This window comes from Ambystoma mexicanum, chromosome 9 (genome assembly GCF_040938575.1).
Source record: "Ambystoma mexicanum isolate Mex_15411 chromosome 9, UKY_AmexF1_1, whole genome shotgun sequence".
Taxonomy (NCBI): domain Eukaryota; kingdom Metazoa; phylum Chordata; class Amphibia; order Caudata; family Ambystomatidae; genus Ambystoma; species Ambystoma mexicanum.
The window spans coordinates 977,593,399-978,746,831 of record NC_090931.1 but is presented as its reverse complement, the minus strand read 5'-3'; the positions used below and the strand labels follow the sequence as shown (position 1 = coordinate 978,746,831).

General features: G+C 46.3%; 1 protein-coding gene across 1 annotated transcript; it reads left to right on the top strand.

Moving 5' to 3' along the window:
• Positions 1–190,821: 190,821 nt before the first annotated feature.
• SLC25A12 (solute carrier family 25 member 12) lies at positions 190,822–1,072,220 on the top strand. Its single transcript, XM_069616206.1, has 18 exons — positions 190,822–191,081; positions 194,186–194,239; positions 381,858–382,000; positions 462,557–462,672; positions 517,073–517,212; positions 597,169–597,315; positions 659,907–660,045; positions 660,374–660,467; positions 725,028–725,112; positions 921,253–921,337; positions 942,902–943,054; positions 994,260–994,312; positions 1,001,179–1,001,259; positions 1,026,877–1,027,017; positions 1,035,700–1,035,838; positions 1,049,509–1,049,667; positions 1,063,204–1,063,294; positions 1,071,525–1,072,220. The coding sequence occupies exons 1-18, from the start codon at positions 191,070–191,072 to the stop codon at positions 1,071,718–1,071,720; spliced, it is 2,028 nt and encodes a 675-aa protein (XP_069472307.1). The 5' UTR covers positions 190,822–191,069; the 3' UTR covers positions 1,071,721–1,072,220.
• The last annotated feature ends 81,213 nt before the right edge of the window (positions 1,072,221–1,153,433 follow it).

The window sequence follows — 1,153,433 nt, the reverse complement described above, 5'->3', positions numbered from 1 at the left end:
CATCGGCACCACCTATAGCCCGAGAAAATAACTACTCACCCGCTTGAATGACGCTGAGGCCTGCATACACCAACTAGTGGGGGATCTAGTTAGGGGCTACAAGTGTAGCGCAGAACTAATCTGGGAACAGAGGCTTAGGGTCAAGGCACAGCACAGACTCGGTAATCATGACTATGCTCAATGTCTCAAGTATATTCACGGGGGGCAAAGCAGGGAGGCTGATGGCCTGGTTACTAAGACGGGAGAATCTGCTGACATTAGTCACTCGGATTGTCATGGAGGAAGGGAAGGCAGCCACATCTCAGGCGGATATTAATGGGGCCTTTCAGGATATTTACATTAAGCTACATGCAAGTGGGGGGGGGACCGGACATCGAAGACATAAGGGATGTATTGGACCAAGCTCACCTGCCAAGGCTGAGGACCCAATTATGGAGGAGGAAATAAGGGGTGTGATTGGAGCACTGGGCACAGAGGCACCATGACACCACAGATACGTTTCAATATAAGGTGGGGCGAGCATTATCTAGGCTGGAAAATAACTTGAGGTTCTGGGGCAGGCTCCCTCTATCTCTCATGGGGAAAATAGTGGTATGCAAAATGTTTATTCTCCCAGGATTTCTATATTTCTTTGTCAACATCCCATTTGTGATCAGGCCTCCATTTTTCAAGAGATTGGGTGGCCTGCTGTCTGGAGTCTTATGGGCTGAGGGAAAACAGACCTACTCGGAGGGGGGACTCTCATTTGAATTGAATTTATTGTTTATTTGTATAGCGCCTATACACAATGTGTTTCATAGCACTTCAAGGAGGGAGGGAACATGGGAGAATACAGTTACATTCTTACAAGTCCTTGAAACAATTCAGAATGTGAATAATAACTATCTTAATCAGCCTGCCGACATTTCAGATAGTGCACGTGCAAGGAACAGTAAAGGAGGTGGGGCTGGGGAGATACAAAACAAAACAAGCGGTTACATTACTATGCCTGATGACAATTAATGTAGTGCCGGAAGATTAATAAGAGGAGGGGGAGGGGGATATGGAGAGAGGGAGAAGGAGAGGAACAACACAAGCGACCAACATACTAGGTCTGACGACGATTCAGAGTAGTGCTGTAGGGGGAAGTGGGAGGAGAAGACAAGGAGGGAAGGGGGAGAGACAAACAAGCTGCTATCACAAAGGTTAAGAGACAAATGATAGAGTGCAAATGAACAGTAAAAGGGAGAGGAGGAGGGGAGGCCAGGTGGATGAGTAAGACAGGCAGCTACAATTACTATGCCTGACAGCAATTGAGGTAGTGCCGGAAATTAACAAGGAGAGGGGTTGGGAGGAGGAGGGGGCAGGTGGATGAGAAAGACCTGCGGCTGCAATTACTATGCCTGACGGCAATTGAGGTAGTGCTGGAAATTAACAAGAGGAGGAGAAGGGTGGGAAGGAGGAGAGGGCAGGTGGATGAGAAAGACAGGCAGCTACAATTACTGTGCCTGATGGCAATTGAGGTAGTGCCGGAATTTAACAAGAGTAGTGGAGGGGAGGGGAGGAGGGATAAGGGGTGAGGGAGGAGGAGAAGGACAAAACAAGTGACCAACGTACTAGGTCAGGTGACCTTTCAGAGTAGTGCTGGATGGGAGGGGTAGGAGAAGAATAAAAGGAGGGGGGGCACAGATAGGCAGCTATCATACAGGTCAGGAGGCAAGTATGAATAGCAAAGTGCTAGAGAATGGAGAGGGGGAAAAAAGGGGTAACACCACTATCAAGGGAGACCTGAGGGGAGTGGGGGCAAACACAACCATCACAGGGGGGAAAGGGGAGAGCACACACAACCATCACAGGGGGCAAGGTGTGGGTGTGGGCGCACCAAACCATCACAGGGGGCAAGAGGTGGGCAAGGATGCACACAAACCACCACGAGGGCAATGGGGGGCAAGGGTGCACATAAACCATCACGGGGCAACAGGCGGGCAGAGGTACACACAACCATCATGGGGGAAAGGAGGTGCGGTGGGCACACAAACCATCATGGGGGATAGGGGGCAGGGGTGCACCCAAACCATCACAGGGGCAGATTGTGAACTTTATTATCTGGATGCGCAATTGCAACATGCAGACAGAGGTAATTCTTAGGTGCACGGGGCAGACAGGTGACTGATAGGCAAACCCCCACAATCACATGCGGGAATGGAAATCCTACAGAGGAAGCTGAGGGGGGTCTCAGGCACCAAGCATAGTGTCAGCGGTCCAGTAGGCTTGAAAACGCATGTCCGTAAAACTGAAATTGGGTAGAGGGTATAGCCCCAACGTCATGCTGAGAGCAGACCGCGAAATAGAGGGCAGCCTGGGGGATATGGGGTCGAGCAAGTGTGTTACCACAAATCTGCACATGTTGGGGCACTTGTTTGAAGGAGGACCCTACTACCCTTCCCGGCATGGGCACAAAAATTCCACATTCCAGAAGGTCAATTCTTAAACTTTTCTAGGTTGCCCAAAGCCCTAGGTAAGAACTGGCGGTGGATACAGGAAGAACCCCACAATCGCCCTGGTTCTCAACACGATCCTCTGACTGGGGGCGGGCAGATGGCAATTACTCAGCTGTACACAGAGCTGCAGGAAAGTAAGGAGTTAATCCCCCTGAAGGTTCAGGAAAAAAGGGAGAGGGCCTTGGGTGCACCCGTGGAGCGGAAGACATGGTCCAAAGTCTCCACACCATCCCAAAGGTTTTATGCAATGCACACTGTAAATTGATCCAATTCAATATAGTACACAGGGTCTATGTTACACCACAGAACTTACACATGATGAATGCAGCACTCCCACACATGTGTTCAAGGTGCTGCAGAGTGTCTGCTGATTTTTGCACATGGTCTGGGGATGCCCTCAGATAACTGAATACTGGCTGGCGGTGGTTAATCGAATTAACGCCCTTCTGAGGAGGGAGGTAGAGTGCACGCCCTGGGTGTGTCTGTTGAAGATACTCCCAGGAGGAAAGAGGGCGGAGCATAGATGCTCGAATAAGGTAGTGGCCTTCGTACTGGTTCTAGCAAAGCGTGGCATGGCTATATCATGGCTAATCATGGCTATATCATGGAATGGAAGAACCCCAAAAAAGCCTCCTGATACAGCAATGGCTACAGGAGATTTTGAAGTGGGCAACCGCAGAGAAAGACACAAAGTACGAAGCACAGAAAAGGACTCGTGGATGTGAGCCTCCAGTGGAGCGCACTCCTCAATGACTTACATTCATCATGGGATGACCTCGCCCCCCTGAAGGTGCAAGGAGACACTTACACGAATAGTGAACTGGATAGATCAGTGAAGGGCCCAGTGGTCTGTGACACTAGAGGGATGGGGACGGCTCCCACCCCATGCGAAACAGGGTTTGCAACTACCTCTGGGATTCTTTCAGCTGGAGAGGGGTGATGATGGGGGGAGGAGGAAGACAGTAAGGGAGGTTGGGGGTGGGGGGAAAGTGGGGAGAGGATTGGGAGTTGATTGCTAATATGTTATTGTACGTTCTGTTTCAAAACTTAATAAATACATTGAAAAAGAAAGTGTAACCTGCTAAGAAAAATGGCGACCATAAATCATATGGCAGTAGAAATTACATCCGTTTTGAATACTCTTCCAAGAGATTTCACCAGTTTGAAATGACATACCAACAAGGAGGTCTTGCTCCAGAACCTGAATACAGTTAAAAAGAGACTGTGGCAGCAGGATTGGGTGGAGACCACAGAACGAGGAAGCCAACATAGATGTATGAGGCCTAATGCAATAGAAGCCAGGGCTCTCAACAGCCTCCCCAAATACTTGAATACGTTTCCATTTAATCACCTTACAACAGTATTTTTGAAGTTCCGACTGAACCTTGTCCAAACCAAGGAGACACAAAATCAGAGGGTAAGAAGTTCCCGAATGGACATAAGGTGCAGATTCTGTGCAAATGGAGATGAAACGCTGAAACATCTGGTGTTATATTGTCAGAAACTTAAAGTATTAAGAACTAAAGATCTGGAATCTGAAATTGCTAAAAGACCGGCGCTAAGTGGGGAGGACTGGTGGTTAGTAATGTCCGAAGGAAGTGATGACAACTTGATATTTGCCTTAACACTATATCTAGTTCAACTAAATATGAGACTGATGGATTAAGAAAAACTGATAGATGGCAAGATGGCAAATTGACTTAATGAGTTAAATGAGATTATAAGGCCTGGGTGTTAAGGCACATATATCTGATTGCATTGTTTATTGTGGAAAAATTCATTTTAAAAAGTTAGTAATAAACTGTATTAAAAAAAGAAAAAAATAAATTACATTTTTGGAGATATAGTTCACATCACTGTTCTAAAAGCAATTTGAACATATCACACCAGCATTACATATTTTTCACAGTGTACCCATCAAAAAAAGAGTTAATTTTTTAAACCTTGTGGATCATCGTTCATACCACGGAGGTGGCCCTTCCTCCTTCAGAAGTACGTTTCAACACTACACTCCCACCAGAACACTTAGGTCCAGCAATGCTGCACTAGTAATAGTGCCCAACTTCCACAAGAAAGGCACGGATGGTCCTCTTTTTCAGATCTGGCCACAAAACTGTGCAACACCCTACCCAAACCTCTCTGTCTGGAAGTGAACCACCCAATTTTCATGAAACAGGTCAAGACTTAACTTTTCAACCAACCACTTTGAAAGAAATGAAAAATAATAGCGACCGACTAAAAACTATGCACCAGAAACCTGGGCTAATTTACAAAAAGCAATGTTCAAAACTCTTGGCACTACCATCTGTGGGAAACCAATTTGATTCATGGATCCTCTGTTGTGTGACACTGGTCTGGAGCTTAATCTCAATGAAATCTTCTATAACTAAGAGTCAGGAAGTGACCACCCCCTCACCCCTTCTCTCCACCACCCTCATCCCTGATCTAACTCCTCATTACTATAATCTTGCATCCTTACACCTCCTATACTCCTTCAGACGACCTCAGGCCGAGTGTACTTAAGATTCCCTATCCATCTTCTATCAACAACCATGCTGTCAATGTTTGCACTACACAATCTGGGGCCTGCCCATATGGCTAACCTGCCTGATCAGTACAAAGCACAAACAACATAGAACGTTTCTTATCAGCACACGGCGAACAGGTAATTCCGACCTGCATCCATCAATACCAAAGTTTTCTGCATCTGCTTTCCCGCTATCCGACTAACACACCCTGCCCTCCTTTCTTACTGAGTTATGCACAGCGAGGTCACATTGTTTGGACGAAGGGTGCTATATAAGACCACTTCACATTACATTATATCACAGTTCTAAATCTTTATGAAATTGACCACCTGTTGTCAGGATCTTTGTATACTGTAAACATTGTTTGAAAAGGTTGTGGGATGCTTTCTTTAGCACCCAACATGTAGCACACGTATCCACCATGCCTCTTCTACATTTGTTACTTTGAATGCGTTCCTTGGAATGCAGCGACAGGGGTTCCTTTCTCACATAAAATCTGTTGGGCGCTTTGGTATTCCTACTGTGTTTCCTAGAGTACAGGATCAGTAATCAGTAAATACAAAAAGTTTGTGTTTTATTTGTTCATCTCCCAGAATGCAGCACCATGATTTTCCTCCATTGACATTGGGCCTCATTACGAGTCCGGCGGTAACTGTGCCGGAAATTCCAGCAGGTTACCGCCAGACTCGTATTACCATTCTGCCTCCGTGATTGTCGGAATCACCGGGGCATTACAACCCCGGTGACCCGGTAATTCCGGAGGCGGAATTCTGTTAATCCCCATTCCCATGGTGTTTTTATTGGAAACACTGGCACCATGCTGTAATGGTGCCGGTGTTTCCATGTCTGCCTGCAGGACTCTTAATCAGCCGGTCCGGAAAGAACGGTGGTGGCGGATTTACCACCACTGTTCTTTCCGGACCGGCTGACTTGTAATGAGGCCCAATGTTTGTTTGACACTTTGGTACCTTTACTGTATTATCCATAATATTACAATAGACGTTTCTCTCTCATAAAGTCTCTTTCTCTCACACTATATGCAGCATAGGCTTTGGGGGTATGCCTCCTACTCTCATAATGCCCCGGGCCACACTGGAAACATCCTAGAGCTTTACTGCTTTTATTCCTTGTGTCTGTTATTGCTTAGCTTCCAGAGACTCTATATGCGTGTTGCTAGTCCTCACGTCTCTGCATAGCTTTTTTAAGCTTTGCGGGCTTCTGCATCTGGCTCTTAGGTGGCTTTGCTTAAGCTTTGCACTGCCCGGCTCGAGCTGCACTACTTTAGGCATTTTTCAGCAGTGTATTCTCCTCCTTTCCTCGGTACAGCTTCAACCCAGTCTCTTAGAGCAAGCGGCTCTTCTCCTTGCCTCCCCGGTCACTCACTGCAGGTGGCTCCTCTCCTTTCCTCAGTGCATCATTGCACTAATCTCTTAAAGCGGGTTGCTCCCTTTCTTGCCTTCGCACAATTTGGGTCTGCTCTCCCACAACAGATTTCACCTCTTCTTTCATAGGCACAGTTTAGGCTTTGCGTTCCCATGTTTGCTTTCGTGACTCAATAGCCATCACATCCTGAATGATGTATCTTGCCTTATGCACAATGGTATGGGGTGGCACTCCCATAGTCATGGAAATGTAACTTCTTTCAGGGTAGTCTGTTTTTGGCATGGGCTATTTCTTTCCCTAGCAATGCCTCACAGCTGCTTCTCCAATGAGATGGGCAGAGATTAGAGACCCATTCCCATGGTGGAGGAGCTGGCACTACAGTTTTTCCTGACTATCACTAGCTGGTGGGATCCTGCCTTTCTAACCAGAAATGCAGGCACCCTGCTTTCAGTGTGATTATTCAGTCCTGCTCTAGATCTGATATTTAATACTCAAATGCGAACTATATATCAGAGGCCTGGAGCTTTGGTGCACAGCACTGGTAGTTATTCCTTTTTTCTGACTCTTTTACAAAACATAAGGATTAGAGAGAGGGTGCTGGATTGAAACTGGTCCTTCCTGTGAGATGGCTTTCAACACATCTTTATACCTCCATATACATCAGCACACTGAACAATTGGTTGTGGAGGCACACAATGATCAGCACTGTCCCGTCCCCAATCCTGCAAATACAATTAGATGGATGACACGCAATTCATGCTTAAATTCAGCCCAGATCAACAAAACTCAATACCCAACTTTGTTAAATGACTGTTTCATTTTGAGGCCCGGATGAGAGATCAGTATCTCAAGCTCAATCCACAAAAGCAAAAATCCTTTGAGTAGGACCTCCACCAGAAAATGGCCAATCAGTTGATTGCGTAGACATATGGGCTCTAGCCCAACACCCACAACAAAGTGACAAATCTAGGAGTGCTGGTGGACACCAAAGTAACCATGATTATATAGATAGCTTTGCTACAGTAGCTGAAAAGTGTTTTAAAGTATATATTTGCCTAAGCAGTTCTTCCCCTTTTTTCAAATCCCATGTAGAACTCCAGCCATTATATGCCTTTAGATGTCACTTAGATCACCCCAACAGTGTATATTTGTGCTCACCAATACCTGTTGGACGGGCTGCAGAGAATCCAAAATGCAGCCAGCACCACACATGCTGCTTAGTTCCAGCGGGGTCGAGCATATTTCTCCAGGTTTATGATCCCTCAGTTCTCTTTCAGTGATAGCAAGGATTGAATTTAGTAATGTGTGCATTGCATATTAGGTTCTGCAAAATAAGGGGCAAAGCTACTTAGCAAATAGATTTAAGCACTATCTTCCTCACCGCACTCTACACTCTACACACTCTAATCCTCTGATCCTGCTAAAGTTTTAAAAACTCGGAGCAGGAAAACTTACTTTCCTGTTCCAAGTAGCAAAGCTATGAAACAATACACCAACAGAACTAAGAGCCATAGCAGGTCATTTCCGATGATCTCAGCCCCTAGTCTCGTTATGTTTGTTTGGGTCTCCAGTGTGTGATTTCCTGCATGAACCATGGACACCAGGCCTACAAATGAACGTAAGCCTATCCCCTATACGAGAATCCGCGGAATGTCCACCCTCCACGCTATCCGTTTCCTTCTCATTTCACTGCATTAAAATCTAGAATCCTTCCACGCCTGGCATTCACAATCTGCCAGGCAATCATGCGAATACAACACACCTCCCCTTCACGATATTTAAACATAAGGGGGAAAGAAGGAGGGATAAGAACTGAAGCAGGAAGGGACAATATAGGAATGCAGGTAAGGACACTAAGGAGACAAAGTTACTCTACACTATTAAATAACAACGTGTAATTCCCATGTAAGATGAAAGAATTAGTGTAAATCACAAACATGGTGTGTGTCAACAGAACAGATTGTACCGACAAATCAAACTAAAAGCTAATGTAATCCTGAAACCTAATTTCTGATCACCGGGGCCTGATTGGCTGTTGCGGGGAGTCACATTCCATATACCTCCTTGAGCTCGGAGGCACAGCTGCATTTGCACTTAGGCATGCATGAGTAGTACTTCACGTAGAACTAAAGCCTGATTCCCGTGGAAACTCATTACTAAAGGAGGCGGGGCTGTTTCTGCCATCACCCATCTGATCGCCTTTAGTAGAATATACAACATTGGATGTCATGCCTGAACCTTCTCCTCTATCCTCCCACGCTCCCCACCTTCTATTAAAACTTGCTGGCGGATTTCTCATCCATATTTAGTTGCACTGTACCAGTCTGTTGTTCCAAATGGTGCCATCATCTAACCTTATGGCATTTGGGAACACTTCGACCACCCTATTGGGGTTGTAGAACTTCGACTCTCCACTCACCACAAATGTTCCCTTTTTCACCCTGACACCTGGCACACAGTCATTTTAGTTTGCCACCTTATTCATTTTACTCTCGTGTACATCCTTGTAATTTCTCTGAGCGTGACATGTAGGCCCCTTAATCTCATAGTCATTAACATTGCTACCCCCTTGCACGTCATTCATCGAACTAGGGTTCAGACTTGTGTTAACCTCTGCCCATCGCATCAACCACCATGTTGAAACGCTATTAACTTTGTTGGGAGACAATGACATGCTCCAAACCATATTTATAAGAGCTATTTTCACATCTAAATTGTTCCTAAATGCTTAGGCTTTTGTGTCAGTTATCACCCTATTACATCACTCAACTAACCTATTTGACTCTGGATGGTAGTAAGATGTGAACTTCCATTTCATTCCTTACCTTTGAGCATATTCTGTGACTTCTAATATTCTAAACTGAGCGACACTGTTAATTATTACCTCCATACGATAAGCTTCTCTCACAAATGTTTACTCTAGCAACTGAATGATTTCATTGTTCATAGTTTGCTTTACCATCTTGATTTCCGGCCATTTGGAAACATAGGTTTGTGATACAGTCCTAAAATGTCTATCCCTATACATTTCCATTTACCTTCTGGTGGTATAATAGGTCACAGCTGCTGTTTCTGTGGTTTTAAACTCCTTTCCGAGTTCTGGCAATGCCATAATATCCATTCTGAGCCAATAATGCCTTATTTTTCTTTTTGTGCCTGTAATCCCTGGGTGTCCCTCGGGGACCATTTGGATCAACTCTGCGCTGAGGGTTTCCAGCACCACAAGTTGGCAACCTCGTAACAACCTCGTAACAACATCCCCTCAACTACCAACAATGAACCCTCAACTTCCCAGTATGGCAACCACTCAACATTCATTTACTTTTCTTCTGGCCTTCTTTTTTGCACCCATCGTTCACGAAAACTGGAATCTTTCTGTACTTCATTCAACCACAATTCCCTTGAGATAATGACTTCTGGGTTTTGGGTGAGTGAGGTGCACAAACCTGCTTGTAGGGGGTCTTAAAAGTTGTGGATGTCTAAGAAATTGGCAAGACAGTTGAACACAACTCTTTTGAGCACTTTACAGTGGTGCGGAAGGAGAGACACAGGATGAAAGTTAGCTGGTAGATTCGGGTCAGCCCCTTTGTTTCTTAGGAGAGGGATGACCGTGGCCATTTTGGAAATAGAGGGAAAGCAAACAGAGTCTAAAGACAGGTTATAGAGTTCAGTGAGGTGTGAGGCCATTAAAGGGGCAATAGGCTTGACAAGCTGAGGAGTAATAGGGTCTAATGGGGCACAAGAAGGGTTGGCCTTCATCAGTAAAGACAATACTTCTTCAGTATTAGTGTGACTAAAGTGGGAGATAGAGGCAGAGGATGATGTTAGAGTAGGTGGAGTGTAGAATGTAGGAGGAGGGAGTGTGAGGAAGGTCAGGAGAGAAGCTCTAATTTTGGACTTTTTTGCAGTGAAGTATTCAGCTAGGTCATTAATTGTGGAAGTGGAGTTGATAGTTATAGGTTTAGGGGGGATAGAGGAGTGAATTTAGAGTGCCCTGTAGCCGGCGAGGATGGTTAGAGTGAGAGTCAATGAGGGAGCAGTAGAAATCCACTTTTGCTCTATCAAGAGAGGACTTGAGAGAGTTCAGGGCAGAGAGGTAAAGTTCAGGTCCTCATGCTAGTGGGTTCATCTCCATTTGCGCAGCAAGTGACGCATGTTTGTGTGAAGAGAGCGCATCAATGGTGTGACCCATGGTTGAGGATGCAGAGACTTATCAGTGAAAAGTTGCAGTGGGAAGTGAGAGGAGAATGAATCATATAGTAGTGGTTGGAAGCTGGTGAAGGCAGTGCTAGTGGTAGAGGCATCAGGTGTGAAGGAGAGTGAGAACTGTCGGTCCGAGAGAAAGAGTGGAAAGTCAGAAGGTTTACATTTACATTTAGTAATAGGTGAGGCAAGTGATGAGGATAGGTCAGAGGGTGGCAAGGAGATGGTGGGTGAAACAATGGAGTGATCAGATAGGGATGGTGTGATAATAGTATTAGCGGCTGAGAGAGAGGTGGAGATGAATAAAAGATCCAAAGAGTTGGCCCTGGGGTGGATAGGTAGGTTATGGATAGAGTGGAGAGCACAGTCATTAAGAAAACACTGAAGTTCAGATTTATGAGAAGTGGTTGTAGAGGGAAGGTTAAGGTCATCTAAGAGAATCAGGTGATGTTTAGTGAGAAAAGAACCAAGGAGTTGCCCAAGTGTTAGGCAGAATTTCATGCAGTACACTCTGTGACCACTACACACAATTAGGACTATAGGTGTTAGCCAAACCAACCTTTGGTATAAGTCTGTACCACACAGTTTTTGGTAGCGAGCTGAGCACCCAGGCTTATCTCAAGAGTGAATGTGAGCAGTACAGGTAGTTACACAGAGGACCTTCAATCACAGTGGTTCAAGTAGACATATACTCAAGGTTTCCTGGTAAAACACTTATTCATTAATTACACAATCATTTATAAAAAAATGTCACTAGTAGAAGACAACTTAATATTATATACCAATGCACTTCAATTTAAAACTCTAAGATTTTGAGATTGTTTGAGCTCCCCTGAAATAGGAGTAAAATGGCAGTTCAGTTACTGAGAAATGAGCAAAAGGGACAAAAGTAGAATAGATCACATATACTTATTAAACAGTAAAAATAGTTTCAGTTCACCAGAGGAGTTCAATTCAAGTCAATAGGCCAGGCCAAAGTCAATGGGCTAGTGTTCTGGATAGGAAAGAGCAGTTCTGGTATCAAACGGTAAAGTCTTTGCAAAAGTTCTCAGAAGTAGTTTAGGCTAAAAATAATCATGTGTGGGGTCACAAGCTGATTAGGCCTGCAAGTTGGGAAAGTTACAAAACCTTTCACCGCAAGAGTGGCATTCTCTCAATCGGGTTGGCACAGTACCTAAGTATGAAGAAACAAATGTAGCTGAAGTTCTTGGTTCCTGGCAGTTCCTGCAGGTCTCACTGTTCCTGAGCCTCAGTCATGGGGACAAGAGGTAGGGCGTCGGGGGACTCCTGCACTGCACGGGATCATCAAAAAAAAGCAAACAAGATGGAGTCACTTCAGTTCCAGTAGCTGTAGATTCAAGAACACAAGCTGGTATCCCTCTCCCTGGTTAATCCTAACCAGCCTTGTGAATGGTGTTCAGGTGGCTTACGAGTTGATTGGTCCCACCAACTCAAAGGAAGAAGTCGTCCTTGAAGGGGCTTCTCTGTCGAGATGAACTTGGCAATTCGGACCTGCAGCAGGGCTTCACCGGGCAAACCAATGGTCCAGGAGTTGCCGCAGCCGTCCTCTTCCAGCTCTTCTTCGGTTCTTTCGTTCCAGTGGTCGACTCTGCTTTCTAGTCCAAGAGCCTCGCCTTTTAAACAGTTTTATCCCTTTCATTCCAGCCTAGCTGTCACTCACCAAGCAGGGTGGCTGTCCTTGCCGGACAGTCAGCCAGCCAATCACGCCAGAGTGCATTTGGATCTCTTAGGGGACTAAGCACAGGGAGTTTCGGGCACCTCGCTCACTTCCTGCCCAACCTAGACAGTCAGAACCTAGAGGCGGTCTTCAGTCCTGAAGCCCGCCAAAGGCACACGAACAAAGGGACCAAACCTTGTTTGGCGCGCAGAGACAAATGCTAGAAGGACCTTTCCAAAAAGAAATGGTGAAAAAAGAAGACCGGGACCTGTTTTAACAAAGGGGCTTAAGGCAGCATCTTGGAAAACATGGCTTCCGTGATTTTTAGCTACCGGTGTTCACTGTCGGGAAAAATCATGGTAGTTCATTGTAAAACCACTGCTACCAGCCTTTTCAATAGGAAAGGGTAGCATTTGACTGCTACATGAGTATTTGGACACAGGGCATACTATGTAACCCCTCCAGCACTCAATTGTAAGATGGTGTGTGCTGGGTCTAGGAATTTGGAAAGACTAGTAAATTTCACTTTACATTCTCTGGGAAACAGTAATTTATCCCAGAGAAGGTATCTAAACCTTTGGGAAGTCTAAAAGACATTCCTGTGTCACTGCACTGAGGGTGTTGTGTAACACATATGAAAAGATGATGCCTATGGAGTTATCTAAAACCCCATAATAAAAGAACACAAGTGCTACAGACACTTAAAAACAGGTCTTTCAATGTATGCAGTCAACTAAAATACTGGACGCAAGAGCATAGGATGGGGAGGGCTGCTCCCGAAGAAACAATGTCCGCATAATTGAGCTCCCGGAGCATGCAGAGGGGGAGTCCATGAAGCTCTTCCTGGAATCTTGGCTGCAGGACAAACTGAGATCAAAGGGTCTCTCCAAGTGGCTCTCTGTGGAGAGGGTACACAGGGTCCCCGCAAGCAGACCGCCACCCGGAGGACGACCTCGCCTGTGATTGCTAGGATCTTTAATTACAGAGATCAGGACACAATCCTCCAGATGGCCAGGCGGTGTGGATTGATATGGAGTGGCAAACGATCCGTCTTATTTTCCCAGACTATACAAAGCAGGTCCAATGCCAGCGGCAGAACCTCAAAGAGGTGAAATGGATTCAAAGGGACAACAGAGTGCACTACATGTTGCTCTAACCGGGGCAGCTGATAATTGTACAAGACGATAGGCAATGGTTCTGTAACCCCCCGGAGGAGGCCTGGCACTGGTGGGAGACAGCGGGGAGCTGGACCACGGTACTGCCAACACAACACCCTGAGCGAGCCGGCCCGATTCGACGAAGCTCGTCTATGAGATCAACCCAGTGCCAGCGAGTACGAGCACAATGGGCATCAACTGGGACAGGGTAACGGTGCCGCACAATGGATCTCTGCAAAGGGGAGAAGCGGTCGATGAGGGAGGAGCGGCTGGCACTGGTTCAGCGGATGATCCCGCCTACAGAATAGACCCTTCAGAACAGACAGAATACTCTACCGATCATAATACTTGATGGACAACAAAATAATATAGAGGTCGGTACCCGGAGCGGGGCATCAACCAACTACCAGAGGGCGGCGGCGGCGGCAGAAAGGAGTGGGGAACTGTGTCTAAAGGAGGTCGCAACTAGCTGTCCCAGTCTAGTAAGAAACCGACTGGCCTACCTCCCCTCCTTGGAGGTGCGGGGGAAGCCTAAAAGCCTACCCCAAGTGCAGGCTGACAGTTGTACCCCCTCGTCCTCCCAGATGTTGGGGGGGGGCGACCACCCGACCAGCACACAAAGTGCAGATACTCAGTGTACACACCCTCCAGTTGAGGGCAAGTTTCAAGTTGTTGTTGAGGTTTGGGTAATTGGGATATTGGGTGATGTAGGGAGGGGAGGAGACATGTTTAGCATTTATATTGAAAGGGAAAGAAAAGGGAGAGAGGAGGGAGATGGGGTATCAGAGGGCATGGGGAAATCTCCAGCACAAAATTTTGACAACACCAGAGGTGGAGTTGGGACCTCGGGGGGAGGGCGGAGGAGAGGGGTGAAGGAACGAGGCTCACTCGAGTAAAATGGGAATGGTCACGGTCTTAACATGTAATGTGCGATGGATGGGGCACGCTAAGAAGAGGAGAGAGATATTGGGTTCCCTGAAAAGAGGGGGGTACCAGTAGCACTGTTGCAGGAGACCCATTTGACGGCACCGGAATTTAACAGGGTGAAAACGAGCAGGGGCGGGGAGGTATATGGGTCGCACTTCTCTACCTGCTCTAGAGGGGTCTCAATGTGGGTCGCGAGGGGGACTCCCTTGCAGATGACCAAAGTCAAGTCGGACGAGGAAGCCAGAACTTTGATTCTACTGGGGATCCTGGATGGGAGGGAGATCTTCTTTATTAATTCCTATGCCCTGAACGTAGATACGGACTCTTACTTCCCGGGAGTGGTACGACTGCTAGGAGGCCAGGTGCATATGAAGACATTGTGGGGGGGGTGACTTCAACTGCCCGATGCATGAACAGCTGGACAGTTTGGCCACTGGCGCAGCACATAAACCATTGGCAATGAGGTCTCTTCAGGAGACACTGTCGGAGCTCGGGCTACTTGACCTGTGGCGCGAACAGAGGGGGGAAGAACAGGGCTACTCTTTTTATTTCCATCACAATCACTGCCGCATAGACTTTCTGTTTGTCCGTAGGGATCAATCCATGGGATGCAGTGGGACAACTTATTTGGGGAAAACGTTATCAGACCATACCCCTTGCGCACCACGAAGACGTGGGGGAAGAGAAGATGTGCAGTACCCACATGGTGGCTTAGGGCGTAGACGCTTTGGGGCACACTCTTCAGGGAAGACATATAGCAGGCTATCACTGATTATTTCTACCTAAATGAAGGGTTGGTGGGAGACTACGGGGTCCTGTGCGATGTGTTCAAAGTTACTATAGGGGGGAATGCATCGGCACCACCTATAGCCCGAGAAAATAACTACTCACCCGCTTGAATGACGCTGAGGCCTGCATACACCAACTAGTGGGGGATCTAGTTAGGGGCTACAAGTGTAGCGCAGAACTAATCTGGGAACAGAGGCTTAGGGTCAAGGCACAGCACAGACTCGGTAATCATGACTATGCTCAATGTCTCAAGTATAATCACGGGGGGCAAAGCAGGGAGGCTGATGGCCTGGTTACTAAGACGGGAGAATCTGCTGACGTTAGTCACTCGGATTGTCATGGAGGAAGGGAAGGCAGCCACATCTCAGGCGGATATTAATGGGGCCTTTCAGGATATTTACATTAAGCTACATGCAAGTGGGGGGGGACCGGACATCGAAGACATAAGGGATGTATTGGACCAAGCTCACCTGCCAAGGCTGAGGACCCAATTATGGAGGAGGAAATAAGGGGTGTGATTGGAGCACTGGGCACAGAGGCACCATGACACCACAGATACGTTTCAATATAAGGTGGGGCGAGCATTATCTAGGCTGGAAAATAACTTGAGGTTCTGGGGCAGGCTCCCTCTATCTCTCAAGGGGAAAATAGTGGTATGCAAAATGTTTATTCTCCCAGGATTTCTATATTTCTTTGTCAACATCCCATTTGTGATCAGGCCTCCATTTTTCAAGAGATTGGGTGGCCTGCTGTCTGGAGTCTTATGGGCTGAGGGAAAACAGACCTACTCGGAGGGGGGACTCTCATTTGAATTGAATTTATTGTTTATTTGTATAGCGCCTATACACAATGTGTTTCATAGCACTTCAAGGAGGGAGGGAACATGGGAGAATACAGTTACATTCTTACAAGTCCTTGAAACAATTCAGAATGTGAATAATAACTATCTTAATCAGCCTGCCGACATTTCAGATAGTGCAAGTGCAAGGAACAGTAAAGGAGGTGGGGCTGGGGAGGTACAAAACAAAACAAGCGGTTACATTACTATGCCTGATGACAATTAATGTAGTGCCGGAAGATTAATAAGAGGAGGGGGAGGGGGATATGGAGAGAGGGAGAAGGAGAGGAACAACACAAGCGACCAACATACTAGGTCTGACGACGATTCAGAGTAGTGCTGTAGGGGGAAGTGGGAGGAGAAGACAAGGAGGGAAGGGGGAGAGACAAACAAGCTGCTATCACAAAGGTTAAGAGACAAATGATAGAGTGCAAATGAACAGTAAAAGGGAGAGGAGGAGGGGAGGCCAGGTGGATGAGAAAGACAGGCAGCTACAATTACTATGCCTGACAGCAATTGAGGTAGTGCCGGAAATTAACAAGGAGAGGGGTTGGGAGGAGGAGGGTGACAGGTGGATGAGAAAGACCTGCGGCTGCAATTACTATGCCTGACGGCAATTGAGGTAGTGCTGGAAATTAACAAGAGGAGGAGAAGGGTGGGAAGGAGGAGAGGGCAGGTGGATGAGAAAGACAGGCAGCTACAATTACTGTGCCTGATGGCAATTGAGGTAGTGCCGGAATTTAACAAGAGTAGGGGAGGGGAGGGGAGGAGGGATAAGGGGTGAGGGAGGAGGAGAAGGACAAAACAAGTGACCAACGTACTAGGTCAGGTGACCTTTCAGAGTAGTGCTGGATGGGAGGGGTAGGAGAAGAATAAAAGGAGGGGGGGCACAGATAGGCAGCTATCATACAGGTCAGGAGGCAAGTATGAATAGCAAAGTGCTAGAGAATGGAGAGGGGGAGAAAAGGGGTAACACCACTATCAAGGGAGACCTGAGGGGAGTGGGGGCAAACACAACCATCACAGGGGGGAAAGGGGAGAGCACACACAACCATCACAGGGGGCAAGGTGTGGGTGTGGGCGCACCAAACCATCACAGGGGGCAAGAGGTGGGCAAGGATGCACACAAACCGCCACGAGGGCAATGGGGGGCAAGGGTGCACATAAACCATCACGGGGCAACAGGCGGGCAGAGGTACACACAACCATCATGGGGGAAAGGAGGTGCGGGGGGCACACAAACCATCATGGGGGATAGGGGGCAGGGGTGCACACAAACCATCACAGGGGCAGATTGTGAACTTTATTATCTGGATGCGCAATTGCAACATGCAGACAGAGGTAATTCTTAGGTGCACGGGGCAGACAGGTGACTGATAGGCAAACCCCCACAATCACATGCGGGAATGGAAATCCTACAGAGGAAGCTGAGGGGGGTCTCAGGCACCAAGCATAGTGTCAGCGGTCCAGTAGGCTTGAAAACGCATGTCCGTAAAACTGAAATTGGGTAGAGGGTATAGCCCCAACGTCATGCTGAGAGCAGACCGCGAAATAGAGGGCAGCCTGGGGGATATGGGGTCGAGCAAGTGTGTTACCACAAATCTGCACATGTTGGGGCACTTGTTTGAAGGAGGACCCTACTACCCTTCCCGGCATGGGCACAAAAATTCCACATGCCAGAAGGTCAATTCTTAAACTTTTCTAGGTTGCCCAAAGCCGTAGGTAAGAACTGGCGGTGGATACAGGAAGAACCCCACAATCGCCCTGGTTCTCAACACGATCCTCTGACTGGGGGCGGGCAGATGGCAATTACTCAGCTGTACACAGAGCTGCAGGAAAGTAAGGAGTTAATCCCCCTGAAGGTTCAGGAAAAAAGGGAGAGGGCCTTGGGTGCACCCGTGGAGCGGAAGACATGGTCCAAAGTCTCCACACCATCCCAAAGGTTTTATGCAATGCACACTGTAAATTGATCCATTTCAATATAGTACACAGGGTCTATGTTACACCACAGAACTTACACATGATGAATGCAGCACTCCCACACATGTGTTCAAGGTGCTGCAGAGTGTCTGCTGATTTTTGCACATGGTCTGGGGATGCCCTCAGATAACTGAATACTGGCTGGCGGTGGTTAATCGAATTAACGCCCTTCTGAGGAGGGAGGTAGAGTGCACGCCCTGGGTGTGTCTGTTGAAGATACTCCCAGGAGGAAAGGGGGCGGAGCATAGATGCTCGAATAAGGTAGTGGCCTTCCTACTGGTTCTAGCAAAGCGTGGCATGGCTATATCATGGCTAATCATGGCTATATCATGGAATGGAAGAACCACAAAAAAGCCTCCTGATACAGCAATGGCTACAGGAGATTTTGAAGTGGGCAACCGCAGAGAAAGACACAAAGTACGAAGCACAGAAAAGGACTCGTGGATGTGAGCCTCCAGTGGAGCGCACTCCTCAATGACTTACATTCATCATGGGATCACCTCGCCCCCCTGAGGGTGCAAGGAGACACTTACATGAATAGTGAACTGGATAGATCAGTGAAGGGCCCAGTGGTCTGTGACACTAGAGGGATGGGGACGGCTCCCACCCCATGCGAAACGGGGTTTGCAACTACCTCTGGGATTCTTTCAGCTGGAGAGGGGTGATGATGGGGGGAGGAGGAAGACAGTAAGGGAGGTTGGGGGTGGGGGGAAAGTGGGGAGAGGATTGGGAGTTGATTGCTAATATGTTATTGTACGTTCTGTTTCAAAACTTAATAAATACATTGAAAAAGAAAGTGTAACCTGCTAAGAAAAATGGCGACCATAAATCATATGGCAGTAGAAATTACATCCGTTTTGAATACTCTTCCAAGAGATTTCACCAGTTTGAAATGACATACCAACAAGGAGGTCTTGCTCCAGAACCTGAATACAGTTAAAAAGAGACTGTGGCAGCAGGATTGGGTGGAGACCACAGAACGCAGAAGCCAACATAGATGTATGAGGCCTAATGCAATAGAAGCCAGGGCTCTCAACAGCCTCCCCAAATACTTGAATACGTTTCCATTTAATCACCTTACAAGAGTATTTTTGAAGTTCCGACTGAACCTTGTCCAAACCAAGGAGACACAAAATCAGAGGGTAAGAAGTTCCCGAATGGACATAAGGTGCAGATTCTGTGCAAATGGAGATGAAACGCTGAAACATCTGGTGTTATATTGTCAGAAACTTAAAGTATTAAGAACTAAAGATCTGGAATCTGAAATTGCTAAAAGACCGGCGCTAAGTGGGGAGGACTGGTGGTTAGTAATGTCCGAAGGAAGTGATGACAACTTGATATTTGCCTTAACACTATATCTAGTTCAACTAAATATGAGACTGATGGATTAAGAAAAACTGATAGATGGCAAGATGGCAAATTGACTTAATGAGTTAAATGAGATTATAAGGCCTGGGTGTTAAGGCACATATATCTGATTGCATTGTTTATTGTTGAAAAATTCATTTTAAAAAGTTAGTAATAAACTGTATTAAAAAAAGAAAAAAATAAATTACATTTTTGGAGATATAGTTCACATCACTGTTCTAAAAGCAATTTGAACATATCACACCAGCATTACATATTTTTCACAGTGTACCCATCAAAAAAAGAGTTAATTTTTTAAACCTTGTGGATCATCGTTCATACCACGGAGGTGGCCCTTCCTCCTTCAGAAGTACGTTTCAACACTACACTCCCACCAGAACACTTAGGTCCAGCAATGCTGCACTAGTAATAGTGCCCAACTTCCACAAGAAAGGCACGGATGGTCCTCTTTTTCAGATCTGGCCACAAAACTGTGCAACACCCTACCCAAACCTCTCTGTCTGGAAGTGAACCACCCAATTTTCATGAAACAGGTCAAGACTTAACTTTTCAACCAACCACTTTGAAAGAAATGAAAAATAATAGCGACCGACTAAAAACTATGCACCAGAAACCTGGGCTAATTTACAACAAGCAATGTTCAAAACTCTTGGCACTACCATCTGTGGGAAACCAATTTGATTCATGGATCCTCTGTTGTGTGACACTGGTCTGGAGCTTAATCTCAATGAAATCTTCTATAACTAAGAGTCAGGAAGTGACCACCCCCTCACCCCTTCTCTCCACCACCCTCATCCCTGATCTAACTCCTCATTACTATAATCTTGCATCCTTACACCTCCTATACTCCTTCAGACGACCTCAGGCCGAGTGTACTTACGATTCCCTATCCATCTTCTATCAACAACCATGCTGTCAATGTTTGCACTACACAATCTGGGGCCTGCCCATATGGCTAACCTGCCTGATCAGTACAAAGCACAAACAACATAGAACGTTTCTTATCAGCACACGGCGAACAGGTAATTCCGACCTGCATCCATCAATACCAAAGTTTTCTGCATCTGCTTTCCCGCTATCCGACTAACACACCCTGCCCTCCTTTCTTACTGAGTTATGCAGAGCGAGGTCACATTGTTTGGACGAAGGGTGCTATATAAGACCACTTCACATTACATTATATCACAGTTCTAAATCTTTATGAAATTGACCACCTGTTGCCAGGATCTTTGTATACTGTAAACATTGTTTGAAAAGGTTGTGGGATGCTTTCTTTAGCACCCAACATGTAGCACACGTATCCACCATGCCTCTTCTACATTTGTTACTTTGAATGCGTTCCTTGGAATGCAGCGACAGGGGTTCCTTTCTCACATAAAATCTGTTGGGCGCTTTGGTATTCCTACTGTGTTTCCTAGAGTACAGGATCAGTAATCAGTAAATACAAAAAGCTTGTGTTTTATTTGTTCATCTCCCAGAATGCAGCACCATGATTTTCCTCCATTGACATTGGGCCTCATTACGAGTCCGGCGGTAACTGTGCCGGAAATTCCAGCAGGTTACCGCCGGACTCGTATTACCATTCCGCCTCCGTGATTGTCGGAATCACCGGGGCATTACAACCCCGGTGACCCGGTAATTCCGGAGGCGGAATTCTGTTAATCCCCATTCCCATGGTGTTTTTATTGGAAACACTGGCACCATGCTGTAATGGTGCCGGTGTTTCCATGTCTGCCTGCAGGACTCTTAATCAGCCGGTCCGGAAAGAACGGTGGTGGCGGATTTACCACCACTGTTCTTTCCGGACCGGCTGACTTGTAATGAGGCCCAATGTTTGTTTGACACTTTGGTACCTTTACTGTATTATCCATAATATTACAATAGACGTTTCTCTCTCATAAAGTCTCTTTCTCTCACACTATATGCAGCATAGGCTTTGGGGGTATGCCTCCTACTCTCATAATGTCCCGGGCCACACTGGAAATATCCTAGAGCTTTACTGCTTTTATTCCTTGTGTCTGTTATTGCTTAGCTTCCAGAGACTCTATATGCGTGTTGCTAGTCCTCACGTCTCTGCATAGCTTTTTTAAGCTTTGCGGGCTTCTGCATCTGGCTCTTAGGTGGCTTTGCTTAAGCTTTGCACTGCCCGGCTCGAGCTGCACTACTTTAGGCATTTTTCAGCAGTGTATTCTCCTCCTTTCCTCGGTACAGCTTCAACCCAGTCTCTTAGAGCAAGCGGCTCTTCTCCTTGCCTCCCCGGTCACTCACTGCAGGTGGCTCCTCTCCTTTCCTCAGTGCATCATTGCACTAATCTCTTAAAGCGGGTTGCTCCCTTTCTTGCCTTCGCACAATTTGGGTCTGCTCTCCCACAACAGATTTCACCTCTTCTTGCATAGGCACAGTTTAGGCTTTGCGTTCCCATGTTTGCTTTCGTGACTCAATAGCCATCACATCCTGAATGATGTATCTTGCCTTATGCACAATGGTATGGGGTGGCACTCCCATAGTCATGGAAATGTAACTTCTTTCAGGGTAGTCTGTTTTTGGCATGGGCTATTTCTTTCCCTAGCAATGCCTCACAGCTGCTTCTCCAATGAGATGGGCAGAGATTAGAGACCCATTCCCATGGTGGAGGAGCTGGCACTACAGTTTTTCCTGACTATCACTAGCTGGTGGGATCCTGCCTTTCTAACCAGAAATGCAGGCACCCTGCTTTCAGTGTGATTATTCAGTAATGCTCTAGATCTGATATTTAATACTCAAATGCGAACTATATATCAGAGGCCTGGAGCTTTGGTGCACAGCACTGGTAGTTATTCCTTTTTTCTGACTCTTTTACAAAACATAAGGATTAGAGAGAGGGTGCTGGATTGAAACTGGTCCTTCCTGTGAGATGGCTTTCAACACATCTTTATACCTCCATATACATCAGCACACTGAACAATTGGTTGTGGAGGCACACAATGATCAGCACTGTCCCGTCCCCAATCCTGCAAATACAATTAGATGGATGACACGCAATTCATGCTTAAATTCAGCCCAGATCAACAAAACTCAATACCCAACTTTGTTAAATGACTGTTTCATTTTGAGGCCCGGATGAGAGATCAGTATCTCAAGCTCAATCCACAAAAGCAAAAATCCTTTGAGTAGGACCTCCACCAGAAAATGGCCAATCAGTTGATTGCGTAGACATATGGGCTCTAGCCCAACACCCACAACAAAGTGACAAATCTAGGAGTGCTGGTGGACACCAAAGTAACCATGATTATATAGATAGCTTTGCTACAGTAGCTGAAAAGTGTTTTAAAGTATATATTTGCCTAAGCAGTTCTTCCCCTTTTTTCAAATCCCATGTAGAACTTCAGCCATTATATGCCTTTAGATGTCACTTAGATCACCCCAACAGTGTATACTTGTGCTCACCAATACCTGTTGGACGGGCTGCAGAGAATCCAAAATGCAGCCAGCACCACACATGCTGCTTAGTCCCAGCGGGGTCGAGCATATTTCTCCAGGTTTATGATCCCTCAGTTCTCTTTCAGTGATAGCAAGGATTGAATTTAGTAATGTGTGCATTGCATATTAGGTTCTGCAAAATAAGGGGCAAAGCTACTTAGCAAATAGATTTAAGCACTATCTTCCTCACCGCACTCTACACTCTACACACTCTAATCCTCTGATCCTGCTAAAGTTTTAAAAACTCGGAGCAGGAAAACTTACTTTCCTGTTCCAAGTAGCAAAGCTATGAAACAATACACCAACAGAACTAAGAGCCATAGCAGGTCATTTCCGATGATCTCAGCCCCTAGTCTCGTTATGTTTGTTTGGGTCTCCAGTGAGTGATTTCCTGCATGAACCATGGACACCAGGCCTACAAATGAACGTAAGCCTATCCCCTATACGAGAATCCGCGGAATGTCCACCCTCCACGCTATCCGTTTCCTTCTCATTTCACTGCATTAAAATCTAGAATCCTTCCACGCCTAGCATTCACAATCTGCCAGGCAATCATGCGAATACAACACACCTCCCCTTCACGATATTTAAACATAAGGGGGAAAGAAGGAGGGATAAGAACTGAAGCAGGAAGGGACAATATAGGAATGCAGGTAAGGACACTAAGGAGACAAAGTTACTCTACACTATTAAATAACAACGTGTAATTCCCATGTAAGATAAAAGAATTAGTGTAAATCACAAACATGGTGTGTGTCAACAGAACAGATTGTACCGACAAATCAAACTAAAAGCTAATGTAATCCTGAAACCTAATTTCTGATCACCGGGGCCTGATTGGCTGTTGCGGGGAGTCACATTCCATATACCTCCTTGAGCTCGGAGGCACAGCTGCATTTGCACTTAGGCATGCATGAGTAGTACTTCACGTAGAACTAAAGCCTGATTCCCGTGGAAACTCATTACTAAAGGATGCGGGGCTGTTTCTGCCATCACCCATCTGATCGCCTTTAGTAGAATATACAACATTGGATGTCATGCCTGAACCTTCTCCTCTATCCTCCCACGCTCCCCACCTTCTATTAAAACTTGCTGGCGGATTTCTCATCCATATTTAGTTGCACTGTACCAGTCTGTTGTTCCAAATGGTGCCATCATCTAACCTTATGGCATTTGGGAACACTTCGACCACCCTATTGGGGTTGTAGAACTTCGACTCTCCACTCACCACAAATGTTCCCTTTTTCACCCTGACACCTGGCACACAGTCAATTTAGTTTGCCACCTTATTCATTTTACTCTCGTGTACATCCTTGTAATTTCTCTGAGCGTGACATGTAGGCCCCTTCATCTCATAGTCATTAACATTGCTACCCCCTTGCACGTCATTCATCGAACTAGGGTTCAGACTTGTGTTAACCTCTGCCCATCGCATCAACCACCATGTTGAAACGCTATTAACTTTGTTGGGAGACAATGACATGCTCCAAACCATATTTATAAGAGCTATTTTCACATCTAAATTGTTCCTAAATGCTTAGGCTTTTGTGTCAGTTATCACCCTATTACATCACTCAACTAACCTATTTGACTCTGGATGGTAGTAAGATGTGAACTTCCATTTCATTCCTTACCTTTGAGCATATTCTGTGACTTCTACTATTCTAAACTGAGCGACACTGTTAATTATTACCTCCATACGATAAGATTCTCTCACAAATGTTTGCTCTAGCAACTGAATGATTTCATTGTTCATAGTTTGCTTTACCATCTTGATTTCCGGCCATTTGGAAACATAGGTTTGTGATACAGTCCTAAAATGTCTATCCCTATACATTTCCATTTACCTTCTGGTGGTATAATAGGTCACAGCTGCTGTTTCTGTGGTTTTAAACTCCTTTCCGAGTTCTGGCAATGCCATAATATCCATTCTGAGCCAATAATGCCTTATTTTTCTTTTTGTGCCTGTAATCCCTGGGTGTCCCTCGGGGACCATTTGGATCAACTCTGCGCTGAGGGTTTCCAGCACCACAAGTTGGCAACCTCGTAACAACATCCCCTCAACTACCAACAATGAACCCTCAACTTCCCAGTATGGCAACCACTCAACATTCATTTACTTTTCTTCTGGCCTTCTTTTTTGCACCCATCGTTCACGAAAACTGGAATCTTTCTGTACTTCATTCAACCACAATTCCCTTGAGATAATGACTTCTGGGTTTTGGGTGAGTGAGGTGCACAAACCTGCTTGTAGGGGGTCTTAAAAGTTGTGGATGTCTAAGAAATTGGCAAGACAGTTGAACACAACTCTTTTGAGCACTTTACAGTGGTGCGGAAGGAGAGACACAGGATGAAAGTTAGCTGGTAGATTCGGGTCAGCCCCTTTGTTTCTTAGGAGAGGGATGACCGTGGCCATTTTGGAAATAGAGGGAAAGCAAACAGAGTCTAAAGACAGGTTATAGAGTTCAGTGAGGTGTGAGGCCATTAAAGGGGCAATAGGCTTGACAAGCTGAGGAGTAATAGGGTCTAATGGGGCACAAGAAGGGTTGGCCTTCATCAGTAAAGACAATACTTCTTCAGTATTAGTGTGACTAAAGTGGGAGATAGAGGCAAAGGATGATGTTAGAGTAGGTGGAGTGTAGAATGTAGGAGGAGGGAGTGTGAGGAAGGTCAGGAGAGAAGCTCTAATTTTGGACTTTTTTGCAGTGAAGTATTCAGCTAGGTCATTAATTGTGGAAGTGGAGTTGATAGTTATAGGTTTAGGGGGGATAGAGGAGTGAATTTAGAGTGCCCTGTAGCCGGCGAGGATGGTTAGAGTGAGAGTCAATGAGGGAGCAGTAGAAATCCACTTTTGCTCTATCAAGAGAGGACTTGAGAGAGTTCAGGGCAGAGAGGTAAAGTTTCAGGTCCTCATGCTAGTGGGTACATCTCCATTTGCGCAGCAAGTGACGCATGTTTGTGTGAAGAGAGCGCATCAATGGTGTGACCCATGGTTGAGGATGCAGAGACTTATCAGTGAAAAGTTGCAATGGGAAGTGAGAGGAGAATGAGTCATATAGTAGTGGTTGGAAGCTGGTGAAGGCAGTGCTAGTGGTAGAGGCATCAGGTGTGAAGGAGAGTGAGAACTGTCGGTCCGAGAGAAAGAGTGGAAAGTCAGAAGGTTTACATTTACATTTAGTAATAGGTGAGGCAAGTGATGAGGATAGGTCAGAGGGTGGCAAGGAGATGGTGGGTGAAACAATGGAGTGATCAGATAGGGATGGTGTGATAATAGTATTAGTGGCTCAGAGAGAGGTGGAGATGAATAAAAGATCCAAAGAGTTGGCCCTGGGGTGGATAGGTAGGTTATGGATAGAGTGGAGAGCACAGTCATTAAGAAAACACTGAAGTTCAGATTTATGAGAAGTGGTTGTAGAGGGAAGGTTAAGGTCATCTAAGAGAATCAGGTGATGTTTAGTGAGAAAAGAACCAAGGAGTTGCCCAAGTGTTAGGCAGAATTTCATGCAGTACACTCTGTGACCACTACACACAATTAGGACTATAGGTGTTAGCCAAACCAACCTTTGGTATAAGTCTGTACCACACAGTTTTTGGTAGCGAGCTGAGCACCCAGGCTTATCTCAAGAGTGAATGTGAGCAGTACAGGTAGTTACACAGAGGACCTTCAATCACAGTGGTTCAAGTAGACATATACTCAAGGTTTCCTGGTAAAACACTTATTCATTAATTACACAATCATTTATAAAAAAAATGTCACTAGTAGAAGACAACTTAATATTACATACCAATGCACTTCAATTTAAAACTCTAAGTTTTTGAGATTGTTTGAGCTCCCCTGAAATAGGAGTAAAATGGCAGTTCAGTTACTGAGAAATGAGCAAAAGGGACAAAAGTAGAATAGATCACATATACTTATTAAACAGTGAAAATAGTTTCAGTTCACCAGAGGAGTTCAATTCAAGTCAATAGGCCAGGCCAAAGTCAATGGGCTAGTGTTCTGGATAGCAAAGAGCAGTTCTGGTATCAAACGGTAAAGTCTTTGCAAAAGTTCTCAGAAGTAGTTTAGGCTAAAAATAATCATGTGTGGGGTCACAAGCTGATTAGGCCTGCAAGTTGGGAAAGTTACAAAACCTTTCACCGCAAGAGTGGCATTCTCTCAACCGGGTTGGCACAGTACCTAAGTATGAAGAAACAAATGTAGCTGAAGTTCCTGGTTCCTGGCAGTTCCTGCAGGTCTCACTGTTCCTGAGCCTCAGTCATGGGGACAAGAGGTAGGGCGTCGGGGGACTCCTGCACTGCACGGGATCGTCAAAAAAAATCAAACAAGATGGAGTCACTTCAGTTCCAGTAGCTGTAGATTCAAGAACACAAGCTGGTATCCCTCTCCCTGGTTAATCCTAACCAGCCTTGTGAATGGTGTTCAGGTGGCTTACGAGTTGATTGGTCCCACCAACTCAAAGGAAGAAGTCGTCCTTGAAGGGGCTTCTCTGTCGAGATGAACTTGGCAATTCGGACCTGCAGCAGGGCTTCACCGGGCAAACCAATGGTCCAGGAGTTGCCGCAGCCGTCCTCTTCCAGCTCTTCTTCGGTTCTTTCGTTCCAGTGGTCGACTCTGCTTTCTAGTCCAAGAGCCTCGCCTTTTAAACAGTTTTATCCCTTTCATTCCAGCCTAGCTGTCACTCACCAAGCAGGGTGGCTGTCCTTGCCGGACAGTCAGCCAGCCAATCACGCCAGAGTGCATTTGGATCTCTTAGGGGACTAAGCACAGGGAGTTTCGGGCACCTCGCTCACTTCCTGCCCAACCTAGACAGTCAGAACCCAGAGGCGGTCTTCAGTCCTGAAGCCCGCCAAAGGCACACGAACAAAGGGACCAAACCTTGTTTGGCACGCAGAGACAAATGCTAGAAGGACCTTTCCAAAAAGAAATGGTGAAAAAAGAAGACCGGGACCTGTTTTAACAAAGGGGCTTAAGGCACCATCTTGAAAAACATGGCTTCCGTGATTTTTAGCTACCGGTGTTCACTGTCGGGAAAAATCATGGTAGTTCATTGTAAAACCACTGCTACCAGCCTTTTCAATAGAAAAGGGTAGCATTTGACTGCTATATGAGTATTTGGACACAGGGCATACTATGTAACCCCTCCAGCACTCAATTGTAAGATGGTGTGTGCTGGGTCTAGGAATTTGGAAAGACTAGTAAATTTCACTTTACATTCTCTGGGAAACAGTAATTTATCCCAGAGAAGGTATCTAAACCTTTGGGAAGTCTAAAAGACATTCCTGTGTCACTGCACTGAGGGTGTTGTGTAACACATATGAAAAGATGATGCCTATGGAGTTATCTAAAACCCCATAATAAAAGAACACAAGTGAAAAACACACATCAAAATACATGAAAGAGTGGCAAAAAAGGCTCACACTCTTTCCAGGTAAGAAATCAAGTCCTCAAAAATCCAGCAAAGTTGCTGGGGGTCTCTAAGGTGAAGGGAATTAACACATTTCTGATAATTCTCCCTAACACCAAGTACATCAAAGAATGGTCCAGCGGGACCAGGAGGGCGATAGATGGAGATGATGTGTACTGAGTGAGGCAGAGCAATAATACAGATGGTGAATTCAAAAGAGGTAGGAGAGGATGTGGCATTGAAGATTTGTGAGGCATTAAGGCATAAAGAGAGTTGGTGTCCACCGGCTCCTCCACCTCTGCCAGTCATACGAGGAGAGTGAATGAAGGATAGTTTGGAGTCATGTAGTGATGCCAGGGTGGCAGTGTCAGATGGAGAAATACAGGTTTTATTGATAACAATGAGGGCTAGGGGAAGGGAGCTGATGTAAAAGTAGTAAGTGATAACAGAAGTTTTATTGCATACAGTATTCCAGAGCGCAATGTTCACTTTATGTGGTAAGGAAGAGTATAGAAGTTGAGTATCAGAGGAAGAGTGGCAAGGTGGATAGGTGTTAGGGGAGGTATGGTTAGTTTGTCGGCTTTGTTTGTTGGAAACATGAGCTGCAAGAGAGATGAGCAGTGGAAGTTTCGAGATGTGAGTTTTATGATAGGGATAGGAAAGGAGGAAGCTGTAACATGATTGGAGAAAGCCTGGGGAGTGGCGAGTAGGAAGAGTAGCAAGAGAAAATGCATTGGAGGCAAGTGTTGCAGTGTGGAGAGACAGCACAGTAATTAGCAAGTTAGTAGTACTCAGAGTTGCAGCAGGGAGAAAGGCAAAAGCAAAGGTGATGGTCGCTGTGGTACAGATGGAGGAAGATGTCCCGTTAGCTGTAATGTTCTTCCCCGCAAGTCTGAGTACCAGTGTAGTCTTTTCAAAGATGGCACCCGGACACCGGCTTTTTCTTCATTCAGCAGGCCTTGCTCGCCATGTTGCAACCCTCTGGAGTTCCTCTTTCAGGTGAGATGCTAGTTATATCCATTCTTGCCTTCCTGCTGGATTATCTTGTACTCTGTGACCTTTTCTATCTTCCAGATTGCTTTCCTCCCAGTGGTCTTTTCCTCCTTGCCTTCTGCATTATTGTTAGTGCTGTGGTTGCCCAATACCTCCTCAGTGGAAACCTTCGAACTACTACTGCTTCAGTCTGCTAACATATCTTTTTACACTGGTGTGGCTGTTCCCCCCCCCCCATCTTGAGGGGCGCTGCCCTTCGGATTCCGCCTCTGTGTACTTCCTGCCTGAAATCAAGAGTACACCACGGTGGATGAGGAGGGTGGTCCTTTTCTCTACTCACAGTGCTCCATGGCAAACAAAAGGGGAAGACTGCTACTGCTTCTCAACATGAGGCTTCAGCTGAGCAATCAGGTGCGAAATGTGAGAGATTGCGACGCTGAAAGAAGATACCAGACATGGCGCAGATGCAGGAACTAGTGAATGCGGTCCAGGCATTATCGACAGAAGTCCAGAATTTAAAGGAAGAAAATGCCTCGTTGCGGCACTTGATGGCTGCAAAAGGTGCCTTGTCCACAGAAACCCCTTTGGGGGACTTGCATGCAGGAAATTTGATGGAACCCCCAAACAACTCAAAGAATTCCTGGATGCATGCACTGTACATTTCCTGTTCAGAGAAACTTTGTTTGCTTTTGATAAAGCAAAGATTGGATTCATGGTATCCAACATGACGGGAAGTGCTTTGGCCTGGGCAACACCCTTGGTAATCTCAGTTAGCCCTCTAGTTGCTTCTTATGGTGCCTTTGTCCATGGCTCAAGGAACATGTTTGAGAGGCAAGAGCTTACCTATAATGACTATGAATCACTTTTGGACATCAAGCAAGGGCTTCAGGATGTGTTGTTGTATATCTCAAGATTGACAGCCGAAGCTGGATGGCCCAAAAAGGCTTAGTTCACCATATTCAGACGAGGCCTCACAGAGGACATTAAGAACAAATTAGCCCACATCGCTTGTCCTGCTATGTTGTCCGAGTTAATCTCCTTGGTTCTACAAATTGAATACAGACAGCAGGAACGAAAGGATGAAAGGAGAAAGAACAAAGGGGCTTCCTATACCTCTAGGGCAGTAGCTGTTCCTTCACCCAAGGAGTCCTCACCCGTTGATGAACCAATGCAGGTCGGTGCTGCCCGTGGACCTTTGACCCCCGCTGAGATACAAAGAAGGAGAGACCTACGGCTATGCCTTTACTGTGGATCCCTAGGACCTTTCCTTTGGGATTGTCCAGAAGTCCCACCTAGGAAGTCGGGAAATGCCAAACCTGATCCTAGAAGGGATGTTGGACCGGGCAGTATAAAGAAATCCTGTTATTAGCGAGGAAGAAACAGATAATCATTTAACGGTATTACGGGTTCAGTTAGTAGAAGACACCAGACACACTGGCTTGGATGGTCTCAAACGCTGCAGGTTTTTCTGCCTCAGATAAAGGACCTCTGATACTACCAATCTGCATTGGTTCCACATCGCTACTCCTTCCTCCTCTACTCCTGTCCAATCTCACAAACAGGACTGCTTCTGGTTTCTTTTTGTCTCCCCTTCTCTCATTCATTCTATGATCTAACCTAAGGGCTAGGTCTATCATCGCCGTACAAGTACTGGGTTGCGGTTCTACCTGCACAATGGCATCTTTCATTTCCTCCCGTAGCCCTTGATAAAACAGTACCGTCTGTTTTGCTTCTGGCCATTAAGTTTCAATCACTAATCTATTGAACTGTGTCACATATGTAACCAAATCTTGTGATCCCTGTCTTAACCCTAACAACTCCTTGTCTTGGGCCAATGAAACCTCCCTTCTATCAAACAGTCTACCAAATTCTCCTAGAAAATTATCCCAGTTATATAACAAGGGGTCATCTTTCTGTACTAAGGGCATCGCCCAGGCTGCTGCATCCCCTGTCAAATAGGATATTACAAAAGCGGTTCTGGCTTGGATGGTCTCAAACGCTGCAGGTTTGCACAAAAAATGGAGTCTACATTGGGTAAGAAAGGTCATGTATTTTCTAGGATCCCCTGAAAAACGTTCTGGTGAGGCCAATGGTACACTACTCAGTGGTTGGACAATGACCGTAGGATTGCCCCTAGTGGAGGTGCCCTCAGTAGTGGAGGTACTGGGCCCCTCCAAAGGGGTACCTTGCGCTACCAACCCTTGTACCTGCGCTTTCAAGGTGGTAGCTTCCTGCCTAGCATGTGCTAATTCCAACTGAATATCCTGTAAAACCTTTAGCACATCCGCTAAAGGTGGAGGTGTCGGGTCCATTTGGCTTAGGTGGTTGTGAGTATCCCAATTTGGGGGTGGCTTATTATGTCACAATCACACTAACTGGAAGGAAGAGAGATCGACACTCTCCCCCGAACCACGGAAGCCGAATGAACTCGACCCTCCCACCGTGGTTGGCACAGACGCCTGATTTAGGAAACAGGTCGCCACGTGGCAGCCAATGGGAGAAGAGGGGTTAGGGAGAGGTTGTGGATAGGGAGGGGAAGTTAGGAAGACCGGAAAGAGGGTAAGGAAAGTCCTAATGTGGATGGGACTGGGGAAACACCAGGAAAAACCCTACTCTATCTCACATAGAATGAACAGAAATATCACCTGCACTATTAACATGTACCTGATTCCTGAATAGCACACCTTAGTACGTGTACTGTATCCTGCTCTGACATATCATTCTCTTACAACACATAAGCAAGCAATATGACCACTCATAAGGGAAAGCTTCCCAAAATGATTAGACAATACACATGGCCCTTCGGGCAGCGTTATCAACATACAACATAAATGCATTTCCTTTAGTTCCTGGCACTAGTGAAATGTCGTTGTCCATATGCAGTACTTCCTGCATTAACCCAACACAAGATTGGCAAATTTCTTGTAACATACGAGTAACAAACACACTTTGGTTTTTCACACCGATTGAATTCAAAGAGATTAGGGCGTTACTTATCTCAGGTCTGGGGAGCCCGCGGGACTTCCCAGACAAATATTGAAACAGCGGTAAATCATTCCAAGCAGTTCAGAAATATATTGCCCCCACGAGTACTTACCTTGAGTCTGGGGAGCCCCGTGGGACTTCTCATACGAAGAATAGCAAGTGTTGTCTCTGCCGGCTACTCAGCGCCCCTCCTGCTTCTACCGCACCGTGAACGCGTGCGATCAAGCGTTTCTCCTCTGCATCTCGTTTCGTCGCACGCGGACTCCTTGCTCCTGTTGCCGAACGCGGCCGCCTGCCTCCTGCTCCAAATCAACAATAAGCCACACCTGCCCACTGCCGTTGCCTGCCTTTAAGCTGCCTTGATTCTTGATGCAGTACATCTGGCAAGGCGCGCACGGGCCAAACTACAAAATAACACAAAGGATGCTGGGAACTGTAGTTTCCTTTGTCCTTCCAGCACCTAATGTCTCAATAGGCGTATTTTAGCACTCCACGCCTGTGCCAACCCTGATTCCTGACAACCACCGTCATATCCTTGAATTCCACTAACGTTTGAAACATTCCTAATATCTTGATACATGTCCCTTTGAATCCTCCGTAGTCTCTCATATCTGACTTCTGAAGTTTCTCAGTCAAATCTTTGCTTTGCATATCTTCCCACGTCTATTTTGAGGTGATTAAGTACAGAGAACACTTGCACACCATTACTTTGACTGGAATCCAATTGATTCATATAGTACAGCTTGGGCACCTCAAGCTTGAACAATCTTCTGTATGTTTTGTGATTACCCTTACCCACGCCTCATCATAACTGTATTCTCTGTGGATATACACTACTCTCTTCTTCACTCGACAAACGGCTGTGAAGTGCACTCTTAGTTCGCAATTGAAGCACTTTGATTGAGTACTGGACAAAGTGTCCGTGCCTCTGGCAGCAGAAACATTTGAATTCGTCTATATCATAGGGTGATGTGAATTTTTTATTTCTTTTTTCCCCTCTGGTTCTCTTTCTTTCCTTTCCACTACTTGCCTCCTTTTTTATGTGATATTCACTTGTGCTACTTCTGTGGAATTCATGATAGATTGCTCATTACCAGTAGACTTTTTTTCTCTGATGGGTTTTTGATATAATAGCATGTGTTCTACTTTTGGGCTTTGGCTATAGTCTCCTCCAATGCAGGGTTCCCACACATCCAGAGTCTTTCCCGGGTGAATGCATTGTTCGTGTGGATTATGATCTGGCGCCTTTTTAGTTCATCAGTAACCATTCCGGTCTCATATTTACAAGAAATTAATTGTGCAGTTGCATAAAGCAAAACATATTTCTCTACATTTTCATTCAGTGCTTGCTGCGCAGTGTAAACGTTATATCTGTTAATCGCAATGTTTGCATGTACATGTAATTATCTAATTACTTTACTACCACTTTGTGACTATTCATGTCACCCCTTCTTGTTCAGTCATCAGGGAAGGAATTTCCTGGAATTTTCGTTGCCCTTCCAGGCCAAAGGCATGTAATAGTGGTACTATTAGTAGCATTAGTAGTATTTTCACTGCTGTCAAGCCGCCTTCATAAACTGCATTTAAATCATTTGTCCAGTATTGTTTCCATTCCATCTATGTGATTGTTGGTTCGTCTGGTGTGGGCAAAAATAACTGGGGAGGGTGTACCGTAATTGGCATAGTTAATGTTTGTACTACTTATTTATTTATTTTTACATTTATAAAGCACACTAAGCCCTGAGGCATCAAGGCGCTAGTACATGGCAAGATATAGAACAAGACAGTATGCATTACTTATGGGTTACAATGTCAAAGGCAAGGAAGGGACTGCTGTGGTTCGCCATTAGGAAAACAACAATGTTTTTAGCGCCTTGCGGAAGGTCCGGTATGAGCATTCGGCCCAAGGGTAGGAGGGAGGAGGTCTCAGTATTTGGCAGCCATGGTTTGGCAGCTGAACGCACGGGCTTTAACCCTTTTGAATTTAGGCTGGGTGATGTGGTTGGCGTATGCTTTCCTGGTGGGTCTAGACGAGTTGGTTCTGGTGAATTTTTGGGATAGGTAAGGTGGTGCATCATTAGACAAGCACCTATGCGTAATGGAGAGTGTCTTGAAGGTAATCTGTTCCCGATTCTGGGGCCAGTGGGCGTTTTATCTCATTGTGGTGATGTGATCTTTTTTCAGGATGTTCAATGCAGCTCGAAGTGCAGGTTGCATTTCTCGAATGTTGTGATCAATTGTGCCCTCAAAGAGGGCATTGCAGTAGTCTAGAATGGACCCTATAGTAGCTCAGGCTATGGTGAGACAGCTGTCCGGGGAGAGAAACGGTCTGGGTGCATTGATTAGTTTAGTGGAATAAGCTGAGGACGGGGCTATGGCATTGACTTGTTGTGTGAGGGACAGGGAGTCATCCAGGTATTCACCTAATGTTTTCACAAAAGCTGAGACAGGTGTAGGGAGACCGTCAATATTAAAGGTGGAGTCTTTTATAAATGAGGGTGGACCCACTAAGAGTAACTCTGTTTTTTTGTCGTTCAGGCAGAGACGGTGTGTGGCCATTCAGCCTGGATGGTCATGTAGACATAGTTTAGGGTGGATGAGTTGTCAAGGTAATTGCCTGAGAGGGGGAGAAGAATTTGCGTGTCGTCAGCGTAATTTGTATAGGATATGCGGAGGGAGTCCAGGCGGCCAAATAATGGTATCATATTCCGGATAGGAATTTGGAGTGAGAGTATTTTACTCCCAATTTTTTAAATTAGAGAGTAAATCCAATTTCAAGAGAGTAAAAATGATTTTCCTCCTTCGCAAGATAGTAAAAAGTGTCTGACAATTATCCAATTTGTGCATAAAATGAAAACTTTGTTGGAAAACATAAGTGACAAAATAGCTGTATTTCAAAGTAGTTCTAAACAATTTATTGCACCTCTGGTAAACATTTTCCACACACAAGAACCTTGTAGATGCATACTAGCTTTATCTTCATGATACTTGGGCACAACTTCTGTTAAGAGTTACAACAGATGCCAGCTAGTTACATTGGGTGATTCATAAAAGAAGTCCCTCACTCTTATCAGCATCACTTCTCTGCCTCTCGGGTCTACTGTTGCTGCCTGGCACTACCTGCTTGACAGCCACGCCATGTTTTTGCTCCATCTATCCTCCCTTTGCTAATTTCTTACCCCTATCTCTCACTTTCTGACGCTCTGCCTCTCACCCTTAAGTGTTCAATGCCACATTTGCAGTCTGTTTCTCTGTCACTCTGCATCTCCCTTCTCTGCATTATATTGTTGCTTTTCTTCCTCCTATATCTCACTGTACCGGTTTATATAACTCCTCTTCCTCTCTCATGTCATTACTCTGGCTATATCTGTTTTTTTACATTTTCTTGGTTGTGGTTGCTACTCCTTTTGATCAGTGGTCAAAGTGTACGAAAAGAAGTAGTGGAACTATGTTCCCTGCTGGCCTGCAACCCCTCCCCACAAACCCCATCACCACTCCTCCTCCCTCGCACAATACAAACCCCCAAACACATGCACCTGTTGTTTAAGGGAACGGTCAGTGCATTGCACTGAAGTGCAAGTTTCAACTTCTTCCTACATTTATTTTAAAACAAAACCATTCCGGAACGGTTTCTTTTTAAAATAAAAGTATAGGAACAGTAAAACTTAATTTTAAAAAGTAGAGGAGTGCTGCTCCCAACCGCTCCCGCCCACTTCGACCACTGCTTTTGATCATCTTTCTTTCACTGTCGCTTATGTTATTGGCCTGCCCTTCTCTAGTCTTGCTTTTCTATTTCCAGCTCTCCCCAACTGCTGTTGATTTGTGTTTTATTTCACTGTCTCTAAATGTCTCTTTTGCTCTGTTTCTATCCCTCACTCCTATTGTGTGTTTGTCCTATTATTAAATCTGTTTCCCTTTCTCACTTTCTTTGTTGCCCTATCATGTAGCTCATTGCTCTCTCTTCCTTTTGCTCGAATTCCTGTTTTGGATTGTCTAGTATGTTCTCTGTCCCTTCGTCTCCCCTCCCTACCACACCTTAGTTCTTCTGTATTGCTTAGGTTCATATTTGCTCCTCCTCTCCTGTTTTTCTGTTTGTCTTTTAACATAGCACAAATAAATATCCAAAAAGCTGAAAATGCCTTTTCTAATTAAAAATCTAGAGCAGTTTTACCATTGGGTGCTCCTTTTTAGATGTGTGCAAACCTTCTTTTGGCCATTAGCCTGGGAATGATAGAGTTATAGGTTTGTCTGACCAGATGCAGCACTTGCTTGAATGCAGATGCTTTACCAACACAGTATGCCATTACAAGTATAGCAGCCCTGAAGAGTTGTGTGTTCTGAGCCATTACAGGTATACCAGCCTCGATGAGGTGTGTATTCTGAGCCATTACAAGTATAGCAGCCTGAAGAGTTGTGTGTTCTGAGCCATCACAGGTATAGCAGCCCTGGTGAGGTGTGTGTTCTGAGCCGTGACAAGTATAGCAGCCCAGATGAAATGTGTCTGTTCTGAGCCATTACAAGTACAGCAGTCCTCATGGGATGTGCTTTTTCTGAGCCGTTAGAAGTATAGCAGCCCAAATGAGATGTCTGTTCTGAGCCTTTACAAGTATAGTGGTCCTCATGGGATGTGTGTGTTCTACTTCTGAGCCATCACAGGTATAGCAGCCCGATGAAGTGTGTTCTGAGCCATTACACATATAGCCGTCCTCATGGGATGTGCTTCTTCTGAGCCATTACAAGTATAGCAGCCCAAATGAGATGTGTTTGTTCTGAGCCATCACAGGCATAGCAGCCCCAATGAGGTGTGTGTTCTGAGCCATTACAAGCACAGCAGCCCTGAAGAGATGTGTTCTGAGCAATCACAGGTATAGCAGCACTGATGATTTGTGTGTTCCGAGCCATTACAAGTATAGCAGGCCTGAAGAGATGTGTGTTCCGAGCCATCACAGGTATATCAGCCCTGATGAGGTGTGTGCCCTGAGCCATTACAAGCATAGCAGCCCTGAAGAGTTGTGTTCTGAGCAATCACAGGTAAAGCAGCCTTGAAGAGCTGTGTTCTGAGACATTGCAGGCATAGCCGCCCTGATGAGGTGTGTGTTCTAAGTAATCACAGGTATAGCAGCCCTGATGAGTTGTGTGTTATGAGCCATTACAAGTAGAGCATCCTGGATGAAGTGTGTGTGTTCTGAATCACTGAACATTTAGTAGTCCTTTTGATAAGTCGAAAGTTAAGTCAACTGTGTTACAAATGAATGTTACCTGCATCTTAAATGCATATCTCTGATGCAGACTCATTAACTCACCTATTAACAGGATTTGAACTAACAGGTTACACATTAATCTCTGCAGCAGGGTTATTGACCTACACAGCTACCTTTCCCAACAGGCTGATGACACTGAAAGGCACATAGGGTTAGGACACTGGCAGTTCCATGTGAGTATACTGTAAACATTTTTTTTGTTTGAAAAGGTTGTGGGATGCTTTCTTTAGCACCCAACATGTAGCACACGTATCCACCATGCCTCTTCTACATGTGTTACTTTGAATGATTCCTTGGAATGCAGCGACAGGGGTTCCTTTCTCACATAAAATCTGTTGGGCGCTTTGGTATTCCTACTTTGTTTCCTAGAGTACAGGATCAGTAATCAGTAAATACAAAAAGTTTGTGTTTTAGTTGTTCATCTCCCAGAATGCAGCACCATGATTTTCCTCCATTGACATTGGGCCTCATTACGAGTCCGGCGGTAACTGTGCCGGAAATTCCGGCAGGTTACCGCCGGACTCGTATTACCATTCCGCCTCCGTGATTGTCGGAATCACCAGGGCATTACAACCCCAGTGACCCGGTAATTCCGGAGGCGGAATTCTGTTAATCCCCATTCCCATGGAGTCCGATAGGACTCCATGGGAATGAGGAAGTGGAAACACTGGCACCATGCTGTAATGGTACCGGTGTTTCCATGTCTGCCTGCAGGACTCTTAATCAGCCGGTCCGGAAAGAACGGTGGTGGTGGATTTACCACCACTGTTCTTTCCGGACCGGCTGACTTGTAATGAGGCCCAATGTTTGTTTGACACTTTGGTACCTTTACTGTATTATCCATAATATTACAATAGACGTTTCTCTCTCATAAAGTCTCTTTCTCTCACACTATATGCAGCATAGGCTTTGGGGGTATGCCTCCTACTCTCATAATGCCCCGGGCCACACTGGAAACATCCTAGAGCTTTACTGCTTTTATTCCTTGTGTCTGTTATTGCTTAGCTTCCAGAGACTCTATATGCGTGTTGCTAGTCCTCATGTCTCTGCATAGCTTTTTTAAGCTTTGCGGGCTTCTGCATCTGGCTCTTAGGTGGCTTTGCTTAAGCTTTGCACTGCCCGGCTCGAGCTGCACTACTTTAGGCATTTTTCAGCAGTGTATTCTCCTCCTTTCCTCGGTGCAGCTTCAACCCAGTCTCTTAGAGCAAGCGGCTCTTCTCCTTGCCTCCCCGGTCACTCACTGCAGGTGGCTCCTCTCCTTTCCTCAGTGCATCATTGCACTAATCTCTTAAAGCGGGTTGCTCCCTTTCTTGCCTTAGCACAATTTGGGTCTGCTCTCCCACAACAGATTTCACCTCTCCTTGCATAGGCACAGTTTAGGCTTTGCGTTCCCATGTTTGCTTTCGTGACTCAATAGCCATCACATCCTGAATGATGTATCTTGCCTTATGTACAATGGTATGGGGTGGCACTCCCATAGTCATGGAAATGTAACTTCTTTCAGGGTAATCTGTTTTTGGCATGGGCTATTTCTTTCCCTAGCAATGCCTCACAGCTGCTTCTCCAATGAGATGGGCAGAGATTAGAGACCCATTCCCATGGTGGAGGAGCTGGCACTACAGTTTTTCCTGACTATCACTAGCTGGTGGGATCCTGCCTTTCTAACCAGAAATGCAGGCACCCTGCTTTCAGTGTGATTATTCAGTCCTGCTCTAGATCTGATATTTAATACTCAAATGCGAACTATATATCAGAGGCCTGGAGCTTTGGTGCACAGCACTGGTAGTTATTCCTTTTTTCTGACTCTTTTACAAAACATAAGGATTAGAGAGAGGGTGCTGGATTGAAACTGGTCCTTCCTGTGAGATGGCTTTCAACACATCTTTATACCTCCATATACATCAGCACACTGAACAATTGGTTGTGGAGGCACACAATGATCAGCACTGTCCCGTCCCCAATCCTGCAAATACAATTAGATGGATGACACGCAATTCATGCTTAAATTCAGCCCAGATCAACAAAACTCAATACCCAACTTTGTTAAATGACTGTTTCATTTTGAGGCCCGGATGAGAGATCAGTATCTCAAGCTCAATCCACAAAAGCAAAAATCCTTTGAGTAGGACCTCCACCAGAAAATGGCCAATCAGTTGATAGCGTAGACATATGGGTTCTAGCCCAACACCCACAACAAAGTGACAAATCTAGGAGTGCTGGTGGACACCAAAGTAACCATGATTATATAGATAGCTTTGCTACAGTAGCTGAAAAGTGTTTTAAAGTATATATTTGCCTAAGCAGTTCTTCCCCTTTTTTCAAATCCCATGTAGAACTCCAGCCATTATATGCCTTTGGATGTCACTTAGATCACCCCAACAGTGTATACTTGTGCTCACCAATACCTGTTGGACGGGCTGCAGAGAATCCAAAATGCAGCCAGCACCACACATGCTGCTTAGTCCCAGCGGGGTCGAGCATATTTCTCCAGGTTTATGATCCCTCAGTTCTCTTTCAGTGATAGCAAGGATTGAATTTAGTAATGTGTGCATTGCATATTAGGTTCTGCAAAATAAGGGGCAAAGCTACTTAGCAAATAGATTTAAGCACTATCTTCCTCACCGCACTCTACACTCTACACACTCTAATCCTCTGATCCTGCTAAAGTTTTAAAAACTCGGAGCAGGAAAACTTACTTTCCTGTTCCAAGTAGCAAAGCTATGAAACAATACACCAACAGAACTAAGAGCCATAGCAGGTCATTTCCGATGATCTCAGCCCCTAGTCTCCTTATGTTTGTTTGGGTCTCCAGTGTGTGATTTCCTGCATGAACCATGGACACCAGGCCTACAAATGAACGTAAGCCTATCCCCTATACGAGAATCCGCGGAATGTCCACCCTCCACGCTATCCGTTTCCTTCTCATTTCACTGCATTAAAATCTAGAATCCTTCCAGCCTAGCATTCACAATCTGCCAGGCAATCATGCGAATACAACACACCTCCCCTTCACGATATTTAAACATAAGGGGGAAAGAAGGAGGGATAAGAACTGAAGCAGGAAGGGACAATATAGGAATGCAGGTAAGGACACTAAGGAGACAAAGTTACTCTACACTATTAAATAACAACGTGTAATTCCCATGTAAGATAAAAGAATTAGTGTAAATCACAAACATGGTGTGTGTCAACAGAACAGATTGTACCGACAAATCAAACTAAAAGCTAATGTAATCCTGAAACCTAATTTCTGATCACCGGGGCCTGATTGGCTGTTGCGGGGAGTCACATTCCATATACCTCCTTGAGCTCGGAGGCACAGCTGCATTTGCACTTAGGCATGCATGAGTAGTACTTCACGTAGAACTAAAGCCTGATTCCCGTGGAAACTCATTACTAAAGGAGGCGGGGCTGTTTCTGCCATCACCCATCTGATCGCCTTTAGTAGAATATACAACATTGGATGTCATGCCTGAACCTTCTCCTCTATCCTCCCACGCTCCCCACCTTCTATTAAAACTTGCTGGCGGATTTCTCATCCATATTTAGTTGCACTGTACCAGTCTGTTGTTCCAAATGGTGCCATCATCTAACCTTATGGCATTTGGGAACACTTCGACCACCCTATTGGGGTTGTAGAACTTCGACTCTCCACTCACCACAAATGTTCCCTTTTTCACCCTGACACCTGGCACACAGTCAATTTAGTTTGCCACCTTATTCATTTTACTCTCGTGTACATCCTTGTAATTTCTCTGAGCGTGACATGTAGGCCCCTTAATCTCATAGTCATTAACATTGCTACCCCCTTGCACGTCATTCATCGAACTAGGGTTCAGACTTGTGTTAACCTCTGCCCATCGCATCAACCACCATGTTGAAACGCTATTAACTTTGTTGGGAGACAATGACATGCTCCAAACCATATTTATAAGAGCTATTTTCACATCTAAATTGTTCCTAAATGCTTAGGCTTTTGTGTCAGTTATCACCCTATCACATCACTCAACTAACCTATTTGACTCTGGATGGTGGTAAGATGTGAACTTCCATTTCATTCCTTACCTTTGAGCATATTCTGTGACTTCTACTATTCTAAACTGAGCGACACTGTTAATTATTACCTCCATACGATAAGCTTCTCTCACAAATGTTTGCTCTAGCAACTGAATGATTTCATTGTTCATAGTTTGCTTTACCATCTTGATTTCCGGCCATTTGGAAACATAGGTTTGTGATACAGTCCTAAAATGTCTATCCCTATACATTTCCATTTACCTTCTGGTGGTATAATAGGTCACAGCTGCTGTTTCTGTGGTTTTAAACTCCTTTCCGAGTTCTGGCAATGCCATAATATCCATTCTGAGCCAATAATGCCTTATTTTTCTTTTTGTGCCTGTAATCCCTGGGTGTCCCTCGGGGACCATTTGGATCAACTCTGCGCTGAGGGTTTCCAGCACCACAAGTTGGCAACCTCGTAACAACATCCCCTCAACTACCAACAATGAACCCTCAACTTCCCAGTATGGCAACCACTCAACATTCATTTACTTTTCTTCTGGCCTTCTTTTTTGCACCCATCGTTCACGAAAACTGGAATCTTTCTGTACTTCATTCAACCACAATTCCCTTGAGATAATGACTTCTGGGTTTTGGGTGAGTGAGGTGCACAAACCTGCTTGTAGGGGGTCTTAAAAGTTGTGGATGTCTAAGAAATTGGCAAGACAGTTGAACACAACTCTTTTGAGCACTTTACAGTGATGCGGAAGGAGAGACACAGGATGAAAGTTAGCTGGTAGATTCGGGTCAGCCCCTTTGTTTCTTAGGAGAGGGATGACTGTGGCCATTTTGGAAATAGAGGGAAAGCAAACAGAGTCTAAAGACAGGTTATAGAGTTCAGTGAGGTGTGAGGCCATTAAAGGGGCAATAGGCTTGACAAGCTAAGGAGTAATAGGGTCTAATGGGGCACAAGAAGGGTTGGCCTTCATCAGTAAAGACAATACTTCTTCAGTATTAGTGTGACTAAAGTGGGAGATAGAGGCAGAGGATGATGTTAGAGTAGGTGGAGTGTAGAATGTAGGAGGAGGGAGTGTGAGGAAGGTCAGGAGAGAAGCTCTAATTTTGGACTTTTTTGCAGTGAAGTATTCAGCTAGATCATTAATTGTGGAAGTGGAGTTGATAGTTATAGGTTTAGGGGGGATAGAGGAGTGAATTTAGAGTGCCCTGTAGCCGGCGAGGATGGTTAGAGTGAGAGTCAATGAGGGAGCAGTAGAAATCCACTTTTGCTCTATCAAGAGAGGACTTGAGAGAGTTCAGGGCAGAGAGGTAAAGTTTCAGGTCCTCATGCTAGTGGGTACATCTCCATTTGCGCAGCAAGTGACGCATGTTTGTGTGAAGAGAGCGCATCAATGGTGTGACCCATGGTTGAGGATGCAGAGACTTATCAGTGAAAAGTTGCAGTGGGAAGTGAGAGGAGAATGAGTCATATAGTAGTGGTTGGAAGCTGGTGAAGGCAGTGCTAGTGGTAGAGGCATCAGGTGTGAAGGAGAGTGAGAACTGTCGGTCCGAGAGAAAGAGTGGAAAGTCAGAAGGTTTACATTTACATTTAGTAATAGGTGAGGCAAGTGATGAGGATAGGTCAGAGGGTGGCAAGGAGATGGTGGGTGAAACAATGGAGTGATCAGATAGGGATGGTGTGATAATAGTATTAGTGGCTGAGAGAGAGGTGGAGATGAATAAAAGATCCAAAGAGTTGGCCCTGGGGTGGATAGGTAGGTTATGGATAGAGTGGAGAGCACAGTCATTAAGAAAACACTGAAGTTCAGATTTATGAGAAGTGGTTGTAGAGGGAAGGTTAAGGTCATCTAAGAGAATCAGGTGATGTTTAGTGAGAAAAGAACCAAGGAGTTGCCCAAGTGTTAGGCAGAATTTCATGCAGTACACTCTGTGACCACTACACACAATTAGGACTATAGGTGTTAGCCAAACCAACCTTTGGTATAAGTCTGTACCACACAGTTTTTGGTAGCGAGCTGAGCAGCCAGGCTTATCTCAAGAGTGAATGTGAGCAGTACAAGTAGTTACACAGAGGACCTTCAATCACAGTGGTTCAAGTAGACATATACTCAAGGTTTCCTGGTAAAACACGTATTCATTAATTACACAATCATTTATAAAAAAAATGTCACTAGTAGAAGACAACTTAATATTATATACCAATGCAGTTCAATTTAAAACTCTAAGATTTTGAGATTGTTTGAGCTCCCCTGAAATAGGAGTAAAATGGCAGTTCAGTTACTGACAAATGAGCAAAAGGGACAAAAGTAGAATAGATCACATATACTTATTAAACAGTGAAAATAGTTTCAGTTCACCAGAGGAGTTCAATTCAAGTCAATAGGCCAGGCCAAAGTCAATGGGCTAGTGTTCTGGATAGGAAAGAGCAGTTCTGGTATCAAACGGTAAAGTCTTTGCAAAAGTTCTCAGAAGTAGTTTAGGCTAAAAATAATCATGTGTGGGGTCACAAGCTGATTAGGCCTGCAAGTTGGGAAAGTTACAAAACCTTTCACCGCAAGAGTGGCATTCTCTCAATCGGGTTGGCACAGTACCTAAGTATGAAGAAACAAATGTAGCTGAAGTTCTTGGTTCCTGGCAGTTCCTGCAGGTCTCACTGTTCCTGAGCCTCAGTCATGGGGACAAGAGGTAGGGCGTCGGGGGACTCCTGCACTGCACGGGATCGTCAAAAAAAAGCAAACAAGATGGAGTCACTTCAGTTCCAGTAGCTGTAGATTCAAGAACACAAGCTGGTATCCCTCTCCCTGGTTAATCCTAACCAGCCTTGTGAATGGTGTTCAGGTGGCTTACGAGTTGATTGGTCCCACCAACTCAAAGGAAGAAGTCGTCCTTGAAGGGGCTTCTCTGTCGAGATGAACTTGGCAATTCGGACCTGCAGCAGGGCTTCACCGGGCAAACCAATGATCCAGGAGTTGCCGCAGCCGTCCTCTTCCAGCTCTTCTTCGGTTCTTTCGTTCCAGTGGTCGACTCTGCTTTCTAGTCCAAGAGCCTCGCCTTTTAAACAGTTTTATCCCTTTCATTCCAGCCTAGCTGTCACTCACCAAGCAGGGTGGCTGTCCTTGCCGGACAGTCAGCCAGCCAATCAAGCCAGAATGCATTTGGATCTCTTAGGGGACTAAGCACAGGGAGTTTCGGGCACCTCGCTCACTTCCTGCCCAACCTAGACAGTCAGAACCCAGAGGCGGTCTTCAGTCCTGAAGCCCGCCAAAGGCACACGAACAAAGGGACCAAACCTTGTTTGGCGCGCAGAGACAAATGCTAGAAGGACCTTTCCAAAAAGAAATGGTGAAAAAAGAAGACTGGGACCTGTTTTAACAAAGGGGCTTAAGGCACCATCTTGAAAAACATGGCTTCCGTGATTTTTAGCTACCGGTGTTCACTGTCGGGAAAAATCATGGTAGTTCATTGTAAAACCACTGCTATCAGCCTTTTCAATAGGAAAGGGTAGCATTTGACTGCTACATGAGTATTTGGACACAGGGCATACTATGTAACCCCTCCAGCACTCAATTGTAAGATGGTGTGTGCTGGGTCTAGGAATTTGGAAAGACTAGTAAATTTCACTTTACATTCTCTGGGAAACAGTAATTTATCCCAGAGAAGGTATCTAAACCTTTGGGAAGTCTAAAAGACATTCCTGTGTCACTGCACTGAGGGTGTTGTGTAACACATATGAAAAGATGATGCCTATGGAGTTATCTAAAACCCCATAATAAAAGAACACAAGTGAAAAACACACATCAAAATACATGAAAGAGTGGGAAAAAAAGGCTCACACTCTTTCCAGGTAAGAAATCAAGTCCTCAAAAATCCAGCAAAGTTGCTGGGGGTCTCTAAGGTGAAGGGAATTAACACATTTCTGATAATTCTCCCTAACACCAAGTACATCAAAGAATGGTCCAGCGGGACCAGGAGGGCGATAGATGGAGATGATGTGTACTGAGTGAGGCAGAGCAATAATAGAGATGGTGAATTCAAAAGAGGTAGGAGAGGATGTGGCATTGAAGATTTGTGAGGCATTAAGGCATAAAGAGAGTTGGTGTCCACCGGCTCCTCCACCTCTGCCAGTCAGACGAGGAGAGTGAATGAAGGATAGTTTGGAGTCATGTAGTGATGCCAGGGTGGCAGTGTCAGATGGAGAAATACAGGTTTTATTGATAACAATGAGGGCTAGGGGAGGGGAGCTGATGTAAAAGTAGTAAGTGATAACAGAAGTTTTATTGCATACAGTATTCCAGAGTGCAATGTTCACTTTATGTGGTAAGGAAGAGTATAGAAGTTGAGTATCAGAGGAAGAGTGGCAAGGTGGATAGGTGTTAGGGGAGGTATGGTTAGTTTGTCGGCTTTGTTTGTTGGAAACATGAGCTGCAAGAGAGATGAGCAGTGGAAGTTTCGAGATGTGAGTTTTATGATACGGATAGGAAAGGAGGAAGCTGTAACATGATTGGAGAAAGCCTGGGGAGTGGCGAGTAGGAAGAGTAGCAAGAGCAAATGCATTGGAGGCAAGTGTTGCAGTGTGGAGAGACAGCACAGTAATTAGCAAGTTAGTAGTACTCAGAGTTGCAGCAGGGAGAAAGGCAAAAGCAAAGGTGATGGTCGCTGTGGTACAGATGGAGGAAGATGTCCCGTTAGCTGTAATGTTCTTCCCCGCAAGTCTGAGTACCAGTGTAGTCTTTTCAAAGATGGCACCCGGACACCGGCTTTTTCTTCATTCAGCAGGCCTTGCTCGCCATGTTGCAACCCTCTGGAGTTCCTCTTTCAGGTGAGATGCTAGTTATATCCATTCTTGCCTTCCTGCTGGATTATCCTGTACTCTGTGACCTTTTCTATCTTCCAGATAGCTTTCCTCCCAGTGGTCTTTTCCTCCTTGCCTTCTGCATTATTGTTAGTGCTGTGGTTGCCCAATACCTCCTCAGTGGAAACCTTCGAACTACTACTGCTTCAGTCTGCTAACATATCTTTTTACACCGGTGTGGCTGTTCCCCCCCCCATCTTGAGGGGCGCTGCCCTTCGGATTCCGCCTCTGTGTACTTCCTGCCTGAAATCAAGAGTACACCACGGTGGATGAGGAGGGTCGTCCTTTTCTCTACTCACAGTGCTCCATGACAAACAAAAGGGGAAGACTGCTACTGCTTCTCAACGTGAGGCTTCAGCTGAGCAATCAGGTGCGAAATGTGAGAGATTGCGACGCTGAAAGAAGATACCAGACATGGCGCAGATGCAGGAACTAGTGAATGCGGTCCAGGCATTATCGACAGAAGTCCAGAATTTAAAGGAAGAAAATGCCTCGTTGCGGCACTTGATGGCTGCAAAAGGTGCCTTGTCCACAGAAACCCCTTTGGGGGACTTGCATGCAGGAAATTTGATGGAACCCCCAAACAACTCAAAGAATTCCTGGATGCATGCACTGTACATTTCCTGTTCAGAGAAACTTTGTTTGCTTTTGATAAAGCAAAGATTGGATTCATGGTATCCAACATGACGGGAAGTGCTTTTGCCTGGGCAACACCCTTGGTAATCTCAGTTAGCCCTCTAGTTGCTTCTTATGGTGCCTTTGTCCATGGCTCAAGGAACATGTTTGAGAGGCAAGAGCTTACCTATAATGACTATGAATCACTTTTGGACATCAAGCAAGGGCTTCAGGATGTGTTGTTGTATATCTCAAGATTGACAGCCGAAGCTGGATGGCCCAAAAAGGCTTAGTTCACCATATTCAGACGAGGCCTCACAGAGGACATTAAGAACAAATTAGCCCACATCGCTTGTCCTGCTATGTTATCTGAGTTAATCTCCTTGGTTCTACAAATTGAATACAGACAGCAGGAACAAAAGGATGAAAGGAGAAAGAACAAAGGGGCTTCCTATACCTCTAGGGCAGTAGCTGTTCCTTCACCCAAGGAGTCCTCACCCGTTGATGAACCAATGCAGGTCGGTGCTGCCCGTGGACCTTTGACCCCCGCTGAGATACAAAGAAGGAGAGACCTACGGCTATGCCTTTACTGTGGATCCCTAGGACCTTTCCTTTGGGATTGTCCAGAAGTCCCACCTAGGAAGTCGGGAAATGCCAAACCTGATCCTAGAAGGGATGTTGGACCGGGCAGTATAAAGAAATCCTGTTATTAGCGAGGAAGAAACAGATAATCATTTAACGGTATTACGGGTTCAGTTAGTAGAAGACACCAGACACACTGGCTTGGATGGTCTCAAACGCTGCAGGTTTTTCTGCCTCAGATAAAGGACCTCTGATACTACCAATCTGCATTGGTTCCACATCGCTACTCCTTCCTCCTCTACTCCTGTCCAATCTCACAAACGGGACTGCTTCTGGTTTCTTTTTGTCTCCCCTTCTCTCATTCAATCTATGATCTAACCTAAGGGCTAGGTCTATCATCGCCGTACAAGTACTGGGTTGCGGTTCTACCTGCGCAATGGCATCTTTCATTTCCTCCCGTAGCCCTTGATAAAACAGTACCGTCTGTTTTGCTTCTGGCCATTAAGTTTCAATCACTAATCTATTGAACTGTGTCACATATGTAACCAAATCTCGTGATCCCTGTCTTAACCCTAACAACTCCTTGTCTTGGGCCAATGAAACCTCCCGTCTATCAAACAGTCTACCAAATTCTCCTAGAAAATTATCCCAGTTATATAACAAGGGGTCATCTTTCTGTACTAAGGGCATCGCCCAGGCTGCTGCATCCCCTGTCAAATAGGATATTACAAAAGCGGTTCTGGCTTGGATGGTCTCAAATGCTGCAGGTTTGCACAAAAAATGGAGTCTACATTGGGTAAGAAAGGTCATGTATTTTCTAGGATCCCCTGAAAAACGTTCTGGTGAGGCCAATGGTACACTACTCAGTGGTTGAACAATGACCGTAGGATTGCCCCTAGTGGAGGTGCCCTCAGTAGTGGAGGTACTGGGCCCCTCCAAAGGTGTACCTTGCGCTACCAACCCTTGTACCTGCGCTTTCAAGGTGGTAGCTTCCTGCCTAGCATGTGCTAATTCCAACTGAATATCCTGTAAAACCTTTAGCACATCCGCTAAAGGTGGAGGTGTCGGGTCCATTTGGCTTAGGTGGTTGTGAGTATCCCAATTTGGGGGTGGCTTATTATGTCACAATCACACTAACTGGAAGGAAGAGAGATCGACACTCTCCCCCGAACCACGGAAGCCGAATGAACTCGACCCTCCCACCGTGGTTGGCACAGACACCTGATTTAGGAAACAGGTCGCCACGTGGCAGCCAATGGGAGAAGAGGGGTTAGGGAGAGGTTGTGGATAGGGAGGGGAAGTTAGGAACACCGGAAAGAGGGTAAGGAAACTCCTAATGTGGATGGGACTGGGGAAACACCAGGAAAAACCCTACTCTATCTCACATAGAATGAACAGAAATATCACCTGCACTATTAACATGTACCTGATTCCTGAATAGCACACCTTAGTACGTGTACTGTATCCTGCTCTGACATATCATTCTCTTACAACACATAAGCAAGCAATATGACCACTCATAAGGGAAAGCTTCCCAAAATGATTAGACAATACACATGGCCCTTCGGGCAGCGTTATCAACATACAACATAAATGCATTTCCTTTAGTTCCTGGCACTAGTGAAATGTCGTTGTCCATATGCAGTACTTCCTGCATTAACCCAACACAAGATTGGCAAATTTCTTGTAACATACGAGTAACAAACACACTTTGGTTTTTCACAACGATTGAATTCAAAGAGATTAGGGCGTTACTTATCTCAGGTCTGGGGAGCCCGCGGGACTTCCCAGACAAATATTGAAACAGCGGTAAATCATTCCAAGCAGTTCAGAAATATATTGCCCCCACGAGTACTTACCTTGAGTCTGGGGAGCCCCGTGGGACTTCTCATACGAAGAATAGCAAGTGTTGTCTCTGCCGGCTACTCAGCGCCCCTCCTGCTTCTACCGCACCGTGAACGCGTGCGATCAAGCGTTTCTCCTCTGCATCTCGTTTCGTCGCACGCGGACTCCTTGCTCCTGTTGCCGAACGCGACCGCCTGCCTCCTGCTCCAAATCAACAATAAGCCACACCTGCCCACTGCCGTTGCCTGCCTTTAAGCTGCCTTGATTCTTGATGCAGTACATCTGGCAAGGCACGCACGGGCCAAACTACAAAATAACACAAAGGATGCTGGGAACTGTAGTTTCCTTTGTCCTTCCAGCACCTAATGTCTCAATAGGCGTATTTTAGCACTCCACGCCTGTGCCAACCCTGATTCCTGACAACCACCGTCATATCCTTGAATTCCACTAACGTTTGAAACATTCCTAATATCTTGATACATGTCCCTTTGAATCCTCCGTAGTCTCTCATATCTGACTTCTGAAGTTTCTCAGTCAAATCTTTGCTTTGCATATCTTCCCACGTCTATTTTGAGGTGATTAAGTACAGAGAACACTTGCACACCATTACTTTGACTGGAATCCAATTGATTCATATAGTACAGCTTGGGCACCTCAAGCTTGAACAATCTTCTGTATGTTTTGTGATTAACCTTACCCACGCCTCATCATAACTGTATTCTCTGTGGATATACACTACTCTCTTCTTCACTCGACAAACGGCTGTGAAGTGCACTCTTAGTTCGCAATTGAAGCACTTTGATTGAGTACTGGACAAAGTGTCCATGCCTCTGGCAGCAGAAACATTTGAATTCGTCTGTATCATAGGGTGATGTGAATTTTTTATTTCTTTTTTCCCCTCTGGTTCTCTTTCTTTCCTTTCCACTACTTGCCTCCTTTTTTATGTAATATTCACGTGTGCTACTTCTGTGGAATTCATGATAGATTGCTCATTACCAGTAGACTTTTTTTCTCTGATGGGTTTTTGATATAATAGCATGTGCTCTACTTTTGGGCTTCGGCTATAGTCTCCTCCAATGCAGGGTTCCCACACATCCAGAGTCTTTCCCGGGTGAGTGCATTGTTCGTGTGGATTATGATCTGGCGCCTTTTTAGTTCATCAGTAACCATTCCGGTCTCATATTTACAAGAAATTAATTGTGCAGTTGCATAAAGCAAAACATATTTCTCTACATTTTCATTCAGTGCTTGCTGCGCAGTGTAAACGTTATATCTGTTAATCGCAATGTTTGCATGTACATGTAATTATCTAATTACTTTACTACCACTTTGTGACTATTCATGTCACCCCTTCTTGTTCAGTCATCAGGGAAGGAATTTCCTGGAATTTTCGTTGCCCTTCCAGGCCAAAGGCATGTAATAGTGGTACTATTAGTAGCATTAGTAGTATTTTCACTGCTGTCAAGCCGCCTTCATAAACTGCATTTAAATCATTTGTCCAGTATTGTTTCCATTCCATCTATGTGATTGTTGGTTCGTCTGGTGTGGGCAAAAATAACTGGGGAGGGTGTACCGTAATTGGCATAGTTAATGTTTGTACTACTTATTTATTTATTTTTACATTTATAAAGCACACTAAGCCCTGAGGCATCAAGGCGCTAGTACATGGCAAGATACAGAACAAGACAGTATGCATTACTTATGGGTTACAATGTCAAAGGCAAGGAAGGGACTGCTGTGGTTCGCCATTAGGAAAACAACAATGTTTTTAGCGCCTTGCGGAAGGTCCGGTATGAGCATTCGGCCCAAGGGTAGGAGGGAGGAGGTCTCAGTATTTGGCAGCCATGGTTTGGCAGCTGAACGCACGGGCTTTAACCCTTTTGAATTTAGGCTGGGTGATGTGGTTGGCGTATGCTTTCCTGGTGGGTCTAGACGAGTTGGTTCTGGTGAATTTTTGGGATAGGTAAGGTGGTGCATCATTAGACAAGCGCCTATGCGTAATGGAGAGTATCTTGAAGGTAATCTGTTCCCGATTCTGGGGCCAGTGGGCGTTTTATCTCGTTGTGGTGATGTGATCTTTTTTCAGGATGTTCAATGCAGCTCGAAGTGCATTGTTCTGGATAACCTGCATTTCTCGAATGTTGTGATCAATTGTGCCCTCAAAGAGGGCATTGCAGTAGTCTAGAATGGACCCTATAGTAGCTCAGGCTATGGTGAGACAGCTGTCCGGGGAGAGAAACGGTCTGGGTGCATTGATTAGTTTAGTGGAATAAGCTGAGGACGGGGCTATGGCATTGACTTGTTGTGTGAGGGACAGGGAGTCATCCAGGTATTCACCTAATGTTTTCACAAAAGCTGAGACAGGTGTAGGGAGACCGTCAATATTAAAGGTGGAGTCTTTTATAAATGAGGGTGGACCCACTAAGAGAAACTCTGTTTTTTTGTCGTTCAGGCAGAGACGGTGTGTGGCCATTCAGCCTGGATGGTCATGTAGACATAGTTTAGGGTGGATGAGTTGTCAAGGTAATTGCCTGAGAGGGGGAGAAGAATTTGCGTGTCGTCAGCGTAATTTGTATAGGATATGCGGAGGGAGTCCAGGCGGGCAAATAATGGTATCATAAATATGTTGTACAATGTAGGAGATACGCAGGAGCCTTAAGGCACCCCATATATGATAGGTGCAGGCATTATTCCGGATAGGATTTTGGAGTGAGAGTATTTTACTCCCAATTTTTTAAATTAGAGAGTAAATCCAATTTCAAGAGAGTAAAAATGATTTTCCTCCTTCGCAAGATAGTAAAAAGTGTCTGACAATCATCCAATTTGTGCATAAAATGAAAACTTTGTTGGAAAACATAAGTGACAAAATAGCTGTATTTCAAAGTAGTTCTAAACAATTTATTGCACCTCTGGTAAACATTTTCCACACACAAAAACCTTGTAGATGCATACTAGCTTTATCTTCATGATACTTGGGCACAACTTCTGTTAAGAGTTACTACAGATGCCAGCTAGTTACATTGGGTGATTCATAAAAGAAGTCCCTCACTCTTATCAGCATCACTTCTCTGCCTCTCGGGTCTACTGTTGCTGCCTGGCACTACCTGCTTGACAGCCACGCCATGTTTTTGCTCCATCTATCCTCCCTTTGCTAATTTCTTACCCCTATCTCTCACTTTCTGACGCTCTGCCTCTCACCCTTAAGTGTTCAATGCCACATTTGCAGTCTGTTTCTCTGTCACTCTGCATCTCCCTTCTCTGCATTATATTGTTGCTTTTCTTCCTCCTATATCTCACTGTACCGGTTTATACAACTCCTCTTCCTCTCTCATGTCATTACTCTGGCTATATCTGTTTTTTTACATTTTCTTGGTTGTGGTTGCTACTCCTTTTGATCAGTGGTCAAAGTGTACGAAAAGAAGTAGTGGAACTATGTTCCCTGCTGGCCTGCACCCCCTCCCCACAAACCCCATCACCACTCCTCCTCCCTCGCACAATACAAACCCCCAAACACATGCACCTGTTGTTTAAGGGAACGGTCAGTGCATTGCACTGAAGTGCAAGTTTCAACTTCTTCCTACATTTATTTTAAAACGAAACCATTCCGGAACGGTTTCTTTTTAAAATAAAAGTATAGGAACAGTAAAACTTAATTTTAAAAAGTAGAGGAGTGCTGCTCCCAACCGCTCCCGCCCACTTCGACCACTGCTTTTGATCATCTTTCTTTCACTGTCGCTTATGTTCTTGGCCTGCCCTTCTCTAGTCTTGCTTTTCTATTTCCAGCTCTCCCCAACTGCTGTTGATTTGTGTTTTATTTCACTGTCTCTAAATGTCTCTTTTGCTCTGTTTCTATCCCTCACTCCTATTGTGTGTTTGTCCTATTATTAAATCTGTTTCCCTTTCTCACTTTCTTTGTTGCCCTATCATGTAGCTCATTGCTCTCTCTTCCTTTTGCTCGAATTCCTGTTTTGGATTGTCTAGTATGTTCTCTGTCCCTTCGTCTCCCCTCCCCACCACACCTTAGTTCTTCTGTATTGCTTAGGTTCATATTTGCTCCTCCTCTCCTGTTTTTCTGTTTGTCTTTTAACATAGCACAAATAAATATCCAAAAAGCTGAAAATGCCTTTTCTAATTAAAAATCTAGAGCAGTTTTACCATTGGGTGCTCCTTTTTAGATGTGTGCAAACCTTCTTTTGGCCATTAGTCTGGGAATGATAGAGTTATAGGTTTGTCTGACCAGATGCAGCACTTGCTTGAATGCAGATGCTTTACCAACACAGTATGCCATTACAGGTATAGCAGCCCTGAAGAGTTGTGTGTTCCGAGCCATTACAGGTATAGCAGCCTCGATGAGGTGTGTATTCTGAGCCATTACAAGTATAGCAGCCTGAAGAGTTGTGTGTTCTGAGCCATCACAGGTATAGCAGCCCTGGTGAGGTGTGTGTTCTGAGCCGTGACAAGTATAGCAGCCCAGATGAAATGTGTCTGTTCTGAGCCATTACAAGTACAGCAGTCCTCATGGGATGTGCTTCTTCTGAGCCGTTACAAGTATATCAGCCCAAATGAGATGCATGTTCTGAGCCATTACAAGTATAGTGGTCCTCATGGGATGTGTGTGTTCTACTTCTGAGCCATCACAGGTATAGCAGCCCGATGAAGTGTGTTCTGAGCCATTACACATATAGCCGTCCTCATGGGATGTGCTTCTTCTGAGCCATTACAAGTATAGCAGCCCAAATGAGATGTGTTTGTTCTGCGCCATCACAGGCATAGCAGCCCCAATGAGGTGTGTGTTCTGAGCCATTACAAGCACAGCAGCCCTGAAGAGATGTGTTCTGAGCAATCACAGGTATAGCAGCACTGATGATTTGTGTGTTCCGAGCCATTACAAGTATAGCAGGCCTGAAGAGATGTGTGTTCCGAGCCATCACAGGTATATCAGCCCTGATGAGGTGTGTGCTCTGAGCCATTACAAGCATAGCAGCCCTGAAGAGTTGTGTTCTGAGCAATCACAGGTAAAGCAGCCTTGAAGAGCTGTGTTCTGAGACATCACAGGTATAGCCGCCCTGATGAGTTGTGTGTTATGAGCCATTACAAGTAGAGCATCCTGGATGAGGTGTGTGTGTTCTGAATCACTGAACATTTAGTAGTCCTTTTGATAAGTCGAAAGTTAAGTCAACTGTGTTACAAATGAATGTTACCTGCATCTTAAATGCATATCTCTGATGCAGACTCATTAACTCACCTATTAACAGGATTTGAACTAACAGGTTACACATTAATCTCTGCAGCAGGGTTATTGACCTACACAGCTACCTTTCCCAACAGGCTGTTGACACTGAAAGGCACATAGGGTTAGGACACTGGCAGTTCCATGTGAGGCTTGCCTGACATAAATGGCTTGTCAAAAGCTCTAATCATCTGGACTATCCTACATTAGTCAGGAGATTCATAATGAGGCTCTGAAATGTGCTAGATTTTTGGCAGTGGGATTCAGTAATCGGACATGGGAGAAGCAAATATTTTGAAAAGCGCAAGACCAAGTAGAAGGGATTGAATTATATGACAGCAATGCCATCTTCTCACACTGTCGGAGGTTGGTGGGAAGAGCTCCCACACTGTTCTTGCTCTGTACTTTAGTTCGCTGCAGAAAATGCCAACACATGTTTGTGCTTTCTTAACTTCAGCTCTGTTAAGAAATTCACGTACTGTCCCAAAACATAGCAGTCCTGCTAAGAAACGTGGGCATGATGCAATCAGCCTGCTGTGAATATTTGGCATTGTGTCATGACGACATGCGTATGGTATAGCAGCTCTGTTGATAAATTAGGCTACTTTGCCTGAATATATAGCAGCCCTGTTGAGAGGTACAGGTACAATCTGTGCCACTGAAAATATATACAGCACTGCTTCTACCTGTATCCATTATACCTGCTTGCGGTAGGCGGTCAGAAAGGGAGTTAAAGTTCAGACCACATGCCTAGCTATGAAATTGATGTGCTTCTGTGATGAAAAGAAAACAAAGTATGAAATGCCTATGCTGCTGCAACTGTGCTGCCTCTATTAAAGCCAATTAAGCAGACATGCAGCCCTTGTTTAAGCCACTTTTAATTTTACACAATACTACCTGTGTCCTAAAGCAAAGTGAAAAACATGTTCATGTTTCAAGATGCTTTAATAACACAGTAATCTTCAAAATGCAGGCAGTTGAACAAAGTTAACAAAACACAAATTCCCTTTTAAATTACTCAGAAAGTATTATCTTGAAAGAATCATTAAGAGGAGAGTGTTAAACAAATTAAACAGACCAGGACTCATCCCAGTTGCTTCTTTCAAGGAACTGTGTTGATTACTAAAGTAAAGAGTGGATTTGCAAGCTGCTGCTTGCCAGGCTGCCACCATTGAGCTCCATGATTTAGGGGGGTGCTGCCATAAATAGCCCATGTAAGTGGTGTGCAAAATTAAAAGGGCTGTATTGACAAGATTTGTGTGCATAAAAAGGCCTGATATGCAGCTTATCTGGAGGGCTGGGTGCAGAGGAGGCACTGGCATTCTATGCAAAAACTCTCATGGATCTATTTCCTAGAAAGGAGGCAATCCAGGTGATGGCTTCTGGGGAGAAGTAGGCTGAGCTAGAGAGGTGCTGACTTAGGCTTTTATGATTCACCAGGACAAATAGTGCTGATAGTTCGATGCGAAGAAGCAAAGCAGGCTTATCTTCATCCCTGATTTCATCAATCTGGATCTTTAAATCGAGTAAAGCTGATTCAGTTCCCTGGCCTGGGCGGAACCCTGATTGGCGCATGCCTAGGATATCATTGTCTTCTAAGTGATGTTGGATGTGCAGATAGACTGCTCTGTCCAGAATTTTTAACAGGAAAGGGACAGTAGTGATGGGCCGGTAGTTGGTAGGGATTGCAGGGTCTAATGATGTTTTTTTTATTAGAGGGAGCACCCAAGCTTGCTTGAGATTGGTCTGTAGAGAAGGAGGCATTGATGAAGGCTGTAATTAGTGGGAGTCTTTCTTTGACCAGCTTAGCCGGGCAGGAGTCTCCTTTTCAACGGGGAGGTTTAAGGCCTTTAAGGATTGTTTTAACTTCCTCTACAGTGACATTGGTAAAGTGGAACATGGGAGCATTATGAGATGAGAGGGGGTACAGTGGAGAAGTCGTTATCGCACTTGTGAGAGATCGATGAGGGATTGTTTGGTGTTGATTTTGCGATGCACTGTGTCAATTTTTCCAAGCATGGAATTTTGGTTATGGTGACTTACGGGGCGTTGAGTGTTTCCAGTTCCCTAAGGATAGTGAACATTTCTCGGGTGGTGGATTTGGCATTAATGCAGGAGTTGTAGGTGGAACATTTGGCCAGGAGGATCGCTTTTTTGTACTGTTTGTCTGCTAATGTAAACAGTAGCTTGTTCTCCTCGGAGGGTGATTTCTTCCAGTTAGTTTCTGTCAATCGTTTCTTGGATCGGAGTGCTTGGAGTTCTGGGGTAAACCACGAATATCTGTGTGCTGATGGTTTAGACTTACATGGCTTGAGAGGGGCTCTAGTGTTAATAGCATCAGAGAGAGTTTTGGCATACAGGTCTGCTAGTGAGTTGGGATCAGTAGGAAAAAGGGGATTTACGTAAGAGTGACATGAGTATGGGGGTGAGGCATTCCTTGGTGAGGGATTTGGAACAACATGCAAGAGTAGGAGGCAGCAGGATGGGGTTGGAATGGTGTGCACTGTTGGGGAGATAGCGAATTGCACAATGTTGTCATCAGACCAAGGGCACGGGTTGTTTGAGTGAATAGTCACCTGGAAATTATGGTGTACAATCCAGTCAAGGATACAACCTTTATTGTGAGTTGGTGTGTTGATGCATTGTGTAAAGCCAAGAGCGTTAAGGGAGTTAGTGAGTGAGGTTGCTGCAGTATCGTCAGGGTCGTTGTAACCAACATTGAAATCTCCTAGGAGGATAATTTTTTCCTAGGAGGATCTTTTTTGATGAGGGTTTGATGAAGATACCCAGGGTGTGGAGGAGGTTCTCCTTGAAGGCTGTGGCTGGGCCACGGGGTTGGTAGATAGTGTGGCTAGAGATAGTGTCTGAGTCAAATAAGTCCAGTTTGGTTGACAGCATATCACAGTTGTCAGGCAGGGAGGAGTTGATAGCTGTGATAGGCAGTGAGTCACTTGCAATGAGCGCTACTCCCCCACCCTTCGCATTCGATCTGTCAGCACGGTAGATGATATAACCGGCAAGCAGAGCAATGGAGATTGCAGGGCCAGATGCTGTGTGCAGCCATGTTTCTGTGGTTGCTCGAATGTCAAGATATAAGAAGAAGATCAGGTTGTTAATGTCTAATGCATGTGCATTGATAGATCTTCCATTACTGAGTGTACATTTTAATGGGAAAAAGGAAACGCGCCATGCCAGATGGCTTGAGTGCTGTTTTGGGGGGGTGGTTCTGCTTGGAAGCAAGCTTACGTGCTTTGAGGTTGCTGTCGACAGCTGTCAGATTAGGAGAGAGTTTGTGTATGGTAGCTGTATGTGTTACACTTAGCTTGTCTCTACGGGGGCACCAGTGATCGTGGTAGTAGTTTCCCAGGGTCACGCACCTGCGTTGGTACAAAGGGAAACATTGAGCAATGCTAGCTACGGTCTTGCGCCCCTTCCGTTGTTCCCGCCAGCATTGTACTCCCGATTGGTGTCTGTCCCCATTTGGCTCAACTTTTAGTAGAGACTGTGGGCACTCTGTCCTGCTACTTCTGGCAGGGGCACTTAATGGCCAAGGACCGAGTTCCTTCACTGGTCCCTTGTGGCCAGTAGTCCAGTCCGGTAGCCAGTTATAATATCGAAAAGAAAGTTGAATGCAAAAATGTCGGAAAAAAAATGTGGAAAAAATTAGAATGTGTTTTTTTTATTTGTATGTTTTTTTTGGGGTTTAGGTAGTAAAAAAAAACAGGGGGTTGGGGGTGAACCCCCATTAAAAAAATAAATTAAAAAAACACATTCAAATTTTTTTTTTTTGAAATTTTATTTTTTTGAAATTTTTTTTTGACATTTTTGCAGTCGACTTTTTCACTATAAACCGTCCAGTCCAGCTGCGACTACCCGGCTCTTTTGGTAAGTAGTGGTCTTATTTTTGTCTGTCTTCTTTTGCGTGTTGGTTTTCAGCCTTTCCTTGCTTGCCTTCTTCTGTTGCAGCGACCGGACTCGCGAGGAAGGATGCCGTGGAGAGATGACAGAGCGGAGCGTCGGTTTCCTGGATGAGTATTTCTCTGCTGGTCCATGCGATGGTAAGTGTCACATTGCTTTTGAATGCAAGTTAACGCGAAGCACTCATTCTGAAGATGGTGCGGCTTATATAGCTGAGCTCCTTGCCCACGCCCATTAGCTTGTTCTGTCCGACACGCCCAGCCACACCTAGTCAATGGCCTGGAAAATAAGTAAATGGAATACAGTAATCCCACTGTCAATTCCCCACATGAGTGTGGTGCCAAAGGCGCCAGAACAATGTCCAGCAGGGCCCCTTGTGTCTGTGTGTTCCGAAAGGACACAAATGAGTCATTCCCCGGCATGGTCCCATGGCACCCACCATACTGGGTATCTGTGTACATGACCCTGGGTGTGTGGTCGTGACAGCATGATCCCTTAGGCCCTAGGCAAATGTTTCTTATGCCTGTAGTTTGGGGTAGAGAAGTGGGTACAGAGGGTGGGTTGGCCTGCAGGGATGCATGGTTGTGGCATGGATGTCTGGAATCTGGGTGTAAATCCTTGAGGTGTGTATGTGCCATGTGGGTTGGAAATATGAGGTTTCAAGGGAGGGTGGTTATTTGCCGGTGTTGGGTCGTGGTAGCTACTGAAGGACTCAAAGTGAAGTAGGAATGAGGTAGGTAGGGGTAATGCGTGGCCTATGGGGGAGCCACTCGAGTGGATCATACATCCTCTATTTGGTGGGGAAAAAGTCTTCATGGAGTGAATGAACTCAGTCTGGACGTGGGCTAAGGTCATCAGGTTGAGATTAAGGGGGAGAGGAAACAAATGGGAGGTGGTAGAGTGTGTAGATGTGTAGCGCTCACTGGTGTACCAAATGGACGTGGCAAGGCGCTGCAGTGGGCAGATTGCAAACAGGCAGTGACAGCTTTAACTTCTTGCCGAGTTTGGCAGCAGGTCACGGCGGCACCATCGCAGGATTTCCTCAGATGATGGAATTTGGGGTAGCTGGCGGCACGGGCAGGAGTCTGCGACCCGATTCGGCCAGGACAGGCCAAGACAGGCATCGCGGCCCTTAAGAATGGCCCTTAAGCATGGCCCTTGGGAATGGCCTGGCTGTGCCTCCTGGCACAGGGATGCTTCCCACAAATAATCTGCAGGCAGTCAATCATGTAGCTCGGCACTGGAGGCCTGTTCCAGAGCTCTCTGGGTGCTTAGTGAGTCTGGCAAAGTAGAGGTGGCCATTTTGGAGTTGCTTCGTTGCTCGTTGGAAATAAAGGACATCAATGGAAGTGGAGGGAGCACTGGTGGGGCATCAGGGTGATGCAGCTCTCCAGAGCTGATCATCTCCACACCGGTTGGACAGGCCAAGACAGGAGCATGGCCCTTGGGAATGTCCCAGCTGCGCCTTCCAGCACAGGGATGCTTCCAGCATATGATCGGCGGGCAGCCAGTCACGTAGCATGGCATCGGAGGCATGTTCCAGGGCTCTCTGGGTGCTGAGTGAGTTAGGCAATGATAACATCAACGTCGGTATGGATATGCGCTTGCTTGTTTGTTATTTACTTAGCAATATGCCTGTGGCTGTAACACTGTTAGTACAGTAGTTTGCTCTTTATCACAAGCAACTTGTACACATTGAAGTGTATGAAAGTGACCTCTGTGCGCAACCATTGTACGGAGAGTCGAAGGTGTTTTCCTCTTTTGTTTTGTCACATATATAGTTGACATGAAGTTACTTACAACCGTATGGAGGATTCAACAGCACAAGAACAACTGGTTGTTATCGCATTCTTTCTGAGCATCTTTCCTCCAGAGTTTCATGTTCCATGTTCAACTTTCCCCTAAGGTGGATGAGAGGTGGCACATAGAACAAGGAACTCTGTAATGAAGAATGCTACACACCTCCCTCCTTTATACAAATTTACAAAACTTTCTGAAAACAAAATTTAAGATGGTATTCTCTGGTACATAGTAAACAATTGTGTGAAAACTCTACATATTTTAATTTACTGTTACGTTCTACTTAGTCCTAATTACATAATGGGAAATCCAGGGATTGCATTTCACAAAATCCTTCGGATGTGAATGCTTCTTACAACCCATTTGGTACATATTTTGGTTTACTATATTACTGCAAAGTCCTAACTGGAAGAAAACAATTGTGAGGAATTCAATTCACGTAATCTCTCAGATATGAAGGCTTCCTACAAACACGTTTGTGGCGTATCTCTCGTTTGTTGCAAGTATCTACCTTGCTTCCGAAGGCTTTATTTCCTCCAGATTCTGAATTTTTCACACATTCCTAACCACCTTTAACAACAATGTTGCTGCTGAAATTGTATTTGGAACATTTACACGCTCTGTTCACATTCCACACCCTTCCATCTGAGACTTTTACAGCTCTATTAAACCTATCTAATACTTGTGTGGGCGCTGACCATTTTGCATAACCTCCTGCAGTTGGTAGGGGAAGTTTTATTCTTACCCAATCACCCACTTTCACATCGCATTCCTTCACCGCCTTTCTTACATCAAAAAATGTCTTATTACTTAATTGTCAATGCGTTATTTTCTTCTCAATATCTTTAAAATCAATCTCTCTTTTGCATGCTCTACCCAACCACGAGGGACAAACTCTTGTTTTGGGTTTCCTTCCTCTAAGCATTTCAAAAGGAGATACACCAGTAGTGATATGTGGGGTAAATCTGTGTGCCACAACTGTGTCTTCAACAGCCTTTTTCCAATCACATTTATTCGCCAAAGCACCCCTAATGCTATTTCTTATTACTATATTGAATCTCTCTACAATACCATTTGTTTGGGGATGATGAATAGAACTGGTTTTGTTTTCCACCCCATTGCCCTTAAGAAATGTTTTAATTTCTTCTGATATTATCTGTGCACCATTGCTGGTAATAATGGTCATAGGATAACCTTCCCTTTTGAAAATGATATCCAGAAACAAAATAATATCCTTGGAACATATGTTCTGTACCCATTTGATTTCCACCCGTCTGGATAACATGTCAATAAGCACTATAAAGAACTTCAAAATTCCATTATTTTTCACTGGCCCCACAATGTCTAAACCTAATCGTTCCCACGGTATGGTGGGTGTGGACATGACCGTCATTGGTTCTTGTCTTGCAATGTATCCTTTATCAGAATCATCACAACTACAGCATTCTCTAATAATTCTTTCTACCTCTAAATCCATTCCAGGCCAACAATAATCTTGCCTGACAGGCTGTTTTGTTTTTGTCATGCCCTGGTGTCTTTCATGTGCTAAATTTAAGATCTTACATCTTATGCCAGTGGGTGGATATTCTTTGTCACTCCTCAACACCAAATTCTTATCCAAATGTAATTCATCAAACACATGTCTGACAGCCTCTGGTAGTTCACCTTTCCTGATTTCATTACCCTTTGCTGCATCCTAAAGATGCCTTTTAACTTTCATAAGTACTTCATCCAATGTCATGGCCTGTGCCCATTCATCTTCCTGTGCCCATTCATCTTCAGTTACCACCTCTTGATTAGAACACAATATCCCAAAGACCAGCTTCCTTCCTTTCTGTTATTAGTGATTTCTCAAATGCCCTTTGAGGTAGTCATGTCATACCCTTTCATCATAAATGAGGGCAAGTAACCATGGATTATCACAAAATATACTCATATTTTAATATTTATCAAAATTACAAAAATCAACAGTACATATATTTAAAAACACAATTGCATAGTCATAATTCATTTTTGCATGGACATAAACACTTATACATATAACACATATGTGACTCATATGGCAAAGAAGCACCTCTGATTAAGCCCCTTTTGGATCTTACCCGTGAGCTACTTAATGGCCCTACTGGAATCCTGCCTAGTGAAACCCCCTTTAATGAGAGGGCAAAAACAACGTGCCTACACTTCAAACAATGTGTTTCTAGCAACAATACTATTTTCTGAGAAAATGCACACTAGTTAATTTAAATTGCATTCCTTATTGGTACTGTCCTCAGGGCACCTATTCTGATTTTCATGGATTCACATTCATCGTGAGACATCACAAGATTTTGCCATCTTTCCGACATTTCTACAAAAACAAACATAAAACAAATCTTAATACCATGGTTGCTATGATTTTTGTTATGTCACACAAAAACTCTTTGGGCATCTTTCACGTCTTCACCTTTGAATAATTTTAAACAGAAGGAATCATTTATTTTTATCGTCAATGATACTTGTAGGGGACCATATACCTCAGTTTACTCAATTTCAAAAATGTTCATTATATAAGGAACACACTTAAATTTCTTCCATGTGCCCTTTTTGATGGTTGTGAATGTTCTAATTCCACCCCTTCTCTGGCAAATACTATCAGGGATCCTTACCCTTTTCAGTCCCACCATGTCCTGATGTTTTCCTTCTTTACGTGTATCAATTCAGAATGGCTTGATGTATTCTGTCACCTCGTTTGCAGATACTGGGGAAACAGGGCCGATAATTAAAAAATGCAATTACTACCCCAAAACTGAAAAACCACAGTTGGTTCACCAAAAAGTGCTCACCTAATGCGGTGGCTATCCTGGGGACTGTTTTTATGTGACGTGGTGTGTGGTACGCGTATCCACGTCTTGTCTCCAAAACGTCTATGTAGCGTTCGTCTTCTAGGAACCTAATCCTCTCGAGGCCTGAGAACACATCCGTGGAATGGTGTAAGAACGTGGTAATCTAGATATACAACAGCCAAAGGATACTGTTTGTTTGTATCTTACCTTAATGAATTATGACTATGTAATTGTGTTTTTAAGTATATGTGCTGTTGATTTTTGTAATTTTGATAAATATTAAAATATGAGTATATTTTGTGATAATCCATGGTTACTTGCCCTTATTTATGATGAAAGGGTATGACATGACTATCTCAAAGGGCATTTGAGAACTCACTAATAACAGAAAGGAAGGAAGCTGGTCTGTGGGATATTGCGTTCTTTACAGGTATTTGTCCTCACCCACACAGCCCCTAAAAAGAGGACTTCATAGCTCTAGTTAGCTGTTGACCACCTCTTGATTGACATTTAATATTTGCTCATCATTGTTATTATCCTCATCGCTATCAACAAAGTTTGTTAACCTTGACAAAAAATCTGCACATTTATTCTTTACACCAGGAACAAACTGACATCCCAGTCATACTCTTGCAGACCTGTTAACCACTTCTGCATTCTTGATGATAGCTTATCCAAACCTTTTGTGGTTAAATTTTCTTCGAGTGGTTTGTGATCTGATCTTACTATAAACTTTGTGCCCCACAGAAACAAACAACATCTTTCAATGGCCCATTTTACAGCCAACAGTTCTTTCTCAATGGTGGAATAATTACATTCTGCCTTCTTTAAAACTCTCGAAGCAAATGCAATGGGATATTCAATTCCACCTTTTACTTGGGATAATACGTCTCCCAATCCATGATTACTAGCATCAGTGATGACAATACTCTTTTTATTGGGATTAAAAAACTTTAAAGTGGGAGCACTGTTCAAATCTGCTTTTATCTTGCTAAATTCACATTCACACTGATCATCCCACACAAATCTCGCATTTATCTTGACCAACTTTCTCATATTAAAACTCTCACTTGCCAAGTCTGGAATGAACTTGGCATAATATTCTGCCATACCCAAAAACAAGATAACTTTCTCTTTACTGTCTGGGCTGGGAAACTTGAGAATGGTGTTTACCAACTCTTCCTTGGGTTTGATACCTTTATCAGAAATTTCATGTCCTAGATATTGTATACTGGATTTGTTGAACTTGCATTTCTCTTTGCTGAGTGTGGGACCAGCCTCCCGAAAAATATCTAGAACTTTACAAAGTCTACCATCATGTTCTGCTTGATCCCTTCCATAAACCAAAACATCATCTTGGAAACAAAGTACCCTTTGCATATTATGAAATAATTGATACATTATGTGCTGAAATACAGCTGCTGCAGATATTAGTCCAAAAAGGCATCCTCCTACACTGAAATAAACCCTCAGTGGTAATAAAAGCTGTCACATTTCTGGATAAAGGATGTAACATTACCTGATGATACACTGATATGAGAACCAAAGTACTCATTATTTTGGCATCTTTAATCATTCCTAGCATTTCTGCAATGTTAGGCAGGGGATGTCTGTTCGGAATAACACATGTATTCAAAGATATGAGGTCTATACACAGCCTACGTTTCCCATTGGGATGGTGGACTATTACTAAAGGTGAGACCCATTCAGATGTTTCTACTCTTTCTGTCATCCCCTGTTCTTCCATCTTCTCAAGTTCTTCTTTCACAGCATTCTCGACTGCTAATGGGATGAGTCTAACTTTTTGTACTATAGGAATGGCATCCCTTCTCACGCAAATCTTGTGCTTAAAGTTCTTTAAACTTCCAAGTTCATCTCGAAACACGGGATGTTGTTCAAACTGTTCAGATTGTGCTTCTTGATCTACTGCATATACCAACTCCTCAGCATTGGGATCCAGTTTTATTTTTAATCTTCTGTGATGAGACCAGCTCAATAATGGATGCATGCCTTTTTTTGAAACATATATTTTTCCCTTTGCTGTTCTGTCCTTGAACTTCATGGTTGACCAAAAATACCCTTATAATTCAATGCGTTTACCACCATATGCAACAGGCTTGAAATCAATCTCCTTCAAAGTGGTGTTCGTAATTTGAAGTGTTTCTTATATATTATCATGGGCAATAGAGTGTATTTTGCACCAGAGTCAATAACCATCCTGATATTTGAGTTGCCAATTTGTATATTTGCCATGGGTTTTTCAACATCTGCATCCTCATCTCCCACCACATTGATGTCGGAATCTTCAACTAAAAAGGTACATTCCTGTGCTTCCTCACACAGTTCACCAATGCACTGTATATTCTCAATTTCTGTTCTACAACAGTGTGTAAAATGCCCTTTATTATTACTTCTTTTGCATACTTCTTTAAAAGCAGGACACTTTTCGCTAGTTGCCAAATGATGCACACTATCACATCGATAACATCTTCTATGATTGCTTTCTCTTTTCTCTTCATAACTGTTTTTTTTTTTTACATGTACTGGATCCTTCTTGAGAAATTGTCTCCTTTTCTTCATGTTCTTTTCTTGTACTGCTAAAACATCTGGTATTTGAGATACCTCTTCTTTTTTGTCTTCAGTTTCAACTCTTCTTTCAAGTTCTTTCACACATTTATTAGTATGTTCCACTTCTTTGGCAACTCTGAGCACTTCATCAATGGACGGATTTCCTTTAGACCATAACGCTTCCCTCACTTTGCTGTCATTGCATTCCAGCATAAATTGGTCTCGTAATCGCTCATCCAGATTATTACCAAACTCACACACGGTAGCTAACCCCTGTAAAGCAGTAATACATTGTTCTATAGTTTCACCAGCTTCTTGCTTCCGTTTGCCAAAATGATATCTTTCAGGAATAATACTCACAGACTTCTCATAGTGTAGGTCCAGCATTTTAACACATTTTTCATATTCTGTGAGTCCCACTGACTCTTCTTGTGGCAAAGAACAATGGAAGATTCTAAAATTGCTCCTGCCCATAGTTCCCTAAACAGTGTATAAGCAAAAATGTTTCCCCTCACTGGCAAAATTCAATCCATGGGCTGCAAAAACATAACCTCAAAACGTTTCTTCCATCTTTTCCAAGGCACAAGTGGTTCACCCTTAGTGTCAAGAAAATAATTTGGAGGTGGTATCCCTTGCATTTTGTAATTATAGTTTATATTGTAATTGTTGTTCTCTTTGTTTCTGTGGTGGTAATGCATATCTTGCAAGGGTAGGTTTTATTGTTTAGTTGAATGGGTGGCTGGAAGCTTAATTAGTTCAGTGCTCTTTGTGCTGTAATCTTAATTATAATTTAAAATGTATACATATAACTATATGTGTTTCCAACTGGCACACATGTTTGTGATATTCCTCTCTTATGATGGCGCTTTGATTACTGAATCAATAATGGTTGCGTTTCCACTAACATGTGGTCACTTTATGCTGCATCAACTCTCAACAGCACTTAACATTTATAATGTTTGCGCGCAATAACAAAAATTGTGTTGTTAGAGTGTGTTGGATGGTAATCAGCAACACGTTTTGACCTTCCGTGGGTTAGGTTGCATAATACTCATCCTGCGTACTAGTTTACATTCAATGCATGGTGGTTGTCAAGGGAACCAAAATGGCAGTGGCACATATTGTTTATGCACGACGGAGCTTTCCTCTTATTTTCAGAAGATATACGTCACCACGCAACATTATTGCGATTGAGTCTTATTTTGTAAGATGCTCGTAGGTGAATATGGAGTTCTCGTGCTTGGTTTTGGGTACGCGCTTGACCGTAATACAGTCATTTGCAAGTTTGGTTGCTATGAGCATGCTATTTTGTATAATGTTCGTAGGCAAATATGGAGTTCTCGCACTTGGTTTTGGGAATGCGCTTGACTGTAATAAAGTAATTAGCAAGTTTGGTTGCTGTGCGCGTTCAGTTGCCTTCCCTCTTACAGAGTTTTAAAGTTGCAACTTTGTGCGAAGTCTTGCGCATTAATAAAAGAATATACTATGCGCAGCGCATTCAACCCACCTTGGGGTACAATTGATTCATCCAAGCTCTTTATGAAGAGTGCAGACTAGCCCAACAATATTGCTATTCTCTCGTTACCAAAAGTCACGGTTTCCGTTCCGCTACTTCCTGTACCTTCACCTTGTTCCAGTAGCTCCCCCTCTGGTCAGGTCCTTTGGAAGTTTTAGTGGATCTTGATAGGAGGTAGCTGGTCAATGCACTCAGTATGCTCCGCTTTCACTGTATTACTGACATGAACGGCTACTCGATGGGCTGCCGTTCTGGGATCAACATCCCATCCTCGTCGCCACTGAAATTAAGTTACTCACAACCGTATGGAGGATTTAGGGAGTTTATTTAAGTACAGGTAATTAGCCCACCGGCTCTATCAACAGCACAAGAACAACTGCTTGTTATGGCATTCTCTCTGAACTCCTTTCCTACAGAGTTCCATGTTTCATGTTCCACTCTCCCCTAAGGTGGATGAGAGGTGGTACTATAGAACAAGGAACTCTGTAATGAAGAATGCTACAATAAGTATTTTACTCTAAATAATGTGAACGATTTGTGTATGCGTCATTTAATTTGGTTGCTATGTGCAATTACTTTCATTTGGTTGCACTGAACTGCTTGCACTGCGAATTTCATTAGTCGTACCAGCCAATTTACTTGATAACAAAAATCGAGTGTGGATACCAGCCAGCAGCTCAGTCCTCGATTCTTGTTTTCAATTTCTAGTACTTGGCAGCATCGCCCTGTGGCAAGTTTGGGGTGTGTGGCAGGGTCTTGCATCTGGGGCTTGGGCACCTGGTTGCCAAATTATGCAGGGAAAACCCACATCAACCATGGACACTGAGCGTAAAAATGAAGGTGAGTTTATTGTCTGTACAAATCAAGACCCCGCAAAATGTCCACCCCCACCTATATTGGTTTCCTTCTCCTTTTTTACCATTACAATCTACAATCACTTCACTCCCAGTATTCTCAGAATGTCATGCAATCATGCGAATACAAAATAGTACCTTGGCCTTGGGACTAGTAACGTGGTGACAGTAAACTCTACAAATACGTTATAATGTCCCATAACACTAGTCAATCAAATTTAAGAAACCCACAGAAGCACAGTAACCAAAAGACCCTTTAAGTGTAGACCATGGGAGAAAATATGGCATACTAGAGATGGAAATAACTAAAGCTCAGTGCTATCAAAAGAGCAAAAGATGAAATATATTACCCCCTTTTTGTGTTGGGTGGTGACAGATGGAGACTGAACACAGACCAGCTGTGGAGCCACTTGTTATGAAGCCAGGTAGTCTTTATTATACATATTTACATGTTAAGGTTCCAGTTACTCTTAGCATATAATACAGGACAACGAGTATGCAGCACACCCACCAGCCATCCTCACACACCCCAACTCAGACCGCAACTTGGAACAGCCACCAGTAACACTCCCAAACATTCTCCTGAGCTGCCAATCACTTCAGTCACCAACATTCTACACAGCATAAATGGGTGGCCCGCAGGACAAGATTACAATAACACATCATAACATCCCCCTTCCTACACAAACTCACACACCAATAACAGCAACATCAACACCACCTGTCACAAAACAAAACACACCATAGATGCACCACCACATCCTGACCCAATCACTAAACCAAAACACCTTCCATGCAAGACTGCCACTCTCGGATCCAGGGCCTGCCACACTTTAGCACAAACATTCACATGGGGAAACCACCAGGAACAAACCAACACAACAGAAGGTGGGGAAAAATGACAAGGGGAGAGAAATGCAGGTTGTCCAACAACTGAACTAGGATGAAACCCTCTTTTTGAATACAGATCCCGGGCGGGTCAACCAAACCACCCACGTCCAGACCAAACATCTCACAAACCAGAAGGGTGGTGCCACACCACTCCAGGTGCAAAAACCCAAAATGGGATACGTAGTCTACCATCTTCCACCCTCACTCACAAAAGCTAAATCCAAGCAAACTTCCCACTCACCACCAATGCCACCATATATCCCATCCAGATGTATACAGTAGCAGAACCGCTGACATCTAAACTACACTTCACTTACGCCACTCCCAAAACCAAAATCCACTCTGTCCTCACCAAGCTCACAACAGGCAGAAAACAGAGCATAACAGATTTAACATTCAGGTACTCTTGACAGTACCAACATTACAAAAAAACATACTTTAACCATCGGCCGATGTCCAACACTGTAACTGTACAAATACAATTGGCCAAAAGTATTCACAGTCTTTGTAAAATCCTGGACATATCATACTTTATCTTCCTTGTTCCGGTTCCACAGGCTGCTCACAATTGGCTTACAAGTGAGACAGGTAATAACGTTCCTACTCTACTTTTTTTTTATCACTCTGTGTCTCCTTAAACCCAAGACATTATTTCCTGTTTGGTCACCTTTTGACACTTTACCTTTGTAAAATGATCACAACCATTGACTCATTGAACTTGGTTTGTTCTTCCCCTTTGGCCACTATAGCACACTTACAAAACAATGGAGTGCACTAAGGATGAAATAACCCACCATGTAACCAGGTGTAGGCCACAATATAGAACATGCAACAACACATTGGCACGAGACAATGGCCCAATGACATCACCCAAACATCACTTTTCCATGACATATAACCACTCCACTCACAGCCTTCATGGTCATGTGGAATTTTGAAAAGAGATCTATCTTGTCTAATCCCTTAAGATCTGCTATTAGACTTTATAAGCGGTACATTGATGATATTATCATTATATGGGACACATCTAAAGGTGACCACCAGAGGTTCCTTACATTGATCAATACTGTGAATATTAACCTCAAATTCACCATGACTAACAGTAATTCTTCTCTACCATTTCTGGACCTCCTCATTAAAGATGGGGGCGGGCACATCATAGTGGACTTGTACCGGAAGGAAACCGACCGCAACACCATTTCGAGGTTTGATAGCTTTCACCCTCAATCGTTGCGGGAAAGTATCCCCTACGGCCAGTTCCTCAGAGCTGGACGCAATTTCTCCAGAGTTGAAGACTATATGACCCAGGCAGTTATTATCCAAGACAGACTTCAGGGATCAGGATATCCCTCACACTTGCTTAGACAATCTCGCAAAAGGGCCAAGTTTCAACATCACGATATTCTCTTGACTAAGCCCAATCGCGAAAATATTACCAAAGAGCGTATAGTCTGTGCCATGACATTTAATACGCACCATCACAAAATCAAGAAGATTATTACAAAACATTGGCATCTACTACAAATTAATAATCTTGATCTTCCATGTCCTCTATATGCCTTTAAAAAAGGTAAAAACTTGAAAAATTGGCTCACTAGAGCTGATATAGCAGCGCTCGCCACTAAACAAAATACACTTCCGAGTCTATGGGGCGCTAAGGCCATCGTGGGCCACTTTCCATGTGGTTTTTGTAACCAATGAGCATATACCACCGCTTCCACCTTTGTTACGATCAATGGAAAAGTTTGGCATCTCAAACAGCATACCATGTGCAACACCAAAAATGTTATCTATGTGATATTTTTCCTGTGCGCCAAAACATATATTGGGAAAACATCTAGGCCATTAAATTGAGGATTGGAGAGCACAAATCGAAAATACAGACTAGAAGTATAACAGCCCCTCTGGTAACCCATTTTGTGGAAAACAATCACAAGTGTAACGATTTGAAATTGTTTGTCCTGGAGAAAGTCTCAGGAGTTGATTCTAACAACATATCATCTAGATTGGCCCAGCAGCAACAATGGTGGATGTATAACACCAATAGTTACGACTTAGGCCTTAATTGTCAAGAAGAGTGGCTCCATTGCGTTCCATGAGCCTCTTTTTGTTCCTATTATGGTTAGTTAGACTAGGTACCCTACTTCGCAGTTGCTACATTTTATTTATTCTCTTTTATTCAGTAATTCTTCTAATAGCTCTTTTTGTCCTTTATCCTGTGTCTTTATTTTTTGCTTTATGATTGCTATTATGCTTAAGGATTGTATTTATCCTTTTTCTACTTTTCATTCTACGACTATTTTGAATTAGCGTTTATGCGAGTAGTTCTTCTTCTTTCTTATTTCCTTAATTCATTATCCAATTCCCTGTATTTTTATTTTTTATTTCATTCTTTATTTTTTTGGGGCATTGTTTATTTAAATGCCTAGGCCCTTCTATTGGTATCCATTCATTTAGAGCAAGATTTGTGACGTCTTCAGAGTGGATAGTCCTTTTTTTAGTTTTATGGCACTTTTGATTAGGTGCCTAGTCCCATTTCCTTGTCTACTTTCTCGTGTCTACAAGACTGCTTTACTACTATTGCACCAGTCTCAGTGAGAATGCTATGTATGAATGAGTGCTAACTAAGGGTTCCTGTTTTTGGAGGATTGTGACCTGTGCCTTCACGTGGAACTCTAATCATCATTGCAGTATAGTGGCAATGCGGTAAGCATACGCTGCACTCCCCAAGCCTGTTACGCTATTACTTACTGAAATCTGCAACTTGTACCCCCGCGCAGAACTTTTGTAATCATTGCAGCATATTGGCAATGCGGTAAGCATACGCTGGACCCTCCAAGTCCGCTACGATATTATTAACAGAAATCTGCGATCTGTGCCCCCGCGCAGAACTTTTGTCATCATTGCAGCATATTGGCAAATGCGTCAAGCACACGCTGCATTCCCCAAGTCCGCTACGGTATTCTTAACTGAAATCACGTCAGCCATATATTTGTTTACTTGATGGTTTCATTAGGCGTGAATGCACAGTAATAATTTTTCTGTAATTTATTTCTAACTGCAGCAGCAGGATTTACTATGGAGGCGAGGCACGTCTCGGTCTATTCATTTAGCAGTATGTCACATTTATGTGTGACATGTATCTGGTTATTCTTCTCATTAAGTATAATATTGGGCATGAATATGTGCATTGTAATTTCATGCTCCTTTTTATTTGCATCAATATTAGTGCCTTTTGACATTAATCATTATAATATGTCAGTTTTGACTTATGGGAGTGTTCATATTACATTCTAGATACCTGACATTGGTCAGGCTTTTCATCTCTCGAACTGCCTATCATAGTGTCTCTATATTTCAATGAGGCCAATTAAGATATTTTTCTCTTTCTTTCTCCGTTTCTTTTAGGCCTTACCAACCGGCCTTGTCTCTTACTTTTTTTCATTGAGGTTTACTATTACTACGCGGATATGTTGCTTTGGATTCCATGCTTTTGAACGCTAGATGTGAACATGGTTCAGCGATCTACTTGTACATATGTCCGTTAATAGCACAAAATAGAGGTTAGTATGTTTATGGATATGCAGCTTTGTGCATGCCTTTGGGCCAGCCTTTTTGTGCAATATGGTCAGAAGTTGGGATAATTAGTTATATCCCACATATTTCTTTGTCTCCACAGATGCAATATGGTTACCATCTGTTTACTTAATGGGCTGCGTGAATGAAGCATTTGTTCTCTGCGCCCTACATGGATTAATCAAGGTGAACATGCTTTGTTTGGTATTGATAGTCCATCAAATTGAATTCCAATTAGGTGTGGAGTATGTTGAGGTTCAGTTCGTTTTTTATTTTAATGGCTATTTTCTGTTTCTTTTTCCCAAACAATATATATATATATATTTTTGGATTTTTTGTTTATTTGGGTTGATGCTCTTATAGAGATTGAGATCTGCAATCAAGTTTGAAATACCACAGTGATACAACTATGGGACCCAATGTTCTAATTAAAAATTGTATGCAAATTCCAATATCAGTGTGTCTCTAATGTTATATGTTTACTCAATAGTGCGCCCTGACGAAGGCGACCATCATTTCCAATGATTGAACTAGACAATATTTTGTCGCCAAAACTGTATTTTTGAAGATACTTTGTTATTCTGTATCTACAGTAGGCACTTAGCACTTTTGGCACTTAGCACTTTTTGTGATAGTACCTTTATAGTGATTTATATATGCTGTTTATGAAATATCGATGGAGATGTATTACATCAAGCAGCAATTGATAGGTTGCTTTTAGAGGACATTTTTTTGATAATTTTGAATAATTTTTCTGTGTTGATATATATTTAAATGTATTTTAAGGTTGTTATTGTGTGAATGTAATAAACATGTTTATGCTATTATGATGTTTTTGACTAAAATTAAAATATGATGTTAAAATTGGTTATCTGTCTGAGCCTCTTCCCTCTCCACATTTATTCGAATCAATTAGTACTTGAATATTTTCTGTATTCACCCATGTGACCTTTGTTCTTGTTCTCTCATCCATATATTGTTGGTCTGCTATTTCAGGTTCTCCAACTATCCTCAGATTGTTCTGGTGGGATCGTGATTCAAGATCCTCCTGTTTATCAGGCAGTTCTTTAAGAGCCTTCCAGACTTCGACACGATCTCGTGTTGCAGTGTAGGATTCATCCTCAACTATGGAAACTCGCCCCTCAACCTCATCGAGCCTCTCTGCATTTTTATCTAATCACACTTGCATGTGGTCGACTTTACATGTCATAGTGTCCATTTTCCCATCCAGCGATTGTATACTTTCTTGTAACTATCTAAATATGGCTTTTATGTCGCTGAACTCGCCATTGGGGTCCAGAGTGGAGGACAGGGAGGCCCCATCCGGGGACTCCTCCACCACTGCATGGTGCTTAGCATGGTTGGCAGCTTCAAACTGGTATTTCATTTCGATTGCTGCTTCCCAGTTTTCTGTGACTCAGACATGGCACAGCTCCTCTGTCTCCCACGTCCACATCACACTTCTGCTCCTCACTGGGTTTGCTGCCAAACCAAACTCTACAAGGCAAAACTCCTCTGCTACAACTCCCTCTTCTTGCTCAAGTGTACACCTACAGCCGATGTTTTCCCTTCCAAAGTGATTGGGAGTTGCCTTTGGGAGAAGTACCAGGCAGCCACAGTTACAGGTAGTGTTCTTGTCATGATCTCTGCTTCCAAAAGGTCAGGGTTTTCCCAACTCCCTTGGAAGCAGATCCATAACCCAGGTTCCGAGTGCCAACCAGTCCCAATTGGGACCTTTTGGACCCAGTCCTGGCGCCAGTGGCACCAGGCTCATAAATATGCCCAGTCCCAGCGCTGGAAGCGCCGGGCTCATAATGCTTGGGTGGACTTACCTGCAGCAGACCATGCTGCTTACTTGCCTGCCAGTTGAGCCTCTGATCCTCTTCTGTTTGGAACTACTTTTCCTGTTGGGTGGGGCTGGAGCCACTCCCTAGATTTAGAACACTGGAACTCTTCTGGAAGGCAGGAACTCTTTTCTTACCAGGAACTCTTTTCTTACTTAGGCGTGGCTGTGGAAGGAGACACCTAAGCACTACAGGAGGCTATTTAAACCACACCCGGTGGATGAATCTTGCTTTGCGTTATTCTGCACCCTCTGCAGCAGGACGCTCATCGTGTCTTCTGCATCCAGTCCTGGGCCTAAGGAAAAAGGCTTACCATCCTGAATCCAGTCTTCAGCAACACCTATAAAGACAATAAAGAACAGGTTAGCATTCCGGCATCTGAAAGGCAAAGGCTTACCATCCTGAATCCAGTCTTCAGCAACACCTATAAAGACAAGAAAGAACAGGTTAGCATTCCGGCATCGGAAAGGCAAAGGCTTACCTACTCTTCGTGCGCTCCGGAGGTCTTCATACTGCATTCCGGCATCTGAAAGACAAAAGGTTACCAACTCTTCGCACGCTCCGGAGGCCTTCGGCGCTGCATCCACATCTGAAAGACAAAACAAGGTGCGTTTAAAGACATTGGGGAACTTTAATACTCACGTGCCATTACTCCTTTCCACATCTAATCCAGTGGGTATTCCGGCACCCTGCAGCCGCTCCGAACTCGTACCTGCAAAATAAAAAGACAGTTAGAGCGCATCGTGAAGCAGGCAACAAGCGCTTACTCACGTGCTTCCAGGCGCTTCTATTCATCACACGGGCTCCATCTTCAACTCACTTCAGCCCGTCATCCGCCATCGCCGGAACCCTGCAAAACAAGAGACATCATTACTAAAGACTTTAAAAAGACATTTGAATGACTCGAAACTTACCGTTCGTGCAGTAAACGACGGACAGCAGTCCTCTGAAGTCAAGAGGCCTGCGCTACCTATCCAGTGAAGAAACTGGCTACAGCACCCTGCCCCGAGGCAGATGGAGAGCTCGGCATTCACTTACCTAAGGTGAGAGCGTTAACCTTTGGGGTCTACAGGAGAGGAGAAGAGGAAAGAGATAGGGACACCCCAATAACCCCAGTTCATTAACCCCATATTTTCTATCTGCAGACATCTTACTCTACATGTCAGGCATACAGTGCACAGAGGTCCAGCCCAAAGAGCCAACCGGGTGCTACACATCACCTTTGAAGATACGGTAGTCGCCCAGTCAAGACCGGCGCCTCTGCGAGAATCGGGTGAGCGTTACAGTTCTCAATGACTCGCAGGTGCCCACTGAGATGTAATGGACACCACTCCAGAGTGCTCGACAATGGAGTGAACTTTTGGTGTGTCCTTCCACTGCCTGTGCGTCCGCCCATCTCCAATCAGCCTAACCCATGTCTCTTTACACGTGCTATCCAACTAGGATGTCACTTCACAGTAATCATCACATCCCCTTCTACCTCACCGCCATAGACTTCCGCTTGAACCACCTGCGATTGGCGTTGCTCCCTTCTGAACAACAGGGGTGTCAGCGCTGAGTACACCACCCTGCCATTATTACGCCGGTCAAGGTTCACAGGCGACCCACAGGGGCCACCAAGGTCCCATCCAACTCCACTCATGCTCATTCAATGGGACAAGGAGCTTCCGTTTAGCTCCCCAACCACTGGATATTCCTTCACTCTCAAGTGGCCTGTCTCTTACCCCTCTCCGGGTGCAGGATGGCACAACAAGCAGCCCAATTAGTCAACCATATATGGAGCACTGAAGTGAATTAGTCCAAAGTCATACCACCCGACAAAATCAAGTCTGCGTCCCCTGAGCAGGAAGGACTACTCATGCCAAATATAGACATGCAACACAAATATGCACAGTTTAAGTCCAATGTTCTCCCCACTTGTAGTGGTCACAGCACCAACATCATGAGAAAAAGTCACTGCACTGGGTTGGACACCATCATTGACTGAAGCGGCACCCCAGAAGAGCCACAGTTAACCAAGTACTCCCAAAATGCAGGTCTGTGTAGGGCTCTCCCCTTTATCTCCCCACCACTGGTGTGTGCAGCTTCCTTGCACGCTCTCCCTTTATACCTTGTCTTGCCTTGTCAGCAAGGCAGCCGGCACCTGTCCGCCAAGTTTGTGAACATGAGTGGATGCAGGCACAGTGCAATCCAGACCCAGGGCACATCCTGGATCCTCCAGAGATCTTGAAAAGTAAAAACAGAAGACTGATCCGTAGGCCGACAAGTTACTGAAGTTCCTCTCGGTAAATCCGGCCAGCGCATGTCTCATTCAGGCGCCACAGTTGCAGTCAGACACGCCCAGTGACCAGTTAGATTATCCTCACCCACCACTCAGTCCTCATTCTGCCTCTTTCGAAGTGGAGTTGGAGAATCTGTCAGGAGAGCTGTAACACTACTCACCTTTTTCATTAATCTCTCTAGGGTAAGGAGCCGAGATCCCGGAAACCTCTGTAAGTCTCCTCGGTGACCCCCACTACGCATACCACTGTGCTGCCACTATCGTCAAGAGCGATGGATCGCTTCCTCAGTGCTTCACTGAGCTGTAGGAAAGGCATGGTATCAAACAGTGAAGACAGACACAAGGGTGTTTATTGAACTTTAATTGGGTTTGAAAAATGTCTATCTAATACTAAATCTAAATATGGGCGCAAGCTACGACCATCAAATAATAAGAACGCAGTCCTAGTAGACTCTGGTCAAAATAAAAGGCCCTATACCAATAAACCTATTGCCAATCCTTACTTCTAAATACAAAGGGTGTGGGAAACAATGGTATACAAAAGAAAAGTGTTCAAGAAATTATATGTCAGGATAGTTGAGCCGTTAGCTTCCGTTCCCCATGTTTTCAGCACGGGACAAGGCGGCACTCTCAATCTTAGCACATACTCTGGCTTTTCTAGCACAAGAATGCAGTTCAAAATCTCAGTATCAGGACCTTCTGTGCCAAACTCTCTTTGCCATTCAAAGTCTCTTATTTCAGAGGGCCTGATGCGACAAACAAACATTCAAAGTTCCTTTCTTTTACGATTTTACAATGCCATGGTAATTACTCCGTTCCCTTGGCCTTCCTTGGCTTTGTTCTAACACTCTCTGGGCTTTTACTTTCACAGTTAACAACACCAGGGGGAATTACTTCTTTCCCCTGACCTTTCTTAGCTTTAGTGTCACAGTTTACAACACCAGTGGGAATGGCTCCCTTCCCCTGGCCTTTCTCAGCCTTTTTTTATCACAGTTCACAGTGCCAGGGGGAATGTCTCCCTCCCCCTGCCCTTTGTCAGGCTTTTTACCATAATTCACAATGCCAGGGGGGAATTTCTCCATCCCCTGGCCTTTCTTTCTCGATGTGGGCCCCAGACCTATATCACAGTTCCTTTAGTGATTTATTCTGGCAGACCTGGTTTAATGTCAGGAAGAAGATAACTAGTGATGCGCTCCTTCTCAGGTTGTGAGTCCCAGACCCTACTCTCTTCTCTGTACTTTACTCCTGATAGACCTGGTTCACTCTCCTGCCAGGTACTATTGTTTAGAATATTTGTCTGTGTTATATATGGGTCCCAGACCCTTGGTCTGAGGTTTCTCTTGTCCCCTTTTTTGACCCTCACAGCCCATGTACCTTCTTGGTCTCTGTAGTTCCTCCTTCGGCAGTCTAGGGCACTTCCGATGGCCTTGTCAGCTTTTCTCGCTGCTTCTGCAGCACCTGCAGCAACTTTGCAGTGCTTCGTTCTGGGCAGGCTGCGCGTCTCGCCATGACCACACCGTCCGGCTGCTTCCTGCATCAGGACTCCTGTTTACCCAGTTCTCCAGTCAGCCTGTGCATAGCGGACCGGGAACGGACGCCTTGGTTCCCCTTCTCACGTCCCAGACAGCAACCTTTCATTCTTTCTGCATTGGACGTCCTCCCAGGTCGCAGTTCCTCCTCAGAGGGTCTGATGACAAGGTAAGTCCTTCCTTGGTCTTTGTTTAGAATGGGCAATGGCGTCTTGAGCGCTCATGCAGGTTCCAATAGGGATTTGTTATGGCTCTGCACCTCCTGCTCGTCTCAGTACCTCTTACTGAAGTCATAGTCAAGTCATCCCTACTCTTCCTCGTCTCAGTGACTGCTGCCTCATCAACCTCGCAGTCATACATGGTAGAGTGTAACATGGAGGTGTGTGGCATAGGACACCAGGGTGTGAATGAGTTGGGTGGAGGGTAGGGGGTGCTGTACCGCGTTCTCCTGAGATGTCCTCCTTTGATCCCCAGAGGGGGAGACTCTCCACATGGATCGTCCTGCTGAGTACCACCCTCAGGTTTGACTATCGGGTAGCAGCCTCACCTCCCTAGCCTAATGGGAAGGGGCCCCCAGCAGGGACAAGTGACGGCATCTTGGGATAAGTCACAGCATGCTCTTTACCCAGTCCTCACACTGATTAGTGCACCCCCAACCAATGATGAGGACCCTCTGCCTATCTATTATCCCCCGGCGACACGACAAAATCAGGCACTCTCCTCAGCCCCATTACCATATCAGTTTCCACCTACATCACTTACCCATGAATCAGGCGCATTGCTAGACACCACTACTCCTCAATTTCCCAGCACATCTGCAGAGGTACCATGTGTACTACAACAAAGAATACAGCATCATTTAGAGAGCCCAGATGGGCCTGTCTCTCCCTCTGCAATGTCTCCCTAAGACTTGAGGAATTTCAGAAGAAAACTAAGGAAAGTCACATTACATATATATATAATGGATTTGAAAAAGACACAAGGGAAGTCGTGTCATACTTGGGTAAAGACATGAATAGAGAACATGAGCAATTACTGCACAATGCTTTCAAATAATTAGAGAAAGATGAAAGGTTAGCTGCACCACAATTTATATCAGAAGACGTACCACCTCTCGAAAGGGCAGCTCTGAGAGCACATGCATACCCAGTAAACATAATACCAGCCCCCGAGGGGTTTCACACTGTACCATACCATGTAGCCTGGACACCAGATCAGATACGGTCCTTCAAGGATGCATTCCCCCCACTTTGCACAAATCCCAAGAAGTGTATTTGGAACAAGAAAGTATCATAGATTCCCATGACCCCACTACCACTGATTTGGCCAGCTTGTTTAAACAGATACTTACACTGGAGCAACTGCCAACAGGAAGAACCAAAGCACAATGGCCTCATGGGTTTAAGGATCCACTAAGAAGCAATAATGATAGCACAAATGTAAGATTAAACATGGAGGAAGTTGTGCAGAAAGGAGATGAGATGTTAAAAGCAATAAAAGAATTAGCAAAAGCTTCAACAGATTGGTCAAAGGTGGTATCCTTAAGGCTGGACAATGCGGAGCATCCAGAGAATTTCTTATCAAGGGTCATTCCCATTTTAGAAGATCATTCTAATATAGAAAATGTCACCCACACAGCTCCAAAGTTAGTAACAAAGTATTTTGTTGCTGGCCTTCTTCCGGCTATCAAAAGGGATGTTGAAAAAGCAGTTATTGATTGGAAATGTAAAGACACGTCATAAATAATGTCAACAGTAGTGCACATGTGTAGTTTACATTTGGATAAGAAAAATCACAAGCCAGAAAAGCTGTTGACACTATAATTAGCTCAGTTTGATCGACCGCAAAACAAACCCCTGTGGAACCAGGTACACAAGGGCAAGGAGGGGTGGAGCAGACCTCAGAGTTTCAAACCCCATACCAGCCCCCACAGGGTTCTCAATGCCTCTATTGCCAAGGGTTTGGACACTGGAAAGCAGAATGTCCTAACAGGTTTACCCAGATTCATGCCACAAGTCCCTCCCAATGCATATGGATGGTCTAGTCAGACGCAACAGACACCCTGGTACTCTAGGCCACTTACACAGCAGCCACAGCATCAATGACCCCCAGTAATAAGAATGTGCAATGGCAACCTCAATATCAGACAAGCCAATTAAACCCACAAGCAACTACCTTCCCAACGGATACTTAGATGTCTCATGGCCAATCCTTCACTCCCAGCTAAAATACAGGTGTGCCACACAAGCCTCCCAGTTGACATAGGAGCTTCAAAAAGTACCCTTACAGCACACAACCTTCCTCTACCACATTCAGGGAAAGCTGTTGTTACCATGGGAGCGGAAAGTGTCACTACACACCTACCTTTAACCAACACAACCACGTTAACCCTGAGGCCCCTCGCCTCCAAACAGGCATTCCTGCTCAGCCCAACAAATCCTAGAGATCTTTTGGGTATGGACTGCCTCAGTGCCATGAGCTCATACATTCATTTACTTCAAGATCCTGCATTGGCAGTAGATCTACCCACAGCAGTAGAAGCGTGTACTCTAGCCACACACCCTGAAGTACTTGCATCTTCACAGACACTTTTTCACGATTGGCTTCAGGATGTTCCAAAACAATTATGGGCCACCGGCTCAAATGATGCTGGGGTCATTACTTTGTGTGAACCAGTAATAATACTTTTAAAAAAGAATATCATCTTCCCTAAAGTGAAGCAATACCCATGTGATAGTCATTCACGATAGTCATCCACAACTTGCATTCAATGATAGACAATTGGCACAGCAAAGGTAGTATTACGGATGATGAGAAATCATTTTTGAAAATGTGTAACCCTGTGATCCCGGTCATGTATTTATTTACCCAAAATCCACAAAGCTTATAACACCCTGCCATAAGTAAGGCCCATAATGAGTGGGATTGGGTGGGACACTGAAGGACTTTCTAGTTACATTGATAACATACTTAAGGACTTTGTAATACAGATGGCAACCTAACTGAGAGACAGCACACATGTGCTACAGATACGATCAACCATTGAGTGGGAGGATGATTTCTTGCTAGCAGCTATGGATGTGACAGCACTGTACACGTCAATTAGTCACGAGCTAGCTATACGTACTATTGATTATGTGTTCAGAAACCACTCTGCCTCATTTCTGATACACGTGGAAATGTTAAAAGATTTTCTCAGATTTACTCTCAATAATAATGTTTTCTTGTTTGATGATACTACACCCAACTGAAAGGTGTGGCAATGGGGGCCAAATACACACCCGTCCTTGCCAACCTCTTCATGTCCAATTTCGAGGACCAACATATCTTCAATAACAACATTTACTTTGAGTACATAATATTATGGAGACGTTTTATTGACGATGTGCTGATAATCTGGAAAGGTTCTGCTGCCGATTTTGGCTCTTTTGAAAAACACCTAAATGACAACACATTTGGCATTAAATTGACTGGTGAATGTGACAGCACATCTATCAATTTTCTGGATTTAACCATCTACATTTCTCAGGGGAAAATCGAGACCATGACATATCGCAAACCCACTGAGGTCAACAGCACATTACATTCTGACAGCTGTCATTGTAAAACTACTGTTATGAACATCCCGGCTGGGGAATTCTATCGGGCACTCCGCAACTGCAGCACTGATCTATCATTCTCACAAGAGAGCGAACTTATCACTACAAGATTCAGAGAAAGAGGCTCATCTGACAATGTTATAGCCAAAGCACGCATCAAAACAGACAGCAAGCCAAGAGTAGATATGCTCAAGCTTGATAACACCAATAAAGTAGCACGAACACCAAGAAAATTCATAGATATCATTACACGATATTCCACCGATGCACACAAGCTATACAATATCATACGAAGACACTGGGATCTTTTGAAATTAGATAGTGATATCTTGCCTTTTCTCAGTGATAAACCATCCTTTGAAAAACAGACTTTGCCCTGTGGGATGTTTTAACTCACTTCTGCTCTGCTATGCTGCAGCACTGTGTTATGAGGGTGCCAGAAATAGCAAAATGGCCCCGAAACCATTGTGCGCAACAAAACCCCTGAAAATCGCGCTTTGCAATGCACAAAAAGATGGCTGCCGAATCTGCCACGCATGTTGTCAGAAGTGGAACAGAGATCTCACTCCTGAAATATGTCACTGGGCTCCACAACATGTGAAAATGGAATACAGAAGGAAAAAGCAGTGTTGCTAAATGAAAACCCCAAATCTTGCTTTAAATCGATTTTTCTTTGGTGCTGAAACTGCAGAATGCCGGTACAAAACACCCTCAAACCTCCAAAATTCTTGCTGGGTGCTACAATTCACTTACGTAAGAAATCATTGTGAACTTGCAAGGTCCTGAAAAGATGAACGCAAAAAAGGGATTTCCACAGCAAAAGTGGCCTGTCTGTGGATTTCAAAAATCTCTGTGCAGCAGCGAACTGCGGAGATGACAGCTGTCAAGAGCCTGCCTGATTAAACTTTAAACATGTATAAACTGAAATCAAATGTTTGCAATCTGAGAGGCCTGTTACTGAGAGTAACCATCTTGTAATTGTTTTGATCCCATGGTTTAAAATCTTGAATCAGAATTCTAGCTGCTATTTTGAAATCACAAGTTTGTTTTAAGCCAAGGGAAAATGCAACAGAATTAACAATTAAATCAAGCCTGGCTAAAAGCTACCAAACTGGAATATTAGGTTTCTCCACAGAAGGATGGCCTTTCCCCCCACCAGGAAATCACACCCAAGCAGTAATTATAGTGTTTGGAAAGAACTTGGTCTACAGAGACAAAAGGGAACAATGAACAGCTGCTACTAAGGAAATGCGGGGTGTGAGGACAGTCGTAAATGGCCTCTGCCAAGAGCAAACAGGGAGAAGACTGCCTCTGGACTGCAGGGAGATAGAAAGAGGCGGACCCGAACAACCATCTGTGGCTGAACCTTCACAAAGAACATTTGCTTCAAAGACTTATAATTTGCCATTGAAAATTGTACAACATATAAAAGTAACAGATTGGTGAATCTAAATTTTGGCTGCACGTTTCAAGAGGTGGCAAAATTGTGTGACATGTTCCGGAAAGAAATGGCAGAAAATGTGATTTTACACAAAATGTATTTTCGCTAGAAGTCTGAAACTTTATACACTCATGCCCATGTTAAATGCACACACTTGTAGAAATTTGCTAATAAATTGGACATTTTGTTCCTGATGAAAAGGGCAAAATTCTGTGAAAAGCCGAGACAAGATCCCACAGCTACGGGGTTTTGAGGGATAGCTGCTATATAAAATATGTAATCCGTATATGTGATTGTTATAGAGGTTGCACATGTGTTAATATGTATGGTGCCAAAAGTAGATTTTGTGTTCAAGGGGTTAGGGGTGGATTCTGCCTCATAAAATCACACCATAAAGGTGACACACTGTTTCTCTCCTCCTATCAAGGCAGAGAGGAGACTCTGACCCAATCACCTGTCAAAGGGGCGAGCTTAGGATAAACCAGCCCACACACCCCTTTTTCATAATATAAATAGAGACAGCTCACCACTCAGAAAAACAGTCAGATTCACTCACTATTCTGATACTGGCGGAGCACCCTGCTGCTGAACTCTACATCTTCCTTGCTCCAGACTCCAGAAACTTGGCAAAGCAGAAACCCATTGCATAGCTGAACCATTTTCAGCTAGGCCTCAAAATTCCAGAACCCCACAAACCTAAGGGGAAGCATCAAAATACAGCCGGGCTGCACTGTACTGCTTGCCTGCTAAAAGAATTATCATCAGAACCAAGAAGGGCAGATCCAATCCAGTCCTGTGCCGTGCTGTGACCAGAGCCCCTTGCTGATTGCAGATCCAATCCGATGTGCCCAGCTGTCTGTCCTAGAACCAGATCCGGTTCCCTGACCAGAATCTTGACGGACCAGAATCCTGACGGTTCCGTTTAAAAACATATCTAGTGACTATCTATAGAAAGAACTGTGTCACTAGCGTATGTACCTTGCTTAGTTAATCCTTATCTTAAACCCATGCTATCTTGTATTCAGAACCGTATTGTTAGGAGTATTTTTGAATTGTCTGAACTCGCTCTTCCAATCCATCCTATCTTCCTCCTGTGCTAGTATTGCTAAAACGATCTAAGCGCTGATCTTTTCCCGTCTGAAGAAGGCGAGTCCTTAGCAGGCAGTCATTCTGATCAAGTGGCTGTGTTCCTGTGGGGCATTCGTTTTTTTTCAGAGTCATCCCCTAGTCTAGTGTAAGAAATCCTTTTGTCATTTTAAAAGTGCATTCCTGTTTTCCGTCTATAACTTCCCCAGTTTTTGTGCTAGAAACAAACTTTCAACTTCTGATTGTAGCTAACATCCACAGCTATAAATTACATCTAAAACTGTATTCCAAATCCATACGGTTCTCCTGTTATCGCGATTATCGCACAGTGAAAAGTTTGCCACGAATTTCTATTTAGGGAAATTGTTACACGTGTAAAACAGCTTTTGATTGCTTCCGACTTGAATTTTAAGATTTCAAATTGTTTCTTGGTATTACATCATTGCTTGTGTTTGTGTGCAACTATCCAAAGTGGCTCCCATAAGAATTTATAGTAATTTCAGCAAGTTTGACGATATTTGGTGTTTTTGCCCAGTTCAATCTAAAAATAACTTTCAAAGCCATTCTGACAGCTTGATAGTCAATTCCGTTTTTCTCTTGTGTTTGCTCGGGGAAAGTGGGATTTATATTCTGTTTGAATTCTGCCATTCCTGAATACCTATTCTCTTCTCCTATCTCTTTACATTGCCTATTGGGGGGTTGAGGGATGTGCAGGGGGAATCTCTAATCACAATGCTATTTGATTTGAACACACACACAAAAGTATCATTTCTGTGCTGAATTGTTTTGTTCCTGGAGTATTAAAGAGATTATTCTGTGTTACATCACTCCATTGGTGATTAGTGTGTTCCCATTAAAACATGGTGTGATTAAATTGTAAATACATAAATAAATATTTTAACTTTGCAAACCAGCCTGATTCCTGGTTCAGTGTGACCGGGGGTAGAGGGGTACCAGGAGAGGGGCGTGATATGAGTGGTATATCGTTCAGAATAAAGAACATTTAGACAAAAATAAATAAGGATTTCAGTTGTGCATTACACGCTAGGCATTGGGCTTCATTCCGAGATTGGAGGTAGCCATGGCGTTAATAGCGCCATGGCTGCCTCCAATAACGGTACCGAGTCTGCCCTCATTCAATGGAGACTTACCGGTCTAGTCGGACCTTTGCAGGACCGGTAAGTCCCCATTGAAAATACCATTCCCCATTCCCATTTGAACCCCGATAGGGCTCAATGGGAATGGGGAAGGTGCAAATAATGGTACTGCAATTTGCGGTACCGTTATGTGCTCCTTGGACCCTTTGCGGGTCCCGCTAAGGCCGCCTGGTAAAACCTCGGAATAAGGCGCAAAGGGATTACCGGCACCGTTGTCCTTACCGGTGCCGGTAATCCCTTTGCGCCAGCCTCGGAATGAGGCCCATTGACTTGGGTGTGTGCCGGATTGAAAGCACTTACAGCCCTTCACATATTGTCAACTCCAAATTCAAAGGATCAGAATGGTTGAAAACAGTGAAGGGATTCCACAAATGTGGTACTTTCACTGTATGTAAACATGCATACTTGAATTCCAGAGAATTCACTACTCAGCTTGGTATCAAAACTATGATCACTGATTTCATCAACTGTAGGACCTAGTTTGTGGTCTATGCAATTGTGTGTGTCTGCCTGAAGGTATATGTAGGCAGCACGATTAGGCAGCTACAGATCCAAATTCGAGAACACCTCAGTAGACTCAAGAAACAGGATCACTTACTGCCATTAGCCACTCACTGGCACGAATGCCATCAGATGGACAATGTTGATGACATAAGATTCTTGGGCCTAAAGAAGGCATCTATTGGGAAAAGAGGAGGAGATTTGAAGCTCAAATTGAGACAACTGGAAGCCAAAACCATATGTAATCTACGATGTGTCCAGCATGGTTTGAACACGGATAATGAAATGTATGTTTTCCTATGATTTAGATATGTATTCCTTATCTGTAATGTGTGACCTAATAATCAATTATTTGCAATCCATGACCCAGTTAATGCTTTGTTGAGATCCATCCAAACATCACCTCAGATCTATAAGCAACACATGTGACACTTGCAGTGCTTGATCTTAATCTATTAGCTATCACGACCATATAATTATTCATCACACTAATATCGGTTACCCCACACTGCATACACTATATGAGCAATCTGGTTCGGGTTTGCTATTCTTGCTCCATCTCTTCTACACACAAGACCATCAAAAACCTATTACAAAGGTTTGCTATTCAATCCACATCTAGGGATCTTTAGAAATCCTACAATCTTCCTTGTTATAATATCCATTATATTTTTCTTTTCTCTTTTTTGCTCTAATATATTGTTTAACAACTAACTACATAATATACCTTTTAGTATGCCAACATATCCACACACTGAAGATCATTCTAATCATTTACCTTTTTACCTAATTAGGTTTTCGCATTTTCTATACCAACAAATATAACTTAAAGTTTTTCTTTTCTCGGCAGTAACACTCACGTTTTATGCATGCGCGTGACGTCATTGCCTGCCTGTGTGCATGCGCATGATGTCACACATTTACGTGTGACGTCAGACGCGCTGGCGAGATGTAAACAGTACTCGCCCGACCGAGCGCAGTCATCATTTTTTGCAGGCATCCTGCTGGGATATGTCCCTGAGACACAGATTACGAGGTATGGCTAATCCAACCTTTTTTTTTATTTCAAATTTTTTTATTGGGTTTATAAACAACATAACAATAGTGTTATTATAACTTGACTATCCCCCCACCCTTCTTTCCCTCCCTCCACCTTCCCAAGACCACGATTCTTCTTCTTTCGATTCTGCCTCTGCCAGATGTCCGTCATGGGGTGCCTGCTTCTTCGCTGGAAGCAGCTTCCTCTCTGGGGCTGAAAAGTGACTCCGTGAGCGCCACCCACTGATGTAAGTCATCGCTAATGTCCAATTTTTGTTCAGTAAGCGCTTTCGCCCATGCCCCAGTTTCTGCCGTTGCCCACTTTCAGAGGTCCTCCCACAATAATGTAGTGCTTGGGTTTTTGGAGCTTTTCCAACCCATAGCGATGCGTCTTTTGGCTAGGATGTACATCAGGTTCTTGAGTTTGTTCAGGGGCTTGTTCTTTTTGCTTTTAGTGTATATGCCCAGAATGCATGCCCTTGGCAATGTTACGTCTAAGTTAATGTCTGCCTCGGCCACCTTTGCGGCGATTTGTACCCAAAAGGTTTGTATTATCTAGTGGTCGAAGTGGGCGGGAGCGGTGCTCCCCTACTTCTTTTAATTACGTTTTACTGTTCCTATACTTTTATTTTTAAAAAGAAATCGTTCCGGAACGGTTTCGTTTTAAAATAAAAGTGTAGGAAGAGGTTGGAACGTGCACTTTCAGTTCACTGCACAGGACGTTTCCTTTAAGAGCAGGCACATGTGTTTTGGGTTGTTTATTGTGCTTGGGAGGGGGGCGAGGCGATGGGGTCTGTGAGAAGTGGTGCAGGCCAGTAGGGAACATAGTTCCACTACTTCTTTTCGTACACTTCGACCACTGGTATTATCGGGCATCCCCAAAACGTGTGTCATCCCACGCGGGGTTCGTTGTATTTTGGGCATTCTTTGGTGCTCGCCCCTTTGAACTTGGAGATGACCTCAGATGTGAGATATGCTCTATTGGTGATCTAGAACTGTATAAATTGCAATCTGGCGTTTCTGGACACCTTCTTATGGTAGTGGGTTATGGATCCCCATTCCTTGTCCTCGAATTGTAGGCCCAACTCGTGTTCCCATTCCTCTTTGCTCTTGAGTTCTTGCTTGGTTGTGCTGTCAATCAATGTTTCATAGAGCCTCGAGGTTTCGTGTCCCCCCTCGGCTACGTTCAGCATGTTCTCAATGGGCTTGTGCCCTGTTTCAAGGTTTTCGGTCTCGGGCCATCTGTCTGCGAGCCGCCGTACCACCGTGCTGTGAAGTAGAAATTGGCCCTTTGTAAGTCCTGAGGTCTCATGTAGCTCTGTAAATGTCAAGATCCCTTGTTCCCCCACTATGTCACCCAGGGTAGCGACTCCACAGGGCTCCCATGTGTTTCTGACCTCCTGCAGTCCCCCGGGTCTATGCGTCATGATGGCGGCAATTGGGATCTGAGGAGAGTATGGGTAGTTTTTCTTTAAAGTCTTGCATGCCCGATTCCATATTTGGATCCCCAGTTGCACCAGGTAGTGGTTATGTTGAACTGCGCCTGCTGGGGTCCAGAACAAGTCTCTGAGTAGCATGTGGGGGATGGCTGGTTGTAGGAGTCGGGTGTCGGTTGTGGTTTCGTCTGCCATCCATTGCACCACGTGTTTTAGTTGGCCTGCGAGGTAGTATAGCTCAAAGTTGGGAATTTTCAAGCCTCCTTTTTCGTAAGGTCTTTGCAGCACTTCAATGCCTCCCTCCCTGCCAGAGGAATCATCTGCAAAGCTTGTTTAGATCGATAAAAAACCGTGGTGGGATGTTGAATGGGACGTTAGTGAAGTGATGGCAGCGCCACCATCTTAAGGGGTCCAGCTCTACCTGCCACTGAGAGCGGAGGTTTGCTCCAGAATTCCATTGATTTTTCTAAGCTTTCTTTTGCTTTGAGTGTGTTCAACGTGTGTTCGTTCTTAGGGTCTCGGTGGATGACTATTCCCAGATATTTAAAAGTGGTGGTCTCCCATTTAAAGGCCATGGCCGGGAGGCGTTCTAATCTCACTTAGAGCGGCCAGGGGAAAGAGACATGAATTTTCGTGATTGATTTGTATCCCTGTATATCTATGGAACCCGTCTAGGGTCTCTAGGATGTAAGGCAATATGTGTTCTGGGTTAGTGAGGTATAGGAGGGTGTCTTCTGCATACATAGAGACCAGGTGGTTCACTCCATCTATCACAATGCCCCAGTGTCCATATTCGTGCCTTAGGTATGCTGCAACAGGTTCAATGGCTATGATATACAGCATGGGGGAAAGTGGGCATCCCTGCCGCGTACCCCTATGAAGGAACTTCTTGTCTGAGTATGTGCTATTTGTACGCACCCTGGCCGTGGGGTCGGTGTATATGAGTTTGGCCCATTTTAAAAAGGACAGTCCTATCCCCATTTTGGTCATGGTAGCGTGCAGCCAGGACCATCGGACTGAATCAAATGCCTTGGTGTCGTCCAAGGAGGCCACTGCGCATTTCTCCGGGCTGCATTGGGTGCTATAAATGACATGGGGGGTCATTATGAGGTTGGAGGTAAGTATCGGTCATTAACGGCATGGAGCAAATACCAGTCCATGGTGGTAATAGACCGCTAAAAGCGGCCTATTACGACTTGGCGGGCACAAGCTTTGCGCCATGCCAGTAACGACCTTACTGACATGCCGGTAAAGGGCGAAAAAATCACCCTTACCGGCATTGCGCGAAGCGTAGATAGCTCCACCGCCATCCAAGCCATCTGTATTAGCGGTGACCGCTAAAAGCGGTCACCGCTAATAAGCAGAACCGGAAGTAGCATCATCGCACAGGAACGGGAAAGAGCATGCCGGCCATCTTCAAAAACACAATCCATTGCCATCCTCTGTAACCAGGACCCCAATCCCGACCACACCTCTTCCTCACCTGTACTATAACCTGAAGCATATAAGAATGCCAAAATCTCTCAAAAAAAGCGCAGACCGCCTGCGCAAGGAGCGCTTCTCACAGGAGGAGCTAAACATGCTCGCCGAGACGCTGCAGGAACATGCAGAGGTGGTTTTCTCTACCAACATGTCCCGATCCGCATTGCTGCGCAAGAAGGCCATATGGGCAGAGGTGGCGCAGGAAGTGAGTGCCGTTGGCACCACCCCGCGCACACCAAAAGACGTCCGGAAGCGCTGGGACGACCTGCGCTTACGCGTGCACAACATCCGGTTGACCGCGAGGTCAACCGGAAACAGGGGATGGCTACAGGTGGTGGTGCGGACTCCCCCATCAAGTTGCAACCGTGGGAGTAGATCTGCGCAAGCTCAATAGGGTTGGAGGCCATAGAAGGAGTGGGGGACATGGAGCGAGGAGCCCCGTCTTTGGCAGATGAAGGTAGGTGTCACAAAAAACACTCAAAAGTACTAAACGATGATGTCCCCCTGAACTGACAGTGCAATGATGGAAGGCAGGGTCCACCAGACACATTTTTGCAAGACTGCCTACAGGCAGTGCACAGCACCAACTCGTCCACATGCATGATGCACCCCATATATGTCTCTTCCCAGACGCATCCCTTCATTACCCACACAAAAGCCAAGCAACCCGTATGTCACTACCCCAATGGCAATCTCCTGCCATTCCATAGAGAAACAGCAAACCCAATGCATGCCTGATGCACGTTGACCTATCACTAATGTCCTCCCTTTCTTGCTCCCCACAGACACACAATCAGACACTGATGAGCAGGACACCAGGGAGGATGCCGCAACTCCCCACAAGAAGGCCAGGGGCATGGAGGGACCAAACTGCCCCTCTACATCAAGGGGAAGAGGGCAAGCTGCAGCACCCACACCAGCCACCAACACCCAGGAGCCAGTGGCTGAAAGCACTGTTTCGGGTGCCAGCAGTATTGTTGGGGAGACAGCTGCCACAGCAGCCATGTCTGACGATGAGGCTGAAAGCCTCACACAAGACACAACTGCCACTACAGGACCACTGCATTCGCCAGCAGTGACAACATCAACAGGCAAGAGCTGTCTCCTGGGGAGTCATGGGCCGCCAGTTTCAGCCCCCCACAAAGCCTGCCTGAGGAACCAACGATGGCAGTGGCACATCACAGCTCCACCAGTGTCCCAATCAGCCAAGAGGGGATGAGGGCTATTCAACAGCGGCAGGATGAGCTGGCAGGGCTGTTAACCCAGCATATCACAGAATGTGGACATGCAAGGGATGAGATGAGGGAATGTGCCTCTTCCATCAGATCTGCTATTGAGACAAGCTCCAAGGAAATTTGTAGCGAATTGGCAGCAATGTGGCAGGTACTCTCACAAATGGTGGCAGCAATGCAGGCCATGGCTCCGGCACATGTGGCCAAACAACCTGCCACATCGTCGAATGCCAGCTCCACGAGGTCCAGCCCCCTGCATAGGTCTGGGTGGAACCTGCGCAGGTCGGCCAAGGGTCCACCTGATGCCGGAAGAGGAGAAGGGGTGTAGGCTCTGGCAGGCATCCTGAACTCATGTTGACTTACGGTGCATGCAATTGCACACCATGTGTGGGGAAATTGAGGGGGGAGAGGGTGTGTGGGGGAGTTGAGGGGGGAGGGGGGAGGGGGGAGAGGGTGTGTGGGGGAGTTGAGGGGGGATAGGGTGTGTGGGGGAGTTGAGGGGGGAGGGCGGAGAGGGTGTGTGGGGTGGAGGGCTTGTGCACTTCGTTATGTTTCTTTAATACACCTGTTAGAAAATCATAATCCACATGTGCGGACATTGCTTATTGTGTACGTGTGCTTTATTGGTGAACAGTCTACAGTTTCCGTGTCCCTGACACACCCAGTGCCCTGAGTGCCACCTCCATGTCACACCCCCATCCATGTGTGCTAGAAACATTGGTTAATCAGAGTCAGGCGCATGTCACGTCCCTCCTGTGCATCGCTGCCTCCCTGAAGTGCAGCCCCATCTCCACCCTGCTCATCCTCATCGTCAGGTGGTTGCAGTTCAGCGTCAGGGGGCAGAGGCACATTCCGTCTGATGGACATATTGTGTAGCATGACACATGCCATGACGATCTTGCCCACCTTCTCATGGCCGTACAGGAGTGCCCCACCAGACCTGCTGAGGCAGCGAAACCGTGCCTTCAAGAGGCCAAATGTCTGCTCAATCACCACACGGGTACGTGTATGCGCACGATTGTAGTCCTCCTCATGCCTGTTCTGCGGGTTCCGGACTGGGGTAAGGAGCCACCTCTTCAAGGGATTGCCTGCATCACCTGCATGTGGGCAACAATGTATATGTGTAAGTCATCACATCATATGGGACCTGTTTCAATGACACCATAGCATGCATTTATTTCCTGTTTGCTACCATATATCCATGCATGAATAGAGACACACGGTGTGACTGCTATGTGTGTATTCCTCCTATGGACAGGTGTGCGTACCATCGTCTATTGGGCGCAGGGGGGTCCTATTCCTTGTGAGTGATCATGCACTGTGTTAGTCCACGCTGGTGCTGGTTGTTCCCATGATCTGGCTGATGTGCAGTCATTTCTATGCTTTCATCCTGTCACCGTTGATGGCAGCCTCATGATGCTCTCACTATGCACGACAAATGGTGACATGCAGTTTTGGTGGACCTCTGTGTTAGTGTAGTGGTGTTTTCATGTATTTGGCCTTCATGTGACTCCTTTGTACGCAGTAATGGAGGACTGTCCTTTCTGTTGATGCTATTTGGTGCTGTGCATTGGCCATACTAATTGCTTGTAGCTGCATTGTGTTGCGGGGGATACAGTCTGATTATGTACAGTGCACATGCTGATGGCTATGGGATGGTTGTAACACTGCATCATTTTCATGGTAGGGCAGCTTAGGTCTTGCATTTTGGGGTCAGGTGTCAGGTCCAGTCTGGCCAGCTTTGGGGTATGAGCATAGTCCATTCTCTCAGGCACTCTCAGCCAGGTGAAGTATGCTTGTCTCCCCCCCAATCTCACCCAGGTGAAGTATGCTTCTCTCCCCCCATCTCAGCCAGGTGAAGTATGCTTCTCTTCCTCCCATCTCAGCCAGGTGAAGTATGCTTCTCTCCCCCCATCTCAGCCAGGTGAAGTATGCTTCTCTCCCCCACCCATCTCAGCCAGGTGAGGTATGCTTCTCTCCCCCCCCATCTCAGCCAGGTGAAGTATGCTTCTCTCCCCCTCCCATCTCAGCCAGGTGAAGTATGCTTCTCTCCCCTCCCATCTCAGCTAGGTGAAGTATGCTTTTCTCCCCCCCCATCTCAGCCAGGTGAAGTATGCATCTCTCCCCCTAATCACCTACCCACATCGCATTTCCATGAGCCCATCATGCAACTCACCGAGAAGCCAGGATCTCTGTCCTGCATGTCGCTCCATGTAGCATGGTATCGTGGAGTTCCGCATGACCATTGAATCATGGGTTGATCCGGGGAATCGGGCACAACAATGTGTGATGATCTTGTTTGAGTCACATACCATTTGCACGTTGATGGAGTGGTATAACTTACGGTTGCGGTACACTACCTCCATGGCATGTGGGACCACCAATTCCACATGGGTGCAGTCGATGGCGCCAATGCAACCAGGGATGCTGGCCAGTGAATGGAAACCAACTTTGGTGTTGGAGATCTCCTGGGCTGTCCGTGGTAGGTAAACGTGGTCGCCTGTGTGCTTCAGGAGGGCATCAAGCACTTGGTTCAGCGTACGTGACAATAATGGTTGTGATATGCCATGCATGTGCCCCACTGTGTGCTGGTAGGTGCCTGTGGCCAGGAAGTGGAGCACAGACACTACCTTCAGTAGGGGTGGGATGGCTGTGCGTATTTCAATCAGGCTGACAATGTCGTCATTTATCATGTCCACAATGGTGGTGATGGTGTCCCGGTCCAGACGGTACTGGGTGTGGATCTGCTCAGGGGTTAGGTTGAATGTACTGGCTCTGATGCGAGGGATTGGGGGCTGCCTGCGTGGTACCACAGGCTGCACTGGTGGGGCATGCTGGGCCTGCCTCACCCTCCTTCTCCTCCTGCGTCTCCTCTGTGCTGCCTGTTGTTGTTGTTGTTGTTGTTGTTGTTGCAGCAGTTCCACTGCAATCATGTCCTCCAGCCCAGCATTGCTAGTAGTATTGGAATCATTTTGGTGTGTGACTGGGTGTGGGAAGGGGTGGGGTGTGCTCCTTTTGTGCTGGCCCAGTCTATATTGCCTCCACCTGTGCTGATTGTGTGCACCTGTGGCAGTTGGGAACACTGCACATGGCCGATCACGGGTGGTCTGCGATGCCGGTATTTGCTCCATGCCGGTAAGGTACTTTTCGGCTTCAGTAGGCCGTTATTTGCATGTCCGCCGGACTTGTGATGTTCTCCTGTTTACGGCATGCCGGTATTGGCGGCATGAAGGGTCCTGTGCCCGTGCCTCTGCCGCTATTAGGGGCACCGTTAATTACGGTGCCGCTAATAGCGGGTTGGCGTGTCATAATCGTGAGGAGCGGTAAGCGATGCCGGTAATCCATTACCGGCATAGTTCTCCCCTTACCTCCAACCTCGTAATGACCCCCATGGTGTAATTTATGCAGGCTCTCAGTAATGGTCCGCCCCAGCATGTAGCCGGTCTGGTCGTGATGGATCAGCAGGGGAACCACTCTGCTCAACCTCCTCACCAGTAGCACTGTCAGGATCTTATTATCAGAGTTTAACATTGATAGGGGTCTGTATGAACTGCATTCCTCTCCGTTCTTGCCTGGCTTTAATAGGGGGATAATAACGGCCTCTCTCATGGTGTATGGGAGGGTGCCTAATTCATATGCTTCGTTGAACGCTTTGGCTACGAGGGCTGCTAGGGTCTCTTCATATGTTTTATAAAACTCCCCCGGGAGCCCGTCTGTTCCTGGGGATTTTCCAGACGGTAGGGATCTAATGGTGGCCCACAGCTCTTCTGGGGTGATGGGCTCATCCAACTCCTCGGCCATTTGTGTGTCTAGTTTGGGTAGCCTGATGATGTCCAGGACATCTATTTCAATGTCTGTAGGGGACGCAGAGTCGGTGTAAAGGTCTTGGTAGAACTCAGTAAATGCCATATTTATCTGGACCTGTGTGTGCACTACAGCACCGTCCGGTCTGCAGACTTGGCAGATGGGCTTTCTGGGGGCTTCTCGTTTGTAGAGCCAGGCTAGGAGCTTCCCCGGTTTGTCACCAACTGCATGGTTTCTTTCCATGTGTTTGGTATAGCTGAGCTTCCCCAGTTTTGCCCAGTGCACTAGACAATCTTGTCTGAGCTCAACCACTTTTTGTACGTGGTCTGGATCCGAGGAGACCTTAGCTTCTAACTCCAGCAACTCCTTCTCGGTGTGTGCTAATGAGGCTATGATGGATCTCTGGGCCCCTCCTATGGCTGCGATTATCTCTCCCTTCATGACCACCTTGTACGCCTCCCATACAGTGCTAATGTGCTGCACAATGTTTCCATTTGTTTGCCAAAAGTCTAGTGTGGACCTCCTGATCTGCTTGCGGAATCCCTCGTCCAACATGGCTAATCCAACCTTGATATTCATTAACCTACCATGGACATAACTTTGGGGCTAATAAACCTCCCATCATTTTTCTGTTTTAGGTATTGGGACCTCAATATTTCAATGGAGATTTCTTGAAACAGGCAGGCCAACGCACCATATTATAACACTTTTTAAGATGAGAGAAAGGGTAACTGCTTTGTTATTGTGCCTTACTGCTTAACCTACCAGCTCTCTCTATATTACTACTTATTTATGGTATTTCATTGCCTACTAGGCACTAAATACAGATATATTTATATATATATATATCTTTTCAGGCATTTAAGACCCAAACCAAGATGGTCTAGAATATTGGTTTATGAAAGAGGCACCACAATATAACAACCTAACCAACTCAATTCACCTAAGACGTTTTGCAAAAGACCAGCTAGGGTAAGACTCTTTCACCCTTGTACTAAGAGACAACCAGTCCAGGGCTATTAGTTCTGCACTACCTAATGAATCTCTGAGTCTTTTTGTATACTTAGAATGTATTCCTTCATTCCATGTCTCGAAATGTAGGAATCAGCCCCAGAACTATTCGGTGAGTTATCAGTATTCTCATATTGCATTACCTGTAACATGCACAAAAGCTACACTTATGCTTGGTAATGGGTCTCATCAATGCTCAAATACAATGGCTTTTCCCCACTAATCACCACCTGGATTAATCTGATTGGATTGAACTATAACAGTAACACTAACTATTGATATTGAACTATTCCAGCGAAGTGTGAATTTCACTAATGTAATGTTAATTGAATTATGATTTTGTGCTAAGGAATTTTACGTCTTATTTCCCCACTTCTGCTCTTGCCCTTTATGATTGTACATGCCTGATTATGGGTATATACACCCGTTTTGATGTTATTTACAATGTATACCTGCCCTGAATAATCTTGTTACTTGCACAATTGTACATTATTATTGTATCACTTATGCTTTTATGGTCATGATTCATCACACCCTAACAATTGTATATATTCTTTGTTGATGATTATTGAACTGTTGCAACTATATCATTAACAGCCTTGAGAACGACCGACTGGTCGAAACACGTGTCGGCTGTGCATAGAATAAATCACCTTTCACATATCGGACGGCTTCATCCATATTTATTGATTATGTTATGGGATTAGAAACTTATTTTAGAAGTATTGACTACTGTCATTCCAAGTCTGTTTGCGCAGCATAACTACACAACCCACTCGCTATTGTCTACCCTAGAAAGAACTCAAGTTGTCCCACTAATAGAGTAAGGCAGGGTCAGGCCTTTGGTAGTGACCATTCACACCTGACTCCACTTGACTATTGTTTTCACTATAAAAGGTGTGGTCGTGCACAGATGGGAGAGCGAAGAGGGGAGCGAGTAGAGAAGCGAGTAGGAGAGTGAGCTGGGAGGAGATCCGAGATTCCAGAGATGCCCAGGACCAGAATCCAGACCGGGATGCCGAGATGCTGAAAAGATGCTGTCTGAGAGAGCAGAAACATGGCAAGGGAACCGAGAAGGGTCCATGCATGAGAGCTGAGAGGAGTGCTGGCCCCCTGCAGAAACTATGAAGGCAAATGCTTGTTTCCCTGCGCCGGTGAGACAGCCCAGGAGTGTACGAGGGGCAGGCGCTAAGGTCCTGACCTCGTAACAAAGAGTCGTTGTTGAACTGAAGTGCAGAAATCAGCCCAGTGAGGCGGAGAGCATTGTAGAGCCGGGTTGTGAAGAGCACGATATAAAGTAACACTAGAAACAGGTAAGAAAGAGGGGCGCCTTTCTGTGAATGTTCTATTGAACCTGAAGGGAAAATTTAAACAATGGAAAGATACAAGTAACAGTGTGAGCGCATTGCCAGGGAGACTCTCGTGTTTGAAATAACAAATGAAATTAAGTTGGACAATAAAGTGATACCAGTGGAATTGGGCCAGAAGCCTGTGAAACTAGTTAAAGAGGTGATCTGTCAAAAAGGGTGTGAGCGAAACCAGAAAAAAGGAAACAAGTTCCGGGGTTCACACGAGAGTGAAAGAAACGTGCAAGAGGCACAACAGAGAGAAGGATTAAAGGATAGTGCAAGTGTGCACAACAAAAGGAAAGGAATAGATGAAAGTGGTGCAGGAAGCACCTGAAGATAAAAAGTGCAAAGCAAAACAAGAGTAAGGAACAAAGAGTGGGGCAAAGGATCAGACTGGTCATGCTGAGGAAAAGCAAAGAGTCTTGCTTTTTCGAAAGCCTCTGATCCTACCCCATGAGAGGATTGTGTATAAGAAAGACTGTATGTAAGGAAAAGGCATATCTTGACAAGCTAAACCTGTTTTTGGAACTAAAGGGGCCTACGCTTGGCGAAGGGTGCCCTGTGAAAGCAAAAAGCAACTGTGATATATTTTGTTTTGTGTTGAAAGCTGGAAGAGGCCTGAGCTTGGGGAAGGGAACCCTGAGAGGCCTATTGAGGAAAGCAAAGTGCATCATGATAGAACTGACTTTGTGTTTTGAAAGCTGGACGGGACCTCAAATTGGGGAAGGCAACCCTAAGAGGCCAAACCAAGTTGGGGACTTATTGGTTTTCTTTAAAGTGTTGAAAGGATTGAAGCGTGGGTAAGGGAACCCCAAGGGGCTTCAAGAGGAACTGTGTTACATTTCTTTTGTGGCGTTTGAAACTTGAATAAGTAGAAGCTTGGGGAAGGGAACCCCAAGGAACTTAAATACACTGAAGGTATTTGAATTCAGTGTAATGGCCTGTGGAGAAGGTTTTACGAACAGCCCTGTTGATTGAATTTGTTTTGTGACACTGACCAAATTGCACCTTGTGAGAAGACCACCTGAAACCAACTTTGGTTTCCCATTTTTGTTGAACCACTGTTTATCTTTTCAAAAGACTTCCTATCACATTGTTTGTAAAGGAATGAGGGCAAGCATAGGTTTAGACACAGACAGATTTATGTTTTGGACTATTAGACAACAACGTCCAGTAGCAACATCATTTAAGGGAACTGTCCCTTTAGAGTTAGGGCCAATCAGGCATTGCACCAACCCCATAACTTTAGTAAATAAAGGTTTTAAAACAAAACCTTTTGAGTCAGTGTGTCTCTCTTGATACCATGTCTGTCTCACACCCCTTACGCCTCAAGCAATACAAGGGGTTGCACCTATTATCTACAACTTATTGACACAAGGTATACGTGTATTACTCTATCTTCCTGCAATACCCTGCTTTTCCCTGTGCAGACTGGCAGGGAAACTACAGAGGTAAAGTGAAGGGTAGTTCAGGTCTTGAGAGCGATTAATGAGATGGTGGCCCCTATTGCTCCAGTGATCCCTAACCCACATACTGGACTCTCAGCAATTCCGTCAGGCCCCACTGTTTACAGTGTAGTTGACTTATGTTCATCATTTTTCTCAGTAGCAGTTGCGCCCCATTCTCAGTTCCTATTTGCCTTCTCCTTCCAGATACCAGAATTGTCAAATGACTTGGAATAGGCTCTCCAAGGGTTTCATGCACTCCTCAACCATCTTTTCAAAGACGTTGCATGCTCACACAGCATCTATTTGTTTCCTGGGAGTCTCCACCAATGTTCCCTCTAATAGTTTTTCTCTATGTGCGGAACCAGTTGGCTTTTATGCGCACATTATTTTCCATGTGCGCCACTGACTAATGACGTAAGCCACTTTGTGAGCTACCGTTGCAGAAGAGAGTTTGGAAAGGAATTTCCTCTTCCCTGCCACTGCATTTCTTTGAAAATCTTACAGCATTTTTTCCAAACACATGGGCTAAAATAAAATATGTCATATGTGATTATACAGAAAACTCATCAACCAGTCCAAGACTTCAAAATCTGCCACAGTACCTTACAAACGTACTTCTGCGTGGAAAAAATGTTGGCTTCATTACGATTTTGGCGGTAAGTGGTAAAGTTGGCGGTAACTCCATTACCACCAACTTTACCAGTACGCCAAATTACGATTTTGGGCCTGGGGTGGAGGATTTGCCTCCAGGAAAATCCTGGAGGTAAATCTTCCAACTCAACACCGAAATCATCAGAGTTTCCGCTGCAGTAATTCCGTCAAAAAAGCCACAATGAGTCCAGTGGACTCAATATGGCCTCAATATGAAGGGGGAATTACACCTCCACCAACAGTTGTAATGCAGCAGAAATTCCTCCGGACAAAGTGGCGCTAACAGTCATTCGTTTGGGCAGTATTCTGGCAGATTTATGCCAGGATACCGCCCCAAGTCGTAATGAGGCCCTGTATGTTTTATGCCACTGGAAAATCACTCATTCGTATTACAAAACACAAATATCTCTTGTCATAACTGATGTGGCTGTCAAGAAACTCAGACAGAATACATTTGCTGATGGATTGATGGCAATTAAAAGGAATGTTTCAAAAAACTGCTCAAAGAAGTTCAAGTGCGACTTTAATGAAGTAATTCAAGGGCAAGGAGAACATGCTTCTAATAATTTGCATAAGGATGATAATTGCATCAGAATAGTTGCACCTTAGAATGTGATAATTCAAAATTCCTGTGCCTCTGCTTACTATCTATATTACGTTCTCCTCTGGGTAGGGATAACACCAGCCTTAGAGCTAAGAGACATATGCACTATGCATTTTTACTCCCTAAAAAAGGAAAATGGGCCTAACAAAAACGAGAAACAATGAACATATTGCTTCAACCCACAAAGCTCCACTGACATTTGATCGAATGTGTGACCAGTAGAGCAGTGGCATAGGAATGAAGGAACTTTAATAATATCAATGTCCAATGTTCCCTCTTATAGGGAAAAACTCCCTGAAAAACCATTTGACTCCAAGATGGGAGCAAAATCTGATTAGCCTTTTAAGTTAATTGCATCAATTAATCAGAGATTCAACTGATGTGCCTTCTTCTATAAGTATGGATCCCTCTTCTGTAATTCTTTGTGATCAGTTAAATAAGATGAAGGGAGATGCTAGAGACTGCACACAAAGAACACATGGTTGTAATGAAAAGCCCTCAGCAGTTGAGCATAGAAAGAAAAGAAGGTGTTGTTGTCTAGATGGGTACTAGAATTTCCTATCCTTTAGCAAACCCGCAACACATTTCCTTCAATGTACTGCCTCCAAGCTCTGCCCATTGCGTTAATGTACATACAGGCCTCCATTAATCGAATTATTGGCCTTTCCCCTCATGAAATAGTTGCTTCACGTTCTATGCGCTTGCCTACGGAAGCAGGAGCGTTCTCATCTCTCCCATTGTCTGAGGATTCTATGTTGCAGTACTTTATTTCCTTGACCTCCGCTATCTAGTCTCTTCATTCACATGTCTCTGCCTCCTTCTGAGATCAGCTAAGGAAACCACTGCGTGACATACAGACGGGAGACATTGTCTATTCATTTTAAAATATTTTATTGGCATTTATGTTTTACAATTACTCATCACATCTTATTGCCACTTTTTGCTATTAATGCTTATAACAAATTCACAACAACAAATAACAAATAAGAATGTACTAACAACAAACCGTCTTCACATCTGTAATAGCTTTTTGCGGCCTGAGACGCTTTTCGTAGTGAAGGGGGCAGGCGTGACGTGCCCCCCAAAGAGCTTAGGCATGTTGGCAGGTAGTTTGTGAGTGTGCATTCCATAGTGTGTCTACAACTGTCTCAGGGGTATCCCATGTGTGTTCACCGTGGTTTATCATCTGACGGGTGCAACATATCCCAGACCAGTGTCTTCCAGGCCTCAAATGCAGGGCTTGGCTCCCTGCCCTGGACACCCCTTCTCCCCACACTCTGGTTTCTGCCTCTGCCCAGTGTTCTAGTTCCTTTTGCCATCTGGTGTATTGCATGCCTGCTGGTGTTTTCCATGCCATTGCAATGAACCTTTTGGCTAATATGCATACCATGTCCATAAATTCGACAACATGCCTGAATTTGCTTATTCATGGGTAGGCTCCGACAGGCGTTCCTTTGGTGTCCAGTTGTACCTTACTATCCCAATCTTTCTACAGGATCGTTCTATTCTGTCCCAGAAGTGCTGTATCTTCGGGCACCTCCAGAACATGTGTAGCATCCCAGCTTCATTTGAGCCACACCAATGGCATAATGGGTGTGCTTTGCTGCTAAATTTGGCTATCCTGGCTGGTGTCATGTATGTTCAGTACAGGGCATTTAGCTGTATCAGTCTAAATCTGGCATTTCGAGATACCTTTCGAGGGTACATTAGTATCCTCTCCCATTCCTTCTCAGTTATGTCTATTTCCAGGTCTGTTTCCCACCCTTTTTTCAGTATAGCGTTCTTGGGTTTAGGTCTATTTAGCAGCTGGCTATACAATCTAGACACCGGCTTCCAGCCCTCCCCCAGATTGTGCATCAGGGTCAACGGTGGATCTGCCGTCGGCTCTTCTGGCCAGCTCTCCCATTTCTCTCTTGCCACCCTCCTGCTTCTCTGGTACCATAAAAACTGTCCTCTGGGTACCCCCTGTTTTTCTCGCAGGGATTCGAATTCCCTAAAAGCACCCTCTTCATACACCTCCCCCAGGTGTAAATGCTATATATTTTTTACCATTGCTGTACACTGGTTATGTCCGACTTGACCCTACGGTATCGGCTGCAATCAGGGTTTCCGGCGAGTAAGGGTGTTTACGTGCCAGTAGTCTCTGGGCCCTGTTCCATATCCACCTGCCCAGCTCCACTATCATTGGAACATTACCTAAGCACCCCAGTGGGACCCACAGCGTTTCTTTTAAGTGTGCTGGTGCTACCTGTTGTTTTAGCAGCACCGTTTCGGACGTGGTCTCATCTGCAAGCCATTTGGTCACAAAACTGAGTTGTGCTGCTAGATAGTACCTTTCCAAATCTGGTAACTGTACCCCTCCCTCCTTGTATGGTAGAGTCAGCGTGACCAGGGACAGCTTGCATCTATTTGGCCTCCATATGAACTCTCTTAGCAATACCTCTAGTAGACGAAAGAATGAGGCTCTGATGTACTAGTGTATCTTGTGAAAGTAATATAAGAACCTTGGTAGGACTATCTTTTTAACAATGGCAACCCTTCCCAGCAATGATAACGGTAGTTTAGACCAAAACCTCATCGATTTCCTCAAGCCTTTCACCGTTATTTCAGTATTGTTTACATGCATTTGTTCCAGTGTATGCCAGACATTCTCTTCTAAGTATCTGAACGATTTCTGTTGCCAGCGGATCCCTACATTCGGGAGGTCCCCTTCCAGTGTTCTTACCAGTCCCGATAGCGGGTATATGCAAGATTTCTCTTTACTAAAGCTGATTCCAGATACTTTTGCAAAGTTGTCTAGTATGTCTAGGATCACTGGCACGTTAAGGTGTGGGTCCCTTATATACAGTAGTACGTCATCTGCATACAAGAATATCACATGATACACCCCTCCCACTCTGATTCCCATATAAAAAACTGCTTTCTAAGGTATATAGCGATCGGTTCGAGTCCCAGCCACTGCCAATATATCAAGTCAAACGTTTTTATAGCATCCAATGAGACTATCGTGTATTGTTCCTGCGAGTCTGCTTTGTGCGTCATGATGTGCTGCGGCCGTCTCAGGTTTACAGCCGTGTTTCGGCCTGGTATAAACCCATTTTGATCCCCATGTACTATGGTCCCTATGACCCTCGACAGCTGTTTAGCTAATACGGTTGCCAATATTTTGACGTTGTAGTTTAGCATTGGTCTATATGAGTCACACTCTTCTGTGGTTTTTCCGGGTTTGGGAATAGGTATAACTAGTGTCTCCCTCATACTTCTAGGTAGCAGTCCCTTTTTGTATGCCTCTTTAAACACCTCATACAGGATCGGGGTCAGATCCGAACCGTATGTCTTCTAGAACTCAGGGGTCAGCCCATCACTCCCAGGGGTCATGCTTGTTTGCCAGGGACTTAATCACCTTGTTTATATCTTCTACCGATATCTCCCCTTCTAGTGCTTTGCGGTGCATGTTGTCCAGAGTGGCCAAGCCTATCTCTTCTAACGTGTCTAGTATTTCATCTCGGGATATTAGTGTGTCGTGGCCATATAGTTGGGAGTAGAATTTTTGGAAAGTGTTGTTAATTGACTGCTATGAGATGTGTACATGGCCTGTTTCATCTTTGATCTCTGTGATCATGTGCCTCAGGTTCTCTTTCTTACACAACCATGATAGCAACCTACTAGGCTTATCACCTTCTGAGTGTGCTCTGGTGGTTTTCGCTATGTGGTCATATTTTGCAAGCCTGCGCCATGCATTTTGCAAACTTCTCCTGACTACTGCTAGTTCCAATTCAGTCTCCTTGTTCTTCAGAGCCTTAGCTTTCGGTTGCCCGATCTTCTCCTCCCATAGTTCCAGGTCGCTCCTTAGCATCTTTCTGATGTCCCCCATGCTGGCAATGACTTCCCCTCTCACCACTACCTTCAGTGCTTCCCACACTGTGTTCCAACACTTCACACCCCCCCACGTTATTTTCTATATATTCCACCAGTTTACTCCTGAGTGCCTCTTTAAAGGCATTATCTGTCAGTGCCTTCATTGGCATACGCTACTGTGGTATGGGGGGCCTAGGGCCCCTCATCTTTCATTCCATAACTAGTGGTGAGTGGTCAGAAATTGACCTACCCAGATATTGTGCCGATTCCACCTGCGGCAAGTGGACCCTGTCTATTAGCAGGTAATCAATTCTGGTGTACAATCCGTGGGGGGACGAAAAGTAGGAATATTCTTTGCTCTGTGGGTGCAGCTCCCTCCACACATCTACCAGATCTAGGTTCTCTATCACTTCGTTCAGTGTCACCGGAGCCGTTGTTGCCCTCCTGACCGGTGGAATGGATCTGTCCAGATCCAAGTCTCGGACACAATTAAAATCGCCCCCCCAAATAAAATAGCAGTCACGGTGAGGGGCTATTTTAGAACTCAGCATATTTAGATACCCTGGGATCCCATGATTGGGTAGGTAGGAGTTAACTATGCAGATATCCGAATGCTCAATGCTCCCTCTGAGTATTAGGTATCTGCCACTCGGGTCTGTCTCCACCATTGATAGGAGGAAGAGTACAGTGTCATTTATCCATGTGTACACTCCCCTTGCAAACCTAGAGTACGTTGCTCCAGATCCTTGCCCCCGCCCCCCAATGCACTTGTACCTTGTGTATATTGTCTGCCGTGAGATGAGTCTCCTGCAGTAGTGGAATTGAGATTTTTTTCTTCTTTAAGAAGGATTTAATGTTTCTGAGCATGTAAGTGCCCATCCCTCTGACATTCCAAGTTAACACCTTTATGTCTGCTGCCATTGTCCTATATTTCCTCCACCCACCCTATCCCGCTCCAGCTTACTTACTACCCAGGTCACAATCTCAGTCTGCCCCTATCTTTCACTTCTGCTTCCCCCCCTTTCGGTTGCGCGCTTCCCTGCTATATCTATTTCTGTGAAGAACGTGTAACTTTTGAAACAACAACAAAACAAGATTAACCAATTGCGCCCAGCAGTTGCTCCGTCCAGGCAATGCTTAGGTGCACCCGCGCCTTCTTGACCCATCCGGGTCTTCATGCGCAGGTTGTGTAGTGTTGGCAACAGGCCGACTTCAGTCCTTTCGCAGGGTGTGACTAGTAGCTCAGGCCAAGTGGTCCGGCAGTGCCCCCGTCCTTTTCAAGTTCTATATCTTGGCAGCGGTGTGCTACGACGACTTCAGGGACAGATTCCGCCAATTGTTCAGTCTTATTGTTGCAGTTGTTGGCCACACTGTTCCTGCTAGTGAGAGCATAGGCTATGTCACGGCTTCTTCTCCCCCATCCAAGTTGTTGTTCTCCAGCCACATGGTGGCTGCCGCCAGAGTCTCCAGAAAAACAGCTTGGCCCTTGTATAGTACCTTGAGCCTGGACGGGTACATCAGCATGTATTTGAGATTTAGGTGCCGCAGCCTGGTCTTGATCGGGACAAAAGAGTTTCTTGCTCTTTGTACTCCGGGCGTATAGTCTGGATAGATGTTGATTTTGGCATTATCTCTTTTTATCTCTCCTCCTTCCCTCGAGTAGCGCAGTATGATTTCCCTGTCTTGGAAATTCATGATCGTTGCTATCATCGGGCGGAGTTGCGACCCCCGCGGTGGTCTTTTTTGTAGTCTTCTATGGGCCCTCTCCACCGCAAATCCCTGTGAAAGTCGACCAGCGCCAATTTCTTTTTGCAGTACGAAACTTGCGGGGTTAGTGCCCTCCATTCCTACCGGAATCCATAGCAGGCGTATGTTGTTGTGTCTAGACCGCCGTTCAGCATCTCCCGCCCTCACCTCTAGGACATTGTTCCTCTTTTCCAGGTCCTGTACTCTGATTTGCAGGTCATTCAGTATTTCCGCTGTTTCCTTCTGCCCTGTCTCGTGGCCGTTACTTGCTCTGTCAGGTTGCGCATATCCTGTCTCATTAGCTGCATGTCTTCTTTGACCTTCCCTATTTTAGTGTCTATGAATGAGCGCAGTGCTACTATTACTTCTAGTATGTGATTGTTCTTGTTGTTCCCATTTGATGCATCTTGCACAATGTTTGCCACACTGCTGGTCTGCTCTTGTTCTCGCAATTTGGCTGCGGCAAAGGAGTCCATAATTGTGGACTTATTTTTCCCTTTTGTTTGGTACATGTCCTCTTGAATCCCCGGAAGCAGAGACGTCTCTATGCGTGGGCAAACAGGGCACGTGCCCCGGGACCCCATCCTTGAGGGGGGGGCCCAAGTGTGCTGAGACAGTGAGTGAGAGTGTGAGACACAACATGTGTTACACGTGCCTGCAGCAGGAGGCTACACGGCTCGCTGAGATCCACACACTCCTCCGCTCCGGTGACTTTAAAGTTAAAGGCTTAAAGCAATGTAATTGAGCAAGTCCGATTCTGCTGCTCTTGCTCTGCCAGTGCCCCCTACCCCCACCCCGGCATTTCAATTACAGATTTGTACACCGTGGACCACATGGTCACACTTGTGCCAGTGTGTCAGGCTTCAACAGAACACATTATTTTTGATGACAGGAAAAAAACAATTGTGATTGACGGGGCTCCTGTTGTCCTTTGCCAGGACAACAGGAGCCCCAGCAATCACAATTGTTTCTGCCTCTGCCCCACAACACATCAACCAATGAGGAATCAAAACTTTTGATTCCTCATTGGTTAAAGTCTGTTGCCATGCATGCAGCAACTTCTGTGAGCCAATGGTATTTGGTTGATTTGAATTTGTGGGTGTGTCTTCTTCAAGGCTCTTTCCTTCATGCAACAGTCAAACTCTGCATGAGCATGAGGCCTCATGCTCTGCTTTTCTCGAGGCTTGGCCTATCAAGGTTTTTTCACCTACCTGGGCCGGGCCCTCACCTAACCAGCCACGCAGAGGCTGACTGTGGACCCCCCACACAGTGTACCTCTGGCCCTGACTAGGGGAAGTTCTGAACCCAGAGGCTCACAGCTGTGTGCTGCCAGCGGCGCCCAGCACTGGTGGTAAGTAGCAATTTTTGCCTTATTTTATATGGACCTTTTAGGAGCAACAGGCAGTGATTGAATTGTGAATTGAATTGGGACTATTAATCCCGGTTTGATTGTCTCCGAATCTGCCTGGCTGAGATACCATCTACTTTCACTCGGAGTTGGACCCACATGAGAGTGTGGCCCTGGTTAAGTCGATAGAGACTGCCCATGCTGATGGGGAAGGCCTATGCATGAACAGGACAGAAGCAGAAAGAAAGCAGATGAGGCCAGCAGATGAGCACGCACAACGCCTTGGAGGGCATGTGCCGTGCAGGCTGGCTGTAGGCCTGCTGCACGCAGTGCACCAACAGCTATGAATTACAGGGATGTAGCTGTTGTAGCAGGAGCTGCTTTGACCACTACAGGTTGGGGGAAACACCACACACACAGTTTCAGGCAGGTAGCACTTCACGTGTGATAAAAGTTAGAAAACATGATCAAACATTGTTTGATTGCATTGCCCAAAAATTGGGCTACTGGTTCCAGAGAATAAAAAAAACCTGGGAACCCTCCGATCCCTCAGACAGAAAAGGTTGCTGCTTCTGGCCCTGTATGATCCTCCCCACCTCAAGAAACCCCAGCCCACATAATGGGCAAAATGAAGCCGAAATGTAAAAATATAAAACATGCCGACAATAAAAACTCCTCATCTCCGAGCCGTGTGAGGAACACTTCTCACCAGCCCGCAAAAAACAGCTCTGGCGACAAACATTGTTAATTAAAACCATTGCTTCACTTAACCTGATCAAGAGCAAAAAAATAAAACTAGACGTAAAAAAGCGGGATGGGGGAATGAGAAGGTATGGCCCAGCGCACGGGACCAACAAGGCGGCGGCTTAGGGGTACCAGATTTTCAAGAAGAAAACCTGCTATTGCGAACAACATAAATGAAGGACTACTCCCCTAACTGCCCCCACTACATTTCACCCCTCAAAACCCCCGCCCCCAATCCTGCTGCCTGCCGTGTCCTATCCCATAGTATTTCCAGCACTGATCATCAGAGGCGTAGCTAGGGGGGTGGTGGTTGAGGGGGCTAAAGTCCTAGGTCTTTTGGTTGGAGCCCCCGTTAGAAGCTCAGGGGCTACAACCAAAAGGCTAAGTAACCCTGAGTCCTGAGATTAGCATAGCCTCAGAACTTGTCCAGACCCAGCAGCACCCCTGCTGATCATGCTGTGCCGTTTCGAATCCAAATGTATGCATGTTAATAACAAAATGGAGCTATTTCTCTGATTGATATGACAAGCCTTTCTGGTTATTCAAATCTTAACTGGTCTCTGTGGTACAACAAGTTAATGCATGTGGGAGGTACCTACTAGTGCCGGTGCTGTTGACCTTCAAGTTGGGGCACTAGAGTTGGTAGTTTTGCAGGTGGGGGTGTAACAGGCAGTTCTGCTGTCACGTGTGCTCTGCTTAGGCAGTGTCACTACATGGCTGATGGTGTTACAGGTGGCATTACACATGGTGATGTGGCAGGTCCTGCTGCTATGGCAGGTGGTGGTGTTGCAGTAGTTGGTAGTGGTATAGGTGCAGTGTTCAGTGTTCTGCTGCAAGTGGTGCTGTGGGTGGGGTTGTTACCACAGGTGCTTCTGCACTGGTGCTGCTGCCAGTGGTGGTGCGACAGGTGCAGCACTCTGGTATAGTTGTCAGTGCTGCAGGTCGTATTTTGCAGAGGCAGTGCTCTGCAGCCGTAGCACACATGCAGTTCTCTAGTAGAGGTAGCAGTGCTGCAGGCATGTGCTATACTCTAGTGCACCTGGTAGTGCTGCAGGTGGTGTTTTACAGATGCAGTGCAGTGCTCCGTAGTAGTGGCATGGGTGCAGTGCTCTAGGTGGAAGAAGTGCAGTGATTTTCTGCAGGTGTAAGGCTATGGGCCGGTATGCTGTCATCATGGATGTGGGCAGCTATCGTGCAGCAGAGACTCATGAAACATTCTGTTCCTGAGCAGAGTCATCCCACGCTCTGATATAACTCCCTCCCTTACATGAGCCATGGACCCTGAATCACTGCATTAAGCACAGGGGTTTCCGTAATGTGTGTGCTTCACGGGGAGCAGTAACCGGGCTGGCTACCCATGGCCCCTTAAAGGGGAGATGCGCCGCGCTACACAAAAGTACACCAGTTGACTACATTGGTCACACTTCTGTTGCCACAATGAGGTATGTGATGGTGTGGCGCTTGCATGGGGTGTGGTATAGCATGGGGGTGCGGTGTGGGATACATAATGTTGCAATGGATGGGTACGAGGCGCATTATTTATTATAAAAGGAGGTGCAGGATTTGAGTAGAAGAGGATGCAGGATCGGGTACATAATATGACACAGTGCGGAATAAGGAATTGGTGCAGGATTTACTACAATGTGGTTAAGGATGTTAAGGATGTGACTGCAAGAGAGCCGGGTTAAGTTATAGAATGGAACTGTACTTAATATGGTGAAGAATATGGCTTACATATTATGAAAAATGTGCTACACATGACGTGATACACAATAGTGTATTAAAAGCGGCAGCAGGTGGTCAACAAACTGGTATTGGATGTGAAATAGCATGTGAAATAGGATGTGGCACTGAGTGGGTCATACAATGTGGGATGGAATGTGGTGTAAGATTTATAGAATGTGGTGCATTACGTCGTTAGGGCATGACCATATGATGGGGCTGGAACAGTATGTGGTACAGTATGGAGCACATGACTGGTATGAAGTGGTAAAGGATGTGACCTGGGATAAGCTGCAGAGTGGACCTGGACGTGGTCAATGTTGTGGTGCTTAAGGGGGGGTACAATCATTGTGGCGGAGGCTGAGGTGTGTGTGACAATCACAGAGCAGCTGCAGAGACGTAGATAAGCCTGAGCTCCCTGTCTGCATGTTACATGGGAATCTGTTATCTTTCACAACCCCTCCCTTTCCTTCTTACCTCGCGTGCATCACACAATCTTCCTGTAATTTCAACCTGGGAAACCTTGGGGCGGTGTGGGGGCACATCATAGGGGCTATATATAGCCCACTACTGTGCTAACATTTCCCCCCTAGGCCTACACCTCATACCTTGCATGTAGCTCATGAATTTGAGAACACCCAGTCTGCGGGCTACGCCATGGAAGAGCTATATAGTGCACCACTCAATGTGAGAACATACCCGTCCAGGCTCAAGGTACTATACAAGGGCCAAGCTGTTTTTCTGGAGACTCTGGTGGCGGCCACCATGTGGGTGGAGCACAACAACTTGGATGGGGGAGAAGAAGCCGTGACATAGCATATGCTCTCACTAGCAGGAACAGTGGGGCCAACAACTGCAACAATAAGACTGAACGATTGGCAGAATCTGTCCCTGAAGTCGTCGTACCACACGGCTGCCGAGATATAGAACTTAAAAAGGACGGGGGCACTGCCGGACCACTTGGCCTGAGCTACTAGTCACACCCTGTAAAAGGACTGAAGTCGGCCTGTTGCCGACACTACACAACCTGCGCATGAAGACCCGGATGGGTCAAGAAGGCGCGGGTGCGCCTGAGCATTGGCTGGACGGAGCAACTGCTGGGCGTAATTGGTTAATCTTGTTTTGTTGTTGTTTGGAAAGTTACACATTCTTCACAGAAATACAAAAAGCGTGGAAGCGCGCAACCGAATGGGGGGGAAGAAGAAGTGAAAGATGAGGGCAGACTGAGATTGTGACCTGGGTTGTAAATAAGCTGGAGTGGGATAGGGCGGGCAGGGGAAATATAGGACAATGGCAGCAGACATAAAGGTGTTAACTTGGAATGTCAGAGGGATGGGCACTTACATGCTCAGAAACATTAAATCCTTCTTAAAGAGGAAAAAATCTCAATTCCACTACTGCAGGAGACTCATCTCACGGCAGACAATATACACAAGGTATAAGAGCATTGTGGGGTGGGCAAGGATATGGAGCAACGTACTCTAGGTTTGCAAGGGGAGTGTACACCTGGATAAATGACACTGTACCCTTCCGCCTATCAATGATGGAGACAGACCTGAGTGGCAGATACCTAATACCCAGAGGGGGCATTGAGCATTCAGATATCTGCATAGTTAACTCCTACCTACCCAATCATGGGATCCCAGGGTATTTAAATATCCCCTCACCGTGACTGCTATTTTATTTGGTGGGGCGATTTTAATTGTGTCCAGTCAGCATCCAAGATGCCATAGACAGTGTCCCACAGACAGTGTTAGCACTCTCTTCATGTGACCTGCACCCTAGACGTACTATATGGTGCATCAGTGTGATAGCACCTTGTCCTGTAATAGCACTTGATTCATGCCATCTGCTCCTTTGATGCTCTATATAGTGCCCCGATGTGATGGTCTCACCCCACGTTGCACAAACCTAGATGCTAGATGCTAATGATAGCCCTCTTTCATTCGGTCTGCACCCTAAACACTATATAGAGAGCACCACAGTAACATTCAGTCCTCATGTGAGCTGTACTTCACAGCAGCACTGTGATGGCAATCTGACCATGCTGTCTGTCTTACATGCTAACTTCTCCATCACTGTGTCCTCATGCGATCTGTGCCACTGTGACAGCACTTCAAAATGTATATATTATTTGAAACAAAAACAAAGTGAAATATCCTTAATAGGGCATCCTCTTGGGGAAACAGATCACAGAGATGTGTAATGTTTATATTGTATTAACAACTAGATAATCCATTTAAACCTCAGAGGAGTATCTGTTGAGTTGGACTCAAGATATGTAATCCCTTCATTTTTCACATTGGGAGAGGTCATGGCTTTCGGGGGAGGCAATATGGCTTTTGAAGGGGTGGGAGTAGGACATGGGTTTTGGAGGGGGCCCCAAGGCTGTCTGTGCCCCCGGCCCCCAAAAATGTAAAGATGGCCCTGCCCAGAAGTGGCAACTGACTACAGCCCAGTCGTATTCCTGTCCAGGCACTGTTCTGTTGGGGTCCCGTGTGTGTCTCAGCCGTATCCAGGTCTTTCTCCTTACTAGTGGCGTGCAACAGTGCCTCCTGATAGGCCGTATTCATATACTTGGGCGAGTGCTGTTGCTTATTTGGTGAGGTTCTCTCGATTACTAATATCAGAGTCCCTGGTGTTTCTAGTGTTTCAGTCTGTGCCTGATGTTTCTCCCAGGCGTTATCGGCTGCCTTTGGGGCCTTTTTATGTCAGCAGCCTCCCTTGCTTTCAGTTTAGTTTTGGCTCCTTTGATTTATGAGGCTTTTACTGTTCCGCCTGTGCTACATAGATTCCACTGTCCTCAGACCAGGGGAGGCCACCTGAGGCAGCTAGTGTCCCCAATATGGACGATATGTGCCCCTCTCTTGGCCCTAGGGGAGGTAATGCCATGGTGGATATTGCAGCTACCTCCCCGTTGGGTGCCTAGCAATGATATCTTATATTCAGCTGTGAATCCCCACTTCTTGCTCCGTTTCAGTTGCAGTCCGCTTTCCCCACATTTAACATACCTATTCGTTGTGGCGAACGCTCTCCCCAGTATTAATAGTACTCACTGTCCACTGCCTGCAGTGCTAGGGGCCGCTGTGTGCTTGCTCCTGGGTCTCGTGGTGCCAGCCTCCATCTCAATGGACCTTGCCCTCCAATACCGTTCCTCTAGACTTCTTCTATCCGTGCCGCATTGCTGTGTTGCATCTCCTTTAACTTCAATTAGCCATTAGTTCACAGGTATCCTGTGGTTGATGCGCCTCTAATCCGTGTAGTGTGATTGTTTGTGGTTAGATCTCCTACAATCACCTTCCATCTGTCTTTACCTCTGGTGTATTTGTTCCGTTTGAAGTCTGTTGGTGGTGTATCTCCGTTTTAATGTGGTCTGCATTCCGCGTGGGTCATTATCCTCCATGGTAGCCCCGCAATACTGCTTGTTCCCCTGGTAGTTTGCGGGGCTAACGGCTTCCAGGCACCGCTTCTGGTGTCCAGCCTGGCGCTGATGTTGGTTTGCCGGTCTTGTCTCCTTGGCGCACACACATACCTTTCTCTGGTGCTGCTCTTCAGTCGCTGCTGGGTGGGGTATTTCTCCCGCCCAAGTGCCCCGCAGCGCTGCGTTCCTTCCCTGCGACGCTGTTGATACGTCGCTGCCATGTCAGACACCAGTGCCCAGCCACGCACCTCAGTTTCACCGACACCTAGATCCCACTGGACACCTCAGTTCGCCAAGCCGCCTCTTTCCTCATCTGTCAGGGAGCTGGAGACGGCTCCTCTCTTGTCCACACTGGCATCACTGGATGGTTCTTCCGCTTCCTAATGCCACAGTCTGCCGTCCAATTTTCAGGTGGGGTGTAATCCAGGAAAGGCGCCAGTTGTTCCGTGCGCGCCGAGCCCAGTGCACACCAGCGTCGGGCCCAGCCCCTCCTCCTCCTCCTCTCTACTTGGCCACAGCTACACCTGCCATCTTGTGTGCCACGGGGCTCACTTTCGCTAGCTCCGTTCTTCGGAAGACAAGTTCTGATTTTCATCATTACCCATTGGTTATCAACATAGGCATGTATTAGCCAAATGCTCAGTGCATGAATGTTATTGGGATTGCGAAAGGTGCCTCAGCCTGATTTTAGCAGGTCCCAAGAACCGGCCCCCTTTGGTAGACATTTTTGTCAGCTTGGAGTAGAGGGGCAGAAAGGAGAACAATAGGCACGCAACCTCTTTCAAAAGACACAGCACGTTCTGTAATACGCACAGGAAACCCCAATGTTACCACAGTAACTAAATACACTAGATGGGAATGCGCACTTCCAGATTGAAACTCTATCACAGTGGGATTACCCACCACTCCCATATTTGTGAGGTTCTCACCCAACACAACTGTACTGTACCAGGTTGTACAAACTTCCCCTCTAAGTGGGCTGCTCCGCATGGGAACAACAATGGGTTTGGCTCAAGATACCTTGTCCACAGTTTGTGGAATACGATCCCATCACATATTGGCCACCTGACCCACATTCCTATAGGAGAAGATATATATGGAATAAATATACCCAAGCAGAGGACAACAAGCCTTTGGGCCTCATCACGAGTCTGGCTGTATCCTGGCAGTAATACCGCTGGGATAACGCCGCAAATAGCGTTAAGGCTACTCGGTCCGGCGCTATTAGCGCTGGGTCACAAGTTACGGTACAGCGGTAAGTTCCCATTCTCCATTGGGTCCATGGGACCCAATCAGGTTGGGGGCACTATTACCACTGGCTGTGATTGCACCGGCAGTAATAGCACTGAAAATGGCTGGAAATGGGCGGTAAGCAGAATTTTTTACCTCCAGCCAAAAGCCTTGAGTTTAATCTCCCAATTACCACCCAACTCATGATTGGGCCAACCCTTACATGCACCGGTAATAGCGTTACCACTGCATTTAAGGCCCAACTCATGATGAGGCCCAAGATTGACATTACAGACATTGGCACAATTACCCCTTAGGGCTTCGCAGCCTATACCCTCCACCGGTAAATCCGAGTCAAGAACATGTAAGGGTCTGTGCAACCACTGGTCCGGTGAACCTGAAGGGGGAGGAGGAGCGATAGGAACAAAATAGGAAAAATGAGGGCCACTCAGGTTGCATTAACCACCTCACTGACAGGGATCATTAGAAGCTTCCTTGTTCATTGTGCACATGATATGTTATCATCTTCATCAGATGCAATTTGTACATGAAATTGGCATACATAACTGCTTTTGAATTAAATGTTAGTGATTGCTGGGTATGCAGCCACCTGCCACACCATTCCGAAGATACTTATCCCCTTGTTGCTGGTTCTGACCTAGCGCAATGGAATCACTCAGATTTAGTGCTGGGACCCACACATTTGATTAACTCCAAGGGGAAAAATAGATTATCAAGAACACTTAGAGTACACCCTGCATACCGCTTCTCTCTTTGTGTGGCAATAAAAGAATGAGAAGGGAGAATGCTGGCTAATACAACAGGGTGTAATTTTAAAGTAGAGCTAGTTGCAAATGGCACTGCCTTACTGACAAGTGTTGTGTGGTGGAGTAAGGAGTCGGACAAAGGGGTGGTATGTTTCAACAATGTTTTATCTAAAGGGCTATCCCTACCTAAACAAATATCAACTCGGGTGCTTGTCATTTGTCCAAATAAAAAAGTGTCTGTCCTCTGTCCAAAAACCTACTCTAACACTAATCTACAAAAAAAGGTTCAGCATCCAAATGAAAATAGTACCAGGAGAATGACTCCCAAGAGAGTATGGTCAGGCGAATGACTCCCTTCTCAAGATCCAGCTTGCACAGCCTTGAGGGCTGTTTTAGGATAGTATTTTGCAATATTTCTCAAACGTCTCTTCACTTCTTCCTATGGGCAGTTCCAGCAATTCTTCCCTGTTTTATAACATTATGAGGATTACTTCCAAACAGCTCCCATTGTCTAGTATCCTCTTTACTCTTACTTGGATTACCACTGTGACGAGGGAGATTCTTCCTGACGCACTCTTTACTCTTAGATATTTGGATCTCACTGCTGAGACGAGGGAGACTACTCACAAGGTTCTATTGACTCTTGGTCCTCTGGGTATTGCTGCTTTGATGAGGGAGATCACTCCCAAGGCTCTATTTACTGACTTTTGATTCACTGGGTATCACTACTGTGATGAGAGAGAGAATTCCTGAGGCTCTCTTGACTCTTGATTATCTGAGTGTCACTTCTATGATGAGGGAGATTACTCCCAAGGTTCTCTTGATTCTTAGTTCTCTGGGTATCACTACTGTGACAAGGGAGATTACTCCTGAGGCTCTCTTGATTCCTGGTTCTCTGGGTATCACCACTGTGACACGGGAAATTACTCCAGAGGTTCTCTTGATTCTTGGTTTTCTGGGTATAAACTACTGTGACAAATCAGATTACTCCTGAGGTTCTCTTGATTCTTGATACTCTTGTTGTCATTACTTTGATGAGGGAGATTACTTCTGAGGTTCTCTTAACTCTTGAGCTGTCCCAAGCCCCTACCGGATCTCCTGCTATGCCTATTACCTGTTATGTTTCGGGACAGCATCGCTGGTTCTTCCTGGGGTGCTGGAATTCCTTCACTCGGCTACCTGCTTCGTCCTTGCAGCTCTGCAGAGACTTGGGTCCCACGTCTCTGGTACAGTTGCAGGACCACACATCCACCTCCTGAGGTCATGTTACAGCTGGTTTCTTTCTGACTCTTCCAATGGTCAGGAGCTTGGCTTCCTCTGCAGCGCTCCGCCGACTGTTCTTGGATGTCCCTGCCACCAGGGATCAGCGTTCTAGCAGCTTTGTTCTCCCAGGCTGGGCTGGCTTCAGGCCGGCTGCTCTCTCTATTTTCCAGTCCTTTCTCACTCTTTATTCCCTGTGTCTGGATCTTCCCCTGCAGAAAGTCAAAGTCTTTCTTTACTGTTGTTGAGATCATCTTTATGCCTCCTTGGGGCCAACTCTTCTCAGTTCTATGGTAAGGAAACCAGTTATTACCGTACAGGTTTCTTTGGCTCTTCTTTGTCTCTATCATATTAATTAGTGAATCAAAGGTTAGGAAGTTCCTTCACTGAATGAGAGTCCTTATCCGCATGAGGGGAGCCTCTCCCTGAGAGATCCCGCTTTCCAATACCCCTAGGGGGACTATTGGGTAGTAGCCTCACCTCGCTATCCTCACAGAGAAGTTCACCACCGTGGGTAGAAGTGACGAGATCCCATGAATCGTCACACAGGAGACAATTGGAGAACAGACAATTGTGAAGACAAATGGACCAATACCACAGATCCTGTCTCACGATTACTAAAAAGGCAACGCTTGTTTAGGAATCTGCAGGCTTATAATGTCATGAAGCAGTATTCTTATTAAGAGACTAACAGTACTGTGTACAAAGTGAAGGCAATGTTCCCCTCACCAGGCTGGTGTGGTAATATCACTGCAGCACAAACTACACTGAGTAATACTCTAACCTGTGTGCCTTAAATACCCCTAGCCTTGGATTCAATGATGCACCCTCCTCACATATGTGTTTCCCGGGTTGCAGGTGTTTAAGGATCTCCCCTCAGGAAAAATTAGAAACACTAGCTCACTTCATAAGAGGAGCGAAGAGGATGCACAAGCCATTGTGGATACTTACAGCCTCCATTAACATATGGTGAGATAGCAGGGAGAAGAGTAGGGTGCTTTTTTGCAAGGCTCGGAGGTTGCACATATGCCATCACACAAATTGTCACGTGTCTCTTAAGACTCCAGGCAGAGCTTGAGCTAGTGGCCGATGAAACAGGCTACAAGCCAGATGCTCTGGCATGGGAACAGGGGGAAATTTGGACTATGGTCTTACAAAATAGATTAGCCCCTGACATGTCTCTGGCAGCACAACAAGGAGTGTGTTCTCTTATTAAAGCACAGTGCTGTGTTGTCATATACAATAATGAACAGCAGCTACATGACCATGCGGCACACTGAATGGACTGGTGGACAGCTTTAGCAAGCATGATTGGTGGCTAGGGGTAAAAAGTTGTAATGTTTCTCCTGGCAGGCATACTCATATAACTGATAGGCTGTTTCATCTTTAGGTTGTTTTCTGCTTGGTGCACGAGCAGCATGAATAATATTACCACAATAGCTTTGCACACACTCCCTGATGAAGGTGTAGGGAGAGTGGATCACAACATTAGTCAGGAAGGATATCTTAGACTGGCTAGGATTGCAGAACAATGATTTTAATGTAAAACTATAAAAGGGGAAACTGTCAGGTGCCATTTTGTTTTTAACATTGTAGTATCGGTTCAGCCATTTTAGCTTGCTTGCTTTTAAGTTGAGAAATACACTTACATTGAGGTAAAAGTGTTCACGATGGGAACAAACGTCACATAACGAGCCCTGGGAGAAGAAACCATGCAAGGTTGCTTGTGAACTATGGTCAGGCCTTGTTTGCCAGCATGGAGATAAGGCAGGGCGGCATCTCTGCATGAACAAGCAGGGTTTGTTATGTCCGGCAACAAAGGCTATCCAAACTTTCCACTAGATAACAAGTTGCATGCAACAATTGATTCATCTCAACTTTGAAGCTCTGTCCAGACATGTAAATGATAAAAAAAGAGAGCATTGTGATGAAAACATGTACGCATTCTTGCTTGCTCTTGCATATTTGTGTTTGGGTGTTTAAGCAATAAAAGCAGATGGGACAATAAACATTTGTACATAATGCAGATGGTGTGTTTGGTGGTTGTTTATTTCGCTGCACCATTTCTCCAAAACGCCCTTCCTGAACCAAGAGTCTGAGATGTGAAGAAGTGGTGATAACAGAACGATGCGATGTTCATCCCCAGGAAATAAGTGTGTTTCATCAGCCTTAAGTATTCAAAGGCGTGTAAGGTAAATGACCCAAAACACAAACGATATAACCAATCCCAAATATGCCAAATAATCGATGCACCATTTGCAAGGAAAACACTCCAGTTGAAGAATTGTTTGGCCACTTTCTGTGTTTTTGCAATCACTCTCTGCAGGTCCTCATAGGTGAACCTTAGGCTGCAGGGGAACCCCCAGCAATATTTTATCTCCTTGGATCGCAGCCACTGTGTTAAATTCTGCAATGCATTGCTCCAGGAGACTGTCCCTGCTGCCAGATCCTGGAAGGTCTGTAGTCTCGCCTGCTGCAGCCAGACCTGCCTGATTATCTGTTCTTTGGTTGATAATAGTGCACCCTGGTGAAGAGATGTGGGATCAAGTTCTGTTCGGTTTGGAAAAGGAGAACATGCAATGAGTCCAGTCCCAAAGTAGGTTGTAGTGGAAAGCATCTAGATGCTGGCATTAACCTACTGAGCTAACTGTGATTTCTTGGCCTAAGGCATGTTGCACATAAATTCAGCTTATTCGAAGCGTGTAGAAAAATGCTGGTCAAGCACATGATCAGGGTGAGCCCGTCTGTCCTTGTGAGGGGTTAACTGGAAAAAACACCTCAGCGCGTAAACATTATTTCTTGCAAGAGACTCTGCGCAGACAGTTGTAACCCGGCACTGCCTTGCACTGCTCTCGCTAGGTACTGATAAGAATGGAATGTAGAGCAGATACTCTTTTCACAGCATATGTCCTCATCCGTTGCCAATTTTAATATTTGGCTAAACAGATCCTTTAGGTACCGTTCTAGGTCCCCATCCTTAACCTGCTTCGAAATGCCTCTGATCCCGATATTGTTTCGGCGGGACAAGGTCTTGCGGCTTCGCTTGTATCATTTCACATATGGATTTAAGGGCTTCCATTTTGATGAATATTCCTGATAGCTTAAAACCTTGCTCGCACGCCCTATTTTCTAACATTCTCTTGCTGAATTCTTGCATCTGTTTGTCCAGGGATGAGAGTTTTTGTGTGATCTCTAGCATGTTGTTTTGTAGCTCTTTCTTAATCTCCGCCAGTGGGTCCCGCAAGTCGGCCTTTGTTGCAGCGGTCTCCCATTGGGGTTTTCCACTGGTGGCTTGTGTATCTGCATCAGCGTCTGTGGGGTGTAATGAAAGGCCCCAAACCAACGGAACTGAAGGGCCATGTACAAGTAACTTCAAACACAAAGAGACTAATAAAAACACTGGCTGCGAGAGACAAATGGCTTGGAGGAAGCAGAGCTCCTATTTTAATTAACCTAAAAATGTACTATTAATTTAAAAGGACTATTATAACTTCAGCATTTTTCTCAGCAACCATAAGTCAGACTTTCTTGATTGATGCATCAATTTTTAGGTAATTTCCAGGCAATTTCGGTGATATATAAAATGTAATGGCGAGCTCAAAGGTATTCCTGGCTGCTATGAACATCTCTGGGATTTAAGAGTTGGCTAACTGGTGGGGGTAAAATTAGGTATATGGGGAATAAATTGCATGCCCCTAACGATTATGCTTTTTGTAAAAACAAACGGCCATGCAACATGATGCGGACCCGGCTGTTGTTTTATTAAATTCCCCATGATTAGCTGAAGCAGAATATACATCCGACAAATTTCTTTCCTGGTAAGGTAAGTTAAGATTTTAAATGGATTCCAAATTAATTTCTAGGGATACGTTACCCGCCATCTCAGTCTTCTAATGTCAGCACCTTGCACTTTACATATTATGCTATGCCCTTTATGTATTGCACCTTTTCCATTCACGTTGAGTGGTTTTAATTCGATCTAGTCAATTTGCTATTTTGCACCTCACCAAGTGGACTTAACAACTTCGAAAGAAAGTTAGCATTCAGCTTGATAACATCCGGATCAGTATTTTACCAAACCCTGATCCTACCATCTCCCTTTCTTTCCCTGTCTCATCTCCCTCATATATTTTTACCTTCCAGTGCATCCTGTTGCCCACCGGTAGGTCTGATTTTCTACCCCCACATATCGCCTAACCATACCATCTGGAATATAAGTACTCATGAGATCAGAGCATCGCACTTTGTATAATAATATTACAATGAATTGTTTCAAGAGATCCTTTAGTGTGGCGGCATACCTCAGAAGCACCATGCAGCAGTCACTCTATATGCAATCAATTGACTGTTCCTCTACCCCATCAGGGAGGACTCTCATCCAACCAGGAGCTATATATACATGCAAGCACATACACATATATTGTTCTCTTAACCCACTAGGGAGAACCTCTCATTTTCAAGATATATACATACGCATTTGAGAATATATAGTGGCAGATTACTCCTTATGGCCTTGAACCAATTGCTGCAAAGACTTGCAGTTTTTCATATTGGAATGGTTCACTTTGCAATTAATCAACAAGCATTCCTTCATGATGATTTTCATATGCTCACTACTATAGGAGTCTAAATGGACTATTGTCCTTAATTTAAAACACTGTGTCACATTATAATATGCCTTTTGGAAATTATCAAATGCTTGTTTGGAAAACAAGCTGGTATATTCATGTAATATATTCTAATATGCTCCTTAGAAATTACAAAGTGTATGTTTGCAAAATGTATTGATGGATCCATGCACTATGATTCAAGATGGCGACTCTGTGGGAGGAAAAGCTAGTAGCCCTTTTTTTAATAATATCAAAGTAGGGCTACAATCTTACCATATAAATGCCTAATCCTCTCTCTATTATGTTAGACCCGACGAAGCCCGAAAAGGGTGAAATGCGTAGTCGTTTCCTCTGCACTGTCTGCTGCCCTCTTGTCCATGGATACTTGAAAAATAAAGGACTGTTTTGCAGCAGATTTTTCCATTTGGGATTTACCTTGTTTTTATTTTCTCAGTATTGCCTGAGTGCTGCTGCTATTTGTAGACTGCTAGCCAGCCCGCTGTACTTATCAATATATATATATATATATATATATGTATATATATATATATATATATACATATATATATATATATAGGCAGTCACTAGTAAAATTATGAAATTTTGCCACATAACTACTTTTTTGCTCCAGACTCCTAAGTCAATCCTTAGAGAGAGGCTGGATTTGGGAGGAGAGAGAAGGGTAACTGTCCAATCCTATTTGCGAGAACTCATGCAGGGTATTCCCCAAGATTGCAAACTTGATGGTGTCATCAATGCTATATAACGTGGATGCACTATGAGAGAAAGCGAGAGCTCCTAAAATTATCGTCAGTGAGAGCTGCTAAAAATTACCATCTGCCAGCTGCCCAGAAACACTAAAAGGAGATTTTGCAGAAATGTCTTCTGTGTGGAGCTCTCTATCGCTGCTATTTCTTGGTGGAGAGGCCTAAACGCTGATTGGACTCTATGGTGAAGAGCTGGGGACCTTAAGAGTGGTGTGACCAGACCACTGCCCTATCATCCAAGAGGGTCCTGAAATACAGCTGGTTTTCCTGAACTTTGAACAATGCTTTCTATGTAAGTAGAACTGAGCCCTGAGAGATCAAAAGGTGGGGCAATCTGCTTGCCTTAAATCTTTTCCTTTTATAGTGGGCGGGGTTGGGGGGTGCAAAATTTTATTGATCCTTGGCCTAATTAACTAAAAATATTAATTTAATTAATTCGCCTTGGCAGAACATCACCGGATGATTTTTGTTAAAATTCAAAATCAACAAAGCTCATTCCCGGTGTGCGCTGAAAACTAGTATATACTGTAATTTAATTGGGTAATCCTATTTGTCCTGTTGACCCCATCTTCTCCAACACAGGCCTTTAATTTTTTCCCCCACGCACCCTCACCAGGGCAGGGCACCCACCACAGCTGCTGGAGCAGCTCCACGGTCGAAGCAGCACCTGACCTGCAGGGGAAGTGTTACATGCACTCCTTTGCTACAAGCTACGAGCAACAACACCATCTGCCTGCCAGCATAGACGTCGGCACATCCTTGAGCACGAGGCAGTCTGCCCTCTTCACCTAGAGACCGTGTCCACTGCAGTAAGCCATTACCACGTGGAGTTCGTACTCTGTGGCGCTTCGTCCCTCATTATTCAAACCTAAAATGGCCGCAGCCTGATGATCGCCTTTTTGTTTACTTTGGTTGCCTAGCAACCAGTGTAGGTGAGCCGATTAAACCTACTGCAGGAGACCGGAGGTGGAAGCCAGCCCTGCACGACAAATGCCCTTAGACCAAGGCTTCACCTGTCCGTGCCTGTCTGGGACGGAACAGGCAGAACGAGCTACACCATGGACCACCAGCTGCAAAAGTCGAACAATGACTTTGTTTGTTTATGCGGGCATCGTCCAGGTCTTAACCCTTGTGTGGTAAACGCGACTACTGAAAAACTCGATATCCAACTTTTTAAATGCCTCTGCATACTGTGCTTATGTATAACACACATGTATTGCAATGTCTTAACCACGGTCAGCATTCAACTCGCGGCTAGAAATGTGCTGCACAATCACTACTATAGAAACCTATATGCTGTACTATCCATACTGTACCCTGACTGACAGAGACAACTCTCACCGTTTAGTTAGAGTTAGAATGACTTTGCAATATTGCTGCCAGTCCTATCTGCCATATGTTTTCCATTGACCTTGTAATAACGCTGTACCTAGCTGCTAACATTATGACATTATAAGTTATGGCGTTGTGAAGTTGCTGTGCAGTATCCTGATATTGTCTACGAGTGGTTATTGTTGCACCCTGCTATAGTTCTGCTAGTCCGCCTGCCTGTAATACTGACCTGGCTACCCCACGCAAAAGCCGTTACTCTACCTGTGCGCTGCCACCCTACTCGCCCATGGTACTGTTTCTCTCTTTCTGCCTTAATTAGCCTGACAAACTGTACCTGCAGCCTATTTCTAAGCATCTCACATCTCGTCCACGAACACCTCTAATCAAATTGTTGGCACACTTACTCTGTATTGTAAAGAAGTGTCCACTGCGTTTGTAATGCTAAATGCTGCTGTGATCAATCCATCCAGCATTACTGCTCCACCCTCTAGTATCCTCTTCTTCATCGTATACTAGCCATAGGTTATCTGATCCTAGACATGATCCAACACTGGTTAACCTTTATCAGCATACTACCCAACCAAGTCGCGCTTATGCCAAAGACTATGGTAAACCTTGCCTATAGCAACATTGTGCCAGGGATACCTAACCATCCGCTAGGACATATCCCGCACTCTCATACCAAGCGGAGTCACCCACTGCGCATGGCCTTAAATCTAACATACTCAGACTCGATTAGGCCTACAGCCTTCTTACCAGACTTTGACCACCAAATGAATGAAACTATATCAGAGACCTTACAGAGACTAACAGAAATTCAAGCATTAACGCCAGATCAATGGATAAAATAATACGCCCTCAAACCTATATCCAATTTACCTTGCCTGACAGCAATCAGAAACTTGAGACTTGGCCGCAGGGTCCTTAAAAGAAGCCTCCCAGAGTCTATCAGTCCAACACCTCTTTCTCCTGTACCAGTAACTGCTAGAGAAAATCCTAACACTGAGATCAATTTAGCCCCAAAACTGAACTCTCCTGAGAACAATTCCAAGAACACAAAACTGCCTTTGGAAAATAACATCGCTATCAAAGGAGGTCTTATCAATGCTAGGTCTCTGACAGCCCATGCACTTGATATCAATGATCTTATTCTGACAAATGACCTTGACTTCCTAGCTATCACGGAGACATGGCTCCAACCCACATCTGGCCCCCTACTATCACTAGCTATCCCTGACCAATACACTATCATCAGACAAGATAGAACATCAGCTAAAGGCAGTGGCGTTGCTTTCATCGCAAAAACATCATTAGGCCTCAGGCAAGCCTCCACTCAAACTCTCCCATCTGGGGAACTCCTCTCAATCAAATTACCTTTATCACCTACTCAAAACATAACATAACAGCTCACTTGGACTACAGACCTTCGGGTCCGCTCTCCTCATTTAAGGAAGATATATCGTTACTACTTACCAACAACTCCAAACCTGGCTCAAAAATACTACTCCTAGGCGATTATAACTTGGGACTATATGATTCTAAATATGCAATATTATATATGCAATAAGCAATTGTATAGCTGAACTAGGTCTCAAACAACGGTTCTCCCACCAGCCTACCCACAACAAAGGTAGACAGTCTGGATCACAGATGCCAGCTGTAACACTAACATCCTATCTAACCAGCCCTTCATCTGGACAGATCATTACACCATTATATTCTCCATATCAAAGAGGCACAACCTTGACAAACATATGGCCCCTCCTAGACTAGCCAGAAACATGAGGAACATAACAGATCATAAGCTACTCCCATTTCTTCAACCTATTACAATCCCTTCATCTGCTAACGAGGGTAATGACGACCCCACTTATCTGGTTGACTCTAGAATAAAACTATACTTGAAGATATCAACATGATCGCTCCTCGGAAATTGCGCAAAGCTAAACCAGGGCCCACATGAACACATGGTTCACCCCTCACTTAAGAACCCTGCGAAAAAATAAAAGATCCGCTGAAACCATATGGAGAAACTGTCCTCAACCTCCAAAAAGGTAAATTTCACTTCAGCTTCTGCCACTTGCAAGTCGGCAATCTTCCTAGCTAAATGCGACTCATACAATGACCGAATCCTAAAGGCTAAATCCAACATGAAAGAACTATTCAGTATTCTTAGAGAGTTGGAAACACCCACAGCCCCACCTACCTCATGCTCCAATGACGCGACCTGGTGTCTCAACATCCAAAAGGCACTTTCGGGGATAAGATTGAGCTCTTACAAAAGAAAATTGAAACTAAAAAAACTAGTCTGGTCACTAACTCCCTGCAGCAGCGCCCAACGCAAATGCCCCTTCCAGATCAAACTGACCTCTTCAAATTCTCCCCCCTCAACATCAAGGAAGTTGAGGAGATAATCCTTAGCCTAAAACCCTCCAGATGCATGTGTGATGTCTGCCAAGATTCAATCATAAATGAAACTGCACATGAGCTTGCACCTTTCATTGCTTCAATAATAAACACCTCATTCTCCTCAAACTCAATACCAACAAACCTCAAAGATGCTTCGGTCATGCCCCTCCTCAAGAAACCATCCCTTGACCCAAATACCCTGACAAACTACAGAACTATCACCACAGTGCCCTTTTTGCTGAAAATCATTCACAGAGCAGCCTACCTGCAAATCCAGCATCACCTGGAGAGCAAAAACCTACTGGGGCTTTGCCAATCAGGTTTCCATCCGAGGCATGGCACTGAACCAGCTCTGATAGATCTAGTAACCCAAATAGAAACCATAAAAGATGAAGGCAATCTAGCCCTCCTACTTTTACTAGATCTATCAGCTGCCTTTAACCTCATGGACCATAAAACTCTTTGTAGCCACCTCCTATCAGCAGCCCACTTCTCTAATGACGCCACTACATGCATCAAGTCATTCCTTAACAACAGAATTACTAGAGTCTTTGCCCCAACAGCTCCTGTGCACCTGTTGCTGTCACCTGTGGGTCCCACAAGGCTCTTGTGTCTCTCCAATGCTTTATAATATATTTACTAAACCTCTATTCGACCAGCTAGAAATTATGGGTATCATGTATACAAACTATGTCGACGACACCCAAATTCTTATCCCCATCTCAGGCAACCATACTACAGACTCAAAAAGACTTATTGACATCTACAGTATCATCCAAGCATGGATGGCACAACACAGACTTTGTTTAAATGGCAACAAGACTGAGTTACTCCTGGTAGGTACTCCAGCCAAATTGAACAAACTCGACAGTAACTTTAACACATTCATTATTGACAGTGACATCATCAAGGTTTCAAAGGACGTCAAAACCTTAGGTGTGTACATTGACTCGACACGTTCCCTAGATAGACAAATTAACGGCACTGCATCTTCCACCACCTACACCTGTAAGCTCATCAATGCCTGCAGATCCTTTCTGATGACTGACCCTAGGTAGGGCCCTCATACTAACCAAGCTGGATTACTGCAATGCCCTATATCTAGGGGCCAACAAACATAATCTAAGAAAACACAAATTTATCAGAATAATGCGCTCAGAGCAGCAACCAACTTCCAGAGAAAACTCCACATCACAGAGCTGAGACAAAGTGTGCGATGGCACTCAATCAACCGGAGAATTAAATTCAAGACTCTCTTACCTTCAAATATCTACATAACCAAGCACCCAGGTACCTATGCGAAAAGTTCAATCAGTGAACCCCAGTCTGTCTGACCAGATCCTAACAATCCAACTGCCTCATCGTACCGGGATTCAGGCTCCAAAAAGCAGGAGGTAGGAGCTTTCCGGTACTTGCAGCTAAAACCTGAAACGACTTACCTCCCAGCATTAGCCTAGAACCTTCTTACTACAAATTCCGGAAGTCCATCAAATCCTGGCTCTGCACCAATGAAGACTAACCTCCACGGGCCCTGTAGCGTGGCTCATACTTCTCACTATACCTCTCCTGTAAACTCACACCTGTGCAACCACTGCTATCATGTAAATGTATATATATGTAAATGTAAATATTATATTTTGTAAAGTGTCCAACTAGGTACATATGTTCCCCATTTAAGCTGTAATGTTTAATTATTTTGAAATGTATAACATGTAACTGTAATAAAAGTGCCCAGTTGCCTCAGGGCTAGGAGCGCTATATAAATAAATTACAATACAATACAATAAGTGGAGGGTGGGGTCTGAAATTCAAAATTCTAAAATCATCCCAATTGTTACAATCCAGCTTCCCCAAAACAGGCCTTTAAGTGGAGGGGGGGGTCTGAAATCCCAAATTCTTAAATCATCCCAATTTTTCTGTCGGACTTCCCCAAAACAGACCAAAGTGTCGCACTCACCTGTGTCTCTGCAGGAGCGATGGACGGGCCTCCCTTGAACCCGAGTCTTCACTTCCCCTGTTTCACACGGAGGAATACCTTGATCTTTAGTAGGGTGTATACTCCATCCTGCGTTTGCAGGGGCACGATTCACTCATGTGATTGGTGCCAATGTCTGTAGGCTGAGTTCTGATGCAAAACGCTGTTTTATGCCTTCACAGCGAGGCCAAGAGTTCAAGGTGCCAGTTTCTTCACTGGCTAGAAAGTCCTTCCCACAAGTGAACGTTGCGCGGAGAATGTTGAGTGTCCAAAATTGTCCATATTGTCTTTGTTTGCCGGTATTTTTGTGGGTGAGTAGCGCTGCGTGTAGAAGCTAGCTGCTGGTAGGTTTGCGCAGCGCCTTCAATTCGAGTGCGCCTGGTAATGTCTCTCCCTTTCCCTTGCAGGAGAAATTATGTGGTATTAGCGCCTCGAGTCCGGGTTCAGTGCTACTGGAGACTTGGTCGTTAAGTAAGTTTGCACGGAGGCTTTTGGTAAGTATGCACCGCGTAGAGAGAGAGAGAGCGCAGTTAAATAAGTGTCAGGTAAGCAGAAGCAGGATGATCCGGAGCAGGTAAGCAGAAGCAGGATAATCCGGAGGAGGTAAGCAGAAACAGGATGATCCGGAGCAGGTAAGCAGATGCTGGCTGATCCAGAGCACAACAAGTGTGTTGCTGATACAGCTCACAGTAAGCAACACGAAGCACTGGAAGAATCTTCGGTGTGGCTTATGTAGCCAGCCACACCCAAACACTAGAGAGCTCATGAGTTATCATGCACTTCCTGTTTAGCAACAGGAAGTGGTAACCAAGAAGTTACTACAAACACTAGGAAGAAATGAAAGGAGGGCCTCCACCCAGCTTGCCCCAACTACCTGCCCGATACCCATGACACAAAGTAGGGGATGGAGGGGGTCTGAAAACCCATTGCTAAATCACCCTGTTTTTATTTACTGCTAGCGTTTTAAGCACGTAGGAAAATCGAAATTGCAAAGCACTACATTTGTCATTGATTTTGTTCACTGACCATCGGTAATTATTTCTTGAATTGAAATTAAGATACAGTACTGTGATTTGTGCTGTTTCCAGTTAATTTGTGTTATTTATTTGTGTAACAAGAAGTTCATTGTGAGCAACAAAGAAGGTGGTGTGTGTAGTTTAATATGATCTTTATTACTTCTAATTTAAATAAATACAAATATATTTCCTGAACACGGCCTGGTTCGATATGAGACTGAGATAGGGCTGAATAAAAGAACTGCCATTAACCATTTATTGTGTGACACTTAGCTTGAGGAGGGAAGGAACTCCCTGTGTTGAGGGTGGCCTCTCAATAAACCGTTACACGTCACATTCTCCACTTTCTTTTGTTTGTCTTTATCTTGGCTGTGCATCATTGTGAGGACATCTCCCCCCTTGGAGTGCTTCGACTGTTTGGCTATCACAAGTCAATTGTGTACCTCCAGTGATCACCACCTGTCAGGCGTAATAGACATGTCCAGGATTCGGCAGGATGTCCTGCAACAACGCCGTCCAGATCAGCGCTAAACTGCTTTCAGTAGGTCTTCATACTCCCTGCTGGCTGTACCACGCTGTCCCACCTATGAATGGGGTATTTTGCCTTGCTGAATGTGGTCCGTCCCTCCTCCGCAGTGGGAACACTGCAGGCCATAGGCGTGGGGCGTTTCCCACCCACTGCGGGAGAGGCCCTGCCGGTCCGCCGGGTCCCTCCTCCCCCCAGCAGCACCAGGCCCTTCCTCTACCACTGGTGATGCTCCCCAGTGAGGCGTCCTCAGCCCGGGTCCAGTTGGGCCCTGTCCTATTTCGTGTAGGTGATTACCAAGAAGCTGCACCGATTCTCATTTCTGGGCACAATGCTGTGGAGGGCCCTTGTGGCGTTGCCCTTTAACGGTACGCACGCGACGGAGTGACGTGCACTCCGTCGCGTGCGGTGTTAAATAAACGGGGCGTTCCCGGTGACATCACAATCACCGGGGAGCCCACACTGGAAGCACTCCTGTCTCCGTGTCTCTCTGTCACGGGGGCTGGGGGGCTCACGGACGGCGGCAACCGGAGGCCGCCAACAGTGGCGACGAAGCCGGGATCGCTTCCTGGTACAGGCGGAGATGTTCGTTGGGAGCGGAGATGATCACATGTGACCGCCCCAGCGAATTCTGACCGCGGAGAAGGAAGCGACGCACGCGGCCGGCGGCCATTTTGATGAATAGGCCTCGGAGGCTCACGGCTTCATAACGAAGCGTCGGTGAGCCATCCGGAAATTCTAGCGGCGGACGATCGCTGGAGGCAATAAATGTCATTTGCAGAATGAATCATTGACATTTTCACTGTTTTCTCACCGAGGAGATGGGTGAGTCTCCATGGGAAACCTGCTGAACATATTGGGGGCCTTTTCCCCTGCTCAATTTTGGACACTTCATGGTCTGTTGGCTGGCTGGAGTGGAAATTCTGTGGGGAGCGCGCATGGTGAGAGGCAAACTTCGAACCTGACTGCTGGTGGTGAGTTGCGGCCCCATCCATTATAACTTCTGGGGTGCCTGTGCGCTGTCCACCATGAGTCAAGCTGCTGCTGCTGCTGCTGCTGCTGCTGCTCCTGCGCCTCCGCCTGCTCCCTCGCCGAAACCACCTGGGTCCCTACAGCCAATGCCTGAGTTTGATATCTCGGGTGCTCCTTCAAGTCTGGGACAGAGGTGGAAGATGTGGATGGATAGACTGGAGATGTACTTCAGGGCCACGATGGAGACAAGTGATGACGGCAAGCTGGCCACTCTCCTGTACTCTGCTGGTCCAGCAGTGCATGAGGTGTTTCTGTCCCTGCAGCCGGTGGATGGGTCGTTTGCGGCGGCTAAGGAGGCTCTCCATAATCATTTTCTGCCAATGGCCAATGCGGACTATGAACGTTTTCTCATGGGAACGGCTCGACAAAAGGATGACGAGACCCTGGATGTGTTCTATGGGCGGCTGCGGAGACTGGCAGCGTCATGTGCGTGGAACGACCCTGAGGTGATGATTCGCAACCAACTTATTCAGGGGTGTGTCTCTGGGAAACTGAGGCGCCAGATACTGCGTGAGCCTGGTATCACCCTTCCCCGCATCCTAGAGTTGGGAAGGTGCCACGAAGTAGCGGAACTGCGGGCGACCAGGATGGAAGCTAGTGCCCGCCCAGGCAGGGTGGAAGAGGTCTGCGCGGTCGGCAGAGGCCGCGGATCGAGGCGCCCCATGAACACCCAGAGCCCGCGCCCGCCAGGGACTACTTCCTCGTGCCTGAACTGTGGGTATGATCTCCCGCACCCAGCTGAATGCCCGGCGACTGGGGTTAAGTGCGGTAGATGCGGAGGCGCTGACCATTTCGCCAGAATGTGCAGGTCGCCAGCTCCCAAGATAGTGCCGAGGGGGCCAGTTCGAGCCGGCTTCTTCCGACCCCAAAGGACGTCCAACGTTGCTCAGGTAGACCAGGGTGGAGAAGGGACTCCTCAGGAAGGAGAGGAAGAGGAAGAGGACGAGGAAAACGTGTTTTTCGTGTCCAGCGTGAGCATGTTGAAATCCCGCTCCAAGAGACAGCCCAGGTGCAATGTACTTGTCAATGGAGACTCTGTCCCGATGCTAGTGGACACTGGTGCGTCCGTGAATGTGATGGCCAGGCAGCATTATGATACCATGCAGGCCCCACCCACGCTGACCGCGCCGAGAGCCCGTATTTTCGCATTCGGCGGGGATCAGCCCTTGCCTCTGGATGGAGTATTCGTGGCTGATGTTCAGTATGGTGACTCAGACATTCGGGCCAGATTCTATGTCACCCCAGTGAGCGACAACACCTTGCTTTGCTGTGCCGCGGCTGAGGCACTGGGAATTGTCACGTTCGCCTACTCAGTATACTTGGAAGACATTCAGGTACTCCTGGCCAAACATGGCGCACTGTTTGAAGGTATTGGTCAGCTGGTGGGTGAGCCGGTACGACTCCACATCGATGAATCGATCCAACCTGTGGCGCTGAAACACCGACGAGTGCTGTTTCACCTGAGGGATCTGGTGGATCGAGAATTGGACAGTCTGGTGGGGCTAGACATCATTGAAAAGGATGAGGGCCCTACCCCATGGGTGTCTCCCATTGTCATTGCGCGCAAGCCCAAACAGCCAGAGGCGGTGAGGATCTGTGTGGACATGCGGCTTCCCAATAAGGCCATAAAGAGGGAGCGACACCTAACCCCTACCATCGATGACATTATAGCGGAACTACAAGGGGCGAAGTTCTTTTCCAAACTTGACTTGAGAGCGGGCTATCATCAGGTGGTCCTGCACCCCGAGTCCCGCTATATAACAACATTTACTACTCATCGGGGGCTTTACCGCTACAAGAGGTTGAGTTTCGGGGTGTCCTCCGCGGCGGAGGTCTTCCAAAACATCATAAGAGGGGCATTAGCAGATCTGGATGGAGTCCTTAACATCAGTGACGACATTTTGGTGTATGCGAAATCGGAGACCGAGCATCTGGCACGCTTGGCCAAGACCTTTGAACGACTACGCTCGCTGGGCCTCACCCTGCACAAGGACAAGTGCGAGTTTCTGAAAACTTCGATCGAATTCTTTGGGTTCGTTTTCAAGGTGGATGGGGTTTCGCCGGATCCACGCAAAGTGAAGGACATAAAAGAGGCGCATCCTCCAGAGAATGTCGCAGAGGTGAGGAGTTTTCTGGGCATGGTTACTTACTGTGGCCGTTTCATCAGGAACCTGGCATCCCGCTCAGAGCCATTGAGATCGCTCACGGAGAAGGACGTCACCTGGCACTGGGGCCCCCTTGAGCAGGCGGCATTCGACGACATAAAAGGGGCGTTGGCGGCGGAAGACACCATGGCGTTCTTCGACCCGAGCCTGCAGACGGAGATCGTGGTGGACGCCAGCCCGTACGGACTGGGGGCGGTTCTCACACAAGTGGGGAATGATCAGGAAGTTCGACCCATAGCGTATGCCAGTAAAGCGCTTTCCGACACCGAGCAAAGATACTCTCAGATTGAGAGGGAAGCCTTGGCGGTGCTATGGGGTTGCCGACATTTCCGCCTCTACATTCTGGGGCGCCCAGTGACTGTGGTCACGGACCACAAGCCGTTGTTGCCGATCATGGCGGGCTCATCATCTCGTCCACCAGTGAGAATTGAACGCTGGATGCTCGCTTTGCTCGAGTATGGAGTGTCATTGATATATCGCCCCGGGGCTAACAACGCGGCGGACTACCTCTCTCGACACCCCAGAGGGGACTCGCAGGACTCTGCATCCGCGGAGGAAGCCGACGAGCACGTATGCCTAGTTGTGGAGACGGCCACCCCAAACTCCATGCAGGTGGAGGAGCTCGAGGTCGCATCAAAAGGCGACGAATGTTTCGCGATCCTGAAGGAAGCCATGCAGAGGGGCACCTGGAAGACGGTGCTGGAGGCGGTGGAGCGCAGGACATGTGAAGCCAGAGTGGCCCTCGAGCAGTTGTGGAGAGTGAGAGAAGAACTGGCATTCTCGGAGTCGGGGCTGCTACTGAGGGGTGAGAGAATCGTGATACCCCAGGCCAAAGTTGCACAGGTCATCGCACTGGCGCACCAGGGCCACCAAGGCGCGCCCAAAACCAAAGCTCGCCTCCGTCAGAAAGTGTGGTTCCCGGAACTCGAACGGAAGGTGGAAGCGTTTGTGGCGTCGTGCGTATGGTGTCAGGCTGCAGCACCGGCCCAACGTGAACCATCCATCGAAGCGATGCCCAGGGGGACTCGGCCATGGGAAGTGGTGCACGCAGACTCCGGGTCCACGTCGAGGGGAACTCACTTCCTGGTTGTGGTGGACGAGTGGTCTCGATACCCAGAAGTCGAGTTCATAGAGTCTGTCGCGTTTGAGAACGTGGTGGTGGCGCTGGAGAAGATCTTTGCCACCCATGGCCTACCCTCTGTGCTGTGCTCTGACAACGGGGCACCATTCCAGGGCGAGAGCTTTGCCGAGCTCATGAGGGAATATGGCATTCAACATCGGCGGGTCACACCACTGTGGCCTCGGGCCAACGGGGAGGCCGAGCACATGATGCGCACCCTCAACAAGGTATTCAGGATTGCCCATGGCAAGGGCGAGTGTCTGCAGAGGGCCCTATACGTTTTCCTGCGGGGATACCGGACCACACCTCACACGTCCACTGGTGTGGCCCCGGCGGAGGCGCTGTTCCAGAGGTGCCCGAGAGACGTCATACCGGAGGTGGGGGACAGGGACCCTGCCGTCATTGACAATGAACAGGTCGAAGAGGAAAGACGAATCAGGACACAGATGGAAAACATCAGGAGGGGCCTTAGACCCCCACACATCGCACTGGGAGATGAGGTGCTAGTGAGGAATCGCCACCCCCATGGAAAGCTGTCCCTCACGTATGAACCCGCTCCCTTAGATGTCGTGGCGGTCAAGGGTTCTATGGTAACTGCCTCTGACGGGACATCGTCTGTCACCAGGAATGCCTCGTTCTTCAGGAGAATTGGCGACCCCAGAGTGGACAACCCGGACGACCGAGAGGGCGAAGGTGCCTTGGATGAAGGTGGGGGAGAAGGACCCGCGGTGGACTCTCCCGCTCGAAGCAGACCCGGTCAAGAGACACCGGCCAGGGACGCTGGCAGGAGGTACCCCCTGAGATCAGGGCGTGGGAAACCTGCCCGTCTCACAGACTATATTACGGACTGAGCTGGCATGGCTGACCAGGGTTAAGCGGTCAGGTCAAGACAGGTACCCGAGGGGGATCCAGGGTGGCTGTTAATAAATGGGGGTTCGTTTGGGGAACTGATAGAGTGGTGTGTTCATAAATGTGTGATAGTTTAGTCCCTCCTGTTTCCAATTTGTTGTTATGGAAAAGGAGGAGTGTGGCGTTGCCCTTTAAGGGTACGCACGCGACGGAGTGACGTGCACTCCGTCGCGTGCGCTGTTAAATAAACGGGGCGTTCCCGGTGACATCACAATCACCGGGGAGCCCACACTGGAAGCACTCCTGTCTCCGTGTCTCTCTGTCACCCGGGGTGGGGGGCTCACGGACGGCGGCAACCGGAGGCCGCCAACAGCCCTCACTCTCCAGTTGGCCCTACTTACTTTGCGGCAGAGCCATACCGACTAGAAAAGTTCCACCTCCCGGACACACTGCGACTCGAGGCCTGTCCGTCCCCGTGGGAGAGTTCACTCTGTACTGCAGCCACTGCATCCCAGCTGACCCCCAGGTGGATTTTAGGGGGGAATCGGGCTGGGAATGTCCTCATTCTGAGTCAGCTGGTCTGGTAAAAAAGTGCTGGTATTCGTGCATACCGGCACTTTACTGCACCAGCCGACTTTGAGTTTGTTGGTGGGGTAACATGGCTGTTTCCAGCTAAGAACTGAAGGTAAGCCAGGCAACCTACCTTCAAAAAAGGCCCTCATCACCGGCACAGGCAAAGCACTAGCACCTATCGAACTCCATAAATGGGAGTTTATAACGTCAATCCGGCTCCCGTAATCGGGCAGACAAATTAACGCCACTGTATCTTCCATCTTCTATCTTGGCAGCGCTACCACCAGGATACAGGCGAACTCAGAATGAGGCCTGTGCCGCCATTTCCTTTTGCGACCCTGACACCAGCAGCATCACCAGCCTCTCCGGTCCTACCAGGTGTACAGCGGGTCCGGCAACGGGACACCCCGCTGTCCAGCTCCATTCCAACTCACTGCTTGTAAAACTTTACTGGTACCTGTTGATATCAGATTATTCTTTGTAAATGTTGTGTTGTTGTAATCTTTTCACTCTGAATTTAATACAAATATGGCAAACCGATCTTGTGCTTGACTCGTGCACATCAATGCTACACAAGTAATGTTTACACTAAGGTAATACAGCTATGCATGGAATGCGCTTGACTTCCAGCACCCAGTCCTTCAGTTGTGCAGCATCTCCTTTTGCAGCTCTCTTTCTCTAAACTTAAAGTGGATTGTGAATGTTGATTAAATGCACATGGATTATACTTACCTTGCAAACCACTGGCTGTCACTGTTGTACATAGCTGAATTGTACTGTCTCAGTCCATGTATTCTGTTTGCTTCTAAGCACAATTCACAAAATCATTTTAAATTAATACAATTATTTGGGCATTCGGCTTGCTTTTCTCCCTTCAGCGACTTGGGAACACAGGGAATTCATGTCAGGCCTATTGCGGTTTCATACTTGGTTGCCGTGTTCCCCCTTTAACTATTCGCAGGGATTGCAGCACTAAGAACATTGACCTTTGCAAGAGAATGAATGGAACGTGAAGTTGTGAATTCATGCGGATGTCAATTGGGGGTGTTATGTACGCATCACGTCACCGCGCATGGCAGGACGTGACATTCAATAAAGAACCCTAAAAGCCAGAAACCCGGCAGTTCGGAGCTTAGTGTGAAACTGGCGTGACGTGTCTCATAAGCACTGCACGACCAAGCCCACGCCCTGCAGCTAGGGCACAGCCCAATCCCACACACTGCAGGCAGCCCCTGCACTAGAATACAACACTGGTGACGAGGCGCAACGTGAACCACCACGCAAGCACAATTTTCTCTGTGTGAGAAAGACATTAGGCACATTTTTGGAAACATTCTGTGTCATGCAGTGTTCCAATGGCAGGAACACATGCAGGCAAGTGCATCAACCTGTTTTGAACATTGAATACCACCACAGTGAAGCTGGAACACATCATCCAAGACTGGAACTCACACCTTGCACACAGCACGACAACAGCTACCTACCAGGTGAGAGGGAGTGGCCCCATCTAGCGCAGAGGAACACCGTACCAGGGGATAATCACATAAGGAAACATGGCCACAGGTTTGTCAATGCCCAGACCGGGCCCCCTATTGAGGATAGCATCGTCACTGGCCTTGCCTGCCCCGACACCACGTAATCATGGCGGTGCCACAGCAGTACTGGGACCGAGATGGATGACCCGGATACAGAAATTTGAAATAGCAATGGAATGTAAGGACATAGCGACACCGAGGAAGATGAGGTCTCATGATGTGTTGCACATTTTCATCTCCCTGGCCATGAGGGATGGCACAGATGGTCTGCTAAAGACGTGTTCACAGCGCATGTTATGCCAGAACTAAGCTCCGACTACGAGACATTCATCTTCTGCACTACGGTCCAGACAGAGGAGGAAACCCTCAATGCCTACTACACCAGGCTCCGGCGATTGGCGTTATCCTGTGAATTCAACGATGTAGAGAAGGAAATCAGGCTCCCACACAACCCCTCCATGGCAACCAGGGATACCTGTACCTACTGAATGTGGGTGGTGTGGAGGTGTGCACCATGGAAAGAGAAACTGGCCCACCCAGGGCACCACATGCGGCGCATGCAGATGCCGCAATCACTATGCATATGTATGTCGACCATCAGGACCACTGCAACATGCGCAATCTCAAACAGCTGAACCTCAACCACTGAAATCATACCCCAAGCAGAAGGAACAAGCAGACACACGGCTAATGGTGGCTGAAGACAACTCCACGATGGATGAATCCAGGCATGAACATGACGATATAGCGGCAGCAGTGGAGACAGGACGCACAAAGAAGAAAGGCAAGATTCACCTTATTTCGGCCTCAGAACACAGCGGTAATACATCCAAGAAAAAGAGGAGACCAAAGTGCCTCATACAAATACAAGGTCAGGAAACTGTGATGACGATCGATACTGGGGCATCCGTAAATGTGATGCCGGTTGAAACATTTAAGTGGATGCAACTGCAGCCTGAACTCAAACGCACAGACACTTTGTCGTTTGTATATGGGTGCAAAACACTGTTACCTGTTGTGGAACAATTCTGAACAACGCTGAGAAGAGGGGCCAAAGTAATCAGATCTAAAGTATATGTTGTAAATGCGGTTGTTGAGTGCCTACTCAGCTGGGAGTCAGCAAAATAATTATGACTAATCAAATGCATCACCGACTCCACAAACATCAGCGACTTACTCATAAAACACCCCGGGCTTCTACAGGGAATAGGGTGTCTGAAAAGTAAATTATCAAGTTACACATTGACCCCACAGTCCAGCCAAGAGGGGGGCGGCACAGAAGACACTGTTCCACATGCAAGATATAGTCGCCAAGGAGCTACGCGAACTGGAGAAGGCAGACATCATAGAACCAGTATCGGGCTCAACACCATGGATGTCCCCCATGGTTGTCACTAAAAAGCCAAAGCAACCTGGGAAAGTGCGAATCTGCATTGACATGCGCCTACCTAATGCAGCCATCAGAAGAAAATGGTGCATCACCCCCACTTTGGGCAAAATTGTGACAGAACTGACGGGGTGCTGGTTCTTCTCGAAGCTAGACCTCAATACTGGATATCAACCTTTTTAACACATCTAGGCCTGAGACGGTATAAAAGATTGAACTTCGTAATATCCTCTGCAGCGGAAGTATTCCAGCAAGCAATCCAAGAAATCATCCAAGGCATACCCGGAGTACGAAACATCAGCGATGACATCCTCGTACATGCCAGCAACAAAGAGGAACACCTACGCAGACTGGAATGGTACTCAACAGATTGGAAATGGCTGGACTCACCATCTACAGTGAAAAGTGTGAATTACTGAAGGAAGAAATTACATTTTTTGGATACTTATTCAACAGCAATGGCGTGTCTGCTGACCCTCTCAAGGTGGCAGATATCAAAGGAGCCTCTCCTCCCACCACACTGACGGAGGTGCGCTGCTTTCTAGGCATGGCAACGTGATGTGGCAGGTTTATCTCGGATCTGGTAACAATTTCGGAACCATTGAGGGAACTGACTAAGGCTAACACCAAGTGGGACTGGAACACCTGCAGTCAAGACGCCTTTGAACAAGTCAAGACCTAACTGTCGGCGGACACTACCATGGCGTACTATGATGCCACGCTACAAACAAAACTATATGTGGATGCCAGCCCTGTTGGACTGGGAGCCATCCTGGTCCAGCCGTCGCACAATGGAGAGATCAGGCCAATCGCGTATGCATCACAAGCTCTGACACCAACGGAACAGCAGTACTCACACTTAGAGAAGGAGGCCATAGCAGTCCTATAGGGTTGCAGACATTTCCACCTGTACCTATATGGGTGAAAGTTCAAGGCGTACACTGATCACAAGCCTTTACTGCCAATATTTACGGGGTCTTCCCTGCACCCGCTTGCCAGAATCCGGAAATGGTTGCTGCACCTCCAACAATATGGCTTTGATTTGGTGTATCAAGTGGGAGTAGACAACCGAGTGGACTTCCTGTCCAGACACCCAAGAACAGCAACACCACGCGAGGTAAAGGAACATAGGGAGACAGAGAAACACATTTGCCAAATTATCAGCACAATGAAACCCAAGGCCATCAGCATTGACGACATCCTGAATGCAACCCAAGATGACCCCTGCTGTGACATTGTACAGAATGCAATACTGGCAGGAGAGTGGAAGGCATTTCTCCGGAACGTCCACACACCTGCAGCCAGGGATTTCCTCACAGGGATATTCTCAGTGCGTCAATAACTGTCAGTCACAAGCAAGGGGACTCATCCCCACCAGCCTACAGGACTGTATCGTCATGCTAACATATAAAGGTCGCCAGAGGATAGTCAGAACACAGGTCAGAATATGACACAGCGTGTGGGTCCCCCAAATTGACAAGAAAGTAGAAAGTACCATTGCCTCCGGCCACCCATGCCAAGTGATCGGGACACCCTGAGACCGTACCCAATACGGTCTGCAAAAAGAGGCACAGCACAGTGGGAAGCAATCAGCATCGATTTCTGCACGGTACAGAAAGGAACTTACTTGTTGGTGGCCATGGATGATTACTCACAATACCCTGAGGTGGAAATAATATCGTCCACAGCAGCAGACACAGTAATCCAAGCTCTGGAAAAGATGTTCACCACACATGATCTACCAAAATACATCAAGAGCAACAACGGGCTGCCTTTCCAAGGGAAGGAACTGACTAAATACATGGATGACCTGCAAATCAATCTGAGGTGGCCACAAGCCAGTGGAGATGTAGAACGTTTCATGAGGACCATAAACAAGGTGTTACGGATAACAAAAGCGCAGAACAGCCTGTGGAAGGTTGACTTATATTGGTTCCTGCAGAACTACCGAGTGACCCCCACACAGTTCAACGGATGTACCCCCAGCATGGCTGTTGTATGGGACAATACTAAATTCATCAATACCGCACCACCACAGTAGGGCGCCGACGAAACTGGACATGGAACGCACTCATGCTAAGCGAGTGGCAGCCAACGAACACATGAGCACAAAGCGACAGGCAAAAGAATCAAATCTCAAGGTGGGAGACCATGGGCCTCATTCCGAGATTGGTGGTAGTCATGGTGCTATTTGCGCCATGACTGCCACCAATAACGGGTCCGGCACCGGTGTAGTTCAATGGGGACTTACCGGTGTAGTCCGACCCTGGCGGGACCGGTAAATCCCCATTAAACATGCCATTCCCCATTCCCATTTGAGCCCCCATAGCTCAATGGGAATGGGAAGGGTGCTAATAACGGGCTTGTGACTTGCAAGCCCGTTATTAGCGCCCTGGTCCCTTAGCGGGTCCCGTAAGGGACGTGTGGTCAGACCACAAGTTCCTTACGGTCCCCGCCAAGGGACCTTGGAATCGGGCGGTAAGGGATTACTGGCACCGGTCTCCTTACAGGTGCCCGGTATCCCTTACCGCCCACCTTGTAATGACCCCCCATGTGTTGGTTTTGAGAAATGCAACAAAGTCAAAGCTGTCGACCTGCTACGAACGTACACACTGCAGAGTGGTCCGGAGAGAAGGAACTATGGTAACAGCTAGCCGGGGACAGCAGACCATCACAAGGAATGCGCTGTAGTTCTGACCTGTGGTCAGAGGATCAGAACCAGTCACAAAGGGGGAGCAAAGGTGCACCACAAGGGCTGTCAGAAGATGTGGCGAGGCCCGGGGCAAAACATTTGGTGAGGCCCCCTTACAATTTTGTGCACTCGTCCAGCGGCGGCACATCCGCAAACAGGAGACTCGAGAAATCTAACCTTGAGTTTGTGTGCAGGATCCCAAATATGGTTTATTACTACAACTCCAAATCAACTACAGCAAAGTTAGATTTCTCTACCGAAGAAAGGTTCATGTCAGACTAATTTTTTTATCATATGAATAAATGTATATAAAATGGCATGAGCTCTCCACTGCGCCACCTCCAATTCTCTGAGGGTCAGTCACTTTTCCAAGCAAAGAGTTGAGGGAAGATCTCTTTCTTCGGCTGGGGCCTCCCTCTGGAAACAGCCTCCCTGCCTTGCTGAAACTTGAGGAGAACCATCTCTGGTTCCAGAAGCACCTCAAGACCTGTCTCTTTGCTTCTGCCTTCTCTCTTCCTCTCCCTTGCTGATCACCTGCCTGATCCATGCACTGGTCACCTGGTCAAGCTCTGAATTTGGGCCCAGGTCCCTGCCTGTCCTATTGCAATCCCGCACTGCCTCTTGGCTCGCCTGCACTTGGGGTCTGTATCTGTAACCCTACAGTCCCTGCTCTTGCTCTTATTTTCCACCCGTTGGCTGCACTTAAGAGTACCCACACTTGCCACCCGTTGGCTGCACTCTTGTTTCTCCTTTGTTACTGCACTTCTGCATCCTATCCCACCCTCGCCACTTCTCCCCTCCCCCCTTACCTGCTCTTGCGCGATCTGAATGACACAAGGCCTAGTAAGATCTGTGTTTTGTCCTACTCTTTTGTTTCTCCCTCCTTGCCTTGTTGCGCCTAGAAACACTTGTGTACAGGCATGTTATAAATGCCATATCATATCATTAAGGAGCACATGGCCCCCGTGTGCGCATTAAAACACACATCATACACAGTGACAAATGATGTACAGTGGAGGCTGGTACATTTCTGAACTTAAGAGGCTTAAATGTTTGTGCCCATTAGGCAGGATCAACAGAGCACAGTGAGGGAGCCCAAACCAAACAAGGGTTGCTTGAGGGGGGTTCTCACTCCCAAGAAAATGTTTGAAACATTGGGTTAAAAGTATGCATTTTACAGCACTTTCTTTGATAAATTGGGTAGAAATCCATACAGTTTGCAATTGGTTTTGTATGGAAGCACATGGAAATTCCCAATAGTTGCAAATCACAAATTGTGCATAGGACCTTTCCACGTGAGGTATGCTAGTATAAAAATGTATTCATGCTGGTTGTTCTAATAATGTTGATGCAGGCTGATAATATATGCCATTATTACCATGTACGGACTCCCAGCCAGTAAAAATGCCATGCCACAGAAAGTATATCCAGGCTGACTGTGTACCATAAGTGTTATTACTGACTAGATTGGCCTGCATTCAATGAGGGCCAATTTAGCCAAGTAGTATGCTTGCTTTAACCTTGATTCATACTCCTGTGCATCAAGGGTAAAGCAAAAAGAGCACTGGCAATGCTAACAGTTTGGGAATTCGTGTAGGCATGGGAAAGGAACTTCTGCATTGGTATTAGCTGTACCTGAGCAGCTAATAGCAGTGCCTGGTAAATGCCTAATAGTTATACACAAGCCAAAACTGTTGGCTTTGCCAATGCTTATTTTTAAAAGAACTTCAGTGAAAGACACGCAGGGTGTTTTCAAATTTAGACATTTTTATTACACCAGTTACGTGTTTACAACTCCAATGAAGTCATGAATTCTCAGAAGACTCCTTTGAGGAAACACTTGCAGGCACGTTGAGGGCAACATTTGATGGCAAGGCATGTTTAAAGCTAGCTCAAAGAGTTCCAGTGAGGAGGTGTTTTGGGTGGGGAGGACAGGAACTGGGTGAGAATTGCCATGTGGATTAGCATGGCCATGAGAAGTAATTTCACTGTTAGCACCTGCATTCATATCTATACATTTTCAGGTAATTGAAATTGTGATGTGGGGTTAGCACTTGCATGCTAGGGGAGTGATTAGAAGGGAAGTGGTGACATGAGATATCTCATTCTCACTGCAGTGTGACGTTTCAGAAATGAAGGCAAGAGGTAGCTGCTTGTAACATTGAAGCTTCACCAGAATAGTCTCATTCAAAATGTGGAAAGATGTAAGGCGCCCCCACACAAGGAAGTTTGCCCCTTCCTCTCAGCCTCTGACGTTAGCACCTCCCCCAACATTTGAAATGTTAGTCCCCTTTACCCCCTGACATTTTAGCCTAGGTGCACCTCAGATGCTATGAACCTACCCCTTAATGAAGTGGCCCCCAGGGCGGCTACATTTAGGGGTGGTGCTGAACACACACTCACAAAAAACACTTTCACCCATGCCTTCATCCACCAGTTACACAACTCCATACATGCATGTATAGATAAAACCAAACACAGCATTGACACAAACACCAACATGTATGCATGCATTCATACATACACATATACATACTAATTTCATTTAAATACACATATACACTTTTAATTTAAAATAAAAAACACTTACCTTACCTCCATGCACCCTTAAAAAGCATCCGCGCAGCTGACACGTAGACATGCTGCCTGACAAGAGAGAACTGCTTTCCCATCAGTCAGCATGATCACGCTGACAACATGAACACACTGGCTGACAGGAGAGGAGTCCTCTCCTATCAGTCAGCGTGGTCATGCTGAGCAACGTGAACACACTGACTGACAAGAGAGAACTCCTCTTCAATCAGTCAGCGTGATCACGCTGACAACATGAACACACTGACTGACAGGAGAGGATTCCTCTCCTGTCAGTCAGCGTGGTGATGCTGAGCAACGTGAACACACTGACTGACAAGAGAGAACTCGTCTCCCATCAGTCACTGACTGACAAGAGAGAACTCCTCTCCCATCAGTCAGTGTGGTCACGCTGAGCAACGTGAACACACTGACTGTCAAGAGAGAACTCCTCTCCCATCATTCGGTGTGAGCACACTGACAACGTGAACACACTGACTGACAACAGAGAACTCCTCTCCTCTCAGTCAGCGTGGTCATGCTGAGCAACGTGAACACACTGACTGACAAGAGAGAACTCCTCTCCCATCAGTCAGCGTGGTCACGCTGAGCAACGTGAACACACTGACAAGAGAGAACTCATCAGTTAGCGTGATCACACTGACAACATGAACACACTGACTGACAAGAGAGAACTCCTCTCCTGTCAGTCAGCGTGGTCATGCTGAGCAACATGAACACACTGACTGACAAGAGAGAACTCCTCTCCCACCAGTCAGCATGGTCACACTGAGCAACGTGAACTCACTGGCTGACAAGAGAGAACTCCTCTCCCATCAGTCAGCATGATCACGCTGACAACATGAACACACTGACTGACAGGCGAGGAGTCCTCTCCTGTCAGTCAGCGTGGTCATGCTGAGCAATGTGAATACACTGGCTGACAAGAGAGAACTCCTCTCCCATCAGTCAGCGTGGTCACGCTGAGCAACGTGAACACATGACTGACAAGAGAGAACTCCTCGAATATCAGTCAGCGTGATCGCGCTGACAACATGAACACACTGACTGACAAGAGAGAACTCCTCTCCTGTCAGTCAGTGTGGTCACGCTGAGCAACGTGAACACATTGACTGACAGGAGAGGAGTCCTCTCTTGTCATTCAGCATGTCCACGTTGTCAGCTGAATGACGGGAGGCAGCAGAGCCCACTTCTGAGCCCTGCTCTCTCCCATTATTTTGCTGTTTGTTGCGGAGCCAAACGGCTTCACAAGAAACAGCAAAATCATTGCAGGGGCAGCACAGTCCCCCTGTGAATAAAGGACACGGGAGACTGTGCTGCCTTCCACTTAGGAGAGGGGGCCATGAGGCCCGAGGAAGTTTGCCCCCCCTGCACCCGCCTCATGACGGCCCTGTGCACCACCGACCTTAAAGAAACATCACAAGAGCGAAGGTGAGTGAGGCCATGGCCTCATGGGCCAGTCAGACAATGAGCAGACGCCCCCAGCCCAGGGTGAGCGGGAAGAGGAGGAGACTGCAGAGCCCTGTCTCTCCAGTGAACAGTGGGTATGACCTGAGGGTGGCCCTGCAGGCCCCGGGTAAGCTCAGAGACTATGTTTGCTAATGTGGACTCTGCTTTATTGAGGCTAGAATATAGAAGAATAACACAGGTAGTTTATAGTTATCAAAGGTTTAGTTATTTGGAAAAAAAGGAGGAATGTTATGTAAGCATCACGTCACAGCGCACGGCGGGACGTGATGTGTCAATAAAGAACCCTGAAAGCCAGAAACGCGGCAGTTCAGGGCTGAGTGCGAAACTGGCATTACGTGTCTTTTTAGCGCTGCACGACCAAGCCCACGGCCTTCAGCTATGGCGCAGCCCAGTACACACACTGCAGCAGGCCCCTGCAGTAGAATACAACAGGGGGTTGTCAAGGAAAGTAACTAGTACGCCTGGATCTCTCCTTGGCACTCATGGCCCTAAGCTTGAGTTCCCTAGGCCAGAGGTTGCAAGCACTGCGTCAGGAAAAGAAAGCAAAAACTGTTCTGGAAGATTTACTGAAGCTGTACTGTTTTCATTTGACCAGTCCCCCTTTAAATGTAAGAAAATAGCTGCTGTCTAAACCAAATACACAATGCAGGGTGCACATGACCAGGGCTGTGCGACTTTTAAGCAAACAATTCCTAATTACTGCTTAAGGCCTTTGCATCAGGTAAAAAGCTTTGATGCTTTAAAGTTTGCATTGCAAAGTGTGAAGTTCAGGGAATGCATGAACCGCCACTGTTTATCCAGCTGTACACATGTTTGTACCCTTGGAATTTAAAGGTAGCATTTGAATTACTATATATATTGTTGCTGACAAGAATTGCCCTTTACAGTGTAATGTCATAGCCTCTAAAGCCAGCAGGTTTGAAGGCCACATGAATGCAGGTATTTTGGAGCTATGGCATCACTGTTCATCCAATTAGGTTAATCATGACAGTACTGTTGCAGAACACAGTCCATATGTAACACCTCCAGAAACCTGCATGTGTGTGCTATCATACCATGCATTTCAAAAGGTTATTACTAATTATGAAGAAACCTGTGCTTGCATTACTGTAGATGATAACAACCTTTCCTTGGTATGATTTTATGTATAAGTAGTTATTATTTAAAAAGAAATTCTTGATAGAATGTATTTTATTACCGCCTGAATTTAGTATTGTAGCAATTTAATAATAATTTTTTTTTCTTACTTTTATTCTTATTTTACCTTATTTTTCTTTTCCTCCTTTCTTCTTCTGTAAAACAGATGTTTAATTGTTGTGAAATCATGTAAGAAACTCTTTTTTTGTATTTGGTAAAGGTTAACTTGTTTAACAAATAAACAAAAAAAATTAAAACATTACTGAATGCTGTGTTTATGGAAATCCACCTAATTAGGAGAAATCCATAGGCTGGCAGTAGCGGATTTCCAGAAAAATGGTGTTGAAAATATCTGCAAATATATATGCATTCTATTTTTTCATCCATGTCAACCATATTTTGAGGAAGGAAATTGATTGTATATAGCAGATGTTCATACTGCTACTGTACAGCTGTTTTGAATGTCCAGATTGGTCATTTTCTGACACTTTTGTGCATTACATACTGCAGGCGCTTCCCTCAATACAGTAAAATACAGTAAAAAAAAATGTGTACAACATGCCATGTTGAGTGGGTGGAAAGGTGGGCATCGCGTACCTATGTAATGCATAAAATGCTCAGTACTTACACCTGTCGGCATTACAAAATGTACAGAAGTTGATGTACCACTACCGTCCATTATCATTTCCTCCATTAAAATGGTTGTGGAAAGAGATAGAAAACAATATGAAAAAATATACTAGACTTAGCGACGGGGAGTAGTATTGTAGGAAGCCCACCTCCAACCAAAACAAAAGAGGTGATGGCTGGAAGGTATAGAATTTATCTTAACCTCTGGAATTGCTCTGGGCAACCCTCCAGGCCATTCTTTCTTCGCCTGCTAAGTGTGAGGAACCTGAGGCGTTTCTCCCAGGCTATTCCCGGGGATCCTTTGTTCAGGTGGCCAGGGGGGGCGCCATTGCTCTTGGATACCAACCCTGGCAGCGGACGAGTGAGGGCGGATCACCTGGGCAGGGGGTCCTTGGGGACTATGGGAGGCATGTCCTCGGGCGAGACATGGTATTTCTCCCATTCCGATACAGCCCTAACCCACATCTCCTCAGTTGTCATGAGATATTGTCAACAGAGTTCCATCATATCCCAGTACCTTTCCGTAAGGAAAAGGCAAAACCATCAGGGAAAACAAAGACCATCCCTAAATTCCAACATGAGTTTTACCCCTTTTCCTCAAAACCCACTTTTCAAAAACCCTACATTCAAACCCCTTTCCTGACAAAAATCTATAACATCTCTATCCGTTTTTCGTAGAACACCACAATTCCCATAATCCCATTCCCCTATTGAAATACCCAAGGATTGAGATGAATAAGAAAGGGACTAAGAGTATAAGGATTACCAAGGAAAACCCCTCTAGGAAACAGAAAACAGACTATCACACCTTGACATTAGGCTGTCCTACTAATGGAGTCAGGCAAGGTCAGGCAAAGCCAACCCTGACCCAACACCTGCAGGCTGTTAACATCTTCTAGGTGTATAAAGGAAGGCTGCTTAGCAAGAAGGGTCAGTTGCTCTTGGGACACCAGGTGGGAGGCTGCAATGCTGAGTCCTTAAGAGGATCCCTACCTGAAGCCCAAGCACTGGGAGAAAGCAGTGGACCAGACCCAGCACTAGCAAAGGGGAGCCACAGAGCAGAGAGCAGAACTCCAGATCCTTTTGAGCCCAGGACTGACTGGTGGATGGACGGATGTGGAGCAGACCAGGAGTTCCCAACATGGTCTGCTAGGTACAAGAGGTGGAGGCAGAGAGTGAAGGCTTCCAAACCCTTCCCCCCTACATTGAACTGTGTGTGTTCTCCTGCCACGGGTGCCTGGAGGCTGCCAGGTTCCCTCTCGGGTGAACAACTGAGTTGGGGAGGAGCAAGGCTGGCACCGGAGGCCCCGAACTAAGGCAAAGACAGATCTTAATAGCAGGACGTCAAGACAACCAGTGAGTTCTCATGTACAATGGGAGAGAGCCTGGTTTGTGACATTTAAAGCAATTATCATAACAAGTGACTGTTACATTGTGTAACGTGTAGTGCTAGGAAGCAGTGACAGAGAAAGAATCCAGTGCGTAAAATGTTGTGAAGCAACAGAGTGGTCCGGTGAAGATAAAGTAGCCTTATCGAAAGTCTCTGACAAATGTGAAGGGAGACACCCAGCAAAATCAGAGTTATGATCGAAGGTGTCTAAAGTGAACTCTTAAAACCAAGACAGGCTTGTGCCCTACTGAGGGAAGCCTGAGCAAAACTACCCTGCTAATGAATGCTTGAACTTTTGAACAAAATGATACTTTTGACAGAGTGGTCCAGCACCAGTTGTGTTCTCATTTTATGGTCTCTGTAGGGTATCCAACTAAGAGTTGAGAAAGGTGAAAGAATGGCAAAGAACTGTGCATCAAAGTGGCCCTGTGACGGGTCAAGCAAAATCCTGTGCACTATTGAAAGTCTTCGATGTTGATACTGCCAAGCAAGTTGATGACAAAATAAAGTTGGTCTGAGTCTGAATGAGGGAAACCAATTGAAAGCTTTTGGCATAAAGCAAGTTTGTGTTAGAGTGAATTAAATTGGTCCGAGCCTGCAGAGGGAGACTGATTGAACATTTTTGTGTCAAAGTGGATCTGAGCCAGCGGAGGGGGATCTGGGGTGAACAGTGAAACACCTGAGAAATAGGATCAATGAAAATCCTGAGAACATTGTGTTAAAGTGGATCTGAGCCGAGCAGAGGGGAATCAGAGGTGATGGAGGGGGATCCGGGGTGAACCGTGAATCACGTGAGAAATTGGATACATGAAAATCCTGAGAACATTGTGTTAAAGTGGATCTAAGCCCAGCAGAGGGGGATTAGAGGTGAACAGTAAAATTCCTAAGAAAATTGTTTACATGCGAAAAACTGAGAGGAAAAGAACATTATTATTTGTTTGTTGCATCAGACACTCTGAAAGAAGAGACTTTGAATGGCAAAGAGACTTTGTCAAAGAAGGCCATGATGTAAAAGTTTTGAACTGCACCCTTGTGCTAGAGAAGCATGAGACTGTGCTAAGCTTGAGTGTGCCGCCTTGTCCCGTGCTGAAAATGTGGGGAAGGGAAGCGAACGGCTTGAATATCCTGACATAAAATGTCTTGAACACTTTTCTTTTGCTTAACATTGTTTCCCACACTATTTTTATTTAGAGCTAAGGATTGGCAATAGGTGTATTAGTATAAGCCCTTTAGTTTTGACAAGACACTACTAGGACTGCGTTATTATTATTTTATGGTCGTAGCTTGCTCCTATCTTTAGAATTCGAATTAGGCATGTTTTAAATCTTTTCCAAATGAAGTTCAATAAACACCCTTGAACTGTGATCACTTGTGTCTATCGTCTTACTTTTGATACCATGGTTTCCTTACATGTGGTGTCAGAAGTGGGATTCATACCCACTGAAACGAGTTGGGGACCCAATCAGAGTAAGGACCAACATCCCTTAAGACCCTATACTCTACCAGAAGTGTCAGAACAACAGTCAAGCGACCATGGTTCTCTCCAGGGTAATTCCACCTCCTTTTCCCTTGACGAGAAACCCGATACTCCAAACACTCTTTCCACCAATTGGGTAAAATCTATGGAAAACTCCCGGAGAAGCCACCCTTGAAACTCCAACTATGGGAGTTACCTTTCACCCTCTAAGCCCCCAGACAATCCTTCCTGAAAGAAGAGTGGTGGAAGGCAACATATATCACCTTTTATGTTCCCGAAACTATCTAATACCAGGGAGGGATAAGATCCTGATCTCTCTGGATTTACAGATAGATTTTCCCGACAGCTCTATTATTTACATAATGCCCCTCAAAAAGAAAAACCGGAAGGTATTAACCCTTCTCTCATGTGAAGAGGAGCTGGGATTGGTCTTACTAAATTTTCTTTCTCTCCCATAAGTGTAACGAGAGGTGAGATAATGGGAAACCTTGTGCACGAAAATGTCTGGGAGCCCCTGTCAAAAAAAAACTCTGAAACCCAAATCGTCCCTAACTATATGTAAGGAAAAAGGATCTGCAAAGTGGCTCAGGGCAGTGTTCCCGTGCAAAAATGGGCAAAAGACTACATTTCCCATGAGACTTGGGTTTTCAGTTGGGCCAGTGTGTGCACCGGCTCACTCGCGCTATTTAAGTCACTCCCCGGCCCGTGCTGCCTGTTGGTGATTGTTGGTGTGGCAGGCATGGGCCGGAGGAGAGCAGGTGTGCAGACATTTTGGAAGACATGTGCAGGACCCGGGCCAGGCGGTGAGGTGTCATGCTCCTAGAAGGCTCTGTCGCTCTCAAGGGCATGGAGCAAATCACGGCGGTTAGTCCGTCCAACGCTGGATAACACTTTGCCTGGGGTGGTGCCGGCGAGCCCCACTGAGGCTTCAGTTAAGTGCTACGAGGAGTGTGTGTGGGATATTTGGGTGCATATACCCATTACTTGAGTGCAACTCACACAGTGTGTAACTCTCTGAGCATTATTTCTCTGCACGCTGATAAGACAGTAACACGTGTCACGGAGAACCGTACGTGTGTTTCCCCATTTCAGAAGTGAGTCTCATGAACTCATGCTGGACAAACCGCGGGAAGCGGAATCCTAGTGCTCAGAACATTAGAACGTTGAGGGCATTCTCGCATAAGAAGCGGGAGACGCTTATGTATTTGTTTGTGGCTTGCTCTTGTCCCTTTCATGTTTGTGGCAAGCCGCTCATGTCCAATGCATTTCTAGGAGTAAAACCTTCACCTGGTGAGACAGCAGGAGGGCTTGGAGTTATTCCAATGGGAATACCACGCTTCTACAAGATACATATGCGTTGCATTTCATGTTGTACGCTGCTGCAGTTATCTATGGGCCATCAATAACTCATTATGTGCTTATGTTTGTTGCTGTCAGAGGGTGAACAAGTGAGGAATACATGAATTGTGAAGCTATATCCTAATCAGAAATGGAGTTAGCTAGGGTCAGAAGGTGATAGGAGATGTTACACAGGTTTAAGACAAGTGTATGTTAACAGGTTGCTTCTTTCCCTATGTTCCCTATACCTATCCATTTCAAGTACCCTAAACCTCTTTCCGGTGACCCTAACACCCCCTACCTAGCCACAACCACTCCCCAACCCTCTTGCCCCCTTTTGGCTGCCTCGTGGTACCTGTATATGCATAAATCAGCAGCCTGTGCCAACCCAGGTGGGAAGGATCAACTGCATTTGGCTTCTGTAGCTAGGAAGGAGTTGTGTGATACTCCAGGGGTGTGAAATAATCTCCAACCCCCAAATTGGGATAATTAAGCCACCCAAGCCAGATGGAGTCCCCTCCACCCTTAATGGAGGTGCTAAAAGCACTACAAGATAGTCATGCAGAGTTAATTCAGTCCCAGCAGGAGACTGCTACGTTGAAGATGCAGGTTAGTGGGTTAATAGCTTAAAGAACGCCGCTTCAGGGTGAGGTGGCGGCAGCCTCCTCTGCAGGACCATCTAGTCGATCAAATACAGTCGTGGTGCAACAACAGCTTGGTCTTCCATTGGCAGCCCCCGAGAGATTTGCGGGGGACCCCAGGAAGTTTTCTACCTTTTTGATGCAACGTAAGCAAATTTTTTATGCAAACCTACAGCATTTGAGTCCCCTCAGGCATGGATAGCTTTTGTTATTTCTTATTTAACTGGGGATGCTGCCGCTTGGGCGATTCCCTTAGTAGAGAAGGATGAGCCTATTTAATATGTTTGGGGCAGGTTTTCAGTTGAATTTGCATGACTGTTTGATCGTCGCAATGTATCATTGGCCCAGGACAAAGAGTTATTAGCACTGAGGCAGGGTACTAAAGATTTGGTGACTTATGTCATGCAGATTAATCGCTTGGTGGTAGAGACGGCGTGACTGGAATCCAAGAAAGCGGTTTTCTTTTATCAAGGATTGAGAGAAGAGTTAAAGGATGCGATAGCTCATGTGGAACCACAGCCAGAGTCATGTAGTGCACTCATTGACTTGGCCCTGCGGTTGGACCATAGATTGGGGGAGCGCATGGGTGAGAAAAGGAGGACAGGAGGGTACCTTTTGTGCATCTAGACAGAGGTAGGCATGTAGGAGGATGGGCTGGTGGGGAGCAGTGGGAGCCCATACAGATTGGTAGCATCCGGGGACCTTTGTCAGCAGAAGTAAAGGAAAAAAGGAAGTCTAACAACTTGAATCTGTATTGTGGGAAATCGGGGCATTACATCCGTAACTGTCTCAATACACCCGCTCAACTTGGGGAAAAGAGCAAGGTGGAGGCAGGAAAAGAAGGGGCTTGGTAGGTGGGGGATCGACTCTACTGAGCCAGCTTGAGGCAGAGTTCCTTTCGGTAGTGGCTAATACTATGCAGGTTAAGGCTCCTCAAATCTATTATTGGTGACTTTGATTTTTGCAAATAGTAAGAAGATGATATCGGCAATGGTGGATTCTGGGGCCACAGGACATTTCATAGATATTCCACTGGAAACCAAATTAGGACTCCCCACAAGAATTAAGGAAGAGAGCGAGTTGGTGCAGGCAGTGGATGGTTCATGTTTAACATCAGGTCCTATTACCACTCAGACCCAAGAGGTGAGGATGTGGTGTGGTGAAGGTCATGAGGAGATGATCATGTTCGATTTGATTGCTGCTCCCCAATTCGGGGCAATTTTGGGAATGCCCTGGTTAGCGACACATAATCCAAGCATAGACTGGCGAGGAAGGACATTGACTTTTGGAAATGAGCAGTGTGGATCTCAATTAACGGGCATTGGGGGTACCACAGCCTTTTTGGTGGAAGGAGTGAATCGGCAACCCCAGATTGGGGCAGTTGTACCGCCCTGCTGGTAGAATACCAAAAGTTTGCTGGTGTTTTTGACAAGGGCGGTGCGTCCCAGTTGCCGACCCATAGGCCATTTGACTGCGTGATCGAGTTGGAGCTGCAGGCTAGGTTACCTTGCAGTCAGGTGTATGCCTTAACTGAAAAGGAGATACAACATTTACGGAAATATTTAGATGAGATGTTGTCCTGTGGGTTTATAAGACCTTCTAAATCCCCAGTTTCATCTCCATTGTTTTTCGTGCCCAAGAAGGAGGGCACCTTAAGGACTTGCATTGACTACAGAGCATGAAATAGGGTGACCATCAAGAACCGGTTTACTTTGGCCTTAATTTCAGTATTGCTAGACCAGGTAAAGATGGCCAAGATTTATACCAAGTTGGACTTAAGGGGAGCATACCATCTCATCAGGGTGAAGGAGGGTGACGAGTGGAATACGGCTTTCCGTACAAAGTTTGGTTTATTTGAGTATTCGTTGATGCCTTTTGGTTTATGGAACGCTCCTGCTGCTTTTCAACATTTTATGCAGGAGGTGCTGCGAGAATATTTGGATTTGTTTGTGATTGTATACATTGATGACATTTTTATTTTTTCTGAGTCTGTTGAACAACATGTGCAGCATGTCAAGGCAGTTCTAGCCAGATTACAGGAGTATCATTTGTTTGACAAGTTAGAAAAATGTGAGTTTCATGCCACCATAGTAGAATATTTGGGTTTCATTTTGACACCATCAGGAGTAGTTATGGGTGCCAAAAAAGTACAGGCAGTCACCAAATGGCCGTCTCCTCATTGTGTGAAGTACGTTTAATAATTTCTAGGATTTGCCAATTTCTATTGAAGATTTATCAACAATTTCTCTACCATCATTACACCCATTACCCGATTGTTAAAGAAGGCTACCAAGTTCCATTGGGATCAGGAGGCTGAGGAAGCATTTGAGAGGTTAAAGGCAGCATTCACGGAGGCCCCAATTCTCAGGGTAATTCATAGAATCCAGCGCACAAGTAGCGCACGCGGCTGGCGCACAGCGTGCGCCTGCGATAGTCTGCGCCAGGCACGTGCGCTAAAACTGATTTCCGCGCACAGCGTATTCATGGATTTCATGCTCCCAAACCAGCCGTGGCGCAGAGAATCGCAGCGAGCCTGCAGCAGCGCCAGTAACGCCCCCAAGAACGCCCTCGCGCAAGGAAAAGCCATCAAAACCGCCAAATCATCGCTAAGGGCTGCGCTAACCCTGGACCACTTCACAGGGCAGGCAAACAAGGAAAGCAAAGCGGGCAATCTTCAAATCAGGAGTACGCGGGAAGTTCTACACGCGACTAGGCAGGGAACGTGAATTACAGGGGTACGCGGGAATTATCACACGCGAACAGCCAGGGAACGCGTATTACAGGGGTACGCGTGAAGTAGAACACGCGATAGGCCAGGGAACGTGTATTACAGGGGTACGCGTGAAGTAGAACACGCGATAGGGCAGGGAACGTGTATTACAGGGGTACGCGGGAATTATCACACGCGAACAGCCAGGGTGCGTGTATTACAGGGGTACGCGTGAAGTAGAACACGCGATAGGCCAGGGAACGTGTATTACAGGGGTACGCGGGAATTATCACACGCGAACAGCCAGGGTGCGTGTATTACAGGGGTACGCGTGAAGTAGAACACGCGATAGGCCAGGGAACGTGTATTACAGGGGTACGCGTGAAGTAGAACACGCGATAGGGCAGGGAACGTGTATTACAGGGGTACGCGGGAATTATCACACGCGAACAGCCAGGGTGCATGTATTACAGGGGTAGCGGGAAGTTCAACACGCGATTGGCCAGGGTACGTGTATTACAGGGGTACGCGTGAAGTAGAACACGCGATAGGCCAGGGAACGTGTATTACAGGGGTACGCGTGAAGTAGAACACGCGATAGGGCAGGGAACGTGTATTACATGGGTACGCGGGAATTATCACACGCGAACAGCCAGGGTGCGTGTATTACAGGGGTAGCGGGAAGTTCAACACGCGATTGGCCAGGGTACGTGTATTACAGGGGTACGCGTGAAGTAGAACACGCGATAGGCCAGGGAACGTGTATTACAGGGGTACGCGTGAAGTAGAACACGCGATAGGCCAGGGAACGTGTATCACAGGGGTACGCGGGAATTATCACACGCGAACAGCCAGGGTGCGTGTATTACAGGGGTAGCGGGAAGTTCAACACGCGATTGGCCAGGGTACGTGTATTACAGGGGTGCGTGGGAATTATCACACGCGATTAGGCTGGGTGGGCCCTCACAGGTGTACCCTGTACACCCTCCACGGCCCCTGCAGGCAGCCCACAAAACAGGGGACTACCCTGCACACCTGATCATGTCCCCCTGCACCCCCATCCACCAGGGGCACCCTCCACCAGGCCCCCACCCATGTCTCCCACCACCCCCACCCCCCAGCAGTGCAGGGGCACCTGCCATCAGGCCCCCACCCATGTCTCCCACCACCCCCACCCCCCATCCACCAGGGGCACCCTCCACCAGGCCCCCACCCATGTCTCCCACCACCCCCACCCACCAGCACTGTGGGGCACGTGGCCAGCAGGCAGCAGGCAGCAGCAGATTGCAGGTGGGAGCGTGCTCAGGGCTCTGGGGGACTGTAATTTGGCCTCCTGGCCAGGAGCGTGGTCTTTCGTGTTTGAACGCGTGGACAGCCTGATAGGGAGTGATTTTGCACGTGAAAACCCCACACTCAGCGAATCGCGGGAAAACCCGTCACCAGCATATGTGCGTCTATAGTTACCTGCACGTGCAGTGTCAAAGCGTGTGATTGGTGAAAATGGATCTACACGCAGGAGTGACAAAGCGTGTGATTGGTGAAAATGGATCTACACGCAGGAGTGACAAAGCGTGTGATTGGTGAAAAGTGAGCTACACGCAGGAGTGTCAAAGCGTGTGATTGGTGAAAAAGGATCCACACGCAGAAGTGACAAAGCGTGTGATTGGTGAACATGGGCCAAGCACGTACACGCCGTAAGTGACGCTGTACGTGTGGGCCTGTATATAAGGTAGTGTAGAACACCATTTCCTTGTACGTGCTTTTCGTGGAGAGCGAGTGGGTGAATTCTGTACTTCTTGTCGTTTCACACGCGATTTACTTCACGGCGTTTCCAGTTCGTACTCCCTGTTACCTCTGACAGCTTTTTCTCTTTTTCCTCTTGTACTGGTTTACCTGGGCCTGTTCCCTCAAACAGTGTCCCCTCCTCCTGTTGTCCTGTCTCCTCAGACAGCGTACACATCTTCTTTTGGCGGGGGAGTTGCCAACCAAACGCGCTCATTTTTCACGCTCTTTTACCTGGCAGACGGTGAGTCACGCACGTATCTAACTTCTGTGCTTGCCCCGTGTGTAGCCTACCCCTTCAGAGGTCATTCTAGGCTGCGTGTGACACGCATGCGTTCATTGTGTTACTGGATGCCACAGCGTAGTGCAGGGTTTTCCATCAGCACACGTGGTCTAGGAGGGGTATTGTGCACGTTCCTTAACTTTACTGGGGTGCCTGTGCGTTGCGTGACCCGTCATCTTTCCCCAGGGGTGTCATATAGCCTTGCCACTGCACTAGGGTACGAATACCATCTGGTACCCAACCCCTTTGACACCCAATTGCCCAGGACAATTGTGCACACCGACTCCCATACGCACAATAACATCAGTGCCATGGTTGGGAGGCGTGCAAGCCGTAAGGGTGGCAAAGGTGGCCGAGCCACACGTGGTGGCCGTGGAGGATCCACTAGGGGACGTGGTTGTGACTTGCAGGGTGCCCCTGTCCCCCCCAGTCTGGAGGACCAGTCAGGGACACCCATGCCCCCCCCCCCAGTTGAGGGTCATGTGGCTGATACCAACCCTGATCAGCCCTTGTCGGACCAGCCCATTGTGGCAGCAGACCTGTCCGAGGGTGATCCCATCGCTGACATCCAGGTCAGCAGGTCCACTGCACGTGCACCGATGCACATTGGTGTCATCAGGGCACGCGCATCTATGCCAGATAGGTCATCTGCTGGCCCCCGTAGCCAGGGTGTGGCTCCATCCACCCCACCTCTCATACACCCTGCCAAGACTGTGTCGGTCCTAGTTCATGCACCTCAGATCAGGCCTGACCCCATCCCACTACCCCCAATGCCTGCACCTACTCCCATGCTGAGTGTGCAATCCCACACACCCAGTACTGAGTCCACCACGGCTCCTGCCCCTAGTGTCCACAGCGGCGTAGGACACTCTGGATCCCCACCCCCTTCCAAGCGCAAGAGGAAGAGTGCACGTCCGGCACAGGCTGATTCCCCAGGCACGGCTGCACAGTCCGGCCCATCAAGGAAGCCAAGCTTCACAGACGCCGAACTGAATGCACTTGTTCAGTATGTGTCAGATCATGATAGGGAAATGGTCATCGTTGCAGGGTCCAAGACCACACATGCCAGACGCCAGGCACACTGGCAGACCATTGCTGACAGAATAAGTGCCCTTGGAGTAGTGAGGCGCACAGCTAGTGATTGCCAGAAGCGCTGGAATGACCTTAAGCGCAGGGCAAAGGATAAACTGGCCTCAAGTCATGCCGCAACCTTGGTGACTGGAGGTGGGTCCCCAGCACAGGAAATAGAACTCACACCACACGAGTCCGTAGCTGGATCCTACGTCACCGAGAGACAACTCCAAGGTGTGGGAGATCTCCCTGATTACGAGGCATCATCCGGTGAGTGCACATGCATGTGTGTATTATCCATGTGCATGGTGTGTGTGTGAAGCATTCATGTTGGGTGCCTGTCAAGGGGGTGTGTGGCAGAGTTGATAGTGGCACCCATGTGCCTCATCCAGTATGTTCAGTGCAACACCATCTGCCCACAGCACTATCCCAACTGGCAACAGTGCACATATGGCCCTACACCATGGAAGTTGCCCTTGAATTGTCATTTTGTCACTACATTGTTGCTCATACTCCCCTGTCTATTCATCTGATGTCTTACATACCATTCCTATACTTTCCCCCAGCCAATCAAGTTTCATCTTCACATGCCTGACATGCAATGATACCACATGCTAATGCGTCCTCTGTATATAAATGCCAACCAACATGCTGTCATACTGTGGATGTTGCCTTGACATCCACCTCCTACCTGTGTGCTTTGGTACCGTCTGGTTTCGAGCCCCATTCCCTCACACTCCATGCTGCTCTTCATGGTCTATCTTCCCTGACTTCTACAGTTCAGACCATCGTGCCCTACTCACGACACCTGCTTGCTAACAGTCAAATGAGGGCACCCTGCCCTCCAATGCGACCCACCCAATTGCTGACAAGTGCATCTGAGCCTACTCAAAGCCAACTCTCACTGACATCTGCTCATACATGCCTTTGCCTGTCCCATAGACCCTTCACATGGTCCCTGTCCTCTCTCCTTGCTCCTCTTCCACCATCAATGGTGGGACCCGTTGGGGTGTACTCCTGGCCTCCTTCCAATCCTCAGAGGCCACAATTGATGTGCATGGTAATGGGAGCATCTCAGTCCAAGGCCCTTAGGCCAACCTCATTCTCCTTGAGAAATGCTACCCACATCTCATCAACTTCCTTTCCTCTCCTGCTGTCCCCCCTCCTCTCTCCTCATCAATCCTGCACTGCCTCCCTGCACCCTCCCATGATCCTTCTCCGCCTCCCACTCCAACTCCTACACATGCTGCACCTCTGATCTCTAGCACTCCCCGTAAGTCCTCCAAGGCTGTCAACCTCCTCCACAATTACACTCCTTTCACTGCGGCTGCATCAGGCATTCCTCCGATATCTGTCACTTACATGAGGTTATGCACCTTGACATCCTTGGTCTCATGGAAACATGTCTGACGGCCAGCTCTGTCTGCATCCTTCACACACTCCTACCTGATGTTCAGGAGACCCTCTCCTTGGCCCGCCACTACTGTGCAGGGGGGGTGTGCCCTTGGCTTCCCTGAGGGTATTCCTGCCACTGTCACTCCTACTTAGACCTACTCCACTCTGGAATGGCTTGTGTGACGTCTCTCTCTACCACACCTTGACATTCACAAACTGTGCGTACTGTGTCTGGGAAAACTGGTCAAATGTACTACTTCCTTTCTGAGTGTCCTCACCTCTCCTCCTCACTCATGTCCCCAGACACAGAAATCCTCTTCCTTGTTGCTGTACGCATCCACCTGCATGCTTGTTGACCCCCCCACGTGACCTTTCTGTGACCTCAGCAACTCCCTCTCACCCTCTAGACTCCCGTCTGTCCCTACTCATTCTGCAGGGCACACTCTTGATGCTCTGATCTCATCTGACTTTCCCCTCTCCGTCCATCTCTGCACTCCTCTCTCCTGGAGTGATCACATTCTCCTCTCCTCCCAGCTCACCCTCACCACCCCACAGGCAAAGCCACCCTCACCACTGTCACACACCTTCTTGGTATTCCAACCCATGAAGTGTGTGTCAGTCGAGGCTCATGCTGCCAAAATCTCCCCCCCATCCAGCTCCCCCTTAGGCTCACTCCCATCCTGACAGGGCCCACTCCATGCTCCACTCTATGTCAGGTACACTGGATGTCTTTGCCACGGTCATGACCACCTGTCTGAAGCCCCATGCCAATGCAGAGTCCTGGCATGACTCGGATCTTGTGAACCCAGACCACAGGTGCCGGGTGGCAGAGAGGGAATGTCCTGCATCATGCTCATCCTCTGGCAAACTGGCCTGCCACATGCTCCAAAGGCAATAGCGCCTCACCCTTTTCACCAAGATGAGATCCCCAATCCAAGGGCACATATCTGCGGCATGTGACAACTCTGCAGGACACATAGAAATCTGCAAGGACCTTGCCGAGCCAGATGCAGTGTGTACCTCCCCTGTCCCCTCCGAGCCCACAGCACTGCATGATTGTCTCTGTACCCCTATAGGCCACCCCCCCCCAGCACTTGTCTGCGCCTAACACCATCTGCCCTTGACGTTAAGTCCTACTTACCTTGTACAGCACTTCCAGCCGCCACTTCCCCTTGCACTTCATTGTGCCACCCACCCCTGCACTTGCGTGACATGAATGACACCAGCACCAGTAGGATTGTTGACTGGCATCCCCTACTGCCCCACCACCCCTCAGTGCTCCGCTGTACCTTCATACATTTCTGGACCGGTGCTTCACGAATGCTATATGATTCCTTTAAAGGTGATGGGGAGGTGGAATCTCATTGTTTACTGCATTTTGTTGATGTAGACAAGGCACTGTGCATCGTGGCCAATTTGGACTAGCAGATCCATGTACAACATGTTAACTTATTGATGTGATGATGCAATGTCAGGACCAGAGTGGTAGAAATCCAAAAAAGTTGCCCTCCTCTCCCTCTTCACTTGGTGGCTATGTCACATGCCATGTGTGTGATGGCATGTGCCTTTGACATGGCAATCACCGGCCAATGTGTGATGGCAGTGCTAGGCAGCATGGTGAGCAGGCGTTGCTCTCCAATCTGTACATTGTATGCCCTGAGCCTCCCCTACAGACCCAGTGATGGTGAATGCATAGGAGGTCTCCCAGTCATGTGGGACATGTGTCGTAGAACTACTGCCTCTGTTGTTCATCAGCCCTTGTTGCATGCCATGGTGCTAATGCCTGTTTCCATTTTTCTCTTTCATGTCTTTGCAGGGGACGAAGCACTTGTTGATGCTGGGGATGTGGTGGTTGAGCCGTCCCAGGAGGGCAACCCGGGCCGACCTTCCACAAGTGAGGGACGTGGTGTGTTTGTGGGTGAAAACCCACAAGTGCTGCAGGTCGTGCTGTCGAGGGGTGTCTCTGGGGGTTCCTCCCCCGAGCAGTATTCAGGTGTAGACTCGGAGGATGACACCTATGTGCAGTCGCAGGTGAGTGTTCTTGGGAGAGAATCTCCTCTGTCCGACCCACCTGCAGCCGGGCCATTGCCCTCAATGGGGATGTCAGTGTCGGCAGCTCAGCCTCCGGTGGTTACGGATGCAGGGCCACACCACACAATCTCTGATCCTGTTCCTGGGGCTGCAGATCAGAGAGGGAATGCAATCCTGCAGCCTGAGGCCTTGCCGGCACAGCAAGGCGCAGTCCGCCTTGCCCCAGGCAGGTGTGGTGCCCGTCAACGTGGTGGCCGTATGCCACCTGGCAATACCGCTTGGGAGCAATCCATCTACGGTATGGCCAACCAACAGGCAGCATCATCCGAGATGATTGCACAGGCCATGGATAGGGTGGCCACTTCCATTGTCCCCCCAGAAAGGCTGATGGAGCGACTGGAGCAGGCTACAGAGTCCATCTGCCAGGCACACAGGGAGGATATGTTGGTGTCCAACAAGGACAGGCGGGCGGCACTGGCGACTCTGCGGGAATCACTTTCCATGGAGTCCCAGCGCCACAGGGAAGGCCTGAGGGAAGAATTCCATCACCTCAGGTCGACCCTGTTAGAGCTTGAGGCTTCATCCCATAGAAGGACAGAGGAGCAGCTGGAGCGTCTGACACGGACGCTCTCGGCCGAGATGCAGGCAACTCGTGCGGAGGTCAGGTCATCCCGGAAGTTACTGCATGGGGACCTCCGCATGATTATAACCCAGAACCAGAACTACCAGACCCGCCTGCTTGCAGCCATGGAGGAGCAAACTCGTGCTTTGCGTGGGCTGCCTCCCATTGTCACACCATCTTCTGAGGCAGCTCCCCCACCTCCTGAGTCAGCTGCAGGGTCTGGCCAGAGCGATAGCGACTCATCTCCCACAACAGAGTAGCCGTGTGGGCCACGAGCCTATGGGGTGTTTTAGTTTCCCATGATCCACACAGGTGGATTGTGGCGTGCATCCTGTCCTCGGACCTCATAGGTGGCCCCCCCCCCCCGCCGGCCCTTTCATGGCCATTTTTTCTCAATTTTCTTTTTTCTTTTCCAAGAGTGTTGCCTTGTGTGGGTACCTGGGCATACACTGTATTGTGGCTGGGCACATGCAGGCTTGTCCTGAGTTTGGTTTCGATGCTTGGGTAGCAGACATCCACACCCCTCCTGCTTCCGTTTCCATGGGCTTGCAAAGGGTGTGCCCAAGTGACAGCAAATTACACGGTGACATTGGACTCCCATGAGCTGTTGGCCAGTCCATAGTCAATACTGTGTAGACATTCATAGTGTACATTGTTGTTGCACCTAACTATGCATGATGGTTTGATATGTGCCTCTACTTACATATGTTGCTCATGTTTTGCAGGTATTTCACACAGTTCTTCACACGGGCATACTCTCTGGAGTCAGACTACATGTCGGTAGATGTGCACTGACACTTTTGCGTGGCGCCATCACTGTACATCTGGACGGTGAGGACATACCAGCAGAATCAGGTAATGAGACTACCATTGATTACATGCATTGTGTCTTGTTTGGGTGGGCTTCAGGGTGGGTTGGTGTGTAATTTGATTGAAATTACTCTTACACAGGTGTGTAGTAGTGGCTCCAGCGCGGTTAGCTGTTCAAGTGCGGCTATGTTCCATTTGGGGCACTGCTATTTGTGACACCGGTGTCATGTTGTGATGGCCAGTTTGTTTGCTCTCACATACCATGACATGGTGTCCTCAGTGGCGGGACTGTGAAGGGAATGGGTGACATGGCAATGTTGTCATGTAGTGAATCGCCTGTGGCAATGCATATTTGATTGATGGAGTTGTGTCTTTTCGTTGTGATGCATTGCTGGTGTATGTGTAGGTAGGGGTGCACACATAGTGACACTTCCATGTTAACAATCTCAGGCTGATGTGTATCTGACAGTTTATTGTCAAGTAATGTTGTGACATTGTCAGGTAGTGTCATCATTGATTGTCAGATGGTATGTGCCAGAGCAGTGTGCACTAGCCAGCACTGTGATTCCTAGGTGAAGAAGTTGGCCACCAGTTGCGTACGGGCTGCCACCCCCCGTGCCCTTTCCCCTCCCATGCGCAGCGGGCGTGCATGTGGTTGTGGATGTGGGGGCACCACCATGTCCACGGGCAGGCCCCGGCGTGTTGCAACGTTGTGCAGGACACATGCTGCCACTATGATCCTGCACACTATTCGGGGAGCATATAACAGCTGCCCGCCAGAACGGTCAAGGGAGCGAAAGCGTGACTTCAGCACTCCGAATGTGCGCTCCACTATGCCCCGTGTTGCAATGTGGGCTGTGTTGTACCTTACCTCGGGTGGCGTGGTGGGGTTCCGGATTGGGGTCATCATGTGGGGGCTGATAGGGTAGGCACTGTCCCCTGCGGAGGTGGTGATGGGTATCATTAGTGGTGTTGTGTCATGACCCAGTATCTGACATGCATGCATGTGCAGTGGCATTCATGCTCACCAAGCAGCCATGTATCTCCATGCTGGCCAGCCTCTAGGTCCCGGCATAGTGTAGACATTCTGTAGATGAAGCTGTCGTGGGTGGACCCGGGATAGTTGGCATATACTGATGTGATGATTCCCTTGGCATTGCATACAACTTGCACGTTGATGGAATGCCAGTGCTTGCGGTTTCTATAGATGTGCTCTGTTGCCCTGGGTGGACGTAGAGCCACATGTGTGCAGTCAATTGCACCAAGCACTTTGGGGAATTGAGCCACACCATAGAATTCCTGGATGCACGTCCGCCTTTCTGCATGAGTCCTGGGGAGATATATGTGCCTGCGGACTGATGGCCGTGCAGTGATGATGTTCAAGACCTGGTGTAGGCAGCGTGACTGCGTGGCCTGTGACACACCACCCACTATGGCACTTGTCCGCTGAAAGGATCCAGTGGCCAAGAAGTGCAGTACATTCAGGACCTTCTGCAGGGGGCTGAGTGCTTGGGAGCAGAGGGTGGGTGATGTGAGGTCATCCTCCCACTCACTGACCAGGTCCAGTATGATGTGTGCTGGAAACCTGTACCTCCCATACACCTGGTCATCAGGCATCCCGAATAGGCTGGTTCTGGGTGTGAATATTCTGGCCCTGACTCTCCTCCTCCTCCTCCTTTGGTAGCCCACTGCCACTGCTGCTAGGAACGGTATGTTCATCCTGGCATCTGGCTTGTTTATTGATAAGTGCGCAAATTAATGCCTTGCGCGTGTTCTAGGCGAGCGTGTGACCCTCGCACCCCTGGAATCTAGTTCCCACTCCAATAGCGTGTGGAAATTCCCACGCAGCAGGCATACAGGTGCGCTGACGTACTTGCGTGTGTAAGTGCCCGCGCACCCCTGAAATACATGTACATAGGCCAATGGCGTGTACGCGCACTTTTGGCCAATTACACGCGATGTAATACACGTACATTGGCCAATGGCGTGTACGCGCACTTTTGGCCAATTACACGCGATGAAATACACGTACATTGGCCAATCGCGTGTACGCGCACTTTTGGCCAATTACACGCGATGACACTCTGACGTGCAGTATTTCCACGTGTGCTCCGTCATCACGTGCTGAGTGGGGAACGCCCGTGCGGATCACGTCAGACGCGCTTAGGCGGTGAGGGACTCTGGTCCAATAGAATCGCGTATGCGTGCTGACGCACTTACGCGCTAAGGCCCTTTCCTCGGATTTCACGCTGACGTGCAGGAATTTCACGTGCCAAATCACTCCGTATCAAGCTGGCCACCCGAAAACACACGGAACACCACGCTCCTGCCCAGAAGGCCGAGTTACTGCCCCCCCAGTGCCCTGAGCAGCCTCCCACGTGCTATCTGCTGCTGCCTGCCTGCCTGCCTGCCTGCCTGCTGCCACCGTGCCCTGCCATTTGGTGCCTGCACATCAGCCATCTGCAGGGGTCCAGTTGCTGTGTCCACCCCTGCTGGAACTGAAGACTCCCAACTGGGATTACATCGCTCCACAGCCCAGCCCCAGGACCTCTGGGGTTGCCATGTCGGGCACTTCGACATCTGGCACCAGTGGCAACCCCAGGCCAGAGGGGCAGAGGGGCACCAGCTTCACTGCCACCGAAGTTGGTGTCCTGGTGGAGCATGTCCTGGGGCAGTATGATGCCCTCTTTGGATCGTCCCGCGCCAGCAAGGAAGGACGGGAGAGGATCTGGGCCGACTGTGTGGTTGCCATCAACGCGGAGGGGGTGGCAACCCGCAACGTCCAGAAGATCAAGAAGCGCTGGGAGGACTTGAGGTCCAGGACCCTTGTGAAGGCCCGGCGCCTCGTGGAGGGGGGCCGGGGCCGCATGAGTTCCATCCAGAAGAGGGTCCTGGAACGCGTACGCCCAGCGCTCCACGCCCAGGTCCTTGAGAGGGAGGCCCGTCTGGAGTTGAGCGGTAAGTGTGCAAGCATTACTGTGTGAGACAGGGCATGTTGCGGTGTGCTGGTTCTATGATACTTGCCTGTATGTGTGCCATGGGCCATGTATGCATGTATGTGTGCAGGGACATCATGGTAATGCATGTGCGACCAGTGATGTGTGACCCACATGGTTGTTGCATGTGTTGAAATGTGGCATGGGGAGCCCTATGCAGATTTAGGACATGAGAGCATGCCAGTCTCTGTACCTGGACATGGATGGGGGTGAAGGATGGGTGCTGATGCCAGGTACATATATGGTAGCCATGTCTGTGTGCCTGACCTGCGTGTCTGTGACTTGTGCATGCCATGGATGCATGACACATGTGTGTGACAATGCACAGATTCTGTGACGCACCCAACTAACCCTTGTTTCGCCTGTGTTCGTTGTGTTTGGGGCCAGATGGATGTGACTGAGGTGAAGTGTGTGCATGTGATATGCATGAGCCATGATGCATGTGAGTTACATATCATTGAATGTTTCAAGAGTCAATTGGACATGCATGGAAATGTGCATGGCATGCACCATGCCTGTTACTGTGTGTGTTTTGCCTGGACTGACCCATGTGTTGTGGAGGGACATGATGGAAGTGTACTTTGACAGGGGTGCTCATCTGCTATTGCTTCCTGTCTAGGGGACCATTTTACAGTAGCCTGATGCTTGTGTCCTTTGTCTCCCTCTACGCAGCGGCTAGTGAAGAAGAGGGCGGAGACGGCGCTGTGGAGCAAGGCGGCGGGGATGCCCCCACGGCTGCAGCGGAAGGGGTGGGTGAGCCCCCACAGGGGCCTGCTACGGCGGGAGACGGTGAGGAGCCATCCAGGTTGGTGGTTTGCACAGAGGAGGAGGAGGCTGACACTGGTGCACACATGGGGCCTGGTGGGAGCATCCCTGCTGGTGCAAGTGGTGCAGTCCAGGGCCAGGGGCAGGAGGCAGCACAGGTCACCGTGGAGGTGCCTGTGCATGTCGCTGTCCCTGACCCTGTGAGTGCACCACCATGCACCAGCAGGGATGCCCCGTCCCAGGCCCGTCCGCAGGTAGTGGGGATGTCCATGTCAACTGACTCCCCTCCACCTGCGGCCGTGGGAACCCCTGGCCGCGTGGAGCAGGTCCTGATTGGGGTCGCGATGCGCACGGCTGTGATTCGTGATGACGTGCGTGCTTCCCGGGAGGAGCACGCACGTCATCACGAAGTGCACCGTGCCGACGTGGCCCAATTGGGATCGGCCATGTTCGGGGGGTTCCTGCATGTGTTGGCCAATCTGACGGCCCTCTCCTCCTCTGTGCAGGCTATCCACCGGTCGTTCTCCTTGCCGTCTTCCGGCCCAGATGCCACCATGGCCCCCTGTGGACCTGCCCCGACCAATGCAGCCAGCTCGGTGGGGATCCCATCCCTGCCACAGTTGGGAGTCGGAGGTCCAGCAGGGGTGGACGACACAGCAAGTGGACCCCAGCAGATGGAAGATGTGCCGGCATCATCGGGCAGGGCACGTGCACGACGGCGTCGGTGGTTACCATCAGCCTGGATGCCGTCGTGCTGGCAGAGGCAGTGGCGTCGGAGGCAGCAGCGGGCTCGACGTGGGAGGCATCATGGCTCAGGGCCATCAAGATCAGAGGGGCAGGCATCGGCCGGAGGGCAGGGCAACCCTGGCATGGCGGTGTGTTCCGTGTGGGAGGAGTTTGGCCAGCGGATAGGTGCGGAGCGGCAGCGGGCGGAAGAGGAGCGGCTCGCCATGGCCAGGGCGGAGATCTCCATGCGTCGGGCATTGAGGCGGGCTGAGTGCCTCGAGGAGGCTCGCAGGGATTTTGGTGAGCACATGGGGTTGTCCCTGCGAGACCTCGGGGCCAGGACAGAGTCCCGCCTCCAGGACATTGACATGGAGTTCGAGGATGCCCTGGCCAGCATCACCAAGTGAGCCGCAGGACTAGCCCGCTGCCTTTGTATATAGTTTTTTAGTTAGTTAGTGCTAGGTTTCCTTTATTTATTTTTATTATTTTGGACCGCTCGGACAATGGCCACTTTTTTGTACATATTTATTTTATTAGTTAGTATTAGGTTTCATTTGTGCTGTTGGGCTCATGGACCCTGGAACATTCCTGTATATATTGTTATATTTTGGGAGATACATTTTTTAATTTTTTTATTGTTTACACCATGACGTAATGGTTTTTCTTTGATTTCCTACTACATGGTTTTGCTTTGGACAAATTATATTGATTTTTTAATCCTTTGTTTTTTGGTTTATCATTTTTGTTCTCGGACATGGACCTTTTATTTACTTTGCCACATAGTTGTATGTTTTATTGGTTTACTTGATTTGTGTTTTTAATACATTTTTATATTATCTTACACTTGTGTTATTTTCTCTTTGGTTTCTTACATGTCATGATATGGGTTTTGACATTCACTTGCACCCATTGTGTATGTGTGTGTGACGGACATGTGTTCTTTTGCATACTTGCCTTTGGGGTTGTGTCATGTGATTGCATTCACTATGTGGGTGCATGCAATCCTTGCCTGGGTGTTTGTGCTGGGTATGCTGGCCATTACTGCCATGATTGTGTATCGTCAGGACCTGGGGCCAGGGGGACATGGGTGGGGGCCTGCTGGCAGGTTCCCCACAGTGCTGGGGGTGGGGGTGGTGGGAGACATGGGTTGGACATGGGTGGGGGCCTGCTGGCAGGTTCCCCACAGTGCTGGGGGTGGGGGTGGTGGGAGACATGGGTTGGACATGGGTGGGGGCCTGCTGGCAGGTTCCCCACAGTGCTGGGGGTGGGGGTGGTGGGAGACATGGGTGGGGGCCTGGTGGAGGGTGCCCCTGGGGGGTGGGGGGTGGGGGTGGTGGGAGACATGGGTGGGGGCCTGGTGGAGGGTGTCCCTGGTGGATGGGGGGTGGGGGTGGTGGGAGACATGGGTTGGACATGGGTGGGGGCCTGCTGGCAGGTTCCCCACAGTGCTGGGGGTGGTGGGAGACATGGGTGGGGGCCTGGTGGAGGGTGTCCCTGGTGGATGGGGGGTGGGGGTGGTGGGAGACATGGGTGGGGGCCTGGTGGAGGGTGTCCCTGGTGGATGGGGGGTGGGGGTGGTGGGAGACATGGGTTGGGCATGGGTGGGGGCCTGCTGGCAGGTTCCCCACAGTGCTGGGGGTGGTGGGAGACATGGGTGGGGGCCTGGTGGAGGGTGTCCCTGGTGGATGGGGGGTGGGGGTGGTGGGAGACATGAGCAGGTGTGCAGGGTAGTTCCCTGTGGTGTGTGCTGCCTGCAGGGGCCGTGGAGGGTGTACAGGTAATGCCTGGGAGCACACAGCCAATTCGCGTGTGGAACTTTCCGCGCACCCCTGAAATCCACGTACCCGGCCATATCGCGTGTGGAACTTCCCGCGCACCCCTGCAATCCACGTACCCGGCCATATCGCGTGTGGAACTTCCCGCGCACCCCTGAAATCCACGTACCCGGCCATATCGCGTGTGGAACTTCCCGCGCACCCCTGAAATCCACGTACCCGGCCATATCGCGTGTGGAACTTCCCGCGCACCCCTGAAATCCACGTACCCTGCCATATCGCGTGTGGAACTTCCCGCGCACCCCTGCAATCCACGTACCCGGCCATATCGCGTGTGGAACTTCCCGCGCACCCCTGAAATCCACGTACCCGGCCATATCGCGTGTGGAACTTCCCGCGCACCCCTGAAATCCACGTACCCGGCCATATCGCGTGTGGAACTTCCCGCGCACCCCTGAAATCCACGTACCCGGCCATATCGCGTGTGGAACTTCCCGCGCACCCCTGAAATCCACGTACCCTGCCATATCGCGTGTGGAACTTCCCGCGCACCCCTGCAATCCACGTACCCGGCCATATCGCGTGTGGAACTTCCCGCGCACCCCTGAAATCCACGTACCCGGCCATATCGCGTGTGGAACTTCCCGCGCACCCCTGAAATCCACGTACCCGGCCATATCGCGTGTGGAACTTCCCGCGCACCCCTGAAATCCACGTACCCGGCCATATCGCGTGTGGGACTTCCCGCGCACCCCTGCAATCCACGTACCCTGCCATATCGCGTGTGGTACTTCCCGCGCACCCCTGAAATCCACGTACCCGGCCATATCGCGTGTGGAACTTCCCGCGCACCCCTGAAATCCACGTACCCGGCCATATCGCGTGTGGGACTTCCCGCGCACCCCTGCAATCCACGTACCCTGCCATATCGCGTGTGGTACTTCCCGCGCACCCCTGAAATCCACGTACCCGGCCATATCGCGTGTGGAACTTCCCGCGCACCCCTGAAATCCACGTACCCGGCCATATCGCGTGTGGAACTTCCCGCGCACCCCTGAAATCCACGTACCCGGCCATATCGCGTGTGGGACTTCCCGCGCACCCCTGCAATCCACGTACCCGGCCATATCGCGTGTGCAACTTCCCGCGCACCCCTGCAATCCACGTACCCTGACTAATCGCGTGTGGAACTTCCCGCGCACCCCTGAAATCCACGTACCCGGCCATATCGCGTGTGGAACTTCCCGCGCACCCCTGAAATCCACGTACCCGGCCATATCGCGTGTGGAACTTCCCGCGCACCCCTGAAATCCACGTACCCGGCCATATCGCGTGTGGAACTTCCCGCGCACCCCTGAAATCCACGTACCCGGCCATATCGCGTGTTGGACTTCCCGCGCACCCCTGCAATCCACGTACCCTGCCATATCGCGTGTGGAACTTCCCGCGCACCCCTGAAATCCACGTACCCGGCCATATCGCGTGTGGAACTTCCCGCGCACCCCTGAAATCCACGTACCCGGCCATATCGCGTGTGGAACTTCCCGCGCACCCCTGCAATCCATGTACCCTGACTAATCGCGTGTGGAACTTCCCGCGCACCCCTGCAATCCACGTACCCGGCCATATCGCGTGTGTAACTTCCCGCGCACCCCTGCAATCCACGTACCCTGACTAATCGCGTGTGGAACTTCCCGCGCACCCCTGAAATCCACGTACCCGGCCATATCGCGTGTTGGACTTCCCGCGCACCCCTGCAATCCACGTACCCTGCCATATCGCGTGTGGAACTTCCCGCGCACCCCTGCAATCCACGTACCCGGCCATATCGCGTGTGGAACTTCCCGCGCACCCCTGAAATCCACGTACCCGGCCATATCGCGTGTGGAACTTCCCGCGCACCCCTGCAATCCACGTACCCTGACTAATCGCGTGTGGAACTTCCCGCGCACCCCTGCAATCCACGTACCCGGCCATATCGCGTGTGCAACTTCCCGCGCACCCCTGCAATCCACGTACCCTGACTAATCGCGTGTGGAACTTCCCGCGCACCCCTGAAATCCACGTACCCGGCCATATCGCGTCTGCAACTTCCCGCGCACCCCTGCAATCCACGTACCCTGACTAATCGCGTGTGGAACTTCCCGCGCACCCCTGTAATCCACGTACCCGGCCATATCGCGTGTGCAACTTCCCGCGCACCCCGGTATGCACGCACACGTTTATTTTTTCTCTCAGCGCGTGTCTGTGTTTGTGGGTACCCCTTTGTACGTCATTTGTCCTGGAGGGCCACAGTATTGGACATTGATCATGTCTGTATATAGGTGCTATTTGTTGGCGCACCTTTTAGCGCACATTTCTTGCAGGCGCAGAGACGCTACCGCCTGCTTTCTTGTGGCGGTCGTGTTTGTGCCTGTTTGTGCCTGTGCGCTGCTTTGAGCGTGCGTTTTTTTGCCCTATTCTATTCCATGAATACGTGTTGTATGCGAGCGTGTGGGCGTTCCGCGCACTTGCCTCCTATACTTTCCCCGTGCCGCCCACATTCTTCCCCATTCCGAGTGTTGTGCCCCATTTTATTCCCCATTCCGAGTGTCCCGCCCTGTGTTCCGCCTACTTTAGAGCTGTGCGCTGCGCTCGGAGTGATAGCGCAGTGGCCGTGGCGCACGACGTTGGTTGACCTGTGCGCCGGCCTGCGCCGCGCGCTTTTTCAGCGCACGTCCTCTGCTTTTCTTGCGCACGGACTTCCATGAATCGACGTGCGCTGGTTTCCCTGCGCTTTTCGCTGATTTTCGGCGCAGCGCACGTATTGGCCCCTCTGCGCCGGGATTTTCGGCGCACATTTATTCCATGAATCGGCCTGTCTATGTCACCCTAATCTTGAGAAACAGTTTCAGGTGAAGTCTGATGCCTCTAATCTGGCCATAGGGGCAATCTTGTCACAGGCAGATGGGGAGGGCATTTTATATCCAGTAGCCTATTTTTCTCGCAAACTGACAGCGTGTGAACAGAATTATGCCATGATGGATACGGAACTACTGGCAATCCGGGAAGCTTTTCTGGAATGGTGTCATTGCTTAATGGGAGCCCGACATCCAGTTTTGGTTATCACTAATCACAAGAATTTATAGTATTTAAGATCGGCCAGTACCTTGAGTTCTGGGCAATTTAGATGGGCCCAATTCTTTGAAGAATTTGATTTTGTGGTCACATACAGGCCGGGTAGGAGCAACGGAAAGGCAAAGGCATTGTCGACGCAGGAAAATCTGGGCGGGTAGTGTCAAGTGGAACGAAGTATCATTCCAGTGGAGAAGATTGTGGGTGCAGTGACTCAGGTGGTGCTTGGGGAGATACATCAGAATTTTCCAAAAGAAGGGTGGACAGAGTGGGTGAAGAAGGGCAAGGCCAGAGTCATATGTGGGGATCTGCCTTTTCAAGAGGGGAAGCTATTTATCCCCACTGAGTCATTGAGGAAAAAGGCCTTGTTTTGGTGCCATCATTCCCCCATGGCAGGGCATGTGGGCTTCAGTAAAACCCAAGACATGGTTCAACAGTGTTTTTGGTGGGAGGCGTGAGCCTCCCAGGTACAGGAATATGTGGCAGGTTGTGAGACTTGTGTTCGATCTAAGGCAGATCATTTGAAGAAGGCTGGGTTGTTGCACCCATTGGCTATTCCCACAGAACCTTGGGCGTGTGTATCTATGGACTTTGTTACTGAGCTGCCCCGAGATGGAGATTGTGATACAATCTTGTGGTAGTGGACTATCTGACAAAACAAGCTCATTTCATACCATGTGATGGAATTCCGAGTGCCGGTACTCTGGCGGAATTATTTTTGCAGCACATAGTGAGATTGCATGGATTGCCATGAACAACAGTATCCGACCGGGGGTGGCAATTCACCTTTTGGTTTTGGCGTGCTTTCTGTAATTTACTCGGAATCTCCTGCGCACTATCCACTAGTTACCATCCCCAGACGGATGGTCAAACTGAAAGAGTAATCAGACCATGGAGCAATATCTGAGGTGTTTTTTGCCCAAGGGCAAATCCTTGTGGGTTCAGTCTCTTTGATTGGTGGAGTTCAGTGATAATAATGCCAAACATGATTCATTGGGAATGTCTCCTCATTTCTGTTTGTATGGCCAAGATTGTCAAATGTTACCAGAGGAGGTTCCAAGGTTTAACAAGATCCCGGCAGTGACTGAACGCACGCAGGAGCGGGGAGCTTCTTGAGATACGAGAGAAGGCACGCCAATATTCTTGACAAGGCCAAGGAGACCTTTTAGAGGCAAGCGGATTGAAAAAGACGATCCAGTCCAAAGTATGTGGTGGGAGATTGAGTGTGGTTGTCCACCCAGCACATTAAGTTGTTTGGGTCTCGTACATTTTTGCCCCGCTTCCTCGGACCTTAAACCATTGTACAATGTGTGTCTGATACAGCAGTACAATTGCGATTGCCTTCTCATATGAGGATTCATCCAGTGTTTTACGTTTCTTTGGTTAAACCCGCAGCTCCTGGTGTGGTGACAAGAAAGGCTCTGGGGGTGATGAGGGATGCTCAAGAGGAATTTGAAGTACGGCACATTCTTTTTATTTTTATTTTTTAATTTGATTTAATTGAATCAATCAGTGTTTACAAAAAGAAAACATCACATTAAGTTTAGAGTTTCTTTATATCCATTCCGTTTTGATAGTGTGAAATCAAACATTGAAGTTTAAGAGCCGTAGAGGAGCTCAGCCGTTCTAAACGGTCCATTTTCTAGTTTCTGTATAATTCAAAGTTCCCGCTCCAAATTTGGAGTAATGAAGTTCATCATGGAAACTACTGCAATCACAATGTTTGTCTTTTCTCCACAAATGAGGGTATTCCAGAAAGACTCTCTGTCCATGGTTGGTAGCAGGTATTTTGTTCTTTCAGTGCTCCATTTAGGACAGGTCAACAGAAGATGTTGAATCGACTTGGTTTCTCCAGTCTGATTGCAAAATCGACAAACTCCTGAGGTTGATTTTCCTCGGATAAATTTCACTTCATTTCTTTTTTAATCAATTTATCCTTATTCGAAGGAAGGTGTCTCGAAAAGATCTATCAGGGAATCTTTTCAAGTATCCTCTACGATGGTTGAGTTTTATGTCAATTGAGGTAGGTCTTTTGCTAGGCTACTTTGGGAAGCCTCTTCAGATATACGGACCCAATCCAATTCTAGTTGTTTTTTTTTTTACCCTCAGTGAGTTCGCTACTAGTTCTTCCTCCAAGATGCCGATTTCTATCAGAGTTGCCTTTCTGTTAGTCACCAAGGTGTTCAGTACATCGATGGTGTTATTTTGCATTTCGTCGTAAAGGATCTTGAAAATTGGTGTACTGAAGGGTGGAATTGTTTTCCGGTAGAGGCTCAGGGCATTCCATTCCACAATTGAGGTAAGGGACACTAAGCCAAGCTCGTTTCTGATCCGTGTGGTACTTGCAGCATTTGGAAGATTTAGTACTTTTCTCCAAAATGAACCTTCTAGGGTAGGCCATAGTTTAGTAGGCATGTGGATTGTGCCTTCTACGCCATATTTTAATATGGGGATGACCTTGTTGCTATAGAAGTTCACTAGGGCAACCATAGAGAATCGACCATCAAGCGTCCTTGAGCTGCTAGGATCTTGACTTTTGATTTCAGTAAGTCTTGGGCTTGGGCTTCTACTGAGCTGTTATTGAACTGGACACCCAGGTATTTAATCGAATCCACTTCTTCAATTTTTTTCTCGTTCACAAACCAATTTGGTCGACTCAACTTCTTTTTAGCTCTCTGTAGACAGATGATCTTAGTTTTGTCTTTGTTAAAGGATAGTTCCGGGACTTTTTTTTTATTGTCCCTACGGGTCGGCCATGTGTTTGTAAGCATAAATCGGTAGATCGTAGGAAACTTTCCTATGGACCTTACCCGACTTTTCGCCCATTATCGCACTCGAAATCAGCCTCCATTTTGTGATAATCCTATCATTCCGCCGCATCGACCTGGCTCACCTGCCTTTGCGGCACTAAATCAAATCCCCCGCCCCTGAAACAGACTTTATCAAAACATTCATATTCCCCGCCTCTGTCCGTGACGTGACTGAGCTGCGTAGGCAAACGCGCCCAGGCGTCTTCTACGCGACTCCACACAGACCCCGGAAATCAACACAGATCAGCTCACAATACAGCGCACCACAATTCGGAATATGAAACTGTACTTTGAAATCAAACCGCAAGATTGTAAATGTGGTAAAGTACATTTATTTGACGTCAAATGTTTAGAGAATATTCAGCGATTTGCATTTTTATTTGCTCATGTTCCAAAAAGTTCGTATTGAGGAACGCGATGGTCCTTTGCTGTACACAGGGTCTTAGAGCATCTCACAATACAGCACCACAATTCGGAATGTGAAACCGTGGTTTAAAAGCAAACGGCAAGATTGTACATTTGGCAAAGTACGTTTATTGGACATCAAATGTTTAGAGAATATTCAGCGATTTGCATTTTTCTTTGCTCTCGATCCAAATTAGTTCGTCTTGAGGGAAGCGATGTTCGTGTGCAGTACACAGGGTGTTGGTTTACGATAAAAATAAGCTCTTCGGTCGCACTGATAATCGCATGGCTGTTCCAACAACGAGGCACTAGGCCACCACAACGGTAGGTATGTTGCATCTAACCGTTAGTACCGCGTAAGGGCATACTTGTACTTGGCGATCGTCCCATAAAATGGTCAGGGTGGTAACGTTGTTCACGCGGAGAAGCAACTGGCGGCTGTAGAAGCCGTCCGCCGGTGTCTGGTACTCGTGACACAGACAGTAGTGAATGATGTACCTAAAAACATAAAAAATGAAATTAGTCTCACCATCAGATCCTTATTAAAATTATTCATTTCATAGCGAGGACAGCGCTACTGGGTGTACACAAGTGTTTAAAGGCGTGGCGAGGCATGGAGGGGGGGGGAGTGGAGTACAAGGTAAGTAGCATAAAATAATAAATAAATAGGGCCAGCTGGTGGCAAGTGCAAGGTAAGTGCAGAACAAGTGCTGGGAAGGGGGGGCTGTAGGATACTGAGACAGTCCCCCAGTGCAGGGGTTGACAGGGAGGCAGTGCAGGTGGAGAGTGGAAGGGCCCAGGACCGAGGTCACAGACAGTGGACCAGTTGTAGCAGGGGAGAGGGAGAGAGAAAGCAGAAGCAAAGAGGAAGGTTTTGAGGTGCTTCAGTAAAAGCAGATGTTTCTCCTCAAGATAGTGCGCGGTAGAAAACAATATGCCACATAGAACGAACAAGTACAACTGAACCCATCTTTAAAGCCACTGTATAGTAATGAAATTGCGGTATAAACTCATCAAAAGTTACTTACATTATATTTGCATTTTCCATTGTGTCTCTGTGTAGGGCAGACCCGAAACACCACTCCTTCTTTGCCGACGTTACTTCTTCTAATGAACGTGGCTCATCGTTTCGTTTCTGAAATTTTATTCATTATCTTTTCTTAGTCTTTCAGGATGGTCCCGGCCTGTCAAGGTCAAATCACAATAGAACCTTATATTGGGTCGTGGGCCGTTCGCCACCCGAGCAAAACATCAAAGCAGCTGACCTTCACTTTGAGCGAGCACACATTTCTAGTTAGCTGCAGTTAGTGTAAGGGCATCTTGTCTGCGTGCCTTTTTTTTTATTGTCCCTATGGGTCGGCCATGTGTTTGTAATACGGAAACATTCTATAATTTTTGTAAAAATGATTTATATTACTGTTTGGTTTAATTGCAATGGGCCTGCAACATGAGGAGACTCGAGAGAACAGACAATCAAATTACAATCATTTAAACCGTGATGTGTATTTCTCAATGAGCTCTGCTTTAGGTGGACATGGAACAGAGGCAATGTTGGGTGGCAATGCAGTTGTCCCCTGCATAGGTTCGTTCACCACTCCATGTATGTGCCTATCGAGGACATCTACGATAAGTCTCTCAATAAACTCATATTGCATATCCTCAAACACTGGTTTGATCACCCATTGTTTACTTCTTTTAGTGAAGGCCTTATTGTAGCGAAGCGTCCCTAAAGTTCCGGTCGTCCTACTTTGTTGACGGCCAACATTATGGTTATGTGCCAAGACCGCTAGAAGAGTCCGATTTATCATGCCTTCCATGCCAAAATGCAATCTTTTGGGCCTGTACTTTAGGCACATATTGTGGAACACCTCCAAATCTCCTGTGTGGCAGAATTCCGTGAGTCCCCTCAAATCTCTTGTTATAGTTTTATCAAATACAATCTTTTCAATGGCCTTGTGAGTGGGTGATGAAGGAATCAACCACTTCTTCTTCCGTGCCTCCTCTGTGGACAAATGGCCATGTTCACATTTGTGGAAATGCTCATTTGTCGACCATCGATGTACGTTGCTACAGTGCAACATTACTGACCGCCATTTTTCCAGTAGAATTTCCAACGACCCTTCACATGTTTTTGAGCTCCACCAAAGATGGTTGCTGATTGACTTGGACCACTGTGAAATACCTTGCATATCTTAGTATACTTACTCGTTACTCGGATTACGCGGACGAACAGTGCCACGAAGTTCGTGCATAAGCACCATCATCATCCTCAACACTGTCCGTGAGAGGCAGGCTTCCCTGAACTCTGGCAGCTCGGTGATGCATTGCGGACTTTGCTCGCCTTCCTGCTGACTTTGCTCGCTTTCCGAAATGTAGGCCAAGCACCCGGAATTTTCACGGCAGCAGCAGTTCTCCTCCTCAGTTGGCATTAGCTCGCACCGATTGCACGTGCACCAGGTGGAGACGCCGTCCATGCGACATGGTCCAGGCTCTTCATCCGTTGACTGGTCCTCCCAACTGCCGTCCGAATCCCCATCGTTTTCGCGTGCTTGCCTTTCCAGTAGTTCCTCCTCGGTGTACTCGGGCTCGTACATATACGGCATTATTGTGGCCATTGTGCGGTAAAGATAGTAAAATAATTTACAGAGATGGTACAGGTGTTCACACGGGCTACAAGCGGCGAAGGTAGCTGACCAGAGCACTGAAACGAGTCACAGAATACTCAAAGTAACACAGAGAGAGGAATGGAATCGAAAATCTGCTGCTGTATGTTGTGAAACGGTCTGTTTATACTTATTGGGGAAAGAGGCGTCCTGCCATTTCCATGGCAACACGTCAATAGCTGAGGCGCAGCGATTATTGACACGAGACGTGCTTGAAATGGGCAGTACGCGTCTGCTGATGTCAGGCTCAGGGGCGGGGGATTTGATTTAGTGCCGCAAAGGCAGGTGAGCCAGGTCGATGCGGCGGAATGATAGGATTATCACAAAATGGAGGCTGATTTCGAGTGCGATAATGGGCGAAAAGTCGGGTAAGGTCCATAGGAAAGTTTCCTACGATCTACCGATTTATGCTTACAAACACATGGCCGACCCGTAGGGACAATAAAAAAAAAGTCCCGGAACTATCCTTTAAGTTCCAGAGCATTTTGATGCAGGTAACGTTGTAAGCTGTCCAGTTGCCTTTGGAGGCGATTTGGAGTCTGGTCGATCATGATCAGATCACCTGCGTAAAGTAGTCTGTTGATCTTAGAATTCCCTATTGTTGGTGGGAATATTCACAGTAAGGGGATGTGGTCCTTGATGTCAGCAATTAAGAAGTTATAGATGGCAAGGGTCGGGGGACAGCCCTGTTTAAACTCCCTCGAAGTGGGGATTGGATGACTCCGTAGTCCCACTCTGTTTAGGCGTACAGTTATTGAGGTGTTGGAATGTAATTGGATCAGTGGTTCCAGTATTCCAGCTGGACAATCTTGATCTCTCAACTTTTCCCACAATCGATTACGGTCTACTCTGTCAAATGCCTGGACAAGGTTGATGTCATGGTGCATGCCCCAAGACATCGGGAGCAGACCAGTCTATCCCAGTTACTAGCACCCATGGGGTCCTTTAAGGCCCCAACAGGTTGCCCCAAGACTTCCTGGAGTCAGTCCTGGTGCCGTTGGCACCAGGCTCATAATATTCCATCATTTAAGACAGGTGGCAGGTGGAATGGAGACACATTCAGTCCAGCCTGAAGGAACCGAGCCAGTCTAATTCCAGGCATGGCTGGAGGGACTACTTTACCTGGGACTACTTGTGCAGGGTGTGGTTGGAGGAACTACTTAACTTGGGACTACTTGTGCAAGGCTATATAAATCACACCCTAAAGACAGAACACGCTTTGCATTATTCTGCACTCCTGCAGTGTAACGCTCACCGTGTCTGCTAGCTCCAGTCAACCCGGTCTTCAGCCACGCCTACCTTGGGAACCACGAACCATCACCCGTGGAAAGAAAGGAAAGAGAGAGAGAGAGAACAAGAACACGAACAGCCGGTTAAGTCCTGACCAGAATCTCCATCTGAAAGGCTTCATCTTCAGTCGCTCCAGAGCCACTGCACCTGCCGAACAGTAAAGAAAAACATCAGGTTAGCCGCGCAGGGGAACAGAGTCATATTAAAGACATTTTAACATCGCGTTAGCGCTGATACTCACCCGGAGGCTGCACTCCCCTGCAATCCATCGAGGCGTCTCCACGCTATCGCCGCTCCGGAGCCACCGCACCTGCAGAACAGTAAAGAAAAACCAGGTTAGTCACGCAGGGGAAATGAACCTTATTTAAGACATTTCAACATTGCGTTAGCACTAATACTCACCTCCAGGAATTCCGCTCAGCATCGCGGAGAGGAGACACTCTTTCACCTGGCACACCGAAACCGCACCTTCAAAGAAACAAAACAATCACAGTAGTGAGGACTTTGGCAACAAGAACTTTTGAGCAAACTATACCAAGAATCTATTGGCATAGAGACTTACCTACAGAGTCACAGTTGTCCAAGACTCTGCTGTAGCCCGTAGGATCAGTGACGCAACTAGACCCAGAGGAGAGGCTGAAGCAGCATCGCGCCCCTGCATTCAGTCGCAGGACAGAGAGTCTGCCATTAATAAACCTAAGGTGAGACATAGTAGAGGGGAGTACCAGGAGGTCACGAAGGTGGGGGTTGATCCCGCCCCTCACGGCTGGTAAACATCTCATTTCAACATTCTAGGCAAAACCCCACTCGTGACGGAAAAGTAAAAACAGAGAAGACACGCGCAGCCATCCACCATTCAGCTTTGTGTGACGCTGGTGCAGACCCTGTGGAGACCAGGTGAGCGTAACAGTTGACAAAGGCAATGTAGATCCTCGTCCCCGACTGGTGACTTTGAGACTTAAGTATGTTCAGCATTGCGATATTTGCAGATGTACCGATGTTCTTGATGAACCCTGTCTGGAATGGATCGTACCAGCCATGTAGGGTTGTCCATTTATTGAATTTTGACAGAAGAAAGGTTCCAAAGATTTTTCCTACGACATTTAATAATTTGATGGGTCGATAGTTTTTAGGGTTGTCCCTTTGACCCCATTTATAAATTGGCACGCTAGTTGCTGTCTTCCATGATCGTGGGAGTTGTTGGGCCTTACAGATCATGTCCAGAACTTCTTTGATGAAATAAACCCATTCTTTTAGCATTGCGTTAGTTAACCCATCAGGGCAGGGGACCCTTGAGGGGTTCAGTTTTTTTATTTTAAGCTCAATGTCTTCTAGGGAATGTTCTAGGTCCCAGATCTCTTCGGATGCCATTGAAGGTTTTTGCGTGGTGTTATCCAGGCAGCCAAACAGAGTCAAAAAATGTTGTTTCCACGCTTCTTCCGGAACAGGATTTTGTTGTGTTTCATTTGGAAAATCCGCACTCTGTTTAATAAGTTGCCAGAAATCTCTTGAGTTCTTGTTGGATAGGGCCTTTAATATCTCTTCTCCATCGTTTTGGAGCAAGAGTCTTCTATGGCCCGCTATCCAGTTTTTGTAAGTTTGTTTGGCAGCTCTCGCTTGTTCAAACGTGAGGAGTTTGTTTTTGAGGCGATTCTTGTGATCTGTCGGAGAGCCTTTCTTTTCTCCACAAGAACTGCATCGTAACTGTGTTTAGGTTGTTTTTGACAGGAGCCCCCACCACTGCACCCCGGAGTCTCTACCCCACCAGGAGCAAAGCGATACATACTGCCGAACCGCTGCTGTTACCGTGCCATCTGCTGCTGAGAAAGCAAGCCCCCTGCATGCCCATCAAAGCCTGATGGTTGTAGCCCTTTGTCCAGTGAGCTGTGCCTGCGTTCATCATTTCGCCCCATATGCCTGACTCCAAAATGTGAGGTGCGACGCAGTGCCAAAACGAGGCTGTTGGTAGCTCATTGCCTGGTTACTGAATCGTACTTTAACCAGTTAAATCCGTCGGCAGGCAGAAGAGCCGGCTAACGAAGAAGGCCAGAAAAAGGCCCTGTTTGCCCCTGTTTGCCACATGCAGCAAGGGCTAGTCCAGGTGAGAGTTCACCTTCCCGTGAAATTGTACTCCTCATCCACTATCAAATATATGACACACCTACCTAACTTCCTTTAACTCCTTCCCGGAGCCTCTCTGACTGCATCCTATAATACCAGAGGCCATTGCCTATAGCGTATACATAAGCGTACAACACGCCTCTGTGTTACGCCGGGACTGCTGCACAGTCGCCTTGCCCATTGCTCCTACTTCTGATCTCTTTTGTGGATCGCCTGAACCTCCGCAGGACCCAGCAACATCACCCGGTGCCATTCTCAACTAAGCGAGCTGGCCCTCTTACTGCAAATTCCCAATATATGGCTCTCTGCCGGGCAGCCACTAAACCTCCTTTACAGGATGAACACTTCTAACTCATTAGCTTGATATGGATCTTATATATAATTCATTGCATTCTCTGAATTGTATGCACGTCCTGCTGCTGTCTTATACAATGGTTTAGTGCCTCTATACACACGACTATGCTCAAACTACTGTGCCGTTACCTGAGCTTTACTTTTACATTTGTTGATTTGGAATGCACTGATTTTTCTTAATACAACATTTCTAAAATCGCTGTCTCTAACCTGTTCTGAATGTAGTGTGATTTATGCTGATTTATGTATGGTTGTTACGCCTAGCCCATTGTGATCATCACGCGATAATCTGCTACTGCCTCTTACCGTACTTTCAGTCCTGCCAACTAGTTCTGTACTTAGTGTATAATGCGTTGCTATATCTAGCCCATTGTGATTTGTTCTCCTGACACCATTAATATTACCAGTTCACTACCGGATGTAAGGTGTGAATCCCTTCTGTAGTTGACTTGATTTGATACTATCTACTATTACTCTTACCCTATCTCTGCCTCCATTGTTGAGATCGCAACACTACTGTCCATCCCGCGTGTCACTATCATATTAATTCCACCTACCACTTGGCATTGCAACCTAGTACTGTTGTTGGTTACCTGTTTAACTACCGTGCTGTAGTCAACCAATGTGGCACACTACTAGCATTATGTACGTTTCTAATTTTCTGCTGTTAAAACTACTGTATGCCTCATTGGCTGTAGGCTTACAAGTGAATGTACCAGCCCCATACCACCTCGACTGCCACAGTACCTCCATGGCTAACAAGGACCTCAAAACTCTTACAGTAACTAAACCTCCCACATTCCACCCTCAGCTTCAATCTCCCATTAACCATCAACACCCTAGTTCTTTACCATCTTCGAATTCCATTACCCAGCCTACTCTTCCAGGACACTCCAGTGGCATGGGTTGCCACTCACGAACCTAAAGACTTACTACCCTATTAGCAAAACTAATTTACCATGCTCTCCTATAGCCAGAAATTCTAGACTTTGGGCTAGACTTATCAGACTCCATGAACCACCGACCAATACCTTCACTAAAATAAATCCCTCTATTATGGGGAACAACATTAAAACTAAAACCTATTACAGAAATAAATAATCCACTGTAACTACCACTCCAGGTTCACACCCCAAAACATGCCAGGGTAAACCTCATGTTGCCACCAATGACACTAACCACCCTAATATCAAGGGTGCTTTAATCAACTCCAGATCCTTGGTGGAGCACACTACAGAAATAGCGGATCTGATCACAGCTGACAATCTCGACTTCCTTGCTATAACGGAATCGTGGCTTCACGCTGCTGCATGCCCTGCCCTCCTACTAGCAGTACCTGATAACTATGATATTATGAGAGCAGACAGAGTTGACTCTAGCGGCGGAGGCATTGCTCTCGTTGCCAAATCTGACCTAGCTATGAGAATAGCCCCTTCTCCTGTTGTTAACTCCTGTGAAATACTCCAGTTAAGTTACCAATCTCTAATTCTGGTACCTTAACATTATACTTAATATATAGACCACTAGGACTGATTGGTTCATTCGAAGAAGACCTCTCTGTAATACTTTCTGATAATACTAAACTGACCTCTCAAATTCTCCTGCTAGGAGATTTCAACTTAGGTCTTAATGATCTTAACGACCACTACGCTCAGGCAATCTCCAATGTACTAACAGAATTGGGGTTCACCCAAAGAGTGTTGTCCCAGGCCACCCATGACAAAGGGAGAACCCTTGACTGGGTGGCGGACTTCAATTGCATAGCGTCTAACACATCTACTACTCACCTAACTTGGACAGATCACTTCTTGTTGTCTTTCACCTTTTCAGCCAATATCTCTAACTCCAAGGTCAATCCAATAGCACCTCCCCTCCCTACGAGGAATAAAAGGAAAATTACTGCAGATAAGCTTAACCACTTATCACGCCCACTCTCAATTCACTGACTAGCTCAACCAGTACAGATAGCCTAGTAGATGCCTATAACCTACCACGACCAAAGCATTAGATGCTGTTGCTCCACTCAAAATGCAGAAAAGCAAACCTAAAGCTCATCTGAACTGATGGTTCACCCCCTACTTAAAATCCTTGAGAAATGAAAAAAGAAAACTTGAAACCCTGTGGAGACTCCTTCCCACTGTGGAAAACAAAACTAACTTGATCAACCTAGCTGCCCTCTACAAAAAGGAAATAATACACACCAAACAGGAAACCTATAATTAGAGGATTAATAAAGCTAGTTCAAGCACCAAGGAACTGTTTACCATTCTAAGGGAAATGGAAGCACCCATACCTCAGACAGACGAGTGTCCGAAGGACAAACTCTGGTGCACGAATATCGAGAGGGAACTATGGCACTATGGGAAAGTGCTTATGATAAGGAAACCAGAGTATTGGTTCCTTTTCTTCTGAACCGTTGAGCCCCAAATGAGATAAGGGCCGAGATGGGTAAATGAAACTATGCTTATATGGTATGTTGTAGTTTCTTTCTAATTTGCTGCATTAGGCTAATTACTAACGCTTAGACCTTAATTATGTTTATAAGGTCCTGACAAAGGGTAGTTTCCTTTGGGCATAGAGACAGATTTGTTGTGTCCTCCAGCGTATGTTTTATGCTATTGGCGGGCTAAACTGATTGAAGGGCGACAGCAGTTTATATTTTAAATAATATCTTAATTGTATGTTTGTTTGTTTTTAGAACTTTGTTAATGTTCATCCAATCCTGATGAAGACACACATAATTTGTCAAGTCGAAACTATTCACCAACTGGGAAGCCCATTTCAAAAAGAAGATCCATACTCATGGGCACCAATAGTCGATATTTTGTCTGGAGTGAACCTTCATTAATAATGATATTTTCTTTGGAACCATTAATAATATAATGGAAATGAATTGGAATTCTCTTAATATCTTAAAATATTCTCATGTTTTAGGGATTCAGTTAGCTGAATGAGTGTATGAATGCATGATTAGTAGGATGTGTTTTTTAAAGAATTGATTAAAATGTTTAATTATTTTTTATGCAAATCAAAATAAAATGAAAATAATGATTTGATTCTTATATTCTTCTGCCCTCCTTCATCAGTTGCTCTTGCGACCTTGGTACCATTCTCGTTTTACTACACGAATATCCAGAACACCCTAGTGAATAAAGTTTCTCTCCTCCAGAGTAAAATTGCAAATAAAAAAGCTGCCCTACCTAACATAGGTAAGCATGGCACAGCCATAGCTTCTTCCAGCAAACCTCTACATTGCTTCAGCTTCTCACAAGTCTCCACCTATGAGGTAGAAAAAATAATTTCCTCCCTCAAACCATCAAGGTGCCAAGGAGACAACTTCCCTGCACAGATAATTAAAGACGCCGCTATAGACCTGGCCCCATTTATTACTAAATTAATTAACGCCTCATTCACATTTGGCATTGTCCCCAGTACCTTAAAGGAGTCTTGGGTCTTACCCCTCCTGGAAAAACAATCACTACATCCCCCAATCCCTACCAACTATAGGCCGGTCACTACTGTACTATTCTTACTCCAGATCCTTGACAAAGTGGCTTACATCCAAATACAGGAGTATCTAGAGACCAACCACCTCATTGGAGTCCGCCAATCTGGCTTTCGACCACGTCACGCTACCGAGACAGCACTAATAGATCTAAAAACACAGATCGATGAACTTAAAGATAAAGGAAAAACAGCCTTTCTACTACTCCTTGATCTTTCTGCCGCCTTCGGTCTGGTGGATCACCAAGAACTTTGTAAACACCTTATCTCCGCGGCGTACTTTTCACAAGACACTATCACCTGGATTAAATGCTTTTTGAACAACAGGACTATGAGAGTCTTCTCTCCACTAGCCGCTGCTGATCCGATCCCGATAACCTGTGGTGTGCCACAAGGTTCTTGTATCTCTCCAACAATGTATAATATATTTACAAAGCCATTGTTCAATGACCTAGACCATCTGGGTGTCAGCTACACTAATTATGCAAATGACACCCAGATCCTCATACCTCTTACAGGAGAGTATGACAAGGATTTGGCCTTAGTGAATAAAATATACCTTATCATCCAGGCCTGGATGGCCGTACACGGTCTATGTCTGAATGTTGATAAGACCGAGCACCTAATACTCGGAGTCACAGCTAACCTTAACAAATTGAGCTCGAATTATATCTCCTTCAACATCGATGGAAATACAATTAAAGTGGTAAAAGAAGTAAAAGCCTTAGGTTTTTACCTCGACTCTGCCTTTACACTCAATAAACAAGTCAACGTCATGGCATCCTCTACAGCTTATACTTGTAAGATGATTAGGGCCTGCAAACCATTCTGTTCTACCTACAACACTTATCCTCTCTAAGCTGGATTATTGTAATGCTTTGTACTTGGGGGCGAGCAAATACACCACTAATAAAATTCAAATTCTGCAAAACAACGCTCTCGGAGCAGCTCATGGCATTTCAAGGAGAGAACACATCTCACACTTCAGGAGACAGAACAAATGGCTCTCCATTAAGGACAAAATTATGCTTAAAACTCTCTCACTAATGCATACATTCCTTAATCAAGCCGTCCCTATCTACCTTTCTGAGAGAATCATTAGAATCATTAAAAAAAATTCACATCACGACCCACAGGACAGTCAATTCATCCTGTCTGGTAGTGCCTAGATTTAAACAAAAAAAAGCAGGGGGAAGTAGCTTCCCTGTTATGGCAGACAAGCATGGAACGCCTTACCTCCCTCATTGAGAGCCAACCAACCTTTCTTCATGTTCAGGCATAACATTATGAAGTGGCTTGTTACTAAGGACACAACTGGATAGTTCTAGTCCTGTGCATACGAGGATATCTGACTTCTTGACTCTGCTAAGTAACCTGTTCCTTGACTACCAATGTATTCTCTTCTGTACCCGCACTTTATGTATATATTTCCTTGCCTTCTCTTGTATAATCCACTGCATCTTTTGTATTTTTTGTATGTACTGTAACCGAGCTGAAAGTATACATGTAATCTTTTTTTTGAAAGGTTCCCAGATACCTCCGGGTTGGGTGCGCCATACAAATAAATAAACAAACAAACAAACAAACATGTGTCACAGAGAACCGCATGTGTGTTTTCCCCTTTCAGAAGGGAGTCTCATGAACTCATGCTGGGCAAACCGCGGGAAGCGGAACCCTAGCGCTCTGAACATTAGAACGTTGGAGGGCATTCTCGCATAAGAAGCGGGAGACGCTTATGTTTTGTTTGTGGCTGCTTGCTCTTGTCCCTTTCATGTTTGTGTCAAGCCGCTCATGTCCAATGCATGTCTAGAAGTAAAACCCTTGCCTGGTGGCACAGCAGGAGGGGTTGGAGCTATTTCAATGGGAATACCACGCTGCTATTAGATACATCTTTGTTGCCTTGTGCTTTCGTTCATTTCATGTTGTACGCTGCTACAGTTATCTATGGGTCATCAATAACTCATTATGTGCTTATGTTTGTTGCTGACAGGGGGTGAACAAGTGAGGAATACATGAATTGTGAAGCCATATCCTAATCAAAAAGTGTGTTAGCTAGTGTCTGGAGGTGATAGGAGGTGTTACACAGGTTTGACAAGTGTGTGTCAACAGGTTGTTTATCTCCATTTTCTCCCTATACCTATCCATTTCAAGTACCCTAAACCTCTTTCTGGTGACCCTAACACCCCCTACCCAGAGGCGTAGCCGGGTTTTTCTAACAAGTGGGGCTTGAAGCTAATGTAGTTGTGTCCACTGCAGTGACATTTACATCTTTAAATGCCCATATAGCGCTGCTAGGTGGGCATTTACAATGTTTTGGTGGGCCTTGCCCGCTGAGGCCCTTCTCTGTCTACGCCTCTGCCCCTACCTATCCACAACCTCTCCCTAACACTCTTGCCTCCTTTTGGCTGCTTCGAGGTACCTGTATATGCAAAATACAGGAGCCTGTGTTAACCAAGGTGGGAGGGGTCAACTGCATTTGGCTTCCGTGGCTAGGAAGGAGTTGTGTGATACTCCACGAGTGTGACACTATATCCCTCAGGAGTATCATAATGGGTTGAACAATATCAGAGACAAAGCTAAGCCTCTGAATCAGTCTACATGCCAGAGGAAAAACTACCATCTATACTTCCTCCCAAATCTCCTGAGGCCCTTGAATTCCCATGGCAGGAACTGACGGTTTTTATGAACACCTATTACCCAGGGTGTGAACGCTCTACAACTCTGTCCCTAGAAAATCCTCCCAAGAACTTAAGCCCATCCGAGGTGACTACTGGGGTAAATATGGAGGAAGTGAGGCCAGAATCTGAGAACCATAACCCTGCGGAAATTGTTTTACCCACCTGACAAAGGCGAATTCCACCACCTCTTTAGTTTCATCGGGAGCCTCTGAGATGGGGAGATGCTATCACTGTGGATATTGGAACCACACCCTATAGGCATGCCCCATAAATAGAGAAGAGGAATGGGCAGTCAAGGAAAGAGAAAAGGGAATGTTAACATCTCGGAAGTCGCTGTATGACTCTCCGGTCTCTAAAAACCCATTGTTAGGGTCCTTTTCTACCACAAGCCTCCCCTTTCTTCTAATCCCACAAATTCTGTACCCGATGTCACCATGAGGTACCTCTGTGTGGAGAAGGAAGCAACGCTGCAAGAAACACCAAGGAGCCAGACACAGGATCCTGGAAACCAACGATTTTACTCTTGCAGAGAGTTGGGTCACCTGACAAGAAATTGTCCTCTCAATGCAATAGGAGAACCAACAACCAGAGTCCCTTGTGCAGAAGACCAGTATTATAGGGGAAGGGTATGTGAGAATCCTGAGGCGTTTCTCCCAAGCTATTCCTGGGGATACTTTGTTCAGGTGGGCAGTGGAGGGCCATTGCTCTTGGATCCCAACCCTGGGGGCAGACGCACGAGGGAGGATCACCTGGGCAGGGGGTCCTTGGGGACTATGGATGACATGCCCTCAGGTGAGACATGGTACTCCCCCTGTTCCAATACACCCCTACTCGACGTCCCCTCAGTTGTCATGGGCTATTGTCAACAGAGTTCCATCATACCCCAGTACCTTTCTGTAAAGAAAAGGCGAAATCATGACGGAAAACAAAGAACATCCCTAAATTTCAACATGAATTTTACCCCTCCTTCCTCGAAACCCACTTTTGACAACCCTACATTCAAACCCCTTTTCCTGACAAAAATCCACAACATCTTTATCCCTTTGTTGTAGAACTCCACAATTCCCATAATCCCATTCTCCTATTGAAATACCCAAGGACTGAGACGAAGAAGAGAGGGACTAAGAGTATAAGGATTACCAAGGCAAAAACCCTTAGGAAACTGAAAATAGACTATCACGCTTTGACAGTAGGGTATCCCACTAATGGAGTCAGGCAGGTCAGGCAGACACAACCCTGACCCAACACCTGCAGCCTGTTAATATCTTGCAGGTGTATAAAGGAAGGCTGCTGAGCAAGAAGGGTCCATTCCTCTTGGGATACCAGGAGGGATGCTGCGAGGCTGAGTCCGGCAGAGGATCCCTACCTGAAGCCCAAGCACTGGGAGAAAGCAGTGGACCAGACCCAGCACTTTTAAACGGCAGCCACAGAGCAGAGAGCAGAACCCCAGATGCTTTTCAGCCCAGGACTGACTGGTGGAGGGACAGATATGGAGCAGAGTAGCAGCTCCCCGCAAGGTCTGCTAGGCAGAAGAGGTGGAGGCGGAGAGTGAAGGCTTCCAAACACATTCCCCTACATTGAACTGTGTGTGCTCTCCGGCCACAGGTGCCTGGAGGCTACAAGGTTCCCTCCTGAGACGGAATTGGGGTGGAGAATGGCCAGCACCGGAGGCCCCGACCTAAGGCAAAGACAAAGCTTAATAGAAGGAAGGTCAAGACAACTGGTGAGTTCTCGTGTACAATGGGAGACAGCCTGGTTTGTGACGTTTAAAGCAATTATTGTAACAAGTGACTGTTGCATTGTGGCACATCTACTTCTAGAAAGCAGCGAGAGAGAAAGAATACAGTGTGTAAAATGTTATGAAGCAGCAGAGTGTTCCGGCGAAGATAAAGTACCCTTATTGAAAGTCTCTGACAAATGTGAAGGGAGACTTCCAGAATAAAGCATTCATTAGCAGGGTAGTTGTACTTAAGCTTCCCTCAGTAGGGCACAAGTCTGTCTTGGTTTCAACAGTTCACTTTAGACACCTTCGATCACTTCTATTATTTCACAGAGTGGTCCGGCATCGCCTTTGGGCTCATTTGAAGGTCTCTGTAACGGATCCAACTAAGAGTTGGGAAAGGTGAAAGATTGGCAAAGAACTGTGCATCGAAGTGGTCCGGCGACGGGTCAAGCAAAATCCCATGCACAATCGAAAGTCTTCTATGTTGACACTGCCAAGCAAGTGGATGACAAAATAGATAAAGTTGGCACAAACCTGAACGAGGAAAAACAATTAAAAGATTTTGGGATAAAGCAAGTTTGTGTTAGAGTGAATTTAATTGGTCCGAGCCCCGCGGAGGGAGACTGAATAAACATTTTTGTGTCCAAGTGGATCTGAGCCTGACGCAGGGGGATCCGGGGTTAACAGTGAAACACCTGAGAAATTGGATAAGTGAAAATCCTGAGAACATTGTGTTAAAGTGGATCTGCGCCCAGCAGAGGGGGATACGAGGTGACAGAGAGGGATCCGGTGTGAACCGTGAATCACCTGAGAAATTGGATACATGAAAATCCTGAGAATATTGTGTTAAAGTGGATCTGAGCCCGGCAGAGGGGGATCCGAGGTGATTATTGAAAATCCTAAGAAAATGGTGTACATGCAAAATACTGAAAGGAAAGGAACTTTATTATGTGTTTGTTGCATCAGACCCTCTGAAAGAAGAGACTTTGAATGGCAAAGAGACTTTGGCACAGAAGGCCATGATTTTGAAATTTTGAACTGCACTATCGTGCAAGAGAAGCCAGAGAGTGTGCTAAGCTTGAGTGTGCCACCTTGTCCCGTGCTGAAAACGTGGGGAAGGGAAGCCAACGGCTTGAATATCCTGAAATATCATTTCTTGGACACTTTTCTTTTGCATAACATTGTTTCCCACACTATTTTTATTTAGAGGTAAGGATTGGCAATAGATGTATTAATACAGGCCCCTTTACAAGACACCACTAGGACTGTGTTATTATTTGATGGTCATAGCTTGCTCCCATCTTTAGATTTAGGATTAGATAGGTGTTTTTCAAACCTTTTTCAATTGAAGTTCAATAAACACACTTGTACTGTGATCACTTGTGTCTGTCGTCTTACTGTTGATACCATGGTTTCCTTACACAAGCCATTGTGCATATAAGCAAACCAAAAGGGGTATTGGCCGAAAGGTTTATAATTAATCCTCTGGCATTGCTCTCGGCAACTTTCCAGACCATCTTCACCTGCCAGACCATTACAAAAGGAGAAAGACCATGTGCAAATCAGGCTTGGTCCCACCCCCAACGGGGCAGTCCAGCTGGAACTGCTTGGTCACATCCCTTCTGCATGAGACCACAAGCATCCCCAGCCATGTTTTGGCCTCATCAGTGAGGAGTATTTTGGGTCTCTAGGCCCAGCAGGCAACGGACCTCTCTGGGCATACCTATCCCGCTCAGGGTGACTAAACAAAACAAAAGAGGTGATGGCTGGAAGGTTTAGAATTAAACTTAACCTCTGCCATTGCTCTGGGCAACCCTCCAGACCAACATTGTTCGCCTGCCAACCCATTACAAAGGGGAAAGACCATATGCAAATCTGGCTTGGTCCCACCCCCAAAGATGCGTGCCAGTAGTAAATTCTGAAGAGGCAGAATTTTCCTCTGGCAGTATTTCTTCCGGGCAATCCACCCACTGGTAATGACCAACTTAGTGCACTGAGCATTTAGCATTTTTGACCAATTGTATTGCCCTAGTGTGCTTTAAATATTTTGCTACAAAGGCTGCCAAAAATGTGTCTTTACTACTTATTCTGTTGAAAAACTCACAAATTGCAATTCGCAAATGTTGGCAAGGCGACTGTTGTTTTGGTGCCAAGCCCATATTTTTGTCCCAGTCCAGCCCTGTTAGGTATAGATGAGCTACCGGGAATACTTTTGGAACTGCATTTTTTACTGGAGTTATACGGGACTGCAAACGACTCGTCTTTAATTTAGGGAGAGGCCTGGAACATCAGTCAGAGGGTAGGAATGCAGATACGGACAGTGCGCGGCCTGGAGAAACGAAAGCTTCCTGGCGGCGGCGGCAGAGGGAAGGTGCTGGCAGATCACGCTTTAGAGCTTTTCCCTCTGGAGCCTGTCAGAACAGCGCACTGCTCCAGTGGACCGGGTGTATTTATAGACTCCTCCTGCCTGTCTTGACCTGCCGTAGGAGAGCAGGGGCTGGGTGGACGCCAGCGTCTGACTCCAAAGCCCCAGTTTCCCGGTTTGGGCGTGGCTTCGCGGCAGCAGCAGCCAATCTGTCGACTGTGGGCAGTCACTAATTTGCATCGTGCACGCGACTGCCCGGCGCGCGCACACCCTCGCAGCAGCTGTGACATCAGCCCTCGGCATGGCGCTCAAGGTGACTCCAAACCCTCCGCTGCCCCTGCATGAAAGACCCATGCATGTGCTTGTGACTGCTGGATACATGTTTACTGTTTGATCGGAGTGTGTGGCCAGGGGTGGGAAGGGGGAAGTCTGAGGCGGCACTGCCCTGTGTGTTGGGCCTGGCTCTCTCTTCTTCTGCTCAGGGATGCGGTGGATATGGGATGGCAGTGTCCTCACTGGCACCCTGGCTGCACTCTGGTGGCTTTGCTGCTACAGCAGAACGCTGACTGACCTGGTGCCGAGGCTCTCCCTTCCCTTCTCTTCCATTCCTACCGCATCATGCATGTACCGTGAACGTGTTGCTTGTGGGTTCTAAGCATGCATAACCCCAGTGCTGCTGTGGCAGGGTCGGTGTCCTCGCTGGGTTGGGCACTTTACCGCTGGCTGAGAGCTTGGCTGACCCTGGAACTGTCTGAGGGCTGCTGTAGTTGGAGTTTTGGTGTGTTTGAGGGATGTCTCCGTCAATAAAGTTATCTTTATGAAACAGCGTGTCTGGTTAGTGACAGCGGGGTCATTTAGCGTTTGTGGTCTTGTACCAGCATCAGAAGCCTTCGCCCGCCCCACCATCTATCACCAGATAATGTATAGTGTTAGAAAGGTGCGACTGTAAAGAAAACGTCAAGAATGTGTCAGTGTAAAAAAACAAGAGCTTCCTTTGCGATAGAATACATTTAAACAGTATAAAAGTAGTGGCCCTTTCACATGTGCCTCTGGAGATAACTCTGATAATGACAGAATAGCTTCTCTGGCCCATGACAATTACAAATTGGCGTTTTGTGATGTGGCATGTTATTGGGGCAGTGACAGACTAGACAGCAGCTCCCAATGAAAATAGTGACAGAATAGAGAGTTGTGTTCTATGATAAGGCGTCATTGAAGATAAGCCAGCGTGCCCTATGGTGATAAGGGGTCCTATGAAGATAGTGGCAGATTTGACAGCCTGCCATTAAGATATGTCCTATGAAGATAGCGGTAGGGTAGATCACAGTGTGCTGTAAAGAGATATCAAGATATATTAGAAAGGGTTATCCACGCGGCGCCCCAGAGACCAGAAAGTAGTACCCCATGAAGGTAGTGACAGATTCCATATGGCTTTCTCTGAAGAGTGAACATCGGATTTGGTGTCTTGTGTGGTTAGCGGTTGATTAGTCACTGCGTCCTATGAATGATTGTGATCCATTCGATAATGTGCCTTATAGAGATTGATGTAGATCAGACGTGTTATCCCAGTGGTTTGTAACTTTAGGATTTCCAGATGTTTTGGACTACAACAATCAGTCCCAGCCAGCATAGTCAATGTTGAGTGAATATTGTAGCCCCAGTATAAAGCACATGGAGAGACACATCCTATTGTGCTTTGGTGCCCTCTGAAGTAGTGACATATCCACAAGAAGTGTCCTGTAAAGACAGTGGATGGTTAGATATGGTTTTCTATAACAAGTAAACGGATTTGCTGTCCTATGCATATAGAGCTTGAATGGACACAGTGTCCTATGAAATATTGTGATCAATTAGACGCCTTTGCTATAGGGATTGTGATAGATCAGATATCATGTCTTGTACGGATTTGGTGGTGTACTCTGAAGATAGCGAGTGATTGAACAGCATGGTTGTATAAAGAAAGATTAGCAAATGTATATGGTGTCCAGTGAAAATGGTGACATCTCAGAGGAGTGTCCTATACAGATTAGATATGGTTTTCTATTAAGAGTCGTCATCAGATGTTCTGTCCCATGTGCATGGTTCTAGATTAGACACCATGTCCTGTAAAATATAGTGAATGGCCTATAATATCATCAGTTAGATACAATGTCCTACAGAAATTGCGATAGATCATATGGACACCATGTCATATAAAATATTGTGATCAAGTGGTTGCTGTGTCCTATAGCAATTGCGATAGATCCGATGGACGCCATGTCCTATAAAATATTGTGATCAAGTGGTTGCTGTTTCCTATAGCAATTGCGATAGTAATTGCGATAAGTCGTATGTGGTGTCTTGTGAGGATATTGTGTCCCATGAAGACAGGGTCAGACTAGGTAGCTGTGTCCCCTGAAAGTAGCAATTGATTGGGTGCTCTTTTTCATGAAGATAATTGGTGTGTTGTAAAGGTAGTAATTGAATAGCCCCGTTACTATTCTATGAAGCTAGTAAGTTCAAGTGGTGCGCCATAAAGATGGGGATTGATTAGACCTGGTGTTCTACATAGATAGCATTCGATTAGCGGTGGTGTAATTGAAATGTGCGTTTGGCCTAGACATGTCCTATAAAAATAGTATTTGGTTAATCCTGACACTTATCGATAACACTTGATTAGAGTATTTTCCTAAGGGTTATAATATGATTAAACTGTTTATCTAACTAAAGTAGGATATTAGTCACGGTATGGTTTAAAGTTACTGGACTTTCTGTCCTATGAAGATAGTGATCATTTGCTGTGGTGTCGAATAGAGGTAGATATCAGATGGCAAAATAGTGATAATTTATCCACCATGTTTTCTGGAGGCAACGATTGATTAAACATGTTAAATGCAGTGTTCTGTAGAAATAGCAAGAGGTCCGGCCAGGTTTCATAATGTGAAAGAAAGTGATACAAGGTAACCCGTATTTTGTGACCATAGCAGTAGATTAGATGCATTGTCCTAAAAAAGTGAGTTTATACACAATTTAAATATATATCGTTTCTGTATAGACTGAGCTCTCTAGATGCGTTGCCTATAAAGTTTATACAGCATGGTCAGACGTGTGTGTTCATCCGATAGATGGGACAGTATTCCTGCTAGTTACACTGTAGGATCTGGGCACAGACAGTAAACTGAGAATTCCCATAGGTGGGTGCTTTACAGTGTAAGGTATATAAGTCTTATGGCTGGAGGACGCCGGTATTCTGAATTCGGACGACACTGACCAACATATGTTCCATGTGGTGTCATGTAGCCTAAAGGTGGCGCCTATGGGGGAAGGGAGGCTCGCCGCTGTGCCTTTAACAGAAAGTAATGAACCGCGGGCTTTGTCCTGTATGCTGGTGCGTAGCAAATAACACTCCACGTTTCTTTTTATTTGTTTTGTTCACAGTTGCAGTCCACAAAGAGGGCCGACCCGAATGAACTCAAAGACATCTTCCTGCGGGTATGTTGTTGGTGTGCGAGTGCTGTGTGCAGTGCACGTCCTTCCAATGCAGGCCTGTGACCTTGAGTTGGCCCGGCACTGCTGCTATCCAGTGACACTTTGCTGGGTGACATTGGGCCGCACTGCACGCCCTTCCCCGGGGTCATTGACTGAATGCACACTCTCTTCGCATGACTCGTCCAGGCATTGTCTGCTATAGAAAGCCGGCTTCCAGTACTTTGTGCGCCTTTCTTTCTGTTGCTAGTCGTAACGCGAGCGAAAAGCAGCTCAACGCGCTCTCTGTGCTGCGTGTATCTGTTCTAGATGTTGTTAAGTAGCGGCAGGTGTCTTCCGGAACTTCCATAAACCTGCAGTACAAATCGGTGGGGGGGGGGGGGGGGTCCTAGAAATCATGATGTCCTGATGTTGTGCGTCAAGTTGAGGTGCTGATGGCTTCCGCTTGGCAGAGTTCTTCAGAACCACATTTCCTCTAGCTTTGTTTTCCCTTACAAAAATCAGTGCATGCCAAATATCGCACGTATGCTTTGTAATACTTCCACAGTTTTACTTCGGTCTGTGAATGTGGTTACTTGGCATGTCACCCGATTTTCAGATTAAGAGAAATGTAATTTGTCTCATCCAAAATCAAGAGCAGCTCCAGTTTCCTTAAGCATTTTAAATGTCTGCAAAGCACTGGCTTTACTGGTTGGACCTATGATTAAAGTAGATGTGGCGTCTACAGTTCCTGGGACCCATACTTACATAACGTGTTTGGTGACTCGGCCAGCGGGGATTGGGAAACCGGTTTTACTTCTGAGGAATTCGATGTGGTATTATCACTGTAATACCGAGCAAGGCTTAGGGCCGATATGGGCAAGCTGCTGGGCCTCTGCCTTCTTGCCAAAGGCGGCCTCAGTAACCGAGTTCAAGGACATGAATGTAGCCTACATTCTTAGTGGGTGTGAAGTCCACACCTTTCCCCCCAGGGAAACAGGCGGGCAGGAGTATTGGGGACGTGAACAATAAAACAGGAGAGGTTGCTGCTTGTGCTTAACCCCATGAGACTTTCTTCCCTAGCAAACACCACGGGTCGTAGCCCAGTCGCACTATATAGGCCTGCCTGATATACACGCCTTTTCAAGTGTGTGCGTTCGGGAGATGTGTGTGTATGGGGAGGTTTGTAGGGCTGGATGGGAAGTCATTAGCACTGTTTTACAGAGGAATGATCATGACTGGACGTCTGGCTAATGACACAAGGTGCAGATCTGCATATATATATATATATATATATATATATATATATATATATATATATATATATATATATATATATCTTTAGTTAAGAGAGAGTTACAGTGATCTGATTTAACGTGAAAAAGCATAGCAACAAAACCTTTGAAATTCTGTGAAAGTGAAAAACCTTGGTTAAGAAAGAGTTAAGGTGACCAGATTTGACACAACAAAACCGTTGAAATTCAGCACTTGCATTTCAAGCAAGTCCACCTTAACTTTGCACCCCCTGCTACGCAGCATATGACCACAATAATGACATTTTGCCACTCTATTTGTACACTGTACCTTCGGCTATGGTCACTGTACTTGTTTGTATTTGTATTTATTTTATTTCTATAGCGCACCAGGCCCAGGGGCAACCGGCGCATCTCTTAGGTACAACATGATGTAAGCAGACAGGGCAGTACTTACGAGGTTTACAGGTATATTTCAAAGTTTACAGGCAATATAATAATAAGCAAACAGGGCAGAACTTACAAAGGTTTACAGGTATATTACACAGTTAACAATCAGTATAATAACAATAAGAAGGCAGGCAGAGTGTATATACAAGGGTGCATCAAAGTACTAGTTAAGCAGTGAGCCCAGTGTTAAATGTCTTGGGAGGACAGCCAAGCTTTGGTAAGGTGTTTGAATCTCAGGAAGGAGGGTTCTGCTCTCAGCTCATTAGGGAGTGAGTTCCATAATTTGGCTGCCATGATGGGGAAGCTGGTTCCACCTGATCTTTGGAGATTGAATCGTGGGATGACAAGGCAGTTGGCTTGGGCCATTCTGCGAGATCTAGTGGAACTGTGGAGGGCAAATCTGTTAGCCAGGTAACAGGGAGCTTGGTTGTGAAGGCATTTATGGGTAAGAGCCAGGGATTTCAAGGAAATTCGGTGTGGGATGGAGAGCCAGTGAAGGTTACATCCAGTGTCAGCTATGTGTTGGCGCCTGGGAATGTTAAGGGCCGCTCTGATCGCATTGTTTTGGACAATTTGTAACTTATTTAAGTTACAGCGATTAGTGCCTAGGTAAAGGGCGTTGCAGTAATCAACCTTTGATAGTACAAGGGTCCTAGCCAGGGTCACACAATTGGCTGTAGAGAGGAGAGGGCGACAGGCTGTAATAAGCTTACAAGTATAAGCCGCTGCGGAAGAGATTGAATTAGTTTGTCTAGTCAAGGATAGGGACGAGTCAATGTAGATCCCTAGGGTTTTTGTGTCCTTGGCAGTTGGATGTTGCACCAATAGATGTCTTTGGGCTCCATGCACCAATATGTTTCTTTGGGGCTCACTAGCCATGAGACATGGCCACTGTACATGTTACATCAATACATTTCTTTGGGGCTCACTAGCCATGCCCCTCGGCTGTGGCCACTGTAAATGTTGCACCAATATGTTTCTTTGGGACCCATAACCATTGGCCTGTGTTTTTTTTTTCATCTCAGCCCCGATTCCCACAGGATTGCCCAATATTCCCCTGATAGTGCCAACAAACTGCACATACAGCAGCAATGACCTAACCATGCTTGCAGGATTTCCTTGGTATTCCCTCAATAACGCTAGAAAATCAGAAACTCTTCCCAGTCCTCACGGGCACTCACCAAGTTCCCCCCTCCTATTAGCATGCACCCTCCCCAATCCTGTCAGCTGCTTTTCCCCTCCCTGACCCTCTCCCCTTACCCTCTTTCAATCTTTGGTTTGTGCGATGCAATTTCTTTTTCGCGCGCAATTTGCATTATTGCGAGATATATATATATATATATCTCAAACTATATATGCAGCGCTAGCCGCCCTTTAGTTAAGGTGAAAGGTATCATCCATTAGAAATGCGAACATTCTATGGCTGAAAACCTTTGAGCCCTAGGACCGATCATTACAACATTTGACATTCCTAATCTGGGGCCTGGCCTCCCCACCCCCAGAACTGGAGAATTTCATGTAAATCCGTGTTACGGTTCAAAAGATATAAAGGGTAGAATAAGAGTGTTTTTTTTTAATTTTTATTTTATTTGGTTAGTTGTTAGAAACAACTTTTCAAATGTTTACAACCAGCAATAAAAAGAAAAACAATACAACATTTATCTACAAGACATCACACCAATTGTGCAATTTTTCTCTTTAACAAAAGGAATAAAAGTAAAATCACAACAGCCACAATTTTAACATAAGTATTTACACAACTTAAACATCTTAACCAAACATGAACCTACATGTCACAAAATTAAATAAAAGCAAAGGACAAAACATAACCAAAATGATCATTTTAAAAGCAAACAAATTGTGTGAATACCATCTAATGGCTGAACTCACGTCCCTAATTACTATGATCTCCTTCACACTTAGTGATGCTTTTGCTATTTTGGCTCAAAGTCTGGGACTGTGGCTTCAAGGAAGTGCACAATCGCGACCTTTACAGCCAATCTGGGACTTGTAAACACTAATTTCCAAAATTCCGAAATAATTTCGCTTGGAGCAAATTTTGGCCAGGACATGCTACGATCAAGTGTTACACAGTTTCTGTTTGCTGTTTATCTGCACAATATCGACAGTAATTTTGGTTTGGTGTAATTTGATTTCTCCTCTGCAATATCTCTCGTGTGTGCCATAGATTAAATCTGAATCTCATAAATTGCCATCGTATGTGGGCAGATGGACATTTAATTAGATATTCAGCCATCACACTGTTTTTTGATCCAAAAACTAAGATGTCAAAGTCCTTATACATCTGACAAGCTGCTAGATTCCTTATCCAGTCATATTCATAGATTTCTTTTTTTGCTAGATCTGGATTTGTCACCAATGTCTCAATTGTTACAGTTATGCCTTTAAACAAAACTTCACTGTATCACAATCAGAGAGACCCCGTGCGAGGATTACATAGAAACAAAAAGGTCTCACCTGGGGAATGGAGCAAGGATTGATGAGGATTAGAAGACAACGAATATCCAGGTGGAGATGGATGTCTCCTTCGATATTCAGATGACAATTAGATTCCCCCCGAGAAACTCCCAGTGAACCGGCACAAAGGCCAGGGCAGAGGAAGGTTCCCAGGGAAACCCTCTTGGGGAATAAAACCCTGTTGAGCTGCTAGGGAACGTAGACTCCTTGAGAAGTCCCGTGGAAGTAGATTACGCTATCCCGGGAGTTTTGGAGATGACTGGTTGTGTCTTTAGAGGAACGGGGCCACAGCAGTAATGCCCGGCTGGCTGATGAAAGATAGAGAGACAGAGTGATTAGTCTTGAAGTTGCCTAAAAATAAGATGAGCAACCCCTGAAGCAAGAATCTTACCAAAGGATCAGTTGGTAAAACGGTCTTGAGATGAGAGTAGTAGAAGACCAGGGAAGAACTAAGGGACTGGGCATACTAGACAAAGAGGAACAAGGCACAATAATGGTAAACAATCTAATGAAGTGGAAACTAGGAACGACATATAATCAAGGAGAGGAACTGAAGGCTATCTTACCGAGAATGACCAGAAACCCTCTCCATACTTCGAGATAACGGATGTCGAGAAGGATAGAAGGCAAAGAGTGATGGATCAATAGGGAACCAAACCGGTCGGAGACGATTGCAGGAAACAAATTCTTCAAAGGTGAGTTGCTTAGAAAGGCTCGGAGAACCCACGGGACGGAAAAGCACCGAGACGTCGTAGCGTTCGCCAGCTTATGGAGAGTAGCAACGCGTCCTTGTCTGGGATGTGCAGGTTGATAAGCCGTCGGCGTTCCATCCCGGAAACATCGCAAAGCATGATGGGGCGCAACGACTAGACCGCTACACACACTGTAGCGGACCGCGGGGCCCGCCATGTTAGAGTCAGGCATGTCAGCGCAAACCGCCATGTTGAAGTCAGACATCGCACTGTGGGCAAAACGAATAGCCGTAATTTCGCTTGGAGCAAATTTTGGCCAGGACATGCTACGATCAAGTGTTACACAGTTTCTGTTTGCTGTTTATCTGCACAATATCGACAGTAATTTTGGTTTGGTGTAATTTGATTTCTCCTCTGCAATATCTCTCGTGTGTGCCATAGATTAAATCTGAATCTCATAAATTGCCATCGTATGTGGGCAGATGGACATTTAATTAGATATTCAGCCATCACACTGTTTTTTGATCCAAAAACTAAGATGTCAAAGTCCTTATACATCTGACAAGCTGCTAGATTCCTTATCCAGTCATATTCATAGATTTCTTTTTTTGCTAGATCTGGATTTGTCACCAATGTCTCAATACTCACTGTAGCATCAGCCATTATGTTAAATAATAATGTACACCAATCTCTGGCAAATCCAGTTACATTGGAGAGCAGATACTGTGCTACAATACCTAATACATTCATGGTGTTAAGTCCTAACAGGCACTTCCTAAGAAAAGCACACATTTTCCACAAAACCTGCGCATAGAGTGACAATGAGCCCAACTCAAAGCGTATCATAGGAAGAGGAGTGCAATTTGGCAGCTATAGCACTTGCCTCCAATATTTGGCCTCTATTTTATCCCAGTGTGGCTGCATGTGTACTTTTCCCGCTTCTCCTCCATATAATAATATAGGGACTACCTTCATTTGATAGAAGGAAAATGCATGTTTGAGCGAGAATTTTCCAAATCTGGCCACAAGGATCTTAGTTTGCGAAGTCAAAGTCTGTAATTTAGATTGTAGTACCCAGTTCTCAATCTTCATTTTAGCTGACTGGGTAAGAATGATGCCCAAATAGTTGTAATGTTCTACCACCTCAAGTGCCTTCTCTTGAATTGTCCATGTATACCTCTTTATTTTGGCTTGAAAGAGTTATGACATACTAACATTTGAGATTTTGTTGGATTTATTTGTAAATTATTTTCCAATGTGTATTGATTCAATTTATTTAACATTTGTTGTAAACCCGATGGCGTTTGAGACAGTAATACCAAGTCATCTGCGTAAAGAAGATAACTGACTTTACTGTTACCCAATTTTGGGGGGTCGCAACAGATGTTTGCGAAAATATCTCCCATATCGGATATAAAAAAATTAAACAGACTCGAGGCCAAGGGGCACCCCTGTTTCAATCCTCTCATGGTCGGAATAGGTGCAGAGAGTATGCCTTCGTAGGTTAGTCGTACTTGCATTGTTGTCCTACATGCAATAACATCCAAGGAATTAGTAAGGACTTTGGGCAATTGCGCTTTTCTAACTTTTTATAGAGCAGAGCTCGATCTACAGAATCGAACGCTGCCTTAAAATCAATAAACACTAGATAAAGAGGCTGTCCTCGCTCAGCATAGTGATTCTTAATCAAATTTAAGCACATTATATTTGGCATTGTTCCCAAACCAGCTACAAATCCCGATTGGTTACTGTCTCTTATTTGCATTTCAATGGTCCAAGCATTAAATTTCATCAACAACAGTCTGCCAACATTTTTTCTTGAAACGTCAAGAAGGGAGATCGGGCGACAGCTGCTAGGTGCTTGGCGATCACCCTTCTTGAATATGGGCACAGTGATAGAATGCGTCCATGTTTTTGGCAAAACTTGGGCTGCATTAACAGCCAAAAAGATGGTATGCAATATCGATGTCCACCTCTCAGGCTGAAGCTTTAAGGCATAGTTTGAGAGACCGTCTGGTCCCGCTGCTTTAGAATTAGATGCTGTTTTTATTAATAGAAATATATCTTCTTGATCAAACTCAATCATAAACTGGCCATCCAAAACATTTGCATCAAAACATTTCGCACCCTGAGGAACTGAATATAGCTCACGGAAATGCTGTTCCCAGGACTGTTCAGTCACAGCATTTGCCTGGGCCGCAATTTGTGAAACCCCTGTGGCAGAATTGATTATAGACCACATTTTTGCAGTATTCATTGTTGCTAGAATAGATAACATAACAGCACCATCATTTTGATACATCTTTGCACGATGACATTTTGCCCAATTGGTATATCTCATCTTGATTTTCTTTACAAGTAGACTTCTGATGCCTGGGGGATACCTATAATCTTGTCTCAATTCAGCCTGTTTTCCAGCCTTCTTTAGTTTTGTAACCAAGTCAAAGCTATGTCGATGGTTACTTTTTGACTGAGAATTCACTCGCAGGTTCTGAAATAGTTGCATTCTGTTACTGTATTGCAAGGCCATATTATCTACATCAGTAGGATTTTTCCATATCGAATTGACCAGGTATTGATTAAATCGATATAAGGTATCCTCCGACCATCAGAGTCTATTGAGACCATGATTCACCAGTAAAACACCATTTTGTTGACCAATATGAACACCTTTTCTCAGATCTTTCTGCCTCCATTTCATTATTAGAATTCCGTGATCACTCTGTTCAACATCATTAACCATAAAAATCTCGACATTTGGGAGCAGAGTATCACTCACGAAAATGTAATCAATAATTGATTCCAATTGGTCATTGTGCCAGGGTGCCCTCGGGGGTGAATCTTCTTTAGACATACCATTTAGCATGTATAAATGACGGGATTTACTGAACATATGCCATCTACATGCTCTGCCCTCACTTGATAGAATTTTCTTGGTGTGGAGATTGATATTTAAGTCGCCAGCCACTATCAAGTGGGAGACTGCATTGTCCATGGCAACCAGATCAAGTAATGCTATTATGTCATCAAAAAAAACATTATCATCTATAGCAGCCGCATTCCAATAGATATTAAGGACCGCATAGCCAGTTCCCTCAACTTTAACCTTCACCAAGAGCATATGCTTATTTGGGCTAGCCCATAGTTCTGATGAAACTCCCTTACAAATTTGTATGGCTGTAAGTAGGCCGGAAGAAGGTCTGCCCGAAGAAGTTCTATAGGCAGCATTGACATGTATATCAAAACCATTCCACACTGGAAGATCTATGAGCCAGGTCTCTTGTAGAAGAATTAAGTCATGCATTCCAAGCTGGTTAGGGTCATTATTAAGGAGATGAGTGAACCCTCTGGTGTTCCAACTCAACAGAGAAAGCTGATCCTGCCAACATACAGGATTTAGTTAAAGAGGTTCATGGGTACATTTACAATGGCACGTGCTAACCTTTGGCATTTCAGCATGCGTGCCCCGCCCTCCTGACCCCCCTGTATGTTTCACTAATTATAATTGGGCACTGTCAGAGGATGAGTTTGTAGTGTTGTTTTCTATTATAACCTAAAATCCCAAGTTGAACAAATGTACTTTAGTTGACCAAATAAGATTTTGCACCACCCGGGAGTTAACCACAATCTCACGGTGTTGAGATTCTCATCTCTCACAAATTCCACATATTCAATATCAGCTGATTGGATGTCCTCCAGCTGCGGTATTTCTGAGAATATGGCCATGACAGATTTCCTATTGAGATCATATTGCTTATGAGGTTCTGATCTACAGGCCAAGATCAGGGAGTACATAGCCGGTCTTTTTTTCCCCTGTGGCTTTGGTAGATGGATTATTGGAGTCTGATTATTACCGTTGTTGTATCTTGGCAAATCATTTTTTGTTTTTGCCTGTATTTGTTTTAGGACTGTCTCTACCATCTCCATCATTTCCGATGCCTTGTCAATGTCTTGTGGAGCGGAGTCTCTAGATGTTACTTTTGTGTGCAGGCTTTGTCTGAGATTTAAGTCATTTCCTGCTACTGAAGAATTTACAGGACATTGACTTAAGGGGAAGTGCACTGAGTATTGCTCCCTCCAATTTGCACATGGTCCATATGTTTAGGGGCCTTTTGCTGTACCTCGGGCCTACCCTCGTGCTCATTCAGTCTACTTGGTACCAATGAGCCTCTTATGATCCCATTATTTGACCCTGCGGGCATTGGTGCATATTGTCCAGACATATATGCGTCAACTGCCGTTCTAATTTCCAATCTGTATGCCCAAATGGCTTCTTCATTTCTCATGTCCGCCAAATTAGTTTTGGGCACATTGGAAGACTCCAGTGCTGTCTCTCCACTTTTCTTTTGTGGATTTCCAGCATCATGACGGTTGACTTCCTTCATCAACGCCTCAAGAGGTGCATAGTCTATGGGCTGAGATAACGCATGATCCTGGATAGTTTTAACTTGCATCTGCTGTTTGTATTTTTTTTTTATTTCTTGCGTTGCCACAGTTATACTTTTCTTTGGCAATGTTATGGCCTTAAAAAATTGTTTCGAGCGAAAATTTGCTACGATTTTAGTAGCACTCTGATTTTTGGTAGCTTACCATTGGCCACATTTTTATTTGTTTTACCCTTATCAGAGGTAAAAATTGTATAGACTTTTTTTTAGCGTGGTAATTATAGGATTGGCCACATTAGTTTCAGTCCTACTTGCAGTTTCAATGTCAGGCGAGTCTCCCGCATTTACTGGAGTTTCCACAATAATACCTTCAATGTGTGGAAGAACAGACTCCAATATTTGCGTTATTGTAGACGTTTGTGCCGCTACTGTTGACTTCCCTGTCTTTTTTTTTGTACAGAGGCCTGATAATCAGTTGGTGGCAATTCCCATCCCAATGTTCTTTTGCCAGACATGCATGCGTTCCATCAAAACAGCCTGTTTCTCTAATTTAATGTAAATTGCTTCGTACAATTTACCCAAAGTTTGTATAGCAAAATTCATAGCCTGCAAAGTAGCTTCCACCAATCTCTCATTTTTTAAGCAAGGTTGCTGTATATCTGTTTGCCCTGTCGGCGATATAGGTCTCCTTGGGGTAGGGTATACAAAGGACACTGATACAGGAGAGCTTGTATATTAGGCTCTGGTGTTTCAAAAAGGACTGGTGAAGCTGACAAATTATCAGGCAAGTATGCCCTGAAAACCCCCAACCCCTCATCCTCGAGGTCAATTACAGGAACATCCTGTATACTGTTCTCTTGAGATTTTTCTGTATTATTCAAATTGGCAGTGGGGGGAGCGCTTTTAGCATGACACTGTCGCTTAGAGATGGATGATTAGTTGACATTTGTTCATCATTACATACATTAGATACACTTGACTCATTCGATTCATTAACAGCAGAAACAGAAGAAGAGGGCAACTTGAACTTCTCCCCCCAATGCATGCGGTCACATTTTGGGTCCATGACCACCTTTTTGTCCACTGTTGTTGCAGTCGTGACCTTGGATGATTTTCTCTGCAATTTATCAGATCGCGTTGAGCACGCTGGTTTAACAAGCGCTCGCGACCTTCCAGTAATGTCTTTATAAAAGGGACGGATGTCAGCGTCTTTTAATATTTTGTCTGTTGTTTTCGGCATTTTTGTAGCTCTACGGGGAACCGGCGTAGAGGAAATGGGAATGGCCACACACGGGCGCCCATTAGGCACAGACATGCCTCCCACTTGAAGAAAATGAATCGCCCCGAGCGGCTGTAACAGAGTGTGCTTTTGTGATCGCAATTGCATTCCCTAATCACAACACGAGGCGCGAGCACCCGAAGGACCTCCGTGCCGCTCCCCCGCGACACAGCAGCGAAGAGGCAAAGAGGTACTTCAGGTACTTCGCCTGGTGCGCGCGCGCTGATGCGCGCAGCCTCCCAAATTTAACTGCTTCCTGCCCAAGGGGGCGGGGCTTCAGAACGTAAAGCCGTATAACGGCTATTTTTCGCACTAAAGTGAAAGGAGAGAGTTCATACAAAGTTCTTCAGCCGTATAGATGCAGTAATAAATATACCGTTGTGAAAAGCGTGCAGCACAAATCCACAAAACGTCCAGAGCAACGAGGCAAAGAGGTACTTCAGGTACTTCGCCTGGTGCACGCAGCCTCCCAAATTTAACTGCTTCCTGCCCAAGGGGGCGGGGCTTCAGAAGGTAAAGCCATATAACGGCTATTTTTCGCACGTTGTGAAATGCGTGCAGCACAAATCCACAAAACGTCCCGAGCAACGAGGCAAAGAGGTACTTCAGGTACTTATTCTTAGAATAAGAGTTGTTTTTCACTCTTCCATTCATTTTCCCCCATAGGGAAAATATCAAATTTGTGCTAATTCGCACAGCCCAAACCGCTAGATGGATTTGCACCAAATGAGAAAAAAGTCGGGCACAAAGTACTCAAAGGAAATCCTTTGTTGGTTTGGCTTAAATCTGTTCAATACGTTTTTAAAAAATTCGACATAGAGCGGAGTGACTGTACTCAAAAAGCTAGTCATATCCCCCATGATGCAACGCTTTTTCATTTCTGAAAACTGCATTACCTAATTTGAGAATCAGGTTCTGGATTCGATTTTGTAAAGTGCCCTAATACGATAAAAAGGGTGTATGTAGGGCATTTTTGAGGCCAGGAAGCATATGGGCAGGGAAGAAAGGATGATTTGTGAAAGGTTTGGTGCTTGGGGATAGTGTAGGTTTTAGTTTTTTTCCCAAGCCTTTTTCAGAGTCCGAGAATTAGCACTAACAGCAATAAAAAGACCAATTACTTCAAAACTATTATATAGTGGGATGTGGGAATCACTGTGATTGCTAGGTAGGGGAAGATGAGTGTTTTAAGTTAATTTAGGAAGCAATTGTTTTTTTTGTAATATGAAAGAAATTACAGTGATTGCTTCCTAAATGAACTTAAAATGTGTGGGTGGGGTGTATTAGGGGGTTATTCGTTTTTTTGGGGTTGTTAAATGTGTTAAAAATGCTTATAATTGCTTAATTAGTTCAATAAAAAGTGTGTAATGAAAGACCGGAGGAAGGCGATGCTGGTTTACTATATCCTTTGATTTGATTGGACTAGCTTTGCACGTGACTCAACAGTGAAGATCTCGATTTGCACCTGACATCAGCAGGGAAGCTAACTCCCTCATCTTCATCACAGTACCTAGTTAGTAATCCTACCTGCACCCCTACACTACTACACCCCCTTCCTCGTTCTCGTACTGAATAGTAATATTACCTATATACCCCACATTCCTATTCATTGTCACAGACCCTACTAACTCCCCCTCACGCTTCTTCGTTACAGTACTCCACTACCACTACATCTCTCTTGCTCATCACAGTACAGCAATACCACCACCTCACTCTTTCTCATCAGTCTCACACTATCATCACATCACACTTCCTCATTACAGTACCCCACTACCACCAACTCACTCTTCCTATTCACAGCCCCAACAACCATGTCAGTCTTTCTTGTCACAGTACCCCACTACCACCAACTCACTCCTCCTCGTCACCATCTCTCACTATGACCATCTCACTATTCCTTGACACAGTACCCCACTACCACAAACTCACTCTTCCTCGTCACAGTCCCCCATTATCATCATCTCACTCTTCCTCGCAACAGTACCCCACTACCACCTCATCATAGTGTCCCGCTAACACCAACTCACACTTCCTTGTCACAGTCCCTCACTACCACCAACTCCCTCTTCCTCTTCACAACCCTCTACTGCCTCCACATCACTCTTCCTCATGAGAGTACCCCACTAGCACCAAATCAATCTTACTCGTCACAGTCTCCAACTATCGCACCTCTCTCCTCTTCATCACAGTTCCCAACTACCCCACCTCGCTCTTCTTCGTCACAGTCCCCAACTACACTTTCAGTCTTCCGCGTCACAGTCCTCCACTAAACCCACCTTACTCTTCCTCATCACAGTACACCATTACTAATCCCTTCTTAATTAGTGGACAAAAAAAATGAAGTACTCAGTAAACTGGATGTTGCGTAGCTCAAGAGCAGATATTGATAATAAATGATATGATTGTTATCAGAAAAAAAACAGAATTACAGCTCGTAGGACCTATAACATAACAAAACCCTTGAAATTCAGTGAAAAAAACATTTGTTGAAGTGACGTTAAGGTGCTGATTTAATGCAACAAAACCCCTGAAATTCAGCAGTTGCTAGAAGCTACGCCCTCTTAGCTATGAGGCCAGCCTTGTACACCCATTAAGCATACTGATGACATCACACAACATCACTGATCTCACAAATGACATCACTTATTGCATGATGAGTGACATTACCGGTACAGTAGATTGCGTGTGCAAGATAGATGCAACATTTAATAAGCGTGTTTCTGCATACAAGAGAGGATTCAGGTGCATTTAAAAACAATCCCTCTGATATGACAAGGTATCTGGGCAAAGCTGCCCTTGCATTTGCATTCCCAAATATGTTGCATGTGTTCATTCACATTGCACTGTGTCTGTCACCATGGGACTTTCACTTACAGGCCACATTTCCATGCACACTCACCCTGACGTCTACATGTGCAGTGACTCCAACCAAACACTAAATGTAGGCCCAGGTGTGTCCACACTTGACAATGCTTGTAAGATTCACAGACCTTCCACTTAACCGTACTCCATAGCACCTTAGGACATGTCAGATGTAATTACTGATGACATCATATGAGAAATTAGCTAGGACACCACCTGCAACCTCCTCAAGGGACCAGCCATGGGGAAACATTTGTGACCGTATTCAAACATATGTTAATGTTAAAGGTATTTATACCATGCACCGTCACCAACAGAATTGGTCCCCAGGTGCTCAGGCAGGTCTGCAAACAAGAAGGCGGAGTGAGTTAGTCGGGTGAAGAGGGAGTAGGAAAGTGAGAGAAGTGGTGTGCTGTTGGCGGCTTCAGTTCAGTGTTCACCGTGCACTGAGCTTTGGTGTGAATATCGGACCGATGTGAGACCTTGTGTGCTGTTGGTATGGTATATGTATTGTTTGTTGTTGCAGTGTGGTAAAGTACGTGCAGTTTGCTGAGCGAGAAGATGGTTGTGTGGATTTTCGGGTGAGTTAGGTATGCAGAGATTTGAGCATGGGGTTAGTAGGTTATATATCCTAGTCGTTACAGATCTTGTTCTATGTATCACGTCCTGTTGGTAGGCATAATTTCCACTTTGCTTTCTTGTCCATCTAATTGTTATGAGTGATGGCGTGGCACGTTCCCAGCTGTGTTGTTTTTGAGCTTAGTGTAATGGGATGGGGTCTGTCTAGACCCCCCTCCTTTTGCTGTAAATTAGCAGTCACCAACTGCTTTGCAATATATTTCTGTCAGTGGTCTATTGTTGCTTGTGTGTAGTTTGTAGGCCAAGGTGCTATTGATATATCGTCCTTTTCCTTCCATCCCGATCTAGATGTGTTTTGTCCATAGTATCGTCCTATCATATCTATCTCTCAGTTGGTAAGTTGGTATGCCGTAGACTGTCTTCCTTAAATTCTGTTTATGGGTGATAGTTTAGGGGGATCTGAGGATCAGTTTCTTCGCTCCTCATCGTTTCAGCTATGTATATGCCCCCATAGGAGTTCTTCTAGTTATGCGTTGAAGAGCAAGGTTTTCAGGAGTTTTCTGAATAGTAGGTGATTTCTTGTGTTACGTATGTTCTTTGGTAAGTCATTCCAGGTTTTTGGTGCAAGGCGAGAGAAAGAAGATCCTTTGAATTTTCTTTTGTTGTAGGTTTTTGGTTCCAAACGGATGTCGCTGCTCGATCTGGGCATCCTTGTTGGGTGATGCAATATACCCTGTCTTCTATCAAGGTCTGAAAACATTTGTTAAGCATTGTAAATAATGACTGGGGAACTACAGAAAGTTGCTCTTGCATGTAGCAATTGACAGTTAATATAGGCAAAGTCTGTTAGCTTTGGATCTCCAGAGGTTTTACATTACAACTTCCACTAGCCCTACCCAGCATAGACAATGGTGAGAATAACTGGCAGTCAGAATTTACAATGTTCAGTGGGATGCTGGCTTCAGGCACTAAAACGATTACAACTTTTGTCCATCCAGTACATTGGCTACTCTAGTCCTTATTACTATTTGTCCTCACAACATGAATGTTTTTTTTTACATCGTTGACCGTTGCAGGCCCCCTTCCCTAGCATTTACTATTTTACATGGTCAAGGCCTACCATTGGACTTGTTACAATGACATTAAGTTGTCTGCCATATGTAGATACATTGACAGAAACGGCCCCTTATTATGTATGTTATATTCTTTGGTGGACAGGTGTAAAGTCATAATTGTAGTACTCATAGGGGGCTGTTTTTAGAGCAGAGTGATAAAGGTAGTAGAGTATCTAATCATGGCGAATGGTCAATCAATACAGAGTAACTCTGATGTGTAAGGATACTATGGTTATAAATAGACAGTATTTTCAAATGCAAACTCCAACCAAGCTTTGCACCTGAACCCACCCTTTTATGCAGAAACCGCCTTTTTAAATGTTGCATCTCTCTTTCTGGTATGCGTGATCTGCTGTACAAGTGATGTCACTCATGATACCATTAGTAATGTCATATTATCAGCAATGTCATTTGTGATGCCATCAGGGTGCTTAGGTGCTGCGCAATGCGGGCCTCATAGTTATGGTGGGGTAGCTTCCAACACCTGCAGAATTTCAGGGATTTTGTTGCATTAAATCAGCACCTTAACGTCACTGCAACTAAAGTTTTTCACTGAATTTCAAGGATTGTGTTGCATTGAACATATTCACCATAACTGTCCCTTAACTACTTTGGGAGGACTGTCATTTTGGACAGTCATTTTATGTTTTTTTGTGTGCTGTGATGTTTCCCCGAATTTTGATGCAATAAAGGAAGATATGGTCACACGAAGCAATGCAAATCTGGATTGGGGATTTTATCCTGTGGAGAGTGCTGCTCATCCTTTTGTTGAACAAAGGAGTCAACAACAAACTTTCTACACATATATATATATATATATATATAAATATTGAGTCAAAGAAAGAAGCCAAACATTGTTAGCAAACGGCGGCACTCCGCCAAAGGTGTCAAGAGTTCACATCGACATCCAAAGTCGCTGGACGGATTTTCACCATATATGCGGCAGGAACGCAGCTTGGAAGCGTGATTTTGTTAATTTGGTGTAAATCTGTCCAGTAGTTTTAAAAACGGCCAGAAAGTAGGAAAAAAAAGTGAATATCTGGGTTCGGTCTGCAGACTCACTTCCCTATTCGGTCTGCGGACACCCCCCTGGACCAATCGGGGTAGCGTGATGTCCATGGGCATCGAACGCGCCCGCTGATCGGATGGTGAAAAATGTGAGCTGTGTCAGATATTTTGAAACAGCGCCATATTGGATTCCCAGACAGCCGTCGATGTCCACAGACATCGCAGTAAAAACATATTAAAAAACACAACATTGCACTTGTCAAACTAATGAAACAATCTCTGGGGGAGGTGTGGGGTGATGAAGATGGGATGGGATATGGCCATAAGAAGCCCAAAAACATGTGGCTTTGCACCTTTGAAGTTCGCAAATAGTTCGGGGGCATCCAGTTTTTGCATGGCTTATAAATTTGGCGTCACTGAATGAAAATGCATGACATTTTGTGATATTCTAGATTCTAACTTTGAATGGTTGTACAACGTTTGGTGCTGTTTTTCCAAGAGGGAACATTATTAGACACAAAATTAGAGTGGGGGGGGGGGGTCTCAAAATATTTTAAAGGTTTATAAATGTGATGCCATTTCACAAATCTGCACAAAAGTTTCCAAAAAGATTTAAGACCCAGATTTGAATGTTTCTGCAAAGATTGGTGGGATTTTGTAAAGGGGGGGTTGAACATTTTTAGATGGGTTGGAACTGTTGCTTTTTGAGAAATGTGTACAAAATATTATAGAAAGATTATAGACCCAACCTTGAACGTCTGTGCAAAGTCTGAGTTTGTGCAAAGTCTGAATGGATTTTGTCAAGTGGGAACTAAGTTACGTGACTGTTTTATGTACGTACATTTTGACACTTTTGAAAAAATTCAAACATGGATGGATTTGCAGCAAAGTCATGCAAGGAGCATTGGCAAAGACCTGAAAGCATGGTTTTACAAATGTGTCCGTGTTTTTTTTAAAGTGTCATAGTTTCGGTACACAATATAGTGATATACTTTTGGTGACTGAGGTATAGCTGGTGGCCATGGGCAGTGGCAGACAATCTGACTACTGGCCATGACAATGGGGGTCTGGCAGTGGGGTTAAAGTGGTTATGGCCACCAGGGAATGGCTATGTGGTAAAGTTTTAAAAAATCGGGATAGGTTTGAATGGGAATATTTTTTTTGCCTGCGGCTAAAATTACGCCCGTGGCTACAGCTCGAAGTGCTGCACAGGATTGCATCATAAGATCACTGTAACTACCACTGCATACACTCCGGGACAATGCTAGTCAGCAGATAATTACTGATGATGCCGAACCAGGGGGCCCACGTGGTCACCATGCCAACTCTTCAAATTATTAACCACCTTATTTGCAACCATACTGTGACAAGATATTAGGATTGCATGCCAGACTCATTTCCACAACCTTGCAGCAATGATTGGCCAACAAACCACACGCATTGAGAAAGACCCTAGAGAGTCGAAACACATGTTGGCTGACTTCCAACAATAAATATAGCACCAACAATGGTTTTGAAGACTGCTTTATTACGACAATAGTTACTTTTTGAATAACCCAGTGCTAAGGTGAACAGGGCTCACTCTTCTATTCAAAACCTAACACTTGAAGAAGGAAGGGCACCTTCACAAAAGAACCCCCGTTACCAGCAGCAGGGTAATCCGTTTAAAGTACTAGATGAAGCACAGTGATCTACCCATTTCACCGCCCTGCAATTACTTGATATTCGTGTACTCTGATTATTAGGGCATGCAACATATCTAAAGCCCTAGGTTTGAACGGGAAAAATATTTTGCTTGCAGCTCCAGCCTGAATTGCTGTACTCTGATTATTAGGGCATGCAACATATCTAAAGCCCTAGGTTTGAACGGGAAAAATATTTTGCTTGCAGCTCCAGCCTGAATTGCTGTACTGAATTACAACAAACCTGCGCGAGCAGCATCAGTAAAGACCTGAAAGCATGCTTTTGCAAATCTGTTTTGTGTTTCCAAAGTGTCCACACAAAATAGTGATATAAGTTTGGTGCATGGACAATGGGCCTATCCTTCGGCAAGGATGAATGCCTACTCTGATTTACTTATTGGGGCATGCAGCATTTTCAGCCAATCAAGGGTGTTTCAAGCCTCCAACCTTGGGATCCATTGGCACTTTCCTGCTGGGCTCCCATGCACACTTATCTATCTGTACTGCTCCTTTTATTTATGGAGTTCTTCTCTCACTGCACAATGCATATGTGCATTTAATGGAGCACTATGTGTAATGTTTTGGTATAAGTATAGGAAATGCATATGCAAAGGATTTGTAGAACATTGTTAAGTGGCAGTTGGAAGTTTAATATGTTGATAGACTATATGTAGAGTTTTCTTTAAGTGATTGGCGTATATATGTGTGAATGGTTTAAAGGAGACAGTGAGGGCGTGTTAAAGAGTTGAAGGACTGTCTTGTGTGATGGTTTGCATGTGCAATCCGAGGTTTCTAATAAGAACTGGGCTAGACAGGTGAATGCAGAGACTGGGGATAGTCATAAAGGGCAATGGATTATGGTGTGTATTGTCTACTAAAGAGAAGAATTTTGGACAGAACATTGTTTGTGCTTTTTTCTTTTTCTCTAGTATACAATTGTCCACTATTTCCATTAGCAAAGTAGAAAATTCTAATGGGAATGTTGGAGAATATTATTGAATCTAAATACTTCACTGAATAATTTAAAGTAGATGAGTCTATAAGCTTATTCTTTTAGTTGTATTTTTAACTGTGAAAGGTAGTTCCCAAAGGAACCTTTTTTAAATGCTTTTTTATTTATTTGATTTGCAGGAGAGGGCAGAAAGTAAGTGGGGAGGGAAATGAGGGAAGGGGCCCCAACCACAAATATGGAGGGGCAGGTGGACAGGGGAAGATGTTGCGTGTGTCTTACATCTAAGGTAGGGGGCAGTGTTTCACATACTCCTTGATTACAGCTTCAAAAGCACTACAAAATTGCTCCCCCCTGCAGAGTGGTTTGTTGCAGTGTATGCAGAGCACTGTTGTTTTTTGAAAGATATGGATCAACTGTCTCTTTTATCGCTTGCAAGGTAGCTCGTGGGATTTTGTGTCCCACAGAAGTAGGCTATGTGGTTACAGTACTTGTTGAGGAAGATGAGGTAGAGGAAAACAGTCTACTACTTCCCAAGAAAGGAACAGCCTTTCTGAGAGCATTTCGGTGGATGGATTTGGTGTGGCGGCGCATGGAGGTGGTCGCACAGGAGTACTGGCGACGTTGTCCACGACTGAGTACAAAGTGCATTTCACTTTGGTAGCTTTAGCCTCTGGTACATTCCCAACAGTGGCAAAGAACTGGCACACCCATGATTCTCCCTGGGTGCAAGAGGTAGGCATTTCCTGTACCTCATCTTCCTGGTCCTCTTCATTGTCTTTTGAAGTATTGCTCTTCTTTCATTGTGTAGGTCCTCCAGCTGGTGGTGGTGGTGGCTCTTGGGGAGGAGGGATGGCAATAGCTGATGCCATTTTCAAGATAAATAGCAGTTTTGCTAATATTCTTCCAAGTATGTGCTCTGTGCTAGATTGTTAATGGATAATGAGTAAGAATAGGTGTAGGAGCTGTGTAAGCGTACATTTTGAGTTTCAAAGTTCCTAGATGAGTTAAAAAAAACAGTTCCAAACTGTTCGCGAACACATCATGCCATGCATGCGTGCATGGTCAAGTGACACTGTCTGGAAAGTCTGCGATTATGCCAGATGTTCACAAACATTGACGAACACAAAAACAGTGGAAAAAGTTGCAAAGTGCATGGTCAAGTGACACTGTCTGGAAAGTCTGCGATTATGCCAGATGTTCACAAACATTGACGAACACAAAAACAGTGGAAAAAGTTGCAAAGTGTATAGAAGTGTTAAAAATTATGCTAGAAGTTTGGGAATGGCAGAGTTTTAAGGTGAAACTTTCTAAATTGGACAAAAATGTTTGCTATATTGGGGTAAGTATGATATTAGTAAGTTGTAGGAAATTAGGATGCACTTGTAAAAACCTATGAAATTCAGTGAACAAACTTTGTTAAACGAAAGGGCAATCTACAGCCAAGGTGGAAATGCAAAAAAGTTTTTGGACATATGGGGCAATTTTCTGGATGTTTATGGTTAATATGTACTTTAATGGGAGACAGGTACTGCATTGTGTGATCTAGATTCTGTGCTGATCGACTCTCCAATCTGTATTGGCCTTTCATATTCTAGGTAATGTTATAGTTGTGACTTAGTGATCATTCGTACATTGTACACTTGTTGTGCAATACGGCAGTTCTGTGAGATATCTTGAGGTTTTATATATTTCCTCTTCATTTCCCCTTTCTCTTTTTATGCTCTTCTTTTAATTTTACTCCATTGTAGTGTATAGGGTTTTAAACGTGCATAGTATGTTACCATTCTGTTTGTACATCTGTTGCCCTATGGTATTTATTTAAATCTGTAATGTGTCATTTGTGCATATATCTAAAAAAATATTTATACCTGGTTAAGTTGCACTAATAAAAACCTATGAAATTCAGTGAAAAAATGTTGTTAAAGGGACGTTATGGTTACAAGTAAAACCGAAACCCCCCAGAAATGTGCCAATTATGGTAAGCTAAGCGACCTTAACGCGCGCCACCACCAAACACTGCTAAGACTAACACGCAGGACATGAAAGATTACATCACTAATGACATCACATATGAAATTAATTTTGATGAAAAGACCCCACAAGGGGTTGTGTTTATAATGTTGGTAACACAGTGTTTAGGCGTGATTGGGAGAACTATCATGAACTACTTACTGTATTAAAGAATGTACTCATGTAAACAAAACATTATATTCAAGTGTTGTTGTTTAATAGAGGAACCTAATCATACATACATATAGGCAATGGTTTCAGCATGCACCATAGAAGTACAATATTTTTAATCTGGTAATTTCCGATAGTAAAATAATAAATGCTACATTTTGAGAGTTTTGAGTAATGTTAAACATGGAATAAATAGGTAACAATTGAAAATTTACCACACACTTGTTTGTGTTAGTAGAAAAAATACATTTAAAACCCACAATGCATACAAATTAGAGGCACATACGGGGAAGCTAAAGTAAGGAAGAAAGAAACAACAGCACCAAAAAATGACAATAACATTAGCCTTTTCATTGGATTTCATAGGTTTTTATTAGTGCAAATATATATATGTAATTTCTACTTTGTCCACCCTAGCTAGCTAGAAAAAGAGACTTTATAAAAGGTGGGGGTATATTCATATAGAGTGGTGTGTAAAGAATGTAACAGCACGCAACAAGTTGTTAACTTTCTGAAGTGTAGGCGCGAGCAGGCCAGTTTGATGGATGGTGATAGTTTATTTCAGATTCCTTTCCAAGGAAACGGACCATCCTCTGCTGATGAAGAGCGTATAAAAATATGAGGCATAGGTGATTAATAATCCAGAGCATTTTGAGCGCAGGATGAAGAAAATTCAGCAGAAGTAAGGACGTTAACATTGTATCAGAGATTATGATGAGGATTGTTTACTTATCATATATCATATGGTGTTATGGGGAATTCTGTGCTAAAAGGTAGAATGGGATCATTTCAGAGCGGGGGTTACGCCAGCTGATAGCGAGAGAGATCAACATGCCACAAAGTAGAAGGATGGCAGTAGAGAGCCTGAGATTAGCATTGCATGGAGCGATGGAGGGGCACAACAGAGAGGAGGGAGAATGAGAGAGCGATCAATGGGCAGATGAGGCAAAGCTAGAGAGGAAAGGTAGAGAACCTGGGGACAGGTGGTGCAGGGAGCATGGGAGACAGCTACAAGAGCATGTGTGGACCAAAGAGGGAGTCTAGGGGACCACAGAGTATCAGTAAATGAAGAAAGCACAGAAAACGTATGAGAATTAGTTGGCAGATGAGACCATGAGAGGGAAGGAGTTGGTGGAAGGTTATGAGAGTGAAAAGAGTGGCTAAGTGAGTAAGGAGTTAAGAGGGCATGAGGGGTCAGAATGGAGCACAAAGCTATAGGTGAAACAATTCATGGGGCAGTAAAGGGAGAGTGAGAAACTGCCATGTCAATGTGAGCAGAGTCTAGGCGGGAAATTGAGGAAGCAAGAGAGTGAGCGAAAGGGACAGGGGGCTCACCTATTGATGCCTCTTCCATTAGCCATGTCTCTCCAGCACAAACATTCACACCTCACCATCCTCAGTCCTAGATCACCTCAGAGATCCAGCACCTCATAACAAACATGCGCCTTGAACTGCAATGCTGACATCCTGGACCTCAGCTCTACTCTTAGCCTACAAAAATCCCATCACAGCTCCATGCACTGGACTGTCAAATCCTCCTTCTTCACAAACCTAATATGGTCCCTTCACAATCACCCCCGAAAACCTTTATCTATCCCTCAGGCTTTGCTCACATCTCCCAAACCAATATCTGTTGCCCCCACCCTTCTCTGCTAATGACTTTGGTCACTACTTTTCCTCTAAAATCTGTACAATTCATGACACTGACAGCCCTTCTCTATTGTCTCCCATCCTCTGTATGTCCACTACCTGTCCCTCACCCCTTTTATTCATAAATATTTCTCTCCTGCTGAATTAACTCCAATCCTTCACAGAACAAGATTATCTTGTGCTCAGATCCACCGGTTTGCTCCCCAGTCCAAGACTTAGTTCCAATCACCTGCCCACACCTCTAAGATGTTTAACCTCTCTATCTGCTGAAATCTTCCTTGCCTTATTCAAATCTCTAACTGTCCTACCCCTTTTGAAGAAACCCTCTGGTGACCCAAATGGCCTGCAATCATCCTGCGTCCATCCTACTTTATTATTCATATGTTCTTGGGAGGATGATCTTCAGCTGAATCACTAAGTGACTTGAGGATAATGTTATTAGTAATCCACCTCCATCCGGCTTCCCGTAGTAAGTACTCCATCAAGACTGCACTCATGCATGTCCCCAATTCTCTCTCTGATGTTCACCACTCCTAACTCTCTTCTACACTCATGTTTTGGAACTCTCTGCTGTGTTCGACCCTGTTGACCACTATGCTCTCCTCCTCATTTGCCAGGTTTAGTAAATCTGCTCTACCTTGGATGGTCTCCCATCTGGAAGGTGCTTCTTTAAAATCTCCTGGAACTGGAACACCTCTGGCCCCACCCCTCTCAGTATCAGCACCCCCCCCCCCCAAGGATCAGTCCTTGGACTTCTGCTCTGCAACCTCTATATCTCTGTCCTGAGTAGATTCATTTCATTCTTGGACTTCCATTACCACCTCTTTGATAACAGCATGGAAATCTTTTTCTCCTTTTCCTCCTTCACACCAAGCACCTCGGAACAGATTAGCAGCTGTATTGCTGCAATCCGTTACTGGATGTCTCCCTGCTGCCTCAAGCTAATGTCTTAAAAAAAACAGAAGTCTTCTTAGTCCAACGCCATCCCTCTTCTATCTCCTTCTCGCTGACCTTCTTGCTTCCTCGCCAAAACTTTGGGTGCCTCTTTGATAGCTACCTCCGACTTAAACAATTCATCACTACCACTGTCTCTGCTGCTTGTATTACTATCTGAGCATTCAGAAAATTCATCCATTTCTTACTCGCCACTCAAAACTCTAATTTTCACCCTTGTGCTATGCAAACTTTAGTACTGCTCTTGCTTTCTCCTTGGCCTTGCTCACTTCGCATTCATCCATTTGAACAACATCCTCAACTTCACTACATGTACTTTCTACAACCTGCACATATTCTCCTCCCCCACTTATAACTATCAACACCATGCTGCATAGCTCGCCATGCACAACGGCTCCCATTTCAAGTTCTTTCTCCTAGTCTACAAAGCTATCAGTGGTCGTACCTGGCTGACTGTATCACTTGTTTACTCATCATTGGGCCTCATTACGACCCCGGCGCTAAACCATGGTGCTATTAGCACCATGGTCCATGCCGGAGTCTGCCATGGTGAATGGCGGAATTACCGCCCCATTCCAAGGTTGGCGGGGCCGTAATTCCCCATTCACCATGGGCCCTTCTTCATTCCAATTTTTGCCCCATAGGGCTCAATGGGAATGGGGAAGGCGCTAAGTACCGGCACCGTACTTAGCACCAAGGTCCCTTTGCGGCACCCTACTTTAACGCCTGCTAAAAGCAGGCGTTAAGGTCGGGTCCTGCAAAGGGAACTCATAATCAGGCGTTAAGGGTTTAATGGCGCCGACACCTTTTACGGCGCCGTTAAACCCTTAACGCCAACGTCGTAATGAGGCCCATTGTGTTCCCTCTGCTCTTCCACTGCACTCAACCTCACTATCCCACCCGCAAGCCCCTTTCTTCTCCCTATGCGCCTACTCTATTGGAACCCTTTGCACATCACAATCAAAGTCAGTGCAACTGTGGATCATTTCATAGCTAAGCTTAAATGTCAACTACTGACCAAAGAGGAAATAGCACATCCCCTCCCTCATCCTCCATACATGACCTCACCACTCCAGTACTGCATAATAATGTAATTTTATTTAGTAGTCTTTAGTTTGCAGCACTCGCACCCTAGGTTAATGTTACCTCTGTAAGTCATCTGTTTTTTGTATTGTCTGTTGTCTATGTCCCAATTTGTTCAGACTCTCATAAAGTGGCAAACCACTTGTTGTCATCTTCATGATATTGTACAGGCATCCTTGATGCAAATGCCTCCTCTATCTGTTAATGGAAGAATATTTGCCAGCATATGATATTCGTTGGGGATTGTTGCTATTATCTGGCTTGGAGTCGATCTAGCATTAACTACTAATACCTGATGGGGGTAGAGAAAGAGCAAGGAAGTCTTTGCATTCATTTTCATTTGACATGAGATGCCTCTCTAGCAATCCATGTGTTTCAGAAGCAGCTTTGAACCAAGTGATCTTTGGGGGTCGCATCGAGAGCCCTAATAGATTGGAGAAGTTGATGATGCAACTTATTTTCATGGGACTTTACAACTGTTGCTTTTTCCAACTGAATTGTAAAGTCATGAATCCAGACCAGCAGATTCACAAAGGTTTTCCTGGTAAAGTAGTGTGTTGAAGCCTCATCCCTCGCTTGGGTTCTGAAACTTAATTTACAATCCTGGCAGCTTAATTCGTGGAAACAAATGGTTTTGTGGCCATATTGCCATCTGACAGGCACCCTTGTGTGGCATAAACGCCACTCCATGCCCCAGAACATTGTATATTACTGCTTCATATGATTACCTTTAAATAGCACATTCAATTTAAGAAATTACAACCTGCTGCAAGATGGCCAACCTGTTTGTTTTCCCCAAAGCACAATTCAAGACCATTCATGAATGTTGCACAGATCTATGCTTGCTTCCTGTCACATGGTCCTTCCTGTTCTGTAAGACCACTAACCTCACTACATTAACATTCTCATACTCTACGATCCAACACACTATTATCGATACCAACTAAACCACTCACGCAGCAATTGAATAATATTGATTTGTTTATAGTAGCTTTAGATGAGGTATGGTTACTCTCTCAACAAACATCAAACACAAGGTCACACCTCTACACTCAATTTACACATAACAGTCTTGGGCAATGCATCCTAGCACCATTGGCACACCAGGCTCCCCTTTGGACAAAAATTCCTCTGTATTCTCGTCACACGACACTTAGAAAGAAACCTGCATTAACAGCTCAGTGTAATTCTGGTCTGCATGGATCAACACAAGTGCAAAGTTATCGTGCATTTTTTCTGCTCTTCCCACTAACCTAACACACTCCCTTCTCTTTCAAATTCTCCAGCGTACCATGGCTGCAGCGGGCAAGATAACCCCAATAACAAACGTAATGTAAAAGAGACCTGGAGTTATGACTAGTGTTGGGGTACCCAGCACCAACCTCAGTTAATTTTGTTTTGTTTTAATTACTGCTCTCCTGGCAGCAACTGACGAGGCGGAAGCTGTAACACATTAAACAGCATCAGTAAACACTGTAAGGAAAACCCCCTCGATCTTAGAGCACACTGTTGGAGTTCTTGTAAGAAAAAACCTCTTAAACCATATTATTTTTATATATTATTTTAATGAGTTGTGCCTGACAAAAAGTGCCTTACAGCTTTGTTGCTTGTGCACTTCTGCCTATATATCATCCTGCCTACGATGAATGTGCAGCTCATTTAGACTCTAAATAACAAAATGAAAACATATGATCAATCATTCCTGTATTGTTACTTAAATGGAACACTCGGTTAGGCCAGGGATGCACATGGAAATTTGGACCTGGTGGTTTGGTGGTGCGATTTAAGTGGAGCTGTGTGGGTTACTTCATAGACCTCGAAACAGCACCAAAATGTTTGAAAAATAAGCAGAATGATTAGGGGATTTCAATGATGGAGAGTCCTCAATGACTACTAATATATTGGGACATCAGCTTTCCTTTGAATGTTTCTTTCTATGTTGAAGTGGGTCCATAGTGTGAAGGACAGGGCGTAGGATGTTAAAGTGTGTATTTGCATTTTGCAGTTGTATAATATTGTTTAGCGTCTCTTTGGTAGCCCCACCCCTACACTCGGTTCACCTCCCTCTCTCTATCACTCTTTTCCCCTTCATTTTTCTTCCCTTCCATCACCTTCCATACTCTCCACCATTTCCTGTCATTCCCTTTCCTCTTTATCACTTTCGCTTTTTTCCCTATCACCAAGATCATATTTAGAGAACATTTAATTGGTCTTATAGCAAGCCAATTATAATAGTAAATGAGCACATGTTTTTGAATGATGAAGCTAAATGTTCTTTCAGTTTACCTAGTGTAATTAATAAAGATATGTTAATCAGAGAAACGCTCTTTCTCCCACCCAATGTTTATTTTCCATTCACAGTAATTTTTTGTGGATGTTACTTCCTGTGTTATTGCTTGCACTTGGATAGTATTTGAAATATAGTTGGTCATATCAGTGATATAGTGATCTAAATTGAAGTTTATATATGCTGCATAGGTGTTTGTTTCTGATTGTTTCTCTTAATTCCCTTGACATTCATGTTGTTGATTCCCCTTAAAGGAGATTGAAATGAAATCTGCTTGCAATGTAATGGATCTCTTTACATTTGTTATGTCTATTGCTTTCCTTTAACATGATATGTTTCACACCAGTAGAATATATTTGTATTCAGGAATTTCTCATACATCAGGAAATTGATATTAAATATAATTTCTATTGGTTATTAGTATTTTACTTATGGTATGTTTTGTCTTGTGTGGTGTTCCTGGTGTTTGTCCCATGTTGGGTATGTGGGTCAAGAAATGTGTACTTCAAAATAGCTTTAGATCACAGATTTGTGTTAAGCAAACCTACTCGTCCATTCACTGCCAGATAGGACCTGCATCCCTCATCCAGGAGGCCTGAATTGATCAAATGTGAAACAAACAAAACAAAAAAAACATGAAGAAGCGTTTTCTACCTTGGATAAAGCAGGGGTTACTTCCTCCTCTTCATTCCTAAGTAAATAATGTAAGTTTAAATACAATGTTATTTTTCCAAATAGCATTGCACTGAAAGAAAGGATTGTGCCCTATGTGGACTCCTAATTCCATGTAAAATTGATTTGCTGATTCCATTTCTATTTCAATTTTATGATTTCATGGATGTGTGACTCTGTAATACATATTGTGCTCTCCAACATAAATGTTTCTATTTTAAACCCATGCCTGTAGACAAAGTTGCCAAATTAACCCTACCAAAAATTTTTGTATCTATGTTCAACCTAGAAACCAATAATGTCCAGCCTTTAGGGTTTAATTAACACTAGAATAAGAAAGTCGTATATGAACCCAACGTTTTTCTCTGATGCCAACAATCAATGGCGTCATAGAAATTTAAGCAAATGGTATTCTTGTAAATCGACTCTTAGATTTGTCTTTTTGAAATATGATGCCAACAAAAAGTGATAATGTGAATGTTCATATTGCAAAAGATTGTCTAATAGTTACTCATATTTGCTTTTGTTCAAATGGATGTTTGTGCTCATTGTGAATGTAAACGTTAGCGAGATGATAGCAGGCAGGTTGTGTTTCTTTTCTGTAGATAAGCTACCTGTATTTATGTGGAATATTGCGGGTGACTTCCCCAGCACTGAAAGTTAGTGGACCACATGTAACGTTCTGAATTTATTATTTTAAATAAATCAGAATATTCGTATTACAACAGCCTGTTTCTCCCCCCGATTTTGGGGTGGGATTTTCATGGTGGGGTGTTAGATCAAGGACTTTTCTCTTTGATAGACAGCTGCAAAAGTCACCACAGTTGAGACCTCTATGGCCATAATGGGGGGAAGCTCAGCTTGAATTGATGGCCTTTCAGCAATGTGCAGCATTACATGTCATACAAATGCAGGGGGAGATTGAGTGATTAGATAATGTTGCAAAGGCCTCAAATCTGAGGGTGCTGGGGTTCCCGACTATATTAGATGGTAGTGATCTGTGCAAGTGTACAGGAGGGCGGAGCATCCTCTGATGGGCCCATAGGTCAGAACTCACCCTCTCGTACCTGTAAGACAAGATAGCTGCACCTTGAGGAGGTTAGGGTGCAGGATTCAATTACTTCGACACACTTCAATAAGGACAACTCAATAGTTTGGCAAAGGGAAGTCTGTTTAATGACAAGTACAAAAAATGGGGAAACAAATGGTAATCATCAATGATGCAATTGCCTGTCTCGCTTCAACTCCCCACTCCTTCATGCTGATAGTAACTTTTATAGCAAACTCGCGTCATCATTGACGTGTAAAACTTATAAGTTTGACATGCAATTCTATTGGTTGGAAAAGGTAACTTAAGTGTAGGTGCTATATCTATATATGGTAACAGTGTGTGCGGATTGGATAACTCTTATCGGGCGGACGTCTAGGCCCATCCCACTAAATCACTCGTGATAGACGTCACTAAAACTATGACGTCTTATTGGTTCTACAAACTATAGGATCCTAGATTATTTGGTCCATTGTGATTGGGTGGGTTACATCCCTAGGCATAAATCTTCACTTTAATTAGCAGCATGTAGAATGGACACCCAGATGCGGAGTGCCCCAAGATTCACCCTGCCTCACTTCCATCAATCAGTACCTCTAGGGCTATGTGTCAATTAGTTGGCTGAGGATGACCTTGGAACTGTAGCTTCTTATGAGGAAAAGTTATGGCATCCTCTGGTTCTGGGTGACATCAGACGTTGGTACCTCTTTGCCCTTGGCTAGTCACGTGTCTGTTCACCGTGAATCTGCTTCATTTTCGTATATTTGATTCTTTGTTCAGCCTAGCCACCTGCCTGGGGCCTCTTTATCTCGACTTTCACTGGCTGGCAGTCATGCTCTGAAGTTTCGATTCTTCATGGTTGCCGCTCTCCTCCCTTCCTGGAGTTGACCTCGAATTCCCAAGCATGAGCTACTTCTTGCTGAGTTTCGATTCCGCTTTTCCCTTCTGGCTTTAGCTGGAATATGAATCTCGGCCTTGATGGCCCCTTGCAGCCTGGGCTTAGTTCTGCTTCACAAAATGGAGTCACACTTGTATAGCATGCTTCATTGAGGTAGATATATAATTGGCGCATGCCGCTCTAAGCTTCTACTAAGCATTGCAAGCAGTACCTTTTACTGAGCTTCTTGCGTTCCGAGCCTATTTACATGCATTCAGTCAGTTGCACAATTCGATCCTGGATACGTTCTTTGTGCTGCAACGTGGTATCTTCTTATACGTCTGTCACATCATTATTCTTTACAGTTCGTCCTTGCGTACCTTCTTTTGCTCATCATTTTATGGTTATCTGTACGTCACGTCTGGGCTCTTATGTCGTCACCAATTGCCTTCCATTAAGGCTCTGTGGGTCTCTTCGGGGACAGTCTGTAAGTAATCTTCGTTTCGTGTCAGCTGTTGGTATGGTTGTCTCAGTGGATACCTTGCAGCCCACGGTTGTCTGGTTATTGGCGCTTCAATAGGTATACATGTCCTTCTGATGGGTACTGGACAGGGCCCCACCGTGGCTCTCTGTTGGTTCATTTGCTCCTTATAAGTCACATATCTTGGCGAGTATGCTTCTGGCATCGCGACATGGGTGGCTGGAGTGCAGGTCATATTTGGGACCTCCTCTACACAAGGTTACTGAACAGTTTCTGAGGACTGAATTGCTGCATGACAATTGAGGAGTAGCAGCAACATTGATAAGAGCCTATAGACTTCATACCATGGGTGGCAGTTAGATTGGATGGGGCTGGGTGCACTGTGTTGGCAGTCCTGGTGGATTGTGGTGCTAGAGGAGATAGTCTAAGGTGTGCTGCCAAGATGAAACGTCTGGAAGTTGTGGGTAGCCAAATACTACTGATTCCTGAAGTCAGCAAGTTTGCAATATAAATCCATTAAACTTAAACTTAAACACGTTCGATACACCTGATGCTTTCCAGGAGGTTTGTAAGGAGATGATGGCTTTGGGGCTAGAAGCTTTGGCTCTGCAGCCTGTAAAATCTCGGGTCTCTCCTCAGGGGTTGACACATGTCTTCTGGAAAGCTGCTAAGATCCAAAGTTTTTGAAGGGTTCTGAAGATGGGCACGCAAATGGCACAGTATAGACAAGTAAAGCATTTGACCTGCTTGATTTCTCTACTTGTTACAGCTGTTGTGTGGTGGAAGGTGCTAATGTGTTGAGGGTTTTTTCAAAGTTGTCATTTCCAGTCTCTCTCTCTTGGGCCCCCTCATGTAGTGCCCCTCTTGCTGAGTTAGTGTGGAAGGAGTATTTAACATTTCTGCACTGATTGTGTTTGAGAGCTGTGAAGAGTCAGGAATTAAACTTGGATACAAGTTAGCCATGTTTTTGGTTGAAGACTTTTATTGAAAATAAAAGGGTTGGGGAAAGGCCTCTCTGACCCTGCTCTAAGAGGAATTTGCCCACCTAAACCAAAACTAAGGCTCGGTCTGTGTCAGGTTGTTAAAATTAAATTAAACTCTCCTTGTGTCCAAACGTTCTATTCTGACCCTCACACTAAAACTAAATTATAAAGGTGAAAAGGGAAATGTCTTTAACCTTTTGAAGTTCTTGCAAAAGTGTTCATAAAAGAAGAATATATGGCTCCAACACAAAAGTTCTTTGTATCGGGAGAGCTCTTGTTGCACAATGGGGTTACCTTCCCCTGGGTTTCTCTTCCTTGAATACAACACAGAAAGTTCTTTACATCGGAAGAGCTCTTGTTCCACAATAAGGGGTTCCCCCCTTCCCCTGGGTTTCTATTCCTTGTGTCTTATTGGATCTACAATTTCACTGTCTCAGACAAAGCTTCCTAGCTTTGTAATTCTTTTGTCAGGACTAGGCTTTTCTTTATATAAATAACACAGTTCTGATATTTCTGTACTTAAAAGTACTTAAAAGTTCTTATTGCACTTCTGCTGTTACACACCTGTAACTTATATGGTATACTCTCCTGCCAGGACTTCTCACACACTTTTGTTATTGCCTGGTATACTCTTCTGCCAGGGCTTATTGTTCTTGAACACTTGCAATTGCCTGGTATACCTTCCTGCCAGGCCTTCTCGTATTTACAAACTTGTAATTGCCAGTTTTCCTCCCTCTAGGTAGGGCTTCTTGCAATCACATAAAGTTTCTAACCATTTCCCCAACTGTATATTCACTTGACATACATTTCGTTTTGGTGCTCCCATGTATTTACATTCCATACATTCACACACTGATAAGGGTTTTAGTTCTCTTCCCCTTCTAACAGTTAGTTTATTTGTTTTCTCTCTTTCTCTGCTTCTTGTTACTGTTATTAGTCTTTGGTGGGTTGCCGATACGCCTCAGGGTCACCACTGCCTTTGGACTGACTCAATGGATGTCGCTGGCGTTCCCTGGCTTTTTCACAGCCTTTGGGTGAAGATACGCTGCTTGTTTCCCTTTGATGCTGGTTCCAGCTCGGCCTCTCGTGGCGTCTGGGTCATGCACGTGCTTCCCTCTGACTCCAGTAAGCAAGGGTTGCCTTGCGGCAGTCGGCAAATGCCCAGGAGTCTTCCTCTGGCTCATGGCATCCCAATAGCATGATGCGCTCTGTCAGCATCTCCCCTCTTTTCGGCTGGTGAGCCGCCCGGCTATGCCACGCTTGCTTCTGCTTTCCCGTTCTCTGATTCTCACGGACAGGTGAAATGTCTTCTTGCCAACAGTAGTCTCTTGCATCTTGTTTCCATCCTTTACATTTTCCCGGCCCAGGCATTTGTGGGGAAAGACTAGAACGCTTGCTGATCTTCTGGTTTCTCTCGTTCTGCGTTACCCTTTCCATTTTCTTCGTCCCAGTACTTAAGGAATTATGGGACAAGAAGCCCATTGTTGGTAATTCATTTCTATAGCTTGAATAATCATTTGCAATAGTTTTAAATGATAATGTATTGTTGGATGAATGAAAACTGGACCTGGAGATGGTGGTTCTGTAATTTCTACAAGATTGATCATGGTTGGAGGTTTGGCTCATTTGATGTGGGGAAAGGAGTTACCTATGCTTCAAAGGAGGATGTGTAGATGAATGACAATAAGCCATAAGGGTCTTGGGTATGGGAAGATTATCCTCAAAGGAAAATGGGGGCTACCATGTCTCACCCATTGCAGTCATGACATCTCCCTGGAGGCTGTATCCCCCCATGTGATCCTGCCTCATTTTACCGCCCCCAGGTCAGGATCAGGTATCGGCTGCGGTCTCCTGGCCACATGAGAGGAGGTTACCGCTGGGAGATTATATGATTTCTCTTCTCTCCTTTTTATCTCAAAAATTCTGTTGATCAATGCTGATAATAAGTTAAGCATATAGCCAGGGTGTGGTGCAATCACAAATTGTGTGTGTTGATATATATATATATATATATATATATATATATATATATATATATATATATATATACATATCTATCTATATATATATACTTCATTGGAGATTACATTTTACATGTATTGATGCACGATGGGTGTGGTTTTATTCTCTAGTCCAATTAATCTTGTTTCCACGGACTACTATCCACATTTGTGCACTAACAGTGATACAATGCTTCCAGAACCTACAGTCGAATATCTCAGTAGTATCCCTTTAAAATGATTACGTCAATCTGCAATAGAGTCTTTAAAGAAACCAGTCAAAGTTTCAGAGATTGTTAAGGTTATTGAAGCCTTACCTAACACTGAAGTCCCCCGGTTAGATGGCCATAGCACAGCATTGTTTAGAGAAGTTGACCTTATTTTAACCCCATATCTTCTGAGGGGGTTAGGACGAGGAAGTGGACTCTCAGATGCTTTCTGTTGCCATGCCCGAAGCCCTAATTACTCTCTTACTTAAGCACCCCAAGGATTTCCTAGCATGTTAGTCACGTAGAGCCCTTTCATTAATTAACACAAAAAAAAAATCTTTGGCTGAAGCTGATGGATTCTTGACAATTATGCTGAGTTTGGTCTAAATGGACATATTCCTGAAAGATCCACTACGTTAAATCTTCTGCACCTCTTTTGCAGTAGTTCACAGCAGAATCTTCAGATTTGTTCAGTCACTGCTTCCTTAGAGACACAGAAGGATGTTCATTCTGTTTATTGGTCCTTTTTATTTTCTGTGTTTTGCATAAAATAGTATTTGTGGTTTCTTTTTTTTTAATCTTTATCATTTTCATTCTATGTACCATATGCAAAATGAGATTTATAAAACAGCAACTGTAAAGAATGCAACACAAAATGGACATGATGATGATGTGTAGTTATTTGGGTCGTAGACATTGTACTAAGACATTCTGCGCTTTGGTGATAATATTCATTATCTTAGAGGTGTAGTGCTAGATTCTACCTGTGGCACAGCGCAGAGGATTGAGGTTTTCCGACTGGTAAGTTCCCCACTTTCCTATGGCGCGGAGTGTTGTGTTTTTAAGAGGCTAGGCTACCAATCCTCCTTGTAAAAGGACACCCATTTGTGGAACTGGAAACCCACTAGGGTCTGGGAGGTTGATACCTGGGAGTTAAAAGACATGCTGTTTGGTCAGTTAAACACCCTTGTGGCCGTCTTTTGCCCAAACGAGAGACAGGAAACATTCTTGCATGAGCCGGGACAGAGTAAGCTCCCTTTGTAGAGGGCCAAGTAATAATAGGAGGGGCTTCAACGGAGTGCTGGACCCACTGGTAGACAGAACCCACCTGCCAGTCCCAGGGACTAAAAAATTGCACTTGTGCTGCTGCATATGTTTAAGACCCTGGGGGTGGTGGATACTTAGAGGCTGTGGCACAGGGAGGTACAGGACTATTCATTTTTCTCTCATGTCCACCGCACCTCCTGCATAGACTTACTCCTGGCGAGCCCCCAGGTGATGCCATTCGTGGACGAGGTTAAGATTTGGACAGAACCCTATTGGACTATGCTCCAGTTAGGCTAACGATCTGGATCCACGACCTGCCACTTCATCCACAGGCCCCCGTGGTGCTTATGCAACCTTATCCTTAGCGACATGGCCTCTGGGATGGGATTGCTCGAGCCATTAGGAACTACTTCCGAGAGAATGCAGAGGGGCCCACCATGATCGCGATAGTATCAGACCCCATGAAGGCAGTCATCAGGGGGAGCTTAAAGCCCATGGAGCGGCCGACCACAAACGTTGCACAGATATAAAATCTTGGCTAGAGGGGGAAGTTGCGGAGGCTGAAACTAGGCACAAGAAGGGATGGTCCCCTAAGACGCACAGTGCGTTAAAGGCGGGCCGCAATAAGTTAAAGGCACACCTTGCAGTGGACACGGCCCATGCCCTCATTAAGACGGAGCAGGGTTACTATGCCAAGGGCAACAAGGCCAAAACATTCCGGATCAGAAAGCTAGCCAAAATAAAGCAACGGAATAGGGTGGGTTGAAGGCACAGTACAATACTCGGAGGAGGCTGAATTGCAGTTAGCAGAGGCACACCTGACAGACTCAATGTCAGCTGCCCCCCAATTTTTGGCAGAGCAGTCGCAATATATTGCAGGGGCAGCCCTTTCCTACCGTAGTGGGATGGATCCGGAGGACCTAGAGAAGCCTATCACTGCATAGGAGGTAGATACAGTGACCAAACCCCTTAAGGCTAGAGTCCCGGGCCCAGATGGCTTTACGCCTCTGTTTTATAAAATCTTCCCGGTGCAACTCCTGACCCCTTAACAAAGCTTGTCAGCTCTTTTAGACAGTCTGAGGTGATTACGACATCCATGCAGGAATCGTCCACCATCCTCTTGCTGAAGCCCTGGAAAGACCCCAGAGATTGCGCCTCTTATGGGCAGATTTAGTTGTTAAATACTGATGCCAACATAAACTCGAAGGTCTTGACTCTTGGCCAATCGGCTGGCTGAGATCCTGCCCAGAATAATCGATGCAGACCAAACGGGGTTCATTTGGCCCGGAACAGCGGGGGACAATATTCAGCGGATGTGGAATTTGGGAGAGGTCGTTGCCTCGCAGCATAGCAAAATGGCGCTCCTGGCTTTAGACGCCACTAAGGCCTTTGACAAGGTCGACTGAGCCTTCATGAGGCTGACTCTTGATGCATTCCACTTTGGCCCCTGTTCCAGATGATGGTCTTGGCCAATTATCACTCTCCCAGAACGTTTCTAAGGATTAATCAGAGGCAGACTAGTCCAATCCCATTGACATGTGGTACCAGACAGCGGCGTCACCTATACCCACTTTTCTTTGCCCTTGTCATGGAGCCCTTTGCTCAGTGAGTTTGCTATAACCCTGCCATTGAGGGGGTGATGGTGGGGGACCGGGGGAGCATTACAAGGTGTCCCTATATGCTGACAATGTGATGCTTACCCTCACAAACCCCCAGTCCTCCCTATGACACTCCGTGAAAGAATTGGATTCCTTTAGGCGCACTGCCAGGTTCACAGTCAACTTCTCCAAATCGGGGGCATTGGGATTGGGTTTGACATCAGGAGAAATTGAGGCCTTACGTCCCTAATTCAAAGCGTTGAGATATTTAGGGGTTCAAATACAATCAAATCCATATGAGGTCTATGGCGCTAAGTTCCCACCACTTTTCAAGGCCCTAGAGACAGATTTAGAGCAGTGAAAAAAACAGGAAATTTCCCTGATGGGCTGCATTACGGCCTGCAAGTTGAACTTACTCCCATAGACATAGACAGTCCAGACTCTTGTTGCCCCTCTCCTTACTGCATATCTCTCTGATAGTGTAGAAGTATTGGCCCGGGGTTCTCTCGGCATCAAGAACCACGGCAAGGACATGGGACTGGGTGATGAAGCGAGTGGGTATCCCAAGGGGGCCAGGTCCGCACACCCCATTCTTCCAGAATCCAGACTTTACCCCAGGCCTTAGGCCCACACAGTTCAGCAGATGGAGACTGGGTGACCTATACCGCCTCTGCCAGCTCTTTAATAATGGGGTCCCATTAACCTATGCTGACTGTTATGTTATGTTAAGGAAAGGTTTGCCCTAACGGAAGCTAATAGGTACTTGTATGCCCAAATCAGGCATTGGATAGTTCATCCTCAGGTACGACATGGGGCAACCCGAGAGCTGGGGACCATGGAGTGATTTCTATTGGCGGGTGCACAGGCAGGCGACATCTCAAAACTGCACCAACACAGGCAGATATGTGGTCCCTTCGGCTACGATACATCGATCAAGGAGAGGCGGATTTGGGTCACCCTATCGAAGACCATTCATGGGTGGACATCTGATTGCAGATCTACTCCTCATCCGAATGCGTGACCAACAAAGTGTGCACCTTCAAGCTGACATACTGCAGGTATTACCCCCAATGAGGCTGTACCACATCGAGAACTCCCTGGACCCAGGGTGCTGGCGTCAATGTGGTGCGCAAGGAACATTTGTTCACATGTGGTGGGGATGCCTGCAGGTTCAGACTTTTTGGGGCAAGGTGACATCCATAATTGAGGCCATAACTGACAAAGCTTCTTTTAAAACCCAAAGTGTTGCTCTTGGGGACGCCAGTGCCGGGGATCTATCCCAGATCGGGGACGACAGCCAGGCTGCTGACACACCTCCTGGTGATGGCACGAATTACCATCGGCCGGGTCTGGAGGACCCCAGAGGGCCTGCTTATTCCCCAGTGGTGGAGGACCAAGATCTGTGACATTGGCCCTCATTACGACCCTGGCGCTAAGGGGTCTGCGCCAGCGTTAGCTGCGCCGACCCCTTACCGCCAACTACGAGTTCCCGGAGCGCCATGGTCATTTTTCCGCCCGCTTTTTGCGGGCGGAAAAATCCATGGCGCTCTGGGACCTTGGTGTTAATTACGCCACCGTATTTTACGGTGGCGTAATTAACTCCTTCCCCACTCCCATTATACCCTATGGGGCCGAAATGGGAATGGGGAAGGGTAAATGGGTCAATGGGGACTTACCGCCCCGCCGACCTCGGAATGGGGCGGTAAGTCCACCATCCGCCATGGCGTAAACGGACTTTACGCCATGGCCGGAAAGTCCGTCGATGGCGGAAAAAATCCGCCAGGGTCGTAATGAGGGCCATTGTGTTGGCGGAGAAGGTCGCAGCTTCCAAGGACGGGGTGCTCCACCGTTCACAGAGACTTAGTCACCCATTCTGGGGTATGACCTAGACTTCCTGGCACAAGCATATAAGCCGCGACAAGTGGCGCTGTTTCTGCAAAGAGATGGCTGACTAAGCTGGGGAGCCAAATTCCCGTGGAAGAAGAGGAAGAGGGTGCACGCTGAGGGTGGGGGAGTTATTTTTGGGCTTTGAATGTCGGTGTTGTTTTTCATCTGGTGCTCAATGAAAAAGATTTTCTTGTCAATCTTGTACATGCAACTGTACTTAAAATAAAGGTGTTAAAAAAAAGAGGCGAGGCTACCGCAGGTAGTTTTGTTGACGACCGTCTCGTCTTTTTCTTTTTGCTCAATACAGCCTGTATGTCCCTTGGCCGAGTTCACAGAGGTTGAACCTCATGATAGGTTCCTTCTTGAGTATTGCACCAAATAAGGTCTTTATACCAGCGCTGCAAGCTGGGTGGGTTTGGAGACATCCAATTTAGAGATACTTGGGGTATCCAGTCATTGCATCGACAACCAAAGCATCGACAGCCATACCATCTTAAAAAAATTGCATCGAAAAAAATCATCTAATGCATTTTTTTTAATGGTAAAGGGTTTAGTAAAAATGGCTTTTAAAGGTTAAAAAAGGGTGTTTGGGGGGGACCCCCACCATTAAATAAAATGAAAAAAATGCATTAGATGCTTTTTTTCAATGCTCTTTTTTAGATGGTATGGCATTAGATGCTTTTGCTGTCGATGGAATGACTATAAACCGCTACTTGGTGCTTGGCTACTACCAGGGTGACACCCATGAATCGTCAAATCGCACTGTTGAAGTCAAGAACCTTACCTTGCGCAAATCGTATTCATAGCTACTCCCTACTCAGTTATCGCGATTAGCTTCTGAACTACTCTGTCCCAGATTTCAAAGACCTGCGGGAGGCCCATGCTAAATGCAGAAAGTCGTCATTCAAGCTGTAACATCTCCGACAATTGTCTTTGGGGTCAATTTTTTCATTTTGCCGAGGTATAATATAGCTTGTGTAGGAATTTGAAACATATGAGCATATGCTTATGTTTCATGGCTACTTTGCATGTTTGCTGGCAGGTTTTCAACACATTATGTCCTCTATGGGTTTGAGCAGGCATGCCTCGCACATCTCTATAGCTACAACATTGACCGGTTTGCACAATGTTACTAGTTTATACATAATTGAAATAGCATGTTTATTTGAGTTGGCTGTTATGATATATGTTATAATTTGTTGTTCAGCTGGAATTGCATGTAGATTAGAGACATATTGGGTTTGTTCTCCCTGTATCCTATAATGTAGGAGTTGTTGGTTCATTGAAGTTCCCCCGGCTCCATATAATCATGATTGTGATGAGGCCAGTGGCCCAGAATAGATCTGCTAACCTTGCTCTCCTCGTTTTGCTAATTCCCCTTTGATGCCTTCATCAAATTTCAAATTGAGTTTCCAAATCCCGTTTAGGAATATGTTAATGTTCGTGGTGGTTCCATGCCCCATTTTGGTCAGTAGACTCGGGAGCAAGGTCAGAGCTGTGTTACCTGTGTGCAAAGCGGAGTAGTACAACTCCAGCAACCCAAAACTGCACTAGCTATGTTTATCAGCGCCACCAGAGCTCTCGCAACTGCTACATGTTGGCGTATAAGGCCCAGACATACCACGGCATCACCATTTGTTGATAGGTAGCATGATTGTTTCCCAAGATAACCTTGCATACACCTCTGCCCATATGAGTTTCAGTAAAGTAGGTGCGTGGAACCAGGATAGGTACATTAACAAAAATATATAGCAGTTTGGGAAGGATAATCATCTTAATGAGTGCTATTCTAGCAATCATTGATATAGCAGTTTAACCCACTTAGAGCTCTTTTCTAGGCACTATGTAACATCACTTCAAATTCTCTAGCTATCCTAATTCCCAGGTTATACATTGCAACTGGGCACCCTTTAAACCTCCACTGGGCACCTACCGTATAGGTGCAGTTTGTCAGTGGCAGCAGTTTGGACTTGGCCCACTTGATTTTAAGGCCCGAAACTTCCCTGAAAGCGTTTACCGTGTCCTTAATAGGTGATATATTTCTACCCAGGTCAGTGATATAGAGCAGCATGTCATCAGGGTGAGACAATTATTTTTTGGGTGAAAGGCTGTATATCTCTCAAAAAGCATGGCAACGACTCGATGGCGATAGAGAATTATAAAGGTGAAAGAGGGCAGCCTTGTGCCCCACTCTTAACTCCAATATTTTCGAGGGGAGCCCATTTACCTGCACTCTAGCTAGGGGTGATATGTATAGGAGCTTGATCACGTTTATTAAGTATTCTCCTAACCACGACAAACAAAGGGCAATTCAGTCTAGTGAAATGCTTATCCATTGTCATGAAATGCTGCGATCGCCTTCATACTGGAAATGATCAATGTCAGAATTGTGAACAGTCTGTGAAGATTGTTGCATGTTGATCTGCCAGTTTTAAAACCAGACTGATCCGGAAGAACAATCTTATCCATCAGCTGCTCAAGTCTGCATGCAATAACTTTGGCTAGGATTTTGTTGTCTCACATTCAATAAAGAAAGCAGACGCTAGGGGGAGCATTTTGTCCTGTCCTTTCCTGGCTTGGGCAGAACTATTATCTCAGCCTCCCTGAGAGTTTGTGGCAGTATACCTGCTTGAAGTGACTCTTCATGCATTTCAAGAAGAATAAAGGCTAGCAGGTCACTGAATTCCTTGTAGTATTTTGTGGTCAGACCGCCAGGCCCTGTAGCTTTACCACTGAGAATTTGCGATATGGCCTCCTTTTTCTCTTCTACTGTAATGGGGAAGTCAATGGAGCCCTAAGTTGGTCTATTATCCACGCCTGGGCAACATCATTGAGATAAGCTAGTATTTGCTCGTATGTTGCACCTATCTGGGTGGCGTACAGTTCAGAGTAATGTTTTTAAATTCCCTCAGTATCTCTAATGGCTCACTAAGTGTTGACTCATTTTCGGTTACTGCCTCTATCCAACTAACGTGCGTCTCATTTTTTGAATCACCTGGGATAGCATTCTTCCCGGGTGATCCCCTTCCCCATATTTCCATGCCACTACCTTACCCCCCAGAAACTTTGCCTCCCGATCTGCCAGTGGCCCAAAGTACTTTTCACATTTTCTAGATTTTGTTGATGTGCATACCTTTGTGTACTTTCCACACTGTCCCCAGGCTGTGGACTGTCCCATAATTGGTATCAAAGTACTCTTGTATGAATTTGCGTAGACCCATGTTAAAGACCACGCGCAGGAGGGCATCTGGTTTGAATCTCCATTTAAATTCTTTCCTTAGCTTTTCCCCCAACTCAACTCTAACACCACTGGAGAGTGGTCTGAGATTGTTCTCGGCAGGATGGTACATTGTGTGGTCAAGCCTATCAAGTGTTTGAACATCAACCAGCCATCAATTCTGGAAAAGGAATCATGGACAGAGGAAGAAAAGGAATATTCCATGCCCGCCTTATGCAGGTGTCTCAATACATCTATTAACTTGCATGTTTCGCTGAGCGTTATCAAGCTCATGGGCTGCTGGGTCTAGGCATATGCATGGATTGATCTAATCATTAGTTTCAGTTCATACTTATAGTATCCCCCTATAAGGATTGATCGAGCCATATATGAGCTCACTTTGCCCATTTGAGCCTTAAAGAAATCTACAGTGTCCACATTAATGCTGTACACATTAACCAGGACCACTTCCTTATGCAGCAAAGGCCTCACACTACGAGTTCCTCCCCTCTGGCTCTAGGATAGCCTGGTCACATTTAAAATTATATGTACAGGACCTGTCACATCTTGATTGGGCTACTCAGACATCTTATATTTTATTTCATCGCTTTTATTTTAATCACTTGAGCATTTATCTTGTCACTACTCATGGGGTTGATTCATTTGCTACGTGCATTATTAGATGAGATCTATACAGTGTCGTCCTGTGGTGTTGCCTGCTAATAATACCTTTCTAACAACCTTTAACAGGTCCACATTGCCCACCCCCTCCCACAGAGGTAATGCCCCCAATTCCCAGTGGTTTCTTACCCACCCACAACATGTCTACTTAAACCAAGAAGTGTAAAACCTAAATGAATTCAAGAACTACAACTGATACCCTAATATGCGGATTCACTTATAAGGGAAGAAACTCACTGAAACAGCATCCTGTATTACACAGACACATTGTGAAACACCATTGTTAGTAGGGAGATGCATGTAACCGAATTCCTGGCCTAGCGCTTATGAACCATGTAAGGCTACAGCCAACTACGGTAGGTGAATCATCCAGCCTGCATGCCCCTATATTGACTAAGTGGACTAACATGTCGATGCCTCAAGCCAGAGGTTGCGGTCCAGATAGGAAGAGGCATTTATTTATTTATTTACATTTATAAAGTGCACAGTAGCCCTTGGGCATCGGGGCGCTGTTACAGTAGGCTTACTTAGTTGCGAGGAGAGAACAGAATAAGACAATGCAGACAAATACATACAGAGGAAGTTGCAAGTTACATGGTGGGGTTAGACGGGCGTTCCTTGGTTACAGTGGAACTAGATCTTAGTGGCTTATTAAGTGGAGAAAGATTTCAGTGAAGGAAGGAAAAGCGGTGAGCAAAACATATGAATTACATTGACAGCAGAATTGTGAAGGGCTTGGTGGGTCCTTGGTTACAGGGGGACCTGATTAGCCACACAGAAAATATTTAGAGCTAAACTAACTACGGTTCCTGAGGATTGCCGAACGTCTAACGCACAATAAGTAGCTGAAGAGTCTGGTCTTAAGAGCTTTAAAGAAGACGGTGTATGATGCTTCCTTTCTGAGTGGGCAGGGCATTCCAGTTTTTGGGTGCTAGATGTTGGAAGCTGGATCCTCCCGATTTGGCTTTTTTGAAAGTGGAGATGTATATCTTGTTGTAGTGGTGCGCTCCAATGGGTCTGGTGGAGGTGACCAGAGTAATTGTTTCAGATAGGTAGGGGGGGCAGTGCGGGAGAGGCACTTGTGTGTGATGGCCAAGGTTTTAAATAGATGGCGCTCTTTGACTGGCAGCCAGTGCATGTCTCTTCTCGTCCTCTGAGAGATGTTCCTTTTTAGGGATGCTCAGTGCAGCTCTGAGGGCATTGTTTTGTGTGACTTGTAACCTGTTGATGTTCTTACCAGAAGTTCCCAGTAAAAGGGCATTACAGTAATCAAGTTTGGCCCCAATGGTAGCCCTGGCTATTGCGAGGCAATTTTTGGTTTATAAGAAGGGTTTGATCACATTGATGATTTTGGTGGTGAGAGCTGCAGAAGAAGCAATGGGGCTGACCTGGCGTGTCATGGACAATGAGGAGCCGATGAAGACTCCTAGTGTTTTGGATGCCGATGACACAGTGATAGGCATATTTTCAATGTTGAACGTCCTGTATTGAGGGTCAAGTTTGTTGAGCGTGTCATTGGTGCCTACCAGGTGTATCTCAGTTTTATCTCGGTTGAGACATAGGCCATTTGCTGCCATCCGTGTCTGTATGGCTGCGTATATGTTGGCTAGAGCCGCTGCGTCCTGTTCATAAGAGCCTGTGAGAGGGAGTAAGATTTGAGTGTCGTCGGCATAGTTTGTGTACGCTATGCCGCGATTATCTAAGTCATTGAAGAGAGGTAGGGTAAATATATTGTATAGAGTCGGTGCGGTACAGGATCCTTGTGGGACACCACAGTGTATGGTGGTGGGTGCTGTGGATGCATGGTCAGAGAGACTCTCATGAGTCTCCCTTTAAGGAAAGAGGAGATCCAAGAGGTGGCTTCGCGAGAGAAGTGGGCAGCATTTTTGAGTTGTTTACATAAGATATCGTGGTCAATGAGGTTGAATGCAGCTGACAAATCTAGTAGAAGGAGAAGTGCCGGCTTACTTTTGTTCATTATGTTTCTGAGTTGGATCTTGAGATCAAGTAGGGCAGACTCCCTTGGCGTGGGTGGAAACGTGGGTGCCTTTTGCTCAGGATTATATTATCTTCCAAAGACAACTTTGTCAAGAATTTGCAAAAGGAATGGGACCGTGGTGATATGTCTGTAGTTGTTGGGTAACTCCGGCTCCAGGGAGTTTTTTTTAGTAGAGGGCAAACCCATACCTCTTTAAGGCATGCCGGGACGGTGTTGGAATTGAAGGAGGCATTAATGAAGGTTGTCAAGAACGGGGTTAGGGTGTCCGCGCACTCTTTGACAAGATTGGCTGGGCATGCATCGCCTTTGCATCTGGATGGTTTGATTTTGTGGATAATGGCTAGTACCTCTGTCTCAGTTAATTCCCCGAATGAGAAAGGGGGTTTCTCTATGGTATCTGGTCTGGTCGTATAGGCCTTGTGCACATGGTCTTTGGCTTTGTGGTGGACATTTATCTTCTTCTGTAAGAGATCGATTTTGTTGATCAAGGCTGTTTGGACACTAGTGTACCAGGATTTGTCTTTTACGACCTCCTTTGTGTTCGTGACCGGCATAGCCAATTCTTTATAGATGGCAAACAGCTCCTTTGATTCCGATGTAGCATTGGCGATCCTATCGCTAAAAGACGCCGATTTAGCTATAACAATGGCTTTTTTGTATTTTGCGCCAGTGTTTCATAGGCAATTCGTGTGGAATCATTTGGGGTACTTTGCCATTTTTCCAGCGCTATGCGCTTGAGGGCCTGTAGCTCGCAGAGCTCAGAGGAGAACCAGGAGTTAGCATGTTTCTTGCTTTTGGCGTATTCTCTAGCGGGGCAATGACGTCGACTGCAGTTTTGAGCGTGGTGTTGTAAAGCTCCGCCAGCACAGAGGGTCAGAGGCGAATGGGGGCTTGAGAGCTGGAATCTCTAAGTAAGGTCTTATCCTGTCTTTGATTAGATTCCAAGAGCGTCTACCTGAAGCAGGTGGGACAGTCATGAATGAATTGGGCTTTACCTCTGGTAGGGATGGAGAAATGGATAAGGTTGCGGTCGGTCCATGTGGATAGAGTGTTAGAACTGATGTCCACATTGCAGTTGTGGTCCAATACCCAGTCTACGGTGCAACCTTTGCAGTGGGTGAGTTTGATGACTTTTTGTTGGAAGCCGAGGACTTGGAGAACATTTGCTAGGGCCTTGGTTTGTTTATCTTTCTGATCATTGAAGCCTAGATTGAAGTCCCCCAGGAAAATGGATTTGGTGATGGTTTTCAGATTTTCTCCAAGGAGGCGGATCAGATTGTCGTGGAAGTCAGATAGCAGGCCTGGCGGGCGGAATGCTATGTGGATAGCGAAGGTGGTGTTGGGCGAAATAGTGATCTTGACTGCGAGGGAGTCAACATTTTCTCTGAGAAAAGATGTGGTTTGTCTTACTACTAGAGTATCTTTGACAATGAGGGCCACTCCCCCACCTTTAGAAGCTGGCCTGTCTTGCCTGAATATGGTGTAACCTGATGGGAGGGCTAGTGAGATGGAAGGTCCCGATGCTTCATGAAGCCAAGTTTCTTTAATAGCTATAGCATCCAATTCCAGGTTGGTGATCAGGTCATGAATTTCTGTAGCATGTGCCGGGAGAGATCTAGCATTTATCAGCACACATTGTAATGGGCAGAGCTCTGGCATTGTCTTTATATTGCGTTGGGCTGGATGGGTGGTAATTAAAACTTTAGTAGGACTGGATGTGGCATGGGTAGACGGCACCAGGAGGTGTGTGCGGTGTAATCTTGGTTTGGGAGCCTTTGCTTCTGAGGCATGGTGGAAGCGCTGACCCAAGAGATTGTTTCTGGTGCCTGTAGATCTGGGGTGCTTTATGAAGTGGAGAGGTTTGGTGCGGCTGCTGTGCCTATTGAGCCTGACAGGTAGGGGGTTATTATAGAGTGTGGTGGAGCCCAGAGCTGGGGTGTTGGTGTCATGCATGAAGAGGGGCAATAAAAAACATGGTTTTGTCATCTTGCATGATTTCTAAGTTTTCAGCAAAGAGCATCTGGTATTTGATGCCATGTTCGCTGATCCTTTTCTTGACATCTTGAAAAGTCTTTCTTGAAGCTTGAACAGATGGGCCAAAATCCAGGAATATAGCTATTTTGGAGTTCTCAAATTGCAAGCCTCCCTTCTCATGCACAGCCTTTAAGATTAAAACCCGGTCTCCATAATTGAAGATGCAAGCAATAATTGGCTGCGGGGGGAATGCCGGGTCCCGGGAGTGGGCCAGATAGTCTATTATCTCTTTTTATGCTCAACTGGCTGGAGAGGATCGGGTTGCCGATAATGACGAGTAGAATCTTTTCCAGGTATATTTTCATGGGGCCCTTATCTGCTTGTTCTAATAGGCCCAAACTTCTAATGTTGTTCCTCCTGGATCTTGACTCCAAGTCCACACATTTGAACTTCATTAGCATCATCTCTTTTCTCATGCCTATCATTGAATTTTCAGTTAATGTGTGAGGTCTTCCGTGCCTACAATTTGCTTTTCACCTTCTGACTGTCATGATCTCTGCTTCCAAAAGGTCAGGGTTTTCCCAACTCCCTTGGAAGCAGATCCATAACCCAGGTTCCGAGTGCCAACCAGTCCCAATTGGGACCTTTTGGACCCAGTCCTGGCGCCAGTGGCACCAGGCTCATAAATATGCCCAGTCCCAGCGCTGGAAGCGCCGGGCTCATAATGCTTGGGTGGACTTACCTGCAGCAGACCATGCTGCTTACTTGCCTGCCAGTTGAGCCTCTGATCCTCTTCTGTTTGGAACTACTTTTCCTGTTGGGTGGGGCAGGAGCCACTCCCTAGATTCAGAACACTGGAACTCTTCTGGAAAGCAGGAACTCTTTTCTTACCTAGGCGTGGCTGTGGAAGGAGACACCTAAGCACTACAGGAGGCTATTTAAACCACACCCGATGGATGAATCTTGCTTTGCGTTATTCTGCATCCTCTGCAGCAGAACGCTCATCGTGTCTTCTGCATCTGATCCTGGGCCTAAGGAAAAAGGCTTACCATCCTGAATCTAGTCTTCAGCAACACCTATAAAGACAAGAAAGTACAGGTTAGCATTACGGTCTTCAGTGACAGCTCTTCACTTACCTGGTCCATCGGCTGTCACCAACGCCTCGCGCTGCATTCCGGCATCTGAAAGACAAAGGCTTACCTACTCTTCGTGCGCTCCGGAGGTCTTCACACTGCATTCCTGCATCTGAAAGACAAAAGCTTACCAACTCTTCGCACGCTCCGGAGGCCTTCGGCGCTGCATCCCGCATCTGAAAGACAAAACAAGGTGCGTTTAAAGACATTGGGGAACTTTAATACTCACGTGCCATTACTCCTTTCCACATCTAACCCAGTGGGTATTCCGGCACCCTGCAGCCCCTCCGAACTTGTACCTGCAAAATAAAAAGACAGTTAGAGCGCATCGTGAAGCAGGCAACAAGCGCTTACTTACGTGCTTCCAGGCGCTTCTATTCATCACACGGGCTCCATCTTCAACTCACTTCAGCCCGTCATCCGCCATCGCCGGAACCCTGCAAAACAAGAGACATCATTAATAAAGACTTTAAAGACATTAGAATTACTCGAAACTTACCGTTCGTGCAGTAAACGACGGACAGCAGTCCTCTGAAGTCAAGAGGCCTGCTCCCCTTATCCAGTGAAGAAACTGGTTACAGCACCCTGCCCCGAGGCAGATGGAGAGCACGGCGTTCACTTACCTAAGGTGAGAGCGTTAACCTTTGGGGTTCTACAGGAGAAGAGAAAGGGAAGAAGAGAGAGACATTCAATAACCCAGTTCCTTAATCCCATATTTTCTATCTGCAGACATCTTACCCTTCGAGTCAGACATACAGTGCACAGAGGATCAGCCCAAAGAGCCAGCCGTGTGTTACACATCACCTTTGAAGATACGGTATACGCCCAGTCAAGACCGGCGCCTCTACGGGAATCAGGTGAGCGTTACAGAACGCAAAGCCTACCACAAAACTCCCGTCCAGGCGCTATGGAAACCTCGGATACCGACCAGCTAGCCCAGTTACTTGGGGAACTAAGGGCAGAAGTGCATGCAGCCCGTCAGGAAACAAACGCTCTAAGAAGGGAACTGATTATTTCCAAGGAGCGAACAGATGATCTCGCTAGACAATTGCTACAGTCACAAGCCGGACAGACCCCGTTACCCGCATCTGGGGGAAATCTTCCTTCTACATCCTCTATGAATCCAGTGCAGATCAACCTACCTGGGAATGTACCTCTGGCTCCGCCCGAACGATTTTCTGGTGACCCAAAGAGGTTTGCAGTATTTATCAATCAGTGCCGGTTGCATTTCTTATGCCGGCCAGCAGCCTTTCCAATTGATCAAGCTAAAGTAGCTTTCGTGCTTTCGTACCTTAGTGGCAATGCGGCAGACTGGTCGATCCCTCTAGTAAATCAAGATGATCTGGTCCTCCATGATTTTCAAGCTTTTCAGCTCAGTATGGAAAAACTGTTCGCAAGACATTCACAGGGGCAGGCCTTGGACAATGAGCTTCTTTCGTTGCGACAAGGTAATCAAGACCTTTTGGCTTATATTGCGTCTTTCAACAGACTGATAGTGGAAACTCAATGGCCTGAGGACAAAAGGATTACGCTGTTTTATAGAGGTCTACGTGGAGAGCTCAAAGATGTGTTAGCCCAAGTAGTGAATCCCCCACAAGATTTTTCGGACTATTTAGACTTAGTCGTTCAAATAGATCCCAGACTGCAGAACAGGAAGGCCGATCGTTCCAAGTTTGATGCTCGAGTATTTTCCAAACCGCCAACTCCTTCCAAAGGAGTAGACTCCGGGGAACCCATGCAAATAGGGGGTCTGAAAGGTCCTCTAACACAAAAGGAGCAGGAAAGGAGAAAACAGTTGCAATTATGCCTCTATTGCGGAAACTCAGGGCACTTTCTTCGAGACTGTCCGGTGAAACCTGCCAAGAAGGCAGTAGTAGCTGCAGTTACCAAAGTTACAAACTCTGAGCAGGGAAACGACCTCGCCCGACAAGAATAGAGGTCCTCTTGCCGAGCGTGAAAACCAGTTCCGTGACCTCGCATTTCGTGATACCTATGGTCCTCATTAGCCCTGATAATCCGGATCGATTACATGCAATTGAAGCTTACGTCGACAGCGGTGCCATCGGCAATTATGTGGATCATGAAATGGTTTTGAGGATGAATCTAACTCTTTGTCCCAAGGCTGTAAAGGACGTCATTACTACGGTGGATGGTACGGAGATAGCCTCCGGGCCAGTAACGCATACCACTCAAGAGGTGACGCTAGTAAGTCAAGATGGACACCATGAGAAGATCGTGTTCGATGTGATCAAGGCCCCTCAGTTTCAGATTATTCTAGGAATACCTTGGTTAGAGAAACACAATCCTCTGATCGATTGGCGAGCAAGAACGGTCCAGTTTCCAGAATGTGTCTCTACTTGTCACCCTCCACCTGGTGTTGCACTGGCAGCAATTTCTTCAGAGACTCCCCAGTTACCTCCTGAATACCTAGAATACCAAGATGTTTTCCGGAAGGATCAGGCTAACTCTCTACCTCCTCATAGGTCTTATGACTGCCAGATAGACCTGATACCTGGATCTACTCCTCCTTGTAGTAGAATTTATGCCCTCACCGAGCCTGAGAACCTTCACCTTCGACAATACCTGGATCAATACCTGGCAAATGGGTTTATTCGTCCTTCCAAGTCCCCTGCTTCTTCAGCTTTGTTCTTCGTTCCAAAAAAGGAAGGAGACCTTAGAACTTGTATAGATTATCGCTCCCTGAAGCAGATCATCGTTAAGAATAGATATCCGTTACCTTTGATCCCTGAACTCCTGGACCAAGTCAGAAAAGCATGCATATATACAAAGCTGGATCTTAGAGGAGCTTACCACTTGGTACGAGTAAAAGAGGGCGATGAATGGAAGACGGCCTTCCGCACCAAGTATGGGCTATTTGAATATCAGGTCATGCCCTTCGGACTTTGCAATGCCCCGGCCGCCTTTCAATATTTTATGAACGATGTCCTCAGAGAGCTCATAGATGTGTGTGTTGTTGTTTACATTGACGACATCCTCGTTTATTCTTCATCGGAATCTGAACATCGGAAACAGGTGAAAATGGTCCTCGAAAGATTGCGTCAACACAAACTTTTCGCTAAATTGGAAAAATGTGTTTTCAACGTGACTGAAGTTGAATTCTTGGGATTCATATTATCACCTGGCGGAGTGCGTATGGATTCAAAGAAGGTCGATGCAGTTCTCAAATGGCCATCACCATCCTCCGTAAAAGGTGTGCAAAGCATGTTAGGCTTCGCTAACTTTTACCGCAGGTTTATCCCCGAATTCTCTCGAATAGTCCAGCCCATCACTGCCTTGTTAAAGACAAACAAACGTTTTGAATGGTCTACCGAGGCGGAACAAGCTTTCCAGGATTTGAAGACTAAATTTATCTCTGCACCAATCTTAAAACACCCTCGCCCCGAACTCCCCTACATCGTGGAAACTGATGCTTCAAGCCTTGCCATGGGGGCAGTTCTATCACAAAAGGACCCGGTCACCAATCAGTTGCATCCCGTGGCATTTTGGTCCCGCAAATTCTCGCCTCCTGAAATCAATTACACGATTACTGACAAGGAACTTCTGGCTATCAAGTCTGCCTTTAAGGCTTGGCAGCATTATCTGCTGGGGGCCCGACACACCGTTACTGTGATTACGGATCACCGAAACCTGCAATATTTGAAAACCGCAAAAGCCCAATCCTCTAGACAACTCCGTTGGGCATTATTCTTTGCTGAGTTTGACTTCATAATTACCTATCGACCTGGTACAAAGAACGGTAAAGCTGATGCCCTTTCACGGATGGGAGTGGAAGAACACTTGATCAACCCTAAACCTGTACCAATCATTCCCGAACAAAGAATTCTGGGTGTAATCGCCACAGAATCCATAGAGGAAGTTAAGGATAAAGCCAGGCAACTTGTAACTCCAGCAGACATACAGAATTGGCATCTGCAGGGAAAGGACTTTGCAGTAAAGGACAACTTATTGTATTTCCAAGAACGATTATACCTACCCAGCACAGATTTACAGAAAAAAGTAATCTCTTGTTATCACGATTCTTTAATGGAAGGACATCCCGGTATGGCCAAGACCTCAGAAAAGATCAAGCGCTACTTCTGGTGGCCGTCTTGGAAAAAAGATATCAGAGACTTTATAATGTCCTGTGGAGTATGCGCCCAAAACAAGAGTCAAAAGGAAAGACCAGCAGGCCTCTTACGCCCTATTGACATCCCACCTCGCCCTTGGCATACGCTTTCTATGGACTTCATCACCGATCTACCTCCATGCTCCGGATACAATACGATTCTAGTAATCGTGGACTTATTCTCCAAGATGGCGCATTTCATTCCGCTCTAAGGCTTTGCAACAGCAGCAACTCTGGATCGAGAATTTCTCGAAAACATCGTCCGACTGCACGGTTTTCCTTCGGTTCTAATTTCGGATCGAGGTAGTCAATTTATTTCTCATTTTTGGCGAAGTTGCTGTCGGTCGGCTCAAATTGATGTGAGACTATCGACCAGTCACCACCCTCAGACCGACGGACAAACCGGGAGGACCAATCAAACTCTGGAACAGTATTTACGCTGCATGCTGCAACAAACTGAAAAAACTTGGAAAGACATCCTTTGGATAGCCAAATATGCCTACAATAACTCTGTCCATTCGGGAACTGGGAAAACCCCGTTTTTTCTTTTGTATGGCAGTCACCCTCGAACCTCGGAGTTGGATCCCCTCCAAGATCTTGAAACACCAGCAGTAGACTACCTGCATTCTACAATCACCCAAGCCTTTAAAGAAGCTGTTTCTCACCTTCAAAGGGCTAAAGAACAATACAAGAAAGGAGCAGATCAACATCGGAAGGAAGCCCCTCAATATCAAGTAGGGGATCAAGTCTGGTTATCCACCAAATATCTACCTCTAAAAGGGCCACGCACATTCAACCCAAGATACCTTGGTCCCTATTCCATCACTACCATAGTAAACCCAGTAGCGGTCAAGTTGGACTTGCCCCCGCACATAAAGATACATCCGGTCTTCCACGTCTCTCTATTAAAACCTGTGCAACCTCAAACCCGACTAACTAAATCTCCAAAACCTATCCTAGTTGATGGAGAACTCGAGTTTGAAGTCAAAAGCATTCTGGACTCCAAGATCTCCAAATCTAAACTATTTTACCTAATTGACTGGAAAGGCTACGGCCCCCAAGAGAGATCCTGGGAACCTGCTGAATATGTCCACGCTCCTCGCCTAATCAAAAGATTTCACCGAACATTTCCTGACAAGCCAAAACCCCCGGAGAAGCCCGGTTTGGGAGGGGCCTTGAGGGGGGGTACTGTCATGATCTCTGCTTCCAAAAGGTCAGGGTTTTCCCAACTCCCTTGGAAGCAGATCCATAACCCAGGTTCCGAGTGCCAACCAGTCCCAATTGGGACCTTTTGGACCCAGTCCTGGCGCCAGTGGCACCAGGCTCATAAATATGCCCAGTCCCAGCGCTGGAAGCGCCGGGCTCATAATGCTTGGGTGGACTTACCTGCAGCAGACCATGCTGCTTACTTGCCTGCCAGTTGAGCCTCTGATCCTCTTCTGTTTGGAACTACTTTTCCTGTTGGGTGGGGCAGGAGCCACTCCCTAGATTCAGAACACTGGAACTCTTCTGGAAAGCAGGAACTCTTTTCTTACCTAGGCGTGGCTGTGGAAGGGGACACCTAAGCACTACAGGCGGCTATTTAAACCACACCCGATGGATGAATCTTGCTTTGCGTTATTCTGCATCCTCTGCAGCAGAATGCTCATCGTGTCTTCTGCATCTGATCCTGGGCCTAAGGAAAAAGGCTTACCATCCTGAATCCAGTCTTCAGCAACACCTATAAAGACAAGAAAGTACAGGTTAGCATTACGGTCTTCAGTGACAGCTCTTCACTTACCTGGTCCATCGGCTGTCACCAACGCCTCGCGCTGCATTCCGGTATCTGAAAGACAAAGGCTTACCTACTCTTCGTGCGCTCCGGAGGTCTTCACACTGCATTCCTGCATCTGAAAGACAAAAGCTTACCAACTCTTCGCACGCTCCGGAGGCCTTCGACGCTGCATCCCGCATCTGAAAGACAAAACAAGGTGCGTTTAAAGACATTGGGGAACTTTAATACTCACGTGCCATTACTCCTTTCCACATCTAACCCAGTGGGTATTCCGGCACCCTGCAGCCGCTCCGAACTTGTACCTGCAAAATAAAAAGACAGTTAGAGCGCATCGTGAAGCAGGCAACAAGCGCTTACTTACGTGCTTCCAGGCGCTTCTATTCATCACACGGGCTCCATGTTCAACTCACTTCAGCCCGTCATCCGCCATCGCCGGAACCCTGCAAAACAAGAGACATCATTACTAAAGACTTTAAAGACATTAGAATTACTCGAAACTTACCGTTCGTGCAGTAAACGACGGACAGCAGTCCTCTGAAGTCAAGAGGCCTGCTCCCCTTATCCAGTGAAGAAACTGGTTACTGCACCCTGCCCCGAGGCAGATGGAGAGCACAGCGTTCACTTACCTAAGGTGAGAGCGTTAACCTTTGGGGTTCTACAGGAGAAGAGAAAGGGAAGAAGAGAGAGACATTCAATAACCCAGTTCCTTAATCCCATATTTTCTATCTGCAGACATTTTACCCTTCGAGTCAGACATACAGTGCACAGAGGTCCAGCCCAAAGAGCCAGCCGTGTATTACACATCACCTTTGAAGATACGGTATACGCCCAGTCAAGACCGGCGCCTCTACGGGAATCAGGTGAGCGTTACACTGACACAGGGCTACACAATTGGGCTTTTTTGTGCTAAAATGCTTTTACTTTCGTTGTGAGGGAATCCATCATGGAGTTGAGCCAGTGTAGAGTGCCCTTCATTTCAATAATGAATGCCCCCACATCTAGGTCTTGAAGATCGACTTGCGTGGCCATGTTGGAGGACGTTGTAGATGCAGTTTGCACCAAGCCTGCAGCTTTAGATGGTATCAACACTGCAAATGTATCAAACATGCTGTGTTTGCTGTGTCTCCTTTGGTTTTTGCAGCATGCTAGTTACTTGATTCAATGCCACACCCTCGTCCTTTATGATACAGCCATGAAAGCCTGGGAACCAACAATGAGGAAGCTGACAATCCGGCTAAGTTTGGGACTTCAATCGATATGGGGAGCTTTATTGATTGCACTATGAAGTGTACATTTACATAAGGGCAAAACTTTTCCCTTGACTGATCCAAAATGTCTTGCAGCCGTTATGCCTTGCAATTGGTTTTCCCTTTTGCTGTCATAAGAAGACACTTGCTTGCAGTGATTGACTTGCTCCCGTTCAGCATGCGGCAACACACTTACTATAAAATGTCCCATCTTCTTAGCTTTTTCTCCTTGTATTCCGACATGCAATTGTCAAGCCTTCACACTCATCTGCCACTGCGTATGACGTTTTTGGTGGCTCCTTCATGTCACGGCTCTGCGTCTCTTCAGCCCATTCCAGGCTGGGGGGACTCACAGCCGCTGCTCTGACCACGCTATAATCAATGCACCACTGGCTCCTGCTGTTCTGGGTGCCAAGACACCACCCAGATCTTCGTGTGTGCGCCAGCCAGCTAATACCCATGCTGCCCGCCAAGCTAGCAGTTCTGGAGGCTCCCTGCCAACACACCTCTATGACTTAATTGTTTGAGCTGCATACTGGGCGCTCACCGAGGCCCCAGCCGAAGATGGCAGCAACACCCCTCATCATCACTGTCTCTGCTTTGCGAAGGTAAGGCAGCTTCGGCACTCCGACTTGGAAAGCATGGCTCCTGGAGCACCAGGATTGTCTCTGTGCTCAGCTGCACCGCTGTCGTTACTGAGTTCATGCTCCTGGCTGCGCCTCTGCCGTTTATGTGTAGGGTGTCCCTTCCATTGGTTTTTACTGCAATATGGGCTGTGCATTTCCCCTGGCTCTTAACCCTTGTCTTGTGCTCCGAGGAACGTCAGGATTATGATGTTATCTTGTCTTTCAGCTGCTATCTTATCTGTCAGCGGCTCTCTAGCGCCCCCATCGTTTCTTTTATTATGCTTAACAGCTGCTATATTCTAATCCTGTGTCTTGACTTAGTGTTTCAGTTTTATTATCTTGCAACATGCCACTTGGCCATGGTACTAGGCAGGGGTATCCTTTTTCACCCCTCCTATTTGCACTGGTGATTGAGCCACTTACGATACTAATTAGCACTCGCATTGCAGTTTATCCCTGGGAAGTCACAGGGCTATAATCCTATCATCACAGATGCCATTCTTCTTAATGTCAAGAACCTTGAGAGCAATTTGCCTCCCATCACCTGGGCTATAGAACCATTCGGCATTTTCACAGACCTCTGTATGAACTAGTTTGATTGCATCCCTTTTCCCTTACCTGAAGTCCTATATGTCCTTTTGGTGTAGGCAAGTACTGTTGGTCTCTATCAACCAATAAACTCATAAGCCTTAAGATCACAAATATACTACTGTAGTTAGTATTCCAATTTGTTATTCAAATTATCCCAAAATATTCTATATCAAAGATCTTATTCTAATCACAATTATACATTTGTGTAGTTCCATTGTCATACAGATATATTGCATGTTTTCTAACTTAGCTAAAACCAGGTGCAAACACCCTATTCTACAGATAATTCAGAAATTCTGACATTAGTTCATTGATATGCTCTGTTTCATTCCTTCATACATACTCATTCATACTTCTAGTGCAAACGTGCTCATTATTCATTATTCAACATCAATTGCATGTGTAAAACCGTCTTCCTATGACATTACAAAAAACATAATTACAACAAAACACCCCATACAAAAAACACCCCGCCCAACATGTTTCGTTCCGTTTTGGCTTATGTCGGGACAGTCGGTCCTCTGCGCACCTTCTGTTAGTGATGGTAGTTATTTAGCCTGCCGCCTGGCACAAGGTTTGTCCTGGGAGCCACTCCTAGGTTCCCAATTGGTTTGGTAATTGCAGGGGTGGACAGACCTTAGTTAGTAGTTGGCGCTGGCTGGATTTGGTAATCCAAATTGTTAGAAGATCTGATAGTAATAGTCCAGTCCTTAAGTCATGTGGGTTGTGTTTTTTTTGGTGTTAAAACAACATAGATATTTATCTTTTTCCGTGCCAATTTGGTGAAAAAAGAAAGAAAGAGAAACGGCTGACGTGCGTTTCAACCTAAGTCTTTATCAAGGCTGTGATTATGGTGATTTGGATGATATAGTGTGAGTGAAGGGATCCGGTATGGTGACATCATATGCGTTTCATATATGGTTATTGTGTTGGTTAATCACATGTTGTACAGATTCACATATTGCAAGGCAGTTTTTGTTTGAGAAAACACATGCGTAATATACATAGACAAGTTGAGCCAAAAGTTATCAGAGCAGTGAAGTGATGTGAGTTGTGGTGATTTGGTGATGGGATTTCAGAGTTAATAAGTCATAATGATATATTAGGGTTATCAGACATATTTGTGCGATCAAGCATGGAGTATTATTTTGATAAAATATTTTTTTATTTTATAGTTACAAACAAGACAAAACAGAAACACATTAACTCAATCAATACTTTCAAACACACAGGTATACACTACTTCATAGCTTGGCTCTTCTTCACACATGCTGCGAAAAACTGTTAAGCCTAATAAGTCTTTGGGCTCATCTCGTTCGCCTGGGGTAATTATTTTTCAACAGTTCAGCTGGCTTTCGGCTCCTTTCTCCACGCCTTCAGTTGTCCTCCCATCTTTGTCATATTTTGGTTGCTTTCTCTGGGCACCCCCTTGTGGTATACACTCTTGTTTCCATTGGCACACACATGTCTACATCCGTTACCCACTTCTCGTATTGAGGGGGTGAGGCCGAGCCCCACAGTTGAGCTAGATTGCTTTTCGCAAGGCCTGTGGATGTTGCGAACATGAGTATTTCAAATCGGGATAACTCTATATCTGCATCTATCCCCAGTATTAGAAGTTTGGGGTCCATTGGTATCTCCCGGCCAATCACTGTTGATAGTCTTTCACAGCATTTCTGCCAGAAGTCCTGTATTTGTGGACATTCCCATAGGATATGGAAGAAGGTCCCTCTCGTTTGGTGGCAACGTAGGCAGTTGGGATCCGTCGCTACACCCCATCGGTGCAAGGCCTCTCTGGGATAGTATATCCTATGCAGGATTTTTAGTTGGATCAATCTTATTCTAGCTGAGATTGTGGTCTCCCTGGGGTACATGAGGGCTGTAGTCCAGTCCTCTGGTTGGATTGGGCCCACGTCCCTTTCCCATTTCTCTTTAAGCTCTGAGTTCCGTTGTGGCAAACGAGTTGATTGCATTGTACATTGTAGAGGTTATTTTGTGGTCCATTCGGTCCACCACTATGTTCCTCTCGATCGGGGTGCACTCTGGTACATTAGGGAAGTCTATCTCACTCGTGGCGAGTGCATGTCTCATTTGCCTGTAGTGAAAGTGTTCTATGGCGGGAAGATTATATTCGTCCCTTAGGGCTTGGAAAGTCTTTATTTCTCTGTTCCTTATCATGCCTTCCAGTCTTTATATCCCAGCCTCTTCCCAGGCCGCTCATTTGGGGAGTTCTCTCAGTTCTGGAAGGTGCTTGTTGCGCCACAGGGGTTGCTTCGGTGTAACCTTCCCCTCCCATCCTAGGTATCTGTGTGCATCTATGCAGATCTGTGTTCTCTGGGCAGCTATTGTGGACGGGACTGGGCGTGTTTTCTTTTGATAGAGACTTTCTATTGGAGTGATCCCCTGCTCTGCCTGAGTGCCTGCTCTGTTGTGCGGTAGTGCTGGGTCGTTGTGTAGGATATTATTTACTACTGAAATTTGGGCTGCCCAGTAGTATGTTTGTAAGTGTGGAAGACCAATTCCTCCCTCATATACTGAGCGCTTTAGGGTTTTCAGTGCAATTCGAGGATGCCCTCCTCCCCACAACAGCTTCCTCAGTGTCTCATATAGTTTGCGGAATTCTATTTTTGGTATATATATTGGTGCATTCTGCAGGATGTATAGAAACCGGGGCAAGGCCAACATCTTGAACAGTGCAGCCCTCCCTAGCAGGGTGAGCGGAAGGGTCATCCAGTGCTTTACATCGTTCACAAATCTATCTCTTATTGGATGCAGGTTTTTCTCCGTATATTGTGTTAGATCTGTCGTGATCTGTATCCCAAGATACCGGAACTGCTCTTTCTCGATTTTATATGGGCAATCGTCTAGAGCCACTTCGTCAAGCCCTCTGATCTGATCGGGAGTAACAAGGATTTATTATAGTTAACCCTCAGCCCGCTAAAGATCCCATAGGTGTGTAATATATTCGTGACGTATATTCGTGACGATGGGACATGAGACTGCTGGGTCGCTTAGGTAGATCAGGAGGTCGTCCGCATATAGGGACACTTTGTCCGCCCAATTCTGTGTCCAGTGAAACCCCCTCCAAGCCCGCGACTCTCTCAGCATTATCGCTAGTGGTTCAATTGCCAGTGCGAATAGCATCGCAGAGAAGGGGCAACCCTGTCTGGTTCCTTTCCCAAGCTTTATGCTGCGTGAGGACCAGCTGTTTACTCTGATTTCGGCCATTGGGGCATTGTATAGGAGTTTGACCCAATTTGTGAAGTGAACTCCGAATCCCATTTTACCGATTATGAGCCATAGGGCTTCCCAGTGGACAGAATCAACGGCTTTCTCAAAGTCATTGGTGAGGAGTGCCAGCAAATCCTGTAGGGTTGGTGCTCTCTCAATGGCAGCTTGAAGTCTATGAATATTAATTCGCGTGGATCTCTGTGGCATGAAGCCGCATTGGTCCGGATGTACCAGAGAGGGTATAACTGTCTGTAACCTGTTGGTCAGTATTTTTGCCAGTATTTTGGCCTCTGTGTTTATGAGAGAAATTGGTCGGTAGGAGCTACATGCATCTGGTGGTTTGCCTTCCTTGTGTATCACCACTATACTGGCCTTCCTTAGGTCCGGCGGGAGGATTCCTTTTTCCTTTGTGTGCAGGAACTTTTTAGCATATGGGGAGCCACCTCTTCAGTGCCAATTTTCTTCCATACTTCTACTGGGAAACCATTGGGCCCCGGGGTTTTCCCATTTTGGAGCTGAGAAATGGCTGTCGTCAGTTCTTCCTCTGTTATTTCGGCTTCGAGTGTTGTTCTTTGTGTTTTGTTTAGTGCTGGGATGGTTAGCGTATCCAATATGCTAGGATCCGTCGGGGTCGTCGGCGGGGCATATAGCGTTTCATAGTAAATTGCGAAGGCCTTGTTAGGGAGAATTCTCTCTTTAGGCTGAATTTCCTAACCTAGTGAGTCCCCCAGCAGCTTTGCTGGATTTCTGGAGTTTGTTTTGTCCTCCTGCCAAGAGTGAGACTCTTTTTCTCCCACTCTTGGAAATGATTTATGGTGTTCCTTTGACTACTTATGTGTTTTATGGGCTATGGGGTCCTTTACTCCATAGGGTCTCATGTGTTTTTACTATGTGTGTTACACAGCACCCTCTGTACAGTAACACAGGGGTGTCATAGTGACCCCCCACCATAGACTCCATACCCTGGGACTGACTACTGTCTCCCAGGGCATGTAAAGGCACCTTGGACTGAGTTACCTTGGTAACTCAAGTCGCACTCTTGTGTGATTGGCCCAAGTGGTGAGCCGGCCGGCTCACCAATTAGCATGTTTGAGTGACAGCTAGGCTGAGTGAATGGGGGTTTTCTTCATAAAAGCAGGGCTTTGTGGACTGGAACTTCAGAAGTCGCCACAGGACCTGAGAATCCGACGAGGGAGAAGCTGAGCCGACCTACCACGACGACACCACCGGTGGAGCCCTGCAGAACCGACTCACCACTTCCCAACAACAGAGAAGATCTCCTGGCTGGAGAGGCTTCTTCCCCTGACTGGTGGGCACAACCAGTTTTCCTTTCTTTCTTCGCACCCCAGCCCGGTTTGTGGTCGAACTGCCCGTGCCAAGCACCCCGGCGGCCGGATAGCCACTCACCACTGAACCGCGAATCATCGGACCGTGCCTTATACCTGAGAAACTCCGTGGCTGGTTTCTTCCCTGGCAGTGCAACGGACTCCTGTCTTCCTCCACAACGAGATCCTCTCCTCCCCCGGACGAAGCACGGACTTGCACCCGCTGCCAGGAACAACAGCCCCCGCTGGAGCGCTTTCACCACTTTAAGGTACCGTGTCCGCCAGGCCTCCCTTTCTAAAGATTGCTACAAGGTAATAATAACTCCTTAACCTTCTGGACTGGGCTGTCCGCCTTGACCCTCTAACTGGTCCCTTTCTGTGGTCCAACTCCTTTTTGAACCTTTACAAGACCTTTGTGCACTGCAACCGTGTGACCTTGGACACATTTCGTTTGGATCCTCCGAAGGTGGATCCGGCTTCTTGAACTCTAACTACACGGTTTTACTTGCCTTCCTCTCTTGTTTTGTTCTTGTGAAAGTGTTGGGATCTGTTTCAAATTATACTCTGCTTTTCTCTCCCTTTTAAAACGAATTATTAGAGTGCCATCTGGTTAACCGCTCACCGCTGTCTGAAAATAAGTGGGGCTTTACTTAAGACTTGTCTAATATTCTTCTAAGGGAGTGTATATCTTTTATTGACCGTGTTTATGAATTGCTTATTATTAGTGCCTGTGTGTTTTTCTAGATGTGGTTTTAAATAAATAATTATATCTCCTTTACACCAAGCCCTGGTCAGTGTTTACTTGTTCTATTGAGTGCTCTTGACCTATTGTGAATCCTCTGTATACTGCCTAACTCTTCTTGAGGGAAGTCTGACTGCTCAGCCGCAGCTACCAAGTGAATCTGTGTGGTACAGACTGCTACCAAGTGGGTATACTGCCAAACACCTGTAGTCCTAAATCTTTTGCAGTGGTCCCAGAGGGAACTGCACAGGTTTCTGCCTAACAGGCCTCTGCAATGTCTGAGTCAGTAGAGGCCCATTCTGTGTTTGTGGTGCTTATGCGGCCCACTTGAAGGTGCCCCTCCTCTCTCCTTTCCAACCATGCCAGCATCTTACTGGCCTTGTCTCCTGTCTCGTATAGTCTGGCGCGCATGCTTCTGTGCGCTTGCTTCGCACAGATCATTGTGACATTATGTAGTTTCATTTGTGCCACTTGTAAGGAAGTGTTGTCTTCCTCTGCTCCCGTGCTTACATATTTCGCCTCAGCGCGTTTCACCTCTGCTTCTGCATCGTCAACTTATTGCTTATGTGCTTTTTTGTGTGCAGTTGTCCAGCTCAGTATTTCACCTCTCAGAGTTGCCTCGTATGCCTCCCATACTATCCCTGTGTCATCCACTGAGTCTTGATTTAATTCGAAGTATGTTGCTGTCGCTTTCTGGATCTTCTCTGTTAGTTCCGGAAATCCTAGATAGTATGCATTCAATCGCCACCTCAGCGGAGGCTGGGGTCTCTCTGTCTCAAGCAGCATTGTGAGTGGGGAGTGATCTGATATCCCTCGGGGATGTAGAGTCGCATCCATTACTTTGTGTATGTTTTCGGCGGGGAGGAAAAATTTGTCTAATCTGGACATTGACACGTGTGCACCTGAGTGAAACGAGAATTATCTCTCCGCTGGATGAAGGTCTCTCCATGCATCCTTTAGGCCCAGTGCTGACGTAAAAGTAGCTAGCTTGGTTGGTAGTGCCGGGTTTCTCCCCCTTATATGTGTGCAATCCTCAGTAATGTTCATCACCTCATTGAAGTCTCCGCCCATTACCAGTGTATCTGACGGGTTGTTAACAATTATCGGTGTAATGTCTTCAATTAAGGCCGTCATGAGTGCTGGGGGCGAGTAGACCGCCAATATGGCTATGGTTTGGTTCCATAGTGTGCCTTTCATGAAAACAAATCTGCCTCCAGGGTCTTGGATTACATTAGCTATGTCGATCGGGGTTCTTTTGTTTATCAATATTAGCACTCCCCTCGAGCCCATGGAGAAGCCTGCGTGGATTGCCGTCCTATACTTGGTTCTCTTAAAAAATTGGAAGTTTGTGCCTGCCAGGTGCGTTTCGGTGAGCAGCACTATATCTGGATCATGCCGATTTATATATTGTATGACTAGCCTTCGCTTTATGCTGTTTCCCAGGCCATTGAAATTCCATGTCATGAAGGCGAGTTTCTTCGCATTATTTCCTGTTGTGGCCATTAATCTTTGGGTTTAGTTCTACGTGCGGGTGGCCATCTCTTGCAACCTTCATGTGTACTGTGCTTGATGTAGCCTTGCATAGCCAAGTGTCAATTGAATACCTGTGTAACACCCAACTCCCCCTCCCATACTCCATCCCCAACTGAAGCATCTGTCGCCCATTGAACAAAACATTTAACCAATCAAACTATTGTTAAGTGCTTAAGTCTCTTTGGTATAGGAATACCTCAGTATGCACTTGGTACTGTGGGGGGTTGTGCCGTGCTGGGCTGTGGGCCACCAGCATTCATTTCCCGGTTGCTATATGTGTCAGGCAGTTTTTGTTTGATCTTGTGCCGTGTAAACTTTCATCATTCGTCCGCTTTTGCATTTATTCGTCTTCTCTTTGTGGCATTGCTTCTATTTCTTGGCGGGGTGGACCTTCTGGTGGTTCATTTTGCCGCGGTCTGTTTCTTCTCGCTTCTTGTCGTTTGCGTGGATTCCAGGTCTCCTTTCAGATTTCTCTCCGCCCAGGTCCATGCTTCTTTAGGTTCAGTGAAGTGTATTGTCGTTCCATTATGGTATATTTTTAGCTGTGCTGGGAACAGGAGACCATATTTCACATTCAGTGTCTGTAGGTGCTTTTTAAGGGGGTCAAAGGATTGCCTCATTTTCTGCACTTCTCTAGTGAAGTCCGGGAAGAAGCCTATCCTGGAGCTGTTACATGTTATCTCACCCTTTGTCCCGGCCATTTACAACACCGCATCTCGATCTGTATAGTTGAGGATCTTTGATACCACAGTTCTCGGCTGTCCTCCAGGTAACGGCTTGCCAGTTGGGACTCGTGTGCTCTTTCTATTGAAAAGAGTTTCGACAGGGTCTTTGGAGCAAATAGGTCTGCAAGCCATTGCTCTAGGAAAAGTTCCATGCTCTCCCCTTCAGCCTTTTCAGGCAGGCCAAGAATGCGGATGTCATTCCTCCTTGACCTGCCCTCTCCCTCTTCCACCCTGCTCTCCAGTACCTTAATGCGTTCTAGTGCACTATTAATTTGCTGGCCCATACTTCTCATTTTGTCCTCTGCTACAGATATACGGTTCTCAGCCTCTCCCGTGCGGGACGAGAGCTTCTTTAGATCATGGCACAGCAGGGAGACTTCTGTGGATATGCCATCCATTTTAACTTCCATGGAGGTTCACGAGTTGGAGATGGCATTCATCACATCCCTTAGGGATAGGTTTTCTTCAGGATTTTGTGTATCTTCAGGTCTGCTTGGTTCCATTGGTGGAGGCAGGGTGGTGGTATATTGTTCCATTGTGCTCAGATTGGCCACTTTTTTCCCTCCTTTTTCTTTGCCCATTACAGCAATTGTCTGTTGGTTTAGTGTTGCTGTGTAGAGTGAGGAGTTTAATGTTGTGGCTCGCCATGTGAGGGTGGTTCGCCTTCCTCACTTTCTTGGTTGTGGGGGGTGTTACACTCTATACTCTGGTCATAAGCGTTTCTCAGGGGTGTCTTGTCCAGCTGTTAGGATTGGGTGGGGGTTCCCCCTCCCCCTAGCTTTCTAACTCTAGGGTATGTATGGCCTCCTTTGCCCCAATCTGCACTTCCTGGGTCTCATTCGCCCTGTCCACCTCCTGTTTTGATGGCAGTTCAAGATGGAGTATTCGTTCAAGTTATCTACTACTTATAGTCTTTATTTTAAAAGGGGGTTCCACCTTGGTTCCCCTTCCTCACTGCGGCAGCTCGTGTTAGATTATCAGCGAGGAGGGCCGTGATGGGGAGGGGAGGAGGGCGGAGGGGTTCTTTCTCCCCTTCGTGCTACATGTTGTCCTTGGTTCAGTGTCCGCCGCTTGCACTCCACCTTTCCCCTCTCCTTACTGGCTTATTGGAGCAGGATCTTAGCGAGCGCTCGACGTTATACGGAGCACCCGCGTGTGCCTGTACTGGATCGGGAGGCTGGGGTGTCGTTGTTCGGTCCACCTACGGTCACGGCCCCAGTCCCATGAAGTCGCTCCAGACTCTGCAGCTTTCTCACAGGCTCAGCGCGGGAAATCGGAGCTCGCCCGCTCGCTCACACCTCGGGGCCGCTGGGTCCTCAGTCGGGCACTGGCGCCTGTCCCTCTCTTCGTTCGCCCCAGCTGCTGCTGTTTGCGAGGAATCTCCCGCCTCCGGCGCTCGGCGTCCGCTTCAGCAGAGACGAAGTGAAGCGCTGCCGTAAGGAAAGTGCGCCCCGTCGCCGCTGGGCTTCTCAGTATCTCCGCACCTCAGCTCCGTCCGCCTCCAAGGGTGCTAGTTAGTTGCAACCGCCTCTCTTTCTTGGCGCCCGGTGGCCATCTTGAGTTCTCATCAGCGCCTGTCTCCGTACTTTCTTCAGTTGATTTCTCATGATCCAGTTCTTGGAATACTTCCCGACTTCAGTAGTTTGCGGCGGTAGATTTCTACTTTTAAATGATGTTATTGTTTGCTTTCGTCTTTGTGTTTTACTGCAGGATTTTGAAGGATTCTGCTGGCGGCCCGGGAGCTCAACAAAATCACGTCTCCATGTTAAGCCCGCTGGCCACCAGATGGAGTATTATTGAAGAGACAAAGTACCAAAGAATGAGAGGGGGGAGAGAAAGAAAAGTAAATTAGTACCAGTTGGTAGGTAGGGTAGGTGACAGCTAGAAGTTTCTAGAACAATCCGGTTAGTGGGGGCTTACCAAAGACAAGTAGCAGCAGACCCGCGTTGGAGCTGGTGGATGGGGGCCCTTGTTGGGGTTCCAGTTATGGCTGGTTAGCCTGTTCTGAAAGAGAACAACCTGTAGAGCTGGGTTAGGATTGGAACAGAGGTTCCAAGGGATGGATGTCTGGAGTAAGGTTGTTCTGACGGTGGTGGCGTGAGGTGACCTTGATTTAGTTGGTGCAACAGGGAATTAGTGGGGCCGGAATGGCAGTTAGTTATTGGTAAAGGTGATATGGGTGGGGGGGGGTGTGGCGTGAGTTAGTGGTACCGCAAGGTCGGTCCATTGTGGCGTTTACGATACATAAATGGGAGTCCACAAGTGGCCGAGGGGCCGGGGTACTATGGTGGGGTGCCCCCATGGTTGGTAGGTGCTGGTGGTTGATAACGGCCAGGGTGTATCACTAATGCACGGCGGAGCAGCCAATGCGGTTGACGAATTTTGCGTGATGGTAAGGTGTGCTCCCGATCCGTATGGCGTGTTTAGTGAGAGAGAGGGACCGCGTTGAAGTGTTCGCGGTAGGTTGAGAGGGCCGTTGCTCTGTGGCAGTGGTGTGAATACCCGTGGTGAGGCGAGCCAGGGGTGTCCAAGTTGGGCGGTCGGACGCGGTCAGGAGGTCTAAGGCAGGGGTCGGATTCGCTCACCTTGGGCCGGGATCGGCGTTGCATTCGGGATGGGTCCGACGGCAGGACTGTGTGACTCAGTGAGACTACACTTCCTGCGTTAATGGCGGGGTCTGCACCGGATTGGCTGATGCGTTGAGAGGGGAATGCTGATTGGGTGCCCAATATGGTGTCATCGATGGGCGTGATGAGCATCGCTGGGGGGCATGGTAGCACTGGCTCCGAGGACAGAGCCTGTATGGTGTCATAGATGGGCGTGACGAGCGTCATTGGAGGGCGTGGTAACACCAGTTCCGAGGACAGAGCCTGTAAGGATTGTAGGCTGGCGGTGCGTCTATTGTTATGCCGAACTGGCATCTCTGGGGGGGCGAGTGGGGCATCATGGGAGGCCCACATGTTCATGTTCCACGACAGGCCATGTGCATATTATTTGGACCCGGAGATTACGGGGGTGCCTGTTTGTATGTTAAAGGGGAGGGATAGAGAAGGGTGTGGGGGTGTCCAAGGCACATTGAATGTATGATTTTTTTTGAGGGCCTGGGGGTGGCCAGGCCTGTGCAAGTGCCTTGTGAAGCATGTGGCGTGAGGCATCAAGGGGAGGCCCACATGTTCATGTTCCACGTAAGCAATGTTCATGCGGTTGGGACCTGGAGAATTCGAGGGTGCCCGTTTAATGTTACTGGAGAAGGATAGGGAGGAGGGTGGGGGTGCCCAATAGCAATTTGAATGTATAATTGTTGGTAGGGGCCTGAGGGTAGCCCAGCCTGTGCAGTGCCTAGTAAAGCACATAGATCCTGGGATGGGTAAAAGGGCAGTCCCTGTGATCCTGGGATGGGTAAAAGGGCTGTCCCTGTGACCCCTAGAGACGGGGGGTGGGGTGTGTTTGGGGGGTAAGCCAGACTTGAAAGAAGGGCTTTTTTATCCCCCCGGAATGAGCCCCTCATAAGGGGAGGAATAGTTGGACTTTAAGGTTTGACCTATGAAGGTAGAAGATGAGAGACAGAGATAGTTAAGGCAGTACGACAGGTCATAAGAAAATATGAAAATCATGGTCGCTGTTAAGGCCGGTAGCCACTCCTCTGTATTTGCATATTAGTTGAGCTTCTTTTTGGCGTAGGTGGAGTTCCTTGTCGCCACCTCTCGCATCTGTTGGTATTGATTCCAAACCTACGAAGGTGATGTCATCTTTGTTGCATTCCTGATGATTTTCTTGCCAGTGGACGGCCAGTGGATATTTGGAGTCTTGGGAATGAGGTGAGCTTAGATGTTCCCTTATTCTGATTCTGAGCTCTCTCTTGGTACTTCCAATGTATTTCTGTTTACATACACATATGATGGTATAGATAACATATTTAGTTTTGCAATTAATATATTGGGCCTCATTAGGACCCAGGCGGTAAGGGGTTTACAGCGGCGTAAACAGCGCCGACCCTTACCGCCTGATTCCGAGGTCCCTTAGCGCCATGGAGGATTTAACACCTGCTTTTAGCAGGTGTTAAAATCCATGGCGCTAAGGGACCATGTTGTTAATTACGCCACCGTAATTTACGGTGGCGTAATTAACGCCTTCCCCACTCCCATTATGCCCTATGGGGCAAAAATGGGAATGGGGAAGGGTAAATGGGTTAATGGGGACTTACCGCCCCGCCAACCTCGGAATGGGGCGGTAAGTCCACCAACCACCATGGCGTAAACGTAGTTTACCCCATGGCAGTAAAGGTACGGCCCAGGCGGTAACTTACCGCCTGGGTCGTAATGAGGCCCATTGTCTAATGGTATGTGTGTCATTGTCATTGAACTTGATGGTCTTAGAATTCCTAGCAAATTTGCACATTGAGCAAGTTCCACATTTGTAAAAGCCAGTAGGTTTGCTGCTTGTGAGCCAGTTTTCGTTGGTTCTGGGAATAGTTGCCATGTCTGAAGGGCTTTTGATGTTCCTGAGAGTTCTTGCTTTCGTGTAGGTTAGGCATGGTTTGTCCGGTAGCCATTTGTTGATATCTTAATCGATTTTTAAGATATGCCAGCGTTTCCTTAGTATTTTCTGTATTTGTTGACTGTCACTGCAATATTGGGTAATGTATCGAATCTTGTAGTCATTGTTAGCCAGTTCCTTTGGCTGTTCTCTTGGTGTCAGTAAGGTTCCACGTTCTCTTTTGGTTGCCAGTATTTTTGCTGTTTCCACAGCTTGTTCAGGGTAGCCTCTTGCAAAGAAACGTCCGGTAAGTGTCGCACATTCTTTCCCATAGTCCAATGGCTTGGTGCAGTTTCTTTTGGCTCGTAAGAATTCCCCTTTGGCAATATGTTGATCACTGATTTCTTGTGACAGCTGGATGCGTGTAGTATGGAGTTAACCTCAGTAGGTTTCCTGAAGGTAGAGGTTATCAGCTCTTTGCCAGTTGGTGTGATCGTAATGTCCAGGAAGTCAATGGACGTTGTGCTTGAGGTTCCAAAGAGTTCAATGCCAAAGTTGTTATTGTTGAGGCATTCTTTCAAAGCCTCTAGTTAGTCTGCTGTGCCCGACCATTTCATCAAGACATCGGCTATATAGCGTAGCCATTTGAAAATGAAACTGTTGAAATCTTTGTTAGCAAAAGCGTGGACCTGCTCGTAATGATGCATGAACAGATTTGCCATGGAAGGGGCATAGGTCGCCCCCATGGCTATGCCTTTGGTTTGCCTGTAGTACTGTTGATCGAATAGGAAGATGGTGTTGGTTAGAGAAAACTCAAGGAATTATTTTGTGAGTTCCAGGTGCGAGCAGAAGGAGGCATACGTTCTGGCAAAGGCAAAATCAACTGCTTTCATGGCCAGTTTATGGTCTATGGCTGTGTATAGGGCTTTTACATCGAGCATCACCAAGGTCTATTCATGTGTCCATGTGATGTCTTGTAGTACTAGTAGGGTATGCATGGTGTCACGAATGAAGGACGGTATTTTTGGTACTTCTGGTGCTAGGATATTGTTGATGTATTGGTTCAAGGTTTCCGTTATCCAGCCGATTCGACTCAGGATTGGTCGCCCCTCCGGGATCTATGTGCATTTTTTGTGTACCTTAGGTAGGAAATATATGGTAGGCATCCTTGGGTGGCAGGGTTGGAGATATTTTAGTTCATCATCAGTCAGCAATCCGCGGTTGTGCCATTTGACCAGTAGCATATTGGCTGCTAGTGTGATCTCAATTTTGGGTCAACTTCTCATAACAGCCCGGGGTTGACAAGTGTGTTAGGGCCATCTGCATGTAGTCTGGTCTATCCTTGATGACCACGTTGCCCCCTTTGTCGGCTTCTTTGATTATTATTTGGTGGTTATGTTGAAAGGTCTTCAGAGCATGTTTTTCTTCGTTGGTGATGTTGTCAAGTGCTCTGGTGTGTTTGTTCTTCATTTGGTCTTATAGGTGCTGTAGATCTCTTGTCACTGCCTGGCTGAAGATTTCAATGGCATTGTCCCCTTGTAAATTCGAGTGAATTTGGATTTTAGTTTCATTTCAGGTATTTTCAGGTTCGTTTCTTCAATGTCAAGTTCTTGTAGTGTCTGTTGGATGGTTTGTCCTTGGGTACTGGGGGAGTCTTCCAATGTCGCTAGGAGGTGGATGGTCTCCAGGTGTTCCATGTCGATTTCACTAATCGGGACACGTGCTGTCTTTGTTGGCTTCCAGTTCACCCGAATGGCGAAGAATTTTTTTTGAGTATGAGTTTTCTTGTATATTTGAATAAGTCTATCTGGGCATCTACATAGTTGGTGTGGTTTGCCGGTGCAAAGGAAAGGCCTTTGTTCAGGATGTTGATGTCACTAGTGGTTAGGGTATGTTTGGAGAGGTTAGTTACTAGGTTCGTGGCCTCTGTACTCTCGGTTGCAACTGCGTTTTTGATCTTGTCAGCCTGATAGCACTTTCTTGTTCTTCCTGCATGTTTTTTAGACCCCGCTCGTTTACCTCTCTTGGGTCTAGTCTGGGGGATATGTTGCACCGGGTGGGGTCTAAAAAACAGACCAGTTCCTTGGAGGGGGCGGGGGCCCGTGTGCCTTTCTTGTAGCGTTGTATTTCATCAAGGAAGTTGTATCCAATGCTTCTACTGGGTTCGTGTAGTCTTGACAGCCTTGGTGCTGTTTCTTCAGCATCTTCAGCATCAGTGTTTGTTTCTTCTTCATCTTGGTTCAGATTGCTTGCAGCATCAGGTTCTGATTCACTGTCCACATCCGACGTGACAGATTTCAGTTGGTCAATTTCTATGACAAGTCTTTTGTGGGCCCTGTTTGCATGTTCTATTAGCAATTCCATCATAATTTTAGAGCCCATGACAAGGTTCTCTTCCCGTTTGGCCGCCAGGTCAGTGTCTTCAGGGTTGGTAAAATCTGGAAAAATTATGATCCATAATCCTCTTGGTATTTTTTCTTGTTCTAGGTAGGTTTGAAGAGTGAATCTCTCCCAGAATGTATTTATTTCCTTGGTATAGATTTGTTCAAGTTTGGTGAATTGTTGCCTTAGGTTATCAGGCCATCTTGGTGTCGGGGGAGAAGGCGTGTACTGTTGAGCCTTTTGCTGAGAAGAGGTTTTTGGTGTCGCTTGTCCTTGATTCCAGGTATTCCGCCATATTGATGTGGGTGCTGCTGAGGTCTTTACTGTGGGTTTCTAAACAAGGGGTACAATTCCGCTTTGCTACTTGTTACGGATACTGTTAGTTCAACAGTTCGTGCATGTCCTCTTCGGCATTCTTGCCTATCCCTCCTGTTGCGTTGCTTGGGATATTTCAATTAGTACATGAGTAATCAAACAACACACATATGTTGGGTTACTTGATAGTTTATCCAAATGACATAAGATTTTCCATAAATCTGACATAGAATATTTCTTACATTGGTCTCACAATGCTGGTTCAATTTTAGCATGCTTCAAATTGGCTAATGGCTTCCTTTGTTAATAAGGGCAATCACCAGAGTGTTTCATTCCCGCCACGTGTGTATCCTAATCATAGACTGACTATTTGTCTTTAATTGGTCTCGTGATTATCCTTATCCGTTTAACAGTAAGTTGAGCATGTGTTAGTGTTATCTCTCCATTTGTTCTATTTGGTGGGGGAACTAACGTTAGCATGCATATTGAATGGACGCTGTCTTACATGCAGGTTCTTAACCTATGCTCAGAGTCCATCTCCAATGATATTTTGATCTACAGGTATCCGCCGAACATTGAGCTGCAAAGAAATGCACAGCGGTGACATTTCAGTATTTAGGGTGGCACCATTTTGTATTATTATTGTGAAGCTCGAAAAATGCTAACATTCTTACCTAGTTAATGTCGTTGTGAAAGTCTTCTCTATTCGATTTGTCTTTTTTGACTTGTACGACGTTCTTATGAGCTACTCCTAGGGAAACATGCCTGCTATGTTTATAGCACATCCAGACTAGCTACTGTCTTATTAGCGTTAGTTGATTTGTGCAGCATAGCGTTCTTGCCTGTTCGTGATGTATGAGTGTCTTCTTTTGTGGCTCTTCAGTTTAGGCTAACTCGCTGGCCATTTCCAGTTCCTAAAGTAGACTACCCACGGTACCGTTCTTTGCATCGGTTGTTTTCCCATTGCTTCATCACTTGCATTGCGTCCTGGGAAATGTATTCTTTTGCATCCTTGTTGTTATTGAGCGTATTTGTGGGTTTTTTCATTTTTATTTTTTCTGCAATTACCAGGCCGTTAGTTTTGTCTTTAGGATATTTGTCATTCATTTAGTTGGTGAGTTTTTTAAAAATAAATTATTATATGGGATGTGAACTAGCTAGTTTATGTGGCCGGTTAAGAGATCACTTGTGCTTCAAGTATGTTGGTTTTAGGAGATCACTCATGCTTCAAGTATGTTGGAGGCCCCGGTTAGTTATTAGAGCCTGCACTCTACCCTGACAACCCTGCCCCATAGCAGATTCTCAGGCATGCAGCGTGAAAGTATTTAAAATTCTATTGTGAAGGCATTGTAATACCTAAGCCTTTTCCCCCCTTAGAGGACCCTCAGACTTAGGTGTGTTTCTCCAGTATCTAATCATCACTGTGATAGTAGTGCCATTCTGTGTCAACTTCTTAGCTAAGCACTCATCTAGCAACTGTCTACTATTGTCTGAGTGCCTGTCGTCTTGTCCAATTGTCAACTAGTCTCATCTCTCTCTGTCTCACCTGCTTGCACCCCGCCCTGTGTCCTTCCCTAGTTTTCTCCCCTACCCCTCCCTTCCTCTTCTCTCCCTACCTACTAAATGGAGCTCTCTGTCTCTCCTATCTTTTCTAACTGCTTCTCTATTGACTATCCTGCTCTCCTCACTAAATCTGGTAGGAAGAAGTTTAAAAAGGATATCCTGGTCTCCAACCCCGGCCTGCCTATCACTGACACCTATAAAAGTGCCACCTCTAGGCAAACCTTCACTGACATCCTCTTTGTCGTTCCCATGCCAGACCTATGGACTTTTCATATGGTCTCTGTGCTTTCCCCTTTCTCTTCTTCTCCCAGCAATGGTGGCAACTGGTGGGAGGCCCTCCTAGCCTCCTTCCACTCCTCTAAGGTCATCATTAATGTTTACTTGAATGATACCATCTTGGTCAAGGTCCTCAGGCCAATCTTCTTTGTTTGATAGACGCTTCCCATGCCTCTTCAATTTCCTTCCTTCTCCTGCTGTCCCCTCTCTTCCCTCCATGGCTTCCCTGGCTACATTTTCCTCTCCTCCTTCCTCTTCTACACCTCCGCAGGGTGTACCTCTGATTTGTACCCCTCCCCGAAAGTCTTTCAAGGATGGCAACCTTCTCCATCTTGCCACTTTTAACTCTCGCTCAGCTGTCAAACACTCCTCTGATATCTGCCGCCTCCTGGAGGAACTTGACCTCAGTGTCCTCAGTCTCACCGAGACATGGTTCACGGCCAGCTCTGTCACAAGCTTTGACACCCTCCTCCCTGACAGCTACAAGATCCTCTCTGCGTCCAGGTCCAACCGCTCCAGAGGGGGTGTAGCCCTGATCTTCCCAGAGTGGATTCCTGACTCTGTCATTCCTACGCAGGCCTACTCCTCTTTCGAATGCCTCATCTGCAGGATCTCTCTCTCTCTCCTAGCCATTCCCTTACTATGGCTACTATCTATCGGCCACTTAGTCAGATCTTCTCCTTCCTCTCTGAATCGGCGGACCTTTCCTCCTCCCTCCTGGACTTGACCACTCAACTCCTCCTTCTTGGAGACTTTAACATCCACCTGGATGTTTCCTGTCCTTCCTCTGGACCCTTTTGTGACCTCTGCATCTCCCTCTCACTCTCTATTCTCCCCTCTGTCCCGACTCACTCTCCAGGGCACACTCTGGCTGTTCTGATCTCCTCAGACCTTCCCCTTTCTATCCCTCTCACTACTAATGTCCCCTGGAGTGATCACTCTCTCCTTTCCTCCCAGCTCGCCCTCTCTTCCCCCCAGACTAAGCCAATTCCAGCACTGCCACCCACCTTCTCGGTTATCCAAACCATGTGTCAGTGGAGGCTTTCACCGCCACTTTCTCACCCCCCTCTTCCCCCTTTGGCTGAATCACACCCTGAAACAGCTCTTTCCGTGCTCCACTATGCTATATCTGATACTCTCGATGTTCTTGCCCCTGTCATGACGATCCGCTTGAAGCCCAAAGCCAAGTGAAATTCCTGGTACGACTCAGACCTCGTCACCCTCAAACGCAAGTGCAGGGTGGCTGAGCAGAAATGGCGTGCTTCTGGTACATTCTCTGGCAAACTGTCTTGCCACCTGCTCCAAAGTCAATACTGCCTCTCTCTCCGCATCAAGAAGAGAGCTCACATCCAAGCATGCGTCACTGTGGCATCTAACAACTGAGCCAAACTCTTTAAAATCTGCAAGGAACTGGCCAATCCTGCTTCAGTCTCTACCTCTCCTGCCCCTTCCCAGGTCCTCTGCACGGCTCTGGCTTCTCATTTCATCTCTAAAACTCAGGACATCCTGTCCGCTCTCTCTTCCTCTCCCCCCTCTACTCCCTGCTCTTCCTCTGGCCCTTCTTCAGCCACCTCTCCTCCCTCCTTCCCTGCCTTTCCCTGTTCTCCCCAGACGAGGTTTCTAGACAAGTCTGATCTATGAAAGTCTCATCAAAACAGGTTCATCCCTGTTCCTCCAAAACCATCAAGGACCACATTGACTCCCTGGCTTCTGCTCTGGCCGACTTCTGCAACTACTCCTTCGCCACTGGAAACTTCCCAACCGCCCTGAAGCACTCCCTTGTGCACCCTCTTCTTAAGAAACCCTCTTCTGACCCGTCCTGCGCGGCTAACTATGGCCCAATCTCTATCACTCCCTTCCTGGGCAAACTCCTGAAAAAGCTGGCCATCTCCCAGCTTAATCTTCACACTGAACATGTTGGTTGTCTTCATGACCACCAGTCTGGCTTCAGAGCTGCCAGAAGCATGGAAACTGCTCTCCTGAACATCTGTGAAGACCTGCTTTCAAACCTTGATTCCAACACCCCCTGTGTCCTCATCTTACTTGATCTATCTTCAGCCTTTGACACGGTCAACCATCCCATCCTGCTCAACTGTCTCTTTGATAACTTGGGTATCAACGGTCAGGCCCTGGCGTGGCTGACCTCTTTCCTCTCTGATCGACCCTCCCAGGTCCAACTTGTGTCCTTCCTCTCCTCTGTCTCTATCTCTACCTGTGGTGTCCCCAGGGGCCTAACATCTCTCCCTGGTTGTTCAACCAATACCTGGCACTTCTTGCCCACCGGATTGCCACCCTCTGCCCAAAATTTCAGTGCTATGCGGCTGACACCCGTTTAATTTTCGGGCTACCTTCGGCCACCTTTTCTCCGTTTCTCATCTCTGACTGTCTGTCTGCTATCCAGGAGTAGAAAAAATGTAAGGGACGCCTGATTTTTTGTCTGTGGCCCTTCAGGCAATTTATAATGTAAATAGAAGAGATTAGACCAACCAGACCAGAGATAACATCTGATTATTGTTTAAATCATAATCATTAACTGTTTATTTTACAAAAAACACACCAAATTGTACAGTGACAATTCTATCCATGTAAAATATGGTTCCATAAACCAGAAAACACATCCCTCCATACAAACTTCATTCACAACATCTTCATGCACTCATCATATTCACAAAAGATAGAAAAAATGATATTGTGTTCGTATCACAATGGCAATTCAAGAAGTTGTTAATTATACACTTTATTAATTTACAATGTGCCCCTCTCTATGTTCAGGGGGTTGGAAAACTGTTTGTCGACATGTTTCGGTTGAGTTCTCAGTGAGGGCAGCTGGTTCCCTCATGTAATGATTTTATGTTCAACCTTCTTCAGGACAGGAGAGCAATCGCCAATTCCGCGTTGCCTCTTCAAAGGAAAGTGGGGCTGTGAGGCAAGGAAGCCTTGGGTCTCCTATGAATCTTTCAGTGGCTGGCGGACTAGTAAAGCGGAGCAAATCCCGTCGTGAAAGTTCTCAATTGTTAAGCTTCACGTCGTATTGAAGTGTCTCTTGTTTTAAATTATCTTTGAGCCCGGTGGAGTACCAAAATGGGCTGTAGATTCAAGCAAGAGCGTAATTTGAACGCTTATTGCATTCACTTATTTTTGTTCGCTTTTGGCAATATACCAATGGTCGTCTTTGGCCGTGGGAAGCGGTGCCGCGGGGCTTGTACTTGCGTGAACCGTCTTGAATGCGAGCAAGTCTTCACTGACTGCCAGTGAATATACCATTGGTATATTGGTATATTGCCGAAAGCGGACAAAAATAAGTGAATGCAATAAGCGTCCAAATTACGCTCTTGGTACTGGTACTGGTTACCTGGCCACCCTCTGATCTCGGGTCCAAGTCCCCTGCCCCGCCAGTTACAGATCTGCACTGCCTCCCTGGCTACCCCCGCATTTGGGGACTGTTTTCTGTATCCCTACAGTCCCCAACCTGCACTTGACACCTGATGTCTGCACTTACCCTTGCACTTGCCACCAGCTGGCCCTACTTCTCTTATTGTTTTATTTATTCTATCATCCCATGTACTGCACTGTGCCCACCCCACCCCCCACTCTGCAATTTCCTCTTCCCCCTTCGCCTGCACTTGCGCGATCTGATTGACACTTGGCCTAGTAGGATTGTTGTCTCTGTCTTCCCTCTGTTCCCCCTCCCTTGCTGCGTCGCGCCTTGAAACACTTGTGTGTAGGCGCGTTATGAATGCCACATCATATCATGTTATATCAATATCATTACGCTGCCCATTTTAGCGGCCTTTAGGTACTGCCAATGCCTGTACTGTGGTCTCTCTATTGTAGAGTTCTTGCTCTTTTCTCAAGAGTTTTTCCTTATCTCTTGTGGCGTCTTTTCCGTCCAGTAGTTTGTAAATGACTGTCCATAATAACTCTTCTGCTGAATGGTTTTTGTCATTGAAATGCTTAACCAGTGGGGCATTTTCAACTTTGTTTTTTATGCAGCTCTTATGTTCAGTAATCCTTCTACGAAACATTCTTTCTGTTTTGCCGATGTAAAGTAACTTGCATGGGCACCAGATTGCATAGACCACCATTTTGGTATTACAGTGTTGGTTAGAGATTTTAATTTCCATGGTGTTGACAGACCTAAGTCGCATTCAAAGCTTCTTTTAGTGGATATGCAGCATCTGCAGTTACTGCATAGTGTGTGGTCTATCACTTTGTTCAGTCCTCATATTTCAGCGAGATTCTTTTCATTCTGAATTGGTAACCTTATATCATTTTTTGTGAGCGTATCCTTCAAATTGATGATGCGTTTGAACACAAGCAGGGGGGGGGGACTGGGGATTGACTCTTGCTTCTTGAAAGTCCTCCAGTTCTTCGTTATTGATTTCTTGATTTTATCCGAGAGGTGGCTGAATGTGCTAACAAACACTAGCCTTTCAGTTTATTTTTCTTTGGGTTGGTATGGCTTCTCTGTTGTTGTTGCTTGCTCTTTTATAGGCTGATTTTACTATTTTCCTGGGATAGCCTTGTTTACACAGTTTTTCTTTCAGGTGCAAAGATGTTGGTTTTGGAAAGTTGTTTTCTCTCTATTCCTGTCTGGCTCTGGTGTAATATCAAAATGTGTCAATCCTCCATTGCTCGTATTAGCTGGGACACCTTGGTGCGTCCTTACTTGCAAGGAGGGGTGGCAGCTCTGACATGGAGGCAGACTTCCTTGTTACACAAGCTTAATTTGAAGATTACTGGTGTGGCAAGTCAGCACGCTTTCCTTACGTACCTATGGAACAGGCGTCAGTTCAACCTTAATCTTTCTTCTCGTCTTTTCTGTCACGTTAAGTACCTGAGAAATGTAAATGTGACCCAGTTTCCAGCACTACTCTGGCAAGGGACCAATTATTTAAATGACTGCATATTGAAAAACCCTATGCTCCCATTTTGGCTGACATGTGAATCGAGACCCTTCCTCCATCGTGTGACCTGGGCTTTAAGCAGACCTGGAGCTCATCAGGTATCCATAAGTTTAGTGGTTTGTATCCTAACGGGATCTATGTGTCAGGGGACTGTTTCCTTGAGAGGATGGGAAATAACCACACTAAACTGTTGCAGTATTACCATATGCTTAGTACAAGTTGGGCTCCCTGAACAGAATATTCACATGTTCTTCTGCATTCTCCTATATTGCAATGCATGTATTGTATGATTCAGGTCGTTCCCTGGACACATCCACCACCCCGTATGAAATGGGAGAGAGACTTGGATATAGCGTTTACGGATGGACACTGGTCTATTTGTTCCTACTTCAAGTGGATTCAGGTTAAATTGCTGCATATGGCTGCATATGGCATACCTAACCCCTGCCAGACTAACCTTTTCGATCCCCCGGTCCGCGTTTAGAAACCTCTGGGCGCGTTATAAATAACATATATCCTATCAATCCCACTTACTCTGTTGTACCACCTACTGTACCACCTACTGGGTGGTCGGTTAAAGTGTTGCACCTAGCATTACTGATAGCTAAGCACTGTGTGTTACTAGCATGGAAGGGTGCTGGTTCACTCTTCCTTTCTTCCTGGCTCAGGGAGCTGACATAGTGCAATGAATGTTAAGATAATCTCAGAATCCCTTTACCATCATCGCAGCTCCCTACCAATGTCTAGACAGCTTTTCCTGCATACCTCGATACTATCCCTTAACTTTCAGATTAATCAACTGTTGAGTAAACTGGGCCCACTTCTCCCTCTTTTTGGGTAACTTCTGGTGTTACATGCATTTTGTTTAATTATTTACATACGGTTTTGTTTTGCACCGTACACAGTTTGTTTCTTTATCTACTGTCATGATTGTCATCATGCCTTGCAATGCATAACCTACGCTCCACTCCAATGGTAGCCTAAATGCCCATCTGGGGCTGTGGCAGGTTCTGCTGCAGAGAATAGTGTTACAGCCAACGCAAGGTTATGGAGAGAGTTGGATCTCTGTGCTTAGTGGGCATGACGTCCTTTCATCGCCTGCTTGTTCATCCCCATGCATTTTAACGTGCACATTCCATCGAATGTGCTCCATCAAATTTTTTAGGGTGGGGGTGGGTAAGGGCAGATGAGGGTTTGTGCGGGTAGGCAATAGCAAAAATAAGTGTGGGATGGGGGATTAGGGGGGAACAAAACAAACGATGAGCATTTTCGATGGAATGTGCACATTAAAATGACAGGGGATGAAATTACAGGCGATGAAATGTCATGGAACAGCTTAGTGCAGGAGAAACAACTACCACTGATAATATTGTCGTGGTACTACCTCTAGAGTATCTAGGAACCATTTCCTATTATCCTGGTGTGCATGATCATCATTAGATGTTATCATATAGCTTCCCTGCACAGTTGTATCACTAAACCAACAAGATTCCCACTGCAATTTAGTGTCTTTTATACCCATTTATAGAAAAACATTAAGAATGCTCTTCCAGTTTAGCATTTATGTGTACTTATTCTCTTGTAGGCATAATATGAAGATTAATATTAGTATAGTTAAACAATACACAGTTTCCAATACCAGCAATAAAATAGTTGAATAGAGTCCTAGCATCCTACTCTTCTGTTCACTTCGAAAATGTCAAAACAACCTATAACAGTCAGCAATGTGTGTATAGCCATTGTGGCACAGTAGAACCTAAAATCACACTCACAGTCGTGGTGCTGTCAGGATCGAGGAGCCAGGGGTTAGGTTAGGTTATATACCCCAACCCTTGAATAACCCATTACATGCAAAGGATGTATGGCTTAACAGTTACAGGTAAAATATGTTAAATCCACCTGCAAAGGATTCCTTTCTTCCATCCACTGTGCTTTGATGGATTCACTTATCCTGGCTAAAGAAATGTGAGGGGCACCACAGGCTGAGATTATGGACTGTGCCGGAACTCTGTATCATGATACTGTGATTCACCAGCACAACACAATGGTGTTCCTCCCTCCTCCTTCAAATATGAATCTCCTGCATTTTGCGTAATGCTCCTGCCAACCATGAGCAGTTTTGAATCGCTTCCATTTGTGGATTCCGTTCCTGTGCCACCTTGAATGATCGTTTCCCTTGCTTCATATAGTCTGTAGTTATTTGCAGCACACAACGGTCCTTCACTTGGTTAGTTTGAGATGTGATCCCGAGTTCCGATGTCGAATGGATCGGTGATGGACACTTAGATCTTTTTTTATCTCCTAGCGACCCATTGACTGCTTTTAATTTTCAGTTGCCCCTTTTGATGACAGTCGATGGGTTCAGGATTCCACAACTCAGCATAAGGTTTTTCGGTCATTTCAAATCCTAGAGGAAGTAGGTCATCACCTGATTCAAGCAGGATACTTCGCACCAAACGCAAGTGTAGATGTAAAATTATCCAATCCATCCATGCCTCATTTACGAACTGCACTGTTTTAAGGTCTTTGGATTGAATATTCCTTAATTTAGGGACATAGAAGTCTCAAAACATTTTCTCGGTTCAAGATTAAGTCGTCCTCTGCTGTAATCAGTCATTCGATTGCTACCACCAGATTAGGGTTACCAGCCTTAGCCCATATGCCAGAGATATTTTCTGCATGGGTTCCCTCAATGGGTTTCTCATTATTTTTGGGGCTGGTGGTTAGCCTTCTTCTTTCTTCCAACGTATGGAAAGTCTGGAAGGACAAGGCCTGATCTTTATTTATTTCTACAGAAATATTTGACTGATTAGCGGAAAGAGATGTCGCTCCTTGGATAGACGTAGTCGACTGGATTGAATGTTCATCGACTTGAGGTTGTTCTTCAAAGTATGTAGAGAGATTCAAGGAGCGAAGCATCTCTTTATCCATGGCTATGTCCATTTGAATTAGTATGTGTACCTTTACCTACTATTTTTTTCCGGCTGTCATATCAATATTTGAGACTGGAGTTATTGATGCTACTGATTTCGATGCCGGTGGTACTGCCAGTGTATGCAAGAATGTTCTAGATCCATTGGATTTCGGCTTATTAATATTGGCCTGGGTTTTGGTCTTTTTCAGTTGAACTTCGTCGATATTTTTTATACACTTTTTACTTTTTGGTTTCTCGATGATTGCATAGGGTTGTACACCAGAAGGTGCATCTGAAGACCCACTGTCGAATTTAGCCTCCACAGGCCTTTGCGTTCCCTCAGATCTTGTTAAATCTATCATTTGTTGAAGGTGGGTCTCAGAAAAGTCTTTGTTATATGCAGTACTTGCCTGCGTAGATTTTGCTGTTGATTCTACCTGGTTAGACTGAGGCGCTGTTGAGCAGCGAGCTGATGAAGGTCTGAACCGGCATCGCTCCGCTCAGGCCAGCGCAGTTATCATAAAAATTGCCATTTAAAAGAATCTCCTCACTTCCATGTTTACTGTTGCTGTAACTGGATAGCTGGGGCTTTTCTAATCCAGCTCTCCCGACTTAAATCGGAGCCGGGAAACCTTAGTTGGTGACTGTGTGAGGCAGCGGCTGGGTGGCAATGCCATTGTTGAAGAGAGGGAGCACATATTTGCGAGAAAAAAACACGCTGAGGTGGAGATGAACTGTGCACCAAGCAGCCTCGACTCCATTTCGGAAGGAAAATAAGCTGCAGGCTGGGGCGTAGTGGATTCGTAAATCCATATACTTTGGTCCTGGCTGTGCCAGCTGGGGCTTCTATGACTGGGGTGAGCAAAATACGCGGAGGACTCCACGTGTAAGGCTTACTCAGGAAATCGAATGCTGAGATCTCTGTGGGACGCGATTCCGGCGCCCGAGTGCCTGGGGGCTACAGTGGACTTGGCATACATCTCTAGCGAGTACGCTCCTGGGAGGACCTGTTGGATGGCAGTAGAGCGGGCGGCAGGAGGCAGAACTGGACCGTGTGTCAGCCCGACCCCTCTGGAGACTTGTTGAACTGGGGCCGCCCGCGAAGCAGTGGGGACCGCTGGGTACTGTGGGGGTAGGGTGGACCCGTATTCACCCGGATCATTGCCCCAGCCAGCACAGACATTGTCATAAAACTGTCCAAGGCAGCAGAGGAGTGCCTGTGCTGGGGACCCAGAGCCGTTGTTGGAAGGAGCACGTGGGTCTTCCCTCGTAGGCATTCTGCTAGAGGCCTGCACTGTGCTGGGAGCCCCGCAGACCCTTGAGTGCCCTAGTGAACATTACTGGGCTGCTGTTGCGGCCAGTGGGGGTGCGCCGGACCTGGGCCTCATTTACTGTTCATAGCATTTGTTCTGTGGCCCAGTGAACCTGCTGCCCACAAAGTGCTGGACTGTGGACCTGCGTATGGGAGGTACGGTGAGCGGAAGCACTGGTATATGCAGCTATTAGCCGCCTGGCGACTGGAGTACTGTGCAGCTCTTAAAGCTGGTGGGGACCCCCCCTCTGCCGGGTTGTGGTGCAACACCAACTGCATCTCACGTGCCCTTCCTACTGGGAGGCGACTACAGCCCAACATACTCATCTGTCTTTCCTGGCCGCTGTGACAATATTGCTACTCCTACGTCTGGTTGGTAGCTGCTGGTGTGGAGACCTTTTGGCTGTGCACACTGCACAGCGCTGTACCATCTTTTAACTCCCGAGGCTATAGACACTTTGTACCTTGCGGCTGGGAACTGATCACGTCGCCCAGGTAAAACTTAAAAATACTGACCTACCCTGCACTAACTCTGAACCCCGGCACGCCCCGGTACCCCGCCTATTGGACCATGGGTTGGTCATAGTCTCACCAATGCTGGTCCCTGACCTATGACTGTGATCTGTGTCGCTGCGGTCATGGTGCATTAGGGAAGACCGTGGCACACTGCAGGCCAGTCACTAAGTTACAAGAAGAAGTAGGAGCCCTCTAAATCCCAGTGAGGAGGTGATATCCTGCTGTAGAACATCTGTGAGTGGGGGCGGGTGGCAGGGGAGGCTCGCAGAACTGGACCTGCCAACCCACTTCTCACCAAGATACTGGATATAAACCCGGAAATATACTGTAGCACGACTTAGACAGTAGATCTATCTGCATCGCCCATAGCAGAAGTGTGGGTGTTGGAACAGCGGTCTCTGCTGACGACGCCATGCCTAAAAGCACGGGCAATGGAAAGAAAACTGGAGCTATGGATAGATACGCAACAGCCTGTGGCAGAGCGACCTCGGAGGCCACATCTGCCGCAGGCGCAGACTTCTCGTAGGATATATCATCACCACCCTTGATCTCATGCACATTATGGAAGCCATGGCAAAAGGGTTTGCTGCTGTTCACAAGAAACTCAATGATATCACGGCCAATGTCGCTTCCATGAGAACTCAACTAGCCAGAGAATCTGGACGGATAACAGAGGCTGAGACACGGATCGGGGCAACGGAAGATACTGTACAGAGTCTCCAGGGTACAGTTCAGACTCTAGTAAAAGACATGAAAATGGTAAAGTCTAAATGCAACGATTTAGAGTGTCATTCCAGAAGGAACAACATTCGGATAGTGGGGGTGCCGGAGGATGCCCTCACAGGGAGCATGGAGCAAGCAGTAGAAGATCTGCTTAAGGATCTCCTGGGATCGCCATCCCTGTCCCCCTTCTTTGCAATTGAATGTGCGCATCGAGCGCTGGGCCCACGGCCAAAACCTGGTGATTTTCCACACCACACATTGCTAAAATTCTCAGCTATCGAGATAGGGATCATCTACTTCGCTTGCCAGAGAAAAGAAAGAGCTCTATCTGGGATCCCAAGTAATTAGACTCTGCCTGGACTTCTTTTATAGCTGTACAGAAAGAGCGATACCAGTTCATTGGGGTGAAAAAACTTCTCTGCAGCCGTAACATCCAGTATGCTATGTTGTTCCCGGCCAGACTTAAATTTCAGTTTTGTGCAAAGCTTTACTTCTTCACAGTTCCAGAGGAAGCAGTTAAGTTTATAGAGGCACAGATCCTGATACGACCGACCATGATCATGCCGGCGTAGAACCATTGCCGAACTGACAATGTTACGACTAGTCAAATCATGTTCCATCCTGCTGCACCTTTGAGGATATAGGTAAGACAGTATCCCTTGCTGTAGGAGGAACTCTTGAAATTGTATGGTATTCAGTTATAGTTACACAGCGGGTCTTAGCACTGACAGCTTACCCCATAGTAGTGTTATGTTATTTTCTGGAATGGAGGGGAGGCCAAGTTGGGGTAGGCCGACCGAGGAGGGGGTGGCTGGGAGGGGTGCATAACTGCTTGGTTGGGGAGGGAAGTGAGGCAGGGGGGCAAGAGTAAAACTGGTAAAAGCTTGGCAGCAGTGTACATGTTTAGAGCTGAACACATGGGTGTAACAGACATGATATCCGGCGAACAAGTGCAGAGAATCTGGGACATCCCCTGAAGCGTGGAATGGTGACCAAACTAATGACTGGAATGTCAGAGGCGTGGGTAAATTTACCAAAGCGCGCAGAATTATTGCTTATGCGCAGAGATACGGGGAGAAGATACTCCTTTTACAAGAGACACATGCCACAAGAAGTGTAGCAACTGGCATAGCACCAACCTGGGGGCCAAATAGATTTTTTACTACCTACTCATCTCATGCGAGGGGGTTCTGATGATGGTCCACAAGTCGGTTAAGTTCAATCTAAAAAAGAACTATATAGACCCCAAGAGCAGATGTGTGATCTTGCATTGTATAATCGCTGGTGTAGAGTAGCTGTTAGTAAATACATACTGCCCTAACGCTGACACCCCTGAATTTGTTCATGATGTGGTCTCCATCTTGATGGAAAAAAACAAAAATGGCGCCTGGCTAGGCCCTGATATGCCCAGGTGGGTACATCGTAGTATTATGCAAATAATCAGGGTGAGAGATCACATGTAAAGTTCTTAGTTGTGTAACTACACACTTCTATATTAAATGACTGATCAATGGAACTGTGGTGGTTACCAGAAATGTTTTGGACCATTGGTTGTTTTATTTCGCAAAACAATTTCTTAGTGTTTATACATTTTTTACAAGACAAAACCCAAATGGGCAACTCTTTCACTTGGACATTGTGGTAGTACCACTGTGTACCATCCTCTTCACTGCAGAGGAATTTAACTCAAAACTGTGCACATTTTCTATCATACACAATACAGTTTTTACAAACGAGCATGTGCTATCCAGGGCAAGATGCAACTATGGAATACCAAAAGAAACGCAATGTGACATACAAAACAAGACGTTGTGATAGAAAGGTCAACACTAGTATTTCGGCCAAATATAGCTATTTCTTGAAGCTATTGAGTGAGAGTGGCCTTCTTCAGGACAGGGGAGAAGTGTTCTCAGAGTCCGTATGGTATCATCAAAAACAAATGCTGCAGAAGGATTCGTAAAACAGTTCCCTCTGAACTTGGTGGGGGCTGCTTGTTAAACAGTGCTCCATGCCCACTGCATGGGTGTTGAAAAATCCAGTGACTCTCTCATGTGTACGTAACTGAACACATATATTTGATGTCCAGCCCGGAGTTCAACTCGTGTGTTAATAATGATCTTGATGCATGGATTTGTGATGAAGTCAAGTAGGACCCACGCGCCTGCCTCGTGTGTGTGGATTCTGCTGGCAGAAGTGGCTGCCAGAATCCACACACTTAATTTATTCATTATTATTATTATTCACACTTAATATAATCATTTAATATATAAGTGTGTAGTTATCCATCTTGACGGGACATATCAGGATGCCGATCGTATGGTGGGAGACATGAACCTGATTCGGGATGCTTGGAGAATCCTACATGCATAGGAAAGACAATATTCATATTACTCTTCAGGAAATTACAGCTCGTCACGGATCGACATGTTCCTATTATCTGGTAGTTTGATGGGCAAGGTTGAGAATACCGAAATTCACTCATGTACACTGTCAGATCACTCTCCAGTGATGCTGTCTTTGGTGATGGGATTGGCACCAGTCACTCACACCACCTGGCACTTCTAATCTGAGGCTCTGTCAGATATTGGGCCTCATCACGAGTCTGGCGGTAACCCTTAAATGCTGTGTTAGCGCTATTACCACTGCATTTAAGCGTCTGCCAGATCATGGCCTTGGCGGATTTCCCCCCAGCTCTGAGCAGGGAGGAAATCTGCAGCAAATTTCCTGATTTTCAGCGCTATTACCGCTGGCGGGAAATCCACCGGCGGTAATAGCGCACATTTTCCCCATTGGGCCCAATTGGGAATGAGGAATTCCCGAATGGGCCCAATGGGGAATGGGCACTAACCATTCCGCCAAACCTGTGATCCGGCGCTAATAGCGCCGGGGGGTTTGGCAGTAGGGCTAATAGCACCGGCGGTAATAGCGCTGGCGTTGCTGCCCAACTCGTGATGAGGCCGATTGTGTTCAAGGCGGGGATCCGATCTGACATCGAAACATTTTTCAATTGCAATGCTCAACATGATACCACCGCGGGAGTGAGATGGGAATCCTTTAAGGTGTACATACGAGGCATGTCTATATCCAGAGAAGCAGACATATTAAAAGTGATTAGGAATGATCTTCGATGCTCGGAAGCCAAACTCAAGAGCCTAGAGCAGGAAAGAGCAACAATGGTGAGCTCTGATAAATTAGCACAGATACAAGCCGAGCTAGAGATCTTTGAGTCACACGCCCTCAGGGAAATACGCTACTTTTTACGCCCACAGGCGGCAAAAAGATACGGGGAGGAAGAGAGACCGGGCAGGACAATGGCTAGGCTAACTAGAATGGGGGGAGGTGTACCCAGGTGGAGTGTATTACCGATGAACAAGGTGCCCTACAGTGGACAGACCACGAAATCCTTAACGTTTTTTCAAAATTCTATAATGCGCTGTATGAATCAAGCCAACCACACGATGTACATGATATTCACTCCCATCTAGACAAAATCCCCATGATCTCCATTAGTCCCCAAACCAGAGACGACCTGGAAAGCCTGATCACCCTTGAAGAAATAGTGAAAGCTATTACTGAACTGCCGAAAGGCAAAGCCCCGGGTCCGGACGGCCTCACTCCTGAGTTCTACCAAGAACACGTAGCATTACTTGCCTGCGGTTACTTGAGGTTTGGATCGAATCACTCTGTGAGTCCACTCTGCCCCCCTCAATGCGAGATGCAAACATTACTATTCTCTTGAACCCGGGTAAACCGAGAACAGAGCGTGGCTCGTACAGGCCTTTATCACTTATGAACATAGATACTAACATTTTTGCAAAAACCTTGGCAAACAGGTTTTTACCACTCAGGCCCTACCTGATACACGACGATCAAGGAGGAGTTGTTCCCAGCAGATTAACGTCTTTGAATATTAGAAGGCTTTTTAATGTAATGTCCAGAATCGACCCAAACGCGGATGCAGTGGCAGTAACACTGGACGCTCAGAAGGCCTTCGACATGGTCTCATGGCAATACATGGGGAGGTCCTAGAAAGGATGGGCATAGGTTCAGAAATGATTAGGTACATCAATTTATTATACACGTGTCCCACTGCGTGTGTACTAGTAAACTCCCAGAGATCTTCTCCTTTCACATTGAACAGGGGTACCCGTCACGGCTGTCCGTTCTCCCCCATCCTCTTTGCTGTGATCATAGAACCTATGGCTGACTACATCAGAGCCCGGCATTCCCGGAGAGGAATCCGGCTGAAGGACCAAGCAGAGGGAATATTGTTATATGCAGATGATGTGTTATTGTACATTAGAGACCCGTCCACGAACCTTGATCCGATACTGAGGGATGTGATCCGAATAGGTAGCTTCTCTGGTTTTACAATCAAATATAGTAAATCAGCGATTTTCCCACTCACTATGAAGACCAATCATCCTGCGAGTGAGTTCCCACTTCGCTGGTCACCTTATGGAATTAGATATCTGGGGTCCAGATGTCCAGGACCAAGCCAACATTGTTGGCTGACAATAATGTGAATGCGGAACAATATGTAGAGTACAAAATAACGAGATGGCATCACTGGTGAAGATGATTCTGGTTCCGAAACTCCAATACCTCTTTGCAAATGTTCCTGTCTGGCCCAGGAAGCAAACTTTGACAGGCTGCATGGCATCTGCACACAGTTCCTTAGGCACGCTGGGGCGGTGTGGAAAAATGGACTGATATGACTCTGCCCTACGAGAGAGGTGACTTCACTGCACCCAACCTTGAGCTGCATTGGATAGCAGCAAATATGCCTCATACTGGTGTCGATTCTGGTTGTCCACCTCATGTTAAACTGGAACAGTTGGCAGTTGGCGATGGAGATCTTAAAACATTTATTCTGCATCAGCACCTATAAAGACGACTCTGCACTGGATCCCACAGCTTCCACAATACTGGCCTGGTGCCGGGTGCTACCATTGGTGAGCGAGTCACAGCCCTATTATAAATGGCTTCCTATTTGGAGATTCCCTGGGCTTGAACCCACACATGATACAGCGCTTGCACAACACTGGCATAGGTTGGGATACAGGGCCTTGACGGACCTATTCCCTGATGGAAGTTTATCATGCCCCAGACATGACGTGTCGAACACTTGTGTTCAGGGCTAGAGATGCTACAATGCTATAGGCTCTGCCCTCAATCCGTTCTATGTGGCCATGCTTCCCTGATGAGCCCTGTGACTCTCATGAATTAGATTATATTGCCACCTCTGGTGGAGCTCGCGGGATAGTCTCCTCCCTGTATAAAATGCTGCAAGTGAAAACCCCAGATATGATATGATAATTTATTTATATAGCGCCTATACACAATGGGCCTCATTCTGGGTTTGGAGCTAACCATGGAGTAATTAGCTCCATGGTTGCCTCCGAAACCGTCCCAAATCCGGCATTGGTGAATGGCGTAATTACCGGTCCATTCCAGGGTTGGAGGGACCGGTAATTCCCCATTCACCTTTTGCCCTTCCCCATTCCCATTTCTGCCCCATAGGGCTCAATGGGAACGGGGAAGGAGGTAATTACGGCACCGTAAATTACGGTACCGTAATTACCTCCGAAGTACCTTTGCGGGTCCCGTACTTTACTCCTGCTAAAAGCAGGAGGTAAGGAAGGACCCGCAAAGGGACCTCGGAATACGGAGGTAAGGGATTACCGGCATCGGCACCCTTACCAGTGCCGGTAATTCCTTACCTCCAACCTCGGAATGACCCCCAATGTGTTTCAAAGCGCTTCAAGGCAAGGGAGGGAACAAGGGCGAATACAATGACATTCCTACAGGCCATGAACAGTAAGGATGTGAAATTAACTATCATACTCGGCTTGAAAACATTTCAGATAGTGCAAGAGCTAAGACATAGATAAGGAAAGGAGGGGGAGAGTGGGACGGAAATGGAAACAGACAGGCGGCTACCGTACTAGGCCTGACGACCTTTCTGGTAGAGCTGGAGAAAACAAAATTTGAGGAAGAGGGGTGCAGAAAGGGAGGGGAGGAACAAAACAATCGACTATCGTATTAGGCCTGGCGACATTTCAGATAGTGCTGGAGTGAGGGGGGGGACAAGTAGGGGGAGGCGAGAGGAGACAGACGAGGTTGCTATCATACTAGGTCCAAGGACAATTCTATTGATATTGATATTTTATTTCTATTGTGCTCGTACACAAGTTTTTCAGAGCGCGACAAGGCAAGGGGGGAGAGCAGGGGAGAACAAAACAGCGCTCTTACTAGGCCCAGTGACATTGAGAACGCGCAAGTGCAAGGGAGAGGGGGTGAAGTGCAAAGTGCGAAGCAGAGGAGAAACGATAAATAAAAAATAAATAAATAATAAAGGCAACAAACAGTGGTAGTGCAGCCAGCAATCTGCAAGTGCTAGGTTTAAGGCAGCCAAAACATGATAGAGTAAGTGCATAGAAGAAAGTAAGTGGAGGAGGAGAGGAGATAGGAAAAGTGAGAAAGGGAGAGGAGGAGAAAACAGAGAGTAAGCAGCCAAAAAGAATGGAGAAGCAAGAGGGGAGAGAGAATACAATTGCAGAAGACAGTAGTAACATATAATGTTGCAAGCCTGGGTATAAGATGAAGATGGGAACATCATGATTCAGGGCCACCATGAGAAAGGGTGACGCACTGTGAATCAATGAAGTCCATAAAAGTCAAATCCAGAATTGGCCTCAAGACAGTGATGGTGAAACCTGAATGTATCCGGACAGGTTCCTGCAGAAGTAGGCTGGAAGGGATTAGGGGGAGAAGGGTAGAAGAATCAAGCAAAACAGGCAACACTAGTGTGTGAGAAGGGGGGTCACCAGGGAACATCACAGGGGGACCAGAGTGGTAGAGATGGCCTGTGGGGACAGAGGGAGTAAACACATGTTGGTGCATGCTTACCTGCTGTCTGAGCAGGGGTCCGGACCGTGTATCCTCCTGGTCCTCCTGGTCCAAACAGGAAATGCCCTTTTCTTTGTCTGCCCTTCACTTCGGACACCCGGGCGAGAGACGCTCTTGATCTAACAGTTAAGAGCAGGAAGGAAGAGGCAGGGCTAAGAAGGTGGGTGGTGCTTAGGACAGGTGACCTAGATCCACTTGCACCTGCTCCCCATGACACCTGGGGTGCGTGATGCTTGGGCGAGTGAGCTTGATATGGATATCTCGGACACCCTATGGAAAATTATGTGCACTCATACATGCAGAGTTTCCCTCAATTTTAGGTTTCGCTGCATACAGTACAAACTTTTGAATAGGTTGTATTATGCCCCTCACAGGCTTAACCAATTTGCTCGGCACTCACTCCATACTTGCCCAAGATGCCATGCTAAAGAGGCCAACCACATACATATGTTTTGGACATGTACCAAGCCTCATAACATTTGGAAGGAGGTCCTACAAGCACATACTGAAATTGTGGGCTCTACCATTGAATCCAATCCACTTAGGGTCATGTTTGGGTTATGGGCAGGTATTGAAAATAGGAAAGCTTTATCCTTTCTAAATGTAAGCTGTGTTGTAGCCAAGAGATACATTTGTCAGCACTGGAAGCAACCCTCCCCCCTTACATTCACAATATGGCTGACTGCACTTACCTGTAGTCAAACCTTTGAGGAGGAATATGTGAACTCGCTGGCCTCACACTCTCGCCTCAAGAATATTTGGGCTGCGTTCCATACCTACCTCTCCAATCAATCTGACAATGGACCTTAATCTACTGGGCTGCACAGCATTTGTCAATACAATACTTGAAATGTACATGTAAAGATATCTTACCCTGATATGTGACATTCTATCACTGTATTTTCGAATTTGTGTAAAATGCATGTAAAGCAATATAGAAAGAAACTTTTATTTCATTAGAGTCGCCTCTTGCTAATTCAAATAGTCTCTCTTGCCATTCCCGAGAGGTTTCCGCCTCTCTATCCAGCCTGCCTCTTACTGTTTCCAGAAAGGATTCCAGAAGCAGCATTTCTGCATTACCTGCTATCAGTAGGGATGCTTGCTCTTTGATGGTATCATTTAAACATTCATAGAGCTTAGTGAATGGATTGAGAGAGTCTGTTAGTGTAGACATTATAATTGAGTGAATATGTTCCATTGACGGATTGACCTGGACTTGATTTCTGAAAGATGAACTATGGCTAGTGTAGGAGCCATCTAGTTGACTAGAGTCAGAGGGGGAGGTTATATCAGATGCCAAGCAATTTGGCAACCTCTCTTCGACAATGTCATTCGTAGAAGGAATATCCCTCTGCCTGTCCTCCAAATGGTACTCACTCGCTGATACTCTCTCCGGGGTAATAGAAGGTTCCACCTGTGTTGAAGGGGATTTATCCTGGTATCACACTTTTATGCCCATACTTCCAGGCAAAGTTCCCTCTTTTAACCTACTCTTGGCTGGACCCGGAGTAGAGAGCAGGGAAGAGTGGTTGCAAGTGCCACTTTTGTTTTGCTGCACTTCCATGGCCTTTTTTATAACCTCCCTGTCTCTCGTCAATTTTTCAGCTATGGCCGAGTACTGTGACTCAAGGCCTTCCATGGAAGTATTCGAAAGATCAAGCCATCCGGAAAATTAGTTCAATTTTGTATCTTTAAGGTTAGGTAATCAGCTGCATAATCACAGTATTCCGGCCATGTAAAAACATCTTCCAGGAACCCCGGGTCCATTTCATAGTCACAGGTGTCATGCCATGATTGTGGCTTAAGACCCACAATCCCTCCATCAGACTCTATTCCACGAGTCTCTAGAGCCAAATCCTCTCCTCTCCGGACTGTGCTTAGGATCAAGGGGATTGGGGTAGATGGCTGATCCTTAGAAGCGCTTCTTGAAGTCAGGGCGCAAGGGCGAAGCTCGAGTCTGCTTCAAAATTCTTATCAGGACTCGTAGAACAAAGATCTTCTTTTGGATGTTTTCCCCCATGTTTTATTTTTCAATGCTATGAGCTTTCGAGGGCAATGAAAGTGGGAGTTTATCAACACCTTCAGCTGCCACTTCAATGCTCTTAGTTGCCGTCATGTGTACCTCAGAGTCAATAGCCAAAGCCTTCACAGCCTCTGGCTGATTAGTAGGTTTAAACCCAGTGTCGTTGCCGGAGACGGGGGCTTCAGGAGAGGAGGAGATTTCCTCATAGTTTCTCCCATGCCTTCTAGTGCAGGGCCGGTTGGACGACATTTGAACGATACCGGTTCTCTTCTTTTCGGCTGTGTAGACAATTCCACGGTAAGAGACACAATAAGAATAAGAAAAATAGATGTGGGGATTATAGACTCAATTTAGAGTTGTGGGGTGGCCCTAGCCAGACACTTTCAGCACTTGGGCAAGGCCGATGCCAGGCGGCTGGTTAGCTGATGTTACCAGCAATCCCTGCGAATATAGATGAAGCAAGCGGCTAAGAAAGAGGGTGGAACGCCAAGCAGGGCTGACTCACCAGGGAAGTTATGGATATCCGGATGAATAAATGGTCAGTTAACAAGCTTCAAACTTTTGACAACACTATCCTTAGGCCACGCAGACTGCAAGACTACACGACTCGCTCCGCGAGCCGAATAAGACTTTCAATAGATCTGCTTTCAAAATGAATGAAGAGAGTAGACAGACGGCTTTTGATTTGGTCAACCACCAAACTCTCTGCCACCACTTGAAAATAGCTTCTCACCTTCTGTGTCTGCTGAACCTTCGCCAGTACTTTGGGGTTCCCACAAGGGTCATGTGTCTCCCCTACGCTTTACAATGTCTTCACGAAGCCTCTCTTTGACATTCTCGATCATCTGAGTGTCAAGTATACCAATTACTTCTGGGCATGCCCAGTGATCGAGGGGTTCTGGAGGGAGGTGGCGCGCAAGCTAGGAGAGAAAGGGGTCACGCTTGCCATAGACACCGCCTGGGCATGCCTGCTGGGTGGGTTTTCCAGACCTAGGAAGCAGAAACATGTGTGTAAACTGAAAGACTTGGCGTATGTGCTGGCCAAACGGAGAATAGCCATGGGCTGGAAAAAATGTAGCAAGCCACGGGTTGAGGTGTGGTGGAATGACCTACAGAAATGGGCGGAGGCCGAGACAGCAGTGTGGCAGGAGGCGAGTTGTATGTCTTGGGAGGAGGAACTGGCCTCTTTGATGGCATGGAGGACTTTGATATCTTGCATATTTGGGACAGGGATGGCTTCGGGAGGGTCGGATGACAACGAGGCCCGCTCATGTGCGGCAGATACGGAATGTGACATGGAAACTGGCTCGCGAGGGGGGAGGGATCAGGGAGGTAGTGCGCACTAATGATTAAATGCTTTATTGTAATATTGTTAATTGCACTACGGTTTGGTTTGTATTGTTGTTTGTGTTGAAAAATCAATAAACTTTTTTAAAAAAAAAAAAAAAAAAGTATACCAATTACTCTGCCGACACCCAGATACTCATTCCCATCACAGGAGACCACGCAACAGATACGAAAGCCCTCCACGAAATCTATTCAGTCATCCAAGCCTGGATGGCGCATCACAGACTCTGTCTAAACAATGAGAAAACTGAGTTACTAATCCTCGGTTCTCACGCTAGACTTAATAAGACATTGGGCCTCATTACAACTCAGGCGGTAAGGGGTTTACGGCGCCGTAAACAGCGCCGACCCTTACCGCCTGAGTACGAGGTCCCTTAGCGCCATGGCGGATTTAACACCTGCTTTTAGCAGGTGTTAAAATCCATGGCGCTAAGGGACCATGGAGTTAATTACGCCACCGTAATTTACGGTGGCGTAATTAACGCCTTCCCCACTCCCATTATGCCCTATGGGGCAAAAATGGGAATGGGGAAGGGTAAAAAGGGATTGGGGACTTAACCCCCCGCCAAACTCGGAATGGGGCGGTAAGTCCGTCAACCACCATGGCGTAAACATAGTTTACGCCATGGTGGTAAAGTCACGGCCCAGGCGGTAACTTACTGCCTGGGTCGTAATGAGGCCCATTGCCTTCAAATCCTTCACCATTGATGGCAACACTATCATGGTCTCTAATCATACTAAAACTCTTGGTATTTACCTTAATGCCACACTTTCCTTCACCAGACAAACTAACGCTGTAGTAGCAGCGTCAGCATACACTTGCAAACTAAACACTGCGTGTAGGCCCTTCCTCACAACTTCCAAAAGTATTACTTTTGCTAGAACCCTAGTTATGGCCAAAATTGATTATTGTAATGCCCTCTACTTAGGGATCAGTCACAGAAATATCAATAAATTCCAAGTAACACAAAACGATGCCATCAGGGCCACCCTCAACATTCTGAAGAAGCTCCACATATCGGACACAAGACGCAACCTTCATTGGCTGTCTGTTGAGCACAGAATCTCCCTTAAAGCGCTTGATCTAACACACAAAGCAAGGGCGAATCTTGCCACAGCATACCTCACCAACAGACTCTCTCCGCACACCTCCTCAAGGCCACTAAGAGCTGCTCAAATTCACACCACGTCCATCCCTAGATTTAAGCTCCAAAAATCCAGAGGTTCCAGCTTCCCGGTTCTGGCGGCCAAGCTCTGGAACACGCTTCCCTCCTCCTCAGATGTGAACCTTCTTTCCAACTATTTAAGAGCAATGCTAAACGTTGGCTCCAGGAACTCGATCTTGTTGGGCAGTACTCATAAGCCTAGCTATTCTTGGCGGGAAGTACTAGAGGATCACCTTACCACACCTTCCCCTACTAGTTCCCCAATATAATGTAATCTTACTATGTTCCCTTCGTGGTACTGTTACTTGCTGTGATGCTTTTTATTGTACCTGCCTGTATTCAATACTGTGTATTGTCCTGACTTCATGCTGTAATCTATGTAAAAAACTGCATATTTGTGTTAACACTATGGGCCTCAATACAAGGGTGATGCTCCCGTAATGAAGGGTGCCGGTACGGGACCGGCACCCTTCATTATGGGAGCGCTGATTACGAGGTTCCCTTTGCGGGACCCGGACCAGATGTCTGGTAAAACCAGACGTCTTTTCCGGGTCCCGCGAGGGGAAGAGGGAGGTAATAACTTGTAATGTGCCCGTTGTTACCTCCCTCCCCATTCCCATTGAGCCCTATGGGGGCTCAAATGGGAATGGGGAATGGTTCCTGCAAGGAGGAATTACTGGGTCCTCCTATGTCAGAATGACCTGGTAAGTCCCCATTGCAGGAACCCGGTAATGGAGCCCGGTTTGGAGGCAGCCATGGTGATAATAGCACCATGGCTGCCTCCAAACTCGTAATGAGGCCCTATGTTCCAAAAGCACAAGCCCATATGCCCCAGGCCAGGAGCGCTTTACAAATAAAATAAATACAAATACAAATACCCTCCCAAGGAAACACCAAGACTGCCATACTCTGCTCCACTCTGAAATTAGGAAAAATTGGCAAAGTGTCAACTCTAGGCCAATAGACAGAAGTACTGTCATGACCCATGCAGTGAATTAGCTGTTGCTTCTTCTTACTCAGGCAATCCAACTTTTGAATTAGCTAAGTCCTCCAAACTCTGCCTCATCTAACTTGTTCAGGAATACAGTCTGTGGCTTCTTCTGTATTCGGCGCCACACTGCTCTTCTGAGTAGCTGAGTAGGAAGTTATATAGAGTATGTGCCCCTCACCCCCCCTGGCCTATCTGAACCACCTTTGGCTCCTTGGCATCCAATCCTTAGTAGTGGGTGTCATTCATTTAATCACTAGTTTCAATCAGCTGGACTTCATTGTGACCTATTGAAATAACATGAACATTGGAAAATGTTTACATTTCAGATGCCTTCCATCTTGTAAACGCCCAAGAATAGTGTCGTCCCACTGCTATCAACTGTCCTTGCTTTGTTAGCCTCACAATGAGCTCTGCAGCCCTATCGGATAACATGGGATTCAGCTGAATGTTTTCTTCAGAACTTCAGGTTAGAATGTGAACAATCAGTTATAAGTGTTAGCCAATTAGCATATGATACATGTCAGGTGCTACATGAAGAATGATATTTCCTCACTCACCAGGGACTGCCAGAAAAAGCATAATTATTTATGTCTCTGCTTACTCTCCGGTGTGAGAGTTCTGAGCCTGGCTGAGTAAGTTGATGTGCTTGGTGGGAGCCATTACCTTAGGCAAATTATTTTTTCTATTGACCTTGGGCAGTCGTTGTTCCTTGTCTGCATTACAGGTAAACATGGGGGAAAAGAAGGAAGTGGGGATGTCCTTGTAACTGACCTCTTAAGGGACCTGCCCATCTATAGGGTTGAGGATTGGGGCTATTTCCCTGTGGCTATCCCCTACCCTAGTGCAGAGATTCAGTAAGGGTGGTCTAGGGATCCCCCATAGACCTCAGCCAGGACTAGCAGGCACTTGCTCAGTATGACACCTGACCCTGTTGACCACCGCCTCGTGGTTCTCCAAGATCACAACGCATAAAGGAGAGAGAATAATATGTATTCATCAAACTTTCTGGACTCTCGAATGAGCATTGCCACAATGATTGTTCATAGTGATGAGGTACAATTGATACGCCATTTCTATAAGAGCTACTCATTAAGCAACAGGAAATGATAACCATATTGGTGCATAGCATAGTTTGTAAGCCCTATTGTAAGGGGATTTTTTCCTGGAAGCAATTATGCTCATGGCTTTGTAACCGAGATGGTATCTCAACGACATACAGTAGCGACTTGTCCTGTGCTGCGCTTCAGCTTGCAGGTGTACAGCAAGCATGTACCGCCTTCATGTTCAAGCATTAGGTTGTGCAGAGGTCTGAGTGCTAGACTTGGCAAACGGAGCAGCTTTTGATTCTTTGTGGCTTTTTCACCCTCTTTTCCCTCATTCGCCTTGCTAGTTTAATACTGACCACAGCACCCCACCGGTTTGGAATTGTGTGTTAACCTCCTGCTGAGTTCCAGTACAGACTCAGACCTGTTGCAAAGTGTTAGCACCTTTTTACAAAGACATATGTTATGCACTTGGGATGCAGGGGCTAACAGGCTGTGACTTTTGACTGTAGTCAACAAGGCTCCACATGATACAGTTAAACTCCAGTCTTTTGCACACTTTTTCTACTCTTCCTCTTCCTCTCCTTTAAAAGACCTGGGGCCTCATTACGAATTTGGTGATAATTCTGCCAAATTAATGCCAAATTCGATTACTGTTAAAGCCACTTGATTCCGTGGAGTTACTACGGGATTACAAGCGGTGGTAACTCCCCATTTGTGTAGTCCATTGGACTCCATGGGGCTTTGTGGCGGATTTACCACCAGAAGAATTACAGTATCGTAAATCCACCGATTTATTTTAGGTAAAGTGGAGGATTTACCTCCAGCACTCTACCATTGAGGGGGTAACCTGGCCCATGCCCCAAACCGAATTTTACAGGGTGGCCAGCCGAAGGTGCTAGTATTTGTCTGAGAGTCTTATAAAAGACATTGGGGCATCCATCTGGTCTGGGGGTCTGATTAAATAGTGTTTCAATGTCTTACATTGGATTTGAGGTGTGTAACGGACTGGCAGTTGTATTTAATATTGCATGGTTGATGATGCCACTGCTACCATTATGAATATAAATGTATGTAGATGTGTCTACCAAAAGAGTACAAATAAGTGCTGTTCGCTGCTCTGCTGCCGTGCTGTGGACCCCCCACTTTTTGGAAGTGAAAAAAATGGAAAACGGTTGACCCCGCCCCGACCCTCGGAAGTTCTTAAGGTGCTGGCTGCGCGCATTTGCGCACGTGTATTTGCCAAGTGTCTTGTTAAGTGCTGTTCGCTGCTGTGCTGCGGAACCCCCCCCTTTTGGAATTGAAAAAAATCGAAAACGGTACGCACCACTGGAGGGCATCAGTTGCACCTTTGAATACTTTGACTGAACATTACAACTGAATATGGACTAATGGACCAAGTACGCTGTACGCTGTACTTAGTCTCTTTTTATATTTTACCCTTGCTAGGTTGACCGTGCCCCCGAACCCAGAAGTGCTTAAAGTGCTGCCCGCGTGCATGCATTTGCCAAGTGCCTTGATAAGTGCTGGTGTCCTGGGTCAGTGGGTTTGAGGTCTGAGGCGTGGGGAGTAGGATTTCAGCACTAACTTGTGAATGATGTGCTGGAGAATGTGTTATTGAGAATTACACGACTGTAAGATTTCGCCATTATTGCTGCGTTTGTGTTTATGTGAAACCAAGATCCATAGAGAGTTTATTGTACCCCTGTGCACTATCATTGATATATCATCCTTTTGTCTCCTAGAGGTAGTTCTGGTTGTTAGGTGACTGGTGTAAAGTGTGTTGGCGAGTGTTGGGGAGTTGCGTCCGGCTAGTGGAGGTGGGTGAGTAGCACCCATAAATGAATCCACCACCCAGCGAGGGGGCCTGCTTAGCTCCTAATGCTGAGTTTACAGATGTGACTGTGGCCGCTCCACATTCTCCGAAAGTGATTCAGCCTCCCCCCCACGATACAAATCCTCCCACAGAACCTATACGCTTAGACTTAGCTATGCAGCCTCAGGAACCTAGAATATACTGACGCTGCCATAGAACATGCGTTCAAAAAATCATCACCAAACCACCCACTGTGGTGAAAACTAATAAAATGACAACCTCTTTTCCCAAAATGAGTGGTTTAAGCACTTTAAGCGCAATACAAGAAGAATGCTGTGAAAGAGATTGTAGACGATCTAAATAGGTCTCTGAGCTTTTTGGGCACGAAGCTAATCAGCCGTGTTATTAGTCCTTTGCAGGCTCTTAACTCTGAAGAAAATATATCGGACCAGACCTGCTTGGTGGTTCACCAAGAACATACTCAATTAATATATTCAATGGGTGAGTTGTTATAACTGAAGAAACACACATGGAGGTCAATGAGAGTAATGTGAATGTTATGAATCAGAATTCAGAGCTGAAACAACATGTTGCTCATGCACAGATCCATGTAGATTCTGATAGGCTGGATGAGAGCTCAATGTATATCGATGAGAACTCTGACGAGAACACTGCTGAGACTATTATAACACAAGGTCGCGCAAATGTAAATAATCAGATTAACTCCTCAATGTGCGAAAATAATACCGTCAACCCCAGTTATGGTGATGAGAATTTGAATAAAGTGGACAGAAAGTGAATACTATACCAAGTGAAGTGATATTGGTGGAACATGGTCACACAGTAGAGTATATTTCTACATCTACACCACATCATAATAGCCCAGATAGTGAGAATGTGGACGAGGTAATGCCAGGTACACTGGGAAGACCTGTATGTCCAGTGATGGCACCTTCCATGTTTAACAAAGTAAGCTATGCACAGAAAAGTGAGCTATGCGCAGAGATCAAATAATGTAATACACTCTAAAGCACAAGATACTGAAGACTTCTGTGGGGGTGACATGAGTAATTTAAGCAATATGAGCAGGAGCTCAATTGATATTTTTAATGCGTTTGAAAACCTACTTATCTCCTCTCTTAGAGAATAAATTAGACATACAATCCCTTCTATTGCATAAATGTATAAATTGAGGGAGTAAAATGGTAAGGGAATAGAGCTCTAACACAATAACACAAAGACAAGGGTTAGACTGTGATGTATAACATAGGTAGCAACCCATGGAACTAAATCCCCCCACAGTGAGATAAAAGGTACTTAGGAAAGAAACAAGAAAATGTAGAAAAAAGGCTGTAGCTCAAGCTGCCATGTATACTAGCAGAACAACATTTTCGTAAAAACAAATGCATCGTCAGTGAGGATAACCCGCACGTAAATATTGTGACGTCTGATCGTACTGTTGTGGAGGGTTTGGTGAGCAGTGCCAAATCTATTCCATTGGTAATTGTCACTAGTACTGCCACTGAGATGAGACAGGTCGATAGTAATACACCTTCAGTAGCTGGGTGTCCAGTCATTTGGTCTACTGAAAACTGGTCGAATGACATTTGGTCGACGCAATTTGGTCGAAAACCAAATGGTCGAATTTATTTATTTATTTATATATTTATTTTTCGGGTTTTCGTTTTTTAAAAAAAGGGGTTTTTAGAGAAAAAAAGGGGGTTGGGGGGACCCCCAAAAAAATAAAAAAAGGGGTGAAAATAAAAAAAAAAACATTCGACCATTTGGTTTTCGACCAAATTGGTTCGACCATTTGTCTGGTCGACCAATTTTTTTCGACCATTTGTCTGGTAACCCAGTAGCTGCATGTTCTACAAGAAAGCCCTCGCAAGAGTGCGAGATAGAGAATTTTAAGGTTGAAAGTGAAGGGAGTAAGACGGCTGGCGATGGCAAGGCAAAACCACACATGACAAGTTTAATGCAAAGTGTAATGTGCCAAAATAAAAAAACTAAGAAACCCAAGAAAGCGCATGCTGAGAATACTGATAGTGCCTTGGGAGACATGCAGTGTTTGTCTGCTGATGAAGCAGACCAATTCCAAGCAAGTAGAACCATAAGGCATAAGGTTAAGGGTAATATGGACAGTCAAGTGATGACTCTGGCACCCATAATAGATCAGCACTCTCAGACTAATGAGATTCTAGAGGGAAATCGGAAAACAAATAGAGAGAAAAAGGTAAATAGCAATGTAATACCAATAACGGAGGAATTCAATGTATTACAAATACAACCAGTATCGCCCATAGAATATCTTCTGCCCTTAAATAGGTCTTCAATCCTATGTATTCTACATAGCATCGTGGCTTTAAGAACGATCAACTCTGAAGATATTAGAATTGTTGATCAGGTTGAAGATACAGCTATGTCTATCTCTAAGTTCTGGTTTACTTCTGATTCTACGTTAGAATACATCCTATGTGGTGAAGATGAATTGTATAAACTGGGTTATAGCTGCAGTGTGGTAAAAATGTCTCTGCATAAAATATGGCTTGTGCAGTCATTAGACAAACTGGCTGATGTAACTATTGGGAACACTGCTATGAATATGCAGCGTTATGTGGAGGCCAAAGTAGTCAGCAAGCAGAGAACAAGCGGAGCTATAAGTGGTGTGGGTGCCAATAGAGGGAGAGATGGCAGTAAGATTACAGTAAATAACCAGCAAAAGGCTGGTCATATGAGTCTACAGGAGACTTCAGAGCAGAAGGTGTCACTGGCGATGGTTACTGGCAGTGGTTGCCCACGGTCTTTAAGGCCCACTTCTCAGCAATTAGTCGAAGATGAAAGTTTGATATGTTTGTGGAACACTACAAGGTTTGGCCATTTGTCAGCTGATGATGGTCTATTGACATATATTGACCTGTATAGCCTTATTGTGTTGCAGGAAACATGGATGACCGAAAAACATGAATTTGATGGTAGAAGTACAAAACAAATACTGGCCACCAAAGGTCCTATTGGCCGACCTAAGGGCGGATTTATGATCTCTGTCCACCATCCATGGAGTCTCTGTCCTATGACTGGGTCGACTACCATGGTTCAAGTGGTGAAAACTGTATTTAAGAAGAAAGAAATTATAGTGCTTAACATTCACAACCTTCCAGATAACTTTGCCACTAAATCCAATATTGCTACGGTAAGAAAAATACTAGCTGCCATAGATCCTCACTTCCCCATGTGGTCAATGGGAGACTTCAACGCAAAGATATGTTTAGAAAGTGTAGACCAGATGAATCTTGAAGTATCCACACTCGTTAATCCATTGGCACTTAACAAAAAAGGAAAGGCATGGGCTCTACTCTTGAACTCCTATGAAATGATAAAGTTAAATGGACACTGTCCTGGTGATGCACATAATGCCTTTACGCAAGTGTGTGGAAACAGTGCCTCCACCATTGATTATGTGTTTGTGAATAGAGGGGCGTTAGCCATGGTGAAAGACATGGCAGTGTTAGCTTGTGAGGAGAGTGATCATGTGCTTTTGTGTGTTCTACTTAAATCTGCTTTTAACAGTGACACTCCTGAAATCTATGACAAAAACTGTGACATCTTTGGAAACAACAGTTCGAGGGGATTGGGTCCTCCGATGTATTCCATATCTATGACAGTAATCACCACAGCTGTGCTGCTTCTGAAAATCTTTCTGCGTCCTGCGTCGATGACATTGATACGCCGCCCTCGAGGACCTCCTCCGACGGTCCACATCACTGGATGTTATAAGTAGGACGCACGATGCCCGTAGCCTCAGTTCTGTTTTTTCAACAAACGTGTTCGCTTCGGAGATCTCGGCATGCCTCGGACTCTTTGGAGTTTCTGTTCTTTCGGTTCTTCGAACCTGTTCATTGTGAGACGTTTTCGAGATGTCTTCCTCTTCTTCCACCCTGCGTCCGGGCTTCAATAAGTGTGGGGACTGCGGGTCCAAGATGTCGGTGACTGACTTGCACGACGCCTGCTTCTGGTGCCTCGGGGAGGCCCATGACACGGATAATTGCGTCGACTGCCAGTCGCTTATGTCCAAAGCCTTGCTGGAGCGCAAGAAGAAACTGTCGGTCGGTAAGGTGTCCAAGCCCCGGAAGGCGAGGTCCACGGAACTTTCAATGGACGATTCGAGGGGCGACTCCCCGTATCGGCGTCGGAAGTCCAGTGAGTCTCGATCCCAGAGTGAGTCACTCCTGGAAGCGCTGTCATTGGTCGCCTTCCTCGTCCTCGTCCGAGGACGCCGCCTGTCGGCCGGTCGCTTATCCCACCAAGCATGCAACTCCGGAGGAATGGGCTTCCTTCGGTAAGAAAATGCTAGCGATTCTGGAATCGCAGGGCACTGGTCTGTCTGCGCCTCCGAGTGGGGTCGGGCGTGGTCGGACTAGAGACACCAATCGTACACCTTTAGGCTCGGGTGGTCAGCAAGATTCGTGGGAACAATCGTGCCAATCGGACAAGGGGAATCGTTCTAGTCATGCCGGTTCCAGGTCCCGGTCCTCGACGTGCTCGAGACCGTGTGTACCTGTGATGTCTTCGAAGAAGACGTCGACGCCGGTGGCGCCGAGGTCGTCGAAGGACTGTGTCGAGGCTACGCCTCCGAGGAAGTCGTCGATGCCATCGGCGCCCAGGCTGTCGAAGGACATGCTAGGGGCTCCGCCCTCGAGGTCTGTGTCGGCGCTGTCGATGGTGTCGGTGCCTAGTTCGGCATCGACGCCGATTCACTCTACGCCCTCGACACCTTTCGAGGCTGTTTCGACGGGGGTACCCTGGGGTACGGTGGCACCCCTTAGAAAGGCTCTGGCCAAGGCCAAGCATGGCTTTGTTCCCCATTCTGTGCCCACTTTCCACCATCTTGAGTACATTTCGGAGGTGGATGAGGGCTCTGATGATGGCATGATTCCTGATACGGTGCTAGATGAGATTCTCTTGGGACATAGTCAGATTGAGGACCTGCGTCAGTCCCTGCACGACGCCAGTGGTCTGGACACATCTTGGGAGGTGGAGTTTTGTAGACCTGAGCCTGGCACCCATGCCGACTCGTCGTACCGGCGCCTTATGTCTAGGGTCACCGAGTACTTGGGGTGGTCTGCTCCCCCAGGGCATTTTCTTCAGGATGACCTCAGGATGATCCTCGACCAAGGTCCACCAAGTGACTCGGTACTGCCGTTCCATATGGCTCTACAGAGGAGAGTGGCGGCGACTTGGACTGCTCCGGAGAGTCTCCCGGCAGTGGGCAAGTCTTTGCCGCGAAAATACCTCCCAGCCAGTAGCGACCCCTGCTACTTGACCAAGCACCCCACTCCGGAGAGTTTGGTGGTGCAGGCGGCTACGGCCCCAGCAAAGCAGGCGTCATATCCTACCATCCCTCCTGATAGGGACGACAAGCGTTTTGATGGTTGGGCGAAGAAAGTGTTATCTTCAGGGGGTATGGCTCTTCAGGCTGCCAAATCCGTATGTGCCTTGTCACGTTTCACGCACACTCTGTGGAACTGTGTTTCCTTAGCGGCTGAACACATTCCCGAAGGGGACGAACGGGATGGTTTTCTTGCTAAGGTCCAGGTTGGCAAGGATGTCATGTGTGAGGCCGTTCAGTCGGGTTTGGACATGGCAGATTGCGTCAGCCAGTCCATGGCAGCAAGCACCGTAATACGCAGGTTTGCGTGGTTGCGGAAGTCGGGGTTTGCTCCTGATGTGCAGGCCCGGCTCCTCAACATGCCCTTTGATGGTGTCCATCTTTTTGGCAGCAAGGCTGACGAGAGCCTTGAGAGGTTGCAGACCTCCAAAGCTGCAGCAAATTCGTTGGGTGCTGCAGTTCGCCAACCTCTGCCTTTTCGTCCTAGGGGACAGCAATGGCGGGGAGGTTCCTTTCGTTATTACTCATCCTTTGGTAAAGCGAGAGGAGCTGCCAGTCAAAGGGGTCACCATAGGAGTGCCAGAGGTGGAAAGCAAGGTAATTGAGGTGCCAAGGCCGCTCTGGCAGTTGCCTCTTTGCCCTCAAGCAACGCTGCAGCCACTTCAGCTCAGTCATGGGGCCATGTCCCATGGTTCGCCGGTTGGGGGAGGGCTGGCGCAGCATCTTGTCAAATGGCGTGCCATTACTTCAGATGTGTGGGTTCTGGAGATCATAGCCCACGGCTACTGTCTTCCCTTTCGGCAGAGGCCTCACGACAATCCACCGGGGAATCTCTCGTTGAAGCATCCGGATCCGCTCCTTGTGCAGGAGGTTCAAGCCCTGCTAGAGAAAGCCGCCATAGAACTGGTGCCTGTAGCGGAGAGGAACAAGGGATGGTATTCCCCTTATTTTTTGATTTCCAAGAAAGACGGGGGATTGAGACCCATCATGGACTTGCGCGGTTTGAACAAACTCCTCAGGAAGGACAAGTTCAAGATGGTTGCTCTTTCTCAAGTCCTCCAGGCCCTTCAACTTCAGGACTGGTTGGTGTCTCTCGACCTCGAGGACGCTTATTTTCATGTGCCGATCCATCCAAAGCACAAGAAGTACCTGAGGTTCGCGGTTGGCGACTCGCACTTTCAGTTTCGGGTCCTTCCGTTCGGATTGACCTCCGCCCGAGTGTCTTCACCAAGCTCATGTTAGTGGTGGCAGCGCAAGCAAGTCCTGGATCATCTTTCCATCACCTGCCACTCCCTCCACAAGCTGGGCTTCTCCCTCAACTTAAAGAAGTCCCACTTGACGCTAACTCAGAAGCTCCAGTACATCGGAGCAGTGCTCGACACGTCCCTGGGGCAGTGTTTTCCTCCCCAGGTGAGGGCTCATCACATTCAGCAGATGGTGCTAAAGTTTCAACATGCCCAGAATCTGCCAGCGTTCGAGTTCTTGATATTGCTCGGCATCCTGCATTCTTCTGGTGCCAGAGGCCAGGTTGCAGATGAGATCTTTGCAATGGGCACTCAAGCTCCAGTGGTCTCAGTCCTCTGGCAGGATTTCGGACCCCATTCAGGTACCGCCCTCGGTCGTCCAGGACCTTCTGTGGTGGGCCATCAAAGGCAATCTGATGAAGGGGGCTCCATTTTGGCTACCCTGGCCGGAGGTGACGATCGTGATGGACGCATCCCTCACGGGATGGGGTGCTCATGCCAACGAGTTGACAGTCAGCGGCCGTTGGTCTCCGTTGGAGTCCAGACTCCATATCAATCTGTTGGAGCTGAGGGCTGTCAGGCTTGCCCTGAAGGCTTTTCGGCCGACTCTGCGAGGAAAGAATCCTGATCCTGACGTACAAAACACAGTGGCCATGCACCACCTCAACAAAAAGGGGGGGCAGGGTCACGATGCAGCTCTGGTTCTGGGCCATCCAGCAGGAAGTTTCGATCTCGGCAGTTCATCTGGCTTGAGACGAAAACGAGAGGGTGGACCCTCTGAGCAGGCAGAGCGTGATCTCTCATGAGTGGGAGTTGGCTCAGGAGATTCTCCTGGAGATCTTCGCCCTTTGGGGGACCCATCAAGTGGATCTCTTCGCCTCCAGTGTCAACCGGAAGTGTGAAAGGTTCTGCTTGCGGGAATTTCCTCCAAGAGGACCCTTAGGAGACGCGTTTGTGGTGGAGTGGTCATTCCCACTGCTGTACGCGTTTCCTCCAGTCCCCGTCATCCCGCAAGTGCTGCGGAGGTTACGGAGGTTCGGTTCCCGGATGATCCTCATTGCTCCGGCATGGGCCCGGAGGACGTGGTACCTGGACCTTCTCGACTTGTCCATCTGCCCTCCACGTCGTCTTCCCATCCGAGACGATCTGGTCTCACGGGAGGGGGGTCAGGTTCTCCATCCAGAGGTCAGATCCCTCAAGCTTCACGCTTGGTTTCTGAAAGGTTGAGGTATAAGGATTGGGACCTCCCTGAAGATGTGATGGAGGTGTTGCTTTCGGCCAGAAGGCCCGCAACCAAGTCCCTGTACCGTTGCCGTTGGAGAAAGTTCTGTGACTGGTGCAGGGTTAAGAATGTGGATCCGTTTTCACGTGACATTCCTGTGGTTCTGTCTTTTTTGCTTTCTTTAGCCCACAGGGGCTTGCAAGTGGATACCGTTAAAGGTTACCTGGCGGCGCTGTCCATATTTAAGCGCTTGTCTGAAGAGTGTTCTTATTTTAAAATCCCTTTAATTTCTCACTTTCTGAAAGGGCTCACTAATGTGTTCCGTCCGTCAACTTTCCACGTGCCCTGTTGGGATTTGAACCTTGTCCTCAAGTTTCTGATGGCTGCTCCGTTTGAGCCTTTGAATTCTTGCCCTTTAAGACTGTTAACTCTTAAAACTGTATTTTTGGTTGCGGTCACTTCCGCTCGCAGAGTGAGTGAGTTACAGGCACTTTCAGTTAAGCCACCCTTCACTGTATTTCATAAGGACAGGGTTGTCCTTAGAGTTCGTCCTTCCTTTCTTCCGAAGGTGGTGTCGGAATTTCATTTAGGCCAGAAGGTTATTCTTCCGCCATTTTATCGTCCTCCATCTTGTTTGTTGGCGGTCGCGAAGCCCAAGGGTGTGCGCCACCCTAGGGCTTCGCGACCGCCGACAGACGACTTGCTGCAGCGTCCACTTTTCCTACTAATGAGCCATTCACCTCTGTGGATTTGTACAGCGTAACTAGACGCCAGCCTGACCCAAGATGTCTTCCCTGGCTACAGGCCACCCATAGGAATGGGCACATCAAGGACCTCGAAATCCTTCCAGTTTACTTAGACACTGCGACTCCTCGAGCCATTGCGCTCCCAAGAACCGACTTCAAAAGATACTTCTATCTATGGAGTATCCCGTCCTGATGAAGGCCACACCACCAGAGCTCACTTTAGCTCACCTTCTGGCCGAACAACATTGTTGTGTTGCCTTATTGTATTGTGTGTGTTGTTGCTGTTCAACCCTACATTGTTTTGACGCATTGCCCACTGCTAAATATGCTGTTACCTCACTAAGTCTGCTAGTTTCCCTCCCAAGGACTCCTTAGTGGACGCAGAAGCAATAGATTGATACTACAAATATTCCACATTTGTTCCCTACAAACTGGGTACTACACCTTGAAAATGTATATTTGCTGACGTATCTTTTGCACCAAATTAAGTGTATTGAAACACTCACTGCAAATTAATTAAAATTCAATTGTAGTTCACAGAATTGTCATGTCGCATATTTGTCAGGAACTATTCATATTAGTTGATATCCACCATGTAAAGGTGGTTTCTATTAAGGAGTGTGTTCATCCGGCTCTCAGCAGTCAGGCTCTCATGACCTTACTCAATCCTGTTCTACTCACGATGTTACCCACCTGGGCATAGTAAGGCATCAACCAGGTGCCCTTTGTTTGATAATTGAATGGGCAATTCGACTGGAATATGTACCGTAACTAGAGGCACAAACAAAAGAGGTCTCCCCATTAACAGTGTCCCAGAAAGTGAGTGGCAGAAACATATCCAGCTAACACTGGGTGCCATGCCATCCATAGATCTTGAAATAGTGATGCTGTTTGAAAAACGGACATGTAAATCCACAATTGCCGATATCACTAAGGTCATAGAGAAACTTAATAACTCTTGTGCAGCTGGTCCAGATGGAACTTCTAACAACATGATTAAACAATCTCCCGGGATGTAGGCCATGCATATATTCTATTTAATCACATTGAGGAATGTGGAATACTCCCAAGTCTTGGAGCGAGAGCCATATTCTTCCAGTCCATAAGAAAGGCTGTTGGGCCTTGCCGTCTAATTACAGGTTGCTTGCAATGCTAGACAATAGCTGGCAAAATATTTGAAAATATCTTGCTGTGTGAGATGACGAAGTGGATTCAGGATAACAGAATACTTCCACTGAATCAGATTAGGCTTTGTGTCAATTCCAATACCACACATAATCTTCTGATCCTTGTATCTGCTGTTGAATATGCTCAGGTTAGATGCCAAACATCTGTCTAACTAAACTATCTGGATCTATCCCCACGTTTAGGGGCGTCAAACAGGGAATCATGGTGGCAGACACACTATTTAATCTGTACCTTGGTGTCCTGGTAGCGGTATTTGATAGCCTGAATCATTATCTAGTGAAAGTGGGTCCACTTAAAACCATTTGGCTGGGTTATGCTGATGACCTGCCCTTGTTGGACCACATACCCAAGGGACTTCAAAGCATGCTTGATGCTCTCTTGACCTGTGCGAAATTGAATGGCCTTAAAGTAAACATTGGCAAAACAAAGATCATGGACTTTACTGGTAATGGGAAGAAAAATCAATCCAGTTTTGTGTGTAAGTATGATGAATTACCAGTTGAAAAGAGTTATAAATATCTAGGGGTCATCACCAAACGAGAAATTAAATTGGAAAGAACATTTGAAGGAAACCAGAAGCAAGTGCATGAAAATGGTGCAGCGCATTCCTTGGAAGAAATTGTGGTTGTTTGGTGAAAACTGTCTTGCTATTATATACAGCCAAGATTGTACCTGTAATGATGTATGGCATGGAAGCATGGGGACACAGTTTCAAACGTGAATTGTTCAAATTTGAATCAAACATTATCTGCATTCTCTTCTGCATGCCAAAAATGCTATCTATAGAATTTATTAGATTAGAGGTTGATCTTAAAAGCATCTGGGTAGAATGTATAGACAAGGCAGTTATGTGGTATGAAAGAATAAAAGAATACTACACCTTGATAACAACACTATCATGGTTAACTATGCTAAAGCCTTTGCCAGTCTACATCTTTCAGCAGAAATAGGCACACTGTGAAAGATTATGACCCTCCATTCACAATGGCTGGTAGCATTTGTGAGGAGACCACATGGTATGCGGTTGAGGGCATGTGAAGGTTGGCTCAAACGAAACAGATCTAGTAAACTTGGAAACAGAAAGTAAGAGCAGTCAATTTATCCAATATACAAAATATATTCTGGTTTACCCAAATAGCTGTGCGATAACACAATACCTAGGGCCTCATTACACGGTACGCGGCATTTACCGGCATGGCGCTATTAACGTGTCCGCCTTGGCAAGAGGCCGCTAATTGCGTACCATTACGAGTACGCGGACATGAGCATAGCGCCATGCCGGTAATGACCCTACCGCCATGCCATTAAGGACCCCAAAAAAAACCTTAGTGGCACCGACGAAAGCGCTGATAGCACTTCCGACCTCCTGCACCACGCAAATAGCGGTCACCGCTATTAGCGGTCACCGTTAAATAGTGGAACCGGAAATAGCTTCATTGAACAGGAACAGGAAAGAGCACGGCGGCCATCTTTAAAAACACAATCCATTGCCATCCTCTGCCCCCTGGACCTGTTTCGAGAACTGTTTCATCCCAAAACCACAAGGATCCCCTCACCATGCCAAAGGCCATAAAAAAAATACTGACCGCCAGCGTAAAGAGAAGTTTACGAACGAGGAACTCATAATGCTGACAGAGACCCTAGCAGCAAACTCTGATGTGGTATTTGCCAACGACATGCGGCGGGAGAGCCTGATCCAGAAAAAGGCCATCTGGGCAGAGGTCGCCCTGAAAGTGAGTGCGGTGGGCAACACCACCCGCACCGTCAGGGATTGCATGAGGCGATGGGACGATCTCCGCCTCCGGGTCCGCAGCATACTGTCTGCGAACTGCCAGCTGGCCATGGCCAGAGGAGGTGGCGCTGATTCACCAATTAAATTGAAGGAGTGGGAGGAGCCCTGCGCCAGCACGATTGGCGTCGAATCAATCGAGGGAGTCGGGAGCATGGAGCATGGTGTGGCCACTACATCCGATGGAGGTGAGTGTACACATGAAACAATGCACTGTGAATATTGAGGCACCCCCAAATGTGAGCCCAGATTCACCTCATGGATGCGGCCACAATCATACATGCACACAACCCTGCCCACGTGAGTGTCACTCCCCAACACACACACATGCACGCATCACCACATACAAGTGCCACACAGACCCAATGCACAGAACAGCATGATGAACTGAATCTGCATGAAGCACGTTGAACCATCACCAATGCCATCCCCCTCTTTGTTCCCCACAGGCTCACATACAGACAGCGAAGAACCTGCCACTGCGACTCAGGCTCCCCCTGCCAAGAAAAAACCCAGGGCACAGGAGACAGGGGACACCCCCACTTCATCAAGGGGCACAGGGAGGAGTGAGCCCCTGCAGAGGGTCAAACATCGCAAGAGTGACACTGCACCAATACCGCAGTCTACGCCAGCAACAATTGCCACACCCACTGATGTGAACCCCCCACCACAGGTTATACCCACGGAGGGCCCACCCTCCGCTGCCACAAGTTCCACTGGTGAGGCAGCAGCCACAGCGCCGCTGTCAGATGTGGAGGATCCTATAGAGTTCACCATGCAAATGCACCTCCCCCGTCCCCCCAGGAAGCCCAGAAGCAACTCCACGGCCAACACCAGGATCCAGTGTCCATGGCCAGTCTGGCGAGGAGAACACGGGAGGGTGCTGGAGCCCACCGGTGGCCTCACCTGATGTCCGGGACATAGAGGAAGGCGCAGCAGCCACACCACGAGCTGGACACAGTGGCCATGACCTGGCCACCATCAGGCAGCGCCAGGAGAACATTACAGTGCTGGTTGGGCAGCATGTGGAAGAGGCTGCCCGTCTCAGGGGGGAGATCACGGAGACCAGGGGAGTTGCTAGGTCTGGAAAAGAACCGGGGCTAAGCTGATGTCGTAACTGTTGGGACTGTTACAACCAAAAGATCAGGGGCTGACGGAGACTGCTAGGCACTCGAGCGAGGCGATGGAAGCCTGTACCAACAGGCTGTGCGTGGAGATTGGCCAACTGAGGCAGGTCCTCACGTGCATAGCGGACGCGATGGACCGCCAGTTCCCACCACCACCACAGGGATAGACAGCCACCTCATCATCTGCGAGTTCAAGGCAGACAAGCCCCCTCCGCCGCTCCATGCGCACCACGAGGCGCACATCATCCCAACCTCCTAATGGTGGTGGTGGCAATGGGAAATAGGGACAGCAGTGTCTAGCTGGCACGTGTGCAGCAGGACACCAACATTGTGCAAGCCACACATGGGGTTGTTGTGGGGGGAGGGGGAAAGGGTGTTTCGGGAGTGTTGTGGGGGGAGGGAGGAAAGGGTGTTTCGGGAGTGTTGTGGGAGGAGGGGGGAAAGGGTGTTTTGGGAGTGTTGTGGGGGGAGCGGGGAAAGGGTGTTTCGGGAGTGTTGGGGGTGGGGTGGGGGAAAGGGTGGTGGGATAGTTGGGGACATGCACTTTTTCATCTCATTATACCTTAATACACTGGCGACTAGTTGAAACACAGGCTTGGACTTCGTCATTGTGTATTTGTACTTTATTGGTGACAGGGTCAATTGTGCGCTTCACCACAGACACCAGTGCACTAATACCCATATGCATCCTACAGAGTTAAACCATGTGTCTCAGAATATTCGCCTCTTGCATGACCAGCATCCCCGTCACCTCCGTCCTCATCACCATCATCATCCTCATCAGGTGGTTGCATTTCAACGTCAGGGGGCAGTGGCACATTCCGTCTGATACACATATTGTGCAGCATGACATATGCCATGGTGATCTTGGCCACCTTCTCATGGCCGTACAGGAGAGCCCCACCCGACCTGCTTATGCACCTGAACCGTGTCTTCAAAAGGCCAAATGTCTGCGCAAACACGAAACGGGTACGGGTATGTACATGATTGTAGTCCTCTTCGTGCCTGTTCTGCGGGTTCCTTACAGGGGTAAGGAGGCACCTCTTCAGGGGATAGCCGGCATCACCTGTATGGGGTGAAGAATGGGGACCTGTTACTGTTCACCTCAAGAGCGGCCTGTACATATCACGCAAATCGATTTTGCATTGTGATTGAAATCCACGATTACCAGCATGCATGCAGACGATCTGTGTGACTGCAATGTGCAAAGGTGAGCTCGACCCTGCAAGTGGACATGCCCAATTCATGCCTCCGACAGTAATTGACATGCCCTGGGTGAGGCCAGGTTTTAGGTGTCCCTGGGCCCAGGCAAATTTGGTACCACACTGCTAGTGTACTGCCATTCCGACATCGATGTTGCCATGCTGTGAAGCATCACTTCAGTGGTGCTATAGGTGTGTGGTTCCATGCTATGGCTAGGGGTGATCCCTTTGCATGCATTCAAGGGCACATTGCTGTATTGATGTTGTGCAGCGCTAATTCTGTATAACTATCTTGACGCCATGTTGCTGATTTGTGTATTATGTGGTGTGGCATGATGTGCAATGTGGATGGATGTGTAATATTTGGAAACCTGGATTGTTCTCAATGTTGTGCAGCTTCAAATTGCATGTGGGTTCTTCTCAAGTACATTGTGGCCTTCCCTGATGGACATTGGCGTACATCTGTATGTCCATTTGTCCTACGGATGACAGTCAACACCCAGTTGGAGTATGTATCTCCCCCCCACCAATCACACCCAGTTGGAGTATGTATCTCTCCCCCCCCAATCACACCCAGTTGGAGTATGTATCTCCCCCCCAATCACACTGCCATGTGTTTGCCCTGCTACTCACCAAGTATCCATGAACGTTGTCTGGCTTGTCGCTCCATGTAGCGTGGTATGGTTGAGTTCCGCAGGACCATAGAATCATGGGTTGATCCAGGAAATCAGGCACAACAATGTGTGATTATCTTGTTTGCGTCACATACCATTTGGACATTGATGGAGTGGAATTGCTTTCTGTTTCGGTAGACTACTTCATTGTGATGTGGGGCCGCCAATTCCACATGGGTACAGTCGATGGCCCCGATGCAACTTGGGATGCCTGCCAGTGAATAGAAGCCAACTTTGGTGTTTGCGATCTCCTGGGCAGTCCGTGGCAGGAATATGTGTTCACGTGCATGCTTCAGGAGGGCATCTCGTACCTGGTTCAGCGTGCATGAGAATACTGGTTGTGAGATGCCATGCATCTGCCCCACTGTATGCTGGTAGGTGCCTGTGGCCAGGAAGTGGAGCACAGTCACCACCTTCAGTAGAGGGGGGACGGCAGTTCTGATGTCTATGAGGCTCACAATGTCGTCATGTATCATGTTCACGATGCTGGTGATGGTATCCCGGTCCAGACGGTACAGGGTGTGTATCTGCTCAGGGGTTTGGTTAAATGGACTGGCTCGGATCCTGGGGATTGGTGGCTGCCTCTGTGGTATTACTAGGTGCCCTGGTGGCGCTTGCTGCACCTGTCTTGCCCTCCTCCTTCTCCTCCTCCTGCATCTTCTCTGTGCTGCCTGTTGTTGTTGCTGCTGCACTGCAATCATGTCCTCCAGCCCATGTAATGCTGCTAGTATTGGAACCATCTTGGTGTGGGAAGGGGTGTGTGAAGGGGTGTGGTGTGCTCCTTTTGTGCTGCCACAGTCTCCATTGCCTCCACCTGTGCTGATTGTGTCCACCTGTGGCAGGTGGGAACACTGCTCAGTTCTCTTAACGGGTGGTTCGCGATGCCGGTATTAGCGCCATGCCGGTAAGGGGTTTTTGGGGCTTTACCAAGCCACTATTAGCATGTCCGCATGGCTTGTGATGGTGTGCTATTAGCACCATGGCACTATTTATGGGATGAAGAGTCGCGAGCCCGCGAACTAGCCGCTATTAGTGGCACCGTGCTTAGTGGTGCCGCTACCAGCAGTAATCCGGGTCGTAATTGGCATGGGTGTTTAATGATACCGGTTTTCCCTTACCGGTTACGTTAATCCCTTACCGCACAACGTGTAATGAGGCCCCTAGTGTTAAAATTCAATGTGAGCCAAGTGCTGGAAACCAAGGTGCCCTTATTGGGATTGCTAGCCCCGATCGCCTATGTCGATTATGCAGCAACAATGTTATAGAGTCACTAGAACACATTCTGGTACTGTGTGAGAGAGTGGAACAGCTTAGGCACTCACACCTGAAATCATATAATAATGCAATGAACTGTCTTGATAAGAAAGCACTGTGGCATATGTTTCTTGAAGGATATCAATTAAATTTGATATTTTACATGGTTCAATTTTATTGGAAATGGAATAAAATTGTAAGTGAGCTATCCCTAGGGATATTTTAAGATAATGAACAGATTGTAATCTTAACTGTATTTTAAATTGTAATTTATGGCTTTTATGAAATAACGTGGAAATGTGTATTAAATGTGGGTAATTTGGGAGGAGGGATAAACTTGTCGTTTAATGTGGATGACATTTGTGTTTTATTGTGTGTGTTGTATATACAAAGCCAAAATGACTATGCGAATATTAAATAAATAAATAAATAAAATAGCATACAAAAACAATTTTTGTGGGGAATGATATCAGTGAGATGTGCTTTAATAGTTGGGTTGACAAATACTTATGTTTCAAATGAACCAAACATTTTTTGGGGGTGATTTTTTCATAACATGTATTGAAATTCACAAGAAATAGGGAGAATGTTCGCCTTATGTAGAATATGACATTTCAGAACATAGAAGTACCATAAACCAGTGTGTTTGCAATTTGGAATGGGGAGATGTGTGTACGATGTGGCATGGAAATATCAATGAATAAGGAGATTGCTCGCCTTATATGAGAATTGTGAGACATGCATGGTCTCAAGAGATGACACAGACACCAGTTGTAAAATTCAATATCAAAATCTTTATTAAGAATCAGGATGGTGTAACGCCTAACTTGCCCTATAACTGTGTTGGGAATGTCCCTTCCTAAAGAAAACTAAGGGAAGTCTGTTTCTCTAAATCCAACTCAAAAGTCTGTTTGTGTCAAAACCTATGCTTGCCCTCACATCTTGAAATAAACATGGTGTAGGGTTCTTCTTAGCCAACAGAATAGTGTTCAAAAGTAAAGTCTCAGCTTTTCTGTTCAAGTTCTTTCACATGTTCAATACAGTTCCAATAGCTGCTTTTCTAACCAATGTTCTGCCAAGTCTTGAGGTTCCCTTTCCCAAGTTAAATCTAGCACAGTTCACACATAAAGGGGGTCTTGAGGTTCACTTCCCCAAGACAGCGTTTCTCAGTTCTTGAAGTTCTCAGGATTCCCTTCCTGAAGATTGCACTGTAGTACTCATATGGCTTGCATTTGCTTAATATTCTTTGTAAGAAAATAATAGGTCCACTTGACCTGCCTTCTAACTTGCTTTAGCATTCAATTCCCACTTCTCTGTGGTTCCTTCACAAAGTCTCTTGCTTGTCACCATTTATGGCTCCCTGGTGTAGGTGCAGTTGTCAGACCACGTGGTCTACCCATCACAGGTCATGCAACATGTAGCCCTGTGCTTCTCCTTGACCTGATTTGCAATGTCTGTGAACTTCACAATGGGGAACTCGCAGGTCTTGGCGCAGTTGTCAGAACACACGGCCCACCCATCACAGGTCACGCAACCACACGTTTCCCATTGGCCTTGTTTAACTCCTTCACATCCTCTTCTGCTTCAGGCTTCTGACTGTCCACACTTATATTTTGTTTAATTACTGCAACACTATTGTACATCAGTCTTTTGCTTCTCCCATAAACTTACAAGTCTTCTCTATATTGGTTTATCATCCTATTTGCTTTTATTCTGTTCACAGTGCTGCTTTCACCCAGGCTGACATTCCTTGTGAGTTTATTTTGCAATGTTTGTTCGTGACTTCATATGCTTTGGTTTTAATTCCAACAGTACTTTCCATTCCGTTCGTTATTCAATATTGCATAACTTCACTCACATTATTTTCTGTTCGTAACTTCATATGCCTTGATTTAATTCAAACTCTACTTTTCATCCAGCTCTGACTTCAATATTTTGGTTTCAGGTTTTTACTTTAGCTAATACATGTTTCACTTCTGTTGGCATTAGCTAATGCTTGCTTTCAATTCTCTTGCATTTCTTCCTTTAATCTCAATTCCAATCGGTATTCAAAACAAACAATAATAAAGCTTCAATTTTCTCTTAGGCTTACATGTTTCTTCGCCGTGTCCCGGGGCCCTGTTTCTCCCAGTCACACTCACCGGTTTCTTAGACGAAGTTGGTTGTTCAGGATTGAAGGCGGGCTCCTAGCCGCCCTGCTCCTTCTCTTATGGGCGGTAACCCGTTCCTTCTCAGCGGCTCACAGTGGCTTTGCTGTCGCATCCACAGTCCCTCTTGCGGACCGTGTCTTGCTATGTAGCGTCATGGGGCTGGTGCTGCTTCCTCTCTGCAGCTCCCATCAGGCCTTCACCTGTCACCTTCGCTCTGCATCCTCTGCACTCACCGTGGGCTTCCCAGCATATTTCTCACCACTCCATCTTCCCTCAGTCGACTCTGCTCTGCAGTTACCTTCCTCTCTGCAGTGGCTTCTCCTGCAGTCGCCCCCCTCTTCCTCATTTTCTCAGTCTTTAAATTTCCCGCCCGCCTGATTGGTCAGACAGAGACTAGACTGCTCAGTTGTGTTTCAGAAGTCTGTATTCTTCTTAGTTCTCTCCTTCTCATCCCAGTACCTAAGTGATGTTTGTAGGTATATGTATCAGAAAGGAGAGACTGGGTGTTTCTAAGTTATCGCTTCCTTGTCCCAGTATATAACTGATGGGTATTAGGGAGTGATGTACTGTAAAAGGAGGGAATGGATTGACAATAACATATAAAGGTTTGGGGAATCTGGGGCTCATTGGAACAGGAAAATGGGAAATATTATGTCTCACTCCAGGTCGCTTTCTTTCCACTCCCCAAGTCTCCTCTACCCGGGTGCGCTTTCTCTGCACATCCACCGCCAATGTCCGGATCCGCCAAACGACGGCCTTTCCCTGGCTACCCGGGAGGAGGGTAGGAAGGGGAAAGAAGTGAGGACGTCCTCAGAGTTCTCACAGAATTCAGAACACTAATGCATCAAGAGGCAGCACGTTTGCATCTTGGATAGTTTTCAAAGTCACCAGCATGAGGAATCTTGTCAGTGCATTGTTATTGTTTACAATATACGTCATTTAAGGAAATGACGTTAGATGTCTGGTGACGTCAGTATCTAAGTGTACATATAAAGGGTTTTAAAAAGGGCTTCTGTGAACACGCAGAATGCCGTTTTTCTATCCCATTGTGGATACAGGTGGTTACCTGCAGAATTGGTAAGTGTTTGAGTGCATGCATCCTCATGGGATAATTATGAGAATCTTTCAACAGATAAGGAACTGTTTGAAGTTGAGCAAATGTTTGGAATTAGTTTATCATTTGGGTAGGTGTAATTGAGATACTATTTGGCCCTCAAAGGAGTCAGCTCATTCGAAGAGATGGTAAGATATAGTAAGTACATGACACTGCAGGTTTGGCAATTTGCCGTACATCGATGGCGGGGGGGGTCATGATTTGAAGAGGTATTACACCATTTTAAGTATATGACACTGCTGATTTATTAATTTGTGACACAGTAAGGGGGTCACAATGATTTTCAGAGATATGAAGTCATTTTACTATTGCAACACAGAGCTAGGTTTCTTCAGATCATAGTATGGTGGAGGGTGCAAAACCTTGGCAAGCTTTCTTAGGACATAAATAAATCTTGGAGTGGGCCCTTATGGTGCAGGTTCCGCAGGAAGTTGCACTATATTTTTAAGTATAGCATCATGTAATTATGTGATCTGATACAAGAGTAAAACCGTATTTATGTATATTTAATTCTTGTTGTGTTTGTGTCCTTGTATATTGTGGTATTGTGGGTACTATTCCTACTATGTGCTGTTTATATAGATATATATATATATATTGGTGGAAATGTCTTCTATTATTGATTTCCTGGCCATATCTATCTTGTATACATATGTGTTGCAACATCTTTTAATTTTGCAATGGATGCTATTTCTGTTAATCACACACATGTATTTAATTGTTTGTAGCAAACATGGGGGTATTTGGAGGGTGGATATTTCATAGCAGCCCTGATGATGACCTGAGTGGTAGAAACACATTTAGGCTGTCTTGGCATTTTTTGAGTTACCAATAAATGCAGCTGTAGCTTGAATAGATCACAACTATGATTTTACTTTTTTCATGGAACATGTGAATTATGGAATTGTGAGCGCAAGGATAACAGAATAAAACTCTTCCTTTTTGTCAATTCTTAGTATAGGCTTCTGCCCAAAGTCCAAGTTTCAAACAAAATGCGGTGCTTCTTGTGCTGGAAGGTTATCCCAGGATTCCAGTCTCTCACTGTCTTTTCCCTCTCCGAAGTGCTTTCAGTGCTTCTCCTCATTCCCCACTTTGGAATTTCCCTCTCCACCATATCCCGCTCTGGGGTTTTGTTTCTTCTTACTCCCCACTCTGGGGCTTCTATTTCACTTTCTCCCCACTCTGGGGTTTGGTTTATCCTCTCCCACCACTCTGGTGTTTTGTTTCTCCTCTTTTCCCACTCCAGGATTTGGTTCATCCTCTCTCCCCACTCCAGGGTTTAGTTTCTCCTCTTTTCCCACTCCGGGGTTCGGGGTTCTCCAATCTCCCCACTCTGGGGTTTCACTTCTCCTCTCTCGCTACTCTTACTCTACTTTCCTGCTGGGCACCGCACTAATGTTTTGTAATGTCTATCTTGCTTTGTGGTGGCACATCGGGGCTAGTTTCACAAGACGTCTGCAGAGTGCAAGGTAGCAACCGCTAGACGAGCATCAGGGCCTGTTTGATTCATCTGTCATGCTTGGAGGGAGAGTCGGCACATCCAGCATCAGAAGCCAAGTCAGCAATGCCAAAAGAGGTTATATGGTTATCACAACAGCCAGCCCCTACATATCCCATAAAGGTATTGACAAGAAGGGGGAAGGGAGGATGACTTGTGTTCCTATTGGGGTCTCTGACCCTAATGGGGAGTCACTTCCAGAGGGATCCCACTTACTCTGTCCCTAGGGAGTGTTAAGCGTAGCAGGTTCACCCCCGCCCCCCTAGTCATAAAGGGTGTGGCTCCCACTTGGAGAGAGGTGACAATCTCCCTGGTTTTCTTATAATTTACAATAAACAGCCAAATCAGAATTATTTGCATATACAGACAATACAAAAAGGCAACAGAAACAAATGGGTAGATCTGTGCATTAAATGTTGAGGTATTTGTATAGCCAAACTCAGCTATATGGATACATTTTTGGTGAACACATTTGTGGTCTCAAGAGCAAGCTGTTGAAATGGGGGAGGATGCAGATGTTACTTCTAGGCAAAGTATAATTCTTAAGGTGGTAGTATTACCGAAATTGCTGTTTGCTTTACAAAATATTCCCATTTATCCTGGTCCTGTTTTCTTCATTGAACTCTTAAAGCTTTGCTCATAAGTTTTATGGAGCCTTGGCGCAGTCGGGCTCATATGGAAAGATATGGCCAAATCATACGGAAGGGGAGGGATAAATGCTCCCAATTTTGAATTGTATTACTTTGTTGCACATGGTCTATTGTTTCTGGTCTGAAGATGAACCTCCCCCCAACATGTCAAAATTGAGCAATGTGCAATTGGAAACCCTGATATCTGATCTGTGATGCCAGGCTCTCGGTTCAGAGATGGTTGTCTTTTTGCGCCTAAAATAGGCTTGCTGAGAGAGTGGAAATGATTGAATGGTATGAGAAAGATTTCCCGCTATGATGATTCTCTGACATAGCTGCCACCATGGATTAGGGGGTTCAGCTGAATTGATAAACAGCAGTAGGCTAGCTGATATGTTTCCAGAAGGCAGGTTTTGGTCACAAGAAGACACAATTAAAAAAGCTGAAGGTTTTGTTTTTTAACCGTTTCTTAGTATCATTGTATTTGATCAGCTTTTATGACAAAGTGGACCTCTTTTACTGCAGAACCCAATTCACTCCCTTGTATAATGTATATAGTACCTTCAGAGGGCTGCAGGAGGTTGGTTTCCACTGTATAGTCATTTGTACAACAGCTGACACCAGAGCCTGCTTCTAAAATCTACCTTTTCGACAAACTTGATAGAATGGGTATCACGTATACAAATTATGCGGATGATACTCAAATTCTCATACCAATCACCGGATGTTATGATACAGACTCCAAAAATCTAAATAAAATATACCTGGCAATCCAAGCTTGGATGGCACTCAATGAATTATGTCGAAACTACGATAAAACAGAGCTTATCCTCATCAGAAACAAAGCGAAACTCAGCAACCTCCCTCCATGCTACAACTCCTTTATCATTGATGGCAACACCATTCCAGTGGCTAACAAAATAAAATCCTTAGGGGTTTATATTGACTCTTCAATTACACTAAATAGGCAGGTCAATGCTGTTGTCTCTTCAGCCACCTATACGGCTAAACTGATAAGAGCCAGCAGCCCTTTTCTCTCCCCGGAAAACACTGTCACCTTGGTGAGGGCATCGATACTTTCTAGGATTGATTACTGTAACTCTCTCTTTGCTGGAACCAGCACCAGAAACATCAAAAAATTACAAACAGTACAAAACAACGCCAAAAGAGCAGTAATAAATATCCCTAGCCATAATCACAGCTCATTCACAAGAAGGAACATTCACTGGCTCCCTGGCCTAGACAGAATCAAATTCAAAATCTTGACGATGACGCATAAGTGTATTGCTAACAAGACTCCTAAATACCTTAGCAACTACATTTGCAAAGTCAAAACTAGCAGACCAACCTTCTCTGCTTAAGCTAACATGCTATCCACCCCCAGTTATACAAGACAAAGCTGGTGGGTCAAGCTTCCCGGTTATAGCTCAAAAAATGTGCAACGCCCTCCCACACCAACTGAGAAATGATACCTCATTCTGGTCAATTCAGGAAAAAACTCAAAACCTTGCTTTTCAGATCCGACCTTTTGCAATAGTCTCCTAGCCCATCAATTTAATTCTAAGTAAGACAAAAACTTGCTTCAATTTACAAATATGTAAAAACTGTAATTTCTGTTCCCGAACCCAAATGTAAATTTACTGTTCAATGTTTAATATGCGATGTATTGTGTAACCTGTAACGTTTTGCCTTACCTCTAAGAATTCAAATTTGTAACCATATTCTTAAGTAGTAATCAGCGCCTAGTTGCCTCTGGGCTTTGTGCGCTTTACAGATGAATAAATAAATAAAATAAATAAATGAATAAAATTGGGAACTAATGGAGCTATGACATGCATAGTACTTTTGACGATGTGTGATGGGAACATATGTGCAAACTAACCAAAGAGGTATCATTGCATTCAAAGGTTAGGGTATCTGGCCTTGTCAAGAGAGCCCTTCAGTCAAACTCAAAGGAGAAGCTAGGGACTTCGCCAGGGCCCTTTTCCAGGGAAGGCAGAGAATTCAGCTTACCCATCCTTCCCTGTGCCGCTATGCTGCTGTGCAGAACACTTGTTGCTCAGATCATTCCTCGGGCAGATGCTCGCCAGTGTTTCTTTTCTTTTTCAGGACCCTCCAGACAGATGCAGAATACTATCACCCCAAGCCACGCAAAGGCAGCCATGCTTTCCATGCACATGGATACCGAGAAACCACAACAAGAAGCAACATTCTCTCGAGAAACGTAACCACCCCCATGCAGCAACAGAGGAGAGAGCGCGAGAAAGAGACCCACAGCACCAGCGCGTGATCCCAGTTCAGTGGTCTGATGCCACGCAGCTACCCACAGGAGGGAGACCGCTGCTGCAATGGAGCACAGCCCTCATACAGAGACCAACAAAACTAAATCGGCAATGAATGCTAACTATGATTACCCTATTATATAGTAATAACACTGCATGTGTGCGCTGGCTGACTGACCATGTAGGAGAATGGTTTTTCTTACGTTCAAGCTAAACATCCTTTCGATTGCATCAAATACTGCAAAATGGTTCTCAACTCCCTCGAATAAATGTCCTTATTGAAAAATTAAGGAGGAAACTGATATGCATTTTCGCTGACCCTACTACTGAAAGCCCGGAAAAGGTTAATCTCATGCTATGTAACACAGAAAGGAATACTAAATTCTCTCGATACTTTGGTATTTTAAAAATTGGGGGTTGTCTCTTACGTAACTAAGCTGGCAGTTTCAAATTACTTGGACTCGGCATAGTGCAGTAGAGCACAGTGTGTAAATCTGTCTGATTGATGAGGTATGACAAACCTTTTACCCATTATGGAGTATTTTTGCCTCTGTCATTTGCATGTTTTTATTTTGATATATACTATATGGCTTTTTTGATACATTGTTGTATATTATTTCCTAATTTTATGTACTTTCATGCCCAACTCTGTTTATATGTGTGAAATATGCTTTATGGAAACGTGTTATTTCTGAATAAAGCTGATGGTGAGTGTTGCCTCCGTAACTACAACCCCACTAACCCACCAGACTCAAAGGAGTGACCAAACTTACTGGAACACCAGCCTATTGAAACGGAAAGATTGCTCCCTTAACTCCACGATGCTCGAGCACAGGGAGCCCACGTGGGGAATGTGGGCAGGGTGTGGCACACTTTTGAAGACTTCCCCTTCCCCACATGCACATCCCAGGAGGGGAAGCTAAAACAGGGTTGGCCAATCAGGACAGTGGGAGGGAGACTAAAGCAGTGGAGAGGAAACAGGACTGATGGGTTATCTGGGTGAGGCTAGTAATGGAAGCAGAGATGGACCAAGAGACCAGCAGGAGGAAGGAGCGAGTGGTGGCTGTGGAGGAGATTTGTGCAGTAGGTTAGGGGTTGGTTTAGGAGTGAAAGGGGTTCTGCAGTTTGAGTGTGCGTTTTTGGGTGGCGACTAGGTAGAAGAGCCAGTTACTGTAAGGAGTGAATGTGAAGTGGTTGGTATAGAGTGGAAGAAGGGTGTTTGAGCAGGGTGCCTAGTGATAGTTTCAACAGTGAAGTTTCGAATGCCAAAAGTTCAGACACAAAAGTGCCAGAAAAAAAAGATTTGATTTTTTTTTTCTTTTTTTATGGCCCCCCCCAAACTCCTGTTTTATTTTTTTAAAACACTTATTTTATAATACGAAATTAAAATAAACCATTTAATATAAAGAAAAATACATTCAAAACCTTTTTTCCGGCACTTTTGTGTCAGAACTTTTTACATTCAAAACTGTTGTTACGAAATTTTGACTGGACACCTTTGAGCAGTTGGGGGAGGGGAGAAGTAGGGGGAAGATGAGAGTAGTAGTGGGAGGAGGCGAGTAGTAGTGGGAGTAGGAGACTAGAGAAATGGAGTGGAAGGAGTGGTGACATCAAAGGGTGGAAGCAAGAGTTAGGAGGAGTGGTGAGTACAGTAAGGTGGAGATTGAGATGGAGTAGAAGGAAGAATTAAACTTGGGGGTGAATGGAGAAGTCCGAATCAAACAGAGTAACTTCCCAAGCATACCAAGGCACTTCCCTATTCCCAGTAAAACACCAACATCTGGATAGGGTAGGGACAGCTACGAAGTTCCTGAGGGAGTTGAGAGAACCACCGTCTTAAGGAGTCATCCGTAGCCTAAAGCAGCAACATGACTAGAGGAATTACCGGTTAGCAATAGTAACCTGGGGCTTTGGAAGCCTGAGCTAGGGAGGAGATCCCAAGGTAGATGAGAGAGAGGGCCGTCCCTAGGGACAACAAACTAAAATATAAACCCTTAAACCGTTTGTTAGTCTCAGAGTAATTTGTATTCCATCTGTGACATTATACAATTTAAAATGAGCAATCTATACTATATACCTGCTAAAATTAAGGCTTTTCATTCAGATTGTAAGGACAAGTGCCCAAGATGTAGATAACCAAAATGTTGGAATACTTCACATGCTATGGGCTTTCCCGCACCATGCTTCATTTTGGACTTCTGTATGTCAGGAATTGTCTTCTATCACAGATGTGAGACTGCAGGTCGATCTCTCTGGATGCCTGTCCGGAGAGGTGGGCACATTGCCAGTTGTGAAGTATAGATTTTTGAATTTGGGTTCACAGCTTTTAAAACAATTGGCCTCATTACGAATGTGGCGGTATTGCCGTGGTGGAATTAGCATTACCGCTCTATGGATTAGCGGAATTTCCGCCGAGTTACATCCTGGCCGGCGCGCACACACACCAATGGCGGTAATGGTAATTCCGTCCAGTGGAGTTACTGCGAACGACGAACGACGAAATTGCACCAAAAATCTGCAGAATTACTGTTACTACCATGGCGGTCAGTGGAATTTCCGCTAGCGGAAATTCCACTACCGGAAATTCATCATTGCTATAAAGGGAAGCACTGCGGCAGCCATTTTGGAAATCACAATCCATTGAATATCTCGAGATAGGAGTGTCATCCAGATACCCAGCAAAGGCCAAACATGTCCTCAGAAAAGGGAAAAAACAGGGTGCCTGAGATGATGCAGCGGAAGCCCAAATTCACAGAGCAGGAACTCACAGTGTTGGCAGAGCAAGTGGTCGCCCACTCTGAGGAGCTGTATGGGGCATCGCACAGGAAGACCAGTCAACAGCACAAAAACAACTTATGGGCTGAAATCAGGGACAAGATGGTGGCCGTAGGGCATGTGCATTGTGAGGTGGAGGACATGAAAAGAGGTGGAAAGACCTCAAGGCCAGGGTCAGGAGCCTCATCTTCATCCACCGCTGGGAGACAGCTTCCACTGGATGTGGGTCAGTGGAACTCTTGCAACTGACAGAGTGGGAGGACATGGTCATTGGCATCCTGCATATGGTCAGGATTGAGGGCGTGGGCACGGCCGAGCTAGGAGCCAGCAGCTAAACCAAATCTGGTACCACAGTAACATGTGCTCCCTTAAATGGACAATCTTCCAGGCATCCACGAACACCTACGCTGCCATGCAAGCATGCAACGTGAACTCCAGCAAGCAATCACCACCCATGTGAGGCATCAGGACACAATGACATTAATCAGTGGCTACAGGGCCCCCCTGACATTACATCCATGCACCATCAACATAGCCACCGCCCAGCCGTACAACTTGTCCATGCCCATGGCTGCACTACAGTGGATAGTTGTGTCACAGCCACTAGCCCCTCGACTACAATGCCCCATGTACGTACACATTGAGGATTACATATCTGACAACATGAACCACACACAACCAAATGCTCTGCAACCACCTGACACCTATCACCCACAATCCTGATGCACCACTGGACAGGACAGCATGTAGCCTAACACATACCATGGATGCACCACCAAATTAAGCTGGCCAACCCACACCTGGCCATCCAGATGCAATGTATGCCATGTACATAGTGGCCGATACATGATGGAAGCCCCCCCAGGAGGCCCAAAACACAAGGACGACATAGTAAATGTGACATTGAATGTTGATTTGCCAAGCACCTCATCAGCAATGTGGTAATGCACGTGTCAATTTGCCACAACAGGAACACAAGACACCCAGGAAAGGAGCGAGGAGGCTGGCCCCTCCATTACACCTGCACCAAGGCATTTAGGGGAGTGGAAGTGTGCCACCCACAAAGAGGCACCAGGCCATCTGGCCACTGACTGACACTTCGGCCATCCAGACGGACACACCCACGAGGCCAAAACAGCCCCCAATTGTGCAATCTGTGCCACCAGAAACAAGCCAGAAGACGACCACAGCGGGTCAGACTGTGGACACACAGGTGGGGTACAGTGTGGACGTCAGCATGCAATTAGAGCAGGCCACTGCAGGCACAGAATTTTCCCAACTTTTTCAGGCCAAACGTCCGCTCGATACATGAACTTGTTCTCCTCTGCACCTCATTATAGCCTATCTCCTGTGCTGTAGCAGGGTTTCTCACAAGTGTCCTCATCCCATGAGGCCATGGCCAAAGCCATACTTCTGAGCATGGACCATCTACTGGGGAGCGTACAGGAGCGCTCACAGTCTGCTACCTATACTGAGACGTCATTGGCGAGCACCCCACCCAGGCACTCACAACAGTGTGCCTCAAATGCTGCGAAGTCTGCAGACAAGGGGGACTTAGGTCTGAGTGCTACTTACCCATGAGGCAGGTGTGCTGTCCTCTGTGCCTTTCCCTGTACGCAGGTAGGGTGCTGTTGCAGAGAATCATTGAGTCATGTGTGGCCCCAGGATATCGGGCACAGCAGTGACTGATGGTGAGATCACCATCGCAAGTCAACTGCATGTTCATCGAATTATATTGTTTCCAGTTGCTGTATGCCTGTTCTGTTGCCTGGGGGGGTACCAACGCCACATGGGTGCAATCCAATGCTGCAGTGGTATTGCAGAAATGGGCAATTTTGTAGAACCTTGCCTTGGCGGCATGCACCCGTGCCTGGGTGATGAGCATGGAGATATGCAGATGTGTGTGCATCATTGGAGCATCCAGGACCTGGTCCAGCACCTTGGACAATGTGGGCTGGGACATACCATGCAGTGTCCCTATTGTGTGTTGCAAGGCACCTGTGCCACAGAAATATAGGACTGCCACAAGCCAGCAGGTGGGCGGGGGTGGCTGTTCAGATGGAAATGGCACTCTGCAGTTTTGCCTGTGTCAGGGTGAACAGTTTGGCCAAGGTTGGACGGTCAATCTGTATAAGGTGACTAATTGGCTGTCCGTGAGAGTCCATGGGGATGGTCGGACACATAGTATGGGTGCCCTCTGCAGCATGCGTCTCCTGCGCCTTTGTTGCGCTTGTGTCCTTCCCTGCTGTGGTCCAGCAAGATGCTATTGCTTGATGTGGAGTAGCATGTTGTGCAACCTCTAATCTAATGCTTGTGGTTGTATGTTGCTTGAATGTGTGTTGGGGTGGGTGTGGGTCTTTTATACTCCACCCGAATGGATTAGGTGCACCTGGCCTTCATTTGTGACAAAAACAAGGGGGGGTCCTGGGAGTCCCTCTGCCGGACATTCGTCCTGGTTACGAGGGCCTTTCCCAGATTCTTTAGCTCACTATCTTTCACAGAGGAGAAATATCCAAAGCATATCAGTCTTTGTCCTGCCCTGGGGCAGTCCAGCACCAAAATGCTAGGCAATTCTCCTCTGAACAAGGGTACCAACAGAAACTCCAGACACTTGTTTTGGTGTGGTTGGACTTCATCAGTAGGGTGGAGGTGTGCCTCTCTATGAATAGTGAGCAAGGGTTCCACGTCTGGATTCCCCTACTAAGTGACTTAAAGTATGCAAAAAACAAGGGGGCTCCTGGGAGTCCCTCTGCTGGACATTAGTCCCGGTTACGAGGGCCTTACCCAGATTCTTTAGCTCACTAACTTTCACATAGGGGAAATATCCAAAGCATATCAGTCTTTGTCCTGCCCTGGGGCAGTCCGGCACCAAAATGCTAGGCAATTCTCCTCTGAACAAGAGTATCAACAGCAACCCCAGACATGTGTTTCGGTCTGATTGGACCTCATCAGTAGGGTGGAGCTGTGCCTCTCTAAGAATAGTGAGCAAGGGGTCCACGTCTGGATTCCCCATGTAACTTAATTTGTGATACCTCTATGCATTTACCTCCACCTTTTTTGTGGAGGTAATTGTGCTGTGTTTTTGGCAGAATTTCCTCCTATTTTTGGAGGTAATTCTGCTGTTTTTGTGCTTGCAATCTGGCGGTAATGGGTTTTTGTTTTTTAGCGGTGATTCCCTCAGAGGAATTAGCCTCGGCCCTGTTTAAGCTGATTCTTGGTGGATTTATCACTGGAAGTAATTCCCCCACAGGTATTTCTGACAGAGAAATTACCACCAATTTTTTTGGTTGCTCTTAGTATACTGCCAAACTAGTAATGAGGCCCAATGTACTCTCCAGAGATGGAAAGAGAAAGCTCTTCCAACTATTGATATGTGGCATAGTAGATTGGTCTGGTCCAACAATCTATAACAAAACTGTTTGCTTCTTCCAGCCTCAGCTAGGCCAAAAGATATTTGAGTTCACTACTGGTTTTATCTAGCGTTGCTGGGTTTGTAGAATAGAAGTTGATTGCATGACTGTCATATTCCAACTATATCGGGGTGTTGATAATTCTGGGCATGTAGTGTATACTTCCCTATATGGGTGGGCAGGTGATATCATTTACTCCACTGTTATCTGCGCCTGTATGTCCTTGTGTTTCTTTCCTTTTCATTCTTGTCATATAATTTAATATAAGGTTTTTTAAAAAAGCAAGTGGAGGAGGTCTATATCCTGAAACTGTGTATTAGATTAATGAGTCTTGAAAGACGGACTGCTTGTCCCTGGCACCATTTCGTCAAAATCTCTCCATGCACCTTTTAGCATAGTGATCTTTCTTGTATTTTAGCTGGAATACCCTTAGGACCTATAGGCGTTTATACCACGCACCCACTTACTTGTGAAAGTGTTTAACAATACATTTCAGACTCCTGTGTTTTGTTGATCCTTTGTCATAGGCACCCTACTATCCGTATATGTATTTATAGATATGAACTGGTGTACTGGACAGAGGTGGAATCTGCTTGAACTGCTAGATACGATATTTGGAAAATGGGGGCCAAAATAAGTTGACATTCACAGCCAGTTAGAACTCTTCAGTACTTAAACACCTACACATTTTCATAGCCCATCTTTGTTCTGGCACTGCTAACAGAGTTGAAAAATGAGATAAGAAACTACAAAAATGAAGGAAAAGAGGAAATCTAATGGGAAACACAATGGTGTGGGGCGAAAGGAGAGTATTTAAATGATAAGATGTAGTCCCCAATATTTACAATGGGGAGGTGATGAAATTAAGTGTTTAGTCTTAAATACAAATAGTGGTCTTGCACTGGAGATATTCTTTGTAAAGCATCTGCTTTAGAGGAGTGTGAGATATGTAATGTGGTTCCAAAAAGTGGTACATACATAAACTGTATGAGAACGGAACAATTAATTGTAGATCACAGTTCAGGTACCACAGTTAATAACTGATTGTGACAGACAGAAATAAAACAGGATATTGGTACGGTGAAGGGTCTTTTATGTTGAAACCATTACCTCAGGAATTTGCTCTGTATTAATCATAGAGTGTGTTCTGAAACGTGTAAGTCTATGTAAATTGATAATTGATGCTATGGTAGTGATAAGCTTTCCATATATTGAGATATGATATTTATTATGGAAAACCAAATTTGTTTCTTCTTTAAAAAAGGGAATAATTATACACTGGTATGTTAATATGGTTTCAATCACATTTTAGGTACCAAGATTTATTTTCTCATCCATTTTGTACTAACTCAATAATTCAAAGGTGAGGTATACCTTTGGATCCCTCAAGCCTACCACTGAGATTTCTTACCTTTGGGGAATATCTTGGGTTTCTTGCGTCCCTGTTTATGAAGCTGTCATGCACAGCATGTGTAACTAAAGCACCCTAGGAAGGAGTATTAAAGGAACTAAACATACTGTAACTGTGCGTACTATTAATGGAACTGCATGTGGCAGAGGAGTAAATATAGCAATCACCACACAATTCAGGCAGTCACATGGTCGATATTGGCATTTGATTTGCACTGGAAGGACATAGGATGGAGCTTCATCAGGACCTCATCTTGGGCCGAAGCGTGCTCTGGCTACTTTGATGTCTCATACATGCTCATGGACTAAACTTGTCTCTTGGGGAATGATTTTGTCACATTCACTCGTCTTTGACTTCTCAATAATTAGACAGTCCTTTGGACAGAAATTTCCAAAACCTCTGGAATGCACATCATGGTTTGTTAAACGAGTCTTCACGAGATCGCTGGTTACCTTTTCTTCCTGTAGACCGTGAAGTTGAGGTTGCCAGTATGTCGGTGTATCTATTGCCGATGAATGGGTAGCACGAGAAATTAGCCCAATCCACTCCTGGCGATATATGACAGGATGGCACTGGACCAACTCCCAACGCCACGGGTGGCACTTCTCAGTATTTGCGTGACGTCGGGACAGTGTTTCCACTGGCTGAGAAGGCTTGATGAAGACACCGATGATAGCGGGAGCTGAACTCAGGAACATCCAAGAAGGCAGCAAGGCACAGGTACCGGCAGGGCACAAGACAGGCAAAGGAGAAAGGACTGCAAGGACAAGCAGGACAGACAGGGAATCCCACTTCCCTAGTAGAAGAGAGAAAATCTAGGAACCCAGACAGGACCTCCCCTACCCTAAACCAGGAGGCAGGCAAAGACCCAGCAGAACAGGGAAGCAAGGGTTAGGAGGACCAAGGAGCAAGAAGAGGACAAGGAGAAGATGCAGGGCTAGGCAGGATAAGGCAAGGCAGGGAACTGGAGGGCTGAGGCACGAGCGCCAGGACTCCAGCAGCGCATACACAGTAACAACCGCGTTGAGACGCGTTGTCCCTGTGTATGCGGTGCTCTTTTAAGGCCCGGGATCAAAGCGAGGCTCGGAACGCATGTTCCGACACTGTGCATGCGTGGGACGTCGAATACTGACGATCCGCGCATGCGCAGATCCTCGCAAGATGGCGGCGTCCACGGAGCCTATCCGGACCGCGGGTCGGCGTGAGGAAAGACGCCACCGCGGGTACAGCCTCCATGAAGGAGGAGACCGCTGCGGCCGTGGACCCGGGACCCCAGGACAGGTATGTGGCGCCCGCGAGCGAGCGCGCGGCGTGACATGGTTTTGAAATCTCTGCCAAAGGTTTTAGGCAGATTAACACTCTAAACGCTTGGCAGGGCAGAGGAGCAGCGCACCCTCTGGAAGCACCCAGTGTATATCAGGCCTGCTCCATATTGCCAGCATGTCATGGCTAACATACTAGGTTCTTCAAAATTGGCAAAAAGAGGGGACGTCACCACTTAGAACTTCATCTGGCATTTCTTTTATTGTGTTATGGTTTGCATTAAACCTTTCACAAAATGTATAGAACATAGATACCCAAAAAGATTGTAATGAAACAAAAACATTCTAATTTCTGAAATATCAGTTTTAACTCATTATTGCACATCAATATTGATATTAAAATTATTATACACATTTAGATAAGATAACATTAATAACTTTAACCACAGCCAAGGTCAGACATGTTATGTTCCCAGCTTGCATTCTATACTAGAACAGGTTTGACATCAGGTATTCCTCCAAATACACAAAATTACCCCCAAGGGTAGCCGCAGACACTGGAGTGTTCCCTTGCACTCTCCTAGCAAATGTTTCCTGGATTCTACAGACCCTAGCTTATAACACTTATTACAAAACCTACATGCAGAAAAGGGCTAATAAATAAATACATAAAAACCTACATACAGGTAGAGTACTCTTTCATTTAGGTCTAATATATGATAGAACACCAATTGGGAGGATGTTTAATGGAATCTGAAAAATATATCCCCAGGGTAAACACTTGGAAACTTTGTTAGGTAGCCTGGCAGCACTCAAAGTTTCATCAATTCCAAACGTAGGTGATTATATAGTTTGTATATACTGAGACCTTCTAATGTATTTATACAGTCATTTTGCAGAAGTGTATGCTAACTGAGTTATGATTTACCTTAAAATCCGAAGGACTGGTATTAAGACCCTGTAAAAGAAGATTACATTTGTTAGATTACTCATTTCGCCATACACTGGAACCTTGTTATAAGCAAATATGTAAGTCTGAAAACAGTGTCTTTGAAGTTTGACTTAAAATCTTTTAAAAAAGGGCAAGGGCACTCCATTAAACTCAAGCTTTTAAAAAGTTTAAACCAAATTCAAATATTTTACTGAGTACGGTACACTATTCAGCAAACCTAAGGTGTTTTTCCACAGCAGGACTTGCAGCAATAACAAACAGTTCCAGTCTGACAAATTCCAAAATGCAAGCAAATAAATGATGAATTGAAATTACTTTGCCTTTGTAACATTTTATCGGAAGCAAAAGTGAGAATTGACACTGGGCCTAATGCCGAGTTTGTCAGTATGGAAATAAGGGTGCCGGCTTTACCGGCACCCTTGTTTCCGGACTGCAAACTATGGGTTTGCCTGCCGGAGCTACTGTGTCCGACAGGTCTGACCCTGCTGGGCACAGCAGTCATGGTAGGCAAAGTCACCACGGAAGCACCGGCACCGTTAAAAATGGTGCCAGTGCTTCCGTGTCCCAAATCCCATAGATTCCTACGGTACTCTATTGGAATGGGGATCAACAAAATTACCGGCGCCTGACTTCTCGGCTGCCAGACTTGTAATAGCCCGGTGGTACCGGGAAGCCAGGCGCAGTAATTTTTTACGGGTCTGGAGGCAACCCGCCGGTAGCACCGGCAGGGTTACCACCAGAACCGTAATGAGGCCCAATATCTTTATTTAATACTTCTCATTTTGGCTGAAAGTTGTAATATTCTTTTGTCAAATGTAAATAAAGTGCTGAGAGATTATTTCTGGTATGTATTTGAAACCCTACATTACTCAGAGGCAACACATTTGTCTTGGAAGCAAGAACGCAGAGCAACAAAGGTTCAAATCCTGGTGCCACGCTTATGATATGATATGATATTTTATTTGTATCGCGCTCGTACACAAGTGTTTCAGAGACCAGCTTAGAGACTGGTCTCTGATGTTAAGCACATAATACAAGATTAGTTCATTAATTCTATTGCCGGTGATATACAAGTTAAATCTTTTCAGTTTAGTCAATCTCATAAAGTGGATTATGTTTGTTTTATTTGTGTTTAGTTCCAGTTCATTCTCAATAAGATACGACTGAAAAGTGTAGTCAAATAAAAGTATATCGCCAGCATAAGCAAGCCATTGGACTCGCATATTGATGATCTTAGGTGGAAAAGAGGTGATGATAGAGGACACAAAAGTCAAATCTGATGGATACAAATTGAATATGCTTGGAGCGAGTACACTAAACTGCCTTAGTTCTCTGAAAGTAAATATTTGGTTTGTCAAGGCTCCAAGAAGATTTATTATGATTTTTATAGAAGTATTTGTGCGTAACTGTATGATAATATCTAAGAAAATCAAAGGCGGCAGTTAGATTGATACTGGCGGCAAATGGATCTGGAGTATGCTTTGACCAAGCCAATTTCTGTAAACATGAAAGTATGCATCCATTAAGTTGTGTACCCTCTCGTTTTCTAAGATGTCTGAAATTTAACAAGTCTAGCTGTATCTTCTGCTTGTTTTTCAAGTTCTGTTTGAATGAGTTTATGAAAGATTTTGCTACTAGAATCTTGTAACGCAATCAGTCAGTAATTCATACTTTCCGCATACAGCCTTCAGCCCGATGGAACTGCTAAAACTGCACTTGACTTGTGCATTTCATGTGTCACACTTATGTGCAAAACTGCAGATTATATAGGCTCCTCCTTGTCTCCAATCACAAGGCCGACATGGATCCTCAGGAACCGGTACATGAGCAGCCCACAAACTGAAACTGCACTTGCAGTTGACTTGGTCACTTCATGCTTTAATTGGTTTAGTAATTTCTTGATGATGCCAGTGCTACATGAAGTGCATCCTAGAGGGTTGCCATGTGTGCAGCCAAGAATTAATAATCAAAAGTATGACACAGTTGAAGCTGATGTAGTCTGCTAGAACTGGTAATTAATTCTGGTGAAAGAGTGATAGAATCATGACTTGGGGCTCTTCTCTCTGCTCTGGCCATTGGCTGCTAGCTACCTAATTCAAGCTTAATGAAAAGTAAACCGAGTTTTTGGTGTCCGGGGACAGAGAAGCATGTTGGTCTTCCAACACTTGCCCTTTGTGTTTGGGAAACTCCACAAGCTTCTTGTGGCATCAAGTGTAAAGCTGAACTTGCTATATTCTGCACATGGCCATGCATTCAGCTAGCTCCCTGTCATGAAGAGGGAGGAATTGACCACTCAGAAACGAATATGAAAGCTTTTAATCAAGGTTGAACAAAGGATGAGGTTAGTAGGGAAAAGGATGCAGGACAAACCGAGGATTGCCAGCTAAGCGGGGTGATGGGCCTGAACCAAAACCAAGGGACCTCAATAAATAAAGGGTGGCTTATCAGGCAGGACATTACACCCTTCTACTTACAGGTTTGGCACCCCTATTGCTGGGTTGATTTTCCTCCAAACTCCCAATTCTCACAGTAGGATTTTTCTAGTCTCGCTGATTTGTTTTCACCAAATTGATTCTGGTTCCCCTTTACCCAAGTCCTAAGGTCAGGGTAGGATGAGAGAAGCTCCAGTGAGAACTGGGGGAACATCTCACCAACATAAAAGGAAGATTCTCAGACATGTGTCGCCATAGGAGTATACATCAAATCCAGTGAAAGACCCCAAGCTAAGAGTACTGAATGTCCTTACTCCAATATTGATCCCTATTCCAATCCACACAGTTCTGGGATGTCCGCACCTAGGAGAGCACCATTCAGTGCACACACAGACCCAGAGTTTCTTTAAGTGCTCCAGCAGACTTCTTTACTTGGCTTTGTCTGGTGATCCAGCAGAGTCATCCTCTGGGTCTCTGTCGCTGTGCAACATACTCCTACCAGAGCAAGACTTTTCAGAGCACCCCTCTTGCCATAGGGTAAAACCATGCAGGTCCCCCTTCTTGCCCAAAGGGACTCTTTATGCTCGTACAGCGGCACCATTGTGAAACTCAACCTGCTTACGTCAGGGGTCGCCTTGTTTATGCTTTCCTCCTTTTCACGCTTGGATCCATTTCAGGCTCCAGTAATTATAGCTTCCCAGCCAAAGGTCTCCCCCCTGCACTGATCCCACCATAGGTACTTCTTGGGTACTCAAGGTTGCAAACCTCTCTTCAGCTCTGGTGGCTTTGCAGCTACCATTAAGGTCTGGGCTAATGCTTTGAGCAGCCTATTCCCATTCTAGTCTTCTTTGGTTATCTCTGGCTTCATCCAGCTTCTTGGTCAAGGCTTACAGCAGACTTCATACTCTATTGTCTCCTGTAAGTCTTAACTCCTTCACTGTATGGCAGGGAAGTCATTTTGGGGTCACCAGGGGTCGCAATTGCGACCCCTGAGGTCTCCCTTGCTACCCTTGTGTTCTCCCTTGCTACCCCTAAATGTAAGCTCCAGGGCTGTGGCCAGTGCCATGTGGCTCTTTATTTTTGGAGTGGCTGACTTTCTTGTTTGGGCCTCTTAAAAAAACGGGGTTCCACAAGTGTAACACTTTGAGCAGTGACCCTAAATAAGAAAGAATAGGAATATCAAATAATTTGTCTTTCTGGAATTGTATACAATAATTGCTAGACTCATAAAGGTTTATTTCCAGGCACACTTCAGGGGGTGGTGAGTCACTGATTTAGTCAGTTCTTAAACACCTCAACTCAGCCATTAACCCTTCTGAGGTCGATAAATGAGTATCAAAACAGGTTGGGTGATATTGTATGTATATTTGTTCTATATAAAGCGCTTAAGCTTAAGTGCTATATAATAACATATCATTATCATTTGGCCCTGTACGTCTGCTTGCATTCACAGTAATTTGGTCATGTGGGCCTATACACATGATATTAACGATACATATGGTGATCCATTCTTGTATGAAATGTACATAACAGTATAGTGATATCGCAACCATATCTTTTGTAGTGTACCTAGGAACAATATGTGATGTCACTTCCAGTTTTGTCAAGGGGTGAAAGGTCATGTTTCATCGCTTCCCGTGATGTCACTTCCAGGTGTTGGTGGTCGGGGGCGTGAAATTACATCACTTCCTGTGATGTCTTCAGAGGTCAAAGGTAGTGTGATGTCACTTCTGCTACCCCAGGCATTTTGGTGATATGACGTCCATGCTGTATGGCCTATTTGATGTAGCCCCCTCCTGTTCCCCAACTCTCTTACAGTGTGGCCTATTTGTCTTGGCCACCTTATGCTCCCTCTCTCTCTCTCTCTCTCTCTCTCTCTCTCTCTCTCTCTGTCTCTCTCTGTCTCGCTACCTCTACAGCACCCACACTTTTGAACACATAATCTAACTAGTGGATTCTGTTTCTTTTAATACTGAGGCTGGCACATTAATTGTTCCATCAGGAGTTCTGAATGGCGGGTTCCCATTTACCTGGGGTCTTGTGATTGATGTATGCCGCCACCCCATGTGTGTGTACCATCTCTTTTCATGTAATGACGTATTTTATTTCATTTCATTTAAGAATTCATTTCTGCCAAGGCCCCATATCCTACTGCCTGAGTACTTGAATAGGGTAGCTACCTTTACCTTACTTTACTTTATACATTTATACCGCGCACCCAGAGGCTTATGGGTGCTTAACATCTTGGGTTTAGGCACACTCTTCTTGGCACCCCGGCACCCCTGCTTTCTTGCTGCTTTTGCTGATGTCTTCAATATTTGCACTCTCTCGATGAAGTCATTTTTGTGCTCTGTGTGTACAGCTTGCATGTTTTCCTTTGCTTGGTTTCACTAATTTTGCTTGGAGCTCTGTTATCTATTCTGGGACTTGCACACCTGAGGTTCACGCAGCAAAGAGTCCCACACCACTAGTGGACTTGTGGTGTAAAAAATACATTTCTGACTACAGCCAATCCCCACATATCTCACCTACTCCCGCAACCTCTGTAAGAAACTTGCCTTGAATTGGTTATATTTGGAATATATATATATATATATATATATATATATATATATATATATATATATATATGTTGCTCCTCAGTTCGTGTTCCACGTATGACTCTTGACGGAATCGTGGAGCGCAAGTGGGCAGAGCACAGTAGAGCGAGACATGAGAGCATGCCAATATACAAAGGAAGTGATTAGAGCGAGGAGCATGTATGCTCCGTTCACCGATCCAATTGCTGTGCAGCATGCTGTCTCCTCCACAAGGGGGATAAATAATGATTGCCGTTTGTTCACATTAATTGTGAATAAAGGAGAATTAAGAAAACCACTAATCCCGTGTACGATCATCCTTTCAATGCGGGTGAAGTTCCAAGCTAATTCTAGGGTGAAGATGGAGCACCACATTGGTGACGAGGGCGTGATACGTTTTAACCCTCTGAAGTCCCACACAAGAAATAAAGAACATGAATGGAGTACAACCACCCCCAGTCTTCTTACAAACCCAGGCAATCTCTCTATACTATGGAACAGATGGCTTAAGCTATTAATCTAGACGCTCTAGTTGAAGCAGAATATGCAGATACTAGAAATAATGCAATGCTATTGAACAATCTGGACGTGGAGGGTGAAAGGATATTTGAAAACCTACCCGTTTTTACAGCACCAAATGCAGATGGTGCACTGGATGTCGATGGAAGCCAAGATCAGCATGATCAAAAGGTTTGCAGAAGCTCCTAATATACTGTTGCACCAAACCTAATTTTACTCCAGGAAGCAAGGGCCGACAGATTCTGTAAAAGACTTTGTAGTTGTGATGAGGGAATTGGCAACTCCTTGCAACTTGGGCAGCAAAGAGAAAGAAAGTGTCGGGTTCAGGCTGGTAACTGTAGACATTTGAAACTACAAGAGAAAATGATAAATGCGAAGAACCCAATGATCGCAATAGCACATAAAGTGGAGGAAACAGCAGTCCGAAGAAAAACTGTAGAAAAACAAGAGCAGGCAGAAGTTAAATGAATATCGAAATCGAACAAGCATAAGAAGAATACAGAGTAAAGAAGTAATAAACAACCATACAAAGCACAAATGCAGCATGAACCTTTGAGGTGCATCATGTGCAGTGTCGTCAGACACTTAGCCAATGATGAAAATTGGCCTGCAAGACAGGAAACATGTTTAATTTGCAAAAAAAGTAGTAATCTCATGAAGTGTTGCACGTTCAAGAAAAGGCAGTGAGTCAATGTGATTGCTGCATCATCAACCAACTCTGAAGGAGATGCGCCAGAAGTCCCAACCATATTGGCCATGAGCGATAAAAAGAGGAAGCTCAAATCTAAACCATATTATGATGTGATGATAAAGGGTGTAAAAGTCTTCATTCTAGTGGAGTGAGGATCAGACCTTACAATACTTCCATTGGAACTTTTGAAACAATGCGTGAATACAATTACGATACATCTCAAACGAAACCAGGCGGCTATGGGGGGAATATGATTTCATTAATAGGATATACCAGGTACAGACTAACATTCCAAGGAAGATATACAAACAAAAGAGTATATGCGCCCCAATCCTAGGAATGCATGAACAGAGAAGCCTCAAAATAAAATTGGATCTATGCACGAGAGAACAAATGTATTTGATATCAAGGCAAACGGTGGATGAGATAGTACGAGCACATTAGGATATTTTTAAATAAGGCACTAGCCACCTGAAGAAATTCACCCATGAGATTGTGCTGAAAAAGGACGCTTGTCCAGTGAAACACAAGGTGAAGCCTGTTCTGGTCATGGCGAGAAGAGAATTACAGATCTTGCTGAACAACATGAAGGCCAAGGCTCAAGGCAGAATTGAGGCAGTTGAGGCAACCAACTGGCTCAGCTTGGTAGTCCTCACAAAAAAGAAAGAGACTGGAAGACTGCATCTGTGCGTTGATCTCAAGAGTCTAAATAAGAATATTGTGATGGACATCTATGCATTACTGAACATTTCAGAACCTTTGTATGTCAAGGGAGAACCGTGTATCACTAGGTTCCCCTTCCCGACAAGTTGAAAGAACTGATGGCGTTCATCACTCCTCTAGGAGTGTACCAGTTTACTCGTATGCCGTTTGGGCTGTCTTCAGTGGTGTCAGTCTTTCAACGCCTTATGGATAAGATATTGAAAGATGTTAATAAGGTGGAGTACTTTCAGGACAATGTGCTGGTGTTTGGCGATACTCTTAATGACCACAATCAAACACTGCAGGATGTATTCTCTAAACTAAGCAAGGCGGGAGAGCAACTACATGAAGAAAAAGGCTGTTTCGGCATCCACATGGTAGAATTCGTAGGATACACCATTTCAAATGAGGTCACCACCCCGAAGAAGGACCTGGCACGAGCTAATAGAGAAGCTTGGCACCTGAAGATAAGGACCAGCTGAAAACGTTCATGGGCCTATCCGAATATTACAAGTTTGTCAGAAATGTTTCCAGTAAAACTGAGCCCATGAGAAGTCTTTTGGAGAAAGAAGTACCTTTCCTATGGACAAACAAATGCCAGTGTTTGTTTGATTAAATCAAAGATGATATAGTGTAAATAGCATGCATAAACCCTTTCAATGACCTTGTGGAGAGGAGTATCACAGTGGGTGCCAGTTTAATGGCCTTGGGCCTGCTCTCATACAACAAAAAGGTCAAGAGGAAAGAATTGTTGCCTACTCATCAAAAGCTCGAACTACGGCGGAATCAAATTACTCAGTGATAGGGAGGGAAATGCTTGCTTGTGCATACGGTGTGCAGCATTTCTGAAACTATCTTTGGGACAGAAACTTTCACTTCATCAATGATTGTAAACCACTGGTAAACGATTTGCAGCCTGGGTGCCACAAGCCCGATTGGAGCAAATTGCAGGACTATTCTTATTAAGTATATTGCATTCCAGGTCTGAAGCTTGGCGGTTTACATGCCTCCTTGCGCTTTCCGGGAGTAGAGCAGCTGATTCCATGACTGATGAATGCATCCTCGCATCGATCCATGACCTAAGGGAGGGTTTGGACTCCACCATTGTTAAAAGGACTTGAATGTTCCTTGACAAGGAAGGCTGAGATATGGAACAACTGAGAACATTTCCAACCTCTAGATGGCCAGAGGAGAGATGTTTGCGACACTTGCTGCAACCTTACTGAAAAGTTGCGGCTCAAACATATGTTCAAGGCAAATACGTCATGAGAGCAGATAAATTCATCTCACTCAGAGGTATGCATACTAGGGTCATTGGTAAGGCCCATGAAGGACAATTGGGGGTGACTCTCAGAAAAAAGAAGATATTTGTAAACTATTGGTGGGCCGCCATTGATAGTGACATTGATCAAGCATTGCTTCAGTGACATGCTTGTGCAAACAGTTATAAGAGGCTGCGCACCAGACAGGGCCCCTGAGAAATAATGAATTCCCTGACCAAGCATGGTAGAAGTTAGGTATGGACTTCATAGGTCCATTAGAGCGAATGGATGAAGAAAGCAAGTATGGTATTGAAGCAGTTGACTACATGTCTAAGTGGATTGAACTGAAATGTGTGCACAACATATCCACGAAGCCGACCATTAATTTCCTGTCTGAGCTCTTCAGGAGAGAGGGATGTCCCTCTGAACTTGTCACAGGCACCGACGTTCAACTTGTTTCTCATGAAATTAAGAATTCCTCAGTCTTAACAATATATGACAGTATGTAATCATCCAAAGGATAACTGGCAAGTTGAAAGGGCCGGCAGATTTATTAAACAAAAGTCAGCAACTTGCATCTGCTTCAGGCATTGATGGTAAGGTAACTGTCCTAGAGGCAGAAGCAGCTCACAGAGCCACTCCCAACCGTATCACTGGCGTTTCCTCTTTTGAGATCATGAGAGGGAGAAAAATGAATAGCAGACTAAAGCCGAAGTGGCTATCTAACATCAGAGATCGTCCACATGGTCTCTACCGGGAAATCCGGTATAGAGCACCAAGGAAACGGAGATGAGAACAGAGGTGTGATGCCCGTAACTCATCAGGAGATCCTGAGATAATGCCTGATGAAATAGTAAAGATTAAGTTAAACCATAAGAACAAAGATACACTTTCAAAATGCAGCCAGCCGGTAAGAGTGGAAAAAACTGCCATGGATTATGTATTAATTGAAGAATGCAAGAGGTGGAACATAGAAAGAGTGGTGCTATCCCAACGAAAATCTGACATGAGACAAAGAAACAGGAATACGGTACCATTGGAGGAGCAAGTCAAGCACGGCACAGCATGTCAGGAGAGGAGAGTGCACATTTCCCCAGGGAACAAGAGCAACATAGCCAAAATGAAGACTTGATAGAAAAAGTGAAGGAAGTGACAGAGAAGAAATGATGGTGAAAGAACAAGGATAGAAGAAGACAGATGAAGATCAGAAAAATGAACATTGTTGATCACAAAGAAGCAGAAGAGTTCCAGCAAAATGAAGTGATTATGAACTTTGCTGATATCAGAGATAGGTATGTGGCACGTAGCTCTTCATCATGAATGGGCGGAGAATAGTAGGGCGAGGTTCGAGAGTACGCCATAGTGCAAAGGAGATGATTGGAGCAAGGTGCACGGATGCACTGCTCGCCGCTCCCACGGCTATGGAGCATGGGGTCTCCTCCATAAGGAGGATAAACAATGATTTCAGTTTGTTCACATGACTTGTGAATAGGTGAAAAATTAACAAAACCTGTGTACAATCATCCTTTCACTCTGAAGATAGAACAGCACAGTCAAGTAAAGGACACTCACTGGATATCACTATTTGTATATTAAATCTGCAAAGGCTTTTATACAGCTACATTATGAAGTCATCACTGTACCCCAGCCTAAGATCTCCTTCCATGTGGCCAGGGGAAGGCAGACGCTACCTGATCCTAACCCTGGCAGTGGTAACATGAGGGAGGATCACATGGAAGGAGATAGCTGTCAGGGGGAAGTGGTAACTCCTTTGGGAGAGGTGCAGTATTCATCTTCTTGTGAGGATGGCGTGTTCTGTAATTCCGAAATATCTTATGGCTTGCTGTCATTGCCCAAGTCCCTCTCATGAGGAAACCCAAGGAACCTTCTGTGAAAAGTTACCTAGACAGAATAAGTTGTATACCTGGGGAGTTCCCGAATTATATGTTGCATCCTCTAATGGCCATAATTCTGTCTTGTGTAGAAGTCCTAGCCCTGATGTTAAGTCTTCTAACTCTGATAACATCCAGTTCAACAATTAAATAGAAATGAATAGACATAAAAGACCCTTTTATGGACGTCAGGATCCATAATTCCAGTGATACTGGGAGGGACGAGGAAGAAGGACCAATAGTCAGTGAGAATCAAAGATGCCACTGAAGGGAATATGAAGTGTAGTTGTTTGAAGGCAAGGCACCTGAGCGGGACATTTAAACCTGAAAATGGACCACAGCTGTGAAGCGGTTGGAGTTGCAGCAGCAGTGCGAACAGAAGCCGAGCCGGAAGAGAAGGCGTGCGGCTTCGCAGAGTATATGCAGCAGGAAGTGTAGTCGTGGTCAGCAGCAGGGAGAGAAGCCCAGCTGTGTGGGAGACGTGCTCCCGATCCGACGCAAGTTCCCTGGAGGACGCAGAGACCTAGCAGGGCTGGCGAGGATCAAGAGAGGGGCCGTGCAGGTGGTGGCAGGTACGGAAGAGCTGTCAATCGGAGTATCGATCCGCCAAGGGTTCACCGCAGCAGCAGGGGGCAACACAGAGATGCCAAAGGAAACCGGTGAGTAAGCCTGCAAGAGGAGGTAACCCCAGGGCACTCCGAGTGGAACACTTGCTAAAATCAGACTATTTTGAATATCGACCAAGTAGAATAAGAAGGCAAAAAGGGCGCAATTCTTCATTCATGACAAGTCAACTTGGTGAAACCTGTAACCCACATTAAATAGTCAAGAGGCTATCCAGAAGAGAGACAGGCTGCTGTGACTACACCTTGTTACTGCGCCAGAAAAAAAAAATATATAATAGAAACTGAGTCCAAATACTGTTGTGTGGTGGGGGAGTTTATTTGATCTGCCCTATGGATTACACGTGTTTCGGCAAGGTGCCTTTCTCAAATCAGGGCTTATGCAATTTTAATTCTGATCATTATTGTAGGTGTAATAACGGGGATCAATCCCAGCTGCAAATATCATTCCGCATCCCGCGTCTGAGCGAAGTGTTGTTGGGACGCAGAATGATATTAAGAAAGATATTATGACTAAAGCACAGACTGCGGTATCGTATCCATTAAGAAGGCTATGTAGATTGTTCACTCTGCAGGTTGAGACAATGGACTCGGCTGTCCTATTTGATTTTCATATGGTATCCTTTTTTAATTGGTTTCATTAATAAAACCTCGAACCAGGGCAAAGTGCCACAAATGTTAAGAAACACTATTCTGACCCCATTGTTAATACAAAAAAAAACTTGGACCCCACCAATCTTCAAAACTACCGACTGATTTCAGGACTTCCATTGCCTGGGAACGTTTTGGAAAAGGTGGTTACCTTACATCTACAAGATCACATGGAAAAAGAGTCACTGCTGGACCACTTTTAATCCTTGATGGATATCCTGAGGTGTCACGGGATGAAGTACCACTCCTATGCCAATGACAACCATATTTTCATCAGAATTGGAAATGTTGAGGACACCTACACCAGGGGCAAAACATGTTTGGAAAAGTGAATAGATGCATATGAATCAGCTTCAGCTGAATGCGTCTACAACTGAGTTTATATGGTTTGGACCCAGACACTTACTTGCAACTGCAAAAATAAACGGTGAGTTCCCATACTCCTAGGTACCAAGCTGGATAAAAAACTTAGGCTGCATTTGGCCGGACAATCTTGGTAGTGAGTGTCCGGCAGGAGCAAAGTTCAGGCAGTCTTTTTTTCACTGCGTTTACTACGGCAGGCGCTGCCGTTTATAGCAGAGGAAGATCATGCGATAGTGGTGGGAGCTCTAACTAATGCCCACCTGTACTACTGCAATAGTCTGTTGACAGACATCCCAGCCAAACAACGATATAGGCTCCAAAAAGCCCAGAATGCTGCCATCAGATTGGTTTGCCATCTGGGCAAATCAGCTGTCCCTCCATCAGTATGTGTTTCAAGGGGAGACTGAAGATTCGCAGTTTTTCGGCCAACACTGTGGAATGGAATCCCCAAAGAGATTGGGATTCTTGACACTCTCTACCAATTTCGTAGAGCACTTAAGACATTTTAATTTTCTTAAATAAGGGGCCTATAGCGAGTATGATAGGAGACCCCCTGGTTATGAAAAGTTCTTTTTGATGTGTACACTGCTTGTTGATCTCATCATTCTTAATGTCAGCTGCGCCGCTATACGGTTGAGTCAGTCATGTGCGTGTTTATATATACTCAAATATTCAAATCAATCAAAATCAAAGTATTCCTTTGGAAGAATAATTGTGATATGTTCATATTTACTTAGCATCCTGAAAAAGAAATTGGGCCTCATTAGGTGTCCGGCGGTTACCCTGCCGGTGCTACTGACGGGTTGCCGCCAGACTCGTTAAATTTTACTTGCGCCAGACTTCCCGGTGCCACCGGGAGATTCCAAGTCCGGTGGCCTGGGAAGTCAGGCGACTGTAAAATGTAATTCCCCATTCCAATAGGACTCTATGGGAAGGGGGACACCGAAGGACCATCACCGTTGCTAATAGAGTCACAAAGTATACTACCTCTGGCCTACTCACCACTTTATTGATAGCTGCAAATTCAACTGTTGAAATAGATATTAATAAGTTGCTAGTAAATCTAACTCGCCTTACTATTGAGATGATTGGTATACTTGCACCACTCTCTCAGCCCAGACCTCTGTGTACAGAAACACAATAAAAAATAGTTTGCTCCAGACCTTAAAATCATGCACTGCAAAGTCAGGAACTTAGAGAGGAAGTGGCGTCACTCACAAAAAACTGCAGATCTCACATCTCTTAAACAGCAATTATTGTACAAAAAAAGAAATCGTAAAGGCCAAAAATGCCTTTTGTGGGCATAAAATCACCTGTGCCTCAATACAACCATGTAGAGAGCTTTGCACCTCGCCCGTTGCTCCTTCTCAAACACTGACCAACCAACTGGCTACCTTTTTCACAGAAAAGATCGAGAAAATTAGAACCAAACTAAATCTCATGTTATCGAGTGAGACACAATCACAATCTGGTTACAGATAAGGTAGCACCGCAACTCATACAGTCCTCGATTATTTTAGTAAACAAGGCAGCCAAAATATTTATTTTCTGAAATCGGCTAAAGCCCCCCTGCCCTCTGAATCTATTTCCACTTAAGATCGCTCTTGACTCAAGTCCAGTACTCTCTAACAAGATTATATCCCTTTTTAATGCATCCTAATCCACTGGTATCGTTCCAGACATTTGGAAATGTTTAGTGAACAAACCACTCTTAAAAAGCCCACTCTGGACCGCACAAACCTGAGTAACTATCTCCCAATTACCTTTTCTATTTAATCAATTAGAGTGGGTTGTTGTTACTCAGCTCCAAAATGTTGTGGAAACCTCAAACATACTAGATAGGACTCAGTTAGGCTTCAGACCTCTACACAGCACTGAAGTTATCACAACCTCAGTTCTGTACCATTTAAGGGGGAAAGTGAATAGGGATGAAATGGCTACCTTGATATTGCTTGATCTTCCGGCGACATTTTACACTGTCACCCATCAAACTGTACTCGAGAAGCTTTGCAATTATTGACTCCAGGGCTCTGTGTGGAACTGGATGAAATCCTTCCTATAAAAACCCAATCAGAACAACACACTTAGGGCCTTTCCTTTCGCAACCTCAGCCCTTGAATTGTGGTGTTCCTTAGGACTCAGCCTTGTCACCTGTCCACTTTAACTTGAAAGAGAGGGAGATAACAGTTTATCAAGTAAGATAAATGACTGCCTATCGGCTGTCAAGGCTTGGATGGATCTCAATTTTCAAAAAATAAATTCAGACAAATCAGACATTTTACTAGGAAATGAAAAACCTAACACCTGGACAGCTCTGGTCTGGCCAAATATTTTTGGTCAATGTCCCAATCCTAGCTCAGAGGTTAGTACTGTAGGTATTATTCTGGACAGTAAGCTTACCTTGAATAACCAAGTGGCAGTGGTCACTAAATCCTGCTTTTTCATGATGAAGAAAATAGGAAACCTTCTCTCATACCTCTAATTTCCTCACCAGGTCCTTGTAATTAAGTCATTATTGTCCTCACGCCTGGATTTCAATAATAGTATTTACTTGACCTCCCAAAATACATTGTTGCAAGATTCCAGCGAGTGCAAAATACTGCAGCAAAGGTTCTAACAAGATACAGAAAACATTATCATATCACTCCAGCTCTGCACTCTTTACACTGGCTCCCTGTGAAGAACACAATTATCTTTAAAAGCTTGTGCCTAGGTGGCCAACTGCCCATGAAGATGGTCGCTTAGTCTTGGACCTCCAGCTCCCCCTCATGACCCTTATACTATGTGAGTGGCTGGGGCGAGAGTTTATACCCCAGGAGCAGAAAAAAGAGAAGTGGGTAATTTACGCCATGGAATCAACCTAATCCCAGCATAATCAGTGAGCTGCAAAGGACCCAACGGTGATCGTACCGCCATGAACAGAGGAAGTGTGGCAGGAAAATGGCGACTCACCAATGCGTCCTTGCAAGGCTCGTAGCAGATGCTGGGCAGCATCTGGCATTCGGAGCACACAGGCAAAGGAGCGGTGCATTGAGGTAGCCGGTATTGGTGACAGAGGCTTACCAGAGACTGGAGAGAAGGCATTGCCCAGCAGTGGTAGGAGGTGAGGCCTGCTTGGGCATACCAAGGTCACTGGGGCTTAGAGAAATCAAAGCTACACATAAGGAGAGCGCATACACATACCCACGAGCATGGGGACGATAGGAGAGACACGAAGATGGGAGGAAGCACATCAGGAAAAAGGAGGAAGGAACTGACAGCAGAAAAAGGGTAATAAAGGATGAGCTCTCAAGCCCGGGACTACACCAAATACACTGATCAAGTGAGCAAAGGAGGAGGAGGTGAGGAGGAAGAGCTTTGAAAGTACTGCAACGGAGCAAGATACAGGAATTAACCTAAGTAAAGACACCTCTGAGAATAAAGAAGCAGGGATAGAGGTGCAAGATGGCCAGCCAAGAGCAAGAGGGAAGTAATCTATCACAAGACACACTGATGCTAGGCCAGATCCTACAGCAATTTGTAAAGCTCAATGAAGCAGTGGCTAACATGGATGTAAGTACAAGAGAAACACATGGAAAGTTTCTCAGTGTCAAGGCCGAAATGGGCAAGTTCACGGAGAGGTTGGCTGAAGTAGACGAAAGAGCAGGAACAGTGGAAGATGTAACAGATGGTGTCTTTGCTCTGCAGGCACGAGTAGAAGAGCTACAAATGGCAAATAATGACTTAGAAGACAGGAACAGGAGATGTAATTTGCATTTCTCTGGGTTTCCAGGAGCGGTGGAGGGCGGTGACTCAATTGCCTATCTGGAGAAATGGATCCCAGCCAACATGAAAATAGAGTTTCGGCAAGAGCTGGAAATACAGAGAGCACATATGGTAAGAAGAAGGGATGGAGGTAGTGTCTAGGCATCAAGGCCCATTATCGCCTGTTTCCTTAGATACTCACATGTACAGCAGATTCTGTCAGCAGCAAAGTGGAAACGTCCGATAACATGGGAGGGTCGGGTCATAAAATATACATTGTATCAGACTTCTCCAAGGAGACGCTAGAAAGAAGAAAGAAGCTCCTGAATTTGAGACTGATGTTGAGGAAATGAGACTTGCAGTACAGACTTTTGGAACAAGCAAGGATTCCGGTAACAAAGGATCAGAAGACAATGGTATTCATGGAACCTGCAGCGATTATCTGCAAGAAATGGAGGTGCAAGCAATGAACACCAAAAACCGAGAGGTACAGATAAACAAAAAGGAGAAGGACGCCTGCATCAGGGGGTACATGGGAGAAGAAAAGAGGGGATAGCGGAAAGAGAACTGGGAGTGCGTCAGAAGTTGATTCAAGATAAACAACACACCAGAGATGGCTCTCTAACAGAAAGGTTACGGGAGAAGTCAAGATCCCCATTAAAAAGGGTAAATGACGTGGTTTGGTGAATGAAATGGAGTGATCGTAGACAGCAACAAATGACGAACACTCACCCTTGAGGAGAAGAAACTCAATTAAGAGGCAAATAAAACCTTCCCCGAAGACAAGTGAGGACATGCAAAATGACAACAGAGGGAGAGGAGGGGGTGGGGAGCTGGGGCCACAAGGCCAGAAGGGTGTGGCTGGGGGGCACACCAGGGAAATCAGTACTATGTACAGACCGGCATAAATCCAGCAGGATATTTCGCTCCTTAATTAGGAGAGTCAATGATGAAGGCAACTACCAGTTTTTGTTGCTTTATGGTTTGAGTTTAGAAGTTACTCAGTTGAATGGTATCAGGTTTTTACAGAAAGCCAATGTAGATGGTCACAGTGGGGAGGAGCAGGGGGAGAAGGTCCACAACAGAACAAGAGTCATGTTATGGAAGATGAAAAGGGACTATTTGCAAAGGGGATGAGGGATTAAAAGTGCTCTCACTAAATGTTAATGGTTTAAAGCTCTTCATTAAGCAGGAAAAGATTTTGCAGTATCTGGTGACTAAAAAAGTATATTTAGCGCTACTGCAAGAGACGAATTTGGACAAGAGGGAAGCAGAAAAGCTATGCAGAGACTGGGTGGGCAGGGTGAACCATAGCAGCCTAGAAAAAGGAAAGACATCTTGCCCTGTTTTGCATTATCAGCCATCCAGCTTGGTGACAGTACGAGAAAGTAGGTGTGAAGTGAGTGAGTTCAAAGAGAGTCCTGGTAGCAAAGTTAATGATCTTGTCGAGAGGACAGAACGCATAGTTGGGGAGAACAAAGAGGATGCTGGCACAGTAGTCCAGTTTAGAGGATGCCAGAGTGGTTAAGAGATGCTTGGTGGTGTTGAAAGGAAGGAGGTGCCTGACTTCCTTATAGTTAGGAGGTTGAGGTGAGCTGCTGTACCAGTTTTGGAGAAGAAAGCACAGAAGGTGTGAGAAGGGTCATAGATGATGACAGGGTTTCTATCTGAAGAACAGTAGGGGAGCTTGTCAGGTGGGAACTGGATAGGCAAAGGAAGAGATGAGAGAGAGCTTTTGGCAGGGAAGCAAAGTACCTCTGTTTTGGTAGAGTTTAACATCAGAGAGTGTGAAGCCACCCCATATTTAAGGCAGAGAGACAGTTGGATATTTTGATAGAGAGATCAGAGGATAGTTCAGGAATAGAGAAGAAGATTTGGGTGTCGTCCATGAAGAGTTGGCACTAGAACCAAAAGGAGGAGATTAGTGCCCCAAGCACAGAAGTGCAGAGTGTAAAGAGGAGCGGATCCAAGACAGGAGGAAAATGCATAAGGTGGAGAGACTGGGAGAGTAAGGGAGTCAGACACATAAAAGAAATAGGGGAAGGAGAAGCAGTGCTGAGCTTTGAGGTCTTAGTAGACAGATCGAACCTCAGTCCTTCAGACCAGTGGTGTTACATGCAACTAGCGCAGAGTGTATCAAAGGTACGTAAAGATCTACAGACAGCACCAAAAAGCTCAACCGTAGCGAAGGTTCTCTTCAACTGGAAAGGGCGGAAGTCCCTGATAGAGATTATATACTCCATGTTAAGGGACACATTGTACGGGGAAGGTACAACAAAGGGGATAGTGGAGAAGTGGGAGAAGGCACTAAAGGTCCAGCTAGGAGAGGGCAGTTACAACAGCATCATGTAGAATTATGCCAAAGGGTGGTGTGAAGTGTGGCTCAAGCTGACGCTATTTAAAATCCTACTGGGGTGGTATTCGCAAAGCAAAGACTCCATGCAGCAGGACTTATACAATGGAAGGAATGCTGGCGGTGTGAGGCATCAGAGGCAGACATTTTGCATATAATATGGTTGTGTGCTTCAATGAGAATGTACTGGGGAAAAATACATGCAAGCCATATTATGCAAAAGGCTGACATTGGATCTGATGCTTATTATTCTAGGAGATACGTCCTGACAACATAGCCTAACAATGCAAGCGGTGCAATGGCTTAACACAGCCTTATCACTGGACAAATAAGGTATAGATAGATTATGGGATAGCAAAGCGATACTCCGGGTGAGTACAAGATCGGGAGAAAGAGTTCCAAGACAAATGGGGGCGATATCTAAAATTAGATATGGAAATGAACATATGGATCACTAGATGAAGGAGGGAGGGAGAGATTGTAGTGGGAAAAGAGGAGTTCAACTCAGATGCGCCTAACTACTATCACCTTTGCCCTGTGTCTCCCTGTTCCAGCCCCCTCCTTCCCACATTGTCATTATCAATACACCGTTAAACAATAGGATGACGTACTTAACCAGGAGAAGATTAAGGAATAGTGGACACCCGACACAAAGGTAAGTACAGGCTTTCTCTAAATAATTCACAGGAGTAAAGTTTAGAGTAACGTTGGTTTATTTACACTAACATTGTTTTGTTTGTTGGTTTGTGTATTGGTTAGTTTGGTTAGAGTATTAGAATACAAGTTTTATTAGTTAGATCAAGGTGAGGCCTGCCATTACATTGCTAGGCATGTGCAGCGCTAGAGTAAAATCTACGTAGAAAGTTCATGATAACAGATAGAAGGGGAAATTGGTAAGACTTCACTGTATCTAGAGGGTAGGTGATGCAGGAATGTAGGAAATAGAATACAATATCCTTTTTCCAATCCCCTTGTCTGGAATCTGAGCTCTCATGCTTCAGCATACTCCTCAAGATCACAACTGGACAGAAAGCTGGCAACTCCTACATATTGAAGGGAAGGATCTGGTGTTCGCTCTTTCCTAGTTCAAGCGATTAGAATTTGGAATACCTTAACTGTCACCCTTCGTGGAAAGCACAACCTTCTAATATTTCTAAAAAACTGAAAACTTATCTCTTCAACTTGATTTAGCTCACAGTATCATTAGATTATCTGTTTACTATCTCTACAGCGCCGAGATACCTCTGGTGATTGTAGCGCTTTATAAAGCCCCAGTTGACATAACATAACATAAAATACTTTGTTTTACAAAAACAAGTGTGTGCCCCGGTCTCCAACTCCACAGAGATGCATCTGTAATCTTGCTACTCTGCATGGTGTCCAATTCCTCTCATCTAATCGTTTATTATCAATCTCCATCATGGAAGACAGCAACTGGAATTTTACATTTAATCGCCTGGGTGGAAAGAGGGAAGGAGCACAGCAACTGTTTAGCCTATTTAGAAATTCGAGACCACATTTAGCGTTTTTATGGCATGTGTCATTATGTTTTGGAATCTAGTGAAATGTCCATTGTATGGTCCTGTATCAGTTTTAGATCTAAAACATGGTGACGGACCAACAGCAGGACTGGGTAAGAGAGGGAGAAGCACCTGCTCACTGTGGTGCAGTTTGCCCGATAGAACGCTGGTTCACCTGCTGCTTTGTCTTTCCTCCTGGCTTACCGGGGTAATCTGCGGAAGAAGCCAAGATGTCTGTGATGGAGGAGGCCCTGGCTGCCACAATGAAGGTGTCAGAAGCAAAGTAGCCGCTTGCTTGATTGAGAGGTTCAACATTGTTTCATGACACCATGCTGTGAGAGACTGCTGATCTCTGCACTCCCACTGAAAAGGTGTTTATTGGACTTTGTGGTGCTTAATGATCTTTGTCGGTGAGATGAACTTGTGGCATTCGGGTGGCAACGTAGCAAGTAGTTCACTCATAAGCAGATAGCGTCAGTCGTGACCAATGAGCACTTTTAAGCACGTGTTCACAAAAGTGGCCCCTAATACCTGTTGATATATTTCTGTTTCTAGTAGGAGTATCTAAGACGCTGACCCATATCTAACAGCAGTGGGCAAGGTCCGGAGGTAGTGTAAGGCTTGGATGAGAAACAAGTCTAGCAAAGCCTGCACCACTGATAGGGGAGAGAAGCCTTTTAATCCCAGGGCTCAACCCCATCTGAAGAGTCTGAAACACCAGCCGCAACAAGATGACCAAAGGCACCAGACATTGTGGTGCCAAGTATTCCAGATATCCATGTGGACCAATGCATCATCCTGCAAAGACCAGCCTAGCCAGAAAAGGTTCTACAAGTTGTCGAGAAAGAAATGCAGGGCACTCAAAACTCCAGAGACTGTGAGTGACTGTTGTACTTCCAGAGAGTCGGCCTTGTTCAGCAGAGGGGTCCAGGGCCCTTAACAAAAAGCTTCACCTTTTGCATGAAGTCTAGGATCCCATGTGGGTTCACTCGACTCCAATCCCTGATTTTTCTCTTGCATCCAGTAAAGAAACTGAACTCAGAACTTGTCTTTGAGTTGTTTATTGATCCCCCGGCTGTGAGAGGTCTCATCAATTTGCATGCTGTGATAAGCATGCATGCTGTTTCATGACAAAACTTGTGCAAACCACAATCAGTGAAACTATTTATGGAGCATATTCACCTACTGTACACATCCATCTGCTCCACCTTCAATCATACCATAATAAGAAGCTTTTGTGAATTCATTAACCAACAACTTCTTACCCACCAAACATCTCATAGAGTGCACACATATATTCCCCAATCATTATGCACCTCATGAAACAATCATTAAAGAAGAAACAATTCCATCCTGTCTCAGGCAAACTGTTTTCACATACGCATCAACCTGGCACACCTTTTATATACTGGGTAAACACTGGCTTTTTTTGTTAATCGCTTATTGCGGCGCCTATCCATATCCCCGTGTCACTGCACCGTATTTTGTCATGACACCACTCATGCTACTCTGTGCACCTCTTTTAACAATCAAACTATATAAATTAAATGCAGTTCTATGGTATGACGTTTTATGCATTTTGCACTTCGTTATCTCACAGATCTCTTTTTTAATTAAAGAAAACAACCTTCCATCATCTTCTATTTTCTTATAGGTTCAGGCATTCTCTTCTGACATTTGGGAGTCATCGCTCAGAGTCCCTGTTGATCCGTGACCAAATGACCACATTGATACATGCCAGAAACCTAAAAGTACTGCATATGTAAGGCTCCTTCCAGGATTGTCAAGACCATCTGTTCCTGTCCAGCTAACCTGGCAAACCTGATGTACACTAGTTAAATACCCAATTCTTTTTTTTAAGGGCTTATTGGGATGGCAAGCCATATCATTGTGTAACTCCTCCTTATTATATAATCTGTCACTGACTTGCTGCCAACTTGCCCATCATCTCCCTCGCCTGTTGTTAGCTCCCTGCCCCTTTGTTTATATGCTTCCCTTACTGGGTTCTTCCCTTTATGATTGCAAAGTGCTGCATTCCTTCCTAAAGCTAGGTCTACCCTCAATAAATACCCTAACAATTATAATAATGAGTGGTCTTTGTTGACAAACGTTTGTACCGACACTTGTTTCGATCCTACTTGGATCTTTTCCAAGGCCATATGTTTGATAATTAAAGATAAAAATGAAGAAACAAGAGCGTATTTGTGTACAAAATTTGTATATGAAATGAAAACGTTTTTTGGAAATGTTTCTTTCTTATGTTAAGCAAAACTTTAAATCACTGACAATAGAGGTGTTTTAAGTTTAGTTATAAAAGTTAAAAGTCTGAGGATAGGTTGCCCTCATTCCACATCTATAACATAGGGAGCAGCTAACAATACATAGAGAATTTCATTAGTAGCACAACTTAAAGGTTTTGCAACCTAATACCCAAGATTTGTTTCTTGAGTCAATTATAATTAATACCTAAATACCTATCACTATAAATTCTAAGTTGCCCGCACTAATTACCCCTCCTGATATGAAGGAGAGTTTTACTCTTGCTCTATACCTCACATGGAAGGTGACTATTAGTGAATCAAGGCAGGTTTGCTTAGTAATAAATACATATTGCAATCCAACGGTGACCCATAGAAGTGCTTTTGTTAACTCCTTCAGTAATTGCATTGAAACATAGCATAGGGCTTTTGGGGTAGACATTATAATGCCGTGAGATGTTAACGCTTCTTGCCTCTACGCAAATGCTTATGGAAGTACCTCTTATCAGGAGGCCTTCAGAAAAAGGGTTGAACGATAAACCATTGTTTTGATACCTGGGGTTTGTCCATTGGGAACGGCAGATTTAAATAAGATATCCCACCTCGATCCACTTGGTCAAGAGTAGAGGCGTTGTCAATTATTGACTATATTTTCCAATTCTCCTGTTTACTTGACTTGTGTGAAGATTTCAAAATGATAAAATATAAGGCTAGCGACCACAGGGCGATGCACTTGACTCTTAACAGTAAGATAAAGCAGGAATTCCGTACAGTTTGTGCGCCAACCTTGGTAAATAATCAGGCTACTAGAATGATATGAACCCCCCCCCCCCCGCCATCCCCCAACGTGATTGAATATAATGATAACCTAAAGTGGTGCTAAGAGAGGATGCAGATGATTTTGTGGAACCTAAGACACCCGAACTTGCCATACATTTTGTGACCAAGGCCTTTTGTAAAAGGTTCTGAGAGCTAAACTGAGGCTTCTTCAGAGACAGAATTCTGTGTAGTCAATTGAGCAGCAACAATACCTGAAAAATGACTACAGAAGTTGGCTGAAGTCCCACAAACCCGCAAAGGGATGTGGACAATATGCTGCATCTGGTTTGCTTTAAAAAAGATACACAATTCTGGGGAGTAATTCATTAATTCAAAATTAGTTTATTCGGATAAAATAATCAATAAACTGATACACATCATTAGAATTTGCAGCAATAAAACAACAATTGGTATAAAACAGAACAATATAGCAAAAGAAGGAAGCTTATCACAGTTTAAGGTAGTCGCTCAGATGATATATTTACACAACCTTCAGCAATGTGCTTTCTTAAATTCCAGGCCCTCCTCAAATGTGCAAGAAAGCACCAAGCAACAAGACATGAATCAGCATATAATAAAAAGATAAAGACAGGTCGACATTGAGTAAAATGCGCCTGATTCAGTGGTGGCGCAGTTGTCTGCTTTCTGATTTCCCTGTAAAATGGACAGAAAATAAAATGCAAAAGGTCTTCAACTTCTGCACTACAACACGGGCAAGCTGAATTCTGCACATAACCCTGCCAATCCACAGTGTTTTGCTCGAAGCAGCAATAGATTAAAACATGCTCTTGTCCGGGTCCAGCGATCTGCTGGCTTGTTACTGAATGTCACATAGGGTTTCAGGGTATCCAATTTGGTTAGCATGGCGTGTTTCCTGTTTGACTCCGACAACAACCCTATCGATTCTCATCTTGCTTTGGTGAGATAGCGAAAGTTCCTTTCGTAAAACCTGCTCTCCTTCCTTGTCAGCAAGTTTGCAGGGCACAAAAGATTGTGGGCAAACACCTGGTTTGATTGTCACGAATAAACCTCAGCCACAAGATCTTGCTCCAAGAAGCATCAAGTATCAGGGCTCTAATTATTTCTTGAGCTACCAGAGCTCTGGGGCTTGACTGAATGCTAAGCCAGTGCATAAATAGGGCCTTGTGCTAGTCATCCACAATGTGCTTAGCATCAAGCTCCATGTGCACTGCATAATTCGGTGCCAAGCGTGGTAATCCCAGCACTTTCTTAAAGAATCAATTTTCACTGATTTCGATCACGGATATATTTACCAACCCCCACAGCGATTGCCCTTGATACATCTTCATAAAACGTAGTACACCCCCCAGTGCCTGACTCATTTTGGTACTCTCTCTATGTATATGTTCCAACATTTCCAATTCGCAGTTAATCGAACACCCAAGTAGTCAAATTATGTTGCTCGTGGGATTTGAGAACCATTACTAAATATGCCATACATCTTCACCCTTTTCACTTTTCCAGAGGTGCATGCCACGACTGCTGATTTGGTCGTGTTTATTTTTAAATCTAGGTTTGTCATGAAATCGGAATAAACATTAATTTGTTTCTGAAGAGCATTGGGTGTTTGAGCAATGATGACAGTATCGACAGCATATGCTAGAAGTGGGAATGGTTTATTGCCAACCCAGTGAAAATCTTCACTCGAATCAACAAGGGCCTTGTACAAAGCTTTGATGTATAAAGTAAATAAAACCGGGGCCAGAACACAGCCTTGTCGAACTCCTGATGCCACCTCAAAATATCTGGTGCATTGTCCCTGTTCACCAAAACGGACACATGCCCTTCTAGCCTCATGGATCAGTTGTAGAATCCTTAGTAGTTCCACCGGGTAGCCAATGGACCCAATCACCTGCCACAGTTCTGCTCTGTTTACCGTGTCAAATGCAGTGCTTAGGTCCATGAAGGCCAAAGAAATCGGTTCACTACTAACAAAAACATAGTTAGCCCCCACCAGATACAAATTGAGGGCTTGTCCTCTGGTCCCCAAACTTGGCCTAAAGCCATATTGCACATCTGTGAGGACTGCATCAGTTGAAATCCATTCCTCAACATGCCTCAATAAAATTCGACCAAAAGGTTTAAAGGAAGTGTTCAAAAGTGATATTGGTCTATAGGATAGGGGGCTCCTGCGTTCCTCTTTTTTAAAAATGGGGTGAATAATGGCATTTTTCCAGGATTGCGAGAATACCCGTGTTTGGACAGAAGAGTTCAAACTAGTAGTCAGCAAGGGGGGGGGCACATGTCTGCCTCTCCCTTATAGAGATAGCAGGTACTGCGCCTGTGCCCGGTGCTCAGTTTTGTACCTGTTGGTTAATCGCATCCTCTACCTCTCTTAGCGACAGCCACAACAAAAAACCCTGTTCTCCGCCCATGCATTCAATTCTAGGGTATAGAGAGGAGAAGTGATCAACCCATGCTTTAGCTTCAACATGGTTTTTCACTAGAGGAGTAATTAATAACCAGCCTCTGTGGCTATGTACTCCAGCTAACGCAATTGATTAAACAACTTAGAAAAGCCATTTTGCACAGAATTTTAAGTCAATGTTCTAACAGCATTGTACCGATGAGCGAGTAGGGGGCAGCTTGGGATCTAAAATTCTAACAAGATAATATCCTACAGCTATTTTAAAAGCCAATCATCTCGGGCGCCTGGTCCAGACGGACTAGCAATACAAACCCTTAAATATAAGCCCCACTTGTGGTCTCATAACCTATTAGCATTGTTCTCCTTTTTGTTGAAGATCTTGGATGATCTCTTTTTTAGTGCCAATTTTTAAAAAGGGGGAATAGAGAGATTCCTTCTAACTGCAGGCCGATCAACCTTTTAGACACAGCCAGTAAAATGTTCTCGACCCTCATTCTTAAAAACTTAGAGGAATGGATGAGATCGGCCAACATCAGAGATGTGAACCAATCCGGTTTCATTAAGGGTTTAGGTGGTCTCATTACTTTTATTTTGTCCATACTCCAAGAAAGAGCGAAATTGAATGGCACGCCTCTATTAACTCCCAGAACCCCCCTTGTTTTTGCATATTAAGTAGCTTTGGGTTTTCACCCTAAATTACTTGGGTAATCCAGACGTGGAACCCTTGCTCACTGTTCTTAGAGAGGCACTGCTTCACCTCACTGATGCGGCCCAACCAGGCCGAAACACATGTCTGGGGTTGCCGTTGGTACTCTTGTTCAGAAGAGAATTGTCAGGCATTTCGGTGCTGGACTGCCCTTGGGCAGGACAAAGACTGATACATAGTGGACAGTTCTCTTCTGTGGAAGGATGGTGAGCTAAAGACTCTGGTTGAGACTCTAACCCGGGATATAGGCCGGTAGTAGAGAAACTCCCAGAACCCCCCCTTGTTTTTATGCCTCTATTCACTGCCTTCATCGATTTGATCAGCGCATTCGATATGGTCAATTGAGAGAAGTTATGGGAAAATTAGACTGACCAGGCTGCCGCAAATCGCACAATATTATAATAAAATATCTACACTCTTATACAAAGGTACAAATTATCACTTAAACCCGAAGAAAGGTGAGACGTTGAGTAGTGTTCCCACCTGTAGGGGTTTGAGGCAGGGCTGTGTCCTGGTGTCAGCCCCTCTCAAACATAGGCAACAGTTTGGTCCAGAGCTCCTCATTTCCAGCTCGTTAGGGCACTGCCCATATTCAACACCTCACCTATACGGACAATATTGTACTTCTGGATGTAACACCCATAGGCCTCCATAGATCATTGGACCTGCTATCCAACTAGTTAACGGAATCAGACCTAGAAATATGTATGTGTGGACCCTAGGCAAGCAAAAATTGGAACAAGTGACTTAGCTGACATACCTGGACATAGCCATTAGACATCAGAGCCTGAAAAGATCTATTAAAGAGTATGAAGATATAATAGCTGCTTCTTCGGACCGGGCCCACAAAATGGATCACAAATATGTGACATTTTCCATGCTTTCCCTAATTAAGTATTTATTACAAGGGCCAAATTGACTACTTATGGAACTGAAACTAGCCCTGCATTTACTCCTTGGTTACAGATAGAAGGATGCATTTGGAAACGTACTCAAAATGTACCCAGGTGTGGCCCCATAGTGATAATTGGCTTTGGGCTAGACCTACTTTTGTTAAATGCTATAATTATGTGGAAAATACTATCCTTATTTGCCAGTATTCTGGCACCACCATCAGAGTCACTGTACGGCAATCTCTATGGATGTATGAGTTAGTCCTCGTGTCAGATCATGAACAAGTGGATAGCGAATTGTAGGCACACTTTGGAGGGTCTTGAATCTTCTCCACACGGAGGTGCCTCATGTCAACTGCACCCCCCGCCCCCTGCTTTTTCTAGTGCCACTTTTATTGGCAACATCAACTGCCTCACACCTGTATGGAAGTCTGAGGCTGTGCCAAGGGCTCCACAATCACAAACAGTGCCCTTTACAACTGAACTATAAAACCTCACTTTTATTTGGTAATGCTTCATTTTTCTTGCTTTTATCTTTTATTATAATGTTCTTTGACGTCCCAAGAAAGTCTTCCTTTTCTCCTACTTGCCCTTCTGGTTCCTTTCTGTAAATGCACTTTACAGAAAGGTATCTTCTTTGAGGTGCTTTAAGTTTCAAGAAAGCAGAATGTCATGGGGTAGGCTGTGAACTGTTGTAGACATGTCAGTGGTGTGTGGTGTGTGCTTCCTCTTTTGGACCATATACAGTAGTGCCTTGAAATCCATGTTTTGAAGCAATGTACATTCCTAATTATCCACATGCTGATTTAGTCTCTGCAGCTTTAAAGTGCCTCAGGGTAGGTTGCATGTGGCACACCCAAATTATGTGCACAGGATCTTAGAGCTGTAGTATTTGAAATCAATATGCTGCAAGGGTGACATTTCGCGTATCTCTGGCAAAATTGCATTTTGTTTTAGGGCCCATTTCATGGAATGTCTTGCACAGTTCAAAGTGACTTTGCACTGCTGGCACAAACCCTGGTTCATGGAACTGTGCAAAGTGTATTTTTTGCAAAGTCAGTGCAAAGTCTACACTGCAAAAATACACTTTGCACAGTTCCATGAATCAGGGTTTGTGTCGGCAGTGAATGTCACATTTCAGCAGTGCAAAGTCACTTTGAACCGTGCTAGAAAATTCCATGCATCAGGCCCTTAATTGCTTCACTGATAATGTTAAAATAATGCTGTGCATTGAGAGGGTAGGGGAAATCGGAAGCCCAGAAATGAGAAGAGTCTGGAAGCCTTGGAGCACCGTTCAGACTGACCTAAAATGCTGGATTATTGCCGCAGTGCCTCGCGCGCCCCCTGTTGCCATCGCCCTGTGGTCGAGCAGCAGGTGACGAGGCTCGGGCCTTCAGCCCGGCATCACCTGCCAGACAGAAAAGCAGAACGCCCCCTTTCCGAGTTAACTGAAGAAAGAATTTCTGTCATGAATATTCAAGAATTCTTCCCTGCGGCTGGAAGTCCTTGACAATCCGACAATGCACACACGAGGACTTTGTCGAACCCTTTAACTTCAGAGGATGTGTGCGCATTGACGAGGACGCTTGCTCTGCTTTCTCTTTCAGTCAAGTGAGAAATTGCGATTCAGAGACGTTAAGGGCCCCTTGAATAAGGCTCCTTTTCTTGTATTTCCCATTTTGGGTGCAGATGCATTTTTGTTCCCGGAAGCATACACGATTTGCTACAAAATGTTTTTTTGTGGAATGAGAGAATATTGAGCAACACATACCAAAAATGTGTTTCTCTGTGTGTTGTTTCATCATTTTCAGTCTAGCGATTCAAACGAAAGCCCACACAAAATGTCCTGCATTTGCAGGACTTTGCTTTCAGATAAAACAGGTCTAAAATCATGTGGGTGTGCTCCAGTGCATACTGATAGACTTTAACAAAAAGTGGCCGAAACGTGTTAGGGAAACAAGGCACAGTTCTCAAACATCCCAAAGGAAAGTAACTTTAGTGCGTTTCTGTTGTAGGTTCTCTTTTATAACGTATTGACGTATTTAGGTGTGCTCGTCTTTAGGTGCTTAACTGAATCCGTTGTTTCGTCTTACTTTACATTAGTCAAATGAATTTCTCTCTTGCTGTCCTGAAATAGTATGCTTGATTCTGTGGCGACTAGTACAAGAAACAAATGCCACCAGCAATATGTGTGAGAGCTTTAATGAACACAGCCAGGAAAACAAAATAGCGCAGGCCTGGCACAAAGTGGCAATATATTGGCAACACATCTACATTGATTGAGGGAGCAGGCTTCTGATAGCTCACTTACTTCTACTATTGTTTATTTTTTTATTTTATCACTGTTGTTTACTGGTTTGTCAGCTCAGCATTTCTTTTTATTTTTCTCTAGGAAAATTCATGGTTTTTTTCTTTAGGCGTCTGCAGGGTGCTCTATAAAGCCCTTTCACCCACAACCTCTGAGCAGAGGTGGGTACCGGGGGCCTAGCAATCGTCTTTCTGGAAGAGGCTAAGCCAAAAGAGACCTATCTTGCAGTGTCCTTCAGCTTAAAATGACTGTCCCAACCTATTCAACTGAGGACCTAACAAAAACCTTAACATATGCTAACCCATGATTATTTAGCACCATTGATTGCATTGCTCTCATTTAATCAGATTGAATGGATTCAGAATGCTCATATTGCTATGTATCAAGTTTAATTCCGTCTTTTTAAAGACCACAATTAGCACATAAATTACCCGCGCGAGCAACATTTTGATCGTATCAGTGCACTGTAGACACATGTTCATATTCCATTCCCAGCAACTTTTGCATTAACTGGAATAGGCTGCTTTACTTTCCTAATGCACTGTTAAACCAACATGTAATCCTGGACTCCCTGTACTGCTTTAACTACCTCTCCAGTCACGTTGGCAATGCATTATTCAAAAATACAATGACTCGTTGAGTTGGGGGTGAATGACTGGGAAGCTGAGAAAGATGGCTGCTTCTCGGCATTCTCTCTGTCCATACCACTTTATATTGTAAATGTTATCAGTTTCAGACGAAACTCAAACAAGCTATCAGGCTCCAACTGAGGAGGGCATCTCCTGACTTTTGATATTGGGGTTGCACGTCTTGCAATGTAAGGGTGTGGGTGGATGCTCAGAATTTTCAGAATGCTCAGAAAGTTGACACCCACCCAGGCGAAAGAAGGAGTACCAGGCTGTGGATGTGAAAGCGGCACTAAGGGGTATATCTCATGCTACCTCAGAAAGGAACTGTGGTCTCTCAGCCAAGTCTCACATCTGTGCACCAGAGGTAGAAGTGTACTGAGTGAAGAAGTGGAACTGTGGTCCCTCGGCCAAGTCTCACATCTGTGCACCAGAGGTAGAAGTGTACTGAGTGAAGAAGTGGAACTGTGGACCCTCGGCCAAGTCTCACATCTGTGCACCAGAGGTAGAAGTGTACTGAGTGAAGAAGTGGAACTGTGGTCCCTCGGCCAAGTCTCACATCTGTGCACCAGAGGTAGAAGTGTACTGAATGAAGAAGTGGAACTCTGGTCTCTCGGCCAAGTCTCACATCTGTGCACCAGAGGTAGAAGTGTACTGAGTGAAGAAGTGGAACACTGGTCCCTCGGCCAAGTCTCACATCTGTGCACCAGAGGTAGAAGTGTACTGAGTGAAGAAGTGGAACTGTGGTCCCTCGGCCAAGTCTCACATCTGTGCACCAGAGGTAGAAGTGTACTGAGTGAAGAAGTGGAACTGTGGTCCCTCGGCCAAGTCTCACATCTGTGCACCAGAGGTAGAAGTGTACTGAGTGAAGAAGTGGAACTCTGGTCTCTCGGCCAAGTCTCACATCTGTGCACCAGAGGTAGAAGTGTACTGAGTGAAGAAGTGGAACACTGGTCCCTCGGCCAAGTCTCACATCTGTGCACCAGAGGTAGAAGTGTACTGAGTGAAGAAGTGGAACTGTGGTCCCTCAGCCAAGTCTCACATCTGTGCACCAGAGGTAGAAGTGTACTGAGTGAAGAAGTGGAACTGTGGTCCCTCAGCCAAGTCTCACATCTGTGCACCAGAGGTAGAAGTGTACTGAGTGAAGAAGTGGAACTGTGGTCTCTCAGCCAAGTCTCACATCTGTGCACCAGAGGTAGAAGTGTACTGAGTGAAGAAGTGGAACTGTGGTCCCTCAGCCAAGTCTCACATCTGTGCACCAGAGGTAGAAGTGTACTGAGTGAAGAAGTGGAACTGTGGTCCCTCAGCCAAGTCTCACATCTGTGCACCAGAGGTAGAAGTGTACTGAATGAAGAAGTGGAACTGTGGTCCCTCAGCCAAGTCTCACATCTGTGCACCAGAGGTAGAAGTGTACTGAGTGAAGAAGTGGAACTGTGGTCTCTCAGCCAAGTCTCACATCTGTGCACCAGAGGTAGAAGTGTACTGAGTGAAGAAGTGGAACTGTGGTCCTTCAGCCAAGTCTCACATCTGTGCACCAGAGGTAGAAGTGTACTGAGTGAAGAAGTGGAACTGTGGTCCCTCAGCCAAGTCTCACATCTGTGCACCAGAGTTAGAAGCGTACTAATGAAGTAGTGGAACTGTGGTCCCTCAGCCAAGTCTCACATCTGTGCACCAGAGGTAGAAGTGTACTGAATGAAGAAGTGGAACTGTGGTCTCGGCAAGGGGGAGGGAGGGTAGGAGGAAGCATACTGCAACATGTAACAAGGTGTGGCGGCCGGGGCATTGGAACAGTCTAAGTGACTGGTGACTAAGGATTCTATTACAATGTTACGCTTGCACAGGGACATGAAAGGAGAGATCCTCTATATAGACTAGTAAACATAGTAGTAAAAAGTAGAGGAATGGTAAAAAGAAAAGTAGTGCAACACCGCTCCTGACCGTTCCCGCTCACTTCGTGCACTGATGAGCATAAGTGAACGTCGGGACCAGAGATACCATTAAAGCACACCATGGGTAGTGCATTGAAGGGAGTGCTGCTCTCAATAAGTGTGCTCATTAAAGTTGGCCGAGCTCTCCCCTCTCCCCCCTACGTTTTAATGTTCATTTGGCCCCTCTAGCTAATATCATCCATAGGTTTGCACTTTAATTCTTGAATGATGCCAATGATACCCATATACCCATATAGCTGGAGCATCCAGCTACCTGTAGACAGAGGCACCTGAGCTGACAATGTTACCAACTGCCTGTGGGGCATAACACACTGAGTGGGCACCAAGTACCCAAAATCAATCCCACTGAGGCAGAGTTTCTGACTGTTAATGACAGCGCTTCACTGGGACAATATGTTCTTGCCGTAATCATTTGGGAACTGTCCAGTGTCATCCCCATAAATGGTACATCTTTACTTGATATTTTCCTCAACCCTATTCCTGTCACAGCAGGTACCTGTAGTATCAAAATCATGCTTCATCTCCCTTAGAAAACTGCAGAGATTCTTATCTTATATTACGTTCAATCATCAATCTACAATCTTTAATACATTTATTGTTTTTTGACTAGACTTTCGAAATATTGCTTATCATGGGCTTCGTGCAGAAATATTTCCAGATTGCAGCACATACAAAATGCAGCGGCCAGGCTTCTGCTTCGTCTGAGAAAGTGTGACCACATCTCCACTGGACTTTGTTCCCTCCACTGGCTGCCTGGAAAACAAAGGATCCTATTTATAAGTATGTGGTTGGTTCATGCAATTGTAAATGGCCACCACACTAATCCTTTAGCAGATAGACTACAGCTATATCGATCATCAAGACTTCTATGATCCCAGTGATCCCAGGGTGCCTATCTTCTGAACATTCTCAAGCATCACAAACCCAAAATGGGAGAACGCGTTCTGACAAAAGGCTTCTAAACTCTGGACCAACTTGTCCCCAGTGGTTGGACTAACTGGCATCCTGATGGGTTTTCAGGATATCCCTCAATATTCATGAGAAAGAGTTTGCATACATTTATCTTATGAATATTAATAAGGCGTATCATGAAAATCGGACATGTTTCCAGCCCTCAAGGTCTGGAGTTGGACAGCTCTGGACTAACCAATACAATTTTACTATTTAGAAAATCTCTGAAAACCTTCCTGTTTCATACATTGAAAGGTCCTTCTTCTTTCATTTTACACAGCAACTTGCTTTCTACTGACCTTGGATGTTTATTCTGCTTTCCATTGCGCCAAGAAACCCTTTTGGTGAAAGATTATTGTGCTTTATAAAACTACCCAACATACATAAATACAACGGGAGTCTGGATAAATGCTTTCACTTTTTGGAGACTGATGGCAACGGGGGAACCTGTATTGGAGCACAGAATGAGCACAGGCAGGGCAAGATGAGGTACCCATGATGTGCACAAAGAAAAGATGGAAGTGAAGCGTAAAATGAGCCCAGAACTGTGTGAAAACCTAGCGGTCCAGCACTTTAATAGTGTGCCAAGTCTCTGCCAATATAAAATTCTGTACTCACTTCATAAGTTTAAATGAACATATTTCTATTGACTACAGAGTGGAGCAGATGGGTTGGAATTGTTTGGGATGTAAGTGGTTACTCTCACCTCTGCCAGTCTCCAGTTGTCTTCGATGCAGAGTTGCTTGACATTTCCCGCAACACCTGTGCTTTCTCTCTGTTAGTCCTACATGATGTGGACCTGAACTAGGGTAGTTGACTTCTCCTCTCCCGTATTTGACAACTGGTTCACATGCTCTCTCACAACAAGATCATCCTCAAGCCTAGATCTCACACTTCAGTTGGATAACACAATATTGCCTTACAGTTTTAATCATCCTTCTGGGCCCCTGCAATACCTGATTCACTGTCTTCTCCTTTCAGGGATTTGTAGCAATTGTTTATGTGTGCCTTTTGTAGATTGTGGAAAAATGTTGGTTACCCTTTCAGTCTTGGCAGAGACTTGTAACGAATGGTTCTGTTTCCCCTTCACTTTGTGTATGACCTGGAACAATGTATCACTAACCATCATTTGCACGTGTGTAACCAGTGATTCCATTCCTCTTTCAGTCTTCCCATAGACCTGGAGAAAATCCTTATGATTGTCTTGCAGATTTTCAAGGTTTTGGAACGCCTGCTTCTTAAGCCCCCGGATTTGAAAGCAAAGATTTTCCCAATCATCACAAGAATTGGGCTGGGCTATTGGACTTCATTTCCCAGCATTCCTCAAAACTTGCATTTGTATTTTAGACTTGGACTAAAATATTTGACTTTATTTCCCAGCAAACGTCCAGCTTGTCTCTCTCAATAGTTGTTAGAATTGGGATGGGATATTGGACATCATTCCCATTATGCAAAAAAGGATTGCCTTCTCTTTCAATGGGCCCATTTATGCAGGGCATTGGACTCTGTGTCTCAGCATGCCATCAGTGTTCAAGTCCCCTGTTACAATATTTGGTACAGTTACACTGGGAACTGGACGTTGTGTCCCTGCATGCACTAAACCTCACTGCCACAAGTTTTATTTATTTATTTATTGATTACATTTATATATAGCGCGCAGGCAGCCCAGGGGCATTGTGGCGCTGTTACTTGTAGGGGAACTTAGTTACAGGTACAGGTACAGGTTGTGCCATGGGTTACAGTAAGGCAAGATCCTGTGTTAAGCGATAAGGAGTATCATACACCATAATACATCAACACCATAGTACATCATACATGTTAGTCATGAAGGTTTAAACATGTGGGGTTGGTTAGGTGAACAAGGTAGTTTTCATGGCTTTGCGGAAGGCAATTAATGAGGGTTCAGCTCGCAGAGAGGTGGGCAGGGTGTTCCAATGTAAAGCAGCAAGGTAGGGGAAGCTGGCGCCACCTGCTCTAGCTCTTTTTACCCTGGGTACGGAGAGCATATTGGCATAGGGTGTCCTGGTAGGTCTAGTGGAGGCGGCCGGGTGGATCCTCTGGGATAGGTATGCTGGGGCTGAGAGGTGGATGCATTTGTGGGTGATGCTTAACGCTTTGAATAAAATCCTTTCCTTTATGGGGAGCCAGTGGGATGCTTTTCTGGCAGCAGTGATGTGTTCTCTCTTGGCAATGCCTTGTGCAGCACGCAGGGCGCTGTTCTGGATTACTTGCAGCTTCTCGAGGTTTTTGTTAGAGGTCCCTAGAAAGAGAACATTACAGTAGTCTAGCCGGGAACCAGTTATGGCTCTGGCTATGTTGGTGCAAGTGTCTTTGGACAGAAACAGCCTGATTGCGTTGAGGAGTTTTGCATGGTAAGCCGCAGAGGAGGCGATTGCATTTACTTGTCTTGTCATGGACAAGTTGGAGTCAAGATAGAGTCAAGTCAGACTCTGGCTGGGATGCTGGGCCTCATTTCCTAGGCTGCAATATTTGTTTAAGTGTCTCTTTGCAATTCTTTTTGTAATTCTTGTTATGTGTGTACAGCATATCTTGTTAGGTATCTACTGTATATCTCAGTAACTTTTATCCCACAATGATGGGTCGACTTGGGCTGGACTATTGAACCTCATTTTCCAGCATGCAGTAAAGGTTCAACTCTTCTGTTGCAATCTTTGCTAGGTTTGTGTGGAGCAGCAGACTACATTTACCAGCATACATCAACTTCAATGTTTATTACAATCTTTTACCTGTGCTTCATCCTGGAACTAGTCTAGACCTTTCACCTGTTCCCTCCCTTCTCTTCATGTCCTCCCTCCTGGCTTGCCTTCCTGAGCTCATACTCCATTGTTCTCTACCTCTTCCGCAGTTGTTTGCTTGTTTCTCTCCTTTGTCAGACAGACTGCCAAGGTGGAGTTCCTTCGAGTACAGCTGTCCTCATCTGGTTCCTCCCCCACTGTATAATTGGCTCTCTGAGGTGTCTGTGGTCTTCACCTCCACTCTTCCGGTCAGCCCCATCTTCAGTTTTTTGTTCCTCCCCTCAGCAGTCTCTCCTGCTCAGACCCCTGCTCAGCCATGGAAGTTGGCAATCTGGGTCTCGCACTCTTTATGCTGACTGATCTCGATTTGGTGAACTGCAGCTTCTTCTTGGCCCTTGTGCCTCTGCCTTTATCTCCAGAATCGTTCCCTCACATCTCTTGCACCTTAGATTTTGAAGAACCTGCAGTAACCAGAATAGACAACCAACTCACGTTTTCTTCTGCACGGCTCCTCCAGGATAGGCGAATGATCACATAGCTATTGTGACCATTCACTCTTTTATGATACAACCATGGGTGACTGAAAGGAGATCCCAGTGTTCCTTGAGGATTATAGGTAGGTCATTTTATGAAACAGTCGTAATGCAGCAGTTCTCTGATAAAACCCTAACCGTGGGACAAAAATACATGTCTGAGAACTTGAGAAAAGATCCAGACAGCCTTACGGATAAGTGGAGCAGCATCCAGTTTTACTCCCAAAGAATAGTCAAATTTTTCCAACAAAGAAATAAATGTAGGGGGTAAAAATACTCACTAATAGAATAGGGCACAACAAAGGCATAAGTGCCTGCACCCCGACCCACAAAGCTTCTCGGTTATGTCCAGATCACTGGTACCAGCAGAGCAATGCCATAGGAAGGAGTTGTAATATTGTTACTGCCTGATCGGAAGAGAATTTTTTAGTTAAAAAAGGAATCTTTTAATTTTCACAAATCTCTAGGTGCCAGGAAATATGGATTGCAAAAACATATCTGTCTTAGAGTTAAAATAAATGATTGTCTCCTAAACAAAATACATCCATTGAGAATTATAATTGCTTTTTTTCTCCATACAAATAGTTTTGCTCCCAATTAAAAAAAATAGTCCGTAAAATATTCCCACTTCAAAATCGTATCTGCAGCCGTGTACAAGACACTTGAAGAGCCCTTAAATCCTAATTCCTGACACCATCACAGAAATCACTAACACAGGAGATCTGAAGATAGAGAAAATATCCATAAGGCAGACACGTCAACGCCTCAGATACATTGATTGAATAGTTCCCATATTGAATTCACAAGGAGGTAGAGCAGTGAATACAATTCCCATGTTGTAGATCAACAATGTTTGTGTATCAAAGTAGCAACGCACGAGTACAATACATTTTGAAAATCATCTCAATGGTATCACCCATGGTAAAATATATAAGTGTTGTTAAAATTCCAGGATTTATGTTTTTATTTTATTTATTGGGTATTTATAATGCACCTATACACAATGTGTTTCGAGGCGCAAAGATTGAAGATGCTGACACTAACACAGGTTGACAGGACTGGCTCACAGAATGCATGAAGTTAAGTTAAATGGTCCGCCCATAAAGGTCCTATGAAGAGCATGACAGAGATCAATGGCCCAGATAGAATATTTTTGAATGTAATAGATGTTGGCAAAAGAAACAAACAGGGACTGAAAACGTAAACCTTAGAAAACTGAACTAGTCTTTTCAGGTCCACAGTTCCCTTTGGGACAACCCACAGTGTGGCACAAGTGTGGGTTTAAGGTGGATCCCGCATGCTTTTCCTACTTTAATCACAGAGTCTCCCTCTGCAATCAGAATCTCATTCTTAAAGGGTTTCCTGCAACTTTCTTCTCTGTTCCACCCAGCGTCTCTCTCCCTTGTTTTCAGTCGTCTTGGGTTTAAGAGGTTTCTGCACCCTTCTCTGCTCTTCTTGGTCTGTCGCCCCCTGATTCTCAGACTCAGTTTGAAGGGATTTCATAGCCATTCTTCCCTGGTTCCACCAGATTCTCTCTGTTTGGCTCTTTAACTTCGCTTCTGAGGCAACAGGGTTTGCCTCCTTAATTTTCCCAGTGGCGGGATTTAAGATGGTTTTTGTCACCTCCTTCCCTTAGGGTCCTGATTCCTTCCCTCTTCCTCTTTAGTACCTCCTGCTCTGGTTCTGCTCCTCCACATCTATAGGCCAAATGCTCAATCCTCCTCCTACCATGGGTGTGACCTCTTCAAGTCAAGGCCTGATCCCTAGCCCCTTCCTTGGGCCATGTCCTCACTTACATTCCTGATCTTGCTACTATGAATTTGCTAACCTTCTGTACTTTCTCCTGACTCTCTTCTCGAATCGTCTTCCTGTGTTCAACTCCCACCTCCTTCTTATGTCTCAGACATCTCCGGTTGTAGGCAACAAACCTCCTCTTGATGTTTCCATTTAACCTCCTCCTGGTATGTCCACCCAACCTCTTACAGGTGTCTCCAACCCACATCCTCCTAGAGTCTCCAACCAACCTTCTACTGTTGCCTTCAGCCAATCTCCTCCTGTGGACCCCTTCTCATCTCCTCTCTCACCTTCCTCTGTCCCTCCATACACCATTCTGGCTCTCAACCTCTTGCCACCAGGTCCTGCTCCGAACACCCACCCTGCCTTACTGGTACAGAAAGTCTATATAGCTCTGTGACACGTCTGCTGGGGTTGGGCTCACTGTGAGGGTCTGCATCTGTGGGTGTTAATGAGTGAGCAGCTGTGATTCTGATTGGCTGTTCCTTATTGATTCACCTGTGGTTGCATTGGGGCTGTAGCAAGAGTATAAAAGGCTGATCTGCCAACTTGGATTTTACTTTCAACAATTGTGGGGATGTTGCAAGCAGCGTGGAGTGTGTGCTTTTGCTCTGTGGGAGAGACAACTAATATTAAGCAAAGCAAAGGCAAATTATATGTGGCACCATTTCACTGCCAGAACCTTCTGGGTTTGTGCTGCAGAGAAACAAATGCATAATCTGTTTTGGAAAAGCTATGCTATGTGATTGATAAGTATGTGGTGCACCTCTGATGTTTGAGTCCACTTGCTGCATGTGATGTGCCTCTGGTGTGTGAGCAAGTGTTAACTCAGCCCTGCAAAATCTTCCACAAAATAAAAATGTACCTGACATATTTCCCACTTAGATACAAATTAACGGCGTCACTAATCAAGTGAGCATACCCATTCGAAGACAGTTTAAGCAGGTTCTCTAAGATTAATTTCTTTTAGGACGTGGACTCTGCATTTAAACCATGTTTTTATCCATTGCAATGGGCAATACCCAAATCACTTCCCTTCATAGAGAGAAAATTATATCTGTCAGGATTGGTAGCAGTGTCCATCAAGATTAGGAATACAGGCCAGGAAGCAGAAGTCTAGCCTTGATGAGCCGTTAGCGGATTTGCTATGATCAACTAACATGATTAGCAATATTGATCTCATGCAGTACTATCAATAGTAAATCATCGTACTGTAATAAGTACAATGTTGTCATGCTGTAAAAGTAATAATTACAAGTCAGGCAGCTCTGTATCCAACCCATCCCCAACTCCTTCTCCTCCACTGATATATCCAAATTCTTCCTCACAGGCATGGTCCCACCCTCGTTATCAGCTTCTAAAATCACATATTTACGCTCTATACACCTAGCATCTTCCACAGACTCATTCTCACATTCCAACCACACCACCACAAACATAGCTTCACCCTCCATAATGCTTGTCTCCTCCAAGGAAAGGTCACACCCTCTATCAATAGCCCTACATGAATATCTCCACATGCTATCCACCCAACCACCCCAATAGCCAACAAATAAATGTCCACATTATACGGGCTCTTCCATAGGCAGATTCACACTCTCAATCCACCTCAAATGTCCTCACAGGCATATCACAACTCTCTACCCCCACCTCCACAGGTGAACACTCATGCTTCCATACACATGCTTTCCCGTCAACCCCTTACAGGCACATCCTAACAATCCACTCGCTCACCAAGCCATGCAGCCAGCTTAACCTTCGATTCATACTCCATCAGACACATGCCCACCCGTCTTCCACACTGCTGAAACAACCTCAGTATAAGTGAGGATAGAAAATGCAAGTCAAAGGAGGGTGAGTAGATAAGCTATGACCGGAAGGAGAGGAAAACATCTGTCTCACGGATAAATAGCTTTTGGAACTAGAAGATCCTAGGCATAATCCTGTATTCCACACATGACCAAATTATGTGATTGTGAGCAAGCCACATCATGAGGATGTCCTAAATGCGGGAGTACTTGAATGAATTGAACACAGCTGTAACTCCCTTTTGCAAACTTAAGACTGGCCAAGAGAGGAGAAGCATGGTTTATAGTTTAGTTATTAATGAACAGAATTTTACACCAGAAGATATTCAATTCAATCATGAGTTCCCTGCTGGATTTAAATTGCTAATTTATGATGTGATATTATCCTTTTTATGTCATTTATTATTATTATTGTATGTATTTGAACTTTGATGGATTATTTATCTGAATAAAGTTTAATGACTGACTAAATGGTGTAAACTTGGGTACAACACTTCAGTGCCTTCCACTTCAGTTTCCTTATCCAACAAACATGACAGTTCTCAGAAATTAATTGAATATCAATATGATCAGCTACATCAACACTGAAGGATTGGCAAGGAGAGGCAAGGGGGCACATGCAGCCGGGCAGCGATGTTAGCAAATGAATGACCTGAAGAGCTAGGTTTTTGTCCATTTGCAGGTTTTGGAATACTAGAATAAAGAGCAGCAGAAAAACAAAAAGATTGGTGAGGAGAAGTATGGTCAATGGCTAGATCACACACTGGAACCTTCAACTAGAAGGACTGGATTATAATCATGGTCAACACTGGATTGTGTGGTATCGCTTCCATGACATCTATCATTTTGGTTAAATAAAGCCACTGATCACAACTTTAACTTGCCTATTTCTCAAAAATGGTGGTATACCACCTCTACTCGTCTGCTTCATATTCCTTAATGCAGTAATGCCTAAAAATAAACTGAACTCCAGTATGATGTTTTCTGTCAAATAAAGAAAGGCAAGGACAGGAAATGGAGGGTGTGTAATAAAATGGCAAGTTGCTGATTCAAGAACTTAAAAATCTGAATGCTAATCGCATATTCCTTTCTAGACCAGCGTATGGTGATCTTGAGGAAATCAATTTCTCCCTATGCTTCATTTTCTGCACATGCCAAGTGTTTTTGTTTTTTCGCACATACAATTGAATGTCCTGAGTGCAGATTAACAGGCAACTCCCTATGTTCTAAATTTGTTAGGTGCAGGTAGCCTACCTTTCTTATTACTGTTTTGAGACAGGGAGGGCACACCCAGAGTGAGTCCAGTCGTTAAGACTGATGCTCGATAAACCCCTTCCATTTGTTTATTCCTTAAGGAACACAATTTGCTCTTTGAAACCCTTTAATTCAATGGTTGGCACATATTATTTTAGCTCTCCAACTGTCTTCCTCAAAGGGACAATGTTGGACCTCATTACGACCTTGCTGTTTTCCTGGCGGTAAATCCACCCGGATACCGGCAAATGCTATTAGCATCCAGCAGCATTACTTGTGGATTACAAGTGCCGGAGTGACAGTGTGAATCCCCATTCATGGAGTCCTGTAGGACTCCATGGGGGGATTTGCCGTCATTGCGGTCACCTGCAATACCAGTGCCGGTAATCACAGCATTTTTTGTCTGTAAGGTGCCTGCCTCACCTCCAGCTTTTCGCTGGAGGTAACTCGGTGCCCTACCGGCAAACCTGTAGTCGGCCGGTATGGTAAAGTGCTGGTAAATGTTAATACCAGCACTTTAATACCGGACCAGACGACTTATAATGAGTGCCATTGTTCTTAAGTGGCCTTTTGCAGCAGTTCCCCTCCTGTGACTAAGTGTGGGTGTCTAAGTAATCATCCCCATACAACCCTGGACCCATCATCCACCATCTTGGCAATCTCCCGGCCCCTTGGACACTCCATCAAGTACCCCAAGAATTAGGCAGGGTACTTCATCAAAGTCCCCAAATATTTAAGACTACGAGCTAGAAAAGACTTCCACCTGGTGAAAGAGCATGGAGGTCAATACTGAGAGGGATGTAGAAGGGAGAGGCAGTGAAGAAAATACAGGACGTTATTTTTGTTGGCAGTTGAAAAGAAACTTTTGCTTTTCTATCCTCCTCCTATTGTTGCATTTACATCGAAGTTCTCCCTTTTTGTGTTAGGAGACAATACATTCCCCAGATGATTTTAAGATAACCAAAGATGTTCTATTCTTGGGATGGTATATTTACTAATATTTCTAATTCACTTCAAAGGGAGCTCCATGGCAATCCTTCTACATTGATAGTAGGCCCAACAAAGATCAAAAATAACATGGTTCCTCTGTGCTATCTAATATGATGTTTACAACATGGCTGATGAATGGCAAGAATTGGCAGAGAAAACTATTGCCACACTATGGAGAAAGGCTTACTATAATCCAGGAAATGTTCCGATGGGAAGGTCACTTGGCTAATAAGAATGAATTGGTTAATGGACGTGCCACTGTTAGGGCACAAAAGACCAAGGTATTAGCTAAACATAACATTTATTGGCCAGATCACGACTTTAAGACTGCTTTCACTTTCCTTTGAACTTTTCTTCTATGGTGATTTTGAGGATAAAGGTGACAGATGAAATTTGTACCTAGGGTTCTCTTTTTAACCCCTGATACACTGATGTTTTTTAAGCTTGTTTGTATGAGGTGCGTTCATGAATGCATAGTCACCGTTATCAACATATGAAAGCTTTAATACAAGGTCAATAAAAAGTAAAACAATATGTTTGGAGAGTATGGAATTACACTTCATAATGTAGTGTGTTGATATACATAATTTTATGTGTAATTTTTTAAGAAATGTTCTCTATAGATATTTCTTAGGAAACAAAAAAAGTGCAAGGTACACTTTAGAACCTAAGAGCTTCCGCTTACAGAAATAGGCTACCAAACTGAGCAAAGAAAGCATTCCCTCAAGCAGAGCATAAATTAATTCTGCACCATTTTTTGAAGTCCAAAGACATGGTTGTATCTAATGTTACCTACTATGTTTAGAATTGGGCATAATAGCAACAGTTGCATATTTTGGGAACTTGAAGTCCTAAGTAAGTTTCTAAATATTGGTCAAAAGAAGATGCAATGGCTGGTTACAAGGAACTGAAGGGTAAGGAACACAGTGTAAGTACTGCCACGGAGGGTTAGTGGGATGAGAAAATGACTAGACTTGGAAAGTAGGGCTTTACAGTCTTTTTAGGGTACACAGTTTCACACAAAGTACAAAAAAGCAAACCGAAAGGTCTTCACAGTCATGAAGCAAAGTCTCTCACCTAGAGGTGTCCCTTCCAGTCATCCAGGGGTGGTGGCCAATCCTTCTAGCATAATCCGATGCAGGCTTCCCTAGGTCCTGTACCCACTGCTATCTGACACCAGTTCTCTTCCAGTGGTCCAAAACCATGTGAACTGTTAGTAATTCCTGGATTTTCCTCTGTGTTGCCTGAGCAGTGTTAGGTATGTCTTGATTTGGAGTTGAACCCAGGAGTTCTTCCTACCCGTCTCTTGTTCCCAGGCCCTTTTTGCACATTTAGGAAGGTACCCTTGAATGTCTGTTTATTTCACCTCTCTTAACTGACAGCAATATTTCTCTCCCTATCTTGTTCATCCTCCCACCATCTGGTCCTACCTTGGGCCGACCTGGTCTTCCAGAACCTTCCTTCTTTTGCTGCCTGTGTCTCCACCTCCTGCTGTTGTTGCAACCTCCTCCTTTTGTTCGGTGCCCCCTCCTGATGTGATGAGTTCAAGACACTTCCACCTCCTACCAGCACTCCCACTTCCTTCAGATCTTCACCAACACCTCCTGATGTTACCACCTCCTTCCGACTTACCACAACCTCCTCTCTTCCACAGTCCTTGAAACAAACTTCATACTCCTGCAACCGTCACCCACAACATACTCCAACAACCCATCCCGAGCCACTGAGCCTGGCTGCATTTAGACCATGGGTTATCCTCCCCCTGGGTGGATTTTAATTCGAGGTTTGAACCTCTGAGTGTTGATTGACTAAAGGCTGGTATTAACTAGCTTCACTAAGGGCACCTGAGGCCGATCTGTGCTGACGGTGGGACCAAACATATATCTGGCACATCGGCCATCTGGGATTGCAGATTTGTCTTGCTGACCCTCCATGAGGTTGCCTACACTGAGATGAGGGCTATGGTGCCCTCAGTATGTGAAGCATGGACTGGGTGCATGCTGAGTAGGTTTTCTAAACTTTCAGCTGTAGTGTTAACATTATCCAAGCTTAAACCTAATTTTGTGTTTCACTAGCATAAGGTTCCATTGCCTCGGGAATTCTGGATTTTAAACTGTTTTCTGTGTTCCCACGTTTCGGGAGCTGCAGGGCTGAAATCCTGTGTCCTTAGAACTTCAGTTTTCAGCCCATATTCCATGGACACTCAACCAAAATTTCTTTGTACGTGCTTATTTTGCTGGTCACAAAAAATGCCTTTGCCTTAAAGGGGAAGTCTTCCTTTTCAGTATTGGAGATTTGGTTCTGAATAGGGTGAGGTTTAAACTATATCTCTTGGGAAGGAGGACCTTTTCCACTAGCCTGCAGATTATTATTAGAGTCGTCTTTCAGAGCTTAGGTCCCAGGGGCTGGTCTGCTCTGATGGTCCAGTTCAGTGGGGAGAGACTGAACCCCTGGTACGGGCCTAGATGCAGCAATGTGAATGACCCCTGCCAGGGGTAGGGTCCAAGGGAAGGTGGTCAGAGGATGCTCCCCATACCACCCAAATTGCATTATACCCTGGCAAGGGCTACCACCTAGCCCTCTGAGTTACCTTCCCGTTGGTCCCCGGAGTCAGAAAGGGGATCTCATCACAGCACTTTGGGTCATAGCCTCAACATTGAGTGGCAGCAATACTTGAGGAACTTGGAATAATGGTAGTGGTTTTAAAAGGGAGGAGGGTGAAATGTTTGCCCATCTAAACCAGCTAAGTGTGTGGCATCACCCAGTGGAAGGTTGCAAAATTGATTCTCTTTTTCAGTGACTGAAACAAGCATTTTATCCTTAAGATGTTAATACACAAGTATTGGAAACAAGTGCTGGATGAGTAGGCCTCATTACAAGTGTGCCGGTCTGGAAATAACGGTGCCGGTTATCTTACTGGCACTGTTGTTTCCGGACCAGCAAACTACGGTTTGCCTGCCGGAGCCTCTTTGCCCAACAGGACTGACCCTGCCGGCTGTGCCACGGTAGGCAAGCTGTCACGGAAGCACCGGCACCATTAACAATGGTGCCGGTGCTGCTGTGGTCCCCATTCCATGGGAGTCCTGTAGGACTCTATGGGAATGGGGACTTGCAAATTGCTGGCGGTCGACTTCCCGGACCGCCGGTTTTGTAACCCCCAGTGTTACCGAGAAGTCAGGCGCCAGTAATTCATTCTGAGTCCGGCTGGCAACTCGCTGGTAGCACCGGCAGGTTTACCGACGGACTCGTAATGAGGCCAAATGTCTGCTTTATGTCATTTTGGCATGGCGCCAAGGAACGTACAATGAGGAATTTGGTTATTGGCAGGGATTGGTGGTGGCAGTCATTCTGATTGTTGGGAAGGGATGATACCTAGTAAGCTCCGACCTGCCTTCAGTGTCTGGAATAAGTTCAGGGTGCAGGGTGGGGATTAGCCTGGCCACTCTACTTTGCCTGGCGGATCCACCAGATAATGCAGATTCTGTGCCCCTATACTCTCTCTCTTATTTTGCAGGTGTCAAAGAGGTGTTTCTTAGAGGCAGCTCGGGTTAATGCATAGGCTCTTTCAATTAGTATCTCTTTTCGCTTGAGTATTTGAGAAAATAAGATTGTTTTTTCCTGGAAATATCCATATCATAGGGATAATCCTGAGTTGAGTTCACATTTAACAAATATTGGAACAAACGGGTATGTTAAAAAACATTAAATAACTGTATTCATATTGTAACAATAATATACAACACATTAATAAAAAACATTCAAAAGTGCAGCTAAAACCACGTGTGTGACTAGTAACCTAATAAAGTGCAATGTGCATTGATGATTCAAGTCAAATTACAAAAGGCGGGAAAGAAAAACAATCAATAACATCCCTTGCTATGAATGCGAAGCCCAGCACACCTTGCTGTGTCTTAAGGGCGAAATTACAATGCATTTACCAACCACTATGCATCACATTTAGACTCGTGGCTTTAAGTCTATTCCCTGATAATGTTATAATCACCGACGGTATCACACAGAGGGAATTAAGCACTCATCGCTATACACAAGAGTATGTCGACACAAGTGTTTCGGCCTACAGGTGCCCGGGGTCCACCCATCGAAAGTACCCCCAATGCATATTCCACTGCTTTCATCAGGACAGAAGAGAACATTAGATGCACACGTTTCTTGACACAATCCTTTGCTTGATTGCAATCTCCAGTGACTAACAAGATTTCAGAGTTAATGCTGCTAAAGGTGCTTGCCGGACTAGGGTAACTTGAGTTTACCCAAAACACTGCATGCTGATACTTCATAGTTATGCTGTTATCACAACACAGAGCCTGACAAAATGTGCACTATGTGGCAGAAAAAATGGCTCAAAAGTTGTCAGCACTGCGCAACAAAGCAACCAATTCACGGCTCGTCAGATCCGGCCTGTGGGAGCTGCGAGGTTACACCAAAGACACCAAACACATTACAAGCTCGAACGCCGAATGTTTTATGGTGGCAGGTTCCCTAATTTGGGCTAAAATTCTTCAAAGACCATTTCTTCAATTTACCAAGTAATAGACGGACTGTAACAACTTCACAAAAACGATGTTCTTTTTAAAGACACCCTGTATCTAGAATAGCCTGAATGTTCCTGCAGTCTGAAACTCCACCCACCTCTAATGTATGGCAGCAGATGCTCACTTTAGAAATATGACCGGATTGTCCTTTTAAATAGAACCATGCTTTTGATACAGGACTTTCTGGTGGGAAATGCAGGTTCACTGTTGCAGAGATCAGCCCACTCCTGAAATGATTTCTCTAGGGCCACTGGGGCAGACTGATACTCTCCTTCAGTTGCAGGCACTGGACCAAATGGAGATTGGGTGATTTCTTCAAATTAAGCCATCACACTGTGTAGGTCATGGGGACAGGGGGAACTGGACAGGACTCTGCGTCAGAGTTATGTGGTTTTCAGATGCCTAAGCATATTTATACTTGGGGCCTCATTACACGGATGGCGGTAAGGATTCACTGGTACCGGTAAAATACTACGAGGTCCCTTTGTGGGTTGGGGGATTTAACGCCTGCTTTTTGCAGGCGTTAAAAACCAACCCGCAAAGGGACCCAGGGAGCTAATTACGGTACCGCAATTTGCGGTACCGTAATTAGCGCCTTCCCCATTCCCATTATGCCCTGTGGGGCAAAAATGGGAATGGGGAAGGGCAATGGTGGAAGGGGGAATTACCGCCCCGCCAACCTTGGAATGGGGCGGTAATTCCCCTTTCCACCAAGGCGGTGCCGGTATTTTACCGGCATGAACCATGGCGCTAGTAGCGCCATGGTTCTCCGCCATCCGTGTAATGAGGCCCTTAGTCACTGCTCATAACTAAATATAAAAACATAATTTTCAAATGTCGGCCAAGCTTTTAGCAGTGCCATCATGAAGGTGCACAAATCTGTCTGTATTTTAATTATCTGGGTTTCAGTTTTGTTTTAGGGTTTGGAGTTTGTTTTGCATAGGGACAAGGTATGATTCCTTTTATAGTATTAGTGCAGACAACATATTTCTACAAGTATGTTGGTGGTGCTCAACACATGGATTTTGTGAGTAGCTCCAGTTGAACAGGAGGTGAGAATCATCCTGCCAGAGTTCAAAGCTTCCAGATCACTTATGTATGTATGTATGTATGTATGTATGTATGTATGTATGTATGTATGTATGTATGGTTACTTATTGGACAGGACAGAAGAGAAAATTAGATGCACACGTTTCTTGACACAATCTTGACATTAGATCTGTGACCTCCCTCCCTCTAAATTCCTGTGAACACTTATCCATTAAAATTCAAACCACTCCTAAGAATACTATCACCCTGGAACTTATATACAGACCCCCTGGTCCCATAGGCTCCTTCGAGGAAGCTATAACCTCCCTCATAGCTGAAAAATCTAAACCTTTATCACAGAACATTATTCTAGGTGACTTTAACCTGGGAAACAATGATCTTCACGACACTCCAGCATCCTCCCTTGCTACTGCACTTTGCAAACACAACTACACTCAACTTAACACCTTACCTACACATCAGAAAGGCAGAACCTTAGACTGGCTCGCTGCCCACAACTGTAACATCACCTGCAAAGACCCCCAACCATTTATATGGACCGACCACCTCCTACTTTCATTTGACATTAGCACTAACAACCCACACCACATACAGTGCCCACCCGCACCAGCATGTCTGACGAGAAATAAGCGGAACATCACCGCTGAAGCCATCATCCCATTGGTTCTACCCACCCTAAACATGATCCCTAACACATCGGACCTTAACTCACTAGTAGAGACCTACAATAACGCCATGACCAAAGCTATCGACCTTGTTGCCCCTCTAAAACTACGTAAAGGTAAACCTAAAACACACCTTAACTCATGGTACATGCCAGAATTTAAAATACTAAGTCCAAAATGGAAACCCTTTGGAAAATGAACCCATCAGAGGTACACAAAATCAATCTCACAATTGCATCCTCCCTTTATAAAAAAGAAATAATTTGCACTAAAAAGGAAGCCTACAATACAAGAATAAGTAATGCAAGTTCCAATACCAAAGAATTATTCACCATCCCGAAGGAGCTAGAAAATCCCAATCCACCTACGGACATGTACGTGAAGGACCAACCCTGGTGCACTAGCATCCAAGATGCCCTTGCAAACAAAATCACTGGCCTACAAACTAAAATTGGAAATAAAAGACTACAACTCTCTAATAATAGCCCCACCCCTCGCCCCCTTATCCCTAGCCCACCTACCACCCCTAACACTAACGATGGCTTCACCTTCAAAAAAGTAACCGTACTAGAAGTGCAAAAAATCATAACCTCCCTCAAACTGTCAAATTGCAAAGGGGACAGCTGTCCCGCACAGATTATAAAAGATGCAGCAAGAGACATTGCCCCTTTCATTTCCAAGTTCATAAACGTGTCATTCTCCACCAATTCGGTACCCAACCATTTGAAACAGTCTTGGGTCCTCCCGCTACTAAAAAAACAGACCTTGGACCCAGCCATCCCCACAAATTACAGGCCTATCACAACCGTTCCCTTCCTGTTAAAAATCCTTGACAGAGTTGCTTACTTGCAAATTCAGCATTACCTAGAGTCCAACCAATTACTTGGATTGTGTCAGCCTGGCTTCCGGCCTCAACATGGAACAGAAACGGCCCTTGTTGATCTTAAAAGTCAGATTGACGAAATTAAAGATAAGAGTAAGGCTGCCATCCTACTCCTTTTAGATCTCTCAGCAGCCTTTGACTTGGTCGACCATAAAATACTCTGCAACCACCTCTCCTCGGCCGCCCACTTTTCCCCCGCTGTTGTCATGTGGATACAGTCCTTCCTGGCCAATAGAACTATGAGAGTCTTCTCTCCGGTGGCAGCAGCAGAACCCATCCCTATCACCTGCGGTGTCCCACAAGGCTCATGTGTTTCACCCACCCTATACAATATCTTTACAATGCCACTCTTTGATAAACTGGATCGTCTGGGTGTCACCTACACTAATTACACGGATGACACTCAGATACTCCTCACCATCTCGGGCAACTACAATACCGATGTAGCCAGGATCAATGAAATCTTCCCTGTCATTCAGGCATGGATGGCCACACGTGGCCTCTGCCTGAACAACGAGAAGACTGAACTGCTCATTGTTGGTTCTCCAAACAACCTACAAAACGTAGTCCCAACTATTCCAAAATCACAATTGATGGCAATACCATCCCGGTCGCCAAAAACGTGAAAACACTTGGCTTCTACCTCAATGCCAATATTAACCTCACTAAGCAAGTGAACTCAACAGCTTCAGCCACTGCCTATACAGGAAAACTAATTAGAGCTTCTAGACCATTTCTTTCCTCTAACAGCTGCCTCACACTAGCTAGAGCTCTTATACAATCTAAACTAGATTACTGTAATAGCCTCTACTTAGGGGCTAACCAAGCGATAATTAGTAAACTACAAGTCCTTCAAAATAATGCGCTACGGGCAGCGCTAAACATTCCCAGGCATGAGCACATCTCTGCCACCAGAACTACATGTAAATGGCTCACTATCCAACACAAAATCGATCTAAAAACCCTCTGCCTCACTTACAAAGCTCTCAATCATCTAGCCCCCCCACCTGACTAACAAATTTACCATGTAATCTTCCATCAGAACCACGAGATCTTCCAATACCTTATGCCTCACAGTACCCAGATTTACCTCTAAAAGAGCCGGAGGCTCGAGCTTCACTGTCCTCGCCTCCCAACTCTGGAACGCCCTGCCACTGAATATTAAGTCATCCAAATCCTTCCAGTCGTTAAGGAAACTTGCCATTGGGTGGCTTTTGACAAAAGTTAACCTTTAAGTTAGACTTAGATATAAACTGTACATATTGCACATGTCTCATTTTTGTCTTTATTGGTTGCTATTACCTCCACTGTCTGAATATTCTGTATATAACTGTTATTCAACTATTACTGCTTATTACCATGTATTGTGCCTTGTAACTTGTACTAAGCACCCTTTTACTCCCGGGTCCGGAGCGCTATCGAAATAAAATAAACAAACAAACAAACTTATAAAGCGGGAACTAGGGACCAAAGGTATCAAAGCACTAGGACAGTGTGGGGTATTACCCCACAGATTTAGCACCACATTGATCCTTATACACATTCTGTGACAATCCCTGCACATGTATCATATGTCTGGTATCCCTGCCAGCGTGTTGGTTCGGAAAACCAAAACCTTGAAACATTGCTACAAAGCTATGTGTGAGTTTATTCGATGGGGGACAGGGGCAAGTTACTATAAAAGTTGCCATTATTTGCTTCATACTTCATAGCATCACTCTGATGACAATAATAATCAAATCTGTCAACTGGGCAAATGTGAAAAATTAAGCAATTCATTGTTGTGTTGACCTTGACAGAAGTGATCCTAGGTTTGTCCTGTAGAATATTTTTAATTTAAAAATAGCTTCCAGAGGGGGCGCTGTTGAGCACCATGGCAGAGTAGACACATCTAGAGTTTGCAACGAGGAGGCTTCGTGTCCGCCTCTCCACTAAATAATTGCAGCTTTCGGTGCCCCAGAGTTCGGGAACCTCCTGGGTAGTGGAGGTGGTGGTCCTTGCCCTCCGAATTGGCAGGGCGATGCAGGAACAGGGCGACAGAAAACGCTTTTCTGACAAGGCCAAAATGGTGCCCTGAGACAAGCAGCAGGGGACGAGTGTTGTAAGAGATGACCTGGCGCTGGGGAGAGTGGGAGCCCGGGACTGCACCCCGGAGCAGCCCACTGCGGCAGAGCGACCCGATGGCTGGAGTAGGGCATGCTGCGGCTGGGACCACAGAGGTAAGGTGAGCGGTTCCCGGCGTAGCCCTCCCCTCGCCTGCTAGGCACAGTGGAGGAATCGCAGCAGTGGGCCTACAACATCCCGCTGCCTCGGACCGGACGAACAAGCTGCTCGGGGCTGGTGGGGAGCCCAAGGGTGTTTTGCCTTGGAGGCCCCTGTCCTCCACAGGGAGCATCGGGCCAGTGTAGCGGCTCCACCATGGAACGGGGAAGGCCCGAGGGGGCACCAGCCTGAGGGCGTCAAGAAGTAGCAGGCGAGAACCATGTCCAGGGCCAGAGCAGGAAACAACGGCCCCCAGCCCACTGGGAGGCACAAAAAGCTACTGGAGAGCCCTGGTCGAGCCTCAAGGGCCAGTAGAAGGCAACAGACCCACATGAGTGTGGCTGGGGGGGTATAGGGCCACAGCAATAGCCGCAGAGAGGACCGGAGAAGACCCAGAGGGGCTCTGGCCAGCAGGAAAAAGGGAATCAGAGGGCAGGACCCCCACCCGGGGCCTGGGGAGGCAGTGTACGGCAACCTGGGAAACACAGGCACCAACTAGGGGGCTGTGGTCAGACAGGTCCCCCGATCATAGAGAGCGGCCACCCCTTCTGACCCCCCCCAAAGGGGGCAAGGAGCAGAGGACCTCAAACAACACGGCAAAGGAGCACAGAGCGCTCCGGACAGCAAGGTATAGTAGGGAGCAGCAGGCGCACAGAGGAGCCAGCGGGCCTACGGTAACAGGCAGGGGACAGGTCCCGCAACCAGAGCCGGTAGGGCACTGCAGGAAGTGAGCTCCAGATAAGGGCAACAGTGGTAAGTGCGGTCACTGGAGGTGGTGATAAGGCACAATGTGGCCAAGGAGAAAGGGAAGAAAGGGCCCCTGCAAGCATAGATGGACGCTTTTGCAGAGGAAGATAAACTGGCTAGCGGGGGAGAAGAGACAGAAGCGTCGCCCTCCATGAGGGAGCTGCTGCTCGCAATCACGGAATCCAAAACCTTGCTTGAAAAGAAGGTGGATGCGGTTGGAGGTGAGCTTTTTCAGGCAGGCCATGCAGAAAATATCAGCTAGTGTGGGGGAAGCAGAACACAGAATCTCAGAAGTGGAAGACTCCCTTCAGCCCATGAAAAAGGACATACAGGAGCTCAAGCAAAGAAAGAAACTGCTGGAGGACAGAGCGGAGGATGCTCATGGGAGGGCATGTCGCAACAACATCAGGGTTCTGGGCCTCCCAGGAAAAGTATAAGGACATCCATGGAACTGAATTTGGAGAAGTGGCTGTCAGAATGGATTAGTCAGTCAGGCCTTTCCAAATTCCTCTCTGTGGAACGAGCCCAAAGAGTCCCGAGCAGGGTGATTCCATGGGCCCACCCCAGGCTGGTGATCGTAAAGATATTGAACTATCAGGATACGATATTGCAGGCGCTGAAGAAGAAGGGTCCAATACTTGTCAATGGTGCCAAGGTGACGTTCTATTCGGAATGCATAAGGGCGATACAGAAGGCTAGACACTAATTTGAGGTCAAGAAAAGACTGTGAAATGCTGAGATCAAATATGTGATGCTCTTTCCGGCAACCCTCAGGGTGATAGAGCAGGGAGGGGTCAGGTTTTTTTCAAAGCCTGACAGAGGCCTGGGACTGGGCTGTTGGAGAGGCCCTAAGACAACGGAGCAACACCAGGGAAGCAGAAGGCCGTGGGCTCCGTTGATGGCCCAGAATGGAGGATATGAAGATTGCTGACAAGTGAGCCTCTGGATTTGAACTATCAATTGAGCCGGAGCAACCTGAAGCAAGCATGGCGCATGAGTGTCAATAGCCAGAGCGGAGCTGGAGGGACGCCGTGAGCAGCACATGCCCGGATCACCCACCAGTGGGCTAGGACGATCACAGTTTGGTTCATTGTAATGGGGCGACAGATGCTTCATGTTGGGAGTAGCATAGGACGGGGTTAATTGTTGGATACAGGTCAATATTAATGCACTCATGCAATACTGGGGAGAACGGGACGACAAGGGAGGAGGGTGGTAAGCCTATCTCAGATCTGGATGTGTTTTCTTTTACTTTGGATGGCAGAGGAGGATAGGACACAACCTAGGTTGCTAAGCTGTATGACATAACATTTTAATTAATTGCTGGACAAGATTAAGCAAGGGTTAGTGGCAAAATATTTAGCGCTCCATCAAGCGAATATTGTGATGCTACAAGAGACTCATATGACTGGGACGGCGTGCAGGTTTCAGGGGAGGAATCGCTATTCGATAGTGGAGCATTCAGGTTTTACGAGAGGCTCCAGGAAGGTTGCAATCCTAGTGCAGAAGTCAATATCGCTAGAGGTGAGTCAAGTGGAGAGGGATCATGTGGAGAGGGGTCATGGGGGAAGGGTAATTCTCCTGAGCAAGTCTCTGTGGGGTGAAACAGTGTATCTCGTCAGTGCGTATGCGTCACAGACACTACAGGGGGATACACTGCAACAATTGCAGAAGCTGTTAGCGGAGCATGGAGGGGACATTACACTGGTGGGTAGGGACTTTAACGATACAGTGGGGCTAGCAGTAGACATATTGCCGTACAGGGGCAGGCAGCGTCAATCCACACAAAACTTAAAACATTCATAGAGGCAACACGGCTGATGGACATTTGGAAGGAACTCCACCCTGATGAACAGGGCTTCTCCTTCTATTCCAATGCACATTCTGTTCTCAAGAATAGATTATTTGTTTCTTCCTGGAACATTGGCAGGCAGGGTGATATCAGCTAAGTTTCTTCCAAGTTGGGTATAAGACCACTCCACTCTGCTGGTTAAAATACGAGTGGAAGGAAGGGTGCAAAGAGGGGGTTGGCAGCTTAACACGTTTTACCTGAAGGACAACACAATAGTGAAGGCCATCAGGGAGGAATCAGAGGCATACTTCTGAACATTGTAGGGACGGTAGATAAGAAATTCACCCTTTGGGAGGCATATAAGGCATTGTTAACGGGGAAGGTGATGCAAGTGGTGCGGCAGCATCTCAAGGGGTGTAGGGACAGAATGAACCAGCTGGAGCGGGAAGTGGAAGCGGCGGAGGCCATGCATGCCAAACTGAACACGGAAGAGAGTGGGAGGGAACTGTCCAAAGTGATGTGTCTAAATGGCACAGTGGCGCCCAAATGGTTCTATGTCATTATTTTCTATTTTTGTAAGTCGCCTAACCAGAAGACCAATTTTTTTCGCCCGATTTTAGACGGCCTACAAAAACGGAAATAATTACATTTCCATGACAGTTTGATTTAGAAAGACCGCTCTGTGTGGTCACAGAGCAATCTTTCTAAATAGGTTTTTTTCTCGCTTTTTTAAAAAAGGTCTATGGACCTGATACCGAAGATCCTTGCAAAAGTGCTCGCCAAAAAACTGCTGCCAATTATAGGCAAATTAATTCATCCGGATCAGTGTGTGTTTGTACTGGGTAGGGCCACCAGAATGATCATTAGACTCCTACATAACGCTTTGGACGCGATCCCCTCCCTATGAGGCCCACACACAGTTGCATGTGAGAAAGCATTGAATTCCTATGAATACCTATGGGCGGTCATGGATTGATTTGGGTTTGGGCCATGGTTTATTAGGTGGGCCAAGCTGTTATATAGGGACCTGGAGGATTGGGTACAAGTGAACGGGTGGACCTCCGGTATCTTCTCGCTCCAGCGGGGGACTAGGCAAGGCTGCCCGTTATCGCCATTGTTGTTTTCGATGGCAATGGAGCCCCTAACAACACAAGTCTTATTGGACCTCCTGTTTGAGAGGCTGATGGGTAGGGGATGGGGGAGAAGACTGCATTTCTCTATATGGGGACGATGTACTTCTCTATTTGAAAGACCCCAAGCGCACCGGGTCGCGGGTGATGGAGGTCTTTCAGGATTTGCGGGATGTTAGTGGTCGAAGGATCAATTGGGAAAAGTCAGTCCTAATGATGGCCCAGTAAGGGGACGCAGCGGTCCCAGATGGGTGCCCCGTTTTGATAGTAAAATCTTAATTTAAGTACTTGGGTATCACGGTAGGACTAGAAAGTGCACAGTTTCTCAGGAATAACCTGGACTTAGTGCTGAACCGGCTGAGTAGCGATGCAAAACATTGAGTGACACTGCCGTTATCCTTAGTTAGAAGAGCGAACTTGTTCAAGATTATGTTGTTACCACGTTTCCACATGTGTTGCAAAATGCTCCAGCTCGGGTTCCCACAGGGATTTTTCGTACAATAGAACGCTTGCAGAGGGGGATCATATGGGGAGATAAGACTCCACGGGTAGCATTGAAAATGCAGTCGAGATTGGTGTGGGATAGGGGGTTTGTGGTCTCAAACGTACAACATTACTATTGTGCCTCCCAGTTGGTGGTGATCAATGAATGGTTGTTTGGGGGAAGAGGGTGGCCACAAATAGAGCGGGAACTTGGTAGGATGGACTCTGTTGCCGCTCTGTAGGTGATTCACGAGGCCGTGGGCCAGTGTACTTGTCTCCTGGAAGGTCGCTTTGAGGGCATTGGGATGTGGCGGGTGGTAACCAAGGAGGCACCAATATGGGGTAATGCAGACTTGCCGTAAGTCAAAAAATTGGCTGTACCGCAGAAGTGGCAAGAGAAAGGCATCCCACGACTAGCAGATATCGTGCCACAAAACTAACTCTCCGCGTTCCAGCAGTTTCAGGGGTGGTATGAACTGGGGGAGAGGGACCGATATACATATATTAGATTGCAGCATGCAATGTCCCGGGCAGGGCGAGACACGTAGGATATACCAAATAGATCACCAATAGAAGCCAATCTCATGGAGCGGGAGATCAGGGAGAAGGGGATCACGTGATTCTATCAGATGCTTAATAGCTTCACCTCCAAGCCTCTGATGAATTTTAGGGACTCATGGGAGGGGAACCCTGCTCACTGGATGAAGAGGATTGTGTGGAGGCATTGGGGTCACTGAGGGAGGCGAACATTACAGTACAACTATGGCTAATACAATATAAGGTGCTGCATAGAGTGTACTATAGTAGAGATCGCCTGCAATGGATGGGCAAGGCTGCTGACCCCATGTGTTTGAAATGTAAGGCGGGAATGGGCTCCTTTTTTCATTTGGTTTGGGAATGCTCAGTAGTAAAATCCTTTTGGGACAAAGTGAGAGGCAAGTTGTCCGGTATGGTGGGTAAAACAATACCGGACTGTCCTAAATTGATCCTGGTAAATGTATGTGATAATCCGGATTTAATGCAAGGGACGAAATCACTGCTCTGGACTGCCCTGACACTGGGCAAGAAAATGTTGGCACAAGAATGGGTTACCCATATGGCCTCCTGCCTTCCAATGGTGGCTAGAGAGAATGGACTATTGCGTAGAACTAGAGAAGACAGTATAAAGGGACGGGGGTCTATAATATGGGCTGGAGCTCAAGCTGGGAGTCAGTGCTCCGACCTTCCCCCAAACTTGGAATTGGGCAGAGCAGTAATGCGGCAGTAATAGAGTTACTGCCGCATTTTTGCCGCTCTGCCCAACCCCTGATGAGGCCCCTTGTATGGGGGATTGGATTAGGGAACGATGGGGAGGGCGGGAGTAGGAGGGAAGAACGGGCATCACTGGGTGGAACAGCTGCTTTGGGGATGGGTATGAGTGGGGTGCGGGAAGGAGGGAATGGACGGGGAGGGTGGGATGCAATATGCTTTGGAACACGGATGGATCGACCTGTGGTTATACTGGTTTGAGTTAATGTGTATGTTATTTGCGATGAAAATCAATAACATTTGTTTTATTAAAATAAAAAAAGTAGCATCCACGGCTTCAGCCCACCGTTCCATCCTGGGGCACTGCTCTGCAGTGGAGTCAGTGAGTTGGAGTATTGCAGTAGACAAAGTTTTGGAATGTGTTGAATTACTCGATATCTGCAAATGCAGTAATTCCTCATAGATCCTTTCCTAACGCTAGCTGCAGTGGATTGTCTCTGCCCCACATCCTGAATGCACATTTGCTTTCCTTAACTGATGGAAGTGCATTTTTAGGTCCAGTGGGAAACTAGGGGATGGATTCTATCAAGGAGAATGTTGATTTCTAACAGAAAACATGTAAGACAATAAAACTGGCCTTGCAGGATATTCTCCTACTCTGGCATTTCACTGGGTTCTGGGACAAGGCGATGGGTGTGACTCTGAGGATTAATTTTTCCAGTTTAACAGGTCATAATCGCGCACCTGGCTTGGATTGGTTTGCCTTCATTCTTGTCCTAAAACTGCAGGCCGTGTTTGCCTTTGAAGTTGATTGTCTATTTCGTCCATTAATTGCTGCCTTTTCTATATTTCAGTATGCCAGTGTGGAGAAAGATGGAGAGAGTTACATGACCCCAGCAGACTTTGTGCAGAAATACCTTGGGCTGCACACAGACCTGCATTACAATCCGAAGACTCTGCAACTGCTAGCAGGGGTAGCAGACACAACAAAAGATGGGCAAGTATCTTTTAAACAATTAATTTTGTATTGAGCTGGTTCATACAGAAAGCAACAGTAGCAAGCCAGCTGCCTGTTTTTCATCGTTGTGATCATCATTTCAGACAGCACAACTTTTCTCACACAACCCATCACCAAAGTGATGTCAAACGCAGCAACATTCATTCTCGTTACAGATGTTTGTTTAATCAAGAGTCCAATTTAATCATATTTTAGGGGCTTCAAGACAAAACAAATAAGCATTCTATCTTATGAAACACAATGAAAAAGGAAAAAAACGAGAATTGCCTGTTTCAGTATCCACTCTCCCGCCCTCCACTGTTTTAGCAAACCCGCCCCTATTTAAAATTGCAGGTATTTGTAACTCATTCCAGTCGAGATAGTATCTTGATGTCCGTTTTTAGTAGCCAAAAGGTTCCTCCTGTAACCTCAGAGTTGGATTGATTCTTCCCATTTCTCCGATCTCTTCTTTTCCACCAAAGGGCAGTAGATTGAGTTTCCTGTTTCCGCCATGCAATAGGGTTACAATTATTGTAAACTACAGGCGTGCTCCTAATATATCAGTATCCAAGTGATGGAGAGTGCCCTCCTTATTATCACCAAAGAGGATTGCAAAGGGGCAAATTGGGAATTACTCAACCCACTAGCTCAGTCAATTTAGCCTCTGCTGCCTGTTGAAGCTGGAGTAAATTGTGGGGCCTTCAAAATGTATGCCCTTGATTACCCTTTACCCAAAGTCCCTTCCAGCACCCTGGTTTCTGATCCATCTCTCGCAGGCCTGTCTGAACTGGAATCCTGAGGAATGTAGTATATTTCTGTGCAATGTGCAACCCTTCAGATATGTTGGCCTGTGACTCCTATGATCCCTCAGCATTGACCTTACTGGCTAGAGGTGATTTGGTTTTGGTGGCCAAAACCTCCGTACGGCAGCAGGTTACTCCCCACAGATCTATTAGCTACTTTCCACTGAAGCACCATCCACGATGGGCAGAGAGTTGTTTTGTGGAGGGAAGTTAACACAGAGTCCCTTTGGTTATCAGGGAAGGTAGCCAGCAGAAGGCTAGTGCCATGAAGCACCTCTCAGGCATCCTGGGACTGTAATAGTCTCATATAATTTGATTATAAAAGGGCTTACTACTATGTATGCCATAACCCTATCAAATTGTTCATTCTAGGGAATCTATGAATGGGTTTAATTAAGTAATGCTGTTTCTTCATTTTAGGTTTTACTACATAGCATAATAATCGCCACCGTTTGCTTCTGGTTTGATTGGCCTCCTAACATATTCACGTGTCACTCATTGGTTTAGTAATTTGTTCACCTGGTCACCGGAAAACCAGTCAGGCTTCTAAAAGTGCTAAGATAGACAGAAAGCTACTGTGCCACACGGTGGGCAGGGACAAGAAGGAGAATCCTTTGCAGGAGAAGAAAGTCACACAGACTGCGTGTCCTAATGTGGTGTGTATCAGAGGGACAACCCAACCTGGTTTGCTGACCGGACTCTAAAGGAAAACATACATCATATACGGGAATGGGGCATCCAACCTAGATTCACAGTCAAGACCTTCGGCATTCTGTTAATAGCACGTGAGCAGAACACTGAAAGCCAGTTCTCTGCACTTTTACCAGGCAGATCACTGGTTTCGGAAGCAGCCATGACAATCACATCTGACCGTAGCATGGTGGGCACACAAACGAAAGCATTAGAAAACACCCCTCAGCTGGAGTTAAGGGCAGGGAATCTACCCACTGGCCCACTACCAAACAACTTCAGAGAAATTTAGTAAGGGAATGGAAGGACAACCAATCAGAGTGCCTATTGCCCCAATGTTATTTGTTACACACACTATAAAAAACCTGAGCAGAAGAGAGGAGCTGATGATACTGAAAGAGAGGGAAGAGGAGGAGAAAATTAGGAGGCGGAGAGCGCAAGGAGCAAAGAAGAAAAAGGGACCTGTTGGAGGAGGACTCGAGAGCGTATGGGTGAGAGCGAGAGGAATAGGAATAAAAGCTGAAAAGATGGGATGGTGGAATCAGAGCAAGAGGAGGCGGAGGAGGAAGAAGATAAGAGTTGTAGAGTGCAACCCGGGATTGCCTCCTAGCAGCAGAGCCAGGGACCAGAAGGGGGTTAGGTTCATGGCCCCACTGTTGTCTACTGCCCTGACAAAAAGGAAGGACAAATGGCCTCATTATGAGTGTGCCAGTCCAGTAAAAATGCTGGAATAAATGCTGATAATATGCAAGCATTTTTACCGAACCGACACACTCTGAGTTAGCCGTTAGGGGCAGTGGACTACCGGCAGGCCTGACCTGCCAGGAGTTCAGGCCCCTACCAGCAAAGAATTGCCCCAATCATTGGCGGTAACAGGTTTGCCGGCAAACCACTGGTATTACAGGTGGGTTACCGGCAGACCTGTAATGAGCCTCAAGGTAATAGACCTCTTGGGGACCTGGTCAACTGCTGTCAGGACCAGTCAGAATTTCTGAAGCGAGTTAGGGGCAATAGATCTAATTTTGGTGGATGCTCAAGTCGGGGCGCAATATCCATGGCATGAGCAATACCAGTAAGAGAAGGCAGTGGTTCAGACGAGAATGGCAGGAGCAGTTTGAGAGAACCTGCGCAATTGTACCTAGGTGGAGGGGGCGGAAATTCTACCCAGACTAACCCAAATGGTGGGGGAATATCTACCCCAGTTGTCCCATGCTGTGCTGCCAAGCCCAGGAAACCGTTAATGTAGGAAGGAGAACTACGCACCTGCCCATCCTCAAGCCCTGAGGACATGAGGAGTTCAACAACCACCAGATGCCATCTACCGTCCAGGAGGCGACACAGCCAATGTGCAGACGACCAGCAATGGTTAGGGTTCTGTAAGAAAGGCATGGTATCAAACAGTAAGACAGACACACGTGATCACAGTTCAAGGGTGCTTATTGAACTTCAATTGGGTTTGAAAAATGCCTATTTAATCCTAAATCAAAAGATGGGAGCAAGCTACGACCATCAAATAATAATAACGCATTCGTAGTCGAGTCTTGTCAAAAAATAAAAGGGCCTATACTAATAAACCTATTGCCAGTTCTTAACTCTAAATACAAATACTGTGAGAAACAATGTTATGTAAAAGAAAGGTTTCAAGAAATGATATGTCAGGATATCTGAGTCGTTAGCTCCCCTTCCCCATGTTTTCAGCAAGGGACAAGGCAGCACACTCGAGCTTCGCACACATTCTGGATTCTTTAGCACAAGGATGCAGTTCAAAACCTCAGCATCAGTGCCTTCTGTGCCAAAGCCTCTTTGCCATTCAAATTCTCTTATCCCAGAGGGCTTCATGTGACAAATAAGCATTAAAGTTCCTTCCGGTTTAGGATTTCACATGCACACAATTTCTCAGGTGATTCACGATTCACCTCGGGTCCCCCTCCGCCGGGCTCAGATGCACATTAGCACAATGCTCTCAGGATTTTCATGTATCCAATTTCTTGGATGGTTCACTGTTCACCCTGGGTCCCCCTCTGCCGTGCTCAGACCCACCTTAACACAAAAACCTTCAATTAGTCTCCCTTCAGTGGGCTCGGACCAATTTATCTACTTTCCAAACTTTCTTTACTTCACAAAATCAAAGACTTTCAATTGTGCACAGGATTTTGCTCGACCCGTCGCAGGACCACTTTGATTCACAATTCTTTGTAGACATATAATGCTTTCAACTTTCACTCCTGCCACTTCTCAGCTGGATACCTTACAGAGACCTTCGATTGACCACCCACACGGTGCCAAACAACTTTGTCAAAGGTATTATATCTTGGTTTCAAACTTCAATCCCTCATTAGCAGTTCGACTCTACTTTCATCTTTCATCACACACGTTTTAACAATGTTTGTTCCAGTGCTCGCCATACAATGTTGGTGCTTACAACCCTGGCTTCAACACAGACTGGTCTTCTATTGGTCTCCCCAACTCACCGGCTGTGTTGATTTCACTGATGCTGCTTTGTTCTTGGAGCCAAGGACGGTACCACAGAAGCTGGTGATTCTCCCTGCCTTGATTATTGATGCACGAGAGCCCCGGGTATCTCCAACACACAATTCAGGATTCTTGACCCTGGTTTCCTGGTCTTACACTTTCTATTCCTCAGGTTCCTGGAAAATAACTGTTCCTTGACGAAAAGGTTAAGGGAACTTTCCTCCTTGCAATCCCCTTCTGTTTTGTCATCTTTCGCCTCGTGATTCAGCTGCCGTCTCGAAACCGCTGTTTGCTCGTGTGCTTTACCTCACGCAGAGTGTGTTCTTGTGCTCCGCCTTTTATCTGTGTGGGGAAGCTTAATGGGAGTCAGGTGTGTGTGATGGTCAGCAATTGCCTGACCTCACTTGACCATTGCATTGGGACACGTCAGGTATACTGCTCGGGTGTTAATCTGTTTTCTCTCATAGCGGGCTGTCAGTGAGAAAGTGTTTGTGTTGTAAAAGGTGGTGGTAGAGTTCCTAAATATCCTACCTGGTAGGATGGGGTAAAGGTGTCACAATCCGGTGTCCCACTCCCACTCCCCGAAGACTCCTCACCCAGGTGATGCTCCAGCAGTGGTCCACCCACAGGAACTGGATCCAAAAGCGATGGCCTTGTCCTGGTTACCTGGATGACAGATCCCAAGGGACTAGTGGGTGAGACACCTTCTGGTTTCTCACAGTTCCCAGAGGAGAGGACCCCACTGAGGACAAGGAGGTCTGCTGGAACCCTACAACTCCCGAAGACTGATTGACATTTGTGGACACTGTCGTGGGGTGATCACCCAAGAAACCTTGCTTTCTAGATTATGGCCTGGTCTTTTGGAGTCTGGACAATAGGTTTGTCTAAAACAGAGGTTGTACAATATTGTTTGACCGATCATGGCACCCTTTTCTGTTGATTGTAGAAATCTCCCATCTTTCTGTTTGTCTAGTAAACCCTCTCCCTCCCACGCCCTAGTTCCATCGGAGTTCTCCAACCTGTTTTTATCATTCTTACTGTTTGGGGTGTCCAGGCCCGCAGGCTGTTGGTAGATGGATCCTGGCAAGGGAGACTGTGGACTGGAGCTAAACCTTTAGTTTGCTGTTCAATCTCCTCTTGCCCAAGAGGCTTTCTACTTCGCCATTCCCTATTTCTCCCCGTCTTTGCAAATAAAGTCTATGGGCCTCATTACAAGACCAGCAGTAACCCCCCGGTGCTACCGGTGGGTTGCTGCCGGTCTCTAACACAGTTTCCGCCACCTGAGATCCCAGTGCCACCGGAACATTACAAGTCCCGTCAGCCCGGGAAATCAGGCAACGGGAAATGTTAGACCCCATTCCCATGGAGTCCTGTAGTCTTATAGGACTCCATGGGAATGGGGACTCAGAAGCACTGGCACTGTTAGTAATGGTGCCGGTGCTTCCATGACAACTGTGCCTACCGGGCCATTGCACTCGGCAGGTCAGAGCTGCCGCACGCAATAGCGCAGGCAGGCACAGTTTTAGTCTGCCTGTCTGGAAAGGGTGTTGGTATGTTGCTGCCAGCACCCTTATTTCCAGAACGTTAGACTTGTAATGAGGACCTATGTGTGGACTTTACAGTCCAGTTTCCTGTTGCGTCCTTCTTTGTGACAGTGCACAACACCACAGAACATGGAATGCAGTTAATCGATCCATAGAAATTGCAAGGTGGACAGCTGAAGTGCAGGTTCACCATGCTTCAGGGTGGGTATACACGCCCTTCAGGCAATGAGTCACAAATCACAAATAAAAGCCCTACCGGCACTCATGCCTTACATTATGAAAGAAAGACTCAATCATTACCATGCATAATGTGAAACAGGCATGGTATCAAGGGCGACACAGACTCAGGTGTTATAGTTTCAAAACCTTGAATTACTATAATGCTGGGGTTGGTGTAAAACTTAGGTGTCCAGGGATGGTTCGCTCAACTGATGTTCCTAAGGGCCGTCGATGTGTGAAAGTCCAAAACCAAAATCTGTCTGTATCTAAACCTGTGCTTGCCCTCACTCTTTGATAAAATGTGGTAGGAAGTCTCTTTAAAGAAAATTAGTGATTCAAAAAGAAATATATACCAAGGCTGGTTTCAGGTGGTCTTCTCACAAGGTGTGGCTTGGTCACTATCATCAAAGTTCAAGCCCCTTCAGTTCCAACCACAAGTTCAGTTGAAAAATGCTGTTTCTCTTAGGCCTTTCAGGGTTCCCTTCCCCAAGCTTAGGCCCCTTCAGTTTTAAACACAAGTACAACTTGTCAGGATGTGCCTTTTACTTACACTAGGTTAAATGCTCCTCCCAAGCACGACCACTCTGATCTTTGGCCCCTCTCTGTATTCCTGTACTGTCCTGCACCCCTTAGTTCTCTTCCACTTTGCTCTGCACACTTGCACCTTCTTTGACTTTCTCCTTCAGTTTCACCTTGTCGTGCCCCTGGCACCTTCCTTTGATTAACTTTTTCTTATTTGTGCCTCTTGCACATTTACTTCTTAACTTTCATGCACCCTTGCATCTGTCCTGTTCCTTATAGTGCCTCTTGCACCATTGTTTCGCTCTCACTGTGACTCTTGCACACTTATTTTGCTCATCGGTCCTCATTTGCACCTTTCCTTTACTGTTAGGTCACTCGCGCCCTTCTTATTTACTTTCAAGCCTTTTTACTTCCTTTCCGCTCTCTTTGCGTTTCAGGGCTCACTGGCACCTTTCCTTTACTTTCGGGTCACTTGCACCCTTTTTATCTACTTTCGGGCCTTGTTCTTCCTTTCCGCTCTCTTAGTGCCTTTCTTTGCTTTCCATTCACTTCAGTTATTTCTCTTGCTTTCTGCTTTGTGACGCTTGCAAAAAATCTTTCTCCCTTCCTATTCCAGCTAGCAGCACACTCTGAGGTTTTCTCGCTTACAGGCTTGAAACTCACAGGATAGCGTTGCGCTGGTGAGCGATCTCTCCGGGCATATGGGAACGAGGTCAGCATTTCACCACCTTCCCCTAAGACCCTGATTGTACGGGCACATGTCCCAAGGGAACAAGCACTCTTCTGCACACCGCCAGCAGGACAGGGGCTGCCTCGCTCCGGCTCCTTGGAGACACGGCTCCTAGCTATACTGCAGCCCCTTACAGACACCGGGCCAGGGTCTCGGCATGCCGCTCTCCTCCGGATCTTCCAGGATTCTCTCGCTGTAGCTGTTACACTCACCTGGTATCCACGGGGACGCCACCCAGCCAGCTGGTCACTGATGCCCTTCCTGATGGTTCCCCTGTGGTCTCGGTGTCAAGGGAATTCTGCATGGAAAATGAAGACTATGTCAGGACTGGGCGACCAAGGTAAGCAGTTTAATCCCCCACCTCCTTATATTTCCAGCCCCTCCAGGTTCTCTTCTCACCTGGTTGCCGGAATCGGTGGGCTCTCCGTCCTGCTCTCTGGGCAGGGGCGCGTTGTCTTTTGTGGGCGCTGGCGGTCCAGTTACTTCACTGACTGCGGCCCTTGTAGTGTCTTTCAGGTAGGTCTTATTGCAATTAATGGCGTTGTATTTCTTGCATGCCTTTGTCTGTTCTAATGTCTCTTTTTATCTCCTCTAGGGGCGTGGAGTGTCCACTCGGAGAACGGGATGTGCTGGTTCTCACCGGGAGATGATGGCACGCTATAGCTCTATGATGCGGTAAGGAGGCGCTTTGCATAGCGCAGCGATGCCTTGTCCTCACTGACCTGTGTTTTTCCCCTTTTCGTAGGTCGCGGAGAGTACCCAGTGCAGATGGGGTTTCTGGAGCAGTGCCGGTCGAGAAGTAACCAGCCAGGTAAGTCTTTAAGCGCTTTTATGGTTGTAATGGCTCTAGTACCTCCGTTAATAATGTCTTTCTCCTTTTCTCAGATCCCTCGATCCGGGCGGTGAACTCCTCCAACAGAGATGCCCAGGAGCTGTGAGCAGAGATGGATGAAGATTGCAGGTAAGATTCTGCTGCTAACGATGTTTCTTTGTTAAGAGATGAGCAACTGCGGAGGAGGATTAGAACCCACTGGGAATCAGCGGGGTTGGCAACGGTGGGAGATGTTTGGCGGGAGGGAGCCATCATAAGTTGGGAAAAGTTGGGCGAGGAAACAGGTCTACACGTAGGTCAATATATTACATATCATAGATTAGTGTGGGAAATTAAGAGGGCTTTGCCCGAAACTATACTAGAAGCAGAGCCGGATGGTACCGTGGACACTATATATGATATAACAGAGGGAGGGCACGAGATTTCAAGATTGTATGAAATGTTGATGCTTAAGATTGGTAAAGAACCAGTACAACTTCGATTAGATTGGGAAACTGAGGTGGGGGCCCCGATGGAAGATAGGATGTGGGAGCGGGCTTTGTGGTATCATCAGAAGGTGTTGAGAAATGCTAGGTTGAAACAAATACAATTATATATTACGCATAGGGCGTACATGACGCCCCTGAGGATATCAAGGTTTAAAAATGCAGGCAGACAAGCATGTCCCAAGTGCAATGAAGAGCAGGCAGACATGACACACATGTTTTGGTCCTGCCCTGTGGTTGGGCGCTTCTGGGGCGAGATAGCGGCGAAAATGGCGGATAAAGGAGTTACACTGGTGGTAGAGTCAGCATGGGCCTGCTTATTGGGGGGGTTCCCTAGATCGCAAAAACTGAAGCACGTTAACAAACTGAAGGACTTGGCATACGTGCTGGCTAAGAGGAGGATTGCCATGGGGTGGAAGGCTTGTCAGAAACCGCAGGTGGAGATATGGTGGAAGGAATTGCAAAAGTGGGCGGAAGCAGAGACTGTGGTATGGCAGGAGTCCAGTATGATGGGAAGGGGAGAAGAGGTGGGAACCCTGTTGGCTTGGAAATCATTGATATCGGAATTGTTTGGAACAAAGCCAAATTTGGCGGATTCCAATGGAGAATGTACCACACCGCGCAGCGCAAACACAGAGTAAACAGACTTGATGGGCTTGTAGGGGGGGTGGGTTTGGGGATTGGAGATCAAATTGCATACTGTACACATTCAAACTGTATTAAGGTATATTGTATTGTATATTTGGTCTGTATTGTTTGTTGGTTGAAATAATAAAAATGTTTTTAAAAAAAAAAAAAAACGATGTTTCTTTGTTTTTTCTGCAGGTCCGGAATTCGTCGGGTTCGCGAGAAGCTGGACACGGTCAGCGTCACGTTGCTAGAAGCAAAGTAACGCGAAGCGTGTGTTATTGTTCGGGTGTGGTTTAAATAGCCACTGTAAAGTAGTCCAGGTAAAGTAGTCCCTAGGCCACCACAACCAAAGCACTAGACAGCATAGCTTGGTTCTAGGAACCCAGCTATGTGGATGCCTCCATGTTGGCTGAAAGCCTCAATAAAGTAGTCCCTTAACCAGATGCCTCTCCCAACTGATGAGCCTGGCGCCAAAGGCGCCAGGACTGGCCCCAAGAGGGCTTGAAAAGTGAAAGTCTGGCCTTATTAAAGATCCGAGCCCTGATTCCACCTGGCTTGTGGGCTTGCCAGTGGGGGTCAGGGCTGAGGGTCGTGACAGCAGCTCCCTGCTCCTTGGCTTCTCGGCTCTGACCTGGATTCACAGCTCTCTCTAAATATTATGTCCCTGTACCAATTGATGTTACCTGTGGGAAAATGAAGGAAGAAGTTTTACCGCAACCTAAAGAGGTCGTGGGAGGGTTAAGGGTAGATTGGCCATCAGTAGGAAAAGGGGGATACCGTGTCTCACCCGTGGATCTCCCATTCCCAATCCCCAATGACACTCCACCCAAGTGATCCTCCCTCGCTTGTCCACCCCCAGGTTCTGTATCAATCAGCGATGGCCATTCCCTGGCCACCTGAACAGAGGACACAGGGGGAGAAGAAGTGAGAATACCCTCAGGTTTCTCACAATGGCCAGAGGAATATTACAGTTCTGGCACCAAGCACAGACTGTTAGACTAGGTAAATGAAGATGGTAACAGTCTACTTAAGAGCACTGCCAACAACCCACCTCCAAAGCCCTGTTATGAAACATCCCTGGTATCTAAGACAACTACACCAAGGCACTCAGAGGAAAGACCTAAAGGCCCAGAAAATCTGCCTTCGCTGAATAGACTCTCCTAGCCAAGTGAAATCTGGGGAACCCCAAAACATGTGTAGCACAATAACACATGGGAAAAGGAATCAAGTAGAGGTCCTTTTCCCGGTTTAATCATGAAGATAAGACACCAAGTGAACGCACTGTCTTCCATAAAGCACACTTTCTGATTAAAATAACTCCATCAACAAAGATTTTGTGTTGTGAATGTCTTCTGGGGAATTTGCCATCATTTGTCATAATTAGGTCCTCAACTTTGTCCTTTCTGTTGCTATATTGACCTCTATAAAAGAACCCAGAGTTTGTGGACAGATTCATAGAAGGCAGGGCAAATACTGGATGGAATGTTTTGTAATGAGGGTCTCATAACAGTGACCCGCTTGTTCTCCTACCCATAAGCAACCACCTTGCAACTTCTATACTTATTTTCACACCCTCATGCTGTTACTCGTATCAGATCCCTGCTAATCGCTAAGAGTACATGGAAGAAGCTCAATCTGGATGACCTTAATGGACCTACTCTTAGCCAAACCCAGGTCTTTTGTACTTTACTTTGGTACTCAGAGGGAGAAGTGTGCATGATAAAGAACTGGCTACTGGATGCAGCAGACAAGCCCTTGGACAAAAAACCCACTGTCTAATGGTACACCACTGCACTGAATAAGTTTAATAAAATAAACCATAAATTGGAGCTATAATATCCTGGAGGAAAACTACAAAAATGACAATGTAGAACACCAATGTCAACTGTGACCTTGCACTGCAAAGGTATTAACCACCAGGAAAGCCCACTACGCTTAACTCATAAAATGTGCGTCATGCCCACAAATATTTTCAAACTTATCAAGGAAGTGCAGCAACACCTCACATCCTCACACTCTCTGGCCCCACCCATTTGTCCAACAAAGTTGAACTGATTCACCAACACCTAGATGATAAGCAAGGAAAGTTGTATCATGAGTCTGTTTCAGACAACAGCATGCACATTGCACAACTGCTGTAAGTCCCATTTTTGTTTCCTTTCTGCATTTTGACCACAACATGTAAATATTCTGCACCAAGCCCAGGTAGGGTTAAGGCCACACTGAGGAACAGAATCAACCCTGCACTCTAATCTGAGTTGACCTAAACACCATCTCAGACGAGCCATGATCCCTCCTCTTATTAGATTTATCGACAGCATATGACACAACCCACCAAAGCATTATTGTCTGACTGTTGGAGGAAGCTTTCATGGCCCAACCAATACTACACTGGATGATGTCCTTCGTAGGCCGCACAAGAGAGACCACCTTTCCAACACCTGGAAATACTTCTTCTTCCCAAGTTCCATCAAGTGCTTCCATGGCCTCAAACCCAGGGTCTGCATCTCTCCAGCCCTATAATCTCTCCACTGGCTTCCGGTTGCTGCAAGGATCACATTCAAATCTCTCTGCATCATCCATAAGGCTGCCTGGGGCCAGGGACCACGCTATCTAAAACTGGCTCTCAGTAAATACTCTCCCTCCAGATCTTTACCAACTCCGGCACCAACTCTCTGTGTGTCAAGTGCTTCACTAAACAGCGAGCTGGTGTCCGATCTCTGTTCTCTGCAGGCTCCCTCCTATGGAACAGCCTAAACCCCACAGTTGCTGAGATTGGTGACCAGGGACCCTGTGTGCCCTCCTGGCCTCCCACACCCAATCGCCCTCAGCCTCTGCCCGCTCCCAGCAATTGCCTTGGCACTCACTGGCCTATGCACCACAGGTCTGCACTTATTTATTGGCAGCTGACCACTCTCACCTAGTCACTTAACAGCTGCTCATTCCCTAGAACTTCCCTCTTTGGGTACACCTAGCTCCCTCATCCCTTCTCTCTCTCTGCACTTGCACGCTCTGAATGCTCACAAGACCTAGTAGGTCTGCCTCTATCTTTCATTGTTATATTTGCTTTTCATTCCCATGTTTCCTCCATGTTGGTCATTTGAAACACAATTTACTTGATGTATAAGCGCCTTACAAATGCACAATAAATAAATAAATAAATAAAATAAATACCTTTCCTGGCCTACCACACAGATTGCTCACAGTAATCGTACTGGTAAGTTTTATACTGGATGATGTTAACAGTGCTGCATGGGCCTTCACAGTAAATTCTGTGAAGGCTACAGAGATTTTTTTAAAAACTGCTCCCAGGCTACTATGGCACCTTCATCGATGGAAACCATCCCAACAGCATTTCAAGGTCTACACTGACTAGCAATCAAGTGCAGCATTCATTTAAAGGCATTATTTATCACCCACAAAGCCATAAGTGGCAGGGGACTGGAATTGCTCCAAAGGAAAATCATAACACAAAAGGGTGCTAAGATATAGCAACACTGCCTTCCTAAGGGTTCCACATTACAACAAGAAATGTCCAAATAGCACCTCATTTACAGACTTGATCACCAAACTGCTTATCACTATTGTAATAACTACTTAAGCGCTGTACCATTGTCTCTACAGAATTGCTAGTTGTATATTAACTCCCTGCTTGTTCTCTTGGATTCTGTCAAGGAACAAAATATAAACCTTTCGAGCTTGCTTCTGCGATTTTGATTTACATTAAGTTCTCTTCTCATTTCAAATGGGTAAATACTGTTTGTCGTGGTTTGTGATTTTCTGTTCTTTACTGCCTTAATCATAATGGCTATTCAAGGTAAAAAAGATATTTATGAAAGATCACTCTTCTTCCCTACCCACTCTTTCCATATGAGAACCCCCTGTCATTTATTTTTCTCTCATTAGAGTGTGAAAACAGTAGCATGACGACTATTCTCTTTCCACAATGAGTGCAAAAATAAATTAACCCACATCACTTGTGAAAAAGAAGACAAGAAGATTGTATGGGACTCCATGGGGTGGGGAATTTCTACTGCTGCTGGCACTTGGAATATGCCAGTAATTCCGTCATTCCAAGTGCTGGTTTCAGAAATTCCTGTTTGATGGTATCCCGCCGGATTTACCAGAATAATACCACCAAACTTGTAATGGGGCCCAGTGGGGCCTCATTACAAGTTGGCCGGTGTGGAAATAACATGCCAGTCTTACCGTAGACAGGCACGTTTTCGTGAGGTGCTGGAATGTCTTCCAGCCAAGAGCTGGAGGTAATTCCTGCACCTTACTGGCAAAAATAGCCGGCATTACCAGCACTGGTATTACTGGTATCGGTAGTACTGGCAAATCCCTCCATGGACTCCAATTGGAATCCATGGAATAGGGATTTACCATCAGCACTGGCACTTGTAATGTATTTCAGTTTGCAGGTATACTTGCGAATTTACCGTTGGGATACCGGCATACTTGTAATGAGGCCCACTGTCTGCTACTCTTGTTAAGAGACCCAAGATTTAATTTCTCCAAAAGTAGACATCTTTTCCCTTTTGATAATGTAAAGACCTATTCTTACATTTTTAGGACCGAATCAGATTCTGTAGTATTGTAACTTTTCTATTGCAAGAGTTCTATTGTAATAATATGATTTTGTAAAGTAAACCAATGCTTCACTCTATGTTCTCATTCCAGAAGGTCATCATCTAGCAGTGAATCAGAGTGCACCATTTTACTCAACCAATTGTCAACCTTATTAACTCCCACGGTGAGCTGGGCCAGTTTGGCTTCTGCTGCCGAGTCTTTAAGAATCATTCCTTTGTCCAAATCTTCCATTTCAGAGAACATTACGCACAGGATTATCTTCGAAAATGGGTGACATAGAGCAAACCCATTTCCTCCAGAGCTAAGGCTGCATTAGGATCACAGCGTACTTCAAAACACCACGAGGCCAACACCTTTTGCCTGCCTACATTTTCCACTTTGAATTTTGACATGTTGTACAGAAATACAAGGTATGAAAGACAAAATAAGTCAAATGCAATTTATTTAGCATCTGAGAAATTGGCAAAATGTCACAACAGTAAGATTTATCCCAGAAGCTACGTAATGTATGTTTAATCAATGATCTTCCTTTCCTGTTGGTTCCTATACATTTGTTTTTTTATTGATGCAGTGCACAAAGAGGGCTTGTTGAATTTAATGTACTAAGCCACACTGTTAAATGGCTGGTAGAATGCAGTCACATTCCAACCTATCTCACCACCAAATCGAGCAACCTCAGTACTAATTCCAAACATTGCAGGTCTATGGGACGTCCTAGAACAGAAGTATACATTCCAGATGTTTTAAGCCCTTTTATTATACGATATAGGTAACAAAAGACACACCCACTAGACAGGTATAATTCTAGCTCAGTACTCAAAAATGGCTGAAAGGAAATTAGTTAGCGCTATGTAGCATATGAGTTATAAGTTTGATATTTAAGTCTATTCTTTTAAAGCGAGATTTAAAGAATCTACAGCCCTACGGTGCAGATTTGAAAGACATTATTTTCTCTGCTTATAGAAACATCGTATTTGATGTGCTCACACTGCAAACTGGTTCGCTCAACCAACCCGATTGTGCATTCAGTCGTTTTAAATTGCACAATGAGCCATGCATTCCCTCCCTTCACTCCGCAGCTGTATGAATACATACTGCATTTTCAGGGCATTAGGTGGGGGTGACCCATCAGGTTACAACGATGAACTTTAGTTGACAGTGGATTCCCTTGGGGAGGAGTGTGGGGGCATGAGTCTCCTCACACTGGCACACATTTCCTCCAATGTCACTTGAAGGTTCTGGTTTTTGTTGTACAATGCATATCCCTAGTCTAGGGGTCTGCGACCTGATGCTCTCCAGATGTTTTGGACTTGGACTCCCATAATCCACAACCATTGACAATGCTGGCTATGGTAGATGGGAGTTGTGTTCAAAACATGTAGAGAGCCAAAGATTGCATAACCCCTGCTCTAGTGATATGCTCTTGGTTCTACTGCAAGTAGAGTACCAGGGAGGTGGGCACAACTTACAGTGCAGTTTTCATCACCATGCCTGCAGGTCTTTCTATAGCCTGCTTCTGTTGCTTTTTCCACTACCTCACCTTTCTAACTCATGTTTTATTCATTGATGCCGACATCCACGCCTCTCACCTACCCCCACGGACTTATCCCACCAACTTGTTTTTTCACAAGTCCTCTCCTTGCCAACTCTGCAAAGCTCCCCTTTGCTTCTCATACATTCACAGCCACCATTCTTGTCTTTATGCTCCATTCCATCCCAGGAGTATGATTTAAAGTTCTAAAACGTGTCAGCACAGGGTATGTAAACGGGCAGACTGTTTGCAACATTCTGCAAGCCCTCTCTTGTCTGTCCCTGACCCACTTCTTTACGATTCTAGGTGTAGCGGTCAGGGGCTCACTGGATGAGCCAATTAAGAGACAGAATCGGCCTGTCCTTCTTCTGCTTGCCCTCCTTTTTTCCATACTTGCTTCCCATCACTTACTATTTCCCTCTTTCCCTTCCTCCTATTATGCTCAGCATTACTTTATTAAAACATGTTTTTATTAACTGGGGAAAATTTAGAACAGTTGCTGCATGGCCACCCTCAATATATAGCATAAGAATATATCCAGTGTGGATAATTTCCCTTTCTCTTTCAGCAATTCCAATGTTATAAACATCCCCTTGAGGAAACGATCTCCAAATTGTGTCATTTCCAATCTCTTCATCAGAGCCACGTAGCCAGCCTCACCCGTGATGGGGATCTCCGGAATATGTATTACAGGGAACCTAGGGGAATATAGGACCTCCCCCTGGTCTTACGTTCTATGCAGGTCCAGGCTCTGCAGGTTATATCCACTGTATTTTGTGGTCGGTGTGTCCTAGACGGTGCTATGGGGATAACGGTCTGCAAGGCACCACAATTGCTCTTTCCACCGCCACCTGTATTCGATCTCCCTGCTCCCCAAACCAGTAAAGGAGAAACCCTGCTTGTGCAACGTTATAATATGTCTCAAATTCCGGCATCGCTAGACCCCCTTCGTGTATAGGCGCTGCCAGTTTATCCCAGGAAACCCTGACTTGATTACCCGCCTGTACGAACTGCAGTAAGGCTGATTTCAACTCCCGAAAGTAATCCCCGGGTACCACTAATTGGGCATTTAGATTTAGAAAAACATACAAGTATCTGGGGAGTAATGTCATTTTAATCACCAATATCCTGCTGTACAAGTTGAGAGGGAGGTTCTGGCATCTAGTTGCTGCTATATATAACCTTAGTGTCCCTGGCTATATTAATCCCTAGGTAGCGGGTTTGGGTCATGTGCCACTGGGACCCCCCAACCCGGTCTGAATACTGCACCACCTTATCTGTCAATGGAAAGAGGACCGATTTAGTGGCGTTCACTTTCAGTCCTGAGAGATCCCAAGAGATCCCCAAATCGTCGAACATCACGCATGGTTGGTTCCAGGTTAGTGCCAGGGTCCCTGATAAACAACACCATATCATCGGCGTACAGCGATATCACCACCTTATGAGTGTACAATTGGATTCCACGGTGTAGATGCAATTCTTTCCACTAGCGGGTCTATTGCCAAGGCAAACAGTAAGGGGGAGAGGGGCACCCCTCTCGTGTCCCCCTCCCCAGCGCTATAGTCTGGGATAATTGGCCATTCACCCTTATCTTGGTTACCGGGCTTGTGTATAGTAGTTAAACCAAAGCTATGAACTGCTCCCATAACCCCATATGGCGCAGCAGAGAAAACCGGAATGGCCATACAACAGAATCGAATGCCTTAGTGGCGTCTGTTAGTGCTGCTATCACTGATGCCTCCTGCTGTACATCCGTAATCGTCCCAAACATCCTTCTTAGCTCATATGAGGTAGAGGTCCCCTCATATGAACTGAAGTCCTGCAGTTGTTGCAGAATCTCTGCTTGCTCTTGACATGATGGGGTGGGGGACCGTTTGCATTTGACGTATTCTACATTCCTTTGTTTCCAGTCCCTGTCTGATTTGCTTTAGGATCTCAGCTTCCCTGGATATACACTCACCTCTGATTGCACACTTAAAACTTTCCCATAGTGTCCTCGCTGACCTCACCGAGCCCACATTGATTTAGAAAAAGTCTATGGAATCCGTAAGCCCTCCCGAAACACTGTGTCTGTGAGACCTTCACTTTTCAATCTCCTGGTAAGCTTCTCCCTCGCGTGGCCCGCTAGTTCGACACCCAGTGCTGTATAGTACAGGGCGGTGCCCTGACAGTGTGTGGGCTAGGATAACTATCTCTGTGACCCGTTCCAGGAGCGACTGTGCTGTCAAAAAGAAATGTAACCGTGAGGCAGAGTTGTGGGGTGCAGAGTGATGTGTGTATTGCCTTATGCCCTGGTTCCTGATCTTCAACACATCTTCAGTCTCCCATGTGAGGCCCATACCCTGTATCTTACTTGTTCCCCTACCCCCTGGGCGATGGTCGTTCCCTGTTCGGTCTTGTGCTGGGTTCATAACCGCGTTGAAGTCGCTAGCCCAAATTATCTCCCCTAGCAGTAGTTTCCCAGTTGCAACTCGATCCAGTCCAACGTTTCTACTGTATCCTGGTTTGGACCATAATAGTTAACTAGGGTGTATAGACTCTACTGGATAGTACCCTGCACCACGAGGGCCCTCTCCTCTTGATCTTTAACGACAGTGGTCTAACAAAACCCCACGGAACTGTGTATGAGGGTGCTTACCCCCTTGCATATGATGAATACGATGAGAAGTATCTGTGGCAACCCCAGCTCCTTGCGAATGTGGACTCTACTTCCGGTGTTAAATGGGTCTCCTGTAAAAAGGCAATCCCCACCTGATGGCGCTGCATATATTTTAAGAGTCTCCGGCTTTTAGCTGGGTAATTTAACCCCCTGACGTTCCAGGTGATACACCGAAGTAGTGTAATTGGACACTGCTAAAGCACATATATTCTCAGGGGATTGAACCTTCAAGTGGTCTATCGTTACAGTGCTCCCTTGGTTATACTGCGTTAGTGCCACGCACTCTGCATAAGATGTGTCCGTGCCGCTCCCCCCGTCCCCCACCCCACTGACAACCCCAATTCACCAGTATCCTGTGTGCTCCCCCTTCCAATCCCACACCGACCACCCCAACTTGTCAGTTACTTGGGTCCCCCCTCACTCCCTGCTGATCACCCCAACACATCAGCTGCCTCCCTTCCCCTACTCATGCACAAAACTTGAGCTTTCGCATGAGGAATAGCTCAGAACCCAGCCATCCACCACACCTCCATAATCTCGTGGTTACAACCCAACTCATTTGAATCAAAACCCATTTGGTCTCAGGTGTTGTGCATTATTAAAGGATATTATTACTTTTACGTACTGTTATTTATTCTATTATCCCATGTACTGCACTGTCCCCTCCCCCTTCCCATGCACTTGCGCAATCTGAATTACACCTGGCTTAGTAGGATTGTTGTCTGTCTTCCCCTATGTTCCCCCTTCCTTGCCTCGTCAAGCCTTGAAACACTTGTGTATAGGTGCGTTATAAATGCCATATCATATCATATGTGTCACCGGGCCTCTTTTCACCCATTGTTCCCCCGTTGCCGAGGGTATGGGGTTGCATTTCCAAGAAGGCATTGGCCTCCCGTGGAGTATGAAAAAAGATTGCTCGTCCCTCATGTTCTATTCGCAGTTTGGCCGGGAACAGCATTGCGTAACGAATGGCCCTATCCCTTAGTTGTTTCTTGACTTCCGTGTATGTCCTCCTAGTGGCCTGTACCTTGTCTGAGAAATCTGGGAAAAGTTTAATCGGGTCTCCTTTGTAAGTCACTGTCCCTCTTTCTCGTGCTTTGCGGAGGGCAATGTCCCTGTCCCGGTAGTTTAACATGCGGGCTATGATTGGGTGAGGTGGTGCCCCAGGGACTGGCCTCCAATTGGGTATCCGGTGCGCTCTTTCCACTATGTATACCGTGGAGAACTCCTCTGGCCCGAGTGCTTCCCGCAATATCTCCTCCACTAGGGGCTCCATATTCCTCTGCTCCACCGACTCCGGAACCCCGACTATTCTTATGTTGTTCCTTCTGGATCATGATTCCAAATCATCTTGTTGGTTGGCAAGCTCCTTCAGTGCCCTTTTCACAAGTGTCATATCACTGGCCACTGATGCTGATTCATCTTCCACAGTGGACACTCTTCCCTGTACCTCATCCAGCCTCTCCCTGTGTTTATCCAGAGGGACCTGCATGTAATCGACCTTGCAGGAAAGAGTATCCATCTTCCCGTCTAAAGACTATTTGCTGGTCTGCAGTCGATTAAACATTTCCTTGATATCATGAAATGCCCCTGCCGGGTCTTTGGGTGCTGGTTGGATCTGTGTTTTCGGGGAGTCGTCCATCGCTTTATTGTTTCTTGTATGAGAAGGTGTATTGAAGTGTAGCTTGTACTGTTGCTTGCCCCCTTTGCCGGACTTGGACATCTCCATTGCTCTTGGAGCCTATGTGATGTGGGTATACTGTGCTGTATGTGACTCTCCCACCAAGGGTATACCCCTTATTGTGGCCTTCTAGTGTTCTCCTGCCACAGCCTTTGTGGCCCCCCGCAGAACTGATCCGAGGCTCGTTGTCTGGATTGGTATAACAAGAGCGGGGGCACCTCGTGGGTAATAGAGTTCCGCGCTACTAGACTGGCATTGCTTCCCCTGCCCCCACCTCTCCAGCAGAGTGTCTCACTCCAACGGTCCATTCCCATCCTGTCCCTGGGCAGGTGGGGGTCCAATTCTGCCTTTAATTCATACAAATGTCTGATGTTATTGGCTGTTCCTAAGCGTGGGAACTATGATCTATAATGGCTGCCAAGAGCCATCAGGTTCAGTTCTCCTCACTCCCTTCAGCCCGCGGTGTCTCATGTAGGGGTTCCTCGTGACCAAAAGGGCTCCTTGTTAGCAGGCCGGTGTTATACCCACTCTCCCCATCTGTTCTGGCAGCCTATTTCACTCCAACGTTCTCCTTACAAATCTCGACCCGGGTCAACTCAGGATCTGATCGGCCCCTTGTTCATCTGAATGAACAACACTGTTGGGTACCCCTTAGTTCAGACAATGTGAACTGTACTGGACATGGGGAGCCCTCCGGTTATGCACCGCTTCCTTTCCTGCAGTTTGCGAGATCACGCCCCTGTCTATTAAGTTATGTTTGTGGGTCCTTACCCAAACGATCACCAGAGTTTAGTCCTCACCCGCGGTTGTGCGGGACCACAGCTCCGCTGGTGGGGAAAAGCGCTCGCTTCTCCCCCAGTGAGGCAGCAGAATCTCTTCTATGTAGGAGCTACACTGTGTGATATGCAATGCCTGCCTGTGGACAATTTAGCAGCCGGCCTGAGTCGATGTTGTTTCACTGCCCCCACATGTCTAGCTTTCCTTTTCACTACAACGGTCTTGGTTGGTCACAGACAGACATCAGACGGGCCACCACACTTCTCATGAGTATCTGCAGTTGCTGGTGCCCTTTTGCATGCTATTTCAGATACAATGGCCGGTGGTGGCGGTGCTGTGCTTTTGGAGCATGCTCCCCCACACCACCAGCTTACTTGCTCCAACGTAGACCGATGCTGTTTACCGGTGAACTGCAATATTGGTAAGTCGTCCAGTCATTACTACTCTTAGCTGAGACTAACTGAGCTTGACTTCGCTGGTGTGGAAGCCTCCTGCTCCTCCCCATTGTAGAGCGCCCCGTCACTGTTGTAGCCTGGCTCCTCACAGGCGCTGCAGGCTGCACAGCTCTGCAAGCAGAGGCAATAGGGGAGTTCACACCTCCTTCCAAGCTGCACAGTTGGAGCACCCGGTGCAGTCCTGGCCTCCCAACACGCCAACCAGACCCGGGGGTGTGCTCTCTAGGGATATTTCGACGTCCTTTCCAGCCACCGCCTCAAAGACCGGGCACTGCAGTCCCCCGGCTCCACGGGCTTTGTCTCTGTGCTCTGCAGTGCCAGGTTCTCAGCAGCACTGCAATGGCAGACCCCCAGCCCACCAGGTGTCTTCAGCTCTAGGGGTGCATCCCCCGGTGTGCGGTTTCGCCTCCAAGCGGGATTCTGCCCAGCCTCCTGGCACATCTCATGTTGGCGCCCAGGGCCCTGCCGAGCAATCACGGCACATGGGCTCAACAGGCGCTGGGCGGCACTCCCGTCTGTCTCCGGGTAGTGTTTGAGTCCTGTGCTCCATGCCACAGCACCTCCCTTCTTGGGCCTGGGGCTCACCCGATCTCCGCACCCAATGTCGGCTCGTCCTCCCTTGCTTCTGGGCTGATGTCCCCCCGGGGGCCTCCACGTCTGTCCTGATCTCAGCTTTTCTGGCTCCAATTAATTTAGAAATTTCACCTCGTTGGAGGTGTGAGTGTCCTTCAGCACGGCACTACTTCTCAGCTTCAACACCGTCAGGTGAACTTCTGGATATTCGGCAGATCTATCGAGGTGTGCGGGAGCTCACAGGCTCACGGTCATCTTGGCGGGGCTCACTAGCGCCCCCCCCCAATAACGCATATCTAATCCTAAATCTAAAGATGGGAGCAAGCTACGACCATCAAATAATAATGAACGCAGCCCTAGTAGAGTCTGGTCAAAATAAAATATTCTATGCTAATGAACCTGTTGCCAATCCTTACTTCTAAATACAAATGGTGTTGGAAACAATGTTATACAAAGGAAAAGTGTTCAAGAAATGATATGTCAGGATAGTTGAGCAATTAGCTTCCCTTTCCCACGTTTTCAGCATGGGACAAGGCGGTACAGTCAACCTTAGCACATACTCTGTCTTTACTTGCACGAGGATGCAGTTCAGAATCTCAGTATCAGGACATTCTGTGCCAAAGTCTCTTTGCCATTCAAGAGCGCTCATTACATTGTTGCCGGTCCAGAAACAAGGGTGCTGGTAAGCTCAATGCTACGTGTTTGCCTGCCAGAGCCTCTGTGCCCGACAGGTCTGACACTGCCGGCCCAGCGGTCATGATAGGTAAACCCTTCACGGAAGCACCGGCCCCTATGTACAAAGACTACATATAAGAAACAGTAACAAGTCAGTATTTAACCACCAATGTAAATTAGCTGATAAGGTGAATTACCAAGATTGAATTGTGAGCAAAACACTAACAAGGCAATATACTATGGAAAAAAGTAATTAGCCAAAAGAGCTAATGTGGTGAATTCTCAAAGTGGAGTTGCAGAGACAGGCAATTACAAGAGTGTGAATACAAGAAGCCTTGATAGGAGAGTACACCAGGCAATTACAATGTGTGAATTTAAGATGCCTTGGCAGGAGAGTATACCAGGCAATTACAAGTGTGTGAATGCCAGAAGCCCTGGCAGGAGAGTACACCAGGCAATTACAGGTGTGTGAATACAAGAAGCCCTGGCAGGAGAGTATACCAGTCAATTGCAAGTGTGTGAATACAGGGGAACAGAGAACAGAGAAACCCTGGCAGTAGACTATTCCAGGTATCTGGACAACCCAAAGACCAAAGATAAGTCTGCATGATTTTAGTATTGATCAAAAGGAAAGATCAGAATTTTTATTTTCAAGAAACTGTGAAGAAGAATCCAGGGGAAGGGAAACACCCCCTCGATGAAGGAGCAAAATCCTTGAAAGACTTTTTGTTGAAAGTTATTTATTGCTTTTTTCCTTTTTGACCATTTAAAAATACTGAAAGCCCAAAACAAAGGCCATAGACAGTTGAGCAAATGTTGGTATTAATCAAGAGAAAAGACTAGAAACAGGGGGAATGATCCAGGGGAATGGAGAGACCCTCTGTAGTAAGGTACATGCTATTATAACACTGCCATAATATTACAAGATGAGTTACAGAACATCAAAATTCCATTTAAAATTTTGTTGGTAACTGCTAAAATATTTTTAAAAATTTTAAAAATAACTGAGATCAACTAAATAATAAAAGTAAAGTCACACGAGTACTCCCATATCGATGATTAGGTTCCCAAAACATTAGCACATCTGAGCATCATAATGCCCCTTCCTACGCCTTCTCAAGCTTCCCTTCACCTTCCACCTTCCAAGTGGTTTCCCGTAACCACATTAATACTGAAAGAGGTGTCTCAAGACCTCTGGCCTGAAAACATATGTCCCTTCCCTTGAACAAAATCCCAAAAGGGTAGCCAACGTGCAGGAGAACCCATCCATTCGGTCTGAGACATGTGCAGTCAGTTTTTCCATGGCTCTGATCTCCCACACCTTTACCTACCCATATGATATACATTGGCCTTCCAGAGTCTTAAAGGCCTACTTCAGATCCCGCTCCTGCCATATCTACGCATACTCTTCCCTGTGGTTCTTTTACTGTTCTCACAATCATAGATAGAGATGGAAGTGGGTGGGAGCGGGTCCTCTACTTTATTATTTTAAAGTTTCACTGTTCCTATACTTTTATTTTTCAAATAAACATTTCTGGAAAGGTTTAGTTTTTTTAAAGTGTGTAATAAGAAGTTGAAGCTTACACTTCAGTGCACTGAACATTCTTTTAAATAGTAGGTGTATTTGTTTGGGGGTTTGGATTGCACGTGGGAGGGGGCATGGCGATGGGGTTTGTGGGGACCGGGGGCCGGCCAGCAGGGAACATCCACTACTCCTTTTCATACACTTCAACCACTGATCATAGACTGGCTTTAGGGAGGCCGGCTGCTCTCCTCTGGAGTCTCTTATCTGGGTATTAGATCAACAAATTTCACCGCTTCCTCAGCATTTGTAAAATAGTTTGTTTGCCCCTTTGCCACTAGCCTTAATTTAGAAGGGAAATCATGGAAGAGGTTATTTGCTTCTCTCTTATTGACTTATTAACACATTTGAATTATTTTCTGACTCTTTGAACCTGTAGGCTGTAATCTGGGAAGAACCTCAGGGTCATGTTTTCCACTGTCATTTCTATGGCTATATTTAGTTTCATATACCGATCACTGTTCAACAGTTTCATAAGGACCGGTAAGGACCGGCATTGGTGGAGCCTCTGATTTAGGGTGCACTCCTAGTGTTCAATGCGCCCTTTCGATGACAAAGTATTTGGAAGTTGGATCCCATGGAGTGCATGTCTTATCAACTCCTCTGTGTATATTTCCGTCTTTCCTTTTTTTGGCTCCCTCAAGCAGAGGTATATTGCTTCGTTGAGAACGCCCTTCCAAGCTTTCAACTTTATCTGGTAAGGCCTTTCGTGTTAGACCATAGTCTTGGCATTTTAGTCAATTTGATGAGATCATCTTCCACCATGGATAGTCTGTGTTCTGCTTCTTTGGTTCTGCCTCTTAAGTCTGTCTGAGAGTCTCGTTTATATATCATCCACTTGTGACACAATGTTTTGTAGCTACGCTGATTCTTTGTAGTGTCACTGCTTCCACATATCCACTGCCTTTGGTCATTTCCATTGCCAGTGTGGTGGTCTTGTTGCCCTTGAATGTCAATTGATGCATGTTCATGCTTCCTTTAGATGCACCTTTCTTTGCATTCTTCATGTCACCATAGTTTATTTGTATCATCTGTAGTATAGTTTCTGAATCTCCACTAGAATCTCTGTTTCACTAGGGCGTTTTATCCGCTGTTTACCTCTATCTCTTGACTTAATGCACCATTTTCAGAATGTTTTATGTAGGAGTGTGTTCCAAAGTGCCCACTATTGATTTACTGTCCAGTGTTATCTTGGGTGATGTTTTCTCTCCTTTTGTTCTGGAGCCATATATATCCCTTGTCTAGTGTGGCAGTGGTAGTTATATCTGAGCAGTTTCCGCATCCAAGAGTTCTGGGCAGTTATTTGCATGGTGCAGTTATTGATCTCTTTGTGAACGAGCGTTAGAGGAGGCTCTCTAGCCGTTTCTCAAGCGATTCTTCAATGTTAAAAGTGATCCTCTGCAAGGTCTGCTCTTATTCTTTCTGGAACTATCGTCTCCATGGCCGACGTAGCTGGCATGTATCTTACCTTGCGGCTGCCCGGCTTTATTGTTTGCCATCTGTCACCCTTCCTACACCGTGGTGCTGAGCCTTCACTGTCCAAGGCCGCACCGTACTCGGCTGGGCTGCTGCTGTCTCATCTCCCTGTATCTGGATAATCACTCTCTCAGAGGGTCTGTAACTTCACTACCTGTTGGCATCACCTTGTCTCCACTTCTTAGTGCGGCTTTTCCCAGCAAAACGTATATCACCCTATGCACAACTTATGTCTCTGTCATCAGGAGATCTTGGTGGTTCAATCAGTATCCTAAGATATGATTTATGATGAAATGTGCAGCACAAAACAGGAGCCAGATTTTAGTACCAGGAGGGTGTTCGACTCATGCGCCCGTCCTAGGCTCCTTTCATCGTGTGACCCCAATGCTCAGCATTACTTATGCTTCGCTTTACATCTCTCCCAGCATCTCAGGTGTGGGGTATTGAAGATAACAATTGGTATACAACGCTCAGGACTTTGAAATCATGATGTGCATTGTTTATTTTATATTTGTGTTTTTTTATAATTCTAGACAAAGAAGCTTCATTATGGCCACACAGATTCCTTGTTACCAAATACAAATCTATTCCTGCATGACTGGACAGTGCCTTAAATAAGACACCTATATGTATTGTCAGGGCTATTGTAGCGGGGGATCGTACCACACACTTTATAGGGAGACAGGTGTAGGCGGGCACACACTATATTTATTATATACCTCTACTGAATACTTGACCCGCCTCTTACCTGTCTCCAACCCTGCTTGCCTGGGTCCAGGATCACCCCGGTGAGCGTGCTGTAACATGGGGAAGGGAGGAAAAGTCAAGGATTACAGCAGGATTTTCCCAAAATACCTCTATGGAAAGAAGACACTATATTAAAGTAACCAGCACACTAAAGGAAAGGCGGATAAAAGAATGCTGGTGTACAGTGCTTTTAGTTGTTATATGCTCATATATACTTTTTCTCTTCCAGTACACCAGAAGGGTTGAAGGTTTTGTAAAAAAGGGGGAAACTCACGAGACACTTTATACAAATAACTTAACCTGCGTATCTAAAACTTAAAAACAAAAATATAAAAATAGTCCTTTTAAATATAAAAAATGTAAAATAGTATTTTGGAAATATACAGTGCACTGTACAAAAACTATATATAAAACCAGCTTACTTCGGACACAGCCTGGCCAGGATTGTGTCAAGGTCCTTGCTGCTGCTGCTCTTTCTTGATGTTCTTCTGCCTTGAGCTCTCTTTGTGATGGTTCTCTTGTTGTGGCAGACCAACAGCAGCAGGCAACCACAGTAGCAATGTGTGGGGACCCCAAAGTATGGTGCAGCCCAGCAATCAGATACAGCATGGGGAGCCCCACAGCTCTCTAACACCTGGGCCACGTCTGCCAGGTGTGGCCTAGGGAGTCTTGGTGGGCCTCCTGACTGGGAGTGGCCCCCTCTAATTGTATATAGCCCAGGAGGGTGGAAAACAGTGCGCGCTAAGTGCCCGTAAATATGGATGCTCAGGGCTAGCAGCGGTGATTGGATGCCGATGGGGGGGTTGAAACTGCTAGACACGGCACTCCGCTCGCAGCCGTAACGGATTTACTTTTCTAAATTAGAGTAAAGAATTGCTTGCATGATCACACGAGGGGGTCCTTTACACCAATCGTTTTTTCTTTCACTTTAAAGATCCTAGTGTGGCCTCACGTGCTAGGGATCCTTTTCTTTTTGAATCCACTTCAAGGGGTTACACTTGCAAGAGTTGTGGATTCAAATGGGTGTGGGTTCCTGAGACTGGGAACTCCCAGGGACCAAATTCACTAATTTTGCGGGTTGTTGAAGGCCTGTCTTTAAAGGCAACTTTTTGAGGTTCCAAAAACACTGAGAGTTGGGATGCTTTTCCAATTTACAGTGAATTACATTACATATGTGTTGGCCATTGCACCGGGAAGGGTCTGCCTCCATGTATTATGTATTATGTATTATCCATTTGAACATTGTACAAACCTTGCTTGCATTGCGGACTCAATCGTTTTAGTATAAAGAAGTGAACTTCTCCTTCCGGAAACAACTCTGCTCACAGCTAAGGAAACAGTGAAGAATAGAATAGCCACAGGGGGCTGTGCCAGACACATCTTGGAAGGAATAACCTCCAGTTGGACCACAGGATGTACATAGGAGATGGCCATGGGGCTGGTTCGTCCACAATCCAATGCAGATTCAGAATATAATGTACAGATATATGATATATATATATATATGTCCATAACTATCAGGTGATTACTTGATCAAGTGACTCCTGCAGGAGCAGGAATCCTGAGCAAGGCAAAGCAAGGGAGATGGAGGACTGGAAACCAGCAATGAAGCAGGAAAGTCAAGGCTGCAAAAGGCCAGCAGGGGAACCCAACTTGCAACAGAGTACCCACCAGTGATGCAAAGCAGAGGTCACTTCGACACCCCCTTCCCTGTTATGCTGTTGCGATGGAAGCATACCACATTGTGACCTGGAAGTTATCGTCTGATGTCTTGGATTGTGATGAGGACATAGGGCAAGCAAAGATGTATTCGTGAAATCCACCATTTCGAGAAGGGTGGAAAAGAAGCAACTTGCAGTGATTTAAGCCCCTATACCACAGCCCCCTCCTTGACCTTCCACTGCCTCTTCCAAGTTCATGTTTATCCCGATTATAGAAGATTCCACAAACAACAATAATAACAAGTAAAAGAACTCTGGTTACAAGTATGACAATACAATCTGCGATTATTCAGTCGTTGCATATAAAAATACAATACTCAAATAAAATTCCTCATCAGTGTGCAAGTCTATTTTTGAAGCATAGGAATTCCCCCACATAGAAGTTATATCTGGTGTATTTTGAGAGTATCTTGCATCCCCAAAGCTTGTCGTAGATATAATAATAGGGCCCAAGCTATTACGGTGTTTCAGCCTTGAGTTCACAATACGGTCCGGGCGGTATTGTGAATAACCTTTACCTTTTAGAATAGGTAATAATTTTCTAGATCTAGCATTGTCAGCGTTACATAATGTTCATCTCTAGTGTTGGAAATCGCCCATTCGGCTACTCAATACTGCCCTCAAATGTAGGCAAGCTTTGTTAGTAGAATTGTTTCCGATATTGTATTGCTCCACAGTACATAATCCTGTGTTTTGCATTGTGTGGTATTCATATGACTTCTGTTGGAGGGTTTGATCAATTCCACAGATTCTCTGTTGTCTGAAACAGAATACTTAAGGTGCTCAATTAGATCTTTACATATAACATGCATTAAATGTGTCAGGTTGGTGTAATACACATCAGCATTGATTTTATGCAGTAGACATTTAACGTGTTTGCACCAGGGTATAACTTCTTCCCATGACTAGAGTAAAATGGGACAAATTAAGTGTTGTGTTTAAACGGCTTGGATGCTTAGCACATACTATTCCCCCCTCTCTTAAGGGGCCTATGGAGGCGATGGTTGCTGTACACCAGGATGTGCCAGGGGATAAAGCGATGTAGACATCCATTAGTCTGAACATGGGGGTCGGGGGCGGAGGATGTATCACCCCTGAAAAGCCCTGCAAACAACCCACAACTCTGCACAGAAAATAGGAGTGAGATCCCTAACACACCACAATGCACGCCACTGGCAGGGGGTACGATAAAGTATCACCACTAACCAACCCCAATAAAAAACTCATCCCTATGCTTACACCTCTCAAACACTAAACTAAACTAAACACAACCATACCTCTTACCTCTATAGCACATCAAACCACACTCCCTCCACCACAACGCACCAAAAAAAACCACGCGTAGCCTCGCACAAAAGCACATGACAACTACCTACCGAAAATTCACACATATGCTCAGCAGACGATGTAAACCGAACTGAAGCTGCCAACAGCACATCATAGCTCTCTTGCGCCTTTTTCGTGCTCAGTCCCACTAACTTACCCCTCAGACCCTACCCTCTTGCTTTTCAGATCCGCCAGAGCGTCAGGGGACCACTTAGGTGGTAATGGTGCGTGGCGTAAATATCCTTTAACATAACGTACCATAACATGTGCAGAACCAGTGCAACCTGGGTTCCAGCATAATTTCATCTTGTAAATAATTCAAAATGTGATTTTCCACTATTTGTAGCTTTTAGACATTTCAGAAACCCTGTAAAGAAGCACCATGCTTTGCAATTGCTTTCGTTTTTGGAGTTGATATTGATGGGTCACATTTTGCAGTTTATGTTTTTAACTTTTGTCAAAGTAGTTGAATTTGTTCGTTTTTATTGAATGAAATAAAGAAAAGTGATTTGTTATGCACAAGTGGTGTTAATATAAGTAAGTGGAATCTGCATCTGACATGTAATGAACAGGTTCTCTTTGTACAAAATATTATGGTCAACATCTCTGCCAAATTTTTAAACAGCTTAATGCTTTCATCTTGAAGCTGTAAGACCTTTGGCTCAGTATGGCAAAATGTGTCCAGATTAGCCAAAGCAGTTAAATCTAGAAATATTGCTGTGCAGGGTTTTGGACTCCGAGGACGAGGTTTAGCCCCAGATCATAATGTTGAGGCTTCCGAATTTACAGTACCTGATACAGGTGGTGTGTTGCATAAGCGATCGTTGGTGCATATCTACTGCACCTAAGAATTTGACTCTGGAGGTGTATGTGCCCCATATGTGTCAATTGTACTTTGGGGACCGATAGAGTGGAGAGTGATATCCTGATAGTCGGGCCGGATAGTGCCCCTAAACCCAGCATTTCATGCCCACCACCTGAATTTTCCCATTGTTTTCCTGGAAGCAGGAGTCAAGAATCGATTGGATATAATTGATATAAGAATCAGGTATGACTGTAATTGGGTGAAGTACCCAGTAAGTAGTATAGATTAAGACTAGGCAGTCCCTCCGTTTACCCCTGTAAGGAGCCACTGCCTCCTCCCCTTTAGCACTTAACAGCGGGCAAGTTGAAAACAGCACGTTGAATGCTGAAGATGGACGCAGGTAAAATAACGGATGTTTGTGTAGGAGACTTCGAGACACAGCGTTTCATGTTTCAGAGCTTTGCCCTGACACTGGCAGCCCAGTCGTACAGCCATACAGTCAATATGAAATCGAATCACTGGTCACCGGGCCACGAACAGCGTGAATAGCCTTCTTCGGCCCGCTCTGCTTGAGCGAGTGCCGGTCGCCCTTGACTTTTAGTGGTGCTGGTGTTGTATGATATTCTGCATCCCTGTGGCGGCAGAATGATGGAGCTGGTGTTCGGAAGTCTTCGGTCCCATTACTACCTATGCAGAATATCACACAACGCAGGTATTTGGACTGGCCTGCACCTCCTACGCAGCCCCTCTTTCCAACCTCCTTTAGCCTCACATACAGCACATGAAGTGCATACAGCGGGAACAGCCTGCTCCAGCTCCGTTCTGCCCCACGGCGGGTGCCTTCTACTGTTAGTGGCATCAGTGTTGGGACGTTGGGACTCTCCTGTACTTCCTATGCATCCCTTCTTTCTGACCTCCTTTAGCCTCGCATACATCACATGCAGTGCATAGAGCGGGAATACCCTGCTTCGGATCCGCTCTGCCCCGCTTGAACGAGCAGCCGGTGCCTTCGACGGTTAGTGGCAACAGTGTTGGGACGTTGGGTGTGATGTTGCAAATGCATCGGAGGGACAGGGCCTCCGTATCCTTGTCCTTTACTGCTTTTTATCGTGTGTTCTAAAGTGTTTTCCGCAGAGGAGTTCATGGGGGACTCCTGGCGGTGCAGCTCTCTCCTTTGGTTTTGGTAAACAGACCCATGGGATACCCTTATGGCACCCATGGGTAGGTGTACAACCCTGTGCCCCTAGTGTATGTTTTTGGGCACCTGTGTGTGGCCCACAGAGCAGGGTACGGGCTGGTGGCAGCTCTGTGCTGAATTGACTGGCGCCTGAGCATCCTCCATTTTGGGATGCCCAGGCCCTGTCATTGGAATCAGTAGATTCCTGATGGAAACAAGATGGCCCCCGTGGCCTCTTGCCTTCCATCGCCTGTTACCTTGATCTTCCCGAAGTCCCGGGAAGCCCTGACTCTGTCACTTTCCCCTGACTGGCTGTTGGGTGGAAGTTCCATATATGGTAGTGTGGGGAAGTGCTGACCAGACTGGCTAGAGCCTTCCTAACGACCGTATGTTGTGGGTACGCCTGTGGGTGGGACCAGGGTGAATGGAGTGTGTGACGAATACGCATTCTGTGTTGTGGGTGTCTAGTATCTGGTGTTTGACACAATGAATGAGACAGCCCTGCCCGAAACAGGTATGAATGCAGTGTGGAGTGTTGAATGGCTGGGTACTTGTTCCAATACACATAACTTGTTGTGAGTGTCTGGAGAGAAGTGAATGGCCTGAATGCACTGTGTGCCTGATTGGCTGCCTGCCTGCATGAATGCCCTTTGCCGTGATTGGATGCTTGAGTATGACCCACCGGAATGAATGGGAAATCAACAGTATATCTGTGGACCTCTCACAGCTAGGAATCGTGTTCAGAAGCTGAAGTCCACTATGACGAGTAACTGGAGTAAACCGAAGCTTAACTTTGAAGCCCTGCTGGACGAGAAGAATTGCTGTTGCTCTCCTTCACAATCTGAAAGCTGCTGTGTCTCCAAGGACTGAGCCAGAGAGGACCTTGTAAGGCGCCCTCTTCCCGAGCTACGAGGGGCCATCGTGCACCAGCTGATCTTTGCCAAAGCTCCCTGGTAGACAGACCTTCGACAGGCTGCCGACCCGAGACGGGGACTGCTGCAGAATTCCAAGGAGAAGCGCCCAGAATGTTGTCCGCCACTGTCGACGACCACCGTCGCCCACAGGAGCCGCTGTGCTCCCGTTTGCCTAAGAACTTTCGAATCCAAGGACGCTCTCGTCCACATCGCCACCTTCTTATCCCGCTGGATAAGGCCTGACCGTTGACGCACCGAGGAGCTTCCGCCGGTGTGTTTCCTGCCACCCAAAGACCACAGAGACGCCGACGAGTTGATGCCCTTGCTGGGCCACAGTTCTTCAAACTCTTTGCAGTCCCGAACTATCGACACCGAGGTGCCCTACACGCCTCTTCCTTGAAGGACGTTTACGCTTCCTCGTCAACGAGCACCGCTAGGAACGAAGCTGCCACTTCACCGTCGTAGCTCACCCTGTTCTCCGTCGGACGCTCGACGACCCCTGACTCCTGCCTTAAAGTGAGGACACTCAAGAAGGGCCGTCGATTCCTGAACGAGGAACGCTACAATGCCAGGTACTTTGGGGTTGCAGAACTATTAGGAAGTCTCTTGTGAACAATATATGGACTGGGCTTGTATCTTTATTCTACAGGTTGCCCAGGTGGGGGGGATCACCACACAGAGCTGTTTTTAACGGTAGTGACCAGTATTTCTGCCAATTGTTCTTATCAACTGCTTTCCTCTTACCTCTATTGTTGGTTTCCTTTATGAGCTGATTTGTGTGCCATTTAACCGTAGAGTTGATGCACCTTTTAGAGATCTAATAGTAATTGTGGTACCACGTAGAACTGTATATTTGCCATTATAGATAACGGAGTACCAAGTGCTTTATCGTGATATTGTACATAACCTTGAATGTTAATTATATAAAGATTTTGTTTTAACTAATACAGTGTGCAGACATTCCTTTGTGGGTGCTTGGGGACTACACTGTACTTAAGAATCAGCCCACATCACCTTCCTGAGAAGCTAGGCCTTGATTGCTCGACCACGTACCAATAATAGAGAATCTTGGCTGGGTTCCTCTGTGCCTCTCCTCTACCATATAGAGAGCGGAAGTACAGACACCCCCCTCTGGTCCTTCACATTGGGACTCTCCTGTACTTCCTACGTAGCCCCTCTTTACGACAACCTTTAGCCTCGCATACAGCACATGCAGTGCATACATCTGGAATAGCCTGCTCTGGCCCCGCTCTGCGCGGTGGGTGCCTTCGACTGTTAGTGGCATCAGTGTTGGGACATTGGGACTCTCCTATACTTCCTATGCAGCCCCTCTTTCCGACCACCTTTAGCCTCGCAGACAGCACATGCAGTGCATACAGCGGGAATAGCCTGCTCCAGCCCCGCTCTGCCTCGCTTGAGCGAGCGGCCGGTGCCTTCGACTGTTTGTGGCATCAGTGTTGGTACGTTGGGACTCTCCTGTACTTCCTACGCAGCCCCTCTTTCAGTCCTCCTTTGGCCTCGCCCACAGCACATGCAGTGCATGCAGTGGGATCAGCCCGCTCCGGCCCTGCTCCCTTTTTAATCAAGCTGTGCATCCTAACCCTAATTCCTCCAGGACCTACTGTCCCCATGCAGAAAGGAATTCATTCTGGCTGTAGGTGCACATTTTGCGCCTGCAGCCAGCAGGGAGCCCCTAGGGATGCCTTAAACACAAACCACATTATTTGGGGGGTTTTCTGTACATTACCAGAAGCCAGTGGAATGATTTGAGGGCAGATTTCATAAGTCTGTTTTCTGTTTTTAAGGGAGACATTTGCTGCCTGCCTCAGTATCCTTTGTTGCTTGCTAGGAGATTTTTGGGGAATTCATGTACAATACGTTGTAATGAGCTGTACGTAGTGTATCATACACTGATGTAGTTCACTCTCGCTCTCTTTGTCTGAACTGTTTTTTTCTGCCACAATCTGTGTTTGTCTCTGTGGGTGTGACTAAAATGTGGGTTGCCCCGAAAAGTGGTACAGCTATGGTGGGGGACTAATATAATAAAAACAAGAAATCCAAAAAGCTGTATAATGAATTGAAAGCTAAATCCTGATTCGTATTCAAAAATGGTATTAAAAGATATCCTTATTAAATTACCCTTTGGAACATAACTCAATCAGAAAAAGAGGGCAAAGGAAAAACACCAAAAACTAGCAAATAAAAAATAGTACTGTATTTCATTAGATATAATGGTTAGAAAGAAAACAGAATCAATGGTGCTTAATAGAGTGAATTCAACAATATTCATGAAAACAATAAAGAAAATGTGTTTCAACAATAAATAAATAATGAGAAAACAGACATAAAGAAGAACAATTGGAATATATAATAACAAATGCATACGTTGCAACTGTGAAATCAGTTTGAAATCAGTTTACAAGTCTATAATAATAAATGCGTATGTTGCAACTGTGGAATCAATTTGAAATCAGTTTGCAAGTCTGGAACAACAAAAAACTTGTATTTCCACAGTAAATGAATGCTGAGAGAACAGACAATGAATGTCAATTAACAGGTCTGCCTACGTAAAATTCTCCATTTACAGATATCAAAACTAATATCGGAAAAGGTCCAGGATGTTTTGAGTATGAGGAACAAAAAAAGGAGGGTTCCAACTAACGAGGACCTGATTACATTACGGCGGGCCACCTGTCTCTGTGGGTGAGAATGCTGACAGCAGCACGACCACAGAATAAAACACAATATCTTGTAGGAGAGTAGGGAGGTACTATTTCTATGGTTAAAAGTAGTTTGATAGCAGTGGCCCAAAGGCATCACTTGAGGTAGGGACTGGCCTGGTATTTGGAGACATACACTGTCATCATGTTAGGTAATGTTGATTTATACTGTGCTCCGCTACCACCCAGGGTCAGTCTCCCCAGGGGGGTGGCTGTGTTAGTGAGGATAGGATGATAGGATAGGTTCAGAACCCGGAGAAATTGGCGTCTGTGTGCATTGTCTTGCGTGGGGGTGTTGGTTGAGAGGCCCGGCTTGTTGTAACCGTAGGGCTAGGACTCAGTGCCTCGGATATGTGCTAGTGTTTTATGTTGGGTGTGTAGGTCGTATGCGGTTCGGGTAGAGGTATGCTTGTGCGCACTGGTTAGTTATATCTATAAAGATGTGTATCCCACATCAATGTCGCATCACACTAAGGGCACATTGTTTATATCGTGGGTGCAGGTTTGAGTGAGATGTGAATAGGCACTGTGGGCATGCTAAAGTTTTGACAGACCGTGTAAGAATCCAGAGAGCCACACGGCATGGTCTACTGCTGCATTTATCATTATCCACATTGCCTGTTCTTCAGGTAAGCTAAAGCTTCCACCATTCTGTTGGATCTTAAAGATCCAATGTGTGATGGGCTATATGGTTTTGGGCAAAGCCCGATGCAAGAAGAGCGTAGAAAGTTATTAGGATTCTGTGAAGCTAAATGTGCTTTCTTCGGGATTTGAAATCTTCGTTATATGATGGAACAAGGCATCATGCAAGGCAAGATAAGGGCATTGGGGATCATACCAGTTTAGGCAGTGGAGGAAACCATGGCAGTGAAGTGATTCTAATGTGACAGTAATCTGAGTACTGCAATTTGTCTGTGACTTTTCCGCACCACCAAATTATGAGTGTCGGGGTAAAGTGGAATACTTACCTGCATCCCTTGCTTGGAAGTATCTCATATTTGTTTCTGTAAAATGGAAATAATTACCACAGGTGGAATTGCCACCCAGAATAATTCCTCCAAATCCATCACATAGGCAAAACATTGCTATTATCCCACTCGTAATCTGGCGGTAAATATACCAGACCGAGTGGAGGCCATAGTAAATTGGTATGGCAGTAATTCAGCCGGAAATACTGCCAAATTCTTAACAAGGACCATTATGTCATCAGGACCAAAACTTTGCCTTTTAAGCACTGCTGCTTAATGATTAAAATGTCAGGCTCCAAAGCGCAACTGTAAAAATTCACTGAACTTTCTTGTTGAGGAAAGAGCGAGATCTCAAAAAGTACCAAAATGCTAACAGAGAAACTCAAACCAAGAGTCCAGACATTTGGATTGACTTTTTGGGTAAATTGACTTTCTCATCAGTAAGGTTATTGATGTGTGAGGTTTCACCCCGAGTAGGGTAGATGATGGAAAGGTACAGAGCAGTTGTAAAATAGCAGCTGTATACTGAAATGAAAGGGCTGAACTAGGAGCCTAACTGATAAAACCCATTAACCCCCTAACACTCTAACCCTCTCCTACGACAAGGCATATAAAAACGGACCGGTCACATTTATTGCAGCAGTCACTATGGCAAAAGCTGGAGACACTTATTGTGGCACTGGCATGGCATTTTTACTGCGCATCATAGTTAAAGCAAACCTTATTGTTGTTATGTGACTAGATTATTATGTGCATAGACTGGCCTAAATTGGTGCAGCCAGTCTCTAACTGCTTTATGGTATTTTTTACGGGCAATGCCAACGGAGCATGTTCTTATATGGTAATTCTGGCATTTACTGGTGCAGCCTGCATGGACATGTATGGGCACAGCCAGCATAAAAATGAGTTGGAAAATGCTCTGTTAACTGTGGGTGTCTTGCATCTATTGGATGTTTTCATGTGTTACCGTACACAACCAAATATAAACTGTGTGGATTTTGACCCAATTCCCCATAGAAACTATGCTGCAAAAAGCACCATTTTCACCCAATATTTGTAAGCATATCTCGGGGGGGGGGGGGGGGGGGGAGAGGGAGAGAATCCCCTGGAATCCCCATTGGTTGGTTCAAGCACCCTTGCTATGCTCGGTCGCTAACGCATTTCCTGGGAAAGATTTACGCCCCTACAATTAAAAGATTCACCAGCCAACACTGGTGTAGTACAAAGCAATTTGAGAGACAAAGGTTGCTGAACCCTGCCCAAGCCCTTATTAAATTAACGATAAGACTATAATTGCGCTTTTGCTGATCTCTGCTTTATTCTCCAAACCCGCCTTATATAATTTGCAACTTCAAGTGTCACCTCTAGGCAAATAGTGCTGAAAGCCCAGATTGGAGTTCCCTGTAGATGGGTCGCTCTAGCTTCAATTGACAGCAGTGTAAGCCACCTTGTCCCGAAGGAACAATGTGACGATCATAAAAACAAGTCACGTGGTGCCATATCCTGACTCGGCCACCCACTGGGACACAGATGCGCATAGGCCTCTAACCTATACAATTTCCTTATGTTGATCCGCAAGGGAAGAATACTCATTAGAGAGCATTTGGGGTAGGTCATTAAGACCAAATATCCTTACAAAAGGCAACATGTCTTCATGCCAAATGGGCTTGAAGCCCTGGATTTGAGGAGGCCCGCACCCAAGCTTTGTTTTTCACATAATCCCCAAAATGGGATTTCAAGGTTTTCATTATCACCTTTTGAAAATTGGTTTTCCCCAGTGGTAGAAGTGTATCGAAAAAAGTAGTGGAACTGTGGTCTCGGCAGGGGAGAGGGTAGTGGAAGTATATTACAACTTGTAACAAGTTTTGAGGCCCGGGCCTTCCAATAGTCTAAGTGACTAGTAACTAAGGCTCCTATTAAAACTTTACACTTACACAAGGACATGAATGGACAAATCCTCTGTATAGAATGGTGAATATGGTTGTAAAAAGTAGAGGAATGGCAAATAGAAAAAAGTAGTGGAACACTGCTCCCGACCGTTCCAGCTCACTTTGATCACTGGTTTTCCAATACCAACTACAACTGAAGTTTCTTTGTCCAGACCCTAATATGTGAGAACAAGGGAGAAACCCGGCACCCTTTAGCTGCCTCGCCTCATCACGCTGCTCAACAAATGTTGCTTAAACAGAGGTGATGTAATGGCACACCAACACAGTACACTCATTTCATCAAAGCTTGTATGTGTTTTTTGAGGCATGGGGCTATTTTATGTAAAAGGTTTTTCTAGCCTGGCATCGGAAAAATTGTTGTTAGCCAGCATCTACCTAGGTTTACAGTCTGCAGTGAAAATTGAATAAAAGGGTAATTATTCCAAATATAGTCCAACATCTTTCTATAACTAAAAGTATAGAAAGGGTCTCTTGAAAAGTAAACTTGAAAGTAAATGTAGAATGAAACAAAGAGAAATCGAAGTGGGATTGCGGAGCAGGTGGGCATCCAAGATTTCCATAGCAAACTGATTATTGCAGAAATTCTATTTTTGATTGCCTCAAAAAGATTTGTAATTGTCTTAAATTGCAGAGGTAATGGACATTTGAAAAGAAGAAACAACAAATCTATGGAAGATGGGAACAGAAGAAAGTACATCTTTTACAGATGGAATCAATTATGTGTGCTAGCTCATTTTTGTATTTCTTTTGTTTTGGGTATTGGAAGCGAACCCACCTTTGAGAAGCAACATAGTCCTAAAAACACACTAGCAGATTTGCAAAACATTTGTGGGCAAGTCTTTGGTGCGCAATAAATGTGCAAGAAATACCTGTGCATGAATTTCAGGAGCAGGCTTCTCAGACACGTGCAAAGCATGGCCAAAGATGGACAAAGTGGGCGGAAAGCTTGTAAATCAAATAATGTATGTAGAGGGAAGTGACCAGCAAAAGTGGTCAAAGATGCTTCACACCTTTGTCCTGAAAGGTTGAGCACAACAATTGCTCCAGAAAATGCCTAAGGCCATTTGCTCTCAAACAAAAGTGGAACAAGTGGCCCCGGAAAATGCCCAACTCAAAATTCACTAAATCACATCTGAAATGTCAACCTTTCACACCACTGTACATGCCAGAAATAAATGAAGCATTTTATGACTTGGCCATATGCCAACCGCCTGCTCGTTGGAGCATCTTCCTGGTGAAGCTCACCCAGCGCCTCGCAGATTGCCCACCTGGTATTTCTGACCTCATAAGCAAGAGTCAGCATGGTCTTTCTAGACCCAGCAACAACCTAGTTTCTGCCAACAGTCCCACACCCAACGCTCAATGGGCGGAGGTCAGCTGTTTCCAGATGGACAACTGGTGCTGGCACATCTCCTCCTCCCTCTAAATATAAAGGGCTTTGTCAGGTTGAGTAGTGCATAGATGTCTTGGTTGGTGCCTGGGTGTGTCTGGTGTCACAATGTCTCTGGGTTCTTCTTCATCACCTTGGCCCTACTGGTCATGGACAAACAGAATACTGGGGGACAGCACCAGACACAGTAGCAGGTCCTTCATCTGCCTCTCTGGTGTTCTCTTGCTGGGATGTGATGTCCTCCATACCATCAACGTTGGAAGTAGGCATGTCCTGATACATGTTTTGACTCTCACAGCAACTGGAGCAGCATCTGTCTGATATAGTTATCGCTGCCACGTTTATGTTCTTGTATCTGTGTGTGTCATTAATAGCAATTTCAAACTTCATATTCATATGTGCAAACAATAACTGGTCGGTGGGCGACTCGCTGTTTGCTTTCTACATCGTTCCTACACATCATACTTACAGGGTAATTCATAGAATTTCGCAGAAAAGTGTCGCAAGCAGCTGGCGCAGAGTGTCCGCGTGCGATTGTCTGCGCCAGGCACGTGCGCTAAAACCGATTTCCGCGCACAGCGTATTCATGGATTTTAGGCTCCCAAACCAGCCGTGGCGCAGAGTATCGCAGCGACCCTGCAGCAGCGCCAGTAACGCCCCCAAGAACGCCCTCGCGCAAGGAAAAGCCATCAAAATCGCAAAATCATCGCAAAGGGCTGCGCTAACCCTGGACCAGTTTACAGGGCTGCCAAACAAGGAACGCAAAGCGGGTAACGTGCATATCAGGGGTACGCGTGAAGTTATACACGCGATTAGCCAGGGTACGTGTATTACAGGGGTACGCGGGAAGTGTAACATGCGATTGGCCAGGGTACGTGTATTACAGGGGTAGGCGGGAAGTTATACACGCGATTAGCCAGGGTACGTGTATTACAGGGGTACGCGGGAAGTTTAACACGCGATTGGCCAGGGTACGTGTATTACAGGGGTATGCGGGAAGTTTTACATGCGATTAGCCAGGGTACGTGTATTACAGGGGTACGCGGGAAGTTTAACACGCGATTGGCCAGGGTACGTGTATTACAGGGGTAGGCGGGAAGTTTTACACGCGATTAGCCAGGGACGTGTATCACAGGGGTACGCGGGAATTATCACATGCGATTTGGCTGTGTACGTGTATTACAGGGATGCGATTTGGCTGTGTACGTGTATTACAGGGGTGCGCAGGAATTATCACACGCGATTTGGCTGGGTACGTGTATTACAGGGGTGCGTGGGAAGTCACACGCGATTAGGCTGGGTGGGTCCTCACAGGTGTTCCCTGTACACCCTCCACGGCCCCTGCAGGCAGCCTACAAAACAGGGGACTACCCTGCACACCTGCTCATGTCCCCCTGCACCCCCACCCCCCAGCAGTGCAGGGGCAGCCTCCACCAGGCCCCCACCCATGTCTCCCACCACCCCCACCCCCCAGCAGTGCAGGGGCAGCCTCCACCAGGCTCCCACCCATGTCTCCCACCACCCCCACCCTCCCGCCACCAGGGGCAGCCTCCACCAGGCCCCCACCCATGCCTCCCACCACCCCCACCCCCCCGCCACCAGGGGCACCCTCCACCAGGCCCCCACTCATGTCACCCACCACCCCCACCCCCCAGCAGTGCAGGGGCAGCCTCCACCAGGCCCCCACCCATGCCTCCCACCACCCCCAACCCCCAACAGTGCAGGGGCATCCTCCACCAGGCCCCCACCCATGCCTCCCACCACCCCCAACCCCCAGCAGTGCAGGGGCAGCCTCCACCAGGCCCCCACCCATGCCTCCCACCACCCCCAACCCCCAGCAGTGCAGGGGCAGCCTCCACCAGGCCCCCACCCATGTCTCCCACCACCCCCACCCCCCCACCACCAGGGGCAGCCTCCACCAGGCCCCCACCCATGCCTCCCACCACCCCCACCCCCCCGCCACCAGGGGCACCCTCCACCAGGCCCCCACCCATGTCTCCCACCACCCCCACCCTCCCGCCACCAGGGGCAGCCTCCACCAGGCCCCCACCCATGTCTCCCACCACCCCCACCCTCCCCCGCCACCAGGGGCAGCCTCCACCAGGCCCCCACCCATGTCTCCCAACACCCCCACCCACCAGCACTGTGGGGCACGTGGCCAGCAGGCAGTCAGGCAGCAGCAGATGGCAGGTGGGAGCGTGCTCAGGGCTCTGGGGGGCAGTAATTTGGCCTCCTGGCCAGGAGCGTGGTCTCTCGTGTGTGAACGCGTGGACAGCCTGATAGGGAGTGAAATCCCACACGTCAGCGTGTGAATCGAGGAAAGGCCCTTAGCGCGTAAACCCGTCAACAGCATATGCGCGCCTATAGTCACCTGCACGTGCAGGAAATTGTTGCGTGACACGTCCCAGTGTCAAAGCGTGTGATTGGTGAAAATGGATCTACACGCAGGGAGCGAAAGCGTGACTTTAGCACTCCGAATGTGCGCTCCACTATGCCCCGGGTTGTAATGTGGGCTGTGTTATATCTTACCTCGGGTGGCGTGGTGGGGTTCCGAATTGGCGTCATCATGTGGGGGCTGAGAGGGTAGGCACTGTCCCCTGTGGAGGTGGTGATTGGTATCATTGGTGGGGTTGTGACCTTGCTCAGTATCCAACATGCATGCATGTGCAGTGGCATACATACTCACCGAGAAGCCATGTATCGCCATGCCGCCCAGCATCTATGTCCCGGCATAGGGTGGACATTCGGTAAATGAAGCTGTCGTGGGTGGACCCGGGATAGTTGGCATATACTGAGGTGATGATTCCCTTGGCATTACATACTACCTGCACGTTGATGGAATGCCAGTGCTTGCGGTTCCTATAGATGTGCTCAGATGCCCTGGGGGGACGTAGAGCCACATGGGTGCAGTCGATGGCACCTAGCACTTTGGGGAATCGTGCCACTCCGTAAAAATCCAGGGCGGCAGCATGCCTTTCAGCAGGTGTTCTGGGCAGGTATATGTGCCTGCGGACTGATGGGCGTGCAGTGATGATGTCCAAGACCTGGTGTAGGCAGCGTGACTGGGTGGCCTGTGACACCCCACCCACTATGGCACTTGTCCGCTGAAATGATCCAGTGGCTAAGAAGTGCAGTACATTGAGGACCTTCTCCAGGGGGCTGAGTGCTTGAGAGCACAGGGTGGGTGATGTGAGGTCATCCTCCCACTCACTCACCAGGTCCAGTATTATGTGTGGTGGAAACCTGTACCTTCCATACACCTGGTCATCAGGCATCCCAAAAAGGCTGGTTCTGGGTGTGAATATTCTGGCCCTGACTCTCCTCCTCCTCCTCCTTTGGTAGCCCACTGCCACTGCTGCTAGGAACGGTATGTTCATCCTGGCATCTGGCTTGTTATTTGAAAAGTGCGCAAATTAATGCTTTGCGCGTGTTCTAGGCGAGCGTGTGACCCGCGCACCCCTGGAATCTAGTTCCCACTCCAATAGCGTGTGGAAATTCCCACGCAGCAGGCATACAGGTGCGCTGACGTACTTGCGTGTGTAAGTGCCCGCGCACCCCTGAAATACACGTACATAGGCCAATCGCGTGTACGCGCACTTTTGTCCAATTACACGCGATGAAATACACGTACATAGGCCAATCGCGTGTACGCGCACTTTTGTCCAATTACACGCGATGAAATACACGTACATAGGCCAATCGCGTGTACGCACACTTTTGTCCAATTACACGCAATGAAATACACGTACATAGGCCAATCACGCGATGACACTCTGACGTGCAGTATTTCCACGTGTGTTCCGTCATCACCTGCTGAGTGGGGAACGCCCGTGCGGGTCACGTCAGACGCGCTTACGCGCTGAGGGACTCTGGCCAATAGAATCGCGTATGCGTGCTGACGCGCTTACGCGCTAAGGGCCTTTCCTCGGATTTCACGCTGACGTGCAGGATTTTCACGTGCCAAATCACTCCGTATCAAGCTGGCCACCCGAAAACACACGGAACACCACGCTCCTGCCCAGAAGGCCGAGTTACTGCCCCCCAGTGCCCCGAGCAGCCTCCCACGTGCTATCTGCTGCTGCCTGCCTGCCTGCCTGCCTGCTGCCAACGTGCCCTGCCATTTGGTGCCTGCACATCAGCCATCTGCAGGGGTCCAGTTGCTGTGTCCACCCCTGCTGGAACTGAAGACTCCCAACTGGGATTACATCGCTCCACAGCCCAGCCCCAGGACCCAGTTGCCCACCCACACCTGCCTCTGGGGTTGCCATGTCGGGCACTTCCACATCTGGCACCAGTGGCAACCCCAGGCCAGAGGGGCAGAGGGGCACCAGCTTCACTGCCACCGAAGTTGGTGTCCTGGTGGAGCATGTCCTGGGGCAGTATGATGCCCTCTTTGGATCGTCCCGCTCATGCAAGGAAGGACGGGAGAGGATCTGGGCCGACTGTGTGGTTGCCATCAACGCGGAGGGGGTGGCAACCCGCAACGTCCAGAAGATCAAGAAGCGCTGGGAGGACTTGAGGTCCAGGACCCTTGTGAAGGCCCGGCGCTCGTGGAGGGGGGCCGGGGCCGCATGAGTTCCATCCAGAAGAGGGTCCTGGAACGCGTACGCCCAGCGCTCCACGCCCAGGTCCTTGAGAGGGAGGCCCGTCTGGAGTTGAGCGGTATGTGTCCAAGCATTACTGTGTGAGACAGGGCATGTTGCGGTGTGCTGGTTCTATGATACTTGCCTGTATGTGTGCCATGGGCCATGTATGCATGTATGTGTGCAGGGACATCATGGTAATGCATGTGCGACCAGTGATGTGTGACCCACATGGTTGTTGCATGTGTTGAAATGCGGCATGGGGAGCCCTATGCAGATTTTGGACATGAGAGCATGCCAGTCTCTGTACCTGGACATGGATGGGGGTGAAGGATGGGTGCTGATGCCAGGTACATATATGGTAGCCATGTCTGTGTGCCTGACCTGCGTGTCTGTGACTTGTGCATGGCATGGATGCATGACACATGTGTGTGACAATGCACAGATTCAGTGACGCACCCAACTTACCCTTGTTTCGCCTGTGTTCGGTGTGTTTGGGGCCAGATGGATGTGACTGAGGTGAAGTGTGTGCATGTGATATGCATGAGCCATGATGCATGTGAGTTACATATCATTGAATGTTTCAAGAGTCCATTGGACATGCATGGAAATGTCCATTGCATGCACCATGCCTGTTACTGTGTGTGTTTTGCCTGGACTGACCCATGTGTTGTGGAGGGACATGATGGAAGTGTACTTTGACAGTGGTGCTCATCTGCTATTGCTTCCTGTCTAGGGGACCATTGTACAGTAGCCTGATGCTTGTGTCCTTTGTCTCCCTCTACGCAGCGGCTAGTGAAGAAGAGGGCGGAGACGGCGCTGTGGAGCAAGGCGGCGGGGATGCCCCCACGGCTGCAGCGGAAGGGGTGGGTGAGCCCCCACAGGGGCCTGCTACGGCGGGAGACGGTGAGGAGCCATCCAGGTTGGTGGTTTGCACAGAGGAGGAGGAGGCCGACACTGGTGCACACATGGGGCCTGGTGGGAGCATCCCTGCTGGTGCAAGTGGTGCAGTCCAGGGCCAGGGGCAGGAGGCAGCACAGGTCACCGTGGAGGGGCCTGTGCATGTCACTGTCCCTGACCCTGTGAGTGCACCACCATGCACCAGCAGGGATGCCCCGTCCCAGGCCCGTCCGCAGGTAGAGGGGATGTCCATGTCACCTGACTCCCCTCCACCTGCGGACGTGGTAACCCCTGGCCGCGTGGAGAAGGTCCTGATTGGGGTCGCGATGCGCACGGCTGTGATTCGTGATGACGTGCGTGCTTCCCGGGAGGAGCACGCACGTCATCACGAAGTGCACCGTGCCGACGTGGCCCAATTGGGATCGGCCATGTTCGGGGGTTTCCTGCATGTGTTGGCCAATCTGACGGCCCTCTCCTCCTCTGTGCAGGCTATCCACCGGTCGTTCTCCTTGCCGTCTTCCGGCCCAGATGCCACCAGGGCCCCCTGTGGACCTGCCCCGACCAATGCAGCCAGCTCGGTGGGGATCCCATCCCTGCCACAGTTGGGAGTCGGAGGTCCAGCAGGGGTGGACAACACAGCAAGTGGACCCCAGCAGATGGAAGATGTGACGGCATCATCGGGCAGGGCACGTGCACGACGGCGTCGGTGGTTTCCATCAGCCTGGATGCCGTCGTGCTGGCAGAGGCAGTGGCGTCGGAGGCAGCAGCGGGCTCGACGTGGGAGGCATCATGGCTCGGGGCCATCAAGATCAGAGGGGCAGGCATCGGCCGGAGGGCAGGGCAACCCTGGGATGGTGGTGTGTTCCGTGTGGGAGGAGTTTGGCCAGCGGATAGGTGCGGAGCGGCAGCGGGCGGAAGAGGAGCGGCTCGCCATGGTCAGGGCGGAGTTCTCCATGCGTCGGGCATTGAGGCGGGCTGAGTGCCTCGAGGAAGCTCTCAGGGAGTTTGAGGTGGACATGGGGTTGTCCCTGCGAGACCTCGGGGCCAGGACAGAGTCCCGCCTCCAGGACATCGACATGGAGTTCGATGATGCCCTGGCCAGCAACATCACCAAGTGAGCCGCAGGACTTGCCCGCTGCCTTTGTATATAGTTATTTAGTTAGTTAGTGCTAGGTTTCCTTTTTTTATTTTTATTATTTTGGACCGCTCGGACAATGGCCACTTTTTTGTACATATATTTTACATTAGTTAGTGGTAGGTTTAATTTTAGGTGTTGGGCTCATGGACCCTGGAACATTCCTGTATATAGTTTGTTTTTTTGGGAGATACATTTTTTTAATTTGTTATTGTTTTTACCATGACGTAATGGTTTTTCATTAATTTCCTATGACATGATATTGCTTTGGACAAAATCATTTTTTTTTTTTATTCCTTTGTTTTTTTGTTTATCACTTTTGTTCTCCGACATGGACCATTTATTTACTTAGCCACATCGTTGTATGTTTCAAAAGTTCACTTATTTTTGGTATTTAATACATTTTTTATATTTTCTTACACTTGTGTTATCTTCTCATTGGTTTGTTACATGTCATGATATGGGTTTTGACATTCACTTGCACCCATTGTGTATGTGTGTGTGACGGACATGTGTTCTTTTGCATACTTGGCATTGGGGTTGTGTCATGTGATTGCATTCACTATGTGGGTGGATGCAATCCTTGCCTGGGTGTTTGTGCTGGGTATGCTGGCCATTACTGCCATGATTGTGTATCGTCAGGACCTGGGGCCAGGGGGACATGTGTGGGGGCCTGCTGGCAGGTTCCCCACAGTGCTGGGGGGTGGGGGTGGTGGGAGACATGAGTGGGGGCCTGGTGGAGGGTGCCCCTGGTGGCGGGGGGGTGGGGGTGGTGGGAGACATGGGTGGGGGCCTGGTGGAGGGTGCCCCTGGTGGCGGGGGGGTGGGGGTGGTGGGAGGCATGGGTGGGGGCCTGGTGGAGGGTGCCCCTGGTGGCGGGGGGGTGGGGGTGGTGGGAGACATGGGTGGGGGCCTGGTGGAGGGTGCCCCTGGTGGCGGGGGGGTGGGGGTGGTGGGAGGCATGGGTGGGGGCCTGGTGGAGGCTGCCCCTGGTGGCGGGGGGGTGGGGGTGGTGGGAGGCATGGGTGGGGGCCTGGTGGAGGCTGCCCCTGGTGGCGGGAGGGTGGGGGTGGTGGGAGACATGGGTGGGGGCCTGGTGGAGGCTGCCCCTGCACTGCTGGGGGGTGGGGGTGGTGGGTGACATGAGTGGGGGCCTGGTGGAGGGTGCCCCTGGTGGCGGGGGGGTGGGGGTGGTGGGAGACATGGGTGGGGGCCTGGTGGAGGGTGCCCCTGGTGGCGGAGGGGTGGGGGTGGTGGGAGGCATGGGTGGGGGCCTGGTGGAGGCTGCCCCTGGTGGCGGGAGGGTGGGGGTGGTGGGAGACATGGGTGGGGGCCTGGTGGAGGCTGCCCCTGCACTGCTGGGGGGTGGGGGGGTGGGTGACATGAGTGGGGGCCTGGTGGAGGGTGCCCCTGGTGGCGGGGGGGTGGGGGTGGTGGGAGACATGGGTGGGGGCCTGGTGGAGGGTGCCCCTGGTGGCGGGGGGGTGGGGGTGGTGGGAGGCATGGGTGGGGGCCTGGTGGAGGCTGCCCCTGATGGCGGGAGGGTGGGGGTGGTGGGAGACATGGGTGGGGGCCTGGTGGAGGCTGCCCCTGCACTGCTGGGGGGTGGGGGTGGTGGGTGACATGAGTGGGGGCCTGGTGGAGGGTGCCCCTGGTGGCGGGGGGGTGGGGGTGGTGGGAGACATGGGTGGGGGCCTGGTGGAGGCTGCCCCTGCACTGCTGGGGGGTGGGGGTGGTGGGTGACATGAGTGGGGGCCTGGTGGAGGGTGCCCCTGGTGGCGGGGGGGTGGGGGTGGTGGGAGACATGGGTGGGGGCCTGGTGGAGGCTGCCCCTGCACTGCTGGGGGGTGGGGGTGGTGGGTGACATGAGTGGGGGCCTGGTGGAGGGTGCCCCTGGTGGCGGGGGGGTGGGGGTGGTGGGAGACATGGGTGGGGGCCTGGTGGAGGGTGCCCCTGGTGGCGGGAGGGTGGGGGTGGTGGGAGACATGGGTGGGGGCCTGGTGGAGGCTGCCCCTGCACTGCTGGGGGGTGGGGGTGGTGGGTGACATGAGTGGGGGCCTGGTGGAGGGTGCCCCTGGTGGCGGGGGGGTGGGGGTGGTGGGAGACATGGGTGGGGGCCTGGTGGAGGCTGCCCCTGCACTGCTGGGGGGTGGGGGTGGTGGGTGACATGAGTGGGGGCCTGGTGGAGGGTGCCCCTGGTGGCGGGGGGGTGGGGGTGGTGGGAGACATGGGTGGGGGCCTGGTGGAGGGTGCCCCTGGTGGCGGGAGGGTGGGGGTGGTGGGAGACATGGGTGGGGGCCTGGTGGAGGCTGCCCCTGCACTGCTGGGGGGTGGGGGTGGTGGGTGACATGAGTGGGGGCCTGGTGGAGGGTGCCCCTGGTGGCGGGGGGGTGGGGGTGGTGGGAGACATGAGTGGGGGCCTGGTGGAGGGTGCCCCTGGATGGTGGGGGGTGGGGGTGGTGGGAGACATGAGTGGGGGCCTGGTGGAGGGTGCCCCTTTATGGTGGGGGGGGTGGGGGTGGTGGGAGGCATGAGTGGGGGCCTGGTGGAGGGTGCCCCTGGATGGTGGGGGGTGGGGGTGGTGGGAGACATGAGTGGGGGCCTGGTGGAGGGTGCCCCTGGTGACTGGGGGGGTGGGGGTGGTGGGTGACATGAGTGGGGGCCTGGTGGAGGCTGCCCCTGCACTGCTGGGGGGTGGGGGTGGTGGGAGACATGGGTGGGGGCCTGGTGGAGGGTGCCCCTGGATGGTGGGGGGTGGGGGTGGTGGGAGACATGAGTGGGGGCCTGGTGGAGGCTGCCCCTGCACTGCTGGGGGGTGGGGGTGGTGGGAGGCATGGGTGGGGGCCTGGTGGAGGGTGCCCCTGGATGGTGGGGGGTGGGGGTGGTGGGAGACATGAGTGGGGGCCTGGTGGAGGCTGCCCCTGCACTGCTGGGGGGTGGGGGTGGTGGGAGACATGGGTGGGGGCCTGGTGGAGGGTGCCCCTGGATGGTGGGGGGTGGGGGTGGTGGGAGACATGAGTGGGGGCCTGGTGGAGGGTGCCCCTGGATGGTGGAGGGGGTGGGGGTGGTGGGAGGCATGAGTGGGGGCCTGGTGGAGGGTGCCCCTGGTGGCGGGGGGGTGGGGGTGGTGGGAGACATGAGTGGGGGCCTGGTGGAGGGTACCCCTGGTGACTGGGGGGGTGGGGGTGGTGGGAGACATGAGCAGGTGTGCAGGGTAGTCCCCTGTTTTGTGGGCTGCCTGCAGGGGCCGTCGAGGGTGACAGGACCCACCCAGCCTAATCGCGTGTGTAACTTCGCACGCACCCCTGTAATACACGTACCAAGCCAAATCGCGTGTGATAATTCCGGCGCACCCCTGAAATACACGCGGCCAGGCTATTCGCGTGTGGAAAATCCTGCGCACCCCTGAAATACACATACCCTGCTGTAATCGCGTGTGGGACTTCCCGCGCACCCCTGTAATACACGCGCCCAGCCTATTCGCGTGTGGAAATTCCCGCGCACCCCTGAAATACACGCGCCCAGGCTATTCGCGTGTGGAACTTCCCGCGCACCCCTGAAATACACGCGGCCAGGCTATTCGCGTGTGGAACTTCCCACGCACCCCTGAAATACACGTACCCTGCTGTAATCGCGTGTGGGACTTCCCGCGCACCCCTGAAATACACGCGGCCAGGCTATTCGCGTGTGGAAATTCCAGCGCACCCCTGAAATACACGTACCCTGCTGTAATCGCGTGTGGAACTTCCCACGCACCCCTGAAATACACGCGGCCAGGCTATTCGCGTGTGGAAATTCCCGCGCACCCCTGAAATACACGTACCCTGCTGTAATCGCGTGTGGAACTTCCCGCGCACCCCTGAAATACACGCGCCCAGGCTATTCGCGTGTGGAACTTCCCGCGCACCCCTGAAATACACGTACACTGCTGGAATCGCGTGTGGAAATTCCCGCGCACCCCTGAAATACACGCGCCCAGGCTATTCGCGTGTGGAACTTCCCGCGCACCCCTGAAATACACGTACCCTGCTGTAATCGCGTGTGGAACTTCCCGCGCACCCCTGAAATACACCTACCCTGATGGAATCGCGTGTGGACCTTCCCGCGCACCCCTGAAATCCACGTACCCGGCCAAATCGCGTGTGAGACTTCCCGCGCACACGTATTTTTTGTCAGCGTGTCTGTGTTTGTGGGTACCCCTTTGCACCTCATTTGTCCTGGAGGGCCACAGTATAGGACATTCATCATGGCAGTATATGGGTGCTATTTGTTGGCGCACCTTTTGGCGCACATTTCTTACAGCCGCTGAGACGCTACCGCCTGCTTTCTTGTGGCGGTCGTGTTTGTGCCTGTGCGCTGGTTTGAGCGTGCGCTTTTTTGACCTATTCTATTCCATGAATACGTGTTGTAGGCGAGCGTGTGGGCGTTCTGCGCACTTTTACCCTGTGCTTCCCCCGTGACGCCCACATTTTGGCAAGTTGTTCCCCATTCCGAGTGTTACGCCCCGTGTTCCGCCTACTTTTGTTGCGTGCGCCGCGCTATGTGCGATTTTCGCTGTGGACTGTGCGATTTTCGCTGTGACCTGGCGCATGCCGTTAGATGGCCTGTGCGCCAACGTGCGTCGCGCACTTTCTTATCGCACGTCCGATGGTTTTCTCGCGCACGGCCTTCCATGAATCGATGTGCGCTGCTTTTCGTGCGATTTTCGCTATTCCACTGCGATTTTCGCTATTCCACTGCGATTCGCACGTTTTTGGCCACTTGCGCCGCGCTAATTATTCCATGAATCGGCCTGTTAGTTCCTTTCACACACACTAATGAAGACTCTGCAAGAAGAATGTCAATGAATGTATTGTTTCCTCCTATCATCTCTCCCATTTGCTCTCGGTTGATGCAATGCGTGCATACATGCAATAATTTGTCATCGCTCAGCAACCATTTCCCATCATTTCCCTATTCCTATTACTGCAAAGTGGGCATTAGTAATGTGGGCACAGCATTGTGACTACACGGCCACAGGACAATGCACTCGGGGAACATGGCACCAAACAGCCGATCATATGGCTCCATGAGCGTTACCACACCGAGCATCCATCACTACATCACTGCTGCCTGTGCTTACTCTAATGTGTACAGTAGGAGGTTGTAGGATGCCCTCTGCAGTCCCACACTACTTGAAACTCCAAATAATAATTCTGTGCAACATATTTGGACAGAGTTTAAGAATTGGTGACAAGGCAGGCGCTCTGTTGCCAGTCAAGTTTTCCTGCATTAGCTTCTCCTCCAAACGCATGTTTTCATGACTCCATCAATCTTCAGGGAGGCTGTGTTTCTTTGCTTTTTCAGGTGTGTCTTCATTTCCTTTTCAGGTGTGGCAAGTTAATTGACTCTAAGGATTCTGGTACTTGTATTTTTTGCACTTAATTTTTCTTGCAGGTGGCTGGAAACAACCCCCTCCATTACACAAATCTTCCCCTTGATGGGGGGAGGGGGAAAGCCATGGTTGTGGCTCTCCATTGTAAGGCATGATGGCCCTGTTGCTGCTGCCTTTTGAGCCCGGGACTCCTGGAACAATGTTTAAGAATTGGTGACAAGGCAGGTGCTGTGTTGCCATTTCTATATTCTCTCTCTCTCTCTCTCTCTCTCTCTCTCTCTCTCTCTCTCTCTCTCTCTCTCTCTTTCTCTCTTCTCTCTCTCCTCTCTCTCTCCCTCTCCCTCCCTCCCCTCTCTGTCTCTCGCTCTCTCTCTCTCTCTCTGTCGCTCTCTCTATCTGTCTCTCTCTCTCTCTCTCTCTCTCTCTCTCTGTCTCTCTCTCTCTTCCCCCAATGCCACCTACTGCTTCCTGGTGGACCCATGCAGGCACTGCCTCCTGCACAGGGCAGTTTCTAAGGCTGGAACAGTCCCTGTGCCAGTGACATGTGTTCTCTCATCTGCCAGCTTGCCTCTGGTGCACCTCTTTTGTGGTCCGATTTGCAACCCCCAGGACATTGAGGCTTCATCCACAGCGCATTTCTTTCAGCAATGGTGGACTTCACTTCTTGGTGCGTGAACTGGGTGTCCTCATGTTGGGACATGTAGTCAATTATTAGGTCTACTTCTTCTGTGGAGTGCTTTGCCTTGCTTCTCTTTTCACCATTTCATCACCTTTGAATGCCACATTCCAGGTCCTGAATAATGTCACCCATGCACACATACACACACACTGATATTCTATGGTTTTGATGGTAAGTGCACACATATTTGGGGCATATGATGTGATGTACACTTATTTACACAATGTAATGTACTGATGGCATTTGCACAAGTCTTGTACGCATCTATTGTAAGTGATCAAAAGTGCACATTACTTCTGATGCGCCAGTATTTGTGCTGTTTTTTTGCTACTTTTGTGCAACATTAATCGCGCAGAAGCTAATCTTTTAGCCATTTCATTGTGAATGCAAGTGCCACAATGAGATGCACAGCAGTGCCAGTGTATCTTTATGGCATTCCGCATCTCTTTGAGGTGTGCATGGTTTTGAAAACCCGCCCCATCGCGTTTAATCCCAGCATGCCTTCTAGGGCAGCAGGAAATAGCTAAGCTTTATAGTTAACTGGAAACATGTAACAATGTTACAAGTGGGAGGAGGGGACGAATACGAATGGGGCGTGGACTGTAAAGGATGTGAAAAAGGTGCTTCTTGAAGATGAGGGTTTTCATTTCTTTTCTTGCATGTGAATGAGTTGCTAGGTCTGGAAAAGACCCGGGGCTACGCTGATGTCAGAACTGTTGGGACTGGGGGCTAGCTCGCCTTTTGGCTGTAGCTCCTGAGATTCTATCCAGGGCTACAACCAAAAGATCAGGGGCTATAGCCCCCTTAGCCCCCCCTAGCAACGCCCCTGAGTATGCTGTTATGTTATACCAATTTGCAGAGCGCTTCTATCAGCAACATGGGCATCATGGCGCCGAACTCAGGGCGGGAGCAGAGAGTGAACAGATACGTTTTACAATAGAAGTTTCAAAAGATGATGACATTTTAAGTGGTTCCCAGTTGCTCGAAGACAAGGGGGAAGCTTGTCCCACAGCACAGTCACAGCTACCGAAAATGTACACCCCCAAATAAAACACAGTGCCTGGATGAACAGTGCGTCAGTGGAGCAAAGGGCACGGGATGTAACGTAAGGCTAAAATTAAGATTGCAAATATTCAGTGCCGGTGCCATAAAATGTGCAATGCACAACGCATGGCGCCTTAAAATCAATGTGTTTGGGACCCGGGAGCCAGTGGAGGACACACAAAACCGGAGAAGTATGAGCTTGAAGGGGCGTGGAAGTAGGAGCTGTAGCAGCTGAGTTTTGTAGAATTTGAAGACGATGAAGAAGGTAAGCGGGTTGGGCAAGAAAGAGGGAATTGCAATAGTCAAGAGTCCCGAAGGGAGGAGAAGAGGCCACAGGAACACGAAGGTGGGCAGGCAAGAAAGGGAGAATTTTACGCAAAAGCTGACAGACAGCACTCACTAAGGCCTTTGCTGAGAAAGAAGAAGAGAGTTTAAACCCAAGATACTTAACAACTGCAGCTGGCTTAGGTAGAGGCCAAGGGAGGAAGGCCAAAAAGCAGGAGTCCACAAGGAGGCAGCTGATCGAGAGTCCACCACCAATACGTCTGTTTTGCCACCATTAAGGCGCTGACAGTTGTTGCTCATCCAGATGTTAATTGCCTGCAGACAGGAGCAACAGTCCTCTGCCATGTTATGTTGGACAAGATCAAGACACATTATAATCTTCATATCATCCGTGTAAGAATAGCAACGAAAATTAAGGACTGCATAAGTTTAGCCACGGTTTGGATATAAACATTGAACAGGAGAGGAGAAAAAGCCGAACCCTTGGGGACCCCACAAGGGATGGGGACAGAAGTGGAAAGGTAGGGGGAGATAAAGAATGGAACCAGGCCAGGACCGGGTTCGAGATGCCCACCGCAGACAACCTGTTCAGCAGAATAGAATGATCAATGGTATCAAAGGCAGCGGATCGATCTAACAACATCAGAACTCCAACCCCCCCACCCCCTCTTGATCCACAACCACACCAGGTTATCCATCAGACTCAGTACCATGGCCAGGCCGAAACCGAGACTGAAAAGGGTCCAAACAATGAGAATTCATCAGAAAGGAGCTGAGCAGTCTGGTAACCAGAGATTCAAAAAGTTTCATCAGGAAAGGGAAAAGAGAAATAGGGTGGAAATTAGCATGGAGAAATCTTTATTGTATTCAGCCAGACAAGGGAAAAGTCTCAACAGAGAAAGGAATAATAGAATGGTCAGTCCATACCACTGTCATAGGCAAGAAAGAGGTCACCAGAGCAGAAATCAGAGCTAGCGTGTTGCAAGGAAGATGAGTAGGTCCAGTAATCCGCTGAGGCAAGTTAAGATCAGATAAAGCTGTTGATGGGTGTGAAGTTCCACAGTCTGCTAGCTTAGACCAAAATGTTGTATTTCTCCTGTGCATTTCTGCTTCTTTAGTCTGGGCACGTTCTAACTTGTGCAAGTGGATGAAGAGCTCACTATTAAGATGCGTGTGCAACCTATATGTTAGCATATTTGAAAGGCAAACTCATCCAATGATCCTCTCATGGTCGATAAATTGAGTTCCATTTAATTTGTCAACTTGAGTAGTAACCCTGCACATTATTATTCATATATATTTGCAGAGCTACTGCTCAAGTTGTCAAATTAAAGACAACCATTAAACTAACATTTCAGTCTTTGTCATCTGCTATATGAAAGCAACTTAATTTTTTTATCTAGTGTGGAATAATGTCCAAAAGGAAGGCTTCAGCCAAAATCTCTCCTTGGGAGAGTTGAAAGAAAACGCTTTTCAATATGTTCCATCCAGTTAGGGAAGTCATTGTCTTAATTTTAGAAATTGGTGTGTTGCTGTCTGTTATAGAAAATGATACCAGGCCAGTGGGAAAAGGTATTCTAGCTCGAACAGTGTCCTCACTGGAAAGGATCTTGATGTTATCGTACTGGTTGGAACTAATTCTGCCTCTCCCTAAAGGCTTATCCCAAGCAAAGGGGGCAAATAGGCCGGTTTCTGTGCTTAGAGAATCCCTGGAAAACGTTCCGGTTGGAAAGAGACTGTAGCAGGTGGGGCGGAATTACTTAATGCTGGTTGGCAAGAGCAACACATATAGTGCAGTTTTCCCTTGCATTATTGAATGGGCTGAGTTAAGTAGAAAGGGAATTCCTATAACTTGGCCCCCCTTACGCCTCTGTAGACCAGGTGATAAAGTAGTTATCTCCCTGACTATCCTGACTCACAATAGCTTCCTCCCATTGACTTTATTAGATCAGGAATTAGAAGTGGCAAATACAGTGAGTGAAGTAGGTGATAGGTATAGAAAAGGGAAGGGAACAAGAGAGGGGACTGTTGGGGGGATTAAAACATCTTGCAAAAAATCTCTTCCAATGAACAAGAGAAGTTAGTTAGGAAGGATCTAAACAGAGCCAAAATCAGATTGAAGGGGCCCATGCTAAATCCCAGGGTGGGATTACAGGCCATAGGCAAGAGTCACAACACTAGTTTGCAAGGAACCCCTTTGGGGGATCTCACACTATTTATTTATTTAATTGTTTTTTTATAACACGCCTAATACCATACCTGAGCTTGGTTTTGAAGTGCGGATCTGGGTTTCAAACCTCTGTTGCTCTGCGTGATGTTGCTTCTAAGACCGGCGTGTTGCCCCTGTGCTAGCCTCCAAAATAACAAACGTATCCACAAATGCACTAGAAATAAATTTGAAAAATAGTGTTCATGATTTAATGACTCTTGTTAAACATCTAGATAACAAATTGGACAGTCTGAGCGGGAACCCGGTAAGTGGGACAAGTGTTGGAGAAAATCAGTCTAAGTTAAGGGACTGCTCCTCCCCGAAAGTGGTTAAGGTTCCTTCCGGTCTAGCAGAATATATTGATAATTTAATGCTGGGGGTCCCATTAAGGGACATACAATTTGCAAAGAACAGCGACTGGTCCAGGCCAATTAATGAGGTCATAAAAAGGCATGCAGAATCTAAGCCTCCGGTATGGCAGGCTGAGTACCACCTCTGAGGTTCAAATTTGAGACCTCAAAGGAGCCTATTGGCTCCTCATGGGGCATGGCGAGGGATATAGAAGACATGGGGGAAAGGGCCCTAGAGACCATTTTGTTGTCATGCATAATGTCCCAAAGCTACCAAAAGAAGGGTTTGAAGTCCAGGATCCTTTAACTAACAAAGCCATCCATTGGATCCGCCATAAGAAAGGGTGTTTGTCCCTGATTAGAGAACATATTGTATTCTGTAGTTGCAGAAGTCACCAGGGGGGTTTGATGATTTAATTAAGTTTTTCTAAGAGATGCGTGGTTGGTCCAGGGTTTATTAACCTTTGAGGTTACAACATATCCTCTGCATGGATCGAATATTACATTAAGACCCAACGTTCCCCTAGTGATGGGAAATTCTAATTGTAAAAATCTAGGGCCATATGTTACGCTCACCTGGCTCCCACAGGGGCGTCGGTCGGACCCGGACAGCTACGGTCTCCACCCACGTGATGCGTAGTGCAGCGATGACTGACTGGATCTGCCCTCCTAATCTTGTCTGCTTAACCAGTAGAAATATTCTTTTGCAAGTGGAGAGATGGATTTAGCCACTTGTGGATTCAAGTGATGGCACCCCCACAGTCCTCCCCAACTAATCACCTCTGAAATGCCCTCACAGCAATCTCACCTTATATTCTTGAAAGATGAGCTCTCCATCCTGCGTGGATTTGCAGGGGCGCGTCGATTCCAGTTACTTCACTGGTTAGAAGGCTCGGGAGAGTTCCGGAGAGTATTGACTCTGAGGTTCCTAGTGAGGACCAGTAAGTATTAAGTTCATAGAGTTCAATATGTCCGATGTTCACTCTTGTTCCCCCCTTCCTTTCTTGTCTTGCAGCTGGTTCGTGAAAAGATGCTCTTGTGGCAGCTGGTGGCGCTCAGATAAGAGTCTGTATTACCCGGCGCTGTCCGGTAAATGTTGCACGTGGAAAACGTGTTGTATTGTCTCTCTTTACAGATGCGGCACGTGAAAATATGGAGAGTCACAAAAGGATGCCTCCAGTGGTAAATCAGGTAAGTCTATGGTGGTAAGAATTATATTTGTTGGTTCCCTCGGCTCACCTTGTGGTTTTCTTTTGACTCCTAGGTGGCGAAGTTCGGCGAAGAAATGATGGAGCCAGTGCCGACATGAAGGATGCTGTGAAGACTGGTGAGTATGGCGCGGAGCTGCAGCTGGAGGTGCAGCGCATGCAGAAATGATGTTCTTTAAAGGTCCGGAGACGAGATGGATCCAGAATCAGGTGTGGAATAGAAATAACTTTGTTTTCTAACCTTGTCCCTTTCTTTCCTCTTTGTTTTAGGAGCTCCGGATTCGAGGCGGGCGTGGCAGAAGACTGGATGCAGGCTGCAGGCACGGTGAGCGTTACGCTGCTGGATGCAGAATAACGCGAAGCGTGTGTTGCTGGTCGGGCGTGGTTTAAATAGCCTCAAAAGTAGTCCCAGGTAAGAAGTCCCTAGAACCACACCCAAGTAAAAAATAGTCCCTGTAGAAAAATAGTCCCTTTGAGGCTTCATGTTGGATTGGAGTCATTTGCAGCATGGTCTGCCTGAGGTAAGTAATGACTATGAGCCTGGCGCCTTAGGCACCAGGACTGATTTCTTCTATGAGCCTGAGATAGCCCCTAGCCGGGGCTGCTGAGGTTTTACTAAATGTCTAGATGCCTGCTCCCGGGGCTGATGGGCTTGCCTGGGGGTAGGCATCATGACAGCACTCCCCCACACCCCAAGGCCCCTCCTAAAGTTGTTCTTCCCCTGGGCCCTGGTTTGTCTGGGAAGTTCCGATGGAATCTTTTCACCAACCGAGGTGCATGGACGTGGTCACTAGGTTCCCATGACCTTTCTTGTGGTCCGTAGCCCTTCCAATCGATTAAATTAAAAAGTTTTGATTTAACCATCTTGGAGTCCAGGATATTTTTTACCTCGAATTCAGGTTCTCCATCTATCAAGATGGGGTCGGGTGGTTTGGTTAATCTTGTTCCTGGTTGAACTGGTTTTAAAAGTGAAACATGAAAGACAGGATGAATGCGCATATTAGAGGGTAATTCCAGTTTGACGGCTACCAGGTTGATAATGGCCTTAATAGTGTAAGGTCCCAAATATCTAGGGTTAAAAGTCTGAGTTACCTTCAGAGGTATGTGTTTTGTAGCCAGCCAAACTTGATCCCCAATCTGGTATTGTGGAGTTTCACTTCTATGTTGATCAGCATTTTTCTTATATTTCTCTTTTGCTTGTTTCAGATGTTCTGTTGCCTCTTTAAAGGCTTGTGTAATAGTAGAATGCAAATGGCTAACTGCAGGCATTTCTAAATGCTGAGGCGAATCTAGTTCTGAGGTTCGAGGGTGATGTCCATATATGGTATAAAAGGGGCTTTGTCCAGTTCCTGAATGTACAGAGTTATTGTATGCATACTCGGAAATCCATAAAATATCTTTCCAATTACTTTCGGTCTGGTGTAGCATGCAACGTAGGTACTGTTCAAGGGTCTGGTTGGTCCTCTCCGTCTGACCACCGGTCTGGGGATGGTGACTGGTTGATAACCTCACGTCGTTTTGCGCCAGTTGACAACATTTCTTCCAAAAATGTGAAATGAATTGACTACCTCGGTCAGAGACCAATACGGAAGGAAATCCGTGTATTCGAACAATGTTTTCGAGGAACTCCTTGGCCAGAATTGAAGCAGAAGGTAATCCGTTTAGAGGAATAAAGTGGGCCATCTTGGAAATAAGATCCACAATAACTAGAATGGTGTTAAATCCATTACATGGAGGTAGATCTATAATAAAGTCTAGTGATAAGGTGTGCCATGGTGTAAGTGGAATATCCAAAGGTTGTAAGAGGTCAGCTGGTTTTTTCTTCTGACTTTTGTTTTGGGCGCAAATGCCACAAGACATTACAAATGACTTTACGTCTTTTCGCCAGGTGAGCCACCAGAATTGTCTCTTAATTTTAGCTTCAGTTTTTGTAATACCTGGGTGTCCTTCCATCAGGGTGTCATGATAATTGGAGATGACTAGTTCTTGTAGTTCCTTGTGTGGTTGAAATAGTCGCCCTTGATAATAAGGCAGGTCATTGATGACTGAGTAGTCCGAGCCTTTCTTCACCCAGTCCTGCAGGGCTGTTGGATCGAAGAGTTGTTGGATCTTTACTTGAATATCCTCTAGTGTCTGTAGAGTGGTTATGCCAAGAATTCTTTGTTCTGAAATTATAGGCACCGGTTCCGGGTTCGCATATGCTTCTCCCATCCCTATTCGGGATAAGGCATCTGCCTTTCCATTTTTACAACCTGGTCGATAAGTGATCACGAAATCGAACTCGGCAAAGAACAATGGCCATCGAATTTGACGCGACGAATGGGCCTTGGCTGTTTTTAAATACTACAAGTTCCGGTGATCGGTGATTACCGTAATGGTATGCCTGGCACCAAGAAGATAATGCCGCCAAGCCTTGAAGGCGGATTTGATGGCTAATAATTCTTTATCGGTAACCGCATAGTTTAACTCGGGTGCCGAGAACTTTCTGGACCAAAATGCTACTGGGTGAAGTTGACCGGTTTCAGGATCCTTCTGGGACAGGACAGCTCCCATGGCTAAACTGGATGCATCAGTTTCAACTATGTATGGAAGTTTGGGGCGTGGATGCTTTAAGACAGGCGCAGACGTGAATTTCGCTTTCAGCTCTTGGAAGGCCTTTTCAGGTTCTTCGGTCCACAAGAAGCGTTTGTTTTTTCGCAAAAGTGCTGTGATAGGGTGTACAACATGTGAGAAATCCGGAATGAATCTGCGGTAGAAATTAGCAAATCCGAGCATGCTTTGTACCCCTTTAACTGAACTGGGTGATGGCTACTTGAGGATTGCATCCACCTTTCGAGAGTCCATTCGAACTCCTTTTGGAGTCAGAATAAATCCAAGGAATTCAACTTCTGTAGCATGAAAAACGCATTTTTCCAATTTTGCATATAACTTGTGCTGGCGTAGTTTCTCAAGGACTGCACGAACGTGCTTCACATGGTCAGATTCTGAAAAGGAGTACACTAGAATATTGTCTATGTATACAACAACACAGACGTTAATGAGTTCACGAAGGACATCGTTCATAAAATACTGGAAGGCTGCTGGTGCATTGCACAACCCGAAGGGCATCACCTGGTATTCGAATAACCCGTACTTAGTGCGAAAAGCAGTCTTCCATTCGTCGCCTTTCTTTACACGTACCAGATGATATGCCCCTCGGAGATCTAATTTAGTGTAGATGCAAGCGTCCTTTACTTGGTCTAGTAATTCGAGGATCAGAGGCAATGGGTATCGGTTCTTAACCGTGATCTGATTTAATGCGCGGTAGTCTATGCACGTTCTGAGGTCACCTTCCCTTTTAGGCACGAAGAACAAAGCTGAAGATGCAGGGGACTTGGATGGACGAATGAAGCCATTAGCAAGGTATTGGTCCAAGTATTGTCGTAGGTGAAGGTTTTCGGGTTCCGTAAGGGTGTAGATCCTACTACATGGAGGTTGTGCAACGGGTATGAGATCGATTTGACAATCGTATGATCTGAAAGGTGGTAGGGTGTTTACCTGTTCTTTTTGGAAAACACCCTGGAATTCTTGATATTCCTGAGGTAACTGCACGACTGGAGTAGCGACTGTGGCCAGGCCTTGGTTCAAGGGTTTTTTCGGGTAACAAGTATGTGCACAATCCAGGAAGGTTATTCTCTTCTCTCGCCAATCAATACAAAGATTATGTGTTTCCAACCAAGGTATCCTCAGTATTATTTGGAACTGCGGGGCTTTGATTAAATCAAACACAATAGTCTCTCGATGCCAATCCTGACCCAATAGTGTCATCTCTGCGGTGGGATGAGTTACAGGCCCAGAGGCAATTTCAGTTCCATCGACTGTGGTGATGACATCCGAAGTGGTCTTTTTGCAGAGCGATAGATTTATCCTAGAAGCCACTCGTGGTCCACATAGTTTCCTATGGCCCCGCTATCAATGTATGCCCTCACTGCGTGCATACGTGATGGCTGCCTTGGATCTATAAGGACCATTGGTATGTGCGAGGTCTGGGTATCCTTCTTCAAGCTCGGCAAGCGGACCTCTACGCTTGTCGGGCGTGGTCGTTTCCCGAATCAGGCTCTGTTTGATTTTTATCAGCAACTCCGACTACTCTTTTAGATGTTTTTATAGGGCAATCCCGTAGAAAATGTCCTGAGGCCCCACAGTACAGACACAATTGCACTTGCTGTCTTCTTTCTCTTTCCTTTTGAGTTAAGGGTCCCTTGACCCCCCCGATCTGCAGCGGTTCTGATACATCAGTTCCTTTGAGGGTAACATTGGGTTTAACCAATACCCGATTCTCGAACTTAGCTCGATCAGCCTTTCTATTCTGAAGTCGGTGGTCTAACTGGACCATTAAGTCTATATATTCTGCACAATCCTGAGGTGGGTTCACAACTTGGGCCAAAACGTCTTTGAGTTCACCCCGAAGTCCACAATGAAATAATGTAATTCATTTTACCTCTGGTCATCCGGTTTCCACCACTAACCTATTGAAAGTGGCGATATAGGTTAGTAGATCCTGGTTACCTTGTCGTAATGATAAAAGTTTGTTATCCAGGGCCTGTCCCTGTGAATGTCTGGCAAATAGTCTATCTATGCTCAATTGAAAACCTTGAAAATCCCGAAGAAGAGGGTCATCCTGGTTAACTAATGGAATTGACCAATCCGCTGCGCTGCCACTAAGATATGATAGTACAAAGGCTACTTTGGTTTGGTCGTTCGGAAAAGCTCCAGGTCTGCATAAAAAGTGCAAGCGGCATTGGTTCATAAACACGGCAAACTTTTTTGGGTCCCCAGCAAAACGTTCGGGTGGAGCTAAAGGAATGCTCCCAGGTAGAACCACTTGCACAGGATTGCTCGATGAAACAGGAGTTGGATTCCCCCCGAATCCAGGTAATGGTGTTTGCCCAGTTTGGTTTTGTAGTAATTGTCTAGCAAGATCATCAGTGCGCTCCTTTGACACAATCAGTTCCCTCCTGAGGACATTAGTCTCTTGGCGCGCGGAGTGCACTTCTGCCCTAAATTCCCCTAACAATAGGGCTAGTTGGTCGGTTTCTGAGGTTTCCATAACGCCCGGGTGGGGATTTGTAGATAGGCTTTGCGTTTTGTTACGCTCACCAGGCTCCCACAGGGGCGTCGGTCGGACCCGGACAGCTGCAGTCTCCACCCACGTGATGCGTAGTGCAGCGATGACTGACTGGATCTGCCCTCCTAATCTTGTCTGCTTAACCCATAGAAATATTCTCCTGCAAGTGGAGAGATGGATTTAGCCACTTGTGGATTCAAGTGATGGCACCCCCACAGTCCTCCCCAACTAATCACCTCCGAAATGCCCTCACAGCAATCTCACCTTATATTCTTGAAAGATGAGCTCTCCATCCTGCGTGGATTTGCAGGGGCGCGTCGATTTCAGTTACTTCACTGGTTTGAAGGCTCGGGAGAGTTCCGGAGAGTATTGACTCTGAGGTTCCTGGTGAGGACCAGTAAGTATTAAGTTCATAGAGTTCAATATGTCCGATGTTCACTCTTGTTCCCCCCTTCCTTTCTTGTCTTGCAGCTGGTTCGTGAAAAGATGCTCTTGTGGCAGCTGGTGGCGCTCAGATAAGAGTCTGTATTACCCGGCGCTGTCCGGTAAATCTTGCACGTGGAAAACGTGTTGTTTTGTCTCTCTTTACAGGTGCGGCACGTGAAAATATGGAGAGTCACAAAAGGATGCCTCCAGTGGTAAATCAGGTAAGTATATGGTGGTAAGAATTATATTTGTTGGTTCCCTCGGCTCACCTTGTGGTTTTCTTTTGTCTCCTAGGTGCCGAAGTTCGGCGAAGAAATGATGGAGGCAGCGCCGACCCGAACGATGCTGTGAAGACTGGTGAGTATGGCGCGGCGCTGCAGCTGGAGGTGCGGCGCGTGCAGAAATGATGTTCCTTACAGGTCCGGAGACGAGATGGATCCAGAATCAGGTGTGGAATAGAAATAAGTTTGTTTTCTAACCTTGTCCCTTTCTTTCCTCTTTGTTTTAGGAGCTCCGGATTCAAGGCGGGCGTGGCAGAAGACTGGATGCAGGCTGCAGGCCCGGTGAGCGTTGTGCTGCTGGATGCAGAATAACACGAAGCGTGTGTTGCTGGTCGGGCGTGGTTTAAATAGCGTCAAAAGTAGTCCCAGGTAAGAAGTCCCTACAACCACACCCAAGTAAAAACTAGTCCCTATAGAAAAATAGTCCCTTTCAGGCTTCATGTTGGATTGGAGTCATTTGCAGCATGGTCTGCCTGAGGTAAGTAATGACTATGAGTCTGGCGCCTTAGGCGCCAGGACTGATTTCTACTATGAGCCTGGCGCCTAAGGCACCAGGACTGAACGCAGATAGCCCCTAGCCGGGGCTGCTGAGGTTTTACTAAATGTCTAGATGCCTGCTCCCGGGGCTGATGGGCTTGGTCCGGATGCCTAGGGGTAGGCATCATGACACCATATAGGTCCACAGAGTTGGAGGTAGCCCATTGTCCCCCGGTCCGAGCTCCTCCAAGGGTCTGGCCAATAGAAAGAGTCCCCATGGAGCACGTAATCAGGGAAGAATGCATTGACTACTTATATCCCAGGAGAGGCGCAAGCATACCCCGGAACTGTATTTAAAATCTTTGCGAGTAGCCTATATGTCTCTCACGGGAGAAAAAAAGAAATAATTCTTGTTTAGTAAGTGGGAGGCACTGTTAGTGAGCGGCCAAGTCAGGTGATGTTTGGGGGTTTTGCAGTCTCATTTCAGATAGGGAGCTAGGAGGTGATACTTCTCTGCAGACTTGCATTCCTCCAGTTGTGTGGAGGGAGCATTTCCCATCCCTGTATAAGAACTTGGAGCTTCTTGATTTGGATGAACAATCTAAAGATATGAGCCTTGAGAGGTTAAGGGGAGCAGAGGGAATGAGCTTACACTTTCTTCAGAAGGATGTGGAGGATGTATTATATCTCAATCAAGTGGGTAAAGCTTTGGGGCCAGATATGATTTTGGTGGATCTGTTTAGAGATGAACCAACAATATGGGTACCGGTCTTAACAAAGATCTTTAACAAAATCCTTTTGCAGGGGAAGGTACCAGATTCATGGAAGATGGCAGAGATTGTCCCCATATAGATAAAGGGAGGTAAGGGGAGTCCTTTGAATTATCGCCCAATCTCCCTCCTAGACATCACGCCGAAGATGTTTGCAAAGGCCCTTTAAATAAATCTCCAGGAATGGGTTGATAGGGAATCTCTGCTTAGCTAACTCCAGGCAGACTTTAGATCTGGCCTAAGCACTGTGTACCCGGGGCTTCGTCTATACCTGATTCTTCAGAAACACCTGCTCTTGTTCAGATACAAACTGCACGCAGTATTTGTCCATTTAAGAACTGTGTTTGACAGTGACCTGAGGAAATCACTTTGGCAGATAATAGTGGCCAAGAATATCCCTGAGGCTCATGTTAATGCCAATCCTATTGTTATAATCTGCTAACTCGGCAACTGTGCACTGGAGCTAAATCACCGATAACCTACTATTCTCGGTGGATAGAGGTGTTCGCCCGGTGGTGTCCCTTAGCCCTCCTCTTCTTCCCTATTTATATCAACACCATCATAGAAGAACTGTGCCTCAACAACTTTGATTTTCCATGACTGGGGAAGGATACATTCCCAGCATTATTCTTTCTGGATGACGCTGTTCTCCTGTCTATGACTCCTGCTGGTATGAAATTGTCTTTGTTACGTTTCCAAAAGAAATGTGTCGACTTGGGCCTTAAATTGAATGTAGGCAAAAAACAAAGATCATGGTCTTCTCTCCTAAGAATTCCCCAAGTAAACCATTGTCTGTTGAAGTGGGAGGGACAAAGTTAGAGGAGGTCTCCTGCTATGACTACCTCTGTATTCGCTTTTCTTCTAATGGTGGGTGGGCTGTCCACGCAGACAAGGTTTCTAGGGGCTTGGGCAAAAACTGTGGTTCACTGAAAACGTTTTTCTTTACGCAGGGTGGTGGTTCATCCAGTTTTTGAAGTCTATAAAGCGCAAGCTAAACCGGTCACACTAAATGGTGCAGAAATTTGGGGTCTGTTCTAGGGAAAGACTCCTGATGTAATTGAAAACAAGTTCCCGTAAAGTGTCTTGTTACTCGCCCTGACTGCTCTTGTCCGTATGGAATGCAACTTGTGTCCATTGGAAGAGGAGCTTGCCATGAGACCGGCTTCCTATTGGTTTAGAATGTGGGGGAACCCTGCATTAGGCACATTTTGAGTCACCCTTATGCAGGTAATGCATTTGGAAGGCGGGCGGTCTCTTTCGTGGCTTGCTCATGTTAGAAATTCCTTGGCAGCTCTAGATCTCTCATGTTATTGGCTGACCCAAGTTTGATTACCAAATCTATGAAACTAGAGATGAAAAAAGGCTTGGGCAACCTTGAGGGGCAATAGCATGGAAGAAGCATTTTTTGACTTGGTCTCAGGCATGGATTAGCTGCTTTTCAAACATACTCGTGGTTACAAACCCCATCTGGATATGATTGCTCTGAAATATGCCTTTGCCCTGTACATTGAATTTAGAGCTGGATATCTGATGGTACGGGAAAATACGAATACATGGAAAAATTAATCGGGTAGAAACTGTCTATTATGTGGTGCAATAAATGAAGACATTTCACACTTTATGTTCATGTGTTAAGGGTTGAAAGACATACGGATTAAATACCTTAAACCATTGTTTCTACTGCACGATGTTCACACTTTAAGAGAGGTCAATCAATTTGTTAGAAAATCTCATGATTTGGTAGTAGTTCATTTTGTGTCCAAGTATAGCCATCGAGCTTGGCTAAAAAAACCTTTATTGTTAGCATTTTAGATCCAGCTGTACTACACTTAATGTTGACTCATGTGTATGTTTGACTGCCAAAAGAAGCTTGAACTTGATTATGTTTTATTTGCTCTATGTAAAGCGCCTGAGGCTTCACGTTTTATCTGGGTATAGCTAGGAAATCTGTCAGTCATGTAGAAACAGAAAGATTTTTCTTAACTTTTGTATTTTACTAGATTAATGGAACGACGAAGTACATGTATTTTGTTATCTTTTATGTAACTGTCGAATACAGTCGAATAAAGGATTATCATATAATTATTTTTTTAATCCCCCTCAAACACTTCTATATAATGCACTTTTTATTTTAAGTAATTGATTGCTACTAGATAGAACATGTGTCACAACAACTGAAAACCAGGCATGTATGACTCACTGTCATGATTTTTAACTCTTGTTTGTATTTTAATTTTCTGAAACCATCTGCATGATGCATTCACAGCTTCTAAAGAAAAACGACAGTTGGCAACACAACACTGGGGGCTGCTGGGTTGGGCTATGTCAGCAGGATGACCATTGCTTGCACGAACTAGGGAAGGCAGGGACGGGTTGCCAGAATAAGCTAGGGTGGGCCATTTCTGGGATGACCGTGCATGAGTTGGAGTGTTGCGCAGGCGGGTGGGGATTTGCTGGGGGGATTTAGGATGGTGGCTGGGGAAGGCAGATTGAGGCCACATGGGCCGGTTTATGTTTGCTTGAATGAGCTAGGGTTTTGCTGTCATGAGATCTGGGTTGCTGGGATGAGTTTCTGTTTAAAGGGTAAGTTAGGGAGTGTGGGTAGGTTGGAGGTTTGCTGAGGTGAGCTAGGGTTGACGTGTAGGTGGTGGCCGGGGTGAGCTATGAGGTGACTGGGTGTTCTTTGGTGGATGGGTTGTAAGAAGATTCAATTCAACACTACAGCTAAGTCAATGCCTAGTCTGGGATACTGAATGGAAACCCTTATTAATATATCTTTATGTCCAGTTCATGAGTTCTGGATGACTACCCCTATATAACACCCCTCTCTTAGCATCCCCCTGACCCCACTGAGCCAAGAAGTAGTTCTGTTTTGCAAGTTTAAAAGGTTTATTTGAAAAAAAAATTAAACAGTATATATATATATATCACACTTTTATAATGAATTAATAATTGAATATCACACTTAATCTGAGCAGTAATCAATAATGGATAGTCTGGCACTAGCACACTTCTTTCTAATCAATGATGAGTGGGTATAGGATGGATAAGATAGCAACAATACTTTTATGGTTTCAAATAGATGCAATGTGGAATGAAAATGCAGTACAGAAAATAGCTTGATAGGATTTCAGCAAAAGACAATGTAATCACTTTCTTGGACACTTCACCCCCCCCCACTCCCTTTATGCAATGTAAGGAGATGAAGATGAGAGTACACAGTTCTTAGCAATGCAATCAAATAGAATTCAGTTCAATTCCCCCCCCAGCAGCTTATACAACAGATAGGAGTTTTGAAACACAAGCAAAATGCTTTGAATATGGTAATAATGCAGTGGGAAATATGCTGAAAATGCTTTTAATTCCCTTCAGGAGGTTCAGGGTGAGTGGTATCTAGTTAATATTAGTTCAGGCTCACTCTAGCAATGATTCAGGGATGGTTCTTAGGAGGCAAACGAAATTTTAGCAGTTCAGGCAAAAGCTGCTGATTTTTACAGGTGGCTGAAATCAGGCCAAATCGCAAATCGCGGTAAAATTCGCGGGTGCGTGAATCGTGATTACAGAGGCACTATAAGGAGTAGCAAGTCGGTTTCAGAGGAAAGTTAAATCAAGTTCCTAGCACAAACGGTTACGGAGTTATGAACGATTTTGTGAAGGTTGTTTTTCGGATTTGAAATTTTAAAAGTTCAAAGCGACAGGTTACAGCTTGCAGCTAGAAAATGACAAGTGACAGTTAGGAGGCTGTTCTACTTAGATTAAATAGATTGAATTATATCACTGGAAACTAAGAGATTTGGTTTCACACCGTCCTAGCTGTACTCACAATGTATTTGGAAGGTCTAGGTCTCACGGATCGGGTCAAGATGGCTTCGGTTCTGGTTTCGCCCCGGACGGTCTCTGCGCACAGCGTCTGGTCTCTGCTCTGCTGGTCTGGTCTGACACTGCTCCTGACCCGGCTCATGGATCTCTGGGTACAGCGTCTGTGCACAGCTCCTGGATCTTTCTGCACAGCTTTCTCTGGACACAGCGCTGATCTGCACGGCTCCTGGATGCTGCTACCGCTGTTAGGTTTGCTGGATGCAGAGGCCTGCTGAGAAGAGTTCTCAGTTTGTGGGTTTAGGCCCTTGCTTTGAGTTCTGAATCAAGTTCTTTGGAGTTTTAAAGTCTAAGTGTTGGATCTGGTATCTTCTGGATGTTGTGTGGTCCGGCAGAGTGCGTTGCCGCAACTGGATTTGAATGTCCTCTCTAGCTTCCAGTGGCTCTTTTTATGTCTTTTGAAAGTGGGTGTGTGTGCAGCATCACTAGCCAGCCCCTCTCTCAACTGCCCATTGGTCAATCTTTCCGCACTGCTTTGATTGGGGGAAGGAAATGTGTGTCATGGTGATGCTGTTTTATGGTCTGCAAAGAGGATACTCCCCTGTCAAATTGCACACAAATCTATATTTGACCCAAATACATATTTGCACAGGTATACTTTTGTTTAAAATTACATGCACCCATCACATATCACATGAGGTATACTCTGATCAAACTCTGCTCTTCCTGGAGGCTTGCATTCAAAAATGGCAACATATTTTCGATTTTAGTGGGCTATGCAACATTGGTTTGTCATTAAAATTTATACAAATGTGCGCAAGGCATGTATGCATTTATATAAGGAAGTGTCAGATTTTTATCATGCATACATTTGGAGTGAAACCCTATTTTCCGCTAGCAACCCCCCAGATCATACCACCAGGTCCTAAAACCTCTTAAAATGTGGGCAGAAAAATCACAAGAATTATGGTATCCTTTAGATAATTTTGACAAGTCCGCACCATGAGTTATACATCTTTCTTAAAACCATATTCTGGCCAACAGGGGTGTGTCTTCCCAGGTCACATGGTGTAGAAACCAGTTTATCCAGTTTCTGCCAAGCTCAGAGACCCTGCCCCTCCCAGCTTCTGCCAAGAGGAAGCTATTTTACGGCCCCCCAATAAACCATCTGCCTGGGCCCTGGAAGGCCCATTGTTCAAGAGGAAGCCATTTATGACCTCCCCCCAATAAACCCTCTGCCTGGGTCCTTTGTTTAGTCTCTAGCAGTCCCTTGATAATTCAATCAGAGAGGGGTAACCTCCCCTCAGAATGCAGCCAGGCCTGAGAACTGCTGTGGATCCAGTTTCACTCCAATTGGGGGGAAGTTGTCAGGCAGAATCCAGTTCCTTAAGCCAGGCCCCAGCTAATGTCACTTTTAGTTACCCAGTTTTCCGCATTCAAATAAAACTAACAATTTTTACACATGCAGCTAGAATGCTGATTCTAAGTTCAAAACTATGACATTTTAACAGTGACAAACTATGTGGCAGTCACAAGTCTGTCCCTCAGTTTATTTACACATTTCGATTTTTGGTATATAAACCTTCAAGTCACTTCAGAATATAACTTTACATTGTATCCACCTCTCAGTAAGTCTTTCTTTGGCCTGCTTTGGGTTCATTTATTCAGTTTTACACAAATGTCTGGTGTTGTTTTAAAACGCCGGCTTTCTGATAGTGGTGAGCACCAGTATTGCAGCCATTTTTGGGATCTGCCTTGGATTCAAGCATTTCAAACAAGAGATATTACATGGAAGTATATTCTCCAGGTTCAACACATGGCACTGGTGTTTTTCCTTTGGCACCCATTCCACTCATGCTCGCACTGGTGGGTGGCAGGTTAGGCAACCATTTTGGTGTGCGCAAACTGCGTGGTTCTCCTGGATTCGGGCGCACATGTGGGCTTTTTGGCCATCTTGGGTTTTCTAAGCCCACAGCACCAAATGTTGCAGCATGATAGCTCAAACGTGGGTCAGGACACCCAACAGGGTGGTTGGTTACTGTGGTGAGCTAGGGTGGGTGAGTTCCTGCAATGGTCTTGTGTATGTGTTGCTCGGGTGAGCCAGAGTTGACAAGCTTAGGGTTGCTGGGTTGAGGGTGGGTGTTGGTGAATGCTTGGGTGTGGTAGGGTCTGCTCCTACGTGCATTTTATAATCACAAACATCTAGAGGCACATATTGAACTAGGGGCAGCTGGTGCATTTTTAAAGGGATGGGGTGAAAATATGGCTCCTCAGTTGGAGTGAGCAACACACTAGGGATGGTTTCATCAGCAATCTGAAAATGAAATCATACAAAATTGGAGGTTGGGCTGGTTTTCAAATTCGAGAACCAAAAGTCGAGTTCTCCATTCTCAGTGGTCCTGCGTGTGCTTCTAGCTATTGTATTGCACATGAGGCTACTGTCCTTTTCTGAATGCTGATGGGACATTGGCCTGAATGCTTGTTTCACAGCCGGAGGCGCATCCATTGAGTATTGGGTGTCTAGCCCCCACCCCCATAAACTGAGAGGAATATGGTTTTGGGACAGTTTAATATCATAACCACTACACATGCCACATTTATGAGACACTACTCTACAGGACATTCCTGGAAAGCATATCACTATACTCCGTGGACATATGTGTTTTGTTGTGTTATTGTGATTTATACCACGCACCGCTGCCATTTGATGGTCTTCTGGTGCATCTGAAAAGGAAGGAGGGCTCGGGGGCGGGTGGGGTTGCTTTGTGGGAATCGAAAGGGAGAACGCTAGAGAGCTTTGATGCGCTGCTGGTAGTTTCAGTAACTGGTCACTGTGTGTTGGGTTTGGGTGTGGTTGATAGAGGTTAGGTGGTACTTATTGTATGTGTGTATGTGGGATGGTCTGTGTGTTACGCAATTTAGGATTTTTCTAGTGTGTTGGGTTTAGCCGGGCGTTGCAGAGAGTGTGCAGTTTGTTGTATTTTTTATGTTTCTGCTGTGGTAGAGGTGTATGAGTGTTTAGTTTGGTGTTTGAGTGTGAGTGAGCGAGATATTGGAAAGTTTTTAGTAGGGTGGGAAAGCGGCAAAAAGGTAAAAGTTTCGATTTTGAGCATGCTCTGAAAGTAATCTATGTATTTAGTAGGGTGGGAAAGCGGCGCAAAGGGAAGAGTTTCTATACTGAGCATGCTCTGAAATTAATCTATTTAGTAGGGTGGGAAAGCAGAGCAAAGGTAAAAGTTTCTATATTGAGCATGCTCTGAAAGTAATCTATTTAGTAGGGTGGGAAAGCAGCGCAAAGGTAAACATTTCTATATTGAGTATGCTCTGAAAGTAATCTATTTAGTAGGGTGGGAAAGCGGCACAAAGGTAAAAGTTTCAATATTGAACATGCTCTGAAAGTAACCTATTTAGTAGGGTGGGAAAGCGGTGCAAAGGTAAAAGTTTCTATATTGAGTATGTTCTGAAAGTAATCTATTTAGTAGGGTGGGAAAGCGGCGCAAAGGTAAATGTTTCTATATTGAGTATGCTCTGAAAATAATCTATTTAGTAGGGTGGGAAAGCGGCGCAAAGGTAAAAGTTTCTATATTGAGCATGCTCTGAAAGTAATCTATTTAGTAGGGTGGGAAAGCGGCGCAAAGGTAAAAGTTTCTATATTGAACATGCTCTGGAAGTAATCTATTTAGTAGGGTGGGAAAGCGGCGCAAAGGTAAAAGTTTCTATATTGAGCATGCTCTGAAAGTAATCTATTTAGTAGGGTGGGAAAGCGGCACAAAGGTAAACGTTTCTATATTGAACATGCTGTGAAAGTAATCTATTTAGTAGGGTGGGAAAGCGGTGCAAAGGTAAAAGTTTCTATATTGAGTCTGCTCTGAAAGTAATCTATTTAGTAGGGCGGAAAAGGGCGCAAAGGTAAAAGTTTCTATATTGAGCATGCTCTGAAAGTAATCTATTTAGTAGGGTGGGAAAGCGGCGCAAAGGTAAAAGTTTCTATATTGAGTATACTAAGGTAAAAGTTTCTATATTGAGTATGCTCTGAAAGTAATCTATTTAGTAGGGTGGGAGGAAGCTTCTAATAGTTATCCTGATTTAATGGCAGACGCGAGCAAGTGTTGCTTCTCTGGGCTTGTGCAGAACTATTCAGGGCTCCAGTGGGCGGGCGCTCAGGCGTCAACCATAGCCCATAATGATGCCCTCTCACCACTGCCGGCTACCAATGGAGGAGTGAGCAAGGAAGCCTAACCCTGTGAGGAAACGCATATTTTGCAACACTGATTCATGTCCGTTACTTTGGAGCCTGCACTGCACGCCGGTTGTGTGGCATGAAGGCAGTGGATTGATTATGGAAAGTTTTACTAAATGTTTAGGTCTTAAAAAATAAATAGTTACAAACATCGAGTCTCCATTTTAATTCCATTTGAAAACACATTAGCTTAAATAATAATGATACAGTGAATACAGGATTGCACCTTAGTAATGTGAGGGTAAATTTGACATTTTGAGTTAACTGCGTTACGATAGAGACGCACCCTTTGAGATAGGCTGGGAAAGTCTCCATTCAAGCATTGTGCCTCCTGCTACACCTGTGATCTAAAACTAAGGTTCTTGGCCCTTTCCTATTCTCTCTCTACACCTCTCTCCTTCCCCCTGTTATCTCTTTATTTGGTATTTCTCAGCATTTCTATGCTGATGACACCCTACTCTTTTTCTCTTCCTTCTCCTCTGACCACCACCTTAAACTCTCTTCCTGTCTTACTGCCATTAAAAAATGGATGTCATCCCACTTTCTTTCTCTCAATACTGATAAGACTGAAGTCTTATTATTTCCCTCCAATACTCTTCCCCCTCCCTTTCCTCCACCTTTCATTTACTTTCCCCCCTCTAATCTTCCTATCTCTGCCCACGCTCGCAATCTAGGCATTCACTTTGACTCTTCCCTCTCCTTTGCCCACCATATTTCTCTTAACTCTCGCACCTGTCGCTACCACCTCTTCAATATTCGCAAAGTTCGCTCCTCCCTTACCTTCCATGCAACAAAACTCTTAATCTCCTTCCTTATCTTCGCTCGCCTCTTCTATTGCTCCTCATCTTGCCCCTCTCAAATCCATCTGCCACTCAGCCATCCGTACCCTCTGTCTCTTTGCCCCGCATGGCTCCATTTCTTCTTCACTGTCCTCCCTTGGCTGGCTTCTCTCTTCCACTCCCAACTAAAATTTCATTTCCTCTGTCTAGTCGTTAAGTCTCTCCATGACCTGGCTCCCTCTTATCTCTCCTCTCTCCTCTCTTTCTATAATCCCTCCCGCTCCCTCCTTTCAGCCGACCAATTTGTTCTCACTTCCCCCCTTCCCCATGTGCTTCCTCCTGTTTCCGCTCCTTTCAGCTCCTAGCCCCCCTGCACTGGAACACCTTACCTCTCTCAATCCGCTGCATACCTACCTTTTCCTCCTTCCACTCTTTCCTGAAATCTCTCCTTCTCCATTCCCTGCCATGAATCCTTCCCCACCTCTCATTCTCTCCCCTACCCATGAATCCTCCCTATGATCCTCTCTTCCTTCCCCCTTCCCCTTATCCTCCCTCATTTTCACCCTATTCCCCCCCTGTCTCTTCCCTCCTCCTTCCTTCCTCACCCCTTCCGCCTTCTCCTACAGATTAATTGCTCTACTTACTGTTTTTATTGGTTTGATTCATGATTGTAAATTGCTTCTACTGTTATATTGTTCTATGTATTCTGTTTTAATGTAAAGCGCTTTGGATGAAAGTGGTATATAAACAAAATAAATACAAATACATTGGGCCTCATTATGAGTGTGGCAGCCTGGAAATAAGGATGCGGTAAGCTTACCGGCACCCCTATATCCAGGCCGCCACACTACAAGTCTGCCTGCAGGGGCCGTCGCTGCTCAACGGCTCCGGTAGGCAGAGTTGTCAAGTAAGCACCGCCACTGTTAGCAACGGTGCCAGTGTTTACGAGTCCCCATTCCCAATGGAGTCCTATGGGGATCCGCAGGAATGGGGACTTACCAAATCCTGCGCCGCTGGGACTTGTAATGGTTCGGTGGCACCGAGAACTCAGGCGCCGGAAACACAGTTTCGGGGTCGGTGGCACCCCACCAGTGGCACTGGCGGATTACCGCCAAGCTCACAATGAGGTCCTTTTTATCTTTATTTTACATAATGGTAAACCTTCAATCTTCACTTATTTTATTTTAGTAAATTAATGCAGTCTTATATGTGTTTTTTGAATGCGTAGTGATTGCACGTTTTCTTTTTGGGACAGGGTCAAGATTGATTTGCATACGATTGTCACACATCTGTAATGGCAGAGACAGACTAAAAACGATGGAATTAGATAGTAAAGGTGAAATTGACAGTGGTTAGGAAACTTTGGCGCATTACTTTTACTATGAAACTGTGGATCCAGTTTATGGAATATCACTTGTGCTAAATGTAAGGCTATGGAAATGCGTTTGCCTTCCTAATAGTACAATGTTATCCTTATGTTATTGAGACTGATACATCACAACCTTTGCCATTTTCATTGTTGGGATACGTACATTCTCCAGCATGGGGTCTGGCATGGATTCACATGCTCATGAATATTCCCCGTCGTCAGGCTGGGAATCCTTGGTAAAGAAAAAAACCAGTATCAGTTTCGTTTCTGATCTGTCTTTCGTAGTAGTAACCAATCACTGGTCTCTGCGTCATACTGACCACAGCCAATGACTGCCCTCTACCTAAGCCCCGCCTCTGGCAGCCATCTTCAGATTTTTACCGCACGTTCATGTGTTGGGATCCTCGTGCTATTGCTCTCGAGCGTTAGTGCTATTTTTTCACGTTTTTTCTCAAAAACTTTGTTTTTTCGGTCAAAAGAGCCTCAAGCTCCACCGACTCTCCATCCGATCAACGGGGACCCGTGTCGGATTCGTCTACGCCCCTCAAGGGTGAAGATTTCGTCGAGCTACGCTTTTGGAGGATTCCAGAAGTTTCTCAGGCCCATCTCGGTCATGGCCCAGGAGAAGGGAAGCTCGACGCCCGGAAAGCTGTTCAGGGTCTGCCCTGGATGCCAGCTGCAGAATGTCTTTAAGGAAGACGAACACTCCTTTTGTCTTTACTGCCTACATGAGGACAAGACGCACGTGGAGAAGGACTATGCGTTTTGCGGCAACATGTCGGAGCGGACCATGAAGGACCGCCATCAACGTCTCGCCAACTGGCTGGAAGGGAAGAGCCCGTCCGGCGAGAATAAGAGGAAGAAATCCGAGCGGTCTTCTAAGACCTTTGAGGACGCCCCGGCGACGGGGGTCCAACACAAGGCCAAGCACCGCGAGTCCGCTGGCACCGGGACCGCCGAACGGTCGGGCTCTACGGGCGCCAGGCAGGGCGCACCCTCCCCGGCACCATCAACCACGAGCCAACGCTCTGGGTCGGGTAAGAGGAAGGCCGAGCACCCGGCGAAGCTCCTGGAGAGGCCCCAGTCGAGCTCGAAGGCGGAGGGGGAGCGAGGCAGTGCCCCCCCCTCAAGGAGAAGGCGGTGAGCGCACCTAAGGTGGTGAAAGCCTTAATCCATCCGGCCAAGGCCTCTATCGAGACAGTCGCAGCGGCCCTGGCTCTGCCTGTGGAGGTTACACCAGTGGCAGCGACCTCGGGGCTCAGAGTCTCCCTGCCACCGCGGAGGGAGTCCTCTTTTATGCCCATCGACAGGACCCCCGTGAAACCTTCGACGGAGAAGAAAAAGGGGGGGCAGGAGGTCGTCGTGGATTCGGCCTCAACCTCTGAGGAAGAACTGATCGAGGTCTTAAGCCACGGCATTGGCGTGGAAGAAGACCAGCCCGTCGGGAGGGATCCCGACGCAGGAGACGACGACATCGTCGAGGGTACCGACGGGGCCCCTGACCGCCCGTCGGACTCCCCTCTACCAGCGCCGCAAGACAACTCGGCGGCCATTTTGTTGGCTATACAGTCCTTATGCTCAGAGATAAGGACGAGACTGCCGTTACCAGTGGAGGAGCCACTCCCGTCGGGGGACCCGGAGCCAGGCCCTTCGGGCAGCCCCCCTCCTAAGAAGAGAAGGATTCACCCTCCACCTCCTTTTCAGCCGTCGTGACCCGTTCAGCCCTCCTCCCCGTCCACGACTCGAGGGGATGACACGGGGACTGACACGGCCGCGACGGGTACGGCGACGAGGTGTACGACGATGATCTGCCGTCGTCACCTTCCACCCAGGCTTCCCCGCCCGACGAGATTGGATCTTTTCACTCCATGATCGCCAGGGCATCCGAGCTCTTCCAGCTCTGCCCTGAGGAGAAGAAGAAGGAAGGTTTCCTTTATCAGCGGCGCGAGGCCAAGAGGAAGACGGTCCTCGCGGTGCCTCTGCTGGACGATATTTGGGATGAGGGCCTTGCCCTCCTCAAGAACCCATCCACGACGCCGGCTAGAAAAGACCGGTACGAGAAGAAGTACCGGGTCCCGGACGCGGCCCCCTTGTGCCTCCGGGCACAGCCTACCCCGGACTCCGTCGTCTCCGCGACGGCCAGGAAGAAAGCCGGGGGGTGCGGCCTCCACGTCGACTTCCCCGCCGGACGGCGAGGGAAAGAAATTGGATACGATGGGGCTCAGGGTCATCTCGTCTGCAGCGACGACGATTAAGGCGGCCAACGCTTTAGCTATCGTAGCCCGCTACGACAGGGAGCTGTGGTACAAACTGGCTCCCCTGCTGGACTTCCTACCGGACGACAACAGGGCGGATGCCCTAGAGATCTTGCAGGAAGGTGAGGTGGCGTCGGACCACGCCATCACGATTGCGACGGACATCGCCAACACAGGATTTCGCCAGTTGGGCAACGGCGTGTGCCTTAGGCGGCGTGGATGGCTCGAGGCTACGGACTTCCGTCAAGACGTACAGACCGGAGTCCTGGACATGCCGTTCGATGGGAACAACCTGTTCGGGAAAAGAGTGGACGATTCCCTTCAAGCCATTAAAGCGGACACGGAGACGGCCCGGGCTCTCGGGGTTCTCCAGCAACGGTGGCCGCCCTTTCGGAGCGGCGGAGGCAAGGGCGCCTCCAAAGGTTCCGGCGGCGGATTTTCCACCTACCGTCAAGCGGCCCGTTCGTCGTCTCAGGAAGCTTACAGGGGACGAGGCAAGTCAGGCGGACCCCGCCGTCGTCGCCAAGGAGGTCAAGGCGGCAAAGCTTCGTCTAAGCAGGATTGAACCGGCCGTGGGGTCGGGCACCCACCGAAGCACCCCGGTGGGAGGCCGGCTGGCGAGCTTCGTCAGCGTGTGGGAGTCCATCTCCACAGACCGTTGGGTGCTGGACGCTCTAGCCCAGGGTCACGCGCTCGAGTTTCAAAGAAGGTGCCCGCGCGTCGCCCCGTGGCCAGGAAAGAGCTTCACGTCCCTCAGCTTCTCCTGGAGGTAAATGCGATGCTCAGGAAGGGCGCCATCGAACTCGTCCCAAAGAGGCTTCGGGGTTCCGGAGTTTACTCAAGATACTTCCTCGTGAAGAAGAAGACGGGAGGATGGCGCCCCATCCTAGACCTACGACGGCTGAACAAGTTCATCAAGGCGCAGAAGTTCCGGATGGTCACCCTCCAGCACGTCCTGGGTCAGCTGGAGGAGGGCGACTTCCTGTCGTCGTTGGACTTGGAGGATGCCTACTTCCATATTCCCATCCTAAAGGGGCACCGAAAATTTCTCAGGTTCGTGGTCCAAGGGCGTCACTATCAGTTCAGAGCCCTTCCCTTCGGTCTACGGTCGGCACCCAGGGTATTCACCAAGTGCCTTGCACCAGTGGCGGCGCAGCTGCGCCGAGAGGGGATCCACGTCTACCCCTACCTGGACGACTGGCTCATCTGAGCCAAGACGAGGGAGCTCGCCGTGGAGCACACGGCAAGGACCGTCCAACTTCTCACGGACCTGGGATTCTCCGTGAACTACGCCAAGTCCCACCTGGTACCCGCGCAAGTCGCACTGTTTCTGGGAGCAAAGCTCGACACAGTGTCCCTTCTGGCCTCCCCGTCGGAGGAAAGGACCAGGGCCATCCGGGGCAAGGTGCAGCAGATGTTGGTTGCCGACGCGGCCAAGGTGAGGTCCATCAAGTCCCTCCTCGGAATGATGTCTTCTTGTATCTACCTCATTCCCATCTGCAGGCTCCGGATGCGCCCGTTGCAGGAGTTCCTGGACGCGCGCTGGATCCAAACGACGGGCAACTTCGAGGAGAGGATCAAACTCGATGAGAGTTTCCGACGAGCGATCCGGTGGTGGGGCACCCGCGCGCATCTGACGGCGGGCATGGACTTCCAGACCCCAGGCCACCAGGAGACAGTGACCACGGATGCCTCCCTGGAAGGGTGGGGAGCGCACACCGGGAATCTGCACGCGAGAGGCCTTTGGCTCCCGACGGAGAAGTCCCTCCATATCAACGTCCTGGAGCTCCGTGCAGTGTTTTGGGCCCTCAGGTCCTTCCTTCCGTCCCTCAAGGGCAAGGTGGTGAGGATCTTCACGGACAACACCACCACCATGTTTTACATCAGGAAACAGGGCGGAACCAGGTCCCCAGCACTGTCCAAGGAGGTGCAGGACCTGTGGCATTGGGCCGTCGCCCAAAGGATGTTTATGGTGCCGTTTCATCTGGCAGGGATAAAAAACACCATCGCCGACTCACTCAGCAGGGAGCTGCGCTTGTGCCACGAGTGGGAACTACGGCAGGATCTAGTGGATCGCCTCTTCCGACGGTGGGGCACACCCCAGATCGACCTGTTCGCGACGGCGACGAACTCCAAGTGCCGGAGGTTCGCCAGCAGGTTTCCCCAGCCGAGGAGCATGGGCGATGCTTTCTCGTTCCCCTGGGAAGGCCTGTTCCTATACGCGTTCCCTCCTCTGCCACTGCTGATCCGGCTCATCAACCAGCTCAAGAGGTCATGGTGCAGGATGATCCTCGTCGCACCTGCGTGGCCGAGGCAGATATGGTTCCCGGACCTTCTGGACTTGTCAGCGTCCCCGCCGATCAAGCTGCCGGTGGACGCGGATCTGCTCCCCAGGGAAGGAGGTGCCATCCTCCACCACGACCCGAAGTCGCTGAACTTGCAGGCCTGGCTCCTGCAGCGCTAGAGTTTGGAGGATACGACATACCGGCCGACTGCAGAGAGGTTCTTGCAAAGGCCAGGGCGTCCTCGACTCTTAAATGCTACGGACACAAATGGAAGAGGTTCTCTGTCTGGTGCCACGCACAGAAGATTAACCCTCTGAGGATTACGGCTCCCCAAGTGCTGCCGTACCTGTTGACGCTGGCCAAGGCTGGACTGGCACACGCGTCCATCAAGATTCATCTTGCTGAGATCTCCCGATACACCAGAACCACGGGGCAGACGTCCTTGTGGTCTCATCGTCTGGTGAAAGAGTTCATGAAGGGACTGTTCAGATCGTTCCCGCCGGTGAAGGCACCGGCCCCGGCGTGGGAGCTCAACGTGGTGCTGACCAAGCTCATGGGACCTCCGTTCGAGTCTCTGCACTCGGCCCCGTTGAAGTTCCTGTCGTGGAAAACAGCGTTTCTTGTGGCCATCACCTCCGCACGACGAGTGGGAGAGATCCAGGCCCTATCTTGCAAGCCACCATACTTGACTTTTCACGACACGAGGGAGGTGCTCAGGACGCACCCCTTCTTCATGCCCAAGGTGCCGTCGGACTTCCACCTCAACGAACCCTTGGTGTTGCCTGTGTTTTTCCCGTCGCCTTCGTCGCCGGCTGAGAGGACTTTGCACTCGCTTGATGTGGCTAGAGCGCTGAAGTTCTACGTGGACCGCACGAAGTGTCTTCGGAAGACGTCACAACTCTTTGTGAACTTTGGACCTGTCAATCAGGGGAAGGCTCTCTCGAAGGCTTCCATTTCCAGATGGCTCTCCGGCTGTATCATGTACTGTCATCGGTTGGCAAACCGACCGCTGCCTGGCCGTCCGAGAGCCCATTCCACCAGAGCGATCGCAGCTACCACGGCGTTCCTTTCTGGTGTGCCCCTGCTGGACATATGCAGGGCTGCTACGTGGAGGTCGACGCACACCTTCACGAAATTCTACTGCATCGATCGGGATTCCAGGGAGGAGTCCAGGGTCGGCCAAGCAGTGCTGCGCAACCTGTTCGCCTGAGGTGAGCCTGGTGAGGAGGTAAGATTGCTTGATGTTGAGTTTTATGTAATGCTTAATGTTGAGTCTTTGCCACCTCCCGTGGTTGTGCATGTGTGTACTGCTATGTATTCTTTATTCATGAGCATGTGAATCCATGCCAGACCCCATGCTGGAGAAGGAACAAGTTACTTACCTGTAACTGTTGTTCTCCAGCATGGGTCTGGCATGGATTCACATGCGAACCCTCCCGCCTACCCCTCTGCGGCTCTTCACTTGGTCATACTGCCACTTCACGTGCTTCCAAATCTGAAGATGGCTGCCAGAGGCGGGGCTTAGGTAGAGGGCAGTCATTGGCTGTGGTCAGTATGACGCAGAGACCAGTGATTGGTTACTACTACGAAAGACAGATCAGAAACGAAACTGATACTGGTTTTTTTCTTTACTGAGGATTCCCAGCCTGACGACGGGGAATATTCATGAGCATGTGAATCCATGCCAGACCCATGCTGTAGAACAACAGTTACAGGTAAGTAACTTGTTCCTTGGGGCTTATTTTGCAGTTCCCTGTAATTCTGCTGCCGGGACCCATTATGTGTACACTTTCAAGTAAATGGTTCCCTGCCACCGAATTTTCATCATTTGCATGGCAGGAGTGCAAGTGGAGGGCACAAAAGGCAGCTGCCGCGCAAATTGAATATATTCATGATGGAAAAAGCAGACTGACTGTTTAGGAATTCCCAGCATTTGCAAATGCTGGAGTATTTTTATGGCGGAGCGGAAGGGAGGGTATTACCCAAATTGTTTGTTTACAATTGTTCGAATTTAAAGGGTCACAATTATATGGGGTTTCCCCCCACATATATGTTACAATTGACCTTCACAATTCGATCAATTGTGAAAAGGTCAATTGTAATTCGAACAGTTGTAAAACGAACAATTCGTATACAACCGAAGGGAGCAGTTATGCCCCTCCTCACCGTCATACAAATCAAGGTACATTAGCTGTAACGGAGATGAACTACGTAAAAGGCTGTTGTGCATTTATTACCGTTAAGACGAGCTCAAAATGAGCTCCGTTGTAGTGATGTTTCTTTTCCTGTAAAGTATGCAAAGATTGTTTCTCTTAAAAGTCCCCTTTTTTGCTTGTAGGTTGATCTCTTTTCAAGAGTTTTTGGCCTTTGAGTCTGTCTTGTGTGCGCCCGATGCAATGTTCATCACAGCTTTCCAACTGTTTGACAAGAGTGGCACAGCAACGGTAACGTACGGTAAGGAAAGACCATTCAAATGTGAATGCAACTTCTTGTGAAATGTGCCCGACACTATTTTTTGTTGCTTCCCAGAAACGCTACTTACCGAGTCTGTTAAATGTAATGTTCAAACTGTGCATCCCTGCAGAATTCAATACATTTATCACAAAACGGTGGATTACATTGGGTGGCAGGATGACCTAATGGGACACTGTGCAGCATCTCCACCCATATCTATTTCCTGGTTCTATTACTTCTGCTGTGGTCTTTCTTAGTGCCAGCTCTTCTATAGTCACTGGCTCCACGGCTGTACCAGATGGAAACGGCTCAAGGCCTGAGTTAATAAATGGAGAGTTTCCCTGGCCTGTTACCACGCGGTACAGCCAGTGGAACTGGTGATTGAAATTTTAGCACCGCTGGAACACCACAGAGATGCTAAGAGCAATTAAACCATGGGCTGCACATTTTGTGGGTGAAAAGTAATAGGCACCAAGAGGATGGAGTATGGGGCCCGAGCAGAGCGCCTCTTCCATTTCAGTGGTGAGGTTTGATTGGGGGTGGGCGCATTAGGAAGGAAGAATGGGACAGGACATCTCCTGAAGAGGTAAGAGGAGAGGAGGGGCCGGTGTGGGCGGAGAGGGGAGGGAGCAGGGAGGGAGGGCAGGGAAGCCAGGGCGAGGCAGAACCGCAGATACTAAAGGGGAAAGGGCCAGCCCGCAACTTGCACTGGACATCAGTCATGGCCGCCCACTTTCCCAGTAAGATGATTGGCAGCTTGGCATCTTCATAAAATGTAGGCACCTTCAATTCTGCCTGCACTCCTGACATATCAAATTCTCTTCAGATGAATTTCTTTTATGGCTATAATCTTTCTTTGGATTTAGGTGCGCCCTGTGTCAGTTCAGAAATGTTTATGAAGTTGGTCATTCTCACTGTGGCTGTGGGAGAGTGGAAGGAGCTTTCAAGGCTTAGAAATACATTTCAAGTCAAAGGGACGCAGGAATTCAAGGACATCATGGCATGTGGAACTGTTTGGATTTGCTTTCACTTTGGTCACAGCCCTGTGTGTTGGGCTTATAAGGTTTCCTCTAAGTCGGCTCACGTGAGTCAGATGGAGGGTGGCGAACCTCTCTGGATTGTTCTATGTAGCAATGCAAATGATCACTTCCATGCATAGAGCACCCAGTGGCTGCTCCCCTTCAGAGCTCCTGGAGACTGCCCCTGGGTGTTAACGGTGTGCGGTATAAATCAACATAACATACCTTCAGCTGACGTCACCTGCTGTGTTTTACACTACAAAAGCTTTGGCACTTTTAGCATGCAAGAGTTCAAGGCCAGCTATTGCCGTGAATGGGACAGTGCCCTAGTACAGGGACCCAATTCTTTTTTTTCTCCATACCTTTATTTACGCAGACAGGTAGACAGATTGGACCCAGGCCCCAGGACCCTCATAAGGGGCTCAATGTCTATGTCTGTATTTTCCATATGTCACTGTTTTCCTAAGTGTAGATTGAAACTGCCTCGACTTCAGATAGATCCTTATAAACCACACATAATTAAAAGTGATAGAATGGAAAGGATAGTTGTGTTGCACCCATCCTTTGCCTCAAAGGAGCATCTGTTTTTCTTCAGAACTTACTGGGAGAACCGCTACAAGGCACATTGAACACCCATAGATCTGCTGCAAGGAATTGTGCAAACTCAACTTTGCACTTTCATTCTCGTCATATTTGTTTGTCATATATGTTTGATGATTCTTATAGCAAAATATGTTATGTTAATGTGCTTTCGTCCTGCACCACGTCACCACCGTAGTAGTTTCAAGGGACCTAACTTGCCCTTAGAGTGACGCATGGGGGGAGATATCCAGTTGGGCGTTAGAGACAACCAGTAGGGAATGTTATGTTATGTTGATTTATGCTGCACAGCGCTGTCATTTCATGTCTCCATGCACTCTCACAAGTCTAAAAAAGGCAAAGTGGAGTGCGTTGGTTAGGCCTAGAAAGAGGAATTAGAAAGATGTGTTGCTCAGTTGTTGATGTGTGTAGAACCAGGAGTAACTGGCCTCTGTGCATGTGTGTTTTCTAGGTGTGCTTTATTTTGTACACTCGAGCTGTATTGTTTCCAGATGGGAGAAATCCAGTGTCTGAGTTGTTGGGTGTTTGGGGCTGGTAGGGGTTTATGATTTGGTTTTGAGAAAGATGTGCGGTTTAGGGGTGTTTAGCGGGCGTTCCTTTCTAGCTATCTGGGGTGTATATGGTAAGTGTGATTGAAAAAGGAGATGTTATTAGGTTTTGGGTATCTAGTTGTGGATAGCTTCTAGGTACAGTGGTGCTATGCAATTCCTTTTTTTGGAAGGCCATTGTGGAGTGGCTGAAAAAAGGTGTAATGTGTTTTCCTTGATATATTGGTGTCATCAATTTGGCAATTTAGGTTATCTGGATCCTCTCGATCCACTCACGGAGGGATTTGACACTGAGATGCCTTTGCAGAAGTGGCTTGTGCATTGTATGGAGATGATGTGACACCCCTGAAAGCGATGATCACTGTCTGGTTGATGTTGATCTGCTTCATCCGGGCGAGTTGAAAAAAACAGGTTTTTAGTAGTTTCCAAAATGTCAGGTGTTCCCCCGTCATTTGGATTTTCCTTAGGGATCGAATTCCTTTGTTTGACTATGAGAATGGAGAAAGCAGTTAGCAGTTCCTCTGACTTTAGCTTTCTCATAGTACCTTGTATCTATGCAGAGGTCACTACTTGATCTCAAGAGTTCTTTTTGGCTGGTATTGTTTTTTTTTTATTGGGGGAATTCAGCTCCATGTCCGTGTAGTGCTCTATGGGCAATGCAGAGGGCTTGAAAAATTATGTTTGAGGACAACTGTTTGATGATTTATCAAAATAAGCAATTTTATTCTGAAAGGAAATATGCAAAAAATTGCGTCACTATCCCTACTCTGCTAAGGGATTCCCTGCCTAACCAAAGCTAAGGGAACAAACTCTAACACCGGATGTCTGTCCATCACACTAAGCAACAAATACAAAAAGAGAACACATGGCAATACAACATAACATGGACAACACTCATAGTTTCTGAATAACCTTCTAATGTCCTGGATAATTCCTTTCCCCAGGATTCAAGGTCAACTCTGTTAATGTTCAACCAAAGAAAGAATATATCAAATCAGGTTCTTGAGTCAAAGTGAACTAAAGTTGCAAGTATCTTCTCCTTGGTGAAATATCCACTTTCAACTTCCACCAAATTGCACCAATGGTAATCCCAACCACAATGATTTGTCACTTCCTCAAGAAGACTTGCCACAGTTTAAAAGAAATGCAATATTCACAACTGTTAGTGATACATAGTTACTGGTTGACATCTAGTATTTCATTGGTTACAGTTTTAGAATTCACATTGGTATATTTGTCAGGATGACTTCTCAGTGCTGCTGCTTCCACTTCAACAATTTTACTTCTACTTGATTTACCATGAGAACAGTCACCTTTGTCTCACAGTACTTCAGCTTGTTTAGACTACTGCGTGTTGCATCTACTGACAACCAAATATACCACCACAGCTTCAGTGATTTGGACTTCTAGACAGGCTTCAACAAGATATAGTTTAAGGTACGTCAACACCTCATGGTAGGCAAGGCACTCTTCCTCTGACTATCTGTAACGCTCACCTGATTCCCGTAGAGGCGCCGGTCTTGACTGGGCGTATACCGTATCTTCAAAGGTGATGTGTAACACATGGCTGGCTCTTTGGGCTGGACCTCTGTGCACTGTATGTCTGACTCGTAAGATGTCTGCAGATAGAAAATATGGGATTAAGGAACTGGGTTATTGAATGTCTCTCTCTTCTTCCCTTTCTCTTCTCCTGTAGAACCCCAAAGGTTAACGCTCTCACCTTAGGTAAGTGAACGCTGTGCTCTCCATCTGCCTCGGGGCAGGGTGCTGTAACCAGTTTCTTCACTGGATAAGGGGAGCAGGCCTCTTGACTTCAGTGGACTGCTGTCCGTCGTTTACTGCACGAACTGTAAGTTTCGAGTATTTCTAATGTCTTTAAAGTCTTTAGTAATGATGTCTCTTGTTTTGCAGGGTTCCGGCGATGGCGGATGACGGGCTGAAGTGAGTTGAAGATGGAGCCCGTGTGATGAATAGAAGCGCCTGGAAGCACGTAAGTAAGCGCTTGTTGCCTGCTTCACGATGCGCTCTAACTGTCTTTTTATTTTGCAGGTACAAGTTCGGAGCGGCTGCAGGGTGCCGGAATACCCACTGGGTTAGATGTGGAAAGGAGTAATGGCACGTGAGTATTAAAGTTCCCCAATGTCTTTAAACGCACCTTGTTTTGTCTTTCAGATGCGGGATGCAGCGCCGAAGGCCTCCGGAGCGTGCGAAGAGTTGGTAAGCTTTTGTCTTTCAGATGCCGGAATGCAGTGTGAAGACCTCCGGAGCGCACGAAGAGTAGGTAAGCCTTTGTCTTTCAGATGCCGGAATGCAGCGCGAGGCGTTGGTGACAGCCGATGGACCAGGTAAGTGAAGAGCTGTCACTGAAGACCGTAATGCTAACCTGTTCTTTCTTGTCTTTATAGGTGTTGCTGAAGACTGGATTCAGGATGGTAAGCCTTTTTCCTTAGGCCCAGGATCAGATGCAGAAGACACGATGAGCGTTCTGCTGCAGAGGATGCAGAATAACGCAAAGCAAGATTCATCCATCAGGTGTGGTTTAAATAGCCTCCTGTAGTGCTTAGGTGTCTCCTTCCACAGCCACGCCTAGGTAAGAAAAGAGTTCCTGCTTTCCAGAAGAGTTCCAGTGTTCTGAATCTAGGGAGTGGCTCCTGCCCCACCCAACAGGAAAAGTAGTTCCAAACAGAAGAGGATCAGAGGCTCAACTGGCAGGCAAGTAAGCAGCATGGCCTGCTGCAGGTAAGTCCACCCAAGCATTATGAGCCCGGCGCTTCCAGCGCTGGGACTGGGCATATTTATGAGCCTGGTGCCACTGGCGCCAGGACTGAGTCCAAAAGGTCCCAATTGGGACTGGTTGGCACTCGGAACCTGGGTTATGGATCTGCTTCCAAGGGAGTTGGGAAAACCCTGACCTTTTGGAAGCAGAGATCATGACAGTACCCCCCCTCAAGGCCCCTCCCAAACCGGGCTTCTCCGGGGGTTTTGGCTTGTCAGGAAATGTTCGGTGAAATCTTTTGATTAGGCGAGGAGCGTGGACATATTCAGCAGGTTCCCAGGATTGGGGGCCGTAGCCTTTCCAGTCAATTAGGTAAAATAGTTTAGATTTGGAGATCTTGGAGTCCAGAATGCTTTTGACTTCAAACTCGAGTTCTCCATCAACTAGGATAGGTTTTGGAGATTTAGTTAGTCGGGTTTGAGGTTGCACGGGTTTTAATAGAGAGACGTGGAAGACCGGGTGTATCTTCATGTGCGGGGGCAAGTCCAACTTGACCGCTACTGGGTTTACTATGGTAGTGATGGAATAGGGACCAAGGTATCTTGGGTTGAATGTGCGTGGCCCTTTTAGAGGTAGATATTTGGTGGATAACCAGACTTGATCCCCTACTTGATATTGAGGGGCTTCCTCCGATGTTGATCTGCTCCTTTCTTGTATTGTTCTTTAGCCCTTTGAAGGTGAGAAACAGCTTCCTTAAAGGCTTGGGTGATTGTAGAATGCAGGTAGTCTACTGCTGGCGTTTCAAGATCTTGGAGGGGATCCAACTCCGAGGTTCGAGGGTGACTGCCGTACAAAAGAAAAAACGGGGTTTTCCCAGTTCCCGAATGGACAGAGTTATTGTAGGCATATTCGGCTATCCAAAGGATGTCTTTCCAAGTTTTTTCAGTTTGTTGCAGCATGCAACGTAAATACTGTTCCAGAGTTTGATTGGTCCTCTCGGTTTGTCCGTCGGTCTGAGGGTGGTGACTGGTCGATAGTCTCACATCAGTTTGAGCCGACCGACAGCAACTTCGCCAAAAATGAGAAATAAATTGACTACCTCGATCCGAAATTAGAACCGAAGGAAAACCGTGCAGTCGGACGATGTTTTCGAGACATTCTCGGGCCAGAGTTGCTGCTGTTGGCAAGCCTTTGAGCGGAATGAAATGCGCCATCTTGGAGAATAAGTCCACGATTACTAGAATCGTATTGTATCCGGAGCATGGAGGTAGATCGGTGATGAAGTCCATAGAAAGCGTATGTGGGATGTCAATAGGGTGTAAGAGGCCTGCTGGTCTTTCCTTTTGACTCTTGTTTTGGGCGCATACTCCACAGGACATTATAAAGTCTCTGATATCTTTTTTCCAAGACGGCCACCAGAAGTAGCGCTTGATCTTTTCTGAGGTCTTGGCCATACCGGGATGTCCTTCCATTAAAGAATCGTGATAACAAGAGATTACTTTTTTCTGTAAATCTGTGCTGGGTAGGTATAATCGTTCTTGGAAATACAATAAGTTGTCCTTTACTGCAAAGTCCTTTCCCTGCAGATGCCAATTCTGTATGTCTGCTGGAGTTACAAGTTGCCTGGCTTTATCCTTAACTTCCTCTATGGATTCTGTGGCGATTACACCCAGAATTCTTTGTTCGGGAATGATTGGTACAGGTTTAGGGTTGATCAAGTGTTCTTCCACTCCCATCCGAGAAAGGGCATCAGCTTAACCGTTATTTGTACCAGGTCGATAGGTAATTATGAAGTCAAACTCGGCAAAGAATAATGCCCAACGGAGTTGTCTAGAGGATTGGGCTTTTGCGGTTTTCAAATATTGTAGGTTTCGGTGATCCGTAATCACAGTAACGGTGTGTCGGGCCCCCAGCAGATAATGCCGCCAAGCCTTAAAGGCAGACTTGATAGCCAGAAGTTCCTTGTCAGTAATCGTGTAATTGATTTCAGGAGGCGAGAATTTGCGGGACCAAAATGCCACGGGATGCAACTGATTGGTTACCGGGTCCTTTTGTGATAGAACTGCCCCCATGGCAAGGCTTGAAGCATCAGTTTCCACGATGTAGGGGAGTTTGGGGCGAGGGTGTTTTAAGATTGGTGCAGAGATAAATTTAGTCTTCAAATCCTGGGAAGCTTGTTCCGCCTCGGTAGACCATTCAAAACGTTTGTTTTTCTTTAACAAGGCAGTGATGGGCTGGACTATTCGAGAGAATTCGGGGATAAACCTGCGGTAAAAGTTAGCGAAGCCTAACATGCTTTGCACACCTTTTACGGAGGATGGTGATGGCCATTTGAGAACTGCATCGACCTTCTTTGAATCCATACGCACTCCGCCAGGTGATAATATGAATCCCAAGAATTCAACTTCAGTCACGTTGAAAACACATTTTTCCAACTTAGCGAAAAGTTTGTGTTGACGCAATCTTTCGAGGACCATTTTCACGTGTTTCCGATGTTCAGATTCCGATGAAGAATAAACGAGGATGTCGTCAATGTAAACAACAACACACACATCTATGAGCTCTCTGAGGACATCGTTCATAAAATATTGAAAGGCGGCCGGGGCATTGCAGAGTCCGAAGGGCATGACCTGATATTCAAATAGCCCATACTTGGTGCGGAAGGCCGTCTTCCATTCATCGCCCTCTTTTACTCGTACCAAGTGGTAAGCTCCTCTAAGATCCAGCTTTGTATATATGCATGCTTTTCTGACTTGGTCCAGGAGTTCAGGGATCAAAGGTAACGGATATCTATTCTTAACGGTGATCTGGTTCAGGGAGCGATAATCTATACAAGTTCTAAGGTCTCCTTCCTTTTTTGGAACGAAGAACAAAGCTGAAGAAGCAGGGGACTTGGAAGGACGAATAAACCCATTTGCCAGGTATTGATCCAGGTATTGTCGAAGGTGAAGGTTCTCAGGCTCGGTGAGGGCATAAATTCTACTACAAGGAGGAGTAGATCCAGGTATCAGGTCTATCTGGCAGTCATAAGACCTATGAGGAGGTAGAGAGTTAGCCTGATCCTTCCGGAAAACATCTTGGTATTCTAGGTATTCGGTAGGTAACTGGGGAGTCTCTGAAGAAATTGCTGCCAGTGCAACACCAGGTGGAGGGTGACAAGTAGAGACACATTCTGGAAACTGGACCGTTCTTGCTCGCCAATCGATCTGAGGATTGTGTTTCTCTGACCAAGGTATTCCTAGAATAAACTGAAACTGAGGGGCCTTGATCACATCGAACACGATCTTCTCATGGTGTCCATCTTGACTTACTAGCGTCACCTCTTGAGTGGTATGCGTTACTGGCCCGGAGGCTATCTCCGTACCATCCACCGTAGTAATGACGTCCTTTACAGCCTTGGGACAAAGAGTTAGATTCATCCTCGAAACCATTTCATGATCCACAAAATTGCTGATGGCACCGCTGTCGACGTAAGCTTCAATTGCATGTAATCGATCCGGATTATCAGGGCTAATGAGGACCATAGGTATCACGAAATGTGAGGTCACGGAACTGGTTTTCACGCTCAGCAAGAGGACCTCTATTCTTGTCGGGCGAGGTCGTTTCCCTGCTCAGAGTTTGTAACTTTGGTAACTGCAGCTCCTACTGCCTTCTTGGCAGGTTTCACCGGACAGTCTCGAAGAAAGTGCCCTGAGTTTCCGCAATAGAGGCATAATTGCAACTGTTTTCTCCTTTCCCGCTCCTTTTGTGTTAGAGGACCTTTCAGACCCCCTATTTGCATGGGTTCCCCGGAGTCTACTCCTTTGGAAGGAGTTGGCGGTTTGGAAAATACTCGAGCATCAAACTTGGAACGATCGGCCTTCCTGTTCTGCAGTCTGTGATCTATTTAAACGACTAAGTCTATATAGTCCGAACAATCTTGTGGGGGATTCACTACTTGGGCTAACACATCTTTGAGCTCTCCACGTAGACCTCTATAAAACAGCGTAATCCTTTTGTCCTCAGGCCATTGAGTTTCCACTATCAGTCTGTTGAAAGACGCAATATAAGCCAAAAGGTCTTGATTACCTTGTCGCAACGAAAGAAGCTCATTGTCCAAGGCCTGCCCCTGTGAATGTCTTGCGAACAGTTTTTCCATACTGAGCTGAAAAGCTTGAAAATCATGGAGGACCGGATCATCTTGATTTACTAGAGGGATCGACCAGTCTGCCGCATTGCCACTAAGGTACGAAAGCACGAAAGCTACTTTAGCTTGATCAGTTGGAAAGGCTGCTGGCCGGCATAAGAAATGCAACCGGCACTGATTGATAAATACTGCAAACCTCTTTGGGTCACCAGAAAATCGTTCGGGCGGAGCCAGAGGTACATTCCCAGGTAGGTTGATCTGCACTGGATTCATAGAGGATGTAGAAGGAAGATTTCCCCCAGATGCGGGTAACAGGGTCTGTCCGGCTTGTGACTGTAGCAATTGTCTAGCGAGATCATCTGTTCGCTCCTTGGAAATAATCAGTTCCCTTCTTAGAGCGTTCGTTTCCTGACGGGCTGCATCTTCTGCCCTTAGTTCGCCAAGTAACTGGGCTAGCTGGTCGGTATCCGAGGTTTCCATAGCGCCTGGACGGGAGTTTTGTGGTAGGCTTTGCGTTCTGTAACGCTCACCTGATTCCCGTAGAGGCGCCGGTCTTGACTGGGCGTATACTGTATCTTCAAAGGTGATGTGTAACACACGGCTGGCTCTTTTGGCTGGACCTCTGTGCACCGTATGTCTGACTCGAAGGGTAAGATGTCTGCAGATAGAAAATATGGGATTAAGGAACTGGGTTATTGAATGTCTCTCTCTTCTTCCCTTTCTCTTCTCCTGTAGAACCCCAAAGGTTAACGCTCTCACCTTAGGTAAGTGAACGCTGTGCTCTCCATCTGCCTCGGGGCAGGGTGCTGTAACCAGTTTCTTCACTGGATAAGGGGAGCAGGCCTCTTGACTTCAGTGGACTGCTGTCCGTCGTTTACTGCACGAACGGTAAGTTTCGAGTAATTCTAATGTCTTTAAAGTCTTTAGTAATGATGTCTCTTGTTTTGCAGGGTTCCGGCGATGCGGATGACGGGCTGAAGTGAGTTGAAGATGGAGCCCGTGTGATGAATAGAAGCGCCTGGAAGCACGTAAGTAAGCGCTTGTTGCCTGCTTCACGATGCGCTCTAACTGTCTTTTTATTTTGCAGGTACAAGTTCGGAGCGGCTGCAGGGTGCCGGAATACCCACTGGGTTAGATGTGGAAAGGAGTAATGGCACGTGAGTATTAAAGTTCCCCAATGTCTTTAAACGCACCTTGTTTTGTCTTTCAGATGCGGGATGCAGCGCCGAAGGCCTCCGGAGCGTGCGAAGAGTTGGTAAGCTTTTGTCTTTCAGATGCCGGAATGCAGTGTGAAGACCTCCGGAGCGCACGAAGAGTAGGTAAGCCTTTGTCTTTCAGATGCCGGAATGCAGCGCGAGGCGTTGGTGACAGCCGATGGACCAGGTAAGTGAAGATCTGCCACTGAAGACCGTAATGCTAACCTGTTCTTTCTTGTCTTTATAGGTGTTGCTGAAGACTGGATTCAGGATGGTAAGCCTTTTTCCTTAGGCCCAGGATCAGATGCAGAAGACACGATGAGCGTTCTGCTGCAGAGGATGCAGAATAACGCAAAGCAAGATTCATCCATCGGGTGTGGTTTAAATAACCTCCTGTAGTGCTTAGGTGTCTCCTTCCACAGCCACGCCTAGGTAAGAAAAGAGTTCCTGCTTTCCAGAAGAGTTCCAGTGTTCTGAATCTAGGGAGTGGCTCCTGCCCCACCCAACAGGAAAAGTAGTTCCAAACAGAAGAGGATCAGAGGCTCAACTGGCAGGCAAGTAAGCAGAATGGTCTGCTGCAGGTAAGTCCACCCAAGCATTATGAGCCCGGCGCTTCCAGCGCTGGGACTGGGCATATTTATGAGCCTGGTGCCACTGGCGCCAGGACTGGGTCCAAAAGGTCCCAATTGGGACTGGTTGGCACTCGGAACCTGGGTTATGGATCTGCTTCCAAGGGAGTTGGGAAAACCCTGACCTTTTGGAAGCAGAGATCATGACACTATCTCTCTTCCAAGGGGGCAGCCTCTTTGCCTCTCTTGTCTGTCCGCCACAATAACAACCTGGATGTGCCTTTAAGACTCTGGCATTACAGGTCGGGTCCACTTCAAAATAGTCCTCACAAGCAGCCAGTTTCCCTTCCCCAACTTTAACTGCACCTTTCTGCCACTTACCAGCCCAAGTAATTACCCAGAAGCCTTGGTGCCACTCTCTTAGCTTCAGGTAATGCTTGCAGACATGTATTTTAGGCCAGTTGAACTGTTAGTAACTTCACAGTACAGTTAGATAGCTTTTCAGCTCTGAGAAAGGCTGGTTTTCTGTTAATGTGGGGAGACTCTTGGCTTGGGCAATGCGGGTTCTCGTCTTCAATTATATATACACTTTAACTTCTTGTATATGAAAGGTATGCTGTGTTCAAGTTAAGAATAGAATTCAGTCTTTCTTTAGGAATCACAATTAGGCACATGCAACCACTCCTTGATGTAGTTTTCACAAGTCAAAGGTTTCAATAATAGTGTTATCAAGGGTAGGTATTCGGTATTGGTCTTTGCAACGTTCACTCTTCTCAATTGGTGACAGGTGACCACTCCTTCAAACAGTAAGAGTCTTGTAAAGGGTGAACAATGAATTTAAATACTGTTTTCTTTCTACGCAAGTAAAAGGATTTTCATTTATATGCAAGTGCTACATTTTCATTATTCAAGTATTTCAGCTTCAATGAACAACTTCTACTCGCTTTAACCCATATGCGAGTGAATAAGGGACTGGATACTGTATTGCAGGGTTGTTGCTAGGTCTGGAAAAGGTTCAGGGCTATGCTATTGTTGGGATTGTTGGGACTCAGGGCTAGCTAGCCTTTTGGTTGTAGCCCCTGAGATTCTATCTGGGTGTACAACTAAAGGACCAGGGGCTATAGCCCCCTCATCCCCCCCTAGCAACGCCTTTGCTGTATAGCAACGCTGTGCTTCACTCACCAGCTTCTTTAACACTTACTCTGCGGGTTGCACTGCTTCCACGACTTCTGCTACAACTTTTACTGCTTCTGTGACCGCACACACTTCCTCTGTGAAGGTGTCTCTGGTCCGGCCATACGTTTATGCAGCCCCTCTTGCTCCTTAGACCCACGGCTTGACAACTACTCCTCGCCTCAGTCTCTGGAACGTTCAATACTCAGCAACCACAGAAATCAGGCTCAAATGGGGAAATCCAGCTCTCCTGCATGCTTTCCAATGTGCACCCTCTGTATTTCATAGTTTGGGAGAACAGGACCCTCTCAGAACAAGCAGGTGAAATCTGCTGTGTCCATGTTCCGGTGTTCCTCTTGTTCTGCCACTTCTGCTTGGTTTGCCAGCCATGTGCCTTCTTCTACTACTGCTACAGTTTGCATTCCAGTCACGTTTCTAGCTCCTTCATCTCCTTCCAATTGCCTGCAGCTGAGGGGGCATTTTATGCCTCCCAGGTTCCTTCAGGTGTGGGCTGTTCGGCGTAATTACCTGACTACTGCAACTGCATGCCTCTTCAGCCCTCTCTCTCTTCCCAGTACTCCCAGTACTTCTAGGATTATGGGACTTTTAACTTCTGCAGTTAGGCAAACAGCAATCAAAAGTGTGGGGTTACGGGGAAAGTTAAACAGGGGGGGTTTCACAGTCTTCCTGGTCTGTTTACTCCCTCATGTGATCCTTCCGCAGTAAGGTCTCCCAAGTTCAGGATTAGGAAGCGTCTTCCTTTCCGTGGCCATATGCGGAGAGTCCCAGGCCACGTTTCGTGGGAGGAATCATCACTGATTCATCACAGGTAGTTAGTTGGGCATTCTTTGGTATAATCTATTTGTGTAGTCTATTCCTGATTATGCCAGGGAGATGGTAACAAAGTTTTGGTGTGCGAAGTTAAGGTATGGGATGATGCCTCTTATTAAGCGTAGATAATAAAAACATTTTATAATTGCATTAACCTGTGGCCACCGTCCATGAGTATTCCCAAGTTTTCTATTATGGTTGAAGTCTTCAGTTCCCATTCTTTGAGGACAGGTGAGTGATTCCTCTGTTTCGCTGCCATTTCCTGGGGTCATCATTATTTCTGTTTTGGTTGTATTTACTTTTAGGTTGTTAGTAGTCATGTAAAGTTTTGCATCAATGAGGCATTTATTGAGAGTGCTGTGAGGGTCATTGTTGGTTGTCACCTTAAAGATGAGCTTGGTGTTGTCTGCTTAGTTGTAGCATGTGAGTCTGTACATTTCAATGAGCTTCATGAGCGGGGCCATGTATATATTGTGGAGAATTGGGGAGAGGCTTAATCCTTGCGGTACGCCACAGGAGATGTTTCCTGTGTTTGAAGGGAATGGTGGTAGGTAGGTTCCGTCAGTGAGGAATGATTTTAGTGGCACATTTTGAATGCCACATTCTTCTAATCTTTTGATTAAAGTTGTGTTTAATCGTATCAAAGGCTGCTGATATGCCCAGTAGTATGATTCAGATTGGGTTTGTTGTCAGTGTTCATCTTTAGGTCGTCCCATTAGGAGAGGAGTGCTGATTCAGTAGCTCTTCATGGGTGGTTGAGCAATTATATGTACTTGTGGTTCTCCTAGATTTTTGCAGGATATGGTATGTTTGATACTGCGGTCTATAGTTGGCAGGTCATTTGTTTTCCCTGCCTTGTTTTTAAGAGTGCTTTAATATAGTTCAATTTGTTTGATTTTGGATCAATTCCAGTCTTCAACGATAGGTTCATTAATAATTAGGTGTGGTGCGCTGGTGTTTTATAATTGCTGTTTGTAGACATCCAGCTGGCATGGGTTGCTTGGAGATCCGACCTTGTTGGTTTAATTTTGTAGTTTGTTGAAAGTTTCCTCAGTTATTTGATTGAATTGGTTGTAAATTGTGCTTGTTAGCATGACTCTAGTTTCTGGTAGGGTGTTTGTGATCAGGGTTGAATGTGTCTACGGCCTGTCGGATTGAGTGTATTTTTGTTCTGAGATGGTCCTCAGTTATAAAATTTGCGAGGGTATGGTTGTATTGGTGCATGAGGCAGTATTTTATTATTTCCTGGATAATTCTATACTTTTCTTTTTGTGGGTTTGTTGCTGATTGGATTCATTCAGGCTTAAAGCACTTTCCTGTCTTTTAAAACATCTTTTGTGTTTAGCAGAATTTGCTGCTGGTAATTAGTTTTGTCCAATTCGTTGTCGTTTTTTTCTCCATTTTCTTTCTAGTTTACATTTTATTTTCTTACGTCCTCTTCATTCCCCCGTGAACTACCTAGCCGCTACTTTTTTCTGTGTTGGTTTGAAGGTTTTTAAGGGTGCCAATTGGCCTAGTGCATTAGTGATTCAGGTGTGAAGTTCATCTTCTACAACGCATGGAATCATTTAGTTCAATTGGAGTATATCAGGGTTTCGTGTGTTCCAGTATCTGTGTTAGGTTTTCTACATTGAGCTTTATCCATTTTTTGTTGGTTGCTTTGTGTTTGTGGTCGGTGCATGAGTTGGGATTCTGATGAGAAAATGGTGGCGCTCCAGATGATTGGTAACAGTTAGGTGGTAGTGATATGATATGGCATTTGTAACGTGCCTATACAGAAGTGTTTCAACACACGACGAGGAAAGGAAAGGGGAACAGAGGGAAGACAGAGACAACGATCTTACTAGGCCAAGTGGAATTGAGATCGTGCAAGTGCAGGAGAAGGGTAGGGGAAAAGTGCCAGGGCAAAGGGGAGGGGCAGTGCTGTACATGGGATCAAAACAATAACAAGAAGTGCGGCCAGCATGTGTCAGGTGCAAGGGTAACTGCAGACAGCAGGTGTCCAAAAGTACAGGTAGGGGGACTGTAGGGTTACAGGTACAGACCCAAGTGCAAGGGTTGCCGGGAGGCACTGCGGGTGTGGAACTGGGTGGGTAGGGACCTGGGCGTAAAATCAGAGGGTATCCAGGTGACCAGTGCAGTATCAGACAGTAAATCTGCAGGGGAGAGGAAGAGAGAAGGCAGATGCAAAGAGGAAAGTCTTGAGGTACGTCTAGAACCGGAAATGGTTCTCCTCAAGTTTCAGATACGCAGGGAGGCTGTTCCAGACAGAGGCCCCAGTCAAAGAACGAGATCTACCACCAACTCGTTGCTTGGAGAAGCGACTGACCCAGTCGGAGTTGGAGGTGGAGGAGCAAAGAGCTTGAGTAGGAATGTATTAACGAAGGGAGAGTTGGAGGTATTGAGCCTCCAGGCCCCAGAAGGCCTTGTGGACAATGCAGAGGGTCTTGAACTTAATCCTTGCAGCCACTGGGAGCCAATGCAGAGATTTCAGTGCTGGAGAGATACGATCCCTGGGCTTGAGGCCAAGGACAAGTCTCGCAGTCCTGTTCTGGATGAGTTGGAGAGGGCGGAGAGTAGAAGCAGGCAGATTTAGTAAGAGGTTGTTGCAGTAGTCCAGCCTAGAGAGAACCAGAGCTCTAGAGACAGTGAGCTTCTGGGGAAGGAGAGAAAAGGAAGAATACCTCTGAGGAGGTGCAGTTGGTAGTTTGACTTCTTAGAGATTTCAGAGATCTGATGAGAAAAGAAGAGTGTGGAGTCGAAGATGACCACGAGGTTCTTAGCCTCACAGGTGGGAGCAGGAAGAGGGCCAAGGGAGGCCGGCCAGACCTAGTGGAGAGTCCACCCCTGCAAAAGATTGTATCGAGAGTGTGTCCAGCTTTGTGAGTGGGTCCATTCATCATTTGTTTGAGTTGAAGAGTTTCAGTGCTAACGCTGTTTGCTGCAGTTTTATTTTCTTTCTCGAACTAGATGTTGAAATCTCCCAATATGATGATGTTATCGTACTTTATGGCTAGACTAGCTATGGCACTCGTGAGTTTGGCGACGAAGTTGGGATTGCAGGTAGGAGATCTGTAGATAAGTATGAAAAGTAGGTTGAATAGGTCACTGAGTTTTAGGTTGATTCGCAGGATGTTTGCACAGTCTTCTATGTCTGTTGATTGTAAAGATATAGAGGTGACATCGTTTTTGTGTGCCACAGTGATGCCTCCTCCTCTTCTGCCTTTTCTGTTTGTAGTAATTTTTGTTGCTTGGTATGGCTTTGTGAGCAATTATTTTGTGGTTTCTGATAGCCATGTTTTTGTAAGGGAGAGAGCGCCAGTGCCACATACACTTAGGAGGTTGTGTATTTCAGTTGTGTGCATTGCCATCGGCCTTAGGTTGAGTAGGCTGCAGTGAAGTGTGTACATTTTGGTTCATTCGTTGTTGGGTGCCTTTTCCGGTGATGCGGTGGGAGTGGGTTGCGTCATTTTTTTTCCATCCTGTTTGTGAGGGTAGGTGCTTCTGAGTTTGTGGAGGATCGCTTGTCTCTTTGTTGAGAAGTTACAGTACGTTGCGTTTGGAAGGCTTTTATTTTTTTATTATTATTATGGTTTTTAATTAGCGTGGACCTAGCTTTGAGAAGCAACAGAGCACTTTACATAGGTATACAAAAATACAGATACATAACAGAGTGTTTTACAGAGGTATACAACAGTAGAGATGCATAACAGAGCTCTTTTCAGAGATTACAACAGAACAGATATACACCGGGGTATAGGATACAGAGGGGCACAGAGGAGGGGTACAGCTGTACCAGGTGGTGCAGGGGCCGACGTAATGGCCTAGGTGTTGAGAAGGAGATACTGTTTGTTTTGATTCGTTGTTTTCACTTCTGTTGTTTGACTAGTGTATTTCCCAATCTCTTGTTATGAAAGGAGAGTTGTGGGTGGTAGGTTTGCGTTTAACTCCAATTCTTGAAGTCCTCTATAGGTTGATGTTTTCTATGTTGCCGGATTCTGTGTTTTGGGCTGTACGCTTGTTCTGCAAAGTCTAACAGAGCTTCCTCTGACGTCAACTGGGTCCCCTTTTGTACTCTGTTTGATTGCTGATCTAAATTGGTTTATAGGTGGAGAGGTAATGTGTTATGTATGAGGTTTTTGTACTTGTTTTAGTCCGGTGTTTTAAATCCTTCAATGAGGGTTGGAGGTGGTTTAGAGGTGTTGGAAACTGGTTGGTGGTTCCTGGATTGAGTGATAGTATGGCATCACTTTCGTCAAGCAAAGTGGGAATGATTTTTGTTAGTATGGATGCATGCGAGCCCAGAATATGTGAGCCTTGATTCTGTAGAGGGAGATGAGGGAATGCTGTAAGGTTTGTCAATCTAGTTTTGTTGCAATGTATGTGATGTAATGTAAAGTGGTCTTATATAGCGCCTTTCTGCCAATCATGTTGGCCCTGCTGTGCATGGCTCTGTAAGGTAGATGCAGAAACCTTTAGTGTTGATGGATGCAGGTCAGAAGTGCACGTTACCCGTATGTCGATATCAAAATCTCTGTTTGTGGATGGTACCGACTGGGCAGGTTATCCATATGATATGATATGATATGATATGTTATTTAGAACGCGCTTAATACCCAGAGGTTTCTAAGCGCGGATCCGGTGAATGAACCTGTTTTGCTCCATGTCGTCTTGCTTCCAAGGCGAGCACGCTGCCCCTAAGATATCCTCCCGAGACCCTAAGCTATCCTCCCAAGAAATGGGCAGCCCCCGAATTGTGTACTGCACAAATTAACAGCATGTTGAAAGATGTGTAGGCCTGAATCTGTTATGTACTCTAGACCTAGGAGGTTGTCTGTAGGAGTGTGAGAGGTGTAAGGATGCAAAACCTGAGTAGTGAGGAGTTGGTTGAGGGGTGAAGGGGATGGAGAGGGGGTAAAGGTATTGTCACTTCCTGGCTCTTGGTGGTAGATTTCACTGAGATTAATGGTGTGGACCAGTGTCACGCGAGAGATGTTCCATGAGTCTGATTGGTTTCCTACAGATGGTAGTGCCAAGCATTTCATAAAATGCTTGTCGTAAAATAGCTCAGGTTTTTTGGTATGCAGTTTCTAGTCGGTTGCTATTATTTTTCATTTGTTTCAAAATGGTCGGTTGAAAAGCCAAGTCTTGAGCTGTTTCCTGAAAGTCATGTGGTTCTCCACCAGTCAGAGAGGTTTGGGTAGGGTGTTCACAGTTTTGGGTCCAGAACTGAAAAAGGGGATCCTCCTTTGCAGTTTTTTGTTGAAGTTAGGGACTAGTATTAGTGCCACATTGGTGGACCTAAGTGTTCATGAAGGAGTGTTGAAACTTACTTCCATAACACTTAGGTCCAGCAATGTGGCACTACTCTACTAATCTTACTTCCGTGGTATGCATGATGGGCGATGTGCAAAGTTTTGAAATTAACCCTTTTTTATGGTAAGCCAGTGGAGAGAATGTAATGCTGGCGTGATATCTTCAAATCGCTTCCTACTGAGAAGTAGTCTTGCCGCTGCATTTTTAACTCTTTGAAGTTTCCTCATTGGGTAATCTGGGATTCTGAGATAGACGCTGTTTGCATAATCTAGTTTGGATACTACGAGAGAAATTATGGTCATGCCCTCCCCACCCCCGTGGGTGAATGGTAAGTAAGGTAAGATGCGGCGTAACATGCACAGCTGGGAGAAACAGCTTCTAACAATGGCTTTGCCCTGTGGATCAAGAGTGATGGTGTTGTCCATTTTCGTTCCAAGATTTATTACTATAGTTGTGGGCTTGGGCAGGGTCCCATTTTGTCAGATCAAAGGATTGTGGTGGAGTAAGAACCTGCATGATTACAGAGCATCCGCTCTGATTTGCTAGGGTTGAGTTTTAGTCAGTTTGCAGATTAATAAAGGACTATAAGAGTGGAAATATGAATGGCAAGGTATCACCATTTGATGTAGCCCAGCAATCTGAGGGATTAGTTGCATGACCACAAGCAAAGTCAATGTTCTGTTTGTGTGTAGAGGGAGCTGGAACCAGGCACCACAGTCTGGGCTAAGTTAAGGATCGAAAGCCAGTGTGAGTAGGTGGTTTCTCACGTATTCCCAGACACTGGTTGTACACAACTGTGGCCCTTGATCTTACAAACTCACTGGGTTTTCAGGAAAACTGCTGAGCATATCAGTGTTTTCCTATCTCTGACATGTCACCCATCTCAACGTATCCTTATCTCTAGAGCACGTTTTAACGGTTTTCATTTAAGAGCTATGGTGGTGGCTAGGCGCAAGGGGGCTGCAGACCAATTGTGTCTGCTTTTTGGGGTGCCTAAGGAAGACATGGCACACTTTTTCAGGTTTTGCCCAGATTTTTCAGTTATTTAAAAAACATACTCTGAAACCTGTATTGTTGGGTTTGGGCTTTCGCAGTTACGAGCCTGCATTGCACTATTTGCTGCGGGTGGACTCTGTACAAGTGGGTTGGGCTGTATTGCCTTTTTTAAAACGTGCTCTGTTTTGGAGAGAATCTCTACTAAGATCAGTTAGATCTTGAGTATTGTAGTTTTTTTTGTTTAAGTCTTTTTATGGTTTCTGGGCCTAATTGTAGCTATTTTAATTCTTTGTAATATTGTTGACTGTTCATTTTTTTGTCATGTTTTTATGGCATGCTTTGTTTTTACTGAAATAAGCAATGGAAATGAAATGAAATGAGTTGCCTGACCACAAGGAAAGTCAAGTTTGTTTGTGTGTAGAAGGAGCTGGACCCCGGGCACCACAGTCTGGGCAAAGTTAAGGATCAAAAGCCAGTGTGAAGAGGCGGTTTCCCACGTATTCCCAGACACTGGTGGTGCACTACTGTGGCCCTCGATCTTACAAACTCACTGGGTTTTCAGGATAACCACTGAGCAAACCAGTGTTTTCCCCATCTCTGACCTGTTTGTGGCACTTCATGGCCAAAATTGTGAAGCCGTGTCCTCCACTATTAGCAACGTTTTATAGTATTAAAGAAGGACAATCAGATTCATGAAGCCTGGCCAGGTTGTGCCTACGGGGTGACCACACAAGGCAACCGCTGGGAGACATGCATGCTCATTTGCTGCGGTGGTCCCTCCCCCTTTGGTGTCAGTTCACGATTCGGAGGGAGTGGGCGAGGGACGGTACTTATGTAGTGCTTGCAATGACATTATTAGACTCCAATTGTTAGAGATATGCACCACAATCTATTGCTTCACTTAGAAGTGTGAACAAGAAGCCTAAACGTAACCAAAGGGTTTCATCTGAGCTACGTTTTAAAATTATAGTGTGCCTGAAATGATGTGGGTGTCAAGTACTTTGTGCGTATTAATACATAAGCCCTCCTCCCCCCACAACAGACCTATTCACTAAAGAATTGGTCATAATCTTAACATCTTATTATTCATTTTTATTTGATGGTTACTTGCATGTTTTCAATATTACTTATTAAAATGTGTTAATCATACGATTATATTATTATTTCATCATACACATTGGTCCATTTAAGGACTGCTATCACATGTGTCTTCTCCACCCTTCGTATTTAATGCACTTGGAATGTTTTCTAAATTTAGTTTGCGGTGCAAGTGAAATCGGAATTTCAGCTTTTCACAGCAAAGCTGGCGATTATTATGAGCTTAGTGGCAGGCGATTTTCCTGAAAGCTTTTCTATTGATAAAACTCTCACTTGTGTTTTCTTTTCATTGACAGGATGTCTGTTGCTAGGGATTAAGCAATGTAAGAATGTAATTATTGCACTTCATTGAATTATTGACACCTTAACGTGCCTGGACCAGGGGCCCTCTGAAAGAGCCTGTGCCTGGTGTTTATAGAAGTTAACGCACAAGAGCAGCGGGGTCACCGGTACTTAGCATTGACAGCGGCGTGCAGTAGAGCTGATCTTTGCCACTGCTGCTGGGGCGCCACTCTGCTGTGCTGTACATTAGAGAAAACCTGAATCGATCAAACTCTGCTCGAACAATTGTGATCTTCAAATAAACATACATTGAAACATAAGCGAAAGTGCGACAGAATTTACATCATACCAAATGTAGGTCACGTGATAACAAATCAATTGGGTTTTGAATATGAGACTAAAACAAAGGAGTGGAAGTAGTCTGGCACCCTGCGCCTTCATGTTCCCAAGTTGATGGAAAGCCCTGAGCTGGGAACAGTGACCATTAAATGTGTAAAAGGCTTGAGACAAGCAGTCTTTGTGTGCCCTGTCCGCCTGTATTGATGGCCCCCGGCTATTACACTCCATATGCCCTCTGCACACTTTTAAAGTTTCTCTTCTTGCTCAGAAGCGAAGAGTCAAATACCCAGAGTATATATAATCATATGTGAAAGATTTCATTTTGTGTTCAAATTACTGGCTTGTATTGCATGTCTTCATTGGCAATTTACATGATCTGCAAGCACCAGTGTTCTTCTGCTGTCATTCATGCAATTCCATTTCTATGTCTCATGGTCATTCACTTGGTCACTGCAGTACCCGCTGCACAGGCATGTTATGTGATGTTATGTCTCTTATATAGCGCACTACCACCCAAAGGTATCCTGGCGCTTGCGGGGAAACATTAGAAGAACATATAAAGAACAAGCCAATCCGCTTGCAAACAAGAAAGTCTTGAGAGATTTCCCAAAACTGGCCATGATCTTCCATCAGTCTCAGTACAAGGGGGAGTGAATTCCACAAAGCAGGGGCCGCCACAGAAAAGGCTGTGCCACCAACCAACTTTCTTTTAAACCTAGGAATTACCAGACGTCCAAGGGACAGTCTTCTCCTGAAATTTGACTCGACTGTCTACCGGGAGCCAATGAAGCTCGGGCAATGCAGGTCAAATGTGGGCATATTTCGACTGGCCAGCAACCAATCGGGCAGCAGCATTTTGAAGAACTTGTAATCTTTTAATGACGTATTTAGGCTGGGACAGAAAAATAGCGTTGCAATAATCCAGGTTACCAGTAATTGTCAAAGTGACAACAGAAGCCCGAAGTGACTGAGAATAGTAACACCCTTTTCATCGTTTCCAGGTTTTAAAAAAACAGTTTTACACATGGTGTTGACCAGAGGCTCAGGTGATAAAGAAGCTAAGATTATGACACCCAAATCTTTCACTGGGTCAGCCAGTATGGAAAAGTCCCTAAATTAGGGTGCCAAAAGTCAGGAATCTAGAGGTGGCAGTAGGTGAGCCAATGACTAAAACCTCAGTCTTATCACTGTTTAATTTAAGGCTATGTCATTTATCCAATCAGCAATGGCTGACAGACAAGCTTTCAGACCCGCAGCTGTCTCCTGAGGATGTTGATCTACCCTAAGGATAAGCCTAGTGACGTTGGCGTATGAATAAAAACAGCAGCCATAGGAATTAATTAAACCGGCAATAGGGTAGAACATAAATATTGAAAAGTAAAGGGGCTAGCGCCAAACCCTATTCCACCCCACAGGTAAGGGAGGATGACTTGGATCTAAAAGGTGGCAGAGAAAGCATCTGTTAGCGATCAGATAGAAAGGATATGGCGCATTCGAGGGCTATGCCTGAAATATCAACCTCCTTAAGCCGCTGACACAAGATCAAGTGATCAATAATGTCAAACGCAGCTGAAAGGTCTAATAATAGCAGGATGCTGACTCCACCCTGATCACTGACAATCGTAACGTCATCAATGACCGAAACGATGACCGACTTGCCCCCATCAGGGGCCAGAATCCGCACTGAAAATGGTCAAGAATATAAGAGTACTCATTGAAGCTACTAAGCTGAGGTGTAGCTATAGCCTCATCACAAAGTTCTCTTTAAAAATCTGGGGAAGGCGTAGGAATATACCCTGTGCCACTGGAGGCTGGAGACTTAGTTTTGAAGTGTTAAGACGACATTCCAGAATATAAAGATGAATATATTATGGAAATCTCTGAATGAAATGGCGGACATGCAAACAACAGTGCTTGGGTTTAGGTTGGGAATAGAAGCCGTATGGTTAATCACAAGAAAGAAAACAGTGAGTTAACTGGATAGATAACAGAATGTCAGTGAAATTCTGCTCGAAGATGTAGCACCCGCATGTGGTGCCTTTCCCAAACAAAAGAGTTACTGGCAAAATCCAAGATGGCTGACTTGGTTTATATCACCCCTTGACCTGACCTTCACCCATCATTTGACAGGGACCAGAAAACAGAGCATGATGGGAAAAGAGGAAGAGACAACATTCCAAGAGCCAAAACAAAAATGGTGGGTGCCTCCTACCAATCATGGGCTCAAGAGGTGCAGCAGAAGAACAGCTGTTAGGCAATGAGTTGTCTGGAGCAGGCGGAAGAACATCTAGCTGCTGTACCAGAAGGCTGATGGAGACAGCATCTGACTCCTAGTTCTTGCTTGTTGCACGGAGGGGCTTTGCTGGAAGATTTTCTGCTGAGAATCATGAGCAGTGCCTAACACCTTTGAGGGGCGCATAGATGTTTTAGAAAGCGCTTACAATATTAAGTGGTGCTGAGAAGCCTCACAACGTACATGGCTTATTAGATGGTGTTGAGCAGTCTGAAATATACCTTGTATGAGTGCTGAGAAGTTTTAGAATGTGCCTCAAAACTCTGAGATGTGCTGAAAAATCTGAGCAGTGCCCATAACCCGAGAGGGGCACCGAGACGTTTCAGAAAGCACTTAGAGCCTGGGGAGGATGCAAAAAAGTCAGAAAGAATCTCTGAAGGGGCATGGGAAAGTTTAGCAAGTGCTTTGAGTTTGACAGAGGTGCTTAGATAAAAGAAAGGTCATGAACCTGAGAAGGACTCAGACTTTTAAAATACTTGGGAAGACATTGAGAAATCGACTAGAGATGATCAACAGTGATGAAGCAGCAAAGAAGTAGACACTCAGACTGAAAGACTTAGTAATCCTGGCAGAGTGAGGAGTCATCTAATTCCATGTGAGAACCCTAGTTTTATAAAATAATAAAGAGTGTTACTTTGAAACATGGTAACTCAGTCCTTGTTTTATTAATACCACTTTTCTACAGACCAGTGCACTAAACAGATTACTGTTTTTGAGGGGCTCCAGAAAAGATGTGTTCTGGTCCCATTTCTTATCTACTTTCATAAATGGTCTTACTGCCCACAGAATAGTCAATGGTATTATTATTCACAGCTTATAGCAACAAATGAAATTTCTATGGTTGAACTGTTAACTATCTTTACTCTATAAGGATTATGATTTGGAAATCAACACAGAGAAATGCAAGATTATGAAACCGGGATAACTAAATAGTCCTAGCAGCTAATTTGTGGAGAATCTCCCTACAGAATGTATAATATCATGGCTATTCTGCTGCACCTCCCTGAAAATCCCATTTCCAGAAGACATTATTGGAACCCTATTGAGCTTCATAAATGTATGTAAACCTGTTATATTGGAGCACCTTCCAATGTGGACTATGCAACAACTGTAAACTGATCAGGCCCAATCAAATATGTTCTTCTTAGATGCCTTTGAAAACCTGTTTTTAAAAATAATTTTGAGAGTTAGATCTGCTGCAGCAAATGTTATGGTACAGAAAGACCTCAGTATTAACTGTATCTGCAGTTTAATTGAACTGTGACTTCTACTTGGTTGGCTCAATATCAGGAGCTGCCACAGATAATCCCTCAGGAAATGTAGTTCTCCCATGAGGAAAAGATTAATTGGTTAATGTACATTAGGAAGACATTCTGTGGGGTAGATTTAGATCATTTTTTATCACCCTTTTTGAAAACCTGAAAACTAAAAAACTCAGCAGAAAATGTAATTCAAAGAGGATAGAGCCAAAGTAAAATAGAGCTTATCTCAGCCTTAAAAAAAATTCTTTTCCTATAGTACATTTGCCCCATTTTGAGAGATCACAACAATGCTACCTGTATTTCCAAATAATCCAGAAAAGTATTTTGTCCCTCGTCTACATTTCAAACTATTCTGACTGGTTGCAAATAATGAAGCTTGGAATGCTGACAAGACACCAGCCAAACATTATTAGGTCTGTGTGGAAACAGTGTGATGGATAACCAAACATATTTACCAGCTTAAGACAAAATGTATATTACCTTTCTTGAGACAGAGTTCACATGCAGAACACTTGCCCCTCATGTTAAATCTAGGAAATCAGAAAGAGCCCTTCACTTCTCACATAAATTAGAAAAGGGAAATTTCTTCTCTGTGAAAGGGACAGTGAGCTAAAGACTTGGTAGAGTCTCTCCCAGGGGTTATTCACCCAAGAACAAGTCATTGGGCTGTGTTCGTGCTGGTAGAGAGATTCCCAGACCCCCCTTTGTTTTGAATAAATTAACTTTGGGTTTCACCCTAAGTTAACAGGGCGATCCAGACGTGGACCCCTTGCTCACTGTTCTTAGAGAGGCAACAGTTTCACCTCACTGATGATGCCCAACAAGGCTGAAACACGTGTATGGGGTTACTGATGGTACTCTTGTTCAGAGGAGAATTGCCTAGCATTTCGGCGCTGGACTGCCCCTGGGCAGGACAAAGGCTGATATGCAGGGAAATTTCTTCTCTGTGAAAGGGACAGTGAGCTAAAGACTTGGTAGAGTCTCTCCCAGGGGTTATTCACTCAAGAACAAGTCATTGGGCTGTGTTCGTGCTGGTAGAGAGATTCCCAGATCCCCCTTTGTTTTGAATAAATTAACTTTGGGTTTCACCCTAAGTTAACAGGGCGATCCAGACGTGGACCCCTTGCTCACTGTTCTTAGAGAGGCAACAGTTTCACCTCACTGATGATGCCCAACAAGGCTGAAACACGTGTACGGGGTTACTGATGGTACTCTTGTTCAGAGGAGAATTGCCTAGCATTTCGGCGCTGGACTGCCCCTGGGCAGGACAAAGGCTGATATGCAGGGAAATTTCTTCTCTGTGAAAGGGACAGTGAGCTAAAGACTTGGTAGAGTCTCTCCCAGGGATTATTCACCCAAGAACAAGTCATTGGGCTGTGTTTGTGCTGGTAGAGAGATTCCCAGACCCCCCTTTGTTTTGAATAAATTAACTTTGGGTTTCACCCTAAGTTAACAGGGCGATCCAGACGTGGACCCCTTGCTCACTGTTCTTAGAGAGGCAACAGTTTCACCTCACTGATGATGCCCAACAAGGCTGAAACACGTGTATGGGGTTACTGATGGTACTCTTGTTCAGAGGAGAATTGCGGTTACTGATGGTACTCTTGTTCAGAGGAGAATTGCCTAGCATTTCGGCACTGGACTGCCCCTGGGCAGGACAAAGGCTGATATGCAGGGAAATTTCTTCTCTGTGAAAGGGACAGTGAGCTAAAGACTTGGTAGAGTCTCTCCCAGGGGTTATTCACCCAAGAACAAGTCATTGGGCTGTGTTCGTGCTGGTAGAGAGATTCCCAGACCCCCCTTTGTTTTACTTTGAAGAGTGGTCAATTGATTGAGCAATTCTTCCACATTTCACAGTACTGTATTTCTCGCTAGACCCCTTTGAAGTAGCAACAATGCATGTGGTAGCTCCTGTTTTATTTTAGGTTGGGGAGAATCTTTCAAATGCCTCAAATAATCTCAATCTAACCAAATTGCTGCTAAAATTATTTTTTTTCGATTATGTGACTCTAGGACTATTTTGTTATTCTTGGAATCAATTATAGAAATCATAATATATTAATAGCCATGCATTTTACAAATGTTTATGTTGTGTCATGTAATGTATGTCACCATATATAATACATGCTTCTGTTTAGTACTAGAAAATAATATTCGTGTTCAGGATACTTTCATTAGCGATATAAAGCAAAGCACAGAAAGTCTTTTGTCTAGTAGTAATATATTTGTGGATATGCAATTCTTCTAATTGACTTTTTTACTTGATACATTATATTATTGTATGTTTGGGTTTTCAGGATTTTATTGTAAATAATCAATTTCATTAGACTGATCTATTAGGTCTGTAAGCTGTCTGTGGTATCTTGGTTGCCACAAGCTAGTGGTTTTGTGATAAATGATTTCGACTGCCAATATTGCATTCAAAGCACTATTGGCACTGTAAGCAAACAAATATGGTCAAAATGTTGATCATGGTTCAGAATAAACTTCTGGATCATAAAATCAAAACATGGTGCTTTACATGGTGTTTTGATGCCATGCTTTGAGTTCCATTTTACAGGAAGGAGAAAAATCAGGGGCTAGGGGAATCTGAGAGAAGGGGAATGTGTCAAAGAGGAAGGAGTTAGGGGAGCTGGTAAATAATGCTAAAAATCCTACAGAGATTCAGAGCTGTAGATCTGGTCAGGATGAATCCCGACTGATCAGGGTAGACTAGGCCAACCATGTAAGGGAGGAGTCTAGTTTCCAAAACCTTTGCGAAGATCTTTGCATCTGTGTTTAACAATGATAGTGGCCCGTATGACGTATCCTCATTTGGTGACCTCCCAGGCTTCACCAGGACTGTAATAATTGCCTCGCTCATGGACTGCTGGAGATTCCTTCCATATCTGCATCAAAGTTATTTCATCTGTAGTATCCAACGCTAGGCGTGCCACTTCTGGCAATGCCTGAAGGGCTATGCCTTCCAAATACTGTGCCAGCTCCTCGTCCGTACTGGTGTCTCTGCATGAAAATAAAAACTCATTATACGCCTGGAACATTCTGTCGATATCATCATTTGAAGTGATGATAGCCCCGTAGGACGCAGTAATACTTGTGATAACCCGAGGGGAGAAGTCCATTTTGACTGCCTTAGCCAAAGCCCAGCCTGGCCTGTCCACTTCACCAGAATGGCGAGCAAGTACTGGTTTAGCAATCTTTAATACCTCCCAGTCCAACAGGACATGAAATCGCATTAAGTTGCCTTTAATCAGCCCTAGAACAGCTCTGTCTTTGGTCCTCCCATACTCATTCTTGTGACGTCTAATTTGCCCCTCAAGCTTGCGCAGTTTCCTCCTCAGTGTCTTAAGGGTACCAGCAGTCAGCAAGACCAATTCTTCCCTCATAACTACTTTGAAGGTTTCCCACAACGTTGAGTACAGGGTGACCAAGCCCACGTTTGTGTTGAAGAACTCTTCATTTTAGAGTATAGTGTTTCTGTGACAGTGAGATCTCGTAATATTGTGGCTAGCATACTCCATAGGGGGCAGGGTCTCCGTGTGTGGGTAAAGTCCAAGGACAGTACTACGGGGGAATGATAGAAAGAGTGTGCGGCAAGAAAGAGCACTACGTCTGCTCCTTTTCTGGGTTAAGATCTGGACGCCGTTACTCATCAGAATATCATCACTGATGCTTCAAGTAAAGATGGGCTGAACTTAGTTGGTTGGTTGTATTATATTCAAAACACAGTTAGAGGTAAGGGATACCAAGGAGAAGTTGACATCCAGTGATGAAGGCTGATTGAAAACTGGCCCGGGCAGATATGGAAATGAACAGCAGCACTTTCTAAAATTTTCTTTCTGAATAATAAGCCTAAATCATCAGTATAGAAATACCTAGAGAGTGGCTTAGATGAAAGTTTTATATGCCAAATTGAGACCCTGGATTCCTCTACTTCGATGGCAGACAGAGATATACATTGAATATGCAGTTTCAAGACTGTGCATGCGCTCTAACAGCTCTTGTATCAGTTCAGCTTGTTTTGATTCCTTGCCCCTTTTACTCAGATCTGCATGAGAAATGGTTGTTCCCCAAATTAAACAAGAATAATGTCAGAACCTTTGCTGACGCTTCACAGCGCTGCATGAGCAGATCTTCATTCCAGCTGAATACGCTGTTTCTAGGTTTCTGATGGCAGCCTGGGGAAGCCGTTGACTAAGAAAGGACCCTCGGTAGAAGCAGTACACATTTATACTTGGAATATTATGCATATATTGTGTCATCGTCTCTTTAATGCTAGGCTGTTGTGTATGGATAATGATACTTAAACAGATGTATATTTATATATATTTATTTTATAATTTTTTCGCATTTATGTAGCGCTACGAACCCTCGGGCATCTGAGCGCTACTTATTATTACCCACAGTGTGTGGTGCTCATTTATCGACCTCGGAAGGATGAAAGGCTGGGTCTGGCCCTGCCAGGATTTGAACTGGTGCTCTGCACTGATGTCAAAGCGAGCACTATACTTGCTGTGCTATCTGTATGAATTATTACTTTCTTTATAGTGTGATGTTGTTATATTATGGTTTTAGCAACTGAACAAAATCATGAAATGAATGTATTAGAAAGCTTTTCATGCAGCCTATTCTCTAAGTTAAGTATTTGAACTGTGCTGATTGTCATGAAATAAGTAATGGTATTGTGTACCTTTTTTGATAAGGTCTATTTATGCATATGTATTTTGACATAGTATTTTGTGTGTTTTAATGCGTCTAATTAGCCTTAATAAACATATTTGATAATGATGATCAGTTGTTTAGTGAGACCACTTTTACAATATAAAAGAAACAAAATCCCAAAATAGATTTCCCGATAGAGCATCATTAAATAATTACGATGCATATGAAAAACATATAATTATAAGATTATAAAAACACAAAATCCACCCAATTAAGACAACAAAGTAGTATGACCACATTGTAATTTTGTAATGCCCCCTCATACTCAGATCTAGCTTAAGCATGAGTCTGTCGTTCCCAGACTCGTACACACGTGTTGCTATGGCAAAGACCCCTGCCTGTTCACTGTTGAATTCAAGAAGGCTAAAGCCTGTAGCTTGTTGGCATGCCGCTTGAGCCAGAATGCTCGGAGGCTCGCTTAAAAAGGCCAGAAAAACAATGAGTGTATCTCTGTCGCGACATCTAAGTGCTCTGACATGCAGAGACAATATTCTGCACCCTTACTCTCTCAGTGCCAAGTCAGATTACAATGAAGACGCCGCATCTGCAAGGGACGTGCTTATAGATGTCCTTCCTGTGTAAAAAGCTTCATATTTGTGAATTAAAGATGCACCAGCAAGGAAGCCCCATCTTGTTCTAAACATCCCACATCAAATGTTATGTTATGTGACATTTGTATAGCGCCTACTGCCATTTGTATGGCCTCTAAGCGCTGTGGGGATGAATACCCTTCGGAAGAACGTAGTCTGATATGTGAGATGTGAAGGAAGGATTTCTAAAATGCGTGTTTGCATTTTTAGCCAGCGTGAAGCTAGGTAGGGAGTGACTAGGTCCCAAATAACAGCCCATAGATATCAGAAGAGAGGATGGGTGTCCTGACAGATTGGCAGGGGAGTACGAGAGTCTAGGGGACTGATTATGTGAAAAGCTGGACCACATTTTTTCGTAGGACTCAGCTGTATTCCATTGAAGGTGGTGATTTGAGTTTGGGCGGGTGAAGTCGAGCAGTGTTAATTGCCGATGTATGGAGGCGGGAGGGCCGCGCCCCAGGCGTTGTGATGGAGTGCTTAACGATCCAGTGAGGAAAGGCTGACACCTAGTTAGATGTAGTCTTGCGGAGCTTATCATAAACCCTGACTGAGGTGAATTCCATGAAGGGGGCTGTGCCCCGCCTTGTCAACTCCTCAGGTACCTCCACATTCCTGTCACCCAGGAGAGGGACTAGGTTTGTGAGGATCCTAAGGGAAGAGCCAGGTTTTGAGAGCCTTCCTGAAGGTCGGGTGATCTTCAATGTGGCAGATGGTAAATGGGATTGAGTTCCAGATAGTGGCTGCTTGGACTGAGAAATAAGAGCCCCCTATTCTGGTAGATTTTGCCCTTGGAATGATGAGCAGAAGTGCTGCGCCTGATCTGAGGTTTCTGGTAGGCCTGTTAGTTAGGCCTGTTTCGTGTACGTTTATGTTGCAGATATTCTGTTGTGGAGAACTCAGTGGGTGTTGCACATTGCCATGAAGGTGGATCATCACCCGATCGGAAGCCAGTGAAGGACACAGAGGGTGGGTGTGATGGCCTGGGGATACGAGCAGGCTTGCAGCCATGTTTTGTACTCGTTGGCGTTTTCTTAGCTCTGATGCAGGTATAGGGCATTAGCATAGTCTAAGCGTGAAAGGATGATAGCGACGATCACAGAGACTCTGTGTGGGAAGGCCAGGTAGGGAAAAATGCGACGGAGATTGCGCAAGTGCAGCTAGCAGCTTTTTGTCACGGAGTGGAAGTGCTGTGATAGGGTCAAGTCGGCATCCGTAATGAAACTAAGGTTTTTACTGTGTTCAAGGTGGTGGGGGCCGGCCTAGAGAGAGCAGCCATGGAGTGGGTAAGTTAAAGAGGGTGTTCACCCCGCAGAGCATGATCTTGGTTTTTCCTGGGTTGAGTAGGAGGTTGTTGGTAGTCCTCCAGTGTTCAACTTCTGAGAGACATGATACAAGATCGGGAGCAGTGGAGGAGGGGTAATTTCGGATTTTGAAGCCGTTTTGTGTGTCGTCTCCGTAGTTGTAGCAAGAATAGCTGTGAGATCGAATGAGTGCAGGAAGGGGCTCAGGTAGAGGTTGAAGAGCAGAGGGAAGAGAGAGGCACCCTGCTGCACTCTGTGGGCAACTGGTCGTGGAGTCAAGGCGAAAGCAGGCATGTATATTATTTGTGATCTGTTGGAGAGAATGGAAGATAACCACTTCAGAGCTGCATCCCTGAGGCCGAGAGAGTGGAATCTATCCATGAGGGTGGGGTCGTCAATGGTGTCGAAGGCTGCAGAGAGGCTGAGTACTATTAGGGTGGCTCAGCCTTCGGAGTTTGAGTGTCTTTTAAGATCATCCCAGATGTAGACTATGCACTATTCAGTTCCTTACAAGGGTCTGAACTTTATGAAGCATACCGGATAGAAAACTTTCATGATGAATCCCAGTGAGAACCCATCTTTATTTATTTATTTATTTGTTTATTTATTTTAATTCTTATGAAGCCTCACATGCCAGTGGGCCTCAGGGCGCACAAAAACAAGACAGGACGTGACAACAAAGGCAAATAGAAAAGTCATTCCAGAGGTCAGTAGAAAAAAGGACAAGCATTAGTCCGGACTAAGGTTGAAGAGGTATGTTTTAATAGCTTTTTTGAATGAAATGAGATTGTTAACAAGACATATAGGGGCAGGAAGAGAATTCCAGAGAAGAGGTGCCTGAACGTCAGAGCTAGTTCCACCCAGGCAGGATAATTTGAATCTTGGTAGAACAAATGTGGGTGCTAGAGATGACCGAAGATTTCTGGTGCAGGTGTTAAGCTTGGCACGATCAGACAGATATGCTGGACATGAATGAAACAGGCATTTATAGGCCAGTGTCAGGATTTTATGTGAAATCCTTTGTCTACTAGTAAGCCAATGTAAAGCTTTCTTTGACACAGAAACATGTGCCCGACGAAAGAGACCAAAGGTCGCTCTTACTGCGTTATTGTTATGTTATGTTAATGGATTTGTATTGTGCCAAAGCCTGAAGGCATCCAGGCGCCCTAACAGAAGAAGATCATAAAAGCCAGCAATTCAAAATGTTACTCAAAAAGTCTGATCCTTAGCAATTTCTGGAAAACCAGGTGCTTTTCTTCCTTACGAAGGAATTCAGGCAAATCATTCCAAGCCCGCGGTGCCAGGACATGGAAGGCACGACCGTATCCACAAGCTCTTTTTATGCAGTTGACTTCCAGGCAACATACCTTGGTGGATCAGAGATCCTTTTAGGGCGATAGAGGTTTACCCTGTCTTTAAGATACTTTGGAGCATCTCCAAAGACACATCTATGACAGACGGTCAGCAGCTTAAACTGAATTCTTGCAGAGACAGGCAACCAATGCAGCTCCATGCGGGCTGCAGAAGTGGGTGCAGCATGACTCATCTGGTTCACAATGCGTACTGCAGCATTTTGCTATTTTTGCAATTTCTGAACATCTTCTTTATTTGCCCCACCTAGGAGGGCATTGCAATAGTCCAATCACGGGGTATAACTGCTCTGAACATTTAACACAGTTTTTTATTGAGACCATAGGGGCAACTTTAAAAAATATATATATTTTAACTCGCAAGGTACATAACATTTACAATCATACCAAAGTTATACATTTTCTGTAGCATTATTACATCTTCAGGGTCATTCACACATTGTCAACATTGTCCGCAATATACTGTTTGTATCTGTCCCAAATGTTTCTGTGGTGACTAGCAACATGCATTAGTTCAATGTACATTTCTTCATTATCGTTCGCCCAAAGCATATCCTTATATCCCAGTCGCTTTTGGTAGGTGGGTTACTGTTTTTCCACTTCATAAGTATAGCACTCTTTGCTAATAATAGACCCATATTTAGTAGCTTAAGCCACGTGGGGTTCATCTTCCCTGTGGCACCCAGAAGACACACTGTTGGAGTCCTTTCGATGGGATGGTCTGCCATAGAGTCGAATATATCACATACATCTGCCCATTATTCAGCTAAGTGTGTGCATGACCAAAACATGTGTAAAGTGTCTGTTTCTTCACTCCCGCATCTGGGGCATTTGCCTTCCGTTGCTGGGTATGTACGTCCCAATTTAGCTGGAGTGTAGTGTAACATGTGTATCATTTTATAGTGTATCAACTTATAACGTGCGTTGCAGGATATGTATTTTGTCAATCCACAGATTTGTATCCATTCCTTACTGGTGATTGGGTGCCCTAGATCTGATTTCCACGCCTCCTTGGCTCTGTGGGGTATTGACGTTCGGGTTGCCATTATGAGCTTGTACAGTGTTGAAGCGGATGTTTTAACCGTCCCTGCAGTGAACAGATAACCCATACCCAGGTGTATCGCTGGTTCTGCTGGGAATGCTTTCCACACCTTTGCAATGGCAGATCTCATACGTAGGTAGTACATTTTCTGTCTTGATGTGTTTCCCACCCTCTCCTTGATCGTATCCCATGTTATGAATTCCTTGTCGGGGAAGAGGTCTCCGACTTGATTCATACCCTTGGTGCCCCAGTGTGTGGCGATCTCTGTCTTTGATGGGTGGTATATAATGAGCGCCCCATAATGGCATATTCAGATTGTACTGAGTTTCTGTTCCTTGTGTTTCAGCGATCTTGGCCCATGCTGTGCATGTCACCGATGTCAGGTCTGTGGTATTGTAACTTGCAGGAACTTGAAGCAACTTTGTGAAGGAGTTCAATCGGTTCTTGGGCCTGTGTGGTACTTGCCTATTGCTGTGGGTTGAGATAAGCTGTTGCCCACTGTGAGGCGTAGGGTGCTTGCGCTGCCAAGTAGTAGATTTCCAAGTCAGGTGCTGTTAGTCCCCCCTGAGAGTATTGATCAGAGAGCACCCATGTATCTCCATGCTTTACCTTTGTCTGCACCTGTGCTTTTTTAACTTTAACTCCCCTTGTGTCCATCCCAACGCCGCCGCCTCATAGTTCCCTGAACTTCAACTATGTTCCCCCATTTACCACCCTTCTGTTCCATATCCTACAATACGCACCTGCAACGGGGGGTCCCTGACGCGACAGCCCAGGCCTGTTGGTTTCAATCTTTTCTCGGTTCATCACATAATTAACTGTTACCTGTACACATATTGAACAATTGCTAGTACCCACGTCTTGCACATACATGGCATACTATCCTTCAAACTAGTTAGGTCTGGGTGATGCCCTCAAAATGTTCACAAACGGGGGGCGTGGCTAACTGCCGAACGATGGAGACGTAAACCTCCATTGCTCCTGTGCCGCCGGCCAGATCCTGCATTCATCCTGCGTATCTAGACACTGTGGACTGTCCAAAATTCTTCTTACAGCTGTATGAATACATGCTGCATCGATTCCAGTGAGAGCGGAGCATAATTGGAGTACGATCCTGAAGTATCGGAGACTCGTAGCCACGGTGTCCGAGCCGTACGCCGCACTCAAGATGGCCACCGCAGGCTCGCTGTAGGCGGTGGGCGGAGGAAGCGAGACGCAGCGAAGTAGGACCAGCTGAGAGGGGTAGGAAACGGACTTCGCCTGGGTGATTGGGGATCACCTGCAGCTGCAAGACCCCAATCCTGTCGGTGCGAGAGGATGTCAAGGGCACAGAGCGCCTGCCGACCCCCACCTCCCATGCTGGCCTGTGCGCGTATCGCAGTACCGGCGCTCCTGCCCCCTGAGGCGGTGTTGCGCAGCCTGCTCTCCCCTGGCTGCTGCCGGAGGCCAGAGAGGACCAAGATGTTTCCCGCAGGGGAGCGCGGGGTGGTGCGGCGTTAGACCGGCCTCTGGGATTGGAGGGACACGATCAGCCTCCGTCAACTCACCCCCATTGGCGTTATACACACACTGGGACGCGCCGAGACCTGCTCTCCAGGACATTGCCGTGACACACGACCGGAGCCAACACAGTCTGTTCAAACTGCCAGCAACAGCGCGGGTGCTCTGCACTGCGTAGAGCGCCTGCGGAGACCTTCGCGCCCTGAAGACATTAATCCCTGCTGCTCCACTTCAGAAGACAACTTGGCGGTAAGGAGAGGGGCGTGGCTGCTGGCTGGGGCTAGAGATTGAAGACACTGTCTGCCCCCCCGTCCTCCTACACTCACTGGGGTGGCCCTGCTGGCTTCCTGACGACCCCCTATAACTGCAAAGCGGGCCTGGCAGGATCAAGCACAGAGGCAAAGAAAGCCTCTGACGGTGGGTGATCAATACCGAATAGCCCCCGAGCTCCGTATCAAAAGCAAGGACTAATGCGAGGTGCGCGTGAGTGACCATCACCCGACCCTACCCCATTCAAAGAAAGGAGCCACAATATAACGGGCACAAGCGCAGGGCGCGCACTCTGGTCCCTCATATAAACAGGCTGGAAGGGGCATACAACATTGCCAAGTGAATGTGCAGTGGGCAACAGAGCGGAATTCAACTGAACAGATCCGCCCCAACAATGTCTGATGCAGACCGCAGTGAATACACCCCAGAATAGACATAGAAACCTCCCCCCGGTTGTGGAGGACATGTGTGTACCCATCACATGCGCCTGACTTGAATACACTGCTCGAACCACCGAGGACTTTACTTTCAGTGATATTCCAATACATGGGCATGTAGCCAAAGCGGAATTGCGCTCCACCTTCAAGCGGAACGAGCTGGGTATCCCCAACAGAGCGAACAGAATTGCACACCCAGAACCATTAGAAACCCAGAAGGCATCCGCCGGCCGTTAATCACCTCTTGAACTGTATGGGTGTGAATACTGGTGCTCTACCTAAGGTGGATTCATAAGATTGCTAGACACAAGACGAGAGGACCCAGGAGTGGGTGACCCCTGCGCCGTGGACAGAGCTGCTGCTCCGAATTGCTGTTGCCTCCGCCAGCTGGACAAGGCACGCGCCTTCAACGAGTGAGAACTGCAAAGTATCGCTGAATAGTGAGAAACAACCATTACTGCCTGAGCACACATATGTGCAAGTCCGTATCCAGTGCAATCCCGGAAAGGTCCTTGTGACCGGTAATCACCCCAGTCATAAAGTGACACTGGAACATCAACACCACAACTGGCGCAGATCCATGTGAACATCATTCACACAGCACCAAGACCCAGCGAAATCACCCCCGGCCCAGCGGACCCATCTGCCCTCCCACCCCGTCACTGCTTTCTCCCTTCTTACAGGGGACGAACCTTTACCAATACCACACCAGATACCCGGAAATGGGGAACGATAAACCCAGAAAAACCTCTACGCAAAGCAGAATTGAGCAGTACGCTACCACACCATCGACTCGCTCCCCGGAGCGGCTGCCAATATCTGAGTCAGACTGCATGGAGGAAGATATCTCCCTCAGAGACATAATGAGTGCCATTGCCAGCTCCAGAACTTCAATGGAGAAGAAGATGGACAGTATCGGTGTGGACGTGTTCCTACTAAGGCACAACCTGCAAAAGTTGACCTCACGCACTGGGGAGGCGGAGGCACGGATCTCGGAAACCGAAGACAACCTACGGGGGATAAACCGCAATATGTCAGGCATGATGGCTTGCATTAAACCTCTGGAAACGAAAGTGGATGATAGTGAAGGCAGATTTAGACGAAACAACATTCACATACTCGGCCTTCCCGAGAAGGCAGAGGGGGGCTGTATGGAACTATTCCTCGAGGAATGGCTTGTGGACACATATGATGCACAATCCTTCTCTAAATTCTTCTCCAATGAGCGGGCCCATCACATCCCAACCAGCAAAATCACCCCAGGGGCACCGCCGCGCACAGTCATCGCAAGATTCCTAAATTATAGGGATAGGGACACGGTGCTGCAGCTGGCGAGATCAAAAGGGACAGTCACGTATAACTGATCAAAGATCACCTTCTCCCCTGACTAGACCAGAGAAGTGCAAAAGGCACGCCAGTCATTCGATCCACTCAAGAAACACCTGCACTCAATGGGTGTTAAATATGGGCTAATCTTCCCTGCCCAGTTTAAGATTTACCATAGGGGCACATCGGTGCATCTCACAGACCCCAAGGAGGCGTGTAACTGGGCAGAGAGGCATATAGATGGCGACTGGAGCTCTGAAGGGAGGAGGAGAGAAGACCGCAATAGACCACATCCTGAGCGCCCACCAGACATGGATCTGCAGCAGCAACAACAAATGGAGAATCTGCACCAAGGAAACGCATAAAGAGCTGCAACGGCCACTGAAGATGCCCAAAACATTGCATAAGTAACGCAATGGAGCCCACGTTCCACAATGTATACTAAAATATAAGACAAACCAAGGCTGGCGGCCAACCGAACAGCCGCCCCCCAGACAAGGTAACGAACCCAAAGCACCATAAAGGGGTGCTATACCGCCCGGCTCTAGCTACACACGAACTGCAGAACCCGGACAAAGCTTAGCGGGCGCAAGTAGGATAAAGTTTAGAGTTTAACTACTTGAAAGTTTATGTTGGGGGTGGAGTATGGGGAGGGGGGAGTTGGGGATAACGTTTTTATCTGTTGCTCGGATGCCCCAGTGTGTGGCGATCTCTGTCATTAATGCGGGTGGTATATAATGAGCGCCCCATAATGGACCAATGCCAACACACGCATAGTAATATTTCCCTTGCGAATCAGTCCAATAAAACAAAGGAGCAAGCGAGTCTCGACAAATAATCAACCTAGGTATGATCAAGATCGAACCCTACCCAGATTGTTGGATCATGAAACATCCTTAGACATGCAACATACCGACACCACATATACACAGATTACATGGCACAAATCACCAACATAAATAAAAACAGAACCATCCGAGTGATGACATGGAATGTAAACGGGCTCGGAAATAGCATTAAAAGGCATCTAGTCCTACAAGCATAGAACCGTCACTCCCCGGATGTAGCCTTCCTAACGGAGACACACCTGGCGGGCACGAGGTGTACATTGTTTAGACGTACAAACTACCGGCAAGCCTTTCACGCCGGATTCACCATGGGATCACGTGGGGAATTAATCCTAGTACGCAAAAGACTTCTCCATAGCCCCAATACGGTCACCCAGGACCAAGGAGGCAGGTTTATTCACACGACAAGAACCCTCTGCGAACGGACTATATCTATGATCGCTGTATATGCACCACCTAATCTACTAAACCCCCTGACTAATGACATTACGCCCCTAATTGCTAACAACCCTGACGACCTCACGTTGATTGGAGGAGACTTCAACAAAGTCATGAACACAGACCTTGATAGGACGCATGTAAGATCCAGGAACCCAGACATACGTACTAAACTTGCCACATTCACTAATGCACTGGGGTTGCAAGACGTATGGAGGTCGCTACACCCCAACACAAGAGAATCACTCTGGTGCACACACTTCACTGTCCAGGCTAGACTATGGGCCTCATTACGACCCAGGCGCTAATGGGTTAACGGCGCCGTAAAAGGCTGCAGTGCCGTTAACCTATTAGCGCCTAATTACGAGGTCCCTTTGCGGGACCCGACCTTAATGGCTGGTTTTACCAGCCGTTAAAGTAGGGACCTGCAAAGGGACCTTGGTGCTAAGTACGGCACCGTACTTAGCGCCTTCCCCATCCCCATTGAGCCCTATGGGGCAAAAATGGGAATGGGGAAGGGCCATGGAGAAGGGGGAATTACCGCCCCGCCAACCTTATAATGGGGTGGAAATTCCCCCTTTCTCCATGGCGGAGTCGGTAACTTGCCGGCATGGACCATGGTGCTAATAGCACCATGGTCTTCCGCCAGGGTCGTAATGAGGCCCTATTTCTTCCTACCGCTAGGTAACATACATGAAGCATGTGAAGCTCAACTACTCCCCAGAGGTATATCGGACCATTCCCCACTTACGATAACGATTAGAACCAACAGATCAATCCCCCCCACCCAGCTGGAGATTAAATGGTTACTACCTAGGATTCCCAGAACTGGTGGGGCACATACAAAAGGCCACTGAAACATACCTTCAAATAAACACAGACCCTGTAGACAGCCCAACAACACTATGGGAGGCACTAAAGACGGTACTAAGGGGTGAAATCATAGCCTGGACTACAGCCCACAAGAAAAAACATCTTGAAGCGATACGTGCAGCTGAAGCAAAGGTACGGAACGCACAGGTTGATCACCGATCCTATGACCAACCCGAGACACAACGCGCGCTACAACTAGCAGAAAAACAACTACAACACATAGGGCCTCATTACATGGAATGCGGTAAGGGTTTACCATTACCGGTAAGGGTACCGGTACCGGTAAACCCTTACCGCCTTACTACGAGGTCCCTTTGTGGGACCCAGCCGTTAAGGAACGGGCTCGCAAAGGGACCTTGGAGGCAATTACGGTACTGCAATTTGTGGTACCGTAATTGCCGCCTTCCCCATTCCCATTGAGCCCTATGGGGGCTCAAATGGGAATGGGAAAGTGCCATGGTGAATGGGGAATTACCGCCCCCACACACCTTGGAATGTGGTGGTAATTCCGGCATTCACCATGGCGGACTCGGTACGGTACCGGCGGCAACCATGGCGCTAATAGCGCCATGCTTACCGCCTACCGTGTAATGAGGCCCATAGCCTTAGACAACGCAAAACAAGCGCACGCAGAAATGCGAGCGAAAGTATACGAAACAGGGGACAAGGCAGGGAAAATACTAGCATGGTTAGAGCGCAGGGACCAAGGCCTCACCCAAGTCAGGAAATTAACAACGGAAGAACCAGAACCACTAATAACAGATCAGGACATAGCGGAGGGATTCGCAAAGTATTATGCTGAATTATACGGTGCACCATCCTCACCGCAACCAACCGATATCCTAGAAGAAATCACCTTCCCTACCCTAGACGAGCAACAGGCTTGCCTATTAGAACAAGAAATTACTGAGGAAGAAGTAACTCGGGCCATGTCAGAACTCCAATCAGGGAAAACCCCAGGCCCGAACGGCTTTCCTGTCGAAATATGGAAAAAAATAGGCGAAAACGTAATCTCCCCACAACTACTGCGCCTATTTCAACACTCGCACTCACAGGGTTGCCTCCCCCCAGACCTCAGGAAAGCCACAATAATAGTCTTGCCGAAGGCAGATAAACCACCTGACAAATGCAGTTCCTACAGACCCATCTCTCTTATAAACTGTGAGGCCAAAATACTTGCGAAGGTATTGGCCAATCGGCTGCAGCAAGTCATACACACACTCGTACACCCAGACCAATGTGGGTTCATGCCACAAAGATCCACCAGGAAAAATATATATAGACTGCACACAGCATTAGAAAAACTACCTAGGCTACAAAACCCCCTGGCCTTACTGTCCATAGATTTTGAAAAGGCTTTCGATTCTGTGCATTGGGAAGCAATTTGGGAAATTATGCGACGAATGGGTATAGGTCCATGCATCACGAGCTGGGTCAAGCTACTATACCACCTTCCAGTAGCAGTAACAAAAGTGAATGGGTACATTTCAGAGCCCTTCCAGCTAGGTAAAGGCACGAGACAAGGCTGCCACTTATCAGCTTTGATCTTCGAGTTAGCGAACAAACCTTTAGCGATCCTGTTAAGATCCACACAAACATGGAGTGGCTTCAGGTGGGCGGACGGCTAGGAGGACAAGGTGTCCTTATACGCAGATGACCTGTTAATATACCTGGCGGACCCACAAGTTTCCTGTCCTGTGGTGTCACGTCTACTAGAGGGATATGGCAGGTTCAGCGGATTTCGTGTCAACTGGTCAAAATCCATACTATTCCCAGTGAAGAAGATAGATAATGCAATACCAGACGAATGCCCCTACCGCGTTGAATGGGAACAATTCAGATATCTAGGTATACAAATTACACATAAGCTAACAGACTATGTGGAGAAAAACTTACATCCGATAACGACCAGATTCAAGGAGGATGTCCGCCACTGGATGTCCTTACCACTCACGCTACTGTGGCGCGCTGCGCTTTTCAAAATGATGGATCTCCCCCACTTTCTCTATATATTACAAAATGCACCGTTACCCATAGCGTCCAGTGAGTTCCATAGGATAGACCAAACACTTAGGAAGTTGTTATGGAACGGGGGTCACCCACGACTAGCACTTACTACCCTACTAAGATCCATATGGGAGGGTGGAATTGGACACCCCCAGCTGCAAACCTACTACTAGGCCAGTCAAATGACAATAGTAAATGATAAACTGCACGGGGACACCACACTACCGCACAACAAAATACAGGACCCCGACACACAAGAAAGGCCCATCACGAACCTCCTTTACCGGAAAAAAGATTGAGCTTCTACCCCATCTATGATGACACATATAACCCTAGTCTGGACAGATACACACAAATACTTAGGTTGGGACAAAAAACTAACCCTAGCGCAACCACTGTGGAACAATAGACACCTCCGGAAGTGAACAAACTCCCTATATGGCAATCATGGCCCAACGAGGCATTACGAAAATTGGAGATGTGATAAAAGAAAATGAAATAATATCATTCACAGATCTAGTTGCCACCTTCGCACTCCCTCCCAGCGAGCAATACCATTATATGCAATTCAAACATGCGCTGGAGGCTCACCTCGCTGAATTGATTGATATGCCTGATTACTCCCCGTTGGAACGCAACCTATTCCCAGAATTGCTTAATCATAAAGTCACGTCCACTATGTACAGCGTCATAAACTCCTTTGCTACGAAAGAACTGTCGGGTTTGAAAGCCAAATGGGAGAGGGATGTGGGTGACATACTTCCAGAAGAATGGGAAACCGCATTAATGTACAGAGAATTGACTATTTCCTCCAGGCTTAGATTAATTCAACTGAAGATATTACATAGAATTTACTATCCAAGGGTGGCATTGTTCAATTGGGGGAAGACCACTAACCCAAACTGTCTGAGATGTAAGTGGGAGGAAGGTTCCTACTATCATATACTGTGGGAATGTGCCATCATTCAACAATATTGGCAGCAGTGCAGCGACGAACTGTCAAGGGTAATGGGAAAGAGACTACATGTAAATCCAAAGCAACTATTGCTGGGGATAGAAGAAGATATTGAACTAACAAGGTACGAAAAGGCGTTCTTATCCACCACCACTGCGATACTCAAAAGGAATATAGCGCAACTGTGGGGCTCCGAAAGGCCACCGAGCTATGAACAATGGATCCCGGATGTGGACATGTGCATCGCAATGGAAAAAAAGGGTTTACACTGCCAGAGGGTGTCCTGAGAAAGCTCAGAAAATATGGCAAAACTGGGAAGATGCGCACTAAAAGTAATCTATAACGACAAACCGAAGTGCCACCCAAAGACTCGCAAGTGAACCAGGTTGTGTGATATGAAAGGAACAAAGTGTCAGGACATGTCTAAAGGCTCATTAGTATAAGACCATGGCGGGGAATTATTGGCGGGTGGGAAAGGGAAGTTTGGTTTACCCCGTTGTATGGGGCTGTATGTTTTTGTGTTACCAAAAAACAATAAAATGGTTTATTAAAAAAAAATGTTCACAAACATCATCTATTCATGCATCGCTGTACCTCATGATAGATTTCACTACAGTGATTAGTTCGTGGAATTGTCGATGCCATTCTGCGACTGCTTAGATGGGATCGGGATGTTAGTCTCTACAAAGTTTGCTGCCTATTCAGGGAACGTGAAGAAATACGTTTTGTTGCTGAATTGGATGTGTAGTCTTGCAGGGTACAGCATCGCATAGGGAATCTGACGTTCATGTAATAGTTTCTTGACCCCTGTAAATGAGCTCCTCTTTTGCTGTACTGCTAATGTGTAGTCGGGAAATATACGGATAACACTGGCTCCCCACCTCAATTCTTGATTGTCCCGTGCTGTTCTCAATACCAGGTCTCTGTCCCTGTAGTTCATCATTCGTGCGACGATGAGCCTGGGATAGGCCCCAGGTTTAGGCCGTGGTGCCAATGTCCTGTGCGCTCTTTCAACCACGAACATAGGCGACCAGCCCGGGTCACCAAGCAAATCTCTCAGTAGTTTTTCCACAGCAAGCTCCATGGCGCCTTTAAGAGCCTCCTCTGGTACGCCAATTATACGAATGTTGTTACGGCATGACCTGGCTTCTAAGGCTTCACATTTTAGCTTCACCGTCCCTAGATCTTTTGCCATTGTCGTCACTATGTTGCATAGTGTTTCCTATGCGTCTTCAATGGCGCTGATGCAGGTCTCAGCTTCGGTGATGCGACCAGTAGTTTTTTCCACCTGAGTTTTGATGGTTGCTACTTTCACTGTGATCCCGTCCAGTTTTTCGTTAAGGGCAGAAAAGCCTTGCTGCATTACTGCAAAGACAGCTTGGCGGTCCATGGTCGTGGTCGGGGTGGTGGCCTCGACCTGTGAAGCCTGTTCTGTAGCCATATCTGTTGTGGTACCTGGTCTCAGCACAGTTGTGAACCTATCAAGTGCTCCTTTAGCCTTTTTTGGGCCTGCTCCTCTGGGCATCGTCCACTACCCAGTTTCTGGTGTTGTTGTAGTTCTTGCTGTTCTATGTGCGATCAGCAGAGTGATATGGGGGCTGGTTAGTCGTGTCCACTCATGTAGCTCAGCTAGTTTAGTTTAACGCTTGTAGTCTGATACATTGAAAGACAGTGCCACGGGGATGGGGGGTGGGATTCATGCTGCTCGCTTGCTGTCTGTAGTTATCTCTGCGTTGTCGCCTTTGAATGGGGGTTTCTGGCTCCTCGTGACCCTTGAGTGTTATTAAGAGCGAGTTTTATTGTTGGGTTTCTGGAGGTACAAGCTGCAGTTCTGTCAATTAAGTGCCAGTGCTGCTGAGTAGATTCTGTCCATGTGCCGTGTACCCCTTGTTAGGATGATGCCGGCTTCTTGTATCACCAATGTAGGTATCCTCGTGACTGTATTGGCCGATTTCCCCCCCTGCGACCTTTCCCACACATGTAACTAAAATTGTTTTTGGCAGATGTGGTCCTGTTTTCGCCGCTGAGGGCTGTATGGCGTCAGCCCGTTGATAACTATAGACATGTGGGCGACCCTGTTTGGAGTTGTCTCCGGCAAGTGCGTTTCCGCACGTGCACTTCTTTGTTGTGCTTCTGGCCTTGGCCCGGGGTGCCTTGTCTCTTGGATGGTGGAATTGCCAGATGTCCGTGCTGCGATCGTCTGTCCCTCGTATGATCACTTCTGTCCGGGACTAGATCGCTGCTGCCCTTTCCACCCACAATCGCTGTGCTCCTGCATCTGGGGGTTCTTAGTGGGTCTCCTCTGTGACCCCTAGTCTCACCTTGTGTTTAATAGAGTGCCTTAGTCTTGGGGCGTTCGTTTCCGTTCCCTATCTTCCCTGTTACAAAGGGGTTGTCGCCCTCAGCGGATCCGTCCGGTCCGCCTCTGCCACCACGCTGGTGTACCCCTGTGGTCTGTCCCGTCTCACCGCCTCGCCGGTGCCTGATATTGTGGGCACGTATCAGGGTGTATATGGCGCCTCAGTTCAGCGTAATCCGCTGTTGCAGCCTGCAAGTCTGTGGAATCATTTTCAAATGTGTGTTGGTTCGGGGTCCTGCATTTGATCTCTTCTCACCCGCTGGTTGTTACGCAGTATGTGATGTTTAATACATCCACCCACTTATCAAACTAATCCACTCTTTTGGCCTCTGCTTCTATTCATATGCTGTTGTACCTGCTAACTTCGAATATTGCATTTTAGACATTGATAGGAATAGCCAGCACTAGTTAAAAGTCACCTCAGATAAAAATGTTGCTTTTAGTGGGAGACAGAGAACTCTTGGGCTCCAGATTCTGGCACCCAGTCATAGATGATGACCCTGTTACTCTTGTCTGGATGACGAGTCTACTCTTTAAAGTAGACTGCTCTCTTTCTCTGGGACGGGCACTTATTACTGCCTGCTTTTTCCACCTTGCGCTCATGTGGAAAGCCATTTTGTGCATTTCATTTTCAGAACTGGTCTCCATAGTTAAAACACATTTGCAACCCACCTCAACTATTTCAACTCTCCCTAACTGGATTGCGCTGCCTTCTGGTCAAGAACATGAAGATTAATCAGAGGGTGGAATACTGGCACCACCAGTCAACCACCTCTCTCTGATTCTGTACAAATTGCATTAGCTTCCTGTCCAGCAGCACAATGACTCTGCATTGCATATAGGACCTAGTATAGCACAAGGCATAAAATAAGCAGTGTCGCATAGCAATTTGCTATGCAATTCTGTAGGTTTGCTTATTAAATTCAAACTTGTATAGTAAAAATAGCTATTTAAGTTACCCTGTTCAATGAAAATACAACTCATGCTGCATTCATCTCTTGCCCTCAGGGCTCTCTCTCCACCCTCTTTTCTCTGTGCAAGTTCAAAGGAGCTAATGGAGGGAGAGAATGCAGCAGTAATCATCTCCTCCACTCTTAAATGGCGAAGGCCTTTGTGGGAGTACTAGGCAAGGTTTTCTTTTCTTTTTTCAAATAATTGCAAACCAGAAGTAAATTTAGAGGCTACATTTACTATGCTAACTATATCATGTCTGGCAAGACCAGGGGTGTTAACTTTATGTTCTTTTAAAGACAGTCATGCAATTCAATTTCTAAAAATGTAAGCTGTTACATAATGCATAATTATAGCATTGCTACTTTAAAACACTGCATTGCCTCCATGCTTTACATTAAAGTTTAGGTTAGTCTATCTAAATCTCATAGTATCAACTATACTTCATTTTGTTGGGGAAGATGCAACATATTGACTAGTGAACACTTTTGAAAATGTACATGACCAAATGCTAGGCAATTCTAGTTCTGTGACCTGCTGGATGCATTCACATGTTCAACTGGTGCTCAACCCTTGCGCTGATCCCGGACTTCTTGACATTCTATCTTATCACCATGTTGCTTTATACTAGCTACCCCCGCTAAAGTGAGACAGCTGAAAAACTACAATATTCCACTTAATTTGGCCAGTTCTCTGCCTGCTTCGCCGTCCAATCTGTTTAGTCTCTTACTTTCTTTCCTCTTACACAATGAATACACAAAGTTAATTAGAGGTTTACACAAAGTAGTGATTAATAGTGCCATCCAGTCTGTACATCTACAGAGATACTGCAATACCATGCACTGTAGTAAGCCTCTGTAGCTCGCTTTGCTCTATGATTATGATTGCATTATATATTAGCACCAGCGTGAGACAGCTGGCCAAACTGTTTTCAAAGCCTTTTTTACATTATCTATTTATTCTTTTGTGTCCATTCATCCAGCTAACCTTTTACATTTTACAGACACTCAACTAGGGTTCGCAAAGTCTACTCGCCCACTCGCATAGTCAAGTAGATTTTTGGAAAGGGGACGATTTGCAGAGGATGTTTGAAACTTATATGTAACATTTACTTTGTTTGCAGTAAATGTCAAATAAAAGTTTCACTGTGCAAGGCTGTCCTCTGGGTGGCAGCAGTGTGACAAAAACCTGGGTTTGTGGTGACATGCACCATTTTACAGAAAGCTCTTTGACGTTTTTTGTCATCCGTTGCTATGGGTTGAGTGCATTTCTCTTAGGTCAAGTAGGTAAACTAAGTTATTCGACCTGCAGGTCTAGCAGTATTTTAAAGAATTTGCACGACCTGACTCATCTCAAGAATGTCTTACTTCAGCAGTACACAAAAATGCTACATTGTTGCTCATTTTATGACTTGGGTACAAATAACCTCTGGTTTCATTAAAAATATTAGTACAACATTGCTAATCAAATGGGTTTGTTTGCTAATTAAGAATATTTTAATTAGCAATCTCTGCTAATCCATTTTTAAAAATTAATATATGCCTTCTAGCCTTCCCCAAACCCATTTTGTGCAGAGTATAATCTGGTGATATGTTCCTGAATGCTCCTTGTGCTAAAGATACCTCCTCCTTCGAGTCCTTTTTATCATGAAGAAATGGCATAGTGGATCTTCTTTCTCGGTGTTGGCCTCACTTCTTTGAAACAGCCTGCCCCTTGCAAAACTTTCCCTCTCTCATTACCTGTCATCCTACTGAAAAGGTTAGACCTGGTTGTTTCCCTCCTAATATTTCACCCTCTTTTTGCACCTCTCCACTAGCAGCAAGCACCGATAGACCTCAGGGTGAATGTTGACCCTTATGAATACACTAAACTCACACACTGTGGGGTTGCTCAGGGGTCCATCCTGTCCCCACTATTGTTTAGACTTTATATGGAGATGCTGGGGAGTCTGGTGTCGCACTACGACGTCTCTATTCACCAGTTTGCAGATGACATGCAACTTTATCTTTCGGTGATGTCTGAGGGCCACGTTTATCATCTGGGGTATTGCCTCTCTGCTATTGAAAGCTGGATGTGTCCAGTCCATTTAAAATGTAATCACTCTATAAACAGAAGTTCTATTTTTTGGCACAGATAATGTTTTCGCGGCAAGCGGCATCTTAGTTTCCTCTACTAGCAGTTGGAAGTAATATACCATTGTAACATATTTCTGCTAAATCGCTGGTATTTATTTTAGACTGTTGTTTATTTCTGAGACTACACATCTCTAAAAAGGTCCAATCAGTTAACTATCAAATTTCTCTCCTTCACAAAAATAAATATTGTGTGACTGTTGATTGCTTTTTTTTCTGCCCAATTTTTTTGTGCTACCTCATGGGGATAGTGGATATACCCTTACTGGCGGGTGTATTTTGTTCCATCTTGAGGCCCCTGAAAGTGTCATTTCACTCAGCTGCCAAATTTAGTGTTGCAGCCAGGAATGTGACCCAATTTCAGCAATTTTAAAATCCTTGCATTGGCTCCATCCAGAATCACAAACTATTTTCGAACTTGGTTGTTTGATTTTTAGAGCTGTTTATTTGGGTCATCCTGCTCATTTAGCTTCACAACTACACCTTTTAGGGAGAAATAGGAATCTCACAATCAGGATGCATTTTTCTTAGAAATCTCAAAGGAAAAGAAGACCCACACAAAACAACACACCTTTTCTTGTCTGGCTGTGGGCTGTTCAACTGTTTTCTAATTGTGTTTAAAAAATGACTAAATCCATATCTTTTTCTAAAATGAATTGATTATTACTGGCTATAGAATAATTTGCATTCCTCATCAGTTCTGCGTTTTGTAATTTTCTTCAGTGTTGCGCCTTTTAATGTCTGTACATGACTATTTTCTATGTTTGTAAAGTGCTCTGTCAATCATTTGTGATCAGGTTTGCGCTAAATAAACCGTATCCCCCTTTACTTTGCTTAGAAAATTTCTTCAACTATTACCTCTTCTACTTTCACTTTTTGAGATATTTATTTCTTCTTTTATCAAGGTGGCAGAGGATATGATTATGGCTAGCATGTTAGGATTGGGGTTTAGCGTGAAGTAAGTGGAAGTATATGGGTTAAAAAACAAATGGGGTTTACAGGTGTCTCCCTTTGTAATGACGAAGTGAATGCTAGAAGAAGTGAAAGACAGAAGAAGTAAGGGTAAGAAGAGGTAAAAGTGTAAAAGTTCATATATGGTGAAGCATAAGTGGTTCGTGGGTACCCTAGTTCCCCATGTACTGGTAAGCGTATTTGGCTGATTGCAAGAAGGCTCATGAGGTGTTCTCCTGCTCTACTACATAACTCATAGGTCTGCTTTGTCACTTTGGTTAGCGAACCGCCAGCAAGGGTGTTTAACACCCTTGCTGTGTTCTGGAACAAGCTCTGCTGCTTTCAAAGTGAATCCTGACACTGGAGGTTGGGGAGGGAAGCAGATTCTGGTGGATCCTCTGTGCACCACCTACAGGGGTCGCACCATAGAGCATGTGGCTCTCCCAGGACCCAGAGTCGCTTTGCACTCACCAATGGCTTTCCCAAAGGCGACTTCGTCACATAAGGCCGGGTAAAGTCTAAGGCATGTGACAGAGTTTAACAGGAATTTTAAATAGATTTTACTATGCCCTATTCTTAATTTACACTTAGTCTCCACCTCTGTAGAATTAAGTCCAGGTTGCCATCTTGTTGCTAATTTAGGAAACAGTGGACCTTTAACTACTTCTCATGATGTGCTAGATTAATTTTAGCTTGGACATATGATGGAGCAATAAACTTCAATAAACACATTTCAACTTGTGTAGTTGGAATTTACCCCAGCAAGCACTGCTCTTGTTTTTGGCCCTTTATTCTGCTGGTAACCTCAGTTACTTTGTTTGTGGCCACTTTTTAAAACCCTGGTATTGTGGACCACTTCCATAGAAGGCTACCGAATTTTGTTTGAGGTGCAGCCCATCTGCTACAATACTGTGATGATCAGTCATTATTTGAGGAGAGGGTTAATGGATTGATATGTCCTATCCAGTGTACTTAGTTGAAGCAGCTGACAAAATCCCATGCTGATCATAAATATATGGTAAGCTAAGTAAAGGGTGAAAAACACAGGGATAATCGAAAGAATTGCTGCGTAATGGGATCAAGAGGGAGAAAGTGGGGTGAAAAGGAAGGTAAATGGGGTGGTACCCCCACTATGAAAGAAATAAACATCAGAAAAAAACACACATTTTGCTCTAGTTAAAAAAAGTTTGTTACAATAAATAGGTCGCAAAACTGACATGAAACCGTACTACTGGAATAGTTGTCTTGTGAGTGCCTAATGGTTGATATAGATTTGGACTAACCATACATCCTTCTCCCCAGTTCCATTGCCATTTGGAACATCGGCCATTTGGGCCTGACAAAACTTCCCTCCCCACTGCAACAAACTTCTTCAGCTATTTTCATGTAGGCAGAAATTGTCCTCATGATTAGTCAAATTGTGCTTGCTAGTCTGTGAACTGTGCAGACGTCCTATTTCTGTTGTTGCCCTTCAATAGCTGACTCCTTTTGCATTTCAGACCTGCTGGATGTATTATCAAACTGTTAAACTGCCCATTTGCCAAAGATCCTCAATATTTCTTTTGACATTTCAGATGCCAAATTAATCAAAGTGGAGAAGTAGACATGTGTTGCCCTTTGAAAGGCTTTTTAACAACCATTCATACTTATTTTGCAGTTAGTCCTGGTCTTTGGAAATGAGTAGCTAATATATAGTGTGCTACAAACCTAATTTCCACCTGAGGTGTTAACTTTATATATGACCCATTATGCTCAATATACTTTCTGAATTTATCCTAATACCCCTTTATACACATTCCCAAACGCACAGAGTTAATGTCATGTGGGTATTTTTGAATGGCACAAGAGAACCCTAGTGAATCAAACGTAGCTCCTGCTAGTTTTTAGTGCCCACGTCAGGGCTTCTCTAAGCTACAAACTAAAGATACATTTCTTCCACCAATTTCGTTCCTTGAATATTCAGGTTCTGATCTGTTCTTTTTAGCTAGTCCAACAGCATCTTAAGTATGAATTCAACAACCCTCCTCCTGCCCAGAAAAGTACTCCCCTTCTGCAAATCCCCGACATAACTCTGTTTCTTCTTGCTGTGGCCACATCCCACTTGGATTACTGCAATAGCATTCATGCAGGCCTTCTGAAAAGACAGTGTTGAAACTGAGGAGACTCCCAAACCTTGCCATTTGTTACCAACTACAAGTGCCCACTACACAACTCTGTACTTTAAACAGAAAGCCCTTCATGGCAGCACCTCTGGCTACCTTTGAAGAACCATTCACCCCTACGAGCCACTTCACATCTGCTCCACCAAATTCAAATGATGCAGAAGTTCAACACCTTAGCTCTTAACCAAAAGGCTAGGAGTGGGACACGGTCCCAATGAAACAAGCAAGACGTCACAGTGCCAGAGAGAGTACGCCTTAAGGGGGTCGGCTACCATGATCTCTGTTTTATCGCTGTTACGTTTTAGCCAATTTTGAGACATCCACCAGTTGATCTCGTTGCGTCGCACCGTAATTGAAGTCTGCAATTTCAAAGTCGACATTATGGGTGGCGTAGTGATCACATAGATCACCCTAAAAGCAGGTTCCACTTCTGCTCTCATGAATGTCCCACTCCCATGAGGACCTGCAACGCTACCTCTCTGCTCTGAACTCTATCAAGTGCACTCCTAACCCTCATTGACTCTTACTTGAACCTTCCTTGCTGGCTACAGGGCACCATAAACTCACTCCTCACTCCTCGTAAGTCTATGACTATCAACTCCACTCTCACAGCTAATGGCTAGCTGAATACTTCACTGCAAATATTTCCTAAATCAGAGACTCTCTGCTGACCTTCCTCAGACTCCATTATCCTACATTTTACACTCTGCCTACTCTACCATCATCCTCTGCTTCTATCTCCCATTTTAGTCACACTAATACTGATGAAGTGCTATCTCTAATGATGAAGGCTAACCCTTGAATCGCACCTTGAAACACTTGTGTATAGGCGCATTATAAATACTGTATCAAATCATATCATACACCTCTTGTGCACCATCAGACCCTCTTGCTCCTCAGCTAGTCAAGCCTGTTGCCTAGTGGCCTCTCACCTCGCTGAACTCTTCAACCTGTCCTTCGACTCCACTTGCTTTCCCTCTGTTTTCAAAACATCCAATGTCATCCCCCTTCTAAAAAAGCAGTGGCCGATCCGAACCTGTCGGCTAACTTTTTCGCCCTGTGTCTCTCCTTCCGCAATACTCTAAGGTGTTTGAAAGGGTTGTGTTCAACCCTCGTATACATTTTCGAGCCCCCCTACAAGGGTATTGTACACAAATGTCGACCTGCACAACACAGCGATTTTGCCCCTTACCAAAATGCTGACTGAAGTCGCAGTCTGAATTTTGGTACGGGGCAAATGCGGGATCTATGCACACAAAAAAAGAATCCAATTACATTGAATAAGAGAAGCGGGGGTTGCAGGGGTGTCCCCCGCTCCCTTTGTGCATTGTAATGGGAGTCAGAGATTGCAGGGGAGTCCCCCGCTATCCGTGGGACGATAAAGTTAAATAAAAAGGACCCTGCAGAGCCAGTTCCGAGCCACATTAGTGGCATGGACAGAGATGAGTTGGTGGCATACACAGAAGTGTGCCGCCGAAAGGTAAGTAGTGAGTGGTAAGTGAAGGCGGAGTAATGGAAGTCAGCATTTTCAAAGTCGACATTATGGGCGCCGCAGTGATCACATAAATCACCCTACAAGCAGGTTCCCACTCCTCTCACTCCACTGAAACTGCTCTTGTGAGTGTCTCCAACTTCATCGCCTCTGCTACGCACGACAACCTATCCTCAATCCTAATTCTTCTTGACCTGTCTGCTGCCTTTGACACTGTTGATCACTCTGATTTCCTTAATGCTCTCTTTCTACTTGGGATTTGTGATCAAGTCCTTCCCTGGATTGAATCCTACCTTGCACCTCATCAATTCTCTGTCTCCTGGAGCAACAACACTGTACACCTCTGTTCTTGGCACACTAATCTCCTCCTTTGGGTTCTCATACAAACTCTTCATGGACGACACCCAAATCTTCTTCTCTTTTCCTGAACTCTCCTCTGATCCCTCTATCAACATTTCAAACTGTCTCTCCACCATTAAATATTGGATGGCCTTGCACCCTGCCAAAACAGATGTGCTCTTCTTCCCTGCCTATCTAGTTTCCACCTGACCCTCTCCCTTACTCCTCTTCCAGAAACCTCAGTGTCATCTATGGCCCTTCTCACACCTTCTCTAGTTTTATCTCTAAACCTGGAACAGCAGCTTGCCTCAACCTCCTAAATATTAGGAAAATCAGGCACCTCCTTCCTTTCAACACTGCCAAGCATCTCTTAAACACTCTGGTCTTCTCTAAACTGCACTACTGTGCCAGCATCCTCTTTGGTCTCCACAACTATGCTTTCTATCCTCTTGACAAGATCATTAACTTCTCTGCTAGCACTGTATATGAACTCCCTTACTTCACACCTACTTCCTTGTACCTTCACCAGGCTGGATGACTGATGATGCGAAACAGGGCCAGATTAAAATTCCTTCTCCTGGTTCACAAATCTATGAATGGAAAGGCACCAGTATACATATTCTCCTCTATCCAATGCTACAAGCCTTCTTGTAATCTCCGCTCTGCCTCTTCGACTACCCTTGTGGCACATTGCCCTCCCTGTGCTTCCTCTCGCTTCCGCTCTTTCTCTCTTCTTGATCCACTTGCATGGAATTCTCTTCCTCTGTATATCTGAAAAACGGTCCACACAGATTTGTTCAAAACCAAACTAAAACCCTACCTCCTCGCCTCTGAGATACTCACTTAATATACCTCTCATCTGCCTGCTAACTAACATATTTCACTCGCCTCTCAACTGCCTCTGTCCCTCACTTCCTCTGTCTCCACTCTAGCACTTCACCCATCATGGTCACTTCCCGGGCTCATCTGGCCGTACAGCCTACCTGCACTTATAAAAGTCCAATGTTGTTGTCCTTAATTTATGTGTGCCCACTTATGTATATTCCCTGGTGACTGTTCCATTTACTCCACCCAATAATCAACAAAGAAAATCCCCACACTGCTGGCAACACTATAGTTTGTATGCATTAATAGTTATTTTTATAATTATCTCTCCAGTATATAATTGAATCCACCCTGTAGAAGTACACAACAAGATATTATTATTAACTTCTGTATGATTAGTATGACTTGGTGTTTTCTTGAATTTTGGTCTTGTTTTTCTATTTCATGTTATTTGTGTCCTTTGATTATATATATGCATTTGCCTAGAACATTGGTTCTAGGGGGTTTTCTCTGATAAGATTCGACACAAACATGTATTTTTCACTTTGTATATATTAAAACCAACTCTATTTTTGAGATACTCTCTGTGACCTTTGTGCACGAATATAACTATAAAAAATAACTATAAATGCATACAACCTATACTGTTTCCAGCAGTGTGGGGATTTTCTTTGTTGATTATTGTATGTTGCTCCCATCCATGCTTGCCCATAGGAGCATCCCTCATCTTTTGTGATATATCATTTACTCCACTCCACAACTTGTCAGAATGTTCCTGAAACTCACCCCATTGTAAGAAGCTCACTGCTTCCCGTCAAATCTGATTTCTTATTGTACGTTCTTTTGTGAACAAAAGAGCATTGGTCCTCCTGTCTACACATAAATAATTAAATAAAGGGCGTGGAGAGGCCACGCCAGGAAAATTAACTATGAAGCCAATTGAAGAGATGGAAACTGCAGGACCAGCGGAGTCTGTGACAGAGTTACAGGGTTGTAGCGGGGGTCCTAGGAGCAATTGGTGGAGAGGCCACAAGGACATGGAAAGTGACTTTGTGTTCATGCATGTGTAGTGTCTGCATCTTTTGCTAGTGATGGACATTAAGATGAAATGAAGCCGAAATATTTAAATTGTCTTTCCTCCCAAAGGTGATGTTAAAGATATTTTTGGACAAACCGTTATTCATCACCATATCCCTTTCAACTGGGATTGTGAATTTATTCGACTACACTTTGGACACAATCGAAAGAAAAATCTGTCGTACGCAGAGTTTACTCAGTTTCTCAAGGTAGGTTACTTTCCATTAGTTTTATCACGTGAAGAACAATCTGTCTTTTCATCTTTTAACATTATTGTACATTTACATTGTACAGCAACGCCATATGAAGGAATGTGGGTTTTGTAGGTCATTTTGTACATCATTCATTAAACAAGCACTGAAGCATACTCCTTCAGTTTTTGTAAATTAGGTGTCTCTTACCTTTCCTTGGATCACATAAAATGATAACAGTGAAGCAGAAACTATTAATTTGGATTCAGAATATTTTTATTTCCATCAAGTGGCAAAAGGAATGCCTTTAATGTACCAAGCAGAAAAACAGAAATGTGTACCGAAATACAGATGTTCCTAACCAACATAGTAGAGGGGACTGCTTTCTTTCCAAAACACATAGTTAAATGTTATCAAAATCTATGTTTGCTCAAATAATTTAAAAAATCAAAGCTGAAAAAATGTAATTTTCCACAGGTAATGAGGAAAGAGATACCAAATCAGAATAGTAATAGAGCAGCCAATCAAGTATGGTGATGAAAACTGATTGAATGCTCTCTATTATCCTACCTTAGAAACACATCATCTTTCTGCCGCTAGCATCTGAAATGATCAAGTACTGAGATGTCTGTCATTATTTCTTTCCAGCTCCGGCTGTGTACATATTCATGTAAGCTATAAAGAGAAGAGCACATGATGAATTCAGGGGTGATGAAGTTAACAACAATATTTCTTCTTAATCTTTATTACAATAATTAATTTCATATTCACTATTAAAATCTGTAACGCTATAATGTGTGAGCATAACATTTAAGTTTTACATGGTGTTGCATGCCAGCAACACAGTCTCCGAGCACCAAAGAAACCCGAAACACTACCACTTAGGTTGATTCAAGACCTGATGTCTTTTCTTCTGTACAAAAATACGCTTCTGGAGCTTGTGAATCTGATTAGATTCACATGCTATGCATAGTCTGTTATCTAGTGTTTGGCTATATAAATAAAAAAAACTGGATGTCGACTGGGTGTTCCTGTAACACTATCCCTATCCTACGTGTACAGGGACCCGCAATTCTTCTCGTGTCGACGTCCTCAGTTTTTCCACCATCCGTTGCAACTTCAAGACAGAGAGACATTTTTTCACGAAACCACATTAAACGCAAGGCACAAATAAATCAGAGTCTGAACAAGAACGGCAGACAGCGAGAAAAAGCGACGGCTGCAGCGTCGAGGCATTTAGTAGGGAGAGCGAGGAGGATTTTCGATATGTACTGATTGCACATGTTTTAGGCATTTCACTTGGAGTCCATATTATCCTTGTAGTTCTCAACATTAAGGTTGCATCGAAACCTTGATTCTCATATGGAGGACACACCATTTAAGTTTTGCCCGTGTTGCAATTGGAAATTGCCCAATGCGGGATACACACAAGGTGTGTAACAACTGTTTACCGCAAGACCACGCCGAAGATTGCTGCCAAGCGGGCCTGCACTTCAAGCTCGGAGAGAGCGTATACAGAAAAGTTGTGCAGCATAAGTAATGTAACGGAGCCGGCACGAGGCGAGACCCCAACTGATCATTCGGTACTCAAGGTTTCTCACACAGTGGTCAAGACCGTTCCCCAACAGCCGCACAGAGGAAGGCCTTGCAGCAGATCCCCAGCTCCAATGCCTTGTTGAAATGAGTTAGGGAGGAATCCCCTGGCGATTGAGAGGCTGCAAACCACAAACAGAAACACAAACAAGATGATGGTCGAGAAAAGAGCACTGAAAGGTCCTCTACTACTATACCTAAAGCAAGCGACATTACCCATACGTCGAGTACTACCACGCATGATACGACAATTATGGCAAAAATGGTTTCCTTTAAGGAGAGCCATGAACACAAGAGTAGACCCCTGGAGAAAAGGCAAGAATTCAGACACATTCATGCCCACAGGAGGAGCCCTACTCACCTCATGAGGACTCTGACTCACACCTAGACCCCCAAGAGGACATAAATCCTGACAATTACACTATACCCTCACCAGACGATGAAGAACCACCAGTGTCATCATACCCTACAGAGGACACTTTCCTGTACTCAGATTTGCTCACTAGGGCAGCTCTAAAATGTGGAATTATGGCGCAAAAGCCTACTAAAGAAGTAGACTTCATAGAGGATGTATTCGAGGAGAAGAAACAGGTCTCCCACTGCATACCACTATTAGATGCCGTAAAGAAAAGGAGTATCCCTTTACTATTGAAACCAGCTTCCATCAGGCAAGTGAACCCTAGGGTGGAGAAAACATATAAACCCTTGCCAATTTACACCTGATTCCTTAGTAGTAACTACAGCACAGCAGAGGACAACATTATCGATGACAGTTATGGAATATCCACCAGTTAAGGAAATCAGGCACATATATACTCTGGGGAAAAGATCGGCCACGTCTGCGGCATACATCGCTAGAATTGCTAACGCTACGGCGCTTATGGCCAGTCAGCAGATCCCAATGGGATGAAATGGAGGGCCTAGCCAGACACCTACTTGAGGAAATACAGGGAACATTTGAGAGGATATTAGCACAGAGTAAACATTCCATAAATACTAAATACAAACTGTTTGGGCGCGGCAGAAACAGCTGGCCTGCAAATGGTGGGTAGCAGCCATCATCAAGAGGCATGCGTGGCTGAGGAAGGCAGATTTTGAGCCAGAAACCCAGACTACCCTCCTAAAAACCCTATACAAGAGGCACACCTTTTTGGCACTCAGGTAGATGAAGCCCTAGAATGGGCTAAAAAAGAACATGACACTCTTAAGACACTGGGTCGACCTGTATTGTGCTGGTACCCACCGCCTGCAATGATATGATATGATATTTTATTTATTGCGCGAAACAAGTGTTTCAAGGCGTGACGAGGCAGGGGAGGGGAAGAAGGGGGGACAAGACAACGATTTTACTAGTCCCAGTGACATTGAGATCGCGCAAGTGCAGTGGAGAGGGAAGGGGAGAAGTGCCAGGGGAAGGGGAGGAGGAGCAAGTGCAAGACATAGGATCAGACATCGAAAAAACAAGAAGTGCGGCCAGCAGGTGGCAGTGCAGGGTTAAGTGCAGAAAAACAAGTGTTGGATAAGTGCAGGTAGGGGGGTTGTAGGGTTGCAGATACAGCCCTAAGTGCAGGGTTGCCAGGAGGCCATGCAGGTGTGCAACTGGGAGGGCAGGGACCTGGGCCTCTGGTTCAGAGGGTAGCCAGGTAACCAGTGCAGTATCAGACAAGAGATCAGCAAGGTAGAGGAAGAAAGAAAGCAGAAGAAAAGAGGAAAGTCTTGAGTTGCTACTGGAACTGGTGATGGTTCTGCTCAAGTGTCAGAGAGGCAAGGAGCCTGTTGCAGAGGGAGGCACCAGCCAAAGAGAGAGATCTGCCCCCAACTCTTTGCTTGGAAAAGCGACAGATCCTCCAGGAGTTGGGGGTGAAGGAGCGAAGGGCTCGAGTAGGAAAATAGTTCAGAAGAGAAAGCTGGAGATATTTTGGTCCCAGGCCCCAGAAGGCCTTGTGGACAATGCAAAGGGTCTTGCACTTGATCCTTGCAGCCACTGGGAGCCAATGGAGAGATTTCAGTGCTGGAGAGATACAATCCCTGGGCTTGAGGCCAAGGACAAGTCTTGCAGTCCTGTTCTGGATGAGTTGCAGAGGACAGAGAGCAGAATTAAAAAGAGGCTGTTACAGTAGTCAAGCCTAGAGAGAACCAGTGGTCTAGATACAGTGAGCTTCTGGGAGAAGGAGAGGAAAGGAAGAATACCTCTGAGGAGGTGAAGTTGGTAGTTAGACTTCTTAGAGACGTCGGAAATATGAGAAGAGAAGGAGAGTGAGGAGTCGTGCATAACCCTGAGGTTCTTTGCCTCACAGTTGGGGGTTAAAGGAGGGCTGAGGAAGGCCGGCCAGAGAGTGGCGGGAAAGAGGGGTGCAGGTGTGCCGATGAGGAGGATCTCCATCTTGCTGGTATGCAGGCAGAGATCATTGGCAGCACGCCACTCCTGGTTTGCAGACAGACAATCCAGGATGAGAGAAGGAGGAGAGACAGCAGAGGGAAGCCTGAAAGCGAGCTTGGTGTCATCTGTACAGCACTGGAAGTTGGAGCAGAGACCAGCAATGCAGTGGGTGAGAGGTGCAAGGTATTGGTTGAACAACCAGGGAGAAAGGTTAGACCCCTGGGGAACACCGCAAGTGGAGAGAGAGATAGAGGAGAGGAAGGACCCAAGTTGGACCTGGAAGGGCCGGTCAGAGAGGAAAGAAGTCATCCAGACCAGAGCCTGAACAGTGATAACCAGATTATCACAGAGCCGGTTGAGCAGGATGGCATGGTTGACCGTGTCAAAGGCAGAAGAGTGATCAACTAGGATGAGTACAGAGGGGAGATTAGAATCAAGATTAGAGAGCAGGTCTTTACAGATGTTCAGAAAAGCAGTTTCCATACTTCTGGCTGGTCTGGAGCCAGACTGATGGTCATGGAGACAACCAACAGATTCGGTGTGAAGATTAACCTGGGAGATGGCCAGCTTTTCCAGGATTTGCCCAGGAAAGGAGTGATAGAGATCAGGCAGTTAGCCGGAAGGGAGGGGTCGGCTTAGGGTTTCTTGAGAAGAGGGGGCACAAGAGAGTGCTTCAGGGGGGGGGGGAAGATTTCAGAGGCGAAAGAGAGGTTGCAGAAGTCAGCCAGGGCTGGAGCGAGGGTGTCAATGTGGTCCTTGATGGTTTTGGAAGAACAGGGAAGAACCTGTTTTGATGAGGTTTCATAGATCAGACTTGTCTAGAAACTTCGTCAGGGGAGAAGAGAGGGAAGCCAGAGAAGAGAGGGGGGTCACCGCAGGGGGGCCAGAGGAGCAGGAGAAGCTGAGAGGGTGAACAGGATGTCCTGGGTTTTAGAGATGAAGCAAGAAGCCATGGCGACGTTTCTCCTGGTGGACGAAGGTTGTCTCCAATGGCACAGTGCTGTTGAGCCTTTTCGTTGTCATGTTGTTTATGGCTGGCAGGTTATAGGTTGGTTGTGCTCGTTGTTTTGTTTAAATGAAGGCGTCTTGCAAATAGAGGGAGGTGGTGGAGACTTCACATGGAAGGTTGCATGGGAGGTAAAGAGTATGGTGAGTTGTTCAATGGAAAGAGGATCCCTATGGTCATGCAATTGGTTCGGGAGGAGGGGATGTAATAGCTCTCTACTCTGTTTGAATGGTGGGGCTGGTTGGGAAATGCTTATACACAGGAGATGGCTACACTCAGGGTATTGACATGAAATGTCAGAGGGATTAACACATATATGAGGAGGAATAGAATTGGGTCCTAGCTACGTAGGAAAAGAGTATTGATTACACTTCTGCAGGAGGCTCACTTGTTACCAGAAGAACAGGAGAGGGTGTTGACCAGATGGGGCTGTTGGTTTTAGATCTGTATACTCCATATACGCCAGATGGGTGCTGATGTGGATTGATGGTGCGGTTACCTTCCAATTAATTGACGTTGACATAGATAAGGAGGAAAGGTTTCCGATAGTACATGGCTACTTTGAACACAAGGCGATATGTATTGTAAATTCCAACTCCCCTAATCACACGATACCCGCCTCCTTGCACTCCTTAAGTGGAAGAGTAGTACAACTAAGGGATACCTTTTTACTTTGTGGGGGGCAACTTCAATTGCACATTAGACCCCACTATGGATAGGTCGTGCTCCAGAAATATGAGATGGTCACCGGCATCCATGACCCTTACCGATATATGGAGCTCATTATCTGGACATATGGAGGACACTGAATCCAGATAAAAGAGGGTATTCATACTTCTCTGCCCCACACAAAATGTATACAACAATTGACAACGTGTTTGTGGGTACTGAATATATGGGCCAGCTTGTCGAGGCAGAGTATACTGGCCGGTTCATCTCCGCTTATAGTGCAGTGGAATCGACAGGCAGGTAGGCCGCCTATACCTATGTGGCACATGCCAGTGGACGCACTGCGGGATGACATCTTTAAAGACCATATGGAATCTACCCTCACTGAATGTTTAGAGACAAACGTGGGCAGTGTTTATAGAGGGGAAGACTGTCTGGGAGACACTTGAAGTGGATATACAGTGTTTATAATGAAAAATAAATAACGAATGGCATTTATAACAAATGTTTTATAGAATTATTTTTAAAGAAAATATATGTGGGGTGGGGTAAAGGGTTAAATATTGTGGGGAGAGGGTTGGGGTGGGTTTTTAGCAAGGGGAAACAGGGGTTTGGTGGGATCGCCCCAAAATAAAAATAAAAAATGTTATTTATTTTGTTATTTTTCTTTTGTTATAAATTAATTAATTAGTTATTTGTTTCTAAGACATGGATATTTAAAGTGGTAGTTCGAGTTGAGACGATTGCTAAGGCTGGGGCCTTTAAGAAGACCTTACAAGCAGACCTCGAGGTACTAGAAAACCATATCCAAATTTTAGAGAACAATGGGACCCAGGACTCATACGCAGAATTAGAACTGACGGAGCTGCGGGTGCAGCAGCGTGGTAGAGGCTTTGGATATGAAGTGCATGTAGCACGAATGCAATGGGAAGGGGATACATCTGGGAGGTTGTTGGCGTGGTTGTTTCAGAATGAAAGGACCCTGCCTGCAATCACATTGATTAAGGACGAATGTGGAGCTAGCTGGCGCTCCCTAGCGGCTATAAATGACACCTTTTGCACTTACTATAAAGACCTATATAAATGCACAGAAACCATTGATAAGGGATGATGGGCCTTACAATTTCACACATTGGGTTGCCGCAGCTCACCATTGATCAGGCCTCCACTCTGGATGAACCACTTATGGAGGAAGAGGTTCATGGGTGATTATGTTGTTGAAGACTGGGTAGACCCCCGGGCGGGAGGGGATGGACTCCGTTCAGAATTTTAAAAGGAGTTTGGGGATACCCTGGCCCCTGTCCTACTTTGAGGAGGCATACAAATTTGGCCAGCTGACAAATATCATGCGGGAATAACTGATAGGTACGATCATCACGTTCAGGAAAGCACAGGAACTGCACGAATCATATTGACCTTTGGCAATGCTCAACAAAGACATTAAGATATTGACGGCATTTCTAGCTGGACACCTTAAACTTGTTATTGTTGCCTTGATACATAAGGACCAGACTGGATTTCTCCTTGGCCGAAACACCTCCATGAATCTTCGCAGCCTACAACATATTATTAATCAGACTAATTCTCATAACCCTCTATATGCGGTAGCGTCATTAGACTCAGTCAAAGCCTTTGACTCTGTATACTGCGAGTGGATGTATGCGGCGATGTAGAGATTTGGTATTGGTGAGGGTTTTATTAGATGGATGAGGTGCTGTATTCAGACCTGGTAGCCAGGCTAAGAACTAGCAGACAGGTGCCAGGCAGAGTTGCCCCCCATCTCCGATGTTGTATACACTAGCATTGGAGCCTCTCGCAGTATTCCTGCGCAATGAGTTTGGAGAGGAAAGAATATGGGCAGGGGGATTTAGACACGTGATTTCCTTGTATGCTGATGACGTTCGATGTACTTATGTTGGACACAATTTTCCCTTGGTCCTGGAGGTGTTGAATAACTTTGCGGAACCTTCGGGCATCTCATTCAGTGCAAAGAAATTGTGGGTTTACCCCTTGGCAGGGTTGAGGAACTATGATGTCCGGGACCTGCCTGATCTAGAACTAACATGCGAGGTACATACATTGAAGTACTTGGGCGTACATATTATGCATTCACCGGATAGTATCCCCGTCTGTAACACTGTTAAAGTGGTGGACAGAGTGAAATGATTCATGAAATTCTGGAGCAGATTGCCCTTGTCACTGATGGGACGTATAGCTTTGATGAAAATGATTGTTTTACCGCACCAACTCTACTTTTACTTCAACCTACACTTTTCTATTCTATGATTTGGGCATTCTTGTGGGGTCATGTGGACACTAAATTGCTTTGTCCACACTATGTATGAAATATGGAGATGGCGGCACTCATCTCCCATGGTTCGAGTTATACTTTTTTGCGGCTCAGTTGCAACATGTGGTGGGATGGCTAGCAGACGACCCGACAGTAGAGTCTGAGCTTCTGGAAGGTACCACGCACAGAGCTGGGATCAAAGATGCCCTGTGGATTACGGACCGATGTATGGGGGAAACATCTCACACGTTGAGGCTGGGAAGGCAGGTATAGGCAAGAATGGTTAAAGTGCGCAGACTGGGAAATATATATTCTCCTCATGTACCCTTGACGGCTTAACAGTGGCTAGAAGGTGGAAGAAGCTTTTGATTTCGATTAGGGGAGACTTATATATGACAGGGAAACTGTGGAGGGGCTGCACAAAGGTCAATTTCGGATATATTTGAACATATCTAAGATTTCCAGAAAAAGGTGGCCAGATCGGCCTGCGGAACCAGAACCTACCACACCATTGATGCTATTATATGAGCTTGAAGATGGCTGGAGACCTGTGACTAGGATGCATGGGGGCTTACTGAAGGCGGTATGCAACAGGGGGCTAAATTATGATTGAAATGCGAAGCAGACTTGGATCAGGTAATGGAAGATAAGAAATGGGTGAATACACTGTTTTGTTAAAAAGGTCTCTCGAAATGTATTGCACAGGACATATATGAGCCCCAGCAGAATTGCTAAATTTGATGATAAGGTGGCGCCCAACTGTCCGTGGTGCGGGAATGTCCCAGTGGAAATTATGCATATGTTTTGAAAATGCCCATTGGGGCAAGCCACTCTGCACCAAAGTGAGTTGGGATTTAGGTATGCCAGTGTTAGCAGGTACCAATGGTCCCTGATGGAATGCCTGCTGGGTATCTACTCCAGGCAGGACAAGATTAGGCATGTGTCGAAGCTGATAAATCTAGCATGTGCCCTAGCTAAGCAGAGAATAGCTATGGCATAGAAGCAGAAGGGCGGCTCACAATATCACCTGTGGTGGAAGGATCTTAAGATATGGAACATGGCCGTAACTGTGACTTGGTACAGGGCCACGAGAAAAGGCCTTTGGGAACCCACTGAGAACATTGCGGCATGGAACGCACTCCTCCTGGTGATGCTTAGCTCCTCTGACAAACAGCCCCCTTGAAATCTTGGGGACTCGACTGTTACAATCCACCCCCAGACATGATGATGCACCTGGGTTTCACTAGGAAGTTTTCTTAGCCGGCGGCTCTAGAGTTCTCCCCTAATTCTGTCACACAGACATATAGATATGAATGTCTAGCCAACCTCTCAAATATGATGTAATGTGATAATGTATGTTTGATGCCTATTTTTTTGTTGGTGTTTTACTGTTGAAATGGTGATATGATTCTAGTTTTGATTTTGGTACTGTGGGTTTGTAATGGTTACGAATAAACAGATATAACAAAAGAAAAATCATGAACTGTGAGAAATCAAAGGGCTAAGGAAGACCCAGCAGTGGTTGTTACAAGGCTGAGGAAAAGCCTGAAGGAAAACAAAGCATTACACCTAAAACGTGGGCCAGTCCTTGAGACCCAAGGTGAAAGCAGTGAAGCCTGATGGAGAGACCAAACTGTGAGTAACCACTGCAAAAACCTTCCCATAGGAATAGCTATGTTTTGTTGTGTTAGAGTAGAGTTGCACTTTGAAGATTAGGCTTTGGACTTTGCTTTGGGCCAAACGTTGAAACACTTATGTTATAAGTTTGAGGTAGTCTAGAGGCTAAAATACATGTTAAGACTAGGTTTTGCAACTTGTAAATTGCCTGCAGCCTACTTTTGCCAAGGCACATTTTCCCAAATTCGGTTTTGCTGCTGCAAGCAATTTCCGTTTGTTCCCCCGCTTCCCCACATAATCCTTGTCTTGTGCAGTGGGACTTCTGGCAGCCCCCGCCCATTGTCCTCTACCCTCACCCCCCCTCTGTTGTGTGGGGATCATCCCTGCAACCTTCAATCTCCCACGATTCCCTGCTCCTTCCCTAAACCCAACCCCCTCAATCTGTCCCCCTCCTCCCAATCACTGTCCCCTGCCCCACCACCCCCAGTTCCCAGGCCCCCTCAGTAAGAAGGGGCACCGCACCTGCCAAATAAAATTGCTGTTAACAGAAGATGGGCTACTCCCTCCTGAGCCCTTAGATTACCAATGGACACATACACCAAAGTGAATATTTTATGGATCCCACAGGGGGGCCCTCTTTATTTATAAAGAAAATCACTTATACATTTAATACTTTTCCTGTTTCTATTTCCTAGGATTCCCCTGGCATGAGCAGCAGCTAAATGGGGACCTGTTACGTCAGTTCACCCTTCCTTGGACCGGTCTCGGGGACCCTTAGGGTGAGTCTTAGGCAACAGACCTTTCCTAACCTCAGGTACCACCCACATGGAGTGTGAGGCCAGAGGATGGCCTCTGTGGGTGGTCCCATCTCTCTAGGCAGCCTCAGGCAGGCCCTAATGTCCATCCACTACCTCATGTCAGGCTACCCCCTTTTTATCTATTTAATATCCTTATATATGCTTACTGTGCTACCCCAACATAGCTTTAATCCTACATAATGTTCCCCCTAAGACTTTCCCTAAACCTACGCTTCCCTTACTTAATATTCTACTTAACAGTAATTAAATATATACATATAACCACACATACATATATACATTTACTTACATCATATAAAACACTATGGCCCTCATTACGACCCTGGCGGAGATCGTGGTGCAGTATGCACCATGGAGCACGGCGGAAAGCTGCCGATACCGCCATGGGGGTTGGCGGATTTACCGCCCCATGCCGACCTCGGCGGGGCGGTAAATCCCCATTCCCCATTTTACCCTTCCCCATTCCCATTTTTGCCCCATAGGGTATAATGGGAGTGGGGAAGGCGTTAATTACGCCACCGTAAAATACGGTGGCGTAATTAACAACAAGGTCCCGTAGCGCCATGGATTTCTCCGCCGGGAAAAACCAGGCGGAAAACGGCTCCATGGCGCTACGGGAACTCGTAGTAGGGCGGACGGGTCCGCCGCAAATACCGCTGGCGTAAACCCACTCCGCCAGGGTCGTAATGAGGGCCTATGTCACAATGGGGTGACTGCTGCAGTCAGTCACCCCAATCCGCAGTACATTTTAGGGCTGTCTCTGGTGGCTCTGGCACGCTGAGGGGCTGGCTGCAAAACTGACGGAAGGGGGCCTTGGTCCCTGCTGAAACTGGGGCACAGCACCCCCTCCTCATTCTTCTGGGTGGCCCCATCAACTACATGGGCCACCCACGATCACTGCACTGCCCACAATGCTGTAGACTGTCCTTGGAGGCCCCCTGCGCGCTTGGTGGTCTGCCTACGTTCATCGCCGCACTGGTGACCTTGATAAGTCTTCTTTCTTGGATCCATAGACTGGGGGACCCACCTTCCATCACTTCTGCACCCGGGGCAAATTAAAAATCTTTTTGGACAGCCCTGTTGGCATGGGGGCCGTCCCACATCATGACCAAGGCCTGCGCCACCATTAGCAGTTCAAGAGGCGTCCCCTGTGCTGTGGGGATGCCGCCACAATCACTGCTGCACCCAGGTGCCATATTAGAATCATGTGGCATCCCTGTTGCCATGGGGACACCGCTGTAGTCAATGCTCCATGCCTGGGTCACACACCCCTGCAATGCTTTGTGAAGATACTGGGGGCAGGCTGGTAGATTTTTCCCCGGGCTGCCCAGGGCAGCAGCCGTGGGCTTACCCAGCTCTGCTCTTCATATGGGGTGGCTGGCGAACCAGCTCGGGAGTTTCTTCACCACTCTGGGCAGAGCAGGCTTTCTGCTCTTCACCTCCTGGCCCACGCCTGGCAACCCTCTTGGCCCCCCTCGCTCACTCTTTGGTGGGGGCATCCTTATGCGTCGCCTGGTACTCCACAGTATTTGGGCCATGGGGGGCTGCCAAGGCAGCAGCTGTCCCCCGCTGCCCCCTGGAGACTATTTTCAGTGTCTTCTCCTCTTGTCTCTGCTTTCTCTATCTCTTTCTGTTCTGTTTTCATCTGTTTTCAACTGTTTTCTTTTTTAAATAGTCACTGGATTATTTTCTCCCTGGCCCAGCCCATTCTTGGGCAGGGGAGTTCTATTACTTTTGTTTTGTTGTATTTTCTTTATTAAACATTCTACCCAACCCCATAGTGGGCTGAATGGACTATTCCACTATAGGAACACGTAGACACATAGAAAAAGAAACACAGCCGCACACATTACATTTAATAGAATATTTTATTTACCCTGGTGTCTGTGTCTTTATTTCTAGGGTCCCTTAGGGGACAAGCATGCAAGCCCCTACTAGCCGAGCCCCCTCGGGGGCCATGGGCTGCACATGGAGCAAAGGTCATTCTGCTCGCCATCAAGACCCAGTGTCAAGTGTATCATTGCTTGGCCATACTAGATATTGAAAGGCAAATCCATGGCATTCTAGGATTCTCTGACGGAAAAGCCGAACAGTCCCATGAGTCTCCTCCCCCTGTCTGTCTATATGCAATAATTGTGCAATAATAGGCAGCAGCTGGGGTAGGGTCATCAACGCCCATCAAGGTGAGTGGTGAAAATAGTGAAAGTTCTTTAAAACACACAGCTCCCCCTCTCAGATTCCTAAAAGTCTGTAACAAGAAAACATATGTAGCCTCCTCTTCATCCAAATATTACCCAGGAGAAAGGAAACACCTTTTGTCCCTATTGGCTAGGTATGCAATATAAACCAGAGGTTCTGGGTCAACCGACAAGAAAACAAATCTGGGGCAGCTGCAGTCTGCTTAAGTTGCAAGGAAATGGGGATGGGGGTGCAAAAATAACTCATTGATGTTATGATATGATATGATATGGTATTTATAACGCGCATATACACAAGTGTTTCAAGGCCCGAAACACTTGTGCTTACTTGTATGAAAGCCCTGGATCCTCATTGAGGATGTCCTGAGTGCTGGCCCTGCGCTGACTGCAAAAGGTCTGCATTGGGAACCGCTGCACAAGCTTTCTTTTCTTTCTTCATAGGCAGGACACCCTGCGGCTCTTTCCCCTTTGGCTGCTCTCCACCTCACTAACAGATCACCAGAGAGCTTCTGATGTACACCGGAAGCACCCCTCCTGCACCAGCCACTACTGGCAGGCAAGCAAGTTTGAAGGATCAGTATATCTTGGGCCATGCTGAAATGGTTTTCATAGTAGTATGGAAGGGCAGGGCCTTGTAGGGAGCCCCGATCTCGGCACTTCCAGAGACTCCACACTGCACAGCTGTTGCCTTTACACAGCAGGAAGCACTAACACATTTTTAACAGCACCCCCCTTTTTATGCCCGAAGTGTAGACATTTATCAGTTCTGTCAGGGGAACAATGAAACACTGCCAAGCGAGTACATATCCCTGGTGGGGGATGACAAGCCGCTGATAATGTATTATAACGGAGGTCCAGCAAGATAGGGGTCCGGTTGACAAGGTAGGCGTGGCGGTTTAGGGCTGTGAGCTCAGTATGCCTGTTCAATCTTTTGTTGATACTTTTTGTAAAACTCTGAATGGATCCTAGATTGTGTGGGAGAATGCTTCCTCACTATAATGTGCACCAAGACCCGTTCGGCTTTACAATAAAACTAAAGACTTGATATTGGCAAGTGCGCAGTAAGGCTCATTATGTCTTGCAAGGGAGTGGCAACCATTTTAAAAGAATGTGGCTGTACAATACAAATTAAATGTTCATAACATATGAAGACCTCGCATTCTGCCTGCATTCGAATGAGCAGGTTTTGTTGACAGTACATTTATGAATTTTCTGCAACATTGGCACTACAAAGGAGTTCTCGGCTGTTGTTCAAATTGGGTGGCTTTTAACCAATTGTTGAAGTGATGTTGATGTGTAACATGTCCTACGTAGGCAGTTCCCATATCATATTCACATTTCAGAGTGGTCTGAGTGATGAAGGCTGAGGGATGTGGTTAAAGGAGCAAGTGTGGCAAGTAAGTGATGGTGGCTAAGGGAGCTTCAGAACTGGGTCAGAGGTTGGCTGTACACCCGTTGCTTTTGTCCTCATAACCTGTCTGTGTCCTAAAAGAGCTGCTGGCACTGCTCATCTAAATTATTGAGAGGTGAGAGACCTCACATTGAGCGTCTTGGGGCTAGGTCCCATGCTTACCTGCAGCCTATCATGTCAGCTAGCGATTGTATCCCTGTTGGTGCCATGAAAGCTGGTCACAGACTCTGGGCACATGCCGATAACGGAGTTCGGCACAGCACGCCTCTTCCTGAGTGCTGCCATTACCATTACTATCTTAGTGCACATTTGCAGTGTCTACTGTCTTTAAGCCTGCACATGCTCAAACCCCTATTGTCACGGCTCCTCATCACTGCTCAGCCAGTCCCGTTTTGGTTACAAAGTTGCATTTAGTGTCCTGCTGACCCGGTTCTTGCGTATCTTACCGCTTCTACTCTGCCATTTGCTGAGCTCTGTTCTGTCTGTTGCTCAATTCTGCTCTGCATTCCTTCCTGAGCCACTTTTTATCTGTTCCCTTCCTGCTCCTGCCTTCCCCTTCTCTTGAACGCCCTGTTGCCTTCTTTGTCTCTGTCTGCCTGTTTCCTGTCCCTTGAGCCCTTCGCTCAGGTGCCTTTCCTTGTGCTCTTGCCTACCCGCCTCCATTGCCTTCACCTAGATCTCTACGGCTGCTCAGTCTGACAACCCACCTTTTGTTTGGACCTCGCAGACCGCTATTCGCTGGCCTCCCAGATCAGTGCTTGCACTGTCTTTACACCATGCCAATTCTGGTAGGTCGTCCCTTAGTGTAGGAAGCTAGTCCTGGGTGGTCCACGGGTGTCCTTTCCCCAGGGACGGACTAACCCTCTTTATTCCCACATTTCCCTGTTCTACATGGCAAACAAACAACAATAACTCTGGACTCCTCGAAAAAGGTTGCTGCCACCCCGAACAGGTTTTCTGCACAAACAGTGCTAGGACACTATGCCTCTGCTTAATAAATGGTACAGTGAACCAAGGCTCCCAGGGGGCTGCATTTCTAGATCACAAGTCTTGTCTGATGTCTTTGGTGAGAGCGCATGGTGTGATGTCATGAGTGATGTTGTACCTGTCAAATCAATTAACTTACTCCCACCTTTCTTAAATCTATCAACCCAGAGTCTGGAATCATCAATTGCCCAAATACCTGGTTTAAACCTCCTTTCCTTTCCTGCTGAATCACCACCTTCTTTGGACACCTTTCACCCTTGGATCTGGCCCATCAAACTATTATTTGCTTCCTCCTTATCCACCACTAGCTCTGAATCCAATGATTTCCAACTTTCCCCATCACACCATTAAACGTATCCACCTGGAGCACCACCAACTTCAACACTCCCTCTCACAACCACCTTTGATGCGGTCTTTACTAAACCAGCAATGTGAACCCCTCCCCTCATTTTGACCAGGCACAGACTTTGACTCCCCTCAACAAAAAACTGGCCGCGGTCTGACGTCATGGCCCTAAAAGCTGCCCTAGCAATGTGCTCCTCTGGCTTGTACTTTCACTTCAAGCTTCTCCACCTCTACCTGTTGCTCCCTCTTGCCTCTCCGCCCTGGCTCTTTCCCTATAGCTTTGTCCACCTATGCTGGTCTTGTCTGCTTGTTATGTTGTAATATTCTGGACTATGATCCACCTTCCTGCCATCCCTTGCGATCCTGCTATTCCCTGAACCCTGCTTGGCTTAGTCCTACTCTCACTACAATGTTGCTAGTTTCAGTATATCCCCTGTTACATTTTTGGACTATTCTCTGATGATGACATAGGAAAGAAATCATTACTTCATCTTTGCATCCTTACCCTACCGCCTAAGTTCCAAGATATGATAGGTTATTTATAACGCGCTTAATACCCAGAGGTTTTTTAAGCGCGGAGCCGGTATACGAACTTGTGTTGCTCCATGTTGTCTTGCTTCCAAGGCGAGCATGTTGCCCCAGAGATATCCTCCTGAGACAAGACAAGATCCTCTGCTCATCACTGGGAAGGCCCAAAAATATCTTGATATCTTGATAACACCTCTAGACCCCTGGATGCTCTTAGAACCCATCCAACAATACCCATCTCCAGATTCTTTAAACAAAGTGTAGTTTGAAAAGATGCAGACACTTCTGTGGTCCATGAGCTTCAACCTATGGAACACACTCCCATGGTTCCAGATAAGCAGCAGGCCTGCCTATATTACCTCTCCCACCCCCCACAACCCGGTTAATACTTCCAACGAAGAAAAAATATGAGTAACAGATACTCACCTGTTTGTTCCTTGTGTAGCTCAGATGATGTGTCAGACCAGTGGTGTCAGCAACACTTTCCACTAAAAGCAACAGTATATATTGGTGCCTGATATGAAGATGGCCTACCTGGTTCAAATGCTTCTTTTTCATTTACAGGAATTGCTAGCTACAAAGAGAGATTGGATTGTGAATGCTGTGCGTAATTACTCACATTTAACCAAGAATTTCCTTGGTTTATAGAGGAACGCTAAACAAGTATACTGAGTCATATGTGAACTATCACAGAGGGTACCTTTATTTTCCAAACTAGTCTGCCCAGTAGGGCTGTATACATTAACTGTTAGTTAGCTTAGATTTTCTTCAGATTGTTTTCCTAATGATGCAAATTTATAGTCAATAGCACATTGGCATAATTGTAGCCTTTGAAAGTTGTTGCCAGTCTCCTCCATGCTTCTAATGGTAGCACTTTCACAGCTTGCATTTCGTCAATTCGCCCTCATGGGAAGGCCATGCATGTATGACTCTTGTAGAGTGAATTTCACTTCCTTTTACTTGTTCCCTCGTCCATTGTGGTTCCCTGAATTAATTTTTTTACATAGCCGATCCTTGGCTCTGTCACTTTTGACCGGTAGCTTGGCAGTTGCAGAGGTGCAGGTGGCACCTTAAAAAGCCTTCCTTGCAATTCTGGCTTCCACACTTTAAAGCCTTTAGCGCCCATCTCAGGCCCATCAAACAACCATGCTTTCACTAATCGTAGTACTTACATCCAGAGTACTAGCAACTGGTATTATCAAAAGATTTCTTATTTTCCCTCTTTTTAGATCAGCATTCTTATTTGATCCACTGCCCACAAATACACATGCACACAAGCTTATACAATAATGCCCCCTCTTTACCAACCTCCTTTAATCTACTGTGAGGAACCTAAGGGAGTCTTTCTCCAATATATCCCCCCCCCCCCACAGGAGGATCCTGACCCCGGGGGTGGATATGCGAGGAAGGTTTAACTGGGAGGAGGAGACTTGGGGAGTGGGCACAAGGTACCCTTGGGTGAGACAAAGTTTCTCCCATTTCCCTTTCATAAGGTATCAAATGTCTCCCAGGCTTTTATGGGGTATTACCAATCCCTTCCCTATTTTGTCAGAAAACCATCTTCCAGTACATGCCACTATGGTACTGAGACGAGGAAGAGACAACATAGAAACATACATCCATCCTTTATTAACTCGGACATACACAAAACCACTCTGGTACTGGGACGAGGAAGAGGGATGCCGAGAGCCAAGACCATTGTGCAATTGATGAATATTGCCTGCACCTGATGCCAAAGGGGCTGTATAACTGGGCCACTCAGGTGAGGCTAGAGAGATCGCCTGTGGAACGCTTGCAGAAGGAGAAGCTGGATGGGAAGGCAGGGAGACGCGTGTCTGAAGCGTTGATGAGCTGCAGAGTCATTGCAGCGGAAGTGGATTGTGAAAGGTGTTTTCAGAAGGACTGTGATGGCAGTGTTGGCCTGCTGACCTCCTGGCAGCAGAGACCCTGAAACAGAGGCGTGCCGAGCCGGGAGCAGCGACAGCCACAGAGAGCCTACCGAAGCGAAAGTGAGACAGGGTACCCGGTGAGTGAAAGCAGGCTGAATGACTGTGGGACGCTGTGGTGCAAGCCACGTGTTGAATACAGGTTGGAGCACTTGCGAGTGAGTGGACAGCATAGACAATGAGAATTCCGGTCCAACTTAAAGTATAGATGATTGATAACTACAATAACTTTAAAGCTGAAAGCAATGACTGTAACGGTTTGTGAATACCGAACTGAAATAAAATTGACATGGTCATGGAAGAGCAAGAAAAGCAGTGATCTTCGAAAGTGTTAATAAGCCTGTGAACAGGGTGCAAATTCCCAGCAGGAGAGTCAACTGGGAATTTGCAGTTGCTTTATTTAATGCGACTGATTTGAAGTTTTGAATACCGAACCAAAAGAAAGTAACAATGATTGAATACCACTTGGATTGAAAACAGTGAAAAGCGTTCCCTGATAAAAAGGAACTGTGAATTATGCAAACTAAAGAAAACAAGCATTGGTAAGCACCGTAAAGAATATAAGGAACTGTGAATTGTTTTCATGAAAAGAGAAACTGTATAGGTTGAAAGCTGAATCAGTGGCAACGCTATGAGAATATTTGATAATCCAACCAGTGAATGGTGGCAAAACAAGTATTGAAAAAGCTGCAAGAGTATAAGTCCAATACCACTATTGAGCTGAAGCAGTGGTCATGTAATTGTGGAAGGGAAGCCAATAAGTTGTGTCCGTTGGGTGACCTATAATGGGTGGACCGTGTGGTACGACAACCTCGCCTAGACGCAGTACACCCAACTAATGAAAAGCCACTTAACTCTATAAGTTTGTGATTGAATGTCAAGAAAAGTTTGTATATTGTGAACTTGTGAATATTGAGAAATCGTGTTGTTTTGCAAACAGTGAGAGACTTGAAAGCTTGTGGAAGGGAACCAGACAGACATTTAATTTGGACTTCCTGACACAGACTACCATTAGTTTCAGTTTGGTAGGAAAATGCCACCGTAGCATAGGGCAAATTAGGCCATTTCCCAACCTTATTGTGATTTTATTAAAGGTTTGTAGCCCAAACTTTCCTCAGTTGTCTGTGTCTGTGTATTTCCTGATGCCTTCACAAATGGTGTCAGCAGTGGGATGCGGCTCAACCGATACAAGCTGGGGAACCCTAAAGTTTGAGAAGTTAAGCCCCAAAGCATCAGACCCCTCAGCAGCCACAGAAGGCTCTATTGGTTTTGATATTTGCACTAGTAGGGAAGAAGTCCTTCCCCCAGGTGATAGAAGATTGATACCCACTGACCTGGTTTTGATACCACCACCATATACATATATCAGATTGGCTCCCAAGTCAGGGCCAGCATGGAGATGTGGGATTGATGTATTATCCAGGGTTATAGATCAGTATTTCACGGGAGATATAAAGGTGTTACTTCGAAACCATGTGAAAGATCCCTTTCAGATCCATCAAGTGGATAAAATTGCAAAGGGAGTGCTCGCCAGGGCAATCTTTCACTTGGTAAAGGAAGTGGCCAGGAGAGAGGTGACACAGCGAGGTACCGTGGCTTTGGGGAAGCTGACGAACCACCTGGCACCCCACAAAAACCCGAGCCCCGAAGAGTCATGGAGGAAGAACCAGAAACTCTTCCCGACTTAGCCTTTGCCCAATAGAACAGCCCACTGTTAGCTGCAGCCTTTCTTCAGATCACTCCAGAGAGAGAAGGCTTTGAGGGAGGAGGCTTTCTTTTTAAAACATGGATTAATGTACAGGGGGGACACCACTGCAGAGGGCCTGGATAGAATACAGTTAGTTATACCTAAAAGCCATAAGCAGGTTGTCCTGGAGATAGCTCACTCTCATCTAACGGGCACTTAGGACAAACCAAAACCCAGGCACAAATTCTTAACAAATTCTATCGGGCCGTAATTCACGCAGATATTAAGACCTTTGTGCTGTGTTGTGCAATCTACCAAAAGGCCAGTGCCCATATGCTACCTCCAGTACCCTTACAACTACTCGTAATAATTGAAGGTCCATTTTCCAGAATTGGCATGGATATTGTAGGCCCTCTGGAAACATGAAAGTTGGGGAATAAGTATATTCTGGTAATAGCAGACTATGCCCTCGATATCCAGAAACCTTTCCCCTTACAGCCAATACCACCTAGCAGATCCTGAAACACTACTCCCCTTCTTCTCATGAGTTGGGTTTCCTAAAAAAATGTTATGTATCATGGCTGTATATTCATAAGCAAACTCATGGGGAAAGTGAAACAACTATTACATATTACCACCCTTAGAACTTCAGTATACCATCCACAAACTGATGGCCTTATTGAAAGGTTTAATAAGACACTGAAGACAATATTACAGAAGTTAGTGGAACAAGACGGAAGGAATTGGGATAAAATAGTACCTTTGGCATAATAATTTTCTGTTAGGATAACCCCTCAGGCATCTACATGATTTTCCCTGTTTAAATTACTTTATGGACGAGAATCCTGAGACATCCTAGACATGTTAAGAGAAACCTGGGAGGAAAGAGAGGGAGCTCCAATTCCACTTTCCCAAACCACACACTGGCTTAAAGAACATGTGACTCTGTTAAGATCTTTAGTCCAAACCCAAAAATAACAGAAAACATCACATAATCGAAAGGTCAACTTACGCTCTGTTTCGGTAGGACAAAAAGTCCTACTGTTGATGCCAATCTCCGAGGATAAACTAATATCTAAATGGCACGGACCATATGAAGTACTAGGACAGACAGCACGCTGTAACTACAACATATCCCAACCTGACCGCTGATTGAAAACCCAGGTATACCATATACATCTTCTTAAAGAGTGGAAAGAAAACACGACCTCCATGACAGCATTCCCAGCCATCATCCTCACTAACACCAACAAAGACACAGAGACCATAGCAAGAGCCAAAGATCCCACTGTACCCAAACCTCCCCTGCTAGCCCAGAACACACACCCTACAAGGTAATGTACACCTCCAATACAAAAGCATGCACCACAACAATCCTCACAGGAACGCTCATCAATGCCAGATCCCTCCTCGCCCATACCCTTGACATATCCGACCTCATCACCACCAACGAATTTGACTTCCTACCAATCACGGAAACATGGCTGCACCAAGCTGCTGGCCCCTCCCTCTCCGTAGCCATCCTGGATGGTTACACCATCCTCAGGAAAGAAAGACAGGCTTCCAAAGGAGGCCGAGTAGCCTTTATTGCTAAAAATCTACTACTCATTAGAGAAATCCCAAAGCAAACTATTAGCTCAGGTGAACTGCTCTCGATCAAAATCGACTTGCCCGCCACAACTACCCCAACAATCCATCTAATTTACAGACCCCCAGAACCACTGATCTCCTTTGAGGAAGACATTGCACAACTCCTCTCCACCAACACAAAGACCTCCTCCAAAATCATTCTCTTGGGAGATGTAAATTTAGGTCTAAATGACCCATCTGATCCCCAAGCACACACCCTAGCCAATACCATTGAATCCCTAGGCTTCTCCCACCGGATCTCAAGCCCCATCCAGCCCCAACCATGATAAAGGTCGCACACTAGACTGGATAGCAGACCTCAACTGCAACACCAGCATCCTCACCAACGCCTCCTTGCCCCGGGTCAGACCACAATGTTATCATCTTCAATATCACTGAGACAGCTCACTCGGAGGTCTTATCCCAACAAGCTCCAGCCGCCCTCTCGAGAAACTCACAGATCATATCTCCAGCTAACCCTGCTATTACCTCTAACAGCTCACTCACAAGCAAATACAGACCCCACCACCATGGTCAAACTATTCAACCGAACCTTCCATGAAGCCACAAACAAAGTAGCACCTCTGAGCATCCGCCAACCTAAAGCAAGTGCCCACCTTAATTCGAGGTTCACCCCCAGTCGCAACACCCTACGCTCCTCAAAAAGAGCAGTGGAAACAACCTGGAAAAAAACACCTTCAGACAAGAACAAACAGCACTTCCCAGCTCTCTCCAAAAAGTACAAACTAAATATTCTGCTAAGGGAACATGCCACCTACAACAGGAGGATCGAAGAAGCAAGCTTGGGCACAAGAGAGCTCTTCGCCATCTTGCGCGAGCTTGAAACACTAGCTCCCCCACCTGATAACTCCACCAAAGACCTCAGCTGGGGCAACGGCATCCAAAACGCTCTCCTTGATAAAATCTCTGTACTCCAAACCAAAATCACTGCAAAAGAAAAACTCCTGATAACTGACCAGCCCCTAGACCATTGGCCCCTCACCCCTCCCTCCACTTCCAGGTTTGAGTTCACCCCGATCAAAACCACGGAAACTACCAAGATTATTAAAGGGCTGAAACCCTCAAAATGCCAAGGAGATATTTGTCCGGTCACCTTCATAAAAGATTGTGCTGAAGAACTTGCCCCGTTCTTCACAGTGTTATCAATAACTCCTTCTCAACTGGCAATGTCCCAGAGAATCTAAAAGAAGGCTGGGTACTCCCACTCCTGAAGAAACCCACACTAGATGGCAATGCTGTCACGACCCTCACCCAAAACCCCCTCTGGGAAACCCATTGGCCTATGGCGCCAGGCTCATACACCATGAAAAACAATGTGCTTGGGAACTACTTTATTGTATTGTCAGCGAACATGGAGGCATCCACATAGCTTGGTTCCTAAGAACCAAGCTATGCAGTCTAGTGTTTTGGGTGTGGTAGCCTAGGGACTACTTTACCTGGACTATTTTGCTGCGGCTATTTAAACCACACCCGAGCAAGACAACACGCTTCGCGTTACTTTGCAGCTTGCAACGTGACGCTCACCGTGTCCAGCTATTCCCTCGAACCTCGGAGAAGCAGAACCTGCAAGGAGACAAAAGGAACATCATTAGCAGCAGCATCTTATCTGCAGTCTTCATCTTTAAACACTCGCAGCTACTGAGAACAGCTTCCTCGAATCTGCATGCCTCCCGGACAGAACGACCTGAAAGAGGAAGATGGAGGCAACATTAAAGAAAGCAGTAGAGACATTTACAAATTACGAACTGCTCAAAAGGCTTACCTGGCTGTCACCTCTCGGCTGGCACCACTCCGGACATTCCACTCATGCTGAAGAACACCGCGACCTACAAGGAAGGAAAACTAAGGTTAGCAAAGGCAAGACTTCGCAGTGCTGTGCATATTGCTTACTTACCGCATCATAGCACTCTTAATGCGCCATCATTTACCAGCGGGGCTCAACCAAGCCAGGTCGCCGCGCTGAAGCTCTGCATACCTAAGGGAGAAAAAAGAGACATTTTAAACAAAGAAAGGCATGCAGGATAGCAACAAAACTAAAAAACAGCAATAAGACCTACCTGAACAATATCAAACAGGCCGGCGTCAGTGAAGTAACTGGACCGCACTCGCTCATGAAAGACAATGCGCCCCTGCAAAGAAGGCAGGACGGAGAGCACGCCTAATTCTACCACAAGGTGAGGAGAGGGCGCTAGAGGGACTGAAATCATACGGGGGTGGAGGGAGGATACTTACCCCAGTCGGTCAGTCTTGAACACAGTCCTCCTGTATTTTCAGGCAGAACCTTCCCCGCAGACCACATCAGGGCAAAGCTGAGAAGCATACCAGCGAGTAACCCGGCTGAGTGGCGTCCCTGTGGATACCAGGTGAGCGTAACAAACATTCCCACCAACTACCGCCCCATCACGACTGTACCCTTCCTCCTCAAAATAGTTGACAGAGCAGCCTTTCTAGAAACCCACAAGCTTCTCTGCCTCCGCCAATCAGGATTCAGTCCCGGTCACAGTAAGGAATCCTCCCTCTTGGACCTAAAAATCCAAATGGACGAAATCAATGACAATGGCAACATGGCCATTCTCCTCCTACTTGACCTCTCTGCATTCTTTGACTTGGCCAATCACATAATACTCTACCAACACCTCTCCTCAGCTGCCCACTTCTCGGCCAAAGCAATAGCCTGGATGGAGTCCTACCTGACCAACCGCACAATGAGAGTGTTCTACACCGCAGTGGCAGCCCCCCCCTGCACCAGTCACCTGTGGAGTGCCTCAAAGCTCATGTGTCTCACTGACACTGTACAATATCGTCACCAAACCCCTCTTTGACCCCCTCGATGCCCAGGGTGTCACCTACACTAACTATGCTGATGACACCAAAATCCTCTTACCCATCTCCGGCAACTATGACACGGATTCCAATGCACTTAACAAACTATACCAAACCATCCAGGCCGGGATGGCACAACACGGACTATGCCTAAATGATGAGAAAACCGAACTACTCCTCTTGGGTACACTACATCAGTTAAACACACTCAGCAGCTAATACAAAGCCTTCTAATCGACGTGAATACAATCATTGTTGCCAAAGTGGTAAAGACCTTGGGAGTATACCTAGACTCCATGTTATCGCTAACTAGACAGGTGAACGCTATCGCATCAGCAGCAGCACACACTGCGAAACTAATTAATGCCTGCAGACCATTCCTATTCACGGACAGCTGCAGCACACTTGCTCGAGCCCTCATATTATCAAGGATCAACTATTGCAACTCCCTCTTCGCAGGTACCAATTTCTGCAACATAAAAAAAACTCCACGTCATTCACAAAATAACGCTGTAAGAGCAGCCCTAAACATCTCTAAAAAAAGACCACATTTCCGCAGCTAGAAAAAACATCCACTGGCTCCCGGGCAAGAACGCATCATGTTTAAAATGCTAGCATTGACTCACAAATGTGTCTTAAAGACTGCCCCCACCTACCTGTCCAGAAACATCTCCAAGGAACAATCCTCAATACCTACCTGAGCTGCCTACTCTCATTTACTTAACATCCCTAGATACAGGCGCCAGAAAGCAGGAGGAAGCAGCTTCCCAGTGATCGCGGCCAAGCTCTGGAACACCCTCCCTCTAGTCCTTAGATCTGACGAATCCTTCTGGTCTTTCCGCAAAGGCCTCAAAACATGGCTATTCTTACAAGACCCCCAAATTTAGCTGAACCCACCCAACCCTACTACTTTCAGCACCTCCACTTCCACCTTGTTAGATATCTAGCTTTATATAATGTACACATATCACCTATGCTCTGAACCATTGTAACCATTACCTGAAGCTAATATATTACCTATGACCGTAACCTCTTGTAACCTGGGGCAACCACTGCCCCCATGTAAGCCAGCACCCAGATGCCCCCAGGTTTGGTGCGCTACACAAATGGCAAAATAAATAAATAAAATACTCCTCCAATTTACTGAGGTGTTTAAAGAGGAGCCAGGGATGGTGAAGGGATTCTACCACATTATCTGCACCCCTGAGGGCAAAGTGGTACACCTAATACCTTATAGGCTACCCGAGGCAAGGAAAGCGACCATCATCCAGAAAGTCAAGCAGATGCTTTAGGCTAATATTATTGAACCATCCACCAGTCCCTCGTCTTCCCCCATCGTGTTAGTAGCCAAACCGGATGGGAGCTGGAGATTTTGTATTGACTTCAGAAAAGTTAATGCAATATCGGCCTTTAATGCTTATCCCATGCCTTGCACTGATGATCTTATTGACCGCCTTAGTAACACTGTCTATCTCTCTATCATAGACCTTGCAAAAGGCTATTGGCAGGTTCCATAGTACGGTCCTGATAAAGAAAAAGCAGCCTTTGCCTCACCCCTAGGCCTGTTCCACTTCAAAGTCCTGCCATTTGGGTTGCACGGAGTCCCGCAACATTCCAATGGTTGATTGATATAATTTTGCAACCTTCTTCTAACTTTTGTGGGGCCTACATAGACAACATTGTGATCCATAGTAAGACCTGGGAGGATCATGTCTATCATCTATATACAGTCATGAGAGTCTTAAGGGCCACAGGATTAACAGCTAATTCCAAGAAATGTAAATTGTCTCAATCTGCTGTTATGTGGGAAATTCCACAGTACAACCACAACAAGAAAAAGTTAAAGCCATTCTAGACACCCCTACATACAGAACGAAAAAAGATCTCAGGGCATTTCTAGGAATAATTGGCTATTACTGTAGCTTCATCCCCAAATTCTCAAGTAAAACAGCTAGACTCACTGGCAAATTGAAAAATGTAGAACCCCAAAAGTTCAAGTGGAATGAGTCAGAGCGCTATCTTAAAAGTGGCTGACCTCTCGTAGCACTTCATCTTCCAGACAGATGCCGCCCTATCAGGATTAAGAGCTGCCCTTTCCCAAGACCATGACGGCCTGGAACATCCAATACTCTACATAAGTAGAAAAACTATTTCTCAGAGAGAAAAACTATTCTGTCATCGAGCTGGAAGCCCTTGCCATAAAATGGGCTATCCTACATTTAAAATACTATCTGTTGGGAAGGAAGTTTAAGCTAGTCACTAACCATTCACCCCTGGTATGGATTAGACAAAGGAAAGAATCTAATCCACGAGTTATGCAGTGGTTTCTGCATCTGCAACCCTACTGTTTCGCAGTGGAACACAGGAAGGGTGGAGATCCAGGAAATGTTGACTCCCCTGTGAAACATCCAGATCCACCCCGCATAGGGGAAGGGCATGTGAGGCATATGGAGGCGTGCTCACTTCTTTCCTTGATATATCCTCAGTCCAGGTGGCCAGGGAAAGGCTGTCGCTTTCGGATCTTGACCATTGGGGTGGGGGTGCGAGGGAGGATCACCTGGAGGGAGGAGACTTGGGGAGTGAGACATAGTATCCCCATTTCCCTTTCATGAAGAATCAAATGTCACTAAGGCTTTTATGGGGTATTACCAATCCCTTCCCTATTTTGTCAGAAAACCATTTCCCAATGCATATCACTATGGTACTGAGACGAGAAAGAGAAAACATAGAAACATACATCCATCCTTTATGAACTCAGACATACACAAACACCTCTCTGGTACTGTGACGAGGAATGTAGTATAATGTAATTGACATTGTTAGAGCGCACGGAAACCAGCAAGGGAAACTTGGCACTTGTGGAAAGGAACTTGGCAGATAAAAAGGAAAAGGAGTTGCCGGCAGAAAACAGCCAGTTAGATTTGAAAAAGTTAAGTCTTCAGGGCCCGGCAGAATAAGAGATGGTGCTCCAAAGCTGACAGGGCCTGAGAAGTAGCATTCCAAAGGATAGTAGCAGCCACAGAAAAGGAACAGCCACCCACAAGGGCAAGCCTGAAGCAGGGAACCAAAATCCTCAAAGCAGAGGTCGAGCCCAAGGGACGCAGACGAAGAGGGAAGCTGAGTACCAAGACTGTTGTGCAATTGAAGAACAAAGGGGCGGTATAAATGGCCTGCTAAAGTGAGGCTAGAGAGATTGCCTGTGGAATGCTTGCAGAAGGTGAAGCCGGAGGTGATGGCAGGGAGACATGTGTCCAAAGTGCTGAGGAGCTGCTGAGTCGTTGCTAGGGACATTAATTGTGGCGGGTGATTTCTGAAGGTCTCCAGTGGCAGGGTTGGCCTGCCGACCTAATGGAGTCAGGAGGACTCCCTCGACGGTAATCCAAGGCATCAGAGAGCCTGGAATAGCAACTTGCCTAGATGGGAGCAGCAACAGCCAGAGAGAGGCTATCAAAGTGGAAGAGACCACACAGAGACAGCATTCCCGGTGAGTCAAAGCAGGCTGAATGACACTGGGATGCTGTGGTGCGTGCCGCATGGTGAATGCAGGTCGGAGAGCTCGTGAGTGAGCGAAGGACAGCATAGGCAATGGGAATGCTGGTCCAACTTAAAGTGCAGATGATTGATAACTACGATAACTTGGAGGCTGAAAGCAATGAATGTAACAGTTTGTGAATACCAAACTGTAATGAAATTGACAAGGCCAAGGAAGGGCCAGAAAAACAGCGAACTTTGAAAGTGTGGATACGCCTGTGAACAGGGTGCATATTCCCAGTAGGAGAGTGAACTGGAAATTTGCTGTTGCTTTATTTGATGTGACTGTTTGAAGTTTTGAACACCAAACCAAAATAAAGTAACAATGATTGAATGCCACTTGGATTGAAAACAGTGAAAAGCGTTCCCTGCTACAAAGGAACTGTGAATTATCTAAACAATTCACAGCTCCTTATATTCTGAAGACACAGAAGCCTGAAAGCTGGGAAATATCACAAGGAATTGTGTTAATTTGGAAACAGTGAGAGACTTGAAAGCGTGGGGAAGGGAACCCCTTTTTGATTGAAAGTGAACTGTCTTGAATCTTGGGGAAAGGCGAATTACTTTTTCAACCAAGAGCTGGAAGAAGCTCTGAACATTTGTTTGAACACTTTTCATTTGACGCTGACATCCATATACGTTTTAAATGAGTAGATGTGAGGGCAAGTATAGGTTTTGGACCCAGACAGACACTTACTTTGGACTTCCTGACACAGACTACCATTACTTTCAGTTAGGTAGGGAAATCCCACCTTAGCATAGGGCAAGTTAGGCCTTTTCCCAACCTTATTGTGATTTTAATAAAAGTGTGTAGCCCTAACTTTCCTCAGTTGTCTGTGTCTACTTCCTGATGCCTTCACACTACCCAATTTGATTGTTTCTGTCTCCCTTTCTTCTTCCTGCTTCCCCCAAACCTTTGCCTTATTTCTTTTTCCTGCACAGACTAAAGTCGGCTTACCAAGTACAGTTGTTCAATAGCCAATTTACTGGACAAGGTACTGATGCTGTTAGACCATTATGTTGGTGAATGGATTGGTATAAAAGCATAAAAAAAATCATATAATATTACATAAAGAGTTCTTCCACCTACAGGAAACTCTACAAACTGTCTTTAGTTATGTGAATCAATTCATCGGTGTCCCATGTTCCTGGGGCATACTATGTCTAGACCTAAGAGCTAATTCTATCTGCTTCTGATGGATACAACACTAATAAGGACTAAATCCCAATTAGAGCAGCCCTGGGAAGAGTGGTGGATGCAAGTATATTGAACTTTTACTGAGAAGAAATGTGGAGAACGCTTTTTAGAACTTCCAATGCAGCACATCCAAGCCAGTCACGTTTATTCATTTGGAGATCAAATGACTATACTACCCATCCATCAATTCTTGATCTATCCATCCATTTTCTCTTGATATAAATATTTTTAAGCAGCCAATTTGCGCCCCCAAACGAACACCATAGCGCTCGACTCGGAGGCTAAGGGAAGAAAACATTTCAGGATTTGTCTGATTTTGTAACAAAAAATAGTAAAGTGTTAAGGTGCTTACAAAATAGAAGATGATCCAGGGATCTAGATATAATTGTAAGGGGACAGGCTTGGAAACGATGGTAAAAAATGTGATATGGATTGAAAATGTTTCCAATTTATATAGCGAGAATCCGGGGGACAAGCCCAGGATTGTTTTCCCCCAATCTTATTAGTGCCTGAAGAGCAATCCAAGCAAACCCTTAGGTTTACTAACAAAGAAGTCCTGGAGGCCATTAGGAAGCAAAACTTTAATTGATGCCGTGGGTCAGACGGCATTCCTGCTGACCTCTTCCGGGCAGAGCCAGATTCATGGGCACCCTTATTAACGATTGCCTTCACCACTGTAAGCAGGACTGAACAAATTCCAAATTTGTGCAGTCTTCTGATTATCCAACCGATATATAAAAAGTGTCCTTTAGAGACCTGTAAATACACAAGTTTGTGTGAGGAATAGACCGAAAGGACATTGTACAGGCTCCTCTGCCGACAGGGCTGCGAATTAGCCCATTATTAATCAGTCTATACACCAGTGATCTCTGTGAAACCCTAGTCCAACTGGGAACTGATACACCAACATTGGGGGACTGTGCATTACCAATTCTCACATAGGCTCATGACACAGTGCTGATTGCTTGAACCCATAGTGCATTACAAAAACTAATTTCAGAGTACACTCTCTTTATGAATATACGAGATTTGCAAGTAAATGCAATTAAATCATCAGTCATTTTTCACCAATGTACGGTAATAATTGTAGCATTCCCCTTGTCTCAGAGTTTGATTATCAGGGAATGCGATTGTAATCGAAGTTCACATCAGACGTGCATATTCAAAACTGATAAATTGCTTTAAACAAGCATTATGTGGGTGGGGGGCACATTGATTTATGGGTATGGCACATCGAGGATGATCTATCTCTGCAGCAAGTTTTCTATTGGATCTGTCTTTGGAATGACGAAAAATCAGGGCTTACACATTTTTTATTAAACTCTTTGTTAGCCAAAGACAAAACATTGGAGAAATCCTAGTTACAGTGTATAAAAACCCGGTTCACTGAAAACAATGCACCCAGCTACTTTTTTGCACTAACCACTTTAATCCAATCTTTGGCAAACTAATTTAAAAGAAGAATGATTGCCCACAAACATGAGCAGAGGGCGACTATAGAACTTACAAAACCATTTAATCGCAAACACATTATAATATGTCAGGTGCGACACAAAAATATCTCTTATGGGCAACTCATCCAAATCAAAGAGTCCCAATAACTAGAGCAAGGTTCAATTGCCTCCCACTAAGAGCAACCCTATCAACATGGTCAGGGAATAGGGCAGAAATATCCTGGCCTTTGTCTAAGGCACCGCAGGAGGATTTAATGCACTGTTTAGTCTTATGCCTATGCTGATAGTAGAGCCAGAACGTTGAAGCCGATTTCACGGGGGTTCGGTTTAGTTCAATGCTGGCCGACTCTACTATATATATTGTGGGCAGATTTCCCAAACGTGGGCTGGTCCTAATTTTCATATTTGCGAAGAGCATTATACAAAAGGAAACAACTCTTAGTAACTTAGTATATAAACAAATACTAAGAACTTTGATTTTGACAGATTCTTTTTTTCTTTTTTTTTGGACATTTTGATGTGGTGGTTGCCCAAAAACAAATGTATTTATCAAAACTGTGCATTTTTTACAGTGCCTTTGTGCTTATTTTGATGAAGCTTTGAATTGGAAATTGGCTGTATAGATTTGTGGTTTGTATGGAAAAGAAATTCTCCAAAATAAACATGTATTTGATTTGAAAACAGAAGCTGTCTCTCAATCGTACACTCTTTCATGGGGATAGAATTCAAAAGATTTGCAGTTTGAGCTACAAATGAATGTGTTTCCCAATACGCTGTGTAATTGCTTTCTAAGACCTGCTGTAGGTTACCTGAGTGATACACTTCTTCACATGTACACCATTATGCTTCAGCTTCAGTGTCCACAGTAGCAGTGTTTCACATCTACAACTGGATTACTTTATTCTGCTTTTGGTCTTTGGACTGTGATTTTTAGCTCAGTTGGACAGTCCAGGTTTAGCTGTGCCCTCAGACGGTAAACAGTGCGGCCCTCCCAACTTGGGCTGCCAGGGTCATAATCCCATGTTCCAGTTTGATTATATGTCTTGCTTTTACATGGGCTTATTATTTTGTTTTATTGGGATATGACTGTAATTCTCCTCTATGATAAGATTTGGCATCATTCAGCATGGCATGAGTATGTTGGTGACTGGATTGGACCTTTATATTTATATTTTTGTCTGCTGGGACACGTCATGCCCCTGCAATGTTTCTGATTTCAATCTTCTAACTTCCAATATCTAAGCTTTTCTTATCATGGATTTGATTCTGACTATACCACTTATTGATTAGAGGGTAGTCTCCTGATTGTTAGTTCTTGGTGGATTTCTGTTGTGGCTCTGCTTCACTTCATCTCTTCAACATGGCCTGATGGTGTACTATTTCTCACCTGCAACTGTTAAATCATTGGTTTTAAAGAGAGAGGAGAAGCTAAATAATTAAAGTAGTAAAGCGAGAGATTGAAGAGGTAAGAGAAGGAAAAGTCAAAGGAATGATAGAACAAATAAAATACTGGTCATACGAGGATCAAAATATCATTGTAAAATTGCAGAATTACATCACTGCACTTCGAGTTGAATGTTTTTTTCCTGAAGTCAAGTCTATTATTGATATTTGTTAGGAATGTTTTCTCTTAGAGCAACTTTTCCTCAATATTCTATGGACCCCCAGACTTTTTGCTTTTGTTTTTACACATTGTCCTGACTTTTTACAGTGACGTGAAGCCTTCAGCTTCACTCAACTGGCCTTTTGCTCACTTGTTAGGAGAAACTGACTAGTCTTTCAGACTTTCAGTACTGGAAAATATGTTTCCCTTTTTCTTTTTACATGTTATCTATTTTGGGTAACATTTTCATGTTGCACCCAGCATCTTACAGTGCAGTGCAATGGGGATTCTTTTGTATGACCCTTGACTACACTCCGAGGATTCCTTGGTTACTTGTGCCTAGAGACAAGCTGGTGGAAGCAATTACTTTTTCACTATTTTTACTGTATTTTATTTGAGCTCTCTCGTGTTTACCATGATTGGCTACTAACTGTGGCTAGTATGCTAGGTTTTTTGCTTGTTCTTTGGCCATTTTGTCTTTTAGCTTTCTTCCTGCCTTGCCAGGTCAGAAAAATCCTTTTATGGTCATGCATTTTCCCAGGTAAAAGCAGTGCTTTTCGCAGGGTAGTTCCGGCCACGTGAGTTGCAAGACAGGAAGTGGGCTGGGACTGACTGATCGTAATCCATAAACTGGTTTCTGTATGTCTGGAGTGTATGCATGAGTTTCACCAAAAGTCGTCCCTCATTGGACCACTGCTGGGGTGTGTGTGAGGGGCATATCTTCATTGGTTGGACTGAGTTTCTGTGCTCACCTGAGTTTTGGATAAGAAGAGGATTCCTGCAGCCATTGCCTAGATATTTGAAGAGGACACAAGTATCCTGCATAGCCACAAAGACTTTGGAAGACCCGTAGACCAACTTTGCTGCAGTCCCAGTGGAGCCCAGTCTGGCTACTGATGTTAGAAGACCCTCGTCGGTTATTTGACCCTGTGGAGCTGTGGGAACAACCATTCTCAGCGTCTTCCTGGTTTCCCTGTGAATTGGAGTCTTCGGAAGTGTCCCTGGGCCATCCAGTGGACTGACCAACTCCAATTTGGGCTAATGTGGTAGAAGCATTGCTGTTCTCCAGCATGGGGTCTGGCATGGATTCACATGCTCATGAATATTCCCCGTCGTCAGGCTGGGAATCCTCGGTAAAGAAAAAATCAGTATCAGTTTCGTTTCTGATCTGTGTTTCTTAGTAGTAAACAATCACTGATCTCTGGGTCATACTGCCCCCAGCCAATGACTGCCCTCTCCCTAAGCCCCGCCTCCGGCAGCCATCCTCAGATTTTTACCGCACGCTCAAGTGTTGGGAGTCCTCGTGCTTTAGCTCTCGAGTTTTTTGCTGCGTTTTCACGCTTTTTCAGGAGATTTTCTCATTTTTTCAGTTTAATCGAGCCTCAAGCTCCACCGTTTCTACTTCCGATAACGGGGACCCGTTTCAGAATTCTTCTACGCCCCTCAAGGGTGAAGTTTTCGTCGAGTTTACACTTCTTGGAGGATTCCGGAAGATCTGCGGCCTACCTCAACGGACATGGCCCAGGACAAGGGAAGCTCGACGCCCGGATTCAAGCTGTTAAGGTGCTGCCCTGGATGCGGATTGCAAAACGTTTTCAAGAAGGACGAGCACTTGTGATGTCTCTACTGCCTCCATGAGGACAAGACGCATGTGGAGAAGGACTGTGCGTTCTGCAAGAACCTTTCGGAACGGACCAAACAAGATCGTCGTTCCCGCCTCGCCGCCTGGCTGGAGTAGGGCGCAGCAGGTGAGAAGGCGAAGAAAAAGTCTGATCGGGCTTCTAAGTCCTGTGAGGGCGCCCCGGCGACAGGGGCCCAACAGAAGGCCAAGCACTGCAAGTCGTGGGCACCGGGAGTGCCGAAAGGTCGGGCTCTTCGGCTGCCAGGCAGGGCGCTATTTCCCCGGCACGTTCGACCACGAGCCAGCGCTCTGGTTCGGGGAAGAGGAAGTCCGAGAACCCGGGTAAGCCGCTGGAGCAGACCCGGTCGATCTCGAAGGGGGAGCGAGGCACTGACCCTCCCCCCAAGGCGAAGGCCCAGGACGCACCTAAGGTGGTGAGGTCTTTGATTCACCCGGCAAAGGCCTCTATCGAAGTGGTCGCTGCGACCCTGGCGAAGCCAGCTGAGACTACGCCAGTCGAAACGGCCTCTGGGCCCAGAGTATCCCTGCCACCGCGGAAGGAATCCTCTTTCCAGCCCATCATTAAGACCCCCGTGAAGTCCCTGGTGGAAAAAGGGGGGGGGGTGGTGGCCATTACAGACTCGGAATCAGCCTCTGAGGAGGAGATGGTGGAAGCTGAGAAGGGCCATAGGTCTCAACGAGAGGTCCATAGGCCTCAACGAGAGGTTCATAGGCCTCAACGAGAGGTTCTAGAAGGTTCGATCCCAGGGGGCGGTCTCTGCTGACGTGATCGAAGATAGCGACAATGATGACGAAGAGGGCCCAGTGGAGCGGCCATCCCGTCCGTCGAAGCCATTACCCGAGCCCAGGATAGCTCGGCGGCCATTTTGTTGGCAATCCAATCCTTATGTACCGAGATAAGGACGAGATTACCACGGACCCTGATGGAGGATCCAGAACCAGGCCTGTCGGGAAGGCCTCCAAACAAGCGGAGGAGAGTCCACCCCGCTCTGCCCTTTCTGCCTGCGAGACCTGTGGACCCCTCATCCCCCTCGCCGGACCCTAGAGAGGATACGGCGACGGATACAGCGACGGGGATGGACGATGACGACGGCGATGACACAACGGACATCCCGTCATCACCCCACCCGCGGGCTTCTCCAGCAGACGAAATTGGCTCCTTCCACTCCATGATAACCAGGGCATCCGAGCTCTTCCAGCTCTGCCCTGAAGAACAAAAAAAGGAAGGGTTTCTGTACCAACGACGAGAGGCCAAGAGGAAGACGGTCCTCGCGGTGCCTTTGCTCGACGACATCTGGGACGAGGGGCTTGCTGTCCTCAAGAACCCTTCCACGACACCCGCCAAGAGGGACAGGTACGAGAAGAAGTACTGAGTCCCCGATGCCACCCCCTTGTGCCTCAGGGCCCAGCCCACGCTGGACTCTGTCGTCTCGGCAGCGGCTAAGAAGAAGGCAGCGGGTGCGGCGGCTTCAACTTCCACTTCCCCGCCGGAGAGCAAGGGCAAGAAGTTGGACTCCATGGGACGACGAGTCATCTCGTCGGCGGCGACGACGATTAAGGCGGCCAATGCCTTAGCGATCGTGTCCCGCTACGACAGGGAGCTCTGGTTCAAGATAGCTCCCCTGCTAGACTTCCTACCTGACGACAAGAGGGCGGAGGCCCTAGAAATTCTGCAGGAAGGCGAGGTGGCATTGGATCACGCCATAACGGTGGCAACGGACATTGCCGATACCGGATTTCGCCAACTGGGCAACAGAGTTTGCCTCCTACGGCGAGGATGGCTCAAGGCAACAGACTTTCGCCAGGACGTCCAGACCAGAGTGTTGGACATGCCGTTCGACGGCAACAACCTTTTTAGTAAGGCGGTGGACTAGTCTGTAGAGGCCATCAAGACCGACTCGGAGATGGCCCGGGCCCTAGGGGTGCTTCAACAGCGACGGCCTTTTTCGGACCTCCGGAGGCAGACAGGGTGCCTCCAAAGGATCCAGTGGTGGCTCCTCCACTTACCGCCAGGCTGCCCGCTCCTCTTCCCAGGAGGCCTACAGCGGTCGCGGCAAGGAAGGGGGATCCTGCCGTCGTCGCCAAGGAGGCCAAGGCGGCAAGGCCGCTTCCAAGCAAGACTGACCCGGCCGTGTTGTCGGGCCCCCACCGAAGCACCCCGGTGGGAGGCCGGCTGACGAAGTTCATCAGCGTGTGGAAGTCCATCTCCACCGACAGTTGGGTGTTGGACACCTTGGCCAACGGGCACTCGCTGGAATTCCAAAAGAAGTGCCCTCGCATTCCTTCCATGGCCAGGAAGGAGAATCACGCCCCTCAACTGCTGTTGGAGGTAAGGGCGATGCTCAAGAAAGGTGCCATCGAGCTTGTCCCCAGGAGGCTCCCGGGCTCCGGAGTGAACTCAAAGTACTTCCTCGTCAGAAAGAAGACAGACTGTTGGCGCCCCATCCTGGACCTGCGTCGGTTAAACAAATACATCAAGGCGCAGAAATTCAGGATGATCACCCTCCAGCACGTGCTGGGACAGCTGGAGGAAGGCGACTTCCTATCGTCGTTGGACCTGGAGGATGCTTACTTCCACATCCTCATTCTAAAAAGGCACAGGAAGTTCCTCAGGTTCGTGGTTCAGGGACGCCACTACCAATTCAGAGCCCTACCGTTCGGATTAAAGTCGGCGCCCAGGGTTTTCACCAAGTGCCTGGCACCAGTGGTGGCGCGGCTGCGCCTGCAGGGGTTCCACGTCTACCCCTACCTGGACGACTGGCTAATCCGTCCGGTTGCTCACGGAGCTGGGGTTCGCCATCAACTACCCCAAATCCCACCTGGTTGCATCGCAAGTAGCACTGTTTCTGGGAGCGAAGCTCGATACAGTGGAGAAATTGGCCTCCCCTTCAGAGGAGAGGACCAGGACCATCCTGGGCAAGGTGCGGCGCCTGTTAGCCACGGACGTGGCCAGGGTGAGGTCCATCAAGTCCCTTCTCGGGATAATGTCCTCATGCATCTACCTTGTACCCCTTTGCAGACTTCGGATGCGTCCGCTACAGGAGTTCCTCGACGCCCGCTGGTTTCAGGCGACGGGCTGTTTCGAGGACAGGATCCATCTCGACGAGGAGTTCCGTCGGGCGATCCTATGGTGGGGCACCCGTGCTCACCTCACTACAGGCACAGACTTTCAAACCCCGGCGTTTCAGGAGACGGTAACGACGGACGCCTCTCTAGAGGGTTGGGGGGCCCATACCGGAGATCTCCACGCGAGAGGCCTTTGGCTCCCGGAGGAGAGGTCTCTCCACATCAACATCCTGGAGCTCCGAGCAGTGTTCTGGGCTCTCAGGTCGTTCCTTCCGTCCCTCAAGGACAAGGTGGTGAGGATCTTCACCGACAACACCACCACGATGTTCTACACACGGAAGCAAGGGGGCACCAGATCCCCAGCCCTATCCAAGGAGGCCCAGGATCTGTGGCACTGGTCCGTCGCCCAGGGGATGTTTCTGGTGCCCTTCCACTTGGCCGGAATAAAAAACACGATCGCCGACACGAGTGGGCACTGCGCCAGGATCAAGTGGATCGACTCTTCCAACGATGGGGCAAACCCCAGATCGACCTGTTCGCGACGGCGACGAACTCCAAGTGCCAGAGGTTCGCCAGCAGGTTCCCACAGCCGAGGAGCATGGGCGATGCTTTCTCGTTCCCCTGGGACGGCCTGTTTCTATACGCGTTCCCTCCATTGCCGTTGCTGCTCCGGCTCATCAACCAGCTCAAGAGGTCCCGGTGCAGGATGATCCTTGTCGCACCGGCGTGGCCGAGACAGATCTGGTTCCCGGACCTTCTGGACTTGTCAGCGTCCACACCAGTCAAGCTGCCGACGGACGCGGACCTTCTCTCCAGAGAAGGAGGCGCCATTCTCCATCACGACCCACAGTCGCTGAACTTGCAGGCCTGGCTCCTGCAGCACTAGAGTTTGGAGGGTACGATATACCGGCTGATTGCAGAGAGGTTCTTGCAAAGGCCAGGGCGTCCTCAACTCTCAAGTGTTACAGTCATAAATGGAAGAGGTTCTCTGTCTGGTGCCGTGCACAGAAGATTAACCCTCTGCGGATTACGGCCCCTCAAGTACTGCCGTACCTACTGTCGCTGGCCAAAGGTGGACTGGCTCACGCCTCCATCAAAATACATCTGGCTGCCATCTCCCGATATACCAGGACTACGGGACGGGCGTCCTTGTGGTCTCATCGCCTGGTGAAGGAATTTATGAAGGGACTATTCCGATCATTCCTGCCGGTGAAAGCTCCTGCCCCGGCGTGGGAGATTAATGTGGTGCTGACCAGGCTCATAGGGGCCCCATTCGAGCCTATGCATTCGGCGCCTTTGAAGTTCCTTTCATGGAAGACAGCGTTCCTCGTGGCCATCACCGCCGCACGACGAGTGGGAGAGATCCAGGCCCTATCTTGCAAGCCTCCATACTTGACTTTTCATGACATGAGGGTGGTGCTGAGGACGCACCCCACCTTCATGCCCAAGGTGCCGTCGGACTTCCACCTCAACGAGCCCTTGGTGTTACCAGTTTTCTTCCCGTCGCCTTCGACGCCGGCCGAGAGGACTTTGCACTCGCTGGATGTAGCTAGAGCGCTGAAGTTCTACGTGGACCGCACAAAGAGTTTTCGGAAGACGTCACAACTGTTTGTGAACTTTGGGTCTGTGAATCAAGGGAAGGCTCTCTCGAAGACTTCCATTTCCAGATTGCTCTCCGGCTGCATCATGCACTGTCACCGGCTGGCAAACCGACCGCTGCCCGGCCATCCGAGAGCCCATTCGACCAGAGCGATCGCTGCTACCACGGCGTTCCTGTCTGGTGTGCCCCTGCTGGACATCTGCAGGGCTGCTACGTGGAGGTCGACGCACACCTTCACAAGATTCTACTGTGTCGATCGGGACTCCAGGGAGGAGTCCAGGGTCGGCCAAGCAGTGCTGCGCAACCTGTTCGCCTAAGGTGAGCCTGGTGAGGAGGTAAGAATTGCTTAATGTTGAGTTTGTATGTAATGCTTAATGTTGAGCCTTTGCCACCTCCTGTGGTTGTGCATGTGCATACTGCTATGTATTCTTTTATTCATGAGCATGTGAATTCATGCCAGACCCCATGCTGGAGAAGGAACAAGTTACTTACCTGTAACTGTTGTTCTCCAGCATGGGTCTGGCATGGATTCACATGCGAACCCTCCCACCTACCCCTCTGCGGCTCTTCACTTGGTCATACTGCCACCTGGAGTGCTACCAAATCTGAGGATGGCTGCCGGAGGCGGGGCTTAGGGAGAGGGCAGTCATTGGCTGTGGGCAGTATGACCCAGAGATCAGTAATTGGTTACTACTAAGAAAGACAGATCAGAAACGAAACTGATACTGATTTTTTCTTTACCGAGGATTCCCAGCCAGACGACGGGGAATATTCATGAGTATGTGAATCCTTGCCAGACCCATGCTGGAGAACAACACTTACAGGTAATTAACTTGTTCCTTCTGCGTTTTGACTCAGAACTTCAGCGATCTTCAGCTTGTTCTGTAAGTAGCCTTCCTGCGACATTTCGGCATACCAGCATCAAAGGGCCCGCGATAGAAGGCTTTCTGTGACCACGCTCAAACTGGCTTTACTGCATCTAGGTGAGCATCCTGAAGAGTCCTGCACCAGTGGCTGCTGCATTGTTCCATGAGAAGATGTTGCACAAAGCTCCTGGACACGGCCAGAACTCTTCTTGCACCCACAGCTCCTGGGCTTCTTCGACCGGAACCAACGGCAGGAAAAACGACCTAGGGCGACATTCCAACGACCGGCCATGTCTGAGGAAAAATCAGGGTATGGGGGTAAGTTACAATGGTGCTTACATGCACCCTTAGTTCCACCCTTATAAAGATTTGATTAGTTTCACAACTATTGGCTTTACCAACACTTGTTGCTAAAGCCCTCCAAAAAGTAGAAAAAGGTTTTACTCATCAGTGAACTTCTTCATCTGTCTTCTGGAACCTTATTCACATCCACAGGACCCTCCTCCTAACTTTTACCCACTCCCTAAAACTCTTTGGAAACTTTGTGAACTTTTGGGCACAAGCCCCCATACAATTTAGGGTTGAACTTTTTAAGCTAGGATTGTTATTCCTGTGGACATTTGGTGTAGTGACTAATTACTTACCTTCCCAGGCATGGGGCAGGGGGGCTGAATTGATTATCTTACATTAACTCACTGTGATTGTATATATGTATTTTTCTATTAGTGTTGTGTGATATTATTACCTGTTCGTAGTCATTTTCATAGTGTGTTCTTTGCCATAAACAAATATAGTCTAAGTGTAATCCTTGATTGCTCAATGTGTGGACTCATCTGGACCCCTGACCGCACTCACTTTCTCCTGAGACTTAGCCTTGAGCACTGTCCATGCAACCGTGATTGGTTTGGCTACAGAGTTTCCCTGTTCACTACAACTAGGCTGACCTTCTAAACATCTGTCCACCAGGCCAGAGCTGAGAATTCCACTCTAACAATACTTTGTAATTGACAGTAATGAAAAGTGTCTGCAGTGATAATTCAAGTCTACAATTGATAGATAGCTTGATCCATGAGCCAACTGGATGGCTAATTGTTGAGGCTGCGTTAGATATTTTCTCAAATCTGTGGTGATGTCCAAAGTTACAATAGTGATTACCTCAATGCTTTAAAATAAAATAATCCCCTTTCTTGGGGATACCATTTGGAGTAAACATTCAAATAAAATAATGTATGGCAGTGTCACTTTAAGTTGCTTGTGCAGTGTGTTGAGGGCGTGTGGTATGTTTTACTTGTGGTTCATTTGTGACACACTGCTTTTTGTGATTTAAGGGCTGCGACTTGAAAGAGGATCAAAGCGGTTGTGCATGGATTGAATCTATGTGATTGTGCCGCCAGTAACTGTGCCGATGAAAATGGTGATGCCAATTATGGTGTGGCGCAGTGATCAGATAGATCACTTTTGCCCAAATGCCCCGCAATACTACAAGCCCCACCCCACTTACCGCTAGAAGTGCGCCGCTGACTGTCCTGTACATCTGCAGCATCCGTTCCCCCCACTTATGTGGGACGGTGCTGACGCTGCTGGGTCCTTTTAAAAAAAAAATCTTTTTGCTTTCCTATCTCCTGCTTACCGTAATGGTAAGGGGGGGACACTCCCGCAACACCCGCTCACTTTGGGCGTAGTAATGGGAGTCAGCATTTTCTTAAATGCCGACAGTGCAGTAAAAACACAGTCAGCATTTTAGAGTCGCAGTGATGGGCATTGCTGCTGGTCTGCATTTTCCTCCTTCTGCTCATATCCATGGATTCCTTGCTCCTTACTACTAGCTTGTGGGGTCTATGTCTTTCAATGATGAGTAATGGAAATAGTTATTTATAGGAGGAAGGGTTAGCCGGGTTGGCTGTATACTGGGCTTGGGCACACCCATTGAAAAGTAAATGTTTTTATGAAGAATATCCGCTTTATAAACACATTTTGCGGCTGAATTGGTATTTAGCCCTTCTAACAAAGGTTATGCCCATCAATCATAAAATTCATTTTAAAATGGTGTTGATTTCCTGGTGCTAGTATCATCTTGGGTCCAGCAGCCCCCCTTCTTTCCAAACCTCTCTCTTGGCAAGGGGCCTAAGAGACTAGATGCGCACACCAGGCTGATCTGCTTGCATGAACAATTAGCTTATGGACAAGCCTTTTGGTAAACAGCATTTGTTTCCTGTCTCTAAATCTATTCACTCATTAGAAAGAATCAACACTCAAGTTTAACTGTCAAGTCTTTGGGTCGTTTGGGTCTTTCTGCTCTGGAACCTCAGAAGTCAGTTAATAGAGGAGTTCTCCTGTTCTCCTTCTGGTGGGGCAGATGTCCCACTCATGCTCACTTCTTGTCTTGATAAGAGCCACCATGCTATCAGGGCCATGCTTTCCAAAATCTCTTTAATGGGGAAGACTTTATTTATTAAACACCTGGGACAGGATTTCAAGGGCATTAGGAGTATTTTACATCAGAGCAGTCAGTCATGAAAATTGTCTCAACAGGATACTGCCTCCCAATTCATGCCCACCTTTGCCCCTCCCTCAAGATATCCTCCCCTCATAATCATATCGCAGTCCACAAGGTTTCCAAACTTTCTTGCAAGTGTGCCAATAAGATGCTTTTATTTGGGAGCCTTTTCTAAACCTTCACATCCTAAACACATGCCTGTGAAAGCAAAAGTTCAAGATGGGACTTTTGCCCAGATTTTCAAGGCCCTCCAATAGGCTGTTTGCTTCGTGTCCCTGGACTTCCTGGTTGTATATTTTTCCATTCCTATTCATGTAAACCAGTGGTGCACCTTTAAAGTATCATAATGAGAGTACCAATTTATTTGACTGCCTTTCCATCTGTTTTATAAAAGCCAAATAGAGTGTATTTATATCAATCTCAGGAAAGCAGAAGTGGAGTTTTCGCTGAACTTCATGGCCAACCTTACATCATCTACCAGGATGTAATTCTTCACCGGGACCCCGCACACACAAGTCGGTAGCTTTACCACGCACAAAAGATAGTGTCTGTGATCAACCTGAGTCATCTGCCCGCTTCAAAGTTCCTCTGCCTTATGGTCCTTGTGCTCATGATGATCTTTCTGGAGCCAGACCGAAGGCTGACTATGTGATTCCTGTAGAGGGTGCTAAGGACTTGATGACCCTGGTTTTTGAGAGATTTCTAAAATTGGTCTCAAGTGACTGCACATGTTCATTGGGTCCTGTTGTGCTAAGCATCCCAATCCAATGTTCTCTGTAGGAAATGTTTTACTTGAACTCAACCACACCCACCTCCCCGTTAGATTCTGCAATACTGAAATCTGCTGACGAATGCTACAGCGCCACCAATTTGTTCACAGAGAAGATAAGGCAACACATTGATAGATCCAAACACACCACAGACACCCCCCCGCCCCATCTATACCAGTCTGCAACATAGAATGATGGAACGAATTCAGGAGAAATATTCAATGGATTGCATTCTCCCACAGATTCCTTATCTTGATAGATAGCTACCTAGCATAAACTGCTCTGCCGGTTTTTCAGCAGGGGGCATAGTGCCACTTGATATCGTTGTCAACGACTCCCACTTATATGGCTGCACCATTCCTAGACAACGGATGTGACGTTTATCACCGTATAAAAAGAATGCATTATGTCCCCTTACCTCAGTTCCTTTTTTCTGTGTACTCAGCACGCTAATCGGAACACGCTTGTGATTGATTCCCTTTGAACAAATTCAAACCTACGCCATCCAGGTTTAAATGCTGCAAGGGCTGCAACTCTAAAAAACCCCCACAGATCTGCACACTATCTGTGTGTGTTTTCTTGGTGTAAGCCATGATATGGAGCAGTGTGGTTCTTGGCTGGTGATTAACCCGAAGGCATCGAGGAAACACTCGGCAAGGCAGTGCCCGGCAGACTGCAGTCAAATTCCAAAGTCTGCAGAGAACAAAGGGCCTACTCCCGAGAAACATTGAGAAGGACGTTGCCACAAGAAGTCCAAAGAATCTCACCACTCCTCATCATTTCCACACACTCAGCACTCTACTCGGAACATGCTCCTGATTCGATTCAAACTAATTAAAACTTACGCTAGTATGTCAGAGCCTAAACCATCCGTGTTGAAAACCTGCAAGGACTTGAAATCTAAAGTGTTTCTCACGGAACTGCACACTATCTGTGCGTGGTGTCGGCCATGATACGGAGCAATGTGGTTCTTATCTGAAGGCGGTGAAGGAACCAGAGCAAAGCTAGCACTCAGCAGACCGCTGTCAAAATCCCTGGCCAAGTCGCTTCCAAGGTCTGCAGAGCATGATACCGAAGGGCATACTCCTGAGAAACATTGCGAAGGACGTCGCCACAAGAAGTCCCAAAAACATTCACACTAGCGTAGCAAAATTCACAACTCCTCATCATTTCTGCATGCTCAGCATGCTATTCGGTAAAACATGTTTGTGATTTGATTCGAACAAATTTGAACCTGCGCCACTTTGTCAGGGCCTAAACCCTCCGGGTCTAAACATTGCAAGGACTGCAACTCTAAAATGTTCCTCACTGGCCTGCACACTATCTGTGTGTGGAGTCTTGATGTCGGCCATGATACGGAGCAACATGGTTCTTGTCTGGCGATTAACTTGATGGCAGTGAAGGAACGCTCGTCAAAGTTAGCGCTCGGCAGACCGCCATCAAAATTCCTGGTGAAGTCGCTTCCAAGGTCCGCGGAGCATGATACCGAAGGCCCTACTCCTGAGAAATACCAAGAAGGACGTTGGCACAAGAAATCCCCAAAACGTTTGCACTCACCTAGTGAATCTCACCACTCCTCTTCGTCATTCGTCATTGCACAAAAAGAAATGCTGACAGGGGTAAATTGTACCCAGCTACGGGTGCATCTGGGAATTTGTGGGAGGACTTCAAGAACCAAATGTTGAAAGTCTTTGAAAAGACCTTGGCTGGTACAGCTTTAGCCTCAACATCGCAGGCTCATTCGTCTTCAAATATGCCCAGTCCGCCTGGAAGCCAAGGGAGGTCGAACACACTCAAGCGAGACCGCAAAGGAGAAACCTCCTCCTGCCCTGATACCGTTGGCAGCTGCCGAGGGCCAAGAAGCCCCTCAACCGGTGGAAGATCCCAAAAATCAAAGCTTTGTACCGGACGCTAGATCTGAGTTCTTCAACTTTATGTGGTTGATTTTTGATGAGGAGGGCGACCCAATACCATCTGGGTTCGAGCCGATGGGGGTGTGGCCTTAGACCCATTGCCGGATTTTATGGCTGGGTTACTGCAACTGGCAGATGGCTCCCACGATCCCAGTGGTTTGCATACTTCCCTGCATGCTGAATTTCAGCACTTAGACCCATATGCACACCCAAACGCCCAATACCGCAAGTTGGTTGAGAAGATCATTGTGGCCTTAGGGCTTTTTACACCGACGAAAAAGGTGTTGCAGCACAACCTAACCGATATCCTCGATCATGGACCGCACAATGAGTGGGCTTTGCCGTCCAATGCTGTCATAGCGGACCCGGTCATGGTCTTGTGGCAATGCCTGTGTTTGACACCTTGAGTCGACACAGAGCTCACTAAAAAGTGTAAGCCAGCGAGAGGCGACCTTCCGTTCTTGTCAGCACACTTGAACCCGAAGGGTTGGTGGGGCAGGCCGTGACAGTTAAGTCCAAGCCCTCGACATCAAACCTCCCCACCATTATGGAGTCAAAAAAGAAAAAAACTATTTGGCCAATAAAGTTTTTGTCTCAGGGAGCATGACCCTTAAGGCTGTGAATTCCTCTTGTGCCCTTGCTAAATTCTCCCATTGCCTCTGGATTACCATTTCAGAAGCATTTGATCCCTTCACAGAGGGAGAGGTCAAGAATGGCTTCTTAGAGATAGTGGCTGATGGCAAAGAAATTGCCTGTAAAATGCTTCAAGCAGGTTTGGATGCGGCAGACTGTATGGGTCGGCCATGGGCACCTCCACGGTCCTGCACAGGTCTGCTTATCTGAGGGGCCCTGGTTTTTCCCCAAATGTTCAGTTGAAGCTGCTGGACCTTGCCTTCGACGGTAAACATCTTTTTGACCCCAAAGCCAAAGATTCACTGGAAAAGTTCAAAGACTCTAAGCTGACAGCTTATTCACTAGTATTAGCAGTACAGCAGCAGCCTCCACAGCAAAATGTTGCCTTTGTGTTCAGGGTGCAGCTTTCAGGAGATACTCTACCTTTCCCAAAAGGGTGCAAGCACCCCAGGACAAACAGGGGCAACAAAGGTTCCCATGTCCATGTTGGGGTAGAGGACGGTCGAGACAGTCAACTACTACTGTAGTGTTGGTGCCGCCTTAGAAACCTCTTTGAGGTCTCCCCCCATAGTTCCCTGGTTGGATGGAGAGTCTGTGGGTTCTTGGGCATACGGGAGGAAATTATTTACAATGCCTGGTTCCTTCAGCTAAATGAGTGGGGTTACTGCCTCCCATTTACGAAGAGACCTCTGAACAGACCTCCACCTCCATCCCCACAGCCGGCACCAGAGCTTCAGGAAGAGCTGCCGGTGCTTCTTTTGAAGGGGGCAGTAGAGGAAGTGCCAGCCAAGGAAATAGGCTCGGGTTGGTACTGCTGATACTTCCTGGTCCCTAAGAAAAGGGGAGGACTCTGTCCCATTCTGGCCACCGAGGATTTGAACAAACTTGATTAAGGACAAATTCATATTGATGACGTTGAGGGAAATTCTCCAGGCTCTGCAGTTCCAAAACTGGCTGATGTCGCTGGACCTTCAGGATGCCTTTTGTCACATGCCTATCCACAGGAACCGCAGGCGGTTCCTAAGGTTCGTTACCAATCTGATGGCAGTAGTAACAGCCCACCTCAGGAGAGCTGGCGTCTTTGTGTTTCCATACTTGGACGATTGGCTGATTCGAGCACAGTGCCCGGAACGATTTTCGAGGCACCCCAAGGACACCTGTTCGCTACTGCACAACTTGGGTTCTCCCTGAATTTACAGAAGTCACAGACCTCACCAGCGCGAAGGCTAAAGTTAATCGGGGCGGTCCTGGTCACCCAGGAAGATACGGCCACAAGGATAGAGTCACCAACATGGCACACATGATCAGTCTGCTCCAGAGCTCCAGCAGTCTCCTGACATCGGCTTTCCTGTGCCTACTGGACATCATGACATTCAGTATTTTTCTGGTGCCGCAGCCGAGACTCCGGATGAGATCCCTTCAGTAGCTTCCCAGGAGTCAGTGGTCGCAGTATTTTGGCAAGATGTCGGCTGTCCTCCAAATGTCGGGGTCTGTGGTAAATGACCTGACCTGGTGTAGCGACAGGGCGAACATGCTGGCGGGAGAACCTTTCTGGACGCCATGGCCAGAGGTGCAAGTTGTCATGGGCGCCTCGATGAAGGGCTGGGGAGCTCATTACGGCTCTTTTTAGATCAGTGGTCTTTGGTCTCTGACAGAGAAAGGTTACACATCAATCTGTTGGAGCTGCGAGCAGTCAGACTAGCGCTGATGGCTTTTGCACCTTCTAAGCAGGGGAAACATGTCCTGGTGTTAACAGACAACACAGTGACCATGCACTACCTCAACAAGCAGGGAGGCATGAGATTATTGCCCCTGTATGAGAATGGGTTGTCAGATGCTCTGAGCAGGCAGAGCTCCTTCTCCTAGGAGTGGGAGCTAAACCCAGAGGTCATTACAGAGATCTTCATCCAGTGGGGCAACCCAACGGTGGACCTGTTTGTGACGAAGGACAACACAAAGTGCAAGCAGTTTTGTTCGAGGGAATTTCCCCCCATTTTTGGTGGAGTTGGTCTTCAACCTCCGTTAGGCGTTGCTGCCGCTACCAGCCATCCCTTGGGTTCTAAGGAGGTTGCAGAGGTTCATGACTCACCCGATACTGATCCCCGCTGGACTCTGTGAGGAGGGCGTAATACCCAGATCTCCTGAAACTGGCCGTATGCCCACCTATCCCATCCACTAGGTATCTTTACGCATGCAGATGGAGAAAGTTTGTGACTTGGTGCAAGGCGAAGGGACTGAATCCCATGTCGTGTTCCACCTCCTCAGTGATGGAGTTTTTAGTTGGCCTTAGCCGAATCAGGCCTGCAAGTGGGCACGGTGAAGGGGTATCTGGCGGCTCTTTCCCGATTCCTCCGACGTATTCCACATCTTTGACAATGATTACCACAGCTGTGCTGCTTCGGAAAACTTTTTCGGTGTAGGCGTCCTGCGTCAATGACGTCGATATGTAGGACGCACAACGCCCGTAGCCTCAGTTCCGTTTTTTCCGCAAATGTGTTTGCTTCAAAATCTCGGCACGCCTCGGTTCTCTCTTGTTGAATCGGTTCTTCTATTGTTGTGTTGAGAAATATGTCTTTGTCTTCTGCTACCCCGAAGTCGGGCTTCAAGAAGTGTCGGGCCTGCAGTTCCAAGATGTCTCTTACGGACCCGCACAACGTCTGCCTCTGGTGCCTCAGCGAGAGCCACGCCACCGATGAATGCGATGATTGCCAGTCTTTGACATCGAAGGCCTTGCGGGAGCGGAAGAAGAAGTGGTCGGTAGGTAGGGTTTCCAAACCCCATAAATCGAAATCCACAGGACTTTTTCGACTGACGATTCGAGGGGCGACTTTCCACGTCTGCGTAAGTCCAGGGGGCCTCATTCCAGGAGTGGGTCCCGCCATTCCTCTGCCTCTTTGAGGCATTCACGGAAGCACCGTCACCAGTCGCCTTCCCTGTCCTCGTCAGAGGACTCCGCCAGACGGCGGGTGGCTTGTCCCACGAAACACTCGTCGCCAGCCGAATGCGAGGAATTCTGCCGGCAGATGATGGTGATTTTCCAATCGCAAGACACCGTTCCATCCGTGCCTTCGAGAGTAGCCGGCAAGGAACGCGCTAGAGCCACTGCTTGCACACCTTCAGGCTCGGGCGGTCGGCGTGATCATCGGAAACTGTTGCGCTCCCGATCGGACAAGGATGATCGCCACCGTGCCCGCTCCAGGTCCCGGTCCTCGATGCCGTTGAGACCATTGGAGCCTGTGAGGCTTTCGAAGAAGGCATCGACGCCATCAGCGCCATGTCCGTCGAGGGACTTGCTCGAGGCTCCGAGGAAGTCGTCGGCACCATCGGCGCCGAGAACATCGAAGGACACGCTGTGTGCTCCGGCCTCGACGCCGTTGTCGATGTCGTCGGCGCCACGGTCGACGTCGACGCCACTCCCATCTGCGCCCTCCACGCCTTTTGATGAGAACTTGCCGGAGGAGCCCCGGAAAGCTGTGAAAGCTCAGAGAAAGGCCCTCAGCAAGTCTGCGGCCTGTGTTTGACCCATACTCTGTTCCTCCTCCCAGGGTGGACTTGTTCCAACCCTTGGAGTACATTTCAGAGGTAGAGGAAGGGTCTGATCAAAGGGGCTTTTGCCTCCTGAGGTTCCTGATGACCTGTTGTCTGTTCATAGCCAACTGGAAGACCTTTGCCAATCTTTACATGACACCAGTGGTCTTGATACCTCCCCGGAGGTTGAGTTTGGCAGGTTCATACAGGTGCCTCATGTCAAGGGTAACAGAGTATCTGGGGTGGTCTGCTCCACCTGTGGATTTTCTGCAGGATAACCTGACAGATATATTGGACCAAGGTCCACCCACTGACCCGGTGTTGCCATTTCATATGACCTTACAAAGAAGGGTGGCGGTTGCTTGGACTGCTCCGGAGAGTCTCCCGGCAGTGAATAAGTCGTTGCCGAAAAAATACCACCCAGCCAGTGGTGACCCCTGCTACTTGTCTACACACCCTACTCCGGAGAGTTTGGTGGTGCAGGCGGCTACGGCCCCAGCAAAGCAGGCTGCGTACCCTACAATCCCTCCTGATAGGGACAACAAGCTCTTTGATGGTTGGGCAAAGAAGGTATTTTCTTCTGGGGGTATGGCTTTAAAGGCAGCCAACTCCGTTTGTGCCCTTGCAAGATTCACGCACACTCTGTGGAATTGTGTGTCGTTGGCGGCTGAACATATTATTATTTTTCTTGCGTAAACAGCATTAATGTGCTGTAGTTTTGGGGGGAGTAGTGTGCAAGAAAAATCATTTTGTGTACCCACCATTGTTCTATGTGTTTTCCACAAATGTTGACTTTAATATGTACACTGTAATATGTGAATTCCTTGGCAAATCCTAATAGGAGTCGGGTTTGTTGCACACACACAATTTGGAGATTGTCCCAAAAAATGTTTTTTTTGGCACTGTGTGTTGTAAATATCTTTCTGTTATTTTGTCTGATTGTTCTGTTTTAGCAAACCATCTTGATGTCTTAATTTCTCTAAATGTTGGATTTATGTCTTTTTGCACACAACTCTAATAAAAAACAAATGAGATTTATCTCTACAACATACTATTGAAGAGTGATTCGTTCCTTAGCAATGCAGTTTGATAATACATGTGGAGGTGTTCTTCTGAGCCTAGCATCCTTGGACCTATTCATTTGTATCTTTTGCTTTCCTAATTAACCCTCCTGGGTAGAATAGGTTCCACACCAGGAGCCCTATTTTTTGACCCTTACATTCTTGTCCATTGAGACTATTGTCCTTTAAAACTATATTTTTAGTTGTGGTTACTTCCGCCCACAGAGTGAGTGAGTTGCAGGCGCTTTCCGCCAAACCGCCCTTTACTGTGTTCCATAAGGACAGGGTTGTCCTTAGGGTACGGCCTTCCTTTCTTCCGAAGGTTGTGTCGGAATTCCACCTGAGCCAGAAGGTAATTCTTCCGGCATTCTATCCTCCTCCACATCTTGGTAAGGAAGAGGAGAGGCTCCATAGGTTGGACCCTAGGAGAGCTTTGAGTTTCTATCTCTCACGGATGTCCCGGGTCAGAGTGGACAATCAGCTCTTTATTGGTTACGCTGGAAGGCGTTTAGGTCAGGCTGTTTCCAAGCAGACCTTGTCTAGATGGATCATTTTGACGATCTCTGAGTGTAATCGTTTGGCGGGAAAGGACCCTCCAATAGCCTTACAGGCTCATTCTACTAAGGGTATTCCTCCACTGCACGACAGAAGGGTGTTCCGATTCACAATATTTGCGAAGCAGCCACATGGGGCTCTGTCCATACGTTTGTGAAACATTATACCCTGGACTCTATCCATGGGCAAGATTTGGCCTTTGGTGTTCTCTATTCTGCAATTTGATTGGGCATTCTAAAAAATTCTAAATTCTTTTCCCACCTCCTTACGTTGGTACTGCTTTGGGAGTCTGTCCAAGATGTGGAATACGTCAGAGGACACAATCCCCTCAAAGAACAAGTTACTTTCTTACCTGGTAACGTTATTTCGATGGGATGTTCCTCTGACGTATTCCACATCGTACCCTCCCTACCTGCCCCTCTACAGAATTTCTTATGCGTTTGCAGCTTCCGTTTCCACAAGGCTTTCTGTAGTAATACTGGCAGGAGATTGGTGCCACACGTTCTGGGGGAAAAAACTACAACTGAGGCTACGGACGTCGTGCGTCCTACATATAACATCCGAAGACGTCGAACGTCGAAGGAGGTCCTCGAGGGAGTGTATCCACGTCATCGACGCAGGACGCCTAAGCCAAAAAAGTTTTCCAAAGCAGCACAGCTGTGGTAATCATTGTCAAAGATGTGGAATACGTCAGAGGAACATCCCATCGAAAGAACGTTACCAGGTAAGAAAGTAACTTGTTCTTCTTTACCATCCCAGTAGGGGGCCAGTTTTTGAAGGGCCTAGTTATTTCTTACCCTCCTTTGCCTTTTGTGGTCCCTGATTGGGATTTGAACTTGGTTTTCTCCTTCCTGATGGCAGCGCCATTTTAGACTTTCCATTCAGCTCCCATCAGACTCTGCGCATTGTTTCTTTTGGTGACAATCACGTCTGTGAGAAGGGTCCGTGAATTACAGACGCTCACTTGTAAAGCCCCTTTACTGAAGTGTCTTAAAGAGAGAATCCCTGAAAGTGCACCCAAAATGTCAGAGCATCGATCTACCAGCATTTTAACCCCCACCCCATCATTCGAAGGATGAGGAGAGTTTTCACGGATTGGATCTCATGAGGGTGCAGAGTTTTTACTTGGCTAGAAACGCTCTTTCAAGAAGGATGATCAGTCGATCATTGCGTTTTCGCAATCCAGGTTGAGGTGAGCAGTTGTCTCTCGCTGGATAGTTTTATGCATTTCTGAATGTTACTAGAATGTGGGGAGTCTTCTTATCTATGTGTAAGGAGGTTCCAGCAGGGCTTAGGGCCCACTCTACCAGAGGGGTAGTGGCCTCGTCAGCTCTTTAGAGGGGAGTGCTGGCTAGAGACAGCTGTCACGCAGCAACATTGTCCTCTTTGCACATGTTTGCCAAGCATTACAGCTTGGATTTAGCCTGAGGGGCCAACATGCGCTTTGGTAGGGCCGTCCTCCAGAGTTTCTTTGTGTCAAAGATTGAAATATGGAAGAAAAAGATAAGGAGGTATTCGTTGTTGTTTTGTTTGTTTATATACCTTTCCCCATACTGCATGTTCCCTCTCACTCGATGAGCCCTTCGGGGGGAAAAGCGGGGAACTGAGGTAAGAGGCGTATATGAGGGAGTCATCGACCACGATATCGAGCGGAATTACGCCCCTCTCGAAAAGATTTCCGAGCAGCTGACACTGGATAGCTATCTATCAAGATGAGGAATCTCTGGGAAAAGAATCTATAGAAAGAACATTACTGCTAAGTAATTTCTCCTTCTGGAAGACCTGACCAACACCAGCAACTCTTAAACCTTCCACCTGCAAAGATAGGTTCCTCCCATTCTCCATTGTGAAAATCCTCACAAGTTAATCACTCACATTACTTTTCAACATCATCAACGCATCCCTCATACAAGGCACCTTCCCAGATGCACTGGAAATGAGACAGATCCTACTCCTGCTGAAGAAACCAACTCTCAACCTCAACCTGACCAACTATTACCCCATCATGCATCTACCCTTCCTCAGCAAATTGATTGAAAGACTATTGCCATGCATTTGGACAAAAGGATCACTCAGTACAGTCTCCTACAGGGCTACCAATCCAGTGTCTGGCCACAATGCAGCACAGAGGCCAACATCACCCAAGTTATTGATGACTCTTTACAAATCCTAGACAAAGGAGATTGCTGTATACTCGTCCTACTCTACCTCTCCATCTCTCTGACGCTTTTGATAATGTTGGCCCTGAAGCCCTCCTCAACATCCTTGCCACGTGAATGGGCTTCAATGGACCCGTCCTGCAGTTGTTTGCTACCTTCTCAACAGAGGCCAACTCGTCCAAATGGGCCTCAACAGATGCCCACTCCATCCAGTAACTGAGCCCCAAAAGGCTCTATGCTGCTCCCTATAATCTTCTATATCTACATGAAACCTCTGGGAAAACTCATTGTCAACATCAACATCAGGATACACTGATACGCAGATGACATGCAGATTAATTGCATCAACAACATCAATTGACTCAAGCATTGTCTGTCACTCATCCAAACGTGGATCTCAGGAGTCCTACCAGAAGCTCAACCCGGACAAAGGCAGTATTCATTCACCTAGGAAACCCCACGAAACATGCCACGTCTATAATTGACTCACTGACATAAAGTCTGATGAAATTATGCCTCAACTCACCCAGTTCAAAATCATTCAGCTTTACCATCAACTGTTCCCACTCATTCAAAACATGCATTGCATGAAAACAAACACAGCATGGTACCAGCTTCTGTTCCTCCAAGCACTATGGTACCAGATTGTGCTTCTTTGCAAAAACAAGACTTTCATCCCTGTACCGAGTTTCAGAACAGTTGTCGAAGCCCTGGTCATCGTCCATGTGACGGTGGCAAAGCCTTACTTGCAGGAGTCACAGCTGGGGGTCATCATGGGCTGGGTGTAGTGGCAAAAATGCAGCGTTAATGCTATTACCGCCCCATTACCGCTCAGTCCAATCCCGAGTTTAGGCAGAAAGTGGGAGATTTACCTCCAGCTTTTAGCTGAAGGTAAATCTTGGCACTTTCTGCCCATTTGCAGCGCTATTACAGCAGCGCTAAAAGCACTGCAGTAATAGCCCCGCCAACCCGCCGCAACTCGCTGGCCCGAGTTGCGATAATGCAATTTGCATTGGCAGTATGCCAGTGATTTACCCCTGAGATACCTCCAAGGTTGTGATAGAGCCCATAATCATTGACATGCACATTTATAATTAATTATTATTATTATAATTATACATTTATATAGTTCAAACATAGCTCAGCAGCAGTGATGCACTACACAATAGGATTTGGGTAACAATAACAGACAAGAGTGTTGAGGGGTAGAAAGTAAAGTAGTACTGTGTGTGTACACAAAACAAGTAACACAGTAGTATTGGGTTGCAGATAGTTACCCCATGGTTGGTAGGTAGCCTCAGAGTCAAGGTAATGCCATGGTGTGATTGAAATATCCAGGTTTTGAGCTCTTTCTGCAATAGGGGGAGGAAGGGAGCTGTCTGGATTGATACTGGAATGGAATTCCATTCAAATGGAGCGTAGCAGGAGCATGAGTGTTTCCTAGTTTTCTCATTGCAGGCCAGTCTAGTCTCGAGTCTAGCAATAGTCCTACTGTGCGTATGTCCCGATCCGCCAGTAGCATTTAATTTAGCGGCAAGGTGGTGTGCCGGCTGAGGTATAATTGTAGGTGATAAAGGCATTTTTAACAAGCCTAGCTAGTAAGGGTAACCCCGCGTAGGAGTATTGGATACGTGGTTGAAGTTGCGTCCCCAAATAATGAGGCGTGGCACAGTGTGATGGGCAGCCTTAAGGAAAAGGCAGCGCTGTGGCGTGGAGCCCCAATAGTAGGGGTTTTTCCCAATCTATGCAACAGATTACAGAGCACTGTTCAGAAGTCCAGGGTGGCAGGAAGGGATTGATCTTGCGAAGTAGGGTGATTTGATGCAAGGTCGTTTGGTCCTTTTATAGCTATGTGTTGTTGAAAGTATAAGTTCCTGTCCCCAAAGAATCCGAGAGATTTCACTGAGGTGGTGAGTTGCAGGGTTAATCTGTCCACATGCGTACTGTCCAGCCACCTAAAGTGGGAGCCTGCATGACTGAGGGCCTAGGAAGATGTATTCTGTCTTTATAGGTCTAAGTTTTAAGTAGGGGCTTGACACCCATGTTTGAATGGTACTGTGCAAGGCAAGTGATATTCCGGGCACCACTAACTTTTAGGTGTAACGGTGCATTCAGATGTCAGAGTCGGTTAGGAATGAACCAAGGGGCTCCATGCATAGATTGAATAAGACTGGAGAGAGAAGAGAGAATGGATCCCTGGGGGACACCACAATTTACATGTCAGCATGTCGCCCTCAGAGAACCCATCTGGACGGCCTTGTGTCTCCCAGATAGTAGTGAGGAAAAACATTTTATTTCAGTGACTGCAAAGCCCATTCTCTGTGTAAGGAGGGACTATTGTATCATGGTCAACCATGTTGAATGCAGCTAAGAGGCCAAGGAGGGCTAATAGGGAAGCATCACCTTTATCAATAATTGTGTAGGATCATCGACCACCAGGAATGTTGCTGTCTCTGTGCTGCATTTTTGGTGGATGACGGATTAATAACTCCAAAGCAGACTGAGTTGGTCCACTTAACCGAGTAGTTAATTGTCTGAATTATCTTTCCAACTAAAGGTAGAGCAGTGATCGGATGTTGTTTGCCAGATCCTCAAGGCCAGGTTTTTTTCAAGATTTGTCAAATGAGCCCTGTTTTTAGTCTGTTTGGAAAAGTGCCTTCTCTATGAGATGAGTTGTCTATCCTGAGAAGGGCAGTCATGGAGGGAATGCTAAGTTGTTTGGTGGATGCTCGCCAGGATAATGTCATCTGAGAAGGCAGTGGCCTTTCGGAAATCAAGTGTTTTATAAAGCTCATCATGTGAAAGGAGATAGAAGTCAGTTCAGGGTTTTATGGACCACACGGGGATTGTGGAAAGAGGTGCTATTATTGCTTAGATGACTCAATGCGTGTCCTGATGGCATTGATTTTGTTCATGAAGAAGTCATTGGCAGCCTCACATTTTTGTTGTGAATCAGGTACCACTGGGTCTGGCGTGTGGTTAGAGCAAGTCTTGAAAGCTGCACTGTTTCCCCAATGACGTAATTGTGTATTTGTTACTATGGCCCTCTTTACTGTACCAAGGGGCAGAAGGTTTTTGGGCTGGCATGGCTTAGTTTGATTGTCGCATAGTTGTCTGCAACTCTTTTAAGGTCTGGCAAAAGGGAGGAGACCTTCTCTGAGGAAGGGAGATTCGAGAGTTAATGTTCCATGGTGTGTACCGGGAAGGTTTTTAATGTTCATTGTGCGACCATACAGCGTTTGACCTGGCTTTTATTGGCTTTCTGGTGTGAGTTAGGAAAAAGGGATGGACATGTGATCAAACTACTCAAGGGTGATGAGGTCAGCAAAGTTTAGGAGTGCGGTGGAGGAGTATGTTATGTCCAGTGTGTTCCCCTTGAGGCGAGAGGGGAGAGCACATGTTGAGTTAGGCATAGTGATACAGCTTGGATTTAAGAGGGTGCTTCACTGATATTCTTGGTTTGCTGGATTCCAGGAAAAGGAAGTCTCTAAGAAAGATGCTATTCACATGCAAGATTGAGGCGGTCTAGATTAAGTTTGTGTTTACATCTAGGAAGGTACCACACCTGTGAGGTGGTTTGTAAATTAGTTTTCTATGGCCACCTGTCGAATGTTATAACCGGTTGGTATGAGGACATCGATCGAAGATAAGAGAGGAAGCCGGCATGAGCCAGATTTTGGTGATAAAGATCGGTTTGAGTTTTTAGTAGGTGATGTGGTCTGAGATGTCGGGTGCATGTGTGATGGCTGATGGGGCATTTATCAGAATGATGGCGCCTGAGCATAGACAGGGTGTGAGCTGCGGGGTGATGAGGCATATTTAGGAGATTTGAGATTAGGAGTTTCAAAACTGTTAGGGCACTAGCCGTTTGACCAAGTGGTACCAGGAGAGTATAGGGGTGGGCTGGGGTGTTAGGAGTAGGACAGGGTCAGGTGCTCAGTGCTTTCAGGGTGGTACAAGGGACCCTCGCAGCCTGGAGAATGTGGCGTACCAGAATGCACGCCAAAGCCGATCCTTCTTTAACGGTGCGTTGTGGGAGCTAGAGGGACCCAAATCGCTAAACCCCCGGAACGTGCCTGGGTTGCTTTAAATGTTGGTATCACTGTCTATCACACCATTCCATCAATCCTCGTTTCTGGCCAGAGTTCTTTCTTATTACTCACAGAGTCCCAGCCTCTAGAATCCAGTTCATCAGTGACAAAGTGGGGCTTTTAAAACTATGGGCCAGTGTAACCCTGCCCAGGGTGAAAATGTAGGGATAGATTGGTCAGAGTGGTCAGGTGTAAGTAGGGACCAAAGGGAAGGGGGAGGACACAGTGAAGAAGGAGAGTACATGTATAAGGGAACTGCACTCACAAGCAGGGTGTTCGGGTGAGGTTAGGAAGAGCGTTAGTGGACTGAGGGACCAGGCAGAGGGAGGATGTTGCAGGTGAGTGTTGAAGAATTGCTGGAGATATTGCAATAGAGTGCAGGTAAGGTGTTGTGTGCCAGAAAGATTGGAACCAAGTGTGAGAGAGTGGAGTGGTTGTTGTGAAAGTGGCTGTTAGAACGAGTGGTAGTAGAGAGCGAGGGTGCAGGAGAAAGGAGAGAAGAGTAGAGGGAGATGACGGATTTTAGAAGGCGAGATTGGGACTGGGAGAGAGAGTGAAAGAGTGTAAGTGATAGTGAAAGAGAGGGGAGTGGAGAGGGAGGTTGGAGAAGGTGAGGGAGAAAGAGATAGAGAAGGGAGGCAAGTGAAAGAGATCGGAGGGACAGAGGGAGAGAAAGATGGGAAGGTGCAATAGAAAAAAGACAGAGAGAAGGGGGGAAAGTGAGAAAGACTGGAAAGAGGGAGAGACAGAGGAGGAGAGCAAGAAGGAGAGTGGCAAAGACTGGAGATAGGGAGAAGAGTAGGGAGGGGGGTGAGAAAGACTTGAATGAGTGAGAGCGGGCATAAGTAGTCGTAGGAGTTAGAGAAAGGGGGAAAGAAAAGAATAGGATGTGGGGAGAGACAGGGGAGAAGAGAGAAGGCAGGAGTAGGCAGAGTAGCAGGAGAGAGAGAGGAGCAATAGTAGGAAGAGTGAGCGAGAGGGTGAGCGAGAAAAGGCACATCTTGAATATCATGCTGTCTGACAGTCAGTAAAGATTCCTTAAATGAATTCTAAAGTAGTAATGTAGGAAAGGTCTAGGCCTTTAGGCCCTCATTTGAATTGCAGTATAGTGCTAGAAAGTCTTCAATGGCCAAGTGGGGTTTTAAAGCTATGAGCCAGTGTAACCCTGCCTCTGGTGAAAACGTAGGGATAGATTTGTCTGAATGGTCAGGTGGTAGTAGGGACCAATGGGAAGGGGTTACATATCCCCAGTCAGTCTTGCGTTACGACTGGCTGTCTAGTAGGAAAGCATGCTCTAAGATGGAGGGGGCCCACAGAAGTTGGGGATAGACCAGGGACACGCATAAATCTGGTCTTCTTTCAGTCAATCGTGATCCAAGTTGTGAAATCTGACAATAAAATATCTGAACTACACAACCGACTTCTTTAATTCTTGAAGCGATCTATACCAAAAAGCACATGGTGATGACTTGCTAGGGATAGGAACAGGCCTGAATAGGCAGAAACAGGCAGCATCCTTGTCTTTATACGTCCTTTGATGGGGATGCTGGGGGCTGAGGATGCCTAGGGGAGACTGTCGTTAAAGCTCAAGGAAGGTGTGCCTGAGGAGGCCGGAGCATTGGTTGCTGTTGGCACAAACTCAGAAAGCAAGGTCAAGTGAGCTGCACCTGACTCTTGCTGCTGCCAGTGGTGGTAAGTGGTCCTGGGCAACTGGAGTGGTATTGATATAACCCGAGGTGGGCATGGCCGAGGAGGCTGGAGCACTAGTGGCAGCCACCAAGGAGGTAGGAATCAAGGTCACATGACCTGTACCTCTCTCGTGCTGCTGCCATTGGTGGTATGTGGCCATTGGCCAATGGTACTGCATTGATAAAGCCTGGGGTGGGTGTGGTCGAGGATGCCAGAGCCCTGGTTTCGGTTGGCAAGGAGGTGAGAAGCAAGGCACCCTTTCCTGCATCTCTCTCCGACTGCTGGTGGTGGTGATAGGTGGCCCTAGATCTCCAGGCATTGATAAAGCCTGAAGTGGGCATGGCCATGGTGGTCAAAGCACTGGTGATGGTCGGCAATGGGGCTGGAAGCAAGGTCACTTGACCTGCACCTCTCCCCTCTTGCTACTGCTGGTGGTAAGTGGCCCTAGGTCACTGGAGCAGCATGGCTCCATGTGTTAATATCCCTACAAAAATATCGCCATACAAAAATATTGCCATATTTATGCGGCGATATAAAGGCATGGAACCTGTGGGGGACACCCCCGCAACCCCTGCATTATTCTTAAATGAGCAGGGGACACCCCTGCAACCCCAGCTCCCAAAAATTATACCCCCCAAAAATATTGCCTATAGCGTTCCAGGCGACCATATATACGGCAATATTTTTGGTGGGGATAATATGTAGCAGCATTGATAAAGCCTGAGGTGGGTGTGGCTGAGGAGTCCAGAGCGCTGTTGGCCGTCAGCAAAGAGGCGGGAAGCAAGGTCAGATGACCTGCACCTTGTTCCTGCTGCTGATGCCGTTGGTGGCAAGTGTCCATAGGCTGTCTTGTTCCTGCTGCTGCAGATGGTGGCGAGTGACCCTAGAAAGCCTGAGCAAAGTTGATGAAGACAGAGTTGGCCGTGGCCAAGTAGACTGGAGTGCTGGTGGTTAACAAGGAGGCAGGAAACAAGATCACGTAGAGGCTTACACCTCGCTCCTAATGCTGGCCTTGGTTAAGTAATTTTAGGCCTGCAGAGTGGCATTGATAAATCGTGAAACAAAGGGGTGTGGCAAAGAAAATTGCTGCAAAACAAGAAGGCACTAACAAATAAACAGCTATTGACAGATGGGTGGGGAAGAGGCCACGTGACCTAGATCCTCTTGCTCCAGCTAACCAACTGAAAAAAAAGAGGATCAGAGGCTGTTTGCGTAGGGAAAGAAAGGGGTTGTGAAAAGAAAAATAGAAGCAAAACAAGAATGCACCAACAAATTAGCATTGATTGAAAGGTGGGTACGGCAGAGGCATTGTGGCTTAGATCCACTTGCACCAGCTGTCCAACTAATAGTTAAAATTGTATATTTATATTAATTCCATGATTTCTTACCTAAAAAGCACCATATTAAAAAAACAAATCTTTTCTCTTTGTGCAGGATGCCATACATACTGCGTCAGCTGGCTCAGTAAACGATAACATAGTCAAGATGGGAACACTGTTGTTAATATAATTTATAAGTAATAAAAAATGCTAGGCAGGTGAGAATACCTTTGAAAGGGAATATCTAATGGCTAACAACTTCTTAAACGATATCCTGTTCACTGAATTTATATCAAGGACCAAAAATATACCTCAAAATATATCAAAATCTCCATCATAGCTAGAATTACCAAGACAATAGAAAATAAACATGTGTCTGGTAATTTGCTGAATACATTGTTAAAATTAACCAAATATGATGAATGGCAAGTTCAACTAGCGAGGCATGCATAGAAAACAACAACATATATATGACCTCAGATTATATCACATATGTGATTTAACATAATTCCAGAACCACAATATATATATATATATATATATATAATTTTTTTTTCTTTTTCTGAGGCTTGTGGATCTGCTTAAATCACATGCTATGCATACGCCGACATCTAGTGGTAGACGCAGAGTATTACATTTTTTGTTTTCGAAACTCGAAAAGGGACATCGACAGGGCGTGCTAGTAATACAATCCCTAGTGTGACATCTCCTGTACCCATGGTCCTTCACGTGTCGAGGTCCCTCAGATAGGTTTTTTCTGCCATCACAGTCTGATGCAAGTTGCGTAGTTCCTTCTTCTGGCTTACACAATTACTTATACAAAGTTTAAAATGTAGACTTTCTTCCCATCCTTTTGACGGCTGTACACAGCAAGATCTCCGGCGACGGCCTTCGAGGACAAGACCATTCGTCAACCACAACAACTCACCCGTCTCGAGGAACTTTGTCTTCAGCCTATCTAGGCCCCAACGGGCTTTGGCCCTGCACAGTAGGAGAGTGGGCGTAGGTCATAATTCATCTCATTTAGAGAATGCTTATTTCCATATTCTTCCTTTTACATCGCCTAGCTGCCATATTTTCATACTAAGGAAAACACACCATTTAAATGTTGTCCTTCCTGTAACAGGAGGTTTCCCTGGAAGGATTCACACAGGATGTGTAATCTCTGCCTACCTAGGGACCATTCCGAAAAACAGTGCAAGTCCTGCAAACTGTTTTGGCCCAAGGACTGAAAGACTAAACGCTGTGCCCACCACACCATGCAGGCAGAGGCTGCCGTGGACATTGAGGGAGCCTCCAGTGATGGCAGCATCGACGTCCTAAGTGATGCCGAGGGCGATTGGGACCCAACGGATTACCGAGTGCCAGCCCCCAACTCCAACAGGCAGGCCAGGGGTTCTGCTACAGAGACGACACCCAGCGGCTCAAGCGCCCACACTGCACGCCACACTAAATACACCCCCCATGGCCGACAGTCGACTGTGTTGTCGACCGATAAGCCACATGCGGTGTCGAAGGGAAGGTCAGAAAAATCCCTGTCCTCTGGGCCATCGCATGGGCCACATGACAGGCTCCTAAAACAGATGTTGGAGTCTGTTTCCGACAACACATGCAAATCATGCAAAAACAATGGGGTCCTGGGAGTCCCTCTGCCGGACATTAGTCCCGGTTACGAGACCCTTACCCAGATTCTGTAGCTCACTATCGTTCACAGAGGAGAAATATCAAAAACATATCAGTCTTTGTCCTGCCATGGGACAGTCCAGCAACCGAATTACTAGGCAAATCTCCTCTGAACAAGAGTACCAACAGCAACGTCAGACACGTGTTTTGTCTAGTTGGACCTCATCAGTATGGAGGAGCTATGCCTCTCTAAGAATAGTGAGCAAGGGAGCAAATCAGACAAGGCCTCGGGCACCGGCGACTGTGCGTTGAAAGATGTGTCGATGACCCTTGCTAATAATTAATTAGCTTTGTTAACTTTTTTGATCAACACCCATATCAACTTACCAACCTCCAGGGTCTCCCTCAAGGCAAAGATGCCAATAGGCAGCCCAACGCCAAAAGACCCCGCCAAGACATGACACAGCCTAGTACCTCAACCTATCAAAACATATCTGACGACTTATACTATTTTTATCCTACAGGTTTTTAGGACCCTGGCTCAATAGCAGACCAAGCAGACATAAAGGATACAGACCAATATTATGATGATAATGATGTATACATCATCCAATCTTCAGACCATATTGACCAACCTGTGGCTGATTAACCTGTGGCTAACCAGCTGCAGTATAATGATCTTTTTTTTAAAAGCTGCAGAACATTTTAAAATCGATACCAAGGAAGCTCAACTCGACAAAGACTTTGTAGAGGACATTCTTGGGGATAAGAGATCTGCAGCACAGTTCATTCCACTGCTCCAATCTATCCAAAGGCACATTCAGCTTTCTTGGCTTACCCCCAACCTGACAAGTGCAGTCCACCTTCACATTGATAAGATGTTTAGACCAGCCCCGTCAGACCCATTGTACATCAGGGGGCAGCTAAAGCCTGACTCTCTCGTGGTGACCACCACAAGGAAAAGAGCAGGCACATCTTCTGACAAGGAGAGCAAAAGGTTTTACACACAGGGCAAGAAAGTAGTTTCCTTGGCTGCCTACCAAGTACGTATAGCCAACAACACGACGATCCAGGCGAGTTACAATTGCCACAATTGGGACGAGATCTCACAACAAATAGACTCGGCCGCAGAGCCCCTAAAAACACAGCTTTTAAAAACAGTAGCTGAATGTAAACAGGTGGCAAGCTGCATCCTGAAAAATAATCTGGACGCAGCAGATAATGCAGGCAGCAGAGTAGCTGAAGGTACCCTCATTAAACGCTGTTCATACCTATGTCAATCAGGTTTCAAGCTGGAAACCCAAGGCACCCTTTTAAATATGCCAATTGAGCATAACGCAGAAAAGCAGTTGAGGATGCACTGAAAAGTGCTAAGGAGGAGTATGACACCTTCAAATTCCGGGGAAAGCTCACAAACAAACCCTTAGTGCAGAGAGGCGCATTTAATACATGGTGTTTTAGAGGACAGAACTCACAGCTGTCCTCCAACTACAACCAGGGTGGGCAGACTTCATCTTGGGGTTCCTCGCAGTGGCACTCCTCCCAACAACGTTTTCAAAGGGGCCACAGAGGATCAAGAAGTAGAGGCAGGTCCTCCTCCTCCAGAGGCTCCACCCCACCAACAGCAATGACCACCCACTCCAGGTCACCTCCCATGCCTCTCCAGTAGGAGGCCACATTTCTCATTTTACCCACATATGGGAGAGGGTCACGTCCGACAAGTGGGTACTTTTCACCATGGTGGGAGGCTTTTGCGTAGAACTCACAAAGACACTACCCAACCACCCGCCAAGACAAACACAAACGACACAGGAGGAACAGCGCATTGTGCTGGAAGGGTTCCAAGCACTGCTACTAAAGGACACCATAGAAATCGTCCCAGCAAACCAGGTAAATAAGGGTATCTATTCAGTGTACATCCTTGTGCTAAAGAAAGACCTTACAATGCGCCCTGTCCTAGACATGTGCCCTTCGAACACATATGTCAAGCCTCCTAAATTTTGCATGACTACACTACAAGAAGTAATCCCACTGCTAAAACAGGGGGACTATATGGCAACCTTGGACATGAAAGATGCTTACTTCTATATTTCAATGTCCCCAGCGCACAGAACATTCCTGCGCTTCAAAATAGCGAATCAACACTGCAATACAAGGTACTACCCTTTGGCATAGCCTCTACTCCAAGAGTATTCACCTAGGTATTAGCGGTAGTGGCGGCGCACTTACGCAGAGAATCAATCCCAGTGTAATCTTATCTGGACGACTGGCTGATAACAGGGGGATCCCCTCAAATTTGCAAGCAAAACACACAAAGAACAATTAATCTTCTGTTCCAAATGGGATTCTGAATCAACAAGAAAGAAATCAAGTCTTGTTCCAAGAAAACCAAACAGTTCCTAGGAGCTATCATGAAAACGGAAACAGGGCTAGTCTTCCCCTCATACGAAAGAGTACAAAACATACTGCTGCACATACCTCAATATCTGGCTGGTTGCCAAATTACCGTACGCAAAGCAATGCACTTGCTTGGGATGATGGCTTCATGCATTTACCTAGTTGCTCATGCACGGTTGCGCATGCGCCCAATGCAAAAGTGCTTAGCGAAACAGTGGTCTCAGGCAAGCAGTCAGTGGGACGGTCTAGTGGTTGTTTCGTTAACCTAGTTCAAGCGCTATGCTGGTGGACAAAAGAAAATCTGTTAAAGGGTAAACACTTTTACAATCCTCCAGTGCAAGCGATAGTTACAAGGGACGCCTCACTCTCCGGATCGGGAGCCCATTACCTTCACCACACAGCGCATGGCCTGTGGACTGTAGGGAACTCATGGTGGCAACAGTAGACAGACACAAGTGATCACAATTCAAGGGTGTTTATTAAACTGTATAAATGGGTGAGAAAAACGCCTAATCTAAACCTAAATCCAAGATGGGAGCAAGCTACGACCATCAAATAATAATAAGGCAGTCCTAGTGGCGTCTTGTCAAATAAAAAGGGCCTATACTAAAAAATAAATATTGCCAATCCTTAACGCTAAGTTACAAAATAGTGTGGGATAATGTTCACAAGAAAAGAAAGAAGTGTTCAGAAAAGAATAAGTCAGGATGTTAAAGACAGGGTCTCCCTTCCCCACGTTTTTAGCACGGAATATGGCAGGACTCTTGAGCACTGCACACTCCTGAGCTTCTCCAGCACAAGTTTACAGTTCCTTTCATCAATATCAGGGCCTTTGGTGCCAAAGTCTCTTTCCTGCAAAGTCACTTGCTTCGAAAGGCCAGATATGCCATAGACAACCAAAACAAAAGTTCCTATGGTTAATCTTTACATCGGGTGCTCTCACTTCACCTTTGAATCCCCCTCTTCTGGGCTCAGATCCTCCTCTCAATGTTAGCCTCCCTCACTCGGGCTCAGACCAACCATTCACTGCGGACATTCCCCAGTCGGGTTTACACTGGTCATCACAAAGTACAGGGGTGTGTTACTGTTCACCCTAATTAGCAGGCATCCCTCAGTCGGGTTCACGTTTGCCCCAGTATCACAGTACAGGTTAGCATATGGCTCATCAAAGCAGGGATTCCCTTACTCTGGCTTTCTTTCAGCATCGCTCCGTCTGGTTCACATTTGCCACAGTTCATGATTGCATCAGAGAGTCATTCTAGACCCCTTAGGTTCTACACTTTACCCAAGTCTGGGTCGACCCCCAGTCAGGCTATCTCCAAAGCCCCCAGTCAGGCTTTCTCTAAGGCCCCAGTGAGGCTTTCTCACAGTTCATTCACCACAACGTGTCAAAGACTTTCGACTGTACAAGGGGTTTGATTTGACCCTTGTATGACTACTTTGACACCTTACTCCGGCCTTCCCTAGGGCCTCTTGGTACCTGTAGTTGTTCCTTGTTCGGGAGAGGGGGCACCAGCCAGAGACCACCAAATGAACGCCCACGTTACGCCATACCACTCTGTCTCTGGTGCCAGTTTCTTTTCACAAAAGTTCATAAGGGTCTCCCTCCGCCAGGCTCGAACCCATGTTAGGATTCACAAAGGGCCTCCCTCGTCTGGGATCGGACCCTTCTCATAGAATTTCTTCTTCAAACGTTCCCCAGGTTCAAAAAGGGCCTTCCTCTTCCGGGCTCAGACCCATCTCTCAAAGTTCACAAGGTTCACAAGGGGTCTCCCTCTTTCGGACTCAGACCCCTCTGCCAAGGTTCACAAAGGCCTCCCTCTTCCAAAACTCACAATCTTCAAAAAGGGTTTTGGCACTTCCAGTCCCAGAATGCACTATCAGGATTTTGCTCCCACTTCTCAGTTCCCCAAAATGGCACTTTATGGCCTTGGGAGCTGCAGGAGCTACAAGGGGATAATGTTCTGAGATCAGGGTCTCCCCTGCTGACCCTCAGAGACCTGGGTTCGTCTGACTGGCCCAGGGGAGAAGTCTTGCTGTGGGTACTGCCAGGCAACCCCAGCTGCCTCTGCACCTGACCTCTAGAGGTACAGCTCCCTCTGCACAGTGCAGTCTCCTCTGGTCTCACAGAGCCAGTCTCAGGGCGGTTTTCTCCTCCTCCAGGTCTCTCAGGGTCAATACAGCTCTTCTGGCCTAATTTCGGCTTTCTGTACCTTCCAGCATCCCCAACTCGCTCGAAGTGTACTTTCCTGCCCCGTCTTTTATACTTCCTGGGAGTAGTGATTGGATTCAGGTGTGAGTAGTGGGAAGGGAATGCTTGACCCTGCCTGTCCTCGTTAGCGGGACAACATGGCGGTCGTCCATAGGAGTTAATTGCCCTGGGATTCCTATGGATAATCTTCATCCTCCCAATCTCTCTCCTCCTCGTCTCAGTGGTTTTAGAAAGGAACAGATGGGAGGAATTCTGAGAAGTGTTGTTTTTAGTAGGGAGTTTAGGATAATTCATTAAAATATTGTCAGGAAAGGGGGGTTGTCCTGTTGTAGGGTACAGGGTGACATATGTGATTTCCTCTCTTCTGTGTTGGTGTTTATTGGAATTGGGGAGGGGTTCATGGTATGGATTTTGAAATGATGTATGGCAACTGAGGGAAAGTTGGGTAGGGAGGTGTTACTGAAAGGGGGATCACATGTCTCACCTTGAGACTCCTTCTCCCTCTCTGATTCTGGACCCAACAGCAATGACCCTTCTCCGGTCATACAAAAAGAGGATTCCAAGGGGTTTGATAGAAAAACATGCTTTGTTTTCTTCCAGGACACAGATAACAGCCCCAAATCACATAAGCCTATTAGAGCTACTAGCAGTACTCAAAGCCCTATAAGCCTTTCCGGTGCATCTAACAGGTCAAACATTACAAGTCCTCACAGACAGCACCACTGCCATGTTTTACATAAACAAGCAGGGAGGTACACACTCTTCAAGTTTGTCCAGGCTATCCCAGAAAATTGGGAAGTGGGCACTCACGCGTAACATTTTCCTAGTATCCCAACATGTTCCAGGGGAACGCAATTCTCTAGCAGACTCTCTAAGCAGCGATCCCCTACTTAAAGAACACGAGTGGTAACTCAACTGAGGAATTTTAGACAATATCTTTTCCCTCTGAGTCTACCCTCCTTTAGACTTGTTCGCCACAAGCCAAAACGCACAATGCCCAGACTTTGCATCCAGGTTTCCCCAACCCAGATCCAAGGGGAATGGCCTATGGATGAGCTGGTCAGGGAAATTTGCTTACGCTTTTCCACTGACACCGCTCCTCAGCAGAATAGTGCACAGAATGCACCAGGAACATGCAACTTTAATCCTGGTTGCTCCAATGTGGGCAAGACAACCTTAGTTTCTGCATCTGCTCAAACTGGCGATGTGCAACCATATCAAGCTCCCGTGCCCGGTCAACCTGCTCACCCAACCAGGGAGACAACGCTACACCCATATCCTCAATCTATGTCCTTGGCAGCTTGGCTCCTGAAGTCATATAGTTTGGTCATTTAAAACGACCTCAAAGGGTATGGAAATCCTCAAGGAGGCACGTAAACCTAACACCAGGCATTGTTACTTTAACAAATGGAAAAGATTTTTAAATTGGTGCCAGTAAAAAAATGTAAACCCGATTGAATGTACTCCATCACACATTCTTCACTACATGCTCCACTTACTAGACTCAGTCCTAGTATTCAACTCCATCAAGTTTCACGTAGCGGCACTATCCGCGTACACCACCTCACAAAACAAGGTGTCCTGGTGGAAAGTCCCTGTTAAGGCTTTCATGGAGGGAGTAAAGAGACTTTACCCGCTGCCCCCTATTTCCAACTCGCCTCCAGGGTAGGATCTCAATGTGATATTTTCAAAGCTCATAGGTCCTCCACTTGAGCCTATGCACAAATCCAGCCTTAAACATCTAACATACAAGACAGCTTCTCTGGTGGCCATCACCTCCATAAGAAGAGTCAGTGAGCTACAAGCTTTATCAGTGCAAGACCCTTTCTTTGTTATCCACAAAGACATGTTGGTACTAAGAAAACACCCTAGGTTTTCACCTAAGTACATATCCAAGTTCCATGTTAACCAATCAATTGAACTACCCACTTTCTTTCAAAATCCTTCAAGCTCATCTTAGAAGGACCTCCATACACTAGATGTAAGGAGGGCGGTACTTTACTATGTGAACAAGACAAAACCGCTAAGAAAAACAGACCAACTCTTTTTCTTCAACACCATCTCCAGATGGATAGTGAAATGCATAAAGCTCTGCTACTCCAAATTAAACAAGACTCTGCCTTTCAAACCAAGATCTCACTCTGCCAGGGGTACAGGAGCTACCTTGGCCATTATTTCAAACGTCCCACTGGATGCCATTTGCAAAGCAGCTACATAGAGTTCCATACATACTTTTACTCAGCATTACTGCATTGACACACATTCTAAAGCAGATTCACAGGTGGGACAAGTGGTGCTAAAACATCTATTTGCCGCTGTACCTGCTCACAACTCACCACCTTCTCCAGACACTGCTGGCTAGTCTATGCATAGCATGTGATCTAAGCAGATCCACAAGCCTCAGAAGGGATACATTACTCACCGTAATCGTATTTCTGATGCTTGTATCTGCTTAGATTCACATGCGCCCGTCCCTTCCTCCCCTGTGGAGTAGAAGGTGCATAGATGGTTTCTGGCTTTATCTACGCTTATCTGCTTTATTACATCTGCACTCACGCTACACTCCATGCTACCTCATGTCAGAAACAAAACAATCTGAGGGACCTCAACGCGTGAAGGACCATGGGTACAAGAGACGTCACACTAGGATAGTATTACTGGCACACCCTGTCGACGTCCCTTATCGAGTTTTGAAAACAAAAAATGTAATGCTCTGCAGCTACCACTAGATGTCGGTCTATGCATAGCATGTGAATCTAAGCAGATATAAGCATCAGAAATACTATTATGGTGAGTAAAGTATTGTATATATATATATAATACCACAAGGGTGTTTCAGTGTTGTAATGCAGGGCTCATAACATGGGTTGCTGACATATCATCTTTTGATTTAACTCAATACACATGTTCAAGCTTTCTGCAGTGTGAAAATGTTGAATCCAATGTTCTGTTTTGGTAAGAGCTTTTTCTAGAGGGCCTCCCCTTGGGTTTAATGATTACTGTTGAAGAACAAACCAAAATATTTCCTTATCACCCTGAACCCTCCTGGCTCCACACAACATCCACATCCATCAATACGCAGATGACACACAGCTCTACCTCAAGGTATCCTCAATTGAAGACATCGACAGGCTCAAGGCTTGCCTCAGATTGATCCAGGTGAGTTGGTTATGGATGTCCAGTGCTTACCTGAAGCTCTACCCCTCCACAACCGAATTCCTACTTCTGACCAACAACATTGAACATCCTAATATCCAGACCTGCTCTCTGCTATGTACGTCGGGGGATTTACACCCCAGCTGACCACCTGTGCCAAGTCTCCTGGATTTGACATTGTCAGATACCTCATTTAAACAGCACATAGCATGGAAGACACAAATGGCTTGTTACCAATTTTCTCTGCTGTGGAAAATCAAGCCCTTCACACCAGAACACAATCAATGATCTGCTGTCAAGGCCTTGGATGTCTCCCACCTAGATGGTGGCAATGTCCTTTTGGAAGGCCTTCTAGCGACTACCCCAGCACCTCCAGATGTTTCCTGCATGCAGCAGCACGACTCATCATAGCAATAAAAATTACGGAATGTCGCTCCTGGGTATCCGGCATTAGCCAGTGAGCAGGTTCTGCAAACCTAACTTCCCAAACCTATCTTTTCATCCATTGTTTATGACTTCTTGTGCTTTAAATGTTGAATAGATGTGTCCTATTGTTTATTTATAGATTGTCCCAAAAGGATAGAATTAAATTCACATAGGTGTGTTTGTTTGACATCACTTGGCCTGGGGAGCCAAAAGTAGCTCCTGGTAGATGGTGGTATCAAGCTAATCAGGCTCTTCTAGGCAACAAGTAGGAGCTGAATAGCTCCCCTTCCCTCAATTTCAAAACCTGCATCACCCTGACCCTCATTGAACTGCACTGGCTCTCGTTGCAACACGTATCATCTTCAGATCCTGCTGCATCATCTACAAGACTGTTGCCCTGAATTCCCCATGCTACCACACTGAGAAACACAGCATCTCCGGAAGCCTACAATCCACTAGAAGTAAGGACATGTGCAGACTTGAGCTATGCTGGTGCTGCAAGGAAAGAACCAGAAGATGGGCCTTCTCTATCTATGCCCCAAGACTCTGGAACCTCCTCCCCATCAACATCAGACTCACCCCCCGCTCAAGACCCTCCTCTTCAAAGAACGGCTACTCCGTAACATCTAGGTCCACACACACCCTCCACTCCCCACCCAATCTGAGACTGATTGATCTGCTCCCCCTGCTTCCTCCACGTTTTGCTTGTAGATCCCTGGTTGCCATATTATACGCACTCCTGCCCCCCATTGTTAGTTCTCCGCTCACTTGTACTCTCTGCTTCCCTTACTGTGCCCTTCCCAAATCTAGGTCTGTGCTCAATAAATACCAAGATAATAATAATAATATTAACAATGAATAATCATTGTGTTGATCCTTTTATGGCTTCTCAGTAACCCAATTATGGATACATGAGAGATACTCAAACACCCATTGTCTGACTTGTCTTGTTGGTATCCCAGTGTAAAGCAAGCTGCAAGGGAACTTAATTCCATGAATCACATTGGTGCTCAGACAGTTGGTAAGCAAGTTGAGATGCGATGTGAAACCGTTGTGTTCAAAGATTTTTATGTTATCTGTAAATGGACAGACAACACCATTGCCACATTTAAAATGCCAATGAATTGGTGTTTGGTCCCAAAGAGCGGTAATTGAGGATTTTATAATGATCAGAAAAGTCTGCACCAAGGTTTGTTGTAGATTCATACTATTTTTAAAAGCAAAGAGAGGTTTTAAAGCTAAATCTCTGGGTTGTTTTTTGGTGCCTTAAGAATTTTTGGGCGAACGTACAATGTTGGAATAATTGGTTCAACTCAGCAGAGGAATAACCAAAATTCTCTGTCTAGCCTACCCTTTTCATGTGCCTCAAAAGTAAGGATGTTAGTTTCAGCCTGTAATAATTTCATCTTTCTAGCTTTTTGTAATTCGAGGCATAATTGTGAAGTCATATGGTGTTTCAAATCGAAGGATTCAGTCACTTCTTGCCATGAGGGACCCTTTTTCTGTGGCGCTAGGGAGGTGAGTCCCCCAAAACACAACATTCCCCCTAGCGGTGGCAGCAAACGGGACCTCACAGGGAGATACTCCCCTCCTAGGGACCAGAAATCCCATTCAGATGAGGAACTCCTTTTCCATAACACTCAGAAACAACCCATATCACCAGAATCCGCCTACATCCGTTATTGCAACACCTCTACAGAAGATAAATACTATAAATCTAGGAGTAAGGCAGTATACAGTATTGCCTGACACTGGGACGAAGAAACCCAAAGTAGTTATGATGAGCTTAAGTTCGACACAAAGAAAGGAGAAGCCCCAGAACAATATCATAAAACAGGGTGGAACCAAGAGAGAGAGGCTCGGGAGTTTCGAACTAGCTGAGGGAAGATGGTAACTGGGAGCGAACGCTTTTCTCAACGTGAGCGAACCGCTGGAACTTAGCAGTGTCCGAACTGCAATGTGCGAAGGCCAGCTCTGAGGACGCTTGCCAAACAAGTAACAGTCCTTGGAGGGACATAGAAATAAGCATGAAGGGGAGATGCTGTGGCTGTGAAGTGCCTGAGCCACACGTGGATGCCCAGATATGATATGATATGATATGATATGGCATTTGTAACGCGCCTATACACAAGTGTTTCAAGGCGCAACGAGGCAGGGAGGGGGGAACAAGGGGAAGACAGACAACGATCCTACTAGGCCAGGTGTCATTCAGACCGCGCAAGTGCAGGGGTAGGGGGAAGGGAAAAAGTGCAAGGGGAAGGGGAGGGGGAAGTGCAGTACAAAGTAAGTAGAGTAAAAAATAAATAAATAGGGCCAGTTGGTGGCAAGTGCAAGGTAAGTGCAGACAAGTGCTGGGAAGGGGGGGCTGTAGGGATACAGAGACAGTCCCGCAGTGCAGGGGTTGCCAGGGAGGCAGTGCAAGTGGAGAGTGGCTAGGCCCAGGACCAAGGTCGGTGAGAGTGGCCCAGTAGCAGATTCAGTGCAGTTTCAGTGAAGAATTTAGCAGGGGAGAGGGAGAGAGAAAGCAGAAGCAAAGAGGAAGGTTTTGAGGTGCTTCCGGAACTGGAGATGGTTCTCCTCAAGTTTCAGGGAGGCGGGAAAGCTGTTCCAGGGGGAGGCCCCTGCCGCGGAGACATATCTACCCCCAGCTCGTTGCTTCGAGAAGCGGCTGACCCTGAGGGAGTTCGAGACGGATGAGCAAAGGGCTCGGGAAGGAAGATATTTAGGAAGAGAGAGTTGAAGGTATTTAGGCCCCAGGCCCCAGAAGGCCTTGTGGACAATGCAGAGGGTTTTGAATTTAATCCTCGCAGCCGCTGGGAGCCAGTGTAGAGATTTCAGTCCTGGAGAGATACGGTCCCTGGGCTTGAGGCCAAGGACAAATCTCTCAGTTCTGTTCTGGATGAGTTGCAGTGGGCGGAGAGTGGAGGCAGGCAGATTAAGATAGAGGCTGTTGCAGTAGTCCAGCTTCGAGAGAACCAGGGCTCGGGAGACAGTGAGCTTCTGGGGGAAGGAGAGGAAGGGAAGAATACCTCTGAGGAGGTGCAGCTGGTAGTGTGACTTCTTAGAGACGTCAGATATATGAGGAGAGAAGGAGAGTGTGGAGTCGAAGATGACCCCAAGGTTTTTTGCCTTGCAGGTAGGAGCAGGAAGAGAGCCAAGAGAGGCTGGCCAGAGAGCTGCAGGGAAGGAGGGAGTGGGTGTGCCGATGAGTAGAATCTCAGTCTTACTGGCATTAAGGTAGAGGTCATTGGCGGCACACCATTCCTTGATAGCAGACAGACAGTCAGAGATGAGGGAAGGAGAGGAGGAGGCCGAGGGTAGCCTGAAAATGAGCTGGGTAGCGTCCGCATAGCACTGAAAGTTGGGGCAGAGGGCGGCGATGCGGTGGGCAAGGAGTACCAGATACTGGTTGAACAGACAGGGAGAGAGATTAGATCCCTGGGGAACACCACAGGTGGAGAAAAAGATGTCAGAGAGGAAGGACCCAAGTTGGACCTGGGAGGGTCGATTGCAAAGGAAAGAGGTCAGCCACGCCAGAGCCTGACCAGTGATACCCAGGTTATCACGGAGACGGTTGAGAGAGAATACTTACTACATGGTGGTGGCTTGGAAGGAAAAGGAATGGTAACACCTTTCCATGCTGAGACCACGTGGGAAGAAAGACACCAAAGCGTGGAGACTAAGCGAGGGCAACAGCCATTGTGACGAACTATGGAGGAACGCCAAAGGTGAGTGGCAACCCAGTGATGCAGCCCTATTACACTACAGGTAATGGGGAGAGCGGGAAACCTGGGGGACAAGGCACAGAAAACAAGAGGCAGAATAATAGCCCTATTAATAATGACAGGGGCGAATATAAAGAATCAAGTCAATCTACTCATCTCAACGAATTTCAATACGTTTAGAAGAGTGAGAATCAGAAAAAAAAACTCTGCCTATTTGTCCCAGTAAATGTGAATACATTTAGAAGAGTAAGAATCACACAAGGGAGCAGTATGCTCATCACAGTGATTGTATAAATAATAAGAGTGAGACTTCACCAATTAGTCCAAGTGAATAGAAAGCCTACAAAGGGAATGAAACAGGTCACTGGGTACATTACACAGATCACACTGGGAATACCACAAGGGATAACAAATAATAATCAAGGAGCTACAACATTGGATGTACAGGTTTCAGAAAAAGAACAGTTTCCAACAGTAAGTGCGAGGGACAGAGTAAATAAATATTCAGAGGCCCGAGCACCCAGAGAAAGGAACATGACAGAACAGAAGAGAGAGACGTGGAAAAATCCTTTGATAGCACTAAACAAACTGGCACAGGAAGTAGCAAGTAGCTATTTGAAAATGCTATACTAAGATGTATTTGCTGGTGAAGCAACTCCAGGAGAAGGGAGCCATTCTCCTGGTCTTTAGTTATTTAGTATACGTGGAAGGGTCAGGAAGGATAATTTTTTCGGATGGCAGACTTTGGACGTTTACCAGACGATGAGCACCATAGTTTAGTTCAGCTAGCTAGGGAAGTTCTTAGAATAGGGAAAGTTAGGCATTTTCTCTATTGTTTCAATAAACATCCTTTAAAATGGCTTCTGCAGCATAATGTTTAGTGTCCACAAGTAGAATACCTCCTCCATTATTGGCCAGATTTATAGTTATTCTTTCATCCATTTTGAGGAGCTCATGTTCATTAGGGGTGAAACGTAGCAAATACGCATAAAAGCCTTGCTTAAGGCTTTTAGGCATGTATGTTACGTCATGCCTCATTTATCATTTGTATGCAGAGAGGAGAGGCGGAACGTAACTTGCGTTTCTGCCTCCTGTCTTCCGCTCTGCCATACAAATGGTCCAGAGTTTGTGCCGGCATGGAATATGATGCCAGCGTAAATGCTGGAGATCCCTATGGGTCCGCCTGCTTAATGCACCAGCATAAAGCTTGTTGACACCTTAGGGCATGGCAGGCAGAATTTACAATTAGAATTAAACTTCCGGGCAGGGTTTAATTGTAATTGTGAACACTGCTTACCATGCGTGCATGGCAAGCAGTGTTCACAATTGAAATGAATCCTTGCCTGACATGCGAGCATGTCGGGCAGGGATTGATTGTAATTGTGAGCGCCACTTGACATGCAAGCATTACAAGTGGTGCTTATAATTAAAAGTAAAAGCAAGCAAAAGTTAATGCAAGCTTGCCGGCAGCGTTTACTCATTTTGCACGGTGGAGTGCAAAAGTGCAGGGCAAAAGGTGGCGTGCAAATGTGTACGCCACCTTTTGCCCTGCTCATTTGCACTCTGGTGTGCAAATAACAAATATTTGGCAGTGAGGAGTTATATACGTTGCAGTGCTAACGTAATGGCTCTCTGCCATCAAATTACATATTTGAGCAACATGAGCTCCAGATTGTCGGCATGTTGATATACTATATTTATTAGTGTAGAACATATGTACGAGGGTCAGTGAAGTACATGTTCTAGGTTTATTTTTACCTCTTCACAGAGGAACTCTTGCGCTGTATAATGACATCAGTATTGTCCAAGTGAATTTCCAACTTCTGTAGTTGCTTTAAAATATAATTTTGTTATTCCCGTATTGAATATTTGAAAACAATGCAATGATGAAATTAGTTTTTTAATGATTCTGCATTTTGTACATTTATGTGTTTTTGTATAATAAAATGGCTGTTTTTTTTGTAAAATAGGGAAGGGAATACATTTCATCACTTATATATAATTGGAATTTGCATATATTACTTATAAATGGGCATGCAAACGATTACAAAGTATTTTGGATATATATCCGATACTTTACAAACGTTGTCCTATTTTGCGTGTTGGTTTTGATAGTTTATTTCCCTTTATGTAGAACTGTTTAAAGGTGAACACATTGTTTTCAACCTCTAAAAGCCATCGAACACACAGTCACATGCCTTATCACAGGGCTAAGCAAATCAACTCAAATCAAAAAACAACAACCCCACCCTTAAAAGAGCTGCGTCGGCTTACCCTTCAAGCAAGCATCATTTTCGAGTCATCCTCCAACACCTGTGAAGCATTCAGAACAAAAACACCATTCAACCTGGTCAAGAAACGCACAATCTCCAGAGGTTAGCGCACTGCTAGAAGCCACAACATGGCCAGGCTGGAAACAAAAAACGCAAGAGGGAAAAAGAGGAAACAGACCTTTCCTGATACTCATCCTGTCTCTAAAAAGAGTTATCAACGTAGATAAGATTACTACCCTCCATCCTACACTTCAGGAATGACCTGTGGACCCTCCCTTCAGGGAACATCTCATCAATCACTGATCATCCCAATCAACCCTATTTCTAACCTTCTGGAGTTACACCATTCTCTGATCCTCCTAACCTACCATGTCCTCTGCCCTCGGCACCCTTGTTACTGACTCGGTGGGTCCCTTCTGCACATCGCTATGTTCTTCCCAGCTAGGTTTGCACTTTATAAATCCCATCCATGCATACATACATTTCCCAACCCTGACCTCAGTTTATTTTGATTACAGATGTTTCCCTGTTCTTTTGGGGAGCCCATCTGTCTGACCTCCCAGTCAGGGGTCAGCATTACATACAAGTATGCAGTAATTCTGGCCATTGTGTTCCCTCTTATTTCTCCTTTCTCCTGTCTATCTGATAAAAGTTATTGCAGATTCTGGTGAACAACACCGCTGCAATGCTTAACCTCAACAACGTTGTGGGGCCTCTCCATGTAGAGTGGCCATGTCCATTTGGTTCTGAGTCTACCAGGAAGGGGTGTATTTTTATGTGGCAAATCTCATAGGGAAGGGGAACATCCTGGCATATACCCTCAGCAGAGATGAGGAAACTTCCCAGGAGTTGGAGCCGCAATGTGAGGTGAAAGATGACATCTTTGTGACATGTAAATCTATCTGCCCTACTTCCAGGCTGAATTACAAGAGCTCCTGTTTTGCTTCAGAGGTTTCCCCTGGGGGGAAGTGGCTCTGTGGGATATGCGCTTTCGGATTGGCATTTCCGTCTTGCATATGCCTTTTCTCTTGTTCCTCTGATACCTCTTGTTCAGCAACGGGTTGGACAGTACAAGGCATTCATGATCACATTAACTGCAGACTGAGACAGAAGGATGTGGTATTCAGACCTCCTGTATTTGTTAATTTGCCCTCTGGAAGTTCCCTCTTCGGCACTCATTCTAAGTCTGGCAGTAATGGTAGATGGCCACCTTCTCACCACGTTCGCAATGTAGTACACAGAATCGTCAATATCAGCTCTTCTTTGCATATCACATGGCACAGTAGTAGCATGATTTGCTACTGTTCCAACACCATTTACATCCTTAAAACAGGGATGGAAAAGTATGCTAACCATTCTTTTAAAGGCTGAAGTACTAAGATTGGAACATGTTAGAAGAACATGTTCTCAAATGTATATTGTCAGCCCACACATCTTTAATGAAAGCAATGTATGACTCCCCCTGGTAGATGTTTTCCAGTGAATACCTTGATGTGTCTTCACCTGTTGTTTTGCTGTTGCTGTGATCTGAGGTTTTGCTACCTTAACTTTGCCACAGTTTGGTGCCATTCATCTTCTGTAGCTGGATTCTAGAGGAGCCATTAGCAGGGTTTATATTATTCGGATTCTATCCCCATTCAGTTCTTAAAAAACGTTGTTAACACGGTCCATGCCTTTTTGTGATTTCATTATTGAACTTTAACCTGGTCTTTACATTTCTGATAGCGCCTGTGGTTTCTTATTTTGCTTTCTCACTATGAAGACCATCTTGAAGACCATCTTTCTGATGGTCCTTCTACACACTATGTGAGCAGCTGGCACTCTGTGTGAAGCCTCCTTTCGTAGTCTCCTTCAGAAAAAAGTGACCTTGAGGGTGAGATCTTCCTTTCTTTTCACAACAGTATCAGAATTGTGTCTCTCAGGTGATCCACTTTCTGGTGTTCTTACTGCCTCCACACCCTTTCAGTAGGAGGCGGCATCACCTTGCCTCTTAGAAGGTGCACCACTTCTCCCTGTCTTTGTCCAGGGAGTACAGGATTGACATTTCTTTGTTGGATTGGCTGGCAATCAAGGTAAGATGCCTGCTTCCAATTTGCAGGGGATTGTTCCTTTATTATTATTATTTTTTTTTTTTTATAAATTTATTTTCAAAAAGTTCAAATCACAGAAACATATGTACAATAATATAACATCATGTAATAATCATAACAAAACCAAGAAAACTATATACATCAGAAACCCCCTCCTTCACCCCCAAGGAGTCACAAAACAATCAATAAACAGGTCTAATACAGTAAAAGAAATTTACCCCAAATTTTGTTAAATAATGCATTTTCCTTTTCTCTCCGATACAACACTCTCTCCATATCCGCTAGAGAATGCATCTCTGCAATCCATTCCTCAATAGTAAGAGGGGTAGATGCTTTCCAATGTCTCAAAATTAGTTTCTTCCCCACCATTCCCCCTCGAAAGATCCATTTCCTCTGAGAAGTAATCAGGTCATCCAACAAATCCCCAATACCCAGCACTATGGTCGTAAAATCCATATGAACCTTCTCCTCAAGAATCTTTTCACAGATCTGGTCAAACTCAAACCACAAACCTCTCACCCTAGAGCACTCCCACAACATATGCTCAAAAGTGCCCACCCCGTGTAAATTTATTTTATTTTATTTATTTCATTTATAAAGCGCTCACACAGCCCGCAGGCATCGAGGCGCTGTTACAGGAATTGTTTGTTTTTCTTAGTTGCGAAATTGCGATTTTTTTTTTTTTTTTTGTCTTAGTTACGTATTTATAACGCGCTTAAACACCCGGAGGTTTCTAAGCGCGGACCCGGGAATCGAACCTGTTGCTGCTTCGTGTAGTCTTGCTTCCAAGACGCGCACGCTGCCGCTGAGCTATCCTCCCAGGATGTGTAAACATGCCCAACATTCAGAACTTTCACTCATTCCCCTTTTCATCATTCTCTCAGGTGTCCAGTATGTTCTATTCAAAATCTTCATTTGACGCGACCTATCAGCAAGACTCAAAGAACACAGCTTTACATTCTCCCAAATACGCGGCCAATCATCCTCCGTAATATCTTCACCAATTCTCCGACTCCAATCCATTCTCAAAGCATCATTAGCCTGATAGTTCGGCACAACCAGTCTATAAACATAGCTAACCAGGCCACATCCACTCACCTCAGGCACCCAACCAAGCATGTCTATATTGATTCTCTTTTCCAAATCCACATCCCCCACCACTCTCCTGATCTTCCGATAGTCTGCTAAACAAAAAGTAAGAATTTTAAACTTCAACCGTATCTCCCTAGCCGTCATCCAATTTAAACCATTGAACAGATCACTGATCCACTGCACCCCAGCTAGGTACCAATCCCGCCAGAACAAAGTTTTCCCCTTTTGTGTAATACTCAGATTCAGCCAAATTGAAGCACTCAGATCTCTTAATGCATTGAAACCCAAACACTCACACAAGGCCACCCACAAGTTCCGTAAACTCCTAGTCAGTGGGCCTTCCATCTTTGCTCGAAGTGGTTTACTGGTCAACATAGCCCTAGGCGACAAAGGGCCTACATGGCTAGACTCTGCCTTCCATTTTTTGACATATGCAAAGCTACTGCCTGAGCTTCTTGGCAAACTTTTGCCAAGAATGTGGGTCTTAACTTGCTGGGATAGGGAACTTGGTTTGATCAGTTTGTCTTGCAACAGTTTTTGATGTATCTGTATCAGTTACTCGTGTTCTGTTGCCTCCCATCATGTTTTTGCTGCTTGGGTCTCTTTCCAAAGAGGAGGAATCCTATCCATTAGAAGACCGAACTGCTTTCCTTTGTAACTTCTTTTTGATGTATATGATGTTCCCCCCACAGATGCCTCATCGCCTTTCTCCCTACTTTTCACTTGTTTAGGGAACTGTGATTTCTCTCAACCTGACTGGTCTCTCTAACCTGACTATTCTACCATTCATTTTTACCTCTGTGGAGAAGGGGGATCAGGTGTAACTGAGGTAAGCGTTCTGGAGATATGATGAGCTGCGTCAGGGTCAGTGGGCGGGACCAAAGGCCTCTTCACCCTTTGTCATAGTATGCATACTTGTATGCATACTTATTTGCAGAAGGTCGAGACCATTGCAGCAGACAGCATCGATACAGGAAGTGAAACCATCACAATAATGATAATAATGATATATTATTTATATAGCGCCTTAATCCAAAGCGCTTTACAGAGCACATATTTACATACAATATCACCCAACCAAAATTGATACTCATTTATCGACCTCGGAATGATGAAAGGTTGAGTTGGCCTTGCCAGGATTCGAACCTGCGACCTGCAGATCACGCTCAGATCGCAGCAGCGAGCGCTCAACCCACTGAGCTATCTTACCTGCAGTAAGAGAGCACGACAACACCAGTGTTACTCAAGGGGCTCCGACTGAGCCAGGCAGGAGTCACTTCATCACCCTCTTTTAACTGTTAAATGTTTAGTTCTTGGAGCTGGTGTGTGCCTGTAGCTAGCTGAAAAGAATCTGAATATGTGGGAGGACGACCTATTCCTCAGCAAGAACACTACTGAAGGTAAGAAATCTATTCTTTACTGCTTTCTGACATCCTCCTGTTAAGCTAAGACCAGGCTTATTTATCATTTGACAGAATGTACTCACCCAAGGGATTAGGACATATACACGCGTCCTAAAGGCAGAATCATTTTAAGGATTTGTTTATACTTCCTTAAAGCATTGAAAAGTTTAAGAAATCCATTGTTGTTCTATATTGTTTTTCTGATGCGACCTCTGTTATATATTCCTCTTGTATGTAATCTTATGGTGTTACCTAATGTTTGACCTTCTACCCCTCTCTTTCTTCCTCATTCTCCCCTAATATTATTGAAAAATGAAGAAAAAAGCAAACCTTTAGAAGCTTATACATATAAAAGTTCTAATGTTTGATCATCACATGACAATACGGTACTTGAAGAAACTGCTGTTTAGAGGGAATCTTGAATGTAATATTAATTTCTACTTTTGGGTTCCAGGAGTTGCAGCTGGAGCATGCAAGACAAGCCTTTGCACTGAAAGATAAAAGCAAAAGTGGCATAATAACTGGATTGGACTTCAATGACATCATGGTCACTATACGATCTCACATGCTCACTCCTTTCGTAGAAGAAAACTTAGTTTCAGTAAGTGCTGAAAGGCATTGCATTTATTAATTGCACGCAAAAAATGCAAATGTGCACAGTCATGAAATACATAGAGCAAAGCAACCGTTTTCCTTTGATATTTTTAATTATCGTTTTGCAACCACTGTTTTATAATTGATTAATTACAAATGTGATTCTATCTCACCTACCTTTGTAAAACTACAACGTGGAGGTTTTAAAAGCAGTAACAACTAAGAAGAACCCATATTTTGTTCACACACTTCCAGTAATTAGGACTGAGCATACAAATAAAGGAAAAGTGTTTGCGTGCGTGCGTTAGTAGCAAAGGAGTGCAGAAGGAAGGGGAATATGAAGAAGTAGCGGAGCAGGCTGGGATGCTGGCAAGGAGCTAGGGGAGGCAGAGGAAGCACTGGAGATTAGAAAGTTGTGGGAAGAGCAGACAGTAGGGTGGAGACAAGGAGAGCATGAAGGAATATTACAGTAGGTGAACATCAGGGGAAGGCAGACAAATGGCACAATTAGATGGTACAGGAGAAGAGCCACAAGTTAAGGAACACAGAATGGAGAGAGCAGAACAGAAGGGAACTTTCTCAAAGAGAGGATGCTTAGGGGAAACAAGGGAAGAGGTACAAGAGGAAAGAGGACTGTTGCCTTTATAACCCAGGTGAGGTCTCATATACTGCAACAGCCATCATATATATTGATGTGGGCTCACTTGACAATTTAGAGCTATCTGGGACCCAAGTGTGGCATGACAGGGCCAGTTGCCTCCATCACAGGCCCAAGTGAGATCTCATATGGGTGTGTACTACCATCATATACATTTGTGACGGTACTTTCTCAGCTACAACTCTCACAGGTTCCTTTACTGCCTTGCAAGGACATGAACTGCTTTTATGTATCTAGTTGGGGCCTTGTGCCCATTTAAAGGCACCATTAGACCAGGTGTGACCCATGTTTGCACTGCCATCATATATGCAGGAAGTGCCTAGCTTCTGTCAGTGTGTGGACAGGTACGGACTTCTAGGACCAAGTCCTGCCTCTTATGGCCATGTACTGCAGTTTTATGTATGCTCATGGTCTCTTGACCAGGTAATCATAGTCTAGCTGTAGCTTCATATGGCCATGTGCTGCCATCACGAACAAAGGTGTGAAATCCTTTTGCCTTATAATACAATTATGGGGTCATGTGGTGCCGCCTCACATGGTTATTTCTTGCCATAATATAGTCCCACGGCACCTCATGTCCAGCTACAGCCATTGCATGCTCAAGAATGACCTTATATCGATTTGTATGTTTATGAAATACCAAGGTGAGACCTTAGAGCCAGCTGTAGCCCTAATAGGGCCATTTTTCCCCAATATATAGCCATATGCTGCCATTCTAATCCAAGGTGACACTCCACGTGTACTACCACTACAGACTCACGTGTGGCTGTATGCCCATCTGCAGCCATCCTAAGTCTAGGTGTGGGTTTATGTAGCCATGCTCTCTTATCACATACCTACATACACAACCCAGCTGATGCCATCGTATGGATAGGTGCAACCTCTTATGGCCATGGACTGGCATAATGGTCACAAGTGCAGACTCATATGGCCATGCCCTTTCACTGTGGGCTCAGGTGCAGCCTCATGTGGCAACATACTTCCATAGGGTGATAGCCATGAAAACCTTTAGGCCACAGGTAAGCAGTTTAGTTTCACTAGTGTCTTATGATTCCTGGCGGTTTGACACTCAGTTGAGTCTCCTTTGGAGGATTTAGAGAGCATTTTTAATTCATCATACTACAGAGTTGTAATATTTTTCTGTTGCTACCTCCCCAATCAATGCCCCAGCCCAGTGTGCAGTTTTGTATTGTTCTTATTTTCAAATTTATATTGGGAAAGGAACAAGTGTACATGACAGCCTATATTACCGGATATTAACATTGTCATGGCTCTCACCGAGTGCAGCTGTTATATGTAATTAAAAGGGACACAGACCCTTTAAGAGCAGAGACACAGTGAGAAGCGGGAAGAGGGCGGAAAGGGAGGGGCCAAGGGGAGAAACGGGCAGTTATGTTAAGGGAGTGAATAAAAGCAGTTCACAGCAGAGCCGGCTCCGCCTCGTGATTACGTGCGAATGCGAGTGAGTGAGTAGCGCCCAACACTGGCGACAAAGCCGACACGGATCCTATGCGCCGGCAGCTGATTAGGAGGGCCCGTGTGCCCAGCAGGATAAGGGGGCTTGTGCGCCCAGCATTCCGTGAGGCCCGTGTGCCCACAGAGGAGCAGAGGCCCGCGTGCCCTGCAGCAGTGTGGAGGCCCATGTGCCCCACGTGAGAGCAGAGGCCCGTGTGCCCTGCAGCGACGGAAGGCCGCGTGCCTGCAGATCAAGAAGGGCCCGTGTGCCGGGCGTTAACTTTGAGGCCCGTGCGCCTCGGGAGGGAGAGGCCTGTGAGAGGCCTGTGTGCCTGCGAGGGGAGAAGGGCCCGTGTGTCCACCATTGACCTCGAGGCCCGTGTGCCTCTGGAGGAAAGATCAGCGGGAAGGGTCGTGTGCCCAGCAGCAATCGAGAGGCGCGCGTGCCTCTGGAAAGAAGATCCAGCGACCGCACTTCCGCCGAGCGGTGAGGAGAAGACCACACCGGCAGCAACCGCGGCGAAGCAGCAGACCCGGCGACGGCTAGCAGAGAAGAACCACCGGACCGCGGCGGCCACACACCAAGTAAGGTGCTCCATCGGGGCCCGGGAAGGGAACGACCGCAAAAAGGGGAATCCTCGTGTCCCCCCACATGTGACATTGGAAGAAAAAAAAACACCTAATAAAGCTACGGCAAATAAGGGAAACCCTGTGTCTTCCACGAGTGACATCCTATCAACAATAAAGCCAATACAAAGAAGGAAATCTCTGTGTCTCCCTACACGTGACATTCAAAAATACAATAGAGCCACATTATGGAAAATAAGGGAAACCCCGCGTCTCCCACCCAGTGACACTCAAAACAGAAAGAAGAATAGAGGAGCACGATAAAGAGTGGCACAACACCAGCAAGAAAGGCCAAACCCAGAGTCCAACGGCCCCACATAAGCACAGAAAAAGGCCATCATGAACTTTACAGCTAACCCACCCTACTGGGCCAGTGAATTTGAGCCCCCAGATGGCAGGGCCACACCCTGGCACATGACACAAGCGGCCACAGTGCCCCAAGAGATAACCCAGACCAGCGCCCACGTGCCACCTGAACCACTAAAACAAACCCAGCGGCGCCTTCATGTCGGCCTCGGACACAGCAGGCCCCAATGCCCAACCACCAGTCCCAGGAGCACCCTCCTCCCACGCCAGCTTAATGAGGAGACCTGCTCCATTCACACTGAACCCACACCATGATCAGGGTCAACGATGGGAAGAGTGGGTGGAAGAATTCGAGGACTTCGTAGGTGGCATTGGCACACAGGAACCATCCAACATACTAAGCATCTTTGCCAATGTCGCAGGGAGAGAAATTAAAAACATCATACGCACAATTCCCCTACAGGACCGCACCACGTATGCAAAACTCCTACAAGCCATCAATGAGAAGATTGTCATCTCACCCAACCACGACTATGAGAGATACACCTTCATTCAGAGCGGTCAACTCCCCCATGAATCGATAGGAGAATTTGTCATCCGCCTCCAAAGAAAAATAACGAAGTGCGACTTCGCCAACTTTAAGGACAATGAAGCCATCAGACTGCGCATAATTGAAGGATGCATATCCTCGATGTTCCGGAAGCACCTCCTAAAGAAGCCCCTATCCGTAAAGGAGGTACTGGACTTGGCCAGAGTCTATGAAAGAGTGGACCTCCAGGCCGCAGCCATTGAGAACCCCAAGAAGGGCGACGTCATTGCAGCTGTAAACCCCTACGCCCGATACCCAGCCTCACAAACCAGAGCAAACCCGAGATACCCAACGCAACGGACACAAAGTGACCGCCAATGCTACCGCTGTGGATTTGAGTACCCACACCCACACATTGGCGGATGCCCTGCCATCGGCCAATGCTGCCTGAGATGTGGAATGGAAAACCACTTCCAAGTGATGTGCAAGGAACAACTACCAGAAGGAAGTTCAACACGCCCGCGGCCTGCCAACCGCATGATAGAGACACATACGGAACAGCATCGCCCTGCAGATAGAAACGCTCCATTTCCCATAAACGCCTACCAACGCCCGAACACTGTAAGGGCCCTTGAAGGACTCCAAATCGTACCAGACAGAAAGGATCATGAGCTATATGACATCCGCCAGCGTGACTTCATGCAAGTGCCGGAACAAGGGGCGACATACATGAGGGAAACCCTGTCCTCCCCCGAACAGGACATGGACCCGTACTTCAACTCCCCACCAAAATATCAGTCAAGGGAAAACGAGCATACTGAATACCTACAAGATGGCTACGACAGGGAGTACGTCTGCCTCCTCAGTGTTGACGTGGAAGACACTTCAGCTCCCAGAGTAACAATTCAAATGGGGAACACCAGAAACAGGTTTGTCATCGACACAGGAGCGACGGTAAACGTCATGAACAAAGACCTATATCGTGAAATCGCCCTTTCATACCCCCTACGAGAATCCAGGACACACATCTTTCAATGGGGAGCGGCCCTACCCATGACCTCCAGAGGGCAATTCCAATGTGACCTACGACATCATGACATCACAGTGACTTCCACAATCCATGTCGTAAGGAGCCCGTCCGTTGGCTGCTGCCTCCTCAGTTACCGAACAGCCAGTGCCCTGGCCCTGATTGACCTATGCTACGACCAGTCGGAAATCATAGAAGAACACCCACCGACATGTGAATCCATCATGGCGATAACAGATCGACCCCTCATGAAAGGAGACCTCAAACACCAATTCCCCAAATTATTTGAGGGAGTGGGAATGCTTAAGAATTCACCCATCAAGCTACACATCAATGACAACATCACGCCGGTACCACAGCACCCCCGTAAGGTGGGCTTCCACCTTCAGGAACAAGTGTCGAAGGAGATCCAGCTCCTCCTCCTCAAGAAAAAGCAGAAGGACCAACACCATGGGTATCCCCAATAGTGATTGTGCCCAAAGACAATGGATGCCTCCGCATATGTGTTGATATACGAATCCCGAACACCGCCATCCAGAGAGAGAGGCACGCAGGCCCGAGCCTAGAAGACATGTTGATCAGGCTAAATCAGGCAAGATTCTTCTCAAAACTGGACCTCAATCAGGGCTACCACCAGCTCGTCCTGGACCCGGAATCGAGACCCATCGCCACCTTTGCAACCCACGACGGACTCTTCAGAAGCAAAAGACTAAATTTTGGCATATCATCCGCTGCAGAGATTTTTCAGGAGACGATCAGACGCCTAATAGCATCTGAAATGAACGCACTAAACTACAGTGAAGACATCTTAATATTTGGGAAAGATCAAAACCAGCACGACAAGGCCCTAACAGCTATCTGTAACATCCTCCAAGAAGCAGGGTTGACGCTAAACAAACCCAAATGTGACATCAATAAGACCAGCCTCAAATTCTTCGGGCACATATTTTCCAATAAAGGAATAACAGCCGACCTGGGCAAGATAAAGGCCATTACTGACCTCCAGGCCCCCACGTTGACGGCAGAACTGCGCTCCTTCTTAGGAATGGCAGGATACTGCGCACGCTACCTTCCGAACTATGCCACAATAACTGACCCACTCTGCACCCTTCTGAGGAAGGACCAACCTTTTGTCTGGGACGCACCCTGCCAAGCAGCATTCATGACCATAAAAGAAAGCCTCACCAACAACCGCCAACTGGCGTACTTCCATCCAGAGTGGCACACCATCATTACGGTTTATGCCAGTCCGGTAGGGCTCGGAGCGATCCTTGCCCAGACCGATGCCAAAGACAACGCCCACCATGCAGTGGTGGCATATGCCAGCTGCGCACTATCACACACAGAAAAGGCCTACTCACAAGCAGAGAGAGAAAGCCTTGCTGCGATATGGGCCTGTGAGAAATACCACCACTTTATCATAGGCCAGAAGTTCACCCTAGTGACAGATCACCAAGCACTTCTTTCAATATTTGGCAACCCCAAAACCAAGATGCCACCCCGGATAGAGCGATGGGGAATAAGATTGCAAGAGCATGACTTCACAATCATTCACAAACCGGGAGGAGATGCCAAACCAGCGGGCTTCCTGTCCAGACACCCCATGATGAATAAGGATGACACCCTGGCCCACGAGGCCACGGACTACATCTCATACCTGTCCTCAAACGCCATGCCACCAACGATTTCAACTGCAACTTTCGAGGAAAGGAGCAAAGCTGACCCAACAATCAGAGCCGCCGTCTTTCTCACCCGCTCTAACAAATGGAGAGAGCGCCAGAAAAGAGGTAACGAGGGGGAGGATGCAGATAAGAAGGAACTTGATCGGCTAGCCAAAGTACACAATGAACTCATAGCCACGGACCAAGGAATATTGCTACGGGGGAAGAGACTAGTAGCCCCGAGAGACCTAAGGAAGACCCTGGTAACACTGGCACACGAAGGCCACAGGGGAATCGACAACACGAAACGCATTCTCAGGAACTATGTCTGGTTTCCATACATGGACGTGATAGTCGAAGACATGCTCATGCACTGCAGACCCTGCCAACTGTCAGCAAAGGGGCCAAACCCAAACCCCCTCCAAATAACTACACTTCCAACAAGACCCTGGCAAAAAATTGCGATGGACTTCTATGGACCCTTAGAAGAAGGAGGATACCTGCTAGTGATAATAGATGAATACTCAAACTTCCCCTTCATCAAGCAAATACCTTCAACATCGTTCACAGACACAGCACCCATCGTAGACAAACTATTCAGTGAGTGGGGCATCCCCAACATCGTCAAAACAGACAACGGATCCCCGTTCCAAGGTCGATAATTTGCAAAGCTTGCGAGCTACCTAGGATTCCACCACCTGAAGATCACACCACTCTGGCCCCAAGCCAACGGGATGGTGGAACGGTTCACGGCCACCATCAAATTGACCAGACAGAAAGCAGTAGCAGAGCAGACACCTCACCCGCAAGGCATCTGCAGTATGCTTAGAAGCTACCGAAACACCCAACACGATGCAACGGGAAAGCCACCAGCCGAACTCATGGTGAGATACCAACCCCTAACACGCATTCCCCGATGAGAAGACTACACGCCAGAAGAGGACACGGCCATCAGAGAACGTGATGCCGAAAAGAAGAGGAGGGCCAAACAGTGGGCCGACAAGAAGAGGAGAGCGAAAGAGCACCAACTAGAGATAGGACAAACTGTCCTAGTGCGACAAACCCAACGCAAGAAAACAGACACACGCTACAGCCCAGAGCCCCGGATCATCACAGTCATCAAAGGACCCATGATCACGGCGACCGGAGAGCCAGGAGATGTCACCCGAAACTCCTCATTCTTCAAAAGACTCTCTCTCGAAGAACCAGAGGAACAAGAGGCCACAGAGGAAAGTTCAAGCGAGGAAGAAGAAACAGAGTCACCGGTGGAAACGACCGGCGAAAGCAGAGAATCCCCAGGGAGACACCCAGGACAATAAAGAAACCAGTGAGGCTCATCGAACAGATGTAACTGGACTTTTGTGTTAAGCACGGGGGAGGTGTTATACGTAATTAAAAGGGACACAGCCCCTTTAAGAGCAGAGACACAGGGAGAAGCGGGAAGAGGGCGGAGAGGGAGGGGCCAAGGGGAGAAACGGGCAGTTATGTTAAGGGAGTGAATAAAAGCAGTTCACAGCAGAGCCGGCTACGCCTCGTGATTACGTGCGAATGAAGAAGTATAGCATCTTCATGTAGACCTACCTGCCATTCCAGTATGCCCCTCCTTCTACTCACTTCTCATATGCCACTGCCTCCAACCAGAACAGGAGTCCCCCACGGCACCAGTAAAACACCAAATTCTTATGTTTACTGAACTGTCGTCACCCAACAGCTTGGACAGAGGACATTCCTGCTTCAACGTCTCAGACCTCAGGGCTCAGAGGATTACAAGCCAGAGGCACCATTTTACAGCGCCATCAGGTCTGCAGTACCAAGGAACAGAAGTCCAATTTATGTAAGAGCTGCACCTTTGGTATGATTTATGGTTCAAGGGCGTTTTTACTACATCCGCACACCACTGCAATGTCCACACATGGCAGAGTGACTCCACTGTACGGAAGTAGTAAATACACGTCGTCTCATTTACACGCCTCTCGTGCCTTTTGAGGCAGTGTTTCAGTTGAGGGTGGGTGTCTGCAGTGGCACAAGGTTCATGGGACAGTGACGGGATTGGCTGTGCCAGCGTGTGCACGGGCACATTGTGGTGCCCTGTCATGTCTTCCTTCATGATGTTTGGCATCCGCTGTGTATTTGGTAGATGGAAGGGGGGTGATGCATGTGCGGTCACAGCGGCACACTCACAATGCTCATTGGCCTGGACACACACACACACCACTTCGACAGGGTTGTGGCATCGTCAGCTGTACTCACCCAATAGCCATGTGCTTTGTCCGGCATAGCGTTCCATGTACCGTGGCAACGTGGAATTCCGCAGTACCATTGAGTCATGTGATGATCCGGGGAAACGTGCGCAGCAGTGTGTAATCAGTTGCATGGCATCGCAAACCATCTGGACATTCAAAGAGTGATACTGTTTCCTATTGCGGAACACCGCCTCAATTGCACGTGGTACTGTCAGCTCAACGTGGGTGCAGTCAACTGCGCCTATGCAATTTGGCATGCCTGCTATGGCATGCAAGGCCAACTTGGTGGCAATGACCTCGGGGAGGGTGCGGGGTAGGGCTATGTGTTCCGACACATGGCGCAACAGGGCATCCAGTACCTGTACCAGGATTTTTGAGAAACAGGGTTGTGATATGCCGTGCAGCTCACCAACCGTGTGTTGATAGGTGCCAGTGCCAAGGAAATGCAGTACTGAGACAACCTTTAGGAGGGGGGGGGTGGCGGTGGGGGTGTCAATTTGGCTGCTGATGTTGTCCTCAATCATGGCGGTGATGTGCAGGATTGTTGCACGGTCAAGCCGGTATAGTGTGTGGATCTGTCCTGGGGTGAGGTTCCAGGGTGAGGCCCTGATGTGGTATTGGTGGCTGGCGGCGGGGTCGGGCTGGCTGGGCAATGGGGTTTGCCATAGCTGCAGGGTTGGCTGGTTGCCGCCTGCGCCTCCTCCGCCTATGCCTCCTCCTCTGCGCCATTACTGCCACCATGTGCAGTGCTGCCTGTTGGTTGAGTAGGCCCAGTCCCAGTGCTACTAGACCTGCTGCATGGTTCTATGTTGTGTTGGGCTGGGTGTGGCCCTTTCGTGGGCTCCCAGTGGCCTGCTTGGTCCAGCTCGGCTGATTTGATGCACCTGTGCCCTGATTCAGTTCAGCAGGAAGTGTATAACGCCATGTTCGCGGTGGCGGCGGTTCCGTTATTTACGCCATTTTTTTCCACTGTATATGTGTCTGCGCTAGTTGTGATGCTCACGGTGTTTTGTGTTGATGGTAACGGAGGTGTTTCCGTGCAGAAGGACTTAACGGGACACCTATTTCCGCAGTGGCGGTTGAGGGTGGTGCTATTACCGGGGCCGCGGGTCATGATTGGGCAGACATGGAAACGGTGCCGATATGGTTTTACCGGCAGTGTTGATTCCGGACCGGAGTACTTGTAATGAGGCCCAGTGTCTTTAATGTGAAGTCTCATTGCAGTATCTTTTAGGAAAAAATAGTTTAGGCACTAGGGCTTTCTCCGCTGCTAGGGGGATATTACCAGGTACAGGGATAGGCTCAGTGGGGCATTGTCAGACAGGACTCTTGTCAGGATTAGAGCTATTGTGACTCTGGGGATCAGGGTATTAGATATGAGAACCAGGTGTAGTCTAGAGAAAGCCTTATGTATTGGGGAATAAAAGGTGTAATTTCTTTTGTCTGGATGAAAGATTCTCCAGGTTTCTATCACTGACAGGTCCCTCAAGAGTTTTGCCCTGGACAGAAAGTTAGGTTTGTCCGCCTTGGTCAGCGGAAGCGTTTTATTTTTGGTGGGGTGAATAACACAATTAAAATCTCACGCTAAATTAAATTCCCCATCAGCAAAACCCATCAGGGATTGCGTCAATGCTTCTAAAAAGACGTCCTGTCCAGTGTTTGGTGCATAGATAGAAACCAGGGTCAGGTCTTGATCATCCACTCTAACATTTAGGACTATGTGTCTCCCTTCACTATCTCTGTGAACCCTCTTCACCTTCATACGAATCCCCTGTCGGATAAGAATTGCGACTTCCTTTGTCTTGGTACCACTAGAGACAAAGTATATGCTGGGGAAGGCTTTACACGCAAACCTCGCCTCATTTTAGGGGGAGAAGATGAGTCTCCTGGAGGAACACTAGCACCGGGTTCAGCGCTTTTAGCCTCTGGAAGATAGCTTTTCACTTCAGCTGCGATTTAAGCCCTTGGAAGTTTAGTGTTAAACATGCAAGTTCCTGAGATTCCGTTCCAATATCTGTTTTATGTATTAAATCACTAGCCATGATAAGATATGATGTGGCATTTATATCGCGCCTGTACACAAGTGTTTCTAGGCGCAACAAGACCAGAAGGACAAAATAAATATCTTACTAGGTCTTGTGTCATTCAGATTGCGCAAGTGCGGGGAAGGGGAGAAGTGCCAGGGGGAGATGATGGGGGAAGTTCAGTTAACTCACAAGTGCAGCCAGCGGGTGGCTCATAAGTTCAGAGAGAAGGGACTGTAGGGTTGCAGATATAGACCCTTAAGTGCTGGGGAGCCCGAAGGCAGTGCAAGGGCAACTGGACATGCAGGAGCCTGGGCCCGAGTTCAAAGGGTGACCAGGTGACCAGTGCACGGAGCCGTCAGGTGCATCAGCAGGGAAGAGGAAGGGAGAAAGCGGAAGCGAAAAGGAAGGTCTTGATTTTAAGTTTGAGAGAGGCAGGGAGGCAGTTCCAGAGGGATGCCCCAGCCGAGGAGATAGTTCTGCCCCCAACTCTCTGCTTGGAAAAGTGTCTGACCCTCAGAGAGTTGGAGGTGGAACGAGTGGAGAGCTTGAGAAGGTAGATGTTTAGGAAGAGAAAGCTGGAGGCAGAACTATCTTTATGCACAATGCAGAGGGTCTTGAAGTTGATCCTTGCAGCCACGGGGAGCCAGTGAAGAGATTCCTGAGCTGGAGAGATGCAATCCCTGGGCTTGAGGCCAAGGACAAGGACAAGTCTTGCAGTCCTGTTCTGGATAAGTTGCAAAGGTCGAAGATTAGAGGCAGGAAGATTTAGAAAGAGGATGTTGCAATAGTCCAGCCTAGAGAGGACCAGAGCTCTGGAGACAGTAAGCTTCTGGGGGAAGTGAAAAAAGGAATAATTCCTCTGAGGAGATGCAGCTGATAGTTTGACTTCTTAGAGACGTCAGATATGTGAAGAGAGAAGGAGAGGGTGGAGTCGAAGAAGACATCAAGGTTCTTAGCCTCACAGGAAGGAGCAGGAGGAGGGCCCAGAGTGGGCGGCCAGAGACAGAGAGGAAGGGAGGGAGCGGGTGTCCCAATGAGGAGGATCTCAGTCTTACTGGCATTAAGGCAGAGATCATTGGCGGCACACCATTCCTGAATTGCAGCCAGACAGTCTGGTATGAGAGAAGATGCAAAGCTGGCAGAGGGGAGCCTGAAAGAGAGCTGAGTGTCATCTGAATAACATTGGAAATTGGAGCAGAAAGTAGCAATGCAGTGGGCAAGAGGTGCCAGGTAGTGGTTGAAGAGCCAGGGAAAGAGGTTAGACCCTTGGTAACACCACAAGTAGAAAGAGAGATAGAATAGAGGAAAGTCCTCAGTTTACCTCAGAGGGTGGGTCGGTCGGTGAGAAAGGAGGTCAACCAGGCCAGGGCTTGATCAGTAATACCAAGGTTGTACCGGAGACGATTGAGCAGGATAGCATGGTTGACCATGTCAAAAGCAGAGGATAGATCAAGGAGAATGAGGACAGAAGGGAGATTAGTGTCAGGATTGGAGAACAAGTCTTCACGGGTGTACAGGAGAACAGTTTCTGTGCTTCTGGCAGCTGTGAAGCCAGACTGGTGATCATGGAGGCAACCATCAGATTCAGTATGTAGATTAAGCTGGGAGATGGCCAGCTTTTCCAAGAGTTTGCCCATGAAAGGAGTGATGCAGATCGTGCGATTGTAAGCCGGAGAGGAAGGATCGGCCGAGGGCTACTTTAGAAGGGGGAGGGAAAAGTTCCAGTGGCAAAGGAGTGATTGCATAAATTGGCCAAGGCTGGAGCAAGGGTGTTGATGTGGTCCTTGGTAGTTCTGGATGAGCAGGGGAGAACCTTCTTCGATGAGACTTTCATAGATCAGACTTGTCTAGAAACATTGTCAGCGGTGAACAGGGGAAAGGAGGAGAAAGGAGGAAGAGAGACGACCTCAGACTGCCAAGAGTGGTAGAGGAGGAGGAAGAGGAGGTAGAGGAGTAGAGGGTGGACAGGATGTCCTGAGTTTTCATAGTGAAATGAGAGGCCAAAGCCATGCAGAGGGCTTGGGAGGGAATAGGTGAGGTAGAGACTGCAGCAGGATTGGCCAACTCTTTGCAGATTTTGAAAAATTCAGCCGAGTTGTTAGATGCCACAGAGATGCAGGCTCGGATGTAGGCTCTCTTCTTAGAGAGGACAGAGAGTCTGTACTGCCTTCTGAGCAGGTGGCAGGCCAGTTGGGCAGGGGGAGCGGCAAGGTCGGAATCGTACCAAGAGTTGCACTTGGATTTGGGCTTCAAGCAGATCCTCATGACATGGGCAAGGACATCTAGAGTGTTAGAGATTGAGAGATGAAGGTTAGAGAGGGCTGTGTCAGGGTGTGAGTCAGCCAAAGGTGCAGGAGGAAGAGAGAAAGTAGCAGCAAAAGCCTCAACTGACACATGCTTCATGGGTCGGATGACCGAGAAGGTACGTGACAGTGCTGGAGTCGGCTCGACTTGCGTGAAAGAGAGAGGTGGGAAGAAAGGAGAAAGTGATCACTGCAAGAGAGAGGAGTGGTGAGAGGGTTAGAGAAGGGGAGGTCTGAGGAGATCAGAACATCCAGGGTGTGCCCTGTAGAGTGAGGCAGGCCAGAGGGAAGAATAGAGAGAGAGAGAGACAGAGAGAGAGAGAGAGAGACAGAGAGAGAGAGAGAGAGAGAGAGAGAGGGAGAGAGAGAGAGAGAGAGAGAATCACAGAGGTTGCGAAAGAGTCCTAAAGAAGATGTTAATGTTAATGTTAATGTTAAAGGACATTTGTACCGTGCACTATCACCACCGAAGTGGTCCCCTGGCGCTCTGGCGGCTCTGAAAAAGGGGAGGAGAGAGGGGTAGGGGGTGGGTTAGTGGGAATAAGCTGGAAAAGTGCAAGAGAGCAGTGATGTGCTGTTGGCAGCCCCAGCCCGGTAGGTCCGTTGGCTGGGCTTGGAGTGTTTTACGGTCCGTAGTCGTCGTGTGCTGTTGTGCAAGTCTATGTGTGGTTTGTTTTGTTGTTGCATTGTTGTGAAGTTTGTGCGGATTGCTGCATTTTAGGCTTGTGGTTGTGTTTGGTTAGAGTTTGAGAGGTGTATGCAGAGGGATGGAATTGTTAGTTGGTTGGTTAGTTGGCATTGCTGTCCATTGCAATTATGGGATTCCATCTAGGTGCGGTACATGCTGACATTTACATTTCTATCCAAATGCAACGCGAGCTAAAGTTTAAAATTCTAATTGTGGTGCATGTTAAGAATAACATTTCTATCTAGGTGTGGCGCGAGCTAAAGTTCAGAATTCCATACGTGTGTGGCACATGCTAACAGTCACACTTCCATCTGGATGCGACACAGGCTAGGGTTCAGAATTCCATGCGAGTGTGGCACATGCTAACAATCACATTTCTATCTAGATGCGACGCGAGCTAAAGTTCAGAATTCCATGCGAGTGTGGCACATGCTAACAGTCACATTTCCATCTCGATGCGGTGCAAGCTAAAGTTAAGACTCCTGATTGTGGCACATGCTAACAGTCACATTTCCATCTCGATGCGGTGCAAGCTAAAGTTAAGAATCCTGAGTGTGGCACATGTTAACATGCTAAGATGATTACTATTCATGCCCTCAGCTCAGCTACTATGTAAATAAGGGTCAATACATTGACGAAAGAGTCTGGGTACATTAGTGCAATGCAGAAAAATGATATTGGGAACTTCCCTAAAAACGAAACCGTAAATAGACATTTCGGTCCAACCAAAATCTACGAATCTTGAATGTGACCTAAAAAGAAAAGAATTTTTGCAACTTAAGATTTCTTTCGCGTTATGGAGCGTTGTACCATGTTAGAGCCCTGCAGGCCCTTTTTACTTTTACCCCTATGCCCAACCTGATACCAAAATGTTACCATAGCAAAACTAGAAGTACTGTTATTCAACCCTACCAAAAACATGTTAACATTTCAAAGAGGCATTTCCATAGGTACCTCCCTCCCGAGAGCTATCGTAATTCACATCAATCCCCCTCCAGAGTAGGAGCTTTCAAATTCTCTCTGAGATTGGGCCTGGATTGTTCATCGATTGTCTTTTGACCGGGAGTCTTTCTTTCTTGATCCACTTCTCCTCCTCCATCCAGGCCGCCTGGATCCCCTGGCAGGTTCTCGGTCTTCCTTATTGTGCAGTCTTCGAATCGACGATGGTTCCACTGTCGACCCTGTTCGTTCCTTATCCATCATCACCCTCAAACATTCCTCCGCTCCCTCCTCTGATGATATAGTATGTATCTGGTTTCAAAGTTCGAACAATAATTAGCAGGAGAGCCACCACCCATGGCGGATTCCCTTTACTCTGAGCCAGATTGTGAGTGAGCTGAGTTTTCTTCACTTAGTTAGCGTCAGTGGAGCTAGATCTTGAAAGAGTTGGAGGTTAGCCTCGCAAAATGTGATGGGACCTTTAGCTCTGGTGGCTGCCAATATTATCTTTTTGCTGGTAGAACTGGACCTTGGTGAGGACATCCGCGAGCAAGTTTTTCCAGATTTGCGTCGACGAGTATACCCTGTGTGTTCTGTCCAGGATCTCTTCCGTAGGTTATTCAGGATCCAACAGTGTTTGAAAAAGGCTACTCGTAAATTCCTTTAGGTCCTTGATGTGGTGGGAAATTCCTCTTAAGCGGATGTTATTGCGCTGCGGTTTTCTATGTCCTCTTTTCTTAGCCAGAGTTGTTCCACTTGTTCTTCCATTGTGATCATCATTTGCTTAAGGTGCATTTGTTCTTGTACCTGCTCCTATGGGCTTTTTCCATGTAACCAGCCATCTCTTTGTGGATTGCACGTGACTGTCCAATTCTGCGATAGATTTTCAGAGTCTATTTTCTGAGTCATTGATCTCTCTCTTAAGCTCATTCTTTAGCTCTGCCAGCATGTTTTTTTAGGTCCAGTTTGGTGGCTGGCACACCTTCCTGAGGATCCGCTACTTGTGGCAAGTGGACCTTGGCCACCACCATCTGCTGATGTTTCTCCTTTCCCTCCTGTGGGGACAGCATATTCTGTATGTTCCCTTGTATAATTTCTGCTGGATATTTTGTCCGTTTGGGATGTGTCCGATTGATATTAGCGGGGCCCGTGCCTGCTGTCAGCAATCCCTACTGCCTATCTCTTGAGCAGCTATGCGAGAATGATATTGGATGGTGAAAGGCTATCGCCGGCGACACCACAGGAGGGTCCGAGATTGTTTTCTTTTTTTGAATAAAATCTTTCTATTTTTACATTTTCCAAAACCATACCATTGTGGCAGATCACACTTTTGTTCCGATCGAATGCACAAGTTTTACTGATACAACAATAAATGTCTACCCCCAGCCTGGTACGACTGACCCACCCACCCCATAACCATCCGTCCCCACCCACCCTTGTGTCGGGCCCCGATGCACCCTGTGACTATGGGCAGCCCCCATTACATGACCCCTTCTGTCATATCTGCAACTCCCATTTTCCTGAAATCTTCTGGAATTTCCCTGGGCTACCCCTTTGTCTGAAAACCATGCTCTCAAGCCATTTGCTGTTTTTCATCCCTACCTTACATCTTCCTAGGATAGGCATTTCCTCTGAACCCTATTTGGTAGCCAAGTCCCTTTTTGCTGTAACAAGCTTTGTGTTGATTAAACGTCTTCCGCCTACTGTGCCCTCTGCCACCTCCAATATAAGTAGTCAGGCCAGTTGAAGGCATCGAGGTATCTCAGTCCCTTCCACATAGGATAGGTTCCTCAAGACCTTCTCCCAGTACGCGTTTACTTTTGGACAGACCCATATCATATAAAAGAAGGTACCCACCTCCCGTTTACACTTCAAGCAGAGCTCATCCCTGGCCCTTGCCATTTTGTGTAAGGTGTCCCGAGAGTATTACGTTCTGTGCAATATCTTGAGCTGCACCAGTCTGAGCCGAGTGGACATGTCAACTTCCTTGACCGGCAACTGCACTTCTACCTGTTCCTCCTCTTCTAGCCCTCCCAAGTCCCTCTCCCATTTGGTCCTGACCCAGTCTAGTTTCTGCACTGTGCAATTGCTCATTGATTGGTACAGTGTCGGAATGGCTTTATTTCCCAGTCTGGCAAGAAAAAGATTGGCCTCTAAAGGAGTATCTTCTGCTAGTTCTGTCGCTCCCTCTAATTGACATAGCACCACGTGTTTAAGCTGTGTGTTTGTAAAATGGTCTCCGGCCCCCAGCCTGAATTTCTCCCTTAGTTCCGGGAAATCAATTAGCCTGACACTAGTTAGGACACTGCCCACCCTGGTAATGCTTCTGGCCCTCCACCTATTTTGTTTGTCTAGCTTGTAAGCTTCTGGTATATCTGGATTTTCCCATAGTGGTGCCACACTGGTGATAAAACGTATGAACCCCATTGCCCCTGTCACCTCTTTCCTTATTTCTATGATCCTTCGACTCACTGAAGGGAGAGTTTGGCCCCCAGGACTGCTGTATAAGATTTGCAGCAGGGATATGTCCTTCATCAAGTCAACCTTGAGCCGTGTGTGGGCTGCATTAGGTCTCCCTAACTGTAATACCCAATTTGCTCGAATCAAAATGTCTGTATGTATGTTTTGAACGAATTCGGGGAGTAGCATTTGTTCGACACCCAAAATACCGAACATGAGGAGTGGAGGCTGCCGGGGTGTCCCCTGCTCCCCATGTTTGGTTGTATGGGCTTTGGGGATTGTGGGGTTGCCCCTGCTTCCTTGACATTGGAAGTGGGGGACTAAAAAAAAAAGAGAAAGGGACCCTGCGGCTTCAGTGCCGACCCACTTTGGAGGCCCGGAACTGATGACGCAGGGCTGTAGAAGAAGCACCGGCGGCCGGTGAGAAGGTAGGGGGGATTAGAATGATGCTGCATGCAGCACATGAATTTTGGTTGTTTCACTGAAGGTCAAACAGATTTGCGCCAGAATTGACCACGGACAATTCCGCCTCAAACTTTTTGTCTTCGGTCAAACAACCCCAATCCCTCCCAAACACCCACTTGTTGACGACCACCAGCTGTCAAGCACTCTAATACTTTTGAATGCCTGCTAGTCCCCCCACACCAAGTTTTTCAAGTATCTTAGAGCTAGTCACAGAGCCCTCTGTCCCCATAGGATTGTGTGCAGCATTGAATTGATCCTCGCTAAGATAACTTTGGGTACTTTAACCAGGGTATTCAATCTCAGATCCCTTCTTGTGAGCGCACTTTAGACACAGCAGTTGGTCTCCGGGCATGTAAAGCCACTTGCTCTTGCTAATAGTTCCTCTATGTCAGCACCAGCAGGGTCAGTTCTCGGGCAATGTTGAATATCATGCTGACATGACCCATTTAGAAGTCATCTATCTGTCATTGTGGGTCTCGTCCTGATGGCCTGGCTCCGAGTCCTCTGGATCCCCCAAATGTGGTTCAGGCACTATCACCGCAGCTCTAACTTCTGGAAGGGCCCTCTGTCTGTGGGCCTCGACGCCACTGCCCCACTGCTTTTCATCCATCGGGCCACCACTTTACTAACGCCTGTGTAGCAATGCGGTCAGGGCCTCCACAGTAGCAGGTCAGGACCTATTCTTCTAGTGCATATGGAGGAGGGGGGGACACCTATTCCTTTGCTTGAGTTCCCAGGCTATCGGTAGGGCCCCATCGCGTTCTGTGGTGGAAGTCTCATGGGGGGTGCACACCGCCCCATTTGCTGGCAAAATCTCACCTTACTGAGGGCTTCCATGGGGCCAGCATCAGGGACAGCAGAAGCCGGCAGCAACTCCAAAGGGCTTCAATCAACCCCGAGACTGCCCTCATCCACGCAGCCTGGGCCCTGCTTGAGACGGGGAGATGAGGGGTCCCAGAAGCCGATCCGTCAAGTCTTTGGAGGTCCAATGAGTTTCACGGGCCAACGCAGAAGCTGCAGATCCGTTAGCGGCACCGCAGGGAGCTCCACAATTCAGGAAACCCCGGACTCACTGCTTCCTCTGCTCTTTCCCCAGCAGTATCTGGGCCATTCGCAGTGGGTCGGAGATGCCGTCAGGAACTAACAGCACAAAGCCCAGCTCAGGCTGCCCTCAGATCAAGCAGGGGAGCGCAGTCTTGGCAGTCGCTCGGCAGACTGGCGGACGCGGTCTTGGTGCTCAGCGCCACGTCTCTTCACCGCTTCTGTGCTTCTTCCAGATCCTGTGATTTGGATTCATTCCCAGCCTACAGGGAGGTGGGTGCTGTTTCTATCTTCCAAGGAACATTTTTCTGGCAGATTGTATGATTTATGGTATCTACTGGGCCAGCGGAGCTGAACTGATCCAGAGCTCACGGAGCACACGTCCAGTCAGTCCGCTGCATGGTCATGCCCCCGGGCTAATGCATTTCTGCATCGCTATCACCTCAGACTGACTAACATCCAGGGATCTATGTGTCGCTGAATTACCAGAATCTCTTTTATGCAGCCTAAGATCTTTCTCCAGTAAACCTGTACGGTGGGGCAGCTCCACCACATGTATCCCATATCTCGAACTCTCTGCACTAAGGGATGGACTGTGAACCAAAAGAGGCCCTGGAGAACATTTTCAAAGTCGCCCCATGTTACACATTTTGAGCAAGCCCAACCTGTTTTCCATTGAAAATGGGGAAATAAAGGACCATGATGCAGAGGCCTACTGGCAATTCTCCAGTGTTCCCTGAAGGCCAGTCCACCCCTGTCTGAAGTTACTCCATCGGTTGGGAGGGGAATTGAGGAAGAGCCTGTGGAGCCTCTGGGGAGTCATATGAGAAATGTTTCATGTTTGCATTCTTTAATTGCAGTGCATCTTGATGAGTGGCAAGCTCTTTCCACAATTCTCATCCTCAAAACCCCAGAAATCATGACTCCCATTCCCATTCCGATTTTTTCATGTACAGCTGAGTGTCAAGAGGCAAAGAAGAATCTAGCAATTTGTAAACTTGGGAGACCCTGTGCCATCACGGAACCTTTTGCAAGCAACAGTTCCAGCACTTTAGGTGTTCTAGTTGCCGCATTAATTGTATCTTTCTTGGATAGCGAATGGTACAGTAAAGTGTATCTAAAGCGTTCAGTTTTGTCCAATTGGAATGCTTTTTTACATTCTATGAACTTTAATGGTTTGCTCTGTGAGTATAAGTCCAGAATCAGAATGGGTTTCTGACTTTCCCTAGCTGGACAATTACCTCTGCAGAGGTCTGAGGAGATGTTTGGATTATCAGTATGAAGTGACTGTGGACCCAACCTGGGGCTGATTTTGCATGTCCAGAGCCTGATGTCCCAGGAGTATAGTGAAAAATGTTGTCCTGGGTGTCAAGGGTCCCACAGTATCTTTCTTGGATAGCGAATGGTGCAGTAAAGTGTATCTAAAGCGTTCCGTTTTGCCCAATTGGAATGCTTCTTTACATTCTATGAACTTTAATGGTTTGCCCTGTGAGTATAAGTCCAGACTCAGAATGGGTTTCTGACTTTCCCAAGCTGGACAATTACCTCTGCAGAGGTCTGGGGATGATTTTGCATGTCCAGAGCCTGATGTCCCAGTAGTATAGTGAACATTTTGTCCTGGGGGCCACGGGTCCCACAGTCCCTCTCTATCTGACTCATAGACAAGAATGAGCAGTGAAGTGTATTTTGGTAAAACCCTGTACTATGTCCATCCAAACATTGTCCAGGGTTGTTGAGACCAATCAAAAATGGGGCTTGTCTAGGATGCAAGTAAGTACTAATAGAGGGGACTCCCAGGCCCCCACATTAGGATCTCGCATCAGGAGTTTGAGAGATATTGAAGGACGATTCCTTCCCTATATAAATGTACTATTTTTCCCTTGTAAGCCGTTACCACGCCCATTGGAATTTGAAGTGGCAGCGCCTAGATCGTGTACAGTAATCTCCAGTTTTTTTTTGTAAATTCAATTTGATTGATTTTCAACATAACCAATACATCTCAATAACTCGAACCAACATGGGGGCAGGGCCCTCTACAGGCAATTATATTGTTACGACATCCCCTTAAAATTCCCCCCCTACTCTCCCTCACCCCCGCCCCTTAGTGAATCCTTGTCTTTGTGTAAATGATCTCAAACTGCGCTCAAATGACTCAATATCTGAGTGGTCTCGGGATCCCCAAGTCAACATTACTCCGGTCCTTAATGTACGACTCACATTCCTGCACCATCCGGGCCAGGTCTTACTGTATGATCCCTCTGCCTCTTCCACCACCCCCAAAAATGTTACAAAATTGTTGCCATTCAACCTCTACAGAAGCTCCCCCTTTGTGGATCACCGCAGTATTTTTCTCCATTAAATATATCTCCTTATCTGTTTTAGACCATTCTCTCAAAGTGGGGAGGGCTGTTCTCTTCCAATACCTGTCGCGGCAGGCACGAGCCGCAAAAATAAGAAAGTGCACCAGTGGAGAGGAGGCGTGCCACTCATCCCCCTGCAACTTTAAACCAAATAATACCAACATAGGGTCGAGCCTGCGCGCCCCTCCCCCGCATCCCTGATCCAACCCAGAACCTCGGCAAAGTGTACCTGTACCCTGGGGCAGTCCCACCACATGTGCTAGTAGTTTGCGATATTCCCACACCCGTGCCATCATTGGGGTCTTACTGAGGGAAACATCTTAGAAAGGCGTGTTGGGTCGTACTGCCAGTGATGCAATAACTTCATGCTGTGAAGCTTGTACTGGCATGATATGGACATCTTAAAGGCCCTCATACACATTTGTTGCCATAGACGTCTGTCCAATTCCATTCTCGGGTCCTTCTTCCATCTATGGCGAAGGCCCTGTACCACCTCCCCTTTCGGTTCCAACAAAGCTCAATACAGATGAGAGATGAGGCCTTTCATTTCCGTGTGCCATTCCAAGACCCTTTCCACCACCGTGAGGTCCTTCTGTATTTGCACCGTCCACCTCTCAGCTGTGGAAACTCCTTTCAGCCTAAGGTACAAGAGCACCAATAGTTTACCTATGCCCAGGGCCCCCTCCAGGTCATGTATACTTATAAAATCACCTCCCTTCCACAGTTGAACGACTCTGGTGAGCCCACCCTCAAACCACGACTGGTACCTTGCCACCTCCAGTAGGCTATCCCTCACCGGGCTTGCAAACGTGACTCATCGGGGACAGCCACGGAGTAATCTCTTCTGCCTTCCCTCCTATGCTCAACACCTCCCAATGAACCCCAAGTATTGGGTGCTCTCGAATCCTCCTGGATAGCCTCCCCTTGGGACCCAAAGCCATTGCCCCACAGTTGCCCGGAGCATATGTTGGTTCTCCAGGTAAGCCCACAGTCTCCCCCTCTCCTCCCTCAAGTGGGGGACCATTTCCCTCAGTTGTGCCACCCTATAATACAACATCAGATCCGGGAGCCCCACGCCCCCCCTGCCCTTTGGCACTATTAACGTCCCATGTCCCATATCCCACCCAGGGTTTCTGACCCTGCCAAAGGAACCTCAGTATTCTTAGCCTCTTTCAGTCGCATCTCTGGGGTGCAGACTGGCAGCATTTGAAACAGGTACAATACTCTCAGGAGGAGGTTCATTTTTATAGCATTAAGCCTCCCCATCCATGACAGCTGTCCCTTGCCCCAAGACATCATTTCTGCAAACAAAGAGGGGGATAGTTGGCACCTCCCAAATCCTCACCAGGTTTAACGGTAGCAACACCCAGATATCTTAAGTTGTCACACTGTATCTGTATACCCGAGGGTCTAATCTCCTCAATGTCCCTGAGGCTGTCTGCCGCAAAGGGAAAGAGCACAGATTTTCCCATATTGACCTTACAGCCTGAGAGCCACCCATATTCCTCAATTATTGACAAAGCTGTGGGGATATAACTGGTGGGATTCACAAGGTGCAACAACACATCATCGGCACAGACCCCTAATTTGAATTCCCTCCCGCCCGCTGTGATACCCTTGACCTGCGGAGCCCCACGCAATAGCTCCGCTAGGACCTCCATTGTTAGTGCGCATAGGAGGGGTGAGAGGGGGCAGCCCTGCCTCGTCCCCCTCTGTAACGACAAAGGACCCGATAGTCGCCCATTAACGGTCACCCTGGCCACCGGGGATGTATATAAAACCCTAATCACTTTAAGGAACTGATCCCCAAACCCTAATTTCTGTAGAACCCTATACAAGAACCTCCAATCTACCCGATTGAAGGCCTTCTCGGCGTCAAGAGCCACTAGATCCGGTTCACCCTCCCCACCCACTGCGGTTCCCATTAGGTGCAACGTTTTGCACAGGGTGTTAGCCCCCTGTGTACTTTGAAGGAACCCTACTTGGTCCGAGTGGACCAATTTCGGTATGAGTCCCACACCTTTCACACGTCCAACGCTGAATCCCATAGAACCCTCCGTAACTGTTTCCCATCAGCCCATTAAACCAAGGACCCATTCCTCCTAACCCATCAAATGACCGCTCCCTCGTGGAAATCCTCCACTGCCCCTTGGAAACCCCCTCATTGGCCTTGGACCCGGAACATACCCATCCACCCAGCCCTCGATCATACCCCGTTCACTGTGTTCTTGTTGGCCCAATTGCTCCTGCTGTCCCTTCATAGAATTTGTAAATACTACCCCTTCTAGACAAACCTTCGCCCATTTATTTTAAACAAGCATAGTCTCTGCTTTGTGCTTGCCCTACACTTTGCATCTTTTTTTCTTGTCTTCTCTTACATAAATGCACAATGTGGGCCTGAATCTCCAGGCCAACTCCTGGCTTCCATTCCTACCACCTTATCTAAATCATGCTGGACCTCCTTAGGTAGTCCTTTCATCAGCCTTTGATAAAAGATAGCTCCACTTTTATCTCACCTTTCTCCTGTCCACGTTCTCCACATCTCCCGAATTAACTGGATATGTGCGGCACGATCATCTTCCAATTTCTTTGTCTTTGTTAATATCTGATTTATGTCCAGCATATACGGATACATAACTCGCAGGGCCCCAAACCTGTGCCCTATAATTATTAAAAGCTGTTCCATCATGAGTGTTCATGTCTAACTGAATTCTCCGATATCCCACTTTTCTCCAAAGATAATCTGACCGCACCCCCAATACAGTCGCAAATAGGCCTTGCATATCCCCTATGGCCAACGTGACACCAGCAGTGTGTTTCTCCAATGCACAAATCCATTTCCTTGCTCCGGCAGTGAGCAAAGGGAGTGTCTTCATCAGTTTACCCCCGTCCATGTGTGGCCCCGGGACATAATGCACCCGTTCTTGACCCTCCGGTAGCAAAGGAAACTGAGTTATACCTGATTTAACCAGAGCTTTCCATATCTCTCCCTTACTACGGCTTTGCGAGTACCCTGGCGCATCCTATGATTCCATGGTGTATCACCTACTGCTGCATCTGGAGTGGGAGGTAGGGTGACTTGCGTGACATCCCACTCCTCATCCCCTTCATCGTCTACTTTAGCAACCCCAATTCCCGACCCTTCCACAGTCCACAGGCACAGAAACATACTCAACACTACCACAGGGTGCCATTTCTCGTCCTCCCTGCTCAGCCCCTGTACCTGTCACAGTGTCCTCGTCCTCCATGTCTACCTCGAACCTTCTGATGACTGATTTATTGAGCCTCACAAGAACCTGCCCATGCCTCTACCTTCCCTCCTTTTCCTGCTCTTCATTTCTTTGGTGCTGGAGCAACAATATCTCTTCCTCCGTTAGCCTCAGTGCTTCTTTCATTTGTTCCAGCTCCTGCGTCTCCATCACTTCCTGCAGCCTATCCACTATCCTAGCAGTAAAAGGCCTGACCTCCTCCTTCTCCTTTCTTCTCAATCCTCTATCCGCCCTTCTAGCTGCCAATCCCACTCTCTCTTGCTCTCCCATTTTCAATCTATCTGCTAATCTAGCAGTTAAGGGAGTGGCTCCATCCCCACTCTCTGTTTGTGATCTCTCTGCAGCCTTAACCATTGCAGGAGTCACCTTTCCACTTCCTTCAAGATCCCAATTTCTAGGAGTCACAGCCAATGGAGGTGCTACCTGTGTCTGTCTGGAAACACGGAAGTAGCCGCTGGGGAGAATGGAGGTAAGAACTCAGGGTCTGAATACCCCTCTGCGTGTGATAAAGGATAGCACCTCATATGGGGGCGATGCAGGTGGAACTCTGCAACCCTTCTTTTTTGGACCCCTTCCATGATTATAACACTATGGCCCTGCCTTTTTCCTACATGCCCCAGAGCTCTAAAACATTTAGCCGCTTCTCTAATTTTGAGCCCTTATACTTCGTAATCAAGAAGGTATGCACATTCTACAGTATCCCTGCACTTACTTTCCCGTAACAATTCTCACTGATAATTTAAAATCTTCGCCTTATAGCCGGGCAATACCTGGCACAAATGATTCAACTGAGTCTCCATACCCCAACCCACGTTTATCACAAACAAAAAATAGTCGGACAAAAACCTGATACCGAGCCAAACCCGCAGCATAAAACATGTTCACCCAAAGAATTCCCTTTTGCTTACTCAAGCTTTAAACTCACTTACTGTACTCATATATGCCACTATTACCCCCCTTCAATATTTACTTCAATTCTACTTTCCATTCATACACAAAAGAGAGCATATTATCAAAAAACACTCCGCCGGCCAATATCTCTGAGATATCCCCACCACTCGAGCATAGGAGGAGTGCAATGCTTTCCACTATAGCACTGCTGCTCTCGCTTCACTTTCTCTTTTCACTGGTATGATCTTTTCTACTAAAAGACTGTCTTTTCCTGACTACAGGAAGTTTCCCCTTCACTACTTCGACTAACCAAGAAGACTGAGGCGAGGGCTCTGCCCGCACAGCCGATACACCACAAAGACAGCCGCGGATATACTTTAAAAAAGGTATCTATTGTTGGACGTACTATAAGATACCATCCCACCTTCAGGTGATGGCTCCAGCAAACAGACAAGCAATCCAAAGGGTATCAAGACAAGCCCCATGGTGGGTGTGCCAGGTAGGATATCCCTCAAACCTAATAAACTAGGTAATGTACTATATACAAGAAACTTAAAACACAGAACAGTTATATCACTCCGTCAAAAATCCACTTGTCCAATCACTGCAACCCGACTAATTCCGAACCCCTGTATTACAATTCCTCCTCTACAAAACCCCTTAAAACAGAAACAACCTTCTTTCCCTCCTTGCCTTACTTCCAAAAGTAGACTCACGTGACCCAAAGCGCTCAGATGTGGTGCTCTGTCAAGTCGCCCCGCTCAGCTGGACCACGACACCATGCCTCTGTGGAGCAAATGGACCTTTAACAAATATGGTGTCCGCAGACCTCTCTTTTTTTTACCATGCACAGAAGACTAGTCCCGGCAGTGAGGTACCGCAGCCGAATGGTGTGGACAGAAGACCCCCAACGTTTCGGAAAGCCTGGGGTCCCTTTGTAGGTGCCACATTTGTAGGGGCAAACCCCTAATTACCTTAGCCCAAACCGGGGTCCACCACCTGAGGAACGATGGCACGTTTTGTGCGTAAAGCAAGGTTTATTATACAAAACTCCAGGGAAGCAGTTGGATAGTCCTGTAGAACGAAACCAATTCAAATCTTAACAAACTACATCAATTGATACATTTTTTATAAATGTTGACAGCAGTTAAAACACTCCCAGATAGTTTATTACCACCCATCCCTCAAACATGATTGGACAAAACATTTACAAAGAATGTCCATCTTTTACAAATTCATTCTTTTTCATGGGGCATTGACAATCTTTACGACCATCTTCAGATCATAGTTAGAGTCTGCCTTTGCTGGGGATTGGTCCTTGGTAGGTCAAGACATCATGGTACAATGACATTTTCCCATACAGCATAATGCATTACTTAGTAACAACTTGCCTAGAGCCTTTAACCTTAAGTGTGATTTGTACATGGTCTCTATGGATATTGTAGCAATACGAGGAAGGCCTGAACAAACAGGTTTTCTTTGAACTATTGATTATGATCTCATCTGCCTCAGACTCCTGGCTTCTCTTAAGGCATACTAATGTATGCACCCCCTTCTACAGCAGGAACAGCCTCTAGTTTCAACCAGTGAAAACAGCGGACTGATGGATACCTTGGCCTCGGACCCCATCTTTAATGCCGGCCCAAGCAAATGCTCAACCCCCTCTATGTGACTTCAATAAAATGAGCAAGATTACATCTGTTCCTTTGCAGAACCTTGTTCTGCTTGTGAACTGACCTTTTTACTGGATGACTCATTCTTCCTCCTTCAACCCCCCCATCCCTGAAAAGCCAGAATGTCCCAACTGCTTAAAAATGCATTGTGTAACTGCTAACTATAAAGTCTGAATAAATTCACAAACCCACACTCCATGCATATTTATATAATCTCCTTATTTTAAAGAACTCCATATATATATGTTTGAGATCTGCTATACAGTAAACTTTTATGTATAATGCCATGCCCATTACCTTTTTGTATAATTGAACATTTTAGACTGTTGAAAACGAAGGTTTACTTCAATTTTTAAAATTTTGTATTCTTAGATAGGAATGATGATTGGTTAAGATGTACTTACTAACTTTGAGATTTCCTTCAATCTTTGTAATGATATGCACTAGTGTTTCATACCAACTGCTGTTAGAGCCTTATTTACTTGAATCTATTGTGCCCTCCAGATTGTCTCGGGTCCATGCAACAAGTTGCATGTATCAGCACCTTATATTGATACTTTATTATAATTGGTAACCAGTAGGCCATTTGTTTACAGCATTATGCACTCTAACACCATTTAGTGTGTACTATACAGCGTCTTAAAACCGATTTTAAGAATGTTAACAATTTAGAAGCATTAGGCATTTTAATATGTTTCAATGACACTACGCATTTTATTGCATTTTCAGTGCCCTTCAGACTGTCCTGGGTCCGTACAACAAGTTGCATGTATCAGCACTTTATATTGGTAACTTATTACAATTGGTAACCAGCAGCCATTTGTGTTCAGCATTATGCACTTTAACACTATTCAGTTGTACTATATATCGTTTTACAACCGGCTACAAGATTGCCATCAATTTAAAGTTTTATGCATTTTTTTATGTCTCAAAGACAATTAGCAAACCATTTGTTTACAGCACTATGCACTTTATTATTACTCAGTATGCAATATACAGTGTTTTTTGATTGGCTATAAGAACGCCATAGATTTAAAGCAGTATGTACTTATTTACGTCTTAATGTGTACCAAATAGAGCTCTAAATGGATACGAGAATGCACTTTATTATTATTCAGTATGCAAACTATAGTGCTCTATTAGTGATCAATAAAATATTATCAATTTAAAGCACAATGCACTTTACTACGTAACGAGGAGTATAACATTGAGCCCTATATTGAAATCAGATTAATAGAATGTATTATTGGAAAGGTTGTAGCAATTATGAGATCATACTTACATGGCTTTCTAAACAATTTTGCAATCTAACATTGTGTATACAATAATGTGCGCATTAGAGTCTATCAGTGATATAATATTGGGCATCGCAAGAACTGATGTATGTTTATTTTACTTCTGGTCTCAATATACAAAATAGGCTTTTTTACTTTAGTGATGAGATTTTACCTTATTGTAATATGTTATATCCAAATGTCAATAACGTTGATGGTAACTTAAAGTACTGATTGTATCATCCTAAAGTGCTTGGAACATTCCAATATGTCTGCCAAACATGTAGAAGATCAAACTGCATGGAGCATTACATTGTATTTGGGCACACGACATCAAGGAGGGACTCCAAACAAAATGTAAAAATTGTTCACAGGCAGTGCCACACCAAACTTGATGAGGATGAAATGCGTTGTTTTTTCCTCACTTGTCCACCGTAACATGAATAAAGGATTTTGTTTCTCCACATCCTAACTGGAGTCGGTCTTTGATAATTGGAAAGTATCATTTGAGTGCGGCTGACATTTCGACTGCTTGACAGTCTTTGTTTTTGTGTATATATATATCCATCTGTATTGTTTTATAAATGTTATTCCTTCTTTACCGCAGGATCTCAGGACAGGCCCCACTCCACATGCGCTTTGAAACCCTTTCCGTCCCCCAGTTTCCATGTACTATGGAGCACTCCGTGTAGATCGTGTTCATGTTACATTTACGGTTTTAACATTGTATCTTTCTACGCATGTGCAACTCTGATATTAATCAATTCTAAACAAACAGTAACACTAAAAAGTAACCTATCTCATCCATAATTAACTACAATCGATACATATGTATTTGCAACATCGTGCCCAGTTTACCGCCACCCCCAGTCATAAATATTGCGTGTGCAACATGAACCGCTCGTAATTATGGGGACCCTTCCTGCCCCCCCAACAAGACCCTGCCCTTCCATTTGACACCATTTGCCTATTCCATTACAAAAACATCATAGTGGGATTAACCATTAGTAACATACAGTAAAATAAGTAAAATAACTCAGTCTCACCTTTGGTGAATAATTTTTCCCTCTTATGTTAACAAAGATGATACCTTCCCTTCAATATGTATGACAAGCGACCCTGTTCCTGTTGAAACACGGCCAGGGGCCCAGACCTGACAACCAATCACAACAATCAAGAACAACTTTAAACTGTATAAACTATAATTCTAACTAAATGCAATGTAACAATACCCCTCCCAACTCTATAGCAACATTCAATAATATATGGTACCCCATAATATTGTGATACCCCCTGTATGCTGCCATGCTTCTACCAGCCCTTCCTCTCTTCCTCTTCAAAGTGTCCCTTTCTCTGCATCTTGGGGTCCTTGAGATGGTGTATGTGAATCAGAGGCCTCCTGATTGGGTTTCATCAACATATCAGCTTCCACTTCTTTTGAGATGATGTGGGATTGGCTGTTAATTGTAAACAAATGTTTACAGGGATGACCCCGTCTGTATTTTATAGTGTTATTTCTAAGCTTCACTAGGGGTGTTTGGGCTATATATTTGACTAACAAAATATTTGCATCCCTAACTGGATCCTTGTTGATTTCCTGGTCATTGCCATCTTTTTTTCTTTTATTTGGAAGAAGTGTGGTATTTGTAGACTGTTGAAATGCTGAATAGAATATATGGGGTTCATCAAGCACCATCTCTATTTCATCCAGTAGTCCGGCCAGTCCATATCTTGTACATGCATAGTGATACTATGTATTTGAATATTATTGTGATGGGATCTACTTTCAAAGTCCCCCTGATTCGAGATAATTGTATTTACCCTGGACTCAAGTGCTTACAATCGAGATGATAGTTCATCGTGTTCGTGCACTTGGACACATAAGGTAACTTTCCTCTCATCTAGACACCAAAACAGGTTTGCCCATTTCTGAGATGGTTTTGGAAAGTTCAGCGGCACTCTTTTCTATCTGTTTGGTTAGTTCTAACCGGAGATTATGTAAATATGTTTTGGTGGCTGGAGTATCTAAAGCTTCCTAATTTTGTAGTGGCATATGTGCTTGAGCAATTGCATATTTGTTTTCTTGCCTTCATCTAGTAGCATGATTTTAATGTCTGATGCAACCCCACTTTATTCTTTGCCTGGAGATTTTGCCATTTGCACCGTCTGATTTCCTCAGTGTAAGACGTCTAGCTAGAGAAGTTACTAATTCTAGAAGGTGAAGAACACACAGGGACATGCCCACCGTTAAGTGTTTATTCTGTGTGGTATATGGATTGCAAAGCTTAACCCACCACCCTATGTGGGAGCACTCCCAGAATTCATACCCCATTATACCGACGTTTATTATTGACATATAATTACATTGTGACGTGACTTAATAGTGGAGGTTAGGCCAGTTCTAGAGATCCTGAGCTGAGAATGCTGAGGTAGATGAGCACACTGGACGAAATGCTGCTCTTGGTAGAGAGACTCACTCATCGCTGGCATCAGGGTCCAGGGACTGAGGTAGATGAGCACACTGGACGAAATGCTGCTCTTGGTAGAGAGACTCACTCATCGCTGGCATCAGGGTCCAGGGACAGGGCCATGGCCGTTTGCTTCTCTCTTTTCCTTCTTTTCTCCATCAGGCTATGGCGGGGCCCACCGGTTCCAGCTGTGAGACCCTCTGCATGCCATTCACTGCCCTTCTGTTTGGCTCATTGTATGTCATCTCCTGCTCTTTGCCATTCCCTGGGCTACGGTGAACTTGGGGAGGAAGGCATTCCTGTGCCAGCCATGGTCGATTGGGGCCCAAAGTAGCCCTTTCGGATCTCTGGTCCTGTGCAGCCCTTTCAGTGCTCTTACACAGTAGTCCATGTTTCTCTTTGGATCCACGTGGCCACTTCTCCGTCACTGCAACGTTCCCCATTCGCCAGGACTCTAAGGCTCCTATCACACACCATCATTGGCAACATCTTGAAGAGATCCGCATGCAGTGGGGTCCAACTGCAAATCGCATTTTTCTCCTTGCTTACCAGAGCAAACCTTACAACTCTGGTATTCACCAAAGCAGAAAGTTTTATGTAGGTGACAATGCTAAGGGAGAAGATGGTTGAGATTTAACCTGAAAAACACGAAAAGGTGCAAGTTAACTTGTGAAACAATTGACAGAAAATTGGAAGATATGTGTAAACATAAATAATACAAGAACAAGAAATGTCTTAAAGTAGGTTTCACCCAGGGGAGTTGCCATAACGTTTCTAAAAGATCTGGCAGCATGGGTCATATTTGAAGAAAGAACAGGAGCAGATCTATTAGGAAGAAAGCAAACAAAAGAGATGGCCAAGTGATTTTACCAATTTACTGATTGGGTGGATCACAAACAAGCAATGCTTTGGGAAAAACTACTAGATGCAAAATATTTCCAAGAATAAATGGGAAGGTAAATTGACAAAGAACAAGATGTGTCAATGTAGAAGAAACCAGGGTGGTTCGAGAACCTTCTGTCATATTCCACAATCATTTCAAAGATAATTTAAAGTGATGAAATTGAGAGGCTGAGCTGCACTACTACTAGGATGACACATCCTCCACATCATTACCAATTGTTCATGCTTAATAAGACTTTTTGACTACATTTCCTATAACCAAATCCATTTGTGTCAGAGTACACACCATAAACTCAAAATGTAGAATGGGAGTTGTTTGGTGAAACTTTGAATTGATATTCAGGCAATGTGTTGAGCAATTGACATTATTTAGACCAGCTACGTTCACAATCTGTTCAGAAAGAAAAATGAATTGAAGTGAAAGCGGAGAAGGGAATAATATAATGAGGCTTTTGAGTCCCACTCTTCTCCAGTGGTGGGACACATTTACTGGTATTTAACTCAGTCAGTCTTGCTTTTTCATTACTATTCTGTAGTTCAGAGAAAGAAGCAGACATTTCAACCAGTGAACAAGAAGTGTAAGATATATAGGGAAAGTGCCCCAGTAATGTTCTCTGGATTCTCCTGTGTGTGACAGGGGGGTACCGTCCAAAAGCATCACTCAAAGCGTTAACAAAAAGTCCAAGGGTGTTTATTAAAAACAAATCATCCACATGGCTGGTGATTTCAAATTCATTGGGATTCTGGGTTCTTTGGGATTGGTGCTAGGGCTGGCCCTTTCCTCTTTCGTCTTCCCTGGGCCTGGGTCCCGCCTCCGAACCCCAGACGTTCCTACTGGGTCGTTAGTAACTCAACACTCGGTAACCCCTATCTTTCTTTCTCTTCTCTACACCTCAGGTGTTTAACCTAAGACTGACTATCTGACTCCCTAGGGAACTTGTAGCTTTCCCTCTACTAGCCCCACTTAGTAGTCTCAGGAAATGGGGAATGGTGCCTTCTTTCGCACAGCGTAACTCTTACTTATTTCAGACTTTCTCGCTCCTGACCCTTTCCTATACTGGTTCTTTATGCTGTTTTACTCCCACCATGTCACTGTCCCTCCAAACTCTCACTCCGCCTTCCTACCACCACCCTACATATAGATGTAACCCACTTACATGTATTCCTTATGTAACCCACTTCATTGCCAATATTCCGCACAGTTTATGCAGCAATTCGATATTTGTGGGTGGTGCTTTCTGTTGAAATTTGTTTGCTGTTTCTAGCCAGATTACTATTATCGGTATCATAATAGCTTTACGTTTTGGTTTCTAAAGGAACTGTTTCTCAGGGTCAGACATCCCGCACATCCATTCCGGGGGCGTACACATTGCTGAACCATCCACCATCAGTTGTATCTGCCTTATTATTTCATCCCAAAATGCCTTCAGTTTTGGGCAATCCCACCAGTTATGTCTCCAATATCCCCTACGTGAGCCTCCCCTACGTGAGCCTCCCCTCCAACAGTCTTGTGATGTGGTGGGAAACATGTTGTGTAGTCTTTCTGGTGTGTAGTGCCATTGCACCATTATTGTATACCATGCTTCACTAATCTGGATAGATCTTGTCAGCTTTGGTATATTTGCCCAGAGTTTTCCCCAATAAGATTTTGGGATTTCCTCCCCCATGGTACTTTCCCATCTCTGGATGTAAGACCACTTATGATCTGGCTGCAAATCTATTAGGATAGAATGGAGTTTGGATACCAATTGTTTGCCCCCCTTATGCATTGTAATACAATGCTCAAAGGGTGTCAGGGCCCTCTGAGCTGCTTTTTTATTATTAGACTGTTTCAACCAGTGACGCAGTTGACAGTATTCCATTATCTCTCATTCTGTCAAGCCTATGAGCGTTTTGCAATCTTCAGAAGTTCTGACCTCCCCTTCTAATATCATATCACCCATTTTCTTGCATTCCTTTTCCCTCCACTTCTTGAAAGAGCCCTTTGACATCCATGGTGTAAACTGTGGGTTTCTAAATAACGGGGTGAATAGAGACAGGCGCGCTTAGAGGTATCCAGGCCTCAATAGACTGTCTGATATATCACACGACACAGAAACTATTCTGCTCATATTGGCGCTCCAGGGTCTATCCTGTTTATCTAGCCACATCAACCCCTCTAAAGGCATCCCTGCAGTAGCCCTATCCATTTTTACCCAATGTTTAGTCAAATCACAAGATAGCCATTCTCTTATCACCAGCAATTGGCTGGCCTCATAATATTTGGAGATGTTTGGGAGTCCCATCCCACTCCTCTGTCTAGGCACCATCAAGGTTTCTAGGGCTACCCTCAGGCCACACAAAACGTGATATGATCCTATTTATATTCTTGAAAAATGATAGTAGTAACCATTCCAGAAGTGCCTGGAAACAATAGAAAAGTCTGGGCAACATGACAATTTTTACTGAAGCTATCCTGCCCAGCCGCGATATACGCATTGGGGTCCATTTATGTAACTCACTTTATATCTTATTTATTAATGTTGGGTAATTTGCCTCATAAAGGTTCGAAATCGAAGTAGTGATATGTACCCCCAAATACCTAATGGTCCCTTCAGCCATCTGAAAAGGTGAAACCAGCGACAGATTCACCCTCTGACTCTCCCTCAGCCCTATGCCCAATAACCCCCGATTTAGACATATTTATCCTCAACCCTGCCCCCTTTTCCATTTTTAATAGTTCCTTACTTTGAGATGGGATTGAGATCTCTGGGATGGTCAGGGTCATCATCATCGGCAAATTCCGTTATTTTATACTCTTCTGCCCCAAACCGTATACCTTTTATCTCCTGATTCTGTCTAATTGTAGCTAGCAAGGGTTCCAAGTATATGGCATAACAGAGAGGGGATAACAGGCACCCCTGTTGCGTCCTTCTTGTACTCTGGATTTTTTCTGATAGGTAAGAATTAATAAACAGCCGAATCAAGGGATTCGCATAATTAGCCTGGACCATTCGAATAAACCTGGGACCAAACCCCATTTGCTCCATGACCCTAAATAAAAAACGCAACTCAACACGGTCAAAAGCTTTTTTCGCATCAAGCAAAACCAATATCGAAGGGACTGTCGAATGGCGTTTTCTCAATTAAGTGAGCTAGCTTCCTAGTGCTATCCCCTATTTGTCTCCCTTTTATAAAGCCAGACTGATCTGTGCCAATAATATCTGGAAGTAGGGAAGTGAGTCTGGCCAACAAAACTCCTGTGTACATTTTTGCTTCCAAGTTCAGGAGAGCTATAGGCTGATAAGACCCACAGACTGTTGGGTCTTTGTTGGGTTTTTCAAAAACCACCACTTTCGCGGCGCTCATCGTATGGGTCACCTTCCCATTCCTCCCTGTATAGTTAAAGAGGCGTGCAAGCTTGGGATTCAGTTGCCGTCGATATATCTGATAGAAACTAGCTGGGAAACCATCTGGTCCGGGAGCTTTGTTTTTTGGTGTTTTTTTGATTATCGCTTCTACTTCCTCCTCTGTTATTTCTTCCTCTAAGCAATCCCTCTCCCAATCCATAACTTTCTGCAACAAAAGACCAATAAAATATTGATCCACTGCCTGTCGTTCTGGATCATCTGACCTATAGAGTCCTATAAAATTTTTCAAAGGAGCGCAATATTGATTTTGAATCTGTCGCTATTGTACCATCTTGTTGCTTAATGCCCCCAATTACATGTTTCGCTTTCACCATTCTAATCTGTCTGGCCAACAGCTTATCCACTTTGTTGGCACTTACAGAATACCGCTGCCTTATATTTAGCAGTGCCCTCTCTATGTTTTGCATTCCCAACAATTCCATTTGATCTCTTACCTGTTTTATTTTTTTACGCAACTCTTCATTCTTTCCCTCCACCAGATCTAGCTGGGCCACCCTCAATTGTGCTTCTAGTTCAGTTTCCAGTGCTAGCCTTACTTTACTTTTTTGAGCCCCCTAATAACCGTTTTGAATGCCTCCCACAAACCTTCTTCAGTTATTTCCTGCCTTCATTATTTGAGAAACAATCATCTATTTTCCTACCCACCGGTTCAGCCGCCACTGAATTGAACAATACTTCTCAAGGACATGTCCATGCCCAAACCCACCTACGACATCCCCACGGGGCGTGGTCTGAAGTTGATATTACCCCTAAATTCACATTCTCCACCTGCCCCATCAATGTGGCCTTCATCCATATATAGTCTATTCTTGACATTGTTTGGTATATGTGGGAAAAACATGTGAACCCACTCTCGTCACCCCTCTTTGAGCACCATAAATCCTTAAGGGCTAGGTGTTTCAAATTCTCCTTCAGATGCTTAGAAGGGGTAACCCTGCTTTGTCGATTGCACATGCTCCTATCTGTGTTTGGGTTCCATGGCAAGTTAAGATCTCTGGTAAACACTATCTCCCCCTCCGCAAATCTCTCAAATCTCAACAAAATCCCCCTCAGAAATGCCTCCTGACCTGAGTTGGGTGCATAGATTGTTCCCAGAGTCACCTTAATGTGTCCCAAGAGAATCCATAGGTAAAGATATCTACCCTGTTTATCCACAACTGATTGCTCTACTTTAGCCTGGACAGCGTCCATTAAACCTATCATTACCCCCGCTGTCCATCCCGGAGCATAAGCTTGATAAAGATGTGTAAATTGATGGAATTGGGGGATTGATCTGTCTGTCCTCTTTATGTGGGTCTCTTTTAACAATATTACGTCAGCCAGGAATCGTCTAATTTGGACCTCCACTTTTCTGCGTTTAACTGGGGAATTAATTCCCCTAAAATTATGTGAATAAATTGTTACTGACATCATTTATCACATGTATACTACCATTTCTAGATGATGAAACCCTCCTATTTCCTGAATACCAGCATAGTCAGTTCTCCCTCACCCCATCCACTCCCCCCACCGCCCTCTTCATCCAACAAACTGAACCCGGTCTCTATCTACATCATCCCCCCGACACCTCTTCACTCCTCACCCACCCCACACTCCCCTTCTCCCAGTCAGAACCAAAGATCCTATGAAACTTCCCAGATACCTTCCTGGGGGTCTGATCCTGATACAACCCCGGGAACTTCCCTGGAGAGGGCGAACTACACCCCCCAAGTGATTCCTCAATGCTGTCCCCTCCCCCTACCTCCGGTGGGCCTGCCATCCTGCTGCACACTCCACTTACTTCACAGCCGCTCCCCCATCACTAACTTTTAATTCCTGTTACTGCAGTTGTTTAGGTAGATCATATAGAGGGACAAATTGATCTGCACTCACATCTCCCCTGCCGACACTGGTCCGCCAGTTTTTCCTGAGGGTCAGCTGAGTTTTGCAGCCTCGCCTACCATGGGCTGCTGACCAGTCCCACTGAGGATTACTGTTCGAAGGGATAGAATCTTGTGGTTGCCCACTGGGCTGCTCTCCCTCACTAAAGCTCATGATAGATAATCCCTCCTCGCAAGTCGTGGCCCTCTGCTGTTTGCCTTCCCAAGTAAATAACAATCCAAACGAAAATGTCCACTTGTAGGGAATTTGCTTTGCAATTATTTCCTTGGTCACCGGGTTCATAGCCCTCCTTTATTGCAGTGTTGATAATGCCAGATTTTGAAAGAGGTGTATTTGGGTTCCATTGACTGTCCGAGTAGGCTGTGGCCTAGCTGCACGAAAAATGTCCTCTTTCATTGCATATGACGAGACGGCCACTAGCAAGTCCCTTGTTTTTGTACCCGGGCCTGATCTCTTAGGGCCCACCCTGTTAACATGATCAATCCTCACATCCTCAGGTGCCATTTCCGAGAGTAGGCTCCCAAAACACTGCTGAATCGTAGTCTTCAAATCCATATACCTTATGTCCTCCGTAAGGCCTTTCAACCTTATGTTTGATCTCCGGGACAGGTTTTCCAAATTTTCCCTCTGTACTTCCAAATTATGGCAGGCCCTTGCTAGTTGTTTCAGGAGCTCGCTATTCTGACCAACTTCTTCTGTTATTTCCATTTAACCATGTTCCGTGATATCAACCTTGGCACCAATTTCGTTAACCTCGTTCCTCACTTTTGTCAGGGAGCTCTGTATGTCTTCCTGCATCTTTTCGAGCTGAACCTGGAAGATGTTCACCATCCTCTCTTGATTGGCTTAGATTCCTTTTCCCTTATGGCTTGCTGCAATGTTTCATCCCCCTTGGGGGTTTCCCCAGTGCGATGTCACCAACAGTGTTCCAGCTGACCCCCCTGGGTGTTGATGGGTGTTTTAGATTTCGAGGTGGCAGCTTTCTCTTTAGCCCCTAGCATCTGGAAGTGCACACTTTCAGCCGACTTGGGGGTTTGCGTTAAAATATAACCATTGATATTGTTAGTCCAGTTGCCCGGTCCCCTTGAGCCATACAGTTCTTGGCCACTTCCCACTCTTTTTAGCACATGTTGCTCTGAACCCTTCACGCCTCCTTTCTACCTTTTATTGTTCACTTGCGGATGAATATTCAAAAACTGGAACGAGCGCTCTCCCTTATTTATTTTTAAGGCTCACTTCCTCTGAACTCCACACGTGTCTCCACTTTGTGGCCATTAACCTCCTTTGCCTTCCCATATACCCAGGTGGCGTCGCTCAACAAACCAAGGGCTGAACCTCCTCCTAGTGCCCCATCAATGTTTTTGTTATTTGGGAACAGCACCTTCTATTTCCTCTCCAAGATCTTCAATCTTAGCACAACCTCCCAGTTACATCCAACCTATGCAGGCAGCTTCCCTTCCTTGCTGCAGATCCACACTGCACTTACTGCTAGCCTCCTCGGGCCCCTTTTACAGTCTCAGAGCGCTCCTCTGTGTAATATATTTAGCCTCAGAGCCACCGTACCTCTCTGGGAGTGCCGCACCTTCCCTGTATGTGGGGGTTGCTACCAATCTATTCCAATTGAAATCCACCATTCAGGGGCTCCAGGCCTACCTCTCTGTGGACCATACTGTAGCTAAGAGCACACTGCGTGTGGCGCACCCTCCAGTCAGCACGCCAGCCCGTGTCCACCGCTCCTCCTCCCAACGAGCCTCCTGCTGCTCTTGCCACAGTGGGTGTCCCGCCGCCTTGTCCCTCAAAGTTCATTGCAGCGCAGGCTTATCCCTCCGGATCTGGAGCCACTCTCCCCAGGGTCACGCCCCTCCGTGTGCCAGCTGGATTTCCTGACTCTCTTCAGCATCGGGGGAGGCGATCCGTAGTCCTCCTTGTTTAATCTCAGCACGCTTTATTCTGGAGCATAGAGCTAGGCTATAGCTCAGCTTTCCATTCGGCTCACAGGCCTGCTTTATGTAGGTCACGCCGGAGCTCGGGAAACACAACCTTACACCACGGCAGCCATCTTGGAATCTCTGGACTTTCAGTCTTAATGTCTATGGTAAACTGGTGGGAGCCTCATTAATAAGGGCCTTGTTTGTAAATGGCGTGTATATCTCCGGAGACTTTGCTGCACCCCACTTTTCCCCCGTCAGTGTTCGTCGTCATCATTGGTAAGTTGGGGAGGGGAGTGGGTCTGTACGCACTCGCACTAGCACCATGGAATGTTTGGGGTGGACTACCCGCCCTTCGCTGACACGGCCTTTAAGCAGGCCTTGTCACATTTGGCATTTTTTTCTTTGATGCCAAGGTGCAAGCTAAGATGTATCCTTCCTGATTTCATGGTTTCAGGCATCTGCATTTGTCATTTCCCCTTGTCACCCCTGTTTAAGAAGTATGTTCTGCCTCAATATTCAAATGCCTCTAGTGATGCATTTATTCTAATCATGAAATACTTCAGTTTGTCCCCTTGTCCCTATTTGTTATTGTTAGATTTACATAGATCAGAAAGCTTATGTTGACAGGCTAAGAATGTTAACGAAACTAAAGTCTGTAGAGCATGTTTCAGCTTCCTCTTGGGTAATTGCATCATCAACCTGTAGGTTAACCTATCGAAAAGATCTACAATGTTTTCATTTCCGAAAAAGACAACACACTCCAGCAGGAAATGTAGTGGTACTTCAAAAACATAAACTATGAAATCATTAACTATTGTACCTGCTGTTTAATGGCCCACCAACAAAATAAAGAGGTGTATATCAACAGGGGTAAACATTTCAGGTTGCAAGCTACTAGCCAGGCGTGGAAAGGCACTAATCCGCTTGATTCTCCACAGGTGGACAGCACCCCATTTCTTTCTCGCCATGAGTCACTTATCACTCGCCAATAGCTACTAGTGAATGCACATTTTGAGGCCGGACGTCATTGAAGACATTGTGAACAGAAACATGTTGGGATTTTATTTTCTGAGACACATGTTGAAAAATGTATTCTAAATGTATGGTCTTGGTTATATGTTGTAATTTCTGTTATGTGACATATTTATGATTTACACAGGTGATTTCCTTTAATTGAAGGTTGTTCAAAGGATAAAAATGGGTGGTTGTTTGTTTTTATAAAATGTATGAATTCTTTTTACAATGGAAAAAACATTTTTTAATAAAAGAATAATAATTTTTTGAATAAATTGAATTGAAATTTAATATTATACTGAGGTTGTGCAGGACATTCATTTTTTCAGTATGTTCTGTGTTAGGTGAATTTACCTGTATTATTGGGCCAATGAGATGATGGTGTTCTAACTATTCTATACCTTCCTCCTTTGTGTATTTAATGTGATTAGGTCTACCCCCGACCGTGGAGTAGGGATGTTCTAAAAAGAGGGGGCCTGTTTGTTTGTCCTTGTTTATACATATGTAGCTGCAGATTCATGACATCCGTTTTGTTGTGGTCTTTGTTTTCACATAGAAAATCAAGTAACATCCCTTCATTAGTGGTATTGAAGTCTGTTAGCCAATACAACACAAAATAGCACATCCTGTTGTATGCAGCACTGGCCATTGTTTCATGATAATCTGTCACACAAACCCGAGGCACAGTTAATTAAAATATATCCAAATTATTATAACCCTATTGTGCTTCTTCTGATTTGTATATGACCATTCCTTGCTTCTATGACAATTCTTAAACCTTAGAACTCATACATAAAACATACACTTTTGGTTCAATGTTATTGTTCTAATTTATTACTTAAATAAAAAATGTTTTTGATATGCAATATGTTGTTGTTCATAGAGTATACAGGTAATGTGTTAACAAAACACAATTAAAATACATACTCACCAGCTTGATTCTTAATTCATTGATATAACAGTCTTGTAAAACAATAGTTTCCAAGTTCCTCCTCTTAACAATTCAGATCCTACCCCACACGTGCTTTGCTTAGAGTGCACTTACACCTCCCAGTGCAATCTAATGAGCTTTTCAGGGCATATAGTCTCACATATCAAGAACTGATGTTTTAATATTCATCTTCATGTCTACCAAGAATGTTATACTGCCGGTTATCCAGTTTCCTTACAATTGTAATTGTCACCATTAGAATCTATGTAAAAATTATCAAGAAACAACAAATGTACTATTACTTATAAATATTTTTTTTTAGCATTGTCTATGTATAGTGTCTCTCTACCTCCATAATATCATCAATAAAAAAATTATGATTATACCCTATACAGTATACATGATATAATAAAGTTGGTGATCTCTGGACATACCCTGGCCTATTTTTGTTTGACACCAAATGTTCTCATGTTTATAATGAGTATTATGATTACACCAATATCAAACTGCTAACATAGTAACTGTGTTTATTACCTTGTATAGAGAGCCAGTCCTGGTTACCTCACTATGCATTGATTAGAGAATCCTGTCTAGGAATTGATTCCCACGCTAAATGCAGTGTTCTGCAGTGACATTTTTATTACAGTGTAGACACATAGGGCCTCATTACAACTCTGGCGGTAGGGGGTTAATGGGGCAGGTAGAGCTGCCGGCCCCGTTAACACCTTACTGCCTCAATACGAGGTCTCCTTGTGGGACCCGCTAAGGACGCCTGGTAAAACCAGGCGTCGTTAGCGGGTCCCGCAAGCAGACCAGGATGCAAACAACGGGCCCGTCATTAACGGGCCCGTTGTTTGCATCCGCCCCATTCCCATTGAGCCCAATGGGGGCTCAAATGGGAATGAGGATGTACCGGGTCCGGGTTCCCTGAATGGGGAAATACCGGGCCCTCCAAGGTCGGAATGGCCTGGTATTTCCCCAGTAGCCGGTATGGGGGTAGCCATGCCGCAAATAGCGGCATGGCTACCTCCATTGTTGTAATGAGGCCCTTAGTCTTGTGGAGGTATCCCTCCAAGCACAACAGCTCCACCTGGACTGTTAACAACAGCCTTAGGATAACCCAAAGACCCAAAACTGGGACATAACAAGAACATTCCAACCCCAAGGAGACTCGACTAGGGGCAACACCCCCCCATCCTACAACCTATTATTTCCTTGATAAAGACCCCTCGGGGTCGAAACACGTGTTGGCTGACACCCGCAAGACTATAGGCCTCATTACGAGCTTGGTGGTAGCCATGCTGCTTTTAGCGGGTCCGGGTCCCGAAAATAGGGAATTACTGGGCCATGCCGACTTTGGCAGGCCCGGTAATTCCCATTCTCGGGACCGGGACCTGGTACATCCCCATTCCCATTTGAGTCCCCATAGGGCTCAATGGGAATGGGGAGGATGCTAACAACGGGCCCGCATCCTGGTCTGCTCGTGGGTGCCGGTAAGGACGTCTGGTCTGACCCAGACGTCCTTAGCGGCAGCTGCGAGCAGACCTTGTAATGAGGCGGCTCATGATGAACGGTGCGGGTCCCTTACCAGCATCATTCATTACACGGCCGCTAGGGTCGTAATGACCCCCTATGTCTCTACACTGAAATAAAAATGTCACTGCAAAACACCACATTTAGCGTGGGAATCAATTCATAGACAGGATTCTCTAATCAATGCATGGAAATGTAACCAGGACTGTCCCTCTATACCCACCTAGGGGTGTGGGTTCACCTCTACCAACCTGTGACCTTGCACAGAAGAATCAGGACTATGAGACTAATAAAACAAGCTTAGCACAGGAGCATTCTAAACCAGAACCATACTCCTCTATGTCGTGTTTATTACCTTGTATCCTTGGTTTTCCTTTATTCAGAAAATCTTGCTTTTTATATTTGGGATGTGCCATCTTAATGTATGTGATTTTGTAATACAGAAATCTTGAACGTCTGTTGTTTCTGAGTTTAATGAAATTGTGACCAAATCACTAAAGGGATAAGCCCATCTGCTTACAGTTCTTCCCCAAATAGAATCAAAAAGCATAAAAAGAGAAAAAAGGCCATAATTCAAATACTTCCTCAGTCCAACACCAATGCTCGTTGCAAGCCGTCCTCAACTGTGGACAGTGCATCCTACTAAGTAGATTATGTATTCCCAGAATTGTTGTTCCTGAAGTTGAGCATTTTCCATTGTCAAGCCTTTTATACTTATGGGTTCTTCCTCTTTCCCTTGAGTTGCACAACAGACTTTTATTTCTCCACAACTATTTTCTTCAGAAATATACCGTTATTCAAAGCAGGAGGTACCCCTCCCTTCCCATGTATCTCATACAATCAAGGGTTCCTCTCCTTTTCGTTGACCTGTTCAGCGACATACAATAAGGTTCGCTGAGGTTTCAAAGGTCTCAGAAAAATAGGAGAAGTTCTTTCCCTTCAGTTTTCAGCTTCTCTTCAGCTCTTTACAACAGTTCTTTTCTGTGGCAAAAGACAACTTTTCTAAAAAAAGGTGTGTAATCCCCTTCCCCTAGCATCAAAAGGGTTGTTCCTCACCCCTTCACTTACTCCACAGCAGCTGTTTACAGTTCTTTTACAACTTTTCCACTCACTGGCTATGGTTCCCTTCCCCTAGATTTCACACTCTTAAAATGCAGGTCTACAGACTTTCAGTCGCTTTGGCCTGGTTTGTTCTCTTGGCCAACACATCACAATATGTGTGCATTCAGGTTTTGGCCTAGTTTACTCTCCTGTCAGGACTTTACAATATTTACTTTACATTCAGACTTGCCTGGTTTTCTCTCCTGCAAGGGCTTCACAAGTTACTTTTCCTTTTGGGTGCAGGTCTCCAGACAATGTTCCACACATATATTTGGGTGCGGGTCCCAAACTCGCACAGTGCCTGGTTTACTCTCCTGCCAGGACTTTTCACACTGTTCTTTTCAATGTAGATGGGTTTCAGACTTGCACACTTTATAAGGCAATAGCCTTGTCCATGCCTTTCTTATATATCTGTGTCACGATCCATGCCTCTGACCCCCTCAGGTATAACAGCCCCCTGGCAGCAGTGGGGCTAAAGCCCTTCACACTGGCCCCAAGGGCCTTAAAACTCCGTCAGAAACATACATGGAGTCAGTCCTGGCACCTTTGGCGCTGGGCTCCTTATCAGGAATAAAGCAATACCAGTTTAGGACCTTAATTTAACATGGAGGCCTATTACACAGCTCAATTCTTTAGAACCAAGCCATGCGGTCTAGTGTTTTGGGTGTGGCTGGGCCTGGAACTGCTTGGCCTGGAACTACTTTACCTGGGCTATTTAAACCACACCCAAACAGCAGAACATGCTTCGCGTTATTCTGCACTCCTGCAGCGTAACGGTCACCGTGTCCAGCTCCTGCTCATCTGCTTCTCCAGCGGCCCGATCATGAAGCCCTAGATCTGGATTCCATTAATAACCTTTAAGAACAAGAACAGCATTAGCGAGCAAGAACCCTTACCTGTGAAGTAACCGGTCTTGAATCCATCCTGCGCTTCGCTTACCTCGCCCATCTCCGGAGTTCTCTGCAACCTGCAAAGGTAAAGAAACAAGGACAGCATTAATAACAATTCTTACCTCGGCAAGCAGCGAGTCCCGGCAGCACCCTGTGCTTCTCTTACCTCGCCCATCTCTGGGTTTCACTGCAACCTGCAAGGGAGAAGAAACAAGGTCAGCATTAACAAAGCACTTACCTGTGCAAGCAGCGCTTCGATCGCTCATCACTCCGGAACATCACCGCAACCTATACAAAGAAGGGAAGAGAATACAGGTTAGCAATTAACACCAATAAACAGCGCAGCGCTCCACTCTTCAATAACTCACTGTGGTCTTCGCCATCGTCGCGGCAACTCCGAGATCGTAACCATCCCTGTGAAAACAAAAAGAGACATTGGGCCTCATTCCGAGTTGGGCGGTAAGGGATACCGGGCACCGTTAAGGAGACCGGTGCCGGTAATCCCTTACCGCCCAATTCCGAGGTCCCTTAGCGGGAACCATAAATGACGTGTGGTCTGACCACACGTTCTTTACGGGGCCCGTTAAGGGACCTTGGAGCTAAAAACGGGCCCACAATTAGCGGGCCCGTTATTAGCGCCTTCCCATTGAGCCCTATGGGGGCTCAAATGGGAATGGGGAATGGCATTTGGAATGGGGACTTACCGGGTCCGCCTAGGTCGGAATGTCGCAGTAAGTCCCCATTCCACCAGACCGGACCCGGACCTGGTATGGGAGGCAGCCATGGCGCTAATAGCGCCATGGCTACCGCCCAACTCGGAATGAGGCCCATTGTTAGGGAACAGCGTAGTGGAGCAAGACGCTGAGAAGACAGAGAAAACGGAGGGAAAGAAAGAGACAATATAAAGACAGAAAAGACATTATAACTCACCTGGAAGATAGCAAACAGAGTCGGAGTCACAGCCGGTCTGGACCCGACATAAGGACACACGGACAAGTGAAGCAACTAGGTCCACGGAACGCCCGCACCAACCACGCGCCCCTGCACAGAGACGCAGGATGGAGAGTTCAACGCACAAAAACCTATGGCGCTACCCAACGTCCGGGATAGTGCTTAGACCTCCATCCAGTATTGTGTGGCACCCCGTGGATATCAGGTGAGCGTAACAGAACGCGAAGCCTCAATTAAAAACATCCACCTGAGCGTCATGGAAACATCAGAGACTGACCAACTAGCCCAGTTACTGGGAGAATTACGGGCCAAGGTGCACTCCGCCTGGCAAGAATCCAACGCCCTTAGGAGGGAGTTGATTGCCACCAAGGACCGCACTGATGATATAGCCAGACAATTGCTCCAAACACAGGCTGGGCAGGCTCCATTGCCAGGAAGTATTCCGTTGGTTTCAGCCACATGTGTCAATCCAGTGCAGGTGGTCCTCCCTGGGGCAGTTCCTTTTGCCCCACCGGAACGTTTTATGGGGACCCAAGAAAATATGCAGTATTCATGAACCAGTGCCGCCTGCATTTTCTTTGTAGACCCGGAGCCTTTCCTAACGATCAGTCACGGGTTGCCTTTGTTCTGTCATATCTGAGTGGCAGTGCCGCGGATTGGTCCATACTGTTAGTAAGCCAGGATGACCCACTCCTGCGGGATTTCAGGGGGTTTCAGCAGGAGATGGAGAAGCTGTTCGCCTGACATACCCAGGGCCAAGCTCTGGATAACGAACTTCTGTCCCTCCGCCAAGGCAGCCAAGCTTTGTTAATATATATCGCCACTTTTAACAGACTTGTCGTTGAAACTGGGTGGCCTGAGGAGAAACGAACAATGTTATTCCATCGAGGATTACGGGGGGAATTGAAAGACGTCCTCGCTCAGGTGGTAAACCCGCTAAAAGATGGTGCAGAGCTCATCAACCTAGTGGTGCAGCTAGACCACAGGCTGCAAGATCGAAGGACAGATCGAGCCAGAACGGAGAATCGGACTGTGTATGTACGCTCAAAGGAGAACATTCCGCGTTCATCAGAAAACACTACGAAACCCAAGCAAATTGGGGGGTACGGAGCCCTTTAACCAAGGCTGAAAGAGACAAAAGGAGACAACAGCAATTCTGCCTGTACTGCGTGTACTGCGGGAAATCAGGTCACTTCCTCAGAGAATGCCCTGTAAAAAAAAACCCTAGGAGAACAGTTGGAGCTACAGAGAAAGAAGGAGGAGAACAAGAGTCGGAAAACTTCCAGGGCCGGCAAGCATAGAGGTCCATTTGTCGAGCAAAGGAAAAGAGCCACAGACCTCACACCTTGCCCTGCCTGTGATTTTGATCAGTCACCAACAACCGTCTCGTATGCATGCTTTGGAGGCATACATAGACAGCGGAGCCATTGGTAACTACATAGACCAAGGCCTGGCAACAAGGATGGGGCTTCCTCTCTGTCAGAAAATGACAACTGAGAAGGTCACCACTGTCGATGGCACGGAGATAGCTTCTGGTCCTGTAACTCAATGCACAGCAGAATTGACCCTTCTGTGCCAAGACGGACATCGGGAAGCCATTGCCTTCGACCTTATCAAGGCCCCTCAGTTCCGGGGGATGCAGCAGTTGGTGGCTCACAATCCTAACATCGACTGGTGAGCAAAAAATTAGCCTTCACCAATGAGTGTGCTCATGCGTGCTACCAAGTAGAAATGCCATCGTCTGACCCAGAGACACCTGTCCAAGATAAAGAGGCGTTGGTACTAGGTGTAACAAGTACACTACCAAGCGAATACCACGATTTCCAAGATGTTTTCCAAAAAGAACAGGCTAATACCTTACCCCCTCACAGGCCATATGACTGTCAGATCGACCTCGTTACCTGGTGCACAAATCCTGTGTAGTCGAATTTGTGCACTCACCGAACCTGAAAATCTCCACTTGAAATCATATCTGGACCGATACCTGCCAAACGGTTTTATCCGCCCGTCCAAATCCCCGGCAGCCTCGCCACTATTCTTCGTACCCAAGAAGGAGGGGGACTTGAGAATGTGCATCGACTACCGCGCACTAAACCAGGTAACAGTTAAAAACCGTTATCCTCTACCCCTTATCCCAGAACTGCTGGACCAAGTCAAGGATGCCCAAATTTATACCGAATTGGACCTCAGGGGGGTATACCATCTCGTACGTGTAAAGAAAGGAGATGCATGGAAGACTGCCTTTCGTACTTAGTATGGGCTGTACGAATATCAGGTGATGCCCTTTGGGCTTTGCAACGCTCCCGCCGCGTTCCAGTACATCATGAGCGATGTACTACAGGAATTGATCGACGTATGTGCCCTAGTTTACATCGACGACATCTTGGTGTACTCCTCTTCTAAACAGGACCATGTCAGGCACATTCGCTCCGTCCTTGCAAAACTCTGACAGCACCAGCTATACGCCAAACTTGAAAAATGCTCCTTCCATGTCACCGAAGTCGAGTTTCTTGGTTTTGTCCTCACTCCCAGAGGCGTCCGGATTGATATGCACAAAGTAGACGCCATCCTTAGCTGGCCATCACCGTCTTCAGTCAAAGGTGTCCAAAGTATGCTCGGCTTTGCAAACTTTTATTGCCGATTCATCCCGGGTTTCTCCCAGATTGTGCACCCGATCACTTCTTTATTACGAAAAAACAACGAATTGTTCCAATGGACAGAAGAGGCGGAAAAGGCCTTCCAGGAACTCAAGAAAAGGTTTACCTCAGCCCCGGTGCTACGACACCCCCTCCCAGATCTCCCATATGTAGTGGAAACAGATGCCTCCAGCATGGCAATGGGGGCTGTTCTTTCCAAAGGGAGCCCGAAACAGGCCAGTTACATCCTGTGGCCTTTTGGTCACAAAAATGTACTACACCTGAACTTAACTATGCAATAACAGACAAGGAACTCCTAATGATCAAGGCAGTCTTTAAGGCTTGGCGGCATTACCTACTAGGCGCCAGACATACAATCACAGTAATCACCGACCATTGCAACCTACAATACCTCAAGACGGCAAAGGCTCAATCATCCCGTCAACTCCGATGGGCTTTATTCTTCGCAAAATATGATTACATAATCACGTACCGACCTGTAGTCCAGAATGGAAAAGCCGACGCCCTATCCCACATGGGTATTGATAAAAATGCATATTCAACCCCAGACCCGGTTGATAAACTACTAGGACTTACAACAACGTTATCTCTGGACAAACTCCAAAAGGAAATTCGGCTCCTAATGAACACCAAGGCTCTACAAGACTGGACCACTCAAGGTGAACATTACACAACAAAGAACCAACTCCCGTATTTCAGAGGGTGTTTATATCTACCGAATAAGGCACTACAAGAAGAAGTAATTTCTGGTTATCACGACCCCCTGATTGAAGGACATCCAAGAATTGCGAAGACCCTAGCCAAGGTGAAAAGAAATTATTGGTGGCCGACCTGGCGAAAGGATATTAGGACATGGGAGCCTAGCAAGCACGTCCATGTGCCATGCCTGGTAAGACGATTTCATCGTAACCATCCAACCAAACCAGGGCCAGACAGAGGAAATACCTTGAGAGGGGCCTTAGGGGAGAGTGCTGTCATGATCCATGCCCCTGACCCCCTCAGGTATAACAGCCCCCTGGCAGCAGTGTGGCTAAAGCCCTTTAGACTGGACACAAGGGCCTTAAAGCTCCATCAGAAACATACATGGAGTCAGTCCTGGCGCTTTTGGCTCATTATCAGGAATAAAGCAATACCAGTTTTGGACCTTAATCCAACATGGAGGACTATTACACAGCTCAGTTCTTTAGAAACAAGCCATGCGGTCTAGTGTTTTGGGTGTAGCTGGGCCTGGAACTACTTTACCTGGGCTATTTATACCACACCCAAACAGCAGAACATGCTTCGTATTATTCTGCACTCCTGCAGCGTAACGCTCACTGGGCCTCATTACGAGTATGCCGGTAAAACCGTGTTCATTACCGGCATGCCGGAATGAGCGGGTCCGTGCACGTATGAACCCGCTAATAGCGGGTCATTACGAGTGCGCGAGCACGCGCGTTCCCCCATGCCGGTAGTGGCAACACCGCCATGCCGGTAAAGGGCCTCCAAGCCCCCTATACCGGCATCGCGGGGCCCGCCCATTGCGCTACCGCCTCACACTAACCCGTAAATACCGGCACGGTAATACCAGCATGGTATTACCGTGTTCATAAAAAACAGACCCGGAAATTACGTCATCGCGCAGGAATGGGAAATGGGCCGGCGGCCATCTTTAAAAACACAATCCATTGCCATCCTCCATTACTACCACTACACCTGTGTTGTTGAGTGCCAAAACAGAATCAGGATGTCAAAGGCCACCGGAAAAAGCAAACAAAGGAAGAGGAAGCAGCGCTTCTCAGATGCAGAATTGACAATGCTAGCGGACACCCTACAACAGCATGCTGACATTACCCGAAGCACGGACCTGAAGCATGCGGCCCACACACATAAAAAACAGGTGTGGCAGGAGGTTGCGCAGAGAGTAACAGCAGTGGGGGTTACCCCAAGGAGTGTCCGGGATTGCAGAAAGCGCTGGGACGACCTCCGCCTCCGTGTGCGGAAGATCCTTGCGGAGAACCGGAGGGCCGCAATGGCGACAGGCGGTGGCACACACTCCCCTGTTAAGCTCACCACATGGGAGGAGATTGCAAGTGGATTCATCGATCCAGAATCCATCGAGGGGATTGGAGAGCAGGAGTACGGGGCAGCTACTACAAAAGAGGAAGGTGAGTGAACCATCACATCCACCTATAACAAAACATGATGTGACACAAGTGAGGTGGGAGTCAGAATAGGCAAGGCAATTCCCATACCCAAGGCAACATCAACTCACCAGCAGAATATTGATTGCCACCCCCTGCATCACACGCATGCTGCGTGAAATCTGTAAACCCATCCATGCCCATGTCCCCCCCACACCTAGACAATCCATTGCCACCAGCCATGCAATCATTGCCAACATGTCCCCTCAGTACACCAAATGCCACACAACAGAAATGAAATCATGCCTGAATGTATCGAGATATAACACTGCCACAAATCACAGCTGCCATTTGGCAATCTCACTGATGACCTGCATCTCTTCTATCCCCCAGGCACTGATGAGGAAGGTGGAACCCAGGACAGGGGGTCAGGCACATCCAGTGCAAGCAAGGGGACCAGGGACACCGCAACCCCCTCCTCCAAAAAATTTCCTGTGACCACTCCCAGTGTGCCACGCAAGGCATCATCTCTGCAGGGGGCACCTGCTGCGACAGTGCCAGCTGTACCGCCGGCCACCACAGATGTCCTGGCCACAGAGGTGGTTGAAGAGGCCGAAGATTTTTCGGGATCACCCAGCCCAACACCCATTGGCCCCCCCTGCGGAGACAGAGAGCCTGGATGACCCATTTCTCCATGACTCCGACCTAGGGGACTCGGACATCGGCATATTTGAGGACGACAGTGCCCAGGACGAGGGCCCCACGCAGGTGCCTGCCACCACCCAGCCCTCCGCCACCCAGCCCTCCGCCACCCAGCCCTCCACCGGTACACCTGCGACAGAAACCCCCTTTGAGGTCCGTCTGGCAAGGGTGGAGGCCCATCAAGACGAGATGCTGCAGATAATGCTGCAACAGGTCGTTGCCGGTAATGAGGCCATGAAGGCCATAGCCACGGCCATTGCTGCAAATACAGCAGCCGTGGAGGCGTCCACGTCTGAATTCAGGCAGCGCATGGGGTCACTGACCGAGGCCCTACTAGCCAACATCAGGCAAGTGCAGCAGCCACACCATGGGTCTGACAGAGGATTGACAATTGACACCTCGACCACGTCAACACCTTCCACCTCTGTCCAATCAAGCCCCGTGCGCTTAACGCGCAGGAGTGCACGGTGCATGGCCATGGCACCCCCAGACCTGAAAGTCGCCAAAAAGTGACTTTTTGAAAAATGGAAGAAATGTGAGGAGTAGGATTGTTGATGGCAACACTGTTTGTTGCACACATGGGGACATCTGGGATCTGTGGGGTGGGTGAGGGAGTTTGTTGGGCTGTTCATTGGGGTCTGTGGGGTGGGTGAGGGAGTTTGTTGGGGGATCGTTGGAGGGGGGAGTGGGCACAGTTTTGCACTTTCATATAATACACAAGTTTTCTGGAGAACAATCCATGGCTGGACATTGTCATTTTTGGTGTGCATCCATTTAATGTGTTACGGTGTTCAGTCTCAAAATTACAACATTCCCTTTGTGCATTTTCACATTGGCCCAGTGTCTGACTGACCAAAGTCATTCATGGTCCCTGTGTCTTAAAAGTATTCGTCAATTAGTGCTTGGCGTACAGCATGGCCGTCCCGTGCATCACGTACTGGCAGGGGGGCTCCTTCGCCTCCGTCTCCATCCCCTTCATCCTCACCCAGGCCATGCATGTCAATGTCAGGTGGCAGTGGTACATTCCTTCGGACGCACATGTTGTGCAGCATGACACAGGCCATGGTGATCTTTGCCACCTTCTCAGGCCTATATAGGAGTGCCCCACCAGACCTGCTTAGGCAGCGGAACCGTGCCTTCAACAGGCCAAAGGTCTGCTCAATCACGACACGGGTACGAGTGTGCACACGATTGTACTCCTCTTCATGGCTGTTCTGCGGGTTCCGCACAGGGGTAAGTAGCCACGGCCTCAAGGGATATCCTCCATCACCTGCAAGCAGATACAAATAGGTGTGTGTCACTCTGAACTGACACCTTCAGGGAGCACGGTCATGGCAGCAGCTATTAGGTGTGAGCATGCACATGTCCCTGTAAGTGTACCAAATAGTCACCTATATGGGATGTATACTGGAAAGAGGTGTGGAACACTGGATGGGGTTGAATAGATGGTGCAGGGTGTAATCATGCATGCTGAGGCAGATGTGCTGTGGCAGTGCAACAATGTTTAGCCTCCAATTCATGCTGTGTACTCTTTACTTTGCATGGTCACACTGGCCGCATTGGCACAGTTGCCATTCTATTCAGTCATGCATTGCTTGCCATCACCATGGTGCCCCGGTTGTGCCTCTTACTTGTTGTCATCCATTTGCATTATTTGTGATATGTGGCCCAGTGATGTGTCATTTTCCGTTTGGCTGTGTCAGGTGAGGAGTGTTTAGCTCTGCATTCATTCTCCACTCACTGGCTATAGCCACCCAGGTGTACTTTTAACCCCCCCCCTTTCCCACCCTGGTAAACTACCCCCCCCCTTTCCCACCCTGGTAAACTATCCCCCCCCTTTCCCACCTAGGTGTACTATCCCCCCTTCTGCATCCGCACACATGAGTACCCCACGGCATGGCCATGGGCCTGTTGTGCAACTCACCGAGCAGCCAGGCACGTGGTCCAGCATGTCGCTCCATGTGACGGGGTAGCGTGGAGTTGCGCAGTACCATGGCATCATGTGTGGATCCAGGAAATCTGGCGCAGCAATGGGTGATGATTTTGCTGGAGTCACATACCATTTGCACATTGATGGAGTGGTATTGCTTGCGATTGCTGTACACCGCCTCTATGGCATGGGGGACTACCAATTCCACATGGGTGCAGTCGATGGCACCAACACAATTTTGCATGCCGGCCAGTGCATGGAAGCCTACTTTGGTTTCGGCTATCTCCTGGCCAGTCCGTGGTAGGGATATGTGGGTGCTTGCGTGCTTCAGGAGGGCATCCAGCACTTGGTTCAGCATGCGTGAGAATAGTGGTTGTGAAATGCCATGCAGCTGGCCCACTGTGTGTTGGTAGGTGCCTGTGGCCAGGAAGTGTAGCACAGACACCACCTTCAGTAGTGGGGGGATGGCAGTGCGTATTTGTATGTGGCTGGCAATGTCGTTGTGTATCATGTCCACTATGGTGGTGATGGTGTCACGGTCCAACCGGTACAGGGTGTGGATCTGCTCAGGGGTTAGGTTGAATGGGCTGGGTCTGGTGCGAGGGATTGGTGGCTGCCTACGAGGTGCTGGTGGCTGCGCTGGTGGTAATTGCTGGGCCTGTCTCAGCCTCCTTCTCCTCCTGCGTCTCCTCTGTGCTGTCTGTTCTTGCTGCTCTAGTTGTTGTTGTTGTTGTTGCTGTTGTTGCTGTAGTTGTAGCAGTATAGGCATGTCCTCCTGCACCATGATTGCAAATGCTAGTGGTGGCATTTTGGTGTAGGAAGGGGTGTGGTGTGTAGGTGTGCTCCTTTTGTACTGGGCCACTCTGCATTGCCTACACCTGTGGGGGGGGTTGTGGTGTGTGGGTGTGCTCAGTTCATACTGGCACAGCCTCTTTTGACTCCACCTGTGGGGATTGTGTGCACCTGTGGCAGCTGCCTTGTATCTTGGTTGCTGTTTGTGGGTGGTCCGCGATGCTTGTTTTTCCGGCATCATGCAGCCCGTTATTACCATGTTCGCGATGCCGGTATTTGCATGTTTGCATGGGTTGTGATTGCCCCCTATTACCGGCATGCCGGTATTTACTACCTGAGGAGGCGCGTGCACGCGCCTATGCCGCTATTAGCGGCACCGTAAATAACGGTGCCGTTAATACCGGGTTTGTGGGTCAGAATGCTACTGAACGTTAAATGATGCCGGTATTTAAATACCGGCATCATTTTTCCCTTACCGGCATAACTCGTAATGAGGCCCACTGTGTCCAGCTCCTGCTCATCTGCTTCTCCAGCGGCCCGATCCTGAAGCCCTAGATCTGGATTCCATTTATAACCTGGAAGAACAAGAACAGCATTAGCGAGCAAGAACACTTACCTGTGAAGTAACCGGTCTTGAATCCATCCTGCGCTTCGCTTACCTCTCCCATCTCCGGAGTTCTCCGCAACCTGCAAAGGTAAAGAAACAAGGACAGCATTAATAACAGTTCTTACCTGGGCAAGCAGCGAGTCCTGGCAGCACCCTGCTCTTCTCTTACCTCGCCCATCTCCGAGTTTCACCGCAACCTGCAAGGGAGAAGAAACAAGGTCAGCATTAACAAAGCACTTACCTGGGCAAGCAGCGCTTCGATCGCTCATCACTCCGGAACATCACTGCAACCTGTACAAAGAAAGGAAGAGAACACAGGTTAGCAATTAAAACCAATAAACAGCGCAGCACTCTGCGCTTAAATAACTCACTGTGGTCTTCCCCATCGGTGCGGCAACTCAGAGATCGCAACCATCCCTGTGAAAACAAAAAGAGATTGTTAGGGAACAGCATAGTGGAGCAAGACGCCGAGAAGACAGAGATAACGGACGGAAAGAAAGAGACAAAATAAAGACGGAAAAGACATTATAACTCACCTGGAAGACAGCAAGCAGAGTCGGAGTCACAGCCGGGCTGGACCCGACATAAGGGCACACGGACCAGTGAAGCAACTAGGCCCACGGAACGCCCGCACCAACCATGCACCCCTGCACAGAGACGCAGGACGAAGAGTTCAACGCACAAAAACATATGGCGCTACCCAACGTCTGGCACATAACCAAGCAGAGAGGGGTCCGGTATAGCGCTTAGACCTCCAACCAGTATCGTGTGGCACCCCCGTGGATACCAGGTGAGCGTAACATCTGTTCAATGACACTCCACCTTCTCGTTTTTTACTTTTATTCCTTGTCACAGGGCTTTCTACCTGCTTTACCAGACTCCTTCCCCATGGTGTGCGGCATTCGCCCAGAAGCACGCCAGTGTCCCGCTCTTTCCTTTTGCACTCACTAGTTTGTTTTGGCTGCTCTGGCATTCTTAGCATCATCCCTCGGTTGCTGTGGCTTGCGGGTAGCTGAGTGCATCGCCCCCCCATCTCCGCTTCTCGCCTGGTCTCCTGCGTTTTCTGACAGCCTGGCACTGCCATCTATCTCATCAGAGCAGACCTCTGGCTTCCTGTCCTTATCCAGACAGCATTTCCAGCAGCCTTCCAGCGTCAGGAAGCACTCCACTTGCTTTCCATTTTCCGACCAGCTTCACGTGTAGCGAGGTTCTCTCTGCAGCGTCTCTCTCCCCATGGCTCTCTGTCTTCGCACAGCTAACGGGTATTTAAACATCCAGCTGTTTGGTAGCTCCCACCAACTACTAGAATGCAATGTAGGCTTCCTGATTCTAGTAATCTTCATCACTACGGTCTTCTTTCTCGTCTCAGTACTTTGGCATAATTTGTCAGAAGGAACACTGATGTCAATGTAAGATGGTTGGATGGGTTCAATATCACAATAAGCCATAACAGTCTGTGAACCTGGGGTTGGGAGGTTTAAACCTAGAATGGAAAGGTGAATGTCGCGCTTCCTGTGACCAGTCTCTCGCCCTTTCATGAAGTTCCTCTCCCCCATATGGTCTTCCCATTGGCAGCTACTTCCAGGGTTGGGATCAGGTATCGGCTGCCCTTCCCAAGCCATATGGGAAGAGAGTTCCCTGATAGAAGAAGTGATGATACCGTTAGATTCATCACAACTGTTACTTATGGAGACAATAATGTTTTTGGAGGATGTACTTCAAAACAATATATTATTGTGAATGTCCTTGAACAAATGATTAAAAAACATAACATCAATGATTAGGACACAAATGCACACTAAGTGCAGTTATTGCAGGTGCATTATTGACGTGATATTTATCACCTCTATCTCACAGAGCCTTTCCTCAACCCCTCGGGGAGCGTCCTAGACCCCAGTAGAAGCTTTGGTAGGAATATAAGCAGAAAAAAGTATATACCTCTCAATGTGCATCAGAAGCGACAGTAGGCAACAAACCCCTGCAGTGGATAGCTACTCTGACTCATCTACACAGGACTGATTTACTAATGTCACGTATTTATTATTGATGGTCCACTGCTCAAACCTTCTACTAACACTTTTCTTACCAGAAAATGCACTGCATACAATATGATAAGATTCAGTACCTTCACACTTCACATATATATGCTTTAATGTTTCTGACTTGATTCTCTATAATGAACACTCAAGGAATGCTTTTATACTCTCCTGTATAGTGTAATTCGTTTTATTATGAGAAATAAATAATAAAGAAACGTTGCTACTATTATTGAAACATTATAAATGAATATGCAGCTATCATTGGCATTCTACTCAAGACCAGTCAGCCATTTCAGAAGCATAAAGGCCACTTCAAAAGTAAATGACTACCTCATTAGTTCTCACTAGACCTCTCTTCTTTCTCAATGTGATATTAAAGATGGGTCAAACGGGCCCTCATACTCACTACTGTACTCAGGGCGATGAGAGCTGGAGGGTCGAATGCGCAATCCAATAATAATCCAAAAAATATAAAATCCAATTGGAAAAACCACTTATCAAAATCACCATGGTCTCTCAGCAAAAAGCGGCCAGAATAGGTACAAATGCCTAAAAAAGATTTAGTGTCAGTTGGAATGGACGATGGTGCAACAGCCAATTAAGAATAAAATATGTCCATAGGTGGTGAGCTGATTGCCGTAGAATGCTTCTCTATGCAGCACAGTCAAAAATAATAGTTCCTCTCAAAAAAGCAAAACGAAAAGTCTTTTTGAGTCCCAGAAGGTCAGAAATGCAATTTCAGAGGATTCAAAATCGAGGCAGAAAAAAGGAGGATGGTCCCCTCCATAGCTCTCCATTGGCTTACATGGAGAGTAGTTGCAGTCTGCTTTCTGGGTACTCCAGCCTCGTCAGCCTCGTCTGCCTCCAGTCTTGCTTCTTCCAGCACAGCGAACAGCTCTCCCTCTGACTTATCAGAAGGCAGCCTTTTATAGCATCAGAGCGTTGTTTATCCAAGCCGTCTCTTCCCCTCCTTAGCCAGACCCATAGACATTTGATTGAAAGCCTTACCATGTTGCTAATGGCACAGTGCCAACAGCAAGGTGCTGAATAATCTCTAAGCACCATCAGTCAACAATGTTGTTCACGTCAGGCCTAGCCTGGAAGCATTGTCCAATTTTCCATCTTTCAGAACTTTGTTATGGTTAATAGGAACATTCATAACTATTACATAAACAGACGGGACAACTGAAACACATCCCAAAATGCAGCCCAGAAGTATTGCTATAATCAAAAATAATTGTACATTCAAGTAGTGACTGAACTTTTGAAGCCAAGATAGATACCATATACAGAGTGATCTGGCACCACATGGGTTCTCATTTGAAGGTCTCTGTTAGGTATCCAACTGAGAGGTGGCAAATGTAAATTGTGAATTGTGAAGTTGAAGTGGTCCTGCAACGGGTCAAGCTAAACCCTGTGCACATTCGAAAGTCTTTGATAGCTAATGCAAAATGCAATTGGTCCGAGCCCGGTTGAGGGAGACTAATTGTGTAAGAGGAAGCATCTGAGCTTGGCTGAGGGGGATCTTGGGTGTACCGGTAGTCACCCAAGAAAAGATATTCTCTGAACATTGGAGAAGGGGATCTGAGCGCAGAAGAGAGGGATCCAAAATAACAATTGTGATATGAAAAGAGATCTGAGCATGCGTGGAGTCCAGGGTGAAGAGTGAATCACCTAACTTTAGTACTTGTAAGAGGAAAATAAATTTTCATTTGTTTGGTACACCAGGCTCTCTGAATCAAGAGACTTTGATAACTTAAGAGACTTAGGCAGAGAAGGCCATGATGCTGGTATTGGAACTGTGTACTTGTGCCGAAGAAGCCTGAGAGTGTGCTCTGCTCGAGTGAACAGCCTTATCCTATGCTGAAAACATGGGGAAGGGAGGCCAATGGCCTGATCATCCTGACATATCATTTTTGTGAACACATCTTTCTTTTTTCATGAACACTACCCCACACTATTTGTATTTAGAGGTAAGGATTGGCAATAGTTATTTTTTTAGTACGGGCCCTTTTATTTTGACGAGACTGCACTACGACTGTATTATTATTATTTGATGGTTGTAGCTTGCTCCCATCTTTAGATTTAGGATTAGATAGGCATTCATCACACCTTTGTTAAAGTTCAATAAATGCCCTTAGACTGTGGTCAATTGTGTCTGTCTTACTATTGATGCCATGCCTTCCTTACAAATCTTACTTGTCAGTCATACAAAGACCTCTGATGAGATTTGTACAATGATACAATTGATCGGCCATCACAAATAGAAATGTTTGGATCACAACTAAATAAGTACGGTCAATATTAATAGCCAAGCAGGATTTGTGCGCATATTTGAAACAACCACCCACCAGCCATCTTGGACTTGTTTGGTTAATGGCCTCTAGTTTGGTTTCCACTTTCTGTAAATTCTTCTCTATTGCAGCTTGCACACTGTTTGCTTTGGCAATTGCTGTCCCTCTGATCACCACTTTAAAGGCCTCCCATAACGTTCCTGCTGATGCCACACTGCCTGTATTATGTGTAAATTAATCCCATACCCCCTCTCTTAGCTGTTCCCGAAATGCGCTGTCTCTCAGAGATTCACTTCTAAGTCTCCTTGTCAGGATCCTTGCTCTAGGGGGATGAAGGGGCAGCCATGTGACCACTACCAGGGCATAATCTGACAACACCCTTGCTTTATATTCCGCCTGTACAAATTCCCCCAGGGTGCCCTTGCCTGTAAAAATATAATCCAATCGGGTGTACAGCTCTAGGGGAGCAGTGTAATGTGAATATCCACAGGTCTGTGGGTGCAGCGTCTGCCATATATCTGAGATTTTAAATGCTTGCAGCAATGTGTTTAGGGCTTTGGCCGAGGGGGCAGGGTGGGTGTACTTGTGGTCCGACCTAGCTAATCGAGGGTTGAGCGTACAATTAAAGTCTCCTCCTCATATCAGTGTGCCGTCTACATGTGGAGTTATAAGTGGGTATAACGTATGGAATTAAGCCGCCGTCTCTTGGTTAGGTGCGTATGTGTTGATGATGCAAACTTCTCTATGTTCCAGCCGACCCCGCAACACACACATCCTACCTTCTTTATCTTGGAAAGTCTCAAGCACCCTCAGGGGCACTGACAGAGCCACCTATATTAACACCCCCCTCATGTATGCAGAGTATGCCGAGCCTAACGTTGTACCTCTCCATTTTTTTGTCAGAGCAGCATGTTTCTCTTTGGTGAGATGCGTCTCTTGCAAGAGTGCAATGCCTATTTTCTGGCGCCTAAGATAAGTCATAACTCTATTTCGTTTAATGTAACTATTAAGGCCACTGACATTCCAGGACGCTATTCTAAGTTCCCCCATCACTCTTAAAAATTCGAACACACACACGGAGCCCAGTATGTAAATTCAGCATCTGTAATGTGGACCTATAGGCTAACCCCCAACTAACTACCCCAACTTTCCCTTCCCCCGGCCCCCACAATAGCCCAACTCTGTACCTCATGCTCAGGCTTTCCCACTTCTCGCCTCAGCTCCAGGGACACGTCTTTGTGCATAGGGCGCAGTAGGCAGATACGTAACTACTAGTATCCGAACAAACTAATCTAGTCTGGGATGCAGGACGTTCCTGCACAGTGCAGTCCAAACTGGGCACTAAGTAGTCAACTCCTGTATTAGCAAATGTGATTCCTGAGGCATCCTTCTGTAAGTTCTATCTCGGCTCAGTCCTGCTTATGCAAATGTCTGCTACAGGCTAGTTGCTCTGGCTCTCTGCTAGTGTTCCTTTTTCAGCACTCGGACAGCCTCTGTTCAAGTTGGTAAATTCTCTGCATCCATCCATTTGTGTACTTCTTCCGGGTTATCAAAAAAAATGGCGTGACCCTTTTAAAGTATTTTCAGTATCGCAGGATAGAGCAACATATTCCTCAGGTCTACTGCTCGTAATTGTCCTTTGACCGCAATGCAGTTCATCCGTTGTTTCTGTACCTGCAAGGTATAATCCGGGTATGCAGTTATCATGGCCGACGAACGCTGGATCGTTCCTCCTTTGCAAAAGTGCTCCAGTATCTTTTCCCTATCTGGGTAGTTCAGTATCTGAGCCATTATTGGTCTCTGCGGGGCGCCGGCTGGTGGTTTCCTCATCAGTGATCTATGCGCTCTTTCAACCATAAAGCATTGCGTGAGGGGCCTGGGGCCTATCTCCTGCAGCAATAAAGTCTCAACGTAATTAGTTGGGTTCAGTCCCTCTTCTTCTTCTGGAAGTCCGATGATCCTTACTTTGCTACGTCTGGCTCTACCTTCTGCATCTTCTGCCCTGCCTTCCAGGTTACGCACTTGTTGTTGCAGTACCGTGACTTCTTCTTAAGTGACCTTTAGGCCTCCCTTGTTCTCCCCCATCTCCTTCTCAAGTGTACCCGTGCATTCAGCCATGGCCCTCACATCTTGCCTCAACAAGTTCACATCTATGCTGATCGCATCCATTTTAGACTCGAGAGCCACTTTCATGTTTGTCTCGTTCCGAAATGGCGAGCCTTTGTCTATTTTGGTACTTCTGCAGCCTCTGAACTACATAATATCTTCAATGGGCCTGCTCGGGGGCTGCGCAGGTCAGCCTGCTTCAGATACGGATGGCCACCACTCCTGTGGCTGGTTTATGGCCTCTGGAATATTTTGAAGCTGGGCCAGAATTCCATTTGTGCTGTACCTTGAATAGTTGCTTGGCTCTGTTCTCGGGGCCTTATTTGTAGTGCTGGCTCACTCCTTGCCTTCTCTCCAGCTCACGACAACAGGTGGTCAGGGTGCCCAGACCATTTCAATTACTCCGCACGTAAGGCAGCAAGGCTATGCCCATGGCACCTGACCTCCCAAACGGCCAGCTCCTTGCTTGTTTCAGGGCATTCTCCCTAAACACTGAGCTCCCTTCAAGTCGGGCTTGCCGCTCCCTGCTACTATACCACAGCTTTTTCTCTGCTTTGTCTTTTTTCATCGTGTCTTCTCCGCCCGGATATCTGTTGGGCTGCAGCTGTTCCGATTGTGCTCCACTATCCCAAATCTGCCATCTCTTCTAACCGCAGGTCGGTCGCCGCCTCGAGACTTCCCTCTCTCTTGTACTTCAATTGTCCCGATTGCCGTCGCAATCCTGCACAGCAACCGTAGTCGCTACTCCGCGACTCTTGAGTTCACCCAGCCAGTAATTCCTTTGATGCCTTCTGCTGGTATGCGGCTGCCAAAACGCCCCCGCACCGACGCGTGATATTTCCTTCACCTCCATTGGTGTGCGATCTGCTCTTTTGTCTAGAGCCGCACTCCGGTCATTCGTCCCGGCGTCCAACAGCAGCTCCTCCAGGATCACGGCACTAGTGAATACCCGCGCCACCCATGCGGCTCACTGTGCGGTCCGTTGTGCCAAGCATTATCCTGTGCATTCGAGCTGCCACGTTTCTGCTCGTATTGCCGGTCCTCTTTCTTCAAGCGACCTTCCTCTGCTTTCGCATCTGTTGTTGCGTATCCTGGCTTAAGCTAATGGAGCTCGGCGGCCTCTCCTTTGTTCCTCATCGCCATCCTGTTTCCTTTTCTTCAGAGCCGGGTCTCGGACTTTCGTATGGCCCTGTAGATAGGGCACCGCAAGTTCCTCAAGAGTGCTCAGCTGTGCCCTCTGGTTTCCCACACCTTGTGCTACAATCATGTACTGTTAGGCTTACATAAACACTGTCCTCAGGGTAAAATCATGCATCTCAGGAGCTCCCTGGAACACATCCTACTGCATGGCTAGGTAGCCACGCCTCCCCAGTTTTCCCTCCATAATTTTTTTTTTTTTTTTTAGTGTCCCTTCTCTCAGGAGGTACTTATTTTGGACTCTGTAGTCAACACATTCTGTGAGTGGACGTCCCATTGTACTTTCTATTGCTTCAGGAGGCTCAGATTAAATAAAGAAGATTCACGCGTCAAAATGAGTAGACTTTTAAAGAGAGCACAATGTCATAGTTGAGCAAAGTGTCAGTCCCAACCGTTTGTAAAGAAGGAAATGTCATTATGTAGTAACAATAGATGGCATTCCCTTCTATCCAGTGGCTTCCTTTTTTCTGTAGTCCATAGCATGGATCAGATGTTGGCTGTCTCGGCTTCCATTTTAGAGAGGCAGCAAGGTAACCGCTTAACCCAAATCTTCATTTCTGCTCCTGTTTGACACATTCGTTGGTGGCATGAATCTACTTTGATTGCTGTGGCGTGGAGCTGCCCCTCACATGCCCTAGCCACTCAGACATGGCTGTTGCTTGTCTGTGTTGCATGACACGTTGTAAAGAATCCCGAGGTGCCCAAATAATGCCTCAGTGGCACTCTTCCTAGCGAGATTCAGACACCTTACCCATCCCCCCTCCCAACCAGGTGAGAATATGGGGGGGGGGGGAGGCGATCTGATCAGCACTGTGAATTTTGTTGGTAAAGAATCAACAGTAATTACTGATAAGTACACTTTAAAAATCTAGGGCTTTCAGATTGATTTTCAGACAGATTTTCAGCTTGTTACGCTGCTCTCACCAGGGTGCGATGAAAAGACAACAGCCTGCCACCTTCCCATCAAGTGCCATCTCACTGTGTGAATTATTTTAAGCATTTTGGAACTGTATGACTTATTCATTGGCTTTTTGAATATGTTTCTGTACGTAATCCATAATGATGGCATTATATGGTAGGCCTTGCAGACGTCGAATGGTATTGCATGTAAAACTGTTATAACATGGCTGAATGTTAAACTTGCCAGGTGGCTCTTTACTTTGCCTCAAGTATAGTGGCTCTCAGTTTGAGGCCCTCCTTGACCCCCATTAACCCTGTCTTGTTTGTGCTTTTCATTTCTAGGCAGCAGGTGGAACCATTGCGCATCAGGTTAGCTTCTCGTACTTTAATGCATTTAACTCCTTGCTGAATAACATGGAGCTAGTTCGAAAAATATACAGCACTCTAGCAGGCTCAAGAAAGGATGTAGAAGTTACTAAAGGTGATCTATATTTTACTATGTTTTTATTTGTTTGCATTTCTTTTAGTATGAGTTGTTTATTAACATAACACTGGTTTCTTTATTTAAATGCTATTTGTATCTTTCCCTAACAACGCTGTTTTAATATGCTTGGCAACAAGAGCTTCTGTGGGATGTGCCATTCGGTATGCTTAATTGGGAATGCTGTGGTGACAAGATGCCTGTGTCATTAATGTATGTACTATCCATGGTTGATTGTGGTTTAGTGAGACGCGTCACTATGATAAAGGTGGGCAACGATTGTGTCTGGCGTAGAACTACAATATTCTTGTTTTTTTTCCTATAACAGAGGAGTTTGCCCACTCTGCCAACAAATTTGGACAAATCACCCCATTGGAAATCGACATACTCTTCCAGCTCGCAGATCTGTTCAGTGCTACAGGGTAAGTGTCCTGATACTCCGTACTGTTTGGACAGCAATGCACCTGTTTCATAGTCTTTCATTGAGCTAATCTTGCCCGATCTAGGGATGGATTACACCATCAGAACTCTTGGTCGGTCATCTTCAGGCTACCATCACCAAATATATCTAGCTTTCTCTTTATAGTGAAAAGCTTTTGCACCTTTTATAGTGGTTACAGTATAATGTTTTGGGAGAATGGCAATGTACATATTGTTTGGGTTGTGGCATGGGAGCTAGAAAGAAGCAGGTGGATGAGATCAGTTAGAGGCAAAGTGTATATTCACCAGAAGCTTTTGTGAGAGCTCCTGCCTTCCAGTCTCTCCCACAACTGTTTTTGCTCTCATGTTGTTGCTCCATGCTACTGTTCTAGAACAGGTTGGCTGATGGAGCAGCTGGACCAGAGCTTCGGGATGCAACACCACTTCCCCCTTTATAATGTAAGACAACAACATGTGCACCATAGCAGACATCAACCATAACTTTAATTGTTTACGATTCTACATGGTTAAGAAGAAATGTACTACTATCAGTGGGTAAGGGAAGAAGGGGAAGGTTGAAAAATGGGAGAGAATCTACTAGGGAAGGAAGGATAAATACTGAATACTGTATTTTCCTAAGGAAAAAACTACTGCACACTCTCAGGTGTACCTGCTCAGGGTCTGTTCCTGTGCACCTCCATGGGGTTGGGTTCCTATTCAGGAACTGTTCCTTTGAACCTCACTGGAGTTCCGGACTTGGCCTCCTCACCTTTACTCGATTGGCAAAGACGGTTGAGGCCTGTTCGGAGTTGTCTCGTATAGTCCCAGCGATGGTTGGGGACTGAGTGGAATTATATTGTGCCATCCCTGTCTGGATGTTAGAGAAGTGAGCTGAACTACATGCATGTCCTGGGTTCACTGTCCCTTGGTTCGCAGTGCCCATAATTGTGTTCACTCACTTTTAAAGCCCCCCTTTTGGGTTATCTGAGTGGAGGTTTGGGACAAAGTGGGACGATGCGTCTGTCTATGCTCATCAGGAAAGAATGCTCCATGCCTTTGTTTCTGTAGGCTATGCTTTCTCCATTCCATGCTTTCCCGTCTGCCTTGAGCGCCGCCTCTCTGAGAACTTGAATAACTTTGTGGGGTGAAAAGTACTTTGACAATTCTTTGGGAATAAAACATGATAACCTTACCTTCACCCAATCTCCTATCTGGAAGTTGGGCGAGGGGGTATCATGAGACTGCTGAAAGTCTGCTTTCATACGTTCCTGTGCTAAATTCAGGTTAGAGCACATATTTCCAAGGTGAGAGACAACGGGTATGTTCTTTGCCCGGTTTCTGAATATCCACCACAGTTTGGATGGAAGGGGGAGTCTTGTGTCCCTGAAGAAGTTCAAAAGGATCAATTTTTGTTGTGGAGCAAGGATTGGGTCTATATGTGAACAGCATGCTTTTTACAGCCTGCCGTGGTTCTATATGGTTCTTTTTGGCTAATTGTGCAGTGGACATTAAGACTGTTAAATTTCTCGATCATGTCATTACCTTAGAATTGGTAAAGGGAAGTAGTGCAGTGAACAACCCCACACAAGCCAAGGAATTTTTTCATCTCTCTTGACATCAGCTGTACCCCATTATCAGGTATGAGGGTTTCCAGAAACCTTTCTCTTTCAAAGAGTTCTCACAGAATCTCAGTGCCAGATTTAGTAGTGACCGACACTACAAATTTAACTTCAGGCCACTTGGAAAAAGGATCATTTATTATTACCACTGCATATGTATGAAAGGAGGGGACAGTGCTGTATGCTCCTACTATGTCTGTGGCTATCATGCGCCGTAGACTTTCCTGGATGGTGATGGGTGTGATCAGGGCTAGTTTGGTAATCAATACTTTATCTGATTGGGCACATTGTCTCACATATCATTCAGTACCTGAATGTATAGCTTGCCACCAATAGTTTTCATCTACCACCCTTTTTGTGAATTTTGTGCCCAAATGTCTCTGATGAGTTGCTCGAAGCAATTTGGGCCGAATGTTCACTGTTGGCACAACTCTATCCTTCCTGTAAAAGAACATGTCATATGAAGATAGTTCATCCTGAACTTTACGAAAGGGAAGAAGGCTGTTCTGCAATTGTCGTGGGAGAGACCATCTGTTTCTGGAATGCCTTTTCACTTCTTGTAGTGTGATATCCTCACCATCAGCTTGGATCCACACTTCTCTGCTGACGTGTTCATTGGTGCAGTCTAGTTCATCAATAGGGGCAACTTCTGTGTTTTGTTATTTTGTGGTTGTGTCTTCCACTGGCATGCACAAGAGACAGCTGCCACGTCGGTCTTAACCGGTTTATACTTAATAGCGTAGTCATATTCTTGGAGCAGTGCTGAGAATCTGGCCTGAGTAGGGGCTACTTTAGTTGTACAGGCTGCTGAGTATAAAGGACACCCCCATACATATTGTCAAAGGTATTGGGCTGCCCAGATGTATGCTAGGGCTTCTCTTTCTGTTTTAGAATAATTTGCTTCTGTAGGCTTGAGTGCCCTAGAGGAAAACACTGTTTTACATGCTCTACCTCACTTGAGTTGGGAGAATACAGCCCCTAAGCCATTTGTGCTGGAATCTACTGTTAGGATAGATTGGCCTAATATGTTGAAAGGCTGCATTGTGGGAACCTATAATATCATTCTCTTGGTTTGCTCAAATAAATTCTGTTGCTACCCAGTCCAACAAAATGCTGTTTCTTTCTTGCTCAAACACCGTAGAGGTTAAACAGCAGAAGCAATATTGTTTGCAGATTTTACAGAAAACTGACAGTCAGAGGAAAAGCACTAGTTCTTCCTTAGTGTATGAGGAAGTCACTTCAGCTTTGGCCCTCATTAAATTGAGCTTCAGCCGAACTCCCTGTTGTGTCAGTGTGTGTCTCAAAAATGTTGACTTCGGGTAGCAGTAAACATAATTTGCTGATTTGTGAGCCCATATTGCTTCAAGGTCTCTAGTACTCGTAATAAGTAATAACTTAATATGTCTTGCTGTGGAGTCAGTGAAAGTCAATAGATCATCCTGGAACATGAGAACTCCGTTCATATGTCTAAACAACTGATCCATCTGTCATTGAACAATGTATGCCTTGCAAGTGACCCTGAAGGGCATGTGTACGAATTAGTGAGCTCCAAACAGGGTGATGAAATGGGCCAGTTCTCTTGATTCTTCTATGAGTTTGACTTGATGATATGCTGAACGTAAGTCCAAGGTGGAGAAGAATTTGGCCCCACTGCTTCTGCTCACCATCTCTGATATGTTGGGTAGCGGATGTGCATCTACTTTTCTGTTTTTAATTAAGCTGTGGCGGTCAACACAAATTCTTATTTCTCTATCTGCTTTGCTTGCCAGGACAATTGATGCTAACCATTCTATGCCTTCTACTTCCAGCATAATTCACGCTTCCAATATCTCTTTGATCTTTGTTTGTAGCTGATCCTGCAATATGAATGGCACCTTACAAACCTGGTGCTTTATTTGTTGTGCTTTGTTTTCAGTACTATGCTTGACATTTGTTATTTTCTCCGCGGTGTTGGTGAACACTGTGTGGTATTGTTGGACGAGGCTGCTGAGCAGTTCCTTCCTCTTGCTGAGACTATGATTTGCTTTGAGCGCCACTTTGTCTCTGTTGTCAAAGGCAGGTTTGTTCACAGACCTAATTTGCTGACCTTGCCGGGCCCCAAGTTTACAAGACTTGCTGCTTGATGTTTTCAACTCAGTACTGCTGGCCCCCTAGCTACTATGTATATAATTCAAACTGTAGAATCTATTATGTTACATTAATACCTGAAGGTACCCTAGAATTATGATGCAGTGACCTGTGTACCCTGAAGGAGTGAAAGGTATTGGTGTTAACTGTAATGTCCTCAAAAATAGTTCCCCCGGGATAATGGTGTAGAGTAAATCTGCTATGAATAACAGTGATTTCCCGGCTATCTGTAATTGTATCATGGGCCTAGGCCTACCCGGTTCTTCTTCAGGCCCATTTATCACCATTAGCCTACTGGAAAGGTAGTAATGGTTTTTCTTCTACTGATAATTGTTCAGGTTCATCGATTATTATTATTATGGTATTTATTGAGCGCAGCCCTAGCTTCAAGAAGCAACGGAACGTTTTACAGATTTATAAAACAATACAGATACACAACGGAACGCTTTGCAGAGGTTTACAATTGTACAGATGCATAACAGAGTGGCTTTCAAAGGTAATAACAGAACAGATATACAGCGTGGGTAGGATACAGAGGGGCACAGAGAAGGGGTCGCTATGTCGGGTTTGCGGAGACCAGGCATTGTCTTATTTATGTTTATGTTTTATTATTTGTATAGTGACAAAGCTGGCCCATAGGCATCATGGTGCTAGCAAACAAACAAAGCGTGCACAAATTAATTATACGGGACAACACAAATAATACAAATACAAGAAGCAAAACAAAAAATCCAACAAACAGGAACAACTAACAAAAAAATAAGACTCATCAGCATATTGCAATAAAAATAAAAAGTGAAGAAAACAAATTAAGAACTGATAAAATGAACACAAGTGAAATAAAATCTACTAATTCAAAATATTTTAAAACTAATGACATGAAAAAGAAAACATAAAATAAAACCTGCATGACTATAGATTCACAGTAAGTTCGTCAGGAACAGCAGAGCAAAATGCAACAAAAAAGAAACATTCATTAAAATACTATAGATCCTCCACAAGATCAACTACCAATTTCAGACTGAACAGGCAACTGGGAAAATCTTACCAAATACCCTGGAAATGTGGCAGATGGCTACCACCGCAACCCACAAGTACACAATCTCTTTTGTTCTGTGAGCACCACGTGTTTATTTTAATCCTCCTTAGAACCTTCAGTCAAGAGTTCTTATAACCCTGTGACCCATTTTCTGGAGTAGTCATGACAGCACTTTATATCTAAGGGCCTACCTTGGTTCATTCCCTGCCAGTTTTTCTACATCAGTGACGATGAAGTTCATTTTATCCATGATAAACCCTCTTATGTTCTCATCCACAATCGCAGGCATGTGAGCTTTACCGACACACAAACTCCTGAGAATCTCCTACAAGATTTTCTTCTGGAGCTAACAAGGCCTGCGGGACATAAATACTACTGTGCTAACTCCATTGGAGTATCAACAAGTGCTATCAGCAATTGGATCTGAGGGTAAAATATGACATCCTGTCTATTGGCCGATTTTTCCTCCAGCAGGAGATTTGTATTAGCCTTCACCCCACTTGGTCAGTCTCACAGAGCTTATCCACAGAGCCATGGCCAGCCTTACCGCCAGCACCTTTCAACAACTCCATACAGAGTTCAAATTCTTCAAAACTGCTAGACAGCAATAGATTCTTTAGTAGTCTCCCAATTGTCCTTCCAAAACAGATTGATGGCCCAACCGAAGTTTCAGCAACAGGCGATGAATACAATTTGAATGAGCTGGAACAATCTTCAAAGCATTAGAGTGTGGGGGTTGGTCACATTTGTTGATTCATCCCCAGCCGCCTGCCTCACAGGTGTGGGTAATCTGAGTGAGGTTAATCTTTTTCAGTCAGTGGGCCTCATTACAAGTGTGGCGGTCCGGAAACAAAGGTGCTGGTAAGCTTACCGGCACCCTTGTTTCCGGGCCACCACAGTACGAGTCTGCCTGCCAGGGCTGCTGCGCCCGGCAGGTCTGACTCTGCCAGGCGCAGCGGCCCCAGTAGGCAGATTTGTTACGGAAGCACCGGCTCCGTTAACAACTGTGCCGGTGCTTCCGTCTCCCCACTCCCCATGGGAATGGGGACTTACAAAATCCGGTGGCTGACTTCCTGCGCCGCCGGATCTTGTAATGTCCCAGTGGCACCGGGAAGTCAGGTGTCAGATTCAGTGTTATGGGGTTGGCGGAAACCCGCCGGTGGCACCGGCAGGTTAACGCCAACCTCGTAATGAGACCTAGTGTCACTGTATTGATTCTGTTTCTTGTTGTTTGTTTGTTTAATTATGTATTTACTTTTTTTAACAGACCAGTTGTCCTTCACGATTCAGTTCTGGTGGCCAATTGCTAGGGATGCAGTGGTTGTAGTTCGGTAACTGTCAAGGCATCCCCTTTGCTTTGGATGCATGGGGAGGTCTGTGTCGAACGTTGCAAGGTGCTTTCCTCTGAGCGTTTGGGATTCCTCTGCGGTGCTGGCTGCAGCTGCTGCCCTTATTGCAGAAAAGGTTTGTGCACCCCATGTAAGGAATATCATACTTCCGCTCACCAGTAGAGGGGATGCGTACGGTGCACGGTTGGAGATGTAGGACACAGTGGCTTCGTGGAGGCATTGGATGCAGTGGTGGGTTTGTTTGAACCGGGAAAGCTCGGGTTCTGGAAGACTCATCTTGCGGGATGGAGAGGGGAGGAGCTCATCTCCAAGGTGCCGGAAACAAGCAGGCAGATGAGGTAAGTTATAGGCAAGTGCTCCTACCTCCCAGACTCTCCCTCAACTGTCTTTGCTCTTCTTCTGCTGCTCCACACCAGAGCTCTAGAACAGGTTGGCTGATGGAGCAGCTGCAACAGAGCATCAGGATGCTACAATATTGTTTGTTTGATATTTAGCTGAGGTTTTGTCTGTTCTAAAGAGCAAAGTGGGCATTTTGTTGTACACGATTGTAAGCTCAGTAATAAATCATTTTGATTTTCATTTACTTTAAACATAGACTGGTGAAATAGTGCTTATCTTTGGCAGGGTCAGGGCAAGCACTTTTTATTTCTCATTTGGACTTATGCAGGACAATAGAAAGGAATGCTCACCATGTGGGGGATCACTTATCTTAAGTATTATTTTTTAAACTGGGGTCAGAAGACATCTTGGACATGAATATTTGCTTTATCTAAATTACACGTAATGTCACCAAAACTTAAGAGCGTCAAAGTAATTCAGTAGACTTGCTCTGATGGGTTTAAGGCAAAGTGCTTATCTTGTCTACTTTCAAAGGGTATAAAGGATTCCCCATGATAGTATTCAGCACATCAAAAATAGACATTCAGAGGCATAGCTGGAGGACCTTAAAGGTGGCTGCAGTCTCAATTGTTCCCACCAGTGGCTGCTGCTTTATGCCCATCCACCTATGATCTGCAGTGTTGACCAAAGATGCTGCAAAGGACAGGAACCCATGAAACCACATTAGTATTGTAGATACAGACAGAGCATAGCTGGGTCGGCGAGCTGCTCACAAGCCAGGTCAACCTCTCTATAAGTCTGCAGGTGTTATAAGAATTGTGAGCGCTATCTATCAAGAGGGCACAGCCTCTGAGTTCTGGAGCAGCCGAGACATCTCTAAGGTGATTACGGCTGCAGGCTCACAGTTATCAGCATTAGAGTGAATAGTGCGGCTCCTAGAGAAGGTACAGATCTATCAGCAGCGGAGCCAACACTATTCCTGTGGAGAGTGGTGGGGACTGGAGATGGATGAAGAGGTGTGAAGAGGTGGCAAAGGGGCATTGGGGTGGCCCAGGACCAAGACGTGATGATATTGTATAAGGGAAAGGCATTAAGTGTAGAGGATTGCAACACACAAAACCTGTGTTGTGAGCTTCCATAAGAGAAGCAGAGCTGTGAGGTGCCAGTGAACAACTGGGAGAGCATAGATGGAGGCAGGGCCATTTGGTATTCGTTCCCATGAAGAGTGCAGTGGTTAAATTGCTAAAGGGGCACACGCTACAGTGAAAAGGACTGACTACATATCAAAATAACCACCAAAGTTTCCCCTTGTGTCTCCCAAGCCAGTAACGCTAGTGAGGAAGGCACAGATGATAACAATATGGCTGGGTTCAGCAGGGTGAACACATGCCCTTGATCTTGATTAGGAAATCTGACCAAATATAGGCCACGCTTGCAGTCACCACAGAGGCTTCGATTTTAAGTCCTAAATCGAGGATGAAACGTGTTGAAAATTGACATGCATTGAGTGAAGAAGAAGATTCAAACAATGAAAGATTAAATGGAAATCAATAGTACTGCCCAAAAAATTGAGATTTTTACAACTATGCGGCAGGATCAATCAAGCAACTAGAGATGAGAATTAAACGCCTAGACAATGTCAACAGAGCAGCTAATGTGAGACTTGTATATACCAGGAATAGGGAAAGAAAGCAAAATGAAGGAATTACTGTGGGGCATAATACCCAAGCTACTATGTAAAGCCTTCAGGAGCCCGCCAATGGGTAAAAGCTGCTATCTTAAGGGATCAGGGCCCATTATTGTGTACCTTCTGTACAAGACTTGTAGGTTACTATATCTGCTTTGAGGTGGTTTACCATGTGAATCACTTTAACAGGCCCACTACATGTTAATGCTGTTGTTAGCCTACCATAAGAAAAGTGAAATTAGCCTTTATTGTGTAAATGACACTAGACTATACTGTGAAAGTGAAACTAGCCTTTATTGTGAATAGTGAAACTAGCCTTTCTGTGAAAAGGGAAACTAGCCTTTCTGTGAAAAGTGGAATTAGCCTTTATTGTGAAAGTGACACTAGACTATACTATGAAAGTGAAACTAGCCTTTCTGTGAAAAGTGAAATTAGCCTTTATTGTGAAAGTGACACTAGACTATACTGTGAAAGTGAAACTAGCCTTTACTGTGAATAGTGAAACTAGCCTTTCTGTGAAAGTGACACTAGCCTCCACCGTGAAAAGTGAAACTAGCCTTTCTATGAAAAGTGAAACTAGCCTTCCTGTGAAAATGAAACTAGCCTATACTGTGAAAGTGACACTAGCCTTTACTGTGAAAGCGAAATAAGCCTATACTGTGAAAAGTGAAACTAGCCTATATTGTGAAAAGTGACGTTAGCCTTACTGTGAAAGTGAAATTAACCTATACTGAGAAAGTGAACTTAGCCTACACTGTGAAAAGTGAAACTAGCCTATACAGGGACAACAGGGACTTGCCTACCTGAGACAAATTGGGCAGCCCACCTTGTGTCAACCTGTCCTAATCAACTCCATGAATATGAGTAAAAACCAGAGGACCCAGTCTATCCTACTTACATTCGGTCTCCTCGCTATAATGGCCCTTGCTACTATCTTAACATGCCCACCTACAGACAGAAACATGAGACTCAGGTCAAGACTGCCCTGTCTCTATGAACCAAAAAAAATTAACATAAATAGATGTCCCAAATATAATGCCACCCTAGCTAATGAACCCCTAACTAGATGAGCACAGACAATCAGACCTAACAACCTAAATTCTGCTCACACTGCTACTATCCCTAAAAACCCATGTGAGCCTTAATATACCAGTAACTAAACTTCCCTCCACCCCTAAACTTAATAGCTCCTTAACTCTATCCGGATTGCTCATTAATGCCAGATTTTTGGTGGCCCACGCTACTGAAATTGCTGACACTCTAAATAACGAGAACGTGGACCTGCTTGCCATAACTGAGACTTGGCTTCTTGAGTCTGCAGGACCATCCCTTATGCTGGCGGTACCTGATAGTTATCCGATACTTAGAGCAGACAGGCCCAACGCCAGAGGCGGCAGCCTAGCTATCTTATCTAAAACTAAGCTACTCATCAGACTCGCCAATTCACCACCTTGCTTATCATGCAAGATACTTACAGCTAAACCTCCCTTATCTCTTAACCGCACTCTTACCTATCTACTTGGTGTACAGACCCCCAGGACCACTGGGTACGTTCGAGGAGGACTTAACCAACTTCATAGCCAATAACACAAAATGCCACTCACAAACTTTGCTGTTGGGGGACTTTAATCTTGACTTCAATGACCTTGACAATAAACATGCTCAATCAATAGTAGCTCTACTAAAGGATCACAGACTTACTCAAAAAGTCCTATTCCCTACCCATATCAAAGGAAGAATCCTTGACTGGGTGGCCGATCTGAATTGTAACATTGCCATTACAGATATTGCTCCACAATCCTGGACTGACCACCACCTAATTACCTTCTCCGCCACACTAGATCTCCACTGCCCTAAAACCATTGATATGGCACCCCCACTACCAACCAGAAGTAAAAAGGATATCACAGCAGAAAAACTACTCCCTCATCTCCTTCCCTCTATCAACAACTTGGACAGTAACACAGACCCTAATGTACTAGTAGAGGTCTTTAATGACGCCATGACTAAGGCATTGGATATGATTGCACCTGTCAAATTGCGCAAAGGCAGACAGAAATCTCATCTTAATGCCTGGTTAACGCCTCAACTTAAAGAACTAAGATTACAAAAAAGAAAGCTCCAATCCATTTGGCGTCACTTCCCCACCGACGAAAATAAAGTCAAGTTAACCGACTACTCCAAATTCTATAAAAGAGAAATAATGAACACTAAAAAGAATACATTCAACAATAACATTTCAAAGGCTAAATCCAACACTAAGGAACCTTTCTCTATCCTTCATGAAATGGAATCCCTGATTCCACCAGCAGACAATGTCCCTAAGGACAAGCCTTGGTGTACCGACATACAAAATACGTTTTCGACAAAATTGCTCCCATCTGAGCAGGAACCCCCCAGCACACTGGGAGCACAACGACCAATCCTTTCAGCTTCAAGGAAATCTCGATCCTCGACACAGAGAAAATTATACTCTCCCTAAAATCCTCGAACTGTAAAGGAGACAGTTGCCCAGCCCAAATTATAAAAGATGCAACTAGAGACTTGGCTCCCTTCATCTCTAAGCGTATTAATGCCTCCTTCAAAACCAATTCAGTGCACAATAATCTTAAGGAATCTTCGGTCCTCCCCCTACTTAAAAAACAAACCTTAGATCCCACCATCCCGAACAACTACAGACCTCTTACTGCCGTCCCTTTTCTACTTAAAATTATTGATAGAGTAGCCTACTTACAAATTAATAGTTGGAAGCAAATCACCTACTAAAATCGTGACAATCTGGCTTCCAACCTCTTCATTGCACGGAAACAGCTTTGCTTGATCTTAAGACCCAAATTGATGAGGATAATGGCAAAGCAGCTATGCTACTTCTCCTGGACTTGTCAGCAGCCATCGACCTAGTGGATCATGTGTTCTTATGCCACCACCTAAGGTCGGCTACCCATTTCTCAGGGGAGGCCATAGTCTGGGTCCAATCCTTTCTAGCTAACCGCACAATGAGAGTCTTTTCCCCATCAGCCTCCGCTAACCCTATTCAAATGTCTTGCGGAGTACAACAGGGATCTTGCGTCTCATCCACTATGTATAACATTTTTACTAAGCCTTTGTTTGATAAGTTGGATAGACTGAGTGTCACCTACACAAATTATGCAGATGACACCCAGATCCTCATCCCCCTTTCGGGCAACTTTCTTGAGGACACAGCCTTAGTAAATAAGATATACCTCCTCATTCAGGCATGGATGGCATCCCACAGCCTCTGCCTGAATGACGACAAAACTGAGATACTGATCCTAGGCTCTGAAACCAACCTAAAAAAACTCAGCCCTAGTTACACTTCATTCAATATTGACAACAATCTCATTAAGGTGATGCCGGGAGTCAAAACCTTAGGATTCTACCTTGACTCCACACTCTCCCTTAAGAAACAAGTCAACTCACTTGCAGCCTACACCTGCAAACTCGTCCGAGCCTGCAGACCATTCCTGTCTTTCACTAGCTGCATTACCCTGGCCAATGCTCTCATAATGTCCAGATTAGATTACTGTAATGCCCTGTACTCGGCTGCCAATAAATACGACAAATAAATACGACACTGACAACATTCAAAGATTGTAAAACAATGCACTACGAGCAGCCTTGAATATCCCTAGCAGAGAGCACATCTCTAAAGTTAGAAGAGAGGTTCATTGGTTAAAAACAAACGACAGGATTCTCCTCAAAACAGTCTCACTCACCTCTAAGTGCCTGAACAATTTAGCACCTTCATACCTCTCTGAAAGAATAAACAGGAGAACTACTACCTGCCCTATGAGATCGGCCAATGCCCATACTCTAGAGATCCCCAGATTTAAACGAATTACAGCTAGTGGAACCAGTTTCCAAGTCAAAGCTGCGCAAGCTTGGAATGCTTTCCCATCAGATCTCAGAATGGAACAACCCTACCCTAAATTTAGACGCAATCTACTCAAATGGCTACAAACAAATGACCTGGAAAGACTGTTACCCCTTTCTGATACCTGTTACGTCCCACCATACCCATTGTATTTCCTAATGACTGTACCTATTGGCATCATGTATTACATTAATTGTGAGACCTAGCTGCCCACCACTCTAATGCAACTTGATGGGCCAGAAATTATATTTCGAAGGGATTGTGTCCTCCGACGTATTCCTTATCTTAGATAGAAATCCTTCAGCTTTGCTGGCCTCGGAAAATTTTTTTTTTTTTTTTTTTCGCCAGAGGGCGCTGCGCGTCGATGATCGCCGAGTCGATGACCCTCGACGGCCTCCGTGCCGACGTCGACGTCATCCTGCCTATAAAGGCCGCGCGCAGCGTCCGTTGCTCAGTTCCGTTTTTCCGCGCTTCGTTGTGCCTCGGAACACCGTTGCTCAGTTCTCGTCAAGATAACGTATATAATAACTACTATTTACCTCGATATCGATGGCATCCTCCTCCGACCCGACGACCCCTCGGTCCGGTTTCAAAAAGTGCCGAGACTGCGGGAAGAAAATGTCGTTGACGGACCCTCACAGGGTCTGTTTGTGGTGTCTGGGAATCACGCACCAGAGTTCGGAGTGTGAGGAATGCCTTTCCATGACGGCGAAAGCCTTGAAGGAGCGTAGGGGGAAGCTCGAGAGAGGTAGGTCAACTTTAACTTCCTCGAAAGCTTCTTCGGTAGAGTCGAGACGTTCGTCTCCTCACCATAAAAAACACTCTCGATCTAGATCACGAAGTGGCTCCCACCACTCGTCGACATCGAGACACTCGAAGAAGAGACGTAGGAGATCCCCTTCGTCATCTTCGTCGAGTTCTCCTGAGAGAGTTCATTGCCCCACAAAACGCAGCTCGCAAGCTGAGTGGGAGGAATTCAGGAAAAAGATGCTAAGCGTCTTCGAGAAAGCGGCCTCGTCCCCCTCGAAGACAGCTGAGGGTGATACCCCGGGTAAAAAACCCAAAAAATCTAAACGCCGCGAGTCGCAGTACCCGGCGGAAAAGTCAACCCGAAAGCGCCTCGAGCCATCGGGAGATAAAGCATCATCGACGCCATCGTCGAAAACTCCTTCGAAACAGAGGTCGGCGCCATCGACGCCGTTGTCGAAGGATTCATCGGCGCATCAGTCGATCGAGTCGACGCCGACGTCGACGCCGATATCGACGCCGGTGAAGGAAAGAACCACGGCTACTCCACAGCCAACGGTTAGACAAAAGACCTCCGACTCGACGCCGAGAACGTCGACGTCGTTCTCGAGCAGGACTCCGATCCTTTCGAGTTCTTCGAGGCCTAGTACACATTTCTCGACGCTTTTCACGGCGCCTTCGAGTACTTTCACGTCGGTGTCGACGACATCGACGTTTTCAAGGCCTGTGATGATGGCTCCTTCTGCATTGGAAATGGGGTTTATACCATTCCAAAAACCAATGTATCCCCCTTTAACCTCGATTTTTGAGGAAAGGGAGGATTCAGACCAAGATATTGATTTACAGAGGACCACATCACTAGAGCCAGAGACTTTCGCCTCTGAGGAAGGAAGATTAAAAAATCTTCAGGATGCACTTCAGGAAGCTAGTGGCTTGGACACTTCTCCTGAAGCAGAATTTATCAAACCAGACCCAGGAGAACATGCGGAGACTCCATATAGAGCTCTGATGTCTAGAATCATAGAATTTATGGGTTGGTCTGCACCTTCTCCTGCCTTTCAGCAGGATGACCTCACTGACATACTGGACAAGGGCCCACAGGAGGATCCTGTGGTTCCATTTCACTCTGCTCTACAGAGAAGGATTTTGACAAACTGGGAAACGCCAGAAATTATCCCGGCAGTAAATAAAAAACTGTCAACAAAATACAGGGTGGCTAGTTCTGACCCTGAATATTTGTCAAAACACCCTACTCCTGAGAGCTTGGTTGTACAGGCTGCAACCTCATCAGGCAGCACATCTGCATACCCCACTGCTCCGCAGGATAGGGATGACAAAAAGTATGATGCCATGGCTAAGAAGGTTTTTTCTGCCTGTAGCATGGCGTTAAAGTCTATTAACGCGACCTGTACGCTCGCTAGGTTCAGCCACACCCTTTGGGAGTGCGCTTCATCAGCGGCTGACTGCCTCCAAGAAGGAGAGGAAAGGGACGCATTTTTAAACATCATCAGGGATGGTAAAGATGCGATGTGCGAGACCCTACAAACTGGCCTAGATTCTGCTGACAGTATCAGCAGGGCCATGGCGGCAAGTACCACAATCCGCAGGCATGCGTGGTTGAGGAAGTCTGGTTTTGCCTCTGACGTGCAGACCAGGCTTTTGAATATGCCCTTTGACGGTTCTACCCTCTTTGGAAAGAAGGCGGATGACAGTTTGGAGAAACTGCAAACGTCCAAGGCAGCAGCCAAGTCATTGGGAGCTGCTATCCGTCAGAATACCTTTCGTCCTTCGGGATCATCGTGGAGAGGACGGTCCTTTCGTTACTATTCCTCATATGGAAGGGGCAGGGGACGACCGGCTCAAAGAGGCCAAGGAAGATTTACCCGTGGTGGACGGGGTAGGGGAAAGAAAGCCGCACCCGCAGGAGCAGGAGCCACTTTACCTTCGGCAACTGCATCAGCCGCTTCAAAACCACTCTGAGGTCTCCCCTCACAGAACACCAGTAGGGGGCAGGTTAACTCACCATCTGACGGAATGGCAGGCTATTACGTCAGATGCTTGGGCTCTGGAGACAGTGGCCCAAGGTTACTGCCTGCCCTTCCTACATATCCCTCAGAGTCATCCACCGGGGAACAACCCTTTGAAGCTTCCAGATCCGCTCCTCTTGCAGGAGGTTTTAGACCTGCTAGAGAAAGGTGCCATAGAACTGGTACCTGTAGCGGAAAGGAACAAGGGTTGGTACTCCCCCTACTTCATAATACCGAAGAAGGACGGAGGACTGAGACCCATCTTAGACTTACGGGAATTGAACAAATTCCTCCGAAAGGACAAGTTCAAGATGGTGACTCTCTCTCAGATCCTTCAGGCCCTCCAGCTTCAGGACTGGTTGGTATCTCTAGACCTCCAGGACGCTTATTTCCATGTGCCGATCCATCCCAGGCACAGGAGATACCTGAGGTTCGCAATTGGCAGCTCTCATTATCAATTTCGAGTTCTGCCATTTGGGCTAACCTCCGCCCCGAGGGTCTTTACCAAGCTAATGTCGGTTGTGGCTGCAAGTCTAAGGAGGGAAGGGATTCATGTCTACCCTTACCTAGACGATTGGTTGATCAGAGCTGTATCTTCGGAACAGGCTCAGAGACAACTAGATTATGTTTGCCACTTCCTTCACAAGCTGGGCTTCTCCCTCAATTTAAAGAAGTCACAGATGATACCATCACAGAGACTCCAATTCATTGGAGCAGTCCTGGACACTTCCCTGGGAAAAGCCTTGCCACCAGAGGTGAGGGCTCGAGATATTCTGCAGATGGTCATCAGATTTCAGAATGCCCAATATCTCCCAGCCTACGACTTTCTGAGGTTGCTAGGCCTCATGGCATCCTGCATATTCCTCGTGCCGGAGGCTCGCCTGAGAATGAGATCCCTCCAGTGGGCACTGAGAACTCAGTGGTCACAGTTCTCAGGAAGGATGACAGATCTCCTTCGGATCCCGGTCAAAGTAGCCCGAGACCTTCAGTGGTGGGCCTGTCGGGAGAACATCCTGAAAGGAGAAATGTTTTGGCAACCATGGCCGGAGATAACAGTAGTCACGGATGCCTCACTCACGGGGTGGGGAGCTCACGCCAACGACTTGACCATCAGCGGTCGTTGGTCTCCATCGGAGTCCAGACTACATATCAACCTGTTGGAGCTGAGAGCCATCAGACTAGCGCTGAAGGCTTTTCTGCCGTCTGTACGGGGAAGAAACGTCCTAATAATGACGGACAATACAGTGGCCATGCACTACCTCAACAAAAGAGGAGGCGTAGGCTCACTACCACTGTGCAGAGAGGCGATGCAGCTCTGGTTTTGGGCAATTCAGGAAGGAATCTCTCTATCGGCAATTCACCTAGCCGGAGAGAAGAACTTGACAGCGGACGCTCTGAGCAGGCAGAACACAGTCTCTCACGAGTGGGAGATAGCTCAGGAAGTCCTTCAAGAGATCTTCGCCCTTTGGGGAACCCCTCAAGTGGATCTGTTCGCCACCAGTATCAACAGGAAGTGCGACAGATTTTGCTCAAGGGAATTTCCCCCGAGAGGAGCTCTAGGAGATGCGTTCGTAGTGGACTGGGAGTTCCCACTTCTGTACGCGTTCCCTCCGGTCCCTGTCATTCCTCAAATGATCAGGAGGTTGAGAAGGTTTCGGAAGACCATGATCCTAATTGCCCCGGATTGGGCCAGGAGAACGTGGTACCCGGACCTTCTAGACATGTCCATCTGCCCTCCAATTCGACTGCCATACAGAGAGGATCTTCTCTCGCAGAAGGAAGGTCAGGTTCTCCATCCAGCCATCAAGACCCTCAACCTTCACGCTTGGTGTCTGAAAGGTTGAGGTACAAGGATTGGGACCTTCCGGATGATGTTATGGAGGTGTTGCTTTCGGCCAGAAGGCCGGCAACTAAAACTCTATACCGCTGCCGTTGGAACAAATTTTGCAGCTGGTGCAGAGAAAAGAATATTGAACCCTTTTCTTGTGGTACACCTATGGTGTTGTCATTCTTACTTTACCTGGCTAATTCAGGCCTACAGGTTGGCACAATTAAGGGCTATCTCGCAGCGCTATCAATCTTTAAGCGCACTGCAGAGGAGCCTTCATACTTCAAAATTCCATTGGTAATACAATACCTAAAAGGATTAACTAATGTTTATCCCCCGAAACCTTTTCAAGTTCCCTTATGGGATTTAAACCTAATTTTAAACTTCCTAAAGGGTGCCCCTTTTGAACCACTACACTCTTGTTCATTGAAGCTTCTCACCCTCAAAACTGTTTTGCTAATAGCATTGACATCTGCTAGAAGGGTTAGCGAGTTGCAAGCCTTATCGTGTAAACCTCCACATACAATCTTTTACAAGGACAAAGTTGTTCTTCAGGTGAAGCCTAACTTCCTCCCGAAGGTAGTCTCGGAGTTTCACATCACTCAGAAGATTATATTACCTTCTTTCTACCCTCCTCCTCATCCGGGGAAGGAGGAAGAGAGACTGCACAGGCTGGACCCTAAGCGAGCCTTGAGCTTCTATATCAGCAGATTGGCTAAGATCAGACAAGCAGACCAACTCTTTGTAGGTTATGCAGGACATAAGTTGGGCCTTCCAATAACAAAACAAACCATCTCCAGATGGATTATTTTAGCCATTCTGGAGTGCTACAAATTGGCAGGAAAGGAGCCTCCTCAAAATCTAAGGGCTCATTCTACCAGGGGTATCGCAACATCCTCAGCCCTTCAAAGAGGGGTGCCAATTCGAGATATATGTGCGGCTGCCACATGGTCGTCCGCACATACATTTACCAAATTCTATAGCCTGGATTCCTCCTCTAGTCAAGAAACTAGATTCGGCAAGGCTGTGTTACACTCTGTCCATTCTGGAAGGGTAACATAACTTTTATTACTCCCGCCTCCAGTCACAATACCACTGCTATGGGAGTCTATCTAAGATAAGGAATACGTCGGAGGACACAATCCCTTCGAAGAACTAGTTACTCTTACCTTGTAACGTTCTTTCGATGGGATGTTCCTCCGACGTATTCCTTATCGACCCTCCCATCCATCCCCGCAGTATGACTTCCTGTGGGTTTGCAGCCTATGCTCCTTCAAGGTGATTAGTCTAATCCAAAAACATTACTGGGGACTACAAAACGGAACTGAGCAACGGACGCTGCGCGCGGCCTTTATAGGCAGGATGACGTCGACGTCGGCACGGAGGCCGTCGAGGGTCATCGACTCGGCGATCATCGACGCGCAGCGCCCTCTGGCGAAAAAAAAAAAAAAAAAAAATTTCCGAGGCCAGCAAAGCTGAAGGATTTCTATCTAAGATAAGGAATACGTCGGAGGAACATCCCATCGAAAGAACGTTACAAGGTAAGAGTAACTAGTTCATCTCTTGTATGTATCTATATGCACTTGTCATGTTCTGTAACTAAGCTTTGTCTTGTTGCGCCCAGCTACCTAAGGGTTTGGTACGCATTACCAAATAAATAAATAAACAAACAAACCAACAAACAATATCCTTAAAGGATGGAATGAATATTGAAGGCAGCAGCTTAACATTAAGATTTTTGCAGCGAAGCTCGTTGCTTCATTCTTTCCCTGATCTGAGCCCAGTACGTATTTACAAAAGCAAATAATTGCGTACCATGCAAGGGATTCTTTTTGGGCTGGGCATGGATGTGTCATTGTGCCAATCGGCCACAGTAAACTTATATTTATGTTCAATGAGAAATCTGTTGTATACAAACATACTAGGGGGTTGCTGTTGAGCAGCCAGCAAAGATTGCCACTTTAGTATGCTGCTCTTCACGCACATCTGAAAAATGTCAGATTATCCTTTTGCATAACATGCACACAACTAGCATTGCACATAGGGGCTCCCTAGCTCGATAAGGAATCCTGAGCCAGTTCCACATGAAGGCCACCTGGGAAGCCATCTCTGAACCTTTGTAGGGGCCTCTTTCCCATTGCAGCCTGTGGCAGTGAGGGTGCATCAAAGGTGTCTTTCTAGTGAGCCACAGATGCTCCCTCTAGACTGTGCATATATACTTCTTGGGCCTCTGCTTACCCGGAGACAGATGACAGTGAGTTGATGATCTAGACCTCCTGGTTGACATGATTTGGGGAGGGGTGCTGCCACCCTCAGCTGGACATCAGAGTTCCTGCCTGTGGCATGGTAGATTGGCTCCACTTTTTACAGCTGTGGTTTGGCTGTGTCGGGCCCCGGAATTGTGTGGCTGTTCTCTTCGGCTGATTAGGAAAATGGCTGAAAATGGATAGGACATTACAAGGTTGCTGTGCACTACAGTGGTGTTCCACCAACTGTCCTGATGATTGTGCGAATGTGGTGTCCCTCCGCTATACTCTGGGCATGTTTAGCCTTCTGCTTATGTTTGGTATGGCGAGGGAAAGGATCATATTGTCACTTTATTTTGGAAATTATTTGGATAACATTTTTACATTTGCAGTGTAACACATTGTGCTCTGTCCAGAGGCTAGCATGATGTATCTTTTAAATGTCTCAAACCTTATTTGCATCTGACACACTGATAGACTGAAACATCTGTAAAATTAGGGGAATTAATAACCCAATTGAAGCATGAAACTTGTTATTTTACATAGATATATAGGTGATCTCAGATTAAGATGCTGCAAGAAACACATGCTTTTCAGAATGTCAGTGAGAGTTCTTCTAGGCATTGGGGAGAGTGTAGGAACCCAAAGAAGGGGGATGCTCATCTCAGTGCATTTCATATTGGGATTACAGTCCTCAATGCTGAGATTGATCCTTTGGGCATGTATGTTATCTTAAACTGCACTCTCTTGGGTCAGGATTCTCTACTGATTAACACTTATGGCCCTAACATAAATGATCCAGACCTCTTCTCCCATTGTTTACATTGTGTTCCTAATGACCGGCAAGCTCAATACTTTGGGAAGGGGATTTTAATATGGTCCTTGATGCGCAATAGGACCACACTATTCTATACACACAAACCCCATCTATCTTAATGGGCATCCAAAGTGCACTCCAATCGAGTTAAGTCCCTGGTCAAAACCGTCAATTAACTTAATAGGTTTTAAACATTCTTGAATCAATATATAAAAAATATAACATATGTAAAGGTTCATTGCGATTCTGTATCTTTTAGAGATATGGACAGTCTGACAGAATAGGTAGATCCCTAATGTACTTGGTGCTATAGGAGAGTGCTAGGATGGCTGCTTGTGCTGTGATAGTACAAAGGAGCTGTTTGTATCATAGTCACACTTCCAGCATATAATGCAGGCATAAACATTATTTTATTACAAGAAACAGCCCAATGTTTCTCATTATTGCAGGAGCGTGTCTGGATTCAAATCTTGTGCTAGTTTAAGGTGTGTTCTTCACTTTAGAGATAACCTTTTTTCCTGATTGCTAGGATCATAGATGATAGTGCTGTGGTTACTAGCACAAAATATAACAATGTTGTTATGATTTGGAACTTGGGAGCTGCCGGGTTCCAAATGAGGTGGAAGGGTTCTGGAACACAGAGAAACAACGGTTGCAACAGAGGCTGTGAAGTGGAGTCAGTGCGGGGCTCCATACAGTGTACCTCATTATCTATCATCACTTACCACGTCTCCGCTTTATCCTTTTAACGGCGATGAGAATGGCATACACAGGAGCATACATGTTTTTCTCGAGGAAACAGACAGCGACGGAATGTGTAAATGCCTACATAGCAGATGTGTGAATATTAATAGCGTCTTGCCACTTTCCTGGGATAAAAGACAAATATATCAGGGATCAACTGGTCTTACGTACTTCAAATTCAAAGGTGCAGGAAAGGTTATGACAGGCCAAGAATCCCACGTTGGGAGAGGCTTTGGAGATAGCCAGAAGCATAGAACTAAGTAAGAAATGTACACAAAATATAGAAAAGGAAGAGGCAAGTAATGGAAACAACAGCAAGGAAGTCAAAGTGGTACAGCTAGCTGAAGAAGAGAGGGTAGTAGCTGTGGTGGCACTGAAGAAAAAGGAGTTTTCAAATGTGAGTGGCAACATGTTTGGAAGAACAGAATTTAAAGGTACTTGTTTTAGATGTTGAATTGTGGGCCACATGGCGTCCGATCCAGATTGTCCTTCGATAAAGGGAGTATGTTGTTGGTGCAACAAAAGAGGACACTTTGCAAAAACATGCCATGCTCCTGATGAAGAGAAAAGAGAAACGGGGTCTGTAAGGCCGTATATCAATGCAGTGAATGCAGAAGAATCGAGAGACTTTTCAAAAGTGACAGTGCAGATCCAAGCAATCAACACAATGATGGTCGCAGGTGGAGAAGAAGAGGAAGAAGAAGGACTGTATAGACCACCTTTGGCAAATATTTCAATTGACAACTGTCAATTTCCAATGTTGGTGGATTCAGGGTCACCATACACATTGATGCCCGTTCCGAATATGAGTCGAAGTTGCAGAAGGAGGTGGGAGAGTTAAAAAAAAATTATATTGATCCTTCTGCATATGGCAGAGTGCTGATACACATTCTTGGTTATGTATGGTACAACAAAGGTGTGGGAGATCGAAGAATTAAATGAAAGGTGTATGTCACGGAGAATGGGGATAGTTTGCTGGAATGGAGACACCAAAGGCATCTCAGAATGGAGCTTAAACAAGACAAGAAGAGCACATACAAGTTGTATCGGCAGTTGGTTCGGGGAGTGAGTATGGTCAGAAAAAAGTGAAGGATTTTCTGGGTTTTCAAGGATGCATTGGTATGCCGGGAGGTTTCAGTGGTGTGCAGTTAAAATGTCAAATTAATGATTTCGAATGCATTAATTTCGAAAAAAAATGTCAAAAAAAAACTTTGAATATTAATTTTTTTATTTTATATGTTTTTTTGGGGGTTTGGCTAGTAGAAAAAGGGTTATTAAAAAAATAGGGGGTTGGGGGAAACCCCCATTAAAAAAAAATTCAAAATACATTCGAAATTTTTTTGCCACATTTTTGATTAGAAATTAATGCATTCGAAATTATTAAATTCGTAAATATCACTATAAACCGGTTTCAGTCACAGGATTAAGTTGAAATGCGTGCTGTCCTAGCTAGGCATAAAGTCAGACAAGTTCCTGTGGGTGTGAAGAGTGATCTAGAACAAGAGTTGAAGAGGCAGTGCAAGGAAAGAATTATTGAACGTATAGAGGCGAGTGAATGGATGTTGCCAATATTTATTTATCCATTCATATAGCGCCTTAGGTCCATGGGCAAATGGACGCGAATACAAACAGAGCTGCATACAAATCAAATAACAAATAACATTTAATATATAATAGACAGGGAACAAAATAATACAACATATACCTAAGTGCTGTGATCAAATTGTGCATAATAAAATGGAGGCTTACAAGTTTAAGAGAAATTACATAAGAACAGAAGACACTAAATTGAACCTCATTCTGTAATCAGCCCGCAATAACTATGCATCCTCTGAATAATCAACCACAATTTTGAGATTAGACGACACATTTGGCATATTTTTACAGATGCTCAGATAAAGGGGGCGATTACTTTTGCCGCAACCCACAACTATAGAACCTCTATTGTTCTGTGAGCACCGTTCATCAACCCGTCCTCTACGGAGACCGTTCAGGTCATATGATCTCATGCACCCAGACCCTATTTTCTGGTGTAACCATGCTAGAACATTATTTCTCAGAGCCTCTCCCGGTTCATCTCATAGTGGTGATGCAAAAGTCTGATGGAAAAATAAGGCTGTGTGTGGATCAGAGAAATTTGAACAAGGCGTGTCTTTGTCATGACCATTGTGAGATGGCACAAGTGGTGCCACAAGTAGGCTCCCACCAGAACCCTGAGGGCCTTAAAACCACTGCAAAAGGGCTCCTGGAGCCAGTCCTGGCGCCTTTGGCACCAGGCTCATATGTAAGAAGGAAGAGCTGTTCAAAGTAGGTCCCATTTAATTACATGGGCCTTTATATCAAATATGGAAGCACCCACACAGTCTAGTTCTAAGAACCAAGCCATGCGGTCTAGTGTTTTGGGTGTGGCAGGCCTGGAACTACTTTCTCTGGTACTACTTTACCTGGCCTATATAAACCACACCTTGACTACAGAACACACTTCGTGTTATTCTGCAACCAACAGCGTGACGCTCACCGTGTCCAGCTCCTGGTCTTCAGCATCTTCCTGTAATCCTGCAAGAACAAGAACAAGATTATTCTGTCTTACCTGAGAAAACACCATCCAGCACTCAGCACCTCAACTGGGCTGCAATCTGTGGAAACCGAGAGAAGAAGAAACATCACTCACCTGTGTGTACTAGCTTAAGGACTTCCGGCGAATCGCTACCACAGCTGCTGTTCGAACATTGCGACCTGCAGTAACGAGAAAGGGAAAAACAATATTAGAACGCGTGCTTCCAAAACATCAAATTCCATCAGTCTTACCTGAATTCCATCACCCTACGCCACACTTCCATCCGGAGCACCACAACAACATCTGCAAAGGAAAAGGGACATATTCAGGTTCACTTTCAATATTAAACAACCGCACAGTGCTGTACTTACCTTAACGGATTCCGGGGGCCTGTTTTTCATTGCGCTCTCAACCACTCGCAGCACCACAGCGCCTGTGAGGAGAAGAAGAAGAAAACACAGGTTAGCTTTAAAAGACAATAAAGGCGGTGTGTTTGGCGCTTTCTCTTACCTAGAAACGTGCCTCTCCATCCGGCACGCCAGCATCAAGACCTTCACACCTGAAAAGAAGGAGATAAAGACATTAATGAATTCCCATCATAAACAGAACAAAGATTTACAATTAACAAACCTGCCTGCCTACCAGAACAAGAGTTGAAGAGGCAGTGCAAGGAAAGAATTATTGAACGTATAGAGGCGAGTGAATGGATGTTTCCCATATTTATTTATCCATTTATATAGCGCCTTAGGTCCATGGGCAAATGGACGCGAATACAAACAGAGCTGCATACAAATCAAATAACAAATAACATTTAATATATAATAGACAGGGAACAAAATAATACAACATATACCTAAGTGCTGTGGTCAAATTGCGCATAATAAAATTGAGGCTTACAAGTTTAAGAGAAATTACATAAGAACAGAAGACACTAAATAGAACCTCATACTGTAATCAGCCCGCAATAACTATGTATCCTCTGAATAATCAACCACAATTTTGAGATTAGACGACACATTTGGCATATTTTTACAGATGCTCAGATAAAAGGGGCGATTACTTTTGCCGCAACCCACAACTATAGAACCTCTATTGTTCTGTGAGCACCGTTCATCAACCCGTCTTCTACGGAGACCCTTCAGGTCATATGATCTCATACACCCAGACCCTATTTTCTGGTGTAACCATGCTAGAACTTTATTTCTCAGAGCCTCTCCCGGTTCATCTCATAGTGGTGATGCAAAAGTCTGATGGAAAAATATGGCTGTGTGTGGATCAGAGAAATGTGAACAAGGCGTGTCTTTGTCATGACCATTGTGTGATGGCACAAGTGGTGCCACAAGTAGGCTCCCACCAGAACCCTGAGGGCCTTAAAACCACTGCAAAAGGGCTCCTGGAGCCAGTCCTGGCGCCTTTGGCACCAGGCTCATATGTAGGAAGGAAGGGCTGTTCAAACTAGGTCCCATTTATGTACATGAGCCTTTAAATCAAACATGGAAGCACCCACACAGTCTAGTTCTAAGAACCAAGCCATGCGGTCTAGTGTTTTGGGTGTGGCAGGCCTGGAACTACTTTCCCTGGTACTACTTTACCTGGGCTATATAAACCACACCTTGACTAAAGAACACGCTTCGTGTTATTCTGCAACCAACAGCGTGACGCTCACTGTGTCCAGCTCCTGGTCTTCAGCATCTTCCTGTAATCCTGCAAGAACAAGAACAAGATTATTCTGTCTTACCTGAGAAAACACCATCCAGCACTCAGCATCTCAACTGGGCTGCAATCTGTGGAAACCGAGAGAAGAAGAAACATCACTCACCTGTGTGTACTAGCTTAAGGACTTCCAGCGAACCGCTACCACAGCTGCTGTTCGAACATTGCGACCTGCAGTAACGAGAAAGGGAAAAATAATATTAGTACGCGTGCTTCCAAAACATCAAATTCCATCAGTCTTACCTGAATTCCATCACGCTACGCCACGCTTCCATCCGGAGCACCACAGCAACATCTGCAAAGGAAAAGGGACATATTCAGGTTCGCTTTCAATATTAAACAACCGCACAGTGCTGTACTTACCTTAACGGATTCCGGGGGCCTGTTTTTCATCGCGCTCTCAACCACTCGCAGCACCACAGCGTCTGTGAGGAGAAGAAGAAGAAAACACAGGTTAGCTTTAAAAGACAATAAAGGCGCTGCGCTTGGCGCTTTCTCTTACCTAGAAACGTGCCTCTCCATCCGGCACGCCAGCATCAAGACCTTCACACCTGAAAAGAAGGAGATAAAGACATTAATGAATTCCCATCATAAACAGAACAAAGATTTACAATTAACAAACCTACCTGCCTACCAGCAGATTCGGGGTCACAGCAGGCCTGGGCCCAAGGAAGGCGTACTGCACCAGTGAAGCAACTCGGGCAGCTCGCCAACAAACGTCAAGCACCCCTGCACAAGAAACGCAGGACGGATAGCTCACCCTACAAATAACTAAGGTGAGAAAAGAACCTAGTGGAAAGGGAATCTGTCAGAGGAAGGTAGGAGATTCACCCATTAGAGACAGTTATCACAAATCCTCCCTTCTCTAATTGCAGATTCATTATTCAGCACTGGGCAACTGCGCATCCAGGGTTCCAGATCTCAGATCCTTCCAGACGCCCCCGGGGATATCAGGTGAGCGTAACAGTCTTTGCTCACTAATTGTATCTGTTATGCTTACCTGTGCTCCTGATATAGCCCCTCATATCATGAGGCATGGCTTTACCAGACTGTGCACTCACACCAATTGTGCCTGTTATGCTTACCTGTACTCCTGATGTAGCCCCCCATACCAATGGGCATAGCTTTGCCAGACGGTGCACTCTAGCTAATTTTGTCTGTTATGCCTACCTGTACACCTGATGTAGCCCCCGTGCCATGAGGCATGGCTTTGCCAGACTGTGCACTAACACCAGTTTTGTCTGCTATGCTTACCTATACTCCTGATGTAGCCCCCCATACCATGAGACGTGGCTTTGCCAGACTGTGCACTCACTAGTTTCTGTCTGTTATGTTTACCTGTACACCTGAAGTAGCCCCCTGTACCATGAGGTGTGGCTTTGTGAGACTGTGCACCCACACCACTTTTGTCTGTTATGCTTACCTGTACTACTGATGTAGCCCCCGTACTATGAGCCGTGGCTTTGCCAGACTGTGCACTCTCACAAATTTTGTCTGTTATGCTTACCTGTACTCCTGAGGTAGCCCCCTTACCATGAGGCGTGGCTTTGCCAGAATATGTATTGAAGATTCCACCAGCATTTTGTAACCCTATGCGTGGTATTGCACTTATATAGAGTGTTCACTTGCACTTACTGTAACTAGTGCCTAGACACCTGAGGGTTTTGTGCGCTGCTATAAAATGCAAAAATTAAATTAAAATAAATAAAATAAGGTGATATGGGTGGATCGGCATCCTCTTTGCAACATAAACAATATCTGGACAATCATGGGCTAAGTGTAATGGCTTTCCACTATTGATTTATCGTTGGCATACCACCAAGTGGAGTTGACTTCAGAGTCAAGGCATATAACATTGGTTTGTCTGTTATGCTCACTTGTACTCCTGATGTAGCCCCTGTACTATGAGCCGTGGCTTTGCCAGACTGTGCACTCTCACAAATTTTGGCTGTTATGCTTACCTGTACTCCTGAAGTAGCCCCCTTACCATGAGGCGTGGCTTTGCCAGAATATGTATAGAAGATTCCACCAACATTTTGTAACCCTATGCGTGGTATTCACTTATGTAGAGTGTTCACTTGCACTTACTGTAACTAGTGCCTAGACACCTAAGGGTTTTGTGCGTGGTTATAAAATGCAAAAATAAAATTAAAATAAATAAAATAAGGTGATATAGGTGGATCGGCATACTCTTTGCAACATAAACAATATCTGGACAATCATGGACTAAGTGTAATGGCTTTCCACTATTGATTTATCGTTGGCATACCACCAAGTGGAGTTGACTTCAGAGTCAAGGCATATCACATTGTTTATAACACATATGAATGCATACCAATATAAACACATGCCATTTGGGTTGGCATCTGGAAGTGCAGTGTTCTAGAGAGTGATGGAAAACTTTTTCAAGGGGTGTGACGGCATACACTGATTTCAAGATGACATTATGGTATGTGCATGGAAGAAGGAGAAATGTGACAAGCTGTTTGGTACAGGTTCTGGATACTTTACATGATGCACGGTTGAAGGTGAAAAAGGAGAAATCTAAATTTAAGTTAGACAAGGTGACGAATTTGGGGCCTTAGATAAGGGGCGTATCAGCCCCTTTTACTCCCTAAAATAGGCAAATACACCCAAAAAAGACAAATAGGGAGTAAAAATACTCACAACAAAAAATAGGAAACCGACTCATAAGAAAATGTGACCCCTGTTTTCTTCCACACAGCTTCATGAATATGTTTGGGCCATTAGTAAACGTACTGCCCAGGTAGAAACAAAATCTTTTATTAATGCCTAATCTGAAGGGGTAAAAATGTATCTTTTAATGTGTATGAATAGCTAGGTCCAAAGAAATATTTATCACACCCTCAAAAAACACTCCCATTGGGAATGGGACTTAATTTTGTACTGCCTTAAAAATCATTTTACTCTCAAACTTAAAAAATGGGGAGTAAAATACTCACATTTCTACATTTTACCTGGTGTACTGGGTGAAGGAATAAAGCCCACACCAGAACTAGTGGATGCAATAGTGGGAATAAAAGAGCTGGTGCACAAAGAGCAGTAAAGGTCATTCCTAAGACTTGTGGAATTTTATGCAAAATGAATTCCACATTTTTTTCAAAAGAACAGCAATATTGAGGAAAGTTTGGAAAAAAGGAAAGGAATTTGAGTGGTCAGGTTGCATGCAAAGTGTGTTTCATAGTATCAAGAAGGCTATTGCAAGGGCCCCTAACCTGTATGGATATGAGATGGGGGTAAGAACATTTCTGACAGTTGATGCAAGTAAGAGGTGTTTAGTGGTAGTATTGAGTCAACACCAAGGGAGGTTGTACCCATTGCATTTACTCCAAAGGCACTAAATGACTGTCAGAAGAGGTTTTCAGGGATTGATAAGGAGGTATGGGAGTGCTGTTGGACAGGAAGGTATTTTAGATATTACTTGTGGGGCATACCTTTTGTTATTTGAAGTGATCACAAGCCATTAGTACACCTGTTTTCCACCAGGGGTTCAGGCATGGCTACAACACCCCACATAGTGAAGTGGTTAGCTTACATACAGGAAGTCACTTTTAGTGTGGAACATGTGCAACTGAGGGACAATGTTTTGGCAGACTGCTTGTTGAGATTGCTTCCCGATAGCTGTTTTGAGGAACTAGCACAAAAAGTGACATATGGCTGGCAAGCATACAGGAGTGGGTAAGTGCTGTAGTGTCGGGGAATGAAAGAGAGCTATGGAGGAGGATGAGGAGCTGGGTCAGGTAAAGGAGTACATGCAAAAGGGGTGACCAAGAAAGCCAGAATGTGAAATGGCTTGCAATATGAATAGAGACTATTTGGCACGTCTGAGTGGGGTTTGGCGAGAAAGGAAAAACTAATTCCTCCCCTTGCGGTGAGAGAGAAGAGTGTATCAAATGCTCATCAGGGGCATTTGGGTTGTAGTTTAACCAAGAGAAAGCTATGAGAAAACTGTTGGTGGCCAGGGATGGATGGCATGGTGGACGTTATTGTCAAGGACTGACAAGCGTGTGCAGAGTGTGACTAAATGGAAAATGTTGATCGGGTACCATTAAAACCTGTGGGTGTACCACTGGAAGTGTGGGAGAAGGTGGGAATTAATGTGATCGGTCCAATTGATAGTGTGAGAGAGGAGTGTTGATACCTAATTGTGCTGGTGGATTACACATTAAGGTGGTTTGAGGTCAAGTTCACTACATCAGTGACTACCAATGTGGTGATAGATTGCTTGTTAGAGGTGGGTGCACGGGAGGGTTTTCCCAAGTGCATATTGAGCGACAACAGAGTGCAATTTACATCAGTTGAGATGGAAGGGTTTTTAGAGGCACACAGCATGAAAAATATGAGAATATTTTTTTATCACCCGCAAGGTAATGGTCAAGTAGAGAGAATAAATCGCATAATCAAGGATCATTTTCAGTAAGCATTAGCAACCGGTTTTCCATTGGAACAGGTGTTGTGGGAGATGATTGGCACATACAAGGGCACTCACCACACAGCAACAGGGTGCATACCCTTTTTTATGATGAGAAGGAGAGAGATGAAGTCTGACTTCAATCCTCCATGGCTGAGAGGCGAGGGAAGATTACTGTAGATGAGGATGTAATCATTGAAAGAGTACCCAATATCAAGCAGAGTTACAAAAGGAAGTACGATGAGAGAAGAGGTTGAGGGGCAGGACAACAAGTGAATGTGGGAGACGTGGTGAGGATTAAGAAATCTTCCCGGATGAGGAAAGGGAAGTCAGTGTATTTTGAGCCGAGCAAGTTAGTGCACAGTTTGTCCCATTTTGTGGTGTTGCATAATGGCCGGAGATGGAATAGGCGACGGGTGGTCAGATGTGACATGGGTACAGGAGTTTCCAGGAGTGGAGGAGAGGCTGGCCTGCAGAGAGAAGAGAGGTGTGTGTGAGTGGAGGTGGTGTTGTGAGTGGCAGTCAACGCAGCAGGAGGTGTAGGATTTTTCCCAAGAAACTGGGAGATTATGTTATGGATTAGTAAAAAATGTTGTAACTTGTGTGATATCCAAAGAACACAGTGATTATGTTACACAGCTTTAATTTTACACATCTTTAATCACATGGTTGAAATATATTAAGTATTCTAAGTTTATGAAATGCCACAGCATTGTTGTGTTAAAATAATATACTTCAGACATTTTTAAAAAGTTATCATTAGTTTTATATTCTTTAATTTCCGTTGGTCTGTTAGAGAGGGCATATGTTATGATTTAGAAATTGAGAGCTGCTGAGTTCCAAATGAGATGGGAGGGTTCTGGAATGGGGAGAAAAGACAATTGGAATGGAGGCTGTGAAATTGAGTCAGTGCAGGGCTCTGTATGATGGATCTCACTAAATATATATCATCACTTACCACATCTCTGCTGTATCATTTCAACCTTGCCTAGTATGTTCTGTGTAACAACATGCTTCAGGTATTACAGCTTCTCTGTTGTTGCTCTTGCGTATTGTTATGCTCACTGGAGGGGACCCTAGTAGAAAGAGTTTAGTGACATAGAGCACTGCACAAGTACATTTTAGGTTCTTTAGTAAGACCGTGCAGCTCTATCGACCTCTGCTCCACTCTCGCTCCAACAAGTGGCAAACCTTGAATCCCTCAGGATTCTAGAACCTTTTAAGTCTAGATAGCACTGTGACCTCACAGTGACATAAAATAGTTCCAACAACAACTATGCCACAACACATCCCTGCCCCTTACTAATAACTATGCATGATGAAAGTGTTAATGTGTAGCATAGTCTATAAGGTGGAAAGGGGTCTTCCTGGACCTGCCATTCATTTGAAGTGTCGCCTCTAAGGGCTCTGGTATGGGAGCATCCAGAGAAAAGTGTTCTTCTAGGGCAGGTGTAGGGGCCTTCTCCTACCTTGCTCCATGGATCAAATCCATCCGAGGCAGCGACCCCTGCAAAATTGTTGAATTCCCCTGAACCATGGTTCAGGTACACATACCTGTTCTCACATAATGTAACTTGTTGCAGTTCCATACTGTACCACTATCCAAACTGACAGCATTACTATATACTTCCATGATCTGAAAAGGTTCTGAGAATTCGGGGGCCTCCTTCTCCACTATGAGACCCTTCTTTATCATCACCCAGTCTCCCACAACAAATGTCCTCTCTTCTCATGCCTTTATCCCCAACATAGTAAGTTTTATAATTCTCCAGTGCTCTCAGTATCTTTTCTCTAACATCATGAATGGTTACCTCTCCCTTGACCACTCTCAAAACGACCCAGAAATTGTTGATTTTGCCATTTTCTTCCCTGTCCCTCATTGGGCTGAAGGGCGACACTGCACTTCACATGTGTTTTTTCAGGGTCGCCTTCCATTCAATTCCACTAGCTATGGTTTATTGCAAGTTCTCTGTCACCACCCTTTTAGGTCGCTTTGCTCCCCTGTTGGTCTTAGGATGGTGTACTGCTGAGTACCTCACGTAAAACCTTGCAGTACATCTTCACAGATTTTGTTCATTGTCTCTGATGACCACCTCTGGGTAACTCATCCTCCGGAAGGTGAGTTCTAGAAACGTAATTTGTTTCGCTGAGGTAACAGTCTCTGCTAACAGCATCTTCAGCCACTTGCAGAAGAGGTCAACCATTCCTATTAATAATTGGCCTGCTTTTCCCATAGTTCGATATGGCCCAATAGGTATTATGTCCTAACATGGCCTTTTGGCCACTGTGGCCAGCTTCCTGGGGATCCAGTGCAGCCGTGATGGTGGGTGGCTGGCAACTCCACTCTGAGTTTTTAATTTGGTGGCGGGTTGCTGTTGGCAGGACAGAGCACAGCCTTCCCAACAAGGAGGTCCAGAATGCGGGCAGAAGAAGGTGGGATTGGCAAGCATGGCAGATACCATAATGATGTGGATTCCTGGGCATCGTAAGTTGGAAGAGTCGCAAGGGGCGAGGATGGGTAGTCTGCCTGTTTTCTGAATTGCCTGTCGAGCTATGGAAATCTGTCTGTGGAGAGCCAGAGGTGGTTGGGGGCTCTCCCCGAACTACTTCTTGTGTTCTTTGCTGATGTAGCGTGCCATCTTTGAATGGTGTTGGACATTATTTCTTTTATGGTCTTCTGATAAGCCTCCACCTGATTTTCGATCGTGATCATTATCTCTAAGCCCTAGTCATTTTCCCTCGAAACCTTACACCTCCAATCCTACAGTCCAGAGTGACCACAGCCGCCACAGAAGTCCCTGCTCCCAACAGCTAAGGACCAATCAGGAAGGTAGGTTGTCTATTAAAGGCTACAAAAGTAGGAAAAATGGTAACCAGTTTGGTTGGTGGCCAGAGACGAGTAGCAGTGGAAGCTAGGAGAATTTGTGGAGAGGGGACAAGATCTAACAAGGATAGAGGGGAAAGCCGGGAAAGAGGACCAGAGCAAGGAGAAGAGGAAAAGACAGGAGGAAGCTGGGCATGAGGAAGGAATGAAGAAGTTGAAGAGGAAAGAATTTGGAGCAAAGAAAGATGAGTAAAGGAGGTGTAAAAGGAAAAGAAAAAAAGGGATCAAAAGAAAAGAAAGTCTGGGGCCAGATGGTAATAATTGGCAGCAGATTAAACAACCTAGAGTGAGGAGAAGGGTGTATGAAGAATTAGTGAAGTCGACGAGGGTTTATGAAGAAATGGCGGTATGGGAGGAAAAAGGGGGAGGAGAAATGGGGCCACTTTGAGAGAATGGCAAAAGTAGGAAAGTAACAAAAACTGGTGGGGAGAAGACACGGGAAAGGAGAGGGCATGAAACACAGAATGGAGTGGTAAGGATTCATTTTAAATTATTGATCACAGCCTTAATATTCAGAGTGATAGGGAGACACTATTGGTGGCCCTGTGATTAGTGGAGCTAGAGGGAATGTCAGACACTAAGTATGGCTAGTTCAATGGCCAAAAAAGGGAAAAACACTGGTCATAAGGAAAAACCTTAACAGCTGTGTGTTCTCTGTTTGATACCTTTGTTTGCTCGTGTTTACATGTTTTCTAACATACACAATTTAGCCACGCATGCCTGGTTGGGAAACTGTCCCTCATTTTATGATGTTGATCTCATCATCATTTAGCTTTATTTCCACAATTGTCATACCAGCATAGTACCAAACATCAACATTGCAACATAATAAATTCATAAATATCGCACACTATTACAATATGTGTTAAAATGAAATCAAATTTACAAACTGTAAACACAGTTCATAAAGCATAAAAATCCACAAATCAGAATATTAATACATTAACATCTTTTCTAATACCCTGGCTGGATTGTTTTAGAACTTTTAAGTGTTGACCCTTAATGATAAACAGCTGAGCAAAAGTAAATAAACGGACCAGATATGGAGCATCTCCAATTAATTTCATCCTTCTTGAACAAGCTTATGTAAGATACCTTTAAACCGCGTCAATGCTATTTCTTGTGGACAGTGACCTACAAAGCATACACGCGAAGGATAGGGTACAACAACCATTCGTCCTCAGTCACAGTTTCAGATATCTAATACGAATGTCGATATACGCAGGAGACTGAAATAAAAAGTGTTGTAGAGTTTACCGCCTTTGTTTACATGCTCTACAAAAATCAGAGCAATCTGGATCCCAAGTCTTTGCTAATGCAGCTGTAGGAAAAATGCCTATTCTTAATTTCCTTAAAAGGTTTCTAACAAATAGTACGAAAATGGATTACTGTTTGCAATGTTAAACATACTTTTCTCTTTGTGCCATACCATGCATTTCTCTTTAACCAGTGCACTGGAACTAGATTAACACAGTCAATAAAAGAAAAGAAAAGAAAGAAGAAAAAGAAAAGTATAACAGAATATAATAGTCGAATAGAAGAATAGTGAGCGATCCAACCGAATGTAGAGCACAACTATCCAGACTGTTTACCAAACTCAAGGAAAGAGGATATCCTGATGAAGACTTGAAGACAGCAGCCTCCAAAATAAGGACTCATACACGGGATGACCTTTTACAAAACAAGAAGGCAAAAGAAACACACTTGATAGTGTTTATTTCCAAGTTTTCAACACAAAACCAACAAATCAAGGGATGCATCACAAAGCATTGGAACATACTCATGAGTGACGAAAGGACCAGATTAACACAGTCAATAAAAGAAAAGAAAAGAAAAGAAAGAAGAAAAAGAAAAAGGAAAAAAAAGAAAAAGATTCATATAGTTGTGGCATTTCAAACATGATTCATGCACATTTAGTCAAAAACAGAACCCATATTCAATTCAATTTGTAAATACATGTTGGACCACGGGACATAGACACAGAAAACAACAGTAAAGAACATATAAAGAAAGAGAAATAAAAAATATTCATAAGTGTAAAGACTGGAGGGAGGACTCTGTATTTCTTCCCCCTACATGGTAGGGTAGAGACCCAGAGCACCCGAGCCAAGGTTCTCTTTATGGTAGCTATGGACGAGCAGCCAAGGCTTAAGCTCTCAGGAGGTGATGCAGGCTGGTTCTTAAGTGCAGTGAGTCCCCAAGCCCCCACAAAGGAATGTCCACACACTATGTTATGTGCTAATACAGATCCTTATATAAAAATAAGGTTCAGATATGTATACACAATTCAATAACACACTTTGTACTCTGGTAATTCTATAATGACAAATCTATACAATGCTAAGTGGTGCGACCCTTACACTTTAGTTTCCTAGGAAAGAAGGCAGGTTAAAGTTAAGCAATGGCAGAATACTTTCTTTGGATATAGATACACAATTCTGAATGAGGACCCCCCCCCCACCTGGGCAACCTGTAATAAGACAATTAACAAGGCCAGTCCATGAATGCTTAATAAGCCTTGCTTCTTGGTTAAACTGTTCAACCACCCCAGTGTACCAAAAGTGGAAGAGTTTCTTTGACGGTTCGTCAACGGTATCCTTCAAGGATGGACCCCCTTTGAAGAAGAAGCCACTGGGCGTTGAGATCTTCGAAGAAAAGTGGAACACTTGCAGATATGCTGCAGTTTCGACCTTCGTGGTGCTCTTTGACAATCGATCGTGGAAGTCCTGGGAAGATGAGGCCTACTATAAACCTCGATGCAAAGCGTTCTGTGCCGCAAATAAGACTCTGTGATGATGCAGGCCCGTCATGGGCGTCGGGTGTCAGGAGTCGCGTTCAGTGGTCCTCTGGCCTGTCGGTGCTGCAGCCGCAGCACGTACCTCAGGATAGCTTCGGCGATCGTGACTCTACCACGGGCAGGACCACGGATCTTCACTCCGTCAGTGTCCTCGGGACGTCTTTGTCGGCTTCTGGTGGCGGGAAACCCACTGGCAGACTTTCTTTGGTAGCCGGCGACCTCGACTTACGCCGGCAGGACCAAGTGGTCAACGGTGATGGCAAGGGAGCCCTTGTTCAAATCTTCTTAGACAAAAGTGGAGTTTTCTCGGCTCTGGGCATCAAGAGGGATGGCGTCACGGTGTCACCGCTTCTGGGCGACACGATTCGACGGGCTTCCAGTGGTCACGGAAATATTCTGAACCCCAGCCAACTTCAATGGACTTCGATGAACTCGATGTCCAGGTGCTCTCTTCAGGATTCTCGGCGGACCCCTTCTATGGACTTCAGACTCACAGAACTGGCTACCAAGGTGCCTCGATGGAGAACAGCAGTTTTTGCACGATGGTCCCTCGTAGCTCGGGGAGAGATCTCCTAGCCAGGTCCTCTCTCAGATCAGTCCTCGACAGCTTTTAGCTTCACGTTTCGACTTCAGCTTCTGAACAAATTGGTAAGTGAGAGGTCCCCAGATATACACTTTTGTCCCTCATTGACTCTGGCTGAACCAGGGTCAGTCAGCCAATCACACAGAAGGGCATTAATCCAGACAGGCAGCCAACAGGCTCAGGCATTCAGACCATTCACGTCCACCCATACACCAATGACAAGGAATGTGGATTGGGGCAAACACCCAGCCTTTCAGCACACCACACTGCATTCATGTCAGTTTCAGGCAGTGCTGTCTTATTCATTGTGTCACAGAAACCAGACACCCATTACATACAATGCATATTGGTCACACACTCTATTCACGCAGGTCACACCCAAATGGGGTACCCACAACATACAGTCACTGGGAAGGCTCCAGCCAGTCTGGCCTGGACTTCCCCACAATACCATATATGGTTCTTCCATCCATCAGACAGTCAAGGGAAGGCACAGAGTCAGAGTCCCAGGACTTTGGGAAAACAAGGTAACAGGCAATAGAAACCAAGAGGCCCCAGGAGCCATCTAGCTTTCCATCAGGAATCCACTGATTCCTATGACAGGGCCTGGGTATCCAAACATGGAGGATATTTAGAGCTCCTGTCATATCAGCATGAAGCTGCCACCAGCCCATACCCTGCTCTGTGGGCAACACACAGGTGCCAAAAACATACATTAGGGGTACAGGGTATACCCCCACCCATGGGTGCCATAAGGGTATCCTAAGGGTCTCTGTTCACCACAACCACAAACAGAAAGAACTGCACTGCCAGCGATTGCAACTGGACTCCTGTGCAGAAAACAACACAGAACACACATGATAAGGGAGTATAGGACAAGGACATGGAGGCCCTGTCCTTCCAATCCATGTCCAGCATCACAGTAAGCTACTGCACTTGATGAGCATATCATTTACATGTCATAAGTTTACTCAGTAATAGTGGCACTATGCCAAGTGAGGAACAATATCTAAACAGAATTGCCTAGTGGGTGCTAGCAACAGTAGTCACAAATAAGTGGTATAGTCTGTAGACTTTGGCCTGTAATCTCCCCAAAACGATGTGTGTGACCTCATGGAATAACCACCTCAACCCTGTGAGTTGCGTCAGGGTAAAAGTAACAGAGGTAGAAGTGAGCTATCTCAGGAGTCCTGGTAAAACCACTTAAACTGTGTTGGTAACGAATATGTCTCAGTGACAGCAGTGCAAGTGAACGGCCTGTACAGTACTAACCTCAAATAAAAAAATAGCCTTCTTCAATTCGGGTTTCCCTAATACATGAAGAGATTTGTCATCTAATGGAAAGAAATACATTGGGCCTCATTACAGGTCGGGCGGTCCGGAAATAACAGTGGCGGTAAACCCGCCGCCACTGTTAATTCCGAACCACCCGATCCCGAGTCCTGCAGGTGGGAGGTGGTGTTTCCGCCAGGTCTGACCTGGCGGGTTTACCATCGTCCGCCTGCAGGCGGACGAGGAAACACTGGCACCATCACGAGATGGTGCCGGTGTTTCCATGATCCACATTCCCATTGAGTCCTAAAGGGGTTGTAATGCCCCGGTAATTCTGGGAATCACGGAGCCGGAATGGTAATACAAGTCTGGCGGTAACCAGGCGGTTTTACCGCTTCGGTTACCGCCGGACTCGTAATGAGGCCCATTGTTGTCTAACAATGTTCTCATCTAGCACGTAATAGTCTACACTGCTCAACAGTCATAATTTGGGGGTCAAATCATGTCTGACCTGGTCTGAGAAAAAACACAGCTGTGATGCGCCTTGCAAGGAACGCGACCGGTGTGTGTGTGCGAATCGTGTGGTGAAAGCTGCTTACTTGTATAAACATTTAGTTGCTGCAGCAACCATGCAAGAAACAGAAGATGTCCGGTGCAGTTTCTGTTGTACACTGGGCCGGCTATTATGGAAAGGTAACATGGCTATACTAAAACTAAGAAGATAGAACATGACAAAGGGTAGAAGGTACTTAAATGTGCATGAAACAATCCTGTTTGTATAAAGCTGATGCATCCGGTCGAATGGCTTTAATCATATCAAATACTGGAAACTATTAAAAGATTAGCTGTTTTAACTGCATGAGTGGACATGGTGTATTTGAACATTCCAATGCTATTAGACAAAGGATATAAACCCTAACTGTAACACAAAAGTATTAATAAAATGTAATAGAAAATGAATAACACATAATAATTAATAATAAAAGTGTTAGTCACTTCTTTGGATAACCAGATAACGTGGAATAAATGTTAGTTTACAGTTTTTAAAGAAAACAATTAAGATCCTAATCTTCGTTCATCCCGTTAGGACGTAATGCAATAAGATGATCAATCCAGTTGGCTTCTCTCTGTGCCCTCAGTCTCTCCGCTCCTTAGTGTCAATAACTTCAAGTACTTGAAATTTTGATTGGGTAATGCTGTGCCCCTTGTTGTGAAAATGTCTTTCGACTACAGATGTCATATTCCTGTTCCTTATACTCAATTTGTGTTCATTCATTTGCACGCGGATCTTCCTGTTTCTCCAACGTAGTAAATGCCACATTGGCTTCTTAAGCAATATATCGCATTTTCTGTGAGGAAGGTGGCGTAGACTCTGAGCTTGTTTTTCTCCATTGTTAGGGTGGAACACTACTGCCCTTTTGTTCACATTATTAAAATTACCACAGTTGAGGTATGGAAAGGTACGTTGTATTTTGCTGTGTGTTTTGTGCCAGTCCTCGTTTTGACAAGTAGGTTCCTTGGGTTATTGCTTCTTTGGTAGACTAAGGTAGGAAGATTGCGAAATAATTCTTTGGTCCTTTCTTCACTCGTGAGTATGTTCCAATGCTTTGTGATGCATCATCCCTTGATTTGTTGGCTTTGTGTTGAAAACTTGGAAACAAACACTATGGAGTGTGTTTCTTTTGCTTTCTTGTTTTGTAAAATGTCATCCCGTGTGTGAGTCCTTATTTTGGATGCTGCTGTCTTCAAGTCTTCATCAATATATCCTCTTTCCTTGAGTTTGGTACACAGTCTGGATAGTTGTGCTTCACATTCGGTCAGATTGCTCACTATTCTTCTATTCTACTATTATACTCCATTATACTTTTCTTTTTCTTATTTCTTTTCTTTCCTTTTATCAACTGTGTTAATCTGGTTAATACGTCATACGGGTATGCTATGAACTTCACTGTATCCCGTATCCCAATTGCCACCAGGCAGGGGAATTTTGTGGGGTACTTTTGGATAACATGGGTCTCACCTATCTACATTTGCGAATGTTGTGGATTTGTATATATGTATAAAAATATCATACTGATCAGATGATGTGTAGACGCCCTGGTGAAGGACACATTACAGTCCAAAATTAATTGGCAACCACTTGCATCTGCAATGACTTTATGTGATTAAATACACAGAGTTATTTGAGTATTTGGTTTTCGAAGCATCTACTTATTTACACAAATTATTGTTACAAAGGTACCTCAATACGCTACTTACTGAATCAAATTGACTTAGCCAAAAGAGTGGTTACAAGGGTGTGCAGCCCACATCGAAGGCTTATTAGCCTAGGTCACTTGTTCGTCATTTTGCGTGCTGGGCACAGAGGCACTACACAGTGGGTTGCACCCCACTTCAAGAAGCAACAAAGCAAATAGTGGTGCCCACTCACCATATCAATCATGGCAAATTAATCAAACCAAGCAGAATCACGACTGCAACCTTGTATCAGAATGCCAGATCCTTCATACCCCTTGTTTACTAACTCCCAAAAGCCTTTTAGGGACATCATTCCACCAAAATGCAAGGGGTGGCAGAAAGTGACATCACATAACTCTTGACCTCTGATGACATCACAGCAAGTGATGTCATTTGACCCCACCCTGAAGTGACATCACAGGAAGCGATGGAACACGACTTTTCACCCCTTGACAAAACAGGAAGTGGCATCACATACCATGGTTCCTAAGAACACTACGAGAAATATGGTTACGATATCACTGTAATGTGATATACATTTCATACAAGAATGGATCACCATATGTATCGTCAATATCAGTGTTTATCTGCCCATATTATGAAATAACTCTGAATGCAAAAAGACGTCCGAGGCCAAATGATAATGATGTGTTATTATATTGCACTTAGGCTTAAGTGCTTTATATAGAACAAATATCCATACAGTATCAGCCAACCTGTGTTGGTACTCATTTATCAACCTCAGGAGGATGAAAGGCTGAATTGGCCTTTCCGGGATTCCAACCTGCAACCTGCAGATAAGAACACAGCAGATAACCGACTGAGCTATCTTACCGGCTATTGCTATCTTACCAGCAGTAGTAAAATGTGGAATTAAATGAATGCTCTCAAAGTCAGAAAGCAAATTACACTCTGCAGTGGATACCATTAAACTGGTAACTGAGATTTAACAGCAGGTCAGTTCATCCGCAGGTCTGGTGCAAAGTTGGCCACATGTCAAGCCTGCGTGGATCTAGTTTTCAGGCTTCAGAGGTTGGCAAAATACATACCATTGGGAGGGTTCCTAACTGTGTATTAAAGAATTTAGAGTAGTGCAGGGAAAGCAGCACACTCACACGGCATCCCGTACTCTGGGCACTCTTTACCTCATACATGCAAACAAACATCCTGAACAGCATGCCATGGAGATAGGAAATATAGATGCATTACAACAAATCATTAATTGTGGCACAGTTAAATAAAGGGCCACTTCATGTGCTATGGTCAACCATTTCTACACTGTACACCAGCTTTTAGGCACAATGATTTTGTCAAGTGACTGAGGACACCAAAATGGAATGTCATGTGATGATCGTAACAGAGACAATGGCAGAAAAAACATGCTATAACTTGTGAAAAGCAAAATACATAGTGCAAAATTGATGCTTGTTCTACTCTTAATGCTTTTGGAAGTTTTTGTCAGCATTGTGAATTTATTTTTTAGAATCTTTTTATTTGATATTTGTCATTATATTCCCAAACCAACAGTTACAAAATTGTAAAGCTTCCCCATCCCCCTCCGTACAACCCCCACAAACTTCCAGAGCTACCAATCCTCCAGTATCTCATCACTTTATCACCAGTATTCGTAGGTTGGCGGGACAGTACAGTTCTCTAAAGTCATTATGCAGGAATGCCATGACTACCTCCCATTCCATCGAGAACTTAGCTTGGTTTCCTTGGAGGGAGTAAGTGACCCACTCCAGAGACATAAAGTTCCAAACCCTGGCTAGCCAGTCCTGCTCAGTTGGGGGTATTTGGCTTTCCATTTCTGAACTATCACCAATAGGGCAGTATTACGTATGCCTTTCATTTATATTTTGGCCATGACTTGTCGATCTGACCACCCATGCAAAGCAGACTTTCTTTTGGGCCTCTGCACCCCTGTTCCCCAAATAGTGCCTGTATTTTGTGATTAATTGTTTTCCGGTATTCCCCTAATTTTGGACATCCCCACCATATATGGAGCCAGTCCCTCACATGCCCACATTCCCGCCAGCATTTTTGGGAGTTTGATAGGTAAATTTGTCACAGGCGTGCCGGAGTGTAGTGCCACTGGGGAATTATCTTGTATCAGAACTCCCATATTTGAATAGCTTGAGTGAGTTTAGGGATATCTTTCCACAATTGTTCCCACTCCGTTTCTGGAATTGGTCCCCCCAATATGTCTGCCCATTTGGCCTTGTATTTCAGGTCTATGTTCTGCTCTGCTTCGAGCCCCAGTTTATACAAACTAGAGATAAGGTGACTGGCTCCCCATTCTGTGGCTAGGAATCTCTCAAATTGAGTGAAGGGGTAGGTTGCGGCCTTGCTCATAGTTAGGTTCACCAGCCAGTGCCGTAGTTGGAAATAGCACGTTCTATCATTCTCCAATAGTCCTTATTTACATCGGGTGAATGATTTGATGCCCGTACCTTGAAACATGTCGCAAATGTGTGTGCAGCCCGCCTCTTTCCATCGTATGAAGGCACCTTTCTGCAACCACGGGGTAAATTGGGCGTGTCCGAACAAAGGTGTGAATGGGGACGGGAAGGAGGTGATCTGCCTGTGTTTTGCCAGGTTATCCCAAGTGGTTTCTACCAATTTTGTAATTTCGGATATTTGCATATTTCGTGGGCAGTCTGTTTTGTGTAGCCAAAGAACCTCGCTCAGGGGAGCACCCACCGCTGCCTTGTCCATCTGGATCCATCTTTTCTCTGAGTTGCTTGCGAACCAGTCCCTAATCGCCGTATCTGGCCTGCCCAGTAATACATACAGAGCCCACCTTTGTTGACTGTGGCCATCAGTACTTTCAGCGCTATACGCAGATGGTTTCTTATTCCATATGTATAGGGTTATCAGTTTGTGCAGAGCGCAAGAAAAGGACCCCGGGACTGGGATCAGGAGTGCCTGGAAGACGTAGAGGAGCTTGGGAAGCACTACCATTTTGAGGGTGTTTATCCGGCCCAGCCAAGATACCGAAAGGTGACCTCAGTTATGTAGTTGTTGTTTGAGGAGTGTTAGAAAGGGTCAGTGGAGTAACTTTGCTGAAAATGTTGGGGGGGACATGACAGCTGAAGAAGACGTTTCCCAGCCAAATGAATGGTGACAAAATGGTGTGCCATGAAAGTTGGGGGGGACAAACACCCCCGTTCCCCCCTAAAATTACATCCATGGAAAGGGTTGATAGTTTGCCCTATAAAGCCCTTGCAATGTCTGTGTGATGGTGACCCCTAGGAGCTTGATGCCACCCTGTACCCACCGAAATTGGGACACTTTTTTAGCCCGCTGGAGCCTTGCCCCACCAGTGAGAGATTTAATATTTTGAATTTCGTTATGTTCACTTTCAGGCCAGCCACTGCCCCGAACTTCTTAATTTCCTGTATTACCTCTAGGAGAATTCCTCTGGGTTGGCGAGGGTGAGGAGCATGTCGGCCGCGTAAGCTATGACTGGGTGTGTCTCCTTCCCAAATGGAATCCCCTATATCGATTGGTTAGCTTGCAAGACTGTAAGGAATGGCTCCAAGTGGATGGTGTATAAGAGCGGGGAGAGGGTGCAGCCTTGTTTGTTAGGAGAGGTCTCCATTGATTCGGAGCCGGGCAGTTGTGTCTCGATAATTTGCTCAGACTTTGTTTATGAAGCCTGCCCCGAAGCCTATCTTCTCCATGGTGTTGAAGAGGAAGGACCATTCAACTCTGTCGAACGCTTTCTCTGCGTCTAACGAGAGAAGGATGGCTGGGTCTCCTTTCCGTTGAATCTTCTCTATAATGTGGCAGGCCCTCCGGATATTGTGGTGGGTCTGTCTGTGTTGAATAAATCTGGCTTGGTCCGGATGGATAATAATATGACATAAAGTAGGGAAACCCCTCGTGGGCATGCATAGTTGGGTTCAAAGTACAGTAATAAACAAAGAGGTGTCCATGCTGCAAACAACAGTAGGTTGTGTGTTATTCCAATTATTTATCAAAACTCATATTGTGCAAAAGAAGTCACGGACAGTATCTAAAACATGAATTAATTTTTTTATATACATGTAATAAAAGAAAATGTTTTGGGGTATACATGTGAAACACAAAGAACATATTTGCGGCAGTTAAATTATGAGACAGTTTCAAAACAATGAAAATGTGGGAAAATATAGATATACAATCACATAAATGACAAGAAAAACAAAGGCCAAAGGTTGGACCAATCATACATTAATTGTTTACAATCCTAATTGTGAAGTACTACAGGGTATAATGAATGATACCCTTAAGATTGAAGCATGATTAATTCAAAATCATGCCTTTAGTCTGCCTATGTGAAAGTTTACAATCTCATGTTTAACAATGCCCCTTCTAGTCATGTGGGCATTGATACACGTTTCAGCGTGCCAGTAGGAATGGCATTCATACACGCCTACCTCAGGGCAGGAAAGAAAGGACCCTAGGGGGGGCAGAGAAAAGAATGGTAAGGTGGAAGAAGTTTGAGATACTAAGCAGTTTATTAACTTCACTGCCCTTCAAATTCAAAATACCCCACATGTCACTTACCCTGTACTTCTCATAGGGGTCTGTGGGGGTAGGTCCATAAATGTGGGTTCCTCATATTAGGGGACCCCCCTTCTCTGAAAGTTTACCAGGCACTCCAAAGTTTGGGAGGCTAGAATTAAGCAGATGGGCATATAAATTTAAACCCAAACCAGCATGTGATGCAAGAGAACAACCACATAATGCGAATAGAACGTGAGTCACTGTATATAGTGGAAGTACTGAAAGAAAAAGACAGGAGTATACCTTGTGTACTCCAGGTGGGGGCAGAGAATGATCAATGTCACATCTCAATATGCACAGATATGGTGAAGGCCCCGTGAGGCACAGTTATTTGAAAACCCTGTAGGTAAAAAATAGACCCAGGGCTCTAGTGATCACGTGCAACGTTGGTGAAGTATTTAAAAACAGGTAAAATCACTGCTGATTATACATAAAATGTAATGCTTAGCAAGTAAATACCAGGGTTAAGGCACACAGTTTCACTATCCTGGATCTGATGCTGCTGTGTGAAGAGACTGAGAATTCTCCTGGTCACGCTACGCTCTCTAAGTGAAACAGCCAGGAGAGAATAGAGTTTCCAGGGAAACCCTCTGGCGAAGAAAACCCTGCGCCTTCTCTTGGTGTTATTCTTCAGTGCTGGGGTGAAGAGGGGATGGATAGTGCCCCAGACATGGAAGTCAATCTGAGCTGAAAGGTAAGGAGAAGGGTTACTGAGTATTCCAATAAAAAGGGTAAATCTAGAGATATGGGGTGTTTAAATACCCTTAGTATTCCACCTGGCTGTTTGGTCTGGTTGTTTCGTTTTCCACCGTAATAGACGTAGACCGTCTTAAAGGATTCACAGCTGGAAACTCCAAGGGAGCTGAAGAGGAAAATAGCAGAATGAAGAAGGCGGCGCAGGCTCAGGGAAACAGCCAGGCACAGGAAGTCACTTACCGAATGTTCTGTCTGTTAGTGCTGAATGTGTGGTGATGAGGGGCGTGGTCTGTATGTTGTCTTCAAGCTAACGCGAACCTCTGTAAGTGGAGCTAGGACCTGCCTGTTTGGACAGTACCGTAGCGAAGTGTAGGTTGTTGCTGGTATTTTGGAAGCTGTGTTAATGAGAAACAGGATTACAGAGAGTAAGCACAAGGAAGGAGGGATTGAGAATTAGGTAGAATAGGACTCGTACCAAAGTGGCCGTAACCACCGGCAACAGGAGACTGGACGCGGAAAAGACACAGACTAAAAGTAGGGGTTCTGGAAAAGAAAGAACAGGAAGGAGGATGAGAGTGTGCATAGAGCATTGGGTTCCACAAGTAAACAAGGAATAACCTAGGCAAACTCACAGAGCAAAGTGACTCGTGTTGTGCTTCCTGAAATCCTCTGTCCGCTTCACGGGCCGGAATCAGCCTTCTGTGAGAGTCGTAAGAAACTGGAATGCTGCAGCTACTAAGAGCGGCCATTTTGGGGGAATATGCAGCACCAATCTGCTTCCACCAGTGCCACACAGACCACCGCAGCCTGCTATCCCTGACATAAAGTAAAAACCAGCATGGGCGCATGAGGATACATTCCTACCTTGCTGTTTTCATCTCGGCGGGGTGTAGTACTTTAAACGGAGACAGTTATAGACCCCTACGCCGGATGACGAATGTCAGGCTGTTCTGGTGCTAAAACGTGGGAGTAAAACATGGGAGCGCTTTTAGCATGATATTAGTCACCCTTGAGCAAGTGGGCCAAGAGTCCTCAGAACTTAGGATACCTTATTTCAATTTGCGCAGGGTTTAGCATGTACTGGAGCAGCAGCACACGTCTAATGCTGCCTACTAAACCTGCGTTGTGGTGGTGATCGAAAGCTTTTGAGGCGAGAAGAGTCTCTGCCGAAAAAACGTTACAGGTGGGCTGCCCACATTGTTGCTGTGTAACCATAGAAACCAGCTTTCGGTTTTGCAAGACTATCGTTAAACTTGTAAATGCGTAAGTAGCGGGCGTGCAATAATCATGTTGCCTGTGCAACTTATAAAGGCTGCTGCCAAAATTTATCGGTTTATGTCCCAGAGTTTGCCGAGTGTCAGGAACCTTCGTTGCATAGTAACTACGTGCGACCTGGCCACGTAGTTACTAGGTTGCCATGTTGACTGACTTTCAGTTTTGCAGTACTGTAGTTCTACAAATAAATGCAGCTGCTTGAGACGCATGTTTGTGATACTACCGTAACCTGGGCAGTTTTTTCTGCTGCTGTGTTACGTCTGTTCCAGTCTATTCATTTATGCAATCATCTGGCTGTTGATGTATTATTGTGATAACATGGATGATGTTTTTGAAAAGGGGAAATCCAATATGGATACGTGTTCAAAGTGCAAGCTGCTAACAGACATGTAGACACTGAACAGGGTCAGTATTGTTAAAAATAATGTATTGTCTGGCATAAGTGGGTCCAGAAACATACAATTGCGAGTAGGCCCACCCAGTTGGTTTCACTAAGCTATACTTGGGGGTTACCGTGAAAATGGCGCTAGGGGCACGATGGCACACAGATGTAGGTGACCCAGGGTGGGGAAACAGACCATGAGTGACCCGGGATTTGAGCTCCTAGTTCTCATGTAGGGTGACAGTCAGACGGGCGGTACAAATTCCTTGTTAAGGCCCTTATGAAAGGAGTCCAATCTGTATATCCACCTGGCTTCTTTTTGTAGTAAGCTGCCTAGGATGTTGGAGGATTAAGTGACAACATCCAGAATCCACCATTTCATGTCATCCGCAGTATGCTGAAACTCTATGTAGTGGTTTACCATAGGGCACTAAGATTCCTACATCTGATCCGTGACCTATATTCACAGATTCTAATGTGGACAGGTCTAGTTGTTTGGCAAACGTACCTCAACCCACATGGGCATTCTATGCAGTAGATTACCTGTTTTGACGTACAATTGGTAAGGATTTGGAGAGTCCATGTGCAGCCATTGATGCAGAAGTCCTTTGTTTCTTTGTAAATCTACATGCGGTACAGCTACCGCATGGGTAGTGACCTGTGTGGTTCTGAGATTCCAAAGTCCTAAACGGCGAGCAGGTTTCACAAACTTGGAGTGGACCAGTTGGTCACAAAGATTGTTTGCACATTTGAAAACAAACATAGGTAGTGGTTCACTAGGGATGCTCAGTCTTGCAAGTGGCCAATACTTCGAAATTAGTTTCAGAATTTGAAAAGTATGCAACCCATGGGTAATCACACATGCTGTTCTCTGATCGTCGTCTTTAGATGTTTCTTTGGGAGTCAACAGGGCTTCCCTATTCGAGAATTGTGCTAATTTTTGGGATTTAGAGATAGGTTTATTGGGGTATCCCCTCTGGGCAAGCCTACTATCAAGTTCATGTGCATGGTTGTGGAAATCTTCCAGATTAGTGCAATTTCTCCTGATCCGTAGGCATTGACCATACAGGAGATTTTCACAGAGATGATTTGGATGGTCATTTGTAAAGTGTAGCGTGTATTTCTGTCACTAGGTTTACGATATAAATTACATTTCATCGCGCATTCAGTTTGTTGTATTTTTAGGTCTAAAAATTGACCTCTGTTTTGCTCGTGAATTGAATGTTTTCATCCATGTTGTTCAGCCATTGTAAGAACATTTTTAGATCTATTTCTGTTCCTTCCCGGAGAATATCGTCAATGTACCTCTTCTAGTTAGAAATCTGATTTTGAAAAGGGTTTTTGTTGGATAAAATGTTTCTGTTTTCAAAATCCGACATATTGAGAATTGCAAGGCTGGGTTCTGGATGGATAAACTGTGGGAGAAGGGTTTGTAGTCTATTGGCTAGGAACTTGGTGTATAGTTTTGCCTCTTCATTTATCAGGGTGATCCATTTTAGCTTCCTCCATCATGTGAGTAATGTGAACAGTTTTGCCAAAGGAGTTAAAGAGTGAGGCTAACCTGGGTGCCAGGCCCCAACATAATGTACTTTAAAATGCTGCTGGGTACCCGTCTGGCCCCAGGGCTTTATTAAGGGCTAGGCACCTGATCACTTGTCCCACTTCCTCTGTCGTAATCTCTGTCTTTAAGGCTGCTCGGTCCGCTATAGTGATTTTTGGGAGTGTGAGTGACCCCAGGTACGCCTTCTGTTGTGCATCTAATGGGTCATCTGACTTAGAAAGTGCGGAATAGAAATTGACAAACTGTTTGGCGACTTTGGCGGTGGTGTTCACTGAGGATTGGCTATCCCCTGAATTATTTGGGAGGCCATTTTCTGCTTCAGCTGTCTAGCTAGCAGCCTATCTGCCTTGCTGGCTTGCACATAGTATCTCTGCTTTAACGCTAAGAGATTCCTTTCTATCTTCCTTGTCTGTCGAAGGTGTAAATTCCCCCTTGTGTTCTGATATGCTTTCCGTAGTTTCCTGCTTGAGTCGTGGCCATTTTACCCATGATGTCCCGTAGGTCATCTTCCAGCTCTGTTTTCCAGGGCCCTCTGCTGCTTAAGCCGCCGTGCCCGTAGGGAGATGAATTCCCCTCTGAGCATGGCTTTGAAGGCATCCCACAGAACCGCCTCGGGGACCCCTGCGTCTGCTTTCTGTTCAAAGTATTCTTTGATTTTTCCCACTACTTCCCCCTTCATGATTGTGTCTGTGAGTACCTCCCTAGGGAAACCCCAGCTCCATAGCCCACTCTTATGCTGCTGGAGATTGAGTGTCATAGAAATGGGGGCATGGTCCGAGAGTGCGATAGTGTGGAGGTCTGCCTGTGTGATCTTGCCCAGGAGCGTAGTGGAGGACCATGTATAGTCAATGCGGGAGAAGGAGAGATGTACGTGGGAATAGAAGGTGAAGCCTGGCTCTGAGCCCTTCATAGATGTCCATATGTCCTGGAGTACCAAGTGTTTCATTTTCATTTTTAGGGCGGTTGAAGGTGGGGTGTGGTTCTGTGTTTGCTTTGCAATCCTATCTCTATCTATATAGTTTATCCTGGATATAGTTTATCCTGGAACTCAAGGAAGTAGGCTTCTATGTTGGCTTTTGAGGCAGCCATTTTGGGGGGTGGGCTGCCTGGTTCATCTTCTGGGATGTTTAGAGCTCCTGTGTTTTGCCTTTTTAGCCCCGGGGGTCTGGTTCCCTAGCCCAGCAGCGTTGAATGGGGCTATCTCGACCCGTAGTCATTTGTGACTCCTGGCTTCAGGTATGCCCTTTGGTTGCAGCCCCTCCGGCAGCCTGTGCCCGCTCTCACTGCGGTGTGCACCCTAACAGCTATAGCAGTGTGATTTGCCTGGTGGTCCTCAACTCTCCCCTGTGTTTCTCCTGGCGAACCTTCCTCTTGAGCTGCCCACTACCTTGTTGTTCCCCCAGTATGCACTTCGTGGGGTAGTCTTATCCTTGGCTAGGCGACTCTGGAGAGAGTGCCTTTCCAGTGGAGTGCGGCCTCCGCCCTTTAGTAGCACTTGTTCTGGGGTTACTGGGGGGTCCCGGTATCCCCCTAGGGCTCCCTCTCCTCTTTCTTCTGTTCGGGCTCCCTCTTTCTGCTCCTGGTGGCCGGGAGGGGTTATTGGTTACCGTCTGGTGGGGAGGTGATGGAGACCGCCAGGCGCAGCCTTTACTGGCTGTCCGTGTTGCCCTAATTTTCTGGAATGTAGTGGGGTCCCTAGATGAGTGCTCCTGAGAGTAGGGTGCCTGCGTCCTTACGCACAACCGGATGCCACCTGAGTTGTCGCGCCAAGGTTGTCTGGTGATTCCCGGGGGGTTCTGGATACAGGGTCAGGCTTGCAGTGTCCTCAATCCCAGCTGTGAGGAGCGTGGCCCTGGGAGCGGAGTTCGCTTCGCGCACCAGGGGACAGTACCTGTTTGCCTCAGGGGGGCCGCCGCTGCATGGGTCTCCGGCTGCCTGCTCGCTACTCACCTGCTGTGTACAGGTCCCGCCCTGCGTCAGTGCGCTGGAAGGCTTCTCCCCGGTCGTGTGCAGGTGTCTGCTTCGGCCCCCCGGGTGTTGGCTTGCCCCTATCTGTGTTATTTCTGATGTGTGTCTGTGTACTTGGATCTGGGCCGGCCCGCTCCTGATACAGTTTGCCACCGCTGGGCTGACTCTCCTCACACCGCCTTCTAAGCCGCGGTCCCGAAAACACAGTGCCACCGCTGGGCTGACCCTCCATACACCACCTTCTGTGCCGCAAGTTCATCTGCATTGTGAATTTGATGTGTTTAAGAACAGACTAAATCAGTGGCACATTCCTAGAAGTGTGCCTGAAATAAACCTTTTAATGAGTCTAGCAATTATTGTATAGAATTTCAGAAAGACAAATTATTTGTTATTCCTATTCTTTCTTATTTAGGGTCACTGCTCAAATTGTTAGATTTGTGGAAACCCCTTCTTTTTAAGAGGCCTGAACCAGAAAGCCAGTCTCTCCAGAAACAAAGAGCCACATGGCACTGGCCACAACTCAGGAGCTTCCATTAAAAAAAAAACTTTTTTTTAAAAATCTTTTTTTCTAGGGGTAGTAACGGAGACCACAGGGGTAGCAAGTGTGACCTCAGGGGTCGCAGGTGTGACCCTCAAATGAGATCCATGAAGCCTTTAGAGTTGTTGTTCTCTAGTGAGGATTGTAACTTTCCCCAATAATCAAATAATTAGTGGTAAAGATTCTTTTTTTCATTAATGTGAGCTATTCTTGCCAGGCTAGTTACTCTTCATTTTTGTCCCTACGGTCGTATATCTTAACCAAAGCTAGTACTTTATGTTTACATAGTCTACATGCTTTATCATATCAAGACTCCTTAGCAGTAACCCGATTATTTAACTCTGACTGCGGATTTGAGATGCATTTAGAAACACAATGGGGCTCATTTTCTACAAATGAGAACTTTGACGGTGGGGAACCATTACGTTTGTGCTGTAATGTAAACGGCTCCCCGCCGCCAAATTTTCATCAAATAGCACTGTGGGGTGCAAATGTAAAGGGCAAAAGGCGGTGTACAAGCGTGTACACCGCTTTTTGCCCTTCACATTTGCACTCCACAGTGCAAAGTGAGTAAAGGCTGCCTGGCGCAACATTTACTTTTGTTTGTGAGCTTTACTTACCATGCTTGCATGGCAAATGGTGCTGTCGGGGAGGGGTTCCTTTCAACTGCGACACTGCTTACCATGCATGCATGGTAAGCAGTGTACCCTATTGAAATTAAACCACATGCAAACATGTTGGGGAGGGTTTAATTGTCATTGTACACGCTCCCTGGCGTGCTTGCATGGCAGGGAGCGTGTACAATGGATCCCTATGGGGTCTGCCTGCTTTATGCATATGTAGAAAGCAGGCGAACTTCATGGGGATCTCCAGCATTTGTGCTGGCATGAAAATGCATGCTGGAGCATTTGTATGGTGGAGAGGAAGGGAGCGGCGGAAACATATTTGGATTCCTCCCCTCCCCGCCGCCAGACATACTATTGAAAATGCGGGGGGTAACGTTAATGGAAGGCGTAAAAGCCAAGAAGATTTTATGTATATGAATGATGGAAAATTTTAGAGTAAAGTTTGAGCTGTTTATTTGTAAAGGTGTTTCACCAAAAACAAATAATAACAAAAATAAAAAACAAAGCCAAGGCTTTTACGCTTTCCATGAACGTTATGCCTCCATGCAACATGAGCACAAATGTGCTACATTCGATGCAGAGTCCAGCATAAATTCTGCATTTGACCAGTTAGGTGTTAATGTTATTTCTTGGGTTGGCAGTAGGATTGCATACAGCTTTGGGAATACAATATTTCAATGTAGTTTATCCCATTTAATTGGCCTTTGGTTATTTGGACATTCTCTTGGACTAAGATTTGCTAATTTTGGGGGCTCAATGCTAGGCACATTTGCAATTTTCAGAACAGTACATAGGGCATCATGGTCACTTTCCAGTTGAGCTGTAACTTTGAATGATAATGAATTGACTCGCCACACACTAGAAAAAACCTGTGCCACACTTATATAGGTGAACTTGTTCGTATTTTTACAGTCTGGTTGGTGTAAAAAGAATAACCATCGGTGCCCTTTAGGATAACATCACTGTCTTTTTCCAAATCAGGGCTCATACAAACTAAATTCCATATCACTTGCACTATCTACGCGTAGAGATGAAAAGAAACTTGTTTCAATCTGGGTAGCCATTAGTTCACGGGTTAAATCCCCCTGTAAAGTTTATTTTCATCTCTATGCGTAGATAGTACAAGTGATAGTACAAGTGATATGGAATTTAGGCGCATGGTCAAAAAGTTGGTACCAACAAAAAAGCACCTGAAACTTTGTTCAAGTAACTTTGAATGATTTGACAAAATACCATGATGGAATATTAATTAAAACATAATCGATGTAACGAGGTAAGACCCGCCTGGAGTATGTAGGCCTAGCTGGAATATCTTCTTTGTACCTACCGTTGAGGGCTCTCATCCCATCTCATTGATCTAATGAATGATGGTTGTCTTCCTAGAAGTTTGGTTACCTAGATAACCGATCCAGGGGAATAATGTTCAGATGGTTTTAATGTTGAGCAGCCAAGGGAAATTCCTTTTTGCATTTCACTTCTCCAGCACTGGATCTTTCATGGATTGACATGCTGTGAATATTCCGTCGTCAGGCTGAGAAAATCTGGTAACTTTCACTTAGTAATTTTCCTATGGAAAGAATTGACACTTTGAGTGTCCTATCAACATCGTTGTGGGTGATATTGGTACCCACCAATGGGATGTCGAGTGTATTGCTCTGCCTCAGCAGCTCCCCCTCAGATTTGACCCATCTTCCGAGCTGTTGGGATTCCTCGCGTTTCTCTTCTGAGAGAAAATTACATTTCTTTGAGAAAATCTTTTTTCTTCAAATCTTTCGTTGCAACCAACATCGATTTCCACTTCCAAATGGAAACTTCAGCACCAAAGAAGTCTTTATTTAGGCCATGTGTGACCTGCAGCCTATAAAATGTTTACGAGGGGGACAGGCACACAAAGTGCCTTTACTGCCTATACACAAACCATTCAGCTGACAGCTGTGCCATCTGCTAAGGGTTCTCTCAAAAGACCCTTAAGGACAGGAACCAACGCCTTATCTACTAGCTCAGTGAAAGAGCCTATCCAGCGTCTGAGGTTGGCTCGTCACGTAGTGGGAGAGCAACCACTCCCTCTGACAGGTCACCGTCAAGACAGAGGTCCAGATCCAAGGAGCCGATGGCAAAGAAGCAAAAGACAGGTGAGGTGAAATCGTCTTGGGGGCACGATAAGGCCAAACTCTCTTTGCCTGTAAAGAAATCATTGTCCATTGGTGAAAAGTCCCATTCAGTGTCCAAACACTCTTTCAAGGGTATATCATCGAAGTCGCCGTCGGACAAACTTAGAGAGAAGGGCTCGCGCCCATCCAAAAAAACCACGGATCCAGCCAGGAAATCTCCTCTGTCGACGGACAAACATAAAACCAAACTGGCTACGACATCCTCCTCAACCTTGTCGTTGAAAAAGTCTACCTCGACGAGTAGCAAAAAAACACCACTCACCGTCCGAATCTCGGAGATCTTCCATTGGCCATAAGTCATCATCAAGGCACCAGTCAACGACCAAAGCATTGTCAAAGCCGACGTCAACACCATCAATGACAGCATCGACAACGACAACGACAGCATCTTTATCATGGTCTACGGCTCGTCTCCAGTCGACGACCACTTCGATGACGACCACCTCGTCAACCACCACCTCGATGACGACCACCCTGTTGATAACAAAGAAAAGGTCGCCTGCTGAAAAGCCGACGCGTCCATCCACCACCGTGTTGGAAGTCTCAGAATTGCAGACAGAAGGCAACATATTGTCTCCTAAGGGTATTTTAAAAACCCCAACTGGGACCTCGATACAGCGCGACCAGGCTTCCTGGGAATGTCTCTGATTGAATACCCAGTTATCATGCCAGAAGATATTCTGCAGCATGAGATTACGTCGGATTTTGAGCCTCTGCTATACAAATGCCAAGGTGTGTTTGAATCGGATCCTGAAGAAAGAACTTCTGATCCTCCTATCCAGGGACCAACTAGAGTGGTAGACACACCTCTAAGGTCTCAGGAACCTACTCTACCATCAACATCTGCAGGAATAGGCAGTATGCAGTCACAATACTCCCTCATAAATCCTCAATCCCTGCTTTCCATGCAGGTCCTTACTACACTGCAGTCTCTATTAGGTCAGCTTGACCACAGACTTCCTCTTCCTGAATGAAGGGATGCAGCCTATCCCTCTTGAGACCAGGGCACACGCCCTAGGATGCAAACACCTCCTAGACCTCCACCTAGACGTGCATTCAGTCCGTGAAGGAGGTAACAAGAGGAAGGTGAATTGGTCGACACAGACCAGGACACTGATCCGAGGGATACAACTTCCACCGCCTCCTCCTCCCCAAGGAGTACCAACACATGGGACACAGATCCAGACCAAGATGCACCGGGTAGCCCGGCTCAGCCTTCACCCCCGGCCGATATCGGAGCTTTTCACTCCATGATGTCCAAGGCATGCCAGGAGTTTGGCCTAATTCCAGATGAAGAGAAAAAGGATTGTTTCCTCTTTGACCATATGGGTAAACGGAGGAAGGCAGTCCTTTCCATACCTATTCTGGATCATGTGTGGCAGGAGGGCCTCCGTACCATGAAACAACCTTTTACGGAGCCTGCAGTGAAAGGAAGATTGGAGAAGAAGTTTAAGGCTCCAGATACTACTCCGAAATGCCTCACTTCGCAACCTGCTCCAGAGTCAATGGTCTCAGCAAAAGCAAGCCGCAAGGCTCAATCACAGCATAAGTGTGCCACTCCGCCAGACAATGAGAATTGAAAGATGGATGCCTTTGGAAAGAAGATTCTCCCCATTGGGGTGACCACTGTTAAAGCAGCCAATGCCCTGGCAAGAGTCGCTCGATATGATCGAGAGATGTGGCACCGTCTGGCACCTTTATTGAAACACTTGCCTGAACAGCAGAGAAAATAGGCTAAAATGCTGGTGCGCGAAGGAGAAGAAGCCTCCAATCACAGCATCAACATCGCTGTTGACCTTGCTGAAACTGTGTTCAAGCAGATCAGCAACAGGGGGCACCAGGTATAACTACATTGCACAGACTTTCGCCAGGAAGTGCAGCACAAGGTCATCAATATGCCATTTGAAGGGGAGAATCTGTTTGGCGATAAAATTGATGAAGCCCTTAAAGCCAGGAAGGCTGACTCAGACACTGCTAGATCTCTCACTACCCTTCAAAGCAGAGCATTGGTAGGCCCGGATATTACTCTCAGGGCTACAAGCGCACTTATCATCAGTCCTCCCAGCGCAATAGAGAATACCAAGGGCAGAGAAAGCGCGGGTCTACCACCTCCCAGAGAGGTAGACAAAATAAGGCACAACAATGATTGCCTCAAGAGGGTTCCATGTGTTAATATCCCTGCAAAAATATCGCCATACATTGCCATGCGACAATATTAAGGCATGGAACCTGCGGGGGACACCCCTGCAATAATTTTAAAGGAGCGGGGGACACCCCCGCAACCCCCATTGCCAAAAACACCAAAAATTACCCCCCCCCCCAAAAATATCACCTTTGGCTGTTCCAGACGACCATATATTCAGCAATATTTTTGGTGGGAATAATATGTAGAGATACCCTAAAGAGCAGTCATGTGGGGGGAAATGTGGCATTCTACCTCGACGATTGGCAAAGAATAACGACGACAGGTTGGTGCTAGATGCAATCCAGTATGACCACTTATTGGAGTTCAAGCGCCCCCAAATCCCTATCCCCCCTAACAAAGGAATCTCACCAGCATCATCACATTTTACAACAGGAGATACATCAAATGCTAAGAAAACGAGCCATCGAAAAGGTGGCACCCTCAGCAAGAGGAAAGAGAGTATACTCCAGGTACTTTGTAGTAAAAAAAACCAGACAAGTGGCGTCCTATTCTGCATCTAAGAAGACTCAACAAAAACATAAAAAAACAAAAATTCAAAATGGTGATGCTCCAGGAGGTCATAAAAGTTGTTCAGCCCCAGTAGTTCCTTGCAGCCTTAGACCTAACGGATGCATACTTCCATGTGCCAATACATCCAAGTCACCGAAAGTTCCTCAGATTCGTAGTCTGCGACAGCTACTATCAATTTCGATTACTACCTTTCGGCTTAAAATCGGCACCCAGAACATTCACAAAGTACCTGGCACCAGTAGCAGCCTTCCTTCGGAATCAAGGCCACCACGTTTACCCGTACTTGGATGATTGGCTAGTTTGAGGATCTACGTGTCAACAAGCCATATTGTCTCTCCACCAAACAGAGACGCTGCTCCAACAGTTGGGCTTTACAATCAATCAATGAAGTCCTGTACAGTTCCCTCAAGTTCCCTCAAGGAACTTGGTTTTACTGGGTGCTCAATTCCATACCGACCACAATCTAGTCAAACCTTCTGCGGAAAGAGTAAAAAAAATGGATAACTCTAGCAAACTCGTTCAAGTCAAACAAACTAGTCACAGTCCTCTCATATACATGGATCTTCTGGGACCCATGTCCTCGTGCATTTCGTGTATTCCTCACTGCCGGCTGCACATGCGGCCAGTGCAAAGGTTTCTTGTGACCAGATGGTCCCAAACCCGGGGTTCCTGGTCAGACAAGGTAACCATCTCCCGGAATCGGTCAAACACACTGAAATGGTAGACATACCCCTTCAACATCGCCAGAGGAATGTCACTGATAGATCCAGATTACCATCTTACTATTGTGACAGAAGCCTTCCAGGCGGGATGGGGTGCTCATTTGGACCAGCACCAGGTCAAAGGCCTCTGGTCCCCCCTAGGAAGACTTACTACACATCAGTGTACTGGAATTACGAGCATTGCATCGGGCTCTAAAATCCTTCCTTCCTCTAATCGAGAATTCAGTGGTGTGTGTCCTCACTGACACACAACCACAATGTTTTATCTACGGAAGCAAGGCGGAACGCGATCAGACACTTTGTCCCAGGAAGCACAGCCCATCTGGCATAGGGCCATCCGGCACAACATTCTACTTCAGATTTTCCACTTTCCAGTGATGCAGCAGGGACTCCTCGCAGACACACGAGTGGGAACTGCCCTGCATCAAAATAGTCAACATTTTCTCAAGATGGGGTCATCCCCCTCTAGACCTTTTCGCCAGCCCCGACAACAACCAGTGCCAGAGATTTTCCAGCAAGATCCTACATCCTGAGTCACAGGGGGACGCATTTTCGTTCCCTTGGAACACGGTGTTTGCCTATGCGTTCCCTCCTTTTCTTCTCATAAGTAAAACGATACAGATGATACACATAGGGTGTTGCAGGATAATCTTGGTAGCCCCGTATTGGCCCAGACAGACCTGCTTCTCTGATCTCCTTCAGCTGGCAGCGGATCAGCAACAGGCAGCGGAAGATCCAAATCATCTAGGATCTCACGCCGATCTTCTATCCCAGAACAACGGGATGATCTTTCATCAAGACCCGGGCTCTCTCAAGTTAACAACGTGGCTCCTGACCACTCCGAATTCGGCCATTTATATATCCTTCAAATCTGCTGCCGCATTCTAGCAACAGCTAGAGCCCCTTCTACCAACCTTTCCTATAGCCGAAAATGGAAAAGGTTCTATGCATGGTGCACACAGCAGCCTAACCTGCTAAAGTTAGCTACAGGAGGTCTGGCAATCTCTTCCATCAAAGTGCACTTATCAGCAATCTCCAGGTTTACACAGAATCCTCTCTACAGTGACAGGCTAATCAAACACTTTTTAAAAGGCCTTTTTCGTACCTTCCCATCAAAGAAAAGGATTCCATCTGTATGGAGCATGAACCTGGTTCTAGCAGGCCTTATGAAGCCTCCATTCAAACCTTTGTCGACAACCCACATCAAATTTCTTACTTGGAAGGTGCCTTTTATAGTGGCTTTTACGTCTTCTAGACATGTTTCGGAACACCAGGCCTTGGTGATAGACCCTCCATATCTACGGATCATGAGAAACAAGGTGGTCCTCTCCACTAATCCTCATTTCATTACTAAAGTACCTACAGAGTGTCATATAAATGCAACTATAACTCTACCCACATTCTTTCCAAATGCCACTTCACCAGCAGAAAAGGCTCTGCACTCTCTGAATGTCAAAAGGGCATTATTTTCTCCACCCAGTGAAGGAAGATCCATATCAAAACAAGGCATTTCAAGATGGCTTTCATCTACAATCTCCTTCTGCCATCTACAATCTCCTTCTGCCACTCTAAGGTCAACAGGTTGTTGCAATCGGCCCCCTGAGCGCACTCCACTAGAGCCACGGCGGCCTTGGAGGCTCTCTGGTCTGGCGTACTCATCAGGGACATTTGCCACACACTTTCACCAGGCACTACTGCTTACACCAGCAACACGCTGAGGATGTGCAGATGGGACGGGGAGTCCTGCAACGACTGTTCCAGGTTTGTTTCCTTTCTCTACATGAAGATATATTCCTTTCGCATTAACGCAGACAGTTTTACAGTATCTAATCTGTGTTTTGCTGCTTTCTACCTCCGATTATCTATACTGCTACAAAGTTTATTCACAGCATGTGAATCCATGAAAGATTCAATGCTGAAGAAGAGAGTAGTTTCTTACCTGTAACTACATTTCTCCAGCGTTGGTATCTTACATGGATTCACGTGCGCCCTCCAGCCTACCACTTCAGGCAAACATCCTCTTTGAGGGTATCCTCTAGCTGGAGTGGTTAAAATCTGAGGGGAAGCTGCTGGGGTGGAGCTATGCACTCAACGTCCCATTGGTGGGTACCAATAATACACACAACGACGTCGATAGGACACTCAAGGTGTCAATTATTTCCATATGAAAATTACTAAGTCAAAGTTACCGGGGTTTTCCACCCTGACGACAGGGAATATTCACAGCATGTGAATCCATGAAAAATACCAACGCTGGAGAAATGGAGTTACAGGTAAGAACCTTCTTTCATTTTTATGGCATGCTGTGGTCTAGTCAGTGTCTTGTGAATCGTGAGTATTTATTTGCGCTTAGCTCAGTGGCCTCATGACCTGCTATATATTCACACATTCTGTTGTTCTTTCCTCCTATTTCCAACTTCTTTGGCGAGGGCTTCTTAGAATTAAAATCAGTAATTGCTCCTTAGTTTTGAGGAGAATTTCGTGCAATAAAAGGGACAGTTAGTCTCCAACATACAGTTTTCAATAAGCATTGTCAAAGCCAACAGTTTTGGCTTTTGTGTAGGCATGGGATAGGTAGCAAAAGCTAGAAGATGTTGTGATTACCTGTAGTGCCTCATGAATGCCTATACAAGAGTCAAAACTGTTGACCTTGATAATGCTTTTTTGTTTTTAAATGGTTTCAGTGCAAGGAACAGATGTAACGACAAACATATTGTTTATAAATCAAGCGGCCGAAAGAAAACTTGGTTAAGAAATGTTTATTACCCCAGGAGCTTATTAAGAGCTGCAATTAAGTCATTACCCTTTAGTAGACGGCTTAGAATTAATAATTGCAGTCCCATAAAAGTCCATATTTTGATGACACTGAGCGACAGAGCTAGATGAACGAGATCCCAGTAGAGTGTGTTTTGGGCTGGGATGGCAGGTAGTAGGTAGGAATTTCCCTGGGGATTAGAATGGCCAAGGGTGCTCAGTTGGTAGAAATAGCTCAAGCTGTGTGTCCCTTCCCACATTCCATCTTCCTCATGTCTGTACCCCTATGCCAACAATTCTTGCTTTGCGGGTGGTACTAGAGCGCCACCTACTAGCCAAAACGAAATATGTTGTTTTTCAACATTATTTTACCTTAGCAGAGACAGCAGTTAAAAAGGGCCGCTTTATCGAAATTATATTTTAAACTTAGCTTTAAAACTCAGGACATCCACAAAAAGAAGCGACAGTCTTCCCAGATCTTACAGGAGGAAGTAGAGAAAGCAGAAGCTGTATGTAAAGCAAAAAACTGGACGCCCAGAACCCATCGAGCCCTGCAGATAGCTCGGAAGTAGCTACAAGCACATTATGCTGAAGACACAGCCCAGATTCTCGCCAGAACTAAGCAGAGCTACTACGCCAAAGGAAACAAGGCCAACAAATTCCTGGAGGAAAAGCTGGCGAAGACCAGAAAGAGAAACTCCATCCTGGGCCTCCGTGATTCCCAGGGCAGAGTCCAGTTCGCAGAGGGAGACAAGCAACGCATTACAGTAGCTCACCTCACAGACACAATGACAGCTTCCCCGAGATCGCCCGAAGAGCAGCTCTCTTACCTGCGAGACGCAGCGCTTCCCCAGATCACCCCTACGGTACGAGACAAGCTAGAGATCCCGATCACGAGCGAAGAGGTCGACAAAGTCATCAAGAGTCTCAAACCAAGGGCCCCGGGTCCAGATGGACTCTCAACCCGCTTTTACAAAGTCTTCCGCTCGCAGCTGGTGGCCCCCCTGACATTGCTCTTTAACTCTTTCGCCGCTTTGGGGTCAATTACCCCATCAATGCAGGAATCGATCACTGTCCTCGCCCTGAAGCCGGGAAAAGACCCCGGAGACATCACGGCGTATAGACCCATCTCCCTATTAAACTTGGACACTAACATTTACTCAAAAGTCTTGGCTAACCGATTAGCGAGTGTGCTCCCGGACATTATCGACCCAGACCAGACAGGATTCGTACTGAACAGATCCGCTGCAGACAACGTCCGCAGGGTCCTAAATCTGGTGGAAGTCACTCAGCGAGATGCGCGAAAACTGGCTGTGCTAGCTTTAGATGCGACTAAGGCCTTTGACAAAGTGGACTGGTCATTCCTCCGACTCACCCTAGAGTCCTTTCACTTTGGATCCACATTCCAGAGACTCGTCTTGGCGAACTACCAATCACCGAAGACCTTGCTCCGCGTTAACGGCTCCCTATCTAACCCGATCCCTTTATCATGCGGCACCAGGGAAGGGTGTCCCTTATCTCCCCTGCTTTTCACCCTGGTCATGGAGCCACTGGCCCAACGGATCCGACTGAACCCCAGAATCAAGGGCCTCCAAGTAGGCCCCACTCAACATAAAATAGCACTGTATGCGGATGATGTGTTGTTAACCATATCGGACACCACCCAATCGCTGAGGTCCTCCCTGGCAGAAATTCATCGCTTTGGTAAAGTTTCAGGATTCGCGATAAACTTCGCGAAATCATCAGCTCTGGGGGTGAGACTGGAGCAGGAAGATAAGGATTCCTTCAAAGCCCTCTGCCCGATCCAACTTAGTGAAAAGTCCATCCCCTACCTAGGAGTACAGATCACAGCCCGACCGGAAGATACCTACCAAGCGAATTTTCAGCCGCTATTCAAGACCTTGGAGGAAGACCTCACTCGCTGGCTCTCACAGGAGATCTTGCTATTGGGCCGTATAGCGGCATGTAAAATGAACCTCCTTCCACGGCTGCTTTACACTTGCTCGGCCATTCCAGTTTTGATCCCTCGGCCCCCACTCTTGCACCTCCAGAGGAAGGTACTACGCTTCATCTGGAAAGGTAAAAAGTCAAGGATCCCGCTCAGGACGATGCTGAGCAGTCCGAACTTAGGAGGCCTAGGGGTCCCAGACCTCCAGAAATACTAGATTGTGGCCCAACTAGCTCACACTGAAGGCTGGACGATAAGTTCGAACAGACCTAGATGGGTCGAGATTGAAGAATCCCGCTTACCCCTCCCCCTCCGCTTCCTCTTGCATCTTCCCCCCATCCTCCGGAGAACGTGGCCGACCATCCTATCTTCCACTAAGCAGACTTTAAAAGCCTGGGAATGGACACGTAAACAGAGAGGAATCCCCAGAGACCTAGGCCCAGCTTCTCCGGTATTTCATAACCCGGCGTTCTCCCCAGGAACCCATCCAGCGAACTTTAAGAACTGGATCGGCGGCGGCCTCAGCTCCCTAAGCCAGCTTTTTGAGGGGAATCGGCCACTCACCTTTGAACAATGCAAAAACACCTTTGGCCTGGCGGAAACAGACAGATTCACATATGCGCAACTACGGCATTGGTGTTCCCATCCAGCAACATGCGAGGCAGCGACACGAGACCTAGACCCTACAGAGCTGACAATCGCAGATCCCCCACACCGAGGGCGAATCTCAGCGATGTACAAGCTGTTGCAGACAAATGTTCTCGTCGCTAGAGCAATCTACATGAACCAATGGGAAACAGACCTAGGACACCCGATAGAAGACCAGGTCTGGTCAGACATTTGGTCTTGCACGCGTGCCTCTTCCTTCTGCATTACTAATCGTGAGTGTGCCCATAAACTACTTCTAATATGGTACTACCCGCCGCTCAGACTGCATCATTTCAACCCAGCCTTGGACCCTCGATGCTGGCGTCGATGCGGCCTCCAGGGATCGTTCATTCATATGTGGTGGTCTTGCCCAGTGGTTGCAAATTTCTGGGCCCAATGCATCGCCACCATAGCAGACATAACCGAGATAATGCTGCCCTTGGAGCCAGAACCAATTCTATTAGGAGCCCCGATCCCAGGCATATACCCAAGATCGGGCAGAAGAGCCACCCTCCTTACTCACCTGCTCCTGGCCGCTAAAATCACAGTGGCACGAACCTGGAAATCGCCGGAAGGACCCCTAATGATCCTATGGTGGCTGAAACTCTGGGACATTTTTGTCGCAGAAAAGATTACAGCGGCAAACAGAGGCCTTCTTCACCGCTTCACGAACATTTGGTCCCCAGTAATAGACTATGACCAGAGCTATCCAGCTCTAATGGCTGGGAGCATGGAAATGATACAACGGACAGAAGAACAAGATTTGGACGTTAACTGAGGGGGAACGGGAATGGGGTTGGTAAGGGAGGAGATGATCAATGAGCTGTATAGATTGTCATGAACGAGTATGTTGTAATCTACTTTTCTCTGGTGTGTCGATCAAAAATGAACATGTTTTAAAAAAAAACTCAGGACATCCTGTCCTCTCTCTCTCCCTCTCCCCTTCAATCCCCTACCTCTGGCCCTTCTTCAGCCACCCCCTCCTCCCTCCTTCTCTGCCTTTCCCCTGTTCTCCCAGACGAGGTTTCTAGACAAGTCCGATCTATGAAAGTCTTGTCAAAACAGGTTCATCCCTGTTCCTCCAAAACCATCAAGGACAACATTGACACCCTGCCTCCTGCCCTGGCTGACTTCTGCAACCACTCCTTCTCCACCGGAGTCTTCCCTTCCCCCCTGAAGTACTCCCTTGTGCCCCCTCTTCTTAAGAAACTGTCTGCCGACCCTTCCTGTCCAGCTAACTATCGCCCAATCTCCATCACTCCTTTCCTGGGCAAATGCCTGTAAAAGCTGGCCATCTCCCAACTTAATCTTCACACTGAATCTGTTGGTTGTGTCCATGACCATCAGTCTGGCTTCAGAGCTGCCAGAAGCACGGAAACTGCTCTCCTGAACATCCGTGAAGACCTGCTCTCCAACCGTGATTCCAACACCCCCTGTGTCCTCATCTTACTTGATCTCTTTTCTGCCTTTGACATGGTCAACCATGCCATCCTGCTCAACTGTCTCTGTGATAACCTGGGTATCACTGATCAGGCCCTGGCTTGGCTGATCTCCTTCCTCTCTGATCGACCCACACAGGTCCAACTTGGGTCCTTCGTCTCCTCTATCTCTGCTTGTGGTGTTCCCCAGGGGTCTAACCTCTCTCCCTGGCTGTTCAACCAATACCTGGCACTCCTTGCCCACTGCTTGCCGCTCTCTGTCCCAACTTTCAGTGCTACCCTTATGACACTCAACTCATTTTCAGGCTCCCTTCTGCCACCTCTTCTTCTTCTCTCATCTCTAACTGTCTGTCTGCTATCCAGGAGTGTTGTGCCACCAATGATCTCTGCCTTAATGCCAGTAAGACTGAGATTCTCCTCATCGGTACACCTACTCCCTCCTTTCCTGTCACTCTCTGGCCAGCCTCTCTTGGCCCTCTTCCTGCTCCCACCTGTGAGGCTAAAAACCTCTGAGTCATCTTCGACTCCACACTCTCCTCTTCTCAGATCTCTGACGTCACACTACCAGATGCACCTTCTCAGAGGTATTCTTCCCTTCCTCTCTGTCCCTCAGAAGCTCACTGTCTCCAGAGCTCTGATTCTCTCTAGACTAGACTACCGCAACAGCCTCTTTCTAAACTGCCTGCTTCTACTCTCCGCCCTCTGTAACTCATCCAAAACAGGACTGCAAGACTTGTCCTTGGCCGCAAGCCCAGGGAGCGTATCCCTCCAGGACTGAAATCGCTGCACTGGCTCCCTGTGGTGGTGAGGATTAAGTTCATATCCCTCTGCATTGTCCATAAGGCCTTCTGGGGCCTGGGGCCTCAATACCTTGAACTCCCTCTTCCTAAATATCTTCCTTCTCGAGCTCTTCACTCATCCACCTCCAACTCCCTCAGGATCAGTCGCTTCTCCAAGCAACAAGTTGGGGGTAGATCTCTTTCCTCTGCTGGGGCCTCCCTCTGGAACAGCCTCCCTGTCTCTCTGAAACATGAGGAGAACCATCTCCGGTTCTGGAAGCACCTCAAGACCTTCCTCTTTACTTCTGCTTTCTCTCCTCAGCTCCCTTGCTGATCTCCTGGTTGAAACTGAACTGCACTGGTTTACCTGGCTAAACTCTGATCTCAGGCCCAGGTCCCCTCCCCACCAGTTGCACACCTGCACTGCCCCCCTGGCAACCCTGCACTCAGGGACTGTTTCTGTATCCCTACAGCCCCCTACCAGCACTTCACACCTGATGTCTGCCCTTATACTTGCACTTGCCACCAGCTGGCCGCACCTTTATTTTTTGTCTTATTTTATTTATTTATTTATTACGGTTATCTTATGTACTGCACTGCCCCTCTCCCTCTTCCCCCACACTTCTCCCCTTCCCACCTCCTCTGCACTTACGCGATCTGAATGTCACCTGGCCTAGTAAGATCACTGTCTCTGTCTTCCCTCTGTTCCCCCTCCCTTGCCTTGTCGCGCCTTGAAACACTTGTGTATAGGCGCGTTATAAATGCCATATCATATCATATATCATATCATAGCTGCAATTTACTTGTCTAACACATCCTTTTTTCTATTCTCTTTCTGTTTGTAGACGTTTGACTTTGGCTGACATTCAGAGGATAGAACCACTAGAAGAAGGAGCCCTGCCCTACAATCTGGCGGAGCTGCAGAGACAGGTAGGGGAAACATTGAAAATGAAACCCTTTCGAAAAAATGCCATACTTCGCAATTAGATGAGCATGCTAAAATATCAAAGAGGTTGTAGGTAATACTGTTGCCATTGAAATGGCAATATAGATTAACACCAATGGCAGTATTCTATTTGTTCTTGTTTCTTTGAACGGGGGCACCTCCCCCTCCCCACACCACTCTTACTTTTCCCTACCCCACTAACTAAAGTCTCATGTTTTAGCTCCTCCCTTTTTTAGGGGGTTGAACGAGAATGCCAGGGTTTTTACCTGCAGCTATCAGACGGCAGCAAAGTGAAACAATACCTGTGAACGACAACCATGCACTTTTTGAGAATTAGCAGTCAAATGTCTATATTATCGGTAGGCTGGTTCTTATGCAAGTTGTCACCGTCTTGAACAGTTCATGTGAATGGTCACTGCCTGCTCTTTGGCCAGTGACTAATCGCAATGCAGAAGGTCAGGTTGAATCCAGTGATTCAAGGCTTGGTTATCTTTTTCCATCCACCGTGGGCTTCCCTCGTTTGATTCAGCACTTCCCTTCTTTTATACTGACACCACTCCAGTGTACCCTCCATTTCCGCCTCGTCCCAGTCCTTAAGAATTAAAGTGGACCCATACCTCTGACAGGCAACTTTGATATCCAAGTAAAAACAAACGCTTTTACCCTACCAAATGGAGGCCCAACCCTTATCCTCCTCAGTGGATGAGAGGGCTCTTCACCTACATACACACCTATTTTCCTGTCTTCCGTTAGCAGGTAATGCTGTCCTCAACCTTTGTCATTTTTGTTTCCATTTTAGCAAGGTGCCTGAGGTATCTACCCTCAGGCCAGATCTCTGCCTCGTCGCTGAATGCTGCATGATAAACCCCTGATTTAGGTGCTGCATAGTCCCTTGCAGCCCCAACCCTCTCTTGCCTGCCCTGGAAGTGTTCAGTAGGCTCCAGTCCAGACTGGAAGTCCGCTGCTTGAATTTGTTGAAGATAGAACTGCTGCACACTTTAGGAGGTAAAGCGGCACTTGGGGAAGAAGTCACCCTGTAGTGATTGATCCTGCGGGGGCCGCAGCTCACATTCCAACAAGGTGGTTCTCCAGCCCTCTCCCGGCACATCAGGGACAGAGCTTGATTGAGCCGATCTCCCTCGTGCGAACTGTCACTCTATAGAGCACTCCGAGTCCACTCACAGTTCAGGAAAAGGAAAACAGATCCCTGGGAGGTCATCCGGTTAATATCACCACTGTGTGCCTGCTGCCCCCTCAATCATCCTCCTCATTCTGTTACTTTGCTGATGGAGGCCTTCAAGAAGTTGATCAAGGAGACAGTTGATGCAGGCCTTGATAAGAGACTTCATGTATTTCCAGGACATGTGTTTCCTGCCATTACGCCCACCATGGTGCCTACTCCACGTGCTATTAACCCAGTTGAGGAGGTACAGTCCTTGAAAGGATCCAGTTGCAGATAATCTGGAGTGCTGTGATGCAGTGGGGAAATACCTCATGAGGGAGGTAATAGAGGACTTTAAGGTGCAGCTTCTGACCAACCTAGAATTGCTGAATGTGGCAGTTGCCAGCTCAGTAGCTTCGGAGCCTCAAGGTGCTGATGGCCACTATGTTCTCATGGTCATGTCAGACCTTCTAATCCTTCAGAGAGTATGGCATATAAAGTCAAGAGAATGGAAGTATAAAGCCTTCCCAGAGTCACTGGTCATGCCCTATTGTATTGGGCACCAAACCTGATTGAACCTGGAAATTCTGTATTCACTTTAGCAAACTCGACGATATATTTAAATGAGATGCCGATCTGGTGCCACGCATTGATGAGATGATCAAGCGGTTAGGACTGGTGAATTACATCTCCACTTTGGATCTCACAGATGGCTACTGACAGATCCCTTTGGTGAAGGAAAATTGAGAGAAGACCGAGCTTGAGTCTACCATGGGTTTGTACTAGTTCACAGTACTACCCTTTGGCCTACTTGGTGCTCCAGCCACCTTCCACAATCTGAGGGGCACTGTACTAAAATCCCATCAAAACCATGCTGGAGCCTACCTAGATGGCATAGTCTTGTACAGCCAAACCATTCCCAATGAGAACCTAGCCTAGTTTCATCCTTGCCCTCACTTGAGTGAAATGAATGTAGGCCCTCACTGACAGCCAGATAGGAATTGGACAATAGGGGTCAATAAGCACTAGATATTAACTAGATATTAACCTCAGGGGTAAAGACGCCTGGGCTAGGGTGGAAAGCGCTTCGTCATGACAAGAGAGTTAGGGATGGCACTAGTGCCCTACCTAATTACTCAATGAAGTCCCTTGAATCGTATCTGGGAGTTTGTGTGGTCTTTGAGTCATCTGTGACATAACCCACAATAAGCCAAAATGGAGGCCATTCAGATGATTGCTACCCCTTATCAAAAAATAATTGCCATCTGCCTCTCCTAATTATTAAAGGTTCAAACTACCTCTTTATTCTGCAAACAGATACCTCTCAGGTGAGTTTTCTAGCAAAGCTCTGACAATTTCTCAATGGGATTGAATTACTTATTCTGCTCATCACTAGGAAACTGCTCCCTTGAGAGAAGAATTATGTCCCCTAGAACTTGAGTGTTAAGCTATTAAAATGACAATAGATGCCCTACAGTACTATGTCACTGGGCAGAAATTCACTCTAACCACCAGTCATGCAACCCTCACTTGGTTAGCTTGGACAAAGGATATCAATCTCACAGTGATGAGGTGGTCTTTATCCCTACAGCCATACACTTTCTTAGTCGTACATAGCAAATCACGGTTACACGCTAATGCAGATTTTCTCAGTTAGTCCCCATTTGAGGCCCAGGAGGTTAGCCAGCAGGCAGACATGTGATCATGTTACCTGCCTAGCTTTTGAGGCTCACAGAACGGTGATAAAGAGGGTCTGGTGCATCTACCCGTCTTGTGGTGATGGACTTGGGGGTAATATGCGTAGGATCCTCCGGTCACCCCCTCCTTGCACCTATAGCATGGCAGTGTCAGCTATTACATGGGCCAGTGTTTAGTAGAGAGTGGTGATGGTGATACTCATCTCTTTTCAGACATACTACACAGCGGTCAAAAAACATCCATTGTTCTAAACATGAAAATTGTAAATCCAGGACACTAGCAGAATTGCCAGCTCACAATAGAATCTAGAGAACACTTATCCAGCAGTCAGACTTGTTGAAGCCGGGGTCCAGCAGATGCACGTGCTTCCACCCTGTATGTAAGGACACTTGTAGCAAAGAGCATATTAGAAGCCTGCCAGTCACACTTTGTTTGTTTGTTTGTTTGTTTGTTTATTTATTTAGTATGGCGCGCAAAACCCAGAGGTAACAGGGCGCAACAGAGAACAGGAAGATAAGATTACGTAAAAACTCAGTTACAAGGTAAGGCACAATTAAGTAGAGAGCAGAACATTACATTGCATAGAGTCTGTTGAGAGGGCATATATACAAATATACATATAGTAATTTACATTTCAGCAGGTCAGTTTATGTACATATATACAGTGAAGGTTGGCTGGGGACTGTTAGTATGCAGGGGCATGGTTCAGTCAAGGGGGTCGTTGGATCATAACCAGGTGAGAGTGTTTCACCTAAAGCTGTAGTAGGATTGGTCGGTTCTGATGTTGAGTGGGAGAGCGTTCCAGTGTTGGGCTGCCATGACAGGGAAGCTGCTGCCTCCTGTTTTCTTTTGTCTGAATTTAGGTAGCTGTAGGCCGTTGGTCGTTCTGGTGGGTCGGATGGAGGTTCTTTTTACTATTTTGGTTGCGAGGTATGGGGGGCTGCGTTGTTTAAGCATTTGAAGGTAAGTGATGCCGTTTTAAGTGAGATGCAGTTGCAGATTTTGAGCCATTTGTGTTCTCTTCTTTTGTTAGATATGTGTTCCTTATAGGGTAGGTTAATGGCTGTTCTGAGTGCGTTGTTTTGCAGTGTTTGAAGTTTGTCGCTAATGTATTTATTAGCTCCTAGGTACGTAGCATTACAATAGTCGAGTCTGGATAGTATTAGGGCATTGGCGATGATGATGCAGCTTGCTTGGGAGAGGAATGCTCTACTTGCCCTGATGAGCTTGCACGTAAAGGTGGTAGAGGATGCTAGTGAGTTTACTTGTTTTTTTAGTGACAAGGCTGAGTCAAGGTGGAAGCCTAGGGTTTTCACTGATTTGGCAACTGTGATAGTGTTGCCATCAATGTTAAATGCCTTGTAGTCGGAGCTGAGTTTTTTTAGGTTGGCGTTGGAGCCGAGGAGCAGGATTTCGGTTTTCTCATCATTCAGGCATAGGCCATGTGTGGCCATCCATGCCTGAATGATGAGGTATATTTTGTTTACCAAGGCCGTGTCTGAGCCAAAGTTGCCCGAAAGGGGTATGAGGATCTAGGTGTCATCAGCATAATTAGTGTATGTGACACCCAGTCTATCCAACTTGTCAAATAAGGGCTTGGTTAAGATGTTGTAGAGGGTCGGGGAGATGCAGGAGCCCTGGGGTACACGGCAGGTTATTTTGATAGGGTCTGCTGAAGCTGCTGAGGAGAAGACTCTCATGGTTCGATTGTACAAGAATGATTGGATCCAGACAATGTCCTCTTTTGAGAAGTGGGCAGGCGAGGCCAGGTGTTCGCACAGGAATGTGTGATCTACCAGGTCGAAGGCCGCCAACAGATCGAGGAGGAGTAGCATGGCAGTGTTTCCTTTGTCATTAATCATATTGATCTGGGTTTTAAGATCGATTAAGGCAGTCTCCGTGCTGTGCTGCAGTCTGAATCCAGATTGGCGGGCGCCTAGGAGTTTATGAGTTTCTAGATATTGCTGGATTTGCAGGTATGCTACTCTGTCTATTATTTTTTCGCAGGAATGGCACTGTGGTGATGGGCCTGTAATTAGTGGGGATAGCGGAGTCTAGGGTTTGCTTCTTGAGGAGCGGCAGAACCTAAGATTCTTTGTGATTACTTGGTATGGTGTTGGAGGAGAAGGATGCGTTGATTAGTTTGGTTATAAAGGGGGCTAAATCCATGGCCGCATCCTTTATTATCTGGGGTGGGCAGTTATCACCTTTACAGTTGGATGGTTTGAGTGAGGCGATGACCTATTCTGTTTCTGGAATGGAGATTTTAAAAAATCTGAAAGAAGAGATTCGGGCAAGGTGGGTTTGCTATTTTGGCCTGGTTGCTCGGAAATGAAACGTCGGTGGTTAGAGAGTCTTTTTTTAGAGCGATTTTGGTTTGTAGTAAAGTAGGTTATACACTTGTGCAATCCCTCATACAGAACGCAGATGAGGTGGGCGGGAGCACGGGCATTTTTAAGGAGGCCCCACCAGTGGAGAAGTATGGGATTTGGAGGTGGAACAGAGGCAGTTTTGGAGAAGGATGTAAAGAAGGCAGAGTAATTTGAGGGGAAGTTGGCAGAGGGGGAGAAAGGAGTGGAGGTGAAGTGAGGAGAGGAGATTGGAAAGGTGGTGAGGCTTTGGCTGCTGAAGAGGTTAAGATGGAGCAGGAGGAGATAGCAGAAGAACATCCACAGGAAGAGGTTGGAGGATGATCAGAAAAACAAGAAGAAAACAAGTTTACTAGAGAGAAAGAGGAGGCTTGAGAAAGCCATCAGGAGGAGGTTGGAGAAGGTTTTCCAGAGGAGGAGGTTGAGAATAGAAAGGAGATGAGGAGGAGATCAACGGTAGTAACAGGATGGAGAACAGCAAGGACATTCCAAGAGGATAGAGGGAAGATTGTAGAGGTTAGCCTCTAGTTGAACAGCACTGAGCCTGGGGTGGGTGGATGAACAAGCATGTGGTGACGATGGAAGAAGGAACATGTGATTAACAGGAGAAAATGGCAGGCCCTTAGTAGGTGGTAGGACCAGGATTCTAGGAGAGAGGTGTAGCGAGACATCTGACAAAAAGTCTGTGGAAATCATAAATGGACCTCCTGGTTGGCAAAAGTTGGGAGCAGCTGAAACGCTCCATCTTTACTTCGGTTTGGTGACCAAGGTCCAACTCCCACTACAAATCTGGACTTGGGGAGGGTGGAGAAGGAGGGGAGAACATAGGAGTAGCCCTTTAGTAGCAGACAGCAGACAATCAAGGAATATTAAACCACAGGGGGAGACTGAGTGACAGAAGGGTGATCCCTTCTCATCTATTCAGAATTACTAAAGAAACTTGTTGCAGCATTATATAGGGCAAGCCATCTGTTTTTTATTTTTAGAAAAGACTGGCCCTTTTACTGTGCTCATGGACCGTGGAAACCCCAATAAAAGTGTTAAATCATAACTTCTGGTGTTGGATTTTCTGTGCACTCCACTTAGCTTTCATGACAGATGTGTTGTATACTTTGGCATGCATTTTTCGTAGAGTAGAGTTCTATGAGCAATAATGTTAATATGGTTCCATAAAGTGCCCATACTTAAAATGCTTAACATCCAAGCTGTCATCTACAAGTATATAACTGCCAATGGCAAGCACTGTTGTACTGGTATACACTGTCACCTTGCTTTTAACACCTGTGACATACATACCTTAATTACCCTTAAGTCCTGTGGTGCGGGTGGTGTCACAGCTTCTGAAGTCATGCATGCCTGTACAAGCCCCTTTTGCCTCAGCCTTCATTCTGTGTCTGCACTGATCACATCTCCAGTTAATTTGGAGAGCTCCTTTGTCAGGGATGGCTTTGGCCAGGAGGAGGGAGTTCTCAAAATGCTCTATTCAGGAGGTGATGCCTCCAGTATCTCCTGTATTGATGACTCTAATATCTTCACTGCTTGTACTACCAGTGTCCGCATATGACCTTGCATGAGAAACAAGCCATCAGACTACCAGCCACAGCAGATCAATACCCAGTCTTTTTTTTTATATAACAGAATTCTTTTATTTTCTCATTCCAAACATAGCATCTTAAACATAGGAATCCAACTCATCATACAATAAATAATCCGTCTTTTTTATCAACATCTCAAATCCCATATTCTCTTATACTTTTTCATTGCAACACTAGTCCTAAATACAATATGTTCCCAGCCCTCCCCTCCTGGTCACTGTGGACAACCCCCAAGCTGTGCAAAACACATGCCACTTCTCCTGCACCAGGACCAATAAATTAAGCTTTTTGTGTATGTACAGGTTTATACAGTATTTTACTGCATATCATAAGAATGGAGGCCATATCCTGGGGAACTTTTTTAACAACCCATTAAGTATTGCTGTCATTCTCTCCAAGCTGAGGATGTACCAAATCCTCAGATAATACTGTATATCGGAGGATGCCTCTTTCTTCATCCAGTTTCTAGCTATGACCATTTCATGGTTGTTAGCAGCTGCATACACAAAACATATGATCTGCCCACTTCATCTATTTGCCAACCCAACAGTACAAATGAGGGTTCCTCAGTACTGGTTTCCCTACAATTTTGCCAATCGCTGATTGCAACTCAAGCCAAAGTTTATTTAAATCTGAGCACCCCCACCAGATAAGTAGAGCTGTCCCCAGCTGAACACATTCTTTCTAGCAGGACCCTGATCTTCGTGGATACAAATGTATTCTGCCCCAGTCTTCCTCAGTGAATTCCCTCCTTAATTCCCATGTCCAGCAGATTCTCTATTGCAGGATTTGAGGACACAGCCTAGTCCCTAGAATCTTATATGTAGCTGAGATCAGCATATTAAAAGATAATACTTGAGAGAATACAGCCTCAAAGTGGGTTCCTTTCCAAACCACTCTTGGTTTGACCAATGGATATGTCACCCAGTACCTAAGCTGGTACTATGAAAGCATAATTTTCAAGAAGCTCAGATTCGTCTTGACACTCTTGAGATGATTTAACCTTCCTCTTTTTATAAATATCCCCAACCTTGGATGCACCTCCCAGCGACCACCTTTCCAATCTTCTATTATCCATCCCCAGGGAAAAACATGGGTTCCATATTATGGGGGTGAGAGGAGAGGGGAATGTTGACAGATCCATACCCCTATTCACCCCTTTCCAAATTGTAAGTGTATGTTTAGTGATTGATTGACCTCCAGGGATGAAGGCCTGACAGATTTTGGAAACTACGGTTGTTTCCGGATATATTCCCCTGCAACCACTTGTTCCATTTTCACCCATTGCTTCATGCTGTCTGTATTGGACCAGTCAACAAGGACCCTACGTTACATCACTTGATAGTACTTCATTACATTTGGACAACTCACTCCCCCTGCTCCTTCTCTTTAGGTTGAAAAAGGACCTTCCTTTTGATCCTGTGTTTGCCGTCCTGCCAAATAAATTACATTACTTCGCCCTATAATGGAGAAGGTTTTGCCCTCCCTACAGGGATGCAGAGTGCCTGGAACAGATGTAATAACCTCAGCAGAATATACATTTTTGTAGGGGAAATTCTGCCGAGCTATAATAGATATATTCCCTCCCAGTGGGACAGATCTTAGAGGACCCAGCTGAATAATTTGGGAAAATTAGACTTATACAATTTTGAATGTTTGGCGTAACTTCTAGAAAACATATAAACTCAGTGGGTTATAGGTCAAAGTTTCAATTGAAAAGGATCGAATGACAAAAGAGTCAAATCAAAAGGACCGAAAACAAAAGGGTCTTTTTTTTTTTTTTTGGGGGGGGGTCCCCCCACAAACCCCTTTCTTGTGGTAAAAACCACGTTTTTTTCTTATACGGAAACCCCGAAAAATATATATATTTTTTAAAAAAAAGTGACCCTTTTGTTTTCGTCCTATTGAATCGACCCTATGGCATTCGATCCTTTTGAATTCGAACCTTTGACCGGACACCGACTCAGTGGTAAACTAAAAAGGCCCTATCGGATTCAAGTATCAGACAGTGCTCCAGGAACCGAGCGGTTCAGGCGCTCTGACTTAGAGAGATGGACTTTAAACCACCAAACTACAGAATATTGCTCAATCTCCTGCATTATCCATGATAACAACCTTTCAGGGTCAGTGATCCTGAAGAGAAAGTCATCTTCAAATATACTGAATGTTTGCTGAGTGCTAGCTCATCTAATACCATTGATGTCATTAGCATCTCTCATCCTTTGGCGCAGTGGTTCCATGGCTATAGCGAAAAATAAAGGTGATAGTGGCCAACCCTGTTTGGTCCCTCTTTGTATAGAAAACGTGCTAGTTAACGTACCGCTGATCCCTCTCCCACCTTAGGGTTCCTATAGTTCACTTGCACAATGTTTAACATGTGTGGACCCAATCTCAGTTTTCTCAAACATTTAATCAGGAATGATCTGTCAACCTGATCAAAGTCCTTTTTCTCGCCCAGTGTAAGTAGTAAGGAGGGTTGAGTCGGTCTAGAGGCTTTGTCTGGTACATGTAGAACTTTCCTATTAATATCAAACATATTCCTCTATTTATAAAACCTGATTGATCCCATGGGGTTAGGGTTCCTCCATCATAATATCAATTATTTGTGTTTGTATTTTTTTTTAAACTCAATTTTTATTGACGTTTTATAGCACAGACACAGCAAATTGCCAACTTAAATAATACCCGTTGTGTACAAATCGTTTCAAAGCACATGATATGCAGTAGCAAAGCTGGTGAGCAGTACTCTGGCCAGTCCCTTCAGCCGCACCAAGACCCTCTTCCCCATTAACCCTATCAGCCCCTTAACCAGCTGGCCTGCTCAGCAGCCACAGCTGCCAACCTTATCAGATAGCACAAAGGAAAACATAAAACTAAAGAGACAACACGAGACACAATAAGAAAGGTCATCGCAACAGTTCACCTCAGAGTTCCATAGCGTAAACATCTACCGCCAGAGTGTTTACCCTCCTAGGTGGGGCTTTCCACTGCGAGGGACGTAACCTAATACTTTTCCCCCTGGCCAAATCCCAGTGCTGCTAGCCATCTTGTACCAGGCCCCTCTGACCCCTGATCCCTCCCTATGTGCTGTACACTTCCCACCCCCCTGCGCCTGAGAGAATCGGTGCATTCCCTTCGCCTGGACCATGTCGGTCTGTGAACTGTCCACATCCCTCCATAAAAGATTTCATATCATCGTGAGTTTCTCCATCAAGCAAAGCCTTTCTCTGGGAGCGCTGGCATTTTTCCAATTCTGTGCTACTGGTATCCTGCTCACCCAAAGCAGAGCTTCCCACATTCTCAGAAATCTATAAATCTCGTAGCACTCTGGGGGGATACCCAAAAGCACAGTAAGGGGTTTGTTAGGCATGGGGATCCCCGTAATGTCTTTTATCCAAATGCACAATTCAGCCCAGAAAATCTTGATATGGGAACAGCCCCACCAGATGTGCGCCAAGATCCCCATTTCGCCACATCCTATTGTACAGAGTGGTGATACCCTCAGAAACATCTTCGAGACCCTGACCGGGTCCTTATGCCAGCCGTGGAGGACTTTAAAGTTGTGCTCTATAGCATAGGTGGAGAGATTTCCATGGAGCGTTACCTGGTATATTTTATCTCACAATTTGTCTGGCACCAGTTTCCTCAACGGTAGGTCCCAGTACCCATTGAACTTCCTCGTAACCTTCATGCTAGGGGTCATGAGAGGTCAGTAAAGTTTAGAAATACTACCCTTTCTAGAAGTCGACACCCATTCCAATGGCATGAGGTCCCGCAACAACCACTCAGCCCACTTTGGGTCCAACACTTGCTCCTTCAGTCGCAGGTAGTCAAAAATCTCTAAGTTCTTCCTTCCCAGCATCTCCATTACTGCCTTGAACTCCTTAAATGTACTGTCTCGCAGTATGTGTGCTACCTTTGGGTACCCCCATATGTACCCCAAAGGGGAGGGCCACGTTTATAATTCCCTGTTCACCTTCGAGCTCTGCCACTTTAAAGTGCAGAAAGAGGTCTAGGAACCCAAACCCTGCCTGGGATTTTGGTAGACATATCTGCATCCTCTTTTCACACCACACAAAGCCAAGGCACAGATTCTCTACCTCCCTAAGAAAACCCTCTGGAGGAACAGTGTGGGGCATCTGAAAAAGGAATAAAAACCTCAGAAGCACGTTCATCTTCACCACCTTCATTCTCGTTCTTCACTTCTACTATAATCGAGGCTGCGCAGTATTATGACCCCCATGTAAGTGATTGAATCTCTTGCCCTAGCTAGCATATCCCTGGCAGCCCCCTCACTCATCCCTGGACTCTCCTCTGCCAAGGGGAGAAGGAAGGACTCAGTGTGATTAATCTTCAACCCTGCAAACCTCCCATAATCACTGAGGCCCTGCATCAGCGTGGCCAGGGAACCCTCCTCATCCCGGAAGCAGCATAAGACATCATCGGCAAAGAGGATACCTTGAATTCTGTCCTCTCGACCACAATCCCCTTAATCACCTAGTTGGCCTGTATAGCCGCTGCCAGGGGCACTATGACCAGAGCAAATAGGAGTGGAGACAAGGGGCATCTCTGCCTAGTAGCCCTATGTAGTACCCCTATATAGGGGGAACTCCTCCGACATTAGGCCATTCACTGACACTTTCGCTGTCGGGTTAGTGTAGAGATCCCCTACCCACTTACGAAAATTAACCCCCAACCCCATCTTAACCAACACCTTGTTAAGAAAGCTCCACTCCACCCTATCAAAAGCTTTCTCTGAGTCTAGAGGAACCAGACATGTCCTGTCCTTCCCCTTTCTTGCCCAATAAACAGGGTTGAGCTTCTTCTGCCCCCTTCCTGCCCATCACGAACCCGACCTGGTCCCATGACCCAATTTTGGGAGGAGTTTGCCCAGTCTATTACCTACGATTTTTGCCTAAACTTTGACATCAATGTTTATTAGGGATATCGACCTGCATGACGCACAGTAACTGGGATCCTTCCCCTGCTTTGGGATAACCGATATCAGTGCGTTCAGCATAGTTTTTGGGGAGTGGGTTCCCCCTCAGTACCCCGTTAAACACCCTGGCAAGAATGGGGGCCAGAGTTGACCTGAACATCTTATAAAAACATACTGAAAGGTCATCCTCCCGCAGTGACTTCCCACTCTTCATCCCCTTTCTGGTGGCGAGGATTTTAGCCACTTCAATAACATCCTCCAGAGTACCTGCATCCTCCTTAGAAAGCTAAGGTAAGTCCACCCCACTCAAGTAGTAACGGGTCCCCTCGGGTCCGACTCAAGATCAGAAATATAGCTGGCTGCATAGAATGCTGCGAACTTTCCTACAATATCCTTATTACCCCTTACAACCGTCCAATCAACATCCTTTATGAGAGCAACCATTCTAGCCTTGGTTTGAGCCCTCAATCTCCACGCAAGAAGCTTATCCCCCCCTTTTCATAGTATTTCTGTATAAAGTGTGTCAGCGCCCAATCCGTTTTGTATGTCAACAACGCCTGCAGCTCTGCTTCATCCTTGCCCTATTAACCTCCCTATACATCCCTCCCTGGGGTTTCAAGTCATCAATCCGGTCCCACAGTTTCTTCTTCTTTTTCAGTTTCTCAGTTTCTGTTTCCCCTTGCTCCCTCTTTGCTCTCGCACCCAGCCCTATCAATACTCCCCTAATCGTGGCCTTAAACCCTTCCCACAGTATGTCCATAGGACCCTCCACCCTATCATTCAGCACAGAGGATTCCTTGATGTTCTGGAGCAACACCTTACCCCCTCCTTTTCTTTGAGGAGAAAGTTATTACAAAACCAGCTTCCCTGCCTGGTGCCCCTATCCGACACACCTATCTCCGCTAACACCAGATTGTGGTCCAAACACAGGGACTGTAATCGTAAGCGCCTCCCAAATCTCCAGTCCTGCATTTCCGTCCACTAACAACCAGTCAATCTTCAAAAAGGATTCATGCACCATCGTAAAATCGGTAAACAGTGCCTGTTTATCCGTTGCATCGACTGTCTCTCTATCCTTGGCTTCCCACTTGTCAATAAGGCCTAGACCTTTGTTGGTTTCCCTAGATTTCTGAGAGTCCCCCTTTCGATCCCTGTCCTCCCCCCGCTCCTTTGCCCTCAGCCTATCTGTTTCCTGTTCAGGGACCATGTTGTAGACTCTTGCCACCAGAAGGGTACTTTCTGCAAACTGCTGCAGCCGGTGCCCTACCTCTTCCCAAAAAAAACATTGTCCATTGCTATGCCAGTATATAGACGCCTTTGTTACTACCACACCCTGCAGCAAACTTTCAGAAAAATAAAACACACTGCTTTGTCGCAATCAATATCCCACTTCTTAACTCTACATGCCGGTCCCTACTGGATGGCAACCCCGCCTTTCTTCCCATCATGCCCCGAAGCAAAAAAGGAGTCTGCTATCCCTCCACCCATGCCGAGTCTCTCCCCCTTCAGAAAATGCATTTCCTGGATACATAGCACGTCCAACCTCTGCCTCCTGAATTCTGTCATAAATAATGACCTCTTGAAGAAAGAGTTAAGTCCTCTTACATTCAACGAACCCCACCGTACCTGAATGCTTTCACACTCCATCAACCCCCCCTTTTCAACCCCTCCCCAAAACCCATCCCGCCTTCACCCACAATCCACACCCTCTCAAAGCATGCTAAGTTTCTGAAGAGGCCCTCAACAGAAACAAAATAGAGGGGAGGACAACAACATAACCAACAGCCCCAAACCAAAACTCATAAAATCAACAAACACCCCTATCAACGCTCCTCTGGGCGTTCGACCATCCGCTCCCCCAGCCTCTCTGCAAATTGCCGAACCACCAGTAAACTGCACCGTCCCTAAATCAAGAAAAACACTCAATACTGTGCTGCTCAACTGCAAAACGACAACGACCCCCACTCCTCCCACATGCTCACCTCCTCCCTCTGGACCTGCACCCCCCACACCATAAAGCCTCCTCAACACCCATTTGTATCCCCCACTAGGGCACTGGCCCGATCCTTCACCCCCACATAAAGAACGAGCACTGCTCCACTCCAAAAGGGCCCCGCAATAGACCCTCACCCCTGCTTTGATTGATTGATTGATTGATTGTTTATTTACACAGCGCCTATACACAATGGGCCTCATTGCACGTAGTGCGGTAAGGGTTTACCGGTACCGGTAAGGGCACCGGTACCGGTAAACCCTTACCGCCTTACTACGAGGTCCCTTTGCGGGTTGGTACTTTAACGCCTGCTTTTTAGCAGGTGTTAAAAACCAACCCGCAAAGGGACCAGGGTGCTAATTACGGTACCGCAATTTGCGGCTCCGTAATTAGCGCCTTCACCATTCCCATAGAGCCCTATGGGGCAAAAATGGGAATGGGGAAGGGCAATGGGGGAAGGGGGAATTACCGCCCCGCCAACCTTGGAATAGGGCGGTAATTCCCCTTTCCTCGAAGGCGGTGCCGGTATTTTACCGGCATGGACCAAGGTGCTAATAGCACCTTGGTCCACCGCCTACCGTGTAATGAGGCCCAATGTGTTTCAAAGTGCTTCAAGGCAGGGAGTGAACAAGGGAGAATACAGTGACATTCTTATAAAACCTTGATACATTAAGAATGTGAAATTAACTATCATACTCGGCCTGGCGACATTTCAGATAGTGCAAGAGCTTTTGACAGTGATAAGGAAGGGAGGGGGGTGGGAAGGAGAATGAGACAGACAAGCGGCTACCTTACTAGTCCTGACAACAATTTTGATAGTGCCAGAATTTAACAAGAGGTGGGGGGTGGTGGGACAGGAAGGAGAAAAACAAAACAAGCAACTATTGTGCTAGGCATGACAACATTTAATTTCAGATAGTGCTGGAGGGGGAGAGGGAGGAAAGAAACAAGTAAGGGAGAGGGGAGGAGACAAACAAGCTGCTATCATGCAGATCGGGTGACATATCTGATATAGTAAGTGCTAAGAATACAGTGAAGGGAGGGGGAGGAGAGGAGAGAGGAGGGGACAGCAGAAGAGGGTTAAAAGGCAGAAATCTGTGAAAACAGCAGGGGGGGGACAGGCAAGCATGCAGGCAACCAGGGGGGAGTTAGAGAAAAGGATAGAAGAGAGGTAAGGGTAAGGCAATATAGATGATTGGAACTAAGCTAAATGCATAGAAACACAGTCAAATTTGGAACCAAGCTAAATGCATAGAAACACAGGCAAATTTGGAACTAAGCTAAATGTATAGAAACACAGGCAAATTTGGGTAGCAACTAGATTCAGAAGGTAGCAATGGGTGTCAACACGCAATGTAGTCAGAAGTGCAATCATAGGGGACAAGCCAAGAAGGAAAAGGAGGCAAAAGAGGGTATAAGTGTGTCCAGAGAAGGCAATGAACCCAAAGTTATGGAGGATTGTTATGGAAGTCCAGATTTAAAAGTAGAATGAAGTCACAGCATCAAGGAAGTCCAAGTGCAGGGGTCACAAGAAATACCTCATGCAGCGTTCTGGTAGCAGACAGGGAGCAGCCAGACTCTGAGCCATACCTTTCGGCCCCCTGCTCCCCCCAGTCAAGATCTATAGAACAAGGCTAACCACTCCTGCTTCAAGTTTGGGGAAGGTGTGTTGACACGCTGAGATTTTCTGAGTCCCTGGACTCGCCACCGGTCAGATATTCCCTTCCCCCTGTCATTGTGTCCTCTCCCTGCATCGGGGGCAGAGCCGGACACGTTTATGAGGCACTCCAGCAACTCCTCCATGACCCTGGAAATACTGTCTTCAGTGACCAGATTATACCTCATGCCCTCCCACTCGAAGACATGAGCGAAGGGGAACCCTCATCTGTATCTTGCCCTTTCTCCTGTAGCCATCTGGTCAGGAGCGCACACTTCTTTCTCCTGGCCAGTGTGAAGGCAGACACATCCTGGTATATTGTCACCTTTGATTCTCCGTAATCGAATGAGCCCAACCTCCTGGCCTTCTCAAGGACCCTGGCTTTGTCCCCAAAATAGTGAAACCTCACCAATACTGAGCGAGCCCCCTGCCCTCTACCACCTACCCCCGTCCGGTGCACTCTATCAATCAGAAAATGCAGACTCTCCTTATCTTCTAGGACCAGTTTCAAACTCTCTTGAATTGTCCCTTTCAGGCTCGATGCTGATTCCCCATCCATTTCTTTCACACCAAAAAGCCTCCGGTTGTTATGATGCTCCCTATTTTCCAAGTCGTCCAGTTTAAAGCTTATCTCCTCCTCATGCCGATCCACCATCAATCTGCATTTCCAGATTGTCCAGTGAAGATTGGTTGGCCTCCAACCCCAACAACCTCTCTTCCATGGTATCCACCTTGTTAGCAAGATCAGCTACTTTGGCCCCAATGTCTGTCCACATACCCCTAAATTCCTCCAGGATCACCTGCATGTCGGACTTCATAGTGCCAGTCTCCACATTCATGGGCGAGGCCTCCGGGTCCACTTTCACCATTGCCATCTGTACACCAGCTTGGTATTGAAATTTTGAAAGCTCATCAAGCTCCACACCGGGATCCTCTCAAGCCTCCGCACCTCGCTCCCTAGAGCTTTGTACAGATCTCATGCTCTACCACTGCCACCTCCAGCCAGAAAGTCGTGCCCGGATGAGGGCCCACTAGTCTTCACATTCAGGGGCCTAATAGCCACCCCACCGTTGGCACCAGGTATCCTCTGAGGGAAATGCTACCGACCCCACACAGGAAGACCTAAGTCCTTCCTCCATCCAGCCCTGCTTTGCCACGGGCCATACCTCCGCAGGATCCGCTTCCTGTGGACCAAGCTCGTCACCACACTCCCATCTTCTGGTCCATTTTCCCTCAGCCACCTCTCCACTCCATGCCGCAGGGACCTGGGAGTGAGCCCCATTCGCTTCAGCCTCGGCAGGCTGCCTGCTCCTCAGTGCAATGGCTCTCCTCCCAGCAACTTGACTCCTAAGCCACTGCTACTTGCGTGCCCTGGGGACTTCCACAACATCTCCACCACCATACAGTACTGTGCAATTGCACCAGGTCATCCCAGCTCAGTCACGCCCCTGGGGGGCCTTTACAGCATATGGGTACCCGGCCACCTCCACCAACGTGCCTTGGGCCTTCTCCTTGCTCTCCGGGGAGAGAGAGCCAATGTCCCAACTAGACCCCGGGCGCTCCCAATCTTCACTTCACTCCTCTTTGCTGGTACCTCAGGCCTCCTCGCACCTACACGCCCCCTGCAATGCTGCCACGGGGCTACGGCCTGCAATTGGTGCTGTAGCTTCTACGGTGTCCTGGAGGCACTCCTGATAGTTGCAGGGCAGTGGAACCCCCACCCGAGTGCTCGCCACTCTCTACACCTCGCCCTCTGGGGGTACGCTTACCTCCGTGCCCTGATCCGTACGGTCCTTGTGCCCCAACGGGCTCTTCACCACCGCCTATGTACTGCGCCCTGGGAGCTCACGTCTATTGGCAGGCTCCAAGCTATGCACCTTGGGATCGCACCTTAGATCCATGGTCCCCCACACCCTCACGAGCCTCTGTGTGACCTATCAGCCTGCCATCAAGCGTGTTCACAGAAATAACTGCCCACAACCACAGGGGGGATGGAACAACATGCTCAGGCAGCCATATTTCCTGCGTCCCCTGGTCTAGGTGAGGAAGATGGCTCCAAATTAGGTCCTAACAATTAGGGGAAAACAAAAGGGAATGGCAAAGGGCAGATGTTGACTCCTTTATCTATCCTTTTTGTTCACCCAACCCATTCACAAGTTACTCCCGTACTAGTGCAGGAAATTAACTGTGCTAAAGTAGGTCTTGCATAATCGACATTACACTGTAAACTGCTTAAGGGCGGGTTGGGCCAAACTTTGTGATCAGAAGAATATATTTTTGAAAGTGGATACCCATTACAACAAGGAGGGAAGTTGTTTTCAACCACAGCTGATATTCACCCTTCTAGACCTACTACCGCTCCTGGGTATTTCAATGTTCCTGGAGGCCACAATAAGAATACGGATACATGTGAGCCTGAACATTATTCCACTGACCCTCTTTCTTCATGATGTGATAGGTTTGATGTTTTACTACCCTCTATTAATGCTATTGAAGTTAGTGCAGATAATGCAGCTACTATACTCAGTCACCTACCAATGCAAATAAGGGATATGATGACCCTAACATCAAGATGTATGGAATATAGTTGATTGTTCAAAACATGAGCTGGTGCATATGAAAAGTACTATTAATTAACTACTTGAGCTTGTGGGTACATTGTGCAAAGATGTTGATAATGTGAAGCTTGAAGCCGCATTAGGAGATCCTTTGACAGCAGTAATGACGAAGTGTCAGCCGCTGTGCCATTAACACATAGACCAGGGACATTTCGTTTAACTTAGCCAATAACAACTTCTGGTTCTATAGTAAGGCCTAATTTCGATTGGCCAAAGGTATCAACACATCATCCTGATACACATTTTAATCCCTTATTGCCAGTTATCTCTAGGCATGTCACAAAATGACCTTGGCCTCAGACACAGAGATTTGGTACTAATTTGGCATCTTTACCTAATAGTGGTTTGGGGATCTTGGGCAATATAAACCACAATTTAACAGCAGAAGACTCGCCTAATTTTGTTAGCTGAGGGCCTAGAAGTCCAAACCACGATGATACTACTGTGTATATGTCAGAGGTCCATAAATCAAAGGATGTTTTTTGAAAACTGCAAATCTCTGGTAAACAAATGTATACACTGGATTAGGCATGTGAGAAGTTGTTGTCCAGAGTTATGTTGTCCAGGCTTGTAGAATTGTAATTGAAAAAGACATGGATTGTGATTTGATTAGGGCTTTTCTGCCATCTATCGCCATATCTGACGGTCTTATTTCACTGGACTTTAAGACTACACCTCTTAGGCTCAAGAATTCAGCTTTGAAGCCGTTTGTATTTCAAGTTTGTATTTCAAGTCTACTTACACCTGCCCCTTGGCCATCTCGGCCAACATAGTATCTAAAAAAGGACTAACAGATGTAAATATTGATTTGACAGTCGACACATCCAATGGAAAAGGACATTGGTCACTGTCCACTGCTCCTTTTTTTGAACAACTTACACACCACAACACAGTAGTGGAATCTATATATTTGAATAGTCTGTCCTGGAATGTGTCACAGGTAGACTCGAAGCTCTGGACACCTGTTCTTTCTGTTTCAGCTCCGTCGACACATGTTCCTTCGACCGCGAGCCCTGCTCGCCCTTCAGTCTCTCGCTCTCGCCGGCAGCTCTGCTCTCTCTCTGGAGCTGCTGTCTGTCACTTAGTTTCTTTCTTCTGCGTCTGCAGCTCCGGCTGCGAACCTCCAACCAATGAGGCTCCCACACCTGTCACCATCTCGCGGCCCGCCTGGCCCATGTCGCCACAGCTTCCTAGGATCGTCTGCCGGCATCCTGGTTCTCCTGCAGGACCCACCTTGGCTGCCTCCTCGCACACATGATTCCCTGCTGGTCTCATTACTGCTGGTCTTCTCCCTTTTTATACACCTGCAACCACTTGACAGGTTGCAAGTTTGAGTCCTAAATTGTAATTGCCTGGCTGCAATTAGTGGAACACACAAGACATGCCTGTCCTTTAAAACACTCTGCAGGCCTCTTCCTCATCTCAGTACTAGAGTGGTTAAATGACTTACTAGTGTTCACTCCTCCTAGTCGCCTCTTCTTTCTCCCACTACTATAGTCGGTTGGATGAGAGGTAATGAAGGGAGATGTTTTGCAATAGCCCCTAATGGAAGGGGGAAGTGGGAGAGTGGAGGATACCTCCCCTTCTTCACCTTCCTATATTTAAAATGTCTTTTGATGTTTTTCTGGGCAGAGGGAAAAGTATAGCAATATCCTACAAATGCAGATGGGATCAAGGGGTTATCATGGAATGGAAATGAGGGATACCTTGTCTCACCCAAGGACTTCCCCCTGCTATTCACCAAGTCTCCTCTTCCCAGGTGACCCTCCCTCGCACCTCCACCCCCAAGGTTGGGATCCAAGGGCGATGGCCCTTCCCTGGCCACCTGATTAGAGGATGACAGGACATCTAGTGGAAGCTGCAGAGTATTACAGTTGTTGTTTTCGAAATTCGAAAAGGGATGTTGACAGGGCGTGCCAGTATTACTATCCCTAGTGTGACGTCCACTGTACCCACACACTAGGGATAATATTACTGGCATGCCCTGTCAACATCCCTTTTCGAATTTCGAAAAAAACAACAACTGTAATACTCTGCAGCTTCCACTAGATGTCGCCTATGCATAGCATTTGAATCTAAGCAGATACAAGCACCAGAAATACGATTACGGTGAGTAATGTATTCCTTCTTTCACTCACACGCAAGTGAAACTGCCTGCCGTGAACACGCGGACAGCGTCGGAGCGCTCCAGAGTCACTTGTAAGCTGTGAACTCACTGGGGAAGTGGCTCGCTCACACTCTGCTTGGTGTTCGCAGGTCTTCTGTCATTGTGGCTCCTCGCGATCTGGCGAACAGCCTCCTTTGGTCGACCTCTGCTTGCGCCACTCAGAAATGCAGCTTCCTCCACTCCGGAGAGGTTTGGGTGCAACCCAGCCATCTGCAACCTGTAAAGAGGGCACACTTCCCTTGCTACTTCTGCTTCCCGCTGCGTAACCTCTGCACAACGAGCCTTCAATGGGCAAGCGTCCTTTTCTCACGCTTCCCACTGCACTGCCTCTGCAATAGGGACAACTCGAGTCAAAGACCCTCTCAGTACCGCCACCACTTCTGGCGTTACAGTGGTCCTAGCGTCTTCTCTCACCTCCAGCTTCGCTTTCAACTGCATACACAGCCCGCGCTGCTTTCTCCTCTCCTGCTGCTCTAATGCCTATACCTGAGGGGGCTTTTTAAGCATCTGGGTCTCCCTCAGGAGTAGGTCATCTACACCAATTAGCTGACCGCTCTTACAGCAGTGTTCGTCTGCATCCCTCTTCCTCTTCCCAGTACTGAGGGAATTATGGGTCTTGAAGTCCATACCAACAAAGTTAGTTTTCCTATCCTTTTCTGCTTTCATGCTTTGATTTCAGCTCTCTACAATATTCTTTGAAGGAGTAACACACAAATTATTCATCAGTCTTGTGGGGAAAGAGGAATAAGGCTTTCTAGACTGTTGGTGGTTATTATGCCCAAACGTCCTTTCATTACCCCCTTTTGAGTTAGGGAAGTTTCTAGCTCTATGGATTTGAGAAGGGGTTTTATTTATTTTTATACAACAGGAGTTCTGGCTGATTTCACTCACATTAAGGTGTTCAACATGTAGAACAGCTAGGTTATTTTGGCAACAAGCAATTATATACTTTGGCATTTGTAATATGTCTTCCTTAGAAGAAGGCAAATACTGTGTTTCACCCCACAGATTCCTCTCACCTCCCTGAGCCTTTTCTCCTCCCAGGTGATCCTACCGCAAAACACCACCCCTAAGGTCGGGATCTGGAAGCATCTCCTTTCCCTGGCAACCTGGGAGGAGGATTTAGTGAGGAATCTGTAGTGTTCATCACACAATGCTCAAATTCTTAGTGAATTGGGGCATGGTTAAAGAGTAACGCGTCCTCAAACGCACCAAAAGTATCATGATCTAATTGTTTTAACTTTAAATGTTAATGTATTTCAATATATCGACCATGCAGTGAATTCTGACACCGAAATCAGTATCAACCGTCACAGTATTAAGTAGATGACACATTACTCTGCATTGTATACGCCTGTGATTTACGACAAAATGTATCCATTAATACACGAGTGTTTAGCTGAAAAGGGTCTGAGCTGGAAGGACAGTTTACTTTTCTATGACTATTTTGTGGAGCGCATTAGACCTTTTGTCACTTAACCCTGTTTCACCTCTGTAACTCCTTCCTAGGCAATCCCCTCTTGGTTTGATAATAATCATAGAAAGACCGAACATGAACTACTCTGGGTATTAAAACCAAGCAGGGAAGATAAAAACTGGCACCCTTGTATCTGGACCGCCACACTCCGAGTCTGCCAGCCGGGCCGCTGCACCCGACAGGTCTGACCCTACCGGGCACAGCGGCCCCGGTAGGCAGACTGATCATGGAAGCACTGGCACCGTTAGAAACGGTGCCGGCGCTTCCGTGATCAGTCTGCCTACTGGGGCCACTGCACCCGGCAGGGTCAGACCTGTCAGCCGCATCAGCCCTGACAGGCAGACTCGGAGTGTAGCGGTCTGGAAACAAGGGTGCCGGTAGGCTTACAGGCACCCTTGTTTCCGGACTGCCACACTCATAATGAGGCCCAGGGTATCCTAGAATAAAATCAAAGCCAGGATATTGGATGTATCTTAACTTGATAACTCTACTGAGGAAAGAAATTTATTTATATGATTCCATTTGCAAATTCTCCCCTTGATGGGTTTTACCAGTTTGTGGAGAAATCAAAATATCAAGAATTGCCTTTTGTGTCAAAATCTCAAGCAGGATTTATTTAATTTTGAATTCCTGTGCCCAATTTTGAATGACCTGCAACGCAACTGACTGGTTCCATTGTTTAAGCGTTTCAATGTTATCACCTTGATCGAAGTGCTGGATTGATGTAAGTCAGCATGGAGCAAATTTTGTATGATCGCTGTCTCAGGTTTCCTTATTAGGGCATCAAATAGAGGATGGACATTCGTAAAATATAATCCCGAGAAATTACGATATATCACTCTTAGATTTTATTTTATGAGGTGCATATTATGTTGGGATTTGCGTATTATCCCTTTTTGGTGACTCTCATTTGATGTACCATTCGTATAATGTTTCCAATCTGTTATATTTGTGCTATACTGGCCTATACTATGGCTGTACATAGGCCTTTTATCATATTTTATATTGATATGATATGATGATATGATATGGCATTTATAACGCACCTATACACAAGTGTTTCAAGGTGCGACGATGCAAGGGAGGGGGAAACGAGGGAAGACAGACAACGATCCTACTACACCAGGTGATATTCGAATTGCGCAAGTGCATGGGAAGGGGGAAGCGGGAAAGTGCGGGGGGCTAGGGGAAGGGGACAGTGCAGTACATGGGATAATAGAATAAATAACAGTAAGTAAAAAGTACAGCCAGCAGGTGGCAAGTGCAGGGGTAAGTGCGGACATCAGTTGTCAAGTGCTGGTACTGTGCAAGTGATTTCAATCCGGCACACACCCAAGTCAAAGCCCAGTATGTAGTGCACAACTGAAACCCTTATTTATTTTTGTCTATAAATTCAATATTCTGAACGATATACACTTATATCACACCCTTCTCCTGAGACCCTCCCCCCCCCGGTCACACTGAACCAGGAATCAGGCTAGTTTGCAAAGGTAAATATTTATTTATGTATTTAAAATTTAATCACAATATGTTTTAATAGATAAACAACCATCACCAATGGTGTGACAGAACACTGAAGAATATCTTTAATACACTAGGAATAAGTAATGAGCAAATGCAGCACAGTAAATAATACTTTTGTGTTGGTTCAGATCAGATAGCACTATGGTTAGAGGTTCCCCCTGAAACACCCCTCAACCCCCAACAGGCAATGTAAAGAGATAGGAGAAGAGAGCAGGTATTCAGGAATAGCACAAATCAAACAGAATATCAGTCCCACCTTCCCCCCATAAAACATAAGTGAAAAACGGAATTGACTTTTCAGCTGTCAGGATGGCTTTTACAATTGTCTTTTAGAATTGACTGGGAAAAAACACCAAGGGCCTCATTACACGGATGGCGGTAGGGATTTACCAGTACCGGTAAATCCCTACCGCCTTACTACGAGGTCCCTTAGCGGGTTGGTGCTTTAACGCCTGCTTTTTGCAGGCGTTAAAAACCAACCCGCTAAGGGACCTCGGAGCTAATTACGGCACCGCAAAATTGCGGTGCCGTAATTAGCGCCTTCCCCATTCCCATAGAGCCCTATGGGGCAGAAATGGGAATGGGGAAGGGCAATGGCGGAAGGGGGATTTACCGCCCCACCAACCTTGGAATGGGGCGGTAAATCCCCTTTCCGCCAAGGCGGTGCCGGTATTTTACCGGCATGAGCCATGGCGCTAATAGCGCCATGGCTCACCGCCTACCGTGTAATGAGGCCCCAAATGTGGTCATAAATACTTAAATTGTTCTAAATTCTTATGGGAGCCGCTTTGAACAGTTGCACACAGCACAAGCAATGATTTAGTCCAAAGAAAGCATTTGAAAGTCCAAGTTGGAAGCAGTTTAGAGCTATTTCACACGTGTAAACCTTTCAGATTTTTAAAATCGCGGCAAATTTTTTCAGTGCGCGATATTCGCGATAACGGCAGAATCGCACTGGTTCTATGGTTAGCTACAGATGTCAGGTACAAGTAGGAGTTGAAATTGTGTTTCTATCTAAAAAACAGAGGGAGTTACAGAGGTTTTAGTAAAGGTCATTTTTGTAAAATAGGCGCGAGAATGGAAAACAGAAATGCACTTTTGAAAATGACAAATGGGTTTGCTTACACTAGAGGATGACTATGAAAAAGCGAATACCACACAGGGATCTTACAGTCACTTGATCAGGGTGACCACCTGCTAAGGAAACTCGACTTCTTCAGATGAGAAAAGGGTCAGCGCAAAAATGTTTCTAACAATACTGGTTCTGAAGGAAAGATAGGATGGGTTTGAGATAGGAATAAGACAATGCAAAGATACTCCTAACAATACTGGTTCTGAATGAAAGCTAGGATGGGTTTGAAATAGGGATAAAACAATGCAAATATTCTATGGGCCACAGTTCTTCCTATTAATACTCACAGGATACGTTTTTTAAATGGACCTTCAGCTCTGGTCATAGGATTGGCCTGGTCTAGGAAAGACAGCACCTCACTCAGGCACAGTACTGGATCAGCTATGCCAGTCGCCGGATTTGCACAGGATCTGCCCTCCTAGTCTGTGGGTATTTGAATCAGCTGGGTGACGAGTTGCTCGGGCAAGCCTAGTGGTGGCAAGCCAGAGGATTTCAGGAAACTGGTTCAAAAGGCCTTCTCACGATTGGCCACCAGGGGGCGCACGGATGGCAAGCTCCTCCGCGTGAGCTCCGTCCTGAGGTCCTCCAAAGTGGCTTGAGCCCCCACTTCTGGACCCCGCCGGGGCAAGAGACCGATGCGATCTGGGACACAGAGGCCCCCCCCCATACTTCGAGCCAAAACCCGATGAAAAACGTAGGTTGCCTCGCTGAGTTTCGGCCTGTGGAATTTGACCGAATTGAAACCCTTCAGGCCTCGGAGCTCCCGTCTCCCACTGTTTGTCGCTAGCCTGCCAACCTGTGCCTTCGGCCCGCATCCATACTCCGGCGGCACCGATGGGCCATACCCATTGCCCCACTGCTGCCGTGCACTGTGTGCTTTCCCCTGGAGCATCTGGAGCGGGCCCGCACGAGCGCCCGTTGGAACCCGCATCAACCCATAAAAGGCGCGAACTCCGGAGCGCCTGCCAGCCTCATCACAGAACCCCGTCGCAAGGTGCCTCGCACCTCCAAGGTAAGGTGCCATCGACGCGGAAAGAGAGACGGAGCGAGGCCGCCGGACTCGGCCTGTGCGTCCCGGGCGGTGCACCATCCAGCACCCTCCAGGCTCAGATCAGACTACAAGGCCTTGCGCCCCACTTCCGCGTAGGGATCACCTCTCCTATGATCACGCAGGACATCCATTATAAACTGAAGAGTGGGGAGCCGGCTTGGAATAGCCTTCAGATACACAACTCAAGTACAGGAGGAATCCTCTCCACAAGGAAGGGACTAATCTCCCCCCCCTGATGGCGCAAGCTACTCAGAGAGCTGGGCCCTTGCATTACAGGGCGTGTGCCCTTCTCGGATCTTCCATCTCATGAACTTCCCGCCCCACGTAACTCGACCGCTGACGTACTTAAGCGCTATATGAATCTTGACCCCCCCAGCACTCCGGGCCCCCCAACACGGCACCCCCCAATCGAAAGACCATACGCTCTCTGGGGATCGTAACACCGTGTACTGACCCTCCTAGCCGCTACTAACGATACCCTTGTGAGGTTCGCTCGCACAAATATTTCCAAATACAACGCATGAATGCCAAGGAGAGATTAGCGGCATGCCAGTTCGCACCACCGCAAGATAGTCATCGAGATAGCCATCGACCGAATAGAGCTACAAATATGGCATCACCGAAGCCTGAGGCAGCCTCAACAAAAGCAGACGTCGCTGATATCCTCAACGAAATGAGGAGCATGAGAGCAGACATTGGCAGCAAAATTGATAAAATCACCCAGAGGATGGATAAAATGGAGGACAGGCTTGAGGAAGTCGAGCACAATCAATCATCCTTGAATACCCTGGAGACACAAATGGTCGTCCGAATTGCCGAACTTGAAGCCAGAGAAGAGGAATTCCGATTAAAGATTGATGACTTAGAAAACAGAGAACGGCGCAATAATATGCGCATTTTTGGAATCCCAGATAAGGAAGGCGAGACTGATTCGGACCTAAAGACAACATTGCACGGCATAATGAAAACACTCTTCATTGATGACTCGGTTGACAAGCCCAAAATTGACCATGTCCACAGAGCGGGTGGAAGACCGGGAGGTCACAGAACGGTGCTCGCCCGCTTTCATAATCACGCAGACAATGCTAGGGTCCTAGACAAAGCCAGAAATGCCCGGCAAATCACGCTGGGATCGACGCACGTCTCCATCTACCAAGACTTGTCATCCCTCACTCTTGCAATGCGGAGGAAGTGCCTCCCTCTCACTAAAATGCTAAAATAGAAGGGCGTGCGATACCGCTGGGGGTACCCCTTCTCACTCTCCTTTGAGTGGGATGGTAACACCATAAGGCTGGTCACCGAGAAGGACATCCGGTGTTGCATTGCTGACTTACTGGGCGCTTCGGAAGATGAACCGAACCAAAGCAGGAAAAGATCCGAGACAACAGACTGAAACACTAAAGGCCCGCATAGAAAGAGGATGCAAGGCTCTAGGAAATATAGAAGGATGAACACTTCTCAGGAAGCCGAACAATAACTTCATCATGTCTCCTTACCGGCCCTCTCTTCCTGCTGGTGCACCGGACGACATACACCGGGCTGACCGGCGGCCCTTGATGTTGTCGGTCGGTCGCCTATTGAGCACCAGCGGGCAGTTGTCACACCATTGCCTCCCCTCTTCCCACCCCACCTCACGCAGAAGATGCACTTGCGAAATGGACAAGGGTAAGAGTATGCATGTGCGCTGTGGGACATTCAGCTTTTGTGATCAGTAAAGAGAGTGGAGGTGGGCGGACAGTGGGGGCAATTTATGGAATGCGGAGACACAGGTGATGACCAAAAGTAACAGAGAAACATTAATCACCCAAAAAGTGACATGTCTGAAGCCCGGAATCGGGATTGCGAGTTTAAGAAACAAATGTAGAAATGCAGTTCAGTTTGTTAATATGTGCCTATATTGCAGGGGGGGGCTTGGGGGCTCATGGTTATGTTGTATATGTATGAGAACGGGACCATTATAGGTACGGTTCCCGCTGGTGGTCCGAGAATGACGGGGTGAACATAACCCAGCCGGATCGGACGCCGCACAGTTTTGGAGGTTTGGAGGGAGGGATAATGCAACCTAAAGGGTCAGAGGAGATAGATGTGTACTGGGAAGAGTGGGCAGGAGAGCCCTTTAAACCGCTGAATGCTGAACACCGGAGGCGCTCAACGACTCTCTCAAAGTCAGGTGAGACTCAGTTTGCTAATATGGAGGCAGGCATATGGTAGGTGCCTAGAATAGAGGTAACGAGGCAGACGTACCTAAAATACCACTCCACACTGGTTGACCATAATGGGGACAAAACTTAGACAGCAACGGCTACGTGTTTGCACACTCAATGTAAAAGGCCTCAATTCCCCCACCAAGCGCTCCCTAGTAGCGAGAGAATTCAAGAGGTCCAATGTCGACTTTATGTTCCTACAAGAGACCAAATATCAGAGGGGCAGTGAGAAAGGGATCCCCAGCAGATTGATTGGGCACACTTTCTGGAGTTCAGGTATCTCCAAAAAGGCTGGGGTGGGAATCCTAATTCGAAAAAGCATCCGTATAAAGATTTTGAATTCCTGGTCCGACACAGATGGTAGGGCCATGCTGATAGTTGGATCCACCAGGGACACAATTGTAACCCTAGCCGCAGTCTACGCACCTAATCAGGGCCAAAATAGATTCCTACACAAAATAACTGAGTGGATGTTTAACAAAACACAAGGCCACATCATCCTAGGGGGCGATTTCAACACATGGATGGACAGCAACATGGACAGGCAGGCCACACCCGACCCCTCCCAACCCTCTCAGACACAGGCACATGCAGAAATCAAAACCACCCTTGCCCTTTACGGCCTCGCTGATAGCTGGCGTCACTTACACCCTTTAGACAAGGGATTTACTTTCCGGTCCATCCCCCATGAGACGCTCACAAGAATAGACTATGTGTTCCTCTCCGAGGGTCTAATGAGAATACTCCAAGGTGCAGACATACACCCCATTTCATGGTCTGACCATGACATGGTTGTGGTTGATCTGGATTGGGAAGATCTCCCCCACCGCAACACGAAGTGGAGGTGTAATGAGACACTATGGTCGGACACGGCCTTCAGAGAGGAACTGGAAAACGAAATCAAACAATTTTTTATTAGCAATGATACGGGTGAAGTCACGAAAGTGAACGTATGGGAAGCGGCAAAGGCCACCTGGCGTGGGATTTTGATCAAGGAAGGTGTAAGGAAGAAGAGGGAACGTACCTTAATTGAGACCAATATTAGACAGAAACTAGAGGCCGCAGAAAGCTTGGTCCAGATGTCCCCGCAGAACAGATCCACACATCTCGCAACAGTCAAGGAATTAAGGGACGAGCTAAAAACCCTGGAACTGGGCAAGGTGTCACAGACCTTACAATATCTCAAGCAAAAGTACTATGAGAAAGGAGACAAGGGTGATGCCCTCCTTGCAGCGAGGCTCCGCGCACAAAGAGCAGAAAGATGGGTGGACATGATAGAAAGGACAGATGGTACTCTCGTAGACACGGTCGAATCCACCCCCGAAGGCATACAAAAGGCATTTGCCTTCTTCTACGAAGACCTATATACCTGCGATCCCCCTCCCCCAGTGGGGAGCGTGGATGTCTACCTCAGAGGGGCAGAACTCCCTACACTCACACACTCTGAGGCTGGAGCCCTTGACGAACCGGTCACAGGAGATGAGGTCTCAGATGCCATCAAACGCCTTAAGTCTGGGAAGGCACCAGGGGACGATGGTTTCACCCCTGGCTTCTACAAAACGTTCACCGCTTTTCTTACCCCCTTCCTAGTTACCCTGTTCAACAGTATATTTGACACAGGACTAGCACCCCCATCCTTCACCCAGGCCCTCCTAACGGTCATTCCAAAAGAAGGTAGAGATCCAAAGTATTGGGCATCATATCGCCCCATATCTCTCCTCAACATAGATGCCAAAATCTATGCGAGAGTAATAGCGGCCAGACTAGAAACACATCTCCCCAAACTGATACACACAGATCAAGTCGGCTTTGTAGTGGGACGGCAGGGAGCAGATATGATGAGGAAAACACTGCATTTGATACACGAGGCACAAAAGAGGAGTTATGACCCAACCCTCCTGTCTCTTGATGGCGAAAAGGCTTTCGACAGGGTGGACTGGGAGTTCCTGGAGAAAGTTTTAACCTGGATAGGCCTTGGCTCTAAACTCTCCTGCGCTATTAAGGCTCTATACTCCACCCCCAAGACCTCTGTGGCCGTGAACGGTGTAAGAGGATTCAATTCAACACTACAGCTAAGTCACCGCCTAGTCTATAATACTGAATGAAAACCCTTATTGATATATCTTTATGTCCAGTTCATGCGTTCTGGATGACTACCCCTATATAACACCCCTCTCTTGGAATCCCCCTGACCCCACTGAGCCAAGAAGTAGTTCTGTTTTGCAAGTTTAAAAGGTTTATTTGATAATTTAAACAATAGATATATATATCACACCTTATAATAAATTAATAATTGAATATCACACTTAATCTGATATGATAAAGATTAACAACAGAGAATCTGGCACTAGCACACTTCTTTATAATCACTAATGAGTTGACATGAAATGGATGAGATAGCACACTGGTAAATAGGAACAAAAGAAGAATAATGTGATAGAGAATGCTTTATAGAGTTCAAATGGATGGAATGTTGAATGAATGAAATGCAGTATAGAAAATACTCAATATGATTTCAACAAAACAATGTAATCACTTTTCTCTGGCAATCCCCTCCCCCCCTTGATGCAATGCAAGGAAATGGAAGGAAGCACACAGTTCTCAGAAATGCAATCAACTGTAATTCAGTTCACCCCAGCAAGCTTACACTACAGAAAACAGATAGGAGTTTTTAAAACACAGGCCCAAATGCTTTGATATGTGCTAGCAATGGATGAGAAATATGTTGGAAATGCTTTTAATTCCCTTTCAGGGGTTCAGGGTGAGTGGTATCTACTCTCTATGAATTCAGGATCACCTTAACAATGCTTTAGTAGTAACTAGCAGGTAAACGAAGTTTTTGGCAAGGAAAAGCAAAACTGCTGTCTTTTTACACGTGAAGAAATTTGCAAATCGCGGCAAAATTCGCGCATGCGTTTTCCGCGATTGCGGTAAAACTATAAGGGGTAGGAATGTGGTTCTTGGTGCGATTCAAAGCTAAGATTCTAAGCTTTCAAATGAAAGTTACTGCAAGTCTCTAGCACAAACGGTCGCGGATATATGAGCGATTAAATAAAGGTCGTTTTTCAGATTTGAAATTTTAAAGTTCAAAAAGACAAGTGCAGCTTGCAACTAGAAAATGACAGGTAACAGCTTTGCAAATGACAGGTGACAGTTAGGAGACAGTTCTACTTAGATTAAACTAGATTGAATTATATTATTTAACTAGGAGATTGGTTCTGCACAGTTTTCTAGGTACTCACACTATATTCTTGAGTGAAATGGGCCTCATCACGGATCTGGTCAGGGTTTTAGACTGGGCTCTGGTCTCTCTCTGGGCACAGCGTCTGGTCTCTGGAACTGCTCGCTCTCTGGTCTGGTCTCTTAGTTCTGGATAGATTGAAGTCTCTAGTTTGGCTTTCTGGAGGTTGATGAATTTGAAGTCTGGATCTCTGGATGTTGTATGGTCCGGCAGAGCGCGTTGCAGCAAATGGAATTGAAGGTCCCTATCTGTCCTGTCTGTCTGCTTTTATGTGTTTTGAGAGTGGGTGGGTATGTTGGTCATAACTAAACTTGCCCCTCTCACTTGTCATTGGTCAAATTTCCATTCCTCACTTGATTGGCGAAGCTAAGTTGTGTCAGAGTGATGTCATTTTATGGCTTGCAGATAGGACACTCCTCTGTCAGATTGCACACATTCTATATTTGATAACAAAAGACATATTTCACAGTTACACAGTTGCTTGAAATTACATATACATGGTGTGGCTGAATTTAGCCATGTCTCTGTCCAAATCTGCTGTTTCTAAGAGCTTGCATTCAGAAATGGCAGATAATTGACTTTTTAACTGATTTTTCAATTTCTGACATTGACCCAACTTTACATACATGTGCGCAGGGAGCATGGACATTAACTGATGAAGTTTCAGATTTTTAACATGCATACATTTAGAGTAATATCCACTTTTCCGCTAACACCCCCCTGAACATACCACCGGTTCTAAAAACCTCTTAAACTGTGGGCAGAAAAATCACAAGCATTATGGTATCATTTATAAAATTTTCACATGTCCGCACCATGAGTTATTCATCTTTTTCTAAACAATATTCTGGCTACAAAGGGGTGTGGTTTCCCAGGTCACATGGTGGAAATACTGGTTTATCCAGTTCTGCCAAGCCAGCTTGCTCTCACAGGCAGTGCCCCTCCCAGCTTCTGCCAAGAGGAAGCTACATTTTACGACCGCTGTAATAAAACCTTTGCCTGAGTCAAGACAGGCTTTGTTCAGAGCTCCTGTAGAGCACAGGTAATTCAATTATCAGATAGATGGTATATTCTTAGTGTGGCCAGCAAAAAGGCAGATAGTCCTGGGAACACAGCTGTGACTCAAGTTTCACTCCTGATGGGGGTAGTTGTCAAGCAAAATCAAGTTCCTTAAGCCAGACTTTCAGCTAACTGTCATGTTTTTTGTTGCTTTTTAAATTAACTTGCAATTTTACACATGCAGCTAGAATGCTGATTCTAAGTTTAAAACTATGACATTTAAACAATTGAAACCTATGTGACACACAAAAGTAAGTCACTCATTTCTTTTAAACATTTAGATTTGTAGTGTCTTTCAGTCCAAATTTACTTAAACTGCTGAAATCCACAGCAGTTTTGTTATAAGCATTGTTTTGGGCTCTTCATTTCCCAGATTTTGTAAGCACACAAAACTCCATTCCGCCAAATGTCTGCTGGTGTTCAGTGAATATTTTGCACATATTGTAATGTTTGAAAATAGGCATTTTGAGCCTGCCTTCAGAGAAACACAGGGTGGTTTTAAAACGCCGGCTTTTGGATAGTGGTGAGTACTGGTACTGCACCCATTTTTGGGATTTAACAAATGAATTCCCCACAATTCTAAGTTGCATTTGGCAATCAGCATTGCCATTCCCAATGGTTTCAGACTACTGTGCGGGTAGTCCAATGGTGGTTTTAGGCAGTGTCCTTCTGTGCCCATAACATCGGCAAAAATGGGTGGCAGCCTATTCTTCATGCATTTCCCTGTGCATTTTCTGGGAAGCTCTGGCCATCATGATGTTTTCCATGTCAGTACTGCACAGTTTTGAGGTACGGCTCGGATGCATGGGTAAATACATCCCACAAGCCCCCCTCTTGCGATGGCCATTCTATTTCACGAATGGGACTCGCAAGACCTGGGATGTTTCCTCATCTTCTTCCAATAGATGGCACAGTTCAGCATCTTTTCCTCCATCCGGTACTGATCGATCGGTTCTCCTCGCCGGTCCTGATGGGAATATTGGGCGGTCCACTGGGCCCATTGGATCTTCGTTCCCGGTCTCCGGATCGTCCTCCTTGGCCCGTCTTCAGGTTTTCTTTCTCCTAGGACGACAAAGGAAGAGCGGCAATACCTACTCATAGACGTTTTTCCACCACTGTTGAGATAGTGGGGCAGCATATGCATTTCATCATAACGAAACATTACATTCTTTTTTGAAAAAAAAAAAACAGTATAACTAAGAGACAGTTTCATGCAAATCACAATATTTTACAGACTAGATGTGGTATGTTTTATGATTGGAACAGAATTAGTCTGAGACAGTACCCGCTAGGATTCCAGAGGATTCCTCCAGTTGTTGCAGAGCGTGCCTGGGATGGCAACATTTCAACTGGTTTATGTGGACCCACTTGTCTTCCCCCGCTGCCAAAGGACCTTTGGGGATGTGGATTTTGTAGGCCACAGGGGAGATTTTGTCGATGATCTCAAAGGGTCCCTTCCATGTAGGCAAAAATTTGCGCTGCTTGGCCTGGTTCCTTTGGAAGTTGTATAGATAGACCCGGTCTCCCACCTGATATTCCTTCCTGGAAGTTTTCAGGTCATAATGGGTCTTCATGCTATCAGCTGATCTTTCTAGATTCCGCTGAGCGTAAGCAAAAGCATGTTGGAGGTGTTTCCTTAAATTCTCCACATACTCATGAGTAGTGGAGGCATTTATCAGTGTCTGCTCTTGGGTCCTGTAGAGCAAATGCTGAGGAAGCACCATCTTGCGCCCAGTCATCAACTCAAATGGTGACATTTTGGTTGCAGATGAAGGGGTAGATCTGATGGCCGTTAGGACCAGAGGTAATCGGATATCCCAACTTGGCCCAGAATCTGCCACAAACTTTTTTAAGATGCTCACAATTGTCCGGTTATATCTCTCTACTGCCCCAGAAGAAGCTGGTCTATAAGCAATATGCAGCTTTCTCTTGACCCCCAGTATCTCCCACATCTTTGTCATTACTTCACTGGTGAAGTGGCTACCTCTGTCTGACTCAATCCTTTGAGGTAGACCAAAACGGGAAAAGATATGGTTAATCATCAAGGCAGCTGCCGTTTCTGCCTTGCAGTTTGGGGCTGGGAGACATTCCACCCACTTGGTAAACAAGCATGTCACAGTCAACATGTACTTATTCCCCCTAGCCGAGCGAATCACAGGGCCTACAAAGTCGATTTGTAAATCTGACCACGGCAGTGTCATTCCCCTCTTTTGTAAAGGCGCCCGGTGCGTAAGGGATGATGGCTGAAATTGTGCACACACAAGACACCCCTTCAAGTATTGGTCGAGGTCCTGCCCCATGTGTGGCCAGTATGCAACCTCTCTTAAGATTTCCAATGTTGTGTGAAACCCCCTATGACCGGCAGTGGCCACATCATGGGCGTGACTTAGCATCAGGCTTCGGAATGAGGTAGGAACCACCCACTGATCGTGGCCAGCTTTGGATTTCCTTACCAACAAACCGTCTTGGATCCGGAACATTTTTGGACATTTCATCAACACTCTTAGGTCCTCTTTCCCAATGTAATCGGTATCCGTCAGGGGAAAGTTCTCAGGGTCCTCAAGGTGCTGGTAAAATTTACCAATTATTGGATCCCCCTTCTGAGCAGTAATCAAATCAGCATCAGGGGTCTCCTTACTCCATTGTGCAATTGAAAGGTCGTTGTGAGCATTTGTCTGGGACCTAGTGATGGCAGTGACCTGGATTTCCCCCAACAGGGACTCAATCTCAATTAGATCCCCTTGGATGGCCCCGGTTTTGGCCAGCTGATCAGCTAAGTCATTTCCAGTTTTGTCTGGTCCCTCTACTTTGGAATGACCCTTGATCTTTTTCCAATAGATGGTCATCTCATTCGATGTGACCAGATCATCAATGTTTTGGATCAACTTCCCATGTTTCAAGGGTTTGTTGTTAGCACATAACATGCCTCTGGTTTTCCAATTAACCAGGTGCTCCACAAACCCGTTCCGTACATAATCCGAATCTGTGATTATGACCAGTTCGTGGAGTTGATGCTGGACAGCAGTGAGGATGGCCTGATGCACAGCCATCAATTCTGCCACCTGACTACTTCGGGGACCAATTTTGTATCCAGCGGAGGGTTCTGGGGACTCATTCACCCATGCATTCCCTACGCCGGCCACCAGTTCTTTCTCCCCGTCGTTGTCAACATGGTAAGAGCATCCATCCACATAGACAGTGGGCATTCCCTCACACTTGTCCTCTTCAAAGACTTTGTGGGGGGAATTAAGGTATGCCTCCATGTTGTCCTTTATTTTTAGACTTTCGTCCTCGAGACAGTTTTCTCTGGCACAATCATGCAAGTCAGCCAGACCTTGCGCGAGGGGACTCTTCTTGTTTTGGCCATATCGGACCTCCACAGGAAAGCCTTGCATCGACAGAATCCAGGAAGTAATTCAGGAATTACTCACATTTCCGGCCCGGATTCTGTCACTTTGGAGATATTGCAGAGGCTGGTGTGGAGTCTCCACTATGATGTGTTCCCCCTGGATAAACGGGCGGTAATTCTTCAATGCCCACACCGTTGCCAGGAGTGCCTTCTCACAATCGTTGAATTTCTCCTCCACAGAGGATAAAGTTTTGCTCGCATAGGAGATTACTTTATTGACCTGGTCATGCTTTTGGTATAATACTGCCGTCAAGCACGTATTAGAGAACCCCGTCTCCAGGAAGAACTCCTTGTTTCTGACAGGGTAAGCTAGGCAAGGCGCTTGTGAGAGGCTTCTCTTGAGTTGTTTTACTGCCTCGGCTTGTTCTGGACCCCATTCCCACTTGACCCCCCCCTTCAGGAGATGAATCAGGGGTTTGGTGATCTCTGCGTAGCCCTCAATGAACTTCCTGCTGTAATTAGTCAGTCCAAGGAGGCTCCTTAGTTCTCGCAGAGTTGTGGGGTCTTTCAGTTTCTGAAGTGCTTCCACTTTCTTTTCCTGGGCACAGAGACCCTGAGGAGTAATCTCATGCCCCAAGAAATTAACACGGGTTCTACACCACTGTGCTTTCTGAAAGGAAAGTTTTGCTCCGGCGGCCCTCAACTGTGTCAGAACATAACGGATCTCCGCTATGTGTTCCTCCACAGATGAACTTTTGATGAGGACATCATCTACATAAGCCAGGTTACCCCTCGCACCCAGGTCGGGCATGGCCTTATGTAGGAAAATGTTGAATTCATTGCCGGAGTTGAGGTATCCGAAGGGAGTCCGGGTCCATGTGTACTGCTGGCCCCCAAAGGTAAAAGCCAGTTTGTATTGGTCCTCCCTGCTGACAGGCACGGTCCAGTATCCATTGGTCAGGTCTATTGCAGTGAATACCTGTGACCCCTGAATCTGGGCCAGCCCTTGGTCAATGTAGGGCAGAGGCCATCGGGAAGTATGGACCCGTTTGTTGAGCTCCCTAAGGTCGGCGCAGAGTCTCCACTGGCCGTTTGGCTTCAATATTCCCAGCACCGGATTATTGAAGGTGCTGTGGACGGGACGGATTATTCCCCGGGACTCAAGGTTCTTAATTATTTCAGTAAGGGACTCCATGGATGCGAGAGGCAAACGATATTGCTTCACAAACACTGGAGTCATGCCAGGGTCCGTGGGGATTGTTGTTGTGTGGATGTCGGTGCGACCACAGTCATATGAGTCTACCGCAAAGAGATCTTGGAAATCCAAGAAAACTTGTTTCAACTTTTGCTTTTGTTCCAGAGTCACACAGGCATCAGCTAGATTGACTCTCTCTTCCACCATCTGCCTGAAGCCTGGAAAGACTTCTGGTTTGGCTATCTCCGCGGCCTCCTCCAGCTGGGTGGAGAAGTCCCTGGTCAGAGTGCTGATTTGGACCGGAGGCTTCAGGTGGGCAAGGCAGCCTTCATGAACCTGGAAAATCACCTCATCCCTCCTGAATTCACAAGTCACATCTTCCTTACCATAAGGGCAGGAAGTGTACACCAGGAAGTTCCCCCCATGCCGGGTAAAAATCCTGTCTGGTGTTGTATTGTCCTCACTGTCACTGTCAAAACAGTCCTTGGGGATTGGTCCTAACAGTTCATTACCAAGATCAATGGAGAAATGTCGGTCATCAACCGCCATTCCAATAATGGTGCCTGCGGCTAGAGTAATACTCTTTAAGTCGCTGTTATCCACCTCTATTAGAATGGTGTCATATTCTATGTTGACTAATGGAGTTGGGTTTACCCCCAACCCTTGCTGTTGGAGAGAAGCATTTAGATGTATGTAAGCATCAGGGTTTTTCAATTCTTGTCCCCTTTTAACTCTCACTTCCAGGGAGAATTGTCGGGTCCTTTCTGGGATGGTGACTTCCTCTTTAACCTGAATTTCAACTGCATAAGGTAGCAATTGAGCTGACCTAAATGCTTTTTCTGGATCATCAAAGCCCATGGGATTATCCGCTAAACGGGACCAAGCTTTGAAGTTTATTAGGTCCAAACTAATGGCAAAGCGATTGAGAATGTCACTGCCTAAGTAAAAGGCGGCAGGGACGTCTCGCACGACCCAACAATTGTGGACTATGCTCTTGTTGCCAATGGAGATTTTGAGCATACACCTGTTTGGCAGGAGATGTTTGGAATTAGGTGCTTCCAGGTCCATTTCCCATTTGTCTATCAGTTTGAAGGTGGGAATGGCTGGATCTTTTGGGAGTTGGCGGAACATGGCTTCGCTGATGAAGCTCTTACCGTTGTTCACACACACTCGAGCGAGAACAGAGTCCTTCCCATCATTTAACTGAACAGGGATGAACAACTGCTCTCCAATTTGCTGAATATCAGCCAGGCTCTGAGCTGATTTCACATCTTTCTGGACTATAGGAGTGGGAGTTTCAGATTGTGGATTGGTATAGAATTTCAGAGTGTTTCCTTCCAGCGTGGAATACCACCTTAAACTGGAAGGAAGGTTGATTTTCAGAAATAGAGAGGACCCCCCATCACTAGTCTGTTGTCCTACTGCTATTACTGTCACGTCTGGAATCTGGTTGTTCTGGAAGTGAAATTCTACTTGGTCAGATTTTTGTTCAACCATGTGGCATGTGCCGTTTAAACTAACATGGTTGACACTCTGTTTTAATTTTATTGGTCGGCTAGTCTGGGTCCAGAGGACCTTGTTTACACAATCTATTAGGGGTGACAACCTTCTCAGGAGGTCATTCCCTAGTAAACAAGGGGTGCCCTCCGGGGTCACAACTAGGACCGGGTGTTTCAACTTATGTCGCCCAATTTTAATGTCCAAGTCTGCAGTCCCCTCAACGGGAATTTCCTTCCCGTCAAAGTTCTGTAGTTGTCCCGGAAGAGAGGTGAGAGGAATTTGGTAATTCTCTCCCCTTCCTGCATTCAGTTCGTCAAAGGCCCTTCTGGACAGAAGGGTAGCTTGAGATCCAGTGTCCACCAGTGCCGAGATTGTACCCTGCCCCTGTACTTGTACCGGGGCATAATATCTTCCCTCCTTCTCCTCAAGGGGGCACAGGTAATGTACATTTTTGGACAACTGGTGGGCTAACTTTCTGGTTTTGGACATTGCTAGCGAAGAGATTTGGGCAGAATTCTGTGGAGAGTCTTGGGAATCTGAAAGAAAAATTTGGCAACTGGAGATCAGAGCCATTGTGGGTTCCCCTGGTTCCAGTTCTGGGCCGCCCCCCCCTTTTTGGAGGCAGTCCCCAGTATGGGTTTGAACCCGGGGATTTTCTTGCTGTTGGTTCTGGGATGAGATGGTGGGCGGCGGTAGCTCAGTCTCCACATCTCCCCAGTCTGGATTTGCATACCTAGGGACCCATTTTTCTTTGGGAGGAGTTCCCCCCTCTCTGAAGGAGAAGATCCTTTTCTCAGGATCCTCTGAGGATCCCTCTCCCTCAAATTGGAAGATCTGTACCTCCTCCTCAAACTGAGTCTGTTTGGGTCTTTTGTTTCTCCTACCCCCCCTCTGCTCCTTAGGAGGCAGACTTTCAGGGGCAAGAGATTTTGTTTCCGGTTCCTGGGTTTCCAGGGGCTGTTTACAAGTGAGGAAGGAAGCTTCCTCCAAGGCTTTACACCCCCCTTCCCTTTGTGCCTCCTCCCTGGGAACCGGTGAGTTATCGGGGTGCTGCCCCCGTCATTGTTCTGGAGCACCAGGTCCAGAGTTGGGTGCGTTCTGCGCCGGCACGCCCATCTGAGGGTTCTGCTGAGCCCTCAGTATGTGACCCAGATCCCGCGCCATGTTTTGAACCTGGCGCTCTAACTGGGAAACCCGCTCAGGCTGATACGGGGCCCTGTTTTCTCCCCTGGGCTGATCCCGGGAAGGGTAGCTGTCACTCCTCTGGTAATACCCCGGGTTGGGAAGATTTGGATACCCCTCCACCCTTGGCCTCCCCTCTCCCGGATTCAGTGGTCTGGGCTCAGGGAATTGGGGAAAGAAGGATGGATGGTTTTGGGGCTGAAAGTCGGGTGGATATCTGGGGAAAAAGTTCTGCCCAGGGTTTGGTAAATTTCTGCCCTCCTGTGGGAAGTTTGGAGGGAAGTTCCCTGGGTTAGGTGCTTGGCTGGATCCCCCCCCTTGGGCTGGAGGAGTCCACACATAACCCAGGATGGGTCGATTTCCCTTGTAACGGGGACTTACATAATCAGGAGAGCGAGGGACCCCATTTGTGGGGCTGCCTCCTTGGCTCCCTGTCTGTGACTGACCCGAGGACCTCCTGGGCCTAGCATTATTAGGTGCAGGTAGGTTTTTAGGCCCCCCCATCTCCAAATCCAAAACGGGGGTGATCTTTACCTCTGCCACCTTGGCAGCAGCAGGGGTGCTGTTGGCTTTGGGGTTTTTCTGGGCATTACTTTTGCTATCTATCGGTTTCTGCACCTCATAGATCTGGGTAGCCTGTTCAATGACCCAGTCTAAAGATCTTTTCTCGTGAAAATCCCTCACGAGCTGGGTCATGATATATTTGGGCAAGGCATGGAAAAACGTATTAATAAATTCCCTGCTATCCGTGCGCACCCTTCTTGTGGTCTGTGCAAAAGCACGCTTTAACTCCTGCACAAATTCTTGTGGGGCCTGATCCTCCCCACATTGCAAATTGTAGGCTGCCTTGCGAGCCTCTTGAGGATTTCTGTGAACAGAAAAATGTTTCAAGATGGCCGCCTTATAGGTGGACCATCTTAAATGATTTTGGTCCTCCAGCCCCGCAAAGAAACTGGAGTATTCCGGGGAGAAGGTCCACTTTACATATTGAATACAGCTTTGGCTGTCCTTCAAATGGAAAGTCTCCATCATTTGTTCAAACAACTCTAAGTGCTCCCAAACAGAATACTTAGCGTTCTTATGGTAAGGCGTGATGACGCTCCTGATCGCCTTAATCTGCTTTAAGGGGTCCTTAAGCAAGGCCCTTTTTGCCTTATTGGCCTTTTTGGTTCGGGTAACCCTTGTCCATTCGTCCTCGGACTCAGAGGCACTGCTCCCAGAGGTTCCCGTCTGTTCTTCCAGGTTTTCCCGGATTCTGCGAGCCTGGGAATGGCTGGCAGAATGTGGGGACCTGGTCTCCTGTGTCCTGCGCAGTTCAGAGGAGTCTTCAGATTCCTCCTTGCTGCCAGGATTTGATGGGTACCCCCTCCACTGACCTAACTGGGCAGAGGTTTTCAGGATGCCCTTAATGGGCCTACTCTCCTGGGGTTCCCCATTGAACTGTACTGTACTTGGGTGCCCATACCCGGATGCCCACCCCTCCATTCCTGAGTGGTACTGGCCTATGAGCCCCATACTTTTAGCTGGATAGTAATCTGCCATCCCTGTGGCCCTGTGCTCATGTGCGCCAGGGGACATGGGGGTGGCAGAGTCCAGGGACTGAGAGGTATGAGGGCCTCTGGTACTAGGGCTCCTGAGGTTATGCTCCGGAGTTTCCATTTCCCAGCGAACCTCATCTCTATCCGCCCCTGCTCCCTGTTGCAATGCAAGAGCCTGCATTTGTGCCTTCAGTTCCTCAGTTAAGGCCTTACTAGACTCTATCAGTCTCTCCTGCATCGCTACCTGTTGTTGGAGCCTATCATTGTGTTGACAGAGGGCCTCGTTTTCCCTCTGTGCTTCCTGGTTGGTCCTGGAGAACTGGGCCAGTCTTTGCTGCAGGAGGTTTACCTCCTGAGCGGTGTCCCTATTGGCCTGCTCCTTTCTTGCTAGAGCATCCTCCACCCTCCTGGTGTGCTCTAACAAGTTCTGGTGTTCTTTTTGGAGGTCACCCAGTCCCTGGTGGGCCAGGTGATTTTCTTCCATTTTTCTTTTTAAATGGCAGACTTCCTGGCCTAAGGCGTCTCTTTCCTGACTAAGAGTCTGCATTTGTGCCGCCAGGTCATCCCTTTGCCTTTGGAAGGCACCAGCTTTCTGGCGCTCCTGATCAAACTCTGCCTGGGTATCCAGGTCTTTCAGGATCAGTTTATTGCTCTCCTCTTTCTCTTTGTCTAGTTGGATTTGCAGGGTGGCTACCTGCTCTGTGCATGCCCTGTTGAAATTGATCTGTTGCTCCAGCTTTTTCTGGCTCTGCAGTAGGGAGTTCAAACTGTCTTGGTGCTCCTTCTGCAAGGCCAGAAATCTGGTATCCTGGTCTGTCTTTTCCTGTTGTAGGATGCCCATATCCTCTTTTATTTTAATGATGTACTGCCTACTATCATCTTCTGACTCCTGGCTCCTCTGCAGCCTCTGCTCAGAAGAGACCAGGTCAGATTGGACCTTCTGTAATGCCATCTGTTGCCTATTTGCCAGATTTTGGCTTTCAGCACATCTATCCTGCATGTCTCCCATATACAGGTACAGGTATGCTGCTATCCTGGCAATCTTATTGTGTTCCTCTTTGGCTTTAGGAGCCATATATAGTTCACTCAGGGCCACATGTAAGGGACCCTGATCTCTATATATATCTGACCCTGTTTCAGTGACCTGTTGTGTAATGGCCTGCAACCACGCATCCTGGCCCTGTTCAGTCCATTCACCTCTCACAAATAGCTTATGCAAGAGGTGCTCTCTGGCTATTTTCATGTCTACTAAGGTCGTCATTCTAGAGATTGGTCTCTGTCCTGACTTACAGAAGTTTGTATTTTATTTTTGCAGAACAGAACTTTTCTTGGAGTGTCCCTTTTGAGGAATGCTTCACAGCGTAATGCAGCGTGGTGATCCGACTGGATGTATGTATCCCGTCAGTTAGCACACTGTATTAAGCTGCACAAGTGGTATTCTAACCCAAACGTCTCGGCACGAGCCCCCAATTTGTAAGAGGATTCAATTCAACACTACAGCTAAGTCACCGCCTAGTCTATAATACTGAATGAAAACCCTTATTGATATATCTTTATGTCCAGTTCATGCGTTCTAGATGACTACCCCTATATAACACCCCTCTCTTGGAATCCCCCTGACCCCACTGAGCCAAGAAGTAGTTCTGTTTTGCAAGTTTAAAAGGTTTATTTGATAATTTAAACAATAGATATATATATCACACCTTATAATAAATTAATAATTGAATATCACACTTAATCTGATATGATAAAGATTAACAACGGAGAATCTGGCACTAGCACACTTCTTTATAATCACTAATGAGTTGACATGAAATGGATGAGATAGCACACTGGTAAATAGGAACAAAAGAAGAATAATGTGATAGAGAATGCTTTATAGAGTTCAAATGGATGGAATGTTGAATGAATGAAATGCAGTATAGAAAATACTCAATATGATTTCAACAAAACAATGTAATCACTTTTCTCTGGCAATCCCCTCCCCCCCTTGATGCAATGCAAGGAAATGGAAGGAAGCACACAGTTCTCAGAAATGCAATCAACTGTAATTCAGTTCACCCCAGCAAGCTTACACTACAGAAAACAGATAGGAGTTTTGAAAACACAGGCCCAAATGCTTTGATATGTGCTAGCAATGGATGAGAAATATGTTGGAAATGCTTTTAATTCCCTTTCAGGGGTTCAGGGTGAGTGGTATCTACTCTCTATGAATTCAGGATCACCTTAACAATGCTTTAGTAGTAACTAGCAGGTAAACGAAGTTTTTGGCAAGGAAAAGCAAAACTGCTGTCTTTTTACACGTGAAGAAATTTGCAAATCGCGGGCAAATTCGCGCATGCGTTTTCCACGATTGCGGTAAAACTATAAGGGGTAGGAATGTGGTTCTTGGTGCGATTCAAAGCTAAGATTCTAAGCTTTCAAATGAAAGTTACTGCAAGTCTCTAGCACAAACGGTCGCGGAGATATGAGCGATTAAATAAAGGTCGTTTTTCAGATTTGAAATTTTAAAGTTCAAAAAGACAAGTGCAGCTTGCAACTAGAAAATGACAGGTAACAGCTTTGCAAATGACAGGTGACAGTTAGGAGACAGTTCTACTTAGATTAAACTAGATTGAATTATATTATTTAACTAGGAGATTGGTTCTGCACAGTTTTCTAGGTACTCACACTATATTCTTGAGTGAAATGGGCCTCATCACGGATCTGGTCAGGGTTTTAGACTGGGCTCTGGTCTCTCTCTGGGCACAGCGTCTGGTCTCTGGAACTGCTCGCTCTCTGGTCTGGTCTCTTAGTTCTGGATAGATTGAAGTCTCTAGTTTGGCTTTCTGGAGGTTGATGAATTTGAAGTCTGGATCTCTGGATGTTGTATGGTCCGGCAGAGCGCGTTGCAGCAAATGGAATTGAAGGTCCCTATCTGTCCTGTCTGTCTGCTTTTATGTGTTTTGAGAGTGGGTGGGTATGTTGGTCATAACTAAACTTGCCCCTCTCACTTGTCATTGGTCAAATTTCCATTCCTCACTTGATTGGCGAAGCTAAGTTGTGTCAGAGTGATGTCATTTTATGGCTTGCAGATAGGACACTCCTCTGTCAGATTGCACACATTCTATATTTGATAACAAAAGACATATTTCACAGTTACACAGTTGCTTGAAATTACATATACATGGTGTGGCTGAATTTAGCTATGTCTCTGTCCAAATCTGCTGTTTCTAAGAGCTTGCATTCAGAAATGGCAGATAATTGACTTTTTAACTGATTTTTCAATTTCTGACATTGACCCAACTTTACATACATGTGCGCAGGGAGTATGGACATTAACTGATGAAGTTTCAGATTTTTAACATGCATACATTTAGAGTAATATCCACTTTTCCGCTAACACCCCCCTGAACATACCACCGGTTCTAAAAACCTCTTAAACTGTGGGCAGAAAAATCACAAGCATTATGGTATCATTTATAAAATTTTCACATGTCCGCACCATGAGTTATTCATCTTTTTCTAAACAATATTCTGGCTACAAAGGGGTGTGGTTTCCCAGGTCACATGGTGGAAATACTGGTTTATCCAGTTCTGCCAAGCCAGCTTGCTCTCACAGGCAGTGCCCCTCCCAGCTTCTGCCAAGAGGAAGCTACATTTTACGACCGCTGTAATAAAACCTTTGCCTGAGTCAAGACAGGCTTTGTTCAGAGCTCCTGTAGAGCACAGGTAATTCAATTATCAGATAGATGGTATATTCTTAGTGTGGCCAGCAAAAAGGCAGATAGTCCTGGGAACACAGCTGTGACTCAAGTTTCACTCCTGATGGGGGTAGTTGTCAAGCAAAATCAAGTTCCTTAAGCCAGACTTTCAGCTGTCATGTTTTTTGTTGCTTTTTAAATTAACTTGCAATTTTACACATGCAGCTAGAATGCTGATTTTAAGTTTAAAACTATGACATTTAAACAATTGAAACCTATGTGACACACACAAGTAAGTCACTCATTTCTTTTAAACATTTAGATTTGTAGTGTCTTTCAGTCCAAATTTACTTAAACTGCTGAAATCCACAGCAGTTTTGTTATAAGCATTGTTTTGGGCTCTTCATTTCCCAGATTTTGTAAGCACACAAAACTCCATTCCGCCAAATGTCTGCTGGTGTTCAGTGAATATTTTGCACATATTGTAATGTTTGAAAATAGGCATTTTGAGCCTGCCTTCAGAGAAACACAGGGTGGTTTTAAAACGCCGGCTTTTGGATAGTGGTGAGTACTGGTACTGCACCCATTTTTGGGATTTAACAAATGAATTCCCCACAATTCTAAGTTGCATTTGGCAATCAGCATTGCCATTCCCAATGGTTTCAGACTACTGTGCGGGTAGTCCAATGGTGGTTTTAGGCAGTGTCCTTCTGTGCCCATAACATCGGCAAAAATGGGTGGCAGCCTATTCTTCATGCATTTCCCTGTGCATTTTCTGGGAAGCTCTGGCCATCATGATGTTTTCCATGTCAGTACTGCACAGTTTTGAGGTACGGCTCGGATGCATGGGTAAATACATCCCACAACGGTGCCTACTCAAGATGGTTTGCACTGGAAAGAGGAACCAGGCAGGGCTGCCCACTATCCGCCATTCTATTCGTACTGTCCCTTGAACCACTTGCGCAGAAACTAAGGCTCGATAAAAGGGTGGAAGGGATTAAAGTAGGCGACCAGGAATACAAACTAGGCCTATATGCAGATGACATCCTCCTGCACACAATCAACCCCCTGAGCTCGATACCAGCAGCCATGGAAATAATTGAGGAGTATGGTCAACTGGCAGGCCTGAATATCAATACGGGGAAGTCAGTCCTTCTACCGATCGACAAGAGCAGGGACCTAGATGTAGAAAGATTTGCATCCCTAGGGATGAAGGTCAGTCTTACCACTCTGCGGTATCTGGGCGTCAATGTGACCCGCGACCTGGGCAGCCTATTTGAGGCCAATTTCCCCCCGATACTACACACGATCCAGAAAGATACCGAGCGATGGACAAGACTCACCATTTCCTGGATGGGTCGCCTCAATACCATTAAAATGGTGATCCTCCCAAAACTACTCTACCTATTTTAGATCCGCCCTATCCAAATACCCCAAAACGTCTTCACAACCACCAAAAAAATCCTACATACCTTCCTGTGGCAAAATAGGAAACCCAAGGTTCCCCTGGCCCTACTACACTTGCGTAAGGATGATGGTGGGGTAGGCCTCCCAAACATAGAGCTTTATTACAAAGCTGCCCAACTCCGAGTACTAATCCCGCACTACAGCCAACAGAAAGAACCCCAATGGATAAGTCTAGATAACTACCACGTTCAACCTTTTTTTGTGGGAGAATGGTTATGGGTACTGGGCCCCCAATTACGAAACAGTATTAAAAACGACCCCATCCTTGGGACTATATGGGCGATATAGAAACCAAACAAAGGAATGAAAGGAGTCACGACATGGCCCTCCCCCCTAACACACCTGTGGGTGCCAGGTGTCTGGGATGATATCCCTGATCCAGGCAGCTTCGAATCATGGTACGAGGCCAGGCTTGAAAAGACAGGGCAACTGCGGAGAAATGATGCATTCATTACCATGCACGAGCTAGAAGATGCCCTAGGCATAGGCCCACTTTCAGTCTTTCTGTCACTGCGGCTGAAAGGCGTGATGACCCGAGAGGTTTGTAAGGAGGCCTTACAGAGAGACCTCACACCGTTCGAGAGAATTTTAGACCTGTACGTAGGTTCCAGGGGCCTCATTAGCACAATGTACACAGCACTAATTGGTACTAACACAACCCCCTCAACCACCCTGAAATGCAAATGGGAAAAAGACCTTGGAAGAAATCTCCCACCAAAGACATGGCTCAAGATATGCAGAAGGATCTCAAAGTCATCTATCTCCTGCCAGTACAAACTGCATGGGATCAAGTTACTGTATAGATGGCAGTATGACCCGATGAGACTAGCCAGGATGTATTAAGATATAAGCCCACTCTGCTGGCGGGGGTGCGTCCAAAAAGCAGACTACTGGCACATGTGGTGGGGTTGCGGGGCAGTTCAAGCATATTGGGACGAGGTACTCCGCTGGATCAAAGAGCTTGATGGGGAAGGGAGGGAAAAGCAACCACTATTGATTTTGTTTGGTTTGGAGGAAACGGAAGAACATATACTTAAAGTACCCAAAATGATACATGGACTCTTGCTGGCGGCCAGGGCCTGCCTCACATCCGTCTGGAAAAGAGCAAGTTTACTGACAAATCTGAGTGGATAAATGTCTCCCGCAATATCTATACTATGGACAGGCTGACAGCTGCCATTCATGGTGATCGCACCTCCATTGACACTGAATGGTCTGCATTCCGAGCCACTAACTTGTTAATCTGCCATTAATGCTTTCGTTGATCCAAATAAAATCCAAATATGGTACCAATGTCTGCACCAGCGAATTAGCCAATGAAGTCCTCCCATGCTCTAAGTTCAGTAAGGAGATCACCAGCTGCCTCAAGGGTTGCGGGGTGGGGGGTGGGGGTAAAGTTTGAATTTGGAGATATATGTTATTTTTAATAGAACGCATTGCATCTAAAATTGTGTTATGTTGTATGTAACAGAAAATGCTATACCCATGTTGAAAATCAATAAAACCAATTTTCAAAAAAAAAAAAGGCCTTCTCACACCGCCCAGCGCTTTACTGGGTAGAGAGCAATGTTCCCTCTAAGCTGTGCCCATGTGCGTTTGCCCAGCTTCCTTCTGGGTGCTGCTCAGAAGATTTTTAGCAGCGCACACAGACCATTCTCACCTATTCAAAAAGATTTAATAAGGCACAAGTTACAGCAATTACCTGAAATTTTCTTTCTCTTAAAATAAGCAACTAGTCTTGATATTCTGCTAATTTGCATCACACTACTATGCACCTAACATCCCTAACAGCAAAATACAACACAAGAGGTTGAATACTAATATAAAAAAACTGGCTCAATGAACAGAAGAATCTAACCAAGATATGCCTGCACACATTAACCAAACATTTTCCCTCCCCACCCATCACTCTTAAACCTGACTCTACCACACATTTACCATATGACTCTTACTTCTGCCCCAGAGTACATTAAAATACTACTGGACAACCTTGACTCTTCCTCTCTTGGCTCTGCGACTTCCTCTTCTTTGTACATATGTCATGCAAGTGCTTTGAAGCGGCCACCTTGTAAATTAACGCATTATAAATCTCAAATATTATTTGCCCAATAAATATTTTGAAAAGACAAATGTGATGCTCAGCGTCTCCTACTTTAGCATTAGTAACATTAACCTATAAGTAGAGAGCAACATTGCAATATCATTTACTTAGCCTACAAGTGATAATGGGTATGGACTATGCCTGGGATTACTCGTCCATAGTATCAGAGCACCGGATATTCAGACAGGAGAATGCTTTTCACACACTCTGCATCATTTCCAATTGTGCAGAGTTCCTTTGGGCATAGACCTTCACACATTGGGTCTCATTACGAGTTTGCCGGTCCGGTAACAGCGGTGCCGGTAAGCTACTGGCACCGTTGTTACCGAACCGGAAAACTACTAGTTGTGTTTGTGGGTGCCTTTCTGCCTACCAGGTCTGACCTGGCGGGCAGAGCAGCACCCGTGAGCACAACTCAACAGATGCACCGGCACCATTCATGAATGGTGCTGTTGCATCCAACTTCCCCATTCCCATTGAGCCCAACAGTGATGAGTACAGGCACCCAGCAATGGGTAATTACCGGGTCCGCCGGGTCGGAATACCCCGGTAATTGCCCATTGCCAGGTGCTGGTAATTTCACGAGTTTGGCGGCAGCAGTACCGGTTTGACCGGCACGGCTACTGCCAAACTCGTAATGACGCCCATTATATGGTAACTCGCTTCTATACAAAAACAGTTTCACTGAGCACTTGTGTAATCCTACACAATGATATAAGGGTGGAGTATGTTGCAAACAATCTTGTATGCACTGCAAAAGAATTGTGCACATGCAGAGTCATGACATTTTTAAAATGGACATCATATGTTGAGGCATTTAAATATGCCTTCCGTGCAAAGAATTGTGGGTCTGCAAATATCCCAGTGAGTATTTACTGCTACAATCCCTCACTTTTTACAGTGCTCAGTCAACTAGTATTGGAAGCAAGCACAGGTGCCGGGGAAGGGTATGGGTGGAAGAATCACTCCATGCGGGTGATTAACAAAGCAGGAAATTTCAAAGACCAAGTCAGACGTTTCGGCAGTACACTGAAGGAAATGTGTTGTGTGTTTGCTAAAGGATAGGAAATTCTAGTACCCATCTAGACAACAGCACCTTCTTTTTCTTTCTATGCTCAGCTGCTGAGGGCTTTTCAATATAACCATGTGTTCTGTGTGTGCAGTCTCTAGCATCTCCCTGCGTCTTATTTAACTGATCACAAAGAATTACAGAAGTGGGATCCCTAGTTACAGAAGAAGGCACTCAATCAGTTGTATTGTATTTCTGATGAATTGATGCAATTCACTTAAAAGGCTAATCAAATTTTGCTCCCTACTTGGAGTCAAATTATTCTTCAGGGAGTAAAAAAGTAATTAGCTTTGCCAATAGGGATACTTTCTGCTTATTAAAAGATGTTCTTTCCCCATAAAATTCCTTTTGAGATTGGGCATTAATATTATTAGAGTTCCTTTCTTCCTATGTCACTGCTCTACTGGTCACTAATTGAAAAAAATATCAGTGGAGCTTTGTGGGTTGAAGGAATGATATGTTCATTGTTTCTCATTTTTGTTAGGCACAGTTTTCCTTTTTCAGGGAGTAAAAATGCATGGTGCACATGTCTCTTAGCTCTAAGGCTGGTGTTATCACTACTCACAGAAGAAAGTAATGTGGATTGTAAACTGAGGCACAGGAATTTTGGATCATCATATTCTAAGATGCAGTTATTCTGATGCAGTTATCATCCTTACACAAAGGATTAGAAACATGTTCTCCTGGCCCTTGAATTACTTCATTAAAGTGTCACTTGAACTCCTTTCAGTATGTTTCTGACAGATTGCTTTTAATTGCCATTAATCCATCTGCAAATGTATTCTGTCTGAGTTTCTTGACAGCCATGTCAGTTATGCCAAGAGATATTTGTGTTTTGTAATACAAATGAGTGATTTTCCAGTGGCATATCATACAGGGCCTCATTACGACTTGGGGCGGTATCCCGGCGTAAATCCACCAGAATACCGGCCAAACGAATTACTGTTAATGCCACTTGGTCTGGAGGAATTTCCGCCCGATTACAACTGGTGATGAGGTGTAATTCCCCATTCATATTGAGTCCATTGCACTCAATGTGGCTTTTTTGGCGGAATTACCGCAGCGGAAATTCTGACGATTTCGGTGTTGAGTTGGAGGATTTACCTCCAGGATTTTCCTGGAGGCAAATCCTCCACTCCAGGCCCGCAATCATAATTTGGCATAGTGGTAAAGTTGGCAGTAATTGAGTAACCGCCAACTTTACCACTTAACGCCAAACTCGTAATGAGGCCGACCTTTTTTCTGTGCTGAAGTAGGTTTGCAAGGTAATGTGGCAGATATTGAAGTCTTGGACTGGTTGATGAGTTTTCTGTATAATCACATATGCCATAATTAATTTGTCTATGTGTTTGGAAAAAGTGTTGTAAGATTTTTAAAGAATTGCAGTGGCTGGGACGAGGAAATTCCTTTCCAAACTCTCTTCTGCGACCGTAGCTCACAACGTGGCTTAACTCATTAGTCAGTTGCGCACATGGAAAATAATGTGCGCACAACAGCCAAACGGTTCCACACATAGAGAAAAATAATTAGAGGCAACATTGGTAGAGAGAATAAATTTGGGGATTTGAGCCTTGCTGGAAATCAATAGTCTCTATTGCTGGCAAGAGATTTGGCATCTGAATCTGGAAGAATATTAAAGCTGGGTGTAGAATGCTGGATCAGAGTGCTTCGCCGGAATCAGGAAAGTGGCTGGATCAGTGAGTCCCTATGTGTTGTCAGCTGTCTCTATTTATGCTATAGGATGACATCACAAAGGGGGTGTGTGGGCCGGCTTAGCTAAGCTTGCCCCTGTGAGCTGGGATAGGACCAAACTTAATTTCCGCCTTGCAATTTGAGTGATTGGATCAAGGCCGGATGATGTCACATTTTATGATTTGCTTTACAGTCCTCAGAAACCTCCCTTTAGCCACTGGCCTCAAAATAGGATTAAAGATGCCATATTTTACGTAGCAGCTATTCCTCAAAACCCTGCAGCGGTGGGATCTTGTCTCAAGTTTCTACAGAATTTTGCCCTTTTCGCTATGAACACAATTTCCAAATTTTATGCAAATTTCCACAAATGTGCGTGTTTAACAAAGGGATATGCGTGTACATTTTCACAATCCTAATAGTAATACATTTTGCATAAAACCACATATACTGTCATTCCTGTCCAGAACATGTGACACAGTTGTACCGCCTCTTCACACGTGCAGCCAGAAATTAAATTAAAAACTCTGTCCTTTTTATATTTTTCACCATTTTGAATAGCAAGTTATGAGTCTTTGAAAAATGGGTTCTTTGTTCATGTTTAGCAACAGATGGTCCGTCCCTTTTTGTCTCCCTGCAGTCCAGGGCATCCCTCACCTTGCTTGTTCCTTTCAGAGGCCATTTACGACCCCCTTCACACTTCCAGTTTCGTGGGCTGCAGCTTTGTCATTGTTCCTTCCCTTTCTGTAGACAAGATTCTGTTCTAACCCACAATTAACACCTCCCGGTGAGTTTCTGCTAAGAGGAAGGCCCTCTTTTTGGGAGAAGAACCTGCTTTCCCAGTTCTTGCAGCTTCAGCCAGGCTAATTAACTTCTTAAAACCAGCAAAACCCACATTTGTTACACCAAACATAAATACATTTCTTTCTTGCCCTTAAAATCTGTGGGAAAAACACAACTAAAATCTGTATTGCTTTTTGGCAACAATCCTTTTTATGTTTGCTAATCCAGCAGACTTTTTAGTTTTAGGTCTTTTTAAAGTTTCCTCAGTACTCCTCTGACAGCTGTCATTCAGGTAGCCCCGGGTACTGCACCCAGATTTTGGCCTATGCTGTCAGTTTTCAGACAATCCAGTTTGTTTGAAGAAGGTTTTGCTCTTCACATTGGGACTTTGTATGTTCACAATGTTTCATTAGATACATGAATTTTAGCACCAGGCAAGATTTTGAATGTTGGGAAGTGTTGTGTATAGGCATTTGGGAGTTTTTAGCAACAAAGCAGATGTCATTTGTAGGCACATTTTTGGGCTTTACTTGCAAAGTGCTGCTTCTCTCTCTGCACTCTGTTTTCTGGTCATGGAGCCCACTGGCACATTTTTGCAGGGTGTGCTCTATCCTACCGCACATGCACCATGGGTGGCAAGTTGTGCATCCCTCTTTTTGGTGCCGAAGCACACAGTTTTTGTAGGTTTTTGGCTCACGCAAGGGTTTTGCCGCCATTGTTTCTGTTTCTTTCCCCATAACTGGCCGCATAGCATCGCAGAGTGGGTCAATACATCCCACTAGTGGGACTGTAGGGAAACAAAAAACAGTCACCAAGTGCTGGGGTTGCCAGGAGGGCAGTGCAGGTGTGCGACTGGCGGGGGAGGGGACCTGGGCCCGAGATCAGAGGATGGCCAGGTAACCAGTGCAGTTTCAGGATCAGCCAAGAAGTCAGCAGGGCAGAGGAGGAGAAAAAGCAGAAGCAAAGAGAAGGGTTTTGAGGTGCTTCCGTAGCCGGAGATGGTTCTCCTCAAGTTTCAGGGAGGCAGGGAGGCTGTTCCAGAGTGAGGCCCCAGCCGAAGAAAGAGATCTACCAACAACTCGTTGCTTGGAGAAGCGACTGACCATGAGGGAGTTCGAGGCAGATGAGCGAAGCGCTCGAGGGGTAAGATATTTAGGAAGAGAGAGTTGAAGGTAACGAGGCCCCAGACCCCAGAAGGGCTTGTGGGCAAGGCAGAGGGTTTTTAACTTAATCCTCGCAGCCACTGGGAGCCAGTACAGAGATTTCAGTCCTGGAGAGATACAATGCCTGGGCTTGAGGCCAAGGACAAGTCTCGCCGTCCTGTTCTGTATGAGTTGCAGAGGGCGGAGAGTAGAAGCAGGAAGATTAAGAAAGAGGCTGTTGCAATAGTCCAGCTTAGAGAGAACCAGAGCTCTGGAGACAGTGAGCTTCTGGAGGAAGGAGAGGAAAGAAAGCGTACCTCTGAGGAGGTGGAGCTGATAATGTAACTTATTGGAGACATCAGAGATATGAGGAGAGAAGGAAAGTGTGGAGTCGAAGATGACCCCGAGGTTTTAGCCTTACAAGTATGATCAGGAAGAGGGCCAAGAGAGGCCGACCAGAGCGTGACAGGAAAGGAGGGAGCGGGTGTTACCTTATTGCTTTTTGCACAGTTACTTCTTATGATTATTTTTTTCAATCATTGATGAAGTGGTTTTTTGTGTATTGCTGTGTTCTGCCGTGGCATTACTATATCAGATCAAGTGTGCTTTTTTAGTCAAGTTTGCATTTAACACCTTGTAATTCTGGAATTCTATGTATATTGATATGTGCTTTTATGGAATGTGATTTCTGTAATAAAGTTGAACCAGACCAAATATTGAACAGGGGTCTGCAACCTTTGGTTCTCCCAATGTTTTGGACTGCAACTCCCGTCACAACTAACCAGCAGTGTCAATGAAGGGGGATCATGGGAGAAATAGTGCAAAACATCTGGAGAGCTGCAGTTTTCAGACCCCAGACATAGAGAACAGTGTCAACTTCAGCCTATGGAGTATTCCCCCGACCATCACAAATATGCCTCGATGAACTCGTTTAACTGCTGTTACCTTAAAGTGAGAGTGTTTAATGGGAAGAATTGCCACCACTCCTCTTTTCTCCTCAATACCTGTATGGAATGGGATTGGATACTCACTACACTGCAATCTTCCTAAGTCTGATCTGCTAAAATGAGGCACTTGGAGGCTCCTGTAGAACTGCAAACTGCTGAGGTTCTCGCAGAATCCCCATTCTTTTAACTAGAGAATTCAACACCTGGACATTCCATGAGTACACCTGCACCATTTTAACTTAGTTAATTTACGTTCATGCCTTGGCTCGAGCCATGTCAGAATCTTTCTCGTTTGCACCTGGCATATTCCCCTAAAGCACCATTCTACCTCATTGTACCCAGTTGAACCATGGTAACCCATTGCTTCCTCTGCCCTTCAGGAATCTTCTTGATATCTTTTGCGGATTGATAATGTGACCACTCATCCCCAAGAATAACAACCTCTCCACCTCCTCCCTGACTCCCCCCACTCATCCTGAGACACACCTATGAATGATCTGAACAATCTATATATTCTCCCACTCCTCCTAACAATCTGATTAAATGGGATGACAAACATTCCTTTCATCTTTCCCTGCTCATGTTAATTTTGTCCTCCCTCTTAAAGCTCCTCTTCTCCTTCTGTTACCTCCAGCCATTGCAACCAATGCCGCCGGGTCCTCCCCATGACCATAGGGAACCATCATGCCGGGTAGCATCCAGGTTCATGCTTAATAGTTTTCTCCCTTCCTCGACAGTTGAAATTATTTTCTCATTATTGTTGATCCACACTTGTAATTTGTTGGGGAACAGCCATTTGTACTTCATCTTCCTCCTTATCAACTCATCTGTGATTGGCTTCAGCACTCACTGTTTCACTAAGATAGCCTGGGCCAATTCATGAAAAAACTGCACTCCACTCTAGTTGTAGCAAATATTCCCTATTATCCTAGCAGATGTGAGAATATCCATTTTGTCCTTAGAATGGTGTGCTTTAACCAGGATGTCACATGGTCTGGCTCCAGGTTGCTCACTTCGCTTCACAACTCTGTGGCTCATGTTGATTTTAAGTTCCGATCCATCCTCCTGACATAAAACAAGTGCAAACAGATCCTGCATGCATGCACCAATGTATAAACCGTAAGTATCTTCCTTGAGGGTCTTGATTCTTATTTTGTCCCCCCACCCTGCAATTTATTGTCTAGGACTTCTGCCTTGTCCTCCAGCCACCTGAACCTTCCCTCCAAGTTGGAGATCCCCTGCTCTTGTTGTCGGAGGTTGCCTAACACCTTTTCTGTATCATTCAGCTACACTCCAAGATATTCTGGCTCCCTTTTGTTGGCTGCGATGGCTGTCAAAACATCCCCTCAAAGACCTGCAGCTCTTCATTGACTATGGCAGTCAAGGCAAATTTCAATCTAAGCAGGGTATCCTCTAAATGTGCCCTTGTGAGAGAGCCTCATGGATCTGTGTTCCCCCGTGCCTTCATCTGACTCATGTCCTGCTCTGTGGCAACCCAAAATTTAGAATGGACTGCTTGACGTGAAACACCCGGCGAAGCTATTTTGCTACCCGGCCCTGTGCCTTGTTGGCACTCATTAGGCCAAGGATCCAAATCCAACAAGTCCAAGCCAGAAGTATACATTTGTCACTCGGTCCACCTCTCAGCGTTGCATTCACAGGCGACAGCTAACCAAGGAGTCTCACATAGCACCCAGGCTGTGAGTGGTCTACCACATACACTGCTCGCCTACTCTGGCTGCAGGCTTACCAAATACTGTCTGGGCTAGTGGCAGTGTACTTAAACACACAGTTGCGCCTCATATCCCCCTTAGCATGCAAGCATCTTCAACAGATTGACTAGAGCACCCACCCTGCCTCTGCTGATGCTATTGTGGGCCCACTCCTTCAGGTCTTCAGCAAATGACCCCATCACTGGTTACACCCCAAAACTGCATACTGCAGTGTCCACCAAATGGTCCTCCCTGTTCTGGGCTTTGTGTACGAGGGGTGAGCCTGCCACACACCCTCCACAAGAGAGGGAGAAGGTCCCCGCTCACTCCGTCAGATCTGGAGCACAACATCCACAGCACTACCACCTAAGATGTTCGCCTGCTGAACCTCTGTCCAAACCTAGTTAGGCTTTCTGTGTGTTGTAGGTCATTCAACATTGGGCACAGGAATACAAAATTAAATAAATCCTGCTTTGGATTTTGACACAAAAGACAATTCTTGATATTTTGATTTCTCCACAAACTGGTCAAACCCATCAAGGGGAGAATCTGCATATGTAATCATATACATTTCTCTCTCAGTGGAAGAAGATAAATCTAATATCCCGGCTGTGATTTTATCCTAAGATACCCAACCACCCCTTCCAGGTTCAGCATTTAGCTCCCAGTATCTGTTAACTTCACTCTGCTTCCCAATCTTAGACCACACGGAGGATGTACGGTTGCCCCCACCCACAGGGCGGTCCTGTCTCTTCAAACTGCCAGCGAGTGGGGCTCATCTTGCTTAGCCAGAGTCGGGGCACGACACAGCCACTGTGCCACCGCCTCAGGTGCTCACCTGTGATTCGGGCACTTCTACATGGTCACATTGTAGCACATTCTCCTATTCCTTCCATGGGATGACTAGCTATGTCCTATAGCTTAGAACGATGCCTACCTTTACATCTCTGTCTGGCCCCTGCACAACTACTTCCTGAGTTTCCTGGTGGAGCACAATAATTACCAATACAGGGAGCACCTATTGGAAAACACCTTACTTTTCTAACAAAGTATTGGTGCCTTGTTTTTCACAGAGTGAGACACACAATTACCCATAGCTATTTAATTATTTGATTTCAGCAACATCTCAGTAGGAGCTGGCTGCCTCAGTCCATTTCCTCCAAGAACTTCTATTTCAGTTGGGTTGGTGACTTACCAAAAGTGTTCATTGACCACCATGCATAGAATTCCATTCGCTGACACATTTTGGACACAGCCAGGGCCTTCCCCAGAAGAGCGTCTTTCTTCCCTGATGAGGGGGTAGCTCCACTTTTTGGACCGGCCTTCTACCCTTTCCCTCAAGTTCCAGAGGTCTGTGGATCAGATTCCATCCTTTGCCCAGATGATTCCTTATGTTTGCTTGCATTTGAGAATGGAGTTGCAGATAATTGCCAATTGGGATAAACCGAATAGCCCAAATCCAGAAGACATCTCTGGAGATGTGTTGGAGGATCCTGAATAATGGAGAGTGAAATCTCACTTCATGGTGTGAGTTTCCTTCATGCTTCAAGAGCCAACAGCCCCATGACTGCAAACACTTTGGAATTTCACTTTGGATGTTTCCTAGATCACTTTCAGCTGCACAATCTGTGACCCTATTATAATGCCTTCCTCCACATAAACATGCTCAAGCAATGGGCACTTTTCTTGGCTCTGATAGCATTCCAACAGTCTCTGCAGAGCAAGTTAGTTTTGAACTGTACAATTTAAAGCATGACTAAGATGTGTGAAGAAGCAGGGAAGAACACTTTCCTTATGGCTGTGTGTCTTGGTGTTGAAAATGTGGAACTGGGTTATCAGAAATGTAATGATCATCTTAGTGATGCCCATGGTCGTGGTAGACATCTAGACAACTTGAACAGATTGACTTATCCCCTCTATTATTGATTGTTGCACAATAAGATGGTGGATTGAATCTTCAGGAGCAGGGGAATTACCTCAATTAATCTGTGCTTCAACAAAACTCCACGTGCAGTATTTTTGTGTTGTGGATGACCTAAGGCCCTCACTTTCTTCATGGAAGATGCCTTTCCAGTTCTGATGTTTGTTTATGGGCTTCCACCTCTCCCCAAACCTAGCCAGTGATTTCCACATTGAGTACAAGCACAGAATGTTGATTTGCTATTAGTAGTTATCAGTTGGCCGAATAGTATCTGGTTCAGACCTGTTAGAGCTGTTCCTAGAATGAGTGTTTCTGTTACCGAAGAAAGTGGTCCTTTTCCTATAACAGGAGGGCCAAGCTCTGCATCATCTTTTAATCTCTCAGCTTGACTGTGTGGTGCCCTAACGACATTTCTATGGATATCTGGGTTTGTTGGAAGACAACCTCAAGATTTTGCAAGCTGCATGGAAGCCTTTGATAAGGCTACAGTACTAGAGACAGTGGTTGCAATTCAGCCACTTGTTATTGGGATGAGAGTGCAGCCTATGTCTGTGCTATTTGGACAATGTGCTATCATTTGCCTTTCACCTGGAAATCTCTGTAGCTCAGGTGGATTCATACATTGTTTACCTGGCTGCAGGTGTACATATTAAGTAATTCTGAGAAAGAGCTTTTTTCCTTACAGAATTTGTTGGTAAACTGGCACACTACTGGTGTATTGGAATTGCTTTATCCAGTGAAAAGGCTTCACTCTGAGTAGCACTTAAATATTGTGCCAGAGGCTGTAGTAAACAGGATCATTGAGAATTTGCATTTTTGATCACCATTACACCCCTGTTGAGCACTAGACCCTCTAAGCTGTGAGCCACATGCAATCTTGCATAATAAGGTCATTCTAAAGACCTATTTTCTGGTGAAAACTGTGCCATAGTTCTACATCCTGTGAGGAACCATGCATGAGACTCAGACACATTGGGCCTCATTACACGGTAGGCGTTAAGGGAAAAACGATGCCGGTAAAGGATTACCGGCATCGCTAACAGCACCTTCCAATTACGACCCGCCTACCAGCTATTACCGGCACCGCTAAGTATGGTGCCTCTAATAGCGCCATGGTCGTGGGCGCGCGACCCTTCATGGCGGCAATATCGGCATGGCGGAAATAGGAGTCCATTACAAGACATGCGAACATGCAAATAGCGGCATGGAGCAGTCCCAAGAAGCCCATACCGGCATGTCGGAAATAGCGGCATTGCGAACCACCCGTAAAGGGCCATGTGCAGTGTTCCCAACCGCCACAGGTGCCCAGAATCAGCACAGGTGGAGGCAATGGAGACTGGGCCAGCACACCACACCCCTTCCCACACCCATTCACACACCAAAATGATTCCAATACTAGCAGCATTACATGGCCTGGAGGACATGATTGCATTGCAACAACAACAGGCAGCACAGAGGAGACACAGGAGGAGGAGGAGGAGGGCGAGACAGGTACAGCAAGCCCCACCAGTGCATCTAGTTGTACCACAGAGGCAGCCACGAATCCCCAGGATCAGAGCCAGTCCATTCTACCTTACCCCTGAGCAGATACACACCCTGTACCGTCTGGACCGGGATACCATCACCACCAGTGTGGACATGGTACACAACGATATAGTCAGCCTCATAGACATCCGTACTGCCATCCCCCTCTACTGAAGGTGGTAACTGTGCTCCACTTCCTGGCCACAGGCACCTACCAGCATATGGTAGGACAGATGCATGGCATATCACAACCAGTATTTTCAAGCACGCTGAACCAGGTGCTCGATGCCCTCCTGAAGCACACAAGTGAACACATTTCCCTGCCACGGACTGCCCAGGACATCTCTAACACCAAGGTTGGCTTCCATTCACTGGCAGGCATCCCAAGTTGCATTGGGGCCATCAACTGTACCCATGTGGAATTGGTTGTCCCACATGCCAATGAGGCAGTGTACCGAAAACAGAAAGCAATACCACTCCATCAACATCCAAATGGTATGTGACTCCAACAAGATCATCACACATTGTTGTGCCCGCTGTCCCGGATCAACGCATGATTCAATGGTCCTGCGGAACTCAACGATACCACGCTACATGGAGCAACATGCTGGATAACGTTCGTGGCTACTTGGTGAGTAGCATGGCAAGCACATGGCATTGTGATGTGGGCAGTACATTCGGGGGGGGGGGGTGAGAAGCATACTCCAACCGGGTGTGATCGGGGGGGGAGGGGAGAGAAGCATACTCCAACTGGGTGTGATTGGGGGGGGGGGAGAGAAGCGTACCTCAACCGGGTGTGATTGGGGGGGGAGAAGCATACTCCAACCGGGTGTGATTGGAGGGGGGGAGAGAAGAATACTCCAACCGGGTGTGATTTGGGGGGGGGAGAGAAGCATACTCCAACCGGGTTTGATTGGGGGGGGGAGAAGCATACTCCAACCAGGTGTCATTAGTTGTCAAGGTCAACTATGCCCATACAGAATCACACCACTGTCCCCCGAGGCAGCCCACACTGGACCTGACACATGGAAACCACATGCAAGTAGTAAGCTGCATAACAATGAAATAAACCCATTAACCCAATCATGCCATATCCATCAACATGCACATTGCACATCAGACCATAACCCCTATAACACAGCTACATGCAGCCAATTTGGACAATGGAAACGTACGCTGAACAGTATCACAACGGAAATGCGACCTTGAGTGCATACAAAGGGATCACCTCTATCCATCATACTGATGAACACCCGTACACCACTACAGAAGTGCCGCATGACAGCATGGGGACATCAACTTCGGAATGGCAGTTCACTAGCAGTGTGGTCCAAACGGTGCCTGGACCAAAATACATGAATGAGTGGACCTCACCCAGTACATGGCATCAACTGCCGTAGGCATGCACGGTGCATGTTCACTTGCAAGGACTACATCACCTTCCCACATTGCAGTTACTTTGATTACCTCCATGCATGCAGGGATTTGTGGATGTCATTCACAATGCCAAGTTGATTTGTGTGATATGTAAAGGTTCCACTTGATGTAAACACTTACACATACCCATTGATGCACCCATGCAGATGATGCTGACTATCCCCTGAAGAGGTGGCTCCTTACCCCTGTACGGAACCCACAGAACAGGCACGAAGAGGAATACAATTGTGCACATACCCGTACCCGCGTGGTAATTGAGCAGACATTTGGCCTTTTGAAGACACGGTTCCGGTGCCTCAGCAGGTCGGGTGGGGCACTCCTGTACGGGCATGAGAAGGTGGCCAAGATCACCATGGCATGTGTCATGCTGCACAATATGTGTATCAGACGGAATGTGCCACTGCCCCCTGATATTGAACTGCAACCACCTGGTGAGGATGATGATGGGGATGAGGAGGGAGAAGATGGGGCTGCAGGTCATGCAGGTGGCGATGCCCAGGAGGGACGTGCTGTGCGCCAGCATCTGATAGACCAATATTTCTAATACACATGGATGAATAGTGTTGAATGGATGTGGGTATTTGGGCACTGGGTTTTGTGGTGAAATGTACACTGTGCCCTGTCCACCAGTAAAGCACACATACACAATGAAATTGTCCACTCCTGTGGTTTGTCATGTCACCAGTGTTTATTAAGTATTGTAAGTAAAAGAAGTGCATGAACCCAACTACACAAACACCCCCTCCCCCACAACACTCCCAAAAACCCTTTCCCCCTTCCCCCACAACACTCACCAAAAACCCTTTTCCCCTACCTCCACAACACTCCCCAAAACCCTTTCCCTCCTCACCCCACAACACTCCCAAAAACCATTTCCCCCCTCCCCCCACAACACTCCTAAAAACCCTTTCCACCTCCCCCCACAACACTCCCAAAAACCCTTTCCTCCCTCCCCCCACAACACTCCCAAAAACCCTTCCCCCTCTCCCCCACAACACTCCCAAACATGGCTTGTACATCGGTGCTGCATAGCTGTACATGTGTCAGCAACATCTGACTGGCCCTAGTTCCCATCCCCTCTGCCACCATTGGGGGGTTGAGAGGTTGTGTGCCGCATAGCCCGCAAGTACCTGCGCCGGGGGCTGGTCTGTCTTGAGCTGGCAGAGGAGGAGGTGCACGGTCGGTCCAGTGCCGGTGGGGGGGTCTGCCTGTCCATCGTATCTGCTATGCGTGTGAGGACCTGCTTCACAAGTGACATTTCCTCACATAGCCGGTTGGCACTGGCTTCTATGGCTTGTCTGATGCCCCTTGCATGCTCCCTGCACTCCTCCCTCGCAAGTGCAGCCTCACCTACATGCTGGCCAACCAGCGCAGAGATGTCTTCCTGCCACTGTCTGATGATGGCCATGTCATGGCCTCTGTGTCTGCGTTGTGCGGTGGGTTGTTGTATTTGTCCAGCATCAGGTGATGACACGAGTGGACTCCAGCACCCTGCAACGATTTCTTCCCCAGACTGCTCATGGCTGTTGGAATGTGATGTGTGGCGTGGGCTCGGTTGTTTTGACTGCTGGGGGCTGGGTGTATGTTGTTGGGCGAGTTACAAGTGTCCTCCACATCGGACATGGGTGCCGTGGCAGCTGCCTCGCCGGTGCAGCTATTGGCAGCAGACAGTGTCCCTTCCGTGGGTGGATCATGCGTGGGGGGATTGCTGGAGTGGGTACTGCAATTGGTTCAGGCGGACTTTCACGTCTTGGTGACATGAGTGGCTTTGTGGGTTTGGCCCTCTGCGGGAGTGCACTCTTTCCAGTGGCCCTCGACGTGCTGGCCATGTTGCCTGATTCCATTCCCCTGGCCTGTTTCTTAGCAGGTGGGGTCTGTGTCGCAGTGTCCTGCTCATCGCTGTCAGTTTGTGAGCCTGTGGGGGACAAAGAGAGGGATGGCATTGGTGATTGGTCAACGTGATTCATGCAGATGTTGTTGTTCCTACTGTTCTATTCATTCGGACTTTATGTTTGGCCATACAGGTCGTTAGACAGTTGGGTGGGTCATTCATGCATGAGTCTGGGTGACACGTGTCTGTGGTGTTGCATGCATGTGCTTGTGTCGGGATGTGCACCGCATATGTGCAGGGATGTGTGCATATATGTTTGATGGCCCCATCCATGAGATGATTTCAGGGTCACATTTGGGGGATTACCTCATGTTTCACAGTGCAATGTTTTGTGTGGACACTCACCTCCATCTGATGATGTCGGCACACCGCGCTCCATTTCGCCTACTCCCTCGATTGATTCGACCCCAATGGTGCTTGCACAGGTCTCCTCCCACTCCTGCAGTTTTATTGGGGATCCTCCACCGCCTCCTCTGCCCATGGCCAGGATGCTGCGTACACCGAGGCGTAGACCGTCCCACCGCTTCCGGACATCCTTCACAGTGCGGGGGGTGGAGCCCACCGCACTGACTTTACGGGCCACCTCTGCCCAGATCTACTTCTTCTTGATTAGGGTGGGATGGCGCATGTCATTGGCAAACACCACCTCTGTGTTGGCAACAAGCGTGTCAGTTAGCATTGTGAGCTCTTTATTTGAAGAGCGCTCCTTGCGCTGCCGCTCAGCTCATTTTATTATGGCCTTGGGCATTCTCAGTGGGTCTGTGGATGATTTTGGAAAGCTCTGGTGTGGCTGCAGGTCCTGAGGGCAGAGGATGGCAATGGATTGTGTTTTCAAAGATGGCCACCATGCTCTTTCCCGTTCCTGTGCGATGACGCTACTTCCGGTTTCGCTTATTTACGGTCACCGCTATTAGCGGTCACCACTAATGCCGTGTTGTGGGAGGGCGGAAGTGCTATCAGCGCTTTCCTCGGTGCCGCTAAGGGACTTTTCAGGGCCTTTTGCGGCATGGTGGTAGGGTCCTTTCCGGCATGGCGCTAAGCTCGTGTTCGCGTACTCGTGATGCCACGCAATTAGCCGCCTGCTTCCTGCACGGACACGTTATTAGCACCATGCCGGTAAGGGCCGTAACTTACCGCCTACCGTGTAATGAGGCCCATAGTATGGTGGTGCAGGTCCATTACCGCCACTTTTTCCCTGCGCTGCCATACTCGTAATGAGCCCTCTGGTATACTCCCCTGACAGGTTCTCTTGTACAGTTCCTTTACACAATTTGGGTGTGGTTCCAGACTCTCAAAACACCTGGTATACTACTCTGCCAGGTTCTCTTGTACAGTTCCTTTACACAATTTGTGTGCAGGTCCCAAACTTGCAAAACACCTGGTATACTCCCCTACCAGGTTCTCTTATTCAATTCCTTATGGGTGCAAATCCCAGATCCACTGTTTGCCTGCAGTACTCTTCTGCCAGGACTTTATGTTGCAATCTCTGTTTCTTATTCAGTACAAGGGAGCATGGGTTTTCCCCAAGTTACTTTATTTGTATTTATTTGTTTATATAAGGCTGAGGCGAAAGGGCGAGGTAATTCCTGTTTGGCTGTGGCGAGTGGACCTGCAGTTGAGGAGAAGGAGACAGAGAAGGAGAAGCCTCCCTGCTATCCACCATATTACCTGTTCACCCCCTCAAGGTCCGTGTGCCTTTAAGATTTGTCAGGTGACTTACTACTTAAGGCCGCCTTGGACGCCCTTGTGGCGTAAACCCTGAGGCGAAAGGGCGAGGTGATTCCTGTTTGGCTGTGGCGAGTGGACCTGCAGTTGAAGAGAAGGAGACAGAGAAGGAGAAGCCTCCCTGCTATCCACCATATTACCTGTTTACCCCCTCAAGGTCCGTGTGCCTTTAAGATTTGTCAGGTGACTGACTACTTAAGGCCGCCTTGGATGCCCTTGTGGCGTAAGACCTGAGGCGAAAGGGCGAGGTGATTCCTGTTTGGCTGTTTGGCGAGTGGCCGTGGCAAGAGAAGCTTTTCTTCAAAACTACAAACTGTTACAGTGCCTGACATGATTGTCGGCATTTCAACCCTCCCATCACCATGGACTCGAGCGCAAATCAAGCGTTGTGCCAGGAACAAAGATGCTATGGTACAAAGATCGAGACAATCTCAGGCTAGTCGATACTACCCCTGCGCCTCGGATCAAGAAGAAAGATCTATTCAGGTATTTGATTTAAATGCCCATATTACTACTGATGGTGGTGCAAATCACACTACTGATCCCGAAACTGCTACTGAGATACAAGTCTTTGATGAGACAAACATTGATGCATCATGCACAGATAACAATAATATTGTACTTACACCATGGATTGATGCTGTGCTTGGACCCAGTGCCTTGCCGCGGCTGTCGATGCCTGACTCTGACAGCCAGAATGGGCGGGGTGACTCCTTGATGAGTGGAGCTGTGCCGTCGTCCTTGTGTGCCTTGGCCGCGCGGGCTGCCGAGCTCGTCAGCGAGTGCGGTGTACCCGGGCCGGGGAGCAAGGGTGAGGTGGCTAACGCAGTTCCACCGCTAGTTGTTCTTCCGGGTTTGGGCTGTGAGGATACTGGGGGGCCTTTGGGGCTTGATGCTGTGTGGAAGCTCCTTGATGCGGCTGCTGTCTGTGTTCCGCCACGGGTCCGCTGCCTTGAGGCGACGCAACCGTATGGCGTTGAGGCTGTGCTTGCAGCTGCCGATGCGGTGAACGTCCCCGGGGACTCAGGCACTCGAGCGGGGCAGCTGTGGTGCCGCCATTGCTTGTGCCAGATCCATTGATCCCTGCTGTTCTCGGTGTTCAGTCTACTCCGGTGGAGGTGCTTGGTACTGCACCTTCATCGGATGACCGTATTCCTGCGTGTAAAGATGCACACGCTTTCTCAAATGCTGCCTCTTCAGTCCTTAGTTCTGCCATGATGCAGAACCCCGGATCGACAGCAGTAGGCAGTTCTGAGCGGAGAAATTCTTTGGAGGTGGTAAATAGGGTGCTAGAGAACCTGCTCCAAATAAACAAAGCACGTTCTCCAAAACACCTACCTGAACCTATTTTAGAAAATGAAGGTGGCACGAGAATATCCTTAAAGAGACATAATCATAATCTCTTGAATTCTAATGAGGTTATCTGGCCAAGGGTCACATACAAACGCCCGAGGCTAAGTGAAGGGCCTTCTATTCATGAGCCGAATCAGACTTCTCCGTTGACAGTGCTTGACTCTCAAAAACGACTTTCTAGTAATCGGAACACGCATGTCTTAAATCAACACAATGCATTAAATACATCTGACTTCAGACCGAGTACTGCTTCAGTCTCAGATGATTCTTCAACATCTGACTCTTCATTTGTGGATCGTCCTTTCCCAAAAGTAAGGAGGTCTAATATGGCCATGCCTCAACAAAAACAATTTACAAAAGACTTATTTTATAGCCTGCAAGCTCAAAAGCCTAGATGTGACCACGTGCCATTTAATGAATTACAAGCTCTGTTAACCTCTTCAATGGCCATCTCAATGGTGCCATTCACAAAGCTATATGAGTCCATTAATGACAGCACTAAAGATTTAACAGCCCTGGTAGCTTTAATGAACTCTAAATTGATACACCTGGAGGAATTGCAGTCAAGACAAAGTAACACGCAAGAGAAAGTAATTCACAAAATGATGACATCTGTGAACGACCATAAAAGAAATAATGCCCTTGACAAAAAACTACTGGCAATGCCCTTGACAAAAAACTACGGCCCGATGGTTGTGGCGCTGTTTCGCCACAACCATCGGGCCGCATCTCTGACATCTCAAACTCCAGATGCAATGGTCTTAGTTCCTGATTCCCACGTTCCAATCTTAGCACTGGCAAAGGACGCTCAGTCAACTTGCACTGATCAAGAAGAGGTCTTCCATGCCTCAAAACGTAATCCTGCTCCGCTGATTGCGGGAACGGCCACAAATGATTCTATTGGAAGGGCGCGAAAACCAAAGGAAGGAAGAACTCTAAGCGCAGAAACTATTACTGGCAAGACGAAATCATCAGTCACCTGTGAGTCGACTACGAACAGCGAAACCATTAATCTAGATGACGTAGTCACCACTGTCCCGACTGGATTTGTGGCTGACACTTCCTTCAACAGTGCCTTTCTGCAGGCAAGAAGCACAGCTAACCTGGCCCAATTTAGCGTGCAAGTTGCATCATCTTCAACAGATCTGAATGTTGTAATAACATCTACCACTAAAGAAATGGCTGTTGAGACAACTCATCCTAAAACAGCCGATTTGTTTTCCATCTTTAATGGTGGCTCTCACACTACTTTGTTAACAACAAAACCGATACAGCCTCAAAAACAACAAACAAAGAAATCTAAAAACCTTCCAGGGAGGAAGATGAATCGAGCTTGTGGGGCCCGAAAATGTTTACAGAACATTAAAGTGGTACAACTTGTAGAGAAAGTAAAAGCACATACTACTGGTCTTCGTTTGAAGGTGCCTGAAAATAACACTCCAACGATTGTTCCACCACCTACATCAACAGAGAAGGAAGTCATCCAGATCGACAATGCCTTGCATGAAAGCTCAGAGGAATTGTTGGATCTATCTGTCTATAATGATTCAGATTGCGAGAACAGCGAGCAGCCGCTGGCCCGGTCTGTAGTGATGGCTGCATCAGATAGTCCAGAACTACATGAACCGCCGAGAAAGGTTACACTTACTTTGCCAGTTGATAATGGGGCTGCGCTACCTAAGAAAACCACGCTCACTTCCTCTGACGGGATGACTAACGCCAGAGATGTGATTAACAGTGAAAGAAGATGCTCAATTATTGTTGAAAACTCTACTGAAGTGGCAAACAACACATTGCCGTTAAGTCCCTTGTTCCATACCCTACAAGAAAAAAGGGCTCTATCTAGGGCCAATCTAGAGGGAACCACCGTATCTATTATGAAGCCTGACCAACTGCCATCCGCTGGGGCAAGTGTTGGTCATGAGATGCCTGGCGGTAATGATTCAATGCCACCACTAAAACGCCCACCACACGGCCCAAGGTCAAACAAATTACGGAGAGATTTGTCAAGTCCACTGCTACAACAAAATCTCAGAAAAATAAAACTCATGAAATCAATATCCCTGTATCAAGGATCTTGATTGAGAGAATTGACTCTTGTGATAGTCTGATCTTGAATCGCACAAATGTTATAAAGCTGTTACACCATATTCCCCAATTACGAGCATTGAGCTCTCAGGACGTAAAAATTGTAGAGTTCCCTGATGAAAAACGGAACGACAAGGTGATCTTGCATCTAGCATCAAACATCATTGCAGGAGCGATCTTAGAGACTGCAGTCGCCTTATTTTCATTGGGTTTTGAAGCTTACAGGTTCAACGACTCAACGCTGAAATATGTTACGGAATCAACATCATCCGACCGACTCTCTCACACGAGAGAAAGAACGCCTGACTCAATTACTCAGAAGGAGCACTTTGATGGCCCACATAACATCAAGAAGGTAGCCGACAAGCAAAATCTTGATTCTCAGAAACCACATGGCATCTTAAAATTTGGGTTGCCGAAGGTCTCGTTTTCTGAAACTCATCTGGATGCTTTGAGTAGTAAGATGGACATTATTAGAATCACCATAAACGGAGGAATCAATTGTAAGACCACCGCGAACACTCCAGCAAGCAGCCCGATGATTAAGGATCAAATGGATAATTGGAACTGGCTGGCAAAATCCTTAAACAAAAACAGATTAAGTTAATGCCAGAGCGAGGAATCCAATCCATCCTGCACGTTTATATCATGGAACACGAGAGGATTTGTACATCTGCTTAATTCAAACTGGCTGCAAGGAATCCATGTAGCTTGCTTGCAAGAGACATGGATGAGTACCCTACCTGTGGTCTCTGAATTTGATGGCGTCATCAATCCAGCCATTATACTAGAAAAGGGTTGTCCTATGGCAGGGTTGGTTACGCTTATTAGGAGATCATCGGGCTACCACTTTTTGAATTCGACAAACTACTCCTCTTACATCCAGGTGTCTGAGATTGGGAAACACAATGACTTGAAGGCTTGCTTGGATCGCATACATATTATAAACTTATATTGGAATCATGAGAGGGCGGGCTCGTCTTCCTTTATAGATCAATTTCAACAATCATTGACAACTTGATGGAAGCTACTCGACCAATAAACTTAATAATCTGTGGTGACATTAACATAGACTTCTTTAAACCATTAAAACCACAAAAAGCAAACATTGCAAAGGAATTGCTAGAAGAATTAAGAGCTCGGGATTTATCGATGCTGAATGGATGTACTCGTGGAGACATTCCACAAGGTGCAACGTGGCATCGAGGCGACTTATCATCCACCATTGACTATATGTTTGCATCGGATGCCCTTCATTCCCGAGTCAAATCTTTAAAGGTGGTCCACATGCTTAATAGCGATCATGACATGTTAAAAATGGAGTTCGTAATTGCTAATAATAAGCCTGGTTTAGAGTGGAAACCACAGGTTGAGGTGGAATCTAGTAGGATAAGATTGCGATTGAACACAAACGAAGTGGTAAACTTATCAGAGCAATTTCACAGAGATGGTACAACAGTGGAATATACACTGCTGTTATCTGTGTTCAAATCAAAGAATATAGGGCTAAAAAATGTGTCATTCAAAAATAGCCATTGTTTCGATTTAGAGGTGCTAAAGAGGAAGCGTCTAATGCGCTCGATAATCCGTAAAAACAAAATGCTTCCGATTAATGTAAGAATAGCAAAAAACAAGCGGGCGAAACACAACTATAAAAACTGGTTAAAAAGTCACAGGCACCTATTGCTACAACAGGACGCAGATAAGATGCTGACATGCTTGAAAAACAAAAATAGTAGAGACTTCTGGCGTATTATTAACAATCTCGAAGTACCTCAAATGGCACTCCAAGCCTGCATGGTGACAGAAGCTGAGTGGCAGTCACATTATGAGACTCTCTACAGTATACCGGACGTCACTCCAATTCTACCTACCCTACTGGAAGCATCGTGGGACACATACTCTTCTAAAGAAGATATTATGGCCATTATAAAAAAAGCAAACAACTCCAGGGCCCCTGGACCAGATGGTCTAACAAACTTCACAATCAAACAACACTCTGAGATCTGGGCAGAGGTGTGTCTGGAGTTGTTTGACAGGATAAGAATACAACAGCAGACTCTGAGGTCCTGGAAATCGGCTATAATTGTGCCCATCTTTAAGAAAGGAAACAGAGCCTGCCCTAAAAACTACCGTCCGGTAGCACTGTTAGACGTTCTTGGTAAAATCTACGCTACAGTGCTACAAAGTAAATTGATTGAATGGTCGATAAAGGCAAATAGGGTGGATATAAGACAAGCTGGGTTCGTCAAATCCGTTGGATGTTCGTTGAACTTACTTATTCTGAACTTGTTGAAGATGGAGGCCATACGTACTAACACCAAAGTTTACCTTGCCTTCATCGATTTTTCCCACGCATTTGACACCATCAACCCCGAAATGCTGTGGAACAAGTTGCGTCTATGGGGTTGTCCACCTGGCTTGGTAAATGCAATCAAAGATCTACACACAGACACATCTATTTGTATACGACTAGACCAAGCAGGAATGCTCTCCAACGAGATTAAGACGTTTAAGGGAGTGAAGCAGGGCTGCCCATTGGCCGCCGTTATTTTTAGCCTCTTCATATCTGACATTGGAGACGCCATAAATGCTGTTCGATCTTTTCCTCCCAAACTCCATATGTCGCACATTAGCTGGCTGTTATACGCAGACGATTTGATCATACTAAATATAACAGCGATCGGCCTACAAAGAAAGCTGGATGCAGTACACAAATACGTGACCACGAACCAATTAGAGATCAATACCTCTAAATGTGAAATCCTGGTGCTTAACAACTTGAAGTCTGTTCGAAACAAAACCAAAAGTAAAACCAAATGGAAGCTGGGTCACGACTTGATAGGCTTATCAAGCAGTGTGAAATATCTGGGCATGCAGATAAGCTCTAATATAAATGATGGCCCATGGATCATTGAAATTAGGAGGAAATGTCAGCAACTTGCCAACCAAGCGTTGATTATAAACAGAAAATTTGGAAGGTTTTCGCTCATTCCAGTTCGCAACTTTTATCAACAAAAGGTTTCTCCAATTCTCACGTACGGAGCTGAAAATGCGCTGGGATGTCCCGACACCTTATGGGCTACATTAGAGAACATGTTTTGGACCAAAGCATTGAGTTTGCCAAAGGGGCTGTCCACGGCATGTATAAGATATGAATTGACACTAACCTCACTGCATGGTAGAATTTGGTGGAACCTCTTGTCTTTATTTCGTAAAACACAGAAACGCGAGAACATTCCGCAGTTTCAGATCCTACATGATATAGCTTCCGAGGGTCATACCATGGTAGCAATGTGGGCCAAACGCTGTGAAGACCTACTCGTGGAATTCGACATTACCATGGAAACATTGCACCACAATCCGGATGCTGCAAAGTTAAAAATCTGGCATGCTGACTGGGCGGAGACATGCGCTCAAAGATCTGACAAGACCTTGATGGCTGATGTACCGACTGAAGTAAGGACATTTAACGCCCTACAAAGGTACATAGGCCTGTTCCCGAGTGCAAAAGCAAGGAGAATGTTCATGCTATTCAGACTGAACGCTTTCAAAACTAAAGAGCAGCTCAAAGTATGGGATCGTAACGTATCCCTAGATACAGGATGCAGGCTATGTGCATGTGAGGTGGAGACCCTTAAACATTTGGTATTGTTTTGTAGTAAACTGAGGGACGTGTGATCAATACATCTAGGCTCATGGGCCAAGGACCATCCTTCACTAGGTGCTGATGCATGGTGGGAGAAAATGTTCAACGGGATCGACATGAAGTTGATACTTCCACTCACATCTTCCCTAACTGTGATTGAGAATTTGTTGAAACCGGACTTACTTCAATCTTAATGTCTGGTTGTGAGAAAGATGTAATAGACAATTTGGGCCTTGGCAGGATTGGGCTTATTCATTGAATCTTGTGTAGGAATTGATGTTTGTAACAAAATGTTTTAAAGGTTTGTTTTTAAACCAATAAAAATATTTTAAAAAAATAAAAATAATGCTTTACACCAAAACGCTGCACAATTTAACAACTTGATACATAAAACAATATAACGGTAGAAGCAAATTGCAATTATGAATCAGTTCAACAAAACAGTAAGAAGAGCAATTAAACTGAAGGGAATAGGGAGAGAGGTGCAGTAGGACTGTGAGGGAGAGGGAGGGGTGAGGAGGAGAAGGAGGAGGGAAAGTGAAAGGGTGAGAGTGGGGTGGTAGGGGAGGGAGATAATCAAGGGGAAAAGATAAAGGAGAGAGGGGGAAGCAAGAAGGGGGAGGGGTTTCAAGGCGGGGAATGAAGAAGGAGAGATTTAAGGGAAGTGCAGAATAAGGAGAAGGTAGGAATAGAGCGGATTGAGAGAGGTAGGGAGTTCCAGTGCAGGGGGCTAGGAGCTGGAAGGAGCAGAAACGGGAGGGGGTACAAGGGGCGGAAGTACGGTGAGAAGGAAGTGGTCAGCAGAACGAAGGGAACGGGAGGGAGTGTAGAAAGAGAGGAGGGAGGAGAGATAAGGGGGAGCAAGACCATGGAGAGATTTAAAGACTAGGCAGAGAAAGTGAAATTTAAGTTGGGAGTGAAATGGAAGCCAGCAAAGGGAGGAAAGGGGAGCAGAAATGGAGTCACGGGAGGTAAGGAGACAGAGGGTATGGACGGCAGAATGGTAGATGGATTTGAGGGGGGTGAGATGAGAATTAGGTAGTCCAAAGAGTAAGGAGGAGCAGTAGAAGAGGCGAGAGAAGATAAGGGAGGAGATTAAAAGTTTAGTAGCATGGAAGGTGAGAGAGGGGTGGACTTTGCGAATATATTGAAGAGGTGGTAGCGACAGGCACTAGGAGAGAGATATGGTGGGAGAAAGAGAGAGAGAGTCAAAGTGAATGCCTAGGTTACAAGAGAGAGAGATAGGGAGATTAGTAGGAGGAAAGTGAATGAAAGGTGGAGGAGAGGGAGGGGGAAGAGAGTTGGAGGGGAAGAATACGACTTCAGTCTAGTCAGTGTTGAGGGAGAGAAAGCGGGAAGACCTCCAGTTCTTAATGGCAGTAAGACAGGAAGAGAGATTCAGGTGGAGGTCGGTTGAGAAGGAAGAGAAAGAAAGGAAGAGTTGAGTGTCGTCAGCATAGATATCGTGGGAAATGCCAAACGAGGAGTTAACAGGGGCAAGGAGGGAGGTGTAGAGTGAGGAAAGGGAAAGGTCCAAGCACCGAACCTTGAGGTACGTCGTACTCCAGAGGCTGGGTTGGAGAGAACCGGCCTCCGCTGGAAACAGTAAAAGAGCGAGAGGAGAGGTAAGAGGATAGCCAGTTAAGAACAGGGCCTTTGAATCCAAAGGAAGAAAGAGTGTTGAGAAGAAGGGGGTGATCAACAGTGTCGAAGGCAGCAGAGAGGTCAAGAAGAATAAGGACAGAGGATTGCTTAGAGTGTCGAGCAGAGAGGAGGGAGTTAAGGATGTAGGTAAGAGCAGTTTCAGGAGAGTGTTTAGGACGGAAGCCAGATTGAGAGGGGGGTAGGAGAGAGAGATTGGTGACAAAGGATGAGAGATGAGAGTAGGCGAGGCACTCGAGAAGCTTAGAGAGGAATGGAAGAAGAGAGATAGGACAGAGGCTAGAGGTGAGAAGGGGATCAGCAGAAGGTTTCTTCCAAATAGGGAGGATAGTGGCATGCTTGAAAGCAGAGGGGAAGGTGGCTGAGGAAAGACAGGTGTTGAAGAAGGAAGTTAAGTAGGGAATGAGAAGAGGGTAGATCTTAGGGATAAGAAGGGAAGGGAGAGGGTCGGTTGGGGCAAACGTGGGGTGGGCTTTGGAAAGGATGGTGGAGACGTCAGAGGGGGAGACAGGCGAGAAGTCGGACATGCAGGATAAGGGGAGGGGGGGAGCAGAAGAGGGGGAATACAACGAGCAGTTGATTTTTTGCCGAACGAAGGGCAAGAATTTTGGAGGAGAAGAAGTTAGCAAAGTCAGAGGGAGAAAGGGTAGAAGAGGTAGAGGGATCAGGGGTAGGAGGGGGGAGAAGTCGAGAAAGAGTTTGGAACATACTGCGAGGGTGGGAGGCTTGGGAGTGGAGAAGGTTAGAGTAGTAGGAGCGTTTAGCCGAGGCAAGACAAGAGTGGCAGAGAGAGTAGTAAGAGAAATATGAGGTTTGGTTGGAAAGCAAAGGAGATTTGAGCCAGAGTCTCTCAAGACGTCAGAGGAGACGCCGCATAGAGAGAAGTTGAGGAGTGAGCCACGGTTGAGAGGGTTTCCGGGCTGGACGGAAGAAAGAAAGGCGGTAAAGTTGATCAAGGGAGGAAGAGATAGAAGAGGAAAGAATGGATAGTGCATCATTGGCTGACAGTGAAGAGAAATCTTGGAGAGAAGGGAGAGAAGAGCAAGTGTCGAAAAAGAGGGAAAGGTCAAAGTTGCGAAAGTCACGCTGTGAGACGATGGAAGGAGAGGGCATAGTAGAGGAGGGATGTGGAAGGGGAGTAAGGGAGAAGGAGAGTAAAGCATGTTCGGAGAGAGAGATAGGAAGAGTAAAGACAGGGGAAGAGGGGTAGGAAGAATTGAAGATGAGGTCTAGAGTGGAGCCAGAGGAATGAGTAGGGGAGGAAGGAAGGGGGGAAAGTACTGTGATGATGAAGATCACACTGATTCCAATGATTCCAATGAGGATCACTCTCTTCACTCTCTTCTCCACTCTTGGTAACAATTCACTCTTTCAGATTCTCTTTGCCTCAGTTTCAGGATCTGCTTCTCCCCTTTGGGTTACTCGAAAACATATGCATTCTCACACTCCAATCGTACACATTCAGTTACTTGACTCGGTATCTGCTGGACTTGGGCGTATTTCCCCATCAGCGGCATGGAGCATTATCACTCCTTGCATCTTAACGTCCTGGCTCCCAGTTCCTGCCACAAATTCCTTCCTTCTTCTGACTGTTCCACAATCACCCGACACCGCTTCCTGACATGGCCAGTTCAGAGCTCCCCTCTGCCCTTCTCTTCTCGCCGGTAGTGCTCTGCAGCTATGACTCTCAGTCTCATCTACTTCCTGGTCTGCCCAACCAGCCATGAGAGCTTGGGTCAGATCCCTCTCTCGCCGCCTCCACTTGCCTGCCTTCAGGGTTCGCTCCCGGGTTCGGACGCCGTCTGCTCTGCACTGGACCCTGTGTCTCTCGTGGGCCTTCAAGCCGACACTTGGAAAAGGAAGGTCTCGATTACTGACTTGCATCAGGGATGGTGGAACTCCCACGGAGGCTTCTCTTGCCAAGCCTTCCTCGCTCAAGCCTTCTTCCCTTCCACTAGAACGCAGCATTGACTTTTTGGCTTCAGTAATCTTCGTCACTCCATCCTTCTTCCTTGCCTCAGTATTTTCATTCAAATGTATTGTATTGTATTGTATTCATTGTATGTATATAGTGTTTTACTCCAAAGCGCGTCACATTATAACAACAAGATACATAGTAGATTATAATAGTAGAAGCAATTATAAAACATGAGTCAAACCAACAAAACAGTGACTAGAGCAATAAGCCTGTAAAGAAAACGACAGGTGAGTGTAATAGGAGAGGAAGTAGGTAGGGAGAGGTAAGAAGGGGAGTGACATGTGGGAGAGAGAAAGAGCGGTTTCAGGGTGGGGAATGGAGAAGAAGAGATTTCAAGGAAGCACGGAAGGGAGTTCCAATGTAGGGGGGCTAGGAGCTGAAAGGAGCGAAAGCAAGAAGAGGCACATGGGGAGGGGAAACAGAGAGTAGGAAGAGGTCAGCAGAACAGAGGGAGCGGGAAGGGGTGTAGAATGATAGGAGAGAGGAGAGATAAGGGGGAGCAAGGTCATGAAGAGATTTAAAGACAAGACAGAGGAAATGAAATTTAAATTGGGAATGAAAGGGAAGCCAGACAAGGTAAGAGAGCGAGGAGGAAATGGAGTCGTGAGGAGCAAGCAGACAGAGGGTACGGATAGCAGAGTGGTAGAGGGATTTGAGGGGGGCGAGATGAGAGGCAGGGAGTCCAAAGAGGATAGAAGAGCAAAAGAAGAAGCGAGAGAAGATGAGGGAAGAGGTTAAAAGTTTAGTGGCGTGGAAGGTGAGAGAGGAGCACCTATAAATGTAACAGGGTTCTTCCTCATCACACCCTTCTCCTTGCCTATGACAACAGTGGGGTTAGAGTTACCTAACTGGTCTAATTTAAGCTGATTAATCAGCACCATCATAAACAATGGATGAAGAAGAATGACAATAACAGCTGTATACAGTTTTACCCATAGGATGTTCTAGAGTAACATTACAGTATGCCATGGAGGCTTGTGGAATTACAGAGGGGTAGTCAGGGCCTAAGGGAAAAGGGAGTTACCATGTTTCACCTGATGTGTCATCCCCCTGAGGGTCGCCTCCCCCCATTTGGTCCTCCCACAAATAGCCATTCAGAGGGTCAGGATCAGGTAGTGGCTGCCATCCCCTGGCCACATGAGGGGAGGCTAACCCTAGGAAAGGAGTGATGACATAATCAGATTCATCACATTCCATTATCTTTTTTTAATAATTTTTTTTATTGCGTATACAGTTATAAAACTTTTACACAAATGAAACATTATCAAAGTTACATACATATAAATCACAGTAAAAGCAACTCCATATAGGCCATAGTAAGATTTCTATAATACAAATAAAACTGATATATCCCCTTCAAATCTAAAAGAAAATTGTTAGCACAGCATGATATGAAAAAGAAAGAAAGAAAACATCAGTCATAGGAAGGCAAACCCGAATACTTAAAAGCAAATAGATCTGTTATTACTTTGCCATATATGCGATCAGTAATATAGAGCTCGTCTAGCAATTTTACATCCTCCTCGAACTTTCTCTGATGCTTATCGGCACATTTCAAGACCTGGATGATGGCTATGGTCAGACTCCTACTATATCCTGACAAACATCTCAACCAGAATGATTCACAGGTTATATAGTTCAAGTCTTCGACATGTTTAGAGAAGTACCACACATATGCAGACCTCATACAGGGGCATTTGGTGGGAACATGTCTTGCAGACTCCACTTCCTTTTTATCGAGACATATTCTACAACATCTTTCACTATGCTGAATACCAGACCATGCACCTCTTATTTCCAGCACACTTAGGTGATTTAATCTGATATTCTGAAAAATACGCTGTGTTGTTAATGATGGAAGATGTTTTAGATACATTTTAGGATTTTTATACCGAAAGAACATCCTGGAAAAGGTATGCAGGGATTTCATATTATCAACCTTCTCATGGCTTTTTACCTAGTCAAATATTTCCACAGACATGTTGTCAGCACAATTGGTTGAAAAAGTACTCATTCGAGGGGATTGGGTCCTCCGACGTATTCCATATCTATGACATGTAATCACCACAGCTGTGCTGCTTCGGAAACTCTTTTCGGCGTCTGCGTCCTGCGTCGATGACGTCGATGCGCCGTCGTCGAGGGCCTCCTCCGACGTCCGACGTCATCCGATGTGATAAGTAGGACGCACGACGCCCGTAGCCTCAGTTCCGTCTTTTCCGCGAACGTGTTGCTTCGTGATTCTCGGTTCACGCCTCGACTCTTTGGAGTTCTGTTCTTCTCGGGTCTTCGAACCTGTTCGTTTTGTGCAAATCCTTCATGTGAGGATGTCTTCTACTTCGTCTTCGACCCCGCATCTGGGTTTCAAGAAGTGCGGGGAGTGTGGGTCCAAGATGTCGGTGACGGACTCGCACGACGCCTGCCTCTGGTGCCTCGGGGAGGCCCACGACACGGATGACTGTATCGACTGCCAGTCGCTCACGACCAAAGCCTTACGCGAACGTAAGAAGAAGTTGTCGGTAGGTCGGGTGTCCAAGCCCAGGAAGTCGAAGTCTGCGGGGCTTTCGACGGATGATTCGAGGGTTGACTCTTCGCGTCATCATCGGAAGTCTCGTGGGTCTCCTTCTAGGAGTCGGTCTCACCACTCCTCTGCCTCTTCGAGGCGTTCTCGGAAGCGCCAACACCGGTCGTCTTCCAGGTCCTCCTCGGAGGACTCTGCCCGGCACGTCGCTTACCCCACCAGCCGTGCGACGCCGGAGGAATGGGCTTCCTTCGGGAAGAAAATGCTGGCGATTCTTGAGTCGCAGGGTACTAAGCCGTCCGCGCCCCCGAGTGGGGTCGGTCGTGTGAGGTCGAGAGACACCGCTCGCATGAGTGGTCGGCACGAGTCGCGGGAGAGGTCCCGTTCGGACAAGGAGACTCGTTCTCGCCGTACCCGTTCCAGGTCCCGGTCCTCGACGCGTTCGAGACCGTGTGCACCTGTGAAGTCTTCGAGGAAGACATCGACGTCTGAGGCGTCGAGGGCGTCGACGGGCTTTCTCGAGGCTCCGGCTTCAAGGAAGTCGTCGAGGCCGTCAACGCTCGGGTCGTCGAGGGACACGCTCGGTGCTCCGGCCTCGAGGGCTGTGTCGACGCCGCCGATTCTGGAGGCGCTGCATCTGACGTCGACGCCGATTTCCTCGACGTCGACGCCGATCCTCTCGGCGCCGATGCCGGTTCTCTCGACGCTGGCGCCGATTCGCTCGACGCCATCAACGCCTTTCGTGACGGAGGTACCCTGGGGCTCGGGTGGACCCCCTAGGAAGGCTCTGGTTAAGAGCAAGCACTCTAGGGTGCCTTCTTTTCGCCGCCTGGACTATATTTCAGAGGCGGATGAGGATTTTGATGGCCTGGTTCCTAGTCAGGTTCCGGATGACATTGTCTCGGGCCATAGTCAATTTGACGAGTTGAGACAGTCACTGCATGATGCCAGTGGACTGGACACCTCTCCGGAGGTGGAGTTTTGTAGGCCTGAGCCTGGCTCTCATGCTGATTCCTCGTACCGGCGCCTTATGGCTAGGGTTTCGGAGTACTTGGGATGGTCTGCTCCCCCAGGGGAGTTTGTGCAGGATGATCTGACGGACATCCTTGATGTTGGTCCCCCAACTGACCCGGTTCTGCCGTTCCATATGGCTTTACAGAGAAGGGTGGCGGCGGCTTGGACTGCTCCGGAGAGTCTCCCGGCGGTGGGCAGATCCTTGTCGCGAAAATACCGTCCAGCCAGTGGCGACCCCTGCTACTTGACCAGGCACCCCACTCCGGAGAGTTTGGTGGTGCAGGCGGCCACGGCCCCGGCGAAGCAAGCGTCGTACCCTACCATCCCTCCAGATAGGGACGACAAACCTTTTGATGGCTGGGCGAAGAAAGTGTTTTCTTCTGGTGGTATGGCGCTTCAGGCGGCCAACTCCATTTGTGCCTTGTCGCGTTTCACGCACACTCTGTGGAACTGTGTTGCGTTAGCGGCTGAACATATTCCCGAAGGGGACGAACGGGATGGTTTCCTTGCTATGGTCCAGGATGGTAAGGATGCCATGTGTGAGTCCATTCAGTCGGGTTTGGACTTAGCTGAATGCGTCAGTAGGTCCATGGCGGCGAGCACCGTGATACGCAGGTTTGCGTGGTTGCGGAAGTCGGGGTTTGCTCCTGATGTGCAGTCCCGGCTCCTCAACATGCCCTTTGACGGTGAACACCTTTTTGGCAGCAAGGCTGACGAGAGCCTTGAGAGGTTGCAGACCTCAAAAGCTGCAGCGAAGTCGTTGGCCGCTGCAGTTCGCCAACCTCCGCCTTTTCATCCTAGGGGACAGCAGTGGAGGGGTGGTTCCTTTCGCTATTACTCATCCTTCAGTAAAGCGAGAGGAGCTGGCAGTCAAAGAGGCCAACGCAGGGGTACCAGAGGTGGAAGACAGGGTACCCGTGGTGCCAAGGCCGCTCGGGCAGTTGCCTCTTTGTTCTCAGGTAACGCCGCAGCCGCTCCCACTCAGTCGTGAGGCCATGTCCCATGGTTCGCCAGTTGGGGGAAGGCTGGCGCAGCATCTTGTAGAGTGGCAAGCCATTACTTCAGATGTGTGGGTTCTGGAGATCATAACCCACGGCTACTGTCTTCCCTTTCAGCACAGGCCTCGCGACAATCCACCGGGGAACCTCTCTTTGCAGAGTCCGGATCCGCTCCTTGCGCAGGAAATTCAAGCCCTGCTGGAGAAAGGGGCCATAGAACTGGTGCCTGTGGCGGAGAGGAACAAGGGATGGTATTCCCCTTATTTTTTGATTTCGAAGAAAGACGGGGGATTGAGACCCATCATGGACTTGCGCGGTTTGAACAAACTCCTCAGGAAGGACAAGTTCAAGATGGTTACTCTCTCTCAAGTCCTCCAGGCCCTTCAGCTTCAGGACTGGTTGGTGTCACTCGACCTCAAGGATGCTTACTTCCATGTGCCGATCCATCCCAAGCACAAGAAGTACCTGAGGTTCGCGGTTGGCGACTCGCACTTTCAGTTTCGGGTCCTGCCGTTCGGATTGACCTCCACCCCGACGGTTTTCACCAAGCTCATGGTGGTGGTGGCAGCGCATCTCAGGCAAGGGGGGATTCACGTCTACCCCTACCTGGACGATTGGTTGATCAGGGGGTGCTCTCCCGAGCAAGTCCTGGATCATCTATCGGTCACCTGTCGCTCCCTTCACAGGCTGGGCTTCTCCCTCAATTTAAAGAAGTCCCATTTGACGCCAACACAGCGGCTCCAGTACATCGGAGCAGTGCTCGACACTTCCCTGGGGCAGTGTTTTCCTCCCCAGGTGAGGGCTCTTCACATTCAGCAGATGGTGCACAAGTTTCAGCATGCCCAGACGCTCCCAGCGTTCGGTTCTTGAGGTTGCTCGGCCTCATGGCATCCTGCATTCTTCTGGTGCCAGAGGCTCGCCTGCGGATGAGATCTTTGCAGTGGGCACTCAAGACGCAATGGTCGCAGTCCTCCGGCAGGATGTCGGACTCGATTCAGGTGCCGTCCTCGGTCGCCCGGGACCTTCTGTGGTGGGCCGTCGAAGGCAACTTGATGAAGGGGGCTCCATTTTGGCTTCCCTGGCCGGAGGTGACGATCGTGACGGATGCATCCCTCACGGGATGGGGAGCTCATGCCAACGGGCTGACATTCAGCGGTCGTTGGTCTCCGTCGGAGTCCAGACTCCATATCAATCTGTTGGAGCTGAGGGCCGTCAGGCTAGCCCTGAAGGCTTTTCTGCCGTCTGTGCGAGGGAAGAATGTCCTGATCCTGACGGATAACATAGTGGCCATGCACTACCTCAACAAAAAGGGGGGGCAGGGTCACTTCCTCTGTGCAGGGAGGCGATGCAGCTCGAGTTCTGGGCCATCTAGCAGGAAGTTTCGATCTCGGCAGTTCATCTGGCCGGAGCCGAAAACGTGACGGCGGACGCTCTGAGCAGGCAGAGCGCGATCTCTCACGAGTGGGAGTTGGCTCAGGAGATTCTCCTGGAGATCTTCGCCCTTTGGGGGACCCCTCAAGTGGATCTCTTCGCCTCCAGTGTCAACCGGAAGTGCGAAAGGTTTTGCTCGCAGGAATTTCCTCCAAAAGGAGCCTTAGGAGACGCGTTCGTGGTGGAGTGGTCATTCCCGCTCTGTACGCGTTTCCTCCAGTCCCCGTCATCCCGCAAGTGCTGTGGAGGTTACGGAAGTTCGGTTCCCGGATGATCCTCATTGCCCCGGCGTGGGCTCGGAGGACGTGGTACCCGGACCTTCTCGACTTATCCATCTGCCCTCCACGTCGTCTTCCCTACCGAGACGATCTGCTCTCACGGGAGGGGGGTCAGGTTCTCCATCCAGAGGTCAGATCCCTCAACCTTCACGCTTGGCTTCTGAAAGGTTGAGGTATAAGGATTGGGACCTCCCTGAGGACGTGATGGAGGTGTTGCTTTCGGCCCGAAGGCCAGCAACAAAGTCTCTGTACCGTTGCCGTTGGCGTAAGTTCTGCGACTGGTGCAGAGTTCAGAATGTGGATCCTTTTGCATGTGACATCCCCATGGTTCTGTCCTTTTTACTTTCTTTGGCCCACAGGGGCTTGCAAGTGGGTACCGTTAAAGGTTACCTGGCGGCGCTGTCCATCTTTAAGCGCTCGTCTGAAGAGTGTTCTTACTTTAAAATCCCTTTGATTTCACAGTTCCTGAAAGGGCTCACTAATGTGTTCCCTCCGTCACCTTTCCTGGTGCCCGGTTGGGATTTAAACCTTGTTCTTAAGTTTCTTATGGGTGCTCCGTTTGAGCCTTTACATTCTTGCCCTTTGAGGCTGTTAACTCTGAAAACTGTGTTTTTAGTTGCGGTTACTTCCGCTCGCAGAGTGAGTGAGTTACAGGCACTTTCAGTTAAGCCTCCCTTCACTGTATTTCACAAGGACAGGGTTGTCCTTAGAGTTCGTCCTTCTTTTCTTCCGAAGGTAGTGACGGCATTTCATTTGGCCCAGAAGGTTGTTCTTCCGGCATTCTATCCTCCTCCGCATCCTGGTAAGGAAGAGGAGCGGCTCCATAGGCTTGATCCTAGGAGAGCTTTAAGCTTTTATGTTTCACGCATGTCCCGGGTCAGAGTGGAAGATCAACTCTTTATTGGTTACGCTGGAAAGCGTTTGGGGCAAGCTGTGACGAAACAGACTTTGTCTCGCTTGATTATTTTGGCCATCTCAGAGTGCTACCGCTTGGCGGGTAAGGACCCACCGGCTGGCTTGCGGGCCCATTCTACCAGGGGTATGGCTGCGTCTACTGCCCTGCAGAGGGGTGTTCCTATTCGCAACATCTGTGATGCAGCCACCTGGGCTTCAGTGCATACATTTGTACGTCACTATTCCCTCGATTCCATCCGAGCACAGGATCTGGCCTTTGGCAAGGCGGTCCTTTGCTCTGCTATTTGATTGGCTATTCTAAATCTTGATTCTAAATTCTTTCCCTCCTCCTTGCTCTGGTACTGCTTTGGGAGTCTGTCATAGATATGGAATAGGTCGGAGGACCCAATCCCCTCGAAGAACAAGTTACTTTCTTACCTGGTAACGTTCTTTCGATGGGATGGTCCGACGACGTATTCCATATCGCTCCCGCCCTACCTTCCCCGCTGCAGAATTTCTTTTGCGATTGCAGCTTACGTTCCGCAAGGCTTTGTGTCTGACTGGCAGTTGACTAGTGTCACACGTTCTGGGGGAAAAAACTACAACTGAGGCTACGGGCGTCGTGCGTCCTACTTATCACATCGGATGACGCTGGACGTCGGAGGAGGCCCTCGACGACGGCGCATCGACGTCATCGACGCAGGACGCAGACGCCGAAAAAAGTTTCCGAAGCAGCACAGCTGTGGTGATTACATGTCATAGATATGGAATACGTCGTCAGGACCATCCCATCGAAAGAACCTTACCAGGTAAGAAAGTAACTTGTTCTTCATTACCTTAAATCTATTTGTGACTCAGACTGTACCACTGTCCCAAGCAGATCATATAACAAGCAGGAGGGAATTAGGTCTTGCATACATAATCTTAATGTACAGCTTTGCTCTATTAAGATGAATTAAAGTAGATAAAGATATTAATCCCATCTCCAATCTGATTGCTTGAATAGGCATGTAATTGATTAGCCCCAATATTCATAGCCAAATTAGACCTTCAACTTTATCTGCCCAAGAGGACCAGTCTATGTAGGATGACTCTAGTGCATAGAGGAAGGCTGCTGATAGTTTCTGTTTGCAAATAGTGCGGATGCCATATAAACTGTAACCTGCTGTTTGTTTGGAGAAAGGCAGGACTCCACCCATAGTGGACAGTACCTTGGCTCTCCTATTCAGCTTCAATTGCTCATTGGCACAGACTTTGCCTGAGTTACCTTCATACCCCAAATACTTATATGCATAAATACTTTTGATTTTACCTATAGGGCAAAGGATAGTGGGCTTCTTGCACTGTTTTTGGCCTATAGCTATATATTGAGTTTTTGCAAGATTTATTTTCAGGCTAATGTTATCAGCATTGACACAGATGGCCTTTGGACTATTACAAATTCCACTATAGGTATTGTGGAATATGACAATATCATCAACGTAGCCGATCCAGCTCACCTTGTTAGTGCCAACCTTGGGAAAAGCATTCCATTTTCAATTAATATTTCCCCAATGTCAGCCATAAACAGATTGAAAAACATGGGAGCCAGAACACATCCCTGCCGTACACCCATCCTTACAGATATCCAAGCAGACATAAAGCCCAGGTTATTAAGCCTAACTCATGTGTTGTTTTCTTCGTACATTAAGTTACAGATATATAGAAGGTGGGGCGGCATACCCTTACGCTCAAGAACATTTAGCCTGTTCAATGAGGGTGTTTACCAGAAGAATATTATCAGTAGTTGCACATCCCTTGCGGAACACTGTTTGGGCTTTGTTGAGATATTATTATGGGCTATCTATGCATTTATTTCCTGGAGAATGAAAGTACAGAATATTTTACTGGGCACGTCTGTGAGAGCCAGTAGGCGGTAGTTCTCCGGCATGTTACGCTGACCATTTTTAAAGATAGGGATGGTAATAGAGGTATTCCATGACTTAGGTTTTATTCCAGTGTCTAGAATTTTTCAATAAATAATTACCAAGAAATCGGCCCAAATGTCTGCATTTTCCTTAATATTGGGGCTCTAGATGTTTTTCAATTTCTTGATAATAACACTAACATCGTCACAATTTAATGTAAGGTTATTGATAAGCTTTTTTCAATGCTTACGCTCTCACCCTTAAATTTCTTCATAAGGTATTTAACCCAAATTTCACTATTAATGCAACAAAAAAGCTCACGGTTACCCCCATTGGTCACAGCCCTGAAATTTGCCCAGGACTTTTTTGTATCACCTGCCAATAAAATGTGAACCATATACTGTCAATTTACATTGTTATTGGAGGCTCTATAGAAGTGTAGCCAATTCCTGTAGCTCTTCTTTATCTTTCTCTTCTCCAGGTTAAAATGAGCGAAAGAGGAGGTAGTACTTTCAAGGGCTTTTAACGCTTTGTGCATTTTTTTCTTTTCTAGGCTGATTACCTTTTCAAAGGGAGAGACATGGTGAATGGGTGAATGTTGGGGAAACAAATTTTGTCCCATTGGCATCATACCATGTATGCAGGTAGCAACCCATCCAATAATCTCTTCAACCGAGCACTTGGCAATGTCTTCAAGTTGGAAGCTCCTACTCCAGACCAGCCGGTTCCCCTTCCCCAGTGCAACCACATCCCCGATATTATCATATGCTGACACTCTGTATGTTTTTAATGCTAGAATGCTAGTCAACACAGAGTGGTCACTAAAGGAGGTAGGTTGAATATGAAACTGAGCCAGAAGATGGAATAGCCTAGCACTGAAGTACATATAATCAATGGCAGGGCAGATGAGTAAGTCACATTAGTCCATGTCGAGCCTATGCATGTTTTCACATTTCCAAAGCCATTAGCCGCATGTAGTTCACCATATTCAAGAAAAATCTTCCATCTTTCCAGCTTTACATTACTTTTACAAGCTACATCATCCCTATGCATACCGATACTGATAAGCAAGCAGATTGTTTAGATTAAGATCATCTCCTAGTATAATATTAACCCCACCATCAGCAGCATATTTATCAGTGATACATTGAAATAGATTCAGTTGAATATCCATCATACATCCATCTCCAGGGGGATTATATATATTATCCAATAAGATGTTTGGCTCACCCTCAAGTAGTATTTCAACCATCATCAAGTTAGGGTTTTTATTCATTTGAGTGCATTCACAAGAGCAGATATTATTTCTGACCAAAATAGCCAAGCCACCATATGACCCGCCCTTTCACCCCTCTTAGCATGATTGAAATATGCAGTATAACCATCAAATAGGGGATTATGAAGCAACCATGTCTCATGTAAATAAAATTAATTCTGCATTTACAAGTAAGCCATATGATCCGGCAGGACCAAAAAGGTGGCTATGGCCCGAGTATGCCATTAAATTATGGTTAATTGTCCTCATTTTTTATTATTAATTGGTGGCAAAAGGGAGCAAAGCCATTCCCAATGCGACTTTGTAGTAGCATCTTTCCCCAATGAAATTTAAGATTTAGCAAGCTGCAGGGACTCATCGTTACTGTCTCTCGGCACCCATTTGGCCTTTTTTTTTAGACACTTGGCTACTATCATCTTCATAACCATTCTTTTTTAGATCAGATTTAAAGTTTCTGATAAGCGATACCAGAGCCTCAGAAAAACAGTGTACTTTGGTCAGTGCATGAGGGCATTGTTCCACCAACTTGAAGTCACTACTTTTCACAATCCTCAAGGCCAGTTGAGAATGGAGTATCTCAAGCATCCTACTTCTATTTATTGGCTTCTTTTGTCTATTGAGAGCAATGGAGATGGTAGATGAATATCTTAGGCAGAGACCAATTGTTATCTCTAGTTTTTGGCCCACAATCACGGATCACCTTAGCATTAGTAGAACGGCCATCGGGCAGTCGCTTCATATCTTTGTGGCTCTTTTGGACAGGAGTTGTAGCAGAGATTATACCACTATCAATTGTAGTATCCATCTGCTCTGTGTCACTTGTGCTCGACTCCTCATCCGATATCAATGTAGTCTTATCGGGCACATTAGTTTTGGACTTTTGCATCAATTACCCTAGGAGCCAAGTTGTTAGAGTACCCATTTTAAAGGCATGTCTTTTAGCTCTTCTATCAACTCTCTTTCTAGTCTTCTTAGAAGGTCATTGCTTAGAGTGAATTTCAGGGAGAGCGTCTGCAGAACCGACTACCTCTTCTAAGGGCAGGTTAGCCTTCAAGTCTGAATTCAATTTCCGCTTCCTACGTCTTTCTCTCTTAGACATATAGCACTGCTCATTTCCATCAACTTCATCACCAGCCAAAATCTACACCAAGGTGGATTCGAGGTTAGAGGGGACTACCACTCCCTTATCGATAGCGATTGGCGCTGTGGGCTTAGATGGCTGTAATGAGACCGAAGAAGGCACAGCATTTCCCTTAGGTATAATATTCATAATTTTAGTGTTCTTCTCCACTAAACAAAGAATATTATGGGATAATTTCAGCAAATGTTTCAGTGCAAAACTAGTAGAAATGTTATAAACTTCCATGTCGTTAAGCTTGGAACTACAGGTACAGTTCACATTAGCTTAATTGTCTAGCAGTGATGATTGTTCTTTACTTTCAAGGCAAGACCCAGTGGAACAGTCAGCCAACCCAGTAAGCCGAGGAGAACACGATAATCTATCAGAAACGTGTTCAATTACATTTTCTGGGTAACCAATGCGAGCACTGAGAGCACTACTGGGCAACATCTCAACACCTGTTGTGCCTTCGTTTACACGTAGGTACTCTAAATTCGAAATCTGTCCTTCCAGGCTATAACACAGATTGTGCAAGAAATTGTTATTATCGAATTCTGCCGATATAGAGGGGGCTTCATTAGGAACCATTGCTGGCTGTACTGGTTCCTCGTGAATTTCAGCCACCACAGATTGACACGGAAAAAAACCAGTAATCTTGTTTTCTTTACAATTTACAGTCTGAATACTCGCTTCTCCAGTGACATTATTACCATTAGTACTTCCATTCTTCCTACTTGCCTTCAGTTTGCTGCATAGTTTCATGATTGAAACCATGTAGAACATGTAACTCGAGCGATAATTCCAAGCACTGCACCACTCAACCCGCCTCCCAACCCTCACCGGATAGTCAAGCGATCTAGAGGTTATGAACAACAACTAACAACATTAGAACAATCCCTCATACATATTGGACCCCCTCGGGTGCAGCTGCTTAAGATTATAATGTGGCTCTTGAGCACTGGTCTGAATGCAGATGTTTTGAGTGTTGTGTCCTGATTCTTTTTGATTGTGCTTTTCGTGTCAATCTGTCTCCTCGGCCTCCTAGACGCCTCACGATCCACAAAATTCTTGGTGGGCCGACGAAACAGCCCCCTCAACGTCAGGCTTCCCTTTCATGGAATCCTCCATCAACTCAGCCACCACTTCCTCCGAACCAATTGCATATTGACAATTCTGGAATTTAAACAGGAGTTTTGCAAGGGAATCCCCATCTGTACCGCACCTTGTGCGACTGAAGCTAGCTCGTCACCATGTTAAGCTTCCGTCTATTTGTAAAAGTCCACAGAGAGAGGCCTTGGAATAAAGCGATGCTTGCTCCCCGATATTCTATGGCCCCTTTCTTTCTTGCTGCAGCCATGATCTGCTCTTTCTGTTGAAAAAAGTGTACTCTGGAAAGTACATCAGGTAGAAGATTGCAGCATTGCTGGAATGAAGAGTAGACCCGATGTTTCCTATCCAGTGAGAGCTCTGCACCGTCAGGAAAATAAAGGAGGGAAAGCTATAAGTCCCAAACGTAATCTTCAAGCTCTTGATCTTGCAACTGCCATGGAATTCCACATATCCGGACATTGTTTCTATGTGAACAGTTCTCCAAGTCCTCCTGCCTGGCCCACACCAGTTCAATCTGCTCTTCAAGTCTGGCTACTCGATTAAGAAGCTCAGCCTGATCATGGGCATGCTCACAGACCGTGGTTTCCATGTCATTCAACCTGGATTCTACCGCGACATGATGTGTGTGTGTTAATATCTGCTATGGATTTGGGTAATTTGTCACTAGAGGCCTTGATCTCCTGATTGATGTTCTGTTTAATGTCCAACAGCAGGCAAAATAGATCCTACTTAGTTATCAGGGTATCGGCAGAGTCGAGCGCTGGAGGGGGGAATGAATCCCTGCCCGCACCTACTGAGATTGCTTGGCCTTACTGTACTTTATAGTAAATAAAGATGTAATGTCCACAGGTTTGGATTTCGCCAAGGATTTGGACATAGTGAGGCGAAGATGGGTCTCCCACCTCAGATTGAGATCCCACTTTGGCTGCACAGTGTGTACACAGATCGGCAGACAGTAAAGCACACTCGGTGATGAGGTCACCTCTGAAGGAATGAGAGACCAAAGCTTCGCTGTGCTTCCCTATTAGGGATAATAAATCCAGTGAGTGGGCAGGAAAATAGCTCCCAAATCAAACGCGTAGGAACACAGGGTAATGTTTTAGGACTCTCTCAATGGTGCACTCTCAGAAACACTGCAGTGCTGTTATTGTATTAGGCATGAGGCATACTCACATTCGAAGGGACTACCTCTGGGCCGTAAAACCTCTCTGCAGTCTCCTCTCCGGTGGTGCCGGGGGGTCCTCAGCCACCCTCAACGGGTCTCTCAGCTTCCCTCTCCAGCCCCAAGATGGGGCTGCTGCATGATGCGCACAGTGAAGCTCCCTTCGGCTGTTCCCTCGCCTACCTGCAGCCGGAGGTGCCACAAGCACTCAATGACGACTGACCTGCAATCCCCTTCCTCTGGGCAGCTCCACTTGATATGCGCCGACCACGCACTTATAGATCTACCTGAACGGTAAGCTGATCCTTCCGGGGAAATGGGCTGTGGGAACCCTGCTTCAAAAAGCATTGCCACGCTGGAACGTGGCACCGATCGCAATGCCCACTCCGGGTCACTCCCCTCTGTAAGCGCTCTGGGCTGAGCTGGAATTAGCCTGCCACCTCAGTTACCAGGTTTACGCCAGACATGTTGTCACGGATCTCCGGCGTTGTCTCTCGCTTCGACTGTGTGGTCTCAAGCTTCACTCTGTGGCTGCTAGCATCGCCATTTTGGATAGGTCACCCGCTCATCCTTTTGATCATATGCACTACTCCTCCCGTCTTCCACGCGAGTTCAGCGCACCCTGGGTACCTCGGGTGTTCATGCAGCTATCCAACAGTGAATGTTAAGTTATATTATCTCTCCATGGGGGTTTTGTAGAGTACATTCCGACGGAGCCTACAGCTGGCACATCTTCATCCTTTGCCACCCAGCCACACACCCACATTACAACATTTTTAACATTGAGAACCTGAGTCCAGTATGTACATATTTACAAATTACATAGTAGTCTGAGTAGAATGCAGGTGAAGTGGATTGGGTGGTTTGTTTTTGATAGGAGATTCAAAGGGTATGAGGGGCTCCTTCCATTGCTAGCAGGTGGTGTTTTAACTTTGTTTTGATGAGATAACTTTAATGCCCAAGGGGAAAGCATGCCATCAGTGTGGGGTAAGTAGGGAACAAGTGCAAAAGTAGGAGGAGGTATATGTGGGGGCAGGAGACTGATAAGCTGTGAAGCGTCAAGGAAAGGAGAGTTTGAGAGTGAGATTCATTCAGTGAAGTAGTGGAGGGTGGGGGGGGCAAGACCATGGATGGATTTATAGATGGTAGCAACAATTTAAATCCCTTTTGCATGGAGAGCCAGCCAGCATAGTGATGGTAGGTAGGGTGGAGGTTGATCTGTTTCGGTTGGAAAGGGTGCATTTTCCAATGTTTAAGACTTTGTTGAGGGGAGCAAAAGAGTTGGGGGTGTGGACAGTCAGGAGGGAAAGAGATGGAGGAGGGGGAGTTGGGTTGCATTGGAGACAGGAAGAATGATGTCTTAGAACTTTGACGAGTTCAGCATGAGGCAGCATAGAGCATCTATTGGTGGATGGAAGTTAGACAGGTGGTTATGTATTTTAAGACTGTGGGGTGAAGGAAGGGAAGAATATCTGTGGACCATCAGCGAAGAGGTTTTGTGTTAAGCCAAAAGAGGAAATTGGTTTGCCATGGAAGGAGGTATATTGGGTGAAGAGGTGAGCCCAGGATTGATTCTTGATGGACACCCAGCGTATGGGGTGTTGGGGAGAAGGTGCTGGAGTTCCTTGAGATGAAGAAGGGGTTATCAGAGAGCTAGGAGAACACCCAGGCAAGTACTGTGTCCTGGCAACCAAAAAGGAAAAGAGTTTGAAGTGTCAAAGGCAACTGAAAAGTCTAAAATGAGAATGGAGGAGAGCTGGGATTGGTGGGTAGTGATAAGAGAACTGGCGACATGGATGAGCACATTCTTGGTGAAGTGTTTGGACTGGAATCCAGATTGGAGGGTGTCACCAAGTGAGTGAACCTCGAGATAGTAGACTGTGCAGTTGAAGTCAACCCTCTCGAGGAAAGGTGAGAGACAGGTCTTTCGAATGATGGCTTTTTGGGATCAGCAGTTGGTTTCTTTAGGAGAGGTATTACTGTGTGAGCGGTTTTGTAACAGGCTGAGAAGATAACAGTTGAGAGAGACAGGTTGTATAAGACGGAGAGGTGAGTGGAGGTGACAGTCCCTTAACAATTTGTTGCGCAAAGGTTTCAATTGGAGTGTGCAATGGGTTAACAGAGCAAAAGATGGGTAGAATTTCAGCATGGGAGATGAAGGAGATGCGAAATAGAGATGAGAGAGTGGGGGCAATAGGAGGAGGGGGCAATGAGGGAGGGGATGGAATAGATCGAATTATGAACAAGTTGTCCCATATGTTGGTGACTTTAGTGAAGTAGGATGCAAAATCATTGAGGAGAGAAAGGAGGAAATGGAGTGGTAATTACAGGTGTGAGAGTTGAGCATGGACGGGTGGTCATGGGTAGTTTGCGAGGGTGTGGGCATAGAGAGGAATCAACATTAGTGTAGCATGGGCATTTGGATGTGTCGATAGCTGTGATCAGTAGAGCGTTCTTGTAAAAGAGTTGGGAATCAGTATTTGCACCAACAGTGTATGCATTGATAATTGGTAAAAGAATGGCCAAGGCGTGATCATTCGAGAGGGAGACAGTGCAGAGTTAAATTTGGTAAAGGCAAGTTCAATGGAGTGAGCAAGTGGATCCCAGAAGATTGAAGAAAGGGGGAGCAGAATGTATCAGTAAGGACAAGTCACTACTGTAGTGACTACTGTGCTGTTGTCCATGTTCCCTTTCGTACAGATATCAGTCAACACCCCATAGTTTTCTCAGTTGTTAAGACAATTATGCGCTAAGCTATCGATACTAGTATTTGCATCAGCAACACAGGTGAAATTGCTTCAGTTTCCAATTCCTTTGAGACATTATTGTCTGCAGCTGCTGCTAGTACAGGCAGTTATGAGCCTGGAAGCCTGACGTATGAGCCTGAGCTAAGCAACATGCATGAGGGCAGATGTGGGCTCCTAAGGGCACATATTGCTGAGCTTCTGTGGGTTATAATGCTAACAGCACCCATGTTCTGGCAGCAGATGTAAAATGGGGGTTAGAAAAAAAATGGAAAATCCATTCCGGAATGGGTGCTAAACAATGGGCACTTGGCATCCTATGTGCAACACTCTATTTTGTATTCCTCCCATTTGGCACTAATGCAGCGCTGAAGGGAGGCACCCGAAAATATTAATACAAAGAAATGAAGAACCAGTAAGAGGAGAGGTAGGAGGAGGGTAGTGCACAGGCATACAGCGGAGCAGTGGAGCATGGTGAGGCGACAGAGGGTGGGGAAATTGATTCCTCTGGGTGGGGCGGAACGGCACCATACCGGCAAATATTACCTGGAAGCTCTTTTTCCTGATTGGCCCAGAGGAACCCAACATTCTTCTGCGTGTGCTAGTTTTTCCTAAGCCCTTTAAGGAAGTGTCTGTTTTCAGCACTCAGTATATTTCCGTAGGAAGGGGAACGTGGACTGCAAATAGAAGAATCACTACAGTGAGTACTTTTTTTACCGGTACATCTCTGTAGTACATGCACAATATATATTTAAAACAAACAGTATTCTACTTAAGGCACGTTCTGACCCTCTCTATGTGGGGTCTGATAATAGCTGAGACTGATATTAGGACCAAAGATCAAGCTATTTACAGGCGGTTTCAAGGATTGAGGGATCCCTGCATGCATGCAGTAACCCCCACACTAACAAGCATATCACTGCACACATGTAATAACTCTGGAAATATCTTTATTGCGTGCAGAGCATGTGAAAAGCCCAGATATGCAATAGCTGCCACTATTTCAACCTTTTCACCATCAGACATTCCATGTAATAATTGAACTGCTTCTGTGAGACACAGAATGGGCATGCATGATTGCATGGACTGTCACCACACGTGTGCTGCTTATCCACATGCCTGAGGTTGATGGTCACTGTAAATATCTAAGGAAAGTTGTTTTGCTAAGATATTTACTCTGACAACATGGCTCAGAATGAGCCTGTAAATTGTCATCTTGTCCAAAACTATTACTCTCTGATTGAGAATGTGTCAAGTGTAATAAAAAGACACATGACTCAAAAGATCTAATATAGTATGTTTCTCCAGCATGGGGTCTGGCATGGATTCACATGCTCATGAATATTCCCCGTCATCAGGCCAGGAATCCTCAGTAAAAGAAAAAACAGTTTAACTTTCACTTACAAACTGTCTTTCTCCTATAAACCAATCATTGAGCTCTGGATCATACTGCTCCCAGCCAATGACTGCCCTCTCCCTAAGCCCCTCCTCTGTCAGCCATCTTTGGATTTTTACCGCACGTTCAAGTGTTGGGAGTCCTCGTGTTTTGCTCTGTGAGCTTTTCTACGTTTTTGTGCTTTTTTCGTTAAAAAGTTCCTATTTTTGTCAAATAGAGCCTGTGTGCTCTTTCGCTCCTTTGACTGGCAAGCGGGGATCCGTTTGTCTGCGTATTTCAATCCCCCTCAAGGGCAAGAATCGTTGAGAGTTTCATCGAAGATTCCAGAAGGCCATCGGGCCTACATCACACGCTGGTCCATGTCGGAGGAGAATGACAGAGGTTCCCTCTTCAAGTTCTGCTCCAGCTGCGGATTGAGGAATGTGTTTGTGGAGGACAAACACTCCCAGTGCCACTACTGTCTCCACAAGGAAGCGGATTGGGAAATTTGACTTGGTTTCTCCAAGCGCACTATTAAGGATCATCACAGTAGATTGGCGGCGTGGCTCAATGCCAAGGCCTCAACCCCGTGCAGCAAGCAGGGGCATGCCTCACCCAGGACCGGCCGTTCCGAGGAGCAGGCTTCTAAGTCCTTTGATGGCGCCCCATCCGTGGAGGCCCAAGACAAGACCAAGCACTGCAAGTCCGTTTCCGTCGGGGTCACTGCGCAAGCGGGTCCCGCGACGATCAGGGCACACTCATCTTCACCGTCTGCTTCCATCTCAAGTCATCGCTCAAGCTCCTCCTCGAAGAGGAAATCGGCTAACCCAGGGAAACTGCGGGAGAAGCCGGAGAAGACCAAGGCGCAGACTTGGGTGTCTGACCTACCCCTAAAGGCCCATGTAGTCCAGGCAAAGTCATCCTCGATGGTGGCCGCCCTCTCGAAGGCCAAAGGGGCTCTGGGCCCCGTACGGGTCCAGGAGACCCGTACGGGGCCCAGAGTGGCCCTTGCTCACAGGCGGGTGTCTGCGGCAAAGCCGGTGGAGAAAATGCTGGAGAAGAGGATGCTGTCTCTGAGCCTTAGAACGACCCCTCAGGCCGCAAAAAGGTGGGGGGAGGGGACGTGGAGCCTTCTCCATGTTCCAGGGTAAGGATATTTCTTCTTCCGACGAAGAGGACATGGTGTTCGTTTACACAATCCCGGAGGACGTGGGGAACGATGACGGCGATGATAGCGGAAACGCTGAGGAGGATGTCGAAGGCGGAAACACAGAGGGGGACGACGATGATGGCGGGAATGCCCACGACGATGATGTGGGTGCAGAGCCCAACAAGCCTATCCCCCCCACCCCTGGCACCTCCCAGGGACATATCGCTGGACATCCTCTCTACTCTCCACACGCTGATGTCGGAGATCCAGAAGAGGATGCAGATGGCACCCCAGGCGCTGGCCCTTGTGGCGCCGGGTCCCCCGCCAGCGAAGAAGCGAAAACAGCACCCTATGTCACCTCATCAGCCACTGCACATGCCCTCCTCCCCTAGGTACACAGGGATGGACATGGCAAGGACGGACACGGACGATGACGGCTGCGTTTCCCCGCTGCCAAGAGCTTCTCCCCTGGACGAAGTGGGATTGTTCCACTCCATGGTCGCCCGCGCGTCTGAGCTCTTTCAGCTGACAACAGAAGAGACCAAGAAGGAAGGTTCCTTTACCAGCGCTCAGAGGCTAAGAGGAAGACCATTCTGGTGGTGCGTCTCCTGGATGATGTTTGGGATGAGGGCCTGGCGCTGATGAGAAATCCTACCTTAACCCCAGCAAAAAGAGACAGACTGAAAAAGAAGTACCGGGTGCCGGAGTCTGCACCCAAGTACCTGCGGTCGCAGCCCTCCCCGGACTCGGTGGTCTCAACGGCTGCAAGGAAGAAGTCCTCAAATCCCTCATCTTCAGCCTCCATTCCCCCGGACAGCGAATGGAAGAAGTTGGAAGCCATGGGTAGGAAGGTGATATACTCAGCGGCAACAATGGTCAAGGCAGCGAATGCTCTTGCGATCTTGGCCAGATATGACAAGGAGCTGTGATATAAGATGGTCCCACTGTTGGAATTTCTCCCCAACGACAAGCAGATCGAGGCGCTGGAGATCCTCCATGAGGGCAAGGTGGCATCAGACCATGCCATCACTGTGGCCCTGTACATCACAGACACCGGGTTCCAACAGATGGGGAACCGTGTCTGTCTCTGTCGTCATGGCTGGTTGAAAGCCACCAACTTTCGTCAGGAAGTTCGGACAAGGGTCCTGGACATGCCGTTCGACGGGGACATTCTCTTTGGGAAGGCCGTTGACGAATCGTTGCAAGCCATCAAGACCGACACGGAAATGGCTTGTGCCCTTGGCACGCTTCAGCACCATCGTCCTTCCTTTTGTGCCTCAGGAGGCAAATCTGGAAGATTGTTGAAGGCTTTCGGCAGGGGATCATCCTTGTACCTCCAGTCCTCCCGTTCCATGACCCAGGAGGCCTATATGGGTTGTTCTAAGGTGGCCGACGTCATCAGTCCCAAGGCGGCATGCAGACCCCGAAGCAAGATTGAACCGGCCAGGATGTCGGGCCCCCACCAATGCACCCCGGTGGGAGGCCGGCTGGCAGGCTTCATCAGCGATTGGGAAAAGATCTCCACCGACCGATGGGTGCTGGACGCTCTCACCCACAGACACACTCAAGAATTCCAGCAGATCTGTCTGCTGATACCACCGGTGGCCCTGCAAGGAGCAGCACATCCCTCAGCTCCTGCATGAAGTACAGGCCATGCTAAGAAAAGGCGCGATAGAGCTGGTTCCAAGGAGACTCAGGGGCTCTGGGGTCTACTCCAGATACATCTTGGTAACGAAGAAGACCGAGGGCTGGAGGACCACTCTCAACCAGCGGTGTCTAAACAAGTACTTCAAGTCCCAACATTTCAGGATGGTCACGTTGCAACACGAGTTCGGCCAACTGGAGGATGGGGACTTCCTGACATCGCTGGATCTAGAGGACGCTTACTTCCACATCCCCATTCACGAGAAGCATCGGAAGTTCCTGCGCTTCATCGTACAGGCAAAGCACTACCAATTCAAAGCCCTTCCCTTTGAACTGAAGTCGGCACCCAGGGTGTTTACGAAGTGCCTGGCACCAGTTGTGGCCCATTTACGTCTGCAAGGGATACATGTGTACCCGTACCTCGATGACTGGCTCATCCATGCCAGGTCAAGAAAATCTTTGTGGAACACACGGACAGGTCTGTCCGGCTGCTGACAGATCTGGGTTCTCTGTGAACTATCCTAAATCCTGCTCGATTTTCCTTCAGAACGCTCTGTTCTGGAGTCCAGGCTCAACACCATCTCCTGCCTGGTATCCCCCTCAGAAGAGAGAATAGGAGCCATTTTGAGCAAGGTGCAACGGCTGTTGGTACTGAAGATAGCCACTGGGTGAACCATCAAGTCGCTGCTCGGCATGATATTGTCATGTATTTACCCGATCAGACTCTGCAGGTTGCGGATGTGACTCCTTCAGGAATTCCTGTACACTCGGTGCGTCCAGGTGTCCGGAAGCTTTGCAGACAGGATTGTTCTTGACAAGGAGTTTCCGTCGAGCAATAAGGTGGTGGGCCGTGCGCTCCAACATCACCAGGGGGCACGGATTTCCGGAGCTCTCGATACCAGGAGACGGTCACCATGGACGCTTCCCTGGAGGGATGGGGAGCCCACACAGGACTTCTCCATGCCAGAGGCCTGTGGCTACCGGAGGAGAGGGATTTCCACATCAATGCCCTGGAACTGCAAGCAGTGTTCTGGGCCCTCAAGTCGTTCCTTCCATCCTTAAAGGGCAAGGTGGTGTGGCTCTTCGCGGATAATACCAACACAATGTTCTACATCAGGAGGCAGGGGGGCACCAGATCCCCAGCGCTCTCCAGAGAGGCTCAGGACTTGTGGTGCTGGGCCGTCGCCCAAGGGAAGTTTCTCATTCCTTGTGGGAGTCAAGAACACCATCGCCGACTCCCTCAGCAGTGAGCTACACTCTTGCCACGAGTGGGAGCTTCGGCAAGATCAAGTGGACAGCCTCTTCCTCAGGTGGGGCAGACCGCAGATCGATCTGTTTGCAACGGCGACAAACTCCAAATGACAAATTCGCCAGCAGGTTCCACCAACCGAGGAGCATGGCGGATGCGTTTTACTTCCTGTGGGACGGCCTGTTGCTGTACGCGTTCCTGCTGTTGCCTCTCCTGCTGCGAGTCATCAATCAACTCAAACGGTGCCGATGCAGGATGATCCTCGTCGCCTCAACGTGCCGAGGCAGATTTGGTACCCAGACCTTCTCAGCCTGTCGATGTCACCTCCAGTCAAACTGCCAGTGGTCATGGATCTGCTCACCAGAGAAGCAGGTGCAATCCTCCATCACAACCCAGGATCGCTGAACCTGAAGGCATGGCTCCTGCAGCCTTATAGTTTGGTGGGTATGATCTACCTGCAGACTGCAGGGAGGTCATTGCCAGGGTCAAGGCATTGTTGACTCTTAAATGATATGGGCACAAGTGGAAGCGTTTTGCGACTTGGTGCCGGACGCAGAAGATCAACCCTCTGAGGGGCACGGCCCCGCAGATCCTTCCATATTTGTTGTCCTTGGCCAAGGCGGGGCTGGCGTACGCCTCCTTCAAAGTGCATCTGGCGGCTATCTCGCACTACACCAGGTCTCCGGGATGATCCTCTCTTTGGTCACACCGTCTAGTCAAAGTATTCCTCAAAGGACTGTGGTGCGATCGTTCCCGCCAGGGAAGGCGCTTGCCCTGGTGTGGGAACTCAATGTGGTACTGACGAGGCTCATGTGGGCTGCCTTCGAGCCTAAGCATAAAGCCCCTCTCAAGTTCCTTTCGTGGAATACGTCTTTTCTCGTGGCCATCACCTCTGCCAGGAGGGTAGGTGAGATCCAGGCCCTGTCTTGCAAACGACCCTATCTGACTTTTCATGACACGAGGGTGGTGCTGCGGACGCAGCCCTCCTTCATGTCAAGGTTCCATTGGAATTCGACCTCAACAAGCTTTTGGTGTTGCCTGTGTTTTTTCCGAGGCCTTCGTTGCCGGCTGAAAGGACTTTGCACTCGCTGGATGTGACGCATGCTCTGAAGTTCTATGTGGCACGCACAAAGAGTTTCCGGAAGACGTCTCAACTATTTGTGAACTTTGGTCCTGTGAAGCATGGGAAAGCTTTGTCCAAGGCTTCCATTGACAGCTGGCTCTCAGCCTGCATCACGCACTGTCACCGGTTGGCAAACTGACCGCTGCCCGGCTGTCCGAGAGCCCGTTCCAGCAGAGCAATCGCTGCAACAACAGCGTTCCTGCCTGATGTGCCCCTGCTGGACATCTGAAGGGCTGCTACATGGAGGTCTATGCACACCTTCACAAGATTCTACTGCGACAACAGGGATTCCAGGGAGGATTCCAGGGTCTGCCAAGCAGTGCTACGCAACCTTTTCGCTTGAAGGTGAGCCTGTTCTTGAGGTAAGAGTAATTGCTTCTGTTGAGCCTTGCCACCTCCTGTGGTTGTATTTTGATGTACTGCTATGTATTCTTTATTCATGAGCATGTGAATCCATGTTAGATCCCATGCTGGAGAAGGAACAAGTTACTTACCTATAACTGTTGTTCTCCAGCATGGGTCTGGCATGCATTGACACGCGAACCTTCCCTCCTTCCCATCTGCGGCTCTTCTTGGTCATACTTGGTCGCCAGGCTGATTACGATAGTATTTATGACATTCTGAATTGTTTCACGGACTTGTAAGAATGTAACTGTATTCTCCCATGTTCCCTCCCTCCTTGAAGCGCTTTGAAACACATTGTGTATAGGCGCTATACAGATAAACAATCAATTCAATTCAATACTGCCACTTTACGTGCTATGAAATCTGAAGATGGCTGCTAGAGGAGGGGCTTAGGGAGCGGGCAGTCATTCGCTGGGGGCAGTACGACCCAGAGCTCAGTGATTGGTTTATAGGAGAAAGACAGTTTGTAACTGAAAGCGAAACTGTTTTTTCTTTTACCAAGGATTCCCGGCCTCACGACGGGTAATATTCATGAGCATGTGAATCCAAGCCAGACCCATGGTGGAGAACAACAGTTTCAGGTAAGTAACTTGTTCCATCCTGCGCGAATGCCCATGAGTTGGAAACATTGTTAAGAAGCTTAAAGCACAAGTTATCCCAAACTGTTCTGCTTTTTACAATAATATATTGTTTTGATCTGACTATTGTCTGGAAGCATAAACAGATCATATTAACTAGCTGACTTTAAACCTAGACTTTGCAAGAGGCAGCCATCTCATGTCGCTTCTACATATTACTGGTCATTAGCTGCCATTCATTGCAAGTGTCCAAGAGGTAAATCCAACCTTCTTCATCCACATATCAACTAGCAGCAACTTAACTGCACATTGGCCCAAGGTAAGATTTCCATCTTGGAACACATACCATCCTCCTTTTCCCACGTTTTTTTGACTATGCATCGTCCACTCTTTTCCAAAGCTTGCATCAAATCCCTTTAAGTATGTATCACAACCATTCATCTACTGTGCACCTCTGAACTTCTGTCAATTTGCTGCTCACCATTGTTATGTTATTCATCCTAATCCATCACTATTAGCTCCATTCAATCTCATCCCATTTCATAGTCCTAATTCATTATGCTGCACCGCTTCTGGTACTAATGCACAAAAGCTTTAATGTTAATATGTTAATGTACAGCAAGGTGGGATTGCTATTATGGTGGCTATGGTATAGGCCTTCTACGACATTGCCATTCCCTACTTCTGTTCTGCTCTTTGCCTTCTGATGCTTCATTTCTGCCTCAAATTGAGTAGGTTATGTATTTTGTGATTTAAAAAAAAAATTATATTGTTTCGTTCTCCCTCTTTTACATTCAAATAACCTCAATATTGGTACTCCTAATAAAAATAGCCAGTTCATGTTTACAACTCTGTTTGCTCATGGTACCTAGTTTATAAATATTTCTCAATTACAGAGTTTTTTTTTTAAATAAAGAATTTTTATTGGCATTATATAAAGACAAAAAGACAAATTCATGAATTTATGTGGCCCTGTCCATAAAACCCATAGTCCACAAAATGGGACTGGCCAAGCAGATCTCACAGTTTAAGCAAGTTTTATGCTCCATTGCCAATTGTTTACTGAATCGTGGAATGCCGAAGACTGTATGGGATTAGGCATTAGTTGCCAAAAACCTAGAGGCAATGACTACCACCTCATCAAATTAACCAGTAAGAAAGCATTCCACCGCAACTAAACCAATCGAGTAAATGCAACTGACCATGAAAATGGCAACCACTAAATGTTACAGCAAACACTTCAGAGCACATTTACCAAATGAACACCCACAGAAACAAATGCCCACCATGCAAAGACTAATGCAAAGTTTAATGGCCAGAACTTGGCCATTAAACACATCACACAATGCCAACAATGCAGTACAAGGAAATGAATTGATATGCCGAGAGAACAATGCACATTTCGGATTACCCTAAGAAAAATCTCATTCCATCTCCCTCTGCCTGTGAAAGACATGCACATCATTACTCTTATGGCATCAAGAAAATCTGACACACATCACAAACGCCTGCAAGAATGAACCCCTTGCTCATCAGGAATGCAACCTACTTCACCACATACACCACAACAACAGTGTCCTGGTCCAGCTGGCAGACTGGGCAGGGCCACCATCACCTATGGCTTGACATGGCAGCTCCCCATGTGCAGTATCCTAGAGTCACACACTTGCAATCTATTTTTCGTGGCCAGACCGCAGGGTAATTGTGGGCACCCTGAACAGTCCCATGGCTAGCCCCCATGCTAACTTTGGTAGAGGCTCCCTCACACCTGTGTATTCCACCCAGTGTCCTCCCCAGGCAGACAACACCTGGTCCAGCTACAGGTAAGCTCTTACATCACTAAGTATTCCCAGGGTGTTGCCTGGTCATGATCTGCCTCTATCTCTTTAATTGATATTCTAGGGTCTCTTACTACTTCCACACCGAGCCCAGTACTCTGAATGACCTGGAGCCTTAGTACCCATGCCTAATGTGAGAAAAGTACCCTGAAGTGCAGGTGGGCCTGTCGTATGTGTGGAGGTTGGTTGTACAGACATAGCAAGCTGAAGAGCACTTGGAGTAACCGCTGTTACTCCTTCAGTGCTGGTTTCACTGCTACAGCTAGTGTGTCTCCTCCTCACTTCCCAGTGGAAGTGAATGGCATCTAGCCAGCAATATACATAACTACCCTTATGCACACAACCATAGCTGATGGCTGCTCTCCCACCTCATCAGCCTGTGTGACACATCCCCTGAACTTCCCCTGTCTCCTGTGTAACATAGCCAAGAGTATATCCATCTCATCCATGATCTGTTTCCTGCCCTTGGCAATGCCCTATTACTTCATGGCATTGTTCTGTCATGTGGCACATGTCCTTCACGCAGCAAATGGACCAACCATCTCGATTCACAACTCTCCCTCAAAGAGAAGGCCTTCAAAGAATCCTTCTCTTGTCAGGCATCCATCCTTTGGAACTCAACCCCGGCATCAGCTCGTAATGACCCCACGATTCTCCAATTTCGCAAACTTTCTCAAAACATGGCTTTTTCAACAACACCTGTCCAAGGACTAATTCCAGATGCTGCAGCTTCAATTATTTTCTTGCTAAGGCAGTAGAGGTTCCAGATTTCTCTCCTTTTGTGTATATATCCGCCCCTCCACGCCTTTAGTTTGTGAGAGTGCCCAAAAAGACTTGCTGGAGCGAGCGAAGCACTTGATCAATTACAGTTCAGCTGAAAGTGTACCGATGGTACCCAGATGTCTACAGGAGATGTTAATTTAGTTGTGCTTCCTTTATCTAGAGATGGTGATCAGCACTAGTAGCTTGCATGCAGGAGCTAGAGCCTTGCTAATGTCCTTCACAACCGCTGCAGTTATATAGTCCTATCAGACCAGCAGTGGACCATGCATGTCTGGTAGGTCAGACGGAGGAGGCTGAGGCATATTTAAACAACACTTTATTAAAAGGAAATTTAAAAAAACCTTCTCTAATTGCTACCAATTAGATGGATTCCCTGTTCTACAAAACAATAAAGTCCTCCATCCCAAAATCTATGCTGATCTATCACTATCCTAACATTTTTTAAAGAAAGAAGATAGAGAAAGAAGGATCATAAACTATTGCCTATTCTATGGGTTACCTCACTCAGGGAATTAGTGGTAGCTGGTTTCTCATCTACACCCAATAGTTTGTAGAGTCTCTTGTAGTTAAAAAAAGAAAGGAAATGTTTTCATAAAAGAAAAATGTCTTTCAAAGTTCCTAATGGTAGAAAGGGTTGACCGGGTCAGGTATTCAGGTGTTTATCCCATCTCCAGGGATATGGAGACTTGTTCCGGGTAGATTGGTAATCCCAAATCCAAGAAAGTTCTTCCTCGGCCCTCCTGGGCTTTCTTTCTTAGTGGCCACGAGTGGGCAATGGCAGTCTGCCCTTATTGCAGACTTAGTTTTGTTCACCCCTTTTTAGCGTAGTCCTTTGGTTTGCCCCACACAAGCTACAAACATCTTTGGCCCTATTGGTTGCTACGTTTCATTCACCCCTCCGTGGGGTAGTTACTCTGTTGGCCCTTTGTGGGTTACAGCCTTCCGTGAACCTGTCTGGTGCTTGGTTTCATTGAACCTGGCATGGGTAGTTCCTTCGGTTAGCCACTCGCAGGCTACTGGCTTCTCTGGGCCTGGTGGTGTTTGCTCCTCGTTCACCCCTTTCAGGGGTAGTCCTTCAGTTATCCCCTCATGGGCTACGGGCTTCTCTGGCCTTGTCTGTCGTAGTGTTTAATTCACCCTTTCCTGGAATAGTCCTTTGGTTAACCCCTTGCTGGCTGCAGGCTTTTCTGGCCCTGATGGTTGCTGTGTTTCATTCACTCCTTTGTGGGGTAATCTTTCGGTTCGCCCCAATGTGGGCCACGACTTCGCTTGTCTTTTCGGTTCTGTGTGCTGGCCTCCCTCCAAGTCAGCACAAACAGCGGCTCCCAGTAGTTCCTTCGGTTTGGAGCATTCAGCGTCAGTACTCTGAGATGCCGGCAACTCTCAGTCTCGGTGGTGCTTCCTGCCTCAGTGGCCCCTCACTGGCTGGGGGTTGGTTTCACCTTTGTTGAAGCTACAGTGGCCTCCACGACTGCTACAACTCGGCTCTTCTTCTGCGCGGCACTGCAAGCCCCTGCTCTCTGGCAGATGCTCCCCCTTGGTTCTGTTGTTTGGCTGAATTTAAGTTCCTCCCTGGAACGGAAGGATGGATGTGTTTGGTCCTGGCTTCTACGGAGAGGTGGTGACAATTGCAGGTCAGAAACCAAGTAGTCCACATTAAAGAGGCCCTACCGATAATTGCTCTGTTCACTTCCCATACAGCCAACAAGCATGCCATACTTAGTAGTGGGGGGTGAGATGTAATCCTTATTTGGGCATTCTTTGTCCCCAGAAGGGGGGGGCACCCTGATGCGATTGCCCTTGCCCTGTCCCCTAGGGAGGATATTGCCTAGCGGGCTCACCTCCCTAGTCCCAAAAGGAGTGGCTCCCTTTTGGGCAGAGGGACGAATTCCACAGAAAACCCAGAGCACTCCAGATTAGTTCAACACCTTTATTTGTTCTCTTCAGGGCGGATGGGAGGAATGCCTTTAGGAGGTTGTAGAGCAACCTACAAAATAGTGGTTGAAGGAAAATATTGTAAGGATGAAGGAGTAATTTAGGGGTAAGAGGTTCCTACATTTAAGAACCTTGTGTCCACTGTCCAATCCCTGTTCTATTCCTCACAATTATGGGGCATCTCCCCCCATGAACGAGAGCTTAATTTCACTCAAAGTCTCAGGATGGTTTTAAGTGTATTTGCTTGATATATTTTGGGGGCCCAACGATGTACAATCTTCTGGATCTTTGTCATCCCGTGATGCCCTCCTACCAGGGAAGACTTATAGCTTTCTCCTCTTGCTTTAGGGTTCCTTCTATGTAAAATTTATTGCTGCCCCCAACCTGTAGTTTAGACAGGCTGCAGCAATTAGGCCACCTATCCCCCACTGCCTCACAGCCAAGGCAACCCTCCTGGGATTGAGCCTGTTAAAGGCTCTAATAGGTTTTTCAGGTTCAAGCTTTTCGTCAGCTCAGGTGGATTCTCGGCCACCATCAGGCTCTAGGACAGCTCCCCCAAAAGGGAACTTTTTCACACGTGTTCGATAGGGTTTCTTGGCTTCTGCCAGTTTCTGGGTCTTGGACCCCAGTTGGTTTTCTTCTCTTATCACCTGGCGACTTGAGCTGACTGACAGTGTGGCCTGTTTGTCTTAGCCACTTAATGTTTCTAATTTTTTTAGAAGTGTGGCCTAGTTACCTTGGCCACCTCTGTTTCTTCCCTTTCCCTTATCCACTCTTCTCACAATTCTCTCACCAACATACTGGAAGGCCAGCCTAACTCACTCGAAGTCTGGTGTCTTCTGCCTCTTTATAGTTTGGCTTGGTTATTCATTGTTTCAATGTTGGCTCTGGTTGCTAGGTCTGTTTTCCTATTAGTATTAAGTTAAGTGGTAGTGGTTTAGGTCGAAATGACTGAAAAAAAAAGGTCGAAACGACCAAAAGTTCTAAAAATGCTACCACCAAAGGATCGAACACCAAAGGTTCGATCCTCTGGTGGTAGCATTAAAAGAAAACGGGGGCTGCTGGGGTGTCCCCCGCATTGCCCCGCTCACTATACTTTATGGTATAGTGAGCAGGGGATGCGGGGGCCACCCCTGCAGCCGTCCGTGAAAAAAAATAACAAAAACAAAAACAAGAAAAGAAAAGGAGCCTGAAGCGCCAGTTCCCAATCACAGAAGTGAAAGGGAACTGGCGCTGCAGGAACCAGCGTGAAGGTGAAGGTAAGTGGGGTTTCTTTATGTTGGTGGAATGGGTGGGGGTATGCTGGGGGTGTGGGTGGGGGGGTGTTATGGGTGTGTTGTGTGTGTGTGTGTGTGTGTGTGTGTGAGAGAGAATGTGTGTTTTAACAAATTATCGGGGCTGAAATGTCCGAAAACAAAGTGTTCGAACTTTTGGTCATTCGAGCACTTTGTTTTCGGATATTTCAGCCTCGATAATTTTTCATTCGGTCAAATCACTTGGATTCGGTGGTAGTCGCCTTTGTAATTACCTGGCCATCATCCAGTCCTGGATTTTGAATGCTTACCTCAAACTTAACCCATCCAAGATTAAATTTGTACTCACCGGTCCCCACAGAACAACAATTTGTCCAACAGTGGCTCAGTGATATGCACCTAGAAGGATTTGATCCGCATCTCTCAGATTCAGTGAAATCCTTAAGCTTCAACATTGTCCCAAGCCTGTCCTTTCAGAAACACATAGCCAGAAGAGCCAAATAACCTGGCTCCAAATCTATACCCATCCCAAAATCAAACCTTTCATCCTGCCGCAAGATTTCTGGAGCTTGTGGTCCCTTACATTGATGGGGGAAATGCCCTTCTGATGGGGGTCGCAGCCGCTCACTTGGCTTGTCTAAAAGCAGTCCACCACGCTGTAGCACGTCTTATTACAGGTACACAGAGATTTTAACAGTTCACTCCCATTCTACGCAAAATACATTGGCTTCCTCTATGGGCCAGAATACTGTTCAAGACTGCATCTATCATCTGCAAAGCAGTCATGAATAAGCACACTAGCGTACCTGGTGGCTAAGCACTACATATCTGGCAGCACCAACTCCTTGCACAGCAAATCAACCAGCATGCTAGAACCACAACTCGCCCACAAAGAGAGGACCCGCAAAAAAAATGTCTCTTGTCACACACCCACCCTTTGGAAGTTGACCCCAGTATCACCTCGGAATACCCCCACAATTTTTCAATTTTGCTAATTTCTCAAAACATGACGGTTCTATGTTCTTAGAATGCCTGTTTTTTTTGCTCAGTTTTTTGCAGAAAATGTTCGGCCTTAAAAACTCATTGATTTTTCAAAACAATATTTGGGTGGGGGTTCCCCCCAAACCCTCTTCTCTATTATCTAGTCCCTATTCCTCACACCTCCTACCCCTTATATCCCCCACCCCAATAATTTTCAATGAGTTTTTACAGCCGAACATTTACAGCAAAAAACTCCACAAAAAAAACCTGCCGATGTAACAACATTGTACTAACTTGATATTTTCAACAACACCTGACAGGGACTAATCCCAATGGATGTACAGACTGATACAAACACCGTATCTCCCAGTACTGCACCACGTTTGACAGATGCCAGCCCATACATTGGCTATCCGCACCCTGCACAGCACTCCAGTGTTCTCGAGCTAGGTTTGAACTTTAAACAATACAATACAAAGAAATAGGTGATTAGTATATGGCTAATGGTACCACCTCCTACTTACGTCCATGCCATTCCTTGTGTTTGTATTCCAGAGTTATGCAAGTTATAATTATCTGATTATGTCCTTCCCACAGGCCCGACAGCATAAGATCTCAAATAACCTGTCTGCCTTTTTGGGATCAGGTTCTGTTTCATGTTGTAAATACTGAAAGTTAGTCTGTTCACTCTCTGGTAGCTTTTGCACAAAACACATGACTATGTTTAATCTGCCTGCTTTTGCCTAATGCTGTGTATTGTTCATCGAGCTCTGTTCCGCTGCTTGCATGTCCAAAGTGTGCTTGCTACTGAGTTTTGCTCCATCCATCGATCTGCGGTCAGTGCCTGGCATGCCTTGCACATTCCACCTTTTTGAGTTAAACATATCAAACCCGTTGTTTGACCTCACCTGACTCCTTCCAACATCCTTCAACTCATATGGGGTAATTTCCAGTTGGGCGGTACACAGTAAAAGTGGCAGTAACGAAATCACTGCCACAATTACTCTTCTGACAAATAATGAATCTGCGGGAGTACCATTGATGGTAATTCCACCGATAGCACAAAAGCTGCATTACCGTTGTATCACAAATTGGGATTTGGCAGTAATACCGCTGAAATTGGGCAGTAATACTGCCAAAAGCACAGCGCAGTTACCACCACCTTTCTGGTGGAGGTAAATGCAGACAGGTGCCACAAATGCAGCCACAGTTGCACCCAATCCACTCAAGAGGGAGGCATGAGGCACACTCTTTACCCAAACACAGTTTCAAACATTATGCTACCACTAGCCAATGCGACCTGGGACATGCATCTGCTCATGCTGCGCATTGACCTTCACAGGCAGGAAAACCAGCACAGGGCATAGGGCGAAAAGAGAAGAGGAGGAGACGCCATGTAAGACGAGCGCCCATACTCCGGGTCAGGCCCTCAGCGTGGACCCTCACTGACAACCAGCTAGTCACCCTGTACCGGCTGAACGGGGAGTCCATAGGTGAGCTGCACACCTGTATCCAAGAAGACCTAGAGAGCATGATAAACATCAGGACAGCTGTGCCCCCACCACTGAAGCTAGTGTTTGTTTTGCAATTCCTGCGAATTGGCATCTTCCAGCACTTTGTGGCCATGATACTCCACATTTTCGAAGGTGCTTGTACAGGTGCTGGAAGGCCGCCTGCGCCATGTGTCCCAGTATATCTCCCTGCCCACCCTCTGGAACCAGAGAATGCTATAAAGGGGTGGTATTATGCAGTTGCCCACATGCCAAATGTCAGTACTACTCTGGACTGCATCCATGTGGCGTTGGCGGCGCCCCAGGCACATTAACAGATATACCGCAACAGGAAGCATTTTCACTCTCTCAACGTGTAGGTCCCCTGCGATCCTGACCTCTACATCACACACTGCTGTGCCTGCTTCCCTGGTTCCACCCACAATGCCATGGTCCTGTGCAACAGTACACAGCCTGCAAACATGGAGAGGTACAGAGGCCAACAAACGTCGTTAGTGGGTGACTACTATTGCCATCACACAATTCAATTGTGCAGCACTACACTACAGCAATGTGAAGGGGCTCGGGGTGCTTAGTCACAACAGAAAAATGCATGTCCTGTCAAGGCCCTGTACATGCAGGACCTACCCTCTCACCACACTATTGACAGTCTACAAACCACAGGACTAGTACATGATGGACAATGTTGTAACACATTGCAAATACACATTGCCCGTGCAGACTTGGAAGGTGGTCAGTCAAAATATCTCTTTTTTTAATTATATATTTATTTTTGGGTCCGGGATAAAAAAAAAATGGTAAAAAAAAAATTAAAAAAGGGGGGTACCCCCCCATTTCGAATAAAAAACGTCATTAAAAAAATCGATTTTTTTTTCGAGATTATGACCATAAACCGATTTGGAACACATACACATGACTACAGGTACCACAATTCAACATCATACATCCATACTCATTGAACCACAAAGTGAAACACAACACCACTGTACAGTAACACTGGCAGTAGTGATGCCATGTACTCAGGTAGATGACTCTATCACGGAATGAACGCAGACAACAGAAACATGCTGAGGTACAACTAAACAACCATTGTGGCACATGCACGAGAGCAATGCGAAGGCCCTAAAAAGGCACCATGGGACCCTCCCATGACAATCACAGACCCTGTAAACATTAACTGCTGTCTGTGAGCTTGGTGCCTGGTGTAACAGAACAATGCAAATAGTGAATGATCCAAATGTTGTGCCATGACACTCAGAGTGCATGCACAGGATGCCCTTCAACATGACATAGTAAAATGGCAGCACATCCACAATGCCCTGTGACTGACGCCTCTGACCTTTGTCCTTGCAGGTGACTCAGGATACACCAAGGTACCATGCTCATGACACCTGTTTGGGGGAACCACAGAAGCCGCAGGAGGTGGCCTGGCCTACAATGAGGCCCATTTACAGACCAGGCTCTGCATTGAGCAGACCTTCAGCTTCCTGAAGGCTTGTTTCCGCTGCCTGGAGCAGACTGGAGGGGCATTGATATATAGGCTAGAAAAGGTTGGGGAAATTGTGTTTGCCTGTGCCATGGTGCACAACATGTCCATCAGGATGAATGTCCCTCTACCCCTAATGTGGACTTGCCACCCCTTGAAGAGGCGAATACTCTGCCTATGGCTGAAGCAGTTGCATGCAGTGGCCGGGATGAGGACAGAGCCGGACAAATGGTTAGTCAGGAACAATGGACAATTCTTTCTGAGCACGTTTCTTTCAACATGCCATGCACCCTCTGTATATATTTTCACTTTAAGGATTAAACACGTGTACACAAAAAGGAATGTCCTGGCATTGCTTAAGGAGAACTAATGTGTAATGTGAAAATGGTCAGATACCCAAAACACCCTCTCCACTACACCATCCTCAACACACCCTCCCCCTACCCACAACAACATCCCCAACACAACCCCTCCCCATAACACCATCCTCAACACACCCTACCCACAACACAATCCCCAACACACCCTCCCCTCCTCCCCGTACCCACAACACCAGTCTCAACACATGCTCGCCCCCACCCTCTACCTACAACACCATCCCCAACACGCTCTTGTGCCTAACAACAAATGTCTGGTAACTTTGGTGGCCTCTTCCCCTTACTGGTGTCCCCCAGTACCTTTGGGGCATCCGCGCAAACAAGCTGCGCCCTGGGGGTGCTGGCCCACAAGCCCTCTGTGGGGGTGACAGAGCTGGATTGCTCAGACTATTTCCCTCGGATATGGTCCATGGTCAGCTACATGTTGGCCTGCATGGGTTCTGCGAAGACCGAGATTCCTTCTGTGAACTCCTGCACCCTCTGACCATAGACAATCAGGGCAGCAGATGTTGCAGCCGCCTGACGTTGGTCACAGTCCATGGCCCTGTCAATCCTCAAGTGGCACCCTGTACACAATCCCGGATGGCTTGGAGGTGAAGGACCTGTGCATCTGTGAGCGTCTCCAGGAACACCTGGTGCTCCTCCATCACGTTCAGCCTCCTCACAATTGCATCATTGAGTGTGGCTTGAGGAATGGGTTAAGGTCTGTGAAGAGGTCTGGTGCTGAAGTTGGTGACCCATAGGACCTGATTTTCGAGTCACCCTCTGTCTCCTCCCCATGATGCTGGCTGCCCCGCTCAGAGGTTGAGTCCCTCTCATGAGCCTGTTGGGCGGTGATGTGCACCGTGCCTCCTGCACGCCTGCCAGCAGCTGCTTCTCCGCCACATCCACATAGACAGGTAGTTGGGGGCAGTCAGAGGTTCCAGAGTTGCAGTCTCAGTGGCCGTGTCCCCATCACTGGCAATGGGTACAATGCTTGCACTGGCACTTGCAGGTGTGGTGGAGCTGGAGGCTGGTGCCGTTTGCTGTCCCTTTCGCCTTTATTGCCGTCGATGGCCAGTGCTTGGGTTGGTGCCAATGGTGTGGACCAGAAGGCCCGGCTATGGGAGGTTGATGGCCCTTCACTCTCCTCCTCCTGAGTTGGCTGCAACCCTGTTGGGTGAACAGTGGCATGCAGTCACACATGCTACATGGTGGAGGGACATCCCAAACATGTGAATTAAAGTGCATGGTCGTTTGAAGGCCTTTGACTATGACCCCAGCAAGGTGGGTGTAGTGACTAATGAGGGTGTACGCCCCATTCAGAGGTGCTCTATGCTCCTTGGGCTGCCAAGGTGGACATTCCATGGGTGGCCTGGGGCTGCACAGGGTGGGCCAATGTTGTGATGCCATCCAGGGTGACGTAACAGTGATTTTGCCTCCCACCCCGGTGTCAGGGGCAAGGGGTGACTTTGTACTGAGTCATGGTTCCATTTCAGTGTTTGACTCCCTGTTCCGTTCCTGTGCTGGGGCAGGGAGTTCAACACTTAAATAGGGTGGAGTTGCTACACCAGCACCCTATTGTAATATCATGCGCCCTGCTCCCATGCTGGAACACCGCTGGTGCCATCATGAGAGCGGGCGCATTTCCTTTCGTTTGGGTGCCTTCACCTGCCACGTCAGCTCAGAGAAGCCCTTGAATGATTCTTTTTTTTATTTTTTTTATTTTATTGGTTTACAATCAAACCTTTAAAATACATAGAACATTACAAGACAAACAAAACATTCATCCATTTCACTTTAACTCATCACGTTAAAGAAGGGGTTTCTTAATATACCAAAGAATATTACACGTCCTCAATTGTTTACAGGTACATTTGGGATCAACAATCGGTTTTCAATTATTGCTAAAAAATGTGTTAAAGGCAAGACTATTTTCATGTCTCTCCCATTAAACATTTGTTGCCACCAGTCTTCAGCGTCCAGCGACGGGTGGGAGTCACTCCAAGGGCCCAAAAGACAAGTTCTTTCCGTTCTTAGCCCAACTCAGAATAGCACCAAATGTTTCAAAGTTTCAGGTACTTGCGAACAGCAACAACACATCGGATCCAGATTTGCGTATGTTGACCATGCCCGTAACCGCTCTTTGATTTTAAACCCATTTAGCCTAAAACACATGAACAAGTCTGTGGGCATGCGGATCAGGAAATAATTCAATGTATTTTTGTATGCTGTTGTACGCCCGAGCTTCGAGTGGAGCCTCACCCATTGATTTAGAGGACAATCTTTTGGAGCATGTTGATTCCCAATCCTCACGCCATATTTTTATTTTTGCTGCATTCGGATTCCCTTGGAGAGTCTCAGGCTTGATGTTATACTCGAACATTAAAACTTCACAGCGTTTCATCCACATTGACAAGACCTCTGTTCCGGAAGAAATTGCGCCGTGGAGAACTCCAAATTGTGGAATTTGTTCTCATGTTTTTGTTTTGCGGTAGAGAGATAACAAATTCCAACAAACTCTCGCGTGGATTGAAATTAATGATAGTTCATATCTTATTGAAGTCGTAGCTGTTCCTTTTGGTAAATTGAGAACTTTGGACCAAAAGATATTCTCAAGAGTAGACCATAGCTCCCATGAACAGCCCAATGCATTTTCTGCCCCATACTTTAGTATAGGTATGACCTTTTGCTCGTAGAATCGTAAAACTGCCTTCAGAGAAAATGCCCCATATTTGTTGTTTATCACCTGCGCTTGACACGCCAATTGTTTGCATTTACGTTTAGTCTCAATTATCCATGGTTCGTCATTGAGGCTGGAACTGATCATCATTCCAAGATATTTCACACTAGGCGAGATCATCAGTTTTTCTTGATTCAATGACCATGTTAGATTTTTTGCAAGCTTTGTTTTGCCACTTTTCAGATCTTTAAAAACCAATATTTCACACTTCTTTGTGTTAATAAACAGGTGGTTTTCAACCACATATTGCTGGATTGCATTGATTTCCCTCTGTAATCCAATGGGTGTTAAGTCCAGCAATATGAGGTTGTCTGCATAAAGCAGCCAACTTAGCCTGAATTTATGCATCTTTGGAGGAAAGATGTTTAACCCCTCAAAAGAATTCCCAATGTCAGAAATAAACAGGCCAAATATCGCCACCGCTAGCGGGCAGCCTTGCTTAACACCCTATAAAGTGTTAATTGGTTGAGACAGCGCACCCGTTTGGTCCAGACGAACCCTGATTGAGGTTCCTTTATGCAATTCTTTTATTGCGGCAACTAGATCTTTCGGACAGCCCCATCCATCCATTTTGTTCCATAGACGTGCACAATCTATTGTGTCAAATGCATGGGAAAAGTCAATGAAAGCAAGGTAAACCATGGTTTGAGTTCTAATTGCCTCCATTTTAAGTAGATTCAACAACAATAAATTCAACGAGCAGCCAACCTGCTTGACAAAACCAGTTTGTCTTACATCTACATGTTTTGATTGAGTTGCCCATTTAACTAACTTGTGCTGCAACATGGTCGCGTACACCTTCCCCAAGACGTCAAGCAAGGCGATAGGCCGATAATTTTCAGGGCATGTTCTGTCCCCCTTTTTGAATATAGGGACAATCACCGCGGATTTCCTGAATTGTGGTGTCTGTCACTGAAGATTCACTCTCTTGAAGAGATCCGCACAAAAGTCTGCCCATAGCCCCGGGTGTTGCTTGATCGTGAAATTAGTCAGGCCATCAGGCCCGGGAGCTCTTGAATTTTTGGCTTTACTAATTATACTCACAATCTCCTCTCTAGGGAATGTCAATGACCAACTTGCAACACAATGATCATCTGGGTTAAAGGAACTTCCACTATCCTTATATAGATTTTAAAATGGGCAATCCATGCTGCTTCAGATACCATAGGAGCTTGTAGAGCTAATTGAGGTGCTTGTGTGTCATTAATAATCTTCCAGAAATCTCGGGACTTCTTGTTGTGCAGATTTTTTAACATGCATTCCGAGTCACCTTGAAACATAAGCCCTTTATGTGATTTGAGCCAGTTTTTGTAGCGTTGCATCACCCCTCTTATCTTCAGACTACATGTCTCTGGCGCATCAGTTCGTGCTTGCCGGATTATACTCCTCATAAGCCGTTTCTGTTGTAATATAGCCAGGTCAAAGCAGTGCGTTCGTTTCAACATCATGTGTTTAGAGCCATCATTCTTGGTTTTAAAGTTTGCCAGTAACTGAGCATATTCTAGCATCGCAGCATCCCTGTTAAATTTATTTTCTATCAGTTCGACGTCTCTTTCAGCTAGACGTAGGCAGACCCTACTTGCTCCCACGTCAATCTTCACCTGCCATTTTGGTTTAACATCTACATTGTTACTTGTGAATTCCATCATCAATATGCCGTGGTCGCTGTTTGAATTTTGCTGCACTTTTAGTGATGTTACATGTTGATGGAAATCAGCAGTAACAAATATATAGTCAATGGTGGATCCCTGATTTACTCGGTTCCACGTCAAAGCCGGCGGTATATCCTCCATTGAGCACCTGCAAATTTCTTACGCCCATTTCTTTCATCCATTCAATTGCCAAATTTTTTATCTGAAGTGATTTAGGCTGGAAACAATCTATGTTCAAATCGCCACATAGAATTATGTTTGCGCCTTCTTGGTCAACCAATAGGCGATCTATAATGCTTGCGACCTCGTCAATGAACACATTGGTTCCAGCCCTCGCATGGTTCCAATATAAATTCATAATGGTCATTTGTTCTTTATTGCGGGAATGTTTGGCCAATTTGCCAATCGTCGACTCTTCGATAAAAGGCGAATGATTTACAGACTTTTCAATGCTGTATCCGGATGATCGTCTTACTAAGGTTATAAGACCAGCCATTGGAAGGCCTTTCGCCTATTTTATGGCAGGATTTAATCCTATCTCAAAGTCTAATGTAGCAGGGCTGCTGCTTAACCAGGTCTCTTGCAAGCAAGCTATATCCAAACCTCCCAACCACTCAGTGTTCATCAAATGAGTAAAGCCACGGGTATTCCAAGAGCCTAGTACACAATTCTGCAAGACGTCAGCCTCCTGGCATTATCGGTCAGAGCTATTATTTAATGTACTGGCCAACCATTGCCATTCATGTGTTATGCCCTGATTGTGAATGTTTGTAGGAAAATTAGGCGCTGAAACGCCTTGTTGCATTTTGCCTTGTATAGTTATGGTGAGTCTCTCACTCTCATCTTCAGGTACAGATTTTATATCTTCATCCATCGCGACCCATTTTTTTCCATGATACACGGTCCTGTTTTTAGCACCATGTTCACAAGGCGTGTTGCATATTGTCGTAGTTAGACCAATCAGGCGTGTATGGACTAACTCAGTTGATAATTCCGATGGTTTAAGTAAGGTTGAGATACGTGGTGATTGAAGGTCCATCTCCTTCCTAGCCTTACAGGGAGATCCGAGGTCGCCGTAGTCTAATTTATAGACGTCAAAGCCCAATGAAAAAAGAGACACATTTGCCTCCAAAATAGAAGTGGCTATTAACGCTGAAGTGACATGTAAGACCACTTTATCATTTCTCCGCTCGTCTGGAAATTCCACAATCTTTAAATCCTCAGTGGTAACTGCACGTAAACTAGGTACGTGATGAAGTAACTTAATGATGTTATGCCTGTTTAAGATCAGCTTGTCAGACAAATTTAACCTCTCGACCAACAATCTGACGAGAGGCACCAGTCCATTGGCCTTGGGCGCTATACTCTTTAAGCCATCATCAAATTCATTTGATGTTTGTTTTATTTGATCATTCTTATGCATATCGTTTTGCTTTACATGCTGTGTTTCTTGAAATTTAACTCGTCTACAAGTCTGATTCTCATGCAGTTCAATCTCCGTCCAGTCGTCAATCCCCCTCCTTACAGGGTTTGCAAAGCAGGTTCCAATTTTCCTATCTCTTTTTTCCTGCATAGTCAGGAAAGTCGAGTTCTTTAACTTTTCGCTTGAAGCCACTAATGCAGTTTTCACTTTGTGGTTGATAGCCAAACTTCCAAGCAACTGTACTGGTTTCGCCTGTGCAGCGAGCGTGCACTCTAAGCGGATTCCATTTAACTTATTTTGTTTTTCTTGTAAAGTCTGGAATATCGGACTCTTTAATTTCTCAGTCGTAGACGCTGTTTGAGTTACCATTTCATGGATATGAGAGGAACTTTCAGGGGACTGTACTGCTTCGACCTGGCATGCTACAGCTACACGTACCTTCGGTATTTCTTTTTCCAAAGCGACAATTCTGCCGTCTATCCGATCATTTCTCATAATCAAGTCATTAGGACTAACATCACTGTTACTTTGAACTTCACCGACAGAAACAGCTGAGTCCACAATATCTTCGTATTCAGGGTCGTCATAAGTTGTCATATTTAACAACTCAGACGATAATTCAGTCTCCTCTATGTCGTTATCACTTAATCCTCCTTTGGACTCACTTTCACTAGGAGGTTCAACTAGTGGCTTTTTAAGTGCAGTAGGGGCAAGGTCGATTTTTTCGTTAGCGAGCACGTGAACCACATTAATATTCCTTAAAGGTTTTCGGGCCCCGGTCATTTTTTTCCCCTTTTTTGCCAGTAGGTTTTTAGTTTTTTTATACTGCTGAACTTTCTGCTGTTTTACAGGGCCCATTCTTGGTGGTTTCGCAGCTTCTTTATTAAATAGCGGAAATGTCTTTAACACTGGATTTGGAGTAATTATTTTGTCACAGTAGCCAACTCCATTCTGTTCAACATCACTATTGGACGTAGATTCATCTTGAATGACTTCAAGTGCCGGATTTGCTAAACTTCATGCTTGCTCAAACGCAGTATGAAAAGACACATCCACAATTTCCACAATCGGCAAGATCACAGGACCCACATTTCCTGTACTTTTCAGGCTTGTAGGAACCCTTGTTGAGCTATTCTCTGGTTCATCAATAGTTATGATCGGAGCCAAGTGCACAATAGGCAGTTTTTGAAGGTTAGATTTTGCACCCTCGGACTCTGATTTATTATCGTGAGTCACGGTATTTCCAATTTGTAAAGAGGAGTTAGGTACACATTTATTAACAACCATAATGTTATCTTTTGGCAAGGGACCTTCGAGTTGTGGCTCAGGATTGGATACACCGTTTATAAGATTCAAAGTCTCCATTCTTTGCATATTGCTATTAGAGGCCGACTGTACACTATCCTCAGATTTCTCACTAGGCTCCCCTTTTTGAAGACTACGTGTGTCTTTTTTAAACAGGGCAAGAGCTTCTTTTGCGACCTCAGCAAACAGTCTTTTGTCGATTGTATCATTCTTTTTTTGTTCCTGTAACAGTTTATGCCATTCGTCCCACTTTTCAAAACCCTCATGTGTTGTGCTGTTAGTGTTAGCACAGATTTGTTCCAGTTTTACCACTTTTGAGTTTAGCAAAGCCACCACTATGGTTAAATCTCTGGTCGCTTTGTTTAAATGTTCATATCATTTCATGAATGGGGCCAGAGAAATAAGCAGTGAGGATAGAATCAATGCTTGTAGGTCTAACGGGGGCATAGCAGTACTTGATTCGGGACATTGTGCTAATGTTTTTATACACTCGGGTGATTTATCTAATCTGACTCTTTTTCTCCTGATTTTAGGGAGCGGTCGTTCCATGAAGAACGAGTTAGTTGTCTCGTTTACCTCAGAGTCATCAACGTTAGAAATCAAGAGTCTGTTTGCGTTACTTGGACTACCAAGTGACTCACGTTGTTTACTAGTGTGCAGCCTTTTCTGGGATGGTATGGGTAAACCTGAAATGTCATATGCGTATGGAGTCAGTGCCTCTATTTTTGACATTTTTGCACGTTTGTGAGGCACATCATCCAAAGTAATCTCACACGGATCAGTTAAAACGTTATTGGTACGCTTCAATGATGTTTTTGAACAATCTTCATTGATTAAGGGTGTAGCCATACTTACGTTATTCTTGCTGCCCTTAGTCAATCCAAGTAAGGTCTGCAAGACATTATTGGCGATTTCCAATGAATCACGTCGCATGTTGGGCCTTACTGATGGTAAGGAGTCAGGTGGCGTCCCTTTGTTTGGGGCAGCGACAATTTCTTCGCACCACTCTTCACCAGTGGTAGCATTGTAATTAGGCTTGATTATTCGTTCCAAGTCATCAGATGTCCTAACAGATGACTCCGTATCAACAAGTTGGCATGGGGCCACTCGAATGTCGACTCCCGGTGAGCCCCTAGCGGATACTCAGCACAAGATTCTGCATCAATTGCGCCGCTCTCGACTACCTTGGTCTGAATCGTCAATCTCTCCCGATGCGCGGCTGCGACTACCCACCTCGGCTGCTCGTACAACAGTATCGGAGATCCGGTATCCACAGGCTCAGCCGCAGCACGCCCAGTCTCCCCAGTCTCCGCAGCCCCCACAACCGCCCGTGGTGACCCCCCGGACTCCGCAGGGCACCCTACACCCATCACCACTACCTCCATGCCAGGAGCGCCACTACGCTCCAGAGGTAAGATTTCACGTTCCGGTGTTTGAGCCGTTACGAAGTTGGACTTTGATAGAGTTTGTAACGGATTTGTCAGTCCGCATTGAATCAATGCCACTTCTTTGGATGGGGACTTTTGGGTATTATTGTAAGATGTAGACATAACTTCACCAGGGTCAAGCTCAATTTGTATATGCATATTTTGTATACATCCAGCATTGCTTTTTATCGATGAATCATGCAAGGAAAAATCATTGTCATTTTTAGATGGAGTCACTCTAGCGAACACATCATCAAGCACATTATCTATCTCTATCTGTGAAAATGGTGACAAGGAAGTCGCAGAATTGTGTATCTGTGGCAATGAAGGCAGTGAAGGTGGAGCAGCCAATTCACTCTGATCCTCACTTATAGAGGAGCACGAATAATAATTGCTTACTTTTGTAGTCCGAGTGTGCTGTAACCCGGGGATAGTTGTGTTATCTTCATTACCATTGCGTCGCTTTTGTGCACGCGTTTTCAACATCAATTGACAGTTCGTACCTTTCGATTGAGCAAGTTGTACTTTGTCTGTCGTACTCATGATGGTCACTGTCAACTAGTGCACTCTGCCACTCGCCACAGCCCAACAGCACACCTTATCAGCCCTTCGCTCCTCAGGGCTTAGCGCCGCAAGGGCGGTGGAGGCAGCCTCTTAACCCCTGACCCAGCTGACCACCTGACAAGGCAGCTGTAGGGTTAAAGGGGAACGCACACGCACCTCCCGTCAGGTCCAATGTCTCCAAAGTAGGTAGTAGGTAAACGCACTAATGTTCTGCAATCTGACAGATAAGGGCACTCGCCACAGCCCAACAGCACTCCTTATCAGCCCTTCGCTCCTCAGGGCTTAGCGCCACAAGGGCGGTGGAGGCGGCCTCTTAACCCCTGACCCAGCTGACCACCTGACAAGGCAGCTGTAGGGTTAAAGGGGCAGGCACACGCACCTCCCGTCAGGTCCGATGTCTCCAATGTCTCCAAAGTAGGTAGTAGGTAAACGCATTAATGTTCTGCAATCTGACAGATAAGGGCACTTGCCACAGCCCAACAGCACTCCTTATCAGCCCTTCGCTCCTCAGGGCTTAGCGCCGCAAGGGCGGTGGAGGCGGCCTCTTAACCCCTGACCCAGCTGACCACCTGACAAGGCAGCTGTAGGGTTGAAGGGGCAGGCACACGCACCTCCCGTCAGGTCCGATGTCTCCAATGTCTCCAAAGTAGGTAGTAGGTAAACGCACTAATGTTCTGCAATCTGACAGATAAGGGAACTCGCCACAGCCCAACAGCACTCCTTATCAGCCCTTCGCTCCTCAGGGCTTAGCTCTGCAAGGGCGGTGGAGGCGGCCTCTTAACCCCTGACCCAGCTGACCACCTGACAAGGCAGCTGTAGGGTTAAAGGGGCAGGCACACGCACCTCCCGTCAGGTCCCATGTCTCCAATGTCTCCAAAGTATGTAGTAGGTAAACGCACTAATGTTCTGCAATCTGACAGATAAGGGCACTCGCCACAGCCCAACAGCACTCCTTATCAGCCCTTCGCTCCTCAGGGCTTAGCGCCGCAAGGGCGGTGGAGGCGGCCTCTTAACCCCTGACCCAGCTGACCACCTGACAAGGCAGCTGTAGGGTTAAAGGGGCAGGCACACGCACCTCCCGTCAGGTCCAATGTCTCCAATGTCTCCAAAGTAGGTAGTAGGTAAACGCACTAATGTTCTGCAATCTGACAGATAAGGGCACTCGCCACAGCCCAACAACACTCCTTATCAGCCCTTCGCTCCTCAGGGCTTAGCGCCACAAGGGCGGTGGAGGCAGCCTCTTAACCCCTGACCCAGCTGACCACCTGACAAGACAGCTGTAGGGTTAAAGGGGCAGGCACACGCACCTCCCGTCAGGTCCGATGTCTCCAATGTCTCCAAAGTAGGTAGTAGGTAAACGCATTAATGTTCTGCAATCTGACAGTTAAGGGCACTCGCCACAGCCCAACAGCACTCCTTATCAGCCCATCGCTCCTCAGAGCTTAGCGCCGCAAGGGCGGTGGAGGCGGCCTCTTACCCCTGAAACAGCTGACCACCTGACAAGGCAGCTGTAGGGTTAAAGGGGCAGGCAAACTCACCTCCCGTCAGGTCCAATGTCTCCAAAGTAGGTAGTAGGTAAACGCTCTAATGTTCTGCAATCTGACAGATAAGGGAACTCGCCACAGCCCAACAGCACTCCTTATCAGCCCTTCGCTCCTCAGGGCTTAGCGCCGCAAGGGCGGTGGAGGCGGCCTCTTAACCCCTGACCCAGCTGACCACCTGACAAGGCAGCTGTACGGTTAAAGGGGCAGGCACATGCACCTCCCGTCAGGTCCGATGTCTCCAATGTCTCCAAAGTAGGTAGTAGGTAAACGCACTAATGTTCTGCAATCTGACAGATAAGGGCACTCGCCACAGCCCAACAGCACTCCTTATCAGCCCTTCGCTCCTCAGGGCTTAGCTCTGCAAGAGCGGTGGAGGCGGCCTCTTAACCCCTGACCCAGCTGACCACCTGACAAGGCAGCTGTAGGGTTAAAGGGGCAGGCACACGCACCTCCCGTCAGGTCCCATGTCTCCAATGTCTCCAAAGTAGGTAGTAGGTAAACGCACTAATGTTCTGCAATCTGACAGATAAGGGCACTCGCCACAGCCCAACAGCACTCCTTATCAGCCCTTCGCTCCTCAGGGCTTAGCACCGCAAGGGCGGTGGAGGCGGCCTCTTAAGCCCTGACCCAGCTGACCACCTGACAAGGCAGCTGTAGGGTGAAAGGGGCAGGCACACGCACCTCCCGTCAGGTCCGATGTCTCCAATGTCTCCAAAGTAGGTAGTAGGTAAACGCACTAATGTTCTGCAATCTGACAGATAAGGGCACTCGCCACAGCCCAACAGCACTCCTTATCAGCCCTTCGTTCCTCAAGGCTTAGCGCTGCAAGGGCGGTGGAGGCGGCCTCTTAACCCCTGACCCAGCTGACCACCTGACAAGGCAGCTGTAGGGTTAAAGGGGCAGGCACACGCACCTCCCGTCAGGTCAGATGTCTCCAATGTCTCCAAAGTAGGTAGTAGGTAAACGCACTAATGTTCTGCAATCTGACAGATAAGGGCACTCGCCACAGCCCAACAACACTCCTTATCAGCCCTTTGCTCCTCAGGGCTTAGCGCAGCAAGGGCGGTGGTGGCGGCCTCTTAACCCCTGACCCAGCTGACCACCTGACAAGGCAGCTGTAGGGTTAAAGGGGCAGGCACACGCACCTCCCGTCAGGTCCGATGTCTCCAATGTCTCCAAAGTAGGTAGTAGGTAAACGCACTAATGTTCTGCAATCTGACAGATAAGGGCACTCGCCACAGCCCAACAGCACTCCTTATCAGCCCTTCGCTCCTCAGAGCTTAGCGCCGCAAGGGCGGTGGAGGCGGCCTCTTAACCCCTGACCCAGCTGACCACCTGACAAGGCAGCTGTAGGGTTAAAGGGGCAGGCACGCGCACCTCCCGTCAGGTCCGATGTCTCCAATGCCTCCAAAGTAGGTAGTAGGTAAACGCACTAATGTTCTGCAATCTGACAGATAAGGGCACTCGCCACAGCCCAACAGCACTCCTTATCAGCCCTTCGCTCCTCAGGGCTTAGTGCCGCAAAGGCGGTGGAGGCGGCCTCTTAACCCCTGACCCAGCTGACCACCTGACAAGGCAGCTGTAGGGTTAAAGGGGCATGCACACGCACCTCCCGTCAGGTCCGATGTCTCCAATGTCTCCAAAGTAGGTAGTAGGTAAACACACTAATGTTCTGCAATCTGACAGATAAGGGCACTCGCCACAGCCCAACAGCACTCCTTATCAGCCCTTCGCTCCTCAGGGCTTGAATGATTCAACCGAGCCCTGGCACTGAGCATGGTTGCATGTGCACCCATGCACATTCATACAGATGTGCATGGCTCCTGCCTCAGCTCCACCGACTCCCTCTATCCCTTCCATGCCCAGGATAGACAGGCCATGTTCTCCCGAAAGCGTCAGGACGAGGCGCTCCGTGGTGCCGCCTCCAGTGGCCAGTGACTCCTGCCAGTATTGGTAAAGGAGGCTGCGCACCCTCACCTTGAGGTCGTTCCTCCTCCCCTACAGTCCTCGTCATCCAGGGGGACTGTGCCCACAGCTGTGGCTTTCTGGGAGATGGACACCCAGATGGCTGAGGTGCGCTGGCCTGAGGTTATCCTGTGGGAGCTGCCATACAGTTCATCTGTATGTGCCACCACTTCATCAGTCAGGACCTCCATCTCCCGCTCACTGAACTTGGGCTTTCTGAGCCTGTGTTCGGGCGCCTTGGCTTAGGCTCTGTCCTGGAACATGGTTCCTGTATCCTGTTGCTGTGAATGGCTACAGGAACGGGTGTATTGAGTTTTTTAAAGAAGCCACCTGTGTACTTCCCGTTCAGGCAATGACGCTATTTCCGCCGGCGGATTTAACGCTGATTGCACAGCGATAATGGTAATACCACTGGATGGCGGCAGATTTATCTGAGGAAGGCCTATTTTGGAAGCAATTCCGGCGGTCGAACTACCGTTTCTGTTGATTCTGTGTATGTGCTCTCGACAGGTTGTAATGTGGCGGTAATTCCGCTGGGCACCACAGAGGTCATTCAGACCGACTTCTAATGCCTATTCAATTACCAGACACTTTCGTTCTATGATGGGGTAATTCTTTTCATGGGAAAACCGCTAATGCACAGGATGATTTTTTCCAAGCAGTGTGTTTCTTGGTAATAGTAACTCTCCCAAGCCTATTTTAGAAGCATCTATTTGCAACACCTCCTTCAAAACCAGAAAGGCCTTTATCTCTGTCAGACTCCAAGGCAACTGGATAGTTTGGTCAGATTTTGGTTTGTCTATAAGGGGTCCCACTTCAGTACTGGTAGTAAAAAGTAGTGGTAGTAGCTGTAAAATGATTTATTAAGTGCACAACTCAACACCAGAACAAAGAACCAGTTTCAAGGTGCTAACATACCACACATACGTAACTTTCAATAATTAAAACAAGCACTAAGACAACAATTAATTATAAAAAGAAGGATGATTAAAAATAAGGATGATTATACAAAGCCTTAAAAAGAAACTGCCAATACAGAAACTACACAACATAAACGTAAGGCACATAAAGGGATGACAAATATTGTTGTCGTTGAAACTTAGAAACCTCCAATTTGGTGCTGTTTCTAATATAAAGTGAGAGGTTGTTCCACAAGCTACATCTTAGAATGCTTTTGTTGAGAAGTTGGGGATCCACTTCCTGAAGGACTCTACTAAGCCGAAAATGTATTGCAATTTGTTTAAGGTGGTTGTATAAGGTACTTTGGGTACTCTGACTTCCTTTTCAGTCTCAGGCTGTACCATACCATTCCCAACACGAATGCTTACTCTTACAACACTTTCCATTATTGGTATCAACCCTGGCCATCTCAGGGCCTGACATACCAATTAAAAATGATACATGTATTCTTTCCAGGTTTTGCTATGGGATATCTATATCATCTGTATAGGCTTCAGCAAATTCTTAGAACAGCATCCCTTATCTGCTAAAAAGTTGCTGGGCCACCGGGTAACCCAAAGAGCAAAACAGTGAATTGAATCACTAGGGTGTTTTTATTAATCCTCAAAATAAATATATCCTCAAGAGTCAGGGACTCTGCCAGTATCCTGTAGTGAAGTTGAGAGTCGATATAACAGTGGAATTCACTTTTTTCCTATCAGTTCGTCCACTCAGGAAGTCAGCATGGCAGAGTAAGGGGGACCGAAGACTGCAGATGTTGTTTGACAGAACTGGGGAATTGGCGCCTTGTCCTGAAAGGCAGTTGCAGGAACTGAGGCTTAGAAAGCAGAGGTGGGGTTTGGAATGGGTCTGTTTACATTTTTTGAGTTTAGCATAGATTTAAAAAACCACAGAGGACTTCAGGACTATGTCGGGGAGAGGGAGGCTCAATTCTTTAAACCCAGGACTCTAAGAAACATTCATATCAGATAAAGACAGCAGAAGACATGGAGGAGGGATGAGCTCAGGAAACTGCTTTGCTTTGGTTATAACCTTGATTCAGTTTGGTTCAGATAACTCTAAGGGAAGGGAGTGGGAAGGGTGGGCGAGGGTGGGGGTACTCGGGGGGGGGGGAGTTGGAAGACAATAATAGTCTCAATGCCATAGTTCAAGTAGGTTAAATAATTTGTTTATACAGCTGTTAATGGTTGTAACACTGCTGTAACCGAAGGCTAACTGTTGTCTTACATTTAAAAAAAGATAAAAATGAAAATAAAGTTGGTTAAAAAAAAAATAACACAGAGGAGTTGTGTGCCTTGATGATTTAGAATATGGACTATTTTTCCTTTCAATAGTTTAATTGTAGGAAGGGCTGTTATGGGGTATCAGGTGGGAGCTCACAAAGCTTACATATTTCTATTTTGACTGCACACCATGCCCCCAACTGCCCCTAGTTGATGTTTTATTGTGCTGTACAGATTCAATTTTATTCTTCACTTCGTCATTTTATGTTCTCTATCCCAGGGGACAACTCAATCCCTATGCCCAAGAGTAGTTTAGCCAACATCTTCTCCCTTACATTGATGACTTCTATCCTAAACTTAAATATACAAATTGGGGCAGGATTACATTCCAAATTGTACTTTCAGATGTTATTTGGTGTTGTATATTACCTCACCAGGACTCTGTCATGGGTTATGAAACAACAAGCATGGGAGGATACATGCCTGAGCCTATTCATCATCCGTAATTTTGTGACTCAAATCTGTGCCCCACTTATTATGAACTGTGGCGTCAGATAGCTGCCAACCTGTTACCATAACTGAGGATTCCTGTAATTGTTTGTGACCATTTTCTGGCCTCTGGTAGCTTGCAACAGGCACGACAGCAGCCTTGACTCTTCAGTTTCCTACAGGAAGTCCTCTCACATCAATCTTATGGCTTCACTCACCTGTACATATGCTAGTGCTTAGTTCACCATTATACTCTGTATGACCAGTTTATCATCAAGTGACTTAAAGCCCAGTCCTGAATAGAGGTATACCAAGACACCGAGTTCCTCCCTGAATCTACCCAGAAACATTTCCTGCGGTAACTCAGTCTGGAGCGTTAGCCATTACAATGCCAGCTGCTCCTTACTACATGGCTTTGATTTTAGTTCCCAGGACTAAACTCATTCATGAGTCGTTCAAATAGAACATTTCAGACGTAAACCAATTAATACATAATCCTGCAACTTTCCCAAATTTGCTAATTATATCTAGAACTCTTGGCAAGATGTCTCTGGAATGCTTGATATAAAACATGATGCCTCTTCATAGAGCACTATGATGGACTTGATGCCCCATGTTACTATTTCCTTGTCTCTTATGTCCTCCCATATCCATATTGCCAATGCCTCCATGGCAAGAGTGGATAGCAGCCATCTATGCCTGGTTCCTCTTTTTTGGGGGAAAGGCTTCCACCAGTTCCAGTCCATTCTAACACAATGAACGGTAGCCCGTTATAATAGCCTGATCAGTTAATGCAAGTATTCACCCAACCCTTCCTTCTCATCACCTCTTGCAGACCACGGTTCAGGATCCCTGAATCCAAATAGCACTGATGTAAGTCGCCTCAAATGTCAGGTCATGAACCGATGAAAGCAGACTGATCAGGGGCCCACATACAGGAATGAATTGTGTTAGCAATGATCTTAGCGGTAATCATGGCATCGCTATTTATGAGGGATAGGTCCAAAATGATAAACACTGGGTTGGATCTCTACTGGGCTTCACCAGCAGTTATCACCATATCCTTCGTGGTGCTTTGAAGTCTAACCAGCTGAACAGCCTCCTCATATTCAAATCTAATTCCATGCTTATGCTGCACAGCCCTGGGGCCTTGCCAAAATTAAGCACCAAGATTGCTATACTTAAATGTTTTATGCGGAAAAAAGTTTTGTTTGACTGACTGACTTTGACTGGCTATTCTGTCCTTCATTCTACCAATGTCCAATCTATCCAGCTACGACGCAAACCTGTTACATTTTGAATTGGTTGGCAATTGCTTTCTCAGATTTTGTTTTATCTTCACTATTCTTCACTAGGATATTGTTTTCCGCTATCAATGATTTTTCAAAAAGTCTTGTGATTTTCTTCCTTTTTTATGGTCCCCATGATGAAAGACTTGACGGATAGAATAAAGCAGATGCTTTACATCCAGTTTAATTTTTCCTGCAGTTAAGAGATCACCTCCTCACTGAAAACTTTGTTTGGTTTTCTATAAATAGAAACAGGCCCCATCTGAGTTTGTTTATAGTTGTGTCTTAGGATACCTTTTATTGAAAACTTGTTTTTGCTGTAGAGTGTGCCCAAAAACTATTCTAGTCTTCTGATGAGCCATTTTCTCTGTTTCATTAAGGTTGCTCTGATTTTCGTGCTGAATGGACAATCTCCCTGCGAGTCTTTTTCTCCCAAGAGTTCCCACTAAACGTACTTCTTATATTGATATTGCTATGATGTAATAATGATCAAAGACTTCAAGTGAAGCAAGCAACTAGGTCATCCATGGTTCTGCCGGTAGAAGTTAATGTCTTTAAGCAAGGGTCTTCCATGTAGATTATTTCAGTTTTGAAACATTTTCTTCTGTCTCGTGTACTAGATTGCTCATTTCCTCAGCATTGAATGGGACTCCACTATTGAAAGCTTCAAAGCTTTCAGTATTCAACGGTGCTCATATGCAACTGAATAAATAGTATTTGTGCATTAATTTTTGCAATACAAACAGTGACTAAAACAGTGAACTTTTCCACAAGAAACAAACACACCATCTTTATGTGTTACCAGGCAAAGGTTGTTGGCATGTAAAGGCTGAGACCTCTTTCACAATCATTTTGAGTTTAGACGTGCAGAGGTTTGACCTGTAAAAACTGATTTCAGGGAAAGCAGGTGATAATCCTGCTGTTTTTAGTTGACGGCGCAAAGCTTAAAAGGAATGGAATTGTTTCAGAAAGGATAAAGGTAAGTAGGTGGGCTGGAAGCCAGAAATCCTCTGCAGAGCTGAACAACTGCATTGGCACGATTTATTTTGATTTACTGTTGTAATAGATTCATTTTTGCAAAGATCAAGCAACAGAGATATTTACATTGTCTTTCTTTGGCTGCTTGTAGTCTGGATATTTTAATCCATCTTTATCTGTTTGTTCAATTGCAAATCCTTCAGCTGTTTTTTTCTTATGTTAAAAAAACAAAAATCTGTTTCAAATCGTTTTCATTGAAAAAGTTGGAGTTCGTGGATGCTATTATTTAGGGTTTTTTAATTCTACTTTTCTGCCCTTAAGCCTATTTTCCTTGCTCTGCATGCCCTATTGCAGGGACTGAAAGCCAGCCATACCGCAGAAGCGGTGAAATGACTACATCCCTACCCCGCGGTGCTCCCTTCTCACTATGCGCAAACAATGTGAAATCAGATTCCGAGGTGAATGTAACAAGCAAAATGTGTCACTTTCATCATAGACCTTTTGCTTTTAAAACAGCAAAGTGTGTGGATGATCTGCCCGGCATTATAAAGCACTCATCATTGAAAGAGCAGCGTGCTAGTGGATCCCTCTTTGAACAAGCATTGGCAAAGCCAAATGTATTACTTTTGCTAAAGGGGACTCCTTTCCCGTGCATGTCTTCTACCTCGTCCCAGGAAGAGTGACCTGGTACACTGGCACCGGGGCCTACATGGGTGAATGAGCACTATCATAGCAGAAGTGCAGTGACCCTGCACTCCACCAGCCTCACCAGTCTCCCCAATGCCTATCAGTGTGTACATCCTATTCCATGCCACATCTCATATATTTATAACAATATCCTGGGCGGTGTCCAGTCAAAATGTCGAAAATAAAATGTAGAATGACAATAATGTCGAAAAATAAATGTAGAAAAAAAAATGTCGAATTCCCTTTTTTTTATTATATATTTATTTTGGGGTCCGGGAATAAAAAAAAATGGGTAAAACAAAAAAAGAGGGGTTGAGGGGGTGAACCCCCCCATTTCGAATAAAAAACGTCATAAAATAAAATTTGACATTTTTTTTTTCTACATTTCTTTTTCGACATTTTGACTTTCTACATTTTGTCTTTCTACATTATCACTATAAACCATGACCCAAAACCAATGCTGGTGCTAAAACACCACCTATGAGGTAATGCAATCTCACTAGGTGGTGCCGAAGCTCAGCCTATTAGCAAAAACTGAGGATGGTGGTAAAGTGCAGTTGATGTCCCAGAAATATGTAGCCTCACTATGAGAACCTAAAGCACACATTTGAGCCGGAGCTTCCACCTATGTTCCAAAGCTATGTTGCCCCAGTGGGCCGCGATGAAGGGCCACAAAAGAGCTAAGACTAATGGTAGAGCTGAAGTGCGACCTAGGAGTTAAAACTCTGTGGCTTCAGTAGGAGATGGTCAAATGGTGCCAGAAGTCAAAGGCAAAGTAGCCTTAGGACATGTTCTGCCTCCACAGTGTCATACCTCGCTCTGTACTATACACTATCTATAGCAACCATTTAGCGTCACTATGTTACACAACTAAAAAAGGGAACATATCACTGCACTGAAGGTTTTGTGGCCCCAGCATTTACTTGTTTCATTCAAATTTCATTCATCAGAGTGATTATTTACGTTGTTTCACACAATATCCCCTTATTGTGTATGTCTCCTTTATTTTGCAGATTTATTTAGGACAGCACTGCAACTAAATCAACTATCAGTACCTTACCCGATTACAAGACATTGCTTTTGAACATTTTCCTCAATTGTGGGTGGTTATTACATACTGTGATTTGGGCTGCCAGTGTTTTTCACAGGGTGAATTTCCTCAGCAATTTAGTGAGGCCCGTAAAGTACTCCACAACATCTTTTTTCCTGTTTATACAGGTTATGATTTAACATTTTCTTACTGCTACATTTCCTTCTCTTTATCCCCTACTCAACTTTGACTGACATTTGCTGCAAGTCTGCACCTACTAACAGCTTCATTACCTGCATAGCCTTCAACATGAGAAAAAAACCCCACCATTCCTGCTGACTGACTTAATGGATCAGTTACAACAATATTGTTGAACTAGACTTTTAAAAGAAATAAAATAAAAATATATATCTTCTTTGCCAGTGCCCCAATGATCTTTAGTGCACTCCCTTTTCCAATCCAAATTGCACCCACACTCTTAAAATGCTGGTAATGACTCAAACCCCTCCTATTCAGACCGCATCTCTACTCAGTTTAACGTTTCACTAGATGTTGCCACTTCTCCCCAGATGGGAGCCCCTTCTCATGAGTCTAGAGGTGAGTATTCCCCCTAGGGGTGGTTTAATGCGGGAGGACCTCATGGTGAGGGACTCCCATACTGAAGATAAGGACAACCACCTTGGTGATAGATGGCACAACACCCGAACCCAGACCTACCCTGAATCCTCTCGCACCCTTACACACACCCCCTCTGACTGATACAACCATGCGCTATTGTAACATCATGTCAGTTTCATCAACTGAGACGAAGAAGATCGTCCGAAAAGCAAAGGTCAACCCCAATGCAAGGACTGAGAAGAGTTGGCCCCCAGGAGCCATGAAGAGGTACTCATGGAATGAGAGAAAATGTTCTAGTGCTCCGCAGGGGAGTGGTCACCAAAACAACATAAAAAAGATGGAGAACTCAGTGACGGAGAGACCCGTCCTGGATGTAAGCTAGCCAAGAATGAAAGCAGCACGGGAGATAGTCCAGCATAGGAGTATCAATGGTATACCAGAGAATGCTCTGGGAAAGCTGAAAGTACTCATCCATTGGAGGCGAGAAGCAGGCGGCGAGGATCCTTTGCCTGGTGGTGTGGAGCTGGTTGGGAACATGTCTGGAGGCTGAGAAGATGTGTCACTGCCTTGAGAAGGTGGACCGCATCGTCCTGCAACAACACCTACACTGCCGGCCTGACGGGCGGGAATGAAGAAACTGGAGCAGGAGCCACAGTTATGAAGAAAGCCAAGGAAGAACCTGCAGCGCGTCCCTAAGCCAGCAAAGGTAACTGGTGTAACACGAAAACTGGTAGGGGCATAAAGCTTGAGATTAAATACAAATTAAATGGATAAAATTAATGATTGCAAGTTAACTAAACTTGATGATACGAGTAATGTTCCTTGTGGCAGTACATGGCCTAGCAAAAAGGGGAGGAAAGAAAGGGTTTAGAACCCAAGCAAGATAAGAGTCTGGGTCCCGAAGCAAAAGCAAGCAAGTATCAGAGGGAGTCGTGCTCAAGACAGTGGCAGAGATATGTCCACTGGCCACCAGACAAGGGTATGGGGCCCTGTTCATAATCACAGTGTGAAAGAAGAGCCCACTGGACATGAGTGAAGGCTGTACATCACAAACAGTGAGGAAGAACACACCACTGGTGATATAAGAAGGGTATGGGACCCCAACAAAGAGACATTAAAGCAGAGAGGAAATGTTCCTCATCATAGTGGGAGAGTTAAGTCCACTAGTCACAAGAGAAGGTTCTGGGATCCTAAGAAGATTCGGGAAATTTTTCAAAATAAGTTACAAAAAGCAAAGTGTGTATCAATCTGAAAAATACGAATATCAAGTGATACCAGGAGAAGGAAGTCATTCTCCTGGTAATAAAGCAGTAATAGAGAGACACCAGGGGATGGGTGTCATTCCCCCTGTTTTTTATGTTTAAAGGAACATTTTGGTTAAGCAACAATCTAGAAACAGGAGAAAGGAGCAGCTCTCCTTAAAGAAGGAACTTTGTGTTAGTTTAGCCTTTAGTTTTATAGCATGAGGGAAACCCCTCTTAAAAGTTAGGGATAGCAAGGACCTCTTCTCCATTTTCTGAAATAAAGTCTATAAGCAAAATCATAGCACCTTTGTGTCAGTCTCCGTTTCCAACACCCTTAGATCAGACACTGGTATGCTGGAAGTCTGCGAACACTCCAAATGATTCTCCAAGACCACCTTTTTTTGTGTTCAGGATACAATGCAAACGTTTGACTGTTGTCTACTCCTGAGGTGTATCCTTTCCTGCACTAAACCATTACTGCCCTCATCGACTATCACATCTACCACCCTGTGGTGAATTTTATCCTCCTATGATTCTGTATTTAGCGCTCTGCTGTTTCACGTAGAATCAATTTCGACCCTTAAGCGCATCCTCAATGAACAACCACGACAATGGCCTAACAGTACAGAACATAACACACATGTGTCTGGAAGACAGGCTTGCTTTGTGTGTGCCACATGCATGGCAATCAGCAGTTTCTCAGCAGCCTTTTGCATGGTTTAGCTGAGCAATTAAGCACGTAGACCTTGTCCATGATAGTAGGCATGCTTGCAGAACATTATTGTGAAGCTCCCTTTCCTATATTTAGTTTTCTTTCAGTCGCAGCCACATGTCCTTGTTTATGTCTTAATAAGCATTCTAGTTTCACTTCTATACATAACATGGTATAATGTTTATCAGCATACATTCCCTATGTGTCTGTATTCAGAACTGCAGTCTCTGCTCCCCCTCCTTCCTCCTTTTCCTCCTTTGCCTCTGTCTCTATGGAAGAAGTCACCAGAGTTATCAAATCCATGAAGGTCTCTTCCAAACAGGTTGCTCCTTGCTCACCCAGAACCCTCAAGGACACCATTTCTTCTCTTGCCCCTGCTCTCGCTGATCTTTGTAACCACTCCTTTGCTACTGGTTATTTTCCATCCTCCCTCAAGCACTCGCTTGTGCGCACCCTTCTGAAAAAAACATCAGCAGACCCTTCCTGCCCAGCCAACTATCGCCCTATCTCCATCAGCCCTTTGCTGGTGAAACAGCTTGAGAAGCTGGCCCTGCCCCAACTTAACTGCGACACTGACCTTGTTGGCGGTCTCCACGACAATCAATCTGGATTCTGAGCATCCAGTGGCACGGAATCTGCTCTTTTGAACACCCGTGAAGAACTGCTTGCATCCCTTGATTCCAACTCCCCTGCTCTCCTCATCCTCCTTGATTTCTCTTCTGCATTTGACACAGTGAACCACTTCATCCTCATAAAAAGGCTCCATTACACCCTTGGTATCTCGGAGTGGGCACTGAACTGGCTTACCTCCTTCCTAAATGACCGCTCTTCCAAAGTCATACTGGGCACCTTCTCCTCCCCGTTCCGTCTCCACCTATGGCGTCCCTCAGGGCTCCAATCTTTCACCTTGGCTCTTTAACATCTACCTTACTCTGCTGGCATGCCTCATTTCCTTCTTCTCTCCCAACTTCCAATGCTATGCTGACCGCACACAACTTTTTTTCAAACTTCCTTTAGACGCCCTTGCACCCTCCATCATCCCTGACTGCCTCTCTGCCATCGAGGCCTGGTGTAGTTCTAATAATCTCTGCCTCAATGGCAGCTAAACAGAGATTCTCCCTTTTGGGGCCCCTGCACCTGACCTCTTCCCTTCACTCTGGCCTTCTTCCATGGCTCTCCTCCTGCTCCCTCTACGGAAGCCAGAAACCTTGGAGTCATCTTCGACTCCTCTTTCTCCTTCTTCCCTCATACTTAGGACATTGCCAAGAAGTCCCACTTTCAGCTTTTCCTTCTGAACGGAATTCTACCTTTCCTCACCTTCCCCCAGAGACTCAATGTGAACCCGGGTTCTGGTTCTCTCTTGGTTTGACTATTGTAATAGCCTCCTCCTTAATCTACCATCATCCACTCTGCGACCCCTCCAGCTAATCCAGAATAAGGCAAAAAGATGTATCCATGGCCTCAAGCCCAGAGACCGCATCTCTCTTGCCCTACCAAGTCTTCACTGGCTCCTGATCGCAGCACAGTTTAAATTCAAATCCCTCTGCATCATCCACAAGGCTGTCTGGGGCCGGGGACCACTCTGTCTGCAACTTCTTCTGACTACATATTCCCCCTCCAGACACCTATGTTGCTCTGACACCAACTCCTTGTGTGTAAAGCGGTTTGCTAAACAGAGAGCAGGTGGTCGATCGCTTTCCTCAGTGGGCTCACTTCTTTGGAACAGCCTTCCCCTACCTCTTCGTCTTGAGCAGGACCTCCATAAATTCCGGAAAAGCCTCAAGACCTTCCTCTTTACCTCTTCCTTCCCTCCCTCCCTTCATAGCACTTCACCTGCTGCTCTCCATGAGCACCATAGCACCTATCCCATACCCGTCTTCCCTCTGCACTTGCACGTTCTGAACACTCACAAGACATAGCAGGTTCGTCTTCCCCTTCCCATTGTCTCTTCTTATATTGTTGTATTTAATTATTTAACATTGTAAGTAATTTCATTTTCTATCATCCTCTGTCCCCTCTCTGTTGCCCTCTGGGTGCTTTGAAACAGTATTTGCTTCCTCTATAAGTGCCTAACAAGTGAACAATAAATACATTAATAAATACCAAATTCTGTCTGTACAACCACATGGATAAAAGCAATTAATTTAATGTTTTTGGCTTGAATATACTCCATCGATTTGCATAGGATGTATATATGAATCCTGTCCATTCAAGAAGTCTATATTTTCCCATGGGGTTGGTGATTCCTTTACACGTTGCAGAATGAGCTGCTTAATTTCATTGCAAACATCTCTCAATTTTTCATTTACTGCTATTTTTATAACATGTACTCGTGTATTTTGGACACAACACGGTCACAGATTCCCTGCACCTTACCAACAGCTTATTTGGACACAAAACGTTCCTTTTGACAAAATAAAAGTACAACATGTCCCTGTAGCTTCACTGTTGTTTCCATTATTTAGATCCTAAAAAGAAACCAGATTTAATGTCTGACAACTGAACATCAGGGACAAACAGACGAGAGTCTGGCAACAGCTACAAGGAATGGAAGAGTTGCAACAAACCTCTCTCCTGTCACCATTCAAATAAATGCTCTACCACACCCATGGACAAGAAGAGGGCATTCGGAATCTCAGTCATATTGCAAAACGAACAATGTACCAAAAATCATAGTATGGCCCCTATTCGATCAGCTGCAGAAAATACCGATGTTAGATTACTGATGCACAACAATTAAATTACTTCTCTCACATCCTCCTACAATCTGCAAATCACCTATTGTGGTGTACTCTAAAGCTGGGCTAGAGATGCTAATTCCAACCACAAGCATCTGCATAAAATCCATAATGCGTGGTCCCATGCCACCATGCTTGGCACAAAGAGCTAACTCACTGAGCAAGCCAGAGGCCCGCAGGTGACATAATGACACTGGTGCCCCACTCTGCCATGTTGCACCAATTGCCCGAGGCCACCATGTTGATCCTGATATCACAGATTACCTCCAGTACGGTAGTCTCTGGATTTACCAGGAAATTGATGATGAAAACAATGAATCAAGCAAGGTAAATGAACAAAGCAAGCATGTCCACACAACCTATGAGAAACAAAGCAACAACCTGGATTACAAACTAACCCACAAATTTGCCACCACAGATTTTCAAAACATGAACGTTCTCATGACCGTTCAAAAGGGCAGAAGGAGAAAGGACCGAGCCACAGGAAAAAGGGTCCTGATCAATAGGTTTCACTTGATCCATATGAATTTTCAAGTTAGTGTGTAAGACAAAGAGCAGTACGATTAATAATATTCTCAGTCACAAAAGGCCCATCATAATGAGGAGATAATTTTAAAGAATGAACAGGAAGAAATTATGAACACGACCAAAACCTTTCCTTCTACTGAATATTTTGATGATAGATTTCTAGAAAGATCAGCACTCATAGCGTCTTTGGTTCTTGAATGTTTTCAACAACCAAAGTCCAAGTTTGCTTTAAATCTTGCATGAAAAATCAATACAAATACAAAAGTAGCAGAAATCACAGAATGATTATTAGCAAATCCTTAAGTTGGAAGAGTAGTTTACCAGTTCATCTAAGTTGAATTAACACAATTACAAAGACATTTTTACCAATATCCCTATTTGATTTACCCTTTTTGTCTGCCCATTAGTTTGAGTGTGGTAACCAGGGGAGAGAGAGCTTGTGCCACACCTAAAACTATACAGACAATGCCCCAAAACTTTAAAGATATATACAGGGGACGTCTTTCAGAAATGTTCTTCCACAGAAGACCATATAGACAAGGGCCCTCATTACGAGTTTGGCGGTAGCCATGGAGCTATTAGCTCCATGGCTGCCACCAAACCGGGCTCATTTACCGGGTTCCTGCAATGAGGTATAACCGGGCCATTCCAACATTGGAGGACCCGGTAATTCCTCCTAGCAGGAACCATTCCCCATTCCCATTTGATCCCCCATAGGGCTGAATGGGAATGAGGATGGAGGTAACAATGGGCAGATTGCAACTGGCCCGTTGTTACCTCCTTCTTCCCCTCGCGGGACCCGGAAAGCACGCCTGGTTTTACCAGGCGTCCGATCCGGGTCCCGCGATGGGAAGCTTGTAATCGGCGCTCCCTTAATGAAGGGGGCCGGTCCCGTACCGGCCCCGTTCATTAGGGGAGTGCCAGGGTTGTAACGAGGCCCAATGTATCTCATCAAGAAACAAACCGACCAATTGAAGGGCAGAGGGCCATTAAGCCAAGGCTGTGAAGGGTGACATTTTAGAAAATATATCTGCAGTGGCCATAATGACTGAACACCTTTCAGAGATATGTAAATGCACAATAACATACACAGCAGTGTAATGCTAAGGGGTAGGAGTGCTAAGAGTTTGAAGCTTTCCCCAGTGGTTGCACCAACCTAACCTGCTGTTGGGCAGAAGACTTATTTCATCACCCACTGAATGGAAGCAGCTATATAGCTGAACATCCACAAGGAAAGTGCGCCATCAAGAACAAACTTGAACCAGATCCAAAATATCCTTTACTGCTCTGTGTATACCTGGTGCTGTATGATGGCATAGACGTAGACCTTCAATTTACAGTCTTTGGCTAGGCATAAACAAGGATGCCACAAAAAATATAACCATGCTTCTTGTGAAGTCATACATAAGAGGTTACACAATACAAATCCTCCAAACGTAGTCCCTTCACTCTGAAAAGCAACAAGTGTTTGACCGCATAACTTGCTGCAGTGCAGGTTTTCTCTAAGGGTGTGAATTAAACAAAGAGGAACCCCAGGTTATGCACACCTCTGGGTGGGTGTTATCTCAAGCTCTTCCCCGGACTCCATCAAATAATACAAAAGATTAAGGTTGGGTAGACTTTGGATGCATGCGGCATGGAACCAAATCTTGACAAAATTCTAAACAATAAAAGATTATGATAAAAACTTGAATTACTTTTCATTCAAAACACAATACAAAATCCATTATATTCCACTTAAAACAAAATTCAAAGTGAGCACCAAGTCCCAACACCTTAATGCGTGACCCTCAAACCATGTAACTTTACAAAATATACACAATTACAAATTGCTGGGTCTATACTGCCTGACTGAACTTTTATTTCCTCTTTTCTGTGGAACAGTGTCAAAGGTAAAGGTACACGCATGGAAATAATCTATGTCCCAACTGCTCAACATGCCATGTTTCTGTTCTATGGCCAACACAGGGCTGAACATTCCTCAGAAGCAATTGAATGCTGATTTCAGTGAGTAAGAGCAATAGGTATTGAAATCAGTTTTTTCTTTTTAGAAGCGAGGATTACATTGTTTCATGGAATGGCAGTAAAAGAATTAAAGGATAGGTCCGGGACTTTTTTTTATTGTCCCTACGGTTCGGCCATGTGTTTTTAAGCATAAATCGGTAGATCGTAGAAAACTTTCCTATGGACCTTACCCGACTTTTCGTCCATTAACGTACTCGAAATCAGCCGCCATTTTGTGATAATCCTATCATCCCCCCCCATCGACCTGGCTCACCTGGGTTTGCGGCACTAAATCAAATCCCCCGCCCCTGAGCCTGACATCAGCAGACGCGTACCGCCCATTTCCCAACGCCAAAGCACGTTTCGTGTCAACAATCGCTGCGCCTCAGCTAATGAAGTGTCGCCATGGAAATGGCAGGATGCCTCTTTCCTCAATAAGTATAAACACACCGTTTCACAACACACAGCAGCAGATTTTCGATTCCATTCCTCTCTCTGTGTTACTTTGAGTATTCTGTGACTCGTTTCTGTGCTCTGGTCAGCTACCTTCGCCGCTTCTAGGCCTTGTGAACACCTGTACCATCTCTGTAAATTATTTTACTTTCTTTACCACACAATGGCTACAATAATGCCCAATATGTACGAGCCCGAGTACACCGAGGAGGAACTACTGGAAAGGCAAGCACGCGAAAACGATGGGGATTCGGACGGCAGTTGGGAGGACCAGTCAACGGATGAAGAGCCTGGACCATGTCGCATGGACGGCGTCTCCACCTGGTGCACGTGCAATCGCTGCGAGCTAATGCCAACTGAGGAGGAGAACTGCTGCTGCCGTGAAAATTCCGGGTGCTTGGCCTACATTTCGGAAGGCGAGCCAAGTCCGCAATGCATCACCGAGCTGCCAGAGTTCAGGGAAGCCTGCCTCTCACGGACCGTGTTGAGGATGATGATGGTGCTTATGCACGAACTTCGTGGCACTGTTCGTCCGCGTAATCCGAGTAACGAGTAAGTATACTCTGGTTGTGATGTCAGTGATGCCACTACTATTTCATGGTCGTCTCCCACATATAAAATTACATCTACATATCATTCGAACGCATGTAAATTGGTTCCATATTGTGCATTTTCTAGATAGAATTTTTTTCAAAGCAGAATGACATTTTTTACCTGAATCGACATTGATAAGAAAGTTTTGTCATTTTAATACAGTTTGCATCTTTCTTTTTCACAGGTGGTACAGGCTGGTGGCCTATCGTTGCTTCACTTGGTGGCTTCACGGGAGGCTCGGACACCGCGTTCGGAGAGTAATACCTGCCTGTGCGGTACTTGCCATTAGACAACATTTCCCCAGCGACAGTGGACAATACCGCGGATTTTCCCTGGATGTGCTGCAACCGGAACTTTACAATGTGTAATGTTTATTATTTATGTTCAATTGAAATTAAGATCTATAATAAAACCCAACATATATTTTAACAATGGTTGTTTTGATTTTTTAAATGAATCTAGTGTGTCTCCATTGAATAGTCTCCCTGTGCCTTGTCTTGTCACACCACATGTCTCCGGCCAGCATCCTCCCTCACGCTGGCCGCCCACCTTCAATCCTACATATGTTATTTTGCGGGTTGGCATCAAGCCTCCCGGCCTTGCCTCCTCCCCCAAAAATACTTACCACACCACTTTGTTCAAGCATTGGCAATAAAAGGCTGTTGGATTTTATTGATACAAAACATGGTTATAGGTAAATAATCAATATGGTTGATCATAATAAATCATCCTTTTGGGCACCGGGTACAGAGATGACCCCCTCTGGCCCGTGCCGCCTTGCCACCACAGGCCAGCCTGCTGCTGACTAACTGCCTAGGCATCCAGGGTCTCCAGGGTGAACTGCACCCATATATTCTCCTGGGAGGGTGAGGTATTTATAAACTCACCCCCCTGCCTTCCATGTACTAGATCCTGCAGCCTGCCTCTTACATGCAGTTAGATGGCCTCTCCTTGGTGAGGCCCTGCGGCAAACGAGTCTTGTCTGCACGACCACCGCCCCAATCCACTCCCCGCCCTATCAAAGGCAGTTCGCACCGGGGTACTTGCGCTGGCAAGTGGAGCTGTCAGGGAGCGATAAAGGCCAAGAGGTGCCAAAGACCATGTACACTTCAAAGTGGTCTATAGAGCATGGGTTGTTGTTCCCATTTCTACCTCCAGACCCCGTGTCTCCTGCCAAGCATCCCCCCTCACGCTGGACGCCCCCCTGCAATCCACATAAGTGTGTCTCCATTCACGAGTCTTCCTGTGTCTTGTCTGCACGACCACCGCCCCAATCCACCCCCCCGCCCTATCAAAGGCAGTTCGCACCGGGGTACTTGCGCTGGCAAGTGTAGCTGTCAGTGAGCGATAAAGGCCAAGAGGTGCCAAAGACCATGTACACTTCAAAGTGGTCTATAGAGCATGGGTTGTTGTTCCCATGTCTACCTCCAGACCCCGTGTCTCCTGCCAAGCATCCCCCCTCACGCTGGACGCCCCCCTGCAAACCGCATAATGCCACGACATATTCACGTCATTCATTCACAAACACACCCCTGTTTCGAATTCTTTATAACCCACTTCATATTTCTAATGAGAACTTCTTTGCGCTTTGCTAGTCAACCCGTGAAGGTGCTGGTTATCTGCTCTTCGTCTCTGTGAACTTCCGTGACCACTTCGAGCAAACTCGTCAGTTTGCAACCTGTGAACTGCTCCCTGTTCTACGACAAGAAACTACTCTGATCCCTGCATCCAACTGTTTGTTCGTCAAGGTAAGGCCATGTACCATAATCATTTTGCGTCCAATTTTTTAATTTATATCTATTTGCTAGTAGTCATCAAATTGCATCCATGTTTTCTTTTCGTTCAAGACAGTACATGCAAGGAACTAGTCACATGTTCTGAGTTTAGTCAAATTATTTTTCTATTTTTTTAAAGTTATTCAAATACTTATCCGCATGTGAATAACGTGTATAGTTCCAAGAACCAAAACGAACCTTGCATTGAACCTTTTATGTGTCATTTAATTTTTTAACACATTGGTATTCATAGAGAATTGTTGATCTTTACTTTTCAGAACTTTCCACAATGCCTGCCTGTTCCATTGGCAGTTGCCCTTCGAAGACCCATAAAAAATCTGAAGGTACTATAATGCATGTTTTCCCTAAGACAATAGATCAGATAAGAGAATGGGTCCGATATTGCGGATATCCACCGTCTGAGCTTGAAAGTAGAGTCCTAGAAGTCTTTGCGGACAAGAGGGGTGATCGATACCGCATCTGCAGCAGGCACTTTAGCTCAGACATGTACTCCACATCATTGCTAATAAAGAAGAACACACCGCGAGCGAAGCGAAAATTGCTCTCAACCGCTATTCCCACTCTATTCGTCCACATCCCTCCACTGGTGAGTCAAGTTTACGGATTTAGCTCTCAGCCTTGCGGTAGTGTAGCATTAGCTAACAATAATTTCCCCATTTATGTATCCACTCAATATGAAGGCGGAAGATTCTCCATCCGTGTCGTTATTGCAGTCATCAGCCACTTCAAGCGCCTATCGGGGAATCTTACTTAGCTATTCTGCCACTGACTTGTTTTAGGCATGTAAATCAATAGTTTTAATTTATCGTGTAATTATTTTACCTAATGGTACACCCTAGTACTCGTCCTCTAGTCTTTGTTTTCAGTTATAATTATTGTTATCCAAAATAATGCAAGTACTGTCTTTCAGGGAGATGCTGAAGAGTCCAACGCATTGACGACAACCGTTGATGTTACTCAGATGCTCGAGGTACGTTTCCGGACAGTTCCATCGATGGAGATCATCAGATCTTGCATTCTTGTAGCGTGATTGTTACACACAATGGGCCTCATTACGAGTCCGGCGGTAACCGCGGTGGTAAAACTGCCTGGTTACCACCAGACTCGTATTACCATTCCGCCTCCGTGATTCCCGGAATTACCGGGGCATTACAACCCCGGTTTTCCGGGAATCACGGAGGCGGAATGGTGTAAATCCCCATTCCCATTGAGTCCTATGGGACTCAATGGGAATCGGGATCATGGAAACACCGGCAGCATCTCGTAATGCTGCCGGTGTTTCCTCGTCCGCCTGCATGCGGGAGGTGTTAAACCCGCCAGGTCAGACCTGGCGGGAACATCACCTCCCGCCTGCAGGGGTCGGGATCAGGCGGTCCGGAAACAACGGTGGCGGCTGGTTTACCGCCACCGTTATTTCCGGACCGCCAGGGTCGTAATGAGGCCCAATGTTTCTTTCGTTTTTAGCCATTGATATGTCCTTCTGTCGTCACCCTCCTATGTGTCTTCTTTTTTCAATATTGTGTTCATTACTAATGAAAGTCCTATGTTTCAGGGAGTCGATGGAGCATTAGTCCAAGAAGAAGGGGGAGCATGCAGTTACGGGTCGGCGCAATGTTCTACAAGAACATCACCCCTAGTAGTTGATGCAAGCAAATCTCTGGGTGGTGACACTTCCAACGATCGAGCAAATCGAATCATATTTAGATATCCATTACTTATTTTAGACAACTGATCATTTGTGCAGGTCTATTTAGATGAGCCGTTGACGCCTGCACAAAGTTTATGTTCTTTTTAACAAAATAGAAAACCATACTAATGCAATTACTGTGTTTCAGGGAGTTCCTGAAGCGTCATCTTCAATAATATCATCAATGGAAGTCTATGCGGAACCCGAGGTATGGATCTTGACAGTTCCATCTAACTAGATCAACAATGCGTGATAATTGTCGTTTGAATGTTCTACACAATGCGTTCATTCGTGTTTTGCTATTGAGATGTACGTGGGTATTGGTCCCCAAGTACATTTTGTGTTTTCAATATTATTATACATACTAATGAAAGTTCTATGTTTCAGGGAGTCGATGGAGCGTCAGTGCGTGATGGATGTGCTTATCATGAAAATATAGTCGTTGCAGCGCAAAAGGAAGTGGAGACATGCACACACGAGTCGGAGCAACAGCGTCCTGATGTTGAAGTTCGAGGCAAGAAAGTTTCAAAGAAAAGAAAGCAAAAGAAGGTTAGTGTCCTGGTCACTATATTATGTTGTTTTTCACTGTTAATAGTCCAATACTGTAAGTTGTGTTTAAACTGAACATCCCTTTTCCAATCTGTCCTCTAGTTGCGAGTGGGTGTACGAACTAGATCTACACAGACAGTGAAGCGAACGAGAGATGTTGCTTGTCAAACCTTTTGGCAGGGACTTGAGACTGGAGATGCATCGTGCCAATGGGAAGAATATGAAGTGATTGACAACGGAGCTATACCACCACCAGCCATTGATAGTGAATGTCCTCCTGGTAGTTCGGATGCAGTCGGAGATCAATTCACAGAATCCACACCCGCAAAAACTAAGACCGCGAGCAAGTTGAAGAAATTGTTTTATTCACCCATCGCCGGAGAAGGAACAGATGTTGCAATGGAAGAGAATGAAGTGGACGACAATGAAACACCATCAATATCACTGAACATAGCGGAAGACGATATCAGAGTTTCTACCTTTCATGTGAGTGACATGTCCTCAACGTTACAGGCCGAACCAGCTGGGATGCAGAGTGACAGTATAAGGAAAGAGGCCAAATTCATTGTATTCGATAGTTGTTTGATTGATATTATTATTAGGATGAAATGTGGGCATTCGGTTGGTGGGGAAGTATGTGGGGAGCCATTGATTAATGTGACTCGTGAAATTCGAGGCACTAACCTTAAAATACATGCCACCTGTACAAAATATCATCCTTTCTCATGGTCTGCACAACCCATGCTGGGGCAACTGCCAGCAGGCAATCTACTTTGTGCAGCGGCCGCACTTTTTAGTGGTTCAAGATTTAAAAAGTTAGAGTATTTCTTTCAGTTTGTGGGAATCCATTTCATTGCGAAAACTCAGTTCTACAAATACCAAATCGATTATCTATTTCCAGCCATTAGCGAAGCTTGGAGAATGGAAAAAATGTCTATTGATAGTACATTCGCGAGCAAACGGTTCAGGCTAGCCGGTGATGGACAGTGCGACAGCCCAGGATTTTCAGCCAAGTACTGCACCTACCACTTTCAGGACATGGAAAGTAAGAAAATTGTGAGTTCGGTGGTCGTGCAGGTGTCACAAAGTACATCCTCAGTGGCCATGGTGAAAGTTGGCTTTGTAGCATCATTGCAAGAACTACAATCGCGGGGAATGGTGATGGACCTGATAGCCACGGACAGACACGTTTCAATTGCCAAGACAATGAGAGAAGAGTACAAAAATATAAATCACCAATTTGACGTATGGCATCTTGCAAAAACAATCAATAAAAAAATGTCGGCTGCAGGTAAAAAAAAAGATATGCAAGGTATTTCACAGTGGTCCAAGTCAATCAGCAACCATCTTTGGTGGAGCTCAAAAACATGTGGAGGGTCGTTGGAAATTCTACTGGAAAAATGGCGGTCAGTAATGCTACACTGTAGCAACGTTCACCGCTGTACCACAAACCAACATTTCCACAATTGTGAACATGGCCATTTGTCCACAGAGGAGGCACGGAAGAACAAGTGGTTGATTCCTTCATCACCCAGTCACAAAGCCATTGAAAAGATTGTATTTGATAAAACTATAACAAGAGATTTGAGGGGACTCACGGAATTCTGCCACACAGGAGATTTGGAGGTGTTCCACAATATGTGCCTAAAGTACAGGCCAAAACGATTGCATTTTGGCATGGAGGGCATGATAAATCGGACTCTTCTAGCGGTCTTGGCACATAACCATAATGTTGGCCGTCAACAAAGTAGGACGACCGGAACTTTAGGGACGCTTCGCTACAATAAGGCCTTCACTAAAAGAAGTAAACAATGGGTGATCAAACCAGTGTTTCAGGATATGCAATATGAGTTTATTGAGAGACTTATTGTTGATGTCCTAGATAGGCACATACATGGAGTTGTGAACGAACCTGTGCCGGGGACAACTGCATTGCCACCCAACATTGCCTCTGTTCCATGTCCACCTAAAGCAGAGCTCATTGAGAAATACACATCACGGTTTAAATGATTGTAATTTGATTGTCTGTTCTCTCGAGTCTCCTCATGTTGCAGGCCCATTGAATATGTGTATCTATGTAATGTGTAAATAAAAGTGATTGCTCAGTGTACATGCAATGTGTCTCTCCACCGTTGCCCCTCCCTTCACCGTGCAGTTGTGCGAACCACCCGGGTGTCACCTGTGACTTTGCTCTGGAGTCTCCTCATGTCGCAGGCCCATTGAATATGTGTAGCTATGTATTGTGTAAATAAAAGTGATTGCTCAGTGTACATGCAATGTGTCTATCCAACCTTGTTCATTTGCGCATTAAATTAAACCAAACAGTAATATAAATCATTTTTCAAAAAATATAGAATGTCTCCGTATTTATGGTTCTCTGGGGCTGCAAATGCACACAGACAAAATGCAAAGATGGAGTGTAAATTTCAAGTCCTGTGAGATGGCCTTACACTGAATGTAGCTAACTAGGAATGTGTGCTCGTTCAAAGTGAAGGTCAGCTGCTTTGATTTTTTGCTCGGGTGCCGGAATGGCCCACGACTCAGTATAAGGTTTTATTGTTATTTGACCTTGACAGGCCGGGACCATCCCGAAAGACTTCTTTTTGGGGGTGTGGTGCAATAACGTAAACGATAATGAATATAATTTCAGAAACGAAAGCCATTTAATGTTCGTTCATTAGAAGAAATAACGTCGGCATAGAAGGAGTGGTATTTCGGGGCTGCCCTACGCACAGACACAATGGAAAATGCAAATATAATGTAAGTAACTCTTTAGATGAGTTTATACCGCAATTTAATTACTATACAGTAGCTTTAAAGACGGGTTAAGTTGTACTTGTTCGTTCTATGTGGCATGTTGTTTTGTACCGCGCACTATCTTGAAGAGAACCATCTCCTTTTACGGAAGCACCTCAAAACCTTCCTCTTTGCTTCTGCTTTCTCTCTCCCTCTCCCCTGCTACAACTGGTCCACTGTCTGCGATCTCGGTCCTGGGCCCTTCCACTCTCCACCTGCACTGCCTCCCTGTCAACCCCTGCACTGGGGGACTGTCTCAGTATCCTACAGCCCCCCCCTTCCCAGCACTTGTTCTGCACTTACCTTGCACTCGCCACCAGCTGGCCCTATGTATTTATTATTTTATGCTACTTACCTTGTACTCCACTTCCCCCCTTCCCTTCCCCTTGCACTTTTACCTTCCCCCTACCCCTGCACTTGCGCGATCTGAATGACACCTGGCCTAGTAGGATCGTTGTCTGTCTTCTCCTTGTTCCCCCCCCTCCCTGCCTCGCCACGCCTTGAAACACTTGTGTATAGGCGCGTTGCAAATGCCATATTATATCATATCAGTGACGAAGTGGTCCACTGGCGCTCAGGCGGCTCTGAAAAAGGCGGAGGAGAGGGCGTGGGTTACTGGAAATGACGTATAATACCCAGTTGCACTGTCCTAGCTATGAAATAATTTCCCGACCTAATATATAAAATGAATAATTTTAATAAAGATCTGATGGTGAGACTAATTTCATTTTTTATGTTTTTAAAACAGGTACATCCTTCATTATTGTATGTGTCACGAGTACCAGACACCGGCGGATGACTTTTACAATCGCCAGTTGCTTCTCCGCATGAACAACGTTACCACCCTGACCATTTTATGGGACGATCGCCAATTACAAGTATGCCCTTACGCGGTACTAATGGCTAGATGCAACATACATACCGTTGTGGTGGCCTAGTGCCTCGTTGTTGGAACAGCCATGCGATTATCAGTGCGACCGAAGAGCTTATTTTATCGTAAACCAACACCCTGTGTACTGTACACGAACATCGCTTGCCTCAAGACGAACTATTTTGGATCGAGAGCAAAGAAAAATGCAAATCGCTGAATATTCTCTAAACATTTGATGTCAAATAAATGTACTTTACCAAATTTACAATCTTGCGGTTTGATTTAAAAGTACAGTTTCATATTCCGAATTGTGGCGCGCTGTGTTGTGAGCTGATCTGTGTTGGTTTCCGGGTTCTGTGTGGAGTCGCGTAGAAGATGCCTGGGCGCGTTTGCCTACGCAGCACAGTCACGTCACGGATAGAGGCGGGCAATATGAATGTTTTGATAAAGTCTGTTTCAGGGGCAGGGGATTTGATTTAGTGCCGCTAACCCAGGTGAGCCAGGTCGATGGGGGGAAATTATAGGATTATCACAAAATGGCGGCTGATTTCGAGTGCGTTAATGGACGAAAAGTCGGGTAAGGTCCATAGGAAAGTTTTCTACGATCTACCGATTTATGCTTAAAAACACATGGCCGAACCGTAGGGACAATAAAAAAAAAGTCCCGGAACTATCCTTTAAGAAAGTGTATTGGTGGTCTAATTACAGGCACTACTAGTTGGTCCAGTGATGCAAGGGGAAAGTGGCTGTTAAATGAAACAAGATGAGATTCCTAGATGCCAGATGACGTGAGTGTGTTTCAGTCTTACTAAGACACAAACATGGTGATGGTGGAGGGTAATGATGTTCATGTAACGGAGTTTCAATGGACAGATGTGTCTATTCACACAGGGTTCAATAATTGTGGATGCGCAGTGAAGCGCCATTAAAACAGACTCCCTGGAGTACCGTGTAAGGGTGCAGAAGAAGGAGGCTGACACAAAGGTAGCATTGTTGGGGCTAAAGACTTTCATTAAACAATAAAGCAAGCAAAAACATATATTTCCCTATTCTTAAGAGGTGTTTCCCAGCCTCAACTAAAAATAAGGTGTCTGTCAGGATGTCTTGTCAACTCAAAAGTGTGCCCCGTCCTGTGTCGAGAAAACCTTACTTATGTCCTTACACTACAAACTAAAGAATAAGGTAGTACTGTTCTGGTCCAAGAGAATGACTCCCTTCTCCTGGGCTATAGTTAAAGTTCCACACAATGCTTCCTTGGTGGGCCAGGAGAATGCCTTCCTTCTCCTGACGTCTAGTCTCAAATAGCCCGGGGGGAATGAATCTGTTCCACAGGCCACAAAGTTCCAAACAATGCTTTCGAGGGGATTGGGTCCTCCGACGTATTTCATATCTATGACATTAATCACCACAGCTGTGCTGCTTTGGAATTTTTTTTCGGCGTCTGCGTCCTGCATCAATAAAGTTGATACGCTGTCCTCGAGGGCCTCTGTCGAGCAGACGTCACCGGATGTTATAAGTAGGACGCACGACGCCCCTAGCCTCAGTTCCGTTTTTTCCGCGAACGTGTTCGCTTCGGACGGTGCGCCTCGGTTCTACTGAATCCTGTTCTTTCGGTTCTTCGAACCTGTTCGTTATGACAATGATGTCTTCGGCTTCTTACACCCCACGGTCGGGTTTTAAGAAGTGTCAGGCTTGCGGGTCCAAGATGTTGTTGACAGACACGCGCGACGCTTGCCCCTGGTGCCTCGGGGAGGGCCACGATAAGGATGACTGTGTCGACTGCCAGTCGCTTACATTGAAGGCCTTGCGGGAGCGTAAGAAGAACCTGTTGGTGGGTAAGGTGGCCAAGCCCCGGAAGTCGTGATCCACTGGACTTTCGATGGACGATTCGAGGGGCGACTCTCCGCATCGTCGTCGTGAGTCCGGGGGCTCTCGGTCCGGGAGTCGGTTTCGCCATTCCTCTGCCTCTTCGAGGCACTCACGGAAGCGCTGTCACAGGTCGCCTTCCCCGTCCTCATCCGAGGACTCCGCCCGTCGGCGGGTTGCTTGTCCCAACAAGCATTCCACTCCTGCGGAATGGGATTTGTTCCGGCAGGAGATGATGGCGATTTTTCAGTCGCAGGGCTCCGTTCCGTCCACACCAGCCGTGAGAGTGCTAGAGACGCCACCCGTACGCCTCCGGGCTCGAGCGGTCATCGCGACCACCGGGCTCCTTCGAGGTCCCGGTCGGACAAGGCTGGTCGCTCTAGGCATGCCCGTTCCAGGTCCCGGTCCTCGACGCACTCGAGGCCGTCGAAGCCTGTGAAGTCTTCGAGGAAGACATGGATGCCTACGGCACCAAGGTCGTCGAGGGACTCTCTCAAAGCTCTGCCTCCGAGGAGGCCGTCGACGCCATCAGCGCCGAGGCTGTCCAAGGACACGCTCGGGGCTCCGCCCTCGAGGAATGTGTCGACGCCGTCGAAGTTGTCGGCGCCACGCTCGACGTTGACACCGATTCCGTCGACGCCCTCGATGCCTTTCGAGCCTGCGTTTTCGGGGGTACCTCGTGGCATGGTGGAACCCCCCAGAAAGGCTGTGGCCAAGGCTAAACATGTCTTTGTCCCTTTTTCTGTGCCCTCATTCCAGCCTCTGGATGATATTTCTGAGGTGGATGAAGGGTCTGAGGACGGTATGGTTCCTGAGGAGGTACCGATGAGTTTTGGTCTCGGCATAGCCAGATTGAAGAACTGCGGCAGTCATTGCAAGACACCAGTGGTCAGGACACCTCTCCGGAGGTGGAGTTCTGTAGGCCTGAGCCTGGCACCCATGCCGAGTCCTCGTACCAGCGCCTTATGTCGAGGGTAACGGAATACTTGGGGTGGTCTGCGCCACCAGTGGATTTTCTGCAAGATGACCTGATGGATATCCTCAACCAAGGTCCACCAACTGACCCGGTACTGCCATTCCATATGGCCTTGCAAAGAAGGGTGGCGGCGGCTTGTACTGCCCCGGAGAGTCTCCCGGCAGTGAGCAAGTCTTTGCTGCGAAAATACCGTCCAGCCAGTAGCAACCCCTGCTACTTGACCACGCACCCCACTCTGGAGAGTTTGGTGGTGTAGGCGGCTACGGCCCCAGCAAAGCAGGCGTCGTACCCTACCATCCCTCCTGATAGGGACGACAAGTGTTTTGATGGCTGGGCGAAGAAAGTGTTTTCTTCAGGGGGTATGGCTTTGCAGGCAGCCAACTCCGTGTGTGCCTTGTCGCGTTTCACACACACTCTGTGGAACTGTATTTCGTTAGCGGCTGATCATATTCCCAAAGGGGAGGAACGGGATGGTTTTCTTGCCATGGTGCAGGATGGCAAGGATGTCATGTGGGAGTCCGTTCAGTCGGGTCTGGACATGGCAGATTGTGTCAGTCGGTCTATGGCGGCGAGCACCGTAATACGCAGGTTTGCTTGGTTGCGGAAGTCGGGGTTTGCTCCTGATGTGTAAGCCTGGCTCCTCAACATGCCCTTTGATGGTGAACATCTTTTTGGCAGCAAGGCTGACGAGAGCCTTGAGAGGTTGCAGACCTCTAGGGGACAGCAATGGAGGGGAGGTTCCTTTCGATATTACTCATCCTTTAGTAAATCGAGAGGAGCTGCAAGTCAAAGGGGCCACCGTAGGAGTGCCAGAGGTGGAAAACAGGGTACTTGAGGTGCCAAAGCCGCTCGGGCAGTTGCCTCTTTACCCTCAGGCAATGCCGCAGCCGCTTCAGCTCAGTCATGAGGCCATGTCCCAGGGTTCGCTGGTTGGGGAAAGGCTGGCACAATATCTTGTAGAATGGCGTGCCATTACTTCAAATGTGCGGGTTCTGGAGATCATAGCCCATGGCTACGGTCTTCCTTTCCAGCAGAGGCCTCGCAACAACCCAGGGAATCTCTCTTTGAAGAGTCCGGATCCGCTCCTTGCGCAGGAAATTCAGTCCCTGCTGGAGAAAGACGCCATAGAACTGGTGCCTGTAGCGGAGAGGAACAAGGGATGCTATTCCCCTTATTTTTTGATTTCGAAGAAAGACGGGGGTTTGAGACCCATCATGGACTTGCGCAGTTTGAACAAGCTCCTCAGGAAGGACAAGTTCAAGATGGTTACTCTCTCTCAAGTCCTCCAGGCCCTTCAACTTCAGGACTGGTTGGTGTCTCTCGAACTCAAGGACGCTTATTTTAATGTGCCGATCCATCCCAAGCACAAGAAGTACCTGAGGTTCGCGGTTGGCGACTCGCACTTTTAGTTTCAGGTCCTGCCGTTCGGATTGACCTCCACCCCGAGGGTTTTCACCAAGGTCATGGTGGTGGTGGCAGCGTATCACAGGAAAGGGGGGATTCACGTCTACCCCTACCTGGACGATTGGTTGATCAGGGCGCGCTCTCCTGAGCAAGTCCTGGATCATCTGTCCGTCACCTGCCACTCTCTTCACAAGCTGGGCTTCTCCTTCAACTTAAAGAGGTCCCATTTGATGCCAGCCCAGCGTCTCCAGTACATCGGAGCAGTGCTCGACACATCCCTGGGGCAGTGTTTTCCTCCCCAGGTGAGGGCTCATCACATTCAGCAGATGGTGCACAAGTTTCAACACGCCCAGAGTCTCCCGGCGTTCGAGTTCTTGAGGTTGCCTGGCCTCATGGCATCCTGCATTCTTCTGGTGCCAGAGGCCAGGTTGCGGATGAGATCTCTGCAATGGGCCCTCAAGATGCAGTGGTCACAGACCCCGTTCAGGTGCCGCCCTCGGTCGCCCAGGACCTTCTGTGGTGGGCTGTCAAAGGCAATCTGATGAAGGGGGCTCCATTTTGGCTACCCTGGCCGGAGGTAACGATCTTGACGGATGCATCCCTCAAGGGATGGGGAGCGCATGCCAGCGAGTTGACAGTCAGCGGTCGTTGGTCTCCATCGGAGACTAGACTCCATATCAATCTGTTGGAGCTGAGGGCCGTCAGGCTTGCTCTGAAGGCTTTTCTGCCGACTGTGCGAGGGAAGAATGTCCTGATTCTGACAGACAACACAGTGGCCATGCACTACCTCAACAAAAAGGGGGGGCAGGGTCACTTCCTCTGTGCTGGGACGCGATGCAGCTCTGGTTCTGGGCCATCCAGCAGGAAGTTTCGATCTCGGCAGTTCATCTGGCTTGAGACGAAAACGAGACGGTGGACGCTCTGAGCAGGCAGAGCGCGATCTCTCATGAGTGGGACTTGGCTCAGGAGATTCTCCTGGAGATCTTCGCCCTTTGGGGGACCCCTCAAGTGGATCTCTTCGCCTCCAGTGTCAACTGGAAGTGCGAAAGGTTCTGCTTGCGGGAATTTCCTCCAAAAGGAGCCTTAGGAGACGCGTTCGTGGTGGAGTGGTCCATCCCACAGCTGTACGCTTTTCTTCCAGACCCCATCATCCCGCAAGTGCTGCAGAGGTTATGGTGGTTCGGTTCCCGAATGATCCTCATTGCTCCGGTTTGGGCATGGAAAACGTGGTACCCGGACCTTCTCGACTTGTCCATCTGCCCTCCACGTAGTCTTCCCTACCAAGACGATCTGCTCTCACGGGAGGGGGGTCAGGTTCTCCATCCAGAGGTCAGATCCCTCAACCTTCACGCTTGGCTTCTGAAAGGCTGAGGTATAAGGATTGGGACCTCCCGGAAGACGTGATGGAGGTGTTGCTTTCGGCCAGACGGCCAGCAACAAAGTCCCTGTGCCGTTGCCATTGGAGAAAGTTCTGCGACTGGTGCAGGGTTAAGAATGTGGATCCTTTTTCATGTGACATTCCTGTGGTTCTGTCTTTTTTGCTTTCGTTGACCCACAGGGGCCTGCAAGTGGGTACTGCTAAAGGTTACCTGGCGGCGCTGTCTATATTTAAGCACTCGTCTGAGGAGTGTTCCTATTTCAAAATTCCTTTAATTTCTCAGTTTCTCAAAGGACTCACTAATGTGTTTCTGCCGTCCCCTTTCCAGGTGCCTGGTTGGGATTTGAACCTTGTTCTGAAATTCCTTATGGGTGCTCCGTTTGAGCCTTTACATTCTTGTCATTTGAGGCTGTTAACCCTTAAAACTGTGTTTTTAGTTGCAGTCACGTCCGCTCGCAGAGTGAGTGAGTTGCAGGCACTTTCAGTTAAGCCACCCTTCACTGTGTTTCATAAGGACGGGGTTGTCCTTAGAGTTCGTCCGTCCTTTCTTCCGAAGGTGGTGTCAGATTTTCATTTAAGCCAGAAGGTTATTCTTCCAGCGTTCTTTTGATGGGATGGTCCGACGACGTATTCCATATCGCTCCCTCCCTACCTGCCCCGCTACAGAATTTCTTATGCGATTACAGCTTACGTTTCCGCAAGGCTTTCTGTGGTCATACTGGCAGTGGTTTGGTGCCACATGTTCTGGGGGAAAAACTACAACTCAGGCTACGGGCGTCGTGCGTCCTACTTATAACATCCGGTGACGTCGGCCAGGCGGAGGCCCTCGAGGACAGCGTATCGACGTCATCGATGCAGGACGCAGACACCAAAAATGTTCCGAAGCAGCACAGCTGTGGTGATTACTGTCATCGATATGGAATGCGTCGTCGGACCATCCCATCGAAAGAACGTTACCAGGTAAGAGAGTAACTTGGTGGGCCAGGAGAATTCCTCCCTTCTCCTGCTGTCCAGTCTCAGATAGCCCATGGGAATGACAGCATTCACCAGGCTGTAAAGTTCCAAACACAAACAATACTTTCTCAGTGGGCCAGGAGAATGCCTCACTTCTCCTGGTGTCAAGTCTCAGATAGCCCAGGAGAATCACTGCCTTCTCCAGGCATTGTTGGACCTTACTCTTGGTTCGGGTTATCAGGAGAATCACTCCCTGCTCCTGGTAATCGTAGAACAATCTCTTACAACCAGGGGGAATGTCTCCCTTCCCATGGTCTTCCCTTGATTAGGCTTCACACCTATAACACTCAACTCTGAGTGTTAGGAGGGTTCTGCCCCTGGCTTCTCTTCTTTTCTGATTTGGCCCACTTGGTTCACTTCCCTGTCAAGTCCTGCCACAAGGAAGATGACTCGCATGACTCTCTTGGTTTGGGTCCTGTGAAGGCATCATGAAGCAAGACACAGACAACAAACTTAGGTTTCAAACTAAAGAACTTTATTAAATCAAATGTCAGGGTGGTGAAAATCTATCTTGTCCTATGCTAAGGTGGGATTTCCCTATATGAATAAAACTAAGGCAAGTCTAAGTCAAATAGTTCCACTTGTAAGTCTGTCTGTTTGCCCAACCTGTAATTGCCCGAGGAAACTACAAAACACAGTGGCCCTCATTACGACCCTTGCGGAAAGCGACTGACCGGAGCGCCACAGCGTAAATAGCGTTTCCGCCATTGTACGAAGGAGCAAAGTGCGGCCCATTCCGACCCATCGGGCACGAGCACCACGCCACGGCGGAAGTGCAAAGTCCGCGATGGCGGAAATGACCCCAAAACGGCCCACACCGCCGCCGTACGGCGCCCTAGGTGCAATACCGCCACCCCTCTTAGCGGTCACCGCAGTGTGCGCCTACCGGAAAGTACGGTGCCCGGAAATATACGGAAACGGAAGTTAAAACATGGGCCCGGAACGGGAAACATCCCGGCGTACACCTATAAAAACACCAAAACCACACAACCACTAAAATCACTACCCTGAAACACACCCCAACCCGTCAACCACCCTAGCGAAACCAAGAAAAATGGGAAAAGTAGCGAAGAAAGCGTGCGACCGCAAGCGGCAGGTCCACTTCTCCCGTGAGGAACTCACCGTGCTAACAGAGACCCTCCAGGAGAATGCTGCCGTCGTCTTCTCCACGCAAATGACCAGGACGGCACTTGCAAACAAGAAGGCCATATGGGCTCTGGTGGCACAGCGGGTAAGTGCGGTGGGGACCGCACCCCGCACCCCACAGCAATGCCGCAAGCGATGGGACGACCTGCGGATACGCGTCCGCAGCATACTCTCTGCCAACCGCAACATTGCCACAGCCACCGGGGGAGGTCCTGAATCACCCATCAAGTTGACCCCCTGGGAAGAAATCTGTGCCTCCACCATCGGAATGGAGAGCATAGAGGGAGTCGGAGGGATGGAGAAAGGAGTGCAGACATCCGAAGGTTCAGGTAGGTGGGCCAGATAAAACAATGCCAAATCCACACAGTCCATCCATGTGAAGTACCATGCGTCCACATAGTGCAACAGAAACACATGTCCAGGAGAACGTCCACACACATCGGCCTGAAAGCGCACGTCAAAACCCACAATAAATACATAAATAATTAAAAACCCCTAATACACGCACTACACGTGCAGCAGGCACACCCTAACTGCAGGCTGCCAAACAACTGCACCCTCACTCCACACACAAATCAAAGCACCTCCAAGACCCCGACCCAAATCACCCTCAGGTACCACCCCAATGCATGTGATACAATGCCATTCCAATTCCCACTGACCCATCAATAACCCTCGCCCTCCTTTACTCCACCACAGGGTCCGATCCAAACGACGAGCTACAGGACACCCCTACCAGCACACCTGCAAAGAGGGCCAAGACCAACGGCCAGAGACCCTCCACCTCAGCTGCACGCATCAAGACACGGCAGCAGCACAAATCAGGTGGCAGCACAGAGGAGGGAACATCAACAGGCACCCCAGCAGCCAGCATGGCCACAATACCACCACCACAGGTCCCCCCAATGGATGCCACAGAAGGCACTGCCTCTGGTGGCAGCAGCACCATAGGTGACACCCCATTGATGGCAGCATGCTCGGACACAGAAGACGGGGATGTCGAGGTCAGATCCATCCATGACCTGTCCCAATCCCCCTGTCTGTCCCATCCCGTACAACATGAGGATACCACGCAGGTGCAGCCACAAGACGACGACTGGCCATCCCCCACAAGCCCTGTGGCAAGGCAACATGAGGACAACAGCCCCTCTGTGACACCACCGCAAATGGCCATGGCCCAGCAGAGGCAACAGTCCCTCGACAAGTTAATCGTCCAACAGCAGCAAATGGCCACACTCCTCAAGGGCCATGCCGATGAATGTGGGGGCACCAAGGCAGACATAGAAACATCAACAGAGACACTTAGGGCAGAAATGGAGAGAGGTACAGAGACGCTAAGGGCACAAATTGAGAGTAGCACCGAGAGCCTGAGAGTCCAAATGGAGAGTAGCACCGAGAGCCTGAGGGGGGAACTGCATGCGACGTCCAAAGACGTATGTGCCGAACTTGCCGCAGTGCGCCGTGTGCTCACTGAGCTCTCGCAAACCCTTAGGGACATGCATGGACGTGAGCAGGCAGACACATCATCCGTTGCAAGTTCCGTCCAGGGCAGCCCCCAACGTAGATCTGGAAGGAACCTGCGCTCCACAGGCAGGGGTGCCCCTGATACCCGCAGAGGGGGCATGCAATAGCGACAGCCCACTGACAATGAGCATCTTTGGACACTGGTGTTCGGGGGGGAGGTAGGAGGGTGGAGGGGGTGTGTTGGGCTCACTTGGGTGGCGGGTCGATAGGGTGTTCAACATGATATCACATATGCCATAAAAAGTGCACGATCAACCAATGAGAAGTGTGGACATTGATCTTTGTGTACTAGGCCATCATAGGCGTACAGTCCATATTGTGCATGTCCCAGACACACGCAGTGCCACGAGTCCCGTGTCCATGTATCAGCCACCAGGCGTGAGTGCTAGAAGCATACATCAATGAGATGCTGACGAATGTCACGGCCCTCCGGTGCCTCGCAGACTCCATGAGGTGCTGCCACATCCCCACCCTCATCATGACCATCATCAGGTGCTTGCAGTTCTGCGTCAGGGGGCATGGGCACATTTCTACGTACGCACATGTTGTGGAGCATGACACATGCCATCACCATCTTTGCAACCTTCTCATGGCGGTACAGGAGTGCCCCGCCAGACCTGCTGAGGCAGCGGAAACGGGTCTTCAGTAGGCCGAATGCCTGTTCAATGACTACACGGGTACGTGAGTGGGCATGGTTGTAGTCCTCCTCATGCTGGTCCCGTGGGTTCCGGACTGGTGTGAGGAGCCATCTCTTCAGTGGATATCCAGCATCACCTGTATGTGGACGAGAAACGTATGATGTGGAATGCCATTGATACGTACGCACCCCCCCCCCCCTTCCTGGCAGGTCATTGACAATTCACATACCCCACATCATCATGCATGTAATGAGACTCACCGAGTAGCCAGGATCTGTTCCCTGCGTGTCGCTCCATGTAGCGTGGTATTGTAGAGTTCCTCAAGACCATAGAATCATGGGTTGATCCAGGGAATCGGGCACAACAATGTGTAATGATCCTGTTGGAGTCACACACCATCTGTACATTCAGGGAATGAAATTGTTTTCGGTTGCGGTACTGGGCCTCCATGGCATGTGGGACGACCAATTCAACATGGGTGCAGTCGATGGCACCAATGCAACCCGGTATGCCGGCAAGTGCATGGAATCCCACTTTTGTGTTGGTTATTTCCTGCTCCGAGCGTGGTAGAGAGATGTAGTCGTCTGCGTGCTTCAGGAGGGCATCGAGCACTTGCAATAGTGTCCGTGAGAACAGTGGCTGAGAAATGCCATGCAACTGTCCGACTGTGTGCTGGTAGGTGCCTGTGGCCAGGAAGTGGAGTACAGACACCACCTTCAGTAGGGGTGGGATGGCGGTTGGGCTATCTATCATGCTGACAAGGTCAGCCTGTGTCATGTCCACAATGGCGGCTATGGTGTCCCGGTCCAGACGGTAGAGGGTGTGGATCTGCTCATCAGTGAGGTTGAACGGATGTGCTCGGAGGCGTTGAATTGCGGGCTGCCTGCGTGGTGGTAGTGGCTGTGCTGGTGGGCCTTGCTGGCCCTGCCTTGGCCTCCTCCTCCTCCGTGCGGCTGGTTGTAGTTGGTGTTCGTCTACTTCTTGGAGTCGGAGCACTTGCAGTGCTATCAGGTCCCCCAGGGCCAACATCGCGAGTCCTGCCGGTAGCATTTCGGTGTGGTTGTGGGAGGAGACTGGCTGTGCAATTTATGTGTTTTCAGGCTGTATGGCCTCCACCTGTGGTGATTGATTCCACCTGTGCAAACTGCTCTCCCCTTTGGCCGAGCACGTCCCGCGCACAACGCTGCAATTCGGGGAATTGTATCTTGCTATTGCAATCATGTATTTGTACCCGATGGCCGTGTAAGATTGGTTGATATGTTCATTCTGCTGTGGTCCCATTGTTTCACATACTATCTGTGCAGTCGCGAACAGACTTGTGAGGGGTCAGTGGGACGTAGTACTCGAGTAACGGTGGGCCCTCATGCATCACTGTACCGAGTTGCAACGACGGGCGGGGCGTCCCATTCGTGGGTGAAGGCAGTTGCCATTTTCACACACAGCCGCACTCGATGGAATAATTAGTGATTTCAAACGGCCACAGATGCCTTTTCGACGTGATGTTGCAAATGAGGAATTCGAAGGGCGGCGCTTTCGGTTTCCAGCTAGCGGCGAGGAGATGCCCACAGGTCTGACTGCAAATGTAACGTTCTATTGTTCTATGTCCTTGAGACAGGGCCCATGGCGAGGGAGCAATGATTGATATGAATAGTTTGGGATGCGCAATAGCTACGTGGGCGATGAGGCCGTCCGTTCCCAAATACATGTTACTTCACAACACTGGAATTACGGGCTGGGGCACTGTGGATTTAGCAGGCTGCATAACGCACAGACTCAATGGATGTTTCTAATGTTATGTGAGTAATTATTCAGGCATTTTGATCCCGGGATGAGGGAATGATGGATGGATGCATGGGCAGGTGATTTGATACAGAGTTTGCCATGTACAGGGCTTCTTGGGATCTATCCGCCTCCCCTACGCTATGTGATGCAGGGCTGCCATAGTGGGACCATCGTCCATCTGGCCTTGTTGAGCCCTCCCTGTCTCGAGGCGCCCTCAGACACTCGTTTGTGATGGTGTTTGCACCTCGATATAGATGGTTATGAGTCGCAAGTGGTTTTGGGGTGGTGATGTTCCTTTGGAGTGGGCTAGCATGCATATGGCTGTGGATTTCGTGTGATCATTGAAGTGAGTTGTTGGTATGTAGTTCTGATGGCCATTCTGTTCTTTTTCTTTTCTTTTGGTTGACAGGTATCTCCTCCCCTTTTGCCACTGCCATCTGTATGCCACTCCTGCAGATGGATTTTACTCCCGACACCTGCTGCTTCGTGTTAATCAGTGGAGCAGCATTACGATCTTATGGGACGATCGCCAATGGGCAACATGCCCTTACGCAGTACTGGTGGCTCGGAGCAACATTTCGGCCTTTCAGCTGGACTAGTGCCTCCCCATTGGGACGGCCCTGCGGTTCTGTGCGCTTCCATGTTGCCTTTTCGTACGTGAATGTGGCTCTGTGTACCATGGGGGAACAGGGCGACACACAGGTAGTGGCTGGTCATTTCTTGCGGAAGCAGCCCACAATGGTGATTAGTGTTTTGGAGTTCATGGCCTGATGGCTGTATGTGCTTGGTGATTTTGATGTGCATAAAATTTCTATTCTGATTTGGCCCGTGTAGCGTTTTTCTTTGCAAGTGATGTGGCATATGCCTATTTGGGGGGCGATGTATTGTGAGGAGATCTGCATTGGGTTCCAGCTTCGGGGTTTAGTTGCGTGGTACTGTGCTGTGCGCGTTTGCCTACGAAGCCCAGTGAGGTCAGGGATGGGGGCTGCCAATATGCCAGTTTGAATGTTGTCATGCTCAGGGGCGGGGGATTGGGTTTTGTGTAACAGATGCCGGTCAGCCAGGTGGACTGGTTGAATGATGTGGTTTTCGGAATATTGCTGGTCACAGGTGCCTGTGTTTGCGTGCGTTTCTTGGTGGGGGACTGTGGTCATGTCCATTGGGATGGCTTCTGTATTCGTGCCATCTGTGCCCTGCAGCTCCCATTGGCCCCTCTTGTGTTTCTTTTGTTCGTTGGCATGCATGGGTGACTTGTACATTTCAATGGTTGCATTGTGGCTTCATTGCACCTACGGGGAGTTGTACTTTGTGGGCAGGGAGCGGTGTACAGGCACTCAGTGGGGCCGTTTACGGTTGATTCGCGATGCCGTACTTCTCGCCATGGCGGAATGGTACATTCCGCCATGCCTGATGGCGTTAGGTACATGTCCGCTAGGGTCGGAATTGGCGTACCGTTGCACCATGGTGGTGTTTGCGGTTTGGCATGGCGCGCGCGCGCGTGCTTGGTGCAGTTAGCGTTGGCGTTCACTACGGTGTCGCTAATGGCTTCGTACTTTGCGGTGACGGGTCATAGTCGCACCGAGCGCTATTCGATGGCGGTATTGCATTTCCGCCATCGTTTTTCGATTTCCGCCAGGGTCGTAATGAGGGCCAGTGAGTTGTTTCCTGGTCCCTTATTTAACGAGTCTGCAGGGAACACACTACAAGCTCCGCCAGGCAGCAACCGTCCCTCAGAGATCTCCTGAGTCTTCCAAATTCCAAGTGCAAGACTCAGTAGCAAGAATGCGACGCAAAAACCTACACAACCACTTCTCTCGCAGCAAACTGCACGCACTTCAACATACCGCAACAACAATCAACACATAGATCACGACAACAACACACAAGGACTCGCTTCGATCCTATATTCACACCCAAGCTAAGCGCACAGTGAAAACCGAACTGAAGCTGCCAACAGGACACCACCTTCTCCCTTTCCTACACTCTCTTCACCCACTAACCCCCCCACCTCTTTGTTTACAGATCCGCCTGATTGCCTGGAGACCAACTCCGTTGATGACGGTGCGCTATAACAAACCCCCATAATTAAACCCTCATCCCACATAAAGAAAACATGAATAGGGAACTGGGACACAGGGAAGAAAGAGTTACTTTAAACTATCACAAGGTCATCATGAACATGAATAGCTAAATTACATTAAAGATGATCACTGTGAAACTTCTAACTGTTGTACTAAATACATGTGCTAGATCATTTACTCACAAAGTTTTCCAACCATTTGGTTCTCTTCTCAATCCCTTCAAAGATAACTCAACACCCTCGTTATTTGTGTTCACTGACACAACATTCTCAGAATTTGTGTTCACTGACACCCCATTCTGACCTTCCCCACACTTCGCTAACTTACACATCGACCACACCTCCCCTCCTTCCACAATCACCACACCATTCAGAACAGCACTAATTCTTTTTAGACCAATACATTTGCTTTCAATGCACTTATGAGTGAACCTGGGGTTCTGAATCTTCACCCAATCTCCTACTTTCAAGTTCTGCTTCTTTACTCCCCTTTGCACATCAGACATGTCCTTGGTATCCCTTTGACACTTCCTTATGCAATCCATTATAGCTTCCCTATTCACCTTTACTGAAGTAGCCAAACCTAGCCACCCCGGTCACAATTTTGTGCCTGGATCCCTCCCTTTTAATGATACAAACTGCAAAGTTTTTGTTACCGAATGTGGTGTGGTAAGGTAACCCCACATCATGTCATTTATTACTTCTTTCCATGGCAACCTTGATCTTAACGCTAACTGAATTCCTCCTTTAATTAATCTATTGGTTCTCTCTAGCAATCCCTTTGCCCTTGGGTGGTACAATGCCGTGCGGGTATGTTTAATAGCATAACTGTCCAAAAACCTTTTCATGAATTCCAAACAAAATTGTACACCATTGTCGGTGACAATTTCCGTGGAAATCCTTCCCTCAAAAAAACTCTCTCCAGGAATGCCAAAACATTCTCTTGCCTTCACTTCTCTGACAGCACTCCACTCTACCCATTTGGTATGAAAATCAACTAACACAAACAAAAATCTCAATCCCTCCCCTAATCCATGAACCGGACCCATTATGTCAACTGCAAACTTAGTCCAGGGCTGCCCGGGAATGAAATTAGGAACGAGCGGGGTTTCACGTACAACCTTGGTCTTATCACTTATGCAACACAATTTCAAACATACCTTTCCACCAAAGCGTCCATTCCGGGCGTCCATGTCTTAGCTTTCTTTTTGTGCAACTCACCCCTAAATGGCCCTGATGAGCTGTTTCCACTAATTGGGTTCTGAGTTTCTCTGGGGGGACAATACACAACTCAATTCTTCCTTTACTTCCCACCAAACTTCAAATCTCTTTTCCAAAATGTCTTTATTTGGCCTACCTACAACAGTCCATTCTTTAATAATCTTCATGTCCTCATCCAGATTTTCACAATTCTCCCATTCAAATTGCTCTATACTTCCTATTTCCGCATTGGCAACAATGACCTATTGCTTACATTCATCATCGGTTCCCTCATCCAGCACCAGAGGCATACGTGATAGACAATCAGCAACCACATTACTGTTTCCCGGAATATAACAGACTTTGAAGTCATAGCCTTGCAATCCTAAATTCCACCTACTAATTCTTGGTGACCCTGCACCCCAATTCCCACATTCAAATATTTGTGCCAATGGCTTGTGATCTGATCTGACTATGAACTCCCTGCCTCAAAAGTATTTGAAACGTAAAATTGCCCAAAACATTGCCAACATTCTCTTTTGATGACCAAGTAGTTCTTTTCAGCTCCTTTCAATGTCCTCGACGCAAACGCTATCAGACGTTCTTCCTTGTCTACATTAAACAGAGTGAGGATTGCTCCTAATCCCAACACACTTGTGTCCACTGTCAGAACACACTTGTCTCTTGGGCAACATTTTCCTATCGACAGCGTCTTCACAATGTCTTCTTTTATTCTTTGGATTGCCTCCTCACATTCCTTTCACCAATTTAATGTGACCCCCTTATGATCAAAGATCTCAGTGGCGTGGATATGACTGTAAAATATTTTACAAATTTATGATAATGCTCTGCCAACCCTAAAAATGATCTTAGTTGGTCCTTGGCAATGAGGTTAGGAGTTTTGGAGATGACTTCCACCAGACTCAATTTAGGGCTAATTCCATTCCCTGAAAGACTGTGCCCCAGATAGTTAACACTCTCCACTTCTTTTTTACATTTTTTCCTTTGTACAGTCAACCCCACTGCCTTCAGCCTGTTCAATACCATCCTTAACAGTTCCTAATGCTTCTCCAGTGATTCCGCATGAATCAAAATATTGTCCTGAAATAAAATTATGTTAGGCACTTCCTCTAACACTTTTAACATTGCTCTCTGAAACACTGCCGCTGCCAAAGCTAATCCAAAGGGCATTCGGCAGTATTTTAATGACCCTTCAGTTGTGACAAAAGCAGTCAGATGTTGAATCCTGCTAGCGAGAGGTACTTGATGATACGTAGAAGACAAGTCTGTCATAGAGAATATTCTGGAATTGCTTACGCTTGACAATGCTTCTGAGATAACAAGCAAAGGGTGACGATCTTCCCAAATGTTCTTGTTTAGATCTCTCAAATCTACACAAAGTCTGATGCTGCCATTGGGTTTTGCCACTATCACAACCGGCGACAACCACTCAGAACTTTCTATGCGTTCAATTATGCCTTTTTGTTCAATTATGCCTTTTTGAAGTGATGTTTCCAACTCTTCCTTTAATTTTCCTTTTAACTGCTGTGGAACTGACCTCACTTTATGTACCCTAGGTAATGCTGCTTATTTATGTCTGATGCAATGTTCAAAGTCTTTTAGTTTTCTTAGACTTTCCGAGAACACCTACAAGAATTCTCTTTCCCATTTGTCCCCTACTTCAGCCAAAGTTATCAGTGTGGAAGCGTTCACCTGAATACGAATTCCAAGGTTGTACTGCTCCTCCCAACCTAGTAGAGATGATCCTTCCTTACGGACATACACATTGCAAGACAGCTTCTGCCCTTGTGTTTGATGACGCTGAGAATTTCAGCATTAACTCAATTTTCACATTTGCATAGGCATATCGTTCAATATCATGACTAAGCAGATCCTCCATTTTCCCTTCTATGCACTCCTCATATGTCTTGAGCGACATTATCATCCACGGAGAGCAGTTGTCAGTCTTCATAGTCACTACCTTCCCATTTATTACAAACACATCAGCAGGGCCCTTTCCTTTTTCTGACAAGGCACTTACTTCCAGAACATGCTTAACTTGTGTCGCCACATGAATTGCAGAAGCGTCTTCTTGTTCTGGATGTCTTCCTCCTGTCTCAATTGGTTCTACTGATGATTCGTGGCACACTCTGGCAAAATGTCTTCTTTTCTTGCACTTGATGCAGTTTACGTTTCTTACAGGGCAGAATATGTTTGAGACGAGGTGTCTGTTGCTGCCACATTTATAGCACTTCATTTCTTTCCCTTCATTCATTTTCCTGTTCTTTCTTATTGCAGAAACTTCTTGTGCCTGTCTTTCGATCCTCATACTTTTCATGTAGCAAGAGGTTTGTTCCATTCCTCTTGCAACTTCTATTGCTTGCTCCAGTAGTTAATCCTTGGAGAGTAATTTTTCTTGTACCCTTGCGTTATTGGTGCAGCATACCAATTGGTCTCTAATTAGGGAATTGGTTAGTGTTCCAGAATCACAGGTGTGGCTTAGGGTTCTGAGAGCTGCCACAAAACATTCTACAGGTTCCTGTGTTTCCTGCGATCTATAAAGAAAATGCGTGGCGTTCAAAGGATATGTTTTTCTTCTGTTTAAAAAGTTCCTGTAGTTTTTGTTCCGCTATGGTATACTCATCTGTAACCCCTTGCCGTTCCTCCCTCGCTTCCGGTAGACCATCATAGACACTGCACCCCTCTGCTCCTAGGTTGTGTAAGAGTACAGCTTGTTTCCTAGCTGGATTGTCACCACCTATTGCCAATAAATAGTTGTCGAACAGTCTTTTCCATCTGTCCCACCTGATTGCCGGTGTGCCCGGTACAGGTAAAAAGGGTGGCGGTGGTGCCATGCTAGCAGCTGCCATGTTTGCAGAGTTAAAAATAATTTTTTTTTTGCTGAAGAATGTAAATGTGTTTAGCCTTTTTTTCCTCTCAGGCCATTGCAGTCTCTATTCACAAAATGTTTTGTTTGTGATTTTATTAAATTAATACTGAATCTGTATCGAATACTTCTACAAGCCTCCACAAGGCTTTGTTTACTGAATTGTTGTGTCTGTTCTCATTATTGAGTGTTTATTTGTTATTTGTTTGCTCACTGTATAAACTGTTGTCTTGCCTCCTCCTCGTGCTGGCTCTGTAAGACCTTATTAGTTTAGAGGCTTTGTTTATGGGTTGCCCTGGCAACCTTTTGTTATCCTTCATGTTGCACTGATGCTCGCGGGTGCTTTCCTCTAGCCCGCGAGTGTCGCGCGGCTGCTGCATTTCGTTTTGTTTCTGCTTTTTTAAACATATATGTGCATGTGCCCCCCTCCTTACCTCCATCCCTCGCCAAGCGTTGTCCTTGCTATGGCAGGGTGAGCTGCTGGGAAAGAAGGGTGCCTTCCGCTCTCCAGTGGCCTTCAGCTGGGACCCAAAGTCTGCGGCCAGAGAGGAGAGCCAGGATCTCCTGTTTGCTTTCCGGAATTCTGGGTCCCCCACAGGCCTGATCCAATTCCTTGTCGCCAGTGAGGAAACTACAAAACACGGTGAGTTGTTTCCTGGTCCTTTATTTAATGGGCTTGCAAGGAACACACTACAAGTGGAAGACTCAGGAGCTAGAATGCAACATTGCCCTTACCATTTAGACTAACAATGTATAGGTATGTTAATAACCAAAGAAGCAAAGTTCAATGCAAAGTTTGGTGTTTCTTCCAGCTCTCAGTTTTCTTTTCCCAAGTATAATGTACTTGCACAAAAGTCTCAAGATCACCTCTCTCGAGCTCTGAGCAACATAGTTTAAGATAATCCTCAGGGTTCCCTTCTCCAAGTATCATGCAACACAATTCCAAACAAAAAGGGAGGGTCAGGGGGTTCGAGCTCTCACTTCCAAGACAACAAAGACTACCAAGATAGCTAAGTCTCAAGGCTATCCCTTCATGCCATCAACACACATTGTAACTACGTGTGTCTACTTTTACTCTTGTATATACTGTATATATTGCCCATTTGCTTGTATATATCCCCATCGTCATTATGTACAATTTGTATCTGTAACTAAGCTTTGCATATTCTTGTAAATGCTGCGCCCTGATACCCTTGGGTACATTTGCGCATTATAAATAATAAAACAAACAAACAAACAAACAGGTTTTTCAGTCTCAGGGCCCCCTTACCAAAGACTTCAACTTCACCTTTTGTACTTGTTGTATGTAGTTCGTTGTATCGGTTAGTTTTCCCCAATATGCTGGGTCTTCAGTATTCAGGGCTCACTGGTCTAGGCGCAGTTGTCAGACCACACAGTCCACCCATTACAGGTCATGCAGCCAGGATCCCTGGGCTCTTCAGCCCCTTGCCAGTTCCTTTGCACTTGCTCCTGTTCGCCAAAGGTTTTCTTGATGTTTGTTCCTGTGCCCCACAGTGTTCCTTGGCACTTATTCCTGTGCACCAAGATCTTTCTGCTTAATGTCTTTAGGTGGGCCTCATGGCCTTGTATATAACGTCCCACTCTTTTTGGCTTTCCCTTTGTCAGCCTCTGGGGATGTACTTCAATATTCTTTTTGGGCTTCACATGTAAATTGCTTAACGGTTTTAATATGCTTTGAAGAGGAATTGTTCTCAATTCAATAGTCACTTGTGTTGCTTAGGGTTTAGGTATCATTCAGGAAAGAAAAACACTCTTATGCATTCGAAATGCATTCTGGTTCTTGAAGTTCAAATATAAGTTTGAAATGCACTCTTGTAAGTCAAATGTATTCTCCATTCAGTAATCAAAAGGCACTTGGGTAGTTAAATGTAGGTTTGCTTTCAGTTCGGTATTGAAAATGCACTTTTGGAATTGAGTATGAATCTGCTTTCAGTTCGGTATTCAAAAAAAAACTTTTGTTGTTAAATGTACATTTACTTTCAATTTGGGATTCAAAATACATGGTCCGGTACTTGCCTGCGGTCCGTTTCAGACCACCCCGTTGTCTGTGTGCCCTCCTGACACTCACCAGTGGTCTGCTCCTTCTCTCAGCGGCATCTGCTGTTTTAGCTTCTTGAGCCGGGAAACACAGCCGTTGCAAGCCTTGCTCACTTGCCGGATATGTCTGGCTCCGGTTTTCCTTCTGGTTTGCGGTGGATGCGGATTGCGTCCTCTGTGCTCCTGGTGTGCCGGCGTACTGGTTTCGCGTTCAGTTCTACCATGGCTGCTCCCACGAAGAGTGGGTCCCCTGCTGTTCTCTGCCATGCCAACCTTCCTGTTTCTCACCCTTCCTACCGTCAGACATTAGGCTAATTCGCGCAGCATTGAGGACATTGACAACACAGTGACGTCATTGCGCTTCCATGTGATGACGTCCCCGGAACGTAATGAATAGCCTGCGCGTCTGCTGCCATTGTAATGCTTACCATTCCACAAACAGGCAGATGTGCAGACTCTCGAGCAACCTCTAACATGCATAACTTGGAGCAGGCCGCGCGAGTACTGCTATCATGTATACTGTGAATTTCGGTTAACAACCCATTACATGCAGCTCCACCAGTTACAACCTATTCATCAAACCAGAACTTGCGCACGACCCCACAGATCAAGTTAACCGTAATTACCCTTTATTATAATGTTTTACAGCACGTTCATCTGAAGTAGGGGGTCAACAGTGGGCCCCATCCTTAATCAGGGGACTGCAGATCACTAGAACCATATACAAGGTAAGACAAAATGACTGTTTACCACGCTAACTTTTTTACGCATTGCAGTAGTTTGGAAAGAGAGGTACATTGCCCTATAATATTTCATTACAGGTTTTCGTGTGCACATGGTTCAAACATGATAAATAGTGGAGCATCTCCCTGAGTTTTCACAGTTTGTCACAATTACCACATGGTAAGAACTTCTTATGTTTTTTATCAGCTCTGAACTGCAACACATACATACACACAGTTAGAGGTCAGCTAAATACCAATTTGATAGTTTTCTTCCTCTTTTTTGTCGGCCACACCGGTAGGACGGTCTAGATAGATAGATCAAGTGTATTAATGAAAGTATCTTGAAGTTATGAGTTAAAAGCAGTATACCAATGGGTTATCACTTACAAATGTGTTCGACAATGTGTTTTTTTAGAAATCTTCCCTGAAGGTGAACATGTTGTCTGGACTGCATCGACAAGGGTCTCTGCTTACAAATATTGAAAATTAAAGAGAAGATTACTACTCAAAAGACATTAAGAACTTTATGGACTTATGTTTTTACTTTAATCTTTTGGCTAAATTGAATATGTTTAATAACAAGCAGTAGCTTTGACTCTGACACAGATGTCTCCAGGTCTAGTGATTGTCTCACTAGCCACTATCTGGTTCATTTATTTTTCCTAATACAGTGTATGTCAGGTTTTCTGGAAGACGCCATTGAGTTTTCAATACATTGAAATATAACCTAAATGTATTGTATTTACTTGAGTGGTGCCCACCCCTCCCCATTGTTTTTGAATCCAAAGTCTACCCAGCCCTAATCTTCTGCATTGTTTCTCTAAGGGTGAACAGTGTCATAGGCCAACTTGTGATGCATTTTATTGATTGCATTTAAAAGTGATGGAATTTCACTTATGAAAAAAAGTATAAGTAGCATAATATGTCACAAAGTCCCCTGCCTAACCTTGCAGACTGATTGTGGGGTGGCCCAAGGGGCCGGCGACCACCCAAGCTAGTGGGTGCCAGACCCAAAAATGGAATGTTGGAGTTCCCAAGATCACTCCAGCTTGATTCCTGCACTAAGGCAGGGGGCAATCAAAGAGATATTAACTCCCCTATCAATCGTGTAGATAGGCCTGGAACCAAATGGGACAGTATCAAGAACATGCCAATCCCCACGCTTCCTAACCAAGGGCAAAACCACCAAGGGGGTGTCCCGAGGGCTGTGCCGGACTCCAACCCTCCTACTCATGTGCAAACCATGAGGGGCGTAGTCACAGGGACACCCCTACCCATACTTCTAATATGAGGGTCCATCAGAAAAGTCACAGGAGTCCTCACACCACCCCTAGCCCCACTATGAACTGCTGCAAGGAAAGGAGGATACGTCTAACCGTTGAAGATACTCCTTCACAACCGGGGAACACACTGGCAGAAGCATTCAAGATTAATAGCCAGACGTAAACATTTAGCACAGGGAAGAAAGCATCTCCCTTTAAAAAACAATGTTGCACCACTTTGACATTCCTGGCGAGCGGGGACACACATTTTTTCTCTTGGCACACTTGTCACATTGCGATTCAGAAGCACATAATCAGCTGAATTCCTGTGCTTACAAAGTTGTGCTTTCACAATGAATAAATGATGCTGGGGAATTTGTGAACACAAACCAGGCAATCCCCAATTTCCTAGCATTGCAGGGATTTTGATTTACAAAATCCCCCATGACAAAGGGAACATAAATGCTACAGATACTTTCCAATACTCAATCAATCAATCACTTTATTTTGGCATCCAAATCCCATTAAAATCATCAACAAAGTATGCAGTACTAACAGTTCAGAATATCAAAATATTACATTTTAATCACAACAAATAAACTTAACAAAGACGTCATTAATACATAAAAAGTATTTCAAATGTAAGTACAAAAATAATTAAAACTTCCAAGTTCCAAATTAGTTAACATTGTACTGCTTATTCTGACTACATCCTGTAAGAACTTAGAAAGAGCCCAAGCTGCAGGTAATGAGTTTGCCCCATAAGATAAATAAAAGCAGGGCGACATTGCAAAAATACTTTGTTTCTCAACATAGGAAATATATGCACTTTCCTTAGAGATGTATATTCAGGACAAAACATCAACAAGTGTCGTACAGTCTCTAACACAGATTTCAAACCATCTGGCCATAATATTATACCATTTTTGTATATTAAAATTGGCTTCAGTTATTAACACAAAGTTGGATATTGTAGGTTGAATAGTCTTAGCGCCATACCATCAATAGCAGACAGCAGCTCTAAATATCTGTTGCTGGGTTTCGTTCGTTCAAAGTGCTAAGTGTATTGATTTAATAATACCTTTTTGACAGTAGTTGATAACCCTTTTTTCGGGTGATATCCTTAATTTTTTAGCAGTTGTAGTTGTAACCTTGGACAGTTTGTTTTCTACCATGGCCACCAAGGGAATTCTATGTGTTCTATCTCTAGATAAAACATTTGACAAAATGTTCTCTGATACTACAGCTTTCTTATTATTGCACATTGACAGTCAAATTAAACTAGGAGCACAGCATACATACTATTCAATAAAATGCAGATCCAGTTCTTTATCTGAGGCAAAATCTTGTGCCATCTGTTTGTAAACCCAATAATCTTTTTCCAAATGAATTGCTAAGCCAAACACACTCAGCTGTAACGAACAGTAGCCCTAGCCTTTGACTCATAAATTCTTAGAATAATTCTGACTGGTTGAGTCTTATAATCACTGCCACATTTAAAAGTAGCTGTTATTGCTTGCTTGTTTACTCATATGTTTTTTTGCATTAAGAGTTGGGGTTATTAGAAATCCCAAATGTCATCAAACTTTACGGCCAGTATTGGTTCGTTCCTTGAAGAAGAATAACTTTCTTTTGGACTTTTATTTAATGTAAAGCACATTGTAGGTAATTTGTCTGCATTTACTGTCAAGTTTAGGTCATTCATATAATTCGTATAAGAATTATTTAATTTCTGCAAAGTGTTGGAGGTCCTAGCGAAAAGAACACAGTTGATAAAACAGGGATGTCCTTACCATCTATTGTAAGAACAACTTATTGCAAATTCTGGTATGTGAAGGCTAGGGAATTAATATACAAGTTAAAAAGTAAAGGGGCTAATACCCATCCTTATCAGACACCACAGCGTTTTGAGAAAGAAGTAGTAGTAAAATGGTCCGCACTGGAGGCCACCAGGGGACGTAGGCAAGATGGAAGCCTGATTGTGGTGCCCTGACCCCTGTCCTGGGTAATGGCAGAGTGTTGACGGAGTTGATGGCCTGGGAACAGTGTTGACGGGGTCCCCGGGCAGTGAATACGTAGCAACATCAGTGTGCCAAGTGAGGGTCGGCCACAGCCCTGTATGAAGGAGAATGAGGCTCTGAAATGGGAGGCCCACTGCAACGACAGGGAGGCGGGCCACGAGGCTGAGGGAGCGCAAAAGTACTTGCAGGTACGGCAATGGAGGAGAGCAGGTTGGGAGAGTGACCTGGCACAGAGACAGTGATTGGCCACCATGGGGCACAACCACATACGAGGAGTCCTTGGGAGGCATCCCCTGGAGGTACAACGAGCATAATAGCACCGGGTCTACAGCAGTGAATTCCAGAGCCGCAGTGCGGAAGGGAAGAGGAGCAGGAGATGATCGCGCCACCCGTGAGTGACACGGCCAACCCCAGAGGACTGTTTGTGGGCTTAACGCACACACAGGGCAGGGAAGCCAGCTCCCTGGAGGCCAGGAGGCAGGGCCTGAGGTGTGTATGGAGGCTGAAAGCAGGCACCAAGAGAACACATGGAGAGCAGGCCCAACACTGCTGGATATCCAATGACAGCCATACAGGGAGAAGTGGGAAGCCTGGAGGGACCCTAAGTGAAGGGGGAGCCAGTACAGAGCTGCTGCAGTCCAATGGGCGACCTGCTTCCCAGAGAAGTAAGAGCCTGTGAAGGAGCCACGTGCTGGGAGAAGTGGAGTGACACAGCCCGACTCCCTAGAGATGCAGGAAGAGTTGGTACCTGTGAAGTGTGCGCGAGCCAGAGAGTAGACCTGGGAGAATACAGACAGCAAGTCAGTGTGACGAGGTAGAGGAAAGAGGCCTGGCCCAGGGCTGTATGCTCTGTGACTCCCCACAGATAGTGAAGCATAGTTGAGAGGGACCACCGCGGACTGGTGTGGACTGTAAGTCTACCAGTGAAAATGGAGAAAGGCGCAGAGCTGAAGGGGATCCCCAGAGGAAGTGTGATTGGTGAGTAGAAGGAGAACAACACGACGGAGGGTCCAGCCCTGGTGGATGAGTTGTAAAGCGACACAAGGGAGACGGAGGACCTCACCCCTGTTCTACAGAGATTGGCACCATTAAAAGCTACATCCAAATGGTCCTGGAGGAAATTTGAGGAATGTGAACGGACATTAGGACTAAAGTGGCAGACTTATCAGTGAAAGTGGTCACGTTGGAGGAGCGCCCGGATGGGTTTGGGGCAAATCAAGCCTCTTCGGGGGTGCTTGAATTACAGATTGAGGTCCGTATCCAGGAAATTTAGAGGAGAGAGGAGGAACTAGGTCTTAAAGTGGACGATATTGAAAATAAAGAGAGGCATAATAAATTCTGTTTCTTAAGCCATAGAGAGAAGGAGAGGGAATTGATGGCTGGACTTGAAAGGATAATCCTGGAAATTATAGGGATGGTCCTAGGATCGAAGGAAAGTGGGCGGGTGGCCTTGGACCGGGTGCACAGTGCAGGTGGAGGAATCCAAGGGCCCTACTCGGTGCTTGCCAAGCTGCATTATTACAGCGACAAATAGGACATCCTGGAGAAGGTGCATGTGGACTATTGAGTACGAACACTCCAAAGTGGCTATATTTCAAGACCTCTCGACCCAGACCCTTTTGAGGTGTAAGAAATGTGACCGCCTCACTAGGGGCTTCAGGAGAAAGGGGTGAGATACAGGTGGGGATACCCTTTTGTGCTTTTATTTGAATGGGAAGGAGAGAGGCATCACCTGGTGTCTGACGAGGACATTAAACAAGCTATGGAGGATCTTATGGGGCCCTAACAGGTCAACCCTGGTAAGGAGATGGGGGAGGGCCATATGCAGGGCGGAAACTGAGATGCCTGAAGGCTGATTATGGAAGGCGTAAAAAGGCAAGGGGTCAGGAAATTCCAGAAACTCAACACCCCCTCCCCCAGAAAGGAGACTACATGAGGGGGTCATGAAACCCCATGCCTGGGATCCGGTTTGATATGTTTGTTTTTACTTTGGAGGCAGGACAAGGGGAGGTATGCAGGAGGTATGACCTGGTTGAGTTTAGAAGGACAGATTTTCGGTTGTTACTGTTCTAGTTCCAGAGATCACACAATATTTCAAAATCAATGATACAGGGGAGGTGCACAGGAACATAGTATGGGAGGCAGCTATGGCGATGGTGCAAGGCCTCCTTATTTCAGAAGGGGCCCGTAAAAAGAGGGAGAGATCGCTGATAGAGGGACGGGTGAGGGAGGAACTGAGGGATCTGAGGGCAGGGCTAACAAGGCCGGGAGGGGATAGGGAGCGGTTACTGGGGGCAATGTAAGATAGACAGAGGGAACTACATTCTCTCCTGATAGGGGAAGTGACAAAGAGGCTGCGTTACACCAAACAATGGTTTTACGAGAGAGGTGATAGGCTTGGAATGCTGTTGGCAAACAGGGTTAGAAAATGCAAGGTCGAGTGGAGGGTTCACCGTCTGAAGGATGATGGGAGGCGATTGGCCCCTGGGAAAGTATCCCGGATCGCTTTGCGCACTACTACGAAAACATATATTCACAACCATACACCCCAGGGGAGAGGGAGGTGAAAGAGTATTTGGGTAAGCTTGATGTCCCGCAGCTGTCAAGGGGGAGAGAACTTTGCTGGAGTCAGACATTACAGGGGAAGAGGTCCGACGATTGAAAAACCATCTAAAGCCAGGCAAGGCATCACGGGAAGGCGGTTATACAGCTCATTTCCATAAGCAGTTCCAAGAAGTCTTTGCGGAACCCTTGGCTAGGGTCTTTAACTCCATCTGAAAGGTGGAGGATATACCCCCCACGTTCCTGCAAGCACTCATAACAGTCAACATCAAGCAGGGGAGGGACCATGCGAGCTGCGCCTCCTACAGGCCCATATCTCTGCTAAATGTTGACGCAAAGATATTCACGAGAATTCTAGCATCTTGCCTAGAAGTACATATCCCCCGTCTGGTACACCCAGACAAGACTGGATTCATTCAAAACAGGCAAGGCTCTGATAATCTAAGGAAAACCCTGCATATCTTCCACGACCCCGGGGATCCCGGGGTGCCAGCTCCATGTCCGGGATGGAGCTGGCCTTCTCCTCCCACAGGGTCAGGACGAGGCGATCTTTGGTGCCGCCTCCAGTGGCCAGTGATTCCTGCCGTTGTTGTGACAGGAGACTGCACACCCTGACCTTGAGGTTGTTCCACCTCTTTCTACAGTCCTACCCATCCCGGGGACTGTGCCCACAGCTAACACTTTCTGGGAGATGGACGCTGATATGTCTGATGTGCACTGGCCTGATGTTTTCCTGTGGCGGCTGCCATAGAGTTCATCCACATGTGCCACCACCTCATCAGTGAGGACCTCTAGCTTCCGCTCACTGTACTTAGGCTTTCGGAGCCTGTGTTCGGGCACCTTGGACTTTGTTCTGCCCTGGGACATGGTTCCTGTGTCCTGTTGCTGTGGATAGCTACAGGAACTGATGGATTGAGATCGGATTGAGTTTTGAAAATGGCCACTGCTGTGCTTCCTGTTCCGGCGATGATGCTTTTGTCGCTGGTGCAGCTAGTTTGTTGTAGTGACAGATAGCATGCATGACATACCCTATGTGACAGGAACCAGATACATTAATTTGAAGTCAGTTATAAGCAGAGGTTCTCCTTATGAAATAAGTGTGGTATTTAGGGGTTAGGACGAAATTACCTAACCCAAAATTACCAGCCTCAGCAAAAGACCTAAAACACACACCACGAAAAGTTCTAACTACCAAAAGTTTGAACTTTTTGTGGTGTGTGTTTAGGTTTTTGGTGAGGTCGGTCACAAAAGTATACAGTATAGTGAGCGGGGGTTGCAGGGGACACCCCTGCATTGGACCCGAAAAAGAAAAAAGGCTGCGGGGGCTGCAGGGGTGTCCCCCGCCCCACCCCGCTCACTATACTAGTATAGTACATAGTACTAGTATAGTGAGCAGGGGTTGCGGGGGACACCCCCGCAGCTCACCCGATCAAAGGTTTTTAAAAAAGAAAAGGACCCTGCGGCGCCGGTTCCCGATCACGGAAGTGAAAGGGAACCGGTGCCGCAGGAACACAGCGCATCGGAAGGAAAGATAGGTGGGGGGTTAGGGGTGTGTTGTGACTGCATGGGAAATGTTCGAACATGTTTGTATTGTGTACATTTCTCATGTGGTCATTTCCGTCGACGGGTGAATAACCTGCGGGGAAATCACACAGATCCGTATTTAGCATAGCTTGATTCAGTAAAGGAGAATCGCTTTTTGAAAAAGGAAGGAGCAGCATTTATATTCATATTTTTTGTAGTTGATAGTTATAGCCACATTGACTGATACCCATAGATAGTGTGCCATGGTTTATATAATAGAGTAGCCCTTTAGAAGAAGACACTCTGGTAGCAGCAAGTGTATTACTTGTTTCAGAAGGTGGAGGGAGATTAAGTTGTCCAGTAAATCCAAATGAGGACCTATGACCTTTACAAGCCTACGGACATGCTGGCTCAGAGACTACTCTCAGATCATCATAGATGACTCCCAACTCGAAGAGAACAGGTGCCATTGGGAGTCAATTTCATGGAGAAGATGAACACAGACCAAACAGTAACATATGGATCTATGCGCTCTGCCAGGTAGCATGTCGATAACTGTACTTGCTTATCGTCCAGTGGTGAGCATAAGTGCATGTAGGCTTATGACAAAAAATGTTAAAAGCATATAAGATCAGGAAACAGGACAATACATTGAAGGAAAGTCATGTTATATGTTTGATTCTGCTTAGACTATGTTCATACGTACAACATTTGATAGCAGTCTATGGACCAATATCAGTTCCTCAGTGGGCTTCAAGGATTAGGCAGTCGGCGCAATCTCCACAAGCATGAAGAATAAATGCTTCACCCATAGGCAAAGGTAGTCGTCAGGATGCATAAATGATGGAGCAGAGGGACTTACTGTCACTTTGCATTATATGAAATTACGCCTATGCACCAGAGCGAGAATTCTATTAACCAAATTAATTCCCTAAGTAACTTTTTCGTAACTATATCGGTGTCTGCCTTTCCACAGTGGTATGCTTCAACACACCCTTGAAAGCGTGTCTACCATAACAAGAACATATTTATAGAGTAGGTATTTGGGGAGCTCTATGAAATCAATTTGGATATTTAAGAAAGGGACATCTGGGGCTGAGTGTGTGGAAGGCACTGTCTTGACAACCAGACTACTGTTATGTGCTAAGCAGATGGAACAGGTCCTAATATAATGGTGAGCTATGTTGGAGAAGTGAGGAACAAACCAGTCACAGTTAATAAGGTCACTGTTGCTTGTCTTACAATATTGGCTACAGAGTGGGTCATTTAGGCAAGGTAGGGTAAGAGTGCATTAGACTCTACCGGGCGGTCATCAGGACTGTGCCATGAAGTATCACTCCAAACCTTAAAATGCCTGTGATACTTGTATGCCTTTTTATGTCAGAAGCCAAATGCTGACACACCGCCACACTTCAGAGGGTGGTGATCAGGCACTGGTCGGCTGAAAAACGAATAAGATCATCATGAGGAGTGAAAGGGTCTTGGAGGATAGCAGCCTGACTAAGTTATCGGCCAGAGTGTTTGCCTGTGTAGCGTCAGAGACAGGTCATTCATTTACCCTGCATTTGACTATTGCAAGGGAAGTAGGTAGCAGTAAGGCATCTAATAAAGCAGTTACTTGTATGGGTCTGTTGCGTACAGGATTGCTGGTTGAGGTTAAAAACCTTTGTTACTTGCACAGTAAGCCAACATCGTGGTTGACACCATGGCAATAACGGGAATGAGAATAGCTAATAGTGTACCTATCATTTGCTATAATGCAGGCACGTGTAAGGGCAGTGACTTCAGCAACCTGAAAGGCTTTTAAACTTATTTTGAAATGGCATATTGAGGGATTCAGGGAAGCAATTTGGTTCGGTTCAAGTTTATATGCACATGTCCTACATTGAGAATGTGTCCTACCTCGTTCGCATGGGCAACCCATTTTACATAGCAGACCTCATACTAAAAGATTTACAGGTGCGGAACGGCCTAGCTGGAAAACATGTTGTTCAGAGATGGGACCCAGAGTATCGGTAGGGGGTTGAGGAAGAGCCGGAGGTATAGGCTGACCTCCAATACCCACCACAGCATTGATGATTTCATCTGAGCATGGAGCATGCAGAAATTCTGACGCCTTTGGTTTGGAGCTCGATGCTCCAGTGTCCACCAAATAAGTTACATTCTTACCACTTATAGAACCTTCTACATTAAGCAGTAGATGAATCAAGGAGTATTAGTGGTGCAATTATGTTGCTGACCGTTCAGCTGTCCTATTGATAATTAAAGGAAATGGGGTGGAGGTGGAGGCGGATGAAAGAATTGGGGAAACAATTGAGCTGTCTGTTACATTTTGGGCTGGCTTGTTCGGACATTCTGACTTCCAGTGACCAAACTCTTTGCAATATTTACACTGATCACTATTGGAATTGGGGACATATATTTTTCTATTCAGGGCTTTGGCTGGATCAGAGTTAACAAATGTCCCCCTTCCCATGGCTCTTCCACTCACTCTTTAAGTCCTGCTCTGTGTCAGGCTTTCCCCTGACAGGGTTGCAGTTGCAGAATCTGTAACACCCTTACATTCATTTCAGTTGCTTCTTTCTTTTATTTGGACTTTTCATGAAAATGCTTGGTGGCCAGTAAAACATTTGTTGGGTTCTTCCGTTAACAACCAATTAGCACACTCTTGATGTTGTCTGGAATCTTGAGTTGCAGTTCCATCACAAATGCAGACACAACAGCTTGCCCCGCTGCTTCAGCTACATGGGGTATTTCATAATTTTTGTCAAAGAAGTGATTCAATCTTTCCAGATATTCACATAGATTTGAATTCTTATTCTTTTTGATTACATTGACCTTTCTCCAGTGAGCTTTATTGGGGCACATTTTTAAAACTGTGCAGAAAGTCTATCAGTAAATTCTTTCAGGTCTTCTGTTTTGGGGTCCTTTAGGGGCCAGTTGGATTTGTGTCAGTGTTGGGTAAATATGTCTGAAGGAACAGCAGCTCAGAGCAGCAGGTGTACATCTGAGCAAGTCAAATTATAACAGTCTGTTATCACCTGCAGCTCCTCTTGGGACATTATGGGGCAGTTGCATACATTTGGCATGTGCTGGACAATGTTAAGCAGATCTGTGGAGCTCCAAGAGGCATGGACAGCCACTAGTTTATTCTTGGTCCTGGGCAGTTATCGCACTAGAAATACTAGGGAACTTGCTTGAGGAGTGGGGTCGGTGGATCCTTATAAAGTAAGGGTTGGCACTGTCAGAGATGGTACAGAAAAATGCTCTGAGTCTTGGAGACAGTTAAAGGGTATGCATTTAAATGTTGTAGGCCCTAGGGCCATCACTCTCTCGTCTCCTGAGGAATTTCCGCCCTAACCCAGGTATCTGTAACCCCCAGTTAGTTCTACCAAACATTAATCCCTCCTATGTACTATCTGGCTTAGACTAATGAGGATTCCTAAAATGCAGGCTCACTGACTCCCTCAGGGACTTCCTAATTTCCCCACTCTCGCCAAGGTTTAGTCTTCTAATTGGAAATCGGGATCGTGACTTACTCTGTTGGATTCAGCTAGGTGCACTCATGCCCGCGTTTACCACCTTCCTTCTACTATTTCTACCTATTGCTCTTCTTAATACTCCCTATGACTTGATTGCAAGTCATATCTTGCAGGAATTCTTTAGGTGGGAATAAAGATGGCTATACGTTTTATTTTTATAGGGACATCCATATTTGTTCTGAAGTCTTTTAATTCCTTCAGCTGATCTTGTAGTTTTCGCTGGGCATCTTTTGAAGCACTTGTCAGTGATTCATTGTGTCGTTCGGTGGTTTTGTTAAACCAATCGAAAAAGGCATCTCAATGTTTCTGATGAACTTCAGAACCATAGAACTCCAAACCTCCTTGTAAATGCACAATTGTATCTCGATAAAATGAGCCTACCTCAGGGAATTGCCTAGTGGTATCATCTCTTTTAAAATAGTGCCATTGATGCAGGAAATGGCATGTTTTGGGTGAGTAATTTATATACGTGTATTAAGGAGTCAGAGGCACTTGCTTCAAGGGTATTTAATTGCTCTTGGATTGGTATGAGTTTCCTTAGGTTGGCTCTAGTTGGTGTTTGTTTATATAACTCTCCCACAGTTCTAAGCTTCTGAAGTATCTCCTCTTCAGTAAGGTGTCTAACCTCTTCAGGGAAGACAAAAAGACCAACTGGGTGCCCCTCACCACAGGCCCAGTGCACGCTAAGGCTGGTGTCCACATAGTTGTTTGTTTTAAGTTAATTTCTAAGGGATTATTGGTGGGCTGGTGCAAGTCGACCTAGCTGGTGAGCAGTTGGTGAGCTGGTGCAAGTGGATATAGGTCACATGACCTAAACCCCATGTACCTGTCAATCACTACTAACTGTCATGAACACTGCTTCCAAGGAGCCAGGACCAGCCCAACGTCCTTGGAAGCAGGCCCCTAACCCTAATCCTAGGCACCAGCCGGTCCCCACGGGGACCTTTTGGACCTTGTCCTGGCGCCGGTGGCACCAGGCTCATCAGAATCATCGGTCCCGGCACTGGAAGCGCCGGGCTCATAATATGTGTGCAGATGCTTGGGTGGACTTACCTGCAGCAGACCATGCTGCTTACTTACCAGCCTCTTAGAAGTCCTCTGTGAACAGGAACTACTTTCTTACCTGGGTGGGGCAAGCTCCACTCCCTGGATTCAGCACTGGAAAGCTTCTGGAACTGGAACTCTTTTCTTACCTAGGCGGGGCCGTGGAGGAAGATGCCTCATCACTCCAAGGCTATTTAAACCACACCCGATAGACGAAACGTGCTTCGCGTTATTCTGCATCTGCAGCAGAACGCTCACCGGGTCTGTTCCAGCCTTTCTTTTTACGATCCCGAATCTGCAAGAATCATACTCACCATTCCTGCATCCAGTCGACAGCAGCACCTGCAGAGACAAGAAACAGCAGGTTAGCAAGGCAGCCTTAACTCGCAGTACTACTCACCTGATCCATCGGCTGCGGTCATTTTCGGCACGCTGCACCTCCGCCTGCGAAGACAAAAGCATTGTCACTACTTACCGGCACTCCGTGAATTCTGGATTTCTTCACACTGCATCGCCGCCTGCGGAGATAAAAGCATTGTATCTACTTACGGACATTCCGCGGACTCCGGCGGTGCAAACCAACTTCTGAAAGACAAAAGAAGAGACATTAGACAGGTATTTACTTACGCCCATCGCGCTCTTCGCAATAGAACGCCTGCTCTTCAGCACGAACTACGCTGCAAGGAAAAGACAGTTAGAGCGCTTGCATTTACTCACGCATTTCCAGGCGCTTCACTCCATCTTCCTCAAGAGTCCTGCAGGACAAAAGGGAGAAAAGCATTATATGAAGTCCTGTTCAATGTTAACGTGCCTTGCACCTAAAGACTATAAAGACTAAAAAGGTGTCTGGAAACTCACCGCTCGTGCAGTTAACGACGGTAACGGTCTTCTGAGTCCAAGAGGCCTATGTTTCACCAGTGAAGGAACTGGCAACAGCGCCCTGCACCAGACGCAGATGGAGAGCCCAGCATTCACCTATCTAAGGTGAGCACGTTGACCTGGGGGCTCTACGGAGAGGGAGAGAGAGGAAGAGGGACATTGAACAACCCAGACCATTAACCCCCATATTCTTTCACCTGCAGAAACCTCACCCTACGAGTTCGACACACAGTGCGAAGAGGTTCGACCCCAGAAGCCCATCGGGTTCTGCACATCACCTTTCGAGTCACAGACACCTTCCTGCCAAGATCAGCGCCTCCGTGGGAATCAGGTGAGCGTTACAGAACGCAAAGCCCACCGCAAAACTCCTACCCAGGCGCAATGGAAACCTCAGACACTGATCACTTAGCCCAGTTGCTCGGGGAATTAAGAGCAGAAGTACATGTAGCTCGTCAGGAAACAAGCTCTCTAAGAAGAGAACTGATAATTTCCAAGGAGCGAACAGAGGACCTCGCTAGGCAATTGCTACAAACGCAGGCAGGACAGACACCCCTGCCCGCTCCAGGAGGAAGCTATCCTTCTGCATCATCTGTAAATCCAGTGCAAATCAATCTACCTGGTAATGTGCCCTTGGCTCCGCCCGAACGTTTTTCTGGTGACCCAAAGAAATTTGCAGTGTTCCTCAACCAGTGCCGCTTACATTTCTTATGACGACCAGCTGCATTCCCAACAGACCAGACCAAAGTGGCTTTCGTGCTTTCTTATCTCAGTGGCAGCGCCGCAGATTGGTCGATCCCTTTAGTCACCCAGGATGATCCGGTTTTACATGATTTCCAGGCCTTCCAGTCCAGCATGGAGAAACTGTTTGCAAGACATGCACAAGGGCAGGCCTTGGACAATGAACTTCTTTCATTACGACAGGGTAATCAAGACCTCTTGACCTATATAGCCTCATTCAACAGACTCATAGTGGAAACTCAATGGCCCGAGGATAAGAGAATAACGCTTTTCTACAGAGGCCTGCGTGGAGAGCTCAAGGATGTGTTAGCTCAAGTTGTGAACCCTCCACAAGAATGTTCGTACTATATTGACTTAGTCGTCCAATTGGACCACAGATTACAGAACAGGAAGGCTGATCGTTCTAAATTTGATACCCGAGTGTTTTCTAAACCACAGACTTCTACTAAGGGAGCTGACACTGTGGAACCCATGCAAATAGGGGGGATGAAAGGTCCTTTAAACCAAAAGGAGAGGGAAAGAAGAAGACAGCTGCAATTATGCCTCTATTGCGGGAACTCGGGGCACTTTCTTCGAGACTGTCCAGTGAAACCAGCTAAGAAGGCTGTAGGAGCCGCAGATTCCAGTACCTCAAGTTCCGAGCAGGGAAACGACCTAGCCCGGCAAGTGTAGAGGTCCTCTTGCCGAGCGTTAAGATCTGTCCCGTGACCTCGCATTTCGTGGTGCCCATGGTCCTCATTAATCCTGCACGTCCGGATCGTTTGCATGCAATTGAAGCTTACATCGACAGCGGAGCAATTGGCAATTATGTGGACCGTGAAATGGCATCAAGGATGAATCTACCCCTTGTTCCTAAGGCAGTAAAAGACGTCATTACTACAGTGGATGGCACGGAGATAGCCTCCGGACCAGTAACGCACGCCACCCAAGAAGTGACGCTAGTGAGCCAAGATGGACACCGGGAGAAAATCGTGTTCGATGTGATCAAGGCCCCTCAGTTTCAGATCATTCTGGGAATCCCTTGGTTAGAGAAGCACAATCCTCAGATCAACTGGCGAGCAAAGACGGTTCAGTTTCCAGAATGTTTTACCACTTGTTATCCTCGGCCTGAAGTTTCAGTGGCGGCGATCTCTTCAGAGGTTCCCACATTACCTCCCGACTACCAAGAATTCCAAGATGTCTTTTGGAAGGATCAAGCTAACACCCTGCCTCCTCATAGGTCTTACGACTGTCAAATAGACCTGATACCCGGAGCAACTCCTCCTTGCAGTAGGATTTATGCCCTCACCGAGCCAGAGAATCTTCACCTCAGGCAATATCTGGACCAATACCTAGCTAATGGGTTTATCCGTCCTTCTAAATCTCCAGCTTCCTCGGCTTTGTTCTTCGTTCCGAAAAAGGAAGGAGACCTTAGAACTTGTATAGATTACCGCGCCCTGAATCAAATCACCGTTAAAAACAGATACCCGTTACCTTTGATCCCTGAACTCCTGGACCAAGTCAAAGAAGCATGCATATATACAAAGTTGGATCTCAGAGGAGCCTACCACTTGGTACGAATAAAAGAAGGCGATGAGTGGAAGACGGCCTTTCGCACCAAGTATGGGCTATTCGAATATCAAGTGATGCCTTTTGGACTTTGTAACGCTCCTGCCGCTTTCCAGTATTTTATGAACGATGTCCTTAGAGAACTCATAGATGTGTGTGTGGTTGTCTACATTGATGACATCCTTGTCTATTCATCATCTGAAGAGGAACATCAGAGACACGTTAAAAAGGTTCTCGAGAGACTGCGTCAACATAACCTTTTTGCCAAGCTTGAAAAATGCGTTTTCAACGTAACTGAAGTTGAGTTCTTGGGATTCATATTGTCACCTAATGGGGTTCATATGGATTCAAAGAAGGTCGATGCAATCATCAAGTGGCCATCACCAACCTCGGTAAAAGGAGTTCAAAGCATGTTAGGCTTCGCTAACTTTTACCGCAGATTCATTCCTGAATTCTCTCGGATAGTCCAGCCCATCACCGCTCTGTTAAAGAAGAACAAACGTTTTGAATGGTCTACTGAAGCAGAACAAGCTTTTCAGGACTTAAAAGCTAAATTCATTTCTGCTCCTGTTCTAAAACATCCTCGCCCAGAACTCCCCTTTATCGTGGAAACGGATGCTTCTAGTCTTGCTATGGGGGCAGTGTTATCACAAAGAGATCCGGTCACACACCAATTACATCCAGTAGCCTTTTGGTCCCGCAAATTCTCGGCTTCCGAGATCAACTATTCAATTACAGACAAGGAACTTTTAGCTATCAGATCGGCCTTTAAAGCCTGGAGGCATTATCTTTTGGGAGCCAGACACACAGTCACCGTAATGACTGATCACCGCAATCTACAATATCTGAAGACGGCCAAAGCTCAGTCTTCCAGACAGCTTCGTTGGGCTCTGTTTCTGGCTGAGTTTGACTTTATAATTACTTATCGACCCGGCAGTAAAAACGGAAAAGCAGATGCCCTCTCTCGGATGGGAGTAGATGAACATTTGACCAATCCAGAACCAATACCCATAATCCCAGAACAAAGGCTTTTGGGGTTGGTCAGCGCTCAATCCTTTGAAGACATCAAGACTACAGTCAAGTCACTCCTAACTCCGGCCGATTTGCAGGACTGGCAATTAAAGGGAAAAGAATTCTCAGTGGATCAAGACCTTCCATATTTCCAAGGGCGATTGTACTTGCCCTGTGAGAAAATACAAAAACAAGTAATTTCCGGTTATCACGACTCTCTAATGGAGGGTCACCCTGGCATTACCAAAACCATGGAAAAGATCAAGAGACATTTCTGGTGGCCATCATGGAAGAAGGATATTAGAGACTTTGTAATCTCCTGCGGTGTGTGTGCCCAGAATAAAAGTCAGAAGGAGAAACCAGCCGGCCTTTTACACCCTCTGGATATTCCTCCCTGTCCATGGCATACCCTGTCCATGGATTTCATCACGGACTTACCTCCATGCTCAGGGTATAATACCATTTTAGTAGTCGTGGATCTATTCTCCAAGATGGCTCAATTCATTCCCCTGAAGGGCCTACCTTCGGCTTCGGTATTGGCCCGGAAATTCTTAGAAAACATCGTTCGGTAACACGGTTTTCCCTCGGTTTTAATCTCCGATAGGGGAAGTCAATCCATCTCCCACTTTTGGCGAAGTTGCTGTCGTCTAGCCCAAATTGATGTAAGACTTTCAACCAGTCACCATCCCCAAACTGACGGACAAACCGAGAGGACAAATCAGACTCTAGAGCAATATCTGCGTTGCATGCTCCAACAAACTGAAAACCCTTGGAAGGATATTCTTTGGATCGCTGAATACGCTTACAACAATTCGACTCATTCTGGAACCGGGAAGACTCCCTTCTTCCTATTATACGGACATCATCCTAGAACCTCTAATCTGGATCCTCCCCAAGAATCCGAAACACCTGCTGTGGATCATTTGCACTCTGAGATTACCCGTGCTTTTAAAGAAGCCACTGCCCATCTGCAAAGAGCTAAAGCTCAAGTCAAAAAGGGAGCAGATCGACACCGTAAAGAGGCCCCTCACTACGCAGTAGGAGATCAGGTCTGGTTATCCACTAAGCACCTGCCTCTAAAAGGACCCCGCACCTTCAACCCGAGATACCTTGGACCTTACCCCATCTCTACCATAGTTAATCCGATGGCGGTCAAATTGGAATTACCTGCGCATATGAAAATACATCCAGTATTCCATGTCTCCTTATTAAAACCAGTACAACCAGAAACCCGATTGACTGAACTCCCAGAACCTGTTTTGGTAGACGGAGAACTCGAATTCGAAGATTCTGGACTCCAAGACCTCCAAATCTATGTTATATTATCTGGTTGATTGGAAAGGATACGGCCCCCAGGAAAGGTCTTGGGAACCCTCAGAATATGTCCACGCACCTCGTCTGGTCAAGAGATTCCATCTGAATCACCCCGACAAGCCAAAACCCTCGGAGAAGACACGCTTAGGAGTGGCCTTGAGGGGGGGTACTGTCATGATCACTGCTTCCAAGGAGCCAGGACCAGCCCAACGTCCTTGGAAGCAGGCCCCTAACCCTAATCCTAGGCACCAGCCGGTCCCCACGGGGACCTTTTGGACCTTGTCCTGGCGCCGGTGGCACCAGGCTCATCAGAATCATCGGTCCCGGCACTGGAAGCGCCGGGCTCATAATATGTGTGCAGATGCTTGGGTGGACTTACCTGCAGCAGACCATGCTGCTTACTTACCAGCCTCGTAGAAGTCCTCTGTGAACAGGAACTACTTTCTTACCTGGGTGGGACAAGCTCCACTCCCTGGATTCAGCACTTGAAAGCTTCTGGAACTGGAACTCTTTTCTTACCTAGGCGGGGCCGTGGAGGAAGATGCCTCATCACTCCAAGGCTATTTAAACCACACCTCGATAGACGAAACGTGCTTCGCGTTATTCTGCATCTGCAGCAGAACGCTCACCGAGTCTGTTCCAGCCTTTCTTTTTACGATCCCGAATCTGCAAGAATCATACTCACCATTCCTGCATCCTGAATCTGCAAGAAGCATACTCACCATTCCTGCATCCAGTCGACAGCAGCACCTGCAGAGACAAGAAACAGCAGGTTAGCAAGGCAGCCTTAACTCGCAGTGCTACTCACCTGATCCATCGGCTGCGGTCATTTTCGGCACGCTGCACCTCCGCCTGCGAAGACAAAAGCATTGTCACTACTTACCGGCACTCCGTGAATTCTGGATTTCTTCACACTGCATCGCCGCCTGCGGAGATAAAAACATTGTATCTACTTACGGACATTCCGCGGACTCCGGCGCTGCAAACCAACTTCTGAAAGACAAAAGAAGAGACATTAGACAGGTATTTACTTACGCCCATCGTGCTCTTCGCAATAGAACGCCTGCTCTTCAGCACGAACTACGCTGCAAGGAAAAGACAGTTAGAGCGCTTGCATTTACTCACGCATTTCCAGGCGCTTCACTCCATCTTCCTCAAGAGTCCTGCAAGACAAAAGGGAGAAAAGCATTATACGAAGTCCTGTTCAATGTTAACGTGCCTTGCACCTAAAGACTATAAAGACTAAAAAGGTGTCTGGAAACTCACCGCTCGTGCAGTTAACGACGGTAACGGTCCAAGAGGCCTATGTTTCAACAGTGAAGGAACTGGCAACAGCGCCCTGCACCAGACGCAGATGGAGAGCCCAGCATTCACCTATCTAAGGTGAGCATGTTGACCTGGGGGCTCCACGGGGAGGGAGAGAGAGGAAGAGGGACATTGAACAACCCAGACCATTAACCCCCATATTCTTTCACCTGCAGAAACCTCACCCTACGAGTTCGACACACAGTGCGAAGAGGTTCGACCCCAGAAGCCCATCGGGTTCTGCACATCACCTTTCGAGTCACAGACACCTTCCTGCCAAGATCAGCGCCTCCGTGGGAATCAGGTGAGCGTTACACTAACCTTTTGGTGCCTTCCTTTTTTGCTGCCCTTTTTTGCCTATTTAAGCAGCTTTCCAGCCTCTTTTCTTTTGCAGTTGGTGAGCTGGTGAAAATAGATCTAGGTCACGTTACTTAAACCCCACCCACCTGTCAATCACTACTAACATTTTGGTGCCTTCCTTTTTTGCTGCCTTTTTCCCCCTCCTATTTAAGCAGCGTTCCAGTCTCTTTTCTTTTGCAGTTGGTGAGCTGGTTCAAGTGGATTTAGGTCACGTGACCTAAACCCCACCCACCTCTCAATCACTGCTGTTTGGTGCCTTCCTTTTTTGCTGCCCTTTTTCCCCCCTATTTAAGCAGTCTTCCAGCCTCTATTCTTTAGCAGTTAGTGAGATGGTGCAAGTGGATCTAGGTCACGTAACCTAAACCCCACCCACCCACTTAACGTATATGTTAGTTCACAGGGCGTCTTTCTCCGGGCATCCGAAGTGAAGTGCAGTCGTAGAAAAGGGTAACACCTGTTTGGTCCTGTTAGACCCTGGAAAGGACCAAAGGCCAGTTACTCTGTTCGTGTTACTCCAGGTAAATATCACCTTGTGTCTCCGCTCACCACAACCCAATCCCATCCTCTCAAGGGATTGCACAGCCAAATGCCCAAAACCGCACCAGACAGCTACCCTGGCAAATCTCACCAGTCGCAAACGCGCTGCCGATATCTCCAACCTCATAACCAATAGCGATTTCAATGCCATTTTTATTGTTGAAACATGGTCTACACCCTCCTTCCTCTACATCTTTGATGTCCTCTCACCCCACGGCTACAGTATCCAACATGCTGAACGCACAGGAAAAACTGGAGGTGGGTGGCTGTCATCCATCAGATCAACTGACCCTGCATGGTAATCCCATCCCCCACTCATAGCTCCTTTGAATCCCTGGCATGCCGGTTATCCATTTCTAACAACGACTCAGTTACATTCGACCTTATTTACAGGCCCCCTCAAGGGAGTGGTAACGTCATTAATGACCTTTGCATGTTTTTCTCCTCTGTAACAATTTCCTACTCTAATAATATCCTCCTCAGAGATGTCAACATCCCTGAGTCCCAACCAGCAAAACACCTACGTGATTCCCTATTCTATCTAACCGACTGCATGGACCTTAAATTGATCATACTCTCCAGCACGCATGTCAGATGTCACACCCTGAACCTAGTCTTCACCTCCTGCCCGATGCTCTCATGCTCAGACTCCATCCCCCTCAACTGGACCAACCACACCACAATCCCCCTTCTCATATCACACACAAGGCTGCCCACCAAGTTCAGGCCAAATGACCTGTTATTGAGTGACGATCGTTCAAGAATGTCCCGCTAGTAACAGAGTCAGTGTTCACAACATTCCGCACCACAGGGAATGCCTCGGCCATGGTGGATACATTTAGCCTCCTTGTCAAAGAACTAGTGGATGCCCATGCACCTCTAAAGTCTAGTCGCACAAAAGTCAAAGCGTCTTCACCCTGGTACACACTCAAGCTTGCTGAAAACAAACGCTCTAGCATATCCCTCGAAAAGTGTTTGCGTAAGGACCACAGCCTAAAGGATCGCCCATCCCTCAAATCCCTGCATACCCAACACAGACACATGCTCTCTGAGGCTAGGTCGGCTTACTACACTTCCACCATTGAAGCTAACATGTGCAAAGCCATATTCAAAGTAGTCATGCACTGTTCCAAGCTCACACCTGCCTTCAAGGCACCGGCTTCACAAGAGAAATGCAACAGAGATAACAGCTTCTTCATGAACAAATTTGATCAAATCAGACGTAAGGTAAATGCCTCAAAACCAGACAGATCCCTACTAGCCACCCCTCTCTGCCTGGGCACTGCACTCCTGGACAGACGTCATCCTTCTTTCTCCTAAGGATCTCTCAGACACACTTGCATCACTCAGAACCACTACTTACATGGACGACTTCCACCCAGCATCCCTCATTAAACAACTCGCTGGCCCAGCACTTGACATACGCCTCTGTATTGTGAACTCCTCATTCAGTGAAGGTGCATTCCCAGACTTGTTGAAGACTGGACTCATACAACCCCTTCTCAAAAAACCCTTGCTTGGCCCAGAGGACCTAGCCAACTACAGACCCATCATGAGCCTCCGGTTCATCTGGAAGCTTATCGAGAAAGTCATTGCAACCAAACTAATTGCCAAAATCGAACAGCTTAGCCTCTTCCACCCCGAATACAGCACTGAGACTGCAACAGTCCAAGTGATGGATGATGCCCTCAGAATCACAGACACTGGGCACTCTTATCTCCTAGTACTCTTAGACCTCTCAGCTGCCTTTGAGACAGTTGTTCAGCAAATACTCCTCTCCCTCCTCACTGACAATATGTGCTTCTCTGGAATTGTTCTTAAATGGTTTGCATCCTACTTATCTGGTAGGCACCAGGTCGTACAGATGGGCTTTTTCAGATCAAACTGACTCCCAGTCATGTGTGGGGTCCCTCAAGGTTCCATTCTCTCCTCAATCATCTTCAATCTATAAATGGAACCCTTGGGAACTCTCCTAAATGCCCCAACATTACCATTCATCAGTATGCTGTTGACACTCAGTTGAACCTTCAGGTCAGTGGCCCCCAGAACATTGCTCACCTCTGCAAATGTCTGGCTACTATCCATAGATGTCAAATACTTACCTTAAACTGACCCTGACCAAGACTGAATTTGTCCTCATTGTGCCCCCACCAAACAACAACTTGTACAGCAATGGCTGGATGGCACTTGCCCCTCAGCTGTCAAACTCGGCCAAATACCCAAGCTTCAATGTTATCAGTAGCCTTTCCTTCCAAAAGCACATAGCCAAAAAGGCAAAAACTGCCTTAACAAATTCCGTATGGTGGTTGAAACCCTTGTTATTTCACACATTGATGTGGGCATAAACCCTCATTACTGGGCTTCCAGCCTCACACCTGGCCCCCCTCAGACAGCACACCACACTGCAGCCCGCCTCTTTACAGGTGCCCAGAAATTCTACCGTATCTCTCCAACACTGTGCATGCTTCACTGTCCCCTCCCACTGCCAGGATCATATTAAAAACTGCATGCATCACCAACAGCAGTCTCAAATGAAACACCAACATATTTGGTGGCAAAACTCCACACCTGTGGAGGCTCTCACACCTCACGTAGCAAAGCTATGAAAAGGGTGGAGTCAAAGCTAGCCCGCAAAAAGAAAACTCGCAAGCAGTCCTTATCTTGCCATGCCCCGACCATCTGGAACTCAGTCCCAGTAGAGTTTGGACATGCCCCTACCATCCACCAGTTCCACAAAACACTAAAAACGTGGCTCTTTCAACAATACCTGTTAAATGAATAAAAATCTCTCTCTCTCCTTCCACCAACAGTACTGCGTTACTGTATGAAATGGCAAGCCCAATTCTAGCATAATCCTGTTGTAAAACCCTCTGCTGCTCTTAAAATAGGCTTGCCTTTAAGCAATAAAAATAAAATTATAATAATTCTTCCCTGCAGACTGTTATTTGGCATCAGTTGGTCCATCTTCCATCTACTTTTAGATGGCAAAGTCGTCAAAAAAGAATTTTTATCATGTCGTAGTTGGATAAGGTGATAGGATAATCGCAGCCATGTACATCAGGCCAACCAATCTTGTGGTTGTGAAAGTTTAATTAAGCTGTGAATATGTCTGGTGGAGATGTGACTTATGAGAGTTCTCCTGAGTTGCGTGAAAATGTGTGCATTAAATATTTGAAGGACTGTTCTGAAGTCAACAATATGCATGATTGCTTACTGGAGCTTTTCTGTCAAATCCTTAAGGACTCTCCATCCCAGTACATACGAATTCATAGAGTTCACATGGTAGGTCCCATTAGACTGAACAACCAAAGCCTGCATGGGACATTGTAGTCAAAATACACGGATCCACGACTAAAGAAGCTAATCTTACCAAAGCAACAAAGTGGGGTCGAATACCAGGATTGTTCAGTGAATGTTTCTCGAGATCGGGACTAGGCAACACCGGCAAGGAAGCAATAATAGACCCAAGAGCAAAGGGCAAGAGATTTGGGCCTACATCTAACTGGAGGGCAGTCTGCTGCATGAGAGCACTCATAGAGAAAGCAAGTAGTACCTGGCAGGCGAAGAGGTCCAAGAGGAGATAGTATGTTGACTCAATTGCCTGGTTCCCAAAGGAGGTAGAGATTCCAGGAAATTGATACAGATGGAGATGCCATTTCAGAGGTTCTATGTGAGTTCGTAGAAACAAATATATTAGTGGTAATTTGAGTTGACCTAATTTTGGTTAATCCACCTTGTTTTATTTTTTTTTAATGGCCACCCTCCCGTTACTATTCTCCCCCACACTACCTATCTGACTTATCACCTCCCACCTCTTCATACCCTCTGTTTAATTCTATTTTACCGTGAACTACCAAAATGATGTTGATCAAAATTACCACAATCTATTTTGTTTCTACAAAACTGCCATACACCATTCAAAAGATGGAGGTCGGTTTTTTTCTCGTTTTCTGGGTATATTAATGGTCCATTCTTTTTATTATGTAGATATTCACTTTTGGTTTGGAGAACCAAATTAGAGTCTCTCGTTTCCTTCAGTTCTTTCACTGCTTTTTATTTTCCACCAAGCTGATCGCTGTGTCACTGTGGTCCACTCTTACTCCCAAATCCTAAAATAATTGTTTGTTTTTAGCAATTACGTTATTGGGGTATTTATTGTGTACGCAGGGCTGAAATCTGGTCCTCTGCAGATTGTTGTTTGTTATTCACAAAGCCTTTCATGGATTAGATTTTCACTGCTTTTTGAGACTTTGACATATTTCAGCTGGTATTTTCACACCCCATAATTCCTGAATGATACTGTGCCATCTGTAAGTGATCAAATGCAGGAAATCACACTTTAAGCGGAGGGAATTCTTACAGATATTCACTAAGCTTTAGTCTTATGGGCCTCTCCATACCCCTCATACCCCTGGCTTACTGCATCACGTAAGGGCACTTGCCCCACTAAGTAACGGGCAGTGTATTTTGCCTCCACTTCTTGGCCTTCTCTGTCCCTAACTCACTCTGTGGGTTGCGGCATAGGCCTTCTACAACAGGATTGTTGGGAAAGTCAAGAGTCACTGTGGGACCACCAGTCGGCAGACACCTGAAGACCGCCTGGGCTTCCTCGCCTTACTAGAGAGATGCTGGCAGGAGGCCACAACAATCCAATCAGGAACCAAGAGCTCCCTGCTGCTCAGTGTTTACCTTTCAGCTCTGTGGATCTGGGACGCAGATGGCACCGCAGATACCCAATCCCTCCGCTTCAGCTCAGCCTGTGCAATACGGCACAGTATGCAAGTCGCAGCCAGTCTGACATGCCTAGCACCAGAGACAATGCTGCATGGCATTCGCAGTCAATCAGAAACATGATATCTTAGGATGTCACCAGCGGGGAGCTGACACAGGGCTCTTCTTGTCCGGTTTATCATGGCCACTACTGCAGTTTGGGAAAATATTAAAATTCAGGAGGGCGAAGGCCCAGGGACATGAGTACTTACTCAAGAGTGTGCTCATTCGGCCTACTTGGCCACTGAAACTATTGATTCTAATTGCAAACATTTGGCATGTCAATTAATGCATTAATTCTTGAAGATGGACTGAGAATCAAAGGAGCTGGTGAATAAACTATCAGGTCATAACTCCACTTGAAAACATTCCCAGGTAGAGGAGAGTAGCTCACATGGCCAAAAGGCATTTGGGCTCGATCAGTATCTGCAAACTTCTTGATCCGTGTACTATTTGCAACGTTTACAGCTAAATGTGCTGGGGATCCTGCAATAGAATGTGTCTGTCCTTGTGACTGCAAAACTATGTGAACACTTTTCGATTTTGTTTTGCTACCTTAATAAGGGGGTACGTAAAAACAATTTACTTCTGATCTTGAAAGAAGGAGGCTCATATAATGTAATGATGTTTCTTATGCTTAATGAGCAAACTAACTTTTGCAAGTCAGATATTTTGACTGACGGTCGTAAGAATCAGTCAAACCCATTGGGCCTCATTACGAGCTTGCCGGTCCAGATACAACGGTACTGGTAAGCTTGCTGGTATCGTTGTATCCTGACAGGCAAACTCCGAGTTGTGCTCACGGGCACCTTTCATTCCGCCATGTCTGAGCTGGCGGAATGAAAGGCACCCGCGAGCACAGCATGCTGTAGAACAGGCACCGTTATGAACAGTGCCGGTGCTACAGGCATCCACATTCCCAATCGAGCCCTATGGGGCTCGAATGGGAATGGGGATCACCCGATTACGCCACCCGCAAAAGGGCAATTACCGGGTCCAGCCGGACCACAATACGCCGGTAATTGCCCATTCGCGGGTGCCGAACTTTGTTGCAAGTTTGGAGGTAGCCTTGCTGGTTTTACCGGCAAGACTGCCTCCATCCTTGTAATGAGGCTGTATACTAACCGTACTGGAATAGAAGAGTCATGAGCTGTTTGCATGTATTAGAAAATAGGTACGCAGGCTGTAATTCTACTGGACTAATTACCAGGGCTCGGGATGAGATTCGGATGTCCTAGTATTTGAATCCATATTGTTTAAGTTAAGACTAAAATGATATTTTAGGGAGTACAAAAGTAATTCCCATTTACAACGGAAGTATTTTTTCAGCTAGTAAATTTATATTTTAACTCCAAAACACATATCTTGTTGTGCCCCGTACTAATTTGCAACTAGATACTTTTTTTATCGTAACATTCTTTTTCATAGCTGGCACTAATAATAATAGAGCTCCTTCCTGTGGCGCTGCTCTGCTGGTGCCACTTATCCGAGCAATCAGTGGAACTTTGTGGGTGGCAGTATGGGACAATCTCCTGTGCATTTGCTGTTTTATACTTTTAGATGGGGGCATCTTTACTCTCTGCTTTATTTTGCGCATTATTTGCCTATTTTTAGGATGTAAAAGTAGCTGGTAGACCGCTTAACTGTAGGGCTGCTAATTACTATAGGCACCCTATTTCGTTATGTGCTTTGGCGCTTTTTTCTTACATTATGAATTGAGAGTTGCAAGTTTGAGAGGACAGTTGTAAACAGTACTACACATCACCATGCACTTTACCATGCATTGCATCATCAGCTTTGATTTTAATTCATTTGGCAAATTATTGTAATAGCCAATGGAGAACATGAACAATTTTAGTTGGACTTAATGTGTGATTGATTGATGGTATTTTTCAAATTGTGGATTGGCGGCCGGTGTTGCATGCCTTCTTATGGTTAGTATGTTGCTGTGTTCATCTGCATTATGCTTATGTTGAACTTTTGAGCTATATGCCATATTTGACGTGTGTCTGCTTATTGTTTTGGTGGAAGAGATTATGCATCGGATATATGTTTCCCTCCATCCCAGGCTTCTGGCACTTGATCAGCAGAGACAGTAAGGATTAATTTCATATGAGCTCACTAGCTACTGATAAGCACCTTTACTTAAGTGATGATGAAGGCAGGGCCACACACCGGAGAGGCAAGCCAAGTGACCTTCAGCTGATTCCGCCCTCAGCAGGGACCTGTGAGGCCCTCATTTAAGATCCATCTGAGAGGATTCATGGTTTCCTCTGCTACTTGCTTTATGGGTCATTCCACAGTCCCAAATGATGGGGCCACTGCTACCTGTGTTGTGTATATACCTGATGGGACACCATTATCTACGGTGGCTACTGAATAAGGCAGTTGTTACCTGCTAGGTGCGAGCATTGTTGCCCATAATACTTATCCAATGAGAGAATTCTTACTCACACTACCGATCGGTTGTGAGCATTTTACTCATCACTTCTTAGTTGATGAGGATAGTATTACCTAAAATGCATGCCCGAGGGAGGTCACTATCACATTAACCTCACCAAATCGGAGTTCCTCTGTTTTGGCATTGCAAAGCCCCATAGCCTGACCTTCACAAGGCCCAAATCCTGGAGTTCACCACCATTGTCTACAAAAGAAATCCAAAACCTTGGATTGCGGTTTGACAACTGCCTGCCTTCCAATGCGTGCCTCAGATGAACCATTTAACCATTTCACCCCAAAGGTTACATTACCATCCCACATCAGGATAATGATGTGATGATTTTGTGTTAATCCTTCCGGATTTCCCCTGAGCTATCCGCCCGGGCCTCGATTACAAAACGAATTATATAATAAGGCTTCTTATTAACTACATCTACCATTTTGCTGATACAGGTGCCTACAACGTACACTGCCTGTGTGATTGCGTCATTACTGCATACAATTGTTCCACATAATTGGTGTGGAAATGATTCCCAAAACTGCTTGATGGAGCAACAGTTACCAATCCTGGTTGTACAGTGGAGCGGTGAATACCTAGTCTCATGCTTGATGTGGCAAATATTGCTTAGAATACCTGATTCAGTCGTTATTGCCCACACACCTAATGTAGTTCAAAATCCCCCTCCCTGTAATGTGTTTTGATAACCTACCATCCTCTCTCTCAATCAGTAGATGTGTGGGCCCATCAGTCAATCTTCCACACTGCGATGTTTTGAAATGCTCGACTGTATGTCCTTCAGGAGCATTTGCAAATGGGCCTTTGTGTCTATGTTTCTTTCAGCTCATTTGTGACCTTGGTGCATCAGTTTGTAGTTGACATTATTTTTGCTTAAAATAAGCTTTCTTATTTCTAACAGTTATCAAGAGGTGTTTGTGCAGAGGTCGAATGGGATCTTCTTTGATGGTGTTGATCTTGCTGACAGATTCTGTTTGCAGCTTGACTCCTGCTATTGATACATGTTCTACCTCTTCGTATTTCCTCCAATATGACTTATTTAATACATAGAGATATTGAGAGAGAGAGACTTTCAAGGTAATATAGACAAACACGTTTTCTGCTAGTTTGGTATGCTTTGGCTCAGTAGCTTAGTCACAAAAATTAAGAATCCTGCTGCTTTCATTCCTGGCGCATTTTATGGGTCTGGCTTCACTAAACCATTCACAAGCTTGGCCTTCCCCCAAATATCAGTGGCTCTGGCAGAGCTCCTTACCCACTCTTATTGGTATACTGAAGCCAAAATGCCTTTTTCGGTTCCACAAGGACTCGGCCTGTCCACTCTAGAGTTTCACCGGGCAGGCAATATCCTGTCACTCCCCAACCCCGTCCTGAGACTCAGCTGCCTCTTTCCTTACGACCTCTGTATCTGACTCAGTTGTTCCTGAATTCCCAAGACCAACCGACTGTCAAGCTCGTTGTTTACCATTTGTGGCCTCGGCTGTTTAGCGGTGACAACCCACACTTGCGCCTCCCACAAACGCATGCTTCAACCACCACCAGTCATACCAAACACCAACCCTGTATCAACACTCGTGTTTCTCAGTGACCCGTTTCTACACCACACCTCAGGATTCTGCGCTGGGTGTGGCTTCCTAAACCCCTCTCCCCATCAGCGTACAGAGGACGCTGCCGGTAGACCCCGCCCTACCTAGCCCTTCCCTCGCTACCCATGGCAATGTTTTATTTCTTTATATTTTCTTTCTTTCTATTATTTTGTTTCTGTTTCATTTTCCCCATTTCTTTCATTCTCCAATGTGTGCCCGCCCCTTCTTTCCAATGCCTGATTCTCTCCATTCCCTGAGTCTTTCATTTCCCCTGAATCTCCTCAGTCCCCAAGTGCTTTCGTACCCCCTTCTGTTCTGTCCACCCCCCTACTATTCCCTTACCAAATTCTTTGCATTCCCCAAATACCTAGCGTTCCCTTCACACCTCTTTCCATGCCCCAGAACTTTGGGCCCAATGCTTTCCCTGACCCAACTCCTTCCATCGCCAATCGATTCCATCCCCAGTACCTTCATTCTCCAGATCTTCCAATACCCCAATCTTTTCAAACCCGCAATTTATTCGAGTCTCGAACTTCTTGGTCCACCCCAACTCCTTTCCATCTCCGAACTCTTCCCATCCTCCAACTCTTCTCCATTCTCCAACTCTTCACCATTCCCCAACTCTTCACCATTGCCCAATTCTTATCCATTCTCCAATTCTTTTCCTTCCCAATTCCTTCTGTTCCCCACTTCTTCCCGTTCCCCACTACTTCCCGTTCCCCACTACTTCCCCTCCCTTGCCCATTAGTTTTCATTCCCCATTAGTTTACCTGCCCCATTGCTTTCATTCCGCTTCTCATGTGCTTCCCACCCACCCCCCGTGTTGTCGGAGTTAGAAGGACTTCCAAGCCCCATACACCTCCACTTTTTCCTTGGGCCTCCCCTGAGTCTAGCACTCCTTGGCGTCGTTCCTGCTAAGCTAGTGGCTGTGCAGTCCCCTTGTGGTATCTGGCAGTGCTTTTTATAGGGATACACCATGTAACATCTGCTGGGCATTTCTGGAAGAGAACACAGATCATGACAATGTTACTGACAGGACCACACAAAAGGGGAAGGGTGGTCGGGTGTCTCCATACTGTGGGGAGCAGGACCAAAGAGGGTGCAACCTTTGCCCCCAGCACCTTATATAAAGGCTTCTCTTTGGCCCTGCTTCCCTTTCCGTCGCAGACCTGTGACTCGGCTTCCGTCCCCTCCCCATGGGCAGCGTGAAATCAACATGCCCCCCCCTTAGTTAACCCAGGGCTGGGTGGCCGTCCCCACTAAGGGCGGTGACCGCCAATCGCCATCCTAATGGCGCATTCGCCTAGCGTTATGTGGGTACCATTTTATTTTTCCATGTAGTGGGGGAAATAGGAAATAGCCTTCATTGCTCCATTTTAGGTTGTCATCTGTTGAACGTCCCCATTTACTTGCTTGAGAACTCCAAATGATTTGTTTTTTATTATTTTGTTTTGATGTGCAGATAATATAGCCTAACTTAGGGGTTAAAAGGGATGCATTGGCTCTGAAAACTTAGACTGGGCCCGAGCTCCTCTGACAATCCACCTCCCTATCTGCCATGCTTGCCACACTCCTAATGTATGTATGTATGTATATGTATTATTTATAAAACGCAACTCTTGTTAGGAATCAACTAAGTGCTGTACACAGGTAGATTGTACATAAGGAAGATTATAGGTGATGTAGGCTGCTTGGTGGCTGACAGCAGGGCCGCCTGTCAGGTAGACTTTGGTTCCCAGTGTTATTTGATTAATTCCTTAACCTGAACAGTTTTCCTTTCTTACTTGAAAAGCAAAGGTGATGGTGTTTTGCGGGTGTACGGTGGTTTGGTGTCCCATGGAGACAGCCCATACATGTTTCCTGGGTTTATGTTTCTGGCAATGTTTTGTTTCCGGTCTTGTGATGTTATCATTTCTGCAATTGAATTGGATTCAGCTTTTTGGCAAGGTACTGTAAAGTAGCCCCACGACCTTTACAATTTTTTGGAGTGTACATGTTTAGTACATTTTAGATGATTTTACTAGACGAGAATTTTAAAAAAGCATTTTCCTAGACGACAGTTAAAATAAAACATTTGAAATTGGGGAAGTAACTCATTCTTTCTTGATTTAATATCAGTTGGCCTGTAAAACAAAAATGGCATTAGGCATGTCGAGCACTTTATCTGTGCATCAATTTACCTCTGTTTCCTCGCTTTTCCACTTAGTCCTTCTCGTCATCACACTTTTATTTCGAATGGGTGTTTGGAAAGGTGTACCGGGCCAACCAGCTATTACCGGGAATGCCACATGACAAAGTTGAAAAAAGTATACAGTGATAGGCTTTTTGAGAAAAAACGACATTATTTAAAACGGATGTGTCATGGGGGAACCAGCTTTTAAATGTAACCCCAGTCGCGCATTATGTTGTAAAAAAGTAGTGAAATGTGCACAATGTTTTGAATAGGAAATGTAAAAAAGGCGGCTTAGTTACAGTTTGTTCCTTCTCCCTATAATTTTCCAAATGGTTTCCTCTCTTTTTCCTACACAGCAATCTTACGGAGATTTGGGTCGGCCCATCTGGCTCCAGGTCGCAGAGTCTGCTTACAGGTTCACTCTGGGCTCTATCGCTGGAGGTGAGTGACATGTCTGCGCGCCCTCTTCCGACCTGTGTTTAGGTAATATTACCTCAGACGTCGAGCGCAGACCCGCTATGACGCCGTCCATTGTTCTGGGGCGGGAAGCCTCTGTGAAGTGATCTGCAGCCGCGCCTGTGATCAGCAGCCCGACAGGGCGCTGCACCAGCGGCACCTCTGGCTCCAGACAGTCTTCAGGGCAGGACTCCCATAATCACACAGGTCTTTCAGGCATGTTATTGCGCTCCTGCTAATTATACGAGATACTGCCGATACACATCAGAAATGTTTTGAAGAAAAGAATGAAGAAAAGATCAAAGAGATGTTGTTAAAAAAAACAAAAAACGGAAGTAGAATACTGCCTGTGTTCGTTTATAGATGGTAGAATTCTTTTTTTTAAGTATTCTATTCAGATGAATTTTCTAGATTGCATCTATGGCAAAAGATATTTTCTATCGCTTATGCAGAAAGGAGACACTGGGCACATCACATGAATTGTATTTTTCAATGTTGAACATAACCGCCAATGTTAAATATGACGAATGCCAACGTTTATAGGTGTGCTTGACAACCTTTGAAAAAAGGGCACTATTTTTTGTTTTTGGAGTATACAATGCAGAAAAGCAAATTCGGAGTCACGTTTTGAACTTATATATAAAAAAAAGATGCATAGTCACAATGCTCACCTCTCTTGAAATTAAAATTATGTTTGATGTTGGTTTCCTGCGCTGCTGATGGGGAATGTGTGCTCCTTGCAGTTCATCCTGGGCCAGTCATGACCAGGAGCCCAGTGGTAGAGTAAGCCATACACTGCTCTGCGGACAACATCAGACAGGTGTTTAAGAAGTACTCTTCTGGTGGGAATGACATAATATGCTTCTGGGCATTGGCGTTTCTTCAGCAATGGGTGCAAGTTATATAAAACCCGAATTGGGTTGCTCTGGAGCCTGCCCCCCACCCCCGCCACTCCACATCCCCACAATGACTTTGTTTGTCCTTTGGCGCTTCCTCCCCAGAGCTACATTTTGCCACATCTCTGTTTTGGCCCTGTTTGCAAGAGATGATTCAGATTATCATAAAGAATAGTTTTATGAATGACATTGCAGATATGCTGGAAGTCTGGAAAGCATATTTGAATGCATGTATACGTGTGTTTCGGATCTGTGTGATTTTGCCGTGGCATAATGGTGCGCAGCGGAATTGACCGTAGTCAATTTCGCTGCTAAACCAATTTTGCTGCTGCCAAAATCAACAAATCCATGCCCACCTACACCCCCACTCTCCCCCGCTTACCTTTTACTCATCTGCTTTCATTCTGACCCTGTGGCGTCAGTTCCATCCCTCCTCCAGAAGCAGGGGACACCCCTGGTATCCCCGAAGGCAATCATTTGCAAACATGGGGAGCAGGGGACACCTCTGCAACCCCTGCTCCCTTTTTTCGGTAGTGATTAACCAATTTGATGAATTTTACTCGATCAAATGGTACTGGCTGAATTCGGCCAGATGTACCATTCAATCAATTAAAATCGTTAAAATGGGGTAATACCGTGTGTTTCTACATAATAGTATGCTGGCGATTTACATCACACGCACCACAAGCTAACTTGTTTCTAAGCACTTAAATAATAATTTTTATTATAACCCAACTTAATGGCATCAACCTCCATGTCAGACTTAGCTGATCCTGCCGAGAATCGAATATGTGACCTGCAAGTCCTGTGATAAATATACAAAGATCTCCACAGAGACCTCGAATCAGCTGAATCCAATGCTGCATCAAAATATTCATCCCCAGGAGAATATATTAGTTCATCCTCACCACTATGTCTTACTTTTGTCTCTTTCTGCTGTAGTTCTTTTAATTATAATATTCAACTATATATGTATCGAAAAAGAGCAAGCACATTTCCACTGTTGGTTTATTTGATGCGGGGCCAGCACTATCTCCAAGAGTACACATTAAGTCACCACTCTACCCTTTGTTTTAACAGGGATCAAATCTAGTAAGCATACTTTAATCAACACTGTGAATACTCATGTAGAAAAGTGCTCTAAAATATGTTATACTCTTTCCTAAAATGGGTGAACACCTACAGCCTCCCACCACATATGTGTGAAAGTCGCTGGTGTAAGCCTACATCTTGCACAAATATGTTGTACAGCATGGTGCATTATTTGTAAAAAGTACTGTGGTTGTACATGCCTGTTGAAATACCTTTACTTGTATTAATTAGTATCGCATGTTGCCAGAAACCTACTGAACACTTCAAAAAGGCCTACGCCAATCATTATCCACTAAAGTATTTCCAAGATCTCTTTCTCCCTTTTCTCTTACCTTAATTATAGACCGGTTCAACCTCATGCCGGATCTAGCCCTGTACAGCACACGCAATGATCGCTTTTTCTCCCCCCCGTGCAACTCTCAACCCCAACTTAGTTTCAGCAATGAACAGCACGTGACTAATCATGCGCCTAACACAATCCCAACAATAAAATCTCTTCTGACGAATAACAAAGAACCCCCACTTACTAACCCCACTGCCGAATCATGTCATCATATGAAACAGTCTCAGACTTACCCGGTGATATAATTCCAGTGAAAATAAACTACAAAAAAAACTCAAATGTTAGCTCGTGAAGCCTCTACACCACTCCCGGCATCCCGATCCTTGAGTCTGAGGCGAGAGAGAGGAACAGCGGCCCTCAATGGCCGAAGAACCTCAACCTTTGTAATTCAATCTAACGTATGAATTACACTCTTCATCACATATTCACTCGCTACGCCTCAGCTTATGTAACAGTATACCCATCTTCAAGTCGGTTATGTTATTCGGAACATTAGTGTTGGGATCAGACTTATTAATTATGAAAGCAGCCTGTAAGAGTCTCCCCTCATCAAAACATGGTTTCAATATAATTTAGTGCGGCCTTGGGGTCATCAAACAATTGCCTTATTCTCACGCAAGCAGGAGGTAACAGGGTATGCTCTATCGCTTTGGTGCGTAGGTACATTAATTCCTTCAAAGGACTTTTTCAATTGCTGGGTTTCAGCTCCAAAATCTGGATACAGAGAGATTTCATGTCCATTATACTGCAGTACCCCCTGTATGTGTGCCTCCACTATTAAACTTCACTTTCTCCTAAAACTGCACAAACCCAATTATAATCATTGGATGCAGTGAGCCAGGTGGTTGTGTTTAAATATGTGTCCTGTGAGCCTGATTCACTTGCACATCTTTCAATTTCTCATTGTTCTCAAATTATGTAGGAAGGAACTTTTTTATTAATGCCTTCATGTTTCTTTTCTCCATTCCCTCGGGCAGGCCAAGCAAGCAAATAATATTGGGTCTAGACCTGTCCTCCAAATCGCTGACCTTAGCCGCTTGCCTTTTGACCATTCCTTGAAGTTCCTGCAGTTGCATTCACCCCAGATGTTTGATCTCTCAACTAACCATGTTCTGTCTTATTTGTGTCATTGATTTGTGAGTGAGTCAATCTTTCCAGAAATGCATTTATTGCCCTTCAATATAAGTTGCCGGACTACCTTGTTGGTGTGTTCACCTTGAGTTGTCATCATTCCTAGCTTGCTGTTCTCATTCGCAGTTTTTGCAATCCTCTAGAGAAGCTACTCATGATAGGACTTTTCCCAATTTCCAGGAATTTAGTACCTTCCTTCCCTCCTTTGGGTATTGGTGACACACCTGCTTTAATATTTCAATGCTTGACTCAGATGCACCCACTGCCACCGCTCTACTAGCCACAATAACAACAGCTCTATGGATGTGACAGACTGAGCCCAGTCAATTCCTCACTGGCGCCAATGTGCCTATTGCACCATTAGTTACTGTAAGCTGTTCTCAAGCAACATAGCCACCAATTCAACCCATCTGTGTCTCAACATTCTGCACCTTAACAGTACAATATAGCTCTGTTGTTCGGATACGCAATCTGTCTCGTCAACCCCTTTGGGGCACCGCGTCTCTTAGAGGAACCCAGACAGGTGTCGGTGGGATGCGAGAGGGGATAGAGAGGATCCCTATTCCCAGCGCAGATCACTGTGCTCCTAGCCCCACGAAGTGACCCGTGCTCTTGATGCAAATGAAATAACAGTGCCAGGCACCTGTGAAGACCCCTCCCTGTAACTCAGCTCCTTACTCCCCCACCCTCGGTCTCTGCAGAAGAGTTGCACCACCTCCCTCCCCCTCGCACTGTAGGGCCACACTGCTACTTCCTCAAATCCGGTCCTCTCTGTCGCATAGTTGACCATCCGTCTGAATCACCAAGCTGACAGCACACTCGGCTGAGTTAGACTGTTCACATAATGGATAGTGGGATACATCTCTTGGGCCTAAAGCGCACTTTCAAGTCTCGTCATGTTGAAGCTACCCTAAGGCTGCTTATTTATCAGCCATCTTGGTCCTCCTTCCGAGTGGAAAATAATTTTTAATGTGTTTATTTTGTTTCTGTTCAGACAAAAGTGAGTGTCATACAAAGCCCTTACACAAGTTTTAAAAGAGGAGAATGTTAGTGTACAAATATGTGCGATGTCTCACCTAAAATTCATTCAGAGTTACAATTGATATTTCATGTAGTAACTTATTACATATCACATTCTATTTATACAGAGACAGGAGAGTCTAGCTTAAGCATTGGTTGGGTAAAGCTCCCAATTACAAGAAGTATGCAAATGTAGAATTACACACACACACACACACACACACACACACACCCCACCACCTCCCTCCCCCGGAATACCAGCAGGAAAAACAAGTATAAAGGGAGTTCCTAGATTAAGTTATACGCTCCTCGTGTTCCGTCTTTGCAAGTTTCTTTGTAAAATGCGATTAACAGAAAACAGTGCTTGTTGGGTACACTCTCAGAAACTCAGATTCTGGTCTCAGCCCCTGTAAGCACATGAAGATCGTGATTGACCTCCTCTCAACCAATCAGAATGTTCAAAGCACATTCAATAACTACTGGTATTGACTGCATTCTCAACACTGTGACTTCAAAAGCAGACAGGGAAATCACAATGCAAGTTCCAGGAATGGGTTCTTTCAACAAACCCCTTCCTTTCTGGTAGGACGCTTTATCGCTGCAATATCCTATTTAACGGACCAGAGAGAAAGCGAAAACATTAACATATATTTTCACTTTTTTTCATACATAAAACAGTTTACTTTTACATAAGGTCTGGTGCATGCTCATGTTCAACACACTCCAATTTAACTAAGCTTACAGTTAAAATACTTACGAAGACAGTCTTGTTATTCAAACAGTACAAAATAAAAACAAATTTAATTTGATAACTTTGTCTATTTACTTTACTCATAATTAAAGTAAAATTTTTACTTCACCCCCAAAACTCCAAAACATGAATTGCTACTAGCTCTATGTGCTAATAGTCTTATATATCCCGGAAGGGGTCATTATCTCCTAGGATAATGACCCTTCCCCAATTTAGGGCCCAAAGTGAACGTTAATGACAATTCCCTCGGTTTATAAGGCTATAGTAAGATTGTGTGGTATAGTTAGTGCATACAAAATGTATTCCCGTTCACTGGTGTGTGGGAGGAATGATATCAAGTGCCAGGCAGGAGTGTTTCCACACCTGCACAAAGTTTCCCTTAAAGGGAATTTGGCCCATATCCTGTTCCAGCCAGGAATTTATTTTGGCATAACCTTTTTTATTTAAAGAGGTTTCAGCTTACATCTTTGAATGCCTTTCTTCCATTTGCATTATAGTTTTTGGAGGTTGGACACTTTTTCAGGCTACTTGAACCAACAGCCTGAGTGTGCTCCATATACTTCTGCTTGAACTGGCATTTTATTGGAAATAAAATACATTTCAACCTCAGGCACACTTCGCTGTTAAGGGTAGGCTCTGTGTTGGTAGTCCATTTAGTTGAGCATGATGTTGTGAAATTAATTTACCAGAGATAGCTCAGAGCAGTACCATCATAATTGCAGAATTTTGTGTCCCAGAGCTCTCGGGTCATCTGTCAATATTAGCTAAACCATCAATGGAGAGAAGTCGTTGAATTGAGACTCTGGCATACCACTTTCACATTCCCAATGGGATCAAGCACAAGAGTAGATTTCTCCCCGTAATGTAGGTCACAAAAACAAGTTGGAGGGAAAACGGCTGAGGAGAAACATGAGTGATTAATCTGTACAGAAACTTCAAAGAACAGGAAAATAAGCAGTCACAACCCAGTTTATGTTATCTTTTTAAAACTCACATGGGTGGCCTGAAAAGTCAAAGGCAGGTTAGGGTCACCGGCATCACCAAGTCAACCTTGGCCCTCCAAATCACAAATAGGAGTTAAATGGCCTACCACAGCCTGGATGCATAGTTCTTAAGGTAGCCAGCAGCAATCTCTGTTGTGCCGTGCCATGGACCTCTTGCATTGGGCCTTACCACCTCCACCAAGTACCAAGTACTACCTGAGGTGCTGAAGTGATGCAACATGACACACGGCCTTATCTGAGACAGAGCAGCACCCACATGCTCCAATCCTCCTCTGAAGCCACACCGCCGCACACCTTGAAACTGCCACAGCTGCCAGGTGGAGGTAGACTGCTAATGGAAAAGTGAATTAATTCCTTATACATTCCCTCAACTCAATTAATGGTTTCAAATGAAAGTTATTAAAGCTGTTTCAGTCAGGATTGGCATGCACAAATGGCTATGAACTCAAAGCTCCTGCATCCACCTGTTAACATATAACACAGTGTACATACAGTTTTGTAACCACGTAGTGTCATCACTTCCAAACATGATTCTCTAACCATAATCTTCATATTCCCGTGTTTTTTCAATATCCTTTACTTTTCCCAATACAAAAAAGCAATTTGAGAGAATTTTATGTGTATGCTTCTAAGATTGCACCAAAAGCCAAAAGGAGTAATAGTATGAAAGTTTGCCCCAGTATGAGGATAACTGCACTGCAGTAATTATTATGTTTCTCAAATCCTTCATGACGTTGATGGCGGCATGCATCCAATTATTAGTCTTGACTCATTTTCTTTTTCTAATTACTGTTGTGAATTGTCATGCAGTAGACTCATGCACTGAGCAACCCTAGATCGCCGTAGCTTCATATCAGCCACATAAAGGTCCACAGGAACAGAGTTGAGTCCTAGAGCATTTTCCTATCAATGAAATTGATGCCTACCTTCAGATTGGCCGGATGCACCCTTCTTCAGAGTGATGTGCGTTACAATCTCAGGTTAAGTCTTAGTATCTATTCAATAGTTACAATTCCTGCCTGTACTCTGGCAATGAGGTTATTCTCACTTAACCAATCTTGATTTCTGGACAGATAACCCGTTCCTAAGATATTCACTCACAGAGTTCTCAGGGAAATCAAGCAATAGTTGGTTAGGAAACTATTTGCTCACCTCAATAGGGATGAGGGGTCACCTAGTAGCAACTAAAGAATTTAAAATTGAGAAGTGAACCTGGCCCTATATCATGGTAGTATCAGGTCAGCCTAGGAGCATTTGCTGGTTATCTCTGTTTTTAGAACCCTCGAGCCCTCCAAAAATGAAGATGAAAAAAGGAAGGATGCATCCGTGCCATCTGTTTCACAACCCATGGAAGGGCTACCTTTTTGCTGATGTCTTCTGCATATAAGGTTGTGAAGTTCTTAAGAGCCTGAACTTCTCTGCCTGTCGGCCTAGCAATGACTTTCCTATTTTAGCCAGCGAGGCCTGCAGTGCTACTTATCCCTACAGCACTCCTTGCTGAACCAGCCACAGCTATGTTCTCTCTTCACAGTTGACTTAAAAAAGGAACACATAACTGTGATTTCAAGGCCTTTGCCTCCTACGCATATGGAATTATTTGAGGACTGGGGATCCCCACCTGTATAATTTAATCAAAAGGAAGTACCTTCTTCACTGTAGTAGGAACTACTTTTTCAGCATCGGACAGTTTCCACTTATCTGCAGATTTAAGGACATGTATGATCTGCATTCATCCCACCTCTGAGAGTCATGCAGGTCCCTCCAAAGGCTTAGTCAGATAGAGATAGCACCAAAGACTCTGAATCGTTCTTCATTTAGGTCCTGATCCAGACGTATGGGGAATGCTCTTTCTTGTGTGTGGATGCCTAATACTTCCAGTCTCAATTGCAGGTAACATCATATAAACTCATATAAACTCACAATGGAACACCAAAAGCTACGGTGGTGCAAGACCTTGCTACGTCTGTCAAAGGTTCATATTGTAACATTTTCCAACTATACAAAAGCACAAGGAAGGATAACTGAAATAAGGCAATTTATCTAAGGGGAGGTGGGGAGAGCTGTGGAGGAGGTTATGTTTACACATAAACACCACTGGCAGTCTCTTCATCCTGAGACTGAATCATTGTCTGACTTTGCTATCTTGTGCCATTGCATTTGGAACTACAGATGGTGACTTTTACCTTTGCTACCATGCTCCTGCTCCAGGTCATGCCATCTTCAATGGTATAAGATCTCCATCTCACTTGTATAATCTTTTTCCAGCATAAACCGAGTTATACATTTCACCATTTGTCTGGGGCCTATTACCCTTATCCTGTCCCCATGGAGAGCTCATTAATATTACACCCCATGTGTGGTGATCGTACTAGCTCTTCCCTTGCTTTTCTTTGATCCTCTCCGGGACTTTTCCCATGTACACCTCACTGGTGTTTCACTTCAGCGCCCAACCTAGGCTAAGCCTACAGCTAGGTTTTCTTGCATGCAAAAGGGTGATCGGTTTAATGTCTGTTGTAACATGCGAGGTAATGTCACTGTTGCCTTTTCTACCACAGCTGAAGTCACTGGCTGTCACCAATTGTACACTGCCATTATTGATCAACCTCATTACTTCTGCAAGACCGTTTGATAAGGGATTATATAAAGATGTCCTATGGTGTTTGATGCGGTGATCCTTCAGATAATCTCTCATTTGATGGAGCAGAATTGTACCCCTTTACCAATACCAAGAGTCTGGTGACACTTTCCGCTCTCACATATCCTTTCTAGGAATCTGGTGATCCTCTCTGTGGTGACTAAGGTGTACTCATTGACTTACGCTCACCCACACCTTGAAGTCTAAGCTACCATAACATTGATGTAAACAGGTGCGACCCCAAAGGCCTCAAAGTGTTTCATGATGTCTAAGGTAACATTATTACAGATCTTTTCTAAAGTCTTCACATTGATGTGGAATAAACAAGGCACATTCTGATATTTTACTTGTTTCGCAGGACCTACAATGAATCAAAATTTCCTCAACTGCTGAGCACATTCTGGCCACCAGTAGTGCTTTGTCTGCACTTGGTCATGCTGCGGCCAATGTGCTACTCATGAACTATATCAACTAGCTTCTTTCTCATCATGAGTGGTAAAAGTCTACTAACCCGCACAGTTAAGTTACCCACAGTTTATCTGACAGTTCTTGAAATACCTGGTTGAAGTCCAGAAGCTGCTTCTCAACCATGCATCATCCTTCCTTTTGCCAGTTGCTTCCTGGTCCTTGTTACTTTCTGCCAACTGCTCCTCCATGCCCATTGCTGGATGTGTGCCCTCTACCAGCTTTTCCTCAACATCTAGAACTCATAATCTCTCCACAACTTTATCTCCTTCCTCTGTTAGCAAGGGCAGGCAGTCTGCCACCATGTTGGGATCACCTGGGATGCATTGCATCTCAATATTAAACTCCATCGGTCTGAGCATCCATTCAGAGATGCAGGGTGATGCTGCAGACATGCCCTTGGTGGCGAACATGTGAATTAGCATTTCGTGGCACATCCTCAGTACTGTTGATAAACTTCAAATTGATATTCTGAAATACATTTGAGGAAATGGGTTGTTTCACGCATGTGCTAAATCCCTTATAAAAGTGAAATTGTAGATATTGCTGGTTCTTAGTATATGTGATGCTTTATTTCAGATATTAGGATTTCAAAATTGGGTTTGAGCCGACATGTGTTTCGACCACTCTGTTCTTTTTCACAGGTCATTTGATCCTACTCATATGTAATATGGTCGTATTCCATAATCTGTGTGTAATGTTGTTTCCATAATTGTACTTAGTAACCTGTAAGGTTCATGGATCTTCTCCTGAATTATATTGGGACCATATTCGGCCTTTAATCTCTCGCCGTTTACGTGTGTGTGATGTCCCCATACCCATTGACCTTGTTTATCAATGCTCTTGCCAAATCCCTCCTGCAAATACAAACAGATGCGCCATTGTTAACAAGGAATACACTAATATATTACTGTTCGCCGATGAGGCAGCTCTATTACCTACAACCCCGAAAGGTATAAGAAACGTGTTTACTGAATTTGCGTCCTTGAGCAGTAACATGCATCTAGTGATGAATGCATCAAAAGCAAAGATAACGGTATGTCATAGGAAAAGTAAAAAAACGCCAACTCCCATCCTTTGACCTAGCTCTTAAAAGAGTAAAAATAGAAAAGGTTGCTTTTTTATGATTATATGGGCATGTGGTTTAACAAGCCCCTCGATTGGACCCCTCATACCCAGAAATGTGCAACGATAATGAACAGGCGTTCTTTTATATTTTTCAAAAAAACGTTCGGGTTCAATAATTGATTCAGCATTAGAGGTTTACAAAGCCCAGACACAATCAGCGGCCCTGTATGCGGCAGAAATTTTGTGACATTCTGAGACAACAAAACTGAAGGTATCTTAAATACGGTTATTTTAAAAACTGCTAGGGGTACCTCTTAACCATAGCAGTTAATCTGGAAGTAGGTCAATCCAGGATAGACTATCATGCATATTTAAAACCACTGCAATTCTGGGTTAAGATATGGTCCAACGAAGAACTGTTGGTGTATAAGGGAGTATTGCAGGATATTCTTGAGAACAACCATAGTAAACCATGGGTATGGCTCCAGCATGTCAAGACTTTTATGATTAAGATTGGTTTAGGCTCCTTATGGCACAATCCTGAATTACTGGTTCGAGTTTACCTTGCAAAGCTAACTGTTTTTTTATTGGGATTGGGCAATACCAGCCAGGTTTTATAAAAATGAATGTAAGAGTTGTTTTCACACCTATATTAAAACTAAAATGGATCTAGGCGGCAAGAGATATCTCTCCTGGATCAAACCAATAGGTGCAAGGAATCTCTATGTTAATTACACTTGGGTATACCACCCTTAAAGTTTAAAACCAGAAACTGGGCAACTAATGTAAATTAGAGTTGCCCGATGTGAGGTGCTGATAGGGCAGATGAATACCATTTTCTTTTTTTCTGTGCAGTTCCGAGCCGACTCAGGAGAAAATGGCTTATTCTCACCTTAAAAGCAAATAACATTGATACTGTGTTAGGGCCTGTGGCGTTTAATGATAACAAAAAAAAATGTGCATCTAGAGTTTATACGATTTCCAGCTATTTAGTGCGAGTTTGGAATTGCCACAAAACACAATGGCGATCTGTGTTGTATTGTACTCGGACTGCTGTGTGTTGTAAATTGCTTTTATGGTTTCTTTTCACCGATATAAAGCTTGCATTCATTAATTCACTTTGGGACACAAAGCCTAAGCACAATTATGGAAATGATGTTAAACAAGGATTATGGAATACAACCATAATACATATGAGCAGGATCAAATTAGTCTTGATAAAGACTACAGTGGTCGAAACACATGTCGGCTGAAACCCAATTTTTAAATCTGAATATCTAAAATAAAGCATCACATATACTAAGAACCAGTAATGTCTACAAATTCACTAAGGGATTTTGCCCGTGTGTGAAGCAACCCATTTCCTCAAAGCTAATTTGTTGTTGTGTCGTAGTCACACTGGTTGCTTTCCGTGCCGCATTCCTTGATTTCTACTGACAGTCTTTGACGCGATAAAGAATTGTTTCACCCAGCGCAGCTCCACATCTGCCCACATTTCTTGAAACAATATTCTGAAATGCTTTATTCTCCTGTTAGCAGCCTAAGCAACCCTTTCAAAGGGGATGTTTCGATTCAGGCCCACACATATGTCTTGTTCCGAAAGCCGTGGAAAACATCTTTCTCATCAGGCTCTGGCCTAACCCTGCTCCTAAAGCATGGTTGCTCGCATCCACTGTTATATAGGTTTTGCTTTTCACATCGAACATTTTCAGCGACTGAGCTTTATTCACAGTGACTGCAAGGTCTCGGTCTGCTGGCATATTGGCTCATGGTGTGCACCAGGTAAATTACCGCTGGTAGCTTTGGCTTGCACTTCTCAATTTTCAATGTCAGTCCATTTTTCTTCATGATCCGTAATACTCCACGAAGCCTTGCACCATTTTCCACTTCTGTTTTGCCCATGATGACAATATGCTCATGGAAGAAATAGGTGCCTGGCATACACTCCAATAGCTCCTTTATGAGTCTTTGGATTATGGCAGCAGCCAACACAGGGTCTCGGGAGGATAGCTCAGGGGCAACGTGCTCGCCTTGGAAGCAAGATGACACAGAATACCACAGGTTCGATCCTCGGGTCCGCGCTTAGAAACCTCTGGGTATTAAGCATGTTATAAATAACCTATCTTGTCATGTCAAAAGGCTTGCAGGGATACCTGCACGCTCCTACGTTAATGACATAGGAGGTAAGATACTTACATTACTGATTCATCTATTGAGTACTTCCTTTTTGTAGCCGCCAATCAGGTGGCATATTATTTCTAGACAGTTTGTCCAGACGATCAGAGAAGGGCTGTCTGAAATCCTGATCTTGTCAGTAATCCATCACTGGGGAAATCCCCAAGGTTCACACTATGCTTACCACCAGAAGACTCAAGGTGCCTTCAAGGCCTGATTCATTGTGATCTGTGCATGCAGTTTTGTCTAAATCTGTGTGGTCAAAACTCAAGGGTTCTGATAAAGTTAATATTACTGGTGGTGGCACCGAGGCGGTGTGATCTCCGGTCCTGTTAGGTCCCCAATATGCAGACCTGCAATGGCTTACACTCTAAATACCAAGAGCTTAAGCACTCACAGTGGGCACAGTGCCATCTGTGATGAGGTCACCATTGAGGAGTAGATAGGGGGACCTAGGAAGCTCTGTGGTCCAGGGAAATCCATGTGCTATGTGGAGTAAGCCCTGGAGGTGGGGTAGTGTGAATCCCCAAGGGCATCTCTCATCCTCCACAGCCGTATGTGTTGGGGCCCCTGCGACAGAATCAGACACAAGAGAAAATGAAAGATTTGAACATATAGGCTGGACTTTCGGGGGCTGCAACATCTGAAATGCAGCTGACACGAACTTTAGATATCTGAGCTTGCAAGCAGCTTGCAAGCCCCTGACCTCTTTGTTATGAAGTGACTTCCAGGCTTTCTTAGTTACTTCTTAGGTTTATTACAGGAACTTAGATTGCAGTTACATAAAGATAAATAATAGAGAGTGTGGAATAGATCAGCACTGGCCCCATCACCCAGGCAGGGGAGCTCTAACTGCCTCAGTATGGAACCTTCAGATAAACATTCCACCATCCACACAGTGACACTCCATGTGACATCACAGGCTCACAGCAAGACAGCATTACCCAGACAGCTACTACATAACACATCTCCTTTCCTTACCAGACACACACACAAGGAGGTCACTACACAACACATCTCCTTTCCTTACTAGACACCCACACAGAAGGTAACTACACAACACATCTCCTTTCCTTACCAGACACACACACAGGAGGTCACTACACAACACATCTCCTTTCCTTACTAGACACCCACACAGGAGGTAACTACACAACACATCTCCTTTCCTCACCAGACACCCACACAGAAGGTCATTACACAACACATCTCCTTGCCTTACCAAACACACCCACACACAGGCAAAACAATAAAGAATTCCACATAGACGCAGCCTATCAGGTGTAACCAGATTAGTCAACACGGCCAAATACCACAGATCACCATGAGACACTGGCCAGACATCCCAAGCACATCTGCGTACCAGGCATTTGACTACTGATGACCTAAAGCAGAACTACAAGAGTACTATGCCAAACAGACTGTCTGGATAAACGCAGTCTTTGGCACAACAAAATATAGGAAAAATATCAAAAAAAACGAAGGCGCTACCTCCTATAAATATCTGTGGGAACATTCAACGCGACACTAATCTACTAAGTTTCTATCCCTACTCCATACTAGCAGAGGCGCTACCTCTCGCACAACAGATGTTCCACACGCTGGAGGCGCTACCTCCCTCGCGTACACTAGGATCCATGCTCACCGGAGGCGCTACCTCTCTTCAATACAATCCTTAGCATACGCACCGGAGGCGCTACCTCCTTCAAACGCCCTGGTGGCGCACATCAGAGGCGCTACCTCACTTCAGCACTTATTTTTCTACATTAACCGGAGGCGCTACCTCCCTCAAATACCCATTAGAGCCACACTCACCAGAGGCGCTACCTCTCTCACTCGTGACCCAGCTACCAGAGGCGCTACCTCTAAGTACTCTACAATGTTACTCAAACCAAAGGCGCTACCTCATCTTCATACCAATCGTGACATGCACATCAGAGGCGCTACCTCTCATTATACCCACATCGGAGGCGCTACCTCCTGTTATAACTACATCGACACGCACACCAAAGGCGCTACCTCAAAGTGGTGGCCTGCCTCATTTTACCTTCATCCGCTTCTTTGTGCATCCATTACTACAGTCAACCTTAACACCGGCATAAAACGTTTTGCACTACACAACTATAGAATGCATTTTTGTGACTGTAGTACAATGTAAATAAAACTTATAACTGTAGAACAACATACATTTCAACATTTTAGTCCCATAATGGAAGACCTTAAACGCAATGGAATGACTGTAGGTCTGATGAAATTGCACTCGAAACTGTTGAACGTTATAGTTTTAACACCCTTTTTTTTTTCTAGAAGTCCATGTTGCAATTTGCAACGTACCCTAAAATGCCTCAAAGGGTTAATTACTAACTCTCTCTAACACACTAACGTCACCTCCTAATGTCTTCCTAGGAAATTACTGATTCCTGCCAGCTCATTATGACAGTCAGATAGTAGTCCATACAAGTACTTCCTGTAAATCCTCAAGAAGATTAAGCTCATAAATCGCATACTGATGAGCTTCCATTCTCGTTACATTCATCCACTACTGTACCCCGCATCCACCCACATTCTTTAGTACCACACCCCATCCACTGTGCAATAAAACTGCATCTACACATGAACATAGAGTGCCTTAAAAGGATACACAAAGTTCAGATACACAAAGTTCCCATAACAAACAGGATTCTCCCTCCAAACCTGATACATCGACGCTGCACACTCAACCGTCCCTCTGTTTTCGTTGGAGCTGCAATACCAGGGCGGTCCACCTTCCTCCGAAGCACCTTCTTCCCCGTCCGTTTTCCTTTCACATCGCACGTCCAGCGTAACCCAACGGTGTCCATTTAAATGTAATTCCTCTTCGGCAACGTTCCATGCACTTCTCGGCTTCCACTTCTCTTCCGGCTTCTTCCGCGTCGCACGTCCGGCGTAACACAATGTCAATACCAGGGCGGTCCACCTTCCTCCGAAGCACCTTCTTCCCCGTCCGTTTTTCTTCCATGTCGCACGTCCAGCGTAATCCAACGGTGTCCATTTAAATGTACTTCCTCTTCGGCAACGCTCCATGCAGTTCTCGGCTTTCACTTCTCTTCCTGCTTCCCACGTCGCGCCACGTAAACAAAGGTCCATTCCTCAAACTTTATGCAGGCCTTAATTTACGGCGTTGTTGATTATCATACGCACAGCGTCACACAGTTCGCCAACATTCCGAGTGCAGCAGCTGCACGCTCATGCCATCGGACTGGCATTCCAGTCTCCGCCATCACCGGCTGCCCTCTATGTGACGTCATCAGTCACACCCTTGCCTCGGAGCGCACCTGATCTCCATCTCCCAACCGTCACATGGCTGCCACATTAGCCAGTCACCGAGGTACCCGTCACTACCAAGTACCAAATGAGACGTGTCCGTACGTTTATACAAAAGGCATCATTTTGGCTGTGTGCTGCTTGCCACAGTAGCCAGTCACCGAGGTACCCGTCACTGCCAAGTACCAAATGAAACGTGTCCGTACGTTTATTCAAAAGGCATCATTTTGGCTGTGTGCTGCTTGCAGGATCACCATAAATTAATCTTCAGAATCCATTTTAAGCCACGCTTAAGGATACTCTTCCCTCACTTCATATCCTCTTACCCCTGGAACACAGTATAGTGCAAGTCTCACTTTAAGGGGCACATTTTCTCCTATCACCAGAGGAATGCAGTTTTCCTTTCATCTTATGACCCAACTTCTCTCTTCAGCCCCCCTTGGACCTAGCTCTCTCTCCTCCTTGTGGGCTGGTGATCCCTCAGGATATAGGGCTTTCTTCCTCCTCCCTTCCTTAGCCCTGGGTGATAGGCCTTATTTGCTCCTCCCCCTGGGGCCCTGGGTGATGGGTCTTACTTGTCTTTGGGGGCAGTGCTGTCCTTTACTTTGTCCGCCTCTCTCCTGCACCCCCCGCAGCAGGCTCCTTCAGTCTTCAGCTTCTCCTTCTTGTGCGCAGGTTACTCTCGCATCCCATCCTCGTCGCCATTGTTATGAAGTGGCTTCCAGGCTTTCTTAGTTACTTCTTAGGTTTATTACAGGAACTTAGATTGCAGTTACATAAAGATAAATAATAGAGAGTGTGGAATAGATCAGCACTGGCCCCATCACCCAGGCAGGGGAGCTCTAACTGCCTCAGTATGGAACCTTCAGATAAACATTCCACCATCCACACAGTGACACTCCATGTGACATCACAGGCTCACAGCAAGACAGCATTACCCAGACAGCTACTACATAACACATCTCCTTTCCTTACCAGACACACACACAAGGAGGTCACTACACAACACATCTCCTTTCCTTACTAGACACCCACATAAATGCTCACCATAATTCCCAAAGTGTTGGGGGGACATGCAGCTTGTGAACCGCACACACAGGGAAAGCCGGGGGGATGGTGGTCAGTAGGGCAACAGGGAGCTGTCTGCCTAAGCTTAACTGCTGCCACAAAACCTCTGCCTGATTTCAAAATGGCAGCGAAGGCTTGAAGCCCTCGTTCAGTCCTCCTTGGGATAATCAAGCCATTCTTGAGCACAACAGTCAGAGGGAGCAACAACATCTGATAACAAGGATGATTTGGAGAAGGAAAGCACTTGATAGGGAGGTGGAACCATGACAGACTGGTTAATTCTGTACCCAAGAGGTGGAGAGGAAATTACCCAACCAATCCCAGGCAGTAATGGTTTAATCGGGAGTAGTTAAATGTTATAAAGGGAAACTTTGCCTAGGAAACTAAAATAGGTCCTCTTTAATTAGGAGTGTGCTCCTGTTTTGGTATACTTCCATTCTGACACTGTTACAAAATATATTCCTCTGTGGTCTAGTTGCTGGCCTACTGACCCTGTAGAAATGCACTCAAACTGTATGCCAAATGGCGAAGCCCAAGGAGTGAGAATAACCCGTAAGAGGAGCACTTGACTTCTTGCTTAGGTGGTACAGAGGTTTTGTCAATATGGGACGCACTGATGTTTTGTTCCGCTCACCTCCCGTTCTCTTGTTCTGCCCAAGAGTTCCCCCAACCTATCCTGTAACTGAAGGTTTTAAACTGATGTTTTGTTCCGCTCACCTCCCGTTCTCTTGTTCTGCCCAAGAGTTCCCCCAACCTATCCTGTAACTGAAGGTTTTAAACTTTCCTCTTGGGAGTGCCGAGAGCCATGGCATATCACAGGCGTATGTCCAGATATCAGTGCCAGCATCAGCACATGTCGCTGTTCGTGGATGATACAAGACAAGGGATGCTTTCACCTCACTGCCGCTCATTTTCCAAGTCTAGGCAAATTGCATGGAGTGTCCCAGTTCCATTTCTGGAGCATCATTTTGACCAACAGCGTAAGTTCTGCTTCTTTTGAATATGCATCTCATGCAGCATCACCTGACATAATAAACATATTTAGGACCCTCATCTATTACCTTCAGATCAAGGGTGGAACCAAGGACAAGTGCTTCCTTCAGCCACATGGGGTACAAGCACAGGAGATTTATGATCTCTGGTGATTGGATGTTGTCTCAAGCATTGGGCATTGAGAGGAACTGTTGTGTGCATTACAAGTCGCTTTCTCCATCGGATACCAACAGGTGTCATGGTTGTTGAGATGGCGATTTCCAAAGGGCTGCTCCTTGCCTTCAGAGTGCCGGCCTTAGCAGTGTCAGTTGCAGCTCGTGGGGGTAAGCAGGAGCCCCCCTGGGAAAGGTCGGCCGGGTTTGATGTCTTTTTATTCCCTGCGTGAAGCGCTGCAGTGTGTTCTAGGAAACCTTCATAACCACGCAGTTGTTGGTCAGCCGTGGTCGAGGGAGGAACTCCATGGTATGTTATTATGATGACATTTGCCACTAGTGAGTGCCATGGCAGGGCAGGGTAGGGATTTTACTGCAAGAGCTGGCCTGCTTCTATTAATTTCCTACTCATAGTTCCCTATTTAGTACAACTGCTTTTTGGTTGGTATTCTTCTCGTGATCTGGACTTTTATCTAAATATGTTATCTTATGCCAGGTGCATACCGCGCACCGCTACCACCCAAGGGCAGTCACCAGGTGCAATATGATGTCATATAGTACCGTGTGTTGTATGTCCTTGGCATATGTTTGAATGAAGGGGTGTATTTGGTGCCAATCAAGTGAATGAGCGCATTCAGCGTTTTGAGTAATACTCAAAACTACACGGACATGTTGCAAGGAATGCTCATGTGAACGAGCTGTGCAATGGTGCTTGTTCTTGTAGAAATTCGGTATTTCAAACTCCAAAGTTACATTGAAAAAAAGAAATAAGCATTTTAAAGCTTTTGTGAATTGTGACTTCACATTCACGCTCTTTGTGTAATGTATTCATGAATTGTATTGTTGTTCATATCCCGGCGCCTGGGCTGTGCAAGGAAGCTCCAGCGCGTGCTTTCTGTTCATTGCAACGTTGCCCTTTCAGGCCATCCGCCTCAGAAGACAAAGTGCCTCTCTCGCCTCAGGCGAGACCAGACTTGCAAGGTAGACAGAGCAGTGTGTCAGTGGCTCCCTTCCCAACCCCTATGACGGCACGTGTGGTGAGGCTGGAGACGGTAAACTCTGCTTGCGTGTCTGGTACACGCCACACGCCATTGTGTCACCAACTGTAATCCAGGTGGCAAAACCATGTGGCGCTGTTTCTAACCTGGCTGGTATTTTAACAACGTTGTTGTTGACTTTTCTCCAGCGGAACGTGTCTGCACATGGCTCATTTTAAAACACTGTAAATAATTAGGAAAGCATATTTTAACTCTTTTACCCTACTTTACTTTCCTGCATATTGCTGGAGAAGGTCTAACATATTCATATTCAGATGACCTGAAGTTTGATCAAAATCCCCACAATTCGTAGCAGGGCTAACCTCTACTGTGGCCCTCCCACCCCAAACATCATACCCACATTAGCTTACCAAATAGACCACACAGACAATATTATACTGGAAAAACAGATCACATTTGTTGGAGTCAACAAAAATGGTCTGTCCCAGCTTCCTTCAGCGTAAATGACCTACAACACCTTTCCAGTGGCCCTTTCCAATTCCCGGGCTTTCACCATTAATCATGGTGCTTATTGTCCTTGGGTGAACCTGTCACTTCCAGTTATTTCCTGGTGGACGGCTGCCTCTGGTTGGTTTTTACTGCCAGTCCAGTCAGTCTCCCATGCCCTTCCATGGAGGAATAACCCCGGGTCTACTGGATTCAGTTGTCGAGGAGTCTCAACTGTCCGTAAGGGTGTCAGTGCCTCTCTAACCCCAACCTGGCTCGTGCGGCTAGTGGGTAATACTTGCGGCCGGAACCCAAGCGTGACTCCTCCAGTAACTCTGCCTGTGACAGAAAAAAGAAAGTTAGGAACAAACTAACATTACCTAAGAACCTAGAAAATCGTTAATAACTAATATGAAATCATCACCTTCCTTACATTTAAACAGAGCTTTCACCCCCTCGTAACTTCTTCATTCGAAAACAACCCATCCCATAGCTGCTCAAACCCGCAAAGCATCTGAAACCTGTACAGATTCCCACTGGGTACTGGGTGACCGGGATTTAGTTTGGGGCTCCAAAGAGGCAGAGTCTCTGCAGTCGCTGACCTTATCCCCACAGGCCCAGAGCCGGTTCTGGCCAGCTCAGGAGTACACCCCTTCCGCTTCCCTCAGGAGAGGTGAGGGGACCATTAAACTAGGGGTGGGGCAAGAGGGGCGGACCGCTATGCCGGCTGTCCCTTTAGCTCCCCCTGCGTGGGATGGCCATCTGCTTAGCGGGGATAACCCCTACTGTGACCCCCACCCCAAACATCATACCCACATTAGCTTACCAAATAGACCACAGAGACAATATTATATTGGAAAAACAGATCACATTCATGGGAGTCAACAAAAATGGGAGATCCCAGCCTCCTTCAGCGTCAATTGCCTACAACACCTTTCAGGTGGCCCTTTCCATTTCCCAGGCTTTCTCCATTACTTTTAGTGCTTATTGTCCTCGGGTGACCCTGTGACTTCCTTTTATTTCCTGCTGGATGACTGCCTCTGGTTGGTTTTTACTGTCAGTCTCCCACGCCCTTGCATGGAGTGAATAAACCTGGGTCCACAGCATTCAGTTGTCTAGGAGTGTCAACTGTCCGTAATGGTGTCAGTGCCGTCTAACCCCAACCTGGCTCGTGCAGCCAGCGTGTAATATTGAATGGAGGATAGCACAGGGGCAACGTGCTGGTCTTGGAAGCAAGATGACGCAGAGCAACAGAGGTTCGAACCTCGGATCCGCGCGTAGAAACCTAATTTAGGTATGGTATTAGGCACGTTAAGTAAATAAATAAATACTCACAGGACTGCAGCGTGACTCCTCCCTGCCTAGGACCACCCAGTAATTCTGCCATACTTTAGAGGGGGGGCTTGCTAACCCCAGTTCCGCCAATCCCTATTCCCTAATACTCACCATGTAATCCTACACGCAGCCAGCCTTCCTAAGAGCTGCAAAGACGTCCAGTAGAAAAACGTTATGCTCTGCATCTGACAGGTGTACCCCATCGTCGACAAAGTGCACTGGGTCTTTCTCACAAAGCATCCTAACGCATGGCCCCTGAGCTACCCTCCTGGCCCAGTTAGGAAAGCATATTTGAACTCTATTAAAATACTTTACTTTACTTAATATTGCTGGAGAGTGGCTAACTTATATTCATATTCAGATGCCGCACAATTCATTACTGCTTCGTTACTGCTTGTTTGGACCCTTTTAGTGCCCCCAGGATGTGTGTATGCCTCCTAATTCATGAAGGGAACGTCAAGTGTACCAAGAAACGTAGCCTTGTTAACCATCCAATGGAGGATATTAGAGTGTGCTTGAATTTACAGTAGGTAGCGTAGATCCTCAGCTGTGTTTCTTGACATCCTAGTTCCATTGCTGGTGACTTATGCTGCTTAGTCCAAAAGCTTATGATCTGGTATCTGTTTCTTCCTAGCTGTGGGCGCAACGGCTGTGTACCCGATTGACCTGGTCAAGACGCGCATGCAGAATCAGCGCTCCTCCTTTGTGGGAGAGCTGATGTACAAGAACAGCTTCGACTGTGCGAAGAAGGTCTTACGCTATGAAGGATTTTTTGGTCTTTACAGAGGTAAGGGATGTTATGTTTGATGATTTCTTAAGTGTGACCTTAGGTTGAAATGGAAACAGTTTTTATGTAGATAAAGCAGTTATTCTTACTTCTAACAGTTTACTCATGTTTTGAAATCTTTTTTGGATCATTTTGCTTGATAGGTAAACAGGAAAGTGTTCAGATCTTTTCCAAAGGTGATGTGGTTTTCTCATTGATTCAGGTACGGAGTTCCATTAGGGATGACCCCAGGAAGGAAGCAAGCCAGAACAGAGAGATTGTACGTGAAAGAGTGTAGGTGTTGGTAGAGTGTTTATGGAACTTGTTCTGAAGGTAGGGTGAGGGGTCCATTAGACGGCCTTGTGCACTGTAGGCAGAGTTCCTGAAAGAAGCCATGAAATGGGTCTCAGCACTTCAACATGCCCTTCTTGACTTGTCTACCAGAGAAGCCAGGACACCTCTCCTTCCTATGTCCCCCGCCTCCAAGAACAGGTTTATCCAGTTTAGGTTTTATCGATAGAGCAAGGTTAAGAGGTTTTCGCATCTTTGCCTTGTGCTCTACCAGTCGTTTGATCAAGGGTATCTTCAGTGTCCACTGCTTTTGGTATCACACCACTTTGGAGAACTCCAACTAAAGCCCTCTTCACACTGAGCACAGCATGAAGGCAATTTCATTGTCCAAATATATGCAAACTAGTCATGATGGTATTCAGGTTGACTGTCCTGCATCCTTTGCATATAGAAGATTAAACAATTAACCACCAGTATTAATTTTTCAGAGTCCAACTTAAAACAAGTAGATGTTCTTGTACTTTTGGTGCCATCCCTTTAAGTGTTTTTCTGTTCGCACCACCAGATAAATATTAATAAAAGTGTACATGTGAGCTGGCTTCAGCCTGATAGCATCAGGTCATAACTGGGTCGTTAACATGCAAGCTGGCTTCAGCCTGACAGCATCAAGTCATAACTGGGTCATTTACATGCAAGCTGGCTTCAGCCGGATAGCATCAAGTCATAACTCGGTCGTTTACATGCGAGATGGCTTCAGCCGGAGAGCATCAAGTCATAACTGGGTCGTTTACATGCAAGCTGGCTTGAGCCGGACAGCATCGAGTCATAACTGTGTCGTTTAAATGTGAGCGGACTTCAGCCGGACAGCATCAAGTTATAACTGGGTCGTTTACATGCGAGCTGGCTTCAGCCTGACAGCATCAAGTCATAACTAGGTCATTTACATGCGAGCTGGCTTCAGCCGGATAGCATCAAGTCATAACTGGGTCATTTACTTGCGAGCCGGCTTCAGCTGGAGAGCATCAAGTCAAAACTGGGTCATTTACATGCGAGCTGGCTTAAGCCGGATAACATCAAGTCATAACTGGGTCGTTTACATGTGAGCTGGCCAGCCTGAGAGCATCAAGTCATAACAAGGTTGTTTACATACGAGATGGCTTCAGCCGGAGAGCATCAAGTCATAACTGGGTCATTTACATGCGAGCTGGCTTCAGCCGGATAGCATAAAGTCATAACTGGGTCATTTACTTGCGAGCCGGCTTCAGCCGGATAGCATCAAGTCATAACTGGGTTGTTTACATGCGAGCCGGCTTCACCCGGAGAGCATCAAGTCATAACTGGGTCATTTACATGCGAGCTGGCTTTAGCCGGATAACATCAAGTCATAACTAGGTCGTTTACATGCAAGCAGGCTTAAGACGGTTAACATCAAGTCATAACTGGGTCATTTACATGCGAGCTGGCTTAAGCCAGAAAACATCAAGTCATAACTGGGTCGTTTACATGCGAGCTGGCTTCAGCCTGACAGCATGAAGTCATAACTGGGTTGTTTACATGAGAGCTGGCTTCAGCCAGATAGCATCAAGTCATTACTGGGTCATTTAAATGCGAGCTGGCTTAAACCGGAAAACATCAAGTCATAACTGGGTCGTTTACATGCGAGCTGGCTTCAGCCTGACAGCATGAAGTCATAACTGGGTCATTTACATGCGAGCTGGCTTAAGCCGGAAAACATCAAGTCATAACTGGGTCGTTTACATGCGAGCTGGCTTCAGCCTGACAGCATGAAGTCATAACTGGGTTGTTTACATGAGAGCTGGCCTCAGCCAGATAGCATCAAGTCATTACTGGGTCATTTAAATGCGAGCTGGCTTAAACCGGAAAACATCAAGTCATAACTGGGTCGTTTACATGCGAGCTGGCTTCAGCCTGACAGCATGAAGTCATAACTGGGTTTTTTACATGAGAGCTGGCTTCAGCCAGATAGCATAAAGTCATAACTGGGTCATTTACATGCGAGCCGGCTTCAGCTGGAGAGCATCAAGTCATAACTGGGTCATTTACATGCTAGCCGGCTTCAGCCAGACAGCATCAAGTCATAACTGGGTCATTTAAATGCGAGCTGGCTTCAGCCTGACAGCATCAAATCATAACTAAGTCGTTTACATGCAAGCTGGCTTGAGCCGGATAGCATCAAGTCATAACTGGGTCGTTTACATGCAAGCTGGCTTCAGCCAGATAGCATCAAGTCATAACTGGGTTGTTTACATGAGAGCTGGCTTAAGACGGTTAACATCAAGTCATAACTGGGTCGTTTACATGTGAGCTGGCCAGCCTGAGAGCATCAAGTCATAACAAGGTCGTTTACATACGAGATGGCTTCAGCCGGAGAGCATCAAGTCATAACTGGGTCATTTACATGCGTGCTGGCTTAAGCCGGATAACATCAAGTCATAACTGGGTCGTTTACATGTGAGCTGGCCAGCCTGAGAGCATCAAGTCATAACAAGGTCGTTTACATACGAGATGGCTTCAGCCGGAGAGCATCAAGTCATAACTGGGTCATTTACATGCGAGCTGGCTTCAGCCGGATAGCATCAAGTCATAACTGGGTCATTTACTTGCGGGCCGGCTTCAGCCGGATAGCATCAAGTCATAACTGGGTTGTTTACATGCGAACCGGCTTCAGCCGGAGAGCATCAAGTCATAACTGGGTCATTTACATGCGAGCTGGCTTTAGCCGGATAACATCAAGTCATAACTAGGTCGTTTACATGCAAGCAGGCTTAAGACGGTTAACATCAAGTCATAACTGGGTCATTTACATGCGAGCTGGCTTAAGCCAGAAAACATGAAGTCATAACTGGGTCATTTACATGCGAGCTGGTTTCAGCCTGACAGCATGAAGTCATAACTGGGTTGTTTACATGAGAGCTGGCTTCAGCCAGATAGCATCAAGTCATTACTGGGTCATTTAAATGCGAGCTGGCTTAAACCGGAAAACATCAAGTCATAACTGGGTCGTTTACATGCGAGCTGGCTTCAGCCTGACAGCATGAAGTCATAACTGGGTCATTTATATGCGAGCTGGCTTAAGCCGGAAAACATCAAGTCATAACTGGGTCGTTTACATGCGAGCTGGCTTCAGCCTGACAGCATGAAGTCATAACTGGGTTGTTTACATGAGAGCTGGCCTCAGCCAGATAGCATCAAGTCATTACTGGGTCATTTAAATGCGAGCTGGCTTAAACCGGAAAACATCAAGTCATTACTGGGTCGTTTACATGCGAGCTGGCTTCAGCCTGACAGCATGAAGTCATAACTGGGTTGTTTACATGAGAGCTGGCTTCAGCCAGATAGCATAAAGTCATAACTGGGTCATTTACATGCGAGCCGGCTTCAGCTGGAGAGCATCAAGTCATAACTGGGTCATTTACATGCTATCCGGCTTCAGCCAGACAGCATCAAGTCATAACTGGGTCATTTAAATGCGAGCTGGCTTCAGCCTCACAGCATCAAATCATAACTAAGTCGTTTACATGCAAGCTGGCTTGAGCCGGATAGCATCAAGTCATAACTGGGTCGTTTACATGCAAGCTGGCTTCAGCCAGATAGCATCAAGTCATAACTGGGTTGTTTACATGAGAGCTGGCTTAAGACGGTTAACATCAAGTCATATCTGGGTCATTTACATGCGAGCCGGCTTCAGCCGAACAGCATCAAGTCATAACTGGGTCATTTACATGCGAGCTGGCTTAAGCTAGATAACATCAAGTCATAACTGGGTCGTTTACATGCGAGCTGGCCAGCCTGACAGCATCAAGTCATAACTGGGTCGTTTACATGAGAGCAGGCTTAAGACTGTTAACATCAAGTCATAACCGGGTCATTTACATGCTAGCCGGCTTCAGCCGGACAGCATCAAGTCATAACTGGGTCATTTACATGCGAGCTGGCTTAAGCCGGATAACATCAAGTCATAACTGGGTCATTAACATGCGAGCTGGCTTCAGCCTGACAGCATCAAGTCATAACTGGGTTGTTTACATGAGAGCTGGCTTCAGCCAGATAACATCAAGTCATAACTGGGTCGTTTACATGCAAGCTGGCAAGCCTGACAGCATCAAGTCATAACTGGGTCGTTTACATGAGAGCAGGCTTAAAATGGTTAACATCAAGTCATAACTGGGTCATTTACATGCTAGCCGGCTTCAGCCGGACAGCATCAAGTCATAACTGGGTCATTTACATGCGAGCTGGCTTAAGCCGGATAACATCAAGTCATAACTGGGTCGTTTACATGCGAGATGGCTTCAGCCTGACAGCATCAAGACATAACTAACTGTGTTGTTTACATGAGAGCTGGCTTCAGCCAGATAGCATCAAGTCATAACTGGGTCATTTACATGCGAGCCGGCTTCAGTCGGACAGCACAAAGTCATAACTGGGTCATTTACATGCGAGCTGGCTTAAGCCGGATAACATCAAGTCATAACTGGGATATTTACATGCAAGCTGGCTTTTAGCCTGAGAGCATCAAGTCATAGTGGGTTGTATGCCGGATATCATCAAGTCATAACTGGGTCATTTACATGTGAGCTGGCTTCAGCCAGATAGCATCAAGTCACAACCGGGTTGTTTACATGCACACTGGCTTCAGCCGGAAAACATCAAGTCATAACTAGGTCGTTTACTTGCCAGCAGGCTTAAGACGGTTAACATCAAGCCATAACTGGGTCATTTACATGCGAGCTGGCTTAAGCCGGAAAACATCAAGTCATAACTGGGTCGTTTACATGCGAGCTGGCTTCAGCCTGACAGCATGAAGTCATAACTGGGTTGTTTACATGCAAGCTGGCTTCAGCCAGATAGCATCAAGTCATGACTGGGTCATTTAAATGCGAGCTGGCTTAAGCCGGAAAACATCAAGTCATAACGGGGTCGTTTACATGCGAGCTGGCTTCAGCCTGACAGCATGAAGTCATAACTGGGTTGTTTACATGAGAGCTGGCTTCAGCCAGATAGCATCAAGTCATAACTGGGTCATTTACATGCGAGCCGGCTTCAGCTGGAGAGCATCAAGTCATAACTGGGTCATTTACATGCGAGCTGGCTTAAGCCGGATAACATCAAGTCATAACTGGGTCGTTTACATGCGAGCTGGCTTCAGCCTCACAGCATCAAGTCATAACTAGGTCATTTACATGCGAGCTGGCTTGAGCCGGATAGCATCAAGTCATAACTGGGTTGTTTACATGCAAGCTGGCTTCAGCCAGACAGCATCAAGTCATAACTGGGTTGTTTACATGCGAGCTGGCTTCAGCCGGAGAGCATCAAGTCATAACTGGGTCATTTACATGCGAGCTGGCTTCAGCCGGATAGCATAAAGTCATAACTGGGTCATTTACTTGCGAGCCGGCTTCAGCCGGATAGCATCAAGTCATAACTGGGTTGTTTACATGCGAGCCGGCTTCACCCGGAGAGCATCAAGTCATAACTGGGTCATTTACATGCGAGCTGGCTTTAGCCGGATAACATCAAGTCATAACTAGGTCGTTTACATGCAAGCAGGCTTAAGACGGTTAACATCAAGTCATAACTGGGTCATTTACATGCGAGCTGGCTTAAGCCAGAAAACATCAAGTCATAACTGGGTCGTTTACATGCGAGCTGGCTTCAGCCTGACAGCATGAAGTCATAACTGGGTTGTTTACATGAGAGCTGGCTTCAGCCAGATAGCATCAAGTCATTACTGGGTCATTTAAATGCGAGCTGGCTTAAACCGGAAAACATCAAGTCATAACTGGGTCGTTTACATGCGAGCTGGCTTCAGCCTGACAGCATGAAGTCATAACTGGGTCATTTACATGCGAGCTGGCTTAAGCCGGAAAACATCAAGTCATAACTGGGTCGTTTACATGCGAGCTGGCTTCAGCCTGACAGCATGAAGTCATAACTGGGTTGTTTACATGAGAGCTGGCCTCAGCCAGATAGCATCAAGTCATTACTGGGTCATTTAAATGCGAGCTGGCTTAAACCGGAAAACATCAAGTCATAACTGGGTCGTTTACATGCGAGCTGGCTTCAGCCTGACAGCATGAAGTCATAACTGGGTTTTTTACATGAGAGCTGGCTTCAGCCAGATAGCATAAAGTCATAACTGGGTCATTTACATGCGAGCCGGCTTCAGCTGGAGAGCATCAAGTCATAACTGGGTCATTTACATGCTAGCCGGCTTCAGCCAGACAGCATCAAGTCATAACTGGGTCATTTAAATGCGAGCTGGCTTCAGCCTGACAGCATCAAATCATAACTAAGTCGTTTACATGCAAGCTGGCTTGAGCCGGATAGCATCAAGTCATAACTGGGTCGTTTACATGCAAGCTGGCTTCAGCCAGATAGCATCAAGTCATAACTGGGTTGTTTACATGAGAGCTGGCTTAAGACGGTTAACATCAAGTCATAACTGGGTCGTTTACATGTGAGCTGGCCAGCCTGAGAGCATCAAGTCATAACAAGGTCGTTTACATACGAGATGGCTTCAGCCGGAGAGCATCAAGTCATAACTGGGTCATTTACATGCGTGCTGGCTTAAGCCGGATAACATCAAGTCATAACTGGGTCGTTTACATGTGAGCTGGCCAGCCTGAGAGCATCAAGTCATAACAAGGTCGTTTACATACGAGATGGCTTCAGCCGGAGAGCATCAAGTCATAACTGGGTCATTTACATGCGAGCTGGCTTCAGCCGGATAGCATCAAGTCATAACTGGGTCATTTACTTGCGGGCCGGCTTCAGCCGGATAGCATCAAGTCATAACTGGGTTGTTTACATGCGAACCGGCTTCAGCCGGAGAGCATCAAGTCATAACTGGGTCATTTACATGCGAGCTGGCTTTAGCCGGATAACATCAAGTCATAACTAGGTCGTTTACATGCAAGCAGGCTTAAGACGGTTAACATCAAGTCATAACTGGGTCATTTACATGCGAGCTGGCTTAAGCCAGAAAACATGAAGTCATAACTGGGTCATTTACATGCGAGCTGGTTTCAGCCTGACAGCATGAAGTCATAACTGGGTTGTTTACATGAGAGCTGGCTTCAGCCAGATAGCATCAAGTCATTACTGGGTCATTTAAATGCGAGCTGGCTTAAACCGGAAAACATCAAGTCATAACTGGGTCGTTTACATGCGAGCTGGCTTCAGCCTGACAGCATGAAGTCATAACTGGGTCATTTATATGCGAGCTGGCTTAAGCCGGAAAACATCAAGTCATAACTGGGTCGTTTACATGCGAGCTGGCTTCAGCCTGACAGCATGAAGTCATAACTGGGTTGTTTACATGAGAGCTGGCCTCAGCCAGATAGCATCAAGTCATTACTGGGTCATTTAAATGCGAGCTGGCTTAAACCGGAAAACATCAAGTCATTACTGGGTCGTTTACATGCGAGCTGGCTTCAGCCTGACAGCATGAAGTCATAACTGGGTTGTTTACATGAGAGCTGGCTTCAGCCAGATAGCATAAAGTCATAACTGGGTCATTTACATGCGAGCCGGCTTCAGCTGGAGAGCATCAAGTCATAACTGGGTCATTTACATGCTATCCGGCTTCAGCCAGACAGCATCAAGTCATAACTGGGTCATTTAAATGCGAGCTGGCTTCAGCCTCACAGCATCAAATCATAACTAAGTCGTTTACATGCAAGCTGGCTTGAGCCGGATAGCATCAAGTCATAACTGGGTCGTTTACATGCAAGCTGGCTTCAGCCAGATAGCATCAAGTCATAACTGGGTTGTTTACATGAGAGCTGGCTTAAGACGGTTAACATCAAGTCATATCTGGGTCATTTACATGCGAGCCGGCTTCAGCCGAACAGCATCAAGTCATAACTGGGTCATTTACATGCGAGCTGGCTTAAGCTAGATAACATCAAGTCATAACTGGGTCGTTTACATGCGAGCTGGCCAGCCTGACAGCATCAAGTCATAACTGGGTCGTTTACATGAGAGCAGGCTTAAGACTGTTAACATCAAGTCATAACCGGGTCATTTACATGCTAGCCGGCTTCAGCCGGACAGCATCAAGTCATAACTGGGTCATTTACATGCGAGCTGGCTTAAGCCGGATAACATCAAGTCATAACTGGGTCATTAACATGCGAGCTGGCTTCAGCCTGACAGCATCAAGTCATAACTGGGTTGTTTACATGAGAGCTGGCTTCAGCCAGATAACATCAAGTCATAACTGGGTCGTTTACATGCAAGCTGGCAAGCCTGACAGCATCAAGTCATAACTGGGTCGTTTACATGAGAGCAGGCTTAAAATGGTTAACATCAAGTCATAACTGGGTCATTTACATGCTAGCCGGCTTCAGCCGGACAGCATCAAGTCATAACTGGGTCATTTACATGCGAGCTGGCTTAAGCCGGATAACATCAAGTCATAACTGGGTCGTTTACATGCGAGATGGCTTCAGCCTGACAGCATCAAGACATAACTAACTGTGTTGTTTACATGAGAGCTGGCTTCAGCCAGATAGCATCAAGTCATAACTGGGTCATTTACATGCGAGCCGGCTTCAGTCGGACAGCACAAAGTCATAACTGGGTCATTTACATGCGAGCTGGCTTAAGCCGGATAACATCAAGTCATAACTGGGATATTTACATGCAAGCTGGCTTTTAGCCTGAGAGCATCAAGTCATAGTGGGTTGTATGCCGGATATCATCAAGTCATAACTGGGTCATTTACATGTGAGCTGGCTTCAGCCAGATAGCATCAAGTCACAACCGGGTTGTTTACATGCACACTGGCTTCAGCCGGAAAACATCAAGTCATAACTAGGTCGTTTACTTGCCAGCAGGCTTAAGACGGTTAACATCAAGCCATAACTGGGTCATTTACATGCGAGCTGGCTTAAGCCGGAAAACATCAAGTCATAACTGGGTCGTTTACATGCGAGCTGGCTTCAGCCTGACAGCATGAAGTCATAACTGGGTTGTTTACATGCAAGCTGGCTTCAGCCAGATAGCATCAAGTCATGACTGGGTCATTTAAATGCGAGCTGGCTTAAGCCGGAAAACATCAAGTCATAACGGGGTCGTTTACATGCGAGCTGGCTTCAGCCTGACAGCATGAAGTCATAACTGGGTTGTTTACATGAGAGCTGGCTTCAGCCAGATAGCATCAAGTCATAACTGGGTCATTTACATGCGAGCCGGCTTCAGCTGGAGAGCATCAAGTCATAACTGGGTCATTTACATGCGAGCTGGCTTAAGCCGGATAACATCAAGTCATAACTGGGTCGTTTACATGCGAGCTGGCTTCAGCCTCACAGCATCAAGTCATAACTAGGTCATTTACATGCGAGCTGGCTTGAGCCGGATAGCATCAAGTCATAACTGGGTTGTTTACATGCAAGCTGGCTTCAGCCAGACAGCATCAAGTCATAACTGGGTTGTTTACATGCGAGCTGGCTTAAGACGGTTAACATCAAGTCATAACTGGGTCATTTACGTGCTAGCCGGCTTCAGCCGAACAGCATCAAGTCATAACTGGGTCATTTACATGCGAGCTGGCTTAAGCTGGATAACATCAAGTCATTACTGGGTCGTTTACAGGTGAGCTGGCCAGCCTGACAGCATCAAGTCATAACTGGGTCATTAACATGCGAGCTGGCTTCAGCCTGACAGCATCAAGTCATAACTGGGTTGTTTACATGAGAGCTGGCTTTATCCGGATAACATCAAGTCATAACTGTGTTGTTTACATGAGAGCTGGCTTCAGCCAGATAGCATCAAGTCATAACTGGGCCATTTACATGCGAGCAAGCTTCAGTTGGACAGCACAAAGTCATAACTGGGTCATTTACATGCGAGCTGGCTTAAGCCAGATAACATCAAGTCATAACTGGGATATTTACATGCAAGCTGGCTTTTAGCCTGACAGCATCAAGTCATAGTGGGTCTTAGTGGGTTGTTTGCCGGATATCATCAAGTCATAACTGGGTCGTTTACATGTGAGCTGGCTTCAGCCAGATAGCATCAAGTCACAACCGGGTTGTTTACATGCACACTGGCTTCAGCCGGACAGCATCAGGTCATAAATGGGTTGTTTACATGCGAGCTGGCTTAAGACGGTTAACATCAAGTCATAACTGGGTCATTTACATGCGAGCTGGCTTAAGCCGGAAAACATCAAGTCATAACTGGGTCGTTAACATGCGAGCTGGCTTCAGCCTGACAGCATGAAGTCATAACTGGGTTGTTTACATGAGAGCTGGCTTCAGCCAGATAGCATCAAGACATTACTGGGTCATTTACATGCGAGCTGGCTTAAGCCGGAAAACATCAAGTCATAATTGGGTCGTTTACATGCGAGCTGGCTTCAGCCTGACAGCTTGAAGTCATAACTGGGTTGTTTACCTGAGAGCTGGCTTCAGCTAGATAGCATCAAGTCATAACTGGGTCATTTACATGCGAGCCGGCTTCAGCTGGAGAGCATCAAGTCATAACTGGGTCATTTACATGCGAGCTGGCTTAAGCCGGATAACATCAAGTCATAACTGGGTCGTTTACATGAGAGCCGGCTTCAGCCTCACAGCATCAAGTCATAACTAGGTCGTTTACATGCGAGCTGGCTTGAGCCGGATAGCATCAAATCATAACTTGGCCGTTTACATGCAAGCTGGCTTCAGCCAGACAGCATCAAGTCATAACTGGGTTGTTTACATGCGAGCTGGCTTAAGACGGTTAACATCAAGTCATAACTGGGTCATTTACATGCGAGCTGGCTTAAGCCGGATAACATCAAGTCATAACTGGGTCATTAACATGCGAGCTAGCTTCAGCCTGACAGCATCAAGTCATAACTGGGTTGTTTACATGAGAGCTGGCTTCATCCGGATAACATCAAGTCATAACTGGGTCGTTTACATGCAAGCTGGCCAGCCTGACAGCATCAAGTCATAACTGGGTCGTTTACATGAGAGCAGGCTTAAGACGGTTAACATCAAGTCATAACTGGGTCATTTACATGCTAGCCGGCTTCAGCCAGACAGCATCAAGTCATAACTGGGTCATTTACATGCGAGCTGGCTTAAGCCGGATAACATCAAGTCATAACTGGGTCATTTACATGCGAGATGGCTTCAGCCTGACAGCATCAAGTAATAACTGTGTTGTTTACATGAGAGCTGGCTTCAGCCAGATAGCATCAAGTCATAACTGGGTCATTTACATGCAAGCCGGCTTCAGTCGGACAGCACAAAGTCATAACTGGGTCATTTACAGGCGAGCTGGCTTAAGCTGGATAACATCAAGTCATAACTGGGATATTTACATGCAAGCTGGCTTTTAGCCTGACAGCATCAAGTCATAGTGGGTCTTAGTGGGTTGTTTGCCGGATATCATCAAGTCATAACTGGGTCGTTTACATGTGAGCTGGCTTCAGCCGGATAGCATCAAGTCACAACCGGGTTGTTTACATGCACACTTGCTTCAGCCGGACAGCATCAGGTCATAAATGGGTTGTTTACATGCGAGCTGGCTTAAGCCGGAAAACATCAAGTCATAACTGGGTCGTTTACATGCGAGCTGGCTTCAGCCTGACAGCATCAAGTCATAACTGGGTCATTTACATGCGAGCCGGCTTCAGTCGGACAGCATCAAGTCATAACTGGGTCATTTAAATGCGAGCTGGCTTCAGCCTCACAGCATCAAGTCATAACTAGGTCGTTTACATGCAAGCTGGCTTCAGCCGGACAGCATCCAGTCGTAACTGGGTTGTTTACATGCAAGCTGGCTTAAGACAGTTTACATCACGTCATAACTGGGTCATTTACATGCCAGCTGGCCAGCTTGACAGCATCAAGTCATAACTGGGTCATTTACATGCTAGCCGGCTTCAGCCCGACAGCATCAAGTCATAACTGGGTCATTTACATGCGAGCGAGCTTAAGCCGGATAACATCAAGTCATAACTGGGTCATTTACATGCGAGCTGGCCAGCCTGACAGTATCAAGTCATAACTGGGTCGTTTACATGAGAGCAGGCTTAAGATGGTTAACATCAAGTCATAACTGGGTCATTTACATGCTAGCCGGCTTCAGCCAGACAGCATCAAGTCATAAATGGGTCATTTACATGCGATGTGGCTTAAACCGGATAACATCAAGTCATAACTGGGTCATTTACATGCAAGCTGGCCTTCAGCCTGACAGCATCAAGTCATAGTGGGTCTTAGTGGGTTGTTTGCCGAATATCATCAAGTCATACCTGGGTCGTTTACATGCGAGCTGGCTTAAACCGGATAAGATCAAGTCATAACTGGGATATTTACATGCAAGCTGGCTTTCAGCCTGACAGCATCAATTCATAGTGGGTCTTAGTGAGTTGTTTGACGGATATCATCAAGTCATAACTGGGTCGTTTAAATGCATGCTGGCTTCAGCCAGACAGTATCAGGTCATAAATGGGTTGTTTACATGCGAGCTGGCTTAAGACGGTTAACATCAAGTCATAACTGGGTCATTTACATACGAGCTGGCTTCAGCCGAATAACATCAAGTCATAACTGGGTCGTTTACATGTGAGCTGGCTTCAGCCGGATAGCATCAAGTCACAACCGGGTTGTTTACATGCACACTTGCTTCAGCCGGACAGCATCAGGTCATAAATGGGTTGTTTACATGCGAGCTGGCTTAAGCCGGAAAACATCAAGTCATAACTGGGTCGTTTACATGCGAGCTGGCTTCAGCCTGACAGCATCAAGTCATAACTAGGTCATTTACATGCGAGCCGGCTTCAGTCGGACAGCATCAAGTCATAACTGGGTCATTTAAATGCGAGCTGGCTTCAGCCTCACAGCATCAAGTCATAACTAGGTCGTTTACATGCAAGCTGGCTTCAGCCGGACAGCATCCAGTCGTAACTGGGTTGTTTACATGCAAGCTGGCTTAAGACAGTTTACATCACGTCATAACTGGGTCATTTACATGCCAGCTGGCCAGCTTGACAGCATCAAGTCATAACTGGGTCATTTACATGCTAGCCGGCTTCAGCCCGACAGCATCAAGTCATAACTGGGTCATTTACATGCGAGCGAGCTTAAGCCGGAAAACATCAAGTCATAACTGGGTCATTTACATGCGAGCTGGCCAGCCTGACAGTATCAAGTCATAACTGGGTCGTTTACATGAGAGCAGGCTTAAGATGGTTAACATCAAGTCATAACTGGGTCATTTACATGCTAGCCGGCTTCAGCCAGACAGCATCAAGTCATAAATGGGTCATTTACATGCGATGTGGCTTAAACCGGATAACATCAAGTCATAACTGGGTCATTTACATGCAAGCTGGCCTTCAGCCTGACAGCATCAAGTCATAGTGGGTCTTAGTGGGTTGTTTGCCGAATATCATCAAGTCATACCTGGGTCGTTTACATGCGAGCTGGCTTAAACCGGATAAGATCAAGTCATAACTGGGATATTTACATGCAAGCTGGCTTTCAGCCTGACAGCATCAATTCATAGTGGGTCTTAGTGAGTTGTTTGACGGATATCATCAAGTCATAACTGGGTCGTTTAAATGCATGCTGGCTTCAGCCAGACAGTATCAGGTCATAAATGGGTTGTTTACATGCGAGCTGGCTTAAGACGGTTAACATCAAGTCATAACTGGGTCATTTACATACGAGCTGGCTTCAGCCGAATAACATCAAGTCATAACTGGGTAATTTTCATGCAAACTGGCTTAAGCCGGAAAACTTCAAGTCATAACTGGGCCGTTTACATGCTAGCTGGCTTCAGCCTGACAGCATCAAGTCATAACTGGGTTGTTAACATGAGAGCTGGCTTCAGCCAGATAGCATCAAGTCATAACTGGGTCATTTACATGCGAGCCGGCTTCAGTCGGACCGCATCAAGTCATAACTGGGTCATTTACATGCGAGCTGGCTTAAGCCGGAAAAAATCAAGTCATAACTGGGTCGTTTACATGCGAGCAGACTTCAACAGGATAGCATCAAGTCATAAGTGAGTCGTTTACATGCAAGCTGGCTTCAGCCGGACAGCATCAAGTCATAACTGGGTTGTTTACATGCAAGCTGGCTTAAGACGGTTAACATCAAGTCATAACTTGGTCATTTACATGCGAGCCGACTTCAGCCGAACATCATCAAGTCATAACTGGGTCATTTACATGCAAACTATCTTAAGCCGAATAACATCAAGTCATAACTGGGTCGTTTACATACGAGCTGGCCAGCCTGACAGCTCGTATGTCATAACTGGGTCGTTTACATGAGAGCAGGCTTAAGACGGTTAACATCAAGTCATAACTGGGTCATTTACATGCTAGCTGGCTTCAGCCGGACAGCATCAAGTCATAAATGGGTCATTTACATGCGAGCTTGCCTTCAGCCTGACAGCATCAAGTCATAGTGGGTCTTAGTGGGTTGTTTGCCGGATATCATCAAGTTATAACTGGGTTGTTTACATGCGAGCTGGCTTCAGCCGGATAACATCAAGTCATAACAGGGACGTTTACATGCAAGCTGGTTTCAACCGGACAGCATCAGGTTATAAATGGGTTATTTACATGCGATCTGGCTTAAGACGGTTAACAACGAGTCATAACTGGGTCATTTACATGCAAGCTGGCATCAGCAGGACAGCATCAAGTCACACTGGGTCATTTACATGCGAGCTGGCTTAAGCCGAATAACATCAAGTCATAAGTGGGTCGTTAACATGCGAGCTGGCTTCAGCCAGAAAGCATCAAGTCATTACTGGACCCTATTCTGCTCATCGCATCCACTGTAATAATAAAAGCCTGTGAAGGTGTTTTACAGCTCAAGAAAGGTGCTTCTTTAGGTCCCTCTATAATCTTAGCGTAAGTAAGGATCTGAAGTTACCCTATAAACGTTCTGCATATTGTATAATCGCAGTGGCTGGTTTTCAATTGCATGACAGACTCTACCAATCTAAACTACGAACGGACTGATAAACCATGTCCTTAGTGCAACAGTGTCCGCGAGATATGCACTGTAAAAAAGACCAGGCTGGGTAGGAAGGGTTATGGTGCTGTTTTTTTTCTTTATTTTATTTTTTAAACACTTTATTTATCTTGCACACAGGTAATACAAATACATGCAGATATCGCTAATTGCCTCATACATTGTACATAATCAATTTCTTTCCGAGTCTGAGTGTTCATGTTCAGCCTTGTCCAACAGGTATAATTTGTACCTTTCCCTTATATTCTTCGGTCTAGATGATGGTAACACAGAGTCAATATACAATTCTTCTATATCATTCGTCCATACCATGTCTTTGTCCCAGTCATCCTTAGTTGGGGGGTTTGTACTTTTCCATTTCAACAATATCGCCCGTTTAGCTATAAGCAGACTCAGGTTTAAGAGTTTACGCCATATCGGATTCATTTTTTCGACCACACCCAGCAGGCATATCCGGGGAGAGCACTCCACTGGTTGATCAGCCATCTCATCTAGGGCCTCACATACCTCCTCCCAGAAACCCCTTAGCTTTGCACACGCCCATAGCATGTGATATATGTTTGCTCTTCTGTATTGCATCTTGGGCAGTTCCCCGACATAGTTGGATATATACGCTTGAGCTTTGCCGGGGTATAATGTGTCCTTTGTACTATCTTGTAGTGAATTAGTCTGTATCTGGAATTGCATGATATTTGTTTGGTAAGTGCACCGATCCGGGACCATTCCTCATCATCAATTTGTTGTCCCAAGTCCTGTTCCCACTTAGCCTTAGCCATGCGATTACCGGCCGGGCATGTCTGGAGTATGATCTTATACAGTGCTGAGGACGTGACCTTTTGTGATCCCCCTGTGAACATGTATCCTAGTCCCATATTTAACGCTGGCTCATTCGGGAAGGTAGGGAATGTGGTTTGTACAACTGCTTGTATGCGGATATATTGTTGCTTGTGTCAACTTGTATTCCCTGCTATATCCTTGATGTCCTCCCACTGGATGAAGGGTTTTCCAGGGAATAGCTGGCCCCATTGAGTTATGCCCCTGGAAGTCCAGTGCTGTGCCACCTCTCCATCTAAGTTGAAGGGTGTTTGGGGGTCACCCTAGAGTGGCATACTCGGGTGGTACAACCTGTCGGTGGCGAATATATTGGTTATTTTGGCCCATGCTGTTGTTGCTACCTTCGTGGGATCTATAGTTTTGTAGTGCTTGGGGACTGGTTTAGTCATTTTGTGGAGCGCCCTGATGGCTTCCTGTTCTGATTGACCAGGTATTGGGCTCACAGGATTCAGAAATTGTGTGGCCCACTGGGCAGCATGATGTGCTTGCGCGGTCAGATAGTATAATTCTAGGTCGGGTGCCATCAGACCGCCCCTTGAATAAGCATTGGTTAGCATTTTCCAGCTCACCCTAGGGTGTCCCCCCCATAAGAACGAGACACATGCACTGGACATTTTGGTGAGCAGAGTGCGACCCGGCCAGACCGGTATAGTGCTGAATAGATATAAGAGCTTTGGAAGAATTATCATTTTTGTTAGTGCTATCCTTCCCATCAATGAAATGGGGACGGTGCTCCAGCGTTTCATTTTTATGCATAGCGTGTCTGCCAATAAATTGTAGTTTAAGGCTCGGGAGAGTTGGGCCGTTATAGCAATGTGCGCTCTTAGGTATAAAATGTGTGTCGGGCTCCATACCATGCCATGCAGATCTTGGGGTTTCGTTGTGTTCTCTGTGATGGGGAATATCTCTGATTTGCTGGGGTTTAGCCGTAGGCCTGAATATTCTCCGAAACGTTTAACCTCTGCCAGGACCCTGCCTAAAGATTGATCTGGATTCTTTAGATATAGCAAGATGTCATCTGCGTACAGAGTTATGATATGTAATTTGCCTTCTAGCCTCAGTCCATATGCGCTGTACCGTGACCTCAGAATATCCGCCAAGGGTTCTATTATTAGGGTGAACAGCAGTGGTGACAGTGGGCATCCCTGTCGAGTGCCCCTTCGTAATTCAAGTTTATCTGTTAGGGTTCCGTTAAGTCTAATTTTGGCCTGGGGACATGTATATAATATTTGTATCCATTTCATAAAGTTTGGGCCAAACCCATAATTCCGTAGTACCCCAATGAGAAAGGGCCAAGAAACAGTGTCGAATGCTTTACGCATATCTAGCGAAACGGCTATGACCTGGACTTCGGGGGTTGTTGTGGTCAGGATTTTGTGGCACCTTCTAATATTAGTTGCCGTGGAGCTACCCATAATAAACCCTGCCTGGTCTTCATGGACCATATATGGCATCAATGGTGTTAGCCTGGTCGCAAGTATTTTAGCTAGGATTTTTGCATCAGTGTTAATTAATGATAGTGGTCTATATGACCCGCAATCCTCCGGGGGCTTTCCTGGTTTGAGCAGTAGCGTAATTACTGCCTCCCTGGTGGTTTCAGGGAGCTCTCCCTTGTTAAGGGCCTTTGCCCACACCGCCATTAGTTTGGGCACCAGGGTTATGGAGCTGTTAAATTCAGAACCACAATTAGCACAATGAAAGTGCAGGCAATGAGGGGGAATGCTGAGGCTCCCTGGTTTCCCTTAGTGAGAATTAACATGGATCACATTCATAGTTTATAAAATATTTAAGCCACCATCACAGCTGGATGTGGTTCTAGTGGAAATAATTATACACTATAAAGTAAATGGTAATTACATCTGATGAGGTAATATCATTTTTAGTTTTGGCTATTAGGTGGCGCTCGAGTGCCACCTGTATGCCGAAACTATGGCATTAGAGCACAGCTAGGGAGAAATGTCATATGACGAGGTACACAAAGCTTGTAGGTGTTGTTTGGTTATTAACCCACCCATTGGTGGCCCATTGCCATGTTAAAACCTATGGGCCTTTCTACCCAGTTCCTGCCACTGCCTGCCCAAAGCACATCCTCCTGGGATCTCTTTGAGTTAGCTTTAAAAGCCTTACCATCAAACTTTGCACTCAAAGTTCATGCCAGTGTTTCTTTAAAGCAGACTTCTTAGAGTTAATGAATGAATTAGAGCTGTAAACGTGCTACTGGTGTTATGAAAATGTCTTAACCAGGTCTGCCTTCAGCTACTCGTTTATTAGCACTGTGCGTGTTCTTCACTGAAGACCTGTTAAAAACAAGCATTGGCAAAGCCAACCGTTTTGGCTTGTGGTTAAGTATTAGGCATTTGCCGGGCCCTGCTATTATATACCCAGATACCCCCATCATTTTGCAGCTGCTACCATCAATATCCAGTTAATTCCACTACAGCTGTGCCTGGCAATTGCCTTTGCCTCGCATACACTAAAGCCAAAATTGTTCACATTGCCAATTCTTGTTAGTTTTTGCTATTAGATTGCACTCTAATAGATGCCTATAACCTGAAATTATTGCCATGGGATGTAAAGCTAGGAGAGAGATGGGATGTGAGGAGGGACACTCAGTCCGAAGGTGTTGGGTGGATTTTTTACCCACCCATTGACCACCCATGCCTTTGCCAGTTCATATTGTCATTTCCAACCACACCCTGCCTCTCTGCCCAGAACACACACTTTTGTAACTGGTTCGGTGTTTTCTAAGGGGATGCCAGTGTTATTTCTAAGTAGTCTTGTCTTCTGAAAGATAAGGGCTTAATTTCAGCTATAAAGCAGCTCCTGTTATAATAAATAAGTTGTAACCAAGTTTGCCTTCCGCCACTTGATTTAGGAGCAATATTCATGTCCTTGCATCTGTTCCTTTGACTGAATTCGTGTTAAAACAAGCATTGACAAAGCCAACAGTTTTTGCTCCTACATATGCATTAGCTAGGAATTTACCAGGCAATGCCACAATATGCCCTTGTTCAAACACCATATGCCAGCTGTTTCCATCTTATGGCTAGTTAGTACCATCATAGCAGTGCCTAGAAAATGTCTGTTCCATTCCTACACAAAAGCCCAAACTGTTGGTTTTGTCAATGCTCGTTTTTAGGAGCGTCCCCTTGCGTTTGCAGCCAGTTGAAGACGCATCCTAAACTGCAAGAGCTCCCCGAACAGCCAGTAACAGAGCCAACTTACAATTAGATCATGTTGCAGCTAATTTAACCCAATACAAGCAATATTCCAGACATGCTTGACAGGTACCTCTAGATCTTTACCTCATCAGGTCTGTTTGAAACTATGGACATTATCAGATGAATAAATGTGTACTACAGCAAATATCTTGACTACCAGATTTCTCTTTGCACACTTGGAAGTTAGTTGGTGGATGCCTTAGTGTAGGGGGTCACAGAAGTAGTTGCAATGCAATAGAAGGGGCAATTGCATGCATACAAATAAAAGATCTAAAAGAGTTTATGCTAGACTTGAGGATGCATGCATGAGGAAATGAGGAAGGAAAACCATTATGGTTGACGCGGCTTAAGGTCCAACCGATCAGCATTATGTAGGAACTAAGAAAACAGCAGGACATGGACAGTGTGTTTGGAAATGCAGAAAGAAGCAGGCACGCCAGTCAGCAGAACAGACACACTGATGAAAGAGAAAAACGGAGCTGCAGAAGAATGAATACAATGGAGGTGGATGCAAGTCCGCGTCCAGAAGAGAGAATCTGCTCCAGCTTGTGCACCTTATAAAGGGAGAACGAATGGGAGCGGATGGGCTGCATCCTGGGACAATAAGGGATGTTTGGGGGGTGGGGGAAGCACTGCCAGCAGCAGTCCTTATTATATAGAGACTGAGGTAAATGCTGCTCTAGTCACACTCCACACAATTGAGAGCAGGAAGGAGACGATCAACCTGCAGGTCTGCCTGGCATCATTGGTACCATGACAAATAGTATTGCTTTCCTTGATTAAGTGACACGTAAAACACATCATCACAGAATGAGACTACTACTTAATTTGCTGCTATTACACATATAGTGATACTACGCCTATGCTTCTACAACGCCATATACTGATACTACTGTCACATATACCGATACAACGCATACAGAACTATGCCATATACTGATACTACTGCATCATCATATTCTGATACTACTTCTATGCTTTTGATACATCATTTACTGCTTTTGCTGCCTAGTATGAGGATACCTGCTTGCATAGTGACACTACTGTCTCATAGTGATACTGCTCATATACGCATACAGCGTCTTACACTGATACTGCTGCATTGTATACTGATCAAACATCATATAATAATACAACAGTACATTGCTTCTGCGTCATACGCTGGTACGACTGCTGGTACAATTGCCTCAAATCCTGATACAGCTTCCTCAAACACTGATACTACATCATACGGTGATAACCATTGCGTTCACAGTGATACTATTAACATTCTGCAACAACATCATATGCTGAATGTTGCTACAAGTAGTGATACTGCCCAAGCACTAATACTACATCATATACTTATACTGCTTATATACTGATACTATATCATAGACTGCTACTACTGCCTCATATACTGATACTTATGTTTCACAGGCTGCACCCCCGACCTTGTACTGATCTTACAGGCATCACCTCTGCTCCTCTTATCCCAAATCACAGAACATTCCGGACACAGCTACCCCCTTCTCTCCTTCAAGCCTCAGGTTCCCAGTAATGGCACGGGCCCTGAGTCTGAATTTCAGGGATTTATTTGCCTTGGTTATGCATCTCCCGGTAGTTCAAATGGGGTGACCGCTCCTTGAGTGAGGGCAGTAGTGCTCTAAATCTTCACCTGGCCTATTGAAAAAACAAAACCTTGTGCCCTATTCTGATCAATTTGTCCTTCAAAGGGTGCATCACTACCTGCCCTCCCCATAGCTTACATTCCGTTCCCACCACTTTCAGACTCTGCAGCTGGATACAGTTATTGTTTATCTATGCACCACGGATGCCTCTGAACTCGCTTCCCTCTTAGGAGACAGAAAAGGGATTTGTCTTGGCGCTGAGCTAAACAGAGCCTCAACTCCACATCAGGGCCTTCATTCTGTTAATTGTGTACCAGCCCTTAAAATCCAATATAGCGGCACTCCTGGCATGTTGACACGCTGACTTTGCTCTTACCTTAGTACCTTTCTGACTCCATCTTCCATTTCAGCTCTCTCCTCACACCTCACTGAAGAACACAACTTTGTGTACAACTTCTAAACACAGGGTCTATAACAGTGCCCTATCTATAACCTCTGCAACCACAACATTAATATATTTGTTGCTCCTTCTGTGTTGCCATATGTGGTTATCTATTCTGTGTAAAAATCAACTACAAGTGTGATATGTGAACTTTGTGCCGTGCAAAACTCAACCTGATCACTTTGTGGCACATACAAATAGGTTTTCCTCAGCCTAAACCTTTTTGCCTGGCTGGGACACTGTAAGTGCATCCCAACAGTTTTTTAGCACAAGTCAGGTGAACCCATCCTGTTTCACCATACATTGTTGCCCTCCCACCCCCACTGCAGTGCACCATTTCGAAGAGTGCAATCCCTGTTTGTATTCCCCAGGGGTCCCCCTCACTCCACCATTTGAACACCAGCGCTGGCTTCCCAGCCCCATTTCTATGAGTGACATCCATGTTTCTCATGCCAGCCCCCTCAACCGCCCATACTACAGAATCCAAACACTGGGCCTTGCCTCTGCACCGTATTCCATTAGTGCCACCTGTGTTACTATCCCCCACATTGTCCCCTTGCATCCCGGCTCCACCATCGAAACACTGGCACTGGACCCCGCAGCCCCATTTTATGAGCTCTATCTGTGTTTTCTCCCTCCTCCACCCCTGCCTCCCCTCTCTACGCCACTACCCAAACATCAGCACTGGCCCAAAACAGCCTCATCCTCATAAAAGGTAAGCAGGTTGTCTACTGATTATATTGTTTATTAAAAGCAGGCACCGTAAACATTTTTAATATTAAAAACAGTCATCTTAATCCCTTTTTAAAGAGTCTCTCCCCCCCCCCCCGCCACGAACATCCTTCGGATCCCCTTAGGGGGCCCAACCCCCCAGTTTGAAGACCACTGTCATAGACTGTTCCACTCCACAAAATGTTTTCGTAGGACAATTAACACGCAGGGCACATCAGAAACAAAATGTGGTGGTGGGGTGTGTTGAGATTAGTCTTGTAATATAAAATGTGTTACTGCAACCCAGCAGATGTAAACATGCACTTGTGATGTAATGTAATTCTATATGGAATCTGATCCCCTGTCAGTTCCATTTAGAATATAGAATGTGTATCTTTGCTTTAGAAGGCAGTTAGGACGGTCTTCCCTGGAGGACGCCTGCTGTCAGTAGTGTTTGCTTAACTTGTTAATAAATCTTATGTTAAACACCTCGGGTAACATTCATGACTTAACATTGGATCCCATCCTCGTCGCCAATGTTAAGTCATGAATGTTACCCGAGGTGTTTAACATAAGATTTGTTAAAGAAAGGATCCAGATATGTGTGGTCGGATCAATGCCAGGAAGCATTTGTTAAAATTAAAGAGGGCATAGTTGAGGCTCCCTCTCTAGGTGGGTTTGTGTCTGGTAGAAAGACTGTGCTAGCCGTAGATGCAAGCATGTTGGGGCTAGGAGCTGTTTTGTTCCAATATGAAGGGAGCGTTGAAAATGTCATAGCTTTTGCCTCTCGCCCATTGAGGGGAGCGGAGAACAACTATTCTGTGGTTGAGAGGGAGGCATTGGCTGTTTCATGGGCGGTAAGTCATTTTAAATTTTTTCTTTGGGGTCAATCTTTTCTGGTTAAGACTGATCACAAGCCTTTGGTTCAGTTGTTGGGCAGTACAGACTGGACAAAAGGGTCTCCTAGGATATCCCGGTGGATGGTGGATTTGTTGGGGTATGATTTTAGGATGGTGTATGTTCCTGGTGGGGATAATGTTATTGCAGACTGCCTGTCCAGACTGCCTATTCAAAATGAAGAATGCAATATTACAATTACAGAATCTACAGTTGGGATTTGTGAAATGGTACACAATGCCATATGTGAAGAGGAGTGGATGTCGGCGGATAATCTTGATGAGATATTAGGCCAGGTCAAGAGCTGGGTTAAAATGGGTTGGCCCAGGAAGGATCTTATAGAAAAGAAATTTGATGCATTTTATAATATCAAAGAAGAGTTGAACTTGTCGGGGAATGGGGTTCAACTTAGAAAAGGATTGAGGATAATACCTCCCTCTGCTGTGAGAGCTAAATTGGTGGAGATAGCTCACCAGGGTCACCTGGGTATGGGAGGCACCAAGAGACACATAAGGCAATCGTTTTGGTGGCCTGGTATTGATGGAGAAGTTGAAAGAGTAGTGAGGAAATGCAAGGAGTGTGAGAGAAGTGATAAAACCAAATGTGTCAGGGAAACGCCCTTAAGACCTGTTAGTATTCCTGCAGAGCCTTGGAGGAAGCTAGCAGTAGATTTGATGGGACCCATTCAGGAGTTGGGAGAGGAGTTCAAGTATATCATTGTACTGGTGGATTATCATAGTAAATGGGTTGAATGGAAAGCTATAAGGGAGGCGACCACGTCCCAAATGATCACTTTCTTTGAGGAAGTGTTCTACAGGGAGGGGTTTCCTTCCGAACTTGTCTCAGACAATGGTGTCCAGTTTTGTTCGGACAGGATGTTAGAATTTTTGAATAAGTACGGAATCAGACATTACAGGACAGCGTTGTATCAACCCAGGGCGAATGGTTTGGTTGAAAGGATGAATAGGTTTCTCAAGGGTGGTCTGCAGTTGGCTATGGCATCGGGACTCAATTGGCAGAAAATTTTAAGAGAGAAATGGTCTGGAATTACTGTGTAACTCCACATTCCATCACTGGAGTGTCTCCTTTTTCATCTTTAAAGGGTAGACACCCGGGGACAAAGTTATGTCCTGGTTGGATGGATCTTGCTAGGAGTGTGAATGTTGACAGGAGGAAAATTATGGATTTAGTTAAGGAAGCTCAGAGTGGGTACAAGCTTCGATTTGATGACATGAAAGCTACAAGGGAAATGGTTTGGTCAGTTGGGGATTGGGTTTATGTTAAAAATCCTAGAGCATCTCCGAAATGCATTACCAGTAAGTTTATTGGTCCCAAGAAAATTGCAAGTATAAGGGGAAATGTTGTTATTATGGAGGGTGGTGAATGCTGGGCAATGTCTAGATTAGCCAAATGCAATAAAGATAATGCTGAAGGTAATGAGAGGAATCGAGTAGTAGGAGAAGATTCAGATTTGGGACCATGTGCAGACAAGGTGGTGAATGAGAAGGGTGACAGTGATAGTTGTGTCAACACTGGTCTGAGAATAAGTAGAGCCAGGAACAGACCTACCAGATTAAATGACTATTATGTGGGTTAGGACTTCTGTGTTAAAGGAGGGAGATGTGTTGAGATTAGTCTTGTAATATAAAATGTGTTACTGCAACCCAGCAGATGTAAACATGCACTTGTGATGTAATGTAATTCTATATGGAATCTGATCCCCTGTCAGTTCCATTTAGAATATAGAATGTGTATCTTTGCTTTAGAAGGCAGTTAGGACGGTCTTCCCTGGAGGACGCCTGCTGTCAGTAGTGTTTGCTTAACTTGTTAATAAATCTTATGTTAAACACCTCGGGTAACATTCATGACAAATCTGGATCCTTTCTTTAACAAATCTCTCAAAGGAGCCGAAATGTGTGCAAATCCCTCCACAAATTTGTGATAATACTCCGCCAACCCCATGAAAGACCGTAGCTGATCCTTATCACGGGGTTGTGGAGCATTCACAATGCTGTCCACCAAGGACTTCCTGGGAGCAATGCCCTTTACCGAAATATTATGCCCCAAATAATCAACCTCTGTCATGGCAATTCTACATTTCTTCCTTTGTACTGTTAGCCCCGCATTTCTAAGTCTCACCAAAACAGCTCTTAATACAGCATCATGTTCACTTATATCCTTAGCAAAAATGAGAATATCATCTTGAAACACGGTCACATTGTTAAGACCCTTGAGAACTGTTTCCATTACCCTCTGGAAAACAGATGCTGCCGAAGCTAAACCAAAAGTCATACGTTTAAACATAAAAACCCCTTCTGGAGTAATAAAAGCAGTTAGATGTTGACAATTGTCGGACAATGGCACTTGGTGGTACGCCGACGACAGGTCAATGATAGAAAATACTTTGGGCTCCCCCAGTGTGGACAAGATCTCCGAAATGTTTGGCAATGGATGTCTCTCCACCACAATATTCTTGTTTAGACTGCGTAAATCCACACACAACCTCAAGTTACCATTGGCCTTCGTAACTAGCACGACCGGAGACAACCATTCTGTGGCTGCTACCGGTTCAATGACTCCCTTCTTCATCAAACTGTCAAGTTCTTCCTTGAGCTGTGCCCTCATCTTTAAAGGAACTTGACGAACCTTGTGAACTACAGGTTGAGCAACTTTTTTTAGCTTAATGTGATGTTCAAAATCCTTAAATTTGCCAAGACACTCCGTAAACACTTCAGGAAACTCTTTAGTCCAGGAATCCTCCACCTCAGCAATAGATACAGGAACAGGTGCACTAGCTTGCACTATTATTCCTAATTTCTTCTGCTCTTCCCAACCTAGTAATGACGCTCCTTTCTCTGCTACAAGTAGCATGGCTTGACAGATTCTCCCTTTGTAACACACTTCTGATGAAATTTGCCCAACAATTTTTATATCCGAGTTGGCATAACCGCATACTCTCACTCCAGTGGGAAAAACACATGAATCATCTTTTTTGAGAACATTTCTCAAGGTGTCTCTTGATATGATGGACCACGGTGAGCAAGAGTCCACCTTCATCGACAGTTCAACGCCATCAATGTTAAATAGGTCGACAGGGCCATTATCGTTAGCGGCTACTTCTGATACTTGAAAAACATGCTTAGGGGTCACTTCCTGACCTGCTGAATTTTCATGTGTATAATACTCTGTTTTCATGTCCAACTCCCCAGTATTGTCCACTTTAGATTCCACATAGTTGATCGACCTACTCCTGCAAACATTTGCAAAATGGCCTCTTCCCTTGCACTTGAAGCATTCTGCATTCCGGGCCGGACATGATGGATAGTTCATTCCATGCCTGACGCTTCCACAACGAGGACACATGTTCTTTGTATTCCACGCACCTTTCTTTGCCATGGAGTAATTTCCCTTCTTCTTTTGCTCTACTACACATACCGATGATTGATCAAGACTGGACTTGTCAATTTTTAGTTCCTTTACATACTCGGACGTTTGTTCAACGCTCCTCGCCATTTCGATTGCCTCTTGAAGAACCATGTCTTTCGTCAATAATTTCTCCTGAATCCTAGGGTTGTTTGTGCATCTGACAAGCTGGTCTCTGATGAGCGAGTCTGTTAACTGCTCAAACTCACACGTGTAGCTTAATGATCTGAGACATGCAACATAGGATTCCACTGACTCTGATTTTTCTTGGACCCTCTGAAAGAACTTGTGCCTTTCAAAACTGATGTTCTTCCTCGGCTCAAAATGGTCTCGCAGTTGTTTCAGAGCAAAAGCGTACTCATCCATATCACCATCTCCTAGATTCCGATTCCTTGGAAGACCATCATATATCCTGCGCCCTTCAGTGCCTAAATTATGGAGAAGTAATGCCTTCTTCCTTGCTGCAGGATACCTGTCTCCACCCATGGCCACTAAATAATTTTCAAAAATGTCCTTCCACCTATCCCATGGTATGGTGGGACGACCTGGCTCATTGACAAACGGCAATGGAGGTGGTATGGAGGACATGTTGCACGGTGGAAATGACAGCTATCACTCTGGAGTTGTTTAAAGACTTGTTATTTGCTTTGACCAATATGCAAAATATGCAAAGTGTCACTTGGGAGACCGGAGTGTGCACATGTAAAAACTGTGTAAGTAGACTGAACAGTATGCGAACTGTACTTCACTTCTTTGTTGAGCGTGTGCTTGAAACTTGACCTTTTTGCAGCTTTAATTAAAATGTCACTTGGGAGACCGGAGAGTGCCTCTTAATAATCTCATGCTAGCACAGTTCACAAGTTTATTGTCTTCTTTCCAGTCTAGGCACCGCGAGTCACGCCACGCCCTCGCTCTCTGCTCGCGAGCAGGCTTCAGCTCACGAGCCGCTCCTCAACTGAAGCCCAGCTGGCGCTTTGATGTCAGCGAGGCCGCCGCTGATTCACGTTCTGGTGTGCGCGCGATGCTTAAGACACGGAGCTGGGCTCGCGCTCGCTCACTGTAGATGCAGGCGGCGCTGATGCACGCTCTGACACACGCGCGAAGGCTCACACAATGGAGCAGGGCTCGCGCTCGCTCGCTGTTGGATGCAGGCGGCGCTGCTACTTTGTATACAGTTTTAAATGAATATCCTTTCACGCAGCGCTTGTATAAACAGGCTCACTCACTCCTGACCTGTTCGTGACGCTCCGTCTCAGGTCCCTTCTGCGGCCTACTTTCCTCCGGCGGCAACTTCAATATCACGCCTGCTGTCAGACCGCCGGAGCAGGCACTTAGCAGGGGTCACGCTGGGGCCAAAAGCCTCGTCGCCAATGTTAAGTCATGAATGTTACCCGAGGTGTTTAACATAAGATTTATTAACAAGTTAAGCAAACACTACTGACAGCAGGCGTCCTCCAGGGAAGACCGTCCTAACTGCCTTCTAAAGCAAAGATACACATTCTATATTCTAAATGGAACTGACAGGGGATCAGATTCCATATAGAATTACATTACATCACAAGTGCATGTTTACATCTGCTGGGTTGCAGTAACACATTTTATATTACAAGACTAATCTCAACAGGGTGTGAATGTTTAAGTGACATTCAAGAAGTTGCCATGAGTAAGGCATGAAGTGCATACATCTGAGGAGGGGCCTATAAGAATGGTCACTATTATCCTTATGTATGGTTGGAGCAAGACTACACTATAGTAAACCATGAGTGATGTGTTTTCTTTAATAGCATAAGCCACAAACTGGATCACTTCTAAATGTACCAGATAAAACAGTCAGATGAATTGATTTTCCCAGGATCACACACTTTGGTGAAGTAGTGAACCTGGCATTTGAGCTCAATCTGTGATTTAGGCACATTACCATATATCTGCCCAGCGCTAGTTTATACAAATATGTGTGTGATTTACAAAATATTCCATCCACAGCCATTTCCTGACGCATCTCGAGTTTGGCTCTTAGAGCCAGGACAGGCCCCCTGCCTCATCTCTGGCTCGCCCCTACCCATGAATTTCCTGGCTCCCCAGCTCTATTTTCAATTGGGTAAACCACATACAGAGCTGTAGAGCGAGCAAGAGGACTGTTTTGGTTGGTGAGTAGTTATGGGGTGATATAGGTAGCATAAAATGGGAGAGTGGTTAGCACTGCTTTGACCTCGCCCCTCATTGTGTCCATTTCTGCAGGCCATATAAGTAAACAAATATATCAGAAATAAAGGTGCATCGGTAAACTGTAATGCTCACGAATAAAAGCACAAGAATATAAACATGTACGCATTGAAGTTAAAGGTGACTTGGGAGGCAGAGGTAATGTGGAGACACGTTTTTGGAGGCAACTACACATAGTACGAGGGGAAACATTTATCAGTGGAGACTGCAACAATTAGAAGTCACGATTAAGACTGGGAAGGGACGCAAGCAGAAAAGGCGCAGAGACAACCAGTGGCCTGAGAACAATTCGAGAAAACAGGATGGAAGCGGGCTGCCTGCTAAGAATGGACCGCCTGGATAGTGGCGGCGGGGTCCCGGCCCATCTCTCCCCTGTGCTGTAGCTGGTCAAGGACTAGCCTATCTCCGCCGCTCTAGACTGTGGCGAAAGGTCGCTCAGCGTTGTGACGTTTTCGCTCCAGACCCGCGCTGAACCTTGACCCTGCACGGAACGCGCTTGCGCACGCGTGGATTGCAGGCTATTGTCTGCAGCTTTGCGAGTGCGGCGCGTTTGCAGAGGCCTCTTTGATCCCTTGCCCTTTGTCTTGCGCATTTGAATGCGGAGAAATGACGCGGGAGACCAGTGCAGGCTCTCCCTGTTAATGTGCACCTAGGAAAGGACGTGCCAAACCCTTGCAGGCGCAGAGCGCGTGCAGGCTGTATTTAGCTGCACATGAAAGGCAGTGGAGGCGGTGGCTCTGCCTTCAGGTGTTGGGTCTATCACTTCCTTTTTGCAGAGATAACTTTCTTTTCTAAAGGCATCAGCACCGTGTGTGGGCGGGGAATCGTGTCTTTGTCCTATCATCAGTCCCCCCTTTTTATTTAATAGCTACCTTTCCGCAGCGCACTAAAACGTTAAATTACAGGCAGAAGGAATGAGCAGAGCAGGAAAATATTGCCGATATTGGCTGCCGATCCTTTTTAGTGTTTGTACTGGTAGAGTAGTTGCTTTAATGCCCGGGAGACAGGGGGGCTCGTGACTGCCTGGGGATTGGGCGTTACCCAAGAATGATATGTGGTTATTAAGGTTGCATTGTTCTCCTGCAGAGAGCGCGCGCACCTTCTTCCTGTTGCAGGATGAGGTGGCCTAGTCATAAGTGCTACCCAGGTAGCCTTGTCTTGTCACGCTGGTGTTCTGGTTCTGTTCACTGGTTGTGCATGTAATCCCTCTAATAGTTACCACGGATGCATCTTCCGTTGCCTAGATGCGTGTCCTGAAGAGCGCACTCCGGTTATGGATTCTCACATTGCTGACGGACTCTGGGTGCCCATCACGGTGTATCCCTCTTGACTAGGGTGGAAATCTTTTTAGATGCTTTTGTGGGACACAAGGCGGTGATGATGTCACAGCGTCATTCACGTTTGGCCCGCCCCTTTCCGTGCACTACCGCAGAGCACCAGGCAGAATCAATGCATTGCACCCACAGCGGCTGACACCTCCCATTAAAGCAGGACTCCAGGCGAAGCACTTATAGTGCATCTGCACAGCAGGCCTGTCACATCAGCAGCTGCAGGGGGCAATTGAATGCAATAGGACTCTTATTCACAGATTAGCTGCCACTTGCCAGTCACTGTCATTCCGAGTCATGGGAAATACATTTCCCACAAATCAGAATAACAGTGGCTGGCAAGTAGCAGCTAATCTGTGAGACAGGGATTGATGCACAGCAATTAGCTGTGACCTGTGCGCCCTGCAGCGGCCGGCCCCAGCCCCCAGCATGCCTAATTGTGACTCCCGACTTGCTCTGTTTGAGCACAAATTGTGCAAGTGCAAGTTGGGACAACCCTTGTCCCGCAGAGCCACTCTGCAAACTGCGGGACAGAGTGCCCAATTACGGGTCAATCCCGCAAAATAAGACATTTGGCCACCCTATTCTTGACGGGGCTTCTCCCAATGGCTATTATTCTAATGAAGCACGTAGTAGAGATAACCTCTCCAATCCCAGGGGGCTTATGGGGACCTATGCCATCATGCCTGCAGTCGTTTGCTCAGGCAGTGCATGCACACAGTCATCAAACTTCCCTTGAATGATCTCCCTCGAGCCCGTCATGCATAACTACTTCATGTAGGCATATCACGGGCACTTTTCTATGGCATGTCATATGCCATTAAGGCAAGTAGGTGGTTAATATTTGTAAACCAGAAAGCCACCAGATGTTAGACACCGGGTGAAAGGTTGTACCTCAAAGGCACTTTTGAAGGAATTATGAATTTGCTAATTGCCCAGACGCACTCCTGGAAAGCAGATTATCATCAAGCTCTTGCCACTTTATGATACCAAATATCATGCATTTTGTTGTGGGGTGCTAAAGCATTCTTTACCTTCTGCCACAATTCTTTATTATATGTTATTTTCCTTTTATACTGTGCCAGTGGTTTTACAGTGTACTGTGCCAGTGGTTTTACAGTGTGGGTACCTTGTTTCAGAAATTGGAAAACGGCAAAAGTGAATGGGAGAGAGAAGAGGGACTAGGAAGGGGATCCATAGACTAACACATTGGGAAGATACCAGGGTGTTTGTGCTATAGGGAATGTGATTTTATAAGTAGGGGTGAGTGTGTAATGGTAGGCAGTAGATCACACAGAATGCTGATCTGCAAAAGAGATAAAATAGGGCATCTCATGTTGACAGGCATTTGCCTGTGATGCTAGTTTCTTGTACCTTCGTGAGAAGAACTTGAATTAGTGAAAGCATTGATGTGTGATGGCCCAGAGATGTGTTCTGATCCGCTCTTGAAAAGCGCATGGCAGATTGTCAGGTAGGTGAACCTTCAAACCCCAGCGATATACTCTGGGCCTGCCAAGCCAACTGTCAGAAGTGACAACCAAGAGTAGGGAGAGAGGGGAGGGTATGTTTTATTTGCTGTTATACTGTGCACATCAGCAGAGTTGTGGTCTTAAAGCACTGAGCCTTGTCTGTGCAGAGGCGAATTGGGTCCTTGGCCAGGGCGGCAATCAGATCATGATCTGTGGGGTGAAAAGGAAATTGGGCCAAGGGGAGTAGGAAAGTGGAAACGTAGGAAAAGTCAGGGAGATAAAAATATAGAGACTTAACCTGCAACATGTTGGGAAATTAGAGCATAAGGATGAGTGATAGTGATCGTTGGGTTGAATGTATTGTTTTCAGTATTTTGAAATAGAAGAAAATGTAGACAAAACAAGGGACAAGACCTTACCTTATTGGCTAGCAGAACTTTCATGGAGGCCATTACTAGTGTGGTAATGGTATTACGTTAGGTCACGTTGTGGATGCATGATGGTCTTGAGGTGTGCTCAAGAGGGCCTAGGAATTTTGAGGGCTTCTTACCAAATAATCACATTGGATTCCCGCTGCTGATGGGCATAGGGGGTTCTGCTATAGTTGAGCCTGCTGACAGAGGTGAGGTGTCCAAGTCTGGAATTGGATGTGTGCAGAATGAGTGCTGGGAAGACAAATTAAGCGTTTGACAAAAGTATCTCTCCCACCCAAAACCATACCATGTTGGCCTCAGGTGGAGAAGCAGGAACAAGTAGTGCTCTTATATGTAACAAACTGGTAAGTAAGCCATTCAAATGAAGTATAAGGGAATTAAATTAGAGGTAAGGTTGTAAAAATAACACAAGATAACTAGGTCAAACGAGACGTTCAGATTAAGGAACTTACTCTATGAGGGTAGCTATCCATTCTACGGCCTTTATGCAGATGGTTTTGGAATTTTAAACACTGGCCTTTAGGCCTTCAAGCACTGCCGAAGATTATTCCAAGTTGTACACACAAGAAAGTTGTGGGGAACTAAGGGTACTCCTAAATGAGGGTAGTGTTTAGTCTGTGGCTTCATTGGGAGCAAGACCTTGGCCCAGTGCCTACTAGGGACTTTATGAGGATGATGACTCTTAGGCTGGATTCTTCGGGGAATTAATCTGCATAATCCAGCGTTGTCTACCCTTCTCAGTCTGGGCTGCAGCTATCATATCTGGTTAATACTATCCTGTTAATGCTATATTCTCTTCTCCTTTTAAAGACGCATCTATCTTACCTATCCTCAAAAAACCCTCTATGGATCCTTCCTCTCGAGCCAACCTCTGTCCTATTTCTCTTCTACCTTTCCTTTTCAAACGTCTTGAACATGCAGTCTATTCTCAGATCCCACTGCACATCATTTTGAATACTCTTTTTCCCCCTCTTCGATCAGGATTCTGCCCACTTCACTCAACAGAATCAAACCTTCTTGCTGTTCCTAACTCTCTTCTAACAGCTCGCTATGCTAAACTCTCTTATCTTCTTGTCCTTCTTGAACTCTCTACACCTTTTGACACAGTGGATCACTCACTCTGCTCTTCTCTCCTTCCTGTATAATCTTTGTTTCTGTGGTTCTGACTTGAAATGGTTTGCTTCCTACCTCTCTGCACACTTTTCCTCCGAATCTTGGCTTGATCAATCTTTTGTCTACTTTTCCACTCACTTATGGGGTCCCTCAGGGCTCCAGCCTAGAGCCTTCACCCTTTTGCCCCATTATTTCTTCTTTCAGAGTTTGCCACCAACTCTTTGTATATGGCTCTCAAATCTTTCTTTCCTTCTCCTCTTTCTCTTCTGACCTACTGTCTAACCTCCCTATCTTCTTTCCATCCACTCTTGGATGACTCCCATTATCTTTCCTTAAATCTTTTTAAAACCAAGGTGATTTTCTTCCCTGCCTCTACTATCCCCTCTCTTTCTCCTCCTTTGATTTTCTTTCTCCCCTCTACTATTACTCTTTCATCTTCTGCCCAGAATGTAGGTGTGATTTTTGTTTCTACTCTATCCTATTCTTCACATATTTCAGTCATATCTGGTTCATGTCGCTATCAGCTGTATAACCTCCGCAAGTCCAGCTCATTTCTCACAACTCATACTACTAAGATCTTGCTTTTTTACATGGTGTTGTCTCGACTTTGCTACTGTTCATATGTTCTCTTTGGTGTTCCTGCTTCTATACCTACTCCTCTGCGTTCTGTCTATAATTCCTCTACCTGTCTCCTCTTTTTAATCTATCGTGGGGACTCTGTTTGCCCCGCTTTACTCTCTGCTGGCTTTCTTTCAGCTCTGGTTTACTCTACAATGTTGTTTGCATTGTCTTTACATTTCTCTGTGATCTTGCCCCTCCCTACCTGTACTCATTCATTTCTTTCTATTCCTCTAATCATTTACTTCGATCTCAATCTCTGTTTCTCAACCCAGATTCCGTCCCTTCTCTCTACATGCCACTACGTTTTGGAACAGCCCTCCCCTTTCTCTTTGTTCTATTTCTTCTTTACCTCACTTTAAAGCTCATTTTAAGGAGCACTTTCTTCCTGATTCTCTTTCCATTCAGATTTATGCATTATCATTTATTGTACCATCTCTTGTGCTTGTACAGCGCATTGGTGTAAGTTGCTATATAAATCGAATGAAATACAAATAGTAGAGGACAAAAGGGTAATCTTCTGTTCAAAAGGGTTGTAGAGTCTGTTTTCGCAAGTCTACATTAGGCTATGTGGCCCTTTTCCTAAATTGGAGGGAGGGCAATACAATGTTTGGCCTGGAAAGGACTGATGTAAGGGCATGCTTCCAAAACAATACCAATGATTCCATGGGGCATCCATGAACTAGCGCTATGGAAGAGAATCAACAAGAGGAGACAAGTGATTTGCAGTCATGCCGTCTTCGCGGGCTGTTGTAGCAGTACAGTTCAAGTATGCAAACAGTGGATTAATGCAGCATAGCTTAATGACACCCAGCATTGATTGGGTTGTTACCTAACACCCTAACACCATTGACGCTAACACCCGTTGTGTTCTCATTTTGCTCGACCTCTCTTCTGCCTTTGACACTGTCAACCACACCATCCTGCTCAACCGTCTCCGTGATAACCTGGGTATCACTGGTCAAGCTCTGGCGTGGCTGACCTCCTTCCTCTCCACTCGACCCTCCCAGGTCCAAATGGGTTCCTTCCTCTCTGACATCTTTTTCTCTACCTGTGGTGTCCCCCAGGGATCTAACCTCTCCCCCTTGCTGTTCAACCAGTACCTGGCACTTCTTGCTCACCGCATCGCCGCTCTCTGTCCCAACTTTCAGTGCTATGCGGATGATACCCAGCTCATTTTCAGGCTACCCTCGGCCTCCTCTTCCCCTTCCCTCATCTCTGACTCTTTCTGCTATCCAGGAATGGTGTGCCGCCAACGACCTCTGCCTTAATGCCAGTAAGACTGAGATACTACTTATCGGCACACCCACTCCCTCCTTCCCTGCAGCTCTCTGGCCGGCCTCCCTTGGTCCTCTTCCTGCTCCTACCTGCAAGGCAAAAAACCTCAGGGTCATCTTCAACTCTAAACTCTCTTTCTCTCCTCACATATCTGACGTCTCTAAGAAGTCACACTACCAGCTACACCTCCTCAGAGGTATCCTTCCTTTCCTTTCCTTCCCCCAGAAGCTCACTGTCTCCAGAGCCCTGGTTCTCTCGAAGCTGGACTACTGTAACAGCCTCTATCTAAATCTTCCTGCCTCTACTCTCCGCCCTTTGCAACTCATCCAGAACAGGACTGCGAGACTTGTCCTTGGCCTCAAGCCCAGGGACTGTATCTCTCCAGGACTGAAATCGCTACACTAGCTCCAAGTGGCTGCGAGGATTAAGTTCAAAACCCTCTGCATTGTCCACAAGGCCTTCTGGGGCCTTGGGCCAAAATACCTTCAACTCTATCTTCCTAAATATCTTCCTTCTCAAGCTCTTCGCTCATCCACCTCCAACTACCTCAGGGTCAGCTGCTTCTCCAACCAACGAGCTAGGGGTAGATCTCTCTCCGCAGCAGGGGCCTGCCTCTGGAACAGCCTTCCTGCCTTCCTGAAACTTGAGGAGAACCATCTCCGGTTCCGGAAGCACCTCAAAACCTTCCTCTTTGCCTCTGCTTTCTCTCCCTCTCTCCCCTGCTAAAATCACTGAACCTGCACTGAATCTGCAACTGGGCCACTCACCGATCTCGGTCCTTGGCCCAGCCACTCTTCCCTGCACTGCCTACCTGCACTACCGGACTGTCTCTGTATCCTACAGCCCCTTCTCCTGGCACTTACCTTGCACTTGCCACCAGCTGGCCCTAATATTTATCTTGTATTCTACTTACCATGTACTGCACTTTCCTTGCACTTGCCACCAGCTGGCCCTATTATTTATCTTGTATTCTACTAACCATGTACTGCACTTTCCCCTCTCCCCTTCCCCTTGCACTTTTCCCAGTCCCCCTACCCTTGCACTTGCGCAATCTGAATGACACCTGGCCTAGTAGGATCGTTGTCTGTCTCCCCTTGTTCCCCCCCTGCCTCGTCGCGCCTTGAAACACTTGTGTATAGGCGCGTTACAAATGCCATATCATATCATATCATATCATATCATATCATATCATATGTAAGGTAATATTCATTAGAATGCCAAAGAATCAACCTTGAGTATTCACAGCAAAGAAGCTGTGGACTCCACCTAGTAGAGCGTCGCCCATGGAAAAAACCACATAGGTGAGCAGCAAACGCTGAGGGGAGAGTAGTTCAAATCAACATCACAGTGGGGCGCAGTAAGGGAGCCAGCCACAGTGTGGAGCATTGCATGATAACCTGCACTCTACCATTGCATGGTTCCCTAGTCCAGAGTCGTAAAGTGTTCATGGGATTTAAATTGTATCAACTCCATACAAAAAAGAGACTGAAAAACTGGTCCACTACTCAATCTAAGGATGCAGTGTCTTGAAATCCTTAAACACTGGATCCTGGACTGCCAATTTCTGAATGTGATAAGATCTACCATCTTTGTTAAAGAACCTGATTGCTTTTCATCTGACCCTTCTAAGGTATTGTTGCAGGCAAGATTTACGTGGGGAGACAACTTGTCGTTGACTATTGCTTTAGTTCGTTTTTTGAATGAAATTGAGTCTAGTTTAGAAAAATTCGGAGGGTTCTTAATATGTATTTTAAAATGTATTTTTCAAATGGATGAATTCTATTTTTGTATGTATGTTTTCTTATGTGTGTAAGGTGTTTTGCACACTAATTCATAATAAAGAAAATTGCATAATAAAAGTATCTTACATGAAAATGCGATAGACCATAGTGTGGTCACTACAAGGTAAAATAGTACATTGCATTGCAGGAAAAGACATGACAAGATAATTGCAGTTACATTAAGCTGTATATCACATGTCATGTACATTTAGACTGTACTCTGGTCATAGCAAGGTCAAATAATGCAATGCATTGCAGGAAAATATTTTACAAGATAACTGCAATTACATGATAAATTGTGCATTAAATTGCACATAAATTCGGTAGATCGTAGTCTGATCATTACAATTGCAAGAAAGTGAGAGTTGCTTTGGAAGAGATGACAAGTACTGTACCATTATCTCTAACTGTTTGACTATGACTGAAGGACTGGATGTATCCTCATCGCCAAGGAAAGGCAAAGCATTTGGGTTCATTTGTCTATTGTGTCCAATCTTATTTCTCTTTGGTGAGATTGGGGCAGATCCCAGGCCAGGTAGAATACATGCTACCTAGAGGGGTTGCAAGCTCCCAGGCCGGGTCTGCATTTTATAGGGGGGCAGATGTGGGCATAGCAGGAGCTATTGGTGAGTGCACGCGCTTAGACCTGGGCAGCAGTGCTCATAGGACTCACAGCATAGGGACCTCAGCATTACTTGCCCCTGCAGGGGGTGGCTGATTTCTACAGGGGGTAGCTGATTTCCTCTTCAAGCACCATCACATGCAGGCAGGATAACTGGTGTGCGTGCGACAGGCAGAGGGAAGCAGTAGTATTGAGAGAGCAGGGAAAAGCAGAAAGGGCATGCCTGGGACAGGCAGAAGGAATACATGGCAGTGAGAGAGCATGGGTAAAGCTGGGCACTAGGTGTGTCAAGAACAGGCAGAAGAATGGGTGGGGCTGGGACAGGCAAAGATAATTGTTCTGTGAGAGCATGGGTAAAGCTGGAGACCACACACCACCTGTGGTTCAAGAGCAGTGCTTAAATAGGCAGAATGGATGTGCCTGGCTGTCACTTTTTGCCTCAACTTACTGTTCAAGAGAGGCCCGCCTCGCCTGTCCAATAGTTCCACAAAGCACCGCGCACTGTTTCAATGCGCAGCTTTCCATTATAACGAATCATGTATCCACATATACATGTGTAGACTTAAGTTTGTAGGAAATGATCTGTGTTGTGTTGGCATTGTTTATTCTCACACCCATCCCTTTCTTTGCTGCCCTGGACGAATATTGGAAAAAAGATTGAAAGGAAGGGAATGTTTAATAATTATACACATGCAGGTTAGCCATCAGGCTGGTGGGAGGATTTTAGCTTTGCCTGTTAGTGACATTTTCTGCCCATCAGGTTTTCATATAGTGCTTCATGCTGGGTTCCTACTGCTTCTTTGCACTCTTATAATCGGTGCTATTATTACCAACTAAATGTACTCATGTAGCGACCTCGGAAATATCAAGGCTCTGCTGGGATTGCAACTTGCCGGCTGGTTGCAGGTCTGAGGGGAGCACTTCACTGGTGAGCTATCCACCCGGACATTGCATCGTGTTTCCCCTAGAACTGGCCCTGTATGGTCCATGCACGAGGTGCTGCGTGGCGACACGTGTCACTTCTACAATGAATCTTAGGTAGAACGCTGTAAAAGACCCGCGCATGCCTCGCTCAAATTCTGGCACGCGTGGGTGATGCGCTCATAGTTCTACGAGACACTATGAGAAGGTTTGGCTGCAGATAAAATGACTAGGGTGTTGATAAATGTTGTGGAATCTTAAGTAAAACTGTAATGTACTTTATAAGTGGTGCCTGTTAAGAGCGCCGTAGATTGATCGCCCTGGGACCTGGAACGATTCATTAAAGGCTAATGATTTGTAGGGCCTCAGCTCCTGGTGAAATACTGTACGTGCAGCTCCCTGGATGTGCAGAACACAGGCAACCCTCTCTGTTGACTCTGCAGATGACAGCAGCATAACGTGTTTATAAAATGTTTTGTAACCCCAAGGAAAATGAAAAGTACTTCATAAGTGCTGCTTTTAAGAGGATAGATTTATAGCCCTGGGCCCCGGAATTATTCATTAAAGTGGAGCCTGCCATCTAATGATTTGTAATGTATCTGCTTGCATTGTGTGTGCTGGATTCAAGTTCTGTGGGCCCTCTGTGAATGACAGTTCCATGCACGTCGGCGAATTTCAATGGGGGTTTGCTGGAGTCGCTCGTGCAGCATTGTCTGAAACCTCGCAGAGTGGCTTTGAAACCCTTAACATGTCTTGCATCTGCTATTGGTGTGTTTGCAATACAATAAAACCTGTTTTAGGTGATGCCATTATAGCTATGGGTGCTAAATTCACATGCCTATCATTTTGGAAATCGTTAACCAATGTTCGCCAAACACGCAGTAGGTATGGCAAATATTGACGATGTGTGAAGTTTGGTGTTTAAACAATATTTTAAACGTTATTGGAATGTGAAAAACATGCTCCTATTTCTATTAGTTGAATCATATTTAAGAACAGATTTCTCAAAATACGCTACAGTAGCCGACTAACTAAACCCGCAACTCTAGAAGCAAAATGTTCTAACTTCATTTATTCAATTACAGGAAGTCCATTGGATAAAAACATATAAGGAACTAGGATTTTATCTACAACAAAACTAAAAATCCCCCTCCAGGATGGCCCAAACTAACAATGCTGAGATGGTTCAAATAACCAAGTGTCTGGGTTCTTCCTCTGGTGGGGATGCTGGTCGCCCCCAAGTCCTCTAAAGACAACACAGTCTCAGGGATATAGATAGCGCCCAGCTGCATCTCATCTCAAGCTCCTGGGGATACAGAGCACCCAGCAGCTTTGTTGCTCAGGTCACAACCATAGGGATAGAGCTCCAGCTGCTTCTTTGCCACACATCCTCTTCACAAGGATGCAGCCCCCAGCTCGCTGCATGTAATCCAACCAGGAGTATGGTGCTGGGCTACCCATCACCCTGATCCTGGGATATAGTGCCCTAGTTCCCCAATAAGGGATGTAATGCCATTCTCACTACTAACTGGATTTGCTGTGCTTCTCATCCTCAAGGCATATGGTGTCCTTCCCTCTATCAAGATATTTAGTCCTTCTTCTCCCTCTCTCTCGTAAAGGATATGGAGCCCTTACCACTGTAATGGGTCTCCTGCTTTCCCTATCTCATATGAGATATGGTACCATTCATATCCAAAAACGATATAGTGCCCATCACACTATCTGCAAGGGGGCTCATACCTTTTACACCAGCCTGCAGTATAGCCCTTGTTAAGATTTCCAAGGGGGTCAAAATCCGGGACCTTCCATGAGCTTTCTCCCCAGCAAGTTGTCCCTTTTCTCCATAAGCCTCAGAATACTCCCCAGGCACCCTCTTCCTGCTCTGTGGCTCCCTCCGGGATTGCGGCCTCTCCTGCTACCCAACTGGCTTTTCTCATTTTTGCGGGTTCTCTCTCCATCTTGGCTCCTCTCTACTCTTTCTCCTTTGCACTGCCTCCCTTCTCCCTCACCGCCCAATACCCTCTCACCTTTCCTTCATCTGGCCCCTTACAGTCCTTCCCTACTAACAGCCTTTCTACAGCTTCTTCTGATTGGTCTGTCGCTGTTCTCTGAAGTATCAGGCTATCTCATTGGCTAGAGCCATTGATTGTCTGCTTTGCCCCTCCTGGTCAGCAGTTCTCCAATTTGTTAAAATGACTTGTGGCTAATTTTGAGTGAGGCAGATGTTCGCCCACTCACTGCTTCCAGGTTGCCCTGCTTTGAGGTGCAAGCTCTGTTCTCCAAGTCCTGTTCACTTCTGCCGTCGTCTGATCCCTATTGCTGCAGCTTTCTCTGGTCACTGGTTTTCTGGTACAGATTGATGCATGCACACAGGGATCCTGACTCATGAGCGGGGCACCACACTTGCAATCTGTAGCTTCTTCCTTCTCAAAGATTGCTTGCTGCGCCGGGTGCTGGTTTCCTCTCCGGTTTGTCATAAGAGGGTCCTCCGACTTTGCTTTCCAATCACAGTGTTCTCAAAAGGTGGTGAAGTCCTCTGTGTGATGTTTCTGTTGCCTCTGAATGTTCACAGGCTTTGCCGCTGGGGGAAATCCCTTGCTATCCAATTACACAATCATCGCGCAAGCCCATAGCTCTGTCACATCTTTTGTGAACGTCTTTGATCTGCATGGAAGAGTATTGGTCATGTAGCAAGGATGTAACTTTGACCACCTGAGTCTGAAGCCACATCTATTGAACCAGGTCACGTCCCTAAGCGTGGGGCGCTGAAGCTCACACCCTTCACCACCTCTAAGTAAATCAGGGATCATGCAGTGATTGCCAGGGTAGGCTGGGCTTCCTGGGCTGCAGAGTCCCTGCCAGTTGTTGGGCGAAGTAAGAGGTCTGACTTCGTCACTCTGCACTGATTTTCACTAAATTTTACACACTGGGCCTCATCACGTGTTGGGTGGTAACCCCAGCGGTATTACCGCCATGGCTATTAGCGCTACTGCCAAACCCCCCAGCACTATTAGCGCCGGTTAGCTGGTTTGGTGGAACGGTTGGTTCCCCTTCCCCATTGGGCCCATTCAGGAATTCCCCATTAGGCCCAATGGGGAATTTTTGCGCTATTAGCGCTGGCGGTAATAGCGCCGAAAATCAGCAAAATCGCGGAGGATTTGCCCCCAGCATATAGCTGGGGGCAAATCCACCAAGCCTATGATCTGGCGGACCCTTAAATGTGGCAGTAATAGCGCTACTGCCGCATATAAGGGTTACCGCCAGACTCCTGATGAGGTGTCTTGCCCTGAGCTGCTGGACAATTCAACATTGGTAATAATTCAGTCAACCGTTTTGGAGAAATACCAATCGATGTGCATACATGCAGCGATATTTTGTATATGGCCACTCGATCCATCCACATTTTTGGTAGACAACATACACTTTGGCAAAAAAAGCAATTTGAATTGAACACAAGAAATGCGGCCATCATTTCAGATGGAACCCCTGAGAACTGTTCTTAGATTTATCTTTTCCACAAAGGAGCTTTCAATTTCTCTTTCTGTAAAATATGATGCTTCAAAATGCACGTTGCTACAAAGGCACACTCAGAATGACACATCCAACTCCCCCCGCGGTTGAAAAAGCATCCATACCCTTAACGCTGTACGTTGTACTCGCATACTTGCACGCATAGAAAAACACAACTGTGCTCAACCGCAAACTTACAATCAAAGTCATGTATCTAACTTTCTTCAACAAAAAAGGAAACTATTTGGTGAAGCGGATGGGAAAAGAACATGCTCCCGGAATCTCCACCTGCAGGAAAGTGGCTCCAATCTTAGTAGGAGTCACTCATCATTTCATCCTCCTGAGACACATAAAATAAATACTATAAAGTTGGGTAATAGTAGCTACCTTTATTTACAACACCAGACAACAGTAATACGTTTTTCATCAAATGTTATGTAAAAAAAAAATGTAGGCCCTCATATTGTTGACGGTAAACTGTAAAACATGCACTATTGGCAAAGACTGTTTTTTTACTGCACACCAAATTATGACTTATTAGGTATGTATTGCATGTGCCAGTATTCCTAGATATACATCTGCAGTAAATGCCACTGACAGTGAGGTCAACTACATCTTAGAAATGCGTCCATTTCTTTTCTCCACCCAAGAAGGAGAGATACAGATTGTAACAACATTCCAGACGTTTTGAAGGGTTTCATTTAATAATGTGGAGACAGACATATGCTAGCACATCCCTGCAAACTTGCACTCCCTTACTTCATGAAAAACAGTCTTCAGGGTACCCCAAAGGGGGCGAAAAAGTGGACATCTCTGATGTTCAGCTTCTCAGCCCATTTTCAGTGCAATGCAGAGGCGGATCACTACTGCCCTCTCTCGCTGCGTTATTGAGCATGTGTATGTTACATACATGGACTGCTACTTTACGAAATCAGTTTCCGTTCCCAAAATGAGGGTGAACATGAATGACATTTTTTTTTCTTCATAAAATAATGCTTGCTGGTTTCCAGAAGATCCGCACGCAGTATTTACAAGAATCTGCACCCATTCCCAGCATACCGGCCATTTTCTCTAAAAGGGGTGTGTGTAAACATGGCATTCATGCATACAGAAAGGTGGGCCAACATCTTTCAAACGTATGACTTGGGCCATAGTGTTGTTATAGAGAACACCATATCTTCGAGGTAGTTCATGTTACTCCCAGTGGCACATAAACAGACCTGTCTGAATGGCACATGTGCCCTGCTAACCCGTGCAGAGTTACGCACACACCACCTGTGCTCCCACTCTTAGGCGGATGCCATTACTTTGGCTAATAATAAGTTGGTGCCGGGATCAACACTGGTGCTAAAATATCCTCTGTGATCAAGCACTCGCTGGGCATTGCTGCAGGGCCTGCTCTGTGCCACTTGCACTGCACGAGAGGCAGGCCTGCAGGCCATGCTTAGTGGACAATCATACACATTCCTGGAAAAGAAAAAAATAACATTTTAATGAATGGTATGGTTACAATGAAAAAACTAAAATAAAAACAGTTCTCCAGTTCCACCCCAATCATGTCACTCTCGCTAGGCCCGGTCACCCCTAGTAGAGACTGTTCATGACATCATGAGCGACATTACAAATGACATCATCATTCACATCACTGAATATATTCTGTATGACATCACCAATGAGTGCATGGCTTGGGGGGAAAGAAAATAACTGTATTGTGTTCACATTGTGCAGTATGATATGATATGTTATTTATAACGCGCTTACTACCCAGAGGTTTCTAAGTGCAGACCCAGGGATCGAGTGTCGTCTTGGTTCCAAGGCAAGCAGGTTGCCCCTGAGCTATCCTCTCAAGTACCTAGGAGGCTTTTCCCCAGGACATGCCTAGTGGGTTTGATTACTGAGTCTGGGCACAAAGGTAGTCCACATACTCCGCGACATATTCTCTGGGTACTGTAAGGATTGGCAGTGGTGCAGGTCGTGTTCAGGGTGTACTGTTTGCTGGGGAGACTATGGATATTGGCACTGAGCAGTGACACGCCTTTTGTCCAAGTATGGTAATAACCTGGCCTAAATACTGACGATGTTATGTTATTGGGTCCTGTAATGTACTATTTCTGCTATCTGCACAGCTTTCTGATGCCCTATTGCCTGTACGAGATGAGTGTGGGGTGCTTAGTGGGGTCATGGGATCAAAGAAAGGTTGTTGTTGCTGAAATGTTGGTGTAAAGCAAACCAATTGACACAGTTTCTGCATGCAGACAGTCTAAGTATTGAGAAACATGCAATGATGCGTGTGTGTGTGTGTTGATGGTGAGCAGGGCCGTGAGCCTATTCATGAGGAGGCCTTTGATGTGTTGTTACAGTGTGGAGTGAGGTTAATAGTGGCTCCTAGGGACAAGGGATCCCTGGAGGGGGGGACTAGGTGGGGGTGCTAGAGTAGGTGATATGGATGTTGGTTAGTGTAGGAGGCTGAGTGTTAAATGTTAGTGTTGAGTCAATATTTGAATCTCAACGGATGCGGTATGGGGCAATTAGAGTCCCTCAATATGGCAGCTGGAGTGTTGCAGCCCTCCAAGCTAAGCATGCCTGGGTGGCCACGTTTGTTGATGGGGACTCTGGTTTGCCTGCCTCAGTCTGGCGTGCCTCTGCTGGGTGGAGGATTTGCTTCTCTTAGTCAGGTGGTCAGTCCTTGATGTTGGTTGGTGTTGGGCAGTAGGGTTGGTAGTAGCATCAATACGTTTCATGTTTGCGAGTCACAATGTTTCTTAAGGTCTTGTAAAGTGCAAGGTCTAGAGCATTGTGCAAAACATGCGTTGGTCCTGTAATGCGCTCATTCCTCTAGGCATTGGAGTTTGATGGTTTGGTGGTCAAGGCTGCAAATGTGTTACTTACCTTCTTGACATTTCTTTTTGCAATATGGCCCTTTGTGGATCTTAGGATCTTTTTAGGTTCATGTGGTATAGTTTTCCATTGGATTAATCCCTGCCTCCTGCCGTGTGAATGACAGTAGTTGATGCAGAGTGCACTGAATTGAATCCACCTCCTGTATGGCTCGCTTATGTGCTAAATATTTTGTCACATGAGGAAGCCAGTGGAGAGAAGTGTCAAAAGAAGTAGGAGCATGTAATGTTTATAAAGGTTTAGGCAAATAAGCCCATTCAGTGCTGGTGTGATGGGTCCCCGCTTGCCTATTTTGCAGCGGTAGTCTAGTGGCAGTGTTTAGCCATCTCGGACAGTATTCGTGAAGGCATATGTGGACGCTGTTAGCATGCTCCAGCCGCCAGGCTCATGCCAGTGAAGGCATGATTTATCTGTTGGATTTCAGGTGGAATAGGCATTTCCTGGTCAGGGATGGACTTTGTGACTCCATGCTTATGGGGTGTTCATAGGATTCTGAGATTCTTTACTACTTTGGTGTTCTGTGCGCTATTGCCATCTCTTCTGGCTAGGCAATAGCTGCAGTGTTTATTGTTTTGGCTATGAGATATATTCATGGGATCACTGGTAATGTGGAGAGTATTCCCCCCGCTCCAATCAAGAGTGCCACACAAATAAACCCTGTTATTCTATATAAGCCTGTCTGCAACCCATCTAGAACCAATTAATCTCTCCCCCTTTAGCAATATTAAGCCAAAAACCAGGCTGGTGTACAGAAAGTATATATTTTTTATTAATTATTATGGAAAGATCAATAATCAAACTACCTCACACGACACAGGACACACCACATTCTCCATGGCTCCAAAACAAAGATGCAATACCAATACATGTGTGTTTTGCTTTTAAGTCTCCAGTAAATAGAATACAGGTCAAATGAACATTTCAATGCTTGTATCACACACAAAATCATTGAATGCCAAAAGGATGCAGCACCTTAAAACATGACTTTATATGAAGTTGAATTGAAATAAAATGCAATACTGTTTGATTTTCAGAAGAACTTCAACAAACGCAGCGCTCTTGACATTTAACTCCTTTCGCGCTTGACAATTCTTGCAATGTTGGAGCACAACAAACTTTTCAAAGCAAAAACTTTTCCATTATTTTTTAGACCCTTTTCATCACCACTCTGCAATGCAAAATCTCCCTTCTCTCAGGAAACCCTTTCCCATGTTCTCCAGAGATGTACTTTTAAATCAGTGACTTCCCTCTGTTTAATTTTGGGAAGACACTGTTCTGCCCCAACACAAACCCACATACAGTTGATCATTTGGGACCTCTCTGGGTCTGTGTGTTTACGAGCAGTAGGGAATTTCGTTTCTATGCACCACTGCTTTTAGGGACATTTGGAGTTGGCAAAAAGAATAGGAAACTTACTTACTTTATAGGGTATAGTTTATTTTATTCACACTGGAAGCAGGTTGTTGATTTTAAACTTCATCAAGATTACTCAGTGTAATTTGGCTATTTGGGAATTAATAGAATTATTGTTTAATACAATTGCCATGGGTCTACTGCCAGCCCCCCACCCACTAATTAAGGGGAAGTTATGAACTCAAGCAGGTCCCCACAAGACTTAGTTTGGATGGACAAATTAATGTACAGAATGATCTCTGGGTCTGCGCATAGGAAAGGACAACCAGGTTATCAGGGCTCCGCAAATCATCTAATGGCCACAGGGCCTCACCTCAGTTAGCCAGCCTCTCCTAGTCAAAGATTCCAGCCTCTCCTTACTCCTGGTTTACTCCAGTAATTTTATCAGCAGTTCCAACCAAGATGATATCAGGCAGCTTCCTCATTCCTTCAATTCCCAGGGAGATCCCCCCTTTCCACTGTGTGACACTTTTTAATGAATAATCACACCAACAAAAATGTCTAAATTATCATATGCCACTTTATTGGCTATACATTTTCAGTGGTCAACTATTCCCCACCCCCTTATCCAGGGGCTGGCCTCTTTTCTCTGATTGGTCTCTTCAGTTTACCAAGGCCAAATTTGGGAGGGAATCAGTCCACCCAGATGCATTTTTTACACATGTTAATTTTTGCACTTTCAAAGTCCCTTCATGGCAGCTATTGCACATTTACAGTTAAACTTAATATTAACATGACTGAAATGGTCTGCCCATGCCAGTTCTAATGAAACGTGTCCCATCTCCGCACAATGTTGCATGTGTGAATGTTTTTTTCGTGTTTTACTCAAAACCTATAATAGTTCTCAACATATATGTTTCTATATAGACATCTAATTTATTAAGCTATTACCTTTCCGAATCTCTGCTTTTTGCCATTTTGGTTATAACTTATGTTCCAAAATCGAATTGTTATGGGAGTGGTGTCACTAGAAAAGTCTGTTTATTAGCTTTCCCATGATATCTAGGTTATCATTCTATGACTTATGGTTCCTGAGAAATCCAACAAAATATGATACTTAGTACAACTATATGTCAAAATAATCACATGCATATTTCAATATTCACATTACATCTCTTCAAGCCTTAATTAGAGGTCTGGCCACCGGCTTCCTTTGTTAGTGTTCCTGCCATAAAGTCCATTAGCATTCTTGTAAGGTCAATGTTCAGGCCATGGTTCTGCTTATCTTGGACAGCATAGCAGATGGCCCCACCTCCATGCTCAGGGAAAATTCCCCAGGCACAAGTCAGTGATCAATATCTCTGAGCTGACCAGAAATCGAATTTAAATACATATATGTTTAAGAGTTCAACCTATTTAATGGCAATCTTTTTGTTTACCCAGCAAACCAATACATTGCCGTCATGCATGAATACTGCTCTTCTCGCTGGCCCTGAGACTTTAAAGAAGTTGTCTTTCAGATGGAGAGCCTGAGCAGAGCATGTGATGAGGGAAGGTCACTGTTTTTAAATTTCAGGGGAAGAGTATTTACACTCACGCAAGCCTTCTGTGCTCTGAATAACAGAAATGCTTGCTTTCCAATCTGCCATATTTACTCTTCATGTGAGGCCTTTTAATATCTTGCATCATGCCGTCAATGTTCATGTATATATTCATATATGTATTCAGTGGACTCTAGTCATGGAGATTTGTTTTCCCATGTGTATATTGTTCTTAGCTGGACATGCAACTGTTAACTGTTTCTGGGTTGGTAAATTACACCCGTAACGCTTTGTTCTCTATGTCAGCAATTTTACACTTTAGCATCAGTCACTTGTTGAAAAGCAGGCCTGTGGGTTTAACTTGCATGGAAGGACCATGTTGTATTCTTGATTTTCAATACATACGGCCTTTTGATGTGTTTCAGTGGAGAATAAAATGCTCCCCTTTCAATTTGGCAGTCATCTCTGTGTATTTTAATGCACTGCATTTTAGGACCACATTTGTATGGCCTGCTTGAACACATCCCTTTGATGGTTTGTTGTTGAGAATAAATTGCTGACCTTTTTGTGGGAGAATCACATTTTTCCATATATCTTTTCTGCACACTTTAGGCCTAACTTGGGCTTTCAGTTCATTTGATCCTGCGGCTGCCATTAAACCCCACATGGCAGGGCTTGTTGTTATTTCTGCTTTGGTTGGGTTGATTGGTGAGACACTTGTTAAGGTCTGACTGAGAATTACCATTATCTATATAGAGTTTGAAGCCAATTTGTGTGTGGTCAATGTAGTTGCAGCATGTGGGGCCATATTTTCTGGTGAGTCTGCTGATCGGTATCATGCAAATGATGAAAAGGAGGAGCAAGGGACTCGGTCCCTGCACAACTCTACAGATGATTTTACATGAGCTTGGCTGAAATGAAAACACAAAGATTGCTTCTTTTCTATCCTCAAGGATTGGCCCTAATCCACCTTAATTCTCTGTGGTTCAGGCCGGCTTCCTCCAGCCTTTTCATGAGGATGCTTTGGCTCATAGTGTTGAACACTGCAGATAGGTCACAAAAACTAGGGATCCTGGCTCGTCTGCATCTTTTGTGGTCACTAGATCATCCTAGACAGATGACACGACACGGCTGATGCTGTTACTCTGAGTTCTTGGGCATGGAGCAGAATGTTGTATGGTTCAGTGTGTTTGGAAAGTTGGCAAAAGATAAGATTCTCCAGCAGCCTGTCCATGTAGTTTGCCAGGTCCTCTGTGTGTGACAACAGTCTTAAGGCCCCACGCCCTGATTTAGGGAAGAATTAACAGTTCCTGAAACAGGTGGGCTGGAGATTGCCGAGATAGGATTGCCTTGAAGAGATAATGTAGGCATGAGTCCACTGTGGAGCTAGCTCAGTTACTTCAATTTCATGTTTTGCAAATGCTGGTCTGATGATTTGTCTGAAAGCGTTATTTTTGGGTGAGTAGGAACTATAAAATGTGTTGGCTGTGACCAGCTCGCAGTCCAGCCTTGCTTTATTCTCATCTAGGTGTTACTATATCAGGGTTACCTTGTCTATGGAGAGTGCGGGGATGGTGTCAGTGCACTTGCAAGGGTGTAGGGCGGTTGCTGCATGTGTCTGACATCCATAATGAGTTTAAACATATTTTGTGGGCATGACACGTGTTCAATGCCATTGTAAGAGGCCCACGAGGAACCAAGGAGCCGTGGCTGGTCTTGAGTCCTCCAGGGCTGCATTTCGGACATCCAGAGTGAGATTCTTCCATTCAATCCCCTCATAGTTATTGGCGTGGATTTCCTTATGGGTTTCCAAATTGTATGAATGTGTTAGGAAGGGAATGAAGAAGTCCCTGCCCTAGGGCAGACAGAGTGCTGAGCCACTCGGAAGAGCTCTTCATAGCAGAATATTCCATTCGAAATGTGGCCTGCTATGCGTGTGCTGCGCCCTTCACTCGTTTCTTGGGGATCAGGCTTGCAAGATTGAGTACCGGAACCATACAGCTGGGTTAGTAGATAGTAATACTATGGTTCATGTTGTGTCACGCGTCACACAAGGAAACACAACTATGTTTTCTCTTGCAACATGTGATGCAAGTTCACAAGATTTTGCACAACAATTTGTCTGACTACTTCCAAACACAGATGTTAAATTGAATGAACTGTCATGAATAATGTTGTGTAATTAAATAATATGCAGGAAGAGTTTTATTGCCATTGGGTTTTCCATGCACCCCCCACTTATGACCACACACACACACACACACACACACTGTCAGCCATTCCTATACTTTTGAGGAGCTCATAAGTATGATCACAGTTGAATTGGGCACCCGTTTTACTAGATTGGACCCAAAGTGAAAAGCAAGGACTTGTCTATTTCTGGATTATACTTGTGAGGACACTGAACCTGCTAGTGAGGACAATAGTAGTCCCTCTCTATGGTAGCAAAACAATGCATGTGTGTTTCACCATATTGCAATCTAATGTACTGTTTTCCATGCTTCGCTACGTGGACTCCAGAATGTATCTTAAGCTGTACTTCACCTATCGTCGTATACTCAAAATCTATGGCTGAATGACGTTTTTGCTCTGTGTTAAAGGCCAGATCCAGACAGGTAGAGAAATGCTAGCACATACATGTACACACTCACTTAAAGCTAGTTGGGGGTGTTACTAGTACTTGGTTTAAGTCTATGAAAGTTGGGAATTCCGATTTTAAGGTTGCTTACACAGGCTAGGCCAACATTAAATATTTGCTGCATGTAGACGCACTCCATCACAACCCTACAAATCAAAATTTAATTCACACTAACTTTATATAGCTAATAAGCTTTAAACACTTTTAAAAGCTTTTTTTTATGTTTCCCATAATAGCATTAACGGCTTTTAAATTAAGTTAAGAGCTCTAACATAGCATCCTATGCAAAAACAGTTCACCCCCAGGCGGTGTTGCAGAAGAAGAATTAAGAACATCTGTAAAACTGATTTGGGTTCTTTATAATTCATACTGGATTTTGGCACATTGCGTTCCATAGTTCTCGTAGATAGAACTTTGGAAAATATCTCTTTTTATATGCAGTGTAAAATGAAAGGTCCTCTCTTCTTTCTAGCATTGGAGTGGAAAACAGCTGGTCTCACAAGAGATCTCTGTGTATCGCTTTTGCTTTTCGATTGTATAGACATTCATCGGACCTTCCAGCTCACTTTAGTAGTCCGAGGCACTTGAATGCTACTCTTCCAAAAACCATTTACTCTGTACTGCTGGGTTCAGGGCTCCTGGCTCTGGGCCTGCAGGTTGGTTCCTGACAGAAAACGAAATATTTCCACACTGTTAGGTCCGGGGCACTTCCCTTTGGTGCTGCGAGTTGGTTCCTGGGGAGACTAAAGTTCTGCTAGACTGGTAGAGGTCTCTAGTTGATGGTGTGCCGCTCTTCGCTTTCCTTTTTACAATTGAAAAAGAGGAGGCCTCTCACAAACGATCGTTTTTGAGCGAAAAGCTTGGGAGGATCCAGTCGAGTGAAGATCACGACCACAGGGAAGCTTTTTTTCTTGCTGCACCCTTACAGTGAAACTTTTTTTCTAAATTTTCTATAAAATTCTAGTTGTTCATTTATACATGAGACATATAATAAATGTTCTGCAAATGAGTCCTAAAGTATTTCCTAGTTTAACAAGCATGTTTTTCACACAGGTCTGTTACCACAGCTTGTAGGCGTTGCACCAGAAAAAGCCATTAAGCTCACGGTGAGTACCTCTCTGTAGACATTTGGCACATTTAACTTTTAAGAACCTTTGCAAAGCCCTCTGTGTTACTCATGTCCCCATGTACATTCATTTACAGAATGTTTTCCCTTCGTGTCCACCCTGCACTGCATCACATAATATGTGTCCCTAGGCAGCCCTCAAGCCCTACTTCTCAGTTACCCACTTGCTCAGTGTTTACCCAGCCAGTGGTAGGATTCCTGCTCCAGCTGTCATGCCTTAGTTGCCTTTTTATGTGTTCTTGCCATTTAAATCATAAATCATTGTAAGGTCCTCAACAAATCAAAGCACTGCATTTCACAATATACAAAACAACCTTAAGAGTTGCCACTGACGGATATTGGCCTTCTAGAATCAACAATTCTCACTACTATGTCTCCATAATTGTTCTAACATTTTGAGCATGAAGAGGCATTTGAGCAGGTTTGCAGTGTTTTAAGAAAGTCAGCCCTTGGAAGCGAGGGTGCACTGGCCAGTATGACACTCACTTTCCTTGTGCTTGTTGCTGGTGCTTGGAGATGGTGCAGTGGACAGCACTGGGCACACAGCAAGAGGTCTGATAGATTATACATTGCCTAATGTGAAGGTACTTAAGCACAGGCAGGGATTCCAGTACTATCCTATAGCAATGGGGGCAACAGCAGGCTGAAAGAGCCTTGGAAAATGGAAACCAGTAAATTGTCAATTAGGTCATTTCTTGGGAGTTCTGACACTGAAAGCCTGGTCTACATGTGTGGACATTTTGCCCCTGTGTGTAGCCTCCATCCTAGGCTTGGATTTAGATAGGCACCAGACAGTCTTATTTTTTTAAAGTTCACAAAATTGTGGCTAGGGTGGTTGACTGACCACTCGTGCCAAATTCCAAGACGCTACTTCTGGCAAATTAGGGAGGGTTAGACCTCTTGGCTAATGTTAAGCTGTTGGTGTCCGTGGCAGTGGCCAAGAGGGACATTGCAGTCAAGTAGGGGAAGGATCCAGGCAGCTTCAACTTGGAGAGAGGGCATGAACAGGTGTGTCTTGAGAAATGAGAGTGCACAGATCCAGGTGATGCCTGCAGAAATATGGGAAGGTGTGGGGTTGTGGGAGGAATCATACTTGCACTGTGGCAAGCTATTCATTTTCTTGTTTTGTCACATTTAATGGGTGTAAGAATACATTAAAAAGGTTTTATAAAAGAAAGCATGGGAACAGGCCCGGGAGGACTGTGACGATTCAGACCAGTGATTTCAGCTATATTGTTCGAGACCAGAATTAGTGGAAGTTGATCTGGCCTAACCTTGGGGGCCAGTAGTCACCCTTGGGATATTACATGGTTGGCTTTTGGCTTTCTGGATTTCTTTTCCCTGAGGTTCCTGAGTAGGGTGGGTCTGACTGTAGTTCGGACAACAGAAGATGAATGCCTGGACCCCAAATTGAGAGTTTGAGGAAGACAGGAATGGGCTCACCCATCCCAGGGTGGTGCTATGGTTCACTAAGGTTTTCTTTCGGTTTTGTTGGCCACTACTTGCTAGCCTGTGTCTATTATAGGGCGGTGTTAGCTGATGCACAAAAAGAGATGAAAATCAAAGGTCAAGCAGAATGGAAACTTGCCGAGCCCTTGATGATCTGGTTGCGCTTTCAAGTCCGAATTGTAGGTAATCTGGTTGGTTGTTTAATTCATAACCTAATGGTTCTGACGAACACCCTTGGTCTACTTTTGAGCCAAAGGTTTTAATCTGGGTCAGTTATGTGACCAGCAGTTTGTGGTGTAAGAGGCGGTAAAGGACAGTTCTGCAGCAGGGTCTGGTGGGTAGGCTTGGGGCAGGTGCCTTCAGGGGCCGGCCTCACACACAGGGATCATCAATGCAGCTGCCACTGCCTCACATGTAAGACAGTTGCCCACTTTTTCTTCATCTATCCCAGCTGTGCACTTCTGTGCAAAGGGTGGCTTACCCCTGTCTGGAGTAAGGCATGGGTGAGAGCAATGCAGGGCATACTTGAACCAATTTATTCCACAACTTCTGCATCAAATCAGAGTAGGGTGGCCGAGTATTTGTGGTGGAAAGGGCAGAATGTGGCAAGTGGTGCGAGGAGCACTTGGGAGAGACGGGACAGGTGTGCACTTGGAAAGGCAGCGATTAGGTCCCTGGGGCAGGAAAGGTAACAGAGAAGTATCCCTTGGAAGGTCACATACTGTGTAATAGTTATGTCTTTTTAGTATTACATGGTTGGGTGGTTCCTGTCTTTTAACTGATTATTATGTCATGTATTGTGGTACTGTGTTCTGCGATGCATTCTATTATATGATGGCTTCAAGGCTGAGGTATTAGCGCCATTCCAAAGGCTGCTAGCCTGTTGCTGTGTTGACTTCCAATGACCATTTTCTCCTCTTTTGCTAGCCTTGCAGGAACACCTACATGCATGTGATTGCTATGTGAACAATAAAACAGAACTACAGGATTTAAACTGTGTATCCTCCTTATTTTTAACAACTCTTAATTTCATGTGAATGCGCCTTTTCGCTCCCGTGTAAAACTGTGACGGTCCTCAACGCATTTAATATGGCTGCGTGTAACACATTTAAAAAAAAATTGTATGTGGTCAAATCGTTTGAGGCATGGTTATGTACATTTTGAGCCCCAGTAATTGTCCAGTTATCTTAAATTTGTTTTTAAATATCAGTGGGTGTGCTTTTTCCACTGTAATCAAAAGTCCCCATTGTTAATGAACCTTTACCACGTTGGCAGCGTGCCTTAATTATGCCTTCATGGAATTAAAAAAGAGTGGGCCACCTTCTTTTGAAGTGAATTGCCCCAAGCGGCGGGCTGACGAGTGAAGGTGTACGCTAAGGATCCTTTGATCTTGAGAGAGTAATGGACACAGCGATGATAACACGACAATCCTTATCTCAGGCTGGTTATGTTGAAATGCAAACTGGCGGGTTCTGCCTGGTCCCAGGCGCAATCCTTGACAGTATGAGAAATGAAGAAAGAAAATGATCGGTTTAAAGAATATGACCGTTGAAGTCATTTTCAAAGAAATATTTTATCAGAACTTTGTAGCAAAAATGGCAGAAAAATGAATAACGCAGAGAGCAAATATTATGAGACTGCAACTTCTCAGGATCATTGGCTAGTGTTTTTTTGTGTGATGGTTAAAGGCCTGGCTTTTACGTTCCTCATATCACTGGTGGTCAGGACCAACAGGCTGCGTTATCACTTGCAAGGCCAGGAGAGCGGAGTTTGATTGTGTGATGGTCAAAGGCCTGGCTTTTACGTTCCTCATATCAGTGGTGGTGAGGGCCAACAGGCTGCGTTATCACTTGCAGGGCCAGGAGAGCGGAGTTTGATTGTGTGATGGTTAAAGGCCTGGCTTTTACGTTCCTCATATCACTGGTGGTCAGGACCAACAGGCTGCGTTATCACTTGCAAGGCCAGGAGAGCGGAGTTTGATTGTGTGATGGTTAAAGGCCTGGCTTTTACGTTCCTCATATCACTGGTGGTGAGGGCCAACAGGCTGCGTTATCACTTGCAGGGCCAGGAGAGCGGAGTTTGATTGTGTGATGGTTAAAGGCCTGGCTTTTACGTTACTCATATCAATGGTGGTCAGGACCAACAGGCTGCGTTATCACTTGCAAGGCCAGGAGAGCGGAGTTTGATTGTGTGATGGTTAAAGGCCTGGCTTTTACGTTCCTCATATCACTGGTGGTGAGGGCCAACAGGCTGCGTTATCACTTGCAGGGCCAGGAGAGCGGAGTTTGATTGTGTGATGGTTAAAGGCCTGGCTTTTACGTTCCTCATATCAATGGTGGTGAGGGCCAACAGGCTGCGTTATCACTTGCAGGGCCAGCAGAGAGGAGTTTGATTGTGTGATGGTTAAAGGCCTGGATTTTACGTTCCTCGTATCACTGGTGGTGAGGGCCAACAGGGTGCGTTATCACTTGCAGGGCCAGGAGAGCGGAGTTTGATTGTGTGATGGTTAAAGGCCTGGATTTTACGTTCCTCGTATCACTGGTGGTCAGGGCCAACAGGCTGCGTTATCACTTGCACGGGCAGCAGAGAGAAGTTTGATTGTGTGATGGTTAAAGGCCTGGATTTTACGTTCCTCGTATCACTGGTGGTGAGGGCCAACAGGCTGCGTTATCACTTGCAGGGCCAGGAGAGCGGAGTTTGATTGTGTGATGGTTAATGGCCTGGATTTTATGTTCCTCATATCACTGGTGGTCAGGGCCAACAGGCTGTGTTATCACTTGCAGGGCCAGCAGAGATGGTTTGATTGTGTGATGGTTAAAGCCCTGGATTTTACGTTCCTCATCTCACTGGTGTTGAGGGCCAACAGGTTGCGTTATCACTTGCAGGGCCAGGACAGCGGAGTTTGAAACCTGGCCGCTCTACTTGACTGGATTACTTGATATGGAGCCAATCACCAGGCCTGCTTGGGCCTAACCTACCCTATCTAACACCTGTGCCTGTGTTCCGATGCGGGCCAAGCAATGGTTGTCATTGCATAATATGAAGCACTGGAGATTCCATTTGGCACCAGCGACTGAATGGTCCATTTGATTAGGGGCATCATTATTCACTGTCCGGTGCTGCTGGCAGAGTGGTCGGTCACACTTGGAGAGACAGAAGGCGTCCATTTTGTGGCTGAGACTTACACGGAGCTCTGTCCTAGTATAGCTGTGCCACACTATTTCTCTCCACTGTGGCAGTGCGTGTTTTAGGAGCCAGCCGAATGAGACCGGCTTCCATCAATGCTTCTCTTGTAGTTTTAATGTAAATTCTTGATATTCTATTCCTCTAGCTTTATTTGAAAGGGAAAGTCTCAGCAGAGACAAGTTATATTCCTCTTAAAGTGCTCCATGTTACGGATGTGTTATGCAGAAAACACACCTCAGCAATGAAATGCTGCGCATATGTAGCATTTAAGAGTAATAGGTGTGCGTAACTGCTTGCGCCCACTTCATGGGTGGCGGCATCTTGAAACAGTACTCCCCAGGGAGCCCCACCTTCAGCTACTGAAAGCATAGGCGTGCGCTGCCTGCTTATGCGCCTGCCTGAAGATCGAAGCACTTTGGAAGCGAAGGCACACCCCGGCCTCCAGCGGTCAGAGAGGAGTCTTTCCCTAAGGCTCCCTTCAGAAGGGCTGCCACTCGCCACTGGGCGCTTTCACCCTGTGCTGATGAGCATAAACGCAAAAGCATCATAAGAGTCATGAAAGCGGCCCACCATGAATGTTCACACCAGTGCCTGTAAATGGAGGCGAGTGTGATGCTTTTTGGCAGGCCTGCTCAACCAATGGGCCAGAGTGTATGATAATAGACTCATCCCTGGGAGAATATCAAGGAGCTGGGGGACATGGACAGGGTAAAGCATTCCAAAATCCTGCTCTATTCTCATATGTTATAGGCCAGGTAATCTCCATTGTAGTTGTCTTTGCTTTCATCATTGTATTGCAGAGTGTGTTCATTCCTATGGAATGTTTTCCCTCTGGCGGTGACCGCGTGCAATTCAGCCTTGCTAAAATGTACTTTGTCATGTTATTGCTATGTTTGCTGACCTAAAAACAGATGTTTTCTCTGGTGTCGCATGCGTCCCTTTAACCCTCTCAGTGCCCAGCTTCTCACACTCTGACAACGAAACAAACCATACACAATCTCACCCCCGCACCACATGGTGGCTACCCACCGAAAACGGTTCCATATCTTTTCACTGAAAAATGTTTCAGTGAAAGATGCTTCATCGAAACAAAAAAAAATTGAAACATTTTTCATCTAATGTACATTATTGACATTTTTCACTGAAAATGTGTAAATCGCATTTACCGATTTTTTTTTATTGAGGTTAGTCCCCCCACACCCGTTTTCTGCCCTTTAAAACATTCCAAACATTACAAAATATTTGTTTTATTGGGCCTCCCCTCCCAAACCCCCGTTTTCCAAATGTAACCCTTTACCCCGCCCAAACATACATATATTTTAAATAAGAAAAAAATTAATTGAAAGATTTTTTCGATGAAAAAAGTTTTCAATTAAACATTTTTCATTGAAAAGACTATACCCCGAAAACGCATTTTTCATTGAAAAGACTATACCCCGAAAACGCACCTACACTCAGTGGCCGGTTTCTCGGAACTGAAGCTGCCAACAGCATATCACAGCTCTTGTGCTCTTCTCCAGCTCAGTCCTTCTAACAAACCCTGCCACAATGCCACCCTCCTTGCGGTACAGAGCCGCCAGAGCGCCAACAATGCGCGGTACGGGAACCTTTCACGTGACATAACATACCAAGGCACTCTGCTCTTTCATTCGTATGCCCAGCCCCGTCCGTGCCAGGACTTCCCTTTTTGAGATGTCCCCCCTCGGCATTTCTGCGCCCAGCTGATGCTTGCTGTTCCAGCTCAGATCCGGCCGCCTGCGACGGCCACCCTAGTATAAACGTCCGGCTCCCATCCTGCGTGGGCTAACCACATGGCAGTTGTCAACTGCATGCCTGACAACAGGAAACTATAAGGCCTTGATCTGCGACCAAGAACCAACGAGCCTTCTGGGCTGCTCCGAGCCTGATCTAAGGAGTTGCAAGGGCCCTGGAGAGGGCCACTTACCGGCGGCAGATGTGGCCGCCGAGCTCCAGAAGGCCCCGCACAGCCTGTCATTTCTCCTGTCTGCTGTCACTCAAAAAAATGCTGCCGGAAAAGGCGGTCCGTTTCACACCAATAGGCGCACACGCTTGTTTACAAGTTGTCCATGCTGTGTACATGATCTTTAAAGCAATGTGTCGGGTTAAACCAACTAATGCAAGGAGTCAGATAGAAAAGAGCGTAAGAATATCTTGTCATTCTGTTTTTTTTTTTTGTGTGATATTTGACAGGTGAACGACCTCATCAGGGATAAATTCACACAGAAAGATGGCGGCATTCCCCTGTTTGCAGAAATCCTCGCCGGTGGATGTGTAAGTACTGTACTGCGATGTGTCTGACTGTGCATACAACTGCTCCCAGCCAGAATGTTGGGCCCTTATCGGCCTGTGAACTAGCACACAGTTGGGTTGTGGAATACTTTCTGGGAGGGCGGCCTCTGACGTTTCCACTGGGCTGCCCGTTTGCCTATATACAAACAAACAAACCCACTAGCATAACATAAGCCGGCTTGGCCTCTGGTTTGCTTTGTGCCTGTGTCCAGTAAGTCAGCGTTAATTATTTTATTATTTGGTGAGACTGGGCAAGGATATTTGCGGTGCACAGTGTTCCCAAGTTGTACAAACCACACAATGGTGTTAGTCACGTGCTGGAATAAAGAAACACTATTTTCACTGCTGATTATAAGCCTCGCTGTTTTGCAAAGTGCACGAAGTGTTGCACTTTTCATTTCCCCCGCCTGACGGTTCTGAAAACGTATAGTTTCATTTGATTCGCACCCACTTAGGAGCGGACCCTTGTTCCCATTCCATACTACAACGAGTTTCATATTGAACGTGTGCACACTTGCTCCCCACTCTGCGTCCTCGGCTCCCTGCAGTTCTGCGTGCATGCACGGCGAGTGTCTTTACCTGTGGGCGTTAATGGCTTCCAGTTGCTCGCCGAGAGCCGCCTGCAAGGAAGCCGCAACCTGCCGCAGACCCCGGGGACAGGAGGTCGCCGACCCCTACAAGCTCTGCATTCAGAGGCGAAGCCCCAGAGAGCCGGGGGAGGGGCTGCTTCGTGTTCTCCCTGATTGGAGGTGGCAGCAGGGCACATAGCTAAGCCCTCACCTGTCAGCGTGTAAGGTTACTTCTTCAAAAGATGCCCCGATAAAGCCAACGCAGCGCATGCACAAGTGCACACACATGGGCACTGCAGCAACCCCTTTTGTGATTTAGCATGCAGTTTGTGTTACTGCAAAGTTTTGTCGTGCACTGCTAAATGCCACTTGGTTTGTATTTCTTGACATTGGCAAAGTATATCTGTTTACTTCCTAGTAAATTGTAGCACTTTCTTTCAACTTTCTATTAATGTGACGCCATGTTCACTTTTGATGTTTTACAAAAGTTTCCATTAAATGTCAATACTTGTGTTGTTGTGCAGTGCCAATCAGTTCAGGCCAATTCTCTTTGATACCTCGCAACATGGTACCTCTCTTACCCATCATGCACTCCGCGTGGCGCCAGGTCCCAAGTAACTGCTTTCCACCAGCAAGAGCCAAAGCGACAAAGCAGTGCCATGAAGGCACCCGCTGTCACCCTACCACAACCTTGCCATGCGTAAATGAATGCGTGTATTTTACATAACACAACACATGCAACGTGGCGCGTGAAGCCAGGTAATAATGCAGTTCTGGGGTGGTGGTGAAGGTGATTGGGCGGGCATTCGTGTTATGGGAAAGATGTGGGCAAGGGCTGTTACATCGTGGTCTAGTCATGCTCCCCTGAGCAGCTGTATAATGTCAGCCAGAAAGATCCTCCCGCTGAACCACCGAGTCGAGCTGTGCAACAAAAGACCACCAGCTTCAGAAGGTATATGTTCCAGGTGGTGGGCGATAATGGCAAATGTGCCCTAAACAGCTTTCCTCACGTTTGCCCTCCAGCTCCTATGCCTGGCACCCAGCACGCGACCGTCTTCAGCGCTCCCTCCCCGGCGCGGGAAGATCCGGGAAATCGGTTCTTTTAGGTCAAGTGGTAGGACATGTTTCCAAGGCCCCCAAGTCCTGACCGTACCAGTTCTAGTCACCAGGTGCAAGTGGACATCAGGGCCGGGGGGGCATTTATTTCCACCCACCTGACCTAGAAACCATCAGCCCACATTAGATCACGCAAGGGGGGGGCGATGACCTAGAAACCATCAGCCCACATTAGATCACGCAAAGGGGGGGGGGGGGGGCGATGGGCCAGATGTGCAAAACTTGAAAAACAGGAGCAGCCCGATTCATAAAGGGCATCCGAATGAGCACATCTAAGATGCGGTCATTTCTGCCCGTTTAAAAGAGCATCCCGAATTCCCGAACAGGATGCTCGTTTGTGCCCAGAAATAAGGGTCACCCTCCGGTGCCTTTTGAAACAGATGCATCTGGACAACCGCGGCTGCAACATGTGTTTTTTTCTCATGAGCATTTCACCAAAACTAGCCCTTTAATGGCCCATCTCCGTAAAATGCGCTCTCAGCAACCACGTGGTTTCTGGGAGCCTGTTATGCGTTTGTGTCTGGCGCGAGACTAATGTAGGGAAGTGGGCTTTTTCATCCTCTCATGAAATAGGCAAGCCATCCTCGAGAATTAGGTGACCTGTGCATTTCAGCAATGAGCGCAAATGAAAAAAGCACAGCCCCTGCTCTTTTTTCATTTGCAGTCATTTTGGTGAATTTGGCCCAGTAGGTCAGGAGCGGGCTTTGCATCAGCAGTTATTAGAGGCTTTGGGAACACTATCAACAATGGAACCAAGCATTGCCTTTATTCATGCTAGTGATGGGCCATTGGAAGACTCATGGGCTCAAGCCACTGGCTCCATGACCAAAAGTGGTATTGCATAAGGTTTTGACTGCTGCGGCGTGATCTTCAATCTTGCTCCTTGTCCTCCCTCAGTGCCGCATCTGTTCCCACTCTGCTTATCATCTGTGCTTTGAAAGATGGGTGTCTTCTGAAAGAGTTTAGATTATGAGTCCAGCGGTAGCCGTGCCGGTAAAAACAACACGGCTGCTGCCGTAGTCATTCATTTTTCGGTGCCCAGCAATGGGGACTTAACGGGGCATTAGAGCCCCGTCAGTCCCGGTAATTCCCCATTGCCGGGCGCTGGTAAAAATGACTCCCCATTCCCATTCGAGTCTCATTGGACTCAATGGGAATGGGGAGGACCGATGCACCGACATCATTCATGAATGGTGCCGGTGTACCCGTCAAGATCTGCAAGGAGGTGCCGTTCTGCCCGCCAGGTCAGACCTGGCGGGCTGAAAGGCACCCGCTCGCAGACCTCAGAGTATGCCGGTCCGGTAAGTAGATTACCGGCACCGTTGTTACCGGACCGGCACACTCGTAATGTGGCCCACACCTGATTTTCATTCTGAGAAACTTGACTGGCTGACTCACTCTCGCCGTTCCATTACGTGTGCTAAAATAAGGACAAACACACATGTATTACACGTATGGGCCACTGGCTACTGCCTACAATATATGTCGCAAATAATCTCACCTCTGCCGGCCAAAAAGGGCATCTTCCATGATAGGGGGAGAGGGTGGGACGCATCTTCTTCCCTTGTGCACTTCTAATACCTTGTATGTACTATTCATACCTGAGTTGAGGGTGTGGTGCCCCGTGGTTTTGTTCTGGTCATTTGCTACAATGTCTCTGTGTTCCCTAATATGTCTGCTTCTTGTTCCCCTCTCAGTTATACCCTCCATGAGTTACTCCCTTTGCAAAGGGTACAGGTTCATGGAAGTGCCCCTCCCGCCCTTGTTGGGTGGATGAATCCCGGGGTGTGGTGTTGTGTCAGAACATCCCTGACACTGCTCCTCTTCCGGATCACAGAGGGCACTGCTTCCCTGTCTTGGAAGGATAAATGGCTAACACACAGGAGCTGAGGATCCCTTCCGCCTCCCGTCCTTGAATGCCAAGGGAGCAAACTCTACACTCGCATGTAAAAACGATTCTGTGCCATTTGGCGGTAAGAGTGGCAGCTATCGTCTTTGTCCAGAACCTGCGTCTAGTGGGGAAGAATAGGGAGTACATCCCAAGTGCAAATTCAGCAGTGAAGTCTCCAGCTGAAATGCACTTGATGTAGGAGAATAGGAAGTATAGCCTTAATAAAGAATTCAACCGAGAGGTCTGTAGCTGCTGCTGCACCAAGAGGAGGGGTACTGCAATACTCTTCCACAAAAACCTGTGCTTCTCAATTGGGCGGTCCGCGTCGGTGTTGAGGAGCGATATGCCCTGGTGGAGGCAATGGTAGTGGCGATGACACTGATTTGAGGGAACATTTATGCATCCACTTGCTTCCCACAGCTCTATTTTGAAACTAATGGGTCATGCCCTTATTATAGGTGGAGGCTCTAGCTTGGTGCAAGATGCAAGATTGGATAGGTCGCCGGCAGCAAGGGAGGCGGATAGAGGGTCAAGGAAATAAGAAATGGGGCCTCGTGGACCCATGGCAGATTCTGCATCCTACGAGTAAATAATGTACATTCTTTTCAACTCTAAATGACTCTCTCTATGAAATTGACTATTTCCTGATATCTTCATCGCTACTCATTGAGTGATGGGTTGCCATCAGTGACGGTCATTTCCAATCATGCGTGTATTCATTTGGAGCTTATTGTATCTGATGGGCGGAGAGGAAGGGATGGTATCTGGAGTCTCAACACGGTGCTCCTTGGTCATGAGAAGTTTGTAGCATGCATCCAGGGGGGAATAAAGCTCTTCTTGGATGAAAATATTGGTTCAGTGAGTAACGTGTTTAAACTCTGGGACACATTGGAAGCTTGTAATAGAGGCACCATCACCAGCCTTGCTTCAAAAATCTCTAGAGATAGGAAGTCGAACATTAATTCTGTTGAAGTAGCCCAGAGAGAAGCATAACTAACGCACATCCCTGATATTAATGTGTTCAAGTTGTCTACTCTTAACTGAACTCTGTACTGACACAGCAAGCAGAGAGAACTGTCTTTTGTACTTGTTAACCATCCCGGGAATCTGTGGACAAGGTGGGTAGACTTCTTGACTACAGGCTAAAAAAGATGGTAGACTCAACATTGATGAGTTCCTGTGTAGACGACCAGGGAAGATTTCAAGATGCACTGCTCCTCCATACAGTGTACATGCGTTTCAAAATAAATGATGAAAAGGGCCTGTAGTGGCCAATGACATCTTCACTTGGGAGAATCCCACAGATAGCCTGTACTCATAGGACACCAGGTTGCTACCTATAGGTCAGAGTCCATATCCAGCATCCATAGTGCACCAAGTGTGAGGTACACCTTCTTCTTCCTCACTACTGGTCACTTTATATTTTACAGTCAAAAACACCAATACGTGTGTTCCGATTCAGTTCCTTGTACAGCACAGGGACACCCCAGTGGCATTGCCAAGATATGAGAACATCAGACTATGTTTCCCTGTTGCTACAGATCACTTATTTCTATTCTGTAAATATGCCAACCTTTAACACACTTGTGAAAACCTGGCTGTTCAACAAATATGATGAATGTCTATTTTACACTTATATCTACTGGCCATGTCTTCTCTCACCGTATTCTACTGTACAAACGCAGTGATACCCCCAGGGTTGGGCGTTATAAATATTTGATAAATAAATAAATGCGTAGAGTGTGGTCAACAACAGTCACGAAAGTTATAGCGTGCAAGCTGAACGCCCCAAGTAAAGTAGGCCCTGCCATCTTCCATCTCGACAATTCTCAAACATTGTTCTCCTTCCACCTTCTCCAGAGCTATCTACTACACTCAGTGATGTCTGCTAGTCCAAAACCAAAGTTATCTTCCTCTGAGCTACCAATGGCCCCCTCCTTCCGCCCTCTTATAACTCATTTTAATGCTGACCTTTTCCTATCCCATAAAGCTCTCACCGTAGGGGTGCTCTACAGAAGCAGCCTTAAACTGGTTCCATGTCATTTCATCGTGGGATTTTTTTTGCTGGATTTTTTACCGCAGATTTTTTTTAGGAAAAAAACTCACTGAATTTAGTTTATTTTTTATTTTTGGGCGGGTTTCACCCTCAGCCCCCCATCCCCTTAAATTTTTTTTGCGATTCTCAAACACCCACACCCCAAACATATATTTGTCTAAACCCCCACTAAAAATTCGATTCGTTTTTTTCAATAAAGAAATCGCTGTAAAAACCTCACGAAAGAAACATCCCGCGATGAAAGGACGTCGTACCCTTAAACTGCAGCTGGTTATCTTGTTAGGTGACAGAACAGCCAGACTCAGACTATGTAACACCTGCAGAGTTGACTCATACCTCATATTTCACCCTGCCAGAATCCTGACAGCCATTCCGATCCTTGGCATTCTTGACCATTTCAGCCTCCTCATGGCACTTCCCCTTGAATTCTTTTCTCCCCTTAGCCAAGTTCTTATCTTTGCCATATGCTCCCTCGCCTCTGCCTATCACCTCACAACAGACTGATCCTCTACGCAGCATTGCTTCCTCCTTACTTGCCTTTTTCTGTACTTCAACACTACCTGTGGGGTGGGCCCCCTAATCTGGTATGGGATGGGGATTTATAGAGTGCGAACTAAGGCCAAAAGACATACAGGCGCTAAAAGCAGCTACGGGTGCAAGAAACTGTCCAAAGACGCCAAAAGATTAGAAGAAATACGTTTTCAAAGTCTTGCAGAACGGAAAATGATCAGCAGTGTCTCAGAGGTACACAGGAAGAGAATTCCATAGAGTGAGGGCCAGAACCGACAAAGAACATCGCCCAGCCTGAGCCTTGTAGTATCACGGAACTCTTGTTGTGAAGAATATCTAAGAGTTCTGGCAGGCCTATAAAGGATCAGTTTCGAGCAAAGGTATTCAGCACCGGTATTATGAATGGCATGGTGCACAATACACAGCATCTTAAACTTAATCCCTATCGGAAGCCAGTGCAACTGGCGCAGCAAATCTTGAGAATAGGAAAGTCTTGGAGCCCCCAGAGCCAACCGAGCTGCCGAGTTCTACAGAATCTGTAAGCGCTGGAGTAGAAAGGATGGTTGGCCAACGTAGATACCATTACAGTAATCCACAGATCCCATATTAGAGGAGGGTCACTACCCTGACACGAGACTCAGAAGGGAGAAAAGGCAAAATCTTCCTCAATACCTTCAATTTAACAAAGCTGGTCTGGCAGACAGAGGGGATTTGAGCTTCTCTAGAGCTCTCAAAAGAAGTTTAACCCCTATACTCTTAACAGATTCCACGGACGGGGGACAGGGACCTAAAGAAGCTGGCTAGTAGTCAGCACTCAAAGAAGAACTGGGGCCAGGGGAACCTACCACCGGGACCTCTTTTTGTGTCCCTATTCAGTTTTAGCGAGTTCAAGGCCATCCAGTCCCCAATAGAAGACAAACAATTGCGCAGCTTAGAAGGGGGGGTCCAACACCAGAGAATTAAGACAGAGAAAGACCTGCGTGTCATCTGCATAGGTGTAAAAATGCACCCTGTGTTCTGCTATAAGATCAGCTAAAGGGCGCAGGTACAAATTAAACAAAAGGGGATATAGGGCAGAGCCTCGAGGAACACCACATGTCAACGCCACCAGGCAAGATTTGAAGGGAGAGCAAGACACTGTCTGAAAACAATTAGACAGAAAAGATAAAAACCACAAGAGCGTACAGCCCTCGACACCAACCCTTTCCAAACTCAGCAAAAGGATCCCACTGTCAAAAGTATCTAAGACTGCAAAGAGGTCAAGGAGACTCAGAACTTCAACTTTGCTGCGGTCTTGAAGCAGAGCAATGTCATCAAAAATGGAGATCATTACAGATTAAGTGCCCATGAGTGATCTAAATCCAGATTGAAGTGGGTGAAGAAGACACAGATTCAAGAAAGTTAGAATTTTGTGGGGTGACAATAGCTTCCATCAGCTTCATAAGAACTGGTAGAAGAGAAGTAGGCTGATAGTTTTCTGCAAAAGCAGGATCAACACGAGCCTTCTTTAAAAGCAGAGAAGCCACAGCATGTTTTAACGGAATAGGAATCATGCCAGTTGTAAAAGAGTAATGTAGTGCGGCCGTGAACTGAGAGATGATATCCATTGGAGGAGCCTGAATGACATAAAGAAGAACCAGATGCACAGGGGATGCTGACATGAGTTTAGATAAAGAAGCCAGAACCACCTCTTTAGTAACTTGCTCAAACTGAAACAAACGAGCAGAATTACTCACCGTAAAAGGTGGCGCCATTTGCAAAGAGTTCAAAGGACAGGAACTACCAGTCGAAATGGACTGCTGAATCTTATGGATTTTTTCAACAAAGAAAGTACTAATAAGATCACATTGGGCTTGAGTGCGCAAAGCATAAACTATTGGACGAGCCGGGGCAGAAAGCTCATTTGCCACGCGAAACAATTCACGAGCAGAGCAAGATGTTGTCATAATGCGACCTTCATAGAAATGGGCTGTAGCTGCTTTAATAGCAGCCTGATTGTCCGAGAGAGCATGTTTATAGACCTGCTTGGCGCAGGAAGCGCACTCAGTGTGTCATTTGTGCTCAGCTCAACGACAACCCTGTTTGCGTAACCTGAGATCAGAAGAAAACCAAGGAGCCAATGTTTTGGAACGGCTAACTGAAGATTTAACAGGGGCCAAGGCATTAGCAGTACTGACCATTGCATTAACCAACACAGAGCAAGGCTCCTGCTTATCCATTGCAGTCTCCTGCTGAGTACTGGAAAGCAAATGGTTTGCAATAGAGATTGAACTGACCCTACCAGGGTGATGTCGTAGTTGGAGAGACCTCCGGGGTCCACAAGGCAGGGTCATGAAAGGAACAATAAAAGGAAGCAAAAACTGACCAAAGAACAGGAAGAGGCTTAAAAGTAACTATCAGACTTTTTTCTGAAAAAAATTAGATGAAGCGTATTCCCCAAACAGTGGGTTGGGCGATGATTACGCAGGTATAGTGAAGAGTCTGCTAGGAGAGCAACGAGATTCTTTGCGTAAGGATCAGTGGGGTTAGTAGGCCACAAATTAAAATCGCCCATAAGAATACATTTTGGCTCGTTAAGTGCCAGGTCCGCAGCCAATTGGGCAAATTCGATCACAAAATTGGCCAGGGAGTGAGATGGTGGGCGATAAACAATCAAGAAATGAATAGAAACATTTGGGGAAGGTTGTAATCTCACCAGATAAAGTTCACAGGACAGCTTATGCCTCAAAGGAATTGCAAAGTTATTAAGAGATGACAAAAAGAACAGGGCTAAACCGCCCCCAGTCATAAGTGGGAGGTCTGTCTGGATGTAAAATGCCACAGTTAGGGGGCAGCACCTGCACTATCTTTGGTTCAGAAGACGCTGTAAACCACGTTTTGGTCAAGCACAAGATGTCAGGAGAAAGATCCTCAAGCAAAGTAAAAATGCCATTACAGTGACATACAGCAGATCTAACATTGATCAAAAGCCCTCTCAAGGAATTTGCAGGCAAAGTGGGTCTACTCCAAGGCCGGACTCTGTGAGACAACTTGTTGCCCAGAGCAGCCTCATTCTCCTAAATCAACAGTTCCGGCATCAGAGATACACAGAGCCAAGGTGGCCACCTCACAGCAGAATGAGCAGCACGAGGCTCAGAACCAGATGGAGGCAATACATCCACACATTTGCAAGCAGTATCACGGACGGGCACAGGGGGGCTTGCCTTAAGCACACCATCAGCATGTTGCAAACGCGCACGCTGCGCCGGTGATTGCTCCGGCACACAAATGCTATGCAGGGAGTGATGCAATTGATGCACAATGACAGGTGTCAAAATAGAAATAAAAAACAGACTGTCCTGCCTGCTAAGTGCCTGGTAGTATCAGGTAAGTGATACACACAACAATAAATTAAGAACTTTCCCCAATCAAGATAAATAAACCAAAGCCACTTAAAAACATGTAAATAGCACGGAGGTCTAAAAGCACAAATCGATTTACAATTTCAAGTAGTTAAAGTAATGGCGAGCAGGCTGTGACCAGCACAGTCTCACGGCTACCTAGATAACTCTTTACCCTGAAGCACCTATGTTCGCACCAAGCAATCTCAAGCCTCCTTCACGTATGTTCCTCAGCCACACTGTGCTGCTTCCCACTTACGCGCCTTCATCCTTCTGCCTGTCTCTTTGGAATGGACTCTCTCCCGAAATATAAAACTTAACCAATATTCAGGGTGTTAACATTGTTCTCAAAAGCCCATCCTGTCTCTTCAAGGAGCTCCCCAGTCCTCAATCCCCACACTCCCCTCCCATTGTGATAACCTCCCTGTTTCCAGTAGTTCCTCCCTATTTCCAAATGTAACCTATTGTAGATAATGAAATTGGGTTCCATGTCATTTAATCGCCGGAATTTTCGAAGCCTGGCATTTCAACGTCGAAATGTTCACCGAATTTTTAAAAATAAATTGGGTGGGTGAGTCCTCCCAAACCCCCCCCCCCTGCCACCTATTTGACCTATTCCATAACCCCCCAAACCATTGTCGGCCCTTTTCCACTCCCCCTAAAATATTCGATGAACATAAGTGAACATTGAAGTGGCAGGCTTTGAATAATCCGGCGATTAAAGGACGTTGTACGTGAAATTGTCAGTGCTTTAATGTACATGCTGTAAACAACTCCACTGTTAATGTGCTTTCTGTCCCGTGTCAACCTTTACCCCTCCTGCATCCCCCCCACAGGACCCACCAATCGCCATGGCTCTCCCCGAGCACTCCAAGAGTAGCTTTTTTAAATTTCTAATTCAAAAAAGCTACACATAGATAAAGATTTTAACATACCGCACTTCCCTGCTGGGACCTGCCAGTCCCCAATAGGGCGCTACTCAGCCAAAATGTTTCATTTGTATAGAAACCACTCATTCTACGAATTTGCCCAAGACGGAAAAACGGCCTAATTATGAGTTTGGCGGCATATCCTGTTGAAGTACCGGCACACTCGTTTACCATTACTGCAACTCGTTTTGGAAGTAAATCTGCCAAATTACGAGTTGTGGTAGTGCAGTAAAACCTGGAGTCCATAGGACGCCATTGTAGTTTTGGAGCATTTAACGAAGCTGGTAACCCCTCCTTTATTCGACAGTAGTGCGGAGTAAAAGCCTTCAGCTAACTTCTTGGATAAGATGAGGTGTTTTTTAAAAAAACTAAATCATTGGGGGTTCCATGTCCAATTTGTAATGAATCTGGAATCGTACACTGACCTGAAAACTGATTCCTGGGAGAGGAAAACAATGCAAACCATTCTCCCACCTTAAAGCCTGGCCATAAATCCTCCACACCAAAAGTAGGCTTCACAGACCGCATGAAAACAGTTTGCTAAGACATATCAAGAGTATCAAACTCAAACCAATTTGATAAACATTTCCTTTGTAAAGTACAAAGGACCTCCAGAAATATTGTGACCAATTGCATACATGCATCTTGTCTGCAAAGAATGTGGCAGACTCACAATAGCCCTCTCGAAGCAAAACAAGAGAAGGATGTTTTAATAGTTTTCACAGTGGAAAGCACAATCCTTGGTCTAGTAGTAGCAGACTTGATTGCATTTGAATACAGAAAATGTGTTTGCGATAAAATCATGTTTGTCCTTTAACCTCGTAAAGGGTTTCATTGGAGGGGAAGTAAGGCCATATCCTCTCCAGTCTCCTGACTGATTGGGGTCTGAGTTAAGGGCCTGAGGAAACCAAGGAAATCTGTTGTTTCTAACACAAAGGTCAAATTGGTGTTGGGGAACACGGGCACAGTAACCAAAGCCAATTGTGTATTATAATGGCACATCACATAATGTTGCAGTCCTGCTGCCTTCAGGGAGTAAGGATAAGTTGGTGAGGATGTTAGAAAGGGATTCAATAGATATAGCTTTCCGGCTCCAATAAACAAGAGTCATGATCAGATTAGTCGACAGAAGGGGTTTATGCATGTGCCGCAAAATAATCTGCACCAATAATTAAATCCAGAGCTGTTTCTCATTCCTACTTGTTTTGGAGTCAGACAATTTTAAAACAGCTCCAAGGAATAGGAACAGCTCACGGGAGAAAACTAGGCCATGATTTATTAACCAAGTGAATATTATAATTGGCACCAAAGAATGACAATGAAGACATTAGACCAGCAGTAATAACAAAGTCCACACATTTTTCTGGATCAGTCATTCAAAGCTTGATTGTACATTACATACACATTCAACATTGTTGAAACAGAAAAGAAAATGAATTTACAAAGCAATACATTAATAGGTGGCTGGTGGGGCAAATGATACATGAAAACAACAAAGATCATATAATGGCTCCATCCTTACCAACTCGAATAGAATGGAAAATTAAACTAAACATGAAGAATGTGGCGTGCATGCCCAGGCAACCAAGGCTCTCTGATACAATTATACAAGTCAAATCAGCATCCGAGTGACTGACGCCATCATAAATTAGGAGGGGGTGTCATGTAGTTCCTTGGAAGGCAAATTGCCAAATGACTATTGCAACGTCTTGCAATGCTCTTTACATTCCTTTGGTGATGCTCTCTGTGATCCAATGGCTCTGGAAGTCTTGGTAAGTACTTAGTAGGAGGGTTGCCTGTGTCTTATTAGCAGAGCCAACTCTCCCCTTGCTCAGCCCCTCAGTGGCTGATTTGAAGCCGAATTCCTGGGCTCTAGGGGAGAGGTTTTACCTATGGTGATGCTCTCTGTGATACAATGGCTCTGGAAGTCTCAAGAAGTACTTAGTAGGAGGGTTCCCTGCGTTTCAGCCCCAATACGCGACTATCTGAGCTTTGTAAACCACCCCAGTCTGTCTTCTGCATGTTACCTTTGTATCTGTTATCACCCAAAGCCATCACGCCTGATCTCATATTCCACGCCTGATCTCATATTCCACGCCTGATCTCATATTCCACGCCTGATCTCATATTCCACGCCTGATCTCCTATTCCTCCTTTATGTTTCATGGATCGCTTTTCCACCTGGCACCCATCTGCTGGGTCCAGCTCTGTGATGGCCATCTTCTGCCTGCATCTTCCCTCACCTCTTTTACCCCACCGGTGGAACAGTGCGGCGGAACCCTATCCAGAGAGCCATCAGTCACGTGACTGCTGCTACCCACGTTGATGCCAGTCCTTCACTTTCTTGGCATGTACAGAGGACAGCGCCTGCCCCCCAACACGTAGATTAAATGATTATAAAAATATTTCTCCTAACATGCTTTGGGCACTGTCTTTTCGGTAAGGATGTTGATCGAGTGGGACATGTTGGTGCCCCCAGAAAGCCCCAAATACCGCAGTTGTCCTTCCGGGTCCCACTTTCCCCAGTAATACAGATTCAAGGAATGAGACAGATGCACATTTCAATTGCTTTACTTCCGGTCGGTGTCCTCATAAAGTAACTCTTCTGCCAAATGATATTCGGTTGTAATCCAACACAGTTCCCAAAGAGCTGCATTTGAATGTCAGCTCGCGCTGATGGACGCGAGAGGGCCGCGGTGTTTTGAGACGCGCATAGAAGCTTTTTGTCGCGCGTAGATAAATGCTGCGGCCCTGCTTCCGGTATGAGTACAAAGCCCCATCTTGTGTCGCGCCCGCCGCGTTCTTCAGGATTGTGTCCGCTCGCTGAGAAATCATTTTTGGGAGGATGTGGCGGCTCTCAGGAAGTAAACAAGTCCCTTGGAGCCGGCCTATGAATGCTCTTAGGATGTGCCCGGGGGTGCAATAGACAAGGGCCAGGGGTCTCATTTGCCCGGGTCAGATGTCTGCCCCCTCCAGCCCTCGCCGTGTCATGGGTTACCCCTGCCAGACCCCAAAGTGCAGGCTTGTGTTCTGACCCTTTCTGTCAAGTCTGCTTTATTTACTTGTCCATTGTGGGCCGTTCTTTTTTTTTAATTTCGTGGCGTTGCCGTTAAATAGAAGCGCTTTATATTGCCAATTCTATTGTGTGTCAACTTGGGTTCCCATACTAATTTGTCAGCACGTTAATCATTGTTGCTGTGCGTTTCAGTGCGTGCAGGAGGTTTTATTAATTGGTGCCGCTGTCCGTTTCAATCTGTACACGAGCTTTACAATATCCGCACCCCGTTTCGTAGCAAATGATCTGACGCGTCTTTTGGGGGGTACAACCATTTCATTAGAGCGTTGTTTTACGAACATTGATGGAATTGGCGAAAAAAACAAAATATACCGGTGTTTCTTGCTGGGTTTTTCGCGTTTGTCTTTTTTGAAATACCGCCTTTGTTCCAACAAGTTAAACGGAGCATGCTCGTGTAATGAGTGGCATGCGAACTTGCAATCTCCACTGAATCCTTGGGGCTCTGTGCGCCCGTGCCGTCCTGTTATGCTTTGTTTTTGTGGTCAGCTATTTGGCTACTGTTTATACGGGTTAAACCCTACTTGCACACGTGAACACATTATAGCTCTGCCCAGTTGTGCATGTGTTCTCTTGTGTTTGCAATCCTGCACTTTCAACCTTCACTGCACTTTAACTACAGCTTGTTTTTTTCCCTTGATCCCACCTGTTTTTTTTTGCGTTTGGGGTGTTAAGCGCGTAAAATAAGCTGTTTTGCGAAAATGTATTCTATGGTCCGGAATCTATTCTGCTCGTGACATCCGACAGCTGCCAGTCGCTGCCCAGTTCCAGGCGGGGCTTGAGGGATTTGGGCTGGCTTATTTTTGTAAGTGTAAATTTGAAATGGCATGACATCGCTCTGGCCATAACCTTTCCCCTCCTTGCAGGAGCTGTGGAGCATGGGGTTATGTTTTTGGGAGATTTTTCATTCACCTAAGCATTTTATAACCATGCTTTTCCCCTGAGCGTGGACAAAGGCGTCAGTGTGTATTATCAATAGCGCAAAGAAGCAAATTCCATCTGACAGCAGAGGCCCACTCCTAAATTCGCTGGCGTGTGTATGTGTGGGCGTCGCGATTTCCGTCTACTCCTTTTGTGCTGGGTGTAAGGAAGCAAGTCTGAATTGCATTCATCACAGCCTGTTGACAACTCGGAGTTCTCCTTCCCCGTATCTTACGTGTGTGTTGATACTATGCGGCCTATGCATGAGTCATCCCATGGCCTGGGCATCCAGTGAGAGCATATTCAGTCCTTAAAATGCTAGTGTCTACCGATGAACCCAGAAGAGAGCACAGCATGTCTAATCAGAAACCTAAATAAAGCATTCTACATGTCATTCTGATTCGCCCACGAATATAGGATCATGCAGTCGAGTGCACCCCCTATGCCCATACACACTAACCTCCCCGAATAACCTTCCTAATGCTCTGTGCTCCCGGGCGGTGCGGCCACTATTGGGAAGATGCACCTCTGCCCTAGAGTCCAAGGGCCAGAGTTAAAGCTTACTGGGGCACTGCAGGGGTCATTTCAGCCTCATAGAATAGTGTTTCCCAAAGCTTACCTATTAGGGTTTTCGGTAGCTCCTTGCGATTAATCTGAGGAGTGACAGGATTTGTAAATGTATCTAGTGCCAATGTCCCCAGTATATCTAGTGGCCAACTTAATAGATTGGTCATGGATTCAGAGGTTAATGAACCCTCGATATTTCTTTATCTGAAAAGTGGCTATTGAGGGGACCATGCCAGGGACGTCATTTCACCAAAATGCCAGGGGTAGCGGAAGTGACATCACCCGACACTTGACCCCCCCCTGATGACATCACCGGAAGTGATGGCATTTAACCCCACCCCAAAGTGATATCGCGGGAAGCGATGGAACACGACCTTTCACCCCCTGACAAAACAGGAAGTGGCATCCCAGTATTGAACACTACGAAAAATATGGTTACGATATCACTATAATGTGATGTACATTTCATACAAAAATGGATCGCCATATTTATCGTTAAGATCAGTGTGTATAGGCCCATATTACGAAATTACTGTGAATGCAAGCAGACCCCCAAGGCCAAATGATAATGATGTGTTACTTACGCATAAGCGCTTTATATAGAAAAAATACACACCCATTATCACCCAACCTGTGTTGGTACTCATTTATCGACCTCAGAAGCATGAAAGGCTGAGTTGAGGCGTTTAAGAACAGACTAAATCAGTGACTCACCCCCTGAAGTGTGCCTGAAATAAACCTTTAATGAGTCTAGCAATTATTGTATAGAATTCCAGAAAGACACATTATTTGGTATTCCTATTCTTTCTTATTTAGGGTCAGTGCTGAAAGTCTTAGACTTGCGGCACTCCTGTTCTTATTTTTCTTCTTTTTTTAAGGGGCCTGAACAAGAAAGCCAGCCACTCCAGAAGTAAAAAGCCACATGGTGCTGGCCACAGCCTAGGAGCTTGCATCACCCCAAAAAAAACTTTTTTTAGTGGTCGCAAGGGAGACCACAGAAGTCACAAGGGCGACCTCAGAGGTCGCAGTTGCGACCTCTGGTGACCCCTAAATGACGCATGTGTGAAGGTAACAGCATTACTGCCCATTGCAAATGGCGTATCCTCTGCCTGCTTTATTCATATATCCATACTGTCTCGTGGGGATAGACCAATCAGAAATGTCTATGTTTGTTGTAGCTTTCTTTCTGAGACACCCATCCACCAGATTGTGGTCTGCAAACTTATTGAGTTTTCCGTATCTAGGTCGATATGCAGGCTGAATGCCTTGCCAGCAGCATTCCGCTGCCAGGCTCGTGCCACCCTCACCAGCTTTCTTTCAGAATGCTGGATGCTCTTTCAGCCACTAGCATTTCTCGCTTGCTCCTCTTCCTTTTCGAGGGGTGTTTCCCCCATTGTGCTCCCTGTTTTCTCTGCCACCCTCTAGCCCACAAACTCTGCCCAGCTACCACTATACCTTTTCCCAACCCAATTTACCACCCTTCTAGGTGCATGCTGCGTGCCATCAGTGTTTCAATCAAGGAGCACGCTGGTGTTTTGTGAAGCCAGCGTCTTCTTGCTGGCATTAAGACCAAGCATGGAATCTGCCCACACGAGGCCAGTGGACAGACCTCCGCTTTCTGACATGTGATCATGTTTCACTAGAATAGATATATAGCTGCTTTCTGTGCCTTGTATGTCTCAAGCATTAGAAGAGCTTGCACGTTCTCATAGTAGGCTCGTCTTTATCTTCCACTATATTTGTTGTTTTTCAGTCCCATGTACCCTCCCTGCTGCCCTGTGGGGGATTTGAAACAGAATTGACTAACTGTATAAGTGCCTAACAAATGCACCATAAATAAATAAATAAACTTTAATTGCCGTTTTGCTGATGTATAGAGGTACTGCCTGGTTAATCTGTACATTGCAGGACACTGTCAAGTCTAACATCATCCTTAGGCTTTTGGTATTATCCCATCCCCTAAGATGGGCAGAGTCGGATCGTTACTTGTCTCAGTGGATTTAAAATGATGATCTCTGTTTTGAATCGGTTTTGCTTTATCCAGTTCTCCAACATCCAATCCCTGATTTGATCAAGCTTTTGTATCAGGTGTATTAGTGTTTGCAGGGGGTCATGTTCACGTAGAAAAGTTCTGTGTATACGGGTAACCATGAGGAGCCATACACGATGAGAACCAGTACATAGATATTCATGGCCCAATTTCAACCCATTTTAGACACAAAGCCACTTATATGCTGTACTACCCAGTCTTCCAGTGAGCCTCAGCTAGGGGCAGGCAGATCCAGCAAAACCGCAAGGCTTCTGTGGCCACTGCTGCCACTCTTCAAGATGTCACCCCTGGTGACAATAGGACTACTGCTCTGCACGAGTGCTGGGATGAGTGGTGCATACAACTCCTACTCAGCCCTACACGACTAATAAACCAGCAGTGATCCCATTCATAATGATGAAACAGGCACACCCCAACAGATATAACTTCTTCATATTTTGTGGTAACGTGGCCGAAGGGAGGCTATACTCTTCAGGCGGGACATGAGATAGCAGAGAAGCATCCAAGACAGCAATAGTAATGGGGTACCAAAATAAAAGGATGTCCACCCAAGCTTTTATGAAAATAAGAGACTTTAAACTAAAAGTACAAATACACTAACCCAACCCTTTAAGAGAAGAAACAAAATATGCAGACTTATTACTGAAAGAGGGCATTTTGGCTGTGAAGACAACGGTGCACATTCAATATTTTCAGCAGCCATGTCAAGTTCAATGAAGAGGGTCTTTAAAAGATGAGGTAAAATGCCCCCTTGGCCCTTTAAGGCAGATCAGTGGGAAAGAACCACTTCAAATATCTTTTAGGATTGTTCTTAGGTCTCGACAGCATTGAGGCATGTTTCTAGGTACTTTTCTGCAATTTGACACATCATCGAGGTGGGTCGAGTCAAGTGCTTCCAGAAGTCGGCGTTGAGATGATCAAGACAGTTTCTTCCAGCAGGTGGAGTTGGATCAAATCGATTGCTTCCACTGGATTAAGTTGGCATTTGAGAAGAGCAGACAATGGCTTCCAGCGGGTCGCGACGGATTGAAGACAGATTGAAAATGAATGAGTGTCAAAGGTACCTCTGAGTACTTGCAGTGGCTTGAAAGTGACTCAGAGCAGTTGACCTGGCTTGAAAGGCGATTGAAGCAGGCAAAAAGTAGCCAGTGGCGTTCTTTACTTCTGGTTACTATGGGACCCATCAATAGTTCCCCGGGATCCTTGTTCTACACTTCACAGTCAGGAAATTACCAGAGATCACTTGCAGGGGCTGCCACAACCTGTGAACAGGCTCATGGCTACCAGTGATCATAGCTTGCTGGAGGCCTTGTCCAGTCAGCAGATAACCCCAAATGTTTCAGTGGGATGGTTAAGGAAAAGAGCTTGATCCTTTCTTGGAAATCTTTATCTTCACCTCTGTGGGAGAGGACTTTGGGCTGACTCTACCTCCAATAAAGTTCCTGCTGAAATTCTACTTTTGCAGTCCAAAGATGATTCAACCAAGAGGGTGGTCTGACCCCCTTAAAAAGGCAAACTGTCACAGTGGATTGGTCCTCTTCCAGCTTTCTTCAAGGGGTCCAGTCCTAGCTGCTGTGTTCAGGGTCACTTGCCATGTGATATCAGTCCCAGATTGCTTTGTCTAGAGGAAAGGGGTACATGGTACAGGAAGTGTAGGAGCCCTGGGAGAATCCATGATGGTGGGGCACTTTTTTGGACTGGTGTTTTTCTCCTGAATACTCTTAACTCTACACTCTCGCCTGTCTGCACTGCATCACAGATTCTCTGTTAATAAATACCCTGGTGTGATCTGGCCATTGTTCTGACAGGGCTTGCCTTTGAAGAATTGGTTCCCAACCTGCCCCCAGCAGAGATGTTCTGTTCTTTGGTGATGGTGACAACCCCTTCAAGGGACATCAAAAGGGCGGGAGGCTCCTGGGTTGGAGCCAAGTGGTTGTTTTGTGTGAAGCCCAGTTCTGGATACTGATACACATAATGCCCTCCCAGAGAAATGAATCACTAGTAGCCAATCTGACAATCATGGTAACAATGATAGCTTTTAGCCAGTATACAGAATGAGGATATAGGCCATCTTGTCAAAACTAGACATGTCGTATATTTATAGTCTAATCTGCCACCAGGCTCGGGAAGCACACAATTACAGAATTTTGAATCAGGTTTGCCAACTTTAAACGTAACACTGTCTGCTGGAACGTGGGGTTCCATCCAGCTATTGGTAGGAGGCACGTGTAACTCCGGCGGCAAACTACGAGGCAGCTGCTGAGAAGTGTCAGCAGACATGGTCAGCAGGGTTACCTGATTGCACTATACTTTTCAGCAGGGATTATTATGGAAGCGGGATCTGATTAGCATATCTCACTGCCGGAGACAGGTTAACCTGCATCCTTTTATATAAAATGTTATTTTTTAAAAACCCATGCTAATCCCCCCCCCTCCCACAGATGGCATTCTTTGTCAGAATTATATTAGAATTACAATTTCAGCTCAGTCCTTAGGTCTGAAGTCCGATAGTAGTAAATGAAGAATATTGACGGCATCCCAGTGTTTTCGGAATACTGGACAGACCACCTCTCCGCACACCCCAGTAAACTATGTGGGATTCCTGTGATGGATTGGTAGTGGCCTGGTTCTGCAAGATTTAGATATTTTTTAAGCAAAGAGTTTATTTGTGCCTTCTTCATAACAGATTGGACGATGCCTTCAAATAAGGAGGTACTGATAATTGAATGGATTGGGGTCGCAATGCCGGGGGAAAAAAGAATCCAGTGAAGATTTAATTAATAGATCCGAATCAAAAATCCCAAACACTTAGGGAAAACCTGAACATCAAAACCTATTTAGACAACAGTGTAAAATATCCTCTGCCAAACATGAGCAAAAGCTAAATGATCTCCTACTATCGGTTGTAATCCACTTAGGAAGACTTTCATAACATGCTAGCACTCATTGCCATACAAGAGGAGAATATGCATTTGCTTACCAGTCGGATCCTGCCTGTAAGGGCAGCCCAGCACAAAATGCTGAGCAAATCCCTTCTGAGGAAGAGACTGAACAACAGATGGGACACCTTTTTCAGTCTAAATCAGTAAGGTGCAGCTGGATTAACAGAGGTGGATTTACCTAAGTTCCAAGCTGGACGATGCTGATGGAGTTTGCTGCATGGACTCTCCTGCCCATCCCCTCTGCACTTCTGGCCTCATTCCCCTCAGATTCACTAGTTATTGTATGGTGCCACAAAGGCTATCTTTGGTTTTATGACACCTCCCTTTTGCTTATGCCCTACAACTTTGGTTCAACTGGGGAAAAAGTGATTGTCAATCTTCTATTTCTTGTGTGTCAAGAGTGCTCTTTCTCCTCTCCTGCGGCAGTTTCTATATATATTTCTCATCTATTGAAAGGTTGGTACCTCATGCAATCTGCAATTCATGGAACACTGACTTTTAGTTTAGCTATTGATAAGGAACTGTGCATAAAGCATTTTATGTTTGTCTAAAAATAAAGCTGGGAAATTCACCTGTATCTACCGGCTAAATTGCAAACTGTGGTAATGGGAAACATGATTCCAATCCCACCTTCTCCACCTTTATCTTGGCAACGTCACTATCCTTACGTGGCTTATTTTCTCTATCTGCCAAACGTGAGAAGAGATTCCGTTCATTTTGCACTAGAGAACGCCTTATTCCTACACGAGTTAAGAGAAAGTAGTTTGTTCGCTAGATAATATAAATATTGGCAAATTGTTTAGTACACTACAAGCTGAATTGAATCTCAGATCACTCATGGAAAAGTTACTTGTTAAGCCATGGTCCTCTACTCGTTATGGTATAGTAGAACATTACTCATCAACACGATGAAATGGCATCTACCTACTGTGACAATGTCTGCTGCCTGACCCATGGGGCTTGTGTGGAGGCAACCATGTTGGGTGGATGCCACCATCTGTTCTGTGAATCAAGCCCTAGTGCTGGCATGGGTAGGATTCCCTGGCCAGCACCCAACAATTGGGTCAGGGGACGGGGGTGTCTCCCATGGTCCCTAACAAGACATCTGGACATTTGATTGAGGCACTATTTGGAATGGCACGTACTATGAGAAACACCAGTGCTGAGGGCCGTTTAATGCAGGCCCCACAATGGAAACAAGTGTTGTTCCCATCTAACAGGGATAATGTTGCTTACCAAGACAACAACGTGGAAGCCATTTACTCTGGTATCCAGGTGCTCTGCTGCTGAAGCATGGCTGTACCTGGCTGACAAGCACCATGCTCTAGAACATCCATAGATGTGCAGAACTCGGTCTGAATTCAAGGTGGCATACTGGCATGAAAAAGCCTTGGACGGGAGAGTGCGGGAGACCCACGTTCTCCTATCGCCCACACCTGGTTTGAAACACATATTCCAGTACAGCCAATCAGTCACAGTAAAATTAAATCACACACTTGTGCAGACTCTTCCAGGGAGTCCGACTCAAGGAGAGAAGATAGGGCCATATCCAAGGAAGCCCACAAGGTGCGTAGGTGGGTGCGTTTGGAGAAGGTTGGACAAAGGTGAGGTTTGAAGGTGCTGCAGCGATTGAGAGAGGTGAGAGGACTGGGGAAAGAAGGGGCGGAGGAGCTGGAGGATGCAGTCTGAGCAGAGGAGGAGCTGAAAGGAGGGAGGTCGAGGAAACTAAGATCAGAGAAGGAGGTGTGAAAGAAGGAACAGGTGGTGGAGGAGAGGGCAAGATCAGAGGAGGAGCTGAAAAGAGAAGTGGAGGAGAAAGTAAGATTAGAAGGTGAGGTGCTAAAAGGAGCAGTAGAGGAGGCAGATGAGAGAGTAAGATGGAGGTGGTGAAAGGAAGAGCAGAAACGTGGAAGGAAGGTACAAGATCTAAGGAGGAGTAGGTGGAAGAAGAAAATAAGACTGGAAGAGGAGGTGGAAAGAAGAAGACTGGAGGAGGTTTGCAGAAAGGGAGACAGATCCTACGCTAAAGAATTGTATGGGACTAGTGGGAGGAGGAGTGCGCACGTGGCAAAGCATTGAGGAGGTGCTTACAGTGACATTGAAGAACCAGGGCCCTGCTAGAGGAGCGAAATGGGCCCCATAGGTATGCGTTCAAATTGGGACAGTGATAGGGAGGTTGGATTGTTATCAGTCATGGCCACCCAAAGAAACTATTTGGCAAGGGACAGGGAGTCAAACCATGTGTGATGAATGGACGAGAGCCACAGGGTGCTATTGACTGCTTAATGACACAAAGGAATTCATTTAACAGAACGTAACCTCACTGGTACGACCAGGTCCCATACATCATAGAGTCCCCACTGGAAAATAGGAAAAGTTCACCCTGCGGCACGAGGACGAGACTAGGGGATCACAAGTCCAATGTCTAAGTTAAATAAGGAACGTGTGCAAGGAAGAAACCTGGACGATGGGGCAGGAAATCCAATAGGAATGAAGGAGTGCTCCGAAGGATAACCAAAGGACTGCCACTCCCATGGGTGAAGTGCAAGGGAGCAATGCAGATAGGAAACCAAGGCAGGCATGGGCAACCCAAGGCAGGTAGGTAGCAGGCAATGCAGGGGTCGGGTACCAGAGATCAATAGGCAACGAAGGCAGACAATGGAAATCTGGCATGGGTGGGATCCAGAGATCAATAAGCAATCAAGGCAGGTAGGTAACAAGTAGCAGGCACTGCAGGTGTCTTGTACCAGAGATCAATAGGCAGCCATGGGTAAAGAACAGGACTCGGGTACACACAGTTGCTGAGCTCGGTGTGCCAGGTCTCCAGGATCTTTATAGAGCCTCGCTGTGCCTTCTTTCGTGTAGAGGGTTAAGCGGATGCTTGATGCTCTGACTGCACCCGTTGCATGGGCAACGTCACATTATACTGCACATGCGTCCGCCGGGCCATAGCCGCAAGGGGTCCTGGGGCTCATAGTTAGTTCCTCCATCAAGCCGCGAATCATGACACCATGAAACCTCCAACACATCATCAATCTCAGCGGTTGTAAGAAAGTAGGTGACCATCCTCCTGTCATGGTCCAAGGCCTGGAATTAAACCGTAGATGCAGCCCATAAGAGGAGCAATAAAAATAGATACCAACACCTTTTCTTAAGTGGCCACGGGATCCAGTAACTACATCAATAGCGGACTTCTGTGTCCACCATGACTACAAAGTCGTACTGTGAGTAATGCTAGGGAAAGGCCCTGGAAAATCTGAAGGAAGATTTGTGTTTTATATTTCCCCAAATACTTTATTCCACATCACCATAATCCCAGCTGCAGCAAAGAATCGCATCTAAAGTAAAGACTGGCAAACGACTTTTAGTTTAACTTTATCCTTGCAAAGTGTCCTTACCAAACCTGAATTATACCTTAAGCTATCCAGTCTGACTAAATGGCGGTGAATTGTAGCCTGGGGTGGGTGGGTTCAGGTTAGATACACACATATAGAATTGAGAGGAACCCTGAGTATAATAATGGAGTTCTGCTTAGTCGAGCTGGTTTTCTTTCCTCCTGCCAAAACCCACCATTATTGAAATCTTATGGATTAACAAGATTCGTAGAATTCACATTTTTGTCAGTCATGTTTATCCTACGAGTGCTTGGTGATGCCACCCACTGAATGATTGTGTCTACCAAACACACTACTTTTAAAATCCTCAATTTTAACAAAATCCAGAGGGGCGCTGAAACATTTGATCCAGGTTCCTACAGGAGTGAGTATGAAAATAGACATTACCATTAGCTAGATTTGGTGATAAGTGTAGTATAAAGTGGATGTCAGGCCTCCACCACTGAATTAACAGTTAAAACGACTTAAACAGTGAAATTAAAACCTTAATCCCCCACCCCCAACACACCTTTGTGGCTCGCAAGACCGCTGCAAGCCCTGATGACACCAAACCGAAATTGCTTAATCTGCCTGATCTCTGCCGGCCCCAGAATCCCTTTCATCTTTCTTGCCTGTGTGGTGCTTTGCATTCCATCTGCCATTGGCGATTACCCATCTCAAGCAGGGGAGATCCCTAATTGATTCAAATTATCCAGTAGGGTGAAACATCTTCTATGGAGAAGGTATACATAGCTTCTTCTCAAGGCCCCACCCCCTCAGAAAGACACCAATCACGTTTTAGCTCTCTGTGCCATACCAGAGGAGAGTACCAATTTGCCCACCACCCTGTTCACATGTGCATGTTTTACTGGACCCTGGAAATGGTTCCCTCTTGTTTACAGTGCCTGCTCCTTAGATTTGGAAAACCCGCACAATGTATCCGCAGTGGGTGACTTAAAGGAATGGGAGGAGCTTTTTTGTCCTAGGAGGTCCTTATAAAGAGCATAGGCGGTGGCCATGACTATTACTGACCATAAAGGCTTTAGGCAGACGTAAACAGCTCAAGCAGAATCGTAATTGCAATATAATACCCAGAATGCTTGAACAAGTTATTTTCACTTTTGTGATATTATTTTTTCAAGTTAAAAGAATAAGGAATCATTTCAACGCAATCTCCACCCTGCACGCTTTTGCTGTGATGTTCTCAGCATTATACCATGCATGTGTGAATAGGATTCACAATCTGATCATGGATGTTCCACGTAGTTGAAGCTTGATGTTGTTGCAATGACGCTGCCCAACTGGAAGTTCACTCATGACACAACATTGGAGGAATGGATTGCACTGAAATTGGTGTCATTTGAGAGGCTGTAACCTACCAAGCACAAGATGAAATGACTTATTTACACACATCTGATAATATGTCCTTGACATGCTTCAGATATCAATCGTTTGTATCGTCTGTGTATAGTTCAATACAAGTAAAGAAATCTGTACATACAATGTTGATAACTTATTCATCTTCTGTGTTTTGCTATTTATGTTTTTTTCTTCAAATTGTATTTATTAATTTATATGAAAATACACAACTTAAAAATGGACAACAATGAAATGGAAAAAGGTGTAGGAGTCCACTTAGGTTAAGACCTCTCCTTTGCTTTAAGTGTCTGCGCACTTTCACCAAGAACCTCTGCGTTATCTTCCTCTGATACGTAGATGTGGCATAGTCATTGGCCTGCGCGTGTGTGGGGGGAAGGCAGGCATGCTCAAACTACATAACTTAAGGACCTCACAAGGAATTTCTTACCATAACCATGCTTTTAAGCAATAAATACTTAGAAGAAAAACAATACGTTGTAGCTTTCAATTTTAACATTTGGTTGTGAAAATCATTTGTGGAGATACTAAATGAGCAGTGGTTTCCAGTTGTACAAAAACAAGTGCTTAGATGTGACTTTGGTGCGTTATTTGGTGTCTGGGTTAAGTAAAAAGTACTGATGCAGATTGGTATGGAACCTAAATTGGATTTGCTCATTTTCTTTTGAAGCTATCATTTGTCAGTTTGGGAAGAGCAGTTCGCAGTGAAGTCAAAATCCTCAAGAAAGAGCTCGAGACAAGATTGGAGACGACTGGTGTTTATTAAGTGCCTGGAGACACACCAGGGAACCTTTTAGGGTTTACACTACTTGTTGAACTATTCATTTTTGTTGTTGTTTTGCAGGCTGGGGGCTCCCAAGTCATCTTTACCAATCCACTGGAGATTGTGAAAATCCGATTGCAAGTTGCTGGAGAGATCACTACTGGCCCGAAAGTCCGCGCCCTGACTGTAATGAAAGATCTGGGCCTCTTTGGTCTTTATAAGGTAAGCATTCTGGCCAGCATACCAGTGCAAATCAGTTTTGGAAGCATCCACGGAGGATTTCATTGTCTATTAGGGTTTTACCCAAATGTAGCATGTTCAATGAAGTCGTAATATATCAAGAAAGTGGAATTACCCATAAATGGTCTCCATAAATCATAGGAGCACCCCTCTACAAAGAGCGCATGTAGAGCCAGTGCCCAAAATGACTTCTTGTTCAATCATTTGCTGGGAATGCCGCAAATTAAATTGATCGTGACACTGTTAGCCTTGACTTAAAAGGGCACACTAGATCTGTAAAGCATGGTATTCTTTTAATATGGGTGTACATAATCACCTTAGACGCTTGAAGGAAGTTTCCATGAAATCCAAGTGCCCTTTTGAATGACAGGTGCCTTATAGCATGTGATTAAAAACGATTTCATGCGCAGTACCAGCATCATTTACCAGTTGAATGGTGCATGCATTCCTATGTTTTCTCATGTTGTAATTAGACATTATTATTACCACTGTCCTTTGCCACTCCCCCTTCTATGTGGATTCATCTGTTGATCACTTTTGTGAGAAGCACTTTTTTCTGGCCTCCTTTTCAAGTTAAAATTAAAAAATTGTATTTAATCTGGAAGTCTTTTGTTGTATTTCACGTTAAACCTGTCCTTGGCATCACCAGTATGAGAAACATAGGCCTGGGTTGCTGGCGTTCAATATTATATTTATAAAGTCTGGGTTGGCAGCTCATGGGTTACGCCTGCACTGTGCAAGGTTGATTCCTGGCAAGGACGACTCAGTCCTTGATCCCTCTGAGGTTCATGAATTGGATAATAACTATTGTTACAGATCTTTGAAGTGGAAATAATCTGTCATAAAGTGCTATGTAAACAGGGGTGGGCTGACCTATAGGGAACTCTGGTGAGTTCCCGGTGGGCCTCTGCACACTGGTCCTCTTTTGTGAGGTTATTTCCAAAATATTGCATAGGAAAATGGTTGGGGTTGCTGAAAATGTGTAATATGGGGCCAGTTTGAAAATTATTTCCAGAGCCTCTTTTAGTCCCCAGTCCAGCCATTGTATGTAAAAACTTTGATTTTGAGGAACTTTTTTGTACAGATATCCTATGCTCGTACCTTCGCGACCTGTTTTTGTTTGCTCCTTGTGATTTTGACTCTTTCCTTGTGTGTTATATTTCTTTTTCTAATATTTTCATATTTGCCGCATAAGTGTAGGCCACCACGGAGACACTGAGTTCCTCTACTCCGTCTGTAAACTGTGAGAAAAAAGCACACCCGTGCCTGCACTTTGCGCCAAGATAAGTCAATTACAGATTCCAAACAGCCGTTATTTCTAATGTAGATAATTTTTGGTTTTGGTTTATTTGTTTAATTCACTAAAGTTTTAGCCCCTCTTGGATGACACGTGTTTCGGCGTCTATGTTGCGCCTTTCTCAAATCCGGGCCTTTTTATATAAGGTTGCAGTTCACCCACTGGTAAGTAAATTACTTACCCGACGCTTGGAGCAGGAGAAACAGAAATTGCAGGTGGGATTGAACCCAGGAACTATAAAGGCGATAATAGGACAAGAAAAAGGCGCAGTAAATTTCTCGTCCTATTATCGCCTTTATAGTTCCTGGGTTCAATCCCACCTGCAATTTCTGTTTCTCCTGCTCCAAGCGTCGGGTAAGTAATTTACTTACCAGTGGGTGAACCGCAACCTTATATAAAAAGGCCCGGATTTGAGAAAGGCGCAGCATAGACGCCGAAACACGTGTCATTCAAGTGGGGCTAAACCTTTAATTAATTAAACAAATAAACCAAACATTTTCTACATCAAAAATAACGGCTGTTTGGAATCGGTTATTTACTTATCTTGGTGCAAAGAAGTGCAGGCACGGGTGTGCTTTTTTCTCACTGTATGTAAAAACCACACACTGCGCCTCATTACGACCCAGGCGGTAAGTTACCGCCTGGGTCGTACCCTTACCACCATGGTGTAAACTACGTTTACACCATGGTGGATGGCGTATTTACCACCCCATTCCAAGGTGAGTGGGGCGGTAAATCCCCATTTCCCATTTTACCCTTCCCCATTCCCATTTTTGCCCCATAGGGCATAATGGGAGTGGGGAAGGCGCTAATTACGGTGGCGTAATTAGCACCATGGTCCCTTAGCGCCATGGATTTTAACGCCTGGCGTTAAACTCACCATGGCGCTAAGGGACCTCGGAATCAGGCGTTAAGGGTCGGCGCCGTTTACGGCGCCGTTAACCCCTTAACGCCTGTCTCGTAATGAGGCCCACTATGTTTATTATAAACACTCGGAGGTCAGAGACCAACATTAGTGCTTGGCGAATGACTGATCACGCACACAACTCTGAAATAAAAGGATCTGTTGGTGATCATGCATAAATATGCTGCCCGATATCCTGTATGGTCAGGGGAATCATTTTTCAAAAATGGGAATAAAAACAAAGTAACTCGGCCAGTCCTCTCTTCTCCCCAAAGGCTGACTGTCGAGCACGTCCTTTTGATGTCACTGTGTCAATAAAGTTGCCTTCGTCCATTCACCACCTTTATTCCTTTATTCTACCACCAAAGGATGTTTCCCCTCAAAACCGAAGATAATGTATATTGCCAAAAGATAAATGCAGTTAACATTTACTGTCTACATCTTCCCCGAGGTATCCTTCTTCAACCCCAACACGTTTCACACTCTGTGAACGTGATTTCATGTTTCAGCCACTAAGGGCCTGATTTACGAACATGTTTAAACATGGGAAAGTGCAATTTAAAACATTGTTGTAAACCAGGCCCTAAGTCTTGTTAATTGAATGTCTGTCTCTCTCTTTTATTGCGATCCTTTGGGAGCCACTTGCAACCTTGGAGTGTGCAGCTGGTACTGTGCATGCGTAACCTTTAGCACAAGGACTATGGGCCTTGTTACAAGTTTGGCGGTGCCGGATAAATATGGCAGTAATTACTTTACCGCAGCTGCTTTGAGCGTTAATGGAATCACCATCATTTTTCCTGCACAGCCAAATCATAGGTTTTATCTGATTTACTGCCAGAGGAACTAACATGCACTAAATTTGCCAATTTGTAAATGCAAAGTGGCAGATTCACCTCCAACCTATTGCTGGAGGTGAATTCTCGACTTTACCTCCAGAAATTGGCAGATTTACAGCACAGTAATTCCACCAACGGTAAATCTGCCAAAAATCCTCATGCAGTCCTATGGGCTCCAAAAATGGGGAAGTACACTGCCCTACCACCACTTGTTACACCACAGGACCAAGTGGCGGTAACAGTAATTGAGTTTGGTGGTATGATATGATATGATTGTTTATTTGTATATTTGTATAGCGTCTATACACAAAGTGTTTCAAAGCGCTTCAAGGAGGGGAGGGAACATGGGAGAAAAACACATACATTCTTTACAAGTCCCTGAAACAGATCAGAATGTGAAAAATAACTATCAGATAGTACAAGTGCATGGAACAATAAGGGAGAGGTGGGGGGGAGGAAAACAAAACTAGCAGTAACATTACTATGCCTGATGACAATTGTTGCAGTGCAAGACTGACAAGAGGAGGGGGGGAGAGGGGAGGTGTAGGGTAAAGAAATGGAAGGGGTAGGGAGAGGAACAAACAAGTGACTATCCAAACTAGGTCGACGACTGTTCAAGATAGTGCAGGGGAGGGAGTGGGAGGATAAGATAAGAAGGGAAAAAGTGGGGTACAGACGAACTATTATCAGTGGTTACAGGGAACAGATGATAATAGTAAGTGCTGAAGAAAGAGGTAAAAGAGGGGCGGTGGAGGAAGAGGCAAGAAGGCTGCAAAGACAAGTGGCTACGGATTACTATGCCTAAGGGCAATTGGGGTAGTGCCAGAATTTGACAGAGGAGGGAGAAGGGGAAGGAGGGGAAGGAGGGATGAGGGAGATGGAGGTAAAAAGGAGGGACAATGAGTAAGGCAAGAAATGGAGCCAGGGGGAACAAAGACACACTAGAGATGGTCGGGGGGGGACATGAGGACACACAGGCGGGGGTCGGGCGAACATGGGAGACTGAAGGGGGTCAGGGTGACATGAGGACACACTGGTGGGGATCGGGGGGATAAGGGACACTGGAGGGGGTCAGGGTGACATGAGGACACAGTGGTGGGAATCAGGGGGCACAAGACACTCTGGCGGTGTTAGGGGGGACATGAGGACACTGGCCGGGGTCAGGGGGCACAAAGACAAACTGGTGGGGATCAGGGGAGCACAAAGACACACTGGCGGGGGTCAGGAGAGCACAAAGACACACTGGCGGGGGTCGGGGGGACATGAGGGCACTGCCGGGAGTCAAGGGGGCCCAAAAACGCAACAGCGGAGGTCGGGGGGGGGGGCAGAAAGACAAACTGGCGGTGGTCAGGGGACTTGAGGACACTGGTGGGGGTCAGGCGGGCACAAGACACACTGACGGAGGTAGGGGTGACATGAGGACACTGGCAGGGGCCAGGGGGCACAAAGACAAACTGGCTGGGTTGGGTGGGGCACAAAGACACACTGGCGGGGTCAGGGGACATGAGGACACTGGCGGGAGTGAAGGGGGGCACAAAGACAATGGCTGGGGCCTGGGGGACATGACACTGGCGGAGGTCAGGGGGGCACAAACACACACTGGCACGGGTCAGGGGGACATGAGGACACTGGCGGGAGTCAAGGGGGCACAAAGACACAATACCGGGGGTAGGGAGGACATGAGGACACTGGTGGGATCAGGGGGGCACAAAGACAAATTGGCAGGGGTTGGGGGGCCACACAGACACACTGGTGGGGGTCGGGGGGACATGAGGACACTGGCGAGGGTTAGGGGGGCACAAAGACACACTGGCAGGGGTTGAGGGGATATGAGGACACTGGCGGAAGTCAAGGGGGGCACAAAGATACAAAGCCGGGGGTTAGGGGCACAAAGGAAAACTGGCGGTGGTTGGGGGGACATGAGGACACTGGTGGGAGTCAAAGGGGCACAATGGCGGGGTAGGGTAGACATGTGGACACTTGCAGGAGTCAAGGGGGCACAAAGACGCAAAGGCGGGGGTCGGGGTGCACAAAGACAAACTGGCGGTGGTCGGGGACATGAGGACACTAGCGGGAGTCAAGGGGGCACAAAGACACAATGGCAGGTGTCGTGGGGACATGAGGACACTGGCAAGCGTCAGGGGGCACAAAGACACACTGGCGGGTGTCAGGGGTGGAGAGAAGACATACGGTTAACGGAGAGGAGAGGCTAGTGGCGTCCCGTCGTGGATAGGGGTAGCCAGGACCTTCGCTATGGGCCTTAGGTGGTGTGGCTGGCTCCTGCCTCCCAGCTGAAGCTATTGGGTAAAGGGGACATGGCAGCCAATGGGAGAGGGGTATGGGCTGGCCCACAACAGGACAACAAAAGCATTCAATACAAGAAAAACAATGGCCATCTTCGAAGGCCTCAAAGCAAGGAGGTAGTATACAGCAAGAAATAGAATGTTAATGAACCCAAGAGAGTTATGCGCAAAGCGCACCATGCTGGCCACGCCGGACCAACGAAAGTCAAGCACAATCAAAAGCTGCAATTTAGAGGCAATTTGAAGAATCACTCGCCGTGATTCAAGTAAAGTCAGCAATAAGTCAATCCTTACCCCCAGCAATGCGCAGTATGGTAATTCTGCGGACTACCATCAAACTTGCAAAAAAGTCCAATGTGTGCCGTGGGCTCCATTTGCTAGTAGGCATGTTTGGATGCTCCCACCCTGCAACAAGATGTGCAAGAAAAGGGGAAAGACATCCTGTTTAAAGCAAACATCTTTTTTCCTACAATTATGCGCACTGTTTTTCAGCAGTACAAGATGTGGCTGTTGCCCTGAAATCTTTTATCGCTCATCGGACCCTTTCTGTGCAGGTCTCAATGGCCTTTTGCCTCCCTAGGCGCACAGAGCTTTTACGGCTTATACGACATTTCAGTACAAGCCCTCCTTGATAGCTCTTATTCTGATTCCAGAAAATGATGGTCACGTGAGGAGCTCAATCCTGCCTTTGGCTCCTCTTCAGATGTGAAGAAGTTACACAAGCCCATTTCATTTAAAGGCATTGGGCCTCATTACACAGAAGGCGGTGAACCATGGCGCTATTAGAGCCATGGTTCATGCCGGTAAAATACAGGCACCGCCTTGGTGCAAAGGGGAATTACCGCCCATTCCAAGGTTGGCGGGGCGGTAATTCCCCCTTCCACCATTGCCCTTGCCCATTCCCATTTTTGCCCCATAGGGCTCTATGGGAATGGGGAAGGCGCTAATTACGGTACCGCAAATTGCGGTACCGTAATTAGCTCCACTGGTCCCTTTGCGGGTTGGTTAAACCCTTACCGCCTACCGTGTAATGAGGCCCATTGACTGGTTGGAAAGATAGTCAAGTCGAACTTTTCCCTGTGGTAGAAAGACTAAATGGCCTTCTTCACCAATAAGCACTCATTGTCCTAATTGCTACATTTAATAAAAATGGGTATGACCTGAATCTGCACCGTCTTCTACTTAGTGTGTCTCAGGACTGTAAGTGGTACCCCCACAGCTTCTTTTGGAGGTTCGAAAACTTTTTGCAGATATCAGACCAGAAGCTCACAGAGGCTAGAGATTTTAATCTCCATGTTTGTCATCTTAGACCGCTACAAATCCAACACATCGAAGAGAAGTGCCTTGTAATTCCAGCCACGCACAAGGGAGATTCTGTGTGCCCAGTGGACGTTTTGAATGTTTATGTTTGCATCCTTGTTGGGGAGGATCCTCGTTATTTATTTTTTAGTAAAGGAAACCTTGAACATACAAGATGATGCCCTATATGATTGGTTTCTTACGGGAAAAGGCGTAAGCAGGTCTGGGTTTTGTTCCAGGTCCATTGTACTTGCTAAGGTTCACAGAATGGTTCCTCGGTTCCTTGTTGATACTATCCGAGATGACCAAGTGTTCCTAGGCAGGGAGGTCTTTTCACCTCAATCAGGGATGGCCTCCATCAAGGGAGAAGTGCCCCAGTTCTGTTCATATCAGCAGGTCATTGGATGGTGGTTGCACAGACTCATGGGAACAGAACTAGAAAAATGTAAGTAAAATTGTACTAGTACTTAACTTTAGATGAGGCCTTTTTAACTGCACACTTGTTCTTTCTAATTCCCGCAGATCTCTTTGGGACCTTACAGTGGGGGACCTTTATTATGTTATGAATTACGATCAGTCTTCCCACAAAAATTAATGTGTTTATCGCTTGGACTTCTTTGGAGTTCAAAGTGGTGTGACAAAGTGTATCTCACATGACTATCTGTAAATACCTTTTATCAATGACTTAGAGAGCAAAGGCCCAGACCCGAGTTCACAGACTCCGATTGTGAATGTTCCCCTTTTCTTAAGTTGGGGCAGTTCTGCCTTCTTACATTTGCTGGCGCTCTGGTGCCCAGGTGCCCAGTGCTTCTCTCTTGAAGTAGTCCAGTGCATTTTCAGACATTTTACAATAAGAAGCTAAGATATTTCTTCGCTGTCAGTTTGCCCCATCTATCGATTTCGATTTATTTATAACTGAAAGTGGTTTGCTGATTTCAATGTGTCTGGCACATCAACATGATATCAATATTATGGTGCATGGTCCTGTGCGCGACGCTGCTAGTTGTTAATATCCCTGTCTAAAGATAGCAGCATCTAATACGCTAGTGGTCCCCCTTTCTTTCTTAGCAGAGGGATGAGGGGGCGGCGGATTCTCTTGGTACAGTCTTCCCCTGGGGGACTTCTCCCCCACTTATTAGATGCAGAAATGAGTTGTGTGCTAATAAACATGTATTAATTTAGCTTCTTGAAACGTGAAATTGCATATCGAAGTTGCTTGGAAGTCCCAAGTGCATACATATTGCGGCTTAAATAATGTCAGATTTCGAGAAATCTTTCATCCGCTTGCACATGCTGGAATGACTGGTTATTTGGGGTGCATTCTGCCTTGGCGCACTTTTAGCATGCCTGCGGGCATCCCCTTAGTTTGAGTGTTTCCCGCATCATGAATGCATCCTCAAGGAGCGTTTATAACCGGGCCCTGCTTGAAGGTACATTTATATTACACAATTTCTACAATAGCAACCCCGTTTTGTGGCATACATGTGTTTGAGATGTTAAGTGTGCAGTTTGTCAATACTGAATTTCACGAGACAAACCCCCATACCGTCCTGTGATTTAGTAAAATGCTGCCCATCATTGATTGCACCGCTGCGGGCTCCCAGGTGGCCATCAATAGGGATCAGGCGTAACCGAGAAGCAACGACATGTTAGTGTATACGCAGGGCGGCTGTCATCGGGCATACGCTCCCGTGAGGTAAAAAGCACAGTACCTTTAAAAGGGCTTTCTGGAATGCTGCGTGCACCTTTGCAGTGTTATCGGTACGACAGGAACATCTTCTAGCTCCAATATTCTTTAAGGGCCATACGTAATTACAAAGAATCTATTTAAAATCCAGTTAATGTCCAAACTCGCAAATAAATATACGTTGAAGTCTAAAATACATGGCGGCAAACATTAGGCATGACGTATTTCTTACTTGACCTGCACTGTTTATAAGAGGGGTTCTGACATTTTCCCGCCATTGAATCCGGGCTCTGTTTTGTTAATGGTACGTCTTCTGTTTCTGTGTGTTTTTGTGACAGGGTGCCAAAGCCTGCTTCCTGAGAGACATCCCCTTCTCCGCCATCTATTTCCCCGTCTATGCGCACTGCAAGACCATGCTTGCCGGCGAGAATGGTCAGGTGGGAGGGCTGCAGCTCCTCACAGCTGGTGCGCTTGCAGGTAAGGCTATATTCGTATGTGTGTGCGCAGAAAACCCTTTTAAATAGAAATCATGGAAATTGCCTTCATCAACCACATTTGTACAAAAGGTAATCGTGTTCAATCCTAGCTTGTTTTCAGCTTCAGCATTTATAGCCCCCTTGATAGGTAGCACAGTTTTAACAACAGCTAATTGCATTTGCATAATTTGGATAAACAGCTTCATGCAACCGAGCAGCTCCGAACTAAATTATAGCTGTGCATCCAAAGGATGATTCTGTCAATACGACGTCCCAGACTTCAGGACCATGTGCTGCAGTCACTGGCGAGGCTCCAAGGCGTTTCGTAGAATTCAGAGAGCCATCTTGTTTGGAATCCCCTTTTTAAGCGAGAGTGGGAATGCGCGAGTCTTTTTTAGGACCCCCCCCCCCAATTTCACTATGCCAGCACCTAGAAAATTTGGAACATGAACTGTAACATACAAGAACGCTTTGTTGTGTGGAAGATTTTTTAGTTGGATAGGTCAAAGAAAAAATAACTAATGAGATACTTGTGCCCATGCAGAATGCTATTCTAATATTGCCTGAGGGATAAGGCTATTTGTGGTCATAGCTTGTAAAAAATAAATACTGCTTGGTTATATCAACTCAGAGTGTAAGCGCACTGGCCAGCCATTCTTCATCTTTGTGTAGCTGAGATGATCTTTTCATCACCAATGTCAAATGTGTGCCATGCCACGGGGCTTCCATAGACTCATAAGCAAAGTCAGATGCCTTCATTTCATCAAACATGTCTAATCAAAACTACCAAATGGTTTCAAAATGCCTTGTGAGCAATTTCGTGGGATTCCTCCACCAATTTCCCTGATTGTACACTAGGATCATACATCTGGTCACTCAGGTGAGGCTTGATATTTGATGGTGGCAGCACATGATCCCATTTTCTTCTTGCCCACGATTCCTTTTATGGAGATATCTAAAACCTGCTTCCACAACCTGTGATGTCCCCGTAACTGTGGCAGTGCTGAGCGTCTGAATTGTCAACATCCAGGGTCAAAATACAGAATTCTCAGAAAAAGCAAGCTCATCCATGTATATTTTAGAGGTTTCTCTTCAAAATGGCTAACATGACATAAACCGGACAGCATTCCAAATCAGCTGTTTTTTTGGCTGCCTAATGCATGCTCAGTCTCAGTCCCATACAGCATTTTATGGAGTTTACTGAATTATCTCCAGTGACATTTTGAAAACCCAGAGGATCATGATTGTTTTACTAAACCCTTACCAATCTGTGTCATTGTCAAGAGGTGTCCCTTGCCGATCTTTAAGAAAAACTTAAAGCAGACTTTACAGGGGTTTAGTGTTACCAAAAGGCATGGTGAGACCACCTTTTTGAAATCATTTTGCTTCCTGAGTCTTCATTTAGGTTTTTGTTGGCCGCTGCCTCAGCACCTACTTACCATGTCAATAATTGGCTGATCAGGGCAGCTCAATACAAGCTCTCCCAAAAAGGAAAGTGTATGTTGTAATTTACAAATGCTTAGTTTCTCCCACCCCTGCTGTGTATGATGACTTTTTAATACCCAATTTGGGAAACTATTCCACCTGAAAGAAAGATTGATTTACAAGTTACATTATGATTTGCAAAGTACACCGTTGTCGATTGCCACATTGTGTCAATGAGTGCAGGAGCACTTAGGGCCTCATTACGACTTTAGCGGTAGCCATGCCGCTATTAGCGGCATGGCTGCCGCCAAAATCGGGTCTGGGTTCCCTGAATGGGGAATTACCGGGCCATTCCGAGTTCGGAGGGCCCGGTAATTCCTCCCTCCAGGAACCCGGGCCCGGACCTTCCCCATTCCCATTTGAGCCCAAATAGGGCTCAATGGGAATGGGAGAGGGAGCAAACAACGGGCCGATTACGAGCGGCCCGTTGTTTGCTCCCTCTTCCCCCCGCAGAACCTTGTAAGGACGCCTGGTTTGACCAGGCGTTCCTTACCGGGTCCCGCGAGGGGAGCTTGTAATGAGGCGGAACGGGTTTAACGGGTCCGCCTTCTTTAGCGGAGCCTGTTAACCCGTTCCGCCTCAATTGTAATGAGGCCCTTAGTGGGGCAGAGGTGAAATTCGAGGCTCAGGTTAATTTCTTGTATGTAATCACAGTTGTACATTTTGCACATGAGAGTGGCTCCTCTATCGCACCTGATAGTCAGAATCACGAGATATGCCAGGTGCAATGTACTCTCTCATCAGGAGTCCCGGTATGCTTTCCATTCAAGTGGGTTTCTTTTTAACCATTTCATAGTGCATAACTGCGTCATTTAGAGCGCCTGAAGACTGCCCTTGGGTGGTAGCGGTGCACAGTATAAATCAACATAACATAACATTTTATGGCACAGAAGCCCTTCATTTTTTAGTGTGCAACTGCTTCATTCGGTTCTATGTTCATTCTTCGCCCGTTTTTGTTTCGCAGCACTTTTTGGCGAAACATTTCTTCCCGAAAAAAGTATTGCATTTTTTTTATTGGGCCCCCCAATCCCTCCTCCCCAATTATCTATCCCTATACATCACCCCACCCTACCCCTTAAATGCCCTCGCCCTCCCCCATGTTTCTCAATGTTTTTTCAGCAACAATTATTCAGCAAAAAGTGACGCGAAAAAAAACGGGGGTTGAATAAACGTTGTACCCTTCATTCAAAGTGTGGTGACACTACACTTCATAATGTGGGAGCGCTTCACTTTAAACTGCAGCACTGCTTCATTTCCATAGTGTGGAACTTCATGATATTTAGCCACTTTTGTCTGGTGTTCTGTCCACATGCAAATATGCTGTTAGTCTGTGAAAACCTGCATCAGCTAAATGGATCTATAACTTAAGTATGCGTCCCTGAGATAGCGGGATGTCACTCCTGTCCCATCGGAGCTCCAGATTAAACGGGAACGTTTTCAACTTTTTTTTTAAACAGGTCTGATGATTTAATTTCTCTCAGATCTGGTGGCATGACATTCCATGCTCTCAGTGCCACAGCAAAAAACGCCCATTTACAACAACAACAACTTATCAGGAGATCAACTGTAGACTTGTCAATGTAAACATATAAGTAACACCACGTTAATACATCATCAAGAAAATTGATTATTCCTATTATGTCTATGATAATATCACTGTGACATAATGGTACTTGATCAAACAGACAACTGTGAGTAGATCACAGGCAGCAGGTAAAGTTACAATTCTCATTCATCCCATTTGGGAATATGGCATCCAATTTATCTATCCACAAATTTCCCCGTTGATCAAGTCTCTGTGTCAAGGTATTGTGAAGTCTCCCCCTTCTGGACTATCTCCAATATCTGGAACAGAATTTGGGAGATGTTATGGTGCTGTTTAATCCAGTGTTGTGCTAGTGAGGAATTCTGATTTTCTGGTCCTGATGTTGGATCAGTGTTTATTCTAGCAGAGTTTGCATGGTCGTCCTGATTGTCCCATGTAGTGCTTTCCACAAGGACATTGTATGGCGTAGATGATATTGCCAGAGTAGCAGGTGGAATAATAGCAACAAAAGCCAAAGACCAAGTAAAATACTAGGTCACACAGTCGCTCTCAAAGTAGCCCAACCAGGGCAGGTGGTTATCCACAGTTCAAAAATATTTAAATCCGGTATCAAAGGTAATGTATAAATTCAAAGAAAAAAAAGTCTGTAATTGGTTGAGATCAAAAGTAGTTTATCCAAAGTAAAGCTGTCACTAATGTCTTCTTAGTGAGGAAGTAGTTGCCACAACCCATATATACAATGCAGACTTATGCGCCAATGCATTTCGGAAAACATTTCCTTCTTCAGGCCAAGTCTAATGTATGCAAAGTCAAAAATAGACACAAATCCACATACATATACAATACAAATCAGTCAGCATACATGTAAAGTATATAAAAAAATATAAATAAAAAATATTCAAACATACCAATCAGTGGTGGTCCCAAGAGAGATTAGTCAATGGAAAAAATGGAAACAAAAAATGATGAGTGCTAAATAATGAAATGGACTGACAGAATAACTTAAATAGTTAAAAAGTGTTCAGCCTGATTTACCTTATAGGTGTGGCACGAAAGTAAGATGATCCAAAGTTGCCGAGAGTAAAACGGCTGCAATGTGCAAATCCTATCTGGTAGTGCAAGAAAATCGGATATAGTATGATGGTGTTGCAGGCTTGGTCATTGTGAGTGGGGAAGGAAAAAATAAAAGGATCTGATACCTTAGAGCACACGGAGAGAAAGGGTTCTGCTGCGTGTGGCTGTTGTGCAGTAACAGTGACTGCCGTGTTGCCGTGGTAGGAACGAAATTATAATCCACAAATAGCTGAACTACTTGTATAGATATACCGCAACCGTGTTGCCAAAAGGTGTCGCCATGAAGGCGGCACCTTGGGTCCCAGACGGGTCCGGGACATGCAACAAGGTTGTGGTGGGTGTCATAGGGACAAAAGTTAAATCAATTAGAGCAGTCTCGTCGCAGAGGTGATGCCTGAAGTCCCAGAAAGAAGTCCGGGATATGCAGCAAGGTTTCTGTTTGGGAGCAAATATAGAACCACGTTAGGAAACATGAAAACACTTACAATTAGAACAAAGGAGGTTTGCAAAGCACCACAATCATTTTTTCTCCTGATCTTGGATGATAAACAATGTTGCCCTTGGCTACAAAACTTCAATTGGTGCAGTGCATATATGGGATGGTTCCAGTCTGTTAATTGGCCTTAGATAGACTCTTAAAATCCGTGCAAACCAACATATCTCTCAAATCAAATTATTACTACATTGGTAAGCAAACCCTGGTGATACGTGAAAAAGATGGTGTACTCTGGGGTCACATGTCAGTATACTCCAATGTTTGTTAATGATAGACTTAATTTCCCTGCTCTGTATGGAAAACGTAGACACATATGCTCATTTTGGCTCAATCTTGTCCTTAAGCGTACAGTTAAATAGCTTCTCTCTCGTGATGTGATCCATGCAGTCTCTCCATGGATGCACTGACCACTTCAGCTTTGTAGCCTCGGTCAATAAACTTCAGACTCGTAATATCTACCTGTTTTGAAAACTCATTTTCGTCACTAACAATGCGATTGACCATAAATAGCTGACTGAATGGGAGGGTTTTCAACAAACTTGATGGATGGAAGCTTAAACAATGTAGGAGATTATTTATATCTGTGGCTTTTCGGTAAATATTAGTAGCATAACAATTGTCAGTAACCTTAATTTTAACATCTAAGAAATATATTTCTTGACAATTGACTTCTGATGTAAACTGTATCCTTGATCTATCTCATTGATGTAAGATAAAAAATGCCTGCGATGTCTGCGAAGGTGGGGTCGCATTTGAGATACCAAAAATATCATTGATGTATTTCACCCAAAGGGCAAGGTAGTTGTGCCACACTGGGTGATTAAGAATATGATCGTGTTCAAATGTATGCATAAAGCAGTTAGCATACACGGGTGCCATAGTGCCACCCATAGATGTTCTGTAGCCTTGTTGATAGTATTGCTTCTCAAATGGGAAATATGAGTTCTCTGAGATAAACAATAGGAGAATCAAAATAAATTCCTTATCTGCACCAATGTGTCCCTCTTGTACACTCAACTGCCTCTGTCCCAAGATTGTGTGGAATAGACATATACAAGCTTTTCAAATCAACTGTGAACACAATGTGTGTTGAAAGATAGTTCATCTTGCTCAGTAACTGTAAGAAGTGAGTGGTGCCCTTAACATAAGTACTGTTTTCTTTAACCATTGGTTGTAAGAAATGGTCAATGTAATTACCCAGTAGCTATAATATGCTATTTGTAGCAGCCACAGTGGGTCTGCTTGGAGGGTGCAACAGATCTTTAGGAACCTACGGTAACAAGTAGAAGTGGGGGATCTTAGTATGTGTCATCAAACATTTGTTTAGTATTAATATTGATCCATTCATATTTTTCTGCCATTTTCAAAATTCCTGAGAGGTCTTGCTGGATACTCAAGGCTGGATCATTGTCCAGCTTTGCATAAATAGTTGGGTTATCAAGTTGACGTTTACACTCATCTAAATATGCACTTGTATTCGTAATAACCAAATCTCTACCCTTGTCAGCTGGGTGTACTGTTATGTTACAACAGCTACATAGTTCTCTAATGAATGCCAGTTTGAGTATTTGGTCCTATTATATGAGATCTTTAGTTGATTTCTATTGTACCTTCCAAGGTCACAGCATGTAACCTTTTATTAATCTCTTTTTCAATGAGATATTCAAACATCTTAATGCGTCTAGAAGGGTCGTTGGATGTCGTAGATGAAGTGATAGGGGTATCTTTGATGAAATTGAGAATGGCACTGGCCTCCTATGTGGAAACAGCATCACTTGTTAGTTAATGATTCAATGTCATGAAAATACATAAATGGGTGTGACTTCATCAAAGTGTGCTATTAGAAAACAGAACTATAGGAAAAGGTGGGCACAACCTGCACTAAAACCAGTCATAATGTATTGTTACTAGAATAGCGTAATGCCATTTCCAGGAAGCAATAGGGTAAGACCCAAAGCACTTGAGTACATGAATACTCTATAAAGAAATCCACAAACAGCCGTCCTAGGATACATTATGCTCTACCTGATTTATGCTCTTAGAGCTTCATAAATAGTTCTGAGCATATGTGAGCCAACTGTTAATATAATAGTGGAAAAAACAAAGATATAACCAAACTTCAGTGAAAACCATAAACATATAGTGGACAAAATTTGTATTGGAGGAAGACAGTGCACATAAGATCTGGTCAGCCAATGTGTTTTCGTCATAGTCTGCCTTCAGGGCGACCTTATGCGTTAAACATAAACAAATATCCCAACACTGAGTATTACATCATAAATGGTAAACAACATAAAACCAATGATATTGAAATGCCCCATAACAAAGAACCCAAACAAGCTGGATTAATCACCAAAACAAAACATAATTAGACACACAGCATAATTAAGGCTCATTTGTGAGTATGTTTCAATGTTAAAACTATAGTACCTTCGGATATCCATAACTCCATACAATCTATAAAATGACAAAAATGAAATGGATTCAAATGATATAAATGCAATCTCAACATACCACTATGAAACATCAATTGAAAAAATAAAACGAGATACCTGTGTCACTCAACAACAATACAAAACTTAGAACCTCCTGAAAAAGGAGAACAACTGCAGCCTCCAGAGAAAAGAAGAAAAAAGAAAAAATGTAGACTAAGTTACAGTGCCTGTTATTGAATGAAGTTGGAAAAAAAAGTGTACTTAAAATTTTAAAAGCGGTATACACACTCATCAACATGTGCTAATGGGAGGTAAAAAGCACTCACATACACACCATCTTAAATGCGAGCCATTCTCTGTGTGTCAAACCGCTAACATGGCAGCGCTGGAGCTCTGCTGTGTGTGTAATGACGTCACAGACACATGACGTCATTCCGCTGAAAACAATCCAATGCGAGCATCTGCTCTGTAAATAAACATTTGTAAAAAAAAAAAGTATATAAAAGATGCCTGTGAATGTAAAAAGACAAAAACATGGTGGAAAACAATCTGTGTAATACTTATAGTGCTTGTGATACCACATAATACCACTATGTGGGTGAGGGTGAGGATATTACTCTCATACTAACAGAAATATTGCCACTTTTTTACTGCACTGCACCGCCAAAGTTGTAATAAGGACCATGGTAACTCACTAAACATCTCTAATTGTGACGACTGTTAACTGAAACCCTCTAGCCCAGTCCCAGTGCAAGCTTCCTTATTCTGCCTGCAACTGTGTACGAAACCTGCCTAGGCAGGTCAGAAGGGCTGTTTCAACTCCATGCTCACTCAGTCCTGGACTTCTACTGGACTTCTACTGGACTTCTACTGAGGCTACCCACATGCCAGTCAATCACTGGTGGTTTTGTGTGTAATGGCTGGGGTGATGGAAGGCAAGCGTGTTAATATTACTTGTAGTCAGCATGCACACTGTATGTGCCTACAGGCACCTAATGTGTGACAGATAGGAAAAGCACAAGCAATGGTATTGTGTTAAAGCACTCCCAGGGCTATTGCAGAAAAAACACCACTAGTAGGACAGAGAGGTAGTTAATGCTCCAGCTGAAAATGATGACTCAAGAGGATCCTTCCCCACCTATGCTTCTGGGACTACGGCTGCCAGTGCTGTAAGGAATCCTCCTTGTTAGACCATGTATCAGTTTATTGAGAGACCACCCTCAACACAGGGAGTTCCTTCCCTCCCCACTCAAGGTGTCACGCAAAAAAACTATTTAACAGATTCTTTTAATCAGCCCTACTTCAGATGCATATCATGCACCTTGGATCCCTCTTTCCTGAGCTAACAATGAGCCAAGAACCAGGCCGGTGTACAGGAAATGTATTGGTATTTATTTAACTTAAAAGGAATAGAAATTTGCACGAAAATCCCAAACACTGCTTTATCCGTGGCTCACCATTAACTTCTTGTTACCCAAATCAATGACACATATTAGTGTATTTTTAATTTTTTCTTTTTATACAGTTTATTACAAACTTTTAAAAAAAGAGAAATAAAACAATCACATCATCACAGCATAAGAACTCATTTAATCAAATAACATTCCTTCTTCTCAGGTGGATTCCTTCCCTTTTGGTGTTATTAAGTCAAAGGAAGCACAAAATCAATTAAGTAGATTGATAAGCAAACTCAGAATTCATTCCGGGGGGTTTGCACAAGGATGCGCTTTTTCATGGTGTTAACCAGGATCAATGTTCACCAATTGCAAAGAATTTCTCATATGTCCCAAGAAATAAATCAAAGCACAACACACATCACAATTCTTTACTTTCTCCCAGTTTCACTTCAAGAAATAATTTTCACTTCAAGAAAGAGTTTGATTTTCCTGCAGGCTTAAAAGGCTAGCAGTAGGATTTCAAGATTGGTACAAATACATATGGCAATTATGATTTCGCCCACACTTTTGGTTTAAAATAAACACAGGATTTAGCGGTATGTTTTTCAGAACCCCGCCCCCCACCTCCCTCCCCTACTTTGGTCTGTGTTGGGGAAGTCGGACAGAAACATTTGAATGATTTGGGCAATTTTGAATTTCAGAGCCCCCCTCCACTGAAAGGCCTGTGTTGGGAAAACTGGATAAAAAGGTTGGACTGATTTAAGAACAAAGACACCCCTTTTCCTTAAAGCAGTCGGGGTCAGCAGGACAAAAAGGATTACCCAATTAAATTATAGGCTATAATTTTCAGTGCACACTGGAATGTGAGCTTTGTTAATATTGAATTTTAACAAAATTCACCCGGTAGTGTTCTGATAAAATGGGGAATTGATTAAATTGATATTTTTAGTTAAATCAGCTAAGGATCTACACAGTTTTACCCCTAAATACAAAGGAAAAAGATTCAAGGTAAGCAGACTCCCTCACCTTTTGGTTTCCCAGGGCTCAGTTCTTCTTACATAGAAAGCCTCTGTTTAAAGTTCAGGAAAGCCAGCTGCATCTCTGGACGCTCTGGAAAGATAGGGGGGCGGGTTCTGGTCATCCCGCTCTCAAAGATGGCCTCCCACACTCCACCTTTAGGACCCAGTCAGCTTCGAGGCCTTCCTAGAAATAGACAGCTCCACCAAGATACACTCTCAGCAATCTCTTCTGGTGTTTCCTTACAGCTGTCAGATGGTAAGTTTCCGCAGCCCTCCTCAGGGTAAACCTCACCAGGTCTGTCTGTCCCTGTGTGTCTCTTTGTGTGTGTCTTCCTCCAAGTGCAGTCCTCTTTAGATAGCGGCGATGACACCACCAATTTTACAATCTTGGGGAATTACCCTGCACTAATTCCCGCAACCAGGATTGGACAGTAACCCTTCTCTCTCCTCCCAAACCCAGTCTTCAAGTCAGGATTGGTTTAGGGATCTGGAGCAACATATGGCAATTCCCATTTGTAATCGCCATTTGTTCTCCTTTCACATTTTTGGCAAAAACGAGTTATGTATCACAACTTCATAATTTTACTAGCAACTGCAGTAATATACATATTTTCTGATTCAGCTAAGCATGGGGAATTATATAAGCCGACCACCAGGTCTATACCATGTAGCATAGGCATGTGGCACCTTTCTGTCGTTTCCATAAAAAGCATAACAGTTATGAATATGTAAGTTATTACCCATATCCCTAATTTTATTCTCCACCCGCTCACCAACTCTCACATTTGGAACATGGTCCGATCAGCCAGAAACACATCTTAGATCACCATTACATTTCCATGAGTCGCAGGTGGATGAATTTTATATCTCCAAAATGGCATGGAAATGACCTAATAAATCATACATAGATTAAATCAATCCGACTTATGGTTGCTAGGAAAAAGGCCTAAATGATAATAGTCATTTTAAATTAATTGTGAATCTTCATGGGGGACAAATGGCCCTTCTCCTGCCTTCTGGCCATTTGTTTTCACTGGGTTGGCCTGCACCCAGACATTTTTTTTATCAGTCTCTTTGTGTTGGAAGCTTGCTCTTTGAAGTTGTTGCCCCCATTTTCACATATACGGGCCATTCGCCAGCCAAGGGGAGCTCCTCCTGCAGTCAATGCGTTCAGAGCCAGCAGGTCTGGAGAACACTGAATTTCAACACCTTTAGCAGGACACTTTATTGCAGTTGGTAATTAGATGGGAGACGTGACATCCAGACTGGCAGAGGGGGATTTCTTTGTGAAGTGTCCCACAGCCAGCAAAAGGGTTTGTCTTGGGCTAACATTTTTCCATGAAAACAAAGTGGCTTTTCAAATGTCACTGGTGTTTTGTATGTGAAGCATAATATACATTGCTTTTTGTCAACTCGCACATCGTGTCTTTTCCCTGACATTTTTCGGTGAGCAGTGATACATTTTCACATTTAAACTGCTTTTATTTGCACCCACCATGCAAGCTGTTTTTGTGTCACTGTTTTAAAATCCTGTTGCCATGTTTGAGAATTAGAATGCTGCTTTTTCTTTGGTAATGACAGGTAGGCCTGCTATTCATGTGTTTGGGGCCATTGAATGCACAGCACAATCACACAGTCCACCCATCACAGGTCACGCAACCAGGATCCCTAGGCTCTTCAGTTCACACATGTTGTTTGGCACTGACTCCTGTGCACTAAGTCACCTTTACTTAGTTCATCTTTGTTGGCCTCTTGGCTTTATGTGCTGATTTACACGCCTCTGGCTTCTCTTTGTCAGCCTTGTGGCTCTGCCATCACTTGTCACACACCTCTTGCCAGTCGTTGGCCTTGCCACACTGCATTCACTCCTAAAAGTTCTGCTTGAGGAGTTTTTGTTCATTCCCCACCTTTGTATGGCGCTCTACTTTCACATGGGCACCTAGGCCGTTCTCAGTAATCTGCTTTGCCCATAAGGTTTTATTCCATTAAATATTTACTATGTTTAGTTGCAAGGTTTCAATCAATTCGTTAGTCAATATGTTCAGTATTCAAGATGCACTTGTTTTCTTAATTTAAAGTTCCCATTCAGTTCGGTATTCAATGGTCATTTGGTTTGCTAAAGTTAAAGTTTCCATTCAGTTCGGTATTCAATGTGCATTTGTTTTGCTTAGTTTCACAAACTGTTACCCAGACTGTTACCCAATTTCTGTCCAATAGGAGCGACCTGGTGTTAGAGCGTCTACGCCGACAATCACCAGCTTCAGGCGTTTCCTTTCGTCGTTTCCCGCTGCTTCCTCAAACACTTCTGGAGTTGGGAAATCCACTGCTAAGAGCCCCGCTCATTTGCCAAGTGTTTCCTTCTGCATGCCGGCCACCTGATTGCTTCTTCCCAGATGCAGGCAGCGTGTTTCCTTGTCCTGGCGTTCTCGCAGCTCCTGCTGCTCACTCAGTATCACAGAGGCTCCCAGACTTGCGGCAATGACACAGCTCACACCTCCTGGGTCCTGCAAGTCCTCTGGGATATATGTGGTATCCTGGCTCCTTCTGCTGTCCCACCACAGCTGCCTCCTTGAATCAAGGGTCCCCTGCTGGTCTCTCCCCCACAGGCCTCCCTGTTTGCCCCTTTGGTGTTCTTTGTCACTCATTGCATACACATGCAACTAATTAACAGGTTACAGGTGTGCTCTCTCAATTGGGTCTGCCTGACTTTAAGGGGACATGCCTGACCTTTACAACATTCTGCAGGCATCTTCTTCGTCCCAGTACTACATTGGTGAAATAGTATAGTGTTCACTACTCATAGCAGCTTCTTCCTCGTCTCAGTACTGTCAAGTGTCACATGTGGGGAAATGAGGGGGAACAGCTTTATACTATCCCATAAAGGTCAGTGGAGGGTTAGGATGGTCTTCAACAGGAAAAGGGGAATAGCATGTGTTACCTGTGTGTTACCCACTCCCAATCCCCAAGGACTCTCCACCCAGGTGATCCTCCTTTGCTTCTACACCCCAGGGTCAGGATCCAAGAGTGATGGCCTTTCCCTGGACACATGAGCAGAGGATCCAAAGGGAGTAGGAGTGAGAATATTCTCAGGTTTCTCAAAGCACCTCCCAGCAGAAGACCACATATCTCATGGCCACCAGAGGTGGAAGGTGCATTCAAACACTCATTGGAGCATTCTAGGGCACCACACACACACGGGCCATCCACTTGCCATGTGCCATATTATTTTGTTATTTTAGTTGATATTTTTGTATAACCTTCTGCCACTTTACAGCAACTTCAGAGACCTTGATAGGCAACATAGAGGAATGGGAAGGGAAACCACAGACCCTTGGCCTTGTGCCCTAGTTGGGGTTTGAGTTGTACATGGTCGGTGCAGTTTTTCAACAAGGATGCAAAAATCTCTTGCTGTGCCACTTATCCTTGCTACCTCCTCAGGGCGGGTTAGCAGTATCTTTGGATCAGCAGGGATGTCCAGTAAGAGACGGTTACAAGCCTGTCGTTTCTTTCTTGCCGAAAGCAGCTGCTGATGTATGTTCAGGAGGGTTGCTTTGAGCCCGTGGTTGGGGGTGGCAAGCAGAATGCAAGGCAAAAGCCTGGTCACACATTTGTTCTTGACAACCTTTCTCTGCTCTTTTTTTTATTCTGATGCAAAGTAGAACTGTCATCTTACAAATGTTGGTTGCACAGGGCATATACCCATGCAAATGAGCTCCTCCAGCAGTGACGTCACCTTAGTAATGTCCACTGCTAGTTATAGGAGAGCCTTGAGACCCGTAGCTGGCCTCACCAAGGGCTGGCTGTAACATGTAGTAGTGTGCCGCTGGTGATAGCTTGCTACTACCCTCGGCAGTAGAGTACCATCAATTACATAATGAGGGCCAAAGCAACACTTAAAAATATGTTAAAGAATATCCCCGACAAACGAACAAAATTATCTTCTGACATCTATTTATAGAAAGCATCTTACAAAATATTCAATGTTTTTCTACACGGATTTATTGTAAATAACATCCTATGAAACACATTTTGCATGCTTGCAGGTGGTAAATGTAAGGTCTTTTGTGAATGTTCAAACCCGCTTGTTTTTATTAAAATGTACTGTCACAAAAAAGAATTGACATGTGTAGCCATAGTCTTCAATGAAGGAAAAAGGTCTGTTTTTTTTTAACCAGATGCCGCACTTTGTGTGAATTAAATGATTTTTTCTTTCTGGAAGGTGTGCCTGCTGCTTCTTTGGTAACCCCTGCTGATGTCATCAAGACAAGACTGCAAGTGGCAGCTCGCGCTGGTCAGACAACCTACAGCGGCGTCATTGACTGTTTCCAGAAGATTCTGAAGGAAGAAGGGCCTAGAGCTTTTTGGAAGGGAGCTGCAGGTATGTGAATGCCCTCGGAAAAACTGCCTTAAGTCACGTACACTCAAAGGAAGTTCAGGGAAGCTTTGCGCGATCGCGGGCCCAGTAGAACATAACACATTAGTGTTTTGCGAACTTGCGAAACACAAACTCTCAGCACTGTGGTTGCAGTGCATTGGGGCCGATGGGTCCAATTCTTCTGCCTCCCCTCAGTTGTGTGCAGTTCACATCAATGTCATTGTGCCTCCAGCTTCGCAAGACAGGGACTTGAGTCTGGCATTTTTGGCAGGTTGTCTATTTGCAGTTCTTAAACAGTTTAGATGAAGCAGAATGTTTTAACCTATTCCACACAGAACATGTATTTTCGTCGAGAGCATGCTCGCATGTTACCCACAAGCCTGGCTTGTGGTGGCCCCTCGCAGACAGAACATATGGTAACACCATCATAAATCCTCAGAAGATGAAGCAATTCCTGGTAAAATTCACCTGGATAAGAGAGGGGCCGCGTGCTACCAAACGACTGTGAAAGCCAGAATACAGACTGTGTTCTGAGTTTATGTCCAATTCCCTGTGATGTTTTTGGCCCATCATAGAACAATTGATTTCATTTATCTGTTGCTATACAAGTCACAACTAATATTGAGTAACCACTTTTCCGACCAGTTGTTTGAAGGCTCAACAGGACATTCGGAAGGAAGGTCCTGCCTGTCAAACCTATCATTTCACTTAGAGAAAGCTGGAAATAGAACAGTCCAGTCTCAAAGTGAGACCAGACTGAATTAAACTAGATTCCGTAAAATAATGCGCCTATATGGGATTTATTATTCTCAAATTCACTTACAGCTAGGGACTATGCACGCCAGCATTCCGGCATGAGATGAGTGAGAGCCTCTTAGCCCAACAACAGGGTCAAGTGAGTGGGGAGGGGTGTTGAGGACCATAGTTTGTACTTACAGTACGTAAACTCTTATCTCCAGGTCCCTTTGCAGTTTTTCAATAAAAATATTGAATACACAATGAAATGGATACATTTTCATTTGTTATGGCTAAAATACTGAAAATAGTCGAATTCATCATTTTAAGTTGCATATTCAATACCCTACAGTGTTGCTAATTCGTAAATATCTCTAAGTGGCACAACAACTAACATAACGATCTATGTTGAAGACCCACAAAAAAGCCCATGTACTTAAGAGTTCATAGCAAAAAAAGAGAAAGTAAAACAACTCAGCAGTTAGTGTCCAGACAATCAGAAGACTAGATAGTACATGGGATATTGCCTCCTGTGGCCATACTCTACTCCTGGAAAGCCACTTTGTTGCCCGGATGGAATTTCCATGGCTGACGAAGAATGATGTGAGCAAATAGTCATTTGTACTATAGTGGCCTCCCGGGACAAAGGCTTCTCCAAAGTATGTGTTGGATCCACATTTGGCGTAACCAGACCTGAGTCTGTGGTGGTAAGAATGAAAATTGCAAACAAAGAGAAGCGGGGGCAGAAGGCGCAGGTAGCGCTCTAGTGGGTATTTGCGTAGATCTGGAAGATGGGCTAACATGCTTGTCCTGTTTGGATGTGTTGGTCTAGGCATCAGGAAGATGTTATGATTCCCAGCAGAAACCCCGAGCTCTTACAGCTTGACAGTCACAGTTGAGTCCGTGAACAATGGCCCTTGTGAGTAGATGAGGTCACAAAGGGGTTTCCGCCTTGTCTCCTAATGCAAATTAAAACAGGAATATCTTTGTTTAAAGATAGACCATGCTTGGGTAAACAAGTATTTGTAGAAAACAAAGACTGTTACACGAAAGACAGTAGTACACGGCAAAGGCAAGTTCAAGACTGGGAGAAAAAAAAGAATAGGATTTGGGCTAGAAGATGTGAAGTCAACATTAAAAACTAGGCATTTGTAATGGCCAAAAATGCTATTTCGTGCTATGATGGCTCTTCTGAAAAAGGCTGATCTACGTGCTGTGCTAATTACTCACCTGGCCTCTGACTTAAAAAAAACCTCAACGAAAAGCAAGGGCATGTACATCCTATGCCCTGAGGATAAACCTGAGCATTCTGCTCGCCTGTTTGCCTCGCACATGCCGCCATCACAGAAACATAAACCAAGTCTAGAGGTACACAGTTTGGATAGTTCTTTTGACTCGACACAAAAGCCCGCGAACATTTCTACTGACAAGCAAGGCCACAGGAGGGCAACCTGGATGCTCCCCTTTCACAGAAGGGAGTTAACCAGATCTCCAGTCCATGTCCCTCATCACCAGTGAGAAATGTAAGGATCAACTGTTGTCGAGAAGAGAACCGGCGTGCTTTGCTCCACCAGCCGAGCCACTGGTCGGAGAATTGAGAAATAGGATGCCACGAAGAGGAAGACCATCACCCAGTGAAGATCTTTCATTAGATGTTAGAAATGACACTGGATGCCCAGTACCGCAATGGCCAACCATAACCTAAGGTCTCACTTTGGGAGTAGCCGAGGCTTCCAACTCCAGGTGACGACTTGAGTGGATGAATGAATAGTCTTCCGATGGTATCTAGTCAATTAATCTAAACCCATTCCATCGTGTTTTTCCCACCTAAAATATGTCCATCTAATGCATGTTTCTGGGGGGTAACGGGTTAATTTTTGTTCAGGTGTATTTTAAAGGGTAAAAAACAGGGATTTGGGGGGAAGAAATGCATTAGATGGACATTTTTTAGATGGGAAAATTTGGATGCAATGGTTTTAGATGAAATGACCGTAAACCGTCTTGATAGGCCGAGGCGATATATTTGAGTGGTGTTTGTCTTAGTTTTGTGGAAATGTGACTTGAGTTACGCTGCCACACAGCAGTTGGGGTAGAGTCCCTCCAAGCAAGATCGATGTAGTATAGAAAGGCATTAAACATAGTTAGGAAGCAGGATGGCTACAATAATGCATCCCACCTTTTAAATCTGCATATCAGTCCACAAAGTCCCGTAAGCAATCCATTAGAAATGCTGCTCTCGTAGGCACCACCATCGTCTTGGCTTGGTAAAGAACAAGCTCCCATGATTCCCTGTAGCCTGCTCGTATTTGTTTCGGGAGGATAGCTCAGGGGCAATGTGCTCGCCTGGGAAGCAGGACGACACAGGTTCGATCCCCGGGTCCGTGCTTAGAAACCTTTGGGTATTAAGTGTGTTATAAATATCATATCTAAATTGATGTCACGTGCCCACTTCCCAGGCGTCATCTTTTCATTCTGTTGCTTTTCAGATAAAAGCGGTTTTCTGGGGGGGGGCAGAATCATGGGAGGGTTGTGAAGAGTGCGAAATGGTCAGCACTCTCATAAAGCTTCCACATAATGGTTTTTGAAAAGCAATGTCATTTTTACATTTTCAATTTTTTGATTTAGAGCACTGCATTACGTAATTAGGGCAAGCCCTTACGCCTCGCAAGACCTTTCTTTTAAGGGTAGCTTCTCTTTTGGCTGGGGGCAAGTTCCTGGTAATTGGGTGTGCTATGTAGGTCAGCAGTACCTGGGTTGCCGCCGTCCTCCATCAATATGTTATTCTCCCTCACCGAGGGGGCAGATCACTTCTAGGCCAACAGTGCATTCCACCACATAGATGGCTGCCCTTTGGGCACGCAGTGTGATGCTGTGCAAGATGAGTCCTGGGCCTCCATGGGACTTTCAAAATGCTACAGTTCGATGAATGTCACTGTGGTACATGCATTGTCGCGGAGGGTTGCCATGGAGTTTCTGAAATTATTTTAAAAGTGACAGAAATTAAGGGCATTTTTTTTTCTTCTAAGAATACCTTTTTTTGTCATTTGCTGAAAGTACTGTGAATAGGTTTAATGCACATGTTTTAATATGCCCTCCTACATGAGGGCTATGCACGCGCCTAGAGCACCCCCAGACCACAATGTGGGCACTTTAAATCACTTTTACTCTAGCAGTTCCACATGGAATGGAATGCGCTGATAGCAGAGAAGTATTCTTTTCCCAGCAATTGCAGTGCTGCCTGCCCTCTCCCTGTCCGCCTCTGTGGCATTGCCTTCTCTCTCCCTGTGCGTCCCTGTCCGCCTGTGTAGCATTGCCTGCTCTCTCCCTGTCCGCCTCTGTAGCATTGCCTGCTCTCTCCCTGTCCGCCTCTGTAGCATTGCCTGCTCGCTCCCTGTGCGCGTCCGGAGCATTGCCTGCTCTCTCCCTGTCCGCCTCTGTAGCATTGCCTGCTTTCTCCCTGTGCGCCTCTGTAGCATTGCCTGCTCTCTCTGTGTGCGCCTCTGTAGCATTGCCTGCTCTCTCCCTGTCCGCCTCTGTAGCATTGCCTGCTCTCTATTGCGTGCTCTCTCCCTGTCTGCCTCTGTAACATTGCCTGCTCTCTCCCTGTCCGCCTCTGTAGCATTGCCTGCTCTCTCCCTGTCCACCTCTGTAGCATTGCCTGCTCTCTCCCTGTCCACCTCTGTAGCATTGCCTGCTCGCTCCCTGTGTGCCTCTGTAGCATTGCCTGCTCTCTCCGTGTGCGCCTCTGTAGCATTGCCTGCTCTCTCCGTGTCCGCCTTTGTAGCATTGCCTACTCTCTCCCTGTCTGCCTCTGTAGCATTGCCTGCTCTGTATTGTGTGCTCTCTCACTGTCCGCCTCTGTAACATTGCCTGCTCTCTCCCTGTCTGCCTCTGTAGCATTGTCTGCTCTCTCCCTGTCCGCCTCTGTAGCATTGCCTGCTCTCTCCCTGTGCACCTCTGCAGCATTGCCTGCTCTCTCCCTGTGCGCCTCTGCAGCATTGCCTGCTCTCTCCGTGTGCGCCTCTGCAGCATTGCCTGCTCTCTCCATGTCCACCTCTGTAGCATTGCCTGCTCTCTCTGCACCTCTGCAGCTTTGCCTGCTCTCTCCCTGTGTGCCTCTGCAACATTGCCTGCTCTCTCCCTGTGCTTGTCTGTAGCATTGCCTGCTCTCTCCCTGTGCGCCTCTGTAGCATTGCCTGCTCTCTCCCTGTCCGCCTCTGTAACATTGCCTGCTCTCTCCCTGTGCTTGTCTGTAGCATTGCCTGCTCTCTCCCTGTGCGCCTCTGTAGCATTGCCTGCTCTCTCCCTGCGCGGCTCTGTAGCATTGCCTGTTCTCTCCCTGCATGCCTCTGTAGCATTGCCTGCTCTCTCCCTGTCCACCTCTGTAGCAATGCCTAATCTCTCCCTGCCCGCGTCTGTAACATTGCCTGTTCCCTCCCTGCCCGCATCTGTAACATTGCCTGTTCCCTCCCTGCCCATCTCTGTAACAATGCCTGCTCCCCCCCTGCCGCGTCTGTAGCAATGCCTGCTCTCTCCCTGTCCGCCTCTGTAGCAATGCCTGCTCTCTCCCTGTCCGCCTCTGCAGCATTGCCTGCTCTCTCCCTTTGCGCTTCTGTAACATTGCCTGCTCCCTCCCTGTCCGCCTCTGTAGCATTGCCTGCTCTCTCCCTGTGCACCTCTGCAGCATTGCCTTCTCTCTCCCTGTCCGCCTCTGCAGCATTGCCTGCTCTCTCCCTTTGCGCTTCTGTAGCATTGCCTGCTCCCTCCTTGTCCACCTCTGTAGCATTGCCTGCTCTCTCCCTGTGCACCTCTGTAGCATTGCCTGCCCTATCCCTGTCCGCGTCTGTAGCATTGCCTGCTCTCTCCCTGTCCACCTCTGTGGCATTGCCTGCTCTCTCCCTGTCCGCCTCTGTAGCATTGCCTGCTCTCTCCCTGTGCGCCTCTGTAGCATTGCCTGGGGTCTCCCTGTGCGCCTCTGTAGCATTGCCTGCTCTCTCCCTGTGCGCCTCTGCAGCATTGCCTGCTCTCTCCCTGTGCACCTCTGCAGCATTGCCTGCTCTCTCCCTGTGCACCTCTATAGCATTGCCTGCTCTCTCCCTGTGCACCTCTGCAGCATTGCCTGCTCTCTCCGTGCGCGCCTCTGCAGCATTGCCTGCTCTCTCCATGTCCGCCTCTGTAGCATTGCCTGCTCTCTCTCTCTGCGCCTCTGCAGCTTTGCCTGCTCTCTCCCTGTGTGCCTCTGCAGCATTGCCTGCTCTCTCCCTGTGCTTGTCTGTAGCATTGTCTGCTCTCTCCCTGTGTGCCTCTGTAGCATTGCCTGCTCTCTCCCTGTCCGCCTCTGCAACATTGCCTGCTCTCTCCCTGTCCGCCTCTGCAGCATTGCCTGCTCTCTCCCTGTGCGCCTCTGCAGCATTGCCTGCTCTCTCCCTGTCCGCCTCTGCAGCATTGCCTGCTCTCTCCCTTTGCGCTTCTGTAGCATTGCCTGCTCCCTCCCTGTCCGCCTCTGTAGCATTGCCTGCTCTCTCCCTGTGCACCTCTGCAGCATTGCCTGCTCTCTCCCTGTCCGCCTCTGCAGCATTGCCTGCTCTCTCCCTTTGCGCTTCTGTAGCATTGCCTGCTCCCTCCCTGTCCGCCTCTGTAGCATTGCCTGCTCTCTCCCTGTCCGCCTCTGCAGCATTGCCTGCTCTCTCCCTTTGCGCTTCTGTAGCATTGCCTGCTCTCTCCCTGTCCACCTCTGTAGCATTGCCTGCTCTCTCCCTTTGCGCTTCTGTAGCATTGCCTGCTCCCTCCCTGTCCGCCTCTGCAGCATTGCCTGCTCTCTCCCTGTCCGCCTCTGCAGCATTGCCTGCTCTCTCCCTTTGCGCTTCTGTAGCATTGCCTGCTCTCTCCCTGTCCACCTCTGTAGCAATGCCTAGTCTCTCCCTGCCCACATCTGTAACATTGCCTGTTCCCTCCCTGCCCGCGTCTGTAACATTGCCTGTTCCCTCCCTGCCCGTCTCTGTAACAATGCCTGCTCCCCCCCTGCCACGTCTGTAGCAATGCCTGCTCTCTCCCTGTCCGCCTCTGTAGCAATGCCTGCTCTCTCCCTGTCCGCCTCCGTAGCATTGCCTGCTCTCTCCCTGTCCGCCTCTGCAGCATTACCTGCTGTCTCCCTTTGCGCTTCTGTAGCATTGCCTGCTCCCTCCCTGTCCGCCTCTGTAGCATTGCCTGCTCTCTCCCTGTGCACCTCTGCAGCATTGCCTGCTCTCTCCCTGTCCGCCTCTGCAGCATTGCCTGCTCTCTCCCTTTGCACTTCTGTAGCATTGCCTGCTCCCTCCCTGTCCGCCTCTGTAGCATTGCCTGCTCTCTCCCTGTGCACCTCTGTAGCATTGTCTGCTCTGTCCCTGTCCGCCTCTGTAGCATTGCCTGCTCTCTATTGCGTGCTCTCTCCCGGTCCGCCTCTGTAGCATTGCCTGCTCTCTCCCTGTCCACCTCTGTAGCATTGCCTGCTCTCTCCCTGTCCGCCTCTGTAGCATTGCCTGCTCTCTCCCTGTGCGCCTCTGCAGCATTGCCTGGGGTCTCCCTGTGCGCCTCTGTAGCATTGCCTGCTCTCTCCCTGTGCGCCTCTGCAGCATTGCATGCTCTCCCCCTGTACTTGTCTGTAGCATTGCCTGCTCTCTCCCTTTGCGCTTCTGTAGCATTGCCTGCTCCCTCCCTGTCCGCCTCTGTAGCATTGCCTGCTCTCTCCCTGTGCACCTCTGCAGCATTGCCTGCTCTCTCCCTGTCCGCCTCTGCAGCATTGCCTGCTCTCTCCCTTTGCGCTTCTGTAGCATTGCCTGCTCCCTCCCTGTCCGCCTCTGTAGCATTGCCTGCTCTCTCCCTGTCCGCCTCTGCAGCATTGCCTGCTCTCTCCCTTTGCGCTTCTGTAGCATTGCCTGCTCTCTCCCTGTCCACCTCTGTAGCATTGCCTGCTCTCTCCCTTTGCACTTCTGTAGCATTGCCTGCTCCCTCCCTGTCCGCCTCTGCAGCATTGCCTGCTCTCTCCCTGTCCGCCTCTGCAGCATTGCCTGCTCTCTCCCTTTGCGCTTCTGTAGCATTGCCTGCTCTCTCCCTGTCCACCTCTGTAGCAATGCCTAGTCTCTCCCTGCCCACATCTGTAACATTGCCTGTTCCCTCCCTGCCCGCGTCTGTAACATTGCCTGTTCCCTCCCTGCCCGTCTCTGTAACAATGCCTGCTCCCCCCCTGCCACGTCTGTAGCAATGCCTGCTCTCTCCCTGTCCGCCTCTGTAGCAATGCCTGCTCTCTCCCTGTCCGCCTCCGTAGCATTGCCTGCTCTCTCCCTGTCCGCCTCTGCAGCATTACCTGCTGTCTCCCTTTGCGCTTCTGTAGCATTGCCTGCTCCCTCCCTGTCCGCCTCTGTAGCATTGCCTGCTCTCTCCCTGTGCACCTCTGCAGCATTGCCTGCTCTCTCCCTGTCCGCCTCTGCAGCATTGCCTGCTCTCTCCCTTTGCGCTTCTGTAGCATTGCCTGCTCCCTCCCTGTCCGCCTCTGTAGCATTGCCTGCTCTCTCCCTGTGCACCTCTGTAGCATTGTCTGCTCTGTCCCTGTCCGCCTCTGTAGCATTGCCTGCTCTCTATTGCGTGCTCTCTCCCGGTCCGCCTCTGTAGCATTGCCTGCTCTCTCCCTGTCCACCTCTGTAGCATTGCCTGCTCTCTCCCTGTCCGCCTCTGTAGCATTGCCTGCTCTCTCCCTGTGCGCCTCTGCAGCATTGCCTGGGGTCTCCCTGTGCGCCTCTGTAGCATTGCCTGCTCTCTCCCTGTGCGCCTCTGCAGCATTGCATGCTCTCCCCCTGTACTTGTCTGTAGCATTGCCTGCTTTCTCCCTGTGCGCCTCTGTAGCATTGCCTGCTCTCTCCCTGCGCGGCTCTGTAGCATTGCCTGTTCTCTCCCTGCATGCCTCTGTAGCATTGCCTGCTCTCTCCCTGTCCGCCTCTGTAGCAATGCCTAGTCTCTGCCTGCCCGCGTCTGTAACATTGCCTGTTCTCTCCCTGCCCGCGTCTGTAACATTGCCTGTTCCCTCCCTTCCCGCCTCTGTAACAATGCCTGCTCTCTCCCTGCCGCGTCTGTAGCAATGCCCTCTCTCTCCCTGTCTGCCTCTGTAGCAATGCCTGCTCTCTCCCTGTCCGCCTCTGTAGCATTGCCTGCTCTCTCCCTATCCGCCTCTGCAGCATTGCCTGCTCTCCCTGTCCGCCTCTGCAGCATTGCCTGCTCTCTCCCTGTGCGCCTCTGCAGCATTTCCTGCTCTCTCCCTCTCCGCCTCTGCAGCATTGCCTGCTCTCTCCCTGTGCGCCTTTGTAGCATTGCCTGCTCCCTCCCTGTCTGCCTCTGTAGCATTGCCTGCTCTCTCCCTGTGCACCTCTGTAGCAGTGTCTGCTCTGTCCCTGTCCGCCTCTGTAGCATTGCCTGCTCTCTATTGCGTGCTCTCTCCCTGTCCGCCTCTGTAGCATTGCCTGCTCTCGCCCTGTCCGCCTCTGTAGCATTGCCTGCTCTCTCCCTGTCCGCCTCTGTAGCATTGCCTGCTCTCTCCCTGTCCGCCTCTGTAGCATTGCCTGCTCTCTCCCTGTGCGCCTCTGCAGCATTGCCTGCTCTCTCCCTGTGCACCTCTATAGCATTGCCTGCTCTCTCCCTGTGCGCCTCTGCAGCATTGCCTGCTCTCTCCCTGTGCGCCTCTCCAGCATTGCCTGCTCTCTCCGTGTGCGCCTCTGCAGCATTGCCTGCTCTCTCCATGTCCGCCTCTGTAGCATTGCCTGCTCTCTCCCTCTGCGCCTCTGCAGCTTTGCCTGCTCTCTCCCTGTGTGCCTCTGCAGCATTGCCTGCTCTCTCCCTGTGCTTGTCTGAGCATTGCCTGCTCTCCCCCTGTGCGCCTCTGTAGCATTGCCTGCTCTCTCCCTGTCCACCTCTGTAACATTGCCTGCTCTCTCCCTGTGCTTGTCTGTAGCATTGCCTGCTCTCTCCCTGTGAGCCTCTGTAGCATTGCCTGCTCTCTCCCTGCGCGGCTCTGTAGCATTGCCTGTTCTCTCCCTGCATGCCTCTGTAGCATTGCCTGCTCTCTCCCTGTCCGCCTCTGTGGCAATGCCTAGTCTTTCCCTGCCCGTGTCTGTAACATTGCCTGTTCCCTCCCTGCCCGCGTCTGTAACATTGCCTGTTCCCTCCCTGCCCGCCTCTGTAACAATGCCTGCTCTCTCCCTGCCGTGTCTGTAGCAATGCCTGCTCTCTCCCTGTCCGCCTCTGTAGCAATGCCTGCTCTCTCCCTGTCCGCCTCTCCCTGTCCGCCTCTGCAGCATTGCCTGCTCTCTCCCTGTACGCCTCTGCAGCATTGCCTGCTCCCTCCCTGTCCGCTTCTGTAGCATTGCCTGCTCTCTCCCTGTTTGCCTCTGTAGCATTGCCTGCTCTCTCCCTGTGAGCCTCTGCAGCATTGCCTGCTCTCTCCCTGTGAGCCTCTGCAGCATTGCCTGCTCTCTCCCCGTGCGCCTCTGCAGCATTGCCTGCTCTCTCCCCGTGCGCCTCTGTATCATTGCCTGCTCTCTCCCCGTGCGCCTCTGCAGCATTGCCTGCTCTCTCCCCGTGCGCCTCTGCAGCATTGCCTGCTCTCTCCCTGTCCGCCTCTGCAGCATTGCCTGCTCTCTCCCCGTGTGCCTCTGAAGCATTGCCTGCTCTCTCCCTGTGCGCCTCTGCAGCATTGCCTGCTCTCTCCCTGTGTGCCTCTGCAGCATTGCCTGCTCTCTCCCTGTGCGCCTCTGCAGCATTGCCTGCTCTCTCCCTGTCCGCCTCTGCAGCATTGCCTTCTCTCTCCCTGTCCGCCTCTGCAGCATTGCCTTCTCTCTCCCTATCCGCCTCTGCAGCATTGCCTGCTCTCCCTGTCCGCCTCTGCAGCATTGCCTGCTCTCTCCCTGTGCGCCTCTGCAGCATTTCCTGCTCTCTCCCTCTCCGCCTCTGCAGCATTGCCTGCTCTCTCCCTGTGCGCCTTTGTAGCATTGCCTGCTCCCTCCCTGTCTGCCTCTGTAGCATTGCCTGCTCTCTCCCTGTGCACCTCTGTAGCAGTGTCTGCTCTGTCCCTGTCCGCCTCTGTAGCATTGCCTGCTCTCTATTGCGTGCTCTCTCCCTGTCCGCCTCTGTAGCATTGCCTGCTCTCGCCCTGTCCGCCTCTGTAGCATTGCCTGCTCTCTCCCTGTCCGCCTCTGTAGCATTGCCTGCTCTCTCCCTGTCCGCCTCTGTAGCATTGCCTGCTCTCTCCCTGTGCGCCTCTGCAGCATTGCCTGCTCTCTCCCTGTGCACCTCTATAGCATTGCCTGCTCTCTCCCTGTGCGCCTCTGCAGCATTGCCTGCTCTCTCCCTGTGCGCCTCTCCAGCATTGCCTGCTCTCTCCGTGTGCGCCTCTGCAGCATTGCCTGCTCTCTCCATGTCCGCCTCTGTAGCATTGCCTGCTCTCTCCCTCTGCGCCTCTGCAGCTTTGCCTGCTCTCTCCCTGTGTGCCTCTGCAGCATTGCCTGCTCTCTCCCTGTGCTTGTCTGAGCATTGCCTGCTCTCCCCCTGTGCGCCTCTGTAGCATTGCCTGCTCTCTCCCTGTCCACCTCTGTAACATTGCCTGCTCTCTCCCTGTGCTTGTCTGTAGCATTGCCTGCTCTCTCCCTGTGAGCCTCTGTAGCATTGCCTGCTCTCTCCCTGCGCGGCTCTGTAGCATTGCCTGTTCTCTCCCTGCATGCCTCTGTAGCATTGCCTGCTCTCTCCCTGTCCGCCTCTGTGGCAATGCCTAGTCTTTCCCTGCCCGTGTCTGTAACATTGCCTGTTCCCTCCCTGCCCGCGTCTGTAACATTGCCTGTTCCCTCCCTGCCCGCCTCTGTAACAATGCCTGCTCTCTCCCTGCCGTGTCTGTAGCAATGCCTGCTCTCTCCCTGTCCGCCTCTGTAGCAATGCCTGCTCTCTCCCTGTCCGCCTCTCCCTGTCCGCCTCTGCAGCATTGCCTGCTCTCTCCCTGTACGCCTCTGCAGCATTGCCTGCTCCCTCCCTGTCCGCTTCTGTAGCATTGCCTGCTCTCTCCCTGTTTGCCTCTGTAGCATTGCCTGCTCTCTCCCTGTGAGCCTCTGCAGCATTGCCTGCTCTCTCCCTGTGAGCCTCTGCAGCATTGCCTGCTCTCTCCCCGTGCGCCTCTGCAGCATTGCCTGCTCTCTCCCCGTGCGCCTCTGTATCATTGCCTGCTCTCTCCCCGTGCGCCTCTGCAGCATTGCCTGCTCTCTCCCCGTGCGCCTCTGCAGCATTGCCTGCTCTCTCCCTGTCCGCCTCTGCAGCATTGCCTGCTCTCTCCCCGTGTGCCTCTGAAGCATTGCCTGCTCTCTCCCTGTGCGCCTCTGCAGCATTGCCTGCTCTCTCCCTGTGTGCCTCTGCAGCATTGCCTGCTCTCTCCCTGTGCGCCTCTGCAGCATTGCCTGCTCTCTCCCTGTCCGCCTCTGCAGCATTGCCTTCTCTCTCCCTGTCCGCCTCTGCAGCATTGCCTTCTCTCTCCCTGTCCGCCTCTGCAGCACTCCCCTGGTAAAATCCAAGTCACTTAGTGTTTATTTCCAACATTTCCCAAAACGGTCGTTTCCAGCTACGTGGCATGTTCCATGATTGCACTTGTTCTCTTAAACTTCACCAAGCCCTTGATTCATTCTCTCAGGGTTTCGGGCTTAATTACTGTGATGAATGTCTCTGCGGACCCCTTTGCACTACTCTCTGCAGCTCCTCCAGCAGAGAACTAAAGCCTCTTCAGATTGTGCTAGCCTCGTCCTAGCTCAGCATTATCTCTGTTTTCTGTGTGTTCCTCTCCCTCCCACCTCCCCTGTCACTTCACTCCGCTGCCATGCTTTCCTCCATTCACTACCTCCCTCACATTCCACACCCTGGGCCTCACTGCGTTCTCTTTTGCATCATTTTCCTCCACCTCGAATTTCCACATTCTATCCCGCATGCCGTCATCATTCATGTAACTACACACCCACCATGAACTCCAGTAAACATCGGAGGCACCGAGTCCTACCCTTACTGTTACAAGCCGGGCCACACAACCAACCCACACGCAAGACAACGCGTGGATGTTTCTCCTGGTTCTGAACCTATCCTATCCTCACTAACACACCCCACCTTCTCTCCTTGCAGAGCCACGTGAGTGCCCCTGGGTGGCGATGGTGCGTGGTATAAGTCAACATAACATGACATGAATGCCAAGCTTTACATTGTAAAAATCGGCTCTGGTTTTATTTGAAAATGTGTAGATATGAATTTGATCTGACTCTATATTTCTAGGAACTGTGCTTTCACCAAAACTATTTTCTGTACCGGTTTGGAAAATACTGCATAATTGTTGTTTTATACTAGATATTGGTTTGTAAGCACGGGATCCGACCCTGTGTTGCGCTGTGTTGTCTTGCTTCCAAGACAAAGGCGTTTCCGCTGAGCTATCCCCACTCTGCCCTCAGCAGCTTGTTCAGAAACAGAATAAGGGCAGTGCAGACTCACATTCTGATGCTAGCTGCCTAATTGTCTCTCATGGCCAAACTTTGTTCATTCGTGCACTGTAATTGAATGAAGCGTGTTCATTTTTTTTTTACTGGGGGGGGGGGGGCGGGAATGGCCGCCACTGCGCGACTTTCTGCGCTTGGACATTTCATAGCAGTGGTGCGTGGCGATGATCCAGAGATTCCCCAACTCTCAGATAATGTTACTTTATTCCTGTTCGCAAGAGAAGCCGCAAGCGTGCCCTCATGATTCTCACCCTTGTCTGTTCTGCAGCGCGAGTGTTCAGATCTTCGCCGCAGTTTGGTGTCACTCTCCTGTCGTATGAACTTTTGCAGCGATGGCTCTACGTTGACTTCGGAGGAGTGTAAGTACCAGTGTCTAACTTTCAAGCAAAGATGCACTTACCAGCAGTTCTTGGCAAAAACACATTTGCTTTTAATGCTTGGTGCATGAAGTAATCAGCATATTTTGGAAACGCAACGTTGGGATAAATGCCTGTACCTTAAAGAAGACCGCCGGTGTCCATGCACTGGCAGTGAAACATTAGCACCATGTTGCCTCCCATCATGATGATTTAGAAATAGAGCATTATAACAAAGTCAGATCAGTGGTCCAAGTTGTTGGGAGCGCTACTCCTATACTGAAAAAATGTCTTATTGCTCTTATAAGAAGAATTGTGAACCTGCACTTCGGTGCACTGCACTGAACATTCCCTTAAACAGCAGGTGTTTGGGGGTTTGGTTTGCACATGGGGGGGGGGGGGGGTGGCCTTGGAGTTTGGCAGGCCAGCAGGGAACATAGTTCCACTACTTCTTTTCGTACAATTTGACAGCTGAGTCAGATGTGGTGAGGTACACTGCAGTGAAAGAGAGACACAGATAGTTTAATTATTTGAAACCTGCCCCGTTTTCAAAGCTCACTCAGATTTCGATGTAATTGCGATCCGATATGCGCAGCAACTCCGAGCACACATCGTTTCCCGGATGATTATTTAAAACTACTGTGTATGCAAATTGACATCTACAAAGTGTATAACAAATATTTTTTTATCTGCCCGGCAGGAAGCCAGGAATGTAAGCCACTGTGGCTAGCCCTACAAATAAGCGGGCCACTTTTACTCCCGAAAAACAGGCAAATGCTCCCAACTAAAAAGAAAAGGGAGGCGAATGCTCCCACCAAAACACAGCGGACACACAGGCACCTGCTTTACACACCGAGCTCAGCTCCACAGGTGCAAAGAAGTCTGCATTACTAAATGATGTCTGGTTTACAGTTGGAAAAAATATACATGTACACATATCCCAATAAAATGCCCCTATTGGGAATGGGAATTATTTTTTCCACTCCTTAATAAATGTAACTCGTCGCTTTAAAATATAGTGGATAAAATAATCCCACTTCAGAATCTTCTCTGGCTGTGACCCTCGATCCGCATAGCATCAAAAGCTAATCATTACTTCTCCTGGAGAGCTAGCACATTTGGGCCTGAATTGCTATGCACTCTTTCACAGAGCCAGCACATTGGAGCCTGAATTGCTATGCACTCCTTCCCAGAGCCAGCACATTGGAGCCTGAATTGCTATGCACTCTTGCCCAGAGCCAGCACATTGGAGCCTGAATTGCTTTGCACTCTTTCCCAGAGGCTGCACATTTAAGCCTGAATTACTATGCACTTTTTCCTAGAACCAGCACATTTGAGTCTGAATTGCTATGCACTCTTTCCCAGAGCCAGCACATTGGAGCCTGAATTGTTATGCACTCATTTCTAGCGACAGCACATTTGGGCCTGAATTGCTATGCACTTTTTCCTAGAGCTAGCACATTTGAGTCTGAATCATTGCTATGCACTCTTTCCCAGAGCCAGCACCTTGCAGCCTGAATTGCTATTCACTCTTTCCCAGAGCCAGCACATTGGAGCCTGAATTGCTATGCACTCTTTCCCAGAGCGAGCACATTGAATCCTGAATTAATATGCACTCTTCCCCAGAGCCAGCACATTTGAGCCTGAATTGCTGTGCACTTTTTCCTAGAGCCAGCACATTTTTAGCCTGAATTGCTGTACTCTTTTTCCTAGAGCCAGCACATTGGAGCCTGAGTTGCTATGTACTTTTTCCTAGAGCCAGCACATTGAGCCTGAATTGCTGTGCACTGTTTCCTAGAGCCAGCACATTTTTAGCCTGAATTGTTGTACTTTTTTTTCCTAGAGCCAGCACATTTGAGCCTGAATTGCTATGCACTTTTTCCTAGAGCCAGCACATTGGAGCCTGAGTTGCTATGTACTTTTTCCTAGAGCCAGCACATTGAGCCTGAATTGCTATGCACTATTTGCTAGAGCCAGCACATTTGGGCCTGAATTGCTATGCACTCTTTCCTGGAGCCAGCACATTTGGGCCTGAATTGCTATGCACTCTTTCCTAGAGCCAGCACATTGGAGCCTGAATTGCTATGCACTCATTTCTAGTGACAGCACATTTGGGCCTGAATTGCTATGCACTTTTTCCTAGAGCTAGCACATTTGAGTCTGAATCATTGCTATGCACTCTTTCCCAGAGCCAGCACATTGCAGCCTGAATTGCTATTCACTCTTTCCCAGAGCCAGCACATTGGAGCCTGAATTGCTATGCACTCTTTCCCAGAGCGAGCACATTGAATCCTGAATTAATATGCACTCTTCCCCAGAGCCAGCACATTTGAGCCTGAATTGCTGTGCACTTTTTCCTAGAGCCAGCACATTTTTAGCCTGAATTGCTGTACTCTTTTTCCTAGAGCCAGCACATTGGAGCCTGAGTTGCTATGTACTTTTTCCTAGAGCCAGCACATTGAGCCTGAATTGCTGTGCACTGTTTCCTAGAGCCAGCACATTTTTAGCCTGAATTGCTGTACTTTTTTTTCCTAGAGCCAGCACATTTGAGCCTGAATTGCTATGCACTTTTTCCTAGAGCCAGCACATTGGAGCCTGAGTTGCTATGTACTTTTTCCTAGAGCCAGCACATTGAGCCTGAATTGCTATGCACTATTTGCTAGAGCCAGCACATTTGGGCCTGAATTGGTATGCACTCTTTCCTGGAGCCAGCACATTTGGGCCTGAATTGCTATGCACTCTTTCCTAGAGCCAGCACATTGGAGCCTGAATTGCTATGCACTCATTTCTAGCGACAGCACATTTGGGCCTGAATTGCTATGCACTTTTTCCTAGAACTAGCACATTTGAGTCTGAATTATTGCTATGCACTCTTTCCCAGAGCCAGCACATTGCAGCCTGAATTGCTGTTCACTCTTTCCCAGAGCCAGCACATTGGAGCCTGAATTGCTATGCACTCTTTCCCAGAGCGAGCACATTGAATCCTGAATTAATATGCACTCTTCCCCAGAGCCAGCACATTTGAGCTGAATTGCTGTGCACTTTTTCCTAGAGCCAGCACATTTTTAGCCTAAATTGCTGTACTCTTTTTCCTAGAGCCAGCACATTGGAGCCTGAGTTGCTATGTACTTTTTCCTAGAGCCAGCACATTGAGCCTGAATTGCTGTGCACTTTTTCCTAGAGCCAGCACATTTTTAGCATGAATTGCTGTACTCTTTTTTCCTAGAGCCAGCACATTTGAGCCTGAATTGCTATGCACTTTTTCCTAGAGCCAGCACATTGGAGCCTGAGTTGCTATGTACTTTTTCCTAGAGCCAGCACATTGAGCCTGAATTGCTGTGCACTATTTGCTAGAGCTAGCACATTTGGGCCTGAATTGCTATGCACTCTTTCCTAGAGACAGCACATTGGAGCCTGAATATCTATGCACTCTTTCCTAGAGCCAGCACATTTGGGCCTGAATATCTATGCACTCTTTCCTAGAGCCAGCACATTTGGGCCTGAATTGCTATGCACTCTTTCCTAGAGCCAGCTTGTTTGGTCATCCTTTTGGCAGATGTTGAAAGAATACTGCAGTTGAGGCAGAAGTGACCTGCTATGGGTGAGCAGCTGAAGAGAGAGTCTGCAGCCTAGCTCTTAGTCACTGAAATAAAACGAAGGGCTCCATCATGTCACCTGTACAAAGCTTCAGAGAAGCTTACATAAGCGTCCCTTTCATCACCAAAGTTGGCCTTACCTGTCTTATGCATTTGGAAAGGTGGGGCCGTTTGAGCGAAACTATTCGGGGCGGGGAACACAATCTGAATACTAAACTTAAAGCTTTGCAATAAAGTAGAGAAAACATAGTGATTTCAAGTAAAATGTTTTGATTAGTTGCTCAAGCTTCTGAATAATTGATTGTCTGCTAAACTAGACTGCAAATGCTGGAAAACTCTGGGGTAGCGGAAACCTTATCATTTGAGGGGAAAGGAGAGGCCCTCCTCTCTCTGCACTGAGTGCAATGTGTTCTCACGAGGAATAAAGAAGAAAGTGCACAGAACATGACACATTCTAGATCTTAAAGGCAGGACTATGCCCCTAATCCTTCAGGTTGGGAATGTAAACATGCCTTCAGGGGTGGACTGGCCTATAGGGAACTCTGGAGATTTCCCGGTGGGCCTCTGCACCCTGGGACCCTTTTGTGTGGCATTTTCAAATTTTCTCATAGGAAAAGGGTTGGGCTTGCTGAAAATGTGTCATGAGGCGCCACTTTGAACATTATTTCCAGGGCCTCTTTTGGTCCCCAGTAATTATTTGCAGGGCCTCTTTTAGTTCCCAGTCCACCCCTGCATGCCTTCTTTTCACAAGCGCAAAGATGGGTGGCGGCAGAGTGAGGGGCCAGTCAGCTTCTGGGCATTAAGTAAGCAGACCGGATGTGAGTAGGGTTCAGCCAGTGGAACACGAATGAGACCCCACCCTCGAGGTAAGATACCCAGTGGTGAAGTGAGAATGATTGACAGCACTGTGGATAAGAGTGAGAGGCCTGGCGCATCTCTGGCATGCCCACCAGCACATCTTTGTGAATCGCATTTGCATGTGTGCATCTCTGAAATGCTCCAGGCATCTCCAGCCTGCCCCCTTTTTAGGCTTTCAGAATCTGGAATAAGGTAGCAGGTCACATCAGAGATGCGCATGCGCACCAGCTTATTTTCTCCCGGGCAAATCTTGTGAACCACTACCGTGTGTTTGCGCATGTGGGGGCAGCCTCCCATTTTGTCTCCAGCATTCGGAGGGAAGCGACGGGAATCTCAGCCTATATCAGCCACTGAAGAAATGAAACAATGGCAGAACTAAGAAGGTGGCCTCGCCAGTCAGAAAACAGTGCCCTGGCACTGCTTAACATACACACGCTGATTCTACCAAAGGACCTCTGCCATCTTTCATATCGAGTTTCCTGAACAAGTCCAATTGTATGTTATCACATCTCTTCTGTGCGAATAACACGAGAACAGCCCAGTTCTCACGTGAGTTGCTGAAGTGTATTACTCCCTGAGGCCTAAGTTAACCTTCAAGTTTCTGTTGTCAACCTCGTGACCTGGAGATTTGACTGCTTGGCAAAGGGCACTGTCCAGTCCACCAGTGCCCCCTTGTGACTTATACGTGTCTTCGGTTTCTCTCTGCCTCGCACAGCAGCAGACCAGAGGGAGCGGGGCAGTTGTGGGCGCAAATGTGCTCTCGTGACTTCGTTTCCGTCTGCCGAGGCACCCCTCCATGCTGGAACCGGGGACATTATCATGTCGTTTGTTTCTTTTCGCAAACAATGACTCAGCTATTCTTTCACTTACTTCTTGACTGTGAGCCTGCACACGTGCAGCCTGGACATTCACAAACATGTTTCAAATCTAGAAAGCCAGTCAGAGCCACGCGGGCAAAAGAAGAGTTTGCATAAATGCGCACAACCACATTACATATGCTTATGCAGGTCGATTCATGCTTGATCGGCTGATGTTTGGGCCTGTGCTAAGTGCACAGGTCAACCCCTTTAGTACACTGAACCTAGCTTAGAAAGATAACACATTGCTGCCCATAATAAAGTGTGTGTGTGTGTCTTTTTCTGAGTGCATGAGGTGACATTTGTGTGTCCATCAGATGCGCATATGTGATACACCTCTGCATACAAAAACTCACCCACAATTCCCACTACCTTCCCATATACGCTGTGTATGTGCATGTGTGTGTGTGTCAATGCCTGCCCAATTACACACACAAACATATATACATTATGTGTCCAGTCATGGGGGCTGGTCTCTAACAGACACACGGGCAAACACTCCGCACAGATTTCCACAACAAAGCATACAAGTCCCTCAAATATATGCTCCCCCCACGCATAACCGGGCATTTATATTATACCCAAAAGTAAAATACACGCAGAAAGTGTGCTCGAACAGCGAGACTCCGTCATCTGCTTCTATTTTAATATAATCTCTATGGTGTTTTTAAAGTCAAAGATAACACATATTAATAACCTAGTAACATATCACACAGAAATAACCATTACACTACACAAATACAACAGATATAACTATGCAAACACAATTTCTACCCCTTTCATATGTATGCTTCTTGGATGAAATGACCTATTCTACTCTCACATTTCAGGTTGAAGGGTCTTCGTGCATTTCAAACCCAGGATAACTTTGGGTGTTATTTTTCTCTCTCCCTCCGCGCGTGTGTTATATATGAGCCTTTTGTGTGCATTCAGTGTAGCACTTAATATCCATAGTAGTTGATTATCTGTAGTCCCGGGTAATATGCGTGTGCATTCCAAAACAGCCAGGGCTGATCCTAGCGTGATCTGAGAACCCGCAGCAATCTGTGTCTGCTCACATTCTGCTTCCCAGAACCCAGGGGCCCGGCTCAACCCCTCTTTTGGGCCCCGGCTGGCCCGGCCCGCTTAAAGCACTGGGATACTGAGCTATTATTCTGGTGGAAAGGGATGGTCCACTGGTCTGTGGCCTAGTTTGGCACATTGCAATTGTTTCTTGGCTCCCGAAAGGCCAGAATATCATCTCGAGTAGCGTGATCCCGACTGGCTCATGCACTGCCCTTCACCTCCCTGAATTATCTGGAAGCCATTTGTCTCCTTGAACATGCTTTGTTCTTCATGAGGTAAGAAGGTAGGGTATCACTCTGCGCACTGTTAATAATCTACTCCTCAAGGTCATGTGTGGCCCGACGGGCATTAGATAATTTTCCTCTGCGGGGGTCCTGTTTCTTGGGCATATTCCAATCATGCCATTCCTTAAGTGGTGCACCCCCTTTTCCAGTTGTGCTTTTTGTATTTGTACACAGACGTCTACAGCAGGGCCTCAGCTTCTATGACGCATGACATCTCGAAATTCTTCAATGGTGCCTGCAACACTTTGCTTCAGCCTAGAGGATTTTGCCATTTAATCTGGAAAATACCCTGGGTATAAAACAGGGAATGCACTCTGGTAGTTTTTTCAGCGAATGCTTAGTTTTGTTCTGGTGGTTACTGAATTACATTTAAGCTGATTGATTGCCAATCCGTCCATAAGAAATTGATGTTTACCATCCACAATGTTGTAGTCAATATCAACACTCAGCACTAAAAGCGGGTCAAACAGGAATGTGATCCGGGTCCAAACTACACTGCCTTCGGAGAAAAATATGGATATGCGGCTCTTCTTCTAACAACCATCCCCAAGGAAGTCCGTGAGGATTATAAATCACCATACCCACTTAGACGTTCACTAAAATGGCCGCCAGTATCAGTCCACCTGTAGTGCTTGCGGGTCCCTGGTTTTGTGCAGCTCTGAAGAAGGCTGCAGAAATCATGTAAGTCTAGTTTGGAAGCTTGCTGCAAGGTACCAATAGGACCTTTTAATGATGTGGTGTCATTTTGAATGTGGAGAGTGGGTTCTACAAAATGAACACTACTGTGCTGAGCCCTGTGTATTTTTAGGCTGTTTACAATTGTTCTTTGCAAGGTCACAGGGAGGAAGAGGTAAACCCAATGCCTCTTATGAAAACATTTCAGAAAAGTCCTGGTTACCTTGCAGTTAGACGAAATATGTTTGACCCTTGTAAATAAAAAAGATCTCACGCAGGTTGCTGTGTCTTATTGTGTGATTTTATTGTCTATATTGTAGACACATTGTCTAGAAAGAGTGGTCAGCTGACGCGTGTTTCAACCGCAGAGGGTCTTTAGCAAGGCAGGTATGGTTAGGTAGGTCTATGGGAACGTTTTCCAAGCGAACCCGCACAGGACGGCAACAGCCTTAGGACTTGAATTGAAGACTGCTAGAAAATTCTGCCAACTGGCCATCTTGAATTACTTGGAAAACGTTCCCATAGACCCACCTAACCACACCTGCCTTGATAAAGACCCTCCAGGTTGAGACACTTGTCGGCTGACCACTCTTTCTAGACTATGTGTCTACAATATGTATAATAAAATCCCACAATAAGACACAGCAACCTGCGTGAGATCCTTTTTATTTACAAGGGTCAAACATATTTCGTCTAACTGCAAGGTAACCAGGACTTTTCTGTCATTTTGAATGTCACTCAGTCTGAACACATTTCTCATTGAGGTGATATGTAGATATTGTAAACTATTCTGTGATCACATTTTGTGATGGAAGTTAGCGAGACATTTTCTTTTCCTTTGCAGAGTGCTGCCTAGAAGTATTTATTGGAATAATGGATTGCTTTCTTCCCTCCCCAGAAAACACCCTGGGTCAGAGCCTACACCAAAGTCTAGAATTTCGGACCTCCCGCCTGCAAATCCGGACCACATTGGTGGATACAGACTTGCAACTGCGACATTTGCTGGCATTGAAAACAAGTTTGGTCTCTATCTTCCAAAGTTTAGAACTCCTGGTGTTGCAGCAACAAACCCTAAAGTATCTGCAACCGCATAATAACCGTTAAAAAAAAACCGAATGTAACTTGGAGCAAAAGTGTGCAAGGGCGGCAAAAAAACAGCAATTGATGGCACTAGTCAGCTGCATGTGCTACTGGCCGAAATTTGTGTCCAAATAAAATGAGTTTCTTTTTTTCTCCAGATAATTTGTTTATCATTTAATCTTGTGTTTGCCGAAAGGAGGCCATGTCCAGCTTCAGTAATGTTCTCTATCCTGTGGCATGCACATCCTGCTTGGGCCTTTGCTTTGCACAGCTTGCACCTCATTGGACTGTACATATTGTACATCTTTGTACAGAGGCGGCCTGACATTAAAACCAGATGAAGTCATCTTTATACGAGCACCATTTGCAGCTGGACGTATGTTACAATGTACAGTATGTTTGGAAAGTGTTTTATTAAAGATCAAGAGGCAATAAAGTATATAAGAACATTATTTAAAATCATCCATTTCCTTGTATTTATGTCGAATGGAAATAAACCATCATTTGTTGATGAGTTTGTATCATGTTTTTTTTTTTTAATGTGTGTGTGTGTGTCTGTGTGTCTGTGTGTGTGTGCGCGCGCTTGGACTCACATCACGTTTCTTGTCTCTGGACTTCGTAGTTATCACAAATAATGTGTAATCTGAACCAGTTTTGGTCCACCTGTGCTTCCTTTTGGCCATCACACACTTAAACAGTCTAATGATGTAGAATGTAAAAGCTACATCACTCACTGGTGCATAAGTCTCTGGTTTTCAGTGTAAGCGATAAGCATGTAAACAAATTCCCATCTAGATCCACTGTATGCGCATTTATTTCGTGATGGGTATCTTGAAAACCTGACCTGTTTGTGGTCCGCTTGGACTGGAGCTGTGCACTCCAGCAGAGTAACAGGCCCTCCAGGCATACAATTTATGTGGCTTTAAATAGACATGTGATCTGACCCATGCAGTCACTCTTTAACATTAACATATGCACCTGCCATTTCCAATAGGAGCGTAGGAATCCCTGCAAACCGACTTGCGCTGCTGCTTGGTACTGACGGCATCATTTGCGTATTCTCTCCCCAGATGCAGAAAGGTTCAAATCGAATTGGCTCATGCTTTTGGGGTTAACCATTGGCAGGCATCCCTGAGAAGTTACGATTGACAAGACAGCTGTATTCTGCTAAGGAGGCTTCTCCAATGATAATACAGGATAACAACCATTGACAGCCCTGGAAGCTGCAGCCCGTCTGACTCCACTAGAACACACATTAATTCATTCTGGAAGGCTTTATGCCCAAGATGCAAGGCGTGCAGGAAATATGTGCTGTGAAGCACAGAGCAGGGGAAGCATTACAAAAGGAATGCGCGCTTCGCTCTAAAAAGAAGAGATTTCACTTCTATCAAAGGGATTTAGGCTTAAGGTAAGAAAACTGCTAAGAGGTGCCAGAACCCACATGCTTCCTTTAAGAGATAGGCATACAGCGTCTCTAAGAGGCGGAATGCGGTGTCTAACTTAAAACCTGCAAAGTACAGGGTCTTGACACCATAAGAGGTTGCGGAATCTGGATGGCATCTGTAAATTCCTCTTGCATTGTCACATGGAAGTGCAGGGTTGTACCACTGCAAGCGGTCCCAGTATCCTGAGATCACCTATAAAATTAGGCCCACGGTGTCTGGAAGAGACCTCCTGCATATCAACTGGAAGGTCCTGTGGGCTCCACTAGGACTTTCAATTTCTGACTTTACCCACTTAAAAGTGGTCTCACGTGGCCTTGCATTTTCTAAATGCAGAATTTACGTTTTCTTGAATGTACCTTTGGAGTGAGTGGTGATGTCCGTGCCAGGCGTCATGCGATGCATTGCGTGGCGAGGCCAGTTCCTTCGTTGTAACCAGCATATGCTGTCTGTAACCTGTTTAAAAGACCACCTTCCTTTTACACCCACCCGCTTTTGAGGTTTCAGAACATTCATGACAGAACATTGCAGTAAGGCAACCTGCCTGCAGATATGTGGACTGATCTTGACATTCCATTCTCTAAGGCCATACGATGGCACCTCCAGCAACATGGAGATGACGTTTCAAAACCTTTACAATGCTCATTGGTCGATATTCTTAGTTCGTATGACCCCTTCAAGAGCCGCCTGCACACCAAGATCTCATTATATTTGTGGGTGAAGCTCTGTTAGATATAATGGAAAGACCTTCTCAGATGGTTCATTATTCCACGCTCGCTATTTTCCTTTCTTTTCTTGAAGGTGCATTACTAGCTTCGAGTCACTGAACACAGCAGAGATGACTCCGATTCCAGTGCTAGCAATGACAGATGCATCTTCAGGATTCATATATGCTATTCCTCAACAGTGCAAAACTGGAAATCTAAGAAAAAAGAGCTGCTCTAAGCTTGCGCCCATGGCACTCAGGTTTTTAACTGCCTCGTGAAGAGTGTGGGGTACATGTCAAACAGGGCTCGACATTGACAGGAGCTGGGAGCTATTTAGCTCTTGCTTGCAGCCTAGGATTGCGTGCTAATTTGACAGCAACCGCTACCAGGTGCTAATTTCGACTTACCAGGCCAACTGGTGCCATACAAACATACCTATGTGACATGAACGCTCTGTGTTTTGGAATGTGTGTAAAAGAGCATTAGGACACATCTAGAAGACATTTAACACTTGCTAGGTAATACATAATGGGAAAAAAAGGTATCGTTTGCATCTCATGTGGACGTTGCATTTGGAGCACGCTATGTAGAAGTTCCTTGTTCCCTAAACTTAGCTCCGTTTTACTGGACGATGTCTGACAGCCAAGACCCACTTTTAGCTCCTGCTCTTCAAAGCTGTAATTAACCAGAGCAAGGGACTTTGTCACACATTCCTCCCCTTCTCTTTAGCCACCCATTGGGAACCTTTCCTAGGTGTTTATGTAGGGAAATGATTTCCAGGGATCCTCTGGGGTACCTGGACATCTCGAGTCCTGCTTATGAGCTATCAGTCCGATGGCGGTATAAGAAGGAATCCCTGGTCACCCCCGCTTACTCCCCATCTCCAATAGACAGCAAATTCTGCCTATGACTAAAAGACAGTTCTAACCCAAATGGTGGGGACAGTTGAATGGCACTATTACTGACTGGGTCCATTTAAGTGGTACAGCCCATAGAGCTGAGCAGCGGAGACCAGACAGGATGAGGGAAATCAAGCTCTTCCCAGTCCCAAAGCACAGCACTTTCACTTCTACTGAAGCTGGCGACTGGCCCTATGAAAATTGAGCAAATTGAGGAATATATCGAAAAAAGGAACATGGAGTCAAAGGCTACCCTTGTCAGTGACGCTAAGGTGGTTTGTCTTAAAAAGTGCAGTGGAGCTTTGGATACCGAATATCAGTATGCTCTTCCAGAAAAAGTGGAGACAGTTAAGTTCTGAAATTTATTGGTTCACATCTGATAAAAGAGTATTTAAGATAATGACATATGCCGTCCTGGGCACAAAGAGGTATTGTATATAGATCACAATACTTTGTACATATTTCAGTGGGTTAGTACAATTCAAGTGACTGTGATTTTATGTATTGCTAATAATAAGGCAGTACACAAGCATGGTCGACACACAAACAATTGAGGTGTTTCTGGTTCGGTGGTTGGGTGGAGAAGACCAGCGGGTGGAGTGGTTGTGACCTGCTGGTGATGGCACCGCATTGTTGTCAGGACTGAGGGAAATTGAAGCACAAAGGTGCCGTAAGGAGAATGACGTGCGCCTGTAATTGGTAAAAACATAGGATGGGGTGTTAGATCTGGGGTTCATTGAAAAAGTCAAAGTAAAATTGCACAAAAAGGGGGACACTGCAGGAAGAACAGCCTACCTAAGGTAGTTCAAGCATCATGACTGTTTGTTGTTGAAGGTGCCGGCGATTGAGTGCCTGGCGTGTTGATTGTAGTCCGCAAAGTGGATAGGTGAAGAGATTCAAAAGAGTTTTGTGGTTCAAGGGAACTGGCACATTGAATGTGATATAGAGAAAGGGGGTAAAGCAAGGGATAATATTACCTTGCAGGATCGATCTTAAGTTCAAGTCGAAGAAATGGCGGGAGCCAGTGTTTAATGGCTATGTCTAGTGACTGTGGGAGTCCTGTTGAAAAGGGACAAAGATGTATGTAATACAGGGTACGTATAGCTAGCTGCAGAGGTAAGCGTGACTAAGTAAAGCCCGAGTGGAGGCGGACATACATGCAGAGACAGGGGCCATGCCCAGTTTTATGACAAAACTCAAGGAATGAAATATGTTGATTTCTAAATTTGCTAGTTCACATGGTTTAAGTGATCACCCGTGATATTTGCATGGGATATAGGTGAATGCCGAATTTGTATGGGCTTAGAGCATGCAGCTGGTTTGGAGGATTGCTGATCGTGCTTATGGCTCGATAGTACACGTAAAATAATTTGACCGTGAGGGGCCATGTTGTAACTTAGTGAAATAGCTGTGGTCCCGGTAGCCAAGTAAGGACAAACAAATGCGCGGAGAACAGGGAGTCCTAGTGCTTACCTCTCAGCGAGCTGTATCAGTGGCTTGCGTTGTTGTCTGAATGGTGCGCATGCGTGATAGCTGGAATATATGAGACCGTTTCTAAGTTAAGCGAGACATGATGCGCATGTGCATACGAATAGCGTAGCTATGTAGAGCATGGGTGGTATTTCTGTAATGGCGGTATCGTCGGGAATGGTCAGTGCATCATGGCTCGATATGTGCACTTAATTAAATACAGTTTTCACAAGATGGAGTGTCGTTTGGATTGTCCTTTTGCCAAAACGTGTGTTTCACGTAAAAGGTCATTTAGATGTTAATGTACATAGAAGGAATTATCATTTCATCAAACCATGCGTTTTTGTTAAAAATACAACAATTTTGCAGAAAATGAGGAAATATACAAAAATGCTCAAAAATTATTAAACAGAGAAACATATAAATACATTGCTCCTTGTAAAGGCCACAAATAGCCAGGGTGAAGGGAATGGAGACCCATCTTGTTGACAGAAACGATCATTTTAGTTGGTAGTACATAGAGCAATATTGCAATGTAAATAAATGAAGATAAGTTACAAAGGACAGAGTAGAGAAAGGGAAGAAGGAATAAATTCATCATGGGAATTTGTGGATAGAACCCATGTTTGTGTTCGTATGTTTGCTGACTAGTAGGTGGTTAAAAAACAACAACAGGTGTTTAAAGCAGCAGTCGAGAGGGAAAAATGAGGGGTACTTGATCATTTGTTGAAAAACAAGTTCCATTCAATTGATATATTCAGGCCATTCTTGGGAGAGTCAAGTCGGTAGATCCATTTTTGTTCCAGTTTACGTAGTGCGAGATCTCTGTTGCCTCCACAGAATGGATTGTTGTTGTTATGTTTTGCTCTTCTGCGAGCTTGACGTATGATGTGACTCGGGTATCCACGTACTTAGATCATTACTTGTGGTTTTGTAGTCTTCATCTGTACTGCAGTTTCTTCTCAGTCTGAGAAACTGGCCAAATGGAAGATTTGTCTTGAGGCCCGCTGGATGAAAGCTGCTATATTCTAGGAGAGTATTTTTGGAGGTAGGTTTCCTTTAGAGGGTAGTAGCTAGACAATTGTCGGAAGCTTTGTAGATGTCCAAGTCTAGAAAGGGAATCCTGCTGAGATTGTAGTTGATTGTGAATTTTATGCATGGGTTACATGCATTTATCCAATCTTTACAAGTGGACAGTTGTTCGGGGGTGTCTTTCCAGGTCATGAAACCACCATCGATGTACCTGCACCAACATCCAATGGAGTCCTTAAATGAGTTGGACTCGTGGTAGATGGATTGTTGTTCGAATGTGTCCATGAAGAGATTTGCCACGTCGGGGGCAAAAGTCACCCCCATGCTGGTGCAGTGACATTGTTGGTAAAACGTTTCCTCATAGATAAAATAGTTTTCCATCAAGGCTATCCTAGTACATTCTAACAGGAATGAAGTAGGCGGGTCCAGGCGTGGGCTTCTGTTCAAGTAGGTCACTAGAGCAGTTATACACTCTATTGAGGTATACTAGTGTAGAGTGACTCTACATCTAGAGTCACCAAAAAGTCATTACTGCCTACAGTTACTGTTCTTAACTTCTTTATCATTGCTGTGGTGTCTTGAATGTATGATGGCATACAGCTAATGAATGGTCTCAGGAAGTGATCGATGTAGATTGAAAGAGGTTCGAGGATAGACCCAATGCCAGCGACTATTGGGCGGCCTGGGGGGACATCAGCATCTTTGTGTACTTTTGGAAGCAGAAAGAAGGCGGGGATGATTGGATGACAATTTATCAGAAAGGACTTTTCGTCTTCGTCTATCCAACCCTCTTGCCAAGCATGGCACATCAAGCTCTCAATTTCTGCCAATAGTCTAGCAGTGGGATTCGTAGGTATCTGTTTGTAAAACTTGGTATCGGATAATTGTCTCTTCACCTCATTGTTGTACAGGACCCGACTCCAAAGGACAATACCTCCGCCTTTGTCTGCCGGGTTAATTATGAAAGTATGGTCACTTTCTAATGATTTGAGAGCCAGGCGTTGTTTTCTAGTGAGGTTGTCTGTGTACTGGGTTTTCTTGTTGTCGAAAATCTTGTACATTTCCAGTAGAATGTGGTTTTCAAAAGTGAGGATCTCCGGGCACACCATAGATGCTAGCGGTGTGAAGGATGATGGTGGTCTTAGTGCAGTTGTTTTTGGTGGTTCTTTTTCGGGACTATCTCGAAAGAAATAGCGAAGGCGGATAGTTCTGAAAAACTTTCGTAATTCAACTTCTGTACTGAATCTATCGGGCTGCGTTGTAGGTATGAAACTCAGGCCCTTGCTGAGGATGTTCATTTCATCAGAGGACAGGATGTGATCACTTAAATTGAAAATCGGAATCACCATGTCTGGGGTGGTGGGACCCATTGGCGGGTTCGCATTTGGTGGGGTCCTTGATATCTTGGTCGTCCACGTCTTCCGCGCCCTTGAAAAAATTGTGGTTGTTGATTTTGGCCTGTAGAGTCAGAGTCGCTACTGTGGGAACTATTAGAGAAGGTCACAAATTTCTTGTTGTTCTTTCTTCGTGGATTTTGCCTATTATTTGACGCTGTTTGGTTCAGTTGGTCATAAAAACCTGCGACAAGATAAGGATAGGTTTTCTCTTCTTTGTAGTATTTTATATCATTTTGCAATTTCCAAAGCTTTTTATCAATTGTGAACTTCTTAAATTTGGTTATTTCTTCTTCTATTTTTTCCAATTGGGTTTTGATCTCTGAAATTACACAGTCTATTTTAATTTTCTCTTCAAGGGTTTTCAGTTCTTCTTTTTGGATCTTAGCTTCCTCCTCTGCTGTCTCAATTACTAGGATGATCCAGTCTCGTGAACACTTGTTCCCGATGCTGCTAAATTTCTTCATGAACTTTGGGTTGTCGAGGAATACTCGAGGGATGTTGCGTACTTGCAGGCCTTCTGGTATCACACCTGCTTTTAGGTATTCGAGCATTAGTTGCCCGTGAGATTCAGTGCGAATACATTTTTTCTTTTTCTTTAGTAAAACATCTAAATCGTTAGGGCCAGAATTTTTGTCTGGCCCTGCTGGTGCTGTAGTTACACCTAAGAGCGAAGGAGTCTCTAATAATTTTTTATGTGGAATGTCAGCCCTGCAAAACTGGCAGCACTGGCCCGCTCTGCTACTCTCATGTGGGCGCAGGAATGCCATCTACAGAGAGAAAGAGGAGGACCTCAATTAGAAACCAGCCTCCCATTGTACAAGTCCTCCACTGTCATAGAGTTGAGATTAGGTAGGATCCGGGAGTCCACCCAGGAGGCATGGTTAGGGTATGACAACCAGAGAGAAGACCACACAAGAGGAATTCATTCTCAGGTGAGGCACCCACCAGTCAATCCAGCTGCTTGAAGAGCGACACCAGAAGTCCCTTTCCCTTGAAAGAGGCTAGAAGGTAGGGTGAGGGTGTGACAGGCACATAGTGTACTGTTTAGGATGCGGGCCAACCTAATCCCAAGTCTCACATCAGGGCTGTAAGACATCCCAGGGAGCTCGGCCAGACAGCCATTCCCCATCCCATCTGACACATCTGAGTCCCTTTTTACCACAGAGAGATGCTGCTATGTGGGGCTAAAGCCCCATTAAAAAAACAAGGGTTCAGTCTGAGATTGGAAGTGCATGGAGTAGGGAACTGGAGACCAAGGAAAGAAGACATGAGTTGATTTAGAAAAGGCTGGAGGACAGAGCAGGAGGATTAGGAGTGGAAGCAGAGAGACTGGCAGAGAGTCACAGAAGACTGGACCACACTGAAGCATGGTACCTGGATGAGAGGCCCTGGAGGCCAAACCGAGGAGCCTAGAGAACTTTAGCTGCTTGTTACCAAAGATAGTACAGGTGACCTGGGAGAAGTGCCCAAAGGCTGAAAGAAAGGGAGAGGTAGAGGAAATGGCAAAGTGGTAACTAACCTGCCCATGGGTATAGCAAGTCTGGAAAGTGGGTAAGGTTATGCACATAGGTGTGAATGAAGTGATAGAAACACCTGGAAAGTGGAGACAGTTGTGACCAAAAGGTTAAAGAAGGTTATCGGAGGAGAGATCCAGAGAGGGAAAGGGTGTGCCCAAAGGATGGAGAAGGTGATAGATAAAGATCTGGAGAGTGGAGGCATTTATGTTCAACAAGGTGAAGATGATAGTGGGAGAGATCTGGAGAGGGACAATAGCTGTGCTCTGGGGGGTGAAGGAGAGAAAGAAGGCCAAGGCTCTGTGTGGGAGCTGGACGCAGCCCACAGGGACAAAGAAGGTGACCAAGAGTGTAGATTGGGAGAACCAATACACTGTGAAGAGTTGTTTAGAAAGGAGAGAATTCTGTAAAGGTGAGACCAGGACTAAGTATAATGTCTGTTGCAGCAATACACAGTTTAAACAGGTAGATAAGAGCACATGAAGACAGAGAACCCAGGGGAGAAATCGGAAAGTAGGGAGTTCAAGTTTTGGAATGGAGTAATCTAATAGGACTAGGGGCTTTGATCATGGAAGATTAGTTGTCCACCCCCTTGTCCTAGCAAGCTTCCTTGACCCACGTCGTGGGCTCTTGGGTGTGCCACACTTGATGCCTAGACCCCAACTTCGCCAGGGACAGTAGAGTGAAGGCTTTCTGGAGGAGACTACCTTGAAGACCACAACAAGGCAATCCCTGTCAACCCACATCACATGTGCAACAGGAGAACAGACAGGAAAGAAAACCCAAGAGGGGAACCCAGTACTTCCTGAGACTGATGGACATTGTGAACTTTGAGATTACTTGAACCTTAGTTTGAAATCATCAGCCCTATCCTGACACAATTCTAGTTGCAGCCCATGTCATCCTTGTTTATTATTTTACCCATACACTTTAATAATTCCTTAATAAGCCATCTCAAACTTCAGTTTTCGGTGTTTGGTCATTGATCCCCGTCACCTATGTGACAGAACATACTGGGCCTCATTACGAGGTATGCCAGTAGCCATGCCGCTATTGGCGGCATGGCTGCCGGCAAAACCGCATCCGTGTCCGTGTCCTCGGAATGAGGACTTACCGGACCATTCCGAGTTCGGATGGCCCGGTAATTCCTCACTCGAGGACACGGACACGGTTCATCCCCATACCCCTCATAGGGCTGAATGGGAATGGGAGAGGGAGTAAACAACGGGCCATTACGAGATGGCCCGTTGTTTGCTCCCTCTTCCCCTCGCGGGACCCGGTATGCACGCCTGGTTTTCCCAGGCGTGCTTAACGTGTCCCGCGAGGGGACCTCGTAATGTGGCGGAACGGGTTGAACGGCGCCGCAGCCTTTTACGGCGCCGTTTAACCCGTTCCGCCAGGGTCGTAATGAGGCCCACTGAGTTTTTCTGGGTTTGGGTTCAAGCCTGACATAGCCAATGAGTTAATCGCTGATGATTGGTCCCCAGAACTAAAGGTTCAGGTTGTCCATGCATTACTGGCATTACTGGTATGGTTTCCATTCTCCATGAACACAAGTTATTTGAACGAGTCAGTCAATTCTGACCTGTTCTGAAAATACCAGGTAAGATCGAATGGCTGTGTATTTGCTCCTAGAGTCGAATAGTCCCTGAAAATGATCTCCTCAAGTGTAGGAGGGTATGATAATCCTCACCCCCCTCCCTTGGTTTGTATTGGCACCCATGGGTCATGTTCACCCCTACCTTCCAATGTGAGATAGGTCCACCATTCTTGCAACACCCCTTTGGCGGAACCTGGGCACATGTAGCTTGTGTCCTTCAGGTCATCTGGTTCAGCCTCATGACAGAACTAAGCTATATGGTCCCTCTGAATGCAGGAGTAGCAGCACAGTCCAACCCATTCACAACCACCCCCAAGGGCATAGGTCCTAAAAAAATGTTTTCTATGGTTTGAAAGGGATCCTTATTAGGTTCCATAATACTTCTTGTCCCTGTTTCCAGAAAGGGTCTAAATCAAGGTCCCAGGTGGTTAGAAGTGGTACTAACCAGTCAAGGCATATTAATATTGTTCCCCGGACTTGCTGGAGTACCCAGTGTTCCAGATCTGCCTACATATGCCCCCTGGTGCCCGCTAACGGTTTGAGTAACCTAGCGAGGGATGGTTACGTTGTTTTACCACTTTCTGTAGATATGAGGTAGCAAGTTTGGGAATTTTTTCAGTATTGGAACATTCCACAGTTGTTCTAGGCTCCATCCATCTGGCAATTGTGCCAAAGTTTGGGGACATGCGTTTCCCTGTCCTTGCTTTTGCAGATGACTTTGTTTTAATGGCTAGGACTCCCCAAGCTCTACAACGTTTGTTGGATGGGTACACCACTTTTATGGGGCGTTCAAACCTGAAAATAAATGCTTCAAAATCAGCCGGTAATACCGGCATCGGAAACCAGACCTGTCGGAATTACCATCGCTGGTAAAACCGTCAACGGAATACCAGATGTCCAAGAACCCTGCACCAGTATTACCTGCACAACGGTAATACCGGCAAATAACAAGTATGGATTTTCCAGTAATACTGTCAATAATTAGCTGGTATTACAGGAAAATCGCAGGCGGAGATACCAACATCTAAGAGCAGCCAGTAAATGGACACAGATGATGGTAAACAGGCCACAGGTATACACAATGCACACAGGAAGAGTACAAAAGGGCCACACCTTCTCCAAAACATACCCGTGCTGCTACTGCGTGCAGCTAACATGGACTTGGAGGTGTTCCATGCTGAAGTACAGCTGTTGAGACTGGAGAACCAGCAGTGGCAACAGGAGACCAGGGAGAGAAGGAGAAAGATGATGCTGCAGATGGGGATGCAGAGGATGAGGAGGAGGCATGCAGAAATCTCTCGCCAAAGGGCCACATCATGGACCCTCACGGACACAAATCCTCACCCTGTACTGCCTTGACAGGGAGACCATCAGAGTACTCCTCATCCACATCCATGAGGACATAGGGAGCATGATCGGCATCAGGACAGCCATACCACCGGTGGTAAAGCTGGTTTCGGGTCTGTGTTTCCTGGCCACTGGGACATTAAAGTACTCTGTGAGTCAGCTGCATGGCATCCCAGAACTGGACAGAGGATGATGATGCTGTGCCAGTCGGTCACATGCACTCGCGCACTGAGCGCATTGAGGCCAGGGATGGAACGTATGGCCCGGCAACAACTAAGTTAGAACTTTTTCCTCCACTCAGCACTTCTCTCGCACCTTTCTGTACATCATGTACAATCACAGTAAATAATTATTTTTAAAGAATGGAATGTCCATTCATTGCCTCAAGTGAATTTTATATCTAGCAATGTGCAATGTGTAATTAACATCCCCACAACAGCATCTCCCCTGCCGAAAACACCCACCCTCAAAGAACACCCTCCCCAAAACACCCACCCTAAAAAAAAACTTGTAGTGTCCAAATGTAATTTCCTGGCCCTTCTGGCCTTGGGGGCCTGCTCCTGCTTCTTTAAGCTGAGGTGACGCAGTGAATGGCACCTGGGTGTGCCTGGGAGTGAGCCCTCTGTGGGGTAACAGATGTGGATGGCTCAGACCGCTGGAACCATATATATTAAAGTGTCAGCTGAATGGCCTGATTCAGCAACTCTGCAGAGGCTGACGAGGAATCTGTGTGCTCACATACTCTCTGCCCCTGTGTCACCATAGCTGTGGTGACATGGCGAGTGAGCGGGCAATCCTGCAGGTGCACCTCATGGCCTGCATTTCCTGCAGCTGCTAGCCCGCAAGTGCCTGGATGTTGTGAGAAACCTGAAGGTGTCTCACCCGCTAGTCCCCGGGGATCTGTCATCCACGTGGCCAGGACACAGCCATCGCTTTTAGATCCAGTTCCTGGGTGTGAGCTAGTGCGGGAGGATCACATGGATGAGTGGTCTTCAGTGAGTGGAAGTGGGATGCCGGATGGTGGGACGTGGTATCCTGCTCCCTGTAACACCTTTTCCCCATCCTACCAGGTAGGATACCCAGGAACTCAACCCCACTCCCCCTTTCCCGACATGTACACTTCCTCACGGACAGCTCATCATGAGCAAAAACGGACTAACACCAGAGCCGTATACCTGACATGTCCCAATGCAATGGTCAGAAAACGTCATGCAATTACTGATCATTACACACACCTGACTTCCATCACACTTCCCCACATGGATAAAAGGTAGAGCACAAAAGCACACTCTGAGCAAGGCAAAACACAAGAGGAAACAGCAGTTCCCAGATGGCAGTAGAATACGAGGAAAAAGACGGCGAGACCAGAGAGGGTTGCAAGGAGGGAAATGCCCTTGACCTTTTCAGACCATTACTTTCATGAAACTTGGAAAGTAAGCAACCTAAGACTGGGATCTAAAGCTCAACAAACCTGCATTGTACATCAGAGCTACCCGGGGCTCTCTGCGTTGATAACCAAGGCGGGGAGGAACGATTGCTGCCATGGTACTGTACTTGGCTTCGATAACAATGCAACATATTCACAAAGCCCCTTTTTGATGAGCTTGATGGTCTTGGTATCACCTACACTAATTATGCTGATGATACCCAGATCCTCATACCGTTGACGGGAGACTACAACAAGGATTTGGCCTTGGTGAACAGAATGTACCTCATCATCCAGGCATGGATGGCCTCTCACGGTCTATGCCTGAATGATGACAAGAGGGAACTCATAATCCTTGGCACCACTTCCAACACAACAAACTCGGCCATAACTACACCAATTTCATAATAGACGGCAATAATATTAAAGTAGCCAAGGAAGTCAAAACCCTTGGCTTCTACCTACACGCCACCCTTACATTCAAGAAACAGGTCAACTCCATGGCCTCCTCAACCTCCTATACATGCAAACTAATCAGAGCAGCCAAACCTTTCGTCTCCGACAATAGTTGCACCAGCCTGGCAAGAGCCTTAATTTTGTCAAAACTGGATTATTGTAACGCCCTATATCTAGGGAGTAACAAATACATCATTAACTAAATCCAGATTCTACAAAATAACGCTCTCAGAGCAGCACTGAGCATTCGTGAAAAAGCTCACATCTTTGATATAAGGAGATCTAACAACTGGCTTACCACAAAAGACAAAACCTCTCTAAAAGTAGCGTCTCTCACAAACAAATCTCTCAATAACGCTGCCCCTCAATACCTCATAGACAGATTCAAAAGACAGTCCTCCAACCGCCCCACTAGAACTGCCAATTCCAACCTCTTGACTGTGCCGAGATTCAAACGCATCAAAACCGGTGGAAGTAGCTTCCCGGTTAAAGCCGCCCAACACTGGAACTCACTTTCGCCTGCCCTAAGAGTAGATCAATCATGCCTACACTTCAGGCACAACCTCATCCACTGGATCACGGAAAATGACTACTAAACTCCCACTGCCATACACCCAAGCCACCACTCTAAGCTCTCTATTTGTGCATAATCTGCACTATGGATATCTGACTTCACAGCAATGCAACCTACGCCTATAATCTCTGTCTATACTCATCTGTATACTCTGTATATTTTGTATATGCCTGTACAGTGTTGCATCTGATATTTGACTACACAGCATGTAACCTAAGCTGTAAACTTCCTCCTTGTGCATATTCTGCTCCTCTTGTACATATTTGCACAGCAATGTAACCAAAGCTGAAAACCTTCTTACTGCCTTTGCGCCCTGATACTCTCGGGTCTGGCGTGCACTATAAATAATAAAACAAACAAACAAACAAAACAAATATTATTGAACCCTCTTCAAGCCCATGATCCCCCCCTATCATATTCGTCACAAATCCTGATCATTCCTGGAGATTTTGCAAAGATTTCCGCCAAGTTAATGCCATTTCTGACTTTGATGCCTATCCCATGCCACGCATCGATGACCTAATTGATAAACTTGGAAACACCACTTTTCTATCAACCCTAGACTTAACAAAAGGGTAATGGCAGGTCCCAGTGTATGGAAATGATAAGGAAAAGAAAGCTTTCTCGACGCCCGTAGGACTGTTCCAGTTCAAAGTCCTCCCTTTTGGCTTGCACAGGGCTCCAGCCATTTTCCAACGACTTATGAACAAAATATGACAGCCCTACTCTGATTTCTGTGGAGCTTATATTGACGATATCGTCATTTATAGTAAAACTTGGGAAGACCATCTTTTCCTTCTCTTCACTATTATGAGAGCCCTCAGAGAAGCTGGCCTAACTGCCAATCCATCTAAATGCAGACTGGCCCAATCAGCCGTGAAATATGTTGGCTTCTTTGTGGGGAATGGTAGTGCGCAACCTCAATGCGAGAAAGTAAAGGCCGTCCTAGATACACCTACATCTAAAACTACAAGAGATCTCAGAGCATTCCTAGGGTTAAGCTAGGCTGATAGACAAATTAAAGAACGCCAAACCCCTGAAAATTCATTGGACTAACAAGGATGATATATGTTACAACAACCTAATACAAACCCTGCGCTAGAACCCGATCCTAAAGGTAGTAGATTTCTCAAAGCAATTTGTATTACAAACAGACACCTCCTTTACAGGTCTAGGAGCAGTCTTGTCACAAATTTGCAAAGGATTGGAACATCCCATCTTGTTTACGAGTCGTAAACCTTTCCCATCTGAAAAAAAATACTCTGTGCTGGAATTAGAGGCCCTTGCCATCAACTGGGCCATTATCCATCTTAAATACTACCTCTTAGGAAAAAAGTTCACACTCGTCACAGACCATTCTCCACTAGTTTGGATTAGCCAGCAAAAAGTTTCTAACCCTCGAGTCATGCGATGGTTCTTAGATCTGCAACCCTACTGTTTCACTGTGGAGCACCGAAAAGGTAAACACCAAGGGAACATGAATTTCCTCTCTCGGTTCCCCTGGGAAACAGATGTCTCACCCGCTAATCCCTGGGGATCTGTCATCCAGGTGGCCAGGACACATCCATCACTTTTGGATCCAGTTCCTGGGGGTGGACCAGTGCGGGAGGATCTACTGGATGAGGGTTCTTCGGGGAGTGGAAGTGGAACGCAGTGTCCCCCTCCCTGTTACACTTTTTCCCCATCCTACCGGGTGGGATACCTAGGAACTAAATCCCTCCTCCCCATTTCCTGCCACAAACACTTTCTCATGTACAGTTCATCATGAGTGAAAAGGGACTAACGCAGGAGCCGTATACCTGACGTATCCCAATACAACAGTCAGGCAACGTCAGGCAATTACTGATCATTGCACACATCCGACTTCCATCACACTTCCCCACACAGATAAAAGGTGGAGTACGAAAGCACACTCTGAGCAGGGTGAAGTACACAAGGAAACAGCAGTTCCCAGATGGCAGTACAATACGAAGAGAAAGACAGCGGGACCAGAGAGGGTTGCAAGTAGGGCAGTGCCCTTGACCTTTTCAGCCCATTAATTTCGTGAACCTTGAAAAGTAAGCAACCTAAGACCGGGAACTAAAGCTGAGCAAACCTGCATTGTGCATCGGAGCTAGCCGGGGCCCTCCCGCATCGATAACCAAGGGAGGGAGGAACGACAGCCGCCGCTGTACGGTCCTTGGCTTTGATGACAAAGCAGCACCAGTAAAGACAGCACAGCCGGTGGGTCGGAGAGACTGATACCAAACCAGCCTGAGCTAGAACGAAGATTGCAACCGGCAACCTTGTATGAGCTAATATAATTAAAAAACCAGACGAATTATGTGATTGAACTTTGGGAGGCAAAGCAAGATACCATCGACAGAGTGGTCTTGCACCACGTGGGTGCTCATTCGAAGGTCTCTGTTAGGTATCCAATTAATTGGCAACTGTGGAAAAGTACATCTTGATATCGGAGTGGTCCTGCAATGGGTGAAGCTAAATCCTGTACACATTAAAAAGTTTTCGATAGTTAAATATGTACTGCAATTGGTCCCAGCTTGGCTGAGGGAGATTAATTGTATAAAAGGAAGGGTCTGAGCCCAGCTGAGAGGGATCCGGGGTGAACCGTGAGTCACCCGAAAAAGAATATTCTCTGAACATTGTAAGAGGGGGATCTGAGCCCGGAAGAGGGGAATCCACAAAAGAATGATTATGAGCCTGGTTAAGCGGGATCCAGGGTGAATCAGCCGAAGTGAACACTGAAAGGAACTTTGTGTTTTTGTTTTTGGACATCAGGCCCTCTGAAGCAAGAGACTTCTGAGAGGTAAAGAAACGCGTACCACAGAAAGCCCCAACGTTGGTAATGGAACTGTAACCTTGTGCCAAAAAAGCTCAAGTGAACCTCCTTGAGGCCAATGGCCTGAACATCCTGACATATTTTGTGAACACTTCTTTTCTGTTAAGGAACACTACCCCACACTTTGTAAAATTAGCGGTAAGGATTGGCAATATTTTTTTTAGTATAGGCCCTTTTATTTTGAATAGCATTATTTGATGATCATAGCTCGCTCCCATCGGTAGATTTATTGTTAGAAAGGCGTTTATCACACCCTTGTTGAAGTTCAATAAACACCCTTGAACTTGGTCACTTGTGTCTGTTTTACTGTTAAAAGCATGCCTTCCTTACAATGTCTGCCTGCTGCCTCTCAATTCCATCCAGCCTCACACGTATTGTGTGCATGTTGGTGTCAGCCAGTGGTGGTGGTGGTGTGAGAAACATGAGGATATTCTCACTCCTGTTCCCCATGGGTCCTCTGTGCAGGCCAGGGATTGACCATCACTTTTGGATCCTGACTTTGGGGGTGGACAAGTGAGGGAGGATCACCTGGGTGGAGGGTCCGTGGGGGCTAGGAATGGGGTGCCCTTGGGAGAGACATGGCATCCCCTGTTTCCTACTAATGACCCACCCAACCCTTCCCCAGCCTTCATAGACTATTGTGAGTCAAGTCCTTTGACTTCCTCATAAATGACCACTGACAGTACTGGGGCGAAGAAGAGGCAACGGGGAGTAATGAAGACTAGGTGTTTTCACCACTCTGGTACTGGGACGACGAAGAAGCCTGCTGAGAATTGTAGAAGTCAGGCATGTCCTCTTAATGATGGTCAGACAGGGCTAAGTGCACATTCACACCTGCAGCCTGTTAAAGGGCTGCAGCTGTATAAAAGGAACCCCAATCAAATGGTGTCAGGAGAGGCGGCGGCATGGGTGAAGCAGCAGCAGAGAGGCCAAGAGAAGAAGCAGTGAGCTGTTTTCGTGAAGCACGCAACGGTTCATGGAAGTGCGGCCCTGGAGCTGGGGCTCTGTGGAACCGATTGAACATGGATAGGGACCCGTGTAGAGAGGCTGTCCTTTTTTCTGGTGTTCACAGTGCTCACTCTCCTGTGGACTGAAGCCGACCCAGGAGTGCCTAAAAGGCAGGAGGTGGAGTCCTGAGGTGGAGAACAGAAGGCTGAGCGGTCTGCGCTGCTGCAAGATCCATGGATGCAACCAGTGAGTTTCTATGTTATGTTATGTTATGTTATGTTACTTGGCATTTATATAGCGCCTTATATATTATTGGTAGGACCTCAAAGCGCTGGTAGGTTGAACGTCCTCGGGAACCGCAGTTCAAGTCAGTAGAGAGAGAGAGAGTGCCGTATGGTGCGTGGGCGCACCGGTTATGTGTGCAGCTGGTGTGGTTGTTGCATGATAGCTGCTTGTTAGCGGTAGGTGTGGTGCTGAGCAAATCAGTTGGATGTGTTCAGTCTGAAGGGTGGACACCCAGACTGAGTTTTGGCCGCATTAGGCCTGAGGAGACGCCTAAGCTAGCCGGAATGTGCTCAGCTAGCTGTGTTTTATTAGGATGATAAGGTGTTTGTGGGGTCATGTTAGTATGAGAACAGCTAGCCCGAATGTATCATGGTTTAGCTGTTTTCTAGTTGAGTGATGGTGTATAGGACAGAGTAAGCATAGTAGTGTGATATGGTGGTTATCAGTAAAGCGCCTGCGACCAGGTACGAAAGCAGGACAGAGGGGCGTACATAGTGGCATACGTATATAAAGCGACAGGATTGATAGGGGTAAACGTGTGATACAGATAACATGGGGATACAGGTACATAGCATATAGGAGATGAGTGGATGGAACAGATGGAGTGGATGGAACGGATGGGACGGAATGGATGGAACAGATAGAGTAGATAGAACGGATTGAGTAGATGGAACGGGAGATTGAAGGAGACCAGGCCCATTTTATTTTATCCAGGGTTTTTATTGCAGTTGGTGTGTGTGTGAGGGTAGGGGGGTGGGGGGGCGATGGAGATGCAGCCACTGTTCTTGCCAGGCCGAGACATGCAGTTTTTAGAGAGGGGAAGGGATGAGGTCAGTGGGGGATGTTAGAGGGAGTTGATGTGAGGAAAGGGCAGGGGGATGTGGCGGGACGGGGTGGGTCTGGGAGGGTGGGTGTGCGATTCATTGGTGGGGTAGGGGTGCAGGCATGCTGGCGGGTGGGTGGGTGAAAGGGATGGGAGGAACAGGAGTCTTAGGATGAATGATGCGCCATCAGGCTCCTCTGGTTTGAGGGTGGGATAGGGGTTGGATGAGAGTGCGGTGGAGGGTCGGATGGGAGGGCTCCTCTGGGTTGAGAGTTTGATAGGGGGTGGGGTGAGAGCGTGGTGGAGGGTGGGAAGGTTTGGGATGGGAGGGGGAAGGAATTAGGGGGAGGGGGAGGGAGGTGCGCCAGAGTGAGGCTCTTACCCTGGACCTAGCTGGGCGGGATTGACACATGGCATGGCAGGGGCCGAATTAAGGCTTGGTTGTAATATCAAGAGGTGGAGTTCGACACAGTGGATTCACGGTACAGTGAAGTTAATGGGATGACTCAATATCGCTTTACTCCTATCAGTAGAGTAACTTTTCTGAAAATGTTGGGGGGGACATGACATCTGAAGAAAAGATGCCCCAGCCAAATGAATGGGTACAAAATGGTGTTCCATGAAAGTTGGGGGGGACAAACACCCCTGTCCCCCCTAAAATTACGCCCATGCTCCTATAACTGGTTGCACAATTTAATACAGTAAGACTTTAGTGCAATCAGGGTACACCTAATGTTGTCGGGCACACTTCCTAAATACAAGCTTCAACACAGTGGTGTTAGTAGGGTGCACCTAATGTTGTTGGGCACACTTCCTAACTACAAGCTTCAACACAGTGCTGTTAGTAGGGTACAACACAGTGGTGTTACTAGGGAACAGTCAGTGTTGTTGGGTGTACTTTCTAAATTCAAACTTTAACACAATCAAGATGCAGGATTCAATACAGTGACTCTATTCGGGCACACTGAATGATGCTGGGCGCACTTTCTAAATTCAAATTGTAACACAGTCTAGATGCAAGATTTAATACTGTGACGCTATTCGGGCACACTCAGTGATGTTGGATGCACTTTCTGAATTCAAATTGTAACACAGTCTCGATGCAAGATTCAATACAGTAACACTTTTGAAGCACATTCAATGATATTGGGCGCACTTTCTAAATTCAATTGTAACACAGACTAGATGTAAGATTCAACACAGTGAGGCCATTAGGGCACACTCAATGATACGTGGGCACATGCCGTCCCTCACAATTCCGTCCAAGTGCGGTACATGCCATCCTTCACAATTCCGTCCAAGTGCGGCGCATGCCTTCCTTCACAATTCCATCTAAATGCGGCACACACTAACCTTCACAGTTCTGTCCAAGTGCGGCACATACTATCCTTCCCAATTCCATCTAAGACTGGTACTGCTAACATTCAGAGTTCCGTCCAAGTGTGCTGCATGCTATCCTTCACAATTCCATCTAGGAGAGGCACATGCTATTCTTCCCAATTCCATCTAAGAATGGTACATGCTAACATTCACAGTTCCAACTAAGTGTGGCAGATGCTATTCTTCACAATTCCACCTAGGAGAGGCACATGCTATTGTTCCCAATTCCATCTAAGAATGGTACATGCTAACATTCACAGTTCCAACTAAGTGTGGCAGATGCTATTCTTCACAATTCCATCTATGTGTGGTGCATGTTATCCTTCACAATTCCATCTAGGAATGGTACATGCTAACATTCACAGTTCCGTCCAAGTGTGGCACATGCCACCATTCACAATTTCATCCAGGAGCGGTACATGCTAACATTCACAGTTCCGTCTAAGAGTGGTCCACGCTAACATTCACAGTTCCAGCTAAGTGTGGCACATGCTATTCTTCATAATTCCACCTAAGTGTGGTACGTACTATCCTTCGCAATTCCGTATAAGTGTGGTGCATGCTATCCTTCACAGTTCCATCTGGGAGTGGTACATGCTAACAATCACAGTTCTGCCTAATTGTGTACATGCTAACATTCACAGTTCCATTCAAGTGTGGTGCATGCCATCCTTCACAGTTCCATCTGGGAGTGGTACATGCTAACAATCACAGTTCTGCCTAATTGTGTACATGCTAACATTCACAGTTCCATTCAAGTGTGGCACATGCTATCTTTCACAGTTCCAACTAAGTGTGGCAGATGCTATTCTTCACAATTCCATCCAAGTGTGGTGCATGCTATCCTTCACAATTCCATCTAGGAGTGGTACGTGCTAAAATTCACAGTTCCGTCTAAGAGTGGTACATGCTAACATTCACAATTTCATCTAGGAGTGGTACATGCTAACATTCACAGTTCCATTCAAGTATGGCACATGCTATCTTTCATAGTTCCAACTAAGTGTGGTAGATGCTATTCTTCACAATTCCATCTAAGTGTGGTGGATGCTATCCTTCACAATTCCGTCTAAGAGTGGTACATGCTAACATTCACAGTTCGGTCTAAGTGTGGTGCATGCTATCCTTCACAATTCCATCTCGGAGTGGCACATGCTATCCTTCATAATTCCATCTAAGAGTGGTACATGCTAACATTCACAGTTCCAGCCAAGTGTGGCACATGCTATCCTTCATTATTCCATCTACGTGTGACACTTGCTATTTCACAGTTCCAACTAAGTGTGGCAGATGCTATTCTTCACAATTCCATCTAGGAGTGGTACATGATAACATTCACAGTTCGGTCTAAGTTTAGTACATTTTATCCTTCACAATTCCATCTAAGTGTGGCGCATGCTATTCTTCACAATTCCGTTTAAGTGTGGCACATGCTATCCTTCACAGTTCCATCTGGGAGTGGTACATGCTAACATTCACAGTTCGGTCTAAGTGTGGTGCATGCTATGCTTCACAATTCCATCTAGGAGAAGCACATGCTATCCTTCAGAATTACATCTAAGAGTGGTACATGCTAACATTCACAGTTCGGGCTAAGTGTGGTGCATGCTATCCTTCACAATTCCATCTAGGAGTGGCACGTGCTATCCTTCACAATTCTATCTAAGAGTAATACATGCTAACATTCACAGTTCCGTCTAAGTGTGGTGCATGCTATCCTTCACAATTCCATCTAGGAATGGCACATGCTATCCTTCACAATTCCATCTAAGTGTGGTACATGCTATCCTTCACAGTTCCATCTGGGAGTGGTACATGCTAACATTCACAATTCTGTCTAAGTGTGGTACATCGAATTAGGTTGGTGGTAAGATCTCTCTAGGTGTGCATGGTGTAAGTGTTTGCCAGTTTACGTTATGGAGTAGAGTAATTGCTCTAATCCCCACCCATGCCACACTTACAGTTTTGTTGGTGTCTGTTCAGTGCTGGCTTCACTGGCTTCCCCTGCGGACACCTGCAGACACTTTCTGGAGCCGCCAATATAGGAGCCGCCCTTTGCCTCGGGGCCCTTAGCGGAAGCTGCTGCTGGGCAGGGGCTGCCCAGGGTAGGTGCGATTTGAGCGTTCATCTGGCCAATCGGCATGCTGGGAGCTGCCTCGGGATAGCCTGGGATAGCCTGTGAAAGACCCAATCACGGTCCGGGGGCGGGCTGGGAGGCGGGAGGAGGGAGGGAAGGGAAAGCAGAAGGGTAGCAGAGAAAACAGCACAAAAGCCCTATGAAAGAGGAAACCCGGCATTCAAGTGTTTAAACTTACGCTGAGGATTACATTCAATCGGAGTGGTCACATGTGTGATAAAAACACATTTTCTAAGGTCTCCAAGCTGAATCCTTGTTGGACAATGAGAATACTTTGTAGAGGAGCGGTCATGTGTATAAAAAGACATGGTTCCTAAAGTCTCTGAGTGCTGGGCACGTTAGAAAAGGCACTCTACAAAGATATGAAACAACAGGATAACTTGAATGAAAACTTTTCCAATGATATCTTCATGTTTATTGAATTTCCGAACTGAATGAAAACTTTAACGAATATATTTTCATGAATATTGAATTCCGAACCAAATGAAAACCTTAACAGATATATGTTCATGATTATTGAATTCCGAACTGCAGGAAAACTTAATAAATAAACAGAACTGTTTCCTGTAAGGGTTACAAGTGAATGGAGCTTTGAATTTCAATTCAAATAACACCACCATGTACTAAACTCAGAAATAAATGAAACTTTAATTCAAATGAAATCTATATATGCTGAACCTTCAAGTGAACAGAACCTTGAATTTAAGTGAAACTAAAATATATTGAACTTTGAAATGAACAGAACTTTAACAGGACAAGTGATCCCAATATATGCTGAGCTCTGGATTTAAAATTTTACATTGAATCAAAAGAGGCATATTTAACCAATATACTTTGAAGTTTAAATATTACTCAAGATATTTGTCCAAAGACCAATCATACAAAGAAGGCACAAGTGGGGCGCAGAACTTTAAGAAACCTGTAAATATTTTGGCAACATTGAAACTAATTTTTGGGGAAGGGAACCCTGAGAGTTGAGACATTTATCGACTTGAGGACAGAGTCTCAAGATACTTTTGTGTTTTGAACTGTGTTATTTGGAACTTGGGGAAGAGAGCTGAAAGGAAGCTGTGAGCTGGACGGAGCTCTGAGCATTTTGTTGAACACTGTTTGGTTGGTTGCTGACACCGCTACACATTGTATAGATTAGTTGTGAGGGCAAGTATCGGTGTTGGACACAGACAGATTCCCAAGTTGAACTCTGATTCTGGCTTTCCTTTGTTTTAATTTGATAGGAAAATCCCAACATAGTATAGGGCAAGATAGGGCTTTTCCCATCCTGACTTTTAAGTTAATAAAGTTTTGTTTCTAATTAGTTGTCTGTGTCTTTCTCCAAGAAGCATTTACAGTGGGCTTTGTGGGGTTTATGGCGGGCCGGGCTAAAGCATGGCCTAGCATCACCTTCATGCTCCTCATCCTCCTCTTCCTCTTCAGTGGTGGGGAAATGGCCACCACCGTGATGTGCAAGTGGCTGAACTCCATGCGATGAGGATGGTGGTATGCTGGCTTCCTGGGGTCTGTGGACCACTGCTGCGATGGTCACAGTGTGTGCCACTACAGGCGGTGGCTGTGGCATGGCACTGGGAGCTGCAATGACAGCTGGGTCACTTGCCTGGCTGGTGGGGGGGCGGTTCACTGCCCGCTGGCATAGGAATTGCGTCCCTCTAAGGGCTTGATGTTATCTCCATGGTAGTGTAGGTGGTGGGGGTGGTGGAGGAGGTACTAGTGGCCTGTCAGCCCTGCCCTGCTGCTTGCTCGTGTCGGCAATTGGTTTGGCCTGTGCAGGGGTGGGGACAGTTGATGTGGCTTCAGTCGAGGGTCCGGCCTATTCACTATCCATGCACTGTGTTCCTGTTGGAAATGCAATGACATGCTGTTAGCCATCTAGCAGACATGTCTGTGGGATTGCATTACACTCATGCAACATTGTGTGTGTTCCGGAATGTTCATCGCTTGGGTGCTATTGCTCTGATGGGTGCTTATGAATGTTTGTGGTGGTGGTGCCTGATAAGTGTGTACACAGTGTGTGCATGTGCACAATACCTGTTGGCCAGCCAAGGTGGATTTTTGTCATGGGTGTGGTGGGGCATCACTTTCTGATGTGGACCTTCTCAGCACACATGGGTGCTTCTCATGTATCCAAATACATGCATGCACATTTCAACTACATTGCATGTCCATTGTTACGTTTATCTGCGTCCCCTGGCACATGTGTGTGTGTCTGCTCACTGGCCAATTGCTGTGCCTGCCATATGTCTGACCGTTTCTCATGACCATTCTGTGTGTCTATGCTGGTGGATGTATGCAATTGGGGACTACATGGACATGTACATGCAGTGCTACATCGCAGCATCACCGTGGGTCCCGGCTCCCGCCTCTGCGCTCTCTATCCCCTAAATGCCCTCCATGTGCAGGATGCTGCTGGCTGTCCTCTTCCCAGGACAAGAGGCGGAGGAGGTCCACTGTGCCCCCTCTGGTGCTGGCACTCTCCCTCCTGCGCTTCGCTATGAGGCCATGGACCCTTGCCCTGTGGCCGACCCACCTCTTATGGCAATCCCTGGTACTGCGGGGGACAGTTCCCACGGCCATGACCCTTGCCATGACAATCACCCATATATCACTCTTCCTCTGCACACTGGTCTTTCTGTGCTTACTCCCAAACAGGGCCTCTGGATGCTGTACCACAGCATATGCTAATCTGGTGGGCTCCACATGCCAGCATGCCGGTATTACCGTTTCCTGGAGGGGGGATGTGCACGCACCTGCAAACTCAGGATACACTAGTAATTCCGGCGATCGGCCCACCGGTAACAGTAATACCAGCATGCCGGAATTACTGCTGTTTTACCGGTGTACTCGGAATGAGCCTCACAAGCAGCCACAATGTTGTAAGCTATTAGAGGAATTCAACGCTTCTGCAAGCAATTCAACCAATAAATATGAGTCTATGTCTATGAAACAAAGGTTACATCTGCGGTGAAATATGGGGCTGCATTAGTGGGGCACAAGAACTCAGCATGTCTACAAGTTCAAGAAAACACATTTATAAAAAGCCTTCTTGGCCTTCCGAATTCTGCCCCTTCATATGCAGTTCATTCTGAAATGGGAATTTAGTTCCTGGAGGACGAATTGATAATTGAACTATTTTTACTATGGTGAAGACGTTGGCGTAATAGCAGTGCCACTCTGACTCAGTTTATTTTAAGTCATATCCCACCCAGCTCAGTGCACACACACATTCCATGGTTAGACTTTGCGAAACTACCACTGCTGAGAATAAACGAGGCAATATTTTTTTTAATTGACCTCGATATTAATTTGTGCACTTACAAGCAAGCAAAAGCTGCCTTAATCGGGTCTTATTCCAGAGGGAAAAAAATGAACTACAGAAACCTGCCAATAGACAATATGCTATAATGTTTAGGATCAACATACAATCTTATTGGCTAGTGAGTACATTTACATGTGTTTGCTGATTACTAGTGCAAGGTTTAACCTTTCGCATTTAAGAGCTGTAACCTTTAAATGGAAGGCCTATCCAGAAGAAAATAATTGTTTATTCTGTCTTGCTTAATCTGATGATTTGATACATTTTGTATTGGTTTTGCCCTTGTTATCGTACTTTTAGAAATAGAATTGTACTATCCCACTGACCCACTGTCGCTGTGCATAGTTAAGCACATAGCTCCCAGTGTTGCCCCACATCTTACTACCCTCTTCAACCCCTCTCCTAGTAAGGATACTTTTCCCTCATTACATAAATCAGCTACTGTCGTCCCTCTGCTTAAGAAACCTGGTCTCAAACCTAACTGTTCTGCCAACGTTCGTTCTGTCGCTTCTACAACACTATTCCAAAATCCTAGAACGAGTAGTATTCAATCGACTCACTGAGTTCCTTGATACAGTCTCTGGGACCCTCTTCAATCTGGCATCCAACCTCTGCATTTTCCCAAGACAGCTCTCCTCAATGTCAGCAACTTCATCTCTTTCGTACGTCATGCATCTCTCCTTTAGAGATAAGGCCCTTGCTTGGTTTGCTTCATACCTTGCCCGTAGACACGTTCAGGTGTCCTGGAACAGCCTTACCTCCCCACTCACCCCCTTACTGTTGGAGGTTCTGTTAGCGAGGCCTACACCCTGTATAAACTGCAGGCATTTGGACAATAGTATGGTGCAGTAGGAAGGAGGCTGGAGCCAGAGCCAGAAGTAAAGATAAGAGTAGAGGAGTGAGGTGGAGAACAGTGAGATGGTGGTGAGGAGGAACATCAGAAGGAGTGAGGCAGCTAGAGGGAGATTCAAAGGAGGAGAATACAGAGGAAGGAGTGTAGAGAATGTTGCAGGTGATATCAGGGGGAAGGAGGAGTGTGTACAGGAGAGTATTGGAGGTGACAAAGGGAGTAGTGGAATATTTTGTATTAAGAAGGTGGTCGAAGATGACATCAGAGGAGAAGAGAAGTGTGTTAAGAAGGTGATTAGAGAAGGAGGCATTGAGGAGGAGGAGAGAACTATTTGAGAGGTGGTCAGAGGAGAAGAACAGAGGGATGTGAGCGAGGAGCGGACACAACATAAGACGGAACGGTGTGAGTGGAACAGGGGTGGGGTAAGAGATCATGGGAAGTGTCAATGAGGTGGACGTGACAGTGAAAGGAGCTGAATGGACAGAAGGCACAGGAAAAGTCCCCGTAGGCTCCAAATGATTGTGAGTCGCTGATCTAGACAGGGCCTGGGTGTTGGGGACTAGAACCAGGACCCTAGCACATGAACGTGGAGAAGGCGCCTTGGACCAACCTATAGAGCAGTTCAGGTGGCCAGCATCTTGGAGGAAGTTCTCTGGCTTATCCCAGAATCACCCAGAACTAACTGCTGCTGTTATCCAGGCCTAGCATGGAAGTGCATGCGGGGCTCTGAGAGGCAGTCATATGGTCTTCAAGAAGCTGAGGACCTACATCTACATAATGAGGAGTCAAGAAAGAAGGGTGGGGCTACCCAAACACCCAGGCCGTGGGTGACTGATGAGTGAAGAGATATCCCTGGAAAGGATGCCCAGATTGAGGATTTTTTAAACCCCAAGCTGATGGCAATTCCATTGTTGAGGAATGCTATTTGTTATGTTATTTGCTTTTATACTGTGTTCATCACCACCATAGTGGTCTTAATGTGCCGAGTCTTGTCCCCATAGAGGCAAATTGTGACCCTACACAGGGAAGCAGCCAGACCGTGGTCTGTGGCGTGAAAAGTACAAGGGGCAAACGAGACTGGCAAAGGGAAAGAGTGGGAAACATCAAGAACACAAAAACATACAAACTTAACTGACACCATGCAGGGTAATTAATACATAAGTGTGAGAGATAGTGCTCATTGTGACAATGTTTAATTTTCAGTGTTTTGACCAGAAGAAAATATGATTAAAAAAAGGACAACAGATTCCCTTATCGGCCGGCAGAACATTCATTGAGGCGATTACTAGTGTGATGGTTGGATTACATTAAGTCATGCTCTGGGTGCGTGGTGACCTTGCGGTTTGCTCAAGAGTTCCTAGGAGTTGTGGGGGATAATAACCAGATAACCCTACTGCATCCCCTCCTGATGATAGCCGGAGGGCGCTCTGGTAAAGCTGAGACAATTGACTCCAGTGTCAGAGCCAGGAATTGGCTCTATGCAGAATGAGGGCCGGGGACACAACGGGAGGATTTGACAAAAAAGCATCTCCCTCACCCCTGAATCCTACCAACTTGGACTTGGGTGGAGACGAGAAAACAAGTGTTGTCATTGTATGTAGTGCAGTGGTAAAAAAGCCAATCAAATGCAGCATGAGAGAATCTAATTTGAAATAAGGTTATAAAATAATGCATGGCGGGCTGTCTATTTTAAGGGACATAGGCAGAGGCTGTCTGTCAACTTCAGCACAGGCATTGTGGCATTCCCCAAGGTATACTCTTCTTAGTTGGCCCACTTGTGTAACAATCCCTAATAATACTGCATCTTTTATACCCAAACGTCTGTGTCCATTTTATATTGATCAAACCTGACGTCATGACACAATCCATAATATCAAAGGCACTCCCAGATCACTCATGTTTGCTCGTTTGAGATTTGGGCCTTTTGCCAGTTCTCTGCCTCACATCATCAAGGCGTTCAAATCTCTCGGCCCGGTAAACCTGTCAGGTTTCCACCCTAGGAGAAAATTCCTGACCACTTGTATATCCTTGGTCATGGGCTAATAGGTTCACTAAAGGTTGAGCAGAATCAATTGACTCATGTTGATCAGTCCTAGCCTCTCCCCGTGTGTAGTGGAGAAACTTCTAATCTAATCATTGGCCCACTGATCCGCAGGCTGAGGGTATGATTTCCTAAGACACCAGTTCCACATGCCATTTTTGAGTAGGACAGCCAATTCGGGATTTATTCCTTTCCTTTTCTCATTCTAAGTGTATGCCTACTAGTCCCAAAATCCAAAGAACAACTAACAGGACTTGATGACCTACTCACACATTGGCATGGGGGAAACTTGTGCACCCTGCATGAGGTTACCATAAAACTCTACAAATCGTACAGCCGGTAAACGGAATTGAGGCACATAAGACTCCTCGTCGCCATCAATGTGCAGAATTGGTGTTCCAGTGGGCTGAAGAGCATTGACAAGGCCCACTCACTCTCTGACAAACACATGAGTCTCACCTGTACTTTGTGCATTGCTCAAAAGTATGTACACATTGATGGTGTAGGCCTACCAGCAGGAACGAGCAAGTGAATATGAAAATAACCAAGTGCTTGAGGTTTCATTGCTTAGGGGGAAATTATCCCTTTTATAGATTGTATGTTGTTTTTTAGTATTTATTTAAAGTTTTTAGATGTGAATTAATAAGAATACTTGGAATTGCGAAGTTATTTTAATTATCTATTACTGTTGATGTTTTAAGGATGTATTGTTCTATCCAAATAAACATGCTACTACTACAACCACTGAAATTCATGTCCTTCCCCAATTTCAGGAAATGGCGACATCCACAATTACAGCTCCACAAATACAAGAATGATTTGCGCCACCATCCTCTCCCCTCCACATGTGACAATGGATACTCAACGTACCCTTAGCTGATGACCCCAACCCCCTCTTTCAGCTAGTCAACCCCAATGAGCATACCTACAAATCTGATCACACCCGAACCTGCAGCACAATCAAGCAGGCATTTGTTATCCGAAGGATCTGCTTCTGGTACTTTCACAGGACAACCAGATAAGGTTTGCCTCGTTGTGGGCATGTGTTGCATGCTGCACAATATTATCATTGGGTGTAATGTGTCCCTGTCCAATGAGGAGGAGAATTAGTCAGATGATGGCACCTATGGCCATGATGGGCAGGCATCAGGGCCTGCGCACCAACAGGACAATGTGGATGGGGTTGTGCTGCGCAAATAAATTATCAACAATTTGTTCAGATATAGATGAGTCAATCACTAAAGCAGAGGACATAGCCCACTCCACCCTCTCCCCTTTCAGTTTGCAAGGGGCCAAATAAATGTGAGGTAGGGAAGAAGGGCCCGCAGTGTCCGATGTCCCTCTATGGCCACTTCACCTTGGGGATCTTGCTGAGTGTGGAGGAGGGTTCAAGCAGCCACTGGCTGCAGTGAACATGAACAGCAACCTTGTTGTGCCTGGAGGCCTACTTCTCGCTAGGCAAGCATCTTCACTGGCTCCAGTGTAGACATCTGTGGATGTTGCATCGCCATTCACAGCTGCAGTTTCAGCATATTAAGCTGCAACCACAATTGCTGCACTGGCCTCCCTATGTGCTTCTCATATTGCCTCTACCAATTCCTTCATTAACTGTTTCACAGCCTGGTACACCTGCTGCAAGATCTACAGGAACTAGTGGACCTGTACCAGGATCTTTATCATCGAGGAACAGGCACCCACCAGGTCCCTCCCATTCAACGCTACCCATGCCTGGAGTGCTTCAACTTCTGACAGCCTCACCACAATACTTGCTACAACACTCTCCGCTATGGTGGTAGGGCGAGAATTAGTGTAGGATGGATAGTGGCATAGGCTGCTTGTGCTTTGGGAGACAAAAACTATAGTAGCCCTGCAAGATGGGCTACCTCCTTACCCGGCCAAGGAGGACACCTCTTCACAGGAGCAATGTAGTCCTCTGCAATGTAAACTATGCTAAGGGTACATGGTGGTACGGTCTCGATCATCCAGGTAATCAATGAGTTTAAACAAAACAATTGACCAAGACCAAAAGCACTGGACAGAACTGATTATAAATACTTATAACCCAATTTGTTACACATGAAATGTTTATTTTTATACAAAATTCATGACTAACATGATAATATCAAAATTGAGCAAATATCTTCATAACAAACACCTGTTATAAATAGTTACCCCAACTCAATTCAACCTATTTGGATAGGCATACTCATTTGCAACCTCATTCATACTTATCACTCAATGCAACTCTTCTATACTTGTCTCTGCTACTCGAAGGCTTAATACCAGTTCATCAGTTCTCATACACCCCACATGTCTACAGACGTGTCTTTTGTTAAACAACAAGTGTTGTCGACACATGCTTTGGCCGGAATGTTCGTGCTTTTATGCTGTAGCCTTTTGATGTCTCCAGCCTTCTTCAGGACAAAGTTCATGCCTGGCTGTGCCCCACTTCTACGCCTTTCTGTGATGGTACAAATCTATTTGTGCTTATGCTCAATAAATCTCTACAAGTCCCAGACTTACCTCCAGGGGACGTCTCTGGATGCAAGCTCGGGATTGTCAGAATGTTTCTAAAATGTTTAGGCGACTGTATCACTTGAAAATATGCCCATCTGTGGGCAACAAGATACAGAACAGGCAGCAGTAAATATTCTGTACAATGCATGTATCTGCTAAACCTTTTTTCAATGAGGCTCTAGACAGTTTGATAGTGCTGTACTTACTCTGTGCCTGTAACAGGATCTGCGTCATCTTCTGTTGCAGGCTCATAGTCATGTTTCTATGCCGATTCATCTCCCACAGCCGGTTCCTTACCTCGACTAAGAATGAGGTTGCAAATGAATATGCCTAATCAAATAGGTTGAATGGCGTTGTCCTCTTCAATGTACCTAATGATAAAGGAGGAATCCCGGCTGACACTTGAATACTGCTAAATCACAAGCGTCTTGTTCTAACTGATTCTGGGTAGGATAGACAATGGGCCTCATTACCCGGTAGGCGGTGAGCCATGGCACTATTAGCGCCATGGCTCATGCCGGTAAAATACCGGCACCGCCTTGGCGGAAAGGGGATTTACCGCCCCATTCCAAGGTTGGAGGGGCGGTAAAATCCCTTTCCGCCATTGCCCTTCCCCATTCCCATTTCTGCCCCATAGGGCTCTATGGGAATGGGGAAGGCGCTAATTACGGCACCGCAAATTGCGGTACCGTAATTAGCTCCGAGGTCCCTTAGCGGGTTGGATTTTAACGCCTGCAAAAAGCAGGCGTTAAATCCCCCAACCCGCAAAGGGACCTCGTAGTAAGGCGGTAGGGATTTACCAGTACCGGTATTTTACCGGTACCGGTAAATCCCTACCGCCATCCGTGTAATGAGGCCCAATGACAATAAAGAGATAGAAAAAGGTTAGACAGTTTGGGTGAAAAGTAGCTACAGTAGCAAAATAGGGTGGCCACTTGCAAATATCAATTAAAATACTAAAGTTTAATACATGACAACAAAGTTAAAATAATTATTAAATTCACATACGTGTGACATAGTAATCACAAACCAAACAGTTTTGTAATATCAACACTGGATGTCATAGGAACAAGCAAATGTGAACAAGTTGAGTACAAAATTCAGTGGTGAATCACTGTGTACGGTTTACAGTAATTTTAGCGTATAGTTCAATATTAATAGCTCTGAGGTTCTCCAGAGTCATCAAGTCTCGACATGTTTCAGTTATTATGTCATGTATACAGACCTTTTTTCAGGAGGGAGGTTTGGATGGGATTCCTAAAATCAAACAATTAGCGTTGGCCAGTCCCAACAACCTGTCATGGGTAAAAGAAAAGAAAGACGAGATCAGCTATTAATGGTGTGTGTGTCTTCAAAGGGACCCTAAATGGTTCATAAATCTGTGTAACAAGGCAACTAGTTACCTTGAGCCGGTTTTAGTCGGGGCGGACAGCTCTGGAAGTGAGATGTCGAAGGATCAAAGCAGTACTCCTTCAGCGTGACTGCAAAAAAAGCGAAAGAATAGCTTTAAAAGTGCTAGCACTAATGGGGGTGCACTGAATACAGTACATAGAGATCAACAATTAGTAATTAGTAGTTGTGGGGCAGAAGGGACCCACCTCGTGGTGTAGCTGAAATTCACCAAAGAAGGAACTAGACAGTATCCTTGGCCTCTGTTTGGAGGAGCTGGGAAGTATTCTAGGCATAGTCCACTAAATGCATGGCGCTCGTATAGCCATGTAACCTGTGAGTATAAAAGTCGTGGTTCAGCAAGATGGATAGACCAAGTCACATTATAAATGTGCAAAAGAAATGCATCCAACTCAGACTGGGAAGGACAACACCTTGCTGTGGCCGTGAGTTGAATAAGGGGTCGATTCAGCGAATGCTCAGAGATGCCTGGTTGTTTGGACTTGGCAGGGTAGTGCATCAATAGAGTAGCACAGCCTGCAGACTGAATGTAAACATGTAGATGTAAATCTATGTCACGGTCTGACATTCTCATATAAGTACTATAAAAATAAAAATAATGGACACAGAGTCCATAACAGGGGTACCTTCGATCAATGAAATAGTCGAAGTATCAAGTCCGCTCATTTAAGTAGACAATACGGCCACCACGACGTGCTCCCGCTGTAGGGGGGAGAAAATCAGTCAAACCGCGTAATACGGAATCATGAAGGAAAGCGTTGTAAAAGTTACATGGCAATTAGTGCCTCCGATCTTACCGTAATTACTAGTGTCAGGGATATCTTTATTGTCATTGCCTCTTCAATGTAGACCACCTGCAGGATGCCCCTTACCTTCTGCTGCTTCATGTCTGGTGTGTCCATGGTGACCAAGTCAGTGGACATCATGGTGATTATGTGGGGCCTGCAGCTGAATGCAAGGACTAGTGGAGGGAAGGGTTTGATGCAGGTGGGATGCAGGCTGGTAGAATGGTGGGTGGCTCTTCCTCGTGGTATAGCCAGTCTTTCTTGCCTCGACGGTGAGGTCGACTTCCTTATCCCCATCACCCCATCATGACTATCGAGGTCCCCTGTGAATGAGATGACAATATTATTTGGCACAGTTCATGGCACACATGGTTTACATAATATAATAATATTACAGCACTTAGATCAGAGTCACATTTGTCTGTACTACCACTGGTTCACCCAGTGCTACTTTGCGGGAGTAACTGTGATCTGCAGGAATGGTGACTTTTTAGTGTGCCCATTAAGAGCAATGTACTGTACTAAATATGGACATTAAAGTGGTGTCACACACCTTCAAGTATGCAAACAGTGGTAGCACACATGAAAGGAGTGTGAATAAGACATATTAATGAAGATAATGGGTAAATCCATTCATACCTTACTGGGCTATCTATGACCTTTATCTGAAAGAGTCACATTTTAGTCATAGGCGCCCCTCTTTGAGAATGAACACAGCCCATTGACCTGTTCTTTGGGAAGATACCCACTTGAGAGTCTGCAGCCACATTTCAGCTCACTGTACCTTTCACAGATGGCAAATATCCATTTGCATATCAGTCTTTGTCCCGCCCACCTGTGCAGTCCAGCACCAAAATGCTATGGCAATGCCGCTCTGAACAAGAGTACCAACAGCAACCCCAGACACGTGTTTCAGCCTTGTTGGCCCTCATCAGTGAGGTGGAGCTGTGCCTCTCCGACCACAGTGAGCAAGGGGTCCACGTCTGGATGACCTTGGGAACCTTAGGCTGATTAGACCTAAGGCCCTTGAAATAGTCACATTTTAGTAATTCCCAAAGAACAGGTCAATGGGCCGTGCTGGTTCTCACAGAGGGGCGCCAATAAAAGAACAAAGGGGCACAGATATCAATATACTCTTTGTAGATGACCACTGGGATTATATCTACCCTGGGTGCTACTTTTCTGATCCTTAATTGCCAAATATTTTCCTCTAGCAAAAAGTGCAAAAACTCAAATATTCTCCCCCGCCCCACCCCCCCACGACAGGGAGCCCATCATCACTTGCAATTTGTACACTATGTTTTTCTTCATACAACATTTTGAAGCGATCATACCATCTGTCCTTTGTGATGCTGACAACTAAACAGACCCTCAAGTCTAAATTCCCCTGCAATATTAATTTCCAAAATGTCTGCGTGTTTTTCTCACAGATTGCTTTCAATAACAGCGACAAGTGTCCTTCCACATGTGACTTCTGTTTACTAAACATTACAATTTTTGCACAAGAGATTAAAGTATTCTTACATTTTCACCACGATATCCGTTAACATTTTCTTAAAACATGGATTAGTGCTTTCTTTCCATCACGACACTCCTTATTGCACCATTGATTATGTCTAATAATGGTGTTCTCCATGTTTTTACCAGGCTTGCAAAAACACTATCGTTATAATGACCTATTATTTCGGTACTAGAGAGAGTAGGGTCATCAAATTATTTTTCTAAAATCGGCAACATATATCAGAGGCCGGGTTTTGTTAATATCCATATGTTCCCATGTTATAGAGGATGTCCTAATCCCAGCTGCAGCAATCACTGAGCTTCTTTGGGCACTTTCTCCCAAATTCATGCTATAGGTATGTTTTCGTGCAACAGGTCCGTGATCACTCTGGAACCTACCAAGAACAGAGAGCTTTTTAACATGACCCCAATCACTCACATTCACTATTCTGGAATCAATGTTAGAGCACTAAGGGCTTGATTCATGGAATTTTTAGCACGGTGCAAAGTGACTTGCCACTGGTGCAAAGTCACTTTGAACTGCCAGCCAACACCCTGATTCACAGAGCCGTGCAAAGTTTTGTTTTGCAGTCCAAAACCACTTTGCACTGCAAAAGTACTCTGTGTCGCGCTAAATGGGCCTAATTTACGGTGCAAAGAGTACTTTTGCAGTGCAAAGTGACTTTGCACTACAAAAATACACGTTGCACCACTCTGTGAATCACGGTGTTTGTTGGCAGTGCAATGTTTCCTTTGGATGGCGCTTAAAATTCCATGAATCAGGCCCTTAGTGCCTGATACATAAATAGGGGCTCTAGACCTATCACGCTCTGCCCTTCCATTGCACACGCGCAATTCAAGATTAATAAAAATGCTTGCAAACTCGAGAGCTGATTTATTATATATTTAGCTATTAGATCTCCCGCACTACATCTTCCTCTGCTATTATATCTACTAAGGGAGCGAGGGGGTTCAACTGTAAATTAAAATCACCCAAAGAATAATATCTAATCTATGATTGTTTCTCCTTCGTCATTCCTCAATTCTTTTTTAACCAATTTCAGTAATTCCAAACCATTATCTTTAGGCATGTTATCAGTGGTGGAGCAGGGGGGGCCGGCTGGCTGCCCCCCTTGGCTGGAGCGGTCCTCCCAGTGTGTCTGCCCAGGTGCCTGCCCCCTGTGGTGCCACTTGAATGATAATAATCAATACATTTAAAAAATATCGTGAACTGAACTAATAAGCTGCTGAGCGAGCAGCATCATACGCTGCTTACTTTTGCATTTGCCAAGCAAGTAAGATTTCCCGCCTGTGTGTATCGTCTCGTGTGTTGCTGCTTCCGCTTTCTGCAGCGTGATTGGAGATATTCGTGCTACTGCACTTCCCTGTGCCCCGCCAACCCTGAGGGAACTTAGATCACGCTTGTTATAAAGGTACGTTTAGAAATGCGTGCATACTTCTAAGATGGCCACTGAGTAGAGAACTGCGTGAATTTAGCGGTATCATCCCAGTGGCTTTGCATAATAAAAATGTGGCCATAAAAGCGTGTCCTGGACGGGACACATACCAAGAAGCAGTCAGTGCTCAGCTGTGGAGCCCAGATTGTGGGTTACTTGGTGCATGATACCCCACGGGGACTGGCGCTTGAGAACACCATCCCCAAAGAGTAGGCGTGGACCAGGGAAGAAGAACCCTGCAGATGCAGCACACAAGGAGCCCCCCGCAGCGTCAGGTGCACACAGTGGATTTACAGAGCAGAGGGGAGTCGATGCTGGTCACCCGCTTGAAGAAGTGAGGAGAATCCTACTCCTCGGACGACGTAGGTGCCTGGGGGCTATGGAGGTGCGTTGCCTAGTTGGTGGAGTCGACCAGGAGGCGGGCAGCAAGCGATCGCCTGCCGAGAAGAGGAGGTGGGTTCCACACCCCTGCTGAGCCACAGCACCAGAGACGTTGTCATAGGAGTGAGAAAGATGTCCGCGGGGCCACAACTCCTTCTGTGATTGCTGCACATCATTACAGCGGTTGCCTCCCCCCTGCCGCCAGGAAAGAGTAGGAGCAGGCAGAGACAAGCCCACTTGGGCAGACCACATCAGAGCCTGCAAAGTGCACGGCGAAGAGACGGAGAGCACAGCCAGGGGCCCATCCTTCGACACCCTAAAGTGAGGTGCAAGGGAGGACCAGTAGTGAGGGCTGCTGAGGCCCACTGGAGGCGGACTTCACCAGATTTCTAGGACAAGCCTCCCCCGGCACGCCTTGCACTAGCTTCAGAGAGGGGTGGGCAGTGGGCATGTAGAGGCCAGAGCCTCAGAGATGCTGAAGGAACTTAACCCTTTCACCCTGTCCAGACCACAGCACGCCAGAAGAAGGCCCTGAGCTTTGGGAGCCCACCTACATCTAAGGAGGGCACAGAAGACTTTGGGGGAGCTCCCCCCCAACTGGGCCCAGGGGGCTAGGTTACGGCTCTGATGAGTAGGAAAAACATCGCCTGGGGGTCCCATGGAGGGGCACGCCAGTTGGACTGCCTGGGCTGTGGAGGAGAGGAGCACCACAATCCATAACCTGGTAAGCGGCAGGGATGGAGGGCAGCCGTGCAAGGGGACTCTTGAGACTCTGAAACAGTCGCCAGGACTGGCCCAGGGAGAGCCATACAGGAAAGAAGTGCACACACGGTGAGGAGCGGGATAGTGAGGCGGGGGACCCCAGCCAGTACCCCATAGGGAAGATCAGGGTAAGGCCCCCAGTGCTGCAGTGAGGGCAGTAGAGGATATTGCCTTGAACATTGGGGGCAAGCCTCCCCTAACCGAGATACCCTGCACATGGTACAAGGCAGGGTGGTAGTGTGCTAGTGTGCAGGAGGCGACCCAGGCACTGGGTATGTGGGGCAGAGGTGGCCTTAGACTTAGACTAATTGGCAGTGTGGCAGGGGCAGAGCAGGAGCCCAGAGAGCCCATCCAGGCTTGCGAGGGGTACAGAAGACTTGGGAAGAAACCTTCCCCCTGGGCCCAGGGAGGCTTGTATACAGTGCCAGGCACCAGGACGAGATACACCTGGGGCCTGAGGAAGAATATACCCGTTGGCCCACCTTTGTGGGGGCAGAGGGGAGCATCATATCTCGGCACCCGGCACAGTACCGGTCCACGGAGAGGCGGTGCAAAAAAGGTCTCTACGAGGGAGGCCCAAGGCAAGTACCAAAGCATCCAGGTGTTAAGGACCTTTCCCTTTGGTTTACTATTTGAATGGGAGGGGAAACAACACTGGGCCACCACATGCGAGGAGGGCTTGAGGATCCTGAAGATGGAGGAAGAGGGGTCGCCACTGCAAGAATGGAGACCTGCAAGAGGATCGATCAAAGGGAAAGTCGGGAATGGACAGAGGTCCAGATGAAAGGTACCAAAAAACATGCCCTGAGTGGTCCGGGTAAATCCTCGGACAAGGGGGGAGGAGCGGAGAGCCCGCGCCCGGCTACTGACAAAGATCCACCACGCTGAGAGAAAAGGGAGGTGAAGGAAAAGTATGTATTAACTGCCTGAGGGGGGTCGGCAAGTGGGAGAGTCTGGGCGGGGGTGGGGTGGGAGGTGAACGTCATCTTGGTTTGGACGCATGAGTCTAGGGGGACCCGCCCAGGTCTTCTCTGGGTTATGTGAGAAACAAAAAGGTGTCTCGCCCGCTAGTCCTCTGGGACTTGTCATCCAGGTGGCCAGGACATGGCCATCGCCTTTGGATCCAGATCCTGGGGGTGGACCAGTGCGGGAGGATAACCTGGGTGAGGGGTCTTTGGGGGGTGGGGGTGAGGCAACCGTTAGTGAGACACGGTATTCCCCCCTTTTTTGTACATCCAATCCCTCCTATTTTTTAGGATCCGATGTCCCAACTCCACCCCCTCCTTTCTGCACAAACACTAGATAGAGGAAGAGGGCAACTGAGAGTTACAAGACTAACTCTTATACATCGTACTGGACATGTCCCGCTAATCGGGTCAGGCAAAGTCAGGCATTTGACTTCAAGTGCATACACCTGATTCCAATTAGCTCTCCTCACACGGATAAAAGGCGGAACCTAGACACACACTCTGAGAAAGGTGGAACACGAGTACCAGCAGAACTTCTGAGTGAAGGCGAACCTACTGGAGCAGAGCAACGGACTAAGGGACGAGAGCAGCAGGTAAAAAAAAACGCCCAAGAGTTCCCTACAGGTGGCCGTTGCCTCCTCAAGGCTGTGTAAGGAAGGCATGTTATCAAAGCAAGACAGACACAAGTGATCACAGATCAAGGGTGTTTATTAAACTGTAAAAATGGGTGAGATAAATGCCTAATCCAAACCTAAATCTAAGATGGGAGCAAGATATGACCATCAAATAATAATGATACAGTCCTAGTGGTGTCTAGTCAAATCGAAAGGGCCTATACTACAAAAAAACGATTGCCAATCCTTACAACTATGCTAGAAAATACTGTGGGATAATATTCACAAGAAAAGAAAGAAGTCTTCACACAAGAATAAGTCAGGATGTTATGGCCGGGGTCTCCCTTCCTCACGTTTTAAGCACGGATAAGGCCGGACTCCTGAGCACAGCACACTTCTGGGCTTCTCCGGCACACGCTTATAGTTCCTTCTCCTCAGTATCAGGGCCTTCTGTGTCCAAGTCTCTTTCATGCAAAGTCTCTTGCTTCAGAGGGCCTGATATGCCAAAATAATAAAAACAAAAGCTCCTTCTGTAATCTTCATGTTGGGTAAATACTCTTTACCCTTGGATCCCCCTCAGCCTGGTTCCGATCCTTCTCTCAACGTTGGCCTCCCTCAATCGGACTCAGACCAACAACTCATTGTGGACATCCCTCAGTCGGGTTCACGCTAGTCGTCACAATGTTCACGGGTGTGTTACCATTCACCCCAATTTGCATGCATCCCTCAGTTGGGTTCACATTTGTCACAGTAATGCTATGTCATATTTCATCAAAAAGCAGGGATTCCCTTCCCCTAGCTTTCTCTCAGCTGCCCTCCATCTGGTTTACATTTTCCACAGTTCACAGTTCAACAAAAAGTCATTCTTGACCCCTTAGGTTCTTCCATTTTACCGTGTCTCAGCCCCCAGTCAGACTTTCTCTTTAAGCCCCCAGTCAGGCTTTCCCTAAAGCCCCCAGTCAGGTTTGCGTAGTTCATTCACCGCAATGTTCTGTGGTGTGTGAGGGTTCACCCCAATTTACACGGCGTTCCCCTCAGCCAGGCGCAAATGCTTGTTCCAAAATGTAAAAACTTCTGCAATGTGTCAAGGACTTTCGATTGTACAGGAATTTGGCTTGACCCTTGTATGACCTCCTTAACACCTTACACCGAACTTCCCTATGGCCTCTTGGTACTTGTAGTTGTTTTTCTTCCCAATGTTCAATACAGTCTATTTGTTCATAAGAGGGGTACCCATTAGAGTGCTTCTACTGAGCACCCATGTGATGCCAGACCACTCTATATCTGGTACCAAGTTTGTTGACAAAAGACTTCTTGTCTAATTATCTCCTTAATGTTGCCACTGGAACCTTGAGCCTAACACAGTCCATTTGACTATTAGGTTCTTCCAACTCACCGGCTGTGCTGAACTCGTTGGTGGTTCCTTTGCCACTGGAGTCAAGGATGGTACCATGATGGCAACCCGTCTCCACGCCCTGGCTATCAGTGCAAGAGGGTTCCATGTACCGTTGAAATCCGTCACACCATTTGCCAGCTGAAATTCACGATCTTATGTTTCTTTCATCAGAGGCTTTGTGGGTCTGGGTTGAAAAGGCAGGGGCAACTCCCTCCTTGATGTCCTTTCAGGTCTCACCGCCTTTCTACTCCGTTAAAACTGCCGTCCTGGAATGGCTGCTTCCTTGTGTGTTCATCCTTGCTTCCTGTGTGCTCTTGTGCTCTGCCTTTTATCCCTATGGTCAAGAGAAAGGGCAGTCAGGTGTGTGTAGTTATCTGCAATTGACTGGCTCTGCCTGACCTTTGTGTTGGGACATGTCAGGTATAAGGTTCTGGTGGTGTCAGTATGTCTTGCTTAAAAACTGGGACACCCTAGTGGGCTTTCATAAGGAATCATATCCCTCAAATTCCCCTGTGGATTCTTTCTACATCCTAGTTCATTAACCCTCATCCTAGAGGGGGTTGCTAAACTCGGAAAGCTGAGATTTGTAGGGTTTGTGAAATGAATGGTAAAAATCCTTAAAATAATAGTTTGAAGGTTTGCCGAGGGACGGACCGGGATTTGTGAAATGAATAGGGGGATTGTGAGAACTGTGGTGTTTGGTAAAAACAGACTGGGAGTTCGGAAAATAATAATCAGAGGGACGGGGAGAAGAATGACTGGGAGTAGTCAGGTAGGCAACAGGAAAAGCGTGATTCTGGGAGATGTAGTTTCCCACTGCAACCTTGTTTGGGTTCCTAATAGGTTTACCAGACGCGGAGGGGTTGTTGGATCTTGGTAAGGGAGATTCATTGGGTGGAAAGGAGGTTGATTTGGAACAGCCTATACAAGTCTCAGGGACTTCGTCCTCCTCGTCCTCTTCCCCTATGTAATACCGTGTCTCACCTGGGGCATTCCCCCCAGTATAACCCCGGGTTCCCCTACCCAGGTGATCCTCCCCCTCTGGTCCACCCCCAGGAACTGGATCCAATAGCGATGGCTGTGTCCTGGCCACCTCGATAAGGGATTCTTGGGGTCTACTTGGGAGAATACCCTTAGGTTTCTCACAGCTGCGAAAGACACATGGAGAAGGCCAGATCCCAATATCAAAGACTGCATTGTGCTTCAAGGATGCCAGCGACTCTCCCAGGTGAACAGCAAAGTTGGGGAGGTGAGGCCAAGCATGTGGTACTAACCTTGACTCATGAATTGTAAATTGAAAAAGCAAGAAAGAACTGCACAAAGCAAGTGAGTTGGCAAGTGATCTGAGATACCGGTGTGTGCTAAGAAAGATTAGGGTATGCAAAATATATATTGCAAGTGATCGCTGCAAGTGTGTGGATGAGACGCGAGGAAAGGCAGACCTGTGAATGAACTTTAAGATAAAGACAGCTGTGGAATCAGCGATACTAAGTAACAGAGTGGTCTGGCAAAAAGGAGTAGCCTATTCGAAAGTCTCTGTGAAAGGTGCATTGTTTCAGGCGATAAAAGTGAATGAATGGTAAAAGCGAAAGTGAACATAATTAACCCCAAGAGAAGGGGCGAGGAAAAGCTGAATATTGAATTCTGAGTCAAAGGGGTCCTGCGGTGGTCGGTAAAGGAAGCCCTGCACACTCGAAAGTCTTCGACATCTGAAAATGCAGTCTAAGCCCGACTGAGGGAGACCCGAAGTGTAAAAAGCTTGGAGAAGGGAGCCCCTGCAAGTGTTGTTGAACTGTGCAAGGTCTGAGCCTGGCAGAGGGGGACTGCTGTGAACTTTCTGTTTTGTTATTTGCAGACTGAAACAAGAGCCTTTAACTTGGAAGGCCAGGTGGGCCTCGATCCACATTCTGAACTGTTTCATTGTTAAAGCTCGAGCCAGAGTGTGTCATCCTGCCTATAGAGACTGTCTTATTCCGTGTTGTCTAAACGTGGGGAAGAGAGCTGATTCAATCACATGTATTCTTTGTCGAACACTGATTTTCCTTTTATATAAATACCTCCTTTACACATTATTTTGTAAAAGAGATAGGGCAGGCAGTAGGTTTAGCTAGCGTAGGCCATTTTGATTTGGCAGGCACTCCTAAAACTGTTTTCTTTATTATTTGACGGTCAAGACGACTCCCATCCTAGTCATAGGGAAAGTAGGAGTTTTTCCAAACCCCACAAAGTTTATAAAGGTTTTACAGATTGTATCATTTGTGTCTGTGTCATACTTGTGATACCAAGCCTCCTCTCCATAGGGTGTCCGGATTGGAATCTGACTCAATTGATAAAAGTTGAGAACTAATGCTTATAATTGTCATCCAACCAGAAGGGGAAAACAATTATTGAAGTACTTGATTCTGACTGAATAGCTACTATTAAAGAGATCTTATTCTCCCAACTTCGAATCCCAGTTAGTCGACCGGATCTGTTTTTCAAAACCCAGGTGCTATTAGACACCCTACCGATAGCACATTATCCAATAAAACAATGGGACTGAATAGTCTTAAAAATAAGGCCGTCCCATATATTCATTGGACCTCGCACCTTGAACCCACCTTTTCCCGAACCTTTCTTTTTCTATACCAAACCCTGTTCATCCAAATCCAGCTCGGAAGGGTCAGACGACTTTGAAACCGTCTCTGAAGAGGTAGAGTCAGAAAATCCTACAGAGGGAACCCTTACCCCTCCTAAAAATATGGTTGGTATTGAATCAGTCATAGCTCAACTGGCTGCCCATCAGATTCAGTCCGAGGCTCGCTTTCAAGAAAACTTTACAAAGCTGGTAGAGTTACAAGCAAGACCCCTATTACCTCAAGGGATATTACAACCCTACCAGGAAGGAGAAGACAGAGGGAATTTATTTTTGAATTTCGAGCGATTAACTGAATAACTGGGATGAGGAGAAAACTTAAAGAAATGCTGCTTTGGAACCCTATTAAAAGGGGAGCTACAAACTGCCTATCAGTTATTTAATCTATCCTTGGGAGCTACCTTTGTATCCATCAAAGAAGGACTCCTTAAACGAGTAGGCCAGACTAGTAATCTTTATCGACAAAAACTAAGATCCATCAAACTAAACCCTTGTGAGGCCCCGCCCCTGGAAGTAGGAGAATGAATTAAGAACACTGTCTCCCTTTGGGTCGGTAATAAAACTCTAGAGGAGTTGGTAGAAATGATCATCTTGGAACAGTTTACCAACTCCTTACCTCCTTTTCTACAAAAAGCTGTGTTACAATTAAATCTGCCCACCGTTAGAATGGCTATTGGGACTGCCCAAGATCATTCAGGCACAGTAAAACATTTCCATTCCTTACATAAGAATTAAGACAGAAAAGATCAAAGACCAACCTACCGCTCTCCAAATCAGACATTAGAACAAGGAGGACTCTCTAAAACCTGATAGTGGACCCCGAAAGAGATGGTAGACATTTAAAAAAACGACATTAAGAGTGAGGAAGAATTAAGGAGAGAATAGCCTAGATGGGTTAAACCATCACTACCTATCTGCTTCTCGTGTAGGGAGGCAGGTAATTTTGCAAGGCATTGTCCCAATAATCAAAAGGAGGAGCCTATGGAAATAGGGTGCCTAAAAGGAGAAAAATTGAAAAAACAAGAGGAAGATTTAGAAACCATTAGCATATCTTTATGCCGATCCCCAGCTGATTTTACACATGAAAGGGCTTTAATCAAAGGGAGAATAGTGAAAGCATTGATTGATTCTGGCAGTAAACAAATAGCCATAAGAGCCGATTTGGTCACTGCAGCAGATCTAGAACATGCAACTATGGTCAAAGTCACCTCTGTATACAGAGATAACAAAATCTATCCCTGAGTACCGGTGTACATTAATATCAGAGGGGAATCCCAGCTAGTGTCATCAGCCATTATCCATGAACTTCCGGAAGAGGTTATTATAGGAAGAGATTTTCCAGAATTTTCTACCTTTCTTCAAGAACCTACTTTTCCACCCAGAGAATTTATACCACAAGATCATTGGCAGTCTGATTTCTATTCCCAGGCCTCCCCAGTATGGGAATGGACGGGAATAGACCCTCATAGAAATATTATTTGTGGAAAACCTCAATCCCAGTTCATGGGCTACTCACAGGGGTCTAATGTCAATATCCAGCCCCTGCCAGCACACCCGAAAGGAAATTACGTGGATATGCGAGAGTCCCTGGATAACATTTTCACTTGTCCTCTCCGGAGCGCTCGAACTAGAGGACTTCAGAGAAGAACAAACGTATCCACCTTGCATAGGTGAAGGGTATGTGAGAAACCAAAAGGTGTCTCGTCCGCTAGTCCTTGGGGACTTGTCCTCCAGGTGGCCAGGACACAGACATCGCTTTTGGATCCAGTTCCTGGTGTGGACCAGTGAGGGCGGATCTCCTGGGTGAATGGTCTTTGGGAATCAGGAATGAGGCAGACAATGGTGTTATGCAGTATTCCCCTCTTTTTTGTACATCCAACCCCCCCTATCTTTTAGGATCTGATGTCCCAACTCCCCCAAGCCCCTTTATGCTCTAACACTAGGCAGAGGAAGAGGACGACTGAGAGTAACAAGACTAACTCTTACACATCGTACTGGACCTGTCCTGATAATCGGGTTAGGCAAAGTCAGGCACTTGACTTCAAGTGCATACACCTAATCTCAATTAGCTCTCCTCACACGGATGAAAGGCGGAACGTAGAGACACACTCTAAGCAAGGTGGAACACACGTACGAACAGAACCTCTGGGACGAAGGCGAACCTACTGGAGCAGAGCGACGGACCAAAGGACGAGAGCAGCAGGTCGAAAACTCCAAGAGTTCCCTACAGGAGGTTGTTGCCTCCACAGGTCCACGAAAGACACGTGGAGAAGGCCAGATTCCAATATCAAAGACTGCATTGTGTTCCAAGGATGCCAGCGACCCTCCCCAGTGAATGGAAGAGTTGGAGAGGCGAGGCCATGCCTGTGGTACTAACCTTAACTTGTGATTTGGAAATCAAAAAAAGAAAGAAAGAAACACACACAGTTGGCAAGTGACCTGAGAAACGGGTGTGTGCAAAGAAAGATTGAGGTATGCAACAGTATATCGCAAGTGAAGGCTGCACGTGGTTGGATGAGATGCGAGGAAAGGCAGACCTGTGAATGAACTTAAAGATAAAGACAGCTATGGAATCAGCGCTACTGAGTAACAGAGTGGTCTGGTGAAAACGAGTAGCCCACTTGAAAGTCCCTGTGAAAGGTGCTTTGTTTGAGGTGATAAAAGTGAATGAACATTAAAAGCAAAAGTGAACGAAGGTAACCCTGAGAGAAGGGCATAGGAAAAACTGAACATTGAATTCGGAGTCAAGGGGGTCCTGCGTGGGCTGTAAAGGAAACCCTGCATACTCAAAAGTCTTCGACATCCACAAAGCGGTCTGAGTCCGACTGAGGGAGACCCGAAGTGTAAAAAGCTTGGGGAAGGGAGCCCCGGCTAGAGTTGTTGAACAGTGAAAGGTCTGAGCCCAGCAGAGGGGAACCAACATTGAACTGTGCAAGGTCTGAGCCCGGCAGAGGTGGACCAACGTTGAACTTTTGTTTTTTTAAGAGGTCTTAGCCCGACAGAGAGGGACCTGTGTGAACCTTTTGTTTCATTATTTGGGAAAGACTGGAACAAGAGCCTTTAACGTGGAAGATCTGACGGGCCATAATCCATGTTCCGAACTGTTCCAGTGTTAAAGTATGAGCCGGGGTGTGTCATCCTTCCTATAGAGACTGCCTTATTCTGTGTTATCTAAACGTGGGGAGGACAGATAATTCAGCCACAATTATTCTTTGTCGAACACTGAGTTTCCTTTTATATACATACCTCCTTTACACATTTTTTTGTAGAAGAGATAGGGCAGGCATCAGGTTTTGTTAGTATAGGCCATTTTGATTTGACAGACATGACTAAGACTGTTTTCCTTATTATTTGATGGTTGAGACGACTCCCATTCTAGTTATAGGACAAAATAGGAGTTTTTCCAAACCTCACAAAGTTATTAAAGGTTTTAAAAATTATATATTTTGTGTTAGTGTCATACTTGTGATACCATGCCTCCCTACAGTTACCGCAAGGGCTCAACTCCCGAAATGTAGGACTGGGGGCTAGAGGTTGGTTGAGCCCGACCAGAGTAGCAGGGAAAGGGAGGATGAGAAGGGTGTGGGGAGTGGAAGAAGGTGGATGGGAGGGGGTTGAAGTAGGGTGGGGGGGACAGCTGATCAGAAAGGGTGGTCTGGGCCCTAAGGTCACATTCAAAATGCCAAACTTCAAGTTGATCACTCTTAATGTCTGTGATACCCCCAATGCCAAAGTTCAATGAGACAGAGTGCTCTGGCCCTTCCGGCCCTTCGTGCACAGCCAGGGCTGCTCATTATAGACACTATGGGAGATCCCAAGGGCAGATATATCATGACAAATGTCAAGTGAGAGTGAGATATATATATACCCTGGCGACAGTGTATGCCCCTAACACAGGGCAGGATGGGTTCATGAGGACCGTCATGAACACAATGGAGCTATTTGCAAAGGATAGGATAGTTCTTACAGGGGATTTTAACTTAGCATGGGACCCAGACACGGATAGGAGCGTGAGCATTTACCACAACCAGGTGGCCCCTTCCAAGGAGACTAAGGAATGCAGGGCACTGTTAGCTTTAGTGGATTCATGGAGAGAATTACATGGAGAGGATAGAGGATACACCTTTTACTCCCATGTCCACAGGTCCTTTTCAAGGATTGACTATATATGAATACCCTGTACCTTTCTAGGACAGGTGAGGGTGCTAGATTTAGGGGCGATAGTGATATCAGATCATGCGCCCATTAGCCTTACTATGTACAGGAGATGGGGTGACTTTGAAAATGGAGATTTCTAGAATACTGCCTTCAAGATCGGGTGAAATGTAATGATCTAAGGGGGAGGATCAGAGAATTCTTAGCAAATTACTGTTCGCAAGGGACAGAAGAACACATTGTATGGGATGCATTCAAGGCTACAATGTGGGGGGAACTGATTGCTAAAATAGCACAGAGAGATAAACAGAGGAACCAGGTGCAGAGGGAGCTCAAAGATCAGCCTATGCAGGTAATGGCCAAAATGGAGAAGGACACGAGTAATGCAGTTAGGAAAAAATATAGACTGGGCAGGGCCCAACTCGAGGTGTTCCAAACCAGGAAAGCCGAACAATCCCTCGTATACCAGCAGCAACAATATTATTTTAAAGCGGATACGGCCAATAGACTTCTGGCTAAACAAGTGGGGAAAAAAGAAGCATCTGGGATGATTCTAAAGATTAGAACAGGGCAAGGAGGGCAGAACTGCTCACATGAGGGCATCATAGATGCCTTAGTGGAATTCTATTTGGGTCTCTTTACACATCAGATTCGCTAGAGGAGACGGCCCAGGTCGAATATCTGGCGAGATGCTCTCTGCAGAAGATTACACCAGGGGATAGGGAAGAACTGGACAGGGACATCACCCATGAGGACATGAGGGCTGCGATGATATTGTTGCCAAGTGGCAAGGCCCCAGGGCCAGATAGCTACGTGGGAAGCTTTAATAAAGTCTTCAGAGAAACTCTGATTCCGGTTATGGTACCTCTGTTCAACTCCTTCAGGAGGATTGGAGGTTTTTTATCCCATCTATGGAGGAGGCCAAAGTAGTCTTGTTCCATACCCCCAACAAAGATGTTACGCTGTGCGGGTCATATCGGCCCATAGCCCTAATTAACATAGATGTGAAAGTCCCACCTCGACAGGTTCCTCGCCAAGCTGATCGGTCCAGACCAGCCTGGGTTTATCAGACACAGGCAGACTTTCGATAACACATGAAGGGTATGCCCTCTAATTGAGAAAGCCCATTTAACCAACACCCTGGCAGCGATTTTGGCTTTGGATGGGGAGAAGGCCTTTGACAGCGTAGAGTGATCTTTTCTTTTTCTTACCTTGGAGGCCATTGGTATGGGGGTGAAATGTTTGCGGATGATGAGAGCTACTTACTGGGACCCAACCTTTCATCTAGCTATCAGTGGCCTGCTTTCTCAGGGGATTCGGGTGCCCTGTGGTACGAAACAGGGATGCCCACTTTCTTCGCTTCTTCATGCTATTCATCTGGAACCCTTACTCGCTCGGATCAGATATGTACCAGAAGTCAAGGGTAGCAGTTTTGGGTGGGAGGAACATAAGGTGATCGTATTTGCAGACAACAGGTTACTGGCATTCACGGCACCAGAGACAACACTGCTGGCAATTGGTAGGGAGCTAGAGTTCGGCAGGGTGGCTGGCCTGAAGATCGAAGGCCACAAATCGGAACTGCTCAACCTAACTGTGCCAGGGGGGAGGGTGTGGGGAACGAAGGCGAATCGCCCTTTTGTGTGGGCTGAAGGCAATGTTCGATACCTGGGAATACAACTCCCAGGCTCGATAGGGGATCTGTACAAGGCTAATTACCCGCTTCTCCTAGAAAGGGTCAAGCAGCTTTTGCTGGACTGGGGGACCCTCTAGATATCATAGCTGGGGAGAATAAAACGCCCTGAAGATGATAATGCTCCCCAAGGCTCTCTACTATTTACAGACTCTTCCCATGTGGGTTCCAAAACATTTCTTTAAGGATCTCCAAAAACAAATGGGTATATGCATTTGGAACAATAAAAAACCACGAGTGTCCATGGTAACCTCATGGTAATAATGACGTCCACTCACAAGGGAGATCTGGGAGTACCAAAAATGTACCTTTACTACTTGGCGGCCCAGATTAGGGTAGTTGAGGAATGGTTTAATGGAGACCCGGACAAGATATGGTGGAATATGGAAAGGGCAATGATGGGGAGGACCCTTGACAAAGTACTCTAGTGCCCTAAGGTGGACAGACCTAAGAACATATATATGAGTAGGATAACAGCTCTAGTGGTGGAGGTGTGGGACTCCCTGGTTCGACTAGCCAGCTTGACGAACTTCCCATCCCCATTGACGCCAATATTTCAGAAATCACAATTTGCCCCAATTTTCCCCAGGCTGGGAGGCGGGAGCTTTTGTAAAGTGAGAGACAGTGGGGTGCCGTATGCTGCGGGACATGGTGGAGGAACAGGGTGTCAAAACGTATGTACGGTGTAAACAACCCTTTAACGTGGGGGAGGGACAACTGTGTAGATACTCTGAACTTTGGCATTGGATTAAAAATCCAGAGATCTCACCCCTTTTGAGAAATATGTAACGAGTAGCACTGGAGATTCTCACATGATATCAGATCTCTATAAGATATTCTCCACCCCGCGGTTGACAGTGAATTGGCCCTACATGAAATACTGGGAGCACACCCATCGGCATGAAATAGAGGGGGAACTTTGGGACTGTATGTGAGGGAACATTCCCAAGGTGACCAGGGTTGTACAAGCTAGGGAAATGTGGATTAAGGCCATGGTGCAGTGGCACCTTACCCCTGTACGACTACATCCATGCTATCCGGTGGTTTCCAAAAGATGTTGGAGAGGATGTGAGGCACCGGGAACCTGGGATCACATATGATGATCATGTAGGAGGTTACTGTCCTTCTGGTACTATGTACGAACTGCAATGACAGGAATATTTGGTATACAGGCCCATAAGGATCTTGGGGAGGCCGTGCTAGGAATGTTTTTTTTTTGAGAATCTACCCACTAAAGCACCCACTAAAGCACAGAAGAAAGGCCTACATGATCCTTAGCATATCCGCATTTTTAATCGTGGGCCAAAAATGGAAAAATGTGGCTGTGCCCACTGAACAAGACTGGATATCCAAGATCTGGAATGTTGTCGCCCTAGAGCGAGTGATATAGTCAACAAGTATTCCTGCAAAAATGTGGGGCACATTGGGATGTTGTTCTATCCTTTCTTTGCAGTGACTCGAGGGTAACCCTTTGCCCACAAAGACTACGGGTGCTGGAAATGGCTTGAAGACATGAGGGGTGGAGTTTTGAGGGTGAAATCAGCTGTCCTTTTGGCTATGGTGGGGGTATGGGCTGGGGGTTAGTGGGAGAGGAGGAGGGGGGCAGGGCTGCTATGCATTGTTGTTGAAAATGCCAATAAAAATACTTTAAAGAAGAAAGAAATGTTTGCGTGCATGCAGGTGTGTCTTAAATGGTATGTAATGTATCTATGTGTTCAAATGTTTATGTGTATGTGTGTTAGAGTTAGAATGATGTGGGTGTGCGTATGGGAATGAGTCGGTGTGTCTGTGCGCATGCTTGTATGTGTGTCTGCATGGAGCAGTGGTCTTCAAACTGGGGGGGTGAAGGATGTCCAGGGGGGCCCAGGCTCTTTAAAAAGGGATTTAGATGACTGTTTTTAATATTCAAAAAGGATTAGAGGACTGGTTATAATAGAAAATATAAGCAGTAGAATAGCTGATTATATTTTAAAGAGCCTGTGCCCAACAGCCACCCCCCCCCGCATCCCTTCGTCCGCTGGGGGAGGGAGGGGGAGAATCCTCTGGGTGGTTGGTGCAAGAAACTATATTTTTACTCAAGGGGGCGGAGGGTTGGGGGTGCTTGGTATGAACATTTTGAGGAACACTGGTGCAGAGAGTGAAATGAGTCATTAAAACACGTGCCCCGATCCGTGCAGCGGCCTACTTGAAAAGTGAGTAAGATAGTGTGCTACAGTTGGCCATCCTGGGCGCAGAAAGGCTAGCATTTCACTCTAGCCGCTTAGAATGTCACAAGTGTCTTGTATTCTCATGGGAAACCAGACTCGCCTGAACATTGCCGTTTAAAGATAAAAAGTCGCCTCCAAGATCGCTCAGCACAAGAAGTCTGAGTTACTGCAACAAAATGATGATGACTAAAAAGGCTACGTAAAATCATGACACGTTTTGGAAATGCTGTCCATGATCCATATTTATTGTGTGATACTGGCCTTTGTCTCAGGAAATGGCGGCGATCCTCAGTTGCTATTGGCATACCCAATAACTGCAACATTAAGCAGTGCCTATTTATCATGCAGTACTCGCTTCTTGGAAAACTGCAACATTTTGAAAAAGTTTGCCAATTATTGTGGCATTCCAAGTGATGAGAGACTGTGCTGACCTCACCTGGGTAGCTATTACTTGATGCGCTGTTTCCGGCATACAGCAAGTCCCCAGCCGCAGACCCATGCCTCATCACGAGTTGGGCTGTATTCCCGGCTGTAATACCGCCGACTGTAATAGCCCTAGCACTGACCGGTCCAGTGGTATTACCACCGGATCATGGGTTGGGCCTTAACAGTAAATCCCCATTCATGATTGGGTCCATTGGATCCAATGGGGAATTTTCAGTGCTAATACTGCGGTCTAATAGAGCCGGTTGTGATACAGCCGAAAACAGGGATTTTCACCTCCAGAAAAAAGCTGGAGGTCAAACAGCCAATTTAGTGCCCAACTCGCGATAGGGCCAGACCTTAAATGTGGCGGTAATACCATTACCACCGCATTTAAGGGCTACAGCCCAACTTGTGATAAGGCCCAAATACAGGCATGTCTTATAAACAAAAAGCACATGTTCATTAGCTGCACATGTACATCGCTGATTGCTGTGCCAGAATTCAGCATTACACAAGTGCAGCAACCTGCACATGCACTGCTTGCATGATTTGACTGTAAACATTTGCTTACGTGTATATGCACATTAAAGGCGAGGTTTTCAGCTTGAACACTATGGTTTACCAGTCTTAAACCTTTCATAATACCACAGGTTTGGGATTTAGGGCCTGCAGGTTACGCAAAGATCTGTGAAATAATCACATTGACCCACTGAGCCACCTCACCGGCAAATACGTGTGTCCTCTTCTGTCATGGGGTTTTGGACGCTTTTAATTCAAATATTAATCCTCTTCATAGTTTTTCAAAAGTACAATTGACATACAACGACTTTTATATTAATCATGAGCTACCATTAAACAGAGAAGGTACACAGATTGTACAACATTGAACAAGGATGCATGCTTGAAGTACGGAACTAGGGTTGCCTCCTTTCAAGCAAAAACCGAACTTGAAGGCCCGACCACATTGTGGAAGCCCCACCCATTGCCTCGCCCCTTTTATAGATTTGAGAACTGTAGCACAATAGCAAGAAAAGGAAAAAAAATCATGCTTACAGCTATTTTTTAGTGTACCTATATTTGTTTTTTAAATAGCAATCCGTATTATTAAAATAAATAATTAGGTAAGACTGAAATGGCATTTCACTAAATTATGTACCATATATTTTTTGACCTAGGAAAGATGAAAAGCTGAGCGGGTCCTGAAAAAATTGGATCCAGTGAATGTCAAGCTGTTCAGATTTTAACAAGATGTGCATTAACCAACTTCGCTGTTTTGCCAGATCATTTAATTTCTGAAAATCTTTTTAGTTTTCAAAGCAGCTGTAAAAAAATTCCTATAAGAATTGTTTTTAACTTTGAAAGCCAATGTTCCTTGGAATAACTTAATGGGTTAAGAACCTGCTGCAGAGCTCTAGCTGCAGATTTCACATAAATCACTACACTGGACACATTAACCCACCAAGCAGGGATGTCATTTAGAGGTCGCCAGAGGTCGCAACTGCGACCTCTGAGGTCTCCCGACCTCTATGGTCTCCCTTGCTACCTCTAAAAAAAAAAGATTTTCTTTTTGTTTTTTATTTTTGTAATGCAAGCTCCTGGGCTGTGGCCAGCACCATGTGGCTCTTTACTTCTGTAGTGGCTGGTTTTCTTTTTCAGGCCCCTTAAAAAAAGAAGAAAATAAGAACAGGAGTACCACAAGTCTAACACTTTCAGCACTGACCCTAAATAAGAAAGAATAGGAATACCAAATAATGTGTCTTTCTGGAATTCTATACAATAATTGCTAGACTCATTAAAGGTTTATTTCAGGAACACTTCAGGGGGTGAGTCACTGATTTAGTCTGTTCTTAAACGCCTCAACTCTGCCTTTCATCCTTCTGAGGTCGATAAATGAGTACCAACACAGGTTGGGTGATATTGGGTGTATATTTTTTCTATATAAAGCGCTTAAGCGTAAGTGCTATATAATAACACATCATTATCATTTGGTCATGGACGTCTGCTTGCATTCACAGTAATTTGGTAATATGGGCCTATACACACTGATCTTAACGATACATATGGCGATCCATTCTCGTATGGAATGTACATCACATTATAGTGATATCGTAACCATATTTTTCATAGTGTACAATGCTATGTGATGCCACTTCCTGTTTTGTCAATGGGTGAAAGGTCATGTTCCATTGCTTCCTGCAATATCTCTTCGGGGTGGGGTCAAATGACATCACTTCCTGTGATGTCATCAGGGGGTCAAGGGTCATGTGATGTCACTTCCACTACCCCTGGCATTTTGGTGAAATGGCGTCCCTGCCAACAAGCCAACATTCCAAAAGAATCTCGCTGGGAGAAAAAGTGGGAGTGCCCCATTAACCATTATATAAAGCGTGCACCAATTACAGAATGGTCTGTGGCAATTTTTAAGAACCAAATACATTTTATACAAGTACAAAGGTAACCTGGTTTAGGCACATCAAGCATCAAGATGACTCTTCCCAATCCCTACCAGCCTTTTAGAGGCATAGGTCAGTGGGCCCGAAGGAGGGAGCATGCTGCAGATTGTGATAAAGGATGGGGGAAGAACATGATAGACTGGATGAAAGGTTGCAAGATGGTGAAGTAATGAGAAAGAATGAAGGACTGTAGACAGATAGCAGAAGGAACTGGAGAGCATATGTTATGATTTGAGAGCACGATTGGGAGTGCAACAGGGACTAGGGAATGTGATTTGTGGCTTTGCAGTGCGATAGATTAAGTATACACATGATTGGCAGAGTGAGTGGTTTGGGAGTGTAAGTTATGATGAAGAATTGGCGAGTGTGAGGTGTGCTGGTAAGTGGGCGGGTTCAGTGCTTGAGGGATATACAAGAACATAGCAGAGAAATAGTTGCACCCTTACAAATAACAATGATCAATAAAGTTATGCATATAAAATAGGCTTGTACAATAAACCATAAAGGTAGAGCAAAACAAACACTGTTCAGTCAAGCCGGGGACATCTGGGACTCTATTAACTTGACAGCAGAAAATACATAAAAAAGGTGCAAATAGTGACAATCTTGCTCCTTTGCAGCCTCACAAAAACTACCTCATTCTTGCTACCTACTTCTCTAGCACCCTCCCTTCAATAGAAATGTGAAGCAAAAATGCTGAAACAAATACAAATGTGTTGCTGCAAAATGTCAGTTTTTTTAATGTAAAAAAAATACTCAATTTCATGCCGACAAATCCTGCAGGTGTTTGAATAATGAAGTTTGATTTTTTTCCAATGGAAACACAGATCTACAAATGGGCTTGAAGGATAATGTGGTCCAGGAGGCCATGAATGGTGTAACTCTCACTTGAAATTGGTTAGCTAGATAGTGCTAAAAGAGGGGGCTCCATTTAAAAAAAAAGCTTGAATTATAGAGAAGAGATCCCTTAGCATGTCTGATACCTGCCATCCAGCCGTGGCTGTTCATTCAACTGCCGTTTTCATCCTGGGCTTGTAGTTCAACTTTTCCCAAATGTGTGTACTCCAAAGCAAATGCAGAAAGGCAATGGCTAAAAAGCAAACACTGGTCACTAGTCCACTTCTTTCCCATTGCTGCCTCCTTACTCTATATGGTGGTTGTGAAGCAGAGATGTATTTTCACCTCATGCAATGTCAGTCAGGTGTGAATGGTCCATCCCGTGCTGAGTTTCTCTGCATTCTGGTATTCATAGTTTTGCTTTTCATTTATTATTTGAGAGCTGTAAATGATAGAATGCAAAAAAAGGAGGCAGGCCGGGATGCCCTAATCACACGTGATTCTGCAATAATTTCATGTGTCTGAAGTCTGCAGTGGTTGGTTGCATTTATTAATAAACATTGCCTTTTCATTGTTGAAAACAGGCATTGAGCAAACTTTCCACTCTTCAGTGGTTTCAACAAATAACAGGAAATGTGAGCGAGCTTTCATTAAAAAAAAATATATATTACATTTCCCATTTTCCCCATGGTCCCTGTAGTTCTCTTTATTTCCTGTGTCTCTCTGACACCAGGACCAAGACTCTATGTCCTTCCTCTTCTTTTCCTGCTCTTCAGCAAGCTAAGTACCTATTTTTACTGCAGAGCATTCTAACATGAATAAATAAGTGTATGGGAAGTTCAACACCATAGTGAAAGAAGAAAGAAGGGTGTTCAATCTGTGGGAGTTAGTAGAATGAATTTCAAATGTTTATATGGGCTGATACAGAATCAACGCATGCGTAGAACTGAATTTCCCACATGAGCGCAACACGTGCTGCAGACACACACACACACACGTTACAGCAGACACGACCCGGAGCACCGGGAGCACCGCCGGGCAAGGAGGAGAGTTTTCCCGGGAAGCCAACGGAGCCTGTGCTTAATCTAAGCACACCCAGGGCTCTGTTCGGTTTTCCTGGGCCTCAAAGAGGAGCATGATAGCCCCCACCCTTGGGAGGGAGGAGCTTGGCACTCTCGGCTCCCACTTCATCAGCTGGGTCGAAAGAGGTGTCCGGAAGCCCCCCGACCCTTGGAGGGGAGGAGACTAATGCTCTCTCAGGCTCACGCTTCATTGGCTGGGGCTGGGCCGAGAGAGGAGTGCAGCGGCCCCCACCCTTGGGGGAGGGGAATTAAGAGCTCCTTGCGTCGCACTAGCGACGGAGAACAAGCACAAAGAGAGAAATTACACTGGCGCGAGTTTGGAGCATCGTTAGCTCTGGCAAGCTCACAGATAAGTTGATAGTTAAGCAAAAAGCACACAGGTATGGCCCTAAGAAAACGCTCTGAAGCACACAGCAAACTAAGGAGGAGCACCTAAACTCCAACACAAGGGGACAGCCACATTCTAAGAGCACACCAAAGGGCCAGTGGACGTGCAATTGCACTTGCCTGCAGGTTCTTTGGCACTTAAACAGGACTATCAAGAATGTATGAGCAAGAATGGAGTGTGGAGGACCAAGTGCAGGATTTAGCCCTTAGTTTGAAGAAAGTCCTGGGTAGCTTCCTGGTAGATGCAGTGGCAGAAGAAGTTAAACCCATGCAAGAGAGGCTGGCAACATTAGAATCCCTAATATGTAAGAGGAAGACCAGCACTAATATCAAACAAAAGAGCACATCCACAAAAGGGCCTTAGAATGAAAGCCCTCAGGGGAGTAGCAGGACCCAGAAGAGAAAAACTCTTTGTGGCAGACCCAAACGCCCCAGAGGCAGCTGACACATTTAATAAACTGAGACAAGCTTTCTTGCAACGATCAGCAGTGCCAAACCTCCTGACCTCCACCTCATGGGAAGATAATATGGGCAATACAAATGAGGACTCCTCAGAAAGATCCTCTGAAGCCGCAGGCTCTTCACAAGAAGAGGACGACAAACCTCTAAAAGAGTGGGTAGAACTCAGAAGCGGAAAGATGGTTCGGAAAGAGAAGCACCTTGAAGGTGAAGAAGTGGAGCTGTCAGACATGTTTAGCCCTGACGATATCAGAAACCCAAAGTCGCCGGATTGGCAACCTTCGCCCAGGGTAGCGAAATACATGGCGCAGCGAATAAGAAAAGTGCTAGATAAAGAGGCAAGACTTTGCATGAGAGCAGAATGCCCTCGCCCGGAACTAGCAGGGAAAGTGGCAGAAGCCCCAGGACTTGACCCCAAAATGCTAGCCTTTGTCACTAAGTCCACCAAGGACCTTCAGAGAGGGAAGGATAGATCCTGGAAAAGTTGCCAGGAAAAGCTTCTGGACCTGACAAGTCCACTGGCAAAAATTAGGGATCTAGCAGACAGAGCTAGATATACCGGTGAAGAAATCAACATAGATACCCTAGCAAAATGGGCCCAGAGGGCAGTGTGTCTATTGGGGAATGTCAACTGCGCAGTCACCTCTGAGAGGAGAAAATGATTACTCCCGAAAATTGACTCGAAGCTGAGCGACCTAGCCAACTACGAGGCAGGAGAAGCAGCCCAGGGCCTACTCTTTGGAGAAGCATTCGGGAAAGAAATGGGCAGTATTGTAGGCACTTATACCTCCCTTTAAAAGCAGAGGCATCTATACAAAAGATTTGCCCCGGGAGAGTTTTTGCCAGCACCGGCCGCTATCGTGGTCGATTGGCCAGTCGATTTCAATCATCACGTGGACCTCAAGGAAACAGAGCCAACTATTGAGAAGTGTGGCAGCAAGATTCCTTCTTCCCAACCAGAGGGAAATTCCCCTGAGGGCGCAGGAGCAGGGCAACAGGAAGAGCACACGGCTCTAATACAGGTAAAACACATCAAATATCAGCCAGTAGGGGGAGGACTCGCCAGTTCTGGTTGAGCTGGCATGCGCTTGTCTAGCGACGCATGGGTGCTACAGACAACGCGAAGGCTGCAAATAGAATTCGTACAAGAGCCCCTGCATCAAGCGTATCCGCGCCCCATTCATATGACGGATTCAGAGGGACACCCTACACAGGGAGCGCAAGCAGCTCAGAGAGAAAAAGGCCATTGAGCCCTGTGTTCGCACCCCCAAATTTGTGAGCAATATGTTTCTTGTCCACAGGAAAGTGGACATAAACCTGAAGGAGCTAAACAGCTGGGTGATGTACAGACACTTCAAAATGGAAGGGATCCATCAGTTGAGAGACACTCTAAGAGAAGGGTACTAGTTAACAAGAATAGACCTGAAAGATGTATATCTTAAAAGGAATCGGAAGAAATTACCGAATCCAAAAGTCTGACCTGACAAAAAGTCTGAAAATGCATACCACCAAAGTTTCGAACACCAAAAGTTCGAACCTTTAGTGGCATGCATTTTAGGTAGGTAAAAAAAGAATAGTGAGCTGGGGGTCTGAGGGGCACCCCCGCAGCACACCCGACAAAAGAAGAAAAAAAACAGGGGCTGCGGGGGAGTCCCCTGTAACACCCGCTCACCATACCATACAGTATAGTGAGCGGAGGTTCTGGAGGACACCCCCGCAGCACACCCGACAAAAGAAATAAAAAACAGGCACTGTGGGCGTGTCCCCCGCAACACCCTGCTCACTACACTCTACAGTATAGTGAGCGGGGTTTGCGGGAGACACCCATGCAGCACACCCGTGAAATAAAAAAATTAAAAGAGATAAAACAACACGGTATAGTGAGCGAGGTTGCGGGGGAAACCCCTGCAGCTGCCCAAAAACAAAAAAAAAAAGAAAAGGACCCTGCGGCACCGTTTCCCGATCACGGAAGTGAAAGGGAACTGGCACTGCAGGGACACAACGCGTCTTAAAAGGTAAGTAGGGTGTGCGTGGGGTTGTGGGTGGGGGTGTGTTGTGGGTGGGGGTGTATGTTTGTAGGGTTTTGAAATGTATGTTCGCATGGCAAATGTACGCACATTTTGTGGTGTGTACATTTCCCATGCAAACTTTTCTGTCGCAGACTTTTACGCAACGGAAAAGTCATGTAGATCCATCTTAAAATACCCGTAGACAGCACACAGCAACCTTTCCTGGCGTTCAGCTGGGAAGGGCGGCTATGGCAATTCAGAACAATGCCTTTCGGACTTGCGTCAGTGGTGTGGACTTTAACGAAGCTCATGAGACCAGTAGCAGGAGCCATCATAGAGAAAGGGATTTGGATAATAATATATCTTGATGATATCCTGCTGTTAGCAGACGACAGGGATAAGCTAATACTGCAAACATCCTGAGTACAAAATCTCCTGACATCACTGGGGTTCCTGATAAACCGAAAGATGTCAGACACAACCCCAACAAAGCGTCTCGATTTCCTGGGATTCATAGGAGACACAAAGAAGGCGACACTAGAGCTGCCGGCCAGGAAAATCTGGGATATCAAAAAAGAGATACGAGGACGTCTCGACAGGCAGGTGGTCTCGCTGTGAGTACTAGCGATAATTGTAGGCTTGCTAGCGCCATCCAACCAAGTCATCTTCCCGGGCCCTCTGCATTACAGGGTGCTGCAAAGGCTAAAGATAAGGGGTATACATTGTTTATATCGAATTAATTTATCTCAAAACCTTTTATTGAAAATCTTTTATTGAAAATCGTATATATCAAATGTTTCTTATATTGAACCGTTTTATCTTGAAAATACTGTATTATTTATCATATTAAAGTAACATATTAACTTAGTTATCAATGTTAAAATTAGTTAAAAGTTTCTGTGGTTGCAATTTCATTTTTGTCCACTTGGTGTTGCTCTTTCGTCCATTTTTTCCATTCGGATGTATTGTATGCATTGCAGCCATTTTGTATTTCTTCCGGCTGAGCTAAAGCAGCGTTTCTATGGAGTTCCTGATTTTTTACACTTTTTGGATTCTTCATTTGGATTTTTTGGTTCCTTTCTTCAGATGTTTTTCCCCTTTTTCAGACGGATTTATTGATTTTTTTGGGGATTTAATTGAACTGGACTGTTTTTTTTTTTTTTGGTTAGTCGATTGTTTTCCCGGAGTGTGTCTTGGATCTGTTATGTTTTATTTTTACTTTTTCGCTGTTTGGATTCTTGGTTTTTCGGTTCCCCCTGGATGGATTGCACTTTTTGGATTCGATTGTGGAGTCTTGGTTTTCTGGTGTTTTCGAGTATGCAGTGGTAAGTCTATATTCATTTTCTAACAGTTTATGTTAAATGCAATACTGTTTAGGTATGCAATATTATCATGTTTTTCGAATTACTGCACACATTCCTTTAATCTTTGTTGGTTTTCGCGATATTTTGTTCTCTGTTTTGGGGTTTTTTCTCGTGATATTATTTGTGGAATTTGCATTTCTTGATGAGATTGTTCCTTTTTTAAGATGTTTTATAAAGCACCACAAGTTTGGATTGTTGATTTGAAAAGATTGTTTTATGCCATTGTGTGAGAATGTTCCTTTTTAAGATGTTTTATAAAGCACCATAAGTTTGGATTGTTGGTTTTGTAAGATTGTTTTATGCCATTGTGCCAGCCTTCGAGTGTATTCAAACATTCTTCCTTATTAGGGTCAGTTTCTCAGCTGTCTCCATGTACTTTCGATATTGGTGTTTTTCATTAAACATGTTTCGGTATATAAACCGTTTTCATTTTGTTAATAGCAATTCAATAAACATGTTTTCGGTATATATGTTTCAGTAAAACATACTTTTGATATGTGGTTTTCGATATAAAGACATCTAACCAAGATAAGGCACCTCCAGCAAGGACTGAGGTACCAACAGTCAGTACCACTAGATCAAGAGTCAAACACAGAATTACAGTGGTGGGTACAAAATATGGAAGTGTGTAGCGGGGGAGCCATCTTTGGAGACCGGCTATACCTAGTGGTGAAGTCAGACGCCAGCAGAGCAGGCTGGGGACCATACCGCAGCGACTTAGAGACAGGAGGGAAATGGAGTGCAGATGAGCTACGACTGCATATAAACTGTCTCGAACTGTTAGCTGGATCATTTGCGATAAAAGCATTCTCAAAAAGGAGAGTAAACTGCTGCATTCTGCTGAAGATGGTCATCTCAGCTGTCAAATATATAAATCACTTGAGGGGGGGCGAAGTCAAAACTCCTAGCAGAACTAGCAAAGGACTTCTGGAATTACTGCCTTCAGTCAGGGATTTCAGTGACGGCCGAATATCTGCCCAGTGCCCTCAATGTGAGAGCGGACTTGAACTCCCAATACCTCACAGACAGCAGCGATTGGAAGCTCGACACGGACACCTTCAAACAAGTGGAACAGCTATGGGATGCCATAGACACGGATCTGTTCGCCTCCAGACTGAATGCCCAGAAAGAGAGATACTTTAGTTGGAGACCGGATGCGTCAGCTCTAGGGACAGAGGCCTTCCTGCACGATTGGCAGGGGAAGCTACCCTACGCTTTTCCCCGTTCATGATGCTGAGCAGAGTGCTAACAAAAATTCATAGGAAAAAGGCGACGATAATAATCATAGCGCCCATATGGAAACCACAAGTATGGTTCCCAACTCTGATGGAGCTTTCCGCAGACTTTCTGCTAATTCTCCCGCATAGCTCTCAACCATTTGTGTTGCAAAGGCGGGTGAAATCACCCGATTTTGTTTTTGGCTGGTCAGACGCCCATTGGAATGAATGGGCGTGCAGGAGGCTTGGGGGTGAGTCAGCCCTTTACGAGGTGGGTGACACCCGCCAAAAGCGTGTGAGTTGAGAGCTATATCTCCTGGCAGGAGAACACCTGCTCACGGACCCAGCTGGGTCATTTCATCCTCTGAGAGTGAAGGGGACTCTTCCATTCATGGTATGCAAGGTATCAGGTAAAGATGGTCACTGCCAGGAATTTCGGAACAAGCTGCAAGGCTCATCACAGACTCATGGGCTCCGTCCACGAGAAGGAACTATGATGCAGCATGGAGTCGCTGGGTGGCCTGGTGTAATGGGAGGGGTTTTCATCCCGTTTCTGCCCCTGTAGCGGAGATCCTTCATTTTCTTGCATCTCTCCTGGGGGAAGGCAAAGCCTTCAGGACATTAGGAGTTTATAGGGCAGCAATATTGGCAGGGCATGAACAAGTGGATGGAGCAACAGTAGGGGATCACCCAGCAGTCACTAGTTTGCCTGATTCCGAATGCCGCCAGAAGCCAGATACTAACAGATGTGAGACGTGAACATAGTGCTATCATTTCTAACAAGATGGCCATCGAATAGATACTTATCCCTGGCACAACTATCAGGGAAGCTAGCTATGTTTTTATGTCTAGTATCATGTAGGAGAGTAGAGTGTCAGATGTCAAAGCATTGGACGTAGACAGGAAAGTATATAGGCCCAATGAGTTGACGTTCACGATTACCACTAGGACGAAGATGAACTCTTGCTCAATCTCATACCCCTACTTGAACGACCAGCCGCATTTATGCGTAGCAGCATGTATTAGAGAGTACGAGAGTAGGACAGCGGAAATGTGCCCGGCGGGTGTATCGCAACTACTAATAGCACGTCGGATACCACATAAAGCGGTAGCCACAGCCACCATAGCAGGGTGGGTCCACGAGAGCATGCAGTTAGCAGGTATTGATCTGAAAAAATTTGGACCGCACTCAGTAAGAGGGGCAATGGCATCCAAAGCATTTAAGACTGGGTTAGTTTTGAGCGAAATATTGAATGCAGCAGACTGGGCTAGCAATAGCGTCTTTAAGACGTTTTTATTTTAAACCAGTAACGTCAATGGCGGAGGGAGTAATGAGAAGCTTTCAACAAGCATAATGTTTGCCTCCGGTCTTGACATAGAATGAAGATTACCCCAGCATACTGCACATGGAGTCTTGATTCTATTAAAGACAAGGAGGCAAGCATTAATATCACGCCCAGCGCTGGTACAACGTATGTCGGACAAGGGGAATAACATGTTTAATTTCATCCTGACTATAGGCGATACCTGCCCACCCTTAATAATGTCATTTATCTGTCCCTTAGGAGACGACTAGAAGACCACTTCAGCGAGTAGCAGGGAAAGGCTGATCGCAGACAAAGGAACTCAAGGAAGGGAGCCCAACATTTAAGTTTTGTTCTTCAACAGACTTGACAGTTCCAGTTAAGACTTGGTTCAGGGTCAGTTCAGAGCATCCAAAGAAGAGGAAGAGCATAGAGTCTGGGTCTGGATGCCAGAAAGATACAGAAAATAAAGAGAACTACAGGGACCATGGGGAAAATGGAAAATGTAGTTTTAAAAATAAAAATAATAAATAAATGAAAGTTGTTGTATGATATTTTCTGTTATTTGTTGAAACTGCTGAAGAGTGGAAAGTAAAGAAGTTGAAGCATAATGTTTGCCTCCTTGTCTTTAATAGAATCAAGACTCCCTGCGCAGTATGCAGGGGTAATCTTCATTGTTGTGCAGAGTGTAAATAAAATCTGCAGTATTTTATTTTGCTTTCAAACAAGCAGGAAACTTTGTAAATTTCTTTAAATAAACACTTTACCTTTTCTTTCACAGATACACTAAATAGCTAGTAAGGCATGTTGGCTGGACTTTGCTTTAAAATGGATAGCGGCCATCAAAATGAATGAAATTGTATGATCAGACCGGAAAAAAGGTCCGACCGTACAAAAAGTCCGAAAAATGCTTCCACCAAAGGTTGTAACACCAAAAGTTCAAACCTTTGTAGGACACCCCCGCTACACAGCCGGAAAAAAAAACAGGGGCTGCGGGGGTGTCTCCCGCCACACCCTGCTCACTATACTTTGTGGTATAGTGAGCGGGGCTTGCGGGGGACACCCCTGCAGCTCCCGAAAAAAAAAGAAAAGGACTCTGCAGTGCCGGTTCCCGATCACGGAAGTGAAAGGGAACTGGCGCCGCAGGGAGACAGCGTGAAGGAAAGGTAAGTAGGGTAGGGTTATGTTGGGGGTGTGGGTGTCGGTGTGTTAAGGGTGTGAGTGGGGGTGTGTCCTGATATGTTGTGGGGGTGGGTGGGGGTGTAGGTTTGTAGATGCGTGTTCGGATGGCAAATGTGCGAACCTTTTGTGGTTTGCACATTTCTCATGCAAACTGTTCCATCGCTGACTTTTCCGCAACGGAAAAGTCACGCAGATCCAAATGAACAGCCTTAACATTAGTACTTTGCATGAGGAGTTGGAATTTTGCACATGGAAGGGTCACTGAAGTCAACTTTGCACTGTGACGCATTTTCTATTAATACTGCCAACTGGGCAGCCTTTATCTGACAAAGGATTTGTAAATCAGAGCTCCAAGGAGAACACCACACAATTCATAGGCAATCAAAAGCCTGTCTGGCACACGCCTTAAAAAACCCCAATGGCTGCTTCTGCTGCTCCACCCCAGGGCTGTCCCTGACTTCTGAGTCTTTCTTTTAAACTGAGACTGCCCCAGCCAGACAGCCAGATACAGATCTCAAAATACGGTCAGTCTAGTCTAAATCCCGATGGGCGGCAACTCTATACGGAACTACAATGAATATTGACAGGCAGGTATATACCCATATAGCCACATATAAAAGCATGCAAAGAGAAAAGGCAGGGTTGCCTCAAGATGTCGCACATGACATGGAGCCATTTGGCACCTTCTTCAAAAAGATCACAAATTGAATCACACAGTGGCGCAGCCGGAGATTATTTTAACATAACAATGGTGTTAGACATCCAATACATTGGTGTCCCACCCCCCAACAGCTATCCATTCACTGCATTTTCTACCACCCAAGGCTACATACATGTGACATGTTCACATATACAGAGAAATTGTCAACAGATGAGGACCTTCAGGCAGGCCCATGGAAGAGGCCCTTCTCACACAGTGCCTACTCTCCTGTTTGCTCCCACGTCACAGGGACTCTGCTGTTCTCTCCCTCTCTCTGCCACAGGCACCATTTCACTCTGTCACTGAATGTATCCTGATCACTTGTTCTGGAAGGCAGATAACGCACTCACCAACATTGACTTTGTTTTGTTACCACGGAGCCAGCTCCTCACAAATCCTGCTGTCTTCTTGTATATTTACACGCCTGAGGTATATTCCTTGTTTAGATTGTATCTGCCCACTCCTTGCTCTGCTGTATATATGCATGGATTGATGTAGGGATGTTGCCCCATAAACAGGTCACAAAAGGTGGAACACAGGATTTGCTGCAATCTCCTTGTAGTGTACCTAGTCGGAAGCTGGAGTCATGCACAGGCATATCAGGGTATCGCACAGTCCTGGAGGGGACCCTGTGTCAATCTTGGAGGGGGGTGCCACTGTATTGACCTCTGACTTGCTGTTTGTCATGTGTCCAGTTCATCGGCTAAATGATAATTTTCACTTTCTTACTCAAAAATCGGGGCAAAGGGAAAACCCTAGCAATGTCTGACACCTTTGTCTCTTGTGTTGTGAGCCACTGGCATGTTCTCATTTTCTGTAGCGTTAGGACGGCCACCTAATTACCTTTGAAGTCTATTTCTCGATTTCCGGCGAGTTTCCTCAAGACTGCCTTTTTATGATGGTAATTATTCAAGCATACCTGGACATGCCTTCTACCCGCCCTTGTAGGTGCTCCTTTATCTCATCCAGGATATTGTTTACATCTTTCTTTGTCGCCACCCCATCCTCCTGATTGGATCCAGCAGGGCTCGGTCCCTACTCATTTGCCTTTCTAGGCGTGGAAACTTTCTCTGTTCTCCTAAATTTGTTCATAATTTCTTGCCAATTAATCCGGAGCAGCTCCCCTGATGAACTAGATTTCCCACAGATGCCTAAGTCATAGCTCTATTGCAAGGCCGCCCAGGCAGTAGGCCTGTAGTGCGCCTTTTAAAGCACTTGCCCGATGGGTGTTTGGATTGAGGAAGCAGGCGGGGAAGTCAGCCTCCTCGTCCCACTTCCAGGCTCTTTTCTAGATTCTTCTTCAGAAGTCCCTGATGCTGTGGACTTACCCCCTCCCCTTTTGGGGGTGCTCATCCCCATCTCACCTTCACCACACCTCCAGAGCCACATCACCAGACAAGATCAGGATCACACCTCTCTGCCAGTCGAGTGTGTTGGTGCTCTTCCCCCCCTGGCTGATGGTGTGCCCTGCTGGTAATGCTTAACAGTGGCCATATCACAGGTGGCTGGGCAGGAGGGTGACGGATAAAGGGAGGAGGTTTCTCTCCACTGTGGCTCTGTGCAAGTTTGTTTTCATCAGCAGCCACTGAAGTGTATGGCTCTGCCAGAAGGAGACTAGGATTTGACATGCCTCATCTCCCAGTACTGTCACTGCTTCTTGACCATCACAGGACTCTCTTGCTCGGCTGCGGCTGCATCACTGCCACCACTGTGCGCCCCACCACTTAGCCCCTTGCCGTCTATTTGCTAACCCTGGGGCTCTGTGTCAACACTCACTGTGCCCAGAATCAGCGTACTTAAGTGCCCCGCCAGCTCCCCTCATTCTCGCTGAGCCCTCTCCACTGAGCTGGGGACTACCTGCTCTGCTTATCCCTCATCCGAAGTGGGGCCTCCAGCCAGGAGAGGAAGATGGAGGGTTCCCTCATTAGTGTTCTGGAGCCTCCAGTGTCCTGTAGTCAGTGTGGGGCCTCCTCCCCCAGGTCACATCGCAACTTCCACCTGTTCCTCCTGTTCCTCCTCTCCCGCAGTCTTCAATGAACAGAGTGGCTTACCAAGCAACCAGAGGCTCTGCCGCAGAGATCCAATTTCTCTCCTGTGCCATTACTGAGCCGCTCACTGAAGCACCTCGCAGGCTCACTCCTTCTTTGCGATTCTAATGCTGCAGCACAGGGAGTGTGTAGAGATGTTGTTTAATAACAGGGCTCGCGCTTGCCGTCACTCGCTGTTCCGCATCATGACTCACTTAGATTCTATTGCGGGCGCGAGGCGAGACGCGAGTGACGGTTGGCGGAGCCACGGATTGATGTGTGCTCCCTGCGGGCCTGCTATAAGAATAAAGCTTATGCTTTAATTACTTACCCGCCTCGACCCAATCTTTTCAAATGGCGACGAGGATGGGATGAGCAGGCCCGCGGGGGAAAGGATGTCAGCGGTACCGCTCTTGTTTTTTTCGTGGCTCCTTTGTAGTGCTCTGTGGCCGCGTCGCGACCCTGCCTCCTTCTGATAAGGATTGCGGGGAGGTTCGTCTGGGTTGACGGGGCCAGAGTTCCCTGGCGAGGAGCTCCACTCGGATTTCTTCACACTGCTGTGTGTCAGTCCCGCCCCTCCCTTCAGGCAATTACGAGCAGAGGTGAGGAGGAAGGCAGGAGGGAGGGGTTTGGAAGCAGAGCAAATCGAATTGGAGGATTTGGCACTCAGAGTGCGGCCCTTTCTTAATGCTGTTCCTGGACATCTCAGTTACCGTATTACTGCTAGTAAGCGCTCAAGAAAAAAAAAAAAAAAAACAAGCGTTTTGACCGGAATCCTGCTAATATTGGGGCACAGTGAGTGGTGATCTTTTGCTGTTGTGGCAAAGGCAGTGTTTTGGCTCCAAGGAACGCTTGAGTGTGACAGATCTGAGTATTTGGAGAAAGGATACTCCTGTAGGATCTGATGACTGGAATTAAACGCTGGAGAGCACTATTTTACATTTGGGTAAAAGACCACTGTTGACAAGAGTACATTTTAAAACTGGGGCACTGTTTCTGATTCAAGTTCAATTTCAAAGAACAGGAGCATTATGGCTGCGGCAAGTATGGCAGCACCTCCACCTTTCCTTCCGGAAGCAGGCACGGCCAATATAAGATGGGACAGTTGGAAAAGGCTATTTGATACTTATCTCATCGCAATAGGTGGAGACAAATTTTCATCTGCAAGGAAGGAAGCCATCCTTCTACACAATTTGGGCGCGGAAGGGCGCAGTGTGTACGATGGGTTACCGGAACCAGCTCAAGAGGGCCAAGGAGAGGCTGACCCTTATGGCACGGCAGTAAAGAAACTGGAAACTCATTTTGAACCCAGGAAAAATGTCACGTTTGAGAGACATAAGTTCTTTAAAAGGGGTCAGGAACCGCAAGAACCAGTTGAGAATTTCATAGCTGCGTTGAGAACTCTCAGTCATTCATGTGATTTTGGTAACCTTGCTGACTCATTAATAAGAGATCAATTAGTACGTTGTACTAATAGTGAAAGGATACAGGAGAGGTTGCTATCCAGAGATCTTCCACTAGAGGCGGCGGTAGAGTTGGCACGAAGTATGGAACAAACTACCAAATATATGTCAAATATGAAGGCGGACAAGTACGGGAGTGAAGTTGCTGCAGTTAGAAGTCCTACTCCAAGGAAACCAACGTTTTTCAAGGAAATCAAATGTTTTAAATGTGGCAGTAATCGGCATATAGCCTCAAGTGTTTTCTGTCCGGCCAAGAACATTAACTGTTTAAAGTGTAAAAAGAGAGGTCATTTTGCAAGGGTTTGCAAGGAGTCAGGACAAGTTAACAGTGTGGAGATGAGTAATCCGGAACAAGAGGAAAGTCGTGGTGCACCACTTCAGGGAAGGCACGTTTTGGAAATTGCCGAATTATACCCTGAGGGGAGAGGTCCTACAGATGTTTTTTTGGTCCAGGGCAGAGTGGTAACAATGAAAGTTGACAGTTGTTCGCCGTGGACCCTTATATCGAGGAAGACGTATGAAGGATGTGTACAAGGGAAAGTGGAACAGCTTAGCGAACATGATATTGAACCGTATGCTTATGGAAACATTAAGATCAAGGTTCTTGGAAAGTTTTGTGCGTCCATTAAATACAAAGGGCGTAGTTGCGATGCAGATGTGTATGTTACACATGAAGGTTCATCCTTGTTAGGGTGGGCAGAACAAAGGAAGTTGGGTATAAGAATCCAAGCTAATGCAGAGTGTCCTGTGACGGTGGCAGAAGTGAAAGATGTTTGGGAAAAGAAGTATCCTAGGGTGTTTACAGAGGATTTGGGGGTATTGAAAGACTTTGAACACAGTATTGTACTAAAGAAAGGTGCAGTACCCAAAGTGCACAAAGTTAGACCCATTCCACACAATTTGTATGATAAGGTAAAGCTAGAATTACAAAAACTGCTACAGGGTGGTATCATTGAAAGAGTGGAGAGCTCTGAGTGGCTTTCACCGGTGGTGGTAGCAGCTAAGTCCAATGGTGACATCAGGCTCTGTGTGGACTTAAGGGACCTAAATAGAAATATTTTGGTTGATAAACACCCTCTTCCAAATATTGGGGAAAAACTGTCCACGCTTGAGGGTGCAACGGTGTTTTCTGTGGTAGATTTGTCACAAGCGTATCATCAGGTACCTTTGCTGAAGGAAAGTCAAATTTTAACGGCATTTGTGACTCCCTTGGGTGCATTTAAATATTGCAGAATGCCTTTTGGGCTGGCGTCTGCAGCCGCTGTTTTCCAGAGAGTAATGGAAACTGTGTTAGAGGGTGTACAAAATGTAGTGGTTTTTCAGGATGACATTCTTGTCTATGCTGGCTCGGAGGATGAACATGATGTGATTTTTGCGAGGGTATTGGAGAGACTGGATGAAGCAGGGTTGACAGTAAAGAGGAGTAAATGTAAGATAAAAGTGAAGAGTGTGGAGTTCTTGGGACATGTAGTAGACAGTGGTGGTGTGAGACCTAGAAAAAGTTTGGTAGAGTCAATCAGGAATGCGCCTAGACCCGAGAATAAGGAGCAGGTGAGATCGTTCCTTGGTCTTGCTGAGTATTATCACAAATTTGTTGAGAACTTCGCAAGCTTATCTACGCCATTGAGGTTACTCCTGGGCAAGGGGGCAAGATTTTTGTGGTGCAAAGAGTGTGAAAAGGCATTTAAAGACATTAAAGAGGCAATAGTGAATGCACCGTCAATTGGGAGGTTTGTGGTCCATGACAAGTGTGTGTTGGTTGTGGACGCTAGTGGTGTAGGATTGGGTGCAACCCTTTTACAGTTTAACAAGGATAATGAGGAGAGAGTGATTGCATTTGCCTCACGGCCACTGAGAGGGGCTGAAACAAAATATTCAGTTATGAAAGAGAAACGCTGGCTATGTTCTGGGCGGTTCACCATTTTAAATTTTTCTTGTGGGGTAGAAAGTTTGTAGTGAGGTCTGACCACAAGCCTATGGTCCAGCTTTTTGAGAGTGCAAGATGGGCGATGGGCTCGCCCAGGATTAACAGATGGGGATTGGGACTGCAATTGTTTAATTTTGAAGTGAGTTTCTTGCCCGGAAAGAAGAACGTCGTAGCGGACTATTTGTCTAGGTTACCAGGGAAAGAAGAAAGAGAGATTGAGAAGGGTATGAAAGAGGAGATATTGGATGAGGCAGTTGTAGCTGAGGTTGAGCAGGCGGTTACGCGGGATGTTTGGTTGCGAGAAGGGCAGAAAGATGAAAACTTGGAAATGGTGAAGACATGGACTATGGAAGGATGGCCAGAAAAAAAAAAGTTAGACAGAAACTTCCACATATGGTGGGACATTAAAGATGAGTTGTATTGGATGGATGATAAGTTGTGGAGGGGTAAACATTGTATACCACCAGAAGGTATTAGGAAGTTATTGATAGACTTGGCTCACCAAGGTCATCCGGGAGAGGGAGCAATGAAGAGGAAGTTGAGGCAAAGCTATTGGTGGCCAGTTTTGGACAAAATGGCAGAAATGAAGGTAAAACATTGTGCAATGTGTCAATCCTGTGATAAGAGTAAAGTGGTTCGTGAAACTCCCATGATCCCTAATACTGTTCCTAGTCAGCCCTGGGTGAAACTGGCTGTTGATATTATGGGCCCCATTGCAGGTTTGGGAGAGAGTGGTAAGTACTTGCTAGTATTGGTAGATTTCAATTCTCAATGGATAGAATGGGAGTCAGTGAGAGATGTGACAGCAAATGAGTTAATCACATTTGTGGAAAATATCTTTATGAGAGAAGGTGTTCCGTCTGAACTGGTAACGGACAATGGTGTGCAATTTGTTTCAGTGAAAATGAAGAGTTTTCTATCTAGTTATGGTATTACACACACAAGAACTGCGTTATACCATCCCAGAGCTAATGGACTGGTTGAGAGAGTAAATAGGTACCTCAAGGCCGGTATTCAATTAGCTTTGAACAAGGGACAACCATGGAGAGAGGTGTTAAAGCATGTGACGTGGAGCTATGTAACCACTCCACACTCTATTACTGGGGTTGCACCTTTTGTTTCTCTCAAAGGGAGAGAACCAGGGACTAAGTTATGTCCAGGTTGGCTTGGTTTGGCAAGGTCGGTTGTGATTGATAGAGAAGAGATTACGAAGTTAATAAGGGTAGGTCACGGAAGGAACAAAGAACATTTTGATGACAGGAAGAAAGTAAAGGAGCGTGAATGGTATGTAGGTGAAGAGGTATACATTAAAAATCCTAGGGTTGTGGAAAAATGTACTGAAAGCAAATTTATAGGACCTAAAATTATTTCTGCTGTAAGAAATGGTGTTGTTATTCTAGAAGGAGGTGAAGTTTGGTCAAAGGGAAGACTAGCAAAAGCTAATGAGATATATCAACCTGAGGATAATGACGTAGATTGCCAGAGCAGAATGAATGAAGAACTCGGGGGTCAGAGTGGGATGTATGAAGAGTCAAAAGATAAAGTTGGTTATGATCTGGAGCCGATGTGTGAGGGAAGTGAGAGTGTTACTTCAAAAGGAAGAATGGTTAGAAAACCAGGTTGGATGAGAGAATATCTTGGTTGAACTATATCTTGTATTTGATATTCTTGGAATTTCTTTTAATCCATGTATTATCATTATAGAATTTTTAGCATTGTATCAAATACTTTTGTTTTCTAGTTGCATTGCAACTAAATATTTTAGATTCTGCTGTTTAATATTTTTTTTTTGGGAATATTAATTAGAGTGTTTTTCACAAATGGTTTTGTTATTATGTTACTTGTTTTAAGGAGGGGAGATATGTAGAGATGTTGTTTAATAACAGGGCTCGCGCTTGCCGTCACTCGCTGTTCCGCATCATGACTCACTTAGATTCTATTGCGGGCGCGAGGCGAGACGCGAGTGACGGTTGGCGGAGCCACGGATTGATGTGTGCTCCCTGCGGGCCTGCTATAAGAATAAAGCTTATGCTTTAATTACTTACCCGCCTCGACCCAATCTTTTCAGAGTGCTCAGCTTCATTTCTTCATTGCTAGAGCGGCGCCTTGAGGCAAGAGGGAAGGAGCTCCTTCAGTGAGCTGCCATCGTCTCTGAGCCCCTTAATGGCTTTGGTTTTCCACTTCCAGAAAAGTTAAGGCCACATCATACAATGGCTTTAGACTTAGACTATTCACTATTTTCCCTTGAACACGAATCCAATATCCCATCTTAATAAATCATTGTTACTTGGGATTCTTGTTTCTTTAAATGGGACTGCCATCTTAATTTATCATCAAAACGTACCTATTATTTAACTTTTTGTAAACATTTACCATTACATTAATTTTGATGCTCCACAGTCTTGAATTGCTGTTCTCAAGCACATAACATTGGATTTCTCTGTGCTAACCATCGTTCCATTTTCTTCCATCCAACATATCCATCAAATCTGTGTTGCGCATTCAGGTTTGTGGCAGGGAGGACAGAATCATTGGCATATAATAATCTATATATATATATATATATATATATATATATATGTATTTATATATATATATAAAACGCTTACGTATGTTTCTGTACTTAACTCATACAATGGGCCTCATTACACGGACGGCGGTAAGGGTTAACGGTCACCATTAATGGTAACGGTGACCGTTAACCCTTACCGCCGTACTACGAGGTCCCTTTGCGGGTTGGGGAATTTAACGCCTGCTTTTTGCAGGCGTTAAAACCCAACCCGCAAAGGGACCTTGGTGCTAATTACGGCACCGCAAATTTGCGGTACCGTAATTAGCACCTTCCCCATTCCCATTATGCCCTATGGGGCAAAAATGGGAATGGGGAAGGGCAATGGTGGAAGGGGGAATTACCGCCCCACCAACCTTGGAGTAGGGCGGTAATTCCCCTTTCCGCAAAGGCGGTGCCGGTAATTTACCGGCATGGACCAAGGTGCTAATAGCACCTTGGTCCACCGCCTACCGTGTAATGAGGCCCAATGTATCAGTGAGGTGCCCTCTGCTGTCCAAATGGCAAAGTGCACCTTGTGTGACCTTCCAATTTAACAACAGCTATCATTTTAACAAACAGAATGAGCATGGTTCTATGCGGTCACCTTCCACTATCGCAAACATTCAGAAGAATTTCAAGTTACTTCTTTTCACCCCCACTACTCTTCACTCAGGGCACAGCAGTTCCAGTGTCAAAGAACAGTTAATTACTCAAAGTTTAATTCTCTAAAAAGTTAAACGTTGTAGGACAAATGCCTCCTCACAAGCTAAAACTGAAAGTAGGTGCTGTTATTATGCTACTGCGCAATCTTATGCCATCACAGGGACTCTGCAATGGAACAAGGTTGACAATTACGCATCTACAAAGACACATCATAGAGGCCTGTGTAAACGATGGAACTTAGATACTGTTCTTATACCGCACATACCTCTCATTCCATCTGGTACAAATATGCCTTTCAAATTCAAAGGAAGACAGTTACGTATACGTTTAGCCTTTTCAGTTGCCACTAATAGGTCACAGGGTCCTCCGCCCCCTTCTTGAAAGTGATTGGTGGTAATTCTGATATTTAAAAAGGGGAGTCAGAAGTGACACTTTGAATTACCAACCTATATTGACCTTTAAGTTATGCTAGAACGGCGTATGTTACGCCAGGAACAGCTAGTGTTGTTACATTTCTCTGGCGTGGCTTGCGCGTATCAGAAGTGTCTATTAGGAGGCTTGAATTCAAAGTGAATATAAATATTGAACAAGAGTGACGCTATGATACACCCTTTGCACACTAGGTGTTGTGAAAAATCTTACGGATCCCTCACTGAAACCCTGCCTAAAATCCCCTGCCAGGTAGCCAGGAAAAGGCAGATGCTTCCTGATCCTGACCTCAGGTGCTGTAATGCGGAAGGATCACCTAGGAGGAGCCAGGCCCAAGGATGGTGAGGAGATCCCGTGGGATGAGACACATTATTTGAAAGAAAATACCTTTCTGGGTTGCCAAAACAGGTAGTGACTTATTGCCATTATGATGTCCCTGATCTACATGTAAGACCTGTCACCAGGAGTATAAAATCTATTAAATCGCAACAAATCCCTAGAACAGAAGAATCTTTCAAAGTATCCTAAATTAAACACCCTTCTTACTCCCAAAGGTATCATAAAAAGGTGTATGGAAATGCTGTCTTAAATAAATTACCTTCCTCTATAACACCTTGTTCTAACTGTCCATCTTTTTATGAGTTCAGGGAAAATAAATCTATCCTTAAATTGTACTCAAATGCTAGACAAAACAATTTATGTAGAAAGAGACTACATGTCCCATAATCCTAGAAGTACTGGGATGAGGAAGAGGGCTGGAGAGGCATGTAGTTGCAACAGTCAGGCAATTAAGCCTAACAGCCATTGTAGTAGTCAGGCAATTGAGCCTAACAGCCCACACGTGAAGGAACCTGAGAGGCATAAAAGGCCCCCTCGGGTGCAGGCAATAGGAAGGAGAAGAGGAAACTGGAACTGTGAGTGGAATGCAAGCCATAGTAGTAGTAGTAGTAGCAGTTGCGGAAAGAAGAAAGCATTCTAATACCTTGCACAAGCATTGCCGTCAACAGTATCCAGTACCCCGTTTACTCGCGTATGAGTAAAGCGAGTAGAAGTTGTCTATTAAATATCAAATACCTGAACAATGGGAAATGTAACACTTGCGTGTAAATGAAAATGCTGTTTACTTGCGTAGACCACTTACATCCCTTGTTCACTGTTCTAAGACTGTTACTCTGAAGTACCTCCATAATAGAAAATGTAGCATGAGCATGTGAATGAAAAGGCTGTTTACTCACGTCGGAAAAGCAAAGCTGCATACATCCATTGTTCACCATTATACGACAGATGCTATTCAAAGGAGTGGTTGAGTGTCACTAATTAAAGAAAGTGAATGTAGCAAAGACCATTGCCGAATACCTAAACCCATTGTCAAAGTCTTTCACTTCTGAAAACTAACAAGAAGTGGTCGCGTGTGCCTAATTGTAGTTCCCAAAGGAGGACTGCACTCTATCCTTCACGTTAAAAGGGAATACAATATCAAACCGAACTTTGACAACTTTAAACTCTGAAAACTACAACAAGGAATGGTTGTGTGTGCCTAATTACGATTTCTAAAGAAATACTATTACTATATTCTCTACTTTAACAAGGCATACCTTTCCTGCACATGACGTTTAAATGTATAAATCATTGAAGCAGATAACAACCATTGCCCAAGCCAAGAGTATTCCCCAATTGACAGCAATACTAACCTTTCTTGAAGTGGGAAAGCAATATAACTGTATTGGAAAGTTACTAACAATTAATTGGCCTAAGTTCCAAGGGTGCAAGCATTACCTGAAACTAAGAGAGTGGCACCAAGACCTCTGGATAATAACTTGGGCTTTTAATTGGCAGAAAGGTGCAGGTAAAGCTGGGGAAGGGAAACAGGCTGCTTGTAAAGACTATTTTGAAATAGATACAACCTATAGTGCCAAAGACTGTGGAGAAGAGAGAGAAGTGAGTCTTGAAGGCAAATACGGGTTACCAGTATGGCAGACAGACAAGAGCAGCAAAGAGGCTGCCCCTTTTGAAAGTAGATATTCAGAGGAAGAGTGCCTTGTCTACCAGAAGGTGTTGACGTACGTTTAAGTACATCTTGTCAAAGCCTGTCTAAATTATTGAAGCTGTGGTAGTAACTCCAAAGGACTGAAGCTGTGTTGGTATATATAATGGTCAGTGGATGCAACATTGCAGTAGACCAAACAAGGTGGATTACTGTGCGACAAGAGGTAACTGTTCTCATGGTAAAAGAAGTAGAAGTTTGGTTGTTGACGTGGAAGCAGCAACACAAAAAATTCATCCTGCTAAATATACCATAGTGAACGCTAAAACGTGTAATTTAAGAAGTCCTAGCTGTTGAACAAGAACTGTATATTGCTGACAGTGTGGATGGTGCACTTTCTTTTGAATTAGGCAAATCTTCCTAAAGCGGTGATAAAGCATCGTGACCAGGATTACCATTGGTACTATTGTGGCTAGAAGTGGAAAGTGGATATTTCACCCAGGAGAAGAGCTTTGTTGTCAGGGGAACTTTATTAAATGCATTTTTACTTTGACTTTAAAACATTACGAACAGATTCAAGACCTTTTCTTTCTTTGCTTGGACATTTGCAAAAGCAACTTTGAATCCTGGGGAAGGGAAATTACCCAGGACATTAGAAGGTCATTTAGGAACTGTGAATGGTATTCATGTCATGTTGTATTGCCATATATTTTCTTTGCATGCTTGTTGTTTAGTTTGAGGGCCAGTATTCCTGTGTTAGAGTGTATTCCCTTAGCTTTGTTTAGGCAGGCAATTCCTCAGCATAGGCGGGAAAGTGATGCATTTTTTAATATTATTTGTACAATAAAATGGCATACTTTGATAAAACAGCAAACAGTTGTCCACCTTGCATTACTGACCCTGCACACTGTGCACAAAAAAGCTACACGTACCTCCCCAGAGGCCAGACCTAGTTATTGCAGAGTTGACTGAATGCAATTGTCGAGGCCCTTTTCTGTTAAAGTTCCCCATAGTTTATCCCTTAATACTCAGCTGAACGACAATCGATCCATACAATCAAAGTAAACTGACCCTCTCCCCAGTCTTACATATTTTCTTGGTAGTAGTGGCAGGATTAGGCATTGCTCCAGAGTGCTGAAGCATTCACTAAAACCGGGTGAGAATGTTAAAATTATGAACCCACTGAAATAACTGATTAAACATAATTAAAAACATCTGGCTGGATTTGAGCCTATCCTGGAGACTGTTTTGCCTCATCAAACGTTATAGGAATTAATCGGTGTAGCACATGATCCATCCTCGTTATATCTACTAGGGTCGTTATCATACAACTACTCGCCTTGCTGTGTAATGTGGACTTGTTAGCATTCTAAAGTTTGGAATCGTTTATGACCCATTAGTTTGAGGTGATACTACTTTCTGATGTATTCCCGTAATCTTTCTTTTTGTTTCACTTGCAATTAGTTTCCAGAATTGTATATATACCTTTATAAATGCAAACTCCTACAGTGCCTGCCATCTTTTGAAAGACCTATGTACTATCAAAGATCATGGGGCAGATTCTCAAAAATAAAAAATTGTGCAAAATCCAAGATGCTCCACAAATGGATGCACCATATTCACAGAAGAGCACGTCTCAGAGATGAAAATTGGGGTTGAACCTCCGTTGTAATGGTGCTGGATATGGCGGTTGCCAGTTGCTATAGTTTTACTATGGGACATGATTGTATACAGTTGTATATATACCATGTGCTATTTGCATGACACTCTTGACATGCAAATAGCATATGGCATATATGCAACTGTATACAATCATGTCTGCACAACCTTGGCGACCATTGTATTCTGACCAACGCACCATTAAAATCTACCAAACTCAAGCCTACAACTGTGTCCAGTAGTTATTTGAGACCTAACCCATGGTAACACTATACCAACTGGCAACCGCCAAATCCAGCGCCATTGCAACGGTGGTTCCAAACCCAATGTTCCACTTGTACAATCACTGGGACTTCAGGAGCTCTTTCCCACTGGAACTTCAATGCCAGGGTGCAGGAAATCACCTCGGCAAACTAAGAGACAACAGATCAGCGCGTAGGTCCACTTTTCCGATAAGCTCCTACCTTCTCGATCACGTCTCAGAGGTGCGCCAGTTCTTAAAAGGAGCCTAAAATGCGCGCAAAACATGCGCAAAGTGGGAAGAAAGCCTGCAAATACACTAAATGTACAGGGGGAGTGACAACAGAAAGTGAGCAAAGAAGCACCAAAATCAGGATTCACAAAACCAGACCACCGTCTTTGTTTCAAAAAATGGCCTTCTACATTAGCTCCTTCCATATGCTGAGAAAGTGGCCCAGAAAAGAGTGCAAATGAGTTGTCTAATTAAAGAAGCACACAGGTCACATAATTCACAACCAACAGCACAGAGAGACCAGTACACATTTCCAAAATGGTCAATTCAGTAGGTATCATGCTGCTGCGCCGACAGATGAGGATGAGGAGAATGAAAAGGAAAAGGTTTGATAGGATGAGGATCACTTTATTCCATCTGTCTGATGAAGAGGTCCCCCAGAGGTACCGCTTCCCACCCTACAGCATACTGGAGATGGTGAGTCAGTGGGAGGGGGCCCTTACCACACCCACAATGTGAGGCCCTACTATACCGCCACTAGCAAAGGCACTTTCAGCCTTGCATTCCTTTGCTACAGGCTCCTTCTAGGTGATAAGTGGCATCCTCTTTGGGATCTCCAAGCCCTCCCAGTCAAGGGCAATACACCAGGTACTTCATGTGATCCTTTCATCACAATACCCATGATGCACGTACAAGGGCTGACATAGTGAAGGCATTCTTATTACATAGTGGGTTTCTCATTGGTGCCATTGATTGTATCCCGGCAGAGACAGAACACCTATGCAAGAATAGCAAATAGAGATTTATGCAGATAATGTACATACTGACTTCCACATACAGTAATTTGGGTGCATGGTGCTTACTTCTCCTCAGAGATGTAGTCAACCCTTCTAGTCCTTCCTCTCTTTCCAATGGAGCAGATGGCATGTTCAACACTACAGCATCACTTCGTGGATGCAGTTCAATTGACGCAACACTTGGAGAAGAGTTCTGATTGCAGCCGTTGACCATCACAGCCACATATCCCTCAACAGCTGCAATCCTCTTTGCTGCTGCCATACTTCCATCATGTTGGCACCTCTGGAGTCATACCAGTCTCTGGGTCTTGCACTGCATGCTAATTCTGATTTCACCTAATTCATCATGGGGTTCCCATAGCTCCTCCTGCCTAGCCCTGCGCTACTCTCGTGTTACCTGGAGTCCTGCCTACATGGCCTTCCTGCAATTCTTGAGATGCTCTGTAGGCCCTCCCCAGAGTGCTCCCCCAGATGAAAGTCAACTGGGTACACACTGTGACTTGGTGTTGGCGAATTTCCTCCTCACCAGGTCGTGTATGGGGTTATCCATTGCCTCTTTGTGCATGCACCCCTTCCTAGGCGTCTGGGTGTTGTAACTTGCTGTAACAGTTCATTTGTTGTGGTAGTGCTAACCTTTCATCTGCTGGCAGAGTTGAGGCTCCTGTTGCGGCAGAGCTCGGCACATCCACATTCATCCTGAGTTTCCATTGGTGACTCTACTACTATCACTGCCTCACCATCTCCTTCCAAAGGTGGCATGTCTAGGTTCATGTCACTGGGCCTCATTATAAGTTTGATGGTCCAGAAACAAGGGTGTCGGTAAACACACCATCACCCTTGTTTCCGGACCGGCAAACTACAACACCTGTCGGGCACAGCTATCACGGTAGGCAGACTTTTCACAGGAGCACCAGCACTGTTAGCAACGGTGCCTGTACTCCTGTGTCCCCACTCCCATAGAGTCTAATAGGACTCTATGGAAATGGGTATTTACTAATATACTGGCGTCTGACTTCCCGGCTGCCAGACTCGGAATGAGCCGGTGGCCCCGGGAGGTCAGGCGCTGGTAAATGATTCCGAGTCCAGCAGCAACCCGCAGGTAGCACAGGCAGGGTTACTGCCGGACTCGGAATGAGGCCCACTGTCTGCGTCCTGCATAGGTGCAACAACCTGGGGGGAGTTAAGGGTTTCCTGAGGTACACTTTCTAAGTTCAACTGAACCACAGGATGATATTATTCACACTTTCTAAGTTCAGTTGTATCACATGAAGAGATTATTCACAGATTCCAGGTTCAACTATACCACTGGATGATATTATTCACACTTTCCAAGTTCAGTTATACCACAGTTAGGCACACTTTCTAATTAGGTTGTAGCACAGGGTGATATTATTCACACTTTCTCAGTTCAGTTATACCCCAGGTTGGGACACATTCTAAGTTCAACTATGCCACAGGATGATTATTCACATCTTCTAAGTTTACGTACACCACAGGATGATATTATTCACACTTTCTAAGTTCAGTTGTATCATATGAAGAGATTATTCACAGATTCCAGGTTCAACTATACCACTGGATGATAATATTCACACCTTCTAAGTTCAATTATACCACTGGGAGAGATTATTCACAGATTCCAAGTTCCACTGTACCACAAGTGACAGATCCTTCATTTCTTCCTGCAGGCTGCAACCATATTGTTACTGTGCATATCTAATTTACATTTCAATGGTGACCACATAGTCTTTTTGAGAAGACCTTCTGATAAACTGCTCCAAGAGCACAATCCTAAATGCACCTCTAGCAATATTGGTCCCCCTCAACATTTAAATGGTGGTTTCTCCCCTGGCATCCAGTTGTGTAGCATCTGTGACATAGATTGGGAATGTGTGAAATTGTTGCAACCCTATGCTAGATACATATGTGTATTCTAATTGAGGGGCATTTCAAAAGCCGTAATCAGTGGGCATTCATATTTGACACAACATGTACCAGTATTGCCATGTCACACATCCCTTCCATATGCATCGTTGGGATTGATGTCCATGTGGCATGTAATGTCTCTGCAGTTTACCAGTGGCAGTGTGATGCAACTATGTACCTGTCATCATGGATGGCTACACCTTTTGGGGGTTGGGGCAACACATGGGCATCCTAGTGATTTCTGTGAGATATCACTTACTAGGCTGTCCATATTACCTTCCCACTCCTTTGCACATTGCATGTCAAAAGGACCTATTGTTACAAATTGTGACATCCCCCTCATGTAGTGTCTCTCACATGTTGCTGGTGCAGCAGTATCTGGTCCTTCGATGCCCTCCACTGATATGGTCTAAAGCATGCCTGCTATTTTCTACTCCACAGGTATGAGGGTTATGTCACACGATAGGCCTGCCCCTGTGGCAATGGAATGGGCAAGGAGGTTTGCCCCCTTTTACTTGGTACGCCTCTTTTTATGTCACACCACTGCTTCTCTACTCCTTTAGAGGTGCATACCACTACTCCAAGGCCATTAAGACTTTGTGTGTACTAGTGCCAAAAGGAATTTATTGACTGTAAGGCTTGGTCTCTGGCCATACTGACTGCTCAGTGTCTCTTCATGGTCCACATGAAATTGACCATAACATCCAGCTCTTGCTGGGTAAACTTTGTGATGAATCCTGCAGAGTCATCACTGATTCCCCAGTGATGGTGTCCTCCCACATGACCAGGGAAAGCAGCCGCTACCTGTTCTTGACCCTGGGGGAGGTGTCAGGAGGGAGGATTATGGAGGAGTAAATGAATACCGGGGAAGTGGTGACTCTGATGTGAGGGATGCAGTGTTCTTCCTCTTTCTGTGAGGAGGAAACCTTGATTGGAGAGTCTTTGATGGCATCTTGTTATGTACCATCTAATGTTCATGGTGATTGTGATTTAAATACCATTGTTCAACAATGTAACTTAAAAACATTTGAAACTTCCTTGGACTCCAAGTCCCAGAAAGCCACAAGTACAGACACGACGAAGAGGAGCAAGGAGTAAATGTGGAGGGAATATGACACCAAGTACAATGTGTAGTCTAGTTGTCAAGATCAAAATCAGCTGTGTGGGACATTTAAACCTGGACATCACCTGCAGCTGACAGACTGGAGAAGGAGAGTGGGAAAAGGCTGCGCACATTCGATCAGCGACTTTCCATGAAGCAACATGTTAGCAGCCTGGTTTCTTCTTGCACTTATTACATAAAACTACTGGCACATCTAAGACCCTTGATCTCCCAAGATAATGCTGAAACTATTGCCATCTGGAGCATAGGCCAGTTTCTTTGTATGATCTTTTTGATTCTGTGACTTTGAGTGGAAGGTGACAAAAGACACATAG

Coding starts and splice junctions, on each gene's coding strand:
- SLC25A12 (XM_069616206.1), top strand. Junction 194,240..381,857: donor TCAAAGACATCTTCCTGCGG/GTATGTTGTTGG, acceptor TCTATATTTCAG/TATGCCAGTGTGGAGAAAGA. Junction 994,313..1,001,178: donor AAAAAGCCATTAAGCTCACG/GTGAGTACCTCT, acceptor GATATTTGACAG/GTGAACGACCTCATCAGGGA.